The following is a 1153433-nucleotide window of genomic DNA, read 5'->3' as shown; positions in this document are numbered from 1 at the left end:
ATTCAGGGTTAAGACTGGGAGGATGGAGCCAAGATGCATGTCACCCAAGGGAAAAACTAGGAGTGTTCCCATGGATCCCAGCCCTAGTCATTCGGAATGGAAGTTTCTAGAACTCAGGAGGCCACAGTCTAGAGGGGACAGCTGGGAGGTTTGACAATTGTCCCATCTTGTCCTAACTAGCAGGTCTGGCAATGGGTCCTAGGAGACACTGCCTGTGAAAAATCAGCAGCTCCTTCTGGCTCCTGTTGCCTGTGATATCTCTAAAGACCCACGTCTTCAGTCTCTGCTGTTCTTACAGGCAGGGAAAGCTCTCTGATTCCAACCATGACTTCTTGGGGAGACAGTGGGATAGCAAACCCAATCTCCTTCTTGGAAGAGTCAGACACTGAGGCTGGCCGGCATCTCCAGGTAAGAACTGAGGCATAGGGATGGGGAGAGAGAGCAGACAGCAGTGTCTACCTAGGGTCCACATGTGCACACACGCGGGCACACACATGTAGCCCACAGAAAACACCCACATACTCGTACACACACAACCCATAGAGTGTCTCCCTTTTTCCTTTCCCTTTTCTTTCCTACATCCCTATCTGCCAATCATGTTCTGGCTCTTCTCATCACCACAAGCGGTGTCTAGTTCTGGTGTTCATCACATCCCTGATGGTCCAGACTGAAAGCACTGTGCAGAGCGTGCTTCAGTCCACCCCTCCCGAAACCCCGCATAGCATTTGTTCAGTAGCAGAGCATAATTTACTCTCAATCCACTCAGCCAGGCATGGTCCCAGAATCACAGCCAAACTCCACACCAGGTCAATACCAGTAATTAACTCCTCTATACCCATTTAAAATTTACTAAACTCATTCACATCCTTTCTTTTTCTTAAAATTTCAGCCAGCAAATAACTATGAAAACAGACTAATTTATTCCTATTATGCAATTAATAATTTAGGGGGCTCTGATGAATAATATATTTGACCAAGTCTATGCTTGGTTTCCAGATGCCAAAACGAATGCTTTGCCTTTGACAGTTCTGAGTAGAGTCATAGTCCTTCAAAAGTGGTGCTGATGGTGCTGCTGCTGCTGCTGATGATGACGACGACGACTTTTAATACTGACGTCTCACAATTTGCAAACCCAGCCTGCAGGCAGTGACCAGGACACAACGACAAAGCACCCTCGTGTATTAAAATGGCAATAACAATAACAGATCACATTTTGAGCCCTTATTATGTGCCAGCTTTGGTCTAAATATTATGTAATCATTTTTAAATCTAATTAATCCTCATAACCACTTTATACAGTAAACTCTATTATTACCCATTTAGGCAGATGTAGAAACTGAAGCCAAAAACGGTAAGTGACTTTCTCAAGGTCACATCCAAGGGTAAAAAGAGGTACAAACTTATAGTTATAACATAAATAAATCATGGGGATGTAGTGTACAACATAGGGAATACAGTCAATATCGCAATAACTTTGTACGGTGACAGATGGTTACTAAACTTCTCGTGGTGATCACTTCATAAGGGATATAAATGTACACCTGAAACTAGTAAAATATTGTATATCAACTACACTTTGATTTAATAGGCTTTATATTCCAGAATACAAAGGGGGGAAAAAGACTAAGAGTGAGAAAAATTTTTGTCAGACTCCAGAGGGTGTATTATATGTTTAATCGTGACACTAAATAAACACGACATTAGCACATGCTGTTACGGATGGTTCATTGCAGTTATTCCTCCACACCATCAAACAGGAACATTGGAATTTCTTATCTTGATTGCACATCATGGTTTGTGAAAAAACTTCAACTGATTCCAGCATTTGGTCTCTTCAACAAGCCTATCAGGTAGGTTTATTACTTCTCTCATAGATAAGAAAAGCAAGGGTCAGAGGGAGTAAATATTTCCCAACTTTAAAAGACATGCAAGAAATAGATCTGTAAAGGAAGTCATCCAGTGCTTTTCCACTGCTTCATAGGTCCCAGGTTCATATGTCATCTACTACTGCTGACAATGACAATCACCTCATTCCCCTAATAGTAACGTGCCCTCCATGTGTACTATCTCAATAATAACTTCAATGGCTTTATGAAGTAGTTACTAAGTAGGAAAGAGAGATTCAGAGTTAAGTAACTGACCACGGTCGGACTGAGAATAAGGAACAGAGAAAGGTTTCCGATCCCAACTCTAGAATGCCAAAGCCCCGATATCAAAAGATGTTGATGATACTGACGATTAAAATGAAAATGTGCCCTTATGATGAAGTTCTTGAATGTCTCTGCCTTAAAAGGAAATTAGAAACCGAACCAGCGTGTCTGACTTCCTGCTCCTGGGCTTCTCTGAACACCCAGAGCAGCAGCCTCTCCTGTTCGGGATCTTCCTGGCCACGTACCTGCTCACCGTGCTGGGGAACCTGCTCATCATCCTGGCCATAGGTTCTGACCGGCACCTCCACACCCCCATGTACTTCTTCCTGGCCAACCTGTCCTTCATCGATACCTGCTGCTCCTGCACCATTGTCCCCAAGGTGCTGGTGAACATGCAGACACAGCACCACACCATCTCCCACCCTGGGTGCCTCGTGCAGATGTATTTCTTCATGACACTGTCCCTGATGGATAACTTCCTGCTGGCTGTGATGGCGTATGACCGCTACGTGGCCATCTGTCTTCCTCTGCACTATACCACAGTCATGTGTCCCCAACGCTGCCTGTTACTGGTCACTGCATCCTGGCTCTGCTCCCACCTCCTGGCCTTCTCACTCTCTTTTCTGATGTCTCAGTTCTCTTTCTGTGCCTCCCATTCCATCCCACACTTCTTCTGCGATCTACTCCCACTCCTCAAACTTACCTGTTCAGACACCCATATCTTTCAGATCATGATGTTTGCTGAAGCAGCCCTCTCGGGTGTGGTCCCTCTCACCTGTATCTTGGTGTCTTATGCACACATCATGTCCACCGTCCTCAGGGCCCCCTCTGCTGGGGGGAAGCACAAAGTCTTCTCCACCTGTGGCTCTCATCTGACAGTGGTCACTCTCTTCTATGGAACTATCTTTCTGGTGTATTTCCAGCCCTCCTCGTCCTACTCAGCAGACACTGGAATGGTGGCATCTGTGGTATACACAATGGTGACCCCCATGCTGAACCCCTTTATTTACAGCCTGAGGAACAGGGACATGAAGGGGGCTTTGTGGAGACTCTTCAGCTGGGGAAGATGTTGCACCCCTTAAAAAGTCCTTCCCCAGACAGGAAGCTCAGGCTCTTTGAAATGCTTTCCCCACAGGACTTCTCCATTGTAATTTAGAAAACCCAAATTCAGGGTAGGATGGATGCTTGGCATCACAGGCAGGTTAAACAAAATGAAAATGTCTCACTTGGCAGAACTGGAATGGGATCAATTGGCTCAGGACGGAGCTGCAGCTTGGAAGAGGGAGTAGCCAATCATTCCTACAGAGTGACTTGATTAGTGGGTATAGGTGTCAAGCAGATTCAAACCAGAGAGAGAGAGGGAGCTAACAAAAAATGACCTCCAACACAACTCAGGTTCTAAGAGGACGCCCAGTAGCAGCTCAGTCTGTGACTAACAGGTCCCACCCAACTAAAAGCAATGCAGACAAGACCTGGAAGGATCTAGTGCTCTGAGCTTCAGGAACCATTTCCAAGCCCAGTTTTGGAAGCAACTCAGAGGGATTAACTTTCACACAGAGAAAGCTGAAACAAAAAGACATACTATCGATGGGAAGAAGAGAGCAAGATTAATTCTAGGAAAGGTAACTAGATACAGACAGATCAGAGGACTGGCCCAAAATTATACAATTGGAATTAGAGCTAAGACTTTGACAGTTAGTGATTATGAGTTATTGGGACAAGTCCTTGATTCTTTGGTTCTTAAACTCTGGTTTATTTTTGTTTTTCGCTACTATAGTTCAATACATGCTCATTATGGTAAATTTGTAAAACATACAAATTTGAGAAAAAAACAACACTCATTATCCCTCCATTTAAAGAAAACCGCTGATAATATTTTATACCATATACAAGCTGTCATTTTCTTTTTTGTTTTATCTTTATTAAATTTATTGGGGTGACATTTGTTAATGAAATTATATAGGTTTTAAGTATAAAATCTATAATACATAATCTATATATCACATTGTGTGCTCACCACCCAGAGTCAGGTCTCCTTCCATCAGCATATATTTGACCCCCTCTACCATATTCAACCACCTCTGTTTTCCCCTCTGGTAACCACTAAGCTGTTGTCTGTGTCTATGATTTTTCGTTTGTTTATTAGTTTGCTTGTTCGCTTGCTGCTTTCAGTTTTATATTCCACACTACTCAGCGATAAGAAAAGATGAAATACTGCTATTTGCAACAATATGGATGGATCTTGAGAACATCGTGCTAAGCAAAATAAGTCAGACACAAAGTGGATTTTCCTTGCTTCACTTTTCTTTGATTATTGGTGAGGGAACTATTTGCCTATTACTTACTGAAAATGTTTTGTTGAATTGTATGGCCTTTTTATATTAAAGATATTATATCTTTGTCTCCTTTGTCTTGGTAATATTCCTAGTTAATTCTTTATGTCAACTGTGATTTTTTTTATGTAAGAAAGTTTTTATTTTGTTCATTATCAATCAAGACATCTTCCTCTTTGTTACCTCCTTTGCTGGAGTTATGATTTTAAGATCCTTCCCTTTGCAGAATTCATGCAAATAGTCAACTGTTTTTTGTTTTTATTTTCTTGTAGAATACAGTATTTTTTAATGTAACCATATTATTTCTTTAAAATGAAATCACATAGTTAAAGTTCTCTCTCAACACATCCCTCTCACTTTCTGTGATTCCTCTCCATTTTGTGTCATATAATTATTAACAAATATAAATGCTGACTGCCTCTGAACAGGGACCTGAAGAAGGATTCTGGGGTGCCGGTCATGCTCTGTTTCGTGATCTGGGGGCTAGTGATGTGAGTGTGTTCATTTTGAGAAAAATCATTATACTATATATGTGTGGTTTTGCACATTTTCTGTATTCTTCAATAAATATTTCTTCAATAAAATATTTACTCAACAAATATAAAAATACAGAAAGTTTGAAAATAAACTTAAAAAATCATATGCCATAAAAATAATGACATAGCTCTATTAGTATCAAACAAATAGATTTTTAAGGCCAAAAAGCATCATTACTGATATAAAGGTCATGTTATAAGAATGAAATCTTCATTCACCAGGAAAATATAATAACTCTATTACTTTTCAATAATTAAAAAGACACAGATACACACACACGCACAAATTAATCAAACAAGGAGAACTGGAAAAATTCACTCTTGGTGGGAAATTTTAACACACTTCTCATGGTAATTGATAGAATAAATCATTCTGAAAATTCAGTCAAGATATAGAACATTTGAAAGACACAGTTAACAATATTAACTTAACAGACATATGTAAAACATTACACTCAACAAGTGCACAGAACATAGCTTTTGCAAGATTTCAAGGAAATTTTCCAAAACTTACTCATTTACTAAGCCATAAAGCAAATCTCAGCAAATGTCAAAGGGCTGAATTCATACAGACCACATGAAATTAGATTTAAAATAATTTAAAAATGTATAACTAGAAATCCCCACATATTTTGGGATTGGGAAACTCAGCTATGAATAATTCGAGAATAAAGAAAAAATAACGGCTGTTAGAAAATATTTTATCTGAATGAAAATCAATATAAAACATTATTTACAGGAAATTATTTATAGGATTTATAATCTTTTTTTACTTAAAGTATATTGGGGTAATAATTGTTAGTAAAGTTACATAGATTTCAAGTGTACAGTTCTGTATTACATCATCTATAAATCCCATTGTGTGTTCACCACCCAGAGTCAGTTCTCCTTCCATCACCATATATTTGATCCCATTTACCCTCATCTCCCACCCCCCACCCCCCTTACCCTCTGGTAACCAGGAAACTATTGTCTGTGTTTATGAGCTTTTGTTTCTCCTTTGTTTATCTTGTTCTTTTGTTGTTTTCGGTTTATATACCACATATCAGTGAAATCATATAGTTCTCTGCTTTTCCTGTCTGACTTATTTCACTTAGCATTATAATCTTGAGATCTATCCATGTTGTCGCAAATGGTCCTATTTCATCTTTTATAACCGCAAATAGTATATTCCATTGTATATATATACCACTTCTTTATCCATTCATCTATCGAAGGACATTTTGGTTGTTTCCATATCTAGGCCACCATAAATAAAGCTGCAATGAACACTGGAGCACACGTGTATTTATGTATAAAGGTTTTCAGATTTTTTGGGTAGATACCCAGGAGAGGGATTGCTGGGTCATATGGCAATTTTATTCGTAATTTTTTGAGGAACCTCCACACTGCCTTCCATAACGGCTGCACCAGTCTGCATTCCCACCAACAGTGTATGAGGGTTCCTTTTTCTCCACAGCCTCTCCAACACTTGTTACTATTTGTCTTGTTGATGATCGCCATTCTGACTGGGGTGAGGTGATATCTCATTGTGATTTTGGTTTGCATTTCTCTGATGATTAGTGATGTTGAGCATTTTTTCATATGTCTATTTGCCATTTGTATGTCCTCTTTGGAGAAATGTCTCTTCAAGTCCTCTGCCCATTTTTCAATTGGGTTGTTTTTTTGTTGTTGAGTTGTATGAGTTCCTTGTATATTCTGGATACTAGCCCCTTATTGGAGGCACTGTTTGCAAAAATCTTTTCCCATTCAGTTGGTTGCCTCTTTATTTTGTCAATGGTTTCTTTTGCTGTGCAGAAGCTTTTAGGTTTGATATAGTCCCATTCATTTATTTTAGCTTTTACTTCCCTTGCCTTTGGAGTCAAATTCATAAAATTCTCTTTGAACCCAAGGTCTGTAAGTTTAGTACCTATGTTTTCTTCTATGCAGTTTATTGTTTCAGGTCTTATGCTTAAGTCTTTGATACATTTTGAATTAATTTTGGTACATGGTGACAGATAGTAGTCCAGTTTCACTCTTTTGCACGTGGCTTTCCAATTCTGCCAGCACCATTTATTGAAGAGGCTGTCTTTCCTCCATGGTATGTTTTTAGCTTCTTTGTCAAAAATTATCTGTCCATATTTATGTGGATTTATTTCTGGGTTCTCAATTCTATTCCATTCGTCTACATTCTGTTTTTTTGCCAATACCATGCTGTTTTGATTATAGTTGTCCTGCAGTACAAGCTAAAGTCAGGGAGTGTGATACCTCCAGGATTGCTCTTTTTTCTTAAGATTGCTTTGGCTCTTCGGGTTCTTTTGTGGTTCCAAACAAACCTGATGATTTTTTGCTATATTTCTTTAAAAAATGCCATTGGGATTTTGATGGGGATCGCATTAAATCTGTATATTGCTTTGGTAATATGGCCATTTTAACTATGTTGATTCTTCCAATCCATGAGCACAGAATGTCTTTCCATTTCTTTGTGTCTTTTTCAATTTCTTTTTAAAATGTCTTATAGTTTTTAGCATATAGGTCTTTCACATCCTTGGTTAAGTTTATTACTAGGTATTTTATTATTTTTGCTGCAATTGCAAAAGGAATTGGTTTTTTTATTTCTTTTTCTGAGATTTCATTGTTAGTATATAGGAATGCAATGGACTTTTGTATGTTGATTTTGAAGCCAGCAACTTTACTGTATTTGTTGATTGTTTCTAATAGCTTTTTGGTGGAGTCTTCAAGTCTATATATAGCATCATGTCATCTGCAAAGATAACAATTTAACTTCTTCATTCCCAATTTGGATGCATTTTTTTCTTTCGCTTGCCTGATTGTTCTGGCAAGGACTTCCAACACTATGTTGAAAAGCAGAGGTAATAGAGGAAAGCCCTGTCGTGTTCCTGAACATAGAGAAAAGGGCTTCAGTTTTTCACCGTTAATTATGAGATTAGCTGAGCGTTTGTCATATATGGCCTTTATTATGTTAAGGTATTTTCCTTCTATACCTATCTTATTAAGTTTTTTAATCATAAATGGATGTTGTAGGATTTACAATCTTAAATGAAAATGTGAAAACAAAAAGGCTACAATATATTAAGAATCCATCGAAAAAACTATAAAAGAAGAGCAAAATCAATCCAAGAAAGAAAATGAAACAGATAAGAGCAAATCATAACAAAATGGAATAAATACATGATAGAGAAGACCAACAAAGCTAAAAGATTTTTTAAAAATATAATTTATATATAGAAAACCCTAAAGACATCACCAAAAAGGTGTTAGAACAAATAAATGAATTCAGTAAAATTGCAGGATACAAAATAAATATACAAAAATTTCTGCTGCATTTTTATACACTAATAGCAAACTATCAGAAAGAGAAATTAAGAAAACAATTCCATTTACAATTGCATCAAAAAAATACCTTGGAATAAATTTAACCAAGAAGGTAAAAGATCTGTACACTGAAAACTGTAAGACATTAAGGAAACAAACTGAAGAAGATACAAATAAATGGAAAGATAACCCATACTAATGGATTGGAAGAATTAATTTTGTTACATCAATTAATTAATTAGTTAAATTGTTAAATGATTAATTGTCGATAATTAATTAATTAATCTGCAATCTGCAGATTCAATGCAATTCCTAAAAAAATTCTAATGGCATTTTTCACAAAAATAGAACAAAAAAATCTTAATCCTAAAACTGTATGAAAATTCTAATGGCATTTTTCAAAAATATAGAATAAAAAAATCCTAAAATTTGTATGACATCACAAAAGACCCTGACTAGCCAAAGCAGTTTTGAAAAAGAATAACAAAGCTGAGGCATCACGCTCCCTGATTTCAAACTATATTATAAAGCTACAGTAATCAAAACAGTATGGTATTGGCATAAACACAGACACATAGATCAATGGAACAAAACAGAGAGCCCACGAATAAACCCACATGTGTATGGTCAATTAATTTATGACAAAAGAGCCAAGAATATACAATAGGAAAAGGACAATTCCTTCAATAAATGATGTTGAGAAAACTGGACAGCCACATGCAAAAGAATGAAATTGGACCACTATCTTACACCATATACAAAAATAACTTAAAATGGATTAAAGACTTGACTATAAGACCTGAAACCATAAAATTCCTAGAAGAAAACAGAGGAGGTAAACTCCTTGACATTGGCTTTGACAATGATTTTTTGGACCTGACACTAAAAGCAAAGGCAACAAAAGCAAAAATAAACAACTGAAACTCCATCAAATTGACAAGTTTCTGCACAGCAAAGAAAATCAGCAACAAAATGAAAAGGCAAGGGGGTCAAATATATGGTGATGGAATGAGACTAGACTCTGGATGGTAAGCACATAATGCAATATACAGATGATGTATTATAGAAATGTACACATAAAACTTATATAATGTTATCAATGTCACCCGAATAAAATTAATTTTTTAAAAAGGCAACCTACAGGGCCGGCCCGGTGGCTCAGGCGATTGGAGCTCCATGCTCCTAACTCCGAAGGCTGCCAGTTCGATTCCCACATGGGCCAGTGGGCTCTCAACCACAAGGTTGCTGGTTCTACTCCCTCAGGGGATGGTGGGCTGTGCCTCCTGCAACTAGAGACGGCAACTGGACCTAGAGCTGAGCTGCGCCCTCCACAACTAAGATTGAAAGGACAAAAACTTGACTTCAAAAAAAAAAGTCCTGGAAGTACATACTGTTCCCCAATAAAGTCCTGTTCCCCTTCCCCCAATAAAATCTTTAAAAAAAAAAAAAAGGCAACCTACAAAATGGGAGAAAATATTTGCATATTTTATATCTGATAAGGGGTTAATATCAAAAATATAAAGAATACATACAACTCAATAGCAAAAAACAATCTGATTTAAAAATTGGCAGAGGATATGAATAGGTATTTTCTAAAGAAGACATACAGATGGCCAGCAGGTACATGAAAAGGTGCCCGTTATCACTAATTATCAAGGAACTGCAAATCAGAACCACAATGAGATGTCACCTCACAGCTGTTAAAATAAACTATTACCAAAAAGACAAGAAATAACAAGTTGTGATGAGGATGTGGAGAAAAGGGAACCCTTGTACATTGTTGGTAGGAATGTAAATTGGAGCAGCCACCATGGAAAACATTATGGAGGTTTCTCAAAAAGATTAAAAACAGAACTATCATATGATCCAGAAATTCCATTTCTGGGTATTTATCTGAAGAAAATGAGAACACTAATCAGAAAGCATATATGCACCCCACATTCACTGCAGAATTATTTACAATAGGCAAGCTATGGAAACAACCTAAGTTTCCATCAACAGATGAATCAATAAAGAAAATGTGATACACACACACACACACACACAGTGGAATATTATTGAGCTGTGAAAAAAAACGAAATTTTGCCATTTGCAGCAACATGGATGGATTATGCTTTAATTAAGCTGTCAGACACAGAAAGACAAATACTATATGATATCACTTATATAATGAATCTAAAAAATAAAACAAAAACTGAGATCATAATAAAGAGAACAAATTCGTGGTTGCCAGAGGAACAGGTTCAGGGTGGGAAGATGGATGAAGGAGGTCAAAAGATACAATCTTCAATTAGAAAATAATTAAGACATGGGGGTGTAATGTACAGCATAGTTAGTAATACTGCATTGCGTATGTGAAAGTTGTTAGAATGAATCTTAAAAGTCCTCATCACAAGAAAAAAATTGTAACTATGTATGGGTGATGGGTGTTAACTAGACTTATCGTGGTGATCCTTTCAGAATACATATAAATACTGAGTCATTACACTGTATACCTGAAACTCATATATTATATGTCAATTATACCTCATTTTTGAAATTAATCAAATTAAGTCACCATATTTACAGAACCAAACTCATATGATGCAAAAATAGCATTTCAATAGATGCAAGAAAAAACATTTGATACAATTCAACATCCACTCATTAAAAAGTCCTCTTAGCAAAACAGGCATAGAAGAAACTTTTACTTATTTGTTTTTTAGTTAGAATCTACTTTTTATTCTTCTGGTAATTTTAAAAAATTTTTTATCAAATTTGTGGGGGTAACATTGGTTAATTACATTACATCAATTTCAGGTGTACATTATAGTACAACATCTCTACACCACCCATAGTCTAAAAGAAACCTAACCAGAAAAACTGTTACTTTTTTCAAAAGTACAGCATATATGATAAATAATAGTTATACACTTAAGTCTTGCCTGTCCAAAGGAGGAACAAGACAAAATACCAGCTATCCCACATGTACTTGAGGTCATATGCAGTGTAGCAGGGTGAGAAAAATAAAAGATATAAATTCTCCAAAGGAAGAAACAAAGCTGCATTTCATTCACAGATAACGTTTTCATACAAATGTAATTCAATACAGTCTGTAGATAACCCCTCAAATCAATAATTATGTGTCTTGATGTAAACACAAATGAAAAATAGACACCCCTTTACTTCACAACATACACAGAAATCAATTCCAAGTAGACTGAAGGACTAATTATGAAAAGCACAATTATAAAGTTTCTAGAAGAAGAGAATGCCAAAAAATATCTACCTGAACTCAGGGAGAAAAAAGGCCTTCTTAAATCAGACACAAACAAAGCAACAAGAAAAAAGAAATACTGATGAATTTAATTAATTAAAATAAAACATTTAGGGATTTATAGATGATGTAATACAGAATTATACACCTTAAATCTATGTAATTTTACTAACAATTGTCACCCCAATAAATTTTTTAAAAAAATTTATAATAATCTCTTGGGTGGTATATGTGTGTTTTGTTCAGTTTTCTGTATGTGTTATTTACTTAACAAACAGCACTGTATAACAGTGAAAAGTCAAATCACAAAGATAGAGCAAATATTTGTAATGCACATAATTAACCAAGGATTAGTATTAGAATATTTAAATAATTTTAGAAATAAGTGAGAATATAATAGATAACTAAAGGGGACAATGAACAAACATTTAAATCAGCAGTTTTAAAATTAGGAAATAAAAATGTTAAGTATTTGAAAGGTAGTCAATCTCATTATTAATCACTGAACTATAAAACCAAACCATCAGGAGACTCCCACCCCAATACAGACACCAAAGCAACTACAATGAAAAAAGCTGACACCACCAAGTGTTATCAAGGTTGTGGCGCAACCAGATATTGCTGGTGGAAGTGCAATTTGGTACAATATCTTAGGAGTCAGTTTGACATTTTGTACTAAAATGGAAGATATGGACCACCTAGAAGCCAGCAATTCCACTCCGAGGTATGTACACAACAGAAAGGAACACGTATGTACCAAGAAACACATACAAGCAGGATCATTGCAACAACAGCCAACTGTTCCCTCGAAAACAGATTACATGAAAAATATATGGTATTGTCATACAATGGAGCAACTGGAAATGAACAAACTACCATTACACTCAGTTCTCTAGATGAATCTCACAAAAGGAAAATACTGAACAAAGGAAGCCAAAAAATACATAATGTATGAGTTCATTTACATAAAAGTTCAAATACAAGAAAAACTAAAATTAAATGTTGGAAGGACAGGGATTACCACAACATTGCCATGGGATACGAAAGTCAATTTGGGGAATGTAATCAATAATGTTGTAAAAATTTTGTAGGTTATCTGATGGACACTTGTCTCATTAGGGAGACCACCTCAGGGATGATGTAGATGCCTGATCACTGCACTGTACACCTGAACCTGACGCTCAACAATAATGAAGGTCAACTGCAATTTCATACATGTATATATGTATATATATGTAGATATACATATATATGTACATATATATATATATATATATATATATATATATATATAGTAACAAGAAGTAAGGTAGAGCATTAGGAATAGACACAGTGGAAATGTAATAGTTGTATGCGATGTCAGAGGGGTAGTAGATGGGGGGAGGGGAGTTATCACTGTGTGAAGGATATAAATAAATGTCTATTACATTGTTTTGTACACCTGAAACTCATAAAAAAAAAAAAAGGACAGGGATTATTTTTCTTGAGGAGAGAAAAGTAATGATTGGAAGGATACACAAAAGGAGCTTCAGGCGTGCGGGCAGTGTTCTGTTTCTAAAGCTGGGAGGTGATACATCGGTGATTGGTTCCTAATAATTTCTTGGGTGGCACATTTGTGTCTTGTGCAGTTTTCTGTACGTGTTATACTTCACTATTTCATTTTTCACAATACATACAATGATTACTACTACGTATCCACCAGAATATCTATATTACTATCATGCAGAAAGCTCTGATAAGAGAAATATTATTTTAAGTGAACTCATTTAAGAGGAAAACATGATCTGGATTTACACGAGGCTATTAATAGTCTGTGTTAGTGGGACTTAGTGTGAATATCACTCATTCTGCTGTGGAAATACTATGTGTTTGATTAGGGAGGGCTCCCTTAGAAACTGCTGAGGAGACAACATACGTATAATCCCAAGTCCAAAAATTCTGAAACCTGGAATTCAACAAGGACAAGAGTTTATCAAGAGGAGCTGTGACCTCTCTGAGACAACAGTGAATATGAATACCCTTCAGGTACGTGCATTCACGCGACCAAATCTAAAAGAACAATGTTGAGCAAAATAAGCAACTTACGGGGAGAATATCAAAACCGTAGAATTCTATTCAGAGAAAGGACCAAAAGGGCCAAATCCAGAGAATCCTGTATATGGTTCAGACATATGGATGTCGGCTGGTAAACTGGCCCCACAACCTGGAGGGAGTGCGAGATGGAAGAGAGTCTGGCCTCTCCAGATTGGTAGGTGGCAGGTTTAACAAGCAAGGGAACCTATGCAGCTTGTCTTAGGCGCCACGAGACAAGTGGGCTCTCTGCACCCGCCCGCCAGAATCTTCACGTTTACATGGAGGATTTAATGGGGTTCACTCGTGTGTAGGGTGCAGACGGTCTCAAGGCGATGTTGCTCTCTTGAAAAGTCATGCACATAGGCCTCTACAGATTGAACCATATATTATAATATTTAAGCTGAGCAGTGAAATAGTGGCCATTGATTTTATTATTATTCCTTTAAAAGCACATACATGCTTTAGACATTCTTTAGTAAGGTACATTTACAACAAAATTAATAAATGCGGATATCATACCCTGGGCCTTATATAGATTCTGCATATTATTAATTTCTGTGTTCTCTGGAGTCATAGAAAATAAGGATATTGCCTCTTCTACATGATATTTGAAGGCACTGATTACGAATTCCGATCTATTATATCTTTATTTGTTAATTATTTTCTGGGATCTACTGTATTTCATTCTTGAGAACTGGGCTCTAATTAGGCAGTGGAGACTCCATGAGAGAGCTGGGCCTAATTCAGGGTTAAGACTGGGAGGATGGAGCCAAAATGCATGTCACCCAAGGGACAAACTAGGAGTGTTCCCATGGATCCCAGCCCTAGTGATTCGGAATGGAAGTTCCTGGAACTCAAGGGGCCACAGTCTAGAGGGGACAGCTGGGAGGTTTGACAATTGTCCCATCTTGTCTCTAACTAGCAGGTCTGGCAATGGGTCCTAGGAGACACTGCCTGTGAAAAATCACCACCTCCTTCTGGCTCCCGTTGCCTGTGATATCTCTAAAGACCCACGTCTTCAGTCTCTGCTGTTCTTACAGGCAGGGAAAGCTCTCTGACTCCAGCCATGACTTCTTGGGGAGACAGTGGGATAGCAAACCCAATCTCCTTCTTGGAAGAGTCAGACACTGAGGCTGGCCGGCATCTCCAGGTAAGAACTGAGGCATAGGGATGGGGAGAGAGAGTCTACCTAGGGTCCACATGTGCACACACGCGGGCACACACACGTAGCCCACAGAAAACACCCACATACTCGTACACACACAACCCATAGAGTGTCTCCCTTTTTCCTTTCCCTTTTCTTTCCTACATCCCTATCTGCCAATCATGTTCTGGCTCTTCTCATCACCACAAGCGGTGTCTAGTTCTGGTGTTCATCACATCCCTGATGGTCCAGACTGAAAGCACTGTGCAGAGCGTGCTTCAGTCCAGCCCTCCCGAAACCCCGCATAGCATTTGTTCAGTAGCAGAGCATAATTTACTCTCAATCCACTCAGCCAGGCATGGTCCCAGAATCACTGCCAAACTCCACACCAGGTCAATACCAGTAATTAACTCCTCTATACCCATTTAAAATTTACTAAACTCATTCACATCCTTTCTTTTTCTTAAAATTTGAGCCAGCAAATAACTATGAAAATAGACTAATTTATTCCTATTATGCAATTAATAATTGGGGGGCTCTGATGAATAACATATTTGACCAAGTCTATGCTTGGTTTCCAGATGCCAAAACGAATGCTTTGCCTTTGACAGTTCTGAGTAGAGTCATAGTCCTTCAAAGGTGGTGCTGATGGTGCTGCTGCTGATGACGATGACGACGACGGCAACTTTTAATACTGACGTCGCACAATTTACAAAGCCAGCCTGCAGGCAGTGACCAGGACACAGCACCCTCGTGTATTAAACGACAAAGCACCCTCGTGTATTAAAAATGTCAATAACAATAACAGATCACATTTTGAGCCCTTATTATGTTCCAGCTTTGGTCTGAATATTATGTAATCATTTTTAAATCTAATTAATCCTCATAACCACTTTATACAGTAAACTCTATTATTACCCATTTAGGCAGATGTAGAAACTGAAGCCAAAAACGGTAAGTGACTTTCTCAAGGTCACATCCAAGGGTAAAAAGAGGTACAAACTTATAGTTATAACATAAATAAATCACGGGGATATAATGTACAACATAGGGAATACAGTCAATATCGCAATAACTTTGTACGGTGACAGATGGTTACTAAACTTCTCGTGGTGATCACTTCATAAGGAATATAAATGTACACCTGAAACTAGTAAAATACTGTATATCAACTACACTTTGGTTTAATAGGCTTTATATTCCAGAATAGAAAGGGAAAAAAAGACTAAGAGTGAGAAAATTTTGTCAGACTCCAGAGGGTGTATTATATGTTTAATCGTGACACTAAATAAACACGACATTAGCACATGCTGTTACAGATGGTTCATTGCAGTTATTCCTCCACACCATCAAACAGGAACATTGGAATTTCTTATCTTGATTGCACATCATGGTTTATGAAAAAACTTCAACTGATTCCAGCATTTGGTCTCTTCAACAAGCCTATCAGGTAGGTTTATTACTTCTCTCATAGATAAGAAAAGCAAGGGTCAGAGGGAGTAAATATTTCCCAACTTTAAAAGACATGTTTTGAAAAATAGTCGGTAACCACAAGATGGTCATGGGGGTTTGAAAATTAATTTGGGGAACGTACAGAGGGATAGTGGATGGGGGAGGGGGGTTCACACAGTGTGAGGGATATAAATGATAAACGTCTAAGTTTTGCTTTGTCTTGTGCACCTGAAACTAATTAAAAAAAATAAATTAAAAAAAAAAAAAAAAAAAGACATGCAAGAAATAGATCTGTAAAGCAAGTCATCCAGTGCTTTTCCACTGCTTCATATGTCCCAGGTTCATACGTCATCTACTACTGCTGACAATGACAATCACCTCATTCCCCTTAATAGTCATGTGTCCTCCATATGTACTATCTCAATAATAACTTCAATGGATTTATGAAGTAGTTACTAAGTAGGAAAGAGGGATTCAGAGTTAAGTAACTGACCACGGTCAGACTGAGAATAAAGAACAGAGAAAGGGTTCCGATCCCAACTCTAGAATGCCAAAGCCCCGATATCAAAAGATGTTGATAGTGAGATTGTTGATTAAAAGTAATGTGCCCTTATGATAAAGTGGTTTTCCGTTTGCAACGTTCTCATAACCAGACTAACTCATGGGAAAGACCTAGAATGGCCAAGGGAGCCAGGCACTCCCAGCACACTTCCAGACCTAAGTGTAAGCTGGCTCCTCTCTGAAGAAACTAGTCCTGTTTTCATCTCCCTCAATACACACAAGCGTGCACATGCTCACACACACACACACACAGCACCTTCTGTGGCCAGTAAATCCTAGTATGTGCATGACCCCGAAATGAGCTCCACAATAAAACAATGAAATTAAGACTAAACTTGTTCTAAAGGTATTTTTTCTTAAGGGAATTATATTTGAACAAGTTCTTTTAGGTGAAACCCAGTTCAGTCCCATTCAGACAATCCATGGGGAAAACTTGCTACATCATAGGACTCTAGACCCCAAACCACATCTATCCCTGATGCCTCAATATCAGAGTCCACAGCCCTCATATGTGCACATATGTGCAAACCAGAAGTTACAGCTACTAGTAAGTCTCGGTGACCTCTTCAAGGAATAGAGAAAAACAGACCAAAGTCCTTGGACTCTGTAACATTGAAAGCCTATCTTTGTTTAAGCGAGATCCTTGTCTAATGTCTCTGCCTTAAAAGGAAATTAGAAACCGAACCAGCGTGTCTGACTTCCTGCTCCTGGGCTTCTCTGAACACCCAGAGCAGCAGCCTCTCCTGTTCGGGATCTTCCTGGCCACGTACCTGCTCACCGTGCTGGGGAACCTGCTCATCATCCTGGCCATAGGTTCTGACCAGCACCTCCACACCCCCATGTACTTCTTCCTGGCCAACCTGTCCTTCATCGATACCTGCTGCTCCTGCACCATTGTCCCCAAGGTGCTGGTGAACATGCAGACACAGCACCACACCATTTCCCACACTGGGTGCCTCGTGCAGATGTATTTCTTCATGACACTGTCCCTGATGGATAACTTCTTGCTGGCTGTGATGGCGTATGACCGCTACGTGGCCATCTGTCTTCCTCTGCACTATACCACAGTCATGTGTCCCCAACGCTGCCTGTTACTGGTCACTGCATCCTGGCTCTGCTCCCACCTCCTGGCCTTCTCACTCTCTTTTCCGATGACTCAGTTCTCTTTCTGTGCCTCCCATTCCATCCCACACTTCTTCTGTGACGTACTCCCACTCCTCAAACTTACCTGTTCAGACACCCATATCTTTCAGATCATGATGTTTGCTGAAGTAGCCCTCTCAGGTGTGGTCCCTCTCACCTGTATCCTGGTGTCTTATGCACACATCATGTCCACCGTCCTCAGGGCCCCCTCTGCTGGGGGGAAGCACAAAGTCTTCTCCACCTGTGGCTCTCATCTGACAGTGGTCACTCTTTTCTATGGAACTATCTTTCTGGTGTATTTCCAGCCCTCCTCATCCTATTCAGCAGACACTGGAATGGTGGCATCTGTGGTATACACAATGGTGACCCCCATGCTGAACCCCTTTATTTATAGCCTGAGGAACAGGGACATGAAGGGGGCTTTGTGGAGACTCTTCAGCTGGGGAAGATGTTGCACCCCATAAAAAGTCCTTCCCCAGAGTAGAAAACCAGACTTGCCAACATGCCTTCTTCTTGGACGTGCACACTATAAATTTGAAAGACACACATTCAAGATAGCATGGATGCTTAACCTTACAAGCAGATGCAAGAAAATGGAGGCTCTTCACTGCAAATGATAAGATTTCATTCACCTTATTACCAAGTAATACTCCATTGTATAAACGTACCACAGTTTCTTGATCCAGTCATCCACCGATGGGTATTTTGGTTGTTTCCATGTCTTGGCTATTGTGAATAGCGCTGCAATAAACATAGGGGTGCATAAATATTTTCAAATTAGTGTTTTGGATTTCTCTGGATAGACACCTAGAAGTGGAATTGCTGGGTCATGAGGTAGTTCCATTTCCAGTTTTTTGAGATACCTCCACACTGATTTCCATAGTGGCTACACCAATCTGTGCACAAGGGTTCCCATTTCTCCACATCCTCGGCAGCACTTGTTGGTTGTTGATTTATTAATGAGAGCCATTTTGACTGGGGTGAGGTGGTATCTCATGGTGGTTTTTATTTGCATTTCTCTAATGATTACCGAGGTTGAGTGTTTTTTCATATGTCTGTTTGCCATCTGTATGTCCTCTTTAGAAAAATGTCTCTTCATGTCCTCTGCCCATTTTTTAAATTGGGTTGTTAGTTTTTTTGGTGTTGAGCTGAATGAGTTTTTTATAAATTTTGGATATTAACCCCTTATCAGATGTATCATTGACAAATATGTTCTCCCATTCAGTAGGATGCATTTATGTTTTATTGATGGTTTCCTTTGCTGTGAAAAAGCTTTAGTTTGATGTAATCCCATGTTTATTTTTTCTCTTACTTCCCTTGCCAGAGGGGATATATCAGTGAAAATATTACTAGGGGTAATGTCTGCAAATTTTGTTCCTATATTTTCTTCTAGGAGTTTTATGGTTTAAGATCTTACATTAAAGTCGTTAATCCATTTTGAATTTATTCTTATATATGGTGTAAGGAGGTGGTCCAGTTTCATTTTTTTGCATATGTCTGTCCAGGTTTCCCTGCACCATTTATTGAATAGACTGTTTTTACCCAAACGTAAATTCTTGCTTCCATTGTCGTAGATTAAATCACCATATAGGCATGGATTTATTTCTGGGCTCTCTATTCTGTTCCATTTGCAAAGATATGGATGGACCTAGAGAACATCATGCTAAGTGAAATAAGTCAAAGACAAATACCGTATGATCTCACTTATATGTGGAATCTGAAGAACAGAATAAATGAACAAACTAATCAGAAACAGTCTCAGAGACATAGAGGAAAAACTGAGGGTTGCTAGATGGGAGGGGGTGGGGATGAGGGAGAAGGTGAGGGGATTAGAAAGCACAAATGGTAACCACGAGATTGCCACGAGGATACGAAAGACAGTTTAGGGAATATAAGCAATAATGTTGTAAAAATTTTGTAGGGTATCCGACAGACACTAGTCTTATTAGGGAGACCGTTTCATGGATGGTGTAGGTGCCTGATCACTGCAGTGTACACCTGAAGCTGAAGCTGAATAATAAGGAATGTCAACTCTAATTATATATATATATATATATATATATATATTCACAGAAACTGGAGTACAGCATAAGGAACAGAGCCAGTGGAAATGTAACGGCTGTGTGTGATGTCAGAGCGGTAGTAGATTGGGGGAGAGGGGTTATCACTTTGTGAGAGGTAAAAATGTCTATTACATTGTTTTGTACACCTGAAACTAATTTTTTTAAAAAAGAATGAAAAGAAGAAGAAAAAGCTGGCAAAAAAAAGAAAGAATGAAAGAGAGAGAGAGAAAGAGACAAAGAAACAAAGAAACAAAGAAACAAACAAAGAAAGAGAAACAAAATGGAGGCTCTGACTTTGCAGGATTGGAATAGGACCAGCAGGCCGAGCACAGAGCTGCAGCCCAGAGAGTGTGCATGACCAGCAGTCCCTCCAGGGTGACTCAATGAGTGGTTAAATTAATCCAAGCAGGTTCAATCCAGGCTTGGGAACACCAAAAATGCCAGCAAATCCTCCTTCTAGGAGGAAGCCCAATATAAGTACATTGTAGGACTACAAATTCTTCCCCAGCAACAAGAAATGATGGCAAGACTAGGCAGGTCAGGACGTCAGTCAAGGCACTGGGCTTCCGGGACCAATTTTGATCCTGCCTTGGAAGAAACACAACTCTTTGGTCTCAAAATAGAGAATATGACACCAAGTAGGCAGAATCTGTGTGTGTGGCCTGAAAGGGCAAGAATATTCTAGAAAAGGAACCTAGGCATAGAAAGCTTAAGATATTCGTCCACTGTCACATATCTGGGATTGGATCTTTGTCTCTAGCGGGTGAATTTGTTTCTTATTTGTCAGTTGTGACCAGTCTGTATTCTTTACTTTTTAAACTTTGTTTTATTTTTTTTCCAACTGAGAAATCATTTATGTCATTACAATAAATGTCTAAAATATAAAGAAAAAAATTTAAATCCCTTCTTAAAAGAAACCACTGTGAATACTTTACACAAATTTTTATGGCCCTTTTTTCTATATATTTATCTTATATCGTTAAGGTGTTGATTTTTCACAGGATCTTATAATATGAGTGTTTTTCACACTATTAATTATTAAATCTTCATAAACATTTTCATAATTAATATAGCAGAAGCAGGTGCCATGTTTATATATAATCTTCCATTTTAGATTAGATTTTTCTAATTATTGTTGCTACTATAAATAATAACACAAGGAAAATCATTGTGAATAAACCATCTATATAAATCTCCCCATGTCCTTACAATAAATGTTAAGGACTGGAGCTGCTGGGTGGAACATTTTTCTGGTTCATGATACATATTGCTAAAAGAGTTCACAAAACTGTTAATGATTTACATTCCAGCTGACATTCTGGGAGAGACCTGCTTTCTCTGCATCCTACCAATACTTTCTGTTCTAATTTTTTACTTAATTGCTGCAAATATAATAAGCAAAAAAATGTACCTCTTTATTTAATTGTTTTGCTTACTGATTGCTGTATTGTCTGTAAATAAATTTTATTTATTCTTCTGTTAATTATTTCTTCACATCATTTAACTATTTTAAAGACTAGTATAAGGCCTTTCTATATTAAAATTTTAAACTTTACACTTTTCTTACTTATGGTGCAAACTGCCCAATTATCCTTCATCCTTCAGTTTTCTTTCTGATTTTTTGACATATATAAGTTTTCAATTTACATATCTGAAACCAATAAAAAATATCTCCTTGTGACTCTTCTGCCAGTGTTATCATTAGAAAACCTTTCTCTATGCAGAATTCCTATGAATAGGTTTTCCCTTTCAGTATGATGTATTACTTTTAATAAGTTTTATTGAGATAGAATTCACATACCATAAAATTCAGCCTTTAAAGTATATAATTCAGTGATTTTTAGTATACAAAGTGTTGGTTTTTTACTGAAACAATATATGACTTTTAGAATAATATCAAATATTAAAGTGATTCTCTCCCTCATATCACTCATTTTCTGTAAGAGTTTCCTGTCCATTTCTTATCTCCTAATTATTAACAAATAGGATGCTGACTACATTTGAACTATCATTGACTCATATATGCCACACACATTTCTCCTCGGGGCCTTTTATTTGAATGTCATTTTCCCCTCTGTGGCACTTCCTCTACTCCAGGCCCACCCAGTTTAAGTGCTACACCATCTGCATAAAGTACCGAGTCACTCCAGTCCACTCTAATCACATGGACATGATAGTTCCACTGTCCTTTCGTCTATCCTTTCTATTCCTGCCCTTCTAAGATCAAGCATAACACAAAGATGTCCACTCTTAAATTCAAAATTGTACTAGAGGTTCCAGCCAGAGCAATTAAGAAAAGGAAGTCGAAGACATCCAGATTGTAAAGAAAGAAGTGAAATTATCTCTATTTGCAGATAACAGATGTTATGTATTTAAAGATTCCTAAGAAATCCACCAAAAAAAGAACTATTAGAACTAATAAGTCAGATTCAATGCAATCTCCATCAAAATCTCAGCTATCTTTTTTTGCAGAAAATGACAAGATGATGCTAACATTCACATAGAAATGCAAGGCACCAAGAATAGCCAATACATTCTTGAAAAAGAAGAGCAAAGTTGGAAGACTCACACTTCCTGATTTCAAAACTTACTATAAAACTGTAGTAACTAAGACAATACAGTACTGGCACAGGGCTAGATACATAGATGAAAGGGATAGGATCGAGAGTCCACGAATAAACCTTTACATTTATGGTCAATTTATTTTCAACAAGGTTGCCAGGACAATTCAATGGAAAAAAAGTAGTATTTTCAATAAGTGGTATTGGGACAATGAAGTTGGATCTTTACTTCATACCACACACAGAAATTAACTCAAAATTGATCATAGACCTCAATGTAAGAACTCAAACTCTTAGAAGAAAGCATGGGAGTGAATCTTTGTGACCTGGATAAAGCAATGGCTTCTTAGATATGACACCAAAGGTACAAGCAGGAACAGAAAAAAAATGGATAAATGAGCTTTCATCAAAATCAAAAAGTTCTGTGCTTCAAAAGGTACCATCAAGAGAGTGAATAAACAACCCACTGACAGGGAGGAAATATATGCAAATCATATAGCTGATAAGATATTTGTATTAAGAATACATAAAGAACTCTTACAATTCAATAGAAAGACAAATAATTTAATTTAAAAATGGACAAAGGATTTGAATAGATACTTCTCCAAACAAAAAATACAAATGGCCAATTAGCACATGAAAAATGTTCAACATCATTAGTCATTAGGGAAGCACAAACCAAAACCACAATGAGATACCATTTCACTTTTATAATAAAAAAAATGGACAATATCAAAATGTTGGCAAGAAATGAGAGAAAGGTGAACCCTCCTACATTAGTGGTGTGTTTGTAAAATAATGCAGCCACTTTGGAAAACAGTTTGGCAGTTTCTCAAAAAGTTCAACATAGAATGTACCATATGACCCAGCAATTCCATTCCTAGGTATATAACTAAGAAGACATAGGTCCATACAAAAGCCTGTACATGAATGTTCATAGAAGCTTTATTCATAATAACCAAAGACCACCAAATAACTGAATAACCATAGAAACAACCTGAAAAGCACACAATTGTTGAAACTTTTCAATTAACTATAGTATCAGTTCAGTTCCTACAGTAAGCAAAAGCCAAAACATAATTAGATATGGAAAAGGTATGTTAGAGAAAATGCTTGCGAAAGATAGAAGGGAATAGGAAGGTCACCCACACACAAGACCCGCCACTTATTTAAAGCATAGTTTAGCTGCCACAGAGGAGAGGGACAGGACCCACCTTTTTGTTCACAAATTGGGCCCAGAACATGGAGGGCAGGGAGAGACCGAAGACGCCGACTGCTCCAGATCGATAGGTGGCAGGTGTAACAAGCAAGGGAACTTACCTACCAGTCTGTCAGCTGTGGTTGCAAGCCAAGTAGGTCTCCACACCTGCCAGCTACAATCTTCAAGTTTATATGGAGGCTTTAATGGGGTTCGGTCACATATATCACCCGGGTGGTCTCAACATGTAGCTCTCTCAAGGCTGCATCCTTGCAATGGCTCCCATTGCGGGAACGGCAGGGAGAACTTCCAGTCCAAGGCCAGGGGAGCAGTGAGAAGCCTCCGATTGCCCGGATGCAGCTCTCAGGTCAACTGGCGGTCGTGTCCTCCTCACGACCTCCCTGACTTCATCCCTGTCGTGCGGGAGACCCTGCTCACAGCGCCATTTGTCGTGCGGGGCGGCCTGCGGGGTCTCTGCTCCCATTCCCCACCTAAGAACGCAGGATACAGTGAGGCCAAAAAGGAACACCCATGGAGCCATAGATGGGGGAGTCATATCACTACATTCTCGCTGGCGGCTGGGTTGGAGACACTGGAAGCAGGAGCCGCACAATTCTCAGTCCTCATTCCGCCGCTTGCAGGCTCAGCCACCATCTTCTTGCTAGTCCCCATTTTTTTCTGCTAGCATAGCCGCTGACGGCCAACTAGCCACAGCTGATGGCCATCCCATCACAGTTGATGGCCATTTACTACCTGAGCCAGCACCTTTCTATGTGAGGCTGAGAGCCTGGAAACTGCTTTCTGGGGCTCTGTTCCCACACTCCACCCCTACAGGCTCTCGCCTCACAATCTTCTGCGAGGGGCCCTGTGTGAGGAGCCTGGAGGTGAATGCAATATCCTGGACACAGCCAGGCTCTCTGGGCATAGCCGGACTTCCTGGGCTCAGCCAGGGCTCTCAGAGCACTGCCACTCTCTCTGGGCACAGCCAGACTTCCTGGGCTCAGCCAGGGCTCTCAGGGCACTGCCACTCTCTCTCTCTCTGGGCCCCTCAGGGTACCCTGCTGGAATAACAGCAGCTCACAGTCAAGGTGCTTACATAGTCTCGATGCCGGCCGGTCAAGACACAAAAGCAAACATCCGCCAGTTCCACTACATGGTGGTAAGTTCCCAAACAGTCAAGCTGTCCATTAAATTAGGGATGGAAGGCAATTCCCCATAGTCCATAGTCATTCACCAGGGCTGTCCTGGGGGTGAGGGATGACCTTGACCTCACCCTAATCTCCCAAGGAGGACTCAGCCAGCCTTTCCTCCTGGGACTACAAGTCCTGCATCCGGGCTGCCTCAGCAAGCACTTCCCAGCCCAGAGGGCCACAACGACCTTTGCTTTCTCCAGTCTTTGCTGGTTGGGGAACCGTCCATGTCTTCCCACCCCTCCACGGGGGTCCAGCTCTCCGGCAGCTGCTCCTCCTGGTCTTCGTGAGACTGAGTGTTCGTACACACAAACTGCTCCACCGCCCTTCGGGGAGCTTTGGCCGGCACCATACCCTGCTCGCTGCGCCATGTGTCGTGCGGGAGATCCTGCTCATAGCGCCATTTGTCGTGCGGGGCGGCCTGCGGGGTCTCTGCTCCCGCTCCCCACCTAAGAATGCAGGATACGGTGAGGCCAAAAAGGAACACCCATGGAGCCATAGATGGGGGAGTCATATTACTATATTCTCGCTGGCGGCTGGGTTGGAGACACTGGAAGCAGGAGCCGCACAATTCTCAACCCTCATTCTGCCGCTTGCAGGATCAGCTACCATCTTCTTGCTAGCCCCCATTTTTTCCGCTAGCGTAGCCACAGCAGTTATATTAGTGGCCAATGGCTCACTGGTTACAGCTGGCAGCCAACTAGCCACAGCTGATGGCCATCCAATCACAGTTGATGGCCATTTACTCCCTGAGCCAGCACCTTTCTATGTGAGGCCAAGGGCCTGGAAACTGCCCACAATCCCTCTTGACAGACTCTCACAATCTTACATGCCCGCCTCTTCCACAACGGGTCCTGAGCGGTCAGCAAGGGGTTTCACAAGCATGAAAGTGGTTCATTTGGCGGCTGCCTGGCTGTATTGGAGGCAGATAGAACAGCAACAGTAGGCACATGCAAGAGAAGACACAGTTTTAGATGATTCCCAAATTAATTCAGTTTTTTCCACCAAGAACTCCATGGTCTGAACCACAGATTAAGTCCTCTGGGCTGGCAGTCGGATCACTCAGTGCATTCACTTGTGTCCCCATGTGATTTACTCAAGATAATGCATTAGCCGACTCATTAGGTCTGAACACACAACACTCTGTTTGGATCCTGGCACAGGTGCCTCCTATTTGTGGGGAGGGCTTTTCTCATTAGCGATACTTCACTGTTCAGGCTTTGCTGGCTGTCATTTAAGGCTTGGCAGGTGACTTTAATAAGGGTTTCTATGGGTGGTATGATGTCCTCCAGGCCAACAAAGGCAGCAAAGATGGCAGCCAAACAATCGTACGTGGAAAACAGAATGTGTCCATCTGGCCTTGAGGAAGAGAAAGGTTGGCGATTTTTCTTACCTTAGGGTGGATTCTCCCCTGTGCCCAGGGAAAACCCAGGGTGCAGTGGCCCACACAGGTGGAAGCCATGGCCAGAGATTTATGCCATGCAACGATCGAATCCCCTTTGCAGCTACGCAATATATACCTGGGCAACACGACCAGTCAATGCCAAACCAGTCACTGTCCTCTAATGTGACAGAATGACACCATTCTGGTGCTATCCATACCACATCCCTGGTGCAATTGGGTTGGTCCTGTTTAGGGTGATTTTTCTCTGTTCCCAGCATAGAGGTGCCCAGGTGCTCAAATGTCCATAACCCAGGGTAAGCCACAGGAACCTATCCCAAACCTGAACGAAGCCACACAGGGCTCTGACGGTGGTATTGTTAGAACCCTCTGGTCAGCAGTTTGATGTGACAGAAAAAGAATACCCATGCCCAATGTTATTGATAGTGGGTGCCGAAGACCAGGTTTTAGATCAATATGGGTAATATCAGATGAATTAAGAGTATTAGTCACTAACTAGATCACGAGTGAGTGATCGCCAGCCAAACCTCTGAGTTCAGCCCCCTGGCTTACACTTCATTCCTGTTTCTGTCCAGATGGTGTCAGCATTGGCTAAATGCTGCCCACAGTGACTGCAGCCTGTGTGGGCGGGTTGCCCCAGCTAGACCCATCTACATGTGAGGCATTCACGAGAACTTCTCCCATTCCCTCTCTACAGGCTGCTGAAATAGAGGTGGAGGCATTTGGAGGAGCTACAGGGCCTAGCGGCACCTGCATTGCTAGAGACAGTGGACAGGGTCTCCTGTGCTGCAAATAGGAGAACCTGAGCCATGGGAGAGGTGGGTCAATGAAACATATTCCCACACACCCTTAATAGGAAGGGAAGTTCTTACAGGATATGTAGTTCCTTATAGAAGGTTCTACCTGGAGTGGAAGGCTCTACCTGTGTACACTGCTAGGAGCAGATGCTCTTTTGGGGGTGTGCTAGGTTCTGCCCCCTTCCAGAGCTGGGGCGAAAATCCTAAGGGTACTCTCTCTGTGGGGACAAAGTCCTAGAGAGCAGTATCCAGGCTCTCGGCCTCACGTGGAAAGGTGCTGGCTCAGGTAGTAAATGGCCATCAACTGTGATTGGATGGCCATCAGCTGTGGCTAGTTGGCCGTCAGCTGTAACCAGTGCGTCATTGGCCACTAATATAATTGCTGTGGCTACACTAGCAGAAAATGGGGGCTAGCAAGAAGATGGTGGCTGGCAAGCACAGATTGCAATTAGGATGGCAGGTTGCGGACAGTGTGACTCCTGCTTCCTGTGTCTCCAACCCAGCCTCCAGCGAGACTACAGTGGTGTGACTCTCCTATCTATGGCTCTGTGGGTGTTCCTTTTTGGCCTCACCATATCCTGCATTCTTATGTGGGGAGTGGGACCAGAGACCCCACAGGACACCCTGCATCTGTTGTCTCTGCCACAATGCCCATCCCATGCCTTCTAGAATTCCAGACACAGCTCACTTAAAGGCAGCCCTGCCTGAGAGATGCCCAGAGCTTTCATCGGCTTCACTAGTATTTTGCCTTCTCAAAGGCGGCTTGCTGGTTTGACCCCCTGTCCCACACGTGCCCTTTCTTCATCAGATCACCATCATCTCGAGTCTGGACTATGACCAGGCTCCTCACTGGTCTCCCCTCCAACCCCTTCTGCTCACAGCAATCAGAGTGATCCTTCGGAAATGTAAATCTCATGATGTCTCAGCCCTTCCTTAAAGCTTCAGTAGCAACTCACTGCTTTTAGGATAAAAATACTTAGATGGCCTGTAAGGCTCCACTATCTGGCATCTACCTACCTCACGAGGCTCACTCACACCTCTCTCTCCATCATTTTCTGAGCTCCAGCCCCACTGGCCTTCTTTAAGTCTTCAAATGTGTCACTTGCACGCTCACCTCCAGGCCTTTGCACATGCCATTACTCCCACCTAAAATGCTCTCCCCTATGTTTTTATTAATTCTGACTCTTTCTCCCTATAAGATCCATGAGAAAAGGGACTATGGCTGTTGGGTTCATCATTAGGATCTTAAACATAAACCCAGAACACAGTGGATTGCGATATGAACACTCTAACAAACAAACTAATGAACACTCTGCTAACATGAATGACAGGTTGGCCTATGACACACCACAGAAATGAGGGGATTCTAGGGTCAGCTTCCCAGCCCATAGCCATGTACTCCCCACAGGCTGAGACACTCAGTCCTGACTTCACACTCAGCCCCAGTGCCATCTCTTGGGGAGCAGTTCTTAATCCTAGATGGACAGTCCAAGTGGTTTTCAATCCTGGGAGCTTTTAAAAATCACCTGTGCCTGGGCCCATGCCAAGAGTTCTGGTTTAGTTTTCTGAGCGCTGACTCCATATGTTTCCTTGTTTGTGTTGGCTTCATGTTCTGGTGCACAGTGCGTCTCCAAGATGCGCAGAGGGAAAGAGTGTCTCTGCTGCAGAGGCAGGAAGGCTTCCTGCAGAATGGTGGTACTTGACTCGGTTCTGAAATAAAAGGAAGAGTTTTCCAGACAAGGAAGTGGCTGGACATTTCAGGCGAGAAGAACAATGTGAAGGGTTAGAAGAACCACAAGGAGAATCTGTGTTTGTGTAGAAGATCATAATTCATAAGGAAAATATTGAGTCCTGAAGAATGGATGGGGAACGTGAGCCAAAAGGACACTTTTCATCAAGTAGCATGGCTGTCTCCCCCACGCAGAGCCTGGGGACCCACTCAGACAAATATTTCCAACCTCCCCAACCACCAAAGAGTGAGTCATCCCTGGCATTCCCCTGCCACTAGCTGTCACAGAGTCCCCAACAAATGTGGAGAGAGAGTCTCCATGGAGTCCAGGACAGTGGAGAAGGAAGGAGCAGTCAGGAGGAAAACAGAGGCCATTCCCTCAGGGTCTGAGAAAGAGTATAAGTCCCTCTGCTCCTTCCTCTGGGGTGGGGCACGTCCCTGCTACCTCCGCCTGCCATTCTTACCCCAAAGGCTGGACTGAAGCTGCTCTGCCAGAAGACCTCTCCACCCACCTCCATCTTCTAGGTATGTCCTACCAATCCAGTGACCACACACCACCACGGAGACAGCTGCTGGCGTCAGGACCAAGACATGTCAAATGTCTGTGTGCTGGGGAAGAATGAGCTAAGAACTCAAACTTGATAGGAAATTGGCAAGCCACATATTGAGAAATGCCAGGAGGCCAGCCTCACCAGATTTAAATGTGTACATGAGTATAGCGGGGCCTGGAGAGAGAGGAGTCAAAACAAAGATTTCAGCAGAGAAAAAAGATCTAGCAGGAAGAGGCTAAGAGAACCAATCAGAAAGCTAGAATCCAAAGGTGTCAGAGCTGGAAACGCTGCCCAGTATGACCTAGGGTCCTGCTGCTCAAACCGTGGTGCCCAAACCAGCACCATCACCTGGGGTTTTGTTAGAAAGGCAGCCTCTCAGGCCCTGCCCCAGTCCTTCTGAGATAGAATCTGCATTTAATCAGATCCTTAGGGGATTCCTATGCACATTAACGACTGCTGCTCGGGGTCTCAAATCAAGCTGCATATCAGAATCACCAGGAACATTTTTTTAAGTACAGTTTTCTGAGCCCTGCCCTGAATTGGAACTTCTGGGCACTGTGTATGGTGAATATATTATATACATAAAATCATATGCATATGATTTTTTTTTTTTTACAAAGCGCCACCAGGAATTCTAATGACACCAGTTCACACAGTGCACTGGGAACCACTGATCAGGTCCAATCAGCTCAATCTCACGATGAGAGAACTAGGTCATGACAGTGGCAACAACAAACGTGGTAATCTATTAAGAGACCTACCAGTAATTAGGGTCTCTGCTTAGAGACAAAGAGAATTGGATTTGGAGCCAAGTCTGAGTTCAAGCCCCAACTCTCTCCCTTCATAGCTCTGTGTCTTGGAACAAGTCTCCTTCCTTCTCTGGAACTTGGTTTTCTTACCTTCAAGGAAAGATGAACGTCAGTATTACTTCTAGAGAACGTCAGTATTACTCCTCATGGGTAGTAAGACAGCAAAGAGAAATTATTGGAGAATTAACTCTTTATGTTTTGTGCATATGCACACACACACACACACACACACACACACACACACACACTCACTCCATGAGAGCTACTTTACTGAAGTTTGGGAATCTTTGCACCCCAAATTTTAAAGCACCTTAAAAGGCCTGAAGTCTCATTGTTCCCATTTTACAGATGGAGAAAAGGAGAGGCACTCGAAGCAGCTCTGCTCCCCACTTTATGAAGGTGAGTGCTGTTTGCTTTTCATGTGGACAGACAGAAACACACAGGGGGTTGCCACCAACTGGGTTCTGGGTGCAGAATTTCAGCCAGTCAGCTGACTTTGTTCAAGGAAAACATGTAGTTGGGTGGAGTGGGAACCTCACATTTTTCCCCTAGAGGCTGTCTAACCTCCACCAGTGACCCCACCAAGGAAGAGGGGAAGATCCCTAAAATTCTGTGTCCCCAAAGAGAGTGGGAAGAATTAGGCATCGTCCCAAATGCTCATTTAGGTGAGGGAGATACTTACATAACTATAAAGCAATGGGGTAGGGCTACAATACAGAGCCAAGTGAGCGGGGTTCCAGCCTGAAAAGCTGGGTGGTTGGGTATTCAGATAAAGCTTCCTGGAAAAAATGGCCCCTGAGCTTAAAAGATAAGAAGGATCAACTCTGGATATGGGGATGGGCAAAGGGGATGAAACCCTCTCGGGTGCCCTAGGGCCCTTTAGCTGGGACCCCATCTCTGGTTGGAACAACCAGCAGTATTTAAATATATATACATAATAATATATACCGTGTTTCCCCAAAAATAAGACTTAACTGGAAAATAAGCCCTAGCATGATTTTTCAGGATGACATCCACTGAACATAAGCCCTAATGCGTCTTTTGGAGCAAACCTTAATATAAGACCCGGTCTTATTTTGGGGAAAACATGGTGCTACTGTTTTCTTTTTTTTTCATCAATCTGTACATTTTTCTGCAAAGTATGTTTTTATTTCAATATGTGTTTAAGAGTTCTCCACATTGATACAGTTAAATTGAATCCATTCCTGTTTAACTCCCATCCATGAGCCTGCTAATAAACATTTAGGTTTGGCTAACGTTTGGCATATGTCGCCTTGTGAATGTCTCCTTGTATGTGTAAGAGCTTTCAAAAGTAAACACCCAGAAGTGGAATTTCTAGGTGTTATGAACTAAATGTTTGTGTGCCCCCCCAAATTCCTATGTTGAAACCCTAACCCCCAATGTGATAGTATTTGGACGTGGGGCCTTTGGGGTGATTAGGTTTATGTGAGGTCATGAGGGTACGGTCCTGGTGATGGGATTTGTGCCCTTACAAGAAGAGACCAGACAGCTTGCTCTGTATCTGTGACGTGTGAGGATATGGTAAGAAGGCAGCCATCAGCAAGTTGGAAAGAGAGCCCAACTGTGATGGAACCCTGAACTCAGACTTCCCAGCCTCCAGAAATGCAAGAAATAACTGCCTATTGTCTCGGCCACCCAGCCTATGGTGCTTTGTAGTAACAGTCCAGGCCCACTGAGACATTAGGGGATGCACAGTTGGGGGTAGCAAAGGCCAAATTGTCCTCCAAATGTCTTGTTTACATTCCCACCAGCACAACCTCACTGACATGTGATACCATCCAATTTTTTCATCCCAGCTGTGCTTTGTAGGAAGGCCTTCATCACCCTCACCAGGCACAGTAGGTCCCAAACATCTAAACGTCTCTTAGAGGAAGGGGAAAGAGCATGTACTCAGCTCCAGGCCTTGTGCTGGTCACCTATTTCCTCTTAGGACCCTTCAACAGACACACAAGTATGTTTCCTCCCTTCCAATGAGAAGATTGGCTGGGAGAGGCAAAGTGACTGGCCTGAAGCGAACACACCAGAAAGTGGTGGACCCCGGGCTCAACATCAAGTCTGCAGCTGCCACTGTTCATACTCTTCCCTGTTTCGTACATTCAACTCATATTTATTGAGTACTGGTTATATACCAGACCCTAGAAGTGTAAAAATGAATTGCCGGGCCCTTCTTAGCATATAGTAGCATTCAGTAAATGTTTGTTGAATGAATATTGAATCAAGGAGCTCAAAGGCCACAGGAGAGATGGACACATAAAAAATACGTGCAGTAGAATGATGAAGGGCTGTGACAGATGTAAGCAGGGCACAAACAAGGGAGAAGCTGCATTTCCTTTGAGCACATCAGGGAAGGCTTTCCATCAGAGATAGTTTTGTCAAACACAAAAGGAGGAAATGGGTCTTAGGCAGAGGGATCGAGTGTAAAAGCACAAGCGTGTGAAGCAACATTACATTTTTTGGAAATTACACTACTTTTGATTGCCTTAAAGTTGCTTCCTTCCAGTACTGAGGCAAGGCAGCTAGAGCTCAGCTCAATTCAATTCACCGGACCTTCGTTAACTGCCTGCTGTGTGGTAGGGCCTCAGTGAGATGCTTTCCGTGCATTAGCTCATTGAATCCTTGCAGCTCTTTTTTCTCATTACACAGATGAGAAAATTGACGCTCAGAGAGGTGAAGAGTCTGGCCCAGGAATGCATTCAAATCTTCTGTTCTTGCCACTCCCTCCTGCTCCCCGCGCCCCTCAACGATACCAGCCAACCACTGCTGAACTCTTCTTTCCCAGGTCTTACCCCAGTGGAAAGATGTCCTCCCAGCAAACCTCGAGACCCATAGGAGTTACCCTTTATCAGGAGACTCTTTCCACCCACTCCATTGTCTCTTTTCCTCCTTGGGAAACAAGAGGGGAGCATGCATATAGAGTCGTGGAGTTTTCAATCCTTGGCCCTATCATCCCATTCATCATTCATTCACTTAACAAATATTTATTGAACAGCTACTGCATGCAAGGCAACCTCCTCAGAATTGTAGATACAAAAGTGACTCATCCAGAACGCCTGCGTTTTTTGAAGGTTAACCTGTAGTGATGTCTCAGAGTTAGAAACAAAGGTTTTGAGAGGTTTTATGGCCTGTCCAAGGTCACACAGCAATTCTGTTACACAGTTGAAACTGAAATCCAGATCTGCCGGACTCCCAGGAGGAACTCCCAGCTTTCTCCTCCATGGGTCATGATCTTTCTCTCTCTCCCCTTTGCTTTGCCGCACCTCAGTCTCCGTCCAGAAGGATGACGCCAGAGAACTTCACCGGGGCCAGGGGGGTCCCTGCTGAATTCATCCTCCTGGGCATCACAGATCGTCAGGACCTGCGCCTGACCCTCTTCCTTATCTTCCTGCCAGTCTACCTGGTGGGCCTGCTGGGAAATGTGGGCATGGTGGTGCTGATCCGCGTGGAGGCCCGGCTCCACACGCCCATGTACTTCTTCCTGGCCAACCTCTCCCTGCTGGACGCCTGCTATGCCTCCGCCATCGGCCCCAAGATGCTGGTGGACCTGCTGCTGCCCCAGGCCACCATCCCTTACGCGGCCTGTGCCCTCCAGATGTTTGTGTTTGCCGGGCTGGCTGACGCGGAGTGCTGCCTGTTGGCAGCCATGGCCTATGACCGCTACGTGGCCATCGGAAACCCTCTTCTCTACACGACGGCCATGTCACGGCGCCTATGCCTGGCCTTGCTGGGAGCATCAGGCGTGGGCGGGGCGCTGAGTGCCTTTGTCCACACGACTTTCACCTTCCGCCTGAGCTTCTGCCGCTCCCGGGAGATCAACAGCTTTTTCTGCGACATCCCTCCGCTGCTGGCCATCTCGTGCGACGACACCAGCCTCAACGAACTCCTCCTCTTCGCCGTGTGTGGCTTCATCCAGACGGCCACGATGCTGGCTATCGCCGTGTCTTACGGTTTCATCGCTGCGGCTGTGATCCGCATGCGCTCGGTCGAGGGCCGCCGGCGAGCAGCTTCTACCTGTGGCTCCCACCTCGTGGCGGTGGCCATGCTGTACGGGACACTCATTTTCATGTACCTGCGTCCCAGCTCCAGCTATGCCCTGAACACCGACAAAATGGCATCCGTGTTCTACACCCTGGTCATCCCGGCCCTCAACCCGCTCATTTACAGCCTCCGCAACAAGGAGGTCAAGGAGGCGCTCAGAAGGACCTGGAGCCGGTCCTGCTGTCCGGGCGCGGGGTGCCCGGGCGTGGCCTGAGGGGCAGGGCGGGGCCTGAGGGGGCAGGGCGTGGCCTGAGGGGCAGGGCGGGGCCTGAGGGGGCAGGGCGTGGCCTGAGGGGGCAGGGCGGGACTGGCGGTGAAGACGTGAGGACACTTGCTCGCCCTTGTTGCTGGTAAAGGTAGATGGTCCTCTGGCTTAGGTGTCTCCTGTCATTATTTGAGGGACTGAAAAGGGGGAGAAAAGGAAGCTTACAGAAGGGGGTCAGGAACCTGGAGGTCAGCTAGAGCGCGGCCTAGAGCCAGAACCGAGATCAGGTTCCGGCTGCGAGGGAGCTGCCTTAGGTTCCTCCGGGTTTAAAAGCGCCTAGGTGTTACCAGGAAGTAACTAACATAGGTTTGCTTTGCCATTGTACTTGTAAGGGGCGGATTTCAAGAACTCCCAGGTGAGAGCTGGGTTGGCTGCAAGTGTTTCTAGATTCTTGTGCTTTTAAGGGTCTTCATGACCAGTGTCCGCACCTGCTCTCCTTGACCTCAAGAGAGCACCTTCAGAGCCCGCTCACCAAACAACAGGCCTGACTCTGCTGAGGCAAAGGCCCCTCCCTGTTAGCCTCGTATTACTGCATCTCTCAGGGAAATGGCTGACCAGCACTGGACATACACAAGCTCATTCCTAAAATCCCGAGAGTTTGGTCAGGATTGAGCCAAGGCTAGGTTAGTTCAGGCCTCTGATAGGAGGTCAGGAAAGCGTTGGGATTAAAGTTATGGTTAGACTAGAGTGAGGGTTAGGGGTCAGGTTACAGCTACGACTAGGATTAGGGTAGAGCCAGGGTTAGGTTTAGAATTTAAAAGCCATCTGAAAAATTTAGGATTGCATTAAAATTATGTAAATTTTAGGATTTGGGTTGATTTGAATTAATAGTAGCTTTGGGATACATTTAGGAGTCAGAGTTTGGGTAAATTTGAGCTCTCATTAGGAATATTAGAAATATGTTAGCATGAGTGTTAGAGTGCAGGACAACTTGAGATTGGAGCGCAGGTGTCATTTTTATTGCTAGATTAAATTTAAGTTAGAGTGCATTTCATATTAGAGCTCTGTTAAATTTAAACTAAATTAAATTGGTGTGTGGATCATATTTGTGCTAAGTTTAAGTCACAGGCTAGTTATTACAGTTAGCTAAGTTCAGAACTAGATGAAAGCTAGGCATAAGAAGAGTAGTTTAAGTATCAAATTGACATGTTTGGGGTAGGTTAATTTAAGACTTATTTAGGGTTATGGATAATGGTTAATATTTCTTCAAGTTTAAGGGTAAGAGTTGATTATGGTGGATTTAAGTTTCATTCAAAGTTATGAGCATGCCCAGATTAGCATGTGGTCAGGTAGAGTAGACTGCTATGTGTTGAGATTACAACATCGAGAGGTAGAATTGGGGTTAGGAGAGAGAATACCACAACCCTAATCTATTGGGCAAAGGTAACCACAGTGCTCCAAGCCTGGGATCATCCTTGGCCTTTCAGACCTACTGTCTTGAGACTTTCATCCCCCCAGAGTTCACAATATTGACTTATTTTCTTGGTCTCCTTGATTCAGTTATAAATGGGCGAGGCCCAAGGCACTGCATTCTGCCTGGGGAGTCCCTTCATGCAGGAGCAAGACAAGAGTGGACCCCGGGAGTTATGGCAGGAGCTTCTGAGGAGAGCTGGAGCTTGGCTGGAGTCAAATGTCAGCTCCTCCCAGATCCCCTTCCTAGTTCCCCCGATTGTGACTGAGATGAGGCCAAGGGTGATGAGGTATAGGAGTCAAGTGATTCTTCATTCACCATCTAATTGGCTCCCATGGAGTCTTCCTTGGGCCCCAGCCAGAGGCTGACCTCACCACTCCACTTCCTTTCAAGGAGAAGTCAGCCACCAGGTACTGACTGCAGGAAGACTGAAGATTCATCCTGGCTCCCTGGGGAGGTGACGCCCCTTGATACTGGGACCAGGATCCTCCCTCTTAGTAAGTATGGTCTTCTTAGAGGTCCCAGACTATTGGTGAGAGGGATGCTGGTAAAACCATCTCCTCAGATCTTAAAGAATTTTATAGATTTCCTGACAGGGAGACCAACTCATCCTGGTTTGCCCACAACTGTCCCAGTTTTAAACTCCAAGTCCTGTGTCTTAAGAACCAATCACCTCCCACAGTCCTGGGCAAACCAGGGTGGTTGATCACTATTTCCTACAGAACTGGTATTTTTAGAGCAGAGGGTGCAATATCCTAAACTTAGCACATGTGACGAAGGCTTACGTAAATTAAAACCCCTTCTCCCATCACAAGGTTTTATAATCCTTTCCCAGTCTTGCCTCCTATAAGCATAACAACTCGTGCCATGACAATCGTTGGAGGTATTATCAGAAGAGTTGGATGCCATGGGACTGAGAATGTGAGTTTTGCCCCCAATTCAGTGATATTTATACTCAAAGACCTCCTCTGTGGTCTTTTCTTGTTGGCCTCTCATGACAAACAGCCCTCAGCACGATGAGGGGAAAGTTTCCAGAGGCATGTGGCCGCTTCTGTCATCATGGCCGTACAGGATGTCCGTGGTCCTTCCACATGTTTAGCATCAGGGGAGTAGCCAGATACGATAATTACGTAAATCCTACACATCAACTAGAGGGAACGTAAAGTTTCAGGCTACGCTCCTGGGCCTTCTTGATAGATAAGAAAACAAGTGGAAAGAGACAGGGTTAGAAGACAATAATGGAGCCTAATCTGGAGAATAAAGGAAGAGAAACAGATCCTCGCTCCTAAAGTGAGATGCCCAGTAAAGCTCCCCAATTCCAAAAAAGTATTTCCTTTTTAAGCCTCTTTGAACACCACTTACTAAGACAGGCAATAAAGACAAAAGGAGTTTGGGGTGAGGAAGACTAGGCTCTGATACAGGTCACTTATTGCACAAAATGAGTTGGGCCCTGCAGCATGGGTACGGCTTCAGGGAAGGGGCATTCCATGGAGGGAGGACAAGTGCACACACACAAGGGCCTAGAAATTAAATGAGCTCAGCGTGTGCTGGAGACTCTAAGGAAACCAATTTAATTAGCTTCAGAGGGATGTGCTTGGAAAGAAGTGGAGGGAAGTTTGAAGATTGGGGATCTGGGAATGGGAAGAATACCCCATGGGTTGGATATCAAGTAGTGAAATTTGGACTTTATTCAATAGGCAATAGGACATCAGTGAAAGTTTATATGTTTAAAATTACCCTTCATGGTGCTCCAACACTGTGTTATGCAAAGCCATTCCCACTTGCAATGCTACACACAGGCACAGTTCTCTCAGGCTGCAGTACACACACAGCAACACATATCCCCTCCAACACAGACACAATCCCCTATCGGAAACATTCGCACACAAAGACACACTCTCATAGGTGTGGCCACCCACACAGACAGATACAGTGGCCCACTCAGGCACACACTCAAGCTCATGGACACATTTGATTGCACAGAGACACGAGCACTCTTTCCACACACAGGCATACAACCCTACACACACACATTCACACATATACACACACAGTCACACACACACGTACATATGACCACTGTCAACAGAGGCTCAGTCCCTCCCACACTCCTACTCCTCCTATAAGAAGCCAGCAACAGCTGCGTGGACAGGCAGGTTGGCCCCAGAAGCTGCTGCTGTAGACCCTGAGCTCCCCTGCACCCAATCACTCTGCGTGGGGTTCAGGAGTCAGCCTGAGGCTTCTCTCTGGCCTTCACAAAGACTGAGGAGCAGCAGCGTCACCATGCATGGGGCTCCTGAATGTCCCCCGAGGTGGAGGCAGCACTCACCCATTAAATGGGGCTCTAGAGAGACAGGATAACAAGCCCCAGAGCCAAGCTGCCTTCTGCTGTAGGGACATGGGCCAGGGGAACGGGGTGCCGCTTGTGGAGAGAAGCTAAGGTGCTCCCAAGGCCCCCAGACCCCATCAGTGAGGCTCAGACCCTCCAATGGTAGGCTACTCCTGGTCCCTGCTGCTGTTTCCTCCTGCGACGTGGAGAGGCCAGAGTGTACACTTGGGGCCAGGCTGGAGAGTGTGCAGATCTGTCTTCTTGTGTGTGACTGTGAGTGTGAGTCATGTGTGTGGTGTGAGATGTGCTGTTTGTGTGAGGCTGTAGTTGTGCATCACCATCACTGTACAAAGATGTTGTTGGGGTATGGGGCAGTGTATCTAAGAATGTGCCCCTCTAGGGTGGCACATCTGTGCTGTGACCCATCATGAGCCTATGAGCGTAGCCACATGTGTGAAGGTGAGGGCAGGGGGCCTGAGGCTGTACATGAGGATACGATTTTGTGATCAACGAGGGGATGGGCTGTGATAGGCACTGGGAGAGTAATTACACAGACAGGTGGTCAATGAAAGTGTGATGTGCGTGACAAGTGCCAGTAGCTGTCACAGTGTTATGAGCCTCCATGAACAGGGGTACGTGACTGATCGTCACCCTCTGACCTCAGGGCTATTTTGTGATTGCATTTCACCATCTGATTATGTGTATGAAGGGCTGAGTCCGTAGGTCTTGTGATTATGCCTGTCTGCTTACTTAGGTGTGAATGTGTGTGCTGGGTCCACATCCCTGTACAGGGTTGATCATGCCTGTGTACGTATTTGCAGAGACTAGCCGGAGGCGACCCAGGCTTGCATGCCCTCACAGTGTGTTTGTGACTGTATAAGGATGTGTCTGCAAATAGCTCGGTGTATTTGAATGTTTACTGGGACCAATTCAGATGCAGGTCAGGGAAGGTCCAGTTTCCTGCCATTTCTAAGCAGGCTGCCCCCTCCCTCCATCGTACTCACTCACCTTGACCGTATTTCCCTCCTGGAAGGTGGGACATGATTGGGAGTTTGAGAAACGATGCCCAACTGGGAGCCAAAGCCAGAAGATTCTTTTCACCCAATGGGGGAAGAAAAGGAAGACACTAGGGCATTTATTTGATTTTGTATTTTAAAAAAGTTTTTTAATAAAGAAGGACATGGAAATAAATCAGGAGATTGCTCCACTACAGGGATGGCCTCAGCATAGCCTTCAGCAAACCTGTGCTTTCAAACCCCTCACCTTTTAAGACCCCTTTTTGGAGAATTGTCCAAGACTTCTGCAATGAGATTCGGACAGGAAAAAATGGGGGCATTGAAACAAGGTACCTCGATCCTTAGGAGTTAAGCCTCTGTGCCTGGTAGGTGTGTCTGTCTGTCTGCACCAGTTTCTCAGCAAATGTTTGATTTAATGGGAAAAGTTTTCCAGGATATGGGGAGTCATCCAGATTCTTTCGTACTTTTTTGCTTTTTTTTTGTTTCCCAAGTCTGAAAGTTTCTTTATTCTCTCACATCTGATTGATATTTTGGGTTTATATAGAATTCTAGGTTCCAAATCATTTTTCCTTCAGAATTTGAAGATATTGTTCGACTGTGTTCTATCGTCTACTGTTGATGATGAAACATTTGAGGGCGGTCTAGTTATTGGAATATCATTAGATCCTTACCGCACGTGCCCTCGGGAGGTATTGGCTTCTTCTCTTGCTCCTCAATGTTCTAAACAGTCATGATTTGGGTCTAGGTGTTCCGCTGGATTCACATTCATTTCGATATACACATGTGCACCCTACAGATTTGGAATTTTTATTTCTTTGATATGTTCCTCCTTTCCATCTTGTTTTTCGTGTTTTTTTTTCCACTTGTACTTTCCTGAAATAAATGTCCGTTAGATCCCTTACCTGCTGTTTTGATCCTCTCTCTGTTTTATCTTTTCTTTCAAATTTTCTTCTTTCTCTGGTCTACATTCTGGGCGATATTCTTTGTTCTGTTTTTGCTTAAAATCACAAAAGATCAAAGTTGGAACTGGCCCTGAAGATCGCCTGGTTCAGCTCCCGTATTTTACAGACGGGGAACACAAGGCCCAAAAAGGAAAGTTAGAGGAGGTAAAATGACTTGCCCACTGTAACACCTGTGTATAGGGTGTTCTGACTCCAAACCCATGATTTTCCTCATGGCCAGGAAGCCTTGAGCAATTTAGTTGCTCTTCACCCTTTTCCTTAGATACTGGGGAGATGACCCATCGGTAAAAAGGAACACCTGGGGTTCTAGGTGAAGCACCAGGCTGGCCCTGGATGTTGCCAATGCGTCTTTAGAGGGAGCCCCATTCATCCTACTGGGACTGACAACGAGTCCAGGACAGTGGTGGTCCCTCTCTGTGCTATTCTCAGTCTTGTATATGGCGGGCATCCTGGGTAATGGACTCTGTGGCCACCGTCTGGACCAGGCCACCCCTGTATGCACCCATGTACTTCCTCCTGGCCCATCTGTCCTTTGCTGACCTCTGTTACTGTACCCCAGATGTTGGCTAACTTGTTGGCTGACGACCACTCCATCTCCCTGGCTGGCTACCGACCCAGATGTACTTCTTCCTTGTCCCAGGTATAACTGACAGATGTCTCCTGGCTGCCATGACCTATGACCGCTATACCCTGCACTATGCCACGAGGACGTCCCGGGCCATGTACACAGCCCTGGTGGGGACTGCATGGCTGCTCCCACATTCACTCCCTCCTGCATATCCTGTGTAGGGCCCGCCTGTCTTCTGTGCTTCCATCAAGCGCCCACTTCTTCTGTGGCCACCAGCCTCTCTCACGGCTGTCATGCTCTACCACCTGCCACCTCTAGATGCTCATCTCCACCAAGGGTGCCGCAGTGGTGGCCACTCCCAGACCAGGGCAGGGGCCCTGGCTGAGGTGACATGTTTGGGGGTCTGAAAGACCCTCATGGTGTGACCAAATTTTTACCAAACAGGTTTATGAGGCAGAAGCTTTCAGGTTCCTATCTCTCCAAGAAATTCGCACCTACTTCCTCATCCCACCTCTCCCCATCTTCCTTCCGGAGAGGAGGAGGGCTGCAGCCGTCCTGTCCAGCCCCCACTGCCAGAGCCTGCCACCACCTGGAACTAGAACTGCCATACTAGGCCATTTGGACATAAAAGGAAACTTAAAAGTCTTTAGACCAGTAGCTTTAGCAAAAAACAAATAATAACAAACAAACAAACAAAAACCTCTTTTCTTCTAATGAAATCTTACACAGAAACATAATATATAAAACAAAAGCTGAGCTCCCCATGGCCCTGAGGGGCCCTGATCTAATCCAACCCCTTCATTTGATAAATTGGGAAAATGAGGCCCAGCATGGTTAAGGGAACTTCCCAAGGTCACACAGAATCAAACAGCCTGAGTCACTAGGTCTGTGGGTCCCTGGGCCCCCTTCCCACCCCACCCCCATCCACATCTGGCCTCTTCAGGTGGCCCTAGGAGATGACACTGACCTGGAGAGAAGAGGAGAAATCCTTCCACCAACCCCAGAAACACCACTAAGGAGTTCATAAATCCACTGAAGAATTTTCCCCTGGATCTTTTTCACATGAAATATAAAGAGACTGATTTTTAACACCTTAAGCAACATAAACATGTGCAAATGACTGATTCACTTACAAGCGTTTCCCTTGGAAGAGCTCACACTTATCCCAGTGAGGCTGCAGCAGCTCAGGGGATTTACAGCCCCTCTTCAGAAGGCCTCTGAGCTCTTCAAGGACACTGCTTCCTCTCTCCCACCATATTCCCTGAGTTTGTCCAGAAATGACTTCTGACCATTTCAGAATCAATCTAGCCCACCCTCCTGGCATCGATATTGTCAATCCTTCTGTTTACTCAAAATAATATGTAGCACTAGGAACCACCTCATCCAGAAATAAATAAGTAATTGCGTTTCAAGAAAAGAGTTTGAGTCTGCCACTGTGCTAATGTAATCTTATGCATTATAGAGTCAGGCCGCCTTCGTTTCAGAAGTACAGCAATTGGAGAGATCTTAGCAGTGAAAGAAGCTCCGATCATAAATGGCAAATTGATTACTCCTTCTAAGGGCACAAAGAAAATTTCTACCGCCTAAGCCTCCTATCACGCAGGGGCTGCCAAAGGGACAATGCAGCCATTAGACATGAAAAATAAAGGCAGAAAGACTCTTTCTCATGTAAAATGACTGCTTAAAATACTAGAAATGGATCAATATTCCAAGAAGTTGATAACACAAACAATTGAGCTCACTGGCATTGTGGGTACTTCCCTAACTCACCCTATTCCCACCTCATTTGTCCTGTTTCCTCTACTCCCCTTGCCCTGAGGTGCCAGTCCTGTCCGTAGTGCCCTCCCACCCCACCTCTGTTCCTATTCCTTTCTCTCTCTCTCTCTCTCTCTCCATCGCTATTACTTACTGGGAACAAGGACTAGAGACACAGCCCTGCCAGCACACAGAACAGCAATGCAGATTATGATCTAAACCAGGAAAGGGGAACCAAGGGCTTTAGAGTCATCAAAGAGGGAGCAATGATGACAGCGGGAGTGAAGGGAGAGCTGAGGACACTCATGGAGGAGTCTGGTAGATTACATTCTTGGCCCAGGTTCACCCATCCCTGAATCCTTGCTCTTGGCCGTGTAACGTGGCCCTCCATTCTTGACTTTGGGTTCAGTCATGCAACTCACTTTGGTCAATAGGGTATTCGGGTGCATGACAAAAAGCTGTGCTATTGGGCTTGTTCTCTCGTGATTCTTTCATTGCCATAAGAAGGACGTGCCCAGCTAGCCCACTGGTCCCAAGAGGAGGATGAGACACGCATGGAGCACAGCTGCTCCAGGCGAGGTGACCCAGGTAAGCCCAGTGCAGAGTAGAGCCCGCAGCTGTCCTACTGACACATGAGTGAAAACAGATGATTCATGTTTTAAGCCACGGAGTTTTGGGGTAATGTATGACCCAGTAATAGCATACTGATAGAGCGCCCATCTATTTCTGATGGGCTGCCTGTCTCCGACGTAGCCTGTCCTGGCCCTTTCAATGCCCTGAGGATTGCTCTCCCAAGGCACACTTGCTTTCATGGCTCTCCCTGTCAGATCTCATAACCAGATCCATATTCTCTTTATAGACAGTCAGGTTCATCTCTTGGTTGCCTTCTTTGGAGACTTTGTAATCCCTCCCCACTCAGATTCAACCTACAGGGGAACATTTTCAGCTCCTCTCTTGTGGGAAGGGAAAGTGCAATTGGCGAAGGCTGGATGGATGAGATGAGCAAAACTAATCACATGACCCTCCGTTTGGCAAGTAGCCAGACCTCACACATACACAGACACCACCACTCCACCCCTTCTTGTCTCCCAGGACCACGGAACAACTGACAGTTGGTAAAATCCTGACCAAGATCATCACCACACACATCATGCAATCAAGTAACCACAGCCCTCAGAAACCACAATGACAAGGTGGGAAGTTCAGTGGAGGCCAGATTTGGTGCTGGTGGCTTTGCATTAATTCTCATAAGAATCCTGTGCAGCACACACTATTATCCCCATTTTACAGATGAGGACATTGCAGCTCAGGAAGGTAACTTGCACAAAGCTCCAAACTAGGAAGTGCTGAAATCAGCATTGGAACGGAGATCTGATTCAGGGCTGAAATGAGGAACAGTAATAGGGCCTCCCTTCACCCCTTCTTATTCCAAATCTACTTAGCACCCATCAGAATCACTTCAGGTGTTGATGTAAAATGCATATTCTACCCTCCACCTCATCTAAACCTAACTACTTCCCGAAAGTCTCACCATCTAACCCCATCACCTGGAGAGTTAGGGCTTCAACCTATGAGTTTTGAGGAGACAAATATTCAGTCCACAAGAACCAGCTCCTTTTCTCCATTGGCCCAGGATGCTCAGGAGCCTACAGCATTCAAGGGAAAGGGGCGGGGTCCTCACAACCTTGGAGCCCCTGCTCTGTGCTGCCCCAGCCCCATGTGCCCGTCTGATGGGGTATTCATCACACTCTTTCTCGACTGCTGGTTTCTGTCTCTCTTCCTCTCTCCTCTCCTCCCTCCAACCACCCCCAACACACTAGACTAAGAATTTGTTCAGGGTAGAGTGTGTGTCTGATTTCTCTTCTGCCTCCAAATGCCCAGCACAAGGCATGGGCCAGAGTGGACAAGTTAGGAAATGTGTGTTGAAATTAGGAAATGGGGTGGGGAGGAAGAGCTGGCTGGGTTGGAAATGCTTCCAGGCCAACAGACACACATGTGGAAGAACAAGACAATGGCAGGCCTTTGGAGCAGAGGGAGCGCTGCATGGGAAGCAAGTCCACAAACTGGAAAACTGGAATAGCTATCATTTCCTGGTCACCAGCTGTATTAGTCATCTTGAGCGGCCATAGCAAAGTTACACAGACTGGGTGGCTTACACGACAGGAAATAATTTTTCTCACAGTTCTGAAAGCCAGAAGTCCGAGATCAAGGTGCCATCAGGATTGGTTTCTGGTAAGAGCTCTTGTAGATGGCCGTCTTTTCTGTGTCTTCAGGCGGCCTCTTCTCTGTGCACAAGCAGAGAGAGCAAGCAAGCTGCAGTGTTGCGTCATCTTTTTTTTTTTTTTTTACAGTTTAGAAATCTTATCTTTATAAGAGAGTGAAGAAGCCACTAAGATACTTCCAGGTATTATCTTCAGTGATGCTTCTTATCTTCATTCTTGGACTCCAGGTAACATTCAGCCCCTACAGCTATCACAAATGCAGCAAATCCCCATTTGAATCCTTTTAGTAATACACCAACAAAGGAAACATTGTTTGCAAAGCCACCCATGTATCTCCATGCTTCATTGCGGCCCCATGGATCCCTTAGGCCTCGTGCAGCCAACTTCTCTTGGACAATTTCTAAGGGTGTCCCTTCTATCTTCCATTGTTTATAATCTGGAAGTTCCATTTTACTATGACCATGTCCATGTTCATGTCCATGTCCATGGGCCATGTCTGACAGCAATCTGACCTCTCAGGACATTCAATATTCTATCGCGTCTTCTTATAAGGACACCAATCCCACCTTTACGACCTTCTTTAATCTTAATTACCTCCTGAAAGGCACTCTCCTAGTCACATTGGGGGTGTTAAAGAAAAAAATTCAACTGAGTAAATGTAATGATCTAACTGGCTTTCTTAAGCAATTCATTAATTAGGCCGTCCCATCCAGCAAATAGAAATGTGCTCAGAGGGGTGGCCTGAAATGGAAGGTCTTTATGGGAAGAAGGTTGTGGCAGGGGAGCTATCAGCAAAACAAAAGAAAGCATTGTTTTTAGACCAGGACTTCTTTTTAGGGGGAAGGGAATGGAAGGGTTTTATCATGCAGATTGACTCTTCTTCCTTTGGGGAGGGGGACAGGAATGGAGAGGGCCCACACGACAGATTACCTTACTGCTGCTCGACCAGAAAATTCCAGACTGGTTGATTAAAATTGTATTTCTGGCAGAAGCTGAAACTACAAGTAAATCAGGTGTTAAATCTAGGTTTAGTGTCATGGACGTTAGCACTAGTGACGCCATTTGGGGCCTGTGGTTTACCCTTTCACAGGGGTTAGAGTTTCAGCACATGCCTTTTGGGTGGACACACATCAGTCCACAACACGAACTGTGGGGTAAGCACCCTGCACTTCTTCCCAGCAGCCTTTCTGGGTGAAGATTATTACAGCCTGTTCACAGGTGACGCTGCCAAGCTGTGCTAAGATCCTGACCTCTGATGTCCGAGTTTCTGGGTTGAAGGCCTGACTTCACTATTCCCTGGGTTGGGCAGATTGCTGAACTGTAAAATGAGGATAATGATCTCTCTCCGGGTTCTTATGAGAATTATCTAAGAAAATACCTATCAAGGGCTTAAAGCAATGACCCGTCCCTTAGTCAGTCTCAATACATGTTGGTCACGCTCACTATTTCAGGTCGGGGAACAGAGACAACAGGTCATTGGGGATAAATAATGGGATTGGAATTTGAGCTCCAACACTGTGCTCTTCACCACGAAGCTCGGGACACTTCACTTGGGATTGCCTTCCTCTTCTCCTCCTGGGCCACTTCTTCCCTCAGCCTTAACTGACCACCAGATGAAAGTTAAGTGTAGGTACGTTGTATTTATCAGATAATATTTGTTTTGTTACTCATTATTTAAAGTGTGTGAATGTAATACTTTCTGGTTCTCTTTTCTGAAAATACAAATTCTCTAAGATGACTCCACCGTAGTGCTCGACACAATCATCCTCAGGTCCCAAATCGACGCTGGTAAGTCACAAAACTATTCATTTCCTCTCCTCTGCTGCCACCATGTGGCCATCTTAAGTTATACGCAGCATTTCCGCAGGCTTTGGCAGGGCCAAGGACTTCAAGTTGAACTTGTGATTTTTCTCAGTGAGCATAGGTACGGAGTAGACCTCTGATCAAAGATACATAACATTCCTGGAAAAGCAATATAACGGATAGCCTTTGGCCCTATTGTGGTGAACTCCAGCCTTGGGGATTTTCCCCACTTAAGCAGTAAGCTTCACTTATGTCAATTTAGATTGGAATGACAGGACACTGTCCCTGTCCCCAAGGACTTCATAGTCTGAGGTGTAAGCAAACAATTACGATTCTACTTTGGCAACCACACATGCTGAAGATGAGGTTACCCTACCGGAAAGGGAGACAGCGTCATTCACATCAGCAGGACTTTCACGGTTCACACTTAGGGAAAACGTTCAAGTTTTCATTACAGACAAAATGGTAGCATGAGGACAACAGTCCTCAACTTGTTGAGACGTTCCTATATGTTACGCAAAGTGCAAAGTGCTTTGCCAGTGTTAACTTATGGACCTGTCACCTGAACTCCTGCCATTTCCACTGTACAGGTGGGGAAACAAAGGCACAGCTAGTACTTGCTAGAGCCAGGCTTTGAGCCCCCAAAACATTTCTTAACCAATGTCACCAGAACCTGCAGTAGCTCGCACATTAGTATGACTGTTTCTTTCTGAAGAGACAAGAAAGACTTATGGATCCAGGGAGGATGTGAGATTTGAACTGAGTTTTGAAGGATAACTAGGGGATAAGGCTCATTTTTTGAACAGTAGACTCAAGGCTTTGTGGAGAATGGATAGTAAGTAAACAGATGACATTAATGGAATGGTTACTATGTGCCACACCGTGCGGAGAACTGTAACTCACTGGATGAATCCTTGTAGCAACCCTGTGAGACAGTTACTATGATTATCCTCATTGGGGAGACCCATGGTCATTCACACAATCAAAAATAAATTCTTCGGCTGGAGGGAATAAAAATAGGAGTGAAAGTGCTCTGAGGTTACCTTTCTATATAGTGTCGGCTTTCAAACTAAGTAAATGTTTTACATGTTCAAAAAGTTAGATTAAAAACGATGAATAAAAGCGAACCTGTAAATTGAATCATACAGAAATAAATGAATCTAATTCTATGTCAAACTGATAACGTAACCACACAAGAAAAGTTAATTCAAATGTTTTAACTTAATACTTTATATATCCTTAACACGATACATTCTGAAAACAAACAAGAAAACAAAACAACTGTAATGAAATCTTGAAATTTTTAGAGTTGTTGTTAGTGGCATAGGCAAAATTATGAAACTACTAAGTATTATATGAAAATAAAAATTAGTAAACATATGGATGTTGGGAATTGTTTGCATTGGAAATATCAATATGAATTCATACTTTTTAAAAATACTTTTTTCCCCAATTCTGTCCAATAAAAGGGCCTACAAGCAATGACATCCTAGTAGCAATGAACACACAGAGCACCTAGATTTTAGTTCTAAACGCCATTCTCCATGAAAGGAACCAGAGCTTCTGGGAAAAGTTAATTCCAAGCCCCAAAGAAAGAAGAATCACATAATTCTGCATCTTAGGCCAGAAACATCTTAGGCCAGAAACAAAGGAAGGGCCCAAAGACTAATGGTTCATCTCAAAAGGATACAGGAATTGGCTTTAAAAGACTACCACTGGCCAAAAGCACCAAAAAAATAGATGGTAATAAACAATGAATTTATAAAAATCTGTAAGTCCACAGTGATACTGAGAGAGGGAAGTTGGAAGACAGGGTTCTACGTTTCAGAAGATTGCCAGGTAATACACGTGAAAGAAATTACAGAATTAGAAAATCACTAATGTAGTAATCTGCTTCAGGCAAGGATCATCAATAAATACTAAAGCTATTAGCTGAAAGGTTTGGGGGGAAAAAGATATTTAGAGTCTCCAAGTATCACATCACAGATTAGGTTGGTGCAAAAGTGATTGCGGTTTAAAAGGTTAAAAATAAAGGCAAAAACCGCAATCACTTTTGCACCAACCTAACACTAGTCACAAAGAGGACAATAATTTTATAATATGGAGATCTGGCATTTACACCTTAACCAGGATCACTGAACTGACATCAGGTATCCCTGACCTTTGCAGTGAGAACTAGACAACATCACTTCTGGTCACAATACTGTCAAAAATGAGAACACAATTAAAAATGAGAATGGGGGCTTTCCAGAAAACCATTGGCCTTCTGGACTCTTTAAAAAGCCATGGACATGAAACACAAAAACAAAAGTAAGGCAACTGTTCTAGCTTCAAAGAGACTAAAGCGACAAAATGCAATGTGTGTGAATCTTGATTGGATCCTGGATTTAAAAATAAACTTACTATTTTGGAAACATGTAGGGGAAATTGAACATGGCCTATATTTTGGATATTGTTGAGTTACCGTTAATTTTCTTTGGTGTGATGATGGGGTTGTGGTTATGAGGGAGAGTGACCTTATTCTTAGGGGATGCTGCAAAGTATTTAGCGGCAAAGTCAAGATGTCTGCAACTTACTTTCAAATGGTTCCACAAAAAAACAGGTACAGCAAAGGTAGCAAAATGTTAACTATTGATGAAGCTACGTGAAGGATATACAGGTGTTAATTGTAATTAACATTCTATTAATTTTCCTGTGCATTTTCAAAATAAAGGTGAATTTTTAAAAATTTGTTGATTCATAAAACTTAAGACCCCGAAGGGTCATAAAAGATCATCTAATTGAACAGTGAAGCTGAATAAGAAAAATACAGCAATATGGTAGTAAAAATTATGAATAAACATTTTTTCTAAACTGTGAAAAAAAATAATCTAATTCAACCCTTCATTTTACAAGTGGGGAAACTGAGGCCCAGGGAGACTTGTCCAAGAGCTCACAGCTGGCTACCAAGAGCTAGAGTTCATGGTCACTGTTCTCCCCATCACTGCCACCTGTAGCAGGATGTGGGTGGCAGTGTGGTTGGGGTACATAGAGGGACTTTGGGTGGAAGGTCTTGGAGTCATGGCAGGAAGGGGTGGAACCCCTCAGCGGAGACAGCTGTGGGGTCCAGAGGGGAGAGGTTCTGACGTGAAACACAGGCAGGCCCAGGAGACCCAGGGCTCTACCCAGCTCAACTTTTTCCTCTTCTTAAAATTCTCTCCCTTGTTTTCTTCCTCCAACCTATTTCCACTACCTTTTTTTTCCCCTCCTTTTTTAACATATCTCTTCATCGTATTGTCAATCATTTTGCTTCCTCCACCAAGCACATGGCATCATGGAAATACAAATTTTGGAACTAGACAGACCTGCTTTCAAATCCTGGCCCTGCCCACTGGCTCTACAACTTGGAATAGTCACTTAACCCTGCAAAGTCTTAGTTTCTTCATCTTTGAAGTTACTGCTTTCTACTTTGAGAGAATGTGGCATTCAATGAACCAGTACGTTCATTAAATTTTTATTGATCCCTTACCAAGTACCCGCACAGTTGTGGGCACTGGCGACAATAAACACAGGTAGTACTTACTTGAAGGCTGACTATGTTCTAAGGATTAATATAAAGACTCATGTGACTCATCCCCATTTCACAGACGAGGAAACTGAGGCATGGGGGGAACCAGCATCTTGCCCACAAAGCTAGTACTGGCAGCCAATTCCCAGAGCAAACACAGGTTATGCGACACACAGGGAGGAAAACACTCCATGCCTTAATATGGCTTTCATTCCAGAAAGTGAAATCTGGAAAACTACTGGGACAGTTTGTCATAGACAAATATTGTTTCTCTTTCCTTCCCCCAATTCCATGACTAACAAGAGGAAGAGAACTGAACACGCTCCTTTTTTAACTCCTTCCCTCCCTTACTCTATAAAGAAAAAGGAAACCAACAGAAGTGAACCCGTCACTCACCTTAATCCATAGGATTCTCAAACTTTAATCTGGAGGATTTGTAAAAAGTGGCCCAGAACTTCTGCTGCAGTAGGTCCAGGGTATGGCCTGAGGTGTTTCTTACAAGCTCCCAGTGAAGCTGATGAACCACGCATGAAACAGGTATTGTTCCGATTGCAAAAGTGAGGAAACTGGGCCTCAGGAAGACCAGGTGCCTCACCCGAAGCTACACCACTAGTGACAGACAGGATTTGAACCGTGGTCTGACTCCAAAGTCTGTGCTGTTTGTACTACACATGCATTAGAGACTTAATACTAGGATTTCCTGATTCCGTGTCTGTTCACTTTACTCTAGAATTTATTTTTTTTTTAAATATTTTATTGGGGTTTTATTGGGGAAGGGGAACAGGATTTTATTGGGGAACAGTGTGTATTTCCAGGACTTTTTTTATTGGGGAACAGTGGTGTGTTTTTCCCAGGACTCTCATCAGCTCCATCCAAGTCAAGCTGTCCTTTCACTCTTACTTGTGGAGGGTGCAGCTCAGCTCCAGGCAGAGTCGCCATTATCAGTTGCAGAAGGCGCAGCCCAGAATCCATTGCGGGAGTCGAACTGGCAAACTTGTGGTTCAACCAAGCCATCTGGCCACCCGGGAGCTGAGCAGCCGCTCATTGACTTCATTCTAGTTGTAGAGGGCACACCTCGCTGACCCATGTGGGAATCGAACCAGCAGCCCTGTGGCCCAGAGCCCGCGCTCTAACCAACTGAGCCACCTGTCTGCCCTAGAATTTCCATTCTTAAAAAGCAAAGTGAAGGTCTTGTGACAGCATAATATATTTTCATTTCCAATGAGGAAAGATGGCTTATAGAAGCTATTTTGAAATGTTCCTGTCTATTACCCAAAGATTCCTCTCCTAGAAATCCATACTAAGAGAACCAAAAAAAATATGGCCCAAAGTACAGTTGCTATGTGTTTTAGGAAAAAGCGGGGACTCTAACCAATATTAACGGACTGGTTAAATAAATCATGGTATATCTAAATGATGAAACATTGTAAAGCCATTAATTATTTATTTAAAAATTTTATAACATGTCAAAGTCTTTATGATATATTAAATAAAACAGAACACGTAACTAAAGTAATAAGCTCTGAATGTAATTAAAAATATTGAAAAAAGAGTAAAAGGAAATAAAACAGAACATTGACAATGGTTGTCTCTGCCTCTAATAATTTTCTGTACTTTCCACACTTTTACAATGAGCTTTTTTAATCAGAAAAACCACGCACTTTCTTTTTCTTGATTAATTACAACAGATATTTTCAAGACCTTTTTATAGTTAGTCAATTCCTAAGTAGTCAGGAAAAGTAAAACTGTGGATTTTAAAGCTAATATTTAATTCCTGATTACATTTTCCTTTACACTAAAATGTACATTTTTTTAAAGTAAAAAAAACAAGAGGAAAAAAGCAAATAATCACTATAAATACACAGAAAATACTAGAAAGATACTTCTAAAAATGATAATGGGGATTGTTTTTGGTTGGTAGAATTATAAGGCTTTTCAAATCACTTTTTATCTTAATAATTTTTCTTACATTTTCTATAATGAACATCTATTACTTCTGCAATAAAAAGTCTGTGCTGTTTTACTTTTTAAGAGACAACTGCCAAGCAATTACAGCACACCTGTACAATGGAATATCAATAGCCATTTAAAAAATGTTGTAGAAGAGTATTTCATAACATGGAAAAAAGCTTGCTCTGTTGGTTGACCATACTATAGAACAGTATGCTCAGAATGATCCCATTGTTTTATTTAACAACAAACAAATTGTCTACGTCTACAAAGAAAACACTTTGGAAAGAGTCTTTTTAAAAAGCTACATTACACACAAAAATACCTTGTTAAATAAGAGAGACAGAGAAAGAGATGAGAACCATGTTATTGAACGAGCCTCCTCTAGAAAGGCTTTCCAGCTCCAGCCAGCTCAAACTGGTCTTCCAGCATCAATGGAGCAGCCAGCATCAATCCTTCCTCCTACTCTAGACTCAATAATGCTTGAGAGGGACACGGTCTCCAGCAGCAGAGGTCACCCTTCTTGATGGGGCAAACACACATCATCTGGAATCTTAAAACAAGACCCCGACAGAGAACCGGGTCTAGGGGGAAAAACTTAACTTCCTTCTTGAACTATGGATCTGATTACAAGTAAATATAATTTACAATCATTTGATGAAGGAAATGCACTATTTATGTTGCAAATAACAAACTAACCATGGAATTATACTCCCAGACCTGGCAGAGGCCTCTGAGCTCATCTGAAGACAATTTCCAGGACACTGTCTTTAGGATGCCATGTAAATATTGACTGGAAACAACAACAACAATGTCAAGCTGGAGAATTTTAAGTAAACCGTTCAAAAGCTTAGCTTCCTGTTTATACAACTTTAAGTCACTTTATTGCTAACCACAAGGTGATTCAGCATTCTGATTTAATCTGAGCATTTCTTGAGTCTACATATAATAAAAGGGACTACAAAGAACAGCTGCAAAGCCAGCAGACACAGGAAGGAACAAAAATAAACACACAAGACATGTGCCTTCCAGCCCAAACAATGAGAAATCCATGCCAGGAGATTATCAGTTCAATCTATTTCCAAATCGCTATCCTCACTGTGACAGGTGGCAGCGTTACGCACAGACGTCAGCACCAAGACTTCCTTTTCTGGGAGCAATCCAAATTCCTGCAGAAAAGCTTCAAGGTCCACGGCAAAGAAATCTTCCCCTAGCTGGTCAGTGACTCGAACAAAATTGCCAATCAATTCGCCCCCCTTGTAGATGAGCAGGGCAGGAAGGGCATTGCTGGTGAACCGACTGCTGGCCCCGATAACTGAGCTCTTCACCCGGCAGAACTTGACAGCTGGGTACTCTGCAGCAAGGCAGACCATGCAACCATGCATGGCGTCGGTCCCCGGGATGCCGTCCTCATAGATATGGACCATGATGAGGGTGCTTTTCTGTTCTTTATCAATCATGTCCAAAAACCCTTCTCCACTGGGGATCTCAAAAACTTGCCTGAATTGGGGCCCCTTGTGAAGCTGCTGCCGCATCTCTTCCATTCTCTGCTTCCGGTACTGCTGCAGAAACGCTTCATCGTCTTGGTCCTCATTCACCATGGCAAACTCCTTCAGAGTCATCTGAAGGAGGACCAGCAAGTGAGCATTAGAAACACAAACGGGACATTTGTGATAACAGCTGACGTGTGCCGCATACTTACGACACAGGTGGCATGCCCCATGAAGCGCTCTGTATGCACTGTATCTCACCGATTCTTATGCGAAGCCCATCAGGAAGGAATCTGTATTAACCCCACTTTATAAATGAGGTTCCAAGACTTGAGATTATTTGCACAAGTTGACAGGGTAACAAGCGTTAAGACTAGGATTCCAATCCAATTTTTAAAAAACCCAGGCTTTTAACTGCTTTATCAATGTTGCTTCTTAATCCAAATAGGCAGCCCCGGATAATACCACTTCCTGAGCTTTTCTCTTTTTGTCGCTCTTGACAATGGATGAATCCTTTTATCCACTCTTTTGTTTTTGTTGAAAAGACCACTTCAAAGATGACATTGCGCATCCCACACACACACAACACACAGTCACACATGCTGAAATGGATTCTGCTTTTATAACAGCAGCTTGAGTGTACCAACTAAGCTGTAACCTGCTTGCCACTTACCATTAGTGTATCAAATATTTCATGTTTCCAAATATTGTTTATAAAATTATACATTATGTGCATGTTTTGATTAACCACCCCTATTTCTAGCACTCGGGCAGTTTCTAGTTCTCTTCTACTGCAGACAACTCAGCACAGTGACAGGGAGAGCCTCTGTCTGTCAAGGCTGCCTCATAGGATCACGGGACGTGTTGCTTCATCTGGTCTCTCACCTCAACATAAGGAAGCTGTGAGCAGTGTGCACACTTCCCTGCAGCCAGCTTAAGTTACAAAAGCATCTTCTTAGTGCAGCAAGACAGCCCTGCTCCTGCAAAAGCCTAGCTCTGCCTAGCCTGGCACAGACTAAGAGGGTGGAGGGTGGGGTCCACACTGGATCAGAACAGACGTTACTGCGTCACAGTCAGCACCACTCTGAATTCACTGTTTTATGTGTCATTCCCAATCTGCACCCCAGGTCAGAGCTTTCTACTCTACTTGAGCCCACCCAAGTGGCTCTTTCTAATCTGTTACAATCTTTGTTTGAGGCTAATGCCCTGAAATCCTCCTCCTGGTCCAGGTGAATGGCTCCTCTCTTAATCCTCTTATCTGCTCCCTGATACCAGCTGGTACTTCCAGCTTTGGGCCATATCCGAAGGATCTCAGGCACTCCTAGACATTCACCCGGGGTCATAGGGCGTGGGGGAAAATAGTGGGTTCTTTTGGTACTGGGAAGAGAGGCAGGAACTTAGTTCCATGCATCTTCCAGTGTCTGCCTGCCTCTATTATATCACCTCATTACAATAAATTCTCATAAAATAGGCTTCCAGTGAAACAGCAACATCGTGGAAAGAGCAGGAAACTCTGGGTTAGAATCCCAGTTTCTATTTGCTTTTACTAGGTGCATGACCTTGAGTAAGTCTCCTCCCATTGCTAAGTACTGGTTTCATCATCTATGAAATGGAAATAATACCACCAACCTCAGAGGGTTATTTCTAGCCCAAGGTAAGAGCTCAATAAAGGACAGGAAACACACATTTACTGAGCACTTTCCACGGGCCAGGCACTGTAATGGGCACTGGACCCACCCTGTGAGGTACGCATACTAACCTCATGTCATCAATGAAAAGCCAGATTCAGAACGGAAGAGACGTTCCCCGCCCCGTGGTCACTAGTGGCAGAGCTGAGATTCAAACCCAGGTGTGTTTGAGTGATGACATGACTCGATACTTTCCCCAGCATTGCACAGCTTCTTGGGAGGCCAAATCAAACTTCCTACACCTCCTGAAAGACTAACCCCCAGTTCCGGCAGCCAGGGTAGCTTCTGAGCAAAGCCCGATGCTGCAAATTACCTTCCCACTGATCTTCTCCTGGAGGTCCCTCTGCTTCCGTTGCTCCTCCTCTTCGTCCAGATGGGACCTGCAGGTCATTGACAGCTTCTTAATCAGCCTTTCCACCTCCCGGCACTGCTCCTCCCTTTGCTCTGTCTCCAACTGTTTGAAGCGGCGCCAGTCATTGATCACACCTTTTGGACCTGAGTTGGGGGTGAACGTGGAGGTGACCAAGAAGGATGAGCAAGGAGTGATGGACCAGCTACATCTGTCTAAAGCTTGCTCCACTGACCACAGTGACGCTCACACAGGGCAGAGTGGTGGACACACAAGGAAGTCCACCGCATCACGGCGTGATATAACTAAAGGGCCAAACTAAGGTCCAATGTTAGCAGGTGTGTTAAATAATGATTCATCTACTCAAAAGAAAGGAAAGCAACTCTTAGAAAGAACGAGGTAGCTATGTTTCCTGCCATGAAAGATGTTCAAATACACTAGGTCAAGGGAAAAAACAAAGCAAAATGCAGAATAGTATCATACTATGATCCTCTGATTTTTAGAAAAAGAACTGTTATGCAGATGTATACATATTTATGGATATTTATATACATGCATGTACATTTGTATGTGTATAGAAAAAGGGCTGGAAGGATGCATAAGCCGTTAACAGTGGTTGTCTCTAAGTAGCAGGATCTGAGGGGATTGGTGAGAGAGAACTTTTTTCTTCCTACGTTTCCGTATGATCTGAATCTTTACAACATTATGGCAGGTTGTTCTGTTACTCAAGCTACCCCACACCTCCCTGCCCCAGGCTATATATCCCTGCCCTTTGCCATGTGACTTATAGTACCGCGGGGGGGGATAAGTACATATAGCCTTAACCCAATGACGTTGGGTTTCGCCATGCGACTTTCTTTGGCCAATGGACTGTGAGCTAAACACTCATGAGCCATTACATGTCTCCAGCAGGCCTCTCTTGCTCCCTACAGTCGGTCACGAAAATGGCATTTCTGCCAGCCTAGTTCCTAGAGAGGATATATGCAGCAGAAACAGAGCTCCTGCTGACCTCCACAGGCAGCATGTAACATGACTGAGTAAGCCTTTGTTGTCACAAGCCACTGAGATCTGGACGTCTTCTGTTACCACAGAAAAACCTAATAAAAATCTACGTGAAGAAAACTTTAAAATCCTGGAGTAAAGGCCTTTTAAGTAAGAAACACTAAGAAAGTCCTGAATAAATGCAAAGGCAAAACCATATTCCTGATTAGGAAGACCCAACATCACACAAGGGTGCCAATTACCCCTAGATTAACCTATATATGTAATGCATTCCCAATGAAAATACGTGATTATGCATACGTGTGTATACTCCTAAAACTGCTTTGGAAAAATAAGGAAAAGTTAGGGAAATAATGACATAAAAGAATACTGAGTGGAGACTAGCCCTACCAGATACTAAAACATGTTATAACACAATTATTAAAAACAGTGTGATACACGACAGTAAAAGACAAATCAATGGATGAATACATATTTAAGTGTAAAAAATGTAAAATCGTAAAAATACTAACAAAAAGCATGGGAGAATTTTTTATAATCCTGGAGTAAAGGCTTTTAAGTAAGAAACAAAATTAAGAAACTATAAAATAATGCTTTTAAGTACATGAAAATAAAATTTTTTGCCAGGAAAAGAACATAAAGTCAAAAAACAAACAACAAATGGGTAGAAATATTTACAACTCATGCCACAGATTAATTTCCTTAATATACAGCTCCCTAAGAAGAAAAAGACCAACGATCAATTTAAAAATAAGCAAAGGATATGAAAATATCTCTTAAAGTTATGAAAAGAGGCTCAAAATCACTCTTAGAAAGAGAGAAAATAAAAGTACCATGAGTTACCATTTGTCATCCACTGGGATGGCAAATACAACAAGTGTGATAACACAGGAGGAGGGCAAATGTATTGAGAAATATTGTATTGCTCGTTAAACTATAAAAGAGTACCACCTCAACTTGATAGCAATTTGGAATTACTAAAACGTAAATATCCCATTTCTAGGAATTTATACTACTAACATACCTAGGATTTACGGGATACCAAACAACTTCTAATTTGAGAAGCTGGATTCAAAGCCAGGCCAGTCTGTGTTCCTTACCACGCTGCTGTGCACACCTGTTTGTATTGTGCAGTGAAGGGACAGCACTAGCTTATCTTTGGAAGTGATCAGACTTCTGAGTGATACATATTTAATGGACCTTTCTTCGACCTGTTCCCAGAGCTCAGGGATTTCCAGTACCTGTGTTAACTGAGATGCCTTCGCCTGCCAACTCAGCGTCTGCAGGCATCGAACTGCCGGCCAGGGCACCCCTGCTGCTGTCCTTGTCCTCGTGGCCGCTGTCCTCATCGTCACTGCTGCTGTAATAGTACTGCAGCTTCTCCCCCAGCAACTTATCATCCAGGGTCGTCATGGTGCCTGGGGGAGGGCAACACGTCAGGCTATTTGCTCGCTTGAACCAGACAGACTTGAATCTGAAGAGTAGGAGTTCACTTGAGCTGAGATCCTACTATTTACAGGACCCTCAAAGTGATTTTTTTCATAAGTAGGATCTCAACACATCCATACCATGACCCTGTGTGATAATCACGCTCCTTTTGTAGACGATAAAACGGAAAGTCCGATAACAGAAGTTTCTTTGCCAAACTTTACAGCAAATGGTGGAGCTGGGGTCAGACCCCAGGGATGCCTGACTACCAAAGAGGGGTGTCAGTCACTGTCTTGTGAATAAAAGACACTGTCCTAGTGCGGAGGCTTGGAGGAATCTACTTAGTGACTGGAGGTTTTATCGACACAGACATTTTGGTTTTCCTATCAACTAAGACTGCTGAGTAATTGAAAAATTGGGTAAGGATCCTCAGGAAAAACTCCAAAAAGAAGCATCAAGAGGATGATGCTGAGGTCACTAAGTCAATCACACGTGTCTTTTGCCTTCAACTCAGTCGGCACACTGAGGGTTTGGATGGATGGTTCTGAAAACCCTACCAACGTTGCTTAAAAGAAGGGCTCATGACAAGATTTTACTCATTTCCAAGAGTTTAAAGGACAACGGTTAGAGCCAAGATTCTGCACCAGAAGGCGCCTGGGGTATTTAGGGAGAAAGGCACCGCTTAGCCCCTCGCAGGCCTGCTCGGGGATCCAGCAGGGAGGGTGAACTCCAGCACCCTTTCCACTATGCCTAGCGATACTGTGCTTCCCTCCGTAAGGACTTACCACTGGGCCTACACTCAGTTACCAAGGGACTCTCCCACGGGGTGGGGAGCTCTAGAAAGCAGGGAACTGCAATGCCCAGCGACAAGCCTCTGAACAATTTGCTAAGCCATATGGAGAGAGCCTGGATCGGTGGGGGAATGTGGGGACCCCACAGTCAGGTAGGGAGAGGGGTGCACAGGAGGCAGGGTTAAGTGAGAGAAAGGAGTAGGTCCCAGAAGGAGTAGCAGAACCAAACTTAAAGAGGCGTGGAAGGGCCAAAGCAGTGCACAGTGGGCAGAGAGCGACCGGGTCGGGGGTCGGGGGTGAGAGCAGGGCCAGCCGAGGGGCTCCCGGGGAGGCGGGGCCAGCCGAGGGGTTAGAGGAGAAAACCAGGCCGCTGAAGGCAGCGCAGCGAGGGCGGGGTCAGCAGAAGGGTTTGTGGGGGAGCTGGGGCCGCTGAGGAGGGAGGGGCCAGAGGAAGGACGGCAGAGGGGTGCGAGGAAGCGTTGTGGGGAGCCCAAGGAAGGTGGAGCCAGGGAGGAGGCGGGGCAGGGGAATCGCGGAGGCAACAAGCGTCGAAGGGGCGCGCGGACAAAGCAGTCTCGCCCACCACCCGTATTCCATGCCCGCCGCTTCCTGCCGACTGACCTCAGTGCAGTTACCCAGCTTAGCTCGGTCCGGACCCTTCGGGCGGGCAGCTCCGGGTACTTCGGAGGAAAGAGAGCGCTCGGTGGGAGGAAGAGAAGAGGGTCAGCGCCTCGACCACTAAGAGAAAAGCCGCTGAAGTCCCGACTGCGCGGACCAATGAGACGGCCTTCCTGCGTCAGGGCCGACAGACGCTATCCAATTAGAATAAGCCTACCCACGTGACCAAGGGAGGGGCTATGGGTCCCATTTTGGGACAAAATACATCAAAGTAATACGCTCCTATTTGCTTTGTTTTTATCTAAACGAAAAGTTACACTGTATATGCACAGCTTTGAGCAATAAGAAAAAACTATTTAGTTACTTTTGAAGTTTCCGAAATCATCCCACTTTTTTTTTAATTGGCTTTTAATTACATTACGTTCTATTAAGACAGAATAAAAGACATTAAGTAGTTGGCCCAGGAGCATACAACCCTTGGATTAAAATTAAGAAAAGCCAGGTCCATAAGTAAACGCAATGTGAAATACTGGATTGGACCCTAGAACAGAAAAAGAACATGAATGGGACAACTGATGAAATTTGTGTAAGGCCTATTAATTAATAACATTGTATCAATAGTCTTGATAATTGTATGACAGTTATGTTAAACTTTGGGGATTTGGGGTAAAGAGTATAGGGGAACTCTATACTATTTTTGCAACTTTTTTAAAACCTAAAATGATTTCAAATTCTGAGTCCGTATTGAAGTGTTCAATATACAACCAGGAAGTAACTCATAGAAAGCTTATTGTAAATTGAATCATTAAAAATATACTAAAACAATATACACTGTTTGATACAGCGTTCTTAATTTAAGGGAGCGATTCTTAATTTGTGGTTCTATGGCCACCTGCAATTAATTATCTTCAAATTTGTACATGTGCATACTTTTCAGAGAATTTGTTTAGGCTATCCAGAGTTGGAAGTTCTCTCCCCTCCCAATCCCCCAAGACACACACCCTCCATTTCCCCAAATTTAAGAAAGATTCGTGAAAGAGATTCTATGGTGACTTACTGTATTTTCGATTGCGTGAACAGCTGACTTGAATATGTTGTGATCTGCTTTAAGAGACAAGCCAGCACCCGGCAACAGTGCCTCTGTATAGGAGATTCCCCATAAATATGTGTTAAGTAAATACTAGATGAATGGGGTCTTCTGCAGCAGGGGTCTTCTTCATCCATGGGGGTTTCTTGTCCTTCCAAATTCACTTTAAGGCTGCAATCTGGGGGGGGGGGGGGGGCGCGGAGAGTACTCGATACTCTCTCAGTACTCTCTCAGTGCTGCCTAACAATCCTAGTTTCTCCCACTCTCTAAGACAGGGGTGTCCAAACTTTTTTCAACGTTTTTAACCAAGGGCCATATGCGGTAAAATACACAAACAGCCGGGCCACTCACTGGAGGTGAAGTACGTATTGCCTCACCTGGTTTATTTAAGTAAACTAAATGTATTTTTGGAATTTGCTGCGGACCAATTAACAATGGATACCCCTGCTTTAAGAGAAGCAATTCACATCTTTTTTCAGATCTTCAATTCCTCTCTTTTTCAGATCTTCCCTCCCCTCTCCTGGCTCAGCTTATGATTTTGATTCCTATTTCACCTGAAAAATAGAAGTAATCAAAAGAGACATGCACTTGAGTCACCCTCAAAATGTACCAACAACCCCCTGATCTATCAGTACCTATTAAATGAATCCTCAGTGCAGTGAATCCCACTTCTCCAGCCTAGGAGAGGACTCTGCTCGTGTAATTACCTCCTCTCTCTCCTGCTTATTCAGGCCTACTTTCTACAGTATACTAATGTTTTCCTGGTTCTCACCTCTAAAAATATCCTCTCAGATACCATCGAAGTCACATGCAGATTCCTGACCTACAGAAAGTGTAAGGTAATTAATTTTGTTGTGTTAAGCCACTAAGTTTTATTATGTGACAATAGATAGCTAATACGAGAAATTATTTCAATTTCCATCTCATCTTGTATCTGTTTTGGTTAGCTGTATTTTTAAGGAATTCCTTCATTTCTAAGTTAAGACTTTATAGTTTACTTTATTCATTTCCTTCAGAGATAGACCAAGTGTGCCAATTTATTTGCTCAAAAACTACTTCAGAAACAAAAGAATATGTCCACACAAAAACATGTATACAGATGTTCATAGCAGCTTTATTTGTAATAGCCAAAAATTTGAAACAATCCAAATGCTCTTCGATGGGTGAATGTGTAAACAAAATGTGGTACATCCATACCATAGTAATACTACTCAGTATATAAGGAGGAACAAACTATTAATATATGCAACAATTTGAATGGATCTCAAGGGAATTATGCTGAGTGAAAAAAGCCCATCTCAAAAGGTTACATTGTGTATAATTTCATTTATATAACATTCTCAAAATGACAAATACTAGATATGGAGAACAAGTCAGCGGTTGCCAGGGGTTAAGGATGGGAGAACAGGGTGAAGGGGGGAAATGTATGTGACCATAAAGGGGTGGTAGCACAAGGAATCACGAAGGTGGAACAATTGTTACCTTTTTATTTCAGTTCTGACAGTAGTGGTGGTTCCACAAATCTACTTGTGATGTAATTGCATAGAAACACACACGAGTGCATGTGAAGCCAGTGAAATCTGAATAAAGTCTGTAGAATGTCAATTTCTTGGTCCTGACATTATAATTATGTAAGAAGCTACCATCAGGGAAGTTGCATGAAGGGTACATCAGTCCTCATTGTATTATTTTTGCAGCTTTCTGTGAATGTATGATTATTTCAGAATATAAAGTTAAAAAATACTTCAGTTGATCTTATCCAGTCCCTTGGGTTAATTATCTATTGTAAATAACACCTCCCCTCATTACCCTCCATCCAATTCTGAGGTTGACTTTTGAGTAAAGACCTGAAGAAGGTGAGAGTTCTAGTCCTGAAGATATCCAATGGAGGTGGGGGAAGCCTTCTATCCTTAAAGAACAGCTGTGTGAGGGCCCTAGGAGGGTAGCATGTCTCGCATGGAGATCAACAAAGTGACCAGTGTGGCTGGAGCACAGTGAGCCAAGTAGAAAAGACAAGACTAGCTTTCACTCAGTGACACGAGAAGCATTTGGGGGTTGGAGCACAGGAATGAAATGATCACTTCGTGTTTTAACAGAATCACTCTAGCTGCTGTGGTGAGGCTAAACTGAGGGAGGCAAGGGCAGTAGCAGGGAGAACAGGAGATTATCACAATTCGGGTGAGAGAATTATGCCTTGAACCTGGGTGGTGAGAAGTGAAATTCTGAATATATTTTGAAGGTAGAACCGACAGAGTAGGGTTGGGTGACAGAAGTCAAGGGGGAAGTAACTGAAATGGGCAAGGCTGGTGGTGCAGTTTGGGGAGTGGGGGAACACCAGAAACTCAGATTTGGACATGTTAAGTTTGAGATGTTTATTTGAGATCCCAGTGGAGATGTTCAATTGGCTGCCCTGCCTAACACTGTCTACAGTGCTGAGTTACCACTTCCACCTAACAAAATCTCAGCATCTGCTTGCATTATGCTCATCCTGGTTGTACTAACCTTCACGATTTAATCTAAATTCACCTTTTATTTACTTCTTGTCTGTCCCTCCAAGTTTCCTGAAGTTGGGGACTAGGTCACTTCTGTATCCTTAATGCATATTGCCTAATACATAGATTCTCAAAAAATATTTGTTGAATGAGTCTCTGAATATTATACGGACCTGAACATCTGACGATGGATGCTTTTAATGCATCTGGGCAAAGGTAGGCCCCAAACCCATTTACATTCCTAGTGGCAGTCGTTCCCAAACTTTTCTGCACATTGGACGCATCTGGGGAGCTTCAAAAGTACTGATGCCTTGGACCCACCCCTAGAGATTGTGATTTAATCGGTTTAGGGTGGGATCTGGGCTTTGGGACTTTGAAAAGATCCCTAGGTGACTATAATGTGCAGGTTAACTTTGGAACCATTGCAGTATGGAGCTTTCGATTATTAAAAAAAGAAAAGAAAAAGTAAAAAATTGTAGTCTCTGCATAATTCAATACGTAGTAACTATAAAAGAAAGAAAATCCTCCTGGAATTTCATTTCCTTCATTAAGTTTCTTCCTCTTCTTCCTGATTTCAGTGGTCACTCCAGGGCTTATACAGGATTACGTGTTTCATAAATGTCAGTCTGTTCTCAGCAACAAAGTCTGGGATTCTAAGCCAAATTTAATCCACTATAATGTGTAGTTGTCTGATACGGTATAATCCCTCTACAAAAAGTCCATCAATTGCTCTCTACTACTTTTCAAATCCATCTCTTTTCCTGCACCCTCACTTTTGCCGTGCTGTAAACACTTCTTACCTAAATTGCTGACCTGGCCTCCCTGCTGATCTGTCCCCAGCTTCACCTCCCACTACTGCCAAAGCGATCTAAACCCCCAAATTGTTCAGATCGTCTACCTTCCAAGATTTCCTAATAGTGTCTTTAGTGTGGTATTCAGTGTCTTTAGGTCCCTACCTACCTCATCTGTGTGACCTTGGGCAAATTCTGAGGACTTTCCCTCAGTTTTCTCATCTATAAAATGGTAACAATGGTATTACATTATAATATACTTATAGCACTTAGAAGTGTGTCTGGAACATATTAAGTGCTCTAAGAGGAGAGGTAAGCTATTCCTTAACATTCCTTCCACTGTCACACTTATAGCTAAAATAGATTCCAACCACCACCACCATCACCACCACCACCTTTGGGAGGTAGAACAAAGGCAGACTTGAACCAGAATTTTGATTCCACTACTTTCTAGCTACGAGGTCTTGGGCAAGTTAACATCTCAAATACAAAATAGGGATCAGAATATCTCCAGTGAAGGGCTGTTAAGATTGTGGGTTGTTGTGAAGGTAGAACAGGACTCAGGATGTACCCCCCTCATCCGCCCCATAATTTCCATTTTGGAGTTTCCATACAACATACATTGGAACACAGCTCACTGAGTTGGTTATTCAGATTTGTCTTTCCCTTTTCTACACCATGAGCTTCTAGAGAAAGGGCTCATGTTTCATTAATTTTTAACTTTAATGACCAGCACAGATCGGGGCTTAAAATACTCACTCAACTGAGTGAATCAGTAAAACTACTCATGGCCCAGTGAAAATGGTGTATAGGTCCACTCAAGCCATTTTCTGTTCATATTCTGAGTCCACAGAACTGTCTTCACACTTCATACATTGCTTTGTATTAGTTATTTGTGTATTTGTCCTGTTTTCCACTAGGAGAAATACTGTGTGTTCAACACTGAACGGCTAGTATTACCTTTGTCCTTATCTCCCATATAGAAACTACTCTTTCAATTTATTCATATTGAATGACTACAGTGACTGATTGAATTAAGAAATAGTCCAACCTCTCTGGTCTATTCATTTCTTTCAGATCCTTCCCAATGAAGTATACGTGAGGCAGGTGATTATTTAAATCTAAGCTTAAAGAGTATCTGGTAGCTTAGTTAAGCCAAAAAATATACCAAGGAAATCAAGATAACTAAAATGCGCCACAAACTTAATATTAACACTAAAACAACTTTTAAGGTGGACAAATAATTTTATTTTGTGCATGCAAATACATGTCAAGTACTGCAAACTTTTTCCATCAATTTCTCTCAAACACTGAAAATCATGATGCTCTATTCTGTGAACAGCCAAAGCTAATATCTCTTCACTTCAGTGCTACAGCAAAAACACACAGAATTTACTCTTCGCTATTCACTATCATCACAACCCTCATTGTTCCATCTCTGCCCTCCCCCCATATACAGGCCTTATAAGTCCTAGCCTTCCCCCATTTAATCCTATTCCTATAGCACAAAGGGAAACATTACAATTTGGAAATTCAAATTGAAATAAATGGAATAGAATTTATTCCCATATATATTCCCCATTTCATTGTACAGAATTATTTTAAATTATAGTTTTAAATAGAAGCTGAGTATATGCCTTAAAAATGAGCATTAAATCCATCTTAGAGATGGTGCCTGCTTTTTACATGATGGGTGTACACCATCTTTAATTTCATTTACATTTCAATCGAACAATAGATTTGCAAAGAAAATGTCTAATACAGACGTAAAAATATTCACACTAGAGCTTCACAATCGGTTGTACAATTGACAAACAGGCCTCTTTTCCCAAACTTTCCAGCTAAGCAAATTTATAAAATGTAATCAATGCAACAAGAAAAACATTTCTTTCACTTCCAGGGAAAAGAATATGCAATAAACAGTATAAATGCAGACAGCAGTTGCTGCAAGCTAACCACGATTCTCCCAAGTGGCTGTACAGTGGATATGTGCAGTACAAATAAAAGCCACATGTGTTGTATCACAACTACAGTATAATTGTTTGCCCAGCTAAGAGAATGCATGCACTTCCATGCCTTGGGTTATAAAGTGAGGCCTAATTCTTGACAGATTGATGGAATATATGCAAATGACCTTGGCTTTTGGCAGTACTAGGTGCAGCCAGAGTCTGTGTTCCACTGGTTAGAGGATATTTTTAAATTTTTATTTAAAAAAAGAAAAAAACTGCCAATTTGGGGCTTGGGGGAATAACTTGCTCTTGGAGTAAAAATAAGACTCCACTCAAATGTGGGGTGTTCTGATCAGTGGCCTTGACCCCTTGTATTCCCTTGCCAGCAAAGGTATACAAAGAAACCGCTAGTATAAAGGAGTAACTAGCAAATTTATTCAATTTATCCAGAAAATGGGATACTCCTTGAGCATGTTCATTTTTGTTCTGCTTGCAGAAGGGGTACTTATGTAGAAGGAGTTACAGTAAGTGATCCCATCAACACTCTTCATTCACTAAAACACAAGAAAAGTTCTTCCAGTTAACTAGTACATAGTTGCAATGCAACTTTCCCCTTTAATGGTTAGTTACCAATACTGGTGACAGTCTTCTCAGAAAATGACTCAAAGAAGCTAGGGAAGAAATATTCAGATTCAAAGTTGAAATCACATGCTGAATCTGATCATCACAAATTCCACCATTAACAAGACACCCATGGGCTTTAACATCTAAAATGCAAAAGCAAGCTAGATGGTTTTTAAAACAATGTTTTCAAATGTTTAAATGATCTCATTGTAAATTCCTGCAAACTGCTGTGCATCCTGTAATTTTCTCAAGGCAGCATATAAAATTCGGATGTGCTTTATATACTTAGCATTAACTTGAAATTTGAGTGAAAGTGACTAGATCCATACAAATGGAAAATTTCAGTCCTAGTATAGGAGGTTTCTTTTACTATTCTCTTGTGAGAGTAAATAGCTACCAGGAAAAAAATCAGTGCCACTGGGCCAATGAAGTACCTTCTCTGGAAAATTACAATGCACAACTTTCATGCATGACACTGGTTTATCAGGTGGTATAAATGTTTAAGTCATGGGAGCAAAGGCAAGGGAACCTGCTTTGTTCAGGTACCAACTAAATGAAATATATACGTAACTTTCCCAGAATTTATAAAATGAAATGAGTCCACAAAAGAGAACTACTGATGCTACATTCACAGTATCTGAATGAGGCACATGGACTTCAGAATGGGAGTTAGAAATTGAAAAACAAAAACACCAAAAGTGGAAAAACAAACAATACCAACAACAAATCAAACAAACAAACAAAAACACCACTTCCCACTTTCCAGCCCTCAGACTACTTTCTCCTAATCAGAGCATCTGCAACATATGCAGTTTAGTTACCAACATTACAAATTTCCTCTCCTATCACTTTTCAAACATATATGTATATTACATGTTGGTAAAAAGGTCAAATGACAGGGAATGTCCCCAATTGTAAAAAGTCACATCCTAGGTCTAATTTGTGATTTTTTTTCCTCTATGACATTAGTAGGTACCATTTTGAAGAAGAATCAGATAAAATGCTCTCTCTTCTAAAGTGGCAGAGAACCAATGTCTTTACTTCACATTAACCCCACCATGAGAAACAGAAGATGGCTACTACATAAAGAATGCAATACAGAATAATCCCAACAGAGAAACAATTCCTATGTTGTTAGTGAGAAAGAGAGTAAGTTTTAAGAACAGGGAGTTATTGTTTTATGGGATCACCTGCTGCAAGACAAGCATTATTTTAATATAAATGTTCTGAGACATACCAATAAGGTTGGCAGGTATATACATACACTGATGCAAATGTAATTTCACTGGACAAGTAGGCAAACACCTAAGCAGTTTATCCCAACCCCCTCCAGCAGAGCACAACTAAGTTTCAAAATCTCAATTTTAAAATGAAAAAGATAAGGTTAAATACACAAGATCAATTTATGTAGTATATATTCACCCTCAGAACGTGCTGAAGATGTTTGCGTAGTTCTGTTGCACAGAGGGTTCTTTCCCTGAGGGCACATAAGGAGCTCTCAAACTGTTAATAGGTCTCTATTTTGTAACAAAATAGCAATTTTTAAATCTTAAAAAAAAATACATTACCTTCAACATGGAAGATCTCACTATTTAAATATCCATGAAATAGACATTATGGTTTGCATATCCTTTTTGGAAATACAAACAGCAAATAAAGTACATTGGAAGCATTTCAAATGTAGTAAGCGCGTATTTATAGAAAGGTTCTGATATAAATTATGTAACAATCATGTTCCTGTAATAATTCTAGGCTAATTTATAATGTCAGAAATAAGTTAATGTAACATGGTTTAAAAACTCTTGTTCCTATTCATTTCAGGTTACAGAGTGAAATAAATAAAATGTCTTTGTAGGGATAGGGAGAACTGGCCATGGTAAACAGGTACAGTACTAACCGAAGGAAACTAAGTCAAGGCTACTGTGCTGTTATGTTACAAACAAACATCTTCATACATTTCAGTATTAAATAAATGTGTAAGATCTTCCATACTGACACCAGAATATCAAAACTACCCCTTTGTTTCTCAGGTATATTTACAACGTATCAGTCACCTTATGAGCGTATTCATTAAGACAGGTATCAAACACCAGTATTTACTCATTCTGATCAAGAAATTTCAGGGAATTGTCAACCCTCCCGCCCCTGGAAATGTGCACAAAACTTTTTATCAAAATCTTATCTGATACAATGCTGTGGTTTTGTAAAACAACTAAATAGCTCAGACGACCAATAACATGATCCTGTTTAAGCTAAATCTTGCTAGCAGGAAAAGCCCTTACATACAGTACACCTGGTGAAAGATCAGCTTGGCTTAAAATATTCCAGTACAATTTTCAGAGTAAACAACTTCACAGAAGTTAATTAAAAAAATAACAATAAAAGTCAACTAATCTTCAAGAAACGGGAGAAAAACAGAGACAAGCTATTGGTAAGATCACTAGGAAGGAATGCCCAGCTTTTGTTTTCAAATGTTGACTGATGTTGAGGTTTCACTAAAATACCTCCAACAAATCTGGGGCATGGCTGGCTGAATATACTGCATACTTTCAGATGCCGAGTCAAAATACTTTTCAGTCACATTTTAGCAGGGCAGAAATTATTCATGTTTTTACGTATGAATAAAGGATAGCCAATGTTCTATTATTACATGGTTCATAGTCTTATCAACCTAATGGTCAGAAAAAAGGGAAAATTAAACCCCAACATGAAGTTAACAATAAACAATATTTAACCAAGATATGCAATGAACATCCAAAATAATTAGTTTAAATTAAAAACCCAGCAATACCATCTTGTTAGTCAGTGCAAACGCTATACAGGGTTTTCTCAAGAAAGCTGAAAGCACCTGATTCTTTTGCCAAGTCATCAGATTCAATAATGTACAGGCTTAAATCTGCATTTTAAAAAACTGCCATTACATTAGTGCATAATTTATCAAAATTGTAAAAACGATTCTGCATAACTTAGGAGAATTTAATATCTAGTACATCAGCTGAAAGACTTAGGCACTTGGTTATATATTTAATTACTTACTTCAACAAGTAGCCTGTGTATAAATATTAACAAAGCAGAAACTATTCTTGAAAAATGGAAAATTAAAAAAATTAAAATGCTACAGATAAAAGCACTGCACCACACTCCTACATATAATGCAGTAAAGAAAGCTAGTATATAACCCTGCAAAATTCTATGGTAAGAACATCTAACTCCATTCTTCAAAGAAAAACGAAAAAACAAAAACAAACGAACAAAAAAACATGCAAAGTCCCATGAAAAAGATAAATAAAGCAGCTGGAATGAGATGGAAATTTCTCTTAGTGAAACATAAAATAGAAATAAATAAGTTAATTAAGTCTACTTTCACTAGATGTATCATTGTAGGATCCTGCTAGTTTAATAACTGAGTTGTTAATTTTCTATAGAAGCCATTTAAAATAGGAAATGGCTCAGTTACTGCACCGGATTGCTACAAACTCATAAAAAGCTGCTTGAAGCTTAAGTTAAATGTCCAAATTCCAATCACTTCTGGAAAGTGAACGTGTTACCCTAGTAAAGTAAATTTTCTTTTTTTTCATAATGCTAATGCAAGAGGGCTTGAAGTATCAAAGAGTCCACAGGAAATGGATGCCCCCGGTAATATCTTTTTTTTAAAAAAAATATACATTATATAATATATATTATATATATAAAAAGCTAGTGTAAATGCTTCCATGGTGTGGTCACAAATTTGAAAAGATGAACCTCCTTTCAGCTGTTAACCATCTTCCCATTTGCAACAGGTTTTAAAAAGTCATTTTTATCTTCAGACATAACATGAGTTTTCAGAATGAGGTTGCCAGCGCTGACAGATGTGGTGATGGGCAGGCAACTTGCATTGCTAATGGACACTGGGAGTGGCTGGCTAAAGCAAGAAGTTACCGGCAGAATTGTTTTTTGCTCCTCCCTATAATAAATGACATTGAAAACAAATTAGCTTTAAGTGAAAACTTAAAACATACATTAAAAGGTTGTACCAAATTTTAAGAACCTCTAGCAAAGGCATGTTTTTAACACTAAAAAGTATCAGAGGTCACTAAAAAAAGTCCCATTTTCCAAAAATTAAAATATTAATTTCCAGCCAACAAACTATCAAGTTCAAGATTAGGTCATATTTCTGGCAGTAATTGTACAAAATGGCAATATTAAAGCCAAGAAAGTCTTAACATGATGTTTAAAAAGGGAAACCCTTCACCTAGGTTTTAATTCTCCATTTCGTAGTCTGTCAAGTTTGGCTATCAGATTGAGGAAGTATAACATGATATGGGAGCACAAAGACTAATTTTTGTCCCAAGAAAAACTAAGTTTCAGGCTATGAAAATGAACCACTTCGTTAGTTCAAATTTACCTCTTCTCTCCAAAAAATCCAGACTGACCAAATCATTGTCCTATTACATAAGGTCTTCCCATCATAGGATAAAAAAAAAAAGCCAAAAATGAATTTAACACTGCATCTACTTCTCATTAAATATTCATGCCCTATGCCCACTGGTTATGAATTTTCTGTCTAACACTCACAGAATCACATGGTCTTCACCTAAACTGTGTCTCTTCTGCTCCAATGGCTCCTTTTGGTGCTGTTGAACTGGATGCCCATTTTCCACTGCTGTTCCATTCAGCAACTGATCATTTTGAGAACTGATACCAAGCTGTATGTCCAGGATTTCCTAAGAAAAGAAAACATTAATCCCTCAGTGTGAAAGTATTTTACTTTAGTTTCCAATGGAATAAAGCCTCCTACATATCTGATTGTGGTACTTACTTCAATTTGTTCACTCTGTCCGTCAGGTTCATCAGTATCAAGTGCCGAAAGTTCTAACTCAATATCCCTATCAGGCTTAGTATCGGTAGCCTCTTCTGCATAATCACTCTGTAATTTAAAAAAATACTGATTTTATACCTGTGGAAACTGGGGCTTGCCTTCTAAATTAAAGTGGGAATCCCAATGATTGATCTAAAGAATTATTTAAGAAATCTGGGACAATTTTATTGCTACTGTTTTAAAAGCAATCATCCATCAGAAAAAAAGCACACTAAAATGCACTAAGTTATGACACAAAGCAACGCACAGCAAAAGCAAATAACAAATACGTTAAGCATGAAGTTGAGAGGTTGTTTCTTTACCTCTCCATTTCTCAATTCAATTTCCTTGCTTAGAAGATTCAAGGTAAGGTGACGGCCTTCATCCAGGGAATTCCACTTCTGTTGCATGGCCAGAGCATTGGCTTCCCTCTGAAGAAGCAATGAGTTACTCTTAGCCTACAGGGGAAAAAAAAGTAGTTAGCTACTAATCACCATTCTATATTTTAAAAGTTCAAAGCTGCGTGACACAGAGCCTACCTGCTGAAGTTCAATGCTTAAAAGGTCTCCAGTACTGGAATGCTTTCTATGACCAGATAAATCAGTAACAATGAATCTGTCCCTTTAAAAAGAAACATGTTTATTTTAATAAAAGTGAAATAAGTGAAGCAACTACAGCAATAATGACTACATATTATATATGTTTTATGTAACAGATCAATTCTGAAAAATTCCAGTCATCATTCCAAATGTAAAAGTAAATTTTTTTTCAGATTTTGTTACATAGCTAAAACTAGCAAAGCACATTTTATGAATAAGTGCAGGTAGACTTTGCACTCTGAGGACACAGACAAGTCTCCAGAATAGAGAATACTAAAGAATTAAGTAACATTACCGTTCAATATAGTGTGCTGATGATGTGGCCTCGTTACCATATGAACTCCACCTTGAATCAACAGCATTGACATAAGGGACATAATCTGTAGAAATGTAGAAAGAAACAATGATAAGAAAAGTGAAAAATCAGTATAGGGATGTGAATGGATACTTTCCAAAAAAGATCCGTATTTTATCCAACTAGCCGTGTTCTCCTGGCTAAACCATTTAATTCTGAGTTTACTATGGTGGTTAAATGGAGAAAACATTCCATACCTCACAAAGTGAAAATTAAAAAGCACAGTGTAGAACACATCAGGTGAGGTATTAGTTAAATGGATTACCTGATACACTGATGGGCTTAGTCGCACTTCCTTGGGAAGCAGTGGCCTGGACAGGATCCGTGGTATGGTAACCTGTACGGGAAGATCTGGAAATTGCACCCCATTTTGAGATGATAGGTCCATCGCTAAAAGGAATTATTGGGTCTTCTTCTTTTGTCCTTCTCTGAGTTTCAAATAAATGTACTCTTCTCTTAACATCTCCACTGTCCAGGTCCTGCATAAACCAAAGAAAATCAGTAAAAGGACTGATGGCAATTAGTTCAGCTAGTAATACAAGCACATGCTTTCAAAAGACATATAATTAGGTTTTCTGATAAATTTAACACTAGCTGTAGATCTCAATGATAATCCCACATCTATTTTAAACCACTGAACGATGCTCAAATAATTTAAACATTAAATACAATTTATTTCAAACTTACCTAAATATAACTCTATTGCTTACAGATGATTACAGAGCAACAATATGAAGATGAAAGCATTCAGTCATTCTAAAACCTAAGTCAACATGCATGATATCCACCCCCCTGGCCCAAATCATACCATTAACACAGCATTTGAATTAGCGATCACATCTCTGGGCTCTGAATCAATGGCATTTATACAGGAGCCAATGGTGCCACAAGACCAGGGAGAATAATGGGAAAGATGATCTTCTTCAAATTTTGTACCACTCACACTCTCAGAGAACTGATATATATAAAAAAAAAAAAACATAGCCAATTAGTAAGAAACTTAAAATTTAAAAACTTGTAATATAAAGTAACTATTATAGAATACATAGGACTTCATAGTAAACAATTAAACCTCCAGTGACTAACATAAAAAACTGGCATAGGTAACAAATAGTATTTACACTATGGGTATTTATATTATTTATTAAGAGAAAATAGAATGCTTTCTCTTTTTACTTTGTTCTTTATGTGCTTGTAAGGCACTTAACCCTGACTGATACTATCCAAACCAATCAACAAATAATTTATAGCATGCCTCTCACATGGCATGAGGTGCTCCGGAAAATAAACATAAAAAAACCTAAAACACACATGCATGTGTACGTGTGCACACACACTCACACACAAACACACATACACACACACAACCACACACACACACCACACACATACACACGCACACACACGTATCACAGTCCATGTTCTAAAGTAGTTTATAATTTTGAGAAAAGAAGAACAATATGTGTAAATAAGGGAACACAGCTAACAAACCATGCAGTATTAAATAAAGAACAAAAAGAATTCAAAGGTGGCTCTGGAACCAGAAGGGGAAGTGGATAAATTTTAAAGGGACTGTAAGGAAGACTATAGAACCAGAATACTAATGTTGTAATAATCATTAAATCTAGTTTACTAATTATATAGATAAGGAAACTCAAGGCCAAAAAGGTTAAATTACTTATCCCAAGTCATATTACTAAAAGCAGATCTGAGTCTCAGGGAAATACTTATTTCCTAATGCATAGTATAAAAATGTAAATACATTTGTCTAATAAGTAAGTGGCAAATCTATCACTTTGTTGTCTAGATGATGGGTACATGGGGCTTATTATACTAGTCTCTCTACTTTTGTACATGTTTAACACTTTACATAATGAAAAGATTGAAAATATTTTTTACATTAGAACCTATAGGAATGGGTAATAAACCAGAGGTACTAAAAAAAAAAAGATTCCTGGTGTGCTCTAAATATAACAATACTGAGACCACAGTGAAAGTGTCCTAATACAAAAACTTGTCTTTGTAATGACAAGAATGGTAATTAACAGAAATGTAAAACACAATGAATAATACAGGGAAGAAACATCTCAGATAGACCAGGATTCACATCCCAGCAGCCTACAGGCTGAATTTATCACTTGGGCAAATTACTTAACTTCTCTGAGTAGGATTCCTAACCTGCAAAATATGGGTAACACCTGCCCCCTAAGGTTTTTGTGAGAATTAAATAACATTACGGAAATGCTTAGTACAGTGACTGGCACAAGGAAGTGCTCAATAAATGGTCGGTATAAATCTTATTCATCAAAACCATAAAAATAATGAGAACTACACTGCTGAAAAGATTTTAAATTCTTGGTGGAAAAAGGACTGTGACTTAACGGTCTTCAGAGTCTCGCAATGGCCAGCCACTTGACTAATTACACACTTGACGTTTACTGAACTAAACTCAACTGCACACCAAACCACTGCAAAATAGCCCAAATTCCTAACGATGGTTGGAATGAGTGCTCTGAAGTCAGTGGTTTGACCTATGCCTGCAATAGCAAGTGATGACAACCTTTCTTACATCAGTGCGGAAGTCTACACTGAATAGAGGAGAAGGTGGTGTTGGTGACTGTGTTGCCACAGGAAGAGTTGAAGAGACAAGAGGTGCTTTCTGAGTGTGGTACTGTGCCCACTGCTCTGGCTTTCTTCTTATCTGCTCCTCGCAACTGGTCTTCAAATGACCACAAGGTTCCTAAGGGGGGATAAAAGAAACAATCTTAATCATCTAGGGAGTGGTAAAGAAATTTAACTATGCTCTGAGGAAATAAGGTAAACAATTTATTGTATTTTTGGGACCAAAAAAAAAAAAAACCACAATAGGGAAGTCACCCTAGTCTATTCTCCACACACTTAAATAAAAGGGTTAATATTTAGTCAAGTGATTATTAAAATCTGAGCACTCACTTTGGGGTTTAGGAAACTCATCTGTATGTATTTGGGAATAGTGAAAATAGGCCCTGTACTTGTATTTTGCAGATTTCTTTTTAACTTCTCATTAGTTTCCTATCCAAACAACATTTACTGAGCATTAATATGTATCAGGTCCAGTTCTAAGAGCTTTGTTTTTTCTGATATAATCCTCACAACAGCCTTATGAGGTAGGTACCACTACTACTTCCATCAAGCAGATGAAAAAACTGACATAGAGAAGTCAAGTAACTTCCGTAAGTCACACAGTTAGGAAGTGGAGGAGCCAGGAAATTACACCTGGGTGGTCGTACACCAGACACTGGCCTCTTAACCACAACACTGTAGCAGCATTCATACTTCCATCATCACTTACCCTTGGTAAAGGCACAGTTGTCCTTGGTTCACTTGGTTGCTGACAAGCCACTGAATAATACCCATCTAAGGAGTTATATCTTTCTCGCAAAGACGTCTGATAGACAGACGAGTGCATCACATCCATTGGAGGTAAAGAATTGCTTCTAATAATGTCATCTCGTTGGTACATGGGTGGACGCCAGATGCGCCTGCTGTCATACACAGGAGCATACATTCCAGAAGGTACTGGAGGAACTGGTCCATATGGCTGCGGAGGAGGAGGTTGGTAAGGAGAAGAACTCATTCGATCTCGAGGGGAAAATGTACTGTAATGATCGGCATATGGCATGGAAGCCGGTGGGAGGGAGGACTCTGGAACATTATTGGACCTCACAAAGCGAGGAACACAGGGAGCCACACCAGCTGGTACCGTTGGAGGTGGTGGGTAGTATCCTTGAAAATTGGAAAGAGGAATATTTAATGTAATCTTAGTAAAATCCAACATTTTATAATGGTTTACTCTAAAGCAGTCTTTAATGTGGGAAAATAAAATAAGATTTGATTTTAGTTACTCCCTGCTTTTGAAAGAAACTACTTTCTTTCTTTCAAGACACCACTATATGAAAATCATTAACATTCAATACTTTGTTGAATTGCTCCCTAAAAACTCATGACAGAGTTATTAACAGATGGCTGGTAAACTTCCTTCTGGGCATCTCTTGTCCCAGATTTTGGATTAAGTAATTATAGTTACATCACTGATTCTTAACCTAGTTGGGAGCAGAGGGTAAAGACCTCTTTCCAAATCTGTATCAATTGTGCATTGTCTTTCCAAAATTATACCTAAGTATATAAATCAAACATTTTGCATATCATTTCAGGGGATTGACAGAACTCCCTGAAGTTCATCCATGGACCTCATATTTGATTAATTAAGAATGAGAACTTTAAAACTATTGTAAAATAGTTTTACATACATAGTTTGTATGTAAAATCACAGATTCTTAGGACAAGAAGAAAACTTAGGGGTCATATATATAGTCCAAAGGATTGCTTTTTTAATGTAAATACTCTAGACAGGTATAAATGATTCACTTACTTATCTAAGGGCAACAAATGTTATATTACAGTTTTTTTTCTTAGAATTGTCTAAAATTACTTACCTGTCTGTGGGTACTGTGGGACTTCAAAGGGTATCTGAGTCCTTGGATCTTGAAAATACTGAATGTTTTCAGAATGCTGAGGATATACTGGTACTCTAGTTATAAATGGGCTGGATTTTGGAGGCACAGAATTCAGCTCTGTTCCAACATTCGAAGGCCCAGCTGAGGTAGCCACTACATTACTTACAGGAGTCTTGGGTGGAGAACCAATTTTACTGGAGAGAAAATTTAACAAAGGAAAAATGATAAATCACTGTTTAAGTCTGTTAAGTCTTCCTCAGTAGGAATTTTTCATAAAATTATACAGTGAAACCACTAATAGAAAGACACTTTAGGTATTTCCATAGTGACAAATAAAGCAATGAATTTCATTGCCACCTAACACTGCTAATTCACAGCATCATAGTGACAGATCTCATAGTCTGGCGAGGGCAAAAAAGAAATACAAACACTTTCCAGACACTAATGTGACCCATCAGTTCCTTTTTACTTGTTTTTTGACAAAGATTTTTCCTACTGGAAATTTTAAAAAATTCCTGTTCAATAAGTTCTCAACAGAAACTATATACAGCCAAAAAAATGCATATGCATTTTAAGAAAGCAAAATACTGTAATAAAATTGTAATACTCAATATATACTGATAACAAAAGATGAATACAAGTCATGTGTATACATTTTTTTGGCACCCCTGGTAGTCTACCAGTAGAATTCTTTGGGACAAAGCAGACAGACATGTAAAGGAAGGTATGGTCTATTAAAGAGTTAGATTAGCTGAAATGTAAACACCTTGAGGAAAGGCCATTTTGTCCATTTTGTTAACTGCATGTCCCCAGGTCCTAGAACAGTTCCTGGCACGCAGGAAGCACTCAGTAAATATTTGTTGGACAAATGAGTAGTTCCTGCCACCTAGTAGGTACTCAGTAAATATCCGTTGGATGAACAAAATGCCAGTGAAATGATTACTCATTAAATTAACGCAAAATACACAAATTTTTACTTTATTATTATTTTTTTTAACACAAAGGACTTTCTTTGCTGAGTCACCAAGCAATCAGCTCCACAGGATCTCATCATGGCTTTTAAAAAGTCAAATTTTGGCAGACCTTAGATATATGGTGACTCAAGAAAATGATCTTGTTAATGATGCACGAAATCAGTTGCATCCAACTAAATTAGAGAGGTTTTTTAAAGCTGGAGTATAAACAAGGAGAATGGGCTGCTGTTCAGCATAGCAGGTGTTTACTTCTATATGTAGTTGTGTATTAAAATGTAGAAAATAACTAAGGAACTGTGGGTAGTAATAATATTGGGTAGAAATGTATTGGCTTAGAGTTGAAAGATATTTTGGGGCTGTGCTTATTCTTCGAAGATAAATGAAGGCAACAAAGAAAATGATTAGGATTTCCTTATAACAGTAACACTGAGCAATTATTGAGCAAATTCTAGGCAGCATGCTATGTGTTTTACATAGATTATCTGGTCTTCCATGTCAAAATGTTATATACTACTATAAACATGAATAAGCAGTTCGAGATGACAAATTCTTAGACTTATCAGGAAAAAGGCATCAAAATCCACGACAAGGTTCATAGCCTCATGAAATCATGCAGGCTATCCCAAAAATTCAGACAAGGAAAAAGCTTTCAGTCACACTCTAATCAGACAGCTAGATCACTACAGTTATATCCTAGATGACTTTCAGGATCCTAGGCTCTCCTTCGCAGCAGTCCCTCTCATACCTACATGCTTTTGCCTGGGCCGTGACCTCTACTGCTGAGACCCTTTCTTCCTAACTATCCATACTTTTGGGACTAGCTCAGGTGTCATCACCTTACCTCTGCGAATCCTTCCACAGTAACTCCCTGTAGAATTAGTTCCTTTTTTTATGTTCCAGTAACACTTGGAACACACTCCATTACAGTACTTTCAGAATATAGTTATGGTGGCTGTTTTTATCTGTCTCCCAAATGACACCAGAAAACCTTTAGAGGCAGGGAGTATATCTAGTTTGTTATTAGCTACACCAGCTGGCCTGATGTTAAGCACATATATCTGTAATTCTTGAATGAATAAATAAATGATTTCTTTATTTAGATTTATTTATTTTTAAAAGCTTTTTCCTCTGGTCTGTCATGTTTAAAAAATGAGATATAATTTACCTTCTTAAGGTGTACATTTCAGTGATTTTTGGTCTATTCACAAGGTTGTGCAATCATCACCACTATCTAATTTTGAAACACAATTCATCATCTCCGAGAAAATCTGTACTTATTAGGATTCACTCCCCAGAGCCTTCTCCCCCCAGTCCTAGCCCGTGGCAATCACCAATTTACTTCTGTCTATGGATTTGCCTATGTCGGATATTCACATACATGGAATTATACACTATGTGGCCTTCTGTATCTAGCTCCAGTATTGCTTCATTTACATAAATGCTGTCTCCAAAACTATATCATCCTAGGTTTCTTAAAAGCAGAGAAATCTTATACATCTCATGTATTTTCAAGAATGCCAAAACAGAGCTCAGAATGAATGCTCAAGTAACATTTGCTAACTAGACAATGTTATCTGATAGATCATTTCTAAAATCTCCCCCAGGGAAGATTGTAAGGCTCCTTTAATAAACAAACTCCCCTATTACATGCTATCTACAAAATAATATAAATGCTTACCTACCCATCGTTTCTTATATGAAATCACTAGCAATTTACTGTGTGCCTAGCATAACGCTTTTTTCCTAGAAGGCATATAATAGATACTGAAACACTATTTATGGGTGACAAAAACTGAACATGCTTTAACTCAGACTTTAAGACCCCAAAAGAATACCAAAGCATGAGATTTTAGAGGTGCAAGTAACTTTTCAGAACTGAAGGTTTCAAAACTTTGTCTTAAAGCACCAAAACCCCTTTGCCAGAATTACATCTTATGCTAACCTCAATAACAACAAAAATGGAGGCAGTAATAATACTAGCAGGTATTTACCGAGTGCTGTGTGGCAGGTGTTGTTCAAAAAACACTGCAGATTCATTTAATCCTCATAAGCAACATAGGAAATAGGTAGGATCATTATACTTATTTTATGGATGAGTAAACTGAGGAAGACACATTAAGTAACTGACCTAAAATCAAACAGCTAGGAAACAGTGAGCCAGAATTTGAACCCAGAGAGTTTGGCTCCAAAGATTCTCCTCTTAACTTTCACACATCATTACAGAGCATAAAGTAGAACTGTTCTGATTGAAACAGGCTGGAGGCTCAAGAATCTCATCTGCTCAGGTTTCTATTTAGTTCCTTGTGGGGAACTCTATGGACTCAATCCTAAAATTCAAGGAAATAAGGTGGAAAAACTTCAACTCTGGTCCAGCTTTTTCAGTTTACAGCCGAGGGAAACAAAACCCAGTTGAAGTGCCTTTCCAAGGTCACAGAGCTATTCAATGGCAGGGCCAGGAGTAGAACTCAAATTTTTTGGTATTTAGTGCTTTTCCTACATGAAACATTCTATTAACTGCTTTTCTTCAGGATAAATACAAATACTCGGGTATTTCTGAAAAGGCTAAATAACTCCTATTAAGCATTTTAACCTAATACTTACTTTTCAGTTACAGACTCTGAAGAAGGGCCAGCAGCATTCTGACCGTTAGTGCCAACCTTCCCCACTTTCTTCACAGTCTCCAGAGCTCTTAACGTACTGTCAGCGTTACGTGGGATTAGCTGGGAAACACTGTTTTCTGCATTGGAAATTCCGTTTGTACTTGGAACAATTTTCCCCGTTGTTTCAGTACTTCCTATGACAGAAATGACATTTCCGGCTGTGGTTGTGACAGTGTTGTTTACACCAACTTTATTTAGAAGAGGAAACGTTCTTACAGTTGCATTGATCTTTTTGTTCCTTAATCGATACCTGTTTCAAAAATAATCAACATATCGATAAATATTTCACTAAATCTTTTCTGGGGGCGGGGTGGGGGGCAGCAATGAGAAAAGATTAAAAATGGAGGAAACAAGCTTTGAAAAAGTTTCTTCAGCTAAGTATCATATACAGTCTAAATCAATCAAACTCTGCTGTGATAGATACTACATGAAAATATGTATGCCATTCACATAAACACACATATGCATATGTAGGCACATAATTAATATAGCAAGCAAACTATACATGTATTCAAAGAAGCCTTTTTTGGAAGTCATAGAAATTTTTGATTTGTTTATTATTAGTTTCAGGTATATAAAACAACACAATGATTAGACATTTACACACCTCACAAAATGATAACTCCACCAAGTCTACTACCCATCGGACACTGCACATAGCTATTATAACACCACTGACTACATTCCCTATGCTGTACTTTACATCCCATGACTACATATATCTATTTTCAATAATAGTTGACATGATTATTTTATATTAGTTTCAAGGGTATAGCACAGTGGTTAGACACTTACATAATTTATGAAGTGATCCCCCTGATAAGTCTAGTACACATCTGACATCATATAGTTTTTTCAACATTATTGACTCTATTCTCCGTACTGTATTTCACATCCCGGTGACTACTGATTTGTACTTCCTAATCTCTTCACCTTTCTCACCCAGCCCCCCAACCCCACTTCCATCTAGCAACCATCAGTTTGCTCTCTGTATCTATGAGTCTATTTCTGTTTTGTTTGTTTGTTTATTCTGTTCTTTAGATTCCACATATAAGTAAGATCATATGGTATTTGTCTATCTCACTCTGACTTATTTCACTTTCACTTAGCCTGTCTTCTAGGTCCATTCATGTTGCAAATGGTTAAGATTTCATTCTTTGTTATGGTAGAGTAATACTCCATTGTATATAAATATACCACAATTTCTTTATCCAATCGTCTATTGATGGGCATTTCGGTTGTTTCCATATCTTGGCTATTGTGAATAGTACTGCAGTAAACATGGGCTGCATACATTTTTTTCGAATTAGTGTTTTGGATTTCTCTGGATAAATAAACAGGAGTAGAATTGCTGGGTCATAAGGTGGTTCTATTTTGAATTTTTTAAGGAACTTCCATACTGTTTTTCATAGAGGCTGCACCAATTTGCAATCCCACCAACAGTGCACAAGGGTTCCTTTTTTTCCACATCCTCGCCAACACTTGTTATTTGTTTCAAAGAAGTCTTTTGAGGGAGTAGAAAGAGATCCTTTTGAAAATTTTGTGTAATCAGAATATAAAATACACTATATAAATATGAAGAAAACCATACAAATATTGGTTGGGAATGTAGAATGAAAAGGTATTCAAGAGTTGAGAAACATTCTCTGTTGTTACCAAATTAAAGCATATATACAATTTTAAAGAAATACAAAAACTAAAACCCAGTCTTAAACAAGTATTACACCAAAATACAGAAAATTAGTATTATATTTTCCAGATTAGTTTATGAGATGACATCAGAAGGGTAGGCACACACTACATGATGCAGACTCTTATAGCCTTTATCTGACAAAATACCTAAGTTTCTCACTATCTGTAACGAGCCTTATGGTAAAGTTCTCCCTGTTTTGTTGGGAATAATGGGGTTAAGGGTAGGCAACAGTAACTGTAAAAAGACTAGTTAGGAGGCAGCTATGGAACAAGAAATGGAGATGATAAACCATAGGATGGAAAGCAGAAGAGATGAGAAATATATAGGAACCTAAATAGACAGAACTTGGTAACTAAGACAAGCAATGAAAGAAAGCTGACAAAGATGATTCATATTACATGACATGTACCCTGACTGGACCAAGGTACACTGGGGGAGAGCAGAATGGAAGGCAGAAGAGGCAGATGTATGGGAGGAGAAAATGAGCTCAAATTGAGTTTCAGGTGTCTAAAAACAAAAGAGAGATGTCCATTAAGAGTTGATACACAGGCCAGCTGTTCAGTAGAAGGATTGGGATCAATTTTTTGGTGAAATCTCAATATGAATGTTTTGGTTAAAAAACAAAACAATAAAAACATACACAATATATAACGTAGCTTATATCCATTTACTTTTATGTTTTGGTAAATGGACATGAAAAAGGAATTACCCATAGGAGAAGAGAAAAAAGAAAAGAAGACACATAAAGAATGTTAAAAAGACCAAAAGCCACAGAAAGAAAATGCACCTGCTTTACCATTTTACCTGGAACTTTGCTGTTATCTTCAATTGAACATAAGCAAATAAGATTGTACCTAGGAGTATTTTCATACTACACAGGTGCTTAGCAGAAACATGTATTCCAGCTATTGTCTAAATAGCTGTTTAAAATATGACCTCTGAATAAGGTTCTAAGTCATTTATTACGTTAATCTTGTGCCCAGAAGCAACAAGGTAGGGTTTCAAAAAAAAAAGGTTATTTTACAATCCAAAGACACTGTGACTCTAACTGCATTTTTGAAACTCATCACAAACTTTACGATTGTATATAACACTTTTGTAATGACACAAAACACTTTTGTAATGACACCATGACTTTTGATACAAAATTAAACCCCTATGAAAGAGAATTCTCATAACTTACTTTTCAAGCTCTTCCTGAGAATGGGCAAAAGTACAGTTTGTTCCTCGTGGACACCCTCCTTGCTGTCGCAGATCTCGGCACATGCTCGTCTTATATTTGCTGTTTGGCTGGGGCTACAGAAAGAAAATCAAGATGTGGAAAATGGAGATTCCAGTTGTTATTCATTCTTGGGACTTCAGAATTTCATGATTCCATCTTTAATTCTTTTTCACATTAGATAAGTAATTCTTGTGCTGAAACAATTACCATTCCATCGTTACCTGTTAAGAGTTATGTAGCATAACCCTGAGTTGGCATGTTAGACATTCTTTCTGAGGATTACCTGTAATTGGTTCAAATGCTTTATCTATTTATTTGTCAGGCAACACAATGCCCATGAAAATAAAAACAATTCACTGCTGTCTTAAAATTATGATACCAAAATCAAATAAACAATTTTAAAAAGCATTTAAAGGCCATAACTTGTTCACTTAAATTTTCCCAGGAAACGAAGAATACAATTTCCCCTCAAAGTAAAAAATTAAGGAATACCAATTTATCTGTCAACTTGAGGGTACAACTCTCTTCCTAGGCCTGGAATTGTTTAAGCTCATACAAACAATGCGGCAAAATATAAAAACCTCATCATACCTGTTATGATTTGCATCAAAATTGAAAATGTCATTGTTATTTTTTATGAACTTAATAAAGATGACACATATCTTTCAGTTAATATTTGAATATTATAATGTCTTCTAATAAAATAAATGTAGAAGATTGGAAAGATCACTTTGGAGCGCTATGATCTCAGCTCTGTCACTTACTGCCACCATGACTTTTTATATGTTATTTAACCACTTTACACTTCAACTTGGGAAAAGCAATTTTGTTGCAGGTCGCTTGAGAATTAGAAATAACATATGTAAAATATTGACTATAGGGACTGGCTCTTAGTAACTTAGTAAATGGATGTTCTCATTAGAATTATTTATACCTTAAATAACTCCTTCTAAAGTACACTGAAAATATTTTAAAAATTCAAATCCACACACTTACAAATAGAAATTTACTTTATGACAGCAATGAAGAAAAGAATGACAATATAATTCTTTGTCATGGAAGGAAACGATGATCTATACTTGGTCAAAGACATCTGCAATGAATTCATATTCAAGATACTCTCCAAACTGTTGTCATGCTATGAATTACCATGTTTCCTCAAAAATAAGACTTAGCCAGACAATCAGCTCTAATGCGTCTTTTAGAGCAAAAATTAATATAAGACCTGGTATATATTATATTATTGATATTACACATATCATATACATTATATTAACTATGTTATACTATATTATACTATATTATACTATATTATATACCTGGTCTTACAGTGTTTTCCCAAAATAAGACTTAGCCGGACAATCAGGTCTAATATATCTTTTGGAGCAAAAATTAATATAAGACCCAGTCTTATTTTACTATAAGACTGGGTCTATGATATGTGAGATATGATATGATATGATATGATGATATGATATGATATGATATGATATGTATGATATATACCAGGTCTTATATTCATTTTTGAATATAAGATGCATTAGAGCTGATTGGCTAGGTCTTATTTTCGGGGAAACATGGTACTTATCAGGTACACTACAACTTGAGTTTCTCCCAAAAGAACAGACAATAAAAACGTATGAGAATACAGTCAAATAAAGAGTCCATTACCCAAACAGCTTGTTAAGATGTTCAGGATAAACCTCTGTTAGAGATAACAGCAAAAGTACAGTAAATGTGCTTACCTGAGGTGTCTCATGGCCTTTTCTACTGTAATTTTGTATGAAGTCCACAAGGCCATGAACCACTGTTTTAACAGCTACCATTGCATTTTCTAGCTGCTCCCAAGTTGGTGAAACAGCATCTAAAATCAGCCAACAAGGGGACAGGATGGATGGAAGAGAGAATCTATTAGAAGAAATTCTTGTGTTATTTACCACAAAGTAGAAAAAGTATAAGCAACTGGGTATTTTCCCACATACCTGGATTGGGGTCTATGTTTGCAAGAAGCTCTAAATGAGGCCTCAGTCTATTTAAGTTAGCTGGGTCTCCTGTTCGTTGCAAAACAATTGTCAATTCCTGGACACTCTTTGCAAATGATTCTGGAGACTGCAGCTAACAAACAGAAGACAGAATGATTTTTACTCTGGTTCTTATGACACATCTATATTCAAATGCTTTCATTTAGTCAACATATTAAACAGGTTTTCAAGTGTCTTCAGATTTCATAATAGGAGAATCAATGATGAATTAAATTTTCACCTCAGAATCTGCCCTATGAAATTCATCATTAGACACTCAGAAAACTTATTTATAAGCTTTATTAGCTTTCTGGAGTCAAAATGTAGATAAACGATAGACTTGGTAAGCCAGGCTACTTTTATGCTAATATCCTGTATTTGCGTCTCTGTTGTCTCCCTTAGTTTATTTTGAAAGTTAAAAAAATAATACAAGAAAAAAAGATTAAGATAATTTATAAGATTTGAATATTTAAAAACAGGAATCTCCAACTGCTTGTCTCTTTAGTTCCTTCAGCAGATTCTAGTACTCTGCACTGTAAAAGCAATGATATAAATCAGCATCTCTAATTTCACAAACCTTATCAATAATAGACTGCATGTGTGACTTATGTGCCAAGTCACCATATAGAAGTGAGGACCACTGCTCAGGTGAAATACGGAGTCCTGCTTCCATAGCAATATGAACAATTTGGGCATCATGTTCTCTGCGTAATGCCTCATAACTCCGAAATTCCTCCTTTAGCTGCATCAGAGAAGAGTCTTCATCCCTTTTGGTAACCTGAAAAAATAGAAAGGAGGAAAGAAAAACTCATCAGAATTGGCCTGCTCTCTCTCCTCCCCAAACCAATTCTTTTTTTTTTTTTTTTTGGGGGGGGGTGGCGTGTGGGACACCTACTACATATCAGATACCACACAAAGAAGGTATAAAGAAGACAATGTCCTTACCAAAAATTCTTTTTGGAAAAAAGCAGAACTTATATAACCCACTACATAGTCCTGCCTTCCTCCAATGAGCTCAGCAGCTGGTAGGGAAGAGACTTGTAAAATGTAAGTACTCGATGCAATATAAAGTAAAGGGAATTAAATCTGACTGGTGGGGGAGAGAACAGGTATAAGGCATTCCCCAGTTGAAGGCTACGTGAACTGAGTCTTGAAGAATAAACAGGAGTTCCCTAGGCAAAGGGTGAAGAACAGAATTCTAAAAAGAGCAGCAAGTGGTAAAGTAAAAACATGAAAGAGCAGACCACACAGAATTAAAGGCTAACATGTAGGCCGGAAAAGAAACATAGGGGGCCTTGTATACTATGATTGGAAATTTGGATGTTATCCTGAACGAATGGGAAGCCACCGAGGGTGTCATGAGCAGCATAGCCAATGGGTAGGCATATATTAACACCACCACATGATAACTAAGAAATGTTGTACCCCCACAAAAATGGTCATTAGGGTATCAAATCACCTTTAATCTATGCTGCACTTAAGTGATGCAATAAATTCAAAAGTTACAGTTTCTCATGCCCCAGTGAAATTATCTAATTATTTAAACACGTAGGTACATGGCTAAATAATTTCCACAATAGATGATACATACTCCTAAATCACTAAGACTTGATTGATAATGGCCAGAGTGAAATCTGAAACTTAGCTGGGATTCAGAATACCTAGGATTATTCCAGGCTCTGAAACTTAGATGGGACAAATCATTCAAACTATTTTAAAATCATGATTTCCTCATTGGCACAATGAAAATATCTCAGACCATCTCACTGGTTGTCTCTATTGCTGCTGTTGGCACGAGACAATAGCAATATGCTCCCAAGGACATGAAGATGGGGAAATCTGAGAGTTAACTTAATAGTATCAGTTCAAAATTCTCTTTGGGAATATATAAATACATTATAGAAAAGTTTGGGACACCTAAAATTCTAATCAACATGACCTTAGGTACAATTTAAGAAAGAGCAGAGCATAACTTACAAGTCACAAAAATCTATATTCTACCATAACCTACTTAAAGAAACACTGAGGAAACAAAAGGAGGAATTATTAACCTACACAGTAGAAAAAGAAACCCAAAGAACCACAGGATGGTAGCACTCATCCAACCACCATGTATGTGGTACAGAGTGCCTCCTGGGCAGCAAAGCATCTATCCGTCTGAGTAGAACAGGTGGACATAGGTGGCCAAGACAGCCTGGTCCTATTAAAATTCTATTAACATGCATCAAAATCACCCATGAAGTTTTGAAAACTGTAACAGCAGGTCAGAACCCTTGGCTTTGAAGACCACACAATTTAAAGTACATATGAATGCTCTCAAGTCCTACAGGAGACACACCAAATAAGAATATCTGGAGATGGGAGACAGGACTGCCCTTTTAAACTCCACAGGTGATTATCATGTGACGGTCAGTTGAGAACCACTGCACTGAACATCAGAATCATTAACTTCCCTTGTTCTGATTCCATGCTAAGCAAGCAAAGGTTTGATACTCTTTTATAGAAAAGTATCTACAACACAAGAATTCAAGTCATATAAGAGTTACACTCCTCGTTACAAATTAAGAAAACTGGTAATGTGCATGTGACCTTGGGTAGGGTGCTGCTGTTCCTGAGGACAGACTCTACTGCATGCACCAACAAAATTCAGGTCTCTAAGCCTATAAAGTCAACGAAAAAACTTTGACAACACTGAGTTTACTACAGTAAATGCCACCTGAGAGACAGGTCTTTTGGCAATTAAGTCAGCACGGTATTCTTTTACTTATCTGAACACTGCTTTAACACTTTAAACTACAGGGCAGTGAGGATGAAATGAGGGCATAAAATCAAAATAAATGCTACTCAAATGTCAGATATGAAGAGTAGTTACAGAGGTATGACAATCATAAACCACAAATCAGTATGATACCTATGAGGAAAAAAAGCATTTAATCAGTAATACACAATGTGCGAACCTAGCCAGTCACTTCAGGATGACAAATGAGTTCTGTAACTTGGCTGCTTAACCAAAAACATATTTGAGGAACCAGAGATTCATTTCAATTGTTGCCCTGAGGACACAAAATCAAGCCCTATAACTATCAGGCAGATATGTAGTGGCCAAGCCTCATTAGTGGAGCTAAGTGAACTCATCTGTACATATTTCCATAACAAATTACCTGTTACCTCAAACTAAGCAGTCTGCCAAAAAAAAAAACCACCTTTTTCTGTCTGTACTGTTTTCACTCTTGGGGCTACAAAATCAGCAAAATAACCCAGCTTTGGTTTCAAACTTAGACGTCCAACTTTCATAGAAGTCAATGGGTCTTTTCTACTTTCAAGTCCTTGAGCCTTTCTCAAGACCCAGCCAGCAACCTGTACTCTTATAACATGCAGAAACTTCAAGGATTCAGCCTATTTTCCACTTCTTTCAGTACCTGTCACCATCCAAAGCCTATTAGATGGTGAAACTACATTTATAAGTATTTTGGGGTTCTTCCCTGCCCTCTCCAGCACAAAACAAAACAAAAAATAAAACACCACCTAAATGCAGAGTGGTCGGACAATCGCCTCAACCTCTTAGTCTCTTGGTGTCCCTAAGACAATATATACGGTAATCAATCTTCAGATTAAAAGCTTTAATCTAATCACACAGAGAATGGGATAAGAATAATGGGGAAATTAAAACATGTACCTACTCTTATGAAGTTTTCAGTATAGTTCCTGACTCCCTTTTAAGATGGTAAATAAAAATAAACTGGGCTTCTTTAGTCCACTTTTATTATCCCAAGACTCAAATTTACCAAATGATTTCCTTATGCTGTGTTTTGTGTTATTGACACCTTCATATGTGTTCTTATTCCCAATAGGTAATGTCACAGATGCAATCAGTCCTGAAGGGAAAAAAGTTTCCCTTCAACTCTTGTAAGCATTCTACATTTGTGGGGCCTCTAGATTGGGTAACACCCCATCTAGAAAGCCTCTGTGTCCCCGACAGGCATGTAATGTTTATACGGTTGCTTACTACATACCTTAAAACAAGAAGCTCGATACAGTAGTTGCACAACATGACCAATACTTGTTTTTGATGCCTGAGGAAATCTTGGTTCTAGTCTTTGCACAACAAAAAGTACCAGAACTTTCCTTGAGAGAGCAGAACCATCTTCTAATGCCAGCAACACCAGCTTCAAGGCCTCTTCTTGCATAGCTAAAAGTAAGGAACATGAGTTCACGATAAAGAAAACCCTGAAGATCATGTCTGTCACAGACTTCTTTGGGTATTAGTTTACAGCAGTTCGTTATCCAGTCTGTATTTAATTACACAAAAAGAGGACATCACACATACACAAATACAATTTACTTAAAAAGTATATTAGTCAGCCCTTATCTGTGAGGAATACATTCCAAGACCCCCAGAAACTAGATAGTACTGAACCCTGTATATGGTTTTTTTCCTACCCAGTTGAGTTCTCATGTAACCCCATCAATCGGTTCTGCAACTTGAAGCGAAACAATGTATAATGAAACCAATTTTACCATGGGCTAATTGGTATAAACAACAGTTAGGTTCTCAACAAAGTTGGCGTCTCAATAAAGTTATAACCAAATGACGTTGAACAAAACGTTATTTGAGGACCTGCTGTACGTACATACCTATGATAGTTTAATTTATAAATTAGGCACAGTAAAATTAACAATAACTAAAAATAGAACAATTATAACAATATATTGTATTAAAAGTTACGTGAATGTGGTCTCTCAAAGTATCTTATTGTACTGTAGTCACCCTTCTTGTGAGGATATGAGATGATCCAATGCCTACATGAGATGAGGTGAGGTGAACGACACCGGCACTGTGACTCAGCGTTAGTCTACTATAAGGGTTACTTGAACACAGTGCAACACTTCAACCGTCCATCTAAAAATCAAGATGACTACTACGTGACTAATGGGCAGAACCTATACAGTGTGGATATGTGGGACAAAGGAATGATTCATAATGGTGCAAGATTTCATCGTGCTACTCAGAATGGTGTGCAATTTAAAATTTATGAATTATTTATTTCTGGAATTTTTCATTTAATATTTTTAGACTATAGGTAACTGAAACTACAAAAAGAAAAACCACAGATAAGGGGGGGACTACTGTAATCAAACAAAAGGAAACATACCGTGTTTCCCCGAAAATAAGACCTAACCGGAAAATAAGCTCTAGCACGATTTTTCAGCATGACATCCCCTGAACATAAGCCCTAATGCGTCTTTTGAAGAAAAATTAATGTAAGACCCGGTCTTATTTTTGGGGAAACACGGTACTTCCTACTAAACAACCAATCAGAACACAAGTCAACAGAACTTAAATATATCTTCTGTAGATACTTTATAATCAACTAGATAATGATAATGTTAAAGTGAAAAAAGTACTCATTTATAAAACACACAAAGCATCCGACAATTATGTAACATGTAAAGGACACATAGTAGACTTATGTTATGATAAATGGTAATTCTGTTAATGCATGAAACTGTTACTTTGCCTGTCAGAACTATTTTGTATATAATTTGAAAATGATAATAGCCTCTGGATGCAGTAACTAATGAAGGTATTTATTTATGTTGTTCTCCAGCCAGGGATGTATAGTATAATCTGAATCTAATCATGAGGAAACATCAGACAAACCAAATTAAGGAACAGTCTATAAAACAACTGGCCTGTATTACCAACATTAGACAAAGAAAGGCTGAGGAATGGTTCCAGATTAAAGAATACTTTTTAAAGAGACATGACAAATAAATACAATAAGTGATCTTGGACCACAACAAAAATGTCATTTATGGCATATATTTTTCTCCCAAGGAAATAAATGGAAAAAAAATAAATAGAAGAAAATGAATGTCATAAAAGACATTTTTGGAATAATTTACAAAACTGAAATATAAACTATAGATTATATTAGGTTTGTGCAAAAGTAATTGTGGTTTTTGCAATTATTTTTAACCTTTTAAACCGCAGTTACTTTTGTACCAACCTAATAGTATTGTTAAATTTTCTGAATTTGATGAATGAATTGTTGCTATCTAAGACACTATCTTTGTTTTTATGAAACATACTTAAGTATTAATGGGTAAAGGGGCATGAAATAGGCACTCTACTCTCCAATGGCTCAAAAAAGAGCGAGTAATATAACTAATATAGCAAATTATTATGTGTATAAAGAGTATACATACAGGAGTTCTCTGCATTATTCTTGCAACTATTCGGTAAATTTGAAATTATTTCAAAATTAAAAGTTAAAAATATATTGGTTCTTAATTGAAACAATGGAACTTTAGAGCTCAGAGATCATCTAGAATCCAGATTAAAAATCAACCCCCTTTTTTAACAAGTGAGGCACGGAGGCCCAGAAAAATTAAGTGACTAGACCAAGGTTAACAAGTTAGTCTCAAAATGTAACTAGAACTGAGGACTTTTTTAAAATTAAGATAAAATTCATGTAACATGAAATGAATCATTTCGTAAGTATAAAATTCACAATGTTGTACAACCATTAATAACTCTATCTACTTCTAAGAAATTTTCATCACCTCAAAGGAATCCTACAGCCATTAAGCAGTCACTTGTCCCCCATACTCTCTTTCCTCAGTCTCTGGCAACCCACTAGAGCCTAACGGGTGGTTCTATGGATTTACCTTTGTGGACGCTTCATATAAATGAAATCATAGACTATGTAACCTTTTGTCTGGCTTCTTTCATTTAACATAATATTTTCAAAGTTCATCCAGACTGTAGCATGCATCGGTTTTCATTCCTTTTTACAGCTGAATAATACTGTTTATGGATATACCATATTTTATTTTTCCATAAGTTGATGAACATCTGGATTGTTTCCACCTTTTGAGTACTGTGAATAATGCTGCTATAAACATTTGTGTACAAATATTAGTTTGAATATCTGTTTTCAACTGTTTGGGGTATATACCTAGGAGTGGAGCTGCTGGGTCATATGGTAATTGTTTTAACTTTGAGGAAATGCCAAATTGTTTTCCACAGGGACTGCACCATTTCACATTCCCAAGTTCTCCACACCCTCACCAACAGTTTATTTTCCATATTTTCAATTATGGTGAACCTAGTGGGTGCAAAAGTGGTATTTCATTGTGACTTTGATTTGTATTTCTTTAATGACTAATGACTGAGCATCTTTTCATGTGTTTTTTAGCCATCTGTGTATCTTCTTTGAAGAAATGTCTATACAAGCCTTTGGCCCATTTTTTGATTGGGTTATCTGTCTTTCTGTTGTTGAGTTGTAGAACAAGGCAGCGCTTTGCCAAAGTCAAAATGATTAAGGACATCAAAGCAGCCACAACAGCACAACTAAAGACACTCACGAAAGAGGACTTCCAGAACTGCTTCAGAAAGTGGCAAGAACAAGGGGTAAGTGTGTTCAAAGTGAGAGGGAGTGTTTTGAGGAGGATTAATGGCAATGTGTCTTTTATTGTAATAAATTTTTTTTTATTTAAACGTTACCTTATTGTTTGATCCTATTGTTAGATTCAGAATGTTTTTGTTTTGTTTTGTTCCCCAAGCATACTTCTCATTCCATGTATCACCATCAGGAAATACATGAGGCTTAGTTGTCTCACTTTTAGTAATAAGACTGATCAGTGGGTTCAGACCTCATGCATCTATTATAAAATTTTCCAGCAACCTCTCATCTAATGATTTTAACAGCCACTAATAATTCTTGCTTAGTCCCATTAATTCATTTGATATTACAAATTTGTGATTTTTCTAATTTTAACATTTTCTAAATTTATTAGCTAAAAGAGGACTCTACCTTACACATCCGAAGGAAGTGTCCCTGAAAACAGTTTCAAGGAAAGGCAGAAAAAAATGCATGATTTTTTTTCCCTATACCTTTTCTAATTTTTAGAATGTGTTGGTGCCCGAGCAACTGCAGAAGATAACCAATTAATTTTTCTGCACTGTGATTACAAAATTATGGATTTTTAATGTATTTTGTTTCAATCCATTATAGTCATTATTCATTATGATGTTCAAACTTTCCCATTTATGTCCAGTGGGAGCCCCTTCAAATTTAATTCTATGTCCTTTTGACAAGATTCCAGTGGGGATTTTTTTTACAGCTTTTTCACTTTCTAGCATAAGACTTCCCAGGGTCTTCTTGTGCTTTTCTACCCCAGAATTGAAATCAGGCATTTATCTGAAGAGCCCTGATTCTTTCTAGTGGTAAATGGTATTTATTAAAGGTCACAATCTTTGTGCTATGGCTCCTCAGGGCTATTTACCGCTTCTAAACCTTTTCAGGGGACAGACCTAGGGAACAGGCATTTTTCAGAAAAAGAAAAATAAAGGAGTCTGTACTAATATTGCCAATTCAAATTTAAGACTGACTACATAATTTTTACAAAAATTCTTTGATTTCATACTTGTATTTGTTTTTTTAAAATGCTGAAAATCTTGCATACTGACAGCATTAACATTTAATTTGTTGCTTTATCTTCTTGTGTGTCTCTATTAACAGTTTCAAAAGAACACCAATAGAATTATGAACAGTATGATGATGAGTAAATACAATTAATGGTATTTATTATATATCCCACTAGGAATATAAAATCAAAACACTGTGTTCTGAAGTCATCTGAAAGAATTCATTCCTGATGAACATGCTACCAACTTGATGTATGTTTTAGCTTTTTTTATTTTTTAGGTATGGATTTGTTTTACTCATTTTGTTTATAATTTTAAAATTTATTTTTACTAAAAATGGTTCTATGATTACATAAAACGTGTGCATGGCTCCAAAGTACAAAACAAGGTATATTCAGCATTTGGTTCCTCCCTCCTCTACAGAAGTCTATTATTTTAAAATTTTTCCTACCATTGTTTCTGTTGGAAAATATAAACAAGTAAGATGATAATGGTTGTATCTTTCTTTTCTTAGATAAAATACTACAATAAGCACACTATGCTGTACCTTGCTTTTATTTTTAACTTAATGCATCTAGAGACCAGCCCTAGAATACATACATCTTCTTCATTTCTTTCAAAAGGTGCATAGTACTCCATTAGAAAGATATATGAGATAATTAAACCAGCCTCCTATTCATAGACATTCAGGTGGCTTCAAATGTTTGCTGTTACAATAGTGCTTTATACTTTATGCATCCTGTATTTTTTGCTGTATCTTTGGGATAGCTTCCTAAAAATGGGACTATTGGAGCCAAAAGGTAAATATACAGATGATTTTGCTAGATATTGCCAAATTCCTCTAAAGCTTGTACCACTTTGCATTCCCACCATTATTGGAAGAAAATACTTGTTTTCCCACAGCCCTGACAACAGAATATATTGTCAAACTTTTGCATTCTGCCAATCTGATAGATTAAAAATAGTATTTCAGTATAATTTTAATGCATATTTCTCTTAATATGAGAAAGACTGAGTATCTTTTTATATATTTGAGGGCCATTTACATTACTTTTTCCCATGACTGTCTGTTTGCATCTTTTGTCAATTTTTCAATTGGGTGTTTGGTATTTTTCTTGAGTTTTCAGAAGTACCTTATGTATCAGTTATATTAGTGCTTTGTATGTGATATAACATAAGTATTTCCTCAAGTCTGTCATTTTTTAAATTTTGCTTATAATTTTTTTGTGATGCAATTTTTAAAAAATTACATATTCAAATATCAATCTTTTCCCATATTGTTTCTGGACTTGGAGTCAAAGAGAAAAGTGTTTCCTACTCCTAAGTTATAAAGGAATTCACTCTTCTGTTTTTTATTATTTGTATATTTTATTTTTTAATCGTAAGTATTTCTGATCTATTTGGTATTTATGTAGCTATGGAGTATAAGGAATTTATCCAATTTTATTTTTTTCCACGTATGAGTTTCCTTCACAAAAAGAAATTCTACTTGGACTGTAATTCTAAATCAGAAAGGTAAAACAATAAAGTTTCCAGAAGATAACATGGGAGAGTACGTCATAACCTTGGTATAGGTAAAGATTGTTTAAACAGAATGTAGATGGTAGTAACCATAAAGAAATCACCCCTGGGGATTCTTCTATTTGTTTATTTTTAAATAATGTCTATGTTTTCCAGCTTTTCAAAAAAATTAAGTTTTTTTTTCATTAAGAAAAAAAGATTGTTTCCTTTACTTACCACCTATGTAGTCTTAGGCCTCTCTCTAACTCCATTTTTTAATTTGTAAAATTGAATGTGTGGCACCTCTCTTGAAGGTCATTGAGGGTTTACATGAGAAATTTATTCTAAAACACTATAGTAATATCTATCATGTAGATTATGATAAACTGGTTTGTCTTTAATTATGTCAAAATTTGTATGTATAAGTAAAGATGGGTTGAGTCTGGGGATTCTCATCTTCCTCTAGAAATTGGCATCCTCTCGTCCTTACAACCCATAAGGCAAGACAGTGATCTATCTTACCTGGCCCTAGAAACTGGCATCCTCGCGCCCTGACAGCAGCCCATAAGTTGGCAGACAATTGCTGAGGGTTCTGGTGCTGTAATATTAGTTCTGTTACAGTTCTTTCTCCAAGGGAACGGGCTGCTCGCATGGCTCTTACTCGACCTTCTTCCTCTACTAGTTGACAGTTTACAAGTGTCACCAGTTTCCTTTGCATTGGACGGCTCAGCGCACTCTGGTTCAAACTAGCTACACCTTCATGAAAAAGGAAACAAAGAAAACAAAAGTTTTTTTCAATTAAAAAAGACAAGTCAATTTTGATTACGTGTTTAACTATTAAGCCACAATTCTTAACGAGTCCCCTGTAAGGTACTTTCGTTTTTTAACAGTGGGTATTCTGTCTCTGTTTATTAGTATTCTACAGGAAATAAGAGCCTAATGTTTAGTTACTTTAAATTTTATTTAGGTATCCTGTTCTCTGGGTTGTACGTATCCCTCAAAATAGAGTACTTTGGGTTTATTTAGTCTATTTTCCACCTTTATTAAAACTACTGAAGTTAAATTTAAAGCTGAATGTATGAAAAGCTTAATTAATCTAAAAGTAATGATTACTAACAGCTCTTATTTTGTTTACTGTATATAAGACATTAAGAACACTGCTTAACTGCAAGATCCTATTACCTTTTTCCTACCCAAGGATCTTACTATAGCAATTCTTGTCTCTCTCCTTTATCATCAATTTTTCCCTTTCTATTTGGTCATTTCCATTAGCATACAATAAGAACAAGCAAGCTGTTATTTCATCCATCTTAAAAATAAAGAAATCATTGTATTCATCCCTCTTCCGCTACCAGCTCTGCCCCACATCTTTCCTCCCTTCTGTAGCAAATACTCCAGAGTCATCTGTATTCACTATCTCCAATCCCTTTCCTCATAATCTTTGAAACCCATTCCAATCAAGTTTTTGCCCCTATCATTTGACCAAAACTGATCTTGTCAAGACAATGTCCTCTACTTTGCTAAATCAACAAAGATGATCACTCATTATTTCTATAAACACTTCTTTTTCCAGAACACCCCATTCTCTTCATTTTCTTCCTCCCTTTCTTCTTTTTATCTAGTCTTATTTGCTGATTTCATCTTTTCTTCCTGTCTTCTTAATGGTAAAGGGATTAGAACCCAGTTTTTGTTTTATTCTCTATCTACACTCATTAGTTAGGTGATCTCATCCCATCTTACTGCCTTAAGTACCATCTATACATCAGTGACTCCCAAAGTTACAGCTCCTACACCTCATTCCTTAACTTATATCCATTGGTTAGTCAGTAGCATTCTAGAAACGATTTGATATCTCAAACTAACATGACCAAAATTGAACTCCTGATCGTCCTCCATCAACCTGCTCGATCTACAGTATTCCTTAACTAAACTGATGACAACCTCTCTTTTCTTGTGCTCAGGCACCAAACCCAAGAGTCATACTTGACTCTGCTCTTTCTCTCATACCCTATATTCAATAATTTAAGAACTGCTCTTGGATCTACCTTCAAAATATATCCAGACTATCCAGGTCTCACTGCCTCCACTGCTATAACCTTATTCCATCTGATGATTCAGTGATACCCTGCTTCTACCCTTGCCCTTCTACAATGAATTCTCAATAGAGCAGCTGGAGTGATCCTTTTAATATCAGTCAGATTGTCTCACTCCTCTGCTCAAAACCCTGGAGTGACTCCCCAGTTTCACTCAGAGTGAAAGCTCAAGTCTTTAAAACGGCCTGTAAGTCTAAACATCACCTGGCCTCACTGATTCTTTTCATCTACCTCACACTGCTCTCCCCCTCACTCACATGGCTTCAGGCCCACTCTCCTGTTGTTCTATAAAGATACTAGGCATGGCTTAGGGACTTTGTTCTAGCCACTGGGTATGCAGTGATAAACAAAACAGAATTTCACTTCTGTCACAGCACCTCAAAAACATTAACTGCACTTATATGCCTATCTCCCTCAATAGGTCTGGACTCCGTGAAGGCAGGGACCATAACCACTGTAAGCGCTCAATAAAATGTAATGAATGATTGAATGAATACATGAACATATGAAACTGTCTTAACAGGACTTATCAAAACGAATGTTCTACTACAGCACTATTAGTTTAATCAATAAATACACATATTGCATAAAGCTTAACATGTTATATGTGTAATGAATTCTTAAATTAATAACAACATTGGTTATTTTCAGAAATAGTATAATAAATGTTCTCAATCAAAAAGTTTTCCAAGATCTCTCTAAGCAAACTCATTTTCCAAAACTCAAGAATTTTTAATAGGGGATCAATATCAAGTTTTTCAAAGTAAATGTATTACCAAGTCCTACTCACCAGTAAAAACACTTTTTATGAACTTACCTTTACCTCCACTTAGTGGTTTTAAGTAGAGTGCCAAATCTTCAACGCATTTCTTTGCAACTTCATAGTGTTTGTTCTCACCAAGATTACTTAACTTTATTGACTGATGGTCTGGTACCTAAAAACAAAGAAAAATTGATGAAATACATTCATCCAGCTCACAAATTGTTATTTATATATTTGACAATCATGAATATAAAATTATAATACAGAGAAAACACATCAAGGTAGTTTAAATAAAATTTAAGCCAAACACCTAATCAAATTGCTTTGCAAGAACCAAGGATATCATAGATAATAGCAGGGGCTGAAATTAATGAATGGAAAAAAGAAGCAGGGAGTTAATAGTATTGTATCAATGTAAATTTCCTGGGGTTGAGAACCATGCTATACTCTAGAAAAGTATTAACATTAGTGGAAGCTACAGAAAGTTATACTCTGTATACTATTTTTTGCAACTTTTTCTAAATGTATTTCAAAATAAAAAGTAGGAAAGGACAAGAACATTTTTTTTCCCTGAGCACTTAGCACCTTCTTACTACATAGTTTAGTTATTATATTTATTGTTTATGGTCTGTCCCCCGTAGCTAGAATTTAAACACCACAAGACACAGTGTTCTCAATGAAAAGTCAAAACTTGCGTATAAACTGCAGCTTTGCCACTTCTGTAAGTGATCCCGAGTAAATTATTTAACTGCTCCAAGCAGTTTCCCTATCTGCAAAATGAAAATGAAAATCCCTATTTCATTGTGCCACTATGAAAATTCAATTTAATTCAACAAATATTTATAGCTATGGAGTGCTTACCATGTGCCAAACACAGTTTTAGGCACTAGGCATCTATCAAAACAGACAAAATTTCTTGCCCTTGTGGAGCTTACATTCTAGTGGAGAAGAGAGAAGGCAGCCAATAAATAAATAAATAAATAAATAAATAAAAATATCATATAAGGTGATCATTACAAATCATACAAGAATAAGGGGAACTGGGAGTGCTGGAGAGGGGATGCAATTTTAAGGTGGGTGGGCAGGATACATTTCCTTGGAAATCAGGACTTTTGGAGAGAGACTTGACAGAGGAGAGGGAGTGAGCATTCTAGGCAAAGACAATAGTCACTATAAAAGCATTCAGGGGAGGATAATATGTTTGGCATATTTGACAACCGGCTAGGAGGCATAAGCAGAAAGAATGAGGAAGTAGTAGAAGATGAGGCTGAAAACATAAGTCACTTTGTATAAGCCTATAGGCTACTTTAAGGAACAACTGAGAGAACATTTATAAAAAACAAAACACAATACCTGATCTATAACAAACGCTAAATACATGATAGCTAGTAGTATTATTACAAAAAGTCTATGGTATTTTACTGGACCTAAGATGCCAGTGTTTGCAAGAGGTACCATTATTGTATGTACCATTAAAAAAAAATGTTGCCAATTAAATTATGACACACTGTTGATTATGGATACATCTTGATTTCAGAGTGTCTCAATGGATTATGAACATTTAAAAGAAATGTGGTTGTTTAGAAGGAAAACTTCAAATATCAAGATACTAAGGAATGGGGCATTTTAATTCATTGAATTTTCTAAGTGATTAATCAGAAAAAGCCTTACTTTCTTACTTTAATATGTAGTGCATGATGTACAGAATTTCATCTTTTTCCTCACCTGTAAAATGGGGATAACTACCTGAAGATCTATAAGAATTAGTAATAATAGATACTGAACGCTTACTATCATACCTACACAAAGTAGGCCCGCATTAAATGGAAATTACTGTAAATCTAGGTCTTGCTCTGATTCAGTAAAACGATTATATAAACAAGAAATAGTAATTTTATAGCACCTGAGCATAAGAAACTGCAGAATTTGTTACTGGTACTCTGGAAAATGGTTTTCCATCTATACATCCCTAAATAGAACTTATTTTCTCATTTATAATATTATCCTAAATGTCAAGTAAAGCTAAAAAGAAAACCAAAAAATCTCCATTCTACATGGTTGCTTTCTGGCCAAAACTTTGATTACATTTCTTCTCATATTATCTAATGAATAAATATTTATGTATACTTACATAAAAATTTTTCTTATCCTCCAAATCACTTATAAAAATAAATTTGGACCACAGCATTGAACACAAAGAAATACATAACCATAATGAAATTTATGGTTTTGCATAAGGATTTATGACATTATCTAAAGAAAAATCAGGTACACTGAATAATTTTTATGTCTCAAATATCACTAAACATACTTTGTGCCCCTTAATGAACTAAGTTCTATAATTATTACATATACCAAAGTAGTAAAATCTCGAAAGCTTACCTGGGCTCCAACTAATTGGAGAAGTGCAAAGTTGACAGGAAGTACATCAATGTCTGTGTTGATGGCAGTCTGGTCAAAAGGACAAGCTTTTCGGTGAAGTTTATTCAAGCAGGTCTTGCAAACAGTGTGTGAACAACCTAAACTGATGGGTTTGTGCACATTCTCATCAAATTCATTATAGCAGATTGGACAGGACAGAAATTCTGTCCATTGAGCTGCCTGCACAGGCATTGTGGAAGCTGGATGCTCGGGTTAGCAGTCTAGCAGATCATTATTTTGCTGTGTAGTGTTTTGTAAGCTGAAAATGGACAAAGGTTAAGAATCAACCACATATTCACCTTTTAAGAGTTAACTGTAAAGTCAACCATTACAGCCTCAAAACCTAAAACACTTCTGAATAATTTAATATGTTTTGGGTATCTTTTTCTTTAAGTCTATTTGCTTAATTAATTAAATTTCAAAAATTGTGTCTAGAAACAATATTCTAATAGGGTTTGTTCCTTTCAACTAAACATATTTGTATCAGTTGCTCATATAACAGTCATCAAAGCTTTCATGTATGTTTCTTAACGACCACATCAAATAACACATTAACGTTCCACTTTTCATTTTTAGGAATACAGATTACTTTGAATTGCTGTTTTTTAAAAAAAGTGTTTTCCTTTGGTATCTACTACCCCAAAACATTAAGATATGGCCTAAGAATTAGTAAACTTTGGAAACTATTGATCCAAACAATATAGTAGTGAGTCAAGTGTGAACAAACAGCCTTGCCACCTGAACAACCATGTAAGTCAAAGATATGTTCAAGTTGGCAGCTTCACAAAAGAGGAAATCTCTGGTCAGGACTTGATTAGGAGGCTAATTGAGGTTCTGAAAATAAAAGTGTAAGAGAAGATTGTGATGATAGAGCTGTTTGTCCATAAATGAAAGAATGATGTTGACCTCAAAAGAGAGTGCCAAAGTAAAAAAATATGTGTGTGTGTATATAGTCTTACAAATCTTGAATATAGTTCCCTATAATACTTGTGACAAAACATATCATTTAGTGATTGATAAAAACTGCCAGTTCCAATGAGCAAGAATAAAACACTATTCTCATCTAGTAATTGTAAACTGAAAAGTTCAAAACGTAAATTTCTTTGTTACGTATACAGTGTGAGAAAAATTATACATGCATATGATTAAAAGGCACATGAAAGAAATGACAGTGAATTCTCTTTTCTTATCCAAAGATCAAAATGTTCATTCCCTAATTTTTAGTAAAATATTTAGTATCAAAATTATACTGCCCTCTAATTTAAAATCTTTAGATACCTAACATGAACATTCTGCATTTCACAAATTTTCTGTATCTTCTGATACAAAACTTATATAAGTCTGACAAAAGCTCTCTGGTGAACAAGAAATCTAGGTATTCAGGACAATTAAATAGCCGATGGTTTATTTCATAACACTGTTTACCAACCAAAATATACTAGTTCCACAGAAATTAGAGGTTTAAAAATGAAGTCAGATTCAGGACAAAAAGGTATAGAACTGATTCTTCAATATCCCCACATCCAAATAAAGAATTTTATTAGCCTTTATTGTGCTTTTATGTTCACAAAAATGAAGGTTTTAAAAATATCTTGGTAAAAATGTATAGGGCTTGCTATGTAAAACGCACCCTATATAAACATTTCCTCAAACAGCTCTAATGCAAAGTATCTAATATCTTTATTTTTAAACTAGCCAAATCTTACAAATTATATTTACATTATTTTATACCTTTCACCCTCACATTGCCACATCTACTAATGCCATCAATCTTTAAACCAGTTAGTTGGCTTCTAACTTTAGAGATGAGCACTAAGCAGGTGAACACATCACTCCCTGAAACTAACATTTTCAATGTTCAGTTTACTATTTATTCTGCAGAATTCTACAAGGAAAAGGCCTGAGAAATAAATTTTATCTTAAGTCCAATATTGAGAGACCTAATTTAATTAATAACTTGGACCAATAAAATATTTACTAAAAAAAGACACTGCACCTATTTTTTTCATAACGGCCACCTGTTCGGAGATGCTAATTCAGTGGGTTAGGGCATCACAGGCCACTGGGTAACAGGAAACTAGTAGCAAATACTCTTTCCTTATTTAGTTTTCCAAGATCATCCTGAAATGCTTTACATCAATTAGTTGGGAAGGTGGGAAAGGCATTCATTCATGTTTGAACAAAACATAAAAATGCTCTTCCATATTTTCACCTATTAGCTTTGAAGTGTTTCAAACTATTCCAGAATACATTTAATAGTTTTAAGTTACAATATCCCATATGTGTTTCTAAGTCTACAAACACCAGATGTTTTAATGTAATTAATGCTGAGTTTAATTTGTAGTAGAAATTAATACCTTTAAAAGAAAAATTCTGCCAAAAATTTGGCAGTAACTCTTCTGCTATATTTCAGACTCTAACTTTCTGACAGGAAAACTATGAACTAAGCTCTCCTTATATGGTAAGATATAAGGAACGAATTTTTTTAAATGTTTTTTTTCAGTACCATTATCAATAAAGTCTAGATTCCTCAATTAAGATGACAAATGAAATTTTAGCTAAAACACAGAAGTTTATGTAGTCCACTAAAATGTTGAATTAATAATGACAAAATAGGACTTTCATTTTTTTAAAAAGCACTTTGTACACATTTACATGGAAAATATGTTTATAATTATAAAAAATGATAGCTTATTGTCCTTATAATTTATTTTTTAAAGCATCTAAATAGCAATGGCAAGGTAAGAGTAAATATTAATGTGTAAAATTTCTAGATTTATACTAATACATTCCATAGTAATTTATCTGAATTTATGGAAATCTAAATTGCTAGTAACATTTATAGTTATCCTAAAGATACTCCCCAAAGATCTCAAAATGAGATAAAATAGATTTAAAAGCTCACAACTCTAGAAACGTAAAAGAACTACTTAAAAAAAATTCTAATTATTTGCATTAACTAATTTCAGTTACTAGTTCCTAAAATTTAAGAAAACTAAAGATAAAGCTAGAAATGAGAAACACTAGAGTTGGGATCTTAAACCGATTTTTACTCAAGTAATTTTTCAGACTATAAGTTCCTTGCTATGAATACTAACTCATAGGAAGAGGAAGAGACTTCTCTTATGATACAAGTTACAAACTGCTTTATTAAGAGCAAACTGCATACCAGCTAAGCAGCTTAATTTTGTTATTAGACCACCATGATATTATGTAGTCAGTTTATGACTATGACACCTGATTTTAAAATGCGAGAATAAAGTGTATGCCTCTTTCACAATTGTAAAACAAAAAAACATATAGTATTTTACTTCTCTTTATAAAGATATAAACATTAGAGCTCAGGTCTGTTAACGTGAAACACTCGTTGTTTTCATTGTAGTTCACTCATGTGAAGAATTTAAGCTACTGAAAAAGACTGTAATAGTACTTCTCAATTCAAAAACCTTTAAAATAATCAGTTCTGTACTTTAAAAATTATATTTAAAGCATCCTTGGTACAATTTAGACCTTAACCTATAAAACAAAACAATACCAATTAAAATAATCTGTAAGCTCCAAAACTAAGCATTTTCAAACATACCAAAAGGATTGGAGAAAAAGGAATTGAATAACAATGTTTGAGACTGCTGTGTGACTTTAGTGTAAGTTAGGAAAGATTTCTGACTCCAAGTTTTAATTCTTAAATCTACTTTAGGGTTGAACTTAGTTTTTTAATAAGTATGAGATTTTTAACTTTCAATGTCTTCTAACAGAACAGTAATGAAATAATTTTCTATGTTAATTAACATAACAAATAAAATTTTGCTTCTTTAGTGATGATTAGACTTGAAAATTACTTATTTTTGAGACAGAACGTACTTCTATCAATTAATGGCTACTGGATAAATGTATTCTTCATCTTACCAAAGTGTTTTGGGTGTTCTGATTTTAAGAGGATACTCTATCAGGAAATTTTTGGTTTTCAGATGTCTACTTTTAATTCAGATAATTTATTTCTTGGAAGAGATACTCTAGAACAGCACTGTTCAATAGAAATATAATGCAAGCCACAAGTAATTTAAAATTTTCTAGCAGTCATAGTAAAAAAGGGGGAAAAAAAGGTGAAATTAATTTTAATAATACATTTTATTTAAACTAATTTATCCAAAGTATCACTTCAACATGTAATCAATGTAAAAAATTATTGAGTTATTTTAAATTCTTTTTTTTTTGTATTAGGTCTTCAAAATCTGGTGTGTATTATACACTTACTGCACATCTCAATTAACACTCGCCACATTTGAAGTGCTCAATTGCCACATGTGGCTATTGGCTAGTATTGAACAATGCAACTCTCTTTAAAATCATAAAGTAAAACTTACTGTTATTAAGAATTTGAGGTGAAAGTCATACCTACACTTAAGGTTTTCATAAAATTAGAAAACGCTGAGGATCATACAGATGTAACTTACAACATTTATGAGACTGGGTGCACATTATTTGTAATTTTCAGCTAGCTTTATTTTACCACACACTTCCTTTTTCCATCACTAGAAAGTGAAACTTCAAACCAGTACAACCAAAACAATAAGCAAGTACTTATTGTAAAACCTTGTTATATGTTTAGCATTCTTATATATTGCATACACGTGTAAGTTCTATTTTTGAATATAAAATTCTCTGTAAAGAAAAATGCTTCCCCCTCCAAAAAAAGAATTTTTGTTGACTTTTTCAAACTGAAAGAGATAGCAAATTATCAAAACAGAAAGTGTACTAATGAAAACATATGAACAAAGGAAATAAGTCTTCCATGTCAGGTTAACAACAGTAATAGCAGATCAGGAATAACTCAAAGGCTCCACTAATGAACAGGACTACAATTAAATCCTCAAAGAATAGGAGCCAGGTGAATTATAACATCTGCTTTTTCTAAACATGTCTAGAATACATGTTTAACATTTTTTTGTTCTAACAATTTTCCAAGCTCTAAAATTTGGAAAACATAAATCTCCAAATCAACAAAAATGGCAAATGGTCTTTGACAGGATATGATGGTCTCTATTTCTTCAAGAACTGAAGTAGAAGTAAACAACATATAAAAGGGATGTTATGTTAGAACAGTGTAGTCCTTTAGACAGATTAAAAAAAGGTAATAATGGGAGAATCCATGAACTCTTCTTAATGTTTCAAGAAACCTTAACTAAATTTGTGTATTTAACTACAAAAAGGCTACATAGGCTAACTAAAACATTTGTTCCTTTGCTTTGGGGAAATTATATCAATTTGTGTAACAATACTAGCTTTTTCAGGTTAATCAAAACTTCCTATTGGAACTTAAAAGTTTGACTAACATGAAAATGGAAAAGATTACTTAAACACTTTATTTGGGATCCAAAGTCATTGTAATCATAGGGGGTGGGAGAAGAGTAGGAATTACAAAGAAGGGGCCTGTCTGGGTAAATAAAGAGTAAGAATTAAAAGGGAACGTAGGTGGTTATAAAAAAAAAAAAAAAGAAGAACAGGTTGGGAATCACGAGATTAGATCTACTTTATGTCGGTGATTACTTGAGACTATTTTGGTGTCAATGTTCTATTTGCCGGTATCTTAAAACTCTCTCTGATTCGAAAGATGGAAATGACAGCTACCCTCATCTTCTCCCTTCCTGAAAGCTAAGGACAGAGAAACAAAGATGCTTTCTACCATTCTTCTAAGATGGTGGAAGTGTCTCCCCTTAAGAGGCTTCCCCAAGAAGGAAAAATGAAAGAGGGAAAGAAGAAAGCCACAGCAAATTCCCTGGCCGTGTTTCATGCCAGTGCTCCGTCACCTCCACTGTGCAACGACGCTGGCCCAGCCATCTCCCTCCCAGGAGGTTAAGCCCTCCCAGGGCATTGTTTGGCCGGGGTCCCTATTTACCACTTAGATCGCCTCCACCATCCCGGTATTAGGATCTCGGAAAGCCCCAGGGCAGAAAGACGAAAAGCTTGGAGACGACTTCGTTTCCACGACCTCCTCCACCAGCCTCTTACTAACTGGTGTAGAAAAGGGAAGAGAAGCCTGGCCTTTGCTTGGGTGGATTCCTTAGGGGTCAGAGGAGTCCCTTCGGCCGGTGTCGAAGGGAGGTGGCCATTTGCGCCAGGCCTCTGTATTGAAAAAGCCCTACTAGGGCGAGGGGCCTCCTTTTCAGGCCCTGTTCTCCCGGCCCGGTCCGGGTGTCAGGTGCGGCCCTCAGTTCCCAACCCTCGGGGCACCGTCAACGACAGCGCACAGGCCCCGGACTGAGACCGGTCTCCCGCCCGACCGCCGGGGACCAAGGACCCGGGCTGGGGCCCGAGCCGCATCGTGCCCGCCCCCGCCCTACCTGAGGGGGCCCAGGCGGACTCGCTAAGGGCCACTCCCGGGAGCCCCGCGACGGCGCGGCTCGGCGACGGAGGCGCCTCGTCTCGCCGGGGCAGAGCTCGGCGGCGGTTTCACGACCTCAAACTCCATCGGGAGCTACAGGGACAGCCCCGTTGGCGGCGGCGAAGGCCGCGACGGGGCCTCCTCCTCCTCCCACCGCCTCCTCCTCCTCCTCTTCCCTCCTCCTCCTCCTCACCACGGAGGCGGACCTGGAGGGATCCTGACCTAGCTCTCGCGAGAAGATACTCCCCACTTCACGCGAGACCACGCAAGACCGGGAATTGGGGAGGTGGAAGGGAAGTCTAGTGGCCCCTGCCACCTGGACTGCGCATCAGCTTCCCTCTGGTCGAGCCGTACCACCCCTATCACGTGACTGGGGAGACCCGGAGAACTGTGGGAGGTACTGTTAGGAAGCCTAGGCAAGCCGAAAGGGTGGATGGGAAACTCCCTGCACATTCATCTGCGCCTTGAGCTAACCTCCTGGACACTGGTTTGAGCCGGTGTCTGACTCCCCACATGAAAAGCATGGCATCCATTTAGCATAGTCTGATACACCTGTACTAACATTCTACTCACTCTCCCATAATGAAACGCTGATCCCATCCTTTAATCCTACATATGCGCCAAGCAATATCGCTATTAAAACGAGCATTTGTTTGGCAGTCAGTATAACACATACCTCTCTTTATTAAAGAGTAAACCATGAGCTCCTCAGAAGCTGGCAGGGATAAAATTTCAAGCACAAATTCTGGCATTACTAACTCAAATATTTGTTGAAGGATATTTTTCCAGTAAATTTTAAGGTAGAAATTACTCCTTTTTATAGATGAAGAAACAGACTGGGAATAGGGTTAAGGGAATTAATATTTATGGACTATTATATGCCAGGTCCTGTATTGGGCAATAACAATTTCATTTTTACTGTTCAGTTTTATTTATATTTCATTTACTCATCAAAATAATCCTAAAAGGCAGGTACTATGTACTCTGTTCCTGATGAGAAACTGAAATCCACAGATGAAGAAAATGGCCATGAATTGTAATTAAACTCAAGGCACTTTCCAATGTGAAACTAGATGTCCAAAGAAGGCATCTATGAAAGTAAACCCACCACGAATTAGAAGACATATGGAGAAGTTTTTAAAACTATTAATGAGCTTTAAAAACACGGATATTACTGTACGGAAGACAGAAAAACATCTTTTTTTTTTTAAGGGGAACAGGACTTTATTGGGGTAGTGTGTACTTCCAGGACTTTTTTCCAAGTCAAGTTGTTGTCCTTTCAAGCTTAGTTGTGGAGGGTGCTGTTCAGCTTCAAGTTGTTCTTTCAGTCTTAGCTGTGGAGGGCGCAGCTCAGCTCCAGGTCCAGTTGCTGTTGCTAGTTGCAGGGGGCGGAGCCCACCATCCCTTGGGGGAGCCGAACTGGCAACCTTGTGGTTGAAAGGAGGCATTCCAACCAACTGAGCCATCCAGCAGCTTAGCAGTAGCTCAGCTCAAGGTGCCGTGTTCAATCTTAGTTGCAGGGGGCGCTGCCGACCATCCCTTGTGGGACTTGAGGAATTGAACTGGCAACTTTGTGGTTGAGAGCCCACTGGCCCATGTTGGAATCGAACCGGCAGCCTTCGGAGTTAGGAGCATGAAGCTCTAACCACCTGAGACACCAGGCCGGCCCCTAATGAGATTTTTTAAAGGTGGCTTGACCACTATACTTAAAATCACAATCCCATTTTCCCTCCCCTGGAACTCTGCTTTATTTTCTCCATTTCCAAAACCTGACATACATTAATTTTACTTATTTGCTTACTGTTTGTCTCCCTTCACTAGAATTTAAGTTTCAGGAGAGCAGGGGTATTTATTTGTTTGTATACCTAACTTCTAGTATAGGTATATATATTGTAATGACTCCGTAAATATTTGTTGAATAAATGGTTAAATGAATAGCCAGGAGAAATAGTTTCCTTCTTTAAAATTCTCAGATGTAGACAAAACACAAAACTCTCCATTCCCATCTCCAGTTTATTATTTCTTATGTAAACATATAGGATAGTTACATCCAAGGAAAAGGGGAAAGGATTTTCTTACACCAAAGTTAACAACTACCTTTCAAGATCTTTTATATACATAAATGCCATAAATCATGAGGCTGAACTCAAATATCGTATTGCATTTCCTCCCATCATATCAGAAACACAAACAACTAAAAGTGAATATTTTAAATGAATGAATTCAACACTTTACTTTGCCATACCTGCATTTTTAAAAAGATTTCACTTTCCTGAAATTGTTAAACACATCATGCAAACACTCTCCTAGGAATGTTTTGAGATCACTTTGTGCTAACTGAACAAGAATAAATAATAATAAATAACAACCATCAACTTTCACAAAACACCCCTTCCCCCAAGCAAAAAAATCTCAAAGTGCTTACAAAAAATTTCACAAGAATCTTACAAGGCACACATAAAACTTAAACATAATTCAACCATAATTCTTTTTGAACATCAAAAAGAGTTGGTAACAATTCCTAAAGAAACAGTTTACTACTATTTGTTGACCCACCCCTCAGCCCCACAAAATTTTACCCTAGGAAGCAAAAATAAGAAAAGTATTTTAATCACAAACTATTTCTGAAAAGAAAATGTTTTCATGCCTACAAATGCCCAATCATAAGTCAAATGATAAAGAAAATTAAGCACTACACTATCATGTTCTCCAGTGGCAGAAAAACACTACTTTAGAAAAATTCTGTTTCCAACGCAAAAAGAAACATTCATAAAGACACCAAACTCTCCTCTCTTGCTTTCCCCTCTTATCTGTTCTTAGGAACTCAGGAAGATTTAAAAATGAAATCACAGAATTTTAAACCTGAAAATGATCTTACAAATTATCAAGATCAAAGTTATTACTTTACACATAAATTTAGGAAAAACTCAAGAAGAGGTGACCTGTCCAATGTCACTAACTGGTGACCTGGGGACATGAAGTCAGTTTTCTTATCAAATATGAGAGCTCGATTCTTTAAAGTCTCTCCCAGAGTTAAAGTTCTATGGAGAATATATTTTTCACAAAAGTATCACAGAAAGGATAATTAACATTTATAACAATCAACATGTGACTCATCACAAAATTCTTATAAATGGTACAAAGTATATTACATATTAAAATATGGTAGGGCTTCAATAGAAACTAAATATAGCAGAAATTCTACATAAAGCTGAGGTGACTAGAAGAGGAATGTAACATCTTGAAACTAAGATGCATCCAGTCAGGCTTCTTTACTAAAAGTAGTTCCTGTGTTTTAGAGAATATGATTTGCCCTGCAATGTATTTTAATCTGTGTTATGACAACAAAAATGTTTTGTGTTATATGTAGACAAAGATATTAGAGAGCAAAGGCTCATAATACAATCTGAAATATCACTCCCAGTAAAATTACCATATAGTCATGGTTTTGCTTTTGGCACACTTCTGGAAATACAGCATCAAACTCTAGAGATGGTCAAGATTTTTGTCAACACATAGTAAGTAAAAATTGCATTAATGTTAATGAAAAGTTGGTATTAATAAGAGATCACTAATAGTTACCCATGTTTAAACTGTTCATCTAGTGACAGCAAGAAAATATAGACTGACAATTTAAAATAAAAAAGGAATGAAGTATTGATACACACAACATGGATAAATCTCAAAGGCATAATGCTAGGTGAAAAAAACCATCTCAGGAGGAAACATAACCGTAAGATTCCATTTATGACATTCCAGGAAAGGCAAAATTATAGCGATAAGAGAACTGTTGTCGGGGTTTAGATTTAGGAGGAACTGACTACAAAGGGGCAGTACAGGGAGTTTTTGGGGGGTGATGGAATGTTCTGTATCCTGACTGCAGTGATGGTTACATAAATCTACACATGTGTTAAAATTTGTAAAACTGTATACCAAAAACAAATCATTTAGCAGCAGGCATCACTGTTCAAGAAAGGAAACAAACAGTGAGAAGCAGCTAGATATGGGAAGTGTTTCCTCCATGTGAAGATCTCAGAGATGTCTGCTACAAGTGTTTTGAGCACACCATTTCTATTATATAGGTACAAAATTGACAACCGTCAATTTAACTTTATAGGTTAACTAAAAAATGAAATGAAATAAATTTTAGAAAGACTAAAAATATCTTTGGTAAAGTTGGGATTTCTAATTATTTAGAGCTTCAAGCCGATCGTATAATTTTATTGGCCACAAAATTACTAAACGCAACTGCATAAAATAAAGACATTTGGGCCCAATTAATCATTTATAAAATATGTATATTAACAAACCATGGAAATAATATTTTAAGGAATATCAGACCATGTATAAGGGAATTCTGCTACTCCCAAGTAAATTTGAATTGTGTTCCTTTATAGTTTAAAACACTAGGTACCTTGGTGTTTAGTTTAAAATCCAATAGCAGTTGGTTTAAAAATAAAAAAAAACCTCACTAGTCCTTAAGATGACTAATAATGAATAATGGCGTTTTAAAATTTATTTTCTCTTTCCATTACACTTATATCAATTATCTAGACTCAAAATCACAATCTGGAAATACTGCTGGATCCTCTGTCACTAGAATCAAGAATATTTAAGAGAAGAACAGCACTTCTCTAGGTATACCACTGGGACTTACATATACATATAATGTATGAAACCAGATGGTATCCCACTAGCTTTATCATGTCTCCCACACTTTGGAACTGGTAGAAGTTCAGGAAGAATAATATGTAAGCCGACCAAAAATAAGACCCAAAGATGGTGGGCAAATGCAATATTATAAATGCTGCATTTCTAATAGAAAGGCTTGCCTAGCAGAATGATATGAGGCTTACATAGCAAGGTGTGATTTTAATTATAACAGATTTTGTCTTTTCAGATCATGCCTGGGTAGTTTTTCACCACTGCTCTGGCCATGGACAGAGGTTAAGTGTTTTTTGAGGGCAGATTTGTGCTTGAAATCCATGTCACAACAGTGGCATTTGTACGGCCGATCCCCACTGTGTATGTTCAAGTGGTCCTGTAGCGTGCTTTTAGCAGTAAATGTCTTCAAGCACACAGTACACTGAAAGGGCCTTATGCCCATGTGCCCTCGAATGTGCCGGTTGAGATTTTTCTTCTGTGTAAATGTTTTCCCACACTGCAAACACAAGAACAATTTATGCATCTTAAGGTGGCGCAGATAGTTGTCAACATGAAGAAATCCACGTGGACACCTGGGGCACTGATGCCTCAGTGAATAAGCATCCTCCACATTCTGAATCTCATTTGCTGTACCCTGACTTCCTTCAGTATTCCCAGAAAACAAGCCCTGATCTTGATTTCCAGGAACTTCTGCCACTCTGCTCTCGACTGTGGAATTGATCAGTGAATGCTGTGTTTCTGAGAAATACATGCTTGCTTTGGAAGAGGTACAAGGCTGTGAAAACTGCCCGTTTTCTACAGCAGCAGTGCTGATAGATTCCACATGGAGGATACAAATTTCATTGTCTTTAAAACCTATATCTACTGAAGACAGCTCTGGTGACTTCATTTCCTTTCTCTCTGATGTCAAACTCTCTACTGTAGACTGTAAGGCATTGCTTTCCTCTTCTTTAACGTGGAAATCTACGTTTACGGGACTATCTTCCGAAATTTCAATTATCTCACAGTCTTTATCTGAATTTTCTTCTTCATTCTTAACATCTGGATCAGAGGATTGACACAGGTCGGTATGCTGATTGTTGTTTTTCATCGAAAGATCAATTTCTAGATACTTGGACAAAGCTTCTGTGCACTTTTCCACAATGTGAACCATCTGAAGGTAACTAGCAGCAGTCAAGTATTTCAAAAGCTCTTTCCTTTTCACTTCAAGTGCTCCAGTATAGCAAGACAGCAACAATTTTCTCCCAACTTCTGCACTCTGCAAGATGGTGATTCTGATATGTTTTGACTGTGTGAGTAAAAACTGATCTCTCATGAAAGTGGAGCAAGCAGCTAAAATCACCTTGTGTCCCTGGAACTCGGTGTCATTAATATAAATTGACACATCACAAAATAAATTCTGCTGTCTCAAGAGATTCATTTTCTGCAAGACTACATCTCCTTGCTGTTCAAACTGGAAGTGCAGAACATCAGACTCAGCAGCCATGGTCACAATCTACAGAAAATAAAACACAAACGTTACTGTTAGGATGGGGAATGCTTTCCTACACTGTGATAGTAAAAACAAACAAACATACAAATCCGAAACCTGAGTTGGGTAAAAAGAAGACTCTAATTCTAATCTGGGTGCTAAGACTGAATCCCTATGCCACCATGTCAAAACCCAGAAAATTAAAATGCATTTCTCTATGATCTTGTGGCGTATTTCATATTTTTGTTACAGCACGTATTACACTGAATTGCACTCAAATTTCTGTTTTTTTCCTTGGCTAAATTTATGTGCCTTGTGGTCAAGGACACTGTTAATGCCCACTACTAAATGGATTTAACAGTTTCCCAAACTAGAAACCTTAGTGTAATTTTCAAACATCCTACTCCCCATCACTACTTTCAGGTCCTCGTGCTGTTCACCTCGACCACTGCTTGCAATGTCTTCCAACAGGTCTCCTCGATACCACACTGTCCAATCAAACTACCCTCCTGAGTTCTACCAGAATGAACATCTTTTAAAACTTTTCCTTCCCCCCCTCTCCCTTCTGCTTTCAATCTTTCACTGCTCTCTTACATCCAGACGGCCTAAACTTCTTAGTAAATACGAGATCCTTCGTGATTTGGCTCTAAAGCACCTTTATGGCTCCTTCGATATCCAGATTTTCACCATTGCCCAGAAAAGAAGACCCAAATGCACATGTTACGCTCGCTCTTCCAGTTCATTCCTCCAGCTCGTGATTTGGCTCCTGTAAGGCCCAATTAGGACTTCTGTGACTCTCCCCCAGAAGACCCGCTTGCTTCCAGGGCAGCACGAAATGGTGCCTGGTGGCTGCAGCGAGCACAGGGGACCCCCGCAGAGTAGGAGCTGAATCCGGACCCCTGGTGGCCTGGATGATCCGCCAGCTTGCCACAGGTCTTACCGCGCCCAAGTGGCCAGGACCAAGGCCCCGTCGGCCAGGTGTCTGCAGCACCAGTGTAGCAACTCCCGGGCTGCGCCCGGCTGCCCTCCTCCACCTCAGACTTCCCCACTTGCCCGAGTCTCCCTCGCGCTCACTCACCCACTCAGAAAACCAGAGCCGAGGTTTCCGCGGCAGCGGCAGCCCAGGCCGGAAGGTGGACTTAGCCTGGGAGGAAACACATCCGGTGTCAACTAGCTCTAGTCCTCCGCGGGGGCGGGCTGGGCGTCCCGGAAGGACATCCTGAGACTTTCTCCCTTCCTTAGTCCCCTCGGTCCTGGAATAACAAAAAGGCGCCCGCATTCCGGCAAATCCCATCTCTCCAGTCTCAGTTTCGGCACGCGAGCCATTCCTCTTCGTGAGTTCTCCCCAACCTCCCAATCTCCGACGTGTTGTGAAGTTGGGGTACAGAGCTGTATCAGGGTACCCTGCGCCGGGACCACTGGGAGGCCCTCCCGGATTGTGTGCCGGCTCTTCTCCCTACCGGGCCATCTACAGTTTGAAGGTGGCAAAGGAGACTGCCGGATGGATCACCTAATGCCCCATCAGGATCTAGACCCAACCTCTGGATCTCTCTTCACCACTCAACCTATCGCTTCCTTCTCACACCACCCCTTCCCCACCCCCGTTTCAGGGCAAACCCAGGCCTTCCAATCTAAACTGTTGGCCTGTTTCCTCCCATATGCCAAATCCCTCCTACCATTTATCCTTCAAAATCGCATCCCTGACGCCATCCAGAACTGCCCCTGAATTAGCTGGCTCCCAATTGGGAGCCTGTCAACCCTTTGGCTGCCTTCATTACTGCAATTATCATTCCTGTATTGAAATCTGTGTCTCATCTAGGCATAAGTATTTAGGGCAGTGCCTTACTGATCTTTGCATTCCCGAAGTCTAGCACTTAGTAGGCTTTAAGTATTTGCCAAATGAAGGCATATCTGAACCAATTCTTAAAAGCAGTTGTTCTACCGTCCAAGTCAACAGGTTCTCATGGAAGTAACTAACCCTAGTAACAATTTCTGGTTAACCCAGATTTGCTTCTTCAGCCAAACTCAGCATGTTTCATTAATATGTGTTTTGAATAGGCATGAAGAAAGCATTCCTGTATTCAAAATTCAAGCAACTGAAAGTGAAAGGAGGGGAGAGAGAAAACAAACCACTCATACCAGAGCTTTAATTGTCACACTTTTATTAAGGAAACTTCCCCATAATAAGTGAAGAGGTAGTTCATAGTATGTCTAACATACAACAGATTTAGAACAGCTATTCATCAGCTGAAATAAAATGTTCTGGGTTTGTTTAGGACAATATTTTAGAAGTAATGACACTGGTCACCTTCCATTTATAGATCTAGTAAAGAAACTAAAACAAATTAAAACCACATCTGATTTACCTCAGAGCCACTTCAGTTTGGAGTTTGTCTTTAAAATTAAATAATAAATAAATAACAGTGACAGTAATTTTTTTAAACAAACTATGGTAAAGAGAGTGTTCTCTCCTTTTTAGTTATCCTGGGGATCCATACAATACAAATGCTGAATAACTAAGGTTTTTAAAAATCTTTATAAGAATATGACTAGTTTGGAAAGTCATCTTCCCCTATAAAACGTATTTTATACCAATAACTTGACCATTTTGCAATACAATCTATGAAACATGTATAAACAAAGGAGAAAAGTCAAGTCCCACCAAAATTAAGAAAATGTCTCACAGAAACAGGACACCTCTCCAGCCAAGAAATGGAGGAGGCTGTAAATCACTTCAGTGGTTTGCAGTTACAAAAGGTGAGAACTATAACTTTTTTTGATATAAAACCATGAAGATGCTGATTTTAAGTGATCAAAGAAAGCAAGGCAGTTTCCTTTATTATTCCTAGTATAAAATCAAATCGACACCTTATCTTCCTAAGACCACATGAGACTAAGCTCTGTGAGGGCAGGGACCACAGCAATCTTACCTTCATATCCTCAGTATCTAGCATAGTGCCTGGCAACAGTTGGTGCTCAATAAATATTTCTCGAATGACTGGATGAACCCAGTACTAGTCTCCAACCAAAGAGACCAATCTTATTTGAACCCATGCCTTTTAATCTTCAAACCAGTAACAAAACAGGACATGAATGCAAGCAAAGGAAGCACTCCAAATTGAAATTTCTGTGATGACGTGATGTTCAGAGAAAATGTTGGCTAACATGTTAGTGTCTCACTATTGCATAGAATTGGTACTCTTTGGCTGGATCATATAAAAATCAGAATGCTAGGCAGTATCATTAGATCATATAATGAGTGACTTTAGGCATAAGGTACCTGTTAGTCTTATCACTCAATTTTATTCTTCATTTTAAATCTTTTAATAAAAGAAATTATACCTCAAATCAGATTCACATGTAAATGCATCAAATGATAACAATAAGAATTTCCTCTGACTACTCAAGTTAATCTTAATTTTTGGTTTATCTGTACATGCACTCTCAGCTCAAAAATAAAAACAGAAAATGGCGGTGAAAACTAAATAAACACTGCTTCCAGACAAAATCTTTCAAATTTGGATCCTTATCACATTTATTCTTACTTTTCTTTCCTTCCGTAACCAACACCCAGCAAATCAGTCACTTTCCTGGGAAGAATGTTCATTCTCACCAAAAAATAATTAACTAACAAAAATAAATCCTTCTGTGATATTTTGTTTGCAAAATCCAGGCTGTCTCAGAAAGTCAACAGGGATTCACAAAGTGAGCTTTTTGCTAATATATTCTTGATCATGTACTAAATCTTTTTAAGCCAAGAGACAGTGAGGTAACATTAGCTCACATTTAGTTACTTATCTACTATGGCCAACCTTGGCCAGGCCACCTCTTTGGGCTTTGGATACCCCAATTTAAAAAGAGGTGGAGTAAATGATCTCTTAAGATTCTCTAAGGACTCGAACACTCCTATTACCTAAATCTACCTCATGGGTCAGAAACTAGTAAGACTCAAGTTGTTTCTGAACTATATATAACGTACTTTAGGAAAAACAGTTATTTTGTTTTTCCATATTGGAAGATCAACTTTGTATTAGCCATCTACCAAACGAGGCAAGGTGAGACTGTGTACCTTTATAGGAATTCTGAATGCAAAAACCTGACTGCTCATCCGTGATCCACTTTTTGCATCTATTTTGGAAATTAAGATACATAGGAAAATGAGAATTCAGACTATTTGTACACTGGACAAAACTCTGAAGGCCAAACATCTTTCTGATGGTCAACCTCTAAAACAGGGCAGAGAGTGACTCCCAAATAGCCCCCTTTTAGAGAGAATATTATAAGTACACCTGGAGCCATCCTGACTTCAAAAGCATCAACAAATAAGTGACACATGAATTATAAGCATTTGGCTTCTTTGGGGGAAGTCTCCCATGTACGTACTGTTGTACAGCCGTACTTCTATCCTTTGTTGGTTATGCTCATGGTGATTCCTAATAATGTCTGCAGGTGTTGCTGAGAAGACTGCACTCTGGTCTACGTGAACAATTCATCGACATGAAGTAGAGCTATAATACTGTTGAAAAGAGTACAGAACAACCCAAAATACTTCTTTATAGCCAGCTCCAAGAAAAGTACAAATGGAAGGAAGCAGATTCATTCATTCATCATACATAGATGAATTATCGATAGGCAACCAGAAGTTCTATCACATATTCAGGCCAACAGCAATTATCACCTTGTATCTCAGCCTATTTTCTGCCAAAGAAAAATGTTATTCACTTCTCTTAGCATAGCATCCATTAGTGGAGTGCAGGTGATGTTATTAACTTGTTGGTACCTTCACTGACAAGCCTCAAATGGGGTCAGTCTAAAACATAAGTCAATGTTAGGTAGACAAATGGAATACTCCTTGGAAAAGGCAAACATGTCACAAGATAAATAATTCAAAACAGAAAATGGGAGAGGGCAAAAGGAAGGCAAGACCACTCCGAGCGGTAAGTTGCCTGGTCTGTTAGTGCTTTGATTCACCCCTACCACCTGCACAGAGGCTTTGGAGAAGTCAAACTAGCAAAATCACTCCTAAAAAGACTCAGACTATTGCCATGTTTTCAGTCAGTTCTAGTTGAGCATAAAGCCCCTACTCAATTCACACAAGTACTATCATTCCTTAGGTTCAGGACAGCTTGGGCCAGTTTACCTGCATCCAGGACCTGTGTTGCATCAGGCTGTGGCTGACACCCTTTAGAGTCTGTGACTGTTGTACATGCAAAAGAATCAAAATCCACTGTGAGGTCTTGCACATTTCTTTCATTGGCATTATCAAAGCTGTTTTTGCCATGCAGCTGTTTAAGGTGTTTCCTCAAAACTGGCTTATGTGCAAAAACCATGTCACAATAGTTACACTTATGGGGCTTATCTCCACTGTGAAGGTTAAGATGATCCTGTAAGGAACACTTCTGAGAAAAGGTTTTCCCACAGATCTTACACTGGAAAGGTTTAATGCCGGCATGCACACGCATGTGTCGATGAAGGTTGCCTTTCTGAGTAAAAGTCTTGCCGCAGAGTAGACACATAAAGAGTTTGTGCATTTTTAAATGGTTGGCGTAGTTCTCCAGGTGACGAAACACCCTGGTACACTTTGGGCATTGGTGATGCCACTGTAGGCCTTTGTCTACACCTCGAATATTGGGCCCAAAGACATCTTTGGAGGCCATGATGATGTTATCACTGCCTGTGTAAGAGAGGGCATAATTGTGGAGGTGGTTTTGTTCTATTTCACTTACTCTGTTTTCCACAGTTGAATTTATCAGGGAGTGCTGGGGCTCTGATGAATGTAAAGCAGTGGGTTCAGAAGAAATAAACTGGTTCTGATCTTTTTTACTTCTAACCTCGGATACATCCCCAATAGACTCTACCTTAACAATCTGAATATCACTGTCCTCCATATCCATACTGTCTTCAGATGGATGAATACAAGGTGAGTCCTGCTTTGGGGAGCCTCTGTCATCTCCCTGCTGTTCTTTGGACTGGGGAGAAGCACTCTGCGGTTCACATCCCTCTTTACTATCCATTGGTTGTTTTGGCTTTATAAACTTCCACAAGGCCTGTGTGCACCGTTCTACAATGTGGCTCATCTGTAGAAAACTCGCAGCAGTCAAGTAATTTACCAGTTCCATCTCAGGGAATTCCAGCACACCACTATAACAGGATAAGAGCAATTGTCTCCCCACTTCGGAACTCTGCAATATGGAGATTTTCACCTCTCCGGAATCATTCAGTAAAAATTGGTCTCTTAAGAAGGGGGAACCTGCAGCAAACACAATTTTATGCCCCTGTACCTCAATATCATCTATGAGAACTGTAACATCACAAAATTTATTCTCTTCTCTTAATTTGTTCATTTTTTGTAACATTGAATCTCCATAATTTTCAAACTTGAAGTGAAGGAGATCTGATCTTTCAGACATTTTGGCAGACCTAAAGAACAGAAATGTAAAAAGGATGAATTTAAGAAAATTCAAACAATTAAGAAAACTGGATTTTCCTTCCAAAACCAATTTTGTGTTGTCATATCTCTTTGTGTGTATCCAAATGAAATTTTCCTTGAAAGAGGAAGCAGCTTTCAAAGGCTGTTAAAAATTACTCCTTGCCAACATCAAGGGTCAATTGCACCTAAGGAGTGGACTTGTACCAGTGTAAATAGCCTGGCATTCATTCAGCTTTCTAAGATACTCAATACAAGAACAGTGCTTGAGTTACTCCAAGAACATTTTTTTTTGCTTTTCAAATGAGAATTGTATCAGGTTTCAAAAACAAACTAAAACATTCCAACAAGTAATTATGAAGTAGCTATTTTCTTTTGCAGGATACTGTGAACTTGCTTCTTCAAAGACAAAACACTCTTTGCTTTGTATTTTAAAGAACTGCAGTAACATTGTTTGCCCTCCTCCTGGGTTAAACCCTCTTGTGTTTAAACTTGTGTTTAATACTTATTCATACAAGTATTTCTGTGATAAAAATGGAAGTGACAGAGCTAAAGTGATCATGTTTAGACAGTGTCAAAGGTACAGGTCTTTATCCTGTGCATTTTGGACAAATCTAAACTCCCCAGAAACATTTCTTGATACAGAAAGTAACTGAAAACATTTGATGTAGAAAAACCAGATGAGCCACTTGGTGGGAATCTGAGTAGGAAGAAGGTGGATCCAATTAATCCTTACTAGATTCTGTTCTTTCTTCTTTATCCCTATTTACCCATCATTACTCATTAACTGGACTAGAACTGATTCATAAATGTTCCTTGACTTCCAGCTTCTGTTCCCTCTAATGCAACCTCTACACCGCATTTCATCTTTCAAAAGCACACATCTGATTATATCCAACCCCTGCCTAAAATCCTTCTGTGACTTCCCATTGTCTCATGGATGCAGACTAACCTCTTGAGTATAAACTCATTAAGTAAACCTAATGATAATTAAGGTAAACATGGCATAACCCATTCAACCAGAGAAGGTGTCTTTTCCAAAACTCTGCATATTTGTCCCTTTACACAGCAACTCCTTTGGAAAAAGTCCCTATGTTCTGATTCCATAATCTCCAAATGATTTTCTGATAACTTGGCTTCCTGTGGTTCTCTCTAAAGGGAAAGATAAATTAGCCATTCCAGCATAATTCCAGTCCACCAGCCATTGTAAAAATAATAAACTGGCCCTCTCTGTCTATACACCAGTCTTACATAAGGTTTGTAGGTGTATCAGGTCTACCCTTGAGAAATAGCTCTACAATCTCAGTGCATCAATAAATTCACCTTAAATTTTGTGTATTCATCAGCTTTGTAGCTGATAATCATGAGATAAACAGCTGCTCCTGGCCACATCTGGACCCTGAAACCCAATCTTTATAATTTTATCTTTGATGACATTGACTTATAAAGGTTCCTAGAACACCAGCTCCTGAAGGCAGATTCCAGGTCTTACTTACACGGCTCATGCCTGGTGCATGATAGCACTCTACCGATTCTAAGCCTTAGCACAGGCATTTCTTTAATCTAGAACACTACTCCTAGCCGATTCTGACTCCTTTATTTCCTCTGATAGGCCCTCCCCTGACCCTTAGACTAGAACAGTTGTATCTACTGGACCCATAGCATAATACTTCTATCAGAACACTCAAAATACTTTATTAAATACTTGTTCCTTCCCCTGCAAACTGCAATCTTCACGGCATTAGAGGGAAACATCTCCATCCTATTCAACGGGCTGTTGGGAACGTCCATCTTCTAATGCAAAACACATTTTCCTTTTGCTTCGAATTCTTCTTACTGCAGCCACATAACTGGCCAAACCTTCTTAAGTTCAAACTCACATGTATCCCTGCCACTTGATATTGTACTAAACACACGGCAGTGCTCAGTTTGCGTTTGTTGAACTTATAGGATTTGTTTGACAGGGGTAAGAAAGAAGAATTGCTGTTAGGAAGACCAGCTCAGTGTCTGCAGGAGCATGACAGGTCTGAGGCCATGAGAGCCTAGGAAGGAATGAAAATGGGAATAAGGAAAAAGGAAAAACGACAAAAGATATTTCAAAGAACTTGGTAACTTACTAGATACAGAGAATGAGAAAAAGGAATGTGTAAAAGGTTCTAAACTTAGGAGTTCAGCTGAATGAAACTGTCATCGAAAGCAAGGTGAAATTTAGGAAGGAGAACTGGTGTAGCACAGGTATATTAACAAAAATATACATACCTAAATTAATAAGCTCTTCCCTTGTATGGCATTCTGAATGTACAGATAATGAACCATCGCTATAAAGATAAGGGAGGAGGGATGGCGAGAAGCCAATGATGCATCACAAAAAAGATGGCGAACACTAAATAACAAGGCAAAAATCTAGGTGATACAGGGAATATATCAGAAAAGAAAGCAGCAAAACTGTATCACTGCTTGGTTTTAGCAATTACAGTAGTTTAATATATTCATTCTGGGAAGTGTCCCAATTTATAACCAGAATTGTAAAAATGACTATTGTTTCAAGTGACCAAACAAAAGGGGCATTCTATTTTAGAACTTTTCCTACATCTTCCCTCGGGTCAGGATTTCCCCACTCGCACCCAGAAGTGAGCATTAATAGCTTCCATCTACAGTGTGACAGTACGCACAATACTCAGGGATAATCGTTTCTTGAAGCTCCAAAGATGAGGAGCTGGAATACAGTTTCATTTACTTCCTGTCCATCAACCTCAAGAAACTTACCAACATGAGGAGCCAAACAGGCATCCCAGGAAAGTGCTTGCATTGACTGATCTGCTGTAGTCCAAGAATGTGAGGAAAATTTATTCTGTTTAAGAAGTTTTCCATAATATGTGTCAGCTCATTCTATTGTCTCCCTTTGATAAACTCTTATTTCCAGGCCACAAGTTTATCCCTTAATTGTTTCCTGTCACTAGTTTCCCTTTCCAATAGACGGTTAAATATTTGAGGACAAGGACAAATGTTACTTTTGACACAGCTCATTCAACAAAAATCAGAATGACTTTTAATGTTCCATAAGAAATTATTACTAATTTAATAATTAGTAATTATTATGCTCTTTATTATCATATCGTCTTTTGAGTGCCCTGGGGAAAATTTCTTTCTAGGGTTTATTTCTAAAATAGTTTTGACAATATAAAACCAAATTTTAAACTTTATTTTTCTTTCACATTAAAAAAAATGACAAAATAAAGAGAAATAATCATTTCTTATGAACTGTCTTAATTTTATTTAAAAATGAGAGAAATGAGAGCTAATCTTTACTGAAGCCTTGCTATGTAGCAGGTAGTACTAAGTGCTTTACCTAAACTGACCCACTTAATCCTTAAAATCCCTATGAGGGAGGTATTATCGTCATCCCCAACTTGCACATGAGGAAACTCAACTTGGAGAACAGAAACAACTTGCTCAACTTTAAGAGAGGTAGGAAGTGTTAAGTGTTAGAGCTGGAACTTGTGCCCAGCTTTGTGATGCAAAAATCCGTGTGTCAAACAACTAGGTTAGCTTAAGTTTTATCTTATGGATTATGTTAACTGTGGAGCTATTCAGATTTCCCTCCTCATATCCATTCAGCTGTACACTTAAGATTGATATGCTTTTGTGTATTTAGTTCAATAAAAGGTTTATGTTTAAAAACAAAAAGTGCAACTTAGCCAAACCTGTGTCAAGCCTAGAGGCGTTTTAATAGTCAACCATTGATGTGTTAGTCCTATTCCTGATCCCATTTTATTCCCTTATTCTTGTTTTACCTTCCTTTCTTACCTATTTTAACTTTGTTATTTTTCCATCTTTTGTGTGTTTATCTTTGTAGACTGAAACTTAATGCCATTTGCAAATAAAACAGAATTAAAATGATGAATGTATTTGATTTTCAGAATCCTCAACTGCAGTTAACTTCTATGTATAGTTAGTAGTAATTATTGATGATGTTCATAAAAATCACTTACATAATTCTAGATCATAGCAGAGCTTCTAGTACCAAAAAAAAGAAAAAGAAAGAAAGAAAGAAAGAACTGATTAGGTAGAAGAGATTTGGTCACCACATTCTGTTGGTTCTTTCCTCAGAATGATTTCCAAATTCTCTCTCTATTCTTACTATCATTGCCATAGTTCTGGCCCTTATAATCTATTCCTTAGGTTACTGATTCAATCTGAATACTGCCCAATTTCTATTAGCGAGTCTTTCAACTTAGCACTCACAACTACCTGGAAATCTTTGTCTTTCATTACCATCATACACCATTTTCAAAGAGGTTGTAATATATGCTATAACCTTTCTCTCCATAAAACTCAATCCTTTGCTTCTTCCGGGTAACTTGCGTAATACTACGTTCTCCAAGTTTTCACTCTTTTGTTTTTACTTATTATATATGTAGTACTGTAAGTACTATATATACAGAAATATATCCTTCTTGAAAAATTTTTGAACATTATAGATAAAGTGAAAGTCCCCTTTCCCAACTATCTTTTGCCCAGTACAGTTTGTTCTAAGTGTGCTCCTTCATGACTCTCTCCATTTAAAAAATATTTCTATATGCCTAGCCACAGAAAATGTAAAATAAAATTGTGTTCTTATACATAAACTATACATATTGTTTTGCATTTTTTTCATTTATTGTTTTTTGAGAGTGATTATGTGTTGAACAAATATAGATCTAGTTCATTCTTTTCAAACTGTTGTACAGATGTGGGCAAATTACTTAACTACTGGCCTCAATTTTCCACCATTCTTTTGCTGGTCTTTTCCTCAAGGAGTGACTAAATTGTGTAATGGTGAGTACTTCCTTCACAGCTTAGTCCTTGATTTTTTTCCCCTGTATTTTTTCAAGTCTTATTGCCTCGGAAAACCTGTCTGGTTTCTCAATGTTTTATTACCTTCTCTAATTTAAAAATCCCTAAATCCCCATCCTCATGGCCAACCTTCACCAAACTTTACCTCAATTCAAACTACCCCAAGTTACCTGCCCTAGGCTATTATTATTCTAGCTCTTGAAATGCATGGTGTCTAAGCTCGTGCACTATCTAAAAACTCAATATGTCAAAAATAAAAATTTATGGAGAATGGCCTTAGAACAGTGGATGTGGAGGCGAGGAAACCTGTTAGTATCCTATTACTCTAACAGATCAAGACAGAAATGATGAGGGCCTGAATAGAGACAACAATAAAGTGGATGGAGAGAAGAAACAGATTTGAAAGATACTTCAAAGAACTGATGGACTTGATGACTAAGGTGAGGAACAAGAAAGGAAAAGTCAAGATGACTCCGAGATATTTGGTTTGACTGGATGTCTTTGAGAGTGTCATTCCGTAAGCTAGGGAATATTAGAGGAGATAGATGATCACTGGTCTGGTCTTAAAATGTGTAGTCAGAGGAGCTGGCATGACATCAAGGGAACGATCCATTAGCTAGCTGGATATGGTCTAAAGTTGAAGAGGAGACCTGATTATAGATAGTGATAGATGAAAGTATCACATAAATTGATCTAATTGTGAAAGAAACTGACCTAAAATTGCACAGATTGGTAGAGGACCTAAGACAGAGGAAATAAATAAAAAACAAATATATTACAAACATAAATCCATTACTTACCTTCTTCTTAATCTGGATCTCCTTCCAAGCCTCTCCCTTTTTTATCAATGAGCCTACCTTCGCTTAAATATTTTCCACTCCTTTGACTCCGATATTTAGTCACTGCTTAATGCAGTGGTGTAAAACCATGGATTCTGGAGCCGTATTTTCTAGAATGAAATACCTGCTCCACCACTTACTAGCTGCGTTGACCTTGGGGAAGTTACTTAACCACTCTGTGCTTCAGTTTTCCCATCTGTCAAATAGTAATATTACTTCATAGAGTTGTTATGGGAAATTAAATTAATTTTAAAGTAAATTACATTTAAAAATTATGTTCATTTTTAAAGAGCTTAGAACACTGCCTGAAATGTACTCTACAAGCATTTGTTAAGTAAATAAACAAATAAAACCTGTCAGTTTTCTCCGTGAAATTCTGCATATGTGGTCTTTTCTCATTCTCATTTAAAAACCAGTTGAGGTTTCTGTTATTTCATATATCATCACCTCATCACTCTACTAAAATTGCTTTTTAAAAGGTCACTAATGATCTCTTAACAAGGAAATGCAATCATTTTTTTCCCATTTCTCCCAATACTCTCTGCATGCATTGTACCAGTGGACAGTTCTCAAAATTCTCTTGTCTTGATTTCTAGTTCTTCTTGGTTGATGGAACTCTGCACTTTTATATTTTATCTCCAACGTCTGTTTTTGCTACTATAGCAACTACTACTAGCTTCGATTCCTCTTTCTGCTTCACAAATGCAACCATCTCTCCAAATTATTCCCTTCTTTCTCAGTAATCCCTTCCTGATGCCAACCATTCCCAAGGCTTCCTTCCACCTCTATGCTGATGACTCAAACTTTTAGCTCTAGTCACAACACTTAGGCTGAGCTGTAGATGTGCACTTCCAACTCTGTACCGGACTGTTCCATTAGACCTTTAATTCAACATATTTACAAATAAATTTGTTTTATTGCTGATAGCGGCATCACTGTTCTGCCAACATCAAGGCCTAAAACCTAGGAATCAACTTTAGTACCTTTCACCCTCAACACTCAATTTGTTAGAGTCTTGACTCCATTCACTACAGCAAACTTGCCTTCTTTCCAACGATACTGTTATAACTACATTTGAGGACGTCATTACCTCTCACTAGGCTGATCTCACTACTCCTTCAAAAGAAGCTCCAATAAGAGTACCTAGACTTTGGCTAAAAAAGTCCAGAATCAGTTTAAAGAAATTCCCATTCTACAGGCTGACCTCCAGAACACGGCTTTCTACGGTGCAAATCTGACCATATCAGTCTCCTGCTCAAAACTTTTCTAAAACTAACCATCTCTTTCAGGGTTGAACCTTTCACTCTCTGGACCTCGGTCTAGGTTGGCAGCCTCTTATCTCTTCTATGCACAAAAGCCCCCCCCCCACCCCCATTTCCTCCTCTTCTCACACAAGTTGTGTGCTCAGTCATTCCTAAACATACTTGCAACTATTCCGTCTGCCTGAAAAAGCTCTTCTCCACCTTATCCTCTCCAAGAAGTATAATTGAGGCATCACTTTCTTTCTTCAGCTTTCCCAGCAACGGCCCTTTGGCCAGCTCATAAATATATTACTGATACACATATCATAGGAGCACTTATTTGTTTATATCTCGCTCCCAACCTTGACCCTGAAAATTGGAACGATATTTTACGAATCCCCAGTGCCTGGCACAGCGCCAGTAATATAAAAAGTGCTGTAGCCAGTAGCCGATTTGCGGGAAACCCCGGCAAAAGGGTAACCTCATAGAGATTTCTCGCGGGCTGACACTGAGGCCTTGCCAGGGCCTTAGCTCTGGCACGTCCTACAATCTGCCAGAGCCCGGCGTCCACGCCAACTGCTGGGCCTTCGGCTGGGGTCCCAGGAGGAGGTCCCTGGAGCATCCTTAAGCTCCCCACTCCAGACTAGGGAAGGGAAAGGGGCGGGGCGCGGCGTGGGCTGGGCCAAGGGCTCCTTAAAAGTCCCCCCACCCCCAGGCCTAGGCCAGCCCCTCGGCCCCCATCCCAGTGCAGGTCTTGGCCAATCCAAGGCCCCAAGGGGGCTCCATCTTGCGAGACCCTGTACCCCTGCCCGGTGCTCCGGTCACCTCCGCACTTACAGACCCAAGGGAAGGCCGCCGTCAGGATCCGGCACCACCAGGAGCTCCGGCCCCTCGGGGCTCCGGAAAGGGGGAGGGGCAGGGAACCCGAGCCAAAGGGGGACCCAACGGAACCGGAAGGGCAGCCCTCGCCGGACAGAGACAACTTCCAGGTCCCATAGTCCTGTCCGCCAATCGGAAGGCTCGGAGGACGAAGGGGCCGCGAGGGGGGCTTTCCGCTCAGTGGGCGGGGTGCAGACTGAGTGCCCCGGTCTCCTGCTGCAAGCGACTGCTCCCGCGACCTGAGGTGCTGCGGCTCCGTAACGTCTGAGGCTCTAGCTTGTCATCGGCTTCTCTGGAGCCGGGGCTCGACGGTCTGCTGCCTGCATGGGCTTGAAGGGCGCTTCCGCACTTAAGCCTTGGTGAGTCCCTCCCACCAAGGGATGTGGACTCACCTCTTTGGGGCCCTGACAGCAAAAGAAGGTTTACCCCTCCTGCTTTTGGATATTGGTGTTTCCTGGGGATCTCTTGCATCTCGTGGCCTCCGTTACCTACAGAGTGCTAACCATCCACAAATGTCACTCGCCAGCCCTGACAGCTTTTATGAGCTCCAGGGCCTACTGCCTAGAAGACATCTCCAATTGATTGTCCCAACGTAAATGTACCTTTTAAATATCTCAAGTTCGGCGGCAGACCTGCTGCTTCTTAACTCCTGTGGTCCTTTTATCGGTGAACCGCATTGTCCACGCAGCCCTGCCGGCCAGAAAACTTTAATATTCTAGAGTCCTTTTCCTACTTTTCAATCCAATTGCTCAGAGGGTTCTCCCTACTTGGGCTGGAGGCGGCGTTCGTATTGTGATAGAACGCACACAATATTTATCATTTTAATCATTGGTAAGTGTGAAGTGCGGTGGCATTAAGTACATTCGAAGTGAGTAACTGTCACCACTGCTATACCTAACTTCATTCTTTTGCATGTGTACGGCGTTTTCCCAGCACTACTTGTTGAAAAGACTGTCCTTTCCCCCATTGAATGGTCTTGGTACCAATGTTGAAAATCAACTATGTAAGGATTTATTTCTGGACTCTTTATTCTCTAAATTTGCACGATATGTCTGCCCTTATGCTAGTACCATAATGTTTTAATTACTGTCGCTTTTTAGTAAATTTTGAAGTACGAGTCCTCCAACTTTATTATTTTTCAAGATTGTTTTGGCTATTTGGGGAGCGTTGAAATTCCATATGCATTTGAGGATCAGCTTTTACATTTCGGAGAAAAAGGCCATTGTAATTTTGATAGAGATGGTGTTGAATCTGTAGATCACTTTGGGTAGTATAAACAATCTTACTTTTATTTTTTTTATTATTTTTATTTATTTATTGGGGTGATAACCTTACTTTTAAGCCTTCCTGTCCATGAACAGAATGTCTTCCATGTACTTAGGTTTTTGTTAATTTCTTTCAGCAAGGTTTTCTAGCTTTCAGGGTATTTAATTCTTTTTGATACCATTGTCAATGGAATTGCTTTCTTAATTTCCTTTTCATACTGTTTATCGCTAGTGTGTAGAAACAACTGATTTTTGTGTGTTGGTCTTGTACTTTCGCAACATTGCTGGATTTATTAGCTCTAGTAGCTTTCTTGTAGATTCTTTGGGATTTTCTATTTTAATGATCATGTTGTCTTTGAACAGAGATAGTTTCACTTCTTCCTTTCTAATTTGGATGCCTTTTATTTCTTTGCTTTCTTTAACAGCTCTGGCTAGAACTTCAGTGCACTGTTGAATAGCAGCAATGAAAGTAGGCATCCTTGACATGTTTGTGATGTTAGAGGGGAAGCCAAACTATTGAGTATTATTAGCTGTGGGTTTTACACAAATACCTTTATTATGTTGAGGAATTATCCCTCTATAACGAGTTTTCTGAGAAATCTTATAAAAAGGGGTTGTATTCTATCAAATGCCTTTTCTGCATCAATTGAGATGATTATATGTTTTTGCTTCCATTTTGTTAATGTGATGTATTACATTGATTTATTTTATGTTGAACCACCTTTGTATTCCTGGGATAAATCCCACTTGGTCATAGTGGTTAATCCTTTCAATATTCTGTGGATTTGACTTGCTTATATGTTGTTGAGGATTTTTTTTTTTTTTTTTTTTAGATTTTATTGGGGAAGGGGAACAGGACTTTATTGGGGAACAATGGTCAAATTGTTGTCCTTTCAATCTTAGTTGTGGGGGGTTCTGTTCAGCTTCAAGTTGTTGTTCTTTCAGTCTTAGTTGTGGAGGGCGCAGCTCAGCTCCAGGTCCAGTTGCCGTTGCTAGTTGCAGGGGGCACAGCCCACCATCCCTTGCGGGAGTCGAACCGGCAACCTTGTGGTTGAGAGGACAGGCTCCAACCAACTGAGCCATCCGGGAGCTCAGCGGCAGCTCAGCTCAAGGTGCTGTGTTCAATTTTTTAGTTGCAGGGGGCGCTGCCCACCATCCCTTGCGGGAGTCGAGGAATTGAACTGGCAACCTTGTGGTTGAGAGCCCCGTGCTCCAACCAACAACTGAGCCATCCGGGAGGCAGTTCAGCTCAAGGTGCCGTGTTCAATCTTAGTTGTAGGGGGCAGAGCCCACCATCCCTTGCGGGACTCGAGGAATTGAACTGGCAACCTTGTGGTTGAGAGCCCACTGGCCCATGTGGGAATCGAACCAGCAGCCTCGGAGTTAGGAGCATGGAGCTCTAACCACCTGAGCCACCGGGCCGGCCCTTGTTGAGGATTTTTGCATCTATATTTATAAGACATATTGACCTATAATTTTCTTTACTTGGGATGTGTTTATCTGGCTTTGGTATTAAGGTAATGAAGGCCTCATAGGAGGAGTTAGGAAGCATTCCCTCTTCAATTTTTTGGAATAGTTTGAGAAGGATTGGTGTTAATTCTTCATTAAATGTTTGATGTAATCTATGGGTGGAGCCATCTGGTACAGGACTTTTCTTTGTTGGGAGGTTTTTGATTACTCACTCAAACTCTTTACTTGTTATAGGTGTATTGAGATTTTCTTCAGTCAGTTTAGGTCATTCGTGTGTTGCAAGGAATTTGTCCATTACTTTCTAGGTTATTTAATTTTTAGCATACCATGTTCATAGTATGCTTTTGTAATCCTTTTTATCTCTGCAATGTCAAAAGTAATGTTCTCACTTTCATTTCTGATTTTAGTTATTTGCATGGTTTCTCATTTTTCTTTGTCAATCTAGCTAAAGGTTTGTTGATATTGTTGATCTTTTCAAAGAAACAACCTTTGTTTAATTGATTTTTCTGGTTTTCTGTTCTCTATTTTTATCTCCACTCTAATCTGTATTATTTCATTACTTTTGATAGCTTTGGATTTTGTTTGTTCTTTTTGTCTAGTTTCTTATGGTATAAAGTTAGAGTATTGTTTTGAGATTGTTCTTTTTAATTTAGCCATTTACAACTATAAATTTCTCTCTGATCACTGTGTTCCTTCCATCCTGTAATTTTTGTATGTTGTATTGTCATTTTCATTCATTTCTAAGTATATCCTAATTTCCATTTTGATTTCTTCTGTGACCCATTTGTTGTTGTGTGTTTAATTTCCACACTTTTGTGAATTTTCCAGTTTTCCTTTTGTTACTGATTTCTAATTTCATCCCATTGTGTTGGAGAACATACTTTGTATGATATTTATATTTTTAAATCTATTGAGACTTGTTTTGTGGCCTAATGTATGGCCTGTACTGGAGAAGGTACCATATGAACTGGAAAATAATGTGTATCCTGTTGTTGTTGGGTAGAATTTTCTTTATATGTCTGTTAGGTCTAGTTGGTTTATTGTAATGTTCAAGTCCTCTACTTCCTTACTTCTACTGTGTTGTTTTGTTCATTATTGAAGAGGGTTATTGAAGTTTTAACTATTATTGTAGAGCTCTTTATTCTTCCCTTTAATTCTGTCCATTTTTACTTCATATATTATATTCTGAGGGTCTGTTACTAGGTTGTAAATGTTTATAATTTTTATATAATCTTGCTTTATTAAAACTTTCATTAATATGTAATGTCCTCCTCTATTTCTCTTAACCGTTTTTTCATTTACAGTCTGTTTTGCATGATCTCAGTATAACCACACCAGCTCTCTTACGGTTACTATTTGCATGGAATGTCTTTTTTTTATCCTTTCACTTTCAACCTGTTAACATCTTTGGATCTAAAGTGTGTCTCTTCTAGACCTCATATAGTTGGATCATGTTTATTGTTTTTTAAATCTATTCTGCCCATCTGTCTTGATTGGAGAGTTTTACCCATTTACATTTAAAGTAATTACTGATAAAGAAGGACTTATTTCTGCCATTTTGCTGTTTGTTTTCTATAGGCCTCATAGCTTTTGTACTTCATTTCCTCTATAACTTCTTTTTTCTGTTTATTTGATTTTTGTAGTGAATGTTTTGATTCAACTTTCATTTCCTTCTGTGTATTTTCTATAGATATTTTCCTTTTTTTTTTTCCTAAAAGATTTTATTGGGGAAGGGGAACAGGATTTTATTGGGGAACAGTGTGTACTTCCAGGACTTTTCCAAGTCAAGTTGCTATTGTTTCAATCTTAGTTGTGGAGGGCGCAGCTCAGCTCCAGGTCCAGTTGCCATTGTTAGTTGCAGGGGGTGCAGCCCACCATCCCTTGTGGGAGTCGAACCAGCAATCTTGTGGTTGAGAGGACGCGCTCCAACGAACTGAGCCTTCTGGCCACCTGGGAGCTGAGTGACAGCTCATTCACTTCATTCTAGTTGCAGAGGGCACAGCTCACTGGCCCATGTGGGAATTAAACCTGCAGCCCCGTTGCCCAGAGCTTGCACTTTAACCAACTGAGCCACGGGTCCGCTCCTCTATAGATATTTTCTTTGTGGTTGCCATGAGAATTACATTTAACAGCCAAAGTTATAACCATCTAATTGAATTGATACCAATTTCAATACTATACAAAAACTTCTCCTATACAACACTGTCCCCTTTTCCTGTTATTGATCTTACAGATTACACTTTAAACATTGCGTGCCCAATTATGTAGGTTAACATATTATGAATTTGTCTTTTAAATCATGGAGAAAATAAAAAGTGTGCTTACATACCATAATTACAGTAATACTCGCTTTTATAATTGTCCATGTATTAATCTTTTTTTTATTTTTTATTGGGGAAGGGGAACAGGACTTTATTGGGGAACAGTGTGTACTTCCAGGACCTTTTTCCAAGTCAAGTTGTTGTCCTTTCAGTCTTAGTTGAAGAGGGCGCAGCTCAGCTCCAGGTCCAGTTGCTGTTGCTAGTTACTAGTTGCAGGGGGCGCAACCCACCATCCCTTGAGGGAGTCCAACTGGCAACCTTGCGGTTGAGAGGATGCGCTCCAACCAACTGAGCCATCCGGGAGCTCAGTGGCAGCTCAGCTCAAGTTGCCCTGTTCAATCTTAGTTGCAGGGGGCGCTGCCCACCATCCGTTGCGGGACTCAAGGAATGGAACTGGCAATGTTGTGGTTGAGAGCCCGCGCTCCAACCAACTGAGAAATCCGGGAGGCAGCTCAGCTCAAGGTGCCGTGTTCAATCTTATTTGCAGGGGGCAGAGTCCACCATCCCTTGCGGGACTCGAGGAGTTGAACCGGCAACCTTGTAGTTGAGAGCCCACTGGCCCATGTGGGAATCGAACTGGTAGCGTTCGGAGTCAGGAGCACGGAGCTCCAACCGCCTGAGCCAGCGGGCCAGCCCCCATATATTCATCTTGATGGGAGATCTTTATTTCTTCATATGGTTTCTAGTTACTGTCAAGTGTCTTCATGAAAATCTGAAGGATTCCCCTTAGCATTTCTTGAAGGGCAGGTTCAATGGTAATGAACTCACTTGGCTTTTTTGAAAACTAGGGACTGTGTTAATTTCTCCCTCATTTTTTGAAGGACAGTTTTGCAGGATATAGAATTCTCTGTCAACAGTTTATTTTCTTTCAGCACTTTGACTATCATCAACCCACTGCCTTTTGGCCTCCAAGGTTTAAGATGAGAAATTGGCTGATAATCTGATGGAGGATCCCTTGTATGTGATTAGTCACTTCTCTCTTGCTGCTTTCAAGATTCTTTCTTTTGCTTTCTACATTTTGATAACTATTCTTCCTCCTATTTCTCTCTTCTCCTCCTCCTGGGACTCCCACACAGGTATGTTGCTTCTCTTGATAGTGTCTTATAGATCCTTTAGGCTCTATTCATGTTTCTACATTCTTTTTTTCTTTTTCTGTTCCTCAGATGAAATAGGAAGCACAAGGAATCCATCTCTCTACCTAGACAACAGTTGTACTGGCAGAAATCTGAAGTAACTGTTTTGGAATGCTGGAGTCTATTTGGAACTTGGATCTTCCAGGGGAAAGATGGGTTGGTAAATCAAGGTTAAGTCCAGTCAATGTCAGCCTTAATGTGATAGCACCTACCCATTTCCTACCTTTTCAATCTGTGGCAGGCAGCTGTGTTTACATTCAGGTGTGTTTGCCAGAACCAGGGTGGGAAATAAGAACCTTGTTCTCTAAATACTGGGGTTCTGTGTTCTGATTGCTGATTGCTGCTTTTGGGTTCTGAGGTATAGGCACAGAGGCTGGCTGCCATTGTTTCGATCCCCATCAGGTATACTGGTTTCCAAGGGATTTAAAGGAACTTTGCCTGTTTTGTTTGTTTCGCTGGTTTTTTCTCTTTTTTACCATTTGGCAGCCAGACATTCAAGTATTAGGACATTGAAAGCAACTGGTTATATAGGGGAAATTAGAAAGGAAGCATGTATAACCAGGGAATGACACTGACTCATAAAAGACCGGAGAAGACCTCAGGCTTTCACTTCAGGCCGATCCTGATCCCTTGCACAGGAGCACCCTTTAATACCCAAAAGAAACAGCAGACCCAGGGCAAAGAGAAGAATCTGATTTCTAGAGATACCGTATTATAAATTTCAAATGTTCATTTTTCAACAAGAATTCCAAGGCATACAAAGAAACAGGAAAATATGGCCCAATCAAGGGAACAGAATAAATCAACAGAAACTATTTCTGAGAAAGCTCAGATGTCAGACTTACTAGATAAGGACTTTAAAACAATACCATTAAAGAGAAATTATAAAAAGGAACCAAAATGAATTCTGTAGTTGAAAAGTACAATGACTGAAATGAAAAATTCACTAGAGGGGTTAAAACATCAGATTTGAGTAGGCAGAAGAAAGAATCAGTGAACTTAAGGGTAAGTCTTTTTAAAATATCTTTCAAACTCTTTTCCTTTTTTTCCTTTCTTTCTGCCCTTGTTCAGGCCTTTCAGCTCTTAGGCAGCCTGCAAACTGTTTTATGTACCCGTTTTGCCTTCTGTACTCCTACCAGAATGATCTTTTGAAAAACAAATCCGATATTGGCACTGTCCTTAAAAACCTCTAAAGATTACCATGTGTCTATAAATTGAACTTTATTTTCCTTATTTTAGCATTCAGGGACCTTCCTATTGTAGCTCCAGCTAACTACATCACTTTATCATAGACCAGTCCCGTATTCCATTTATACACCCTAACCCTATATACTAAGGTTCAAAGCCACTTGCTGTAAAAAGTTGAGCATATCTGTAAACCAAAATTAGTTTTCTGTGATTGGCTAAGATATTAGGATATATGGCATTGGTAGGCATTGAAATAGACTATATGTAGATGATTTAAAAAATGGACTCCCGAATAAAAACTGTATGTCATCACTAACCTAGTGATCAATATCACATCACTGTTGGTGTTGTATCTTATGTAATAAAACATGCAGTATATCACTTACGATGTTTGCTAGCCCAAAATGATTGACTTTAATCCATTGAGTCTTGAGATATAACTTCCAGTTTCTTGGAAATATCAGGTCTAGAAGAACAAACTCCGACCTCTTGAGGAAGCAAACATTCAGATTCATAGGGGCAAAAATTTGTGCTTAAAGTGGTTTCATTTCTTCAATAAGCCAATGTCTTTTAATACTTTTTTTTAAGTGCTAGATTAAAAAATACTTAGGGACATACAACCAGATGTAATGTGTGGCCCTGGATTTGATACTAACATAGGAAAACCAGCTATTAAAAAATATATTGCAGTCAATAGAAAATTTTTTTGTCTTGCTTATTTTTATTAATGTTTCTTAAATGTATGTACAGCTCACATTTATTTCAATACTTAATATTAGAAATGTTTTGGGTCTTAGAAGGTTGGTGATTTTTTTTTTTAGCTTTCTTTTTTTATTAGTTTCAGGTGCACAAAACAATGTAATAGTTAGACATTTATCATTTATCTTCCTCACACTGTGTCAGCCCCTCTCCCCCCATCCACCATCCCTCTGACATCGCACACAGCCTTACATTTCCACTGTCTCTATTCCTAATGCTGCACTCTGCTTTTTGTAACTATATACATATATATATATATATATATACACACACACACACATATATATACACACGCACATATATATATATACATTCAACAGAAAATTTGATTATTGTTAGGTATTACATGAGAGGAAATTGAAATGTTATTGATTTGGTAAAGACAGCTGTAAAAATTGTTAGATTAATAGCAAATTTGAGTATGATCTAGGAATTAGATGAGGATAATTTACTGAGATAATAACAGGTGTTATTGAATAAAGTAGATTACTGTGTGATCTCATTTTGAAAAACAGTATGTCGATACACAAAGGATATGCATTAAGGTATTAATATTGCTTAGGGTGGCCAGTTAGCTCAGTTGGTTAGAACATGGTGTTAATGACACCAAGGTTGTCAGTTCGATACCCGCTTGAACCACTGTGAGCTGTGCCCTCGTTAAAAAAAAAGGAAATGAAGAATATTGCTGGTGGGAATGTGATGTTTTTATTTTTAATGGTAGCTTATCTGTGTTTTCTATTTTCTCCAAGGCATATTACACTGATTGTTATAAAGCTTTTAAAAATTTATGTTAAGATTTACATGTATATTTAGAGTATACATATGAATCAAGAAATACGTGAATACATGGTCTCCAAAATAGTAAAAGTGTTTTGGTCATGGTGTCAGGAATTCAGGGCATTTTACTTTCTTTCTAATACTATATTATTTGAATACTTTTAAATGGGTGTGTAATATTATTATGTAAGTGTACCAGGAGAAGAGGAGCAAAGCTGTTTTCCTGCAAGAGTTCAGTCAGGTTATTGCAATAGACAGATCACAAAGAGGACTGCAACAGAGTACAGCTTTTTTGCTTTTTCTCTGGTTGATTTGGATGGAATATCCGTAGCAAAACCTTGGGAATGACTCATACACCAGGAAAAGAGCATATGCTATTTGAATAAAGAAAAGAGTAAGGAAGAGGCTCTAGGATTATTTTATAAATTATCAAGACTTAAGTAGCACCTTGATTCTTTTTATTTCCAACTACATAGTAAATGTATTTAGGACAGGGACTTTAAACTTCATTATATTGCCGTTCTCTGTGTATCTCTTTGAATGACGTTTAAATAAAATCCCAGCCGCATTTTCGAGTAACACTTTGAAACAACCTTGTTCATTTCTGTCCTGTTCTGTGTGTCTCAAATAAGCTCAAGGCAGCTGTGTTGCAGCCAGTGGCTCTTGGACTTGGGAATCAGAAGTTCTACGTCTACACCAGGGGTGTCCAAACTTTTTTCAACGTTTTTCACCAAGGGCCATATGCAGTAAAATACACAAACAGCCGGGCCACTCACTCGAAGTGAAGTACGTGTTGCCTCACATGGCTTGTTTAAGTAAACTAAATATATTTTTGGAATTTGCTGCGGGCCAATTAACAATGGATTGCGGACCACAGTTGGCCCGCGGGCCGCAGTTTGGACACCCCTGCTCTAGACTAACTTCTGTAATTTAGGCTGAACTTATTTATAAAATAAGAAAAACCGTATCCTCACGTTTGTGGTAAAGACAAATGGGATAGCCAGGACCCATCACAATCCCTGGCACATTGTGCGCCCTCAATAAAGGCTAGGTGAGTTGAGTAACACTGTTAAGTGCTGCTTTTGTAAAAGCACTGAACGTGAAAGGTGAGCAGAGGACACCTTGCTATAGCACCAGTACCCCCTCTTAGTCTCAACAGGTGCTACTTAGCCTGCTTCTCCCGCAAGTCCCGCTTTAGGTTTGAGGCAGTGACTGCCGCCGTCTGAGCTCTGCGTTCGGTACAACTCCCAGTGCAGATTCCGCGCAGACGCAGACTCCTAAGGTGGGCTGAAAGCTCAGACGGGGCTTGGAGGAGAGGAAGTACGCTCTCACTGCCTGTTGTTGGGCCAATGGGGCGGCGCGGCTTAGCCGCGAGCCTATGAGACTGGGCAGGAGGCGGGCGGAGGGCGGAAGGAGCCGCTCTCACGTGAGTAGGGGGCGGGGAGACGGGGGGGCAGGGCGGCTGGGGAGGCCCAGGCGGCGGAGCCTCCGGGACGGCGAACGGAGAACCGCGGGCGGCGGAGGAGGAGACGGCGGGTCGGGTAGGGCCGCGTTTCCCCTCCTCCTCCTCCCACCTCCTTTCCACCAAGCTCGGGGGGAGTCCTCTGACGGCCCCAGCGGGGAACCAAGCTGTTGTTCTCATCCCACGGGGCTGGGCCGGAGAGACTGCGCTCAGCTCCCTTGATGAGCAGGGTTCTGAGGGGAGCTGTGATTGGGGGGAGGGGGAAGCTACGGCTGAGGGGAGAGGGCGCATGCGCATGTGGAAAAGCTCCCGGAGCCCCTGCCCAAACCGGTTCCCCCTGTCTGGGTGGGTGTCTGTTTTCCGAGTCCTGCACTTGAGGCGGTCCCTATGCGGCCCCCCTCCTCCCCAGCAAAGCCGGTTTGTCTTTTGACTTTCATGTTTTGGGCCAGGTCCTATATGGGAATCTCTCCGCTCCCTCCACCTCAGTTTCTCCCCATTGCTGGTTGGGCTTGTATTTGATTAGGCTGGCTTCGGCCTCGGGCTGCCTTCCTGAGCTGCGCGTAATTTGAAAGACTTGCCTTCTTTTAGGTCGGCGGTCTGATGTTGGCCTTACCGTCTCATTTTCCCCGCCTGCAGTTAAAGTGTCCCCGGCATCCCACTCTCCCCATCTACTGTAAATATCTGTTCCCAGTACCTCTTTGCTGTGCCTTGCTTCTCAGCAACCTTCATTCAGGGTTTTAGGTATTGAGCCAGAGGATAACCCTTCTTCCAGGAGTTCGCTGTCCATCGTCTGGTACTACTTTGGTCGGTAACATTCAGATTAGTACCATTTGTACCTGCGTCTCCATCTAGGGTTACTCGGGGATTCCTTTAATTTATCTTGGAAGCAAATGTCTTAGGACAGTGTGTTAAGCGATCAGGCGGCTGGTGCTCACACTACTAGTTATGTTAGTTTAAAACCCTATCCCAATTGAATGTCAGATGTTAGCTTTCGTCATTTTTATCAATGGAAAAAACTGCCTGGGACTGGGTTTCACAATTCATTTGATATTTTCATTTCAATAAACACCTGTATTCACATATGTGTAACTGGAGTAGTAAGTCCTGTTCGCGCGCGCGCGCGCGCGCGCGTGTGTGTGTGTGTGTGTGTGTGTGTGTGTGTGTGTGTTTCCAGCTGCTTTGTTTATTTAGGAAGTAAAAAACAATGGAGGGTGAATTGAACTGTGTCACATTAAACTCATGTTTGAAAAGTAGTTGAAAAAGAGCTTAAGTGTCGCCGAAGTGCACATTCAATTAAAAAAAAATATTTGTTGGCCTTAATTCAAGTGTTATATATGTACATATATATGTATATATATAGGAGGCTTTTAAGTAAGTTTTACTACAACTGTAAATGAATAAAGGAGAGTTTTTTTATGATCTTTCATTGTAGACCTAAGTTTGCATTAATAAAATTTGAATCCAAGATTGATTTGTGTTTATTGGTAACATTTAAAATTCACATGTAGTTTTAATACAAAATTTGTGTTTATTAGTAACATTTAAAATTCACGTGTAGTTTTAACTCAAATTCGTAATTAAAACAGAACTGTTGCTATGTTTGGTACACTTCCTTTTTGTTGTTTTGGTTTTATAACTCAATTTACAGTTAATTTATTGGCATTAAGATACATATTTGTCTGGATAGGTAACCCATCAACTATATGTATTTTGGCATTTTGGACATAGTGTTCTATTAGCAGTTTACAGGTGCTTAATCTGGGTCAAATGCTAATTTAGTGAGACTGTAAAAGTGAAGATACCTGCTGCCTGTCTTTTCTACTGCATACTGAAAGAAATGTATTGCACATTATCTACGTGAGGGGACATGATTTTCCACAAATACATCTCAACTTTACAGATCAGATTCTTTCAAGTAGTCATTGTATCTTATTGCGTATATTTCCAGCTAAACTTTACAGCCTAGATTCTTGTAAAGAAGTCACTGTCTTTTATTGAACATGTTTCCAGCTAAAATGAAGCCTACCTTGAAGGTCTCATCATTTCACAATAATTGTTTGAACAAGTGACCTTTGAGTACAGGCTTCAGAAAAGAACTCGTTTAAACCAGTGCTACTGTTGAGTGTCTTTATAGACAATGGTGTGCTGGGGTGCTGACATAGGCTGCCCATAATGTTATCTTTGTCGTTTTCAATATGATCAGATATCATTAGTCTTCTCAAGCATGTGGAATAAATGAATATACAATTCTTAAAGAATCTTTCTTGGAGATAGAACTCAAATATTAAGTGCCAATTTAACCAATGTATATAAAACAGAGTTGGGTATGACATTCGGGTACTTTGTATGTAACTGCCTTGTTTTGTTGGTTTTCTGTAGTTAGATCCCAAAGAAAGACAATCCAAGGCTAAGGACATTGGTATACATGAAAAAACACCATATGAACTTAACAGCTGTTCCTTTTCTGCAATAATTTGGTTACCTTGTTCTGTCCCTCCCCCCCACTTTTCTGATGATGCTGAGATCATTATCCTTTAGAAAACTTGTAAGTCAAAACAGTACTAGGTAGACATTTAAACTTACATTGTAACCAGTCTTGTCGACTCCAACAGCCTTGTTTCTCTTCCTGTGCAAAGACTGACCAAATATGGCAGTTTGCAAGTCATGAACACTTTAGTTTATAGAATTTAGCCTGGAAGTTTTTCTCTTCACAGCAACTGTAATACTCTGAGGTACTCATTGGTGAGAATTTTTTAAAGATTGTTTCTATCATCTTAGAATTCTACAGGGCCTAACGCTGCCCTCAGTCCCTTTTTCTGTGGATCATTAAATAGTAAAAATAAAACTTGTTTTTAAGTTCATGCATGACATTAAATAGAATATATTAGGTTGGCTTTAAAACACGAGAAGTGTATCTTCTTAATTGTATGGTTATGATACTAAATTTGGAGGTTTGCACCTCTCTTAAGAGTTAATGCATGGCTATGTATCACCAGTTAAAGTTGCGTCAGCTTTTATGTTATAAGTCATTACTTGTTGGGATCTATTAATCTTTAGAGCAATAAATTTTCCTCCATACTAAAATCTGGCATTTCTTGCATTAGCAAGTTAGTTCCTGTAGTAAATTTAACAAAATGTTGTTATTTCTTAAAGCTTAAAAATAATTTGACTATTTTTAAAATTTATTTTCCCCTTTTACATTATTTATTCATTTAGGTAATTATAACCATCAAGCTATGGTTATAATCTTGTTTTCCATTTTCTGAGGGTGGCCTTTGTATCAGGAAAAGGAATTGATATACAGAATCTTTCTTTGGGAACATGTTTTAAATATCATCAAGAGTGTTAAGAAACAGCATTCAAGGCTAAATTGGATTAAATGTTGGGCATTTGTATAATACTACAATAGGGAAGAGCCATGAGTTAATCATTTTAATATTTTCACTGTAGTCTAATAAACTCCCATATGCCCTTGAAATATGCTGAACAGATTCTGGCAATGTAAGAGTAGGAACGTGTCACGTAAATCCCTTTTGCTGTGACACACTGTTGTCTGAGTAGACCTGTGATACGTCTGCAGAAGAGAAATGTTTTATCTTTATTGTATTTACCAGTTCAATTCTCTGTCAATTGAAGAAAAATCTGATTTCTAAAATCGTTCCTTAGCAGGAAGTCTTTTCAGATTTTTGCTTTTGGTAGTGAGGAAAGATCTTTTCATATAGGTTTAAAAACACTTGTGGAACTTAATTATTTGTGACTTTTTAAAATCGTACGCAATGCCAATTCCAGTGCTGTGAATGAAGGTGCTCAGAAAGTGTGCCACCATCCTTGTGTAACTGTGCACCCAGGACCTTCTATCAGAAGGTGCAAAAACACGTGTCTTCTGCCAGACATTCGTGGTTTGCCTGTACATATTCCCCTGAAAATCAAACAGGTCAGAGAAAGGAGAAACTAATTTACTGCATTTATCTTAGGCTTTGGTTATCTATTGAATGATTTGCTTGCTTGGCATTAAATTCACACATAGTTTAAGGAGAAATGAATAATTGTTTCAGATGTAAGCGTAGACAGATTGATATTCTAAATGGAATAGTTTCATTTTCTCACTATGGATGAGAAGGAACATATGACTAATTTCCTAAAAGGAGGAAAAGTTTTCGTATGATCCTGCATTGCTCAAAAATACTCACTTTTTTGTATTTATAAAATACTAATGTAAATTACATTATGCTTTAAAAGTCTGTTCCAGAAAAAGACAAGGTTAGCTTTTTTAAAAAATATACTAGTGAGGTCAGAAATATAATCTGACCTTGTGAATGAGTAGTACGTTAATATTAAGCTAACTTTCCCTGTGTTCCCAGAGATAGATTTCTATTGTAGAAATGGCATTGAAATACTTTAAATATTTAGTTTCAGAGATATTGTGTTGAAGTGAAGCATACCTAGAGTTCTGGAAAAAAGTTAAACTGTTTCCTGAAATATCCACAGGACCATGGGGAAACCACTTATATGGTTTATTTTGTCAGGTATCAGCAGTATTACACTTAACACAGCGTTAAATGAGTTGTTTTAGTTGAATTTCATCTCCTCTTTACATCTTGTACCTTTAATTAGTGGTATCAAGATACAGAGGGGAGAGTGTAAACTTCAGAATCAGAAAGATATAGATATCCCAAGTCCTGCACTTACTGAATATATGACTGACGGTAAGCTAATGACACTGAGACTCAGTTTCTTCATTTGTGAAAGTGGAACTAATTATGCTTACATCATGGATTAGGACTGGAAAGCACCAGGCATTCCCCCCACCCCCTCAGCCCCACCCCATTCCTGGATACTCTCATTCACAAAAGAATAGAAAGGGTTCGGTCCCCTCATTTTACACAAGAAAACTAAAGCTACAACGTCTTCCAAATCATATCACTAAGGTCCAAGAAGTTCAACTCCCAGTTTGTTTTTTTATATTATACCACACTGTTAACTTTAAAAAAATCTTAATGAAGTTTGATTACCCATGAGAAAATAACTCTGAAAACATTGGCTGTTTTCTTTAGGAACTATACTGTATTGATTTTTCTGAGTTTTAGCCTAAAGATCTTATTAAGTTACAGTCTCTAAAAACTTTTATTGATCAATGAATGGATAAACAAAATGTATGTATATATGCTGGAATGTTGTTCAGCCTTAAGAAAGGAAATTCTGACACATGCTACAACAGATGAACTTCGAAGAACTTGAGCTAAGTGAAATAAGCCAGTGACAAAGGACAAATATTGGTAGGATTCCAGTAGGTGTATGAGGTACCTGGAGTAGTCAAATATGTTGGTTGCCTGGGAGAATGGGAGTTATTGTTTAATGGGTACAGAGTTTCAGCTGAAGAAGATGAAACAGAGATGAATGTTGAGGATGGTTTCACAACACTGAATGTACGTAGTGTCACAGACTATATTTAAAAATGGTTAAAATGATAAAGTTTATGTTATGTAGATTTAACCAAATTTGAGATTGAAACTTTTAAAATCTTTTTAAAAATGAAAGAATTTTAATCTTAGAAACTTATATATTCCTATAATTAAAGTATCTTTTATAGTTCATCTGGAATTGAACTAAAGGAATCGCTTCCTACTTTAAATAAGTAAATTGTCACAGTTATTGTAGGTTCAAGTTTGCCTGAGAGTCACTTTTAGATAAGTTGGTTTTTCTTTTAAGTGCTGTAGGGCCAAGATGAGTACGTTTTGTTTGCTTTTGCTTTTGCTTTTTTAAGCTAAGCTGAAATTTTTGAGCAGGCTTAAATGAATATGGTTCTCTTAGCTCACTAAAATAATTCAAAGAAACAGCCCCCAAATTCAGAGTCAGACTTGAACAAAGGCACATCTATTGTTTAGCAATTAGTGGTGGAAAGGAATTTATTTTTATAAAGAAGGGATGATTTTCTATTGAGTGTTGTTAGATTTGTCCCACCCTTCCCAGAGATAGGCTGTGAGAAATTCATGTGAAAACCAATGCAGGGAAACAAACTTCATAGCCAGGAAAAAAAAAAGTTGAGATTAATATAGTGTAATTTAAAAAAATTCTGTAACTCCTTTGTACTCAGCTTGATTAATTTGAAAGGCTACAAACCCACAGGAATTGGCCTGCTCCAGCATCTTTGAAATTTGATTCTTTTGTTACTTCCTGTCTTGTTCTTTTTCTGAACAGAGAGTAATCTTATCAGATCTGTGTTTTAGGATAGAAATGGGAATAGCATGGAGGAAGTATTGGGGAGAGGATGGAGATAGGAACACCAAAGAGGAGAAATACAATTCAGAAAAGGGCAGAGGCATCTAGATACCTGGGTTTGGATCAAGTTCCACAATTTTCTCTGCGAACCTAAGCAAATTATTGAACCAGTCTAGCCTCAGTTTGTCTGTCATATGAAATTAATGCCTATCTGGGAAAGTTAGGGTAAAGATTAGTTATAATGCATGTAAAAGCCTCTCAGTACCATGTTGGGTATAAAATCGGAACTCAGGAACTAGTAAGTATTACTGTCTCTTTACTTTTAGTCAGGTGATTTGAGTATGCCCCTTAAGATTCCCTAAAGCTGTACTCATTTGCTCCCTGGTTAAGCACAACAAAAATGATGGGGATTGGGTGGGAAGTGAGAGTATTTTGGTCCAAAGGGAACCCAAGCTGTGTTTTGTGACCCAGTGTTGTTTAACTGATTTTGGCTGTGACAGTTGGGAACTTGATGGGCATTTGTCCTCATATTACCTAGACCCTGTCAGTTAAACACTGATGAAAGAGTTTTATTCAACCAATCAAATATATTGAGTACTGCCAGTAGGCAAGGATATGAAGATAGTATGAATAAAACCTAAGATCCCCGTCCACGGATAGCTCAAAGGGACTCTGCTCATTGTGTTCCTAGCATTTGCCATGGTGGTTTATAGCAGTTGGTTTTTAGCAATTGTTTCTGGAATGAATGATCAACCAATACAATGCAGTGTAACATTTTACTGTGCAGTTAATGCTATAATTCTGTGATAGAATTAAAAAGCAAAGCAAACAAAAAGACTTAGGAACCCTGCAGGGAAATAGTGAATATTGCAGATTGAATATTTGATTGTATCACCAGATTTTGGTGGGGGAAAAGGGCGAACTGGGGAAGTGAAGACATTCCTAGTTTAGCAAAGAGCATGAACAGAGGCTTGAAAGCGTGAAAATGCATGACATGTTTAGTCAGTTGTCTAGTATGGTTTGGTAGGTGATAAGACTAGAATGATAGGTAGATTGGCTCCAGATTTTGAGGAACCAATGATATAAGGAGTTTGGATTTTTTTCTGTTGTTGGTTGGGAGCAATCAGGTTTTGAGGAAGGAATGGGATATGTGATCAGATCTGAATTTTAGAAATTAACTATGAGGCCTTGATAACCAAAGACTAAAGAGAGTCTAGAAAGGGAGATTTGTGTTGTAGCTAAGATAAAAGAGAATAAAGTACTAACAAGTCAGTGACATGAGTGACGGTGGAAAAGGAGTAGATTTGGGGTACATGGTTTGAAACTAAAATCCATTAGAACTCCAAAGGAGAATGAGGAAAGGAGTCAAGGATTTTTTTTGACATTTCTGTCTTGGGTCAGTAGTTAACCAGGAGGAAACCTACGAGGAAGAATATGCTTATGTGACAAATGAGGGTCTGCTTTGGACATGTGGAATTGACTTTGAGATGACCATGGGACACTATAGCAGAGCCTTCTGTGTATTTTTATAACACCCTTTGCGTGCTTCTCTTATACCAAGAACTATATTGTAATTATTTGTTTACTTGTCTTATTTTCTGTATCACTGTAAGTATGTCAAAGGTAAAGAGAAGTTATAAACACGTGAACTAATGAGATAGCCAGGGGGAAATATGGAAAAAGAAGAGGGACGGGATGGAATATAAAGAATGGGCAGAAGAAAACCTAAATGACAGCTGAAAAAAGGTAGTCAGAGGTAGAAAATGGAAGCGAAAAGGTAAGAATTTCAGAATAAGAAAATGGTCAGCATTTTCATTTATTTCAGCTGATGGAAGTAACATGAGAACTGAAAGGAATTCTTTGGATTTTGAAATTATGTTGCTGATTTTTAGAAGAAAAGGTTCAATGAGGATTGGTGAGAGGTAGGGAAACCAGATTTTTGGAAGGGACTGCTAATGAGAGAGGGAAATCCCGTCGAAATGGTAGAAGTGGATGCAGTTAATACTCCTTCAGGAAACAAAGATGAACCAGAGCCCTGGAATAGTGGCTGGACTAGCACATTTTATTTGTTTCATGCATGTGAAGTTCAGTTACAAGTATCATTCACACCTCTTTTATCAAGTTAGGTAGGTCACTTATTGGGGGGTGATTTTTACCTCTCCTAATTGCACATTAGCAAATCCATGTCACTGCAAGTTCACTGTTTATGTTACTGTTCTGAATGATGTTAGTAACTAGAAACAATGCAAATATCCAGTAGTACTCTGTCCATACAAAATAATAAAGTGGATACTGATTATCCAGGAGTCAACTGCTTTCAAAGGACTGTGAGAAGAGCCTTTATCATAGTTCTTTTCCATTTCACTCTCAATTATCTGGGTCTGTCGTGTTTCAGGGGAGAGTGAGAATGAAAATGAACCTTCATTTGGCAAGATTGAGGTGCATTATTTGCTGAGACCTTTGCAGATGTGCATAGTTGAGCATAAAATTGTCACTTACGGCACAGAGCAGTGAATTTGGGCAAAAATTTATAAAGAGTTTGATATCAGACTAATTTTCAATCAGAAAATCCTTCTAGTGATTTTTTATGTGTTGATAAGGATAAAAGCAACAAAAGGATAGAAGTAATGAAAAATACAACATTGAACTTTCTGGTTTGATGCAGGAGACTGCATAATTATAAAATTAACTTTCATTTGAACTGACTTACTAAAGGATATAGAGAAGCAAACCCCTGAATTTGCACTTGCCAAACTGGCCCTATTGGTGACTATAAGGGTCGAGGCTCATCATTTGTATAAAAGAAGGAAACAAACTGTGTGTACCTACCATATATCAGGGTCTTTTTGTGTATATTATCTTATTTAAAATGGGATAAAAATCCTTTATGTTACACAATTGTTAGGATGATAAAATGAGATAATGTGTATGTTTTCGTAATTTGTAAAGTATTATACAAAGATCTTTATTCAAAGTATTCCTTTGCATTTATTTAGATATAAACTAATTAGAATGTGGAATTAGGAAAGCTGTGTATTTCTGCCCTAATGTGTTTCCTAAATCGAATTACTAAATCAGTTGGTACTTGTTAATTCTTTCAAAATTGGAAGTTAGTTTTTGAAAAACCTGTAAGTATTTGGGCTTCTAATGTCCTATGTGTATTGGTAAATGAGATATATACATACATGTATATTCCTTAGTAATTTTTATAATGGCTCTATGAGTCGATGGTTCACCATTTTCATTATGGAAACAGGCTCAGTGTGACCACACTCACAATATGTAGTAGAACCAGTATTCTAATAGGGTTTTCCCTGACTTTTTTGTGCTTCACCATCACAAATATGACTTATTGTCAGTCGGTAAAAGATGGTCTTAATTTCATATTGGGTGGCTCTTTTTTCATCTTTATTTGCCATTTATCCTGTTTCTTTTTTTTCTTCCCCCTTTCTTCCTCCTCCCCCCTGTCCTATTTCTTTATCAAATATTTGAACAGCTACTATGTGTGGGGCATTATTCCAGGTGCTAGGGATACATCAGTTACTGAAACAGACAAAAATCTCTGTCTTCAATGGATTGTAGGTTCTAGCTTACATGATATTTAAAAGCAAATGATTAAAATGTAAAGTGTGTCAAAAGGTGCTAGGTGGCATAGAGAAAGGTAGGAAGAGGGATGGTAGTTTAGGGTGTTTGGGAAGGAAGTTTGTACTTTACTGTCCATGAGAAATTAAAACTACAATCTGAAGGATGAAGAATTAAGAGTAGGGGGCTTCTTGTGGTAACTGATGTAAGTAGGGATTAAAAACAAAATTAGACCTTATGGTCTCAAGACAGAGGTTGTGAATACTCCAGAATTTTGCCAGGAGTACACCAAGTTCTGGGCACCTTTTTATTGTTTAGGCCAGGGAAGAGGTGGTCTTACCCGGGGCCCTTGGCGCTCATGGGCTCCCTCTTCACTTCTGCCCTTTGAGGCCAGAGAAGGGGAGTCTTACTGTATCACTATTCCTGTACTGCTTAGTGTTTTGATAAACCTCATTCCCTCTGAGTGATTCAGTTACTTTCAGGTGCCAAAACAAACAGTCAAGTATCTTATAAAGTGTACTTTCCTATCACCTCCTCAAAGAAAATAGGTTGAACTTTGAGCCTGCCAAATCCTTTCAGTTCCGTATTGTAAATACCAAACTATATTATTTTTGAGTCTAGAGTATTATAGAAAGTTCTCAGTGTCTCTGAGATTATAGCTTTAGAAGACTTCCCCAGGCCCTCTGCTATCATACTATTAGTCACTTTTTTTTTTTTTTTTTTTTTTTTTAAGATTTTATTGGGGAAGGGGAACAGGACTTTATTGGGAAACAGTGTGTACTTCCAGGACTTTTTTCCAAGTCAAGTTGTTGTCCTTTCAATCTTAGTTGTGGAGGGTGCCGTTCAGCTTCAAATTGTTGTCCTTTCAGTTTTAGTTGTGGAGGGCACAGCTCAGCTCCAGGTCCAGTTGCCGTTGCTAGTTGCAGGGGGCGTAGCCCACCATCCCCTGCGGGAGTCGAACCGGCAACCTTGCGGCCTAGAGGACGAGCTCCAATCAACTGAGCCATCCGGGAGGCAGCTCAGCTCAAGGTGCCGTGTTCAATCATAGTTGCAGGGGGCGGAGCCCACCATCCCTTGTGGGACTCGAGGAATAGAACTGGCAACATTGTGGGACTTGAGGAATAGAACTGGCAACCTTGTGGTTGAGAGCCCACTGGCCCATGTGGGAATTGAACCCGCAGCCTTCGGTGTTAGGAGCATGGAGCTCCAACCGCCTGAACCACCGGGCCAGCCAGTCACATTTTTAAAAATGAGTAAAAGACTGATTAAGCATGAAAACTTTACCTAAAATACAAGTTCTAAAAAAGATAAAGACTCCTTTAACCACTGTGCATATTTTTGGAAAGGACCCCAATTTGTGGCGTTGGAAAGGCATCATAATTTGATAGAAAGAGCATAGCCTCTGGAATCACATATAACTGGATTCAGTTTTTGGCTTTGCCTATAACCAGTTATATTACAATCATTACCTTGAATAAGTTGTATCACTTTTTCTAAGCCTCAGTTTCCTCATCTGTGAGATAGATACATGATGATTAAATTAGGATACACCAGTAAATTTTAATGCAATATAATAGGTATTATAAAAATTGTAAAATGCTATGGGAACAGAAATAGGCAAGTAATTCATTTGGCTCTGGGGTAAAAATGGGCAGGCTGCGAGGACAGGGACGGTTAGATCATGAATGATGAGTTGGAGTTGATGGAGTACAAAAGGAAGGAAAACACGTTAGAAAGAGGATACTATGAGTACAGAGACCTGGAGATATAAAAGTACAGATGCTCCTCAACTTATGATGGGCCTACGTCTCAATAAACCCATTATAAGTTCAAATACCGTAAGTCGAAAATGCATTTAATCCACCTAACCTACTGAACATTATAGCTTAGTCCAGACTACCTTAAATGTGCTCAGAACACTTATATTAACCTACAGGTGGTCAAACTCATCTAACACAGAGTCTATTTTGTAAGAAAATGTTGAGTATCTCATAATTTATTATGTGTATCACTTTTGCACCATCGTAAAGTCGAAAAATCGTTTAGGCCGGACCATCAAAATTCAGGGACCGTCTGTATATATCCTTAGCAAAAATATTACCGCCTCTAATATGTTTCTTAACTCTCCATGTCTTAAACCCTTCTCCCAACCTGTTCCCATAGTTTTCTTTACCATAAGTCAGTAACTATTAGCCTGTTCAATTTATCTCTGTTTTCAACTAAACTATAAACTCCTTTTGGGCAAGAATCTAATTTCTCTACCGTAGTCCATTCTGTATACACTAGACAGTAAATATTCATTGAATGGATGAAGAAGCAAAACTACATTAAGAAAAAAAAAAGTTTTCAGAAGTACATTTTGAAGTGTCCTGAATGCCACACACTGTGAATTTAGATTTAGTTCTGTGAAAAAGAGAGGTGTGATAGCCATCAAGCAAGGGAATTAGTTTTAAATAGAAAGCAGCAGAGGATTCAGAATTAGAACCTTAGTTATACCTAGTTAAATGACCTCCTCTTTGGGTTGCCATTTCCTTATTTGTTTAACATTATTGATGATTTCTAAGTTTGCTTCCAACTATAATTGAAGGATTGTGTGATTCCTGCTACTAGGTGGTTACCTAGATGTGAGCCTTTGAGAGGAAAATAGTGCTTGGCATATGGTGTATGCTCAATATATGTTCAATTAAAAATCCAAAATGTAAATCAGGACTTCTTAATTGGAGAGATTAAACAGACTCTCAGAACTTTCACTTCTTTGAGGTACAAGACAAGCATATAGAGCTAAAATTACTTTTGTTAATTGGTTTGTTTTGTTGCTGTTTTGACAACCAGATGGGAACATTGCCACAAAATATGCAGAATTAGGTTTTTAAATGGTAGATGAGTTTGAGTTTTGTTCCAGGAGTCAATAAATAATTGAATGGCTTTCCAAAAGTGACACATTTTTATACTTGCTGGGAATTTTGGGGTTGAAATTCTTTTTATTGGTAATGTTCATATTGAGTTGAGTTCTAAGAAACTGTTAGATGGGAAGATTGAGTTTTAAATAGACTTCTGATTTCTTGCTATGTAAGGTATTTCCCAGCTCTAGAATTTATGATTGCCCTGCCTTGAATTTGGTGTGTCAATATGAAATTTTGTTTCTTAAAAACATGTTAGTATTTAAATTTAAGTATCCATAATGTTAGAAAAATCTTAGTTATTGTCTTAAATGCTTGCAATATCATCTATGTGTACAGTTTTACAAATTAAAGAGTAGAAAACAGAAGTTTAGTACTTTAATTTTGAAAAGCCACAAATAGAGTTTCAATGTATGCCAAATAAATTACTTTAGGTAGGCAGAGTTATTCTCGAGGGAATATGTCTGAGATACTTACTTGAAATCTGAAATATCTTGGCCCTAAATAACTCCAAGTTCCCTTATTATTTGGAATAAAAAAAACTAAAGTGTAAGTGGTGAAAGTCTTCAGAAAATATTTTGGAAGTGTTGTTTTTTTGTTTGTTTGTTTTTAAGCTTTTCCATATGTATTTTGTAAGAATTAGAGCATAATTAAATATCTGGCAGACATTCTATATGAGTATCTTTATGGTTTTTGTTTTTCAGGCATTTTTAAAATATTTAATCATTCATGAGTTGATCCTCATTCTTGAGTCATGGATGACAAGGCTTCTGTTGGAAAAATCAGTGTCTCCTCAGACTCAGTATCCACTCTTAATAGTGAAGATTTTGTCTTGGTTTCCAGGCAAGGAGATGAGACACCATCTACAAATAATGGAAGTGACGACGAGAAAACGGGACTCAAGGTAAAGACTCCATAACCTAAGTTTCCTTTGCTTAGCCTTGCTAAGCCCATTGCAAAACTCAGCCTTAATAGGAAGGTATATGGAGTGCAAGTGGAACATGGAAATAATATCCTTTCTTTTGTTAATGCTGAAGAGTTTTACTTACAGTTAGTGATAGTGACAAATTTATATTTGATTAAGGATTTTCAATTTGATTGCTTATAAACTTCTAAGACCTCTCTCAAAACTAGTGGTCATAATATAAATTTGTCACTTTAGTATTGTTTTCACTTTCCCATTGAATTAGAGGTGATTGTTTCTTTTGGTGTTTGTAGCATTAAGGCAGTGGCAGGTCAGCAGTGCTATTTATAAAAATGAGTTTTAGGATTATTGAAATGGAAATTTAAATTCCACGCTTTTGGCCACTTTTATTTGTTTATATTTTCTTATCCCAACAGACAACTATTACTTCTTTTCCCATACTCTGTTATTGTTCTGCTCTTTATGGATATAAATAAAAACAGTTTATCTGTTAACATCATTTAAAATATAAGTAGCTTTAAAAATATTTCATTTCCTACTTACATCTTTTCATTCAACAAGTCTTTATTGAGTATTGTCTGTGTGCCAAGTACTATTTTAAATATTGGGGATACAGTCAATGGTGAATAAAACAAGCATAGCCCCCTCCCCTCCTGCAGCTTTTATTCTAATGGGGGAAACAAACTAAGCAAATAAAAAAATGAGTATCAGTAAATTTAGGTGCTATAAAGAAAATTGAAGTGGGGTATGTGGATAAAGAGTGAAGGGCAGGTACTATTTTAGAGAATGTCTTAAAATGACATCTGAGCAGAGACCTCAATGAAGTGAGGAAGATGGCCATGAAGAAATCTGGGGAAAGAGCATTCCACAGGGAACAGAAGATAGAACGACCCTGAGGGGACCACCCTGGTTAGGACAGAGATTAGAACAGAGTGAATAAAGTAAATAAAAAGTGGTAAAGGATGAGATTCAGTGATAGGTAGGGGCTGAATTATGTAGTACTTTGTAGAGCTTGAAAAATAGGAATTTGGACTTTGTTCTAAATGTGAAAGGAATTTTTGGAGAGTTTTGAATGGGGAAGTGATCTAGTTTACATTTTAAAAAGCTCACTGACTTGAGACAGATTTCCAGCATGACAGTGTGAGGAGCTCTGTAGACCTGCTCCCCAGCAAAACGTGATAACTATTAAAACAGAAACAAAAACATTTAAAGTCTCTGGAAATGTTCTAAAGGACACACAGCAAATAAAGAAACATTTATTCAAGGAAATTTACTAAAATTTGGTAAAGAATCTGTGGTATTTTTTAACCAAGACCCATTTTTCCCCTCCTCTATCCCAGCTGAGCAAGATAGTAACTCCTTTCCAGATTGGTGTAGTCAGGGAGATAGGATTACCTGCCTGTCCCAGCTCCCAGTCGGAGGGCTATCTTACAGGGAATGGCAAGACAACAGTATTTCTTACCCTGCCTCCAGCTGCCTTTTGCTGGCCAAGTGTGAGGGGCTCCCTTTTTTTCCTAGCCCTTACTCTTAGGATAGAGGCTCTTCTTTTGGCACAGTGCTTCTGAGGATACCGGGAGTTTGATTGTCTTGCCTTGGCTCTTGCACTTAATGTGGTGGTTCCACACCAGGAGAAACAAGCCAAGAAAACCCGAGACTTCTGTACCATCTCCTATACCCACCAAGTGCTCAGCTTCTAAAGATGGGGTGTCACTCAGAGAGAAGCATGCGTTTGTCCATCCTTCCAGCTTCATAGCTAAGACTCAGAGGTTTTGCCTGTAGTGAGAAGCTGGCCATAAAATAGCTCCTGATCTCTTCCCAAAGGAACTGACTTTATTTACAACAGAGTGCAGAGAAGTTAAAACCTAAAGGTACTCTCAAAAACAGTGCAGATTGTGGTGGAAGGTAATTGGGAGGAGATTGGTAGATTGCTTGGACTTATAGGTTTAACTGTAGGATTGCTGGGAGGAGACTGCTAGGATCAGAACAAAACTAAAATACTGACACCTGAAACTCTCCCTTCAAAGTAACCTCAATTTGATTGATGTATTCTATGGAGCAGTTTATATCTGAGTGCATTGTTGAAAACTGTAGAGCAATCAGCCATAATTACTGGAATTTAACATCTAGGTGTGGTCAGAGAAAGAGACAGAGTGCTCTGTCAAAACTCCTCTCATCCCAGGGTGACTGTGGACAAATCCAAATCTGAGGCCGCAGAGGAGCAAGATCAGAGACTTAACAGCATGGGAATTAGCGGAATGGAATTAACTAAAACAAGCCAGCTAGTCGCTAGAACAAACAAGCAATCATGAAAAATACCAGGTGCCAGAGTGGGGAGACCAATACCAAAATAGGTACAATATATTATCTAAAATATCTAGTTTGCAACAAAAAAGTTGTGAGACATGCAAAGAAATTACATCATAAAAAGGCAGCAGATATTGCTTGTGATAGTTGTATGTTGGATTTAATATGCAAATTCTTCAAAGCAGTCATTATTAATATGTTCAAAGAATTAAAATAAATCATGCTTAAATAAATAAAGTATGAAGATGGTATCAAATCAAATAGAGAGTATCATTAACAAGATAGAAATTATAATAAAAAAAAGAACCAAATGGAAATTCTGAAGTAGAAAAGCGCAGTTGAAATGAAAAATTCACTATAGAGGCTCAACAGTAAATTTCAACTGGCAAAAGAAAGAATTAACAGGAGGTGATGTCTTCAAAATGGTGGTACAGGAATTTTCTACCATTCTGCCCTCAGAGAACATTTATGTAGACAATCATAAATAAGCGAACCTTTGTGGAAGTTCCGGAGCCCAGCATACTGTTGGAGGAAAAAATATCCAAGATTGGACCCATTGAAAACAATAAAAGGAACAGTTTCACTTTACCTGTGTCACTCCTCCCCCAAGATGGCACAGCTCAGTGCCAAGAGAGATTTACTCAGCTTGTGACTTCTCCCCTGGGGGAAAGTAAGAGTGTGTGATTGAGCACCTGGTTTCCCCAGCTGTATGAGACACTCGCTGAAAGGCCCATTTCTTTTTCATCCCATCTATAATACTAGTGAAATGCATGACTTGGGGGTGAGCAGTCTTGCTGGGACAACAGCAGCTATGGTTGGGAATGGAACATATCAAAGGGACATGGATCCTACTAATTGCTTTGGGGACTCTTATCAGGGAGCTCAGCCATGAGCCACTGGGGATGCCTTCTAGCTGTCCCTCCAATTGGCCCGTGGATACCTCAAGTTCCATGCACCTCACCCAAACACACCCTCACCACCTGGCTGCCTCCCTGTGTATGCCCTTGAGGGTATGAATGGTGAGTGTGAGTCTTTGCACATGACTAGTGAGCACACCCAGGAAATCAACCTGATTCTGTGGGATTGAGAGAAACCATACACTTGAGCACTCATCACCTCCTTAGGTAAAGCAAATGCATAGAGTGTCAATAACAGACTGGATCAAGCAGAAGAAACTACTATGAAGTAGAAGACAGATGATTTGAAATTAGTCTGAGAACAAAGAAAAACATTTAAAAACAGTGAAGAAAGCCTATATGAACTCTGGCATACCATTAAAATACTTTGTGCATTATTTGAATGCCAGAAGGAGAAGAAGGGGAGAAATGGGCAGAAAACTTATTTAGAGACATAATTAATGAGAACTTCACAAATAATGGGGAAAGATTTGACTATCCCAAGTTCATGAAGTTTATAGGTTCTCCCGAAATTTCAACCCAAAATGATCCTCTCCAAGACACATGATCATAAAACTGTCTAAAATAAAAGACAGATTTTTAAAAGCAAGAGAAAAAAAATATTTCACATTACAAAAGAACCCTTATAAGGTTTTCAGCAGGTATCTTGGCAGAAACCTTGCAGGCCAGAGGAGAGTGAGATGATATATTCAAAGTTCTGAGAGGAAAAAAAACAAGTGCCAACCAAGAATACTTTCTTTGGCCAAGTTACCTTTCAGAAATGAAGGAGAAATATTCAGAAGTCAAAGTTGAGAGAGTTTATCATCATTAGATCTTACAGGAAATGCTTAAAGCAGTTCTTCAACCTGAAATGAAAGGACCCTCACTATAGTCATGCACATTAACTATGTCTCCTGTAGATACTGACATAAGGATAGGCATATTGATCACTGGAATACACTTGAGAGTTAAGAAGTAGAAGCTTGTTTCTGAGGTCATCTGATTTAAACAAGAATACTAATACCATTCAATTGGGAATTCCACCCCCTCCCCCCCAACATACTGTGCCGGGACAACTGGTTAGCCACATTCAAAAGAATGAGTACCCTTACCTCACACCATATATAAAACTTAGCTCAAAAATGGATGCAAGACTTCAACATAAGAGCTAAAATTGTAAAGCTCTTAAAATGGGTAAATTTTCTTGACTTTAGATTTGGTAGTGGATTCTTAGATATCACACCAAAATCTCAAGTAATAAAGGGAAAAATAGATAAAATTGGACTGCATCAACATTAAAATATTTTCTACTTCAAAGGGTACTATCAAGAAAATGAAAAGACAACCCACAGAATGAAATATTTGCAAATCATAAGGTAATTGTATCTAAGATATATAAAGAGCTAAGCAATCTAAATGTTTTGTCATCTACTGAATAAGTAAAATGTGGTATACATGGAACATTATTTGGTCATAAAAAGGAATAAAGTACTGATACATGCTACAGCATAGATGAAACTTGAAGATATTATGTTGAGGGATAAGTCACAACATACCACAAATTATACTTGAAACTTGAACAACACAAGTTTCAACTGTGTGGGTCCACTTATATGTGGATTTTTTTCAATAAATACACATTTGGCCCGCCATACCCCAGGTTTCGCATCTGCAGATTCAACCAACTACAGTTCAAACATTATTTTTGATCCACGGTTGGGTATGCGGTCTGACAATTAAGTTCGTGAACTTGCCTTGTGCGCTTATATTGGCAGCGCTGTACAAACAGATCGGTAAGGTTTCATAACCTTGGTATATCAGTGTCTCACAGCTGTGTTCGTGTCGACGGGTGGTGTCTTGCTGAGTAGCATTCATTATTGTTGCATGTTTTTGTGTTGTCATTGCGAGAATATCTGAGCTTGAATTAGAGCAACAAACAGATGTTAAATTTCTTGTTAAATTTGACAAGAGTGGGAGGGAAATCAGAGACATGTTAGTCCAAGTTTATGGGGCTAATACCATGAAGAAAACAGCAGTATACATGGATTAAATGTTTTTCTGAGGGGAGAGAATGCATCACTGATGAAGAGAAGTCAGGGCGGCCAGTAAGGAACAGAACTGATGAAAACATTGCAAAATTCATCGAATTGTTTGTCAAAATCATCGGCTGACTGTGAGAAGCATAGAAGACCAAGTAAACATCGATAGAGAAACAGGTAAATCTTAACTGAAAATCTTGGCCTGAGAAAGGTGTGTGCAAAAATAGTCCCGAAGGAGCTCACCGATGAACAAAAGCAAAGGAGAGTCGAAGTTTGCCAAGAGCTTTCCGAGAGTCAAGACAATGTTTTGGGCTGTGTTATCACTGGTGATGAAACATGGGTGTACCACTATGACCCTGAAACAAAGCGACAAGTGCACAATGGAAGTCAGCCAATTCTCCATGACCAAAAATGTTCCGTCAGTCCAAATCAAGTCAAAACAATGTTGCTAACCTTTTTTGATATCAGAGAGATTATTCATTATGAATTTGTACCAACTGGACAGTTAACCAAGTTTACTATTTGGAAGTGCTGAAAAGGCTGCGTGTAAAAGTTAGACAACCTGAATTTTTCACCAACAATTTACGGCTCTTGCATCACGACAATGCACCAGCTCACATGGCACTGTCTGTGAGGGAGTTTTTAGCCAGTAAACAAGTATCTATTGGAACACCCGCCTTTCTCACCTTATCTGGCCCCCAATGACTTCTTTCTTTACCCGAAGATAAAGGAAATATGAAAGGAAGACATTTTGACATTCAGGACATCAAGGGTAATACGATGACAGCTCTGATGGCCATTCCAGAAAAAGAGTTCCAGAATTGCTTTGAACGGTGAACTAGGCATTGGCGTCAATGCATAGCTTTCCAAGGGGAGTAATTTGAAGGTGACCATAGTGATATTCAGCAAGGAGGTATGTAGCACTTTTTCTAGGATGAGTTCGTGAACTTAATTGTCAGCCCTATGAGATTGATGTTTAGAAGATATTGTGGCTGGCATCAACAGTATATAGATGGTATTCAAAGGTATGGAATTAGATGAGATACCTCTAATGAGGAGCGCTAACTGTATGCAATGTTTTACATTATTTTATATAAGGGACTTGAACATCTATGGATTTTGGTATCCACGGGTGGGGGCGGGGGGGGTGTCCTGGAACCAGTGACCTGAACATACTGAGGGATGACTCTATTTAAGTTTTGGGAGAGTCCAAAGTTATACATGGATTTTTGACTGCGTAGGTGGTCGGTGACCCTAGCCCCCCACATTGTTCACAGGTCAACTGTATGTGGCTCCACTAATATGAAATATCTAGAATAGTCAAGTCTTTAGAGACAGAAGATAGATTAGTGGTTGCTCAGGGCTGGAAGTATTGGGGGAATAGAGAGTTAATACTTAAGGGGGGATAGTGTTTATTTTTGAGGTGATGAAAGTAGTTTAAAATTCACTTTGGTGATGGTTATACATTTCTGTGAATGTACTCAAAACCACAGAATGTACACTTTAAATGGGCAAGTTGTATATGAATTATATCTGGCAGCTCTATGGAGAAGTGTAGTAAGCAGGACTGGTAGCAAGAAGAGAAGATAGGTGACTGTTTTAGTCATGAAACGGAGAGATGTTGGCTTGGACCAGAGGGTGAATGTCCTCTGATTCAGGATGTGTTTTCAAGATAGAACTGATTAGTATTAATATGGGCAAATTAGAGGTGGGATTTGAGACAAAGAGAGAAGTAAACAATGATTCTTAGATTTGGGCCTGAACTGTTCAGTATATGGTATAGTGCCGTTTACTGAGATGGGAGAGAGATAGGAAGACCAGGATTGGGACAGGAGACAGGTAATCAGAAGTACAGTTTAGGGTATATTAAATTTGAGATGACTACTAGATGTCCATTTCTAGATGTCATGTGGTTAGTTGGATATATGATATTGATGCTTAGGAGAGATTGTGGCTGGCACCAACAGTATAGAGGTTGTATTCAAAGCTGTGGGATTAGATGAGATCACCATAGAGTGAGTGTAGATACTGAAGAGATGAATGACACAAGTTGATTCTAGGGGTACTTCAATTTTGAGAGAGTTAGATGAAGAAAAACCAGCAGAGAAGACTGAAAAGGAAAAACTACTGAGATACGAAGAAAACTAGATGATTGGAATGTTTGGAAGAGAAATGAAGGAAGTGTTTCAAGAAAGCAGGAGTAACCAGTTGTGTTCGATTCTGCTGAGAGGTTGCTTTAGATAGTGACTGAAAAATGATCAGATAGAAGCCTAGGTGATCCTTAAGAAGATTGGTTTTTTTGTTTGTTTGTTTGTTTTAAAAGAGAGCTGAGAGTGTTAGCAAGATCAGTGTGGGTTGGGTAGTAAATAGGGGGTGAGGAATAAGTAGCAGTAAGTATAGACCACTGTTTTCAGGGATTTCTGCTTTAAAAAAAAAAGCAGAAAATGGAGTGGTAGCTGTAAGATGATATGGATTCCAGTGAGAGATTTTATTTATACAGTGCTAAGAATTATTCAGTAAAGAGGGGGACATTGCTGATACAAAAGAGCAAAATCCTTGATTAGATTAGGGAGAAGGGTTTCCTTTCCATAAGGGGAGGAGTTAGCCTAGGAACAGTTTCTGGAATGGGAAGGAGGACGACGTAAAAGAATACAGGTACAAATGGATCAGTCTTCTCTCCTTTTGAACTTCTTTCATTTGAAAGTTTTCTTGTTAATTTTTGAAGTACTGTTGGACTTATTGTTCCTGTTTCTAATTTGATGATCCATTTATGGTAAATGGGAAGGACCCTCAGGACTCCTCCAGAGAACTTTTTTCTTGCTCTCTCATCCATCTTATTTACCAGAGATACTTCTGTACACCAGGAAATTGAGCAACATGTTCTCCAAATTTAAAATGTTTTCTCTGTGTATTTCCATGTGATTTGAGTATATCTATATAGCATATCGGTTTATTGTGTGATGAACTGGTAAGTGAAGTAGTAATAAAATTATTGGCAGTTAAATCTGAGATGTTACCAGAGGAAAGTGTAATAGGATTACTGCGAATTTGTTCCTCAGTTATGCTCACTCTTTTTGAAACTGTTTTCTTACCCGCTAGTAGATTTTAAAATTGCATTGGATTTAGAAAATAACATTTAAAAGGTCTGTCACTCCCCAAAAGTCCTAATTGAGTTGTTTGTTGAATTTTCAGTTGACAGCTGGTGATCTACCAAGTGCTGTTTTAGGCACTGCAGATAAGAACTCCCATTTTTGGAAATATGATGACCTAGAAAATCTAAAAATGTCCCAGTACAAAATACTTCGGAAAGCTGGATGAAATATAACAAACACTCTTTTAATTGCACAGCTGTATTCATAAGAAAGTAAAGAAAATCCCTAAGAAACAAAAACAAAGAGGTAACTGAAAGCCAGAACAATACATAGAGCTGACATTGGGTCTGCACTAGGGGAATCTGCTGTTCGTTATAACCAGTGGACTTTGGTTTTGATAGCTAAATTGAGTAAGAGATAAGGCCTTGGGTTTTACAGAGAGAGTTGTTGGAACTGAGATTTCCTTATAAAGCGCCCTCAGGCTGCATCCTAACTGAAAGGACAGACTTGAAAAACAATCTGCCTACACTCACTAGAATAAAGAAGCTTATAGATCTTGAAAACTGGTTTGGAGGAGAGTCTTGTTGAGAATTCATAGACATAGGCTTGCCTTCATGTGTATTTGCGGTTTGAATTTACACAACTTGAATGTTCCTGGGTTTGTAATACTCCTGGGGGCACCTGATAGAATCAATTGCAAAACTACTCTGGAGGGACCTACTTGCCACCCAGGCTGCATGGTATTCCCACAGATAACCCTGATAAAGAATAGCACACAATCCAGAATTTACAAACATGCATACAAAGAACAATTCATCGTGAGCAATAGTCAACAAACCCCAGCAGGCTCAGTTTTCACCAAAATACAGACATCTGAGTTAGAAGCTATAACCTTAAAATACATATGATTCAAGTGATTATTTAAAGAAAAATTTCCAAACATTAGAGGAAAAAAAAAGGAAAATATTTAAAAGATCAAGCAAACTAAAAGTAGAACTTCTACAAGTGAAAATTAGAGCCAGTGAAATTAAAGGTGCAGCAGATGTGTTAAACAGCAGAATAGACATGGTTGAAGAGAGAATCAAATTGCTGCAAAATGAATCTTAGAAAATTACCCAGAAGATAAATAGTATTGAAAGATGATAAAATAAGAAAGAGTAGTTAGGAGACAGGCAGACTTGGATGGGAAGGACCAGCATATATGTAAGTATTCCTTAAGAACAGAATGGGGGAAAGAAAATACTTGAGATAATAACTGAATATTTTCCAGAAGCGATAAAAGACATACATCCTCAGCTTCGAAAAATAGAGTGAGTCCCAAGCAGGGTGACAGTGAAACTGCAGAACATCACAGCCAAAGTGAAGCTTTTAAAAGGCTGAATGAGAATAGAGATGAATTGGGCATGGTTCCTATTATCATGATGCTTGTAGCATAGGGTAGATGACAGTTGTTAAAAAATCTTGTTACAGTCGTTTCTCCTAGTCTTTGCTTTGTAATAAACTAAATCAGAACTCAGTGGCTTAAAACAACAATTATTATTATTTCTCATGATTTTATGGTTTGGGCAATTTTGCTGCTTTTGATTGAGCTCATAGAGCTTCATTCAAATGGTACATTTCAACTGGTACATTGGCTGGGGACTGGGCTTGACTGGGATGGCTGGGTCTCTCTCCATGTGGTCTTTCATCTTAGGCCTCTTCATAGCATAGTGGTCTTAGGGCAGATGTGGAAGCTGTAAGGCCTTTTTGTAAAGCTAAGACTTAGAAATTACATGGTGTCATTCTGTCGTCATTTTTTGGTCAAAGCAAGTCACTAGGCTAGTCCAGATTCTTGGGTTTAGGGAAATAGACTGTACCTTGTGATAGAGGAGCTGTAAATTCAGAATGTGTTTTTGCTACCTGACTCCTCTGGTGTAGGAATCTTACACCTTTAGCTCTTAGCTAAAGACATTCTAAATGTTGGTTGGCGTACGTCATGAAGTAATACTTTGGCAGAAAATTCACTTAGAGAACTAAAAAAAAATTTTTAATCTTTATAGTTTTTTTCTTGAAAAATCCATCTGATATTAAATTAGTTGGAAAAATGTTGCCACGTTTTATTAAAATCAGATACAGAAGTCGCTCCATTTCACTTAGAATTGCCTAAACTAATCTTCTGATTCAGTTTCTGATATTGTTTTAGAATCAAGTGATCTTGTCCTTTGTAATTCAGATCTTTTATTCAGCAAGAAAAGTTACTGAACCATAAACACAGTTTAATTAAGTAGATCCAGGTGGTGGTAGGGGAGATACATAAGTAAATATAAATTTCATCAAGTGCTAGACTATAGATATAAGAATTCTATGAGAACATAATTGTTGCCTAAAGAAGAAAAGAAAGGTTTCATAGAATACCATGTTTCCCCAAAAATAAGACCTGGCTGGACAATCAGCTCTAATGTGTCTTTTGGAGCAAAAATATCAGACCCAGTATTATATTTTACTATATTATATATTTATTATATAAGACCGGGTCTTATACTGTATTACGTATGACCCGGTCTTATATTACGGTAAAATAAGACCCGGTCTTATATAAGACCCGGTCTTGTATTATATAGTAAAATAAGACCAGGTTTTAAATATCAATTTTTGCTCCAAAAGGCACATTAGAGCTGATTGTCCGGCCAGGTCTTATTTTCGGGGAAATATAGTAGGTAGTAAAACCATAAAGAAGGATTAATAATTTCCCAAAGAAGTGAGTTTGTGACTTGTGGAAAGATTCAGAGGCTTGAAAGGGCCTTGAAAGGAGTCAGGACCGTTGCATATAGAATTGTACGCGCTTGCTTTTCTTCTTTTTCTCCCAAGATGCAAATAGCCTAAAAGAATGTGTGCTTAATAACAGACATTTCAGACAATTAGAAAAGTAAGTAAAACCTAGTCTTAATCCCATCATTTAGTGAAATAATCATAAATATTTTGGGTCTTTCTTTAGCTTTGTTGGATGAATTCACAATGTTCTGTTCCTCCCCCTTCCTTTTTAATTTTAAATTAATATTAATAATTCCTAATGGTAATTTTAGGTGTTTTATCTGGTCCTTCTTTCATAGAGTAAGATAAAGCGGTGCATAATCAAAACAGCTGCAGTTTATAAATGAGGCACAAAGAGATTTAAGGATTATTAAAGATCCCAGGAGTAAGAAGTATGCGAGTGGACTTGAGATTAGTAACTACACCTTCCAATATCCAACTTGGACTTTTTGTTTTTTTGGGCCTTGCTTTCTGATAAAACTGACATTTATGTACGTATTTGTTTCAAAATGGCTCAGCTTTTACACTGAAGCTGAGCAAAATTACTCAGTTTGAACCATTTTCATTTATATTTTCTCTACGATGTGACACAAGTAGTGAGGACTGTAGATTATGAAGAATTTGTCCTTAATATTTTGATCATCTATGGATTTCTCAAGCACACACTGTCATTTCCTTTCTTGAAAACATAAAATCTCCACTGAAAAAAGGCCTCAAACTGCCCAACCTAGCTTTGTATAACTGGCAAATCAAGTGGGACCTGGTTGGTATTGTTGCAGTGAAGGGAAACAGGGGCTATAAAAGTTATAAGTAGAAAATTAAGACCAGGAAATGACTCTGGATGTTGCCTTTGGAACATTTTGTTCTTTGGTTTCGTAAATGCAGTTTCGCTGTCAAGGAAATAGACTTATAGCCAATTCTACCATATAAGTTATTACCTTTATTTGATATATTTAGAAAGGCCAGATGTTATTCTAGTAATGCTGCTTTTGTACATGAATAGTAGATGTGTTCTTAGTTTTCTGTGGACCATGGAAAGTGAAAGAACTATTTGTTTAAAAAGGTATTGTTTGCTTTTTTTTTTTTAAGATTTTTTGTTTGTTTGTTTAATTTTTTTATTGGGGAATATTGGGGAAACAGGACCCATCAGCTCCAGTTCAAGTCATTGTTTTCAGTCTAGTTGTGGAGGGCGCAGCTCACTGGCCCACGTGGGAATCAAACTGGTGATGGTTGGTGTTATGAGCACTGTGCTCTACCCAACTGAGCCAACCAGCCACCCCTGTTTGCTTTTTTTGAACCTCAACTCCAGTAGATAGATCAGAGTTTATTTATTAAAAAATAGCTGAAAGTGGGGTAGGAACATACTAATTGGATGCTTACTGGATGCTTATTAATTAGCAGGCACTGTGTTGTAAGAAATGAGATAATCCCTGTAAAAATCACAGTGTCTGAAATATAAATAATAAGTGCCCAGTAATCATATTATATCATTGAATACTTATGACAATTCTGTGAGATAGATAAGACATTTGGGGCTCCCAGAGGTTAATTTGCCCACAACCAACAGTTAGTGTCAAATCTATGTCCCAGACTCGGGTCTGTTTTACTGTGGAGCCCACTTAGGGCTGCTAAAGACAGATGCATAGGCTACACTCTGTACAACCCCAGGAGGGTGCTGTTCACCATGGTCTGTGATGTCAGTGGTGCCCCCTGGAGTTGTGCCACAGCCAGCCCCCTGGAGTTGGGGACAAGTCAGCTCTTGTCCCCAATTGTTTTACTGTCACCCTGCTTTGTAAGCAGAATTATGAATAAATCACTTACCGTGAAGTCTCTGTCTTTGTAAACATTTATATCAGTGTTTTACAGCAGCTACTAAATTGGCTACTTTACACTTGGTTTTTTCCTCTCCATTCAGGATTGTTTCCTAAAGAACTCTCCCCTCCTCTTCTTAATGTAGATTGCATGAAGACAAACACAGATCGAAATATGACCCCTATTTGTATTATGCATACATATTTGCTTTGCTTTTTTTATTTTTTTATTTGTGCAACATTAAGTTAGGAGTCTTTCTTGGACTTCAAAATAAAGTTTATTGTTTGTGAATTGCAGCGTGCTATTTGGTGTCCTGTATTTTTTGTTGTAAATGTTAAACCTAATGACACTCTCAGAATAATAGGAAATGATAGTATTTGTTGTTTTTAAAGTAGTTAACAAAGCTAAAATAAATCAGATTACGTTTTCTGTAACGAAACCAAAATCTGTAGAATATCAAATATCCAAATCAGATAAAATACTACTTTGGCCTCTCTTCTTTTGCTTTTGTAAAATTCAGTTCACTAAGCATGTATTGTAGGTGTACTCTGTACCAGACTTTACCTGAAGCTTTGGGAATATAAAGATAATTTAGGAAACAGTCTCTGCTATCTAATAATGCCCAGTCTGGTTCAAGGGACTCACTAAACAAATACTCTCTAAAACAAGTAGCAATGCTGGAATAAATATGTATGCTAAAATTACGGTGGTACTCTCTGAGGGGGGAGTGATTAAACCCTGGATCCCAGGATTAAAATCTCCCAAAGGCGGTAACAGAATTTAAGTTTGGTCTTAAAACAAAGGAGAAGAGGAGGGCTTTTCAGGAAAGAGAAGAATTTGTGCAAAGTCTAGATGCTTGAAAGTTTATGATGTGTCCTGGCAAAGTTGAATAGTTGGATGTTACTGATAAGAGAAAAGAAGGTAGATTGGACGGAGTTCTGAAAAACTCATAGAATTAGTTATGAATTTGGGTTTTATCTTTCGGGCATTGAGGAAACATAGAAGGGTTTTAAAAATAAGGTGATGCTTGGTCAGAGAACTAGAATTTGCAGTTATAACTTGAATGGCAATAGGTCACAGCGGAGAGGAAGGAGGCATGGAAATGACTACTTTTGCCGTAGGCTTATGTAAAATGAAACAGGCTGTCCTAAGGTGTTAGCTACGCAGAGAGAAAGAAGGGAAAATGCACAGTGGAGCAAGTATCAGGATTGTGAATAGTGTGGAAATGACAAGAGTCAAGGATGTTCATGAGCCTTCATTTGGTTGCTGAGTAGATAGTAGGGCAATTCACTGATTTAAAAAACAAAAGGCTACAAGAGGACACTCAGACAGTGAGTTAAGTTTTGACACAGTAAGTTTGGACTATGTAGCTGAAGGTGTCTTTCCAGTAGACAGTTGAGGAAGGGGTTGTAGATACAGATTAGGGATTATAAAATAAGGTTGTTTCCAAACACCAATTCCTGGATGAACGCCTTTTGAGGGGCAGATAAAGAAAAGGAACGGTTGTGTTCTTGAATTTCATCTTTTGTAGAAACCCCATTTGTGTGTGTGTGTGTGTTTTAGTAGTTTTAAGTGTTTTTTTTACAAGTATTTTGTAGATTTAGATTTACGGCAAGACTGAGAGGAAGGTACAGAGATTCCCATATAACCCCTGCCCCCACATATGCATAGCTTTCTGCATTATCAATATACCCTTCTATTTTAAGTCAAGTTTATTGAGGTAAAATTTACACACAGTAAAGTGCAACCCTTTTAGGTGTATAGTTCTATGAGCTTTAATGATTGTAAACTCTTACATAACTGCCACCACCACAATCAAGATAGAGAATATTCTCATCACTCCAACAAGTCCCTTTGTGCTTCTTTTTTGTCATTCTTCTTCGTCCCTTCCCAGCCCTTGGCAACAAATAATCTGATTTCTGTTCTTAACACTTTTGTCTTTTCCAGAATGCCATATAAATGGAATTAATAGTACGTATGTAGCCTTCTTTAGTGTCTGGGTTTGTTTACTTATAATAATGCTTTTAAGATTCGTCCTTGTTATTGTGTGTATTAGTAATTCATTCTTTTTTATTGCTGAGTCGTATTTCATTGTATAAATATATGGCAGTTTGTTTATCCATTCAGCAGTCAATGAATATTTACTTTGTATTCAGTCTTTGGCGGTTATGAATAATGCTGCTATAAACATTTGCAAACAGGTCTTTGTGTAGACATGTTTTTATTTTTCCTGGGTAAATACCTTGGAATGAGTCATATGGTAAATGTATACTTGACTTCATAAAATTTACAAAAAACGGCAAAAGTGACTGTACCATTTTGCATTCCCATTGGCAATATATGACTTTTTCAGTTGCTCCAATCATTGGCAGCCCATGTATTATCAGGATTGTTTTGTTTGTAATTTTAGCCATCCTTATAGATGTATAATGGCATACTATCGTGGTTTCAGTTTCCCTGATGACTAATGAAAGGAGTCTCTTGTGTGTGCCATCTGTGTACCTTCTTTGGTGAAATGCCCATTTTGTTTTAACTGGGTTGCTTGTTTTCGTATTGAGTTATGAGAGTTTTTACTCGTATATTCCGGATATAAATCCTTCATCATATAAATGGTTTGCAAATTTTTCTCTAATTGTGTGGCTTGTCTTACCATTCTCTTACCAGTGTCTTTTGAGCAGAAGTTTCTAATTTTGATGAAGTCCATTTTACCAATTTTTTTCTTTCATGCATACTTCTTTGTCCTAAAAAATCTTTGTGTCCCAATATCACAAAGATTTTCTCCTGTAAGTAGGGTTTCCAGGTTGGAATTCCCGCCCGTTCTCAGAAATTATTTTTGCTTTTCCATTCCCGAATCCTGAGATATAAACTGTTTTCTGTTCTCCACGGTGAATCATTCCCACAAAGTGACGGCTGATACTACCAACCACCTGGGTTCAAGGAACCGATTTTCCCTATTTTCCGACCAACTTTTCTTGGGATTTGGGAGCAGAAAAGCTAAAAAAATTTCCCGAGAACATGTGGGAATTCCCGCCTGGAAACCCTAGCAATAAATAGGAAAAATGTCTAAGAGATACATTGTGAGTAGTACGTTTGTTTTCCATTGTGGGTATTACTGGGTTCAAAGAGCCGATTTTCCTGATTTCCCGACCAATGTTTCTCGGGATTCGGGAACAGGAAAGCGGGGAAAGATTCCTGAGAACAGGCGGGAATTCCCGCCTGGAAACCTTACCTGTAAGTTTTACAGTTTTAGGATGTACAGTTAGATTTGTAATCCATTTTGTGTTAATTTTTGTATATGATGTGAAGTATTGGTTGAGATTCATGTTTTTGTTTATGACTATGTATGAATGTCAAGTTAATTGCTTCAGCACCGTTTGTTGTATTATCTTTCTCCATTGAATTACCTTGACAACTTTGTTGAAACCAGTTGGCTATATACGTGTGGGTCTATTTCTGGATTCTGTTTTGTTACATTGATCTGTATGTTGCCCTTTCACTAATACCACAGTGTCTTGAATATTTGTCCTGCAGTTACATTTATTTTTGAGATGACTGTGACATCTGTTAGGAGTGCTGTTGGCAGCAAGGAACAGAAAGCTCTAATAGTGCATTTTCCTGTTATAACAGGAAGTCTAGACACAAGCAGTTGCTGCTGTTCTATACCAGGCATCAACACACTACAGCCTGCTGGCTTCATCTGGCCTGCCACCTATTTTGTAAATCACCTGTGGAGTTTCTTAAAAATGCGTATGCTCTGGCTCTACCGCTGAGACTGATTTCATGGTCAGGGTGGGAGGTGAGGGGACAGAAGGAGGAGCAAGTGTTTGAATTTTAACGTGGTCCCGTGTAATGTTGGTAATTGTGTTGTATAGTCATTAATCTAAGGTTGGTTCTTAGGATGTGGTCCCTAGACTGGCAGCATCACCATTTCCTGGAAACTTTTTAAAAATGTGAGTTATTGGGCCCACCCCAGACTTACTGACTTGGAATTCAGTTAGGGCTCAATAGTTTGTGTTTTACCAAGTTCTCCACGTGATTCTGATGCATGCCAACGTTTGAAACCTCTAACGGCATTGCTGAATGTTTCCCAGGTAGGTCTACAGAAGATTGACTGTCTTTAAAAAACAAACAAACATACAAAAAAAAAAAACCCCAATTGATTTAAGTATGTGTATTATAATATTACAGATAGTAATTTTGAAATTAAAGGTTCACAAATGATCTAATATGATAATTATTGAGTACTGGATTGGACCTAATTATCCAAGGTATGTTAGGTTGCTTATTTTTAAGCAGCTTTTAAAAATCAACTTTTTTGTGCGTGTATATTACTTTTTCCTAGCCTTTAAAAAGGAAGAGTTAAGGAAATAGGAGGCAGTTCTTATGTTTATAGGCTTTATAAACGAGAGAAGAATGCAAGATAAACATGTATAAACACAAGAGACACATAAACATGTTTTGTTTCAGGGTGAGGTATATTTTCATGATTGGTGAGTATATTACAATGTAGGCAGCCAATCCAACAGAAAACTTGAGTTTACTTATCGTATACCCTATAAAGCAAAAAACAAAACCGTATTTCATGGCATGTAAAATTGTCTTCTCTTCAATTTAGTTTGCTCTTTTAATGATAACCTTCCCAGTTATAATCACTAATTGCTTAAACATGGAGTCTAATAATCTTTCCTCCATCCGTTTTCAGGAAGCTGCAACTATCCTTATTTTTCCTTCCCCTTGGAAAACAGTATGGGTTCAATTAGGCTATGTTTTGTTTACTCCAGGTGATACAGTATTTCATCTCCAATTCTGAAAGAATCAGAGGTTAATTGGAACTAGTTTGTTCTTTAGGTGCTTTTAAAAACTTTTGAAAGCAGATCTTCTGTTAGCATAAATTTAATTGCATTTGTGGATGTGTAAGATCAGACCTAAGAAAGAGTTAAAATTACTTAACTGACCCACTTGTAGTTCTGTTAGTAGTAGCTGTAAACATAAAATGAAGTTCACAGAAACAGACATGTCATTGAAACCAAGAGGCTGAACATCTGTCTGGCCCTTAATTCCAAGGCAAGAGTGGCTGGCATGTTAGAATTTCCTTGGGAAAATGTCAGCAAAAATGACTTAAGACTGTTTCTCAATCATAATTTGCAGCCAAAGGGACTTGAAGTTTATAGAGTTATAAAAGATGCTTGAACTGGTTCCTTGGTAGTCCAGAAGTATCTATTATTGGAATTGTGCTTCCCAGCTTCTGTGTTGATTCTACTGGGACATTCTCTTCAATAATCTCATAGCCCCTCCCATTTTACTTTTTGTCTGATTTTAGTTTTCAGAAAGCTTCCAAATCAGTCCCCCTTTTTTTCATCATGACTTTCCTTAAATAAATTCTTTTAAATTTTCTAGTGGTTTTTGAATAAGCATTTAATGACAATACTGGGTTTTGTCACTTGTGGTTTTTCCTCAGCATTGGGCAGTCTCCACTTGATTTTTGCACTTGTTTGCTTCTTTGTTGAGCAACTAGTAATAAACCATCATGACTCCAGAAAAATACTTGGCATCACTGAAACGAAGTGCTTTGTTCCTCAGAAAGATTTTATACATGCATCTCCCCAACTTTATTCAAGTATCTCAGAACTTTAAGGAACTGTTTGTGTCAGAGAAGTCTTCCTCAGAAATACAAGACACTGACTTATAGCAGGGGTAGTAAAGTCCATGTGAAAATTTATTACCTGGTAAGTTTGCTTCTATTGATAACTTCTGGAAGCAAACACATTTTTCTTAAAGATAAGAAAAACTGTTAAAGATATTTCTCTTAACAGTGTTATTTCTCACCAGACAGTAAAGTTGTGAATATTTTAATTGTTGTTAGTTTAGGACACTGTAGAAGACTTAATGATATTGACAGACTAGCAAATATATTTCTGGGTATTATTCTCCAATTCACTGTACACTTTTTCATGAAAAACTATGAATTAAGAGAGCAGCTGCAGCTCTTATTTATTGCAGATCTTGATTTATTCTATTTTTTAAAAATATTCAGAAGATTATCTTTGTATCAAAAGAACTGCTGCTGATTTTCTCTAGAATGCGGACCCACTTTAATCAGCACTGGCCTCTCATTCTCACTTTGCTGATTGCGTGTGTTTGTGACCCTTAGATTATAGGGAATGGAAGTGAGCAGCAGCTGCAAAGAGAGCTGGCAGATGTACTGATGGATCCTCCAGTGGACGAGCAGCCGGGGGACAAGGAGCTTGTGGACAGGTCGCAACTGGATGGCGAAGGAGATGGGCCTCTTCCTGATCAGCTCTCAGCTTCGTCCACCATTAACCCTGTGCCATTAGCAGGGCTCCAGAAGCCAGAGATGAGCCTGCCAGTGAAACCCGGACAAGGAGGTTAGGGTTGCTGCATTGCTTGTGTAACTAAAGGTTATTGTTTTTGATATTTGAGTGTCTACCCTGCACTAGGTTTGATTCAGAGCAAGCAAAAACCATTATCTGTGTTCTCTAGAATCTCTAAGCTTCTAGATTTAGGGGGATGTGAAAGGAGTAAGTATAAGTACCTTTCTGATTTCACTTTAAGTATGTGTCATTTATACCAGAGAAAGAGAGACAGTTGTTAAATGACATTGAGGGAATCTTTATTTCAGAATGTTGAAAGATTTTTGCAGGAAAGAAGGAATTTGAGTCCAGTGTTGGACAAATGGAAGAATAATGCGTGGTGAAGAGATGTTTATTCCCAGCCTATATTGTAGCTCTGTGGGAATAGTTGCCAAGTTGGAAAGGAGAACTGAAAGGCATAGCAGAGAAGGAGGAAAAGGGTAATTATAAAGGCTCATTGGGAAAAGTAGGGTGTTAAAACTGTGGATGTTTATTTGGAAAGGGAAAGCAAGGGGATTGAGAGAACATAATAAAGTGGCTAAGATGATGAATGAGAGAAATAATTATAGCAGTGCAGATCAGAAAGAAGACACATAGGATTTTTCAGAATGGTGAAATACTAAAGGTATTTTATAAAGTCAAAACAAATTGGAAGAAACAGAAAAGTAAATCCGATGTGAATCTCAGTCTACCTTTTAGATTTGGGATTGACACTAGAGCCACTACCGGAAAATTTTGGTGTTGATAACAATTCTGGTGAGATTTCTCACTTTAATGGGCATTTCTTCTGGGGCAATGGCATATTATCTCATTAGTGCTTAATTTTAGAACCTAAATATAAGTTGTAGATTTTTACTTGGTTTTCATGTCAGCAAAATATTAAATAAAGTTAAGATAACCATCTCCTTATTTCTTTCAGATTCTGAAGGGTCAAGTCCTTTCACACCAGTGGCTGATGAGGACAGTGTAGTTTTCAGCAAACTAACTTATTTAGGCTGTGCCTCAGTGAATGCTCCCAGGAGTGAAGTGGAAGCCTTAAGGATGATGTCCATCTTAAGAAGCCAGTGTCAGATTTCGCTAGATGTAACCCTGTCAGTGCCGAATGTATCTGAAGGCACTGTGAGGTAAAACCAGCTTCTTGAAATATTTGTAATATTTGATCAGATTTCTGACCTATGGTTTTAGAAAGAAGCAATAGTGAACAAAAGACAATTTTTTTTATTCATGTAATGTTTAATTCTTTTGGCACTTATGTCGTCATGTCTTCCAAGGATTGTGACCCTTATGAAAAGTAGTCACTTATTAAAACAAGTTTTTTACACTCTTCCCTATCCCAACTCTGTGTAGCATATTAGAAATTTAAATGTTTTGGGATAATGGAAATATGTTGACCTGAGAATCTGCCTAACAATTTATATTTTCCATGTTCCCCAGTACAAATAGCTCGACACATTAGTTCAATATGGAGTTTCATGCTGATTTTGGAAATTACAAAAACCTGTTGGTAAATATTAAATATTCTAGTACAGTCCCTTAATTTTTAAGATGAGGAAACTGAGACCCAAAAAAGTCTCTTGAAATGGTTATTATTTATAATAAGTAGAACAATAACAACAATTAAAGATAGCTAGTCAGATGTCTATATTAACTAGCTAAATACAGAATTCTAAATAATCAGATGAAGGTAAAGTAAAATAACTTTTTTTCATTATTTCAAAAAGGACATGCTTATTTCAGACAAATCAGAACATAAACAAGTGAAAATTCAAGAAAATACTCTTAATTTTACTCTTTCATTGATAAATACAGTTAACATCCTGGTTTATTAAGATCCTCTTTGTGTATTTGTATGAGTTTGTGTATGTGTGTATATACCTATATATACGTGTAGGTATAATTATACAACTCTTATAATCAACATTTTTAATAACAATGGAATTATACCATCTTATAACATGCTTTCTTCACTTAGTTTTATGTTGTGAAGCTCTTTGCCTATCAATAAATATGATTAATAATTTTAATTTATGGTAGTACATGATGGGTTATTCAGAAATCACCAATCTCTTGTTAGACATTTTAGTTTTTTTTATGAGAAAAGTACTAATAATAGCTAATATAAAGCTTTTATTATATGGGCATATAAGTGTTTTACCTATGCTTATAAATCTCATAGGCATTTTTGACCTAAATTTTTTTTTTTTTTTTTTCAATTTCTTTAGAAATAGAACTATAAATTCCTAGAAGTAGACTTACTGGGTCAAAGATTTGCACATGTTTATTGCTTGTGGTACATTGCCAAACAGCCATTTAGAAATATTGGTCCAGTTTATACTTTTATCAGCAGTGTATGAGAATGCATGTTTCTCTACCTTTGGAAGGCTTTTGGATTTTCATAGTAGAGTTGTAGCTGTATGTGGATAGTAGTAAGTTAATTATTTAATATTCCAGTCATCTGCATATGTACTTTTTCTCTTTGAGTATTTAAAGAACAATTTTTGAAAAAATTAAAAAAAATAAAGAACTGTTTTACAAAGACTCATAAATCCTAATTTTAATTGTATTTATTAATGTGAAACGTTTAATAAAATTTATTTAGCAATCATTTCTGTATGCTTCTTAGTCAGTAGTCATTACCCCAATTCAATTTGTACGTTGTTCTAATATAGTTTAATTCTATAAAGTCATGAGAAAACCATTTTCTCTTGCCTCATGTTTTCAGAGTTTTTATCAAAGTGCCTTTGAACCTGGGTTAGGTATTTCCATTATGCACAGGGCCTCCTGTGCTTTCCCCATCAATGCTCCCACCCATTTCGTGTTGCACAGTTGCAAAAAAGAAATTGCATAGTTTCTTTTTAGTCCTGTCTTCAGTGCCCAGAACAGAGCTTGGAATATTATAAGTATCACATAAATATTTGTTGAATGAAGAAAGTTTTGGGAAAAAAAAAAAGTTTTGAACAAATGACATCCCTTTGATTTTCAATGAATGGCATCCTTTTTTATTCTTTAGTTGTTAATATGCAGTACAGTCTCTACTTATTTTCCATGCATCAAAATAACGTTTCACTCTGATAAACACATCACTTTTGTATTTTTTTAAATAATAAAGCAGTTTAGGTCATTTTTTAGGAGATAAGTCATGTTAGTGATTTATTTGGTAGCTAATTTACCTATTGATCTAGTCTTAATTTAGTTAGACTATATAAGAAATGTGTACTTAAATGATAGAATTTATGCCTTACTGATTGCCTCCTTAAAACATGGAACTGTGTAATTTTTAGCACCATGGTATTATGTAATCAGTAACTTCAGGAATCCATATATGACTTAATTATCAAGACTTAAGGTTAATATGATTAGCATAACAAGAAAGTTTTATAGGAACTTCTTGCTAGAAAGATGAGTCTTGAATCACAATATGGATGTAGTGAAAATAGTCCATAATTCCTCTCATCTCTTTATATCTTTTTTTCTGTACAGACTCTTAGATCCTCAGACAAACACTGAAATAGCAAACTATCCGATCTACAAAATCCTTTTCTGTGTCAGAGGGCATGACGGAACTCCTGAGAGCGACTGTTTTGCTTTCACTGAAAGTCATTACAATGCAGAACTCTTCAGGATACACGTCTTCCGGTGTGAAATACAAGAAGCCGTAAGTCCTTAAGAGAATACTGTCTGCAAGTGAAATTTAACCTGTACCCTTGCTGTGTTGAAATGATTATAGTATTTATTATGGTCCTTCTACGCAAAATGAAATTATCTGCTAGTGCTTTTACATATACCATTCTGATGGGCTGCAATTTGAATAAACAAAAGTTTGGTTAACCAAACCCTTGTTGCTAAGAGTATCAGGTGGCTGCTTCTTGATTGGGTTCGATAGGCATCTTGGTTCCAACAGTGACACACTACCAAACTGTTTTTTTAGAGCTAAGCTTTTGGAATCATTTTTATTGTAATAAATATACTCAGGAAATCATTTTTCTATTGGATTTCCAGTGTACACAGCCATTTCTTTTTTAAAATTCCTTTTAGTGTTGCTTGCTTTATAGGCCTAACAAATTAGATAATTAAGAAATCAGTGGGGAAAAAGGATTACTCCCCTTGACAAAGCAGGTAACCTTCAGCCTTAATAAAAGTATTTCATTTCTTGTGATAACAGCCTGTCTCCTACCATGTCTGGTTGTAGGTAAGCCGGATACTTTACAGTTTTGCCACTGCCTTCCGCCGTTCTGCCAAGCAGACCCCACTTTCAGCCACTGCTGCACCCCAGACTCCTGACAGTGACATCTTTACCTTCTCTGTGTCTTTAGAAATAAAAGAAGATGATGGTAAAGGTTATTTTAGGTAGGGCATCTTATTTCATTTTTGTTGAGATTATGTTAACATGCTATATTATCTGTGGTTCAAGGGAAACTCTAGGTCAGATTATATAACTTTCATACTATAAAGTGATTCCTTTTATAGGTAGACTTTTTTTTTTAAATGTAAGTGATAAAGGAAAAGAAATAGGTAAATTTGCAGAGGCCACATTTGAAGAATTTTAAAAAATCTTGGGAAAATGTCACATTATTACATTCTTTTAGATTCAAAATAATTGTTTGACAGCTGATACAAAATATGACGGGAGCTAAGTCAGCTGGATTTATAAAGCTGTATTTGTTTTGCCAAGGGGTTTGTTTTGTTTTGGGTTGGTTTGGTTGGTTTTAATACTCTAAAGATATTAAGGGTGTTAAAATCAAGTTTTGCCACTAAAGTTTATTTGAACACATTGGAAGGGGAGAAATGAGGTCTGTGTCTGAAGTCTAACCTTGCCTATAAGGTCAGAAATCAGTGGTTTGGGTTTTTAAGTAAAATGATACTTTTTTGAGTAGTGAAAAGAACCCTGGAATAGAAATTAAAAGTTGGGTTTAGCTTAATTATTGCTACTATTAACAGTGCGACCTTTTCCAAGTTCCTTTACATGTATTGGGTAGTAGTTTCCTTATAAAATGAGGTGACTAGACTCTAAGATGCTTTCTAACTTTAAAATAAGATATGTTTGCAAAGTCATTGGATTTTTTTCCCCTATAGTTCGTATCACAAAATGGGTGCTTCTTCGGATTGTAATTGGCAGTTGCATATAGAAGTCTCTTTCTTCTATGACTGCTTCTTAAAATGAGTAAGGTGAAATTACAGCAAAATATTAACGATTTCTAGTATTTTGCTTTGAAATTAAAAAGCACAGTGACTGGGTCATTTGGAATACTTGGTCCCCTTTCAGAGACTTTGGAATTGTCATGCCATCTGGTGGCCAATTTAGTGCACAGTACAGCTTCAACTTTGATTTGTGCACTGAAGTGTGAGGCTTGCGCTCTGTGCTTTCTCTTTAGCCATATTTCTATTCTCAGCAATCCTGTGGTGTGCTTTCTGTGGTATGCGTTCTGGCCCTATACACTTTGTAATAATTTTTTTTCCTTTCAAAGAAAATAAACAGGTATTTGGCTATACTTTTTTCGTTTATTGAAGATATTTGTGTAGATCCAGTTTGTAAATTCCAATTATGAACAGGAAAGATTTCTAAGAGAGATCAGAAGAGAAGAATGACTATAACTTCTCTTCCTTCTGAAATCATGCATATTCGGGGTAGAATGATCGCAATTAAACATCCCTGTTCTAGTCACCCTTCCTTATATCAAGGAGATGCTTACACATAAAATTCCTGGATGGTCAGATTTGCTTCTCATGTTTGTTAAGGCTTTGCTCTCTTTTTGTTGCATGGTTTTACTGAATTTGTAGTTTATAGTAGAAAGTAGTGTTGTGTAACCTAAAATAGTGATGAAATCAGTGAAGAGTATTCCTGCCTTTGTCAGATTTGAACTTGTCAAACGCAGTTCCTTTTATCCAGTAATTCTACCATACGGTTTTGCAATAACATGAATATAGGCAAAGTGCTGTGGCAAGAATTAGTGCTCTTCTTTTTATTTCTCAAAAAGTGTAATTCTTACATTATTAAAATTAGAAACCTGCCTTTCAATTTAGCCCTTAGGAAGATGGCGCATTTTCATTTATACCATCCAAAGCCCTTCTTTTTTGTCTTATTTAATAGACCAAGTAACCCATTAGGTAGGCTGAGTATTTGATATTATCCTTGTTTTATAAGTAAAGAAATCCAGGGAAGTTAAGCCTGGACCTCAGTTTCTTAATTTATACAATAGGAATTAAATATAAAATAACTTGATTGAATCCATTCAATTATATAATGACAAGACCAGAGATATAATCTAGACCCCCTGACATCAGTGACCTGAACTTCACTGCTTATACTCTGTACTCTGCTTCCTGTGATGGTGGCTTTTCCTTGCCCTCAGAAGCAAAACACCAGAGACAATTTTATTTCCATTGTTGTTTTAAATACTGCTGAGAGATGAGATTACAGTTGACCCTGGAACAACACAGGTTTGAACTGTGAGGGTCCACTTATACGCAGATTATTTTCAATAAACATAGTTGGCCCTCTGTATCCCTGGGTTTCCCATCTGTGGATTCAACCAACTGTGAACCGAAAACAGTAATTTTGATCCACAGTTGGGAATCCACATATGCAGAGGGCCAGTTTAAGTTATATGAGGATTTTCATGGCGGGGGTGGGGGGGCAAGTGTTTGACACCCCTAACCCCCATGTTGGTCAAGAGTCAACTGTATGTTCCTCTATCAGGAGAGTAACTGAAATGAATGAAGCTCTTGCAGAAAATCCAGGACTTGTCAACAGACCTTGGTATGAAGATGGCTGGCTGCTCAAGATGACACTGAGTAACCCTTCAGAACTGGATGAACTAATGAGCGAATGAAGAAACATGAGAAGTACATAAAACCTATTGAGGAGTGAGAATGGAACGCCCCTGAATAAAGTAGTACGAAACAGCTTAATCTAGCATAGTTGTCTTAAATTAGTGACTGATAGAAGATTTAAAATACCAACTTTTTAGCAATACCAATGGAAAAAGACACTACAACAGTGCTACTGGAAGAAAACACTCCTTAACTTTCTAATGATTGCAGATAAACACTATATGCATCTTTTTCACAACACCCTATGATTTTTAGGTTAAGCTACAGTTACAATATTCAGAATTCCTAAAATTATTTGTAGTAAAATGTAGTTATAAAAATTAATGTCATTCAAGGAAAACATTATCTTAAGCCTTATATAATATTGTAACTTGCTTACATGTGTGTCTGGATTTGGGTCAAAATACTTAATGATCTTTCCATTGGAAATAACTGGCAGTGGAGAAAAGGTTTTGTTAGTTGTTACCGTGTCAGATGACAACCAGTACTGTTCTTAATTTTGCAATATACTGCCTTTGCTGTTGCTATTTTTATACAGTGAAGCAACAGCCTTGCAGGAAAACAAGTTTAATAATAAAACAATCAACTTCATTAAAAAAAAGTCAGCTGTATGTTTATTTGCACTTCAGCATCCACAGAGCGGAGACTAGTGTATCTATTATCAGTTGAAAATTGAAACCTGTGCATATCCTTATAGGTAAAAATTCTGTCAGCCACAATAATTTAACAGTTTGGTATGCAAATATTTTTTTTTTTTTATTTTTTTTTTTTTATTTAAGTGTGTTTTTCCAGGACCCATCAGCTCCAAGTCAAGTAGTTGTTTCAATCTAGTTGTGGAGGGTGCAGCCCACAGTGATGCAAAGATTTTTTTTTTTATTTTTATTTTTTATTTAAGTGTGTTTTTCCAGGACCCATCAGCTCCAAGTCAAGTAGTTGTTTCAATCTAGTCGTGGAGGGTGCAGCCCACAGTGGCCCATGTGGGGATCGAAACGGCAACCTTGTTCAGAGCACCGCGCTCTAACCAACTGAGCTAACTGGCTGCCCCGCAAAAGTTTTTCTTTGTATATGTTTGTTATTTGTAGACTGCTTTGCTAAGATTCTTTGATTTTCTAATCTCAGTATTATAACAGATGAGCTTCAAACTAATTTTACTTCTTCAGAGCCACTTTTTAGTTTGAATGGGTACTCAGAGCTCTCTGCAGACCTTTCTACAATTTTCTAATGGTTCCATTGCCATGATCTTGAAGTTGTATAGTAATAGGGTACAGTTTAGGTTTGCTGCATGTTGGCCGATTACCTAAGGCAGATGCTTGCCTTTGAGAACACAGAGCTATAAAAAGTGGTGTTTGGAGACTAGGGGATTATTTTGGTAAAATGTCATTTTAAGAATATTTTCCACTTTTTCCTTAGGCTGATTTAAACTATACCATTAGTAATATTTTTATAGTTATAGGTATCCCTCAGAGATACTGCAGGTTCCATTCCAGACCACTGCAGTAAAGTAATAAAGCAAGTCACGTGAATGTTTGGTTTACCAGTGCATATAAAAGTTATGTTCACACTGCAATATAGTCAAAATTACATAGCATTGTTCTAAAAAATGTACATACCTTAATTAAAAAATACTAGCCATCATCTGAGCCTTCATCGAGTCACAATTCTTTTGCTGATGGAGGGTCTTGTCTTGATATTGATGGCTGTTGACTGGTCAGGGTAGTGATTGCTGAAGGTTGGGGTGGCTGTGGCAGTTTATTAAAATAAGACAACAGTGAAGTCTGCCACATCAATTGACTCTTCCTTTCACGAACAGCATGTGATGCTGTTTAATAGCATTTTACCCACAGTAGACCTTCTTTCAAAATTGGAGTCAGTCCTCTTAAACCCTGTCACTGCTTTACCAACTAAGTTTATGTAATATTCTAAATCATTTTTTGTCACTTCAGTCTCACAGCATCTTCACCAAGGGTAGATTCCATCTCAAGAAACCACTTTTTTTGCTCGTCCATAAGAAGGAGCTCCTCATCGATTGAAATTTTATCATGAGATTGCAGCAGTTCAGTCACATCTTCAGGTTCCTCTTCTAGTTCTCTTGCTATTTCCACCATCTGGAGTTACTTCCTCCACTGAAGTCTTGAATCCCTCAAATTCATCCAGGAAGGTTGGACTCAACTTCCAAACTCCTGTTAATGTTGATATTTTGATCTCATCCCTGGAATCATGAATGTTCTAGAATGTCGTCTAGAATGGTGAATCCTTTCCGAAAGGTTTTCCATTTACTTTGCCCAGATACATCAGAGGAATCACTGTGGCAGCTATAGCCTTATGAAAAGTATTTCTTAAGTCTAAGACTTGGAATTTGAAATTACTCCTTGATTCATGGACTGAAGCTCTTGGGTGACTAGGTGCATGGTCAATGAGCTGTAATAATTTTTAAAGAAATCTTTGTTTTCTCAGTAGGCGTTCGCAACAGTGGGCTTAAAATATTCAGTAAATCATGTAAACAGATGTGCTATCATGCACACCTTGCTCTATTTATAGAGTACAGAAAGAGGAGATTTAGCATAATTCTTAAGGGCCCTAAGATTTTTGGACTGGAAATATACATTGGCTTCATCTTGAAGTCACCAGTTACATTAGTCCCCTAACCAAGAGAGTTAACCTGTCATTTGAAACTTTGAAGCCAGGCATTGACTTCTCCTCTCTAGCTATGAAAGTCCTAGATGGCATCTATCTTCTTCCACTATAAAGTTGTTTCATCTACATGGTAAATTGTTGTTTCGTGTAGCTACCTTCATTAATTATCTTAACTAGATCTTCTGGATAACTTGCTGCAGCGCCTACATCAGCCCTTGCTGCTTCACCTTGCACTTTTATGTTATGGAGACAGTTTCTTTCCTTAAACCTCATGAACCAACCTCTGCTTCAGACTTTTCTTCTGCAGCTTTCTCACTCTGTCATCCTTTATAGAGTTGAAGAGAGTTAGGGCCTTGCTCTGGATTAGGCTTTGGCTTAAGGGAATGTTTTGGCTGGTTTGATTTTTTTTTTTTTTTTTTAATCGATGCCATTAAACTTTCTCCATGTCAGCAATAAGGCTGTTTTGCTTTCTTAGCATTCGTGTGTTCACTGGAGTAGCACTTTTCAATTTTCTTCGGGAACTTTGCATTTGCAACTTGGCTAATTGTTGGTACAAGAACCTAGCTTTCAGCCTTCCTTAATTTCCGACATGCTTTTCTCAGCTTAATCATTTCTAGCTTTTGACTTAAAGTGAGAAATGTGTGACTCTTCCTTTCACTTGAACACTTAGAGGCCATTGTAGAGTTATTAATTGGCCTAATTTTAATATTATCTCTCAGAAATAGGGAGGCCTAAGCGGGGGAGAGAGATGGGGTAACGGCCAGTTAGTAGAACAGTCAGAACACACACATTTGTTGATTAAGTTCACCATCTTATTTGGGTGCAGTTTGTGGTGTCCTAAAACAATTACAGTGGTAACATCAAAGATTGTTGATTACAGATCATATATAATAATAATGAAAATATAACATATATAATAATAATGAAAAAATTTGAAATACTGCAAGAATTACCAAAATGTGTCACAGAGACACAAAATGAACAAATGCTGTTGGAAAAATGGTACTGATAGACTTTCTCAACACACGGTTGCCAGTCTTTCAATTTGTAAAAAAATGTATCTGCAAAGCACAGTAAAGCAAAGTGCAATAAAATGAGGTATGCTTGTATTACACAGGTTCACAATTAGGTTATCACTGCTTAAGTGTTAGGCCACAACTTCCTGTTGGTCATATCTTCTTCATTTCTATGATGTGTTTGAAGGCACCTTGTTTTGAAATGCAAAGGATCTATGATAAAGTATCTTATATATTTAAACAGATACAGCAGTAATGATTTATTTGTCAAAAACTGACTAGAGAGGAAAGAAAAAAACTAACATTTTCTTGAGAGCAGATGTGTGCTTGGATGCCACGCTAGGTGCTTTACAAATATTTAATTTTCACAGCAACAAAAAAGAAAAAGGTCACATTTTAGAGGGCAGAGGAGTGGTTTTTCTAGCGTTTACAAATAGTTTAGTGGATTACATACAGTAGTGGTGATATTTGCACATCAAGAGGCAGACGATAGTTTTTAAATTTCTGTTAGGATTTGAAAAACAGGCACAGAAAAGATTCAGATCTGTGATTATTTTGTGCCTCATTTTTAAATCATAACAAAAATTGTTCTAGTCCATGTCACAAGAATATACTTTGCAAAATTAATGAAACATGTTGTTCTACAGTGCAGTTCCGAAAGATAAGGACAAACAATGTTTTAAACTACGCCAAGGCATCGATAAGAAGATTGTCATCAATGTGCAACAAACAACTAATAAAGAACTTGCCATTGAAAGGTAAACATTTTTTGTTAAGTTTAGCTTAAATATAAATTTTAGTTTTTATCAATCTAGTAGAGTAATCATATACTATCTTCAAAAATGTACTTGCAAGATATTTTGTACTAGCTACTTCATTCACTTTCAGTTAACTCCCATAAATCTTCCACAGATAGGCTAACTTTATGTGATAATCAAAGGCATAGAATTTGCTTATCTAGATTGAAGAAGTAAGGATTATTTTGGCAATGGCAATTTATTGATAATTTTAATGTGTCCTTTTTTTCATCGATAAGAATTTTTTTGAAGTGACCTAATTTAAACATCATTTTTATGTTCTTTTTTCCAAATTTATGTCAGTTCTTTTTTTGCAGGTGTTTTGGTCTTCTGCTTAGCCCAGGAAAAGATGTACGAAATAGTGACATGCACTTGTTAGATTTGGTAAGGATTTGTTTTGTTTTGTTTTTAGGTTATACACTATTTCCTCAATAAAGGTTGTTTTACTTTATCTCATCTGAGTCTAATGTTAAAGTACATTTATGAAGGTGTTCTTATAAGCTATACAGAAATAAACAAAGATAAGGGAATTTATTTCTGACTTGCTATTTACTCATTTTTTGACTATGTAATAGTTAATAATTCTTGCTTATCATGTAGGGTTGATGTGGGAATCAAAAGAAAGTTGTGAGAATTATTTGCAAACTATCACAAGTTTTATAAAAGTAGGTGATATTAGTATTATTCCTATTACATGAAAATATTTTCAAAACTAAAATTTATGTAGTAATTATCCACCTGATAGAAGAATTTAGCATAGGTTTAGGTAGTAAATTTTTCTAATGTTGGTACAAGTTGGTATGATTTATAAGCATATATTTTACTGTAACTTTTCAGGAACAATTGCAAAATAATTGCCACATTTTAAATTTTAACTGTAATCGTTCACATAATTCTACCTTATTTTCCTTAAAATATCTGATTGTCATATTCTTAAATTTCAGAACTCCTGTTTTTAAAGGCAGCAAAATGGGGTTAGCTCTTTGTTCCCTTACTTTGGCATTAATGTTCATTTTACTCTTTTATTTAGGAATCTATGGGAAAAAGTTCAGATGGAAAGTCTTATGTTATCACTGGGAGCTGGAACCCTAAATCCCCACATTTTCAAGTTGTAAATGAAGAAACTCCTAAAGGTAGTGTAGATTCCTGACATCGTGGACAGAAATTTTAATCCCAAGAAGATACCTAGAGTTTAGGACCCCATATTTAATGAATTTGAAGTGTTAACCTAATTCTGGTGAAACCAAATAATTTGAATAGTTCTTTGAGTTTATTAAATTTGACCTATAAACAAAGTATCATTTTTCTCCACTTATTTTTTCCTCCCTCTCTTCTCATTTTTTCCTCCCTCTCTTCTCATTTTTTCCCTACCCTGCTTTCTTTTCTATTTATGTATGCATTTATTTACAGATTTCTAAATTTTATTTATTTTTGTGGAGAAATAATATATGCACATATGGTTAAAAATTCAAAGGATATGTACAGAAAAGTAAAAATCAACCCCAGTGCCCAGGGCCCCACTCTAAAGGGGCCACTATAAAAAGTTTCTTGTGTGGCTTAACCTTCTGTGCATAAACAACCTTTTCTATGCATTAACAACCTTTTTCAAGATATCTCATACTCTTCATGATTGTTGTTTAATGGTTACATAATATCCTATTCTGAAAATGTAAAATTATTTGCTTAACCTAATGACTTACTGAGCATTTCTTTTCCTCCTTCTCTTTTTTTTTGGTTATCCATAGCACTGTAGATAAATGGATAACGGATGTAAACAATTACTATTGTTAACCAAGATTTTAAAAGTTGGGAATTCCCAATGTTGGTGAGAGTGACATAAAACAATCATATGTTAGTTTTGTAAAACAACCTGACAGTACATTTCATAAGCTTTAAGTGTACTCATATACTGTTTTCACTAATTCTACTTCAAAGAATCTACCCAAGAAAAGAATTCTCAATACAGAAAAAAATTTTTTCAAAACAGCGGTTTGTCTGATTATTTTAGATTCTTATTTATAATAGTTAATGGATTACCTTAAGATATCTTAAAAGTTATAATAAAAGTAATTACTTTTGCATTAATCATATGAGCAAGTATATTTCCTTTTTTTTATTTGCTTCTTGCCCTCTCTCTAGATAAAGTGCTGTTTATGACCACAGCTGTTGATCTGGTAATAACAGAAGTACAGGAGCCTGTTCGATTTCTGCTAGAAACAAAAGTCCGAGTTTGCTCACCTAATGAAAGATTATTCTGGCCCTTCAGCAAACGTAGTACTACTGAAAATTTCTTTTTGAAACTAAAACAGGTACTGAACTTCTCTATAAATATTGTGGGGGAGGTAAGAAAGGAGAAACAAATTTCGAGGCTGATTTATCATTAAGCTATCAGTGAGATCTTTAAAACAGTTGTGTATTTTAAATGTATTAAGAGGAAAAAATTGTTTTTTATTTTTACCTGTTTATCATTTTTATTGCTCTTCATTTCTTCCTGAAGAACCAAGCTTCCATCTGTCTCACTTACCTTCTACCTGCAGAAAATTCTTTTAACTTTTCTTTTAGCAGCAGGTCTACTGAAAACATAAGTTTTAGACTTCTTTATCTGAAAAGTTCTTTATTTCACTTTCATTCCAGTAGGATATTTTCACTGGATATAGGATTCTGGGTTGAGTTTTTTTGCTTTCAGCACTTTAAAAATATCATCCGACAGTTCCTGCTCCCATTTTTTTTGATGAGAAGTCAGCATACATTTATAGTGTTACTGCTGTGTGTATGATGAGTCGTTTTTCTGTGACTGCTTTAAAGTTATTTTTTATTTTTGGTTTTTAGATATGTAACTATGATGTGCTTAGGTGTGGTTTTCTTCCCGTTTGTCTTGCTTGGGCTTCTTGAATTTTTAAACTTTTGTTTTGTTATTTATTTATTTATTTTTAACAATTTTAAGGCAAATCTGGCCCATTATTTCTTTCAGCCCTTTTCCTGACCGATCTCTCACTTCTCTCCTTATGAAATTCCAGTTATACATGTTTTAGACCTTTTGGTATTATCACACAGATCTCTGAGGCTTTATTTATTTTTTCAGATCTTTTGTGTTTTTCTTCAGGTAGGATACTTTTTGTTGGCCTATCTAAAGTTCACTTGATTCTGTCTTTTCTCATGTCCAATCTGCTGTTAAGCCTATTCAGTGAATTTTTTTTTTTTTTTTTTAGTTTCAGATTACACATTTTTTATTCCTGGAATTTCCATTTGGTTCTTTTTTTATAGTTTCTGGTGTTTTTTGTTTTTTTTTTTACGAGATTTCCTCTTTATTTTCAACAGATTTTATTTTATATCCTTGAGCATAATTATAATATAGCTACTTTAAAAATTCTTGACTGCTAATTCTAATGTCTGAGTCACCTTTTCCTGTTTCTTTGTCTATCTAGTAATTTGGGACTATGTGTTAGACTTTTTTTTAAATTAAAGTTTATTGGGGTGACAATTGTTAGTAAAGTTACATGGATTTCAGGTGTACAATTCTGTATTACATCATGTATTAGACATTTTTAATGATAGCTTGTAGAGACTCTTATTGTTTTCTGAGTGTCTGCTTTTAAAAATCTGTCAGTTAATATGGTCAAAGTCAAACTCCATACTCTTTCTTGTGGACAGCAGATAAAATCTGTGTTCCTTTCATTTAGCTTGTTGTGTCCAAGTTGCCCCAAGATTTTTTGTTTTTTGTTTTTGCTTTGCTTTGTATCAAAACTACAAGAAAGAAATCAATTTTACAATGACCTAAATTGCTAAATCCAGTGGTCAGTCTGAGTCTTTATCTTACTTGACCTGTCAACAGTATTTGATCTAGGTGATTGCTCCCTTTTCCTTAAATATACCTCTTACACTTAGCTTTCAGGACATCTCAAATGTACCACGTCCAAAAAGATCTCATTGTCTCATCCCCCCACCCCTAAAATGTTCTATCTCTTCTGTCTTTACTATCTCAGTTCATGGGCATATTCTCATATTAGTTGCTTAGGTCAAGAATTTTGCTGTTCTAATTTTCACACCCCACATCCAGTCTGTCATGAAATTCTGTTTACTTTCAAAGCATATCTAGAATCTGACCACTTCTTACCACCTAGATTATGCTAACCTCATCTGAATCATTGCTCTTATTTTAATTATTGTAGCCTTTTGCACTCATCTCCCTGTTTCTGTTTTTGTCCCCTTTTGACACATTCTCAACATAGCATCCTAAGGTCAGATCACATCATTTTTCTGTTCAAAACCCTCTAACCCTATTTTACTTCTTAAAAGCCAAAGTCCTTACAGTGGCTTATAAAACCCTATCTGATCTGCTACCCATTGCATCATAAACTAATTTCTCTCTTACTCTTCTTCCTTCTTGCTTGCTTCCTCTGCTCTAACCATGGTCTTAGGACCTTTGCTATTAACTGTTTCTCTGCCTAAAATACTCTTCCCCTTGATCCCACTTGCTATTATTCACCTCCTTCAAACCCTCATCTTCTTCAAGTCTTTGCTCAGATTTACTTCTCAGCAACTTGTGACTACCCCCATTTAACACTGCAGTTTGCCTGCTCTTCCACTGGTGCTGGTACTGCCAAACCCCCAACTGATATATTTAAAATTTTTTTACAAGGCTGTTATTTTCCAATATACCACATAATATACTTACTTTGTTTATCTGTTTTCCATATTAGAAACCTCTATGAAGGCAGTATTCCTAATCTGTCTTGTTCATTGATTTATCCCAAGCATCTAGAACAACATAGTGTTTCTCAATAAATATTTGTTGAATTGACTTTATTTACATGTAACTTTGATCTTCCATTATACAGTATTATAATGTTGTATGTGGATTTAGTTGAATGTTCTACTGTACAACAATAAATATTTTGGTTCTGTATAATCACGTTAGCCATTTTGGTTATAGTTAGAAAAAGGTAGCAAGTAGAACAGGAATACAAGATTTCCGTTTAGTATTGTCTTAAGAGACAGAAAGTAAACCTGGGTCCCGGTACTATTCTCCCACCTCTTCACTGTGATAGGACCAGAGGATCAGCATGGGGTCAGAGTACGTGGATCTTACCATTGACTAGCTTTATGACTTTGAGCAAGTTCCTCAACTCTCTGAGCCTCAGTTTACTGAGCTGTAAAATGGCAGTGATAGAATCTTCCTTAGGGTGTTACTGTGACATTAAGTGAGAAACTATGCAACAGACTTGGAATAGTTCCTAGCACTTAGTATGTTCTTTATACATTTTCGCTATTATTATTGAGAGGGACCGTGGAACCTCAGTGGGACAGAGGAAGGATAAAAACACTAAGTCATGAAATCAGAATAGCATTGATTATTTAGAGGATCAACCTCAGGGGAAGAATGCTTCAGAAAGAAAACCAATTTACAAGCATCATTTTAAAAGTTTAGGGAGTGAGAATGATTCATAACAGTTTCTAGAGTAAAAGATGATAGATAAATTAATTATGTAATATTTTTAGTATGAATCTATATGTAAAAAAGATGTTCCTTTTAACTAAAGAGAATATAAAGAGTTCTGTTTATCTTCTCTTAGTGAACATAAGTAAGAACCCCTGATCTTGCTTAACCCTTTGAGAGCTTATCTTACACAGCCTTGGGTTCAAAGATTGTATGGACTTACAGGAATATTACTTCTGTACTTCGGTCTAGAATAATGTATCTAATTAGGCTAACAAATGACTTGGCAGGGTAAACTAGCCCCCAAAATATGTATACCACATACATACTCTATGACTGTTTGTTAACGTTACAAGCTAAACAGGCTGAGTTGTCAATATTTTTTTTGCAAACCGAAGTTTATATGTAGAAGCTGGGAGGAGGGCAGGGAATTCCTGAGATTAATCTTTCATTGTTCTCCTTATTTGGATAAGTCTTATTGGGGGTGGGGGGGCTTGTGTGAGGGGGTGAAGAGTAAGAAAGGAGAGAGAGAGTGAGAAGAAATTGACCAACTTTTTGCTCTCATAGAGCAAGTAGAGCACTGTTAATCTCATCCATTGTGACATAATAAATTTATTGATTTCCTCTTTTGCATTCATGGCATTAAAAGGTAATAGCAGCTGCCATTAATTGAGACCCTGCTGTGACCATCACTCTACGAGCTACTTTCACTTTTTCTGTCTTACATATTTTCTTAGTGTTGCAATGAGGATAGTATTCTCATTTATAGACCCGAAGATGTGAAATAGTAGATTTTATGGACTTTTTGTGAAAAAGATACATACCTAAACTTTCTAAGAGTCTCAGTCAGGGTTCTTTCCATAGAAAATGCTCCTTTTGTCTTTCTGTAAGAGTATTTTTAGTTTTTACTTATATTAAGCGTAATTAAAAATTTTAACCCCTTTGCAGTTCTCATTAGACAGAAAAGGAAATAATGCTGCAGGCTAAATTTTTTAAATATACAATATGCAGTTTCTGTTTATTGCCATAAGTATGGGAAAACAATTATAGAAATGTTTTTAAAAATACATGTTTAAAAATTGATTCTTTTTCCATTCACTAAATTTATCTGGTGACTCAGTAACTCCTTTTTAGCTTGGAAGCCTTCCCAACTGTGGAGATTGTTATATTAAGATGGCATCATATTAGAGAAGAAACTTTTGAAATCAGTGGGGGAAAAAAGATGGCTTACTTGGATTTAAATTTTCAGATATCATTTACTAAAAAAGGAAGAAAATAGTCTAAACACCAGATTTTTCAAATAGTAGCATAAGGTGAATAAAACACCAACTAAGCATTCTTCTTTTTTTTCTTTCAATTAAGCATTCTTAAAACTGTAAATTTAGGGAATTTTTATTTCCAAAGAGACTTTAAAATCTTTTATGAAGTTATTATTTTATAAATGAATAAGCTGATGTCTGAAAGACTAAATAGTGTCGCCAATGTCATATATAGAGAAGTAATTAGTATAACTGTACTGGAACCCTGGGCCTCTTATTTCGCGCGCATGCATGTACAGCCACATGCACACATATGTACTAAACCACTGCACCTGAAGATAAAAATATGAAAAGGCTTTCTCTACTAGAAATCTTCAGCTAAATCAGGAGGCACATGGTAACTGGTTGGATGTTCCATTCTTTCTGGGAAGTGTGATCACTTGGTTAAGGTGGTTTACCTGACTTTAAACCACTGGATTTCACATTTGTAAAAGAAGCATTATCTAAAAGTAGAGCTTTCTCTTTGCATTTAGCAAGTAATCTTTGGGGTCGTACTTTAGCAACTTCCACATGTCCTATTCCTCCACAACTTTCTAGCTAATGGTTTTAGCATCCATTGATGATTCTTGCTTAAATCAGTTGAGTTCATTCACATATTTTCAGTAGTAATTTAACATTACAGAATTGTCTTCTTTTATATTTATATACCAGGAGTGCTAAAAAAATGTATACACGTGACTTGTATTCATCTTTTGTTATCGGTATATGAATATATTGAGTATTACAATTCTAATACAGTTTGTTTGCTTTCTTAAAATGTGTATACATTTTTTTGGCACCCTCTGTATTTTTTAATATTGACTGTCTCAGTTATAGCAGTAATATATTTGACTTACATGTATTTGCTTTATTCTACTTCATCAAAGAATTTAAAAATATCAGTAGTCAGGAAACACCCTTAATGAATGGTCTTTATTGTTCCGAGCAAATTTATAACAAAATTTTTATAAACTTGTTAAATGTCTGTTGAGAAAAGGTACTATTATATGAGTTTATGAAATAGATTCCAATTATTTAAAATTCCAGTGAGAACAAGCTTATATTTAGTACAATTACTGATATAGGTAATTAAGCATCAGTTAATAAACTTGTACCATTTCTAAAATATATATGACTTCAATGCCACACTGTAATTTATGTGTAACTTAATGGTTGTACAAGTTTCTTTTGATTGGAAATAAAACCCGTACTTTAATATCAATGTATAAAAATCATTATGTAAACATCTAAATGAAAAGGTTTCCACAATATTTAGTGTATTCTGATCTTTTCTGTAGGTGCTTCAACGAATTGTGGGAGAAACATCTGTAAATATAACCATAGTACCTATGTAATTTTTGCAGGTATCTCATTTTGCAAATATGAAGAATAGGGGCATATAATATGAAATTGCTTGAATTATATAAATTTAAATTCCCATGTGTTGATATTCATTTAAAAAAATCAGTATTGCAATTAAGAGTGAAGTTTGAGATTTTATGGGACTTTCTTATTCTTTGAACATGTTCAGGAAGATTATAAAATTAGTACTGCGTTCAACAGTTTCTTCAAATATTTTTTTAAATTGTGGTTATGTTACCATTTGAGATATAGTTAGGTTCATTTATTTTCTTGCTTTCAGTATGGGGGATTGGCATTTTTTTCCCGTTTTGTTTCATTTTTTTGAATATTTAAAATACTCATATGGTACAAAAGTCACAATTATGTAAAAATGTATACTGAGAGGTCTTGCTTTCATCTATACCTGTCTCCTGCCAACCCCATAGGAAACCATTCTGGGTTATCTTTCCAACGTTTCTTTTTGTGAAAATAGTAAAATTCTCCTATATTAATACCCTTTTTAGACAAAAACTAGCATACTATATAATCTGTCCTGCACCTTGCTTTTTTAACTTAATGTATCCTGGAGATCATTCCACATCAGTTCATAGAGATCTTTCTCTTTCTTGTTTGTTTAATGGCTGCATAGTAAGTACTGTGTTTGGATGAATCACGATCTTTTCAACTAGTTCTCTATTGGTGGATACTTGGCTTTTCCCCCAATCATTTGCTATTTCAAATGTTGCAGTATAGAACCTTCTGTTATTTTGATTTTATGAAAGTGCGTCTTAGATTCCTATTAGAGTAGATTCCTGTTGGCACATGAGGTAATTTTGCATATGTGACTTTATTATATTTGCTAAATTCTCCTCAATAAAGGTTATAGCTATTGAGATTAACAGGGTATGAGAGTATCTGTTTCTCCAGTCTTTTCAAGAGTGTGTTGTCGAACTTAAGGATCTAATGGTAGTTTTAATTTAGCTTCTGGTAAATGAAAACAGGCATTTTTCCATATGCTTGAGGGTGATTTTTTTTTTCTTTTTCTGTAAATTGTTTCTTCATATTTTTTGCTCAGTGGTTTTGGTCTTTTTCCTCTTAATTTTTAGATGTCCTTTTTATATTCAAGAGATTAACCCATTGAGATATAAGTTGCAAATATTTCTCCTGGTTTGTCACTTGTCTTCTGACTTAAATTATCATGGTCTTTTGGGCTCTTTTGTCACACAATTTCTTTTTATGTACTCGAATTTATCAGTTTTTTTCCTTTAAAGCTTCTGGATTTTGGGTCATAATTAGAAATGCTTTCCCTACATAAGTGATAAAGGAAATTATACATTTTCTTTTATTATTTTTATGGTTTCATTTTACTACCTTTAGCTCTCTGGTTCATTAGTATTTTATTCTGGTATATAGTGTAAAGTATAGATCAGATTCAGTATTTTTCCAGGTGGCCATTCACTTGTCCCAACACCATTCTTGGAAAGCCTAACTTTTCCCTCATTGATTTGCAGTGCCACCTTTATCATATATCACATTTTCATGTGAATTTGGACCTCTTCCTGGTTGTTATATTTTTTCCCATTGGTTTTTATGTTATTCATGTACCAATACCACACAGTATTAATTATGTAGACTTCATAATATGTTTTAATACCTGATAGGGCTAACTTCCCTCTCCACTTGTTCTTTTTCTGGGTTTTGCTGGATATTCTTCTTTACTTTTGATAGAAACTTTAGATTCAACTTTTATAGCTCTCAAAAAAATTATTGGTATTTTTCTTGGGGAGAATTGACATCTTTATAATGTCAAGTCATCTTATCTATAAATGTGATTGATGTCTTTCCATTTATTCAAGTCTACTGTTTTTTTTGGTCTTTCAAGAATTCTTTTTAAAAAGCTTTTTATTACAAAAACTTAAAAGATGCACAGAAACAGAAAGAATAGTATAATGAACCCCAGTGTAACTATTACCCAGCTTTAACAGTGAACAGCATTTTTAATAGCTGGAGTACTTGACTTACATTTGGGGTCCAGTTCTTAACTCTATGTTTATCTGACTTCAAAGGCAATATTTATCTGGTTACTATTACAGAACAGTTTCTAGGGGGACTGCAGTGGTTATCACATTTATATAAGTCTCCGATAAATTTTTTAAAATATGTTATTAATGATAATGTTTCAGATAGCAATTAACTGATGTTTCAGAGAGTAATTTATAACAAAACAAAAAATGTAAATCCTATTGCCTGTCATATAATATGTAAAAGTTAAACATCATAATTACAAATTTAGAATGAACGTGTCAAAATTTTAATTCAATTCATTAAGTAGTGAGGGAACCAGTAAATGCTAAGAGTGGTTCTAAGTATTTGAGGAACTTGAGTTTAAAAAACTAAAAACAAAATATTAGAAAAAGGTTGCTAAGTTAGAAAAAACTGGTTAATGTCCTATGGGTAACCTTTGGGTTATCCTTTCTATTGGACAGAAATCATTTGCATATCTACTGGATACAAATCTACAGGTTAATATGTAACTTCGCAGAGTCTGGGTTCTTAAGTAATAGTAAGTAGCTAAATCAAAATCATTTATTCATCTAGAGAATTAAATAATCCTTGGGTGCACATGTTAAAACAAAGATGGCAAACTATAGTCTGTGGGTCAAATCTGGCTTGGTACTTGTTTTCATAAAGTTGTTTTTGGAACAGAGCCATACTCACTCACTGTCTATGGCTGCTTTTGTACCGTAATGGCAGAGTTGAGTAGTTGGACAGGGATTCCTGGCCCACATAGCCTAAAACATTTACTGTTTGGCCCTTTACAGAAGAGTTTACTGACTCCTGTATTAAACATTGCTTCAGGATGATATTGAAAGGACATTGCCATTATCTTGGCCTTCCACGATTGGGGTAATTTTCCTTAACCCAAATGAACATGAGAAAATCTGCTCTGCCTGGTATTTCTGTACTTAATGAATTCTTGTTTCTCCCCTTGTATTTTTACTTGATGCGTGTATGTCTGTCTTTTTGGTGTAGTCACCTTTCTAGTTGTCTCTGTATCTTTTCCCACAGTTCTGCCTTTTCCTCCTGCTCTGTATTTCACTCTTTTTTCCCCCTTCTCCTCCTCAAACTGGATGTAATATGAAATGTAAATATGTTTATATAATTGTACTGGTAGAGTTTTATAGTCCCTTTTCTTAGTTTTTAATCTAGGTCAGTTTAAACTGTTATATGCTTACTTCAAAATAAAACCAAAACACAAGCCAATTTGAATTACCAAATTTTTTGTGGATTCTATTAATCTCTTTTCTACTACCTCTCCCCCAGCCCCTGTTGTAGCTTTCAATTGAAGAAAGTTTCCTACACTGTTTTAATTAAGCTAAAAGAGTGGGGGCATAACATGGAAAGAAGAGGACTTTTTTAGTCCTAAACTTTGTTTTAGAATATTGTACAACTTTTTTTGTGTGTAGTTTTATGTGGGAAACCATGAGGGACACCTTAAAGTAACTTGGAAGCTGCAGAACAGTTAACATTTTAGTTCTCACTTACTGAATGTTGGTAGTTGAATGTTTGATGATACAGTCGTAAGACAGTAAATAAAATTGTAGTGTTGAAGTCCTGCTCAGCAAATACCCTATTTTCCTAAGGGTTTTTAAAATCTAAACATTTACTTTTCTATTTAGAAAACATTACATTTAGTGTAGATATTTAAAGTAAATACCTTTTTATTCTCACATCCTATGTGAAGCGCTCAATGAAAAAAAATAATTTTACCACTTAATACATAGTATTTTTTCATCTTCAAGATAAAGCAGAAGGAGAGAAAGAGCAATACCGACACTCTATACGAAGTTGTATGCTTGGAAAGTGAATCAGAAAGAGAGAGGAGGAAAACTACAGCCAGTCCCTCCATCCGCCTGCCACAGTCTGGATCTCAGAGTTCAATGATACCTTCTCCTCCAGAAGATGATGAAGAGGAAGGTAAGTTGTAGGAAGAGCTTCATTTCTGTTTTGGGGTAGAGAACCATGCGGACTATTATACTTTTATCAGGGAATTGATAATGTGACATAGCATTTGGAATTCTTTCAGTAAATACTTAAGAGAGTCTACTATATGCGAAAGCCTGTGGGAGATTCAAAAATGATTAACGTAGGACCTTCTATAAGATAATTGTAATCAAGTTGGACAAAATGAGATTTACACTTAGTCCTTTTTTAAAGATTTAGTCTAGTGCTAGCTTAGTGTATAGCACATTTTTAGAGCAAATTTTACATAGCATCTACCTAAATAATGTTTCCATCTCATCTGATTCACTTTATAGGGACAAGTTCACTTGCCAAGTGGCTTCCACATATGACCCTGTCAGTCACAAAATATATAAAAATATACAAATTTATATTTGTATAATACATTATTGGGTTTCTACACTGATAAACATTAGGAATCGATTAGTTAGGTTTTTGTCCCGCTGTTTTTCATGGTTATGTCAATTAATTTGTTGGTCTGTCGACCTCTGTTAAAATATACTATGTAGAAGTGAGAAAAGGAGGGAAGGGGCACAGGAAAAATGAAAGTTTGGGAGGCATTTCTAATTTATCATTTTTTACCAAAGCTTTATTTTTAAGGGGGAAAAAGCAGATTCTGATAGAAGTTCATATGAGGCATGAGTCTGAGAGGTTCAGAGGAAATGTTCTGGAAATTCACAGAGGAGAATCCATTTTTCTTTGTGGGGAATGCGGTGGGGGGGCATGAATAGTTTTTGAGCTGGGACTTTTAAAATGCAAGGAGTTCAGCAGGGATATATGGGCTTGTTTGGGCACTGCTAAGAAATTACATTAACAATGTCATAGAGGTAGCACGAATGATTGATTAGGTTAAAGGCAATACATATCTGTGATTATATGTATTTTTTTCAAATTCAGAGCAAACTCTGACTTTACATTTCCCATTGTTCCTGTAATTTCTACTTTTGCTATGACTAATCAACTGAGCATCATTTATAAGTAATATTAATAGTAATATTAATTAGTAATAATAGATGCTTAATATGTGATAGGCAGGTACTTTGTTTGCTCTAATCCCCATACTCTAATAAAATAATACTATGTTTATATACTCCTCACAAAACTCCCCCAAAATAGGATTTAGTATTACCTTTATTTTGCACATAAAGAAATACAACATCAGTAAAGCAAATTTGCCAAGGGTCAAACAACTGGAAATCGGCGGGGAGGATTTTAATCCAGGTCTATAAGTTAACAATCTGAGCTCTATTCTATCACCATTTCTCTGCATTTAGTTCACATAAAGCATTTTGAAGTGCAGAGAATCACATGTATCATTTTTGAAGAAGTCATAGAGACAGTTTAGATTCTCCCTGCAGAGCCTTGTTAAAGCTGGCAAGGTAGAATTGTTTCTGTCTTTTGAGATTGTCTACTGTATAACTGGTGGTCTTGAGACTTGTGGTTGCCTTCTAGGTCAACACTGCTTAATATGGCAAAACAAGTAAAAGTTTACAGAACTCTCCTCCACTTAAGCTCAGCAATAAAAACAAACACCACCCAAAATTGAGAAAGACACTATTTATTATGAAACCAGAGAATGCTCTAATCTCCCTACTCTAGATTTTAAAGAATATCAGTTACAAAGAAATTTGGGCCCTGCTAAACAACAGCATTAGCACTGACATCTAGTTCCTAGTGTATAGTAGGCATAGATTTTTAAAATATAATTGAGGGGGTTCAGAAGGCCTTTACTGATGATTCTTAACTAGAGAGAGATAAGGACTAACGGCATCGGGAGAGATTCAGAGAACGCTAGGACACAAGCTTTGTAAAGGAAGACTGTGTCCTTTTTTGGTCCTCATTGTTTCCCTCGTGTATAACAATTCCTGGTATGTGGTAGATGCTAACTGGAACTGAAGAAGACTGCAGCCATGCCATCATTTAATTCTCTCTAACCCAGTATACAAACCAGGGAACAGGTCCTGTTGTGATCTGTTTGCTCCTTGGAAAGAAATGGCACCAATCTTCTGGAGAGGCTCCTTATCCATAGGACATTTGTGCTCACAGGCAGAAAACCAGCAGTTATAAGAGTTGGGGGGTCTGTTCAGAAACAACGTTCTGAAACTCAGATTGTCTGCTGACTCCCCACCTGTACCCTTACCTTAGGTACATGGCGTTGAAAACACCAATTTCAAACTACTACTATCCAGATTGTTAAAAGCATCCAAAACAGTAAAAGAAAATTTTATGAGATAGGTTTTTCTAATCTCTTTGAAGGAATTGTCATCTCTTGTAAATTTTAGTACATATTTTATAGCTGCCTTCCCCCAGAGTTGTATTATATTGATATTTTAATTAGTAGAAGAGAATTAGTTGAAGCATGAGAAAGTAGGGCCAATTCTGGCAAAATAGTAAAGTAGGAGAAGTTTATCTTAGTGCCCTCAAGCCTTTCTGTTTTGTTTATTCATCAATCTACAGACGATGTCTCACTTACATTCAATCTGATCTCTTCCCTATCTCACCAACAAAACTGATGATATTGCCTGAGACATTATAATGTAATGAAGTTTAATAATAAGTATCATGGATTTCTGAGCCTTTAATATCAGTGCTCTCTGATAATTTCTATTTCTAGTGGGGATGCAAATTCATGATGTAATCATCAGGTTTGTAAAACTCCACACTTTGTTTGGGTAAGTTAAATCAAAAAGTCTGGAAACAGCTTTGGTTAGGACACATGGAAACAAGTATTGTTGTACCCAACTAGTGGAAATATAGATTGGTAAAACCATTTTGGAAGGCAATTTGTCAGTAAGTTTCAAAATCCTTAAAAGTATGTGTTTTTTTAACCCAGGAAGTCCACTTCTGGGCATACACCCAATGAAAGCAATGAGATATGTTCATCCTGATTCTATTTTTTATAGCAAAAAGTTGAGAACTCCCGAAGTGTCCAACAAAAAAAAAAGATTAAGTCCTTATTTTCCCCCACTTTCGTTCCGCTTCTCAATGCCTCTCACATGCCTTTATTAGTGTCGCTTATCCACTATCTTCTTACCTTACAATCTTTAAATTCGTATTTGCATATACTTTTCTTAATTACAAAATTAAATTTGAAATGATTTATTTTGCTTTTTAAAAATATTTTTGTGCTTCTATTATAAATTAATGTATGCCATTGTAGAAAATTTAGAAAGTCATGAAAACATGAAGGAGAGAAAAAAAGCTATTGTAACTCCATCATTCAGAGGCAGTACTTATTAATGTCTTGACATAGTTCATTCCAGACTGTTTCCTATTCTTAACATATATTAGATCATAATGAAGATTTAGCACTTGAGATTTTTATTTTATGTGGCATTTTTGCCATATCATTATGTAAACAAATACCAACATGCAATTACATTGTAAACACATGTAATAATTTATTCAGCCATTCTGTACTCTCCTGTTTTTGGACACTTAGGCGGTTTGTAATTTTTTTAACTACTGTAAATAAGACTGCTGTATATTTTCATACATAAAGTTTTTTGCCTTGGAAAAGGAGAGAGAACATGCCATATTTTGAGTCCTATCATTTTATAATTTAGTGGCTCTTTTCTGTAGTTGACATAATGAGGACCTGTTTGGAAAGCAAAAGAGAATGAAAGATTGATTACAACAGCATTCCAGCCGGGACCATTTTTATTTTCTTTCTATTTACACCTATATACTAAAAGAGAAATTACAAATTATGACTTTATGCTACCAGTAAAATCTTTCAAATTTGACTGTTACCGTTCCATTCTTCTGGCTAGCATAGTCACCTCTGTTATCTTTTTTGATGTGTTTTGTTTATTAAAGATAACGATGAACCTCTTTTGAGTGGATCTGGTGATGTATCCAAAGAATGTGCAGAAAAAATTCTTGAAACATGGGGAGAACTGCTGTCAAAATGGTAAGTTAGAATAGTTCTCCTTTTCATCTGCAATTCTCATTTTATGGGTAGGGTGTCTTCTCTAACTGCAATATTCAGTTTTGGAACCAATAATAGAAACCAAAATAGGAGGTTCGTGTTCTAGAATCTGTTTTTAGAGGTGTATGACGATAGTAGTGAGGACCTGAAATCAGCTTTCAGAATTTCAGAAACCTAATCAATCCTCATTGCTGCAGAAAATATTTATTCAAACATAGAATCCGTGGGGATAATAAATAAGGAAAGAGGTCCTTTATATTTAAGAGGTTGGAAACCATTGACTGGTTAAGATAATACACAGTAGTTAATACAATACCCAGTAATCAGTGACGTGTAGAGCCACTCACACAAGGCACAGAGCCACAGAAGAGACCCCAGGGGGGATTTTCATTATCTGTGTTAGGTACCTCAAGTAACAGCAGAATGTTATAAGCACAGTATATATTAACTGCTCTCCCAATTACTTTTTCTACTAACACTTGTAAAATTCAGGAATTTCTCATCCGCTCAAGAGATAGCTTGACAACAGTGTTAAGAAGCACTATCCTATAAACTGTTGAAAAAGAATACACTATGTTCAGGTATTTATTAGTGACTTACTCTGGTAAGCCAGTTTGGTGAGATGTATGTCGTTTCCTGTTTTCCTCGGTGTAGGATGACAGTATACTCTGAAAAAAAGTTGATCTTGAAAGTGATGGGAGCACTTGTCTATTTCAGACTTTCTGGTTATCAGAGTTGTCACATAAGCACCCCATGGGCCTGTTGCTTGGGGTTTGATTTTTCTCAGAAGTTTTAACAGTTGAAGCCTTTTCCTTTATTCTTAGTAAAACTGTGTCTCAGCATTTAAAAAGAACTTCATGCCCTTAAGGGGTCAGACTACAAATGAGCGTCATCTGCTTCTAGCACTCTCACAAGGTCTTACACTGTGGGTAGAACGCTCCTCAGGTTGGGAAATGTCAGATGTGTACAGGAGGAAAATGCCAACCAAAGCATGGCTTGTCTTTACATAAGTGGTTTTAATAAAGGAACTCTGCAAAAGCCCCCCCAGAGGAATAGTTCTCGTTTATTTTTGATATTCCTTTAGCAAGCAGGAGATAAACCTGCTGATGCTCTCGTCACAATTATATTTTCAGTCAGTGAATTCAGAGTGTTTGGACTGTTGCTGGCAGGAATTTTATCTGTATAAAAAGATTTCTGCTCTAAAATAGAAATGTAATTGAGTCTTGAATCGTTATATAATAGTGTTTTAAAATCATTTAGAGCAGTTAGTCTCTAGATTTTATTGAATGAACTCACCAGCATTTGACATGGTTACTTGGATTGGTTTTGTGACCAAGCTTTGTTTATTCATTTTGTTATTCACTTAATTAAATTATGGCCTTCTCCCTCTCTCACAAATGTATTAGCTGAGTTTCCATCTGTTTAATCTGTCTTCATGGTGTTTAAAACTTTTTGCTGGTTTTGGTTATGTCTTCAGAAATAATAATATAGTTTCTCCTCAATTCATTTGATTATATATTTTTTTGTCATTATTATATGTGTTCTATAGATAGGAAGCATCACGATCTCATGGAAAGCTAGAGACTGGTAGATAGGGCTTCAAAGCCTCCCGCTCCTGCTTCCAAGCTGTATGGTTTTGGGCGAGTCACTTAACTCTTCTGAGTGTGTTTCTTCATTTACAACGCACAAGTCTATAAAACTATCATTTAGGATTATTGTAGATTAAAAATAATGGATGTTGTAGTAATTGTAGTAAGAACTAATTTACCATACACCAGGCACTGTGCTAAGTTATGTGTCTCTACTGTAACAACCTTAGGAACTAGTATCCATTTTTACAGATAGAAAACTGGCTCTGAGATTAAGTCAGGAATTCTAGTTAGTAAATGGCAGGCCCGGAATTTGTTACACAGTCTAAAGTCCAATCCCAAAGCTGGTTTCTTTAACTCCACATTAGATTTTCGTGGCGGTATTAGTAATAATACCTCTTAGCTTTAATTCTCCAAGTTCATTTTAATGTGACTCTGAGTGGATAAGAGAATTAATATTACATAGTATAAAATAGTAACTAAGTTGGATGAAGGTAATAGTGTCAATGACATAAATTATTCTGAAAATAATTCTACTGATACAAATTAATCTAGTGTTAGCAAGTAAACTTAGAGTTAGATTTATTTTTTCTTTACAGAATAAATATATTAGGCTTTGTGGCCCAGTAGTTTGTGTCACAACTGCTCACCTCTGCTGTTGTAGGGTAAAAGCAGTCATAGACAATACATAGACAAGTAAAAATGAATGTGTTTCATTAAAATTTGATTTACAGAAACAGATGGTGGGCTAGATTTGTCCCACAGGCCGTAGTGTACCAACCTTGTGTACCAGCCTTGAATTAACTAGCAGAACGACTGTTCTTTCTGTTCCCTGCTCTTCAATTTTTATATTTTTTTCCTAAGCAAAGACAAAACTGTATTGCATTGTCTGTAGCTCTTGTATTAGGGTACTAGCATCACAGAATTAACCCTTTTTAATATACTGTGTATCATTCTGCTAGAATTCTGGGGACATTTTGAGAAAAGTCTCAGGCCTTTTTATAGTTTGATAGAGGTTATTTTGTGTCAATAACTTCTGCTTAAATTTGATAGTCATAGGACCTTCTCCATGTAGAATCCTGCTTTATTGACTCAGTAATAGTGGCTTTCAAATCACAAAGCATCAGTGATACAACAAATAGCACATTTATTGGTCTTAGAGTTTGAGGACTACCTCAGTCATTTAATGGACTTCCTGGAACTTTCTTCATCTGTAAGGCTGGAGATACTACCACATACTTCAGACGCTTGTTATGAGGCTCAGATAAGATTGTATACAAAAGCACTTTGTATATTGATACCAATATTTCAAGATAAGTTTTATTTTCCCATTTTACAGATGAGTAGCTCAATGTCCTGAATCGATTCGAAACGTTTACCTTATCTTTCATGGTTTTTTTTACTTTGAGGAAGAGCCAGAAGTTGCACAGTGCCAGATCCGATGAATAAGGTGGATGAGGACACACTGTAATGTTTTTATTTGACAGAAATTACCACATACCAGAAGCGATGTGTGACATGGAGCCTTTCCATTGTGATCACACAAAATACGGTGAATGCTGCTGCCAAGTGCCATCCAATGGAAAGCAGGGATCTTCAATATGGGAAGCGGTAGTCGAACCTTAGTAACAGTGTGTGACAAGTTTTAGCTTGTTCGGTGCAGTCAGTTGGGTGTGAGCTACAGTTCAGAGAAGGTGTGTTTTAAAGTGTGCTGTAAGTCATCCTCCATGATGACAATGCTCCATGTCACACATCGCTTCTGGGACACGACAATTTCTGTCAAATAAAAACATTACGGTGCATCTTCATTGCCTTATTCACAGGATCTGGCACCATGCAACTTCTGGCTCTTCCCCAAAATCAAAATGATTCAGAATATTGAGGAAGCCACGAGAACGCAACTAAAGACACTCATGAGAGAGGACCTCCAGAACTGCTTCAGAAAGTGGCAAGAATGATGGGATAAGTGTGTTTGAAGCGAGAGGGAGTATTTTGAGGGGAATTAATGGCAATGTATTTTTTACTGTAATATATTTTATTTTAAATTTAAACATTCACCATATTGTTTGGTCACACCTCGTATAGTAGAAACTGTCTTAGCCTCCATAGTCATTCAAAACTCACTTGAAGCAAGGTATCATAAAAACTGCTGAAAGCATTTATTTTTGTATTTATTTTAAATATTTATTTTAACTTTGAACAAATATTTATTTTAACTTAGAGTGTATAAGTACAGTTTGTCAATTTTGATGCAAGGCCAAGCCCTTATCTTTGGCTGTGTGTCCACTGGTGGGAATTTTGCTTTGTTTACTTTACATAAGCCACAACCATAAAGCTGTGGTTTCTAGTTTTGCTTTTTGTTAAAAAAAAAAAAAAAAAAAGTAGAGCAATAATTTAAAGATACCTAGGAATAGTCTGACTGCAGAATTCTTTCCTCCTCCCAGTCTTTTACAGTTATCTTGGCAGTGTCTAATTCAACAGCTTTATCTTTTTTTTTTATTAGTATGTAACCTTTATTAAGTCTTTGTAAATCATTTAGTTTAGTTTTTCATAAAAATAACACTCTTTGTGGAATCTTTCTTTTAAGTACTTCTGGATTATGGCTTTATTTTTAGGCATCTCAACTTGAGTGTGAGACCAAAGCAGTTGTCATCCTTAGTAAGAAGCGGTGTTCCTGAAGCTCTTCGAGGAGAAGTCTGGCAGCTGCTCGCGGGTTGTCACAACAACGACCACCTGGTAGAAAAATACCGAATTCTCATCACAAAGGTAAGGGGATGATAATTCAGCTTCAGCATTAATACTTTTAGAAATTTGTTGTGAACAGATCCTTGTGGCTGTTTTATTTCCAAGAAATTTTTTTATAATTCCTTCATCTAATACATGAAGAGAACTTTCATACTTCTAGCCCAAAGTTATTTCTAGTGTTGGCACAAAGAAGGCATCAATATTCTTCCTTGATTGACTTCACCTCATAGGCAAAGGATGTCCTGTACCCATTGTGTATCTAAATCCTTTTTGATCATAGTTACATTTTTAGTCGCATCAGTTGTGCTGTGCAGTATGTAAGAACTTCCTTGTTTGCTTTAATCCTTTTCACAGTTCACAGAAATGCGCCCTTTGTAGATGAGGCCTAGTTCTAGTTTCTGTAATTGAAAGAACATGGTTCTGTTGTCTTAAACCATATTCCCTTTAAGCTCATTTCTCTAAAGTGAAGAATTCTCATTTTTTATAGTATCCCCTTCTCACGTTCATGCATTCCTCAGGGTTTTACAAGCAAAATAGCAGAAACTACTCCTTCCTTGTACAAGCATACAAGAATTTGAAATTATTTTCTGCAAGGTGAAGCAGTGCTTTGTGTCTTTACAACCATGTTATTGGTTTTAACTTTTGTTTTTGTTTTCTCAAATTCTTGAAATGTTTATATTTAAGAAACAGTTTCTCCAGTGGTATGCAAGTCCCATACCTGGGTTATGAATGAATTGCTCAGAACCCTCAATAATATATGCAAATTTTTCAATGTGACAATGCACTTCTTTTAAAAATATATTAAAACCTTATACAAGACGAATAATACCTCTATAAAACTACTGTTTAAAAAAATTTTATAAGGGAGGAACAGCATTTGAACATGAAATTGGATCTTTCCTGACCAGGTAATGACACTGATTTGCTCCAAATATTGGTGTTCTTTCTCATCATCTTATTTCTAGACAGATGTTTTGCACAGGGAGTTCTTTGTGGAGTTATAGTTGTTCAATTTGTTGTAAATTTTAGGGGAGATTTCCAGAGGCTCACCTCACGCCACCATTTTGATGACATCCTAGACAGATGTTTTTTCTTTCAAGAACTAATATTCTCATTCCCTCAAATGTGTTGAGTTTTTACATTTTTAATATTGATATAATTGTTTAACCAATATCTGTTGAGCGCCTATTACGGCCATACTGCTGGAGTTAGGAGGTCAAACACAAAAGCAGTGAACTGTCATACAAGAGACATATGTCACGTGATAGTCCGAAAAAGCACAGTGGGAAATACCAAAATTAGTGATAAATTCAGCCTGTGAGAACAGGAGAATCTTTATCAGGAGTATAACATCTGAGCTGGATTCCAGAAAAGAGCTCCCAGGCATGGCAGGATGAAAAGCATTGTACTCGTAGTATGTATGAATGGAGGCACCGAAGGAGGGTACGTAAAGTGTAGTGCTGGCGAAGGTACAACTCATTGATTTTTTTTCTTCTGGTGGCAAATCACATTTTGGGTATATAATTCTCAGTTGTAACTCTGTCTTTCTAGTTCCTATTTTGAAGTCCTTTGAAATAGTGGCCAAAAATTATTTCTGAAATATTTTTGATGTGGCTGTTCATACAGATAATTTAAAGACATGAAGTATTCTGTTTTTCTGGTTCCATGAAAATGGTGATATCTGTTTCTCGAATAGGAACTTGGTAATTATGTGATGTGTAAAAAATCAGCTGTTCATAATATCTGATATACTTGATTAATGTTTTATATATGCTGATGTCATGTGCTTTATATTTCACATAAACCTTTTATTATGCCAGAACCTAGCTAGAACCTAAAAAGATTTCTAATAGATGTGTGTATTAGTTTAACTTGCTGGTAGATGATCATAAAAAAATACAAATTATTTAGCCATCATAATATGGAGTACTTTGTTTTATATTATAGTGTTATCTAATATAAGTTGGTATTGCTTTTCTGTCTTCCTGGAAATAATAATTATCGTTGTATGGGAATGCTAATTAACATTTTTTAATTTGTTCTGAATTTTTTTTGAGGGGATAAACTATAAATTTTTAAAAAATTTATTTTAACAGTGAGCTATAATTTACATAGGCTAAAACACAATTTTAAAGTGTACAGCTTGATGATATTTTACATATAAATACACTGCTGTGACCACTACCAAGAGGAAGAACATATTCACCACCCAAAAAGTTACTTTTGCTCCTTTCTGGTCACAACCACCCCTGCTCTGCTCCAGAAGAACCATAATTCTGAGTTCTCTCTCCCTAGATTCGTTTTGATTGGTCTTGACCTTCATTTAAAGGCAGTCAGTCATATGTACTTGTTTGTATCTGACTTCTTTGGCTCATCCATTTTGGGAGTGTTTATCAGTAGTGGCTCTTTTTTTCTTTCTTTGTTTTTGTTTTTTTAATTGTTGAGCGTGTTCCATTGCATCAGTAAACCACACTTTAATCTGCTGTTATAGGTGTTTGTGGGGCTCCCCCCCCCCCCCAGTTTTAGCTATTATGAATAAAGCTGCTATGAACATTCTTGCATATAGGAGGTGCTATGGTCTGAATGTTTCTGTCCCTTGAAATTCATATGTTGAAACCTAACCTCCAAGGTGATGATATTAGGAGGTGGGGCCTGTGGGAGGTGGTTAGACAGGGACTAGTGGCCTTTATAAAAGAGGCTCCAGAAAGATCCCTGGTCCCTTCCACCATGTGGGGACACAGGAAGAAGTCAGCAGTCTGCAGCCCAGAAGAGGGCCTCACGAGAGCCCAGCCCTGCTGGCACCCTGATCTTGGACTTGCAGCCCCCAGAGCTGTGAGCAGTAAATTCCTGCTGTTTGTACTCATAAGCCACCAGGTTTGTGGTTTTTGTTACAGCAGCCCACATAGACTAAGCAGGATTTCTACATACTGTTTGTTATACATATGCAGACAATAATATTTATATATGTATATATTACTAATTTTTGGAAGTTATTTATTCTGTACTTGGGTTCTTTGCCAGATACGTGCTTTGTGTTCTGAAATTTCACATAGTACCTTGGAGACTTTTTTGTCTTTTTGTTTTTTGCTTAGTTTCTTCAAAGACTAAATTTAAAGTAAGAAAGAGTGACTTGATTTATAGAGTGAAGGTCAAAAACAATTAACTTGCAAACCTGATGAATGCCTGTGTCATCATCTTAACTTTAATTGTCAAGCCTGTCTTGCGAAAAGTATATGTTGGAATTACATATACATGTGGCTTTTGTAATGTAGGGACAAATGACCTTTCAGTAATATAAAATACATAGATTAATATATTTTTTAAGGTGTTCCTTATTTGTTATAAGCAATGGCATTTGGAGGCACTCTTTCTCCCTGGTTTTTTTCTTTCTTTCTTTCTTTCTTTTTTTTTTTTTTTTTAAGAGTTTTTTGGGGAAGGGGAACAGGACTTTATTGGGGAACAGTGTGTACTTCAGGACTTTTTTATTTTTTCCAAGTCAAGTTGTTGTCCTTTCAGTCTTAGTTGTGGAGGGTGCCATTCAGCTTCAAGCTGTTGTCCTTTCAGTCTTAGTTGTGGAGGGCGCAGCTCAGCTCCAGGTCCAGTTGCCGTTGTTAGTTGCAGGCAGCGCAGCCCACCATCCCTTGTGGGATTCGAGGAATCGAACAGGCAACCTTGTGGTTGAGATCCCACTGTCCCATGTGGGAATCGAACTGGCGGCCTTTGGAGTTAGGAGCACGGAGCTCCAACTGCCTGAGCCACCAGGCCGGCTCCTTTCCCTGTTTTTTTTTTAAGGGAAAATTTTTTAGACTGTTCGTCTCAAGAGGGACAAAATATAACAATAACTGTCCTTTTCTGGGGGAAAAAAATATAACAATAACTGCTCTTTTCTGAGTACACATATATCATGCTGTACTAAGCACTTTATGTCCATTATCTCATTAATCCTAAGAAAATCCTTGTAAGGTGGTAATTACTGTTTCTGTTTTAGAAATGAAGAAACAGGTTCAGTGAAGCTTAATAATGTGCTTACAGTGACTCAGCTAGTAAATAAATGACAGACAGGATTTGAACTCAGGACCGGCTCCAAATCTGATTTGTTTCTATTGCCCTCCCTATTTGTTTGTCCTTGAACATGAATAAAAATTTCTTTTTACAGATACATACTCATATAGAATTTCATGTAAACAGGTGATTATATACTTATTTATTTGTTTTTAAATGTAGTCTTTTATTCATCCGTTCTTCTATCAGTAGCCATTTACTTTGTTTCCAGTTTTCAGTCTCTAATTGTGTTTTACTAAACATCCTTATAGGTATTCTAAATGTTTTACTTCCATGAAGAGTCTCAGAAGTGTGATTGCTAGATCAAAGGGTAGCATGTTTTTTAAACTGGCTATTTAATTTACATATTTAATTTACTTATATCCTGTTTGCTTATCTAAAAGGCTGTAACAGTTCACAGTTCCACCAGCAATGTAGGAAATTACGTGTTGACCCATATTCCAAACAGTATTAATTATCACTGTGTTTAATTTTTGCTACCAATGGATGTGATTCCCACATAGCGTTAGTTTGCATTTTCCTGACTACCAGTAAATTTGAATGGTTTGCTCTTCTGTGAATTACCTCTTCATATTCTTTGTACCTTTTTCTATTAAGTTTTTTAAAGATGTCCTTTCTAAACACTGTGTGTATATATATATAGTACAATAATCCTTTGTATGTTCATTATAAATACCTTTCTAAAATTTTAATTTTCTTACTGACTTATTATAATTTTCTTATTTCCTGCCATACAAAATGTTTTCAATTATTATGTAGAAAATTGTGTCTTGGTTAAGGTCTCTCTTACCTCTACATTTAGTAAATCTAGTTTCCAAGATTTTCTTGCAAGATTTTTATTGTATGTGTTGAGTTTTTACATTTTTAATCCATCTGGAATTTATTTTTGTGCCTAGCATATAGTGGTGGTCCCGTTTTACTTTCTCCCAGATGGAGAACCAGTCATGCTACTCCTATTTCTCTGTTGAATAGAACTGCCATCTCTGTTACATCTTAAATTCTCATATATACTGGGATTGACTTCTAGATTGTTCTGTTGATTGATCTGTTTGTGTATTTTTATACCAGTACTGTTTTGGTTAAAGTGGCTTTGAGTTATGTTCTAATATGTGGTAAAGCAAGTCTTTTTTCACTCTTTTTTATTTCATATTTTTCTTATCTATTTTTGCATATTTAATCTTCCATATAAACCTTAAAGTTATTTTCTCCATCCATACCACCACAACCACCCTATAAGGTTATATAAAGATTCTAATTTGAATCACATTTAATTTACATATTAATTTGGGGTATAAGTTACATCATTATAATATTTTTTCATCGAAGAATATGCTGTGTCTTTCCACTTGTTCAAATCTTATTTTATTATGTCTGTTAGACTTCAAGTTATGTCTTGTGCCTCTTCTTTTTATTTCTGAGAATTATCTTAGAATATCCTTGCTATAGGAAATGGAATACTTTTTTTTTTTCAGTTTCCATTTCTAGGTGCTAATTGCTACGATAGAGAATAGACATTGACTTTTAAAAAATTCTCTGTCCATCTACCTCTTGAAATTTTGATTAGTCCTTGTAAGTTTATACTAGTATCTTGATTTTCAGGTACACATTAAAATTAAAATCAGCAAAAAACAGTTTTCATTTCTATTTTCACTGTTTGTGCAGTCTGCTAAATTTTTTTGGTTTTGGTTTTGTATTTGATAGGAGCATTATACAGTGTTAAATGATGATGGTTATAACTAGCGTCCTATCATTGAGTTCCTAAGTTTAATTAAAATAGCTTTCGTTTTTCAATCTTTTGGAAAGCATGCGCTTCTTTTTCTTGTTGTTTTTGGTAAATAATTTTTATGTAAGTGATTTTTCTTTTATCTCTGGCTTTGGGGTTTTATTAAGAATATACTGAATTTTATCAAGAGCTTTTTCAGCACTTAATAAATATGATTTTCATTTGTTGATAGAGGAGGATACATAATCTATCAACATGTGATAGACTTCTTGATATTGAATTACCGTTGGCTTCATGGAATAAATTTCTACAGACCAACTACTCCTGGGTTCTTTGTTCTCTGTTCTTCCTGGTCTTTGACCACGGGCTCCTCAATCCTGTTCTCTAGATAGAATGTGTCAGACAGAGAATGCAGGGGGAAGAAACCCTAATAAGTAATCCACAGGGACTCCCGTGGCCTCTCTTACTCCCCATTCTGACGAATCAAATAAATTGGAGTTCAGAATGGAGGGAAAATAAGGCACAAATTCTCCAATTTCCAGAATCATCCTCTGGCCATCCTTTCTTTTGGTTATTTTACCTCTTTTATGTCAGTGACTTTTGTGTTTCTTTTATTTATTTTGCTTTTCAGTAACATTACATCAAAATTGCTTCCTTAATGAATCATTTTAATAATGAGAGAATAATGAAATAGCAACATATTCTGATGATTCCCTTTCCCTCCATTCAATCAGCCTTGTGTTTTCTGAAAACACAAGGCTGATTGAACATATTTGCATTGTTTTTTATAGTGGTTTAAGTGATAAACTTCAGTGATAAGATTCTTTTGCCATGTATTTCAAGCTTTTATACAGAATCTAAACTACACCACATAACCAATATTTACATTTCTAATTGCCCGAGGGATGCATGCCTTGGAGACCCAACCACATTTTTTTCAGTTGGAAAAATAAATACCTAATTATAATTTCCTTATTACACAGATAATTTTGTTTTTAATTAAAAATACCTCTCTGGTAGATTTGGTAATAGTTAAGGATTCAGTAATATTTAATAATGAGAACCTGCCTCTAGAGACCAAACAAAAAGGGGGTCAATTTAGCAAAAAGAATACTGGCCATGTAGTTAGGAAGCCTGAGTGCTAGTTTCATGTCTGCCATTAGTTTCTGTGACCTCAGATGAGGTTCACTATTCCTGACTTATTCTGTAAAACGAGGTTCCTTTAAGCTTTCTCATTCTGGAAAATTAGATAGTGTATTTGAGTTCTGCCCCCTAAAATAGCCCATGATTCTACTTTTTCACAACTGAGTACTCTTGCTGTCAGATTGTCTAAGAAAATAGGTTGTGAGTGGACTTTTAGAACTATATTGTCTGCTTCCAAATGGCAATTACTATAGTAGGTCTGCTGCAGATTGAATGTTTGTGTATCCCGCCCCAAATTCATATGTTACAATCCCACTCTCCCAATATGATGGTATTTGGAGATGAGACCTTTGGAAGGTGTAGGTCAAGAGGGCTGAGCCCTCATGAATTAAATTAGTATCCTTATGAAAAAGATCCCAGAGAGTTCTCTTACCCCTTTCACCATGTAAGGACACAGTGAAAGACGGCTGTGGGTCCTCACCAGACACTGAATCTGCCAACACCTTGATCTTGGACTTCCCAGACTCCAGAACTGTGAGAGATAAGTTTCTGTTGTCTATAAACCGTTCAGTCTATGGTATTTTTCTTATACCAGCCCAAAATGGACAAGGTTCCTTCGAATTGTTATTTGTGAATATAATTTTAAGTACCCATAGCCTATCTCTGTAAAGTCGCGTTCCCACTAGTGCGTTTCTGTAAGTCATATCTGTTCAGGGAGTTCTAAAGTTTTCCTGAATTAGAAGACTGGAAATGTGTTAGGTTTGGTCATATTAAAATTGCTGATGTTTGACAATTTTTGGTCTATAATAGGCAATTTCATGTACCTCAACCTACTAATTATAGGTGAATTAAAGTGGTCATACTGTGGTTTCACTTGAAAGATTTTAATATCTGAAAGCAGAATTGCTTGTTTTATTAAGGTATTTATTTGGTCGATCAGAAATACCTTTGAAAGTCAGCTTTGTACCAGTGTTGTGCTAGGTCTCATGGATATGCTTACGAGTAGAAAGCACCTGTTCCCTGCCTGGCTTGGGGGCAGTCTGCATGCAGTCTAATGAGGGAAGTAGGCAATTAACTAACCATTTACAATAAAGTTTCATGAGAGCTGTAGAAGAGAAAAGACATATTGCTGTGTGGCAAATGGCAAGAAGGACTTCTCATCAAAGGGTTCAAAAATGTATCTGTTCAGAAATTGTCCAGGAAGCAGGGATTGTTGGGGTAGGATGGCGTTCTTCATGGCGTGCGTGATGTTACGTCAGAGGGAAAAGCATGTGCTCAGGGGTGAGAAAGAGCGTGGCAATTTCATTGTGTGTGAAAGGAAGTAAGGCCAGAGAAAGTGGGGAGGACCAGATCTCAGAAAGCTTAAATAAGGTATATTTAAGATTTCAGGCCTTAGAATGTCATTGATGCATTTTAAGCAGGCAAATCACGTATTCCAGCTTGGAAGGCAGTGAGCAAAGTGGTATAGAGTGTCCATCCAAAGGCAGATGGTCTTGATTCAAATCCTAGCTCTACTTTATTCAAGCCATTGACATTGGGTAATTTAACGTCAGATTTGTGTTTCTTTATGTGTAAAATGGGGTAAAGGTACCTTATTTGTTAGAGTGGGTGGAATTAACTTAGATAATGTGCATTGTTTAAGTATGAATGACTGCTTAGTTGTTATTTGTAGCATCTTGATTAGTTTTAGAAGCATCGTTCTGGTTAATGGAGTTAGAATGGAATAAGATTAATCACAGTGAAACCTGTTAGAAATTCAGGCAAGAGGTGATGGTGACTTGGGTTGAAATAGTGGCAGAAGGGATAAAGAAAGAGATACTATTTGAGAGAAATTTCAGAGTAAAGCCCTTGTCACTTGGTAATTGAATGAATATGGTAGGTGAGGGAGAGGGAAGAATAAAAGATGAGTCAAAGAACCTCAAATTGGTTTTGGAATGATGTTGCTATAAATACATTCCCATCACCTGCCCTAAAATAATGCTAGTTAAATCAACACTCAAAGCTCACTTTTACTAAATAATAAGTGACAGAGAATGCTCAGAAGTGAATCTTACGAATCTGAAGAACTGAAATTGACCCTTTGTCATGTATAATATAGTTAATCCACTGAATAGGGAGACAGATAAACATAATTTGATGTCTTTTCCCTTTTTTATTTCATGTTTCCTTTCTCTTTCTGCCTTATTTCCTTTTTAGTTCTGTCATTGTGTTAATTTTTTAGTATTGGTTGAACCATATGTGTAAAAGTTGCCATTTCTGTAAATTAGAAAGTATTTAACCAGAAAAGCAATGGTTAAACACTGGCAATTTCACGTTTCATCCAGTTGCATTTTTATTCTCTAAGAATTTTCTTTCTTTTTTTTTTTTTTGGAAAGAGTAGGTTTTATTCCAAAATGCCAGCATTAGGGGACTCCCTGTCACAAAGACTGCCTTCCATTCTCTAAGAATTTTTAACTGAGGCTCTGAGGGTTCATTTTGAGTTAAATTGAGTACCAATGACTGTATGAAGGAATGTTGCTGTGATGGCATAAGGACAAGTGGAACTGAGCCCCATTAGGTGACTTAACCTGCTGTCATCCATTCAGTGGATGATGAGAGAATATCTTGTGGCCAGTTTTTTATTTTGTTAGCTTAACCCAAAGGGACGTATTTTATAATATTTTGGCTGGTTTTTAAAAACCTGATTAAATAATACATAGAAATAGTACATAGAATTTGGCAAATTCATAAAACATAGAAAGCCATAAAAAAGAAAATAAAAAATCACTTGTAATCCCACTATCCAGTGAAAAGTAGTTGAATTTTAATGTATTTCCTTCCAGTCATATATACACATATATACAGAAATAGTACTTTGTCTTTACTTAAAAAATAAATAAATACATAAATAAATAAATAAATAAATAAAATATATATGTGTATATATATATGTATGTATATCGTGAGACTTCATTATTTTATAAAGGAAATGGATGTATAGGTTTTTGTGAGGGCGTAAATTTATTGTCTCCCCCATGTCATTAATAATTTGTCTCTTCTGAAGAAAATGCTTTTAAGCTTTTTTTTCTATTAGGGAATATTGGGGAACAGTGTGTTTCTCCAGGGCCCATCAACTCCAAGTCGTTGTCCTTCAATCTAGTTGAGTCCGGTCACTGTTTTCAATCTTTAGTTGCCGGGGGCACAGCCCACCATCCCAGGCGGGAATTGAACTGGCAAACTTGTTGAGAGCTCGCGCTCTAACCAACTGAGCCCATCTGGCCGCCCCTCCAGAAGCTCAGTGGCAGCTCATTGTCTTTAATCTAGTTGTGGAAGGTGTAGCTCACTGGCCCACGTGGGAATTGAACCGGCAGCCCTATTGTTCAGAGCTCCTGCTCTAACTAACTGAGCCATCTGGCCACCCCAAGAAAAATGTTTTTTCTTTAATCCAAAACAAAACATTTAACTCTTGACTGACTTGATAAAGTGTGGCTATCAGCCTATTTTTTAAAAAAGTTTCCTATATGAATATTTTGGTCACAGCTCCAAGAGTGGTTTTATTGAAATAGAAACAAAGTTGGAAGAACTATTGTGCTAATGATAGTAAATGTAACAACTTGCATTTTTATTGCATTTTTATTACATTTTAATTATTTCAAGTTATCAGCCAATGTAATGTGTTTTAATCAACATAGCTGTTTTGTTTTCTTATGAGAAACCTGAGGTGTACAGATGAGTTACACGCCCCAATTCTCAAGGAGTTGGAAAAGCCTGGACTCCTGACTTTGGCGAATGCTTTTTCCACTTACTGAAATAATCACTCTCAGAAATCATTTCTTTTTTTTCAGTTCAATATTTACTAAGCACTCAAAAAATGGGAATTCAAAAATAAAGTCTATGCAAACGTATAGAATAGTGAGTAACGTGGTTTGGCTGGAGGACAAGGTGTGTGGGGGGCTATGGAATAGTGGTACCGGAGTGGAAAGGCAATAGGGAGCCATAGACTTCTCCTACAGTGGAGTACCATGCAGAATAAAGTCCGTGCTACTGGTACTCAGTCAGGCAGAAACGGATTAGAAAGTGAATAAGCCAAGCCGATATTGAATGATGGCCTAAAGTAAGGTATTCAAAACTGAAAGAGGAAGTGAATTTGAGAGCTGCTGTAGAAATAGGTTCCCAGGACTTTGTGACTAAGAACAGTACATCGAGGGAGAGTGGTCAAGATGATTCCTAAGTTTCTTTCCTGAGTGCCTGGGGAAATGTTGGGAAAAACAAGAGAGGTTTATTTGGTGGGGAAAATGTGTTTACTTTTGGGTGCGGTGGTTGAAGTCTCTACAGGACATCCAGGTCGAAGATGTGGGACCAGCAGGCAAATTGTAGCTGGAAAGGGGAGCTCATGAGTGAAGTCAGGGCTGGAGACCCAGGCCGACTAATTTGTGTAGAGGGAGTAATTGAGGCCATATCATCAGTACCTTCACTGGGATAGCCTCCGTGTACTAGAGGAATGCGTGACAGTAAAATATCTAAATAACTGTTGTATGCCTTAGAACTGGGCAGTCACAAATAAGAGAGGGCACTTTAGGATTCAGAGGAGCCCAGCCTCAAGCAATGCAACATGGTTGGTAGGAAAACAGGTTGTTTTAAGTGTATGAGAAGAAAGTGAGTAAAGTTGTATCCTCCCTATGTGCTAAGTATTGCTAAGCCTTTTGTACACACTGTCTTCTCTATTTCTTAATAACCTCATGAAATCGGCAGTATGACCCTCATTTCACAGATGGTGAAACTAGGGCTGAGAGAGGCTAAGTAATTTTAGAGCAAGGATTTGAATCACATGGGAGTTCAATGCCATGGGTCTTTGTACTGTGCCACACTTGGCTGTTTTCCAGTAATACCTGTCAAATATGGCTATCAAACTTATGCTCAATAGGTTTTTGAGTTTCTTGCCGTTGTGTAATGAACATAGTGCTTCAGATCTTAAAATGCAGTTAATGGAATTCTGATTATGGGTGGCCCTTTGCCTGCAATGAGAAAGCATGTGTATGAAACAAATAAAAATCAAAAGTTGGATCACATAACATATATCTCCACCCAGGTTTGTAGACATTCTAGAATGCTTACAAATACCAGCATTTGTTTATTTTCTTTTACTCTACTGGATCGGGGGAACTTTATTTAGAAGGATGAATTGAGAGTCCAATGACACCTGGAGGAAAAGATAACTGAAAATACACTTTTTCTAATTAGCTGAAAATTGTCATCATTTATGGCATTACCAGAAGAGCAGACAGTATTATCCCAGTTTGCATTGTTATAAGTAGGCACAAACAAGATTGTGTATTCTGAGATACAGTCAAGCATGGTGCAAATGGGCACCTTTACTTTTCCATCTTTTGTTTATAAGTTTGCTTCTCAGCAAACTAGAAACAAGAAGTGGCGTCTCAAAAGTATAGGGTAGTATCAAATACCGAAGCAATGTAATTCCTCTTTTCTGTGTGTGTACTATTTCTGCAGTATTCAAAATTGATGAGATTTTCTTTATATTTCTCTCGAAAAACTGATTTTTAAGTTTGCTTTGCTATTTTGGTCATCTTTTTTAATATTGGCCGATATCCAATGGATCATGAGAGAAAATTAATGCTGAATATTTAGCCTTTCTAGCTAGAACTTCTTGTGCGGCTGAATTCCAATTCCTCAGTTGCCATGCATTGTTAACATTGTTCTTTGTTCCTTGGGAAAATGCTACAAGAAAATAGGAATTTACTTTCACCATTACCCCTCTGGCAGTGTGTTTCAATCTAATTCCTAGCTGGCACTCTGTCCCAGTTACTACCCCTTCTCCTTACTAGCAGTCTGAATTCTTAAAAAGGGGATTCCAGACAGACGAGGAAACAGCTTTCAAACACTGCACTGCAGGCGTATTAAGTTATTCCCCTACTGTGCAGTCTGGAAGTCGGGGAGTGCCTCTCTGTGATGAATTCTAATGAGCTACTAAGGGTGCCAGAGTGTGTGCACGCACAGGCGTTTTCTTTCCCCTCCCCCTGCGTCTTCCTTTTCCCAAGCCCCCTCGCCTCCCTGTTGCCCCTCCTACTCCTTTATCCCCTCCCTCTGTGTCTCGGTTCTGCAGTAAACGGGGCTGAGGCACATTCCTGCTTTGCAAGCCTTTCTGTTAAGGATGGTCTGTGGCTTTTGTTTGGATTGCAGCATGCAGAATTACAGGTAACACTCTGAAATTTAGCTAGACAGACAAATGCTGTTGAAATGTTTTCAGAGGCAAAATATTACGTGGGAATCGATGAAGAAAATAAGTTATTTTAGCTAATTTTATTAGTAGTAATTATGGTAAAATGTTTTCAGAAATGCTATAAGCAGATTCCTTTTCTACCCCAAAGGCTCCAGTGAAAGGAAAAGAGGGGTCGATTGATCTGACTGTGATTGATTTTGTTTATTTTGATCATGAAAGCTTGCTGGTGCTGTGCCGCCTCTGTAGAGTAAGGACCAGTTTTGTGGGGTGCTACTGAGGGGAGCCATGAATAGTTGTACTGAGTGGGCTGGGATGGAGCGGCAGGAGTGATAGCAGCCTGAGCTAGCCAGAGTCTTTGATTCTTGCATTGGGATGCAGAATATAAAACGCTCTCTCCTTTTCTTCTATCAGCTGTTCAGAGGAGACTCATTACTGCTGCAGCTCCTAATCCTCCTCCCTTCTCCTCTGCCCCTGCCCCTACCCTCACTGGCCTGAAGACCTTGTGCCCAGAGTTTGACTTGCTTCCCTGGCGCTATGTGTCTGGTAAACTTGACACTATGGCCGTGTCTGGGACTGGCTATACAACTGCTGCTGGCTCTGCCTCTTCCAAGGAAGTAAAGGGGGATTGCGCTGCAGGCAACGCACCAGAGCAGCAGCATCGCGAGCCTGGGCGTTATTACAAACAGAGCTGACCGCAATGACAGCCGCTGCTCCTTTGAACTGTTGGCAGCAGCCAAGCGGCAGCATGAAGTGAGAGATCACTCCTGAGCTCAAGATGAACTCCACCTTGGATGGTAATCAGAGCAGCCGCCCTTTTTGCCTCTTGGCATTTGGCTATTCAGAAACTGTCGATTTTTGCCTTTTGGAAGTGTTGATTATTGTCTTTCTGACTGTATTGATTATTTCTGGCAACATCATCGTGATTTTTGTGTTTCACTGTGCACCTTTGTTAAACCACCACACTACAAGTTATTTTATCCAGACTATGGCATATGCTGACCTCTTGGTTGGGGTCAGCTGCCTGGTCCCTTCCTTATCACTCCTCCACTACCCCCTCCCAGTGGAGGAGTCCTTGACTTGCCAGGTGTTTGGTTTTGTAGTATCAGTTCTGAAGAGTGTCTCCATGACCTCTCTGGCCTGTATCAGCATCGATAGATACATTGCCATCACCAAACCTTTAACCTATAACACCCTGGTCACACCCTGGAGACTACGCCTGTGTATTTTCCTGATTTGGCTGTATTCCGCCTTGGTCTTCCTGCCTTCCTTTTTCCACTGGGGCAAACCTGGATATCATGGAGATGTGTTTCGGTGGTGTGCGGAGGCCTGGCACACCAACCCCCACTTCACCCTGTTCATCGTCATGATGTCATATGCCCCCGCAGCCCTCATTGTCTGCTTCACCTACTTCAACATCTTCCGCATCTGTCAGCAGCACACAAAGGAAATCAGCGAAAGGCAAGCCCGGTTCAGCAGCCAGAGTGGGGAGACTGGGGAGGTGCAGGCCTGTCCCGATAAGCGCTACGCCATGGTCCTATTCCGGATCACTAGTGTGTTTTATATCCTGTGGTTGCCATACATCATCTACTTCTTGTTGGAGAGCTCCACTGGCCACAGCAACCGCTTCGCATCCTTCTTGACCACCTGGCTTGCTATTAGTAACAGTTTCTGCAACTGTGTCATTTATAGTCTCTCCAACAGTGTCTTCCAAAGGGGACTGAAACGTCTCTCGGGGGCCATGTGTATTTCTTGTGCAAGTGAGACCATAACTAAGGACCCATACACAGTTAGGAGCAAAGGCCCCCCTAATGGATGCCATGTCTGAAGTGGTTCAGATACTGGGTCAGAGTGTGTGTGTGTGTGTGTGTGTGTGTGTGTGTGTGTGTGTGTCCGTCCGTGTGTCCGTCCTTTTTATCTCTGTATTCCTGTTCACTAGAAAATCTGGAACAAAATAATTGACTCTAAGCAATAGCAAACAAATGACCCATCCAAAAAGCCTTCTAAGTTTGCAGAAATGATTTTCTAAGAAGAGCTTTTGAATCAGAAGAATCGGGACCATGAAGATAAATTGCTCTTGGTTCCAATTTTTGTAATGTCATGGAAATGACTACAGTTCTCAGATTTAAAATGAATAAAGCCATATCCAACACCTCTCTCCAGCTGGCATGACTGAACCTGAGTGTGAAAAGCGTCAGCATTTTAAAAAGTCATCGTTTTCTTGTTGCTTTTCTGGGTTCTTTCCAGTTGTGTGGGCTTCATATGCAATTGATTTAACAGGGAGGATTAAAATACAGTGATGAATTAATTAACAGGGTTTTTAAATTTTATTTATGTATGCCAAAGTGTAACTGCACAGCAAGTTTCAGCACTGTCATTTAGGAAACCAAATGTTTTATGTCTTATTCTCTTGAGAGAAGTCTCAATACAGTGAATAATGTGGACACTTAAAACATTAATTTTAGAATTTTGCAATGAACCATGATACAAAAGTACAGTCTAATATTATACAATTTATGAAAAACCAAGCTACTTTTTGTGCTATGTTTCATGGAGATTTAAAGAAATGTGTGCATAGAAAGTGATTCTGTTACAGTATTTTTCCCCGTGCCTTTGTGTATGTGTGTGTTGAGAATATTTGAATTGAGACAGATTTCTCTTTTACAGCAAAATGTACACTTAACTAGTTCATTTTTAAAATAGAGATTAAGATGTTCTCTTGTGGTTAAATGGAATTAACTAATAAAATAGCAACTAATTCTTTTTAAAAGCATTCTTTTAGTTAGTGTTAAGGAATCCACATTTGGATGAGAAAAGGAAAAATTCTAATTTATCTGTATCTCTACTATTGCTGTTCTCTTTCTGGGAAAAATCCTTTGGCATACAGTTCTTTCCTTAATAGTTTTGTTTTTTCTTTTAAGCGTAAGTACTAGCAAAATCTGTAGGATTTTGTTATTTATTCTGTAGAATTATTGAGAATGCCGTGTATTTGTAGTAGTGATGTTTTGTTCTTAAAAGTGTTTATCTTTTGAGCAAGAGGTTTATTTTTCTAAAAGGAGAGGATTTCTCAGCAGCTTCAGGCCTGAGCGTATTTCCTCTACTTGTCTACTGGTTTTAATGTTTTGGAAGTCTTCAGGGGACTTACAAGGTCTCTGCCTTTGGCTAAATGTAATCTGAACGCGACAGTGATGTTCAGTGAGATGAAAGACACCAAAGGGACGTGGGTGAAAGTGTTTTTTTTAGTCCAGGAAAGGACGTGGGTATTTATAAAATAGACAGGTATGCTTTGGTTTTCCATCACAATATTAGAAAACTTCCTACCCCTTTTAAAATAAAGGGCAGATTTACGATTTTAGGTTTGAGATATCGATTTGATGTTAACCTCAAATGTGTTATATTTAAACTTTGTTTTAAGTGAGTAAGTAATATATGAAATTTACACGTAAGATTCTGAGTTCTTCCCCAAAAGTCGCTTGCTCTTTATATTAATATTTAGTGCTAGAAAATTTGATTCTAAGCCGTTTCAAAATTTAGGCTTCATTTTGAAATTGTAAGTTATATTAGTGGTGTCTTTAATTGCTGTTGCAAGTGGGAAACCTTTTCTGTTGGATTCTGGAAAACCAGTTGTACACAATTTCCCTTTTATTTAAGTGGCAAAATTTTTTTTTCATGTAGGAGCATGTAACTTGTTCAAATTTGCAGTTTGCTTGAGATTTTTTAGTTTAGCAAATATGGGACTCTTAAACACTTAATTTTAATAGAAAATTTGTGTTAAATCAGTAGATTTTTACTTTTGGAGAGCTGAGCCCTTCTAATTTTTCCCTCCAATAGGGTTCCATCTTGTGAAAATAGAGAAAATTTCTGTTTAATTTCCTGGAAATGGCTACAAGCTGTCTTTTAGTAACTGGAAAGACAATTCTTTTAATATGAACTTTTGTGAATAGATTTGTACATTTTTGTCCTAATACCAAATTTAGATGTCATTTAATGTATTTTTTTCATATTAGAATCTCTATCAGTGACTCAGTCTAAACCTGAAATAGAAACTAAGTAGATACAGTAATTTAAAGAAAAATAAAGTTCCCCAACCCCTTGCCAACTGATACTTGCTTAATATCATATGTCTTTCCAGTTTATCTTGTTTTCATTGGACTGTATAAACTCTAAGGTTTCTTCCAGGTATCAGTTCTCTTCTCACATTCATTGTCTGTAGTGTGTGTGTGTGTGTGTGTGTGTGTGTGTGTGTGTGTGTGTGTTGGGGGAAAGGAGACATTCTTGGATGCAAATCAAACAATATTCTGTGGCTGGGGGGTAGTTTCTATGTGATACATGTGGAGAGTTTGTTTAAGTAACCTTTCATCTTGGCACATTTAATACAACATTTGATGACGTTTGGGTTAAATACCAATCTAACTAGTTCAGAATGAGAAAAAAGTATATTTTTAGATTCAATTACTTTGGGCGTTGGCAAGACGGCACATTTAACTTTATATGGTATATGACTGATATCAGAGGAAGCATAAGCTTTTGGTGATTGTGGTGAAATTATTTCATAGTACATTTTAACATAAGACTAATACTAATTGTTATATTTATAAATTAGTTGTATTTTTATACAATGATTTATTTCAGTGGAGTTGTATTTTTTTCGTTTTGTTTTTAGAGCAGAAAAACAATTAACAAAAAAACAAGTGCTCCACTTGAATGAAAGAACTATCTTACACCTGAATGGATATTTGAATTTTTCATGGACCTATTCACTCACCCTAAATTCCATTTTGGAAAGGGTTTTCTTTAAGCTTTATTGCTGGATAAATTCATTTTTTGAGCCTTTCTTACTGGCTTTTCCTTTTTACTTGAATAATTTTTTAAGGATTTTAAGGATTGGGAAAACTTGAATTTTTGTGCTATGAATGCATTGTCCACCTCTTTGAACTTGAAAATAAAGCAACAGGGTTACAGACTCTCAGGTAATAGAGTGGTTTCTGGGAGCTTTCTAAGCTTTTCAGGTTTGATTTAAAAATCTGCACAGTGGTGTTGTAGGAAATGTTTTAATTTCACTATGTGTGTTTGTATCATAAAAGATGTGTTAAATAAATTATTGGCAAACCAGAATTTATTGTTATATGAGCAGATTTGGGGAAGTTTAAGGATGGAAGAATTGTGGCACTATGAGATTTTTTTAAAGTCTTCATAAATCAGTTTATGTGTTGATTTTTGCATAATTTTTCCATTTCAGGTTGAAGGAAAACTCTTATATATTAAATGTACATATTAATATATTTTTCAGACCTCGGGAATATTCTAGACATTTTTTACACTGTAAGTCATTTGGCTCTTCTTCACAATTTGGGAGACAAAAGGATGTCACAATATGATTCAAATGAACTTTGAACTGAGAATCAGAAAATCTAGGTTACTGTTACTAATTAGTTTTTTTATTCCTTCTTTTGTAATATTAACAGTCAGCCAGAGATTACTGGTCTTTTGAGAAAGTCTTCTCACATAAAATATAGAGCCCAGAACAAAAGAAATCAGAGGAAACAGAAACAGTGCAAATCACTGAAGGAAACTTCCCAAAAAAAAACAAACAAAACCCAACATTTTCAGAGATTTTGCATCCAAAACCGTAGGTGTCCGAATAGAAACTTTTAAATTGACCCGTGTGACCTTGTATAACTGGTAAAATAAATTAGACTGAACCAACACAAATTTAAAAATAATTTGACCCACTGACCCCCAGCTGACCCTGCACTCCTCAGCTTTCACCCTCACCACTTCCCCATTCTTCTTTTAGTCTTCCTGTGATTCCTTTCTTCACTGTCTCTTCTCTTTTCCTTTATTTCTTCTTTCCCAGGTTTCACTGTGGTTGTTTAAAAAAAGAGAGTAGAATGCCATAGGTGGGGGGGGAAAAAAAAAAAAAAAAAACTCAGAAAGATAATAAGAGCTCTTGAAATTTAAAGTATAATCAGACACTTTTTTAACCAGAAAAGTTAGAAGATAAAATTGAAGTAGGCCAGGTAGTAAAACAAAAGACAGTAAAGTAGATAAAAAGCAAGACAATTAGAGGCCCAATCAAGGAGGCCCAATACTCAACTAGGTATGATTTTCAGAAACAGAGTAGAGAAAAAGAAAGGAGGAAATTCTAAAAGAAGTATCACAAGAAAAATTTCCAGAACCCCAAAGGGTATGAGTTTGTTTTTATAATGGAAAAGACCAGCTTAATGTAATAAAAAGATTTTGACAACAAATTGTTATAAAATTTCACAACACTGGAGATAAAGAAAAATCCTAAAAGCTTTTTGGTCTGGAGTAGGGATGGGAGAGTGGAAACACACTAAGTTCCCACTGAATAGCATTGGACTTTCCTTCTCATTAAAGGAAGATAATGACGAGTAACTTCAAAATTTTACAAAGTGATTTTTAACCTAGAACTTTATGGCCAGTCAAGCTTTTCATTCAAGTGTGAGGATAAAATAAATCCATATTGAGATATGCAGGGTCTCAAATATTTACCTGCCTTAAATACTTTCTCAGGAAGTTACTGAAGGGGTATGTTTCCATAGAATGAGGGATGAAATCAAGAAAGAGGAAGATACAGAACCCAGACAGGCACTCCAACACAGGAGAGAGGTGAAGAGAATTCCCACGGTGATAGGGAAGGAAAAGCCTAGTAGAAAATCGGATGCGCAGCAGACTTAGAGAGCACCTCGTCCTGATGGAAGCCCAAGGAAAGGGGCACTGAGAGTTACATCTTCAGGAAAAAATAATTGGGAGGAATTTACAATTCTGTTTGGTCTGTAGGGAAAGAATTGATGACAGATACATAGCATACGGAGTGAAAAAAAAATTAGGCAATTAGTACCTTCAGAAAAAAAAGGAAACTTAAAAAAAGGGAAATCTAATCATGATATACAATGTGATTCAGTTATGAACAGTATTGGTTTAACTCAAATTTAGCAAAATTATGTTGAGAATCATGATGGGCAGGGAAGTATGGGGGTGGGGGCATTGAGGTTGGGGACTGTCACAGAGCTATAGTCTCATCTCCCATACTAGATGTCTGAAAAAATAATAACAATTTAAGGATTTTGTTCAGAAATATGAAGAACAAACAAACAGCTGAAAAATGAAAAGGTTGCCCCTGGGGAGGGGGAGCAGGGGGCAGGGTGGGAGAAGTAAGAGATCTGCTGTTTTTCATTGTAAAGTTTTGCACTGCTCGACCTTTACGTAGATGTATTAGTTTTTATGAAAAGCATAGACCACATTTAGGAAAACGCACATAAATATCAGCAGAAGTAGAAGGAAACCAGGGAGAATAGATTTAGAACATGTTACTGAAGTAGAAAATGAGAGCATAATAGCTCTGTGTTACCTATGGCCCTGTACACGAGCAGTTTCCTATTCATTCCATTTTATCCTCCTACGAAAACAGGCAAAGGGGATATTATCCCTCTTTTACAGTTGTGGAAACCGAGTTTTGGGGCTGCAAGACTTTTTTGATTCCTAATTCAATATGTCGCTATGCCTTGTAGGTTATCTATTTGGATCTTTTTAGATTTTTAAATTTTGGTTTTTTTACCAAGAGAAGATAGCAGATACCGGAAAGCATCTTCTTTGACATCATAGGAAGGAATACATGAAAGCAAGCAAACAAGCGTGTGTGTGTGTGTGTGTGTGTGTGTGTGTGTGTGTGTGTGAAGTGTCTAATGAGTATGCCTGGACTAGTATACAAGTACCTACAATATAAGACCTAGCATTATGATATCACGAGAGGAATGCAAAGTACTGTGTGGTAGTCAGAGGTAAGGAGATGTGTGTGAGGTCAGTTTCCTTAGAAAGCAGTATACGAGATGGGCTAGGCCCTGGGTAGAGTAGGATTTCTACTGCCTTATCTCCGTCCTCCTCCTTGAATGAGGTTGACATAAAGTATCCAGCGAGACAGAATTAACGAAACCCAAAGGATCAATAGACAAAAGACCCTAATAAAGTAACCTACAATTATCAAATAATATATGACATGAGAAAGCCCTTTGCAAAGTAAAAAGCACATCTTTATGTTAAATTACCATGACTATAGTCACTTAATGAAAGATTTATTGGTTTGTTACCCAAAGATTGTTGTTGACTTTGAACAAAAAGAAACTACAAGAGTCTTTTCAAAGTAAAACTTTAAATTCTGTGTCTGTTAGCTTTCAACAAATACTTGTTGAAGTGAATTAGTAGGACAGTATTTTGGGAGGAAAGCAAAAGTTGCAGCATTGAACAGTATGATTTATTTCTGACATTTCTTCCAGAAAGACTGGGGAAACCCCCATTGCCAAAGCCATTTATTTATAGCTAAACCAAAAAAAAAAAAGAAAAGAAAGAAAAAAGGCATTTGTGGGTCTCTGTCTTCATTGCCCCTGGGGAGCAGAATCTGACTCAAAAGACTTTTTCATTTTTAAAATTTCTCCTTCTTCAGGACATAATATTTGTCAGGATCAAAACCATTACTATTTAGATTTTGGTAACATCATGTATTGTTAGCATCATCGTACTACGGATGTGTATTGTAGCCTACAGAGCACTGGAAATAAAGTTAAAACAAAATGAGGTCCTACTCCAGGCCATTTATCAGGTAACGTCAATCTGTCTGAACTTCAGAAGGATACTTGTCTTTAAGTGAAGATGACACCAACATTACAGGCATTGGTTCAAGACCAGATGCATGTTACACTAATAGTAAAGCTCTTTACATTGTTACTGGGATTACTTTATACGCTTGGATCACATTTTTCCTGAGGTAAAGAGGAAGGTAGTGAAAAGAGCATGGATTTTGGCATCTCTGGTCGTTGGTTTTTTATTCTGTGAAATGATTTCACTCCCTTGTTAGAAAATTAGATACTGTCACATCTTCAGAGTGTAAAATTTTGCATGGTGGCACCATAGACTCTGTAAAAGATTGCTGCTATTATTTCTTTGTCACACAGAAATCAGTTTCCCAGTGACTGTAGGGCCTGCCGCAAGTCGGCATATAGCCCCAGACGAAAGGCCCTGGGTGAATGTGGGTAGCTCGGTGGGCTCCTGCCTCTATGAAGATACTGGTGTTTTATGTAATTCGTCCTGCTTTTATAGATGTTCTGCAGGAGGATTAGTCCCATACAATTCTCAGACATTAAGATGCATATATTTAGGTGTACTTCATCAAGAAACAAGTCATTGAGGCTTAGAGTAAGAGCTTTAGCAGGTTAGCGGTGGACAGGAAATTTGGGACTGAAGTAATAAAGAGGTATCACCTTAGCTGAACTTTAAAAGTGAGTTGTATTAGGAAAAAAATAAAATTGTAGCAAAGGGTGTTCTAAGTTTCAAAGGCCTGATTAAAAGAGGGGCCATTTTTAATCTTAAGGTATGAAGAAACCATATAATATGCAGTAGTTCTTGAGAGGCAGACAGACCTGGGTTTGAATCACTTTACCAGCTGTGAGACCTAGAGCAAGGTTCATAATCCCGCTTAGCCTTTGTTTTCTTAACCAGTCACATGATTTTGTACAAATATTGCAAAGATTAAATGAGCTAGTGCACATGACGCTCTTAAGCACATGCTTGGCACTCTAAGCGTTCAGCACGTTAGCTGGTGCTGCATCTTCCTGGCGAGTAGGGCAGCATGGTGAGCCAGAGATGTCCAGGGGAGGAATGATGGAGAGGAAGGTCAAGAAGATAGAGTGGAGCTACCTGGTCTGAAATAAATGCTAAGGGATTTAATTCTAATTAGGAATTGGAGATGGACTTACAATTTTTGAGTAGGTGAATGACATAAATATAGAATCTCGAAGTGACAGAGCTAGATGATCCCTTAAAGGTCGTAATCTGACTCCTCCTTTCACAAATGGGGACAGGAAGACCCAGAGTAGGGACTAAGTTAGTCTGTCATAGAATTAGGGCTAGAGTCCGGGTCTTAGACTCCCTTAGACTCAGTCATGCCACCAAAGTAAGTCCAAAGCGTTGTTCAGCATTTGTCAGGTGCTTAGAAAATGGGAATTTCCAGCAGGTTTGGGAAAAAGAAAAGTGTTCAGATTTTGGTGTGTATTAAATAAAATAAGTAAAAATAGCCTTTCCTTTGGTACTTTGAACCAAATAAGTTAAGATTTGCAAAATCTTAGAAAGCTCTCTTGATCACTGACAGCACCTCAGAAATGTTTGTTAGGGAGAGTAAAAGTACATGAAATGGGTGGTCCCACCTTCATTGGTATTTGTAGTATTTGTGCTCCTAGTGAGTCAGAGGTTAAAGCTTTTGCATTAAAAAATTGAAGCTCACTGCTTGTCCTGTACCTTTTTAAAGTTGCTGTTTCCTGAGAATTTTAAAAAGGAAAACATAAAAATAATTGAATTCTAGGAAGCCTCTTACTAGCTGTATAGTAAGGCATTACTGCATAGGTACTAACAAACTTTGGTTGGTATTATACCTGTGTGTTAATAATTTTTTAAGTTTTTACGTTGATAGAAAAATATCGACGTAATTACAATTTTATCCATTAATGATGAAATAAGATAGCTTTTAAATATTTGTTTCTTGATAATTGTTTCTGAAGATGAGTTCTTTAGTAGAAAAATTAAAATCCCAAACATTTTTCTTTTATATTGGGGCTCATGGATACATAATTTTTGCCTGAAAGTTATATAAAAATATATAACTGAAATAAATGTTGAGACCCAGAATAAATATACACACACAAACACACACACACATATATAAATATATGTACATATAAATATATAAATGTGTGTGTATATATCTATATTTATCTATATATATCTATATATATGTAGTCTGTGAATGTATATATGAATGCAGACCTCTTACAGAATTCTAAATGCAATTCAACAATTAACACAGATTCTTATTTAACTGTTGTAAGAGCAGGGAACTCTATAGAGTTGTAAAGTCATTTTTTAATATAGCCATTTTACAGCAACTATATATGTTTGGTACTTAATAGGTACATTTAAATCTCTGACTTAAGACTTATTTTCGTAAGAAACTAACTTTGTAAAGTAAATCAGTATTTTAAACATTATAAAACATAAACGTTTTGTTAAAAAATCATGATTTGATGGATTTGGTTATATAAAAATGTAGCATGAGGAATGTGGGTCTTGATCATTACTGTGTGTGGTGTATTATGAGATTGATTTTGAGATTTTGTTTTTAGCATATATAATGCTTTATGCAATTTTTAAGCAAATAATATAAGTCAAACAGTAATTGTATTAAGCTGTACTGAGGGCATTTGATACTCAGTTTTGCTCAATAATGCAAAAATACAATAGAAATAAATATTTGTAAGTCATCACAGTTATCAGAAACATTTGTTTGGAATACGACTTTCTGTATAATAATTTTGTGCCTTCTAATTTAGCTGACTCATAAATTATCTCCCCTACCACGTTTTTACTCAAAATAACACTTTTAGTGTTCACTTTTGTCAGGTAACAGTTCTTGAGTATTTCCTGCTCCTTTGGCCTCTCCACGATGGATTACTGTAAAGGCAAATCAACAATAGCAACGCAGGAAAAGGTTGACAGTGCAGTTAGCATTTATGCCTTATCTATACATGATTTGGCCAAACATTGAATAATTTTCCTGTGGGAAACTTGAGCCCTAAAAGGAAGTGAGCATAGCTAAAAGGCCGCATGTCACATGGGACTTAGATTTATTTTTAGAATGGCACTATAATGCCATATTTGGATTGAAATGTGATAGCATTACACTATTTTGCTAAAGAGCTGTCTTTTCTGAAGAAGTCATCTAGTTTTCTATTACATTTGTATGCTATAGATTCAACATACTGTGTATGTAGCTGTTAGCTCATGCAGTGCTAAAGCATATGTGAAAGTTACAGGCTTACTTGACAAATGTTTCTGGAGCCTGCTTTTTGAGTCTGCTTTCTGTAATAAAGATTCTTTGACAGTTCATTGATTATAGTACATAGTCGTCATGTTTGGAGTAAGTTGTTTTCTTTTTTTGGAAGGCAAAAAAGAGAGTAAATAAGGATTAGTACCAGTGGGGGTTGGTATAGTTACTTGATCGTCTTGAAATAGAAGAGCTCTTTACTAAATGAGGCAATGATGGGAGAGAAACCCAGATGAATTTTGCCTCTGAGAAATGATTAAAAATATATATATAATTTGCGAAGGTATTTCATACTGAATTCTATCTACAGTGTTTTGGTTAGTGTGGTTCATAGGTTAAAAAAACATATTGCACCATTTGTATTTTATATCAGTTTTTTTCTGCTGCCTGATTTATCTTCTTCATAATTTCATTTGGGTAAGATGAATTATGATGTTGGTAAAATACAATGGATTTCTGAGTTGCATACTATCTAAAATTGCCGATCCCCAACAGGGCACTAAGTTCCAAAACATAGGAAAATCTGCCAAATACACATTTTGTCCCTTGGCCACTCTCCCAAGGTTGGAAACATGCCACCATCATAAATTTCAAGTCTGATGGGAAAGAGCTACCACTTATGGATAGGCCTTATGCTACCTGCTTTCCATTTAGTACCTTATTTGCTTCTCATAAACTCTGTGAGGCAGGGACCCCATGTAGACCTTACCGACAGGGATGTGAAGGCTCAGACTAGTTAAGGCTTTTGTCCAAGGTCACACGGTGAAGTGGAGGGGCAGTATTCAGAGACAGAACCGCCTGAGCCCACAGCTAGCGTTCTGTGCGTCACATTGTGTGATCTAGGTAGAGCACCTAAATTCTGTCTTCTCCATTCTTTGCCGGAAGTCCAACTCCAGTTTTCACATTGTTGTGGCCAGAGTCTGAAATGCCTTCAGTGACTTCCATGTTTATGTGAATCTATTCCAGTTTGCTCTCTGTTTGACATGTTGGAGCATGTGTTTGATGTGTTTGGAATGGAAATTTTAAAACATTAATTACTGAATACCTACACAATATTTCATTTATCTAAATATGTTAAAGATCAATTTCTAGTCTCTTTGGTTCAGCTTTTGACGTCTTTTGTTAAGCGTTATTTAGTGACGTTTTACTGGAATTACAATTCTTGCCTCCAAGAGCAAATCACCAAGATAAATATACAAAGCAGTGTCTACCCACAAATCCCTGCTTTTGCATTGGTGTGGAAGAACAGCACCACAGATTGAAAGGAAACTGGTATGAAGAGCAGTGGTGCTAGTCACGTAGTAGGGACAAGTCAGAATATGTGTGCATAGGTACACGTTTTATGTTCTTGGAATCTGAATTTAAGATAAAGATGTTTTTGCATTGTCAGTGGTAAGTGAACCCATCAATCAGATATTTATTTATAGAATTCTTGTTGATTAAACTATGAAATGAACTTGATAGGAGCTTTTTATACAAATGCACTGTACCTCATATTACTAAGGTATTGAGGTATTTCATTAGAATACTTATCATGCAACAAAATAAGAAAATGTAAATAAGAAAGAGATTTGGAAAACAGAGGTGGAACAGGAAGATAATACACAGATATACAGCCATGAGATCCTGTGTGGTTTGATTGGGCTGTGGATTTGGTTCTGAGCTTCCCGGAGGCCAAAAGAAAACGTTTAGTCATTGCATGGTCTGGGGGGGGGGGGAAATACCCATATTTGTTTAGGAAAAACAGAATTTCTGAAAGAGACACTGAGTCATATGGGAGCTGTCCTCACCTTCCTCACTATGCAATACAAGGTTTCAATAGCAGTTGTTTTTTTGTTTTGTTTTGTTTGTTTTGTTTTGTTTTTTAACAGAATCTCAAAACATTCCAACCCAGAATATTTAAAAGATTACTGATTATTGTTTTTATCTGAAATAATTAAGGTACATGTTGGAGGTCACCTAGCATTTACAGAAAATGCCTTTTCTTTGATTAATTTATAGGAGGGCCACATGTCAGATTTTTTTTCACTTGTTTTTAGGTTTGAGAGTATCATATATTTCTCTTGTCTACATGTCATTAGAGCCTTAGTGATTTCTGCTTTTTCATAAACACTGAACAGCTTTCATCCAAGGAAGCACTTTCTTTCATATGAGTAAAAAGAAAAGGCACATTTCAAAGTTTGGGTCATGTCAATTTTAGTTTATAAGAGTCTAGAAAACAAAACATTTTAAAAAGATATATGTATATAGGGAGTTATAAGTGCCACTGACTACTGGTAAGAGAATTTCTTCACTTTTATAATGTATTTATTTGAGTTAAGATTGTGGACTAGGAAGAAACCAGTTGCGTTCCAGTCTCATCTCCTCACTTTCTAGCCAAGTGATTTAACTTCTTTCATCATTAGTCAAATGGGAGAAATCCTAGAACCCAGCTCAGAGGGTTAAGATAGATAGATCTATGTGATCTGTCTGTATATAGGTGCTTAGAACAATGTTGCTTAATTATTTTTAAGTCTGTCAAAGTGAATTTGTCAAAATTACTTCTGACAAGCTGTAGCTGACTTTTTAAGAGCAAACTGTAACCAAAAGATTATTTCTATGAAGCATGTTTTAAAGATGGGGTACGGTATAATGGGTTAGAGTGGGGTTTTGGTGGTGTTTGTTTCATTCTGTTTTCTTCTTACGTGATGGCTTTTGAGAGAGAAATGTATAACATTTCAAATTAGATTTAAGAAGATCTAACTTTTTCTTCAGGCAGTAAGCTACTTTGGAAATAATAATCTTCCCTATGCTGGTTATTTCTCATGGCAGCCTTCCACTGCATATTCTTTGTTTAGGTACTTTCTTTTTCTTCCTGCCATTCTTAGCTTTCTATTTTTCAACTTGAGTTTACAAAGGGTGTGTATTCAAAGGGTTTCCGCCAGTTCCCAGTACCTTGTTAATCCTGAGAAGTTACCCAGTGGGCCAATTCTCACAGTAAGATATAAAAATAGTCGTCCAGAAAAATTACAGAATGTGGTACCACTGTGATTTGAACTAATGGACAACTTTCAAAACCAAGATGGGGAGAGGAAAACAGCACAAACATTATCATTTCCTTAGATTTTTCTCTGCACAAATTAATAGGAGGGCCTTATTAAACAGTAACAAAGCCTCACCATTGCTTTATCATATACACTAAAAAGAGCATAAGAATTGGGACCAAGAAAGAATCATCTAGAAATCAGTCTCATGAACAGAACCTACTTTTGATTTGTATTGAGTTTATACCCACAGTGTTCATTTCACCAGTTTCATTCCACAGATTCAGTCCAGCATTTGACTGATTGCCTAATAAGTGCAAATCATTACTGGTATGTGAACTTGGGTGGCTTAACCTCACTGAGCCTAAATTTCTGTATAGTAAGGAGGTGATACCTTTTTCTCTTTTAATAAACTTTATTTTTAAGAATAGTTTTAGATTTCCAGAAGTTTTAGATTTTCTGTGAAAATAGTACAATGTTTCCATATACCTTGCAAATGTTTTCTCTGTTGTTAGCATCTTACACTGATGTGGTACATTTGTTATAATTAATGAACCAATAGTGATACATTATTATTAACAGAAGTCAGAGCTTTATTTAGATTTTCTTGGTTGTTACCTAATGTCCCTTTTCCTTTTCAGATACCATCCAGAGTATTAGGGTCCTTTTGATTGTCATAGTTTTTTAGACTTTCCTTGTTTTTGATAACTTTGACAGTTTTAAGTCATGCTGGTCAGGTATTTTATAGAATGCCCCTCAGCTGGCATCTGTCTGATGTTTTCCTCACGAGGTATATGAGTTTGGGGGAAGAATACATAGGTAAAGTATTATTTTCATCACCTCATGTCAAGGGTACATACTGTCAACGTGATTACCACTGTTGATGACTTTGATTTATGGCTGAGGTCATGTTTGTCAGGTTTCTCCACTGTTACATGACTCTTTTTCCCACTTTCCATACTGTTCTCTTCCAAAGGAAGTCACTGTGTGTGGTCTTCACACAGGAGAGGGCTCCTTCCATGAGAGCAGGCTGTGTAATGAGATTTGTCTCCCCTCCCCCATTCATTGATTTATTTATTCAGTCATTTATTTATATAAGCATAGACTCGTGGGTATTTATTTTATACTTTAGATTATAATCCAGTACTACTTCATTTATTTTGTTGCTCAAATTGTTCCAGCTTTGGCCATTGGGAACTCTTTCACTTGACTCTTGTGTCCCTTTGACACACTCCCATTGTTGTGGGTTTGTTTTCGTTGTGGTGGGGGCTTGGGAAGCACTTCCTGACTCTCTGACACTTGTAGATTGTTCTAGGCTCATCTTGTATATTTCCTACCCCAGGCATAGAATCAACCATTTCTCTAAGAAGCCCTGGTTCCTTTTATTGGTAAAATGTGTTAGAAACCAAGGCACAAGGTGTGCTCATTGCTAGTGGGAGTTACTGCTTCTAGGCCCTCTCAGCTGACAGAGCAAGGAACTATATGGACCGTAGTGCCTTTTACCAGCCAGCATGTGTGGTCAGCAAACAATACATTGGAGTTAGAATGGGTGGAGTCAATAACCTTTATATGCAGTTCTTTATATGCAGATACAATTTTTAGTTATATATAGGCTAAAAAGAAGGAGAGCAAGACAAGTACATAAATGACTGTTCCAAGCCAGCAGGGTAATTGCTGTAAGGATTCTACCAATGTGGTGTCTAAATTGATGCAATTTTTCTGGAAGACAAATTGACAGGCTTTATTCAAAATTCAAAACCTAAGCATTATACTGGATCTTTGGGGGGAATAGAGTGATTGTGGAAATTATCTCCTCTCCCTTAAGAATCATGTCTCTGCTTTACAGCCTCGTTTAGAGCAAGAGGAGTAGAACAGCCTGAATATTCCAGAGTCGGAGATTTGGCATTGTAAATTATGGTATAGCCATGTGACAAGTTACTGTGTAGTAAAAATGCTGGGTAGAATAACTGTCAAGTAATGTGAAAAGATGCTCACAACATTTTGCGGTTAGTAAAAATTAATTTTCAAAGCAAGTGTAAACTCAAAAATAATTATGTAAAAAGATAGGCATATGCCCGCCTAACATCAGCTACAGTTATTCTGAGTTATGAAATTATCTTTTTTTTTTTTTAATGTTTTCCCAGTATTAGAAGGAAGCAAAACATAAAAAAGGTTTGTTGTTATACTAAGGAAACAGAAAGCTAGATTTTCCTTTTAAAATGCAATAAGGTATATAATTAATGTTGGGTTATATTTGCGGAACAGTGAATAATCCCATTTGGCAGGAGTATGGGAAGGGAAAATAAAAAAGATTTGGATTTTAGTGTAGGTGTTAATTCTCAGCATTTGTTTAGTGAATAAATTTAAAAAGTGCAGATATTTTAGAGTACAGTTTTTAATAAAATTATTTCCAATAATGTATGTATTATTATATGAACATGCCATAATTTGTTTATCACTTTTTCTACTGATGGACATTACATTTGGGATATCTAGTTTTTGACTATTACAAATAAGGTTATTGTGAGCATTCTTGTACTTTTTTTTTTTTTTTTTTTTTTTTAAGTTTTGCCTTTTCCAGAATGTCGTAGTGTTGGAATCTTAACAGTATGTAGCCTTTTTTTTTTTCCAATTTTATTGGGGAATATTGGGGGACAGTGTGTTTCTCCAGGACCCATCAGCAACAAGTCGTTGTCCTTCAATCTAGTGGAGGGTGCAGCTCAGCTCCAGGTCCAGTCGCCATTTTCAGTCTTAGTTGCAGGGGGTGCAGCCCACCATCCCATGTGGGGATTGAACTGGCAACCTTGCTGTTCAGAGCTTGCGCTCTAACCAACTGAGCTATCCAGCTGCCCCTCTTATACATGTTTTGTTTCTTTTGGACATATGTTTTCATTTTTCCTGTGTAATACTTAGGAGTGGAATTGCTGGGCCTGAGTCGACCTGTATTTAACTTTATAAGAAACTGCCTTGTAATTCATTGAAGTGGTTTTTCATTTTACACTTCCATTAGCAACAGTTGACTAGTTCCAGTTGTTGCATATCCTCACCAACATTTGGTATTGTCTTCTTACTTTAGCCAGTTTAATTCGTTTCATTGTGTATGTTTATAATTTCTGAGCTGTATATACTGTTTGTATTGCTTAAAATGTAAGGACAGTGTACCATTATAATTACAGGGTTTCATTTAAGCCTTTACTACTACACAGGAGATACAGAAATACTGCATACAGACTTTGAGAATTGAATTTTGTAAAATGTAGCAAACATTTTTAACATTTGTTATTATATGAAAAGCATGTGTTCAAAAGAATATACGTTGCAAGTTACTGCAGCTTATTTGTGACAGAATTTCTACAGTTAAAATGTGTATGAAATTAATCAGAAGTAGCATGTCAGTGTATTTAAAATTATTTAAAAATCTTCTCTCTAGTCATGCTGCCCATGACAGATTACTGTGTTGTATATTTAGAGCAGGACGTGGCACAACTGTGGCCTGGGGGCCAAATTCAGCATGCTTCCTGTTTTTGTAAATAAAGTTGTATTAGAATACAGAAATGCTTGTTTATTTACATATTGTCTATGGCTTCTTTTGCTCTGCGAAGGGGGAGTTGAGTAATCATGACAATGAATGGCCCACAAAGCTAAAAAATTTACTGTCTGACTCTTAACAGAAAAAAATTGCAAGATATTAATACTACATAATCATATGGCATTTTAGTTTTCTTTTGGAGATTAAAGCTGTTTTTCTTGCAATAAATGAAGCCAAAACATAAAACCAGCTGATCAAAAAAAGAACTACCTCTGTCATAAATTCATAATTTTCAGGACATATCAACTGACAGTAGTTTTGCCATTCCCTGTTCTTTTAATTTACATCTCTACACGACTGCCGTAAGTACATTTGTAAAAGCTTGTCTGTGTTAAGCCATTTACCAGTGGCAGTCTGGTTGCGAGAGGATGTATATGGTTGACTTAATCAGTCTCTCCGTAAATAGTGCTATCCAGCATGTGCCAGGTCAGCCACTCCCTGTATCAGCTACGTCTGTGTTAACTCCTTAGAAATAAAAGACTTCTGTAGTGTTGCATAAACCTTAATTTTACAAGCACTTGGGTTTGGATGTTTTGCAAAAAGCTCTTTGCAATGTTCTCTTAGGAAGGAATCATCCATAATGTTACTGTGATTTGTTTTCAGAATCTTTTCAAATTTAGTGATGTCATTATTCTGATAGGAATTTACTACATTTGTCATTGTTAGAATTTATGGATCATTTTTGTACAGTTTGGCCTCTGGCAAGTCAAATAGATTTACTCCCAAGTTCTTAAGCATATTTCCTAAGACCACATATTTTAAGCAAGTGATTCACATGAAACTCAATTTATTCTCATTCTTGAAGTCATCAAAAACTCAGCATGTGAATTTTTTCAAGGCCATTTTACCTCTTAATCCTGTGATCGTTGGATGAGGGGTGGCAGATTGGTGAGAACTGATCAGTTATAGAATATTTTCAGTTTTTTGTTATTTTCCATCCCCTGTGCGTTTGAGTTTCCAAATCATGTATATCTAATAACTGTCCTTTTCAAGTATCTTCATCATCATTGTGATATGACATATAATTGACATAAAATATTTTAAAGCTTTCCATATTGCTCTCAGTTCTTAATATAATTTTCTAACTTTCATGTTTATGTTAAGCCACAATCTATCATTCTTAGCATGTTTCAGAACTCCCATTGTTGTTTTATAGAATTCCTAAATTCATCCGACATTTAAAACATCAGAATTCTCTTTAGAAGTGAAGGTATAGTTCACATGGAGATATAATTCAAGAATGGAAGTTACAATTTTTTCAGAATAATTTCTTGTAGCTGCATCCCAAATACAGGTCACTAACATGTCCAGAAAGTTTGTCAGTGTGAAATTTATCATACTCATTGTTTTAGTGGTTTAAGTCCTCTTTCTTTTTTTTAAGTTCCAGACCTTTTAGAAACTGCTTAATGCTGCTTTGGGTCATCATCCTTCAGTACTTTGAAATTAATAATTCTGATTTTTTCAAGTCCCCAATTACTCTCTTCAGTGTTCCCGTTGTAGCCCTCTTGGTCATTGCACAAGAAATAGTTCTCCTTGGCAGACATTGTGGCTGGCTGTCTCGTTGCGGTTTTAATTGACATTGCCCTGGTAACTACCTTTTCATTTGCTTATTTGTCATTTGTGTAATATCTTCTATGAAATGTCTGCTCAAATTTTGTCCATTTTATTATATCGTATTTTCCTTTGAGTTCTATATATGTTCTAAAAAGTATATAATTCTTTTATAGATATAGGTACTGCTTCCCTATGTCTTTTCTTAATAGCATGTTTTATAAGCAGAAAAATTTATAATGACATCAGTTTATAGTTTTTTCTCAATGATACTAGGAGTGAGATAAGTTTTTATCATGCTGCCGTTTCAGAATTGAAGCTGGTACTGTTTATGGTTCATTGTTTGTTGTTTGAGCTATTTGTGAAACAGATACTTATTAATGGTAAAGATTTCTTAATTCCCGAGCAAATAATTTATGCCTGTGGTTCCCTCTGTGTTGCTATTTCACATTCTGTGTGTTTGTTAAAATTAAAACTGAGTTCAGGAGAATTCACATATCCTAAGATGAAAAAGAAAATACCTTAACCCACAATAATAAAGCATATATTACTGCTATAGACCCCTTTCCTTGTTATTTCTCTTGATAATTACAGGATGATTTATTTTACATTTTGAACTAAAAGACTCAAAGTCTGTACTCTGTTGTATTTCTCATTACAGTTATTTTCTTTTGCCTGCACTTTACACAGTTTTGAAGTTATTAATGAGTCAATCATTATAGCATTCTTGGGTTTTTAGGTATTTAGTTACATTTCTTTTAAATGATTCGGTTAATAAGGTTCTTTCCTGATTTAGTTCGGTGCCTTAGCCACGTGGGTCTCGAATTAACCATTAGCATTAGAGACCCTGGTTTGGGCGGGGCTGTTGACCACATAAGCATGGCTAAGGCTTCATCTCAAAGAAGCATTTGGACTTCTCGTAGGTCTCCTCCAGCACTGCCTGTGTGCCGTGCCTTGTGCTCGGTTCCGTGGAAGTTTCAAACTGAATCATAGCATCTGCCCCTTCGTGAATAGTTTTATAGAGAAGATAAGATATACAAAACTAAAAATAATATCTATTCTGGGTACCACATGCGTGTGTGTTTCCCGTGTATCGGTTGTGGTGTGTGTGATCAGAGGACAGCCCCACCAGCTCTCAGCTTGCTGGAGACTTGGCTTCCTTTCACTTTCATCAAGTGTTTTCTATATACACATCAGACACTGCTAGAAGCTCTTTATGTATTTATAATTTATATGTATAGCTAATGTAACCCTCACTACAACTCTAGACGTTGGGTGATACTAGCCAGAGAAGATAAGAAACTTACCTAAAGTTGTTTAACTAGTAAGAGACCGAGCCAGCTTTCTGAATCTAAGGCCTTGAGGTAAATGGATTTACATCATTTTCATCTTTTAGGTATATATACTTAAAGTAGTACAGGGAACGCTTAATCTAAAGGGTTAGAATTATTCTGATTCTCTTTTTTATTTGTATGTGTATCCTTTTTTGTTTTTCCATTGTAATTGGAAATAAATTCCATATGTACAATAAAATTCACCAATTTTAAGTGAATGGTCAATACATTTTAACCACAGATGTGATGGATAATATTTTCATCACTTCAGAAAGTTCTCTCATGTCACTTAAGAATCAGCCTTCTCTCTTTAACCCCAGCCTCTTTCAAATAGTGACCTTCTTTCTGTAACTTATGATTTTGCCTTTTCTAGAATTTCATGTTCATGGAATTATAGGTAATAGTCTTTTGTGTCTGGCTTCTTTCACTTAGTGTAATGCTTTTGAAATCCATCCATGTTGCTTGTATCAATAGGTTTTCCCATTTTTGTTGCTGAGTAATATTCCTCTTTATGGATGTACCACAATTTATTCACGTACCCGTTGAAGCACATTTGTATCATTTCCAGTTTGGGTTATTATGAATAAAGCTGCTATGGACATTTGAGTTAAAATCTTTGCACATATTCATATTTTCATTCCTCTTGGATAAATACCTAAGATTGGAATCACTGAATTGTATGGTAAGTGTATGTTTAACTTTACAGGAAACTTCCAAACTGTTTTCAGAGTATTTGTACCATTTTGCATTCCCACCAGCAATGTATGGGAGTTCCAGTTGTATCACACCTTTTGCCAACACTTGATATCCTGGATGTATAGTGGAATCTCACTGTGCTTTTAATTTATATTTCCCTGATGAGTAATGGTGTTGAGTTTTTTTTCATGTGCTTATTTGCCATCTTGGTATCTTTTGCAGAGTATTTATTAAATGTTTTGTCACCACCACCCCTTTTTAAATCAGTTGTTTGTCTCCTTATTTACTTTAAGAGTTACAGTTTGGATACAGCTCCATTATCAGACAGATTTTATAGGTGTGCTGTCCTGACCATGGCTTACATTTTCATGTTTTTAACATTGGCTTTTGCATAGTAAATGTTTTTTATTTTGATGAAGTTCACTGCATCATTTTTCTTTTTATGATTCATGATTCATGGGGAACCCTCTAGATGGCTCTCTGCTCTCTCTGTTTAGTTTTTCCTCTCAGCATTCTGACCTACAAATTCTAGCTACCTTGCCCTCCTCAAATTCTGCTCCCTCTTTCCCCAGCTCAGGGAGACACTCCCCACCCTCAGCTCTGTGTCTGCCCCCCTCCATGCACTGCAGCCTGGAAGCTGCCAGCAGGCAATAACTGCTGTAGTGTAATGTCTCACCATGGAGTTTGTCCTTTTGTCAGGAATCACCATGGTTCTGAGCTGCCTAATAATGTATTAAAAATAAGTAGGAATATATGTCAGTAAAGCTGTTTGGAAAGAGTTTGGCAATGTCTTTGAAGGTTTAAAGAGTTTACTGATTAAGAAAGAACATAGGCTTTCAAGTTAGTTCAAATCCCACAACTGTGAAGTATTTATGACCCAGGGAACATAATTACCCAAAAGGCTAGAGAAATTACTGGAGAAGAGAGGAATATCACTTTCCTTTTTTATCTTGAAACAGGAGTGTCAGGCTGTTGGATGGTGTCCTGAATATGATGTAGTCTCATCAAGGAGAATCAAGGCTATTGTCTTAGCTATGAAGACAGTGCTTTGTTAAAATAGAAGGGCATGTTTATGAGCTCCAGTTCTGGGCAAATGCAGTTTAACAAGGGGAAGATACTAGAAATAGCTAGATGCTTGGTATGTTTTAAGAAGGATTGTTGACATTGACATTTGTTCAGGTTTAGTTAACTCATTACTAAAGAGGAAACAGTTTTTCTCCATCGGCAAAAGCAAGGCATATTTTCCCACAGCCTGTTTGAATCCCTTGGCATTTGGTGGACTAGTTTCACAATGAGTAGACTGCTGTGTGCATTTTTATGCCATTTGCCCTTAGGATAAACCCCAAATAAGGGGCTTCTCTTTTCCATTTGAGAACCTGGCACATGGGCTTCATTAAAAGCAATATATTTTGTACCAGTTTTTTAACGGGAGCACTTAACCTCCTTTTGAGATTAGGTTGAGTATTTTCCTAGGGGAACTCCATTCTGAATATCACATTTTACCTCCTACAATAGAAAAGTCGCCAGCTGCACTTTCTTGCAACAGGGATGGGAGTGCACATGAGGTGTATGGAGTGAAGTAGATTGCTTTTCTTCCATCTCTTTTTTCCCCTTAATATTTGATTTTGCTTTTGCTTGAGTTTTTGGGTCCTAAAGACAGAGTAACTCCGGGTGTGCATGTGTGGTATATGTCCCTGCATCATTTTAAAGCATGTAAAGGAGAAGAACCTCATTGTAGAAACCCAAACAAATATGTACATGATTGACTACCAAACCTTGTCTTTCCTTGTGTTTCCACAGGAGTCTCCCCAGGACAGTGCTATCACCCGGGATATTAACCGGACGTTCCCAGCCCATGACTACTTTAAGGATACAGGAGGAGATGGACAAGATTCCTTATACAAAATATGCAAGGTATTTCATGTCAAAAACAATGACTCAGTTGTAAATGGTCGATCTGGTTCTTTGAGATTATGCAAAAGGTAACTACAAAGTGTAATTTGTGTTTGATGTTAAAGAATGAAAAAAGGAAAAAAAGACTTTGTAAAATCAAAGATAAGAACACAATTTTAGACTATAATGAACAGGAATTGATTGGAAATAAAATGGTAAGGCTACTTTTATCCTTTTAATCTGGACTTTCAGGTGACAGTCCCCTGGCTCCACATGTAGAATTTCAAAACTTGGTTTTGTGAAACCAGTTGAGTCCTTTAACATTGCAAACTCCTTTACTGGTATACGTAGGGTAAGTGATGAACTTGGCACCCAGGGCACGTCTAAGAGTAGGAAGTGCTAATGCCCATCCCAGTGGACTTTTAATACTGATGTCTGTCAAAAGGTCTGTACCTAAAAGTTACAAAGGAAATGATGGCCTGTTCAATGTCAATAATTCATTTTCCAGTAGATTTTAGTACTTCAGAGCCAAGGAGTTGGGACCAGAGTTCAACCTTCCTCTGTCCTGAGAACTAGTCTTTAGTCTTTTCCCCCCAAAACCAGCCAAGTACCTATTTAGCGTTTATTATATATGAAGTACAGTGAAGGCATGAGACATGTTCATAAGGAACTTACATATTATGATTGAAAAGGCAAACTAACAACTAATTTTAGAACAGGCTAGCAATAAAGAATGATTCTCCAATGATAAACTAGGTGCTTTAAACTGTAAGGGCAGTTAGAATTTAGAGAAATGTTTCTTGGGTTTAATTTTGATTTCCCCATAGGCTGCAGAAACCTGTGATTCCTGTTATAATCCTCTTGTCTGATCATCCTTTTTTAGCCCTTTCTCAGTTGTGCTTCCCACTGAAGCAGCCAATCCAGCTTCCCAGAAATAAGCCCTGTGCTCACTGCCTCTGACCCCTTACTCCTGAGCCCGCTGCACTCCAGTTCCTATCTCATGATGCTCTTTCCATAGGTCTCTCTGCCCTTGCCTTCTCACCCTCCTGCTTATGCTCTCCCTTCTCATGTTGTTGCTAGCTCCCTCATTACTTCATCTCTTGTCTACCTGCTCCTGAAACAGAGGTGCTTATTCAGTGGTTGCTCTGGCTCCGCACTGTCTTCCTGGGGTCAGCCCTTTCACCCCCAGAGCTTCTGCTGTCACCGCTGCACAGGTGTACCCAAATTGGCATTGCTCAGGGCCTGCATTTCTAGCCGCTAATTGGTCTCCATGTAAAAGTCTGTTAAGTACATCAAACGAAACAGGTATAAAAATAGAGTTCATATATAAACACATTTTACAGTCGGCCCTTTGTATCCACGGGTGTCGCATCCAACCACAAATTGAAAGTATTTAAGGAAAAAAGAAATCCCAGAAAGTTCCAAATAGCAAAACTTGAATTTGCCGTGCCCTGAGCACTATGCTGAATCCACGGGAATGAAGTGATGTGTAGACACACTGTGCTGCAGCCTGTATGCAAATACGGATTATATGCAAGTGCTACATCATTTTGTATAAGGGACTTGAACATCTGCAGATTTTGATATCCATGGTGTCCTGGAACCAATCCCCTGTGGGTACTGAGGTACACCTGTATTACGAAAATTTTCAGACATACGTAAAAGTTAAATAGAATAATGAACTTGTATATGTCCCCCCACCCGGATTTAATATTTACCAACATATTGCTACAGTTACTTCATCTATCCCTTTTAAAATTTTTCCTGAAGTAGTTTAAAGCAAATCTCAGACAGACAGTATGATCTTAAATTCTTCACTATACACCTCTAAAGAACAAGATCATTATCCATCTGTAGTACCCATAATTATCCATCAGTATCATCCAATAAACCACTCCATATTCCAATTTCCCTAAATGTCTTTATAACATTTTGTTTGAATCAGGATTCAGCAATTTCCGTATGTTTAATTGTTCTATCTTTTTAAATTTAAAAACAGTCTTCCTTTTTTACCCCATGCCATTGTTTTGCTGAAGATAGAATCATTTCTCTGTTAGTTTTCAGTTCCTTCCTTTGGCCATGTTGACTTTGATATGATTGATGTGTCTTATAGCCATACTTCCCCCTCTGTTCACTACCCAGGTACAAGTCTCTATTATATGTTGTCAGTACTGTTACAAATGCTGACTTGCTTTAGTCTCCCTGCCTTTGGATTTTAGCCTATTTGTTATTTGCTCCGTGTTGATCCAGAATTGAATCACTTCAGTGTCCTCCACTGAAGTTTTTAATATTTCCCCATAACCCACAGAATGAAATAAAATTTCCTTAGTTTATTTCCTGGTCCCAGATTCTTTAGCTTAGCATTAAAGGCATTTTATAATATATCCTGGCTTGTTCCCTAAATATTTTATGCTTTGGCAACATTGAACTTCTCGCTGTAGTCTGGTTGATTTACTTGTCAAACTTCCCAATTGAGTTGTGACCTTCTCAAGGGCAGGAATCATTTCTTTTTACGTTAACGTGTAACACGTGGCACAGTGCCTGGCATATAGTAGGTGCTTGTTAAATGTTGATGGATTAATGAAATGCCTTTTCTCCATATTTCTGTTAGCCCCCATGAACCTTATATTGCAGACATTTCCTAAATATATCACGTACTTGCATGTCTGTAGGCAGTCATTCATTCAAACTTTTTCATGAGCCTGAAAAATCTGCTCCCTTCCATTTTCTACCTATAGAAATTCAATACATTTTCATCCTAGTACATAATTGATTGACCCATGTGCTGAGCACTTTACACGAGAGGAGTGAGAATAATACATCAACTCTGTGAAATAAATATTATGATTATTCTCATCTTACCAATTAGGAATGTAAGTAATGGGCCTAAATCCAGACCTAGAGATTAATTATACTGGGAATTCAGCCCAACTCTGATTAACTCTGAAGTCTGTGTTCTTTCTTGACCAATCAACTATTGGTTGATACCTCCACAGATATTGGTTAAACTGCTTTCCACAGAGCTGTGTTGGCATATATTACTACTAGTGTTCAACACAGTCTTAACAACACTGGTATTAACACTCGTTAATTTTTACAAATTTGATAAGTGCAGAGTGATACCTTATTGTGTCATAAATAGATAATTTCTAAGCCCTCTATACATCTTATCTTTGGAAAAGTATATGTTTCTCATTCTGTAACACTCTCATCAGGTAAGCTCTGATGAAATGGGGGTAGAATGGGATTATATTGAATTCTACTTGAACTTAAGGAAGCATGATTTATATATAGATATAGATACATTATATATATATATTTTTTCTTTTCATCTAATAAGCATTGGCATAACATTTCTCTTAAGTGTTCTGAATTCTAAACATACCCAATTCTAAATTGCTTTCTTGGGATCAGTGACTTGGCACAAAAAAATAAGTGGAGAATAAAGGGAGTTTCTCTAGAAATAAATTTGTCAAACAGGAAATAGCATCTTGAATCTATAGGAATTCCCCTTTCCACCACAGCTTACATGAGAACTATAAATATTAATCATAAAAACAAGACTAAAAAACAACTAAAGAACCACAAGGAATGTTAGATGTCAATATTCTGTTAAAGATAGTGCTCAGAAGAGATGGGTAGTAATCATCTGCTGCCAAGAAAAATAACAAAATAAGAATTCCAGAAGAACCCACAGATGGTTTCAGAGTAATTCCTCTTATCAGAAAAGTTATTACTGACATTGTGGAAAGAATTGTGTTTTGGCATCTTTGCCAAAAGACTTTTTCCCAGAAAGAAATATGAATACCATTAACAGTGTATAGTGAGTGCCTGCTATATGTGAGGTGCTGGCTAGGTTGAATAGGACATCACCCTGGCCCCTAAGAACCTCACAATCTAGTGAGATGGACATTTAAAATGCTGTGTTAAGTGCTATAATCACCATACATGTGTAACAAATACCAGAGAAGTACAGAGAAGAGAGGGATTTCTGGGGACGTGAAATACAATATATTTGGAGGCTGAAGGAAGAGTGTGTTTTTCAGACAGAGAAGAGGGGGGAAAAAGCATGAGAAAAAACAGAGAGATATGACAACCTTTTTTTAGTGCCGAAGTGGTGTTTGCTTAACATTCCCTGCTCCTTGGCAACAGAAGGTGGTGTGGTTTCATTTATTATGAAGAAAAAAAAAAGAGATTAGAGAGAAATGTTTGCATCATTCACTGACCATCAAATTGCCACAGTGGAGTGTGGGTCGCATATTCCAGGTTCTTGTGTTGAAGGTCCTACCATGCTACAGTGGTCCACCAGTGACTACATTAATTTTCACTTCCTGTGTTTGTTTTCCCCCCAGGCTTATTCTGTATATGATGAAGAGATTGGCTATTGCCAGGGCCAGTCATTTCTCGCTGCTGTTCTGCTTCTCCATGTGAGTAGAGGTCTCTGTGATGACTTAGGCCTGGCCTGTCTTGGCTTATACTATCCTTAGACTTGAGCATGGTTTTATATTGCCTTCGGCCCAACTCTAGGGCGTGGATTTTAACTCTTATATCTGGAAACCTTTTCCTTAATTTAATGTCATCCTGGAAGAGAAACATGGTGAGAATAAGTGACAATGTTAAAAACTAGTACAAGAGTAGACTTCATTTTTATTGCTGGGATGATTGATTGGACTCGAGGGGACCTTTTACCTCCTCTAAAGTAGCCACTGTCATTGGTATTTGTTTTGGGATTTATGTTTTGGCGTGGGAAGGAGGCTGACAAGTTGGCTTTCTTGAGTGACATTTTATTCATTCAGCAAAGCCCTTTGTCCTCCAGTTTATTGGTACACTTTCAGATCCACAGCAAAATTTTAAAAATCTTAAGGTGAACACCCATATACTCTTCACCTAATTTACCAATGAATATTTTTCCACACTGTTTTCTCCATCTCTCTCTGCATCTTTCTCTTTTCCTCTTTTTTACACACAGACATTTTAGGTCATCATCTCTCTTCAAGACAATATGAGTTCTTATCATTGACATACACACACATTTTTTTTTTTTTTAATGAAAAAATTTTTGTGGGAAAGTCAGTAGCAAACATCAGGATACTTCACTCCTAGAACTTCTATCTCCTAAGGACATAAGCATAACACCACAGGGACATCCAGGAAGTGCCATCCGATTCAGTCTTATACACAGTCCACGTTCAGTTTGCCCCAGTTGTTGACTCAGTAAAGTCCTGTATAGCTTTTTTTCTAACCCGAATCAATGAATTGGATTTGGTTGATTTAAGTACTGCATTTGGTTGTCATTTCTCTTTTTAAATCTAAACTGTCTCCTTGCCTTTTCTGTATATTTCATGCCATTTAGAATTTTGAAAAATTTTAGCAAATTGTCTTGTGAAACGGCCCACATTCTTGATTTGTCTTATCGTTTCCTCATGATTCAAGTTAAAATGCTTGACAGAAATACCACACAGGTGATGTTAGCAGAGTTTTTGAGCACCTGTTATAGTCTGTACTATACTAGAAATCAGGAAAAAATAATGTAGACATGGTCCCAGTCGTGGATATGAAGTTAGTGAAGCACAGGTTTATCATTTTTAATTTCAAGGGCACTCTGAAGACATAGTAATAAAAAGTCTGATGCAAGATTAGGCGTCTCTGGGGAGGTAACCTTTAATAATTGACAAGAGTGTGTGTGTGTGTGTGTGTGTGTGTGTTATATAATATGATGATTTGATACACTTATACGTTGTGAAACGACTATCACAAGCTGATTAACACATCAACAGGTAAAGTTTTTAAAATTTTGTTTTAGTTAGATGTTATATCTCAAAGTCTCACAAGCCTATGTGGTTTGTCTTTGTTCTCAACTTCAGTCCAAGGACATTTATCCCCATATAAGTATCACAAGCCCTTTAAAATGGGTTTCCCCATGAAATCTAGTGTCTTAATTTGAGCTCTGTGCTGCTTGCCGTCGCGTTAAGATAAATATTTGTCTCAGAGTGAATGCAGATGTGCTGCGTAACGTCAGAAATGCCCTCTGGGTCAGACCAGTCTCCCTGAGCATGTGCAAGAGTGAAAGTGCCTTTCACGACAAAAGCCTCAAAGGCCTGGTCCGTGACCCCAAATCCTTACCTTTCCAATAATAATTGGCTATTGTTTTCTCATTTAGTAATTAATCTGATCTGCTCTTTAGCTCTGCTTTATTCCCAGTGATTTCTGTGCTCCGCCCACCTCATCGTCTTGCTTCACAGAAGCCTGCTCACCTTCTTGACATTTTAAAGGCTTGCTACAGTCACACCAAGCCTTAAATAACATTTCCAGTGCTTTTTTTCCCTATTTTGAAAACTACACATTTTGCCAGGTTCTCGGGGAAATATTTTTCCATAAAGCTATGGAAGATGTAGGTATTGTTTTAAGTGGGTAACATCTGTAAGTAGAAGTGAAGTAAGGTTTCTGTAGCATTTTAAGTATTACTGAAAGTGTTAACTGTAGTACTTTCAGCATTGCTCCAAGCCTTAGAATAATACGTAAGTTTTTCTGTAACTAGCTATGTTTTTAATAACAATGAGGAAGAAAAACATTTTTACTAGAATGAAATAACAGCTGAGGAGGTAAAATGATTTAACCAAGGTCTCATGATTTGGGAGCGATGAGACCTACACTTGTGTATCCAGCCTCTTCTACTCAGTTCAAATCCTGTCCTCCCTACAAAGCCTTTTTCTGCCTCCTCCAAGCAGACTCAGGCTTCCTTGTTCTTGTGTTCTCACTGATCTTTCTACCTAAATCATGTTACACTTACTGTGTACTGGTGGTAAAGGGGCTCCTTGAGCACAGGTAGGGTTTCCGGGTGGGAATTCCCACCCGTTCTCGGGAAAGTTTTGTGCTTTCCCGTTCCCGAATCCCGAGAGAAGTTGGTCAGGAAATCGGGAAAATCGGCTCCTTGAACCCAGTAATACGCACAATGGGAAATAAACGTACTACTCAGAATGTATCTCTGAGACATCTTTCCTATTTATCGTTAGGGTTTCTGGGTGGGAATTTCTGCCCGTTCTCAGGGATTTTTTCACTTTTCTCTTCCCGAATCCCGAGAAAAGTTGGTCAGGAAATCGGGAAAATCAGCTCCTTGAACCAGGTGGTTGGTAGTATCGGCCGTCACTTTGTGGAAACAGTTTATAATGGAGAACAGAGAACAGTTTGTATCTCGGGATTCGGGAACGGGAAAGCGAAACAAATTCCTGAGAACAGGCAGGAATTCCCGCCCGGAAACCCTAAGCAAGGAACAGTGTCTGACACAGTCGGCATCATTAAATATTTCTTGGTTGAGTGAATAAATGTTATAAAACACAGCTGCAGGCGTGAATTACTGCATACCACTAAGTTTCCTAGTTTCCACGTAAGAGAGTAGAAGGATGTGTTTAATATACTGAGACCACGTCTGTATAGGTTTTGTGATTTTTTTTTTCCCCCTCCCCATTCCCTGTCTGTTACAGATGCCTGAAGAACAGGCATTCAGTGTTCTGGTCAAGATCATGTTTGACTATGGTCTCAGGGAACTTTTCAAGCAAAACTTTGAAGATTTGCATTGCAAATTTTACCAGTTGGAGCGCCTCATGCAGGTAAAAAAAGAAAAGGAAAGAAAGAAAGAAACCTCATTCATGCATTTGCCAGTTAGCACGCAGGACTGAGAAGTGGATGGACTGATGAAATGGTGCCGGGGAGCAGTGGTGACTGCTATAGCCACCCAGGGTTAAGGGCGGGATTTGTTTTGTTTTGTTTTCATTTCTCACTGTCTGATGGTGATGCCCAGATTAATAAGGTGTGGGCCTGATGGTGTGAGCTGGGTTTTCAATCTCATAAACACTCAAAATATCAGATGACTGCAGGGCCCTTTAGCACAGCCGACTCAGTCAAGAAATATTCTCCAAGGCTCTGAAGCTGACTGGTTAGGAATCTCAGAGCAAAAGTGAAACAAACTTTCCCAAACAGTTCGTAACTTGGAAAGAAAAACTGTCTTTCCAAATAATTGTCACCATTTGGGGGATTCCTCTTTCTTTAGAGCTAGTTTGTGGACTGGAAAAGAGCCAGTTTAATACCAGATAAGTGTTCTTCTGAGCACTTTGGAGGTTTTGAGAAAAACACAAGTATGTGACTTTTGGGGTCTCTTCCTGTCAGATTTATGAGCCTCCTGGGTGGAAGCCCAACAGCTGCCTCTGTGCCTAAAACTAATTAGTTTGCTATTGCAGGAGTATGTTCCTGACCTGTACAGCCACTTCCTGGACATAAGCCTTGAGGCACACATGTACGCGTCCCAGTGGTTTCTTACGCTTTTCACCGCCAAATTCCCTCTCTACATGGTCTTCCACATCATCGACCTGCTCTTATGTGAGGTATGCATCAGGGGCTGCGTCACTCTGGGGTCTGTTGCAGTGTCCTTCCATGTTAGCTGTCAAAATGGACATTTTTCTTCTCAGCTATTTTATTTCTGTCTGAAATAAACCTTTATTTCAGGTTTAAGTGACTCCTCTTCTTCAGGCTGAACCTAATGATCACGTTTTGTTAAAGGTGCTCTCTGCCAACAAACAAACAAACAAATTGGACATTTGTATTAGTTAATATTAGGTTGGGCTGAATTTTTGAAGAACCCCAAAACAGCAGTGGTTAATAAAGCAGAAGTGGATTTCTCACGTGAGAAGGTGGGCGTAACCTGCCTTCCCTGGACTGGGAATCTCTTCCTTATGGCTGCTTAGGCCTCTTAGCCACCAAGTTGTATCTAAGCTGGGAGGCTGAGGGGACGGGAGAGAGTGCGTGCCCACCTTTTAAAAGACTTCCTGGAAGTTCCACCTACCTCTTATTGGCCAGAACTTAGGTACATGACCACACCTGTGTGTAAGAGAGATTTTTTTTTTTCAAGCTTGGTAAAAATTAGCTGGGTGGGGGAGGGCTGTTCCTACAAAAGAAAGTAGATATTAGAGTAAATAACAGTCTTTGCCACAGCATAGTTTGGGGGGGGGGTGTTTAAGGAAAAAATAACTAATTTCAACGATAATATAGATTTATTATAGAAAGTGTAGAAAATATCGGCAAAAAAGATTTAAAGATACTTCTAATCCCACTGCCTAGAGGGTAACTACTTTTAACATTTTGGTGTATATTCTTTCAGCCTTTTTTTGTGTTTATATATGTGCATGTATAAGTTCTATATGGAATATTATGTAATTATATATATATATATATATATATATATATATATATATATATACATACACACTATGGGTCTATATATTTAAAAATGTGATTATGCTATATATACTGTTTGGTAACCTTAATTTCATATACTTAAACATCTGTATACAAATCTGTACCATCCTTTTTGTTTAATCTTACCATGTGTAAAACAAAAAACTAAGCTTGAAACGTTATAAGAAGCATTATAAGAAATAACGTTACCAAATGTACTATTATTCTTACTTGCTGTCAGAAATCCCATTATTTGGATATACCATAATTTATGTAAATAATTCCTAACCTCATACCTTGGAGTTGTCCAGTTTTTCACTACTATGGCCCAATGGTATGCTAAGTAATTTCCATAAACTTTTCAAACTGATTAGCTCAGCAAACCCTTGGAAGAATATCAGTTATGGAAACCGCAGCCCAGAACTTAAGTAGTTTCACTTGATCAACATGTTAGTGCCTTTCCTCATTCGTCCTTTGCCCCCCAGCACTCCGAGTGATTAGAGGAAAGAAGGCAGGCTGGGGGGAGCCCTGACTGGATTCAGTTCTGGATGTGGGGCTCACAGACAGACTGACGGCTGTACTTGGAGGGGGGCAGCACAAAATAAAGAACTCCACCAGGACTTCACAGCTCTGTGAACCCGATCACAGTTCTGTGAGCCTCATGTTTCGGTTTGGAAGCATAGAATACTTTGGAAAAGAGTTCTTTCTTGCTGAATGTGAGAATCGGGCTAGAAAAGCTCTTCTCGCAGAAAAATGGGAGACTGGGTCGGCTTTAAGTGGTTCTTCAGTGGGGGCTCTATAATTTTTATTTTCCAAGTTATTTTTAAGATACTCCATTTCGTAATTAAGTTTTTACAATTTCTCTATAATTGTGGGATCAAACGGCTTAATAATCCAGATATAAACACTGAAAATGTTCTTTTGTGTTTTCTCTTCTAGGGAATAAGTGTAATTTTTAATGTCGCCCTTGGATTATTAAAGGTACATATTTATTCATACTGAATTATCTGGCATTCTCTGTTCAATTCTTGCAATATCTTGGCCTTAATCTCCATCCTAAGCAGCCACTGTGCTCTAACATTGTCTCTGGCGGTGGTTTTGTGCACATGATTGTGGCAAAGGCTCAGAATGTCTTCTGGGGATTACAAAGGTGCTGGGATGATAAAAATGCTTCTTGTGCATCTTCATGGCAAAGAACTCTTTCTATACACGATTGTATTTTCTTTCTTCAAGACTTCCAAGGATGACTTACTATTGACAGACTTTGAAGGTGCCTTGAAGTTCTTCAGGGTTCAGCTTCCTAAGAGATACCGCTCAGAAGAAAATGCAAAAAAACTAATGGAGTTAGCTTGCAACATGAAGGTAAAATTGTTTTTGCATTAATTCAGATTTTTTTTCCAGTTAATATCACACTATTCCTGATCAAATGATCAACATTTATAATACATTAATAATAATAGTTTTCTTTTGTGTTCTATAATTTTTTCCAAATATTTTCATATGTATTATGAGGTATAAGGTACATTCTGTGCATTAAGTCTCATGGCCTCTCCCAACCTTTCAACTCTAGGAAAGGTATTATTATCCTTAATTTGAAGACAAACCACAACACAAAAAAGTTGTAGTCCCGTAGAGTCATGCATCTACTTAGTGGCAGAAGTCAGGTTTTATGGTTACTACTGTGCTATCCTTGTACTTTCAATATTTGTTGTGATGGTCAGAAATTCCCTAAAATGAAAGTAATTATACATGAAGGAAACAACTCAGTTTTTTCACTTCCAATGGAATTTATGATTTGTGCGATTTTTTTAAGGTAAAATAATGCATTAGGTTGGTGCAGAAGTAATTGCAGTTTTTGCAGTTATTTTTATCCTTTTAAACCACAACTGTTTGTGCACCAACCTCATAGGATCCCCTTCTGTTCATGTTAAAATAAAATTTCATTTTTATAGAACACGGAAAAGTAATTGAAGGTGTTTAGTTTGGGATTTTCAGGTACAGGCAAATGGGAGACAGAAGAAATAGTTGCACTCAGTTCTTATTGGGTACATAAGAGACTCCTGACACATTTACTTTATGTGACTCCGAGGGCAGAACTGGGATTAGCGTGTCAGGGCGATTGTGGTGGGGGAGAAGCTTCACTGTCCAGTGAGTAGAGCATGGACTTGGCATGAGAACCACCCGAATTCAGCGTTATTTCACGTAAGGTGCAGTTTCCTCATTTGTAAAGTCGCATTGGACTTCGGATTCCAGTTCTGTGTCCGACTGAGCTAACTCACACTACCCTTCTGTAAACACTTGGAGATGCGAAATGCAATACAACCCAAGAAATGTTCAAATATCTGGATGAACTTGAAAGAAAAATGAGAAATTCCCAGGCAGTTGAAACACAGTAGCTCCAAGCTAGTGTATGTGGATTGATAAACGAAGGTCCCAAGGGATATGGATATGAGGATTTTAATGCTCACACAGACCAACGTACGATGTGAGGCAGCTGAAAACTGTAAGCTCTGCATAAGTGAAGACCTTGGAATGGCTGCTGTGTCTTGGAAAGGGGAGATACGAAAACTACCAGTAAACCCAAGAAACAGTAGAACTGATAAGACTAAATGAATGGGGGATTTTTCAAAAAAAAAAAAAAAAAAGGGAACTAGAAAATAATCATTAAAGTTATCATTCCAAGTAAAATGTGACCTACTTCACAAATATTATGGATCACTAATATGCTTGGCCATGTGCCAGGTGCTGTTACGTATGAAGATTAACTGCAGTGTAGGTACAGTGCTGATTTTAGGGCATGGTGACTAGTAAAGGCTCAGGAAATGCTGGCCACTACTGTGATTATTTCCTCTCTGGCTTTTCAAGCAGATATAAATAAACCCTTTTCACTGACATTTTCACTGATGATGGGTTTGTGCACATAGCAGAGAACCTGGTGAGCTCTGAGGTTCTTCGAGCCAGTTTTCCCACCTCAACCTGGCTCAGCACATGGGAGGATGCTACCTCTTACTTGCTTATGATTTCTTCCTTCCAAAACCTGTTCCTTTCTCAGTGTCCCCATTTCAGTTCATGGTGTCTGGTTACTCAGGCCAAAAAGATTGATCTCATCCTGGACTCTTCTCTCACATGCACCTCTTCCGTCTGCACATCCAAGCCCTGTCGTCAGAATATATCCTGAATCTGATCACCTCCAGCTCCCTTCCTCACCAACACCCTAACCATCATCATCACTTCTCTCCTGAAATCCTCCAGTGCACGCCTTGGTCTCCTGTTTCCACTGTGGTCTCCTCCAAGGCTTTTCTTAGCCCATCTCTCATTTTCTGAAAACTCTCTCATGGCTTCTCAGCTCGGAAGAAAACTGGAGGTTTTGCCTTGGCCTATAAGGCCTGGCACCGTCGGCCCTCTTGCCATCTATCTGATTTCATCTCCTGCTGCTTTCCCCCCTTACTCTTTCCACTGCAGACACCCTGGCCTCCTTGTTCTCCAGCAGGCCTTTTCCTGGCTGGCCTCTGCCTGTAACTTGCTCCTCAATATCTGTGTGGCTTCACTGTTACCTCATTCAGTCTTAGGCTCAGATATCATGGCCTCAGCGAGGTCTTCTCTAGTGACAGTGTCGAAAATAGCACCTCCCCCACCCCTTATCTCCTCCTCCTGTCTTATTTTCTGCGTATCACTTATCACTACTTCACATTATTTTGTTATTTGATTATTAATTCCCCCTCCCCCCCACACACACACACAGACACTGGAATTATGCCTATGACACAGGGGACTTGATCTCATTTGTTTACTCCTAAATCTCCAGCACAAGAACAGCATCAGGCATATAAATTTTGGTTGAACAAGTGAATAAATCAATATGTTGTTTAGTTTCTACCAAGTGTTTCACAAAGAAGAGTTAACATGGATTTGGGCAAGGCTTAAAAACATCTTCCGAAGATTTTTACCTTTGGAGCTTTCATTAGCTTGAAACTCTTGAATGATATATGGATCTTTTATTTCCATAGTCCAAGTGGGAGGTATCTGATGTCTTTTTTTCCTTGCCTATGCTTTCAAGGCGTTTAGGCAGACAAAGCTGCACAGCACACACATTTTGTGCTTAGATACATAATTCCTTCTGGCCCTGGAGAGCTCTGCATGGCTGGGGTGCACTTTGGATGATTCCCCTACTTGCACATGGTTTTGGGTGAGAAAGACAGTTTTTATTGAAATTGATTCACAGTATGGAAAGCCTCAGATTCCCCAGGACATGAGAGAATGAGATTTTTCTGCTAAAAGGTGGGATGTGATGTGGACAGTTTCGTTAGTGATGGTCAGTTGTACTCTGGCAGCTATACTTAAGACCGGCACATGTTAAGGGAGATAGAAGCAGTAGCAGAGCCAATTATCGGCAGTGAAGCTCAGTCACAGTGGTAATTTGCCAGCTCAAAAATAAGAAAATCCTTGGCAAGCCCTGCCATTATGTGGGCTACCTGAGGAAGGAATGTCTCCGTCAGCACAGGGAGTGCCTGTCATCATCTGGGGATTTGGAGCCCGCTAGACCTGGAAACGGGGTTCCTGCTGTGTGGCTGATGTGGAAACTAGTTTTTGAACTTTGGGGTGTAGAATTGAGAAATGAAACGTTGGCTCTGTAACTCACTGAAATGCCATTCCTTTATGGTATAAAGCAATGCCATTCTTTAATTTTTTAGAGACTGTGGCTCATTTTTGAAAGTTGTACTTCCTGATTTAGGTGGGAATTGGACATTCTTTGCCTCACATGCCAGTCCAGGAAGCAAATACCTACTTTTGTTGTTTTTGTTGTGTTTTAAGAATTGTAAAGTTGTAATTGCTGGTATTTGTTTTGTTTCTGTCAGTATCTCATTTCTCCCTCACAGTACCCTATGAGGTAAGTTAGGGCAAATCAAGCGTGGAAACCGAGGCTTACAGAAGTCAAGTGACTTACCCAGCTGGTACTGGCTGGGCAGTGCCGAGCCCTAGTGGAACCCAGCCGGGCCTTCTGACTTGACCTTCCCAGTGCTTGCTTTCCACTTGGTCGCTGCCTCTTCTCATTGCAGAAGTGCAGCAGGAATAAATCTGATGTGGCAATACCTGAAACGGCCACAAGATGGTGTGTTATTCAAAAAGGTCCGTGTTCCTGCCTGTGCCTGAGTCTTCCTTTTCTCTGTAAACCTTTCTCTGTGTCTGTCGTTACTCGCCTCTCTTTACTTTTCTCTCTTTACAGCCCTTTTACTTCTCCACTTCTTCTCCCTCCTTTTCCTTAGTTTATTATGGGACTGAAATATTTACTTTATGAGGAGTTTCTCATCTCCTGCTACTAATCTAAAAGTTAACAACATACATCCAAACTAATTTCGCTGTCCGTTGAACTTCTCTTCCTTTGTGGGTCAGTGTCCTGAGGCAGAAAAATTGTTTCCACTTCTGATACAAGGTCTAAAAGGAATTTCACTTTCAATAGATTGTCCCAGGAATTTGTGTGAAGTCTTAGGAGCTCCACAACCCTTTCATATCATAACTGTGCCATGCATTGTCTTTAAAGGAGGGGAAATGGGGGGGATCATTTTTAGGTCTTTAAAATTTTTGATTCAAGAAGTATATGAGAGCAACTGGTTTTTTATTATCTCTACAGGGATTTTATTTTTACTTATTTTTTAAATCAGTCATACTTTTCTGTCATACTTTTTTTTTTTTTAAGATTTTATTGGGGAAGGGGAACAGGACTTTATTGGGGAACAGTGTGTACTTCCAGGACCTTTTTCCAAGTCAAGTTGTTGTCCTTTCAGTCTTAGTTGTAGAGGGCGCAGCTCAGCTCCAGGTCCAGTTGCTGTTGCTAGTTGCAGGGGGCGCAGCCCACCATTCCTTGCGGGAGTTGAATGGGCAACTTTGTGGTTGAGAGGACACGCTCCAACCAACTGAGCCATCCGGGAGCTCAGCGGCAGCTCAGCTCAAGGTGCCGTGTTCAATCTTACTTGCAGGGGGTTCTGCCCACCATCCCTTGCGGGACTTGAGGAATTGAACTGGCAACCTTATGGTTGAGAGCCCGCTGGCCCATATGGGAATCGAACCAGCAGCCTTCGGAGTTAGGAGCATGGAGCTCCAATCGCCTGAACCGGGCCGACCCTCTACAGGGATTTTAGAGAACAAGTCAGATGTGTGGGGCTAGTTTAGAAGAAGCAGGAATCATACTAAAAGAAATGGCTCAGTGGGTCTCTTAGATCAAACTCGAAGACTTGACCCTTTTGTTGTAGAATCCTGCCGAAGATTAAATGGAATTTCTGAACCATTGTAAAACCGTTGGACTTTGTTATTTCGAATATAAAGGGAAAGTGCTAGACTTCAGACTACCTGTGAAAAAAGACATTATACAAAAATCAAACAGCAGTATCTCCAAATTAATGTAATCCTAATTTTTTGCTATTTGGAGAAACAGAAAACCCTTTGGTGTTTGGCAATATTTGCCCTTGGGAAGATATTTTTTTTTCCCCATGAGCTAAAAGCAACACTAGTTTGAATTTCATTCTGTGCTGCAATCACTTGTGTGTGTTAGGATTTTTAGCTCTGTCATTGCAGTGATGTCATCAGCCGTTTCCTGATGTGTTCACAGACTCTTCCAATGTGTACACCTAGTGACTTAGTCCTTAGTGACCACATGAGGTCATTTTACAGATGTGTATACTGAAGCTTAAAAAATTGAAGAAAACTCCCGAAGGGTATAAAGTTCGTAAGTGATGAGTAGGGATTAGATCGCAGGAATTTCAGACTCTAAAGTCAATGCTTATTGTCAGTGTGCTTTACTGTAAATGAGGGATTGGATGGATAGGACAAGAGATACTTGTATTGGCCCATTTTTGGTGACATTTGTCATATTGTGATGGGTAACTTAGTTTCTGTGTCAGTGTTGAAACTTACTCTCTCTGTACTGTACCTAAGTTCAGTTTCCCTTATTACTAGACTAGACTGTAGTATGGCTTCTCACTTTCTAGAATTAGATTTCATGGCGAAACTTCTGCATGGCTGCTGTTTCTCTGCAATGGAACTGACATTTTGCCAATGCTGCAAGGACAACAGTGGTCACTACGTTCTTACTTTATTGTAATAAGCTGGTTTCCCTTGGTCCTTATCTGTGTTTGGGTTCCCTGCTACTGACTTGCTTCTTGCATTTTAGAAAAATACTCTGATGGGAGAACCAGAATGCCTAACTTTATTAGTGATCTTTCTTCAGACAAGTCGCTTTACCTATCTAGGTCGCAGTTCCCTATCAGTAAAATGAAGGTGATAATCCCTGCCGTGCAGTGTCAGAAAGTTATTTGGAGGATTGAATAGAATAGTAGGTGTGGAGGTATCTTGTTATTTTGATAGTCCTGTGTAAATCTCAGGTTCTTTTAATTAATAACTGAAAAGTGAAGTTCTTGCCCCAAGCATTCTCAAGAAGGGAGATGGACGCGAGTCAGGTTTCTTTATTTAGCATTGAGGACCTTGGGTCAGAATCTCCTGAATGAGCAGGACTTCCTCCTACCCACCTGCTCACCCACAGAGCTGCTTTCAGCCCCGCCTCCTACCTTCACTGGACTCCTGTGACTCCAACCCAGCAGGCGTTCTGACCTTTGCAACAGTTTCTTAAGCCAGCAGCCTGTTTCCTGCTCTTCTGTGTTAAATGGACTTGGTTTAAATGGCTCATTGTTTGCAGCACATGTTCTGAGGATGGTTAGGCCTCTGATTTAGGCCAAGGATGCAGATGATAATAATAATAACAAGTAATAGCTACTCTTCATTAAAAAGACCACACTGTGTGCTGGGGACTCTCCTGAGCTCTTTATAATACATGCTTTATATCATGTGAGCCTCATAATAGTAGCCCTCATCAGGACTGTTGGGAGTGTCACAGATGAGGAACCTGAAACTGAGAGAAGGCAGCTTGACCTTGGGCATCCAGAAGTTTGTTAGCAGAGCCAGGATTCAAGTCTTGGTCTGTCCACCTGCAGACTGTACCATCTCACTGCCCCCCAAGTCAGCAGCCACTCTCTTTTTCCATCTGTGTGGGCCTTGATCAGAGACCACCTTTTCCAGGGCAAGTAGCACATGTTTTAAGAGAAAGCATTATCTAGTGCCTGTGACAGATTGATGACAAGTGAGTGAGCAAGGGGAGGCATTTAGGACTAAATTTGTACTTCCAGCAAAGTATGAAACTGGCCTGTTCCAAGTCTCTGCTTTCTAACTCAAGGTTTCTTAACCAGGGACTGTGGATGGGCCTCAGGGAGCCCATGGGTGCTCTGAAATGGTATGGAGAACGTTTTATTGCTGGGATGGGGTGCGGAGGGCTGGGGTGGGGCAGAGCTGGCTTCTGTCCTCTTTTATAGGGACACTGTTTTTCTGGGAACCATGGCTCTCAGGAGCCTCTCAGAGTGGTTCTGTTCCCAACAATGTTAAGAACCTCTGTACTAATTGCAGTGGAGGAAAAAATTGGTTTTACCTAAATTACAAACTCACTCTTATCCCAGGAAACTGTTAGAGTTTTTAACCCCCAAAAGTACATTTAAACAGAACAGAGTTCAAATTTAATCCTCTTTGAGGACAAAAATACCCCTGTCTGTCAAGCTGTGATTTCCACAGCCATCTGATAAAAGTCAGCCAACCGTGGGTGTGATTCAGAGCTCGGGCTCATTCCATAGCTGTCCTGCTTCCTGAGTGCAATTAAAATGTTAGTGGTGTAAATAAGAGACAGACAAAATAAACCTTGGACTTTTAAGAGTGGGGGCTATGTCTAAGGTATTCTCGAGCGTACTGTGTGCCAGGCATTAGCCATTGGCAATGAGTAAAGTTCTCGTGGACTTTGCGTGTTGTGATCTGCGTACATCTCTGTATCACCAGTGCCCGGCAAAGAACTCTACATGTAGTCACACTCACCTGGTGGGTAAATAAACATCCCTGCTGCATCCTGATTAGGTTAAAAGGAGGCCATTGGCTTTCACTTGTCCAACATCTGTTTATGGGGTCTGGATTATGTTCCAGGCATTGAGCTGGGCACTGGTAAGTAAAATAGATGTGGCCTGTTTCCTAGTGGGAAGACAGACCATCAAGTAAGCACAAAAATAAATCATTGAACTTGGACAGGTGCCATGAGGAATTGACTTGATGCTATGAGAACATATAACGCATGCCTGGCCTAAGAGAGGGCAGAGGGCATCAGGGGAAGGTCACTAAAGAAGTGATGTTGGAGCTCTGATCTGAAAGGTGAATGGGGGTGAAGCCCGTGTGGCATTGTCTAGGGAGGGACCAGGCTCACAGTGTACATTCACTTTGGGTGCCATTTCCATTCAAAAAAGAAGTGGGGGTCCATTCTTACTGATTAGCAAGCATTTCTGGCACTCTGTATGTGCATGGGCAGCGGACAGTGCTGAGTAAGACACAGCTCTGACCTAGAGAAGCATTGATAACGGTGCTGGTCTCTCCTAGGTGCAGCCGCATGTGAGGCTTCAGTTGGTGCTTTGGCTGCTGGTACCTCTCAGTTCCCCATCGAGGTATCAGGCATCAGTGTTTCTCACAGAGTCTGTGCCTCAGAGGCAGCCTGAATTAATTGGCTCCGGTTTGCAGCCCCCATGATCCACAAGTCAGGATCAGCTGCAAACCCAGTATAAGCAGGGTTGTTTTTATTTTTTGTTTGTGGTGGCGCTGGGGGGGTAAGATGTTTAAGAGAGGGAGGGAGGGAGGGAGGGAGTGAGAAGCAGTGAGGCTGAAGAATGGGAAGGGAGCCTTAGCTGGTAAAGAAGTTAGAACTCTGGACCAGCAAGCTCTGCGGCAGACGGTGGAGCTTTGTCTGGGTTCAGTCCTGCAGGGTGACCCCTGAGAACTGATTTAGAACCACATGGAGACTGTCATCTAGAGAAATGAGCAAGGCTATCTTAGAGAAGCCTGGAATAATTAGAATTATTTTTTAAGCAGTATTTGTTTTGCTTAGTTATAAAAATGATTTATGCTCAATGCACGACACTTGGAAGACATGGGAAACACATAAAGAAATGCCCATATCCTATCACGAAAATGTAAGCAGCAAATGAGATAACATGTGTAAAGGGTCTGGCACTTCCTCAGGGGCTCACTGTTAACTGCCATTACAGTGAGGGGGGAGAATCAGCCCTTTTGTTCTGAGAGCGAGGCATTTACGTGTATAAGGGATAATGAAACGTAGAAGAAATTATGTTCTAATTAGTCGTTTAAAATGTGTATTTATGGGGGGGAAATGTTCATTCTTCCTTACCCCAGTATGAGAATGAAAAGTTACGGAATCCTGAAGGTTTGGGAGAATGTTTTGTAGGATTTGGTGTCAGTTCTTTTTTAACTTTTTATGAAACACTAAGGGGAGCTTCATACCCACTGCCGGCCTTGTCACTCACCCAGACTGACAGCAGAGAGCTGTGGGAGGAAGTGTCTGCTGCCCGCAAGCCTTGTTACTGTCTGTCCTCTGCTATTGATCGCTTAGGATTGTTTATAAATTTACTGATCACACAGATGTTTTATTTAGGCGCTTTCTTTGTGGATCACATATACAATAAACGTTTACCCTGGCATTAGCCTTAAACCGCAGAAGATCTGAGTTTAAAGATGTCACTCTCCCACTGTGGCCTCACCCCACTGTTAAATGGACATCTTTCTGTAGACTGCAGCCAGGGCATAGTGTGTGTTCTTGGCTACCTCCCCTCGGGCTGCAGCCAGACTCCAGGAAGAAGTTCTGGTTGAGACCGACCTGTAACATCCCGACAGTGCAGTGTCCATAGAGTCAGGGGCCGAGGGACAGCGGGCAGCGCGCGTGAGGTGCAGAAGGAATAGTGGAGGCGCTGACACCAGCGTGCTGCAAACTGGGGCCGATCCCATCCCCTTTTCTAGTCTCAGTTTCTTCGTCTATAAAGTAGGGAAGGTGGACTGGACTAGTTCTGTCTGAGATTCCTAATTACCTGGAACTGGGGGCTAAAATTTGTGAGTCAGCAGTGTGGTGCTGATTATTAAAGCTTTGGGAAGGGATGAGTGTTAGCTTTGTGTCATTCTTTAAATTGCATATATCTGTTTTATCACTTTTCTATTTCTTATATTTTGTAATTTTTTAAAATGTAAAAGAAAGCACCAAAGAAGAATGGGTTAGCAGTTTAGAGGAAGGAATCAAACAAAAAACTAAGGGTTGCATTTGAAGGCTTGCCCTTGGTTATGGTCCAGATTGAAGAAAGAGAAGGGCCAACCAGTGAAAGGGTACGGTGGCGGGGAACCGGTTAGGCAGTAGGAGAGCTAAGAGACTAGAGCGAGCAAGAAGAGATTTCCTAGAGAGGAGAGGAGTGGCTTGGTCGTGTTAAACATGAAGTCAAGGAGTTTTGAAGTCTAGTTGGGGAGAAGTAGGACCCGCTGGATGGAGCGAGGGCACTTTCTGTGGAGTAGTTAGAGCAAAAGCTTGATTTAGAGAGAGGAGAGAGAGAGGCCATGAAGCGATGGAAGTGAACGGTATAGACCTGTGGTTCGCAGTGGTTGCTTGAGAAACGCTTGAGAGAAGAGGGCAGCAGTTAGGCAGGATGGAAAAGCAGCTAAGTGGAGTGGTCAGGAGAACTGTGTTTTTAAGGACAGAGAGAACAGAGCCTATTTGAAAGCAGCATAGGAGCCAGCAGACAGTGAAGGTAATAGGTGGCAGGATAGTGAGGTGGCTACAGCTTGGACTTTGGATGGAATTTAGCTGCCTGGGTTCAAATCCTAGATCTGCCAGTCCCTAACTGAGTGACGGTATAAGGAGTGAGGTATAAGGAGTCACATAACCTCCTTATACCTCAGTTAACTTACGTAGAAAATGAGGATAATATTGTACCTTGTAGAGGTGACATGAGGTCACAGATTTAAAGCACCTTGCAGCAGTGCTGGTATGTGCTAAATAAATGGTGCTGGGGGATGGGGGGTGATGATGGTAGGACCCAGAACTCAGATGGGAGAGGCTATCTGTAAGCGGGCTCATTCTAAGACTGTTAGTGAAAACCTTAGGGATTTGTTATCCCCAACAGACCCCTGGACACAGTAGTCATCAAGTAGGAATTCCAGAAACCATTGTGATGATTTCCCTCCAAATACAGGAGACACCACTTCCATAGGCCCTGGGGACACCCCGGTCAGCAGAAGTCTTGGTCTTCAGTGAAGGCCCTGAAGCACCCACCTCTCTCTGATACTGTGTAATTTGTGCTGTGGTTTATCCTACAGATTAGTCAGAAGAAGTTGAAAAAATATGAAAAAGAATATCATACCATGAGGGAGCAGCAGGCCCAACAGGAAGACCCTATCGAGCGATTTGAGGTTGGTTTGCTTATGGCCTACATGACATGAAGAGCTGTCAGCCTTTCATTCCAGATAATTGTGCCTGTAACTAGCTTTAGTAAGCTCTTCTTAAAATTCAGTTCACTGTTTCTAGGTTCAAGTTTCAGTTTGAGTTTGCAAATGAGAAAACAAGTTTGTTTTGCTTCCAACCAGCTGCGTAGTTTGTTACACTTCAGTGGCCTTTCGGCCCAGTTAATAAGAAGCAGCTGCTTGACAAGGTCACTTGAATCAGTTAAGTATTTCTCTGTGGAGATAGAAAATGAGAAATTATTGATTGGTAGCACATTAGGACCAGCACATCTCCACAGTTTCCACAGGGCTCAGAACGTAGTTTTGAGGGTTAGCCCTGAGAAATTGTCATTTTCATCTGATTTTTATGTTTCTCTAACTGATTTCCTTTTACCCTTCAGCGCGAGAACAGGCGCCTACAAGAAGCTAACATGAGACTGGAACAGGAAAACGATGACTTAGCTCATGAGCTCGTGACCAGCAAGATCGCACTGCGAAAGGACCTGGACAACGTAAGCCTGACTCCTCTGAAGGGCTAGGTTATGGTAAACGCGACTTCTCCCTTAATCAAGTGAAATCCTTACATTTTAGTGTTTGTTGTTCTAGTTAGTTACCTGCCTCTCGTGATACAACTGGCTCTGGGCGAGCGGTATCCCTTCCCTCCTTCCCTTCAGGGATTATCCATCACCTCGGGAAGCCCTGTTACCACATTCTTTTCTCATTACACACGCATCCCAACACTTTTTGATTGAGACCTTTTGGCTAATTCTTAAGCTATCATAATTGGCAGTAGCATTTAATCATGATGATTTTCTTAACTTCTCCCTAAGACAAGAGATTTTGTTACCTTGCGTATCATGTGCCTGTTGAGTAAGCACTGCCCATTGTAATAAAGCTTAGTGCCCCAGGAGCTTGATTTAATTAGTAATTTCTGTTGGCAGATGTTTTTCTTTGCTGTTCCTAATCTTAAAAAGTTGTGATGGTGGCTTTCCTGGCAGGGTCGTTGTCCGTTTCCTATACTACAATCTTCCCTTAGAAGAAGTGTAGTTTCTTATTCATGGTTTAGGTCAGAGGTTGGCAGACTTTCTGTAAAGGGATAGATAATAAATATTTTATTTAGGGCTTGTGGGCCATATGGTCTCTGTTGTAACTGTTTGTGCCATTGGCTCAGAAGTAGCCATAGACAGTAAGGAAACAGATGAATGAACATGGCTGTTCTAATAAAACCTTTACAAGAATTGGTGGCATGGGCCGTAGTTTTCCAGCACTTGCCTTGGATCTTCCTGTCTGGCTCTTAAGGTTACTTTTCTGCTCATTGGTTTCCTGAGGTACTAGAAATGGGCTCAGGCTGCTGGGGAGACTTACATGATAGATTGAACCCCACAGGATCTGTGACTTCACAGCGTCCCTGACTTCCACCAAATGTGTGTGAAAATGCTGTGCAGCGCTGTGTTTCTTTGGAAGTCTGCGCTTTCACCAAGTGGTTCACATGTTAGATGAGAGAGACAGCAATATCTACTGGTCCTTATGACTTCTCTTTAGAAATAGAATAATGGAGTAAAACATTTTGAACAGACCTGGATTCTAATGCCAACTACTCCATTTTCAAGTACAGAAAAATGTGGGAGGTAGAATAATGACTATGTCCCAGGGTAGCGTGAGAATCACTTGATTTGGTGTATGTAAAAAGCAGCACCACCCCACCACACCCTCCAAAAAATTATGCACAGGCAGTGTTAGTTCCGTGTTTGTCTGATTGTCGGCTACAAATAGCCGCGTGTAACTGGGAAGGCTCCTTTTTCCAGTTTCTGCAGGGAGGGTGTTTGAAGGTCATTAGCCCTCAGTAACCAGAACCTGGCGATTTCACTGATGTTTGGTTTACCACAGTCAGCTCATCAGGTTTGAGTTTCCTCCCCACGGTGCAGATTCCCAGCATCCCCCATCTGTGCTCTCTGTAGAAACGCTCCATGAAGCATTCCCTCATGGAGCAGGCCTTTGCCGAGTGAGTGGAGGGAGGCTGGTACACACGAGCAGGGGCCCCTGAAGCAAGGCCCAGTGCACGCCTGAGTGGCTCTCAGCAGCTTAGATCCTGCAGAAAGGAGGTGCGAAAGAAAAAGAAGGGAAAGTGGGGCCTGCATAGGAGCTTTGTGTTCTGCAGTAAAATTATGTAAGAGGCAACGTAAGCTAAAATTCCAAGTGGCTTTTCCGTTTGAGCTGGGGCATTCTGCAGTCTGCCAGGCTCAGCGATAACACTGCTGTCCCACTCATTTTAGGTGAATCACATAGACTTCTTATGTGCCAGGAGCCTGCCCCACACAGTTGAAACCTTTTTTCAAGTTGTCTTCGCCTGACACACAGTAGTCAAAGAACTAGGTGACATTCCCGATATCAGAAGTGAGAACCAGTGACCATACTGAGTCCCCACTTACCGATGATCCATGTGACAGGCACTGTGATAACAAGCGCTTCGCCAGCTCTAAATCTCTTCTCCTTGCTCAGCCTTGTAAAGACACTACGGGAGCCCCATTGATGGATGAGGATTTTGACCAGTTAGGAAACTTGAGATGCAGAGAGATGAAGGCAGCCAGGAAGAAGCAGAGTCAGGAGCCTAACCCAGCCCAGGCCTTTTCTACACTGTTCAGAATAAATGTGCAATAAGGAGCCATGATTGGATGTCATGACGACATCAGAAACACGCCCCCAGGAGGACAGGTGACACTGGCACATAGCAACAGGTGGCTCTTGAGCCCAACAGCTTAGGTGCTGCTCTGACTGCTTGGTGTTTATCATCTTATCAAACCCAGAAGACAGCCCGTGTTGTATAAGGGATACAGCTATGACCCCCATTTTCCTGATGAGGAAACTAAGGCAACAAGTCGGTCACACTTAGTCAGAGTCAGTGGCTGAGACTTTGGATTGACACCCCGATGGCCTGACGCCAAAGCTTACACTCCTTCCTCGGCTCAGAAGAGCAGGGCGCCTGCTGTGTTTAGGGCGCAAGAACATCAGACTGGGGTCCCATTGTCCAGCCACCTAAGTACTTAGCACACAGCCCTTCACCGCACTAAACTTGGCGTCCCTTTCCCATTTAGTCTCCCAGTTAGTCTTCTCTCATTTCTTGGAATCATCACTGAAAATCAGCGAGGTTCTGAAGTGAGGCCTGTGGGGGCCTCACCTTTGTTTGACTTCAAGGACTCGGGTTTTGAAAGAACTTCATTCCTTTCAGCTCTTCCCATTCTGCATCCCAGAGAAAAGCTCTGGTATGTGGCTTATAGAATTTCCAGACCCCTCTTGGTATTTCCAATTGATTTTACATCACTTTTGTTATTCCTCACTTGTCACTTTTCTTACGGTCACACAGCAGCTATGGAGAAATTCCCGGTCAGGCACGGAGTCCCTAGGTGACCCCAACCAAGCTTTCTCCTGTGTGAAATGGGAGTAGTGCCCGGACCTGACGTTGGTGCTGAAGGCTGAGAGAGCCTGTGCAAGGCCTCTGACACAGCACTTGGCAGGAGCATGTCGGAGTCCCCGCTGGCGTGGTTACTCTGCAGTAAGACTGTCCTGGGAGAGCGAAGGAAGCCAACTCAGAGCCCACCTGCCCAGATCTGAATATGGGCTCCTCTGCGTGCTAGTTCTCAAACCTTAAGCAGATTGCTAAGCTTTGCCCACTGAATTACTTAGGCCTCTTTATCACAAATCGGTTGACTCTGTATGTGTGGGTCTCCTAGATTCCGTATTACTCCACTGATCTATATGTGTACCCTGTGCTAACCCCACACTGTCTTAAAGTCAGGTCATATAAGGCCCCCAACTTTGATGTTCTTTCTAAAAAATAGTTTGGCCATTCTAAGTCATTTACATTTCTATATAAGTAGAGTTTGGTTTGTCAACTTCTAGATATAAGCCTTCTGGATTTTGAGTGGGGTTACATTGAATCTGTAAATCAGCTTTGGGAGAATTAACATCTGAACAATAATTAAACCTTCCAATCCATGAATATGTTATAATTTCCATTTATTTAGGTCTTTTTCAATTTTAGCATTGTGTTTTACTTTTCGGTTGATAGGTTTGCACATATTTTAATCTGTTATAAGCCTTTTGTTTTTTAATTGCATTTTCCAGTTGTTTATTGCTGGTTTCTGGAAATACAATTGATGATGACATGATGTATCCTGTGACCTTGCTAAGTTTGCTTATGATTCTAGTAGCCTTTTTGTTTGTTTTTTAGGATTTCTCCACAGACACGATCCTATCATCTCTAAATAGAGTTTGACTTCCTTTCAAGTCTTTATGCCTTTCCCCTTGCCTTTCAGCACTGACTGGGAGGGACCCTCAGGACAGTGTTGGGTGGGGCGTGGACCTTGCTGCCTGGCCCAGATGTCAGCTGTAGGTTTTCCCTGGATCAGGTCGAGGAAGTTTTCCTTTCTTCCTGTTTGCTGAGAGCTTTTGTCATGAATGGATTTGAATTTTGTCAAATGCTCTTCATGCATCTCTTGCGGTGACTATTTGCTATTTCTCCTAATTCTGTTAATATGGTAAAATACATTGATTTTCCTATGTAAACCAACCTTGCATTCCTAGGAAACTTGCAGTTTCTATGTTTTTATTAAGATTTTTATTTGTATTAAAGATTTTTATGTTTATGAGGAGTATTGGATTGTCTTTAATGTTTTTGTCTGGTTTTGAGGTTGCTAGCCTTCAAAAATGAACTTGGAAGTATTCCTGTTTTCTTAAGTATTTTATGTAGGATTGTTTCTTGATTAAATCTTTGATTTAATTCTCAGTGAGGCCACGTGGGCCTGGAATTTGTACTTAGCAGGAAATTATTTAATTATTAATAATTTCCTGCTAAAATATATTCAATAAATTAATTTATTTTCAGATATGGAGCTATTCAAATTTTCTAATTCTTCACGTGTCCATTTTGATAATTTGTCTTTAATTTACCCATTTTGCTTTAGTTGTCAAACATATTGGCATAAAGTCATTGATGTTTCCTTATTCTTTTAATGTTTTAAGAATCTGTTGAGATGTCCTCTCTTTCATTCCTGATAATTTGTGCCTTGTCCCTTTTCTCCTTCTAAGTAAGTAGAAATTTATCAGTTGTGTTGCTCTCTCCAAAACCCAGCTTTTGATTTCATTTTTTTTCTCTCTGTTTTGTTTCATTGATTTCTGTTTTGTTTTTTTATTTCCTTCTACTTTTCTTTTGGTTTAATTTGCTCTTTTTTTTAGCGTCTTAAGAAGGAAGCTTCACCATTGAAATTGAACCATTCTTCTTTTCTAAAATGAGCATTTGAAGTTATAAATCTCCCTCAATCACTATTTCAGCTGCATACTACACATTCTGATATGCTTTGTTTTTATTTTCATTTAGTTTCTCTGATTTCTTCTTTGACCTGTGAGTTAATTAGTAGTGTGTTGTTTAATTTTCAACTAATAGGGATTTTTCTAGAAATTTTTCTGTTGTTGATTTCTAATTCAATTGTGATCAAAGTATGTATCCTTTCTGATTCTAATCATTTTTAAATATACTTACGCTTATTTTAAGGTCTACCATCTGGTCAATTTGGGTGAATATCCCAAATGCACCTGGAAAATGTGTGTGTGGTATTGTGGTGGGTGCAGCACCCTGTAAATGTCAGTTCAGTCCCCTTGGTTGAGTGCTGTTCCGATTGTCCACAGATGTCCTGGTTTTCTCTCTGCTGTTCTGTCACTTCCTGAGAGAGCAGTGAGAAAGTCTCAAATTGTGCATTTATCTTTTTCTCCTTTCAGTCATGCTTTTCCTAGTTTGAATTTATGCATATATTTCTGATTATTACACCTTCTTAATGGAGTGACTCCTTTATTGTTAGGAAATGTTCCTCTCTGTCCCTGGCAATACTCTTTGTTGTGAAATCTCCTTTGTCTGATAATCAATATAATCCCACTTTCATGGTATTACATGGTATATATCCTTTTACTTTTTTAACATACCCGTATCTTTATATTTAAAATGGGTTTTTTGTAGCCAGCATATAGTTGGGTCTTGCTTTTTAAATTCAGTCTGATAATCTCCTTTTACTTGGAATGTTTAGACCAGTTACATTTAGTGTAATTATTTATATGGTGGATTTAAGTTTACCGCCTTGCTATTTGTTCTTTCTGTGTTGTATTTGCATTTTTGTTCTCTTCCTTCCCCCCACCCCTTTTCTGCCTTCTTTGGTTTAATTGGGTATTTTCGTGATTTCATTTTATCACCTCCATGCCTGAGTGGCTGTTCCAGAGCTCTGTCATCTCCAGAGCTCTGCCCCATGGCTTCCAGCTGCCTCAGCTGCTCTGTCTCCTTCGCCCCTTGAGGCGTGCTGTGATTGGAACCCCCACCCTGCTCCTTGGTCCGGCATGAACCTCTAGGCATGAACCTCCAGGTGGCGGTAGGACTCACCTTGTGCGTTCTTCTTCTCCCAGGGACCACAGTTCTGTATTTATTGTTTTCCGTGTCTGAGAACAGTCGTTTTGTATATTTTGCCCACTTTTTGGTTTAGAGTGTTAGGGTGAATCTGGTCCCGATTCGTCCTTCGTGACCAGAAGTAGAAGTCTGGATTTATGCTTATCATCAGCCGACCTTCTCTCCTCGTGTGCTTCTGTGACTGGAGGGGCTGCGCAGTGAGTGTGGCGCCCTGCGAGGCCCCTGGCTGGCTTAGAACAGCAGTCCCTGCACCTGCCCATGGGCACGGTGTTGAGTCAACTCTTGTGCTGGGCTTAGTATCGGGACACCTGGTTTGGGAATCCAGCTGTGCCGCATGCATTATGAGAGCTTGGAGAAATGACCTCCCTACCTAACCTCCTTATTGATGGGGGGGTCATGGTGGGCAGGGAAGACGGGGGTTAGAAGAGTGACCTGGCCGGCCCACACCTCTTCCAATCAGTCTTAGTGTTAATCATTTCCGAGCGTGGTAGTGGTGATGAGTAAACGAGGGAGCGTAAGTGTGTGCCACAGATTCCAAAGTACTGCCAGTCCAAGGCAGAGAAGGGAGAGGCAATAGGGGGTTCTGTTGGTTAAAGTAAAGCTAAATCTTGAACAGGACTTCATGCTCCTTCTTTCTTTCCTACTTATTTCCTCTGTGTTTCTCTTGTCCCTTTTGATTGCTCCTTGGGTTTGAGCTAGACAAGGAGATGACAAGCCACTCCCCAGAAAGGACAGGCCTTAACTCTAAGACCCCATTTACATGCATGCATGTAGTTTGTTAGTAATTAGTGGCCTTTGCAGTTGTCATATCATGCTATTCTCAGTTCTCCATTTAAGGCCCCAGCACTCTGGAACCTGTTTCTTCCAAAGAAGATGCATCAGAAGTGTGGTGTAGAGGAGAGCGCAGGGGCTGTTGCACTACTCTCGCTAGCTAGGGCACGTCAGAGATGCTGTTCACCCATTGTCAGCAAAGTTGTGTGTAAGGAGCCTAGTGCTCTGAACTCGGAGCTTCCACCCGTTTCCCTGACTGTCCTCTAACGTGCTGCTGTCATTATTCTTCACTTATCCTGGGAATGTCCAGTGTCAGGGACTTAAATCATTTTCACTTGGACCCATAGATCTCTCCTCCAGACCTTTACATGCTTTAGGAAAAAAACAGGGGTAGAGGATGGCCATTTCTGATAATAAAAGGACGCTAGGAAAGGGGTGACCTCCTTTATCAGGTGACAGGAGAGTGAAATGCAGAACTTGTTTGATGAAACAGGAAATAATTGGGATTTTGGAGGAAGAAACCAGGACTTATTACTATTAATGACAGTGACAGCTATCCCTTAGTGCGTGCATGCTGTGTGCTGGGCACTGCTGAATCCTCTCCATGCTTTATCCCTCAGATGAAGAGCCTGACGCTCAGACAGGATCTCAGTGACATGTCCAAGTAGCGTGTAGTCAGGGAACAATGGGAACTGAGCCCAGGCTCTGTGATGCCAAAGGCTGCACTCCTGAGCACTGCCCTGCACTACCTCTGTGCGAGGCACTTCTGCACGAGTCTAGTCTCAGGGTGACCTTGGGCATGTCATTTCCCTCTCAGGTCAGTTTCCCCATCATCTTAAAATGGGGTTGTGCTGGGTGATTCAAACCCCTTCCACTTTTCAATCTTTGTTCTGTAGCAGCGTCTCTTAAATGTTTCAGGCTGAGGAAAAGGCAGATGCACTGAATAAGGAGCTGCTTATGACCAAACAGAAGTTGATTGATGCAGAAGAAGAGAAAAGACGGCTGGAAGAAGAGTCAGCCCAGGTGAGGGGTGCTTCATCCCCCCTCCCCCATATCCCTGTGTGTCTTGCAGGCGCTTGGTAGTTGGGAGTTCCGCAGGAGGTTTCCTGCTGGCACTGGAGAACCTGGAGACAGCTGGCTTCAGTTTCTCTGCAAAGACCTTTTTTATTTACTGTGTAAAGCATAATGGTTCTTAATACTAATTAAAGCGTAGGAGGAGATGCGGGGCAAAGCCCATCTTTCATTGGGGCGGGAGAAATTCCTGTGTGTCAGCATCTGAGTTGGCAAAGAATAGAGTTAGCGTTTCTGCAGAAGGAAAGCAGACATCGTAAAATGTCTGGCTCTTCCCCTACCTGTCCACTGACATCTCCCACACAGAGCAAACCCTGGAAGGCTGTGCAGAGCCAGCTCTAGTCACTGGGTGCGCAGACCTGCCAGGGCCACAGAAGAGCTTTGGTTGCTTTGGAGCGAGCAGCCCCCACCCCACTTTTCCATAAACGTAAACATCCTCTGGTCTCAGTCAGCAGGGCCTGAGGCGGAAGACAAACCTGCCGTATGAGGAGGCCGCCGTCCTCTGCTGCCTCCTCCGTCTGCGAGGTTTGTGCTGCCTTCTGAGCTCAGGCCCACAGGCTGGGCCCAATCTGAAGTGGGGTTTGGTGTTTGGGGAACGTTTGACTTCCTCCCTCTCCTGGCATCAAGATGCGGTTAGTACTGCCAAGAGTGAAGGAAGGAGGAGATGAACTAGAGCCTCCTCGAGACAGGCCAGGCACTTATGGGAGCTCGTGCCAGAGCTGCCTTCCCGCTTCCCTCACACGTTCACTTCTGCTTTGTTCCTGTGTAGTTAAAAGAAATGTGTCGGCGGGAACTCGACAAGGCAGAATCGGAGATTAAAAAAAACAGTTCTATCATCGGTGACTACAAGCAGGTGGGTCCGTGCACCCTAGAATTGGGCCGTGTTCTCTGGACGCCCTGCCTTCCTGGGTGAAATGTGTCCCCGCCACACCCAGGTGCTTCCCCGCTCTGCCATTGGCACTGCCGAGTCCCTTCCCTGCACTGGACAGGTTACCTCGCAGCTCCTCAGCTGTAAAATCAGGGAGCTAATCGCTGCCTCAGAGACCTGCTGTGAGGAGTCCCTCAGATCGTGTTGGCAGAGCGCCGGCACATGCCCAGCCTATCAGTGGGCACTTAAGGACTGAACACACACTGTTCTTGGGAGCATTTCAGACTTGAGTTATGGCCAGTGTCATGTGTGGTCTGGGGCAGACCAGTTCTCTTCACGGCTGGTGGCATTTTAAGAACATAACTGAATTGGTCTTGTCTCTTCCTGTACTGGGATCTCACGCTGGCTCATGAGTCTGGCAGGTGTTTATAAACCACTGGCCACTGAATGTGGCACTGACAGGTCCCTGCAAGTCCAGGCCCGTGCCTGCAGATGTGGCACAGACAGGAACCTCACATCCCCTCCCGAGCATGGGCTATCTCCATTCCGCCTAGCGTAGTCCCGTGCCACTGGAGAATTCGTCCCCAGCCGTAAGGACGCAGGTGGTGGCATTGATCAAGACTGCCATTTGATGTTATGTTTGTTTCTTTAGATTTGTTCTCAGTTGAGTGAAAGATTAGAGAAGCAGCAGACAGCTAATAAAGTGGAAATTGAGAAAATTCGGGTAAGTCTTCCCTTTCACCAAAGAAGTTTATACCATCTGGCTCAGTCTGTGGCTGGGAGGGGTAGTTTACTTGATCTCAGAAGTGAGAGACTCGCACCAGTACCTGCTGGGGCTCCTGACACAGGCTGGCTCAGTAACTGACAACTGCTGGTGCGCCTGTTTCCTCTGGAAGGGAGTACAGAGGAGCGCTGGCTCTAGATCTCAAAATACAAGTGTCCCTTGTCCTTACAAATTTGTATAACATCCTCCTTGGGCTTGATTGAAAAAGCAAAGCAAGCGCCACACGATTCCCAGGTTGTCATCAGTGTGGGAAGTGAATGCTGTGAGCACAGATTTGGCCCAGGTGGTAGGGGTCACAGGTCAGGACCACGGGGTTGATTTGTCACTCCCTACCCTGTTGTGTAGAATGGGGACACGCCCCCTCTGAGCTGAGTTCCTTCTGCTGTCATAACAGACCCAAGTACTACAGTGAGGACTTGAGTTTTTAATGTGTTGTTGCCAATTGGAGGGCTTTTGTAACTCGGAGCTTTCTTTCTTTAAGCTGTACCTGTATTAGCATACTTATCAAATTTTAGTAAGATGAGTAATTTACTGAAATATGCTTTTCTAACATATTTACAACTCAGTGGACAGGAACGTGGGTTCTGTGCTGGGCCATGTTTGCCCAAAACAACATTTTACCAGAACAAAATGATACCCGGCCCCCATCGAAAGTACTGTTTAACCAGCAGTATCTATTTTTTAAATACAATTTATTTTGTGATTCTAAAACTAAAAGTTGTTGCAGAAAATTTGGAAAATTAGAATAAGAAAAAAACCCTTATAAGCTTACTATCCACAGATAACATCTCGATTAATACTTTGGTGTCTAGTCTTTCAGGCTCTGCTCTGTTTAACATACAGAATTTCATTCATTCTAAGATATGAATTTTTTTTCATATTCACATCTCTGAAATTAAGACATGTTCTATAACTGATGGCTTTTTGTGGTTTAATTGACAGAATACTTTCTTAGAAGAAAAAAATGGTGTTTCTTACAGTCATCTTACTTTGATGAAATACGGTATATATTTGTAACCATACTGTATATATACATTTTTCTGTCTTAGTTCACCCATCATTTAACATTTTACCGTATTATGAAAAATTCCTCAAGAACTTTTTAGAGGCTTCTTCCACAGTATATTGAATTTCTCCCAGGTGTTGGATGGTTTATCCCTTCCCTTTTTTCCTTACCTCTAATTCTGCAGTGAAAATCCTTGTGCATAAATCTTATCTAGTCACTGTTTCTTCAGTGTTTTAGCTGAGGTTCCCAGATAGGAAATTACTGGATCAAGACACAAGAATATTTTTCTTGCTTTCACTATGAAATACCAGCTGGCTTTTCCAATTGGCCATCTGCCAGTTTACAAAGAGAAGGTAGATTTTCAGAAGCTGTAGTGCTCAACTGAGAAACCTTCTCTTGGCCCCCCAGAAAGGAGATGCTCACACCTTCCTAACGGGCCGGTTTCTCCTCTTTGTCTCTTCACATGTGACGTTCAATTTCAGCAAAAAGTGGATGACTGTGAGCGCTGCCGGGAATTTTTCAACAAAGAAGGGCGCGTAAAGGGCATCAGCTCAGCTAAGGACGTTTTAGATGAGGACACAGATGAGGAGAAGGAGACGCTCAAGAACCAGCTGAGAGAGATGGAACTAGAACTGGCACAGACCAAGCTGCAGTTGGTGGAAGCTGAGTGTAAGATACAGGTAACAGCCACGGCCGCCAGCACCCAGGGGGGAGGGACTGCCTGGTGTGGGCTGGAAGCCCAGGCGCCATCTCTACGGTTTGGGATTCTTTTCCCTTTTAAACTTTGACCATAATCCCCACAGGAAGAAGCCCGTAACTTGTTACTTACCAGTGCATGTTTAATTAGTATGTGGCCTGTCCTAAGGATGGGACTTGCTCATGATGAGTTACCCATCGAGCTTGGAATCTTTTTGGTGGAGCAGGAAACACATGATTTGAAATCCCAGCTGCACCATCAAATTCCTTGACCTTGGTTAGTTAGTAACCTCTTTACACTTCAGGTTCCTCTTCTGCAAGTGGAGATGATGGGGGTCCCTGTCTCGTAGTTTGCCCTGAGGACTAAAGATACGATACACAGAAAGGACTGAGCCCAGTGTGAGGGCGTCATAAATGCCCGCGTTCATGTCCCAGCTCTGATCACTTAACTGCGTAGCTTTGTGACTGTGACCACCACCTGATGGTCTGATCCTCCTTCCTGATGACACGGGGGCTTATTGTGCTCACCTTCACTGCATGGCTAGTTCCGTCAGCACCAGTACTGAGCACAGGTAGGCAGTAAGCACTGTTTGCAGGTGGAACCACGTTCAGGAGTAAAGCTTAGCACCCGGTCTCCTACCTCGCACACATTCACTGGGCGTCTGCCTGCCAGGCCGTTGCAGGTGCTGGGGCTGCAAAGCTTAAGACACGGCTTGTGTGACAGTCCAGGACAGTCAGGAAAGGCGTCGCCAAGGCAGCAGTGTCTGAGCTGTGGGCAGAGTGAACGGGTTACAGCCGCAGACGAGGAAGAACAGTGAGCGTTCCTGGGGGGTGGGGGGTGGCATGCTGGGCACAGAGGGAGGAGAGGGCTTGCCCAGTGAGGAGCGTCAGGAAGCGGGGGGCCGGGGGGAGTGGGCGCTGAGCCAGAAGAGAGTCTGCGGGCCACACTGAAGCCTCTCAGATGCCTTGCTAGGGAGTCTCAACTTTAAAGGTTCCTTCTGGAAATGAGTGACGCAGTCTTAACTAGAGCATAGCTCTGTCTCTACCTGGTGTGCAGTGGGTGGGCAACAGAGAGAGACGCTCATTCAGGAGGCGGTTGTAGTACATAGACTAGGCAGGAAACGAGGTCTTAACTAACAAAGGTCCCACCGCTTAGGCAGTCCAGATCTTTCTGTGCCAGTTTGAGATGGGGGAGGGGTGGGCGAGGGGGGCAGAGGCCTCTCAAGAGTAAACAGATTGAATTCTGGTCTTGGCTCAGCTCCGGGGAGGCAACGTCATTGACGCTGGATCCAGCGTCCTCACGTACGTTGTCCTTGCAGGACTTGGAGCATCATTTGGGCCTCGCGCTAAACGAGGTGCAGGCAGCCAAGAAGACGTGGTTTAACCGCACGCTGAGCTCCATAAAGACGGCAACCGGGGTGCAAGGGAAGGAGACGTGCTGAGAGCCACTGCTGCCTCCAGACACCTTCAGAAAGCACGACACCTTTTGTTGCCTTCTTTGGCCAGATGTGTGATTCTGTGACATGTCCCAGGACCAGAATGTCCCTAAGTCAGACTCATAGAAGCTATTGGTAGGTCATTGGACCAGAGCTCCTGACAGGCAGCCTCTGGGGTAAGGCTCTCCTAACTACTGACACTAACAGGCTTGCTAGCCCAACAGCTGCTCTGGACACTCTCTACAAAGTCACTCCTTGGGGTGCCCGCCAGGCCCTTCCCAGTGCAGCTCAGCGCCTCGCCCAGCCCACTGGCTGAGGGGACATCAGATTTGGGGGATCCTTCCAGGCTGTTGGTTTTTTTCTAAACCTTTAATCTTTTTTTAAATATACATATTATATATATATATATTGGGGTGGGGTGGGGCAGGGGATCAGTAACTCATAATTCTTATTTCAGTGCCAGCAGGGGGTCCTTCAGGTAGCTATGGAGAAGCACTTTGTTTTAAATAGGAGGGTTTCATGGTTGTCATTGAAGCCACCTAGTTTTGTTAAACTATATGATGCACAGGTTTTTGGTTTGACATTATTCACGTTTCTGATCAATTCTATGCAACTCTCCTAGTTCCTCTTGTTTTTTAGTGTTAGCTGCCAAAATGACTTCACAGGGCGGGGGAGGGTGACTCGACTGAGACTGGAGCAGTCGTCACATGGACAAATCTTATTTTGCTCAATGTGTCATGTCCGCGCGCATGCGCGTGTAAATATCTTTCCCACATGCCCCCAAATGACAGTGTTTAACCCAGAACAGGACTGTGGTTATCTGGGCACTTAATTTCACTCAAGGCTTGTTGGGTTCTGCTCTCCTCCTGCTATTACGAGGGCTGTGAAGACCCCCTCAACTTCCAGACTCCTGGTGTTTTGCACAACAGGTTGTCTAAGTGAGAAAGGCAGTGAGCGGGGTATGTCTGTGTACATGTGAGTGTGTGTGGGACACACACGCCGAGCAAGACCCTATCCTGCTGGCCTGGGCCCTCCCTGGAGTGTGGCTGGGTGCGAACCTTGCTGTTCTGATGGGCTGCAAGTTCTTACTCCAAAACTACGGAATGGGGCTTTTAGCACCTTTAAAAAAAAAACGAGAAAAAAAACTTGGACTTTTAATTTATATGGTGATACGCTGACAGGCTGTGTTGCAGATGGTTTCATCGTCCTCTCCGTGTGCAGTGTGGAGGTGGCTGGTCATATGAGGCACTGGTTTGTATATAAGACACTTGGGTTGTTTTGCATCTTTTTCCATTGGCTGTTCTGACACTGGCTGAGGTCGTCTGTGATAAGGGGGGTAACAGGTGGCAGTCCCCACCCCCCACACCACCCCCTCTACCACTTTGTGTCTTTCTTGTTCAGTTACCAAACCAGCTGTAAGCCCATCTGAAACGAGGTGTGTGGGCATTGTACTAGGGTAGTTCCAGTGTGTTAACTTTATGAACTGAAATATAAACCAGTAAAATTGTATTGCTCTTTCTTCTGTTGGTTTTATTTTAACAGCATATTCATTAAATATTTTGGTACAAACAGTATTGCTTGCAAGAACCAGTTTTATCATTATGTGCTCCTGCCCCTCCCACAAGCAGCCAGAGACGACCATCCTGCGTGCCCTGATTGGTGTGTAAGCACCTCCAGCCACCCAGACACTTAGGCCGCGTGCGGTGCGACACACACGGGCTCTGTCCCCGGGCGGCTGCTGCCTGCACCTCCCTCGTGAGCACTCCCCGCTCAGAGAAATAAAGTGCTGCGGCCACAGCGGTGAGGCACGGTGAGGCACTCGGTGTGTTTTGAGGTTTAGGGAAATCGCATAGGAGAGGAAAGGGTATAGTTAGGCCTTAAATGACAAAAGATCTCAGCAGGCAGAGCTGGGAGAGGGAATTCGAGCCCCAAAAGTGAATGTGCAGGGGAAGCCGCTAGAGAGCAGAAGGGCAGGGCAGTGCCAGTGCCGGGGGTCGGTACAGTCTGCTAGACCTGGAAGTGGTGGCCCGTTCTGCTCACTGGTCCTCCCAGAGCCCTGCACATGGGGATGAGGCTGCCCCTTGCTCTGCAGCAGGAAGAAGAGCAGTGCTTCCCCAACCCTATGCGTCCCCTCTCTTCTCAACCTGCCCTCCAGGAGCCCCTCTACACCCAGCCTGTGGATGCAAGTGGGTTGAGATGCTGGCCACGAAGAAGGAAGGTGGTGAGCCCCGCCCTGAAGCTGGCCCAGTGCTTACCAAGGGGTCTGGGCCATGGCAGGGGCTCTGGAGCACAGTGGGGATCCCTTTGCCACTCACAGGCTGGTGGGCAGTATTTGTAGGGTCCCCATTCCTGGCCAGCTGGGGCAAGAGTCCAGGACAGCTTTTTTAGGCTTTTCCAGTCCCAAAGGAGCTCAGCAGCAATGCCCACCCCTGCACTCTGTACTCAGGCCCAGACAAAGGAGTCCACGGACCAGTCCGCCTCAGGGCACAGGCCAACGTGACAGATAGATGGGGTCCTGCTCTGCGGCTGTCCCCTAGTTATGTGGAGACCCAGACTAACAATAATTGCAACTGTGCGCTAAGTGCTGTGACAGGCGTATGGGATCCTGTGGGGGTCAGGAGGGCACGTGTAACTGTGAGGGACACAAAGTAGTAGTGAGTTTTTTGCACTGACGACAAGGGGATTTGCTTGATCCAGACACAAGACAACGCTCTGGTGGGAAAGCGTTGTTAGCACTGTGGCTACTGAGGCAGAGCCCTGGGAGACGAGGCCCGTGAGCCGGCGGAGGCCATCCGGCCGAGGAGGACGAAGGGCAAGAGGAACCACAGGAGTGTTCAGCCAGTTTTGGGGGCTTCCTTGTTCATCCTTTAGGAGGAAAGAGTCAGAAGATTCGAGTCTGAGGAGAGGTGATAGCATAGGGAGGCCAGATTTGAGGAAAATTCCTGGAGAGTCAGTGAAACTTGGTGAGAGAAAGGGGAGGAAAGGGATAGCGGCTTGGAGGATAAATTGAGCTTTGAATGTATGGATTTGAGATTGTCTGGGAAATAGAGGCTGGAGGTGTCCATCCTAAACTCGGGAATTGTGCGGCCATCTCCAGAGGGTTTCGGGTCCTTGACACTATTAGTAAGTCTGTCGTGGGGACTGTCCTGAGCAATATAGCTGTTTAGCAGCATTCCGGGCCTCTACTAGATGTCAGTGGCATACCCATCCTCCGATTGTCACAACCAAAAATGTCTCCAGATACTGGCAAATGTTCCCGGGGTCGGGGGTGGACACCCCTAGTTGAGAAGCCCTGCTCTGGCGTATAAGCCGAAGCCAGGAGAGTGGGTAAGACTGCCCAGGGCATGTACAGGTTAAGCAGGCTGCATGGAGGCCGAGCAACTGCCATTCCTGGGGGAAGAGGGAGGACGTGGAGCAGAAGTGCGGCTCTGGTGACACGCAGACGGGAGGATGAGCGCGCGTCACCTCGGGTGAGGGCAGGACCTGGACCCAAAGGCTCCTGGATTTGGTGACTGGGCAGTCGCTGGTGCTCAGGGTGGGGTGCAAGGAGGGAGGGGAGCAAGTGTAGATTTTAAGCCTGGCTGCGAAGGGAAGTGGCGGGGGTAGAGGCTTGGAGGAAACTGGAAGGAAGCTCGCGGCTTCACGCTGGGAAACTCAGGTCCTGCGTTCTGACCATGGCTGCCCACAAGGTCAGTGGAAATAGGTGGCAGGCGGAGTGGACTGTGGCGCAGGCCCTGCTGAAACGGAGCTGATCTTAAGCCTTGTTAATAACTGTCAGGGGAAAGGAGACAGCTCAACAGTGGAAACGAGGCATGTGCTGAAAAGTCTCCCAGAACTGCTGACCAAGTCCCAGTGGCAGCAATGAGCAGTGAGACAGTGAAGCAAAGGAAAAGCCACCGGAGCTAAAAAGAAGCCCAGAACACCACTCCCAGCTAGCTCGGAGCTGACGACGACTATGGTTAAGAAAACCAGCTGACCGAGGGGAGTGAGTAGGTGACAGGGCCCCTCGCAGCCTGTATCCTCATCAGTCAGCTGAATGATTCAAGGATCCCAGTGCGGCATTGCTCAGGGCTCTGCCTGGTTCTGCCTGGGACTCAGCTCGTCCTGACTCACCGTGGGGGGCGGGAAGCAGGAAGAAGGCTGAGGCACTTGCTCCAGAACAGCAGGGCTGAGCGCTGAGTTCTCTACCCTTCCCCCGATTTATAGGTGAAGAAACGGCAACAGAGAGGTTCCTGGCCCATGTCAGTAACTCCCCGTGACCAGCTGGGCCGTTGCTAGAAGATGCCCATGTAGGCAGCAGGTGGGTATAAGCTCTCATAGCACTTCACTGCTGGGTTCAAGGCCACCATGGAAACACACCTCACTTTGGCGAGACACCACCTTTCCGCGTTCTTCCCTTTATCTGTGCAGCGGGGTCAGTGCCTGTCGGCTACTTACTGTCAAGTTCTGGACTCTTCCCACATGTTGTTCTCCCTCCAGTTGTCAGAACACCCTCGAAGTTAAGTGCTGTTATTCTCAGATTTGAAAGGAAGGATGAATGAAAGGCTTGTGAGCCTCTGGTCACAACAGCTGGGATTTCAGTCTTTTCTACCAGGTACCACCAGCTCCTCTAGGGCCCAAGAGCAAAAAGGCCTGGCTCCCCACCCAGGGCCGGCCTGGGCATGGGCTGGGAGCAGCAGTGGGCCTGGCCGGCTGTTCTTTCAGCCAGTTGTAAATCCAAATTGATGGGGTGCAGGGAGAAGGTGAGCCCTGAGTTACCAAGTGAGGCAGAAACACCCGTGCCTTTGCCCACAGCTCTCGGCTTACCTGGAGGGTGGCACTGTGGTCTTGGGCTCCGAGGACACAGAACCTGACGAAGGAGCAGCAGTAGGAAGAGCTTAGCTTTGGATTCCAACTGCTGCTGCCTTTGGAAGCTCTGCTTCCTGGGCATGTCCCTTTACCTCTGAGCCTTAGAGTCGGGGTCTGTAATGTCTGGGCAGTGCCCGTGCTGGGAACAGGTGTGAGGATGACGAGTGAGGTTGTGTGAACAGCCCTGGTCAGCACCCATAGCTCCCCACTCACTGCGCTGGGTGAGAAGTTGCAGCTTATGTAAACTTTCTGTACCATTAGCAGAGAGGACCATAGAGAGAAATGAGGCCTTGGCCCCTCATCCCTTGGCATGAAGGGAAGATCCTGAGCCAGAGTCCTAAGTGCCAGGAAAGTGGCCGTGCACCTGACCCCTTTCATCAGTCAGAGCCTTCACGGAACCAGAGAGGGTCCACACAGGACAGTTCAGCCCATTGCTGCTTAAGACAGAAGCTTTTATTTTTATTCATCCAAATGGGGGAAATGCAACATGTCAGGGCATTACAGACAAACTGCAGCAGCCAGACAAGAGGGTCAGTCTATGGCAGAGTCCAACAGTCAGTGCGAAGGTGCCCAGTGTGGGCGCTGCCTGTGGGAGTCGGGGTGGCACAAGTCCGTGTGGCGGAAGGCCAGGCATCATCCCTGGGCGAGGCACTGGTGACAGTCCACACATGCAGGCCGCTGCTTCAACCACGCTGAAGGGTTCGAGTTCAGAGTTCTACATGGGATCATTGCCCGAGGGGAAGGACAATCCATGGTGGTCGCAGTTTCCAAAGTTTTTTAACATAATACACAAGTTATTGCCAAGGACTTCGCAAATTATACTATTTACACTCGCGTATTCAGAAAAACACAGTAAATAGATACAGATAGATATTTTAAATAGATTTCTAAAAACTACCTTGGCCATCACGAAACCAAAATGAGAGTAAGATACAGCCAGGAGTCCAATGCCATATGCAAAACCGTGCTGTAGGGAACTAGACTCAAGTCTTCTCCAGGCCGCCTCCTCCAGCAGCCCAGGGCTTGGGGGCTAGACAGGCTGCCTCCCTCCCAGACAGAGTTCTACTTGCAGTGGGTGAGAACCAAGTCTTACAGGCCCCCCTCTCCGGGAATACTCTCAGCAGGGAGATGAGGCATGCGTGGGCTGGGGGCTAACAGGATGAACCCAGCCCCTTTCCTGGCCCACACAGCCACGAGCACCCTTGGGACCAGGGCCATCAGCCTCACTATTTCTGGATGTGCCCTCACCCCAATTAGGGTACAAGAGATCTGTCTTCTCCTAAAGATGTAGCTGGGCCCCCAACCGGTCACTGACAGACATCAAAGGGACAGGCCCACAGATGGGTCCCTGGTGAAAGGCCTGAGTTCAGAGATCCTGTGGGGAAAACACGATAAGCACTGCGAAAAGCTGAAGTCTGCCCAAGGAAGGACTCATTAGAAGGGGAACACGCCTTCACTTTGCCCCCTCAAGGCCCTGAAAAGGAAGTCCATCGAGGGTGGCGACAGCTCACAAAGCAGCCAGAGCTGGGAATCAGGCCTGATTCCCGGGTGGGCAGAGGGGAGGGCCCCCGCTTGGGGCCTGAGGATGCCTGCAGTTTGGCGCCCGTGGAGTTTCTAGGAGCTAAGCCACCTCACAGAGAGCCCACCGCGAGGATGGAGGCTGAGCGGGGCACAGGCGGTGCTCTGTGAACCCCTCCTGACAGCGCAGGGCTGGTACATGAGATGCCCTCAGGAAAAGGGATGCGTCTAATGGTGGCACATGGCTGACAGAGTGACGGGACCTAAATTCCGAATCACACCACGGGGCCGTCATCACGACATCGGGGGTCAGGGCTCAGTGAGAAGATCTGCTCATGAGGCTTGGAGACGGACACGACTGCACCAAGGAAACGAGTCACGGGGTCACTGACCCTCCAGAGCAAAGCTCCTTTAAGCCCAAGGGGTGTTTGTGAGGAGCAGCACTCAGCCCGGAAATGGGGGAAAGAGGCCAGACACATAGAACCAACTTTCTAAATTACAAGTGGAGAAGGGACTTCTTAGGGACAGTCGCCTTCGTTACCCAAAGCGCCGAGCCCTATCCTTAATTCACTTTTATGAACAAAAAGACAGACTCTGACTTCCCAGAACAGCAGAAATATTTAAAAGTCAAAAAAAAACCCTCTAACCATGTTTCCCTAAGCAGGAAAGTGAGACAGATGGCACTGAGCCGATGACCGCTTGAGGGCAAAGGCCTCAGGCTCCAGAGGTGCCTCGGGCCCGACTGACAGGGACCTCGGTGAGGGCGCCGGCACAGGACAGGGCACCCCAGCCAGGCCCCCTCCACCCAGGCTAGGCACGCCTTTGTCCTTTCTCCCCCAGCCCAGAAGCACCCCGAGAAAACACAAGGAGTGCTCCTCAGACCTCAGAAGTGACCCACCTACTGTCAAACCTGAGAGCGCCCCCAAGAGACAGACCAAGCAGCAAAATCCAGGGGCCACATCTCAGAGAGGGAGCCCGACCAACACTGCCTCGGAAGCACAACTTGTCAGGTGACTTCCTTCCATAACCCTCACCTGATTCTAGCAACAAGACACCTGCACTCAAGAGCAGGCAGCGGCCAGTTCCCTGCGTTGCCGGTGCTCCTACCCAGGCACCCTCCCACGTCTGCCTGCCCGATGCTCAGGGCAGCGCCCGGCCCCTCATCTTCTGACTCGATCCCCGGAGGACCAGTGTCTGCAGGCTGCGTGGAGCTGGGGCCGTGGGCAGGTGCCTTCCCCTCTGAGTTGTGTGTGACCCTCACCTGCACCCACAGCCTGATGGGGCTTCAATCAGACTACCTGTGCAGGCACTCACATCACTCATGTTGGGCCTCTTTCTCCAGGCCCCAGTGGTCCTTCCCTGCACACGAGCATACACCCCTCCGACTCCCGTTCACATTCAAGGACAGTGTCGGCATCTCACCGATACTCGGTCAGCAGTAGCTCCCTTCACCTACCCAGAAACCTCTGAGCGGAAGTACTTTGTGAGTAGGAAGCACTATATACACTGAGGGTTTCCTCGCTGCCCCAGCTGTGCCCAGCGGCGGACGCGTGTGCTAACTGCATCTTACCTCATGCTTCGCAGGCTGCCTGAGGGTACAGGTCCTTGTCTGAAGGCCTGCCCTGCCCTGCCCTGTGTGCTGGCCACGGGCAGGGAGGAAGCCAAGCTGCCCCCTCAAGCCTTCCGGCCACGGGACTCCATTCGGAAGCAAGGGATGGGCTTCCCCTAGCACTTTCTACCCTCACACACCAAGGCCCCAAGCCAAAATTAGATTTGAGACAGAATGTTTCATCTGCCTTGGTGTTTTAGATGGCCTTCAGCACAGCAAGAGAAAAGACCAGAAGATTTTGTCAAGCTCTGCATGTCAAAAAGGTGTGGCACTCAGTGGCCCACTAAAGCCAGTGGCCAGAAAAACCGTGCAACTCGGGGCCCTTTCTTTTCCTCTCTTAACACCGACGTTAACCAAACCCTTGGCTAAAAAGTCCAGACTAAACTGAAAGGTACCATTTGTAACCACAGCCCTGGTCTTCCACGACCAGAATGACAGTGTACAAGTGCATCTGTGATCACTTCACCCTCCTGAGCACAACCCTTGCTGGCTCCCACCACGAGTGACGGACCACCATGCCCCGTGGCCCCGCACAGACTGCGCCCAGCGTGCCTGCGGGGCTGTGTACAGGTCTGTGTTCAGCGCACCCTCCCCATCTGGGCCCATTCCTTCTCAAGCTGCCACCTCTTGGGCTCTCCTGATTGACCCTCAGCCTTTCTCAGGGCCCCTGTCACCGTGGACTCCCCTGAGCCCTGCTCTGGATTTCACTCTTCAGCCACCCGCTCTCCCAGTGCCCACCTCACTCAAAACCTAAAGTCCTCATGGGCAGACTCACCTTCCTCATCCTTAGGGCTCACACAGAGCAGAGGTTCGGGAAGATGGATGAGTCTGGGCAGCAGCTGGGAGGAAGTTTCCAGTCAGAATTAAGCCAAAGGGTGAGTAATCGCCACAGTCTAAGGCAGAGTTTGGCAGAATATGGCCCAGGGCCTGTTTCCGTAAGTAGAATTGGTTGGATCACAGCCACGCTAGTCTGTTCACACACCATCCGGCTGCTCTTCCGCTCCAGTGGGAGAGCCGTGTAGCTGTGACAGAGCGAATGGTCCACGAGGCCAAAGACTTACTGTCTGGCCCTTTACAGAAACAACTGGCCAACACGACGTACGTCTAAGGCAGTGTTCCCATATATTTCCACAAAAAAGGTGACATCTGTATGGCCCACTGGGGTAAACATACAAGGCCACTTACAGTTAGAGACACCTGGCCCTGGGTATCTGGCTGCCCCCCCCTAGGCTGCCGGGATCCGTGTCTCTGCACCTGTGACCTTTCATAGCTCCACCTTGAAGGCTCAAAACGACAGCTGCCTCTTTAGCCCAAGACAGGTACAGAAACCCACACAGACTCTTCCTTGGGTGTCCCTGCCACCTCCCAGGACGAACCCGAGGCCCAGAGCAAATCCTCTAGTAATCCTACAACGTGACAGGTATTTTCCTTCTTAAAGGACTCCATAAAGCAAGTCTACACCTTCCCACTGGGTAAAGACTTTACAGACTTTGCATCAAATGAGCTCGGCCATTGCCAGATAAAAAACCCGAAACATTACTGTCTGAAAAAGCAGAAGGCCTCTGTATGAATCAACACCCAGTACCTGCCACGCCCTTGGGCGAACCCAGCAGAGCGGAAACTCAGGAAAGGGTAAGATGCTGACCAACCAACCTGCAAACCTATCTACCCGTTGCTAAAAGACACACTTCCCAGAGCACAAGAAAGGGGCTCACAGCGCCCCACCTAAGAGAGTTGGGTCCCCCAAACCCCCACGTCCTAGCCCAGTGGCCACGGCCCTTGCTGCACTGCAACCCCTCTCGCCCTCACCCCTTCTGCCCTGTCAGCAGCCCCCTCCCTCCCCCGCCTTCCTCATCTTAGTCCACAGCAGCAGTGCCCTCTGTCGCCACCTGAACAGTAGCCGGGAGAAGGCTGGGCAGCCCCACTTCCCACATGTGGGTGCGTTCCACTCAGTCTAGGAGAGAAGCCTGGCCTGTGAAGACACCCCATGCCCGCCTCCATCCCTTTGCTGCCGCCTTCAATCAGCCTCCTCCTCCTCCGTCCCTCATCTGCCTCCTGCCTCTAATCATCCCCATTCAACCATCCAAATCGACCCTCCAGAAGTCTCACCAGTTTGGAAGACGGCGATCACTGAAAGGCCTTCCACAAAGTGGCCCCAAACTGAGCATCCCATCTGCCACTTCAGCCTCCGAACCAGACCAGTTCCCATTAACAAGGACCTCTGTGCTGTCCCAAGAAGGCCACCATGGCCCCCTTCTTGAAATCTCACCAGCTTGCAAGGCACACTCCTGCCCAGCTCAGATGCCAGCCTCAATGGGAAGCCTGTGCCACTTCTGTCAGAGCCCGTCTAACTCCCTGCACATTACTCGGCTCTAAGCACGCGTCCCTGCGTCAGGCTCCTCACAGGCCTGGCTCCTCTGCTGCCGGTCTGTCCCGGCCATGGAAGACGGCTCTGATTCCGCTCCAGCCCTGGCTTCCACTCCCTCTTCCCGCGCGCTCCATCTTGGTCAGGGGTTTCACCTTCTACTCGCTTGTCTAAGCTGAAAATCTCGACATTTTCTCTCACTGTGCCTTCTCCCCCAACACATGGCCTGGTAAGTAGTAGCAGGAGACAGTGACTGTTTCCCAAGAAATCCATGTGTCCAAGAAAGGAGACATGGTCGCAGCAGCATTCTGTCCAAAGCGACACCCCATGGACATCCTCCGCACCAGCCTATCACCTGGCTTCCTGCTCAAGCACTGTACTGACATGGGGTGCGCGTCTCCCCCACATTGCCCCAGGCACCCCAGCCCACCATCATGGGAGGCACATTAGCTCTAACTGCCCAACTGGCTTCCTGTAACTGTCTTTATCCTTCTGGAGCTACATAAAACAAGTAAATGTAACCCCTTAAAAGAGCTGATGGAAAGGTCCACGTTCTCCCCAGGTCTCCCCTTAACCAGCCTCAATAAATCTCATTTTAAAGTGCTTTCCGTTTTCCTGAGTTCTTCAGGTGCCACCTCCCAGAGGATGTCCCCCACGTTTCCCTAACGCAGCCTCCACAGGCATGAAGGATGTTGGGAAGGTGAGCAGCTTCTGAGACTATCTACATGATGGAAGGGTCCAGTGAGATCCGAACGTCAGAGCACCCGGGGAAACATGTCACTGTCAGTGTGACCCACTTGGTTAGAGCACACAATGAAAGCCTAGCCAGGTACAGGTGACAGCCAACCACAGCGGGGTGAGGTGAATGCAGAAAGCACATTTCCAACAGTCCAACCCCTGGGATCTGTCCAGTGCCAATGACTGGTTTGCATTTTATTATAGGGTTTGGTTACAGTACAAAAGGACGGTCTGTGGAAATAGACCCAACTGTGCAGCTGACACAGAAAAACAGGCTGCTTGGCCCGAGGCTGACCAGTCAGTCGCCTTGTCCAGGAGCAAGTGAACAAACAGTTCTTCCAAAGGAACCAGAGAAAGAATGAGCCTGGTGTCTAGATTCTTTTTTTCCCCCATGGGGGGAGAGGGAGGCGAGAGATGAGTTGGGTTTTGCTTGTTTTGTTTCAAACCAAGAAAGGTAAGTAGAATCCACCACAGAGAGAAGATGAAACTTGCCGAAAGGTTTTGGGCTCCAGGACAGGCAGCGGTCTAGGCTAGCACGACAAAGCGCCAGTACTGAGCAGAGCACTGTCGGAATGGATGGGCTCGGCCACTTACTCGCTGTATAATTTTGGGCAAGTTATTTTGTCTAAGCCTCCATTTCCTCATCTGTAAAAGGAGAAAATGTCTAGATTCCCACATTTGTGGTGGAGTTCAAATCTCATCCCAAAGAGCTTCTATTAACTCTAAAAACAGCAGAAGAAATGTTCTTTCTGCTATGTGGTTAAAAAATCCCTGATTAGGAGCCACAATGTTTGCCACAAACCAGTCGAGTGGTTGGGAGCGGTCTCTGGGCTTCAATTTCCTTGTCTGTGCTGTGGGAATGGCCATTTCTCACTGCTCCTCCTCCTGAATGGATGGCAGAGCAGGAACTGAAATGGTGCCTGGGAGCAGGCTTCCCTACGTGCTGTCCTCTACAAGGCCAGGCACTCGGTCTCCCTCACACACAGGTCACTGCTCTGGACCTCGCACAACCTGGGTTCAAAAGAAGGTCCCTTCCACTGTTCCCCTCCAGGATTATGGCCGGTGGCTCGGGAAAAAGAGCCAGTTGCCAAGGATGACAAGCACCTGGGGTGAGGAGGGCTAGCCTTCTCTCACGGATTCTGCGTCCGCTCCCACACGTGGCTACCCCTCAGCAGATGCCCAGCTGCCACTCATTGGCAAAGGGGCTAGTGAAAGGGTTTGCAGCAGCACGGGTCAGACCAGTGCTGCAGAGAGACTCACACCAGTAATTCAGACACCAGCAGCCATCCAAGCGGCTCCTCAAGCAGGCCTCCTAAATGCCGGGATGGCGACCTTCCCCAAAGGCCCATCTGGGAACAGTCCCGGCAGTCAGAACAAGCAACTGCACCCCCCCCATCTCCGCTTAGCACCACCGCAAACCCGGGCTGCTGCCCTTCCATGCCCCTCTTACCCAGTCAGAGCCTCACCAGCCTTCCTTCAGAGTCTGGCTCAAATCTTCCATGATGCCCCCATGACCAACCTCAGGCCAGAGAGTGTGCTCAGAAAGCATTAGCTAAATGAAAGCCTACCTCAATTTCCCATTGAGACTCAAACACAAAAACAAGCTCCAAATACAAAAGCTTCCTCTGTTCATACAGCCACACCTTAGTCTTCCAGTCTATCTTGCTAGTTTGTTAAACAATCACTTTCAATCGGTCTGAAAGAAAATAGCCCTATTTTAGGCCAGGATATCTGCTCTAAAATGACCTCAAGACAGAGCCCAGGTTGCAGCTCAGGCATCTAGGACGGGCATTGACGCCTGTGACCTCAGAAGACCGGATAAGGCCCCTGGCCGGCTGCTCAGGCCTCACAGCTTCATTCAGACTCGTGCCCCCGCCCCTCCCAACCCCCACCATCATACCCCCTTCCGGTGGCGGTGGGGGGCGGGGGGGTACCCATAAACTTCATTCCCAGACTTTTCATCCACAGCATGGGGTAGTAGAAAGAGGCTTTTGGCACTGAACAGAGCTGGGCTTCTTCTTGACCCTAGCATTTAACTCTGAGCCTCATCTTGCATCTGTAAAACAGCTAATTCCACCTCTAGAGGTTGGGTGAGAATTAAGAAGACTGTCCAAGTGCTTGGGACACACAAGATACCAATTTTGGCATCTTTCTTCCCTCTCCTACTGCTTCTTCAATCTACTGCTGCACACAGCCCAAAGGGGCCTAAATCGAAGGCTACTGTTAATTACCTGGGACATTTAGCTGACATTTTAATGGAGAGACCATTCATCCAAACCATACAGAAGGATCCAAGGGAGGAGACACTGAAAGCAGAGAGACTGGGCTCCTAGGCAGTGCTAAGAGAATGTCCTCACAGCAGCCAGGCTAATCCTGTTACCTCCTGCAGCCCATAAGCAGCAAAAAACCATGACTCAGACCACACATCTGCAGCTAGGATATGCTAATCAGACTTGCTTAAGTTGCCTGGGCAGATGGTGGCAATCTCCACACTACCCACCAGGCAGCAGTTTGCAGGAACGGCAAAGTTGTGCCAAGAAAGACCAAGACCCTCTCAGAACAACCAAGCAATTAAGATACTGACAGCTGATTGGTCAAGGAAAAAAGGCCCGCCCTCAACCTTAGCTCAAGGAGGCAATGATTTCACCAAACAGCCACAGTTGAGGGATGGAGTAACTTCTGCCAGGTCATTGTTATACAAGTAACTCAGATTTAAGAAAAGCCTCTTGACTATAATGCAAATCTATCTTCTTGCCTTAAAAGGTTAACACTCAGTCCTGGTCTACACACTTTTTATAACCTTAGAGCATCACAGAACTCAATCTGTCTTCTCCACTTGGCTCATCTACCAACTGACGGGGACGAACCTTCTCACCTTTCTTCTGAGGCTCCTGAAGTCCACAGACACGCTAGCCAGAAAGGGATGGGAAGATGTATATATCCTTTACTCAATCCAATAGCGTCAATTTCACCATCTACCCATTTCTCCTTTTGCTGAAAAGTAACTTACCAATTGCGTCTATAGATATAGATAAATGGCTAGATGGACAGAGACAGACTGATAGACAGGTTTTTTTCTAAAATTGACAGAAAGGAGGCCTCGTGGTGATGAGTGCAAATTTTTTCCCCCAAAGTGTTGAAGCAAACTTGGAAGAGAGAAGCTGCAGGAATGCTCCTCAGAGAAGCATATGAGTCCGTAGACTTCTAAGCATGCCACCCAGTCTCCTCTTTCTTTTCTGTGGTTTAGAATAACTTGCTTTCTACCTGCCAAACACTGGTAAGCTCTGAGTGTTAGATTCCGGGGTTAGCTGTAATCACACACACACTTTTTTCTTATTAGTGCACCGGTAGGAAACTTGGAATCAGCAGGTTGATATTCTAAGCTCAGCGGTTTTCAAGTCCCAGGCACACTTAAATCCCAAAGCAAGTGTATGTTACGAACCTCGGCAGCAGCCTGGCCAGTGACTTCCCCACCACAGCAGAAAAGTGGGCATTTTCCTTTAGCATGAACCTGCAGTGACCTACACACCAAGTGTTTGTCTTATGTTTCCCGTCTAATCCCCAGGTGCTAAGGCAGGCCTCTCCCAAAGCCTGAGAGCACCCCAAACCTGTCAGCACTAAGGAACCAATGCAGCTGCCCAATCAGCAGGCCACACACTTGCTTCTCAACTACCTGCCAGCACAGCCTTGCCGCCCTCATGTACTTGTACTTGGTCACCTCAGCAGCCATGGTAAGAACAGTGCAAAGCACTTGAGTGTATCAACTCATCTAATTCCCAAGCCCCACAGGAATTTGCTGGAGGGGGGGAAATTCTTTGGCCCAGATTCCCACATGGTTTCTCTTCCCTATTTCTGGCTGTGCTGTAAAGCTTACATAACCTAATTTGCATTATGGTGCTATTTTTAAAAATCTCCAAAGATCACTGTTTCAAGCATCAATGGAAGCTGTTAGCTCCTACCTAAAATGATAATGTGGGAAAGGATATCTATTCTTACAACTAACTCAACTTGAATTTTTGACTTAAAAGTATCTTTCTGAAGATGCTATTAGGAAAGAAGGGACTCCTGTAAGAAGTACTAGCTCTATGCTCTGCAAATAACTGCGAGAAACACATCAATATTGAAACTCACCTCAGTAGGAGATAGTTTCTTGGTTGTGCAGTTGATATTCATCTACCACCCATCTCCCTTCCAGGCCTCCTGGTAACACTGAGAAATCTATGGTCACTGGTAGCATAGCATCAGATCATTTACAGAGTACGAGTTTGGAAAAATCACAACCTTGCTTGTTCTGATGACTTCAGACAGACCCCCAACCCCCACCTCCACCCAGGAGGCAAGGGCTTAAGCTCCACGGGAAGACCGTTCACAGAGGAGGTTGTTTTCAGCTTTAACTGCTCTTTAATGTCCCTGGTTTTGCTGCCTCTAGATTACTAGGGAACCTCCTTAGTTCATTCCCCTAATTCACTGTTGAAAACTGACCTCTACTGCAGTTGTTGATGAGAGCTAAGAAACAGGGAAGTTACAATGGATGACTGATTATAAGGGTAAAATTCCCCTCATTTGTCATTTAAAAAAAGAGCGATCAATATTTAAACGAACCAGTTTGTTCTTTGCTATACTATAAAAACTGCTGTAAAAAGACTGGGGTTATTTGTTATTTATTTCATTCAGTTCACTTACTTGGATAGAGGTCCACGAACATAAACCAGAGTTGGTTTCGGGCTGTCAAAACTGCCAGGGATATATTTAAAATGAGTGAATTTCCAAATGATGCCCATTTCAGTTGATGTCAGAGGGCCGTATTATTAAATAATTTATAAATGAACTATTAAATAATTATCTTTTGACACTGCTAATGCATTATTTGCCTCCCAACCTAGGATATTTATAATAGACCCGATTCCACCAACAAGGAGACTCTCAGACTTAAAGTGCTTCCAGTGGGCACAGCCTCTGTTTTGCTAATACCCAGAGAAGGACCTGGCATGTAATGGGCACTCGGCTGTTTGATCAGGACTAGAATGTACTTGCTACTAGTCAGCTAGACCTCACACAACCGTTTATAGATGCCAAACCCACATTCAACATACATACAGATTCTGTATGGGAAAGAAAGTTGTTCCAGCAACCTTCAAAGTTAGTAATAAAAAGAAAACTGCTACTTAGAGACAAATATAAAACATAAAATTCATTTTAATCTCTATATATAAAATACAGCCTTAGCACAGAACATCTAACACACACGAAATGCATTTAAGGGACACACTAAACGAAGCAAATCCTTATTAAAATATTTGGCCTAACCCTCACATCTTTTAAGTGAACTCCATGACGGTTGAGTAGGTGGGAAATAAACCATCAGGCTACCTAACCTAGAAAAGACAGGGGAGTTGCCTTAAGTCTATTTGGTCCATGCAGACTGGGTCTTTACCATTCTGAGTCTTGCCAAAGTTGGTTCTGCAAATAGTTAGCTTACCTCAATTATATATTTTTCCATAGTTACCTTAATATTTTGGTTTGTTTTTTTCATTTTCTATTGCTATTTATTTATTTATTTTATGGCTTCTTGCTGCTGTTGTATTAGGGCACACAACACAGATCAGAGATTTTCATTTCTCAGAGAAGTATCTCTCCCTGAGAAATTGGCACTTCAACCCCCAGTTTGTGTAGCAGCTACATGTAAATGGGTCCCGTCCTGTCAGCACTGCTGCCAATCTTGCTGCTCATTAAATTCCAGCACTTTGGCCAAAAGAACGCCCTGACGTGAAACCTTCTTAGGTGAACTCTTTCCACCAGTGGATTCTTTTATTTAAACGGGTATGTGTGTGGGGTTCACATATATGTTCTAGCACAAGTTTCTACACACATACACACACTTAACTCAGCAAAAGTGAAGTCTTTCTTGAATAGAAAGTAATCACAAGGATATTAAAACAAATGCTGAAAATAATTATTTTACATTTAGATCATAAAAATTTTAAAGGTAAAGTGATGACATAAGACCTAAGAGATCCAATACATCATATATGATTGTCATATATGCATGTTGTGTTCATTGATTTTTTTATTACTTTTCTCTTTAATCAGAAAATAAAAGAGCTTACCTTTGTACACTGAGACCACAGCTTACAGTCACTAGATCTCAGCCTATTTTATACAAGTGATATGGCTACGAAGGTCCGAGGAGAACGAGAATAAAGTGAGATAAACGTGCTGAAAACTGCTTAAAAGTATTAACCTGAAATACACAGAGGGTCCAACACCAATTTAAAAAATACATTAACGAGGTATTCCCAGCTCTTCAGTTAATTAATGATGACTGACTGATTCATGATTTTCAAACATTCACCCAAATTTAAAGAAAAAGAAGAAAAGGCTAATAATACCAGCAAAATCTATCAGTGTTTTGTTCCCCAGGTTAACAATTTGAGAGACTTCAAACAACTCTAGGACTCCTCACTTCCCCGCACCATGCACTGCATCTAGTCAGCATGAGGTATGTTGGGAATCGATTGGACCAATTATCTTGCACAGAAGATGGGGTGCTCCTGAAGCCTGAAGAAGCCCAAGCGACAGGCCACGTCCCTGGCTGGGTGCCAGCTCCCGTGCAGAGCATGGCTTCAAGGACAACCCTATCTGAGAAATTACAGTAGCGCAACTGACGCAGTCAGGAATGCAACTATTCAATTTATGTGCTAAAAAAGTCTAAAAACTGTCAGAAGACAGCTTAACTCACACACTAATTCTAAGTTCTACATTGGTCTGTAAACTCCCTGACAAGAGACTACGCTGGGAGGGGTTAAGTACGGATATTGCTAGGTTTCCAAAGGAAAAGTTTGAAAACAGACACCGTGGCTTTGAGGAAAGTATTGCTCTTCTTTAAAATGTTCAGTCATTGCTTTCCAAAGAAGGTGTCAGACTGGTGTATCTGAAAGCTGGAAAGCCTCATGGGGGTCACATTGCTCTTAAGACCAAGACATAGAAATTGCCATTTCAAGCCAGACAACCTGATGGTTCTAGAAGTCAGAGAAGAAATCTTGAGGGCCCAAGTGAATAATAAATGGTGCGACGCTCAGAGGCTGGCAATAGGGGCTGTCAATGAAAAAACCACCTACAGTGAAGAAAAGAGCAGAGAAGCAAAACTTCATGTTAATTTCACAGAATTGGGTGAAGCCAAGAGCTTCATTTATATTTCTCTGCTCTTTCAGCTGTAAGTGGAATTTTCATTACAAAATGGAGGGCGGGAAGGGCAAAAGGTGGGGGGGACACTTAATTCATTACAAAATTTAAACAGTTGAACTTGCATGGTTACCACTTCTAACAAAGGACTGACAGCTCAATTATTTTAAGTAAAGCAGAGAAATGTAAAAGTTTGCAGCAACTGGGCAGGTTTACGACATGTTAGTAACTTCCAACAAACAACAAAATAAAAAAAAAGGACTTGGTAGAAACCATTTGAAAGGACTGCCATCATGTTGGAAAACAGCACAGCTCCCTTTCCGCCATTGTGGAGGGGTTGGGTTACGAAGCCGAGTAAGCTACTTCAAAAGATTTTTCTAAAGAGAATCTCCAGAGAGATTCCAACTTGGAATGCAAATTTGACGATCAATTTCAAATAACAATACAGCTGCAGCTGCCAATTAATAGTATTCCAAAAACAAAGAGGACTATTGTAAATATTGAATTAATAAAAACTGGACACTACCAGCCATGCTTTTTCTTCTCAGTGATGGCTCTGTTTCATCCATAGGTCAGCAAAACGAATCAATGAAACATGAAAACTCCCAGCTGAAATGGGCCCTCTTGTTCATGTCTAGCCACTAATGCACAGGATGAGAATGGTAAGTTCACAGCTATTTCTAGCAAGTGATGAGGTTTTATTAAAGTATCACCCACCACTAATAAAGACAAAAGGTCAAGGAGCAGAAGTAACAAACAAACCATTGTGTAATAAACATACATTTGAGAAGCGACACTAACATTTGTTTTAAATTGCCCATTTCACTCTCATTTAGTGGTCCCAAAGAAATCTGGTACATAAATTTGCCATACTGTGTGAGGCCCGTTCTCACTGATGGGCTGTGTTCAGCTCCACAAAACAGAATTTAAAAGGGAAGAGGAAAGCTAATTCATACTAGAAAGGGGCATTTTTTAAGACACAGCAACTTGTAAATATCAGCATGGGACCACACTGTTGCCTTCATGGGGGTGAGTACCTTAATGAAACCATTACCTTCTAGTAACATCATAGGCTTTCCAAACAAGGTGAGAATGCACGTGGAAGGTTCAGGTCTGCACCCTTTCCAGAACAGCACCATGTTACCGACTGGCTGTTTTCACCAGCTTAACCGGTGTCTTAGGGATAACTGCTGACCCATGGCTGAAACCTGTCGCTTTTCACAGCAGCACTCCACAAGAACTGGGACAATCGAAGAGCAAGTTTCATGGGGACCCTGTTGCTGCTTTCGATTCTGATGTGATTGAAGAGGAAAAGAGGACCCTTCAGTGAATCCCGGAAACACTGCTAACCTTCTATCTGCATGAAAAAGCCAGGGGGTGAACACAGTACCTTACAGAGTGAAGAAGGCCACAAGAACAAGAGAGGGTGATTGATCGATTAATTTATTATTTTTTAAAAAACTTGGAAATTCGGAAACTAAAATAATCACATTCCTCCTTTCCCATGTTGGGGTCGTGCCATTATTTGAATAAGCAATGCTCAGGGGACAGAATATACCTAGGTCATGGGGCCGCCCTTGCACAGCAGGAGCACAAAGGACTTACAGAGTCAGCGGGTGCCCCGCCTAACGACCGCCTTTGTTTTAGCAGTTTGCTTACAAGTGAATGGGATTTCTAGGGCTAAGTTATTATTAGTTTTCAATTCCTTGTAATTTGATACCAAAACATATCAAAAATAATAAGCTAAAACAATATTCAAACCCATATTTTATTGGCTTTAATTACACACTGCAATATTTACAAAGTTAAAGTTTAAATGAAAAGTCTCTATTGTATTAAAAAAAATAACTACAGCCCGAATTAAAGTGCCCTGGGGCAAATACATGTCGATCACCTAAGAATCAGTGACTGCATCAGGAACCAGGCAGTACTCTTGTTACAACAAAGCAGTTTATTTGTGATCAGTGTTTGAGACTCTATACAGCCTTCACAAATTTAATTTTACATAATCTGATACTCTTAAACTTTGAACTGCTAGACTTATTTCCCTACAGCAGAAGGGCTGGTATAAGTTATTTTCCGGAAATGAGGTACCGTTTCACAGAACTAGTTTCTTTTTTTTGTTTGTTTTCAAGTTTTAGAGAACTAAATTTGCATTTGTTAAAATCAAAAAGTAGGAAAGATGTTCTTTACAAATAATTTTGATCAAGTATGTGTTCAAAGAAAGCAGGATAAAAAGGCTTTTTCTCTAACATTCTGTATTGTACTGTATTGTTGTTCAATAGGAATTAGCTTCTGTCATTTGCTAAAAGAATGAGTAGTGGGGAACAGGATATGTTGGGAATTTCATAACGGGTAACAGAACCATTCTCTTGGGTAAACCTACAGAGAAAAGAAACGGAGAGGACTCCAAATAAGTTTGATAATCCAATAAAAATTTCAGGTAAAAAAAAATCTTACAATAATTATCATTAACCTTTTCCAGATTAGTCAGTCAACATGTACCATTTTGGAAGAGGCTCACGATCTCTCACAGACTCCAATTTTGAAATTGTTCTTAATATTTTGATAATATTTTCCACTCAAAATTAAGATGGCTACATCACAGGAAGAATTCTATTCAGAAAGCAATTTCATACGAGGGAGCTGCCATGAATCCTAAAGATCGAAAGCAATGCTATTAATATTCTAAAGTGACCCTAGAAATCCATGTGGGTTCTCAGTTTGGCCCATCACTATTATAGGAGAAACGGGGTCCAAAGCACAGCTTTGTGTTCAGGCCTGAGCTCCCCAGAAAGACGGCTCCAAGTGGAGTCAGCCCCGGTGCTTATCGTGTTCATGGCTACTGCCAATATTGGCATGGCAAATCTGGAAAGATTAATTACTGCCCTAATTTTGTAATTAATGAGTTCTTGTGGCCTCACAAACTTCTGCATACTCAAGCCATGATTTGAAATCTGCTCCTATTTCTGTTCTAATCTCTAACCTATGGAGAAATCACAAAGCAGCAACAGCAGGTACTCAAGAGCACCAGATGATCAGAGGGAAATTACCCCACATGCAACAGCTTTACAAAGGCCAAAAGACATATTTACCTTACAGCCAAAATAAAGCATCGTTTTTAGTAGGTTGGCATCACAGTAACATTTAAAAACCAAATCTTTTATGTGAAAAATGGGGGCATCAAATTTCACCAGCTTTGGAAGTCAGTTATATGGCACATGGAAGAGAGGAGCCTTCTGAAGCGGGGCTCAGAGGCCGCAGGGTGAAAGTAGAATGTTAGAGGAAGGGGAGGAACAAGAGAGACAAATTAAAAAGGACTGAGGAAAAACGTGAATGTAGCTTACAGCCTAGATATAAAAGTGTTTTAAAGGGAAAAATGAAGTTCTAGCAAATCTGGACTGAAGAACGTGTGACTTACTGTGCCTCAAAGAAACACAGACTTCAGAACCTGCCCAAGGGGACAGGTGCTTGGTGCTCCCAGGGACTTCTTACAGTGAGTCAGTCAGTGAGTCACATGCACCTGGATGCACTGACCAGACCTACCGTGTTTCTCCGACAGTAAGACCTAGGCGGACAATCAGCTCTAATGCATCTTTTGGAGCAAAAATTAATATAAGACCAGGTCTTATAGTAAAATAAGACCTGGCCTTATAGTAAAATAAGACCTGGCCTTATATAATACAATACTATAACATAAGACCGGGTCTCGTATTAACTTTTGCTCCAAAAGACGCACTAGAGCTGATTGTCTGGCTAGGTCTTATTGTCAGGGAAACGCGGTAATTCCTAGGAAGGATGAGGTGGTCAGGATATCCAGAAGCTGGCTGAATGGTTAAAGGCAAATGGCCAAATCAAAAAGAGCTTGACAATGGGAATTTAGAAATTCTTGGTGAGAGCATAGTATGGAATGAGTGCCCAACTGCTAGTCACCCTCTGTTTGAGAACATGGGACTGTGGGGAATGTTGAGGAGCCCTGAGCAAAGCAGAGTGCCCGAGGAGACGGGCAGGCAGGGCAAGGACGCAGCTCCAGACCCTGCAATGGGCCTCAGACAAAACACACCCCAAATACTGGCCACCCTAACAGCTTCTCCACAACCTTCCAGGATATAAACTGCCTATTTTAATGGGGAAAGGGGTCAAACTGTTCACTTTCTACTTATTTCTACAGTTATGAAATCAGATGAAGCTTCAATTTAGCAGTGTCTTAAGGACACATAATTTTCATCCAAACAAAAATGGAAAAGCTGATGCATGGAAAGGAAAGCAGAATGACAGGGCTGGTGGCGCCGAGCGCAGGGGCTGTCCGTCCTGTGCACGTGCACACCGGGCCGGGCGCACGGGCACGCACACACACTCGCGCACACTTTCTCACAGGCGCACACACGTGCTCTCCTCCCTCAGTGACAAAAATCTTGCATGTGACTGATTCTATAGCATGTAGCACCTGAGGTAGGAAAATGTCTAAGAGATCATATCACTGACTCCAAACCTATTGCCTCCATTGCCACATAAACCTCATTCAAAAGTTATCCAAAGGGCCACTGAGGTTCATTTCTGCATTCGCTTTTATTTTTTATTTTTGGAGAGAGAGGAGCCACTCCTGTGATTTTCTAACATGTACTACAGACTTTCTGCAGTAAAACTTAAGTAACACTGCTGGTGATAGCCCCCTATCACCTCTCTGGGACCCGTTTACTCCACCTCTAAAGGAAAATTCACAGAAGAGGATTACAGCTACAAATTTGAAGTGAGCATTTCCTACCCCTAACTGAAATCCCCCACAGTTCACACAGTTTCAAACCAGAAATTTAAACATAACTGCATAACTGGCAGGCAGCCAAGCTAGAAAGTGCACATGGCCCTTCAGTAGCCTTTGAATGGAGTGTGAGTTGGCTGTAAGAACTACTTAAAATACTTAATTCCAGTCCGGTCAGAAACAGGCAGTTAGAACAAGCAGTCCTGCATCAGGCAAAGCAGAGAGAAGAGCAACTCCAACCAAACCAAGAACCACAAGGTTGTGGCATTTTCAAAGGGAATTGAAGTTGGGTCACTAGAATGAATAGGTTTGAGATCCTCCAATTCATTTAAAGAAACCCTACATACAAACTGTGCTTGGGATTGCTGTGACAGAGTCACTACCAGGAGAAACCAGTAAGATGCTGTACATACCATAGGCAGGGGCAGCTGTGCTGTAACCATATGGTGTTCCATAGCCTAGTGCAAAGAAGAAGAGAGCAGATCAGTCCAGGACAAAGGGCAGCTGGCACTGGCCCAATTCACAAGTACCACCAGACCCGAGACCTTGGGCCCTGAGGATTTCTTCCAGACGCTGGATGAACGGGAACCAGAATGGCTCTAGTCTACTGGTCCCCTCGGGCCTATAGAACGGAAGCCTTTCGCCCGGCCTCTATAGGTTGCCCTGACCTACCAGAACCCCCTGGGGCCTCCATCTCACGACACTGGACACACTACTGTAATTACCGACTCCTCGTCTGTTCCCACTAGAGCGGCAGGAACCAAGTCTTACACATCTTCGCATCACCTGACCCCAGCAGAATGTCTGGCATATAGTAACCACTTGCTAAATATAATTTGTTGAACAAAAGAACACTGAGAACGACTCAAATCACCAATTTCTCAAAACTGGAAAACGGAACTTCTTAAGTCTCTTTTCAGAAAGCAGTGACAGAGCTGGCTGAAGCCTCAACTGCCAATAAGGCGGGCGCGGATCAGGCTGTGGACCTGCGGGCGAGGTCCACGTCTTGTCGGTATGTGTATCCCTGGCCCCAGCCCAGCATAGGGTCTCTCAGTAAACACTGGGAAATCGACATTAGCATCGGTCAATGTCAATAAAAATAGCTCATATTGTCAATAAAAACAAATACAAAGAACACAGAAGGTTTTGAACCAGTTGGTTCTGGCACAAGTTTCTTGTATGTCTTGAGATGTATAACTTCTGAGTTGCCATTTTCTCATCTGTAAAATGGGAAACCTTCCAAACTACTTTATAGTTTTGTAGAGATTAGGAATACTATGTTAATCAAAGCTACAATCTTTAATCTTTCAGTAAAACAACTTTAAAAATATATAAATACCAAATCACTTGGGTAAATCTCTAGGAAAAAATTGGTATCTAAAATAGAGCCAGGGCACAGACTCTCTGTGGTCCCTCACACTATATCCCTAACAAAGCAAGTTTTGTTTGCATTACAACCCCTTTTTCTATAATCATTTCTCCTGCTCAGAATTTTTTTTCCTCCTTTTCTAATTGACCAACTACAACGCATCCTTTAGATCAGGACCAAATACCACCTCTCCCAGACTCGCTAGTTACTCCTTGGTCCACCCACGCTACAGCTCACATCGCATTACGTGATGTTTACTCAACTGCCTGTTCCTACCCATCTGAGCCTGAGCGCTCACTAGGGCAGATGCCAGGTCTTCTTTGAATGCCCAGTTCTTGTTTGAGACAAAACACTCAAATGTATGCTAAACAAGTCAACTGCTCATGTCTCTCCTGAGAGATGAAAATGTTTCACTTTTTAGTCTATCTATACTTAAGTCATATACAACTGGGGTAGTACAACTTAGTTTTACTCTTAGTCTTTGATCATCAGTAGTATATTTCAAGAGGACACAACACAGTTGAAATAAGCAGCAGGGACAGTGTCAGAGGCCAAAAGAGAAATTAATGCTTAAAAAAGCAAGTTGTACATCAAATCCAGGAAAAGGTAGCTGGTTGGCTAAGGCTACAGTTTCAAGGGTTTTACCAAAACCTCCTTTGAGAGAGATGAAACTATTCAGCTGGACACTGGGGCTCTAATCCTGACTTCACCTCTCTCCCTAGCAAGGTGATTTTAAATTGCACCTGTTATTTAACCTCTCTGAACCTCAGTCTTCTGCAGTAATTGAGTTAGCGGGGAATATAATTAAATAATATATGTAAAAATACTTAACTATAGTGCCTGCTGCACAAATGGCATAGAACCTATTCATAATGTAAACTGACCTCATCTGAATCTTCTCTAGGTTATAAAAGGACTTCATTTTTAAAAGCTTCAGGAGACAGGCTTTTCAGAGGTCAATGCAATGGCTTAAGAGAGAGGCTACTACAGAGCAGACGAGCCTGGCAACAAGCAGATATAAATGATTCCTTTCACAATTACTGCCACTAGACGATGGCTGCTTTCCCCTCGAGCAGGAGGTAAACGTGCCAAGACTACGCAACTACAGACCAAACCAGATGAAGCCCCAACAGAACACGTAATCAAAGGCAGGAGAGCTCATCAATAACTTGCCTGTTGTAAAATGAAAGCTGCTTCCTTTAAATAATGCAAAAAAAAAAAACTACTAAATTTCAGTAGAAATAGTGAGATGCACAGAACAATGTCTTAAAATTTTGGACACTAAACTGTATCAAACTATAACTAACCTTTCCCCCCAACATTCCTGTTTCAGCATCCTGTCTCCTTAGATGGCACGATCATCCAATCTAGTTCCTCTAGCTCAAAATCCTGGGAGATATCCTTGAAACCACACTCTTTCATTCTCCATATTAAATCCATCAATTTTGCTTCCAAAGGACTCGTTTAATCTATTCACTTCCTGCTACCCATCTACTTCCCTATACCCACTGGACACACCACCGTCTCTTGCCTGGGCTGCTAGTTTACAAAAACCTTCACTGTCTTGTCAGACCCACTTCTGTCCCTCCAATCTTGACAACAGAGTCTGACCTCTGATCTTGTCACTTCTCTCCTTAAAATCCTTCACAACTTCCCACTGCACTTAGACTTCTAAGACCAAAATCCAAGCCACGGCCTCCAGGACTGGGACTGAGCACCCAGCTTTACCTCGTCGCTCCCCCACCCCCGTGCTCTCCACATTACATTTTGGCCTTCCTCCAGTCCTTCAAATGAGCCACGTTCCCTAGCACCAGCAGCAGGTCTGTGCACATGTCCTGCCCTCCGTGGGCAACACTGTTCCACCCCACCCTGCTCTGAGTTAACTCCTACTCATTCTTCAGAGCTCAATTCAAGTGGTACTGCTCAGGGAGGCCTTCAGGGACCCAACAGACCATGGCAGGTTTCTCTGTTACATCCTCTCATAGCATCGTGTCCTCCTCCGTCAGCATCATCCCAGTTTACAATTGTGATTATCTGACTAGTATGTCTCACTTTAGACCATCAGCTGCATGGGAGCAAAATCCATGTCTGGTGTGTGCCAAAGCAGGCATGCCATATTGGAATGAGCAAATGTATTCTTAATATGACACATCTTTGAGCTATGCTCCTCCTGGAATCAATTTCTAGAAGCATAATTCCAGTCACATCATCCATAGATGTTCCCAGACAGCCTATTCTCTTTCTTAGGAGGAAAAAAAAGAGGTCTAAGTAAACTTCTTAGGAGTGTTACATTAAAAAACAATGACTGGATAAAATCCAATCTTTACGACAATGTCTTCTTGATCAACAACAACAAGAGGTTTACTTGTCAAGTTAAAGGTTCCATATTTTCAACACTGCAGAGAACTTGATTTTAATGAGACAGCTGTACACCTATTGCTCAAATCACATAAGGACTGGCCCTAAGGATTAGAAGAGAAGGCAGAGAGAAGGTATCTTTCCCCACTCTCACAAGCCATGTGGTGAGATGGAAAGAATACAAACTTGGGACTTGCAAACACCTACTCTTTGGTCTGCTGTTTACTCGATGTGTCACACTCGGCCTTGTCTCCCTAAACCTTAGTTTCCTTATCTGGAAAATGGAAATAATTTCTACTTGAGGAAACACTGTGAAGATTAGAAACAATTAAGGGAAATCATTTATATGAAAGTATCTGGTGTATAGTAAGCTCTGGATAAATAAGTTCCCCCTTTTCTCTTTTGGTACTTCTTTAGTCTTTGATGATTCCCCAATATTGAGTTAAGGAAATGCTAATAAGGCTAGGCTTCACCCCAATTAATTAGCCTCTTATCAGCTTTTTCTATCCTGTTACACGTCATCTATCTCCTACCCTGTTTCCCCGAAAACAAGACCTAGCCAGACCATCAGCTCTAATGCGTCTTTTGGAGCAAAAATTCATATAAGACCCGGTCTTATATTATGCTATACTACATAAGACTGGGTATTATATTATACCTGGTCTTATAGTAAAATAAGACGGGTCTTATATGAATTTTTGCTCCAAAAGACGCATTAGAGCTGATTGTCCAGCTAGGTGTCATTTTCGGGGAAACACGGTGTCGTCCCCCTGAATACACCCTGCTCAGATATCCAAACTCCTCAATATGTGGAATATATTTCAGCTTCCTCATTGTCAAAATGTGTCCCCTCAACCAAGTGCAGTATTCCTCATCTGTCACCTCACTCCAGGAAGCCTCTTGTCACTCAGCAGATTCCAGGAGAAAACCTATGACATTCTGTAGATCCTCTTTTCAGTTTCTGTGCCCACCCATCCTATACCCATGTTATGTTTCCAGAGACCGTGTATACCTTGGAAAATAAAGGACATGCTGTTCTTCAAACTTTGGCCCCCAAAAGGAGGCATATCTCTTGTGGGTTGTACTGTACCTGGAGCTATGTAGCCAGGAGCAGCTGTGGCCCCAACAAAAGCTCCCCTGGTTAGAGTTCCTCTTCCTCTGCCCCGAACAGCCTGGACTGCTGTGGACACAGCAGTATTCACAATACCCTTTGCCTGTTAAAATAACATATTTTCATTACCGAGAGAAGTAAGAACTATCCTATCATCTCTGTCATGTACAACTTCTATGAGAAACTTGAGCCTGCGGATGAGAAATGAGTCGTCTATGACCTTAAACGTTCACTTTATCATCTGTAATATGAAAATGACACCTGCCATACAGAGTTATTCTGGAGAATACGCTGGGCACATAAAAGTATGTACATAACTTCTTTTCACTTGAGGGTTACCCAAAAAGAGTTAATTTTCTACATACAAATTTCAGTAGTCAAATTACATCTAAAGTCAATTTAGGCCTGACTAAAGTAATTGTACACATTTGATATCCAGGTTCAAAATCCATTGAATTCTCTGCCCACAGCCAAAAAAATTACTGCAACAACAGCAACAACAAACCACCTCGAATCAGCTGAGAACCTGAATGGGTTTTTTTTAAAAAGAACTAAGAAAGGATGCCAGATGTAGATGCCAGTTTCTGCTCTAAGTTACTACGACTTCAGGAAGTTTCCTGTGATTTCCTTGAGCCTGTTTCTCCTGGGGGTGGGATGGGGAGATGTATCATTCATTAAATACATAAATACCAACTCTAAAGTTCCTTCATGTTCTAAAATGCCATGGACTCTGGTAAAGCCACATAATCTCTCTGAGTCGCCCCAGTAATTATAAAATGAGGATAATGATACCCACTTTGCTTTCCTTACTTCAAGAACAACTGAGAAAATAGATACTAAACTCTTAAAAGCAGACGAGGTAAGTCACGGAGTAACTGGACACAGGGCTGCTAAAACATCCCTTTCCAAAACTGAAATTTTAAGAAAATCAAAGGACATCTACTTTTAAATTAAACGTTATACTTATTTTCTAAAAACTCAAGCTAGAAACTGCCTGCTATGGGCAAGGTTCAGGGGAGGCGGCAGGGCCTCAGAGCTCACTGTGTGATACAGTCCGCAGCACCCAGCTGGCTGCAGGAGCCAGGGCACACACACTTGTCTCACACGGAAGTACCATCATCCTCTGCTCCTCCTAGGTCAGCTTCTACTGCTAGTGTGACTGGGCAGAAGACAGTTTCAAGGTTGGATGTATATACACAGGGAACTGCCATTTTTCTTTTGGGCTGAAAAAATCCAGCCCACAAATCCAAAATAGACCGCTTCTTGGCTGTCAAGCACATTGAACACAGGAGTTTATAGCTTCTGGTATGGAAAATTTCTACAAATCAGTGAACTTCAATCAGACATCTTTCTTTTTTTTTCTTTAAACACAGCCTAGTCCAAAGTAGTCAGGAAGCAACAATCTGGTGGCAACAGAGTGACTTCACACAAATCAAAGTCATGTCTACTAGTGCCAAACTTCATTACCTAGTATGTCTCTACACGTAGGCTTTTTAAACATTAAAATTAACTAACCAAATACAAGATGTAACCCGTAGGAAAAACACACCAAAATAAACAAGGTAACAATTATCTTTCTACTAATTTAGAACGTATTTCAGAAGATTTTAGGAAAAGGAAATCCACTTATTGTCTCTCTACATGTCTTCCTCTGTAATTTAAACACTTTATTTTTATTTCACCTTAGTAAAAATTAATTTTACTTGTTTATATTTTGAATCCTAAAATTTAAGCAGTGTTTATTATGGTAAATACAAGAAGGTTAAATGAAAACAAATTTCTACGACGGATCTAACATGCAATAAACAATAAAATGCCCATGGTCATTGGAAGAAGAAAAATCTGGTTTTAAAGGGAACCTCTACTATCAATTAACTTTGTTATTTTATTATATGCAGTATCTTAATTTCTTCAAGCCTTGTTTCCTCATCTGTAAAATGAGATCAATTCTACCCTCCTATAAGGACTTAACATATGTAAAAGACACTGTTTTTTAGAATCTTAAATAATCTTAAAGAATCTTAAATAATCTACGCTTCGGTCTATTAATATTTGTAATTGATTTCTTCCTATCACATAATATATTCAGACTTATTACACCAGTACTCTCCATGAGGGAGAAAATGTAGCTTATGTTTATTTATGTATCTCTTGTTCCTTCAGTCATGCACGTGGTATATATCTAGAAAAATTTTTGAATGTTTAACTGAATGGATGGAGAGTCTGTTATCCAAAAGCGTGTTGTTAGGAAGCCATTTTTCTAAATGCCTTCAGCACACTGACATTCCCAACAAACAGAGGTAACACGGGGCCAATCTCTACAGTGCCAACCCCAACGGGAAACCCAAAATAAATAATGCAAAAGTTCAAAACTGAAAAGGAACTGGATAAGCATATACAGACTCTGATGAAAGCAAGGCCCAACCACTCTTGGCAGCTTCCCTAAACTAAACAAAGGCTAACATCTCATCAAAGTCCAAATCCCTCAACACGACCTCATCAAGAATGACCTAATGCCCTCAAGTAATGTTAATAGTCTCTTTTTAATATATGATTTGCCTAGAATGACCACAGAACAGGGAACTACTGACACATTTACATTATTCATGACCTAACCCAAAGAAAAGGTTGGTAAACCCAATAAAAAGAAATAATTTCAGGAGAAGTGCAAGTGGCACAAAGACAGAAAAGGAAATTTAATTCTGGTAATATTTTCAAAGTTATTACAAAGGTTTAATGCTTAACTCATACCTGAGGGATAATCTTCTTTTTCTTATTATTCGCTGCGTTGGGCCCAGAAAACAGCTTCTCCAGGGCAGCTAATGCTGCACTTGCTTTTGCCACTTTCTTATTTGGACCCGCACCTCTGAATTTCTGTCCATCTACTTCTACCTAAAACCAAGAATAACACTTTGCAGTTAACCCAGGCAGTTCCTCTATGTAGTTTTAATTTAAATGTATCATAACACAGAAAATACCAAACGTCAAATAATGCAACAAGAATTGACTCAGTCTAAAATTTTTTTACATATAAACTCAGGATATCCTATGCCTTTAAGGGAAAAACTAAGATTGGCTTGTAGCTAGGTACACACCTCCATTACAAAGCGTTTGTCATGGCTTCCTCCAGTCTCCGAGATGAGCTCATACTTAAGACCTCTTCTTTTTTCATTGAGCTCCATTACGGGGTTTTTGCCACTTGCTGTGAGGATAGGGCCCTGAGTTCTTACCTAAATGGAGGTTCAATCGAGTCAGATTTTAGAGTATGAAATGTCTTATTAATAAAGTTATACTATGTCTCAGTTGAAAAAGAGGCTCAGAAATTGTACTTTAAAGTACTGAGGGGCTAGGACACATAATCACCTTTATATACGAATAACAAAGTGTCTTTAAAGGTATGGAAACTATAAGCAATAAACATCACAGTCAGTCATCTGGCCAGCCTGCCCGGTGAAGCAGGGCTGTCCCAACAGATCAATGTTCAAGAGCAAGGTAGCCGTGCCATTACGTGGTACTCTAGCGTCTCATCTGTGGCCTTTGTGATCTAAGAATAATCATCTAAATGACTAATAAAGTGGCTCGAACAGTTGAGGTTCACATAACAGCAGAGTATTCACTGTTCTCCTATTTAGGGTTAGAAGAAAATAACTCAATTTAGGATGTAGAAGAAAATGCCCCTTCACACCTCTCAGTCTCTCTAAAGAGATGAAAGGACACCCAAGGTAAAAACAGCAGACTGCAGACTATGGATTCTGAAATTTAGAAATAACACGAAAAGGAGTCATTCCCTGTCCTTAAGGAGCTAGAGTACAGTGGGAGCGACAGATAAAATCACTGTGAAACCATGTGCATTACAGAACAGATGTAAGTTAGGGAAACACAGTAGAAGGAATCATTTTCTAGGACTATCAGGATGGTTTTCCTGATAGGAAAATGTAGCCATGTGAACCCACCCTTGAAAGGGAAGTGCCAGACCGCTGAGGAGGAAACGAAGGTGAAGGGCATTCTGGAGAGAAGAAACAGTGAAGCAAAGGCCTAAGAGGAGGAAAGAACAGCTGCCAGGGAAACAGCAGTTTGGATAAGGAATGAAGAAAGTAAGGTAGGACCTGTGTAAAATACCCTTGACAAAGGACTCTGCATGTCATACACATGAGCTCTGGCTTCACTGTGGACAGCCGGGAGCCACTGAAAGACTTTAATCTGGAAGAGTTCATGATTAGATTTGTGTTATAGAAAATTACTTTAGCAGTAGTAAAAGAACTGACTTGAGGAAGGATAAGAGTAGAGGAAAGCAAGAGAAGTAATTCATGTAAGAGTGTGAAAGCTCAAATGAAGAGAGAGGTTAGCACCAAAAATAAAACAAACCACAAAAGACTACAAAACTATAATTTTGAGAAAGGAAAGACCCAAAGATTGAGTACTTTCTGAGGTTAAAGAGCATGTCTTTAATTCCACCACAGTAATAGCTCAAGAAATGCTGACCAAAGAAGTGAACACCCCCAAAGAATTATTATGTATAAAAACCCAATGGACAACCACATTCTCTTAATGAGTACTCTGTGCTGATTTGATAAGTCGGTGATGCGGTACAAGTGAAACACTAGACAATTTTTAAAGACAAATTTAATAAACATTTCTGGATCTTTTGTAATAAACATCACTTCTTGAAGAGTTAATATAATCTACATTTTAAGAATTTCAAGGCAAATTTCCAGTCTCCAGCTTTAAAGGGTAATGAGTAATTTTTGAAACTAGGTCTATGGTAATCGCTCCCTGCTTCCCAAATCTGAAATCGCTTTTATAAAAATGAGTCAACACATAAAAATATTTGCATTTCTAATCAGTTACTGCTCATTTAAACAAAGAATAAGGGCTTTGTTCCCCCACCCCCACCCCCATACATCATACAGAAACAAAGCACAGATGCATTCACTAGCCAAACCTCCATCTACTCATGTGGCTGCCCACACTGCTCTCTCCCTTCCTAATTCTCCTTGAACTTCACAGTCTGAGTCTCACAGTGAACAAGCTGGTTCTCTTCGTAGTATTTACACCACTGCCCGCACAGCGTCGTGCCCTGCTTGTGACTGCCTCTTGTGAATGACTGGTCTCTCAAAAGCCAGGTGCCACGTCTTATCCTCCACATCACACAAAGTCAGGCGAGATTTGCACAAGCCTGAGTCCCCCCAACAGTCCCCTCCACACTGGCTCACCTGGCACTTCTTAAACATTCACTCTCACAACTCCTTTACATCTACTATTCCTCTGACCTAGAATGCCTTCTTTCCACCTCTGCCCTAAAAAATTCTACTTGTCATCTAAAACCTAGGTCACATTTCACTCTCTTTGATTTTACACGTGTGTTTAAGTCACAATCACTTTCTCCTTGGAGATTTTACATTATGTTCATTTTGCAACCATAGTACTTATTACATTACATTACATTATAATTAGTTATATATGTGTCTGTTGCCCTTGTAGCCTGAGGGCATCTTGAAGCTCTAGACACAATTTTTTCAGCATCTGGCAGTAAGCATGTACTAAAAGGGTTTATAGACTGAAAAAAATTATAGCCCACTAAGTCCTTAATAAATACTCATTCTTACAAATGACAAAATATTTTTCAGGTATTAATGTAAGCTCTTGCTGTCACTTTAAAGCCAATTTTCCTTATGAAGAATGCAATAAGCAAGGGCTCCATGAATTCCCAAATCGGCTGTGAATACTCAGAACCTGGATTCTGTCTCCTATGCTCTGTGGGAATAAGCTCATTGGCCAGGACTTATTCAGTCCGAGGAACACACCAGGTCAAGCTTTGCGTCCCTCACAGCTGGTCCAACTCAGGGATGACCCACTGCCCCCCACAGCTTAGCAAAAACTTCAAATAGTCCTAAATTTCCTCCGCTAGATCTTTTGGGTTTTTGTTTTTCAATTATTGTTGATACTCTTGATAATGTAACTGTGATATACTGCTTCCATGGCCAGCAAAAGGGAAATGCTAGTTAAAATAGGGTAGATTCATATGTTGTGCAGTATACAGTTATGTTTACAGATATTTTCAGAATTAAGGGGGAAAAATCAAGATGTAAAACTGCATGAAAATGATTGCCTTCAAAAAAAATACTCATAGAAAAAAGGCTGGATGGAAATAAAACAAAATAATAATGGCTGCCTCTGGAATATATGTTTGCATATACTTTTGATTTTATTTATACTTTTCCATCTCTCTCAAATTTTCTACAGTGAAAACAGATTACTTATTTTCTAAGGAAAACATATATAAGTATACCTCTAAGGTACTGGAGGTTTCAGTTGTAGAATTTCCAGTATTATTGCTTGAGTTTGAAGACACTGTTTCATTTTTGCCTTCATTATCTGATTTTTCATCGGAACTCATACATTCAATATCTGCATCAAAGCCTGTTGGGTATCCCATTGCCTGCAATACCTGTACAAATTACATTAGATTCAGTTTTATTCAAACACCAGAACCCACAGAGAATAGATGAAATATTGAGAAAACCACTTTCAAATCTTCAACATTTAAATCCATGAAACACCTTATAGGAAGAGCAAGATGGTACTAAATCTACAAATCCTTGGTTAAACAAGTTTTACCTACCAGGGTGTCACCATAGAAAATGGGGAAAACGTCCACAGAGTAATTAGGTTTAAATAAAGGATGCGAGAAATGCAAACCTGAGGTTCTTCCTGGTTCACTTAATTTGGCGGTAAAAGGTACAGAAAATAAGCAGCAGAACCAAGTTCAACCAATGAGATGAGGGAAAAGGTAAGACAGCACACTGTAAAAAGTATACGGGACCCGGCAAGGAAAAGATGCGAGGGTCTAAGCCTGTATTTGTCCTCTGGTCCTCAATTTTCCAGTCTGCAAAACAGGAGGACTCATTAGGTGACCTCTAACTTCTATGACTCCATCCATTAGGGGAGATTAGCACAGAAAGGCCATCAAGAAGTTTTCATTACCTTGCAACCAATTTTCCAGTCAATTACAAAATCACATCTGCAGCTTTCTAATATCGACCTCTTTTGCTTTTAACTTAAACCATAATTGAGACTTCAAAGAAAAGATTCAGTCTCTAGGTTTATTCTCTTCATTGAGTGAGCCCGAAACAATTTTAGGTTTGTGTTTCCATCCCTGCCTTGCAAGGTCTGGTTACTTTATGGTTCCCACCAATGTTCATTCTTCTAGTTCCATTCAGTGCCTGGCATTACTCATCTTTTAAAAAATAAGGTTGTCACAAAATGAAAAGACAACCTACTGATGGGAGAAGATATTTGCCAATGATACATACGATAAGGAGTTAACATCCAAAATTTGTAAGGAATTAATGCAACTTAACACCAAAAAGACAAACAATCCAATTAAAAAATGTGCAGAGGAAGGACCTGAAGAGACATTTCTCCAAAGAGGACAAACAGACGGGCAACAGACAATGAAAAGATGCTCAATGGCACTTATCATCAGAGAAATACAAATTAAAACCACACTGAGATACCACCTCACTCCGGTCAGAATGGTTATCATCAATAAATCAACAAACAAGTGTTGGTGAGGATGTGGAGAAAAGGGAACCCTTGTGTACTGTTGGTGGGATTGCAGATTGGTGAAGCCACTGTGGAAAACAGTATGGAGGTTCCTCAAAAAGTTAAAACTGGAACTACCTCATGACCCAGCAATTCCACTTCTGGATATTTATCCGAAAAAATCCAAAACACTAACTCAAAAAAACATATGCATCCCTATGTTCACTGCAGCATTATTTACAATAGCCAAGATATGGAAGCCACCTAAGTGCCCATCAGTAGATGACTGTATAAAAAAGATGTGGTACATTTATACAATGGAATATTACTCAGCCATAAAAAAAGAATAAAATCTTAACCATTTGCAACAGTGAATGGACCTAGAGGGCATTATGTTAACTGAAATAAGTCAGACAGAGGAAGACAAATACCATATGATTTCATTTACATGTGGAATGTTAAAAACAAAATAAATGAACAAACAAAACAGAAATAAACTCATAGATACAGAGAGCAAACTGATGGTTGCCAGATGGGAGGTGGCAGGGAGCTGGGTGAAAAAGGTGAAGGGATTAAGTACAAATTGGTTGTTACAAAACAGTCACAGGGATGTAAAGTACAGCACAGGGAATATTGTCAATAATATTGTAATAAATATGTGTGGTGTTGGGGGGCTGTACTAGACTTACCAGGGGATCACTTTGTAAGTTATATAAATGTCTAAATACTATGCCGTACACCTGAAATTAATATAATACTGAATGTTAATTGCAGTTGAAAAAAGTTTTTTTTATGTAATGTTTTCAGAACTGTGTGTGCGCAGGTGTTTGTGCACATGCACATATGACATGAAGGCCTGCCTTCTAAACCTCCCTCCAGCTTACACTGCTTTTTACTTTACAAGAGAGTATGTTCACTAGCATGTTTTTTAAAAGCCTCTTTAAACAGGTTGATAATGCACTGCCAGTTACTAATTTAAAGGTCTATATCAGAGAGAGATTCCTAACGACCCCTGTATTTGTTTCAGCTTTTGACTAATGTTTTAAGGTGCTGGAATGTAAAAGCAATGTCATATTTCTTTACAATCCTAGCTATGCCTAAAAGGTGTCTCAAAAAACTATTCTGAAAACTGATTAGAGGATGTGAGGGGTTGGGGACCTGGGGAGGAGATTCACTACATAAGGGACATAATAAGAGAACTTTTGGGGTGAAAGAAATATTTTATATCTTGACCAAGGTGTGAAGTGGTGGCTGATTATAAACATTTGCCAAAACCATATACCTAAGTATGATTAATTTTATTGCATATAAATTATACTTCAATAAACTTGGTTTTAAGGAGACCAAAACAAAACGAAAAACCCTGTCCTGATAGCCACACGAAGGAGAAGCCAGGCAGCCCAGACTTTATAAACAATGGCATCTTGTATCAAGAACTCTGCCAATATAAATAAAATAGTATTACTCTAAACAAAAAAAATGGGCATAAGTAGAACTCTGTACCAAGAGAAATTAATTCACCCAATTCATATGGAGAATTTGGCACTCTGCTGAACATTTCAAATCGTAAATAAAGTCCTTGTACTCATTGAGAGTAAAGCCAAGAACCATTTTTTAACATCTCGAGTTCTAAAAATTGTCAGGTAGTACTTTACACTAAGACAATAACATCACTTGGTTAGATCCTCATCAATATTTTATATATATATATATATAAAAAATACCTCCTCCACTGAGCCCTGCAAATATGCTCTCCCTGAGAAATCTCATCTCTGAGAGAATAGTTCTCAGTCTGGAATTAACACTGGCTAACCAACTGCAAGTCAAAAGCCAAGAGTCACAAATACATTTGGTTTGTATATTCCAATAAAAACTAGAGACACGCAGCTTTCCGCAGTTTAACCCTGACAGTTAAAAGTCTCATGTGAATTATTTAGCACCACTTCTCTCTGCCCTTTTCTCACGTATCAGATTCATTTATTTACTTAATCGTAGCAACATACTTCCATACACTTATAAACAGTTGATATAACTGATAGATAATGTGAAGGGATACAGAATACTTGCAAAGCAGCATTTCAAATTAAGTCGTTTTTCTATGAACATATATTCTGAGATTATTAACTAGTATATGCTATAAAAAAATTTTTAAATAAAATAAAAATAAAAAAGTAAGAAGTTCTCAGATCTCTAGAACCAGTTTGTTTGGAATAAATATTAAGGCCAAAAAACTGCTATGCCAAAGAAAAGTGAGTTTCAAATGTCTAGCAAACTAATCAAACCCAATACACACATTAATGGGGTTGAAAATCACAAGATGATTCCTATTCGAGGCGACTGGAAAATCCAGTGTATCCATGCTTTTTTTCTCCTGAAAGGGGGTTGAGGCTGAGAAAGATGATATCCTCAAAGACCAGGGGCCAAGAGTGAAAAGAAAACACATGAAAACACACTCTACTCTATAGCTCTCCAACTCAAAACCAAGGTCATAGTCATGGCTTCTGTACATGATGGCTCCAAGAAACTCTCCAAAGAGTCTTCACTCCTTGTCCCCTTCCAGATGATCTTTTCCCCACAATGACTAAGATTTTTTTCATCGAACATAGCTGATGATGTCCCCAAATGTGTTCTTTGTGAGGGACTCTAAGGAAAAAGGATTCAAAGGGGAAAGGGATTGGTCACGCATCTCCATCACTTTAGGGTGCCTGCTGCTGGGCAGCCAAGGCTCTTGTGACAGAAACTGATCCCTTCTTGTTTTGTTTTGATTTGATTCTATGGTGTGATATGTCTTAACAGGTCCAACCTCTCCCAAGGTGTGACGTTAGGAATGCAAGGACTTTTATCAAGTGGGACCTATTTTCATAAACACATGTTGGATATGAAACTCTCACAAACTCATACAGAACCTGTAACATGTGGTATAACCTTTATGGGTGGCAATTTGGTAATAAATGCCTAACATAGAATAAAAATCCCAATACGTATTTAATAAATTAACAGATCATTCAAATAGGCTTTCTTCTTGACCTAGTAATTCTATTTCTAGACTACATCTTAAGGGATCATCAGATTAGTTCAAAAAGATGTAAAGCAATCAACTGGAAGCAACTAAATGTAAAAGGATTAGTGACATGGTAGACTGATAATAATGAAGTATTAGGCCATCACTAAAAATGAGAACCATCTTTGTGATAACTATTAAAAACTCGTATTTTTAGATAATCAAAGAAAACACGATCTTAGTTTAAGTATGTATTTTGTAGGTCCCATCATTCTTTACCTGAAAACCTTGGGCCAGATTTTCAGAATTCATAACTTGTCAGAGGTTAGAAAGGTAATACAATAGTATATTTACCACCTATTTTCCAAATCTCCAGTGGTACTTCAGGTGCTATCCCATGTCTGTACAAACAAATATATAAAATATTCATACTAACTGAAATAAGAAAGACAAAAAATACCCTACGTCAATTTAGGTCAGGCTTTCCCATCAAGTGAGTTTGCATCAAACTTAGAGAAATATTTTTCATTTTCAATGCTTTCCGGATTTTTGGAAAGGCAGGTTAAAAGGGGGAGGATTTGGAAAAATACATACGAAAATGTTAAATAGTTATTATGAGAACAACTAGCATCTAAATCTTGTCATACTGCAAAATTTGCCTCCACTAACTCACCCAAATTTTAACGAACTGCAACTTGCTGTGAGGCCACTATCTTATAGGAAAGGTTATTATAAGCAACAACCCACAAACTGTGTCTGTGCATCCTAGCTGCCTTTAAAGGATATCACTGCTATCCCTTCTTATGAAGACCTAACCAAGGAGAATGCCTACCTGCCATTGTACCAAAACATCTGCGACTCTCATAATCAACTGTCTGTCCTTATGTCACTGACTGAATTGATAATTCACAAGGTTTTTGTGTCAGATGCTAGAGAACTTAGGTGTACATACCAGTACGTGACTATATTCTCAGCATACATTATTGCTAAGTTATCAGAATGTATTTTTAGCATTATTCCTGGACTCACTTTTTCCCTCATTCTTGGTTTTCTTTTTCTTCCTCATTTTAAACTCATACTATTTCATCATACCTGAAGTACCTCTTCTGTAAATAAGACAGAACATAAATAACATATTGTTTTATATTTTTACAGCTTGATTACTATTTTTCTACATTTTTCTTATTACTACCTGACATGTATTTATTCGTTTGTATATCTGTTGTCTGTTTCCCCATCCTATCACACAAGAATGCAAGACCCAGGCAGGCAAAGACTCTGTTGACTGCTATAGCCTTAGTATCTAGGATAATGTTTGCATCCACATTAATACTACAATGATCATCAGTTTGGGGAATATAATCAATAATGTTGCAAAGATTTTATAGGTGTCAGATGGGCACTTGTCTTATGAGGGAGCCCACTTCAGGGATGGTGTAGATGCCTGACCACTGCACTACACCTTAAGCTGAAGGTGAATAATAATGAATGTCAACTATAATTTAACATGTATATAGTCATGGGATGTGGAGTACAGCATAGGGAATAGAGTCAATGGACTTGTAACAGCTATGTACAATGTCAGAGGGGTAGTACATTGGGGGATTATCACTTTGGGAGGGTGTAAATGTCTAACTACTACATTGTTTTGTACACCTGAAAAAAATAATAATACAATGATCATGAAAACAGACCAACTGTATCTCATGCCATACTGTTACATAACAGAACTTTTCTTAAGTGAAAACTGATCTTCGGTCTACATGCTCTTTGACATTTTCACACTTGTCTCCAAGAGATCAAATATACTCATAGAGAGATGCCAATATTTAGGAATTTTCCACAAACCTATGTGGATGATTGATTGGTTCAAATCCTGGACCTTATTCCCTATGGAAATACTCTGAAATACGAAAAGGCACCATGCACATGGATAACGATCAAATTTATTTATGACAGAAAAAAATCTGCAAACAGCAAAACAGCCAATGATAGGGAAATGTTTAAACAAATACAATCCATATCATGTTACTCATACAGCCATTAAAAATTATTTACGAAATTTTAATAACATGGAAAAACATTGATGATATGTTAAATGAAAAAAAATCAAGATAAAAATGCATATACACTATAAGCTCAACCTAAAAAAGCAAAACAGGAAAAAAATATTGGAAATAAATAAACCAACATACTATATAAAAATATTAATGATCGGCCTCAGAGATATGCAACTGACTTTCTATTTCTTTACTTTTCTTCTGTGTTTTCCAAATTTTGTATAATCAACACATACTATTTTACATCCAAAAAAGAACTACGTGATCCAGAGGTGATGGAACTCTATATGTGTATGTTTCTGTCATTAAAATCTTGAACAATTCTGTTACTTTACTATTGGAAAATCAGCACCTTATTTACAACCTAAAATAACAAAGCACTGGCGAGGAAAAGACATACTATACCTTCACTGCTACATGGAGTTTTGCCGTTTTCTTGGATGGTCCTGAGGCTTCGTATGTTGTACCATCCACATCTACAGACATTGTGAATACTGGGGCATGGACAGGGCCAGACTGGGATAAGAGCTTATACTGAAGCCCAGGTCTGATCTGATTTAGCCTCATTAGTGCATTCATAAGGTCTATTGCTTTACTATCCAGAACTGTTAAAGAAAAAAGAATGAAGTCAGAAATCAAACCATTTTGCTTTAATCTATGCATTTCTAGGTTCCTCCTGACCACTGTAAACTCAATAGATTTTTAAAAAGCAAGAATTTCAAAACACATGTACAAACTAACTTCACTTTCTAAGTAATTCTAAAATGACTTCTTAAATTATTATGCTAACATCACTGTAAAATATGCATTACTGTATCTGTACATTAATTTTAGTTTGCTGGTATTAACAGATCTTAAGCAATGAAGCTTGGAAACAAAAGAAGTTATTCAATCATTAATTTTTCCGTTAAGATCTATTCTGAAAATGCCAATTCAAATCAATCAAATTCTTCACTTCATAATTTTTATTTTTCTGACACCATAAATCCTTTCTAGTTCACATCTATAAGAATAAAGATTTTATATACTTTTCCTTAAGTTTCGTTTCATCTTCTTATTGGGATCTTTATCATCCCCTAATCCATCTTCAAATGGCCTCTTCAAAGCTGATGACCCAGCACCTAAGGAATTAAAAGAGATTTATTATCGGAGAAAATAATGACTCCCCTTACTCAACCAAATGCGTCTGGTATGTTCAGGGGGGGAAACCTTAGGAATCACAAGGACTATAGGATTCTTTCATTAATCAATTAAATTACCATATTTATAATCTTTTAATAGCAAAAAGTTTTAAAGTGAATCTTTAAGAAACAATTTAATAGTATTGCTTTTTATAAATATTTATTTTCCCATTTATTCATACAAATACAAATATCTATATGCATATATTGACACCTGTATATGCATGGAAAGATACATATCAAAATGTTAAAGATAGTTATCTCTGGTAGTAGGATTTATTTTTACTTATGTCTTTTCAAATATTTCTTAATTTAACATTTATTACTTGTATAAATTTTAAAGTCCACATCTTAAATCTCATGCTTTTGGAAATCTCACTATATCTCATACTACAAAATATTTTTCTGCCTATTCAAATGTTATTCAAGATTTTATTTACATCTTCTTCATGAAGTTTTCTTCAGCTCTTCTCTCACCTCTACCTTCTAAAAGAGTTTCTGTGGTATCAGAAATATAAAGTGTCATATGTTGCCTGTGTCATTGCCTATTTCATATAGAGATCTTACGTTTCCTTAGTGCTCTATGACAGTCAAAGACATTCTGTCCTTGTCTTGTACCTTAAAAATTCAACAAGACTTAGAAACAACGTAACAGGTATGAAACAAGAACTAACTGAGCTGACATCAATCAGTTTCCTGGGTAAAGAAGCTCGTTAGTAACGCTGCTGCTACGCATAAGGCAGAAGCTTTGCTGTCCAAGTGAGGAGCAATCAGAAAAAAGCTCATCAAGCGGTCCATGTATCTTAAAGAACTCTCAGTCTTCAATTTAAAAACTGGTTGTTGGGTTTTTCCTTAAGGAAAGTTATGCTCAAGAGGTTCATACTGAGATTAACAGCATATTCTCTGATCATGAAGATTTATTGTCCCTTGGGGTAAACACTGACTTAAGCATTTGCTTGAGTCAATACTTACCACTCAGGTCAATCAATCTTGATGTTCTTTTCTCTTCAGCAGACGGCACTAGCTGCTTATATCTGCTTAGCACTGTATTTCATTTGCATTACCTAAAACTGTGAGCGTGCCCGTCTCCCAGAATGCAGTCTTTCGGAGATAAAAGTTAAAAAGGAACGAAGTCTATTCAATCATTCAACCACTCATAAGTTACATTAAAAGCTGCTCTCTGATTGCATGGAAACCACAAACTGGCTTAAATGTACAGATCTATCCTCTAAATCCTTGAGCTACATAGATAGAGTTCCATGAATTAAGCTTCATTCTACCACTCCAGCCAATGGAAAAGGCCTGTCAAATCTGGGCCTAATCATAATATTAGGTTGGTGCAAAAGTAATTGCAGTTTTTGCAATTTTTTAACCTTTTAAACCACAATTACTTTTGCACCTACCTAACTAATCTGACAGGGGCAAGAAATGGGCTTGCTATACAAAAATCAAGTATTTCAACCTCTACCATAACTAGAAGTGAGAAGTGATCATTTGAGAGGCAACAATTTTTTAAAATAGTATGTGTGTGCTTACCATATGACCAGCAATGTTTTTAACACCTTATATGTACTAACTTATTTAATCATCACAAGCACCCTCTGAAGCCTATACTTTAATCATCCTCATTATAATTTCATTCAGCAACAATTATTAATTGAACATTTTTTATGTGCAGGACAATTTTAGGTGCTGGACATACAACAACACAATGTCTCAAAGAGATTATGCACATTGGTGGGAACTAATAATTAAAACATGTCATATGGTTTTGAGCACAATGAAGAAAAAAATTAAGAGGTTTAAGGGGAGGAGGTGCTGCTATTTTATCTGTGGTGCTCACCAGAAAGGTCAAAAGGTATTGCTGATACGGTGACATTTTGATGAGGACCTAAAGAAAGTACGGGTGAGCTATTCGGCTATTTGGGAACAACCAACCCCAGGCAAACAAAACAGACCAGCAGGAACATGCTAAGAAACAGTAAGGGCCTGAAGGAGGAGGGTGGGAGAAGATGCGGGCAGAGAAGCAGTAGTTCTCAACCCCAGCTGCGACTAATTCACCAGAGCACCTTGTATAAAATACCGAAGTTCCACTTCCAGTAGGAAAAAGGAAGTAAACTGAAAAAGCCTTTCCTGACGCGAGCAATTAGAAAAGCTGGACAAAAAGCAGAATATCTGGTCCTAGACAATAAAGACTATGGAGCCAAGATCTAGGGGGATGAAGGAAACCCGGCATTGGGGGCCACATTCCCCCTAGGGGCATCTTCCAAATCCAGAAGAGGCCAAAGAACTGATAACAACAGAAAATAAAAAATAGTTTTAACTAAATGATAATGAAAATACTGTCAAGTGCATAGTGCACATAAATCTGCACTTAAAGAAAAACTTACAGTCTTAAGAGTATAAAATAAGAGACTAAAAAAATCAATAATGTATTCATCTCTCTCAAAAAGTTAAAACAACAACAGTAAATTAAACCCAAAGAAGGTAATGTGGAGGAAAAACAAAGGATAAGAGCAGAAATCAATAAAACAGAATACAAGCATATACCAGATGACCAACAAAGCCAAAAGGTGATTTTTTTAATTATTTATTTTTTATTAGTTTCAGGTGCACAAGACAAAGTAATACTAGACGTTTATCTTTTATATCCTTCACACTGTGTGAACCCCCTCCCCATCCACTAACCCTCTGACATAGTACAGAGCCATTACATTTCCACTGTCTCTATTCCTAATGCTGTACTCCGCTTCTTGTAAGTACATACATACACACACACACACACACACACATATACACAATATATATATACACACAAACTTGTAGTTGACATTCATTATTGTTCAGCTTCAGCTACAGGTGTACAATGCAGTGATCAGGCATCTACATCATCCCTGAGGCGGTCTCCCAAATGAGACAAGTGTCCATTGCATACCCTACAAAATCTTTACAACATTATTGATTACATCCCCAAAATTAATTTTCAAAACCCCGTGGCCATCTTGTGGTTACCGACTGTTTTCTAATCCCCTCACCTCCCCTCTTATCCCCACCCCCCCTCCTATCTAGCACCCCTCAGTTTTTCCTCTATGTCTCCCAAACTGTTTCTGATTAGTTCATTCACTTATTCTTTTCTTTAGATGCCACATATAAGTGAGATAATATGCTACTTGTCTTTCTCTGTCTGACTTATTTCACTTAACATAATGTTCTCTAGGTCCATCCATGTTGTTGCAAATGGTAAGATTTCTTTCTTCTTTATAGCTGCATAATACTCCATTGTATAAATGTACCACAGTTTCTTAATCCAGTCATCTACCGATGGGCATTTCGGTTGTTTCCATGTCTTGGCTATTGTGTGTAGTGCTGCAATAAACATAGGAGTGCATAAAGATTTTTGAATTGGAGTTTTGGATTTCTCCGGAGAGATACCTAGGAGTGGAATTGCTGGATCATAAGGTAGGTCCATTTTCAGATTTTTGAGATACCTCCATACTGTTTTCCATAGTGGCTGCACCAATCTGCAATCCCACCAAGAGTGCACAAGCATTCCCTTTTCTCCACATCCACGCCAGCACTTGTTGTTTGTTGATTTATTGATGATAGCCATTTTGACTGGGGTGAGGTGGTATCTCACTGTGGTTTTTATTTGCATTTCTCTGATGGTTAGTGAGGTTGACCATTTCTTCATATGTCTGTTTGCCATCTGTATGTTCATTTTAGAAAAATGTCTCTTCATGTCCTCTGCCCATTTTTTAATTGGGCTGTTTGTTTTTTTGGAGTTCAGTTGAGTGAGTTTTTTATAAATTTGTGATATTCACCCCTTATCAGATATATCATTGGCAAATATCTTTTTCCATTCAGTAGGATCCCTTTTTGTTTTATTGATGGTTTCCTTTGCTGTGAAAAACTTTTTAGTTTGATGTAATCCCACATGTTTATTTTTTCTTTTATTTCCCTCATGCAACGGGATATATCAGTAAAAATCTTACTCCGGGTAATGTCTGTGAAGTTTCTTCCTATATTTTCTTCTAGGAATTTTATGGTTTCGGATCTTACATTTAAGTATTTGAGCCATTTTGAATTTATTTTTGTATATGGTGTAAGGAGGTGGTCCAGCTTCATTTTTTTGCATGTGTCTGTCCAGGTTTCCCAGCACCATTTATTGAATAGACTGTCTTTACCCCACTGTACATTCTTGCTTCCATTGTCATAGATTAAATGGCCATATAGGCATGGATTTATTTCTGGACTCTCTATTCTGTTCCATTGATCTGTGTGTCTGTTTTTATGCCAGTACCATGCTGTTTTGATTACTGTAGCCTTGTAGTATAATTTGATGTCAGGTATTGTTATACCTCCCACTTTGTTCTTATTTCTCAAGATTGCTGAGGCTATCCGGGGTCTTTTATGGTCCCATATAAATTTTAGGATTATATGTTCTATTTGTGTGAAAAAGTCGTTGGTAGTTTGATAGGAATTGCGTTGAATATGTATATTGCCTTAGGCAGTATGGACATTGTAACTATATTAATTCTTCCTATCCATGAGCATGGTATGTGTTTCCATCTATTTGTATCTTCTTTCATTTCTTTCTTCAGTGTCTTATAATTTTCTGAGCACAGATCTTTTACTTCTTTGGTTAAATTTATTCCTAGGTATTTTATAGTCTTTGGAGCAATTGTGAATGGGATTGTTTTTTTTAATTTCTCCTTCTGATGTTTTATTATTGGTACAGGCAAATACAACTGATTTCTGAATATTAATTTTGTATCCTACTACTTTACTAAATTCATCTATCAGCTCTAATAGTTTCTTGGTGGAGTCTTCAGGGTTCTCTATATATATATAGTATCATATCATCTGCATATGTCAATTTTACTTCCTCCATACTGATTTGGATGCCTTTTATTTCTTTTTCTTGCCTGATTGCTGTGGCTAGAACTTCCAGCACTATGTTGAATACAAGTGGAGAAAGTGGGCAACCTTGCCTTGTTCCTGATCTTAAGAGGAATGGTTTTAGCTTTTCCCCATTGAGTATGATGTTAGCTGTGGGTTTATCATATATGGCCTTTATTATGTTGAGATATGATCCCTCTATTCCCACTTTCTTAAGGGTTTTTATCATAAATGGCTGCTGGATTTTATCAAATGCTTTTTCTGCATCTATTGATATGATCATGTGATTTTTATTTTTCATTTTGTTAATGTGGTGTATCACATTAATTGATTTGCAGATGTTGAACCACCCTTGCATACCGGGGATGAATCCTACTTGATCACGGTGTATGATCTTTTTAATGTATTGCTGAATTCTGTTCGCTAATATTTTGTTGAGGATTTCTGCATCTATATTCATTAGAGATATCAGCCTGTAGTTTTCTTTTTTTGTGGTGTCTTTGTCTGATTTTGGGATCAGGGTGATAGTGGCTTCGTGAAAAGTGTTTGGGAGCCTTCCCTTCTTCTGGATTTTTTGGAAGAGCTTGAGGAGAATAGGTGATAATTCTTTTTGAACGTTTTGTAAAATTCACCTGTAAAGCCATCTGGTCCAGGGCTTTTGTTTGTTGGGAGGTTGTTGATTACTGATTCAATTTCCCTGGTGGTAATCAGTCTATTCAGGTTTTCTGTTTCTTCTTGAGTTAGCCTTGGAAGGTTGCATGCCTCTAGAAAATTGTCCATTTCTTCCAGATTGTCAAATTTGTTGGCATATAGTTGCTCATAGTTTCTTAAAATTTTTTGTATTTCTGCGCTGTCTCTTGTCACTTCTCCTCTTTCATTTCTGATTTTATTAATTTAGGTCCTCTCTCTCTTTTTTTAATGAGTCTGGCTAAAGGTTTGTCAATTTTGTTTACCTTCTCTAAGAACCAAGTCTTGGATTCATTGATCTTTCGTAGTGTTTTTCTGGTTTCTATTTCATTTATTTCTGCTCTGATCTTTATTATCTCCTTCCTTTTACTCCCTTTGGGCTTATTTTGCTTTTCTTTTTCCAGATCCATTAAGTGTGAAGATAAACTGTTGATTAGTGATGTTTCTTGTTTCTTTAGTAGGCCTGCAATGCTATGCATTTCCCTCTTAGGACTACTTTTGCGGCATCCCATAGATTTTGGGTGGTCGTGTTTTCATTTGCGTTTGTCTCGAGATATCTTTTGATTCCTTCCTTGATCTCCTGCTTGACCCATTCATTATTTAGTAACATGTTATTCAGCCTCCATGAAATGGTGTGTCTTCCAGTTTTTTTCCTGTAGTTCATTTCTAATTTCATAGCACTGTGGTCAGAGAAGACAATTGGTATGACTTCAATTTTCTTAAATTTATCAAGACTTGTTTTGTGGCCTAACATGTGGTCTATCTTGGAAAATGTTCCATGTGCGCTTGAGAAGGACGTGTATTCTGCAGCTCTGGGGTGAAATGCTCTGAAAATATCAATTAAATGCAAGTGGCCCAATGTATCATTTAAGGCTGTTGTTTCCATATTGATTTTCTGTCTGGAAGACCTGTCCCTTGTTGTCAGAGGTGTGCTGAAGTCCCCTACTATGATAGTGTTACTGTTGATCTCTGTCTTTATGTCACTCAATATCTGTTTTATATATTTAGGTGCTCCTATGTTGGGTGCATAGATGTTTACTAGGGTTATGTCCTCTTGTCGGAGCGATCGCTTTATTATTATATAGTGCCCATCTTTGTCTTTTAATATGTTCTTCATTTTAAAGTCTATTTTGTCAGATATAAGTATTGCAACTCCAGCTTTTTTCTCATTTCCATTTGCATGAAATATCTTACTCCAACCATTCACTTTCAGCCTGTGTGTGTCTTTTGATCTGAGGTGAGTCTCTTGTATACAGCATATACAAGGGTCTTGCTTTCTTATCCACTCAGCCACCCTATGTCTCTTGATTAGAGCATTTAATCCATTTACATTTAAAGTGATTATTGATAGGTATAGTTACTGCCATTTTAAAATTTGTAGTTATATTGTTTTCATCTTTCTTCTATTTACAGAAGTCCTTTTAGTATTTCTTGCAATGCTGGCTTAGTGGTAATAAATTCCTTTAGCTTATTCTTTTCTGGGAAGTCTTTATCTCTCCATCAACTTTAAATGATAGCCTTGCTGGATAAAACAATCTAGGTTGTAGGCCTCTGTTTTCCATCACTTTGAATATCTCCTGCCACTCCCTCCTGGCCTTCAATGTTTCTGTACAAAAGTCATTTGATAGTCTTATGGGAGTTCCCTTGTATGTAACCCTCTGTCTTTCTCTTGCTGCTTTTAGGATTCTCTGTCTTTAACCTTTGCCATTTTAACTATAATGTGTCTTGATGTGGGCCTGTTTGAGTTTATCCTGGTTGGAACTCTCTGCACTTCCTGGGCTTGTATATTGGTTTCCTTCATTAGGTTAGGGAAGTTTTCAGACATTATTACTTCAAATATGTTCTCAATCCCTTGCTTCCTCTCTTCACCATCTGATATTCCTATGGTGCGCATGTTGTTGCACTTGATGTTATCCCAGAGGTCTCTTAAACCATCTTCATTGTTTTTTATTCTTTTTTCTTTCTGTTCTGTTTGGGTGATCTCTGCTAATTTGTCTTCTAAGTCGCTGATTCGATCCTCTGCTTCATCTAACCTGCTGTTAATTCCTTCAAGTGAGTTCTTTATTTCAGTAATTGCGTTCTTTAGTTCTAACTGGTTGTTCATTATGATTTCTCTATCCTTCTTTATGTCGTCTCTAAGCTCCTTAAATATTCTTATCATCAGTGTTTTGAACTCTGTCTCTGATAGGTTGGTTACCTCTGTTTCATTTGGTTCCATTTCTGGAGGTTTCTTCTGTTCTTTTATTTGGGACATGTTTCTTTGTTTCCCCATTCTGGCTGACTCTCTGTGTTTGCTTCGATGTATTAGGTAGATCCCCTAGAGTTCTTAGTTCTTTCTGGGTTATCTTATGTAGTATGCGTCCTTTATATTTGACTTGTACTACTTCGTTCTCCTCTGCGTGTGCTCCAAAGATGACTCTTGTGTTGTGTATGTTGTCCTGTTAAAGATCTTTAATTGCTTTTCGCTTGTGGGTAGGTGGGGTTAACTCCCAGGCTGACTAGTTGTGAGACATGGCTCTGCCCACCGAAGGGTGTTCTGCTGCATGAGGGTTGACCACTTAAATGTGGTTTGTCCTCTATGGGCTCTTGTGCCTGTAGAGAATTCCCTCTGGGTGTGTCAAACCCAGTAGTACTCTGGTTTGGTCTAGAGTTGGCCTCTGGGTGTGTTGAGTCTTGTGCCTCTTAAACTGGGCCCCAATATGGCAATTTCAGAACAAAGCAAATCACCAAGCACAAAAACAACAACAACAACAAAGAAAAAATCAAATACATTCACATGTAAAAACAACCAACAACCCACACCCAACACAGGCAAAGATACAAAAAAAAAAAAAAAAAAAAAAAAAAGCAGTGCCAGTCTTGGCTTAAGCCCACCAACTAATCTCCATGTTGTCCTCTGCTGTACCAAAGAGTCCTCTGTGTATTGTGCAGGCAGAGCCAGTCACCTGGTGCCCAGAGTGAAGTTGGGACTACAGATTTAAATGCGTGGGGCTGAGGGGTTTGGATGGTAGTTTCTGTTAGGTCAGCTGCGGGCATGGTCAAAGCGGCCAGGAGCCAAGTCATAGCCCTCTGCCAAGTCAGACTCCTCCTTGCATGACGGAAACTGGGGCCCCTGTGAATTTCCCCGAAAAGGCAGCAGACCGCTGTTACGATAAACAACTCCGGATGCAGCCGCTTGCGCCCGATCTGCGCTGGCGGGGCCTGCCCAACTGCCACCTCACTCAGCCAACCCCCACCCCAAAAATCGCATATATGCCTCCCTCGCTCTGCCCTGGGCGCAACTTCACCGGCCCCATCTGTGGACCAGTGAACTTCGCCTGGAAGCGCAGAATAAAGCACTCACCTTTCTCAATCTGCCTGACTCTTAGCTTCATTATCTCGCCGCAAGCCTTACAGTTTCTACAAAGTCAGTGCAGTTTCTGCCCTTGCCTGCACATATGCGCACTGAGTAGCACCACAAGCCCTGTGTCCAGTTCTCCTGAGTCTTAGGGCACTTCTTCCGCGCGCGTGCGTGAGTGTGTGTGGCGGGCCGGCAGGAGATTTCTGAGCTGCTGAAAGCCCAGAGCTGTGTCTGCCGCCTACTGCTGATCCCTGGGAGTGCCTCTGCAGTTGTAATTGCCCTGCCCTAGGCAGGCCAGAAAGGGTGGGGGCTGGGAATGGAAGGGTCTTCTCTCCCATCCCAGCCGTGTCACACTCTTCCCGCACGCCAGAAAAGCGGTTGGCTGGGGGTGGAGGAGACTGTCCTCTCCTAGCCCAGCAAAAATCACACTCTTCCCAGCCTCTTCCCTGGGTCAGAGCTGCACGCCAGTCTTCCCAGAGCCTGAGCACTAAGGCTCCTCTGTAATCTTACACTACTCCTCAGTTCAGGGGCCAGTTTAAGTCTCTGGAAGGGCGGGGGTAGGATTGGAAGAGTGGGGGGAGGGGCCCAGGTATGGAGCTTGTGTCCTTTGTCCGACCTACGGCCCAACTGGCTGCCCCCTCGGCAGGAGAGATCAGCTGTGGGACGCAGGGAAAGAGCCCACCTCCTGGTTTTTGTGTTCTCTGTTCCCTCCTGGGATCCCCTGCGTCTCTGCAGCTGCAGATGCCAGCGGCATTTCCACCGCTGCAGATGCGGGCTGCGTCTCCACTCCGCTCCCTTCACTCTTCCCCTGCTCGCCCAATTTGCCCACCTTCAAGTAATCCTTGCATGAGTCTCTTAGCTGTTCTGCGTGATGAGCAGAGTCCTTTTCAAAAGGTGATTTTTTAAAAAAGACTAATAAAATGGATAAACCTCTAGTGAGAGGTACAAAGTGGAGGTACAAAGTATAAAAAAGGACATCACTACAGATACTGCAGACAATAAAAAGATGATTTATAATATTATATAAGTTTAGAAAACTACTTTTAAATTTAGATGAAATAAATTCCTAGATAGTCACAATTTACCAAAACTCTCATAAGAGGATAACAGTCTTATGCCTATTAAGTAAATCAGATGCATAATTTAAAATCTTCCCACAAAGAAAACCATATGCCCAAATGGCTTCACTGATAAATTCTTCCCAACCTTTAAGAAAGAAATTAACATCAATCTTACACAGACTCTTCCAAAGAACAAAAAGAGAAGGGACACTTTCTAACTCCCTTTACAAGGCCAGCATAACCTGAGAGGCAAAATTTGACCAAACATTACAACAAATGACATTTGCCAACAACTGCTGGCCAATCTCACACACAAATAACTGTGTTTGTGTGAAATGCTCACAAAAACCTATGCAAAATTGATCATACCAGCTTTATTTGTGATAGCCCAAAACCAGAAACAAAATGTCCTAAAACAGGTGCACAGTTAAACAAACTAGCTCATCCATGCCACAGAATACTGTACTCAGCAATAGAAAGGAATGAACTATTGACACATACAACATGGATGGGCCACAAGGGCAGTATACTGGGGGTGGGAAGAGAGATCTCAAAAGATCACATACTATGTAATTCCTTGAAATGACAAAAGTAGAGATAAATTAGTGATTTCCAGGGTTTAGAAATAGTTAAGAGGAAAGGAGTCAGTATGACTATAAAAGGGGCAGCATGTGGAAGATATTTGTGGTGATGGAATAATTCTGTATCTTGACTGCAGCGATGGTTACACAAATCTACACATGTGATAAAACAGCATAAAACATATACATACACATGGTATCAATGTCAATTTCCTGTTTGTGACAGAGAACCCAAATATCCTCCAAAAGTAGAATGGATTAGTTGTAGTATATTTATAATGGGTACTTTACAGCTATTAAAAGAAACTATAGCTATATGCAGCAACATAAATGTATCCCAAATAATGCTGGACAGAGAGAAGCCAGTCACAAAAGACTAAACTCAGTACCATTCCATTTCTATAAAGTTCGAGACGATGTCAAATTAAATTGTTTAGGAAAGCATACACAGGAGGGAAAACTATAAAGACAATCAAGGAAATGATTATCAAAAAGTCAGGAATGATAGTTCATGGGGCAGGGAGGTGATGTGGAGAGATAAATACGAGGTGTGATCAAACAATACAGTGAATGTTTAAATTTAAAAAATTTTATTACAGTAAAAGACACATTGCAATTAATCCCCCTCAAAATACTCTCCCCCTAGCTTTGAACACACTTATCCTATCATTCTTGCCACTTTCTGAAGCAGTTCTGGAAGTCCTCTTTTGTGAGCACCTTTAGTTGTACTCTCATGGCTGACTCAGTGTCCTGAATTGATTCAAAACATTTACCTTTCATGGTCATTTGGTCATTTTGACTTTGGGGAAGAGCCAGAAGTCACATGGTGCCAGATCTGCTGAATAAGGTGGATTAGGACACACTGTCATGTTTTTATTTGAGAGAATTGTTGTACCAGAAGCGATGTGTGACATGGAGCCTTTCTGTTGTGATCACAAAATACAGTGCATGCTGCTGCCGAGTGCCATCCCATGGAAAGGCAGGGATCTTCAGTATAGGAAGTGGCACGTCGAACCTTAGTAAGAATGTGTGACAAGTTTCAACTTGTTCGGTGCAGTCAGTCGGGTGTGAGCGACGGTTGACAGAAGGTGTGTTTTAAAGCGTGCTGTAAATCATCCTCCATCATGACAACGCTCCATGTCACACAATGCTTCTCGTATATGGCAGTTTCTGTCAAATAAAAACATTACGGTGTGTCCTCGTCCTCCTTATTCACCACATCTGGCACCGTGCAACTTCTGGCTCTTCCCCAAAGTCAAAATGATCATGAAAGGTAAGCATTTTGAATTGATTCAGGACATCGAGGCAGCCACGACAGCACAACTAAAGATACTCATGAAAGAGGATTTCCAGAAGTGCTTCAGAAAGTGGCAAGAACGAGGGGATAAGTATGTTTGAAGTGAAGGAGAGTATTTTGAGAGGCATTAATGGCAATGTGTCTTTTACAGTAATAAATTTTTTAACATTCCCGTATTTTTTTAATCATACCTTGGTGGTATGGCTTGAGAAGCTGACAATGTTTCTTAACCAGGGTGGTGACTATATGGAATTTTTAAATTATTTTTAATGGTACACTTTATACTTTCTATGTATGTGCTATATCTCATAACAAAATAAATATGGGAGAAAAAAGTGTTCATCTGTGTCAAATGTTGCTGAAAAGTTGGCTAAGATGAAGACTGAAAACTACCCACTGAATGTAGTAACATGAAGGTCACAAGAAACTGGTAGAGTGATAAGGAAGAACGACTGAACAGAGTAAGTTTAAAAGAAAATGAGACCACTCATTTTCTTTTAAATGGGCCACTCTTTCCAAAAGTTCTGCTATAAAGGGGAGCAAAGAAATGAGACTCTGTTGGCGGAGCTGCAGAATCAAGGGTGGGTTTGGTTTTGTCTGTCAAATGGCAGATATTACAGCAGGATTTTCTGCTGATGAGAATGATCCACTAGAAAAGGAAGAATCGCTGCTGGTGAGAAAAGAGAGAGTTGCTGGAATAATGTCTGTTTGTAGGCAAAGTGGAAAGTGATATATTGGACAAGTAGAAAGGCTGGACTTAAGAGCCCAGACAGTTTATCAATAGTCAAGGGCGGGAAGGCAAAGTACATGAGTACTTTGAGCAAACAAGGTCGTCAGGTGAGAATGAGGAATTGGAAAAGGAAGTATGAAATGAGAGAAGATGTGAAAGTTATCTAGGAAAATTGGAGCACTCTAGAACTTACCGGAGAACTGCCAGACAACATAAATCGTCTACTTAAGATTAATGTCCAACACTCAAAGGGAAAACAGTCAAGATGACTGTATATTTTTTTCTCCAACGATGTTCAACAACCTGATATAGGCACAGAGTTAGATTTCAACCAGAGTTAGAATTCTACAGGGAAGAGAGAATCAAGTGAAAGTATCTACTAGGGAGTGATCATAATGGTGGATTATGAACTATAAGCAGAAAGGACAGAAGTGAGAACATGAGGGTGGTGAAGGACTGTCAAGAGTTAATGGAATAAAGGGTGAGGTTCAAGAATTGGAGTAGGGGTACTAGACACAACGATGACAGGAGGTGACTGGAAAGTGGGACTCCTGAAAATGAGATTACAGAGAAAATACAGGTACAGTTATTGAAGACAAGGTCTAGGGTATGTCCACAGAATGGGTAACTGAGGCAAGGTAGAAGACAAAATATTTACGGGAGAGGAAGTCAAGGAATGAAGAAGTCAGAGTTTTGAAAAAAGTTATCTGAATGCACATTGACATCACTGAGAATCGCAAGAACAAAGTTTAAATGCCACTGTGAGGAGCTGGGTGCTAAAAACAGGAAACAATGAATGTAGTGAGGGTAGGAGGCAATGGCCTTGGTTCCCTCATCTGACAGCCAAGGCACAGAAGAGCTAAGTGACTTGCCCAGGTCGTGCAGCTAGTGACTGATAGGACTTGAATGGAACACCAACAGCCTGGCTCTAGTTTAAGCTATAACGTGACAGACCAGCAGCTCACAAACTTTTGAGAAAGACCTTTAAAGTTAAAAACAAAAAAAGTCTAAGCCACACAACAGTAGATGTACTTTTACTACCTAGTAAAAGAAAAACTACAAAACCAAAAGAGCTACTATGAATTGAGTGATTGAAACAAAATTTTCCATTTCTAATCTTAAGAATCTCTGTATATTTGAATTTTCTATTCCATCACTCAGTCCACAGACAGTGCTTAATGCCAAATGGCTATGTGAATCCCTTTCAAAAATTATTCACTGCCATATGAACACTCTCTTGAAGAAAATGGCTTCCATTCCACAAATATTTATTAAGCATTGATTTGTAATAACAATATGGCAGGATCTGAAGGATTCTTTACCCCTGAAGAGTTTACAGTGTACAGCAGTGATTCTCAAGCTTTTTAAGCCCTTTTTACCCTCTTAAAAAATTACTGAGCACCCAAAGAGCTTTGTTTTGTGGGTAATATCTATCAGTATTGGGCATATTAGAAATTAAAACAAAAATTTTTAATATAAGAAGATACAAAATAAACATTTCATTAGCCATCAGGGTGATGATGCCATCACATGTCATATGTAGCCTCTGGAAATCTGCACACCCATGAAAGAAAGAAGGAGTGGAAAAGGCCCCCCCAAAAAATGCTTTAGTATTATGAAACGGTTCTGATCTTGTGAACTCCCTGAAACACCTTTAGATCCATTGAAATTCTGTTGTCTAAATAAATACATTGGACCAATGCACTATTTTTGTCATGTAAAAATTATCAGAATAATAGCAGGTATTACTGGTGGGAGGTGGGTTGGGTGAAGAGTAACTGCCCACCGTGTAGGATAACAGGAGATAAGGACGGGGGGTGGGGGAATGAGGTTTGTGGCATAATGAGGAGAGTTAGTGAATTCATATTTGAGTCTGCTGCATTCCAGGCACTGAGTTGGGCACTTTAATCTGACAACACATCCCTAGCAGAGAGAGAAACTAATCGCTCAAGGTCAAAAGTTAGTAAATAGTGGGGCTACGACTGGAATCCAGGTCTTGCTGATCCCAAAGCCTGTGCTCATTCTGCTGAAACTCTAGGTTCAGACAGACTAGTACAAATGAAAAATAGTCCTGAATTTTCCAATATACTTTCTCTTCCTTTATATTTTTGTTTTCTCTTTCTTGGTATATAACACTTCCAAGCACAGTGATAAGGTCTCTCAGAGCTTATGGCTTATGTCTTCTCTTAGACCATGGGTTCTCAAAGTATGGTCCCTACATCTATGCACTAAAGGAATCTGGCCTACACAGCCAAATTAGCGAGTTCATCGCTAATAAGAAGAAATAACAGCAAGCTGATGTCACTGATGGGACAGAGAAGAAAGTAAGAAAGAGAAGCAATGAACTTTCTTATACATGACTTGGATTAATAATTTTTTAAACATTGGGGTAAAATTGACAGACAACATACTATTATGTTCAGGTATACAACGCGATAGAATATTTATGTGTTGTGAAATGATCACCACAATAAGTCCAGTTAACATTGTTAATAAGTTAATAGTTAGTAAGTTAACAAGTTCCTTCAGCTCTAACAAGAGATGCATACCATGACCATCTCCACCACTGCCCACTCACCTGAAGAAACTTTCACACTCACCTTCTTTATCAGTAACTGACCAGGAGTATTTCTGAAAAGGCTTACTAGATGGAAGGGGATCCATCTCCAGCACTTTATAAATCTGGCCAAAGGCTGATAGCCTGAGTGCATGCTGAAGAACAAAAGATTATACTTATTCAAATTTCAACAGCCATTCATAAAACCCTTCGAACATCTAGCTAAAGACATTCATTAACTGCTAATATTATGATGGCAAAAGTCCCTAACAACAGGCAAGAACAAAGTATTTAAATAGAACAATTCCGAAACTAAAGAGATGATACCCCTCTAACAGAGCACAGCGACAGCCCCATTTCCTACCTGTGCACTGTGGGTAATGTCCTCCTTTTGCTGGATGGTCATATAGCTCAAAGCATCTGTTGGGTCTCGTTCACAAGGATCATGAAGACCAGGACCCCCTTTGGCAAAAGAAAAACACAAGTACCATTTAGAACTGAGTTTAGAATTCAATAAACTAACACAAAAAAGAGACAAAGAGAGAGAAGAACAAAGAGAAAAAAAACTGAGGAACTATGTTTGCTAATTAAATGGAATAAAAAGGACACTTTCTCGTTCTCAATATGTTAGCACTTAAATGTCCTCATTTCACTGGAAGTCACGTGTATATCTAAGGTCAAAACTGGGTCTTAATCTGAGAATTTAGAAACAGCCTGATAAACCATCCCAAATCTTTAAAGGGATTACATATGGAAAATAAGACCAAATTTAATTTTTCCAAATTAAACACAGACTGCAAATAGAATGAACTTCATACATTTTAACCAAACATCTATGTTTTCAAATTTGGAGCTCTAGGTAAAGCAAATTCACAGCAGACACAATATCTTATTAGTACCTTTATGTTAGTCTATATAAAACATAAATTACAATTACTGAATGTTTTATAGCACTTTTCTAACATTCAAAACATCCGAGTTGCTAAATTTCCAAGCAAAACAACTCCTACACATTATTTTCCTGTGTGGAGAACAAATTTAGCACATATTTAAGAAAATAAACCAAAGTGAAATTGTTCTGATTTTTCTGCCTCCAGAGTTTGAAACCCTTACCAGGAAGTAGTATTCCAGATGCCAAACACTCCATTACTCGTCGCAAGGCCTCCCCAGCGCCCAAAGGTCTATTACAAGTACCTATAGACTTTTCACATATAAGCTCTAGTGGCTAGAAGATATTAAATTACAAATTAGTACATGCATCAGTGTTAAAAGGATTCCAGTTAAATGTGAGCTGACATTTCTATCTACAATGAAGGCCAAAAGGGTGAAAGTCAATTTAATATTTAGGGCTCAATTAACCTCTCCCCTATGATTATCAACTTTTACCCCAGATAGAGTTTTTAAATCAATCATTTTTGAGATAATATATTCAGAAGATATGTTGCTACAAAAACGTCATTTTCAGTTAACCTGAAAGGATCACTTAAGGAATTGTGGTCATCTAATTAACAAAAATTTAACAAGCCTTTATATAAGTTAGTAATAGCTAATAACTAATCAATGTTCAAACCCAGCCCACCTATCTCCTACTTAACCTAGGAAGCACTCAAACCACAGTAAGACTTCATTTCAGAAAGCCTGCCCCAAGTACTACAATTAGAATGAGAAGGACCAAATCTCCATATTTAATAAACTAAAAAGTGATGACACTGTATGAAAGTAATAACTGCTAGATTAATTTAAAATGACCCTTTACAACTTTATTTGTTTTATAATGTTCTTAATTGTGGTCTTGATTGGGTCAGGAATAATAATTTCCAATATACATTATAAACTATGTCCATAATCAGTTTAGGTGTACTGTTTGCCTGACTTTAATTACTAACATAAATTTATTTTTAAGTGTCTACACTCAAATAGGAAGAAAAAGCCAGTATGGGAGCCTTATACCAGCATGTCAGGTAATTTTCATTTTAAATGGGAGTAGCACTGAAACAGAAACGCGCCAGTCAGGGAGGCTTTCGTGAGCAGTAGGTGAACAGTGCAGAGTAAAGTGCAGGAAGGCGTTCACTTCTAACAGGTAGAGAACCTTTTTGTCGGGAAAAAATATCTCAGGCTCTGTAACATGAATATGATAAGGTAGAACAGACACATTATATCCATAAAGAAGAATTCATATAAAAAGATGCATAGTTTTTTCCCAGAACAAAAATAGGTAAAAGCACACCTTATCTCACTCAGAATATAGCCATTTCACAGACAAATGTAATTTCTATAAAATTTCCTGACTATAGCTTCAGAATTTAAACTGTATTAAGTACTTACCCATCCTTTTAACGGTGCCCATGTGGGGACTCTGTTGCACAAATCACGCAGAATACGAAGGACAATTACACATGACTTTAGTCCATTTGCCCTTGCCTAAAATAAACAAAATGGTTCCAATATCCCTGTTGAAATCCATTCTTCATGTTAAGCACACTGATCATGGATAGTCTCTTTAAAATGAATACTAATTAGCCAGTCATTCATCAGTTGTCAAACAAACTAAAATATCAAGTTATTAAAAATAGTAAAGAGAGGCAGATTTTAAAGTAAATGAAGCACGTTATTAAAACTGATTTTATAGCCTTGTGACAACCTCATTCTGGGCAACTACCTTAACGTTTAACTTTTCTCGCCCATGTTTGTATTTTATAAGCCATCATTTGAAATTCAGAGCACTAAGCCAAAAAAGATTCTATGATAATTAAATGTTGACTATAGTAGAAGCTATCCTAGGCACTTTACCTAAATTAACTCCTGTACTCCTACAATAACCCTGTAAGGTAGAGCATGCCCCCATTTTATACATTACACAGAAACCATTAAGTGGCAGGTGTGAAACCTGCACAAGTCTACAGTAACAGTAAGAAAATAACAAAGAGCTAACCTGAAACCACTTGGCATGTCGCAGAGACGCCAAGGCATTCAGGCATTTCTGCCTGTCCAATAAGTCCGGAGGGTCTTTCATCGCAACCTTTTCTAATGGGAAAAGGAGAGACAGACAGACACAATTTGACCAAGGGGTTCCTGTCAAATTATCAAATAATAAGAATAAAAAGAAGAGCAGCATCTGAGCAAACTAATAAGACTCCCAAAAGACTTCATGATTTGGCTTTGTTGCTTTTTTAAAAAGGCATTCGTTTAGTAAACAAATCAATGACCACTGCTACAGACAATCTGGGATCTTATTAAGCATGCATATAAGTCCAAAGGCACAAAATAGGTACATGGCACTTTTTCCTTTGGCAGGGTGCAAAAAGTGGAAATCTGGCACCAATAGCAATAATAACTATTCTTTACAGAAGGTATCTTAATCACCGATCAATTCTTAAGGAAAACTGGGCTCTTTTACATAATCAGTTTGAGATATACCAAGAATACACTGAATATGGCAATTTTATTTTTTTTATAATTAAATAAACTCATCCAACAAGATAACCATTAACAGAAACTTCACCCCACGGATGAGAACTCTTCAAGGGTCACCTTGCAGTTCTCTCATATTTATTTTCCAAACCAAAATTATTAAAATCACAAATATGAAATACATTGAAATACATTTCAAGTTTTATATACCTTAAAAAAAATAAAAAAAATAAAAAGACAGCAGATAATACTATTTAATTACGGTGGCACCTCGGTTTTTTAATGTAATCCGTTCCGGAAGACCGTTTTGAGTTCTGAAACATTCGAAAACTGAGGCACGGTTTTCCCACAGAAAGTAATGCAAAATGGATTAATCCATTCCAGACCTTTAAAATCAACTCCTAAAACTGCAAATTTAGCATGAATTTTACTATCTAATGATACCATAGATCCATAAAATTTACAGCGTTCATAAACTGAAATGTTCGTCAACGGAGATGTTCAAAAACCAAGGTACCACTATACACCTATTTGACTTGCCTTAACATTCAAAAGTTGGATTAGATGGCCCAAAGCAGCAAAATTAAGAATTCAAACATTGATAATGAAAAATATCCATATTTGAGAAGATGTCACATGGTACTGTATCCAAGTGTAGAGAGCCAAATTTATTTCCTCTAAGCTATTAGGAAGTGGGTTTTTTATTTTGAAGACTTGGTGCATTATTTAAATGCATAAAACATATACAAATGTTTCTTGGGGAGTAAATTCTTTGTCTAATCCAATTAAGTCAAATTCGCCATTCTTTTTTAAGATAGATATAGAAGAGTCCACCAACCCCTCTTCCTAGTATAATCATGATCATCAGATTTGGCAGTATGTTTGTGTGGGCTAATTGATACAATGAAAATATTTTTAAATAAGAGAAAAGGTAACTGATACTTTTTAGTTTCCTCATTTACTACTCCATTCTACTGTGGCAAATTTACTGTATATTCTAAGTGACAGATTGCCATTAACTAAAACTGAAGGCAAAATGCCTAACAGAAAACAAATCCATCAGAGGAAGAATTGGGGTTCTCTTTAGTGGCTGCAACACTCTGAAGGCTGAAGTGCTACACACTTATTTTCTGACCAAGTGAGCTTACACCAGATATTTGCATTGCTTCACATTAACCTCTGCTAACAAATGCACAACATAAGGTCTCATTTCACTACCCCCTTTTACTCATAAAATGAGAAGCCTCAAAAAGAATGATTAATGTGAATTTATTTATAAACATGAAAAAATACTCTATGGGTATTCACTTCATAGGTGATTTGGTTCCTGGACTTCCTCAATTCTGTCTTTACAATGACACGAAACATACAACTAACTCACTTTAATGTTTTTATGTCAAAATGTTTATCTGTAGTCAATACAAGCATCTGTGTAAAGCTCACATACCAGATACAACAAACAATTATAAGTAAACGATTAGAACCTCTTAAAAGTTAGACATGAACAAAAGTTGACTGACTGCTGAGTAAAGTAATCCCCAAAAAAAGGTATGGGCTGCACTTCTTTCTTTTCTTTTTTTTTAATTTCAGTCTTTTAGTTAAGGGTAAGGCAAGCTCAGTTTTATTCTAGCATCTTACCAACTAGGAGTGTCAGGAAGAGGGGGGCAATGGAACAGAGGAGTGAGACAGAGGAGGTTTGGATAGGAAAAGACAAGGCAAACCAAGACTCTTTTGCAACTTTATGGCACTTTCATCCAATGGCCAGAGCATGGAAATTAACACCTTGCGCTCCTCACAACACAGATATTTTTAAAACGGGACAATGGCAAAAATGTTTAGATAAATTCTGTCATCTCCAAAGTCAGATTATAACCACAAACTCCTATTTGAAAAACAACAGAAGCATCAGCTTGCTACAAACAGTCAACATTTGGAGGCAGTAGCTTCTACTAACAAGAGTTGGAAGGGACAGGCAGTGAACAGAAGACTTGTACCGATTTCCTCTTACATCACCATCAGAAAGGCCATGTTTCTTCATGCTCTGACAGTCAAAAGTCAAAATATCCAAAATGTTTCAATATTAATGAGGTGGGACTCAGCAAAGGAGATGTAATAATTCACCTCATTTCATCTTCTTCAAAGTTTCTTATTTTAAAACAATGTAGATTCATATGGCACTACAGTACTTCTTGTAATCCCTACTTCCCTTTTCCTTTATGTATTAATAATACACAGTTTTATATATTTTCATTCATTAAAAAAGTAAATTACTTAACATGACAGTCACAGAATTCCTGCTGGAAAAATTCTTGCTACTTCTCATAGCAAAATCTCAAGTTTAACATTTCTGTATGAACTTTAATGTAGGTGTTTCAATTTTGTGGGGGCACAAAGCTTTTCTGGTAAAAAGGCATCTTGGAGTCTTTAAATTAGAAACAGTGGAACTGTGAGCCATTTCATTTCTTCCTACAGTGGCCAGTAAAACAAATTTAAAAATAGCATGGGGGGTGGGCGTGGGGAGTGAGAAAAATGCCCAAAGCAAAGAAAGACAGCTTTTACAAATGTATTGCTCAGTAACCTGGCATCAGGGCATGAAGGTACATAAAACATTCTAAACAATGGAAGCACTGGAAAAGAAGTCTATTGTGCCTGACTTTGTTTATCTGGTTAGAGGTTAGATCAGTGACCAGAAACACAGTGTATAGACAGGAAATGTTGGTCAGTTTCTTTCAATTCCTTACATGCAAGCTAATTCTCTGGCTGTTAACAAAAACACCAGCCTGGACACGGGAGGAGAAAAGCCGAAACATGACTGTGACACAGGCGTTCCATGTCTGGAACCTGGGCTCTCCAAAGGTAAAACAACTGAGCGGGGTTATCATGAAGCCTCCCTGACAGTCTGGATGAAGCTAAGCTACTGAGTTCATGCTGACAGAATTTTCTGGTTAGCCTGACGATATCCTGGCAGCCCTTTCTCTCACTTCCTTGAGGCTTCATGGAAAGCAGACATTATGCTTCACGCCACCGTCTATGCAAATCATCAGGCCGCAATGTAAATGCAGCAGTCAGGGAGATCAGAGAGCAATGGCCTCCTAATTTACGGCAGAAATGACTTTTTTTTCAATGCCTCAGCAGTGAGCCACCGGAAAGATATGGCTGAAGGTTTGCCCTGGATAGTGAGTGCAGGTGTAGGGAAAGCAGAAGAGAAGGCCTGCAGCATCGTCATAATCCCCGCTGTGACCTCCACTGAGAATGTATGCAACGCCTTCACCAGCAGGACTCACGCCAGTGAACTTGTGTCAAGACGCATCACAAGTTTGCACTGACAGCAACCCCTGAAAATCTCACCGATACCAAGGGCAGAGGCTGTCTGAGCCTAAGCCACAAGAGTCTCTAGTTTCCCTATCTACCTGGTTTCAAACTGCATTGTAAATATGATAAACAGTTGATTATCCCCCTCATAGCAAACATACTCCTGGTTCAGAACCACACCACCTAAAGCAGCTGAGGCCGTGTGATGCTCAGAAGAACTCAGCTAAGCCGATCCCACACTCGTGCGACACAGCAATGGGAGCGTGGACAGCACAGACGACTGAAGGAGATGGGTAAATGGGATCCTTTCCTCCTTTATGAAAAAGGCAGTTACCTACCTCACAGGCAGTTTTGAGGCTTAAAGGAAATAATATTATGAGAAACAACAGTAAGGTAAATAAAACAGTAAGTTATAAAATACCTTAACAGAGCTTGAGTTCTGAGATGCCCATTGTTAATGCTTCTTACACACTGAACCGTCCCATTTAATCAAATAATATGCTGGCTATCAAAATTTATTTAACAGATTTTTTCCCCATTACCTACTATGTATTAGGCACCATTCCAAGTGCCAGGGGAAAAGGATACCTGCCCTCAATGAACAATAAGCTATATAGGAAACCAGCCCATTGTTAGCACTACAGCAAATACAGAATACTGGTTCCAACACCACACTTCAGCGGGTGTTTCAGTTCAGTTCTTCAGGCCTCGCGCGTACACATTATTCTCACTGTGAACTCAAGGCGTTTGAGGAGGTGAGTTTGCACTGTGCATCTTTTCCATAAGCTGAGTAACTATCACTACATTGGGCTGGGTATTGTACAAGCCACATTACATAAACCCTCTCATTTAATCTCAAACAACTTCCTCAAATATTTATTATCCACATTTTAAGATGAAAAACCCGTCCACGGTCACAGAGCAATAGTAACTAATGGAATTAAGAATTAAGCAGCTGACTGCCAGGCACCAAGGTCCGTGCTTTTTCTCCTGTGCCTTCTTCAGCAGGAAGCATGTAGTAATGTGGAAGGGTTATTCTCCAGGGCCTTCAGGTAAAGGGTTAGAATATGGAAAGACAACTGATGGCACAGGAGGAACCTTGCCTATGAAACAGTAAACAACACCAAAGAGACTCACTATGTACTCTGGCCAATGAAAGCATCAACAGTGATTTGAAATGAGCCCTTAGAGCCACTCCTGCAGAGAACCCTGAGGAGACAGTGGGTGCTCCCACCTGCCCGTGCTCCAGTTCTGTTTTTTCCCTTTTTCAGATTTTACCAAAATATGTGGCAAGTAAACAAGGAAGAGAAAGATGTGTGATATATACATACATAGTGAATAGTCTGTCTGTTTTGTGGGGAGGGGAGAAGTTGAGATTCCACAGAAGAACATCTCCTTGAAAAAAGTTACCATGTATTTCTGTAACTTTGAGAAAGAAAACAAGTGGAGATATTCTTTAAAGGGATCTCTCCCAGTCTTAGAAATTCCCGGAACCCTAATGTATCTTGTGCTTTCACCCCGTGCAGCTGAAAAGGACTGAGTCAAGGGGGGAGACACCATCCTGTTAGTGTGAGGAAACAAGCCCTACAGAACTGTACGGCCCAGGTCTCACTCAGCTATGCTGGATCCTCCAACTTGCCCAGGAATACGCAGAACTGTTAGTGCATATCAAAAAACTGTCTTTGACAAGCCCAGGTTCAGACAAAATGAGCTAACAAGTGAGTCTACAGCCTGGGAGGTTAAGGACAATGGCAAAGCAAATCTTTGTGCCATTCAAAAGGAGAGGAAGTAAACATGTATAAAACATTAGATCCAAACTGATTCCTTCACCTTACCTGATCCCACACAATGCTGAAGAGGTCTTGGGGTCCTTTAGTAACCCAAACATCTTGAACAAACACTGGCTCTCCTACTTTACCACAAATTTCATTCTGTAATTAACTAGTCTTCTAGTAAGGATGCAATACACTAAGAATCTGTTTTCAGTCTCTCTGAACAGAAATTAAAGGTATAAAGGCAACAGACTAAGCTCGAGGGTGTCATTGAAAAACTGACAAAATCCCATATAAGTACTCAAAACCAAGGGGAAAAAGAACTCTAATGTTCTCTTAATACTTTCAAAGAAGTTAATGGAAAAGATGCCTACAGCTACAAGCAAACATATAATTAATCAATCTAGTCTTTGGCAACTTCAGTTTTTTTCTCGTCTCTTTATACTCAAATAATTTTTAATAATACCTGTAATTATACCTATGCTTAGAAATGGTTAGTTTTATACCAGGGGGCCAACTAGAACACAGCTTACCAGAATTAACAGAATTATCTTGATACTTCAGAAATCATTTTATAGTCCTACAGTTAATGGTGAACTGAACAGCTGTAAAGAAATTCAGCCCTTTAAGATTGGTTCTTCAGAAGTGTTGGAGATACTATATATAGCAAAAAGAAAAAAAGTACATGCATAAATCCAATAGATTGGATGAACTTTAATTTTAAACTATGACTCATAAATGTATCTAGTTTATATATTAGATTTGGTATAGGTAGGTGATTTTAGTTAACCCCCCCCAAAAAAAAATTGTAAGAGTCTACCACTGTTACTTTAAGAAGTACTACACGTCATGTTTGTCAAAATTTGGAAGTTCTAACATTACTGGTAAATATGTCTTCTTCTGCCTTTACCATCGACTTGAAATAAATTAAGAAACTGACCAATATTTCTTACTGCACTGGTATTTCAGGTAGGGGAGAAAGCAATGTGACTTGTTAAACATCTTGGGATGACAAACAGCAACAGGGAGACTCCACTGGTCCAGCCAGGCCACACTGCCTCTAAATTGTCATGACAGAGAGGGGCCAGTTGGTCAAAAGTCTGACATAGAAGAAATATCACATGGCAAGTTTCTAGGGACAGGACCGAGAGGTAGAAACAAGCCAACTTGACAGAATAAAAACATCAGAAAAAGAAGCCCAGTTCCATCATTACTTCTCAAAAGTGGACAGATTTCTCACTCTGTTTTTACAAGGACGACATTGCTATACAGGAATTCTTTTTAACTTCAGAAGAAAGTTAGTTTAAGGCATGATTCCCATATATACCATATTCAAAATGTTAACAGGATCACAAACCTCCTAGAAAAAAATTTACTTAAGATTATTTATTTTTCAAAAAATCAATTCCCCAGTTTTTATCTCTTACATTATAAAACATTAACACGTGGGCAATTAGGTAAAGTATAAATCTTATAAGGTTATATAGTTATTAGCAGTCAAGAGCAATGTACAAATGAAAAATTTGAAACAATTGAGTAAATTTGAAAACAATACTGTTTTGGACCATGTTTAATCCTCAAATCAGACCTAACACCAAACTACACAGAATAGGTTGAATGATACCGATAACAATGCAATACTAGACAAAGTAAAACAGAACACCAAAATAGTCTAAAAATCAGTTATGACCAATATTATAAGCACAGGTTTTTGAATTAACATATTTTATATTTCAAATGTATACATTTTTGCAAAATATAGTAATTTATGTAGAAACAAAGCTATTTAAAATACTGTGAGTGGCATAAAACAAATCCATAAAGCATAGTTAACATAGCATTCAAGAGAGGTCCTTTATGAATATAACAAACAAACATATATGTGTATATATATATATATATATTTATGTGTGTGTACCTCCATCCTTCTTCTCCAATTCGTCCCTAATTAGAGGGGAAGTAAGTATCACCTTCAAAGTTAGCGTGGGCTCTTTTGTATTCCGAATTATAATAGATGCCTCATCTACACATTGTTCCACTTGATATTTCTCTTCTGTGAGTTTCTGAAAGTCATCAAGATTTTAAAAACACCAAATTAGATTAAAATCTCAAAAAACTGTATGATCGTCCGTTAGTTTCCACATGTCATCAACTACTAGTAATACTGTGCCAAGAGAGTAGTTCTTTACTTTAGGGATAACATTTTTCTCTCCTCCCAACTTATCAGCAAATCCTCTTTCTCCATCCCTTAAAAAGCAACCACAATGTCAACTATCTATATACAATTATTAACAGTATTTAAATTCATTCTTCCTAATACTTGAAAGTAAAATACCAACAGAATCATTAAGTGATAAAGGGTAAATTACTGTTCTTTACATTATTACAGAGAATTATTATAGAAAAATAAATCGCTACGAATGCTCTCTAAACCAATGCCTTTTTGATAGGACAGCCTAAAAAGGAACTCTTACTCTGACTTACATATTTAAGACTATGTAGATTTTTACATAAGATTATATAATTTTTAAAGAGAATTAAGTAAGAATGAATAAAAAGAATCTCTGCATAGTCAGCAGCAAAAATATTAGTATAAACAACCTCCCTTCTCTAACGATAGGTCTCAGAGATCACTCCATGAGACCTAACATTGTGGGACAAAGTCATCTGACACCCAAAAGGAAACAGACATTGCTTCTTTCAACATACAGCCATACACCTAACTTAAGGGCCATCCTCAAAACAGTCACCAATTAGAATCTTATAAGTTATATTTAATATATTATTATGCATTAGCTATATAGTTTAGTAAGTTACCCAGGGCCTTTCTTGGTGGTGAGATTTAGTACCTCCTACCTGACATAAACAGCCGCATGGAAACATACGGGGTCTCTGTTCATCAGTGGGCCTTAAAGGAACTAAGGGCCATTTACAGAAAAATAACATTTTATCATTAAACATTTCAATTAATTCATTATCTGATTTTGAACAGAGGAATAAAATTCATTATCTGATTTTGAACAAAGGAAGCCAAGGAAGGGCAAGGCCACACCATGACTGGAAAAGACAGAACTAGAATATAGAGAAGCAGCAGCAGTCTGCTCACATTCATTCTGCCACTATCAGAGCATTCAAGATGTCCATCAGAATAGGAGTCAGACTAAAATGTTCAATTATGCATGCAGATCACCGAGACACATCTAAAGTAATAAACATGTGGTATGAGTTTGGGACTAAACTAATAACAAGTGATTTCGGGTTTTGGTCATCCTTCTCCTCTCTTGTTCAAGGAAGTTCTAAAATTGCCGTAGAAAAGAATATGTAGGGAAAAAGTATGAAACAAATCTCCATTAAGGTACTTAGATAACTGCAAGTTTTGATATGGCAAATGCTCAGAAAAAAAGATTTTTAACTCATAAGAAAATAAGATCATATATCAGAGATTGGTTTTCCACAAAAACACCAAGTAAACAAGGGGAAGCAGGGAACAAAGGTAGGAATCACCCTTAAAATGATTTTCTGAAATATTATTAGTAACAATGCTAATGTGTGTACTTGTACGTATATAAGTGGGCATATGTGTGAGTACCAGTATACAATTTAATCTGAAATGGGTGTACAATTACATCTCCATTTTATTTGGGTAGCTTTACCCAAATACCTACAGTAACGGATCTAACCATCACACAAAGCAGCTGATTTCACTGTTGGATAACTCTATGGGCTACATTAACTTGAAACACATTTCTCATAATTTCCATTATTGGTCATATGAGTTCAGGCCGCCTTTCCTTCTCCAAGAAAGCCCTTCAAAGACCTAAAGATATCTGTATCTTTAGTCTTCTCTAACCTAAAACCAGCCTCCTTAAATTTGAAATGGTTACACAGCCTGCACTCTCTCCTGTGTCCCTCCCTTGAATACTTGTTAGCTAGACAAGACCATTTTAAAACTGTGGTGCCCAGAAATAGACCTTCACTCAGGAGAGAAAAACTGCAGAATTCAGAATTGTGACCTGCACAGAGAAAGCTCTATTAATGCAGACTGAAGGTTGGCCCAATCTCCTGTATCTTTAATACCATAGAAACATGATAGACTTTCAGAATAAGAACTTCAATTTATTATGGCACCGGCTCTCGCCCTGACACATGAGGAATATCATCACTCTCATAAGAACCATGACTTACTAAAGGGAGTAGAAAGAGGGGTGAGATGGTTGAAAAAGCTGCTTAGATGTCCAACTGCTTGATTACTACTTTATTATAGATTTAAGAGTAACAATGTTCACTATAATAAAAGCAAAAGTGCAGATTAAATTTTAAAGCAATATATAAAATAATGGAAATGAGGAATTTTATTAACATTCTAATAACAAAAAGTACAGTTAGGCAGAAAACCATTACTGAGCTTTGTTTCTTAACGCTGTATTGTCCTCCATATTGCTTACCACTTTCTCTCTCCAAATGATCACAAAAGGATTTTTTAAAAACTTTAAATACATAAATTTAACCCTATGAATAACCAGAAACATTTCTTCATCAGAATTGAAAATGGAACTAGAATTCAGTCACTTAAAAATTTTTAAGTTCAGTCACTTAAAAAATCTTATCTTAGGGCGGTCAGATGGCTCAGTTGGTTAGAGTGCAAGCTCTGAACAAGAGGGTTGCCGGTTCGATTCCCACATGGGCCAGTGAGCTGTGCCCTCTACAACTAGATTGAAGATCACGAGCAGCCACTGAGCTTCTGCTGAGCTTCTGGAGGGGCCGGCAGATGGCTGTTGGTTAGAGAGCGAGCTCTCAACAACAAGGTTGCCAGTTCCATTCCCGCATGGGATGGTGGGCTGTGCCCCCTGCAACTAAAGACTGAAAATGGCTACTGGACTTGGAGCTGAGCTGTGCCCTCCACAACTAGATTGAAGGACAGCTGTTCCCCAATATTCCCCAATAAAAATTTTTTAAAAATAAATAAATGAAACCTAAAAAATAAAAAACCTTATCTTAAGATCTAAGGCAGATTGATAAACAGGTGCTCCAAAAATTAATATGTGTCAACAAGTAACACAAACTCTGACTGCCAAGAAAGCTAGATAAAATAATCAGGAAAATAGTTTGGAAGATCAATGAATATGAAAGAAAATGATCCACTAACAAAGCTAATTTAAAAAAATTTTTAATTCCTATTACTTGGGGGTAAAAGAGCCTTTTCAGAAGAAAAATAAATAAAAGAAACCAACAAAAGAAAAGATCACATTCAACAACTCAAGGTTTGAACCTTGCAGAACTGATATCTACTTGTGTGACTTGGATGTAAAGACTCACTGATACAAAATAAAAGAAACCAACAAAAGAAAAGATCACATTCAACAACTCAAGGTTTGAACCTTGCAGAACTGATATCTACTTGTGTGACTTGGATGTAAAGACTCACTGATACAAAATTATCGAAAGGCTATGATCTAATCACACCACAGGTAACACATGTGACACTGAAAGATGATCAAGATCATGGCTCCCCAGTTGGTGCTGCCACTGGCCCTCAAAGCAGGCTGGCAGAGCAGGTCACAGGGCGGTCACAGCCCTAGACCAACCGGCTGCCTTCAGCCTTCAGCAACATCTTCCAGGAAGCATGCTAGCATTACATTTTTCTAAATGCATCCCAATGTGAGAAAGATTTGGAAACAAGGAATTAATAGTGACTTTCCATTAACAAAATGAACGGGTGACTGTTAAATTAACTGAGTCTTCAATTTTAAAAGTTATCATCTATGAAAGTCTCCAGTTGTATAGGCTCTTTTTGATCTCTGAATTCTTTTCTGCATTATACCAACCCTTCTAAGAGTTTTATAATTCTTAGAGACCTAGTCTGAAAAACATAAAGACTCTTAGCAAGATATACCTGAAAACTTTAAGACTGTACCTGAACAGCCATCTTAATTTAGTAAATGTATCCTGAGTACTAATCACAAGAAGTTTGCTTTAAATGTGATAGATGAGTCAGTGACCGAGAATAGCGGTATTCCTTTTGTCTGTACCTATCCTTTATTATTACCAACTTGTTGTTACTGAATTCGTCAACTACCTATTTTCACCTTTTTACAAATTCTCCCAGAGGTGCAATTAAACTGTACTCACCTGAATCTGAATAGGAAGATTATCTTTGACTGTGTTTAACAGGGTCTCTGTGGGTTTGTCTTTGCACATTAAAACCAGCTCCAAGTCCATATCATCTTTAATCAGCAAGCCTTTTGCCACGAGGCCAATCCTCATTACACCGCACAATGTCCGACCACCTTGATCCCTAAAAGTAAAAGTCTGAATGATTACTTTTACAACCTATTTCCCAAACTAACACTTACTTGTTACTCGGCTTCCTGGATATCCATGTTCATTGATAAGGGAGTATATAAATCCAGATATCCAAAATTCCACAAAATTAAGTCTCTGATTTAAGGTTCATAAAGTATCTACCTGCCCTAAGGAATCAATAAGGATCGTATTTCAGACTGCAGATCTTTTAATTTTTCATTACATCTATATTGCTCAGGAAAATCCCAAAATACTGTATCCCCTTAAACACTTTTTCAAATTTAAAGAAAAAACTCTTCCTATTTATTATCTTTTTATTGGTAATTAAAGAATTTGTGAGAAACACGAGCACCACAGTATACTGAGAAAAAGCATCAGGGTAGATATGTAAAAGCCCTGGACTCTACCCCTAGTGGTGCCTCTGGTTCAGCATCCATAACTAACTGTCAAATGGCGATCAGCTAGATGAGCCTTAGCTATATCATAATTCTAGGAATCCACAAAACTTTATAGGGAAAGCAGAATAATGTGATAAAAGCAAAGAGCTGAGGAAAGAAGGAACAGACCAAAGATAATCTGCCAGTATATGCATTTCAAATCTAGTGTGGCTAAAAGAACACTCAACATCAAATCATGAGTGTGCTAAGAATAATGTTACATCTATCCCCGATTTTAATACTGAAAGTTTCTTATTACTTTATTTTCCTTAATCCCAAGTGACAATGTAACAGCTGAGCAGGCATTCAACAAGTAAGCAAGTGTTGAGAGCATGGAAAACATACTAAAGAACATCCAATCTCCCCTGCTCCCGAGGCTTACACAGTAGTTCAGTACAAAATACAGTAACCTGCTTAAAAGGGGAAGAGAAAGTAACATCAGAGAACAAACTGCATGCCACAATTCTCATTTAAACCTCACAAGCCTGCATTTGAAAGACAAGAAATGTGAATCTCAGAAAAGCTAATTGATTTTTTAAGTTCACAGAGAGAGTAAAATGGAAAAGCCTGAATTCAAACTCCAGTTGGTTTGACCACAACACTCAGTCAGGTTCTTTATATTATTACGGTTGCATCCCAGTTCAGGAGAGGGAGAGGTCAAAATGAGAGGTCCAGTAAAGCAACTTGAAAGTCTGACTTCCACAGGGTCTCAATTTGGTTAGTTAGGAAAAAAAGGTCATTCTAGCTGGAGGCAAAGAATCAGCAGAGTTGGGCAAAAGTCAGTGGAGTGGAGAATGAACTATAAAAAGGAGAAGGGAGAGAAACAAATTGTGGTAGTGGAAACAAGACAGTGAATTAAAAATAATCCAGTCACTGGTTCAGTGCCTGAATACCTTAGAGATTCAGTAAAAAGTAAACCAATGAAAAACTATAAGGGTAGTAAAAGTATAGAAAGAAATAAAAAGCATTTTAAAGCAAGTGACCCAAGTGCCAGGAATTACTTGATTTTAAAAATAGGCATCTTTGATTTTTTTCTTCTTCTGCATTCATCTTCTTAGCTTTTCTTTCTCCCAAATTAATAATAGTTTATAAATTCCCCCTCCATAATCACCCTCGAACCATTGCCTTCAAACTAGTTTCTTTTCAGTCCCTTATTACCTCTCACCTAAACTACCTCGAAAACCCCCTTTCATCGGCCTTACTGACTAACCTCTGCCATCTTCACTCTACTGTATACAGTGCACTGCAACCAGAATGATCTTCCAAAAGCACCGCATAGATGGCACTCCGCCTATTCCTTTCCCGGTGTCCCACTGAACACTTAGCATATTGAGAGGAGATTTAGGAGACAGCATGACTTCCTGGTTCAAATTCTGGCTCTGCTACTTACTGTGTAACATAGGACAAATTACTTGACTTTTTGAACCTCCATTCTCATTTGTAAAAATACAGTAATACCTTCATCTCAGAGTGGTACTGAGAATACCATTTAATTTAATGTAATTTAGCCTAGAGCCTGGCATATATTAATATTTCAATAAACAATAGCTATTAATCCTTCGGCAGTCCCTGTACTTTCTCACACCTAGATCTTTGCTGAATTTATTTTTTTCTTCCGTTTTTCACTGCCTGCCAAACCCTACACACCCTCTAAACCTACCACAAATGCTGCCTCCTTCATAAAGATTTTTCTCATCCCCAGAAACCACCATATAATCTCTCCCTGCTCAGTACTTTCACATTTCAGTTGTGGAAATTGAAGTGAAGACGCTCAGAAAACTGGATCTAGAGTTCGACAGACTGGAACGTGAATCCTGGCCCCATCACACACACTCCTTCAGTGACCTTAAACAAGTTAGTTAATGATTCTGAGTCACTTTTTTTTCATAAGCAAATTTGAAGCAGTGGAAATTTCATAAGTAAAATGGTGGCAGAGGAGGGAGATAATAATAACAGAGACTAGGAGGTTTATTGTACAATAATGAGAATAAGAATCTGGTACAGTAATGGGCACTAAGTGGTAGCTATTACAAACGAGCCACTATTAGCTCGCTTATTAAATTCTATGTCATAATTGTGATATATATTTGCTCTTATCACATAGAAGACAGCATGACTGAGCAGAGAAACTAAGTCCTAATTCACTCCTGAATTTGAATAATGAATTTGAACATGGGAAGTACTGTAAAGCAAGCGACCCAAATATAGGGAAATACTTAAAATTAACAACTGAGTCCTAATATTCCTGATATTACAAGTGGTGGGACCTTGTGTGATGTGACTTTTGAGTCCATTTGTTAAAAGGTAAAATAAGAGCACACAGGTAAAGGCCGCCTACCAGCGCCTGGCAACCGAGGGTACTTAACCAGTATCGGCTAGTCCTCACCTACCTCTGTGCCCTCTGCGGTACTCAGCAAGCATCAGGAGTGAATGCACGTGTATTATCAAACACAGCTTTGTTCTTGGAAGATGTGCCTGGTTTATACGAATAAAGACACAATCATCCTGCACAACTTGAGTTCTGCCCCAGGGGAAGCCTGTGACTATTCCACAAAATGGAAAGACTGCACAAGCACAGTCAAGAGCATCCACACAGAGCTATAATTAAAAGTCAAAACAAACGTATGGGGCACATTATCTTTTAAAAGCCTTTAAAACACAGTGACCTGGTCCAGTTAAGCAAAAGTCTAGTGGAGTACTTTTCAAAGTCTGCCCAGCCTTAAGAACAACAGAAGCTGTTATTAAAAAGGCCTGAACTCCACTGAAAAAACAAACTCCACTTAAAAATGATAAAAATGGACAATTTTATGTAAAAAAAAAAGTTTAAAAGGGCATAAACACACTCCAAAGTACAATTTAAAAATGGAGTGTATGACTATTTACTTGCACAGGGACTGGGGTATACTGATTATTGGGTATTAGTAGTTAACATGAACCCCCAAATTTGACAATATTCTTTTTTAAACCCAACATATGCAAGAAAAACTGAATTACTGCCAAGAACCTTGAAGCTGACAAGACTATAATGAGATAAAATGTATATAATGCCTAAAAACAGTTAACAAAGTCAAGCAATTATGTTCTTCAACTGGAAACTGATACTGATTATCTTTCATCTGAAAATGAAAAGGCTACACTATCTTTCTGTGAAGGAATCAATTTATCAATACTTTCCCTCTATTATCCACTTATCACATTGATTCAGAATTAAAGCTGGAAAAAAATTCTGTAACCTCTATTCTCAATTTACAAGTTTTAGCCAAAACAATGTTCTTAGTCCTATTAACACAGTACAGTCTAAATGAGCTTCATCTTTCAAAGTAAATCATACACTTAGTTCCAATCACAGTGACACTGCTCAAAACAGTAACGCGAAGCTTAGCGTGGCATAACAAGTTTCATGGGCGGACTCCACGTATCACCAGCTTCATCTCACGCGTTTCTTCCTACGGCTGCAGCCCTGAGACTACTGTGCTGTCACTGCTCAAGAGTCTGGTTCCCATTAGGCCTCCTTTCATCCCACAAATATCCAATGAGCATTTACTATCTGAAAGACAGACAGTGTGCTGGGTCCTGGGGATCAACAAGGTAGGTAACAGTCAAAAGTACCTTTAGAACACATTTTCTGGCACTCTTTCTTCTACACCAGGGTTTTAAAATACGTGACAAAAAATGACATTTTATGATTACTCCAGAAACCAAAAACACTGCTATTTATTTCCAAATTTAGGAGGCTGAACCAACACATGAAAAAGATGGCACATCATAACCTCCAAAAGAGAAGATTTCAAAAGGCTTGGTGCGCTCTCAAAAGGCATCCTGCACAGGTCCATCTTTTTCTAACCATTATTCTTTTCAAATTTAACTCAGAAAACTTCCTTATTTACAATCATGTAAATGAGAAAACCCACAGAAGACTGTACACCAGACATAAGCCAGTGGGACGGAACCCTGAGCTTTTCCGGGAGCATCATAAAGCGCCACGAAGGTCAGGCCACACTCACTTGGAGTAGGTGTCTATGGCTTCGTCCTTCTTCACTTCTGTCTCACCCTCTGTTTTTGTGCCTTTATTTGTTTCATCCAGCCAATCTGAGACATGTTTAAGAGCACATTCAACAGTAGACACCATATTCTGAACAGCTTCAAGTTCCTCCGGAGATGGATAGATTGTTGAATGCTTCACCATAACATGGCGATCATCATTGGCAAAAGATCTAATAGATCTCTGTCAGAGACAGAAAGAAAACAATTGCTTCAGTAAAAGAAATGCTACCTGAAAAGGATGACATACACATATATTTAAGTCATAGCATTAATTGTCAAACTGTTGTGAAATAGTTAACATTGAGACAGTAAAAAATTGCTCAGGAATAGGAAGTAAAATCCCATTCTACTGAACAAACCAGACAATTAGAGATCTTTCATTCATGTTTTTGGTAAGGTTCACCCAGGTCACACTCAATATTACGTATATGCTACCTGTTAGCTGAATCTGTGTGTTTTGAATACCACTTCTAAAATATCACACAGCATCTGTGAGAAACAGATACTTCCTAGCTTCGAGAAATGCATGATGGCTACTCATGATACCCAGTCTCTCCTTTACAAACTGCTGGAGATTTCTGCACCTTGAAAAACTGAGATTTCATAACACAGTAATAATACAAAATACAACATTATATGTGAACACTAGAAAAACTGTGGACACATCAGAATACTGTTTACTATTTGGCATTCAAAACTTCGGTGCGAGGCTTTAATTTTTAAAATAGATTAGTAGGAAACATTCCAAATTCCAGAACAGGAAAAATACACATCGCAAAAGAATCACCTTCCCAAACTAATTTACAAATGTATTACATTCTCAATCAAAATCCCCTCAGGATAGATTTACTTAATATTCAATAAAAGTAATTTTAAAGCTCATGGGGGCAGGAGGAATCAATGAAAGTATCAAGAAATATTTACAAAGATGCATATGTGGTACCATTATGCTAAAAAATATATCAAAAATTTAAAAAGCAATAATTAAAATGAAATGCTGGCCCAGAAATCAGTGAAGCAGATTAGAGCCTAGAAATAGAATGAATTTCATGAAAATGTAACAGAGTAGTTCCTTCACATTCGTAAGTCACATGTCAACAACCTTTGAATATTTCCAAATTTACAAACACCGTGAAGACCCGTGTACCAGTACACAGCAAAACAAACAAGGATAACTTGGTGAGTTTCCATGAAGCCAAAAGTATTCCATTTAAAGGGTGGCTATAGTGTCTTTACTTACTTGAAATTGTGTCCTAGTAGATGGCAAATATTTGTTGTAAAGTCTTTACCACAAAATAAAATATTCACAATTCATTCAGTGTTTTGGTTGAATATCAGTATTTTACAAATCATATTAATTTGAACACTAGTAAATTAATACCAGAGCATCATTGTTTCCTATAAAATGAAGCAAACTATAACTAAAAAGGTAAGCAATCCTTTGAAACTCTGAATTATTATATTATAAAAGGACTCAAAGCAATCACAAAGCTTTCTCTGTTCTAGGAAAAGTCATCTCTGTCTAGATTCCTTTCTTGCTCAAAGTCCACCAGGAGTTTTCCATGAGTCTTTTGCCATAAAGAAACTTTTAAATCACTTCATGAGATTTACTCATATATCCCAAAATAAGTAACAGGAAAACGGAAGAGCCACATAACGAATTAGAGATGCTAGGTTGTTCTAGAGATTATAATTTAGGTGGCTTGCTCTTTAGAGAAGAAATTCTGCTAACATTTCCGTTCTGGCTGGTAGGGAAAAATGTTAGCTTGGGATTGTCTCTGTCATTTAGTTTTATGTAAGTTACTAAATTACTTAGCTAAATTAGTCTTACACACTGGCCTCACTGTAGCTAAATTAAATATTGCTACATAACACAAACCTTTGGTGCTTCTCTCACAAACACAGACTTCCAATGTTAAATCCAAGAATGTTAAATCCAAGAATCAACTGTATGTCACAGGACAAGCATCATAAAACAACAGTGAAAGGAAAAACTGAATGAATGGTATTACAAAAAAAAACTTAAGAGCAATCTTCTTTATCCAAGTAAGCTCCAAATAGATATTTTTTAAGTATTAAAAAATCATATTGGAAGAACTATGCAGAAACAAAATTCTCATTCAAATCTGAGATTTAAGAAAAGGAGAAATTGGAAAACACCTATCAACCAATTAAATTATATAAAAATACAAAATTTCTAGACCAGAAAATCTAAGTTAAATTTAAAATAAATAACCTAGGAATAGGAAAGGAATTTTCATCAACTATGACTAATAATATATATAAAGCATTTCTTTAAATTGTAAAATATTGAGACTATAATAAATGAGCTGAATAATTTTAATTATTTCACATGAAAAATAATTCACATGGGAGGAACCCTAAATCAGTGCCATTTTTTACATCTCACCACAAAGCTAAATGACAGAGAAAATCCCAAGTTAATATTTTTCCCCACCATCCAGAAAGAGCAAGTCAACTAAGCTTTTATGACGCCTAGAAAAAAGTTTTAAAAATCAAACACTGAAAGAAATACTTACTAAATAACATATTTCAAACATAATGATGATTAACATTTTTGTTCTTTTTCTCCCACTTATAACACATTTTTAAAGCCTTTTCTCACTTATACTAAGGGGAAAAAATTCACACAACATCCTCCAGAACCAAAATACTGAGAGAAAAAAAAATTCAGCACATTTTACCAATTAAAAACCAGGCACCAGAGGTTACAACCTCATCTAACATCTCAAATTCAAAAATATGAATTTTCCACAAAAAAGCAAGGTTTCCTTGATATTCAGTTCAGTGCCCCCAATACACTCACCACTTGACCCTATTATTTTAAAAGCATTTGGGAAAGGTGGCTCTTTGAGTTAAATACACATTTTATAAACTCCACCATTCATATCACTAGTTAAAGGACTGGTTCAGAATTTTTAATTTCCACAGGAAAAAGGCTGAACTTCAAATAGAAGACTAAAGAAAATTACATAATCTCAAATTCAAGGTCACCTTAGCCATTTGTATCAGTTTGCTAATGCCAATTTTATTAGAAAATATTATTTATGAGCATTCTCTCCTTTGTATTTAATAATTTATGCCCTGCAGGCTCATGGGGCTTCATCTTGTGGTTTAAAGAGCTCATAATAAATCTGAACTCATTTGCTCTTCCTAAATAGAGTGCCGTCTTTACCTGATACACTAGTGCCAAAAATTTGCACCATTGTTTTACACTTGATCTCACTGTTAACACTTCCAATTTTAAACTACTGGAATCTTTTGTAATTTAATTTAAAAACATAAATAATAACTTACCATGGTTTTCTATAGTGTTTTAGCTTCTTTTTCCGATCCTTTCCCCTCTTTCTTGTCGTCTTCACTAGACACTGTTTTGTGTGACAGTACCTCCTCATAAGCCTGAGTCCCCTGACAGCTCAGAGTCAATTCTGCAAAGATGTTTGAAGACGGTTCTCTGGGTTACACCTGCAAGAGAAAAAGAAAAACTTTTCAAAAATGCTTATTTACAATCAGTTTTGCATCTGAGTGTGGAGCCTATAAACATATTGTCGACTAAAAAGAAACAATTTTTATAGAGGAAAACTACCTCAGTTCAAACAAAAGGCTAACATACCCTTTGAAGGCCTGGGTTCAAGACAGAGCCTAAGTGACATGGCCAGAAAAGTAACCCTCCTGGTAGCCACAATGTGGCAGCTGGGTGACTCACTCTCAATGATAAATACATGAACACACATTCAGTAAAGAAGTACCACCTGAAAAAGTAATACTATTTTTGGCAATAATGTTGCAATTAACCTTGAGATTCTTCTCTTGGAAATTTGCATTAGTCAGACCTATCCAAAAAGTAGATAAGACACCTGGAGATATACCACCACTATTGACTGGAACCATGATATTACCATCACACATACAGCACATGTTGGCACAATGTTTTTCCTTTCATCATTTTTAGGCCTAAAATTCAGAGTGCTTTTTTGTCTTTGTTCCCCTAACTCCTGAGAGACCCTGCTCCCCCCCCTCAACCTATTACACACTGTTCTTTGGGATTCCTGAATATTCACGAGATCTGAACTTATTACCCATGGGTGACTCTGGCCACGGTCCCACTGTATATTTCTGCCCAAAGGCCTCATATCATTTTGTTCCACCACCTTTATGACATTTTATTCCAGATAGGGTAAAAGTAAACTCTTCTGATCATTGATGAAATCCTTATATAAGCCCAGCTGTAAAAAATAAAATTAAAAACCCAAAAAACTAGGAAGTGACTATCAAACTAGAATACATGCTTTAACTGTACATGTCAGGAGTAATTTACATACCATAGAGTACATAAACACACAAAGAAACAGCTTCCTCTCCTTTGCAATACCTTTTCTTTACATTAAATTTCCTTTAAATAAGGAAACCCCCTTATGCTTTTGTCTGTAAGTTTCCACATACAGTCCAGTTACTCTCTTAAAGGAAAAATCCTTTTTGAATTTTTGGGACCAGGAAAGTTACAGGTATGATATTTAACTCTCCCCAATACTGCAAATGAAAAAACAGACCCACGATTATAGTCAAATGATACACAGCTGTGACCTACATGCAAAACTATTCATATCCTGTAACCAACTTCTCTGACTCTGGTTTACAAAATCCACCTGAAATAAGCTAGTAAAGCTTGACTAAAACAAGCAAAAGAAAAGATTATGTAACTAAACTAATAAATGTAATTACTTTATTACACACAAATATCACATCAAGATAAAGAGGGAATGCATGCACACATCTACAACTCAAAGGGTCCTTTTATACAACAAAGAAACAAACTAAACCATGACCCCAAGGTAAGAGACATCTCAAAGATCCTCTTGTCACTAAAATTATACCTTCTGTAGAAAGATCATACTACATAATTTAGAGTTCGGCATTTTCCATTACCAACCCTACGCCATTCTAGGGGACTCAACCATTCAGTACTTAGTTGTGAATCCAACAGCCAAAAAAGATTGCTATGTGTTCAGTTGAGAACTCAAAAGAAAGTCCACAAGCTTTACTTTGTAAAAAGATAAAGGCAATAAATCAACCATATTAAGAAAGTAGACTGGAAGCAGAAACAGCAGGAAGAATGCTAAGAAAAAGCTGACGTAGTGGCGACACCGTGGCTGACCAAAACGGAAGGAGCAGCACCGCTCCTCAGTCTCTAGCACAGAGTGGACGTAACCAGCCTACAGCTGTGGGGACATCAGGGTATTACACACAGCACAGTGCACTAATTCATGATAAAAGCAGTGACTCTCAGAATCCTATTCTGATGGCACGGCAAAAGGAACTTTAAAATCATCCGACCCAATTCTACCCACCCCTCAGTTAACAAACGAACTACAATCAGAAACATTAAGGTCACACAACTAAGCAGGGGCAAGGCCTGGTCCAGAACCTACCGTGTTTCCCCGAAAATAAAACCTAGCGTGACCACCAGCTCTAATGCGTCTCTTTTAGAGCAAAATTTAATATTAACCCGGAGCCTTATAATATAATACAATATAATTATAATACCAGCTATAATATAATACTGAGTCTTATATTAATATTTGCTCCAAAAGATGCACTAGAGCTGATGGTCCAGCTAGGTCTTATTTTCGGGGAAACAAGATAAATTATAGCCCAATGCTTTTTCCTTACTGTATCAATATGATTGAGAAAAAAAGTTAAATTATATATGGTAAACTGTAAGCAGATAGGGAGAAAGTGCAACACGTTTTAAAGAGTTTCTCTTTTAAAAAATGGTTAACTTAGTGGATGAAAGTCTGGCGTTGAAATAAAAAAACTCGACTTTGCCATGTAGTAGCTATGTGACCTTAAAAATTATATAACTCGGGCCGGCCCGGTGGCTCAGGCGGTTAGAGCTCCGTGCTCCTAACTCCGAAGGCTGCCGGTTCGATTCCCACATGGGCCAGTGGGCTCTCAACCACAAGGTTGCCAGTTCAATTCCTCGAGTCCCGCAAGGGATGGTGGGCTCTGCCCCCTGCAACTAAGATTGAACATGGCACCTTGAGCTGAGCTGCCTCCCGGATGGCTCAGTTGTTGGTTGGAGCACGGGGCTCTCAACCACAAGGTTGCCAGTTCAATTCCTCGAGTCCCGCAAGGGATGGTGGGCTCTGCCCCCTGCAACTAAAATTGAACATGGCACCTTGAGCTGAGCTGCCGCTGAGCTCCCGGATGGCTCAGTTGGTTGGAGCGCATCCTCTCAACCACAAGGTTGCCGGTTCGACTCCCGCAAGGGATGGTGGGCTGTGCCCCCTGCAACTAGCAACGGCAACTGGACCTGGAGCTGAGCTGCGCCCTCCACAACTAAGACTGAAAGAACAACAACTTGAAGCCGAACAGAACCCTCCACAACTAAGATTGAAAGGACAACAATTTGACCATTGTTCCCCAATAAAGTCCTGTTCCCCTTCCCCAATAAAATCTTTAAAAAAAAAAAAAAAAAAAAAAAAATTATATAACTCAAAAAATCACTTAATTTCCTTGAGTCTCAGTTTCCTTTATCTATAAAATGAGAAAATTTCCACTATTAATAGGTAATATTCAGGAAACTCATTCTGTACCAGACACTGTTCTAAGAGCTTTTCATACATTACCTCATTTAATCCCCACAACAATCTCAATTACTGTCTACATGTAACACATCAAGGAAACTAGAACATAAAGAGGTTAATATATAACATAACCTAATTAAAATCAAAGCAAAAGTACACAGTAGAGCCGAGATTCAAACCTAGACAATCTCTTTCAATAATGTTTTTGCTCTAAAGGCACTTACAGTTACGTTAGGATATAAACATTAGCTATTTCAAAAACTATGTCTATGTAATTATGAAGGCCGTACAGCAGCACACAGGCTTTGGAGTCACAGGCATACCTCGTTTTATTGCACTTTGCTTTACTGCTCTTCACAGATGTTGGTTTTTCACAAACTGAAAGCAAGACCCTTCACAGCAGAAAGATTACGACTCCCTCTCCTGCGGTCCTCACTTGACTGCGGTGCTCTGGAATCCAAGCCGCACTACGTCTGAGGTCTGCCTTACCAGCGGCCTGGCAGTCCACTTCGCTGAGCCAGACCTTTCTCACCTGCGCACTGGGGTGACTAGTATCTACTTCAAACTAAATGAGACAGGTTATAAAAATACCTCAAAGTACCTGCCAAATATCAGATACTCAATAAACGGCCTCGGGGGGGGGGGGGGGGGTGACCCTCAAATATCAAATAAAATGTTTTGTCCGTATATCAGATAGGTGTATATTTCTCTAAAAACAGGACTTAGAAAAATATTAGCTGTGCTCTACTTACTAAGAGTACCTTATGCAGCAGGTGGAATGTATATGTACAGGCATGTGTGTACAAGTGTATCACTATTTTATCAAGTATTGTTTTTTCAATTAATAGATATTTTCTAAAGAACAGCTTTAGGTTTACAGAAAAAATGAGTGGAAAGTAGAATCCCATGTTCCCTTTCTCCCCAACACACACACACACACACACCCCTTCCCCTATTAACATCTTGCATTAGGGGGATACATTTGTTAAAACTGATGTACAGTGTTACTACAATATTAACTAAAGTCCATAGTTAACAGTAGGGGGCCTCTCTTTGTGTTGTACATTCTATGAGTTGGACAAATATATAATGACATGCAGCCAACAGTACAGAATCATACACAACACTGGACTAAAAATCCCGTGTTCCACCTATTTGACCCTCCCTCTTCCAAATGTCATATACCATGTTTCCCCGAAAATAAGACATAGCCGGACAATCAGCTCTAATGCATCTTTTCGAGTAAAAATTAATATAAGACCCAGTCTTATGTTACATTAATTATATTACATATTACATATTACATTATATTATATTATATTACATTATATTATATTATAGACCCGGTCTTACAGTTAAAATAAGACCAGGTTTTATATTAATTTTTTATATTAATTTTTGCTCCAAAAGATACATTAGAGCTGATGGTCCAGCTAGGTCTTATTTTCGGGGAAATACGGTAGTTGAAATCACACAATTTGTAGTCTTTTCAGATTGGCTTTTTACACTTAGCAATATGCATTTAAGATTCATGTCATTTCTTTTTATCACTGAATGATATTCCACTTTCTAGATATACCACAGTTTATCCATTCACTTACTGAAGGACATCTTGGCTGCTTCCAAGTTGGGTAATATATGAATAAAGCTACTAATTAACATTAGTGGGCAGGTATTTGGGTGGACGTAAGTCTTCAACCCATTTGGGTAACTACTAAGGAGCATGATCATGGGAGCATATGGTAAGACCATGTTCAGTTTTGTAAGAAACTCCCAGGCTGTCTTCCATCCAAAGAAGCTGCACCATTTTTCATTCCCACCAGCAATGAATGAGAGTTCCTGTTGCTCCAAATCCTTGTCAGCATTTGGTGGTGTCAAAGTTTTGGACTTGAGTCATTCTAACAGATGTGTGATGGTATCTCACTGCTGCTTTAATTTTAAATTCCCTAATGACATATGATGTGGAACATCTTTTTATATGCTTATTTGCCATCTGTATATCTTCTTTAGTGAGGTATCTGTTCAGGTCTTCTCTCCATTTTTTAAATTGGGTCGTCTGTTTTATTGTTGTTTAGTTTTAAGAGTTCTTTGTATATTTTGGATACCACTCCTTTATCAGATATGTATTTTGCAAAGACTTGCTCCCCATCTCTGATTTGTCTTTTCATCCTCTTCATAGTGTCATAGAGCAGAAAGATTCCATGCCATGTCTTGCAAACAATGTGATACAGAATTCTGGAAATTACTCTCAAAGTAAGTAACAATAGAAAACTATAAATGTTGTTAATATTAACATATACAACTTTTCCAAAAGAAGCTATATAAAAATGAAATATCCAGGCTCTACCTCTCCATTATGAAAGAACAATCATATGTCCACTATATCAAAGATGAACAAGATAAAGTTAGAAAAAGACACCTCACTGATAGGACAAGAAGCTCAATTTAAGGTAAATTATGTGAGACTTACAAGTAAATACATACTAATTAATTACCTATTCTGCACCTGGTACTATGCTTGATAAGTACAGAGGATACAAAATGAGGACACACTAAGAGCAAATACTCCTACTCCCCCTATGTCCCTTCAAATAAATTAAACTTTCCCCACATGATGGCATTCAGTTTCTGTACAATACTAATATGAAAAGAATTGAATTTCAGTATTTTCCTCTGTAAATTTTATTTTCTATATAAAAAAAGGCACACAGGCTAAACTGAAAACCTATATATTACACATACCGACACCATATAGCCAGCTGTTCAGTCCTACCTCAAAACATCTCCAGTGATGGAAAAGCTCAATCCCACCATATCATCTGAAGCCTTGCAACACTGGGCTCAGGCCAAAAGGTCCCTTCTCAATTAACAGTTTAAATAAGGGAAGTACAATGGCTGCAATTCTAACATAAAACGCAGTATACAAACTGGCTAAGTGGAACCAGAATGCTTTCTGAATACTTACTGTCAGTGAGCAAAATTGAAAAGATGTTATCATGTCCACCATCAAAGAAAGTGGTAACAAGAAACATATCTCCTCACTGAAATAAATGGACACTAGCCCTTTCCAATCCCTGACAGAACAGCTCTGTGACAGAATTACATCATCCAGTTAGATGGCTCATTTGGTCAAGGAATTCAATGCATCTCGACAAGTCTTTATTGAGCACCTATAATATGCTGGCTATTGTTCTAGGAACTTAGGATACATCAGTGAACAAAAGACAAAAATCCCTGCCCTTGTGGTTTAAGTCCGGGGAGGGGTGAAGAGGAACAACCAAAAAACAAAAAATTGAAAAATATGTAAACAGTATGTCAGAAGGTATAAAGGGCTACGGAAAAGAGAACCGATGACAACACAAGTGCACTCATGTACCAGAAAGAGGGGATGCAACGTTAAACAGACGGTCAGTCTGCACTGAGAAGGTAACACCTGAGCAAAGATCTAATGTGGTGAGGGAGTCAGCCTGCTCTGGGAGTCAGAATGCCCTGGAATGAGCATTCCTGACACGGGAAGGAAGACTGTGCCTGGGTACATGCTAGAACAACACGGACGCCAATGTGGATGGAGTAGGGTGAGTGGGAAGAGAAGGGCAGTGAGGACAGAGGGTGGAATGAGGGACCAGATCATACAGGGCAGAGGTTGGCAAACTTTTTCTTTCAAGGACCAAGTAAGAAATACTTTAGGCTTTTCAAGCCATAAGGTCCCCACAATTCAACTCTGCCTTTGTAGTGCAAATATAGCCACAGACTTGATGTGAACAAGTGGGTGTGGCTGTGTTTCAATAAAACTTTATTTATGGGCACTGAAATTTCAATTTCATATAATATTCACACACAAAATATCAATTTTTAATTTTTTTAACCATTTAAAAATGTAAAACCATTCTTAGCCCACGAGTCATACAAAAACAGGCAGTGGGTCAAATTTGGTCCATGGGCCATACATAGTTTGTCAACTCCTAATAGAGGGGGTCACTTTAAGGACGGTTGTTTTTACTTTGTGTGAGATGGGGAGCCCTTAAAGAGTTTTGAGCAGATGTGACAATATCTGACAAATATTTTTTAAAGGTCTCTATGATGTCTATGCTGAAATACACAGTAGAGAGGGCAAGGGCAGAAGGAAAGAGACCACTCAGGAAGCTTAGTGAGCAGACTCCGGATGTATTCTGAAGGTACGGTGACAGGACATCCTAACTGAATGGATGTGATCGAACTGGACGCATCAAGAATGACCTCAAGATTTTGGGCCTGAGCAACCCAATTCGGGAAGGTGCAGGGAGAGCAGGTTTGGGGATTGAGATCAGGAATTCCATTTTGGACATGTTGAATTTGAGATACTTATTAGATATCCAAGCAGGCAACTAAATGTGAAGCATGAGTTTAGAAGGGAGGTCTGGATTAGGATATAAGTTTGGTACTTATCAGGATGCAGGTAACATGTAAAGCCGCAAGATCACCAAGAGAGTAGGTGTGCCAACGAATGGAATGAATGAAGCAGAAGAGGCGCAACTACAGTCACAGAAGGAGTGGCCTGAGAGGTGGGAGGGAAACTAAGACTGTTCTGAAAGCCAAGTAAAGAAAACTTATGAGCCAAGTTCTTTGAATTAAAAATAGGAAAGGGGATGCAGCACGAGGATGGAAATCCTGAGTTTTTGTCCTCGTTTTATTACTAAGGATATTTATGATTCAAAGATACCAATATTTGGAAGTCTTGTATATTACTGAGTAAAGCAGTTTTGCCATGTTTTACCATTTACAGAAATTTATCCTCTGCTATACTATTCTCTCCCCACTTCAGCCCATTTTTGGAGAAAACTTCACCTTGAGAACATCGGATAAAAACCTTCAAACACTAGTCATACCCTAAGTAACTGGCCTTCCACGCAGACACCCACTGTGCTACCAAGGTCCTCCACAATACAACATGAATGTAGTTTTCCCTGGCATTTCTCTGACCCCTCGGGTTCCAGCCACAATGGGAATAATGACTCCTCCCTGGAACGCCTGCCATGTGCCACCGCTAAGCTCTAAGTCCACCCTTCCCTTTACCTGAACTACACCACTACTCTCCCATCAATTCTCACTGTTCTGTGTCCATCACAAATCTACCCCTCCATGAAAGCTTTACCTAATACTTGAGTTTAATGTCATTTCCTCCTTCTTTGAGCCATCCAGCACTTTCCAACTTCTTTTATGACATTTCTGTTACTCAGTTTGTTATTTTTATCACAAACTCCTTAATGAAATAACTTAACCTTATCTCTACAGTACCTAGTACAATGCCCTGCACTCAGGAGAGGCTCCATAAAAATCTGAATTCAACTCTAGATTTATCTTTCTTTTAGAGAGTGCCTTAACTGCAGAATCTAAAAAGGTTCATCTGAAAAGTCACCCTCTCTTCCCATATATTTCCATGGCAGTCATCGTCACAGTGACTTATAGGGAATTTCTGACTTTTTCCTCCACAAGCACAAATTCCATTATTTATTTCACTTATTTTACCCATCTTGGATTAATCCCTCAAACCCTCTCTCATTCCTTCAGGACTTTACTACTTAGCTCACTGACACGTTCCCCTCTACTCCTGGCATTATTTTCAGTAATTTCAATAACCACATTAATGACCCTTCTAAAATTCTGGCCTCTCCATTCCTTGCATTCCTTTCCTCCAATGTTCTCACCTTCTTTCCTACCTTAGACACCCACTCCTCACTCAGGCCCATAACCTATTAATCCCACCCACCTTTCATAGTCCCTCACTCTTTTCATGTCCCCCTTTTTGTCCTTATCCTACTGAAATTACACAACCCATCATTTATCACTCACACCAGCTATTCCCTCTGTTATCCCCTCCTAGAAAACCCTCGCCCTGGTTAAATCCTACCCTCTCAACTATACATTACCAGTAACCCTGGACAACTGAATGGGGGTTGGAGGGTATCACCACTGTGCTAATTCATCTTTTTCCTAAATTCATGGTCTAACCTCAAAAAGCCCAATAATCAATAGTTTTCAAACAGTGGTGGTACTACAACCCTGGGGGATTTGAAAATGTGATGTGGAGTTTTCTGACTGTCACAATGGTGGGCAATCCTAGGCATCTGGTACCCTGGGATGCTAAACATCCTGCAATGTCCAAGGAGCACCACTGAGAAAAAACAAATATTCATACACTTTCGCACTTTTCTTCTCTTGTGTCTTCAAACATCTACACATCCTTCCCATATCCTTACTCATCATCCTGCTTTCTGCGTCAATCAAAATACCAATCTTGCTGCATTTTCCCTCATGTATTCTACATTTCTGTTATTATGAATGAAGTGTCCCGATTCCTGTCTAATCCAAATCTCTCAACTCCAGCCCTACTGGAGCTCATCCCCTTTTGCCTACTCAACGATCTCACTCCACTAATCACCCCCTCTCCTCTCTCTCGTGTAACTTTCCCTGATCTCTGGCCTCCCCACAGCCTGATTCTCTGCCCCTTTTAGGGCATACATAATTCTTTGAGTTTACACTTTTGGTTTCCATTTCTTCTTCTCCCATTCTCTCTTAAATTTACTCCAACCAGCCTTTCACCCCAATGCTCCAGGAAACAGCCCTTGTCAAGGTCCCCTAGGACTTCCATGGTGTTTTAATGCTATGCATAATTCTCAGTCCTCATCTCGGTCACCTCTCTCTTAGACAGGTGACACACTCACCTGCTCCCTACCTGAACAGTTCACTTCCCTTGGTTTCCATCCAGTATACCACTCTCTCAGTTCTCCCACTTCCTAAGTTACTCTGCCATCTCCTTTCTTATCTCCACAACCTCCAAATGCCGGACTGCCTCAGGACTCAGCCCTTACATTAATCTCTTCCGTCTCTCACTGTGTTCCATCCACTTTGGTATCCTTGCTATTTCTCAAACAATTCACTCAGACTCGCACCTCAGAGCCTTTACACTTGCTAGTTTACCCGATATCTACATAACTCCTTCTCTTACCTCTTTAGGTGTCTGCTCAAGTGTCACCCACTCCTTAGCCCATCCCTCATCAGCCTGTGTAAAATAGCAACTGTTCCTCCAGCACACCTATGACCCTGTTCTATTTCACTACAGGATTTGGCATATATCTTTGTTTTATGCACCTAGAACAATGCCTGGAACAAAGGAGAAACCCCAATGAATTTCTCAAAATATTTTCACGTACAACATCACATTCAATGCTCACAACAGCCCTGAAAAATAGTGGGGGGAAAATAACTGGTATAAGTTTCTTTTATAATCTTTTAAAATATGAAAGTACAAACGTACAAAGATGTTAAGTGACTTGCCCATGACCACACATGGCCGAGCTATCCCTAGAATTGAAGTCGGGTCACTAGCATCTTTTACAATTCACATGACTCCCTTCACAAGCAAATCAAAGAGCAGGTGTCTATTTAAGTTTCCAGTGATCTTTAAAAGCACAACTTGAGATCTAGTCCTTTAAATCATAATCAAACATGAAGTGGCCCTGAACTGTACTTGCCTCAATAGTATTATTTTCTTCTCACTAACAGGCTGTGATAGAGGTCATCAGACTATCTTTAGAATGTACAGATCTTGTGACAATTCTGATCAAAAGGAAAATGGGGTAATGTGCCAAGAAACAGTTAAGTATTTAAGTATTCTCTGTCCTTCTGTGCCTACTGCAGCACACTTAACACCAAAGGGTAAACCAGCACCTTAGTAAACAAGCCTCAAAAGGTGTCTCTTGTTCTGAAAAGACTTTTTGTTGCCATTCTAGAACAGAGCATGTCAAAGAAACCATATCTGGAGATAAAATGGACACAATTATTTCTCTCACTTAGCTTTGCAAAATGACCTCAGAACCTAGTTAGAAACAAACAGTAATATTGAAAATCATCGATTTTAAAACAAATAGGTCATTGTTTTCACCTTGTCAAAATAACAATAGGCTTTGACTGCACATAAAATGCATAAATTCACAAACTATTATTAGGTTGATACAGAAAATTTTTCATATATAACAGTGCTAAAAATTAAGAAATACATTAGATTCTTCAGTGATATAACAATTTAATTCCAGAGTCTTGCCAACACTCATTCTCTTTCTGGCATCCTCTGCCACAGTTGGAAACTGTGTATCTAGGTCAGAAAAGACAAGTAGCTTTTCAGTACAGCTCAATATCTTTGGCACAAGTGTTGATATTATAATTCAACCCTTTCACAAACTCCTTTTAAAATACACCCTGATGTAAATCACAAGATTAGTACTACTGATATTTACGAAAAGCCATTGGAAAAAATTCTTAAATGACAAATTTGGAAAAATGATACAGGTAATGGACTAACAAAAAATATGACAGGCAATACAATGTAATTAGTGTAAGAGCAATGGATTTGGGATCAGAAGGTTTGCTTCCTAATTCCAGCTCTGCTACTCATGATAATGAGCTGACCGACTCTGAACAAATCTCAACCTCTCTGAGCCTCAATTCCTTCACTTATAAGAAAAAGGGTTAGACTACACACAAATGACTTTTTAGGTACTGCCTGTTTAAACGTGATTCTATGATAAACCAAAAACCTGCAAGTTCACTTTACATACAACAGACTAAATTGATTCCTTAAAAGTATGTTTTCACAATGTAATCATATTTTAAACATTGTAAATAAAACGAAAAACCAGATAATTGGGAAAATGTGAACACTGAATATTTGATAACATGGAATTGTTTCTGGAGGGTGACAATGGGTTTCTTTGGGCAAGGTGCTCATATCTTTTAGAGATACATATTAAATTATTTATAAATTATATGAAAATCTGGGATTTTCTTTCAAATAATCTATTTGCGGGGATAATCTATTTGAAGGAAAGTGAAATAAGACTGATCATCTGTTGATAATTATTGAAAATTGATAAAGGATTCTCTATGCATGAATTCAGAGGGATTCTCTCTACTTGTGCATATTTGACCATTTCCATAAGGTTTTTAAACAGGAACAAATTTACCAAGAATCTAACCAACCAACCAACTTTAAATTTATTGTTAGTAAAATAGATTTTCGTGCGTTATATTTTCTTCAGGCATATTCTTCTTTAGAGAATCCATTACGTAACTGCACAAAACCAAAAGCAAGTGAAATTATAAAAGGATAAAAGCATCTTGGGGAACAATTCAGTAATAACTAATAGTCAAAGATGTGGATATCCTACAAGCAACTATTTCTGGCTACATTATCTAGAGAAACTCCCAACACTTAAACACAGTAAGAGAACACCAGTGTTCACTGCATTGCAGCACTGTTCACAGTAACAAAATATCAGAGGCCTAAATGTCCATCAACAAGAGAACAGAGACATAAATTGTGCAGTTAATGAACTACAGTGATACATTTCATCACACCCAAACTCAAAACTATGTCCAGTGGAAAAGTTAGTTGCAGAATAATGCCTACAGAGTGATGCCGCTTACTTGAAAATGCACAAAATAATGTTACATAAAATTTACAGAGACACACACACCTTTTTTTAGTATAAAAACACTTAAGGTAATGACAAACAAAAAATCAGGAGTAGTTATCCCTGGGAAAAGAATACAACATGATCAGGGAGGGATACACACACGGTACTTATCTGAGCTACAATTTCTTAGGAAAAAATCTGAACCACATTTGGCCAAACATCAGCATGTGAAAAAGCTGTGTGCGGTGAGTATATAGTTATTTATTATATTCCATTTTGTCTACATGCCTGAAACAATTTCAAAATACTTTTAAAATTATGTCATGTGTGAAATATTCAGAATCAAAAGGAACCTTGGTCCTCGTAAGCAGCAAACTACTTCCGCTCTGGCCTTAGCCTTCAGGGATTAGCAAATTTTTGATGTAAACTACCTATTGATATTGGATAAAAGATATATGAAAGCTCCCCCAGCAGAGAAGATTGTAAGGTGTTTTTTTGTTTTATAAAAAAGCTCCCCACAGAGAAGATCGGAAGGTTTTTTGTTTTCTATTTCTAAGTGGATTGAGATATATTCCTACACAGAATTATCCAGGGGTTATAACCAGACATGCAAAGTGTTAGAATGCAGGCTAAAGTCACGGTCCCTGTTATGAAGGTCCCAAAGCACTGCAGGGGGTAATGCTGCCCAGAAACAGTCTAATTCTAAGTAAAAACTCAAGTAATACTTTTGTTAGGGTAGACCTATGGGAAGCCCAAGATATTTCTCAAGTCTGACAGAACTCAACCTCCAAAATGTCTCCCCTGCAGGTTTTGCTTTAACCTCAGTCTTTCTCGTGCTTCACCCAGGTGCCAGGGGTGGCGATCGGGTCTCTCAATCCGGATGGGCCAGAACTCCAATCTCCCTCCCAGCTGCACAACTCTGGTATATGCTCATTCCCACCCCTGAGGCAGCCACTCTGATACACCGCCTGGTCTTTCTCCTTCCTGGACAGCCCAATCCTCTGCCACAATTTGCAAAGGACCCACACACAAACATTCGGAAACCTGTCCAATACAACTTCTACTTTTCCAGTGTCCTGCCCAGAAGATTCTCGCCATTTTAGCTGTCCCAAATTGTGAGCTCGGCAGTCAGGCAACCATGCGGTGCTTGGACTCCAGATCAGGAAATTGTTCCCAGGCAGAAAGCAGGGGCAATCCTGGGGTTCATTTCATGAATTTCAAGACCACAGGCCTCTTGCCCAAAACCAGAAAGAATTGCCTCATATCATGGTTTTCTATGGCAGAACCAGTTACTCCATCACAGCCAAGAGCAGCAGTTGTAGTCAATCGGCATTCTAGTTTCTGCTGGGCATAGCTAACTCTGAAGCTATGGTGTAATCCAAAGGGCACTACGGTGAGAATACCCTGCCATTCATTCCTTCATCCTTTCAACAAACACTCACTAACGCACCCTATTGTACCAGTTACGTCCTGACTTGTCTTCAAGCCTCAGTATCAGCACAGCAAGTAGGACTAGAATCTACCCTGCATATCACATAGGTTTCAGGTAATGATTAAAGCTGAGAAAATGCATAAAAAAACACTTGATAAAGTACTAGATAAAGCCAACTTATTTTTGTGATGGCAGCCATCAATCCTTAATAAAGCACGAGTTCTCTATTTACATTTTCCCTACAGCAGAGACAGCATGCAAGAGGATGGCTGTGAAAGAACACAGTGTATATGTGCGCATGTGCTCTGGAGGGTAGGGGGATTCCAGAATTCAAATCTGCTAGAGAACAGAATGCACATACAGAAGTGGCAGGAGATGTGAGTAACTGGCAAACAATTGTTGGTGATTAGCTGAATGAATAAGAGTAGCGTTTAAGAGAAGCACTTTTTTGAAATTTAACATCAGAGTATAGAAAAAATAATTTTTGAAAATATTTTACTATAGAACACTTTGATACAAATGTCTTTAGGCTAAGCTTACATATAATGGCTTTATCCAATAATTTTCAAGTCCAAGAACAGAAAAATTTCTAATATAAATAATATATTCATATAACATCCTTTTAATACCTGTCTAAATGGATCACAAAGGTCATGATCATTTTCTCACCAATAGTCATTATACAAACAATTTTGAAATACATAATAAAGTCCAGAAAAAGGGTAAATTACTCAAGAAACAGGCTGGTGAGAGTTTAGGGAAATGTCATTCTAGTAGGCCAGTGAACTCTACCTCAGATACCTGAGTTTAAAGTATAAATGTGAATCCAGCTTTTAATAAACGTTTATTTTCTATTGGGGGTTGGGGATGAGTAATGAGCATTTATATACATTGGTATATTCTAAAATACTTCTCATTCTGCTTTCATTTTCTTAAACTATCTTCTACTTTCTCTGTTGTTCTACCACTGCAATCTCAGGCCTTTAAATAAATGTCAGCTGTAATGTTAACAGATATGGGCATATAAAATCGGAAAAAGAAAAGCAAACGATTCCTTAAAGACACAGTGTTGACTATAAAATAAAACATATTTGAGTATACTAAAATCAATTAACTTTTAATCTTCAAAAACCATCCTAAAGAAAGTGAAAAGATAAGTTATAAACTGAAAAGTGTTTTGGAATACATATATCCAACAGAAGTATCAAAAATACATAGGGATGACTTAAAAATTTTTTTTAAAGTACAAACAACCCAGGAGATGGAAAAAAACAGAAAAAAGATACTAACAAGCATTTCACAAGAAAAAAAAGACCAACAAAAATGTGAAGAAACATTAATATCAAAAATGATCAGAGAGGGGCCGGCCCGGTGGCTCAGGCGGTTAGAGCTCCGTGCTCCTAACTCCGAAGGCTGCCGGTTCGATTCCCACATGGGCCAGTGGGCTCTCAACCACAAGGTTGCCAGTTCAATTCCTCGAGTCCCGCAAGGGATGGTGGGCTCTGCCCCCTGCAACTAAGATTGAACATGGCACCTTGAGCTGAGCTGCCTCCCAGATGGCTCAGTTGTTGGTTGGAGCACGGGCTCTCAACCACAAGGTTGCCAGTTCAATTCCTCGAGTCCCGCAAGGGATGGTGGGCTCTGCCCCCTGCAACTAAGCTTGAACACGGCACCTTGAGCTGAGCTGCCGCTGAGCTCCCGGATGGCTCAGTTGGTTGGAGCCTGTCCTCTCAACCACAAGGTTGCCGGTTCGACTCCCGCAAGGGATGGTGGGCTGTGCCCCCTGCAACTAGCAACGGCAACTGGACTTGGAGCTGAGCTGCGCCCTCCACAACTAAGACTGCAAGAACAACAACTTGAAGCTGAACAGAACCCTCCACAACTAAGACTGAAAGGACAACAATTTGACCATTGTTCCCCAATAAAATCCTGTTCCCCTTCCCCAATAAAATCTTTAAAAAAAAAAAAAAAATGATCAGAGAGGGGCCGGTCCGGTGGCTAAGGCAGTTAGAGCTCCATGCTCCTAACTCTGAAGGCTGCCAGTTCGATTCCCACATGGGCCAGTGGGCTCTCAACCACAAGGCTGCCAGTTCGATTCCTCAAGTCCCGCAAGGGATGGTGGGCTGTGCCCCCTGCAACTAGCAACGGCAACTGGACCTGGAGCTGAGCTGTGCCCTCCACAACTAAGATTGAAAGGACAACAACTTGACTCGGAAAAATGGCCTGGAAGTACACACTGTTCCCCAATAAAGTCCTGTTCCCCTTCCCCAATACAATCTTTTAAAAAAAAAAAAAAAAAAGATCAGAGAAATTCAATAAAATGAGATACCATTTTACATCCACTCAAGCTGAAAAAATTTTGAAGTCTGACAATATCAAGTGTTGGAAAAGTATGGATCCACAAGGTCTTTTATAGATTAATGGTGGGGAAAAAATATTTGCCATAATTTCTACAAAGCGAATAATCCCACATGCTATTACCCGGGGATTTTACTCCTAAGTATACATGAAAAGAAATATACACACGTGCAAGACACGTGTACAGTGGTACCTCGGTTTTCGAATGTAATCCGTTCTGGAAGACCGTTTGAGTTCTGAAACGTTCGAAAACAGCCGACAGCTAGGTCTCAGGATCTTGCACTCAGAGTGTTCGACTTCCGAGGCATGTTCAAAAACTGAAGCATTTACTTCTGGGTTTACGGCATTCGTAAACCGAAATGTTCGTCAACGGAGACATTAGAAAACCGAGTTACTACTGTGTTACTACAATGTTCATAGCAAAACTGTTCACAATAGCAAAAACCTGGAAAACATGCAAAATGCCCATTCTCAGGAGAATGAATGAACTATGGTACATTAATATAATGGACTATTAATCAGCAAAGTGAAGGAACTACAATGACAAGCAACAGTATGGATAAATCTTAGCAAAACAATATTCAGTAAAAATACCAAGTCCCAAATGATTACATATAGAATACTTTTGTAAAATTAAAACCAAAATTAAAAGATATGCTTTCTAAGAATCCCTAAAGATGTAACAAATCTATATAAAAACAGAAAGCAAGGGGGAAATGAACACAGAATTCAGGCTGTGAATTCTGTAGAGGGAAGGCATGGGGACAGGATGGTTGAGGGAACCTGTAAAGTCAGATGTAGGTTATTAAGGACCTACCTTTTGTTCTGGTGGTGGGTTCACAGGAGCTTATTAAATTTTTAAAAATAAAACAGGCCATACATGGGCCAATGAGAGCATGTTATAAACAAAGATTAAGGCTAATCCATTACTCAATTCTGTGCACATTATATCCAAATTTTTAAAAAGCTTCTTAGCCTGTTAAATTTTTTATTAGATTGAGTTTTGGTCTTCCTGGGGTATAACTTTTTTATTTATGTCAAATCTACTCAACTGGAAACAATTGTTATACTATTTTCCTAATGTGGATAACTGAAAAAATATGAATTGCTGATATAGTATCTTAAACGTTATTATGTCAAAGTATAAGTCACATACTGTGATTTGACTCATGGTATATTCAATACAATACTACTCATAAAACTTCAATTTGCTAAGTACCCTTCACATGCTACGTACTGAAAAGGGAACAAAAACTTCCATGATCCATAGAAAACATCTTTCCTTTTTACAAGATGACTTGTTTCTCGCCTAACCCTTAAAATATAGATGCCAACTCAAAAGAGTCTTCTTACTCATAAGTGACACTTTCAAGTCAACCTCAGTATTTTTTCCAACCTCCTGTTCAGAAAAAGAACAAGTAAAATGCAAAATTTCAATAATGTAGATTTTCTTAGTTATTAGAAAACTTAATATTAGGGTTTTCATAACAACTAACTCAAACAGTAAATAAATGCCTGTAGTATATATGTAACACTTCAGGAAAAAAATAACTATAAAAACAATTTGTTCTATTCAATTTCTGCATTTTGTAATTTCCAATTAATATATTTATAAAAACAACATATTCACCTATCTCTGACAGAGGTTCGTGAGGAAAACAGTATAGTATAAATAACTGATACACTCATGAAAAATAATCTTCATTGTAAAAAAGGTTTCTTTGTCTGAATTTCCAGTGCAAAGCAAACTTCAAACTTCTACAATGATATACTTATTAGCTGGAAGCTTTAAATAATTGTCCAGCCATCTTGATAATACTAAGCCCCGAGAGAGAGAGAGAGAGAGAGAGAGAGAGAGAACACAAGTAATGATATGAAAATGGATTCGGTTATTTTGTGAAGTGTTATTATATTTACCTGTCAAACACTCCCAGATCTCCCTAGACAGAGCCCTCACATCACTACCCAGGATATTACCCTCAAATAAGTACGATAAGAACATTAAAGGCAATATAGAAATAGGAATTATTTCCTACCTGCATTACCACTTGGCAGACAAGATACCAATTAGTGAATAAACTTGCGTCTTAATACACATATGCCAACATGATACAAAGCAATTCTTAAAAGCATTACACAAAGTAAATTCAGCATCACAGACAAAATCAATCCTGTGTTCAAAGTCTTACCATTTGATAGATGGAAAAACAGACTCAAACAACTCCTACAAAATCATACAGCTAGTAAATGGCAGACAGTAAATGCAAACTCAGGTCTGCTGATGGACTTCTATTCACAGAAAGCTAAAGACACAAAAAAACAGAAGTCAGGAGACGAGGGCTATGACTGTAATGTTGGAATGGCCGCTGACAGCCCTCCCCTGGCCTTGTGGATTCTGCTCCCTGAAATAATACCCCCACCGACGTGCTTCACAAAACTACTGAGGATCAACTAGCTGTCAGGAAGTACTTTGGAAAGTACAGTGTTACATAAACAGGGGAGAGATTGCCCTTCTAACCAAACCTGAACTCAAGGGACAGCAGTACAATATCATGAACTTGTCATGGGTGTCTTTTCAGCCGACAAAAAAATTCTGCAATTCAAGAAGAACCCTGACTAAATCTCTATTATTCAGTGTGTGGATACATAAATGGAAAAATACAACCACTGGGTTTGCTTATCAAAACGTCACAGTTTACAAGACAGGATAGGCTAAATTCTCTCTGCCTGAAAAGGCCTCTCCACCGACCCCTATCAGTAATAATGATGATGCCACAGTAGTAACAGCAAGTGCTTGCTGTATGCCAAGCACTCGGCAAAGCATTTTACATGCATTACTTCATTTAATCTCAAAAACCCTCTGTGGGAGATATAAGTATATCAGTTTTGCAGAGGAAACAATAGTCTAGAGAAGTAAAGTAACGTATCTGGTATCAAGCAGCTAGTCAGTGGGCAAAGCAGGATTCAAACCAGACCACCTGTCTACAGAACTGCAGCTCTTCATAACTCGTGGCGATAAAGCATCTGCCCAAAGAGCCTACCCATCTCCAATGCTACCTCATAGGAAGCCTTTCCTTATCCCAACCCAAATGTTAAACCAATCCTCCCTTCAAAGCACCATTTCATATCCTCTCTGGTGACACCTCTACCTACCTATCATACACATTATGAATGAACAAACATGAAAATCTATTAACATCATTATGAATCTTGACATACATACAGATACATACATACAATACAAAAGCACAAGCATGTTACTTATCTGAGTCTTGGGTTCCTAGGAACCATCTACTTCAATAAGACGTCTTTTAAAACTAAAAAAGAATTTCTTTAAAGTGCGAAAGAAACATTATTTGACCAAAACCATAGGGTGACAGAGCCAAGATATGAATTCATGTTTATGTTTAATAACCTATGTTACTAACAAGCCACCTGCTTCCAAAGCCTGATGTTCTTCGTACTCTCTCCATCGCTCACCCAATCACTTGGCCTCTCAGGTCTTAATTCTTACAGTTCGAGGAGGGTAGGGACCAGGAACCATGCCACTTCCACTTGCTATTCAGTTAACATTTATTGTAACAAATTATAAAAACTCAATAAATACATTGTTGGTAATATTCTAAAACTCCATGACAGAGAATGCCCTCAGCTTCCAAGTGAGATTCCAGACTCTCGTCTTTCCAGGGCCCAATGTTAGGTCTACTCCACCTACCCCATCCCCAATAATGGTGAAAAAGGATTTCTGAAACCTGATTTCCCATTTTTTTGCTGGAAATTAGACTCAAGCACGCTTACTCTGTAACCTATTCTCAGAAATAAGACGCTTAACTTGTGCAATGAGGTTTTCCAAGTACCATCCTTAACTCCTCACACCACCATGGGCTGAGCTTAGACAGCACCTCCCCTGGCTTCTACAGCACCCCAACCCTTTGCCCCGCTTGAACCGAATTAATCAGCTCTTCCATATGCTCCCACTGCACTAGTTTTGCCTGAATGTTTCACCACTTACCAGTTCTGTAACTACCTATTCCTTGAAGGCAGATAGATACTGTGTTTTGTTCTCTGCTAGATTCCTCATATATACAGGGCCTGGAGAGTAAGCACTCAAATATTTGTCAAATGAATAAATGACTGATGACCCAATGGGGACTCTGTCTTAGTACTTCTGGTGGGATATACGACCAGCTCCTCATTCTCCATAACTGTAGCACAGCAGCCTTATAACAGACAGTCTTGCCATAGAGATGTCTCTGTACCAGGCCCTAGGCAAGTTAGGTGCTACAACCACAGCTACTATGCACCCTTTGGTTACTGAGAAGCAAATTCAAGCTCCTAAGAGTGTGCTTCAACTGAGATGCTGAGACGGTGATTCATTCTAAAGGTGCTTTATTCCGATAATTCATCTAAGAGAAGTGCTCATATAAACAACAAACACTGCCGCCCATTATACACAACTACATGACCAATCTTATAAAGTGATCACCTTGATAGTTAAGCCTTCATTTTTGATCTCCCATGTTCCACAGAGTGTACAAAACACTTGAATCCTCTAATTTAATATTTACATCACCCCTACAAAGTAAATAGTGTATGATCAGTATCCATTTTAAGATTGAGAGACTGAGACTCAGATGGTTAAGGAACTCATCCACAAGGGCAAATCTGTAATTTGAACCCGAAAGCTACACTAAAGAGCCTTCAAGTAAGAGATACCTGCCTTATCAGCCTCATACGGTGGTGTCAATCAACTAAAAACTGAGCTAAGGGGTCAGGAAAAGACAATCATCCATTAACTTAAAACGTACAGTTAGGCTTTCCGTTCAGTAGTATACACAGATACAAACTCAACACAAAAGGTAAAAGGAGCTTCAAGAATCAAAACTGTCATAATGAATAAGAATTATACAATCCTAAACAACGTTGTCAGGAGAAAATTTAAGTCACTGTTAGAAGTTGCCTTTTTTCAAACCAGTTATTCAAAATGATGGAGTAGAAGAATAAAATGACCATCTGTTACCAGGGTGGTTAAAGGTTAGGAGAGCGACCAGAAAGGAAGAGAGAAAAAAGCCTCATTCCAAGAATAACAGACCATATGCAAAGTTACTCCCTTGCCAATTTATAAAAACACAAAACATATGGAAAAATAGGAAAAATGTGACAGTATCTACAGGAATTTTTTTTTTAAGTTGCCAATAGAAGGTTCAAATTATTAGTAATTAGACCACAGACTATCTGAAATATGACTTTAAAAAGAGCATCATGTTTAGTTCTTCCAGACTTACAGCACATGCACTGAAAGGCAATTTCTCTAGCGAATCATTCTAGCTCATATGTGTCTACACGATTTTTAATAAAGTCACTAACTAGATAAAGTTAAACCTCACTTAAAGTTACAATTAGCTACTTGTTAGGTTATTGTCACTAACGCATCTGATTTAATGCTATTCTAACTTTAAAAGAAATATACATACACATACAAGTAGTGTCCATTTTTAAATTACCGTGTCTCCCTGAAAATAAGACCAGGTCTTATATTAATTTTTGCTCCAAAAGATGCATTAGGGCTTATATGTTCAAGGATGTCATCCTGAAAAATCATGCTAGGTCTTATTTTCCGGTTGTCTTATTTTCGGGGAAACACGGTATTTCCCATTTTCCTTTATGACAATATTTGAAGACACTGGCATTGTCATATTGCAAATCCACACTGCTTCTCTGTACGTTTGCTTTTCAACTTCTTAAAGATTAATGAGACATCATTTAAATGCATTTCTAGCCTGTCAGTCCTGATGCTTCAAAGGCTTTATACAATTTCCCTTGGAATAAAATTTTAACAGAGAAGGCAGTTTTTTATGCTTTATACCTATGGTGGAAGCTTAATTAGCATCTTCAGGTTACACACAATTTCCTGAAGAGACCAAATTTAAACAGAGCCCAGAGATAATGTTTCTAAATTTGGCAACCAGCACAATTCCTACATCTTTCCTCTGGCATCTTTATAGCTCCTCCTATGATACACTGTTTCATCACAGATTTAACTCAACTCCTTCCCTCTTCTCTAAAAATCCCTCAGATTTTAACAGAGTATCTTCTTCACTATTATTTTTATTGATAAAATGAATTAACTGAGTGGATTAGGAAAGACAGATAATATGTAATCACAAAAATAATGCATTGGGGAAATAGCCTGTTAATTAGTATACCTTATCGATACATCAATACAACTTTAAAGATTTTTCATTCCCTATACCTAGGTGCAGAGGTATGAAAATATCATTTATCCTATACACCTTGCATTGGTGACCAGAATTGTGATTAACCATGTGCCAGCCACTTGTTACTAACATGCATAATTTCATTTAATAATAACAATAATAAAAAGATGGCTGACATTTACATTGTGCTTAATGTGTTCCAGGCACTGTTCTAAGTACACTAAACATACTAATCCTCACGACAAACCTATGAGGTAAGTACTATTATTTTGAATTCATAAATGAGGTTTTGAAAAATTAGCTAGCATATTCACAGTATAAGTAAGGGAGTGACAGAGCCATAATTGAAATATGGGTTGGAACATGGATTCGAGCCAAGCTCTGACCCTCTAAGTACTGTATTTTGCCGAGTATAATGCGCTCCCATATTTCTGGCCCAAACTTTCAGGAAAAAAATCTTTTGTTTTAAATTTTTAATCCAAATTATTGTTTGTTTACATGTAGGTACTTGTTTTTGTATTATAAAGGAATTTTAGCATTTATTTTTTAACCTATTATGGTACAAGAAATTTTATGTAACAAATGATTACAAAACACAAGAACAGATACAAGGTACAAGAAATTTTATGTACCGGTGACAAATTTACAGTATTTACCCATCATAGATGACCAAGAACTCTTCATCGTTGCAAGTTCATCATAAGTTCAACAAAACTGAATATCGTATTCCAGAGTATTATTTTGCATACGGATATCGTTATTGATTTCTCGAGTTACACTTTTAACTCATAAGTATAAATAAAAGAATTAAAAACATGTATATAGATACAGAATTAGTACCACCCACGTATAATGCACATCCTTATTCTTCACGCACAAATTTGGGCAAAAAAGTGTGCATTATACATGGCAAAATACAGTAATACTTTCCACTTTCATTATATCACCCCACCCCCAAACAACTTTTCAAGGACTCCCTGGGTCCTAAAAGATAGAGAATAGGAATTTATGGTTCCTACTGAGACACCACCTCACATACTATCTTATCTCTAACAACGTTTATAAACTTCAGCTAGAGCTAAAGCACCTTGCTGCCATCTCCCAAATCTTCAGCTCTCCGTGCACTTTTTCATGTGATTTACAACCTCTACAATCTCCACCCTCAAATTCTGTCCCGGGTTCAGACAAAGTTCCACCACCTTCACAGGACACTCTCTGACACTCCCAGCCAACTGGAAATTCTCTTTGCAGAAACTTTTCAGTAATTACTGCAAGCTAGCACCACTTTAGCTATTAATCATATACTGCCTTGATATAGCAACTTGAATGCTTTTGGTCTGCTTTTCTCCAAACTATAAATTGAGCGTCAGAATTATGTCTCAAAATCTGGTATCCACCCCAGTCCATAGCAGTGTTATACATGTAACAGGAACTCGATAAATATTTTGAATAGATGAATATGTACTTTTATTTAGTGAGAAGCAGTAAGGTAAAGTGTTTCAAAAAAGTATAGGTGTTGATGTTCGAGAAACCTGAATTTTAATCTACCAGCTTCTTGACACAGGCAAGTTATCCTGAGTTTCTAATCTCATCTATACAAACAAAAATAAAACCTATATCTCACTGGGTCTTTATAAAATTTAAATTAGAGGAAGAAAAGATTACCTTCAAAGAAGAGACAGACTGACAGTTCTCAGTATTTACAGTGGAAACCGGAAAACAGAGGAATGGTTATCTTCAATGTGCTTAAAGAAAATAACTGCCAATTACAGAATTCTAAACCCAGGGAGTATATCCTTCAAGAATGAATGCAAATAAAGGCATTTCAGAAAAACAAAAACTGAGTTTGCCACCAGCAAACTGTACTAAAAGAAATTCTAAAGGCTATTCTTCAAGCAGAAAGAAAATTAGCAAATGTAAAAGATTAGAGATCTAGATAGGAAAAGAACAAAGTGATAAATATATGGGCAAATCCAAATGAATATTAACAGTTACAACATTATATAAAATAACATATTGACTTATGGGGTTTAAATATATAAAATAAAATACACAACTATAATAGCATACAAATTGAGATGAGGGTAAAGGAAGTTAAAGTGTTCTAAGGCGCACACACATCTATTGTTAGGATAATGGGTAATGGTATCAATTAACAACATTTGAAAGTAAGTTGCAGACATCTTGACTTTGCCGCTAAATACTTTGCAGCATCCCCTAAGAATAAGGTCACTCTCCCTCATAACCAGAATCCCATCATCACACCAAAGAAAATTAACGGTAACTCAACAATATCCAAAATATAGGCCATATTCAGTTTCCCCTACATGTTTCCAAAATTACTTTAGTAAGTTTATTTTTAAATCCAGGATCCAGTCAAGATTCACACACATTGCATTTTTGTCACTTTAGTCTCTTTTAAGCTAGAAAAGTCTCCTTAACTTTGTTTTTCACGTGTCTTTTTTGGGTCAATTGTCTTAAGGAATGCCCCACATTACAATTTCTGATTGTTTCCTCATTTCTGGCAATAATACAACCAGAAGTGATGTTCCGTAGTTCTAACTACATCAAGTCAGGGGTACCTGACAGCTCTGTGATACATTTAATCACCTGGTTAAAGTGAGAATGCCCAACTTCAATATTGTAAAATTATTTCCCTTCTTGTAAGTAGTAAGTAATCTGTGAGGAGATACTTTGAGACTGTGAATATCCTTTAACTCAACAACTTAACAGTTTTAGCATCAACTGCTGATCCTTGCCTAAACCAAATTATTACATTGGGGTATGCAAAAAAAGTGATTTTCTAATTATGTCGTTCCTTTTACATTTATTTTCTGGCAATCTTCCCACCCCCTCTCTCTTTGGATTGATAAGATTACTTTTAAATTCAATGTTTATTACCATCATTCTTTGTCACACTCAAGTCTCAAATTTAGCCAGTGGTAGCCTTTACAAGTGAGTTCCTGGGTACGTTGGGCATGAACTACTAGTCTTTGATACTCCCTTGCTTTTTAACACAAGATGTCCCAGGCTCAGCACTTTTCCTACCCCACACCTGATACCAGCCTCATTTCTCCACGGTTCCCTTGAGTGGAAAATGTTACTGAAAACCCGATTATCTGGGCACTAAGTATGCTTATCTCTGCTGAATTCCATGGCTCTGGCCTTTCAGTGGGTAGAGCAAGCAAATATATTTATTTTATTAAATCATGAGCTCATATTGATATTTCCAACTCAGATTTTATATTACAAGGTTTTTGCTTCTTGGTTTTATTTCTCTTCCACTAAAAATCTTGATTTTTAATAACATTAATATATATTTATTTATGTGCTTTATAATTAACAAAAATTATCAAGAGAAATTTAACATCTCTTTGTGATAAGCCTTCAAAGACAAGGAACTTCATGCCACTTTATAAATGTTTTATTTTTTATTTCTGACACAAAAAAACAAACTCTATCAATTACCATTGTTCCCAATATACCATTCACTTCTAATTCCAGTCAGATCACTGAGTTCGCTCTGCCAAAACAGTGTCAAGATTGTTCTTTATTCTTTTTTTTTCATGCAACTATCACCGAGTATTTACTACGTATATCCTATATTCTGTAATTAATACTAAGAGGGCAGACACACATAAAACATGGACTCTTATGTCAAAGAGTCAACATAACAGAAAGAGACAAACTACTGATTAGGCTGACTAAATTGACAGAACAAAGATGTCAAAAAGATAGATGGGACCAACTGGAACTCACATGTACTGCTGACAGGAGTGCAAAGTGGGAAGACGACTTTAGAAAACTCTTTGGCATTCTCTCCTAAAGCTAAACATACACATAATCCACGACCCAGCAATTCCCCTCCATATTGTATACCCACAGAAATGTGTGTATGTGCAAACCAAAAGCCAAGTGCAAGAATGTTAATAGCAGCACTTATGTGTATTGGTCAAAACTGGAAATAACCCATGTGTCCATCAGTAGAATGGATAGTATCATAATCATACAAAGGAACAATGTGAATTCAACTCCTGCCACACACAAGAACATAGATGAGGGGCTGGTGGCTCAGGTGGTCAGAGTTCCATGCTCCTAACTCCGAAGGCTGCCAGTTCGATTCCCTCATGGGCCAGTGGGCTCTCAACCACAAGGTTGCCAGTTCAACTCCTCGACTCCCGCAAGGGATGTTGGGCAGCGTCCCCTGCAACTAATATTGAACACGGCACCTTGAGCTGAGCTGCCGCTGAGCTCCCAGATGTCTCAGTTGGTTGGAACGCGTCCTCTCAACCACAAGGTTGCCAGTTTGACTCCCGCAAGGGATGGTGGGCTGCGCCCCCTGCAACTAACAACGGCAACTGGACATGGAGCTGAGCTGCGCCCTCCACAACTATGATTGAAAGGACAACTTGACTTGGAAAAAGTCCTGGAAGTACACACTGTTCCCCAATAAAGTCCTATTCCCCACCGCCAATAAAAAATTCTTTAAAAAAAGAACATAGATGAAGTTCACAAAAACATAACATACAGCTTTTTAAACACACAGATGAGAAAGAAGTAAACAGGGAGGTAAACTAGCATTTCCATCCTATTAAGTGGAAAGCACCTAGTAAGTTCTAGACACATGTGGAAATTACTTGATCTCATCACAACCACCTATGGAGGGAGGCTTTGTGATACACATGTGTCGTTCCTTTCAGCAGTCCCACATCGGAACCTGCTTTATTTTGGGGAATTCCCCCACCGTCTGAGGCAGAGCAGGCAGAGGCCACCTCCAGAGTGTGATTCAAAAGTAATGACTCAAAGAAGCTGGGTCCTCAGAGAATCCATCCGTCTGGCAAGCGCCAGCAGCACAGCAGCTTCGCTCGGTTGCAGAGACAGCAGTCTACGCAGCGTCTAGCATCCCGCCGGTGCTGGCAGTTCAAACTCCAGTGTTTGTGCGAGGATAATGTTCCCGGTGCAGGCTTCTGAGCCTGTCTCTCTGGCCCTCTAAGAGATTCTGTAAGCCACCTAATAACACCCTGTTTATGAGCTCCTTGCCACAGTCCATTTCTGTTGCTTGCAACAAAGACTCCTAATACCCCATTTGATAGATTTGAAAAAAGACTCACCACATTGAAAAACAGTGCAACAGTTTTTTTTATAAAGTTAAATTCACTCACCATTCAGCCCAGCAATCCCACTCTTAGGAATTTACCCAAGAGAAATGAAGACGTATGTTCACTTTCCTGAAAATATTTTAATATATTTAATATATGATACATGAAAATGTTTATAGCCGCTTTACTCATAATGGCTAAAAAACAAACAAACAAACAAAAACCCTAGAAACAATCAAAAATCCATCAACTGGTGAATGAATAAACAAATTGCAGTATGTCCATACACTTGATATACTCAGCAATAAAAATGTATCAACTCCTTATACACACAATTTAACATGTATGAATCTCAAAAGCATCAGGCTAAATGTAAGAGGTTTGACTCAAAATAAATCATACTTAGTAACTCCATGTATACATGTTTCCCCGAAAGTAAGACCTAGCCAGACCATCAGATCTAATGTGTCTTTTGCAGCAAAAATTAATATAAGACCCAGTCTTTTATTTTATTATATTATATTATATTATATTATATTACACCCGGTCTTATGGTAAAATAAGACTGGGTCTTATATTAATTTTTGCTCCAAATGACGCATTAGAGATGATGGTCCGGCTAGGTCTTATTTTGGGGGAAACAGGGTATGACATTCTGGAAAAGGCAAAACTAAAGGGAGACCTTCCTGCAGTGATGGAAATACTGTATGAGAGTCTATCAAAATTCACAGAACTGTGTACCCCAAAAGGGTGAATTTTATTCTATGTAAAGTATACCTTAATAAAAATGACTTTAAAAGACTCGAGAGGCCACAAATCTTGCTCAAGGTCATATATATAGTTGTACAGTTAAGAATCAGAATCAAACTCCAGTCCTTACTCAAATGGCCATGCCTTGAAGATTCTGCCAAAGGGGAGTGGGAAAGAAAACAGATTCTAAGCTGTTCTTTTCTCCCCAAAACTTTTCTTATCAAAATTTTCAAGGCCTGCTTCAGATACCACCTCTACCACATAGCCGTCCATTTATTTGTTCATTCCACAAATATTTCTTGAATGGCTACTAAGTACCATCCACTGTTCTAAACACTTAAGACACATCAGTGAACAAAACAAAACATCCTTGCCCTTATGGTGTTTCAGTCTAGCAGGGGGATTGGGAGGGAGAACAATATATCATAAACATCATAAATAAGTCAATAATGCAGTCAGTGTTAGAAGTGCTATGCAAAAAAAAAAGAGCAGAGTAAGAGAAACCCAGAGCATGAGAAGAGCAGGTTGCAGAATTAAAGATAATCAGTTAAGTGACAAGGTAAGTTTTGAGCAGATCTGGAAGAGGTGAAGAACATTTCAAGTAGAAGGAATAGCAAACGCAAAGGTCCTAGGTCTAATGCATGCCTGGACCGTTTGAAAAATACCAAGGAGGCACATGAGGTGAACCAGGGGAGAACAACAGTAGATGACGTCAGAGAAGTACCGGGGTCAGATGAAATGGGGCCGTGTTTGGCCATTGCTGGGGTGAAAAGGGAAGCCGAGCCCATTCAGGGTTTCAGCAGAGAATGAATATGATCTGACATATTCCTGAAAGATTATTCCAGCTATTGTGTTGAGCTAGACTGCTGGAGGCAAAGGCACATAAAGCAGGAGACCTGACTAGAATTGTTTTACAAAGATTCAGGTGAGGGAACATGATCAGATCAAGATGATGGCAACAGTGGAAGTAGTGTGACGACACTGCATATTCTGTGTATGGCCAACAGGACTGCTAACAGAATGGACGTGGGATGTGAGAACAGAGGAGTGAAGGTAATGCCAAAGTTTGGGAATAAACAACTGAAGGATGGAATTGTCTTCATCAGAGATGGAGAGACCTGTGAGTGGAGCATGTCACGAAGAGAAGGAAGGGGACTGGTTTTAGACCTGTTCTATTTAGGATGTCTATTAGCCATCCTGGTGACACTGCTGAGTAGGCAGTTGAATATTTATGGCTCTAAAGTACCAAAACAGAAAAAAAAAAAAAAGAGATCTCAGCTAAGGGTATCAACTTGGAAGACAGTGTACAGACAGCATTAAAAGACGTGCTTAGATAAGATCCCCAATGGGAACTCCAATTTTTAAAAGTAGAGAGAAAGGAGGAAACAGCAAAGGAAACTGATAAGCATTACCAATAAAATGGAGAGAGGGGAGAGGGAGAAGGTGTGTTGTTCTAGAAGTCCCCCAAAAAAGTGAAAAAAAGTGTACCAAGAAGGAAGAAGTAACCAACTGTGTCAAATGCTGTCACATACCACGAGGGCTGAGAATGGACTATTGAATGTAGGTACTTGGATGTTACTGATGACCAAGGGCAGTTTCAGTTGAGAAGCAGGAAAAACGCACGCCACAACATGGATGAATCTTAAAAACATTATACTAAGAAGCCAGACACAAAAGGTCGCACACTGCATGATTCCATTTATATGAAATGTCCAGAACAGGTAGCTCCATAGAGACAGAAAATAGAATTAGTGGTTGCCAGAGACGGGGGGGTGAAAGGAACAGTGAGCGACTAACTGCTAAGGTGCATGGGGTTTCTCACGGGATAATGAAAACGTGCTGGATTTAAATAGTGGCAATGCAGGCACAACTTCGTAAATATACTAAAAACAAATGAACTGTACACTTAAATGGTGACTTTTATGGTACGTGAATTTTATCTCAATAAAAAACAATAAAGAGAATGGGAGGAAAGAAATTAGAAACAGTTGAATACAAACAACTATTTCTAGAAGTTTTACTACAAAGCAGAGTAAATAAATGGGACAGTACCCGGCAGTGAAAGTGGGGTCAAGAGAAAGTCTTTTTAAAGTGGGAAAAATAACCTGTTTATACGCTGATGAATGATCCAATAGAAAACAAAATTGTGTGCAGGAAAACTGGAGTGAGGTGATTCTGGGAGCAATATTTTTGCACAGTTGAGAAGGGATGGTAAGTAATACAGTACAAGTGAAGGACTCTCTGACACAGCACTGATAGCGTGTCTACGGCAGCGGGAATGAGGGCAGAATGCGTGGGGATAGAGTGCTTCAGCTCTCTTAGTAAGCTAGAAAGCAAGGTATGAAGCTGAATGGGAGGGAAGGTGGTATAGGTCTAAAGAGAAAGGGGATGGTGTGTAAGTGCTTTCTAGGAGAGTGACAGAGTAGATGAGACTAGGTACTATGATTGCCTGACAGCGTTAAGGACCCACTTGAGGTTCAAGGTCATGAATGTAAAAGTGAGAACAGTCAGCATGGGTGTAGGGGAGTGTGTGTGTGCCTCGCACGCATATGCACGTATTTTCCAGCTATGTTCAGATACAAGTACAGAGTAGGAGAGTCAGATGTGACCAGGGTTATGAGTTTTGCCAAGTGACTATGATAAAGCAAGAGGGCATGGGAATGGAGGGAATACCCGCAGGAGTTTGTGTGACTGACTGTGGAATTTTAGCTGGGTGAGGAAGGGAGTGAGAACATCAAGAAGGATGAGGAAGTCGCAGGGTCAATGGGCCTGGGTCCATGGTCTGTCTGGGATGCACAGAACACCCCACGGCTAGAGGAGGAGCGTTGAAGTGATGAGAGGCCGGGGTGCGAGAAGAATCACCTGTGTATAAGTCATCAACAAACGCCCAAGGGTAAGAAATCATTCCAGTTTCTGAACAGCAAATGGATTCTTATAATTATCAAACGACTTTGCATTCCGCTATCATTTATATGCCCTCGGCAACTCACTGGCATCCCTAGTGCAAGTCCCATGCATTTTTATCTATTTACTTTACTTATTTATTTAATAACAAATAAATTTCCCACTATACTCCTGGGCCAAGTCCAGGTGCTAATAAATACCTGTTGACGGAGACAGGACCCTGATGGGTTCTAAAGCCATGTGGTGAGGGACTGAAGACAGGCGCGCGAGCAGCTGTCCTTTCCCTATCACGTCAGAGACTATTTCTCACCATTTACAGTCTGCCCTTCAGACTACAACGCACACACAATTAATTTACCAATCATTGTCCTTCAGATTTACTCTTCAAAGACACTGCAGCTGGTGAGTCAATTTTCTATGTTTGGCTGCAAACACTATATGTTATTTGAAATTAGAGCAAAGGAATGCTTCTGTTTTAAGAAATGTTTTAACCAAGTACACATGTACATCATTATTTTAACAAAAAGCATAGTTTTCTAATTGCAGTTATTAATGGGAGGAAAACACAAGGTATAAAATTATGTCCAAAAAAAACCATAAACCTGTATCGCGTTCTAAAGCAGTTATAAAATCCTCTTTGGACAGCTCTCGTCTCAGCCACAGAGTGTAGGTAATAAGTGATCTTCCTGTGGCCCAGTGGTTCTCATCTCTGTGCGTCAGAGTAAGAAGCACAGGGATCCTTTCAAGCTAGATGCCGTGCCCTCACTCCCCCAGAAACCGATTTAATTGGTCTGGAATGGGATCTAGGTTATTATTATTTTTTAAAAATTTCCAGAAGATTCTAATATACAACCAGGCTTGAGAACTACAGACCTAATCAATCCTTTTACCTGTATTGGCAGCCCCTACAACTCTCCTATACTTCACATTTTATATCCAACTGCCTTCTACACATCGCCAACTGGAGGGTCACGTGAACACCCCAAATACAAATGTCCAATCATAAAGTCAGCATCTTTTTCTCAAATGTATTTTCTCCTATTTCTTTTTGTTCTTTTACATTTTAGATTACGAAATATAACTTACATACAGAAAAATGCATAAAACATTAAGCACAACCTAATAGTCCTAAAAAAGTATCAGCCAGATCAAGAAAATATACTTCCGTCTCCTATATTTCTTAGCTTGGCTGGTATCCCAATTCATCTAGTCACCCAGGTCAAATATCAGGGGTATCATCTTAAGACTTCTCCTTCTCCCTCTACATCCAATAAATCCCAAGTTCTTCTTCATTGCATTTTCTTATTCCAGGATCTCAATAGGATGAAACTACCTCTAATTCATCCCATGAAATGATTTCTTAAGGAAACAAATCTGATTGTCACTTACTCTTTCTGGCTTCCCATATCTTAGCAAGATACGGTTCTCCATGAACTGGCCCTGATTATCTCTCTCTCTCTCTCTTCCCCCCTTCCTTCCTCCCTCCCCCACCTCATCAGCAAATCTGCCCCACTTCAAAAATTATTCTACAAATGTACTAATGTGCTTACAATTACCTAAACATACTATGCCATTTCCTACCTGTCTACTGCGCTCTTCTGCAGGGCATACCCTTTCTTAACAACTGCTGTGGTTTATCTTTCAAAACTTATCTTTCAACTCAGCCATCAATTTCTCCAGGAAGCTGTCCCTGACCCCAACTCCATCCATAAATAGTGATTCATTACCCTTCTATGCTATTTTTGTATCCTGTTCTTGTTTGTAGAATTGTTTATCACACCTGAAGTTACAAACATTTTTCAATGTCAGCCTCTCTTATAATAGCCCCTTACTTGCTCTGGAAACTGTCTCTTCTATCCCCCCGACTTTGCTCCATCCACAAAAGTAGGTTTCCAACAGGAGACGTGTACTTCAAAACACTGCCCTCCAGCATAGTTGAACGAGGGCTGGGCCAATCAGATTCGACCTCCCAGGAATTTGGAATCAAAATTGAAAAAGAAAATTTGTGTCTGTGCGGCTGAGAACTGTTAGTTTTAAAAGAAAGGTACTACCACAGGTACTAAAAAGAGGAGAAAGCAGATCTTCAAAAAGAATGAACAGATGGGCAGAGAGAGACAGAGGTAAGCGAGTCCTATGAGCCTTCCAGTTCTTGGTTCCAGTACTTCCTGAAGCCCCTCTGAATTCCATTCCTTGATTTCTGAAAGCAAGACCTGATCTTTGGATACTGTTGGTTTCTATTATTTGCAACTAAAAGATCCAAATCCAATACTGACTTTTACTTTCTTACACATGTATCTATGTATCCTATTAGCAACATGAAGGCAGAAGCTGTGTCTTCTTCATCTATCTGCCAGACTAGCACAGACCCTGGAAAGTGTCAAGCGTCAATTAATGACTGCCATCCATGGCACACTTTAGTGTTGTGCATGTTTACACATGTAAATTTTAACTTAAAAAGGTGTAAACAAGTGTTGAACTCCAGCTATTTGCATGTTGAAGTGTTTAGGAGTAAACCCTAAGGATGTCTGCAACTTATTATATTTTGAAATACATCATAAATAAGATGGATTGATAGATGGATGTGGGATGAATAGATGAACAGATATGTGACAAAGCGAATTTAAAAATGTGAATCGTTTAGGTTGAGCTACTTGTAGAATATGTAAGTGTTCACTGTACAATTCTTTTAATTTTTTTGCATGTTTAAACTTTTTAAATATTAAAGTGCTTACAGAAGAATGTAACAGAAATTATATTGACTTATACGGAGGAAGTCCATACACAACATACTCATTAACTGATTTTATTGCCCTCTGCCTTAACATGGAAATTCAAAGGACTTCAATAGGTAGGTACCTGGGTGATTTCCTTTCACTGATTAGGTTTTCATACTGTTTTGTCTGTCTTCCCAGTTCACAAGCTTGTTTTATAGTGACAGCAGTGAGGTACAATTAAAATGTAAAACTAAATACTTCTAATTTCATGCCTCCTTTAAAAATAGTTTTAGAAAACATATTCAAGGGCCGGCCCAGTGGCTCAGGCGGTTGGAGCTCCATGCTCCTAACTCCGAAGGCTGCCAGTTGGAGTCCCACATGGGCCAGTGGGCTCTCAACCACAAGGTTGCCAGTTCAATTCCTCGAGTCTTGCAAGGGATGGTGGGCTCTGCCCCCTGCAACTAAGATTGAACACAGCATCTTGAGCTGAGCTGCCTCCCGGATGGCTCAGTTGGTTGGAGTGCATCCTCTCAACCCAAGGTTGCCGGTTCGACTACCGCAAGGGATGGTGGGCTGTGCCCCCTGCAACTAGCAACGGTAACTGGACCTGGAGCTGAGCTGCGCCCTCCACAACTAAGACTGAAAGGACAACTTGAAGCTGAACGGCACCCTCCACAACTAAGATTGAAAGGACAACTTGACTTGAAAAAAAAAATCCTGGAAGTACACACTGTTCCCCAATAAAGTCCTGTTTCCCTTCCCCAATAAAATCTTTTAAAAATAATGTATTCAAGTTAGTTAGAATAATTCAAATCATGTTTTCTATTATCAAAACCATTCATCAAGGCAAAAGAAAAAGTATTGGCAGCTGTATAGTTAACCTTCTATATAGTTAACAAGACAGAAAAATACATCAGGAGAATAAGAATTAGGAGATAAGAATCACAGGCTGCTAAAACTGGTCAAAAAGACTAATACTACAATAACCTTGTTTCTCAAAGAAGTGAAGTATCTTTCCCAAGGTCACCCAGCAATTTTCAGCAAAGCTCAGACTCAAACCCTGGACTCATGACTAAAAGTACCCAGTGCTCTTTCCACTCTTCATAGTCTTAGAACTGTCCCCACCACAGTTTTTTTCTCTTTTTTGAAGAGTAATATTACATGAAGTGCCTCATCTCAGCTTAAATATTCTGTATTTATCCAACTGGTTTAATTTTTTTTGGTACTAGGCATTCAGGTTATAAATACAAGTGAATAATCACATTATGACCAGGATTCAAATGACATACCTTGTAATTTACTGTAACTGAAGTTCATTAAAATGGCCTGAAAAAGCTGTCCCATCATTTTTGGCAAATAAAGAGGCACAAACAGAATTTTAGCAGTACACTTGCCTGCATTGCTTGTCTGTGGTAGAAAGCCAAAATTTTACAAGTACTCTTCCAAAAAGTGAGTAACTTACAAAAAGCTACAAAAGTTAGAGGATAAAACTTATTTTTAAACTCAATTTATTTTTTAACATATTTTTAAATTCAGAGTGTGTACATGCTAAAATTAAAATAATGGATTACATAAGATGTAGATAACTTTATTTTTGCAAAAGCATTCAAAGAATGCTAGTCCATATTGTATAAAGACCTCAATTAGGCTTTGGTGAATTTATGATGCAGCCAGTGTATTTCTATTGGTATCTTGTCAGACAACAGAAAAATCTAAGAAAAGACTGGATCACTTAAGGTACAACTTCAGCAAAATACACTGTTATCCCAGAGAGCTATACATAGGTCACCAACCAGATGCAAACAGAATGGCATTTCTTTGTCTGATCTTTGTCCCTTTCACGGCAAAACTAAAGTTGTAAGGAATGTCAAAAGAATAGCTTGGAAAATAAATTTAAACCATACTAGTTCTATCTATTAAAATTCAGCAGTACTAAGCATAAGGAATAGAGACAGTGGAAACGTAACGGCTGTATGCGATGTCAATAGTAGATTGGGGGAGAGGGGTTATCGCTTTGTGAGGGGGATAAATGATAAATGCCTAACTATTACATTGTTTTGTACACCTGAAACTAATTTTTTTTAAAAATTCAGCTGTACTAACGTCACCTCTTCTGATATAATTTCGGAATATAGTACTCAACAAGATACAGTTTCAAGAAAAAAAAAATTAAAAATAAATCAACCAGAATAAGCTTGCTGCCTTTGTTATGTATTAAAATGGGAATGTGTAGAAATCTCCACCTTACTTTCTGATTAATAATCCATCTGCACAAATACTTTAACATTCTGCCATAGTCCACAGCTTCCCATCCCTAAATCAGGGGTTACCACAAACTCTGCTGCAGAAAATGCACTTCACCAAACATTTCCACACCAGTGAAATACTCAAAATACTAAAGCATGGCACCTTACCTCCTAGCGTATCAGCAAGAACTCTTCCAGCTACAAAGCAGAAAATGCTCCCCATTTCTGGAGTAGCATGTACTAAAAGGTTTTACCATATAATAAGTAGAGCAAAATTATCTACGAAATTACATAGATAAGCACTGAATTTCACAAGAAATACACTTATATTTACTAAGAGAAAACATAACTGCTGCAATTATTTTATTTCTATTTTTTATTCCTTTGCTCATTTTACACGCCATTTTCTCTACCAGAAGCAAGGCTATAAAATGTAACTTCTAAAGAGTAGAATCTCTGTTGCCTGGCATTCCATTAACTGGCATATCTAAAGCATGATGTCACTTACGAATGTAATGATGACTATGAAGCAACGCAAGTTCTTGAAGTACTTTCTAAATCTTCAAAATAAAACCAAATTACACCATTAATCTGTCAGTATGTTATACTGGATATCAGTATTATATTAGACACACTGTTAAAGAAAGATATAAGAGAAATAATGGCAGTAAGCATAAAAATTGTTGGAGAGAATTTTCTGCCCCCCAAAAAACTTACACAAACTGCACTGACTTTGAAGCCATGTGATCTGGATGTAAATCCCAGTTCTGCAACTTCCTATCTGGTTTCCTTCAATGCTTAATCACCCAACTCTCAGTTCTCTCATTTACAATGGGAATACCACTACTTGCTTTACCTACTTACCTCACAGGACTGTTGTAAGAATCAAGAGCTGAATGTCTGTGATCATGCTTTGTAAACACAGCACTGGGCTGTAGCAGCATTCCTACTGAAATCTACAGCATTACAACACCGGAGGAAACTGCTAACTGTCCACCAAAATCCACCCTGTTTCTTCCAAAGTAAAAGAGGCTTCCCCACCTCCATAGTCTGTAGCTGAAAATGCATTCGCAAGAACATTTCAATGTTGATGAAATACTCCAAACGCTACGGAATGACTCCTTACCTCCTAATGTCAAAAGAGAGAAAGGACATTACATTACCCAATCCCTCTGCAGCTCGGTAAGGCAATGAGACTAAGCCCTCAACAATGAATATGAGCAGAAACTGTGTTTGCAGATTTCACCTCACTTGCTCAAGAGAAAAATCTCTTGCTCTGTACTTCCAACAAAATCCACCTTGGAAGCCACGCACTGAAGATGGTAGAATCCCCATCAGCCCTAATGCCTGAGGTCCCTAAACGCCTATATAAAGGAAAGCCACATACTGATGTGGACACTTGCTCTTGACTATTATGCACTGTATTTGGGGATTTTAGTCAATGTATTTCTGGGTTCTAATTCAACAGCTAGGGTTACTTAACTAATAATACAACGGCCAATCCCTCACACAAGGTGATGAGTGCAACTATAAAATCCCTAACAGGAACTTAACGATTTTCCATTGCCCTCACACAAGGTAACACATAAAAGATAAAATAAAATTCCCAATATGACAGTTTCCCAGAAAGACATTATTTGAGAAGACTGTAAAGCATAGTGGATAAGAGAACAGGCCCTAAAATCAGACTGCCTGAGTTCAAATACCGGCTCTACTACTTGCTAAGTGTGTAACCTTGGAATAGGAAACTAACCTCTATCACATGTAAAGTGGCAATAAAAGCAGTAGTACTCACCTCACAGAGTTGTTGTGACGTTTAAATGGAAAAACATCCATGTTTCAAAGCTGCTTAGCAGAGTGTATGGCACAACAGCACCCAGTAAATGTTAGCTTCATTATTAAAATGATAAAATTCATCGTAATACTGTACAATTTCACCTAGCTGATCATGTATCAATAAGGAAGACTACTGGAATGCTATCAAAGAGTCTCTACAGCCCAGTTGGTGGTGCAAAGTATTCTAGTACAATGCAATTAGACCTACATTCCCTTATAGGAAAATGAAAAGCATCTAACTTCCAGCAACCAGGAAAGACAGCTGCATAAAAGAAGCATGACACAGGGTCCAGCTATTTACAAACCATTACAGTGTCCAAGAGAGAACAGTGCATTGTAGTAAGACAACCCAATTTCAGCACAGGCTGTACAGGGATGCTGATAGCACTGTTTTCCAAAACAAAAAGAGTAATCCTAGCATCTCACATATTCACATGAATTTATAAATAGTCAATATCCAAATAATCTCAAGATGTGATGGGAGACTACCCAAGGCAATTTCAGAAATTGCCCTGCCTTTCTAACAATAAATCTTACAGCATAAAATAGTAAGTGTTGTTATTTATACACGTAAAAGAGAAAACCATAACAGACATTAAACCTAGGTATATCATAAAAGCAATTCCAACTTTTTAAAAAAGACAATCCAAAAATAAATTCTACACCATAATGCCATCTGGAGAACAGGGACAAATTCAATAAATTGTATAGGGAGACAGGTAAATTCAATTATAACACAAAAGTTTCAGAATAAGAATCTTTAAGTGTTACTAATGATTTCCTCAGCAGTGGCAGTTAACATTTATGTTTTGCTACTCCTAAAAACAAACAATATATAAAATAAAATAAACAAAACAAAAAATAAAATCTCTTAGTATGGAATGCCTCTCCTGCCTATCACATCTTACTTTTTTTCCCTGGGCCATACTCAGTTTCATTGTCACAATGAGGCCCAATGAAGACGCCTCCCACCTCTTTATTTGTACCAGTACCACAAAATTTAGTCCCTCAAGGCACAGAAGGCTTTGTATTCACTTGAGTTTGAGTTATCGCCAAGAGCACAACTCCTGAAGGGAAGGGACCGTCCCTGTTGCTATGTTCTTCTTACAGCTGGAGCAAAGTAATAATGATTATCACCTACAATTTACTGAGCTAGGCACTATATGTAAGAATTTATGAAGCATGTCAATGAGTATCCGTGAACCAGCCAGCCAACACGAGAACTAGTCCATTACCATTACAGCAGAAGCAACCCCTGCAGTGTTCACTTCCCCGTCCTGTGGGGCAAGCAGGTATCCCCCCAGGGGGATCCAGGCTCCAACGGACTGACCAAGGTCACAAAGCTATCAAGTGCTGGAGCCCACATTCAGACCAGCTGACTGCAAGGCCGCTTGCCTTCCCACCACACGCGATTCCACCACCTGGGTCTGCTCTTCTCCTCTGCCTACTCAAGGCCTATTACTGTTCAAGCCCCAACTCCTCCACAAAATCATCTCCAACCACCATAGCTCACACTTCGATATTCCTTTTTACTTCCCTTGTCACCAAAGTTCAATGAAAGCAAGGTCTGTATTTTACACTTTTATCTCTCCCAATTTTAGAAATACGCTAGACACAAAATTGTTACTCAATCGCTTTATAATAATGAATTTTCTTAATGAAACCATTGCACTATTACATATAAAAATTCTGAGTATTGTCTGCCCACCACACCAAAATCTAGAGGCACTGCGTTTTGTTTAATGTTATCAAATCTATGAATTCACGGGGACAAACTAAAAAGACAAAGGCACCTATGGCTAACCCTTCTGAGTCTGTGCTGGCTCTGCCTCCACTTCTTCCAGACCTCATAAAGCTCCAGTGCTCCAAGGCTCTATCCTAGGACCCCGTCTTTCGTCACACTTTCCTCTAAGTGGCCTATTGCAGTTCCATGAATGTCTATATACAGGTCACCATACTATACCCACAATCCAGTTCTCTACCGGGACTCTAGAGTTGTCCATCCAATTGATGACTGACATCAATGAAAATAAAGTGATCAAAATAGGACTATGAATTTTTCCCCCAAACCTACTCCTCTCTCAAGTCCTACCCACCTCACTGAACACCAATAACCATCCACCCAAGCTGACCAAGGTCAGCCCTGACATACAGACTGTCAACATATCCTATCAACCCTACCTCTAAAATATATCCTGAATCCTTTCCTAGCATCATCTTTCACCTAAACTGAAACAGCTTCCTAATTCACCTTCCTGCTTTTATTCTGGCCCCTACGTACAATCATTTTCCCACACAGCAACTGAGTCATCATTTAAAACATGAAACATTTTCACTCCCCTCTTCAAAATCTTCCAATGGCTTCTCATCATCCTGAGAATAAAAATTACCCTCCTCACCCGCGGCTTACAAAGTCTCGGCTGATTTACTCTTACTCATCCGTGACATGTATGTCTGTCCATCCGTCCGCCCACCCACACGCCCACCCATCCATCCATCCATCCATCCACCCATCCATCCTTCCCTCCCTCCCTCTAGCTCATGATACTCCAATCACTCTGTCCTCCTTTTCCGTTCCTCCCACGTACCAATTGTGTCCCTGCATTACACCAATGTACGAGCTATTCCCTCTGACTGCACGTCTTCTCCCTTTTCTTCCTGAGACTGACTCTTGACATTCAGATCTAACTACAAATGAGATCTCTTCAGAAGCCTTCCCTGATGACCCAATCAAGTGGCCAGTCTCACGCTCCTATTTTAATATACACCTATTTTAATTTTCTGCATAGCACTTAACGGATACATTTGATTATTTGTTTGCCAATCCCCACAGGAACACAAGGTCAGTGAGAGGATTCCGGTGCCCAGAACAGTGCCTACCCACCCACAACAGGCACTCATTTGCTGCTGAGTGAATACATGTATAAATAAATGAACAATTGCTCCATTTCCATTGCTCTATTAATGGTGTTTTTTTAGCAACAAAAGGGAGAGGGGGCTTAAAAAGTTAACATTTTGCTAGTTATAAATAAATGTCTATCCAATTTAAGTAATTTGAGTACTTTCTCTGTAGAACTACATCTCTCTAATCTCATTCCGGCTATTAAAATCCAATGGTAAAGATACACCGCTTTTTTCCTGTTCCTTGAGTCCATCAACCCAGCAGGGCCTTTAGCTTTTCATCTCCTGTTGAGGCAAGAAAAATATTATATGAGCAACTGGGAAATTAAGACTTTAAAAATCTTTAAAAGGGCTATTGATGCCAAATGGACCTGAAATCTGGGGCTGCCCTAGGAGGGTTTGTACCCAAAGAAATGATTCAAGCTTTGGGCTGCTCCCCACTGTGGTGCCCACTCAGACTCCTCTCCCTGCCAACATACGCCCTCAGTACACTAAAGACCCTTTTTCTGACAAACATGTACCTGTCCCGGAAAACGTTCCCAAGAGAATGAATGCCATGTGGAAAGGAAGACGTGCTCATGGGGAGAACTCCATGGATGACGGGGGAATGACGCAGCGGAGCCCAGGAAAAGCGAAGCCTGCCGGGACACCACCAGGAGCCAGGGGCGAGGCCTGGACAGTTCTCCATCCCAGCCCTCAGAAGAAACCAGCCCTGCCAACACTTTGATGTTATTTCTAGCCTTTAGAACCAGGAGACAGTAAATTTCTCCTGTTTAAGCAACTAAATAAATAAATAAATAAAGATGCACCATAATAAAGCTGTTACTTCTCCCCAAATTGATCGTATAGATTTAATGAAATTCCTATCTAGATTTCTTAGACACAAACTTATTCTAAAATTTACACAGAAAGGCACAAGACCTAGAATTGCTAAAACAACTCTGAAGAAAAGGGAGGAATCAGTCCACCCAACTTAAAGACTTATTATATAGCTACAGGAGTAAAGACTGCATGGTATTGGCAGAAGCACAGACACAGAGATCAATGGAACAGAGAATCCAGAAATAGATCCACACAAACATACCCAACTGAGTCTGACAAAGGTGCAACAGCAATTCAATGGAGGAAGGACAGACAGCCTTTTCAACAAATGATCCTGGTGATGACGCAGACAAACTGCACCCTCATACATACACCGCCAGGATAAATGTAAAACGCTACAGAATCTGAAAAAGTCCAGTAATGTCTTACAAAACTGAAAATGCATTTAGCACACAAACCAGCAGTTGTACTCTTGGGCATTAATTCCAGAGAAATGAAAATTTATGACCACACAAAAGCCTATATATGAACGTTCATATCAGCTTTATTGCTAATCGCCAAAATTGGAAACAATCCAAATGTCCTTCAATCGGTGATGATTAAACAGAGACATACCTACTGACCACGGAACACTACTCAGCTGTAAAAAAGAACAAACTATTGATACACGCAACAACTTGGAGAAATCTCAATGGAATTATGCTAAGTGAAAAAAAACAATCTTAAAAGTTTACATATGGTATAATTCCATTTACGTAACATTCTTGAAATGACAAAATTATACAGGAGGATTATTACTGAAGTTGAACACTAGGTTCATTTTTATCTGTGGAAGTTCTATAAGAATGGAACTATTAATCAGGCTTTCCAAAATCTTTCAAGCAAAAAAGCTACCATAATCAATTTAAGATTTAACCTACAATCAAAAGGAAGGATTTAAAACAATCTCGTGCCTTTCACAAATGTAACTACCCTACACACAAACCATGAGAACAAGGGACAGAACATGAAGCATCCCCAATGAAGTAAGGGCTCTTTTCCACCTGCATGAGAAAAAGCAGCAGTGGCAGCACCACAACAAACTGATTTAATACTAAACGTCATGCAGGAACACTAAACACACCCAAACAAACCCACATACCACATAATTCAACACATCCGGGCAGCAGTGGCTAAGGAATGAAGTAGCATGGATACTGGGAGGATCTGGCAGGCTGACTGAGGTAGACAGATTCCTATTTCCTTTGCCGTTAGCTGTGCCTATTACATTAACAAAATAGCTTTGAGTTTTAGGTTTGTTTATGTTTTTTGGGGGGAGGGGTGGGGCAATTACACTGTATAAATTATTAATTTAAAAGAGTCTCAGACCAGGAAAATTAACTAAAAAATCAAATACTATAATATAACAGAATTTGACACTTGTATGATGCTTAAAATATTAAAGTGATAAGGTCATTTTTAAATATGTGTAATCTTTTTACAAGTTCAGAAAAACCACAAATTATGGAGCTACAAACCACCAGCTATTCAAAAGAAAATTGTAGCTTATAAAATATTGGCTGGCTGCCAATACAAATGAATTTTTTTTTTCCTTAAATAAGCTTTGTAAGCCACAATACTCTCAAAAGACTACAACCATATCATTCGATCAAAGAGAAATGTATTCGACAGTAAAGGTAAGTCAATTCTTGGCCTAAAACAAGCTGCAAAAGCCCACAAACAAACTGTTCCTGCAAAAGTCCACAAACTGTTCCTCACCAATATAGTAAAACATGACCTTGGAAAAAGAGATCTGCAAATTTTTAATTTTTACTACTTTACCATACTTTCATCAAGCAATTAAGTAACTAAATGCCTCCATAATAATAATGATAATAAAATAAGCTTTGGAATCCAAATACCAATTAATACATTAAAAAGGGGAGAATAGACACTACCCAACTCCCCACACACACAAAGCTATCCTTGAAAAAAATCACAAAATCCTCACCCACCACAATCAAAAAATATTTCCTTCAACTTACTGAGCAAACGGAAAGGTAAAAGACGACACTCTGGGGACAGACAAGGGTTCAAATCCGAGCTATACAATTTCTTGGCTAGTAAGTAGCTTGAGCAACTAACCATTCCAGATCTCACTTTTCTCATTTATAAAATGGAAACACCATCATTCACCTCACAGTGAAACTGCAGTCAAGATCTAAAGAGACAATGCAGGTAAAGTGCTTAGCACAGTGCCTGCGGAGGCCAGAATAGTTGAATAACTACATTCAACAAATGGACAGTTCAGAATATTCAAAATATTGAGAAGTTGGATGTCTTATCTAACTAGCACATCAGAGATAACGCTGAGTTTAAAAAGCTACAACAGCAAAAATAATAATAGCTGCCATATGAGTGCCTTTCTTGTTTTAGGCACTTTATAAATTAAAAAAAGTAACTGTAACAATCCAGTAAGGGAACAACCAAACACAAGGTGTACACAAGTTACCTTAGGAAGCATTAAAATATTTTTACAAAGTCTTGAGTGGAGATATTTACTCTGTATATATTGTTTCCCCAAAGAAAAGGATCTGAATATTTTATGTCTAAAGTATGTACTAAAGTATTTTATGCCTTTTTAACTCTCATTCTCTCACAAGTGTAGAGTTTTCCAGACTCTACATAATGTGTGGAGATGTTATATAATGAAATGTGTCACATTTGGAAGCTCAACAATTTCAGTGAACCAACATTTTCCAAATGACCAATGCATGACGATACAAAATCCTATATGGATGAAAGATTCATTCAAAATGCAACCAATGGATTTTCATGTAACAACAGATTAGGAAATGGTCACTAATCTGGTTTCAGATTCCACTAAGAAACTACCATTTGTCAAGTTTTGGTATGGGATCAAAGAAGAGTATCTACAATTATCAAGAAGTCATTAAAATATTCCTCCCCTTTTCCAACTTCAAATCTGTGTGAAGCCAAGTTTTCTTCTCTATATACTTCAACCAGAACAACACACCACAAGACTAAATGCAGAGGCAGCTACCAGAACCCAGCTGTCTTCTATTAAGCTACACATTTATGAAATTTGCAAAAATGTAAAGCAATGCTCACTCTTTTCACTAATTTCTTTTGTATTTTGGAAAACAGCCATTTTTCATTAGAAATAAATCGTCTGTGGGAAGTGGAGGAAATGGGTAGACGTTGGTCAAAGGGTACAAACTTGTGGTTACATAGGATGAATGAGCCTGGCGATCTATTGTAAAGCATGATGACTATCATTAATAATACTGTATCGAATACTAGAAATTTGCTAAGAGTAGGTTTCAGGTGCTCTTCCCACAAAAAAGGTAACTATGTAAGAGATAGATACGTTAATTAGCTCGGCTGTAGTAATCATTTCAGTAGGTATGTGTATATCAAAACATCATTGCCAGAGGGTAAGGGGGGTGGGAGATGAGGGTAAGGGGGATCAAATATATGGTGATGGAAGGAGAACTGACTCTGGGTGGTGAACACACAATGGGATTTATAGATGATGTAATACAGAATTGTACACCTGAAATCTATGTAATTTTACTAACAATTGTCACCCCAATAAATTTAAAAAATAAATTTAAAAAAAAAGAATCATGTTGTGCATTGTAAACATATACAATTTTTATTTTTAAAGAAGTCACCAAACAACATTTACAGATAGAGAATTTATAAGTGCATAGAAAGAGTTCTGGAAGAATACATGCTAAACTCTTGACCGCAGGGGTTGGAGTGTGTGAAAGGAATGAAATAATTTCATTTTTCACTTTGATTCTATATTATTTTATGCATTACTTTTATTATTTGAAACAAAAAATTAAAAACCTAAATCTTAAAATATATATTTATATATACATGTATATAAATAATCTGTTATACAAGTTATTTTTAAATGAGTTAATATATAAAATTTTATCAGATATAATTTCTAATAATTAAGTATCAACAGATATAATTCACAGAAACAAGAGATCTTTGGAGTCCTCGATATTTTTCAGAGTGAAAAGGAGTCCTGAGTTTAAAAGTTTGAGAACTGCTCGCCTAACTAAATGTAGGCTGACTGCTGTTCCCACACTACTTCACTTGGGACAGAAACTTCCCAGGAAGGAACCACGTCAACACCGTACAACTTGAAGCTGTAGCCACTAAGCTCTTGAATGTCCTGCACATTCATTTGGCAGTAAGCTGTCCTCCTACAATGAACAACTACTTAGATTTTCAGTGAAAGGATCTGGTGAAAACGTCAACCATTCCCATTGATTCCCATTTCAGAAAGAATAATCACTTAGCCATATGACCTGTTCTGAGTAATCGAGAAAATCAGTACACCACCACGACAACGCTTATTGAGCCCATAGCATATGTCAGGCACTGTGCTTCCCTTACATTATCTCATTATCCTCAAAACCCTGCAACCAAAGTATAACAGCAAGAAAGAGACTCAAATGTACTTGCCAGAGGTCACACAGTTAATAAATGGTGGAATCAGGACTCAAAATCATGACTGTGTGACTCCCAAGTCCAGTGCTCTCTCCCCTCTACCAGGTTACCTGCATAACTGCAGACTGGAAATCAGATGTGTCACTTACTCTGTGTCCTTGAGCAAGTCACAACCTTTCTCAGCCAGTTTTCTCATCTACTAGAGGGCTAGGCTAGCTGATCTCCAAAGTCCACTCCATAGCTGATATTCATGGATTGTGATTCATCACAACTTCAACCCTACGGTTTTAGAGTAAAAGGCCTTTATATACTTTTCTGAACAGAAGAACAAGTGAAGCGATACAAGTAACGGGGAAGTAATGAGGAGTTAATAGACTAGTATATAGCTTTTCATGCTTTAATATTAACAATCATCATAAAATATACTATAAACAATAAGGAAGCATTCTGTCCTTCTTTCATTGCAGGCGACCAGAGCTTCCTCCTTTGACATAAGCTTGGGCATTCAGCCAGCAGGCATTTCTGAAGGTGGTTAAGAACCTGTTAGCAGGCAACACAGACACACCTAACTGAAGCACTGTTATGGGGAGCAAATATCTCATCATTAGCTTGTATAGGAAGCACCAGCTATTCTCTGAGGTAATTATATAATAATCAATGCAGATATTTGCCAAGCATTTCTGAGAAAAGGAGGGCAAGCTACAGGAAATAGTGAAAACTGACACACGGCACTTCAACACATAGGAAAAAAACAAAAATCCAAGAAGAAATGTATTGATAGCAGGACAGTGTACATTAGTATATAAGATGAGGTTGTACTTATTTGCATTACATTGATATCTGTCTAGGCTATCAAAATTTAGACTTCTTCCTGCAAAAGCTACAATCTGAACATAATTTAGTATATGCCAGACACTACGCTGAGCCCTTTAGAGATATCACCCTCTAATCCTACTCTGCAGAGTGGTGAGGTAGTATATTCATTTTAAAAGGTGAAAGAAGGTCTTACAGCTACTAAGAGGCAGAGAAAGGATTGGAAAACAAATCTGACCCACTCCAAAGCCTGTCCTTTTCATGACACATTTTTGCTGGTTCCAGAGAGAATGAAACCTCATCCCTAGGTCAAAACAGAAAAATAATGTATAATATTTGAGCCAAGTTACAAGGTCATTTTAAAATTTTTAAATAAAAAGGTTTTAAAAGCTTGAAATCCATTTATGGAAGTACCCACTGTTTAGATATTAGCAAAAGTCACACGGTCACTGCTAAAAATCTGTACTTCTTTGGGTTAACTATCAATACACTAAACTCGGGACATTTGAAATGGTTGCTCTTGCTATAGTTTATATCCTCATTATGCTCACATAACCTAAAAAGACCTCTTTTGTCCAAAGTAGCCAGGAAGCTGTCTTTTACGTGACACCATCCTTTTACCCAAACCCTAGCATATTGAAGCAAATTACTCCAGTGCCTTATTACTCAGGAGAGAAAAGTCATGTCATTGAAAACACAGAAGAAAAATGACAAGGTTTAGGCGGTGACTTACTAGCCACTTTCAGAGAAATGACTGAAAAATAGCTGAAAAATGACCTATTAAAAGTTCTTTCAAACTTTAAAAAAGCTAAAATGAGGTTTTTGGTGTTTTTTTTAAATAGGGGCAAAAGTGTAATTACAAAATCCTTCAACAGGCAATTTGAATTATTCTTCAATGGAAGTGAACCATCACATTTTAAAAGTATCTCAAAATGGGAAAACAACCAAGTTCCAATATTGTTAAGACTAATCATTAACTACTGGAGCAAATCAATGCCTGATTTTAAAATTAACTCAAATAACAATTCACTAAAAATAAATGGGGGAAAAATAGAAAACAGAATTTTTAAAAACAAATCTCAGAAGCTACATTGCAATGTCTTTTAATTATTTATAATTATGTCCATTAGAGAGTTCCAAAGGTGATTTCCTCTTTTGCTTTTCCCCTATGGAATAGGGTCACAACTGGTCCAGAGAAAGTGACTCCCACTGCAGACCCACCAGGAACGGCCAACTCAACTCCTCTCCCCTCATATACTGTCCTGCTAACCCAGGGCCGGCACTGAGTCCCCCACACAAGGGGATCCCTTCTATCTGCTGCTTTTGCCTGTCTACTCCTAGATTTAGTGAAGAGAACACCCAACTTTTGGAACCAAACAGACATGTGCACAACTTACCAATTGATTCTGGACTTACTGAACAAGACAGCTTTCTCATCTGAAACACAGCAACCAGTGTGAAAGGCTAGTGTGAAGATTAGAGATGATACGTACAATGCACGTCTATTATTAGAATTGTGAATCATTATGTTTCCCTGAAAATAAGACCTACCCAGACCATCAGCTCTAATGCATCTTTTGGAGCAAAAATTAATATAACACTTACTTTACTATAAGACCAGGTATAATAATATAATAAAATATAGTATAATCCATTATAATATAATATAATACCGGGTCTTATATTAACTTTTGCTCCAAAAGACGCATTAGAGCTGATTGCCCAGCTAGGTCTTACTTTTGGGGAAACATGGTACCTGGCACTTCCTTTTTTAACAGTGCCATTGTTGGTAATACATCCACTACTCAATAACAAAGAGGATTCTCTTTATTTCTCACTGGCAAATCAGAGATGGGTGCCAAAGCATTAGTGGTGACTTCTACTACAAACCTCCTATCACTGACCTTGTCATAATAAAGATTTTTATTTTAATTGCTTTAAAATTCTTCAAACTGCTTAATGGGTCAGGATTTTACTTTGGAGTGAAGCAACAGTCCTGGAGCTAGGTAGGGTTTTTACTGCTCAACATTGTGAACATACTAAATGCCATTTAACAGTTCGATTTAAAATGGTTAATCTAAAAAAATTAATTTTGTGGGAACAAGGAAAAAAATACCCTAATTGTTCCTGCTGAACATCATTAGGTGACCAATTAAAGTAAGTTTATTCAAGGTTTTTCTGGTCCCTATTTCTAAAGCAGCAACCTGACATGGTGGAAGCCTGGAGGTCAAGAAATCCATGTCTCACCCCAACTCTGCCACTAGTTAGCTGTGTGATTTTGGACAATTCCCTTAACCACTCTGGATATACCTTAAGCTATATACCTGTAAAAGACCAAAGTAGGGCTAAAAGAATCTCACAGGTTTCTCACAAGTTTAAGATATTATACTTTATATTCTTGGCAAATCAACTTACGTGGGAAAAAAGTTGCCTAGACTTACAAAAAAAATAAAGTTTTTAAATATATGCTAAATCTGACAAACTAAAAGGAACCACACCTCCAGTGAGCTTAAAATACACGTTCCCTAAACAGGAAAATCTTCTCGTTTCAAAGTAACTGGGTACTACTGACTCCTATTTACTGGAAAACAAAAACAGACCCTATAATGTCAGTGCCAAAATCATACTGACTGACATTATGATCTAAGCACAAAGGAAAAGGCTTAATTCAGAGATGACTAATGTGATAAGCTTAAGGTCACATTCTAAACCAAGCTGGTGAACTGCTAAGTTTTTAACTAAAAAACTCAATGATGTCTTTTTATCCAACTACTTAAAAATGCATTAAGTATAAAAATGTAAATATCATGCATCATTAGAAGCCTATAAATAAAAATTGTATACATTAATCAACATTATTTTGTAAATAGTGCTTTTGTCCTATAAATAACCTTCAGGTTAAAAACGCCTGCTGCAAAGCCCTGAGAAGGATATAAATCTAAAAGAACCTCATTCTGTTCTTGCATTTGTCTGGAATAGAAGCTAAATCCTCTGATATCTTCTGGTATTTTGTTAAGCGTAGGTTGTTAAAGAAATGTTTTGGCAGCTAATACCTTAACTACCATTAATTAGGGTAGAAGGCTGGTCTTGCTCCAGTGTGCCTCTAAGTCCTAAGGGGAACAAGAGGGGCACGGTATGATCAAAGTGACCTCAACAGTGATCAAGGTGATTGGTTAGGAACTCTCATCTGTTGTTTGCAAAGGAATGAGACAGACACTGCTTAGATACCCAGAGCCAACGAAGCAGCACAGGAAAGCTCCAAGGATAACATTTTAGTTGTATCAAGCTGAGAACACATGAAGCGCTTACAACCTACAGCAACTTAACTAATAAGCTTTAGTGAAACAAGTGAAGCCACTTACAAATCAAAAGAAAAGTTTGGATGCCTTTTCAGAAGTTTCCCAAATCAGTTATCTAGATTCACACCTCAGTAATAGATTCAGCAATTAAGTCTCTCTTTCTGGTAAGTGAGTTGTATCAAAATGAAGGCATAAGGCCACAGATGCACATCCTTTCTAAAAAGAGTCCGGATTTTCTTTTTATCAGAACAATCATCACTTGGCTGTCACCACACTTGCAAACTCAATACCAAAACTAAAGCTGGCTCCCAATCCCACTTCTCGTGGGTTCCCTACTTCTCCTCAGGGCACCCCAGGTGCCTGATCAACTAGGCTTGAAACCTTGTAGACTTGTCACTCGGCTCTCACACCCAGTTACCGAGTTTTGTTAGTTCTAAGGCATCCTTTCTATACCTGTTTCCACTGTCTTCACCAATTTTTTTCTCAAACTATTACGACAGCATCTTAATTAGTATATTCATCTCAGCCTCTTTTCACATAAAGTTGTCAAATTCATAAAGACAGCCCTAATAATGTCCTCCCTCCACTCCTGCTCAAAAACCTTTCACTGAAGCCTCACTGTTGACAGACTCGTTTGAATTCCTCATTCTTGCATTCAAAGCCTTCTATCAGTGACTCCAACATTCTTCTCCAAACTTATCCTCTACCAATTCCTTTCATATTCCCTTATTTTTAACTAAGTGAACCGCTTGTTCTTTCCCATAGAAATCCTGAGCATTCTTATTTAGCTAACACAATTACCTTCATATGGAATTCTCTTCCCCGTTTTCTCATAATCTAATCCTACTCGCTTTCTTGCCCTGACTCAGCACAGATATCAAAAACCACATCCTCTGAAGTCTCTCCCTTATTCTCCTTAGCTGGAAATAATTTATTGCTCTTCTGATCTCCTGGGCCATTTTATCTAAGTATTTACCTTTAAAAAAATTACACACACACACACACACACGAAAATTTATTAAAGTAAAAGACACATTGCTATTAGTCCCCCTCAAAATAGTCCCCCTCACTTCGAACAAACTTATCCCATCGTTCTTGCCACCTTCTGAAGCAGTTCTGGAAGTCCTCTTTCATGAGTCTTTAGTTGCGCTGTTGTGGCTGCCTCGATGTCCTGAATCAATTCAAAACGTTTACCTTTCATATTAATTTTGATTTTGGAGAAGAGCCAGAAGTCACACGGTGCCAGATCCGGTGAATAAGGTGGATGAGGACACACCGTAATGTTCCTATTTGACAGAAACTGCCATATACCAGAAGCGGTGTGTGACATGCAGTGTTGTCATGATGGAGGATGATTTACGGCACACTTTAAAACACACCTTCTCTCATCTGTATGTAGTTCACACCTGACTGCACCAAACAAGTTGAAACTTGTTACTCTTCGCACACTGTTACTAAGGTTGACGTGCTGCTTCCCATATTGAAGATCCCTGCCTTTCCGTTGGATGGCACTCGGCAGCAGCATTCACCGTATTTTTTTTATCATACCTCACATATACCTATCGTACCATCACCTCCCCTGATAGACTGTAAGCTCTTAAAGGTCGGGGTCTATGTATACTTCTTCTGTATCCCTTAATGCAACACAGATTCTGCACAATACATAAGAAGGACTCAAAATCATGATGAATAAATAAAATCCAGTATCAGTTTTATAAAGGATACTCATGAAGAAGAGAAACAGGAATATATCATAAAAACTTCAAGGTGCATAGTATTCCATAACAAAAACTGAAATTCCAACTAAAACACTACAGCTATAGCATCATTTACAAAGTAATAGACCACAACTAATAAAAGAACAATTCATTCAACAAATACGCAAGTGCCTACTTAGTGCCAGACAGTTGTAGGTGGTCAGAACGTACAGAATACAAAACCAACATTAATCCTTGCCTTCATGGAGTTTATAGTCTAGTGAAGGGGAAAAGGCAATCAACAAAATAAAATAGCAAAAATATATTAAAAGCTAAATGGCTGGCATTTCAGGAGGGTGGTGAGGGAAGGTCTCACTGGCAAGGGGAGATATGCCCCAAGAACTGAAGACGATACAGCCACATATGCCTAAGCAGCAGCATTCTTAGGCAGAGCAAACAGCAAATGCTAAAGACCTGAGACAGGAATACACCTGACATGTTAAAGAAACAGCAAGAAGGCTATTGAGGCCTGAATGGAGTAAGCAAACAGAAGTGAGGTCAGAGAAGGATGGGATCTTAGCCAGTAAGGCCTTTGACAGGACTTGGCCTTCTCCTCTAAGCAAGACAGGGTCTCACTGGAGGCTCTGACCAGAAGGACACAAAATCTGACTCACCTGTTTTAAGGGATCATTCCTGCTACAATACTGGCAACTATAAGGAGGCAAGAGCAAAACAAGGCTACTGCAATAATTCGGAAGAGCTGATGTAGACTTAAATCAATAGAGGTGATGAAAAGAGGTCAGGGTCTGGATATAGTTTGAAGATGTAACTGGCAAGATTTCCTGATGTGTTGGATGTGGTTTGTGAAAGAGTCAAGGACAGCTCCAAGTTTTGGCCTGAGCAACTGGAAAGATGGAGGAAGGTGCTGTTTATGAAGATGTGGAAGACAACAAAGGGGCAAAGGGAAGATGGGATAAGGTCAAAGATCCGGAGTTTGTTTTGGGACAAGTTCAATTTGAGATGCCAATAAAATATGTAATTTAAAATGTCAAAGGAGGCAGTGGGATATACAAGCCTGGAGTTTCAGAGATACAAAGTTGGCAGTCATCAGCACATACACGGTACTGAAAGCCACGAGACTAGATGGGATCACCAAGGGAATGGAAATAAAGAGCATAAGTCCAAGGGGGTGGTCCAGTATTAAGAGGTAGGAGTAATGAGGAAGAACCAACAAAGGAGACTGCAGAGAAGCTAAGGAGGTAGACGGAAAGGCAGCAGAGGGTTTCTGGTGTCCTAGAAACCAGCGCAGAAAGTATTTCAAGGAAGGATGCATCCACTGCACCAAATGCTGCTAACAGTTCAAATAAGAATTAAACTTGGTGGTTTTGATAAAAGCAGCCTCAGAATGATGGGGTTGAAAGTCTCATTAGAGTAGGTTCAGGAGAACAGGAGAACAAGAAGTTGAGAAATTGGTTTGTAGCTGGCAGAGACAGTGTGGTCAATAAAGGGTTGTTTAAAAATATAGATGAATGCTGACTGAAATGAGCCAATAGATAGGAGAAAAATGATGCTGCCAGAGAGGAGGAGAACGGATATGATTTCAACTGATATAGAATTTTACTAGAAGAGTCCAATAGCCCAATGAAGAGAAATTTCACTAGGTTAGTGGGCAATGATTGCAGAGTACTCTTACTCTTTGTGATACTAAAGAAGAGAGGAGGACAACCCATAATTCTAACTCACAGGCCATAGGAGGCTCTGAGGAGAGGCTGGATCATTTACTGAGAACCTTCATGATAGGCATTTTATATGTTATTTCATTTAAGCTCAAAATAACTTCATGAGGTATTATCTTTATGTTACAGATAAGGAACCAGAAGCTCAGAGACAGCTAGTAATTTGACTAATGCACAAAGCTGGTGAGTAGTAGAGCTACGTTTCAAATCCAGCTCCTTCTGAGTACTAGATAAGAAATTGTTAATTTAGGGGATTAAAATAGTTTTGTGGTTATTTTTTTTAGGTTCTTATCTGTTAGAAATTCATACTGAAGTATTTATGGATGAAAGTATATGATGTCCAAGATATGCTGTAAATGTTCCCAAAAACAAAAATTAAGGGATAAAATAAGAGCAGCAAAATGCCGGTACCTGTCGAAGCTGGTTGATGAATATGTGGACGTTCACTGTTCTATGTACATGTGAAAAGGCCACGATAAAAAACAAAGACCCAGGGCCTTCCAAGCCAACCTTGCTTATTACTTCAAAGCCTACCCTTAATTTCTGCTCAATCTTCCCTTCAAAAGTATGTTATGTGCTTCACAGCTTACAAATAATGTTCTTATCTTCTTTAATCCTCACTGTAACTCTACTCTGTAAATTAGGGGTTTTATTCCAATTTTACACGTGAGGAGAGAGATTTACAACTAACCAAATAGCAGGATCAGACCTCCAAGCCAAGTCTTCTAGTGTCAAAAACACTCTTCCACTACCCAATACAGCAACCAGGGCTGTATACAGGGTCTTCTCTGGGCACACCTATAAGGGGACACCACCAAGTGCTAGTTCTCTGCCTCCAAGTCACCACTAGTGCATAATCCTAGGACTGAGTTTCCTAGGAAGGACAAGCATTATTCCAGGCAATCTTGTACTTGAAAAGACTTGAACTCGAGGGCTTGATTAAAAGAGGCAGGTTTCAAATTTGCCCAGCCATCAACCTTGCCAAATTTGAGGACTAACAGGAATCTGATGTCCAACCTCTGAAAGGGTTGCACCTATCTCTGTTTTAGAGTTAACTCTGTGCCTCCATTTCTCCAAATATAACATTATGGTATTCACCTACATTACACAGCTATCACTAGGACCAAAGTCCAGGTATGTGAACTCTGAGCTCTAGAAATAAAGGACGCTGCTAAACAATAATACTGACCCATGTCAAAAGCCGATTCTGTATAGTTCCGCATTTACCACACGCTGACATATCAGAAAGCACCAGTCAATACTTACTTTTAAGATACCATGTTTTTAAAAGCCTCATCACTAATGTTTGGTATCTGTTCTTCCATGCTAACCTTGATATTATAAACTTATTTACAGTTTACTTCAAAAACAACTGAAAATATGCATATTAAGGGCTCCAGGTGTTTATTCTCTCCAGCTGTTAACCTACATTATCAAAATTGCAACACCTTTCCCCTCTAGTTCAATAGCTTTGCTAACTAAAACTGAGTTGTCCAGAGTTACTTAAGTCAAGAGCTACCCAGTATCCAATATTCATTGTTAAAATGTAGCTTGCCTAAGCTGTACAAAAGCCTATGATCAGATGCAAATGCAGTTTAAGATTTAGTTGGAATTAGAAACACTGTAGGAATGAACTGCCGCCATGTAACCTTTTAAAAACAAACCACTTCGTTATCAGGTCACTACCTAGCTGTCATAAAATGGACTGACTTTCAGTTAGGCTGACTGAATATAGTTAACCAAAGTTACAGACTCCATTTTCACATTAAGGGCCAATCTATCTAGAGAATGATCCATTCTTTACTCAAAAATTATTATTGAGCCCTACCAAGAAATCGCAGGTCTGGCCCAAAACACACTTTTGAGCCTAGAGTTAATGCATGTTTGCTGAATTAAAATGGCAAAACAAGTTAAAAAGCACACTTAAAAAAAAATCTAGATAGACCCTTTTAGGACAATAACTAGATGCTTTGTGTCAACAGTATTAATATGGTTAAATTCAATTCATAAACAAAATGCTGATCTGCTCAATAACATATTGTGAAAAACCCCAGCACCTGGAAAACTGCAAAGAACAGGAAATTCTGCAGGTGCAGTAAGAAACTACATCTTATCCATGACCCAGAAACGCCTCAGAATTTATTACACAACCTGCTGCAGAATTCTCACTTTTCAAATGGAAATGAAGTCACACAATGCAAGGCTGTGATTTTATTACTGATATAATCAACTGTACTCTTTCAAATTGTGCTGAAGTTAACTAAAGAAAGCAGATGTTCTACATAGTGTTAGTTATGTCAGAAGTTAAGAGAATTTGAAGAAAAAATAACTAAAATTTAAGACTGCTTCATTCATCAGCAACACAAGTATCTGGAATGTCTTCTGTGATACAGATACCATACTTCTCAAAAATGATACACTTAAAAGACTCTTAAGAGAAGAAATAACTCAAACTAGGCATGAAAGTAATTTGGTCAAATCAGGTCCTTTGGTCATCTCACTATTCAATGCAAGACTTAAAAGTTAAAGATTTTTATATCCTCCAGGCTCAAACACTTAAATATTTTTACCACCCTTAACCTGGTTTCATTACTTGATTCTTTTCTGTTTTCATTGACATAGAAATTTAATTTACATCTCTCAGTAAACAGTTTTCTAAAATTAGACTGGATTATGAAGCCTCTCATAATTATCTGTCAGACACAATTTTTCTACAGCTAAACAAATTTTTTAAAACAACCAATTTTCCAATAAAAGGAATGAAAAACACAAGAGCAGTAAGATGGGTAATGGTGTCCAAACGTGTTATATAAGAGAATAAACTATTAAGAGTAGATCGGCTAGCACAGAAAGACTACTATCAGGGCTGAGCATTACCAAGCTCAAGCAAACTAATATCTAATAAAACAACTTATTATGTACATTTTTGCCGTATCCATCATGACCAGCATCTGGAGGCATTTTACAACTAAGAAACCAAACACATTTTAAAAACATTTAAAAATCAGCCCCCCTCTTAAATAGAGCGTAACCTGTCAATGGACTTGGAAAATCAAATGGATGGGTGATTATCTGATAACTAAACAGAAAAAAAGGAAAAAGTATTCAATAAACCTGAAAAAGGATAGATTTCCCCTTTTCAGGAAAGGAATAGCTCTATTTTTTCTGTTTAAATCACTCAGAATTAAACAACTTTCTGCAAAATACACAGAAAAATATTGTTTATTATACCTGATTTAAGAATTGAATTCACTGAGTGACACAAGTACTCTGTCTATGGAAATTAAGGCTTAGAAAAATCTTGGGCTAAAGCTAGAACCCAGAATGTCTCTCACAAGCTTCTGCTCGGCTCAAGAATTCAAATAGACACCAACACTTGGCTGCAGAAATGAACCAGGAAAGATAAGCAGACAGGAGAGCAAAGAAGGAACAAACTTCAGTTTGCAGACAACTCTGATATTCACAGAAGTTTCATCTCTATCCAAGTTTCTCACTACTAATTAACCCACTTAATGCCAAAATCTGAAGTTCTAATTATTATTTGACCAGGCTAAAAGGAAAAAATGAACTAAAGAAATAACATCTAACCCCGTATTTACATAGTTCTAATCTTCCTGAAAGACTTAAACTTGTTTTATATAAACCATCTCAATTCTCATGGGAGGTAGATAAAGAGTCAGGTTTCTGGAGGAGAAACAAGCACAAAGGGATTAAGTATCTTGTCCAGCAAGCCCCAGTGAAAATAAAACCAGACCCAATTATTTAACCTACAAAGTCTAAATAATCTTCTTTCCTTGGTTCATAAATTAGGGTAGTATTTTAAACTGCCTACAAATTATCCCAAACCATAGAACTTCACAGAACAATACATATGATCAGAACACTATGCCAAAATTGAGTATTCTGAGCAAGAAAGTACTGCTTGCCCCAAATCAATAAAATGAACTAACACAATGGACTTAAAAAATACAAGAGGAAACAATAGCCATATTGGAGATAATTTTCAAAGGTCACTCTATTCATCATACATCCTCCTGCTCAAATTCTCTGCCAGGGAGCCAAAGGGGTCAGACAGGCTCTTTATAATTATAATCTTTACATATATCAAATCTCAAAATACTGCTAAGAGTTTCAATCAAATGCATATTATACTCTAGAAACCTTTCCCTCCAAAAATAAAATCTTCTAGCAACGCCTTCAAGAGCATTAGTTTTGCTGCCTTCATGATAGACTTCAAATTTGGATTTTAAAAATGATTAGCCTCCAGTTTATTTTTTAAATATTTATATTTACAGAATCAGATTACTTAAAATGTGGTGTTCTGCTCAGCCTTCATCACGCTTAGACAAGATTCCCACTTCCACTCAACCTTACTATTTGAACTTACAATGGCTGTGTTAAGATACTTCCCATATTAACAAAAGAAGAAAACTAATCAACCCATAAAGCTTCCCAAGAGGACCTTCTATTTGAAATCATACTAGGTACCACATGAAGCCCACAAAGCAATAATTGAAGTTATAATTGACATTTCTGCAACATGATGAAATAATTTATTTTTCACAAAATCTGACAAGACTGAATTTCCAACTATCAAAATGGAAATCGTTTTCCAAGATTCCAGAAAACCCTGCATACTTAGGCAGTCTCAAAGCAGTCTGCTTAATCCTTCCAAACCTCAAAGATCCTAACACAATACACAGAAAACTGAATGAGACCTGCACTGAAATACCTGTGCTCAAACTCCTAAAGGTTATTTCCTATGTGTTTGGCAAGCTGACGCCATATGTCCACACAAACCCAGAAGTCTTTCCTCAATAAAAGCTAACACTCCACTCCCCAACTCAAGTCAAAATACCAGAAAATCCAAACGCCTCCAACTAAATTTTACTTGAACTATTTGGGAGAAAAAGCCAACATCAGTGGATCAGCTATTTTCACCCTGAGAGCGAGTTAAGGAGTCAAACAGCTCCATTCCTGCCACTTCCAGGTGCTGTACATACATTACCTCTGTCCGCCTCTAGCATGGGACTCAATGTCTGAAATCGGCCCCATTACCCAGAAAGCACCAGGGTATCGGAGACACTGCACCAAGGCATCCCTTCCTCTGATACGCAGCCCTTGAAAGCTTCTGATGCTGGGCCCTGCTCTCAGTATCTTCACAAAGACATCTGCCCTGCACCTGCTGCAGTCCTATTTCTATTCACTCTTGGTGTGTGTACTCTTCATGACCCTGTATGGCTCCTCTATCTGCCCACTCATCAGGCCAATGTGCTAGGACAATACTCCACAAAATACCTCCTCCAAATTTAGGCATCTGTACTGAGCCCTCCCTCATCCCTTCCCCATTCACTGGGTTCTGGAACTAAAATCAGGCTTCATGATCTCTGATGCCAGAAGCACGAACTTTCAGGTATGGTACAGGGCTTAATGTCCTCCATTTTCCATTAACATCAGTCCAGGATCCACAGCACACCCCACACACTCTCCGGTGCCTCTAAATCTGGAATTTAATCCCTTGCCTTTAGTTTTTTTTTATTTTTCCAACTTCTGCACTCTGCCCTTCGTAAAACTTCCAGTGACCTAAAAATTTTGGCCCTTTAATCTCTCAAGACTCAGTTTTCCAATGTCGCCCCATACTTCAGCACCCCGCTCCTTCCACCCTCTTTTAAGCTACCTGTTTTCCTAACTCTCTCCACCTGAACAGTTATTTCCTGCTCTACACCTGGGCAGCCTACTTCCCCCACCACCACCCCAATGCTCAAGCTGCCCCTTGCTAGTCACAGACATACCCACACACATCCCTACCTTGCCCTTTACCCCATTATAGGTACCATGCATTCTTCTACATCCGCTCCCCCAAAATATCCTGTCTTCCCCTTCTTTCTATTTCCGGCCTACCTCCTTCTCTCTACAGAACAAAATCTAGCGCCCCAAACCCGTGCTCCCTGCCTTCCTATGCTGTACTCCAGACCTGTGTACCTTCCCTTCCAACTTATCCCGACTACCTCCCCCTACTGATTTCCCTTCACAAACACACTCGCCCTTCTCCTTCCTTCTCCCCAACTTCTCTCTGCACTTCCTGCCCTGAAACAGCCCCTTCCATCTTTCCCCACAGCTCCTCTGCCACTCTCCAAGAACACCCCCTTCACCCCTACCCCACTGACCCTCCATCTCACACACACTCCACCTGGCCCCTCCAACGTCCTCCCAACCCCGTTTCCTCTCGTTTGCTCCACCTTCATCCACACTTCCAGCACGAACACCCCCGTTTCACTCCCTTCTCCTGCTACATGCCACCGGGGTAAACGCCCGCACACCTCCTACCCAGTCAGTCTCCTTTCCATCCCATCACCCTACTCCACTGTGCCCACTTCCCTCCGGAACTCCCCAAACTCAGGCCCTGCTCCAATCACCTCCCCCCTCCCGCCCTGTACTCATCTCCCCTGACAGAGACCTGCCTTCTCCCGTCACACGCTCTCCCCTGCCACGTCCCATCTGTCCAGCGGCGACCCCTCCTGTCGCCCCTACACGCCTCCTGGCCAGACACTGTCCGCACATCTCTCCCAGGTCTCCCGAGCCTCTGGGCCTACTTCACACACGCCTCCTGCCCCGACACCCCCCTTCTCCCTCGCCATCACCGGAGACACCCCGAGGCACCCTCCGTCCCGCTCTCCCCTTTCACACCCTGCCCAGTTTCTCCCTACCGGACGCTTCCTCCACGTTTCTCTTCACGTCTGTCCGGTGGCCTTCCTTATGTCTGCCCCCACTCTCTGCCTCTCACACGCAGCCCCGATCGGGACATCTGCTTCTTCCATTCCTTCCTCGAATCCCTAACCTTCTCCTTCCCATCACATTCGCCCCTGCCTTCCCCAAAGCCTCCCTCACACCCTCTCGAACCCCCATATGCTGCCCCCCCCACCGGCCTGAATGTCCTCCATTCCTCTCGCACTCGCCCTGGCCCCCAATGGCCCCCCGAACCTGCCCGAAGGGCCTCACCCTCCCTCGGGCCGGATCCCTCCACCCTTCATTCTCCCCCATATCTGTCCACACCCTCCGCCTGCCCCCCGAAGCCTCTCCCCCAGCCCCTGCCCCCAATGTCCTCCAACACCTGCCCGGAGCCCCTCGCCCTCTATCTTACCCAGACCCCCCAGCGCCGGTCCCCCACACTGTCCACGCCCTCCCCTCGCTTGGGGCCGGGACCCCGTCCCCCCAAAGGTGAGGAAAGCCGCCCGCTGCCCTTGCCCGAAGCGACCGCGGCACCGCAGCAGCGGCCACAATGCCAGAGCCACGGGGGCCGGGATTGTTCCCTGCACTCCGCCTCGGCCGCCGCCGCTGCTAAGGACGCACAACAAACAATGCGGGGCCCGGGCCGGCTCCGCCAACCGCCTCAACCGCCGCCTTAACCGCCGCCCGCCAAGGACGGCCCGCCGCGCAGGCGCCTGCCCCGCCGCAGCAGCCTACCCGCGCCTCCGCGCTCTGCCCGGTCCCCGTTCCCGCTCCGCCGCCGCCGCCACCTCGTCAGCCCGCGTCTCCGGCTCCTCAGCCCAGCGGCGGCGGCTGCGGCGGCTGCTGCCCTGGTGGCGCTCGCGGCTCCGGTCTCCGCTCCGGCGGCGGCGGCGGCGAGCACGTGACGACGCCGAGCGCGCCCATTGGCCAAGCCAGGGGGCGGGCCCCGCGGCTGCTGGGGAACGGAAAGCCCGCCCCCTCGTTCGCTGCGCGCCCCTTCCACGCGCACTCTGCCGCACCTGAGAGCGCCGGCCAGCGCCCGCCGCCACCGTGCTGCGCCGCCGCTTGCGCCAACTACGCACCTGGGAGCGCGCAGGGAACACACGCTGGTGGCGGCCGCATGCACCTGTAAGCGGACGCTTACGTAAACTGCGTCCCCGCCTTCCTCCCGGCGCCAGGCCCCCGCCCGCTGCAGCACCTGAGCCCCGCTGCGCTAGCGGCGTAACTGCTGCGGAGCGGGGACGTGCTGCGGAGGGAAGCGAGCGAAATGCACGGAAACTTCGTAACTTCCGAATATGGGAGCGGCTCCCGGTCGCAGGCTGCTGGGACGAGCCGGCTTCCCGGGTCCCAAGCCACAGAGCGGGATGCCCCCCAACCCCAGCGACTAGGCAAATAGAATAGGTGCCTTTATGCGTCCCCAGGTGGAGGGGGAAGGCAATGGGTTTTGACTTGTTAAAAGGTTGGATCCCAGCCTCTGCCCCTCCTACACTTGCCAGCTCTGTGACCTTGACCAATTACAGACCACTCTGATCCTGTTTCCTGGTCGGAGAGACTGGGACAATAATTCCAGTTGAAGAGCTATTGGACAGATGGGAAAAGACAATAGGTGTGAATTCTAGCACATAGCAGGCGCTGCTCCGAAGTTGCAGCTTTAGTCAGTAACCCCCTCTCCTTCTCTCACCCTTAATAATAGACCTCTCTGGGATTGAGTTTGGGGCCTGGGCCTCTCTGACCTTCTTATAGTTGGGTCAGACTTGAGCTGAACACCTACCTGGGCAGTGCTGGAGAAGATATGAAGGTTTGCTTTTTATTTTACAGAGCCACCAGCCATCACCTTCTTGGCACCCAGCATTCGGCCAGTCAGTTTGGCCCTTACTGAGTACCTGCTGTATGCCCGGTTCTGTGTTGGGTGCTAGGATGCACAGGTGAGTGAGAAAAGTCCTTGCCCTAAAGGAATTCTCAGCCTGGGGCAGAAATGACCTGACCACCTAGGACTGGGAGAGCTGGGGGTCCTGCGGGGATCACCAGCAACAGCCCCCTCTTGGCCCCTTCCCATCTTTCTAACACGTCAGACTCAAATATTTTAACAGTTCTGCTTAATTCACAGGATAACGGTAAGCACAAAGTCAACTTAAAAAGCTTCAGTAACCTGGCCTTAAGTTTCAAGGTACACGCCTTCCCCTCTGCCCCTCCTTCAGCCACACTGAACTTCATAACTGTAGTTGCCAGAGAAGGCCCAGGTCTGTAACACTTCTGAGCCTCCTGAGCCAGGTGCTGGGCCCTAAATCCCTTTCTACATCCTCTCCCCACCTCCATCTACCCACACCTTTCTTTAACCCTCCTGAAAAACAACTTGGGGTTATCAGTCAACTCAGAACATACCCTCTCAGGAGCTTCTTGGGTACCTCAGACACATTGTCTAAACTCCCTCTGCTTTGCACATAGCCTGTAAACCAGGGGTACTTATGGCACTACAATGTAATTGTTTAGCTGTCTGTCTCGTCCCTGGACCATGAGCACCTTGAAAAATGGGGTCATCTCTCTACCTAAGTGGTACAGGGAAGGGCTCTACATGTGCACATGAGATGAGATTATTAAAGCTGGGCTTTACAGGGAGAGCATGAATCTGCTGAAGGGAGAAGAGATGCTGCAGCGTAAAGATCTGGGCTCAGTGCACACTGGCTGTGGGACCTTGGAAAATCAGCTTCCCTACGTCTTAGTTTACTCTTCTGTCAATTGAGACTATAATATTGCATACCTCGCAGAATAATTATAAGGATTCAATGAGACAATATATCTCAGGCACTCAATATGGTGCCTGGTACTTGGTAAAATTTTTTGAAAATTTTTAAACAGGAGAACTGCACGGCATTAAGCATTGAATGGTATCTCTCTTTTTTATTTTTTTAAGATTTTATTGGGGAAGGGGAACAGGACTTTATTGGGGAACAGTGTGTTCTTCCAGGATTTTTTTCCAAGTCAAGTTGTTGTCCTTTCAATCTTAGTTGTGGAGGGTGCCATTCAGCTTCAAGTTGTTGTCCTTTCAGTCTTAGTTGTGGAGGGTGCCATTCAGCTTCAAGTTGTTGTCCTTTCAGTCTTAGTTGTGGAGGGCGCAGCTCAGCTCCAGGTCCAGTTGCCGTTGTTAATTGCAGGGGACGCAGCCCACCATCCCTCGCGGGAGTCGAACGGGCAACCTTGTGGTAGAGAGCCCACGCTCCAACCAGCTGAGCCATGAATGCTATCTCTTATTCCAACATCTTTATTGAGTTTATAACTCTAAAAATTCCTGGCAAAAACATGCAAATGATACAAAGGTAAAGAAAGCAAAAAGTTCAAGTGTGCCTCTCCCTTCCTGCCCCCCACCCAACTCCTACCCCTAATTCCACCTCCCAGGGCAACTACTGTTAAGTTTTTTATGACCTACAATGTATGTCCAGAGAAAGAAGAAAGTTGCAGAAAATTACATATCTATAATGTATATGTAATACTTGGATTCTGCATAAAAAAAGGTCAGAAAGGAGTAACACCAATTACTACTGTTATGCCTGGAAAGTAGAATTGGGTGTGGGATGAGGGACTAAATAGTTCTGCATTGTTTTAATGGTTTTTTAAGAATACATACATATAATACATTTTTTAAAAATTTTTTGAGGTATATTTACATATCATAAAATACATGCATTCAAGTGTATAAGTCAAGGACTTTTAGTAACTTTACTGAGGGTGCAACATCTATATAAAACAGTTTTAGAACGTTTTACAGATTCCCCGTAAAATCCATCATACCCATTTACTGTTAACCCCCATTCCCACCCCTAGCCACAGGCAACCATTAATCTACTCGCAGTCTCTGTATTTTTGCTTTTTCTGGATATATTAAATACATTTTCTAAAAAATAGATGTTTTAGAAAAAAAGTATCATCTCCTTATCCCACCCAGGGATAGTAATCACTGTTAATATTTGTATCTATTAATCCAGACTTTCCCTATGCATGTAAATATATAACTTTCACAAACTGAGATTATAATATACCTTCGTGTGTTTTTTTTCACTTAACAATTACAATAAATACATCTCTATTTGTGTCACTGAATAGTCTTTTTCATATCTTAAGAATCATTTAATTAAACGAAGTCCCTATGTTGGGTATTTGGGTCTTTTCTAGTATTTCCACCATTATAAACGGGAAGGTAATGAATGTTGTAAAGTTCTAGAATAGAGCACGGTGAGCTTTGAAATCACACCTAAATTCAAATACTAGTACTTCCTGTTTTATCCATTCATAGCATAAGTACTTACTGAGAGCCTACTATGTGCTAGTCCCCAGGCATACAAAAACAAGCAAACACCTACACAGCCCTACTCTTGTGGGTCTAGAGGCCAGTGGGAGAGGTGTACATTAATCAAACAATAACTCTGAATGGCCTACAGAGAAAGGAGCAGCAAATGGAAGGGGTAAGGTAGGGTCCTCAAAGGCTCTCTGAGAAGGAACCTTCGGAGCATATCCTTGGCACAGCGCTGTGCCATTCTTATAAAAGGCGCCTAGTAAAGGGATTTGGATTGGCTCCCCCGCATGACAGCGTGCAGCCTTTCACTGTTCCCAGTGCCTTCACACCCTTAGCTCATTTGACTCTCTCATCTCCCCACTGAAGATAAGAAAACAAAGGACAATGAGGCACAGAGAAGGAAGTGAATTGCCCAAAATTACCAGAGCACCGCTGCAATTGGACTCTAGTATGACTCCTAGTCCTGTGCTCTTGGTCCAAACGACACTGCCCTCTATAGAGGGTGCTCATCTTTAAAGAACCACATTGAGACAGAGGCAGAAAACATATAGAGATGCGCTATCCAATACAATAGACACTAGCCACATGTGGCTATGTAAATTTAAATTAATTAAAATTAAATAAAAATTTAAATTAGTTTTCTCAGTTGTATTAGGCATGTTTTAAGTGCTCCATAGCTACATGTGGCTAGTGGTTACTATACTGAACGGCACCGAATAAAACATTTCCATCATTGCAGAAAGTCCTATTGGTAAGCACTGACCTAGAGGACAATAATAATAATAGAGTAGTGGTAGTAATAATGCCTCACTGTATTATTTTCCAAAGCACTTGTTCTGGGAGGTAGAGAGGTCAATACGGTCTCCTTATTCTTCATTTTCCCCCCACTCCCCCAGCCATAGGCCAGCTTTATAGACAGAGGACAAAGGTAGAAAGGAGGCTAATCCTGCTGTGGATGAGAGGTAGACATTAGAGGTATAACATCCCTCAACTTCCTGCCATCATGTTTCTAAATGAACCTGCATCTCCAGCCATTCTCCCCTCCATTTACAAAAACCAGGTCCTCTCAACAGTCCTTTTACTGCTGGGATACCCTTCTTTCCTACCTGTAAGCAACTTCACTCCTTAAGCTGCCCCTCTCTGTTAAGGTCAGCCTCTCCTTCCCTACCAGATTCTTTCCATTATTACCCAAACAGGAGACAGATGGGAGAGAGGGAAGGAAGGAGAAAGGGAAAGAGGGAGAAGGGGAGGGGATGGGGGGGCGAGAGAGAGGGAGAGAGAGAAGAGGGAGGAAGAAAGAGGAAGGGAGGGAGGAAGGGAGGGGAGGGAGGCAGGAAGAAAGGAAGGAAAAGAAAGAAAGAAAGAAAGAAAGAAAGAAAGAAAGAAAGAAAGAAAGAAAGAAAGAAAGAGAAGAAACAAGAGACCTAGGTGATCACATATACCCTACAGTTTGAGAAGCAATTGGAGACTCGAATACCATCACAGAATTGCTGTTGCTGACAAGATTTTCTGAAATGGAGATTAACTCTTGGTAGAGTCTAAACACAGCAAGGTATAATCTTCATTCACTTTGCATAGTATTTGCCTCCCTAGAATATTAAAATCATGCTAGAATATACTGTCTTTAGATGAAAAATGGACTTAGTTGTTAGGCTCAGATAATTGTATACAGGACTTTCACCTACATAAATGGCCAGTGTGACATTCAGAAGTCGCATTCCTGGCTTACCCCCAATAAGTGCCATTATGACTACCCAAACTCCACCACAAATGTCTCAAGTCCCAAGTGAGAAACACGGCTCTAAACTCGCATCCTACTCAGGGTCTCTATATGGATGGTTCACGTGCTACTCAACTGTCCATTAACTGCCAAATCTTTCCTCTAAACCCCTAAACCTATTCCCCCTACTGTTTCCAATTTCAGTTCCCTTATTGAGGTTACAGTAGCTATTGATATGGAATGATCAATAGACTGAAGGTTTCACGTGGACAGAATGTATGTTTGATTTGTTTTCTTTGTATCCCTTAGTAAGGTGCCAGGCATATATTAATAGTAATCACTTAATATTTATTCAATAAATTACCAGCAAATTTTCCCATTCCCCTTCCTCAAGTAACAAACCCCAAAGCAATTTGGAAGGAGAGGAATGGACAAGAGCAGGGATTCCTGGGCAGGAAGTCCCCACTTCTTACAGAATTTCTTCAATTTCCCTGATACTTCTATCAGTCCAAGATGCAAAACAGAGCTACTGCTAAACCTGTCCCACCAAAGTTCTCTCAAACAGAGGAGACTGAGACAGCCTCCTTGGAGGTCTGGGGAGGAGGCCCAAATTCTTCAGCCTCAAGCATAACATTTCTTTGAAGTCTCACAGTTTATCTTTAAAATCCATTCAAATTTCACCATTTATTCCAATGTTTAACATGAAAATAATGTTTTTAATTATTTCCCTTTAAGAGAAACATTCAGAGCCTGTTTTTCTAACTCTTCAGGCAGAAATTCATACTCTAGGAACATGTTCCATATCTGTTCCGTGGCTCTGAGTATTTCCAAGCACACAACTAGCTCTGGTGGTAATTATACTAACAGCCAACATTTATTAAGCACTTATTATATGCCACACAGTATATCAAGCCCTTAACATTCTTTCTGTCATTAATCCTTGAAACAACCCCATGAAATAGGTACAACTTTCATCTTTTTCTTTTTTTTTTAAAGATTTTATTGGGGAAGGGGAACAGGACTTTATTGGGGAACAGTGTGTACTTCCAGACCTTTTTTCCAAGTCAAGTTGTTGTCCTTTCAGTCTTAGTTGTGGAGGGTGCCGTTCAGCTCCAGGTCCAGTTGCCATTTCTAGTTGCAGGGGCTCAGCCCACCATCCCTTGCGGGAGTCGAACGGGCAACCTTGTGGTTGAGAGGACACGCTCCAACCAACTGAGCCATCCAGGAGCTCAGCAGCAGCTCAGCTCAAGGTACCATGTTCAATCTTAGTTGCAGGGGGCAGAGCCCACCATCCCTTGCAGGACTCGAGGAGTTGAACCGGCAACCTTGTGGTTGAGAGCCCACTGGCCCATGCGAGAATCGAACCGACAGCCTTCGGAGTTAGGAGCATGGAGCTCTAACCGCCTGAGCCACTGGGCCAGTCCCTACAACTTTCATCTTAATTCATAGTTGAGAAGACTAAAGCTCTGGGAAGGTAAGTAACTTGCAGTACATCACAGAGCTGATAGGTTGAAGGCCTTGGCTTCCACTCAGTGCTCTCAATCACTGGGCTGTCCACCCCAGTTTGAAAAGCCAGCTTCTAGACTTTCAGAACAAGAAAGCTTTCAGACAGCAGGAAGGCTCTAAGCAATCACCCAGCCGCAGTTTTCTGCAAATCAGGGAAAGTGATGAGGTATCTGGATTTCTGGGTGGATGCCCTTTCAAGGTCCACAAGTTCTAAGAGAGGTCTCTAAACATATGTCTTGATTTCAGTTACAATCTACAAATAATAATAATATAAGCATGTGCTGGATCACTGGGACAGCCACCTTGTAAATAAATCCCGGCACCCAAAATTTTGTGCTCGTGTTAGTGCAAAGTGATTGCCTGACGTGATGAGGGTAACCTTAAATGCAGATATCTTACACTTGGGGTCAAAGTTTTAAGCCAGCAAGAAATTGTTTCTCTTAAAACAGGGACTCTCAACTAGAAGTAATTTTGCCCAGGACATTTAGCAACGTCTGGAGACATTTTTACCTGTAATTGGCATCTGACAGGTATGGGCCAGGGATGCTGCGAAACATCCTTTAATACACAGGACGGCCCCCCCATAACAAGGTATCATCTGGCCCAAAATGCCAGCAGTGCTGGGGGTGAGAAAACCCACTTTCAAAGCATTTCTATGGGGAAAAGAGAACAAAGTGAAAGGGAAAGGATTGGAAGTGAGGCTTCTCTGAACGAGACTTATTAGGTAGCTTTACTTTGAAATCCCATAAATGATTCATGTAAATATTTAAATCATGTAAATGTTAAAATAATTCCTAAAGTGAAAAACAAGCCAAAACATGAACATAACTTTACATGAGGTTGATAACCTGACCCCGCAGAAAAAAAGGAATGATTCCAATTGACCATGAAACAAAGTCTTTTGACCACACATCTTTAGTGAGATATATTCTAAGGAAAAAGGGGAAAAAAGACAACAGCAAACAAATCTTAAACTTCTCTCAATAATCTTATTATTAGTAATGATGTTACTACTGCTATATTAAAAAATGTCTATCATGGAATAAAACATTTTAGTCCTTACATCAAGGTTGGTAGGATCTAAGATTTTCAAGTCAAAAGAGATATAAATACAATATCAAAGGAGTTAAAAACATGCAATTTTAAATTTGAATTGGAACTATCAACACTGCTGTTAAATTCTCTCCTGGAAATTTCATAAAAACTGAAGGGTTTTTAAACCCTTTTTTAAAAAATTAAGCATTTATTCTGCCTTAGATTATGATCTATATTTCAGGGGCACCAACTAGCCCTAGAGGATAAGGAAGAGTTCTTTTATACAGAAGAATTTCAGCAAATAAATCAGAAGAAATACTAAAATTAGATTATCACCGCTTTGCAAACCCTAATAATATACGTGACTTAGGCAACGATCATCAGTAAATGGTAAAACCTTTGAGCAAAGTCTTGATAAGAAACTTTTCAATGAAGAAATAAGGGTGTTGCCACCTAAACCCTCTGATAAATGTTAGCATCACTAAAAGTGAAATGAATATACATTCTGTGTCCTGATGAGATGCACTCTAACGTGCACAGCCCTCTATCCTGGCCAAGAAGGTTTAACCTGAATCCAAGTAAGCCTTTAAATACGGTATATCTTCTACAGGAAGTACAGGGGCTAGAAGTGCAAGTAAATGACACCATAGGGAAGCAATCAACCAAATTCAAAATGTGGGATTTGTTCTACAGAACAATTGACCCAGTTACTTCAATAATTAAAAATCCATGAAAAAGAAAAGTGGAGTTGAGGGGAGAAGAAGGGACTGCTCTAGATTAAAAGTGACTTTAAGAGCCAAATACAATCATTGACCTCTTTTATATCTCCATTTGAACAAACTACTAGCAAAAAGACGTTTTTAAAGGTAATCGTGGAAATTTGGATATGGACTGCATACTAGATGCTCTTAAGGAATTATTGTTGATGATGTTAAAACGTGGCTTAATGGCCTTGTAGTTCTGTGATAAAATCTTCCTTTTTGAAACTGCACACTGAAGTACTTAGGGTGGGGTTGCAAGATAAAATACAATGCTGCATGGGACATACTTACACTAAAAATTATTTATTGTTATCAAATTTAACTGAGTGCCCTGCATTTTCATTTGCTGAATCTGGAAATCCTAATTTAGAGGTGCGATGATATGATGTCATGTTCCACAAGAAAAAAAAAAAGGTGGGACCATAAATTACAAGTACAGAAAAATGGAAATGGTTGTTGAAGCCCGAAGAAGGGTGCCTGAAGTTTCACTGAAATCGCTACATCTGGGTATGTTTGGAAATTTTCATATAGAAGCTTTTTGTTTTTTTTAATGGAGGAATTCATGTATTACTCAGGCTTGAGAAACAGTGATCTAGCCCAATTCCCTTATTCTCAGAAAGGTAAGGGAATGACTTGGGAGTGACTTGCCTAAAGTGAGACAGCAACTGAGTGGCAGAGCTGGGACTCAGCTCCAGGTCTCCTGACTCTCAGGATCTCGGCTGTTTTCATATCCACAAAGTGGGCAGACAAAGGCAGTGCCAGGTGTTTGGGGCTGCAAGCCTGGTGTATGCACCACTCTCTGAGCTAGAGTGCACAAGAGGAGAGGCAAGGTTGGGAGAAATGAACTGAGTTACATTTCAATGCGTCCAGCTGTAGTACCTATGGGCCATGTGCTGGAGTGGTATGTGGTCAGTTCTAGAACATCTCTGAGCACTGTTTCATCTTCCAAAATGAAAATAATAATACTTATCTCCAAGTTGTCATAAGCATTAAAAAGAGAACTACGTAGCCCAGTGCCTGGTATTAGCAAAGACTGATGCAAATAGGTGATATGCTGGTGAGCTGTTGCTGTGTAACCAGCTCCCCTAAAACTTACTGGCTTAAAACAACCATTTATTATTATTACTCATGGTTCTGGAGGTTGACTAGGGTCAGCTGGGAGATTCTCACTTGGGGTCTCTCATGCAGGTGCAGTCAGATGACAGCTGGGGCTACATTCATCTGAAGTGAAGGCTCAATGGGGCTGAATATCCAGGATGGCACATTCATGCTGGCTGTTGGGTGGGAACTCAGCTGAAATGTCAACTGGGCTACGTATGTGTCGCCTCTTCACATGTCTTGGGCTTCTCACAGTAATAGCTTTTAAAGATTCTTAACAACTAATCCTAGGACTGGTCCAGCGTCACTTTCCCTGGCGTTCAGTTGGTCAGAGGAGTCGCAGGCCAGACCAGATTCAGTGGGGTGGAGGTCCAGACTCCATGCAGGGGTCCTGTGCATGTCAGGGAGGGAAGGAATTGCTGGCCCACACAGGGAGGAGACGAGCGACATAGATGGGTACAGTGACACTTCCGAAGCCTGGGGAAATGCCTTTTCCCCTCGTTCATGGTATCATTTAAACCCCTCTCAAATCCATCCCCTTCTCTCCATCCTTTCCTCCATTATCTTAGTCCACCTTTGAGAGAGTGGTGGCCTCATCTCCCCTCATTCTGTTATTGGATAATGGTTGCATGCTCCCTGTGAGTTTTCCAGAAGACCAGATAGCCAAGATAAAATGTGTAGCTTAGTAAGGTGAAACTAGTCACTGGCTCACTGAAACATTTAAAGGAAAGAATTGCCAGGTCCCCTGATTCTGCCACTGCTGGTCACTATGTTCCTTTCCAAAGCTCACTTCTTAAAAACAGGTCACAGAAATCGTCCTTGCTGAGTCCCAGTGAGTTTGGGTTTCTTTAAAAATAGCTTGTTCTTGAAGTGCAAAAAATAACATCTGAGACATTTGTTTAAGTGTGAAATACACCTTTGTCATGACTCAGTACAGGCTGAACGGGAAGTTTATTAAACTTTCCAAAAAGAAAAATTTCCTCTTGAACTAAGAAAGCCTGAGAGACGACAGCTTGGGAATGAGGAGAGGTGAGGAGAAAAAAGACAGGTGGAGCAGGAGCAGTGAGAAAAGCAGTAAAAGGATCTTTCTCATCTCTGTGGCTCTCACATGCCATTCTCTCCGCCTTAAATGACCTTCCTCCGCTAGCCTGCCTGATAATGCTCTAGTCCTCCATGAAGCCTAATTTAAATTTCACCTCCGTGAAGCCTTCTCTGACCCCTCCAGGCAGAGTTACTCACACCTTCTTTGTTCTCAAAACACTTTGTACATGTCTTTATTATTAGCACATTGTATTAGAGCTGTCAGTTTACAGGTCTGTGTCCCTTCTTAGACTGTGAACTTCTCAGCAGCAGGGACACTGGGTGAGTCATCTGTGAGCCCCTGTGCCTGGCGTAGACGGGGTGTTGGGAGAGGTTATTGATAAGGGATGGTCTCACTGGGAGAGCTTTAAATCCTTTCATTCCACGTTCTACTTTCCAAATGCCTCCTGACTCTCTCCACATCCTTCTAGTGCCAAATCTTTCAATCTACCTGCATCTGAGCCCATATGCTCTGCCTTCCCTCTGGACACAATGGAAGAACTGTCCTCGCTGCTACCTAAGGCCAGCTGCTCCCCATGTCCACCGGATCACATGCCCTTTGTTCCTGCAATTGTCCCCCTTTCTTCTGCATCATTAATAACTTTCCCTTTTTAGTAAATTATTTCTACCAACATACGAAGGCCTGACAATTAAGTTCACGAACTTGTTTTCGTTGCTGTCGCTCACCTTTTTTGATGTCAGAGGGATTATTTATTATGAATCTGTACCAACTGGACAAACAGTGAACCAGGTTTACTATTTGGATGTGCTGAAAAGGCTGCGTGAAAAAGTTAGACGAAAACGACCTGAACTGTTCACCAATGATTCATGGCTCTTGCATCATGACAATGCACCGCTCACACGGCACTGTCTGGGAGGTATGTAGCACTTTCTCGAGGATGAGTTTGCAAACTTAATTGTCTGACCGCGTACAAGTATTCTATACTTTTTCTACACACACACACACACACACACACACACACACACACACACACAGAGTCTCATTTCTTTGCAGTTATCCTATTCTCTCCTTAACCCACTCCATTCTGCTCCATTTAATCTTAAAATCACCAGTGACTTCCGTGATGCCAAGTCTAAATGATCAGTTCTTTCTCTGCCACAATTTACCTGGCTGTTCAGCAGGATACAACACCCCCAATCTCATTCTTCCAGAAACATTTTCTTCTTGGGCTTCTAGGGTTCCACACCCCCTCCTCACTCTTCCACCTCACTGGTCACTCCTTCTCAGTCTCCTTGGGCTGGGTCCTTCCCCTCAACTTACCTCTAACCTCTAAACGTTGGAGCGCCCTAACGCTCAGTCTTCAGATCTCCTCACTACCAGCCTCACTCCCAAAGTGATCCATCCGGTCTCAAGCTTTGATGGAGAACCTGGATAACACTCAGATTTCTATCTGCAAACACAACCTGGACTCCAGACTCCGTGGCTGACTGCCAGCTCAGCACCTTCTCTTGGAGGTCAAAAAGACATCTTAAATGAAGCATATCCAAAACCAAACGTGTGATTCCCTTCAATTCATCTATTCCTTCCTTAGAGTCCCTCACGTCTCAGTAAAAAGCACAAAAACTCATCCAGTTACTCAAGCCAAAAGCTTTGGACTTCTCTTTAATCTGTCCTCCCATATCCATAACCAATATTTCAGTAAATTCTCTTGGCTCTGCCTTCAAAATATATCTAGAAGCTGACATCTATTCACCACTTTCCCCGCTACAGCTATTATTCAAACAATGACCTCTTAATTGGTCTCCTATCTTTGGTCTTTCCATCTTTTTGAACCCAGTAGCTAGAATGAGTCTGCCAATGGCTTCTCCCTTTACACTTGAAATACAATCCCAAGTCTTTATCATGCTCTACAAAGTCCCACACACTTGGACCCCTGCCTGCCTCTTCCATCGCATCGTTTTTCACTCTCTCCCTCACTCACTCTGGCCCAGCCACACTAGACTCCCCGCTGTCTCTCAGATGAAGCATGCTCCTGCCTCCAGGCCTCTGCTCTTGCTATTCTCCAACCTCCAAACATCTGCGTGGTTCACTTCTTCACGTCATTCAGGTTTCCACTCAGCGTTTACTTACCCAAAGAGGCCTAAATTAACCCTCTCTAATCCCTTATCCCACTTTATGTTTCTTCATAGCCCTTTTGAATTTCGCATTACATGGTATATTGATTTGCTTTTGATTGTCTGCCTCCTAACCCCCTAGATTGTAAGCTCCATAAGAACAGCACTACTCTGCCATTGTCAGTTACAGCTTTATCCCAGTGTCTAGAAAAATGCCTGGTATACAGGAGATGTTTGATAAATTACTGAATAAATAACTACCTCACTAAGTGAATGAATTAATTCACTTCTTTCTACTGCTCCTGCCTTAGGCCAAGGCTTCAGTATCTCCTATCTGCATGAACGATTGCAAAATATGGCCACAAGTCCCTCCTATCAGATGCATACCCCTTTGCAATGTGACTTTGCTATCAAGAGGTGGAGCCTATTTGCCCACCCCTTGAATCTGTGCTGGCCTTATGAATTGCTTTGGCCAATGGAATGAGGCAGAAGTAACATTATATGACTTCCGAGGCTACGCCTTAAGAGACCTTGAAGTTTCTGCCTCCACTCTCTTGCAGAGAACTCTTCTCATGCTGAGAAGAAATCAAGGATGAAAGACCACACGAAGAGAGAGAGGTCCAGCTGCTCCAGCGAGCCTAGCCCCCAACCAGCCCTCCAAGTGAACACAGCTGCATGAAGGAGCCCAGACAAGACCTGCAGAAGAACTGCCAGCCAATCCACAGAATCATGAGAAATAGTCAATCATTGCTTTATTAAGCCACTAGAGTTGGGGGCTGTTTTGTTACACAGCAACAGATAACTGATACAGTCTGAATAATTGCAGGGGCTTCCACTCTAGGCTCTCTTTCTCCTGTCTTACACACTCCAGTTCCGCTCCACAGGTCGCTAGAGGGGTCAGTCTAACTTGAACTCACACTGCATAAACAATTTTGTTAAAAGACTTCAGTAGCTCCTTCTCTTACAGGATAACATTGACCTTCCATGACCCAGCCTTTGGGGACCTCTTCAACCTCATCTCCAAATACAGATGACACCCTCTGTGGGTTAGGGCCCTGCTGGCAGGAGCAGTTAGACTCTCTGTGCATCAGAAGTACTTGGGGAGCTTCGAAAAATTCCAGTGCTCAGGCTCCTCCCTCGGAGACTCCTACTTAATTGGTCTGAAATGGGACCCCGGCAAAGGCATTTTTTTGAAAGCTCCCGGGGGGATGCTAATGTATAATCAGGGTTGAGAACCACTGTGCCAGAGAATCTAAAAGTGTATTTTAAAACTGCTGATCTTGCCTTCAAGGAAATTCAAAAGCTTCAAGGAAAGATTAAGTTATACTCAGTGCCCTTTTAGCATTAAGTAAGCAATATTGTGTTCTAAGTTTTGGGAAATTGGTAATAGACTCTATGAGAACATTCTTTAATTATCTGAAACACTAAATTATCAATACTTTATTGCTTCATTCTAAGACATACCTTTCTCATATTATTTTAACGTTTCTGAAATCAGGCCCCATCTTATTATTAAATGTGTACATTTAATGTTACTTTATTTCATGAAAAAACTATAATTAGACTAAAGGTGTGTCTTATTACCAGCAGTGATTACAATCTAGGAAACATCTTCCTGGGACCCAGCACTGCGCTTGTGCAAAGTGCTATAGCCTCTTTGATCCCAATTGGTTCTCCCATCAACCTGGTGAGCTACAACTCTGTCACTTCATTTTCTGTATAATAACTACTACGATTTACGAAGCATTTCTCTTGGGTTCTAAATATATTGCAAATACTATCTCATTTACGCCCCACCAACCCAAAATGTGGTTGTACATCTTTTATGTACAGGGACGCTGAGGGCTGGCGATGGTAAGTCACTTGCTCACACAGCTGGGAGGCCTGGGGAATGTGACTGCAATCCACATGCCATGGGGGGGCTCAGACGAGGGTCCTCCCTACTTATTCCTCAGAATAAAGTACAGATGCCTTAACATGGCATGCAAGGCCTTTCACAATCCGTCCCAAACCTATGTTACAATGGTAACAAGAAATTCACAGCCTCCAGGTAGAGAACAGTCATCTGCTAAGAAGAATCCCAGTAAGTAAGGGCCCACCATCTGCCAGGCACTTCACACACATTATCGCCAATCTTCCTAGCAACCTGGTGTGAGGGTATTTGCAGGGGATGTGGGTTGGTTTTGCCACTATGGCCCCTCCTCTTTCTTTTGGATGCTCCTCTGGGTATCACCTCTGCCCCATAGTTTGAAGTCTTAGTGAGGCTGTCTGTCAAGATGTTCCAAGGAGTAGGTGAGTGACCCTAGCTAGGCCCATCACACAGTCTAGGGCTCTAAACCTTGAACAGAGTCAGGCACGGTCAGAAAAACTGGGTAGAGCTGAATCATCCCAATAATAATAATAATATTATTATTATTACTGAGAGTTTAGAATACAAGGCACTATATGAAGTGTTGTACAGACATTAATTCATTCAACCTTTGCAACAATCCTATAAAGTAGGCCCTGATACATTCCCCACCTTCCTATCTAGCAGCTGGACAATTCGGGACAACAACACAAGGCCACACAGCCTTCATGGGCAGAGAGAGATCCAAACCCCGACAGCCCGACTCTGTGACCACGTGCATCACCAGTAACTCCACAGCTTCTCAGTTATACTCTTTCTTACGTTCTGTCCCTTGGGCCTTTCCTTTCTTAGCCTGGTTCTGCGTCCTTCCCTCGAAGACAGTCATCTACATCGCAGCCTTCTCATAAATTCCCTTTTTACTCAATAGCCAGAGTGGGTGTCTGTTGCCTGTGACTAAGAAACCCTAACTAATTAAAGTATCATTATTTCTGCTTGTAGGTCAGGTGTCTGAAGCTCTGGGGAGGTTTCAGAACTGAAATCACCAGCTAGTATAGTAATGATAATAGTAAGAGTAACTAGCATTTGTTTGAACTGTTTAGCATTTAATGAGTGTTTACTAGAAGGCCGGCTCTGTGCTAGGGGATTGACATAAATTATTTCATTTTAACTTCACAGCAACCCTATGAGATCAAGCTGTTTTTATTGAGATATAATTCACATGCCACAAAATTCATTCTTTACAAGGGTACGGTTCAGAGGATTTTAGCATAGTCACAAAGTTGTGTACCTATCACAACGGTCTAATTCCAGAAAATTTACATCAGCCCCAAAGAAATCGCATACCCATTAGCAGTCATTCTTTCCTCTGGCAACCATTAATCTACTTTCTGTCTTTGTGGATTTGCCTGTTCTGGAGTGGCAGCTGCCTAAGGATTTGCCTATTCTGGAAATGGAATTATACAAGACGTAGTCTTTTGTGCCTGGCTTCTTTCACTTTGCATAATGTTTTCAAGGTTCATCCATGTTGTAGCATGTATCAGTACTTTACTCCCTTTTATTGCTATATAAAAGTCCATTGTGTGGATAGATTGTATTCTGTTTATCCATTCATCAGCTGAGGGAGATTTGAGCTGTTCCCACTTTTTAGCTATTATGAATAATGCTACTCTGAACATTTGTGTACAAGTTTGGTGGGGTTTTTTGTACACAAAAAACACCACATGACCATCTGTTTTCATTTCTCTTGGGTAAACCCCTAGGAGTGGGATTATTGGGTCATATGGCAATTCTATGTTTAACTTTTTGAGGAACTGGGTAGGCTATTATTATCCTTATGTTACAGTTAAGGAAATGATGCCCAGAGAGGTTAGGTTGCTTAGAGCCACACAGCTGAAAAACGTGGTGCCTGGGCTTGGAGCTGGGCCTGGCTGTCACAGGAACAGACATCACTGCTGTCCTGGAGAAAAGTGACCTTCGGTTTAAAAACAATCACTAACAGTGTGGGATTTTCCTTAAACACCTAAGGAATTTAACGCCACTTCAACGCTTGGCAAAACACACTTTCGTGACCATTGTGGTCGTCATCTACGTCACCGTCATTGTTTGCTACCATTTGTTAAATGCCTACTATGTCTCTGGTCTTTTATATACTATTTGTTTTAAACTTTGAAACAGGGAAGGCTGATAGGAGTCTGGGGTCAGACACCCGCCAGGTTTGGGTCCTGCTCTGCCTCTCTGGGCCTCAGTGTCCTCATCTGTAAAATGAGGGCAATGATAGTAACGACCTCATACAATGACTGAGCTTGCATGAGTTAGCACAGGTAGAGAGCAACAAATGCTCATTTTAACAAGAGGTTGTACAAACCCTCTAAATCCCATCTCCCACACACATGTCACAGATGACAACATGGAGAGAGCTGATGTAGCCTGTCCAGGGTCCTAAAGATAGGGGCGGCAATCATGATGTTTTTTATTTCACCTTTGCTGTTTCTGTTATTGGTCCACCACTTGCTCTCCCCACTCCATCCCTGGACCACTCCGACACCTGGGGTTTGTCTATCCTGCCCTCCTTATAAAAACTGAGTAAGTGCTCTCCTTTGAGCACCCTACTGACTCCCTGCTCGTACCAGCCCCCGCATCAGACTGTCTGTGTCTCCCAGGACATATCCTCCCCTGGAGCTCTGGCAGCAGCTTCCACTTCCCAGTACCTGGTGGCTACATATGCTCCAGAAAGAAAACCCGGTGGAGTGGAAAGAATGTAGGCTTTGTGGTCCTGAGTTCGATCACTTAGACAAACGGCTTAATTCTCCTGATCCCCAGCTTCCTCAAACGTCAAGTGGGAACAATGACTGTATTTTGTGGGGTGGCTGCAATACTTGAGAATGTATGTAAAGCTTCTGGTCCCGGTGCCTGGAGCACCACAGGGGCTCAACAAATGCTCATCACCCTTCTTTCACGCTGTTCCCCTCTTGGGGTGGCAAGGAGAAGCCGAGGCGTTTGGAAGGCAAAGCTCAAAGATGGAGTCCACGGGGCTGGAGAAACAGCTTAGCAGCTGGAGTGTGAGCAGGGGATGGCTCTGGGGTGGCAGAGATCAAAGTCTAAATTATGCAGATTATTCCTTTGTTCCTTGTAGTTTGCACTTGCCTTGGTGCCTCCTGGGGTGAGAGGAGAGGCAAGCTCGCACCATATGCACAGAGACACACAGAAGCATCATGTGAAAACATGCACACAAGCCTCGGTGCACATGAAATACAAGCCACACACATGTTCATGGGCATGTATATATGAACACAAGTGCATGTATATATACGCCAAACACATACTCCTCTACGTGCTCAGGCAGTCATTCAGAAGCTCATATAACGATGAACATGGGTCAATGCACAGCCATGCGGGTGCATGCAAGCCTGTACGTGCGACCAGGCACACGCATGTTCACCGCCACAAGCAGACAGCAGCACGCACACAAAAGCTTATCCGCGTGTGCACACATCCTCTTTCCAAACCCCGAACTCTAAATAGAAGCATAAGCTGCAACATATGCGCCTTTCTGTCATTAGGAGAGAGGCGGCTTTAGAAAGACAGCTTTGCAAAATCAGGTAGAGAAACTGGCACGGGTTCCAAGTACCACAGGGAAGGTTGAAGGGATGGGGGTTGTCCAGCACCTAGGTGAAAGGGGACACGGGATAAGATGGGTCTCTTAGGGACAGGAGACGACCCCTGAGGCCACTCACCATTAACCTGCATCCAGATTGGCCAAAGGTTTGTGCCAGGGGCTCTCAGACATTGATTATCAGGGCTACTGACAAGCAAATAAGGCTCCATATGTATACTTAGTACCTCCAACAGGCCTGGCACTGTTCTAAGCCCTGTACGTGGGTTAACTTATTTAATCCTCAACAAAAATAATTCTCAACAACAATGCAATAGCAATTAGTATTATATTATTATTCTCAATTTTCAGACTGGGGAAACTGAGGCAGAGTACCTGACCCCTCCAAATGATGGAACACCCAGATTCTAGCTTGACCTCCAATTTCTGAGTATCACTCTGGACTTGTTCCAATGCCATCTCCAGATTCCTTGCTGTCTTCTGTCCACAGGTGAACTTCCTTTGCCCTCATTCATCCATCACCATGCACAATATGAGTAATTTACTCATACTCACGGTACATACTAGAGAAGGCTAATTCGGTTTGGGGGCTGTAGGTGGGTTCAGGGCGAGTTCAAGACCTATCCCACTGTGGAAGTGACTTTTTTTTTTACAGTTTTGTTGAAATATAATTAGTATGCAATATTATTATAGAATATAATATATACAATATATTATATTATATATACACACAAAACATTATGCAATATACAACATATATTGAAAATGTACAGTTTGGTGCATTTTGACATATATTACGCCCATAAACCATCACTACAATCAAGATAATAAACATAACCATAATCTCCAAAAGTAAGAAGTGACTTTTAAGGTGAAACATTAAGCAAAAGTTGGCCAGGTGATGGGGGAGTGAGAAGGGAAGAATATTTCAGGGAGAAGGGAGCCCTCCAGCTAAGACTCAACGGAAAGAAAAAAGCAAGTTTCAGCTGAGAAACTGAAAGGGGCAGAGGCAATTCCAAGGGGTCAGATTACTGTGAGATTACTGCCCTGGGCCTGCTCTAGGACATTCCCAGCCTCCCCCTCCTGCCCGAGGTCAGGCTGGTCCCCAGGATGAGGGCAAAGGGAAGCAAAAAGTTTTTCACGGAGCTGGGCTCTCACTCATGCAGGGAGGCTGCTGTACCCTATTTCTAGAGGCTAACCCTGCAGAACCCATGGCAGCACTCACTCAGCTCTGAGCACTCAGCCTGCCTGTTAACTGGTGGGTTTTAAAAGTTTTAACCCGTATTTTAAACTCTGTAAAGATTTTTTAAATTGGTTTTGAAATTATTTTTTTGAAGACAGTTAAAAATAGCAACAATCCCACCTACCCAGATATGACCAATATCAGCATTTAGATGTGACAAGAGAAGAAATTCGGCGATGTTCTAAATTAAAATAACAGTGGCCAGAGAGTGAGAGAGAGAACAGCCTGTTAGTCGCTGTGGACCAGCTCTGACAGACGACTGCTCACATTCCTGTACCTCTGTTAAAATGTAGGGTGAATTTCCAGGTGGCTATTTCCATGATTAGCCAAAAGAGAACCGCCAGGTGCCATAGAACCCCAGGAGCCTCCGTTTCTTATTTACACATGAACTTGCCAATCTGCTGCCTGTAGTGAGTCCACAGGAGCAGACATTTCTTCCTTGGACTCTGCTGTGCCTGTCCCAGAACTCGCCCCACCTCACCTTTTCCCCTCCTCTTTGTCTACAGTTAATGTAAATCCTAAATCAGAACGCTGACATCTTTCTCCCCGCTCTTTGATGTATAAAACCGCTTGCAACACTCCAGGGCAGAAGGCAGTATCATCTTTCCTACCTGGCCATGGGTCTGGTGGTTTAGACTCCAGGCCCCAAGACCCGTCTTCTGTTTTGCTAGCAATGGCCTAATAAACTCTTTTTAAAAGACTTTTAGCCATGGAAGCTAAAATTGTTTGTTTAACAGGTGTGCATTTTTCCAGACTCTTTCTACACCTAAATATATATACATATCTTTACACACGTGTGTGTGTGTGTGTGTACACACACACGAAGTTCTGACAATTAAGCCTCCGAACTTGTTACGATGATGTTGCTAACCTTTTTTGATATCAGAGGGATTATTCATTACGAATTTGTACTAACTGCACAAACAGTTAACAAAGTTTACTGTTTCGAAGTGCTGAAAAGACTGTGTGAAAAAGACGAAAATGACCTGAATTTTTCACCAACAATTCATGGCTCTTGCATCACGACAATGCACCAGCTCACACGGCACTGTCTGTGAAGGAGTTTTTAGCCAGGAAACAAATAACTGTATTGGAACACCCTCCCTACTCACCTGATCTGGCCCCCAAGGACTTCTTTCTCTACCCGAAGACAAAGGAAATATTGAAAGGAAGACATTTTGATAACATTCAGGACATCAAGGGTAATACTACGACAGCTCTGATGGCCATTCCAGAAAGAGTTCCAAAATTGCTTTGAAGAGTAAACTAGTCACTGATGTCAGTGCATAACTTCCCAATGGGCGTACTTCAAAGATGACCATAGTGATAGTCAGCAATTAGGTATGTGTCACTTTTTCTATGATGAGTTCGCGAACTTAGTTGTCAGACCGCGTATATGTACATATTTAAGTGTTCACATCAGGAACAGCTTTTTGTCTATATTTTAAAATTTAACAATATATTATACACATTTCCACATCCATAAGTATAGTTCTGGAACATTTTAAACAACTCTTTACTACTGTATTAAAAAAAAAAGTGCTGTGACAGGCTTTCTTACTCACCTGTACACAACCCCTTAATTATTTCCTTAAGTGTATCCAAGGAATACAATTACACTTCTTTAAAATCAAGTTGAGAAATTGCACATTTTAAGGATTTTGATATAGTATGTTGCCAAATTGCTCTTCAGAAAGGCTTAATGGAATTATACTCAAATTTGCAGGATACAAATGTTTCTCTTACCACACTGTTGCCAACACATGTTATGTACTAGCAGGTTTTTCTTCTAAAGTCAGTCAGTTAAAACATAGTATCACAATGCTGCTTTAATTTGCATTTTTAATAATTAGCAAGGTTGAGCATTTTTCACGTTTATTAGTCATTTGCATAATTTCTCCTCTCATGGATTTCCTTTGCCATTTTAAATGTAAAAAATAATTTCATTGCTTTCTTGTAATTATTAAAACACTACATCCTCATTGCAGAAAATAGAAAGGGACCAAAACCCTAATGCTGCCTTTTGGGATATTGATTTTAAGCTGGTTATTAAGAAACCAAAGACTCACAAAGAACCTCTAACCCTCCCCCTTTCCTGCCTAAGAGATTCAGGTGGAAAGGCCTGTCCCAGGAAGGAAATCAGAGGATGTTTACCTTAGACTAGTTCGAATTGAGTATGATGAATGGGATCCAGCCATGGGCCTGGTGGCTGAGTCACCCTTTCTGTCCCATTGAAGCAAGAATTTGCCTGCCATGTGTGCTCCACTTTTCCTCAATTACCTGTAAATCACCCATTCTCACTTTTGAAATCTAAAATCCCATTCCCCCCTTAATACCTTTGTCCAAAATGACTAATATACCCATTTTTGCTCACTGTCTTAGGGATTTTCGTGCTTATGCCATTTCCCCGTGCATACATATTAAAATTTGATTTTCTCCTGTTAATCTGTCTCTGTTAATTTGATTATTAGCCCAGCTAGAAGAACTTAGAAGGTGGGAGGAAATGTATTTTTTTAGCCCTCACACTCTTCAGAAAGGCTGAACAGAATTATACTCAAATTTGCAGTATACAAGTGTTTCTCTTACCACACTGTTGTCAATATATGTTGTGTACTAGGGGGTTTTTCTTTTACAGGCAGTTAAAACATAGTATCACAATGCTGCCTTAATTTGCATTTTTAATAATTAGCAAGGTCGAGCATTTTTCATGTTTATTAGTCATTTGCATCATTTCTCCTTTCATGGATTTCCTTTGTCTTTTTTTAATGTAAAAAATAATTTCATTGCTTTTTATAATTATTAAAGCACTACACCCTCCTTGCAGAAAATTTAGAAAATAATATACGTAAATAAGAAAATAAAATGTAGTCAGATACCCACAGTTAACAATATTGTGGATTTTTTTTCCAGACAGAGGGTTAGAAACAGATCACATATTTAGAAAAACAAAATAGGATCATGCTTGAGACAGCTTTATATACTGCTTTTAAATGTATTATAGAGCAGTAGTTTTCCTATGCTATTAGATATTGTTTTTAAAAACATGATTTTAATACGTGCAAAATTGTAGTTATGCTATAACTTACTTAATAATTGCCCTAATTTAGACATCTGGGTTCTCCCAATTTTTTGCTTTCATAAATCACAGAGTAATAAACACCAGACTCCTACTTTCTCTTTCCCATCCAACTTAGGGCCTTTACCTGCACTATTCCCCTTGCCTGGAATCTCTTCTCCCTTCTTTACCTGGGAAAAGCCTCCTGAGCCGTGGAGATGCAGCTTAACGTCCACTTCCTCAGGCCCCCAGAGGGAGCTTTGGTCCCATTCCTGTGCCCCCTTAATACCATGTTCTCACCTGCTCGTCATTCTTTGCGTGAGTGCCCAGCTCCTCCACTGCTCTCCATCCTGAAGGTCAAGGACTTAGAGCTCACGTCCACCTCCCCAGCATCCAGACTAGTGCCAGGCAGGGAGGAAGGGCTTCATACATGTTTGCTGTTGGAGAACTATGCCTCTCAGATAATCAAATATTTGATTATAGGGCACACACTCTGATGCCAAACCTGTCATCCAAGATACGTAAGTTAAAACACAACACTTCTCATCAAAACGTCTCCCAGGAAGAGCTGGGTCAGAGCAGTTGGCTAGCTGCTAAGGTGTTTAATAAAACCCCAGTTAATTAACTAGAAAAAGATTCCTCTGTGGTTTGCTTCACAGCGGAGGACAGCAAGAAGCTAAGCTGGAGACAGATCCTGGCTTCGCTTCAGGTTTCTTTCAGAACATTTAAGAGTTAACAGGTAAGGGGTGACAGGTGCTGTTTCTGGCCCAGATCAGGCTACTGATTGCCCTAATTCCCCTAAGTCTGGCATTCCCAGCCCTCCACACACTCCTACAGTGATGGTAGCGAATAAATTAATTGATACAATCTCTTTGGAGAGCAATTTGACAGTATGAAAATGTATAACCACACTGACTTCACATCCCACTGCTAGGAACCCAAACTATAGAAATACCAGCTCGAGTGTGTGAGGGCATGGACCACGTTTCCCCAAAAATAAGACCTAGTCGGACCATCAGCTCTAATGCGTCTTTTGGAGCAAAAGTTAATATGAGACCTGGTATTATTTTAATGTAATATGAGACCCTGTTTTTATACTATAATAATATAATATAATGTAATATAATGTAATACAGGGTCTTATATTAATTTTTGCTCCAAAAGATGCATTAGACCTGATGGTCCGGCTAGGTCTTATTTTCGGGGAAACACGATTCGTGAGGATGAGCTGTTACTGCATTGTAGGGGAAAGAATAAGCAAATTATGCTTTATCCAGCCACAGAATCCAAGCAGATGGTAGATCTGTATGTTATGAGATGACAGTAAAATCCTATGTAAGATTACATTTTGTGAAACAACAATAAATTATACACATGGATGTAGACACACACACACACACACACACACACACACACACACACACACACAGAAAGAGTTAGGAAAGGTATGAGGAAAGATCTAGCAGGATACACACCTAATCTCTGGGGAGAGACTAGTGAGGGAGGTGAAGCAGTACTTTCACTTTTACCATCAAAGCTGAGGGTTGTTTCCATTTTTTACAAGCATATATTAATTTTGCAGTTAAAGGGAAGATAAAGCCCTTTACAAAGCTGGCTTCCAATTATCTTTCCAACCTTGACTCACAGGGCTTTCTCATTCCAGGAATAATCAAGTTAGAATAACCACTGACAACCGCAAATTGTTTTCTTTCCCAGCATATCATACCCACGATGTGTTTTGATTGTCACAACTCACCCATGACAGGTACCATTATCCTCACCTCCAATTTATATCTCAGGAAACTTGGATTCACGAGTTCTGGTTTTGAACTGATCAAACCAACAAAGAAACAAATTCATACCCAGGGTGAGTGGAAATGCTAGAAAATGGGCGCCGATACTGCACTTACAGTAGGAGGGGAAACTCGTGCAAGACTTCTGGGGAGCCATTTGACGATGCGTATTAACATTCTTTAAAATCTGCGTCCCTTTATTCTCGCAATTCCTTTTCTAGAAATGTATCCCAAGGACATAATTAAGGACACGCACAGAGTTTCAGCCACCAGGATGTTCATTTAGAAGATGCTTATGATATTGAAAAATTGGAAACCACTTAAATATCCAAGAATAGAAAATTACTTAAATAAATTATGTTCCATTCATATGCGAGAATACTCTGAAGGCATTAAATAGTGGGGAAGAATATTTAATGACAGGGAACACAGTTCATGATGCATTTTTATAAGTAGGTCACAAACAGTCTGTCTTATGTGAGTTCATTTTTTTGCTTTTAAAAAAAGAAAAAAACAACATACGTAATATACATGCATAGAAAAAAGGTAGAAGAAAGCACACCAAAATGTGAGTACTAGTTCCTCAGGGGAGTGAGACTACTGCAGATTTTTTTCCATTCCTTTTCTTAATTGTCTCTTCACAATTTCCCCCTGCTAAATGTCTTACAATGAAAGTATATCACTTTGAATGAGACAAAATTGTACTACATTTTTAAAAGGAGATTCAGCTCTTTGCTCTTCCCCATGAAGCAACTTTTGTGGTTCTGCCTTTGTGCTTTCCTCCCTTCCAGATCTCTGCCCTCTCTACTCCCAGCCCATTCTGCAAGACCAGCTCCTCCAGGAAGCCTGCCATGATCTCCGCTGGCTTCTGGGCCCCCTAGCTCACGCTCAGCTTCCTGTCCCACTTGTATGGGACACAAGTGTCATGTGATGCTGCCAAAGCATGCTGAGACACGGCTCATCAGGGTAGGAAGTATAAGACATCTCCAAAGGGGCAGCTCAGTCCCTGATCCTTTAAATAGATCTGGCTACTTACACACATATTTGGGTGCCTAATAGCCCCCAGCACCTTCAAAACCCCTGCCTCTGGCTTTCATGGGAGACTCTCCCATTCAACCAGTCTCACTGTTCTTCATGCTCAGCTCACTAATTCCTTGGCTCTGTCCCAAAGCTCCGAGCAGCCTGTGGGCTCTCCTAGCTCTGATCACTGGTCTGCCCAAGCTTTGGAGTCCACCCTCTGTTTGAGTAACAAGTAAGGCTATGTCCGAGTAATAAACAAGGTCACCTTCCCATCGGGTCTTCAAGCCCTTCACCAATCACCGGCACAAAGTTGGGGAACACTAACAACCACAGCTGTCATCTAACAAACGTTTTTTATGTGCTAGGCACTCTGCTAGGTGCTTTACATGCCAATCTCCTTTAATCTGCAAAATAAAAACAACCATAGCCAATCTTTATTGAGTCCTTACTCAACTCTTTATAAACATCCCCATTCTCCAAAGTATGACAGAAAGGCTCAGAGAGGTAAGGTGAGTTGCCCAAGGTCACAGAGCTAGTAATGAAGGGATGGTGCTTCCTCTCAAACCAATCCTTGTCTGAGTACCAACTTCATCCTCTTAGCTGGACCTGACGCTGCGCCTACACCCCTCTATGGGACAGGTGTGAAACATGAGAAAACCAACTTTCAGCAAGGTTAAGTCATGGTTCAAGGTCATTTCAGAAGAGCACCTAGGAGCTCAGCCATGGGCAGATGCTGTTCCGGATGAAGCACTGGATAAATAGGAGGGTTACAAAAGGGGAGAGTCTGGTATGGGTGGGGAATGGGGCTAGGGTCCCTACAAGGAAGGCAGCAATCTAGGGCTGGGCTCCAATCCTGGCAGGAGAAGTAGAAGCTGGGTAGGGAAGCTTTCCGGGGCTCCCCTCCACCCCAGAAACACACCTACTTATCTGACATAGCATAGCTACTCCTAGATCATACCTGCCGCTGTTCCCCTTGGCCTTGGGCTCAGGGACCAGGGAGCACTATGTCTGCTGAGAGGGGTGGAGGTGGGCAGCTCAGGGCCTTCTGGTGTCTGGGGAGCTCAGATAAGCCAGGTCTGCCATGGTCCACGTGCTAGAAAGTGAGCCACCAGGAGCAAGGGTAATGGCTCAGATCACTTCTCATCCGTCGGGGGCATAATAAAATCCAGGTGGTTGATCCTCGGTGACATGGTGACATGGTGAATCTGGGCCTAAAGTTCTTGGCTCCAGTCTGGGCTCTGCCACTAACTTTCCCTGGGACTTAGGGCATATCACTTTCCCGCCTGATGCTGTAATAGTTCCCTTTGGGGCTGCATGTGGGAAACTGTTTTGAGAACCAGAGTCAAGAATAGCTGATGCAGCCACTCTCGCAAAGTCTGGCAGTTCCTCAAAAAGTTAAACAGAGTTACCATATGACTCAGTTATTGTCTATCCTGCTAGGCATAGACAAAGGAGAAATGAACACGTATGTCCACACAAAAACTTGTACACAAATGTTCATAGCATCATTATTTGTAGTAACCCCAAAGTGAAAGTAACCCAAACGTCCATCCGCTGATGAATGCATAAACAAAATGTCCTTACAATAGTAGGATATTATTCAGCCATGAAAAAGAATCAAGTACTGACACGCTAAGTGAAGGAAGCCAGGCACAAAAGGCCATATATCTGTATGATTCCATTTACATGAAATGTCCAGAAAAAGCAAATCCACAGAGACAGAAAGTACATTAGTGGTTGCCTGGGGCAGGGGAAATTGGGAGAGTGATTGCTAATGGGTACAGGGTTTCTTTTGGGGTGATGTAAATGTTCTGGAAATAATGGTGATGGGTGCACAATCTTGCAAATATACTTAAAACCACTGAATTACACTCTTTAAAAGAGAGAATTTCATGGTATGAGAATCAAAAAAAAAAAAAAAAAAAGAATAGCTAGCAGTTACTTGCTGCTTACTCCTCCAAGCTCTGTGCTAAATTCCTCCTGTTGAATATTCCCTTATTTAATCCTCCTCACAACAACCCTAAAGGGAAGAAACCCCATTACCCCTATTTTGTAGGTGAGGTACCTGAGGCAGAGGGAGGTTCAATCACCACAGTGCTACGCGCATGAGAGGTCAGTGTGGACTGCACGTGCCTCCTCAGAGACCCCATGGCACTTCGTACAACTTTTTCGTGTGACCGGTCTCACTGTAGGCCCCAGTAGGCCATGGGGGCCTGGGGAGCAGATGTCTTATCTACTGACTCCCTGCTCCAGGCCTGACTCATAAACATTTATTGAATGGACAGAAAATTGTGCTATCTTTGCCCTCTCGGCTGGTTTGCAGAGAAATTGACTTTTCACAAAAGCACAGCATCCGCTGTGAAATCTTAAGGCTGCCAGATGCCGCTTCACACTCACCCTGAGGTTGCTGAATCGAGAGGCAAGCACCACCTCAAATCGAGACAAAATGCATTTGTGGTTTTGAAGGAAAGTCGTTAGAAGACAAAGTCTGTCTCTCAAGGCCAAGGTTGCTCCATTCCGTTTACTTAAAGTAGAGAGAAGACAATCCCTGCCCCAAGGAGTCTGGGCCGCTTGCAGGAAGGAGTGCTTTTTGCTGAGTATCCCCCACTAACGGCAGGAGAGAGCGGGCAGGAGATGGTGGGAGCCAAAGCAAACAGTCTGAAGTCAGAGATAATGGGAGAAGGTAGGAGGAATGGGAACAGGAGGTTTGGAGGCCAGGCAGGAAACAGGTCTGAAAGGAAGGGTGGGAAGGCAGGAAGCTTTCCAAGCTTTTATGAAAAGATGGCACTCCCCAGTTTGGGGGGAGGTCCTGGAGGAGCCTGGTTTGAGAGAGGACTGAGCAGAATGAGAACCACAGCCAGCGGCCTAGACGCCTCCCCCAGCCTTCTCCTGGGCCTCCCCCACTGCAGCCGTGCCCCTCCCTGTCTTCCTGCATTTGAGCCCAAGGGATCCTTCTAACACAGAGACTGCCTCACCTTCCACTGCCCAAAATCCTTCCATGGCACCCATTGCCTACAGTTTGGAGAACCATCTAGACCAGGCATTCCAGACTTCTGCGTCCACATGCTGGCCCCAGCCCTCCGTGTCCTTTCAGCCTTCATTCCCTCCTCCCTCTGTGGCACCTCCCTGGGATCTAATGCACCAAACTTCTTGCTCTTCCGTAAATGAACTCTGCCTTTCCTGGTGTTTGTCTGTTCTTTTTCACAGATATGTCTTGCCTCCTCAAATAGTTCCTTGAGGGATGATTTTCTCCTCTTCTTTGAATCTCCCTCAGTGTTCTAGCCTCGTGCTGACAGTGGACCAGATCTCAGTAATTGCCAGAACTAATCAACTAGCCAGAACGGTGGAGAAGAGGATTCTGGACAACTGACCTGTCTCATCAGCTCTTACGTAGCTTGCTGTCTTAGGATGGGCTCCCATGAAGCAGATTCTGAGAAAGGACTGGGGGCCAAACAGCCCATCTGGGAGGTGACCACTAATTTAGGGAACTTTCATGAGCAGGTACCATTGCAAGCAATGGGGTCTCCATTCCTCTGGGGACTTCTGGGAAATGGGGTGCAACACCACTTAGAGTTGTTCCACTCTGAGGGACAAGGACGCCGGGGTATTTACCTGTCACCTCCCATTGCTCATGGCAGAGGGCAATTCCGGGGGTGTTTCCTCCTGGCACCTGAGGCCTACTCCGATCTGGGCTGATAGAAGGCCCACAGCCCAAGAGTCACAGCGGCTTGCAGCAGGACCCCACGGGCAGGTTCGCAAGGAATGGAAGGGGCGGGGGAGGGGCAGCAGTAGGGGCTGCTAAGCTTGTCAGTCTTGTCTCCAAAAGTGGGCACCACTCTGCCAGCCTCTGTGCCTTTGCTCGTGCTGTTCCCATCCCCAAGTGTCCTCTTCCAGGCCCCTTCTCCACCAGCGGGTGAACTCCTATGCCCCCTTCATGGCACAGCCAAGTGGTCTCTCTCTGCGAGGCTTCTCCTAGCTCCTCCCAGGGGAGTCAGTGCCTCTCCCCTCCCGGCTTCCCCACCACCCACTCTCTCTTATCACTGTGTGCAGTAGTTGCCACAGCACTGACTCTGTTATTACCATGTACAGTAATGGCCTGTGGTCTCACCTGCCTGCCCCTCTGGACTGGGAGCTCCGTGAGGGTAGGGTCTCCATCAGGGTCATCTGTGTCTCTAGCACCCTGCAGGGAGAAGGTGTCCAGTGAGTGAATAATTGAATGAATAAGCAAGAATATCAAATATTTATTGAGTGCTTACTATGTGCAGGACTCTGACCTAAATTCCTTAAGTGTGATGACTTATTTAATCTACACAGCCACTTACAAGGAGGTGCTACCATTGTCGCCAACTTCCCGGAGGAGGCGTCTAGAGCAGAGGACTTGAGGGGCCTGCCCGAGGCCCCACAGCTCTCAGCGGCCGAGTGAGGAATGATTGAGAGGACTCTCCTGGGTCCCTAAGGAACTTCACACCCTCCACCAGCAAGGTGAGCAAGGTGAGAATGGGAGACCGGCGGCTGGCCCAGGGCTCCTCAGTGCTGCCTTGGGTGAGGAAAAGGTCTGCTGGGAGGATGGTGAGACAGGCAAACAAATGGGCCTGCAGATAGGGGTCTGGGGCCTGCCCTCTTGAGAGCCAGGAAACCTGAGCAGGTCTTGGATAAGTGAGTTTTGGAGGAACTGAGTGTCGGTCCCGTGAGGAGCAGCCTGGGTCAGGGTGTGAGGGGTGTCAGGTCACAGAGCTGCTGGGAAGGCAGTCAAGACAGCAGACTTCCAGCAACACAGCCCCCTACAGGTTTCTAAGCTGTTTCTTATCCATGAGCCCATGTTCTCCTCACCTTGCCCCAACCCTGGTGACACGGGAAGTTAGAGGTCAGATAAGTCTGCCCAAGGTCACAACCAGAGCTGCGACTTCAGCTGGTGTGTCTTATCCCGAATGCAGTGCTCTTTCCACTCTCTTAGTTCTCAGTCCAGTTAAGATGGACTCTGCAGCTCAAATCTTGCTTTCCTCGAGGGCTGGGGGGAGAGTGTAAGGAAGAAAGAGGGCCAACATTAAGTCAGGCTCCAGTATGTACCAGAAAAATCTCATTCCATCCACATCACAGCCTTATGAGAAAAGGGCCATTACTCTTTCAAAGTTGAACAAACTGAGGCCCAGAGAGGTTAAGAACCTCAGCCAAAGAGACACAGCAAGCAGTTGGAGAGCTAGGATGGGGACCCAGTTTGATCAGGCCTCAAAGCATAAACTCTAGCAGGTAGATAGGAGAAAAGGGCACTGGAGGGATTGCCAAGTTGCATTCGGCAACTGCACTTGATCTATTGATCTATATGCAGTTCATACCCAGAGATCCCACACACCACAGAACAGGAGACAGGTTGCCTAAGAGACCTGCAACTCAGACAGTTCACCCTACAGCAGGCATGCGGCACTTAGCCAAGGTTATGAGTAAGAGGAGGACGCCCGTTGCTCCTGTGGCCAAAGGCAGCTGAACAGACTGGCCACAAACATAATGGTCCCTAAGGATGGTGCTTAAGGGATACAAAGGCTCTGTGTAGCTCCCCCTGGGGGTTAGGGATGGGCAGAGATGCACAGAGGCATGTCAGAGGAGGAGAGACAATTTTGTTAGCCACTGAAATCCTGACTGTTTCATGAAATTTTATTTGGCCTCTGGGGAAAGAATTAGCTGTGATCCAACAAGGGCAAAAGCACAGATGCAGGGGGGAAAAAAACAACAACAAACTTGTCTCTTAAAATGCGAAGGCTTGAAGGCGCTTTCCGGAGACTGCACTGAGATAAATTCAATAGTAAAAGAGATGTCCATTCAGAAAGGGCGAACATTTCACGGGAATCACAGGGCAGGTTTAGGGAACATGTTTCTCTAAGTAATAGGAGAGTGAGCTTGCGGTGACTGTTCAAGTTAGCTGTTAAGGAGAGCTTGAATTCTCATTACATTAGAAAGGCTTAGAATTAATAGGGAATTCACCATGTAGTTAGTATGGAATGCACATAACAAATGCTGAAGTTTCATACAAATTTGAAAATTAAAGAGCAAAGGTTACAATTGTGTTTTGTCTTCCCAGAGTTTTTCAAACACACTTTCGTTTTATCACAACATATGCATAACCTTAATATGACAGAAGAGTGGCCAGTAATACACTTTTTATTTTTAAAAACAGCTTTTTTTTTTTTTTGAGCTGGAACTCATACCATACAGTTCACCCATTTAAAGTGTACAATTCACTAGTTGTTAGTATATTCACGGAGTTGTGCAACCATCACCACTATCTAATTTCAGAACATTTTCAAAAATAAACCCTGTACCCATTAGCAGTCATTCCAAATTCCTTCTTTCCCCAGCCCCTGGCAACCAGTAATCTACTTTCTGTCTCTATGGATTTACCTATTTTTGACATCTCATATAAATGGAATCATACAATATGTGGTGTTATGGGTTGAATTGTGTCCCATCAAAATTTATATGTTGAAGTCCTAACCCCTAGGACCTCAGAAAGTAACCTGATTTGGAAATAGAATAATTGCAGATGTAATTAGTTAAGATAACATCATAGGAGGGGTGTGGCTAATCCAATAGGACTAGTGTCCTTATACAAAGAGGAAATTTGGACACAGGGAGAAAGCCATGTGAAGATAAAGGCAAAGATGGGCAATGCTTCTACAAGCCAAGGAACACCAAAGCTTGCTAGCAAACCACCAGAAACCAGGCAAAAGTCATAGAACCTTCTCTCTCACAGCCTTCAGAAGAAAGCAATATTACTGACACTTTGATCTTGGACGTCTGGCCTCTGGAACTGTGAGACAATAAATTCCTGTTATTTAAGCCACCTAGTTTGTGATACTTTGCTATAGCAGCTCTAGCAAACTAATACACATGGTATTTTATGACTGGCTTTTTTCACTTAGCATAATGTTTTCAAAGTGCATCCATGTTGTAGCATGTGTCAGAAGGTCATTCCGTTTTATGACCAAATAATACTCTATTGCATGGATTCTACTTTATGGGCATTTCATTTATGCATGCATCAGTTGATGGACATTTGGATTTCATTTGCTATTATGAAAAATGCTGCTATGAACATTTGTGTACAAACTTTTATGTGGACACATGTTTTCATTTCTCTTGGGTATATACCTATATTTAATTATTTTTCACAGGTATGGAAACTGAGGCCCTGCTGGGTGATTTGCCCTAAGTTACCAGTAAGAACGTGGAAGCACTGTCTCTCTAACCTAGATCTGTTTGATTTCAAATTCAGAGGGTTTTCAGCCGTATTAGGCTACTCCCCCTCACGCTCGTGCCAATTTGTTCACACATACACACATCAGCACCCACACAACAAATACCTCTTTGAGCCCACTGCCTTGCCCAGAGTGCAGAAGTTCAGCAAAGGCAATCAAACAGAAGTGGCACGATGCTGAGGGAGATAAATGAGACTTCCAAGGAATAAATAAGTCAGAACATTGATTTGAATATTACCAAGGGATAGACCGAAAACATTTAAAGGCATATAAAGAGGTTAGTGAAGAGCAAATGGCTGAAACTTAGCCTTCAGCAGTAGGCACACAACTTTTATTGATTGCGACGAGATTTCTGGAAACGAATGCACTTTACCAGAAGAGAACAGTATGCAAGGATGTTTATGTGGAGAGAGCTGCAGTTGAAATCCGTTTGGGGCTCTGCTCTAACCATGCTGGCTGTTCCTCACTGAGGACGGAGAGCTTACATAAGCAAAGTTGCTTATGGTCGGGGTTAGTGCAGGAAGATTTGATTTCACCGTTTCTGTGAGTGAGCAGGATCAGAAGCTATTCTGAGCGGCCGCAAAGGAAAAGCGCCAGAAATCATAAATAAAGAAGTCAAGCGTGTCCTGTGGCCATATCAAATGTGACATTCCTGAAGAATGTGTGAACATGGTATCTTTCAAGCTGCTGATTCTCTAAAATATATGTATATATAAAATACCTTAGTTCCCAGCAACAATAGCACTCACTAGAGTTAAAACCGAACATAAGGCAAAGTAATTTGGGACATAAAGGAAACAGTAGCATTTATAGAATTTCGAGATTCAGCCATTCATTTAACAAATATTTTAGACACTCTCTTTGCCTGTCTTTCTGTCCCCACTGCTCTCTAGTCCCTCACCCAGCTTCATTTTTTTTTTTTTTTTTTACTTTTCTATTGTTCCCTGAACATATAAGTGTATTATTTACTTGCTTATTGCCTGTGATGGTTAATCTTATGTATCAACTTGACTGGGCCTCAGGGGTGCCTAGATATTTGGTCAAACATCATTCTGGGTGTGTCTATGAGAGGTTTTCTCCTGCCCTCAGAATGGAACTTACACCACTGGCTCTCCTCGTTTTCAGGTCTTTGGACTCAGGCTTGAACTATATTCCTGGTTTTCCTGGGTCTCCAGTCTGCCAAATACAGACCTTGGAACTTCTTAGCCTCCATAAGGCATGAGCCAATTCCTTATAATAAGTCCCTAGATATAAGTAGAGATATATCCTATTGGCTCTGTTTTCTGGAGAACCCTAATACATTGCCCATCTCCCCTACCGGAGTGGAAGCTGTCTTACCTCACTTCCAGGTGATCATCTCTCTGGTTTTCCTTTTGCCTCTTCCCAATCCATTTTCCAGAAACTGGGTATGTCATTCCCCTGCTTAAAGTCTTCAAGGTTTCCTGTGGGAACTAGAGGGTCATATAGTGAGAGAGGTCCCCGATCCCCGTTCTTGAGGACCTGACGTCAGATAGCCACAGGTGGACACTCTTTCTGACCCCCTCTCTGACTTTGGTGGTTCGACTTTTCTCCAGATGGTCTCATGTCTCCGGGCTGATCATTGCTTCCTTGGGTGAGGCATCCCTTGTCAATCCTGGAGCCCCTGTCGCCCTGCTGTACCACACTCCCTCTTTCCTCCTCACTTCCCTCTAAGAAGGTAGGATTTACACGGGCTCAGGCTCACAGATCAGCCCTGTCCCCAAAGCCTGGTAATGAGCTCAAGCATGTACTCGGCTCACTTGCTGGCACACTCTAAGTGTTCAAAGACTGGTAGCACTAATATCACATTTAGGGGATGAACAGAGAAGGAGGAAGCAGGGTCAGGGAACAGGAAGCAGCATGGGGTGGCCTCACCCCTTAAGTCTGCAGGGAGAAAAGATGCCACGGAACAGCCTCTCAGGATACCCACAAGACAGCATGCTATTTAGGGGAGAGCTCCAGCCTGAGACTTAGGAGACCAGGGTGCTTGTTTCCTTTCTGCCTTGGAATCCCTGTGTGACTGTGGGCTAGCCGCTACCCCTCTCTGGACTCCACTTCCTCATCCATATATTGACGAATGTGAGCTAGCAAGCTTCAACGGCCTTTCCCTGAGGCTGAGTTGGAGTCTTGAGACATTAGCAAAGCAAGGGCAGAGACACCACTTCAAGGTCATGCCAAGCAGTGTGGGAGAAGAAAAGCATAATCCCTGGATTTGCATCCAGTTGCACCCCTTACTAGACTCAATGTCTTGGGGCAAGTGCCTTAATTTCCCAAGTGTAATTTCCCTCATTTGCAAAATAAGATATTAATGCTTATCTCGCAGAGTTGTCAGGATTGAAATAAATAAGAAAATATATGTACTGTTTTCTAGAGCACTCAACATATACCAATTAAAAAAAAAGCTAATTCCTGTCCCCTGATTTTATTTCTCTCTGTTTAGTACACACATTTTAGGTGTTAGTCTAAACCATGTTCCCCTTTTCTCTGAGAAGGTACAGCAGCCATATTAACACTACATAACACTGTTCCCTTGGCCATAGTTGATTGGACCAGAGGTGGTCACCTGACCCAAACTGGGCCAATCAGATTGAATTTAGAATTGGGACAGAGACACCGGTCAGACTCTGCTGGGTGCTTGAGTCAGCAAGTTGTGCATTTGAGAGTCAAGTTTGCTTGAGGAAAGAAAGGGAGAAAAGAAAGGAGAATGGGAGGGAGAGAGGGAAAGTAGGAGGGAAGAAGGAAGAAAGGACTCTTTCCTCATTGACTTCCTTTGGTCATCTACTAACCGAGGTGTTGGTCACCCTTCCTGAGACACATTCCTGAACTGTCCACACTGAAGGCAGGTGACATCCTGACTGATGTCACCATACCACAGCAGAGTCCTTCATGTAGTCCCCCCCTACCAGGGTCCCCTCTAGGGAAGAGAGGATTCGGGGGCAGACAAGAGGAAGGACCCTGCTGAGATATGCTGACATTGGCCAGGAATCCTCTCTTCCTGTGGGGCCAGGAATCGCAGGCAGACCTCAGAGATATTGATGCTTCAGTTCCAGACACTGCAATACAGTGAGTATCACAATACAGTGAGTCATAATCGTTTTTGCTGGTGGAGAGTCTTGATTTCAATATGTAAAAAATTCAACATTTGTGAGGCTCAATAAGGCAGGCGCAATAAAAGGAAGCATGCCTGTTAATGGCGGGGTGTGTGTGTGGCTGCATTAAGGAGTAAGAGATGACTCAGGTGGTTCCTACTGAAGTTCCTGTGACACCAAGGAACACAAAAATCTAAGCCACCCGACTATGTTCTTTGGAGACAGGAATGGTGTGCAGGGCGAGGGACACCTTCAGGGTCCAGCGCTGGTCTAGTGTCCAGGCTATGGGGTGCCATCTGCCAAAGCCGTTCTCTGTTCTAGGGCCCCTCCACTGGTTTCTCCATCTCGACCATCCTGCTCCTTTCCTGCCCACTAATGTCTCCCTCCTACCTTCTTCCCACCTCTTGGCTGCCGCTGCCACTTCTTATTTATTCTTGGCTTCGCTTACTGCCTCCTCTCTGTGTCTCTTGGCTTCTGCCCTTGCAAAAACAGAGCCCTGCCTCTCTCCAGAGGCTTACTCTCAAACCCTCAGAGAGAGCCTATGTTGGCTCCCTTGGTCCCTGTTATCTGAGCTGGTTACTGGTGTCCTGCCGTGCAGCCTCTGAAGCTGCTGGCCCACCTGTACGGTGGCTGCCTTTGTGTCAGCTGCACACCTTAATCCAGTATGCAAGGGGTGGGTTATACAGGTGGCTTTATTCTAGAAGGGGCTGTGGGCATGGTAGCCCTCAGAGCATAATACATCTTTCTTCAATATAGATGGGGAAAGAGCAAATCAAATGAGATTGTGGCGGTGGACATGCTTTGAAAAGTATAATGGGCTGTGCTGGCACAAAATATTAATTATTGATAACACCAACAAGGCCATGTCACTATTTGTGGAAGTTTTGCTTCCCTAGAATTCGTTGGCCAAGGGCAGTGGTTCCCAACAGCCATGGTCTTTGATTCCCAAACCCTCTCCAGGGAAGTTTCTGGGACACCAACCTCCCTCTGCTTCCTCCCATTAGTGCTTCATCTGGACATCTCCACACCTGCTTACCTGCATCACCGAGGCTGCTCTGGTCGCTCCGGGCTCTCCCTGCAGGCTCACAGATATCCTGTCGGCTCCCAAAGGGTTCCCAGGTGCTTTCACTTTAGAGCTACTTCCATAGGGAACTCAGCCGCGGAACCAGCTTCCTCTTATTTTCAGCCCTGCCCCCAGTGAGTTGGGGGAAGGGGAATGTGGCTGTCTCAGCCCCCTAGCTCACATATTCCAGCCCTTTGGAGAGAAGGAATCTCTGTCAAGATCCAAATTCCAGAGAAGGGACTCAGACTGAGTCAGCGCAGGTCACACACAGGTCCACACTGGGACAATCAGCTATAGTCAAAGACCACATTGCACAAACATGGCTGCCCTGAACCTACCTCTGTAAACAGGGCAAGGGTGGAGGGGATGATCATGAGCCAGCAGACCCCACTAATGGTGCTGACTGCAGGTCCTCCTTCACACCAAGGAAACGGGCACACGTCAGAGTGCTGCTCTCTGCCGCCAAATCTCTCCCAAACACTGGAGCCAGTGACGCAGGCTGGCATCCAGTCACCTTGATGCTTTGCCTCCTTGTGGAGCTTCCTGACTGCCTCAGGGCCTCAGAAACAGTATTTTCCTCTGTCCCCTTTTTCACGTTAGCATTTCCCTTTATGCCCCCAATTTCTTTCACTTGTTTTGAAATCCAAGGGATGACGGTTGGATGGGGCCCAGCTTCTCAGACAGTCAGCTGTGGTATCCCTGAGTTCCCAGCTAACACCCAGCTTAGGCCCCTCTTCTCCTACTTCCTGCTATATTCTTTTTTCTATTCTTTTTTGGTAATAACTTTAATGAGATATAATTCATATACCATACAATTCACTCATTTAAAATGTACAATTGAATGTTTTTTAGTGTATTCAGTGATGAAAACATCACTACAATCAATTTTCAACATATCCCCCAAAACCCCATTATGTCACTCCCTTTCCCCTCCCCCCTAGCTATAGGCAACCCCTAATCTACATTCTGTCTCTATTTGCCTATGCTGGCCATTTCACATCAATGGAATCGTACAATATATGGTCTTTCGTGACTGGCTTCCTTCACTTAAGATTTTCAAGGTTCATCTATTAATATGTTGTAGCAGGTATCAACACTTTATTCCCTCTTATGGTGGAATATTCCATTGTGCGGATGTACATTTTATTTATCCATTCATTAGTTGATGGACATTTGGGTTGTTTCTGCTTTTTGGCGATTACAAATGATGTTGTTATGAAGATTCATTTACAAGTTTTTGTGTGGACACATGTTTTCATTTCTCTTGAGTATATAGCTAGGAGTGGAATTGCTGGGTCATATACAGGCATACCTTGTTTTATTGTACTTCACTTTATTGCAATTCATAGATGTTGCCTTTTTTACAAATCGCAGGCAAGACCCTCCACTAGCCATAAAATGACAACTTCTTTTATCGGAGTGGTTTGGAACAGAACCTGCCGTATCTCCAAGGGACGCCTGTAGCAGTAGCTCTGTGTTCACTTTTTAAGGACCTGCTAGACCAGAGTAGGTCGTACCATTTTACATTCCCACCAGCAGGGCATGAGGGCTCCAAGTTCTCCACATCCTCGCCAACACTTACTATTTGTCTTCCTGATTATCACCCTGAGAAGTTTAGTGGCTATCCTCGAAGACCCTGCTCAGAGGCCACTTCATCCACGATTCCTTCCTTCCTCCCCGGCCTCTCTCCTTGGAACTCCCTCACTACCCATAATCATTCCATGTAATGGGGCATCTTTATAACTCAAATGACGCCATGGAAGGGCCGCATGCTGGGGCCAGAGTCAGAACCAGTTCCCTCCGGCACGTGGTATGATTTGAAAAGAGATTAAAGAAAGCCTTAGCAATGGCAGCTCTCAAAAGCTGTTGTCACAGGTGAAAGTTGCCATTAGAGCTGCTCCTCTGGGACGAGGGGCTGGCCCTGAGCTTATTCAGGCCTTGGTTAGTTTGTAAAACAAAATTCACTTAACTCCATGTTAGAGGTTTTTTTGTGTTTTTGTCTTAATTTTGTATACCTGGCATTCATTCCCCATTGTTCTGAAAACAACACTCTGTTTTTGTGTTTGTTCCTTAAACTATTCTTCACCTTCTCTTAGTCTATTTGGTATAAGTGGGCCTGACCCCAGTTCTCAGATCCAGAGGTAATGGCCCACAGTTTGGCCAATCATAATGAGTGGTTCAGGGTGGTCACATGACCCAATCTGGGCCAATGATAATCAGCCCTGGGATCTTTTGTAGATGAGCCAATGAATTAGCAGAAACACTTGTCTGTAGAGGGAAATAAAAAGAAGCAAATATGCAGAGAAAAAGCAGAAATGGGAGATTATGTGGCCTCAGAGAGAGAAAGAAATGGAATCAGAGGCAGCCTTTACATTCCTGTGATTTCTGGTTATACTTCCTGCAGTGGATTCTATGACATTCCCCTTGTTTTGTAATATACCCCATTTATAGTTGAAATCCTTTATTAGTCAAAATTCATTCAATTTGACATGGCAGAAGCTCAAATCAAATTAGCTTAAACAAGCAAAGGGGGATTTCTGGACTCACATAATTGGGAAACTCAAGGGACAAGTCCAGGTATGGTGGGATTTAGGACCTCAAATGTCATCACTAAGAAGCTGTCTTTTTCTTTGTGTTGGCTTCATTCTTAGGTAGATTTTCCTATGCAGCAGAAAACATGGCCCCCAGCAACTGCAGGCTGTATAGAAACCCCTGAAAGACAGCACCTCCTTCCCAATAAATAGTTCAGTAAAGTCAGAAACATTCCCATCAGACTCAGGATCTGCTACTGCTGGTCCCAGATTGTTACTTTCAATCTAATGGGGATGAGGGTGGGAGGTAGAGACAAAGACGAAAGAAGCACATCCCATTTATTTAGTATCTACCAATGTGGGGTCACTGTTAGCCTATTCACCTGTAATGAAGCCCATTCACAACCTCAACTGACAGCCTTCAAGGCCGAGCCAAGAGGGACAAGCCTTTTGAAAGAACACTCCTTTCTGTGTTTGAGCCCTTCCTGGGCTTGAGTGTGCAAAGATGGGCAGGATTAGGGATAGGGCCTGAGAAAGCTGACTTGTTCTTCTTAGGACAGTAAGAGGAATTTGGTGGGGTAGATGATGATGACGATAACGATAATAGCTAACATTATTAACCCTCTGCTAAGCGCTTCCCATGGCTTTATGAAATCCTCACCACCAGGCCTATTATCTTCAAATTTATTATGCTCATTTACAGATGAAATTGAGGTTCAGAGAGGTTAGGCAACTCCTAAGATCACACAGCTGATAAGATGCAGAGCCAAGACCACCTGGAAGCAGAACTCCTGCACTTAACTACTGCACTATTTTGCCTCTCAAGGAAGAGAGCTGCAAAGACGACGACAGAAAAGAACCAGAACCAGGGCAAGGCTGGGGAACTGTGTGAGGTAAAGGGGCCCATGAAAACTTCCCAGGGGTAGGTGGACCAAAGGCCTTTTAAGAACAAGACTGTCCAATGTACATTTGAAGTTGGTTGAATTGTAGCACTTGAAACCCTCACTCTGACTTCCCCAAATCTCCCTCCGCTTGCCTTTACACAAATACCTTCTGGGGTGGGTTTCTAGTGGAAACAGCAGAAGGTGCCGGCTGCATTCCATGTCTCAGTCAGAGCCATGTAAAAACAAAACAGCAGGCCTGGGTCAGCCACCCAATCCAGATGCTAAACGAATTTAGCAGAAGCCGCAGCTCTGATGCAGAGGGGAGTGTGAAAATGCAAACCATTCCAGAACTCTCCAAAGTATTGGGGATAGCTTTGCATTTCCACAGGGTGTGGAATATGGATTTAAACTGATATTTTTGGAATCATAAGAGACGGGAGGCCCCAGCTGACAAATGGGTTACACACAGACGGCAAACTGAGACTGAGAAAGGCCCCAAACCCTGAGAATATCAGCTCCCCATGCTTTCAGCCTTGGGCTGGGGTTTAAAGATCAACACTCTAATTTATGTTTGGCATAGGGTGGGCTGATGACATTTATGAGAAAGACCAGGGCGGGGCTTGGAGTCCTTGGGTCTCAGTCTCTGACTCAGAGCATAAACTCTCTTGTCAGAACTGGGCATGAAGATAGACGCAAATGAACTTCTAAGGCAGAGTGGACTGACTTTGCTGCTTTAGGTGGGGAGGGTCCCAGGGCCTGGCCTGTGGCTACGTCTGCCGATGGGCCTCAACTGGCTCCTGCTCTAAGGAGAGAAGAAGAGAAGGGCAGAGCGCCAGGCTGCACTTGGCCAGGGACTCCGGAGAGGGAATGAGACCAGGCTGGTAAACTCTGATGAGGGGAAAGTCTGGAACGCTGGGCCCGGAGCGGGAGGGCAGCGTTGGCCTGGGGGCCCCCGAGCAACCGCCAAAGCCAGAGCAGGGGAGCAGGAAGCAGGGAGGTCAACTTGTCCCGCTGCCCACCTGGGCAGACTCAAGGCCATAAGTCTTCCCGGAGCCGCTGAGAGATGCATCTTGTCAGCCGGAGGATGGCCAGGAGCTGGCGGCTGCAGGGCTCCTGGCAACTTCTTGCAGCTTTTCCTCCCGCTCCTAAATGTTAGCTTTTTCAAGACTCCTTGTTCCTCGCTGCCATTTCTCCTCCTCTCTGCTTTAGCTCCAAGGCTGGCAGCATCACCTCCAGCCAGATGACGCCCAGATTTCCATCTCCTGAGAGACCCCGCCTTCACATCATCATCCCCTGGATGGTCGCAGACCCCTCAAATTCAGAAGCCCTCATCTGAACCCCTCTCTGCAGCCCTAGGCATGGGGTCTCCTTTCTTTACCTCTTCCTTTCCTTAACCCCCACCCAAGAGAGAGCTGGGCCTCGGGGCTCAGGTGCCCCGATGGAGCCACATCTGCCCATGGGTGGGTGCTGGGAGGAATCTGATCCCACCCTGCGTGTCTCCATGTGTCACGTGGATGCTCTCTCTTCCTTTTCCATCCAATGTGTGCTCTCCCTCTGCTACCTTTCACCCACACGGCAATGGTGGTGAGGGCCAGAGGCTGGAAGGTCATTCATGAGGCCCTGCTGCTTCAGGCCTGTCCCACGTGGGTGACGTCCCGCTTAAGGTGATGGCAGCCTGAGATTTGGGTTTGGCCTGGGAGGGAACGGCCTCCTTGGGCCTCAAACTGACCTAGGGAGGGCTCAGCATTGGGTTGGGGGCACAAGCCCAGCCAACAACTCAGTGACCCTGAGTTTCCTATGTAGATATGGCTCCCCCAGACCTTGCAGGCAGGGTGAGTGGAGAGATAGGTGTCGGAGCTTCCTGGGTCCCTCTGCCTAATACATTGAACACAGCCTCATTCCAGCCTTGTTTCTCAACATCTTTCCCCTTCCAATCCCATCCCCTTTTGGTGTTGCCTTTGTAAAAAGCTTCCTAAGGACTTCAGCTCATTGGACCACAGTTATGGCCCAGTTTTATTTTTCTAATAATGGCTATGAACCCCTCCACCAGTTAGGAGTCATGTGCCTTTGACAGCACAGTGGTCGTTTCCATGTTCAGACACTTTGGGTTATAAAAGTTGTCTCATTCTGGTTAAGAGCTGGTCATTTTAAAACTTCAGGCTCAGATTTAACTCTACACTTTCTCCTTATCCACAAGGTAAGCTAAACTGGGAGCTCTAGGGCCTTAGAGTGTGTGTGTGTGTGTGTGTGTGTGTGTGTGTGTGTGTGTGTGTTATGGAGTGCCAGGGAGGGCAGGGTGGTCTCTCTGTTACACACATACCCCTTCTCTGGGTTCACTCCTAGGGCTGGGGTTAGAGAAGAAGAAAGAGGGAAACAGCTGTCCCTCCAGTGACACCTGGCCAGGCTGTGGTTCCCCTTTGGTGAGTCACAAGTGTGCTGGACTGAGCTCAAAGCCTATGGGTCTGGGGTAGTGGGTGGAGGCCCCAGAGGACCCACTGACCAAGGTCTTAATTCCAGGCTCCTCCTCCAGGCACTGGTGGTCCCTCCTCAGACAAAGCTACACCTTCCAGTTACCCTTCAGCTGGTACCTTTGCCACATCTCTCCAGTGCTGAGACTGTCCCGGCTGAGAGGGTAGCAGCGAGATTGCAGCCTCCACCCTCTCCCACCCCTACAGACTCCTCCTCTTAGCCTTGGTGCCTCCAAGAACCAGAACCCAAAGGGCCTTCCCCTGAGGCTGAGCCACCATGTCCCACTCTGGTTCCTCTGGGGCAGGTGGCAGCCCATGGCTAAGCAGACATCCAAGCAGGGAATGATGTGTCAGTCTCCCCTTCTTGCAGTCACCCCCAAACTTTACATGTAGTTTTCTTGGGCTCCCATTTCTCAGCTTTGGGGTGGGAACCACCACAGGCCCCTCCCCTCTTCTGCAGGGTCTTAATGGGTGGGGCACACATTTTTACGATTGTTTTCTCCAGCCTCTGATGCTATCCACACAAAAACCCACCAAATCTGTTTGGCCTCTCAGCCACTTGAGGCAGAGTCCCAGGGTGGTCCTCTCCTAGTGACCCTGCCCTGGGGACCTCTGGAACAATGATTGCTACCAGGGCCTCCCACTGTGCCGTTATACCTGCCTGTCAACGCCATCTTCCCAGATGCCAGGCCAGGAACCCAGGAGCCCGGAGGCTCTCTAGTTGTCTTCCCCTTGTTCCCTGGCCCTCTGTGTGGAGGGTGAATCAGTGGGAGGGACAGTGCAATGATCAATTAGTGATGTCTGCCATGAGCCCACGGGTGGCAGTGCTGCAAGGTTTCTGCCACCCTGTTCTAGTTGTACCAAACTGTCCACTTTTTCCCACCTGGAGTCCACCCGGGCCTCTCCTTCCATCCCTTCTCCCTGGCCCAAATACCAGGCTATTGCCACCATAAACTCGTCCCCAGATTTGCCACGTCTTTTCACATGCCATCACCCCCGGCAAGACTCCCTTCTACGTGTCCTCCATCTGTCAAGCTTCTCCCCACTCTTCCATCCTTCTGTTTAATTGGGGCGACCCTGTACCTTAGTTTGCCCAGGTTTACACTGTGGTCTCAGTACAATTGTTCATAGCACTCTTTTCATTACATACATGCCCCAGTTTGGACTTTGAATCATACACTCACCCTGATTCTAGCATGCAAGATGTGAAAGGTGCTTATGTGCTTTGTAGGTCTGTCTTGCCAGTGTCCAGCCCAGTATCTGGCACAAACAGGGATGCTGGAGTAGAGTGGAATTTAACTGGTGGGGAGAAAGAGAGAGAGCAGATGGAAAGGTGAGAGGTGGAGAGACCTGTGTCCACTGGTATTTGAGCGCGGGCCCCTGGGACCCAAGTGGAACAGTGAGTAACTGCATTAGAGAAAAGCCAGGCTTCCCATCAGCCTGCAGTCAGGTCTCCAAGGGGAAGCGCTGAGAAAGACACCATGGTGGGAGACTAAAAAACTGACTGAGGCCCAGATCCTGCTAGCACAACTGTGTCATCGGAAAGTAAGAGATCTAAAAATACAGCCGACAAACAAAGAGGAAGTGGGCCCAGCCAGGGCGGCTGAGGCGCTTGCCTGCTCCCCTTGGCACTGGCCGCCGTGGGTCCTGGCCAGGGTGCTGGAGCCACCCGGTCGTCACACTGGCTGTGCTCCCTGCTCAGAATATCCTACCTTCCCTGGACTCTTCCCCTATTGAACCCCTCTTCCTGAAGGACTTCTAGAAAGCTTTCTCTAACTTGTCACCCCTTCCCCCAACCTAGATAGATTAGTTCTTCCTGTTACACTCACTCGCTCTGAGCTCCCCTCCACAGCTCTGTCACTAGATCATTACTTATGTGATCATCTGCCTAACTTCTACCAAACCCCCTCACACGACTTTGACTGGAGAGGCTGACAGCAGGGGCTAGAGATCAGGTGCTTGGACTCAGATTCCAGCTCAATCCTTTGCACAGGCTGTGTGACTTTGGACACGTTTTTGCACCTCTCTATGCGTCATCTGTAAAGTCTTCCCTCACCTGTGAAATGCAGACAGTTCCAGCACCAGCCTTGCAGGGTCGTTTGAGGGTAATGTGCTCTGAAGCACATCGAGCGTACACAACCTTTCCTAACATGTCATAAGTCCCCTTATTATGGCTTTCAGTGCCCTAGTACTCCAGGGCAGGGTTGAACTGATATTTTGACCCACCCTGTACCACCTCTCAAAGAGCCTGGCCCGTTCAATAAACAACTATCAAATGAATGCATTTTTATTTATGTACTACCTGGTTCCAAAAAGAGACTTGAGGCCACCCAATGACAGATGTCTTGAGAGTTTTGCAAATTTTAAAGTACTCTTAAAATGTTAGTTGTTTCTCCATGACACTGCCAGCCCGGGTCTCTCCCTTGGATAGCTCTGTCTCCTAATGATGGGTCTGCTACAGACTGGTATACGCCCACTGGGACTGGGGGCTCCCTGCCTCCCGGAGTGTCTGTCTCTGGTTATATGAAAATTCTGTGTCCCATGGAATGGAACCAAAACGTGCCTCAGGAACTTCTGGCTGCTGGTCCCAGCTCTGCCCTCAAGGCCTCAGCCCTCCTTGGCCCAGGAATACCTCCGAGAGATTTGCGGATGGAGAAGCTGGCAATTTCTGGCTTATGTATGGGGTGGCGGGAGTGGGAGTGAGGGGCCAGGGCAGACGTCTGCCTGGCTGCCTGGGGAGGTGCCCAGGTATCCCTGCCCAGGCCTCTGAGGAAGGCTGGGGGTGTGAGGACAGCGGAGCTGTGTTTTAGTTAAATGGATGCTCTTGGAATCCCAGGGAGCCTGAATAATTGACAGTGTGGTCAGCAGCTGACCGCTGACTTCCAAGCATGGTGGAAATCAATCTGGTCAACATTTACTGCCCCAGCGGCGGGAGGCCTGGGGGTCAGAGGTGAGCAATGCTGCCCCATCCTGAGTCCTACTCCAGCAGTGCCCCCAAGTCTGGCAGACCCACCTGTAGGCTCAGTCCTGCCCTTCTCCAAGCCTGTTTCCTTCTCCATGGGGCTAGGGATCTGCTCCTCACAGGCGGGTGGACCGGGAAACTGCTGTGTAAATCAGAGTGAGGGTGCACAGAGTGGGCGGAGGGGGAAGATGATGGGTCCGATTTGGGATGTGTTTGAGTCTGAAGGGTCCACAGCATAGCCTGGTGGAGAAGAACCAGCCAGTGGGTAATTGGGTCTGGAGCTGATGGGAGGGGGAAATTTGGGAGTCCTCAGCCATAAGTGGTCCGTGAGGCCAAAGGAGTGGATAGGACTGTCCAGGGTGAGTGCAGAGGGAGGGGAAGAGCCAGCACAGGCCCCAGGAGGCCACCGACATTTAAGGAACGGCTATGGGCCCAGTAAGACAAGACCATGAAGAACAGTGAGGGTCAAGGTCAGAATGTGGAAAGCTGCCCAGAGGTCAGGGAGGATCAGGACTGAAAAAGGTCCATCTGCTGGTCTAGCCACAGGGGGGCTTATCAGAGACCCCGGTGAGGACAACTTTCGGAGAGTCACTGGGTGGGGTTGGAGAGCGTGATCTTCCTGTTAGCAGTGTCTGTAGAAGGAGGGGCACAAGAGGAGCTTTAAGGGTACCGGTATATTCGCTCACATAGATGACACCCTGGATGGAGCTCTAGGATTTAGACGTAGGTCAGCCACTATTTGTAAAAGTCCTAATATTTAGTCTGATAGCTAAGCCTTTTTCAACCTAGTCCCTGCTATCTTCTACTCCTATAACTGTCATCCAGAAAACTCCTATTCACCCTCGAAAGCCCACTTCAAATATCACCTCCCAGCCCAGGCAGTTCCTGACATCTCCCCACAAAGAGTTAATCTTTCTCCCTGTACCCTGTACATTCTTTCTTCTTTTTGCATGTATTTGTTCATTCACAGAGGTTGGTTGCACACCTACTATGTGCAGGCTCTGTGCAGACCCTGGATTCAGTAGGAACAAATTCAGACAGAGACAAACTCCATTTCCAACTAGCTGAAGCAAAAAGGGGGAAACTCTAGGAGGCAATGAATAACCAAGTTGCCAGGGTCGCAGCTGGACCTTGGGCTAGGATACAACCAGCTCCCTCTCCTCCTCTCCCCTTCTCTTTTCTCTCTTCCTCTCTTCTCCTCTGTCTCATTGTCTCTGTCTGTTTGTCACTGTTTCTCTTTAGCGTCCTTCTCTTACTCAAATTGGCTTCCCCTGCTTTACGGAAAATATGAAGCTCCAGAGTCCCCACCAGGGAAAATATAGCTGGGGTCCCCTCCCCCAAGTTCCAGTTTAAAAAATATAACTGGTGGGTCTGGCTTAGGTCAGACACCCACCTCTCCTTAACAGTAGCTGAAGCTGGTGTGACAAGATGGCAACTCCTGCTGGGACCATCTACCTCTACAGAGTGGAGAGAGAAACTGGCCCTAAAAAGAAGTAGGGGGGCGGCTGGGTGGCTCAGTTGGTTAGAGTGCGAGCTCTTAACAACAAGGTTGCCAGTTTGATTCCCACATGGGCCAGTGAGCTGCGCCCTCCACAACTAGATTGAAGGACAATGACTTGGAGCTGATGGGTTCTGGAGAAACACACTGTTCCCCAATAAAAATTTTTTTTAAAAAAAGGCCAAGAATATACCAAGTCCTTTAAGAAAAAAAAAAAAAAGAAGTAGGGAACTCTTTCCAGAAGGAACGGTGTGGGAGGATGGGTTGCTCTCAAACCAGTAAGGGTCTCATCAGGCAAAGGGGCCCATCTTGTGAGGAAGGAATCCTGGTACCTACTGTCTGGATTCCACAGTCCAAAGGGAGCTTTACTTTTTTGGTGCCCGGGACCCCTGTGACATAAAGTGAAGATATGGACCTCATCTCCCAATAATGGTTTTAAATGCATAAAACAAAATACACAGAAAGCCAATTATGTTAGTTCTGTACATAACCCTCTTCAGGACTTTGATTGTTGAAGTGTGGAAAGATAGGATAATTAGAGGTTTGCTCAGAAATCTGGAGGGAAGAGATGAGAACCTGGGCCTTTCCCTTGAGGGTGGAAGTTGTTTAGAGCTGTGTGGGGTCTGTGTTGGCCCTGGGTGAAGCTGGCAGCAAAGCAAATCCTGGCGGCAGTGGGTTGGTGGCCCAGGTTCAATACCGAGGCTACCTTAGGCAGGCTTCTTGGCTGCTGTTAGTAAAGACTGACTCTGATTAACCTAAAGAAGTTGTTTGGCAAAGCCTCAGGTGGCACACACAATTGACGAAGGACTGGAGAAACAGGCTTGACGGGAACCCAGAGAGTTAAGGCCCAGCCAAGGTACCACGTTGGGGGCTGCCACTTGCCAGCTGGTCACAGGGGCCCCTGCTGGCACCTCTGACCATGGAAATGGTGCGTCACACATCAATAGGTGCCATTCTGCTGCTAACTGACCCTGTGCCTCCGTGTCATTCAAGATTCAGAGTCCTGAAGGGTGAGTCCAACTGGCCACGCTTTAGGCCACATGTCTATATTCTAGCTGCTGGGGGTACGGATATCTGCCCCATCCAGCTTTTGTGGTGGGAGGTTGGGGTCCTTTCACCATCTTGGGATCCCCCAGATAGTTACTGGTTAACCAAAGTGGCAAATGTCTGCTATGGCTAGTTCTGAAGGTGTGTGTGTGTGTGCGTGTGTCAGGTGTGTGTGTAAGGTGTGTGTGTGCATGTGTGAACTGAGAAGCTAGGTCATCTCTCCAGTGCTGTTGAAAGCCAGTCCTGTGGTGGTCTGAAGTGACATGTAACCCTGGGGAGAGGGGCTCTCCCAAAAAGGAAATGCTGCTGGGTCCCAGGCAGAGGGCCTTTCAGGAACTGAAACAGGCCTTCCAGTTTCTTCTCTGCAACCCTTTAGAAGCAAGGGTTGCTGACCACTTTTGGAATGAGTTAACAAGGGTCCCAGGAGTCTTGGACTTATCATGGGGTGGGGTCTCTCTAGAGAGAAGTAAATGTACTTGATCAATGGGAGAGGGGCTCAAAAAACAAATTCTTATTCTGAACCTCAAACTGGGGACATCAGCTACCTGTGTCTGCTCCTGCCCTCCCCGCCCCCCACTAGACTGAGCTTCACAGGGCAGGTCTCCCATCTCACTCATCTCTGTCCATGCAGGTTCTAGCCCAGGGCCCGGCACTGAGACCTGGCCAGCAATTCACCAGTCTGTCTCTTTCTCCTCCTGGGCACACAGCCAGGCTACATTTCCCAACCTCCTTTGTAGTTAGCTATGGAATGTGACTTAAGATGGGCTGATGGAATATGGACAGAAGTGACATGGGCCACTTCCAAGCCTGACCTAAAAAAAACCTCCATAAAATCTGCAATCCTCTGAATTTTCCCCCATCTAGTTGAAAGCAGATAATTCTGAGTCTACAGGGGAGGGTGTAGCCACAGGAAACAGGGGGCCTGGGTCCCTGAATCACCATGTGGAAGGCCCGCCCACCAGCCAGGAACACCTGCCATGTGAGCAAGAAAGACAACTCCATTGTGCCACTAAGACTGGGGCCTATTACAGCAGCTAGAGCCCATAATATGCTTGGAAAAAGGTTGCTGAACCAAGTTGTTCTGTGACCCTGGGCAAAGCACTGCCCTGTCCTGGGCCTCAGATTCCTCAACTATATGAGAAGGTTGGACCGGGTCACCTCAAGGGACACTTTCTTCTGGGGAAAGGGAGGAATTTAGACACACACACATACACGCACACACTCCTGCACTGGGGCCTGCTCTGTAAGGACAACCTCTGGAATGCCTTTCTGGATACTGTTTCTTTCAAGCACCCAAATGAAGACAACGTTCCGGAACCTTGTTTCTAACAGACGTCAGTGTAACAAAAACACATGCTATAGACCAGTAAAATGTGACGACCAACTCTAGTGATCAAATGTGTTTGTTTATCTGTATTTTTATAGCTTCCTGGATAATAAAAGAAAGTGCATTCTAATCGGATGCTTTTGTAAGTCAGCGTGCAGAGCCTCCACACTCCTTTCCATGCACAGGCGGCAGTGCAGGGAGAGAGGAAGCGGCTGTGCCTGCTCTTATTACCTTGTCATCCCGTGGGATTAAATGGCCATTCTTGTCGAGGTTTTTTCCACGTCCTCTAGGACTGGCGGGAGGGGGAGTGCAGCGAGAAGGGAGGAACAGCAGAAGTTGTTAGCGGTGAGTTCTTCCTAGGCTCTCCGAGGTCTTCCTTCCCTTTCTGTACGGGGACAGTGGTACCAGAGAAGCTGCAGTGTGGGGCTGGGGCTTGGTCACGCAGGCCTGTGGATTATAACAACAGCTCACACTTATGCACCAGGCACTGACCTAAATGCTTTGCATGTACTAACTCGTTGAAACCTCACGATAACCTTTTTATTCGCGGGGGCCACTCTACAAATAGGGAAACTGAGACACAGAGAGGTTGGGAAGTTGCCCAAGGTCACAGCCAGTGATAGGCAAGTTGGTGTTCTCCCCTAGCCAGCTTCGGCTCCAGAGCTGCCTCTTTAGGTTGGGAGAAAGATTCTTTTTTTTTTTCTGTCTACAAGAGACTCACTTTATTTTTTATTTATTTATTTTTTTAATTAAAGTTTATTGGGGTGACAATTGTTAGTAAAGTTACATAGATTTCAGGTATACAATTCCATATTACATCATCTATAAATCCCATTGTGTGTTCACCACCCAGAGTCAGTTCTCCTTCCATCACCATATATTTGATCCCCCTTACCCTCATCTCCCACCCCCCACCCCCCTTACCCTCTGGTAACCACTAAACTACTGTCTGTGTCTATGAGTTTTTGTTTCTCATTTGTTTGTCTTGTTCTTTTGTTGTTTTTGGTTCATATACCACATATCAGTGAAATCATATGGTTCTCTGCTTTTTCTGTCTGACTTATTTCGCTTAGCATTATATTCTCAAGAGCCATCCATGTTGTCACAAATGGTCCTATTTCATCTTTTCTTACCGCCGAATAGTATTCCATGGTGTGTATATACCACAACTTCTTTATCCATTCATCTATCGAAGGACATTTTGGTTGTTTCCATATCTTGGCCACCGTAAACAAAGCTGCAATGAACATTGGAGCACACGTGTCTTTATGGATAAATGTTTTCAGATTTTTTGGGTAGATACCTAGGAGTGGGATTGCTGGGTCATATGGTAATTCTATTTTTAAGTTTTTGAGGAACCTCCACACTGCCTGGGAGAAAGATTTTTGATGCTTAACCTAAAAGCCACCAAAGCAGAGGAAAGGAGGAGGAAAGTAAACACAGACTCTAAAGCAGTGGCTCTCCACTGGGGTGATTTGTGCCCCCCCCCCCCCCCCGGACATTAGGCAATGTCTGAAGACATTTTTGGTTGTCACAAGTGGGGAGGACATGCCACCTGCATCCAGGGGATAGAGACCAGGGCTGTTAATCATCCTACAATGCACAGGACAGCCTCCCACCCCACTCCACTCCAAGAAAGAATTACCCAGCTCAAAATGTCAATAGCACCAAGGTTGAGAAACCCTGCTCTGAAGTCAGATAGGCCTGGGCCTCTGCCATTTCCCAGCTGTGTGGCCCCAGGCAACTGACAACCCCTCTCTGAGCATCAATATTTTTAAGAGAACAATAGGTATGCAATAATGAGACAAAGCCTGACACGTGCGAAATGCTCAATAATTACCAACTATTGTTGTTTTCATCTAATTCTTCCCACATTTCTCACCCTGCCCCAGGCCCTGTGGCATTTCTTGACCAAGAAACAGAAGCGGGCCCTCCCAGGAAGACTGGGAGAGCATGAGTCTGTGTTCCCTGGCTCACTCCTGGCTGTGCCGTCTTCAGCTCCTCTAATTACTTATTTAAAGGCTATCGATTCCTTGGCTGCTGCTGCTGGGAGGCCTCACAGAATTGCATGTCTCACAAATAGCAGAAGCGCCTGGGCCTGGCGACTGGGGCTGCAGCCTGACATAACCAGGCAGGGGGTTATTTTCGCCTGGGATGCTTGTAAAATATTCATGTGCTGATTTAAATACCGAGGATGTCAGAGCTAGAAAGGGCCAGAGAGATCAAATGAGCAAAGATGCCCTCATCCAGAAGGAAAAGCAGCTGGATGGAGTGAGGAGAGAGCCCAGGAGAAATGGAGACGGGCACATGCAGGTTCAAAACCAAAACCAAGGCCTTGGGCTCCCGGTGTGACCTTAGGTGGGCCACTTGCCCATTCTGGGCCTTTGAGTCCTCATCTATAATGAGAAAAAGGGGGTTTGTGAGGCTGAAATGAGATGGATATATAATAAACTTTGCACATAGTAGGCCTGCAAAATTTAATTGCATTTGAAGTCAGCGAGCCTGCCTGAGCCTGAATTTCCTCCTTTAGAAATTTCCTAGGGTTGTTAAAGCTCTACGAGACCACAGATGTGATCACCTTATACCAGGCCAGAGTGCTTAACTAGCATGCATTAGCGCCCAGATGCTGTGCTAAATGCTTGACAGGCAATAGCTCTCCGAATCTCCCAGCAACCATGGTGAAAGGTACTATCTGAGTCACAGTGGCGTGCTGGTGAACTGACTTCTACGGCAGGTATAGCATGGGCCGGGGGAGTCCTGATTTGTAATGTTTGCCAATCTCCTTGGTGTAAACACTCCCACAATGGCCAATTTCAAGCCACTGAACACACAGTTGGGATGAGATGTACATACCGTGTTTCCCTAGAAAATAAGACCTAGCCGGACAATCAGCTCTAATGCATCTTTTGGAGCAAAAATTAATATAAGATCCGGTCTTATTTTACTATAAGACTGGGTATAATATAATATAATATAATATAATATAATATAATATAACATAACATGACGTAACACAGCATCTTATATTAATTTTTGCTCCAAAAGACGCCTTAGAGCTGATTGTCCAGCTAGGTCTTATTTTCGGGGAAACGGTACTACTGAATCTCTATTTACAGATGGTGAAACTGAGGCTCAGAGAGGTTGAGTGATTTGCCCCAGAGAACTGGCTGAAGCAGGTCTCTCTGCCTTCGAAGCTCAGCCTTAAGTGCCTCTCAGGATTGAGCTGAATGGGGTCACTGAGGCTCAGTGATGGGGGTGATTCGGCAGAGGTCACACCCCATGATGGGTCAGAAATAAGACAGGCACACACTTCTTTCTTCCAGTCCAGTGTTCTTCCCATCAGGCACGTAGGCCAGCGTCCGAGTCACACTTGCCCTCCCCTAAGCTTGCTCAGGAAGACAACAGAACGACACTTTATGGCACACCGACTCTAGGCAGGGTCCTGTACCAGGTAATTAAATATGACATTCTTACTGATTGATCCCAACCAACCTATGAGGCAGGAATTCTGATTGCCAGTTCACGGAGGAGGAAACTAATGCTCAGACAGGTGAAGTGACTTTCCCAAGGCCACAGAGCTGGGCTGTGTTAGAATCAGGATTCAAACCCAGGCCTCAGGGACTCCAAAGCCCACACACCTTCCTCTCCACCACCTGGCCAGGCCCTCACCTGGGTGACCAGCCCGCAGGCTGCCTGATCCACGGGGCCTTCTGTGGAAGCCCCACAGGCATTCGTAGACCCACTTGTTTCAAAAGCCCAGCCCCTTTCTCTGCCCCAGTGGTCTCATTTGAATCAACTAAGACTTTTAAAAACTCAATCATCAGACCCCACCTCAGGCCCCACATCAGATCATTTAAATTAGCATCTCAGGGAGGAGGAGTGCGGCCCTAGTGGCTCCGGTGTTTAAAAGCTTTCCGGGCCATTCTGATGTACAGCCTGTCCTGGGAACCACTTCCCTGTTTCTTTTTCACCCTTGGCACCCCTAAGAAGCGGCAGCTGCTGGCAGGGAAGCATCAGGCCCTCAAGATAGAGCCCCAAGTGCTAATGTTCACACAGTCCTTGAAGAAGCGAGGAGTGTGTTGGTATGAGGTTGTTTCCGGGGCCTGAAATGGACACATCAGCTTCAGTCTCTTCCTGAATTCGTCCCCTTGCCATAGAGCTGACCTCATCATTGCCGTTGGTGGAACAGTTCTTCTGGGCCAGATTTTGTGCCGTGCGTGCCATGCACAGCATGTCTTCACATTCTCACCAACCGTTTACAAAATAGCAACTATTATTATGCCCATTTTATAGCCCAGGAAATGGAGGCTCACAGAGGTGATGATGTGACTTGACACAAGACACAGCTCTATGGTGCAGAGCTGGGATTTGGATCCAGGTCTTTATCATTTGAAATCCCGTGCTCATAATGCCTACCCTGTAGAAGCTGCCTCACCTTCTATTTCCTCCTTATTAGAAGGCCCGTGGGCCTGTGGATCGAAGGGACGGAATTTGCTTGCACACGAGGCTGCCCAATGACATACACACAAACGAGCGTTATCAGTCCCTGATACCTCTGAGGGACCGCAGCTCAGAGAAAAGTCAGGGGACCTGCCCAAGGTGATAGATGAGAAAGAGCAGAGCAGGGATTGGAACCTACCGTGTCTCCCCGAAAATAAGACCGGGTCTTATATGAATTTTTGCTCCAAAAGACGCATTAGGGCACATTTTCAGGGAATGTCTTATTTTTTTCATGTACAACAATAAACATTTATTCAAACACAGTCATGTCATCTTCTTCTGGAACATCGTCATAACATACTAAATGCGTCTGTCTGGCTGACGATGTTAACTGGGGCTTATTTTCAGGGTAAGTCTTATTTTCGGGGAAACAGGGTAGGAACTTCCCAGCTTGGGGCCTTTGCACTGCCCCCACAGTTTGAAGAGGGTGGCCTCCACCTGCCCTCAGCCCGTGAATCTTTGCTACTCTGTCAATATGGAAGCAGCAGGTACTCTGGCTGGGTCTCTGAGCAGGCCCAGGTGGGCCTCAGAGCAAGGTCATCCAGCAGCCCAGGAGCTCACCACCTCTCCAGCCCCCAGAGGCTACCCACAGGGAAATCTTTAAATGGTGTCAGGTTCATTGCCTTTGTGGTAGAAAAAAGACATGGCATGAATGCATGGAAGATGGGGCCAATTCCTGCTTAACGCATCCTGTTTGGCTGAGTCAGCAATGCAGCAGGGCTCCCTGGACTCAGAACAGAATCGCAGGAATCTGCAGATATGCTGGAATTTCTCTGCACCGGCTGACATAGGCAGCAATGAGAACGAAGGAAATGGAACTGCAGTTTAAGCCACTGGTTCTGCTTTCTTTCTCTACCTACTCCCACCCTGCTTCTTGCCCGTGTCTTTCAAAGGCCACTTGTCTCAGACTTGCACAGCCCTCAACAGTCTAGAAAGCCGTTCCAAAGAGCTCTACAGTCTCCAAAGTGATTCGTGATTCTGAAGTGCTTTTCGGATTATAAAAAGCTAATCTACAATAGCCTCCTTAATGCAGCAACATTTACAAAACGCTTTGCAAGTCATAACGCGTTTTAGTTTGCAACGTCCTTTGCAGCCAAAAATGCTTGCCTCTCTAGAGAGGACTTTATAGTTTGCAAACCCATGGTCACACCCCTTGTCTCATTTGAACTGCAGAACAGCTCCACGGTGAAGGCTAATAATAATATCTATCACTTGTATGGCACTTAGGGTGTGCCAGTCACACTTAGGCGTGCTTTACATATATTCACACATTTCATGGGCACAACCCTAAGGCTGGTATTATCCTCCCCACTTACAAACAGGGATGTTGAGGCACAGCCAGGTAAAGCGTCTTGCCCAATATCACAGGCTGTTAAGTAGCAGAGCCTGGATTTGAGGCATTGAAGTGGCATAGGATAAAGGCAGGGGATTTCTGCCCATTTTTCAGAAAAGGAAAACAGAGGCCCAGCTCTGTCCTGCTCACTGTGTGACCTCAGACTGGTCTTGTCACATCTCTTGGCCTCCCTTTTCCTTCTCTGCAGAATCAAAGGGATAAGGCCTGCCCTGCTCTCTTCCTAGCTCTGGAAAAACATAAGGTATGGGGGTGACAGGGGTAGTGGAAGAGGGCCAGCCCGAGTTCCCACTTGGCCTTGCTCCCTGTGCCAAGGCCACTGTGTGGTGGGAGTCCTGCCTCGGTTTTCCCCTCTGGGGACTGGCTCAGTTCTGTACAGAAGGCCTCTCCTGAGACCTCCTGTCTCACACATGGGAGGAGGGAGAGTAGAGTGAGGGGGGCGGGGTGGAACAGGGAACTGCTCTGCAGGCCTGACTCAGGGAAGCGAGCTGCAGAGAGGAGGCTGGGCTTCCCTTGAGAAACTCTCCTGAGAGCCTGGGGAAAAAATCACACAGTCTAATCCCCCAACCCATTGTACAGATGGGGAAGCTGAGGCTCAGGGACGGGAGGACCTCACTTATGGTCATGCAGAACATTGGATGCAGAGGCGGCACTAAAATTTATTTCTAGGCTTTTCCCATGGCCCATGCTGGGAATGTGGCTTTCAATCTAACAAGGCCTCAGACCATTTGTTCACTCATACATTTATTCGTTCATTCATCCATTGAGCCAGTCGGTCAGCCAGTCATTCAACAAACACTCCCTAAGTACCGATTATGTACCAGGCCCTGGAGATAATGGTGGGTACAGGCATGGTCCTGACTCTTATCAAGTTTATAGTCTAGAGCTGTTCTGTCCAATACAGCAGCTACATGTGGCTCTTGAGCACCTAAAACGTGCCTAGTTCAAATTGAAACGTAAGTGTAAAAGACACACGGATTTCGAACACTTAGTATGAAAAAAAAGTTTTTAAAACCTCATTAAGTTTTTATCTTGATTACACGTAGAAAGAATATTTGGGGTATAGTGGGTTAAATAAAACATTAAAATTAACCTCAGCTGCTTATTTTTTTAAAAAGTGGATACTAGAAAATTAAAATAAAAAATGGCATAAGTGGCTCATATTATATTTCTATTGGGCAGCACAGGTCTATAGGGAAAGTCTGCAAATGAACCCAATGGCAACCTTACCTTTATGGCTCACGCTGGCCAGAGGTGCAAATAGGCTCCGGCCACTTGCCGGAAGCTGATTTGGGACACAGTGAGGCTCCAAGAGATGGGGCCGAGTTATTTCCAGTCCTTCTCAGCCGCTACCCCGTCAACCTTGCGGGGGCGCAAGGAGTCACTTTCACCTTTCTCCCTCCTCCATTTTCTTTACTTCTCCCCCTAGGGCCCTGAGGCCGGGTCCCCTTCCAGTCCCATTTCAGGCCACCACCTCCAGAGAGCAGCATTGATATGACAGGCACTTCCATCCCCACGTGGGCCCGCCTGAGCAGCCAAGCATGTGGGGGCACCAACTCTGTGGACACGCCATCTGCAACCAACCCTAATTCCGTCCTCACCAGCTGTGGCCCACCACACATAATGACCCACGTGACTACAACTGAGCTTCGGGCCTTGCAGGGAGAGCACAGGAGGAGCTGAGCAGTGGAGAAGGCCCCAGAGGTAGGGCAGAGACTCCAGTGTAGGTAGATGTAACTAGAGGGGAACAGCATGCCTGGCAAAGGGAACAGTAGGTGCAGAGGCCGAAGGCACTTGGCTCCGAACAGGTCCTGAGAGAAGGCCCACGTGGTGTGGCTGTGGCTCAGAGACCCGGGGCAGTGGGAGGCGGGCTTTAGGGGTAGGCAGATCACAGGGCCTGAAGTCCTCACTAAGTTTGGTCTTTATCTGGAGGGCACTGGGGAGCCATGGAAGGCCTGTGAGCAGGGGAGTGCCTGGGAGCCTGAAGCTCACTCTGGCCTTGGACAAGGACTGTGGGAGGCAGAACCTGAAACTGGCTCTTGTCTTTGTGAAGTTGGCCCATGGCAGGGCTTGCTGGAATCCCAGCTCCACTACCTCCTCATCGTGTGACCTGGGCCAGATGACCTACCTCTCTGTGCCTCGGTTTCCTTATCTGTGAACCAGGGACGATAGTAGTGATTCTCTGAGAGGGTTTTTGTGAACACGCAGACACATGCTGCTTGTAAAGCACTTTTCACAAAGTAGGTCCACCAATGGTTGTCCCCTTTCCCTTTCCCTTCCCTGAGTTCCTACCCCACCTGTCAACACCATGCCCCCGCTCTCCAGGCGGCAGGAAGCAGGATCAGGAAGCAGGATCTGAGGAACGATTCCACACCCGTCAGATTATTTATAGCTGTGTTCTGTCAGCCTGTTGTTGTTTTTCGGTTACATATATATTTTTACATTCTCCTCTGTCACATGGTTTCTCGGTGTGGCTGAGAAACGGCGGGGGTAGATGGATGCAGAGGGTGGTAGGTGTAGGAGGTGGAGAGTGATGGCCCAGGACAGCACCTGTGCACCTGAGGACCCAGCCTGGGTCACTTTTCCCCCAGCCCAGAAACCATCAATGGCTCCCCACTGCCCTCTGCACAAAGTCCAGACTCCTTCCTGTGGCGCAAGGAGGGCCTGACGTACTCCACGGCGGTATGTCTTGTCACTTGTTCTCTTTGCTCCACCTATCCGCGCAGGGGAAAGTGAGCTGCACCTAGCTCTGCCACTCACCAACTGTGTGACCTCGACAAGTCCCTTGGCCTTTCTGAGCCAACATTTCCTTTCCTGTGAAATGGGAGCAGTACTCCCAACCTCGTGGAGCTGCTGTGCAAGTTAAGTAAGTGTAAATGTGCCCGACTGGGAATCAACAGTAGTTATCATTGAATGGGCTCTGGTCTCATGCCTCTGGGCCTTGGCCTGGGCTGTTCCATCTGCCAGGACTTCTCTCCTACTCCCCACCTCCACCTCCACTTAAAGAAGTCCTTCAGGGCTCACCTCCTCAGGGCACCCTCCGGGCCTCGTGCTCCAGCAGGGCACCCCATCCTCTCTGGAGGGGACTGTGAGAGTTCTTTCCCCCGGTATTCTTTCTCCTCTGGAGGTAGAGCGCACACTCCTTGCTTATAACAATAGCCCTCACCTTCTCAGTACAAAGCCCTCCTGTGTCCCCATTCTAGAGATGAGGAAGCCGATTCAGGAAGGAAAGTGACTCACCCAAGATCTCCTCCTACCCAGGACTTAGGACTCAAGTGGTCATGCGATGAGCAGCTGTGAGCACACTCACTCCCCTGCAGGCAAAGTGCCCTCAGAATCAATGGTTGGTCCCAACAGCCCTTCTTCTGGTCTCAGGTCTCTTCTCCCAGCCTCGGAGCTCACTGAGGCCCCCCTCTCTGGTCTCTCACCTTCTTCCCCCAGTCTGAGAGCCCAAGGTCCTCAGTTCCCTGCCTACCAGGGCCACGCCTCAGGATGGGGTGGGAGGCTGAAGTGGGGTGGGTCCGGGGATGAGGACACTGTTGCTAGGCAACAGCCTGGCAAAGAATTCAAGCCTCCTTGAGAGGAAAGAAAAGGGGCCTGTTCCTGGGAGCTGGAGGTGGAACGAGTGGTAACAGCCTCCACCTCTTCACTCCACCAAGACCTATAACTCAGCTTCGCTCCCTCTGTCCCCCTTTCAATACGGCCTTCATTTACTCACATTTTCTCCATTCATCCATTCATCATTACTCAGGCTCATGTACTTATCAATGAGTACGTTAATTTATTTATTTACCTGATGCCTGTGACTCACGGCTTCACCACTTACGAGCCACAAGCCGAGCACGCAGTGTCTCAGTTTCCCCATCTGTGAAAAGGCCTGGGATAATAATAACACCTACTGCACAGGTGAGCATATGGTGAGTACTTTGAGTGTCTGCTCTTAAGATGATTATTTCTTCACGCTATTCCGTGCCCAGTGTCGTGCAGTGACAGGTAGGTCAACTCTCAGTTTAGTGGGACAGACAGACAAGACCACAGACAGAGTGACATGGGCCTTGCCCATCTGGATCCGGGTTTCCTCCCATTGTTTCCTGGGCAACAGGGGGGTTAAGAACACAGGCTGGGAGTGTATCCTGATCCTTCACTTGCTAACTCTGTGCTCTCAGGTGACAGTTTCACCTCTCCTGACTTTGGTTTTTCTGTCTGTAACAATCTCACTTCTAGCAGTAACAACCTTACTGGATCTAATGAGGCTGAAATGAGATCACGCATGACCCCGTTGGGCACAGTCAGCTTTCACCAACGACAATAATTACTGTTCCTGGTATAGGGTGGGAGTCGAGCCCCCCAGGGTACTATGAAATGCCCGAGGGCCAGGACCCAGTGTCTCCTTCCTATTCTCTCCTTGCTCCACCTTCCTGGGCCTGCCTGCTGTTTCCCACCTCCACACATATGCTCATGCTGTTCCCTCTGCCCAAAATCACCTCTCTTGTGTCTCCTGAAGCTCTGACACAGTTCTTGGAGGTTCCCAACCCCAGCTGGTATGGCTCACATAGCAAATCTGGGCACAGATTTTCAAAAGACCTCTATCCCCCACCTACTTCCTGACTTACGTCCTGCTGCAGCCAAGCCCCTAGGATCCCATTGGCTAGAGAGGCCAGGTGGGCTGCCTGCAGCCTCACCAAGCAGCTGGCTCAGCTGGGACATTATTCTGCTTTTCTCACAGCTTCTGTCCCCTGAGGCCAAGCCCATGGGGCTAGGTTAGCAGGTTTCCTGCCCACCAGCTCCCTGGGGCCCAGAGAACACTCTAAGAGAGACTGCCCTTGTTACACCCACTCACAACATCTTGGGCTGCTTCTTCCCAGCACTTAGCACAGTGGTGATGCCTTTGGGTTTTGTGGGTGTTTAATATGTGGCTCCTCTGCCAGCCTGTACATGCCGCAAGGATAGGCTGTGCCTGCTCTCTCTCTAGTACCTACCACAGACCTGGTAATAGAAGATGCTCACTGCACAGCTGTATATGGATGGATGCAAAGATGCATGGATGGATGGATGGATGGATGGATGGATGGATGGATGGATGGATGGATGGATAGATGGATGGATGTGTGGATGATGCATGGAGGAATGGATGGATGGATGGATAGATGGATGGATGGATGTGTGGATAGATGCATGGATGATTGATGGATGGATGGATGGAAGGAAGGAAGGAAAAATCAAAGTGAGAAGCAGATGGGGAAAGTGGCTGCCTCAGTTTGTTTGGGCTGCTATAACAAAATACCATAGACTGGGTGACTTATGAACAACAGAAGTTTCTCTCTCACAGTTCTGGAGGCTGGGCAGTCCAAGATCAACACGCTGGCAGATTTGGTGTCTGCATTGTGGTTCACAGACAGCCACCTGTTTGCTATAACCTCCCTCACGTGGCAGAAGAGGCTGGGGAGCTCCCTGGGGGCCTCTCTATACAGGCACTAAGCCCATTCATGGGGGCTTCACTCTTATGACCTAATCACCTCCCAAAGGCCCCACCTCCAAATACCCTAACATTGTTAGGTTTCAACATAAGAATTTTGGGGGGACAGAAACATTCAGCCTGTTAGCAGTGGCCTTCGCTCTTCCATATATACGAACAGATGATGGAAAACTAAGTATGAGGAATTCTCGGGGCGAGTCCCAGCTCCACGAGCCTGGACAAGCACTATCCCCTCGCTAGGCCTCAGTTTTATTGTCTGTGCCATCCCTATAATAATAGTGTCTACCTCAAGGAGATAGCCATGGGCATCAAATACTACAAACTGGAGGCCCCGAGAGGAACAGCGGCTGCCTGAGGTTGGGCTGGGTCGCAGTGACGCAGACTCGCGGACCGCCCGCCACGCTTCCTGACACCCATGCTGCCCTGGAAAGGCTCAGGGACAGCTCAGGTAGGTGAACCATGTGGCCTGGAAGCCCCATAGAGGACCTTCTTTCGGAGACCAGCCTCTGCTTGAGCCTAGATCCCACAGAAGTACAGAATGGTCCAGGGTTTGCGTGCTGCTTCCGCCATGGCTGCGGCATGAGGAAAGGCATTTCACCCCTTGGGGCTCCAGATTTCTCATCTGTAAAATGGGCGATAATAGGACCCCACGAGGTGGTTGCGAGGAGGCAGTAGCACCATGAAGTAGATGCCACTGCACGGTGCCCGGGACACACGCCTGCTGGAGAAATGGCAGCTGTGATGATTATTTTTATCATTCTTGGTTCAGGTTTTGGTTCTTCCATAAAAAAGATCCTGTTTAGTTGTTTATGAAAAAGACGTCTCTGTGAAGGGGATTCTGTGCCTGACCTCCTGGCTGTCTGCGCTGTCTGGCAGTGTTCTCCAGTGAGGTTTACTCTGCTCTTGTTCTCAGTCTAAGCCAGACTCTAGTCCCCTCTGCCTCCTACTTATCATCCCTTAGTTCTGTCTTAAGTCATCCTCTTCTTTCCATGGGATTGCTGGGCTCCATCTGGGACCAGGAGCAGGGCTGAGCATGGAAACAGGATTGGGGGTCAGTCTATGGGTAGGGTCAGGGCTCCACCTGGAAGCAGTACTGAGTACTGGTGACTTAGACCGCATCTTCCTGAATGCTGAGGTTGGGCTCTATCTGTGACAAATACCTTAGGTTGGGTTCTTGCAAAGATACACTGAGCTGGAGGATTGCACGCAGGTTTATTGGGGCATGCCCTCAGAAGATACACCTGCAAGGAAGTAGGAAGGCAGGAATGGGCAGAGGGAGACACTGACCCACAATGAGGCTGCAACAGAGGCCGCCGCGGGGATGCCTGGTGCTGTGATAGCCCTTCAGGGTTTTCCCAGTTGAGGCAAGGAAGCTGGGCCTTTGTAGCCCCACATCAGTCAGGCACTGGCCGCCAGCTGCCCCTGGCAGAGGCATAACCCAGTGAGCTCTCAGTGGTCAATGTTGCCAGCAGCTGGGATGGGTAACTGGCCCTGAAGAGTGGCTCTGGAGCACCCAGTATCCCCTACAACCAGCCACAGGGCCCTGGCTTGGACCAGGATCTCAACTGGATACTGGGAGTAGATGAGACATGGGGCTGGGCGTCCCCACAGGACAGGGTCTTTGTCCCCAGCTTCAAACACAGGGCTTGGCTGGACAGCACAAGCATCCCACAAATGGAAGAAGAACAGAAAATGTGAAGTGGGGCCCTGTGCCCCACTGTGTGGGCCAGCCAGTCAGTCTCCCCCAGAGGCTCAGAGAGGGTAGGCCACCTGTCTGAGGTCACACAGCTGCTTACAGCAGGGCCAGGACTGGAACCCAGGACTGCCTGAGTTCAGAGCGTATGTTCCCTTGACAATACCAAGCTGTGAGCTTAATAGAAAGCAAAGGCTGGGAATGGAAGGAGGAATAACCCTCTTCTCAGTTCCTGCAGCAGGGCTCCAGGGCCTGCCAACTCTGGCTGCCTCTGGCTAGCCCACCAGGACCCATGCCCAGGGCAGGGAATGGCATCTTGTGGGCGGGTGGCCCTTCTTGGGTAATGAGTCCCAGCCAGCGGTTTGCAGGCCTTACAATGTGAATAATTCATTTGCAACCAAGTCTGGGAATTAGAAACCGTTACTGGATGATTTATTTAACAGGGGCTGCTGCTGGGGAGAGGGGAGGAGGACTTTGAACCACAAGAGGAAAGTGCTTGTCTTGTAGATGGATTTAGCGAGGCCCACAGACATGAGTTTCAATTCCAGCTCTGCCTTCTACCAACTCTGTGACCTTGAATAAGTGAAAGGACATCTCCATGCCTCCGTTTCCTCTGTCATAAAACAAGGATAATAGAGTTGTCAGAAGGATTAAATGAGTCAGAATTTAGAGAGTTCTTAGAATCATGCCTTGCTCAAAGCAGTGAGTGTTCAGTTAGTGTTTGCTGAATGAATAAATGAAAGCTTATAAATAATAAAAGGAACTGACTTAATTGAGCATCTGCTTTGTGGCTGGCCTTGTGTCAAGAACTTTACATCCCTGTCTCACAGCACGCATGTAAAGTGGGTATTATTATTATACCTATATCACAGATGAACAGTAGAAGCTCAGAGAGGTTCAGTAACCTGTTCAAGCTCACACAGCTAGTCCTGGCAAAGCAGGTATTTGAACCCAGTCAGGCTTCTCTAACTCCAAGGCCTACACACTTATCCACATTCCCATATCATGGGTCTGACACAGCTGGTGCTTAATAAACACCTGATTCTTATTTTACTAAAACTTTCCCTTTCATCCCACATCCAGTATTGAATCTGGTTCTAATAACAAACCCAACAGGTGGTCAGGAAGATGGTGGTCCCTCTCTCTCAGATGAGGAAACTGAGGTTCTGAGAAGGATGTAAATTGCTCAGTGTCGCCCAGCCCCAGATGGAACCCAGGTTTCTCTGAGGCCTCATAGCCATTGTCACAATGTATAATATAACAGCTCGGCTCTGGGTGTGCTTGTTCACCCCTAGACTGTGCTCCTGCAGAGCAGAGGCTTTCTCTTTGCTTTTCCTGATTCACAAAAGGTCCTTATTAAATATCAGAAGAAGGAACGGGGTGGGGGGGAGGGAATGAGAGAGTGAGGAAGGAAGGAAGGAAGGAAGGAAGGAGGGAAGGAAAGAAGGAAGGAAGGGATCCTAGACCTGTATAGGAGATGAAGCGTCTCCTTCCATCTTTATGTCACCCCTGCCGCCCCCCTTAAGACACACAATGGAACACACCCACTCACACTGCTGTCGGGGTGAGGGGAGTGTGGGGGCTGAGCTCCTGGCCCCTCTGAGCTGCTCGGGCACTTGCCAGGAATCAACCCTGGTTTTTCCAATAGGGTTTGGTGTCCTTGACCTCCCAAAGGAGGTGGCATTTTGCCCATCTCAGATTCCTGGGCCCTTGTGGAGGCAGGGCAGGGTCTCGGGGACACTCTCGCCGACCCTCTTGCCAACCCTCTTGCCGACCTTGGTGCCAGCACGGCCTGGGTGTGAGAGGGGATGTGGCTGTTGAGCCCTGAGCGTTGGCCTCTGGGCCTCACCGTGCTGTGCGGTCTGTTATACGTGTGTGAATGCACAGGAGTCTGTGCCTACTGGTGTGTACATGGTATCTTTGTATATATGCATTGAGGTGTATTTTTGACTCTTGTGTACACCTGTAGAAATCTGCGGTGTGTGTGTGTGTGTGTGTGTGTGTGTGTGTCCTATGTAGGTGTCTGGATCTATCCAAGTATGTACGTTTGGAATGATCAGACTGTTGTGTGTGTGAGCACCTGTAAATATGTGAATATGTTTGTGTACATAGTTCGGCACTCTGGGGGGGGTATCATGCGGATGTCTGCGTATTTCTATCCAGGCAGTGAATGTGTATGTTGGCTAGTCTGTGAGTCTGTGGAACCTTGTACGTATACAGGTATCTGTGGAATCTTGTACGTATACAGGTATCTGTGTATCTGATTTGGAGTGCATTTCCTGTGTGGTGTGTATGTGTGGTGTGTGTGTGTTTGGTGTGCAATGTGTGTAGACCAGCAGGAGCGTACAGACAGAGGTCCAAGCTTGGGAGTCAGGAGTCTACCCCAGTCCCAACTTTGCCTGTGAACTTGGGTTAGTCCACCCCTATTTAAGCCTTGTTTTCCCCATGTGGACAATGGTGACTATGTTGAAATGGGCCTCGGATTCAGGGCTCTCGGCTCAACTGAGGCAGCTAGAAGTAAGCGCTGATGGTCTTGTGGGCCTGTTTGTCACACGTCATTAAAATCCTGCTGGCATTATTTGGGGCTTGGATTTGCTCTTTCCATCAGATTGAAAAGGAAATGGCTTTCCTGTTTCAGTGTCTCCATCCGTTACTTTTTGTTTTCATAAAAACTTAAGAGATTGTACCATTTAGACTCAATAGAGTGGCCAATCACTTTTCCAAACTTGTCTTCTGCCACTGCCCTCTCTGCAGCTGGAGCCCTCCTTTGCAGATGCCCAGCTGTCCTGGCCTGGTTCTTCAGGAGGCCTGCCAATGCTCCCTTCTGATGTCTGGCGGCATGCAGCGCCCTCCTGGTGGCCTGTTCTCCCAGCCTGGGCTCCCTGCACTCTGGCCACGCTGTCCCTGCCCCATTCCTGAACCTTCCAGCTTCTCCCTGCCTCCAGGTCTTTGCCTGTGGATGCCCCCTCTGCTGGGAATGCCATCTCCACATCCTGGGGGTGCAGGTGATGTAGGTATGTGGCTCATAGGAATCTTCTCCCACCTCAAGTTTTTACAGGAAGGGTGATGGGTGGAAAGGTCGCTTGTGCACTTCCAGTCTGCAAGCTGCTCCAACGTGTGGGGTCTGGTCCATTTCTAACCCCAACTAGGGGCAGCAATACTGGCTGGGAGCGGTAATGCCACGGATAGTGGTATGACCCTGTGGGGGAGGGGGCCGCTCTCCTTCTCCCCACAGGAGCAGGACACGGGGAGGGGGGGCGGGGGCGGACAGAACAGGCTGTCAGTACTTTTTGCCTGCAGTCCCCAACCTCTGCCCCCACTACTCCTAGCTCAAGAAATGACCCCGCCCTCCGTCCATCCCACAAACCCAGTGGCTGGAAGACAAGGTGGCCTGAGACTGTGAGGCACTGGACTTGGGTCCCCAGAGACTAAATCTGAGCAGTGGGGTGGGTCCTATCCCCTTCCAGGAGTGGATGGAGGCTGGCCACTGGCGGGAGAAGGGAGCCTAGCCTATCCTGGAGCTCCCTCTAGTGTCTCCGGCGGGGCCTGCAGCCTGCCTCTCAGGCTTATGGGGACTGGGTTTGTCTGGACCAAAGCCAGTTCACCCTCATCGCTGTGGCTTCACCCAGCTGAGATGCCAGGGTACACTCTGGCCTGCTCTCTCTTTCTCAGGCCCAGCAGACACCAAACGCTGTTGTTTCTGCCCCACCGATGCCCACCCCGCTGTCCACTCTCATTCCGTCCTCATTCAGACCTCGTGGCCTTTCCCCACAATATTTCTACTCTTGTCCTCCTTCTGTGCATTTTCCACTCTCCTTCCGGAAGGGACTCCATCATATGCAAACCTGATCGTGTCAGTCCCCTGCTTTAACCCTTTCCATGGCTCCCCAGTGCCCCCAGGACCCAGCTCAATCTTCTTGGTGCCTTGCAAGCTCTGCATGAGCTGTTCTCTGCGGCCACATCAGCCTTACCTCTGATCACAGCCCCTCCACATCCTGATCTCAGGAGATACTCACCTCTCTGTGGTCCCTGAAGGCACCATGCCGTCTCTCACACGTGACCCTTGCTCATGCTGGGTCATCAGCCAAGTCTGCCTTCTGCCTTCTCTCTACCTGGAAAACTCCTGTTCACACCCCAAGGCCCTACCTCCTCTGGGAAACTGCCCTCGGGCAGCTGGCCTCTCTGTCCTTGGGGCTCCCACCAGGTTCTGAGCAAGCATTACCCCTGCGTCTGTCTTTCCACTAGATGTGAGCTCCCCAACGGTCCTTGTGTATAGTAATCATCTGCTATGTGCTCTGCCTGAGAGTGCAGGGGGTGGGGGGGGGGGTGACAGTGTGGACCCACAGAGTGGAAGCAGGGGGCTGGATTATGAGGGTTTTGGGCATCAGGCTCAGGAATTTGGACTTGGCCTGAAGGTAACTGGGAGTTAACAGGAAGGAGACGCAATTTGGGATTTGGAAAAGTCCCTCTGGCAGTTGGTATAGAACCCAGAGTGCTGTTTGGGGCTTTGGTGGGGGTGCTTTCAGTTTTCATAACTGGGGGGTGCCACTGGCATGTAGTGGGTGGGGCCCAGGGTGCTAGACACCCTGCCACGTGCGGGACAATCCACACTGCAAAGACGATCCCACATCTCCTTGGACTTCTGGATGTCCTGCCAGACACTCGTGTAGGGGAAAAAAGACCTGTTTGTGTCTGAGCCAAGCACAAGTCTTGCATATAAATACACAGCATTTTTGTCTGAATGCTCTGAATTTTAACAGACGCTGCATTTGCTAGAAATACAGCTTCCATGTAAATTGAAGGAAGATTGCTTTTTATCTTGCTCAGAACCTTCCCCAGAGTTGTCACCATACTGGAAAATTATGTACTTAATGTCAGCGCGACTTGTGGTATTTGAGTTGCTAACTTGACATTCTCTTTATCAGTCTGCACTATGGCTGTCACATTGAGGGGGGTTCTGTGGATAGGCACAATCTTCTCGTTATTTTATTATGTCTTCTAGTGGAGTCAATAAAAGTATTTACTGCTTGAAATACACATCATCCTAAATTACTTTCCTTATTAGTTTAACCAAAACTCACTTATCACTTAACATGTGCCAGTCACTGTTCTAAATGCTTCATGAATAATTACTTGTTTAATCTTCATAACAACTCTATGCAGTAAAGCACTGCACAGAAAAAAAAATCCTATTTTTACTGGGGAGCTAACTGATACACAGAGAGGTTAAGTGACTTACCCAAGGTCACACAGCTGGGAAGTGTAAAAGCCAGGATTTGAACCAGTGTCTGTGCACGTCACCATTAGCCTATAATGAATGGCTTGCGCTGATATTTCAGTTGGAGCCCTGGGATGGTTTTCTTTTGGGAATTATATGCATATGTATGTCATTTCCCTTCAAGGTAACAGGGTGATGACACAAAATATTTGTTACCAAGGTATTTGAAACAGGGTTAAGAACCACTGGTGGAGAGCTCGTGAGAGACCCTGGGCACGGACGTGTACACCCAAGGAGGGAGGTGTGAGAAGGGCAGGGCACTGGGAGCAGACCCTGACACACCCCCAACATTTTGGGAGGAAAGAGAGCAAGGAACAGCCAGGAAAGTAGAAGGGAAGCCAGGGGTGAAGCCTGGAGGGAGTGGGAGATAGTGGGAAAGGCCTCAGAGATCCGGTGAGGTCAGGCCTGAAGAAATATGGTCCCATATTTTGCCACAAGGTGGCGCACGGCGGCTGCAGGACAGGGTTGGGAGGGGGCTTGGGATGGGCTCCGGACCTGGCGCCCTTCTGACCTTGGGGTTCGTTTTAAAAGCTCCAGTGTTTCTGTCTGCATCTTCAGAGACCCAGGCGGCTGTAGAGCCTTGCCATCGCCCTGTTCGCCCCTTGGGGCTGCTTGGCTCTCTTGGAAATCTCTGAGAAGCAGAATAGAGAACTTGTACTGCCACTTCAGCTCACAGCAGTCCCCCATTGAGGGTACAAGACCCCCCCCCAATAGATGTCTGACGACCGTACTGAACACTAGATACACTGTTTTTTCTATACAGATATACTTATGATAACATAATTTGCAAATTAGGCACAGTAAGAGATTAACAAGAATATCTAATAAAACAAGATTTATGTAACAATATATGGTAATCAAAGTTATGTGACTGTGGTCTCTTTCAAAATACAGTGGTACCTTGGTTTTTGAACGTCTCCGTTGACGAACATTTCGGTTTATGAACACCATAAATTTTATGGATCTATGGTATCATTAAATAGTGAAATTCCTGCTAAATTTGCAGTTTTAGGGGCTGATTTTAAAGGTCTGGAACGGATTAATCCATTTTGCATTACTTTCTATGGGAAACTGCACCTCGGTTTTCGAACGTTTCAGAACTCGAAAGGTCTTCCGTAACGGATTACGTTCGAAAACTGAGGTACCACTGTACCTTATTGTACTCACTGTTCTTGTGATGACATGAGATGATACAATGCCTAAGTGATGAGATGAATTCAGGTACTCAAAATGGCATGCAATTTAATACTTACAAATTGTTTATTCTTGAATTTTCCATTTAAGATTTTCAGACTGCGGCTGACCATGGGACTTTGAAGCTGCGAGAAACAAAACTGTGTTAAGGAGGGCTATTGTAAAACCTTACGTGGTGGGAACTGTTACTACTCCCGTTTTACAAATGAGGAAACTAAGGCCCAGAGAAGGTAGCCCTGTACAGAAGTCACTCCATGATCAGCGGTAGAGTTGGGCTCAAACCTGGATCTATTTAGCTGAAGGGCCTATGCTTTCCTGGGAGTCAAGAGGGACTTCCATGTGGGTGGGGCAGCTCGTGTTGTATGTGACAGGCAGGGAATTAAAGGCGATTTGGGAGGAGGGACCTAGAAATCAAGGAGCAACCCTCACCGCAGAGGGAACAAGACTCGGGACAGGGGTGTGGACAAGGGGACCCCCAGGCCTCTGATTCCCTCTCTGAGCCCTTACCCGGATTGGGGGACCAGTATTACCACCAGCCATCCATGCCCTGTGCGATGCCCCTTGCTCCCTCCCCTGAACTTCTGGGGATAATTGCCCACCCATCTGGCACAGCCCAGAGCACCCTCCATCGCTGCTCAAGTCTGTCTCTCCAGACTGTACCCTCCAGGTATCAGGGACACATTGCAGAGCCCAGCATAGGGCCTGGTGTCCTGAATCCGTAGTCACTGAGTTGGGCCAAGTTAAGGAAGCCCTTCAGCAAGAGGATTCTCCCTCCCCTGTGCTGAGGGCAGTGGAAGAACGGGCTGATTTTTGATGTTGTAGTGCCTTTGGGATGACCAGGATTCCTGGGTCTAGGTCCCCTGAAGAACTCCTCTCCATCCAAACAACGTTGCCCTCTCCAGCCTGGAGCAAGCAAACATCAAGTGCAGCAGGAGACTGTGAGGTTAGACAACAGGAAAGACTTCCCAGCAGGGGAGCAGGAAAGCTTGCTTAGTGAGAGCTACCATTCAATAGAATGGGCTGCCTTGAATTACAGTGAAGTTTCTGGAGTCGCAAACAGCAGAAGTGAAGATCTAGGCCAAAGGGGAGAAACGGAAAAGGTGCAGTTTGGCTGGTGAAGGTGAAGGGAGACAGGAGCCTTTTCCTGAAGGCCATGGTGACAGGGGCTGTGTATGGCAGCGCAAGACCAAGGGACATTGAGAAAAAAGAGTTACCATGAGCTGGTGGTTGACTGAATGTGAGGAGGGGAAGGAGGCATCAGGCTGCAGGGTCGGGGGTCCCTTGCTCAGGTGGGAGCATTGGGAAGGAACAGCTGAGTGGGAGGAGCTGGGGCTTCTGAGCAGGCAGAGGTCTGGGAGGCTACGGACTGGATGCTCAGGCCTGGGCTGGGGAGGGAGGCCCAGGCTGGGAGGAGGTGGGGGTGGTCCAGCAGGGTGAGATAGCCGAGGACTCGGGAGTAGCCGCATCATCTGGTGAGAAGAATAGCCCCACAGAACAGACATTTCTCTGAGGAGGCTGAGGCAGCACAACCTGAGAGGTGGGAGGAGAAGGGGTTGGGGGGTATGTGGGGCGTCTGGAGGGAGAGAGTGGTGGGCACTGAGACAAGGTCAGACCCACAGGGGCCCCGACGCCTGTCTGGAGCCCGGGGCCTTGGGGAGACTGGGGTGGGTCAGACCCTCCTCTACAATCCTGGAGGTGGAGCAGCCTGGGCTGGGAAGGAGGCGGGAGGGGAGGGAGGGAGGGGCTGGGCCTCTGTCCACAGCATTAGTGCTGGTTGGAGGGAGAGGGGGGTGCGGAGCCAGCCAGACCGCCTGTTCCCATAGCCTCCGAGCAGGCGTGCTGCCATGGCGCTGGCCAGGCCTGGGACCCGGGAGCCCAGGCTCCCAGCCCCTTTCCTGCTCCTGCTGCTGCTGCTGCTGCTCTGGGCTCCGGCCCTTGCCCTCCTGGCTGGTGAGTTGGGGAACAAGCCTTGGGGGGTTGGGGCATGGTCTGTCTCCCAAAGCAGACACCCCAGGCCCTGGGCTGTCCCTGTGGGTGCCGGCCTGACTGTGGGCTGAGTTGTGGGGTGCAGAGGGGTGCGTTGTTGTAGGCCCCTGGAACTTGTGTGGAGGCGCGTGTGCCCTGGGACTTGGGGGCTGTTGCGTGTCAGGGGGCTTTGTGAGGGGATTTGTGGGCCAGCTGTGACCTGGGTAATGGGGTGGGCTGGGAGTCTTGGGAGGGGTGTTGGCGCTGGGCAGTCTGATTTTGTGGTGAGGCCTGAGTTTGGGGACTCTGTTGTGAGTCATGTGCTGAGTTGTGGGGTACAGGTGGGGTGTGTTGAAGTTGTGAGGCAGGATGAACTATACCGGGTGAGTGTGAGTTGTGTCTGAAGCTTTCTGGGTGTGGTAGGCTGTGTCCAGGCTTGAGTTGTGGGGTGTAAGTTGTCAAGTGGGTTGAACTGTGTCATGGGGCCCTGGGGTGGGCAGCAGACCCCAGCCTAGTGACTGTGTTGGAGAAACGGAAGGAGATCCAGGAGAGCGGGTGTCTGCTTGCATCCCCCCATTTGTGCCATAGCCCTGCCTGCACTGGGGGCTGCAGGTGCTCTGGGATCCTCAGGGAGTAACTGGGCCCTTGGGACCACCAATGCTAGGGAGGGGTCCCTAGCATTCTCAGGCCAAGCTGAAAGGGGTTCCCAAAGCCAGACCCCATTTGCCAAGGAGATTTTGCTTTTGTCCAAGTGGATTCACGTGTGCTGGGGCCTGGAATCCTTCCTGCAGGTTCTAGGGGACACTTTGTCTTGGTCACTATAGCTACACGGCCAGGACTGGGAAGTTCCCCGCCCCCACCACCACTGCTGGAGGAAGGAGGCAAGCAGGAGGTGGCCTGAGCTCCACCAAGGCTGGGGAGCCTCCACCTCCTCAGGCTGTGGGGTCAAGCCCTCCCAGGCCCCTACCTGGGGCCTTCCTCCTTCCTCCTGACTTTCATGGGTCCTGGCTCACAAAGCCTTTATGTCCTCCTCTCTGCAGGGCCCCTGGGGAGGATGAGGTCCTTGGTTTGCTGTGGAGGGAACTGAAACTCAGAGAGGGATGGGGACTCATGAGCTGGGCCCCCCGGCAAATCTGGGGCTAGTGAGAGGTGCTGGGGCCTGCTCTCTGCTCTCTGTACTGAGGGGCATAAAATCCTGGTCTATGGACGTGGTGTCTGTCCCTTGTCCTATAGTGCACACACACACACGTGCAAACACAGTGCACACCTGCCCCTACACACACATACACATGTGCACACACACGTCTGCACACTGGTGGCATGCACAAGGGCACACACTACCACATGAACAGGTGTCCACAGGCACATGTAGACCCACCACACGTGCACTTACACACACACCCCGACATGTGCGGGCACCCACCAATAACACTCATATGCTCATTCCTATGAACCGCGAGGCAGAGTGAAAGCAAAGATCGATGTTATGGAAGGGAATGGACTCTGATGTACACCCCCCTCACAGCCCTGCTGGGGTTCCCAGAGGCAGCCTTTCCTCTGCGATTTCTGTACAGGGAACCCCTCTCCCTGGGGATCCCCGAAAGCTGGGGTGGGGACACTGCAGGATGAGCATTTCTGAATGCCAGTACCCCAGGCCTGACTGCCAGGAAGAGAGGGCCCAGGGATTGTGTCACTTGAGAAGCAATTTCCATTCCAGAAGGGATGGGGGTTCTGGAGGCCCTGGGCCCCTGGTTCTGCTACCCACCCTGCCAGTCCCTGAGCTGGGCCCCTCCATCCTGAGCATACTCTGCCTCAAAGGCCCCACTGGTTGCTAGGAGAAGACTAAGCATCTTAGAGTACAATGCCTCACGCTGGGCTCTCCTACCCCTTCCCGCTCCCAGAACGCCAGGGAGCCTGGCTGACAAAGGGGCAGCAAGCCAGTCCCCAAGTCTGGCCCCTCCTCCAACCAGAGCTGGGGGTGGGTGGGGGGCCTGCAGGACAGAGGCAGGGACCACAGGAACACACACATATGTCCCAATGTCAGGATTTGTTGGAGAGTCAGTGTTTGTACCCAAGTAAAGATTTGTTGAATGAATAAAAAATACCAGCAGCCACTACGTGGCAGGTGCTATGCTACTGGACTAACACGATCGAATTTAATTCTCACCACAGCCCTATGAGGTCAGCTCTGATACACCCAGTTTACAGAGAAGGGAAACGAGGCCAAGAGAGGGTCAGGAACTTGCCCAGAGTCACAAAGCTGGTAGGTGGCAGGGCCGGCATGTCACAAAGGTCTATGTACTTCTCTGTGCGTCCGTCTGAAGGGACGAACCAGCTAAGTCCCAGCGCTGTCCCCAGAATGTGATGAGAAAATGCAGCGGTTCTCCAGCTTAGCTTTGACATGGAATGCCCAGTTCCAAAGGAAATTTCAGACAGAAGCTGGAAGCCCACTAATAGTTACAAATGATGCAGTTAAAAGTGGCCTGCTGGGCGGCCAGGCTGGAGCCCCACCTGCTCCCTTAACCTCACTCCAGGAAGTGCCTCCTTGGCCCCCCGTGCTCTGAGACCACCGTTTGGGAACCCTGGGAGGTGCCAGTGGCACCAGGTAGGCTGTGAATCCGTGACAACTACTGTTGTGATTACTGTTATCAAAATTATGCCTTTTAATCTCAAGGGGTAAACATTTGTAAGAGTGTTCCACACTTTCCTGTCTTGTTAGAATAATGGAGCCTTTCTGGTGGCTCTGAGGCAGTGTTTATAAACCCTATTGTGTTGTCCTAGACTGTTATTCAGCCCAAGCCTTAGGGTCAAATGATATTAGATGAACAGTGCTTTTTCTTTATGTCAGGAGCCAACAAGCACATCGTAGGAGATCTTGGGTTGCTTCTTAGAAATAGTCTTTTTTATCTTGTCAAGACCAGAAGCTTCCCAAAAACGCATCCTCAGTAAACGCTTCCCATCAGTTGTTGGCAGTTATCACTAGGCCCGTTTGAAGTGCCCAGAAAGTAGGAGTCACTAAGCGTGGAGTGAGGCCTGATGCCCAGTGGGATTGCGAACAGCTGGATTCTGCACAGATAGGAAAGATTGCCTCTGCCCAGGCTGATGCTGGAACCTCCATTCTTACTCTTGTGCAAGCCTTTGGAGAGAGACTCTTGCCAGTGCCTGGGTGAGGCTGGGCTGGAATGACAGTCCACGGGTGGCAATTTAGAGTTTGCCAAGTGGGAATTTCACATGCATGGGAACAAGTGGATCTCTCAGATGTCTGGAGACGATCTGATTCTTAGCTTTTTGAGGGATGATCCTGGGCAAGTCTATGACCATTCTGAGCTAGAAAAACAGAAGTTTGTTTAACAGCACCCACCTCTTTCAGTGTGAATCAATACAATAATGTAATCATGGATGCAAGATGTAGAGCCCAGCCTGCAGCACGTAGTACGCACTCAGGGAATGGCTGCTGTCATTGTAACCCTGTCCTTCCCATGGAGAAGCTTCCCTTCCAGGAGTGTTCTGGGCCTTCCCAGGACAGGGCGGCAGGTCCGAGGCGAGGGGAGGGGCGGGTGTCAGTTAATCCCTCCCCTGCCAGGTCGTCCCAGGCAGCCTGAGAGGTCAGGAAGGATTTGTAAAGATAAGCACAGGCCCCTCGTCACCCTGGCAACAGGCCACGCCCCTCCAGCCTGGCCAGGGGAACAGTCCCTCCTCTGCCTGCCACCCTCACCTCGCCTCTCAGCCCTGGACTGCCCTGGCCTCCTGGGCTCATTCCTGGGAGAGAGAACCCTGGGTCAGCGGTTCCCAAGCCTCAGTGTGCAAAGGAATCCCCACGGAGCATGTTGCAATGCAGATTCTTGGGCCCCAGGTCCAGCAGTTCTGACCCTCTAGATCTGGAGGGGACGGGGGTCCAGGAATGGGTATTCTTAATACAGGCCCCTGCCCTGGGTGGCTCTGCAGCAGCCAGACCTGGGTTTGGATTCCAAGCCCTCCTGGGCTGTGCTTCCTCTCTGAGCCTCCCTTTCCCCAACTGTAAAACAAGAATAACGGTACCTCCTCAGGTAAATGCGAAGATTGAGTTGACGTGAGAGAGATAGTTGTCCCACACGTGCAGACTTGGGTGCTACTGCATGCCTCCTGGGACAGGCAGCTCCCTCCCTCTCTGCCTGGTTCTGACTGGAGGAACCCCTTCCTCCCAGTGCTGGACTGGCTCCTGGGACTCCAACTGATTTGGGGTCACGGTCCACCTGCTCCCAGAAATAAAGCACCTTCCCCACTCCCCCCAGGAGCTGTCTCCCTAGCCTGGTCCCATCTGCTCTGAAATAGAGGTCTCTAAATGGGGAAGGGGGCAAAGCTCCAGTTTGGGGTGGGGTCCCTTGGGCCACACAGATGACGGGCGGTGCCTTGTTGAGATTAAAAGAAGGGCCTGTTGGCACAAGACCCAGCAGCCAGGGCCCTTCACGCGGGAGCTCTGATTACTGAGCTCCTCCTCCTGAGCAGGGCTGTGTTCACAGACCCTGATCACAATGGCCAGAGTCCTCCCTCAGGGCCCACGGGGTTTCAGGGCTTCACTCATGTCACCTGGGTGGCTCCTCACAACACCCCACATCGTTTGCATTTCAGATACAAGCCTGGTCTGTCCGGTCCCCATACCTGTGTCCTTTCCTGAGAGAGCGCCATTTACTCCCACCCTCATCAGACCATCTTCCCACCCCCATCAGAGCATCTAAGCCTAGGGGACCTGGCTCTAAATTGATCAGCCACGGAGGCTCAGAGTGGGGTGGGGGAAGGGCGGGCTGCCCATAAGCTCCTCGGAGAGGCCCAGGGGGCCCCTGGCCTCACCCCAATGACCATGCTTGGGGGAGGGGCTAGAATGGATGTCCCGAGCTGGGGAGGGGAATAGTGGGCAGAGAGGGTCTGTGGCACCCAGAGCCTTCGAAGGTCCTCTTGGCCTGACAGTGTTTCAGACTCTTTGTCCCCTTGCCACATGCCTGACCCTGGGTGGGCACTAGGGCCGCCTGGTCTGGGAGTGAGTGAGCTGTGTTGAGCTGTACTGGGGGCTCTGGGGGCTGGGGGTGGGGGGACTGCCTGCCGGGTTCTCCCTCTGGTCCACTGATCAGTATCTCCATCACTCTGTCCCCTATCCTGCTTGGCCCTGGCTGGGAAGCGTGGGGGTCAGCCAGTGGACAGCCCTGCTGAGTGGAATGTGGATGACGTCTGAGAAGCCGCAGAGCCTTATCTGGGGGTCTTCACCAGGGTGGGGGAGGGGAGGTGCAGGGCCTGGTTAGTGTCTGGATGACAACCTGATGGGGAAGGGGCGCCTCTCAGAGCGCCAGGTGGGGGGTGCCTCCTGTTCACGGGCAGCTCCTCCTCCCCCATCACTTACTGAGTTCCTTCGAGTGGGCCCTTGACTGCAGTAGCCGAGTCTGAATCCTAATACATCCTGTGAGGCACCAACTAGTATCATCCGCTTTTCAGACTGGGAAATGGAGCTCAGCAGGAGAAACCACTTGCCCAAGGTCTCAGAGCTAGTAATTGAGCTGGTATCTGAATCCAGGGCTGTTTTACTCCAAAGCCTGAGTCCTCACCCCAGCGTTACATAGACAGGCTAGGAGCGAGGAAGGGGTGAGGCTGGCCCTGTGGCTTGGCTTCCAGATCAGGAGGTGACCCTCTAACAGAGGGGGCAGGCAGCACAGCAATGCAGTCAGGTGTTGTCAGCAGGTCTCAATACCTGCCCTGTACCCTGTGATCTTGGCCAGGCCGGCTGCTCAGACAATTGCTGATGGGGGTCCAGTGAGGGCCAGGTATCCTGGGAGAAGTTCCCAGGCCAGCCAGGCAGGGTGGGAGGAGGGGGGCAGAGGGGCCTTTGAAGTCTTCCATCTCCAATTTCACGCATGGATGGAGTTACCAGACCCCCAGCAGGAGCAGCGGAGGGGGCAGTGGGAGGAGCCCTCATCCTGGGTCTTCTGAGAGGGAGTGGGCCACAGACGAGAGACCCAGAGGAGACCCAGTGGAGGTGAAACAAGTGGACACATCTGGAAGGCTGTCCCAGCACTTATTTGTGTGGCCTCAGGCAAGCCCTCACTTTCTGTCCTGAGCCTCGATCTGCCTCTTGTAAAATGGGCGTGACAGAGCCTGCCTCAAAGGGCGCTGAGACAGTGGAGCACAGAGCTCACAGGGTAAGAGTCCGCTTGATAACCCTGTGCTGGAGCCAGGCAGCCCAAGTCCTGTTTCTCTGCTATGGAGGTGCTCCTGAAACTGTTCCCTGTTCCGGGTGCAGATGTGTATAGCCTGTTGGGACCCAGAGCCTCTGGCCTTCCCTCTGTCCTGCTGAGTATAGACAAATCCCTGCTGCTTTCTGTCTCCCAGGTCTGGGATGGGCTAGTGCGGGGAGGGGCGTGTCCCGGGACCCCCTGCCCAGCCAGTGTCCTCTCTCTGCAGGAACGGTACCTTCGGCGATACCACATGCCTGTGCCTCAGACCCATGCACTCCAGGAACCGAGTGCCAGGCTACGGAGAGTGGTGGCTACACATGTGGGCCCACGGAGCCTCAGGGCTGTGCCACCCAGCCCTGCCACCACGGTGCTCTGTGTGTGCCCCAGGGTCCAGATCCCAACCACTTCCGCTGCTATTGCGTGCCTGGGTTCCAGGGTCCGCGCTGTGAGCTGGACATCGATGAATGTGCATCCCGGCCCTGCCACCACGGAGCTACCTGCCGCAACCTGGCTGATCGCTACGAGTGCCACTGCCCCCTTGGCTATGCAGGTAATGGCCCTGGCTATCCCTGGAGGAGGTCTGTAATGTTGATTCCATCAGTGGCTCAGAGTGTGAAGTCACAAATTCAGCTTTGACTTCAGTACAGACACACACACACACATGCCCTCCGAGCATCCTGGCAGCTCTAGGGTACAGCCACTCTGGGTCTTGCTACAGAGTTGATGCTTCTCGGGCTGACCTGGCAGCTCTGGATGAGAGCATGGACGTGCAAGTACTGGTGTGGTGCCTGGCACGTAACAAGCACTAGACACATGTTAGTTCAGACCCTTCTAGAGTTCTGCTTGGTGCTAGGGGTGGAGACACCCCTCAGGCATCCCTGATGGGAATACAGTGCAGACGTGCCTGGTTTGCCTTTAATGAGGACATAGCTAGACAGTATTTCTAGCATCTACTCACTCCAGACTTGTGTTGGGCTATATGGTAGACAGTCGGTTCATCTGACCGTTCTAGAGTGTGAGCACCCTGGGATGGTTCAGGTTGTGAAGTGGATCCCCTCCCTTCCATGTAGCCCTCAAAGCTCTAGCACAGACACTGGTGATCTTGTTCAAACTGTAATGTAGACACACACCCCTGCTTCTCCAGTGGGACATGGAAGACAATGTATATACAAGTGCTGGCACTGAGGAAACGCGAGTTCCCTCTTCCAGAGGATGCTCGTATCCCAGTCCCATCCATGCTCCAAGGCCAGAGCATCGGAGTGCCCGCCTGGGAAGGAGGGCAAGCTGGGGACAGCCTGCGAGGAGTCTAGGTCTAGCACAGTTGGGGGCCTGTGGTATAGACACTCCGGGTTCCACTTCAACCCTGAATTCATACAACGCTCTGAGGGCAGAAGGCAGTCTGAGGTCACTTCAGAGAAATGGGCATAGACTGGGGGTGGGGGCTTACAGTGAAGAGATGGATCTTAGCACACAGATGAAAATGAACTCTGGAAATGGGTTCCATGGGTCTCTCTCATCATTTGAGAGTCTCTGTGTCTGGATATGTTAGTTATGTATATGCGAGTGGGGTCACGTAACGGGCCTATGTGTCTGCCAGTATTTGCAGGTGTCTGTGCTCACTGAATGTGTCTGTGCTAAACGTACGGTACGTATGTGAGTGCCAGCAGGTGTGTGTGCACCTGGATGTGTGGTGCTCAGACACTTTGGGTAACACATTCTGGATGAGTTGTAGATGTGAGTGGGGGCAGCGTCTGCCATGACTCATTTCTCTCCTCCTCCTTCCGTTCCCAGCCAGGCGGGGGAGGTTAGGATTCCAGGCAGCCTGGGCCTGGCTCCCCCTGGCACAGAGGGTGGGAGTGGGGCTGGGGCGGGAAGAGTGGGGGGTCACGGGAAGGAGGGGCTGTGTTTTGTGCTCACTGAGGCGGGGAGGGGGTAAGGTTCCAGCTGGAGCCAGCTGGGCTCCTGGCCCTCCATGACCAATCCCACTTAGGGGGCAGGGGCAGGGCCACCGGAGTCTACAATCACATGGTGGCTCCATGATGAACTCAGCAGTACATTTCCACACTGAGATTCTCAACCTCCCTTCATCTGCACAGCCACCTCCCCTGAGGACCACCCAGTCATCTGGGTGTCACCGAGACTGAGAGGGTTCCTGGGACTTGGACTTTAAGTTGTAAAGGCAAGACAATGCAGGAAAAGCCAGGCGTTGCTTACCTTACTCCAGCATCTCCTGCCGCATATGTCCCTCTCCGGGGTCCATCCTTACACCTTCTTCAAAGCCAGCAGGTTGAGCTTTCTAAAATGCAGATAGAACCGTGTACCTCAGCTGCTTAAAACTTTTCAGATAAGCCCAGATTGTGTTACCGGCCCCCAAGGCCCCGTCACCTCCCACCCCTGCCTCGCCTCCACCCTCCCCCTAGCTCCCTGCACTCCCTGAACCCTGCCCTAGGGCATCACGCCTGGCCCCAGTCAGGTCTTTACCAACAGTCTCTCTGGAATCCAACTGCTCACACAGCTCCCTTCCTAGTCCAGTGAATGCACCACCCTCGTCCTTCAAAAGGCTCTTCTTCCAGGAAGGCTTCCCTGACTCCCAATTTCCCAGGCCAATATCCTGGCTCTTGTTTCCACAGGATCCAGTATTTTCTCACTGTTGAGTTTATCAAGTTAAAAAGCGGTCCTCATCTAGTCAACACTGACCTATGCCCATTTCCCGGCTTAGAAGGCTGTGAGCTCAAGCGGCAGGGATGTCTGTCTTGTTTTTACCCCCGTACCACTGCTGGTGCGAGAAACACCTGCTCTGGATGAATGGACCCAGGGATTCTCTCTGGATCCTCACCTTCCACTCCTTGTAAGTGGAGCAGGTTTGAGTCGGCCTGGGTGACACTCTCTCTGTTTTCGACCCTGTCCAGGCTTGACCTGCGAGGTGGAGGTTGACGAGTGCGCCTCGTCACCCTGCCTGCACGGGGGCTCGTGCCTGGACGGGGTGGGCTCCTACCGCTGCGTATGCACGCCGGGCTACGGAGGCGCCAGCTGCCAGCTGGACCTGGACGAATGCCAGAGTCAGCCATGCGCGCATGGGGGCGTGTGCCACGACCAGGTCAACGGGTGAGCAGGCAGCCTGGTGCCCAAAGGTGGAGAGGCTGCGGGGTGGGTGGGGGACGCGGTGGAGGCAGGGGTGCTGCAGCTGAGCGCGGCTCGCTCCAGGTTCCGGTGCGACTGCGCGGACACGGGCTACGAGGGCGTGCACTGCGAGCAGGAGGTGCTGGAGTGCGCGTCGGCGCCCTGCGCGCACAACGCGTCCTGCCTGGAGGGCCTCCGGAGCTTCCGCTGCCTCTGCTGGCCAGGTGCGTGTGTGCGTGCGCTGGCGCGGGCTGGCGGGGTGGGCGCGGCCTGGGGCGGCCCGTTCGGTGTGCCCCTGTGCGCACGCGCCCTTAGTGGACCAAGCAGAGGGTGTGCATGTGACTGCAATTTCTCTGTTTCCTGATCTGCAAAGTAGGGCTCATCATAGCACCCGCTCCCAGGGTTGTGGTGAGGCGGGTCAAGGTGTAAAGCTCACGAAGCCTTGTCACATCGCCTGGCACGTGCAAGGTGGTTGCTAGTAATAGTAAGATGATGCTGAGCTGATGACGCCTGCCATGGTCATTCCTACTGTGCTGTATGTGTCCCTCCCTCAGAGTACGCGGGACCATATCCTGAACTGTTGTCCCAGCCTGGTCCAGGGCTTGCCTGGCGGCAGGGGAGGGGTACTGCCCTGTGACCCTGTGTGACCTGATGCCCACATGTGTGTCCCCCAGGCTACAGCGGCGATCAGTGCGAGGTGGACGATGACGAGTGTGCGGCAGGACCCTGCCAGCACGGGGGCCAGTGTCTGCAGCGCTCCGACCCGGCCCTCTATGGGGGCATCCAGGCCGCCTTCCCCGGCGCCTTCAGCTTCCGCCATGCTGCGGGGTTCCTGTGCCGCTGCCCGCCGGGCTTTGAGGGTGAGTTCTCTGTCTGCTTCCAGGATAGCAGGTCTGCCAGTGTCCAAATGCAGCGAGGGATGCTGGGCTGGGTTCAAGCTCCTCTCATTGGGTCTCAGCCTCCCTAGCTATACAATGGGCCTTTCTTGGCTCTGAGGGCACGGGTGGGAACCACAGCTGGGCCTCTTGCAGGGGACGACTGCAGCGTGGACGTGGACGAGTGTGCCTCAGGGCCATGCCTCAGTGGAGGCCGCTGCCAGGACCTGCCCAATGGCTTTCAGTGTCACTGTCCAAATGGCTACACAGGTGCTTGGGGATGGGGTGGGCACTGGGGCAGGACAAGGTCGGAGTTGGTGGGCCAGGGGTGCAAAGTTTCCTTTGGCTGATACGTGGAGGCAGGATTGATGAGGGGCATGGAAATTAGGGAAGAGGTGAGTGCAGTGGCCCAGGTCATAGCTAAGAGGGACCGAGCTGGGACCTGGGCTTTGGAGGTGGGAATGGAGGGAACCAATTAGGTTGAGAGATATTTAGGAGGGACAGACAACAGGTCCTGAGGGGTACCCAGGTGTGAATGGGGGGGTCAGGGATGCCGGCTGAGTTTCTGTCCTGGATGACGTTGGGTGGAGGACGATGTCCACACTAACTCCAGGTGTCTGTGGAGCACCCCAGAGAGGAACCTGGGGGGAGGCTGGTTGGTCTGGGGTCTGGGGCCCAGGAGACGGCCTGGGCTGGAGGCAGAGATGGAGGGTGAGGAGTGTAATCCTGGCAGCTGTGGCTATGGGTGGTCGAGGTTGTCTGGGACAATGTGCGGAGCAATGGGCAATGACAGCCCGAGACTCCTGACATCAAAGGGCTGGGCCGAGGCCGAGGGGCCTGCAGGAGGATAGAGGCAGTTTGGCCAGGACAGAGGATGAAAAAGGAGGGGCGTATTATGGATAGCTGGAGGCAGGCAGTGTCTGGAGAAGGATGAGCTTGACCTTTGGAGAACTGGGGCCTGTTGGGCAGGAGTTGTGGGTGCAGAAAGCCTGGGGAGAGCAGATGCACAGACACATAGACATCCTTCCACTCAGCTGCTGGTGAACCCAAGGAGCTCCTCACACACTCACCCAGTGTCCCTGCCTCCTCTGGAATGCCTGTGACACTTCCCCCACACGGCCCGCATTCCTGCTCAGGCACACTGCCTCCTCTCCCTGGCAGGGTGCCTGGGCACAGACAGCTCCCCCGCCCAGGGAAAGAAGGTGGTGAGCATCACCGTCCCTTTCACTCTCACCCCCCCCCCCCAAAGACACTGGAGCTCACTGTCTGCACCCTTGGGCGGCCAACTCCCTTGGGGGCCCTGAAAGTCCATCTTTTTGCCCCTGTGGGCAAAAGTTCCTGAGTCCTGCCCCACAGGTGCCTGGCACACGGTGAGCCCACCAAGCACGCCCTGCCTCTGAAGAGCATTCTCACCACAGCCCCAGGAGGTAAGGGTTTAAATCCCCGTCCTACAGATGAGGCGATGGAGGCTTTAGAGAAGTTCCCCAGTGTGTCAGCAGGAGGGGGAGGTAAGACTTCTAAGGTCAGGGATGAGGAGGGGAACCCTGGCTACGGGGTTGGGCTCCTTGCCACTGTCCACCCCCGTCCTCCCTTTGGGTCGTGCTGGGCGTGAGGGAGGCCAGTGCCTGGCATTCCTGAGCTGGCTGTGAAGGAGGACGCCGGGCAGGGAGCTCTGCATTTCCCCCTCTCTCAGCCTGTGGGGAAATGCAATGGGGCCGCGGGCTCTGTTGACCTTCCTAAGGGGCATGTGGCTCCTGGCAGGTATGGAGAACTGTGGCTTTGGTGGGGGAGCCAGCTGTCCTCAGAAGGAGACTGCTGTTTGTGGGCCCTCTGGGGCCAGGATTCAAATCCTGTGGCTTCTTTGGGCCCAGGTTCCTCCAGCTGGGATGCAGGGCAGGGCTAGTCTTAGTTGTTTTGTGGAGGCTCTAGCTGAGCTGAGGTGGGACTGTGGCCTCTTGACAAGAGCTGGGGCCAGAGCAGCTGGTGTGGGAGCTCCTGGAGGGGAGGATGAGGTGGCCCCTTCACAGCCTTGGGCAGGGGGCCTGAGAGGTTAGAGCCTGGGGGCTACTCGGAGAACCACAGATGTGCACACCCGCCTTCACTCGCTCCTCCGTTTCATCACTCTGCCACAAAAGCCATGCTAGGCTCTTTGCTGGGTACCAAGGACGGAGTCTGGCCCCTGGAAGAGCTCTCAGCTGAGTAAATAGGTACTATCAACACAGGGTTCTGGGGTGCTGTGCCTGGGAGTGGGCAAGGAGTTGGGAGTGACACAGTAGCTTGTGGTGAGGAGTCAGGGAAAGATTCCTCGGGGACTGGCCCGTTGAGTTTGGCCTTTGTAGGATGACTAGGAGTTTGAAAGGCAGGGTAGTGGAGGATGAGGCATTCCAAGCAGAGGGAACAGTATGAGCAAAGCCCCAGAGGCAGGTCTTTCCAGGAAAAGCTTAGAGGAACAAGCAGTAGAAGGTTTGTAGGAAGCAAGGCGAGACGAGTACCTGGTAGAGCCTAGCCTATGAGGGATCTCGCAGGCCAGGGTGAGTGGTTGGACCTTAAGCGGCAGAGGAATCTGGCCAGGTGATCCTTTAGAAATAGATCTCTGGCTGCTAGTGGAGATGGATGGTAGATGAGGTTCTGAAGTCAGACAAATTGGAGGACGCTAGACTGTGGTCCAGGGAGCTGGTGAAGCAGGTGAAGTGAGGTGGGAGAAAGGATGGATTGCAGAGTATTTAGGGGATTGAATCCACAGGGCATAGAGACTCACCAGACACTATAGAGAAAGGGGTATGTTGGATTCCAGCCTCCGGGGACGTCAGAGGACCATGAGAAATCCTTTGGGAATTGCGAATTGGTTTGGTTGATAGGTAATGAGGTCCCCATCCCAAGAGGCATGCAAGCTTTGGATCGAGACTGTGGTTCCAGCGTTGGGTGCTGAGCCTTGGTCATGTCTCTCCCAAAGGCCTGACATGTCAGGAAGATGTGGACGAATGCCTGTCGGAGCCCTGCCTCCACGGTGGGACCTGTGATGACACTGTGGCGGGCTACATCTGCTGGTGTCTGGAGGCCTGGGGTGGGCATGACTGTTCCGTGCAGCTCACTGGCTGCCAGGGCCACACTTGTCCACTGGCTGCCACCTGCATCCCTACCTTCGAGTCTGGAGTCCACAGTTATGTCTGCCGCTGCCCACCTGGTACCCATGGATCTTTTTGTGGCCAGAATACCACCTTCTCCATAGTGGCTGGGAACCCTGTGCGGGCATCAGTATCTGCTGGTGGTTCCCTGGGTCTGGCACTGAGATTTCGCACTACAGTACCTGCTGGTGCCTTGGCTACTCGCACTGATACCCATGTCAGCTTGGAGCTGGCATTGGTGGGGACCACACTTCAGGCCACACTCTGGAGCCACGGTGACGCTGTACTTGTCCTGAGGTTGCCAGACCTGGCCCTAAATGATGGTCACTGGCACCGAGTGGAGGTGACGCTTCGCCTAGGGGTCCTGGAGCTGCGGCTCTGGCATGAGAGCTGCCCTGCCACGTTCTGTGTGGCCTCCAGCCCTGTGGTCCCAGGTCCTACAGCTTCCATGGCTCCGACGCCTGCCGGGTTCTGCTCTGTCCAGCTGGGTGGCGTAGCCTTTGCAGGCTGCCTCCAGGACGTACGTGTGGATGGGCACCTCCTGCTACCTGAGGATCTTGGGGACAATGTCCTTCTGGACTGCGAGCGCCGTGAACAGTGCCAGCCTCCGCCTTGTGCCCACAGAGGGGTCTGCGTGGACCTGTGGACTCACTTCCATTGCGAGTGCCCCCGGCCCTATAGTGGTCCCACATGTGCTTATGGTGAGGAGCAAGGCAGGGGGGCCCCATGGCAGAGGCTGTGCCTCCCCCCAGCCCCAGGCCTCATGCCTGGCTCCCTCTCTCTCTGCAGAGGTTCCTGCTGCCACCTTCGGCTTGGGGGGCACCCTGAGCTCTGCCTCCTTCCTGCTCCACCAGCTGCCAGGCCCCAACCTCACTGTGTCCTTCCTGCTCCGCACTCGGGAACCTGCTGGCCTGCTGCTCCAGCTTGCCAACGACTCGGTGGCTGGCCTGACAGTCTTCCTGAGCGAGGGCCAGATCCGGGTGGAGGTGCGGGGCCGTACTGCTCTGGTGCTTCCTGGGCGCTGGGATGACGGGCTCCGCCGCTTGGTAACACTCAGCTTCGGGCCTGACCAGCTGCAGGGCTCAGGGCAGCAGGTGCACGTGGGTGGGAGGCTCCTCCCTGCTGACGCCCACCCCTGGGGTGGGCCCTTCCGAGGCTGCCTCCAGGACCTGCGACTCAATGACCTCCACCTGCCCTTCTTCCCACCGTCACTGGGGAACTCAAGCCAGCCCAGCGAGCTGGGCAGCAGGCAGTCCTGGAACCTCACCATGGGCTGTGTCTCTGAGGACATGTGCAGTGTGAGTGCTCTGGAAAAAGGGTGGGTAGCCTGTGTCTCCGGGGTTAGCATGTCTTTCTACTGGTGAGGAAAGCACCCTGCCCAAGGTCCCCCTCAGAGTAACAGTGCAGGATTCATATTTATCTCTCTGGCCCAGCTCCCCTTGCCCTCAGGTGGTCCCCATGCCTCTCTCCCAGTGCTTGTCTGAGACAGACCCCCTGACCCAGGCAAGTGCTGTCTAAGACTTTATGCAGGAACTGCTTGGGGAACAGGGACCCCCTTGGCTCACGAACAAAGCACTGGCCCTGGAATTGGAATAGCCTGGGTGGGAACTCTGGCTCCTCTATTTATTGGCTGAGTGACTCAGGCAAGTGGCTTCTCTCTGGGCCTCAGTTTCTTCATCTGTAAAACGGAGATGACGTTTTTACCCGAAAATAAGACCTAGCCAGACAATCAGCTCTAATGTGTCTTTCGGAGCAAAAATTAATATAAGACCCAGTATTATATTATTATATTATATTATATTATATAATATTATATTAAAGACTTGGTCTTATATTAAAGTAAAATAAGACCGGGTCTTATATTAATTTCTGCTCCAAAAGACGCATTAGGGCTGATAGTCCGGCCAGGTCTTATTGTCAGGGAAACACAGTGATAGTAACTTCCTTACTGTTTGTGAGGAGGTAACGTGTCTATAGTAGGGGCTCAATTAAGAACCATTGCAATGATAGTTACGGTGGGTTGATGCTACCCCAGGCCTGAGCCAATCCCTGTCCTGATTCTCCTGCAGCCTGACCCCTGTCTCAATGGTGGGACTTGCCTGGTCACTTGGAATGACTTCCACTGCACCTGCCCTACCAACTTCACGGGGCCCACGTGTGCCCAGCAGCTGTGGTGTCCTGGCCAGCCCTGCCTCCTGCCTGCCACCTGTGAGGAGGTCCCTGATGGCTTTGTCTGTGAGTGTGTGCCCTGGGCAGCTCACATGCTGGGTGCTGGACTCCCAAGCTGGGTTAGATCCCACCCCTCTCCTCAAAGCTCATAGTGGACCAGGATGCCAACCGTTCCACACTAGTGTGGCTGGGCCACTGCATCCAGAGGGACAGGCTTTCTGGAGGAAGGGAGCATTCGCTAGGTTTTCAAGAGCAAATAAGACTGACTCAGCACAGGGAGGGGCATTTCTGGGAGGGGGAAAGGCCCTGAGTTTTATGAGAACAACTACAACACGAGCACAGGTATTGGGGTGGAGAGGTTGCCAGGGGCCTTGAATGCTAGGCCAGAGGGCTCCGGTCTTTCTCCGTAGGGCAGCGGGGTGCCGCGGGAGGGTTTTAAGCAGGTGAAGGACGTGATTAGCATTTTAAAGAGCTGAGTGCGTTTCATTTTCATTAAAATGCATGATCAACATCTCAAAAATCTGCATTTAAAAAAGATGACTTAACAGCAGTGAAGATTAAGCCTCAGTGATGAGAGAGGAGGCAACTGACCGAGGAGGAAAGGGGGCCGATTTTTCCGGGGGAAGGCGGGGTATTATTACCTGGTTTGCGTCCCGGAGGGCAGTCTGGGTGTAGGGAATTGTGAGGGTGGAAGCGACGGTGGCGGGGCCGCAGTTCCTGGCATTAGATAACAGGTAGCCACTCGTGCCCGCCACTCGATGGGCCGGAGGAGGGGTAGTGGGGCGGCAGATGGTACCACCCGCGCGCTGGGGCTGGAGTGGGGTGGGTGCTGGTATGCCATCACCGACGTTTCCACTCCCTGCAGGTGTGGCTGAAGCCACGTTCCGCGAAGGTCCCGCTGTCGCGTTCAGTGGGCACAACGCATCGTCAGGGCCCGCGCTCAGCGGCCTCTCACTTGCCTTCCGCACACGCGACTCCGAGGCCGGGCTGCTGCGTGCTGCCGCGGGCGCCTTTGCCGCCGTTTGGCTGGCGATACGCAACGGCTCGCTGGCGGCCGGCGTGCACAGCGGCCACGGCCCGCCCGGTGCGGTCCTGCCCGCGCCTGGGCCGCGCGTGGACGACGGCGCCTGGCACCGCGTGAGCCTGGCCATGGAGCGCCCCGCGGCCACTGCATCACGCTGGCTGCTGTGGTTGGATGGCGCGGCGACGCCCGTGGCGCTCCGAGGCCTGGCCGGCGACCTGGCCTTCCTGCGAGGCCCGGGCGCCGCCCGCATCCTGCTGGCCGAGAACTTCACGGGCTGCCTGGGCCGCGTGGCGGTCGGCGGCCTCCCGCTGCCCCTGGCGCGCCCTCGGCCCGGCGCGGCCCCCGGCACCCGAGAGCACTTCTCGGCCTGGCCCGGAGCGCCGGCCTTGCGCCTCGGCTGCCTAGGCGAACCCGTGTGTGTCCCCTCGCCCTGCCTGCACGGCGGTGACTGCCGCGACCTCTTCGACTCCTTTGCCTGCGCCTGCGGCCCGGGCTGGGAGGGCCCGCACTGCGAGGCCCGCGCCGACCCGTGTAGCTCAGCACCCTGCGTCCGCGGCCGCTGCCACGCGGGCCCCGATGGCCGCTTCGAGTGCCGTTGCCGGCCTGGCTTCACTGGGCCGCGCTGCAGGTGCGGTGGCGGGGCCCGCGGGGTCGGTGGGTGACCCGGGGTAGAGGTGGGAAGGGAGGGCGGGAACCCCGGGGCGGTGGGCGGGACCGAGAATGTGAGAGCTTGCCCACGCACTGGGGCTGTGGGCCGGCCGCGTCCCTTCTCTGAGTCTCCGTGCTCTCATCTGTGAAACGGGAACCACAGTCCCCTAGACTTGCCGGATAGAATACAGGACACCCAGTAAATTTGAATTTCAGATAAACATTGCTGTCATCTGAGGAGGGTGGGGCGCGGAGAGGAGGGAAGGCGGGTGGTTAACCGAGAGCTGGCCTTGGAAGAAAACTCAGCCGCCACCACTGAGTTCACTCCCATTAATCCCCTGGGTTGTGGGCGGAGTGAGATGGTCCCCTATTCAGTATGGAATTGATGCCCCACTCCCTTTGGAGCCAAGCTCATGGAGGGTTGTCTGTGGAGGCCTGACTTCCCTGCCTAACCCCCAAGGAATATCAGGCCCGAATTTTATGTTTCGGTGTGTGCTTTTGTTCCAAGGAGAGTCTTCATTTTGTCAGCTTCTCCAAGGACTCAGCCATGGGAAAGATTCCCAGCCTGGGTTTAGAGGTTGAACCCCTGGGGGGATGGGGCTGGAGCAGCAGAGTGACAGCCCTCTCACCCCGTGCCTCTCACACACCACTTTCATGACTGGTACGGGGGTCTGCAGGAGGTGGGCCCTGAATTCCACAGATGACAGCACAGAGGCTCAGGTGACCTGTCGTCACAAGGTGGGCATGTGCGCCAGTCCCCAGGCATCTAGCCCTTCCAGCCTCTGTACTTTCTCCCCAGGTTGCCTGTCCTGCCAGAGGAATGCAGCCTGAATCTCACCTGCCTCAATGGCAGCCCATGTGAGGCTGGGCCTCGGGGTGCCAACTGCAGCTGCCAGGAGGGCTTTGCTGGCCAGAGGTGGGTGTGGGGGCTGAGGCCTGGGGGGCCCAGTGAGTGTGGGGCGTGCGCATGGCAGGCGAAATGGGGTGCTCACCTTCTGAGCCCTCACTGTTCTCACAGTCCCAGACAGTTCACCTGTCACTCCAGCTCTTTCCTTCTGGGGCTTCCATTACCATCCTCTGTTATGCAGGCCCCTGTGGGGAAGTAGTTGCCTGGTGGTGTTCCTTAGAGTCCCTTGTGAAGCTCACCTGAGTCAGGCCCACCTGGGAGACTGTAAAGGTGAAGGTTCTGGGCCCACTCCAGACAGAGTCGGCAGCCCTCACCCAGCAGCCCTCACACGATCAGGGCCTTCACACAGCAGGCCCTCCCGTGTTTCTGGTGGAGTGAGCCACTCTCAGTCATGAATGCGGGGCCCAGGAGGGTGGCAGGTGATGGAGACCACATGCAGCATCAGTCACCTGCAGGGCCCAGCTAGGTGAGGACAGTGCATGGGGACAGTGGATGCATGAGCTTTGATGCCTGTGGATGAGGTTTGAGGAGCTAAATAAAGCGGGGTGGGCGTGAGGTCAAGAGGCAGCGTGGGAGGGAGCAGCTTTCTCTATGTCTCCCTCTTCTCTGCTTCCCAGGTGTCAGGTCCCCTGTGCAGCCAACCCCTGCTTGAATGGGGGCACCTGCCGGGCAGCTGGTGGGGTGTATGAATGTATCTGTGGCACACGGTTCTCTGGCCAGTTCTGCGAAGTGGTGGTGAGTAGTGCCCGAGGGGTTGGGGGTGCCCCGTTTGGGACTTTATTAGATGATGTTGGCAGGGAGGGGATGTGTGTGCACAGCACCTGTGGAGCTGTTCCTGGACCAACCCCGTGGTGGGGTGGGCAGCAGCAGGAGAGGGAGACTCAGGTCCTTTCCATGCCCCCCAACACTGAGGCATTTCCACTCTAGGGAGAGCCTGGGAGCCCCCACCATCCCTCTGGGGACTGGCAGTGAAACAGTTGGGATCGTCCAAGTCCAATCTGAGACAGGATTCAGGGCCCAAAGGATTTTGAAATTCTGGGATTTAGGTTGGTGACCACAAGAGCCTGTAATCTCCAGTGGTTTCGGAAGCAGGATTCTAGAGGAGGAAGATTAGAGGAGCCCAAGATTCTGAGCCAGACTGGGTTTGGCCACCATGAAGGTAGCAGCCCCTGACCACAGGGAGGCTCAGCTGAAGAGGGGCCCCAGTCAGCTTGAGCTTGAACCTCCTTCTGGCCCCCTCCCCACCAAAGGAGGGGCAGGCCCTACAGGCCCAGCAGGCAGTGAGCCCGCAGTGGGTGCTGGCTGGAGGGGATGCAGGCAGAGGCCTGGGCAGGAGCCTTGATCTCCACAGGCTTCTGGCAGCCCCGTCATAAACCTGCAAATCCCCTCTGCTTCTGGGGAATGTTTCCTTTCAAGTTGAACTTTTACAGCCTCTGGCTCCCCTACCCAACCTCCCCCCAGGGTGGAGGGAGGAAATGGCTTTACAGCTCCCCCAGAAGTGCCCAGGATAGAGGCTGGTGATGTCCACTTGGGGCTGGGACCAACTTTTCTCTACAGCCTTGGGACCCTTCTTCAGGGCTGGTTGCTGGGGGGTGGGTCACCGTGGTCTGAGAGGCCTCCTGGGACAGAGGGATGGATACCTGTGGCTCTGAAATCCTGTGACTTGGGACTTTAGAATCCCAACCTTGTAGAGTCTTTGATGGGGGCATCTTGGGAGTCTGGAGAGACAGAGACAAGGGTCCCCTAAAGCCAAGCCTAGTCTGAGCCTCCCTGGTTGTGGGGGGCTGGCCCTGCTGGATTCTGAACTTATCACCAGCCAGGTCAGTCTGTTTAAAACACCAGGTCACCCTTCAGGGTGGGGGAAGGATCAGGTCCCCATTGCCTCAGATTGAATGACTTTGTTGTGGGGAGGAGGCGGCCAAATGGCAAGGCCGGGCACTGAGGCCCAGCCTGGCCTGTGACAGAAGGACCTCCATCTGGAATCTGAGTCTGAAGAATAGTGGTGTGGCAATGGGGGCAGACGGAGGAGTGCCAGTCCTGGCTTGCCACCACCTAGTCACGTGTCTGGAGAATCTGTGCAAAGCCTGTTTTCTCACCTACTTGTCCAGTGCCTAATGTGCAGGCACTGCTCTGGGCATTTTGGGAAACACCAGTGGACAAAATAAACTCGACTCCTGTGCTCCTGGAAGTGACAGGGTGTCCTCACTGTCACTTCATCACACCATCACAAGGTTTATGTGACGTCCCATGCACTGTGCTTAGCTCATACTAGGTGTTCAGAAAGTGTGTTTTCTCGCCTTCTAGGCAGAACCCTTTTGTGATACAGGAATCCCCTTGCAGTGGCTCTCACAGGTAGCTCCTGCCACCTGCTTGCATACCCCCAGGCCTGGGTCTCTCACTACCTCCCAAGGAAGCCAGTTACTAGCTCTGATTGTGTCCCCTTTTCTCCTCGCCTCCTCCTACCCCCATCTGAGGCCCCTTGTCACCTCTCTTACAGAAGGGCCTGCCGCTACCACTGCCATTCCCACTGCTGGAGGTGGCAGTGCCTGCAGCCTGCGCCTGCCTCCTCCTCCTCCTCTTGGGCCTCCTCTCAGGGATCCTGGCAGCCAGAAAGCGTCGCCAGTCAGAGGGCACCTACAGCCCGAGCCAGCAGGAGGTGGCCGGGGCACGGCTGGAGATGGACAGTGTTCTCAAGGTGCCGCCCGAGGAGAGACTCATCTAGGCCACCTGGCTGCCAGCTCCAGCACCCACAAGGTCATGAATGATTTCTACTTGGAGACCTAAGGAGGCCACTTCCAGGAGCCTGTGGGGAAGTGGCCTGCCTCTTCTGGGCCTTGGGGAGCTGCTGTGGACACAGGATACCTGCTGGGCAAGTGTCCCTCTTGCTGGCAGCCCCTGCCTTTGCCCCCTCGTGGGACTGAGGACAAGGGGAGCACTCAGGGCAGCAGAGAGGGGCCTGGCGAGGTGGTGGACATTGCCATTGGACCTGCCGGGTCTTGCTCAGCAGGTGTGTGGCTGTGCAGGGCAGGGGCACACGTGGGCACACACGATGTGTTCAGGAGTGTGTGTACAAGGTGTGTGTGTACCTGGGGACTGTTGATCTGCAGATACAGGTGTGAGTGGGCTGGACGGGGCTCGAGGACGTGTCTGTATGACTGTGTAGTGGGTGCAGGCCATCGGAGGGGGTGGCCGGGCTGTGGAGCAACCTGCAGAGCTCCGGGGCAGGGGCAACCCCAGCCTGCACATTCGCCAGGGCGTGCCCAAGGACCAAAGCCCCAGCTCCCGCATCTTCTCCCACCTCGGGAAGCTGACCCTGTCCTGGAGGCAGCTGGGAAATCAAGGGGAGGCCATAGCCAGAAGCCAGGTGGGCTCTGGGTTCCCATAACAAATGCTGCTTCAGGCAGATCTGTCTCTGCCTTGTGCCAGAGCCAGGCCCACCTGGGAACAAACCACCGCCAGGGCAGACACGAGGAGCAGTGGATGAGCTGTGTGGGGGTCTGGGCTCCATGCAGCCCCTCCCTCCTTAGGGTCTGGCAGCTGTAGAGTGGGGAGAGCAGCCCCTGCCTACCTCACAAGGCTGTTGTGAGGATCCGCAGGGAAAGAATGCGAAGTCGTTAAACCCAGGTCTGCTGTGAAGGGCTGTCTGCCTTGTCCTTTTACGTGTCAGGAACAGTTGTCTCCCTCCCTGGCCTGAGTTGAGGGAAAGAGTGGGGAAAAGGGCCTCCCTGGGGGGCGATGAGAATGAAGGAGCAACCCTTCCCTCCCCCCGCCCTTGGCTCCCCAGCTCTGATACCAGCTGGTGAGTCCTCTCTAAGGCCACCCCGTCACCTGCAGACCAGTTGCCTCTAAATGGCAGTTGGGAGGATTCCTGGAGAGGACTCACAGGAGGCCCTGGGTTGTGCTGAGAACGCTGGTCCTGCAGACACACAGATGTGGGGAGAACTTGCCGCTTTGCTTCCAGCCTCTTCCCTGGTGATGCCATCACACTGGGATCTCTGATCCCAGGGCGGCACCTGCCCAAGGGCCTGGCCTCCTCAGAGCTACACAGTCCCTTTGTCCCTGACCTGGAGATGTGCCTTTTTGTCCTTCCTGTTTCCCAGTCCAGTGCCTCCCGTGCTAACTTGCCAAGGCCAGGAGGCCTCTTTACTTTTATGTTTTCCCTCTTTACACTCTTCGATTGGAGGTTGACTTTACCCAGCTCCTGGAGGCACAGGAGTCAAATGTGGGGTGGGCCATGTGGTGATGGGGGGTCTGAGATGGGGTGGGGCAGTAAGCAGAGGCTGGGACAAGAAGGGCCCTGGGTACTAGGTTAAGGGGCTTGATTGGTCCTTACCTTGTAGGAGGCGGGACCGCCTTTCCCCCAGCTTTCTCCATGACTCCGGGAACGTGTGGGAGGAAAGCTCTGGTTCCACAGCTCAGCCACAGCCGGCTCTGCAGTCGGTTCAAATCACGGGTGTGGCCAACCTTTTTTCTTGCACACTCCTTAAGGAACTTTATGTGGGACCTCAACGTATAGAAGCGGGGCCACTCTTTTCGGGAAGCCCCATGTTGTCTCTTGCTTCTCGGGCACCTGTCATTTTCAAGGGCAGCCTGGGGAGGGGGACCAAGGCCAGAGGGTAGGTGTGCTTAACGCTCACTCTGGGTGCTTGGCCCAGATCTCCCCAACACAGCCTCCAACAGAAGTGCAGGTTCTGAGGCTCTGCCCTCGCTGATGAGAGATATGTGGAGTTCACTTCAGGGGTCCCCTTGAACTTGTTCCTTCTTGGGGCCTGGGCACCCTCCACACCATTGGTGACCTGCAGCCCTGCTCCATGGACCCAGTAGGCCTGGGACCAGCCCATCCCCATGGTGCCTGGGAGGGGAGGAGGCCGAGGCCCGAATGGAAACAGGCTTGGGAGTGGGTCAAGGGTCAAATCCTACCCTGCCGCTCTAAGCCTGGCTCCTCTACAGAAGGGGGTGCTGAAGCTGGCTGAGGCCTCCCCCCTCCCCCCCGAGACCTTCCTCAAGGACACAGGGATACCAGCCTTCTCCCCAAGAAGAATTTATTGAACGCACACACAAAATTCATCCTTGTGTTTGCTGATTCAGTCTGGCAAGAGGAGACCGCAGTGCCACCTGCCCCCAGCATAGCAGGGAGACCACAGGGTGGGCCCGCTTCCCTGCAGCCACCCAATACCCCTGGACTGACCCTGCCCACCAGCTGGGCTGTCCCATCCCCCATGGGTTCAGGAGTCTGTCCAGGATGGGTAGAACTGCAATCTGTATGGAAACACCAGAGTGTCCTGGAAGGACCCACACGGCCCAGACGTGACGTGCCTCCCACCCCTCTCCCAAACAGCCAGAGAACAGTCCCGAGATTTAGAGGGAAGATGTGCCTGAGGGGCCATGACTGACTCAGGAGCTGTGTGCTGGGCCAGCAGCGTGTCAAACCCCGTGTCACACCCTATGTTGGAGCGAACCTCAGAGCCAGCCCTCCAGGTCTCACTGACCTGGACACGGGGTGGCCTCCCAGCCCCTCAGACACTGACAAAGCTCCCTGGGGTTCTGGGGACCTCCAGGGACCCCTTTGCCCCATCAGCACCTCTCAGACTGTGACCATTCACAAATAGGAAATGAGAAATCAGGTCAAAATGCTCACAATTTCCTGCATGTCTCAGATGGTTGTTTTCTTAAATGGTTGGGCCATATTTCAATTTGGTTTATTGAAAGGAGTCAATTTCAAGATTCATCAAATCAATAAAGTAAAAAGGAAAAGAAAGATAAAAGAAACAGTAACAAAACATTTCAATTTAGCTTTGGTGACGTTGGCCTCAGGAATTTCTTTGCTGGCGATAAGATAATCACAGGCCAGGGGGGCAGGGAGGGGTGGCTCCTAGCCCTCCTGCCTCCAGGCTGCAAGAAGCCAAGCCTGTCCGCTCCCCCGCGGTCTGGAGAAGGGGCTCAGAGCCCAGTGCCTTCCTGACCCAGGGGCCCAGGCAGCTGGAACTCCTGAGTCAGTCTGTGGCGTGAAGCTGGCCTCCCAGTTGGAACCTGGGTGCCTGCTGCTTACTTCTGTCCCATCCATCCCACGCAACAAGACGCTGAACCCCATTTGACAGAAACACGGGAGACCAGGAGAGCCCAGACAATGGCCTGGCCCCAGCCTCCGAGGCACTCAGGCTCACCTGTTGCTGTATTTCCCTCTACAAATCGCAGGTGCTGGCGCTCCCAGCACCCAAGCAGGGCTGGCAGGGCGAGGTTTGGCCACCACGCGGGATCTCAAGGATCCCTCAGCCCCTAAATGCCTACCCAGCCAGAAAGCTGAAGTTTGGGGGTGGGGTGAAGACTCACAAAGGAGTATTGCTAGAGAGGGTTGGAAACGCCTCTCCAGGTGGTCCTCCAGCCCGGGAGGGGCTCCTTACTTCAAACTCTGTGTGAGTCTTGTGCTCACACCGAAGGTACCAGTGACACCTGTGTCCATCGAGGTGGGGTGTCCAGGGCTGTGCTGCAGTCAGCACAGGGGGCAGGGCTCAGAGGAGAGGCCCCGAGGAGGTTTCCAGGGGGAAGGTGGGTAGGGCTGGTCTGGGGCGATCGCTGGCCCAGTTGACCTCTTTAGTGCAAAACCCAATGGGTGCTGGGGAGGGGTGGTGGTGGGTGGGACGGGCCCCCGGAACTGGGTCGATTCCCAGACCAGAAGTGGTGCCATTCTCCAGCAGCCAGACCTCAGACATGAGCAGTATGGAGGGGGCGGGGGGCGGCAGAGAGGGTCCCACCCCTTCCCACCAGGAACCTGGGCAGCAACAGTGGCAGGGGAAGCAGGGCCGGCTTGCAGCCGCAGGGGTGCGCAGCCCTCAGTGCCTGGCTCACTCAAAGGTCTCCCACTGCTTCCTGAGCTGCTCCACTGAGCCCGGGGCTGGGGCCGGGCTCACGTCTTGCTTGGTTTTCCGTAGCAAATCTTCAAAGGGGTCTCTGGCCTCTTGAGTAGCAGAGGGCTGCAGTGCTGGCTCCAGGCCCTGTGAGGGCCTGGATGGAGGGAGGGGGACGTCTCCAGGCCTCAGGACCAGGCCCTGCTTGGCCTCGGCAGCCCTGGCACTGGAGCGGACCAGGGGCAACGTTCGGATCCTTGAAGGGGCGACAGCTGGGGGGCCCAGTGGCTGCAGGGGGCTGGTGTGGGCACCCATGGGCATCTGGCCAAAGAGGTTGGGCATGGAGAGGGCAGACAGGTTGGGCTGAGATCTGTGTGGGGCACAGAAGCCAGAATTGGACAGCAGGAGGCTGGGGGCAAAAGCTGGCCCCAGGGAAGCAGGAGGGGCCCCAAAAGGCCCGGCCGGTGTGGAGACCAGGGACATGGCAGGCAGTGCTGCTGGCATAGATGGGACAAACGGATTGAGGGATGGCTGTGGAAATGGGGTGGGGGTCCCCACGGGGGGAAAGCTGAACTGGGGGGTAAATGGGGGGGCTACATTTGGGGCTGTAGGGACTGGGGGAAGGGTACTGCCAGACCAGGCTGTGTGAAGTGGGTCCAGGAGGGCCAGCAGAGCATCACTGCTAGTGGCCGCAGCTCCTGGGCCCAGGCTGAGTGGCTGGAGCAGTTCGGTGCTGCCTTGGGAGGCGGCGCTGGGGAACGGGGCAGCGTGTGTTTCCTGCTCGGCCGGCAGCCATTCTGATGAGAAGTCACCGAGGGCGGCACCAGCAGCCTGCAGCTTGGCCGGGCGGGCGGTGGGAGGTGGGGGCACGATGCCCAGCTCCGGAGTCTTCCTGCCCTGGGGCCGGGGAATGGTGATGGTGCCCGGAGTGGGGGTGGGTGCCACTTCCTTGTCGCTGAGGTTTAGGGTGCTGTCCCGGTTGTGGAGCCGGCGGGGCAGGGCCGGGGAGTTCCCGAGCAGGGCGGAGGGCTTCTCGGGAGAGATGGCCAGGGGCTTGCTGCAGATGGCCATGTCGTCCTGGCCCAGGCTCCAGAGCTTGTTGTAGGGGTGAGCGAGCTTCAAGGCCATCGGCATCCCGCGGCTCCTGTCACTCCTGCCCAGGTCCAGCCTCTGTGGGAGGGAACCAGGGAGGCAGTGACCACAGGCTCTCCTGGGAGGCGGCACATACCCACTCCCAAGCCCCACCTGGGAGCTGGGCAGGTACCAGGATTTTGGTGCCAGGCGTGTGGCTGATCAGCCCCCGGGCACTCAGAGCAGCGGGTGGCTCTGCCCAGGTCTGTCTGGACTCTAAGCCCAGGTTGTCCTCACTGTGTGGCACAGGGACTCCGGAGAAAGCCCCTGTCCTTTCATACCAGTGTTGCCGAGTAGTTTTAGGAAAAGGACTGTTTACTGACCATCTATTGGCCGGGCCCTTTTTATTTTTCAAAGCATGTGGGCACTTTCAATCACCTCTGAGTGAGCCCAAGCGGGCGAGGGAGGCTCATGGCCTGGACGGAGGCACACTGGCTGGGGAGGAAACAGGACGGTCCCAAGTCCCCGCTCCGCCACTCCCAAGCACTGTGACCTGGGCCCCACGCCCCCTCTCTTGGCCTGAGGGGTACACGGAGTCATATGGCAGCTTTGTGAGTTTCACAGTGTGACCCAGTGCTTCCAGTCTCAGCCCCCACTTGCAAGTGAAGAAACAGACAGAGGGCAGGTGATAGACTGGAAGTCACAGTGCAAGGTCATGGAATCCAGAACCCAGGAATTTTCACTCAGAGTCCCTCCACGGACACTTCTTTGGTGGGGTGGGAGCAACCCCAGATCCGCCAGGGGTCAAAGCCCTGCCTGGGGGTCGGGCTGGGAGTCCTGGGAAAGTGGCGGAACACCAGTCCACCTCTCTCTGATGCACGAATGGAAGTGGGGGCAGATTTCCAGCAGGTCTAGCACCTTCTCCAGTGACCACTGAGAGGGAGGTCTGGCCACTGGCCTGCCTGGCAGGGTTTGCAGTCAGACTGACCTGAGCATTGGCTGAGGACCTTGGAAAAGTCGCTGTTTCTTCCTTGGTCTCTTTCACTGTCACATGGTGGTCCTGCCCCGTGTGGAAATCCCCACCCGAAGAGGTGCCCACCCCTGGCCACACCATACCTGATAGTCAAAGGTCCCTGGCTGTTCCCTCAGATCTTTTGGGGTCCGAAGGTCCTCCAAGCTCTTGGCCTGGCCCAGTGGCTGCAGTGGGCCTGCCATGTCCAGACTGCTGAAGACATCTTCCAGGAGATTGATGCTGGCAACCCAGTCAGGGGGAGCTGCGGCAGGGCCCCCGGGCTCCCGCGCTCGCTGCTCTGGGCTCTTCGTTTCATCGCCATCTGCACTGTCAGACTCCTTGAGTGTCCGATATGGCTGTGGCCTGGGAGGAGGCAAAGCAGGCTGGATTCTCCCACCCAGAGCCTCCGAGAGACGAGCAGGCAGCCCCCACCCCTGAGAACTTGCAGGCCTTGAGGAACATACCCAGGAGCCTTGGGGTCAGGAGTGTCCTGGGGTCCCTGAGCGCAGGAGTCTGCAGCAGCACTCTGACAGACCTGGGGCTGAATCTGGGTTCTGCTGCTCACTGGTAGGACCTCGGGCAAGTCACTTTGGCTCTAACTTGCACTGGGGGCACTTAGTTCCTCCCAACCACAGGACCCATCAGATAACTGGCTAGTGGGTTCACAAGTCATTCAAAGAAGGCACGAGGAACGGGACAGGACAGGACAGGGAACAGGCAGGTTCCTAAGTCCACCCTCTGTAGTCTGACCCCCCATGGCAGTCACGTTCTGGGAACAGCTCATGGGAACTGAGCTGGGGAAACTCCCTAGCACACCCCAGAATCCACAGAGGGAACCATCTGGGCCTCATCCTATGCTGACTTTGGTTCTAGCTCTGGTCATGCCATCGCCTGCTGTGGGATCTTGGGCAAGTCATTTAACCTCTCTGAGCCCCAGCCACACCCCTTGCAGGGGATAGCGGGCATTAAATGAGCAGACTCCGTGCTTGGTGCACAGCGGGCATGCAAAGGCTAACAGCATTCTGTATATTCATGCACCAAATCCTTGCAGCCGAGACTCCGAGATGCTGTGCAGGTGACAAAGCGTTCTTTTCTGACAAGCCTGAGCCCCAGGGCACCACTGCGTACTTGGAGAATGCTGCTGGATAAACCCTGACCTCTAGTGGAGCCTGGGCCAGAGCAGCTTCCCACCTCCTCTAACCAAGAGGCTGGGGCTGGCTGAGGCCCCTGGGTCAGGCAGAAACTGCCTGTGGCTCTGGTGAAGTAAGGGAAGGCTGCCACCTGCTGGTCAGACACTCCTACTTTATAGATGAAGAAACTGCCGGCAGGAGACTGACAGTAGAGGGAGAGGGCTCAGTGAACAGAGGACTCTTGGCAAGGACTTCATTAACCTGAGGTATCTCGCTGAAGCAACACAAGCTACCCATGAAGCAGACACACACCCCTACTTTATAGATGAGGAAACTGAAGCTCAGAGAGGCTAAGTAACTTACCCTATGTCACACAGCACCTGGCAAGAGGGGAAATGGAAGCCAAGTAGGAGAGACTTCAACAGGCCCTCACTCGCTGACTAAACCATCTGTACAAGGGACTGAAGCCCCTTTAATCAAATTCGAACACAATGAAGGAGATAGAAGAAACTCAGATGTGCTTCTTACATTTAAGGAACTAGTATTCATTCAAAAGCCATTTTGTTTTGATTTAAGATGGGCCAGTTCTTTTGTAAACACACACGCACACAAAAGCCTGTACTTTTCATAGGTCATGGCTATAGGAGTGAGCACTGTATTATTCAAATACTTAAGGTAGCAATTAATTAAAACAGGATGTGACCTGCTGGATTCTGTGCTGGGGGGAGTCCTTGGACGTCACCCAGAGTACCTTACCTGCAAAGGGGTGTTAAGTTGATATATAAACATTTCTATTCCAATGACTCTATCCTTATTTTAATAGAAGAAATAATAAGTGGCACATTAAGGCTATGATATCATAGATATTATTGCTTAGGACAAGGCTAATTTTTAAAAGTTTCAAAAGAAAAGATTCAACATATATAAAAGGTGGCATGTGAAGCTTGGGCCATACTGACTTAGGCCACCACCTGCTAAATGAGGACACCAGGAGTGGATCGACTTGCTCATGGTGACAGGTCAGCTGGTGGCAGAAAGGGCCAGAACCTCCTACCCCGAGGGGGCAGCAGCGGGAGTGGAGCTGTGGGGGTTTATTAGGTGCCCCAAGGAACCCACGGCCCGGAGGAGGGGCCTGGGGGCAGGGAGATGGAGGGGAAGAATCCCCTCTGCTGTACAGGCTGTAGCAGTTCACTCCCCAGAGGTTTGCTGTGGGCCCCTTGAAAAGGCAGTTCCCTTCCCTCAAATGCTCCCATTAAAACCATGACAACCTTGTTAACAAGTAAACACAGACAAACGCTGTCCCTTTGCTCACTCCCAACTCTCAAAACATGTGAGTGGAGGGGCAAGAACTAGCAAAAAAAGGGAACTAGAAAAGCTTAATTTTGGGGGAGTGGCTGGATTGTGGTGAGCCTTCATTTTTATTTCAGTTTATAATTAGCATGAGGCTTAGGCTAAAAATAATAATGATAAAAATTGTTCTAAAGTCAGGCAGATCAATAAAACACTAGGCTATGCCAGGATTAATACACACATCCCACAGCAGCAAGTTTTTCTCTTTTAAAACTTAAAACCTTACACTCCGTCCCCATGGCTTCCCAAGATGTGCTGGGATAAAGAACTCGGGCGTCGCCGACCAGGCTAATTGTAGCCACCAATTCCAGCAACAATCAAGTGCATTTTCCCTGTTTAAGGAAAGGGACCAGGGCTCCTGTCTCACAACTTCAGAGCCCTGTCGCTCTTGTCACCTCACTACCGTCACAGCCTCTGTGAGGCCAGCAGAATGAACGCCTGAGAAGAGGCTCACAGAGGTGCTGTTCTCCCTGCAAGGTGGCGCTGGGGCACTGGAACGCAGCAGCTCTAGACACCGCCCCCTCCCCCCATGCAAGGGCCAGCAGCACTGGCCACCCTCTCCCCCCAAGAGGCCCCGGGGAGTCACCAAGCCCAGCTCAGGGAAATGGAAGGAGGAAGGAGAGACCATTCAAAGGGAGTGGAGAAGAAAAAACTTTCAGTGAAGCCAGAGCTCGGGCCCTCTTCCCGCTGGCATTCATCGTCAGAGGAGTCTTCGGAGAGGAAGACCGCATAGTGTCGCAAGGGCTTTACCAGGCTGAGGCAGAGGAACACAAGAGAGAAGAGAACAGTTAGGAGGCGCCCTCAGAACTCCACGTGGTGGGGTGGGGAGGAGACCTTTGGGCTCATGGCGGGCCCTGGCCTCCCTCTGCCCGCCGTGGGTGGAGGCGTCCCGGAGAAGGCCAGGCGGCATGGAAGGCCCAACGGGCCCCACAGTGAGGAAGCTGGTCCCAAATGGAAAAGAAACTGAGTTTGCCACGGGTGTCAAGAGCCTGAAACACAGTCATTTGTGACCTGGTAGTCCCACTTCCATTTAGCTAACCCTAAGTATAGCGAGGGATTATGCACAAAGGTCTTCCTCACTGCTATGTTTATAATATTAAAACATGAAACAACCTAAACTTCCAGCAACAGGGAGCTGGTAAAGCGAATTATGGTACAGATGGCTGGATATTATCCTCCCATTAGCTTCAATGTTTACACAGGAAAACCTAAAACTCAGGATGCAGAATTGCAATTATACCACAGTCTCTCTCATCTACTTACAGAAAAATACATAGAAGACTACAAAACTATGTGCCTAAATATCAACAACAGCTAGTGGGAGTATGGGTGACTCCCCCCACCCCTCTTTATTTTTCTGTGTCTTCTATGTTTTCTACAATGTGCGTATCTACTCCAATAATCAGGAAAAAACAAAAAATAAAGTTAGGGAAGAAAGTGAGCCTGTGGAAGTGCACTCATGAGAAGGCCCTTTTCTGATTAGTGGCCACTCTCTGGTGTCTCCCTCAGATGCCTCTTCAGAGAGTCTTTTTCATCTGTGATGCGGAAATTAAATATTCATTGTTATAAAAAATGCATCTCCCTTGTCAGCCACCTGTGAGCTCTGCCTCTATAAACACAAACACGCACACGGCCCAGAGGAACCCCCGCACGCCGGCTGCTATGAATTATACACTGACCAGGGTCCATGAGAGGCCTGTGCTTAGAGAGGGGAGCTGGGTCCGGTGGACCTCAGTTCAAATCCCAGCCCCGTGGCTTCTGTTGAAGCGCATGGCTGCAAGCGGGCAGCCCACACCTCCGCCTCCGACAACAAACGTAGACACACGTGGCGAGGATCCCTGGAGACGAGGGTGAAGTTTGGGGAGAGGGTGGGTAGGAGACACTGAAGAGCCTGAGGGGTGCTATCTCCTCTCCCCACACCCCCGGCCAGAGCAGTTTCCTTTCTTTGCTTTATATGATGCCATTCCTTCCAGGTTTAGTTTTAGGAAAAAGCAACATGTCCAAACAAAGTACCTGGGAACCATGGCCGGGGGCATACCTGTTGCCCGCCTGGGGACTGGGGCAGTGGATTGTTACTGGCCTCTGTTACGATCTGCCATCATGGGGGCTAAACCAATTGTTACCCAAGAATACGCTGTTCTTTCAAAAGTAGAACCAGGGCTGGCTGCCGGGCGGTGGAGCTCTCAGCAGCCTCACACATGAACCCCTGCATTTCCTTGCATCCTCCCCGGAAGTTAGCCAGGCAGAGCTTTGCCCTGTACTGCAGTGGGGGTTGAGGCGCAGAGAGGGGACCCCACTTGCCCAGGGTTGCACACAGGGAGGTAGGTGGTGGGTGGGCCCCGGGGCTCCTCTCCTCTCCCAGGCCACCTTGCTGGACCAGAGTGCGTCAGCCCAGGGGGGCACATTTTCCTCTGGACTTGGGAGGGCAGGAAGATTTCATTTGCCAAAATGTGCACTGGCCACCCTCGGGACAAGGCTGCCTGGCTCCTCCACTGTCACCAGGACACAAAACAAGGCAGAAGGGCCACTCTCCACACAGTGCCTGGACCCCCATTCCGAGTCAAACCCGACCTTGTCACTCTCCTGCTTAACACCTGCAGATCTGCTGCTCTGAAGCGAGATTTAGCGGCAACTGTTGTGTGGTGAGTAAACCCGCTGAGTAAAGTGTTAGGAATAATAACTTTCAGACGTTGGCAGAATGACTTCCTAGGTGGGCAGTGGTGAGGGCTGCAGAGCAGCAGTGCCAAGTCCGAGCTCCAAGCAGGGCAGACACCGAGCGGCACACCTGGCCCTGGCCACCTGTGTGCGCCGCCTCCTGCCCTGCCCCCGCCCCCTGCCTGCTGTCTCTGCCTGGTGCGCTGACTGCTCTTCAGTCTTGAAGACCCAGATGAATGGCACGTCTAGAAAGCCTTCCTGGAGTTCCCAACTGGCATCTGCTCCCTGGATGGTTAGTGTCTCCTTGGCTGCATGTTTTAGCACGTCATTGAGACTACTTGATCTCTTGTAATTCTACTTCTGAGGTGGGCTCCTCAAGGGCAGGCGCCTGGCTCATTCCTCTCATTGTCCCCACCTGGGGCACAGTATTGATGCAATGGAAGTCTGTCGGTCGAATGAATGGAAGGCAGTGTCTGTGGAGACAAGGTACCCACTCAACTCCCCCATCTTCCTGGAGTCCCAACACAGTATGTGTCTCTCCCATCAGCTTGTAACTGGTCTCCGCTGAGTTCCTCATCTGTCCTGAGACACTGAGATCCAGAGGGTGGGACCACATCGGAGGGGTGGGTCAGGCACAGGGGCAGGTGCGAGTCTCCGGAAAGTGTTTACAATAATACCCACACGTAAGCAATGATGCCAACAGCCGAGCAGGAAGGTATCTCTGTACTGATTTTACAGAGGATGAGATTGTCATTAGTCCATCTGTCCAGCCATGCACCCAACCAAGAGGCACTTCCTGAGTGTTTGTTGTGAGCACACCGTGTTAGCTGAGCATTAGGCGTCACGGGCGAAGGAGAGAAATGTGACAAGTGACCTGGCCGGGAAGTGGCGAGCAGGGGTTCCAGCTCAGGGCCCCCACTTTCCTGTCAGCCGGGCTGGAGGCAGATGTATACGTGGGGACACACCTCTGCTTGGGGCTCTTGGGTGGCCCTCCAATCTATCTCGGATGCCTTTCCAACACCCATGCAAGCACGGCCTCCTCCCTGGCTTTGACAAGAAAGCAGACATCACAGCTTGGCATTCCACCTGCCAGGGATGTCTGGATTCACACAAGAGCAAAGAGCCTTTGTGCTGGACTGGACCTTGGCTTTGGCAGCTCATGTCACTGTCAAAATGCAGTGGCTCCCCACACTGTGATCACAGAGGGGCGGAGCTAGGGAGCGGGAAGAGGGGGAGCTGCGATTTCCAGCTCTGTCGCTGGCTCTCCTGGCCAGGCCAGGCTGCGCGGGCAGTGGCTCCAACAAGAGGCCCTGGATGTCTCCTGAACACAATGTCTGTTTCTCAAGAGTGACAGAGCAACCAGATGAGAACTTGGCCGCGTGGTTTGGTCAGAGTTCCTTCAGGTCCAGGCTTTGGGCCACACAGGTGACGACGATGACACTGGCAGGACTCACAAGGGTTGGGCTCAATGCTGTCTGTACAGTTCCTCATTAATTCCTTATCACATCCTCATTTTTCAGATAAAGAAGCCAAGGTTCAGAGAAGGGGAGTCACTTGCCCAGTGTCACACAGCAGCTCAAGGTAGAGCTGGGAATCTGCATTTCCTGACACTAAATCACGTTGGAATCCTGCCTCTTCAGTTCTGGGGATCCGAAACAATGAAACGAGGCATAGGGCGCTTCCCCTCCCACTTATAACAAAAGGTGAGATTTCAAAATAAACTTATTTAAATTCAACTGCTCATGTTCTCCCATGAAACATACAGTCAGATATTTGTCAGAGATAAAGGATGAACCGTCGAAAACGTCCAGGTTTAAATTTTTTATTAGCTTAAGGCAGAATGTGAAATAAAAAAAAAAAGTGTACCTCTTCCCTCATTAACCCAATTCAGCTACTACCCTGCAGTCTGCCACCCACCACTTGCCTGGATTTTATTATCCACAAAGAGCTGTCTGTGAGAAGGCAGGTCATGGTGAACTTGGCTACTCAGCGAGGGCTGCTGGCGTCTTGGCGAGAAAGAAAGGCCCGCTGTCCATCACCGTTCAGACCCCATCATCTCCCATGGCTGCTCCCGCCTCTGCCCACCTCTTCTCGGCACGGAGTTCCCATGCAGATGACTTCCCGAACCCTTTCTAATGTTTGGTTTAACGTGTCGCCGGTTAGCGCGCGCGTGTGACAGTGGTGACAGGCGCGGCTGTTCCTTTTTAAATACCATGTCAGAGACACAGCGTCAGGAAGCGAGGACGTGCTCTGTGGCTCTCTGCCGTGCCGGGATCGCATGGGCTTATTTTTTAATGAGGAAGATCTGCATCTCGAGAGTTTTCTTCATGTGTCACATCGCGTGGACAAATCAGCAGCACGTCACGCTGGCCCAAAATGAAATGCTGACAAATGTAGATATTTCAAATTTAATTGACATTTAAATGTACTTGAGATAAAGAAGGGAAAAAAATCAGCAAGGACTTGGTCTCCGGAGGTAACGAGGGGAGCTGGTGACCATTTTTTAAAGGATCATTTCACTCTAGCACAAAAGATCTTTACTTTGTAAATGTGTTGGCCGCTCTGGCGTCTGGATTACGTAGCTCCTGTAGGCTGATGAGCAGGGACAGTCCCCAGGAGGCGTCTGTCCAGCCAGCCCTCTACCATCCCCACTTCCTAGCCAGATGACCTTGGGAAAGTCATTTTACATCTCGGAACCTCAATTTCTTATCTGTAAAATGGGAATTCTACAGCCTTCCTGATGATCTTATCAGAAAAGTTGAATGAAAATATTTGTAAAGGGCTTTGCATAACACCTACTGCATAGCGAACACTCAACTGCTATCCATATGCCACATTCCCCTGCTAACACATACATTCTGGGCTTTTGCGTCCTGTGCAGGTCTTCCCTGACTTCAAACACCTTCCCAGTTAGGGTTACTGGTCCCCAGCTGGGCATACCCTAGCACATCAGAATCATCTGAGTGAGTCCCATGCTTTCCCCTCCATCACCGGGACACAGGGCCAACACTGCAGACCACACCTCAGCATGCGCACAGGTTAGAAAATAGAAAAAGGCTCTGAAGCAAGTCAGGAGGGGCTCTGGGGGAAACAAGCTCAGTGCTGGAGCTGCAGAACCAGCTCTGGAACTGCACTGAGCTCTTCCTATGTGACCCAGGCCAAGGGCTGGGGGTGTTCTCAGGGAGGAAGAACTGGAGACACATACTGTTTCCCCAAAAATAAGACCTAGCCGGACAATCAGCTCTAATGTGTTTTGGAGCAAAAGTTAATATAAGACCTGGTATTATATTTATTATATTATTATATTATAACGGGTCTTACATTAATTTTTGCTCCAAAAGACACATTAGAGTTGACTGTCCAGCTAGGTCTTATTTTCGGGGAAACACGGTATGCTGGATGGAGGGTCTTCACACTTAGTCCTATGTGATTATCTACTTAAAAACAGCAGCGAGGGAATCACTGCTGTCATGAGTTGCGATCACAATGAGAAGGTGTCTTCCTGTCAGGAGAACTGGTCCAAGTGTGAAAGCAGGTCCTTCCCATCCCACTGGGGACTTGTTCTGCCAGAGGGCAGCGGTGGGGGTGTACCTGGCTCACCTGGGAGGTGACATGGGAGCTGGGCTTTTAATCGTGAGTATGGGAGAGGCTGCACAACGGGAGGAGTGCGCACAGGGGGCTTGGGGCTGTGCAGCAGGTGGTGGAGGCCCTTGAACCTGCATGAGGGCTGACAGCCATGTGCAAGCTCAGGGGCTGGGCAGGCACCGGGGAGGCCTTCCTTGGCTTGGCTCTGATCTCCTCTCTTGGGTTGACGGTGCTCTTTGCCCTTCCAACCTTCATCCATCCATCCATTCAACTACTTATCAACCTGTATGTTCATTCATTTATTCCTTCTTTGAACAAAAATCACTCGTATCAATTCACACGCCTACATCCAGGCCACCAGGTGCCCTGAGAAGTCCTTCCCAGGCCACCAGGTGGACACCCCCATAGGCGGAGAGGCTCAAGCACAGGATGGGGGCTTTGCTCCACTTTCCCAGTCTTCAAGATGGGGTGGGGACACCTTGGGGGCACTTTCCCTATGAGGAAGAGACACTGTGAAGAAGAACTGTCCTTCATCCCTAAGTGGCCTCTGCTGGCTATGAGACCCCGCATCATTTCTGTGGCAGAAGTGGTGGTGGTGGGGGGTGCGTCTGGCGAGAAAGCAGTGGGCGAGGACGTGGGACCCAGCAGACCCAGGGTCGTTCCACTGGCTGCTGCAGCCTTGGTTCCCTCATGGTGGAGCAGGCTGACAATGCCTTCACTTGGAAGACTGTGGGGTGTGGGGGAGGTTCACCAAGACGACATAGGGGCAAGTTCTGGGCCGGAAACAGGCACGTGAGAAATGGCGACATGCCAGCTGTAATAGGGAGGGGGCTCGGTCACAATGGCACAGCCTTTTAGAGGTGACTGAAATCAGTTATGTCTTGAGGACAGACACCCTTCCTAGGGCATCCTGAAGGCTTGGTTGTCCAGTTGGAAGTAACTGCCCCGATTGTGACAGACCCTGGGAAAAGTCCTTCCCTCCGAGTGGCCGGCAGAAGTGGTTGGAGACAGAGGGCCTGTTTTCCTGGGCTGCTGCACACCCCTGGGGGCTCCCTGGCAGTTCCTGCTTTTCCAGTCCGGGCTCAGCTCCATGTCTGGCTTCTGGCTTGGCTTCGTCCCCAGGGCCCAGAACCCACTGTTGGAGAGGGGAGGAGCCCGAGTCAGGTCTGGAGCCTCTCGCCTTGCTAATTGGGTCTGTGGCCTTCTGCTCGGGTGTTTGGACTCTTAGCCGCTCAGGGAGTGGGTCCTGGCAGCCTGCCAGGGGGTAGTACGCAGACAGCTGCCCTTACCCCCTGGGGTCCAGGGCCCAGCTGGCATCTTGGAGACTTTTTCCTGGGGCCGATCGCAGTTTCTGGCAACTAGAGGGCCAGGGCAGGGGGTGGGATGCTGGTAGCTTCATGTTCACATCCTAATCACACCTGGCACATAGCAGGTGCTCTTTACACATCTGAGGCTGTTAACTGACACCCCTCCCCCATCTCCAGGGGATTGGGCTGTAAGCTTCAATCTGCCGTCAGTGCTTCTGTTGTTCAGTCCTTTGTAAACATCCCTGAACAGAGGTCTGGGCTGGGCTCCGGTCCGGGAGTTAAGTACACCTGGCTCTGACCTGGAGCTCACAGACTCTTGGCGTGTGTGTTGTGTGTGCGCACACCTTCATGTGATGTGAAAACTACAACATGGTAGGTCAGTGCTACATCAGGGGAAACCCAGGGAATTTCGGGCGTGGGATGGGGGAACCTCTGATCGTTGAGGCCGCAGCAGTTGCTGCAGGAGATGGCAGAAGGGGAGACTGGCTACCTTAGGACGCTAGTGAGGCTCCTGCAGGCAGGTTCTCAAGTCGTGTTCCTTGGAATGTTAATAGGCATTGTGTTTTAAAAACGAGGGCAAAGAGACTTACCCAGGGTCTGCCCCAGGCCTGTCAGGTGCCAAAGCCCTGCCATGCACCAGGCCACCATCCCAGCAGAGCTGACTGACCACACCCCAGGGGCAGCTCTGGGTTTGTACAGGAGGGAAAGCGGCTCTCCCCTCACTGTAGCCACCGCTTGAGGAGGCCGGGGGTGGAGCAGCACAAAATATCAGTTTTTTTCCGGAGCATGTGTGCAATGGGCCTGAAGAGATACAACTGCAAAAGACCGGGTCTTTGGGCAGAGCTCTCTCTAAATCCTTCTGGCAGCTTCTTCTGATCTTATTTTAATTTTCTGAGGCTTTGGGTGCTGGGGTCATGCAGTGCAATCAGATGATCAGACTCTCCAATTCCTAAGCAGCATGGGCCGGCCGTTTGGTGTACAGACTGTTTGCCCAGCCAGTGCACCCTGCAGAATTTCTCCTTGGCCAGAAGGATTTCTAACGCCAGCCACACATTCCTCTGGGCCCCCCAGATGCAGATTCCCAGGGAGCCCACAGTTGGGGTAGGAGTGTAAAATAGTACAATTCTTTTAGAAAGTTATTTAACAACATGGAGCAGGAATCTGCCTCTATTACTGGTTTAGGGTACAGGCTCTGGCGTTAAAGAGACACATTTGAAGCTCAGCTCTGCCACTAACTAGCTGTGTGAGCAAGGGCGGTAACAACGTCTCAGGGTCTCAGCTTCTATAAAATAGAGCTTATGATACCTACCTCCCCATCCCAGATTTCTCATGAGGATTGAAGGAAACGGTGTGTGTAGAGTGCTTAGCACGCGGTTCTCAGTTAATGGCAGCTGTTAATCATTCCATTTCTTATTAGGATGTAAAGTAAGAAATGTTTGGAGGACAAGAACATTTACTCTGGCATTTTTCGTATTAGCGAAAACCTGGACAATCGACAGACCCGATGTGACGGGCGTGAGGAGGTAGGCCGTGCACATACCCCCAGTGCAACCTTCCACAGTCCCCCAAAACGGGGGTTCCAAGGATTTGTGGCCAGTCCATAGGATGAGATACTGCAAGGAAGCTGCGGCTTTGCAGACAGATGTGGTAGAAAGACTGGAGGGGAATCTGCAGAAATGCTAATACCGTGTTTCCCTGAAAATAAGACCTAACCAAAAAATAAGCCCTACCATGATTTTTCAGGAAGACGTCCCCTGAACATAAGCCCTAATGTGTCTTTTGGAGCAAAACTTAATATAAAACCTGGTCTTATTTTCGGGGAAACACGGTAAGTATGGGATTCGGAATGAACTTGTCTCTTCCCAGAATGTTTATAAGGCTATCGGGTTATTTTTACAAACAAACAAAATTATTTGAAAAGAGCACATTTTGTGTGGATCTGACCAGAGGGGTGAGCATGGCAATACCTGTGGGCCTCTGGTGGCTGAATCTGGGCCTTTCTTACTTAGTACAATGAAACTTCAAAGAACCCGCCTGCAGCCAATCAAGACGCGTGTGGCTGGAGGGTGTTCTGTGTCTCACTTACGTGAGGTGCAACAGAGGTGTGTGGCTGTAAGGATTCCGACTCTGCAGCTGGTTGGGACTGGTGCATCCGATCCCAAGCCCCGTAGCCAGTAAGACGCAGAGGACAGCCTGACCCTTCTGGGTTGTGGAGAAGATTAAATAAGGTGGAGCCTGCATGTAACTATCTCCTCCCTTACTCTGTGAGGGCGACTGCTCCTGACCCCCACTGCAGTGAACGAACGACAGCCTGACAGAGAGACACACCTGGGGACCAGCAGCTCACTCCCTGCCTTTGGCCAGTGTGTGTGGTCCTGAGGGGCGGGCGGTACTGAACACAGTGCTGTCTTTTAGAGATGGTTATCGGCTCCTTCTAAGCATCAAGTTCCATGGAAAATCATCCTATACCTGACAAGCCGAAAGAAAAATAAGTCGGGGCCCGGTAGCCATGCACACTGTGGCTGAAACAACCAGGTGAGCCTCATCGCGCTCACCGTGGCCCCCATGGTCCTCGCCCCTCAGAATATAATCCTAATTAGCTTCCTAACAAAAAGCCTGATGGTACAGAAGAAACGACGAGGCCTCTGTCATCAGACAACTGGTCCCATCACTTTTTAGCCCTGAAACCTTGGCCAAGTTACTGAAAGTGTCTCTCTGAACCTCAGTTTCTCCATCTGTTAAGTGGGAAAGCCATCACCTATCCTTCACAATCTTAAGGGACATTCAGTAAATGTTGCTTTTCTTTCCTTCCTCAGGTAGAAACACTCGTGCACCAGCGGACACTGCTTCTTTGGCAGGAAGAGGACTGAACAGCTCTGGTCCCCAACTCCAGGGAACCAGAGAGAAAGGGTGGCATGCGGGACAAATCATCTTAGGACGTGGAGCTGTCTCTCTAGGCAAAGCCACACTGACAATGGACCCCCACGGCCAGCAGAGTGCAACTGAGAGAGTGAAATCGAGCAGCATACGGAGTCCTGGTCCTGCCCCTTTCGAACTGGATGACCCTGGAATACCGAGCAAATACATTTTCTGAGCCTGAGTTGCCATTCTGTGGGAGGAGAAATGAACAGCAGCCTAAGAGGGCCTAGAACATGAGAGGTGCTCGACTGCACTTGCTGCTGACTGGCCTCTGACCCTGAGCCAGGCTGCCTGATGCGGGCTGACCCTAACGCTTACCCTTGGGAGTGCGGGGGCATTCCACCGGCCCTGTTCTGAATACTGATGGAGGAGTTAGTCGTTCTTGAGGAGAAATAGTCACTGAATATCAATTAGCTAATGTCAACTGAAAAACGGAGGGAATGCTTTCCCGAGAAATATTTCTGAAGTGTTCTTCCCATTGCCATCAGATGGTTTTAAGGGGTAAGGACACTTATCATTGATTCAGGAAGAAAATCTAACAGGAAAAAAATTTCATTTTGGGAAAATGTAAGTCAACAAAAGAGTCAGCGTGGGGATTTTCTTTAAAGGCCTCCTTTTCAAAACTCAAACAAGCTGGCACTTAGTAGGTTTTCAAAGATATCTGCTGAATGAATGGGTGCACGAATGGACAGAAGGCCATCATCTGGAAAGGGAGAGACAGACTGCAATGGATGGACTGGCCAGAGAGCTGGCGGCCGATGCTTCTGGGCCTTGACGGTTTCCAGACACTGAGCTGCCTGCCGCTGGAGGCTGTGGAGACCGTCTTGTTCTTAACCAGCTCCATCTTGCTGTCCATGAAGTTACTTGTTTAACATGCGATTTGGACGTGAGAGTCGGGGCAAGAAGTCAGGAGGCCTGAATCCCTCCCTCAGCTTCAAAGATCCTGTATCTCCTTCGGCTACCCAAATCCTCTACGTTTCCGACACAGTCTGCTGGTCCCAGTGCTGACAGAGATCCGTGATTCAAGAAAATCCAGGCCATATTAAAGGGCCAGGCACTGATTCGTGCGCCCAACGTGGAACCACCCGCAACGACGGCCCATTAGGATCTGGTTCCTGCCTGCCGGCTTGTCTTCTCGTGTCTCCTAACACAATGCTGACAGATTGGTGGAGCTGGGTTCTTTCCTCCCTAGAACAATATTTTATGAGGAGTCTGTTTTATTAAAATATTTTCCGCTGGATGCTTCCTGTGTTTCAAGAACTTGGTCTTGCCAGCTGGAGTCGATGACAGTTGAGACAAACACATCCAAGTGCTGTTGTGACATGGCATTTGGAACTGGAGGAGCACACGGGTGGGGGGGGCGCAGCATGGGAAGAGACGCAAGAAAACACCCAGGATGCACTAGAAATGCCACTGATGTAATGGGTGAAAAGCCCCCATCCCCTCCAACCCCACCCATTAAAACAAATGTAAACAGAAACTCTTGGAACAATGTCCCCAAATGTACCTCTTTATCTCCTGGTGGGCTGGAGCCGCTGTGAGGTATGGTCACAGAGATCCTGTCATTGTTTTTCTATTGCTGCCAGTTTGCCACTAAACCAGCCCTCTGCTCCCACTGGGTCATTTCAACCCCACGTTTCCTGAACAGAAATCTAAAACAAAGCATGTTGCAAAAAGAACTAAAAAGTGATACCGACAGTCCTGGTCACAACCAGGAGGATGGGATCACCAGACACGGGCTCTTTGGCACACACCAGAGGCACCCCCACCACCGGGCTGGAGAAGCAGCACGGTGAGCAGGTGAGATTAGGAAGCCCAGCCTCTAATTGGGAACCACGAAACAGGTACTGCTGGTCTGTAGGACGTGAGTGGTGCTGTTGGTCTGGGGTGCTTTTGTGCCGTGCAAGGGTATTCCGGGTTCACATGTCAGTATCTACCGGCCCATGACCCTGTATCCCAGTGCAAGCCCGGTTTTAAAGAGGTGGCTTTAAAGAAAAGTGACTGATTTCATCCCCCCAAGGAGAAATCTTGAAGGTCTCAGGAACTCTGAAGCCATGCCCCATTTTCTCCACAAGGGGGCAATCATAATCCACGCCACTCACGGCCAGGGACTAGTTAGTCCTCCATATCCCCACAGTCCTATTGTCAGCAAAAGTTGAACCTATACCCAACTTCAGGTGTCCTCTCTTCCAAACTGTGCATAACCAAGCATCTCCCAAGACAGACACACACACACGTACTCTGTCTCCCATAGCTTTCTGCACAAGGCTTGAGGGCTGCCCGAGTAGGCTGGTTCTACGGCACAACAGCCTCAAGCAACAAGAACTGTAAACCCGAGAATCCTGGAAGAGCTGAGGTGTATCGCCACCTGGCTCAGGCCACAACTTGACACTGCAGAATCCTTTCTGCCCTTTGGTCCTTTGGGCTGGGGCCTGCAGTCTCTCTTCTTTCCCCGAGAACTCTCTGAAAGTGGTGCAGACATGAGGACTGCACCCCCCTCTTCACCCAAGGCACTTTAGGGCCCCTGGGGCAATGTTTTTGGCTCCCCAAACTACCCTAGACCAAGATGGATTAGTGGAGCCAGTGTGTAGCTGCTGAGCTGTCTGGGCAGAGCCCGAGGGCTGTGCGCCTTGGGGACAAAGGGGGAGCCCTGCATCCCTCTGATGGAAGCAGTGGTCCCTTCCGCACACAGGTGGTGTGTAGCCTGAAGCCTCACCCCAACCAGGCAGCTTAGCCTGGGGCCACTGCTTGTATACCTGCCTCACCATGTACCCCATCTATCCAATACCTACCCAACATCTACTCAGCAAGTGACTTTAAGGTGAGTCCTACGCCAGGTGCCTGCCCCGAGGACCTCTGGGTCCATGGGGAGGTAGAAAAGCAGGGCTGTAGTAATATCAATGCTATGGCACAGGGGAGCCAAGTGGAGGTGGGGCAGTGGGTTGGCCAGTCCTGTGTGTAAATCTGAGCTCTAGACCTCAAGCTCCCCGGCCTTAGGGAGGTGGCGGCCCTTGTTAAGTGGTCACCTCCTTGGCCAGGTTCCTAACTGTCTCCTGCTGACCTTGCATCTTCAGCCTGAGCAAAGGCCCGGTACCTTCTTCTGAGCCTAAGTACCCTCATTCAAAGCCAAGCCCAGGTGCCCAGCTCTTTGGCTTCTGGGGCCTCCCACTGGTGTGACCACTGGTAGCAGAAGCCGACGCTGAACATCAAGCCTGCTCCCGACTGACCACTCTGACACGCGCGCTCTGGGCTCCAGGGACGCCTTTCAAAGGCCAGGGCTACAGCGTGGGCGCCACAAAGCGCCAGCCCCATGGGGCTCTTGCAGACAGAGGGGAGGGAGCGATGGGTACTCACTGCTCAGGGCTCGAGACGGATGTCCTCCGGCCTTCCACGGGTACGTTGCTCTTTGGTCTCCTGACGACATGTGGACGGGGAGGGCGCACCTAGAATGGGCGCAGGGAAAACCCCCAAGAGGGAGTGAGTTGGAGAAGCCAAACAGCAACATTCTGAAAATTCAGGTAAATGGCCCCAAAATCAATGTGGAGGGGTTTTCACGGAACAGGCTAAAAGGCTGTGCTTATTATGAGACCATTGCCACTGCACGTGCAACTGACGCGTGCTGGCATCTGGTGGCCTACTCAAACCGGAAAGGTTCTTCTGAAGAGCGTGGTTTTGTCACCTGCAGGGAGGGGGCAGTTCCCCCTGCCTCCTCACAGAACAGCTGGGAGGTGGGGGGAGGTTCGATGAGATACTGTCTACACAGGACCTGGAACAAAGAGGCCCTCAATGAGGCTAAGTCCCCACTCACCTTCTTCTAGAACCCAGAAACCCGTGGGCTAGAACAAAAAGGTTTCACTCAGCCTTTGTTTTTAGGGAACACGTGCTCATTTTGTTATTTTTACAACTCAATTATAAGATGCTTATTTTCCTCTCTTAATGGGGGTGGGAAGTAAATAATGGCATTAGAGAGCGCCATAAAGGTCATCTTCTGCCCCCCAGGGCATCCCCATGCAGCCCTCCTGTGCAGGGCTCAGCCTGGATGCCACATACTCTAGGTGGCTCACCGCGTGCACACAGCTCAAGGGGCACGGCTGGGTGTACTTGACAGTGAAGCACACAGCTTCCTGATCTACAGTCGGGCTGCAGTGACAAGATAGGCCTTTTGGTTTTTCTCCTGGTCTGCTGCCGCTGAAAGCCAAGACGAGGGCCTACTGAAAAAGACACCCTCTTCCCCAGCAGAGCCTGTGATGAGAGTTAGGCTGAGAATTTCAAGGTGCCCCTAGAAGGATACTCATTTTGTCCAATCAATATTACATGGCTTTAAATTGGGCACTGTCATCTCCGACCATTTCCAATGCCAGTGAGCTAAGCTAAGAAAGCCTAGCTGTGAGTTTCACGGCTGATAAAAATGACTGAGCACCCAGTGCAGGGGGCCTGCTTTCTCTCTGCAGGTGAGGCACCAAGTAAGAAATGCCACGATGGCTGAGGTTCTCGGACAGGACAGGGAAGGAGGGCACACACTCAATTTCCTGCCCACCCTCTTCTCTGAATCACTCCCCCAGCAATTTGTGGGCGACACAGCACAATGGCTTCGGAACAGAGATTACAGAAGTTGGCTGCACAAAAGACAAGTCTTTATAGAGTCTGATCAAGCCCTCAGGTCTCTGCACGTCTGATCTAACCCAAGTTTTTCCTGTGGAGTGGCCAGTCTGATCTCAGCCTCGTCTGGCAACTCAGAGAGGTGGTAAAAAAATAAAAAGTGCCAAATGCACCCCACCACTCTTGCTGTCCTCTTCTATGGGGCTACTGTGAAGATCCACTGAGATGACGCAGGAAAAGTGCCAGCACGGGGCCTGGTACACAGTGGGGCTCCATAAATGCTCACCTTGCTTCTCTGTGAGCTTGTCAATAACAAAAGGAGGCCAGGGGAGGGGTGTCTGTGAATTGGAAGATGCCAAATGTCATGGTCTTACTCTTGCCTAGCGTCCTGCTCAGTGCCTAGAAATCGAGTGGGGTCACTCAGCAAGATTTTTAGAAACCACTGAATGTTACTGCTTGGAATCTGAGAAGTGCACAATAATGTTGCTATTATTATCATTGTTGTTAGAACAGTGGCTGCCACAAAGCAGACACATCCAGTCACCATTTGCTGGATATACGAATGGATACACCCCCACCCATTCTAACTGTGAATTGGTTTCCCAGGCCAGAGCCAGAGGCAGCTGGTAAGCAGGGTCACCTGGTTGGGATGCTCCCCCAGACTTGTCACCACAAAGGCAGGTGTGCAGTTGGGGCGATGGAGCAGCTCTGTCCTGCCCCCAGGTCCTGGGGTAGGGGTTTCAGGAAAGGGCAGACATTAAGGCCGGCCAGCCTGTCCTTGCACATGGCTGCTCCTTGCTACAATAAAGGCTGGGTTAGGAATGTGAACTTGTGGCTGAAACGGGGGGATTAAGTTTGTGGCAACTTCAACTGAACTTGCAACGTGGTGAAACATGGGGAAAAAGAACAACAGAGCTAATTAGACGAGCTGAGCTGTCAGAGTGCCGCTGAATGGCTCAGCGCCAACAAACAAAAGGAATGGGTTGGCAATCAGCAGGATCGATGGAGAAGACTGCTTCATTAGGGATGATAAAACAGACAGAGCAGGCGAGGGGCGGGGCGGGGGAGGGGAGCGGGAGGCAGGGAAGGCGGGGGAGGGGGAGAAAGGCACTACAGACCAGGGACAGTCAGTCACCCCCAGCGCTACAGACACACCCAGAGTCACACACACCTGATTGGTGTGGACAAAGCCAGCCAGAAAATGATCCTCACAGGCAGACAACTACCCAGAGACGTGCACAGAGGCCTGGAGACACCAACACACACAAAGCTTCACAGATACACTCACAGAGGCACACACAAGCACAACTCTCTCTCTCTCTCTCTCTGATACACACACACACACACACACACACACACACACACACACACACACACACGGCCCCAAACCTACAGTTAGAGCCGCAACCAGACAGACACAGAGAGACAAAATGGTTTAATTAAACCCGAACCACAAGACGATGCCGACAACTGGCCCGTCATATTTCAGCGATCACATCCGTCTTTCTGGGGTGCTTAGGAAGGGTGGGGGCTGGGGATGAGGGAAGAAACCACATGCACACACCACGGCGGCCGCCCCACCAGTGTTAGGATCCCAGCAGTGCCAGGGGAGAAAATGCTAAACAGGGATTTTGAGCTCTGTTCAAGGGGGACTTGAGGGTAAAGTTGGGAAACCAGCCAATTCCCCACCGGATTTAAAACCTGAGAAATCTAAGTCGGCAGGGTTAAATGTGTATTGAATACAAAAGCACCGAGTACATTTGATTTTAATGGTGAGCAAGAAATAATAAATACAGAGCTTATAAAGCACTTCCCATGCAGCCAACCACAGCCTCCTCTCCCTCGCACACCCGACCCACTCCCCTCAGTCCACCAGACACTGGCAAGGCTTTCTTCTGCTCTTTCCTTTTCCTTCTCTTCAAAAAGAAAATCTAAACCCTCTGGTAACATCTGAACTCCAGCCACAGGTGCCAGGCTACAAAGCTCCCTCCAAAAGGCTGAGTGGCTACCCCCGCAGGCTACCGCCACCCTGGGGCAACAGCTGCACTTCTGCCCACAATGTTTGCAGCTACATGACCAGGCAAAGCCCAGCTGGGGGCCAGTGGCTCCTGACATGGGAGCTCGTCAGACCATCCTCTTCGAAGCCCTTGAGGGGTTCCATACCCCGTGTCTCTCAGGTTCACCCCTAGTGTGCAGTGGGCCCACTGGACCTGTCTGCACGAGTGCACTTGGAGTGAACACACCCTGAAAGCACAAAACCTAGGATCCCCATAGTGATCCTGCTTGGCAGAAGGTGTCTGGGTTGGCACAAGTGGGTATACGTTCATGCTTCATGCCAGGGATGGTGCTAGGCACTGTACTTGTATGGCCTCATTACCCTCACCAGGTAGGTCTTGCTAAACCCATTTTACAGACAATGAAAGTGAGGCTCAGAGAAGGTAAGTATCTTGCCCCAGTCACATAGCCAGGAAGTGGCCAAGCTGTGATTCAAACCAGGGCAGGCCTTTCTGATTTCCAAGCCTACGAGACTGGTTCTGCTAGCACCCTGCCTCTTCAGTGCCAAATAACCGAAGGGGCGTGCAGCCCGAGTGCTGCGCTAGTCGCCTCCTGCACCAGAGCAGCGGCAGGCTTTTCTCAGGATGACGTTTGCATTCCCAAGTCCTCAGTTGCCCGTGGATGTGGCTACCTCCCCACCCCCAATCTGCACGAATCCTAATGCTGGTGAGACAACAGAGAGTCCACTGTAGCTGTCTCCAGTACCTGAGTTTTCCAAGGGGAGCAACCCTGACCCGTATCCTGCTTTCTAAGAGAGTCCCTGCCTGCCTCAGGTCCCAGGTCTCTACAGGGAACTCTGAGTGCTGCCCACTGGTTGCAGAAGAGGCCGCCTGGTGAGGAGCAAGGACAGGCACTGCAGAGGCAGGCCAGGGCTCAAAGGCCAGCCCGGCCTCTTATTGTCTCTTGGGTCTCGGCTGCAAACTGGGGAAACAGCATCTGCTGCCTCTGGGCTCTTCTAAGGACAAATGAGACAATAATTCCACAAGTGCCTAGTATACGTCAGGCACATAAAAAGTGCTGCATAAATGTTAATTCTCTGCCAGGATCCAATACTGCCCTAGACATTGCACAGGAAGCCCAGCCGGCTGCTGATTATTTTTTTCTCATCTGAAGGCTCTGCCCCAGTACTTTCTACTAAGATGGACTCCGTGGAAATGGAGGTGGAGGGTTCAGGGAGCTTGGGATGCTGGAGGCACCACAGGTTCTAGAGTCTGATGACCCCTATCTGTAGTTGAGGGGTTTGAGTTAAGTTACCGAACATCAGTTTTCTCACCTCTAAAATGGGTGGAGACAGTGCCCTCCTCATAGAGTGACTGTCAGGTTCAATGGGATGACGTACCTAAGGACGACAGTCCTGAACAATGTTGGTTACCCAGAAACCCCGGCATTCCTTAGAGATAGTAAGATTTAAAAACCTGTCAAGAAGAACCACTCCTGTGTGCCAGACCTCTGCTGCCCCCCAACACCCCCCTCCGCCCCCAGTCCTTGGATGATGGCGCAATAAGGCCCTGGGCTGGCATTCCAGGCGCTTTACAGATGTCATCTGTGTTCACTCTTACAAAAACCCTCTGAGAAGGAGGGTCTATTAGAGAGAGAGAAGTGAAGCTCAGAGAGCCTCAGTATTTGCCTGAAGCCCCACAACTTTGGTGTCCAAGCTTAGCATTGTCTATGCCCCAAGGCCATGTTGCTAATGCATACTGAAACTCTCACTGAATTACGCAAGGTTTGACTCAGAAGGGGTACCTGTCCCCCACAGTGCTTTTTCTTTTTGCTGTTTGCGCCTTTCTTCTAGTGACAGTGAGCAGAAACATTCCAGCCTTTTCAGCTGTGCTGATGACCGCTTGGGTAACAGGATCGATTCATCACACGTGGCTGGAACTGTAACCTCACGACCGTCACACGTAAAGCCCTCTAAATCCCCCCAACCTCCACCTAGCCCTCTAACTCCCACACATGGTAGGGAAGGGGAGGAAAAAAGGACCCTAGAACTTTCCGACATCCACATAGAGAACAGCCACCCCATCGATGCTGGGTGTAAAAAACAGACACAGTTCAGCCTGGCCACCTACACCGTTTGGCCGCCACACCTTTCACAAGACGGATTTGGGCATGTGCGCTGCGGAGGGTGGGAGGGGGTTGGGACACCCGTTTGTGGGGGACCCTGAGGGCAACTCGGTGGGGACCTGACCCCTTTGCTTGGCTGCAGGAGCACTGGCCGCTTTGAACAAGAGACAAAAACTCGTCTTGGTAAACAGCCCTCACCAAATGATCCTAGCAAGTTTCCCACTTTAAAGGAACTGCTAACATTATTATGCTCCGGCATGGCCAAAGTCTAAGCTTACAAGGAAAATGACTTCACCGAGGCTGAAAAACGGGACCACACCCCATATTTTCCCACAGCATCTCTTTAAAAACATAGATGGTCTCCCTCTTTCTCTCGCCCACCCCTTTCCCAGGTGTTGGTGGGTTTATCACACATCGTCCTGCTTTTCCACCCTCCCTTGGTGCGTCACACAGAAAGGTGAGCTTCCCGTGAGGCTTGCCAGAGGAGGAGCACCTATCTGCACCGGAACCAGTGCCATATTATCGGCCACAGACTCCTCCTTCGAGAGGACATCACATGCACCTGCAAACGCCGGGCTGGCGGGGATGAGACCCCTGCTGCCAGACATTTGCTTCCTTGGTGAGAAGAGGCGGTTGGAGCAAGGCTTTAAAGCTCATTGGCTAGAAACGTGGCTCATCCTAGGAGGTCTGCTGCACACACGGCAAACACACCACACGGTGGCCCCCAGTGACCTACAGCTCTGACCTGCAAGTCCCTGAACTGATTCACGAAAAGGAGAGAGAAGCCCAGAAAATGCAAGTTCGGGTTCATGCCACACAGAGAAGGGAAGCTGGGAACCCCAATCCCCATTTTTCTTTTGCAAGGCAGCTGAGTTCCAACTCCCAAGGTTTAGTCAGGCGGGGACAGCGGTCCAGGCAGTGTTAGGAGGGGAGGGGCCAGAACCACTGGCTACTCACGGGCGTCGAGCGCTGTATCTTGGGAGGCGGCGGGCGAGTGGGACGGAGTCTTTGTGGCTGCATTAAAGCGAAACTTAAAACATCAGTACACACGGAGATGGTTTGATGCATTTGCACACACGGTTTGAGGGCAAGCATCCAGGCCTTGACACGTCTGCACTGACTGGTCACTGGTCCTGTACATTCCATTTCTGAGGCCCTCCCCTCTGCCAATTTTTTCGTTCTAGCCTCGTCTCTGACCTGGACCACTGTAATCGTTTGCCACCAGGGGCCCCTGCCTGCATGCCCTCCAGCCATTCTCCACACAGGCCAAAGGGGATCTTCCAAAGTGCAATATGATGAGCATGCCACACCCCAGCTTCGAGACCTCTGCTGTGCCCCAACATCCCCCCTCCGCCCCCAGTCCTTGGATGATGGCGCAACAAGGCCCTGGGCTGGCATTCCAAATCCTCCAAGACCTGGGTTCTGCCGTGCCCCAGACCTTTCCAAACCTTCACCCATGCTCACCTTGGCAGACCCCCAAATGGCTCTGGCCTCTCATGCCTCGTTTCTTGCCTGCCCTCCAGGTGGGATGACCTATCCAATCCTAGTCTGCCTGGCAAACTTTTACTCATCCTTTAAGACTCTGCCCTGGTCAGACGCAACCTTCTGTGCTCACCCCGCCCAGTACTCCCTGCTCGGTGGGACTTGTCCCGAACACAGAGCATCTGCCAGCCCCCCCCACCCCATTTCTTTGAGGGACTTCATCCCTGGGCCTTGGAAGAAAATACATGCTAATAAATATCTGACGAACAATAAAATTTATACAAAATGCTTGGCTTTTGAAATCAGAATTTGAATATTATAAAAAAACAACGGAACAACAAATCCTGAAAGTCAAGCTTGGTCCTTTCAATGGCACGCCCATCCAGGTGCCCTGAACAGTGTGAGAGATGGGTAGGCAGGGTTAGGAGAGACCTCTGACCCTCAGCAAACCCTGGGAGGCTTCCAGTTGGTTCCTGCCCATCCAACCACGTGGTTCACAAAGGTATGCCATTATTCGACAGAGTCTAGACAAGCACGGCCCACTACAGGAGCCAACAGCCACATGTGGTGAGTCCAAACTAAGACATACTGTAAGTATAAAGCAGTGGATTCCAGACGCTTAGTTTGAAGAATGTAAAATATCCTAGTAGTTTTTAATATTCGTTACATGTGAAAATGAAACTATGTTGCATATGTGGTTAAGCATATTAGAATTCCATGTGACTCCCCTGACACTTCTCCTGGACAGAGCTTTAGGGCTCTGGTTGGTTGGAATGATCCTTCAGATAGCAAACCTGCCTTCCAACTTACCCTCTGAACCCAGCTCCTGGGGGAAAGGGCTGTCAGAGTGGTGTGAGGGGAGAGGTGGCCGAGGGATGTGGTGGAGAATTGGGGTCTTCATGGCACATAGAGCTTGCCTGGATGGAAATATATTCCTGCTTCCCAGATTCTGTCTGGGCCAACCCATGCTCAGCGAGCCTTCTTCAGCTGGAGGCCATCTGGGGCTGAGGACGCCAGCCGTGAGTGTGGCTGCCCACTGAGCCATGTCTCTCCCCCTTCATGGCTTACAGGAAGTGTGCTGGGCAAAGGGGAATGGAGCCCCCCAACTTGCACTGCTCATCAGGAGGAAAGTACAAGGACAGGGAGAAGGGAGCCCCCCTCCTCGGGTGCACAGGTTGCTGCCCCCATCCACACCCCTCTCTTTCCTCCCAACCTGGTGCTCGGCCACTCTACTTCTGGGTGACTGCCTTCTCTAGCCCCACAGCCCTCACTGCTTGTCACCTCTGACCTGGCCATTTCCCTCTTGCTGGCTGGGGTGGCAGTGGGGCAGAGTGCTCAGGTCAGGAGGTGGCCTCTGGGGTCAGACAGTCTCAGACTGAACCCCAGCCTCCACTTACCCTCTGGGCTCCAATGGGCCCGTGGGTTAACCATCTGAGCCTTACTCTCCTCATCTGTACACGCAGTAACGGCAGCTCCTACCCGAGGGAGTTGTTAGGAAGACGCAATGAGACGACACTCGCCAAGGTCTCCCCACAGTGCCGCCAGCAACTGTCACCATGAGCAGGCTTCCCTGCCTCCAGCTTCTCCCCTCCTAATCCGTCTTCTACACTTGTTCCAGAGTGGACTCAAACAGAACACGCGTCCAGTCATGTCACCTGCCAGCTTAAATCATCTCAGTGGAAGGCCGGCATCTCCCAAGGTGTCTTCTGAGACACACCATCCTGGGAGATACAATGTATGGGAGAAAAAGGGGGGAGATGGTAGAAAAGGGGGTTCCTCAGCCAGGCAAGGCTGCGAAGTGCTGTCTACTGTCGTGTTCCTTTTGGAGATTCACAATGCCTGTTAGTACAGTAAAGGAAATCTGTGCGCGCGCGCACACACACACACACACACAAATCCACCCTAAACAGACAAAACTCTATTAACTCTTTTTTTCTTAAAAGTCCTGTCTTCCCAATTTGTTTGAAGGACTCACTTTCCCTATAACACCCATTAAAATCCCCCTGGAAAATGCCACCTGAAGTTTTCAAAGCCCTCCAGATGCTGGGCGCCGCCCACAAACCTCTGCAATCTCATCTCTGATACATCCCTGACCAGGGCCCCCCACCCAGCCCTGCTCACCCAGTTGCTCTCCCTGAATGCCGCATGCATGCTTGTGCTTCCATGCTGGTCCCTAAGCCTGAAACACCCTTCCATTTCCATTTGTCTCACCCTTGGTGCCTCTTATTTATTGTTTGCTGCCTCAAGTGCCGCCTCCTCCAGGAGGCCCTCCTTGCCCTTCCCTGAGCAGGATGGGTCAGGTGCTTTCCACCCCCCACCCCGCCCCCTGTGTATTCAGAGCAGACAGATTGTAATTATTAGCTCACTTGCTTCATTTCTCTATTTCTCCTGGGGTCTAGTATAGTACTAGGCACATAATAGGTGTTCAGCAAATGATTTTTGGCTGAAACTTCCTGGCACATGTAGAAACTCAACAAATGTTAGTTCAACTTTCAGATTCTGTAATTAACTTATTTTCCTTTGACTATCATCAGGAAGTATTGGTTCTTTTGCAACTGAATTTATAAGTAGTGGGAGGAAAGCAGCCCCTTGATCACACCCAACCGAGAAGCCAGCAGAGTTAACTGGGGGGTTTAACGACACCAAGAAAAGATAATGGGGTAGAAATGTCCTCAGCAATCATGAAGGCCCCACTGCAGGGATGTAGCGTGAGTGACAGCACTTTCCCCAGGGCCAAGCACACACCAATCTGCAGCTATGAGGATGCTTCTGCTTCCTGGAGGAAAAGGAATAGTGGGGCTGCTAGGCTGTATTTCCCAAATATGTTGGGGTGGGATGGCAGTTGAGGACAGAGGTTGGGGAGAACTAAGTACTCGGAGGACAATTAGAACTCACGGGGTGAGTGGTGGTGATTTGGGTGGGAAGGGGGTGAGGAGAGAAGCCAGGGAAGAATCAACTCAACACACTATTTTCCAGAACCTGGCCCCACGTGCTTGGGAAGCTGAATCCGGGACTAACTGATGCTGGGACCATGACAGTGTGAGGTGGGGCCCAAGCAGACTGCAGAGCTGGCCAGGACTCAGTGTAAGTCATTTAGGTGAACTAGGAGCAGCCTCTCTGTGCATTCCCCAGGGTGGAGACTCTGCACCCCAGCCCACAGCCCAGGGCCGGCACGAGCTTGTTTGTCTCTTTCCAAGGCTCTAGTGGCAGGAAGCATATCCTTCTGTGGACATGGAAACAGACCGGACCTGCTCAAGGCCCCCACTTGGTAATGGGAAGTGCTGGGAGTGGGTCTCGGGCCTCTTGACTGCAAATCCAGTGCTCTTCTCACCACTGGAAAAGGCAGCGGCTAAACCAGAAGAGCCTTAACACAGAAGCAGAGAACTGAGAGGTCCACACACGTTTCAACAGAAATCACGTTACATGTGATCCTCAATTCCTCGCAGGATCGAATCGCGGTCACACTGACTGCTGTCTTACGTGAGTTCAAACAAGCTGGGCCCTTAGCAATCTTTTGCTTAGAAAAGTTCCGTCCCACAATGTAACTGGCACGTCCTGAGCTTGGCTGTGGTGGGGTGGGGGGTTTCCTTGATCAACAAAAGCAGCTACCCTCCCGAAGGTCATGTCCAGCTGGGGAAGCTGATTCACTCTCGCAGGGTGGAAGGAGTTGCCCATGGAAGTTTATGGAACAACTGCTTGGGGGCAGGGCCTGGGGACTCAGAAGAACACAGAGCTTTTGTCCTTAAGGGATGCGTGGTCTGATAGGATTTGTCCTACAACACAGAAAAATTGCTTTCTTAGAGTACAAAGAATATTCGGGCTAAAGCCCAAGAAATACACCACGTTGGGTCAGAAAGACATGGGTTCAAGTCTTGGCTCTGTCATTTTCTAGCTGAGGTCACAACTGGTTCCACCACTCAGGTGAGTTATTTGACCTAACTCTCAGTTAACTCTTCAGTAAAACAGAAATAACTCGTGAGTCACAAGCCCTGGTGTGAGGATGCTACGGGGGTGCAATCCAGCTGTGTGAGACTCTGGCCCAGCATCCTGAAGAGGAAATGGGACCATCCAATCCTCTGTCCTCCCGATGGACTCGCAAGTCTTCCCAGAAAAGCCCTGCAGACGTGAAGACCTTGGTTTTCCAAAGGAGTGCACTGTCAGCCAAGCACTGCTGAAGGAGACTGGATTTTAATAGTAATTTCTTCTATTTATATGATGCGTTTTCCTTTCAAAGCATTCCTACTTCTCTTTCCTTTGAGCCTCACATCCCCTGGTGAGGCAAGTTAGAGAAGAATGATTTCCCTGCTATAGACAGGAAACAGGAGGCCCAGAGAGGTTAAGGGACTAGTATGAGGTCACACAGCTAGTAGCAGGCACTAAAACAAGCAGGTATTCTCAGCCCATTGTGCTATCCTTGTCAACCCCAATTTCCAAAGTCATCTGGAATCCTTTCTGACACGGTTTTCTAACCTTTGTCCCTTCTGAAGTTAGAGTCTGGTGTTAGACATCTGTGCCTCAGAGAACAAGCTGGCGAGAGAGAACGACTGCCGTCTTCCGCTTCCTGCCTCAGCCGAGCATCTCTTTCTGGTGCTTTCCAGAGGCACATGATTCATTTGTTGGACCATTTAACAGTGGAGGACACTTTGTACAGGCACAGGGCTCCCACTTTGATAGAGGGGCTATAATGCTGGGACAGAGGGGTGCCGAGGTCTGTGGAGGTCCACAGATGGGGATGGTAGGGAGTTTGGGTGCCTGGCATGGGGAACCACAGTGGTCCGATGAGACGGGAGCGAGGGTGAACATGAGGACGGGGCAGGCCAGGACCTCAGTCGGGCTGGTGGGGGACACGCAGGATGTACAGGGCCTTGAATGCCAGGCTAAGAAGTGTGGACTTTCTCCTCAGCGCAGTGGGATTCAGGTGGGAGGGACACATCAGAGACCTTGGTGTCCTTGGTGGAAGAGAAGGACAGGTGGGCTTCTAAGGACAGACACTCCCCTCCAGCCACAGGGGCCTGCTGAGGCCTTCACGTTGTCAACTTACCACCTCGGCCACTTGGCTGCTGGTAGCTGCGAACACAGGGTGAGCCTGAGAGTGTGACTGACATGTGTGCCCCAGAGAAGAGAGGAACTCCGCGGCCTCTGCCTGGCCCTTGGTGTTTAGATCTGTCAGCCGTGTGGGCCAGGTGAGTATGCTCATTGGATGCGAAACCCACATTTATGAGGACAGCATCTGATTTGCAGTTAATTTGTTGATGCAGCAAAACACATTGTTTCCAAAAGGTCAGGAGGGGAAGCCGTGTTGGAATATCAACTTAATTACCTGGGCAGCATGGATGAGCGGGCACCCTACATGGGGCTGCAGGGTGGAAAACGCTCGACTGCCAGGCACTGACTTGGGGCCACGTGTAGAGTGTGCAGGGGGTGGGGTGGGGGGCAGCACACAGTGGGGAGAGCCAAAGCACTTCCTGCCTGCCGTGTTCCTGGTGCCTCACCAGCAATCTTGCTAGCCCAGGCAAGCCTCATGCCAGAATGAGGGTTGTCACTCCATCTCACGGATGAGGGGAGGCAAAGACTTGCCCAGGGTCACACAGAGCTGTGAATGGCAGGCCTTCTGAAGAGGCTCAAAGAGCTCATCTCAAGGAAACTGCAGGCTGGGGCAGGGGTCCTGTGATGTATGTGAGAGGGAGCTGGCTGTGTAGGAAGTAACACTTGGATTTAGTCCCCATTGAGGCCCCACCTTGGACTACCCCTTCAATATCCCTTCGAGGTCAGAATCAGCATTCCCATGTCACTGCTCGGAAAGCAGGCTCAGGGAGGGGGGGCAGGTGCTGCCTAAGGCCACATAGATGAAATGTCCCAAGCAGTGGAAAGACAGGCCAGACCCCAACCAGGGACCTGGTGTGGGGAAGGAGATAGAACACAGAAGCCGGAGGCCACAAGGAAAACCAGCTTCACTGAAGGCCGAGGGCTGTGCATACACAGCTTGGGGTGAGGAAGCACCCTGCCTGGAGGGCAGCCGGGAGCCTGAGGCTGCCCTTTCTGAGGGCCAGAGAAGGTGGGCTGTGCCCGATGGCAGCTGGAGCCTGCGAGCTGGCCTCCGAGGCTGGCCCCAAACGGGGTCTCAAAGCCTTTGCATCTGAATGGTGTTCTGAATCGTCCCTTTCCCATCAGACTCCTGTCTAACCCACACGCACGAGGGCCTGGTGACCGCAGTGGGGAGGATGGATAGATGCTGGGGTTTCTCTGTCCTAGGGATGTGCCCCAACCAGATATAACTGCCAGGAATGGAGAAGGTGAAAGAGAAAATTCACAATTAAACTCTGTCACTGTTTAACGAGGAAAGAGTTCACCTGGTTAATTTTCCTGGCTAGTAGCCACATCAATGCTCTGACCTATACATGAAACGGCCCCAGTGGGAGAGGAAGACAAAGCTTTCCGTGGCTCTACAAAGGGCCTCTGGGCTGAGAGCAAGGCTCCTCTAACTCCTCGGGACTGGAAAGCCGCTATTATGCAAGGTATGGAAATAAAAGAGGGCTTCTTTTGATATGCCTCCAAAAAGGAGTGTATTGAAGCCATATTTGTGTGGAGTGTCTCCTTTGAAATGCCCAACTTGCTCTCTCGGGCACAGCTCTCGTCTGTCCCCCAACTCCTGTCATTATCTCCCATCCTCTTCGTCTACCCTCGACAGAGCTGGCCCTGCTTGTTGGGGAGGATCAAATGCTTGCCTCTGCTTCCGAGTTTCAGCAAGGCCAGCTGGGGAACAGCGGCCACTGGTGCCCTATAGCACCTGCTGCGTGCCAACAGCACTGGGCTGGGCCCTGGGGCCGCAGAGGGGACCCTGGGATCCTCGGGCCCTGAAGCATCTGCAGAGGTGACTCGAAGCTCCAGCTATTCCCTGGAGGGATGCTCCTTGCACGATGCTGTACAGGATGGACTTGTACTTCATGGCTGAGGAAGAAGTTTCCATCCAGCCCACATAGGACGAAAAGGAGGTGCTTCTTCATGGGAAAGAGAGGCTGGAAGGGGCCCTCCTTTCGGAGCACCTTGGACGGGCCATGTGTTCCTTGGAATATCCCAGTCAGTCCTAAAACTCAGGGGAGAGGCTCTGTCACGATCCTCATTCTATAGACGGGGAAACTGAGGCCCCTTGCCCAGATTGGTGCAACACACCAGGAAGCCGGTGGCGGTGGCTTTGGTCTCCAGTTGTCAGACTCCAGAGGGAGGTTTCAGCGTGCTGTCCTGAGGCACTGTGTGTGAGGGGGTGCTCCGGAAGGAAGGTGGCCCTGGAAGAGAAACCACCGCCCCTGCTGCGGGGTCTGTCAGCCAGCCTCTTTGGGGAGGGAGTGCTTAGGATCCAGTCGACGCAACGTCACCTCGCCAGACCATTCTCGCAGGCCAGACCTGGGCACTTCCCTGGCAGTGAGTTCCGAGCTGAAAGACGGCTCAGTCTGAAGAGCAGTGCATTCTCTCCCGATGTTGACAGGAGTAGTATTTTGTAGTGGTGCTGGTTAATTTGTAGTGGCATTTGTGGTTTGAAGCCTTGTCAAGATCCCTGATTACTTCCCGTGCAAGGAGCTGGGCTGACGTGGAAGTTCACATGCCGAACAAAAGCAGGGAGGCAGCTGTGAGGGAAGGCTGCAAGGGGGCTGGGTGACCCTGCTGCTTGGGGGACAGAGGCGGGGAGGGAAGAGGGCTGGCAGTGGGGAGCCTTTTGTTTTGAGTCAGGTGCAGCTGCTCGGTCTGAATAGGTGGCATCCCATTGGTGGTCCGAGGTCGGGTGCAGGGGCAGGGAGCTTTGCTGACGCGTGCCATTCTCTGCCCAGACAGGAGCGGGAGGAGGGTGTGCATTGCTGCTACCTACACCAGGGCAGCCATCTGGGATGCCATCAAGGGTGCCTGGGTGACATTCCCAGGAGGTGGGGGATAAGAGGAGGGGCTTCCAGATGTTGGGAGAGAGAATCCCCCTCTGATACCAGCAAGGGCTACTGTTTTCTGGTACTTTCTGTGTACCAGCTCCTGTGCTAAGAGCACTACATACAAGGTCGCTACTGATCTCAATAACCCTTCAGAGAAGGTAAAATCCCCATTTGGCAGGTGAAGAAACTGAGGCTGCCTGGCTCAGTAACTTGCCCAGGCCAGGCCTCACAGCTCACAGGTGGCCGAGACGGGATCCAAGTCCAGGTATGTCTGACCCCAAGGAAGCCCACCCTCCTTCTATCAGACCAGACACACAAACCACAGAACAAGATGCTGAAACTTATCCCCTTGAAACTGAGGGTGCTCCGCTCTCCCTGGGGAGTTCTCCCTCGTAGCATTTTGTCCTGCTAAGCCCGTTCTGACCACACAGAAAGGTTGTCTTTGCAGCCGTCTGCATTTCACTGGGCCTGCGTCCCGATTCAGTGAGGGTTTGCTCAGTGCATGGGAGGGCCAGGGCCAGCTCAGCAAAACCGAGGCTAATTTATCATCTCTGGAATGATGTCCACCCCGAGCAGTACAGCACTAGGAAATTAGAGTAAAAGTGCTCCCCTGATCTTGCAGTTGTACCAACAGGCTCACACAGCATCCTCTGGAAAGGGGGTCTGGGGATCAGGTTCTCAGTGCTCTCCCTGCCACCAGGGTCCCCCCATCCACCTGCAGCCGGGGAGTTGCTCATATCCCTGGAGACAGTCCTCGGCAGGCAGGCCATCTATGACCCTGCCTCTGCCCCCACCAGACCTATGTCCCACCCCTCCACAAGCAGCCCCTTCTTTCCAGCCCTGCCCCTCATAACACACGTGTTCGTCCCATATGCCCTGCCTTCCTTGCCTCCTGGATGGATCCCGCTCACCCCTCAAGCCTCTTCCCTTCCCTGGAAGCTGTCCCTGTCTTCCTGGCTCGATAGATAGCTGGGCTACTTTCTTCCGTCCCTCCCCAAACGACGATGGGCTCCTTGAGGGTGGCACTGTGTCTCCTTCACATCTGGCCTCTGGCTCTGGGCACAAGGCCCACACATGGTAAGTGCAAAGCAAATGCTTGCCCAAGATCGTGGAACTACTGTAGCATCAAATTATCAGTAAGCCATTGGCCAGCGTTTGGCTAAACCAGACCAACTAGCCACTGACCCTGTCAGTCGAGTTGCTCCGTCCACTAGGCTGGCAACATTTCTGGCATGCTTTGATCAGGAAGAACCCCCAACCTAGCGCTGCGCCGACCTAACAGGTTGAGCCCCAGGGCCATCCCAAAAGCAAGAGACTTTTTGAGTGGAATGTGAATGTGGGAAGCAATAGGAAGCTTAGATATGAAATATCTCAAAATTTCCCCAGTGTGTCTGTTAAAAAAAAGACAGTCAGGTTCACTAGACAGAGGGGTTTTTTTTGGTTTTTTTTCTTCCTCGGAACAAATGGATGGAGAACCTGGTTTTAAAATTCCTGGACCCTGGAATACATTTCTATCTGTGTCAAAGTCTACCTTCCACCGCCTCAGCAGAGTTTAAAATCCTAGCTAATAGGTTAACAACTGTTTTTCTTCAGCTTCAAATGAAGAATATCAGAAGGCTGGGGGAATATGCAGCTCTCCAATTTGTACGGACTGCACACAGCTCCCTGCAATGTGTGTTTGACAGGACTGACATTTTGTACCGCTGTGAGATGGGAAAACGTGTGACATTTTTATTCATGGTGGCGTACGCCCTTGTAATGATCAGCTCTGGTCGATGTGCTTACCGCAGCAGCCCCAGAGCCCTCGGAGAACAAACAGGAACCCAAGGTGCCAGCAGTCCGACTGCCTTATTAAACACCGCCAGGATCCTAACGAAGACCAACTGCTGGAAAATCTCACTGTCAAATCCTCAAGGACATTGTCAGCGCACAGCTAACTGCATATATTTTTCATTTAAAATACTGAAATCCAGCATTGTGCCATTACAACCGAGGGGAGGGGCGCCCACTCCAGTGGCCATTCTGTCAGCCGCCTCTTCGGAGCTCCAGATGTTTGAGCTGGATGCCCAGTGGGGTTCAAAGCTCAGAGAGGGGTGGCAGAGACTGGGAACCTACTTTCTGAAAACCCAAACCTACCCTCAGGGTGAAAGGCTGAAAGCTACAGGGCTCTCGTAAGAATCACTTGGAAAGTCAACCCACGGGTTCCTTTCGAAAGCCAAAGCAAATCTGCATAATTAGAAAATCTGTCCCTGCCCCCCTCCCCGCCAGCCAGCCAGCCATCTTCCTGTAGTCGCAACCCATTACATCCTGCAACGTGGTGCTAATCAGCCTTCTCCTTGGCGGCAGACCTTAAGACATCTGTAGGAACACACGGCCACGCTAAGTTTCACACCTTGGCAGAAAGGCTGTGTGTCAGGATGCCCACCTGCAATCTCACCACTTGCCTCAATTCAAAGGCCTCCAGGTCAGTGGGCAGGAGGACGCCCTCCCTCTGGCGGTCACTTCTAATGCTGATAGACACTGATGGATGGGAGCCAATCACTTGGCAGGTCCTTGGAGCTTTTTGTGGTTGTTACACTAGCTGATTTGGCTATGGCTGCATATGCTAACGTACTGATATATTTATTTTGTAAATATGTATTATTTACACAGTGCCTCCATTTCCATACTCTTGCCCCAACGCACCGAGACACGCTCTGCTATTTATTTATGGGATCCTTGGCATAACAGGCCTAACGACGCCTGTGTGTGGTTCTTGCAGGTCTGCAACAAACCGTAAGTGGTTGGCTGCACAACTGGATGTTCTCCATCCATCATGGGCGGAGGCTTGCGTTCCAAGGGGCTGCCCGTAAGGCTGGTTTAGCATAATACTGTACATCATCCTTGGTGGGACTGACCTGGGATGCTGTAGGGCCGGCAACCCAGAGACTAGGCGCCATCCACACACACCCTGCGATGGGGCCGAGGGGTAGAGGAAGCGATGGGTGCCCTGGTTACAGGACCCAGAGAGAGTGTGAAAAGGAAGGCGGCCGGCAGACAGCCCTGGGGCAGAAGCAGGACAGTGGGGGGAGGGCGCTGGCCCCTATTCCCTCTAAGCTGGCCACTCTGTCCCTCAGCCGAGCAGTCCACCCTGGGATGCACAGGGAGGCATCCGCTGGCCCTGCACACCCCAGCAGACACTCCTTTTGTCAGATCTCGTCACAGCATATTGGCTGGAGGAGAAATGCAGCCTATGTTCAGCCTCGGGCCAGTCCCCGGTGAACTTCAATAGCTCCCACGGATGGCATCCAGCAGATTACCATGTTCTGTCTGTTTGGCCTCCTAGATCTCTCGCCAGTCTTCCCCTCACTGTTATCCCCATCAGCAGCATCCTAGGTCAGGCTCCCCTCCCACTACTCTGGCCTGAACATCAGCAGCGTCATTAGCGGTCTTCCCGCCTTACCTACATCCACCCCTTTCCGTGCTGGTCCCAGAGTACGTGTTCCCAGATGCCATTCCCTCAAAAATCATCCTTCACTGGCTTCTCGACACCCACAGATATGTTTCAATCTCCCCTGAGGCCTGGCCAGAGTAGCTCCAGGCCCTCGCCTATGCCTCCTGGCCGCTTGCTTCCCCATGCTAGTCTGAAGAGTCAGACTCTCCTATCCTTTACATGTCACTCTCTTTACCTGCAGTGCCCTCCTTCTCTGGCTCCTGATAAACAACTCATCTTTCAAGCTCCAGAAGAAATGTCACCTCCTCCAAGAAGCCTGCCCTGGTTCCCCCAGACTTCCTTAGGGCACCTCTGCAGTTCAGTACACTTATGTCCATTAGGCTTTCTCTTTCCATATGGTTTGTTACCTGTGTCTCTCAGACAATTAGTGCCATGAAGGCAGTACCACATCTCATTCCTCTGATCCTGGGGCCTTGGAAAGGGCTTGGATCTGACATGCCTCCTTATAGGCAGAATAAGTGAAGGAAGGAATTAATGAGGGCATAAAAGAATAACTCAAGAGTTCTGCCTGGCTAAAAACTTCAGGATTTTTAATCGCAAAGATATGAGAGCAGCAGGGGGAGAATTCTTGGCTGGGCTCATGGTTTGGGCAATGGAATGTGTTTGGTAGACAGCCCTGGGGCAAAAGCTTTCCCCCCTCTCCCATCTCCATAGAGACCGTCCCCTGGTCAGCACACCTGGACAGTCACTGTCTCCTGGACTGCTGATTGCTACAATCCACCTGGCCTCTCAAGGCACGTCGCCAAGGCTGGGCCTACTGCGCCTTTGGAAATATTCACTGTCACCCTCTCCAGGAAGTGTAAACAGGGATCCAATCCAGAAGGGGTTTGGGTGAGACTGGGGCATCCCTGGGAGGGCCAGGAAGTGGCTGTAACCATGGAACCATGTGGCTGAGGGGCAGCAGCATCTCAGGAACTCAGTTTAAACTGCTTGCAGGCAGTTTAATCCCCCATCACACTCTGCACTTTAAGTAGGATATAATCAACCACCCCTTTTATATGGGAGAAGTCCCTTTTCTATATTCTCTTTTCATACTTTTATTACATTTAAAAATCCTTTGTAGTGTAAATGAAATGGGGTACAATATTCCAGAAGACATGGAATCAGGCAGACTGACAATAAAACTGACCTGGTAAAAACAATGACCTAAGTTAGGGACCTGATCAGTGCAATCTCAGATCAAGGGTGCCAGCGGCTGGCATGCAGCCTTTGCTGCCAGGGAGCTGCTGTCACCGCCCAGCTGTCACAGGTCAGGGGAGCTGTGGTAAAGTGAAAACAGCCAGGGCTTTGAACTCGAATCCATTTTACCAGCTGGAGGGTAGGGGAAGGACCTTGACTCTACTGGGAAGTGCGGCAGTCAGGGTCCCAACTGCATGTTTGGGGAAGACAATGCAAGAAAACGCAAGCCCCTATTAAGCACGCTGCCTGGCACCCAGAAGGGCAGTGTCACTGTTGCTCTCGCCCTCTATTAAGGAATAAGGGGCTCTGCTAGGTTTACTCTGGTGAGAAAGCAAAGTCCCAAATCTGGACAGCAGCCATGAGCCTTAACCGGGAGTGAGGGTGAAGCAGAACAAAGAGACCTCGACCTCCACAGCCATGCTAAGTCACACTGCTCGATTCTAAGCAGGCTCCAAAACACGGGCAGCCACACCCAGGTGCCTCACGAACCAGGTGAGCTGATGAAAAGGGCTTGATGAGAAGGGTTGAGTGAGGCCAGAGCCTGGTTTGGAATTCTTGTTCTGCCACTTGACCTTGGGCAAGTTACTTAACATCTCTGAGCATCAGCCCTCTGGGGATAATAACTACATTGATTGTATAGGGTCGTTGAGAAGATTATAGGAAAAATGATGCTTGTGGAGGGGTCTGGCTCACACACAGTAGGACTACATTACAATGAAAACCAACCCAATCCATCTGACCCTCCCCTTATCCTGCCATCCCTTCTCCTGGGCACAGCCGGGTTACTAAGTGACCTAGTCCACGGAGGGCTTGGGGATTGATGGGACACGATGCGATAGGCAGCTCCTGGTTCCATCGTCCTGTGGCTGCGGGGCAGGACTCCCTGTACAGCCACCGATACTTAGCTGACGCTCCTGGAGGATCTTGCTTGTGGGATGTAATTTATTTTCAATATTTAGTGTTTTATTTCCCCTTTCCTACTATGACAAACTCTCCACCTTTGGCATAGAGAATTCTAATCTGAGAAAATGCCTCCTTTGGTCTCACAGAATCCGATTTCCTGCTCTTGTCCTGCTGGGCTCACTGCCTCCTTGGCAGGAAGCTGGATTCCGAGCTGCTCCAGCTCCAGCACAGACCTTAAAGAAAGGCTGTTTTTTAGGCTCTGGTCCGTCCCCTGGCAGAGACCTCACTCTCATACTGCTGAATGCAGATAGACGCAAGAGGTCTGTCACTCATGCACGGCACCACACGCAGGCTTCTAGAGGGAACACAGGCCCTGCAGGATAGCTGCCTCCCCCTTTTGGGTTTCTCCTGCTCTGCTGAAGCGACTGGCTGCTCAGGACACAGGTGGCACAGGGCTGCCCTCACCCCTCCCGATTCACCCTTTCATGCATTCACTCACTCACCCCAGGCATCCCCCAGATTCTCCCTGAGCAACTCAACTGTGCCAGGCTCTGTGAGGGTGTTAAGGTCACAGAGATGAGGCTGACACTGCCCCAGGGACAGCGTGTCAGGCAAGGGGCAGTGCTGGCCCAGAGCAGGAAGGGAGCCCTCTGCTTGGAGGAGTCCGAGTCGGGGAGGGCTTGTGGGGGAGGGGTGCTTGAGGTGGGTCCTGAGAGGATGCGATGTGTAGGGTGGCGCAGAAGAGCAAGGACGGTCCTGACTATAGAAATGGGAGCTGATTCATTGCGGGGTTTCTCCAGTGCCCAGCACAGGCTCTGGCCTGGAGCACATGCCCATAAACAGAGGTAAAGTTGTGTGTTGGGGACTAGAGAAGAGGAAGGGACTCTGCCCAGGGTGGGGGCACCCCACAGAGTCTTGCAGGGTGAGAAGGAACTGGCCAGAAGTGGAGGATGGCGGGAACCTCCAGCTGTGGGCAGGGGGGCTTGGGCAGACCCTGAAGGCTGGTAAACTCTCCTGACCATCAGGCAGGTCTGTGACCGGGGCTGAGGTTGGGGATCCTGGCAAGGGACCCACATTCTGGAGAGCTGAAGGGCCCGCCTGTCTCGGTACTAGCTGATGTTTTCTGATGCCCTCTCTGCCTCACAGAACAGCTGAGGAGAGAGACATGTGACCCAGGGATATGCGGGCCTTCCGGGTGCAGTGGGGCTGATGTGCTGGTGGAACTGGGGCGGGGCAGGTTTGGGGAAGGCCAAGGACAGTGAGGGAAGCTCATGAACGAGGATGGGTGAGAAGTGGATACAAAGGCCGTGTGGCAGGAGCTCTGCCTACGGGAAGGAGGGCCATACACAGCTCCCTCGGCACAAAGCCCAGCTCACACCCCACCCTGCTTGACTCACACTTCAGCCTCAGCCAGGCTCCGGCTCGCCAGCCCAATTTCCATTCCTCTGTGTAGTTCACCGGGGCCTTTCTGGAGACTATACTTGGGGCCAAAGGAATGACTGAAAAGGCAAGAATTCTCCACTGCAACCAGCCGGAGAAAGCCATGGGGATTGCGTGGAGCAGGTGCAGAGAATTCTGGGGCTTTAACAGGAAGTCAGCTGCCACTCCATCCTAGAATAGGCTAGGACCTGGGCGGCGTTTGGTCTCTCAGGTTCAGAACCGTCACCAGGTATCTGAGACACAGCCCGGAGAAGGCTGCTCCACTATCCTAGGAAAATGAGCTCTCTGCCCGGTCCTTGAAGCTGGGGAAGAGCAAGGGTGTTAACTGAACAGCACAGATCTGGGCCTTTCAAAACGACCAGATGGATTCTATCCATCAGGAGTAAGTTAAACCACCCACTGTGGGATGGTGGGCTCCCTGAGTCAGGGACTGTGTCACTGTCACCTGTTTTCACAGTAGACATCAGTGACTGCTGAACAAGCGACCTGGTTCTTGGCTCTTTCTCCACGCCTGGGCCCTGGATTACGGCTGACCTGCCACACTCCATTCCGAGAAGCTACCACAGGCAACTGTGCCCATCTGTACAACCTGCGACCCCTGGCCCCAATCTCCCTGCCGTGCACTGATCTGCCGTTGCCCTTCTGTCGCCTCTCTATCTGGTGCCCTGGTTGACCTGTGACCCTGATTCTCAGACATGCAAACTCCCTTGGTTTTAAGATCCCCACAGTGCTGGTGCTGGTATGAACCTTTCTCTGCCATCAGGCATGAGGACAAGGGGCTGAGACAACGTCGCCTGTCTGGCTTCTGTGCACATTTATCAATTTGATCTGTTCACCATTCTTCTGATGACAGCCCCTGATTTCTTTCCCAGGAACCACCTCTCCTTCACTTCTCAGGTATGTGTTTCAGGTAGGGCCCTGCCCATGGCACAGTGAAGACCCGTGGCCACAATGATTGGCTCTGAGATAGGTGTATGATCAAAACTGGTTCAATGAGTGAATCCCATGCCTCGTGTGAAAGTCGCTAGCAAGTGACATGCACTTTCCTGCTGGTCTTACACCTGGAAGGAAGTGGTCTGAAGCTGCTGTAGTCATCCGGCCACCAGGAAGGGAAAGCCTGCCTGAGAATGGCACCAGTAGAGGAGGCAAAGCCAAGAAAGGCAGCAAAAATTGGGTCTCATTGACATGATTTGATACTTGGATCAAGCCATACCTGAAGCTAGTGTAAGCCAACAATTCCAGCAATTTCTCTTTGGGGTTTTATGTCTCTTGCAACCCAAAGTACCCTAACTGATACAGATTCCCAATACAGGCCCTGCTTCTGGTCTTTGGAGCTGGACTGGCTCCTGACACCCTGTCATGCGAGGCGGCCCGCGGGGTCCCAGCTCCCGCGCCCCACATGAGAACACAGGACATGGTGAGGCCAAAAAGGAACACCCACGGAGCCATAGGTAGGGGAGTCGTACCACTACAGTCTCACTGGAGGCACTACAGTCTCACTAGAGCCACACTATTCGCAACCTGATGTCCTGCCAACCGACCGACCCGACTCGACTCACTGACTCTCCAACCCATGTAACCATGGCAGTTATATCAGTGGCTAATTGGCTAACTGGTTACAGCTGACGGCCAACTAGCTACAGCTGACGGCCACCTACTACCTGCCCCAGCACCTTTCCACATGAGGCCGAGAGCCTGGAAACTGCTCTCTGGGACTCTGTCCCCACACACCCCCAATACTAACTCCTACATATGTGTATTTTCTATTCTGCAGTCTACTCCCTCACACACCAGGAAAGCATCCAGCATGCTTTTGGTGTCTCATGGTGGGTTAGGTGCACAGAGTCTACACCAGATGTAGGGAACCAGCTTGCTTGTCTTGGTGCCAGCTGAGGCTCAGAAACATGAAGGAAGGCCCGAGGTCTGGAAGGAAACCAGGAACAAGGCCTTACCTATGGTCCAACATCCTGGGATCCTGGGCCACCTGCCCAGGGTGCTGCACTGGCTCCATCACTACAATTCAGTAGGAAACTGCCATGCTTTTGGCACAGTGCTGGAGCACAGTTCTAGTAATAAACAGCATGGCTTTGAATCTGGACTGTTGCTTCTGAACTATAAACCCTGGCTAAGTCTCCATCCTCTCTATGACTGTCTCCTCTGCAAGAGGAGGGACTGGCTGAGACGCAGTAGGGTGGCCGAAAGGGTTAAGTGGGCTAACCTGGGGGAATCGCCCAGCATGGTACCTGGAGTAGCAACACAGACCCATCACTCTGGGTCTCAGTCTGGCGCCTGACATACGCCGAGCAATACCCCATGCCTCTCCCACACCTGCCCTTAGCCCATCCCCTAGCACAGAAGAGGTGCTCAAAGTGTTGTAAAGTGCTCAAAACCTGGGGGCCAGGGTGGGGGTTGGAGGTTGGTCTTGACTCCCGGCCCTTCTGCAGCCGCCCTTGTGCTGAACGGAGATCAGGTGGTGTAGCTTAGAAAGCAAATTGCTATTCTGAACCTGGATTTTCATTTGGCTACTGACTTTCTCAGCCCTTCCATGGCACATGAGATCCACCCTCAGGGCTGAGCTCCCGGGGATGAGAGGAATACAGCAGTCCCTCTTATCCATGGGGGATACGTTCCAAGACCACCAGTGGATGCCTGAAACCACAGATAGTACCGAACCCCGTATATACTATGTTTTTTTCCTCTATACACATACCTATAATAAAGCTTAATTTACAAATTAGGCACAGTAAGAGATGAACAACAATGACTAATAGTAAGATAGAACAATTATAAGAATATACTGTAGTAGAAGTGATGTGACTCTGGGGCTGTTGTTAAGTGAAATAAGGGCGACTGGAACACAAGTCCTGTGACACTGAGACGGCCGATCTGATGCCGTGTTTCTCCGAAAATAAGCCCTAACCGGAAAACAAGCCCGAGCAGGACTTTTCAGGATGATGTCCCCTGAACAGAAGCCCTAATGCGTCTTTTGGAGCAAAAATTAATACAAGACCCGGTCTTATTTTTAGGGAAACATGGTAACTGAGACGGCTACTCAGCGACTCACAGGGTAGGGGGTGGGGGTGGGGGTGGGCAGCATATGCAACATGGATACGCTGGACAGGGATGATTCACGTCCCGGGCCGGATGATGTGAGAGTTCATCACACTACTAAGAATGGCGTGCAATTTAAAATGTGTTATTTATTTCTGGAACTTTCCACTTAATGTTTTTGGACTGTGATTGACCAAAACCGTAGAAAGTGAAATCGCAGATGGGGGGGGGGGGGGGAACTACTGTACTATCTGAGAAGGTAACACCGAATGCTTAATCAGAAATCTCCTGAATTTCCAACTCAATCCTTATGAATTTCCAGCACCTGACCGCTCCTTTTTGACTGGCATGGTTTTCCTCCTGAAATTCAACATGCCTGCTTAGAGGAGCAGACCTTGGGCTAGCCTGGGCTATGAGAAAGTGAGGCCACGTGGAAAGAGAGGCCGAGCCAGCCACCCTTGCCAGACAGAGCTGACAAACCCAATACCAGTTAGGGCCCTTGCTGCTCTTGGAAATGGCAGTGAATGAGCCAAAACACTTTTGGATTGCCACTGGACTGGACTGAAAGCAGGGCTGCCTGTGGTCACCCTGCAGCTGGCACTCAGCAGGAGGAGCTGGAGGGACAGAGGAGGAAGCCACTGCAGTACTGCCCACATTCTCACACAGAAGTGTGACAAAGAGCGGAAAAAGGGGCGATGGAAAAGGGGGAATACGAGCTGGAAACCGGGTTGAAAGAGCAGTTTGCAGAGAGCTCTGCCTGTGGAAGTGCCTGAGTTAGGCCACGAAAATGACTTCAGACTGCAGACCAGGACGCAAACCTGCGCACACTCACACCCGGTGCCCCAACCTGCCCCATGGTCCCTTCCTCTCTGTCAGAGTCAGACTTGGGCACCATCTTTGCTGTTTCGGGCCGTCTCCTGGCCATGCTGCCAGCACCTCTCCCTCTGCTGGATGAAGCTACTGGGTGTGGGTGCTGACTTCCCACCAAGAGCTGTAGGGATGCAGGTCAGTTACAAGAAGAATGCAGGAGGACAGCCAGCGAGGGGGGCGTGCGTTCTAAGAGCCATGCTGATGGTCACGCACTGGCCTGCTGGGAGGCTCCGTCAGTGGGTGACTGACAGCTGGTTCCCATTCTCCCACTGGAGAAAGAGATGGATATTTACTGAGGGCCTAGGTGCCCGCACAGAGATGGACGATGTCTCACTCAACCCTTACAAGGACCTATGACGTGGGTACAACTATCCCTGCTCTAACGATGAGGAAACTGAATTCCCTGAGGTTAGGTGACTTACTGAAGGTCGCCAGCTAGTTAGTGACAGCGGTGGGATTTCAGGACAGAGCCGCCCGATTCTCACATCTGTGCTTTGTCCTCTGCCACACTGACCAACCGGCAGCATTTTCCTCTCAGTAGCTAAATATGTGGGGGGGGGGGTGGAGGCTGTATTTGCTTTCTCTCTGTGAATGGCCTGCGTGTGTATGTGTCTCTGTTGATAATTTTTTGGTCATACCATTTGAAAGCAAGCTTCAGACATCATGGTACTTCACTCCTAAAACACTTTAGTGTGTACCTCCTAGGAATAAAGATAAACCCCCCCAAACCATGATGTTAACAAAAATTCTATCATATCGCTTAACATCCCAGTAAATCTTCAAATCTTCCCACTTTCCCAAGAATGTCTAAAATTGAAAAAAAAAAAATACAAATTGAGTTCATACTCTGCATTCGGTTATGATGTAGCTTAGTCTCTTTAACAGCTAAAATCTTTGCTTTATTTCACATAATTCAAGGGACTCCAGGCCTTCCTTTGACTGCTCTCTCCTGGGCTCCCTTCCTCCAGGGGCGACTCATCCTGAGAGCACAGGGAGAGTGAGGGGGAATGGGGGGGGTGTCCCAGTTCTCCCTGCCCTTTTCCCCTCCCCACCCTTCCTGAGATCTTAGGAGCTCATAAAAACAAACTAAAATGAGACAGGCTCTAAATTCCTATAAAACAAAGAAAGATGTTTCCACTTGGAATCAAAACGCTTATTTATGGAAAGTGATTTGGAAGTAGTTTTTGGCCACTAATGGAATATTCATTCTTCTTCTTCAAATGAACAGAACTGTAAGCACAGCAACTGAAATAAAACTTTAAAAAAACTGGCTGGACACACAGCAAGCACTTAAACAACAACCAATCAATTATTAATCAATTTAAAAATACACATCAGTAATAAAACCCCAAGATGTTTACTGATTGACTACCAGGCCCTGTGGTGAACTTTCAGAGACAAATACTCACGGGAGATGACAAGCACCAAAGATAAAATTACAAGGCTGTGTGAGATGTGTAGTACGTGCCAAGTTCTGGGGTCGTGCAAAGAGGGGAGCCAGGAGGATTTACAAACAGGACCTGCTCTGAGGGCGGACATGCCGATCATAAAGGGCCTCATAGGCCACGCCGAGGGTGAAGATGGAATCTCTAGGGGAGGCTGGGGGAGGGTGGTGACATGGCCACGTGTGCGTGCTGCAAGTGGACCCTGCAGGCTACGTGGGGAATGCAGTGGGTGAGCCTGGAGGCCGGGAGGCCAGATAGGAGACTGAGAAATAGTCCGGGTGAGCGGTAATGCAGCCTGAACCAAAGCTGTGACAGAGGCGATGGGGAGGAAAGGGACTGAGCAGTGTCCAGGGGGCAGAAGGAAGAGGCTCTGAGTGTGGGGGTGGGGGTGACCCAGGCTTTCGGATGGACCTCACTGGGGTGGGAGAAAGAGACGGAGTGAGTTTGGTGGGGAACGTACGTTCAGACTGCAGGCCTGTCAGGGTTTGAGGTGTCTGAGGTGATTGGGACGCAATGGCTAAACTGGAGGGAATCGTGTGTGACTTCTAAGCTCAACGGGGCAGAAGGGATCTCTCAGGGCACTCAGAGCCAAGGGTGCTGAGGAGGCATTTGCTGGCTGGCTGGCTTTTCCAGCCCAACACGAAGCTGGCACTAACTGACCTGGCTCATGCTCGTAAAGCCAGAACTCTCCAGATATACAGACAAGCAGGACACCACATTCCAAGAGCTGCTCCTAGGGGGGGCATTCAAACCACTGAGTCCCAGGTGGTACTTAGTTTGGACTTTGGTTTAACTCATTTTTCAAGCTTTATATTACATAGGTTGGGAAACCTTTGCTCAACTGGAGAATAGAGGTACCCTCCAACGCACACCAGACTGGCATCTACCAGACTGGAAGGCAGGCAATTACCCTGTTTGTACGATCAGTCAGCTGGGAGAAATACAACCAAGGGGGCCGCGGAGTGGGTCTGCCATGATGCTCTCTGGGGAGCCGCAACCTCCCACCTGCTGAGAAGGCCCAAAGCCTGGCTCAGGCGCACGCAGGTGGCAGCATGCGTCTAGGGCTAGAATCCAGTGTCACTGGCTCCCACAGGCAGCCGAGTCCCCTAGCCAGGGACGGAGAGCTGCACGCAGCCAGGAGGAGCAGAGGCGCTGGGGCTGTGGAGTATGAATTAGCTACGAACTCAAGCACACGTCTTCCGAGCCTGTTTCGTTTGTACAATGGGTCTGATGCCTTCCTTCTTCCTTACCAGCCGATGGGGAAGAGTCAACGAAACCAGCACAGATGTGAAAGCACCTAGTGGCCCCTCATCTTATTCAATGCGGGGAGCAGAACAGTTTCTATTGGGGTGCTATCTCTGCTTTCTCAGGAGGGGAAGGGTCAAGGCAAGGTATTCTGGCTGAGGGGTGCCCAGGCTCTGCTGGGGAGGGCGCTGCTTTCTCGCTCATTCCCAGGCACAGGAAGGAGGGGGTGTCAGCCCCCCAGCCCGGGAGAGGAAAGCGTGGGGACACCTTCGTGTCTCTCTGCGCCTTCTAACTCACTCCTGCCCAGAGGAGGAGTCCTTCTCTCGGAGAAGGAACTGAGCACACTCCATGCATGTTGGGATAGGTCACCCCGAGGATGTGGCTGCCAGCTGACCTGAGAAGTGGATGGGGGGCCATCGGAGGCCCCTCCCCCCTCCCGTCCTTGGAATGTATCCTCTCCCCACCATTCCCACAGTGGGAGTTGTTTTCAAGGACGCAGCCATAAGACAGCAACATGTTGTTGAGACCATCTGGATGGTATACATGACCGAACCCCGTGACGGCCTCAATAGAAACTTTTAAGATTCTGGTGGAGATCTCATCTTGCAGTGGCCGAGGATAAGCCTCGTAGGTACGTTCCCTGGCTTATTAACCCTGCCACCTGCCAATCTGGAGTAGCCTGCCTCTCTTTGCAGTCTCTCCTTACCCTCCGTGTACAGGGCCGGTTTATGAACTAAGACGCACCCTTTTGGCTCCGTCCTGCACAGCAGCCAGTCCACAGGCACTGTGGGGCTCTGCCTGCAACTGTCCAGCTCTCCCAGTGGAGCACCTGTCGTTTTACACCTGTGGTGAAGTTTTGGCAAGCCCGTCTAGCCTCAAATCTCCAGCGGTACCCTCCCTGCAGCCATCAGTACAGAAGCCAGCATTTTTATCTCATTTGACTGTCTCCTGGGCCTTATTTCATGACCGTGAACTTGGAAGGTGGAAAAAGAGTTACTCAAAGCCCCTCTAAACCTAAACATTTTCCAAGGTAGGAATAGGCAATATCAAGTTATTTGAGATTTTTGAACTCTTTAAAGAAACCAGACACCGTAAGGATTCAGAGGCTAACTAAAAATCCATCTATTCTGCTCCTGCCTGAAATCATCAGCATGGCTCATCACCAGCTCTGAGTGGTGTCAGAGAAAACGAATTCTTAGTGAGTTCAGTCTGCTGACAAAATGCCTTTTAATTACAGGGTCCAACTTGGGAGCTGGGTCCTAGGGGTGAAGACATTGCCCCTGTGGGGCCCTCGGAGTGCCCCGAGGTCACTTCTCTTGCTGCACTAACCACTCTGGGTTGGGACTGCCCATCTGCTGGTCTGTCTCCCTCCTTCTGCCCCACGAGGACTTACTTTCTTTACAGATGGTAGGTCTCCATACGTGGATGAATAGATGCATAATTAACGGGAGGGCTGTCACGGTCTCGAAGGAGGACGCTCCAGTGAGGCAGAGAGAGGCGAGAAAGCACCTTCTCTCCCCTGGCAGAGGCAGCTCCTGCCCCCACCCCCACCCTGCGCTCCCCTCTGAGGGCTCTGCAAAGGCCTCCCCAGGATCCTTATCACCCACCAAAGGTGTCCATGGAGCGCTCCTGGCTGGCCACAGGGGCACTGCCTCTGTGAGGTGGAGGGGCTGAGTTTATCACCATTTCAATGCCCTCTGCCCCCACTGGAAAACGAAGTTTTCTTAAAGAATAAAATCCACAGAAATGCATACTCAAGGCAGTGGGGCCGGGGTCTTTCTCAGGCTAGCGTGCACTGTCTGGCTGGTTCAAATGATTTTGCTGGGACGCAGAAGCTTAGGCAGAAATATCAAACAGCTCAAGTCTCTGCTTGGTAAAGGAGCTGTGGCGGACTGTCCTGGGTTTGCATGCTGGTGATGTGGCCCCAGGCAGGTCCCTTCAGGTGCCCGAGCTCCAGCTCTGTGGCCATAAAAGGCAGCTAATGATCCCTTCCTCAATGGCAGAAATGACACACGTTTTCCAGAAGGAGAATGAGTACCATTGGGGCTAATGAGTGGCTTAGGTAATATATAAATGGACACCTAACAATTTTTTTTTTTTTTAGTATATACCTTAGAAAAAACTTGGACTAGTATATCAAACCTATGATTTTACTAATGTCATTGCTGAAGACGAGGCTAAAGTTGGTACGGATGTCAGGTCTCAGTCTGTTTAATGGAAAATATCAAGTAAAAAAAAAATAGTACAGAAGGTACGAAAGAGAATGTGGCAAAATTTTTGAAATGGAACTCAGCAGACTGTTCTTGGAGAAGCAGGGAAAGTCCCTAACACTCATGCCTGCCAGTAGTAGGTGCTCTTGAAACACTGCCTGTAGGTCAGTGGCCCATCAAACCAGGCGCCTGGGGAAAAGACTGAAGGACAACCCAGCAAGGGGCCAAAGCTGGAAAGAGTTAAAAGAAAGGGTCTGCGGTTTCCCGGGCCCATCCCCCCAGCAGCTAATCTGTCACCTAATGAAGAAGCGGCCGGCACAAGTGAGCTGGCTGGCAGTTCACTTACAGCAAACTGATTAAGAATGTTCAACCAACAGCAGACTGTAGACCTTTCCGGAGAAAATAAATAGCGTGTAGACTGTATGCAAATGTGTTTGTCACTTTGACAGCACGTCTCAATTAAGGCATCTCGTGGCTGTGGGTTGGCTCTGCGGCTGCAGCTGGAAGGGGGAAGCCCGCTGCATGGCTGATGGTCGGGGCTTGACCTTCATCCGCATGCATGCATTACAAAAAAATCCTGCCTTCCTGTACACTTGCATAATGCTGGCTGGCAGCCACGTGAGGGAAGTGACAAACGGGGGAAAAAAAGCCACTTTCATCCTCTCCAGTTTACAGACCTGTGAAGGCACAGACAGCTCTTATTTCAACAGAGTTTGGGGTGGCTTTTTTAATTGTTTATCCCCCACCCGCATGCACACACACTCTTATTCTGCATTTAGCTGGGAATGACATTAAAGCATCTCTACTCTTTGCTGAAATGGAAAGAAGGTCTTTCTCCATTTCAAATAGGGCCTCCTTTTTTGTGTTTCGAAAATGGAATGTTTAACACCATGAAATCCCTCTCCCCCGCCCCCTCTCTCTCTGTAATGGGCTCCAAACTCCAGCGAGGGGCTCTTTTCATGGGAAGGTTAGTGTGTGCAGGAATGAGGACAAAGGAAGGCAGGAAGCTGGCTCTGGAATGTCATGCTGGCGACAACCGGGGGCTGGGCTTTCAGCAAACCCAGCCAAGGACCCGGGGCATAGGCTTCTCCATCGGGGCCTGGGCCTGAGGAGGCTGCTCCTTGGGTGTAAACACGAGCGATTTCAAGGGAACCATTAAACAAATGATCACTGCCTCGTGGACACTTCTCTCTCATGCTAGATTTCAATTTTCATAACATCCCTTTTAAGTGAGAAAAGGGGAGCGGACCTCCCCAAGTTTAAGATGTATGAATGTATTGTCTGAAAATATTGATTGCAGAGAAAGATTCTTATGTTTTAACAAACTCACTCCTGACAATAATAACCCACAGCAACAATTTCATTAGTTCCCTTCACTTCTAAATAGCTCAATGCCTGGTACATAGTAGGCACTTGATAAGTGTCTGTTTAAAACAGGAACATTTAAAATGCGTGCTTCTAGCTCTTTTAAAACAGCAATCACATTTAAGATAAAATCATAGACTATTTTAATCATGCTTCATCTAATAAATGGCTAAAGAATCAGGGGACTTCAGAATAAACAACGTTGCAAATTCTTGTTACAGGCATATCTTGCGAACGGAGCCATTTCTCCTAAACCAAAAAATTATGACTTTTGCTAACCAAGAGAGTCAACTCAAGAGCAGTAGGGGAGGGTATATATTCTTTTTCAACCAAAAATATAACCACCAATAGGAAATGGATAAAAAAAATTTCAGTTTCTATACAGAGTACAATGTTTTACTTTAGAGAAAAAAAGAAAAATTAAACAAATAGACAATTTTCAAATGCTCATGCTCAGGTCGTTGAAAAGAGTTGGTTAAAGAATCGTATCTCTCTAGAATCATAGCATGAGTGTTTACTCTGAGACGCACAACTCCCGATATTGATTTTCAGGAAGTACATTAATAAAGAACTCCTAATTGATTTTTTTTAAGACTTCGCTTGTTGGCTTTTATTTGAAGGTGCAAAGAAGGGCCTGAGATGCTCAAGTGTTCTAATGAGATGCTTAGCTAACAGAGGCACCTTAAACGAAGTGCCTTGGACTGGGGGAGGCAGCAGCTGCATTTTATGACTTCATTCAAGAGTTCAGCTAGTTTATGACCAGAGCCATGCTGTCTCCTCCAAAATTTTGAAAATTCCCCTTCAGTATATGTTTGTACCAAAGAAACATTCAAAGATGTGCAAACTCCATGGACTTGTTTCTCCAAAGAGAACTGAAATGAAAAAACCGCCTGCTGCATGTGCTATAGCTTCCGCTAAAAAACAAAACCAGACAAACCCAGACCAGCCAGAGGGCAGGGTACATACCTGTCCGAAGTGGACTGTGATTGGCCTTCGGTCTTCTCGGAGCTTGGGGTCCTTGGCCTCCACCAGTGGAGATGGCGCAGTCCTGGGAAGCTGCTCTTCCATGGAGGGGGCACAGCCATTCTCTGCGATGTCCTGTGGGAAGCCAATGGGAGGGGGACATGGTGTCAGGGTCTTGGCACCTACCATGAGCACAGGTGCTCCCTCCAACCCCAATGCTAACAGGCCTGCCATGGAACTCCCTCTGCGACATTTAGAGCCTTTCCTGCTAGAGATGGAGGACAGGGAAGGCTAACTTGGCTCTTTGACTTTTAAGGACTAGAAACATCAAAATCACACACATTAAATTACAATGACAACGTAATAGTTCACAACACTGGGGGCGGTGGGGGAGGGGGCACCTTTCACCTACTACGTCCACGGCCCATCTCATTTTTACATACTCACTTTGTTCACATGCAGACATTTAAAAATTACTTGCCATCACAGCTCATGCATAATTTTACATTCTATTTTTTCCCTACTATATTATAAACATCTCCATGGTGTTGCAGTTATTATAATGATCATTTTAATGGATGCATAATATTCCATTGAGCGGATATACAATAATTTAATAAACCATTCTACCACTATCAAGCATTTAGGTTGTTACTTTCTCCCCCCTGAACACCACACTGCAGTTTTTCTTTCTTTTGGATTATTTCTTTTATGGGAATCCCTAGGAATGAATTAGGTCAAAAGATATAAACATTTTTAAGGCTTTTTATTCATTCTACCAAATTGCTTTCCAATTTACACCACTGCCAGCAATGGATGTGTTATCAGTTTCATAGCACTCGTTAGCCTTATCATTTTAAAAATGTATTGCTAATTTAAGAGGTGAAAAAATTAGACCTCATTGTTGTTTTAATTTGCATTACTTTGATGATTTGAGAGTGTGGACAATTCTTCTACATTTGTTTACTGATGATGTTACTGTTTGTCTTCCTAGCAGAGACTGAAAAGACTAAAGTCTGATTAGGATTCTATGACTTGGAGAAAACTTAGGGAGCCAAAGTAATATTTTTAAATTCAGAAATTTACATCTAATTTGTGCTTTTGTTGAAGTCAAATTATAAGGAAAGGAGGAACCCCAATGTACAAAAGGCAGGTAATGACTCCTTTGGCTGATGCTGGCAGCCGACCATACACATGGTTTTTTGGGTTGTCGGTGGTGCCCACTTGTGCAATGAGGACCACATCCTTTATTCAAGTCATGAAAGTTGCTTAAATCTTCAGTAGAGCAAGGCAGAGAATAAATGTATAAATAAAATACTATATAATTATAAAATGTATAAATAAAATACTATATAATTTAAATCACTATTCAAGTGAAATAACTCAGAAATATTACAATTTCCAATTATTTTAATTGAAAAAATAAATACACATTTTGGTTGACAAAACAAACACCCTTAGTGCTCACTAAATTCTGCATGTAAAGACTTGACCACTGGTTGCTCTTAATTTCTCAGCCAAAGAGAATGGTGGCATATGGAGGAAAGGGGTCCCCTATTGAATAATAATGCAATAAGGATGAAACATATGTAACCTCTGTGAGCCTCAGTCTCCTCATCTGTAGAATGGGGGTATGGTTGCTACAAGGAGTAAAGGAGATAATGCAACACAAAATGTCTAGAACATTATTAATAATGTATGACATATGGTACTCAATAATAATGAGTATCTACTAATAAGTATTCAATAAAGTATAGGAATTTCTCTTTCTATATATATGTGTGTGTAAAGTCAATGTCACACAACCAGCTGCAGCCTCTACTGCTTGGTTAACAACACTGGGGGATGAGGACCTCTTGGTTTTGCAGGCAGGGTTTGCCCACAAGTCTTGGCCTGGTTGAGGCTCAGTGATGAGAGAGGTTGCCGACAGCCAATTAGAAATGGTTCTTTTGGAAAGGGGCTACCCTAAGGTGCTCAGGTCAAGTGGAACAAAGAGGGGGAGGGGCTCCTTCTGCGCCAGAAAGTAACAAAGGGCAAAAGGGGCATTCTGGATCCAGTGGGGTTACCGAGAGGACAGACACATTAGGTTGAGTAAAGCCAAACAGTAAAAAAAAAAAAAAATGTACTTTTTGTTCAGGAAAAATATTGCACGTGTGTATGAGTGATTGGCTGGGAAAAAAAATGAAGCAGTAAGGTAATATGGTAAAAATATTGATAGTGATGAAAACTGTAAGATGACAGCTATTTAAAAAACGTATGTGGTAGTGTTGGGAAAAGGGTCTTAGTTTAAGCTTATGAGTAAAAATCTTGTCTTCTCGTTTTGTTTTTACCACTAACTAGCTGTCTGATCTTTCCAATTCATTCAACCTCTTTGCAACCTATTTCTTCATTTTTACAATGGGGAGACCACCACCTGCTTGGGAAACTTCAAAGCCACTGGGACAATGGGTTAAATGGGATGAGAAGCTTTGAAAAATGTTACAGTACTGTGCGAACTGAACGTTAGATCCTTGTCGCTGCAAAACGAGAAGTGAACTGTCTGAAAAAGAGCTGCCCTGTGGTGAGCGCCGCCTAGTGGCCGACACTTTGCCGAACCTTGACCTTCACCATCACACGTAGTTTCCACAACAACCATGAGTAAATAGGAGTATCACTCTCTGATAGGTGAGGAAACAGGGAGTAGAGAGGACAACTTCCCCAAGGCCACACAGCTAGCAAGTGGAAGAACCCAGAGCTATATGATTTCCGGCATTTAAAGCCCATCAAGCTTAACACTCGTAGCACAAGTGTGCGTATGCTGAGATGAGGTGCTCACCAAGTCATCAACTGTGACCTCAGAAACCCCTTTCCTTACATGAGCCTATGCTGCCAGGCCTTACGCTATCTGGGCACTTACTTATCTTCTTATCCCTATAGACTGGATTCCTTGGGGTTGCGGTTTTCTGCCCCAGAGCCTTGAAAATAGTCCATGCTTTAGGGTAAATCTTTGTCAAGTTGAGCTGCATGTTTGGAAGACTAATATGTCTAATATACTCATGTGTTTGTGTGTCAAAAAGCAGTGCAGCACATTAATTTTATTTAGTTAGAAAACCTGAACGAAGATGCAAAAGGCTTCTTACAAAGTCCCAAGGCTTGTCCCACCAGTGTATTAGCTTCTGCACTATTTCTTCCACCTGGGGAAGGACAACTGGAGAGCAGAGTGTGGGAGGAAGGAACCCCAGTTAAGAAAGAAATAGGGCCAGTTCACATCCTCCTCGGTATCTACTGGCGGAGATCTTACACATAGTAGGGATCCAATAACAGCAAGTCTTGGTACCTATGACTAAAGAAATCGTGGTCTAAGAGCTGAGAAGCTGCCAGCAAAGGGCATGGGAAAGAAAACAGGCACTCTCGTAGCCTTCTGGTGGGAATATGAATTGGCAACTTACATCAAAACGCTAAAAGAGGTACATGCCCTTTGGTCCATTAATTTCTAGAAATTTATCCTGAAGAAATAATTAAGAATTACTGTAAGGTTTTATCTGTGAGGGCATTTGCCTACAAAAAAATTGGAACTAGTTTAAGTGTTTAACAATGGGATTAAGTGATGTATGTATGCCCATCAGATAAAATTTGATGTAGCTATTTAAAACCATGACATGTGGAAGAAACAGTTTGTGTCTGGGAAATGTTTAGGATATAGTAAGTGAAAATGCAGGTTACAAAATGAGATCATTTTCTTTTTGCTTATCTGGTCTGTTGAATTTTCTTCAATAAATATGTTTTTTTGGTTTGTAAACAGAAAAAAAACACCACACAACCAAAAACTGACCGTCAAAATGTCATTTTAAAAAAGCAAAACCAAGAAGCTGACAGGAGAGGTAAATCTGTCCTTCCTGAAGGGTCACACGGAGGGACATCAGACAGAGCTGCAGGTCAGAGGCCACCACAGGGTGGCGCATCTCTTCCCAGGAGCCCTGCGGCTCTGCTCTGAGCTCTGGGGTCCTACAAGTTCTCATCTCTCAGTAAAGCAAGGGGTCAGAAAATAGTGCAATTTCTATCCCTTCCCTCAGCATTTGCTGGAATCAAAGACTGTGCCTGAGATCAAATCTCTGCCTGTTTGTGGAGAAGGCAGGGATAGCATGTGATGGCTTTGGACAGAGAAGCCAGGAGGCAGGAACCAGAGGAGGAAGGGGGTTCTCAGTGGCCTTGGGTAGGAGGTGAGTGGGGACTGAACATGGAGGAGCTGAGGATATGGCTTCATGAGGCAGTGAGGTGAGTGGAGCATTCCCAGCCCTGGAGGGCTAGAAGGCACAGCCTGGTTAAGGGGTGGCAGACGGTCCTGCAGCTGGGGCATTCCAGGAAACTCCCGGCCAAGGAGGTAGAAGGATGGAAAAGTCTGAAAGGTTTTCACCAGGAGAGTGACTCAGAGCCGTGTTCTAGAAAGACTGCTCTGGAGGCTGTGTGGATGACCAAAAGGGAGGTGATCCTATGGACATGGTGGTCTGGGCAGACTGGCTTCTCCAGATGTGGGGTATGAGAAAACGGACAGGATGAAAACTAATTTACTGTGTGGCCACTAAGTGTTGCTGTTTAAACCCATTACCTCTTCTAATCCTTAGAACATTCCAGGAAAAACCTTAATTTCTCCTAGTTTATAGATGAGAAAAACTAGGTTCAGAGAGGTCAAGTAACTTACTCAAGGTCACACAGTTAATATGTTACACAACCAGCACTGAATCCAGCTCGTCTGCCTCAGAAGCCCAAATACCAGGCCACAGTGTTGGGGCGTAAAGAACCCCATGGGTGTGAGGCGGAAGCCTTAACATCTCTCTGACTCAGACTGCTGGTCTCCATTTTCAGATTTGGGCAGTGCCCTTCTTTTCCAGTCTACTTTACACCACAGCAAATTAAAATATGAATACTGATATCAAAATACTACCCAAAGTTGGAATTTCTGTGACTGAGGCTGTAGTGTATTTTAATGTGTCCGGAGACAGGGAGCTGACAGCTGTGTAATAAGGTGTGAAAATGTCTGTTCTACAAGAGTCTACATAGATCTCCCTGCCCCACACCTGCTCACTCACTCCCTTCAATCCACTAGGAAGCATTTGGCCAGAAACTCAAACCTTCGCTACCCAACTGTGGATTGGATCCTTTTAATCCCAGAAACTAAATCAACAAGCTCGATTAACCTTTGAAAGATGAAAGATTCAGAAACTTTAAAAGGGGCTGTGAAACGGGTTGATTTGACGAAATCATTTTGATACTGAAGAAAAAAAATAATTTTTCAGGGATTCCCCAATAGGCCAAAAAAAAAAAAAGAAAGAAAAGAAAAAAAGAAAGAAAGAAAAATGAGATCCTTATGTGTTCCCCGCAGGTGAGGAGGGACATGTGTGCAGCCATTGCTTTTAAAACATCGCTGGCATTCTGATACCAGCCTTGTGTGGTGCTGCAACGGGAGGCAATTTGTTGCCAGTCACGAGCCCTGGTCTGACAGGAGATGCTCCTGGGGAAAGTGCCCCATTTCCCCTTTAGAAAGTGATGCCTGGGCAGCATCTTTACCATTTCTCTTTTTCCTAAATTTAAGCAAGTCAGACTTCAAAGGGGGCCAAGCTATAGAAGAACTTGACCACCTTGTTCCATTTAGCCAGAGAAATATGTTATCCATCCTTCTTTTTTTGTTGTTGGGCTGAAGCAGAGCAGGTACGGAATAAAGCCACACGATAGTATCTAGTACAATTATTTGCCAATGGTCACACACACGGATACCCTGAAAGCTCCTGTTTCCGATGCTTTGAAAATCTGCAGCACAAATGAACAAGGGATGAAGAAGGGGCCCTGCTCAGTCATATTAGAGATGGATCCTCCACACACCATGGTGACCTCCCCACAGGTCGGCCCCACGTTTTCTATTTGCAATTCAAACCCAAGGCGAGAGCATAGAGGGCAAGAGTGGGTTCTTGATTATATCTACGAGGTCACCGTTGCTATGCAGAGTTAGAGGAGGCCAGGTGGTAACCCAGTACATTTGAAAATTGGATCTTTGTTGGGAACTGCCTCAATTTCATAGCAGAAACCGAACTTGAGATGGCTGCATCACACGTATCTGGGGAGCCACACAGACATGTTGCCATGTGAGGGGAAACAAAAAAGCCATGGAAATATTTTCTCCTGCGGTGAGAGAGGTCAGATGAAGCCGATCCTAAATTAGCCCAAGAAAAGGAGCGGGAGAGCCCTGCAGAAGACCCAAGCCTGCCTGTACTGAACAATGCTGGAGCTTCAATTACAAAAGAGCTCCTCCAAGAACAACTGCAAAGTATCAAGTCTGGAGAAATCAGTAAGACCGAACGGGAGAAAGTGAAAATTGAAAAGGGTGCACTAATGGATCTGTCAACAGTCCGATGGTGACAAGCCACATTTCTATAAAATGCCTTCACCATTTGTGTCACCTGAAAAGCACTGACACTCTATAGAACATTAGCTCCTGAAGCTGTTCCTGAAAAGACAGGCAGGGGGACGAGGAGAAGGAGAGGAAAAAAATCTGCTGTGGATACTTTCGAGGATAGAAAGGAAAGGAGAGGAAGGAGAGTGATCTAGGCGGTTTAAGGGGACCTTTGAACGACACCATCAAAAACCCTGAGCTTAACTGGTTATTTGCAGAAATGTTTCGCATCACAAAAACGGGATTTTCTTAACGCTTACACGTATGAGGAGGGAGGCAATGACCTGCGGAGGGCAGATCTGACCAGCGAGGCATGTCTGCCCTCCGCCTGAGGGGGGACCCCTTTCTTTGCTTACTTCAAGTAATATTCTAATACCAGCCAGAGCCCAGGCTCTAGTCATCAAGGAGGGAAAATCTAGGGAGAGAATTCCCCCCTCCTCGCCACTCCATTTTATACCAGCAATCCAATTCAGTCACCTGTGACTGGGACAGGAGATAAAAAGGTATATTTAGGGACTTAAATAACATCCAAGTAGAGAATTCCACCTGCCAATCTCTGGCAGGGGACAGTAGACCACGGTTAAGGCGTATCTGGATTTACAGTACAGGAGTTTTATTTCAGGACGTGAATTTCAGCTGTTAAAAACTCACTCTCAGCTGAAACTAAGAATTTAAATGCTTAGTCAGAGCAAATTATTTTGCAATTAAAAGAAAGGAATCAATTCCTTTGGCCGTTTCAAGTTAGAGGTCCTTTTTGACTTCATAAAATTAAAACTGCTTTCAATTTTTAAATAACTGCCGAGATAGACAAAGGCCCATATTAGACTAGGTACATCTGAGGCGTGTGGGATAATGAAGGAAGCGATCCCAAACATCTTTTGGCAAAAAACAAACAAACCCAAAACACTCGTTTCAGGAAGGCAGGACGAAATACTGCAGTGGTAGGAGCACAGATGCAGAAGTAGATGGACCTGGAATCTAATCCTGACTCTGCCAGCTCACACTGTGTGACCCCTGGGCAAATGACTTCAGCTTTGAATGGTAGTCTCCTTCCACATGAAATGGGCATAATACCCCCCCAGGGTGGCTCTAAGGATTAAATGTGGAAGTTCCGAGCCTGTGCTTAGTGGACGGTGGCACCATAACAATGATGACGACATTCCTAATGCTATGAAAACGCCCTCTGTGTTACACTACCCTCCCTGTACAAGTCTAGAGCATCAGGCAGGGGGACTCTTAGCCAGGACGTGCAGCCTGTAAGATTTCGTACAATTTTTCCAGTGGTCCAATGAGACCATCAGAGCCTCTCCCGGCCCCTCAATAGTCTCAAACATGAACTGCTGGGCTCCTCAGTTAAAAGCACCACTGTGAGGACAGCCTGCAGCCTCCTCCTCAAACCCACCCTTTGTGCCCCGTGTCTGCCTGGTGGTCACGTGCGTGCCAAGACCTTGGTAGTCATTTCCCTGGAGATGCTTTTGGTGTTGGTTACAACCAGCCCCAGGGCAGAGGTCAGCTGGAGGAGGAAGTGGTGCTGAGATGGGGAGGCCGAGCCAATTTCCACAGACCCCGGTGAAACCAGGACCGGTGGGGTGGGCAAGGGCCAGACCGATGATGATAACTCTGAACTTGCTTGCCTTTGTGGGTTTAAGACAGAGTCTTAATGTTATTTGAAGACAGTTTTTTTTTTTCGTCTGTGAATATTTATAACAGTGTGAAAACTCCCGGACAGCTGGTAATGCATTTTGAAGTGTGCTAACAACACTGTATCAAACAGCTCTCTATTGATCACATCATACTTTTTGTGGCCACGCATTTCATACACGGTGCTTATACATTTTGAATAAGAACTTCAAGTACCTTTTGCTTCAAGCGGTTTTTCACCTCTTTTATTCCCATTTTTGCATGATCTTTTGCCTGCATGAAAAATTAATTTAAGTTAAGATTCCCTTTCTGTTTCCAGCAGGGACTATGCTTGATTTCAGTCCGTCGCCAATCACCTTCTCTGATTACTAGAAAAAGGAAGGAAAAATAGGATCATCAAGTTGAAAACATAATGGCTATGAAAACAAATACAATGTTAAAAGGTTAAAAAAAAAATCCCTTAAAGAGGCTACAGAGATTTTATTTTCTGCATTTTGATGGCACAGATTTTTTTCCCCCCCATTTACGAAGCTCTTCTTCTACTCTCCATAATTACTTATCTCAGCAGCCCGGTGACAACTACCAGTAAGAGGAGAGCAGCAGCTTTTCCAGCTAGCTGCAAGATTCAGAATAGCTATTACATTTCACCAGGGCAGGGCCTCAGGACCAATTTTCTGCCTAGGCTGAATGGCCTGAACAGACACATCGCTGGGTTTTTCCAGTACCATTCCTTAAATCTCATTTCGGCAGACACCCTGGCTTTTATTTTCTGTCATTTTAGACCTGTGTGGTGCTGTTGGCAGCCACCCACCCTATTAAAATAACTACAATTTAAACGCAGAAAGGACTAACAAAATTAAAAATGGAAATAAAACAAAACCACCCCAGTTAAGTGGCTCAGAGTCAAATTAGCAAGCAAGAGAAATCATGAGGAAAAAAATACTTGAGGCTTGTAAAAGATGGATCATCAGGAACTGACGTGTTCTCCTATTTTCACGCTGCTGTGGGCACGAGTTTCACAAACAATGCATTTCCTATAGGGCAGTGATGAGAGATGATGAATTTGGGACAAAAATTAGGGGGTGTGTCCCACCACTCTTCAGTAACCTGCAAAGGAGGAGCTGCTTTATTTTGACAAAATAACGGGATACACATAGAAAAGGTTTGTCAGAACACCTGAGAGACCACGCCTTTGGGTCTCAGGGACGCAGGCATGGAGTGGCCAGAATTTTAGCCACCCAGCCTCCATTTTAAAAGCTAAAACCAGTAGCCTCCCATTTCCCTATTGCAGCAACTGTAGGCAGAAACACTTTAAATTAAAAATGTCACTGACCTGGTCATAAAAAATGAACGCTAACTAATCCTAAGAGCACTGAGAGCTTTAGGGAAACAGCACAGCGGCCCCAGCCATCTCTATACAGGATCAGGTAGATTCAAGAGTTTCATCATACTAAGGAACAGATCACTTTGCATCCTGAGACCAAGGCTCGTACTTACAAACTTATAGACAGTCCTCATGGCCGGGTTTGCTTTTGTTTTCACAGTATTCAGAATTGCTCCACTTCCTTTCTATAATAAAAATGTCAATTAGCAATTTGGACTGAAGACATGGTAGGCCAACACAAACAAAGACCTCTTCTCTTCAGTCAAGTTAAGCAACACTTCAAGAGTGTGTAATTTAATTAGAGAAACAGGCCTAGATGGTTACTGGTCCCGGGCAATTAGTCATGGCCACGGCAGAGTCACGATGGGTGGGTATTGGGGGCGGGGGTGCTTTGGGATGAGGATGGTGATAACTAGCCGAGCGGGGACCCTAGGGTCAGTATTTTGCTTGGCACATGTCCACTGGCTGGAAGGAAAGCTCATCACAGGCTCTCTGAGGCAAGGGTTTCCCCAGTAATCTATGGCTTCCCAAGATATTCTAATCATCACAGATAGCGTTAAGGTAAGTTTCATAATGATGGACTCGGTGGCTAACACCAACCAGGGCAGAAAACCCGGGGCCTGATTAGCCAGGATTATCTGGTTATTCTGGGAATATGCTACCCTCAGCCATGCACCTTCCTTTCTCACCCTGACTTTTTGGCTTGTTTATTTTTATCCACTCTGGTAGGCTGCCTTCCTTAACTTGTATATCTTGAGAAAAGGGAAGAATGAATAGCCATAAATGTTAGTGATGGCTTTAGTATAAATCCAACAAGCCGATTTCTTGGCTCAGTTTCTTTAGGAGAGCAGGTGAAGCAAAGGAAGGGGAGGAGGGGGAGGGAAGGCTCTCCCAGCACACAGGGGAGGCAATGACCAGCTGTGACGTGCACAGGCCCAGACTCTGTGAGGGCTCAGGGAGGAGGCGTCCTGTGTTAGGCTTTGAGGGTACTGAGCCACGGGAGGACTGGTCTGTGCCTTCGAAGACCTCCAGTCCAGGGGTGCAGCAGGGTAAACAACAGCAGCCTAAGGTGATGAGAGCAGTCCAGGCTGCGTGCACAGGACTGTGGAGGCAGCCAGCATCGGGAAGGTCAGAGGAGGCTTTAGAGGATGAAACACTGGGCCTGGTCCATGAAGGATGACTAGGAGTCTGTGTGGGGGATGGGCAGGGTAAGGACACCCTAGGGGTGGGAAATGGCACCTGAAACAGTGCAGAAGCTAAATGCCACGGTGTGTCTGTGAGTAACTCGTGGCCAGCGTATCATGGGAGGAATGGCAAACGGGGCTGGGAGGCCAGATGGGGTCAGCTCGGGAAGGGCCAGGAGAAGGAGTCTACCACATTCTGGAGGATGTTTAATCAAATGCATCACATAATCAGATTTGCAGTGGTTTGGAAAGATAAATCCAATTGATCTGAACAGAGAGACCGGATCCAGTGGGTATATAAAAGAATGACATATAGTAATACAGTTACTGGGATTAACTTTTAACAAAAGTTTTGGTAACTGCCCACATTAGAAATTTTAAGCTTTAATTAAAAACATTACAATTTGACCTAGAAAGCATTTTATGTCATAGGACAATATGAAATTTTCACCTACTCATTTATTCCATAGTGCTTTCCAACATTACTCAGTATTCTATTTCAGTGGTCCTTTGGAGTAGTAAAACTCTCTTTATCAATCAATCAACAAGTCCTTATTGCTTGTCTATGATTTGCCAAGTGCCATGTTTGGCCATACACGAGGAACAAAAGAAGTCTTTCACTGAGGAATTGCTCACTCTCGGCCAACTGCACCACTTCCAAGGGACCCGCCTTGGCAGCAGCGTACTCGGCCCACAAGCAGGAGAGAACACTTATCACATTATGTTGGAGTTGCCTGTTTACGTGCCTGCCTCCCAAACAAGACGGGGAGCTGTCCCGAGCAGGGCCTGTGCCTGCTCCCCACGGTACCCCCAATCCCTCGTATGGCGCCCGGCACATAGGCCTCAGTACAGAGTCACTGATGAACCCACGTGAGAGGAAGGCAAGGATTTGAATTCTTTAGGGGCTGCTGAAGCGCTGAGCACTTGTCTTCCAACACAACAAGAAATTGTTCACAACAACAGTGAGGGGATGAAAAACCCTCCCGTCGATGTGTTCACCATCTTCCCAGAACCCCTGGCTGTGAAAAACATTGCAGAGCAAGAGGGATACATTTCTGTTTTTACCCATGAAAATTTCCCAATTGCACTGGGCCTCAAAGGAGACACTCAGAAGCCCTCTGAGATGACAACATCCATTCCCCACGCCTTGGCCGGCTTCCTGAAGTGAGGAAGCTTCTCCTGGCTCTCCTCACCCTCAGAGGGATGGCTTTGGACAGTCCCATCCTGCTAGTCCCCACCTGGCTTTACAAACAAAACATCTATAGCTGAGCGAATGGAATGCCCAAGGCCTAATGACAGCCTAGTGGGTGGCAGGGGAAGGGGAGGACTGCCAGGAGGGGCCCAGGTGGCTCAGAGGAGGTGCACACTTACCCGGACTGTGGAGAGCCACTGATGGTACAGTTTATCGCTGCCTGGGGAAAGAGGAGGCAGAGAAGCTATTATTTAAAGAAGTTACGTGCCCTCAGGAGTTCCTCCAATTGCTTTCAGCAAGCAGGACTTAAGGAACACAGGGAGGCCCCCAGGTCCCACCCCTGAGGGAGGTGGCAGCCATTTTCCAGCACAGGTTTTCTTTCTCAAATGAGATCTGATCCTACCATGGCTCTGAAGACAAATCCTGCTCACTGCCTGCTGGATACAGAGCAGACCCCTCAGCAGGCCTGCCTCTCTTCTCCAGCCTCGTCTGGGCACCGCCCACCCTCTGCCTCCACCTGGAGGAACTACCCCGGGCTGCCTGACCATGTATCCTCGCCGTCCTCCATTCCTCGTCAACGCTGTTCTGCTCCCGACCGGCCACCGACCGGCCACCGTTCCCTACTATCCCTGCTGAGCACACTCAACGACCAGATCAGATGTCATTTCCTGTGTAAGCGTCTTCTACTCCTTCCTGAACAGCCCTCTAAAGTAGGTAACTCTCATTCAGAAGTCCGTATTCTCTGAAATCCTGTGAGCCACTCAGGGCAGGAAACACAGGGTTCCAGGTAAGCCCCCTGCAGACCACATGCTCAGTACTCTTAAGTAGTGACAGGGAAGGAGAAAGGAGCAGTTGTTGGGGGAACCTATTCATTGTATCTGGTGGCATAAGGAGGTCTTATCAGCAAGCAGCTTTTCTGGCTGCTCCCAATGACTTGACTTAGTCTGGCAACACATAGGGCCATCTTCTCCTCAGAACAAAGACTCAACTGTTAGAACGCTACTCAAACCGCCTGCTCTGTGAAGCTCTCCCATTGCACAGCGAGAATTCTTGGAGACCTATTCTAACTGCACAAAACCTGTTTCTACTCCTTTTCCTGCATTGGTTTAATCTGCATTTGTCTTTAATGACGCATCTCTTTCTCCTACCCGTCTGAAAGCTCCTTGAGGGCAGAACGGGGTCCTCCACTTCTTACTCTACAGAGCTCTGGACACAGCAGGTGCTCAGGCAAGGCCTAGCAGCGACCCACTGTTGCTGTCTGTGGACTCGCACACCGGTTTTATTGATTAATCGTGCTCTCCATGCAGCACAGACTGGCTGGGCTGTAAAAGGGGTTCTGTATATGAGATTATGCCTGACTATGAGTTTATGGACCGCTAGCTGGATTATCAGCCAAGTCCAGACCAGACACACACCCGGCAATAAAAGGGGGCAGCAGCACAATTATTATTATTTTCCTTTTAGCTTTGACTTCATTGCCAAAGACTGAGGCTTTGGGACTTGGAAAGAGGCCAGACGGGGATTCAGGAGGCAGGGTCAGCCACTAACACCTCTCTGGGCCTCAGATGCCTCCTCTGAAAAAGGCAGGGAGAGACCATGTACTCTCTGTGTGACGATTTTCACATTTTAAAGAAATATTTACTGAACACTGATCCTGTGCCAGGCTCGGCCCCGGGTGACAGCACAAACCTTTCCTCATGGACTCAGACTTAATCGCAGTAGGAATCCTGGGAGGCAGGCAGTTACTCTCAGTGCAGATAGGAGCACTTCAGCGGAAAGAGGTGAAATGACTTGCCCAAGGTCTCACGGCTTAAGGAGGCAGTATCCAGATCTGAATCCAGGTCTGCTAACTCGACACCTTGTGTGCTTTCCACTGAACATGCAGCTACTACGTTTAGCTAGACGCCCCGCCTGCCCCCAGAAGCAACTGACCGCAGGACAGAGGATTTCAGGTGGGCCAATGTGCATCTCATCAGAAAATGATGAGGAATTCCTCAAACATTTCACGGCCAGGGTTCAAATCAGTTCAACCTCCCTAACACTCATTGAAGGAAAAAAAAAGTCCCTGCCACTCCTTGCGAACACACCCTAATCCCACAAAAAGGAAAATGAAAGGCTTCTCACCAGCATACTCGCCCATGTTGATCTCCTCTTCAAAAACATCACTGAAACCTTCACCGGAATTGAGAAGGTCTAGTCTACCATCAATAAACTACAGAAAGAAAAAACATAAATATAACAACGTGAACAAAGAAACAAGGAAAAACACCCTTCAACTGGGCACTCTAGTGTATAACCAAGGAACCACCGTGTTTCCCGAGACAGGAAGGGCTTTGGGAACTGTGAGTTTCAAAACAGCAAGTCTCTAAACACTGTCTGCATGTTTGTGATAACTTGTAAAACCACATGGCACGTCTGCAAGGATCTGTCTGGTTGCTGACCACCCTCCTCAGCCAGTGCCTCTCCCGGACCCTGAGCCTCTTTTGGCTGAGGACTGAGTCCCACCCATGCCTGCGGCGCCAGGGCTCAGTGCCCAGCTGCAGAAGCCCCCCAGGAATACAGACGCAGGCCAAGCTAGGGAGGCCAGGCACCTGTTTGAAGAGCTGCAGCTGTGTGGCATTCTGCAGGAACTGCCTCATGGCTCCAGAGCGATAGTGGGACACAAAGGCTTCCTCACAGAAGGTGATTGGCTCCTCCTGGGAAATGCAGAAGGGGAGAGGATGGTTAGAGGAATGGAGGGAGAGTGGTCGGTGCTTCAACTTGGGGAGGTGGTGCTTCTACATCTGCTGATTAGATTAGCCAGATCCTCATTTACCTGGTGAAGTGGCTATTTTCACCAATGACATTCTATTCCTGGGATGACGAAGCTGTGTCAGAGAGGAAGTCGGCCCTCAAATGTCACAGAGCTGGTAGGAGGCCGAGTTGGAACCAAAGACCGGATTCCAAACCTTCCAACTCCCCAAAGCAAATCAGTGGGATGGGCCCTCCAAAGTGAAGATTTCCAAACATTTCACTTTCAGGAGTGGAACCCTTTGTTCAAGTGGCACCTTATGCAGAAGGGGCCCAACTACACATAAAACAGCCAGCTGCCCTGGTGGGAGCTGGGGTCAGCGGGTGGGAGCTGGGCTCCCCTTGCTTGGTGGTCTGTCCTCCCCCACGCCCCACTCCCAGCACCTCTGCAGTCCCTAAGGCACCAGCTGTGGGACACAGTTCGAAAACTTTACAGTCATCGTCACCAATACTAAATTACAAATGTAAAATGTTTATATGAAAAGGCAGGGATGATCAAAAATAAACTTTACCATCCAGTCAATGTTGTGCTTCTGCTGTGTGATAAGGAAGTTTGCTTTTACTAAACTACATTTCATGAGGCAAGAAAATGACACCCTAAGCTTTAAAAACATCCCATCTTGTAGTCAACACCTCAATCCTTCTTTGAAGGTAGCTGGCGTGCTCATCTCCACAGACAAGTCTTTAATTTTGGCGGCGTAGTCTCAATTCTGAAAGATCAGACTTTCTTATCTTGAATAGAATTAAAGGTACCCCGCCCTTCACAGACGTGGTGGTAAACACAGAGACTTTGAAGCTCCACTTTTATCCTGTTTTAATGAGTTACGTGTTAAATTTACTGTCTAGCTGCTGTAAACTCCAAGTGTTCCACCTGCTTAAATCTAGCCAATATTAGCTCAGCAACTGGGCAGGCTTATTGCACATGGGCTGCAAGGATGACCCAAAAGAAGTTAGGGTGAGGGGAATATTTATTTTTATACAGTTATATACTCCAGCTAATTTTACAAAGGATCTGAGGCAGTTTACATGAGCACATAAAGAAAAACATCAGAGCTGGAAAAAACATAAATATATATTATAAAACATAATTATTTGGGAAAAGAGTATCTGGAGACACAGGTCCTATGATTTCTAAAATTAAGTTACAAAACTAGCTCTGAGCTTCCTGGCTGCTGAAGCAAGAAGGGAAAACAATGCAAAGTATACAACGTCTGTGAGGAAAAAAAGCATACCAGCTCCTCAGGAAAAAGACAGAGTTTTCATGCCATTTATTACTTTGCATGGATTTACACCTTCCTTGCTGAACAGCTGAGACATCAGCTAGTGATAATCAGCAGAAGCCCAGCTAGAATGCCATTCCCTGGCCTGAAGTTCTGCTTCTCACCTTTGGGACAACAGCAGGGCAATTAATTCTCTCTCCAGGTGACCTCCATGAACACAGTGGGAATTCATACACTGAATGACTCCTAATAAATATCGTCAGCTCAGACATCTTTTGTGAGCTCTGAACCCATACATCACCATCCCCACCTAGATGGCCCACTAGCATTTCAAACACAGAATGGCCCAAAGCACCAATTATTACTCTATTTGGACTGCACCCAAAATCGGTTTCCTTCCTTCCTTTCCTTCCCTCTCCCTGCCCCCCGCCATAGCTACCCACAGTAGACTTATCAGACTTCCTAAGTTTTTCCCATTTTACCAATGAAGCGTCCCATGTTGGTCCCGGCTCTCTACCCATCTACTCTGGCACAGGCATGACCAATAGTGGAGGAGGTTTAACTCTATGTCTGTTTCCTGTTTCATTCCTCCCAGTTACTCCACTTCTTCTGCGCAGAGTAATTTCTAAAACACAAATTGGATGTCACTGTCCTGCTCAAGAGGTTTGATTGTACAGATGTTACATTTGCATGATAATTTGATTAATGTCTGTTCTTCCACTAGACTATATGCTCCATCTGGGCAGAAACGGTACCTGTTTTGCTCAATATTATACACCTAGGAACATGTGTGACACATACATGGGGTCCTGGGTGAGAGAGGAGAGTGAATCCTAGCTCCTTAGCTGAGCAAACAAACTCTCCCTAAGCTGACCCTGGCTTTCTTCTCCAGAGTCCTTTCGTGTCCCTTTGCTCTGCTCCCCCACATACCTTATGCTCTAAATGCACCCCCTAATCACACACCACAGGCCCTGCCGGACTGATCTCCACACTCCCTGGGGACAGCACAGAGCCCAGCCCCACTTAGAAGCTGTCACAGGAGTCCTGCGGTCTCAATGTGGCTGAGATTCCGCTTGCCCGATGGGGAAAGTGGTCTCAAAGCATGATGCCAGGTGAGTGACACTTGTGTCCGGGGAGTTTAGAGCTACCCAGAGGAAATGCTCATTGAATTGTTAGGCTAATCCTCCCAGAAGAGCAGGTCAGAATGGGCCAATTTCCTTCCTTGGCCCAGCATTACAAGGAAGGCAACGTCTGCTTGAAGGACCAAGAAATTCAAGCGAGTTTGCAACCAGATTTGTGTATGAGGGTAGCCTGACGCAGGACTTAGCTGCAGGAGAGCAGGAAGAATCTCATCTTTGGGGAGACGTGAACATTTTGGGCCTGTTGTCTGCTTACTGGAGGTGACATTACCATGGATCAGATGTCTGCCCCATAAAAAACAGACAAAAGGAAATGGACACAGATGGGAAAGTCAGGGGAAAATGTGACAGTGGGGACTTTTTCTGCAAAGGGCTTGAAGAACAACCTGAGCAGTATCAGACAGATACTACCACACAGAGGAAACGGCTAATCCTCCCAGAAAAGCAGGTCAGGAAATGTGAGAAGTGGGCACATGACCGCGGGGCCTGGAAGGGTGAACAGGAGTTAGGTGAGCAAATCCTACCCATTCAGGGCAACCGTTGTATCCTAATCCTGAAAGGCAGTGCCACTGTCACCCAGGGTCCCGTATAAAGTAACTTGCCCAAGGTCACATAACCCATAAATGGCAGAATTGGGGTACCCCGATGGCTTCTAAAGCCCAGCTGTCACCATTATAGGGGGGTTTTTCCTGAGGCCTCAGTTCTAACTGTTTGGGCATTTGCTGGAGGGTAAGAGAGTTCTCTTCAAAGGTGGGACCCCTCAGATTCTCCTGCTGGACATTCAAAGCATCAGCCCTCAGAGACAAACAGCTCCTGGGAGTAGGCAGGCCCATTGTGCAGGCTCTTTCAGTCGTGGGCCCAATGCCAGGAGGCCAATCCACTTACTCCAGCTTGTCCATCCCCCTTCCTGCACTTAAAATGGCCGCCCCCACTCCACTCTGCAGTGGAGTGCAGTAAGCAAGGTATCTTGTTAATTCCCTCCTTTGTAAGAAGTGCTGATTTAGTTCTCCTGTTAGGCTGATTAAACCTTTTGTCTTCTTAGGTGACACTGTAGGTGCTGGGCTACTGGCTGATGGCAACATTAATTCAAGGAAGTCAGGCCGTGAGCTTTCAAGCTTAGATCACATTAGTAGAGTTTTCCATCTATGACCCGAATGACAGTTAAACAAAGCTGCTTAACCCTATTTCGTTACAAAAGGTAAGTTTTACTCTCGGATTATCTTCTTGACATAGGGAATCAATTGAAAATTCCATTATTAATGAGCTAATCCTTAATAGGTGAGGTTGGTGATTCCAAAGGTTTTTAATGCTTCCAGAAATAAATGTTTTTTACCCACAGCATTGTGGGTACTGGCATACAAATAAAATCTGCCATCAGATTCTTCAGCAACTTCCCTTGTTTTGCTGATCCATATTGAAAGTATTATGTTCTGATTTTCATTCACAAATTTAATTTTTATCAAAATTTTATATGCACATTTACTCTGTGAGTCTAAGAAGAAAAGGAGATGTCTTCTCTTTATGGATTTTGATTAAAATTAAAAAAAAAAAAGAGATAATTTTGGAAGATTCATCCAAACACTTAAAAAAACACCTACTGTGTGCCAGGCTTTGTGTTAGGAGAATACAAAGATTAATAAAATACAGCTCCTCTGAGTAATACTAATAATCCAGTGAGGGGTGGGCAGTGGATGAATGTATAGAAGATACAAGAATGGCAGAATGTTGTTTATAGCAGCAGTATTTACAATAGCCAAAAGATGGAAGCAACCCAAATGTCCACTGATGAATTGAAAAACAAAATACACATACAAGGAAATACTATTCAGCCTTAAAAAGGCAGGAATTTCTGGCACATGCTACAACATGGATGAACCTTAAAGACATTATGCTAAGTGAGATAAGCCAGTAACAAAAGGACAAATACTGTCTGATTCTGATTCCACTATATCTAGATAGTCAATTTCATAGAGACAGAAAATAGAACGGTGGCTACCAGGGGCTGGAGGGAGGTAGAATGGGAGGTTGTCTAATGGATATAGAGTTTCAATTTTGCAAGATGAAAAAATTCTGGAGATGGAGGGCGGTGTACAATAATGTGAACATACTTAATGGCACTGAACTCTACACTTAAAAATGATTAAAGCAGCAAATTTTATGTTATGTATATTTTACTGTAATTTAAATATATTTTCTTTAAATTAAAAAAAAAGTGACAGAATGTTTGTAATTGTGGAAGCTGGACAATGGTTACATGGGTTTATTTTGTAAAAATTTGAAATTTTCCATAATAAAAGTCAAAAAGAAAAGCTCTGCTTATCAAGGAATCCTGCCTAGTTCAGGGAATAAATAATTCCAGTACAGTGTGACAACTGGCACAGCAGGGGGCTGGCTTTTGTTTTTACGAAAGACATCTTTAAAAAACTTAATTTTTTTTCAAGTTTGACCCATTTAGGGAAACACAACATGGAAGAGGGAGGACATGTCTCAGAGTCAGAAAGATAAGAACTGGAACCTTGATCTGACCACATAGATCACTTAGCTATGTGATCTCAGGTGACTTGTCTCTCTTCATCTGGGACAATCACGCAATTCTGGCCCATCTCATAGGACTGCTTGGAAGATTAAAACAGACTAACAACAAATACAAGTTCCACACAGATTTTCCACAAATAACCATTTTCTTGAGGGCAGAGATTGGGTTTTCCCCGGGCTGGCATCATCATTTGGGGGACCCAGGACAAAATGAATATGCAGGAAAAAAGTGCTTTTAAGTATAAAAATGTCATACTAAAAGAAGCATTTTTTTTTTCTTTTTTTCATGGTCTCTTTCTAGACCTACCATAGTGTTTTAAAAATTTATTATTTAATGTCATTCTATGTAAAGAAAAATAAAGTTTTAAATTATTAGCATGGATTTTACTGTTCAACTTTATATTGTGCAATGCCAGTTTTAAATGCTAACATATGTGGAATCATATTTTGTAATGCATATATGCATTTATATTCTGTTCTTACCAGACAGTGGAAATGCTACACAAACCTAACTCAACTGTTTTTATTTCAGTTCTTGATTTACACACATTCTTCTAACATTCTCTACCTTCAGCTTCCTGATGAGAATGAAAAAGCACCTATGGTTGCTCCATCTCTTCTTCTGTGTCACCATTCTCACAATAAGTGGTTGGCTAACACAAGGAAGTAACATGAATAAGAATTATAATAGGTTTCCGTGGTCATTTGTGTTTCTTAGAACACCACTGCCTTCTTTCAGTGTGGCTTCTTGGGGCTGTCAGGGCCCCCCTTATTCAGTGGTGGACAGTGACACGTTTACCTGTAAGTGCTCTGAGTCTTGCTGAACTCCCCTTCATCATGGGTCCACTCTGTGCTATGGGGCATCGAGAAGCTACATGCAACTGGCATGACAAGGCTCTGTGGGGGATGTGCATTTGTGCATTATCTCCTCTGCACACACTCCACTGTCCTGTGAGACCTCACTTATCAAGTACAGGTTCAAAGGTAAAATTGTTAAGAATTCAAGATGGTGACAGCAGAGCCGTAAACCAAGCGCAGGCCCCGTGACTGCCCATGTCGCACACTGAGCCCCCCCCACACACACAGTAGGGGCTCTGGCACTTGACTGCCATCTGACTCAGCAGCATAGAACAGCCTCAGGCAACTTTGTGGGTCGATAGAAGTGGGGTTTCTGAACTCTAGGGTTAGACACTAAGGCTTTTCGTGACCTTTCCCAGGTGACATCCCACCCGTTTTGTCCACGCACTCATACCGTTTTCAGAGATTCTGGACTGTCCCCCGCCCCCTAAACTCGTCACACATTCTCGCTCCTCTGGCTTCACTTTTCACATTACTCGTGGGGAGACCTGTACCTGATGCCTTCAGGTGAAGAGGCCCCAGTTCCCACACTCAGTTCCTCCCTGAGGTGTCTACACCAACACCCCCTTTGCCCAGCCAATCGCCTGCTCCTGGAGGGCAGGCTCTGATCCACTCTTAGTGGCTGGTGAGCAGCAGGTGTCAGCTGAGCCACCCCAGAAACAGACAGGCGGGGGAGTGGGACACCCAGAGCTGGGTTCCAGTCCCAGCGCTGCCCCTGTACGCAAGTGACTGCACCTCTCAGGTCCTCACTGACCCCCTGGAACATGGGGAGAACTACGTGCTCAGAGGATTGCTGGGGGTTAGACAGGAATGAACTGGATGCTGTGGTTAGCACAGTGCTGTGCCCCGGCCGTGCACTGGAATCACAGGGGCACTCTGAAGTCCCCAGTGCCAGGTAGCTTCTACCACAATGGGACCCCCATGTAGCCAAGTCTGAGAACCATTGGTGTAGGTGGAAGTGACCAGCACAGCACCTAGACCAATGAACATACATTTTTTTAAAATTTAAGAATCAAGAATAGAATAAAGAAGCTGGAGAAACTGGCCCCATTGATTACCAGCAGTTCCGACGCGGTTGCGTTCTGGTTAAATACCTCCAGATCCCTAATAAAGCACTCAGGTCCTCGGCCAAAATGCAGCACAGCCAAGAGGCTGGCTCGTAAGGCTGCTTCTAGAGCCTCCCGGCCACATGGAAATCCCTCACGGAGCCCCTGCTCAGGCTCAGCACCACGCCCAGAGCTCAGTTCCAAGGCCTGCTCCTCACACGGTCAGCTGTAACGGCTGCCAAGGAACCAGGGCGAATTCCAGCCAACACAGAAAAGGCTTAGCGTGGTGTCTGGCCCAGAGAATGCCAAATCCTTACTGGAAGGCAGGGAAGGAGGGAGGGAGGGTCGGTTGGGACAGCAGAATTAGATTACAGTAACTTCGAGTCAGCCAGAAGCAGGCAGAGGTTTCGGGAAAGGGGGGCCAGTGTCAGCTGAGGGTTGCTGTGGACCAACCTGCACCCTTTGCTCATTGAGTCCTCGTCAGAGCTCGATGTCCATACCTGTCTCCCATTTGCAGGTGAGGCAAGGAGTCCCACACAGATGAAGTGCTTTGCCCGAGGTCCCAGCGCCAGTGGGTCTGATGACTCCGACGTCCAAGCATGCTCCCCCCCACCCCCAGAGGCACAGGACGGTACACGCCCGAGGGCCACCAGGGAAGACTCAGGAAGGGGGTCGCTGCGCAGCCAGTCAGATGGCTCTGGCTGGGCCAGGCCAAGCCATGTTGTGGGGTGATAGGACAAAACTGCCTTCTGAACCATTTGTGCGGCAGCCCAGGCACGCCAGGGACAGACTCCCAGCCTGGGCCCCTGTCACCATAACAAGCCCTAAACAAAGAATCAATGTGTTATTGTGAAGCTGCCTCGCTGTTCGGATGGTTTAAGTTAGGGGAACTGTGAGTGCCCGGCAAAAGCTCCTCGCATGATTTGCAGGGCAGGGATGGCCGGGCTGATAGCATCTGCCCATCTGGGGCAGCCGCTCCGGTATTGACAGAAGCCCCCACACACACTGGCTAGATTACAGTAAAGACATTCAAATCACAGGCGCGTCGGCCCACGCCTCGGCTCCTCTGTGCCAGCAGCCCCTTCCTTCTGCATTAACCGAGACAAACAGGGAGAAGTCAGGAAATTCTGATTAGCGCAGGAATGGCAGATGAGCGGGGAGGCCTGTGGAAGCCGAGGCGACACAATGATAGTGGGTCTTCATGCATACTCGCTTCAGATTTCCTTTCCATAAGAAATGCAGATGGGAGGCGGCTCTACAAGGAACGCAGGTGCAGTGATTAAAAACAGCTACCGCTCACTGAGCACTGACTCTGCTAGGTGGTCTTACATGCATTATCTCACTTGTTCTTCACGGCAACCTGTGAAGCAGGTTTTGTTAGCATCTCCATTTCACAGGCAAGGAAACTGAGGCTCCAAGGGGTGATGTTTCCTGCTGAGGTTGCAGAACTGGTCAATGACAGAGTGATTGCAGCAGAGTCTGTCTGGCCCTGGGGCTCAGGCAACACAACATTCTTTCTCTTTGATTAATGATCACAATATGGTATTTGAGATATCAGTCCCCACCGGGGCTGCTCTAGCAATTCAAACAGGTGGATCACCCGGTGGAGATGAGGCGAGTAGGCTTCAGGGCAATGAGTGTGAGAGTTGTGGCTGCACAACGTGCGTGCAGAAGCCATCTCACCTCCTGGAGCCTCTGCTTTGTTACCAATACACCAGAAATGCTAATCCCTACCTCACGCTCCCAGCATTGAGTGGCTGGCTCAAAGGGAGAGGTGACACAGGTCACATGGTACCACCTGTGCTGCAGCAGAGTGAGAGCTCTCTCCCTGTACGGACACCGCACAGACATGCTGAGATCTCAGTATCAATCACCTTGGCTGCACCTATTTGCCTCACTGTCACTGAGAGCCAGATCCTGGGTTTTAACACGACTGTCACATTCCAAAGCCCCAAGAAAGGATGTGCCAAACTGGTTAGGGACGAGGATTTCCGCTTCCTGAGAGTGAGGGGACGGTAGTCCGAGACAGCACATTGGAGACAGGGTGGGTTCTGAGGGCCTGTTGGGCCCTTGGGAGAAACATAAATCAACCTGAAGAGTGGTCAGCAGGAGAAGTGACGTTGGCTACAGCAAGGGGAATACGGCACTCACCGATCCAAAGGCTGAAGGACATGGAGATACAACCCAAGAAGCACAAATCAATCTGTAGAGAGGAAAACTCCAAACCCTCTGAGGTACGTGAGGAGACGGATACTAAAGACACGTGCCCAACAGCCCTTGGTGACAAGGCCCTCAGGGCTTCCTCCGCAGCGCTGTCCACGCACTGAATTACCGAGCTCACTTACTGGTCACGTATTTATGATCACCCCTCACCTGAATGTCACTTATTCACGGCCCATCTCCAGTGCCTGGACGGGGCTTGGGGCCCAGGAGGCTTCAGCAACAAATCTTTAGTGATGAACAAATGGCAGCATTGTGAAGGGGAAGGACCACAAGGAAAAGAGTCAAAACACCCAACTTGGCCTTGATTCCTTTTCCTAGTCTAGGCCTCAGTTTCTTCTTCTGTAAAATGGGGAGGTGCTGAACTGGAAAATCCTTAAGGTATTTTCTAATGCTAACACACGTTGGTTCTAGACACAGGAGGGGCCTTTCTCTATAAGGTCTCCCACAGCCCCTCACAGAGAAATGTGTCGTGATGCACAGCCCTCAGTGCAGAGCTGGGAACAGAGAATGAGCTCAAGTGGGAATGACGGCTCTGCCACTTACCGCATCTGGAACATGGGGTAAGGCCCTAGACTGTTTTCTCACTCAAACAATAGAGGAGATACTTCCTACCTCGTAGGGCTGTGTAGGGATCAACAGGGGATTCATGTAAAGCTCTTACTTTGATCAGACTTGACTCCTAGAGAGGCTAAAAAATATCAGTCTTCTACCCCAAATAATGGCAGTTCTCTTTTCAGTGACTGATTTTACACAGCCCTGTTTCAGGGCACGTGACACGCACGACCTGCCCAGGACACGTGTTGAGTCAGTGCAGTCAAGACCATGACTCACAGAAAGGAGAAAAGGGACCATCACCAATGCTGCCTTTTATGGCGTCCCTGCCATGGGCTGGGACGCAGCAGGCACGCGATAACTGCGGCTGAACGCTGGATTTGCGTGATAACCCTGCCGAGAGGCTCTTCAGCCTCATCTTACAGAGGGAAGGGATGTGACTTGTCCAAGGCCACAGAGCTGGGAAGAGCCAGATCTGTACTTGAAGTCAGTTCTGTCTGACCCCACAGCCCAGGCAGGCTCTTCGCACCTGGGCTTCTGGGGAATTCAAGATACAGCAGATAATTTCCCACACAAAAATGTCCTTTTCCACATACTGCAGCCCCAGTCCAAGGAGTCCAGTCTCTAGGTGGGGGTCATGTATTGCCTGGGAACTCCAAAGAGGCTTTGTGCAGCCCAGAGCTCCATGAATGGGGAAGCAAATGGGCCTCTGTGAGCCTCAGTTTCCTCATCTGTAAATTGGGGATATGACCTACTTCCTAATGAGAGGTTTGAAATGATACACTTCTCAATGTGCCAATACTGAGTAGTACACAGCAGGTGCTCAGTGGAGGTTACCGTCCTAATAGCTCTCAGATGCCCTCTGAAAGCTGGTGTTGCATCTTGTATGTGACCTTCTGCACCTGTGATTCAACAAATACCTGTGACTGGGGTGCTGGGAGAGCACAGCCAGGGTGACTCTGTCTGGGTGGGGTGGGCACCAAGGAAGTCCACAGGGGGAGGAGCTGATATAAATACCAAGCTCCAGGGACGGGCAGGCACTCGCTAGATGGGAAAGCAGAGGTGGGCACGAGCAGGAGTGGGGCTGGGACAAGGCCGGGCTGGCAGTGTGTGTCGAGGAGCTGGTGTCCTGGGGCTCAAGGTGCACATTACGATGGGGTGGGAGAGGTGCTGGTTCTCTCCGTCCTTATTTGGGGGCATCTTCCCTGAGAGTCGCGGTCTGAGAAATGGTGGATGCTGGGCCCTTAGAATACAGAACTGCTGAGCAAGATGCACAACATAATTACTCAGCACGTGTTGGCGTCTTGCCCTGAGCCACACACCCAGCCCTGAACTGAGCATCCTGTGTCCAAGGAGCAGACTTTATTCACAGGAACACTTACCGAAGGGGCTGCATTTACTCAGCCTCAGGCCTCGAATCCACCTCCCCGGCCCAGCTGCTCCAGCAGCTACCATGTCACTCCCCTTCCCCTGGATCCCAAGCCTGCAGATCCAAGGGGAGTGCGTACTTGGAGAGAGGCCCTCCAAGGTGTGACTCTCTGCGTCTCGCCAACCACAGCGCCTCACTTTCCCAGACACCCTGCGTTCCCGTAACTCAGAGCGGTCACAGTTCTCCAGACGGGTCTGTAAGTCTCCTGCCTTTGCACAAGCTGTGCCCTCTGCCAGGAAGTCTTCTCTCTCTTGCTTTCTCAGGCTGTGACGTCTCCTCTTGTCTGTCAAGGATGAACTCAGGGACAACGGCCCTGGGACGCTCCCCCTTGCCTTCTCTCTGCCTCGGGCTGGCTTAGGTGTCCCTGTTCAGGGTTCCGCAGCCCCGATACTCACCCCCACTTACAGCACTGCACCGCCTGGCTGCTAGTCGTTGGTTCCCTCACTGGATGGCAGACTCCTCGAGGGTATGGGCAGGGTCTTATTAGTCACCCCCCCCCCCCCCGTTCCTAGCCCAGTGCCTGGGTCAGCGACAACACCCTGATGCTTGTTGAATGAATTATTCACTGCACATGAGGCAATGGGAACACGTCTGAGGAAGAGGCCAACGGGGTGGAGAGTGAGACAGACTGACTGAGGATGTGAGGACGAGGCTTAGCGGGAGGGAGGAAGGGAAAAGGGGGAAGGTGGTGTGGGTGCTGGGAGGGGCAGGGGAGGGAGGCAGGAGGCCGGAGCGCCGTCTAATTAGACCACATGTGCAGAGCAGCATCTGGCTCAAAGCGCAGCAGTTTACGGCGCGCCTGGAGTTGTCGTGGAGACAACCACATGACCAGCCTGGAGCTGAGACTCAGGGGCAGCAAGCCAGATGCACTCCTAACATATTCTGACAGAGAGCAGATGGGCAGCTATTTGCAGGGCCAAAAAATGCCAACTCCGCTCCCCTCCAGACCTGCGTGCCCTCACTGATCATTTTCATCTTGTAAAGTCATTCTTATCTGCCCTGGAACCACCAGTTCCACCCATGTAGGAATCAGTGTGAAAGCTGCTATTTTTGTAGTTCCCCGACCATCACAACTTCTGGCCTGCTCCTGTGGGTGAGGAAATGTCACCACCTGTAACGAAGAGGTCCTTGACGCTGGGGGCCACTGCTGCAAGGCCCCACCCCTCCATCTTCTTCCATTAAAAGTGTCTAAGTTCCTCAATCTTTAGGCCCTACTGAACAGATCCAGGCTGGGGAACAATGCTGTGCGAGTGTGGGAACACTGGGTTTGCTGGCTGAGTTCCTACTCTGCCGGGACATGCACTCGGCCTCTCAAAGCTCAGTTTACATATCTGCAAAATGGGCTTTATAACCCTTTTTTTCACAGGGGATTAAATTGAACAATTATGGAAGAACCCTGGAAATGATGAAACTCTCAAAAATGTTAACCAGTAAGCTCATATCAGTTGAGTAGTAGGAAAAATGACAAAATCATAGGTTCAGTATGCAACTATACTTTATACCCACGTGTATGACAGATGTTACTTGGTAACGTCTTTGGTGAGTTGGGAAAACATCTAGTGTTGGAGAAGCAAGTTGGGTTTAAATTCTGGTTCTGATGCTTACTGGCAGTGTGATCTTAAGTAACTTAAAAGTCTCCAGAGCTCAGTTTCTTTATCTATGAAATGGGAGTAATCATTCTTATCTCCTAGGGGCGAATTTCAAATGTGAGAATTAACTGTGTAAATCATTTAGCACATAGTAGGCACTCAGTAAATGTTAGTTCCATTTCCCATCTCCCTCATCATTTAACTGAATCACATAAAACTGAGGCCGAGAAAGAGTGAAAAGCATGGGTTCAGTTAGAGTGGGTTACTGGCTGTGTGGCCTTGGGGAAGTACTCATCTTTTCTGTGTCCCAGTTTCCTCTTCTGGAAAAGGAGGAGGAGGATGATCACCCCTTGATACCACGTTCCCTCCAAAATAAGACCTAGCCAGACCATCAGCTCTAATGCGTGTCTTTTGGAGCAAAAATTAATATAGGACCCAGTCTTATTTTAATATAGGACTGGGTCTTATATAATGTAATATAACACCAGGTATGATATAATAAATATAATATATAATATAATACAAAATATAATATAATATAATACCAGGTCTCATGTAAAACCGGGCCTTACGTTAATTTTTGCTCCAAAAGACGCATTACAGCTGATGGTCCAGCTAGGTCTTCTTTTTGGGGAAACACGGTATGTTGTTGTGTGATTTAAAGGAAATAATGAACAGTCAGCATCCAATATATGGTTGTCATTTTGGTCTTCCTCACCTTCACTGAAGAAATCCTGAACCCTTTGGGGAAAAATTACACCCTGTATGTGGGTCTAGCCTGGGCCACGGATGCCACATTGTCTCAAGAGAAATGAGCTTCATTTTTGAGGACTGGGAAGCAAAGTGAAGTGAGGACCCCGAGCAGAATTGTGTGCTGCTCCAGGCGCACACAAGGGCAGCCACGGCCCAGGTCCCCTGGCCTACTGCCTGAGTGACAGGTGGGTCCAGGTGCAGGGAGGCTTGTTCATAAAGCACGGCAGGGTTCCCGCTGCCGCATGCCTGCCTGCAGTTGCAGGTGTGGCCCTGCTAAAAATATTGCTAACGTGGGTTTGATGTCGCCCAGCAGAGACTAATGATTGTTTTAAGTAAATATTAATTACAGGAGTTACCCAGATCGAGTGCTGGAGTGGCACGAATGTTCCTGCTTCTACCTATGCAGGAGAAGCGACGATTTGGAAAGACAATTTCTTATATGCCTCCGTCAGGAGTTATTTAATCGCTGGAGGACTCTAAATATTTGGGGATTTTTGGTTAAAATATTTTGGAAGTGTCTTTACATGTGAGATACGGGGATTTCCTCAGCTGAGAGATGATCTTCCCCATAACAAGTAGCTGATTCGGTTCTACTGGACCCTTTGCCACGAAATTGTGACAATGGCATGGAGATGCCAGACTCGGTTCAAGGCCCCGCCTACTGGCTGGCTGACCCTGGGTGAGTACCCACCGAGGGCCCGGGTGCAGGGGTCACCAACCTTGGGTGGTGTTCCGGTTCTAGTGCTTACTAGATGTGTTCCCGTGTCATGCTCCCTCCATCTCTGAGTCTTAGTTTCCTCACCTGTATGGAAAGCTATTCATTGGTCACTTTAACCAGTGGTTCCTACATCTGGTATCGCAAGGAGACTCACCTAGGGAGGTTCTTTTCAATGTAGATTTGATGTGGATTTCAGTGGGGGCCATGGCTCAGACCTTCACAAAGCTGCTGAGATGATTCTCCTGCATTGGGGACCTGGGGTGCGAGGCTGATACAGCACGAACAAGAGTAACAAGACACATGTGCTTATCAAGTGCCCGGTACCTTTCTAAGTGTTTTACACGTAGCCACTCATTTAACTCTCATAACAGCCCCGAGGTAGATATTATTGCTGTCTCCATTTCACAATTGGGAAACTGAGGCACAGAAATGGGAGGTAACTTCTCTAGGTTCGCACAGCAGGGTTTACTCTGGGCCTGGCCCTGACTCTAAGTGCCAAGAGGGCAGCGACTCTGCATCTCTCTTCAGCACTGTATCCCCAGTGCCCAGGGCGGAACCTTCCGGAGCAGCTGATGAATAGTTTCCTCAAACCATCAGGCACCTTTACACAGGCTGTATCTCACACACCCGGAGGAAGCCGGGATCATGTCCTCCGTTTTCAGATGAGGAAGCTGAGGACAGGACAGTGCGTTAAGCAGTTTACGGCCACTTCAACAGTGAATGGTAGGACCGGGGTTTGGGGCAAGTCTGGCTTGCTCCTTTATCTCTTGCTGTAGCCTCGTGGGACGTGACAGCAAATTCCAGTTCCACAAGATGGATGGAAGGGTTAAATGAACATGAGACCCCCTGTAAACTAACCTGCTTTCCAAGTCCTCCCGATGAGCTGTCTAGTTCTCCCAAGGTGGTTAGCTTAAAGACAAGGGCCCTCACTGAACATCTGTTGACTGAATGTAAACACACAAATGGAGACTATGACCCACGTGGTTCTTGGGAAAAAAGCAGGTTCTCAGAGGGGTCTTTACACCCTGGGCTCTTTCACGGGGACATGGGGACAATAACCGTCCCACACGAGGCCAAGGCATTCACTGGTCAGGACTCCAGATTCTGACTTTCTTGAACCTGATTCATGACCTTTTAGTTCCCAATCTCTGTGCCCGAGTCCCTTCTGTGACGGACAACGCCAAGAGCATCTGACCCAGCAAGACTTGGGACGGACTGAGCCCAGAGAACCAAACCTGACCTGACCTTGCTCTGTGGAAATCCACTGTGAAAATCCCAACCTCCGTTGTTAAGCCTTCCAAAAGCTTTTGGGGGTTGTCAAGGGGACAGTCTGTGCCTGGAGACATCACGGTGGCTGTGACTTCCAGTCCTTTCCCTGCCTGAGGCTAGTCCATAAAATAAAGACACTGTGTCTAGCAGGTGTCTTATGTTTGGGAGTATCAAATCACCATGACTGCCTTCCTTCCTTCCTAACAACGACAGCAGCAGCCGCCATTTACTCAGCGCCGGCTATTCAAACAGTATTTATTCTAGTTAGCGATATACATGCCCAATGGTTTAGGAGGAAGTACACTGATATCTGCAACTGACTTTGAAATGCATCAAAAAACCCAGATGCATTAAAAACATAGGTGGAGAGAGATGTGATAAAGCAAGCATCCGCAAATGTGAATGGCACAATGGTAGGTATGCAGGTGTTCACTGTAAAATTCTGTCAACTTTCCTGTATGTTTGAAAGATTCTCTAACAAAATGCTGGGGATAAAATCCACAATAGGATGTGATATACTGGACTCCAGACGGGCAAGGGTGGTGGCAGAATGTGTTATTCTACTATCAACCAGTCTTGAGGGGACACCAAACATGACACTGTGTTACCCAATTTATTGCTGATCGAGTGACAGGGAGGTATTAAAAGTGAGCTATAAATGAAAAGAACAAACTATTTATTGTACATCTACTATGAGCCAGGCATAGTATAAGCACTGCAACAGTAATGACTCAGATAGTCAGGGTCTCTCCACTCAGAGTGTTGGGAGATCACAAAATATATGTGACATGCAAGTGAAGGCATCTCCCTTGTTTTTACAGCTCTGGAAATAACGCTCTGAAAGGTCAAGTGACTGGACCAAGACCATGTAACAAGTAGGTGGTGTGTGGGGGTCCACATGTAGGTATGTCTGAGTCTAAAGTCTGGGTTCTTTCCTCTGTCACCTGCCACCTTTCAAAAGGTCACTAACATCATCAAATCTCATTTGTTCTTGATGAGAGGAGCTACGTGGAAAACTGACATCCCAAGATCATTTCCAGTTTCATTCTAGTCATTCTTTTCAAAGCCCTGCCCCTCATCAAACTGAGTCCCAGAACACCAGCAACCAACGTTTTTATTCTTTTCACTTGGGAAACCTTTCAGCTTCTAAGGTGGCTTCCCAATCTTTACCTCATTTAATCCTCACAGACCCTGAACAATAACTCTGGAATTCTGGTAGTTAGCAGCCATTTGACCTGTGAAAGACTCTGTTCAGCCCTCCACCTCCCTCTGCTCCAGTGCTAGTGCAGGCTGATGAATTTGGCAGAAGAGAAGCTGCCCAAAGAGAGCATCTGGATGTCAGAGGTTTGACTGGACGGTTCCAGGCCTTTCACTGCCCACTCAGCCTGTCTGCCCATCCGGGATCCCAAAGGTCTTTTGCCAATAACCTCTCTACACGGGCTGAAGGATTCTTCCTCTGGCTCTGTTGGTACCCAGGAGCCTTGCACTTCTTGCTTCCTTTAGAAGGTAACTGCAGAGTAATTTGTGGCTCCAGCCAGGGGGACTGTCCGAAGACAATTCCAAGAAGCCGTGGAAAGAGCTTTTATTTAGTAGTGATGAATGGGGAAGGCTGAATCCATTTTACTATATATTCCCTGATGTCAGGATAGGACTGCCCCCCCCCCAAAAAAAAAAAAAAAAGAGGAGGTAATTATGAACCAAGTTGTTTTAAGAGAAACACAAGATAACAGATTTTTCTGCGGCAGGGCAGGCTTCTTTACCTTGTAAATATTTGTATCCCCTGAGCCCTCCCTCTGACCCTCTGTGAGGCTGCCTGATTGGTTCCCAGGCCTTCTCATCTCCTGCCTGGGTCCAGCTTTCTCCCCCAATCCTCCTGTCATGCCACCCCTGAGGGATCTTCCTGAGGGCCACTCGGACCATCTGATCACATCACACCTGCTTAGAGCGCTGTGCTGCAGCTCACTGCCTATGTGAGGGCTCCAAGGCTCTTCTTAGTGGGCATGCAAGGGCCCCTCCAGCCACACCTCCTGACACTTCCCCCTACAAACCGGGAGTCTCGGTCACGGGAAACTGCCTGTAGCTTCTCATACGTCACACTGTTTCAGACCTCTGTGCTGTTCCCTTTGCCTGGCATGTCCTTTCCTCCTTTCTTCATCAGACTAACTCCTAGTCATCTTACAAGGCCATGCTCAGGTGTCATGGCTCCAGGAAGCCGTCCCGCCCCCACAGCCACCCCTCTCTGGCCACTCCTCTGGTCTCCCATGGCACCCAAGCCTACTTCTGTCACATTAGATACAGTTCCCTGCTTCTCCACCAGCTTAACCCCTTGAAATGTGAGCTCTTTACAGCAGGGAGTGAACGTCTTTCAGTCCACAGCACCCCTACTGAACACACGCAGCCTGGCACACAAGTGGCACCAAATACCTGTGTGCTGAATGAATGAATGAATGAATGAATGAATGAACAAACGGTCTATAGTCCTGCATGGGAGTGAGTCCCATGAAACGAAGCTGCTTTCTGAAAAGTAAAAGAATACCAAGATAGTTCAAAACAGACCCACACTATCCCAGAATTCTTCCTGAAGCAGACGGCGTCACAGCAAGGCTGCAATTATAGACACACGCGCGCACACGTACGCACACACATTGTTTAAAAAAAGTCATAGAATGCACTTAACACTGCCTTTTTTTTTCCTTATTGGAAACCTGTTTACAATCTTGTCCACTGTCAGTCTTAAATGTCACTTTTCAGAAAGAGGGCTGCTGCCAGGAGACATTTACTTTCAAATTGAATCACAGCACGCTCATGCAGAGAAGCGCCTCTTTTGAATCTCCAAATTGGAGGGAATTCAGGGAAGAGAAAGCGAGGTGATTAGAATCTACAGAGGCTGATTCAGGAGGAAAAATTATGAGGCTAAAATATGCACGGGTGAGCTAAACAGCAGCTATTTAGTTGGTGGAGACGGCAGGATGGCAACTACCTAGAAACCTAGCCGAATAGTGAGAAGGCACAGAAAGAAGCGGCAACAGGGGCCGGGGGGAGGGAGAATGAAATGGTGGGGGAGTCTAAGCTGCAGGAGGAAGCACACGTTACTGACTGTCTACCTGTGCAGGTACCGTGCAAGGTGGCCTCCCTGGTTCAGCCTTTACCCACCAGCTATCACGACTCCTATTTCAAAGATGAAGAGATGAGATTCCAAGGAATTCAGAAAGCCAAATGAGGAGTGGTGGGTCAGGGTCTACCAGCCACCTTGTCACCAGATAGTGACTAAGAGGTATGCAGTAGGCATCGCTGTCCCTGCCATTTACCAGAGGTGGGGTGATCAGGGACGGCTTCCTGGAGGGAGACGCACTTCAGCTGAATCTGATTATGCTTCTTGTGCCTGCTCAGAAAAGAGTTGTCAGCTTTTAGAAAAGTGAGTGTGCCCTCAGCAAAGCCTCTCCAGCAGATCCGTCCCTGGTGTCTGTGAGTACCCACCCCCTACGGCAGATTTTGTGCCCAATGAGCCACGCAGCAGGCACCCTGCACCCTGCCTCTCACACCTGTGAGCCAAGTAAACTTGGGCCAGCATGGGCCCCGCTGCCTCCCCTAGAAAATGGAGCTGACGGAGCCAACCTCACAGCAACGCAGTGGGGACTGAAAGCTCTGGCACATGGTAGGAACTCGGTATGGACATTATTTTTTATTTTTACCATAAACATTATATACATTGTCAGTCATTCAAACGTGTACTCATCCTCTAAGACCCAACTCAAGGGCTTGCCTTCGGGAAGCCTTTCCCAAATTTGCAAGGGAGGATCGTCCTTGCCTTTCATTCACTGATCCAGCCACTAGATGCTGAGAGCCTCCTGGGGAGCAGTCACTGGTCAGCTACCCACGGGCGGTCAGGCAACCTCACAATGTGCAATGACCACCTGGGATAACAGCTGTAAAGGACAGGTTCCTGCTGCTGGCAGAGTATATAACACGGTGCCAAGACCCAGGCTGGGCTGCAGGCAGCAGAAAGCATTCCTGGGGAAGTGACATGTGAGCTGAGAGAGGGAGGGAAGCAGGAGCTCCCCAGGCTGCGGCGGGATGGGAGTGCAAAGGGAGCTAAGAGACGCCAGAGTGGCTGGAACACAGAGGAAGGAGGGCATGAGTCAAGGCTGGAGAGGAAGGCGGGGCAGAGGTCATGCAGGCCCCTTTAGGCCACGTGGCCCTGAAGAAACTGGGAAGCTCTAAAGCGCAGCAGGGGAGGGGAGACATCTGCACTTTGAAAGGGTCATCCTGGCCTTCGTGAGGCCGGTGTTCTGCCCAGGAGGAGCAGTGGAAGCAGGGTCCCTACCAAAGCCACTGCCGGGGAACCCAGGTGAGAAATGACGGAAGCCGAGGGCGGCAGGAACGAAAGAAAGGAAGTCAAGAGCTATTTCAGGAGGTAAGAGTTGATACAGACTGCACAGCCCGGATCTGGCAGACTGACCAGCCCCCCACCAAGCTGAGCACCCTGGAGAAGCATGTGGGACCAGGTGGGATGCCCCAGGGCTCCTCCTTCCCAAGTCCAGCAGAGGCCCTGAGTACGGATTATGCTTTGTTCACCCAATGCCCAATCCCCAGAGCAGCGCCTGGCACATAGAGGTGCTCCAGAGATGCTCGTGAATGGACGGATGAGCAGCTGCTCTGCTCTTCCACCTGGCCATCTGAAGACCCCCCATGGCCACTGCCAGGAACTCAGGAAGCAAGTTCCAAGCCGAGCAAAACCTGGCCCTTAATGCTTGCCTCTGTGTGCAGACCACCTCTGTTGGAAAGCAGAAGATTCTGAGGCCAGGCCTCGGGGCTCAGCTGGGGCCCCAGCTCTTGGCTGCCCCGATGCTCGCACACTCCATGTGTGCCAGAATCTGCCCTGTGCTCCACCTATCGTGGAGGAAGTGCCCTTGTTGACTAATGTCGCATTGTGGATGGCTTCTGAGGGAGAGTGTGCTCTGGGGCGGCTCAGGCTCTGGGCTGAGAATCCGGCTCTGTTGCTCACTAGCCACATGACTGTGGGGACATTTTTAGCTCCCCAAGCCTCAATTTGTCGTGGGTACAACAGGGTAATGCAACCTACCTCAGAGAGTTGTCATGAGGAACAGCCAGATTTTCTATAAAGTGACTCAGGGCCAGACACGTAATAGACTCAGTGTTTGGTAGCTGTGATTACTGTCCTTATTTGAGACACAGCTCTGTTTAAAATTAAAAAAAAAAGATTCATTCTCAGTCTCCTGGGGCTATGCGGCACACTGGTTAATGTCTCCCAGTAATTGTGGTCACCCAACATAAACTATTCAGTATTACCTTTATTCATGTTAAAATTTGTCTGAACTTGTCGGAGTGACGGGGTCCTGTTGAGTTGGCACCTCTGATCTTCGCAAGCCTGTGTGCCTGTCCTAAAGCTTTCTCCTTCAGAATCCAAGGAGCCCACGACAGGAAATGTTCCCAGCCATTTAGTCAGCCTCTACTACCCAGAAGGCCACCCGGTGAAGCGAGAGTGCCTGGTACAGACAGGTGGGTCTGGGTTTGGATCCCACCCCCAATCTCCCTCGTGGAGGTCGAGGGCTGTGGTGAGGACAGGTGCTCGAACCCGTGTCTACCCCATGCGAGCACGTGCAGAGAGATCCGTGCAGGTACTCTTCCGGCCTGCCCCCTGATACTGTCCCTCCCTGCCTTCAATCTTTTGGTGGTTGGCTGGCCTTCAGGGTGGTTGTCCCTCCATTTGCCAAAACTGACTGAGAACCTACTGCGTGACATGCTAGGTATGGGGGAGGGTGCAGTGGGCAGGAAGTCCAGTCTTCACTCTGCATTGGAGGGCCTCCTGCCTCGACACCCCTCGCCTCTGCCCTTAACTAAGAGCCTGCAGTCTGTGAATGCTCACGCGACCTGTCATTTGAGCTTTTGTTCAGGTTCCTTCGGTTTGGATGGCCCTAGCTCACATCATCTACCTGCCTGACTGTGACTCTTGTCCCCTCGTGGCCTCATAGCATGAGCTTACCTCCACCCTGGCCCTCAGTGCATGGTACGGTGTGGCATGAAAGGGAGACCTCTGGGCAAGCGTGGGGAGGACACAGGCCCTAGCAGTTGGCAAACCTGTTTCCACTCAGCTCCACAGCCTTCCACCTGTGGCACCTGGGGCAGGGGGTATCACCTGTCTTCCCCCGTCTCCTCTTCTGTAACACAGAGATAGTAAGTCTGCCTCAAAGTTTTATTTTGAGGATGACAGGAAACCTGTGGTAGGCATGTGATAAATGGAAGCCGTTATAACTGTCTGGGTCGTTTCTTGTCTGTCACTCTCACTAGCCTGTGAGCTTCTTGAGGCCTGAGCTGTGCCTCTGCCATCTCAAGAGACCCCGTGTGAGGGTCACAGCTCTACATGCTCGGAATGAGCAAATGTAGTCTTAGGGAAATGCATCTCTCTATATCAAAAGCCTTTTTGGTGTGGAAAGAGTTAAAATCTGCTCATGCTTATAAACAAGCCCCATTTCAGCTCAGCACCATCACTGGTGTGAGTCACAAGGCTTAGCAGGTGTGGGCAATAATTAAAGGCTTCAGCAATCTACCTGGGCAAGGTATTTTTGCCTCTTATTCCAAAGAGAAAAGTCTCTCTATGGAGAGCAGAGGAGCTCATTAATGAGACTAATTAGGTGTAAAGGGGGAGAGGCTGGCATCAGCTGCAGCTTGGAGGAGCTAATCATTAAGCTCTGTAATCTCCTCCACTGAACACAAGCAGAGCAGGCGCAGGGGCTGTGAGCAGGGCTCCCACACCTGAGTACCTGACCACAGGCTTGGCGAGGCTGCAAGGCCTTACCTCTCCCCCTGCCATGCTGCACCAGGAGATATAACACACACACACACACACACACACGCACACAAACACACACGCACACAAACGCGCGCGCGCGCGCTCCCTGTGGGGTCAGCTTCCAGGGACAGGAGCCAGGTCATCTGAGAAAATGCTGTTCTCTTCGTGTTCACGCACCTTTGAGGGGCATGTGCTGGGAAGTTGTACACTGGGCTTTACAACAGGCTTTCCTGGATATAAGGAAGGGATCAAAGAATATCCTTCTTGGCCTCCACATGTGGAAGAGAAAACTCTCATGCGTAGAATCCCAGATTTTTCCAGCCACTACTCATGTTTAGCCAGCACGGGGCAAATTTCTCTTTCTGTCTCCATCTCCTGCCTGGTCTGTGAGCTCAGGGACCCTGAGAGGGGGTGCAGACTCCTCCTGGGATCACCAGTGGCTGGCATCCCAACATCCCTTGACACCATGGATGCGTGGCAGGATAGATGGGAAGGACGGATGTGGGAAGAGAACAGATGGGTGGATTTTGACACTGCCACTTTCCTCAGCTCTGTGGCTTTGGTCAAGTCACAACTCAGCCCTAATTTCCTTATCTGTAAAAGGAGCATAAGATGGTGATGGGAGCAGGAGCACCTTTAAAAGTATAAACCATTTATAAAAGCTCCCTTCTAATTATCATGTGTTTCAAAATGTCTGTAAAAGGAGAGAGAGGCTGATCGTCAGGGCCTCTGAATATTTATGGAAAAATAATTCCAATAAAGTGCCCACACTGGACTTGAGGTAGCCAAGGACAGGGCATCCTTGGGCAAGGCCACGGGAAACGGGACTCTTGGGTGCTGGTGCCGGGGTGTGTCTGCACTGTTCATTCACCACAGCTTCGGGCCCTGCTGCCAGCCAGCCCAGGGGGCTTTCCATCTCAGCAACGTGCCCTCGGAGACTCCTGGGAGTCAGGGAAGGAAGCAGCTGGGCTCCATGGCTCCCCCACGAGACCCACTCCCCAGAGCAGCCCCCTTCAATCCTCCACACCTGCAGCCATGTCCAACAGGCGCTCCCAGAAAGCCGGCACTGAATGAGCTGCATGTGTCCGGCTCACAGGCCCTGAGGGTCAGGCTGCTGGTGCCACCTGCTTGTCCTTAGAGCCTCAGCTCCGACAGGAGCGCCTCGGTGGAGGCTTCCCTGATTCCAGCTACCCTCCCCCTCCACCACTAATCTTGCCAATCCCATCCAGCCAAGGGGTGGGCATGTGACCCTGGTCTGGCCAACGGCAGCACCCCATCCTCTGGTCACAGTGATTGGTTCAGGACAGCCCACATGTGGCCAAGCTGGACCAAGCAGTCTCCTCTGAGAGTTGATGCACAGCCCCTGGGAGGTGGGGAGGGCTCACTTCAAGCTCTGAGGACCATATGGGCCCTTATGACTCTAACACAAAGCAAAAGAATGTTTGAAAATAAAAACTAACAGGTCAAGCCAAGCCAAGCCAAACAGTGGTCCACGGAGACCAGACCATATCACTGGAGCTCCCACTGAACCAGGCCTGGAGCAAGGACTCCCCAGTCACATGAGCCAAGAAATCACCCTCTTGCCTTTTTTTTTTTTTTTTTGCCCAAGTTGATTTTAGCTGGGTTTCCGCCATCTACAACCAAGAGAGTCCAAGCTGAGGGTTAACCGGTCTAGGGCCATTTCCGTCAGCCAGGGGGGATTTTCTCTCCTCACTATTATCGCTGCTACTATCTTAAGTAGAACAAGGTCTCCAAACTCATCTCTCCCCCTCCTGTCTTTTATTTACGAGCCAAAGTCACAGTTCCTGACCTGAGGCAAGCAAAGACATGTAGGACCCAAGGCTGCTGTCAGACCAAGGCCTGTGGCCCCCAGGTGGCTGCCCTGTGGACACTTTCTGGTCCCCACATGCTCCTTCTAAACATCCCCATTTGTTTCTTAAATGTTTTATTTTTCTGAGCTCCCTTAGAATGTTTTCCGCCATTTTCTTGGTCTAAATAACAAAAAAATGAACATACACAATGTCCTATAAAATCAACAGCTTTAAAATAGTTAGAAGAAAAGGGGGAAGTAGAGGAACCAAGACCTGCTCCCATTAAGTAGTAGAAAGCACTCTGAAAGGGGATGCTGTTATGTCTTGTACACATTACAATCCCCATTTTACAGATGAAGCAACTGAGGCTCAGAGAGGCTTACGTGAGCTGCTTGCCATCACAGCTTGGCAAATGCCTACTCCTTCCCTTTCAAGGCCCAGCTTCCCGGAATCTCCAGCAAAGCCCCCACAGCCCTCCACCCGGCAGTCTCCACAGGACGTCCTCCTGTTGGTTACAGGTGCACCTCTACTATTTGAAGAGATCTCAAGGCAGAGACTGTTTTTCATTCATCTTTACATTCTATCCATCAGCACACAGCTTGGCTCAGGGCGGGGTTGCAATAAATGTTTGCTGGAGTAAATGGATGGACGACGGGAGTCATGATTCGAAGCCCTGCCTGTTCAACTGTAAGCCAGCTAGAGCGCCCCACCCCCTTGCTGCCTCCGTGACTGCCAGCAACTCCAAGCCTCCCTCTTGTTCTCCCTGGAGGAAGTCAGGCTGGGTAGTAGAAGTGCTTACAAGACCAGAGGGAGCACGGACAATGGTAATAAATATGTAAAACCCAGAATTCATCACATCCAGCTAATTCCAAATGCAAAAGACACTACATCCTCTGAGACAGACCCCAACAAAGGAGTGTGGTTTGCAGCAGACAATTTGAAGAGTGGACGAGAAATGTTTGGTTTGACTCAAGAAAGCATTCTCTTCTTGATGGGCAAGATATCCACAAGGCTTGCCATCCCCCACCACCTCAGTTTTAGTTCTGTAAGAGACCCTCCCTGGGGTCCCTGAGGGGCCTTGCCACCTGATGGCACTGGACTAGAGAAAACTCAATATCTGTAAAGCAGAGGATGTATGTAGTTCTCTTAAAGAGACAGTGTTACAGCAAGATGTTAACATTACACAAAGTAACCGGTCTTCTGGGCAGAAAATGCTCCATAAACCAGAAATAAAGTATCCCTCATGCAGTGCGCTTGAAAACAGGCACCTTCCTGTGGTGCCTGCCTTCATCTGCCAGCCCCAAAGAAAGGGAGAAAGAGCCTGCGAGCCACCCAGGAAAGACAGCTAATGCTTACAATTTGGCCAGGCGGGAGGTCTGCAAACCCTCCCCTCTGGCTTCCCACACTGGAAACATTTCCTACAGTGAAGGCTTCAAAGGTAGGAAGGGGAAGAAAGATTTCCCCTCTGCCCTATGTCAGCGGAGAGAATATCTTTCTGTTCCCACTGGGCTAAACACACACACACACACACACACACACACACACACACACACACACCCCACCCCCCTGCAGGAGAAAACTAAAACTATATACCTAGCTAGAAAGGAGAGGAGTGGGTTTGAAACCACAGATGAAAGTCATGCCAAAAGCACGTGATCCGAAGTTGGCAGTTCCATTCCTATTTCCAAAACTTAGTAGGATTAAAAGAGATTAAGAGAGACAGTGTGGGCTGAAGCACTCCGTGTGAACTGCTAAGCACAGCAGTGGGCACACACAGGAAATGCTCCTATCTGTGAATCCCAGCACTCACTAGATTGTAATGACTGGGTCTTCATCACGAACTACAGGACAGACCATTCTTGAAAACAGCCAGCGTGGAAAGGGACACTGGCCATCCCTCCTCACCTAAGTGCCCAAACTTCTTCCCTATTGACGGCTTCAGTGGCATGAGCTCCAAATAAAGTCCTCCATCTCCCTGTGGTAGCAAAGGCCCAGTTAAATTTTGTATGTTTTATTTAAATACAAAAGTCAAGTTCAGCCCTTATCAGTCATTGACACTTAGTGAAAATTAGTCAACCCATTTGGTATCTAAAACCAGAAGAACAAGTCACACCAGATCTTGTGTTTATTTTTCTAATAGCTTAGGTAAGGCAGCTTGGGAGCAGGGCTGAGGTGGGAGGGAAGGAGGCTATTTCAGCTACAACACACGCTGGTATTAGTGAGACATCTGGAAAAACTCATTCTCCGTGTGGGCCAAATGGAAAAACATGAGCTGAATAGCCACAGCTCAATGGTGGGTTTGTAGCTGTTGCCAAACTATTGGCCCATGTGGTCCGTGTGCAGCTCAACTCTCTACTTTGTTCTGATCCCACCCAATACCATCCATAGTGACATAGAAAATGCTGATCAAATCTGTAAAGGAGACGGTGACAGCAAGGATTTAAAAAATTCTCAAGAGACGGAAACAATGGGCTGAAACAAAGATGTTGAGATGTATTGGGGACAAATGTAAATTCCTACACTTAGGTTCAAAAAAATCAACTCTACAAGTACTGGTCCAGGCTGACCTGTTTTAAAAGCAATTTCTATGGCAGGTGTAAAAGAGGCAGAATTTTATGTTCAATACATGTTCAGCAATGGCCAACAGTGTGATATGGTTCAAAAAAAGAATGATGCAAACCACTGTATTCACAGAAGTAGAAAATCTCCAGCTGCACTCAAGTGCAATAGAGTCCAACAGAAATACAATGCGAGTTACACAGGTAATTTTAAATTTCCCAGTAGCACATTTGAAAAGTTAAAAAAAAAGGAAATTCTAATAATGTACTATATTTTACCCAAGGTATGCGAAAATCATAATTTCAACCTATGATCTACATAGGAAATTACTAATGAGTTTTACATTCTTTTACTCACACGAACTCTTAGAAATCTGGCGTATATTTTACCCTTAGAGCAGATCTCCAACTGGACCAGCCACATTTCAAGTGCTTAACAGTCACAGGTAGCCAGGGGCTACACTGTGTTAGATATCACACGGCCAAGGGTGGGGACAGAGGCACAAGGCTCTGTTCTCAACAGACCACATCTGTGACAGCTGGTATTAGGCATCTGAGGACGGGTCACGACAAACTAGAGCCCTCCAAAGGCGAGCTGAAGGACGAGGATGAGAAGGCTTAGTGCAAAAGGACTGTTTTCTTGTGCTGGTAGGAAAATCAGAAGCGATACTGTTATGTGGCTACAGGGCATAAAACTAGGACTCGTGGAGGAAAGCTGTGGTAGATTTTGGCTCTTTCAGAGTGAGTTTCCCTGCCATCAGGTGTGTAAGCAGAAGTCAGCTGACCTGCGAAAGAGGATAAATGCCCCATCGATAGGATGGTGGGTGTCCTCTAAGGTCCCTGTCAACTCTTTGAGATCCAAGGCTCGAGACACGAAGTATGACCATGAAGTAAAATGACGGGCTGTCTGGCCAACCAACCAGAACACACACACCCACAGATGCCTTCGAGGAGCTCACCCGGGGCGGTCTGCAGCATGTATTCCTAGTGCATTGCCATCAACCTGCGGGCTCTCAGCAGACGGGAGTGAACAGACGGTGTTACAAGAAGGGTCTCTGAGCCCCCCCCCCCCATGTAAAGACTCGGTGTGAGTGTTCCTTGTGTTCATCTCATGGAGAAAGAACACTTCCTGTGGCCCTTATGGACATCAAGGCAAGAGGAGCCTCTGGCCCAGCTAAGACGCTGGGAAGCCCGGAGCTATCCACTGGCCACCTGTACCTGAGTGAGCCACGGATACCTCAATATCAGCATGTCCCAAACTCTGCTCCTTGTCTCCTATCCTCACCCCCAACCTTTCCTCTGTGACCCCAGATTTGGGTGACTTCACTATTGAGCCACTTAGTTCTGTCTCTGGCCTAGGTACTGGAACTCACACCTAGTGGGAGAGGTACGTGCAACTCTAATGTAAAGAAAACTGGCTGAAATACAGGGCTTCTGAGGCACTCCTTTGGGCCGGCAGAAGAAGACAACAGAGGTGAATCCCACCTGGGGAAGCCTGGGAAGGCCTGGGTGTCACGCTCTGTGCTGGGTGCTGGGGGCGACCGAGGACTCTGATGGGACTTCTGATACCGAGGACCTTGCTGCCTCCCAGCAGAGACAGACAGACAGACAAAAAAAGGGATAAAGGGCCTCGGGGTTAGGACAGCAGCCTGCCTGGGTAGAAAGGAGGTCTGAGAGTAGAAGGTGTCAATCCGACCTGGGCTGCCAAGAAACCATCACAGAGGAGCAGAGGGGGTGATGCTTATGCCGAGCCTTGAAAGCCTGGTTGGGCAGAACCTGGAGGGCATGCCAACCAAGACAGTACATGAAATAGCCCAGGGCGCTCGGGGACCAAGTCTCTCCACAGGGGACTCGGGGTGATGCAGGAGAACAGGAAGGGGAGTGAAAAGAGGAGGTCACCGGCCAGATCATTAAGATGTCATGGATGCCAAGCCAAGGAAGTGAGACACTATTCTGTAGGGACTGGGGGACACAGAAGCGTTTTAGGATGAGATCTGTCAGGAATCAGTGTACTTTTTTTATTTTTAATACAAGAATTTTTTTTTGTTGTTCTACCTTCATTTTAGTAAAAATGAAGCATTATGGAGCTGGCAAATCATCTCTGCATCCCAAAGACAGTGCGACATGTGATAATGACTGTGAAGCCAGCTAAGCCTGTTAGCAAGAATGAGCAGGGAGTGAGAGGCAGCAGTGATGCATTACCTTCCGCCATCGTCTCTTTGTTTGAGGATCATTAGGAAGAGAGCCATTAGAAGAATGCTAGCCAGGTAATGGGAGGGAAACAGGTCTTGGCAGGGCTGTGTTACCCATGGAGAAATCAGCAAATAAAATTCAGAGAAGAAAGCAGGGGCTTCTGTGCTTACCCAGTGAGGCTTTTGGGGGATAATGGCACATACTACCAACTGAGAACCTGATAAGGCAGCAGACTTGCCCAACACTCTGCGACAGGCTTCAGGTGAGCAGAAGCGCCCTTCCCCCCTGAACCCCTCCAGGCACCGGGTTATGCATGAAGGATGGTCGGCCAGGCTTCCTCGTCCCCATTCTACAATGACAGGGGAGGAAGTGACTCGGTTTCTGCATGCAGCCATTCCCTGTTCCTTCGCTTAGCACCAAGTTCCTCTCGTCCGAGCAGTCGCTCAGAATACCAAGGGCATGAAAGAGGAGAGGACACACTGCTCAGGATGAAAACTGAGGGTTGGGAACTACCATTACCGCACACAGCGGTTGCCCAGAGAGTGGTGCCAGCTCTTTCCCATCCCCAATTCTCTCAGGTTTCAGACATTCCTTCATCCAAAAGACTTTCACAAGTGCCTTGTACAGACCAGGAGTTAGAGGTCAGAGGCGAGTAAGTCAGAGCCTCCGCCCTGGGCCGTGCGGTCCAGTCTGGCGCTTCTAACAGGGGTGTACACGCCCAAAGAATTTGGCTTGGGCAGGGGGCTGATTTTTTTTTTTTTTTTTTTTTTGATAATTAAATTTATTAGAGTAACATTGGTTAATAACATACACATTTCAGGAGGGGGCTGATTTCTGAGGGTCAGAGTTGGACACTGCTTTAGGGGCAGCTGAGAAGCAGTGCTGGGTGATGAGCTGCTCAGGAGTTACAGGTGGGCGGCGGACGGGATGTGGAGAATGGATCTGAGGGGAGAGAGTGGAAGTCGCAAGACCAGAGGGTGGCTGCTTGCACCACCATCACTTCATGAACAGCTTCTGACGCCTTCTCCTGATAATACCATGTTTCCCCGCAAATAAGACCTAGCCGGACAATCAGCTCTAATGCGTCTTTTGGAGCAAATATTAATATAAGACCCGGCATTACATTATATTTATAATATATTTTATTAAATAGATCTTATTTTACTATAAAACCAGGTCTTATATTAATTTTTGCTCCAAAAGACACATTAGAGCTGATTGTCCAGCTAGGTCTTATTTTCGGGGAAACACGGTAGGAGTTTGAAGGAAAAGCGGACATCTTGGGGGGGAAGATGGGACGATCTATCTCTAAGACTCTAAAAACATTCTGCAGAGGCCTCCCCTGTATCCTGGGGAAACAGGGACCCAGGCAGGAAGCCAGAGGCTCTCCACAGCTCCAAGTGGATGGCAGAGCACATTTCTGCGTGGGCCAGGGCTGAGGGTCTCTCAACTGACGCGGCTTCATTCCTGGGAATTTTCACATCACCTCGTATTGCTGGAAGAGATTCTGAACATAAGAGTGGATCCCCCATGGCGTCCGACCTCACTAATAATACCAACTTCCCGTGCTGGTCCTCCAAAGGAACGTGGTGCATACAAGGGCCCTGGGTTTGGCCTAATCTGAGTTAACTCCTGGTTCTGCCACTCACCAGCATCCAGGGGAATCTGGGCACACAACTGCACCTTCTCTGATCAAACTCGATCTATCCATGAGGCTGGCAGGGCTCGTGCTATCTCAACTTCATAGATGAGAAAACTGAGGTCAAATGACTTTCAGGGGATTTACACAGCTTTTAAAGGATAGATCCAGGGCTGGAAATCCAGGATTCTTAAAACTGAGTTCAAGATTTTTCCATAGCCTCTGGGGAGTGTGGGCCAAAGGTAGCTCAGAGTTGCAGAACACATCCTCAAGAGTGCAGCTACAAATACTATTTCAGTGTGGTCTTCAGACGGATCCAGCCAGATCCTCCCTGTTAAGGGCACACAGTCTTACAATCCCATTTCCTAGCCTCTGCATGGCTGCCCTCTATCTAGGAGTCCCACTATTCAGCAAACTCCTACTCATCTTTTAAGACCCACCTCCTGTTACCGTCTCTTCTGAGAAGCCTTCAGCCTTTCCATTTTCTTCTGCCTCCATCTATTCCAACCCATCATTGTCTCATTCATATATTTTTTTAAATGTTGATCTCCTTCACAGGATGTGAGGAGCTTGGGGACAAGGGGTTATACCTCAGTCACCTTTTTATCACCAGCAGCAGTGGACACACATCTGCAGTCCAGTGAAAGCTTCTCGAGTGCGTGATCTTAGTAAGGCCAGGGTTCTGGGCATTAGAAACAGCCCAGGAGGAAGAACTTCCATTAAAACCCTGCAGCTCTTCCCTCATGGGGAGACACTCCAATGGCCCATGTGGCGCTGTCACAACCCCACAAGACAAAGGACCCTTTTTCTCTTCAAAGGAAAAGTTGAATAACCCAAGGGTGTTCCAAATTGCTCCTTTCTCCAGTGTGAAAGGCATCTTGGGGTGGGGTGGGTGGGCAGAAAGCAAAGGGGAGAAGGTCTGCGTGGTCAGCGAACAGGACACTTCCACACCCTGAAGGGACCCCACCCCCATCAGTATTGAGCAAGTGATGTCCTCGTTACTTTCAAAGGTTCATAGGTTAGACTTTGGGATTCTGTCAGATGAGCAAGAGTCCTGCCATTGGAGAGCCCTCCAGTGCCTGCCCGTCTCCCCGTCTCTTTCCTTCCAACTGCCTCCTCTGAGCTATCTTCGCGGCCCGTGACGAGTACAGAAGGGAACTGTCCGAGTGTTTTAAAGCACAATTTTTCTATTGTTTTAACGGCCCCAATCAGGGCACCATTGTTCCTTAGCAGTGTACACGCTTCATTCTAGTAATTAGCTGTCAGAGAGGACCCGACAGCAGCCTAATGTTGTCCGCTCAAATCATATTAATGAAATGCAATCCACTCAAATGTCCGGAATGCAGATCTGTAATTGCATTAAGCAGAGAGACTGGGGACATCAGGATCAAACTTCAGTCTCCGAACAGAGCGCTACGATCAAGCACATTAATCTATTATTTCTTCAGAATCTGACAGCCAATTAATATACCCGGCTTTTATACACCAGGCAAAGGATTGATGGCCCTGTCATGCTTCTGTTTTTTAAAAAACCATTAAAACGACTGTTTGTACTCAGGGATGTCAAAGTAAACGCTGGGTGTAATGTTTCTCATCAAAATCAATTGTTCAAAGGTGGAAAGGTAAGAAACAAACTTTGGAGGAGCACTGTCATCTCTCCCAAAAAAGGAAATTGAAAGATCTGAAAGCCTCACTGCTTCCCCTGGTGCTTTTAACAAAAAAGTAGCTAAAATTAAGTACTAGTCAGAGTTCAAAAAACTCAGCGTCGTCGAGTGATTTTGAACAAGACATGTTCAGCATGGGTTCTTTTTTATTTTTAACACAAACGGGTCTTCCTTTTAAGGATTTCACTGATATTTACAACTAAGCACATAAATACACAGAGCAAGGCGGCTCAGTCCCGAGTTTTCTTGCTTCAGTTCACAGAACTCACTCAGTTAATTACCAAAGCTGCCTTACACAGAGTAGAACTTCTACAGGACTGGGAAGGCAAAGAGGAGAATGAATACCTCCTCAAATCTGCAGAACTGCACAAATGTCCTATGAATCAGCCCACCTGGAAGAGTGTGCGTGCAGGTCAGCGGTACACCACGACTGTGATCCAATTTAATCAGAATCTGCTATTAGGATAACGCTGCAGCCTACGTACTGCCGGTGGCCTTGGTGGGGACCGTCTGGGAGGGGAGGGCTGCCTGCATTGTGCTGAAAGCAAACTCACTTGGGGACCATGCTTGAGGACCAGAATGCATTTCTGGGCTCCCGAGGATCTGGACCCTGCCTGCTTCTCCATGGCGGCCTCCCACCGCTCCCTTGCCTCCTCTGGTGTGTCCTGGCTCACAGCCAGCAGCGCTGCTCACCTCTACACGTTTCCCTTGAGTGCCAACTTTCAGTGCTGAGCCTGGCGTCCCCTTCTTGGCTGGCTGTGGCATGTTTCTGTGGGGCTCTCCAGCCCCACGCTTGTGTTTATCACAGCACCTACCAAAGCTGTGTGGGAAGGGCCTGTTCCCATGGCTGACTTGCTTTACCTGCATGTGCACGGCTAGAGCTCAGGGATGGCCACCTAGCACAGGGCCCGACATGCCGTCGTGACTCAGGAAAACCTGGCTGAGTCCACCAGAGCACAAACACTTTTAAGACTCTTGATTGGAATTTCCACATTGCTTCTCCACTGTTCTCGGCAGCATAGAAGAGTGCCTTACGGTCATTATTCCAATTGTAAAAACTAAGGGCGTTGAGTCTACCTTCATGGTTAACCATACAAACACTAGCTGTTCCTAGTTTTATTTCCATAGACCCATCTCCCTTCCACCTAAGAAAACAACTCCACTGCTCAAATTAAGTCCCAAACCTTGGGAAATGGGACACTGATTTTATTAGCAAACCACAAAAGTAGCAGTTGCCTCATCAACCCGGACCTCATGCTGGGAGAGGGAAAGGCTGTAATTACTGTGCAAAGAGCCCTAAGAGTGTCCGTGGAGACGTACAGGACATGAGGAAGATGTGTGCGATTTTAGGGTTCATGTCAGAAGGACACTTTTAATAGAAGAATTTACATGCTGACAACTAAAAAAGCGTTTAAATATGTAAATCCTTGGGTGAAATAACTGCTGGAGAATTCTAATTATGAAGAAGAGTTCTGTATAACACAGGAGGGTGGGGAAGGACGAAGGGACACTTGACACTTACAGAGTCCCTACTATGTGCACTCGGCACATAGTAGCTTTGCACGCATCTCAGTTAGTCTCCACAACCATCTCTGTGAGGCAGTGCTTATCCCTGCTTTACTGACAAGGCTCAGGGAAGTAGAGTGACTTACAGAAGGTCACCAGTGCGTGGGTCAGGAGCAGAGCTGGGATCTGAATCCAGGTCTCTTACTCTAAACCATCCGCTCTCTCCATACCACGTCTTACCAAAGGTCAACAATTTTTCTCTTACAAGAGGAGTTTTAAGTCCCATTAAGGCGAAAACACTATGCAAAGCATCCAGGAGCTTGGAAGAAGAAGATGCACAGTAAAGATGCGAGCAGAAGGTGTAATGGAGGGGACCAGGCTTTGGGGTCCACCAGTTAGGGTTCAAGTCCTGGTTCAGTCACTTACTAGACGTGTGGTTCTGGGCAAATCACTCAGCCATTTTCAACACTTGGTTTCCTCATCCCAATTATGGGGGTAAAACCACACACAGAGAGGGCTGTGGGGAGGAACTGATGGATTGACAACATGGCACCTGGTACACAGCACTGACTGGTTACTGTTTCCCCAGCCTTTACTGTGCACAGGCAGTAGTCTAATCCCTTTACAGATAATGACTCAATGCTCACAACAACCCCAAGAAGTAGAGACTATTAGGATGGTCATTCTGCAGATGAGGAGACAATAAAGAAACCAAGGACTCACCAAGGACACTCAGAGCTGGCATCTGGACCCTGCAGTTTGCCTTCACAGCCCAGGTGCGTACCCACCACTTCCTCCCGCTTACAGATTGATGGCGACAGTGGAAATCCATCCTTCAAGGCTCGGCTCAGGCACCTCTTCAGGAAAGTGCTGCTAAGCAACCTCTCCCCTGACTGAGCTGGCTGCTCCCGTAGCACTTCTTGCCCACATTAAACACCCGACTCCTACTCATCTCTTGAGTGTCCTCAGGTCTCTGTACCCTCAGAGCCCAGCATGGGCTCCCTTCAAACCTGGGCAAACAAAAGCCCTACACGCAAAGCCAGTCAGCTTACACGGCAACTGGGGGCGGGGTAGTTAAAAAACAGGAAGTCTAACCATTTACTTACTTCCCCCCTCTCCCCGATTTTGTCATTTGAACGATTTTAGATGAATCAGGTCACCTAGAAGACACCATGGTCTCTAAATGAGCAAACATTTGTAAATGCTACAGAGAAGACACAAATGGCCTCCACAGGTCACCACATCTCAGGATTCTAATCGTGTCAGGTTGGCAGACAGGGTGGGATAAAGCAAATCAAGGCAACCAGGGTGGTAATTTCAAGCTCTATGTGAATTCTGCTGTTGTTCCTAAGTGAATCACTAACACTCAATCCAAGAGAGAAAACTAAGCTCACACATTTTTCTTCTTCACTGCTTGGCAAACTCCTATCTATCCTTTAAAACCCACCGTAGACACACCTACTGTGGAGCCTGCCCTAATCCCTCAAATAGAGTTGATCAGCATAGAAGAATGCGGTATGGGCATTATATAAATTGCAAAATGAAGGGTACTGATCTTTTATGGCTAACCGTATGAAAACTAGCTGTTCCTAGTTTTATTTCCATAGATCCATCTATCTCCCACCTAAGAAAACAACTCTACTCCTTAAATTAAGTCCTGAACCTTGAGAAATGGGACACTGATTTAATTAGCAAACCACAAAAGTAGCAGTTGTCTTACCAGCCCAGACCCCACACTTTCTCCTTCTTCTGAACAGGCTTCTCTAACGTGCTGCGCTGAGAGCTTTCTGTCTGTCTCTCCCACTGGACAGTGAGGGCACAGATGGTGTTAATGCCTGAGTCTCCAGCTCTAAGTTCAGGGACAGGAGGAGAGTAGGGACTTCGTAACACATGCTGAATTGAATGGCAAAACGTCTTTACTCAAATCTGGGTTTGTCATCTCCAGCATCAAGGCCAGGATCTAACCACTAGGTTCAACTTCGCTCAGAGTCAGAGTATTGTTGCATGGAAAATAAAGCCCACTCACTTTCTTTCTAATATGACTACAGAGCAACATTTCTGAGCAATTTCTTGAACAACGTCCTTAGAATTATTTAGGGGAAGTAGTGAGCAGACAGACTGAAGTTCAATTCCTGGCTTTGCAATGTCTCGCCGTGACCTTGGCTACTTAACAAAGTCTTAGTTTGCTCATCAATTGGACTGGGATAATGGCGCTTACCTTATAGGCCTGCTGCAGAGAGTAAACTAAATAACGCATGTAAGGCACTTTGCACAGCACCTGGCAGACGGTCAGTGCTTTTAAAAGGAGGCAGGCTGCCCAGAGGGGCAGGCTGTATAGCTCAGTGTTAAGACCATGGGCTGAGGCATCAGGTGGCTTTGAGGCCAAACCGTCACCATGTGGCCTTGGGAGAGTCAACCACTCTCTCTATGCCTCTTTCTCCTTAGTTATCAAAGTGGAAAAATAGCAATTACCTTTTAGCTGGTTTCCAGGAATAGTTGGGAGTGTATGTAACAGTACCTAGCACAGTGCCTGGCACACAGTAGGCCCTCAACAAACGGCTTCAGGGAGCCATGGAAACCTTTAGCATCTGCAGCTGGTGTCCTCACCCCAAGCCCATCCCTGTCAGTCACCGACGGCATCTATGAGCAGATGACTCAGCACCAGCATCTGGCCAGCCTCCTGAGGGGGGCGCTCATGGAGGCTCACAGGTCAGCAGGAAGAAGGTGAGGACTGTACTCAGGGGGGTTCTCCTTGAAACGCACCTTGAAAATACATGTGCAACTAGGTGTCTAACTACCTTTCTGATACTGATGACTGATTCTCTCCAGCTCCATTTCCTCCTCCAGGCCAGAGAAAGCTTTCTAAAATGCTGGTGGAATCTTGTATTTCTCCTGACTATCACTCTCTGGTGGAACTCTCTATCTCAAGCTCTATATCCTAAAGGTGGCTCCACAGGATCAATAGGTCTCCTGTCGCAGAAGGTTCGATGGTCCAAAGTTTGAAAAATGCTATACAGATTATTGCTGAGGCAAGTGTAGTCTTTATTGTACACTGTGGGCTTCCAAGAGGGAAACCGAGTCAACTGCATTCCCAGAGTCTCTTGGCCTCAGAACTTTTTTTTATTCAAAGAACAGCCATTGCTACCAGTTTGAAAAACAATGGGCATACTCCTTAGAATGGGACTTCTCAGATTTTTCACAAGCCGTCTTTTCTAGTTTTCGCCCTGCTTCTGCCCCTCCCTCAGCCTACCCCTGCGTTTCAATAGTGCAGAACTCATTGCTTTCCCCAAGATGCGTGTCACTGCCTAGAATGAGCACCGCTTCTCCATCTGCACCCACCTTTCAAGGTTCAGCCCAAATATCCCCGCTTCTGTGATACCTGCCCCGGACCCATCTCACCTACCTTCCCACCCCCACCCCTGCCCCAGAGAACACTGCAGGGATCCCTTTTAACGAAGGTTTCACCTCTTGACTCGCTTTTTGCTGCCCCCCACCCCCACCATGGAAGACAAGTTCCTGGAAGGCAGGGTCATACATGATTCGTCTTTGTACACCTGGCATGAGGCCTGCACAGAATAGGTGCTCAGTTACGCTGAGTAAATGCTCACTGAATGTCAGAAGGAGCCCTAGCATGCAGAGTGATAGACTTTTTTGAATATGGTTTAAATGCCTTAGGTTTTATAGACTTAAAGACTTTTTATTTCTCAGAACGTAAATCCTTAGCATCTGACTATAAATTCTTAGTGGATTTAAAAGCATCATGTACTTTCTGCTCTGCTGAATACAGAATCTGAACAGGCAGAGCCAAGGGGCCTTCAGAGAGCTGCTGATCCTGCGTTGTCATCTTAAAGATGAACAAACTGAAGCTCAGAGAGGGGAGGGGCTGGCCCAGGCCGGGCCCCTCTCCCTGCAGCTCCATGGTTTACACAGGCAGTTAGTTCCTCAGGGGCTTGGAGGTGCCGGATCAGGGTCTCACAATCCAACCGTCTCCTCACGCCGAGCTGAGCTGAAGAGAACTACTCCATGACGACATCAAAATAGTTCTGCTTGCTACTTGTGGACTCAACAGTCATGATGAGTTGTGGCGCATAGAAAAAAGGCTGCAAAACAGCAGTGACAGTATGACACAAGAAAAGCCCCCCAGCAAGAGTTGGCGGGTGTTCACTCTTAATGTTAAATGATGAATTCTTTAGACAGTCACATATTTCTTCCAGATAACTCTGAAGGAACTCCGTGATAATTTGGCATCTATATCCAACTTATGTTACCTAACATATTTTTGCAGCTACAACTCTCTGCATGAGAAATTCTATATGGACAGATCTATGGTGAGTGGTAAATTACAATATGCACAAGTACAAATGCTTCTAGGAAACGGGGCTCTATATAAATATGTGATATTTTATACAGAATCCATGCTACTTACACATACAGGTTGGGGTAATGGATGTGTAAACAGGTGCACCTTGGAGAAGATAAGGTTTGTCTTTAAAAAGACTTGTGCTTACTTCTTCTTTAAACAATGGTTGTACAATTATAAGTACCCTTTGCATCTTGAAGCACAGAAGCAACACAGCTTTAAAAGAGTTAACATATCCCTACAGAAGTCCTAACAAATTGAATCTTATTTAATTAGATATTGTATTGGGGGGAAAAATGAAATAAAACTCTTTCATTAACTCAACCAAACTCCCTTAAAGGCAACAATATGTTCCTCTCTGTCAGGACAGAATGGAATGAAATCTTTATTTTAATTGGGGTCAGATGAGGAGCCATTTGGCTTCAGATGCTTTGTTTATCAGCCCTGAGCTTTATGGCTGAACCGGAATGTGAAATATTCCATTACACAATCGTTCCATTTAAAAGCCCACTTTCTCAATGGTTTTTCCTATGCTAAATGCTGTAAACATAGCCCAAACTAGATCGAAATTTAGAAATCGAATATTTAAAGATTCCCCGGTGACATGATGACCCTGAGATGGCCCTGGGTCAAAGGTGCTATTTCTTCTTTCCAACCACGTGACTTCCCTTAGACAAGTGCTCTGGGTCGAGAAGACCCAGTGATACCAACGACTATGCCACCACTCCTCAGCATGCATGGGGACATCCCCTTCATGCGCTTGAGTGGGAAGGTTCTAGGTATGACAAGCATTGACCAAAACCTACGACATGCCTGGCTCTGAGGAACAGACAAAACAGTGCGATGATCGAGAGCAAGGATTCTGCAGCCTGACACTGCATTAGAATTCCGACCCTGACACTTGCTAGCTGTGTAACCTTGGGCAAGTCACTTAACCTTTCTGTGCTTTAGGACTCTCATCTGTACAACAGGAAAAATAACAGTGTTCACCTCACAGGGTTGTTGTGATGATAAATGAGTAACATGTGTCAAGCGCTTGAAAGAGTGCCTGGTACAGAATAAGCACTATTATTATGATTGCTGTTAATAAATAGTCCCACATTTGTCCTCACAACAACTTACTGAGGTAAGAGTAACTAAGGTCTTTTGACAAATGAGGAAATAGGCTTGGAGAGAGTAAGTTATTTGTCCAAGGTCACACAGCCATTTTGACCCATTTCAGCATTGTCTTAAGTTCAGGGCTCTTTCCATTAAGAGATATTGCTTTGAGGACAAAAAGAATAAGCATACTCAAAATTCAAAACCCAGAGATGGCCCAAAATTGCCATTACTCTTTAAAAAATAAACACATAATATTTTTGTATGGCTAACTAGGCAGAGAGGAACAAGTTTGTAACCATCACCATGTTCTCTTAGGAGATCCGTAACTTCTGTCCAAAAGGGAATTTCTAAATAGATAGATCTTATTATCCACAGAAAGATAACCTGAGTGATCTGATGTACTAACTAACTCAAATTAACACTATGACCAAGGATAACAACAGTTACAATTAAGTGTATTAGTCTCATTCAGTATGCGTTTATGTGCAAGGTTCCAGGCTGAGAGGCATTCAAGCTGATCGTGCGAAATTACGACTTCTCTCTCCCAAATGCATTAAAAGCAGGAAAATATTAATGTAGAAAAACTATTTTTTGTCTTAAAATAACTAGCATTCAGAGAATCAAAAGACAGTTTCCCTTTCCACTGTGAAATTTCATTTGGCTTTATTCAGTTCCCCTTAAAATGTATTCACTCAGAAAACAACTTTCTTTTTAGCTTTTAAGTTCTAGCATTGAAGTCCATCTAGAGTTGCAGGATTCTTTTTCAAGCACATGGGCAATGGGTTAATGGTGACATTATCTGACAGCTCCCAAATAACACAGACAAAGAGAGATGGAATTAATCGGGAAAATACTGCCTCAGCTCGACTTGGCAAGTCCAGAGCCAATGTTACACAAGACAAGGCTCCAAAAATGAAACTGGGAAAGTAGCAAAAGTTTTGGCAAAAGCACATTTTTTACTTTCATTTTCGGTGATGACAATGAGATCATGTTGTCTGCTCCTGCTAGGAGAGAGTCAAATTCCAGCATGGCTTTGAAATCTGCATTCATAGTTTGTAAATTCCTAGATGACACGCATGAACTTCTCTCTATACATTTCCCCATTTTCTGTGAAATGCTCTGTTCTGGAAAATGTAATAAAATGAGCCATTGCAGGTATTTTGATTTGTTGGTAAATCAGTTTTCTTTACCATTTTCATATAATTGTGCCACGATTTTGTGACACATAAAAAAAGATAAATGGACATCCACGTGCATGTAATTCACTAACTGCACATTTTCGGTGAGGAAAAATGCTTATTTTAAAAGTTATTGATTCTCTTAAATAGAGTTCAAAGCAAAGGTGCCATGAATGTCTAAATAAATATCAAGGAAGTGTCAAAGGTAACCAAAGAGGGACCAGGTAAAGTGTAAAGTGTTAATTGTATCTAAAAAAGCATAAAAGAATAGAGGGAAAAGACATACACACCGAACTTCCAATTACCGTAATGTTGTCTTCTTCCTAACACATTTTCAAACTTGAAAACAACACTGAAGCCCGAGGAACTAAGAACAGAGTACCCCTGCTGTGTCCTGCATACATCTCACACCATGAGCACACTGTTTATTTAAACACAAAGTAAAAATTAAAAAAAAAAGTGAAAATGACGACTTACCAAATGCACATTTATTTCATAATATATACCATCAGCTTCCAAAAGGCACAGTGAAGGAACAGAACATGAAAGGGAGAATGAAGGGAAGAGTTGAGAGGGGACCCTTCTGCACCTCTCTGATTGGGTAATAGGGAAACTGTTTCAGAGGCAAGCGGCGGGCGGGTCACCTGATAATCATCACACGGGAACACACACCAGGACAGGTAGGTAATCTGCCATAATAAGACGCCTGATGGGTAAGGAATGTACACATGTAACCACGGATGAGTTTGGGCTCTGGGGGCAAAGAAGGAAGGCAAATGTCAGGAAGCTTCTTCAGTCTGCTGAAGAGGTTCCCAACTGGACGGCACAGGACAAAGCATACGAGAGGCGACACCTTGCTGGCCCAACAGTACATGGAGCTGGGCGTCAGATGGGCCTGCCTTCTAAATTGGCAGCAGCCAGCTGAGCACACCTGTCTAAAGCACTCGTTTCCTCATCTGTAAAGTGGGGATAGAAATACCTGCTGGAAAGGGCTGTTGGGAGGGTTAGTGATGTAGAGCGTCTTAGACCGGGGTGGGAGGTGCTCAACAAAAGGGAACTATTAGTGACTGGCCCAGCTACACGACTCTGCTTTTAGCCTTCGCTCCAGGCTGCAGATGGATGCCCCAGGCCCAACCACACACAATGGAGCACACCTGTACTGCGCCTTGGGTGGCACCAAACAAGCCTCTACAGCTGCAGATAAACTGACAAGAGGTGACAGCCTGCCAGTTCTCCAGCTTCAGGTCACGCTTCCCTACGGAACTCCAAGGCCTGTTTTCCCAGCTGCACACTGGATGCCGCCGCTAGAATGACCCATGTGCTCCTCAAAGGCGACCCCCAATTCCGAAGTCTTTGTTTGCCTCACCACTCAGCCTGCTGCATTCCAGACTACAGCCAGGGACGCCGTCACCCATTTACTGGTCGGATAAAGTACTCAGGGTCGTCTCCCACTCCTCCATGTCCTGGAAGCCACCTGCTTCAGAGGAAACTACCTGCACATCTCTACAGCTCTCTCTCCCTCCTCATTCCTCCTCATTCGCCTCCGGGATCAGCACAGTTGCCCTCTTCAAAGACTCAGCTCAGAAGTCCAGACAAACGTCCCGCCCACATCCCCAGCAGCGCTGCCCAGGCCGCTGCATCTCACCTTCCTGCCTCTGGGACAGTCACACACAGTCTTGCTCTTGTCTCGCCCCTACACTAAGAGCGTCTCAGAGGCAGAGACAACGTCTTATTAACCCTCGTGTTCCCTGCACCTGCCCCAGACCCGGGCCTGTGGTGGGCGCCCAGGACAGTGGGTTGAATGTGTTGCTTACAACTTTGTACAGATATGCGGAGGGGATGCTCCCGAGAGTGAGCTCATGCGGTCCAGCCCCGCCGTGTACGCTCACCACAGAACACGGCTGGCCGGTGTTATTCGTGCGGCGCGTTCCACTTTAATAAACACATGTGTGCCGGCCACTTCTGTGAACTGCAGCCACATGAGACAGGTGGAGTGGGGATGTTCATTCCCGGTCTACGGGTCAGGAAGTTAAGGTGAGGAGCGTGACCCACATAAGCTCACCCAGCAACACTGGGAGAGTAACTGAACGTCCCACTGTTGGCATCTCGCCAAATCACGCCACTCTCAGCAACTGGAAACACAGACACCTTAGTTCCCACTCACTTTCCAGCCACTGGTGTCAACTGCTTCCATGGCCAAGTGTTGTGGCCCTGACGCACTCCCCAACATGGAGGGGTGGGGACATACAGGGGGGGCTCTGCACTAAAATGAGAAAAGATTCCTAATAACAGGAGCTTTTAAAAGATGGAGCAGTAGCTTCAGAAGGAGGGGGGCTCCCTGACCCCAGAGGTGTGCAAGCAGGGCCTAGAAAGCCTCATGGGGGGATGTTGTGGAGGCGAGTGAAGCATGGGACAGGTGATAAGGCCACAGAATCTTTCCAGGCTTGAGGTTCTCAGATGAAAAATCCCGATTGGGAAAACGACGTGAGCTCGGAAGAGGTCAGGAAGCAGGCTGGGCACAGGGCCTGGACCCCCCCCTCTTCCTCTGATTGCCAAACGTCTATGCCTCCCAAAGCCCCAGGCAAGTATCTCTGCCTCTGGGAGGCCTTCCCAGAGCCCTTCACAAGGCAAGACTCCCTCTGCTGTGTACGCGACTCTTCTGTTAAGAGCCCAGATGTCTGAGGCAGTCCAACTTGGGCCCCAGTCCTGGCTCTGGCATTAGAAGGGTGGCTTCAGGAAAGCCACTTTATTGCTCTGAGCTCGGGTTATTCTGAGGACCTGTGGCAGAGAAAGTGGTCAGGAAGTGGCAGCTGCCCCAGTCTGCACTGCAAATGCCCACTTCACCGGACGAGATCGTGCGGAGGACAAAGCAGCTGCTAGGCCGGTGTTGGCTGAGAACGGCAGTCAGCAATCAAGTGACAACTGCAACAGCAGTGCCATAGAATGACGCCTGGCTCCAGGGCAGACCTGGGTCTGGTCCCTGCTCGGCCACTTACCAGCTCTGAACACTGGGAAAGTCACCTCATATTTCCACTCCCCAGTTTCTTCAATAGACAAATGTGACCAATGCTGGTATTTGCACGTCCTTCCTACAGTTTGCTGCGTGCGGCAGAGGACTTTGTTAACTACAGAGTGCCAAGCCAACCTCAGCGACTGCATGTGGCAGGGCGAAGCTGGGCCGAGGACAGGAGACAGACGAGCTGCCGCCCGGCTTGGCTGGGGGCTGGGGTCTAGGGGCTGGGGGCTGGCTACCGTCCAGGGCTCTCTAGCTCTCTAAACAAAACCCAGCAGTTATCAGGGCCTCGTGACTTGAGGGTTTCCACTTTGCTTGTATGTGGAAGCTGTGTGCGGTCAAACACACGGGAAACCAAAATCAGAGAGGAAAATGACAAAGGGAGAGAGAGAAGAATACAGAAGATCGAGCAGGTCAAAGTGTTCCTGGAAAATAAAAGCTCCAAACAAGAACCAGCAGAATGGCAAAAAGGCAAACAGACGATCAAAAGTAAGAGAACAAAATGCAGGCCGGGAAGTCAGTGCCAAAGAATTGATTAGTCAAACATATGAATCTCTCACGCTGAAGCAGGAATATCACAGCCCTGGCTCCTGACTGTGGAGCCCTCTCGTCATAATGGGAGCTATGAAGAGGCCAGGGAATAAAGCAACTTTCATTTTCCCTCTGTGAACGCAGAGGGCCCGGCCCCACGCGGACCTCGCCTTGTGCTGGCTTCGAGGGGGAGCGTGGCCCCTGGCCACGGGAGTGGGGTGCGAGTGAATGGGCTGGCACTTGGCTCACTCCACTTGAAAGCTCAGAGGCCTCTACAGACGTCAAGCTCGGGCAAGAACGACATCCTGGGACGCGGACTTATAGATTCAAACGAGGAAAGGTGAGTGTCCTTCTCAGCATCCTGGGGACTAGAGTTCCTTCCTTCGCTGTTCAGCTCTCCTTCCTGGCTGCACGGCCCACCGGCTATTCCAGCAGCCACAGCAAAAATGGAGCATTGCAGATCTCAACAAAGCAGGAGCCAGAAATGATGCAACTGGAAGACTCCCAAATCTGTGGGGTGGCCCTAGAAAGGGTGTATATAAGTTTGGTTGGCAACAATAAAAAACTGTAGGCAGCTTGGAACTGTGGAAGGAGTAGTAGATTGGGAGCCAACAGATGCTGGTTCTAACACTCACTTTACCATTAATGGTTATGTGCTCCTGGCCAAATTACCTCATCTCTCCGAGTCTCGAGTCTCGGTTTCCTAAGCTGAACAATGGGGATAATGACACATACCTTAAGGTTGCTGGGAAGATTACATTAAATGAGATGTGAAGATGCCTGGAAGTGTGTTTGCCTCATAGTTGTGCAATTTAAGTAATCTGAAGACATGGTGCCATACTTAAAAACATTTCTGGTATTCTGGGAACTACAGAATGGCTCTTCTCTGAATGGGCTACAGAACCGGGATCATCCAAGTTTATTACTACTGAAATGTCACTCTGAGGCTTGTTTATCTTGTGGCCTTTCTTCGCTGGCCCCCTGTGAGCATTCCTGGCCTGAACTCTGGTGTAGAAGAGCTCTAGCTGAGCTTCTCTGCTGATCTGGATTCTCAGGGCAGCCCAGGCCTCCTCGTTTATTCCACACCCACAGTGAAAGTCAGCCTGGCACGGGGGGAGCTCAGGCTTTGGGGTCAGAGACGCAGGTTGAAAGCTCAAATCTACCACCAACTTGCTGCAGTAAAAGGCCAGTTTCTAAGTTCTCTATACCCAGTGTATGCATGTGTTACTGGAAATTTCCTTTCTAGTAGGAAATACATTTTTTAGGGTGGGTCCCAATGGACAGGTAAGATCCAACAGAACTGATGCAACTGCAACTGGAAGGTTCTTTACAGACCCAGAGCTACACTGTAATTGTCTCAGTCCAAATCTCCATCTCTTTTCCCAGTCGCTAGGAAGGTCCAACGAAGGCCCAGGGTCTGTGGACGTCAGAGCTGAAGAGTCTCTGGATGACATACAGTTCATCTCTTTCTTTTACTGTTGGAGACACTGAGACCCAGAAGGGCCAGGCAACTTGCCTAGGTTACATAAGGAACTGAAACTACTGCTCTGGGTTGGTGCTGCCCTGATCTGGCTCCAAAGTCAACATACAGAACCTTGCCCTTGACCGCTGGGAAGAAAGTGCTAGCTGTCTGCCTCATAGACAGGATGGGTTGGTCAATACAGCTGGGTTGACTGCTGCCGGGAAGGCCAGTGATTGTTCAGAACAGTGGGCACGCCTCTGCGGATGACCTCCTGCAATGCCCACTAGGACGTCCACTTGAGAGATATCTTAGATGAGAACGCAAAATGCTCCCCATGTCCTCACTGCAACCCTGCCCAATAGCTATCCCCAAAGCCTCTATGCTTTAGATGATAAAGGTGGAACAGCTGCTACATACATGATACTCAAGAAAGTAAATGTCCACAATCATTTTAAGAATTCCCAGTCTGAAAAAAAATGTGTAACCTATCTCATAAACAAATGGTTTTTTAACCTAATATATAAAGAGTTCCTAAAGATTAAGAAGAAAAAGATTAATTGCCCAACAGAAAAATGGACAAGAGTCATACAGTTCACGGAAACATAAACATAAATTACCCTTAAATGTAAGAAAAGCTATTCAACCTCACTTATAATAATGGAGATGTATATACAATTTCTCTGACATATCACTTCTTACCCATCAGATTGGAAATAACCACAGGTTTAGCAATATACTCTATTGGTGAAACTGTCTATTGGGATAACAGGACAGGAATGAAAAATGATGCAACCCCTATGGAGAGGAATTTGGCAATATCTAGCAAAATTACATACGCCATTACCCTTTGACCCAACAATCTCAGGTCTAGGACCGAACCCAAAGATATACTTACAAAAAAACAAAATGATACATGTACAAGGTTATTTGTTGTGACATTATTCGTAATAGCAAAATCTAAAGAACATCCATATGGTACTGTGATACAGCCATTCTATGGGGCACTAGGCCACTGTGAAAAAGAATGATTAAGATCTCTGTGCATTATGGATTGATATTCAGGATATACTAAGTGGAAAATAGTAAGAAGCAGAACAATGTATGTAGTAACCATTTTTCAGTAATGGAGAGAGGTTATGGGGGAAGAAAAAATCAGGGTAGAAGGAATTAGGATAAAAGCCTGATTTTTCTGAGTGACCTTTATTACAGATTTTAAATCATGTAAAGAAGTTACATGATCAAAAAACAAATTTTAAAGAATGCCTAAAAATGGAAAAGATACTGAAACAAATGGACCTAAGTGTGTATTACATTGGTGACATAACGACTGGGAGACAACACTGACAGACCCCAGACAGTATTCTAATGGTACATTTTCAGGGGTGTTCTTTAAGGACAATAAGATCAAAAGAATCATAAATTTCATTTGAGAATTACTGACAGAAATAAAACTAATTTTTAATTCTAAAACTATCATATATTGTATGGTAAAACAAAATTACATTAACATTTTTAGGAACCAATATTTTCAAAATAGTAGAAAGGTACAAATATAAAATAAAAAAGTAAAAATCCTGAAATTTTTAATTTGAAAAGAAAATATCAATATGAACTCTTATTTTGCTTTCTTTTAAAAAATATATATCTTAACTCTGTTCCCTGAAAAGCTCTAGAACAACAGACAAATAGTGATGACCACAGCTGGTGTTCAGAAAATGGTCTCTAAATACCATTCCCAGCTGGAAGGAATCAGGGCTTATCGACGAAAGGGCTGATTCCAGGTCTGGGACAGGAAGTGGACACGATGAACCTGAGGCATCTCATCATGCTGGAATATAGTCATGAGCCAACAATCAGATAACCCACATATGGGATGACATTCTGGAAGATAACTGGCCTGGACTCTTCAAAAATGTCAATGTCATGACAGATCAAAACAAAACAAAAAGTGAGGGGATTGCTCTAGATTAAAAGCACAAGAGAGACAAAATAACAAAATGAGAAGTGTCATGCTTGATTTGAGCTCAGGTATATTAAAAAAGAAAGACAGTTATAACAGATTTAGGAGCCAACTGGGAAAATTGAATATAGATTATAAATTAGATACTATTATTGCATCAGTGTCAAATTTGTTGAGAGCAATAATGGCTTTGTGGTGATGACAGACAATGTTCTGATTCTTAGGAGATATAGGTGACAAATTTTGGAGTGAAGTGTCATGATAGCTGGAACTTAAGTTTCAAATGGTTCAGCAAAAATACAAAAATAAAACAAAAAGTACAGTATGCGTATATATTTTCAAAAATAATGCAAATACATAAAACGTTAATTATCGGTGAATTTAGGTGAAAGGTAAATGGGTATTTATTGTACTATTCTTTGAACTTTTCCATAGGTTTAATTAAAAAAAAATAAAGTTAAAGGAAAAAGAAAATGCCAGATTTTAATTTTTAAAATATCCAACTAATATAACTTATGAGTAAAACAGATTTGCTTTAAAATACTTTAGCCAAAAAAAAAAAAAAAAAAATGGTGAGGAGGGAGGGATAGGAAATAAACGAAACAGGTGTGACAAAAATGTTGATGGTTGTTGAAGCTGTGTGATGGGTAGATGGGGGAATCTTTATTCTGTACTTTTGTATATATTTGGAAACCTTCATAATAAAAAGTAAAAATAAAATAAAATCCCATTTCAGGAAAAGTTACTTGCTACAAATTTAGAAGACGGTTAATATCCAAAATATACAAAGAATTCATGTGAATAAAAATAAAAAACACTGAGAGCCCAGCAGATAAATGGGCAAAAGGCAGGGTTCATGACAGAAAAATGAGTACCAGGCTCAGAAACATGGAAAGAAGCTGAATGTCACTAGTAATCAAGAAACAAAAATTAAAACAGAATTCAATTTTTTTCATATGTTAAATTTACCAAGATAAAAAATACAGACTCCTGGTTATAGACTGGGTGACTGTAAATGGAATGCTGATAAAAATGAACAATAGTAAAACATATATCAAAAGTAATTTGGCAAGTGTATCAAGAACCTTAAAGATATGCATATCCTTTAATCTAACATTAGAATTACTGGAAATTTAGTTTAAGGAAAAACTCAAATGTCAGTCAACCTCTGAAAACTGTTCACATAAAAACAACAACACAAACTGAAATTTCCCTGAGGGGCATAGTTCAGTAAATTAGAGCACATTGAAGCACAGGACGTACATAACCACTTACAAAGACAATATCTTATGGTGTGAAGGAAATCTGAATGAAGAATATCTCATGAAAAGAGATGAAAAAAGAATCATGTAGAAAGGCCTAAAAACATTTGGAATGAGATGCACCAAAATTTAATGCTGGTTGCCTCAGGGTGGTCGGAATGTGAGTAACCTGTTTTCCTTATGCTTTTCTGTCTTTCCCCACATTTCTGCAATGAAAATATGTTACTTTTATAACCAGAAAAAACAATAACATTATTATTTTTTCGATGTTGTCTCAACCTGGCCGTTTGCCCTGGTGTAAATTTTTGTGACTGTGCCTGTCGATACAAGAAGAGGAATTTCACAAGGAACTGGACAGCCCTGAGTGGCATTCAGGGGTTCACCTATGTGGGATGGGTTTTAACTAGCACAAAGGACCCTAGACGTAGAAACATTCAAAGGCAATTAGTTGGTAACAATATTATAAATAGAAAAGGAGCCAAATAAATGTTTCCTGGATATCATTACTTTAGTTGCAAAATAGATTCAGAGTTACTCTGGTAACCCCATATACAGAAGGCACTCATTATAAAGACAGCCATGTGTTCAACAAGAAAATGTAGATTCATTTTCTTGTATAGCAGAGATGGCTCTGCTGTACACAACTAAGATATTCCCACAGAGACAGCAGTTCTCAAAATATCACCCTCAAAAGCAGAAGCTTCGTGTAGGAAAACAATCCGGGAGCCTCGCTAATTGAGTTGGTCCTGTCCACCTCTCCCAGAATCCAGCTCTCCTCCTCCTCCTCGCTGCTCTGGCTCAGACTCAGGCTGTATGTTATGATCCAGTATAGACCACTTCTCGGAACTTTCTTATTTGTAAAAGTGGGCATATTAATTTACTTCACAAAAAAAAAAAAGAAAAGAAAAAGAAAACTACCGTATAGAGTACCGAGAAGACGACAAGAGAGGCCACGGAAATGCCTCTAGCACCGTGTCTGGCAAATCCTATTGATTCCCTCTCCAAAAGAGCTCATTCCCTCCCTTTCCATGGTCACCACATGAGTCCAAGCCACCCCTCTCTCCTGTAGGGTGATTAGAGTGACCTAATTGCTCTCTGTGCTTTCACTAAGACCCCCTCCCAGCAGCCAGCATGATGTTTTAAAAAACATAAAATTGATTGTGTCAACAGTTAAAGGGTTTTAAAAACCCTTCACTGGCTTTCCACTGACTTAGAATAAAATCCAAACTCCTTTCTGTGGCCTGCAAGACCCTGCGTGATCCAACCCTCCATAACTCTAAAATATCTAACTTCCACTCATGCCACTTGCCTCCTTGTTTGCTGCATCCGGGCCCCTCAGTTCCGTTCTGCTCCTCCAAGGTGCCATGTTACCTCCTCCCCTCTGCCTGGAACATTTTCTCCTCAGCCCAGCTGGCTGAGTAATTCTCCTCCTTCACCTCTCCAGTGAAATGCCAGCTCCAAGAAAACATCCTTGAGCATTTCATCTGAAGTAGAGGCAATGAAGTAGAGCTCAGAGGCAACATTTTAAATGATACATCTGTCTGTCTCCTCATTTACTGTCTCTGTCACTAGAATATAAGCTCCTTGAGGGCAGGGCATCTTCTTTTCCGAGAAGGCACTACTATTGGCTGCCTACCCAACACTCATTCTCTCCTGTCTCTTTCCTAACAGACCCCCATTTTATTCCCGCCACCATCCTCCTCTGTCAGGACAAGGAGCTCAGGTCCTGTCCCAAAGGCAGGGAGTGGGTATCTACGCCAATCCCAGGGGTCTCATTTCCTTGCCGGTCATTGGTTAGGGCATGGGCATATGACTAAATTCTGGTCAATCACACAGGAGATGGAATCATCAGGAGAATCCCTGGGAAAGCTTTTCTGAATCTTAAGAGACACCAGGAAAAGAGGGTTCCTTTGCTGCCTCTGAAGATTGCTGTAAGGATGCGATGTAATGCCTGGAAGTGACACAGTCACCCTGAAACCACAAGGAAAGCTTGCCTGGTGCCAAGGCCAACAGCTGAGGTGGGCAGACTCAGAATGAAAGAATGGGGTTCTCGGTATCATCAGTGAGCTGCTCAATTAGCCAGTCACTGAGCTGCCGACCTCTGACCTTGCCAAGACCAATAATAAAGTCTGTATAATTCCAGGCAGATGTCTGCACCTGCAGCTGAAAGCTTCCTGGGCCCTATTTTGTCCCCCTGCCCCATCTACCCATCTAGTGTAGTGTCTGCCACATAGGAAGTACTCAATAAAACTTGTTTGAATGAATGAATAAGTATTCACTGGAAAGTATTAAGGAAAAAACAATCTTGCTGTTAGAGTAGAACTCATACCATTTCTATGAGAAACTATTCAGTTTTTGTTTCTTTCTTCCTCCTCCTTTTTATTACACAAACTACATTAAAAGAAAAAGGAAGAAAAATCGAGAAAGAAAAAACATAAACCATGATTGTACCACCGGAATGCAGTACATGACCGAGCTGCTGATGGTTCTTCATGTACAGACTCCTGGCACTGAGGTGCTTCCAGCAACGCGGTTCCCGGGCGAAAGGCACCCGGTCCCTCTACACTCTGCTTTGCGGTGCCCTTAGGTACTAGGGCACCGTAAGGCAAAATTAATTCTACACATACCTCAGGAAGAGGAAGGAGAGCTTTCTGTGGGCTGTTACGCTTCCTGGCTTATTCATAGGCAAAGTTTTAAATGTATACGGAGCATCCCGTTCCAAATAAGCCCCATGGGAGGCAGCCTCGTGGTTAAGAGACTTTGGAGTCAGACCTGGATTTGAATCCTGGCTCTGCCTCCCTTAGTTGTTGTGACTGTGGGCAAGTCACTTACCTTCTCTGAGCCGCAACTTCCTCGTCTATAAAACAGGAATAATACCTAGTTCACAGATTTTTTTTTTTCTTGGTGAGACTAGGTGTGGTGTCCATATGACACTTAGCTTGCAGTTGGTATCTGTTAAGGCTCAAAGAAGCTATAGTTATGATGAAATTGTTCTATGACAATCCTTAAGCTTCATGATTCCTTAAAGAAAGGCCTTGCATGCTGAAGGGCATGCAATCGGCGAAATGCCATGTGCCACAGGTCAACTGAGATCTGGCTTCCCAGTGTTGTCCAGTGACAAGAGCACAGACCTTAGAATCAATCAGAACTGGGGTCTAATCCCAGCTGCGCACTCACTGCCTATGACCTTCGCTTTGACCCTGAATCTATGTTCTTCATTGGCCTCATCTGTGACAGGGATCCTGCTGCCCCACCCCCTGCCCAAACTGCCTGTGGCCTGAGTGACAGCACATGGAAACTGTCCAGCACAGCACCTGGCACACAGGGAGACACTATACACACAGACTGCCTTCTATTTCTTTCAATATCAATGCTTCCCAATCACGTTCAGGTTAGAACCAGAAGTTCTCGCTACACAATGAACTGGGCCCGCCTGGCGGGAGGGCGCAGGAATAGTCCAGTTGGCTTTAAAAAGATGACTAAATTGCTCAACAATGGAAATACATATAATAAACCTATCCCACAAATGTTTTATTTGGTTTCAAGGCCCTGCTGTGTCTGCATCCTGCTACCCCCTTGAACATGGGGGTCTGCACCGCTCGCTCACACAGGGAAAATTGGCAGACCCCTCTTCCCTACCCAGAGCCACTTCTTGTGCCCTCTGCCCGAGGATGGCAGTGTCACAAGAGCAAGGCAGCTGTACAATGCTCAGAGAGTTATGAAAATACGCATCTGAAAAAGGGAACACTGTGCAGAGAGTGGTCGTGTGGGCAGGACTGGTGCATGGGAGCAATTAGAGCTGGTTTGCAACAACTCAGTGCTGTTCTATTCAATTGCTTAAAGAATTGCCATAGCAACAGCAGCCACACATAGTAAAGTGGCAGCAAGATGGAGCAAACACTTGAAAAAGACTCTCTCTTGTTAACCCTCCTCCCCTCCCCGAAACGAATAAAGGGCCATTTTCTTTCACTGAAATAGTCTTCCAATCAATGTCCACACCTCATGCCAAAGTGGGTGACTAGATGTCCATATTTGTCTTTTTTTTTCCTTCCTCGATTTTTTTTTTTTGGTGCTAATAATGATAGCAGCAGCTACCTTTTAATGAGCTCCTAGTATGTCATGGGTTGATGAAAACTTAAGAATTCCATCAGCTGGCATTAACTGAGTGCAAACTATGCCTGCACTGGGGATGTGGACGTCCTGGACGGCCCACGCCTGCAAGGAGCTTGAAGTCTAGTGAGATAGAGCCATAAACAAATTTGCTTATGAGAAGGGTGACACCCGAGCCACGTCAGAGGGCACCCACTAAGTGCTAGGGATATAGAGATGAATAAGAAACTCCTTTGCTTTAAGTACCTCCCAGTCTTGCCGGTGGAGGGGGGGGGGGAATGGATGTAAAGCGCTAATAGGAGGCCACATCTAATTGCTAACATATGGGATTTGGGAGCCCACAGTCAGTAATTTACTTGACAAAACAAAACAGATTTCAGGAGGGGTGTGTGGGGAGGGTTGGACATTTAGAGAGTGCTGCTCCTAGCAGTGGATGGGCGAGGTCTGTTAGCTGTTACACACGGACAATATTATGACGCCCTTACATGTGATGGCAGCAGCGGCTAATCCCCAACTGCAGGCCAGTGCTCGGCTGGCACTTCACACTCCTCATCCTGTGAGCCCCGCCACGCCCCGCCTTTCCCCGCCACATACACAAGAACCAGGGGAAGCGGCAATTCTTACTTTGTGCGCACATAAGACATGCATCCGAAGCTCACATCGCTATGACTGGCTTTTAGGGTCATACAGCTAAGAAGTTACAGAGTTAGAGATCTGAACCCAAGTCATCCTGAGTAAAAAACCCGTGGTGTCTATTTGGTGTGAATACTTGTAGACTTAGAATGACAGGTCACTAGTTGAAAAGTTCATTGCTTGTTCCTGGAATATTAAGAGTTAAAACTGAAAGACATATCACAGTGTAGAATTAATCTACTTCTAATGAAAAGGAGAACTAGTAAAAGAGAGAACTTAGAAGAGCGGCAACTGATGGCCTTGCCGAATCCCTGTCACTGCCACAGGCGCCGGTGGCTCAGTGCCAAGGGCTCTGCTCCTCTGCAGACTCTGACTTGGAAGGACAACCTGATTCCAGAGTCAGAGTGCAGAGTGAATTTACCTGGAGGCTGCAGTGTACAGACCTACCTGGGTGCATCTCACAGTTGATAACCATTACAACACTGTCAGCCAGAGCTGGAGTTTTGAAAAGGTGGTAACAGCAGGGGGCCCGAAACTCCCTAAAAACTAAGAAAACAACAGAATAGGCCCTTTGTGCCTGTAGAAACAACACAATGATAATAAGGCTGATCTGAATAGGTAGTTTGAGAGAAAAAGAATGAAGATCTGATGGCATCTTGGGGACAAAAAAATATATGTAAGTTGGGTAGTTGACTTGGCAATGAATGACACATTTTATATAATTACCCAAGGGGAAACATTGCTCCTTTCTGATAGCTATCTAAAGAAGCCGCTTATGGGGGCTTCTTCCCGAAGGCTCAGAGATGTAGAGAATAGGCTGTATAAGAGTCAGCACATAGTAGGCACTCAAACAGTCTTTGAATAAATAAATTAACAACATTCTCAACAATATGCTCCAGCAAAAACAGTAAGAAGATTCAAAACACTCTTTCAAATATATCTGAGCTTACTCAGTAGGACTAAAACCTAAAGTGGATCTAAAAATAAAGGCTGCAAACTCAAATGCCTTCACCGGTCCGCAAGGAACACAGATGAGTGACAGGAGCAGGTGGAAGCCAACAGCGAGTAACGGCAAACAGGGTAAGCATGCCCTGTCTCCAAATATTTGGAGGCACCAATTAAGAAAGAGGTTAGAACACCACCTGACAAACCACTCCATTTAAGGGCTTGGTTTGTTGAATGTGGTCCCCAGACTGCCAGTTTTGACCTCTGACAGAGAAATGGATGGGTTATATCTGTCTTTCCATCAAAAATCCCTCTGCAAATAATGACTCAGACTGGCCATGGCTGGGGGCCGGGAAGTAATGGTGGAGGGCTCTGTCTTCACAGAGAGGTCTGAAGGGCTGTCATTCTGTCCCAGTGACTAAACATTTGTCCCTTTGTGTTCTGTAGTGCTCAGATAAGCAGATGGTAGCGTGCTCTCATTATGGACAGAGGAGAATAACCAAATGCTTATCTCCAACTTAGCTACTTGCAGAAGACAGATGGACTTCGACCCAATCTGTTCCACACCTGGAAAGCCCGGGAGTTCATCTGTATATTAACAACTGGAAGTGGGAGAAAGACCGGGAGCCATCAGGCACTGCCTCTCTTGCTAGGTACTTCACATCCATTGGTTCACTAACTTCCCTGGACCACTCTCTGAAATAGGTATAACCACTCCGTTGTACAGATAATGATACTGAGGCTCAGGAGAGGGGCAGGCATATTCAAAATCATACTGTGAGCAGCAGAGCCAGGATCTGAAACCAGGCAAGCCTTCCCTGCAAGCACACCTTCTATTTCTACTGCTATGGAGAGGCTGTAGAGAGTCCTGAGTAGAAAGGGGCTCTTCCTCCGCTCTCGCCTGCTCGTAGGTCCAACCTGGCCTGTTGGTTGGGGGAGTGGGAAAGTGACTAAAGGGAGTGGAACGGGCAGCTCAGCCTCCTTTTCTGAGGGCATCCATGAGCTATGTGCTAACCACCTCAACTCCAAGAGAAAAGACACTACTTGAGAGTTCACCTCAATCCCCTGTATAGTAACGTAGGTGGCAGACAAATGCGGTAAGCTAGAGGGCAGAGAGAAGGCTGCTTTAACCAGATCCTTCTCTCTCTGATCGATAACTCACTGAGCAATAATCAGCCGGCATTATGACCCTTCTCTACAGGAGCCACGGGGGAAAATAATTTAAGAACACTCTCCAAACACAGGACAAAATAAGGCAGACCATGGAAAGTCCACTTCCTTCTGACAAATGGTAAATCCCCCAGCATCAGGTCAAAGAAAACCATCAATCTCCCAGGTTCGGCAGCTAGTGTCTCGATCATTCTCCATTCAAACCTGCTCCCCTCTCTGCAACTGCTGACCCCTCTCTTCTTCCCTAACCACTGCCCCAAACACACACACACCCCTGCCTGGATGTCACAGAGAAAAACAAAGCAGCAGATGGATGTCCCCCTTCCCCCTCCTTTACGTGGGCCCTTCCCCCGCAGGCTTCCTTCCCCACTGACACTCAGGCCGGGGTGGTTCTCTGCTCCAAGGCCAATCTACCTGCCCTGCTTTGCCAAACCTCTTCCTTCCCTTCTCAGGGCTCTGTTTCTATCAAACACTCTTATCTCCCCAGGTTCTTTCTCATCAGCATTTCAATGTACTCAAGTTTCTTCCAATGTTAAAACAACAAACACTAAAACGCCCCCAATTTTCCCTCATCTCTACACAACCATCTGGTTATCCTCATTCTCTCTCTCTCTCCACCTCCTACCAGCCAAACTGCCCAGAGGAGTTGCCTAATCTCAGCAGAGGTTCCCAAGACCCCCTTGGGGCTAAAACCCACAGGGGGTTGCCTGTCTTTATCCAGGTAACCTCCTTCAGTGGCTGGGTTCCGCTGATGGACACATCCGCGATTGTGGTGTGTTCTCCTGCTTTTATTTCCCTCTCTCTGGATGGACCTCCTTTGGCTCTTTTACCAGCTCCCTTCTTTGGCAGTCTCTGAAATAAAGATGTTCTGTCTTATGCTCGCTTAAACTTCTGACTTTATACATCTTCCCTGGTTAAGTACGGACTACCCAAATGTTGACATCCCTCAAATCCATCTCTCCATCCCACCCCTCTCTCCTGATCTCATGGATTCATCGTCAAAGCTGCCTAAATAGACATTTCTTGGATGGATGGATGTCCACTGACATGTCAAACTCAATATGGATAACACTGAACTCACGTTCCTTCCCAGATAGATTCTTCTTCCTTCATCCCAGTGAATGCGAACAGCCCCACCCACTCACCTGGGTGGGTCCTGTTTTACTTCTGATTACTGAGACCTGCAGATTCTAGCCCCTCCCCTCCCATTCTCTAGCCCATCCACTTCTCTCCATCCCTTCACAGTCATCTTTTTTCTGGATTATGGTAACAGCCTCCTGCGTGGTTTCTGGCTCGAGCTCGCCTTCCTATTAATCATTTCTCTTCCCACACTACTACCATAGCCACCTTTTACAAATGCCTGCATATTCATGTAACTTCCCTGCTTTAAAAACTCTTCTACAGCTGCCCCACTGACATTGGATTCATTTTAAACTTCTGGACACGGCTTACAAGGTCCTCTCTGCTCTGGCCTAAACCTACCTGTAAGTTTCATTTCCTGGCTCCCCTCCCCGCCCCCCCCCCCCCCCCCCGGCAGTCCCCCGCCCCTCCTGTAACAGTATCTGTCACTCGTTTGGCCTGGAGGATGCTGCCCTCCCCTTTTCCCTGGCTAAGTCTTACTTAGCCCTCAAATCTCAGCTTGGATGTCACTTCCTCTGGGGGAAACCTTCACTGGGCCCCAACTCCTGGTTGGGTGCCCCCCAGGGTCTCCCACATCATCCTCCACTTCCCCTCTGGGGCACTCATTAAATTATTATAATTGCCTATTTGCTTGTCATTCTCTCCACTGGTCTATCTCATTCCCTGTTGCCAAGCCAGTGCCCAATCTGATTACTGACACATAAGAGGGACTATCCGTGCTTAAAACAATGAATGGGGGAACAGAAATCTCAAAGAAAGATGCAGTAAAAAAAATTATGCTATAAGAGTGGTCAGCCATAAGAATGGTGAAAAAACCCCAGCAGATTTCTGGTATGAATCGCTTTCTAACCTTGATTCTGAAACCGACTGACTTTGTGACTTCAGGTTGATTGCTGAATGTCTCAGGATCTCAGTGCCCTATCCATAAACCCGAAGTTACCACCTATCTTTCAGGTTGCTGGGAGTATTAAATGAGATGACATGTGAAAGCACCTGCCACCGTAAAGGGTGCCTAATAGGCATCAGAAATGGTTTCCAAAATTAAGTGAAAAAGTCTAATTATTCAAAAAGAACATTCTGAGGTGCGTGAGAATAGAGCTGGCTGGTAAGACACATGACCAGCACTCCATCTGCAATGATGAAAGGAAGCTAAAGGCAGGAGTCATGAACTCCGCATCAAAGCAGTTCTGTGCCAAGGAGAGGATTCCTCCGAGGACGTTCAATTAGAAGAACTAAGCGTCCGCAGGTGGTGCTCATGACTTCCCCAGCAAGCCGCTGAGGAAGTGAAGCCATTTTTTTCTTGGGCAGCTTCTCTAGGACACTGTTCTTGCAGGAAACCAATATTGTTGATTTCCTCCAGGACTGGGGGTTGCTTGACAGAAACTGAGATGAAGAGAAATATTTGCCATATTTATTGCTGGAGCCTGACGGTGTGAACAAAATCTCCACAGAGGCCCCAGGCCAGAATCCTAGGAGTCACTAGAGAGCACGGCTTTTCCCTGCAGCCCCACATCTCTGACTGACTGATTTCAGCTCAAATCCCTCTCAGATTTGTTCTCGTCACCATTTCAACTGCTTTAAAGTTCCGAGCTCAGTTTTTCTTCCCAGAACTAGCATGACAGTCTTCTCACTGGTCTCTGCCTTGGTCTCATCTCCTTCCAAACAACGCCCTTGAAGCCTCCAGATGTGCAAATATTCCTTCCCTGCTTAAACTCCTAAAGCAGCTCCACTGACTGCAGAAAGACACCCAAACTTCCTGGGAAGCATTCAAAGAATTCCACAAACTGGCCCCTACTGCTCAGTGTCATCTTTCACAGACACGCCCTATAGTCCAGCCACGCAGAACAACTTGAGGTTTCTCATAAAGGGGTGCTCTTGCAGTTCCCTCTGTTTAAAGCAAACTTTTGCTTTCTGGAAAACTCCTTCAAGACCCACTTCAAGTGAGAAGCTCCTCCTCTGGGAAGCCACCCTTAACCTATGCTGGCAACGCTAGTCACATCTTTTGTGTCATACTCTTAGCTAGCATCCTTCTTCATTATATTGCATCGCAAATGTTTTTCATGTCGTTTTCCTTATGGGCCTGTGAGTTCCCCTGTAAAATAACAGATGATCAATATAAAAGTTTTTGAATGAATAAGTGACAAAATAATGTATGTGTCACCCTCACCTTTGGCTGTAATGCCCAAGCTGAGTGGTGTGAGATCCTACAAGATGTTACTGAACTACTTGAGATAAACAACAGATATAATATTACAAAGACATTAAGGGATCTGATTTGCACAGAAAAAATCTGTGATTCCCCTACCCCCCCGTTACAGTGATCCTCAGCGCCCAGCTCTCTGTGGACACTTAACAAATGCTGGTGTTTTTTTTAAATTAAATTTATTGAGGTGACAATTGTTAGTAAAATTACATAGATTTCAGGTGTACAATTCTGTATTACATCATCTATAAATCCCATTGTGTGTTCATCACCCAGAGTCAGTTCTCCTTCCATCACCATATATTCGATCCCCCTTACCCTCATCTCCCAACAAATGCTGATTAATAACAATAGACTTTTTTATACCGTGTCTTCCTGAAAATAAGACCGGGTCTTATATTAATTTTTGCTCCAAAAGACGCATTAGGGCTTATGTTCAGGGGATGTCATCCTGAAAAATCATGCTAGGGCTTATTTTCCGGTTAGGTCTTATTTTTGGGAAAACAGTTTTTATAGAATAACACTAAATATTTCATCACTTCCCTGTAGCTGAAAAATTCTAAGTTTAACAACATCTGCCCAATAAAACAAAACCAAAATTCTGCTACTGAGAAGACACAATTGATATACAAACGAACCCTGGTAAACAGTCTATTTAGACAGCCAAAAGAATGGTAAAGGTGGAAATCTTGTGCATCATAAATGATAAAAAGAAAGAAAAGCTCCCTTTCTTAGAAACAACCTAGGATTAAAATCGAAAAGAGGTCCAATATAACTCTTGATACTTCTCAGGTTTTCTAGCACGAGGCATCCTGCGGTCCTGGGCTGAAGTCACATTCATCGTCTCAGTTACGTCCACCCACATAACAAGATAATGCAGTGATGTGAAGCTATTTCACTGTTCTGGAGTTTTAACTTTTGGGATAAACACATTATTTCAAAAACGATAGAATCCAGGTCAGAAGTTAGGCAGATCTGGGTTCAAATGCAGGCTCTAGTTCTTACTGGCTATTTTACCTAGAGCAAAATCCAATCTCAGTTTTCTTTTTTAACACATACAATTAGAAGAATATCACCTATCCTAGAAGATAATACTGAAGAGTTAGCAGAACAAAGCAGAGGGAGATCAAGAACAACAATAACAACAAAAAAAAAACACACAAAAAAAATGGAGCAGTGAGAGCATGGATAACAGATTGGGAAGTCCCAACATATTTACATAGTTTCTAGAATAAAACACAAAAACAAAACCAAACAAACAAAAGAAACCCTAGGCTTGGCAAAGAAGTAGTATTTGAAGAGACAATGGCTGAGAATATTCTAGAATTGAAGAAAGACATGAACCCTCAGATTGAAAAGACACTATGAGTACCAAGCAGGATAAAGAAAAATAAACCCATCCTTAGATACATTATAGTAAAATGGAAGAATACAACCTGAAAGAATTTCCTAGAGAGAAAAGATGGATTGGATTTTTACAAAAGAATAACAACTGGATTGATAACACACTTCACACACACAAAAAAAAGCCGATGAAAATGACAAATCTTCAAAGGACAGAAGGAAAATTGTCAATGTAGTTTCATAGCCAGATAAACTATCCTTCAAGAGTCATAGCAAAATAAATATATTTTCAGATATACAAAGACAAGAGGGGTTTGCAGACCCTTACTGAAGGAAATATCACAGATATAATTCAGTAAGAAGAAAAGTGAACCCACAGGGAAATGATGGTGAATACAGATGTTGACAAATTGTAAAACTAACTAGTCTATATTTTACTGCTTTTTTAAAAAAGTGAAGTTAACAGTTTAATAATAAGATGTGTATATGGAGATGTCCAATGAATAAAGTGTATTAAAATCCTTGTATTGTTTAGAAAGAGAATAAAAATACTAAATAATTTAGAACTGTTAATTTATGTGATTTCTATATATGTAGATTTATTCTGTTTTTCAGTATTCTGGGCTAGACTTCCAAAAAATTCTTTATGGAAAAACAAAATATCTCTTTTTCATTTTGTAGATGTAATCTTCCTATAACAATTTACAAAAAGCTTGCCTCAAACTAACTCATGTTTTAATCTGCTTGTTAGCAGGTTTGTTTAGGATACTCTCTCCCTCCCTGCTTTGGTCCTTTTCCCAGCTGAGTCCCTTTTCCTTCCCTTTTAACCCTTCATTTTTCACATCTGAACTTCAATTTTTTTTTTAATCTTCCCCAATCCTATGCTGTTTTTTTCCCCTTTAACTTCTTATGTTGACATAATTTCAGATTGAGAGAAAAGTTGCAAGAACAGTGCAAAGAATTTCCACTTACCGTTTACCTAGATTCTACAAATGTTAACATTTGACTACAATGGCTTTATCCTTTGCTCTCTTTCCCCTTGTAAACGTGTGTGCATGCACACGCACACACATGCACACATTACTATACCAATATATAACTTTTATCTGTATAAAATGCTTTGATGAACCATTTGAGAATAAATTTAAGATAGGATGTCCCTTCACTGCTGCATACTTACAGTCAGTTCTGCTGTAATTCGACAAATTTGTTCCTAAAAATCATCATGCTTAGAGCTCAAGGTTCAAAAACTTCATTGGTGACATGTTTGAAATAAGATAGAAACCTAAAAACAATAGCATCATGTGATACATGTTTAGTGGGTTAAGAAACATATGAATACTGCAATAAAGATGTCGTTTGACCTTGAAAAAGACCTGAAGTCTGCTGTGGACATGGGCATCAGGACAGCAGTCTACGGGGAGATTGTGAAGTGGGGGCAGGAGGATGGGGAATCATATCACTGTTGTGGACAGGACGTGTGTGGCCCATAACACACGCAATAACAGAGGGAGCTGGCAAATGTTAGAGGTGTGTGCATGTGTGCGTACTGTGTATTCCTACACATTCTGGGTCATGTGGGAGCAGTTTTCTGCATTCACCTGGAATTTCTCATGGATGACATCATGCATAATCAAACATGAAATTCACATTATGCTCAAAGTGTTCCCTAATATATCAATTGCATTAGAACAATCTTGTGGTGTTAGGTATTAAAACAGGCATTATAGGAAACTGACTGTATTTCCTAGAATCAAGGATATTCTCTTACAGACCTACAGTATAATGATCAAAATCAGGAAATTAACATGATACAATAAAAATCTAATCTACAGAGTTTATTCAAAATTCACCAACTGTCTCAACAATGTCTTTTTATAGCAAAAGGAAATCTTGGACCATACATTGTATGCAGTTGTCCTGCCTCTCAGTCTCCTTTATCTAGAATAGTTCTTGGGTCTTTCTTTGTTGCAAGATATTAACATTTTTGAAGAGGACAGGCCAGCTATTTTGTAGAATGTTCCTCAATTCAGGTCAAACCCTCTCCTCTTACCTCAATCTATCACTCTTGGCTAAAGCACTATTAATGCCTGAAATCTTCCTGAATGTGATTCAAGTGTGGAGGTAGGGTCTGTGTCTTTCATCACAGCTTCCTTTGAAAAATCAAGTGAAATCTGCATTGGGAAACCTAGAAAATGGCAGTTACCAACTGCTCTTAAAATAAAAGTCCTGTCTTTTAAGAGAATTAAAAACTAAAAGACACACTGAAAACCCATCCACCACAGAAAGTAATTGGCTTACCATACCCCAAAGTATAGGCAGTGCATGTCGCTCACTGCACAGTCATTTTTAGAAGTCTGACATTCAGATTAATATTTTAGGAAGGCTATTACGATCGGAGGAGGAAGACTGGGAACTAACATTTTTTGAGCATCTACAATGTGGTAATTACACACATTATGGTAATATGCGTTTTGTCCTCATAACAGCTCTCTGAAGTTGGCGTTAATGTTCCGATTTTATCGATAAGGAAACCATGCTAGGATATGAACTCCTGCCTGTCTTGTGCTAAATCTTACTCTTTCTCCCATATTTTACTGCATCTTCTAGGAATCTCAAGGGTTCTCATGTGTATTAATCAACAAAAAAAGCACCAGGACGTCTGCAGTCCAGGGCAGAGCATGAATCAAAGACCCACATGTCACATGCAGAGAAGTAATGCAGACGATGACTGGTACTGCTTTCCCCAGAGCTAGCACTCACCCACAACATTCCCACGCACGAGCACATCTAGGACATTTTATGTAGAAACTGCAGGGTTACAAGTTAATATTTGGATGAATTGCCTCATTTTGGCTTCCTCTGTTTCTGCTGTTGATACGTTTCTCCTGGAGAAAACACCACACTACATTGTCTACAGAGCCAAGTCCTGTATCCGAGTCACAGTTCTGCCACTTACGTGACGTGGGGCTGGAGGGTGCTGAGCTCTGTGCAGAAGTTCCACACGTTTTGAAAAACAGTTTAAAAATGCTTTTACTCATGCTAGTGGTGGGCTGTTCTTCTCAACTGGATTCTTATCCTGACTAAAAAGAAAGTAGCACAAATCCATTCATCTATGCGCTCAGTCACTCACGCTCCCTAGCTCACCAAAAATATGGACCATTCCACTATCCTTGGCATTCTGAGGTTTAGAACAGGAAGGTTCTAAATAATAGATAACAAGAAATGGTATAATGATACTGTTATTTCTCTAAATAATAGAGCATCCCTTATGATTCCTCTAAATGATAAAGAAGTGGTATCACACTGGAGCCTGACTTTCTCAGAGTCCAGAGCTGACTTGCCAGTCCCTGTACTATAATATGAAATTCAGAAAGACAAACCGCTTGGAATTAGGCGTTAGTGACTGTGATTTTTTTGGTTGGGGTGTCTGAAGTGCTGGAAATTGTCTTCCAACCAGTCAGGTAGGTTTTAGAACAGGGTGTATGATGGTGCCACGGTTGAGGGGGACCCACCAGATCGTTCTGAGACTCTGTTCAAAGCTGCAGGGAGCAATTTACTTATCCAACAGAGTTTCTGAATTCTTTGTTCTGAGAAAGTCCAATAAAGGGTAAAGGCCATGAATTGGATTTTCTGTGTTTAGTTACCAACACCTGGGAAAGAATGTTTACTTACATTCACGTGAGCCACCTCCCCCGCTTCCATGGCCAGTGAAGAAACACAGAACCTCAACATACTGGGTCAAGCCACATGTCGCGATCCCTAGGAAGTCTGAAATCGTGTTACGCTAGAGGGATCCAGACCTTGCAATCTCTGAGCTAGATTTGAAACATAATATTATGAAATTATAGAATTTGGAAAATAATTAACACTAGTTTCACTTAATTTTTCATTTAACACGAGTTTCATTTAATTTTTCATGGCATTTATATTTACACATGAAAGACTTAATGTAACCTATATTAAATTATGTTGCATAATAATAAAATGAACATCTGTGAACCCACCTCCAGACTTAAAAACCAGACATTACCATTGCACTGGTTAGATAACCCTCCACTGTCGCTCTCCCCAGACCCCACTAATCCCTATCAGTTCTATGTTTCTCATTCCATAAGGTTTTAAAAAAATAGTTATATCACACCGGTATGTGGCCTAAATATTTAGTTTTGCTTTCTATTGAGCCTTAAAACGTGGTATCACACTGTATGTTGCTAAGATTCATCCATGCTTTGTTTCATGAATTCACTACTTTTCATGGCTGTATAATTTATCACCACATAAACATGCTATAATTTATCTATTATCCTTCAGTGTATATTTGAATTGTTTCCAGTTTTTTGCTGCTATGAAAATTTTTGTACATATCTCGTAGCCAAAATCGGCAAGAGTTTCAACTTTATAAAATCATGCCATATTGTTTTCTAAAATCAAGGTTCCAATTTATACTTTAATCAGAACTCCTATTTCTGCACATTGTCACCAATGTATCTGACTTCCTGATTTTTGCCAATTTATTAATAATAGGTGCAAGATGCACAGATGCCTTGATTTTAATTTCAGTTTCCTTGATTTATTAGTGAAGTTAAGTGTATTTTCAGTAAGTTTATGAACCATTCATGTTAACTTTCCTGTAAAATGTCTGTTCATTCTTTTCTGTTTTAATTTTTACTGATTTATAGAAAATTTTTATGTAATCTAGAAACCAAGCCTCTGCCCATTTGCAAATATCCTTCAGTCTGTGGCTCCCCCCCCCCCCCCCCCGCCACCCCATTTGCTTTATAGTATCTATTTATTTGTTCAGAAGCAAAGATCTATCTGACCTCCTCTGAGAAACAACATTCAAAAAGACAAAAAACTGGAGGTAGAGCAGAACCTAGAAGACATCCTTGATTCTTCTTTTCCCCTCATCCAACACATTGGCAAGTCTTGTTGCCAGATTAGAACCTAAATCTGACCACTTCCCTCCATCTCCACTTGACCACAGTCGTATGTCCCAAGCCCCCATGACTGTTCTCTGACCTGTACTCTGGAGTCCCTATAGCACTTCCCCACAGCAGCCAGAACCAGCTTCTTAAAACTTGAACTGGATCTTGCTTAAACTCTTCTACTTAAAGTCCCTTCATGGTTCACGCTGCGCCCAGATTAAAATCCAAACGCTTTTCCAAGCCCACAAGGTCCTCCGTGACCTGGCCCCTGCCGACCTCTCTTGCGGCTCCTCCCGGGGGTTCACGCCGCTTCAGCCATGCTGCCTAGCTCTCTGTCCCTCAAGCGGGCCAAACACATTCCTCCCTGGGTCTCTGTACTTGCTGTCTGTTCTGCCTGGAACGCTCTTACCCCGGACACCTGTATACCTGTCACTTCTCACCATTCAGGTTTCAGCTCAGATGCCATCTCTTTGGAGAAGAGTACCAAAAAAGCAAATGGCACTTTCCTACTCCCCTCAAACCTATTATTTGCTACCCTTTCCAGTGTTTTCTTTTCCTCTTAGCACTCGTCACTATCTGAAATCATCTTCTATTTTTGCTTCATGTTTACTACGTGTCTTCCTCCAGTAGAATGTAAGTTCCATGAGGGCACTTACTACACTCATGGAAGGTATTTTACCTCTTCCTGGATTTCTCAGGAAGAAATGGAAAAACAAAAACAGGGAGATCCTGAGAATCTGGGGGTGCTAGTAGCAGTAGCAGTATAGCTTTTAAAAAATATCTTTAAATCCCCACATAAAAAGGCAGAACGACTAGATGGCAAAACCTCCAACACATGTGCAGCATTTACAGCAAAACTAGGTGAACAATAGTCCCCCAAATGCCAGCAAGTGAGTACAAACCATCAACCCTGTGAACCACCAACAGACCTGCTTGGTGTCGGCATGTGCATGCTGACAGACCTGAGAACAAATGAACTTCAAAACAGACAACAGGGCCTTGCAGAAAGCTCAGTGAGCCAATTTAAGAGCAGTAGGTGAAACTGGAGGGTTTTGACCTCTGTAATAGCAGTGTGTGCAGAGGACCTACAGAAAGAAGGGCTGAGGGGCTGGAGTGGTTCAATGCTATGAGACCTATGAGCCTCTGTGAACTCTTGAGAGGATGTGTCAAGACTCCCTTCCAGGACAGGGAGCCACACTGGGGAAAGCTTCTGGGAGTGGAATAGAGATTGAGAAAAATGGAGATGAGAGAGGAAGGGGGAAAAAAGGCCTAGATCAAAGTGAGAGAAGGGAGCACAGATAAATGCAGAAAGCAAATGCTTGAGCACTACCAAAAAAGACAGAAGAGGGAGCTCTGTGAAACTAGAAACGCTTTCGTGAACTCCATCTCATTCTAGTCAGGAAAACTAATTTCACATGCAAAATAAGTAACAGAAAAGCATTGAGGTCAAGTCCTACGAAACGTTATTATAAGAAAAAAGAGGAACAGAATAATATCCCTAAAAACAATGAAAGCATGCCTGAAAGATTTGTCCACAAAATAGATTAAAACTGCAATCTACTGTGCCAAAATGAGTTAAAGACGTTAAGGAAATTATAAAAGGAATGAAAGAACAACGCATATCTAAATTATAAAAACATATACATAATGGAATAGAACGCAGGAAAGAATTAGAAGAGACTCTTCAGAATTGAAGACTAGACTAGAAGGAATATAAGAGCAAATCAATTCAACAGATAATACTTTTAGAAAAACTAAAGAAAAAGAAAAAATTAAAAAATTAAAACTAAAGAAAATTCTATCTCAATAATATAAAAAGTTAAAAAAGAAAAATATATAGAGAAAAAAGATTTTCAAGAAAATAAAAAATATTGAAGATAGGCACAGAAGATGGAACATACAAATAATCAGAGTCCCAAAGAAGAAAAATAAAGCAAAAGAACTGATATTAAACCTATCATTCAAGGAAAGAAAAAAAAAAAGACCTGAAACTATATGTTTCGAAAATGTTGAAAGACCACATTATATACTTGAGACCACAGACAGACCCAGAATGACCACCAAAGACACTCTAGTAAAGTTACTAGACTTTAAAGAAAGAACAAAAAAACTCTTGGGCATCCATTATTTGAAAAGTGACTTATTAAAACAATTAAGATTACCATCAGATTTTGATAGCAGTACTTTTTGGCAGAAGAAAATAGAGTAACACATTTAAGATACTCAAGGAAAGAAAGTATGAGCCAAAGATTTTATATCTAGCAAAACTGACTTACCTGTTGAAAGGGCACAGAAAAACTGTCATCAACATTTAACAATGGAGGGAATATTCTTCCCATAAGCCTTTCTGAGGAATCTATGAGGGAGCAAGCTTCAGATAACCAAAAACGACTGAAGAGACATCACTGTTAGAGCGGGTTAATCGACTTACCTGAAGACTAGGCCTAAAGGAGGGCTGAGAGGGAGAGTCTTGAGTGTAATGGCTGTATGTTCTTGCAATGTAATTATAGTTCAATTAGCCAAAATTTGGTGGGGAGAGTAGGGAGAGAACATGCAAAAAAAGTTATTTTTCTGTAATCATGCTGGTGGTAGTATTTGTATTGTTTACTGGGTTGCTGTGCATGAAAATAAATGAGTCATTATGGGATATTTAAATTCTATTATCCTCTGTGCCTCTGAGAAGCAGAATTCTAAGGATGGAAGAAAGGGAACACAAATATAATAGAGAAGAGGTTAAGTAAAAGCTCTGTAGTCTTGAGTTTACCATATCACTACATAGACACCTGTATATACCTATACAGTGGTACTTCAGTTTTCAAATGTAATCCGTTCCAGAAGACGGTTCGAGTTCTGAAATGTTCGAAAACCAGGGCACTGTTTCCCCACAGAAAGTAATGCAAAATGGATTAATCCATTCCAGACCTTTAAAATCAACCCCTAAAACTGCAAATTTAGTATGAATTTTACTATCTAATCATACCATAGATCCATAAAATATATGGTGTTCATAAACCAAAATGTTCATCAACGGAGATGTTAAAAAACTGAGGTACTACTGTATATGTACATATGTGTGTATGTATCTCCTAGCTCTGTCCACTACAAAGGCCTAGAAACAATGATCAACCCAGATGCAGTGAGTATCCTCAGCACCCAAGTTTTGGTCTTGAGACATTTATTTCTCACTAAAAGGAACCAGTGCTTCCCGAAGATATGTCTGATTCCAGCTTTCGGGACGAGAAACATAAAAGATGAGCCTGGATATCTTGTGGTATCAGATAGCAAGGGAGCTATCAAACACTGCTAGCGTCATATAAAACCAAAGTACTCAGGTGCCAACCTGAAGGTCTCACTGGCCAAAGATGGGACAGGTTGAGTTTCAATCACGATAATAATTGCAATGAACCCAAACCCATCAAATATGTTTAAATAATAATACATATACAAAAGAACTGTCATATTTGGAGGGTGATAGGGAACTCATTCATTATACCAGATTTCCCCGAAAATAAGACCTATCCGGACAATCAGCTCTAATGCGTCTTTTGGAGCAAAAATTAATACGTATAAGACCTGGTCTTACATTATATATCGTATCATATCATATCATATCATATCATATCATATCATATCATATCATAAGACCCGGTCTTATATTACAGTAAAATAAGACTGGGTCTTATATTAATTTTTGCTCCAAAAGACCCATTAGAGCTGATTGTCTGGCTAGGTCTTATTTTCAGAGAAACACAGTATTACAAACTGGTAAGTCATGGGAAAGAATGAAACATTTATCTTGCCTTTACTATCTGAACTCTAACACTGGGTAACAAAATGGTAAATGAGGGAAAGTGTCTCTTTGTAAAAATATTCCAACTGATAAAGGAAAAATAAATGATAAACTTAGACCATCACCATTTGTGACTCCCAATGAATAAACAGATACAGGCATTAAGCATTGCTGCTACTAAAAATCACTAAAAGAGACACAAGCAGACTTGCGATGTCTCCTATAGTCTTGCCAAAGGGATTGAACCGGAGGCTACCCAACCTCAGCTGCCAATCAGCGGGAACACAAAGGACAGAGGAACAGGGTGAAGGGCACCGTGATCACGCAATCCACCAAATCCACACTGTGGAAAAATCGACAGGTCTGGTTTCTTCAACAAATAAATTGTAATCACGTGAAAGGGGTGGAGGAGGAACATGTGAGTTAAGAGAGAATTAAAAGCCATGTCATTTTTTCAACGGGCAAGACTAAATTACAGCATCTAGGGAGAAACATCTGGGTAATAATACAACTTTTTTTTTTTTTTCAAATATGAAAGTCAGGATGGCGGTTACTTCTGGTGGGAGGAAAAGCGTTTTCATGGAAGGGGGTTGCTGGGGTGGGTGGCAAAGCTCTATTTCTTGTCATGGGCCCTGTTGGTCTTATAACAATTTGTTAAGCCATTCATTTGATTAAGGCCGTTTTCTTTATCTGCTTTACAATGATTTTACAACAAAAAGATTCTTTTTTTAATGTATCATGATACCTATATGGTGGGAAATATTGTAAAGACTGAATATCAACATTTCTTTGTAAACAGTGTCATCACGATGAGACTTCCTACTTTTTCATTAAAATGCACATACTGCCTTTACTTTGAAAAGAAAACTTCAAATCTACTCTACTGCTTCCACATAGAACAGAATGTAGAAAAAGCTCAGCTTTAAAGAGCTATTTTTACATATTTAAAAACTAATATTGTAACAATGGGACAAGCTACGCCTGAGGGGGGACAGGAGGCAGATGGGAAACCTCTGTACTGTGCACTTAATTTTGCTGCGAACCTGAACGGCTCTAAAATATAAAGTTTATTTTAGAAAGAACCCCCCGAATACTAAGTTCTTTCCATGTGCCAGGCACCACGCTGTATTATCCCATTATACTTCACAACAATCCTATGAGGCAGATTACATTTGTTCTCCCCTTTTACAGATAAGGAAACTGAAGCACAGAAGGGTTCATTAACTTGCTCAAAATTACGTAAGTAGAAAAGTAGAACCCAGGTCTATCTGACTTCTGTGGGCAGGTTCCATAGTTGATCCAACTCATGGTGCCCAGTATCTACTCTCGGAATTAAATTGATGTACCGAATACTACAGATGGGGAAACTGGTATTAAGATTACCTAAGCTACGACCTCTAACGTCACTTCTTGGCAGTAGAGAGAAAAGGGGTTCCTTTGAGCCCTGCGGCCAGAGACCCTTCTCTAGGAGAGCACGGTCTCCCCAGCACTAGGGCTGGAGTCCACAATGGCAAGGTGCTTTCCGCATCAAGATTCAATGTGTTTGGCCAAGTGGAGGATGAAAGAATCAGCTACCTGCTGCTGACATCAGGGAGTGCAGCAAAAATGTTTTCTGCCCCCTAGGAATGCAGTCACCACCCTGACACAGTGAATGATCAACTCCAGACTAAGAAGCGAGATGTCAGAGTTCATGTTTCTTCACTAGATGCTGGAAACCACCACCAAAGAGGACAGAAGCAGCATGGCGCCAGTGGGAAAACGAGCGCTAGAGGCAGGCGGACCTGGCCCCCAATCCTGGCTCCATCTCTTACCAGAACCTACCTGAGCCAGGGGGTTCCCTCTGTCCCCTTCTCGGCTACCTTTTCTGCACAATACTTATCATCACCTGACACATTATATCCTGACTTTCACCTGTTTCCTGTCTGTGTCTGCCTACGATGTGAGAGATTCAAGGGCTGGAACTTTATTTTGCTGTGTCTCCAGGCACCTACAACCATGTCTGGCATAGTAGGGTCTTGGCAAATGTGTGTTCAAAGTTGTTGATTTAAATTATTTCAGGTCTCTCTGCTTTATGCTCCTTATCTATCATATGGGGGGTAATACCATGCACATTTAACCACGGAAATACAAATGAAGGGCAAGCAGTGAGGGTTCAACAGGTATCGGGGTTTTTCCTTCTCGTATTTCTTTTGCATAGCATTCATCAACTGAGGATAAAACTCATCAACTGAGGACAAAAGTTCGCCTTCAAAGACTAGACGAGGACCTTCAAAGCTGGCCACTGACTTGCTCAGGATACCCTCAACGTCTACAGACCATTTTTAATGTGAAGATGAGAGGAAAACTATGTCACAGCAGGAATACAGGCAAAGAAAGTCTTAAGCAAACGGCTTATGAATAACGCTAGTGAGCTGTGACTTACGAGAACAGGGTGAGGGGGGAGACCTGTCAGGTCCCATCACTAACAGGGGCCAGCAAACCAAACATAAATAATCTCCAGTTAAAGGCTTTCCAAAAATCCTGCCACACCTCCATGGAATGTGACTGCTGGTGAATTGGGCATTCACTGGATAAAAGGGAAGCTGCCTCCCAGAGAACAAGTACTTTACATCGGCCATCTCCCTGAATTTCTAAAATAATTTTCCGAGGGTGGCATTTTTATCCCCATATAACAAATGAAAAGCCTGTGGTTTGGAGAGGAAGTGATTCCCAAGGTTTCACATCTCTTAAGTGGCAGCTCTCCTGCAATCTCAGTTTTGTTTAGTCCGTACTGAACGGATAACTGCAGGACGTGTGGAATACCTTTCCAGCACCTGAATATTCTACCACACATTTCACAAGCTTCCCCGACTCTAACGCCCCCAGGAAGTGAATATATGACGATAAGAAATTAGACATCTACTAGATAAGAACTGCTAGCTAATAAAACTTCAACTAACTCACTGAGGTTTGGAGCAGTCAATCAACATCTGGCATTTCTAACACTCCTGTTAGCTCCAGGCTAAGCTCCAAAAGTTTTAAACACCTTGTTCTTGTTTCAAGATAAAACAGGAAGCAGCCAGGCACATGTCATGGAAGCCCTGTGAAGGTAGCATTTCAGGAGAGATTTTCTTTCCTATTTTAGTTGAGGAGCGCTGGTTCAGAAAGGTACAGTGACTTGCCTAGAGTCACACAGCTGAGAAGAGGCAGAGTCCAGGTGAGCACCAGGTCTAACTATAAATTATGCAACTTTTTAACTTCACCATGTTGTTTATTATTTACCTGGGGTGGGGGGTGTCACTAAACAGCCTTAATATCTGGGACCTGGTAGTGCTTGGTTCTGAGCCTGTCTGACCTCAAACCCACTCTCCATCTTCTGCTCTATTCTACAAAGGAGGGAGGATGAGTTCCCTGGGCTCCCAGATCAGGGGCTTCCTGCTTGGTTTGGCATATATGAGGCTCTGGTGAGAGACCGGGAGGAGATGGAAGGGAGAAGCTCAGGATCTCTCCTCTCTCTGCTTGGTGGGTTGTCCAGCAGTGGTTCGCCTCCTCTTCGACTCAAGCACCCACTGCGCAGACCCACAGCTTCCAGCTTTAGTCAGGTGACCCCGGATGTAGGAATACCACCCCCGGTGTGGCTGGTAATCTCTGGAATACCTCTCTGCCCTCTTTTGAGCCTCAGCTCCTCTGTCAGTTGAACAGCCATTTCTTTGAATTACTCTCCCTCTTGTAAACACCTGAAGGGTTTTCTCTTGTCCTAGTTAGATCTACGGATCAAGGGGACCGAGGGGACCAAGTAGCAACCTGTGGGCCTGAGCTTGAGAAAACCTAGGGATGGCTGGGTTTTGTCTTAAGGCCACCTGTTGGCCACGAGCCTCTGTCTGGCCAGACAAGCACTGCTTTGGAAAAGATACAAGCTTTTCTTTTTCCGAGGTGTTGGTATCCTAATTCCATGGCCTTAGAGCAGGAACCATTCATCACCACTCATTAGCTACAGCCCTGTTTCCCAAACTGGCGAGGAGTATTAGATACATGGAATGTTGACAGGTATTTTCTGGGGAAAAGACTTCTGAAAAATGCTGGGTTAAACAGAGTTAACCAGATTTCTTTGCAGCAGAGCTTCAATGATGTGAATTTCAATATCTAAAAAGAAGTGACAGTATACAATATGCCAACAATCCCAAATTCTAAGTGATCAGGAAACATATTGACATCTGTGGATCTAATATTTCGAGGAACACTGTTCTAGAAATGCTGGTTTATGGTATTAGTGCTCAAACCTTTTTGTGGCCTTCTAGGTCTTTCGTGGACTGGAGCTGACCCCTTCTCCACTTCACCCTTCGATGCACCCCTCTTTTCTGTCTCTCCCCTGGCCACACGACCGCTCATAGGACCTGACTGTGCCACGTAGTTTCAAGGCCCCTTGTCTCTGCACGAGCCACTCTCTGCCCCAGCTCCTGGGGAGCTGCTACCCCTCCTGTAAAGCCCCACCCAAGGTGCCTCCTTCCCTGGGAAGCTTCCCCTCAGCCCCGGGCGGATGTGATTCCTCCTGCAAATGTGTGGGTGTCGGCCCCCTGTATGACACGCACGCTGCCACAGCAGTGACCACACCTCAGTGCGACACTCTGCTCACTTTCTGTCTCTGCCCCAAAGCCCTTACGAACAGTGACCGAATCTTACTTGTCTGTATGTGCAAGCCAGGCTGGGGTGGTCACCCAGGCAGGCTTGGCCCCCAAGATTTTAAATATATACATATATATGTATATATATACACATATATATTTTTAATCATTTTCTGCTATCAAAGTTTTATTGTAATTGACTTAAAATTCACGTTAAATCAAATAAAAGTTCCATTGTTATGATGACCCCTAATAAACTAACCTTATGTTAATGTAGCTACTTTTATTACGGTGAAAATAATTGATTTTTTAAAAACCGTAAGATCAGTTGAAAAACTACAACCGTCCAGAAAGTTCGGCATCCGGATGAACACCGCCATGAGGCAGCTGACCACTAGGTGTCAGCACAGGAAAAGAGGAGGGTGAGCTGCACTGGCCAGTGTTTTCCTTTTCCATCCAATTATCGCCATAAATATCAAAAATTTAAACAAAATATTAAGCAATTAAAATGATCTATTAAAGGAATGTTTTTTAAAAGATATCTAAAATGTTGACATTTCCCCTTTGCAAAATAGTTTATAAATGGTGTTAGTTTAACCTGTATTTTCAAGACAAGAAACATTTGCAGATTGGAGACACTGACTCAAGAGGAAACCAGCTCAGTTTTCCTCTGAAATGCCCTCAAATCGTATGTAATACGGACCATATGGTAATCACCACTGTGGCGAGCGGTCAGCGGAGAGAGAATTAGGCAGATGGAGGGTTCGAATCATGGCTCTGCCACTTCTTAAAAAGTGCCATAACCACTCCTAGCCTGGGTTTCTCCTCGGTAAAATGCGGCTACACCACTCTGTATGGGGAACATAAAAATCAAATAAGGGAATACATGTAAAGAGTCTAACATGTAATCAATGCTTCATATTATTTTCTTTTCCTTATGACTTCAAGTTAATGATTTATTTACAAAACTGTGTTTCAGCTCTGAAACAACGAAGGACATTATACCTAAGGACTATGATGATTTCGTTCACTCCACAGATAATCACCTTCTCTGAGCACCTTCTATGTATGAGGTTTTCTGCCAGCGATGCATGAGTAATCACAACACTGCACTGCCTTCCGGAGCGGCTTCCACTCCTTGTGAGAGGGTACACAGGACTGAATGTGACGGAGCTGAGTCTGAGAATGTATCCACACCCCACAGAAAATCAATGTGGATGCATGTCCGAAGGAGGGGGACGGGGGAAGGATAATGATGATTATCCTCTAATCATCATTAATTCCATCATGTCCTCCACAGGGTAAACCCACCATAGCTCCATCTTACGTTATTGAGCCTCTACTCTGCTGGGGTATAAGAAAAAGTAAGACAAAAATCCCGTTCTTAAGAAGCTCTAGCTATGGACATGAAGGCATATATATCACTGTGTCAGGCTCTAAATTGTCAAATGTTCTCACTGCTTGAAAATGGACCAGAAAGGTTTCCTTTTCAGACTCTCATCAAAAACGCAAAAGACCCTAAAGCAAGCTCATTTGACTTAAAACACTGGCAACTGCAGCCATTTCTCGTTGCCACTGCTTCGCAAAGATACAGTATTTACAACTGCCACAGCTTAGTTTATTAATATATTCTGCTCTTGTATTTTCCTCACTGGAGCTGAATACTTACTGCCCATGGTGATTTCAGAGGGGATGCTCTCCAGACCCTAAGTGCCTATGGCTGGCTCCCATGCAGCTCCCGGTGTGCCTTTGTTTGACACTTACTATTCACGAGGTGGTGTCTGTGTCAGATTCTTCTTCTCATGCTCTAAGATGAAGCTGTGGCTGATTTCTTAGAAACTAAGCATCTATATTGTGCGATGCTGAAAGATGACCGCCAGCCTTTCATCAGAATGGGAAAACAGGTATCATTTATCCATTTGTCCGTCCGTCCATCCAACACATATTTAATAAGCACCTACTAAATATTAGCCGGTGTGAGGGACACCAAGGAACAAAGTAAGAGAGGAGCCAGATTATTACGTGAGATCAAGAATTCCTAGAATTTAAAGCCTAGAATTCCTCCTGGATAGTCTAGGATACATACACTAACTGTGTTTTATTTTTTCAAGTTATTTTAGTACCTATGAGAATTTCATTTTGATCATATTTAGTGATGCTCTTAGCTTGATCATCGTGTTTAAGCAGATTTCTTGCCTCTCATCTCTCACTTGAGGACCCCCATTTTACTCAGGCAGTCTACATCTAGAACAATGGTTCTCAGTTCAGCGAGGTTCTTTGTGTGGCTCCAAGATGCCAGGACTCCCAGACTGAGTTCCTGAACAACATCAGTGTCCCTGGGAGGCAGACTGTGGAGACTGGGTGCCAATATCAAACAATGGTCATCTTATCCTAAGAGGCAAAAAGTGTTTTGACGAAATAGAAAAAACATTCTCAACTATATTTTCTTAGGCATTTTTAAAATTGACTCTAATGCATTTCTTAATTTTAAACCCTTGGCACCTACTGCCCCCTTCAGCCTGTTACTGCTGGTGAGCAACAACATGAATGAATAAATATCAAATAAATACTGAAGGGCATAATTAAATATGTGGTTTCTTATAAGTCCTTTATGCATCATTGGAGATAAAAGCCCAACTTTCAGAGTTATTTCAAAAGGTAGGAATAAATGGGTCAGAATCTCATTGTCTCTTTGAATGGCTCCAGGTAGTCTCACATTTGCTGAACACTTATGGCCCCCACTGTTCTTGAATGTGGCAGTCTCACTGTCCTCCTCTTCCTCCTTTACTTTCTGGTCATCCATGAATGGTCACTATCATTTCCTTGATATCTACTATCAATAAAAACATTGAGTTTTACATATATTATTGTTATTTTTCACAACAGTCCTATAAGGTAGGCATTATTTCCATTTTACAGATGAAAAAACTGAGGCTCAGAGAGGTTAAATGACTTTCAAGGTTATCTTCTGGCAGGTGACAGTACCGTTTAAAATGCAGGTGAATCCAAAGACCACATTCTCCATCATACTTGGTGGCCTACTTAGACATTTACAGCCACAGAGCTACGGGAGTTCCGGTGGTGGGAGTCCCCTCCCCCGCCACCCCCTGCCCTATGCCTGCTTCATTCCTAGGACATGATCTTGACTTGGGATGAACACTAAAACCAGAAAAAATGGTAGTCGGTAAGTTAGTTCCCAGCCCCATCTCTAGCCCACTGTAGACTCCAGCTGTCACTGCATCTGTTTAGCTCAGGCCTGCAGGTTTTGGCTTTAAATCCCTATCTGCTTGCCTAAAATAAACTGGAAAATAAGAAAATCGTTCACAAACTTTCTCTACAGAATGTTCACAGGTACATATCCATGCTCCACAAACACACTACTGTCCACTTAAACAGCATGGGCTCTGGGTGGAAAACAATTTGGTGGTTCCTCAAAAAGCTAAAACATAGAATTACCACATGACCCAACAACTCCACTCCTAGGAATATACACAAAAGAACTGAAAACAGGCACTCAAACAGATACTTGTATGGGAATGTTCACAGCAGCATTATGCCCAACAGCCAAAAGGTGGAAAAAGCCCCAGTGTCCAGCAACAGATGAGAGGATAAAATGTGGTATATGCACACAGCAAATATTACCGCGTTTCCCCAAAAATAAGACCTGGCCGGATCATCAGCTCTCATGCGTCTTTTGGAGCAAAAATTAATATATATAAGACCCAGGCTTATTTTACTCTAATATAAGACGGGGTATTATATAGTGTACTGTAATGTAATATAATACCTGGTCTTATATAAATTTTTGCTCCAAAAGACACAGTAGAGCTGATGGTCCGTCTAGGTCTTATTTTCGGGGAAACACGGTTTTCAGCCATAAAAAGGAATGAAATTCTGACATGCTGCAATGTGTATGAAGATTGAAAACCTCATGCGAAGTGAAATAAGCCAGGCACAAAAGGACAAATATGGTATAACTGCACGTATCTGAAATACCCAGAATTGGAAAATTCATAGTGGTAGAAAGTAGATCAGAGGTCACCAGAGGCTGGAGTAAGGGAGAATGGGGAGTTACTGCTTAATGGATAGAGTTTCTGCCTGGGGTGATGAAAATTTTTGAAAGTAGTGATGGTGGTTGTACAACACTGTGAATGTAATTAATGCCAGTGAATTGTATACCTAACAGTGGTGAAAATGGCAAATTTCATGATATATAAAATTTTACCACAATTAAAAAAAAATATAGCATGGGCTCTGAGGACAGACGTGGGTTCGATTCCAGCTCTACCATTCCCAAGCTGTGTGGAGAATGTTGGAGCAGCACAGAGGAACACACAGCAGCCCCTTCCAGGCTTCGTCGCAGCTCCCTGTCCCGATTTCCTCATCTCTTGTCTTGCTGTACTGTACCTATCGTTTCAAGATTCCTCAAACCTTTCTTTCGCACCAGATGGAGGCACAGACAAATTAGTAATAGCCCTTGTATGTTCTGGGTATGCTCTGCTTGCCTATGTGGAGTGCAGGGAGCGCATCCCACGAAGGGTTCTTCAGTCTTTGCAATGTGAGTTGCTCTGAGCCTGAGTCAAAGGAAATCTGCCTCCTTACCACCTTGTAAGAAGTTGGCACCCAGTCACGCTCCTGCACAGACTTGTATTTCCGTACTCAGAAGGCCTCGAAATACAGCACTTCACAGCTTTATTCACAAAGATGTTTAATGGAGTATTAACTATAATACCAAATGATTGGAAACAACCTAAATGTCCAACAAGATAGAGTGGTAACAGAAATTACGGTAGCTGTACTTGATAGAATATTCTGCAGCTACGTATAAATGCATATGATGTAACGTTAAATGGAGGAGAAACAAACTTTTAACTTAGATTTGATAGTAGCTATATAAACACTGCATAACGAAAAACAATTAAAGAGAATATACAAAAGGTAGTTCAGTGGGATTATGGTGATGTTTTAATTTTTCTAGTTTCTAAATATTTTTCTATTGTCTGCTACACTGAAAACACACCTAAATACAGTTGTTGTTTTTAAAACCATGAGATCAGTGGTGTTACTCAACCAGGAGACAAACATATATGGTGCTTTTCCAACCTGCTCCAACACAGCCTTGTCCGTTGATGCTTGAAAGCCAGGCCATCAATCTGCTTTGATCTTAACTTCTCTGTCTTCAAGAGGTTCTAGGTGGATGAATATGACTCAGCAGAATCCTGTGCAAAATCAGGGGCTAGAAGGTGGACGATGCCGCGTGCCCACAGCTCAATCTGGAAGCCAGGCCTCTTGGCACAGAAATCCTGACTGTTTGCTGTCCCCAGCCTAGCACGCACTCCCTGCGGGCAGGGGCTGTGCTCCACTCGGCCTGGGGAAGCCCAACCAGCAGCTCGCCCCGAGAGAGCCACACAAGCTTGTTGTATAAACAAGTCTCACGGAGCTCCATCTACACCGGCCTTGCTGGGGATGCGGCCAGAACAGGATGCACCTCAGAGCACCTCTAATGTTAACCAAGGACCTGCAGCGCACAGATACGGAACAGGCACCAACACACGCACTGTCGTAACACGACTCCATGGAGCACGAGCTATGAAATACGAAACTCCGAACAGAAAAAGTGATGACATTGGAAGACACGAGTCTATTTCTGAAAGTTCTTTCAAACTGAGGCTACTGGGCTATGAAAGATCTTTCAAAGAGAGGGTGATGGGTTTGTCTTATTCAGATTTCAGGATTATATAATTTTAAACAAAGAAGTAAAACTAAGATTCTTTTAAAAATTCATTCATTCTCCAGATGTGGGAGGAAGGGGAACATACACAAATCGTGCTGCAATGCAGCGCCCCCCCCCCCCCCGAAGTTGCAATCTTGTACCAAGCAGAGAAAGGATCCTTGGCCTAGCAATTAAAATCATTTGTCTTTTATCCCCGTCTTGCCAAAAAGGACCCCAGCCCTAACTGGTTAATCCCTAACACACACTGCTACTCCCAGAGTTGCCTGGCAACTGCGAGGAGGAGGCGTGTCAGAGAGCAAGAAAGGCCTAAATAAATGAGCTGGAGCCTCGCTGCCGCTTGACATGGATAAAGGGGGTTTTTCCGAATGGAGCTGCCTGGCTGCTTGTGGTTCTGTCATTTAAGTGGAGAACAAGTTGGCTTGGCGGATGTTGTTAAATATTTTGGGCTTTGCACCTGATATTCTCCAGGTGACTGAAAAATGGGTCACATGTCCTTGTGATTTGCAGACATTCTCCACTCTCCCAGGCTGCAGCAACCTCCAAAGCCTAGACAGGACAGGACGCAATGCGTACACATGGACAGAGACTGGGGGCCAGCCCCCAGCCGCACACACTTCATTGTTCCTTCATTTCTTTCACCCATCCTTCCATCCACAGTTCCAAAATATACTCATTGATGCCTGCACTAAACCATGACCCATGCCCAGGCTGGGACTGTAGACAGAAGAGTTACTAAAGTGGCACATGTGGAAACCAGAACAAAGACAGACAAGAGGCTGTGGTGGAAGGAACCTGAGCTTGGGAGTCAGGCCGACCCGAGTCTGCCTTCCGGCTCTACTACTTACCAGGAAATCACCGGCAATCTGAGCCTCCATCTCCCAGCTGCAAAACGGATAGTCATGGGCAGTTGTGGAGAATTACTGAGATCATAGATGAAGCAACTGAGAGATGAATTGAACTCCGACCTTGGGGGAGGCCGCTGAGCAGGTGGGAGATGTGGCTGTGGCTGGACACCCTCACTTTCTGACCCTCAGGAGAGCTCTCGGAAATCATTCACCTGGCCCTGAAGAGACACTGCCAATGAGCCAGCACAGGTGCGCCTGCCCTGGGACAGGCACGTGGTCCCCCAGCAGAGGCATGGATGGAAGGGAGCAGCCTGGCTCCTCGTCCCCTCTGGGCAGGGAAAAGAGACCGAAGCTTGAGAACCCCATCCAGCTGCAATCTGAATTTTTTTTCCAGTAGGAAAGAAATTTAAAAAAAGGCCAAGGAGCTGAAAATGTCAAGTGAGCGCTGGGCTGTGGAGTAGGAGTTGCCAGTCTCTGCCTCACAGGCTGGGGCTCACCTCCGCCCCCACCCCGAGCCAGGTGGGCACTGAGGGGGCTCAGCGGGAGCCGCCAAGCTGCTCCAGGAGCAGAGTGGAAAGGAGTACTGTCGAGCCTGCCGTGTTTCATGTTTTAAAAAACCAAACCTCTGTGATTCTGCAGTGACCCGAGTCTCATGACTGCATCCACCGGCCCAGGATGAAAAACCACTGCACCCCACTGGTGTGGCACCCCACAAAGCAGGGAGAGCAGGTGAGCAAAGGGGCTCCCATGCCATGCAGCTGGACCCTCGTCCCCGCACACACTGCTCCTGGCCCTGCACCCGCAGGCTCTCACTCTCCACTGCTGGCTGCTGCTCGAACGCTGCCCAGCACTCTGCCTCAGAGGTGCCCCACTCCAGGCCACCACCAGCTTCTGGCCACCATTTTTCTCCCTCACCTTCTATATCAAAGGCCGTCAATGTACTCGGATCCCAGTCAACCCACGTCAGGGATTCTGCCTAAGGAAATAATTCAGACCATGCATGAAGATTTATCTAAAGATGTTCAGCACAGTGTAGTTTAAAATGGTGAAAGGTTACTGACATTTAAGAAGGACCAGCGTTGGGATGATGTGGTGGGCCTTGGCACTAATTTCAGATTTCGAGACCTTGACAAAAATCCCGGGAAATGTGACCCGGATTGAGAACCACTGGAGTTATCTGATAGGATACGTACAGCCATTATAAATGATGTTTAAGAATAGTTTTTATATTGGCCTTTTATACTAAAAGGTCAACCCAAATAACTGGGAACTGGATTGCTTTGCCAGTAATATCTCCACTGTCTAAAAGTAAAAAACCAAAACCCAAAACCAAAATGAAACAAAAACAACTGGAAAAACCCTAGGACCTGAGGAGAAACATGCTAACATCTGGAGTTACCGTAACCCCAGATGATAGGATTATGGGTGTTTTCTCATTCCTAGTCCTCTGTCACAGTAAACGCTTTGTACTAAGAGCAGGTGCTCTTTTTACAACCAGAGAAACAACGGAAAGACAAGTGGACCAGGGAGCGGCCCTATCCCCTCAGCACCGCGCTGCCTGCCATCCCGAAGGCTCACCCAAGGCACCATCCCCACGCCACCTCCGTGTGGCCAGTGCCCCGACCCTTCACTCTTTCTTGGGCTCACATGTGCTTTGCAGTCATTATTTTAACGAATCCCCCACACAATCTTGTATGGGAAGTGCTGTTATCCCACTTTGTGGATGTGGAGAATTGGCTAGAATTAAATGTATGGTTTAAAAGCCATCTAGGTAACGTGGTGATGACGCTTGGTGAGAAAATTTCTGGCCCCTGTTTCTCTCGTGGCCTCACAGAAAAAAGCCATTCTGGTACAGATGAAGAGACTGGGAGCATGACAAATCTGCCACATTTTGGCGATTCTAAGACGCAAATTTCCTCCCATTGTAACACCTCTGAAACCGGGATGTGTCTTACAGTTGATAGCATCCTTCAATTATAATTGGCAGCATCCGTTTCCCTTTCTTAATGGTCCATAAATAATGGTACATCTTATGACTGAATAGCAGCTTAGACTCAATGAAATGTACCATGTTTACAACCAAACCCATCATCCTATCCTCAAAATGCTACTTTTAATGACCATTAATATTCTGTTGTTGCCCACGATGGGCATGTAGTCCGTTCAGTGTTTTTACCATTAAAAATACCGCTACTGGGAACACCTTTGCATTCGGCTTTCCCTTTTTCTACTATGGGCGTCATGATCCTCTCCCAGGTCCAAATCTTGGGAGACACTTGGACGTTTTTTGCCCCTCATTTTCACAGTTTATCTATCACTTTAGTCATCTAGTTGTTTCTTTTCCTGATATGACCAGTGGAGGACTCTCTTCCGAGCTCCCCTAACAGTTCCCTGGTCTGTGCTTTCAGCTTCCCTTCCATTCATCCCTGTATGACTTCAGTCACATGACCTCTCTGCTCAAAAACTTACACTCCCTGAAGGGTGAAGGTCATGCCTAGCATCCAACGCTGTCGAATGTGGCGCCAGTCTCTCCTGCCCCATCTTCCCACCCAAATCCATGACTCCCGACTAAGGGGCCACGAGGGTCCTGCCTCCAAGCCTTTGCCTACTCAGTTAACTCCACACGCGCCATGCGAAGGGATGCTGTCTTTCTTTTCCCAAACCTTACTCATCAGACCTAGGTCAAGTTTCACTTTTCCTATGAGATGTTGTATGGCTCATTTAATCCTATAATCATCTGGAGATGTAGAATGATAGGCCTTCGTAGCCTCATTTCACAGGTGAAAAAACTGACAGATTAAGTGGCTTGCTCAAGGTCATACAGCTTAGAAGTAGAAAGACAGGCTTTAAACTCCAGGGCTTCCATCCTTAACGCCAATGTCTTTCAGGGCCAAGTGCAAGTACAACCATAAACTTTTCTGAAGGAGCAACTTGTGCCCTGATCATATACCCAGCAACATGTACCAAGAGTCACAGCCTCTGGATTCTAGACAAATACATGACAACCACGAGCTCACTATAAGAGTGGAAATACTTCATGTCTATCAGTTCTCAGCAACCCAACGACTGAGCCAGCTGTCCCATTCTTATTTTAGAGATGGGAAGACAACTGTATTTTCCTTGAATTATATCCCTCTCAAACAACACTGAACACGACTGGTTTGGCTGGTCCCAAGCTCAGGACAAAGAATCTGAGCCACCTCACTTAGAGGCAAGCGGGAGAGGAGGAACTGCCTTTAAATGGCAGGGCTTTAGAGGACCTAAGGGAAGTATTTCTTAGGAAGCAAAAAGAGAGCGCATCCCTTCTGTAGGTTGCCTCAGGCTGAGGCCACCCAGAAAGTCCGGCCTACGTGCTGGATGGGAGCCAAGGGAGCGCCCACTGCCCTGGCCACCTCACAGAGAGTACGGCCTGGGGGACGGGAAAACAAGGCATTTGCTATTGCTACTCTGTTTCACTTAGACAAATGATGGGGTCACAGGAGGAAAAACAACAACAACCATTACCCTACAGGCAGTGCGACCTACGCTGCCACCACCCACCCGCTAAGGATGAAGGGCGCCCGGTGCTCCTGAGAGAAAGGGCCATCAGCAAGGTTCCTTTCCAGTATTTCCTCCTACACAAGGTGACCCAGGTCCCTGGGCCAGTTTCACCATTCTCCTTGACCAAGGGGCCAGGAGTAGGCTGAGCAGAGGGATAGCAGACGCAAACGTTTTACGGAAGCTGGGAGAGTTGGTACTTTCATTGGTTTTAGGGTTGAGCTGATGTCTTCATATCCTAACGACGACGAATCACCTCACACGGCAGGCAGGGGCTGCGAATGAGGCAGCGGGGCTCGGAAAGGCTGAAGGGCCATGGCGGTGGATAACACTGCTTCCCAGTCCTCAGCGGACTTTATAGTCATTTACACCAAGAGCACTTTGGGAGCCTCTAAGAAGTGAATCCCCAGGGGGATTTAGATTTCCTTTCTTAAGTGTGGGGCAAGGTCCCTGTACAGGGAGGCACAGTGGGAAATCATGGGCTTTGCCACCACAGGGTCCCCCACTGCGTAGCACGTCATGCCCTTTCTGGGCCTCAGTTTCTGCATCCGTAAAGTGGGGGATGATTATCGCTACCTCAGCCTTCCTGCAAATCCTCGTGATGGCAGGTGTGCGTGAGGGGCCAGCCGGCACTGTGTGAACTTAACAGTTGGTGCTGCCGTCCGGGGAAAGGGGTCTTACCATTCACGGGAGCAGTCAGTGCTCCCATGTGGCAGCACGGCCCCCCTGTGCTAAGAGGTAGGGTGCAGGCAGGACACTACCCCCGGGCCCCACCACACACATTCCAGGTGAATTCAACAACCAGACAAACTGCGGGTTTCTCGTGGTCCCCGAGGTGCATTTCTTAGCCCTGACCAAACATGGGTGTGTGACATACCGAGAAGCTACTCACCGGCTCGATTTTCAGAGCGTTGCGGTAGCTGCCGAAGAAAGCGGCCTGGGCCTTGAGGAAGGCTCTGGCCACACCGTCGCCAGTTGTGGTGGAGACCTTCTTCAGCCGGTTCTTCAGGGAAGAGATCTGGTGACCGAGAGAAAGGGGGCACAGGTTGAGGACAGGGGCGAACAACGATGGCTGACTAAGAGCTCTAGAAAAGCCCTGGCAGGGGGAGCGATTTGATAGCTCAGCTGCTGGGAGAGCAAACATGCATTCAGTATTAGGGCAGGTTTTTGAAATTTAAATGAATGTTGCTTCTACTCGAGCGCATATAATAAAAAAACAAAAACAGAACCACTTTCTAAGCAGTTGCAATGTGCCAGGTAAGTGCTTCACATAAAATTTCTAATTTAATTCTTTCAACAATCCTGCAAGGAAGAGATTAATGTTTCCATCTTGCCAGAGTGAAACAGTCTCAGAGACGTTAGATTACTTACATGCCTAGGAACAAACCTAAGAAGTGGCCAAGTTGGAGCGTGAATCAAAGTCTTGTAATCTGACCCAAAACAACAAAGATTTTTAGTTCCAATTCCATTTCCTCTTCAAATTACTTATAGGTATTAGAAATAAATTACTTGTTTATAATGCTTTAATATATATTAGGTATAATTAATACACATTATTATATGCCGCACACCTCATACTCTAAAGGAATAGTAGCAGCTTATAGATAAGCACTCACAGGTTAAAATAGACAAGAAAGTCATGACAATGGGGAAAGAAGTAGCGGGAATAGATTTGTGAGATTCCTTGGGTCCAAACGTTACAAACAAACGAGTTGCACAACAGAACACAGATTTTCCTGAAAGTGAGAACTGAATGAGATTTTTCCTGTGAATCCTCCATGGAGTTAAGACTACGGCGGGACAGCTGCTGCCCTCAACATCAGAGACAACATCAACCTTCCTTGTGTTTCTCACACGCCCCTCAGTCATCTCAGGACGCCAGACTGCAGAACTTCATAGCGTGTTCCACGTGAAAGGTGCCCCTGGAAGTGTGCAACACGTGGCCTTGCGTCACGCACTTACTCACAAGTATTCCTTATTTCCTGAGTGCCTGGGGCTATGTCAGGCGTGGAGGATACAAAGGTGAACAAAACCAGACATGGGCTCTGCCCTCGAAGCTTACAGTCTAGTGAGGAAGATACCAATACTGTGACACTGTTACTGTGACAAGCCTGTGACGAAGCTCACCAAGGAGGTCAAGGAAGGTTTCCTGGAGGGAAACAGGCTTGGACAGAGATGTGAAGGGTGAGACGAAGGAGTCACCTCAGCAAGAGGGGTAGGAACAGTGGACCAAGCGTGGGCAACAGCACTTGCAAAGACCTGTGAGGAGGAGTTCAGGGAACAGAAAGGATTGTGGCTAATGGGGAGACTGAGGGGGACTGTGGCTTAAAATGAGTACATTAAGGAACGTTTTCCTTTGTCTTGAGAGAAATGGAAAACTAATGACTGTTTTTAAGCATGCAGATGACACACCAAGGGCATGTTTCAGGTATCTATAAGGAGTGCAAAGGACTATCTAATGCAGGGGTGTCCAAACTGCGGCCCGCGGGCCAACTGCAGCCCGCAATCCATTGTTAATTGGCCCGCAGCAAATTCCAAAAATATATTTAGTTTACTTAAATAAACCAGATAAGGCAATACGTACTTCACCTCGAGTGAGTGGCCTGGCTGTTTGTGTATTTTACCACATATGGCCCTTGGTAAAAAACGTTGAAAAAAGTTTGGACACCCCTGATCATTTAATGGCTTGACATTATTTAAGTCAAATTTAGGATAAAACAGAAAATTAGATTCAGGTGATCCATGAATTGCCCACAAATGTTTAGTATGAATGAGAGATGACCACTTTTTAGGATCCACAGCTTTCCTCAGAATCCTACAGGTGCCTGGGAACCCAAAAAATATCAAGGATCACTGACCCGGGATGGACTACACATACTTTAGAAATGTCCCATGAATATTCTTTCTTATCACTAAGTTTCTGATAAGGGATTTTTCAATAGCTTATTAAGATATAACCTTTCTCAGCTTTTACATACCATGAAATCCATTCATGTAAAGTGTGTAATTCAGTGGTTTTGTAGTGACAAGGTCGGACAACTATCACTATTGCCTAATTCCAGCACATGTTTATCACCCAAAAAGAAAGCACCCTATTGACATCCACTTCTCACTCCCCACCAATCCTCTGCCCATCTCCCTCACCCCCGTCTCAAGCAGCTATTAACCCACTTTCCTTCTCTATGGATTTACCTATTCTGGAAAGTTCACATAAATGCGATCATAGCACATGTGGTCTTTTGTGACTGGTTTCTTTCACCAAACATCATGCTGATTAGGAATAAGGTTCATCCATGTTGTAGCACTTAGAATACGTCATTCGTTGTCATAGACGAATAGCAATCCATTGTAAGAACATACCACGTTTTACTTATTTATTCATCAGTCGATAGGAATCTGGGTGGTTCCCACTTTTTGGCTATTATAAATAACGCTACAAACAGTCATGTATAAGTTAAAAGGACAGATGGAACGCAGTTCTTAGCACACAGTAGGCCATCAATAAGTGCTGTTGCTTAAAGGGGTGGCCGGCCATATGCTTGGCCAGTCAACTGGGTGAAGACAGGACTGAACTTTCTCTGGTAAGTCAGAAGTGACAGGAACACGCATTGAGGGGGTGGCCACCCCATCTTTGTTGGGAGGCAAGCCAAGGAAAACAACTTTTCTCCGGGAGCAGTTTGGGTCCTGTCTCAACACCCAGGTATAAATACCTGGTTCATTGTGACCTGCCCTCTTCTGGGACACACAAGCCCCAGCACCACACGAGTGGGCACCTGCGAGGAGCAATGCGGTCCACTTGGCACCCAGGCAGACTCTGCCATGGGCTTTCAACTTCAAATAGCAACATGAACATGGCACATACTTTATTAAGATGTTAAAAATATTGCCCACTGTCCACTCCCCAAATAATAAAAATCCTTCCCCTCTTGAGGATGAGGGTGACATTTCCAGCCTTTGAAATGGTGAAAGCCACTGTCGCTCTTCTTCTGGCTCCTCAAAGGCCTTGGGCCACCTGTGCCGCAGATTATTCCTCACTTAACCTTCCCTGGCCTTTCCGATCATCCGGGAGGTGTTTAATTACCTCGGATTCACAAGCTGCACTTCAGGTGAGCCTCTCCTAATGGCCTCATTACCATTTTATACAAAGAGGTGGTCACTGCTCACGACTGAGCAAAAGGAGTGTGTGCCTTCCTGCCCATCCAGCTGGTCTGCAACCAGCCAAGTGGGCCTGGGCTCTGGGCCCCTGTGGCCACTGAGGCCAAGACTTCTGAAGACCTCTCCTCACCCTGCAACACGGAGAAGCTTTTGTCAGCACTTCAAACTTTGAAACTTCAAGTATATGCGCAGCCGATAACCGGTGATAACATTTTGTCCTTTAAATACAACTGAGGGAAGAAAACCTAAGGCTTCCGTAACCCGCAGTCACACATCTAAAGCTAGACTTGCCCTGAGTGCTCCTGGGGGTGCTTGTCAGATCAGTAACATCAGGGTTCATCAGGCCTATGCTGGGGGGGACGGAAATGCTGGCGACGATGGCTTCCTCCTTTAATCAGGTACCAGAGGAGGCAGGCAGAAAACAAAGGGAAGAGAGTCCAGAACTGAATTCATCAGCTTCGCTCTGAAGCTCCCCTCCTTGTCCCCTGTCCCATCTTGGTCTCGGTCACTGCAACATTATCCAGTCTCCTAGGCCAGATCCGGAAGCTGGATTCCATCCTTCTTCCCTTCCCATGTCTTATTACCACCATCTCAAATGTGCTCGGAATCCGCCCTCTTCTCTCAGAGCCCTTGACCCTGGCCCTGTGCGGTTCAGCTCCATTCATGCTCTGCCCAGACTGCTGCTGGAGCAGTTTCCTCGACGGGCTCTCCTTCTGTGTTCCGTCCATGTCATCCACCCAGAACTGTCCCAGCCAATCATCTTGGGAAAACAGGACTCTCACCACTTCAATCGTTCCCTCAAAACCCTTCGATGCTCCCCCCCCCCCCCCCAGCCACCTGCACCTTCAGAAAAGCATCCTAACTCCTCAAAGCATGGTGTGAGGTTTTCCTCAGTTGGCCTTGTTTCCCCTGGCCCCACTTAAAGTTATACTCGCCTGATACCAAATTGCTAACTAGAAGCATATATGATTCTCCAGCCCCAACACGTGCCAACAACGCAGACGGAGCTGTCCCTTGTCCCTTCCTTCCTGCTTGTGAACATCTCTTCACCCTTTGAAGGACCATCCGAGTGTCCGTCAATGGGGGCCGATTAAATTATACCACATCCTGTCAGTTCCCGTCAGTTCACACAGAACGTGGCAGTACTCTAAGAACTGACACGAAAAGACGTCCACAAAATATTGCCAAATGGGGGGAAAACACGCAAGTTGCAGAATAGTATGTACAGCATGAAGCATTTAAAAAAATTATATATGTACACATATGTAGTATAAATCTAAAATGCCATGTATCAAGCTTTAACCAGGCAGAGATGCTTTCTGTTTTATGAACTTTTGATTGTTTTGATTACCCTTTATAAAAAAGCACATGTTACTTTCATAATAAAGAATTTAAATGAGGTATTTTCCTTTAACAGTCACATTAAACACTGCCTTGGGTTAAGGGAAAGAGGGAATCCAGATGTCCCCTCATCTGTGAAGCCTCCCCTAAGCCCGGAGACACCCAGCCTGGCCCCCTCGGCGTGCGTAGGTGATTCTCGGCTGAGGTGCAGTGTCTACCATCTTTCTTGCTAGACTCTGAGTTCCCTGAAGGTCCGACAGTGCGTGGCCCTGTGAGTCATTCAGCACTTTCTCATGAATGAAAGAACAGATGAGCCAATGTTCTGACATCTTGAAAGGCATTTTCAGTGGGCAAGCCTTTCCGCCTGGAGGAAAGTCGAGGATCACATTCTCCTGTCACTGATCAGTGAAGGAGGTGGTCTCAGGGGGAGAAACTGAAACTCATCCATTCCCTTCTGCACAAGGCCATCATTAAGATGAACCCCTGACGAACCTGTGGGTGCTGAATGAGCTCAGTGGACAACCAGATCGTCTTATACAACACGGCAAAAGCAACCTGTCCCGTAACAGACGCAGTTCCTCCTCCCCACCCCGCCCTGCACCTGGCTCCTGGTTTGCCTGGTCGCTGTAGGCTCTACCTCTCAGGTCTCGGCTTCACCTGCTCCTCTATCCCCATGCACTCCTCAGGCAGGAGAGTGCAGAGCTTGAATCACATAAGCCTAAGTCTAAGGTTGGAAACCTGGCTTCCCTACTTTCTTAACCTTTCTCAGCTTCAGTGTCCTCTGTGGGAAACTGAGGTATCTGCAACATACATACGTGAGGATTAAAATACAATGGATGGAAAAATGGATGATGGATGTGGCGACGGCCTAGCTTTTGGCCATTAGCTCAGGTTTCAGCTTTTACCGGGACCACTGCAACAGTCTTTGAAATGGTGGCCTTCCTCTATTTTCTTCCGTCTGATCCATCCTTTGCGTCGAACTATCTTTCTAAAAGAAGGGGTTGAGTCTTATCGCTCCCTTCCCCTCCAGCCTGCAGAGCTTCCCTACTGCTCACACAGGCCACGCCCTTAGCACAGCACCCAAGGCCTTCCGTGGGCTTGGCTCAGGCTCCGTTTCCAACACTGTCTTCTATTCAGCTTCAGAGGCTGCGACATCATCCGAAAGCCTGGGACAGTCTTCATCCCATTCTTTCACAAACCCTTTTATGAAAAGAAGCCTCTGACTTTCTGTGATACCCTCTGTCACAACAAAAGCTCTTTCTCAGGGCACATTAACCTGTGCCTTTGGTTGATGCCTAAACTGTGCAGGCCCCATGCTGGACAGGTGCTGGGAACAGGGCTGCATCAGGGCCCAGCCCCTGAAGGCTTTCCGTCAAGCTCCCCAGGCTGGCCACAAGTTAGCTTGTTTGTACTTCAAAGGGGGCTGTCATACTGTATACATCCTATTTAGCCTTTTATAGAGCCAGAAGTTTACACATCTTCCTCCCCACCAGCATTAAAATAACCGTGGCGATTCACATTGTTTCTCAACAAATACAGATGTATTTCTTTATCACTTGCCGGGGGAGGGGAGAATAAGGATGACATACTGCTCACCCAGCCACCTCTCAGACACTCCTATCCATCTCTTTCCATCAGTGCTGGCACCTTACGTTCTTTCAGCAGCTTCCCTATTGCTCTGAGGATAAAGATGAAAGACCTGGCCTGGCCTACGAGGCTCTGAGGGATTCGGCCACAGCCTCAGGCAGATGCCAGGCTCCTGCCTCCCCTCCGTGGCTTAGCCACACCCTCCAGGCTCCAGTGCACTGGCCTCCCTTACACCCCGTGGCCTTTGGGTGTGCTCGCTCCTCTGCTTGCAGTGCTCTCACCACATCCCCCCCTTGCCTAGAATTCAGCACTGTCCCATAGGACTTCCCACAAATAATCTGTTGTCCATTGTGGCAGCTGCAATTTAGCAGTTGAAGTGTGGCCAGTGAGACTGAGGAATTGAATTTTTGTCTTACTGCATTTTCATCGGTAGCCACCTGTGGACACCGGCCACCACGTCGGGCAACACAGGGTCCTGGATCAACCAGTGCTCATCCTTCGGCCCTCAGCACAAATATTACCTCCACAGCCTGACCCCTCAGACGAGACCAACACTCCCCCATTTCACATTCTCACTGTACCTTTCCTTCGGAGACGCACAGCAACGTGCAGTGACGCGCTTTCCAACAATCCAGTGCATTCCTCTCTGCTACGAGACGGGACGCTTTAGGAAGGGAGGGACCATGGCCATCCAGTACACTGGCACACCTCAGAAGACACCTTCTTCTAAAGGGCGGACTCAAGTCCACCTGTGCAGGGAGCCCACTTCTCTGCCCTGGGAGTTGCATTAACTGCTCAGTGTCAGACCTGTACTTAGATTTTTTTTATTTTTTGACAAATCAGACACCCAGCAGCCGCTAGGAGCAACAGAGCCACACTTTCTTTCCCCGTTAAAAAATGGCCCTTAAGGACTAAGGCAAATTGATTCTTCCTTGCCTGAATAAACCAGACATCGGGCTGTTACAAGATCTGGAGACTGGGGAGGGGAAAAGGGACTTACGTGTGCCGTTCTCAAGGGCACGTACCCACACACGGGCTCCCGCTGCCACCTTCACATAGGTACACTGTGTCTACCTATGGTAGACTAGTTAGTTCTTGCTTCCCATTTGAAGCAAAAAGTCTTCACATGTAAAGGCAATCCCGCCCTACTCTCTTTCCCAGTAAGTTTCTGCGAAAACCAGAAACTTACCAGGAGGCAGGAATAGGAACGAGCACTTATGAATCACCCTGCTGGTACCATCCCCAGCATTGTATTAAATGTCAGCACTACAGGCGGGGGCAGGCACCGTTATGGCCACTATACAGATGAGGAAAGCGAGTTTCAGCTCATGCCACACAGCTAGTGCAGCAAGGGGCAGCGGCCAAAGTCAAGCCCAGAGTTGCCTTACTCCACAATCTGTGTTGTTCCATTATTTCCCACTGCTGCCGGGATTTCTTAGAGCAGAAGATCAGGCTTGCCCATGACACCGCTTTATTTCCCCAACTTCATATATACATCTCCATTAGTGCTTCCTCTCACTCCTTGCTTTTCTGTGTCTTGAGAACATGTTTGTACCTTGACCTCAGTTGGCTTTAATTGCTTCTTCTGCATCCCATTTTCCCCTCAAAGATACTGGTTCTCCATGGGGGAGTGGGACTGCGCTGGTTACGCAGAGCTCCGAGCTGGAGATGACGCCAGGGGCCCAGGTCTCTGCTCCCTTTGTCTCTCCTGACACTTCATGGGCTGAGTATTAAGTCAGAAAGTTAGAGGTACACGTTACAATCCTAAGCGGCTTTTGTGTCAGACAAAAGAATCAATTTTCATTATGGGAAGGCTACTTCACTATATGCTGTAATGGTTTTGTCGAACATCCGAGGAACAAACTATCAAGTCCGTAGATGATATTCTTGGAGTAAGAAAGTACAACTGTAAAACAAAAAGGCTCATTTCCACTATCTGCCAAAGAAAGCTCACGAGGAGTCTTGCACACACTAGTGTGCTCCAGCCCCCTCCCCATGCCTGTACTCATATGTCATCGGCATTTTAGGCTGAAACACACAGGAGCAAAGACTTTTCCATTTGTCTATCTGTAAATCCCATCTTCCTCCAAATGCTTTTTTTTTGCCCAGAGGAAGTGAAATTGTCTTTGTTTTCCCTATAAAACAATTTAGCTTCAACATAACTCTCTTTCTCTTTCCCTCTCTCTCTCTCAATGCAGCTGAAAATCCTGCCCAATCTAAAGGAAGCTACAAGATCTGAGCTCAGAGTAAATGTGTATTTAAATTATTAGGTGGACATTCAATAGAAAGATTATCTCTAACCAAATATGTGCATACATATATGCCTATATATGTATGTATCGGGAGTATTTTCAAAGAAGGGTTTTCTCCCCCATACTTCTGGCAGCTTAGGTTTAAAGGTCAGATTTAAACTATCACCATGTTTCACAATGCAATCTGTGCAGTGCCGCGTAATGAAATGGTTCAGTAAAGGTGCTTGTGGAAATTCTTTTAATTAGGTCTAAGGCTTTTCAGTTGTCAACATGAATAAACCAAGAACCATTCTCTTGCAAATACAATGCACAAAATAAAAATGTAAGTTACCTTTGAAAAAATAGATATGCACTTGCAAAAGGAAGTTATATGTTTTTTTTTTTTTTTTTTTTTTTTTTAACAATATACGCTCTATCAATGAAAAAACACACACACCTAGATCTTTCAACAACAAAATGGACTGCAAATCAAAAGTAAAGGAGTTGCTCTATTTCTAACAAACCAGGACACTATGCCTGGTTCTAATGAAATGTATTTGGAAGAAGACTCAAGTAAATCACAACTAAAAATGTTTATCTTCGTGAGCAAAAGCCACCTTTCCATTTAACTATAATTAATTCCATAGATCAGTGGTATTTCCGTCAGCCATGTGAATGTCCTATAACGACTCCTGCAAATTGAATGTTATCTATTAAAAATGCACCAAAATGCACTTTTGCCCTCAGCACCACTATCTGAGGCCCAAAAGATGAGCATATCACAGCAGGAACATCCAGACTCTTGCTTTTCAAAGCTGTGTTGACAAACCGAACTACCGAACTACTTAGATTTGGAATTTTTAGCTGTCAGTTCAAAGCTGAATCTAAGGATCGAAATATGCAAAATGAAAACTGCAAGAAAATGGTAGGTTGCTTGGGGAAAGATGGATTGTATTTGCACTGAGCTCTGATGGAAAAAGCAAAACTAAATAAAGGACTCCAATCACCACCAGTTCAGGTTTAGACGGATACAAAGTCGTTCACCAAAACCAACTGGCCTGAGGCCTTGAAATGGGAGAACTTCAATGGGGCAATGGCAGCACGTAATAAAATTGTGTAGTAAATCAATGTACAACACCCAACAAAGAGTATGTCGATTTACTCTGGGCTCCAACAGACCTGAGTTCAAATCCTGCCCGGGCTGCTACTGTTAGCTGGATGCCTTTGGGCAAATTATTTAACCTCTTCATCTATCAAAAGGGGGTAAAGCAACCCCCCCCTTTTTTGTAGGATTATTATGTAGATTAAACGTCAAGATTTTTGAAGCATCAAGCGCAGTGGCTGGCACACAGTAGGCGCCTAATAGATGGTGACTATTCTTCCACATTACCCCAACTCCAAAGCCAAAACTACCCAAGGCATTATTTTAGCATAAAAAGAATAATGGACTCACAATTAACATTTTCTAGGGCATCAATTACTGAAATGTCACTCCTCATGCTAAGCCTAGTGGGTTTATTTAGTGACCCAAACTCAGTGTGTATTTGGGTGTTAATGAAGTGCTTGGTGTTTACAAAGATAAAAGCGGGATTTGTCTCAGCAACAATCTGGGCTGAATGGATATAGATTTCCATGCTTAGGGATTCGGCCAGGCCGGATCCATTGTGGATCACATGGATACATCCACACAGAGTGAGATATCTCCCAAGGGGATCTGGGCATCTCCACCTCCTCAGGGAGAAAAAACTCCAGGAAAGGGGGGTGGGAAGTGTGTATAATAGATGTGTTTCACAGTGTCCCCGCTGCGATGAACAACTTGATCCACTTACAGTTCCAAACACATGATGCATAAAAGAGCTGACAGAAATTCAATTCTTCAAAGAAAAGCATCTGCTCTCTAGTGGGAACGGCCAAATATTAAGCAGTTTTAAGGCAGGGCAAAGACCTAGAGGAGCATACTTCATTATCTAGATAGCCAGAGTAAAGAAATGCTGAGGATTACAAACGAACGAAAAAGTAGCCGAGATTCCAAGCATTAATTACCCGGAGTAAAATGATTCAAGTTAAATCTTTGTTACAACAAATATTAAACCCAGCTGTGTTTATGTAGCAGTTGTGAAAAAGAAGGAAAAAAAAGAAATCCGTGTACAATATCTGTGAGCTCTGCCAGTTAATTGAATTTGCTGGCAGCACTTCCTCTACCACGAGCCAAACATCCTCAAAGATAAAATGTAGCTTTTAAACAGACCTGGGGAAAACGGAATCAAGAAATTTCAACCAATAAAACACAACTCTTTACTGGTATAAAAGTAAAGTAAAATTCAGTAATGAAAGGAAGGAAGTCTCTTAAACATTTACTGCATTCCAAAGCTGGGAGCTGCGGTTTATTGCTGAGGTCTCTTCTGATGTCCCACAGCGCCCCTGCTCCTGCGTCTTTAATGAAGTCCCATAAACCTCCATCAAATCCTCGATTGTTGACAAATCATACACACACACACTCCGGGCAAGGCCCACTGGCCCGTGATGCTCCTTTTCTTCCTGTCTGAAATTAGTAAGTCATGGAGTGGACACTGCCATGGAGAGTGGTCCCTCATAGAAGAGAGACCTACAGGCAATCCCTTAGATGGGTGACGATGAAACATGGGACTACCTGTGATAGGTGACACTGGTAGGAATTCTCTTCGATCAACTGTCGCCTGACCCCAGTCTAGTATCAGTAGTTTTGGGGGAGGGGAAGCTTTGGCCAGATTCTACAAACTGGAGAAGCAACAGGAGACTGGATCCCACACTTACCCTCAGTCTGGGACTCAGTGTGGCACAGGTCTCACCACATCACCCTCTGTCTTAGTTATGCTAGTCGATCCCCCACTGCCCCCCAAAATGAAGTCCACACTTGTTTTTATGACAGAAGGCCGTTCCCAATCTGCTCCCTCCTGTCTACTTCTCTGGTCTCATCTTTTCTCTTTCCCAACCACACACCCTAGTTCCAGCTGGACTAGACTATTAATCCCTGCCCAAACACATGTGCTTCCATTCACACCTCCAGCCTCCATTCATTCCATTCCCGGCTCCCAGTATGTTCATCTCTCCTTTTCCAGGAATAGTGACTGTTGGCTACACATCTCCACACTCCTTAGGCCCAACACAATGAACCTATATCCAAAAAACTCTGGCTGGGTAAGTCATCTCCATTCCTGAACTGCCTAGAGAGCTGCCATTTGGGACACTGGACCAGAGTGTCTGGGGGCTCCTGTGGATGGAAGCGAAGCTGCTGGTGTGAAGTTAAGTGCGGAGGAGAGCAGCTGGGGATGTGCCAGGACAGGCTGGCAGCGAACGGATTATGAGGGGTCATATTATGGAGCTTGAATTTCACCCAGAAGAAAATGAGGAGCCATTAGAGGGTTTCCAGTTGAAGAGTGATATTCGTGTTTCAGAATATGCCTTCGTTTACAACAAGACAATGGTGTGGGACTGGAGAAGTGGAGGTAAAACTGGCGTTTCAGCCCTCCATTAGCTCTTCCACCAGCGCCTGTGAGCCCACTGAGAGTAAGATCCATGACTTAATCATCGCTGCCTCCATTATACCCAACATAAAGCACGACACATAGTGGGTGTTCAGGAAATGCCTGAGCATTTTTTGTTTGTTTCCTTTTTTCCAGCTTTATTAAGGTATAATTGAAAAACTATATATATTTAAAGTATACAATGTGATTAATTGGTATACATATCCGTTATAAAATAATTATCACAATTAATCTAATTAACATATCCATCACTTCACATAGTTATCTTTCTTGTGTGCTTGAGAACACTTAAGATCTACTCTCAGCAAATATCAAGTATGCAATACAGTATTATGAACTAGAGTCACCATGTGGTGTATTAGATCCTCAAAATGTATTCGTGTTATAACTGGAAGTTTATACCCTTTGACCAACATCTCCCCATAGGAAATGCCTGTTGAACAAATAAACATTCTGTCAGAGAATGCTAACAATACATGCTTCCACGCGGCAGAAGGAATCCTAAGTCTACAGGCCTGTACGCACAGATTTACTCAGCAGTCAGAGCCTGCCCGCCTCCTCCCAGTCAGCAGTTTAAATTCCTACTAGCATTTTAAGAACAGTTCTTTTGCAAAGTTTACTATTACTTTAGACATTTTGCAGAAGGACAGACTGCTCAGGCCAGACAGCCTGTGAAGTCTGCTCTGTAAGAACTACTCCTTTGCTTTGGGGTTCAAAAGCATTGCTGACTCACGAGTTACAATGGCACATCAGCTCCTGCGGGGCCCTGTGGCAGCACCCCTAGAGTCTACCAGGACTTCAGAGGAGAGGCAGCAAGCGGACTCTGGGCTTACTTGAATCCGGGCCCTTCGGCGCTAGTTTTGCCTTTGGACTTCCAAAGACAGTCCGCTACATGATATAGCCCGATTCAAATGTAGTAAGAACCAGCCCAGCCCTAAGGTCACAATTAAACAGGACAGAGTCATTCATTCAGTAAACACTTACTGAGTATGCGCTATATACTGAACTCGGGGGTAGACAGAAACATGAAGGAGGAGGAGTTTTTAGTTCCTACCCTAGAGGGGTTTGAAGAGAGGATACGGACAGAAACAATTCTGCCATCACATGACTCGCGCTGTAACAGAAGGCTGTGCCCCGTGCTTTGAGGATACAAAGGACAGAGCAATTAACCACTGAGGAAGGGTTAAGGGAGACACGACTTTAGAAGGACTAGAGAGCTGATGGAGTTAGAAGAGACTGAGGCACGGTGTGCTGTTAGAAAGCCACTGCCAGCTTTCCGGCTTCACAGCACGGAGAGAAGTCCGAGTCAGAGGACTTGCTGGCCCTAACACAGGAGACTGAAATGGCCACACATGCACACACTTGCAATGAGAAAAACGAATATTACATGAATTTTAAATAATGTTCAAAAGTAGATGCTAACTTTCGTATTACTGATAAAAGTGAAAACTGGTATGGATCTTGTGGGGGAGGTGGTGGTATTTAAAAGTATGTACCAAGAGCCTTAAAGTTTTATATACCTGTGATTCAGAAATTCTACTTGTGGGAATTCGTGGAATTCAAGTAAATGATGTAGAGATTGAGTTACAAATCTGTCCTTCACACAGCTGCAGAGGATGGTCAAATAACTATATTATGGTGTATGTTCATGCAGTGGCATAGTCGTTCACACATTAAGATGTATGAATTTTAATTAAAACGGTCACAATACATTGATGGCTTTCCATTTTCTTTACTGTGATGCAGAGTAATGAACGTACAATACTTTGTAAACCAGTGTACGTATATTATGCAGTTAACTAAAAAGTTTCATAAATTGAATCTTCCCCGTATTATTATATGTGATGCACTCTGATATTTTTTTTCCTCCATTGAAAAAAATGCTTTGTGACCCACTAAATTGATTTTATGGTTTCACTAATAGGTGACTACGTGCAATTTGAAGAAATCCATTTTTAAGTTGTAAAGTAAGATCCCAGTGGTATTTACTAATCATGGCCAAAGAGTCAAAATGCTTGGCCCGCAATATACCCAGTAAATAGTAGCTGTAATGTGCACTCAATTTCTCCTGTCTTTCTTGAAAAAGGGAATTCCGATCTTCAGGGATCTTTGCTTTTCCAGATACTTGTACAAAGTAGAGAGTCAGATGTTGATGTTTAATAAATAAATGAGTGAATAAATAAATGAGTTTTCCACAGTCTAGTGTTGCAACCAGGTTGCACACGTGGCTCATTCATTCATTCACTCGCTCTATAGACATTCACTGAATGAACGTACACCACGCCAGGGCTGAGATCACACTGTGTGGAGTCCAAATGCTGGGGGGGTTGGGGTGGACAAGAGTTAATAAATAAGCAACGCGATATCGTAACTGGTATAAAAGCACTACGGGTAAAGGATGTGGAAACCTAGAGGAGGGAGCGTCAAACTATGGGATCATCACAGAAGTGACATTTGAGGAGCGCCCTACATAAGGAATAGGTTTCTGCAGGCAGAGGAGACGGAAGGGTATGTGCACCAGAGGGAACAGCACGGAAAGCAGCATGGAGATAGGGAAGAGCATAAGGCACCGGAAAATGGGACCGTTCTCCACAAGGCCAAGAAGTGACGTGATGGCACGTGAGGCCAAGAGGCTGCCTGCGGTCAGTGTCCAGCTTGTGAAGACGCCAGAGGCCACGCGGAAGGACTGGCAGCGCCCCGGGCCCGGTGCACTATGCGTGCTCTGTCCACGCTAGCTGTCTTCCCTTGCCTTCTCCCCTTTCTCACACTGACGGTCAGTGCTCAGTGTGCCTTCTCTCTCTCTTTACGTGCTTAGAACCCTCTTGGATAGCCGTCAAAAATTCCAAGGAAGAACAAGAAGTGTAAGTGGTTTAAAATGCATCATTGAATCATCTGTGATCTTTTTATCCAAAGAATAGAGAGAAGACAGAGAAGCGATGGTCCTGAAAACATACAAAAACCTAAAGACTAAAGCCAAGACATTCAAGTGTCTCAGGAGAGGCGGAAAGATGGTAATTTTCCCTGTCATAAAACTGGTAATAAATCATATCACAGAAAATTTGGAAAATACAAGAAAAAAATGTTAACCCATAACTTTACCATCCTAATGCACCACTGTTGGTAACTGGGAAGTTCTTTTAAAAATCCTTTATTTCTGTATATCTGGCTGTTTTTCTCCATGATAGTCGTAGTAGAGATATCACTGCATTGTCTGCTTTTTCTACTCAATTGCATCTTTAGCATTTCCTATGTTGCCCACATTCTTCATAACCATCATTTTTCATGGCCATAAAGAACACGCCATAGCAGTGGGATAGGTTATCCTAATCGCTCCCCCTAATTTTGGATATTAAGGTTGCTTCCAACTTTGGTTAACAGAAACAATGCTATTTGGTTAGATGGCTTTCTTCATTTGGAAGTATTTGCCAGAAAAGAACTTTTTAAAAGTAGAATTATTAGGTCAAAAAGGAATACCTATTTTAATGTCCTATTAAATATATCATAAAAGAAACATGTTTTAAAAGAAAACCAATCTTATAGAAAGCATGAAGTAAAAGAGTAAGCAGATAGTAAAGGCGCGCGCGCGCACACACACACACACACACACACACACACACACACCTGTAAATTTCAGTCCAAAGACTATTAGAAGCTGTTGGAAATCTTGCTCCCAGTGCTAAAGTGTGGAATGTCCACATCACTGGAAGCCTGGAAGAGTCTGAACTCCCTTTTACAAAGCTTTCTAACGGCCCTACACTATCCATTGGCTTACACTTAACAGTCTTGAAGGAACAATAGATGTTCTTTACATTTTAGGAGGGAAACAGATGAAGAGTGCTTGGTTAAATGGCTGCAGAGGGAGGGGATGTTATATTTCTGTTCTCAGCATCCACGTGGGCTGAGGTAAACAAGAAACCTGTAAACAAGCCTTTAGATCAATAGAAGATGAACTATTCTTGCCATATTCCTCCTCTAAAATCCACAGCTAAGGAACAATACAACGCTGTCAGTGAAAACAATACATCTGCAAGTTTAATGGAACCTAGAGAAGTAGAACAGCATTAGCCTTGCAATTCTCACTTTTTTTAAGGTAGAAAAGGCTAACTGAGATAAGATAACAGAATTTAAGACTAAATTGTCTACGTACCTCACAGAAAGCCAGAGCCATCCTGCCCCAAAGCGTCCCCTTACTCACATTCATAGATCATGTGAAAATCAGCAGAGCTGTTCTGAAACCTACTCAATATTGCAAACTCCTTTCAAAGTTAATTTCCAAGGCCTCTTCTTTTCAAAACTTAACTGTGTGAAGCCACAACTTATAAACAATAGAATGTATACATTTAAAGAGCACAGTTCGGTGAGTTCTGACTAATGCACACATCTGTGTAACCACAACCCCACAACCAAGAAAGAGAACATTTCCTTCAGCCCAAAATGTTCCTTGGGGCCCTTGTCAGTCACTTCCTGCCTCCACTCCAGCCCAAGGCAACCTCTGATCTGCTCTCATCCACTACTAGTCTAGCTTTCTGTCTTTTAGAATTTTACATAAATGAAACCAAACAGCATTTTCTTATGTGTCTGGCTTCTTTTGCTCAGTGTAATATATTTAAGATTCATCCAAATTGTTTTGTGTATCACAAGCCTGTTACAATGGAATACTTACTCAGGAATAAAAAATAAGGGCTCTAACATTGTTTATTCATCTACCAGCTGATGGAGATTAGGGTTGCTTCCAGGTAGTGTTTACTCTGAATAAAGCTGCCATAAACATTCACGTGCAAACCTGTTTGGATGCATTTTTTCATTTCTCTGGGATAAATTCCTAGGAGTGGGGTTGTTGGGTTATATGGTAGGTGTAAGATGAACTTCATAGAAAGCTGCCAAACTGTCTTCCAAAGTGGTTTTACCATTTTATGCGCCCATAACCAGTGATGGGAGGACCAGGTCAGTTGTGCCACATCCTTTCCAACACTTGGTACTGTCAGTCTCTAAAACATTTTTAAAGTCAGGTTTACTGACGTATGAGTTACATATAGTAAAATCTACTGCTTTCAGTGATGAGTTCCATGAAATTTGAAAGATGCATATAGCCATGTACCTATCACCCCAAGCTCCTGACAACCACATCTGATTTCTATCTCTTCACGTTTTGTCTATTCCAGAATGTCATATAAATGAATTCTTTCGCTTAGCATAATGTGAGATTCACCCATTTTGTGGGACAGATCAATAGTTTCTTTTTATTGCTGAGTAGTATTCCATTTTATAGGCATATCACTGCATTTATACCTTCACCAATTAAAGGACATTTGGATTGTTTCCAGTTTTCGGTGATTACAAACAAAGCTGCTAAAAACATTCACATACAGGTGTTTGTATATATGTTTTCGTTTTCTTGAGTGAATACCTAGGAGTGGGATTGCTTGGTCTTATAGTAAACATGTCTAATATATACACTTATAAAAACTGTATAGTCTTTTTATTTTAGCCATACCAGTGGGTATAGAGTGGCACCCTCAGTGTGAGAATTAATTTGCACCCTCATGGAGCATCTTTCCATGTGCTTATTGGCCATTTGAATATCTTTTATTGTTGAGGTTCGCTTCAACAGTTTTTTGCACACTTTTTAATTGGGCCGTCTTCTTATTATTGAATTTAAGGATTCTTTATAGATTCTGGATAAAAGTCCTTTTGCAGATATATGTATTAAAGTATTTTCTCTTGGTCTGTGGTTTGTCTCTTCATTTTTTGTAATGGTGTCCTTTGAAGAGCGTAAGTTTTTACCTTTCATGAGGTTCAATTTCTTTTGTTTTCTTTTATGGTGTGCACTTTTTGTTTCTTATCTAAGAACTCTTTCTTACCCCATGAAGATTTTCTCCTACATTCTCTTCCATTTATTTTATAGTTTTTGCTTCTATGTTTAGGTCTATAATCCATTTTAAACCAATATTTGCATGAGGTGAAAGTCAAGATTTCATTTTTTCCCTTATGGATATAGTCAAATATTCCTGTAGCATTTGTTGAAAAATATTTTCTTTTCTCTATTGAATTACTTAGGCTACTTGTTGAAAATTAATTGACCATTTATGTGTAGGTCTAATTCTGAGCTGTTTATTCTGTTCTACTGAACTGTATGTCTAACTACGCTGTCTATCTACATGTACCGTAACTTTATAGTAAATCTTAAAAGTGGGTAATTTACGTTCTGCAACTTTGTTCTGTTTCAACATTGTTTTGGCTATTCTAGAACTTTCGCATATTCATAGATATTTTAGAATCAGCTCATCAAGTTTATTACTATTTTTCCTTCTAAAGCTATCTGGAATTTGGGTTGGGATTATACTGAATTTATAGATTAAGGAAAGATTAACATCTTAAAAATATTGAGTCTTCTAACCCAAAACATGGAATATCTCTCCATTTGTTTGGGTCTTTTAAATTTTTTTCCAGAAACGTTTTATAGCTTTCAGTATGCAAATCTTGCACATATTTTGGTTAATTTATTCCTAAGTATTTCATATTTAGTATGCTATTTTAAATGGTACTTTAAAAATTTCCTTTTCAATTGCACATTACCAGTATACAGAAATACACTTGATTCTTGTGTACTGCCCTTGACCCTTGCTAAATTCATTTATGATATTCCTTAGGATTTTCCATATATATGATCATGTTGTCTGAATGAAGACTTTTTTTTCCCCCTTTTTTCTAATCTTTAAGGCTTTTATTTCTTTTTCTTGTCTTAGTGAACTGGTTAGAACCTCCAGTACAATGCTGAATAGAAATTGGAAGAGCCGACATCCTTTATTGTTCTCCTTCACAGGGGGAAAGCATTCAGCCTTTCACCATTGAGTAGTTTTTGTTAGCTGTGGGTTCCTAGATGCTCTTTATCACAACGAAGATACCTAGTTTGTTAAGAGCTTCCATCATGAACAAGTGTTGAATTTTTCCTAAAACACATTTTTCCATGTGTTTTGATATAGTTTTCCTTTTTTAGTTGGTTGATATGGTAAATCACATTGATTTTCAAATATTTAACCACCCTTTATTCATTTGATCATGAGGTATTATCCTTTTTATACCAGGAATGCCAAAAAAAAAATGTACCCATTTTAAGAGATGTTATCTATGTACCACTTTTTGAAGTTGAATTGAATTACGGTAGCAACGTGTAGTACGATGTTTGCTTAAAAGATGGTGTTAATCAAATGAATGCTCGCATCATTCGTTGTTTTACAATTTTAATACAGTTTTTTCCTTCTTAAAGTATGTGTACATTTTTTTGGCATCCTCTGTGTATCGTTGGATTCAATTTGTTAATATTTTGTTCAAGATATTTACATCTGTATTTATGAAGTATATTGGTCGATAGTTTTCTTGTAAATTCTTTGTTTGGTGTTCATGTCAGGGTAATGCTGATCTCATAAAATAAGGTGGGAAGTGTTCCTTTCTCCTCGTTTTTTGGAAAAGTTAGATTACATTAGTTCTTCCATAAATGTACAATAGAATTAATTGATGAACTATCTGGGCCTGGAGTTTTCTTTGTGAGAATGTTTTAATTACAAATTCAGATTTCTTTAATAGAAACAGTACTATTCTTCTATTTTCTATTTCTTCTTGAGTCACTTTCTGTAATTTGTGTATTTTAAGGAATTTGTTGATTTCATCTAATTTATCAAAATTATAGGAATAAAGTTGCTCATAACACTCCCTCATTTCCTTTTGTTTTTTTTAAAAATATACCTTTTATTTTAAAATATTTTGATTTACAGAAAAGTAGCAAAAATAATATAGAGAGGATCCATATAGTCTTCTCCCAGTATCAGTTTCTCTTAATATATCTTATATTATTATATTTGTCAAAAGTAAAAAAACAACATTGGAACATTATTATTAACTAAACTCCAAACTGTATTGTGATTTCACCAGTTTTCCTATTAAGGTCCTTTTTCTCCCTTAGGATCCAACCCAACATTGCATTTGGTTGTCATGCTGTCTTGGTCTCCTTTGGTCTGTGACAGGTCCTCAGTCTTTCTTATGTTTTTTATGACCTTACCAGTTTTGAGAAGTACTGGTCACGCATTTTATAGAATGCTCTTAAATTTGGGCTTATCTGCAGTTTCTCTGCCGTGATTTGACTGGGGTTTTGGGAAGAATAGCAGAGAGGTGACGGATCCTTCTCTTTGCATCATATCAGAGTTACGTGACAGGCACGACATCACTGGTGATGTTATACTTGGCAGTTTGATTAAGGTAGGGTCTGCCATTTCTCCACCACAGTTACTCACGTCTGGCACTTTTCACTTCTTATTGTCCAAGGTGCTCTGTGGTATCATTTTTCTTCCATCTGAAGAACGTCCTCGAACATTTCTTGTAGTGTAGGTCTGCTGACAATGCTTTCTCTCACTTTTTATTTTTCTGAAAAAGTCTTACTTTTGCCTTCGTTTGTAAAGGATATTTTCACAGGACAACATTCTAGCTTGATAAAATATACCTGTATTATTCTAAAAATATCATTCCATTATCTGTGGCTGTGTAGTTTCTTACAAGAAGTCTTCTGCCATTACTTCTTTCTCTTATATAATGTCTATTTTTCTCTAGCTAATTTTAAGCTTTCCTTTTTTATCACTGATATTGAGTAATTTCATGATGTATCCTTTGTGTGGCTTTGTTTGGGTCCATTATGCTTGAGGTTTATTGAGCTTCTCGTAACTCTGAGTTAATCATTTTCATCAAAAAAAAAAATTGGCTATAATCTCTTTAAATGTATATATTTTTTTACTTTCCCCACCTTGCTCTCCTTTTAGGACTCAAATAACATGAATATGATTAGTCCTCTTGATATAGGGCTATGGGTCCTGAAGCCTCTGTTAATCTTTTCCAGTTTTTTTCCTTTCTCTGCTTCATACTGGATAGTTTTCATTGGTATGTCTTCAAGTTCAGTGATCTTTTAAGTTGTGGTGTCTAATATCATTTTAATCCTATCAGTGAAGTTTTCATCCCAGGTATTATATTTTTCACCTCTAGATGTTCCCTTTCATTCTTTTCATATCTCCCATTTCTCTCTTCATTAAGTTCAGGTCTTCCTTTAAATTCATGAATATATTTACAAACTTTATAATGTCTATCACGAAGTCCTTGTCTGATAATTCTATCACGTCTGTCATTTCTGAGTTTGTTTCTATTGACTAATTTTCCTCTTGGTTATGGGTTACATTTTTCTGATTCTCAACATGTCTAGTACATTTTTGACAGGATGCTAGTTACTGTGAATGCTGTGTTGTTGAATATTGGATTTTGTTGTCTTCTTTTAAAGAGGGTTGAAGTTTATTTTGACAGGAGGTTGAATTTCTCACATATCAGGTTGATCCTTTCAAGGCTTTTTTTTTAAAGAAACAATTTTGTTTAAAACTTTTTATTGAAGTTTAATAATAAAAAAAATAAAAATACAAATGTCATTTGTGTTCAGCTTCATGAATTCTTGCCCACTGAACTGGCACCGAGATAAAAAAAATCGACACATTACCAGCATCCCTGAAGCCCTCTCCTATGCTCCTCAAGGCTTGATTTTAAGCTGTGAGGGCAGGGCTAAAATAATCTTGACTCGAGAACTAATTTAGCGTACTACCAAGGCATGGCTCTTGGGGTCTCAGGTGATTGTCCCGAGTGATCAACAAGATCTCTTTATCCTGGCTGGTCAGAACCTGGATGATTCCTAGTCTGTGAGCTGCACCCTACATGTGGGCAGATCAGTCGTCAGCAGATTAGTTAAGAGGACCCAGTCAGATTTCAGGAGCTCGTTTGCAGAGTAGCTCCCTCCTGTCTGGTACCCTGATCCACACATTTAAACCACCTCTCCCTCAAACTCAGATTTCTAACCCCTCAACTCAGCAAGACGGCTGCGCTTTGCTGGGGATCCCACGCCTCGCCCAGGGTCCAGAAAATGCCTCAAGGCAGAAAGCCTGAGGGATCACAGGCCTCACCTCATTTGCTTCCTTTCTCTCACGGGTCATACTCCTGCACTACCTGTTGTCTAATTTGTAAAAAACAGTTGTTTTCCTATTTGTCCTGAGTTTCAGTTATTATTGTCGGGGGGAGAAATCTAGCTCCAATTATTCCATCATGGCTAGAAGCAGAACAAAGGCCTCTTTTAATAAAATTTCCAGCACGGATGCCATGTTTTGCAAGATTTCATCTACTAAAATAACCCAATCCATATGTCCCCTCCATCCTTCCATCTATCTATTCAGTGGCTGCTAGATCCCTGGGAAACAAAGATGAATAAAACTTGATTTCTGCCCTCAAAGAACTCATAATTAAAGGGGAAAGCCAGAAATGTGTAATAAATGATCGCTGGATGATCAGTATAATTATACAAGCAATATAAAGGGCTGTGGGGACGGACACAGAGAAAGATATGGTTAAATCTACTTGGAGAGGTCAGGGAAGGTTTTTATAGCCTAAAGTTTAGAGTTACGTCTTGAAGAATGAGTAAAAGATTGACAGATGCAGCAGGGCATTTGGAACAAAAGAAACTCTCTATGCAACGTATGAAGTTATGAAACAACATAGAAACTTGGGAGAAATACTACCGGTTCCAAACACCTATAACATAGGGTTTGAAGCAAGGAGGGGAGAAAGCTCAAGCTACGGAAAGAAACAGGAGGGTCATATCATGGACCTTGAATGCCAAGCTAGTCTTCATTTGCATCCATAATGCATCACCAGTAACTACAATCTATCACGCTCCTCGGATGTGCTTTACATACATTATGTACATTACATTTAATTCTCACAACAGCCTATGAGGCAACCAAGGCTCAGAGAGCTTAAGTAATTTTGGCCATCACATGGCTAGTAAGTGAAGGGGCCAAGATTTAAATACAGGTCTCTCTAATTCTGAAACTGGCAAAAGGAAGTTGCTGCAGGTACTGGAAGTTACAGAAAGATTTTTTATCTTTATACAGTTTTAAAAAATTATATTCATTGATGAAATGGTTTTAAGCAGGAGGGAAATACAGTTAACTTTATGTTGTACGGTGGTCACTCTGGTGCATGAGGGTGAAGGGCTGGAGTCCCAAGAGCCAGTTCAGAGGCTGCTGATAACAGCAGGAGAGAAACGAGAGCTTGTTCAAGTGGCGTTTAGGAGGGATGGAGAAGAGGATTGGAGAATGTTGAAGCAGCAGATACAGTCAACGAGCAGCTTCGGCAAAAGGCAAGATTAGGAGGGCACCTGTGGTTAGGCCGATGCGGATACACTGCAAGGACCTGGTCCTGCGCTAGATGCAGGGGATTCGAAGCTGGGCAGGGCGTGGCTTCTCCTCTCAAGGACTCAACAGCTCACACAGACTTACAGAATCAAACCTATGGATTCCACTTTAACACAGTAAGTCCCCATGGACCACATTCCCTCTTTGGAGTCTCTAATGGGTCGACAGCCCCATGCTGGAAACCACTGCTATAGAACATTCTCAACCCTGCCACAAACGAGCTTGGAAACGAGCTTGGAAACGAGGAGGTGCTCTTCATGCACAGGCGGAGGGCTGTTAGCGAACGAACTGTCCTCTCACCCTGGCTGTACTTATTAACAACGATTTTACTAAAAACAAATGCGGGTGCCGTTTACTGAATGCTGACAACACGTGAGCACGGCGTAAAGCATCTGGCAGGCGTGGCCATCTCACTTATTTGCCACAGCGATCCTAATAATAGGCCCCGTACTCTTTTTTCAAGATGGGAAGCTGAGGCTAAGAGGGAAAATAACATGCCCTAGTGACTTTGGTTCTTTGAGGCTACTTTGTCGATCATTTCAAAGGCATCTTGGAACGTGCCATCTTCAGGAAGCTTCCATTACCCTCCCCCAAATTTTGACCCCTGGACCCTTCTGTGCCTGATTTCTACTTTCTTTGTGGCCCCTATTTTCGTTTACTGTGATATATATGTAATTGACACATCTGCTTCTCCTACTGGGACGTACTCTTTGAAGGAGGGGCCTAGGTCGGCTGCATTTCTGCACCCCATGCCCAGGATGGGGACAGAGCGCTACAGAGGGGACCAGTCAGCCGACTCCATGGTTTCTGAGCCCCCAGCCACTGATCCGGGGCTGCCCCAGGCCCCTGGCCGCTCCTTGCACATGATATGTCTCAGGTTCACTTACCACATTCACTTAGCAGTTACAAGGTCCATATCTAAGACACCTGTGGCTTAAAAGGAGCACTTTGCACTGAAAGGGAACTGGGGTAGCAGTCCTTGGACCAAAGGAACTCAAATTATGGTCAGGAGGCCCTAAGGTACCAACCACGTACCTGTTGGGACACGATGGAAAGCAAACCTCACAGTGTCTGGGACTTTTATCTTTCCTACTTCTGACCTCTCTGCATCAGCGTGGGCATCAGTGGACATGGAGAGGAAGCAGCATAGGCTTTGGTGTTGTCCAGACTGGGGTTCCAAGCTCAGCTCTGCCTCAGCCGGGCTGTAAGGTCTGCGCTCTCTGAGGTCCTTTCCTCCCTGTGCAAAGGACAGCACCTACTCCACAGCACTGTGAGGCTAACTGAATGCGATCATGAATGCAGAAAGCACCGAGAGAGGCAGTGGGGTGGCTCTGTAGAGTGACAGAGTTGGGTTCACTTCTTGGCTCCCCCTCTTTCTAGTTCTGGGTAAAGTGGGAATAAGAAAAATACCTTCCTTAGAGTGTGTGAAGAGGAAATGAGAGGTCAATGACAAATGCTTAGAACAATGCTTAGCATACAGGAAGTCAATGAACGCTAGCCATTGTTTAATTATGCTACAAATGGAACATCTTTACAGAGCACAAATGACACCCTCAAAATCTCACAGTGAGTTATGCACAGAGGAGTATGAAACCTTGTTGCAAGCCATTCACCAGCAAACAGCAATCCCTTCCAGACAGCGAACCCCCGGTGCCACCAGGACTCCCGGCAGTGCCACGGCCACGACACAAACCCTGTCCCACCTCAGCAGCACACGCTGCCATCTGGAAGTCAAAAGAACTCTACAGATCTTCTTGCAGGCAGAACCAGGAAGATCAAACCGGAAACATCGGAACTGTTTCCCAGCAAGCCCAATCCTCCTCACTCACGGGGACAATGTGGGACACTGGGTCTGCTTCAAACAGCCGCCACCAGGCAGCTCTGAGGAGCATCACGAGACAGGGATGAGGTCACGTGTTAGCCTGGCAAATGCGGCAGCCAGTAGCGTTTTGCTAACTAGAGCCCACGTCCTGAGATACAAAGAGGTACAAAGAAAGAGGTAGGGGACATGAAGCCACCTTCAGAGCACTGTCAGGAGATACCCTGCTAAGTGGGAAAATGGCTGTTTGATGATGGTCCAGGAAAAAAATGTAGGTTTGACGTGCCCCAAATCCCTCACACTGAAAGCCCTCGCGCCCACCTCTGGGGACGCTGTGCTGGGGCGGGACAGCAAGACCCCCCAAGCTGCCCCGGAAAGGGGAGCTGTCTAGGCCCTGGGACTCTTCACAGCCTTTCAGACGAAAGTTCTGAGAGCAAAAGAAAGCCTAAAAAGTGAACCCCCTCCCAACTTTCTTCACTGGGACAAAGGCTCCCAAGAGATCAGAGAAACACAGTGTCCTTCTTTGGCCCCAGGAACGCCATGGTCATCCCCCTTCCCTTTCCCCAGAGGGGCATGTCACATTCGCTCCACTGCATGCACTCCCAGGACTCAGAACCCCACGGGCTCATCTCATTACCCACCACGTCATTCGGGAGGCTCTGGAGGTCATCAAAGGGTGTCTCCAGGGTATTGGTGTCCACGTTCAGGATCACGACGTCATCCAGGGCCATGTTTCTGACTTTCTGCAAATAAAAAAAAAATTCCAAAGGAGAAAGTCATTGAAGTATCACGAGACACCGGTATTTCCCCTGGTCTTCTCTGGGGAAGGGAATAAGGAAAAACAGCTGACAAAGGCTTACTCAGGGGCAGGCCCACTGCTAGTTGGTTCACATTTGTGAGGCTATTTCATTGTCACAAAAAACTCTGTGTCACCCCCAAGCCCCAGGAGTGGAAAGGGTTCCACAGAGATTAAGTTAATGTGCCCCAGGTCACACAGCTAGGAAGAGAGGTCTTTATACCCCAGGGTTATTTTCTTCCCTACATTTTCCCAATTTTTAAAATAGAAGCTGAGATCTAAAGCTCTGGCCCAGGACTTCTGATATACAGAGAGGCTCTCATGACACCTGCCTCTCATTTACCGAAGGCTACGTGCCCATCTCTCTGTTGGCTCTTGTCATTCTTGGGTGCGGAATATGGTGTATGGCCGAGGGTTAACATTTCTCTTAAACCTTAAGTGAGAAGGTCATGCTTTAAACTTGGTTCCATCTTCCATGGAAATCCAGCTGCTAAGTCATGGCTCAGAGGCTGTGGCCATAAGCCATGATCCTACTGGTACAGAAAAGGGAGTCTTGTGCCGACGAGGGGCTCATGTTTGGTGAGGGGAGGAAGGGATAAAGGACTGATTTGGAAAAAGAAGAGCCCACCACCTGGAAGCAACTCTCCCACAGTCTGTGGAAGTACAAGATTGTGTGTAGCCTGAGTTTTCAATTTTTAATCACACTATTTACCCGCTGCTAGAATCCATCTCCGTTTTTCTCCTGCCTACCCCCCACTCCCAATCTCATTCATTACTCCTACCCCCTCACAGATCTAAGCTCATTTCTTTAGAATAGTCTTTATTTCATTGTGCACTGGTTAAGTAGAAAGATCTTATAGATGTAAAAGACAGCATGTCATGTCCGGGCAAAAGGCATAAAATGGGACATATGGTCACCCTATATGTAGGGGACCAATTTCATTATTGGCCACACTTTGGAGCTACCACATATGACTGTGTAAGCAAGCACTGCGCAAGGATGTCCAGCCAGCTAAGCTGGGGCTGAAAACTGCCAATCTATGTGTCTGTCGAGTGGCATCAGTAGGGAGAAGTCCTGGTAGGAGGGAGGAGACGCCTTTTCTGATTTCCCCGGAGCGGGCACTGTGTGCGAGACGGAGCTGGACGTCCCGATGGCTGCTACGCTGAGTCCGAGAATGCCCTGGAAATGGGTAACAAGTACCATGTACTAGGAGCCTACTGGTGCTTATTCTACACTTTACCTACTTTCAGTCATTCAGTTCTTATCAAACGCTCATTTCATGTAACTTGCGAAAAACAAGGCACAGACAGGTAAGCTGAAGGGCGGAGGTGACACACACCGGCTGCCTGCACAGCCCACGCTCTCTGCACAGCACCACCATCCCCCTCGTCACAAGACACCCTCAGTGAGACTGCGCTCCATGCAGCCCATGTCACTGAGCCCCAGTACCCCCGTGCCTGCCTGCCTGCCTCCCCTGCTGGGGTGTGGGCCCCTCCAGGGGCTCCCCTGTGTGGCTCACCGCTGCGTAATAACCAGCACCGACAAATGACTGGCATTCGGCAAGTGCTCGTTCATATTGGTCCACGCTTGTTGTCACACACCCCAGCCTCTAGGACACAACTTCGTACCTAAGTGAACATTTCCAGATTCCTCCCAGCAGGGGGCCGGAGCCATGCTGGTCAGAAAGTTCCTAAGATTGGAGTAACACTCCAGAGGACAGAATCCTGGAGCCCCGCCACCTAACAAGCCCAGGAGCCTCAGACTTCTTCTGCTATTGACTTCTTCAGGCCCCCGGGGCTTGTCCACAAACCTATCAATTGGTAAACTTTCACTAACTGCCCACAGACGAAGCGCCTCCTCCTCAGTTTATTCTCCCCCCAAACCCAACTCATATTAACTGACTGCCTTACTTACAGGGTAAAATGCTATCGGTAAACAGCATTGACAGTAATACATATCACTAGTGTTTCACAAAGCACAACCTCCATTTTACAGATGGGAACATTAAGACGCGTGGCAAACTGCCCAGGGCTCCTTGGTTGCCTCCCTTAGCAATCAACAGGTTAAATACCTAGCAGTGTGCCAGCAGGAAGTTACAAAAATGGCCTCAGTGACAAGCGTTTTCACTTCTGTCACACTTCCGAGCTCACACAGCACATTCCCACAGATTGTTTCATTTTCAGCAAGGTAGCTACAGGTGAGGTAGCACCATTCCCATTTCAGAGATGAGAAACTGAGGCTCAGAGAGGTGAAGTGGTTTCCCCAAGGTTATGTGGCTACTCTGGGGCTTCTTCATCTATAAAATCAAGAGAATAACTGTGACCTCCCTCCTGACTCCATTTCCCCTGGGCCGCTATGAGGCTCAGCGGTGACACGAGCACAGTGCTGAGCCAGAGCAGGGGCTTACAAACAGCAGCGACTACGCTTAGGATACATGCGCCAGCCACGGCCAGTCAGAAAGCTGCAATGGCAAGAATCCTCTGGCCCCTTCTTGTTAACTGACAGCTGGGCTCTCATTTCAGAAACAGAATCAGAGAAGGGACCATGAAGGGCTCAGCCACAATGCAGCCGGGGACTCGAGGACGAGGCTGCGCGCTGCTGCACCCCACAATCGCCTATTTTGCTTCTGACTTTCCAAAATCTCCAAACAGAAGTGGGTCGGGGGTCCAGCCGCTGGAGAGAGGCCTCAGCGGCTGAGAGGGTGCAATGAGTGTAGCAGACCTGGCATTGTTTCCGTGTTCCCAGGGGGTCAGCAGCACAGATCAGCCCTTGTGGGCTCCCCAGGCAGGGCTGGGACAGGCCTTTGATTTCTCCCACTCTGGACTAGACGACTTGCTGGTGGAGCTGTGTGGAGTGTTTACTTTTTCCAACAACGGTGCAGGCTGAAGAAGAGGAGAAAACCTGGCCCTTTTCTCGGACTTGGCAGGCCAGGGTCCCCTTAGTAACCAAAATGCCCAAGCACCAAGCTCCAGGCAGGAGCTGGGGCTACACAGTTTCCTCTCACAGGACAATCTGCCCTCCCGGTGGCAAGGCCTCTTCCAAAGGCGCTGGCGTGGACTCAAGGGCCTTTCTGAAGCTCAGTGTCCCCAGGGAAAGAATCAGAGGCCAGCTCGGCCAGATGGGGCCTCATCCCTGAGGGGCTCAAGGAAACAAGCGAATGAAAGAGGCAAAAACAAAACCCCCCAAAACCTCACACTGGGGGTGAAGGTGGGAAGTGCTGCTGGGGAAGGAAATGGGACAGTTATTGGGTGCCAGGTCCTTTAATCCCGCCCATGCTCTGAGAGAGATCCTATCATCTCCATGGGAAGGAGGAAATGAGGCTCAGAGAGGTCAAACAGACGCCCCAAATCACACAGCTAGTGGGTGGCAGAGCTGCCTTCTGATCCCCGCCTGATTCAAAAGCCTAACTCTTTGTGAAGCTGTCCCCAAACCAATGCTCAGACTTCAGAACAAGTTCCTAGGTAGCGCACGCCATTATAGTAACCCTCTCAGGACCTGCTTTCTCTTTGCTGTTTGTATCATAACAACTACACATGCCTACTGTAAAAAAATGTGGAAGACAGAAAAGTTCAAGGAAGAGATGATGGTTGCCCTCATCCCTCCATTTGGAGAGAACATTTTGCTGTTTCCTTCTACATCCCTCCGCCCCAATCCCTCCTTTTAAAAGCACAGGTGAAACAATTCTAATGTTTCTTTCTGATTTTCTCATTTATTACCATATAAGCAATGCTCCATCCACTTCATTAAGAGCGCTGTCAAGATCATTACTAATTGTTACAAAATGTTTCACTTCATGGAAACAAACCCAGCCAAGCCCCTTCCGTTGGCTGTTATTTCCAGTTGTTAAGAAATTATTACATGTAATATTGTCATGAAATCTGTAGGCACAAAGCCTCGTGCTTCAGGACAGATTCCTAGAAGTGGAATTTACTTTCCACTTCTTAAAAAAGTGTCCCTCTCAAAGTCGACTTTGAGAAAGATAGCTTTACTTCCAATTATTTTAAAGTCATTTTACCCACAGCTTGTGTTTCCTACTCCAAGTGAAGAAAAATCAGCAAAGACACGAGCAGATGTCAAAATAGTCCTCCAAAAAGCCTACCCAATTAAAACGCTTGCTAGTCCCACGGCACACCGGGACGGCTCTCCGTAGCCTGTCCCACCAACACATTCCCTCTCTTTTTAGTTACAACATATGCCAAATCTCCTGCCAGCTGCAAACCGTCCCCTCACCAGACTCTATAGGCTTTTTCTCAGAATGAAAAAAAAACGAAAATACTGACATGCACACTAGCTTTCCAAATGGCATTTCTTGCACAGAGAAATACATAAAAATGGCATCTTCCCATAAATATTGTTAATCAAAAATGTCTTTCTCTTTATGCTTTGTCACAGACAGACTTAGCCTGACCCCTATCTTTCAGGACAGGGCGGGGAAAAATCATAGTAGGGGAGGTGGTGAGGGGCAGCCAAGAGGATATGTATGGGCTCTAATATAATGTCACCCCTGGATTGCCCCTTACCTCGTGGGTTGCCTGAGGCAATTCACTCACCCTTCCAAATAGCCCAGGTTTTCGTCTGTAACGTCGGCATCGTGACAAGACCCATCTCACAGAGCTGTGAGGATACGTGAGTATATGTAAAGGACTTCTACCAACAGTGGCTCTCCTGCCTGCCTGTCCCCTCTCCGGCGAAGGTTCCTGAGAACTCAGCCGAGCCTTGCTAACCTCACTCCAGAGCCTGAGGCAGCAGGAAGTTTGCCTTTCCCTGTGCTCCCCTCTGGTTATTCCTGCAACCACAGTCACAAGTCAATCTAGTTATTTATACAGGTATTCCATTCCTCCCCTAGTCTGTGGGCTTCTTGGGGTCACCAGACAGATGTCTGTACTGTCAGCCTGTACCCCCCCAGAGCAGGCAATTCCTGGATGGATGGATGAACGAATGAATGAACGAGACATAGTACAGCATACAGGCCAAGAGCATAGCATCCGGAAGCCAGTCTGAGTTCTAACCCAGCTCCATTTCTGTGTAAACTTGGGCATTTCACTTAATCTCTGTGCCTCAGTTTCCTCCTCTGTAAACTGGGGTTGATAACAGTGCCTACCTCACAGGCTGGTTATGAGGATGAAATGGGTTAACATTTTTAAAGTACTCAGAGTGGTGCCTGGCACACGAGCAGCTCAAGATAAGCATTTGTTAAATAAAAAGGAACGCTCTTTTGAGAGTGATGGGATTACTCTCTATCTTTATTGTGGAGGTGGTGGTTTCATGAACGTATAAAACTGTCAAATTTCATTGAGTCATACACTGTAAGTGGATGGTTTGCTGTACATAAATTACACCTCAATGAAGTTGATAAACACATCAGTACTGGGTCCAGAACATAGAATAAAATCACAATAGACTGTAAAAAATAACAATGCATCAATGATGGTGAATGAATGCTACACGACAAGATAATTTTTCCCAACGTACATTCTGATTTGCAGCTGTGTTTGGCTCCCTGGCTTCTTCCTTTTTTTGTCTAGCCCAGGACTTCTTTTTTTAACTTTGTTTTGCACTATGTCCTCTTAGGATAAAACATAAAAATCCACTGCCCCTAGAGATTCTGATATACCTCCCTACACAAAAATGGGGTCCATCTGAGAATCACTCTACTGTAGCCAGGAAGGCTTTATTAAGCCTTACTGTTTAAAGCTGGTTGTACGGAAACCGTGGGTTTCCCCCTAATACATAAAATACCAGCTACACTTGTTCTAACCACACCAGCCTGCCACCCAGATTGGGGTGATCCTACCTGTCCAGGGAAAGGATTGGGCAGCCAGTGACAAAAGAAAGGTAGGACTTAAAACCATGTCATAAAATGAAGAGCGAGGGTTTGCACTGGCAACGTCATCTGGGGGAACAACAGTCGTCAGGAACACATGGTGCCCCCTGGCTGAGGAAGCTGAGGGCTGGAGGTGGAGGATGGTAGCTGGTCCTCTACCTGGAGGAGCAGGGACCCAGCTTGACCGACCTCTGTGCCCTCGGCTGAGTGCTGGGCTCGCTGTCTAGGATGGAGGCTGTGGGTCGGTGAGGGGGCACGCAAGGAGTAAATGAGCCAGCACACAGTCAGTCTTTTCTGTTGTCCTTCCACCAGGACCATCGTCAGGGCAGAGCTCGGCCCTCTATCTCTGCATCTCCAGTGCCCAGTGACATGCCTGGCACAGGGCGAATGCTCACTAATTAGAAAATGAATGAAACACCGTGGCTGGATCCACTCTACTGGGAGGCAGGCCTGGCAGCAGATGTCCACGTAAGCCCAAATGGACGTCAGCCCCACGGAAGCAGATTGGAGCATGCGATGGGAATAACAGTAATGATGGCAATGAGAACAATCAGGTAAAATTATCATGATTCATTAGTGCAGAATTAATTCACAGTTGACACAGAGGGTAAGATAGGAGTTAACATGGTGGTTAAGATGACCATGGGTTCTGGAATGAGCCAGCCAGATTCAAGCCCTGCCTCTGCTACTGGGTAACCTCGGCAAGTTCTTGGCTTCTGAGCCTCAGTTTTCTTACCTATAAAATGAGGACAGTGCTACCTACTGCAGAGCTGTGTTGTGAGGGTTCAGTGAGATAACATGAGTAACGGCTTTAACAGTACCTGACTGTGGTAGGTGAGCAAAATGGAGGCTATAAAGAAGCGAGTTTCTATACTTGCAGTTTCAAAGTTACATCAATGAAATGGATTAGCGTTCCAAAGACTGTAAGAATGTAAATCCCTGATTTCAGACCAAACGTTGCTTTAAACTGCCACCAACTAGCATTCTCCTTCTGGCTATGTATCAGGAGCACGTGCCAGAGTCTCAGTCCCAGCTCTGCCAGTTACTACGGTGCCACCTTCCGCAAACCCTTTCACTTCCCTGCACCTCAGTTTCCTCATCTATATAATGAAATTAAAATAGTACTGATAACCCAGGATAATGGTTACCCTTGGGTCCGAGGAAGGATGACTACAAGGGGGCCCAAAGGCTTCTGGGGAGGTGGTGATATGTTGTTTCCTGATCTGGTGGTGGTTACACAGGTGTGCCTGCCTTGCTGTACACTTAGGATGAATGCATGTGTCCCTGTACATCTCGTATTTCAGTAAAATGTTGACAAAATAAGTGGTACAAACTTCACCAGACTGGTATGTGATTAGATGATATATGTATGTACTTAGGATAGAAGTCTGGTATAGAACAAGCACTGGGTATGAACTATCATTACTATGAAAAACAATATAGCAATAATCCTGATATAAAGGATTCAATCTAGAATATTTTCACTGTGAAAACATTTGTTTGCAAAGGTAGACACCTCCAGGACACATCGTTTCTGCAATCTGCTCTGTCCCCTCTCTAGGGAAGGGCCCAACGGCACCACTCTTGGCGCCTTCTGAGTGACACCTGCTTTGCTTTGGGACAGCAGCAGGAGCATAACTCAGCTGGACTGGCCTTTCGATTTTACCTTCTTCAACGTCTCACAGGACCCAGGGCAGGCTATTTAAACCTGGTAGAACGTCAGTTTCTCTACCAATAAAATGGGGCTATAACAAAATGCTACATAGAACTGTGAGAGGATTAAGCAAAAAAAAAACACACGAGGAGTATTTCTTTTGCCCCCATGTGGCCATGTTTCCACATGTCCCGGGCACTGGTCTTGGCTGCAGGAACGCCTTCTCCCTGCTGGAGTGACCCCGAGGCCTGTAAGCAGTCTCTACGCCGATGCCCAGCCAGCTCCTGAGACAGCACCTCTGAGACCAGCAACCAGGCCACCAAGCACAGGGGACGTCCGGTCCCGACCGACTTCCTGCAAGGACACTTTGCTTCAAGAGGACACAGAATCCTCTTGAACCGGCACCATCACACCCACAAAATGCTTTGTTTTGGCTCAAAGTCCCGTGTTCACCCCTTTATGAGAAAGGGACAACTGATAGGGCTCTGACATTATACTTTATGTCTCCCTTAAGGCTGACTTCTCAGCAGATTTTTTTCCAGTTTTGAAAGGTAGATGTGGTTAAAACTAAACCAAAAATTAAATCTTCATAGCTTGTTAATCCAAACTTTATCCTAACCGACTGACTGTCGCCGGGCTTCACGCTAACCTCATGTTAACCTCTTAGGCTAAATACAGTCCTGGTTGTGGGATGCACCGAGCCACAGCTGGCTTTCCAGGGGGGCCGCACAGGCCAGGAACTGTGTCGCAAACTCTGCGCCCATCATCGCACTGGCTCTCATAACAAAATGAGAGCTACTAGCTGACACGCTCCTCCCACAGCCCCACCCTCCACACTATCACTGAATGTAGGGCCCACGACACCCCTGTGGGGAGACAAGGAAACTGGGCGTCAGACAGGTAAAAGAGCACGTCCCAAGTCCTCTGGCTTCGAGGCTGTGGAGCTAAACACCGAACCAGCTGAACACCAACACCTTTGTATTGCCCAACTCATGGTACTAATTGCTCTGACATATTGTTTCCATCAGCAGACTGAGTAACTGTAACGCAATGGATGTTTGTTCCGCACCAACAGAAGAATAGAGCCCTTAAGGAGCTTGGTGGTTGGCCCAGACCTCATTAAAATTCCAGGGGAGAGGGTTTCCTACAAAGTATCAGACCCATTCGATGGGTGAGAAAACTGAGGCTGAAGAGATGAAATGGTTTGCCCATGTTCTTACAACTGGTGTTTGTCAGAGAAAGGATTTGAATCTGGGTTGCCACTGTTCTTTCCACTATACAGTACATATCAAATGTGCTCAAATGCATGCGCATATATATGAGTAGCACATAACAAAGAACAGCATGGTGGCCTCCTAGGAGGAAAGGAAAGAAATAAGAGGGAAAGTGGAAAGGACAGGAAGAGGAAAGGCAAATATTCAGGGAGTCGAAACTCTTTATTCCCTCCTGAAATCTCGATACACGGAGGGAAAAGTGACATTTCCCTGCCCTTCCTCAGGCCCCAAAGGTCACTGAGCTGCCAAGCAGTTGATAAACGTAGTGGTTTTTCTTTGGAGCCAGGAGTCACTGATTTGCTCCTTCCTGCTCCGCAAAATTAAAAATCTAAGCCCGACAGTTCAGAGGACCCCTGAAAACACCGCTGGAATTTCCCAGCGTGCTTTAAACAGAAACAGAAGCTTGGCAGGGGAGGGAAGTGCTGTAAGCACCTCACAGGTCAGGCCGAATCCACTCCTCACAAGGTAATAAGCACTGACTCGTCATTAACAAATCCAGAGATTTCCAATGCAGGTCAGCAAAGGGGCTATTTCTCCTTTCCTGACCATCCATCCACTGGAATTCATCCATTCACTCATTTGGTCAGTCATGCATCAGTCAGTCACTCATGTCAACTTTACGCTATGTGGTAAGGACAGTGAGATGACGACAACATAATCCTTAAACTCAAGAGGCTTCCCGCCTACTTGTGTGAGGGCATGGATGGGGAGTGGTGGGGTAAATGAGAACCAATCCACCTAAGACAGGGCGCAGGCGTATGCAGCAGGAAGGACCCCAGTCTGGTGGAACACCTCCGTTCACATGGAGCTTGCCAGGTCCCCTCGCCTGGCAGGTCCTGGGCTCGGGATCAGGAAATCCCAAGGTTAGCGTCCTGGCTCGCTCACTGATTCACTCACTAGCTGGGTGGCTTCAGACAAGGCACTTCAGCACTTCACCTCCTTGAGCATCAGCTTCCTTCTCTGAGATGGAGTTCATGATCCTGAGCTTCAGGATTGTTGACACTACAGCAGTGACGTGTTTCGCGGAGGGCCAGCCGGTCTCCTTCAGAGAGCTCTGTGCTGCCAGCTCCCCTGGGGGCCCACCACACATCCAGCCAGCACAGCCTCACCATCCAGCCCCACCCTTCCCTCAGAACGGAGGCACCAGCCCATGGACACCTCTAAGTCTGCTGGTGCTTTGCTTCCGACTGGAGCACCTTCCCCACTGCGGGAGACTCCGCTTCCTCATGTGTAAAAAGAGGACGAGGAAGGTGTGACACCTTTCACCACTGCTGCAGAGCACAGAGGAGAGATGAGGTGGCAGAGCACTTGGTAAAATGTGAAGGTGGCCCAGACATAAAGCGCCATGGTTGTGTCCACGCTGCAAGACCCTTCCTCACTACTCCCGCTGCCGTGACAAGCTGCCTTCTCCGGCCCTAAGTCAGGTCCAGTGGCAACATACACTTGGGCCTTTGATTAAAACTCATTTAGTGATATTTCTCATTGTTTCATGAATACCTGTCAATTTCCCGTAAAATAACTGTTTTAACCTTACTATATGCACATATACTGCAATCATGCTTATCATCGTCATCTATAAAGTACGGCAGACTTTTTAAATAGGATATTTTTAAATATATTATTCTGTCTGTCCTCAAAGCAACCTCATGGAATAGATATTATCATTCCCATTGTACAGAAGAGAAAACTGAAGCTCTTGCCCCAGGTCCAATAGTAATAATAGAGCTAGGACTTGAGCTTTGGACTGCGGGGCCCCAAAGCCTGGACCCTTGCTCCCTCTACTTCCTGGCTCAGCAAATACTGAGGACACTGACCAGGTCACAGGTGTCTCTTATCACAACCTTCATGGGTAGACTTGTCAGAGGGTAGACACAGAATAGCAAACAGACCTTAAAAGCAGGGCCAGTGTCATGTTTTTGTTTTGTACACACTAAAACACTTCACACAACAACATAATTGGGTTTGAATTCTAGGCCTTGTAATTATTAGCTGTGTGATTTTGGACAAGTTACTTAACCTTTCTGTGTCCAAATTCCATCATCTGTACAACATGAGCACAGACTTGTGAGAATTTAATAGTGAGTGTAATATATCTGGCAGTATTTCAAAAATAGTATCCATCCAATTTGAAACGATGAAACTTGAATTTAAGAGTTTCACTGGAGGTATAAGGAGATGTTGATTCCCTAGTCCCCAAATGGTTTGGGGTTACCCTCTCATAAAACAGGGCCTCATTCCTCCCACATAACTGCCACTTGCCATCATTCATTCATCACTAAGCACAGAAAACCCGGACTCCCATCTCCACCTGCCTTTTATTTGAAATGTCAATTTTTAAAGAGTGGAGAGGTTGGAAACCCAATTTAACAAGCACACTGAAACATTGTTTATTGCCCCCATAAACATGGCTTAGTGAGAATTACGGACTTAATCAGAGTGAACTTATCTCCCGGTGCAAAGGAACACTTTAAATTTCAGAAATGGCACCTTCACTGTGAAAATCTCTTAACTTTTCAAACAAACTACAGGGGGTCTTAAACATATGGGCAGTAAAGAGGTGGCCATTACTGTGATTTGTCTTGCCCAAGAGCCCAGGAGCCCTAAAGGTTCATAACAACTTTAAGATCTAGGAAAAATATTTGGAAAATCATATGCAGGAGACATGTCTCTAAAAACACCCAAAAGGTCTGCTGAGTGGGACGTAATGTGTGTGCAGTTGCTTGGGGCTGCCCAAGAGACAGGCCCCTGGAGTCATTAGAACACGGGCTATTCCATAAGCAGCAGCCCTGGGAGAGCACACCTCTCCTCCTGTGTGTAAGATGAAGCATTTAGCAATAGGTCACATTTGGTGACCTGCTTTGCAATAGAGAGGTGCTACCTAAATCCCAAAGGCTGTGAAATGGTTTGAGTGATTCCCCCCGCCCCCCAAAAAAACTATTCCAGAGAATGGGGTCCTGTGAACCCCAACTTCCCAATTTGAAGCTTCATTAGGGCATCTCTGCATCCGTGCAGGAAAGGTTTTCATAAAGACGCCCCATTTTGCAGAGAATGTATCAGCCTGGCTGCCAGAGGCAGGAAAGGCAACAGATATAAAATTTTATTATTTCAATACCCCAGTAGCAGCCAGGGGACTTAATGAAATCACCAAGATTTACAATCTGAAATAGCTATTGCACAGACAGATATGGTTAAGGGAGCTGCGCCCTCTGACCTTTCAACCCTTTGATCCTCTCCCAGCAGGTGGCCTGGAGCCCCCTCCGGGGCATCTTCCCTCCCTTCCGACACTACTGGATCTTGATGTGCAATAAGCCTGACCCTACACAGGTGACTCCCATGCTGCTTATCACCAGCAGCTGCTGCTAATGGAATGGCCAAAATCACTTGGCCTCGGGATTCTGACTCGGAGATGACGGGAGAGGAATCTGCTGTGCTCTGTCCGAACAGTGCTGAAATGATGTTCAATAATTCAGCCCCAAGTCCAGTCGTTTGGCAATGCTTAACAATGTCATTACCAAAAGCTGTCCTAGAAATGGAGCTCTGTCTCCTCTGATTTATACTTTGAGTTGGGAAAAGAAATACCTCTTAAAAATAAATCACAAATCTCAAAAAAAAAAAAAAAAAAAATCAACCCCGAAGTCCCAAATGCATCTCTCAGAACTTCCCTAAAACCATGTGCAGCAAATTTATACCAATGAAAATCAAAACAATTTTTGGAAACCTAAAATTGACTGTTTTCAGTTCCATGAAATTTCATTTAAAAAAGCCCATATGCCAAAATGTCCAAATTCTCTTATTTTTAAAAATTGGGATGACTTCCAAAATCATAGCTATCTTTTTCTTCCTTTTTGTTTCTTCTAAAGCTAAGGATGGGTAATGTGCATATGTACTTATCAAGCTTCATAATTTAACCCATTCGGCCAGTAGCAAATAGTTGCAATAAAACGCTAAAGAGGCAGGATATAAATTTATTATTACTGGATCTTTCAAAACAATTGATGCCAAGGTTTAACGTATTCTATTTGGTTAAAGACGTGTCCAGGAGTCCAGGCAGCCCCAGTATGAAGCTTAAGTTTTTTGTCAGATATTTGGGTTTACACGGAGGGAAGGATTTTTTTTAGGCAGGACACACAAACCACTCTGTGGAATGTTGGTAACTTCCAACCACAAAAGAAAACTTTAGTGCCACTTGATCACACTTAGAAAAGGTCCTGAGCCAATGCCTCCGATTCTAAACAGACATAATATACTGTTCCCACTCTGTACCTTCCAAGGCCTGAGCTTAGGTCATAAGGTCTGAATTCAATGGGCAAAGGAAAAACACACTCCTTTTGTGGCCTAAGTGGCATATATCTTAAATATTCAATTTTAAATGTTTGAAATCAGCTGAGAATCAAACAATATGTAAGGAGAGGTTTATAGACTTCAATTTCAGTCACACTTTTCTCTATGGATGATTAAGTGTAGTACAGATAGCAGTTTCTGGAGAAATGAGTTTAGCAGGAAAGAAAAGGTACGACGGTGACTGATCAGACTTTGGCCACTTTGTACAGAATTGTTATTAAGCTAGCTTCTTCAGAGATACCTATTGGAAAGACTTTACTGATACTCATATCTACCATTGAGTGAGGGTCTGCTAACGCACATGGAACTTAGGTCATATTGTTTCTTACTGTCACCACGTTAAGGCAGGTACCCCCATTTTGCAGATGAAGGTATTAGGGCACACACACACACAGAAGCACAGTGACTTGGCCCAAGTCACACACAGACAAATAAATGATAGAGCAGGGATTCAAACTCGGGCTTACTGCCTGCCCCCGAAATCCATGGTCCATCCACATTTTCCCCAACAAAAGCAAACCAAAAACAAACAAAAAACCCCAAAACAATAACAGGCAGTAATTTGTGTGGAAAACGCTGGATTTCATTTTGCCTACACACTGCCGTGGAGCACTTAAGAGCCTTCGGAATCAATTATTTTGGATCATTAGGAGGAAGTTTAATTTGGTTGACAAACACCCCTACTGTGGTGACCTCACATATCAACAACAAATGCCTGACGGTCACAAACCCGGACCATGAGTCTGTGGAGCATGGTGTTAAACAGAACCACATGTGCCCGGATTCCAAGTGGGATTTGACTAGGCCAAGGGTACCGCTCTTCAATCATCGCGCGGCTGGTCTCTGAGCTCCCACGACAGCCCCGCCCCTAATCACTTGCAAGGAGTTTATGAAGTCACCGGTCCTATGTGCTGTGCTCCGTCAAAAGTGCCTTTACGCTACTGTCAACTCTGAAAAAGCCACTCACTGAAAAATACAAAGGAGGTTGAAAAGAGGGCCGAGCCAACCTTAGGTAGTCGTCTTTTAGCTCGTTTTAAAGAAAAACGATCAGTTCTACATGCAGATACTATTGATACACATGTCCAGGAGTCCCCCCTTATCAGTGGCTTCACTTTCCCCGGTTTCAGTTACCCACGGTCAAGCACACTCTGAGACTACTAAATGGAAAATTCCAGATACTTTGGGAGAGAGAGACCACATTCACTTAATTTTTATTACAGTGTATTGTTATAATTATTGTTTTCATATGAGTTATTGTTGTTAATCTCTTACTGTGCCTATTTTATAAATTAAACTTTATCACAGGTCTGTGTGTAGGGGAAAAATATAGTCTATAGAGGGTTTAGAACTATCTATGGCTTCAGGCATCCACTGCAGATCTTAGAACAAATCCCCCGTGGATGGGGGGCTACTGTAAAAACTTCCATTAACTGGTACCTGACACATGGTGCGCACTAAATTTTCTCATTTACTCCTCATTAAAAACTCTTATGAAATCAGGAATCTACCCATTTTATAAACAAGGGGTGTGAGGCTCAAAGAGGCACCTTAACATCCCATCTACGAAACCTGCACGTCCCTCAAAGGGGCGCCACTTAGAAATTCTACGGCTCAAGTTCCACGTATACTGGTCGACTCTCATTCAATGGTCGATGTGACTACTAAGCATTTCCAACAGGCCTCTCTTAAGGATAACGTAAGAGCAGTTTTGTACCAAGCGGTCAGACTGTGGGATAACAACCACACCTCTATCCCGCTGCTAACCTGATCCCTCCTTTAAACAGAGGTGCGTGGTTAAAGCCACCTAGTAATGGGGGAGCTAGCAGAATGGGAATCGAGGTTCACAGAACTCTAGAACCCGAGAGTCCGTGCCACTCTGCGGCACAACTTCCGGCTTGCGGCTTCTTATCTTAATCTGACAGGAATCTGATTAGTTCAAGTTTCTCTTAGTAACAATTTATAAACTTTTACGTGTTCTTTGAAGTCAGTTTTAACATTGCTAAACGGAACTTACACACATAATGACTAGCTAAGTGATGATAGGAAAATTGGGAAACAAAAGCATCAATGATGGTTTCACATTTTCTACTGGGATTCTCCCTCATAAATTACTCAGTTCTTCTAATCTATAACAGAGGCTTATCTCATCTCACAAGAGAACATTTCAGTCACAACAAATTAGACTGAAAATGTACTGACTGCAAGAGATACTTAAATCAGCCAGAAGTACTTGTTCCCTTTGATTACATAAATTACTACTACAATTTTAAACTGTTTTATATTAACTAATTCCAACATTAGGGTAAGTGGCATTTAAGAACTGCACTCATTGTAAAAGCAGATGCCACTGTGAAGAGGAGAGCGCTTTCAGGAGACGGCCATCAGGCGAAACCCAGGAGCTCCGGGAGGCCCGAAGCTGAACAGAGCTGCCCGGTGCTCACTCTGAACGTGGCATGTGACAGAGCCTCACATGTGATGATTTTGCATGACAACAAATAACACACTAAGGAAATTACAGCAAAACCAAACTACTGTCCAATTACCTTTTTCTTTAGATGATAAAGCAGCACCAGGGTTTCACTGATCTAACCTTTGCCTCTTAGTGTTATTACCAACTGCAAAGAATAATGTTCTGTACAGTATTTTTAAAAAGCTCTTCACATCCATTATATCAGTTAATTCTCACAACTCTGTGACATGGATAATATCACCTTCATTCTCCTGATCAGAGAATGGAGCCATGGAGAGGGTAAGTAACCCAGCCTCGGTCACCAGGGTACTTGAAGCTTTTCTCTGGAGGAATATGAGCCGCCAGATGCGAGCGCTCCTTTCCCCTCACCACAAACCCCAGTGCATGGCACAGAGGTCGCCCTGAGAAGGAAAAGCTCTGGCAAAGGAGGGAGCCTCTGCCAGGCTGGGGGCAGGGCTTGGGATAATCCATGCAGCCCAACGGGAGGGTGCAGAGACCAAGCTCTGGGGGCTCAGGGCTGTGTGCACAGGATTTTACTTCTCTGAGCCCCAGCTCCCTCATTTGTAAATCTAGGTATCTCCTACTTGGCCAGAGAGATGCTGAGAAATGCTCAAAAGTGACAACCGGTCAAGTGCCTGGCCCAGAGTTAGACACTGAGCAAGGACTCAGAAGTTGCAGCCTCATCCCGGGCCTTTCCCTTTCTTGCTAACACTCTCCTCATGAACCTGTGACAAACTACCAGGTATGGGATTCTTCATGCACGTGTTGCCTTCTTACAAAGCAGGAGCATGATTACTGAGCATTAACAAATAAACCTCCCATGGAATTTCTCAGTTCTTATGACACACAAGTCACCTCTGATAATGGGATATAATCATGGCGCACGGTTCGCACCAACCTGAGCATTAGCAAGCGTGCCCTATACCTTCCCACTGCTTACCTGTGGAGTCCTGCAAAGAAGCAAACGGTAAACAAGAAACACTCTTATTCACAATGAAACTGTTTAAAAACAAATATCCTCAAAACCGAACAAAGAGGACTGAGGACTTTCTATGCCAGAGGAAAAATGAAAGGAAAAAACTAGTTCACATGGTGCCAACTCATTTGACAGGAACTCGGGTTCTTTGAGAGGCAAAGAGGGAAAAAGAGTTACTTTTCTTGTCTGTAAATGAATAAATCCTGTTCTTTTGCATAGAAGCCTCATATTAGACCAGGAGCCCCACTGCAGATACCAAGGTCGCCCTGGGTGCCAAGGACCAAGAGGAGCTTTAACTTGGCACCTGGATGCTGTGCCTGAGTGGTGGCTCGGTGGAGTTCCCAGCACTTGGTGCATCTGCAAAATCAGGCTTCCGGGCGCCTGGGCTAAGCCTAGATCAGGACGGTGACAGAGAGGGGACTGCTGTGAGCGTGGCCCTGGTCCTGGTGCACCCACCACAGACCCCCTGAAATTGCACTGGGTCCTAGGTCTCACTCCCCTGCCCTCCTGCCTGGAACTGTCACTTAGTATATAACCTAAAGGTATATCCTCAAACTGGGCTGTAGAAAGAATATCTAGTTCATAAAAACTACTTGAAAATAGAGAAGAAAAGACAAAATCCAGTAAAAGTGGTGCTTAAAACCTCAAAGAGAGTCATCACTACAAACACTTCTGCCATGGCTTGGTAGCGAGGGAACCCACCGGGAAGCCTGGGTGTGGGACGCTGACACATCTGAATTTTATATAAGTGGTTGTGGTGTGTGATTTACTTCAGAATTACCTTGATCTTTACAAATCTCAATTTACTTTATTAAGGCGGTTAAGCAGGTTCGCAGCATTTTATATGGAAGGACTGCTTCCAACGGCCCAGAAGGAGAAGGCCTGCCCATGTCCCTCCCCTGTTTACACACTTCAATGGCTCTCCATTGCCCTGTAAAGTTCAGACTCTTTCACAGGCTCACAAGGCCCCTGCCTGCCTGCCAGCCTCGGTTCTCCTCTCCCCCTCACCCCCTTCGGCCTCAGGCTCCTCTCAGACCCTGAACTACTCAGACTTCCTGGAAAACTCCATGGGCTACACTGTAAGTCTTTGTAGATGCTGTTCCCTGTCCCCTGGCTGCATTCTTACTTACCTGTTAGGTTTCAGTTTAGGCATTCCCGTGTGCTGAGAAGCACAGCCCTCAAGGCGAGGTTTGGTGTCTCCCCTACCAGAGCCCATGGCACCCCGAATTCACTGCCGTTACTTTCTACTCGTCTACATCTGCTCTAGACAAAATTCCATCAGGTCAGGGATTATGCCAACGTGTATTCACTATTAGACTTGGAGTACGAGGCCATGCCTGGTACACAGAAGCCTCTCAAACTACGACTGTAAAGGGATGTTTACTGCCTCCCTACCACAGGCCAGACGCTGGGATACGCTGGACATATACAGCACTCCCTTATCTAATCTTTACCACACTCCTCAGAGATGGGCACCAACTGCTATTACAGATGAAGAAACTAAGATACAGAGAGAGAGCATGCTGCCAGCAGTCACTACAGCAGGGGCGGGGCCAGAGGGGACTGGGAGGCATTTAGCAAATCCTAGAGAAGCGCCACTCCCACCCCTGAACTACCTCTCCAGCACTGAAAACCAGGAGAAAATAGGGCGGGTACAAAACAAGTTATCAGTTGAAACTCTCTTTCCCTAGAAATGAGGCTGATGAGTATGACCCTTGGAGCCTAAAAGTCCCTGAAAAACGATTTTAAAGCCATCAACTTAACAATGTCAACAGCTTTAAGGCCACTGAGGAAACAGAAACAGCAATGGTTGATGAATGTTTGTTGAATTCTTTATGTGCCACACAGTGCTAGGCACCCACTAACCATTCTCTCTCTGGATCCTCCAATAATCCTACAGGGGAGGTACGGCCATTGCCCTCATTTTACAGGTGAGAAAAAAGTTCAGCGGTCACTTACCTTGCCCAAGGTCACACAAGCAGAAGTAGGGCAGCAGAATGCAGCGCCCACATTCTAACTGCGCCCCTACACTGGGCCTAGGTAGAGCTTTGTTTACAGGCGAACCTGAGTCTCCATGTGGAACTGTGTCATTGCTACTGCCTTTCCTTCCTCCTTCCTGGCTGTTCTGCCACCAGGAAGAGATGTCATAAAATACCCTAATGTCACTCTGAGGCCTGTACACACAGCGTTGTTTGTGAGGCTTAGACAGCAAGGGCTTCATGTATCAAACAGGAGAAACACCAGCGACCAGACATGGCCGGGCCCCTGCTCCCACACACAGCACAGAAGAGGGGCTGCAGAAACATCTCCCAAACTAAGCCGAGGTTGAGAGAATAAAAGGAAACAGTCACGGTGTAATCGGGCCCCACTCTGGTATTTCCTAGCTGCCAGCGAACATGATCATTCTCTCCAAGAAGAAACCAGGCCTGTGCCAACACCCTTGCCTATCCTGCTCACGAGACTCCAGTTAGTGTTTGCTTAAATGAGAGAAAGATATAGAAAGACCGAGGAGGGATCAGAATGACGGTGAGCTATAACCGTGTCACGTTGGAAGGAAGGCGGTCACTTTAAGGGGACCTGCTTACCACCTGACAAACTGCAAGGGCGCCCTGTAAGAGCACGGAGACTAGAATCAGGTCTTTCCTCAAAATAACCTTTTTTTCAAATGAGAACACTAGGTTATAATTTACATTCCTTTCTGTGCAACAAATTTGAATGTCATAAAAATGGTTAAAAAGTCTTCCTATGGTAGCTTTTTCTAAACTTTTATGAACATCTGCCACATTCATTTGAAGTTTAAAAAATTCTGGCACATATGCAAAGGCATAATAAGGTGCCTATAGCTTTCAAGAAAAAATAACAAGACAGTCAAAAATAAGCTTTTTGCTGAATTGCCAGTAAGAAAACTAGTACGGGAGAGGAGCTGGGCCTTCCCGAGCTCCCTCCTTAAAGAGCTCTCCCCTGGCCAGGTACGAGCTCCTCCCCGGCATTACGGCGCACAAACGGCTCCTGGAAGAACTCTCGCTGGCAGCACCCCTCTCACCTGAAGGGTATGATAGAACCAGGTAAACCCAATCAGAAAGCACGACTAGAGCACTCGGAGTCAGAGCTGAACTCACGAGAGGAGATGGGAAGACTAAATTCCAAGAACTGGTAGTTCATGGCGACCTAACGCACTCAGGAAGTGCTACTTTGTTCAGAAAGGGTCTTAGCTGGCTTCAAGTGTGGGGCGACTACTATTTTTCCTTTTCTTTTAGTGCTGACCACACAGGAGTTGGGCACGGCAAACCCCTCCTCTAGTTTAGCCAATCCATAGGGCTGAGACCTTATCTTGGCCTGTGCTTCCAGAACTTTGTCACTTAAAGCCTTTTAAAGTCTGGGCACAGTGCACTTGACCCATTCGGCTAAGCGCCAAAGTCATCTCTGGATTTAGCTTCAAAATTTAAGCATGTTTTACTAATAAAGGGCCTTGTTTTAAATTACTTACAATCATAAAAAAATACTCCATCCATCTTTAAGTAAAATCATGGTGCTGGGTTCTCTGAAAACAGCGACACCTGTCGGCAGGCTCTAAGAGTGTTCCGGATTCCAGCTTTCCAAGCACGCCCTCAATCCATCTTTTCAGAAAGCACCTGCCTGGTGCCCAGCTACGTGCTGAGGACACCACAGTAAATGAAGCACAGTCCTTGTTCCCAAAGGACTCCTGGTCCAAGGGGTGATGAAGAGGAACAGGGAAGCAAGGGGACCCAGAGCAGGAGGTACAGTAAGTGAAAGACGATGACAAAATGGGAGAACTTCTTGGACGAGCTGGAGAAGGGTTCGCCATGCAGAGGCGCAGGAACGTGGCTATGGTGTGGGATCGGTGAGCACATGGCTAACAAGGGGCAGTGAGAGGACAGAAGGCTTGACCGCAGCAAAGACACTGAGCAGAACTCAGGGGCCGTGCAGAGGGCCATGGGAAGGAGGGCTACTAAAGGGAGAGTGATTGGCGGGAGGCCACCCCCTCAGTGCAGGGGCTGTGAACTGAATTGCATGTTCATCTTCAGACCCCCAGCACCCAGCAAAATATTTGGAACATGAGAGGCCTTCCTTCTGCTCAACAAATGAATGAATAAGGCTTTGCAAGAATCCAGGATAGCAAAGAAAAATGTCAACCAAGGCAGTAAGGCAGGAACAGGGTGAGAGGTGTGGCAGAGCCTCGGTGAGTAGAAAGGAAGAGGAGCAGCCAGCCATGCTCAGCGAGTCCCACGATGGTGCCTCTCCCGGCAGGGCTGCCATTCACAGGGACCAGATGCCGGAAGGGGAGTGAAAGAACTGGGTGTGTATGTGTGCATGTATGTGTATGCACGTGTGTATGTGTGTGCACGTGTGTACACGTGTGTGTGCATGTGTGTGCGTGTGCATCTGTGTGTGCCCATGTGCGTGTGTATGTGTGTGCCCACGTGTGTGTGCATGTGTGTGTGTGTGTGCACATGTGCCCATGTGCCCGTGTATGTGTGTGCACATGTGCGTGTGTGTGTTCGTGCATGTGCATGCGTAGGTCAGAGAGAGGCGTGCTACTGTGAGAGTCGCAGCTGAGAGGCCCTGACATTACCTGGGTAGCTGAAACAAAGCCTTGAACACGGTGGCTAGAGGGCATGTAGAGAAGGAAAGCAGGTCAACACTAGAAACGTGGACAATGCTGAAGGTACAGGGACGTGAAAAGGAGTCTGAAAACGCCTGTGTTAGAACAGTCTGCTAGCAGGCGGAGAGGCAGGGAAGAGCTGTGGTCTCCAACAGACCAAATGGTCTTTACATTAGTGTTTCAAACTCTACAACAATTGGCACTAAAAGCCTATTAGAAAGTATTCAATTTAAATTTTTCATACAGGAGCTTTGAATATATCCTCAAACTTGACAAACAAAGGTAAAACACAGAAGAAATCTCTTCAATCTGATCTAAATACACCATCCAAGAGAGTCCGTAAACTGCACTGTCTGTGCTCAGGGCTGGGTGATGACAAGGAGGGACTGGTAACAGAATGCGGGAGCCACATGGCCGTCCTGTCAAATTAGAAATTTGAGCAGATTTCTGTGGTCTATTTTGATCAAGATTCTCAATGTCAAACAAACAGGTTTTTCGATAACCAACTTGTTTCATTTTCGTAAGCACAATAGCACAGTGTGCAACAGTTAGCAGAGAAGCAGGTGGTCCTCGTCGACGTGAAATGAAGGGAACAGAAGAAGAGAAGTAGCACTCCCTTTAAGACATGCAAAGCATCATCACAGACGGGTATGGCTTTAGATTTTCCTCTGAGAGCTTATCTCCTGTGCAAACAGGCCAGCCCCCCACCTCCCACCCCATTTTGCTCTAGTACAAATTTAAGCTCTCTCCTGAGGAGGGAAAAGCTTAGGGTTCACATCTACAAACCCACGGCACTTACAAAAGCACGGATAAGTCCTTTAAAAGAATTGCTATCTAATTGGTCCAGCCACGCAGAAAGCAATCTGGCGTCAGATTCATGGCTTTGACCAAGCATTTCTACATTAGGGGTTCTGTGCTAAGGAACTAAGTCAAGATGCAGATAAAACCTTATGCATAAGGATATTCATTGAAATGTTATTTATCATAGTGGAAAATTATAAACAACCTAAGTGTCCTACAGTAATAGGAAAATGGTTAAGTTGTGATACATCCAAACAGCGGAATGACAGGTAGCAACCTAAAAATTATTATTACTGAGAGTAAATAAAAACATGTAGAAATCCCCAAGCCATAATATTAAGTGACATATAAAACCATGAAATTATATTTATATAAAACACATGTCAATGATGTACATTTATACAAAGTATATACTCATAGAATAAAGACTAGGAGGAAGACTAATAAAATGCTAAACAGTGGTTGAATTTACAATAGTGGTTTTGTGGAGAACTTTCGTCTTCCTCGTTATGCCTCTATATACTTTATACACCACATTTTCTACAATGAAAAATGTAACATTGGTCTAGTGGTTTAGAATAAACATCATTTTGAAAAGCAAATCATTTCCCTTCCCTTGTTCAAACCCTGGAAAACCTTTTTCCTCCTGCCTCTTTGAACGTCACTCCCTCACCCATGAAAACTGACAATCTCCAAGCAAAGTGGAAAAACACTGGACACGAGCCCAGTGGAAAGGGTCTAAGGTGAACACTCAGCTCTGTGCACCTGGGAAGAGACTGTGCGTGAGGTGCTGCTCGACGCGCTCCCCCGGGTAGAGCTGTGAATCCACAGACCGTGTCTTTTCCACGGCCACACTGCAAAACACAACGGCAAGTCGAGAGACCTGGGGAGGAAAGGAGCCAACTTACCTCCATTAAACTTAAATGGATTCCTATGAGGTAGGGCATGGGAGCGCTGTGAAGAGAAACAGACACACAGCTGCTTTAATGTCTGTTGCTTCCGACAGAAAATTACAGATGGTTCACTATTTGGAGAAAAACTGTTTTAATAAACGTATGCACAGTTACATTTCCTTTCACAACAAAAACCCTAATATGACATTTTGTTCCCAAGCCTAGAAACTTCAGAAGAATTTCAAAATGCGGGCAGTATTGGAAGCAGCATGGGTGGCAGGAAGGCAGCCGACTTTGGCGTTAGTCCCTAAATAGCAGCTATGCAAATACAACTGCACAGCCTCAGTTGTCTTATCTTTAAAATGGGATCTTGGAACTGAACCGGTAGGTTGCCATCAGAATAAGAGAAAATATACATTGAGTGATTAGTGCAGTTCCTGGTGCATATGGGAACTATTTATTATTGCCACAATTACAACAGAAAAAGCAGTTAACAAGGTTGAAATGGAGAATGATTTTTTATTTGCTGTTTCCTTCTGCCATCAAGAGATGTGATCTAACTGTCCCTTCTGAATGGAGAAAGCACATGGAGAGCTACCAGCAAGCATCTCCTCCCCATGGCACACATGCCACCCGATGACACTACAATTCATAAAGCCCCTACCAGCTACTTCATTCACAGGGCAGTGGGTTCCCTAAGGTAGTGCCTGAGCAGAAGAGAGAACCCAACTCCAAAGGTTTTAGGAGTCTGTGCGCCTGTGTGCATGCACACCCCCCCACACACACACACCATCACTGAGGACGTTACTTACCATGGTAAGTGTGCTGGCATTACGTGAGAAACTTCGACTTCAGCTTTTCTAACCCACAGCATAACCATACAAGGTAGGTATTATCCCCATTTTACAGAGGAAAAAACAGGCCCAGAGGGCTTAAATCACTTCTCTAACGCCATCAAACAAAGTAAGTGGCAAACCTAGGATTTGACCCCAAAATTTCTTCTCTGTGCCACACTGACTTCCTAACACCGAGCCTAAAATCCGCAGGCCCACCACCCACACGACCTTTTCCTTGGGGGGAGGGGAAGAGGTCAAGGAGGAGGGAGGGAGGGAGCGACTGACACCTCTTATGTGTGTCTGTCCACTACGTGTGTTACATCCTGTGAAAGGTGCAAGAGAGTATTTTCACTTGTCTTACTAGGGAGACCACTACATGGACGGTACAGGTGCCTGACCACTCCACGTACACCTGAAGCAGAATAATATTGAATGCCAACTATAATTTAATATACATATAGTCACAGGATACAGAGTACAGCATAGAGAATAGAGCGAATGGGACTGTAATAGAGGTATGCGATGTCAGAGGGGCAATAGATTGGGGGAGGGGGATTATCACTTTGTGAGGGGTGAAATGTCTAACTAGTGCATTGTTCTGTACACCTGAAACTAATGGAAGGGGAGGGGAGGGCAGGGGAGGGGAGGGGAGGGGAGGGGAGGGCAGGGGAAGAAGGAAGGAAGGGAGAAAGGAAGAGAGAGAGAGAGAGAGAGAGAGAGAGAGAGAGAGAGAAAGAAAGAAAGTATTTTACGAGCCCGGAGGAAAGAGGCCTGTCTCGTGTGAGGTGACCAGCCACCTCTCCGCTGAGGCAGCTGGGGGCGTGGGAGTGGACACACACGGGAGGCTTTCTTGGGGACAGGACTGGGGAAACAAGGAGTGGTAAGACATGAGATAGGAGAGATTTGCTTCCAATTGAATACTAGGGATTTTAGGCTTTTATCCTGAAAGCAATGGATAAGGAATGAAGGTTTTTAAACATCAGATGTGCATTTTAAAATTGCTCAAACATTTAAAAATAAAGGCACAATTCCCTCATTACCATCCAACAAATAAAATTCTTCGAGCAAAAAATCCTTCCCCAGAATATAAACTGTCCTTCTTACTACAGATCTCAGCAGTAATATATCTTGGGAGCCTGTAAAACAGACTTGAATATTAGCAGCACAGTTTGGGAACGATTCTTCTGGAAGACTTTTGTATTTGATAATAGCCAAAGAAAGAATTATACACACAATTGCAGTGAAAGTGGAGTTGTCTTTTTTCTTTCTTCTCTTCTCTCTTTTTAAAAAAGGTATCTGCTGTGCACATTCAGCTTCTCTTCGCTTCTAGGGGCAAGGAAATGCCCTACGATATTTTTTTCCCTTAAACTGTAAACCATTAGTTTAGCTGCCAGCTACACAAATGCTCAAACTTCCCAGTGTGCCTGGCTCTGCTGTCCAAGTTTTTTCCAACGTACACTGAAATGAATGTGTTTCTAATTAAGTAGCTTCAGGAACACGACAGCTTCAATGTCAAAAATACAAAGTCTGAACCCTGGCAGGAAGTCTTAAGACTACAAATGTCTCATCTAGTGGAACCTTGCCTAATGTAATGAAAGGAAGCAGGAAGAGTGCAGAATTCCAGAAAAATGGCTACTTAATAATGTGTCCAGAGGCTCAGCCTAACACACAGAAGGGAGAAAAACTCAAATCCATAGACTTCCACCAAATCTTATAAACTTCTCCAGTTCCTGCATTCGATCATACAACTGACTGATAACCCTGAGTTTTCATTAGCATTTCAGAATTAAAATTCCAAATAAACTAACGCACAGAAAAAGACATTCCAACAACTGTGAGAAAAAGGTGAAAATAAATACCTACAGCAAAAGCCTCTGTGCAACTCAACACAGACTCTTCTCTGAAAAAGAAGTATTTTCTAGAATTCTAAATATGTAGGTTTTAATGCCATGCCCTTTTGTCCTGCAATAAAATCAATGATACCCTGAAAGAGAGGATAAAGGAATCTTACAGAAATAACTGCAGATGAGGAAGAGACAAAGTAGGACTCTCTTCAGTATGGTCTAGTAGGTATTTTTTTAAGCTCAATAGTTTTCTGAAGGGTAATTATGGCCTATCGTAGAAATGTAGTTTCTTAGCCAAGTATTGTTAGGGTTGCAATAGCTCTGTATTTAGAAAATATTTAAAACACACTTGGAAATCACAGCAGCTCCCTGCTCTATATGAACGCAAATTTAGACAAATACCTTTTATGTTGTCATTTGCTTACAAAGCCCCAAATACTGCCCTGAATCTTCTGAAATTTTGTTTTGCATATACACTAATTACAAATTCCAAGTGGGAAGGGGTGGGGGTGGAGGAGTGGGGGTAAGAAACCTGAAGTCTCCTTAACATCTCAGTGTAGCACATACGATGCAACTGGGTAATTCTAGGTGCGTTCTGAAAACAGTTTCTATTCTCATTACACCTAAACAGTCATTGCTGCCACTGACTCATTTTCTTTGGAAACCTCTTTGTTATGGCTTTTTATTGTAAAGAGAAATTTTTATGGGGGAAAAACCACTCTCCCGTGATCATGTCATCTTAACAGAACTACTTCTGCTTCTGCATTTTTCTCCTCCAACGTTGGCCCACATTAACAAACATTTTTATATCTTTAAACTAGAGTGTGCAAATATTTTGTTGCTTTCTCATTGGCTACATTAATATTTCCCTTTTTTTTTTTACTACAATCTTTGTGATTATTTTAAAGACTGTGTAATAGTCCACCGAGTATGGATGTACCATAATTTACTGAACTCTATACCTAGAGTTAGACATTTAGATGCATCTAATTTGTCACTCTAAGTCACACTGTAATGAAAATGAAGGCTTTTGTGTGCATGAATTCCCAAACATGGAATTACTAAATCAAAGGGCAGGACTGTTTTTTTACATCTGTTGTTATATCTTGGCAAAGTGTTTTCTAGAAGGGCAGTACCTGCCCCAGTGGAAATCTGTCAGTGCTGTTGCAAGGATTAGAGATAATCTGTTAAGCGCCCAGCACAGGAGCAGCATGTGGTGGGCTCAGTGAGTGACTGCCATCATGTCCAAACAGGTTCTCTTTGATCCCCTGGCACAGTGGGCACCTGTGGATCCATTCTCTTCTCGCCCCACAATGGTGTCTGTTCCTGCCCCAGTTCTGATGGATACCTGGCAAACCCTGCAGAGGATGGTCAAGGCTCCACGATCACCGTGAAGTGCCTGATATGAATCACCCCTACACATGGGCTTCTGCCTCCAAACACACTCCCCTGTCTCCTGTCTACTTACTTCACTATCACCTGTCTATGTACTGAGTTACTTACTGGGGTTGCTTATCACTTTCTTTGGAGGGTAACCTTTACTTTTGATTTTATGGACCACCAAGAGGGCAAAAACTACCAAGGAAACTATGACTCATTACTTTCTTATCACGTAGAATGACAAATTTTAAGGGCCATTTAACCATTCGTGGGCATACATTAAAAGGAAAATATAGCAAAATTAATTGTTTAAGCTGTTCCTAAAGAAGTTCTTCACGTTCAGAGTCTGACTCACCTGAATCATCGTTTTTGATTCAGAGTCATGAATGTCCACCTTTTCCCAAGGGCATCTCAGTAACGCAACATAACAAAACTTCATCAACTAGGTGCTATCTTCCTTTATTAGGTCCCAGGAAGAATTCGTTTGTTGCTTCTCAAGAAAATATGGATGCACATATCGGTTTCACTAACAGTAAACACACACCACGCTTCTCTGCTCTGGAGCCTGGCGGCACTTCCAGCAACTTCCCATTTCAGTGCAGCGTCTCAGTGCGATTTTGAAGACATTTTAAATGGCAATTTGAGACACACATACAGGAGCAACAATGCTCGTAATTAAATCAAAGCTGATAATATTAACGGCTATGACCAACTGTGTCACAAGTGCCCTACGGCCGATGGCGACTGTGGGATGCCATCGTCCATCTCTGAAGAGCAGAACAGGGAGTATCTGTACGTGGCCTTTGTTCTCTGGGAATGACTGTACTTTCTGACTTAGTCAGTTACCTCTTGGAAGAGTTAAAGCTAGTCTTTCTTCCTTCTTCCTTCTGTTGTTGGTGTCAAGGCAGTGACAATATGATGGCCGTCACCTGAAAGGTGAATCCTCTTAAAGGGGGAAGAAATTAGTAATTATGGAGCTACTATAACCCAGCTGCTTCAATGCAAGACTTATCCATAGTTCTCCAGGCAGCTCTGCAAGGTAGTGCTATTGCCCACATTTTCAGTATGGGAAATAGGCTCAGAAAGGTAAAGTAACTTGCTCAAGGTCACACAGCTAGTAAAGAGTAAAGCTGTATATTCAAACTCAGGGCTGCTGGACTAAAAGCGCAGGCTCTGTCCACCCCACCCCACAGCGTGTACTCAGCACTTCAGGCAACGGAAAGGAGTGCTGGCGTACCAAGGGGGCTTTTCACCCGAACTCCAGGCCTGAGGCAGACCACCTCTCTTCCCGGTACGTCCTCCAGCAGGAGCTCATTCCGAGCAATGAACAGGCATGAATATGGATACTGCAGACTTAATGGCCCTGTAGCCCCTGTTCATTATTACTGCACTTTCACAATTTGTTTAATTCCTTTCCCCCAGATAACTAGAGCCCTCTTAATTATGTTCCCCTGAGGTGAGCAGCTACTAATTGGAAAAGAGTCAGGTGAAATAAAAGAACACTGGCTGCTCAAATACATAAAATATAGCTTCCTGAGACAAAGCGGAAGGGGAACAGAGGGGGACAGTGGGTAGGGGGACAAGTGTCCCAACCCCAGGTGAGCAACACCTCTTTCACCTTTGAAAGGAACTAGTCTGGAGCTGTGGGGGGATTTGGAAGACCCACTGTTTTTCTTTCCTTTTTGCCATGTAAATGCATAGTTAGCTTTACAATTTATACATCAGAGTACCCATCTCACCTCTCAGAGGCACACCACCTTCTTAACCAAATACCCTGATGGGCAAAGGAAATCCCACAAGTCTTTCCTCAGTTCGCCATTTTTAAAAGAAAGGAGAACTCTGAAAGAGGTCTCATTCGTCTCAGCTTTTCTTTTTTTTTTTTTGAAAAGAAACAAAAGTGTAAACACAGCTTGTCCCAGAGTTTTAAATTCTGCTCTAAAATAACGAGGCCTCAGCATTGTTAGAGGGGTTAAAGAACAAAAGAATGGGAGAAAGAACAAGAACAAAGACCAGACAACTCATCTTGTTGGAGAACACAAATAATCGCGGTTTTGGTCTTACTGAGAATGACTGGACAGACGGTCTACAGGCTGACATGACGGCCACGCTGTACAGGAAGCCAGTAGGAGCGACCACCATTCACTGCACATTTGACACGAGCCAGCGAGGCTGAGGGCTTGACTGGCATCTTCTCACTGGATCCTCATGACAACAGTGGGTGGGTACTATTACTATCGCCATTTGATAGATGAAAAAATGAAGGCTGGAAAGCTAAACAACTCATTCAGGCCACACGGCTAGTGAACAGCAGAACTGAGATGAGAGCCATGTCCATTACAGTCCCTCATGCTGAGGTCAAGCAAGCTTACTGTTTCCCAGACCAGCACGTGCATGGCCGTAGAAGGAGGGTGGATTTTCTTGAACCTGCTCCCTGAGGGCCGGCCAGCAGCTGTGCCAGTCCCAAGCCCCTCCACACTGTCTGAACCACCCTGCACCACAGGAAACCTCTCGTTCCAAACATGCTTGGGCTCTCGGAGGGCCTCAGGCCCCTCGTCCCCTAAGTCCAACTGTCCCTATGCAGCCTGTCGGGCACCCGGGTGGTTGCTGATACCTCTCTTTTGAGAGGCTTTTGTCTGGGCTGCCCACTGGGCATAAGCCACATATTAATATATATGGTTATTCTAGACTGTCTGTCCCAGGGGAACCGAACTGTGTCCTATTTCCCAGAGTCTACAGTAGGGCCCCATCTGGAGCAGGAAGAAAATGGACAGTGGGGTAGCTATGTACCGAGCGCTCACCAAACACCATGGGCTGGGCGGGAGGCTTTAGTTACCTTACTTATCTCATTTACTCCTCGAGTAAGCCCATGTATACCATCCACTTTACAGATGAAAAAAGGGATTCTCGGAAACTTGCCCGTGCTCAGTTAATGGTAATTCCAGCCCAAATCCTTCTACTTCAAAGTCTCTTATGCTATTCTTACTTAATACTAACGTCTTCCGACCATTGTTACACTTATGAGAAAACTGGTTATTTGATACTGATAGCTGAAAAATAAAATAGCAAGTGGACACTTCAAGGCTAGAATAAAATGACATTTGCCTTACTAGCTTAAATGAATTGATAACTCTTTTTTTTTGTTCTAAACAGGATTGAAGGCAGTATATGTGAGTATGTTCAATACAGTGGTAAAAGTAGGAACGAAATAGGGGCAAAGAAAAAAACGCAAGTCAGGGTAAGGTGAGTAAGCTGTGAGGCTTTGCACAGCTGTTGGGGTGGCCACAGATTTGTCTCTGAGCACTCCAGCTGCCAACCCAACGAGGGAAACAGGATTGTAACGTGACTCATGGTGTCTGTCTACAGAAAAAAATAAACTAGTCACCTGGGAGCTTGACTTTAAAAGGGCAATCAGGGAGGGGAAAGAGAAAATTAATATCTTAGGATGCATGTATTATGTGCTCAGTGTTTTCCATGTGATGGTCAATCAACAAATGTTACTATGTGTCCAGCACCACTGTTGGGCTGAGGATAGAGGAGAGAAAAACGAGTTGTGGACCCGGCCTATGTGGAGTTTACAGTTACCAGCAGACATCAAATAAGCATATTACTGCATGTGTGTAAGCTGCTGCGCGGAGACTTACAGGGTGCTGGGGGCGGATCTAAGATCACCCCCTTTCATCCTTGGAGCAAACTTGAAAGGCTGATCTCCATAATTTACAGAGGAACCTACAGCTCAAAGAGGTTAAGTGACTCGACAAAGGTCACAGCTGGTGAGAGGCAGAAAATATGGCTTGAAAAGTAGAAGGGGTACGAGTGCCATGAGTTAATCAAGGTTTACTTAGGGGAAAAGGTATTTAACTTCCTGCCTGGTCTCCTGCGAGCCCTCCCTGATTTATGAGCAACAGCAGAGGGTGAGGAGCCGTGAGAGGACCGGAGCAATTCTAGACTGGAGAGGAGGCAGCAACTGCCTAGTTTCCCTGTAATGGCAGCAGCCAAACCACAGGGCACACCACAGGGGAGGAGCTCCGTGGGTGCAGAGTTGGGCACTGGAGATGGGTTGCTAATTCGAGACACATGTGTGTCACTGGAGCTGTTGGGGGGGGGGGGAGAGGGAGGACAGTGCCCTCCTGGTGCGGCCCTGTGGCTTCCTAGAGTAACCTTGTGGGTTGGGAGAGATGCCTTCTAGAGCTCGAAGCCACTGAACCCAACCAAATGAACACTTGAGTTACGGAGATAATGCCTGGAAGAAAACCTGGAAAGGTCAACATCAAAGCCTGGAGTAGTCGCCCTTTTGAGCCTCCTCAGTCTAGCGGAAGGAGACAGACTTGGAAAACATCAGGAAGGGCTCCATGGCCGAGACCAGTGCAGCAGGAGAAGTTAATCACAGAGGAAAGGTCAGGAGACGGGGCTCTCTATTGCCCCAGAGAGTTCAATGAGAACCATAACAGCTAAAGCCAGCTGCAAAGGGGAAGTCTCAGGTTGTCGGCCCCCAGCAGCCCAGGAGACCCTCGTAGAAATGCAGGAAGGAATGAGGCACAAAAGAAATGAGGAGCGAAAAAGAGAGAGAGGTGTATGGAAAAATAAATCAAGAGGAAGTAACAAAAACAAACAAAAAAAAAAAACGTAAAAGTTGAAAATGCAACTGGTAATAAGAGGAAAAGATTTCCTTTCTGTTTTTCTAGGACTAAGACATGTCACGTGCCAAGATGCATAGCATCCAATTTCCTTCTTAGCCTAGGCTCTCACTCTTTCACACGTTTGAGGGGAAGACAAACCCACGCTTGTTGAGAGAGCACTTCAAGCCTAGCACTGGCTGGTGCTTCCTTCTTCCCCCTCGCGCCCACAGGAGAGAGGCAGGGATACTACTACAACAATGCCGACACAAGGGAACGTCCTCCACTGCTGAAGCGCCTGAAATGGTGGCATTATGGTCTGTGGCTCCTGCTCTATTGGTGACCAGGAACGTATCTAGAGTGTCTTTGCTGCAGAGACCACTATACTGTGCCTTAGAAGTTCCAGAGCTTTCTAAGTGCTGGGTTTAAGACAGGCTCCATGTCAGGGAGGAGTGAGAAATTGTATACAGAATGCGTCACTAGAAATGGAAAACCAGGCCCAAGCTTGGTCACAGAAGCAGAGGTCAGAGCCAGCCATGTCCCATGGAGGCTAGACAGAAACGGGGCCCCGAGAGACAGGCTGCTGCCCCTGCCACCTTGGGCAGCAGGAGGGGGCTGGGCAGGGGCAGCATCAGGGCCGTCCCGAGGCTCAGATGAGATGCAATAGCCGGCAAGGTAGGGGCCAGGGCGTGAGGCTGCAGGCAGGTGGGCGAGTGGCAAACCTTCACCAGCACGGGAAGGGTCATTCCCGTGTAAAAGGGATACTGTCTTCCCTAAGCCTGCAAGTCTCAGCGCCATCGCGGGAATATCGCTGGTGAGGCTGGTGAGAGCTGTCCATTGTACCGCTGGCATCTGGGCTGACTGTCGGGGGCACCTCGGAGGGAACCAGGCTAAGGGTCTGAGGCCAACCATCTACACAGAATCCTCATTTTGGTACAACATTTGCTTTTTGCTGTACACATTGTTAGAAAGTTTAAAAATGTGTGTTTTTAATAAGGATGAAACAGTCTCTACAATAACAAAGAATGTATTAAAAATCTAATTGATCTGGAATTGGATATAGGTGATGGATGTACAACTTTGAGAATATCCTAAAAACTACTGAATTGTACACTTTAAAAGGGTGAATTTTATGGTATATAAATTACATTTCCATTTTAAAAAATCAAATGGAGAACTCGAAAAGACACTTTTCCTAGAGAACCGATAATATAGATTCCTATCAAATCTATAGTACAGAATTTGCAAAGAGTCTAGTCGCTTTTCTTTCCTATTTTTCCACCAGGGAGATAAACGGTTTACTCAGAAATTGTCCAAAGCTTCCTGCAAAGGCTCTTGGCATTTTCAGCTTTGGGTGCTGCTGAACGAAAGGACAGTGCATCTCCAAGTAGGGCTCAGTGACTATCATCATCTAACTTCTTTCTCGTTGCCTACTTGATGCCAGGCTCTTTATGGAGAACTGTGGTTAGCTGTATTCTGTGGATGAGGAAACAGAGGCTCAGGGAGGTGATGTTACCCAGCCAAAGACATACCGTGTTTCCCCAAAAATAAGACCTGGCTGGACCATCAGCTCTAATGCGACTTTTGGAGCAAAAATTAATATAAGACCCGGTATTATATTATTATTATATCATATCATATCATATCAGACTAGGTCTTATAGTAAAATAAGACCGGATCTTATATTAATTTTTGCTCCAAAAGACGCATTATAGCTGATGGTCTGGCTAGGTCTTATTTTCGGGGAAACACGGTATATTCAGTAGGACCAAAGCCAAGACTTGGACCCAGAACTTTGACTTCCAAGCCTGAACTCTTTTCTACAATCAGGCTCCCTGTTCAAAAGTCAGGGAGGGTCAAGTTCAGCGAAATCTTACTAAGGGATCTGCCTAGAAATCTATTTCCCTTTACCATGGACTTCCCTTAGTTCAACCAAAGCACATTGTTTATGCACTTCCTACCCATCCAAGCGCAGCACAGACGCAACTTCCCTTCCTCTTCTGTCTGGAACTGAAATGCTCCCCTTACACTCTCCGACCTCTCGGACGAGCTCCTTGTTACAGCAGTTACAGCCCTGAGCACTGGACCTGTCTTGATCCCTTGCTACTTCTTAGCTTTAAAAAAATCTCTGTTCTCCCACTCTTGCCTGGACACCTGAGTTCTTTAGTGAAATCGTGTTTTCTCAGATCCAGAACCATCTATAAGCTCCTACCTTCCTATGCCCAACGCCAGGGACATGACAGCACTCAAATACTTGCTGCAAAATGGAAATGACACAGTTTTTGCTTACTTGTTGGAATTCAATCTTTAACAAAACCCACATAGCCCAGAGTTCAGCACAGATATGAGAATTTCAGCCATACCTGTCTACCTAATCTACTTCCATCCTATCTTGGTGTTGAAATTTCAACTGGATCTTGCTGGATCATTTGTGTATATATACATTTATACACATTAATACATATACAAAGTCATTAAAAACATAAAAATAGTATCTACTACCTATGGAGCACATTTTGTGTCAGTAATAATTGCTACTCCTGTTTGACAGAAGAGAAAGTAGGCTCAGTGACCTCAAAGCTAGTAAATGGGGAAAACAGAACCAAAGCCAGGTTTTCTTGTTTCCACCACACCACACTTCGTTGATTTCTATTTCTGCCACTAAGAATATCAACAGTCTCACTTACTTTAGCATCAATTTATGTCTTATGGAAAACTGCACGGCATCAATGAAGATAAAGATGAGAATGAAGCTCTGATATCCAGATGTCACTTTACAACTGTGTCTAGACTAATGCCGTCACCCACATGGATGGTGCACCCTGGTATCAGGCATATTTCAGCTTGTTTGCTAAAAGTCCTGGATGAAATAGATGCTGCAGCATGGTGGTGGTGGCGGGGGTGGGTGGGTGGGGGTGGTGGGGGGTGGTGGTGGGGGGGGGCGGGGTGGTGGGGGGTGGGGGATGGGGGGGTGCGGGGGGCGGAGATTCAGGACCCTACACGCAGTGCAGATAAAGAACCTAGAACCTGTATCTCTCACAGAGAATCGGAGCATGCCCAGTGAGTGGAAGAAAGGCTTCCAGTCACCCGGAAATGAATGTCAGTAAATACAATACATTTTACAAAGACAAATGCAAAATCCAAACCTTGATTGTACACATTTGATTTCACTTTTCAGTTCAACCATGCCCTCAGAGAGCAACAAGAGTTAGCTACTGACTTGGCTCTGGCCTGGCTATTCTTCGCAGGGACACATGAGCTTATCCTGATCTGATTTGGAAATATTTTATCACAAAGTGTCCAAAATAACCCAAAAGTACAGTTCAGTTTGAGAACTGACTTGTGGTCCTTATTTAGGACTGCTTCTGAATAAATAAGGGAGAAAAAGGAATTTACATGCAAAATGCCATATGGCTTCTGCTGGGACCTTTTATTAGCAGCATTTAATTAGCAGAGTGCCTGGTACATAGTAAGTGCTCTATAAATATTTGCTGAATGAATGAATAATCAATGATAACATAAGTTTACAATTAGCAAGTCATCAAGAAGCCTACATGAAGAATTTTTTCAGAAAATCTCGGTGATGGGTACAACTCATCCTCTAACACTTTGGAGGATATTAGGAAGGAGAGCTTTCATATCAGATGGCCTTGGATTTCAAGTATAGGCTCTACCATTTCTGAGCTGTGTCACAGTAGGTAAGTCACTAAACCTCTCTGAGCATCAATTTCCTAATCTATACACTAGAGCTAATAATATTTGCCTTATGGCTTCATTTTGAAGATTTTGCAATAATGTTTATAAAGAGCTTGACACAAAAATACACTGTACTCAATAGATAGTGATTATTATAATGAAAGGGAATGCTGATTCTCATCAGCAAGTTAATCCTTTTGTCCCAGAAAAGGGAAAGCTCTGCCAACACTGGCCAAGGTCAGGGCTGCCATCAGCCAAGGTAGGGAACATTCTCATTTTCACTTTCAAAGTCAAGAGAATGGCACAAATCTAAAGCAGAAAGGAACCAGCAGCACATGTTTTTAAATATTCATAAGGGCTGGAAATGTCTTATTCCTTTCGTTTTTTCAGCCATCTGCTTTTGTTTCTTTTCTTTTCATTCTTATGCCACAGCTGCAAATGAAAACAACCATACAATAACTCAAGTTAAATTAAAAAAAAAAAATCAAAATAAAAACAATCTGAGGGGTAAAAAGAGAAGACGAATTATAAAGTTTTTCCCTTAGCTCACAGGCTACAGAAGGAACAATAATGTTTGATGTGAGTTAAACCTTCTGGAAACCAAAATCCATGTCTCGTATCTGTAACAACCATGATAAAAACAACTACCATTTACTAAATGGCTCCTATGTGCTACTTGACGACCAATATTCCAATTCTTAAAGCCACCCTTCACAGTAGGTAAATTAAACCCATTTTACAGAAAAAGTAACTGCAGATCAGAAAGGTAAAATACATTTTTAAATGACTATATAGCTAATAAGAGATGAAACTGAAATTTGAGCCCAGGTCTGTCTGAAACCAAAGGCTAGGAACTTTCTCTACCACGCTCTTCAAAAATGGGAAAGGACTTGAAAAAATTAAGTTGGGAAATATTTAGGGCAGACCATTTGTATTAAACTGACTTATTCAGATAATTAAAATCTGTGAGTATAGCTCTAATTAAAGTTAACTCAGATAATTGGTTGTTGTATTTGTGAATGTGCAATTAGAGTCTTGTACATAATTGTGGGGTTTTCAGCATCATCCTTTCCATTTATTCACTGCCTCCCAGAGCTTTGCGCTACTGGCCTCTGTTCTACCAGAGGCTGCATTACAGCTCTTAGGGTCACCGAGCCCAAGGACCATGACCTGTGATAGCAATGGCGGGATCTGGGCCCAGCCCCATTTACCATGTCTTTGTCCAGAAGTTAGCGAGCACCTCATCTTCAAGTACAATGTAAAAAGCTCTTAGAGCCGACGCTACACTGTTGTCCTGAAAACTCCTAGCAGCATGTACCTGAAGAAAAACTGGCAGCAGTGGTCCTCATGTGTTAATTACACTTGTGAAGTCTATTATGCATAGAAAGGGCACCTGCTGGCAGTGAAAATGACTAGAATCTACCCTTCCTGTGCAGTGAGTAAATTGAGAGTTCATTTCTACAGGAGATAATAGTTTTCAGATTCCATTTCGTGTATCCCCTGCATGGGGATGTACTTAACATTTAAATCATCTGCAGAGGAACAAACCTCCTTCGAATTTACATGTTTCAGGCTCCTAGCACTTTACTTAAAATGCTAGTTATCCCTGCTGGCTCTTACCACCAAGGACCAAACTCCATGTGGATAAAGGCACTGAGCACAATAGAAGAAAGTTATTAGCATGGACTCAGATTTCATGACATTTGTAGTTTCTGACCAAAGCAGTGGTAGCAAGCTGAAGGTGATCAGATCAAGCCTTGACTGGAGGATCTGTTTTTTTCTCTTGGGGTCTTTGATTTCATCATTCTTTTATCTTGCAGTTAATAAACAGATACCCATCCCCACTGGCCTGTAAGCATCCTTTGGTCAAATGTCTAAAAGTTCTTTCATGAAAACAAGAGACGAGGAGAGAAATGCTTTCCTACAAACAGAAACTTCCAAGGTGCAGCCTACTCACAAAATCCACTCAAGCGCAAATACTAGTCTTAACCTGGATGTTTTGGAGTGGGAGTCTGGGTGCCAGGGATTGGCAGCCGTCATTGCTAAGTCTGCCCTTCTAACTTAGGCTCGCCAGGATCACAGCCCTTCCGGGGCAGGCTCGCCAGGATCACAGCCCTTCCGGGTCAGGCTCGCCAGGATCACAGCCCTTCCGGGTCAGGCTCGCCAGAATCACTGGTCTGGCTCAGGCTGGTGACACAGTTCTCGACAGTGCTCGAGTTAGACAGGAAGTGGAAAAGAGTGCTAGGATCAGCATCCACAGGAAAGAGTAAAACAGCTAATAAATCCTCTAAGCAAACAAGAAAGGAGGGCTGGGACCTGAGATGGCAGCTGAAAAGAACAACTGGCTAGATAAACACTGATTTTTTTTTTTTAAGTAAAACTTTTCAATTATAAAAACCATATTTTTTTCATTGTAGAAATATCTGAAAATATGGCAAATAAAATAAAAATCATGCAGAATTCCATACCCTCCTGCCCATCACAAAATCACTCTTAACATTTTGGTATATTTCCTTCTAGGTTTCTGCCCCTGTGTGTGTTTGTTTCTATTAAAATGAAATCATACAGTACACAATATCTATATTCGGGCAAATTACTAACCTTCTTGGGGGCCTTGGTTTACCAGTCTGTGAAATTGAGCTAATAATATCTGCCTTACAGGGTTGCTAGAAGAATTCAATGAGATCACAGCTGTAAAGGAGACGCCCCGTGCCTGGGGCACAGGAGACGGCCAACAATGGCGGCTACTGTGATCACTGATGTTACTGATGGAGTTACTTACTTCTCTATGCACAGTTCTGGGACTGTAAGCTGCTGGTTTTAAACCAGCTAACAATTTAGAAAGCAAAACTTTCCAAATAATAGAAAGCTAAAGCTGCACTATGTGGGAGGCAGAGGGGCTGCAGGGACCCTGGCAGCTCCACCAGTCCCTGCACACAGGAGCCCCTGGCTATTCCTACCTGGAGCACGGCATCCAGACACACAGGCAAGTCTCTTCTAGGGAGAAGCCTAAGGTGTCCCCACAGACCACATGTTTGGGGGAGGTGTGTGTGGGGGTTATGTGTCTCTCTGTGTGGGGGACCCTGAGTCTTAGGGGACACATGCCCCCTTTCTTTCTTTTCTGTCTATTCCTCTCACTATCTCCACTCCACCTTTCTTGGGTATGTGGTTTATTCTTTCTTCTCCCCTTCACTCCCCTGGCCTCCTTCTTTTTCTCCGTGTCTGCTTCTGCCCAACTCCCCCAATCTTTCATTCAAACAACAACAAATACTACTAGATAGCAAACATGGGCCTTTCCTTTGAGAGACAAGGCAGTGGAAAAAATCCAGATAGCAGGTTCAGAAGCTCAAAAGCAGCAGCAAGTGGAAGCAGTAGAACAGCCCTGCAATCTCATGAGAAGTGGGAGAAAGGCACGGGTAAAAAGAAAGATGCGTAGTCGAGAAATGAGCCATTCACTGAGTGCTATTCCCTAGGGAGGGGCGCCGATTTTTTACCTGACCACCCAGAGCTTGGTTGTACCTGCGGCTTCTCGGGATGAGGGTGAACCCAACACTTCAAATCAGAAGTACTGTGGGAACCTTTAGGCTCCCAGGACAACTGGGCTGCCTCGTGATGCTTTTCAGGGGCGGCACTGCAAAACAGGCTGCAGAACCCAGCACAAATTATCAGAGCCTGGGGCTCAGTCCCCTTGAACCGATGGTAAATGTTCTGAATCACCTGCTCCTACGTGACAGAACTGTAAGCCCTCACGAGGGTCCCCTGCTCCTGAAGCTCTCTGTTCCTGGCAGGCATATGTGTAGTGTTCCCTGATCAACTTTTGCTGACTTGAGCTGTCTGGAGACAATGTCTTTAAATGTTACACTGGAGAAAGAAATTATTCAGAAGGAAAACGGATCCAAAGCAGTCATGCAGACACTCTTTTTGGAAATGTACTGAAGACGGACAGTGATGACAGTGCTTCTGCAGAAACATTTACTGAGCACCTACCATGCGCCAGCTGTTCTACACAGGGTCCTTTCATCCGCTACACCATTTCATCTTTGTTTAATTACGTATAGAACAACTTCATGTCGCAGAGGAGGAAACAAAACCTTAAGCCGACTGACTTGTCCACGGCGGTAGAGCTAACTCTAGAGCCTGCCTGCCTGCTTTCCTTCCTTCCACTAAAACACAGTTCACTGAACAGTGAAATGCCCATCAAAAACCTGCAGAGGGTTTTGAAGTCAGGCTTGCGCTCCCAAACCACAGTTGAGAGCCAAGTCTTACAGAACATGCCTGAGGGCATGGCTGAAATGGGAAGACCTTGGGGACCTCAACTGTTCTTGTCACCAGTTTCCAATTTGTCTTAGAGAAAAAAAAAGAAAAAAAAATCACTCAACTACTTGGTTGGTGCTTTGGTTTCCCCAAACTGAGAAATGGGGAAAGTATTACCTACTCGAACTCTTAAGAATGCCATGACACATATGAAAAGTATATGGAAAAAATGGGGCCATGCAGTCTAAAATGTGGTCTACCATTCATGTCATTTTGGTTAGTATTTTTAATTTAGAATCACCAACTGCATTACAAGTTACAGACCTAACACTGCTTGTCAGTCCTGCAGCAGGCAAAGCGGAGGGCAGGGTAAGCAGCGGCCTTACCAGCAGTAGTCCAACAGATGTGGGGGCAAGACAGGGATGTACACGTGCTGCCAAAACATGGGGTACAGCATGGCAGCAGACCCATGGATGCAGGCGGTCAACTGCAAGAGAAGCACATCAGAAACTCAGAGCTAAACCTCAAAGTGAGGACACACTGTCATATTTGAGCTTAGCAATAAAATTGAACACATACTTCCAACATATTTAAAATAAGTTAACTCAATCACCGTAATTCAAATTTAATCAGAGCTTGCTTTCAAAAACAAATCTATTTTATTTCCTGATTATGAAGCTAATGCACAGTGACAGTAGAAATTTTAGAAAATAGAAAAATGGATAAAGGAAAAAAAAGTCTTCACCATCTGAAAATAATTTAACATTTTGGGGTATTACATACATATGCACTTATATTTCCTTTTCTAATAAAATTAGGATTACTATAACTACAGTGTTCATTTGTTCTCTCTCTCTTTTTTAAGTTAACAATATTTGCTGGCATTTTCCCACATCTTTAAATATTCCTAGAAAACATATCTTTTAATGACACTCAATGAATTTCCCAAGCTATATTAACCACTCTTCTACCATGAAGTTATACAATGAGATCAGGTCAATAATTTTTATGTCTGGCTCCTAGATGTAGAAATCAGAGACAAAGGTTATAAATATTTTAAGGCACTTAATAAATAATGTAAACATAATAAATGCATTAATATAATAAACAGATGAAGAATGGAGGCTCTTTTACACTTCCCCAGCCACGTTCTAGAATGTTCCCCCTAAACCTCACCAACACTAAGAATTGTAGTCCACGTAGTAGCTTTAAAATTATATCTATCTTGATTTTATTTTTATTCCTCTGATCATGACTGAAACATCTGTGTCACATGTTTCTTAACTATTATTTCTTAGGTAAATGGTCCATTCCTATTCTTAGGCCACTTTTTCTAACGAGTATTAGTATTTTAAATTGATTTATAAGGAAATACTAGATATGCAAAGGACACTAATCCTTTGCAATGTTTTGGAAAATACTTTATCCTTATTTAATTTTCTTTGAATTTTTAAGGTTTCTTTGAATTTTTTAGGTTTCTTTGAAGAGAATGTTTAAACAATTACACAGACAAAATCTTTTCCTTCATGATGGTTTCCACTGCTTTTATACTAAGAAAGTCCTCCAAATTTTTCTCTAGCATTTAACTCTTTAATCCATCTGGAATTAATTTAGGTTTAAGGACTGAGGTGAGAATTTATTTTTTCCACATAGTTAATCAATTGCTTCAGCACTGTTTACTGACTAATCCTTCCTCTCCCTATTCTTTTGACATGCCCCGACTTCATATTCCTTTTATTTTCTTCAGAGCTAGACATATCATCTAATCAGTACTTGATATAATTAAAATTTTAGGAAACAGAGATGTAACGGAATAAAATTGCTACAAAATTCAATATAGTGATAGAAGGGAACAAGCAACATCTTTGGAGATAGGGCTATGAAGTGACAAAAGCCAACAACACATGTTTCCTTCTGCCTTGTTTCTTCAGTTTCTGGGAAGCCTGCTCCCATGAGGACTTTGCTTCTTTTGGAAGCTGTTAACTGGCCTTTGCTGACAGAAGGACATTTACGTGGCGAAAGAGTGACGTGCCAAGGCCCAGTTAAAAGAATCCCAGAGGTTAGTGTAACATGAACAGCTTTAAATTGGATACTCTGCTGATGTTTCACAGTTGTGAGAGCTGTGTATTAAATCCAGGGCTGCTCCTCCCCCCGCCTCCTTTCCCTCCAGACCCTGTTCTTTAAATCAGGTACATGTCATGAACAGGAGCTGATCCAGCAAGCTTTCCAGAGCTGTTCCCAGCGATTCTACCAAGGCTAGTGGGTTTAACCCATCCCTTTCAATGCATTTTGGTAGGTATGCACATGAAGGAGGCTGCCTGTCACATTATACATGACTAACCTCTTCAGGGTTAGAAGAGACAAAAATCTTTGCTGGTGTTGAATGAGCCAACTGTCCTCCACCTCCACCCTGAAGTCAGGCTGGAGGGTGACACTGGCCTTGGGCCCCAGCTCTTTCTGCCCACCCTTTAACTAGCTGCCAAAGTACTCTTACTGCTGTGCAGGTCCAGTCATGAGACATCCTACTCGGAAGCCTTTGGGGGCACGTCTGGAACAGGCCTGGCCCCACCAGTTCCCAGTCTACCTGGAGGGCAGCATCTCCAGCTGCAGTGTCGACCGCCCCCTCCCAGTTTATCCTTGGAATAAATCATTTGCAGACTGAGGGGTCTTCCTTTCTCCCTTTCCACCCACCCCCAAAATTAGCCTTGATTTGTGCCCCTAGCAAACTCCTCCTCCCTCCGATCTCTGAGCAAATGCTACCCTCCTCGCATGGCTCTCCTGGGCACTCCCCCTACCCCCCATTATTAATGGGGCTGTAACTGCCTACATGTTTGGCCTCTCGCTGTAAAGGACAGAAAGACCTATCTTTCTTCCTCTCCTTGGTCTTCGTGATAGCACATATACAGAGGGTGCCCCCCAAAAATTGTATACACATTATAAGAAAGGAAAAAACTATTAAAATTATAATATTCAATATATACCGATAACAAAAGATGAATACAAGTCACGTTTGGCTTCTGCAATTACAAGAGGTGTTCAAAGTGGTTACCATCAGTGTCCAGACACTTCTGATTACGGCGAACAACTGCTTGAGCAACGTTGATCAAAATGTCCAATTGTACACATTTTTTTGGCACCCCTGGTACACAAGTGCTAGCTAATGAAGTGTTTCTTGAATATGTCAAACCAAATTCTACTTAGAATATACTCACAGTATAAAGATAGTTAGGGGCATGGCTTTTAACAATATTTTCATGAGTCTCACAGAGTCAGGTATGTGACTCAAATTCCAAAACAATAACAGGAAGCTTAGACACACAAATATGCCACTTTTTGGAAACTCTCAATGGATTCATTCATCCATTTGTTCAATAACATGCCTACTCTGTAATTCTACAACACATCAAATAAATAAAAGCACTTTAAACTCGGTAAGATGCCATACAAATGTAAGGTATCATCATCACATGAATTCATTTGTAATTCTCTTTGAAAAAGTCAATCAATGGAATATTCCTGGTTGAGACAGAACTTGATTACCTGCCTCTTTTTAGCTTAAATTGGTTGGAGTCCAAATCCTATTTCAAGTGATAAAGTGGCAGAGATCTTATCTTCAGACAATGTTCTTTTCATGTCTCCTTAACCTCAATAAAATAAAATAAAATAAAAAATCTAGGGGGGTGGCCGGTTAGCTCAGTTGGTTAGAATGTGATGCTCGTAACACCAGGGTTGCTGGTTCGATCCCCGCATGGGCCAGTGTGGCTGCGCCCTCCACAACAAGATTGAAACAACTATCTGACTTGGAGCTGATGGGTCCTGGAAAAACACACTTAAAATAAATTAAAGTTAAAAAAAAATCTACCAAGTTTAATGCTAAGATTTTAATATTTTGTGCCCTCATAAAAATCAAACATCTAAGGCGTTTGATCATCATTTTCATTGGGGGTTTTCTAATGGCCAAGGCTCTGAAATTGGAGTAAAATGCATTTACCCATGGGATTAGGAAAACAAACAAACAAAAACGGAAATTGTTTGGTTTTTTTTTTATCAAATACTAAATGGAACAAACAACATGCATTGTTACATAGGAATAGTGGCTAAGTTGACCACAAGCAAAGTGTTACAATTTATCTGTGCTTAATCAGAAATAACATTATGTCCTATAAATTATCATTAGCCACTTATTTTAAAAATAACTCTAATACCAACACCATTTTTAAAAATTTCCTAAAGGCCTAAGCTCAATTCTTACAGAACACAAAATTTAAAAGTAATGAAAGTATACAGTTTGGGTTGTAGTCAACAAAGGGGGTATTGTGAATATTTAATTGAAGTGCAAGTTGAGGAAAATGATCCTATCAAAATCTCACTTGGTGGGAGAATAGAAAGATAGTATGTGTAAAATTTGCCCAAAGTCATTAGTCACAATGAATATTCATCAGAAGCCAATTATCAATCCCATTTAATGACACCCCAAAAGATTTTGCCCTGAAGCAGCTGAATAGTCTAAGACTCCAGACAAAACTAGACAAATTATACAGCCAACAGCCAGACTAGTCAGGACACAGATTGCAAAGTAAACCACTGGTGGGTTTTTGGACGCACTTTTAGCAAATTCTGTCCTCAATTAAAGGTGCACAAGGTCACTTCTATCTTGGAGCTTTTTGTATGGCTTCATTAGTTTTCTCTGAGGCAAAGGGAGAGAAAGGGAGAAGGCGGGGGGTAGGGGAGGAAATGGATGAGGAGTGATCAATGACAGAGTTAAAAAAAAATCATAAAAATCACAGACACATTATTATTTTTTTCAGTTTAAGGTATTTCTCAGAGATAACGCCCAGATTGTCACAATCTTAGGTCCCAATGCTTCCGCTGATTCCTAAGTATGTAGAGCTCTGTAATTTAACATGGATTAAAAGTAAGAATAGCCCCTTAAAAAAAAAAAAAAAGGAAAAAAGAAAAAGAATCCCAGCAGTGTATGTGCCAGGTACCATGTTGGGGGTTCAGAATCTTGTGAAATATTATTTTATAGGGGTATGTGTGTGTTTACATACATACACACACACATACTCATCACATTTCACAGATAAAGAAGGTCTCAGAGGTGAACTACCTCGTCCAAGGCCACATAGCTAGTGACAGAGCAGGGACTCACACCCAGGTCTGTCAGACTGGCCACCGTGTTTCCATAATGCCTAAATGAAGCAGAAATGTTTTGTGGGCCTGCCCTATGCCCATGCACTGGCCGGAGGAGACACATCCCTGTCAGCAAGGCCAAACTACGTAGACAAGCACTTGCCTTGCTATTAGGTGAATAGATATCTTGAGCAACATACCAGTGAACAGAAAAGAAACAAACGCGGGTCTGACAATTTCCTGGGGATTAGTTGCATTTAACTAAGGTGCTGCAGTGTCTTTAATCCACAGGAAATTCTAGACAGTGAAGTATTGATTGTCAAACGGAAAGGTTTACATCCCAACTTGGCACTCCTATTTGAAAGTCTGGGTTTCTGTCATGTTCCCTTTCACAACCTTGCATGAAGTTCCTACCAATTCCCTTTCTGATCTAAGAAAGCCACTTCCCGTCCTGGGTCTCAGGTTCCCCAATATAGAAAACAAGTGGCTGGACTGCATGATCCCTGAGCCCCCCTTCCAGCTTTGACAACTTGTGACCTAGAGGAATTGCCATCCTTCGACGTGAAGAATGTCCGTCCTCTGTCCCAGCTCACCCTCAGCTGTGTATGCTGCCTAAGCAGATGTAAAGCAGGGTCTGTCTCAAAGCTGGTCTTTCTCTCTCATCTCTGCAGCAATCGGGCCCACCTGGAATGCATGTGCTATCTAGGAACCACCAACTTTCAGCCACCCATCTTCACCACCTGACTGTGGAGGGCACGGCCTCCCTCTGTGCTTGGCCCCGAACACCCTGAGACCTCAGGGGTGGATGATCTTAGGAGACCAGGGGCTTGAGACTAAAGATGTGAGCTCCTCCAGGACAGAGCCCACACTGATTCCTCTCCTTATCTCTTCCTCAGCTTGACATAGAGCAGGTGCTGAGTAAATGTTTGGGGAATGTTAGAATGCCTCCAGTCTAACATCTTGAGGAATGGTAGGCAAGATTACCAGACACTTAACAAATTGCAATTGCTTAATAGATCACAACTAGAAGCTGTAAATTTTAAAAGGCATTAAGATCCCAAATTCTAACAGCTGACAGAGGAAAAAATCAGATGGTCACAGTCATTCTTCACATCCCAGAACTCAGAAAATGTCTGGCACCTGCTTCATCACCGAGTTAGAGACACTGGGCTTTCCCCTCTGAACCCAAACAGCAGGAAATTGATAAAGCAAAGAGTATAGAAAGAATATCAGATTACTATCTGATGGGTCAGATTCCTAAAGATGGGTCATTTTTAAATCCACACATGTCAACCAAGGATCATATAGCACATTTTTAGAAAATGTCTTCTAAAAGTTGTTGGCTTTTTCAATTTGAGAACTAGATTCTTTTACTTAATTATAAACCATCTTCATAGTTATCAGGAAATAAATGGTGCCACAATTCAAACAGTGTTGTGGGTTTTTTATTTGGTTTTGATTTTTACTTATTCTCAGCTGTAAAACACACTATATGATCAGCAATGAGTTTTCCGTAAAATCTGTAGGGACTCTCAAAGTTATCCTACTCAACCTTTCTGAGAATATGAGAAAGCCTTTCATTATAAATGGTTCAACTATGTTCAAATTCTGTTTACTACATTGAGTGAGGGGAAAGTTGGCTTTTAAGAAACTATCAAAAATGCTTTCACAGAATGGCAACTTAGAAAGCCTCCGAAATCAAAGACCTTCAGCTGGTCCGGACAGAGGCCAGACATGTGAATGGAAACGAAAAGGGCAAAGAATGTCCTGGTTTTCCTACAAGTAGAAACGTTATGCTTCTTTATTTTCTTTCTGCGGGGGACGGTGGGAGAGGGCAGTCTTTATTCAAGTAGTTTCTCTTTTAGTTGGAACTCATTCTACCTCTTGTTTCTCCACTATCCTCTGTGGAAAGAGAAGGGAAAGAACCACAAGGGAAAAAGTCGACCAACATTGGGTCAAGTCGAGTGCCTTCCATTGACAGCAATGTCATCATCTTTTCCAAAAGAAACCCCATCCAGTCAAGAGGAAGCATTGTCAGGCAATCACCTGCCTACTCGATCACTTTACCCCTCTACCCTCTTTTTTTTTTTTTAAGCTACCTACTACTAGCTAGAGTAATTACAGTAACTTATTAACCAGAGCAACACGCTTTCATTCCAAGATTTGACACTTCCAAACATCAAAGCAACTAAAACTGCCAGGGAAGAGCTTTGGCTACCAAAGCAGAGGCAGAAGCTATGGTACGGCAAACTACAGCGTGAATAAGGCCGGAGCACCCTGAGTGACGGAAGTGCAGGCTTTTCATTAACATGCCAAAGAACAAGGCAAAGTTACACTGGGATTGATTAAAAAAAAATTCATTTAAATACAGGACAGCCAGGTTCTTCCCCTCATGCATTCTGCACAGACAACACTAACCGATCTTGGAGTCAGGGCGCGGGCTGAGGACCCGTCGGAACATGCAAGCATCGTCAGGGGGCTCAAGCTGGCACTCAACAAGAAATCTACTTGCCACCTCAAGTCTAACAGAAGTGGACATTTGTACTTCTTTGAAAAATATTTCTAAGATCATAATTTATGTGTAGCTAATTTACACTATTTCTTTAATGAATTCGATTTTGTAAAAGAAAGCAGAACCTTACGTGGGATCCTCAGTAGCTATCTGTCAGGCATCTATCTGCCCAGAGAAGAAACTAAGGAAACGTCAGGTGGTAGGAGTTACTAGATTTGAAGGCATATGTGTGTGGGGGGGATTCTCCCCTGTAGAGTTTTGTTGGGCCAATCGAACCTTAGAAAGCAATAGTAAACCCAGAAAGATTAAAGCTATAAAACGGCCTCTCCCATTACCACATACATAAGTCAGCGTTTTTTACCTGCCAAGCACTGTTCTATGTGTGTCAGTTAACTCACTCAATCTTCACAACAGTCCTGGAAGGTAGGTATGGTATTGTCCCCATCTCATGGATGCGGAAACTAAGGTTCCCAGATGTTAAGGATGGTGGGTAAGGTCATAGAGCTGGTGGCAGAGTGAAGATGTTAACCAACGGAGTCTAGCTCCAGAGTCTGCCCTTAGCTCCCAGGGCGCTGCCTCTGCGCTCTGACCTGTAGTAATCTGACGATTACTGAGTATCCACTGTGTGTACGTGCCAGGCCCTCAAGCAATTTAAAATAGACAGAGAAAGATCAAAATGCAAACAATCAACTTCAACACCAAAGCCTTATGAAAGAGGTGTCATAATAGAGGTTCAAGTGTGTTCGCATAGAAAGAAGGAATCATTAATTCTGCCTGGGGCAAGACTCAGGCTTTCTTCCCAGAGAAAGAGAGGCATCAGAGCAGAGCCTGGAAGGATGAAACGAGAAGCTGTTCGTCCTCCCTGGGAGGCTGGTCAGGTGGTAACGCGGGTCAAGTGAACACGGCAGCTTCTTAAGGCCATTCTAGCGCTCTGCAGTGATGACTTGGAGACCCGAACAAGAAATGACAACTTGAGTCAATGACTGTGTGACTAATGAGAAGTGGGTGGATGTGGAAAGCCTCATTCGAGTTGCCATGGCTATTCTCGGTTGCCTGGAGTCATTCGCCATCCACCATCACCAATTACACTAATTAAATCTTCAGAGCTCTTCCAGGGTCTCTGTTCTCTATTGTCCTCTTTGCTTCTGAAAGTCAAATCAGGGTTTACTGCCCCACAAAGGTGAGATTCAGAGTTAATATTTACTGAATGATTAGTCTGTGCCCAGGGCTGGGCTAGATGCCGTCACATCTACGATACGACCATGGAACCCTTTCAACAACGCTGACGTCAGTATGATGCTACCCCCATTTTGAATGGGCTCTCGCCATCTGCAGCGGCCTGGATGGACCTGGAGGGCATTGTGCTGAGTGGAGTATGTCAGACTCAGAAAGACAGATGCAACATGATTTCGATTCTATATGGAATCTAAAGAACAAAACAAACAAAACAGAAACAAACATGGATAGAGAACATTTTAATGGTTGCCAGATGGGAGGGGGGCCGGGAGGTGGGTGAAAAAAGGGGAAGGAATAAGAAGTACAGATTGGTTGTTACACAGTAGTCATGGGGCTGTGGGGCATAGCACAAGGAATATAGTCAATAATATTGTAATAACTATGTATGGTGTCAGATGGATACTAGTTTTATCAGGGTGATAGATGGGAGGGAGGTTAGGGGGCAGGGTGAAAAAGGTGAAGGGATTAAGAAGTACAAATTGGTAGTTACAAAATAGTCATGGGGCGGTAAAACATAGAGAATATAGTTAATAATATGGTAATAATTACGTACAGTGCCAGGTGGGTACTAGATTAGACAGGGAGACCACTTCTTAAATTACATAAATGTCTAACCACCATGCTGTACTCCTGAAATAAACGTGAATATTGAATGTCAACTGTAATTGAAAAATTTTTTAAAGGAGAAAAAGGTGACGAGGAATAAGAGTTTCAAATTTCCAGGTATAAAACAAGTCATGGGGATGTAATGTACAACAGGGAATATAGTCAATAATTTTGTGAAAGTGTGGTACGGTGTCAGATAGTTGCTGGATGTAACGTGGTGATCACTTCTTTAGGTGTATAAATGTTGAATAACTATGGTGTACACCTGAAACATAATATTGTATGTTAGCTATATTTTAATAAAAATACTTAAAAATACTATCCCCATTTTTATAGAAGAGGACAGAGAGACTCAGAGAGGGCTAGTAAGTCGCCCAGGGCCATACGGCTAGGAATAACACAGACTATTAAGTACACAGGTAGGAATTGAACAAAACCATCCTGACTTGAAGTCTGGGGCTCTCTCCTCCAGCCCTGCTGTCCTTTTTCTTGGGAAAAGATACCACCTGCAGGGCTGTCTGAATCATCTCAGTGGTTGACTACATAGCTATCAGACTAGCAGAAGAGAAAAAAATGTGAATTTCTAAGATCTGTACCGACCCTGACTGCGTAACCTAACCTCACGTCACACTACCTTGTCTCACCAAAGTGGCCACACCTTCAGTCTGCAGAACCCAGAGAAAATGAGCCCTTGTTCTTGCTGACCTAGCACATACTAGGTGCTCACATTTCTTTAATGAAATTCACATAGATGTCTGCAAATATGGGTGCCATTTAGGGCTCTTCAAGTATATTAAGCTGTCAGTGACTTGAACATTACCCACTAGTGTTTTTGGTAGAGATCGGATTCATCAGAGTCATATAAAAAATAAACTACTGGTCCTATAATCTAAGGAATATACATTTATTTCACAAACTGACTATACTCTACTAAAATAATAAGATTCTCTGACATGTTCTCAATGCAATGGCTAAAAAGAAACATCACCTCTCCTCTATTTATACACATGTTACCAAAATTACACTGGTGGACTGCAGCAGCATCCAACATTACTGAGAGCTTAAATAGAATCTACTTGGCTCTGTCCTGTTCTAGACTAGCCAATACCAAATCAAAGCTGTTCCAAAGGGAAACATGGGAACAAAGAAATTTTTAGTGTTAGTCTGTACTCATGTCTTCCAAGCAAACGTAACCAGCCTCCATGATGTAGTCTCAAAATGAAAATGAGTCTAAGCATGCAAAATAACAACAATCAAAGAATATTGCTTTTGTCTACGAGAACCATCTATTCACTGTTTCTGAATCTGGCTGTGTATCAACCTTGAAAAATAGACATTGTGTGGCTCTGTGCTAGACCTTTTGAGCCAGAGTATCTGCAGGTGGTGTCCACGTATCTGAATTTGTAACAAGTTCTCTGGGTGGTTCTAACACAACTAACCCATGGATTAGCATTTGGGAATCCCTAGCAATCTGAATCCTATGTCTCATCCAAAATGTGCTCAATGCTTGTTGAAGCAATGGGAGAAGAGGCAGGAGAGAAAGGCAGGAACTAGTAGAGAGACCGTGGCTGATAGAAGTCACAGCAAATTTTAAAGTATCACTAATTAAGCTGTTTATACGCTATTCAAGGCCGGACAATTAAGTTCGCGAACTCATCCTAGAAAAAGTGCTACATACCCTCCCTGCTGAATATCACTACGGTTAACTTTGAAGTATCCCCCTAGGGAAGCTATGCACCGACTCCAGCACCTAGTCCATCCTTCAAAGCAATTTTGGAACTCTTTTCTGGAATGGCCATCAGAGCTGTTGTATTACCCTTGATGTCCTCAATGTCATCAAAATGTCTCCCTCTCAATATTTCCTTTATCTTTGGGTAGAGAAAGAAGTCATTAGGGGCCAGGTCAGGTGAGGAGGGAGGGTATTCCAATACAGTTATTTGTTTCCTGGCTAAAACCTCCTTCACAGACAGTGCCGTGTGAGCTGTTGCATTGTCATGATGCAAGAGCCATGAATTGGTGAAAAGTTCAGGTGGTCTAACTTTTTCACGCAGCCTTTTCAGCACTTCCAAATAGTAAACTTGGTTAACTGTCCAGTTGGTACAAATTCTTAATGAATAATCCCTCTGGTGTCAAAAAAGGTTAGCAACATCATTGCAACAAGTTCCCAAACTTAATTGTCAGACCTTCCTATATTATCCGCTCTATGTAACATGTCAAGGTTCTTCATTCTAGTTATAGTTCAACACAAACAAGAGTAAATCAACTCACCCACAATTAAATGAAGAACGTAGTTTGAAAGCAATTAATTGTATTTACATTTTAAAACCAGAGAAAAACCACATAAATAAAACATACCAATCTTTCCTTCCACTTCCTGCCAATGGAAGTTCCTTTCATTTATTTCTAACAGTTTTTAATATTCTCTGAGCCACAATAAAATTTTATGTGATGGAGATTAGAGAGGCAATGCTATTTGGAAGTTTGGCTGCAGAGTCTGTATTTCATGCCACTTCATTACATTTTGTTAAGGATTTCCCTCTTCACCAAAAGGATTAGTTTTCTTCTCACTTCTTTGAGTACTCTTCTTAGGTTGTTGGTGTGAACTAGGTTAATCTCTCTCTTTTCTAACATATAAAAGATGAACAAACAAAATGTTCAACTTATTTTATTTTTTAAATGGAACACTAAATTTAGTCTCAGAATTCTCTGTTTGGTAAGTTTCCAGTTACAAGGTCTTGGCTTCCCTTGAGCACAGTTTGAAACAAAATAATGCAGTTTGTTCCTACGGCTGGAACACGCCAGTGGAGTGTGCAGGCAAGGAGGCCTTGGCTGGGAGCCAGTGTCTCAAACCTTCTTACGCTGCCACTCTCATCTCTGCTTCAAGGGCTGCAGATAGGCAAATAGGATTAGTTATTTCTAGTCCAGAAGAGCTAGGAAAGCATTACACACATCATTCAGGAACCCGAACCATTACACAGGCTGGCATGGTCACGACCAGGTGGAGTTCATTAGGAAAGAAGCCAAATCTGAAATATTCCCAAGTCCATAAACTGGCCTTTCTCAGGTGGCAAGCCCAGGAGGTGCTAAGACAATGGAAGCTGTTGGTGGGAGTGGGCGGGACAGGATTTGGGCAAAGTTGGGAAGATACCCATCCTTCATGCCAACACTGAGGCGTCTACTAAGGGCCAGACCTGGGGGTGTTGGTGGCAAGACAGAAGTACCACCTACAACTCTCTAGGGCACCAGTGTCCAGGGCCTGCCCAAAGCCCACATTCTCTGGGGCTAATAGTTAGGAAGAAACTGACAGGGAGAAGATACCAGTTGAGTTTCTTTTTTCTTTCCTAAATGGGGTACTATCAGAAAAGTAATAATTCTTTTCAGAGTTATGGGTACCACACGAACAATTAGGTGTGGAGGCTCAATTGTTTAGGTAATGGTCTTACCACTAAACTGTGCATCCTAAGTACGCGTTTCAAAAAGCACCTGCTGAATAAAACAAATATATGTTCCTTTGGAAAGTAAATATGCCTTTGTCATCATTTACCAGATAATCTTAGTTTTTCAAAACCTGCAGTAGCCCTAAATTACAGAAGGGGTGATTAGGACCATGGTACCCAGGGGCTGGCAGGGTCTGCAGTATGTGAACCCTGAAGCCATGGTGAGTTAGGAAAGAGAGGCCCCAGGGAGCGACCCAGGCTGCGCTCACTGCAGGGGACCGCACAGGGAGCCTGGCCAGGCACACAGAGCGGGCTGAATCTGAACAGTGCTCGTGGAAATGGGGCGCTGGCTGATAGAATACGTGTGTCAGGTAGAAAGCCACATATCGGCCTTCTCTCTCCCTGGTGCCAACAGTGGTGCCAGGCACACAGGAAGTGCTGACTAAATCTGAAATCAAAAGTATAGATGAGTGTTCCAAGGCAATGGCCAGGCTGACGTCCTTCTGTGATTTCAGACCCAGGGTCAACAGAATCATACCAAGAATATTTATCTGGGGTCAAGTGTCAAGGGGAACGGATGACACATGGAGAGGAACCAAGGAGGCAGGATGAGGTAGTGAGAAGGGAATGAGCTTGAAGCCAACTGAAGTGGGTTTTAATCCCCTCTGCTGCTCATCTTAGATGAGGCACTTCAACTTTCCGAGTGCTAATATTCTCATCTGTGAAAGGAGGATGAAACCAACCAGCTCCAAGGGTTGCGGCCAGAAGTAATGAAAACAAATTAATATATATATATATATATATATATATATATATATATATATGTGCCTGGCACATAGTAGGTGGTTCAAAAAAGTTAACTTAAAAGAATTTTTCAATCGTATGGGGGAGAACTGGGGGCGTCCCATATAAAACATAGAGTATGAACCTAACCAGGGGAGTTCTACATGCTTAGAGTGTAGATGCTATAACATACCTCTTCAGCAGTCTATCTGCAAGCTACACAAGAAGCTCCTCTAATTACTACACAATCAGAACTTCTTTTTACCTAAACCAGTTTATTACCCAGCTCCACCAGCAACTTTACCTACCAGATTTGGCCCAGACTATCTTTTTGGCTCTTTATGAGCATTCTGGAATTCCCTTGGTGCCATGGATGTTTTTCACCACGTGCCTCTGGCTCTTGTGACAGCTCCCACACAAAGATTCTGAGAATAGTTTGAGAGGTGGCACCTAATAAACATAACCTGGTCCCCAAGGCAAGCCTTGTGAAGGGGCTAAGAATCCTTTGTATCTCTAATTCCTGGGTTTGTCCCTTTTCTGAAGCTAAAGCCTCCCTTCCCCTGATACTGCATCATGATGACCTACTTGCATGTCCCTCTTTCCCATGTAGGACGTGACCTTGGGCAAGTCACTTCATCTCTCTGATAGGCCATTCTGGAAAATGGGGATCATATCGACCTTGTAGGACTGCTGTTGGATTTACACAAAATCATCTCTACAAAGGTCTTATTTTAGACCTACCTGCTATCCATCCAAGTTACCAAAAAGCAATATGTATTAAACTCGAGACATGCAAATCTGGAAGAAAAATGGGGCCTTTGTTGCTGGAAGCAATCACACTGAAGTATTTACATTAGAGAACAAGATTTAGTTAAGGCTTCCCTATTTATCATTTATAAAGGAAAACAATCAATATACATTAACTGAGCAAAGAAAACAAAAAACTTACATTTTTCTTATACAGAATTATCACTACACTATTGACCAAGAAAGGCTGAAATGGATATTACCTGACTCTGAACTAAATATTGCTGGGTTTGTCTCTATTGATGCCATCATTTTTATAGAAGGCACTCTAGAGTGTTCTACAGATTTTCTGTTTAACTCATTAACTCAGATGGTTAACGAGTCTGAGGAACGTTAAGCCTACATCTTATCAAACAAAATTGAGAAAAACGTGGTTTGTCAAGGTACGACAGGCCGCATCTCAATTTGTCCAGAGTGGGTCATCAGAAAGCTCAGGCGAATACAGCCTTTGCATTCTGCTTCTCATCCAAAAGATAACAGCCACTATTGAGGAAATAAAAGGCAACAACTAGAAAACTTTTAAATTCTGAAATTGGAGAGGCCCAAAGGCTTCAATAAAACTGATGTCTACTCAGCTACTTTATCCCCAGAGAAAACTCCACATAACTCATCAGGACCGCTGTTGATCACAAGTGAGATATAAGAAGACCCCCCCCCCCCAATAAAGAGGTTTCTACCACCAATCAGTCAAGTTCAGTACCCAGTTACGAATTAACTACTTGGCAAAAAAAAAAAAGCTTTTTTAAGTCAAAGTAATACACGTTTATAGCCTTAAAAACAAAACAAAAGGTGCTAAAGGCTTATACTGAAAGATTGCAGTCCACCTCATGACACCCCTTCCCCTTAATTCACAGTAATCACACACCATATTTATCACCTTATTTCTAAATAACTATTTCTTGATTTAATTTTTTAAACATTAATATTTGACTTCCTGTTATAGATGTCATTATTATAAACATATACATACATTATATGCCAGACTGTTCTAAGAGCTTTCCAAGTATTAACTCGTTTTAATTTTACTTGACATAAGGTCACCAGTGACCCAAACAGAAGCTGTTTCAGTGGAGAGGGGCTGCTAAAGCCACAGAAGACTTAGGAGAGAATGGGAGAGAAATCAGACAGTGAAGAGAAACAACTCTCTAATTCTGCTCTAAAAAGGGAAATAGAAATGGCATAGAGGAGATGTGGGTCAAGGACGTCTTGTTGTGCTTTTGAGTTTGGGCGATACTACGCCATGTTAGCAAGCTCCTAAGAATGCACCAGGAGAGAAGAAAACATACTGCCATGGGAAAGAGGAGCTCCATGCTGGAGGAATTTCCTGAAGGTGTCAGGAAGGAAACTGAGGTGTCCCCCTTCTGGATAAGGCACTCCTTCTTGAGAACCTGTATCTAAAATTGCAATCCCTGCCCCCTCCCCACTCCCCATCCACTGCCCTTCTCTGCTTCATTTTACAACTCAGTACTTATCACGAGGCTGCTGCAAACACGACTGTAAATACTATATACTTGGCTTGCCTTGTTGATTCAAGATCTTCCCTACTAGACTGTAGCTGAATGAGCACTGGGATTTTTGCCTGTTTTGTTCACTGCTGTTTCTCCAGTGCCTACAGCAGTGCCATGACAAATACCTGCTGAAGGAAGTCCGGAGGGCTGCGGAGGGCTTGGGCCCCTGAGAAGACACAGAGTTCACCCACAACAGAAAAGGCGGAGTGGAAGAGACCCAGGAGGTTGACAGGTGTGGTACCAGCTCCTGCCCCTCTCCTCTGAGCACCCCCATTAGGTAAGTACAGAATTTCAGGTTAGAAATCTGAAGTTCAGGTTGAACTTCCCTTAGAAGTTCAAGACACTGCTTGACTGTCTTTTGGTTTCTAAAATAGACATTGCAAAATCTCCTGTAATTTTGATTCTTCACCTTTCTACAAGAAATACTTTATCTCTATCTCTGTATTTGTAAAATTACATGATAAAAGGGTTTGGTATCTTCTTTTTTAACTTTTCAGAACGTCTGAAATATATGTACATACAATGTTACGTATACCACATAAGTGACTTTTAAAGGAAAAAAACTTAAGACTCCAAAACCCATCACCTAACTCAGAGGCTGACAAACTACAGCCTGAAGGCCAAGTCTGGCCTGACTTCTATTTTTATAAATAAAGCTTTGTTGGAACACAGCCACACCCACTAGCTTACTGATTACAACCTACAAGGTCAGAGCCCAGTACTTACAGCAAAGACCATGTGGCCCACAGAGCCTACTTGCTTTACAGAAAAGTTTGCTGATCCCTAACCTCACTAAAGACAGAAAACAACTTTTGATGTCCCCAACTATACTCTTTTCACTCCCTTTGCAGAAACTACTGCCTAAAGTTTGTGTTAATCATTTCTACTTTTCCCCTTTTTGTATGTGTCCCTAAATATTAGGCCACTTAGTTTTTCTTATTTGAACTTTACATGAATAAAATCATCCTGTGTATTCTTCTATGGCTTGTGTCTTTTACTTGGAATTCTGTACTAGAAACCCAACAGTGTAGTTCATTTTCAATGATACAGTATTCCACTGTATGACTAAACCACAAGTTATCAGCTCTCTGTTGATGGTCATGTGGGCTCTTTCCAGGTTTAAAAAACAAAAACAAGTACTGCTATGAACTTGCTTGTACATGTAGCCCACTATACATGACCAAGAAGTGTGCGTAGGTGTGTGTATGTACACAGGTACACATACACACAATTCCACCTAGAGGTGGAATGCAAATAGTATTATGCCACATACTCTACAAAGAGTAGTACAAGAAATTCTGCAATACATCTCTCCAATATAATACACTTGGCTTTATCAGACATATAATTTTTGCAAACCTACTGTTTTAATCACTGTAGTTTTAATTTGCTTTCCTATGTTTGCTACGGCGGTTGTGCATCTTTCCATATATTTATTAGCCATTTGAGTTTCTTCCGTGAAATGCCTATTCATGCTTTTTTTTTTTTTTTTTTTTAAAGATTTTATTGGGGAAGGGGAACAGGACTTTATTGGGGAATAGTGTGTACTTCCAGGACTTTTTTCCAAGTCAAGTTGTTGTCTTTTCAATCTTAGTTGTGGAGGGCGCAGCTCAGCTCCAGGTCCAGTTGCCTTTGTTAGTTGCAGGGGGCGCAGCCCACCATCCCTTGCAGGAATTGAACCAGCAACCTTGTGGTTGAGAGGATGCGCTCCAACCAACTGAGCCATCCGGGAGGCAGCTCAGCTCAAGGTGCCGTGTTCAATCTTAGTTGCAGGGGGCAGAGCCCACCATCCCTTGCAGGACTTGAGGAACTGAACTGGCAACCTTGTGGTTGAGAGCCCACTGGCCCATGTGGGAATCAAACCGGCAGCCTTCAGAGTTAGGAGCACGGAGCTCTAACCGCCTGAGCCACCAGGCCGGCCCCCACATTCATGCTTTTTGCCAATGATAGATTTGTCTTCTGCTTTTTAACTGTCGTAGTTCTTTACATAGTTCAGATGTTAATCCTCTGTTAGTTTTATATATGGCAAATATTTTACCCCAGGTTGAGACTTGTCCTTTCATTCTCTACATGGTATCTTTTAAAGAACAAAAGTTCAAAATTTTAATTTTTCCTTTATATAATGTATATTTTGGGTTATATATAATGTATATATAACCCTCTCTACTCCAAGATCAGAGATTATGCTATTTTGTCTTCCAAAAGTTTTGAAATTTTGCCTTTCACATTTAAGTCCTTAATCAATTTAGAATTTAGTTTTGCGTATGTCACAAAATGGAAATTGTCTTCCTTTCCTTCCCCATGCGGATAATCAATTATTGAAAAACACATCCATTCCCCCAGTTTCTGTATCACCTCTGTTGTGTATATAAAGAGCCCACATACATGTGGTCTGTTTTTATAATCCAATCTCTGTTCTGTTCCAACAGTCTATTTGTGCATCCCTGTGCCATTTCTAATATCTTAATTACTACAACTCTACAAAAAGTTTTGATATCTAGTAAAGCAAGCTTCTACAACCCATTCTTTTCCTTCAAGTATGTCTTGGCTCTATGTTTGCCTTTTCTGTATTAATTTTAGAATCCATTTGCCGAGTACAATGTAACATCCTATTAGGATTTTGAATGGAATTGTATGCAACCTACGATCATTTTGGAGTGAAATGACATCTTCAACATACTGAGTCTTCCTATTTATGAACATGGTCATGCTTTATTTCTGTCTATTGGTGACACATGAATTTCCCCTTTAAATATATTCATGGGGTAAGTTATATTAATAGATTTTCTATTATTACCAATATTTCTGGAATAAACCCAAGTTAGTTATTATGAATTATATATTTTTATACATTTGGTACTATTTTAAGATTTTTTACAGCTATGTTAATGAATGAGATTAGCTGATAAATTTCTTTCTTACAGTGTCTCCTTATGTGGTTGAATGCCAAGGTTATACAAGTGTCATAAGAAAAGCTGGAGTATATTCCTTCTTTTTCTCTAGACCGTTAAGAAATTTGTCTAAATTGAAATTATCTGTTTCTTGAGATGTTTGATAAAACATACCTATAAAACCATCTGGGCTGAGTATTTTGGAAAAAAATTTATGTATTGATTTAACATCTATAAATTAAATGACCTATTCAATTTTTCTATTTCTTCTTGATTCAATTTTAGTAAATTATATTTTTCTATTTCACCTTAGTTTTCAAATGTTGACATAACATTAATACTAGTATTCTTTTTACTATTTTAAATATTTCTGCTGCATCTGCTCTTTGTGCTTATCGATTTATTCCTTTATTTCATTCTAGTGTTGGGAAGGAGCAGAAATAACTTGTTTGTTAAATCTACATTTATCTAAACAAAATCATACAGAAGGTACATTCTTCTTTATCTGTGAGACAAAAGTTATAACAGGACCTACTACAAACTGTTGTAGTGAGGATTAAATGAGTTAATAGATGCAAACTGCTTAGCACAGTGCTTGGCACATATTAAGGGCTCAAAAATATCCTGATTATATTCTAGGGAACTTAACTGTACTGATAGGATGTCCTATTTTTGTTCTACTCAAGTGTAATGCTCCAAAGCAACAGTACCTGGTGATGCACTAGACTTTTTCAAATGGACTCTTATTCTATTTCGCCTCATAGTCACAACGAAAAATCTGGTGGGCAGTGCTGTCATTCTGAAACTCAGTCTGGGTGTTCAGGCCCTGAGATGATGAACTGCACTTCTATTGTAAAATAAAATTCAAAACATAGCAAGAGGTCTACTAGGTGCTGTTTTTCCCTTGAGGCCACAGGCCATGCTTTTATCATCCACTATGTGCTAGGAGCCTAGTAGGCTGTCAAAAAATTGTGAGTTCTTGATAAGCAAACAATACCAAAGAAATAATAAAATGATGAAGTTATGATGAAAACCACAAAAAAAAAACTCTTGATAGCCTCAGAAAGTTTTCATTATTAGGTGGCTTGTATTCATAGGTAAACACATATTTAAAAAATTCCCACTATGAGAAAGTCTTTCTACCCTCTCTAACAGAGAGGTACCTGTTAGGCATTCTACTCCCAGTCAATTTCTGTATGTTTTACGTCAAAAGAAAAAAATACTGTAATAGATACTGAACTTCAGTTAACAATATACATACTCAATTATTTGACGGGGATATACTCATATACTGATGCTTGTGATTTACTTTGAAATACAACAAAAAATACTATAAATTAATGGATAAATGAATAAATATGCACCAAAGCCAAGCATAATAAACAGCTAATGGCGGAATCTAGATGAAATCATATGGGTGCTCACTATAAAATGATTTCAATTCTCTCTGATTGAGAATTTTCATAGTAGAATATTGGGAAAAATATAAACTCCTATACTTAGCAAGCTAAAAAACTAAAGTAAAAAGAACGTGAAAAATATTTAAATTATACATATCACAAAAGTTATTGCAATATAAAAAAGCTCATTCCAATTTACTTAAAACAACAAAAAAGGGACACCTATAAGATAAATCGGAAAAGCCATTAACAAAATAGAAACAGGAAATAAATCTATGGTTAGAGGTCAGTTACCTCTAATCAAAGAAACGAAAAATAAAGTAAACCTTCAATTCCATTTTATGCCTATTTTATTAGCAAAGTTGAAACACATATGCACAGATACACACACGTTCTGGCAAGGCTGCAGAGAAAGCGGTACACTCATATACAGCTGCTAACATCTCACTGGAAACAAGCGCAGCCTGATTGGGAGTGCGTACGTAAGTCACAGTGCTTATCATGTCCTTTGACCTGGCGGCCCCACTTCTTAGAGTATGAATTATATCATATGGTCAAGAGCAGCCAAAAGATGTTCACTGCAGTGTTACCTACTAAGGATTAAACTACAAACAACCTACATGGCCATCAAGAAAGACTTGGTACACAAGGCCACCTCAGTATTAACGGAATATGACACAGACATGTAAAAAATGACAACGATGGAAGCTTTTGTGGAAGCCTGCAAAGTGTTCATACCACATGAGCAAATGGAAAACTGTTTACAGGTGACTGTGAAACTCTAAGAATGAATAGAATGTGCACTGGTACTGTAAAGGAACACAAAGAGTTAATGAAAATGGCATGTCAGTATCCTGAGCGGACTGTGGCTGACTTCGTTTTCTAAAATTGTCCTTCCGCTTTCTGATACACCTTTCCATGAAAGTAAACCACTGACACCGCCCGTGTGGAGAGCGCCTACTCACAGTGCTGAGCTTGCTGCACACGATGAGAATCCGGCGCTCGTGGAGCATGCTTGCGTACAGGTGCAACATGTTGTTCACATCTACAGCCACAAAATACTCCGTCAGGTTTCTCTAGGAGAAAGAGGAAGGGCAGAGGTGCGGCTTATTTTGTGGGTTCTTACAAGCAGTATCTACACAGAAGCATGAGAAACAGAAAATAATCAGAGCGTATGCTCTCCTCTTCTGCTGTCCTAGTGTCTACCTGGGAGACCAAATCCCATTCCTGTATAGAATCAGGAAATGCAAAGTAGGAAGAGACCTGAGAGATGGAGCCGACTGAGCAATTACACCTCTATGTGGTGATTCCAGTTTACACTCTGAGGTCATACCCAGCGCTGCCTTGCTTTTCCTACTTGTGTGAGTTCTGAAAGGTAAGCGGACCGGAAGTCTGCAACCTCACAAACGAGAAAACCAAGGCTCAGAGAGATATGCCAAGATCAAAAAGTCCAGTAAGCGATGAAGCCAGCCCTGCAGCCCAGCTCTCCTGAGGCCAGAACTTGCCCAACGCACCGTGCCATAACGTCCAGGCCAAAGGAAGTGCCAGGGACCAGAAGGCTTCTGGCACACAGCCTGCTTCTGTCCAACAGATGCCACCCACAGAGGCCAGGCACGCTCTTCTCCTGTCACCCCTCCTCCCCAGTTTACAATCTCTAAAACGACTCGGCTGGAATTAAAGCAATTTCGAAGATTTACAATTTCCAGGTATTTCACTCAAAAGGGAAAAAAAAATCAAAGACAAGCAGCAGCAAGTTGTGACAAAGCAGTGTTTTAACTAGCTTTTGTCTGTAGCCTGGGCTTCGTTCCTTTAATTAGTACTATAGATTGGTACTCTTCAGACTTCAGAAAAATGTAATGTGTTTCATTTCTGCAACCCTTTCTATACCCACCTGACTTTAATAATACACATGAATATGCTAATTTCTTCAATGTTCCAGTTTTTCAATGCCACACAATATAATCCTCTGAAAATGAAGGGGGTGGGGTGGGAAGAACGTTATTGCCAGGGGTTGCAATTTATAATGATGAAAGATCTATAGCCCATAAATTCAAGTAAACCAGGTGGATTTTACATGCAAAATAGTATAAAGTGCTTTTTGACAATATTATGGGTTGGGAATAAAAATGGGCACTTATCTTATGATTATTATTGTTTGATTGGAGTACCAGGTTAACCATCGACCTTTATAAACAGTGAGTGAATGAATTAATAGCGCCATACACTGACTACCTACCAAGTACCAGGCACTGTATCAATACTGTGTATGTAAAATCTTATGGAATCTTCCCAAAAATCCACTGAGGTATTAATCTTTCCAATATATAGATAAAGTAAGTCTGCAACAGATCCTGTAACTGGAAGAGTCAGAATTTGGACTCAGATCCAACTCCATGACCCATTCGCTGTCCCTTACATTACGCTGTCCCATGTAAGTACTTTTAAACACCTGCAATATACAAGGCTTTATATATATTATTTCTCTTAACCTTGAAACCACTCCTGGATCAGGTATTATTATTTCTGTATACAGATAAGAAAATAGAGGCACAGAGTAAGTGAAGTAATTTGACCAAGGTTAGACAGCAAATGGAGAAGGCATTATTCAGTCCTGGGTGGGTTTGTCTCTAAACCTATGCTCTTCCTTGATATGACTAAAAACAGTAGTAAAGTTGTATTCTAGAAAAAGAAAGCATACATAGTAACAAAGAAGGAACAAAGTATGCCTAAAGAAAGAGAAAAAGTATTTCCGTTAAAAATTACTGTTATTGCATTTACTGAGTAATCCTTATGTGCCAGACAATAGGCACTTTACCTCTGTTCTCTCTAATCTTTCCCCAAACCCAGAGAAAGGCATTATCATCTCCTTTTTATAGATGGGAAAACTGAGGCTCAGGAAGGTTAAGTAGTCTTCCAAAGGTCACCCAGCTAGAAAGGGCCAAGTTTCAAAACCAGGTCTCCTGAATCCAAAACTCTCCCTCTAAGCCCCGCACCAACTTGCCTCTTCACAAACTTGAAAAGCAAAACAAAACAAAAAAGAAAAGCAGTCTAAATTAGTCAACACGCTTATCTCTTGCCCAGTGGACTGAGGCGTGCTGAGCTACTGATGTCAGGGTGGGTTTGTTCTGAAGGCAGTGACATGGCAGAGCTATTCTCGCAAACAAAAATACAAGGCCCGCCCTCAGCTGAGCATTTCAGTAAAACGCTCTACTGCTGATGAATTACATGAATTTTTCTTTTAGGAGAGGATAGAAGTAAAAAGAAAATAGAAATGAGGAGCTTAAAGAAGGCCAGAAAGCCCATTAGCACTTTTGACAGATCCAAAGATAACTCTGAAGCCACCAAAACGTGGCCTCAAGAGTCTGCCAAGAAGCTTCACGCTGGGTAGAAATATGTTACACAGCTTGCCGTCCAAATAAGGAGACACAGCGTCAGAGACAAATCCTGTGCCTTATTTTGGTGGGAGAAAAAAAAAAAATCACAAGGATACTTTTGTGGATGGGGAAAGGACCATTTCTGACACAAAAACACCCCTTGGTTGAGGCATAACCCCCAGGTCCAGTCATGTTCTGAGAGATTCAGGTGCTTTTTCCAAAAACTCTACACAGGTATGTTAAAAATATATAACATTTAGCCAAATTCTCTCTAAACTGTCATGTACTTTTTTTGGTATTTCTCATCCCATCTGTGCTGATTACCAAGATATTTGTGTCTAAACAGAAGCTGTCTTTCTTATCTGCTTCCTCCCCATCCTCTTTCCTTCTGGGATGACACGGCCTGCGCGGGTGGGAGTGGGTGGGATGGTGACAGCCCTGGACTTGGCTCAGCCATGGAGTACCTGTGGGGCAGAGTGGGCCTTGGAAGCATCTACACGGGGGTACATGTAGTTCCCACCAAGCCTTACTCAGGAGAAAACCCCTGGAGAGAGAGGTCTCCTTCCTTGCATCTGGAAGTGCCCAGCAGTTAACCACACCAATCCTCAATTTCTCAGCCCTGCCACGCCTTCTCACACCCCCGGGCCTGTACTTTTGCTGTGTTCTCTGCCTCGAATGCTGTTCTCTCTCTTGAGGACACCCATTTACTTTTCGAGACCCAACTGAAGTGTCACCTCCTCCTGGAAGGCTTCCTTGACTCCTCATTTGTCAAGCTCCCCTTTGTGCTTCCATGGCAATTTGTCTGAATCTTATAATCACTCAGTTACTAGTAAGTTTTTGTTACTAGACCGAGATCCCTTTGGGTAAAAATGACATATCCCATCATGTAGCAGTTTGATGAAAGAAAGAATCAATGAGTGGAAAAAGCACCTGAAGGACTGAAGACTACTGCTGCGGAGCTCAAGTGTAAGCAGTGTGCTGCAGAGGGACACACCAGCCTGGAAGAGGGACGAGGTGATACATCAGGAAGAACATAGCATTTGACTTCAGAAAACCGGGGTCTGAGTCAGATGAAGTGATCAAGTACTTAGTGACGGAGAAGGGCCCACAGAAAAAGAATTGGTACTGGTGACTCACAGAGTCGGGTAAAGTGGGGGAGGGGGGGGCTTTAAAGGTATTGGTGTCCAGTTATTAAAAGTATAAACAAACAGGGAGTTTGTTTACCAGGTGATGGGGGTGGGGAGAGACTATACACAGAAGCAGGTGTTCATTTCACAGCAGACCAATCGTACTTCTCAGGTGGGTACGGTCAGAGTGTAGGGAACGGGGAATAAGAAGAGAAGGCTTCCATAGCAAGTTATCCTATGTCGATATTGAAGCCAGAACATAGTGTGAGCTTGTATTTATAACAGACATGAGGTATGCCACTCGCCGAGCATTGTGCTTCAGTGGAACTGCGTCTTCAAGCTCCTGTTTCTGTCTCCTATAACCAAGCCAATCAACAAACACTTATTTAACTCCCACCATGTTTCAGTACCATCCTGGGAGCAGAGCTTAGCAGAGATGAACTAAACACAATCCCCATTTTCCAGAAGCTTAGTCTGGGGATGGGATTGGCATCAGACCCAGAAACTGAGTGGACAAAGTAGTCTGGTCCAGGTTACACACGTCCTAGGGCCCGCTAAAAAGGGCAGATTTAGCTCTGCTGGATGGATATGGGGGAAGGTTGGGGGAGACGTGCCGGAGAGGATATTCGGTCTGGGCTTTCTAACCAGAGTTGACTCGGGGACAGGGGAAGTGTATTCCAGGCAAAGGCAGAGCTGTGCTGGGCAGGGGAGCTGCATTCAGGCCCTGTGGGAGCCTGGACTTTACTCATGGGTAACAGGGAGCTGCTGAACGATTGTGATACCCTCACATCTATGTTTCAGAAAGATCTTCCCAGCGGTCCTGTGGAGGATGCACAGGAGAGGGTAAGCAGGAGGCAGGGCAATCAGTTAACAGCTATTGCCAGATTCCGAGCAAGAATGATTAAAACAAACAGACAAACTATTCACATGGAAGCTTTGGATATGGATGTGACAGATTTCTGCAAAGTGGAATCACAGGACTGGCCAATGAATTAGACTTGAGAAGTAGGGGAGGAAGAATCTTGGACGACCGCCAGACTTCCAGGTTACTGAGCACCACACCTGTCCACTTGCCCAGTTTTCTAAAGAGCCAGTCTATTTATTTAATGAAGGATCAGTCTTCCTACTGCAGAACCACCCGTCCCGTCAAGCACGCTGTTGGATTAGAACGCCATCATGGCCAAGCCTAAATAACCACCCCCTTTATTCCCTGACAATTACTTCCCCGTGTGTCTCACCTGCTAGGAAAGGAAAACCTTCCTTAGAGGGACCGTTTCCCAGTGCCCACACTCAAAAGGGCTCAGTTTTCTTAGCGCCAGTATGTTTTTAGGCTTAAGGACATTCCTTTACTATTCATGGAGTTTAAGCATTATTTCAGCTACATATACAGTTATGTCCTTCTGAGCAGCTTCCTGTCGGCCTAGCATTTACATGTTATGGGCCCACTCTGTAGGGCGGGGTGACAGGGATACAAAGCAGACCACTCCCCAGGCTGGAAAGGGCTCAAGTCCAAGGAAGGTCTCTGGTTCACAGGGACACAGCAGCCTGGACGCTGAGTTTCAGAAGAGGCATGCACAGCACAAGCCCCTTCGGTTCTCCAGGCTTTCATTTCTCACGTCTGCAAAGAAATAGTGGTGAAGGTCCCTTCCAGCTCTAACCCTCTGTGCCTCTAAATGCAGACAAAGAGGAAGGGAGGGCAGTTGACAAAACCCCATTTCTTTCCCCCAGGAGAAATCTCCTTCAGGCAGCTTGCTTCTCGCTGCCCCTGCAGGCTCCTGTGCGATCCAGGTGGCTGGGGACTTCAGTGTGATCCACACGCGGGGCTAGGAAGCAGGTGGGGGTGGGGGTGGTGATGGGGAGGTGGAATGGGCCCATACAGTGGGGCTTAAAGAAAAGGCGTCTTAGGTTCAATACCTTAGAGAAACGAGATAATCCCCAAACCAAAGAACCGACTCTAAGCTGGGTACTCCTTGGAGCCTTCCAAACAGATGCTAGCCCGCCCCACGGTCTGTCATTTTATTCGTCTTGGTGACTTTCAGCTTCATACACAGAACAGATGATAAAGACTTACTGTACTTTGTCTGGAGGAGGCTTGTAAGGCAAGAGGATTGGTTTTGTCAACGGGTCTTCTTTCCTGAAATAACTCCTGCTCAGGTTATTTTACCATAATGTAAACCTTTAAAACCCTCAATCGACTTTTTTTTCAAGAAGAATTTAGGTTCCCTTAGTTGTGCGGGATTAAAGGGAATTATAAATTTAGATTCTAAAATAATCTGTCTGAGAAAGAAAGAACCCCACAAGCTCACATAAGCAATCAAATCAGAGAAGTATATTATAGGAAAGAAAGCAGAGTTTACCCCGAGGTCAACCTTTATCCCTTTGAGTGAATGGAAAAACCATTAGAATAAACAATTACCTGACACACTCTTAAGAGCAACAATGGAATTCTCTATAATCTCGGTACTTGATAATAGGTCTCCCACTACCACCTCAACTTTGTTTTTCAAAGTCACGATGAGTTCATAAATCTTCTCTATATCATGGTGCATCTTTTGACAAAGTGGAGTCTGGGCAATGTTACATGTTAAGTGTCCGTTCTAAATGCTTTCCTCGCATCATTAACCACTTGGTATGACACTGGCCAGATAATTAAGACAGGTTTGTTTAATATTTCAAATGAAGGTCTATATGCTTATCCATTAATCAAAAGTAAACTTCAAAACCTAGCCGCTAAAAAAAAATCCATTCTACAGTCTGTTTGCAATGTAATGATATCTGTTCGTGATCTGTGACATTTTTTTAATGCAAGTCAATTGTTTAAAATTTATAAAGATTTATGCTCATTTAATTATTGCCTGTATAAAATTCACTCCTACAGCTGTTATCTTGATAGATAGAGAAAACCCTGATGAGCAATTACATCGTGATAGTTTTTCAGTAAAAACATTTTTACAAAGAAGTTGTAGAAATAATAAGAATAACTTTAACAGGCATCTGAAAGTGGAAAAAAAATTAATTCTCCACGTTTGCTTTTCATTAATGTCTTGCAGACACAATGGCCCAAAAGCCAAGTGAAAGAAACTATTATTCTTCCTTCTTCTGGGGGTGGCTGCATTGCTCATTTATTCATTCCAGAAATATATACTGAGCGTCTACTATGTCCTAGGCACAGTGCAGTGATGGAAAAAATTCTGATCCCTGTCCTTAGCAAGGAGCGACAGTATTGAACAAATACTCACATCCTAAATTACACTTAGGGTGAGTGATTTCTCAGAAGGTATAGACAGCCAGGGGGCCGGAGGCCCAGAACCCAGTAGCATGTCAGGGCTGCAGTCAGACTGACCTGAGTGTGAACCCCGGTTTTAGCATTTACTGACTGGGTGACTAGGGGCAAGTTACTCCACGTCTCTGGGCTCGTTTCCTCTTGAAAGCTCCTCAGGGAGAACCACCACCCTGGAAGGCTGCTGCGAAGGGTTCCTGATGTAACAAACAGTGCCTGACATGATCCACACTGGCTGTTGGCTCCTTTCTCTCTCTCTCTTCCCTTCTCTGAAGCTCGCCAGAAGAATAAGATTATCTGGTGACAGATTCAAGTTCCAGATCCCAAATCCTTTTACCCTTTTCTTTGCTTATTTGCTAAAGTTCATTACGTCCCTTACAGGAGATAGTCAATCAATGTTTACAGACACATCCCATATTACAGACACTGGAGTCCTGGAGTCCATTCCCTACACCATTTCCAAGCTTCAGAAATTCTGGTGTCAAGGGCACCTGCTAAGAGAATTTTGTAACCAAATGTACACTCCGTGAAAGGAAGAGTATTGGTCTTCACAACCAAGAATGTCAGCAAAAGCCTAGAAAAGACAAGCTATTAGGAGTAACGTTCCTGAGCTTCCAGCCACAACTCAGTCCTCAAGGATTCTAGAAAGCAGAAGGAAGAAAAGTAGAGGACCATCGAAAGCACCGCCTCTATTGCCCCAAGCATGGAACTTGGCACTATACATTTAATACTTTATTAATTCCTCCCATTTTTCTTTATTAGATTAAAACAGTGAGGCTCAGAGAATAGAAGTGAGGAGCCCAAGGTCTCAGCATGGCCAAGCCCCGTGTCTGTCTCCAAAACTCATGTTCTCTCCACCACGGCACACTAGCTCATATTCACAACTCCGTGGTTATTGCTTGTTTCAATTTGTAAGGCAGGAATTTAGTCATTTTAAATTAATCCTTGAAAAATCACCAAGAGATTAAAATGCAAATTTCAACACGGCTAGAGCTCAGTAGTGACTCTATGTCAAAAAATCACACAAATTGGTCCTACAAAAGTTCAGATTCTCCTTGGAGAAAAAGCTTTGCCTGCTTCTTTTCATATTTGAGATATATACATATTTAAAAAAATCACTTCTTTTCCTTTTTCCTCATGAATATCAAAAGTCAACTGTAGGGAGGTAGGGGGGTGGGTGGGTGTGTATAACTGAAACAATATGTTTTGGCACCTTACAAACCTGGGTCACTACATCCCACTCAGGAGCAGGCCTTGGGCTGGTAACCTCAGGTCTGTGAGCCTTGGGGCCCTGTCTGTACCACGGGTTCATGTCTACCTCTCGCAGAGGAGCTGGAAGGATTTAAACGGAACCGCGTATGTTAGAAGTCTGGCAGATTGTTTTATTATTCCCGCTTAGAAACAAACAAAGCCAGCCTTTTAACGGTTTGTAAGGGAGCATTTAGGGGACAATGGCTCATACACAGAAAATTGGTTCATCAGTGGCAAAACCAGCAAAGAGAATGCAAATTTTTTAAGTGGTGGGACAGGGGAGGTGGCATACAGTGCAGACAGGAATTGGAGGTGGGGCTACGAAGACAGGTTTTTTTTCTCAAGCTATTTCTAATCTCAGTAATTGTGGTTTTGAAAATTAAGAAACTATCAGAATTTTCAGGTACCTTAAATTTAAATTCTTAAGGAATTCTCAGTTTTTAAAGTTAAAAAAAATTTTTTAAAGAACCTAACTCAGGCAATAATTATTACTATAACATTATTCACAACAGCAAAACATTAGAAATTGTCTAAACGTCTATTAGTAGAGGAAGCGTAGTTAAAACACTGTGGGAATTTTCAGTAAAATATGTGGATATTTGTCTTTTCTAGCTCTTGATACCATGCCCTCCCCCCCCAAAAAAAAAAGAAAGTCAAAGAATTTTAAAAGACATAAACCCCCAAAACCGGAGAAAAGATAGTAAACGGAAGAAAGATATCCAGTCTTTGGAAGCCAGAAAGCAGATGTGACTAACGAAATGGTTCTCAACCTGGGTCATTTGCCCCTGGGGGACATTTGACAATGTCTGGAGACATTTTTGGTTGCCACAGCTGGAGTGGGGGTACGTTATCATCACACAGTGGGTAGAGCCCAGGGATGCTGCTAAACATCCTATAATATATAAGACAGTCCCACGCAACAAAAGTTTATCTGGCCCAAGATGTCAAGAACACCAACTGAGGTTGAAAAACCAAAGGAGACCGACGTGGTGGCTCAGAAAAAGCTGAACACTAAGGCGGGGGCCAGGGGGTAGGGCAGCAAGCATCAAGCCAAAATCACACCAAAGAACTCCAAAAAGGTTCAGGAACTGGAGACACCAGGACCTCTGAAGGCTGCGGGGAGGATGCCAAGAAAAGTAAGAGTAATTCAATCCCAAGATTCTCCTCTCCCAGCTCACTCAGCTAGTCAAATGGCCTTCTAGCCATCCCTCTAGAACAGGGGTGTCCAAACTTTTTTCAACGTTTTTTACCAAGGACCATATGTGGTAAAATACACAAACAGCCGGGCCACTCACTCGAGGTGAAGTACATATTGCCTCACCTGGTTTATTTAAGTAAACTAAATATATTTTTGGAATGTGCTGCGGGCCAATTAACAATGGATCATGGGCCGCAGTTGGCCCGCAGGCCACAGTTTGGACACTCCTGCTCTAGAAGAATAAATATTCACTTTCTAGGAGAACTGAACCAGAAAGGCTTGGGGGACACCAGTGGATAAACAGAGGATAAAGCATTAGGTTGAAAAGGGGGGTCGGGGGTGTATTAAATAAAAGTTACATACTAAATGTTGCTATACCATAACCCAACACCCCCACTCAGCTTCCAGAACACTAGTAATTGTGCTTGTATTCCCCAATAAGAGAAAAATAACTAGTCAGGAAAAAAAAAGATTCTGACACCAATATTTGAGAGCCCCGACCCAATTCCCCAAGTAGCCAGACCTCTGCTCCATAATCTACGATAACAAACCTTCATTAATTAAACTTAATTACTTGACATTTATAATTTGTCTGTTCTATAAACAACAATTTCCTTTCTTCAATTTCCTTCCTTCAATTACAAGAATTTCCTTTCTGTGAATCTACTGCTCATTCCAGTGTTTTTTAAAAGTAATCAAGTATATATCCAAAATAATTGAAAGCAGGGACTTGAATAGATGCTTGTATCCTACTGTTCATAGTAACATTATTCACAATAGCCAAAAAGGTAGAAACAACCCAAGTGTCCACTGATGGAAAAGCAAAATGTAGTATGCCATATCCATACAATGGAATGCTGTTCAGCCTTATAAAGAGGGAGGTTCTGACACATGCTATCTAACATGGATGAACCAGAAAGGCATTATGCAAAATGAAAGAAGCCAGAACAAAAGGACAAATATTGTATGATTCTGCTTAGACGAGGTGCCTGGAGTAGTCAAATACATAGAGACAGAAAGAATAGTGGTTGCCAGGGGCTGGGCACGAAGTGGGAAATGGGGAGTTGTTGTTTAATGGCTTGTTTAATGGGTATAGAGTTTCGGTGGGAAAGATGAAAAGGTGCTGGAGATGGATATTGGTGATGGTTGCACAACAATGTGAATGCATTTATACCAATGAAATATGCACTTAAAAATGGTTCAAATAGTAAATTTTATGTTATATATATTTTGCCACAAATAAAAAAAGTAATCAAGTGCCTAAAGTCATAGCAATTCTATATTTAATTCTGCATAGTACTACGTATAATTTGAGTAAAACATTTTGAAAGTGTGTCTTCAGGCTAGGCTAGATATGTCATTCTGCTCATCAGAGTGCAAACATTAACGTCTGCTCCCTCAGACTCAAGTTCACTTACCCTCAGTCTTTCAGAAGTGGGGGTGGGGGTCCTCACACTTACACCCACAGCTACTTCATTTTACTCTCTTAAAAGTGAATATACAAACATAGTAGAAGTACAATTCCACTTGAGTAAATCTACCTTAATAAAAAAATCTTTATATGGAAACATTTTATTTACGACAGCAAAAACTAAAAACCATCTAAACATGCATCGGTGAGGAAAAAGCTAAGTAAACTATATAGAAAATGGAATATTATGCAGCCAAAAAAATGATTCTTATAAATGAAATGGGAAAATGCTTAGGAAATAGGTGATTTTAACTATGTCAAAAAAATACATTCTAAAAAGACTAGAATGAGACATCAACAGGTGAACAGCTGATTGAGTGCTTTTGGGAAATATGAGTAACAATTCTTCCTTGTCTTTATACTTCTGATACTTTTCAAATATTTTCTACTTGTTTTTGCCTTCATAATGCAGTATTTTTATAATGGAAAAATATATCCTTTTATTTTCTTGTAAAATAAGTAAAAAACAAAAAAGAATAAAATTTTAATTTTTTTCTCCAAAGTACTCACATTCTCAGGTATGCTGGGAAGTTCTCTGGTGTCAGGCACAGTAAAATAAGAATGCTGGAAAAGAAAAGCAAAAGCTGTTTATTTTGGCAAAAATATGCAATAAGCACATTATTCAAAAACCAGGTAAATGATCTCTAGATAATTCCTTATTCAGATGAGGAAACAGCCTCACTCATAGGAAATGTCTATGGAGTATTTTCTTTGGATAATGATAGATAAAAGCCAGATGCATTAAGTCATCAGTTGGATAGGTGGAGTTCTTTTCTATGAGAGATGAACTTCTTTGGGAGACAGAAATGAATAGCTCAGAGAGGTTAAAGACTAAATTGCCATAGAATGTTGGCAGGTTTCTGAGCACATGAAAGCTGCAGGCTTCGTAATTTACTGTTCAATGAGGCAAGTAGACTCGAGAGACCAAATATCACTAGGTTCACTCGCCACTGGTCTTTACTAACCAAACCTGCCATTTCATTTCAGCATCTGAGATTATATCCTCCTACAAGCTGCGGGCAAAATCTGCCCTGAAGGCCCAAGCGATGTGTTAAGGAGAGCTCCAGCTGAAGGACGGCTGCACTGACACCATTTCAGATGGTTAACAGCGGAGTTCTCTCTGCTATGCATGCTCTGCAAACGAGCCTCCTGACGTCCAGTGCAATCTCCAGTGAAGGGAGCGCAATGCCCAGCTCCGTGGAGTTGAACACCTGACCTGTTCAAAGAACTTTCAAGGAGGCATCTCCATGTATGCAACAAGCATGTGTTCCTGAATGAAGTGACAACAGGCTGAACCGGTGACACCTCCTCTGTGCTATTAAAGACTCAGAGGACAACGGGAAGCAGGAATGGAAGGAGCCTGGTGCTGGTCAATTAAAGATGGGATTGTACAAAGGCCGGAAGGGCACCTGCAGAGGTCAGCTTAGCCACGGCCGAGGTTCAAACCTGGACCCCCAACGGACATTTCGGGAAGTTCTCCTGCCCTACCATTCTTGGATAATTGCAAAATAAGTAGGTCTCTAGAAAACTGAGTTGTATAGCCTTCCTGAAATAAAAGGCCCAGGGACAAGTGCAATAACGACAATAACAATAATGACAGTATGAGCTACCTGTCTAATATTCAACAGACATTTATTGAATACCTGCTACCTCGCAGGCTTAATGCCAGGTCCTTTATAAATATTATCTCTAATTTCCATAACAAATTTTAAAGTAGATATTATCTCCACATTACAAATGGGGAAATTAAGGCTTAGAGAAGTAACTTGTTAAGGTCACACAGCTAGTAAGTGACAAAACTAGGATAATTACAGCGATGCTCTTCCCACTATAACAGACTGTTTTACCAGTGCTTTTGATGTGCAAATTATAGCTAAAGCCACTTGCATTAAAATAATACACTAACAAGTAAAAAATATATTATGAAAAGATAACCTTAAAGAAACCCTCTGCAATGCATTATTCCAAAATTTGTGGGTCGGTGCCAAAACATTACCTATGAAGTATTACAATAGCGATTACGTAGCATGGAAACTAGTTAACAATTAATTCAATTTAACAATAAGGATTACAGTAGTAAAAGTAAAACATAAGGTTAAATTTGATGACAAATTTACCAACTTCTATTCCAAATGGCTAGAAGGAAGTTCCAGGAAATGTTCAGTGATGGATGCCCACACAGTGATGGAGTCACAAAGTAACGGCTGGCACAGTGAGGGGGAAGGAACAGGGACCAGAGAATCGACCACTTAACAGCTATGTGATTTTAGGCAACTTCACTTAACGGCTCAGAACCTTAATCTTCAAACCTGTAAACGGGCATCATAATAACTACTGCAGAACTGTTGTAAGGAATGTTATTTATGTGAAGTGCCTAGCATTCCATAAATGATATTTCACTAGAAAATTATTATTGCTCTTTTGTAATCTATTGCTGGATTACACTTCTACTTTTCTCAATAATCTATACCAGACACACAGAAATATTCTCTTGTGACTAAAGACCAAAAAAAGTCCAGGACTGCCATTTTATCAACATTTCAGGCTTTATAATCTAGATGAGACTCGCGCTTTAATATCAGAAATGCCACATGGAGAGAGGAATTCCTTATGAACAGGAAAGAATAAAAAGTACCTGCTTTTACAGATGCAATGGATTGTAAATAGTGAGCCAATGCAATTCCAAAACCAAGCTGTCCCCAAGCTGTCCTTTGAAATTCTGTCTTGCTCCATCGCCCATGAAATGCTGGGACCAGAGGAGGTCAGAAACATTCCTAGAAACCACTGGCACGAAACAGTTACACCCTTCCAACAGTTCTTCCTGCCCCTGCGATGGCTTGTCCTTCAGGCCTGGCAGCCACTCAGGGGAAGGCGTGGCCCTTGCTCCCCACCAGCTGGTGACCCAGCCAAGCTACCCACAGCTACCTGTCGGATGTCATTACAGACTGAAGTGGTGAGATCAAGCTGCTTAGGAAAAGGGGCAGAGGCAGAGGCAAGGTTGCCGAGCTATTCGGCAATGATGGGGGCAGGTTTAAAGCTCATTTTTTTTCCATCTGCCAGACAGTCTTCTTTACGTGAATTTCTGTAACAAGCTTCCTTTCCTTCCTATGTGCTATTAATGTGCATAAAACCTCTACAACTTCCTTTTTTCCTTCCCTCTTTCCTCCCTTTTTTTCATCACTCATGGCCTAGTGGAAAGAATACAGGCTTGGAAGGATTCCCTGGATTTGAAAACCCCCATCTTCTCACTTATTAACCACACAATCTTGGATGGGCAAGTACCTTTTCCTCTCTAAGCCTCATCTATTATATGAATGAGAATGGTAACATCTATGTGTAGTCGTTTTGAACATTAGAGATGCATACTTGGCATAAATTAGGAGCTTAGCAAATAGCAGATCTATTATTAGCTTATTGGTAGTAATATTGCTTTCAATTTGATCACGGAAAAAGACCTATAAGATATGTTCATTTTCTTTAAGAGGGCAAATGCCAAGATAATAACCACTGAACACTAAGACTGTACCTGGTTTGGGTGAAGCTGAAAGCCAAAACTTTTTAAACAATCAGACCCCACAACAGAGGGGAAATAGCGCCTGCATAATCAACAGCTGGCCAAAGGATGTCCACCTGAGAATACTGAGGAAAGTGGTCACAGGGTTTGACCTGGGGAATTAGAGAATTCTAGTAACTGAAATAAGGAAGCACACGGACCGCTCAGATCACTGGCAAACGACAACTAGGACCGAAATCTCCCAATTTGTAGTTCAGAGGATTTTCCACCCTAGCACACACTACAGAAAAGGTAGCATGTATTTAACAGAGTTCAGAGAAACAGTTATTACTGCAGTCCAGGAGCTATGCTAGGCACGCTCCATCCCTGTCCTCAGGGGGCCTGCAGTCTAATGGGGGAGACAGGAAAACAGATCCTCCCAAGTGGCATGACTAAGTACTGCTAAGTGTACAAGATGCTGGGGACAAAGAAGAAAACCTTAGCTCAGCCTTGGGGGCTGTCAGGGCAGGATTTCTCAGAATTAAAACCCAAGTTGAGTTCTAAAGAATAAATATGAGGTACCTTGTTAAACAGGAGAGAGGTGGTGATGAAGGCTCAGGGGGAGGCAAGATGGGCCTTAGCAAACAGGCATGCACTGAAATGCTGAGGGGCGAAGCATGAGGCAGGGGACCCAGGACGGGCTGAAGAGGCAGACAGGGGCCAGCCACCTGACTCGAAGCCCAGCATCTGGCATCCAGGAGATGCTAGTGGTGGGATGACAGCCAGGAAAAGAGGAGGAACCTGGGGACATGGGGGACCCCATTGCTCATGGGATCCCAGAGAAAGGAAGGAATACAGCTCCCTGGCCGGTCTTGAGCCCAGCGGTCTCAGAGTTCTCGGGGGAGGGATGAGGAAGGTGCGGACGACAAAAGACGATCCTGTGCAGCTCACTCCTTTTTACTTTTCATAGAGAAGTGGCTTTTCAGTGATTGCTAATATCCTGCCCCCACTTACCACGCTGAGATGAACAGACACTCCTGGGTCCGGGATGGGAAGTCTGTACAGAGTTTCAAGAAGCTCATTCCACTGACTCTCCTGAAAGAAATAAAAGGCCTCAGTCACAAAAGCAAGGCTGAGCCCCTAGTCAGAGACCTGCAGGGAGGTCTAGGCACACAGGGAGCCGGGGGGCTGGGGAGGCACTGGCCCCAGAACAGGAACAGGTGTGCTATCTAAGGCAGCTGGGCCACAAGACACTGCTGGTGGCTCAACGGAAGAGCCCCACAGATCCTCCCACACCGTCTGACCTGTTCTACACAGTGAGACACCGACTATGACCGCCTTTTATGGATCATATACCACAAGCTCTCAGCAATCTATCCTCTCGACTCCATAGCAACAATTTTTTGGTGCACACAATCCTGGTTTACAGGGCGGGGGCGGGGGGGGGGGGGCGAGGTAACGATGACACTATAGATCTTGTCTTCATCATCATTACCCTCCAGGAATTTTATTGAGTGTTCACTGGATCCACATGGCAAGCTCCAAAAAAAAAAATGAACTACGCAGAACAACATGCATTATAGGACAGTGGCTGTGCATTTTAATTAGTGAAATGAAATACAAAGCAGCACAAATTATTCAACTGAAAAGAGATTCACCTTTAAAAGGCTCAAAAAAGCACTGCTTGCAGAATGATCCCAAAAAACATTTCCCACCCTGTGGAATCTCTATAGTGATATAATAGTACTGAGCTTACATTTGTGTCCATTTGTTATCTGTTTGATCCTCACAACTACCCCACTTTACAGATTGAAAACTGAGGCTCTGAAGGGTGGAGCAACTTGGCTTCAAATCAGTGAGTTAACATAGTAAATTGCTCCACTTTCTGTGTTCAAGCCCAGGGCCCTCTCTGCTGCTCGGTAACTGTTTTTGAGAGTGAATTTAAAGAAGAAGAAAAAGAAGATGAGCCCAGATCAAAAGCCTGTTTCAATCTGAACTCTGATAAATTACTCAAGTATCTCACAGAGGAGGGAAATATACATATGATGTGTGATCAAACGATACGGTGAATGTTTAAATTAAAAAAATTATTACGGTAAAAGACACATTGCCATTAATCCTCCTCAAAATACTCCCCCCTCGCTTCGAACACTTATCCCATCGCTCCTGATACTTTCTGAGGCAGTTCTGGAAGTCCTCTTTTGTGAGTGTCTTTACTTCATCCTCCATTGTGACAACACTCTGTGTCACACATCACTTCTGGTACAGCAATTTCTGTCAAACAATAACATTACAGTGTGTCCTCATCCACCTAATTCACCGGATCTGGCACCATGAGATCTCTGGCTCTTCCTAAGTCCAAATGACCATGAAAGATAAATGTTGTGAATCGATTCAGGACATCGAGGCAGCCACAACAGTGCAACTAAAGACACAAAAAGAGGACTTCCAGAACTGCTTCAGAAAGTGGCAAGAACGATGGGATAAGTGTGTCCGAAGCGAGGAGGACTAATGGCAATGTGTTTTGTACTGCAATAAATTTTTTTTTAATTTAAACATTCACCATATATTTTTTTGTGTGTGTCATACCTCACATGCATGCACACCCATGTTTAATTTTGCTCTGAAACAATCTCAAATTTACGGACTAATGGTAGGACAATACGAAATGATTTATTTTTCTGAACTATGTGAGAGTGAGTTGCTAACATTATGCCCCATCATCCATAAATACAAAGGACAGTCTCCTACATAACCACAATGAATCATCTGTAAAATTAGGAAATTAACATTGATACTACATTATCATCTAATCCTCAGATCCCATCAAGTTTTGTCAACTATGCCAATAATGTCCTTGAGAGCAAAATAACCATTTCAGAATCACAAATTGCTTCTAGTTCTGACTCTCTAGTCTTCATCAGTCTGGAACAGTTCCTATCATTTCTAGATTTGTATGAACTTGATAGTGAGACCCGCCATTTTATAGAATCACTCAATTAGCTGATGTTTTCTATTGATTGAGATTTCAGTTCATTCTATCACTGATGATGTTTACTTTGATCATTTGATTAATTCACCTGATGTCTTTACTATGAGGTTACTAGTTTTCCCTTTGTGTTTAGTAATAAGTATTTTCTATAAGACCGGGTCTTATATTAATTTTTGCTCCAAAAGACACGTAAGAGCTGATGGTCCAGGTAGGTCTTATTTTCGGGTAAACACGGTATATATCAATATCCCATTCCTCATCAAACTTTTAATTTATCCATTTACTTATTTATATTAGTATGGACAAGTGGTTTCCTGTTTTAGTCAATGGGTTATAATCCTTTGCTATCATTATTTGTTTTGATTCGCAGATTGTCCCAGATATGACCAGTGGGAATCCCTTGCCCCATCGAGCTCTCCTTTGTGTCTTTCTGACATGTCCCCATCGTGTTTTGAGTACTTCCTTATTTTTGGCACAAAAAGATATTCTAGGCTCATCTTATACTTTCCCTGCCCCAGCGCTGGAGTTAAGACATTTCTTTAGGGAGTTCTGGCTCCTTTGGGTGGGAAATGTTACGAAGAAACAAAGATTTGGACACTAGATGTGTTCCCCGCTACTTGGGTGTTGCTGACCCCAGACCCTTTCAGTGGACTATACTACACACACAGGCCCACAACACACACTTCCATCTCTATTCATTTTCATATTTGTTACATATATTGAAAGCCATGGGTTCATACAAATGGCTCTAATTCTAATCCATCCATAGGAATCATTCCAGCTTCCTCCCTTTACATATTTGTAACTATATTCTACAGATGTGAAAAATCTTGCCCCTATTTTAATATGTTGACTTATTCAGATGTAACCCATCTTTGGTCAATGCCCTACCTCCCTATTCACCTAGATGCCCCTCTTGCCCTGACCAAATACTGACACCCAGTGCTAGCTCACCACTGTCCGCTCTCCCCCAACAAAAATGCCACACCCAACCCTGCACTAACACCCCAGTGCTGGGCCACTGCTGCTGCCCCTCGATCCCACTAGTTCTGACATCCAGTGCCCAACCACCACCACCGCCGTCCCATACAAACAACCTCCTCATCCCTCAGGCTCCGACACCCTCAGCCAGGCGGCTCTGGGTCAGATGCCCTCCTCACCCCTGCCATCCCTTCCACAGGGATGCCCTTGTGGCCCTACTCAGGGCCAGACAACCATGCTGGGTCGATGCCCCAGACAGACACCCTCGTCGTGTAGTTTAGGCTCTGACACTCATGATAAGCCGTCATGCTCACCCTCCACCCCCTAACTGAAGCCTGCCATGCTTAACCTTCACAAAGACTTCTGGACTTGGGAAGGGTTCTGTATTTTTAATAAAAGCTCTTTCTTCCTGTTCTAATCTGATGACCCACACCTTGCAAACAACTTAGCCAGGCGTAGGGGGACTCCCTATCATCTATGTGATCATTCCTTTAACAAGAAGAAATCTAATAAAAAGAGTCCTGGGTGCAGGGGAAACAGACTCCACTCAAACATGGCACTGGTCTCAGTCTCTAAAGCTTCAAGAGGCAGACCCTTACTGGGGCTATGGCCCAGAGGACTGGTGTGCCAATTTTACGGGGCAACAATCTTGCCTCCCCATGTGTAGGTTGTACCTATCTATATCACAACACATGTTTTTAAAAGTCTACTAAGTTTGCTTTTTTTTTTGTAACTGACTGGAGCATAAATATGGAAGAAAAAAAGTATGTGAGTCAATCTCCAATTCTAAGACTGTTAAGAGCCTATATCTTTTACAATTCTATTTACTAAAGACATCTTTCAAATTTGAGTGGAAACCTGAATGTTTGACTAAAGTGAACTACGAATCAGAAATCAACGAAGAGACCCAAGGTGGCCTCCGAACTCATTCATCAAAGAGTAAATCACTTCTTTTCGGAAAGAATTCCCTGACACCTAAGCATCCTTTCAGAGCGAGCGTAGTCATCCAGGGAGCCATTTCTATTGGTTGTTCCTTCCCTTTACTATGGTGTCTGGAATACATTTGCCAGTGAGTAAATCTAACTTGAAGGGAAGGTTTATTCATTATACACACAATTTCCACCTTTTCTCCAAAACAGCATTTCCCCAACTGTATTCCAGCAAACACTGGTATCTCAAAATATTAGTATCAGTCAAGGCATAAAAAGGGTTTGGGGCCAAATGAGATGGGAAGCCCTGAGTAACCCAGATTTCTCCACTGCAGGACTTCTCAGAGCCTACACTACAGGGATCTTAAGGATACAAAAACGAAACACAGCTTTCCCTCCCCAACCCCAATGTTATCGAACTATGGTACTCTTTTTATGGATCATTTCTCAAAATTAATGTTCCATAGACAATATGAGGGGAAATTTTTCTCTCATATTTAACAATGTATCACTTTAATTAAAAAAGACCATTTACAAAAAGGAAAATATAAGAAGTTAGATATATAACAAATATTCAACTCACTAATAATCAAAGAAATGCAATTAAAACAATGTGACTTACTCACTTGTGAAATAAACAATGAATTCAACAAATAGAGAGTACAGTGACTTAGGTTAGTAAAGGGTATCTTTTAAGAAAACAGTACAATTCTTTTGGAAAGCAGTTTGGCAAATGTTCTAAAAAGGTTTATGTCCAGTGACTTTATAGTGGCCCATCTGAGATTCTACTCTTAAGGAAACAATCCAAAATGTAGAAAATGCTTTATGCTCAAAGATACTAATGGCTGTAATTATAAAAAGAAAAACACACACATACACAAAAAACACCCAAATAATAAAAACTCCCAACAATAGGGAAATGTTTCAGTAAATCAAGTTATATGATACAATGCTATGCAGCCATGAGAAATATTTACAACATGGGGGTAATGCCTTCGTTATTATGGTACCTGGTGAAAATACGGTAAAAAAGGTGGGCTACAGTAGTCTAAATACAGCCCCCGGGCACCCTTGACATCCATGGAAGATACATTAGTATACCATGTCTTCCAAAAGTACAGTAATATATAGCGGAACTTTTTAAGTAATTTTCAGACCCTTAGAAAAATACTGTAAAAGCACAACAAAGTCTTACGGAAATGGGAACTGGGGACAGCTGGCTAGGTCATTGGCCAGTTAAGTGTTTTAGTCACAAATCTCAGCTTCTCAGCATGACACGAGCAATTCATATTTGCGTTTCAGCAAAATTACAATTTAATACATGTCATGAACTTTCAGGGCTGCTTGGAACGATTCGATACGGGAATATTAATTCTGTGAATGCTAAGGGTCTGTGTATTATTTCTTTAACTCAAAAAGTAGAGGAAGAAAACATCCCAAAATACTAGCAACACTTATTTTAGGGGGGTAGCGGTAGGGAGAGCATGGCGAAGTGATTTTCTCTTCCTTCCTACTATTTTCTGAATTTCCCAAACTTTCTATAATGGGCATGCATTACATTTTTGGTAAACATTTTGATGAAATATAAAGCATGTATTACTTTTATAATTATAAAAGTTAAAGTTTACTTGTTAAAAAGAATGAAAGATAAATACCTGTCCTTTTGTCGTGTAATCGGCCAAGATGTTAAGCAGCTTATAAAATACTTCGAACCACGGGAGATAGCTGGGGAAGAAGACACATGAAATATTAATATGCAGGTCAAAAACTTTAACCAGGAGCAAATTCAAGACTGGTACATTTCAGTTTTTCTCTACATCCTAAAGAGATTTCCTGTCATAGGCTGTGCTGGGAACACAGACTGGTGAAAACACTAATTATTTCTGGGATTTTAAAAAATTGCCTGGATAAAGACAGAGGATTGAATGTTCATTATAAATTATTCCCATGCCTCACAGCTAGAACAGACATTCAAAGCAGACTCTGCAATCAGGAACCATCTCTGAGTAGCCCCCAGGCCTCTCCCACCACACCCACCCTTTCCAGGAAAGCTTCTATTCAACTTTCTCATGATTGGACACACACAGCCACACACACAGCGAGCTCTTCCACCGCTGGCAGCTGCAAGGTGTCCCAAAGGCCCCAAGAGCCGACCCATTTATATTGTTACAGCAAACATTCTACCTCTAACACACCCTCTCCGTACTTATAGTGGGATGAGCTCTAACTCTCTGACCCCCTGCCCTCCACTGGATCCCGACCCTCAGGCCCCTTAATTCTGACGACAGCCTGGGCCTGACCATAGTCCATCCTCTGTGTCACTCTTAGAATGGTCTTTCTAAAATGCAAATCTAAGTGGCCCACGGGATGAAATTCCTGCAGTGCGTCCCATGGCTACAGGACTTCTTAGGAGGGCGTCCGAGGCTCTCCACCGCCAGGCCCGTGACTGCCTCTCTGGATGTCGTCTCCACATGCCCACTCTTCTCATTGCAGCCTCACTCAAGACTGTGCAGGCATCTTCCAGCCTGCCTCAGCTTGTACACACTTGGCCCCTTTCTCCCTCGGACCTCCATGGGCTAGTCCAGCCGATTGCACTCATCGTCCTAACAGCACCCCGCCCCTCCCTGCCTCTCATGCCCTAGTTCCCTCTTTTCCACGTGGCCCTGGGTGTGCACCTACTCCTGTTATAACATCCACACGCCATGTGGCACTCAGTGGTGTCCGTCTTCCCGACAGACACTGTGCAGACAGAGAGGAAGGATCCTGTCTTTCTTCACTTCGTCTTCCCAGGGCTCAGCAGAAAGCCCAGCATACCGTCTGTGCTCAGGGTTGACCGAACAAACAAAACTAAACAAAGACTAACAGCAAAGGCGCATTAGTGCAACAGAACTGCTGTTGGAATATATCCCCACTCCCAAGAAGTTCTGTCACTTCATTTAAATGGCTTTGTTCTCCATAAGAGACTTTCCAAAGCGACATCAAATAGTCGTGCAGGAAGAGTGTGGAACCAAGCGCCGCCGTCCCACTCTTGTCTGCCCGTTCCTGACGGAGCTGGACACGGAGGGGAGCGCTGACGCCGTCCGCCTCCACCCTGCCGGGCAGGGGGAGATCAGCACCCCGTACAGATTACCAGCTGTGCCTCGAGGGGAATAAATGAAGTGAGAGGCAAAGAGAGAACAGATAAAGTGCACAGTCCTCTGTCACGGGCGTCTGTCTGAAGCCAGCACGTGCTACTGTAAAATTTAAGTAGCTTATCAAAATATACTGATAAGCAACTTAACTTTTCACTTCTATGACAGCATTATCACTTATGTTAATACATTTCCATCAGCTCTGGCAGCTGCATATTGACTATTACAGAGCCAATGACTCCTGCCACTTTACACAGCATTTACTTTGGCAGAGCAATGTAAACATTCAAGAGGGATTAGGGAGGAGAAAGATAAGTTTCTCCCTTCCTATTCCGTTAAATAAACCTCAGCTGAGTTAAAAGCCATTCTAGTAGCAACAATAAATCCCCTCCGAAGAAAACTCTCGCCCAGATGAGAGGACTCTTAGTAAACAAATGCAACCAAGGATTACAAACACTTTTTTTTTTTCTGAAAGAAAAAAAATCACTACCACGAGTTAAAGCTAGCAACTGAAAATCAGGAAGGAGGAAAATAAAAAGGAAAAGAAACTATTTCCTTGCAAGGATGCTGTGGCCTCAAGTAAATGAAAGAAAAGTTGAACTCACTTTAGGAATACTTGATGAAGAGACTGGGGGCCGGCTGGATTCCCTGATAATTTGGGACTGCGGTACAGAGGGAAGGGTTTGGGCCCGGAACCCCAGGCCTCCACATCTTCCCCTGTCGTAAGGATGAAGTAATGTGACGTGGTCGGACCTCCTGGCCCACGGCAGACAGTGCCCAGCTTCTCACACTCAGCCTCAGCCTCACCAAATCGATTCTTTTTGGCTACGCTCAGCAGAACCCTCAGCCATGGGAGGTTTCACAGTTACCCTGGAAATCAGCCATTTCTTTCTCCCTTTGGCCTGACCGGACACAACTGTTCTCCACATGTTGTCCCCTGTGCACTGACAGATGAGTATCTAGTGATGGCAGTGTTAAGGTCTTGAAACCAAAACCCAGCTGTCTTCTTCTTCAAAGGATCCCTCTTTTCCCCTGGTGGGAGGCCAGGGTTCACAGCTGAACTCTATCCAGCGCTGTTTCCTGTACTGCTTCATTAGTCTGACACACAGCCTCGCGCTGCCTGCGACGTTGCAGGTGAGGGTATGGAGACCCTCCACGCCATTTTGTGCTCGTCTGTCATCATGGAGTAAACACCACTTCCCAGTCCAGAGACAGGAAGCAAACAGTCCATTACGCTGCTCCTCCCTGGACACCAAGTAGCTCCAAACACCTCTGGGCCTGCCCGACTCGCTACCTTTATGCAACCGCTCGAGTCCCCATCACAGTGTCACTGTGTGGTGGGCTCAGTCCAAGGCTGGGACCAAAAAGACAAAGGATCCCTGTACGTAAGCAGGCCGTGGTCCTCGCTGGGGAGAGGCACATACACAACACAGCGTAACAGTTTGGGTCCGGAGGAGCTGGGACCCTTCCCCAAGTCCTTTATTTAGCTTAGGCTTTTGAGGGATTTATAACATTATAATGGAGCATTATCATGGCCCAATCAGCAGAGCCTTGAGGGTGAAAAGCCTGCTGCTCAGGCACTGGCCTGGGTCTGTCTGAGCTTCACTCACCAAACTGTCTCAGGTAACTTCTTCCCAGGTTCTGCCTGCACCCCAGGCAGACAGTCACATGGAGAGGTTTCTGTTTGATGTGAGCCAATACGAAGTCCTAACCTTGAGAAGCGCTCAGGCAGCACCTGCAGTATCCTACACACAGAGCTTCGCGGAAACGGGCCACCAAAGGCCCTTGTAAGATGTGCAGGGGCAGGATCCACACACAGCGCATATAGTCAAATGGCTCATGGTCAAGATCACCCGTAAAAAGCCCCTAAATTGCCTCCGACACACAGTAGACGTGGTTTGTACAGACACATAATCACTGGTCTGAGTTTGGGGGACATGCTGGGTGAAAACAGTCTATGTTCAAATCCGTCAGCATGGTGAGCTGCTTACTCTTGAGCTGACTCAGGAACTGAGTCCAACTGAGGACAGACAACTCGCTTTCCTCATCTCGCTCCACTGAATGGAGTATCCAGACCATCATTCCCACTGCTGTATGTATGAGGTTGGTGCAAAAGTAATTGCAGTTTTTGCAACTATTTTTAACCTTTAAAACCGCAACTACTTTTGCACCAACCTAATACATATATGTATGATTGAACTTGCTGATGGGATTCCACTCCGGTGTTGCAAGTATTAAAATAGAAAACCATTACAAATTTCAAAAGGCTTTCCCACTTTTGCTGCTATTTCCGCTCAAGGCAAAGGAGGTGTGTGTGTGATGGGGGCAGTGGGGGCAGAGACGGGTGGCAGAGGCTGACTGAATTGACGCAGGTGATCACCCGGGAGAACAGCAGCTGCGAACAGGATTTCAGATCTCAAGCATGGAGAGGAGGCTCTCCTCAAGGAGGGGCCCCTGCCACGAGGTGTCGGAGCCCAAGAGGAGCAAAGAGGGCTCCCTGGTAAGTCGGAGCTCAAGCAGCGTAGGAGGGTGTCCACACAGCGACGGCCTGGCTTAGAGTGTCAGGACTCAAGCGGGTGAAGAGGGTGTTGAAGTTGGGGCAAGACCTGTCTCGGGGTAAAGAGAGAATCTGTGTAGGGGAGAGATTGGTGTTGGAACCCAAGAGGAGGGCAAAGAGCATCTGGAGGACAGTCCCGTGCAGGGTGTCAGCCCGAGCAGGCGGGAAGGTCCCATGGAGGGAGGCAGGCAGAGTCCCAGCAGCTGGGAGGGACGTCTATGGCAGGGGGCAGCGGCAGCACGTACACACATGAATGGGGGAGAAGGTCCGCATACCAAGTATTACATGGCGGTATTGCATCAAAATTAATGCCAATTTTCTGATTTTGATTATTGTAATGTAGTTATGGAAAAGAATGTTCCTTGTTGAAACTATGCATTAAAGTACTTGAGGAATTACTGGATATTATTTTGGCAACACTTCCCAAATGGGGCATTTATATCGTCCTTGCAACTTTTCAGTAAGTTTTTGTTATTGTTTCAAAATTAAAGTACACTGGAGAAGAAAGAGTCTAAAGGGTGTTTTCTTCCATCAAAGTACCATAAGTGGATCCACAAGAGTGTACAGAATAATGACATGAGTTGGGAAAATAAAATCTTAAAATTGTGGCTATCGGGAGGAGCACGCAACGGAGAGAACAGTGAGGGGCTGCTGCGGGCATCGACGCTCATTCACACGGGGAAGAGAGAAGACTGAGCGGCATCTCGGTCTGGAGAGAGGCTGTTCTCAGGGCACGGGAGGAAGGCTGGAAGGAGTGGGGATCAACAGCCTGAGAGGCAGAGAAAGCTCAGGATCAGTGGCTCACAGGCATAAACCTCGGGCCTGATCTGAGAACTGCGGGCAGTTGGAACAGCCAGAGTAGGGTACGCAGGCTGCAGGGCAAGAGATTGGGGGTGGGGGTAGGGCGAGAACCAGACTCTGGAGGGCCACTCATACGCCTAACGATGGGCCTCCCCTTTATTCTGTAATCAGTGGGGAACCACAGGGACCCTTAAAGACGACTAACATTCTGAGCGTGTGTTTTCAGAACCAGGTGGAAAGTGACTGTTTCCCCCTCATCTTAAACCTTGGCATAGCCCAGTGGATGTCACTCAGTCTTACCAGAGCCAGTGTCCACTTTGCTATCCTAGAAAGAAAACCTTAGATAACACAACCTAGTCGTACACATCATTTGAAGAAGATCAACACAATGCTCTGGCTCTAATACGAAAGACAATAAAAGTTCACTTATAATAAAAGTTTCCCGTTTAAACACTCTGGCACCATTATGTTAGGAAACACAATGAAGGAGTCCCTCCCTGGGGAGGGTTCTGGCAGAAAGGCTCTACTCACGTCTGGAATAATGAGTATCAGGCTCAGAAGAGTGACACGGAACAGGGCCTTTCATTTTTCTTGGTGACTTTCCACTGTCTGAGGAGCTCTTTCTTGAAACTCCGTCGTGGGCACTCTAGGGGAGGTGTCACTTCTTTTCTTACAGGAATTCCTGTCAGCAGATTTTGCCAAGATGCATTGGATGGCCAAGCATCCCTTGGTTCAGGCTATTTGACACTGAGTTTTTAAAACTTTCATCTTAAAAACCCAAACCCCCAAATTTAAAAAAGCAGAGCAGCACGGCATTTACTGGAGAGAACACAGTCTGGGTCAACTAACCCTGGATGGAGCTCGGTTCTGATACTAGCTGTGACACCTTGGGAAAGCAATCTCTCCTGGACTTGGTTTCCTCTTCTTAGGAAAAGATATCCACCGCCTACGTCATGTAACTGATGCACACGGACACCGATCTGGCGGCTGTAATACCTTCCTGCCCCTCTGCCTAACCATCTCGCCCATCTCAGCTTTGGGAGGCTCTCTTTGATTCCTGGTGTCTGGGCCAGACGCTTCTCCCGCACTCTGTCCAGGAATTCCTCCTGCCCCGCAGTCACCAGAGTAGACAGGAAAGCACTGGCTGTTATAAGAAGAAAACAATGACCAATAATGTGACCGCCTAAGATGGCAAGCCCCCACTCAGGCCTCTGGCTTCACCTGGCATCTATCGCTGCTCCTGTCTGTGTCTTAGCCGGTCAAACATCTACAATAAAATGCAAACCGACCACAAAGCCAAACTACAAACCCTTGCAAAGAATGCAGATCCCGCGAAGCCCCTGTTAAGAGATGCTGGACACCCGTCAGACTTGAGGCAAAGGGACCGATAAATGCACACCTGGCAGCATTAGAGCAGGTAACAACAAGGAACAAAGAGAAAAAAATCAAGAAAAACAAGGACAGTGGCACATCAAAAGAAAATGAATTCAATATCAAAAAATTAACAGAGGCCTTGGGGAAATCCTCAACTACTTTTGGGAAAATGACTCCTTTTATGATTATGCTGTGAAAGTCAAACATGGAAGTGTTATTATGTCAGAAAAATTACAACCCCACCCCTTAAAAATAAAACACTTGACTCGTTATTTATTCTAAAAATAGTGCACTGTTGGAATAAAGGCTAGACTTGGTTGTTATACATTTCTTTTCAAAATTTTAGTTTCATTTTTTTCAAGATAAAATCCTAAATAAACTCCCCTCATTTTTACTATAAAATTGTGGTCTCCATTTAAATAGATATATTTTATTCCCAGAATATGAGGCGCTCCTGGACTTACCCTACATTAAGACTCAGCACAGTTTATAAAATATGCTTGTTGGTCTTCTCTACTAGGGTCACCTCCCGGAGAGCAATGATCATGACTGTGGATTGACTATTTAATCTCTAATGTGTGCCTGGCACATGCTAGACATTCAATAAACCAGAATTTCCCTTGATGGGTGTAACTCATCCCTCTAGTTTCTACAAAGGTCATGACTACTAGAGCTACAGAGTTAACAGTCAAGTAACTCTTGTTGGGAGGCGGGGATCCAAATTTAGGAGGCAGTATTTTGGTTCGAAAAATAATCCAGAACTAAAAACGATCCCTGCCAATGGACTGCTGGAATCCAGGACAAATAATTAGAAGAGTGAGAAAATGTTGAAAGCAGATTAAGAAGTGCCCACAAACCGAAGATTTCTTGCCCCTCACCCATCCCTCCAGTACAAGGAAAGCACACCCCCTACTTCTTTTGTTCCTACCTCAAGGGCTGTGGGAAACTGTCACCAAATCAGGCTGAGTATTTTAGCTTGGCAACCTAATTTTTCAAGCACAGGTGAGCCTTTAAATTTGCTCAAGAGTCCTTGAATCGGTCCATGCCTCAGGCCCCACGTTCCCCACGGGGTCTGCTCCACACTTTTCCTTCCTCTCCCTCTCTAACCCATTCCTCCTGCTCTTCAGAAGATACTCTTCTCTTCAAATTTACTGAAGAGAAAGGCAATAGCATGAGTTTTCCTGCCTTCTCATGGGAAGTAGGAAAGATTCTAGATTCCAGCCACACTGCCCCCTGCAGACGTAGCTTCCCCTCCATTACACTCAGCAGCAAGCACTCCCACCTCTACGCATCACAATCCCACCTAGTGTGTTGGTCTACGGTGCTCAGACTACAGCCTCAGCACCAAGGCGCACACGTTCCTCCTCCCCATGGGAAAAGCACACAGCTTCCTGAGCGAACATACAGCTTAAACGAACATTTCTCTGGAATTAAAAACTGAGGTGACATTTACAGTCAAAACGTCACACACTTCCAGATCACTCATTTTTCAAATGTTGCAGTCAATCATCTAATCACAAACTCCCCCACATTTATTAAGACCCGTCCAGTATAAGCCTGGCTCTCTGCACTGAGAGCCAGGTCCCAGGACTTGGGAGCTCACATTCGAATGAGGGAAGCAGACATTCAATAGCAGTGGGGTGTGGGGTGTGGGGTGTCAGTGCTATGACAGAGGTTCATAAAGGGAACAGGACAGGTTCTGGAAAGTCTCGTCACAGGAATTGACACTTTACTGATCAACTTTACTGCAGTCAGGAGACCCACTGCTTTGAGTATCAGCTCTCACGAGCTGTGGCCCAAGCATGTCTCCTCTCCCGTGTGTGAAATGGGGATATAACATCTACACTCGCATGGCCACTGGGAATGCACCCACCACTGTGCCTGGAACAGAGTAAATACTGTTTTCTCCTGATAAAACTGTATTCTTATTGCTAACAAGATCAAGTGTCAGAGGAACCTAAATAATAGAAACAACAACCCTCTTTGGGGGATTGTCTCACTCAATCTGAGCGTTCTGTTTTGCTCAGTTAGTTGCTTATCTCACCTTGTAAGTTTATTATGGAATCCAGTGAAGCTCAAGAGTCTCTGATTTATGTCCATAATTAACATCCCATGGTGATACCTATTATATCTATGTGGGAAAATACATTGTATGTACTGAATGAACAGAAACACTAATTTGCATTAGGAAAAACCAAAAAACTCCCATAAAATACCTGTGCTTGTACAAATCTACCCCAATACACATTTGGATTTGATTTTGGAAACAAGGTTCTTTTCTCTCCTGATGGGTATTCAGTAATTGTTGCTTTTAGAGAGCGGACTTGACCATCTTCTTTTCTGTGCCAGTCTTCCCGTGACTGAGGAAGACGGCTCAGGAGGAAAGCACAGAGGCACTTTTCTGTTATCCCTGGTGAGGTGTTGGTAACAGAAGATCTTTGGAGTAATGAATCTTGCACTGACAATTCAGTGTAATTCTCAGGGATTTTCCGTTGAGCCCAGAGAGGGCGAGCGCACAGGCCTTTCATCATCTTCCTAAGAGAGTTTAGGATGCTGCCCACTCCTGTACTCACACACCTGCAAGCCTGGGGGTTTTCAATTTTTATTTTGTCATTCAGAGTATCTTATTTTATTGTTTAAATTGCTACTGTAATATAATGTAATGGATTAGTGAGGTCCTAACAGGGCCTATTTTATGAAGCTTTCATAGACTGAAAGAAAAATACATTGTCACTACTAAAAAAAAAACCACACACAAAGGGAAGAACTGATACATAAGAAGTCCTTTCCTGCTTTCAGGAGTAAACAACCAAATTAATTATCCCACTGAGATGCCACTTAATGTTACTCTCATTTTAGAGCTAGGAAATGGAACCTACAGGGGGAAGAGAAAAAACATTTATCGAGTGATAGGTGCTTTGAGGTTAGGTGCACATAAAGAAAGGAAGAGGGAGAGATAGGCACACAGAAAGAAAGCAGGATGTGAATGTGGCTGGTCCAACAAAAGTAATGTTTCTGAAGGCAAAGAGTTTTAGGCCAAAAGAAAACCTAGCACCTACACCCAAATCTTTACAACAACTCTGTGAGGTGAATTATAATCCCATTTTACAGATGAGAAAACTGAGTCTCAGAGAAGTAAAGGGACGGGCCTAGGACAACACAGCTGCCGAAAGCAGAGCAACACACAAAACTAGTCCAGGATGATTTCTATCCTACTCGCTCCATACGACACAATATTAGCTATTCAACGCAATCAAACGTAATGACCAACCCTGATGAGGATTTGAAATTCTTACCTTGCGGTTCTCACTGTACGTAACGTCCTGATAAAATGAAAGCTTGCATCCAAAAGCCCCTCAGCGCTCAGTGTTCTGAGTGATCCAACTTTGGCTGCCTCCCAAGAACTCAGTGTGTTTTCTTTGCCAGCTCCAGGACACTAGTCATGTGTCAGCTTTTTATTGCTTTCGGAATTAGTGTATATGTTATATTCAGAAACACAAATATAAATAGCTTGATTGAAAATGTTTTAATCAAACACGGCAGAAGAGATATTTTAAGTTTCCAGTGCTGCATTTCAAGACCCAATGCCTCTGCTTCTTGTCACGTGTGTTTTTAAGAACTTACCTACAAAAATCACGGCCTGTGTCATAGATTCTTAAACAGACTGTGTTGCCTTTTTTAATTTAAAGTATAAAGCTTTAAATGTATGCTTATGGTGACAATTAAGGAAATGCTAGATTAGACAGGGCATCAGTTTTCCACGAATAGCCCTCATTTAAGTTCATTTCCACCCCAGATCTCCGCTTGAATGTTACATCATTCAATCGCAAATCTCTCTATAAAAGTGTCTGGCTGTCTCTTAAACCCATTTACGCTCCATGCTTCAATGCCTTTCCTTGGCAACTTTTTCCATATGCTTAACTTCTTTCAGGGAAGCAGTTCTGTCTCAATTCACAGCACAGCACACCAATCAACACAAGCAGGCAGGTAAAGAAAGGAAGGAGAGACAGGCACACAGAGAAAGTAGGATGTGAATGTAGCTGGTCCAATAAAAGTAATGTTTTAGAAGGCAAAGAGTTTTAGGCCAAAAGAAAACTAACCTAACACCTACCACCAAGCAATCAGAGAGCCCTGAACTTGAATTTATAACCCAAACACTCTGTACCATATGCAACTTGAGACACACAACTGGTAGCACTACTGGGGATTTATGACTTATGACTTGTTCATATTTAATTTGTAACCAAACACTTCCCCTTCCTCTTAGCTACCTTAGAACTCTTGATTAACTCTTGTTTTCACAGGTCAGAGGTTAAATAAAGGAAGGGAAGCATTCTGGGGTGAGATTGCCCAGAGCACCACATCCAAGAGTGACCTGTGCAAGGAACATTAAAATAAGTGATAAGACTAAAGATTGTTCAAGACAGCTGATGTTCAAAGCCTCCTCTGGGTACGAAGCAGGACCTTACGACTACAGCGCTGGCAACAGAGAGACAGGAAACTGCTCTCAAGTTACCTTTAGCCATGGAGCAACTCTCTCACCAAGAGGTTTCTCCCAAAATGTTTTTGGAAATGAAACAGGCTTTTGAGGGAAGGGAAAGCAGGAATTTTTGCAAGCTAAGCAACCCTTCACCTTGCTTCATTCTGCCACAGGCGTCGTCTTGCCCACCAGATTCTCCTACTACACAGAAAACCTCCACCGCTCTCATTGTGTAGCAGACCTGGGCCAGGCTGAGGTAAGCAAACCTCTTTGTGCAAAATTCATCACACAGAGGCACAGCCGGCCTGCTGAACAGGGTGTTATCTGTCCAACTGTAAGATGCACCCAGTCCCAAATACCTTTACTGCTGGACCACTCCTGATGCACCAAACATATAAAAACAGTAATCGAAGAGACCACCATTTATTCTGCAACTACCAAGTCCCAGCAGCCCTATATGCACTTGCTTATTTACTCCTTGTAGTAATTCTATTAAGGAGGTACCATCGTATCCTCAGATAATAACTGAGGAAACGGAAGCACAGAAAGGGTAAGTAACTTGCCCAGAGTCACACAGCCCCAAAGTAGATCAGGGTCAAATCAAGTCCAAGTTTGTGTGATTTACTACACCAGCAGGTACTTTTGTGAAGGAAAAAACCTCCCTCAGGGAATGATATCAGGGAAGTACACATTACACAGCACATACACTTCACATTTGATTAGGTGTTTTTAATTTGTCAAATGGGGCAATCATTAAACTAATTTTGTAAATAGCATTCACTCATTCATTCACTCATTCATTGCCTAATACTATAAGTGAGGCACTGGGTAGGGAGTGGAATAAGGCATAACTTACACGAAAGTAGGTCCCTGGTTTAGGTTTCTATGTGAAAACCAGGAATGATATGATAGAGGCAACAAGAACAGAACTTGGCAAAGGTAGGAAGTCATGGCTGGGCCGCCCCGAAAGGAGGTAAGGTGGCGTTCCCTCTGCACTGTAACCACCGTAACCAAGTGTCCTCAGCTGAGCCCTGGGCAAGCACATGGGACCCAATCCTGCCCCGAGGAGCTGGGAATGCGGTACCAAGTTGGAACATAAGATGCCGTTAATCACTTTCTGTTGTTTCTGTGATAAAAATCCTGCCCCTCAGCCACTTCTGTTTTTAAAAAATAATAATCTTTGTGCTCATGGCTTATTGCTTGATTATCAGCCAAGAGAAGCAGTTTGTAATATTACAAAAGCTAAAATTAGAGTTATTAAACTCCCTCAAAATATGGTAGCTTAGAAGAAGGTGAAATGTTTGGTTACCAATCAAATAGGAATAAGTCATACGTCATAAATCCCCAGTAGTGCTACCAGTTGTATGTGTTTCCCTCAAAAGAAACCCTAAAAAAAAAAAAAAAAAAAATTTAGAGAAAGGAGGTTCAATCAGCAAACCTCCTAGCAGAAACAGGTTTCTTTGATATCCATTCTTACACTCACATAGTATGAAAGAGAACAGGAAAGCAGCCTTTCAATAAGTAACTACTAAAAGCAGACTATTAAAATGGAGGTCAGAATATGTACACATGAATAATTTTTCCTGCATCTTCACCAGCATTAAATGTTATGACTTAATTTTTTTGGTAATATATTTTAAATAGTAGTTCTTTATTAAGTATAATAGCAAAACATATACATACACCTAAACATGTGCTAAGAGAATGGTTAAATAAATTGTGTAATTAAATTATGTAAATCCAAGCAAAAACTTACATTTTAGAACATTTTTAATGATATGAGAAAATGCTCATAAAATAATACAGATTGAAAAAAAGTGGTATAACTATACATCTATCATATGCAAGTGCACACACTTTTGAAAGACCAGAAGATAAAACATTAATTGTGATTCTTTCTAGGTTATGGGATTGTAGATAATCTTTGTTTCCTTGTACATTCTTTCCTACATTTACTATGGCTTATGTATTGAGCAGGCAAATGCCTTAAAAATTAGAAAAAATTTGTTTTGTCTTTAAAGTCGTCTGTGTTTTTCATTATTGCAAATACTTGGAAGCAAGCTAAATGTATATTAATAGTTCACAACAAACTATGAACCATCAAAATGATAGAATATCATACATTCATTAAAATCAGACTATAGAAAAATATTTTAACATAGAAAAATATTTACAATATATTTAGATACAAAAGCAGGCTCTATAATATGAACAAATAATTTTTCATTTTCATTTTTGTGTTTTCCTATATTCTCCAAACTTTCTACAATAAACATGTATTACTTTTATTAACTTTTAAATTAAAATACCTCCCCCCTTTCTTTTATATTAAAAACAAAAACAAGACCAAACGCCAGCCATACATGTGATTCCTCCCTGCCTACCAACTTCCGAGTCATCTTGCTTGGTGGTAGTGGGGTGGACTGGTCAGATGAGCAGAAGCAAAGGCCTACCTTTTTGTTTCTTTAAGTCTGCTTAGCAACTGTGACGACCCAGTTCCTAAATAGGCCCTCTGGATGAAACAGAAGTTTGCACTCTTTAACAAACCGGTCACACCAGCGCCTCATGCTCTTTCCCTGGCACCAGGCTTTCATGAATCTCAATTTCAGAGCAATAAGGTTTGTAGTGACTTTCCTTCCAGGTAGATTTGCAGAGACCCTGGTGGGTCTCAGAAAGTGAGACACAATCACTTATCCAAGGACACTCTAAGTTGGGGGTGGGGATGGGGTTAAAATCTCTTTTTCCTACAAGGCTGGATCCTTCATATAAATCTGTAGGGAGCATCTTCATATAAATAATATGCCAGCCCTGTGCTAGATAGCAAGGATACAGAAAGGAACAAGACGCAGGGTGTCTGTCCTCAAGGAACCCGTCTCTTAGGTAAACGGGGAATCACAATGCACTGTGATGAGCTGGGATACAGCTGGGCACCAAGAGCTGTGGGCACACTGAGGAAGGGCGTCTCAACAGTCTGGGGTGGCGGCTAAATGAGGAAGAGAAGACAGATGCAAGAAGAGTGCGTTTCCATTTGGAGGGAACAAAATATCGGAGACAAAGACACAATGAACTTCGAATGGCTTGCAGGGGTTGGATCACACCTAAGGGTGGGGAAGGATGGTTCTCTACGTGCCTATCTGGGAGGTGTTGGTGGGAGGTGGGAATGGGGGTGGAGAGGGGAGTCTTGGCAGTAGAAGATGTGACTAGATGCATCAAAAAAGACAAGCTTGTGAGGAGTTTTATGTGCAAACCCAGAGTTTAGCTCTTTTCCTGAAAGCAAAGAAGGGTTTTAAGCAAGGAAGAATTTGACCAGATTGGTCTTTTTAGAAGGTCACTTAGCAACAGAGTGGAAGATGAATGAAAGAGGAAGTCTGGAAGCAGATAAACTCAAAGGTTTTAAGACCCACGTAGCTGGCATAAATCCTCAAGGAAGAAGAAGGTTCTAAAAGTGATGGCTTCTGTCAGTGCTCTTTTCATTACTGAATACAACTAAAAAGAGGGTTTGGGTCGAGGAGAGGAGCTAAACATTGAGCTCCTTTTAGGCAAAGGTTGGCTTGAAGAGTGAGCCGCCTCCCTCAGAATTGGCATCCACGTGACACAGTGGGAGAGGAGGTGGAGATGGACAGCCGGGAATGACAGGTGTGGTTCCCCTACATTGTACAGGGCTCCCCGAGCTGTGACTTCATCGCTCTAAGGCCTCTTCCTCTGCAAAAGAGCAATACTTCCTATTTACCTAACAAGGCCATGGTAAGGAACAAATTAAGCAATTTAATACAAATAATTTAATTTAATGCGAATAATACAAAATACCCATCACAGTTCACAGAACATATCAGGCACTCAAAAATAGGTCGCCTCTGCTGTAATTGTCAGACAGGAGATGCCGACTTGTCTCTCAGGAGAAAGAGTGGTTCAAAGCTGTATTTTGGATTATTTTAAATGCCTTTAAAATGCTGAATGCCAGAAGCATATGTATATTCTTTACAGTTACTTTTAAAATTGTATCTGTCACAAAAGAGTGGGATAGGGTCAATAGGGATTTTATTAATATTTATCCACTTGACACAAGATAAAGATTTCATTTCAAAGACAGAATAAAAGCAAAGAAAAAAAGATGGGGATCATAAACGTGTCACCAGCATTTTTTCAATTACACCTCAATGAATGACTCTTTTTTCAAGCTAACACTGCAAATAATTCCTTGTGCCTTCCTGGCTGAAGGAATATCATAGATTGTCCTGAACTAATTAAATAAGACTTAACTGGAGAAGATTTAGCATGCTGTAGTGATATAAAAGATAGCAACAGTAATAAGACTCTAACAGCTATCATTAAACAAACATATGGATGTTAACATTTTTACCTTTCACAAATATTTGAACTTAACTTTTATGGGTCTAAAATAGAGCAGCTTTAGTTAATTTAAAGACCAGTTCTGCACATTGAGCCGTGCATGGGATGGGAATGAAAACATCTAATACCTCAGCGATGTCAGGCATTGGACCACACAGTTCAAGGGCATTGTCTCTGCTCCTCACCTCAGCTCCATGAGATGGGTACCTTCAGCTATAAAAAAACAGATGAAGAAATGGAGGCTCCAAGACGTGCAGGGACTCGCTCAGGGTCACCAAGCCAGTAGAGTGGCAGTCAGGACTTGAAGGAAGGTCTTCCGGTTTTAAAGCTCATGATCCTTTTTCTTTTTTATGTCAACTTTGAATCACAGTTTACAGACAGTGACAGCCACCCATCTGATGTGTACACTGAGAGGGGTTTTGATAATTATGTGCAGCTGTGTGACTGCCCCCAGAATCAATCCGTACAACGTTTCTAGGACCCCCGAGCGTTCCCTGTGCCCTCTCTAAGCCAATCCCACTCACCCCTCACAGGGTGTCTGTTCATGTACATCGTCGCTCTCACCACACAAGCCCGAGATCATCTGTTTACCACCTGTTCTTCCCACCAACTACCTTTTTAAAATTCATTTCGTTTTAACATCAATTAAAATTCACTCCTTTGGGTGTACAGTTCTCTGAGTTTTGACAAACGCACAGAGGAGTGGAACAGCCACTCCACTCACATGCACCCAACCTGCTTATGCTGCCCTTTCGTAGTCAAACCCTCCCCCACTCCCAGGACCTGAGTTGTTTCTTATTCCTCTAATTCTGCCTGTTACCGAGTGTCATATAAATAAAATAATACAGTCCGCAGCTTTTGAGTCCAGCTTCTATCATATTTTAAGCTTCACTGTATATTTTAGCCTTTTCCCACTGCTGACCAACGAAGGACAAGTTTTAATAGTAACTTATTCCCAGGGGCATTTGCACGTATCACAACTCCATGGCACTAGCTCTCGCTCTACCCCACGTGAGGGGATATTATAGGAGTATCTTCAGCCCACCTAATGTATTAAAAGTGTTTCATTCACAAACTTCATTAGCTATGCTATTTAATACTAACAAATTAATTGAGACACATCTCACATGTGAATGAAACAAACCAGTCTAGCTACACTGGGATTGTAGTGTATCCACCCTCCGTATTATACCATGCTTTCTCCCAGCTACGAAACCATGCCCAGCCCAGAGGTGGCAAGGGTTTGCTCCATGACCAGAAAAAGCAGAAGCCAAGCCCTCTGCCACCTGGTCCAACAAGGTAAGGCAAAGGAGAGGTAGAGCAGCCCGTCGCTCTCAACTGTTCAACCCTGTCATTTTGTAGCAGAAGCAGAAGGAACAGAAGTCCAGAGAGTGGGAGGGACTTACCCAGAGCTACTCCTCTGCATCCCAACAAACCCAGAAGTAGCTATCTCTGTCCCCACTGAATGGCTTAGCAATCCCCCAGGATTACTCTCCTCTTTCTCTTTCTGCTGTATCTCCTACCAAGTCAGGTACAAAAGAACGTGGTTTCTCTTGTCTGATAGAATGTAGAGTAGTTGCTATCTTCAATATCTAGAATTGTCCTGAAACATCAAATTTTCAATTGGGTTCCACAGGAAATGCCCATAGTCCCTTACTAACCAGGCTTACTAACCAAGTTTGTTTAGCTCCAAACTTGACCTTTCTGCCTACTGTACATTTTGATATCTACTCTGACACCCATTTGGGTTAGTACTCTATGGCTCATTCAGCCATCAAACATTTACTGACTGGGAGTCCCTTTGCTGGTTCCTGGGGCTAACAAGAGAACAGACACCGTCTTTAGTTTTAAGGAGCTCAGTGTCCAGAAGGATAAGACACATAAATCAACAAGTATAATTATTGAGATAAGTGCTAGGAGAAGTATGCACAGGCACCAATTATCTCTCTCACAGGAGTGTGCACACACATGGCAATGACCAACCGCATCCGATGTGACAGAATTTCTTTAAGCCCTAACAGAGGTTGTTAATAACTCTAAAATTAAATAAAAATGGTCATATTAGAAGATCCTTTCTCTTACAGAAGGACAGACAGCTGAATAAAGGCTACTACCGGAGCAGTGAAATCAACAGTGATCCGCAAAAAGGGCTACTTGATTTTTCTGAACAATTTTCTTCTGCCTTTTTCTGCTAATACAAAAAAAAAAAAAAAAAAAAAAAAAAACTGGCACCTTTGTCTGGGTCCAGAATGTAAAAATCAGGAAATAAAATGGCAAGTCTTACAACTGTGAACTTCAATCAGCTCATTACAAACCAAAGAGACATATTTGAATGCATGTTGCTACATTCATTTACCTATTCTGCCAAGCCATTCAATTACACGATTTCATATTTTGTATAAAAAAAAATAGAGCCATGTTTCTTTCAAAAGCTGGTATTTGGAGAAAAGTGATTAGAACAGCATGCTATGATACGCTAATACAGTGGTTTCATTTAATGGACAGTGGCAGTTTCTGAAATGCTCCCTGTACTTTAAATTATTGCACTTAGAATTCATGACTATAACGTGTCTTAACATTTTTTCTTTACTGCTGTACAATACACTCCACTGCCACTGTGAATGCAAACAAAACACATTATCAAAAGAGTTTTATTAGCATTTGTAATCTCAACACAAGTCATTTTTAAAGGTGGGCGGGCTGGTACAGTGGGTTGTTCAAATTGTGTGAACACTGAGAAGGAGAAAGCATAATTCAGGAAAGAGGGACAAGGGGAGAGAAAAAGCTAAAGCAGGAGAAAAATCTTAAACCAAAATTTAACGTCCCCTCGGAGAGACAGGGCACAAAGAGATGAAGTTTATTCTAACCAGAAGCAGCTGTTGCTGTTCAAATTAGGAAGCATTCCTAATGAATCAGCAGTTCTTATAATAAATATACTTCCCTTTGAAATGTGAGGATTCTGCTATGAGGATTTCTTTTGATATATTTTTTACATGAACTCATTAGACGGAGAAGAGGCAGGGATCGAGCATGTTCCATTCCAAATTATGATGGCTATCTTATCCGTATCACGTCCAATCAAGGTTAGTTAGGCGGGACATAGGAAAACAAGAAATTAAAAAAACACAATGCTAAAAGGTTTCTCCTCACCCAGACCCTTGGTGGCTCATTCCAAACAAACATTGTAAGATGCTATGTAACAGCCACGTCTTACCAAATACCTGCCATTACACTAACTTAACTAGTGCCAGTTAAATTTAAAATGGAAACCAGAGCTACACAAACAATGAAAGAATCATGCCTTTTGCATTAAGAGGAATCTCCAACTCCAACATGGGGAAGAACTGCTTACAGAGTATATCCTGTTCTCCAGACATCCTTCTTGCCATTTTAAGAACAGGAAAGGAAAAAAGTATGCATATTAATAAATATGCGTACATGCATATTTATTTTATCTCCAGAGGTTCTATATTCCTCTTTTATTCTTCCTCTTAAAAAAACAATCATTTTTAAGAAGCTTCTCTAACCAAAAATCAGTATGTCCCTCTCAATACAGACAGAAAATGTAAAGGCACATCTTTCCATCAGCAGAGGTGAGCGCACTGGATGGGCGTTCTTCTACCAACAGGCTACCTTTCTCCAAGTTTCAATCTATCAGTCTTCCTCTTCCTCCTCGTCTTCTCTGGTGGGTTTCCAGGATTCTTGGAACTTCAGTGGGAAAGCCAGGAGCCCCAGAAGGAGTTACGGAGTGACACGGGGTGTACTTGTTCCAGACTCTTAGAGCTGCCTTGACTGTTCCCCTAACACCAATAGTACTTAAGCCTTAAACTTGGAAATGAAAATGAAAGGATATTCCAAATGTAAACACAAACTTTAGGCTGCATAAAAACAACCCTTTTCACAAACTTAGACATGACCTATCTCACTGAGGTCACTTATGCTCTCAACAATAGGTTAAGAGAACACAAAAGACAGGTAGACCTGCAGACAATAGAAGTCAAGGACCAAGAAGATTTAACATTATCATTAGCGTATCATACAGAAGGGGCAGAATGAAGTAACCCCTTAAAGGAAACAAGGCTTGAATCACATGAGGAGGAGGATTGCCCTGCTTCCTGTACAAAACTGAAGCCCTAAAGGGTGGTGTTGGGGGTGGGGGGCACAGACTAGAGTACAAACCAAAGAGTCATAAAAAGAGATCCCTTTGCTTAAAGATCAGTGTGTTTGGGCGGTCAGATGGCTTTGGTTAGAGTGCAAGCTCTGAACAAGAGGGTTGCCAGTTTGATTCCCACATAGGCCAGTGAGCTGTGCCCTCCACAACTAGACTGAAGATAACGAGCTGCCGCTGAGCTTCTGCTGAGCTTCTGGAGGGGCCGACCGATGGCTGTTGGTTAGAGCGTGAGCTCTCCACAACAAGTTTGCCGGTTCAATTCCTGCATGGGGTGGTGGGCTGCACCCCCTGCAACTAAGATTGAAAACGGTGAATGGACTTGGAGCTGAGCGGCGCCCTCCACAACTAGACTGAAGGACAACGACTTGGAGCTGACGGGCCCTGGAGAAACACACTGTCCATATTCCCCAATAAAAATTTTTTTTTTTTTTAAAAAGACGATAATATACATTTAAAAAAAAATCAGTGTGTTTTTGTTCTATGTTCTGAGTAATTAGAAAAGTGGGACTCAAAAAGGAAATATGTCTGACACCAACTGTGAAATGTTACAGCTATATTTGAATCCAAGTCTCTGGCTCCAAAGCCACTACACCATGTTGCCTCCCTAGGGACTTCCAAATCATGAAATCCATGAAATTCTGCTCAGGGGGCAACATTACCTCTTTAGGACATCTGACTTGGCCAGAAAGCTGTAACTCCGTGTCCTCTCAATGGAGAAAACAAGGCAGAGAACGGTGAAGTGACATAACCAACATTACACAATTCTATTCTAAAAGTGGGACTCAGTGTCCTAGGGACAGACTACTAAAATCATTCTCCCTTGTTTTCCAAAATGAGTAACCACTGAATAGTCAGCCACACAGAATTCCCTTGGACTCATCCCCTACAGATCTGCATTCCCACAAAAATGCCTGCCCAGGCCCAGGCCTTCATCAAGCGAAGGACAGCTATCAGTTTCGGCACTGCTTTGCCCTGCATGCTGTATTGGACAACTACACTAGCTTTGGAATATTTCACTACATGAGGGCGGCGAAAATATATGAAGGACTGGCAGAGGAAAAGAAATTCAGAGTCTAAAACGCAGGCAATGGGGCGGCCGGATGACTCAGTGGGTTAGAGCGCAAGCTCTAAACAACAGGGTTGCCAGTTCGATTCCCACATGGGTCAGTGAGCTGCGCCCTCCACAACTAGATTGAAGACAACGAGCTGCCTCTGAGCTTCCGGAGGGGCGGCCAGATGGCTCAGTTGGTTAGAGCACGAGCGCTTAACAACAACGTTGCTGGTTCAATTCCCGCATGGGATGATGGGCTGTGCCCCCTGCAACTAGATTGAAAATGGGATGGTGGGCTGTGCCCCCTGCAACTAAAGATTGAAAACGGCAACTGGAGTTGGAGCTGAGCTGCACCCTCCACAACTAGATTGAAGGACGACTTGAAGCTGATGGGCCCTGGAGAAACACACAGTTCCCCAAAATTCCCCAATAAAATTTTTAAAAAATTAAAATAAAATGCAGGCAATGATTTATACACAAATATATCCACCTCAGGGCTGCTTATGATATTAAGAGAAAAATTGCGAAGAGCCTAAAAACTGGCAGGATATTTTTCTCAGGGACTGGAATAAAAGACATTGGATTATAAACCCAAACGTCACACATTAGAGATAGGCAACTTACTTAACCTTTGGTTTCCTTTACTTTAAAATTGAGCTAAATGTCTCAAAAGACTCGTCATAAGGATTCAACAGTGTAATTCGTGTAATATACTTAGTAGTTTCTCGATGAAAAGTTACCAATAAGTGGCAGCTACTATTATTGTTATTAATCATTCCAACAATAAAGAATCATTAGGTAAAGTATGGAACACCTTCACGACTTAGCATTAGGTGACCAGTAAAATGTCCTTCAGAGGGAAAATTTTAATGTTATAAAAATATGTAAAAAGAATATCGATTAAAAAAGGAATCTGATCTCAAATATGTAAATTTTAAAATACCAGGTGCCAAAAAGACTATACACACAACTTGTATTCATCTTTTGCTAGCACTATATATTATTACAATTTTAATAGTTTTTTCCTTTCTTAAAATGTGTATACACCCTGTATGTGCATATATATTACATGTATTATTGGAAATGGACTAAATGGAAACACACTGCAATTTCTGTTTTTGGATGGTGGAAATAAAGAAATTTTCTTTTTCTGTATTGAAAAAAATATAATACTTTCATACAAAAGTCAATTTCAACTTTTTCCCTGTGAATATCCAACTGCTCCATCAACATTTTTTTTAAATTGGGGAATATTGGGGAACAGTGTGTTTTTCCAGGATCCATCAGCTCCATGTCAAGTCGTTGTGTTTTTCAATCTAGTTGTAGAGGGCACAGCTCACTGGCCCACGTGGGAATCGAACTGGCGACTTTGGTGTTGTGAGCACTGTACTGTAATCACTGAGCCAACCGGCCACCATCCATCAACATTTTTTAATAGACCATTCTTTTCCCCTTTTTGAATGACCCTGGCACCTCTGTCAAAAAATCAATTGATCGCCTGTTCTGTTGCACTGATCCATTCGTCTGTCCTTGTGCCAGCACCACATGTCCTGATGACTGTAGCTTTACAGTAAGACTTGAAATCAGGTAATGCTGGTCCTCCAACTTTATTCTTTTTCAAACTTATTTTGGCTAAGTCTTTTGCCAAATAAATCTCCATACAAATTTTAGAATCAGCTTATCAAATTCTAGGGGGGAAAAAAGCCTAGTTGTGTTGCACTGACTTTATAGATCAATTTGAGGAGAAATGACATCTGTATCAATAATGGTCCTCCAGAGAAACAGCATCAATAGGGCAGAGAGAGAGAGAGAGAGAGAGAGAGAGAGAGAGAGAGAGAGAGAGAAGGGAAAGGAAGGGAGAGAAGGGGAGTGGAGGGGAAGAGGTGTGGAGAGGAAAGGAGAGGAGGAGAAGGGAAATATTGGGAGGGAGGGAGGGAGAGAGAGAGAGAGAGAAAGAAAGAAAGAGAGAGAGAGATTGAGATTTAAAGGAATTAGTTCAAGCAAACTCAAAATCTACAGGGCAGGCAGCAGGCTGGATACTCAGACAGGATTTCTATGTTATAGCTTTGATGCAAAATTATAACTAAACCACAGAACAAACATTATTGAGAATCACTTGAAGTCTAGCTGAACTGAAGTCCTAAAACTAAGGATATACAGAAAAAGCCACTATACTACTGGTAGGAGGGGTGAAGACGTAGAATGCGCTGGTCCCACACCCACATGTGGGGGTTAAAAACTGGGAGAGATATCTTGGCTGTGGAGGTCCCCTATGAGGAGCAAGGCGTCACAGCCCCACACCAGACTCCCCAAACCAGGGTTCCAGTGACAGGAAGAGAAGTCCCCAGAACTTATGGCTGTGAAAACCAGTGGAGATTGTGGCTGAGTGAGACAGAGGGTGGCTGGAGTCCCAAGCATTCCTCTTAAATTATCTACACATGGACTTGCTGCTCACAGACTCACTCACTCTGAGCTCTAGTGCTGGGGCAACTAAAAAGGCACCAGGGACATATAGGAAGGAACGGAATTGTTTGGCTTCAGAGCGAGGGCTGGAGGGGCAACTTTCTCCCAGGCAGAAGTGCTGGCAGAAGCCACAGTTCCTTTGTTGAGCTCTCCTCTCTCTCAGCTTGCAGATGCAGGCAGCCACCGAATCTGAGTTTCCATCATCCTGGCTAACACTGTCACCCCCTCCTGGTGATTCTCGGAAACCCTGCCTTACCCAACTTGTGGAACCACCAGAGCTGCTTCCAGTGGCTTTTCCACACAAATGGTCTGACTTGGCTCATGCTGCACTTTCCTAAAATCGCTCAAAGGTTCACAAACTTCAAACAAGCAGCATATAGCCTTGGCACACCCCATATTTCTTGTTGAGCCCCCCAAGCCCAGCATTGGCAGCAGCCAACCTCTGTTCACATCTTAACCTTTACCAGTCTCCTCCAACCAAGCCCAGCATGGGTGGAAGCCATCTGCGGATCACTCTGTGGCTCATGCCAGGTGGTCCCTGGCAGGGTACAGGTGGCAGCTGAATTTGGCCTATGGAAGGGCCCCTCCCAGCAGGTCCTAGGGCTGGTACTCCCAGTGGCCAGCTTCAGACCTCACCAGAGAGCCACCTCCACAGACAACACACCCAAAGGTCAGGCTGGGCATGCACCAGAGCCCTGCTAAAGCAAATCCTGCTCCGTAGGGTCAGCCCTTGCACAACAGCTCTTCACTATAGTCATGAATAGTCCTCACAACCAGACCACCTGAGAATCAATCCCTCCCACTGACATGCAAACAGCAACAAAAACTCAACTACAACAGGAGGGCACATAAAACCCACACAAGGGACATAACTGGAGCACCCAGCTCAGGTGACAAGGGAGACTGTGTCACTGGGCCTGACAGGACACCTACTACATAAGGCCACTCTACCAACATGAGGAGACATAGCAGCTCTATCTAATACATAGAAACAAACACAGGGAGGCACCAAAATGAGGAGACCAAGAAATATGTTCCAAATGAAAGAATAGAACAAAGCGTCAGAAAAAGAAAAAAAGAAAATGGAGACAAGTTATCTACCAAACACAGAATTCCAAACACCAGTTATAAGGAGCTCAATGATCTCAGTGAGATAGGAAATATATAAATGGAGATAGACAACATAAAAAAGAACCAGTCATAAATGAAGAATACAATAACTGAAATGAAGAATACATTAGATGGAATCAACAGATTAGATAAAGCAGAGGACTGAATCAATGTTTAGGAGATAAGGTACCAGAAAACACCCAAACAGAATGGAAGGAAGGAAGGAAGGAAGGAAGGAAGGAAGGAAGGAAGGAAGGAAGGAAGGAAGGAAGGAAGGAAGGAGGGAGGGAGGGAGGGAGGGAGGGAGGGAGGGAGGGAGGGAGGGGAGGGAGGGAGGGAAGGAAGGAAGGAAGGAAGGAAGGAAGGAAGGAAGGAAGGAAGGAAGGAAAGAAGGAAGGAAGGGAAAGAAAGAAAAGAAAAGAAAAGAAAAGAAAAGAAAAGAAAAGAAAAGAAAAGAAAAGAAAAAAGAATCCAAAAAAAAATGAGGATAGTTTAAGGTGCCTCTGGGACAACATCGCGCATACCAACTTTAGCATCATAGTGGTACCAGAAGGAGAAGAGAGAGAGCAAAGAATTGAAAATCTATTTGAAGAAATAATGACCAAAACCTTCCCTAACTTGATGAAGGAAATAGACATACAAGCCCAGAAAGCGCAGAGTCCCAAACAAGATGAACCCAAAGAGGCCCATGCCAAGAAACATTATAAATAAAATGCCAAAGATTAAAGACAAAGAGAGAGTCTTAAAAGCAGCAAGAGAAAAGCGGTTAGTTACTTATAAGGGTGCTCCCATAAGACTATCAGCTGATTTCTCAACAGAAACTTTGCAGGCCAGAAGGGATTGGCACAAAATATTCAAAGTGATGAAAATCAAGGATCTACAACCAAGATTACTCTACCCAGAAAAGCTATCATTTGGAATCAAGGGACATATAAAGAGTTTCCCAGACAAGGAAAAGCTAAAGGAGTTCATCACCACCAAACCATATTACAAGAAATGTTAAAGGGACTTCTCTAAGAACAAGAAAAAAATAAAAAAATACGAATAATAAAATGGTAATAACTACATATCTATAAAAATTACTTTAAATGGATTAAATGCTCCAATCAAAAGACATACGGTGGCTGATAAAAAAACAAGACTTTTATATATTCTGCCTACAAGAGACTCACTTCAGTTCGAAAGACACACACAGACTGAAAGTAAAGGGTTGTAAAAAGATTATTTCATCAAAATGGAAACAAACAAACAAAACTGAGGTAGCAATACTAATATCAACAAAACAGACTTTAAAACAAAGGCAATAACAAGAGACAAGAACTCAGTAATCCCATTTCTGAGTATTTATCAGAAGAAACCCAAAGCACTACTTTGAGGGGACATATGCATCTGTATGTTCATTGCAGCATTGTTTACACTGACCTTAATGTGGAGACAACCTTGGTGTCTGTCAATGGATGAATAGATAAAGAAGAGGTGATCATATATACTATGGAATATCACTCAGCCATAAAAAAGAATGAAATCATACCATCTGCAACAACATGGATGGACCTAGTGGGTTTGTGTTGAGTGGAGTAAATCAGACAGAGAAAGACAAATGCCATATGATTTCACTTATATGTGGAATTTAAAGAACAAAACAAACAAAACAGAAACAAATTCATAGATACAGAGAACATTTTGAGGGTTGCCGGATGGGAGGGGGGATTGGAAGATGGGTGAAAAAGGGGAAGGGATTAAGAAGTACAAATTGATAGTCACAAAATAGTCATGGGGATGAAAAGTATAGCATAAGGAATATAGTCAATAATATTGTAATAAATATGTATGGTGTCCGATGAGTACTAGATTTATCAGGGTGATCACTTCGTAAGTTATATAAATGTCTAGTCACTATGTTGTATACTTGAAATTAATATAATATTGTATGCCAAGTGTAATTGAAAAATAAAGACATTATTTTTAAAAAATCACAGTGAGCTACTACTATAATTCAACAGAACAGAATAACTAAAATGACAAAGGTGACAATATCAACAGTTTGTGAGAAAGGTGACAATTGGAACTTTCATGTGTTATTGAAAACAATTTTGTAGTTCCCTATAAAGTGACCATACCATCAGACCCAGAAATCGTGTCTATATAAAACTTTAAACATGAATGTTCATGTCACTTTTATTTATAGTAACCAAAGCCTGGAGACAACCCAAATGCCCATCAGCAAGTGCATAAACTGGGACATAGCCATACAATAGAATACTACTCAGCAATAAAAAGGAACAAACAACTCACATACCTAACAACACGGATAAATCCCAAAATTTATCCTGAAAGAAAGAAGCGAGACATAAAGGAGTACATATGTATGACTCCACTTATACGAAATATAGAAAAGACAAACTGTAGTGAAGGGAAAAAGCTCTGTGGCTGCCTAGGGTCAGGGTTGATGAGGGAGACTAAAAGGGAAACAGAGAACTTTTGAAGGTAACAACAATATTGTATATTTTAACTATGGTAGTGGTTTCACATCTGTATACATTTGTCAAACTTGCTAAATTGTACACTTAAAATTGGTAAATTTTAGTGTGTGTGTTTGCATTTCTTTAGATCTTCCATTTTAGTATATGGAAGATTAGATACATTGAAAAACGCTCTTAATTGGTAGCACAATGCTAGATTATATTTTCTCTCTCTCTCTCTCTCTCTCTCTCTCTCTCTCTCAACATATTGCTAATATGGCAAAAAGTAAACAACACTCCAGAGAGCAAAAAATGAAATGGACGTAAACTAGAAAGACAGCCTAGAAACAAAGCTGGTTTTAACCCTATAGATCCAAAGATGTACAGGACCATTTGGGAAGAAATTTTAAAATGTAATTAAAAGATATTAAAATAAGACCTAAATAAACTGATATCATGTTCAAGAATTGGGTAGGAAGACTCATTAACAAAGATGTCAACTCACCACAAACTTATCTATATAGTCAATGAAAAGTCTAAACAAAATCTCAGCATGATTTTTATGAAATTTGATAATATGAATCTAAAATTTAATGGAAGGTTAGAGGGCCAAGAAAAGCAAGACATTTTTGAAGTATAAAAGTAGGTAAGGAAGCTTTCCCACCAGATATTAAGATTACAGTAACCAATAGAACAAGATATTGGCATGGGGACAGACAATTAACTAACAGAGCTGAATGAAAAGCCAGAAATACGGCGCATACATATAGAAAAACTTGATATATGACAGGGTTGGCACTACAAATCCCTAGGGGGAAAAATGGATATTCAAGACATGTTACAGGGGGCAATTTGATATACAAATGGGAAAAAATAAATGAAATTGGATCCCAACTGTATAGTATCCATGAAAAGCAATTCCAGGTGGATTAAAGATTTACATGGGAAAGACAGAAACATCAAACTTCTAGAAGAAAATAACCCTGATAATACTGAACAAAGACATTATAAAAATACATATAACCTAATATTTCTCATGAACAAAAGACAAAAAAATTCTTAACCAAATATTAGCCAACCAAGTCTAGTAACATATAAAAAGAATAAAATATCATCAAGTGGGTTGGTAGAACATTAAAAAAATTAATCAATGGTAACTTAACATTTTAAAAGAACAAAGGAGAAAACCAGATATTCAAAGCAACAGATGCAGAATAAACAACAAAATTCAACACCCATCCCTGATTTAAAGAAAAAAAACAAAAACTCTCAGTAAACTAGAAACAGGAGAAAACTTCCTCATTTAAGGCATCTGGTTAAAAGTCTATAGCTCTTTTTATAGTGTTATGGTAAAACACTGTTCCCTCTAAGGCTGACAACAAGACACTCTCACCACTTCTGTTCAACACTCCACATGGACCTGGAGATCCTAGCCAGTGCGCACAAAGGGTAACCATATATATAGATATAGATATAGACATAGATATAGATACAGATACAGATATACCTATCTATCTATATATAGGGGGGAGAGAGAGACAGAGAGAGAAATATATTGATATATATATATATATAATGGAATATTACTCAGCCATAAAAAAGAATGAAATCTTGCCATTTGCGAAAACAGGGATGGCTCTAGAGGGTATTATGTCAAATGAAATAAGTCAAAGAAAGACAAATACTATATTACTTCACTTACATGTGGCATCTAAAAAACTAAACAAATGGACAAATAAAACAAACGGACTTAATAGATGCAGAGATCAAACTGATAGTTGCCAGAGGGTTGGGAGGTGGGGGGATGGGAGAAAAAGATGAAGGGGATTAAGAGGTACAACATTATAGTTATAAATAAGTCATGGGGATGTAATGTACAGCATAGGGAATATAGTCAATAATATCGCAATAACTGAACAGTAACAGATGGTTACCAGGCTTCTCGTGGTGATCACTTAGTAAAGTATATAAATGTCAAATCACTATGTTGTACACCTGAAATTGATATAATATTGTATGTCAAATTTAATTAAAAAGAGCTTTACATTCCAGAATAAAATTTAAAAATAATAAAAACTTATGGTCATCAAAACACACTAAGAAAACGAATAGGCAAGCTCTAGACGGGGAGAAAATATTTGCAAAATATCTATCTGACAAAGGATCAGTATTAAAGTATATAAAGAATTACTACAACTCAATAAAAAAATTAAAAATTTAATCATTTTCTTCATGTGCCAATAAATACATTAAAAATGTTCATTAGTCACCAGGGAAAAGCTAATTGAAACCACAATGAGATACACCCACCAGAATTGCTAAAAATAAAAAGACTGACAACATAAAATATTGGTGAGGATATAGAACAACTAGCCTCTCACAATTGTTGGCGCATGTGTAAAATGACAGAACTACTTTGGGAAAAGGTCGGGCAATCTCTTATAAAACTAAATATATAACTATCCCAAGACCCCGTACTTTTACTCCTATATTTACCTAAGTGACATGAAAATATGTGGTCAGACAAAAACTTGTCCAAGAACGTCCACAGCAGCTTTGCTCATAATAACCCAAAACTGGAATGGCCCAGTTGATCGTCAACAGGAGAGAAGATAAACAAGCTGCAGTATACTCATACAACGGACAGTCAGCAACAAAAAGCAAAGAGCTGTTGGTAAATCAACAACACGCATGAATCTCAAAAACATTATGCTGAGTGAAAAAAGCCTCATACAGAAATACATATGATTTCACGTATATGAAGTTCAAGTACAGGGGAAACTCACCTATGGAAGAAAATCATAGCAGCAGCCTCCTCTGGGTGACAGCACAGGACTGCGAGAGACCCTGAGGGAACTTTCTGGGGTGACAGCAATGTTCTGTACCTTGATGAGGGTTTGGGTCACAGTGTATAGATTTGTCAAAGCTCACCAAACAGTATGCACAGTGCATTGCACATAAGTTTTTTCAGGAAGGGGTGGGGGAAGACTGGCTAACAAATCTTGAATTCTAGTTAATAATATATAAACAGAAGTGCTTAGAGGTGAAGTGGACTGATGTCTGCAACTTCTTTTAAAATGCATAAACAAAAGATGTATTGATGGACGGGCGGATAGGTGACACAGCAAGTATATGAAACTGTTCACTGTAAAATCTTAGTGACGGGTATGTAAGTGTTAAATATTGGAATAAAAGAACACAAAGTGAAGAGGGAAGTGGTAACAGGGAAATAAAATCTCCTAGAATAATGAGAGCAAATGCAAGAATGAGAAAAAGAGAATATAGAAATAGTGAACCAAATCAGGGAAGGGCTGGGGGGGGGGGACACATGAAGGGGTGATTAAATAGAGGGATCAGAGAAGGCCTCACTAAAAAGGTGACATTGGGTGAAGACATGAAGAGGAGATGAAATCGTGTAGTTATCTGGAGGGACATGCAGGCAGGTGAACACAGGGGCCAGTGTGGCTAGAGAAGAGTGAGTGAGAAGAGTAATAGGAACAAAACAAGGAGAGGTAAGTATTGGGGCAGATCACCCGGGGCCTTGTACTGCGAAGTCTTTTCCCCAAAAGGACACCACTGGAGGATTTCAGGCCAAGGAGTGGTCTGCTCTGACAACCGTTTTAAAAGACCCCTCTAGATGCTGTCCTAAAAAAAGATACTATCATTCTTTCTCAGTGAGGGTTCTATGGAAAGAATTAAGCCTTAATGTAGTGTGAGAATCATTCTGAGATATATACCAAATCATTAAGCTGCACACCTTAAACGAATACAATGTTTTATGCCACTTATGTCTCAGTAAAACTGGGGATGGGACCTTTAACGCCTTCAGTATTTATTCCTTTGTATGGAATGAACTAACTACTCTTCTACACATCAAGAATGATACTAATAATGTACTATCCGTGGGAGAATTGACAAAATAGTCATTCGAACCCTTTTTTGTGTTCTAGGATCAGCTGAGGAACGACGTTCCATCTAGGAGATTAAGGCTGGGAACAAGGAAACCAGTTATACCTAGTCATCCAGCAAGAAATGGTGGTGGCTTAGACCAGGGTGGTAGCAGTGGAGGTGGGGAGAAGTGAGCAGATCCTGGATGTACTTGAATATAAGCTACAGCTGAGTTTGCCGATGGACTGGATACAGAATGTGTGAGAAAAAGAAGGAAATCAAGGACAGCTCCAAAGCTTTTGGCACGATCACAGGGAGAGGTCAGTGCCATTAACTGAGATGGGGAAGAAGCTGAGTTTTGGTTATGTTATATAAAACTGCCCATCAGACAGCCAAGAGGAGCTGCAGACCACTGGAGTTCAAGGCCAAGTCCAGGTCAGAGATTGGCACTTAATATGGGGAGTTGTCAGATGGTATTTACAGCTATGGCACGACACTAGATGTAATGAAGGGAGGGAATATATTTAAAGAAAAGGAGTCCCAGGACTAAGCCTGGAGCACACCACTGTTAAAACATTTGGGGGAGCTTTAGAAGAATCGGCAAAGAAGACAGAAAGAAGAGCCAGGGAAGTAGCGGGAAAACAGGAACTTAGGGCTCCCTGGAGGTCACATGACCAAATATATAAAAAAATGTATTCAACAGAGTGGTTCTCCCATCCCCCTCCAGATGGGAGAAATAGCCACACGCTTGTACAATGAGGAGAAAAGCATGTGGGGGGGAGATAATCCAGAATAAATAAGGGGGAGTTGATGGAATCACATCTTGAATAGGTGACAGGGAACAGGATCTAGTGCACAGATACAGGGTTTTGCTTTTGCTAGGAATCTCGAAAGGTACATCTGTGACAAAACAGGAGAGAAAGCAAGATATATGGACAAACTTGCAGGTGGGTCAGAAGATGTGGTAGCACCTTGCAGAATTTCTGTTCCAATTGTTCATAACAGTAGTGTTTGTTATAGAAAAAAGAAAAACTGGAAACAACCCATGTGGGCATCAACAGGATTAGTTTTAATATCACTGGTCATGTTTTTAAGTACAGTGGTAGAATCTTGGGTGTTCATTTTATCATACCTTAGAGGTATGTTCCATTTTTCATGTGTATCAAATAATACCTATAGTTAGTATACTATGTGTAAAAATTCTATTTTGGATAGGGGACTGGAATTGAGGGGTGGTCAAGAGAGACTCGCATTATATCTATATTAATTAAATATTTATGTATTATTTTAATTACTATTTACAAAGAAATGTTGCTATATTGCATAAAATTTCAAACACCTAAGTTCTCTGGGTAGATGAGATCACAGGTCATTTTCTTCAATTTTTGGTACACTGTACATTTATATCAGAGCCTAAATATTTTCATGACTGGAAAAATAAATTTTATCAATAACCATATGTAAAATAAGTATATGAAAAAACTCTAAAAGAATGTATCACAATTGTTGCATGCAAGTGGTACAGGTATGTGGGCTATTGTTTTTCCCTTCTGTTTTCTTAGAGCACCTTCAATTTGGCAGGGGGAGTGCGATGAACAATGAGCATGTATTGATTGCATAATTGGAAATAAAATTTTTTAATAAAAGAAAAGCTCCTGACACCTTTTATTTTTCTACCTCTTGTTCTCAGTACCCCAAATCGAATTTTGCTTTTAACGGATTCTAATCTCTTAATAAATGATCTCTTGATTTCTTTATTATGTCATTGGCTTTGACACTTCACTTCCAGGTATAATGTACTAAATCAGTAGGGACCCTGAGTTAAACACATGACTTGAATTTCATTTACAGTATTGGGATGACTACTTCCGCCTCAGCCCCTTTTAGCTATCGGTAGGTTGCCTACTGCTCCCCTGGAATCAACCTCCAGCCAGCTGAGCTGGTCAGCGTATCAAGAGCTGTCACTCCAGAACCCAGGCGGACTGAAAATGGTCAGGTCTGTGCTATGTCTAAAAGTGGAGATGTCAAGCATTTACGCAACCCTATCAGGGAAAAGGCCTACATGGAGCAGTCTCCTGTCAGTTCAAGGCCCCTCGACCGACCGAAGATCTCCTCATTTCCAGGGACTTCTCCTTCCCAACCTTCCCACCCCAGCACCTCCGCTGGCCCCTCTCTCAGGTGAGAAGGTATGTTCTTTGTTGTCATGCCTTTTGGATGGAATTCTTGCCAGGATCAAGAACTGACTCTCACACTGGGAACAACTCTGCGCTGAAGCCTTCCCTGCCCCATTCTCCCTCTATGCTTGGCCACGCTCTGATTCTGCTTTGCTAACTTCTGAACCTGACCTCTGAGAACCAATATCAGAGGCCTCTTGCTACCCTCACACCACTCTCCAGGTACTTCTGCATATACCTGTTAAGTTTTCTACAAATGCCTGTCTTCTAGCATCAAATCTTACCATCTCATTGGTGTATGGCCTGCTGGTCAACCATGGCTACTGCCCACCCGTATACGCCAACCTCTGCAGGAGCCAATTCTGGCAGACGTAACGGACCTACATTATGAACTGTACTTCTGATAGAACTGCTGAACTTTCTCTTAAAAGTTGGACACATTCATGAAAGCTGGAAAATGTGTGGCAAACTTTCGACTTAGAATTTCTAAAGAACTTGAAAAATTCAAGGTTCCCTCAAGCCAAAAAAAACCCTAAAATTCACTGGTATAATGAGAAGGGTATTAGAAAGGGAAATTAACATTTGCTCAGCAACTACTATGCACCAGACACTTACCTACACAAGCTATTTAATCCTTGCAGCAACTCAACGAATGAAGAATTATCATTACAGATAAACAATCCGACACTCGGCGGCAAGGTTTAATAACCTTCTCAAGCACCCAGCAATTGGTTGAACTCAGGTCTTTCTGATTCCAAAGTTAATGCTCTTTTCATCATACCATGTTGATGCCCAAATCTTCAACACCTTTCCGAGCTACCAGAGCTCTTCCAAGTTCCTTACATGGCTATGTAAATAATGCTCAGATTCATACAAACATTTATTTTCATGAATTGAAAAACATGCAATAAAGTTAGCAAAACTAAGAAAAGGTAATTACAGTGTATTATGATGCCAGAGGTGTTTGTGTGTTCTGTTTGTTTTTTATACCACTGACTAGATGTTGTAACGAGGCACTATTACTGAGAATTCTGAGGGCCTGTTGTCCACTTACAGGCAACAAGCAATCGGGAAATCACTATCAGTTTGAATGCCAAATTCTGGGGCTGAGGTCAACAAAACTATCACTCTAGAGAATCCTTTCTGGTCACTCACCAGCCAAGGAAAGATAGCCCAAGTGCAGTGCCGCTGCGGAGTCATCTACACGTAGCTTATCTACAGGAAATTCAGCATCATACAAATGTGGCTTGAGATTTTAAGAAATTCTGATCATTTTTAAATGTTGCTAGGGACACCTCACACCCCCTACAAATTATATAACTGAAAAATCTTGGAAGAGATAATTTTAATTTATCTCCCCATCTATCTTGGATGAGTAACCGTGCTGGAGACTGTTTACATAAGAAGGAATAAACAAACGTGCACCGTACATTATTTCTACGTACATTACTAAAGCTATGTCTTCCAGCCCCACTGCAACTGTGCAATACCACCTAGGAGCAGAAATACAATGTGCACGCTTGACAGGGGCAGTCACCCCACACCCTGGCGTTTCACGTGTTTCAGTCACCCCTCATTCTGACAGTGCTTTACTGCACCTCAGCCGCTTCCTTCTCTAGTCAACCCCCCCCCCACCGCCAAACCTGCTGTGCCTCTGAAATCACTAATGGAAACGCCCCAAGTCTGAGCCTACTTCCCTATCCTTGGTATTTGTTCATCTTACAACTCCTACCATACCTCTTCTTAACTCCCATCAGTGAATCTCTTCCTCCTCCCCATTTATCAGACCCCCCTTTCTTCACTCCTGACTTATCCAGCTTAGTTCTATGATCCACCATATCAGGAACCTAAAAGGCCTATGTCTCTTCTCCTTTCATCATATGTGCATGGAAACACCTTATCCCTGAATGGTGCCAACTATTTACCTTCTCGTGTCTATATTTAGGCTGATACACAGGACTAGGGGAAAAAATCCCACACAAACATATTTACTTCTATAATATTCTACATTTCTAAAGCCTATAGCATCAACTAAGCCTTAACACCATCCAGCAATTCTTTTTTCACCAGTCGGCCTATATGATTGTTTTAAACCTTCTTCATTCTCCACTCCAATATATAATCTCCACACACTCTCTTTCTCACTCTCAGTATCTGATCTCACTAACCTACTTCATCAAGAAAATAGAACCTATCAGACAGGAATTGCCTCAACTTTCCCACAACACATTCATTCATTCATTCAATATTTATTGACCACCACTGGAAGCCTGGGCTCTGGAACCAGATCACATATGTTCTTATTCTAGTTTTGTCCTTAGGGTAAGTTACTTAACCTCTTTGTACTTCGGAGTTTATTCATTTCTAAATTGCACATAACAGCAGCACCAACGTCACAGGGTTGTTATGCAGGTTCAATCAGGTAAGTATATTTGGAGCTCGTAGAATGGTACCTGCCACAGAGGAAGCATTGCTACCTCCATGACGACAACTGTATGGGCCAGGCACCAGATGTATACAAATCTAAACCCATCCTTTCCTTCCGTCCCTTTCTGTTCCAACAGGAAATGTCTGTCTCTTCCATGGAAGGCCAATACTTACACTCACCTTCTTTTAACTGGATACAGGAGAGGATAAAAAAACAAAACAAACACAGCCTAATGTGAAAGACTGGAAAGGCAAAGTAACTAGCCCAAGGTCAGAGGCTATTAAAATGTAGAGTTGGGCTTAGAAATCCAGCCTGACTTAGTAACTACATCATTCTGCCTCCCGCACATCCCTCGTATTTAATGACAGAAAATTCTACCTCAATACTTGAGCTCCTGCTATGGAAGTGACGCTCACCTTTGACAAATAAGAATTTCCCCCAAAGTAAGTATGGTCTTTCAAGTCCTGAAGCTACAAGTGTGCACAAAACACTACATGAGAAAAGAGGGAGTGCTGGATTCGGAAGGTGGTCGGGGAAGGCTTCACAGCCTACCGGAAGCCAGGCCGATGGGAATACTGCGAACAGAAGTATGCAGAAAAGCCCTGGCCGAGAGTTAACAAGGGGCAGGGAATGCCTTGATGGTGAGAAAAAGTTAGAGCTGCTACTGGCAGGAAATCTCCTGGACACGACAAAATCTGTTTAATGACAAAGGAGAACATATTCAAACTATTTGGCATGTGGCCCCGAATCAAACAGTACAGCATGAAAGTCTGAAGATCACCTGAGGACTAAAAGCAGCATCCCTTCAAGCAGGAAGTTAGAGTTCCAACGGCTGTCAAGGAACCCAAGCCTTCAAACACTGTTACCGAGGCAATATAAAAGAACTTTAAGGAGCAACTGTAAAGGTGCAGATAAGAGATTCCACGATGTTCAGAGCACCTGGAATCACTTAAGAGACATCTGTTATCATCTGGAAATCAGAGATTAGAGTGCGGGACCACTGGTTTAGGTCAATTCAGAATAGCATTTCCATTTCTCCACAGCAACTGTTCACAGAAGTAGGGGCAACGAGACTGGGGGCTTTTCATCGTAGCTTTACACAAAGTCCTTGTTATGGCATTTAAAACGATACTGTCTTCCCACAAATCAAGGTAAACACAAGGAATACATTTTAAAACGAAGGGAGAGAATGAAGATATGAAGAAAACTAGACGTCCTAAACATCACAATATGCCAATATTCTTATATGCATTATAGTTAATTCTCACAACAATGAGGGTATTAATTAATTAGCTAATTAATAATATTATTTATTATCTCTAAACTGAAATTCGGAAGTGAAATATCTTAGCCAGGGACAGAGTTCAAAAAAGATGAGCTGAAATTTGACTCTAGATCTGTCTGACTTTGCCACTATACCTGTTCATACAGGAATAGGAGGTGAAAAAAAAATCACAAAATGTCCCTTTATAAAGCTAGATTAGGCTTACAAAGAAAAGCCATCTAAGAACTGGATTTTACTTTTAAAATTAGTGTGTATAATTAGAAGCATTCGTGCCTAACAAGCACGTTAGAAGTGATTACGTAAAGGAATGACAAAATAGTGGCATTTTATGCTGGAGACGCACAGCCGGCTGGGTCAGCCTGGGTGGCAGGGACCAGCGCTCACCCTCAGCAGTGTCATCAGAAGGCTCCAGAGCATTGCTCGGGGCTGGGACTGGCGTCCTCTCACATTATAGCGGAAGCGCACACAGACACCAGCACCACCACCCCTTCCCCGCTCCCCCCCCCACCGGTGTGCCGGTGGCTCCCTGCAAGCACCTTGTCCACCACCAGGCTGGGGGGACAAAAACTCTCCGAGCCAGCACAGCCACAGAGAGAGCCATAAGTGCTCTGGCATGAGAAAAGCAGCACAATCTCATCCACTTTTACATGCCGGTGCATTACCAAAGCTATGAAACAAAGAGGAATTGGGAATACATGAAAAATGGATTCTATTCTGGGCTGTCTCTCCATAATAAGAGTCCACAGGTTGGTTGCCAGGAATAAGCATTTCTCAATAACAGATTTCAGTGACTTCTTAAAAATTATTTTTCACTAACTTCTAAAATATGCCTTGCCATAACTTAACTTTTCTAGATTAGCAAGAGAAATGAGAAAATAAAATTGTTGCAAAAAGTGAGTCTGTGGCTTAGAGACACTGGGTTGGCAGCCTATCGCGCTGGCATGAGGTTCTAAAAGTCACTCCTAAAAACTGCCTTGGTCCGACCATCCTTCAGACTGTGATCTGCCTGAAAACAGAAAGCACAGCTCCTTTCTTCTTCACTCACCCACATAATAACCTCCTTCCTTCATTCATTCACCTACATAAACGCCTGCGGGGCTTAATACATGCTTGGTTAGTGAGTGAGTGGAATTATTTAGCAAACAGCCTAGAGTTCATTTTCAGAGGTCAAGCAGCAAACAAATCTCTAGATTTTAACTAAGCTAAACCTAAGGTAGCCAGATTCCAGGGCCATCAGCTGTTAGACTGGAGTTCGGGGCAATGAATGCTGCAGCATTGGATCTTAAAGCCACAGCAACATTCCTTAAGAGCTGCCCTGGACCACTCTAGGGAGCAGCCCCTTGCAGGATATATGTGATCATGGCCGCTACCAAAGGCATGGCAGAGAAAAGCATATTTTCATCTAGTCCCTTCATAAAGACACCGCAAGCAATTCTAGAAGAGTGGTGGAAAGGCACAGAGTAGGAACAGGACAAGTTACTTCTCCTGCAATCACTGTTTTTCAGTTAGCATCTTCACAGATCTCTACTCCTGGGTCAAATTAGATGTGATCAGGTAGAGGATGGACCCATGGCCAACACTTACCTTCAAAGAGGAAAGAACACTTACAATTCCCATTTGCTTTGACAGGTTCCCATACAGTAACAGTATTAGACTCTCATTTTCAGCATTAGCTGAAAGAGTGTTTAAAGCCTTGGGGGGTGGGGGGATGGGACAGAGGGAGCCTGCCGAGGCATCACAGCTGCCTTGGAAGCTGGAAGACCGCTGTTGTCACAGTCCATCAGTTTCATGCCTGTGGTTTCCTTTCATTCTCAGAGTCAATTTAAATGACTAATAATCAGGAAACCTACATGACAAGACATCTATTAAAGACAACTACTAATAAAATCAAAACTAAATATCAAATCGGATCTTGGTACGGCTGGTTCCTGGCTTAAAATTTAAGCTTGCATGAAGTGCAAACTCATGCATTGGAGGCACTGCTCGGGAGAACAAAATTAATTGCCTTTGTGAGTTCTCCCAACTCGCAAAACTCCTTCAAGGAAGTTACTGCTTTGTTAACAAACAGTAGCCACTTAAAATCCCATATGCTCTTAGTGTCACATACTTTCTTAGTGGGACTGAGGCATGAAGAATACATTTTTATGCAAACTTCTCAATCAATTAAGCCAATATTTTTAAAGTGGGGTCCAACTTACTGTGATCACATGAACCATAAATACAAATCAGTAATCTAGTTAAATCTGATGCAAATAAAATAACTCTGACTTGGTGAGTGAACGTGGCTACTTTTTATTTTACTTTTCCTTTCGCCTGCTACATTACTATACAAAATACAGCAAGAGAGAGTAAACACACAGTCACACTGCAGCCCAAGAAACTCAGTAATGCATTATATTAATTATATTAATATTGTGTTAATATTAAAGGTGGCATTATATTAATATATGAAGTTCAACTGAGAGACCACAGTTAGTCAGAAGACCTCGGAAAAGTGTCTGGGCCTCAATGGGAAACCAAAGGACAAAGATGATCTGATACTAAGCACAGCCGTAGATTTCATGAGTGGAGAGTTTCTTGATCACCACTGTAGTCCCAATATCTGCTTGTTGAAAAATGACGAGTCCGTACCAGCAGCCAACTCCTGACTATGACATGTATATAATATAACTCATTGAATCCCTATCACAATACCTGGAAATGAGCATCCCCATTTCCTAGATAAGGAAATAGAGTTCCAAAAGAAAGATCATACAGCTCCTGGGTGGAATGGGGATTTGAACCTAGGTTTGTCTAACATCAAAACCTAACCTCTTTCATATTTTCTTCCACTAAGGAAAAAATCAATATTTCTGTGACACTGAATTATTTTGCTTACACCACACAGAAGTCAAATTAAACAGTTTAGTCCATTCAAGAAGGGATGGTGTTTAATTCCTAAAGTCCTACTTTAAGTTAGGACTCGGCCAACTCGTTTACAGTTATGGAATTCCGAGGAACCTAGGGGACAAAGCACTGCAGGAGTCCTTGACAGTCTCCCCGAGGCTGCCGTTTGTCCACTCTATTTCCTCTAGCTTTTGCCCACTACCTAGTTAACTCCCTACCATTCTCATCTATCACTGAGATGCCAAACAGCGTGTTACTGGAATAGCTCCTATCCCTCCAGCACGCACAGTCCAAAGTTTGGCAAAGCAGCTACAAAGGCAATTTTGGAAACATACAACTCTTACCAACTCTCCCATCTGGTTTTCACACCGGCTCCTTCCTCCACAAGCCCACAGAAGTCACAGGGAGCTCCTGTTTTCTGGGAAACTAGCTGTCTTTTCATCTTACTGGGTGTATGTTAGGTCTGTCTGTCAGCAAATTGGGAAATGGCCTCCATCCTGACAGATACATTTTGTAAAGCCTTAAAAGCACAGACACTAATGTGAAGAAAAACAGGAAATTTTTCTGTTTTTGGACTCTGGCATTTTGCTCTTTACAGCTTATATGTCAAGGGAATGGGGTTTCCCAGGTAGATGTACTAATGTAAAATGCATTAGTGTTAAGGTGGGGGCTCCCAATCCACCCAGGGCCAAAGGGTTAATACAAAATGACAGAATTTAATGACTGCTATTATGGTTGCCAGGCAACCAAGAGAAGGTGTGCCATAAAGGCCTAATTAATGAATGAGGTAGCAAGAGTTTCTGTTAAGTTGGTAAGCAGTTCACAGTTCACCATTGGCTGGCTTTGCCCAGATGGTAATACTCTTAAGCTTTCTGAGCTTCACTGAGCAGCCGCAGAGTAATACGATTACAGCTACAGCGCCGGCTAAAGTTCTGACATCCTTTCCATATTCAGTGCAATTTCTCAAGCTAGGTGAAACGACGCTCTTCTGCAAAACTTCGTACCGAGGACTGCTGGTTCGCATCTGCTTCCTCACTCAATCCAGGCCCAGAGGCACACCGGAGCGATTATTTTCTGGGTACCTTTTGCAGCAGTAATAGTAAAAGTCATTAGATTTGGGGCCAAAACTGAATGGCCATTGAAACTGGAGGCTCTGTTGGGAAAATCTCCTTTTCGAAGGTGAGCACAGGTGATGGTAACAAATGACTGCAACTGGAGTGCCCACTGCTCGCCAAGGTGTGTCCCTAGCACTTCCCACCCAGGAGCTGCAGTTTTCACAGCCCCAAAGGCAGGACGCAGTACTCTCACGTTAGAAGCGAAGGCTCAGGGAGATTAAGTACTTTGCTCAGCCTCACACACTGCGCTAGAATGTGGCTGCGCCAGGATTCAAACCCTATCCCGACTGTCAGGCCCATTCCCTCCACACTGCACAATGCTGCCACTGCTGGGTGTGACAATCATTGTGACAACTGCCCTCCAGGGAAGGAGTACTCGTGAAGTGCCAAACACTGAGCCAGCACTTAGTACCTATTCTTTGATTTGCTCTTCATCCTCGTAACAACTGAGAATCTGCTGGTGTTACTAATTCCCATTTTAAAGAGAAGGAGAAGGAAGCTCAGTTATGTATTTGCCCAAAGTCACAAGTTCAGTAAATGAGGAAACCAACACCTGAACTCAAGTCTGTGTGTGGGTTCAAAGCCTGCTCTCCTCTCATTACAACACATGGCCTCCGTAACTATGGTAGCTCTTAATTAAAGGCTGGCTATAATTTAATTTCCATCCTGAAAAGGAACAATATACTCAATTACTCTGTTCCTTCTATGCCATGATCATCAATTAAATAAGTGAAATTTTCTTTAAAGCATGTGCCTTCTACCTCAGAATGTAGCTCACAATCATCACATTCAAACAGGGGACGGTCTCTGAGAGCAGGTGTCATCGATTGGCAAGAGAGGAAAAAAATGCTTCTCCACCCCAACCCTCAGCTAAGTCTTGACGAAGAGAAAACAAGAGGGGTAGGCATGGGGTGGGGGGCACAGAAGGGGCATCTGTCTCAGATACCTGAGCCCCAAGGAAAAAATACTCTTATTCTTTAAGGGAGGAAGGTCTGAGGAAGGTCAAAGGAGACCCCCAAATGAACAAAGGTAAAAAGAGAAGAAAGACTGGTCTGAGACCAGTTAAGGTGTTCTCTCATTAATGGGACCCCAACCTCAAATGTAATCAAAGTAGAGGACCTGGGTCTAGCAGAGGATCAGAGGAATTGCCTCTCCATGCCTGTCATTTGCCAAAATACAGCCTTTTACGAGGCCCAGCAACCAGTACAGACCAATGTTAGCTTTTCTGACTATCAGGGCTATTTAAAATACATTCACACTTTCTTCAGACTTATCTTGGCAGAGTCAATGTTATCTTTTTTTTTTTTTTTTTAATGATTTGGTCCATAATTATTGACAACTGACCCCTGCTTATCAATGGCAAGTTTTAAAATCCAAGACTGGTTTCCTGCTGCCACCCAGTACTGCTGTTTGTGAGCATACACTTGGGAAAGATAAATAATACTAGTTTAAGCTGAATGGAATCAGAAGACTAAATCGGCCACCCTTGCCCAAAAGAAATGGCAATCATTCCTTCACTCATTCACTAAACATCCCATGAGCATTTAAAAGGCAAAATGCTAGGGATTTAAGTACAAGAAACAGGACTTGTAGATTGAAAGCCTTGGGTTACAAATGCTACTCCTTCCAAGCGTGTAACTCACTTGTCAGAACTGTCTTGGCCTTAGACTCCAGCTCACTCACTTGCTCACTGACTCTCCACCTCAACTCTGCCCCGCCCTCAGGACCCTCATGCAGGTCCCCACAGCTTCTCTCCTGCTCTACACCTCGCTCCTGCACCCTGGAGCCAGAATGATTTCCTAACACACAAATCTGACGCCACTCCCTTAAGATTCTCCAGGTCACTACTCATTGACTTTAGGCCCAAGTGCCAAAGCCACGCACGGCGCGTGAGGTCCTGCTCTCGGGTCCTCCCCCAGGAGCAACTCTGCTCCCGACACCCCAAATGACACGCACTGCAGCAGCATGACGCTCCCTTGGTTCTGGGCCGGGGCTGTTCAATCGCCTCTCGTGCTCTTTCTCATCCCTCTCCTGACCCAACTCCCCACCTACCTGGGTAACAGTCATCTCACTTCTGACTTCACCACCTGAAGTGAGCTTCCTCCCCCAGGGCTTTGCTCTTTTCTACACTATGACATTGAAACTGTTAGCATGACCGCCTTCTCCTACAAGAACACCTCATCTCTGCATTGCCAAGTTCATAGTAGAATGCAGTAGATGTTCACTGAACCATTGTTTATTGAACGAACGAATGAACTATAATTAACGACAGTATATATGACTGTAACATGCTGTAAACGATATAAAACTATAACATATGACTCTAGTATGATCTTTGCTATGTCCCATATTGTTAAAGAAGAATATTCCACATTTTCCTTCCTTCTTCTCCAAGGCACTGAACTAGTCTAACCTTTGCGGTCTTAGGAGTTGGTGCTCACTCCCATTTTTAAAGCCCACTGAGTTGCTCCGACTAACCAGCACTTCTCCTCCTAACCCCTAGATTGGAAATTAAGAGCCACAACATAAAACACACACCACTCACGGGAGGAGACCGAATAGAAGGCGGACCCAGGAGCTCACACAGGTGGAACACCCAATCCACTTCTAAAACCACATAAACCTAAACTTTCCTAAGGAGACTTTAGGATGAATTCCATCTTTTAGTGGCACTGAAAAGTAAACACTGCATTCTCAACGCTGGCTCCAGGCCAAATCTGTCTTCAACTTTGGCACTGAGCGTTAACCACCTGGAGTGCGGGCAGGAGAGGGGAGGAGAAGAGAGGAAGGGAAGAAAAGACGGAGGAGCACAACATCGCAAAAATATGCACTGAGCAAACTTCAGCAGAAAAGCCTGGTGGATTTCAACTGAAAGCTGGGATGCAGACAGGAGGTGGCAGCATGGACTTGAGGTCTGAGCGTCAGAACCGGCCCAGGCTTCCCGGCCCTTCCATCCGGGAAGCTGGACCAGCACCTCTCTGAGCACAGGTCTGTGCTCTAACCAAGGGAGGAGCAAGTCTCCTTTCCTGGTCTGACAGACAGCCTAAGAATAAAAAGGCTAGTAAGACAAATAGCATTTCCTAAAAAAATTCAAGCTGTGAAAAATATAAACTATCCCCAAGTAGTCTGATAGCTGATACAAAATTGTCAAAATCTGAACTTGCACTCTAATTTTGACTAACATTCTAAATTGGTTTCTAACGATTAAAAACATGAAATTGGCTTTATCGTATACCATTTCAACCTAGCTCAAAAGCCATTAACAAATGCATCTTCAGGAAAATGTTCAGCAAAGAGAAATTCAAAGGCAACTCTTACTCATTTTAAAAATCGCAGTTTCAATGAGTTCCGAGTTGACAGTGAAATATCCCTGCACTTGTAATGCCATTCGGAAGCAATGACACCAATTATACCCCAAGCCTCACTAATTGTTAAACCTTTGGATATAGCTAAAAATTGAGAAGTTGGATATAAAACTCTCTCATGACCCTCATTATATTTTTGCTCAAAAAGTTTCGATATTAGTAGCATAACTGAGTTAAAAGCTAAAATTCAGCAACATTCAGAGACAGAATCTATAAAGCCTTTTAAGACACTTAAAAACTGAATGGTTCAGGGCTTTGATGTGACTGAATGCTTTGCAAACCAACTCGAGGAGAGTTTCCTTCTCTCCAGGAAAGAAGGCGAAGGCAGCCTGCCCGTGACTACAGGGTCTAGAGTGGGATCTGGAAGCATCTGCGCATCACACTCCTCATAATTCAAACCCTGGTTTGTGTCTGTCTTTATAGGTCATTGTTGGCCAGATGGAAACTATTAAGGAACAGATACTGCGATGAAGCCAGCAGGCGGTGGTACACAGTTGCAAGGCCCCAGTTAAGCACAGCAGATCTGCAGGCGGGCTCTGCTCAGCTCGGCGCATCCTCTCTGCCCAGCAGCAGGAGGGCCCCGGGCCGGCTGAGAGCAGCCACTGTGCCAAACAGACTGTGTGAGTCTCACTGCTCCGATGCTTCCAGAGAAAGAGGGAGAATCGATGAGCTCCTTTGTCAACAACTGCTTGTGCTTTCAGGCTGTGACTGACTTCAAAGGTGGCCTAACTTAATCCTGTCACAAATTATGCCATGCAAATCTTGAAGCAGTGTTCTTACCAAGCAAACACCTATGTGGTCACTTGTAAACTAGATGCTAAGAGGTAAACAGCAAACGACAAAAGAGAAACAAGTGCAGCTTTTAGCATGTAAGATAAACTGCACAGCCAAATACATAACTTCCCGTCACTATGTAAACCCATTTTCAGTAAAATCTTGCTGGATACTAGTGAATACAGACCTTGAGTGTCAAAGTTTGTGTTGAGCTGCGACATTTCTTTATATGTCCATCTCCATTAACAGGGTCGGACTCTTAGTATTGAATAAAGTTTTAATTGCTAATAATGATTAAACTTTATTAAAGGCTTAGTCTGCAACAAATATTCTTCTGACGACTTCATGTGTATTAAATTTCTGGAAAAGGTCATTTTTACCAAGGACGCTCTCGTTTAGAAATGATGTAAGGTAGGTGTTATCATCACTGTTCCCTTTACACAACGGTCCAGGATAATTCAGTAATGCACCAAGGATTTCATCCTACAAATTCAGATTCTCCCACTACTCCATGCTTCTTCTCTATGTCACTTGAACAAGCTTTAGCAATTCTAAGCATGACTACTTCCGAAACGCACGAGACCATGAAGCCCTGGAGGACAGGGATAGATAGGACTTCATTCACAGCTGAATCCCCAGCACAGCACACAGCATGAAAGAATGAAAAGAATGAATGAAGAGAGTAGAAGGAAGAGCCTCAGGTTTTTCCCAGTTGCCCATATGCAAGTATCCACGATAGGCAGTGTCGAATGAATGTCCAAGTGTCATGGGAGAGAACAGTGTACTTGGGTAGTTCATGGTAACTGGGGGGAAAAAAAACTGCGTAAAAAAAGAGAACTTGAATATGGATTTTTAACCTAGAAACCCAGAGACCATAGAAGGGTTCTGTGAAAACCCTTAATGTTTGTAAAACATAGGGACATCTTAAAAAAAAAAAATGGGGGGGATTTTCCTGAAGCTTATCGCAGATTTTCAAGATTCCCATCACCCAGAAAAGTTAACCACATGAGGTATTTTTTTTTTAAATTAAAGAAGATTCTCGGAAAGTAGAGCGGGAAAGATGAGGGAAGCTGGGAGTCAAGAACTTGTGTTCAGGTCCTGCCCTCCGAGCAGCCATCAAACTTGGATGAGGTCACTCACTCTGAAGCTCCAAGTTGTCATCTGTAATTTACACAGTTGTCACAAGAACTAATTGGGATGAGGAATGAGAAAAGCATTAGACTGGTACCTTCTCTCTACCTGGCTGCGTACCAAGTGTGTGTGGTATACAACCTGAACAAGAAGAGGAGATGGTACAGAACCACTCAAGGAAATATAATGAGGGCAACCTCTACTGTCATTTTCCCTGAAACGGTTTGCCTTCTTTAGTTGCATGAGAGTAAAAATCCAGAAAACGTCCTCTTTTTCTAGTGTGTCTACTACAGAGCCTCATTTTTATCCAGTTAAAAGTTAATATCCATACTTCATACCAGATTTTCTAAAGTAAAAGAAGTTGAATTGCATTCTCATTGCGGAGCAAAACAAAAGATATTCTAAATGACTACGACACCTGTTGAAAGAAGGAGGCATGGATTCTGTCTCAAAACTAACCCACCTGTACAGAGAAGAGCACTTTTCAGATATTCCCAGATGTGTCCTTTGAAGCTGTCTGCTTTGACATCGTAATTACAAAATGGTGCACGGGCCATGAGATCACAAACAGATGAATACTCAAAGAAGAACAAACATCAAAAAAACAATCTTTTCTTGCTAAAGGCCTTAAATAATAGGAAGATACCTTCAGAAAACAAAGATTGTAAGTTAGAGTGAAAGTTGTGAAAATTTTGTATTTAATTTTTTTAACTGTACCATTTTACACCAGCACCCCAAAAAACCAGGAAAGAAATATTTAGGTATAAATCTAACAAAATATGTGTGGAAGTTGTAGGATGAAAACCACAAAAACACCAAAGAAAGAAATCCTAAATAGATAAAGAGATGTACCGTGTTCATGGATGGAAGATTCAAATATTGTTAAAATTTCAACTTTCCCCAAACTGATTTATATAGTCAACCAAATATTAATCCAAATCCCAGCAGAATTTTCTGTAGATATCAAAAGCCAAGGAAATAGAAGAGCAAAATTTATGTAGCCAGGCAAAAGAACTAGAATAACAACCACAATTTTGGAAAAAGAACATAGCCGGAATACTCATATTATTTGATATGGATTTACTATAAAGCTACAATAATCAGGACAGTATTTAATTGATAAACACAGAGACCAATGGGACAGCATAGAGTCTAGAAACAGACCCAAAAAAGATAGGCAATTTTTAAGAGAGGTGAAAAGGTAATTCAATGGTGAAGAGATGGACTTTTCAACAAACTGTTAGAACAACTAGATGTCCACGTGCAAAGAAAAAGAAATCTCACAGCTTAAAAAAACTAACTCAAAATGGATCACAGACCTAAATGTAAAACATAAAACTATAAAACTGCCAAGAGAAAAACATAGGAGAAAATCTTTGCGGCCTTGCGTTAGGCAGAGTTCCTAAACAAAATGCCGAAAGTGTGACCCATAAAAGGAAAGTAGGATATGTTAGACTTTATCAGAATTGAAACCTTTTGCTCTGTGAAAAACCACTATTAAGAGAATGAATGGAACAGCCATACAGACTGGGAGAAAATACTTGCAAGTCATATAGCTGGCAAAAGATTTATATCAAAAGTACTTACATAAAACTCAACAATAAGGAAACTAACAAACGAATTTTTTTAAATGGGTCAAAAATTTGAACACTTTACCTAAGATAATATGCAGATGGAAAATAAGCACATCAATAGATGCTTAAAATCGATAGTCATTAGGGAAATGCAAATTAAAACCAGAACAGATCCCACTAACACTGAGAGAATAGCTAACCTAAGAAAATAGTGATGATACAAATGCTAGAAGATGCAGAGCAACTGGAACTCTCATACACTGCTGGTAGAAATGTCAAACCATATAACCACTTTGGGAAAAGGTGTGGCAGTTTCTTGTAAGGTTGAACATAAACTCGGCATATGACCCAGCAGTCCCACTCCTAGTTTATGCCCAAGAGGAACAAAAACTTGTGTCCACACAAAAATCTATATACAAACGTTTACTACAACTTTATTCATAATCACAAAAACTGGAAACAACCAAATGCCCTTCGATGGTGAATGGATAAACAAACTGTGGTTACATCCATAATGGAACACCTACTCAACAATAAAAAGCAATGAATTACTGATACACAAAACATGGATGAATGCAAATGCATTTTGCTATGCGGAAGAAGCCAGTCCTCAAAAGATACATATTATATAATCACACTTTCACATTTTAGAAAAGGCAAAACTCTAGGGATGGAGAAAAGATCAGTCATTGTCAGGCGCTGAGAACAGAAGAGTTTGACTACAAAGGGGGCAGCAGCAGGGAATTTGGGGGGAGTTATGGAACTGTTTCTTCGTTGCGGTAGTGAATAAATGACTATGCATTTTGTCAAAAGCCATAAAACTACATTGCAAAGAGTGAATTTTATTGTATGTAAGTTTTAAAAATAAAACTATAAAGTCATTAATATCTCTCAGTTTTGAAAAAGAAATAGATTTAAACTTTTCTAATACATTTACTTGACTGAATTTGTTCAGGGATGCAGGACCTGGAACCAGAAGAATCACGCCACTTTTTAGTCGGATCACTTTAGGCAAGCTACTTGATCTCTCCAAGCCTATTTCTTCATCTGTACAACGCAGACCACAGTGCCCTCTCATAAGGTTCTCATGAGGATTACATGAGAGAAGGCACGGAAAGCACTCAGCAAATTGTCAGCATTTAATAAATATGAGTTGTTAGTACATGTTTATGTGTATTTTAATAAGTTTTTTAAGTTGTGAAAATACAGAATGTTACATTCACCCAGAATGACTATGAGATTATATGACATGATAGCCTGAAACCAAAAGAAGTCAACTATTCAGAAGTTGAAAATACACAAATGACTAGCCATTTACATAGTAATCTAATATCCTGCACTTTCCTGAGCAGGGTTCAATATTACAACTGATTAATTACATGTCTGCCTTCAACCCTTGGGTCCTGGGAAGATGGGGAATGTGTGTTGTCTTGTATATCACTGCATCCCAGTGCCTACACTGGAGCACCCAGCATCTACAGATACCCAATAAATGTATCCCTAACCTAAGTCAGAGAAGGCAGAAAGTATGGGGTGAGGAAAGCACAAAATAGTGGGGGGAATATGGGTTTTAGAGGCAAACAGAGTTAGGTTCCAATACTGGCAATATTAGTAAATAACTAATAAAAACTTACTAGTTATTAACTATTCTTCAATGTTCTCTTTCCTCTTCCATAAAATGAAGATGGTTTTTCCCTTGCCGAGCTGTTGTGAAGACTGAATGCAATAATAAGTGTGAATGTACCAAGCATTTAGCTCCCTAAACATGTCAGGCTGCTACTACGGTAAGTTTCTGTCTCATTCTCTTACATTAGCACATCCCAAGAGAAGGTTTGGGAACAAAGCTTGGGAAAATTAAAACGAAGGGAAAAAAGCCATATTAGATTAGTACAAAGTAATGTCATATGTTATTAATTGATCCTCATGACAATCCTTTGAAGAACTCATTATTGTCCTCATTATATAGATGGGGGAAAGAGGTCCAGAGAAGTTGGGACGTGCTCATGGAGATGTAGCTGCAAAAACAAGATCTGGGCTTTCAACCTCCTGAGTTTATAGGCTGGGCTTTTTCCTCCCAAGAGAATCAGGAAACAAATCCATCTACAGGACACATCCATCTAAAGGCTCAGTGACCTTCCCAATATTAATCAACCAGCTGATGAAAATGAAAATATTCCAATTTCTTCTATGAGTATTTCTAGATGCTCTAAACCTGTTCAGTCAGGGAGGGCTGAGCACCGACCACTCCCGGAGCCCGGCTATTTGCGGATTTGCAATCATTGTCTCACACAACGCTTTGACGTAGATCCTAATAACTGAATTTCAGAGAAGAAAAAAACTTGGTTTCAAGAGGTTGGGTAATTTAAAGACCACGGGCTAGCAAGTGGGGAACTGGGGAGCAAACCCAAACTTGCCTTGACTCCAAAGCTCCTTCCTGCTCGTTCACACGAGCAGAGCTCCCTTCCAGAAACTTGATGATGCGCCAGTGATTTTTAACTTCCCAGCTGAAAACACCAGCTTCATGATTTCCTCATATCACCCTCACTGCATACATAGCACTCAGTGTTTGCCTGAACTTTTAGAAATTATCCTTTCAAAACAGTATGTGTTGAGATATATTTCCTTTTAACAACTTTTTATTATCAACCAAGAATTCTGAATTCCAAAAACAACATCGACATTTTACAAACGTCACAGAAGGCAGACTGCAACTTCTCCACAAATATACTCATAGCTGGACATGGAGTTCTGAAGAAAAGTAAAAGTCCTTATAATAACTATACACAACAATAGCAATTCCGTCTTTATAGAGGCTAAAGGCTCAAATAAATGAAAAGGCCTTCAGTAAGTGTTTCAGAACAGATGACCTGTAAGAGCTATCCTGTGAGCTTGGAGGGACTAACATTATCATTTCCATTTTAGAGGGGGAGAAAAACTCAGCATCTTACCCAAAGTCAAACAGTCCATGAGTCTTTGAGAGGGGACTAGGTCGGAGGTCTTTTCTCGCTTAATCCAGCGGTTCTTCTCGTAGTACATCAGAATTCTAGGCTAGGTCATGCTATGATGTTGCAAAGAAAAAGTTCCTTGCCCTCTGTTTTAGTTTCTACAGGAAAAGCTGTTAGGGAAAAAAAGCATAGAGCCACTGTCCCTACCTACTTTAAAGAATAAATGAGGTCTCACATTTAATGTTCTATCCAAAAGTGACAAAAATGCTCACAATCAAATGCAATTAAACAAAATTTTAAATACTGCCGTGCATTAGCTAGACTGCTGAAACTTCTATAACCCCTCTGATCATGCATCTCAAACACATTCACGGGAATAAAAAAAGAATCGTGCAAAAAAACATGAATTATAGCAATAAAGCCCTAATGAGCTCACTGGAATTTAATAAGATGATTTGAATTTTAAAAAATCCACAGAATATTTGAGTCGTAAGGGACACTGACAACTATCTAGTCCAACTCCCTCATTTTAGAGATGAGGTTGATACAAGTCAGACACCTCGTCCTCTCCGTGACAAGTCAGACACGCTGTCCTCTCAGTAGCATGTATAGAACTTGAACCCATGTCCTAAAACTAATCTTTCCTACATACCACACCGTTGTCACTGAAGCCTGCCTTAACTGATTAACTACAAATGATGTGAGGTTATCGATCTTAAAGTTATAGAATGCCAATGTAATTAATTCAGCAATTTTAAGATAAACAGAAGTTTCATTAAAGCCAGTGCGGTGAGCTAAAGGAATACAGTAGTTAACCCTGCATGGGTTAGAATTATTATTATAGTAGGTTAGAATTGCTGTTGGCATTTAATATGGAAAACATTTTAAAATCTTTTAATTTAACCTTCAATTGACCTCAGTTCTGAAAGGGCAGCTCCCTATATAATTGAGTAGTTCAAATTAAATTTACTTAGAAAACCCAGTTGTGTCTGGAAAACAACAACAACAGAAGACAAGATTTTTGTATGCATCCCTTGATCTATAAAAACAGCATTATGTGACAACAGAACTCCCCCTCTCCGATGTCCAAGAAGAAATTTCAAACTCCATTCTCTTCCGGGGACTTCACGGCCATCAGCACACTTCAAAGGGGACAGACAATGGGTTGGCATAAGTCACGAGCAACTCCTATCCTTTGAAAATATTTTGATAACAATACTTTTCAAAACTGTTGTTGAAGTTTTGCCATTTACGTTCTAAGCTCTTATGTAACAAAAAAACAAAAAAAAGTACACATATCCATTCTTCTGGGAAATTTATGTGAGAAAATTCTTTCAAAGACCATTAAAAGAGCCCACTAGTTTACGGTCTTAGCTGAGAAAACGTCCTAGAAGAACAAGAAATTGAAATAAGAGGAATAATATCCAGAATGTAAAGCACGGAACATATTAACATCTATCAGGGGACTCGTAACCAGTATTTGTTAAAGAGGATTTTAAGATTAATCGCTGAAATGAAATTAAATCTAAAACATATTTAAACTAATTTATATGTTTGTTTGTTACACATACAGGATCTCCAAAACAGTCGTAACTTACAACCCTTAACGATTAGTTTGCTGATTCTCCTTTTCCAGAGCAAAAACCTGAAGATAAATAATCTTCACAACGCTGTGCACTGCTGACATCTGGGCCAGATTACATCAAACACTGCCTTCCTGTTCAACACAGCGCAAGAGAATAAAAAAATTTTTCCCAATTTAAACCTGTCCCTAGAGTCATAAAGAATGAAAAACTGCCGAGTCAACAGCTTCTGGGTTTGTGCATAAGTGTGTATGCGTGTGTGTGTGGGGAAGTGATACTGTTTTTGTTTGCCTGCTTTTCATTTTTTACTTCATGTATTTTCAATACATCTACGTACTTTTCTCTTCCTCCCTTACCATTCATTGGCTATGGAATGTTCCAAAAACTTGCACTCAATAGAGCAAGCCTCATACCGTAAAGTGCCAAAAGAATTGGCTAGTGGTACAGAAACCATTTGAAGGACACCAGCAACTTTTGTTAAGGCTATTGTTTTATAGTTAAATGCCATTCAGAGCAACTTGAACCAGACTTTTCTACTATCAAAGAGAGTAATTCACTGGGTTGCCTGGGATTTGGCTGGCAGGCCATCCTAATATTTATGGGGGGACAACCTTCACCTTTGGCTAGAAAATACTACACAGAGCTTGAAATTGACCAAAGTAAGCAAAGTAAATACTATGGAAAAGGCAATCTGGATTTGCTGTGGTTACCACTCAAAAGATGGAACCCACACTACTCTGTTACAACACATTCACATATGTGCTTGTGCACAGATGCATATGAGAGAAGCTAAAAACATTTTGTGTGGCTTTTAGCTCGACTATGACATTCCAGCCTTCAACCAATCTAGAAATGTTTTCAAGAATAAAATCTGAAAGACATTACCAGTTTTTCTCCATAATCTCAAGAAATCTGTCCAACCGCTCTGATTTCAGGATTGCTTTTCATTAGCAAAAGGTAGGAAAAGGGGGATTTGTGGAGTTTTTCAGAGCTGACTTAATAAGTTTCAAATAATTACCTTAGAGAAGCTGGAGCAGGAAGTGCAGTGAGGGAGTAAGGCGAGGAGGAAGAGAAAATAAGCAAACCCTGGGCTTTCTTCCTAAGCTTCAGGACTCCTTCTTTTCTTATTCAAAATAAAATTTAAAGCATTTATCTTACCTAACCTCTACAACTAACTTCCTATTCCAAATAAGGATGATTTTCAGACACAATAAAACTAAGGGAGAAAGTTAGACTTTAAAGCATCTTGGAGTGACAAATTGAGAAAAGAAATGTGGTGACCCACGGAAAAATTTCAGTCCAACTTAGGCACTGAAAGTTATCTCACGTTTTCAGGTCCCACTCTTCGGAGTTGATGAACTCATACTATCTTTTAATGAGAGGCTCATATCTGCCTTTGATGTGTGAAAGACACTCCCAGCTGGAGGAGAGTACCAGAGAGATCTAAACTATTTGCTTCAGCTGCAAAGAGCTATTAATGAAAGTTTAGAAAATGAGGTAGCATTAGGGGGGAAATCTTTAGAGATGAGACAACATACTCTCATCTTGTAAAACTCTTAGGGGAAAGTATTCCAGTAAAAAAATGAATAAATAAAATAAATCTGACAAATAATCTTCTGTCCTCTACACACCAGAGTTCTTCACGCTTTTCCCCTGGTCCAGAGCACACTCCTAATAGCCTGGTCATGTGGGAGATGGAAAAAGGGCTTCATATAATTTGCTATCCACACAAAATCCCAAGGGTGAGACTCACATAATAAATACAGAGGTTATGAAACTCAATGGATTCATCAGCTCAAAAGGGGGAGAATTTTAGAATTAATTCTTGTCAAGCAACCTTGAAGTGTTTTCGGACGGGAGCACTTCCGGTGAAATCCTGCCCAAAAGGGAACTCTTAACAGAAGCTTTCTCCGAATGTCTCTGGACTTTCTATTTGGAGTGCGGGACACTTTCAATCACTCTTAGTTGGTCTACAAAGTAACTATGTTCCCTGAATGAGCAGGGAGAGTTGTAGAGGCAGCAAATTATTTGAGACCTTTTCTTATGATAAAGTAGGAGAGAAGCACGTGATGAAAATAATAAGATCCTTTCTAGGGAAAAAAAAATTCTATGTTGCTAAGTCCTAAATTAGGTGTTTTATATAACATTTTTACCTCTATGTTAACAACTTTACAAAGTGAGTCCCATTATCTTTATTTTACAGATGTGGGAGATGAAGATCAGAAAAGTCAAGTGATGTGATTTATCACATGGCTAATGAGTCAGAATTTGAATCTAGTTCTGACTAAATCTAAAAGCTTTGCTTTAGAACTTTAGGTAATTAAATATGAGGGCGTCATCTACCTTCCGTGAGAGGAATAAATGCTCTAAGGTAACGATGCTGGGGGAAGGGAAAGTATTTGAGTGTGTACGAACAGGCAAATCTACTGGGATTGGGAAATAAGTGATTTCACCACTTTGATTCGTTAAACAAATACTTATGGAACACCTACTATATGTTGTTCTCTCTTAATTACGGCTAAATTCTTGGAAAGTCTCTAGGAAATTATATAATTTCTCTTTCCAGAGTTTCCATATTCCTAGGCCTATGAGCCACTGATCCCTGGGCCAGTGTGACATTCCTTTTTTCTCCTCACACATGCCTGGTTGAAATCATGCCAAACCTCAGCAGCTTTAGAAGCGGTACATTTGCTAGGGTATTTATGTTAAAAATAACAATTTCAACAGCCTAACTGGAAATAAATATTATGTTCCCAAATTTAACAAATAGTTAAGCAGAAAGCGATATGGACTGATAGGATGGCACCTCTTGGGATGACAATCGATAACTAAGACAGTTTCCGTAACCACCATCAACATGTTCCAGTATTAAAACGAACTTTGTAAGCCGGATACCTGCTCCCTCTTTGTAGTCAGAACAATTTATTAGTTTTTCAAAACATCCCATTTGCCTCCCTGTCTTTAAGTTCAGATAATGTAGTCTTTGGATTAAAGAACTAGGGGAAAATATTAGTTTCTAGTCTCAATTATTATGCTGGCTTGCAGAGGCAGCAAATGGTTTCAGGCCTTTTCTTATGATTCCTCTTGATAGAGCGCCGGGGAGAAGAAACGGCTTAACCGCCTCATGCCTCAGTTTCCTCAATAAGTAAAACAAAGAGAGACCCTGGCTGCCCCTTCAGCTTGACAGAAACTAAAATTGGTTAAATTAAGCTCCAGAGAGGGTGGGTGCTGCGTACCATCCAAAAAAAATACAATAACTCCCAATCTGAGTTGCAACTTCTTAATCTATATTTGAGTAACACAACATGGATGAAAATAAGATTAAATCAAGGGTTTTGAGGGAGGAAGGGAAAGGCCACCAGTAAAAAGAGTCGGCAGTTCTTTTTCCTCCTACTGAGAGAGAATTCTGAATTGTCTCTCCCAGCCAGAGAGCTGAGGAAGACGTGTCCGATGCAGGCCAGTGTTGTCTTTGGAGTTGAAGGGGTATCGTGGCTGCTCTGGAGTTCAGTGTCCTCGGCACATACACAAACACACTGCTCAGTGCCCCAACGCTGTTTGTCCCCTCGGCCTCACAGCCCTGCCAGTTGGCAAACCCAAGCCAGGAAGTTGTCAATTCCAATTGCGTTTAAGGCCATGTAGTCTTATTAAAGAAGCCTTGCTGGTTAAGGGGCGTCCTCTGTTTCCAAAGCAGGGAAAAACAAAAAAAAAGAAAGAAAAAAAAAAGAAGGCTCTGCTTAGATTGGAGCTGGCAACTTTTCACTGACTAGAGTTTTCAAGGAGCTATGAATGAGTTTAACAAAGGAGGTCTGTGGCTAGTTTCTGGCTGAAGTCCATGTCAACAGTTTTTAAGGTCACAGGCCACACTAACTAACATTTATTCCCAGGAGACCCTGTTCTAAACACAGTCTGTAAGTAGTACAAATTTGGAATTTTTCTGTAATCCCTTGAGATATTCCTGATCTTTCCACATGTTTCTGCTCAATTAAAAACAATTCTCACTTTGCACCACAAGAGAGGCCGTGCTCAGCAATCTCAGTCCATCCTTAGGGTAGAGGAACAAAAACCTGGCAAATCAAAGGGCTCGAATCGGGAAGGGAAGGAATTCAGCTGGATCACACTGAAAAGTGCAGACAGCTCCCCAGGGGCTCAGTTTGTGAAAGCATAAAACGGGTTATGACAGAGATCCTGAGGCCATAAAAAGCAGGTCTGAGGCAGCATTGGGAATAGGTTCCTAGTCCTTTCACAAATAAGATAGAAATTTCTGAGAAAATTGTAAGGTCAACGAGGTGAGTGGAGAATAGTGATAATCTATAGGACAGATGTTAAATATCCCAATGTGGAATTAATACAATCATTTCTCAATGAAGATGAACTCTTACTTTTAAAGTTTCTGAAATTAAGAGGCTTCTTGAACTCAATCTGAAATTTTAATACAGCCTTTCTTCCCACTGAAAAGCTGTTTTTACTCCAATGGTGCATGTATTTACTAACTGAGGGTATTTTTAAATCTTGCAAGGCAACATGGGAATAATTACTTTGGATTGAGCACCAAAAATCTTACTTAATCCTCATGGCTACCAGGGGAAGTATTTTCTGCTTTATGAATGAGGACCCGGGGGCTCAGAAAGGTGACTTGACTTGCTTACAGTCCTACAGCTAGTAAGTGACAGAATCAAAGTTTGAACACAGTTCTAATTCCAGAGCTCAAGTCCATTCCATATATTTAGGGGGAGACGAACACACACTAGAGTGTCAGTCATCATTTTGGTAGTTAGGGCACTACCACTCTGTGGCGTTCCATATTTGGAATCATGTGCTATTATATAGAAGGTAGTTACAATTTTTCCAAATTAAAAAATACGTAAACTGTGGTGTAGTGAATATCTGGATTGAGCAGGATAGGATAAAACTGCAGGAAGAACTACTTCATTAAAGACATGCGAAGACGAAAATTAAATACACCCATTATCCAATTACATAACTTTTCTCATTGTTAATACTTTGGTATCCAATCACTCAGTCTTTTTTTTTAATGAATTCCTTACAAAATGGAGATTATATCATATATAATAATTTGTCTCTTGCTGTTTTTGCAAAATACTTTCCTAGATGTTTTTCATATCATTAAATAATCACCAAAAACATAATTTTAATGGCTACATGGTATCTAATTAAATTTATCTATCCCTTTCCATAAATTATTTCTAATTTTCTATTCTATATACTAGAATAAACATCCTCATATATGTATCTGTACATCTATCTCTGAGTTTTCCTTGAAACAGATTCCCAAAAGTGGGAATAATTTTAAGGGTTTTAAAGATATATTGCCAATTGTTTTCCAGGAATGTTTGACCATTTTACACCCTGACCAACAAGGAGAAGTGGCTCACCTCATGGCCACCAAGTGTCATGTTCAAGTTGGTGTAACCAGGCTCCTGCAGACTTGGTTACATACCTGCCCACACAAATCGCATCTATGACAATGACATGTATATGTTACAATTGGTCTACCCTTCTAGTAATAAATCTTGCACTGTGTAATGCGGTAAGCTGCCAGTGACTACCCCACTGAGATCCTCTGATTATATTATCTCTAATCCTCACCAAAAAATAGTAGTTATGAGGAAATTATGGCTCAAAAAGCGTAAGTGAAGCACCCAAAGCACACTTCCACATCAGCAGGCCCAGGATTCCAGCCCTGTTCTGCCTCCAGGCCATGCTCTTGAAGCCGCCTTGTAGCGCATTTTACTCTGCAGGGATGACCCACTGTCCTCTCACAACCCCAGGAACCGCTTCTTTCTCTAGCAATGCCTCTTCAGCTATTGAGCCCAGATTAATTTTTAGGGAAGTAAAGAAGGACAATGCCTAGATGGCACAGGCTCTGAGAAGGGAGAAGAGTATGCTGCACGTCTTCTTCAAAAAGCAAGAAGTGGTGGCAGCAGTGGGACGACGGGAATGCTCCCCACAGCCGGCAGAACAGTGAGATGGCACAGCGATGGCTTCAGGGAACCATTTGGCATTAACCATTTGGCATTATCCAATGAAGCTGAAGACACACGTATCCCGTATATAGCTATCCAAGTTCCTAGGTTTATATACCGAGGAACTAGTACCTATGTACACCAGGGTACCCATTCAGGAAAGTTCTTAAAAGCCATGAACTGGACAGAGCCCAAATGGCCACCTACAGCTGAATGTATGAATAAACGGAAACATGGTCATACAATATGGAACACTACATAGCAAAGAAAACAAGCTACAATTATAAGCAACAGCTTGGATACATCTCAAAAGTTAAGCAAAAGATTTACAATAACAATTCCAAACTGTATAATTCAATTCATGCACAGTTCAAAACCAGACAAAACTATACTATATTATTTAGGGATACCGTATTTCCCTGAAAATAAGACCTAGCCAGACAATTAGCTCTAATGCATCTTTCGGAGCAAAAATTAATAGAAGACCCAGTCTTATTTTATTATAAGACCAGGTATAATAATATCGTATCGTATCGTATCGTATCATATCATATCATATCATATCATATCATATCATATCATCATATCATATCATATCATATCATAACATTATACCGGGTCTTATGTTAATTTTTGCTCCAAAAGACTCATTAGAGCTGATTGTCTGGCTAGGTCCTATTTTCGGGGAAACAGGGTACATACATAGGTGAAGAAATTATTCTGAGGTGCTAGAGATTTCTTAACTTAGATGGTGATTATATGGGTATTTGCTAGATAATCATTTGTGTGTACTTCTCTGTGTGTATGTGTGAGTGTATATGTAGTAACAGAAATATATACACTCATATGTGTGTATATACAGTTAAACTTAATGTGCTTTTCTGTTCGCAGGTTATATTTCACAATTTACAAAAGGAAGGTACAGGGTTATAATTAAACATTTACACAGTAGATACAATATACAAAGAACTTTATCAAGCATTCACTGTTTTACTTAATCTTTCTAACAGTATTCTGAATTAGTATTATCCTCAATTCACCATTGAAGTGCTGAGACAAGGAAGAATGAAGGACAAGTGAAAATTTATTATAAATCCAATTTTAAGACAAAAAAATCAAACATAGCACCCGTTCTTCCCATTGCAACACAAATACTGAATCTAAGGAAAGGACCAGTTCAGGGAATCCCACTGTATAAAAGTTAAACTACCTCTTCAAATTAACAGGTCTAGAATTATAATCTCTGGGGAATTTTAATAAAGAGTAAAAAAAAAAAACGAAAAAAGATATAAAAACGAGCATTGTGCCCAGTGGTCAGCAAACAATGATTATCTTTACCTACTGAGGATGATCAACATGTAGTATATTTTCATATACTAATAAAAAAGTACAAACTAAAACTTTCTCTAAAATTGGTATTCAAAATTACTATCCTTTACAGAGTTGACAGTAAAAATTCTAGCTCAGCAGAAAATTGGACACTAGCAAATATACTTTCTTTAGAGTCTTTTTAACTTGGAGTTGCGTTTGTTTGCAGAGGCTTTTTGTTATTTGTTTTTCATCGCCCCCAAAGACATCTTGCTTTCCTATGAGACTACAATTTTTTTTTTTTTTTTTAAGAAAGGAAACCAGTCATTAAGAGCCTAGGCAAAAAAACTACAAGACACTGAATTTCACCTAACTTCTTTTTCCACCACACTTTTAAGTAAGTTTTTTTAAATGTCAAGTTTTTTAGAGCCAAGCATTTTTTGCTGCATTTTGGGCTCATTAATACACATAAAGAGCTAGTTAAAATACCAGACTGAATAAATGAACAATGGGACAATTAACCCCACATACAAAGCTCCACCCACTCTACTTCAAAGGCATCTGAAAGAGAATGGATTAGAAACCATAAATGATGCCTCTCAGAATTAATTTTGTAATAAATATTGCTTTGTATGATAGATAAGGGATTAAAACTCTCCATAATGGCAGTCTAACACATGAATTGAGTTAAAGGACAACAATTGCCCTTGGTTTTGCTGAACATTACTGGCAGTTTCATGTCCCATGAATGGGAAATAAAGACCTATTCAATTTCCATTGCACACTACAATACAGAATTTAATTTTACCTACAATGTTAAAAAATTTCCTAAGTTTCTACATAAAGTTTGAAGATACGTGTAATTTATTTTCATTCATAATATATTCAAAAATCAAAATTTATACTGCTATCTAACTTTACAAGTATTCCCTTATGCTACATTACTTTTTGCAATTTGCAATATAACTCATGCTAATAAAAAGGATTACTTTGAAGAAGTAAATGTGCAAAGTGAAATATGGAAAGCAACAGTAGTAAACTAAGCACATTATTTACCACTTGATTTAACTAAGACTTTTGATACTATTTCCATACTTTTATGTTCATTGTTTTCAGAAGTTAATAACTATTCGTCATTGTCAAGAACAGAGCAGTAACGTACAAGTTAAGATAAAAAGTAGTTGAGGCTTTTTTTGTTTTAACAAAAATACCAAAGTAATTAGCTGAATGACAAATTCACTCTAACAAATGCTTTTTAAAAAATAACCTAAGTCTTAGCAGGAAAGTTTTGTTGTTGTTGTTGTTTTCAGATTTCTAAGAGCTTCTTCCCTTGGAAATCAGTGTCACACAAATAAATTATACAGTCAAAAGCATCCTCAGGAAAGACTATTTAATGATGTGTAAAGATGCTTACAATATAATAAGTGAAAAAGCTAGAAACAAAACTATACCTACAGCATGATCCCAACTGAAGAAAGAAAACGCCCCTAGTTATTCTCAGAGTCGTGGGATGATAGATTGCTTTTCCTACTCTTCTGAAGTCTTCTAAATTCCTCTAATGAGGAAGTCTATCTTCATAATCTCAAAACATAATATCTTGAAAACAAGTGGCTCGTAACTGATTGTTAGAATTGTGGGATCTTCACACTTCAGATGGCACGACAGTTTTTCTCTTTGATGGAAACAGGTACAATTACCTCAGTCCAAAAGAGTCTGTCCATGAGCAAGAAATGGTAGACTTCCTACTGCTTGTACAGCTGATCCCTGCAAGGGCCAGACAACCTAAATTCAGACTAAACTTTGTATATACAAATCTATCTTGCTCTTAAAATAAAGAGTGTAGCTCAGACCCAAAGGGCAATTTCAGGTGTGAAGCGTCCTGACTTATTTTCCTTTCTACCTCCTGCCCAGGGAAAAGCAAAGATAAGGCTCAAATAAATACTTCTGCTGGTTGTTGCTGTTACAGGAAAGCGGTTTGCTTGCAGGCAGGTCCAAGAAAAATTGTTGACACTCAAACTCAACCAAAAAGCACCAACCGGCCTCTCCTGTAGAATGTTTTTCCATCTCCCAAAAAGAGTCCCTCATGTGGAATTCTTAAGACTCTTTCTCTCAGAAGGCAGGCTCAGTTTTACTGGTTTTTCATTCAAACACACCCTGCATCAGATTTACACAAAACTGGTCCTTTTCTTTACTCCATAATCACATGGCTGGATTGTCCACACAGACTGCAGTGATGCTGCCGGAAGGGAATGTGACTCCCTGATGCTAAACAGAGTGACTAAGTCTTGAAAAACCTTCGTTCCAGGTGGTCTTGGGCTTATACACCAGTGTTGGAAGAATCATTACCATATCCTAGACTAAACTGTAGACTGAGGGTCAGAAGACTGCTATTAACAATGTAAAGAACTTAGAACAAAAATCTTCCTCCTTCAGGTCTCATTTTCTTCACGATAAAATGAGGGTGGGCTGTACGTGGTACGTTATTTCTAAGAGCTCTTTAAGCTCACCTCTGAGATCACTGTACAATGGCAAACTACTCATCATACCTCTTTTAACTAAATATACATGGAGAGACGAACAAACTTCTGAAACTCATAAAGGTTGCTTTGGTGGTGAGAAAATGAAATTTGAAGTTTTGAATCAGAGCCAACAAAAACTTAACTACTAGACATAAGCCCAAAGCAGTTGAGAGCATGAGCTTTGGGTTGGACTGTGGGTTCCAAACCAAATTCCTTCACTTACTCCTGGTGAGCTCTTGGGCAAGTCATTGCATTACTCAGTCGCAACCCCCTTTATCTCTACAATGAAGATAATTTCATAAGGTTGTAATGAGAACAAATGAGAATTTACATAACCACCTGGCATATTAAAGAAATGCTGATAACTACTAACTGCCCCTTCCCTTCACATCCTGAGTGAGTTGTCCTGACTTCATCTAGCCATCTATAAAGTGGTACACCACCAGCAGCCAGCAGCAGCAGTTGCTAGAGGTAACAAGATGAGTGAGAGGTGTGTGTGTGTGAACCGAAACACAAAAGCACACTCCTAGAGTTCCTAGGGTGCTTTCACTTGCTGCCCTTTCTAAGCTTCATGAGCATTAAGACAAGGAAGTGCTCTGGTTTCAAAACAGAGCGAGAAAAATACCACGTCTCGTGTAATGTCCAACTCATTCAGTCTCAAAACTGAAATTTTCTTTTAGCCAAAGTCTTAGAGTTTCAAATGCCCCCAAGCCTGGGGTCAGGCTGCTTGAGGGAAGGCCAAGCCAAGCTGGTTTCCTTTGAGAAGGACCAGAAGGAGACGGGCAGTTCCCTCCTACAAAAGACAGCCCCGCCCGCGGCTGGCTGCTGGTGCAGAAGACACACCTGTCTTTCCGACTGTCCAGCTTCCCAGCCCTCAAATAGCAGGCCACTGGGAGAGCGAGGGCAGTTTCATTTATTTCCCTCTCTTCTCTTCAAAGGTGATTTTCTTTAAACAGTACAGCTTGTTACTGTTGCTGAGTTGTGGCTCCCCAGAGGATTATACGTTTCTGAGCATGAAGGCATCTGTGTGACAATAAAACATGCAACATACCCCAACCACTTCATTTTTTTAATTAAGGAAAGAAAAAAAGTTATAACCTCCCACAAAGTGATGTTTCTGATGAGCATACCCGGCCCCCAACCCCCACCCCATGCAAGCCTTTCAAAATACTGAGGCTTTCGGAAAGGGCCCTGGGCCGAGTACACCAGAGCCGCCACAGGCCCCAGCCCCTGGGTTTGGCTCTGGCAGAAGCCATGTGCCAGGAGCCACAATGGGAGGAATTGGAATCTGCCACAGCAATTGGGCCTCCTTCCAGCTGCCCATCCAGAAGACAACATTGTACCCGTTGTACTTTTAAGGGGGGGAATTAAAAAGAAATCAAACAGCTCCAGAGAGATGGAAACACTCGAAAAGCAGAGGAAAGTCTTCTGTTAAGTAGTCTGAAAGATCCAGGTTTCCCAAATGGCACTTAAGGCTTTGGGAAGAAAGGCTGATTTCTCCCAGAGGGGCTCCCGCTTTGATGCCCAAACTGCCCTCCAACATCAGGCTGTGTGTTTTGTAGAGCAGGGCACCCTCAGGCGAGACAACTATAAATAGCTTAAAACAAGAATAGGAGATTCCATCTGTTTCTGGAATATTTCAGCAGCACCTGCCTTCAAGGTAAAAATCTGGGAGCTGTCCCCACACCCTTCCTCCCCAACTGCCTTCCCCACCCCCATACACTGATTTTAAACTAAAGCAGATAACACACGGCCCAAAAGGGCTTCTGCCACCGCACCTGCCTAAAGAAGGAGTCTTTTGATTTTTCCTCTGAACTATATGTGTTGTTTAAAAAACACTGGAACAGTCAGAGAAGCCAAAGTTTTGAAAACCAGACTCTTATTACTTCTAGCTTCTTTTTCGCGATGAAAACTGAGCTTTTCTGTGCTTCTACTAGAAATGAGTACAATGCAGATGAAAAAAGATGCAATAGTTCTTCCTGCCATTAAGTCAGAAAGTGCTCCAGAAGGAAAAGAGTTCTCACTTAACACAATTAATGTTTAAACACAAGCCCATATGTCAGCGCTCATGGAAAGAAGGACAATAACTCCCAGTGCCGGCCCAGGAACATATTTAGTTCGTTTTAAAACAACAACAACAAAAAGCTAAAGTTCAGGCTTGAAAATTCCAGTCTCAATCCAAGTGCTACTCGCAAAGTGACGTGCATCCTTTCTAACAGGAACCAGGAAATCCCAACCACGTGTAAACAGCAGTTTCACACACAAAAAGCCACTTTACAAACATCGTTCTACAACCATCGCTATGGCTACTGCCTGCCCCAAACCATCCAATGGCACTCCATTTGTTATGGGACAAACCCAAAACCTTGAGCAGGTCCCCCCAGGGCTTTCCTAATCTGGCCCCACCATTTTTATGTTACCATCTCTTGCGACTGCCCTCTCATCCAGGTCTCATTCTTTCATCTTGCTCTACATTTCACTCCTCTGGGTCTTTGCACAGCAGTTCTCACTGCCTCGGGAGCTTTTCGCCCATTCTCCTCCAGGCCAGCCCCCACTGATTCTGTACGACCCAGTTTAACTGGAAACCATCAGCAACACTTCCGCGGATTCTCCAGCAGAGATGGGCACTGCCTAGCCTGTGACCCCACAGAACCTTGCGCATACGTATTTTTTCATGGCACTTACCACGTTATATTTTAATTACTTGTTTACACAGTCCCTACCCAAAGACTGAGTGGCTCCTAAGACAGTGAGGGTAGAAGAAGTGAAATGGGAGGTGGGTATCAACATCAGAGCCGGCCAGGGAACAGTGCACCCAGAAGCATATCCAATTTGAAATTTGGTAAAGGACAAAAAGTACATACGGTTTTCAGTTCATAACACCAAGTTCAGAAAGTTCAGCTCATCAAAATCTTGGATGAACATGACATCTGAAAGGTTCCCACGTGGAGAGGGCTAGCTCTTTACGTCTATTTTAAGGGGCCTTGAGGTAAATTGAGGCCAAGTACCAAGTGTTATACATTATCGTTCCTGATACACACTAGGAACTACGATACTAATTGAATAAAAATTTAAAACGTTAAATAACAATAATTGCAATACCATCTTGATGAAACAAGTTGTTTTTCCCAAAATGTATAATAGGTTCTGACTAGTTTTATTTGAGTATAAAGATAGTTACTCAAGCGTTCTCAAGAGCTTAAGTAAGAGAGAAAATTGCGGAAACACAAATATTTTTAAAGTTCCTATATCAAAAGTAGGACATTTAATTATTATGTAACTTATTTCCCATAACCCACTGCCCCCAAAACCACACAGTTACGGCTCCGAACACTCATGCTCCTTCAGTTCACCCAAAACCAGACGGTGACTATAAAGAGCATATTTTATTCCAGTTTCAGCCTTGATGGGTTTGTGTCACTTAGGCAAACCTGAAGGCTTGAAAAAATTTTGGTTCTAGGTCACTTTGTGTTTGATATTTGAAAGATCTGCTGATATCTGAAAGCTTTCAGAGGGACATACTTATACCACATCGGACTCAGATGGTGCTGTCTGAAAATGCGAAAATACTCTCCCATCCCTGGGTTTATAATGAAGAACAACTACCTTAGCCATATGTTATTCTCTTAGCTGGTGTTTTAGTCTAGTATTAACGACCATTGAGCAAGTAGTTAAATAATATTATGGTGAATCTCAAGGAAAATGAAAATGCGTTAATAGAAAAAAAACACACTTAACTGTGGAGGAAATAATGTACTTGACTTTCTATACCATGGTACTCGTGTTAATGAGACTTGTTTACACTCTAGTACAACTACGTTTCTGTCACGGGTAGCTGGTAGCAGGAGTTCAAACCAGTTATTTCTCCCTTCCTAAAACAAGTATGATTAAGTGACCAAGTGCCTACTATGTACATTCATCAATACACTTTGGGTGTATTTGTGAACAAAACAGATACAAATTCCCAGCCTTCATGGAGCTTACATTCTAGTGGGAGGAACAGACAGTGCCCCTAAGAATGAACCTAAAGAATTACACTGTAGAGGACATCTGAGAACCTTTCGTTGTGAAATTAAGTTTAAATTTTGTGGACACAAGGCCTGTCACTTAACACTGGATCATCACAGTGAGATTCAAACAACTAATGTAAGTTTGATCATATGAACCATACTTCTGCAAATAATCGTATTTCGTATTTTCTCTTTGAACTGGTGTCCCATGAGGCCCATCCTCTAACTCGGACCCTTCAGTGCCCTGTGCTTCCCCTGGAATGGAATGTATCTCCCTGTCTCTGAAAGCCATGCAAAACAATGTGTTGGTCAAACACTACACTAAGTGCTGGAGATACGAAGTTGCTTAACACACAGTCTTTACCTCTAATGAGTCCAATAGGAGAAAAACAAAGGATGATCAAGGCTTAGAGTGTGTGGGTGCAGCCACAGGGGATTCTCGCCTCTGAGTAAGGCTGCCGGGAGGGCCAACGCAGTCTGCGAGGACAGGGACCCGTGTGAGGGCAGCCAAGTCCAGGGCTTACGTTGGCCGGGAAGCACATGCACGTGGGAGAGCAGTCGGGAAGGAGGTGATGCTAAGAAGCTAACTTCTGTAACAGCAGAGGCTGTGTCTGCAGAGACACCATTACTGGGAGCTACATCCCTCAGGAGAAGACATAGAAAACACAAGCAGAGGTGGCATATGAGCAGAGCACTGGGTGCAGTGAGTGGTGAGTGGACCTCAAGGCAGAGGTTCCCTAAAAGGAAGGCAACTGGGAAAAGCCAGCAGAGGCAGCGGCAAAGGAGAAGGATGCTAACGATGTGCCCTCTTGGCAGCCGTCTCCACTCTCCACTGGACATGTCGCCAACCAGTCGTCCACGGTCAACAGTAGGCGCTTCCATTCATGTGCTCGTCTCAACCCAGCAATGTCCCCAAACCAAGCACAGCAGAAGTGTCAATATGCGTCCCCTTTATAGGTACACAAGCTGGTAAGAAGTGAGATTTCCACCACCCCCGTGTTAAATACCCGTGAGATGCCTGTCCCAGAATTCATGCAGGACTCTATCTGTCACCACAGTCACGCTCCTCTGGCAATAGATTGTCACTAGTAAGACGACGCTGCCATGGGGTCACTGTGTATTATATGCAGCATCCCGTGATCATTCGTCTCCCCAGCAGGAAGTTCGGGAACTCCTCCAAGGCAGGGACTAGCTAACAGTAGCCATTCAATTAAGGGCTGACAAACCAATGAATGAATTAACCACCAAAATTTTTGCCCCTACTTCCAAGCTAGTGCAACAGACAGAAAACACTCCGGCTGCTGCTGTTTTGACTTTACATGACGACAGCGCGAAGGCTAGTCCACGAGCTTCTCACAAACACCAAGTCCATGGATCCTCCACACAGAAACACAAAGTCAAAAGCTAGGACCAGAGGAGAGCAGTTTTTAAATTTTAAATAAATAGTTTTCCACTCTCAGAAATGTGCTGAGTGAATGTGACAGTGCCGGTTCAGAGTCATCTCCCCACCTCCCAACACACACACACACACACCAGCTGGAAAGGAAAAAACACCACAACCCAAACTATTCCAGGGAAAAAAAGGAATCTTTCTGGAAAACTTCAACAACTTCATTTAAACCAGGGGTGTCCAAACTTTTTCAACGTTTTTCACTAAGGGCCACATGCAGTAAAATACACAAACAGCCGGGCCACTCACTCGAGGTGAAGTACGCATTGCCTCACCTGGTTTATTTAAGTAAACTAAATATATTTTTGGAATTTGCTGCGGGCCAATTAACAATGGACTACGGACCGCAGTTGGCCCGCGGGCCGCAGTTTGGACACCCCTGATTTAAACCCTCGTCTCTTCTAAATGACCACATAAATACACAGTGTCTTGGCCATGGCTGAAACAAAACAGTAGGCAAAACCTGAAGAGAAAATTTTCTTTAAAAAGAAAAAAAAAAAAGGCCAACATTGTTAAATCAAAAAGCACATCACCATGTCTATCTGAGTCCAGCACTCGGGCGCGTAAGCCACGGGCCCGGCTACCAAGGCACACTGAGAACAGCTGGGCACGGTTAGTCTCACGGTATCCGATGCCTCCTTCCTAAGGTCTTCCCAGCAGTTGCTCTCTAGTGCCCAAATTACAGATGCCATGCTCGGTGAAGAAGGGAGTTGATTTTGCTGATGAAAACAATAATAATATTTGTGTAGACTGAGCAAAGGTACCTCAAAAGTCAGCCCATTGTCCTCCTATGGTGTGAGGGTGTGTGTTTGAGGGGACGGGTAGGGGGTTGGGATCTTTCCTTGGTGAAGAGAAGAAGGAAGTACAGACACTAATACAACAGAGAACTGCTCTTCCTGGAATTCATAGAGGGTCTGGCCTTTTATCCCCAGGCCCAAACCCAAGACTGGGGACCCGGGTTTTGTCAGGGGCGCCTCCCCGCTGCCCTGCCCTGGGCTGCTCCACATGAGCAGAGAGAGACAGGAGGCAGGCCCCTCCGACACCTACTTAACCAAGGCAGATGGAGAGGGGAGCATGTGGGATGCCTTTACTTCCCCCTCAGGAGGCGCCCAGCAGGAGCCCACAGAGCCCGGAGCTCCAAAATCAGATTTCCACACATCCTCCCAGCCCAGAACCCGCCCTGCCCCTCTGGCAAGAGGAAACAGAGCATTAAGCAAGTGTGGCTCTGGCGTGTGAGGGGGGTTAGAAGACCAAAAGAAGCCTTCGTACAGGATTCTGCCCTTTTTCAAACCTCTCCAGAGGTAGCCGTGTCGGGAAACAGTTCCTCCCTCACTCACTGACCCACAGGGGGCAAGGGTGTTACTTCGAGGAGGACACAATCAGTGTCTGCAAGACGTCCTGCGCTACAGACACAGTTTATTAATAATCTTACATACACAAAATGTCCAGGGGAAAGCCTACCAGGCTAATTTCTGACAGCTCCAGATAACAGCAGGAGGAACTGAAGCCATGCGGACTCTCCAGCTTCACATTCTCCACAGACGGAACGGTCCCTTTCCCACCCAGGGGATGTGATACAAATAAATAAATACAATTATCTGCAGAACTTAAAGTGTAAGGACAACACTGTGAAGCCCTTCTCCCCTAGTGCAGTGACTTGTGGGAAACCGATCGGAAAATAAAGAGAACAGCTGGGAAATTTAATTACAGAAGGACAACGCACAAGCTGACACTGTCTCACAGAAGCAGCCAATGGCCAAAGGCCTTCTCTCTTACCTTAAGATACAGAAGCAGCTCTTGGCTCCTGACGATAAGCGGCAGAACCCGAATCTCTGTTTGCTGTCAATGTCAGTGAGCACGAACGTGAAGTTCTGGCCAACTTGGCTCACTGTGAGGCTGCGGCCAAGACAGAACAAAGGGGAAAATGAATGTGCAGTAAGTTTCTTGATAAAGTATCTAATCACAACAAGTCGTTGAACCTCTAACATTTCCTTTCTCAGTGGAACTCTTTATAAATGAACTTAAAATTTACACACTTCAAGGGAACAGACTGTGAGCTAGTACAAAAAAAAAAAAAAAAAAGGCAACGAGTAGCACGTTTCAGGGACCACCTCATCGGAGCGACCATACCTTCTACTTACTGAGTTCAGGCAGGTAGCCCAGTGAATCATCCCACCAGACCCCGAAAGGCGCATTCTAGTAAGCTCCTTTTATAGATGAGGAAATAGCCTCGAGTGGCACTACCTAAGGTGCCAACTGGTAAACTGCAAAAAGCTGAATGCACTTGAAACCTAGACCTAGCTAACACCAAAGCCCACTCTGCCCGCTTGCTGTTAACTGGTCATGAACTTGCACACTTGACCATTCCTTGAGTTCAGAAAGTAACAGTGACTGCAACAGCAGAATTTCAGTTTCTGCTATGTGTCAACCACGAAGTGACACACTTGATGTAAACCATCTCATTTACTCTCGGCAACCATGCTGGAACTTAGATATCCCCATTTTACAGCAAAGAAAACTAAAGGACTGAATCAAGTTCACAGAGCAGTTAAGGGAGGAGCTGGAATTCAAAAGAAGGCAGGTTTGGGTGGCCAATTAGCTCAGTTGGTTAGAGCATGTGCTCTGAACAACAGGGTTGCCAGTTCGATTCCCACATGGGCCAGTGAGCTGTGCCCTCTACAACTAGATTGAAGACAACGACTTGAGCTGAGCTGCCGGTAGGCAGCCAGATGGCTCAGTTGGTTAGAGCAGATGCTCTTAACAGGAAGGTTGCCGGTTCGATTCCCTCCATGGGATGGTGGGCTGTGCCCCCTGCAACTAGATTGAAAACACTAACTAGACTGAAAATACCGACTGGACTTGGAGCTGAGCTGCACCCTCCACAACTAGACTGAAGGACAATGACTTAGAGCTGATGGGCCCTGGAGAAACACACTGTTACCCAATAAAATTTAAAAAATAAATAAATAAGGCAGTCTTATTACTTTTCAAAACTTCTGGATCTCTCATATTTTCTGAACTTATGAGGAACATATTTGAAATTTCACAGGACAGAAATACTAAATGTCTTAATGCGAGGTACTTTCTAAGAAACGGAAAAAAGGTTTTAAAGACATTAAAGAAAAAACTGAAAATCGCTGCACTAATACAAAAATCAACAAACCACACATAAAAGCAACATAAAATAGAAAATACCTGTTTCAAAAAAGTTAAAAGCAGATTACTAATTAGATTAATCTAGAAACCTTTTGAAAGATATAAACTGTTTTAAAATTCACTTCTAAAAATCAGTTTGTCAATTAGCTTGGGTTCCTCTTTAAAATCTGAACTATTCCAAATTCTTATACATAAATGTATACTAACATAGTATTTTAGAATTTGACACTGAATTTTTCAAAGGACCTCATTAACTCACATTATATTTTACATATGTTGTATTTTACAAAATACATTAAAATTGATTATATTCAGATTGATGCTCTCACCTAAAATTTACTTTATAAATTGCCAGTAGAAATAAAAACTCATGGTTCAGCAGGCCTTTTCCAAAGGTAGGCTTTTTGAGTCTTTGCATACGATATGAATTAAGTTTTCAAATATGGATAGCCTTCCTTTCTAAAACTCCCTTCCATAAGCCACACAAGAAAATTAAACAGACTTTCGAGGTACCCCAGCACAAAAGGTCAATGGACCCTACGTGGTCTTACTTAAGGAAACAATTTCATCCCTTGGAGAGTGGTTAGGGAGTACAAGAAAACAATTCAGAAAGAAAAGAAAGTGTTCCGCTCTCCTTTTTTAACTAGGAAGGTGAACGAAAACAAGGTGGCAATTTAAAAGCAACGTGGCAATAAAACAGGTGTAAGTAATGCTATCCCTCCACCTTACACAAGCCAGGAGAAGGAACACGGTTCTATAAAAGTTATAGAGCTGTCAAGGGGACACCAAACGCTACCTTCTTGTGGTTGTTATGTTTTATCTATAAAGCTTGGATACTGTGTTACTATGGTGATTTAATACTATGTTTTAAAGGGGGATTATATGATTAATTTTAACAAGGTTGAGAACTGAAGATGTGTGAGAAACAGGATTCTAGCTCATATAATTAAAGTGATTGGGGAAAAAAGTGGGCCTCGTTGGGGGAGGAGAAAAACCTGTATTATTAAAATATCTAAAGCAACAGGTCGGGATGGTTCTAAGTTACAAATAAGGTCAAGCTTTTGCAAACTACTATTATGTGATCATACAAAATATGACTGTTCATTATTTTAACTCAGGGTTTGCTTTTACTTCTAGACTGATGAAAATGAAGCATCGTAAAAGGAATGGATATTGATAGGACTGGATAAAAAGAAAACACCAGGATCTCTAGGAAAAGGACACAAAACAAAAACACAACTTGGTTTGTGAATTGACTGTTACTAATTTCCCTGTTACCTTTTCACTACCATTAAAAATACTGAAAATGTTGAAAATGCCTACATTGTAGGCTCAAAGAAAGATTCATTACTCATTTATTTGGTTCAAATCCCAACTCAATCACTTGCTACCTGGCTCTTAATTTAGCAAGTTACTTAACCTCTAAGCACCTCAGTTTCTTCCCTGGAATGACAATGAGAAACTACCACCCAACCCCAAGGATGTTTGGGGATAAGTGAGATAAGCATTTAGTATAAACGCCAGTCTATAGGAAGAACAATTAATAAAAACAGATGCGAGCTGGTAAGTTACCATCTGAAGGAAAACTAAAATTCATATTAAAATCATGCACTTGCTTACAATCTTCGTGCCTGACTCAGATTTGCAATACTTGTGAGTGGAGACAAGAGGCTGCCTTTCTTTCTCTCTCTTCTGTTGCACCTTTTCGGTAAGGGGTAGTCAGTCCTCCAGGGGACCAAATGAGCTGCTCGTGCTTGCATTACATTGAACAAGATTCTTTTTGGGGTGCCACAGCTTAGGAGGTACTTATTATTCTCAGTTGATTCACCCTTTTAATTCCTAGTAGGGCGAAGCACAAGTCATTAAAACCCCCAAACCATTAAACTGCACAGTATTTTTTCCTTGGACAACTTCCAATAAACTAAAAGTCAGGCAAGGGCCATCAGAGGCTACACTGATGGGTTCTGAATCTGCAAGGAAAGTGTCCTTCCCTGTGTGAGAGGATTCACTGTTTCTCCATTAAAATGACTTTGACAAAAGGGTCTGCTTCCTTAAAGGCTGAGGGTTTTGCATTTACCTCCAGGATCAGAATCCATAACTTCTCAACAGGAATCAGATTTCATGGTGGTTGCACCTGGGAGGAACCCTAGGCGCCATCTTATCCAATTCTCTTGTTGTACAGGGTTTTTTTTTATTTGTTGGTTTTTTGGTTTTTTTGTTTGTTTGTTTTTTCAAAGTCATCAGGACTAAAACAAAACTCCAGGCCCAATACTGCTTCAAAAGTCCTTTCCATTCCGCCACGTTACACTGAACACAATGAAAACTATCCCCAAGCTTTCCATCCAGGTGAAGGAACTCAGGTACGTGAAGAATTCAAAGAGTTGTCTCATCAAACAGACTAACTACACTTCCCACTAAGCAAGAGAAACCAAATTTATTTCCAGAAATAAGCCCAGGAGACAGGACCAAGACCACGCTTGGCTGTGCTAAGCATCCGTGAATGTGGCAAACGAGAGCCAAAAGCAGTGACTACTGGAGCCAGAGACTGTCCTTCACGCTGCCTGGTAAATGCCTGTGGCATGCTACTTAACCCTGAAGGTGTTCACGGCACGAAGCACGTGGACGGACAGTTCAGTTCCAGTCCTCCAGTGAGACGCGGGGTCTACCCTATGAGTTTCGCTCAAACTGATCAACTACTGCACGGGGGACTATGACAAATGCTGGGGCACAGCTGCCAACCTGCTGTGGACCTTCCTGTCTAGTTAGAGAGGAATAATCACACAAATGCACAGAAAGCATCCAGCCTGTAACAGTGTTGCATGAAATCAAAGAAGGAACAAAGACAGAAGAAACTAGGAGAAGAGAAGGCCCTACTGAGATAACGTGGTCAGAGACAGCTTCCCAGGGACGCCACCGACGCTGACCTAAAGGAGGAGACGGAACAGCCACCCCACAAGCAGGGCACTGGGTGTCGCAGGCAGAGAAAAGAGCTGCGCGAAGATCCTCGGGCTGGAAAGAGCTGGGCATGTTCAAGGAACTAACAGGACAGCGGTCCAGCCAGTGCACAGGAGAGAAGGCGAAAGTGGCGTGAGATGAAGGTGCTGGACAAAGCACGAGCCAGATCATGCAGAGCCTCATGGGTCATGGTAAAGAGTTTGAACTGTTTTTGCAAAGGTAACAGAAAGCTGCTGGGTGGTGTAATCAAGAGAATAACAGTCTAGTCCACAGTTTTAAAATGTTAATCTGTGATGTGGAGAACAGCTTGGAAGAAGGCAGAAGTAGAAGCAGAGAACGTAATCAGGAGACCAGTGCAGTAATACAGATGAGACTGGATGGTGGCTTCACTCCTGCAGGGGAATGGGAATGGGGATGGGTGACTAGTTCCAAGTTATAGCCAGCAGGTATATATGACAGGCTTGCAGGCGGACCAAGAGTTAGGGCGGGAAAAGGAAGCATATTATTACCATTTAATGATAGAAAACTAGTAACTCTGGGGGGAGATCCAAGAGTTCCATTTGGGATATGTTAAGCCTGAGGAACCTGCAAAACATCTAAATTGAAATGTCAAGTATGTAGTAGTTGAACATACTACTTAGGAAACCAGAGGAAAGGTCTGCATTAGAACTATAAATTCGGAAGTCATATACACACAGATGGTATTTAATGCCAGGGTAAAGAATGAGATCACTTAGAGAGCGAGTTCACAGAAACAAAAGAGGACCCAGGACTAAGTTACAGAAGCTCCAATTTACAGGACAGGTAGAGAAGAGACCATCAAAGGAAAACAAGGAGAACACCCAGGCAGAAGAAGTAGGAGGGAGGGGTCAGCTGTACTGATGCATCAAGATGAGAAGAGAAAAAATGCCTATGGAATTTTCTGGAAGTGTCAGATGACCTTAGTAAGAAAACCTCTAGCTGAATGACAGAAGCAGAAGACAAACTGAAGAAGGCTAAGGAATAAATTGAATGTGTAGATAATCCTTCCAAGAAGTGGAGAATTAGGAGGTAACTGAATGGAAAGGAAGAGTCAAAGGTGGGTATTATTTTTAGGATGGAGGAATACCAGAACTTGTTTTTAAGCTGTTGGGAATGATTCAACAGAAGCAGAGATTTATGATGCAGGAGAGAGAAGATGAAACAATTAGATCTGGACTTCAGAATCCTACATAGGCTATTCACTTGCTCTGTGAGCATTGGCACATTATTGTACCTCTCTGAGCCTCATCTGTAAAACAAGGAATAATGATACTTTGTAGAATAGTTTTAAGGATTAGAAATAATGTATACAAAGTAATTAGCATATAATAGGTACACAATGAAAATAATAATTGTTATAAAGTTATAAAATTTGAAAGCTGGAACGGAAACATTTTGTTACCCTCTATTTATTGTAGCTAACAATAACCTGTTGAGCCATCTACGGCAAGGCACCCCTAACAGTTGCTTCAGTGCATATGGGGTGTCAGGCAGGAATCAGGTTTCATCAAGCTATCACATCCCCCAGCCTTTAGTTACATGAGCTTCAAAACTTCTCATAAACATATTTTTTCTCTGCCTAACTCAAGTTTCTCACATTCCCTGCTCAAAATCCAAACAGCAAGAAGGACATTGATCCAAAATATCTGGGGACCAAGAGTAGGTCACATACAGCCAGATACAGGGCAATACCAATCTTGCTTGAGAAACATGCCCAATAATTCTAAGAAAGAACAGAAATCTCTTCATCCCTCGTCTACATGAGCCTGACAAAGTAACAATGAATCATAACTGGAGAATCAAAGAAGTATGAAAACCAGAAGGAACAGCAGAGATCTAACCCAATTCCCTCATTTTATCCTTGAAGAAACGGAGGCCCTCAGGGGAGATGTCACTTGCCTCACAGCACAGAGGAAGTCAATGACAGAACGGAAACTAAAACTAGGTTTCCCGGTTGCCAGCCACAGTGCTGTGTCCACTTAGGTCCATGGTGATCAAACACTGGATAAAATGGTTGTGGGGCACAGCTTAACCAATGGGACGAAACCAAGGGACTAAACCAAAGGTGAAAACCAAGGGACAAAAGTGGGCTAAATGGATTCAGTTTTGAAAAGTAGAGCAGGGTGAATGCATAGATGTGGGGACAAGAGGGAAGGTCTGGGTAGACACACACTAACGCACTAGTCGGGCACATCAGTTGCATTTTCTGCATGGGTTTCATTTTCTGCAGTTACCCGTATTTTCTCCTTTTCTACAATAAACATATATGACTTTTCAAATAAATTTAAAAAGTTTATTTGGTTACTTTATTTATCGTTCAATGGATCTAATAATGGTGGCGGTATGACATGGTAGAAAAAGAATGGTGGAACTGGAAGTCAGACAAACGTGGGTTCCAAAAGCAGCTCTGCCACCTTCTATTCTACTAGTGGGACCTTGGGACACTTAGTGGACCTCTCAAGCCTCTGTGTCCTCATATGAAGAATGATGACAACGGTAACCTTGCAAATGTGTAACCTTTCAGGGCAAGAAGAGAACATAGCACACCCAATGCCGGGCACACAGCAGACACATCACAAAATGTAAACAGCATTCGAACCACATCCGCGTTGTGGTTACATGCTAAATCATTAGACTATGCCTGTGCCCTGCAAAGATTACGTTGTTTCATTTCATGCTTGTGTCATTTGTGTGTGCCAGAATCATTTACAGGGTGACTGGATGGTGGCTAACTTCCTGGGTTCTGACAGAGGATAAGCACCAACGTGGAAGAACAGCTTTTCCATCCTCCGAGGAGTCTCTTGAGGGCTCCGACTAACTGAAGCAGGTTGCCGCATGTCAAGTGCAAGCAAGTAGCACCACACTGTGAAATGGAATACAATCTCTTTTAAAGAAACTGCTTTCATCAATAATAATACACAGTGTTTGAGAGTGAGACAGCGATCATAGCACCATCATTTCACTCCTCGTCTCCACCAAGGTCTTCAAGTACAGTGGAGGGTAGAAATAATCTGGACTGGGAGTAAGAGTGTGTGTTGCTTTCCCAGCTCTATAATTACATGGTTGTGACTATAAACAAGTCATTTCACCGCTACAGACCTTGGTTTCCCTTCTGTATGATGGGATGCTTGAACCAGATGAATTTCAGCGTTAAAATCCCGTGGTCTGATTCCCACACATTTTCAAGGCCTCCTGTAGCCAGAGCCCAAGCTATCACAGCACACGTCACCCTCTCCCCACCAGGCTCCATCTGCTCTGGCTGAACAATCTCTAGGCTCACTCATGATTTCTCCTCTGCTTTGCTCTTCAGCACATATGGGGTGCTAGGCTCTCTTCTACTTACCCCTTCCTGACGTCCGTACAGACTCAACACAAGTCTCCCCTACAATGAGAGGTTTTCTCTGACCAGCTCAGTCTTCCCTAACTTCCCTGTCCTTTTGGATAGATACTGTTTAATGTGTCTTTATAAAACTTCCTGAACTAGACTGAGAAACACATAGAGGGCAGAGTTCCAAGTCTGATACCATTTCCTTATCACCCAACATAAAGCTACACATTCAGAACCTTCCTTTGCTCTTTTGTAAAAGAGAAACCACCATCATCGATCTACCAGAGTTGCTGGGAAGAATAAATGAGGTATTCAAGTGAAAATGTCCAGCATGTTGACTAGACTCAATTGGAAACTCAAATACTAATTTCTTTCCTTTCTTCTCTCTCCCTCTATTTGGTGACTGGCCTTCCCACAAGGTGTTCTACTGAAAAATGCATTCATTTGGAAGATGGACATCTAGGTTACGCCAGCAGCCTACGAGGACCTTGGGCAAGTCACAATTTCTCTCCAGCTTAGGTTTTTTTCTCAAAGGAAGACAAACAGCACTTGTTCTCATCTCTTATGACAGGAGGATGAAATGAGATGATCCATGAGAAAGCACTTTCTTTTGAAGAGCTTCCGGCATTATTATTTTTCATAAGTCCTAGTTTCAGAAAGAAAAATCTTAAAACAACACAAGAAACAGCAAGATGTCAATGTTAACAGGTGATTTGATGATGACTGTGAAAATCCCACTCTTGATATAGACTAGAAATGTCAGAAAGTTGTATTACTGTTCCTTGGGGTAGAAAAGCACAGATACTGAAAAGATTAGGAAGCTTTCTTTTTTGCACATAAGCACCTGGGGCATTACTCATCTCCCATGCTGACATATTATCTAAGTCAAACAATATCATAAATATATCTGGGGGGCTTTGTGGGTCTCAGAATTGGGGCATATCCATTTGACAGGGTTAACTGCAAACTAATAAAAAAAAAGTGACATTAAAATCTTTTTATGTACTGGAAATGAACTTCATTACTATTCTCTTCTGTTAGCAAAGTATGCCAAGGTTAGAAGTGGGGAAAGAAGAGAAAAAAATGTAGTCTCCAAAAAAAGTGGTTTTTTGTATGAATAAAAGTTATCAGCATGAGAAAGGACCATTAGGCATGGTGAGGATGGCCAGGATTAAACTATATCCATGAAGGGACAATTCTGTCACCAATCATTTTGTGAAAAAAAATACAAGGAACATGATTATGGCAAGGGAATTTGGAAAGAAGCATATTAGAAGAAAAGTATTTTTCTAACAACAAAAAAAGGCATCAGACATTGGTGACAAAAAATATTTTAGAACTATAATCTAAGGACTCTGCTTTTCTTCCATTTCAGAATGTAATCACCCAGAAAGGCAGGTAAGGAGAGGTGTGCGGAGTGGTGTGAGAGGAAGAGAGGGAGGGTCGGGTGTGTGTGTGTGTGTGTGTGTGTGTGTGTGTGTGTGTGTGTGTGGTGGGGGGGGAGGGGTGCACGCAGCACACACTGAGGGAGATTTAATCTCACTGCAGATTTCTTCTAATGTTAGTTTACCAAGTTCAATTAAGAAACACCTATCCAAAACAGATCACCACTCTAACAAGAAATCATGTAAAAAATGTATTCTCGTATTTTTCTTTGTTAAACACCTAACCATTTCAGTTTTATTAATTTGGATAAATATGCCGTTGCCATAATTTGTAATACATTTTATAAGTGACTGGAGGAGATTTCACGCATCGCTAATTCATACATATAAATGTGACGTTTGCATTAAACGTCTCTAAACAAAACCCTGCTTGCTATTTTCAGAAGGAGTAGGATAAAGAAGAGACAAGAGGACGCTCATTACAAAGACTGACCCTCTTAAAATTAAGGCTATTCTGTTTTGAGCATCAACCTGCTACTAACACAGCGCTGGTGCCAGGATTTAAAAAGGCCTGAGTCTGGAAATACTACAATGGTTGATTGGCTTAAAAAAATAACATGTTAGAACCAGGGAAGACAGTGTTTTTAAGTGGCTAACAACATTCCAGAGCTGCCTTTTAGTACTGCCTTTGCTTCTTGGTGCTCTTTTAAATTCCTTTGGCTACCAATTCCTATCTCACACCATTTTTAGGTTTATGTCAAATAAACCAGGACACTTTTCCTATGAAGCACAGAAGAGCCAAGCAGCACATCACCCACATGCACTCTAAGTCACCAAAATCTTTCATGCCTGCCTTGTGTGGGTACACTAAAATGCAAGACAGAACCTTCCTGAAGACGGGCACATTTTATAGCTTTCTTGGAACATATTATGCCACTTATTACTTATGATAATATTTTCTAAAAACCTCTGTATCACTAGGAGGGGGATCTTTAAGATGTAATTTTTGCACAATCTCACAGTTCAATTTTCCATTAAGAGAAAATCACAAACAGACAGCAATCAAATGAAAAAATAAATAATTGCAAAAGTTAATGTTTAAACTGTAATGAAAAACACAATAGGCATTTCTTGAAAATAAGAGTAAGATGGTTTTTTATCATTTTATTAACGTTATTAGTAAATTGTACTTTAAATAAGTAAGGGGTAAAAAGCACCTCTAAAATTGTTTTAAAAAGACATTTGAAAATAATAAGCTTATTTAAAGAATAAGCCATTAACCAGTGGCTCATTTTTTTAAAAAGATCCTCAGACTATTTTCAATATCTTGGAGCTCTAAGAAACTTCTCCAAGAAACAGTTTATCATAATGCAAATACTAAGGAAATGTTTAGATGATTTTGTATTTTCTTTAGTCTAGAAAGCTATAGGAATTGCTTATTTACTTAGAGATACCATTCTTAGCCACCTCAACAAAATGCAAGACACTATTTAGCAACATGCCTTTTAAACAGCGCAACACCTTTAAACAAGATTTAAATTTTAAGTTGAAGCCTGGGAAAAACAGTCTATATAATAATACTCATAAGGCCACGGAGTCACATATTATTACTCGATAAAGGCAAATATATTCATATTTAAATACAAATTAAAGAGCACTGGATTCAAAGCCAACCATTCTTAATCATGGTTTGAGTCTGATCACCATAATCAAAAATTTAATGTCGTTCAAAATTATCAAACGAACCCATGCAAAGCTCTAAGCTTTAAACTTTTTGACAGTGTCAATAAAATCCCCAGGAAAGGAGAATACTGCAACTCTCCTTGGAACAGAGGTGTTTTAAATCATGGGTAAGCAGACAGAATGTTAAGAATGGTATGGTTTTTATTTTCCATAGCAGGTTTATTGACGCTTTTTTTCTAGTAAAGTTTGAAAATCTGACACTACCTGTCCACATAGAAGGGGAAACAAAACTTGGTCAAAGTCTGTAGAACTTCCTGTGGAGAGAAAGAGAGATAATTTATACATCTAATGGGACCAATAAATCTAACATTAACCATGGCACACAATCTAGCAACTTTACCCTAAAGAAAGAGGAGACAGATGAAGAAATATGGGCTTTATCAATTACATGGGAGGAGTACCAGGCAGTCAATCATGAGAAATAATAAACATGATCAAACTTCATTAAAAATGAAAAATTAATCAAGAATCACACATGGGCAAGCAGCAGGAGCCATGCAGGAAAGCTCTGAAGGGAGGGAGGGGTTGGGTTGCTGAGTGTTAACACCCCTCCAGGGACTGTCTCCAGCCTGACCATATGGATCAGAGTGAATAACACCGAGCCACATGGGTTTGGCCTGCCAGGGCCGCTGTTGCTGGCACCGTTTTTGCCTGTTACCTAGGAACAGAGGGGGCCGGGATTAGACAACGCTTCCCGACATCAATAGGCCAAATCACAAACAGAATAGAAAGCCAACTTGAAGATAATTGTCTCTGATCATCAGCGACTCCATTTTTTAGAGTGTAAAACTTCATTTGCTTACTTTATAAAGCAGTTCCCATTTCTGGCATAAATGTATTTTGTAATCAAACTGGAACAATTTTAAGTGCGTACTGTTTTTACTTATATGTCATCATAATTGGACACACTTACCTGATTGTAATTTGTGAAAATCTAAAGGAAACTACCAGTTTACATATCCTTTTCCAAATGTGTAGGTACATAAAACGAAGCACATTATTCAAGCGAAGTATACAAAAAGGGAACAAAAAGCAGAGGGACATTCCAAAGACTTATTCATAAAAGAGAAGCTTCTTACATTAAGAAAAAAACATTTCTATACGAGACACAATACACAGTGGGGTGTGACTTTTCCCAGTAGACACATCTTACATACATAGCTAAGCACATATGCAAGTAAGTAATGATTACTTCCTTTATAGAATTTTCTCTAGCTTGACTTTAATTGAACTGCAGCCTTAGACGGCCCACAGTCAGTCCTTAAGTTCATAGGCCCATGGTATAATTTTTTTTGGAAGTATTATTTCATGCATTTGATTTGCTTTTTAACTATTTAAAATCCCAATTTCAAGGCTAAATGAAGAACACATTTTTCAATCATGGAGAAGCTGGTTCAAATTAAAACAGACCTGCCCCACTGCAAATCCTTATCCAAGTGATAAATTAAAGATCAGTTTACAAATGTAGCACTTTTCTAACCAATAATAACGACTTATCAATGCTAACTGAATTGATGCTTCTCGCTTCATTTATTTTTAAAACCAGTTCTATCATTCAAGAAATAAACCACATCAATCTAATAACCCACTCAATGAGGCAGAAAGCACACTGACTTGTCTGCCAGGGCATGTTCCGCCTACATGATTCAATTGAGCATATCCTATTTTTTAATATCATCTTGGACTGGTACTATATACATCACAGCACTATTAAGGCATGTCGTGAAGTAGTAAAGGGATAGGAAACAAAAAAAGTGGAAAAGAGTGGATAGGAGCACCAAGCATATTCGAAGAGGCATTATTGATACCTTAGTTAATTTCATAATGTGGCATTCAAAAGTCCGTATATAGTTTTAAAACTCATCATGTTTAAATAAATTGCAGTACCTAACAGAGAATCAGAAAAAACAAGAGCAATTTCTCAGTGCGTAATGTTATTATCAGGCAAATATTGGGAAAGAGATCATATAAAACATCCGTTCTAATATCTGCAGTTCCAATTATAAAATGTACTATAACCCACATACAGAAAGCTCTTACAATTTACATGGAAAAAAAAATCCTTGCATATTTCCTTTCACTTCAAGTTTCAAATATCACAAAGCATCTCTTGAATTCAGCATATGTATCGAGCATTCTTTAAAACTCAGTACCCATGCTCACTCAATGCCAAGATCAGCTACAAAGACAGTTATCCCTCACCCCTCAAAAGTTACAGGTACAGAAGTGCTTCTCTACTCTATGCTGGAGTTGAGCTGCCAAAAGGCCTCAAGATTTTTGAAAGAAAGGACCCCCATGGCTACGAGAAAGCATTGTGCTCTACAGCAGAGTCAAAGGAATCTAATATGCCCAACTTATTACTCACTACAATATAGAAACTACTTACCACTTTCTAATGTCAAGAGTAATAACCAACCGTGAACTTGTCTGTCAGATAATATTAGAACAAATATCAAAATACCCCACGTAGGCTGAGTATAACCCACCTCCCAAGAGCTTTCCTTTTTACCCAAGAAAGCAGTGATAAGTCTAATTAAGCATGGGGCAGGGGGAGGGGAGGAAGGAAGGGAATATAGGCAAATGTAGGCACATGTTTGTGCATTACAATATGTTTCTTCATGTTTGTGATATTCCAAGAGCTTGATATTCCAATTTAAGTCAAACAAGACAGTGGTGTGCTGTCAGAGGAGAAAACAAAAATGAGCATCTCCTCTGTTAGGCACATTCACACGTTATCTCAATCAAAACTGAAAAAATCTACCTCTTAGTTTAGGAAGGGGAGGACAGGAAGAGGGAAGGAAAAACAAGCAATGCTTCTTGTAAATAAAAACTGCTGAAATAAACAAATTTTCTTACTACTGATGTTTTCTCTATAAACAGCTCACTACCTTATCCTCTTTTGCCAAAGAAAAATACAACTACTTGGATATGAAAAGTACCACTCTCCAGGAGAGGGGAGGGACATTGAAACCCTGATTTAAACATATTTTGAGCATTATATTTATAGCAGTGTCTTTCAGCATTAACTTTACTGGGAAAACAGTCATTAACTAGTTACCAACTCCTCTTTCTCTCTGGAACCTGTGTCTTTGGCTAGGGAACTTTCTTTGCAGATGGTAATTTTCCTCTTTTCTCCCCCCCACCCCCACCCCCTTCTCTTGCCTGCACAGGCTCTTTCAGACACCCAGTCTCAGCACAACCTCCACTACAGCCACATAAATCGGATCTTCGAGATGCAGGACAGCTGATGAAATGTAAATGACCTCATTGCTAAGGCGGGGGGTGGGGAAGACTGTGCCAGCTCTCTAGATCAATTCCCAAGTTTATATTTTCACAAATCTTTTTATGTACAGTTTGATTTTTTAACATTTTAATGAGCAAAAAAAGTGAATCCATAGTAGCCAGTCACCACAGTTAAAGTGCAGGCCGTGAACTGCATCCCAGGAGGGAACCAGTCCACCATGTCACCACTGGCTTTAGGACATTCGCCACCTGGTTCCATGTCCCCAGGTTCCAACTCTTTTCATAATCAAAACACTGCTGACATTATAAACCCCAGACGGGTTTTCTAAAATCCCTCCCAATCAATATATCCAACACATAACTTATTGGAGACAACACTGAGCTCATTGATTAGGTGAGTTCAGTAGCAAAGTTTTCAAAATAAATGAGACAAGAATACAGCATTCAACCCCTTTGTGTCACCAGACAATTTATGAAATAGGCAATTTCCAAAAGGGCTTTTCTTCCTAACAAAATATACGATACTTCATGTGGGAAGAAGTAAGAGCAGAGGGGGCAGGGGAGGTCTGGATGACAGGCAGTTGCACAAACCTCCCCATTATGCATACATTAAACAGCAGATTGCGCGGGGTAGTAGAAAGAAACATCTACAGAGCTCTGCCCACAAGGAGACACTGAGCCTCAGACTGAATCAAAATACAAAATCAACACACCTAACACTGGACTCCCTTGCAAGTGGAAATCAGAAATGAGCTCAAGATTCATCTTCTTCTTTTTTGGATTCATTTCACCCCATTTGAATTCTCATCCAGTCAGAAGGCCCATCAAGGGAATGTACTCCAATCTGGAGAAAGGCTGTATTATGCTGAAACTGAGCCATTCTCTTCAAAACCCAATAAAGCTTCAAAATTTTATAATGTTATTCATCATAGAATCCTATTTGGAAGCAAAACTTCGAAGACTTAAACTCAATATAGTTAAGTGGGATTATCAATAATGAGAAAAATGCATTAACTTTTCACCCTGAATTTGGGGTGGAGGGTGGAGAGGATACAAGAGATCCTGCAACAGCCATCAGTTCAGATGTCAAAATACTTTGTTTTCATTGCTTCATTGAAATCCATAAACAAAAATTAGTTGTGTTTGGCAGATGACAACAACTGACAAGCACAGAGATCCACACCCCTCAAATACATGCCACCTGAAAGACAAAAACGCAGGCTGATTATAACGGCCACTGGGGTTACAGAATGTTGGGAGAGGAAGCAGGTTCTCAGTAGTTCAAAAGGAAAAAGAAAATGTGTGCAGGAAAACATTTAAATAAAGGAAAGAGATAGCTTGAATAAATGAATGTATTTTAAAATATGTAAAGCTACAATCAGCCTCTTTGTAGCTTGCTGAAAGCTAGTATAGCAGTCGATAATTTACCTTTGTCCAAAAAGAGAGTGAAGAAGGGAGAGTTGGGGAGACGGTAGAACATTTCCTGAGTTTCCTCCATCTAATTTATTTGTTCATCTCAAAATGTAGATGTGTGATGAAAAGATCAGTGGAGCTCAAATACCTAAAATACCCTGTTTCTATGCTTAAACATTTTTTTTTTAATAGCATGAGGGAAATGCTGACCCTCTAAGTCCTGCAATTGAGATCAGTGCAAATGACTTGAAAGAAAAGCCTTTGATTGATGATCTTAAAACTCAAGTTGAAAGTTAAAAACAGAACACACACAAAATCCAAACATACAAAAAGCTAACAAAATTTTGATTTTAAGCCATTTCAAGTTAAAACCATGGACTCCAAGTGAAAGCTACCGGAGGTTTTAATGCTTATGATTAAGAAGGGGAAAAACAGAATGATAAAAAGGTCTTAAAGCTTAATTAGCACCAAGTTTCAGAATGTTGATCAGAAATTTCCTATATATGAAAACAGGAAATATAATTTTTCTCCTACCCTATAAATGTCAAACTAAATCCAAGATCCATACTATAGTTACAACCAAACTTTTTTTCTTCAGTGAGAAAAGCTTTGAATAAGGGATTTTACAAAAAGGCCTTTCAACACCAGAACATAAAAGCAGGGTCAAATTTCTAACAGTGCTGCTCTAATGCTACACAGTCTGCTCCCTTTCTTTGGTATATTTCAATATTTATTCCCAGTTTACTTTCTATAAACTTTAGTTAATTTTGAGTCATGCATGTGTCATAATTATGCTAATTTGTATAATACCTAATATGCACAATATTGTAATTCAACGACAAAATTACAATAAAATATAAATTTATCATATTCTATAATGTATCATATAAACTTTATGTCTAAATCATCAAGTACATTAAGTACACAGGTGGAATGCTTACAAAGCACAAGAACCACCTCTAGAACTACTTTTAAGTGTAAATCTTCACGGCCTTTGAAGTACATAGTAAAAATATTGGATCTTATTTAAAACTTTTTCATCACCAAAGCCGCCACTTTGTCTTTTTGTATCCTTTCCTGTCTTCCAAAAATTACTTAAAACAAAGTTGTTCCCAAATTAAATATTATATAAAATCCTCTATTCTAAGATTACATTTTATTAACTTTAAACCTTACAGCAAAGAGGTTGAAAATGAGAGGGCTATATTTATAAGGTCAATGTTAAGCACCAATAAACGTCTTGACACTTGTTTCAAATACTTCAAAAATGAACAAATGATTTGGTTAGAATCTCTTACAATTAGCATTTGATGGCATCAGTAATAGAATTCCTTGGACTTACTATTATTATTCTAAAATATTATTTTGCCTTGTTCATCTCCTTGAACATTTTAAATCCTATTATCTGCACATTTATGTTATCAATACATTTAAAAGGAAGAAAAGAGGGAGAAAATGGGGGAAAGGGGACACAAGTCAGCACACACCAAAGGAATGGGGTCCCAACAGTCAGACTGCAAACATGGTTTCACTGAAGAAGCAACTTGCCCTCAGGAAGATAGTATTTAAAAAAGAAAAAAAAAAAGAGCACTGATAGAAATAGTAGTTTGTAAGCATATTAAAAGCTGTCAGCTTTTAAATATTTTAAATGCACACAAAAAATGTGCACAGATGGGCAACTTTTCTGCTCACATTAGTCTAGAAAAAAATCTTTCATTATCAAGCTCAAAGTCCTTGAATTTTTTAAACTTAATTGTGCCTCTGTTTCTCAGAATTCACACCCCAAGGCCAAAGCTTTCCTGCCACCAGTCCTTCAAATCTGACTTGGACATTACACGGGAGGAGGCTGCAAGCCTCCCTGAGGTCTCACTCCTTTTACAACACACGAAAAAGCAGTCGATAATGGGCCCATGCTGAATTCACTGCTCTCCACGTCTCCTCTTGGGACACAAGCCTAGCAGATGTGATAAAAACTGTGTCAGAGAAGTGGCTCTAGTTTGTGCCTTAATGACAACTTAAACCCCTAAACCAATACAACCAAAGGACTAACAGAACTGGCTGTTACCTCTCCCTCCTGCCAATGTTCAAATATCTCTGAACTAAATTAGCACCTCTACCCACAACATCCCCTGCCACCCCACAAAAATCCATTCTAATTTTAAAAGATAAATGAATTCAGCAAACACATCAGCAGTAAGTGTATGGGTGTGTGTGTGTGTGTGTGTGTGTGAGATATAATTCAGCTCTAACACATATTTCATGTAGTTTTTATTTTCTCAAGATAGGATTGTGCATTCAGATGTCTTAAAGAACTGCCTGGTATATTCCCTCTGATCACCACCCCAGCAACCATATTAATACGTACAACTGGCAGAGCTACAGTTTCCAAAAGGCATAAAAAAATTACTTTTAAATATGTTCTACCATAGGAAAGAAAAGTGATATTCTGAGCTACTGAAACATTCTAATTATTAAAATTTATACAGCAGAATTTTTTTTAATCCATAGGTGGTTATACTTTGAACTTGTAAGGACTCTTTGTCTTATCTAATGATATGGTATCAAAAAATAGATTTCAATGTGTACTTCTGATACCATTTTCTAAATTCTATAATTCAGCCCTCAGATGATAGGCCTTTTTACCCCGTATCTTGAAAGCCTATTCAGTCACAATTGCAGACCCACTTAATCAGCAATCATTGTTCTGCGATGCGGGACTTTGTTGTCAAGACAAGCACCAAAACCTTAAAAAAAAAAATTTCAGAACTGGCATAAGAAAAAAGTGATCTTTGTCAGACAAGGACAAATTTATGCAAATCTTTTATAAACATTCACAAACATTTATTTAGCTTTTGAAATGTTGGCCTCATTTGAGAGCATGAAAATGAGGGGGAAGTAGGAAAACGCAAAGGACAGCTTAGAAGCTGGCACACTACATAAATATTCAGAAGGAAGATTATAGGATTCATGTTAGGCTGTCTTAGGCTTCTCCAAAGTCCACACAGAATAGCAAAGAACAAAACTAACGAGAAGTACAGCAGATGTTAGACAATGCATCAGCCTCTTTTCCTCTCTCACTTGGCTATACTTGGACGCTTTTATATTTTCTTTCAATATGGTTAGGTCATTCAAGGATTCTCCTATAGACTCTGTATTGTGGCTACAGATCTATAAGCTGGAGGTCTGTCAGCTTTCCAAAAGTTTCCAATGAAAAGGCATTATGCAAATGCTACCTCTCTTACCCTCTTTCAGGAGGGAAAAAAAGCCTCCAGTATGCAGTCATCGGAGTATTGGAAGCCCCAGCCTTCATTTCTGTATAGCTGTGTTTGCCTCAGGGCCACGCTGCTTGTTTTGACAGTGGATCCCCCCAGATAGTTGGGATTAGTCGAGCTTGTTTAGATAAACTTGAAATCAAGGCCTTCTCTAGGTAGACAGCTAGATGTAGCTACCGAGTTTCCAGCTGCCTCCTCCTTTCATCCCCAAACAACTGGAGATTCACTGTAGCTATCACAGCCACAGGCTATGTCACATCCATAAGTACAAAATTAAAGGCTGCTAAAAGAAGCCTTTGTAAGTCTTAGTGCTAAAATAAGGAATCTGTACTGCTTGGTTTATACAAATTATTCTAGCGCTACCAGTATGAAACTGAAATCATCAGTTAACAAGGCATATTAATCAAGGTTCCCAGCTTCTTTGGATAGACAGGATGGTAGTTTGATAATATGCCTAACCTCCTGCTTCTTAGCTCTTGTATGAGAATAATCGCTTAAAATGTTGAAAAGGAAATAATAGGCTTTATTTATCCAGCGGCAGGGGATGTCAGACGCCGTCAACAAACAATGTGAGCAGAATATGAAAATCAGAATGTAAATATCAAATCCGCTTTGAGAGAGAATTATTTAGCAATTGATTAGACAGGGCCTCACTAAACAGTCATCTCCAATTACAGAACTATTTCAAATCAACGTTAGTTTCCTCCAACTTGCAGATTCTGGTAGAATGATACCAGGAGGATTCGAGAACTGAGGAAATTTATACTCAGAACAGATCGATGACATCTCATTACAAAGACAGAAGGCAGGTGATATGAAATAAAAATATATACAATTCGGTTTTCTAAAATCTAACACTCAAGGATTTTACTTTTTCGCAACTAGAAAAATGTCTCTTCAGAGGGCCGGCAAAACGCAAAAAAGAAAATAATTCAATTCCACATAAATGTTTTATTTTACTTGACATATCTTGCTCCAACATGTCGATGCTAGTGTTTACCTGAGGCTGCCTGGGATAAACTAAACACTACAGTGGTACTAGAACGGGTGTAAACATTTCCCAGAATTTTCCTATGCGATACTGTACATTGCAGGAGACTTCTATCGTCTGACCACACTGTCATGTCACACAAGGCAGTTTTCTACCAGTCGAGGTCACATGTCACCAACAAAAACATGTCCAGCTCAGTCCCTATTTAACAGAAAAGCTTTAAGCCACACAAGATAATCTGGAACTGCAGTCACCAGCTTGAGGTTTCCCTATGACATTTTTTATTCCTTTCATATACAACTTACAAACTTAATAGAAAGTCAGCAAACTTTTTCTCTAAAGGGCCAGATAGTAAATATTTTAGGCTTTGCGGGCCACTTAGGGTCTCTGTAAGAGATTCTTCTGGGTTTTTGGTTTGTTGTTTTGGTTTTGTTTCCACACCTCTCCAAAAAGGTAAAACCCAAAAAGGTAAAAAATCTTAGCTCAAAGGTCACACACAATTCCACCCCAGGCAGGATTTGGCCAGCTGGCTGTGGTTTGCCAACCCCTGATCTAGAGTGTCAGGTCACACAACAGAAACACACTGACCAACACCCCAAAACTCAAAGTTAGAAATTCTTGAGAGGTTAAATGACAACCATGTTGGTTCTCTGGTAGTCCAGTAATTCACATGTGATTCCTGGTAAATGGCCAGATGTCTACTGCATACAAATATGGTTTCTATTTTTTTTTTTAATCATTTAAAATAAAATAAAAAATTTTAAAAAGAATTAAGAATATAACATATTTGCACCACTCAGAATTCACAACTGTTTTGTGGCATCGACTCTTCAGAGAAACAATCCTTCTTCTATTAATAGTTTGCTACTACAGGTAAGGTCCAGGGGTTTTCTTACCACATAAAGGGATTCATGTTCTCTGGAATATTGGAAGCTCTTTAATTTGAGAGTTATTTTGTTTATAATATTTTAAACAATGATATTAAAAGAGGAGGCAGCCTTTTCTGGTGCTTTCCTCCCCACTCACTCAAACGCGCGTTCCCTGCTGAATGTTCTGTGGGATGCACAACACAGAAGCGTTTCTGCCTCTCTCACTACTTAGTTTTGGCCCCTCTTTCAACTATTTTCAACTATTTTCCTCTAACGTGTTTCCCCGGATTTTATCTTCCTTCTTCTCTCTCTGCATCCTCTTCTATTAATAGTCTGCTTATACTTTTAATTTCAAGTATCATCACTAAGTAAATGGCTCAAATTCAAATCTTCACTTCTAAACTGTATCTAGTGCCAGGCCTCTATTTCCATCTGCCTTGGACATTTCTGCCTCATGTCCCATAGGTACTTCAAGCTCAACATGTCAACAACCCAGACGCATCACCTAGTTCCAGGTATACTGCTGTCTGCTAATCCCTTTCACTCCATCCGAATGGAAAGACTCTCAGACCACACTAAGACTTGCTAGGGAACGGATGTATGACTAGATGCAAGTGTTTGTGACTTAGATTCAGGTATTTACTGTGGTTGCTGAATTTCAAAATAAATGTGAAAAGCTCTGATTCCTTAAAACCTTCCCAAGTGTTAATAAACATGAACACGGAGAAGTGAGCCCCTGAAATCAGGCATAGTTCAGTTATCTTAGAAAGAAAATGGATGTATTTCCTTAAGCAAGATAATATCTTTTGAACCAGACAATGTATCAGAGGCCCTGTCTGCATGAAGCTTGCAATCGAGCTGGAAAGACAGACACTATGCAAATGAATACCCTAATACACAATTTGAATTGTGACAGAAGCTGTGAAGGAGAAAAAAAAAGTGCTTTAAGACAAAATGACAGGGGTCTGAATTTAGATGGAATGATGAGGAGAGACATCCTAGGAGGTGACATTTTGAGATGAGGCTTTAGGAATGAGCAGGCATTCACCGGTCAACAACTGGAAGAGGGATAGGGAGAAAAAGCCCCTGAAAAAGTAACAGCATGAGCAAGGGCCACTGAACAAGAGTCCCTGGCACATTAAAAAAACTGAAAACCAGCCTGGCATGATGGAGCAGAGGAGGTGAGAGAGAGAGAGAGAGAGGCACAAGATGAGGTGGGACAGGTTGGTAGGGGCCAAATCATGTGGGGCCCTACAGGGCAGGTTAAAGAGTAGACTTTATTCTAGGGTATCAGAACTCACTAGGAGGGTTTGAATCCTTTTACATCTCACTTGCATGTCACCTGCTAACTCCTCCATCTGCCTGCAAGTCTCCCAGCTCCATGGGGATTCAGAAGCTATTCTCAGTGAGTTCCTCACTTCTGAGTTCCTATGCCAATCCTGTCATCACACTGACCACATCTCAGGATCCTAAACGCCCACAGGAGGGAAAAGACACACAACTGGGTGCATGTCAGGCCTCCAAAAAGGGAGATGAACCTCAGGTAGGAGACTTAATAACAGCCCTGGCAAAGGGTGAAGGGTTGGGGTTAAAGAGAACAACAAAGGAACTGTAACAAATTTAAATAGGATTAGCTTAAATCTCTCTTCAGAACCTGGTACTTCTTTGAGCTCCCATAGTCCATTTTCCTACATACAGAGAAAGCAAGACTTTTCATTGCAGTAATCTGCTGTATATCATTGCATCTAAAAAAGCTACTGATTATAAGACTATTAATTTTCAGTACCACTAGCTAATATGTGTCATGTCCTGTGCTGGAATTTTTACATATGCTCAAGGATCCTATCAGTAACCTTATGTAGATATTATCACCCTGTTATACATGCACTGAACCTCCAAAGCTGAGTAAAATTAGTTAAAGGTAGAACAGTGTGGTAACTTGCCTAACAGGAAATAGGCAGCAGAAGGAAAAGCTAAGCTTCAAACCCAAGTTCCTCCATCCCCAGAGCTCGAGTTCTTCCCACAATTCTCAGCTTGCTGCTCTGTTGACTGCAAATGAGACAGTCAAGCGAGAGATGCTCATTCTCTGATCCTATATGATCAGGATTCTGTCTCCGCAGTTACAAACACTCAGAGAGCTAAAACTTCGCAGTTGGTAGCCCTCCATGCTGAAGGAAGCTCAAGTTTCTCTTCCCCCCCCTTGTTTTCCAATTGCAGCGGCAGTGGAATGAAAAATTTGTGTTGCTGCGTCAAAGGGTCTTAGGTTAGCGTAACCACATGCCAGCTTGCCGAGCAATCCCGGTTACACTCATCTCTGTGTAAACATGGTGCCCCCTTCCTCTCTCAAAAGTGTCCTGGACTGGATGCTATGGTCATCAGAGTCTTGGAGAGAGGAAAAACCCTGGCTGGTCTGGAGGGTATTCAAAAAAACAAATAGCTATTCCATCTGTTTTGTGACGGGAAATTGGGGAGTGGTGTTAGAAGAGTTAGTTTTTATCACCTGACTCCAGGCTCTTTATCCACATTAAGGACTTATCTACATTCTATGACTTAATGCAATACCAGACATCATTAATTACATGGAAGGAAGCTGCAAAATCTTCTCTTTGCCCCATTTTCCTCATGCTGTCTAAAAACATTTATCTACACTAATTCAGGTATTGTATATACATCATGTCCACTTCTCCCGCAATTCTACAAAATTAGTATTACTTCCTTATTTTAAAGATTAAAAAAATGGGGCTGAAAACCTAAAGCCTTTTCCCAAAGTGACGTTTCCAAAGCCCAACCTCATAGAACATGGGAGAACCTGTCTCCTACTTTTCTTTGGGCCATACAAAAAAGAAAAAAAGGCACTTAAAATTTTTAGGGGGGCTATTTGTTATGAAATAAGCGAGACATGAATACTGAATAGTACTTTAGGTGCCATTAAGTCTGTTTACTATAACAGATACATTTTAAAAATTCAGAAATATTTCTCAATTTACCAGGAGTTTAGATCTCCAGAATCTGGCTGGTTAGAAGAGTGCTCTGATAAAAATAATGATTTCAACAATTTACAGTTTACACTTCTAAAACTAGATAATGCTTAAAGAGGCATCGCGTTTGAAATACATGTAAATACAAGAATCATGTTTGAATACATGTAAATACAAGAATCATAAATGCCTCTGGTTAAGCCTCTGGTTAAATCCCATCGGATAAGATGGGATTTAATAAATGTATGTTTTAGTCTGTCCTACCTCATTCAAATTATGAGCCCAAGACCACAGTATGAATACTATCGTGTTTCCCCGAAAATAAGACCTAGCCAGACCATCAGCTCAATGTGTCTTTTGGAGCAAAAATTAATATAAGACCGGGTATTATATTATTATATTATATTAAGACCCGGTCTTATACTACGTTAAAATAAGACTGGGTCTTATATTATGTTAAAATAAGACCGGGTCTTATATTAATTTTGCTCCAAAAGACGCATTAGAGCTGATGGTCTGGCTAGGTCTTATTTTTGGGGAAACACGGTATTCAGTCATTTATTATTACGTATCAAATGTTTAGCCTACAAATACCCAGGTACCGTACCAGGTCCGAGAGATGTGGACATGAAGCAGACAAGAATCCCTGACTTACAGCTGGGAGAGGAAGAGGATACATAAATAAGTATGTGCAATAAAGTGTTTTAGGTTTTCTGGAAGAAGTATGATCATGGACAAAGAAAGGTACTGTCAGGTCTACCCAGGGGGTGTGAAAGACTCCTCAGAGGTGGTGAAAGTTGAGCTCACTTCTGAGAGATGAGTCAGTATTTACTAGACAAGTAGGATAGATAAGAATATTCTAGGGATAAGAGCAACGTGAAACAATACTATTACATATTTCACAAGGTTGATATATAAGTAAGCCATCTTTGATAAAGCTCAATTTTCTTTAAAAGACAATCTTAATTCTTTTATAAATACCTTTCATTTCTACCCACCATCCCCCACCTGCTCTATTCTCTCTCTCTCTCTCTCTCTCTCTCTCTCTCTCTCTCTCTCTCTCTCTCACACACACACACACACACACACACACACAGACTAGTCCACAGTCTGGACTTGTATTATATCACATTTGAAATCTGAAACTGACCAAAGTTAGACAGTTTCAAATTAGGATAGTAAGAGGAATCTTAACTCTATTGCATATAAGCATTTATAAAATGAAAGCTAACATAATAATGCAAAGTACTATATGCAACTAAAAGGGCTAATTTACAAGGACAGTGGGACCCATGACTAAATTTCTGAGGTTTTGAATATGGAAAGTCTCAATATACAGACTTCACAACTGAAATAAATTAAAAATAATTTGTTATTTGAAACCCCCTCTTCATCACCATTTAAAGAGTTTCATATTTTCCATACATTTTAGAACATAAATACTCAGGAACTGTTTCTGATTCTTTCTTCACCTTTGCTTGACAAAGTACTCCCTCTTACCTTTGCAACTTCTGTAAATTTTGCTCTGGAATACTGTAGACTTAGAAAGGAAAACTTTCCAGAATTTTTCGTAATTATCAGTCTGAAATTCCAGAGGTAAAGGAAATCACAAACAACCCTAATACCTGACAAAACAAAAGCACGAAAACCAGGTGACCCTGCCACTTAAATCTACCCCTCAAAACAGTAGGCACTACATAATTATTGGTTATTAGATGCCAGGTATTATTCTGAGCACCCGGCACATTTCAAATCACTTAACCTTCACAATAATCCTACGAAGACTTTACTGTGACGATCTCCAGTATATGGGTGAGGAATGAAATCTCAAAGAGGTAAACCCCAGTAAATGACAGAGCTGGGATTCAAACCCAAGCCATCTGGCTCCAAAGCCCGTGCTCTTAGTCACCACTGTCATGCCTCTGCACGCTCCTTTCTGGAATCTGAACTCCTTCAGCATCACGTCTGTGTATTACATACTTTATATTCACAATTATTCACTGGCCGCTAGAGCCCCTAACACTCACTACACTCATTCCTGTATGTGAAGAGTTCACAGATTGACAGACAGACAAATAAACAATACAATGTAATGAGTCAAGGTTCCAAGTGCTCTCCAAGTGCTGAGGACAGAGTGACTAATTCAGTCAGGGCAAGTTTCACAGAGGAAGTGACACAAGCAGGGCACTGAATGTTGAACTGAACCAAAGTATACTGGGGGGGTGGGGGGTAGGCATTTCAACCATAAAGACAACATGGACAAAATACAGAGGTGGGAAAGAGCAAACCATGCTGGGAAATGGGGAGGTGTTCTCTGTCTCATTATAAAGGTAAGTGGCAGGAAACCAGGCTGCAAGTTGGGTCAAGGTCAGATTGTGCTGGGCCTTAAATCCAAGAAATTTGGGGTAGATCTTGAAGGGACCAGGGAACCATCAAGAGTTTTGACTAAAGAGAAATGGTTGATGACATGATTTGACTTAGGTTTTAGAAAGACATCTCTGGCCACCTTAGGGAGGATAGAGATGAAAAGGTCACTGGGTTGCAGGCCATTAGGAAGAGTCCACAGGGGAGAAGCTGACGTGTGAACGCAGAGGGAACAGCAGAACTGGACAGACTAGGGAGCAATTTAGGAGGAACAATAACAGGACTTAATGACTGCGGGCTGGTAGGTGAGCCCCCGCGAGCAACAGAGACTGGTTCCGTGAGGCTAAAGCTAAGACTCAGACTACAGCTCTCAAAAGCAGCCATGGTCTACTTAGTTATAATCATTGGGTAACACGCCAGAAACAAGACCATCCAACAGGATTCACAGATGTCTAAAATTTAGTGGGGCTTTTTAGGAGCCACACTAAAACCAGGAGAACACTTCTAATAAGAATGTGTAAGCAAGGACTGCGTGATTAACTTTTCCTGGAGTCAGATTCTAGCAAGTACTAGTAGCACAACATACTGTGTTTCCCCAAAAATAAGACCTAGCCAGACCATCAGCTCTAATGCGTGTTTTGGAGCAAAAATTAATATAAGACCCAGTCTTATTTTACTATAAGAAGGGGTATAATATATAATGTAATACAATACTGGGTCTTATATTAATTTTTGCTCCAAAAGATGCATTAGAGCTGATGGTCTGGCTGGGTCTTATTTTCGGGGAAACATGGTAACTATATAGCTTGGTGTGCTTTCAGAAAGAATTTGTCTTTTTAATGCATTCCTTCCATATAACTGTAACAGCTGGGGAGTGACCAAATTAGGAAGGAATCTTCAACTTAAAAGAGCCTTAAATCAGAAAATGTATCAATTTTTCAACTGAGTTTGGCTAAATGTTTGTTGTTTGGAAATACAGTTTCATTAAGAAGCCAGTGCAACCCCATTCCATTCTTAAATTCACCCTTTTCTGGAATTGGGAGGGGAACTCAGGGTATACTGGGGGTGCCCAAAAAATGTATACAAGTGGACACTTCGGTCAACATTGTTCAAGCAGTAGTTCGTCATAATCAGAAGTGTCTGGATGCTGATGGTGACCACTTTGAGCACCTCTTGTAATTGCAGAAGTCAAACGTGACTTGTATTCATCTTTTGTTATTGGTATATATTGAGTATTACAATTTTAATACAATTTTCCTTTCTTAAAATGTGTATACATTTTTTTGGCACCATCTGTAGATACGGCAGGATAGTACCTCTTACATACAAAATGGGTTTGGTTTGGTTTTTTTCCAGCAAACATTTCAAAAAGCAGCAACCTGACATCTGTATAAACTGATAAATTTGACTTGTAACAGCAAGGGGCAAATAAGAAGCAACATGTGATAGATTATTTTTTAGGATTATTTTTTACCCATCCATGAGCCTATAACTTGAAAAACATTTAAACAGGCCAATCAAGAACAGGACACTTTTAAACATATACAAAGAAGTAGATGTTTAATCTGAGATGCATTATACATCTTTAATCTATCGATGAAATATTTTCAGAAATCCGTAATGGGGTCCATCATAACGGCTACATTTGGTAACAATCATGGAAACAGACCTACTTGAAGAACGCTGACTCAGCAGGGTGCTTTGTTGCTGCTAGGCTAAACAATCACCTCCCAGGTTTCAGGTCTGAAGAGAATGAGTCTACATTTGAGGATGAGAAAATTCCATTTCCACCTATAATCCCAGACTGCTAAATTACTAAGAAATATAGAAGCTGACTTTTTGAGCAAGAGGTCAAAAAAATCCATGACTCAACAGTGACTCTTAGAAACGCACACATTTCAAACAAACCTAAAAGGAATCTTCTTTTAAGGGCAGCGCCAAGACTTCCACTTAGGTTTCTCCATGCCACTCGTGTTAACGTGACTAACTTCTATGGCTTCACAACACAGACAATGAGAAATTGCATGCTTGTGATTGCATGGTGGCCTCACCACCCAAAGGTCCTAGTTCTCAGAGACACCCCACTTTCTGGCCCTGCCATTGCTCTGCCAACCACCTAGACCCCATGGACATGCATTACCTTTGTAGCCTACTGGGCAGTAGGTCCTTCAGGAAAGATGGAACCCACTCCTCCTCTCGCCCTGGGACAGTGTCTGGCTCATATTCCACAGACACTAACTACACTCATCCAATCGCTCGCTCAAAGCACAAAATCAAATCTACTCTCCCAGACAGTTTCGGCCCCCAAAAACAGACATGAGGGGGGTAAAAATCAGCAAACGCAGCCACTTATAAGTTAGTTTTTTTTAAGGCCAGGCTGCAGAGCCATTTTAAAGTGTGATCGTTTGACCCTTACATAAGTAATTCCTTTGGATGAGATTCAAATGAACTGACAAATTCTGTTCCATGTATATGGTGTCATAAAAAGTTTCTGGGACCAAACTTGACCTCACCATTTAAAGTGGATCAAATCAGAACAGACTGTATGAGTAGGTTGGAAGCGTGACAGCATCCACTTTAGAGAAGAATGGGGGGGGGGGGGGGGGCAGGGGAGAGACAGCTGAAAAGTTTCCAAGAGAAATGGGATACACCAGGTCTGATTCCATCCTTTGTGAGCTGGGTGAATGCAAGGCCCAAAGGACCACAAACCCAAATTTCAATTCCAACTTGAAGATACTATGGCTTAGACAAGTCCCTGTAGAAGGACTGGCGGCATCTTTGTGGAATCAATGTCACATTTTACACAGACCAGGTACTCTGCTGCTTATGTTTCTCTGCCTAATAATAACAGGGGAAATCAAATTTTATCATTTGTTTTACACTTTGTGTAAATACAATACATGTGTGTCATATTATACAATGTTGGTACAATAAAGCTTCCTTTCACAGTAACAAAAAATTTAGGATCTGTGTGTATTCTATCTGGCATTTTCTTATTAGATAGGATTCTTTCAATGAACAAGTTTTAAATAGCAATGTTGACTCTCTGGCTTATGAATATTTGGGAGAAAACACTATGAAAGTTTTCAGATACAGGAGCTCCCCAAAAGAATAAGGCAATCACCCACATACAAGTAGCAAGTCTTTTAGTAGACATTATCTGTTGTCTTCCTAATCAGAATCTTCCAATCTATTTACATAGCTTATACTGCGAATAACTGTGAGCTTACAAAATGTTTTCTTTAGAGCATCCCTGAAGCATGAACAGGAGAAAACTCCATATTTAAGCAATTGCATGCAACTCAGAAATGCCAATTTCCATCATAATTAGCCTAAGTTATGCAACATATTTTTGTTCCTTTTTAGTATATAGGTGATGTGTTTTTATAATTTGCTTAACTGCCTATAGTGAAATTTTAAAATCACATAGACCATATAAAACCATAAAAGAAAGGGCACCTTTTTATTTTTCCCAATGTACCATGTTTCTACATTGCTTATAGAGCTTCTACAAGAAACACTGTTCGTTTCTATATAAAGATTTCCATAAAATTTTTATAGTTTCTGTAAATGCATCAAGATTGTTGGTTTCATTATAACCTCTGTTTCAGTGCCAGTGGAAAGAAAAATTACCTGCAACTCTAAAGAGCGATCTACGTACACAGGGGTGGGTAAGTGTGCTCCGACCTCTACTTAAAGAGCTCTGAGACACTCACTATACTTCATCAAAATATAGATGAGCACACTGGAAAAGCAACTTCTAGCACAATGAACTCTATTCGCCACTCTCAGAACAAACAAGCTATAAAATGTGGAACGGTGAGAACAAATTATTAATTCTACATGTTTTAGTATAAGTAATCGTATTATAACTAATACATTTTAAAATGGTATGTGTAATGCCTATTATACTTGACACATTAGAAGGCCATTTATGGAAATCTCTCTGATAAGTTACTATAGCTTTCTATTTCAAATTATCCCACATACATGGTGTAATTACTAAAAGCTCATTTTTCTTAATCTGAAAAAATCATATGTTTTGAAGCCAAAGATGGGATTTTGATGACAGTGGTGACCATGATTTGCTAACATGTTAATTTAACTATCCTTTGCTCCCTTAATTCAATTAGTATTCATTAAAACTGCACTAATCACAATGAGTAAAGTTTTACCAATTATTTCTGTAATTATGAATGAATACAGTAAACGTAATAGAATAATTATAAATCCACTTAATTAATTAAAAAGCTATTTCCAGCAGGGAAAGATATTCTTTTTTTTATTTAACGTTATATTGACATGCTGATATCTTTGAGAAGGCATTTCTAGAAATTAAGGAAATACATTAATATTGTGATTCTGTTCTTCTTTAGCAAAAATTTTCTATTGGACAGGCTGTATTAAAAGCCACATTATCTATAGCTATAATAAGAAATTGAAAAGAATCTGGTTTAAACTACCCAAACCAAAGTGACTTGAAAACTGCACCTGTAATTTAGTAATCTTAACCCTAAAAAAAAATTAGGTTACTCCATATTATGCTTATGAGAGATAAAAATTTTTTAATTTCCTAAGTAAGTTGTTAGATTGTTTTTAAAAGCAGGATCCTTTTCAAGTCAGGATCCTACCAATGTTGGTGTTTTAGTATTTAAACAAGCTAAGCATTAAACAAAAGTAGATGCACAAATAATGTGAACTCTGAAAAGATCTTGCTTTCTGTCTTTTTTGTTGTTTGTTTTTCTTTTATAAAAAATAAAGGCATGTCATTCTGGAATTAACAAAGCCTGTACTTCCAGGTTTAAAGATAGCAGGCTTACCAGATTTTAAATGAAATATTGAGTGCTACAGTGATTTAATGGTTTTAAGCCATACATGTCATTGCGGTCTGAGGGTGTCACAGACAACTTAAGGAAGAAAAAAAAAATGGGGCACAGAGAAATCACTTTGTCAGTAATTACAATCAAGAGTCCTAGAATGTGGCTCAGGCTGCTCATTACTTCTTCCTTCTGTATCAAGACCCTTATTTACATTTCAGATTACATTTTTTATGAAACAGTAAGATCTATCAGAGCTGAGAGGACTGAAATAATGAGGGGAAAACATTTTAATAAAACGTGTTGGGTCTGCATTACTTCCGTGTCAGAAAGAAAGGCTACTTCTGTAGTGATGGATCATTTATTCTGCTTCTAAACGAGAAGCAAAAAGATGAAACTGATGAACTTTTACTGCCCATTTGTCTTTAGCAGACAATTAAGACAGAAAAGATCAAAATGGATTATCATACCATGCAGACAACTGGCCCAACAGTAATACATCTCCGGGACCACAGATTTGTAACTCTCTTTTATCCCTCCCCTTTCTTCTTACTTCTTTTTCCACTCTAAAGGCAGTGCTAGCTTTGTGGCTCAAGGAGAGCCAAAAGGCTGGTCATCATTATTCAGTCACAGATGTCAATCTAACCTCCCTTTTTTCTCAGTTTCTAAAGCAGTGAGCCACAATAATTTGTGACAGATTCTTTTACTGTAAGGTACAAAGAACACACAGAATAAAACATCTAGCAGCAGCAAGCGTCTCTGATCAAGTGTGCTGGTACATGGGAAATACACAAATGTAAAAACAAGCACTGGTAGTTTAGGCGAATGAGGAAGAAAGCTGGTGTGGAGGAGAGTCTGTGTGTGCATGTGTAGTAATAAGCACTATAGTTTGTGGTGAATTATCTCAAATATTCCTTATGGATTACATCATAAATGTTTAATACTAGAAATGTTGTTTAGATTAAGTGCATATTCAGCATTTAAGGTTTGTATGTAATAAAAATATTTCTAAGAATTTCTTTATAATAGTACACCGAGGGGAAAGAATTTGGTTTAATCCAACAAATGCTAAGAAGAGAAAATATATAAGATCAGAACCCAAAGGATAAAAAAGGTAAATAAGAAATATACAGGTCTCATTTCAGCTACCAGTAAATCAACTCTCGAATAAATTTCTGGGAACTTGGAGGTCACTTCATCAAAAACAAAGTAGATCTGTCATTCATCCTTCATTCTTAAGTTACATGTGGGAAAGAAAGGAAGCCTGGCGTTGAGTCAACTTGGAAGAGATGCTAAGTAAGGCAGTGATGTACATACTCTCTTAAGTCTACAACTAGCCCATGAGTACTGTCCTCCAAATTTCAAAGTTGTGTCACTGATCCAAACAAAGAAAGCAAATACCTATCCAACGAGCACTTTAAACTGGCTGAAAGCTGTCATTAGTTTTTAGGCTCTTACTATTAGTTTGGTGCAAAAGTAATTGCGGTTTAAAACATTAATAACGCAAAAACTGCAATTACTTTTGCACCAACCTAATATAATTTTAAAGACTTCCAACTTCAATATAAGAAACACTTGTACGGTCACCCATTAACCAAAGTAAAGAGAACCAAGTTCATAACATAACATATCTAATCTGTAAACTGGGCTCTATATGCAATGACAGAATTAATAATAGCCCACATTTCTCTATATATACACAAATACACTATATATACACATGTATATATAGTACCTACATATATACACATGTACTCTCCTCAAACGCACAAACATATACATATACTTAGTGAAATAAACATGGGAAAATAAACACCAAATTGTCACAGTGGTTAGCTCATCTTTGAGTAGCTAAATTACAGATGGCTTGTATATTCTTTATTTTCATTCTTTTTATTTATTTTTGAGTTATCTATATTTCCTAAATATTTTTGTCATAAACATAGTATTCATGTGATTTTTAAAAGTTATACCAGAAAAATCGTGTCGCTCAAAAGTTTACAGATGTAGTAAGACACTATGTTTAAAAGAATAGATCCATGTTATTTTTTTCTCCTACGAAATTTTCTCTCACTGGGTAACTGAGATCATGGTACCACACAGGTAACTTACTTAGACACAAAATTTTAGAATAATGATTTTCTTAAGAGCTATGGCCTCAAGTCTATTCAAAATCATATTTTCCACCCTTTAGACATTGATTAAGGGGGGGAATCATTAATATAAAGGTCCTATAATCTTTGGGTTGCGTAGTTTAAATCCAGTGGGCTCAATCCCATGGCAATTTAAGACAAGATGAAAATTCAGCTCTACAGTTGGAAGATGAAATAAGGGATAGAGTGAGAAGATTAATGTTTTTTTAAATCTCATTTAAGTCTTGAGATCACACATAAAGCAAATCATACCAGTTCTCTTGGATTCTTGGACAATAAAATCTCATTACAAAGCATCTCATTATACTGATTATCCAGTTATACTCCTGGTCACAATATATCACCTGTACTCAGAAAGATGTATCAGATACCTTGCCCTCTATACAACAGGCCACACTGCAAAGGTGTTACTACTACTGTACTGGATACTGTATTTCCCCAAAAATAAGACCTAGCTGGACAATCTACGCTACTGCATCTTTTAGAGCAAAAATTAATATAAGACCCAGTATTATATTATACCCGGTATTATACCGTATCGTATCGTATCGTATCGTATCGTATCGTATCGTATCATATCATACCCAGTCTTTTATTATAGTAAAATAAGACCGGGTCTTATATTAATTTTTGCTCCAAAAGACACTTTAGAGATGATTGCCCAACTAGGTCTTATTTTCGGGGAAACACGGTATTTCTATTCCATTGTATTTATCCTCATTCAAGGACTTTTTTAACAGGCAAAACTAAGTGGATGTACTTCAGAAACATTTTTATTGTGTACAATATTCCACATGTGAAAGGTTTTATTCACTTGTTTTACTCAATGTAAGCAAGGATGCTTTTATTAAAAAGCATACCAAACTGTATATTTGAATTAAAAATGTAAGGTGCCCAAAAAAGCTTCAAAACGTCTCTACTGTTTCTTTAGAAACTAGAATCCAGGATGTATAACCTGGGTCTAATTATCAAGAGTAGAGCAGCACCAGAACTTCAATAGTAGTTTGTGGTTAAAATAGCTCCTTCCACGCCATTCCATGCTTGCAGAATACAGGAAATTCAAGATGGCAGCACTCACTGGCCAATCTTAACTTTCCCTACCATCGTTACAACTACCTTCACCCTGAAGACCCTTCCAGCATGTGTATCTTCTCCTTCGAGTACTACCATAACACAGCTTCCTAATCTATTTCAAATTTCAGGAAATGTTATAAACTTCTCTCTTCCCCTTTTTGTTACACTGATTTTTGACACTTAAAAAGCATTATAAAAAAAAAGTTCACAGGCAATCCAAAAACGGATTTCCTAATGAACTGCAGACTGTAGCATACCTCAAAGTAAAAAGTAAAATTTGTGATAGATTTTCTTCCTTACTTTCTGTGCGTTTTTCCCCTGAAGGTAACACCCCAAATCTAGCACCAATATTTTCAGTCCTACTTCAATATGTTTTACTTTTTGTCTTGGGTTCCTAATTACTGTTGCTCTTCCTTTCTAAAAATTCATTTATCTCTTTCAGTAAAAAAAGAACAGTAATAATGTTGAACAACTCTGAAATAAATTTTGTCATGTAAAAAATTAATTACGCATTCCGAACCTGGTCACTGTAGTCCTCCGGGAATTGCCTCTGCACCTCAGGATCTGTAAATAATTGACAGATAATATTAATTGGCTTTGGATTAGTGAGCAAGCAGAGGATCACACATTAATATTTGATCAGAAGATGATAGCAGCCCTGGCAGGGGATCCAAGGGGGGCAGCTGAGGCTGCTATGTTGATGAGCACGAGGAAGGACTCCACAAGGCACTCCCGTTACCCTCCTCCAGAAACACAAAAAAGAAAAATTTTAAAGACCTGATGCTACTGTTAACTTTAGACTATTACCTAATGCAAAAATCTTGCCAGCTGCAAATTGCCCTCAATATATTTTCCCAGAGAAAATGAGTCTTAAACCTGCTTGACTTTTCTTGTCTAATCAGAAGAAGCCTCCTTTTCACAGTCACAGATGTAAGCTTGATAAACCGCCTTAAAGACCAGTTTCAGATCGGGGGTGGGGGGAGCCTGCCAGTGAGGGTGAGAGAATTCTTTCAAGGAACAAATGCAAAACTCCTTGCTTTTAAAAATAAAATATGCCCTTCCCAAAATATTTATGGCTCCTGAAAATACAAATAAAACTAGGTAAAGTCTTCTTCAAAACAGAACCAAACAGCACACTTTTAGCTTACCAGTGAAAATGACATATCGTGATGTGAGATATGTTCTAACATAATTACACTTGCTAAGAAACAAACAAACAAACAAAATACATAGGTGAAAACACCTTGCATGACCATCGTTTAAAATGGAATTGCTAAAGGGGTCACCTGGCTCCTCAATCATAATTGCAAGATAATCCAATGCCATTGTCTGTAAGTCAATACAGAAGTATACTAATTAAAAGCTATTACACTCCATTTGTTATTGATTCGGAAAACATTCAATCTTTTCTAATAAGAAAGATTTGGTTCCTCCGAGACACATTAAGGAGAGTGATCAGAATAATATCTATTTGAGAAATTAGAGGGTCCCTTCTCACAGAGATTACAGTATATACTACTAACTTTTCATATCTATCTTTTGAAACACCACCTTACTCCTCTGCGAAAGCCAATCCAAAAGTTAAAACCCTTCAAATCACAAAACAAAAACGCAGTTAGTTCATTGTGCTGCAGGAAAGAATCAAAAAGGGAGAAGACTAAGGGCCTAGTCACATACTCCACTTAAATCCTAGAAATACCAGTTTTCAATGGATGTTATTTTCAAAACCCAAGGCTAATAACAAACAGGCATACACAAAAGGTCACACCAAAAGCAGAGCTTCCCAAAATGGTTCACGCAAAACAGCTGAAAGGCTCTGGAGATCATTTCTTTCAGCTCTTGAGGTATCTTCTGGTTGACTTAAAAACTGGGGATCAATTTCTTGTTTTTAACCCTCATCTTCAAACACGAGAAGTGACAAAGGATGTGCCTAGGCTGTGAAAAGCAGAGTGCTGGTGTAATCCCCGACACAGTACTGTGCAGGGCTGCCCTGCTGGCCCAGCATGGGCCCTGTCCCTTGTCTCTGGCCAGAGGGCTGAATAGGGAAGGATTTGGCCCTCTTGGGACAGGAGGCCAGAGGGCGCTAACGGTGTGGCATGGAAAGCACTAGGTTGGTCTACAGGGAAAAATCAGCCAGCAGGATGCAAAGGGGCAGCCAGATGCCCAACAAACCTCTAACGTGTGCTGTGGGGTGCGGTGGGGGTGAGGAGGAGCCTAAAAAGAGGGCAGTGGCTATAATTCCTAAAACATACATAAATGAGTTGGTCCAGGGGAAAAAATGGTGTTTTAGGATTTAAATTTCGTTCCAAGACCCCCAAAAAAAGGACTTCTAAGTCACTGAGGTACATAGTAAAATGGAGGTTGGGAAAACCACAAAATAATCTAAGACTTATTCTTTTCTTTTTTTAATTTATTGGGGTGACAATTGTTAGTAAAATTACATAGATTTCAGGTGTACAATTCTGTATTACATCATCTATAAATCCCATTGTGTGTTCACCACCCAGAGTCAGTTCTCCTTCCATCACCATATATTTGATCCCTCTTACCCTCATCTCCCATCCCCCACCCTAAGGCTTATTCTTTTTCTTCCAGTTGTCATGTAGTTAATGCTTACTCTTCAACCAGAAAACTTCAGACAGAAACGACTCACGTATAAAGCTTTCATATCATGTCCTCGTTCTTGCAGTATTTGTGCTTCTTGGGAACCACAAAATACTGATGGAAATAAAGATGGAATAAAACCAAAGACTTTATTTTTTATCACCCGTTTTTGAGGGGATGAATGTCAGAAACCAAAATTTGTGGTACATTCTTCAGTTAAAAAAAGTTTCTCGATATAGGTGGGAGAAGGAAAGTTTTTAAATCTCTTTAACCAACTAGATTAATAAGAAACTAAATAATTAACTTGTCACTTTAAAATGCATTTTATTCACATATACAACATAATAGATTTGAAAAAAAGAGAAGGGGGGCCGGCCCGGTGGCTCAGGCGGTTAGAGCTCCGTGCTCCTAACTCCGAAGGCTGCCGGTTCGATTCCCACATGGGCCAGTGGGCTCTCAACCACAAGGTTGCCAGTTCAATTCCTCGAGTCCCGCAAGGGATGGTGGGCTCTGCCCCCTGCAACTAAGATTGAACACGGCACCTTGAGCTGAGCTGCCTCCCGGATGGCTCAGTTGTTGGTTGGAGCGCGGGGCTCTCAACCACAAGGTTGCCAGTTCAATTCCTCGAGTCCCGCAAGGGATGGTGGGCTCTGCCCCCTGCAACTAAAAAATTGAACATGGCACCTTGAGCTGAGCTGCCGCTGAGCTCCCGGATGGCTCAGTTGGTTGGAGCGCGTCCTCTCAACCACAAGGTTGCCGGTTCGACTCCCGCAAGGGATGGTGGGCTGTGCCCCCTGCAACTAGCAACGGCAACTGGACCTGGAGCTGAGCTGCGCCCTCCACAACTAAGACTGAAAGAACAACAACTTGAAGCCGAACAGAACCCTCCACAACTAAGATTGAAAGGACAACAATTTGACCATTGTTCCCCAATAAAGTCCTGTTCCCCTTCCCCAATAAAATCTTTAAAAAAAAAAAAAAAAAAAAGAGAAGGACACATGGATAAAAGGAAAAATCAACCTATTTTAATATACTGAAGGTAAGTACGCCCATGGAATGCCAAGATGGGGGTCATTCAAACCATAATATTCTAAACACGGCCTCAATGGTAGCAACGTAACAAACACCACCAACTAAATTCCTTCAGCTGTCCTAGGACTAACCCTAGAGTGCAAGTTGCAGATCGTAACAGAATCATCTTCCAAGATAATACATGGATTATTATTTACTATGATTCAAGCATAAAACTTTTGATTTCCTTTAAGGCCCTGAGGTTTGGGGGAAAAAAAACAAAAAAACTGCATGGGTCCTTAGCACTCTTCTAAAGCAATATTTCTTTTTTTAAAAAGGCAATGCTTTTTAAAACCAAAGCCCAACCTATAAAGTTCCATTCAATTAGCTCAGAGATCCAGTCTGATAGTTAATAAAACTATGACAGCCATTTTGTAAAAATTAACACAAACACTGAAAAAATTTTATTTGAATTTTCTTAAAATGTCTATTTTACACAGTAGGTTGAAATCTCTCTTCACAATTGAGTTGATCATTATGCCATAATATCACCAAAATATCGACATTGGAAACATCTGAGTTGAAAAGGTCCAAATACAATCTGCTTTTCTCAAGCAACACAACACCCGCCTTTACTAACAGTTTCAGCATGGCACATGGACAAAACCTAGCGCCCTGCAGTTAAGCAAACCGCCTTTAAATTTTCTGTCTGGCAGCAATCCACTTGCGTGTCTGTATGTTTTTTACAAGTACTCTATGTATTTCATTGCATCAGCTGCATTTCTTTGAGTTTTAAATGGTCTGGGAACATTTTATAAAATGTTCTGTATCTTTATATGGAAAATAACATACACGGGAAAACTGTGCATCGGTCTAATATTTATGTATCTATTTCTTTATCCGCCCTCCAATGCTATAATCGCTAACCTGCTCGTATTCATACCCTCACAGCCAAATACAGTGTCACCAAACAGCTACCTCGAAACGCAAAAATCTGCAAATGACAGAACTACCATGGAAAAAGCAACAATTTGCTTAGGCAGTAATAGTGTTATCGGTATATGTCAAGCATTTTCCTCTAAGAATTGTCCGTCTGACAGAAAATTAAGACTATAATATAGTGACACAAGCAAACTTTTCCTTCCTTATCCTTCTCTCTCAGCAACTTTCTCCAGATTTAAGTTATTACAACATTAAAAATCAATTTCATCACCTCCTAGGAAAACACTTTTCAACGACAACAAAAAAATCGCACTTAAAATATCTTGCCAACACGATGTATGGTATGGTCGCGTCCATATACCTCTTAACCACATAAGCCGAGAAGAGGCAGCTGGCTCTGGAATAAGGCTTCACTTCACACACTATGTCAATGTGATGGGCCACCACCTCCTCCCAGCAACATGGCCACACAGGAGGCTGTCCCCACACAGACGTGTACACCACCTCCACTGGAGGCCACATTTCCGTATTTAAAACAGGCATTTCACAATGTAGACTCCCAACAGCACAATCTCATTTAGGCACCGAACATGACCACGCTTGAAAGGCTATGTCTGCACAGCAAAAAAACTTGATCTCAGAACAAATATGTCTGACTTTTTTTTTTTAAAGAAAGACTAATTTTCTTCCATTTCAACAGTCCATGTTTTCTAGTCTTCTACTGTAACATACTTTTAAATCTTTAAGATATACCAGATTGCCACAGGATGTTTAATTAATAGAATAAGAGTTTGGGCAAGACTTACTAGAAAGGTGCTATAAATTATTTTACACAGGCTCCAAAACGTTGAGTTCTGCCTTAGGCTTAAAGTTCCTAGAAAACGTGGTAGACAGATCTTTTACAACAGAAATGCAAAATAATTCATAAAAGTACTGTGGTTATGTATGAGGGCTCATTTGTAGAGCAGTAACTAGTATGTACATACACACACACACACACACACACCCCTCACCAAATTATGTTCCTGTTTTTCTGTGTCACTCCAATGACTCCATTTGAAGGGTCTAGGCATGACACTAACTGATTACTGAAAAATATACTATCTTCGTTTTCTGTGAAAGGCATAACAACTGCGTACTAACCAAATGTTACAATCTTCTATAACTGGAGCTTTTTAAGAAAGAAATTTAAAGAAACTACAAATGTGGCCGTTAACACAGGAATCTATACTGCTTTCACTTTTAACACGCTAGGTATCCAGGCAGAAAACATTACAGTTAATGCCTACTCAATTTATCCAGTCATTATTTCTAGACTATTTCAGTTAATAAGAGACAAAATATTGAATATATTATTCAAAATATTGAATTACAATTATAAAAATCTTCCCTTTAAAAGCGAGACTTTAAAATTAGCCATAAACCATATAATCTCATTGTTCGATTTCATGGAGTTTAGGATACTGTCTTCCTCTCCCCACAACCGTAAATGTTAATCCAAGCTGTAACCAGATTTAATTTTCCAGATGAGAAGATGGGAATATGCTACAAACGAGTAACAGTCCATTACACTGCTCTTTCCCTAATGGCATTTTCAAATTTTATACACTAAAAATGTAGGCTCTCAGAAAATAGTCTGAGTTGTACGTTTTGAGGACAAGCTCAATCTTCCCCCAAACACACTCAGAAATAAACTTTCTTTTAATCTTCAAGAGGAAAAGTTAATTTTTTTCATATAATGTAGAATTATAGTATGATTGCAACTGGACTGCACTAAACTAATAAAGAGCTTTAAGGACACTACCTATTAAACCTATTATAGCTATAAAAAACCCAACTTCGCTTACTTTGTATAAACTACCTGAATCATTAGTTTAGCATTTTAACTAAATACAATTACTCTAGTAAATTTTTCCATTTATGATAACTAAAATTTACTTATTAAAAATAATCTAGTTTGGAAAGGAATGTTTCAAATGTTCTTATAGCAAAAAATCAACGTTTTCCTTTTCGACATTAAAACAAAATGGTTTGTTGTCTCTCCTTTAAAAATGTTTCTAAATTAAAAATCACTCGTTTCAAAAGAAATTTACTGATTCCAAAATGCGGATTGTATCCTGAAATTACAAAGGAGTATGTAATTCATTAATCTAAAAAACTATTTTCAAAGGTCTTTAAATGAACATTCGGTTTCAGTGTACAAATGGAATTTCTTACTTTAAAAAAAAACACCTAGGTATTAACTTTTTGTTCTAAAACAAGAAGACTGTAAGACATAAAAACTCTGAGTCATCACCAATTTTAAACCATGCTTCTTTCTATTCTAGCCTTTTCACGCAACACTGGCATTGAAAATACATTCAAAAACTACTTTGCAGCAGCCAGCCTGATAACACAGGAGCAGTTCACCATCTACACCTATAATAAAAACCCAAATAGCATAATTCGGGGAAGGAGAGCACAACCCACCTCAGTATGGCAAGCAATGGGCCCATTCATGTGCCCGATTCCTCCTCACACTAACATATTCTGCCTTTCAGACATGTCCTGCTTCGAGGTGACTAGGCACAAACAGCAGACACTGACCTATTGTTTGCAGTTGTTGGAGATATGAATGTAGTACAGTTACCAATGAAGTGAATCAACAAGTCCTAAATGCATCAGCTGTTCTACAAATAATGAGTCCATTGACATTATGCAGTAAAATCTAGGGAGTTTCATCTTTCTTTCTAGAGAATGCTGATATTTTGACCAGCCAATGCCATTACTTAATGATAGTTAGAAATATTTTTCATAACTAATTTCATCTACAAAAGGAATATAATAAATCTGATCCTTAACCAAACTTATGCCACATAAACCCCAAAATCAAACGTTAGTCAAACTCCAAAGGGAGCTTTAAAATGAAAAAGAGAGGGTATGCTGCAGGGAAAAAAATATCAAAAGAATATGTTCACATATTCTTACCTTTCTTCCTACTGAATATCAAGTTTTCAACTTTCATTATCATTTAAATATTTAGAGTTTTTTTAATTAGTTCGATGTTTGGAACTAATTCATAAAATCTATCAAATTGATAGATGAATATTGATGGTCTTTTTTTTATTTTAATGGTTATAACCTCAGGCTTCCATTTAATTTCTCTATGAGTTAGGATTCATTCTACCCCATCTTTTTATATGAGTATCATAAATATCAAAATTTTATTCCAATGTGAATAATTACTTCAGATTTAACTTAAATGACAGCTGTGCCCTTTATGTACTACAAATGTGCCATCACTGCATATAGTCTTCATAAATAGGTATATGTCACATCTGTCAAATTTGGTGAAAAGAGATAACTTAATTATTTACTCATACACAACCACTGAGTACCCACTATGTGCCAGGTACTGAAACAGGCATTTTATATACCATGTTTCCCCGAAAATAAGACCTAGCTGAACAATCAGCTCTAATGCGTCTTTTGGAGCAAAAATTAATATACAACCCGGTCTTATATAAGACCGGGTCTTATAATATAATATAATAAATATAATAATATAATATAACACAATACAATACAATGTAATACCAAGTCTTGTATTAATTTTTGCTCCAAAAGACACATTAGAGCTGATTGTCCAACTAGGCCTTATTTTCAGGGAAACACGGTAAAATTTCTAATTTTACCGTCATGCTGAAGCTATGATATTGGGACTATCAAAATTAATTTTATCATAGATAAAGAAAGCAATGGATTTATCACTTGTCCAAAGTTAGAAAATTAGTATTTGATCATGGCACAAACACTCTGACGTGACTGGCCCGGTGATGAATAAGACCGGTCTTTGCTCTCAGGAGAATTAAACGAGCAATTACCACAGGGCTTGGTAAGGGCTATGTAGGGGATTAGTAGGGGCATGGAGCCTCGTCCTGGCCAGGACAGAAAAGAGCTTCAGGGAAGAAGTGGCAGAGCCAGGTGGCGAGTCCAGGACTAGACCGGGGTTCATCTCATGCTGCCACGTGCCCCTTCTGAAGTGTCCAGGGGACAGTGAGTAGGTATTATGTCAGGCCAGGGCCCGTGGTTTACTTAGCTCTGTCTCCTACAAAATATCTGTTCTAAATACCCAACAAGTATTTTGGCATAATAGAAAACACAGACTAGAATAAAATAAACTCATTAAATGCCCTGTCTCTCCAAATGGATAAAAGGCCAATTTCATCCAACTGAAAACAAGCTTTTGAATGCTGCAGGCTTCCTAAAGACACATTGGCATATATATAGTAAGCACACAATAAATATTAGTCGTTGTTATATTATTAACCCCAGTGGAGAAATAAGCAAGCACTATAAATTAGATGGCTACAGATGTATAGGTGTGCCTTAAATTGGAAATACATGTATTCCTGAAATAAACTTTTATAAACCCAATTAAAATTTTCGCATCGCCTACCATTACTTACTTAGAAATGTTATAACTCTATCAGAAACTGATTTTCTCTTCATCGTCAGTGGTTCGAAAATCCTTAAGCTACAGTTTATTTGCCTCCTGGCATCTGTTTGCTAATGATCTGTAAACATCAAAATGCACTAGGGACTCTCCCAGATTTACAGAAACCCTGAGGTGAATCTTTGTATAAATTGCAGGACCTTTCTGCTAATTCCTTTGCTTTCTAAGTTTGCATTCTGGATTTCCGAAACACAGTCCCATTACACATCTTTGCACTAATAATTACACCACTACCAGCTCCCTACCATGTACTGCATGCCTAGGTACACCAGTCATTGCCACAGGTGGTTTATTTTATCATCTTATTTAATCACAACAACTACTCGGCAGGTAAGTAGAAGTAGCCCTATTTTATAAATAAGAAAAGCGAGGCTCACTAAGAATGAATTTGGAGTGAAGCAACAGAGCTGGGATTCAGCCTGAATCCATCAGACTCCCAAGAACCCAACACGGGCTTTCTGTTTTGGTGTTATTTATTTATGTCCTCTTGTGGCTCTGTCTTCCCGTCATTCGTGTGACTCAACAATAAGAATACAACTGGACAAATAACTAAAACATAGTGTCATGCAACAGGCCTTAGCCGACTATGAACGTGAGCTTCCCAATTTATCTATTTAAATTCCTTTGCCAAGTTCAGGATATAAGTAAAATGACTCCAAAGTAACTAGCACTCAATTCAACTAGTACATACAGTATTTAAAAGAGGAATTCATAGGAAAAACGTGGAATAATTGTGAAGGCTAGAGGTTATCCTTGTATCGTCTATGAAAATCATTTGCTGAACAGAACAAATAAGAACACAGAGAAAATGTTTTCCTACTTAAGGAAATGTGTTTCCAGGTACCTCTAAGCCACATCGAGCACCCCAAACTAGTGCATACAGTACATGAAGTCTAACAATTAAGTTCGTGAACTTGTTGCAACGATGTTGCTAACCTTTTTTGATATCAGAGGGATTATTCATGATGAATGTGTACCAACTGGACAGTTAACCAAATTTACTATTTAGAAGTGCTGAAAAGGCTGCGTGAAAAAGACAAAAATGACCTGACCTTTTTGCCAACAATTCATGGCTACTACATCACGACAATGCACCAGCTCACATAGCACTGCCTGTGTGGGAGACTTCAGCCAGCAAGCAAATAACTGTACTGGAACACCCTCCCTACTCACCTGATCAGGCCCCCAATGACTTCTTTCTGTACCCGAAGATAAAGGAAATATTGAAAGGAAGACATTTTGATGACATTCACGACATCAAGGGTAATATGACAGCTCTGATGGCCATTCCAGAAAAAAGAGTTCCAAAATTTCTTTGAAGGGTGGTCTAGGCGCTGGTATCGGTGCATAGCTTCCCAAGGGGAGTACTTCGAAGGTGACCATAGTAATATTCAGCAATGAAGTCTGTAGCACTTTTTCTAGTATGAGTTCGCAAACTTAATTGTCAGACCTCATAGATAAAGCTGACAGCCCAGCCCAGTTGATAAACCTGTCAACCTGAAGATGCTTATACCAAAATTCTGTCTGTCTGTCTCTGGAAACAAGCCATTGCTGCCTAGTCCTTACTTGTACCCTTAGAGAAGCAGTGCCTATATCCTAAAATCCGATTCCACTTGTGTGTGGGAGGGTGGGGAGGCAGCGGGGAGTGGCCAGGGGGAATACAGAACATACATTTATCATTTTTAAGTGTACAAATCAATGACATTAAGTACATTCACATTATCGTACAAGCACTACTACCATCCATCTCCAAAAACTTTTCCTTCTTCCCCAACCTAAACTCTGAACCCACTGAATAACTCTCATTGGTCCCTCCTCCCCCGGCCCCTGGCAACCACCATGCTGCTTTCTGTCTCTATGAATCTGTCTACTCTGGGTCCCTCAGGTAAGTGGAATCACACAATCTTTGCCCTTTCTTCAAAGGACTGGCTTATTTCACTTAGCATAATGTCGTCAAGGTTCACTCATGTCGTAGCAAGGGTCAGAATTTCCTTCCTTTTTAAGGCTGAATGATTTTCCACGGTGTGTATGCAGCACTTTTGTTTATCTGTTCATCTATCTATGGACACTGGAGTTTCATCTGTCTTCTGGCTATTGTGAATAATGTTGCTATCAACACGGGTGTACAAATATTTGTTTGAGTCCCTGCTTTCACTTCTTTTGAATACGTATCCAGAAGTGGAATTACTGGATCATATGGTAATTCTACGTTTAACTTGTTTTTGAGGACCTGAACCACTTGTAACATGTTTCAGGCTCTTTTTGTTATAAAGCTAGAACTATCTATTCTCAACCTCCTCTCTCCAAATTCCCTTCCCGTTTTTACATTCTTACTGCTACCAAATGCAGGCTTCATCTGGAGCCCTCTTAAGTGGTGAGTATTTCCTCGCCACCTTCCACTGGCCTGGAGATGGTCTGTTCGGTGTTCCACTTCCAGAACATTCTCCCTGATTTTCCAACCCCCAGATCTGAACCTCATGCCACCAGACTACACTCCTCTCCCGATTCTGCTGTCATCCACTAACCCCGGGGTTCCTGCTCATTCCTTGGACCTTGGGCCTCCTGCCACTCACTCTTTCACTCCTCCCACCAGAGTCCTAACCCATGTTACTATTCACATATATGATCCTTCCAAAGGCCTCAATTCTTGATTCTTTAGCCTCCTCCCTGCCAAGGATCTTGTCCTCTACCCAATCTCAGCTACTCAGTCCCATGGTCCCTGTGTGTCTCTCTTAGTTTGTCACCCTCACTCAGTAAAACCACAATTCTTTTAAATCCAACTATCCCCCTGCACCCCTGTACCTGACTGTAGCTGGAGAAAAACACTCAATGAGACGGATTAATGTAGCTTTGAATTTGAATTATTCACTGTAAGTGAGCTTTAGCACGACTTAATAATTATACCACATTTGCCTTCATTCATTCACTCTCTCGCTCTCCTCAGAGACTATTTCATACTTTCTCCTCTCCCCTCAAACCTCTAACCTTCTCCATCCTCAGGTGCCATGAGTTCTCTTATATGTGCCTTTACTGAGAAAACCAAGCACTCAGAACAGAATTCCCACAAGCCTCCGCACCACCTCTGCGCACTTGTTATCTCTGAGCCCGTAGACTCTGCCTTCCTTCTATTACTAAGAGAACTGTCTGTGCCCTTTGCAGGGCCCCTCCTCCACCTGTGAACTAGGACCTCGCCCCTCTCACCAACTCACACACTGATCCGCCAGGTCTCCCGTTTTATTCGTTTTACCTCTCTACTGGATCTTTCCCGTAAGCTTGCAGACATACTGTCATTTCTACAAATATTTTTTTTAAAAGCTTAAGCCCACCCCCTGTAGCTACCACTCCATTTCTCTCCTTCTCTTTAAAGCTACAGTCTCCAAAAGAGTATCTACACCCACTGTCACCAATTCCTCTCCTCCCACCCGCTCTTGAACCCAGGCCAATCAAGCTTTCGCCACTTTTCTGAAACTATTCATGCATCAATGACCTTCTTACCACTAACCTCCACCATCAATCTCATTCCCCGTCTTACTTTTCCTACAAGCACCACGTGACACACTGGATGGCTCCTTCCGCCTCAGACCACTTTCTTTCTCCATGTGGCTCCCACAGCACCCACTCCCCTGCCTCCCTGGGCTCCTGGCTGACTGACCTCTGCCCACTGAGAGGCCCCAGGGTCACTTTTCCTTCTCTATGTCCTCCTTTGCTGCTCCCTTTTAGTCTCATCACTTCCAATACAAATGTGCACTGTCATCTTTAAACTTATTTCTCCAGCTCAGACCTCTCCCAACTCCAGACTAATTTATCTGCCTACTCAACATCTCCACTTGGATGTCTAACAGACATCTCAAATTGAACATGTCCAAAACCGACCTCCTGCTATTTCTCTCACACTTCAGATCGAATCTGTCAGCCAGTCCTGTCAACTAAATCTTCAAAATAAATTCGAATTCGGACCATTTCTCTCCATCTCCAGCACCACCACTCTGGCTAAGTCCCCGTTGCTGCCCACCAGGCTGACTGCGATCGTCTCCTGAAGGCTCACGCACAGTTCTCCCAACAGCAGCTGGGGTGGCCCTGTTAACCTGAAGCCAGGTCCCCCTGCACAGCGTCTTCCCTGCACCAGCCACTCCAACCTCACTGCCTACCACTCTCCCTCCTCCCTCTGCTCCAGCCACACTGGTCTACGTGCTGGTCCTCAAACACGCAAGCCACGCTTCCACTTCAAGGCCTCTGCCCTTGCCAGTCCTTCTTCAAGGAAGCAGGCGTGTGCTGTGGATTCACAAGTTATTTTCCTCATGTGGTCGTCCCTAATCACTGTATTTAAAATTCTAATTTCCTATCCCACTATTCCTCATTCTCTTTTCCTGTATGTTTTCTCTCCTTAACACATTTTACCATTCAACATACTACATGCTTTCTTATTATCTGTTTCCCCCTGCTAGTATGTATGCTTTATGGTGGCAGGGATTTTTGCCTATCTTGTTCACTACAGTATCCCCAGAACCTGGAATAGGGCCAGCACGTAAACACTGCATGAATGAATGAATGAATGAATGAATGAATGAATGAATGAATGAGGGAACGAAGGAGGACAGGGAACAAAAATTCAACCATTCCTTCCAGCAAATAAGTTGGCAATATGTTCCCAAAGCACTAAGAATGTCCACACCCCACACCCTAGTAATTCTACTTCTTAGGATCTATTCCCGGGAAATAATCAGTAATATAAGTAATTGTTTTTGTTTGTCTCAAGCATCATTTCCAAACTTGGAAAGGGAGCATTAATCAAGTCAAGTGACCTAATACATACACCACCCTTAAAATTAGGTTGTGTCCATAACACGGGAAATGCTAACTACTGCATTATGAAACATTAACTCAAAATAGAATATAAAGATTAATCACACTGTGACAGCAATTATTATTTTTGAGTAACAGCTATGAGTCTTTGAGTCGTGGAACTATAAGTAATGTTTTTCCCCTTATTTCCCAAATTTTCCACATTTTTAAAACAAGGTTCATAATTTAAAAAAAAAAAAACTTTGTAAATAAAGAAATATTCTCCTGGGAAATGCCACATAAATGGCCCACAGCAGCTTATAATGTCCCCATCTGCCTCTTCCAGGGATTTACCCAACTACTTCAGTCCACGCTGACGGAGCTCCTCCAAGCTTCTGTACTATTTACTGATTGGGCAGCACTACCCATTATTAATACCTGATTATGCACCTAATCATTTACTAGCTTTGATTGTTACTTCTCTTGTCTTCACAGTAGAAAAAAGTACTTGTCTTCATAGTAGAAAAAAAGCAGCTCCAAAACCAGGACCCAGGTCTCTCTACCATCTGTGCTCTTCCCAAAAATCAAAGCAGCACATCGTTCGAGCCCAGGGCCGAGCATAGAGCAGGGGGCCTTCCATGGCGCTTTCTGAACTGAACGCCACTGGGAAATGCCCTGACGACATTCCCAAAGAAGATTCACTTAGGGAATTTCTAGTCAAGTCTCCTCCAAAAGACTTCATGGAATGCCTACTCTGTGCGAAACACTGTGCGGGTATATGCCATGTCATGTCATTCAAGCCTGACAACTCTACAAGGTAAGGACTGTTCATCTCCAGCAGACCAAGAGCAGTGACATCACTGGCCCACGATCACACAGGTGGTAAATATAAAAGCCAAGATTCAAACTCACAGACTTGACTCAAAAACCTATAGGTTTAATCATTGTGCTTATCATGTCCCCATCTGCCTCGTCCAGGAATCAACCCCTGACTATAGGTCTTGGTCATTGTGCTTACACAGCAGAGGTGATCAACTTTTGGCATGAATCAAAATCATCAGAGGGGCTTGATTCAGTTTCTGTTTCAGTGGGTCTGGGGTGGCACCCAAGAATTTCTGTTTCTACCAAGTTCCCAGGTGATACTGAGGCTGCTGGCCCGGGGACTTCACTTTGAGAAAATAACTACTTTACACTCTTGATAAAAACCAGCAGTAGGGATCTACTCACCAAAGTTCCCTAGAAAAGGTGAGATATCTTCACTTCTACCCTGGCGTCGCAGCGCAGGTCCTACTTCTCAGTGAAAATTCTCCGACCCTCCTGTCCTCCACCAGCAAGTTAGGTGCCCTTCTCATGGTGGCTCCTAAACACTCTAGACTGGCTCACTACTATCACTTACTATCACATCATGTGTGCGTGGGGGGGAGGATTATCCATCACATATGTCCTATGTATTATATATGTGTTACTATTATATTATGTTACTATCACTATCACATCGTGTGTGTGTGGGGGGGATTATCCATCACATATGTCCTATGTATTATATATGTGTTACTATTATATTATGTTACTATCACTATCACATCGTGTGTGTGTGGGGGGGGATTATCCATCACATATGTCCTATGTATTATATATGTTACTATTATATTATGTTACTATCACTATCACATCGTGTGTGTGTGGGGGGGGATTATCCATCACATATGTCCTATGTATTATATATGTGTTACTATTATGTTACTATCAATTACTATCACATTGGGTGTGTGTGTGTGGGATTATCTGTCATATATGTCCTATGTATTGTATGTGTGTTACTATTATGTTACTATTACTATTATTTCTACTATTGCATTATAATTACGGCACCTATTACAATGTCCTTCTGTCAGCCCTCTAGTATTACAAAGGCTGGAAAGCTAACACTTTATTTCCCGAAGGCCCCTACAAGTAGGATACCAGGTGTGACTTGGGTTCTGCCAATCAGAGCGACCTGGTGAGACTTGAAATCAGAGCACAGGCAAGACGGGAGCCGGGCGGTAACACGAGGAACCTACATAGCTTTCTGATGCAGAACTAACAGGAATGGCTGATGGCTCTGGAGAGTCCCGATGGAGACTTCCCGAGCCCAGACAGCAACGGTGGAAATATCTGGGGCTGACATTTGGGGTGGCAGCTTCCAGATGCCCCCAGCTTCCTGAGTGGCACAGGAGTGCTACTTCTGCAGTGCTATTCATTCTGAAAGTCATTCCCAGAGATTCAGCCTGCAACCCATGCCTCCACTCTTCCCAAGGACTCTGTAAGACTGAATTCTCAGTACGCACTCATTTTTCAGACAGAGTAGCTTTTCATTCATTCACCTGCACCTTCACTGATACACAGCCTTGACCGATACAGACCTCTATCCCACACTTCTCACTCTGGACTATAATCTTCCATTTACTTGTTGACCTTCCCTCCCTAACCTAAACTTTCTTGACAGGTAGGATCACCTTTGTTTCTCTGTATCCTCTACATCTAGAATATTCGACTCAGCACACAGACATATTTTAGTAAGCTTTTAGACAATCCCAATAGCCTTTATAACACGAAATATATTTGGCATGAATAGGAAAGTGTTGGATTGAGAATCAGCAGGCCTAGACTCAACTACTATGTGATTGTAAATAAGTCTCCGAACCTGAATTCTCTCAAATATAAACTACAAATATTGATTAAATGAGTTTTCCTGACTCTAAAACTCCATCATTCTATGATCTAAAATCCTGAGACCACTCCTTGCTTTGGTAAACGTCCCTGTCTCTACGTATCCTTTAAAGGAAATGACCCTCAGTAAAGCACGTCATTCTGGTGTTCACGGTGGCCAACCACCCTATAGAGTTACCAAGACTCAAAAAAGGCAGAAAACAATTCTAAAGTCCTTTCAACGAAGTAAAATTCTAAATTTAAGGGGCAGTGGCTTCTTAAATACCATTCTATTTATGCCTTTTGAATGAAGGATTTAGGAAGCCTGAACACTGAAATACATATTTCCCATTAAGAAGCAATTAACTCAATAATTGTCCTAAACTAGACCTACACACTTGACATAATAATGAGAATTTGAAAGACTCCTTTCATCCTCTTTGCCTGGCTCCATGACTTTGCTTTGGTGCTTTCACTTCCTTATCAGGAGGGGTTTCTTCCCTCTGGCCATTACTATACTACCTGCATTCTATAAAGGCCCAGCCTTCATTTCAAGAACTAATAAAACCTTGTAGGAGATAATGAAGGATTCTGGGATTGGGGGAATTCCATGATATCTCGCCTCAATTTGCATTTCCTCAATAGTCTTATAAACACCGTCACATATGAGTGTCACTGTTACAAGGCAACTCTCTCCTGGGTGGAATCCATCAAGATTTCCTTAAGCTCTGGACTCTACATCCATGACTGACTGACGGGCAAGTGAGGGCAGACTCAGGAGCAGGGACTTGAGAAGCAGGGCACACAGGAAATGTGGGTTGTTTGGGGGGCAGAGTTGGTGGGAGCAGTTAAGAGAGCAGCAGAAAGCTGGTACACAAGTTTGAAAAAAAGAGAGGGGGCGGTGGAGAGAAAGAGAGAGAGGGAGCAGGAGAGAGGGAGAGACAGACAGACAGACAGACAGACAGACAGAGGGAGAAGAATCTAAACCCACGTTGCCTAAAGCCGAAGTGCTCAGGGAGCCCTGAGATGCAGGTATAGCAATAAAAGGGTCTGGGGACTTGCTCACACAGCCCCTCACACAGACACCTTGAATAAACAAGCAACTCAGCCCTGAGAACAGGGATGGGGCTTGGTCAGGGTTGGGTCTCGCCAGCTGCAACCTGGGGGTGGGGAAAGGGCAGCTGAATCACGGGACTCAGCAAACAGAGTGTGGAGTGCTATCCCCGCACTGATAGGGTCCTTCTCCCTCCACACCCCCTCAGGACAACGCGCCCCAGCCCCCCCAGGGCACCACCACGGCCCTAGTCCATGCCCACGCGGTCCAGATAGCATTCCTTCCTCCAGTATCTCATCCTGTGGAAGGAAGACGACCCATAATCTGCCAGCACAACAGCTCAACATGCACAACCAAGTCTTGCTCTGTTCCTTCTGGAGCCCCGGGTTCCCACCAGATGACACAGATGGTGAAAAGCGAGGTGAGCCCTGTGCCCGAGATGGGGAAGCTGACGACTGTCAGGCTAACGCGGCCAGGCTGGACACCACCGGGGCGTGATCACGGATCACTGGGAACTGCCCTGAGGAGCTGGTGCTGGTGGGCACAGCGCTGGATTTCAATACTGACTCTTCTGCTGATTAGCTCTGTGACCCTGTGATGGTTACTTAACCTTTCTGTGCTCCGTCTCCTCATCTCTAAGCTGGGGATTAGGGTCTAGTGTATAGGGCTGCTATCAAGGTTTAAATGAAACAGTACATTTTAGGCATTATTATCATCTTTAATATTATTTTCCATAATAGTGCGACAAGTGAGGAAGAGAAGGGGCACTGAAGTCAGTCCTAAATTAGGATCTTGATTCAACTACTTATCAGCTGTGTGGTCCTGGACAAACCAGTTTTTCTGAGCTCCAGTGTCCTGACCTGTTAATTGGGCATAATAATGTCTGCCTCCCAGAATGTTCGGGATTAAGTCAAATAACGGACGTGAAGCACTCGGAACAGTGACCAGCACCAAGTTAATGCTGAATACTCTTTTCCCTCCATATGTGGAAGGCATACAAAAACAATACACAGCCTCTGAAGTAACCAACTATTCAGTTCCTCCCTGACTGTGACCCACTGGTTACACAGAACTGGCGTTGTCACCAAAGCTCTCTTTCTGAGCTGCACTTAAAAGCCTGACCCTCCCCAGGCAGCCCTGCTGTACTGTCGCTCCCCTTCCCTTCCCAGTGAGATGCCTGATCTTGTATATTTGTCCTATTACCCTGGTTAGGCCCCAAGGAGCTGACTAAGTCATGCGAGGCTCCTCGCCTGTCCTTGGAATCAGTTGCTCACCACTGGCCCTCTCCAAGAAGGTCCAACCTTGAGGCCCAATACTGTGAGGCTGTCAAACTACCTTGACAACACTTCCCTTCCAAAGTGGGGGGTTGGGCAGATTGGTCCAGAAATTATGGATCGTACATCACAAGATTATTTTTACACACCTATTACTAGTAGTGTGTTAGGCACTAAGAGGGCATCAAGAGACATGATTTGTGGTCTCTCTCTAGTAAGACACAACTAATACTCTCCTGAAATTGCCCATGTACAACAGAAATGAGGGCAGTTTTGAAAGGACAGGTGAGCAGGTGAATTATGACCCTCATACCTAATCAAACGAGGTAAGAAAGGTAGTAGCCTCTGCCGGAGAATTGTATCTGCTTCCCCAGCTCATACCAACAGTCTGCATACCTAGCCAACATTTCAATTTGAACTTTAATTTTTTTATCCTTCTTGTTTGAACCTTAACTAGACCCTGTTAACCAATCAACCTGGCCTCTCCTTCCCCTCACAGCCTCCAAAATTGAAGGCATTTCCCAAGGAGATGGGACACCAGACCCCAAACCTAACCACCTAGAAGATGCCAGAAAAGGGTTGCAAAGAGGTTCTGTCCCTTAACACAATCCCCTAACTCCTGTTATTTTTCCCCCGCATCAGATTAGTAAAGGTTAAAAGTATGGGGAACATCTGGAGATTGAAGCATCTGGGGAAACAAGCACTCTCATATAATTGGTAATTAAGAATGCGGTTGGATGGAAAGTAATTTAGTATAATTTTTCAGCAGCACAAATAGAATCAATTTTAAACGTCCATGTCTTTAAAACTACCAATTTGACTTCTAGGAAAGCATCCATGGAACTTACAGCAGCCATTGTCTTCTACAAAGAAGTTCATTACAGTGTTGATTAAAATACTGAAACTATGCAACTACCTAAATACCAATCAACAGGGCAATGGTTAAATAAATCATGGTAAATCCACGCAACAGAATATTACAGAGTCATTAAAGGTGATTTAGGAGGATGCGGAGCAACTGGAACTTTCATATACTGCCAGAGGACAATAAACTAGTACAATCACTTTAGCAATTATTCGACAATATTTAATAAAGCTAAACATACACCCACCTTATGACCCAGCAATTCCACTCTTAGGTATAAACCCAAGAGAAACAAGTGTATATGTACCAAAAGATATATGCAGCAATAACCATGGTAGCTTTATTGCTAATAGTAAAATAAAAGTGTCAATCAACAAAAAGGATGAATCAATGGTGGTATATTCATACAATGGAATACAATACAACAATTAGAAAGAATGAACTACAAAAAGATGGATGAATCTCACAGACACATTTCTGAATGAAAGAAACTATTGATCCCATTTATACAAAGTCCAAAAACAAGGAAGACTAATATATAGTGATAATGAAGACGGAAGTCACCTCTGGGGGCAGGAGGTAAAAGGAGGGGAGTCACTGGGAGCAGTGTAGGGTGCCACAAATGAGGTTTTCCCCCCACCTCTACTGAGGTATAACTGACCGATTAAAACTACATATTTAAGGTGCACCACTTGAGGTTATGATACACATATACAATGAGAAATAATCACCACAATCAAACTTTTTAGAGTAGTCACATCAAGTCTTTTCCCTCAAGGTCTGTGTTTTTTCATACCTTATTTAAGAAATCCTTTCCTATCTAGACCTCTAATAATATTCTCACATTGTCTTTGAAAAGTTACAAACTTTCGCTTTTTAGTGTCAGTCTTTAATCCGGTTGTCATCTATTTTTATGAATGTTGTGATCAGGAAACAACTTTTTTTGCTACAGAAAAAAGGAACTATAAACAAAATAAAAATCAAGGAAATACAAATTAAAACCATGAGGTACTATTTCATACCAGGAGAGTGGCAGAAAATTTTTAAAGGTGAATAATACCAAATGTTGGTGAGCATGTGAGGGAGCAAAAAGTGCTTTGGCGATACCTAGTGAAGTGGAAGGTGATCATATCCTAGGAACTAGTAGCAGTTTCACTCTTAAGTCGATAATGTAGAGAAATTCTCACAGACGCACAAGGAGACAAGAAAGAACATTCACGGCATCGTTTTTCTTGTAATAGAAAAATATTAAAAACTTAAATGGCCCTCAGTGGGAGAAAAGGCTAAATTATGGCATTTGTAATTGGAGAATTTTATAGCTATTAAAATGAATGGACAAATCCAATCTACTTGAAACAAAATGAACAAATCTCAAAAATATAAAAATTACCAGATAGGAGGAAAGATTTTGTAAGGCTTAGGATCCAGAACACATATTTGAAAGAAAGATATAGAAAAATAAGCAAGAAAAATATTACACAGATAAGTCACACAAGAAGAAATCGAGTGATTAAGGATCATATGAAGAGAGCACATCACTAAAAAAAAAATCAAGGAAACTTTTTTTCAGATGGATAGCCAGTCGTCTCCGGTGACAGCCATTTTACTCCTAAGAGCAGCTGGCATAGCCATCCTCACCCCAAAAAAATGTTTGGGAAAAGGGTTTAAGATTTCTTAATATTGTTCAAATATGACAAGTTATAGCTAGAGATAACTTGGTAGGACAGAATATACCAGAATACATTGGATCAATTTTTCTTAGATCCAAAGAAAAAGACTTGCTACAACCTTATCCAACAAAAAGCACAACGAATCCAAACAGATATTAGACCATTTTGCCTAAAATATAGGCAAAAGCCAAGCGGTCAGACATTTCTACCAGGTTTCATTTACACTCGTGAAATACCAAGTTTTAAGAGAATTTCACAGGGACACAAATCCAAACTCTTACCTGGCCCTCAAAATTCATCATCTCACAGCTTTCCTCTCCTTTCCAAAGCTAAGATTTTTCAAAAGGGTCACTTAAGTAAGTGCTTCTCTCAATAGTTACAATGTTAAGAGAAAATAAATCCTTACTTGATGCTGCTGCAATCATCACTAAATTTCATTCATAGTGATATTCTTGCATAAACTAACAAAAATTATTTCACTGATATAAATCCTCATGTAACTACCTTAGAGATTTTTACATAATGTTACATTTACCATAATAATTTACATAATACAACTAGTATCAAGCAGCTAAATTTTAATTCTTTGTTCTTTTGAAAAAGGGAAAGAACACTATTTTAAGTTAATGATATGTTTCTGAATGACACTCTAAGGCATTCTTAAGGAAGTATGTAATACGGACATTGATAATTTACCAAATAAATTCACTGTGATCAATTCTTTTATAAAAATTCACAGGAACTGTTAATGAAAGCAAATGTTAATTTAATATTTTTCAACCCTTCCTTCTCCTGCCATCTATTAGAACCTAACTTACTGAGAATGTAATTTTTAACAGAATTTCTTTGCAAATGCTATTCTGCAACTGCTGTATAATTATCTTCCAGGCTGCAAATTTTCAGCATTCTACATACTTTATTGTATGTTTTACATATACTTAAAAATGTAAACTCAATGGTCAAGTAAACAAAAAATGTACTCTTCGGTTTAAAAAATTCATCAAGCATAATAAATTCAATTAGACACAGTATGAGATTTTCCTCAAAGCCATACAATAATAATACAAGTATTGTATTGTTCAAATATTCTCATTGTTATACAGGTTGTCACATTTCACTTTTAATAGGAACTGACTCAAAGAGACCTTGGAACAAAAGTATTCTAACCAAGTAGCAGTTCCCAAAGTGTCATGCTAAAAAAACATTGCTCTCCAATTCACACAATTCAAACAATCAAATCAGAGAACAACCACTTCTTTATTATAAAACAATGCACACTAGTTTCCTGTGTTCAAGTAATGCTACCTAAAAAAATATTTAAACAAGAAAACTACAGGTGCAATATTAGAATATTAATACTTTATTAATAAACTATTTTTAAAACTGATCGGTTAGATCTGTTCATGGAATGATATTTTTGTGAGTTGAGCAAAGATTCCAACTTTCGCTGAAAACAAATGAGTTAAAATTCCTTAAAGTAATTCCTAATGCTGACAATCTTCTTCATTAAAAATATAAAACTAAAAACAACTCAACCTATAAAGATTAAATCCCACCAGCAAAGAAGTGATGTGGTTAGATAGGAAATTAAATCTTACTGAAACTAAGATGATGAAAATAAAACGGTACCTTCACAACAAAGACATCACAAACAGCTGTATTCTTTAAAATTATTCGTTCAAGGTATAATTTGCTCTCCTGCAGTGTCAGATGCTAATACAACCAATTTTATACAATCTAAGCACTATGTACAGATGCACCGTCTGTTTTTAAATCAGCAGGAACCACTGACCAGCATAAGCAGTATTCCTAACTAGATAATCAGCAAATGTGTGAAGTCTGACATCCCCCCAAATACACATTTGATCATATAACTGCTTCAATAAATTCGCACGACTACAAACAACTGCAACACACTAAACAAATCTAATTCAAAAAGGATCAGAAAGTCAGTTACTGCCAACAGCCATCATGCTGCACACCAGCGGTAACTTCTAACAACTCCCACCCACACACAAAGGGGGAAATTGTTTTAATTTAGTAAAAGCATGCTTTCTGAGAGAATTCCTAAAGGTACACATTGCTATGAACTATCTAATTTTCCAAACTGACCTTATTCTCCTTTATTATATAACATCTAACAAAATGACAACGCTAAACACATCTATAACTTAGTCTCTCAGGACTCTCTAGCAATCTGCACACACAAAAAATACAACAAAACTACTGTAGTAACCCAAAAACAGGAGGAAAACTTAGAGCCGTGTTCAGCACATAAGGAGAAAAGGAAACAATAATGGAGGATCTCTTTGGCGATGGGCCCCAAAGTGACATAACATTTTCTTTTTTAATCTTCACAACAATCCTATCATTCTCAATTTACAGATGAAGAAACCAAACCTTAGAGGTTAACTGATGTCCCCCAAGGTCATGCAGCTATTTGGTGACAGAACCAAGATTTAATCTCAAGTCCAAACTTTCATCTGTACCAAAGCTCTCCCCACAAAAAGGGTGTGTGTGTGTGTGTGTGTGTGTGTGACAAAGGCCTTACGGACTAGCCTGAGCAGTTAAATGCTGTGGATGAAGTTGTTTCTAAGGAGATTTATAATGCCAAATAAGTATTTTACAAACTTATTTAATATAACCTTTTCTTAAGCTGGGAATGTTTGATACATCAAAAATCGGTGAAAAATGTCTGTAACAAAAATCTGTAACAAATATCGGAAAATAATTTGGAGGAATAATAATTACCTGGCCCTCTAACACTACCCCTGAGGGCCACTTGAGTGCCTCATTTCAATAGTAGTCTCTTGACTAGAGCCAAACATCATGTTACTTTGAGTTCACAAAACACCGTCGAGTTTTCAAAGAACTTTGACATGCTTTATAATTGAAATCCTCAAAATGATCCAGAGAAAAAGTTAAAGGAATATGGAATGTAGTGGATACATAAAGCAGGGAAACAGAGGTTTTCTAAACACAGACAGTAATGCTCACCAGTCCTGCACTAACTCTATCCCTACCCTTTCTCAGGGGCGAAAACATGGCCACCAGGATGGAAAAGGCTGTAGACAGCTAACTGGTCTCTCACTGGTGAGGCTCCCGCAAGCCTAGGGAGCAGGTCCTTGGGGGCAGAACCATGGGCTCCACGAGACACTACTACCCTCTTCCAGAAGTACCTGAGCTCTCCACATACACAACTCCGGGTGCTACGCTCATCATTTCACAGATGGCAAAGTTGAGGTGAGAGCTTAGATTAATGAGGTCACAAAGTAAGTGACAGGACAAGATTCAGACCACATCTTTGGCCTTCAAGATCCGAGATTATTACCTTCCCCAGAGCTGCTCTGAAAGATAACTCATCTTTATAACGAATTACAACAGGAAATGTAAAATTACAGCTATTTCACTGTAGGAGATGACGGCATGTTGGGCCACACGTTTGGAGGTTTGAGGAAGAGTAGATCCTTTCATCTAGAGACACACACCTAAAAATGCTAACCATCCATGTGAAAGGTATAATGATACGGTCATCAATTTTCTAATACATTAGAATTTTTACATCTAAATGAGTATTGCTCTCACAAAATAATAACCTTAATGAGGCAATACACTTATTTCAATGTTAAATTATTTGGGGAGTCCTCTTTGGAAACTTCCCCAGAGACTCCAGAATGTTCATGTAAATCTCTCATATTTCCCGAGTTGGAATACAGTGGGTACTGTCTTCTGGAATATGATTGGGCATTATATACTACGGCCTTAAGAATGTGCCAACCCTTTGACCAGGTAACTCAACTTCTAGAAATATATGAAAAGGAAATGCTAATAAATGTACATAATGATGCTCATTAGTGTTGTCTACAGTAGCAAAACTAGACAGCCTGCCTTATAAGGGACTGACTAAATAAATTATGATGCATTTACATGATGAATTTCAATATATCCATTAAAAAATCATACTGTAGAACAGAAGTTCTCAAAGTGTGGTCCCTGGGCCAGCAGAATCATCATCACCTAGAAAGTTGTTAAAAATACAAGTTCTCAGGCCCCTATCAGACCTACTTAATCAAACTCTGAGCAAGTGTGCTTTAACCAGCTCTCTGGGGGACTGCTGCACACTCAAGTTTGAGAACTATGGCAGAATAGTATTTAACAACAAGCTACTGATACCATTTCTCCATCCCAAACTTTAAAGATCCTCTGCCTCCTTTGCTTAAAATCACACACCATACGAGCAAGTGCACACACGTTAGTACACAAACACACAGGCATTATTCACTATCCAAATTCTAACAATCCTGACAGAGTAGGACCTTTGGAATTCTTGCTATTTGTCAGCCAAAATTCAGGAACCAAGTGTTATAGATTCAGATAATATAGTAGGCCTATCGAAAGTCAAGAAACAAAGAGATTCAGAGAACAAGAGACAGTTGATATAAGCTGAGGTGTGTGCACGTGTGTTAATATATCCAAGAGTGTAACCAATGATTACACCTAGGAATTAAAATCAGAAGCTATTTCAGTTTTTCTCATTTTGCTTTTCTGAGTTTTACAAATTATCTTCAATATAGGTATTCTGAATTGAAACTTAAAAGATTCTTTTAAGAAATAAATTCACATTGATCATGCAAACTAAATAATATGCTCTTTAAAGATACCTACATATACGGTAAAATAATCATGAAAAGCAAGAAAATGATTTTTGCGAGGTGGGGTGCAGTGGCTATCTGGGGGGCGGGAGTGCCGGATGGATAACAGGAGGGCAAACTCAGCGAAGGAGCACATAGAAGGCTTCAAGGCCTCAGAAGTGCTCTATTTCAGCTAACATGGTAGACTGTCTTCAAAGGCATCACCAACAATTAGTCCCATCCCTTGGGGACACGCCACGTCTCCCCCTGAGCAGCGTGGGGTCTGTTTCCCCTCTTCTTCAATCGGGCTGACTCTGTAACCTGCTTTCAACAACAGAATGCAGTAGAAATTACGCGGAGCCACTTTGGGAGCTGGGCCTTGAGAGCCTTGGCAGCTTCTGCTTTCATCCTTTGGGGATCTGGTTGCCATGAATCTTAGGCTAGACTTCAGAATGGAGAGGCCACACAGACAGAGAAAGGCCCGGCCGGGACCCAGCTGCTCCAGCCACCCAGGTGAAGCCTGAGACACATGAGTGAAGCCATCTTGGACATCTGAGCTCCTAGTTGAATGAGTGACTCCAGCCGACACCGCACAGAGCAGAACTGCCTAGGTGAGCCCAGCTAATCCACGGAAGCACAAGAAATACTAAATCAGTGCTAAGTGAGTTTTGAGGTGTTTTTTCAGCAGTTGACAATTGAAAATAATAACATTTTATTATTACTGTTTTCTGTATCTTACATGTGCTAAACTGTCATTTGTGGGGTTAAAGTTTTGACGTGTAAGTCATTTATATCCATAGTGAATAAATAATATAATAACAGCCTATATTCAAAATACAAAATTGATTATCTGATTTCAAAAAATGGCTACAGCAAAACCACTACCACTGATTATCTATGTCAGATGCCTTGTCATACTTAAGATCAGTCTGTACTTTCCTTTTTTGTCTTAACAGTTTTGTATTTTGGTTACAACAATTTAGTAAAGTGAAGAAGAATGCCACTGAGAAATGTTATTTTAGAACAGTTTAAATAGCAAAGATGTGAACGCTGACTAACCAAACTACCTGGAACTGGCAACTTTTTAGTTATAGTGTTTAGACAACTTCATCAAATACCTCTGTGAATATTGTTCCAGGTAAGTTTTCTCCCTCTTCCTCATTTATTTGGTAATGTACATCTTCCTTAAAAATATTAATTTCATCTCAAATTCATCAGAAAAAGATATATACAGTATTCTGTTACATGCAAATAGACAGTAAGCTGAAAATACATATAATAAAATAACAAGAATGGTCTCAAGTGTTGGGAAATTTTTATATTGCATTTAAAATTTTTTATTTCCCAAATATTCCAAAATAATTGCCACACCTTTAAAATGAAAAAGAATATAAAGAATAAACAAGCAGGGGTGGCCGGTTAGCTCAGTTGGTTAGAGCGTGTTCCTGGTAGCACCAAGGTTGCCGGTTCGAACCCCGCATGGGCAACTGTGAGCTGCGCCCTCCTTAAAAGAAAAAAAAAGAAAAACAAGCAACCACTGTTTAGCTCCTGTGCTAAGAGCAGGGCAGCACTGAGGTAGCCAGTCTGCAATGGCTGGCAGAAATCAGGAATAAAACGTGAAAACTGAACTCTGTGACTGGAGCACAAGCTTTCCTTATAGAGGATTAGAGGTGACAACTTAGATGATTTGAGCATTTGCCGCTTATACCTACAAAACAGATTAACTAAGAAAAGAGACAATCTATGCTTGCATGAGATTTCCTAAGATCCCAAGAATAATTTTGTTCCATCAAGTCTGTAAGAGTTCCAAACAGACCACCTAATAGGACTGTTTTCTCGTGCCTTTTAAAATTCAGTGTTGTCTCTAGCTTTGCGGGGGGTGGGATCTAGTTCCCCAACCCAACAATCTGCAGAGGACAAGCACACAAAATACCATCCCAGTGGACACAATAATGCAGCAGCGACCACAAGCTGCAGCCTCCCCTTGCTTCTATTATCATAATTTATGCATCCTTGGAGACTGGAGTATAAAACAATGATTAATGCAGAAAAAGCCAACAGCATCAAAGGTTTGGAACTGACCACTGCCCTAAAAGAAGAAAACCATAGTTCAGTTATACAAATGTTTCTCAAACGTATATAAAAAATTCATTTAAAAATGATCACTTACCACGCTACAACAGTAGTTACAATAACTACTGTCATCTTAATCCTTAGTCCTTAATCCTTAAATGCTTTGATTTCCTTTTGTCTGGGTCTGTCTATGACCCTACATATAATCTGGGTTTTTATATATCTGTATAGCATTTGATTTTATCAAACTAATAATACTACCCTATAAAGTCACCAGGACAATAAAATTTAATAAGAGCAGTAATTTGAGCTGCTAGACAATGTCATTATGACAGACATAATGCAATGTTAACATCATCATTATATGGTTTATATAAGACAGATGTCACTATAATAAATATTAACAATATTGGAGATGTCTTTTCAATACAGTGGAAAAGGCCATGGGATACAACATACAGAAGTAAAAATTACTTTCAAACACATACATGTCAAAAATAGATAGGTATAGGCTCTATGTAAGGGGAGGGAAATTGGTAATCCCAGAAGTTTTGGTGATGCCACTGATGCCACTGATGCCTAAGGAGGATTCTAGGGCCTTGTAGGACACTACAAGTCGCAAGGATATGTGGGATGACACTCCCTAAAGAACTGATGTATCCTCTTGAGCTGCCCTCATTTAAATGCAGGTTGCAGAGACCACACTGTACTGTGCTATAGCTGCAACGGTGTCTTTCAAACCTCTTTCACCCATCATCCTCATTAAGAAATGTTCCAGTTCCACCTGAAACATACATACACCCACAGACCAAACATCTCCAGAACGATACTTTCCTTACTATGTGTTATTTTCTCTGATAATTGTTATTCTATTCTATTTCATGTTTTAAAAATTCACTTCAAGCCGTATGAAATTGATTTCATTACCCAATAATGGGTTACAAACTACAGTGTGAAAACTGCTGCTAGACCTTTCTTACTGCTTGGGACGGTGAGGGGAGGGTGGCATGGAAGAAGAGGCGAGAAACAAATACTACAAACTCACTATGTACCCCATACTATACAATGAGATACCATTTATGTCCTAATTTAATTCTCATACCAATCCTATGAGGCAAGTAATGATCATTCATTTCAATAAATATACGTCCTTTCCACAAATGTTTACTGAGCACTTATGCGTCAGGTAGTCCTGTGCTAAATTCTGGCAATAACTGAGCAGTAGACAAAACATATACAGTCTATGCCTTCAAAACACGAGAGTCCGTGGAAGGACGATATTAAATGGGAGGTAAACACTACAAAGAAACACATGGCATGTTTGAGAGCACATAACAGAGACCCGACTTAATCTGAGACATTTAAAAAGGCTTCCTGAAAGAATTATCACACGAGCACAGACTTCAGGGATGCAAAGTAACTGCACAGACAAAAGTGGGGGAAAGGAGAGTGGTGTGGGCAGAGGGGACAGCACTGATTAGAGGCAGATGGGAGGCAGGAAGGAATCTGGGTCAAAAGAAGAAATAAAAGAAGGCCGTGTGACGATCACTGAGCACAGGGAAATGGAGCCGGAGGGGGTGCCAAGCCATGCAGGGTCTCACGGGCTCCAGTAAGGACGTTGGTCTCTCTTCAGGTACAAAAGGAGGCCACTGAGAAGTGAACAAGAAGGAGTGTAAGGCAGGGAAGAGGATCAGCTGCGTTGTCCACATATTACTCCAGCTATTCTGCCGAGAATGGACTGGGATTCGTCAGATGCACACCAAGTTTCGTTGGGTGCACAGCAGCAGTCTGCAAAAGGGTGCGGATTCTGACACAGGCGATAGCAACGGGAGGAAGGAGAAGTTAGCCGACTTGAGATAAGAGGTAGACGTGGACATGAAGGTGGGTGGGTGGGTGGGTGAGTGAGTGAGTGAGTGAGTGAGAAGAGAGACCCAGACAGAGAGAGGGAGAATGACTCCCAGGTTTCTAGCACAAGCAACTCTAAGATGGGAAAGCTGTAGAGGAGTGAGATTCGGGGGAAGATCCTCGTTCAGTCTGAGATCCTACGAGGAGAAATGCAAGAGGAGCTGTGCGGTACACAGTGTGACATCACACTCCCAACAGAAGTCAGAGGAACTGGAATCCAGCCAGGTCTATTTGACAGCGACATCCAAGTTCCTGCAGGACACCGAAACGGAGAGGAGAGCTGTGGAGACCACCACACAGCATCGGCTAACAGTTGCTGGGCTTCTGCAGTGGGCCAGGTGCTCACAACCACCACCCTCCTGGAGAAGCCGAGGCTCAGAGAGGTGAAGAAACTTGCAGAAGGTGAAGCAGCACCAGGATTTAAAATCGGATCAGGACAGACTCCAAAGTGTACGCTCTTAGCATCTAAACCACAGTGCCACACAAACCCAGCGTGGGGACACCACCTTTCACTACTAGTCACCTGCCAACAAGGGACTGAAAGCTCTCTGAAGGCACAGCAGTGCCCCACTCATCTTTGTAAATTCTACCCCAACGCCTCATTACTGGTTTGCTGAATGCAATGTGAAGAAAGTACGTACTCGGTTTACTGTTAAATCAATTTTCAGATTTGGAAAATCACCAAGCAACTACATATCATTAACTTTCTTTTTTTTTTTACAATGTATATAAGTTAAATTCAAAACACATATGTAACTTCAAAACTGAGAGGGCCACAAAGTGAATGAAAGAAAGATGACAAAATGGCAAAAATATTCTTCCAGATGGGTTCTTATATATTCTATCCAATTGTTTTCCTGATACAAGCTAACCATTCAATCTCTATCTAAAGTACTACTATAAAATGTTATTTTGTTTCAAAAGAGAAGGTTTTAGCCATTTACTCCAGTATAAGATTAAATAATTACAAAATAAAACAAAACTCATGTCCTTACCAAAAGTTTACCCTTTAGGAGAAAAAGATTAATTTCACTGTGTGGTACCAAGTGATAAATAAAATTTCAGTTCAAGAATATTGGTATTATACACCCATCTTTTATAAATCTTATTTAAAACTAGAATAAAGTTAATCTCAAGGTATGTAAGAAGGCCATTAAGAAAGAAACCTTGGCTCCATTTACACAATAAATACTCAGCATTTTTTAAGAGTGCGAAGAGCAAGTTACCGTATTTCATAAAATCAAAAAAGCCATTGAGAGTAAAATGCACTACCAGCCTATTACTACCCAAAGGGGGAAAAAGGAGAGGAAATCAGATCACGGTACAATGGTTTCTTATCATGTAAAATTAACTTACACTTATTCAGTTCTTTGGAACAGATTTTTTTTTTAATCTGACACTACTGTGCAGACATAAAAAGTGAACTATAAGCACAGTAAATTAATGAAAGTATTCCTAAAACTTCTTCACATTCAGAGAACACCTCTTTTAAATCACTTTTCAACTCAAAATCCTCAATCAAGGTTTTTCCACATATCATCCCCTGGGCTCCCAGAAGCACTTGCTGATGCAGCTTTTCCTTAAAAAAAGAAAAAAAGAAAGAAAAAATAAAAAATTAAATGCTCCAGGATTCCCTCCAAGACCTTTTCCCAAGCCACTAACACCCCTTCTGTAACAGATGCTGATCTTACTAAAGACTAGAGGATGTCAACAGGAAGTTGTCAGATGAAAATCAGGACGCGTATTCCTTTCTCAAATGGTCCTGAAATGTCAATAGTTGCAGGTAACCAATCACACCCCCAGGACTAACCCCCAGCTTTCCCATGACTCGGCAATGACATCACAGCAGCTGCCTGGCTTGCAGAGATCATAAGACCAGATCTACTGTAAGATGCATCATGATTTCACACATTAAACTATGGGAGAAAATGTGTTCCAGAATCAATGAAATAATGTAAATTGGCTCCAATTCTACAAGATCCATACCCCTTCTCACATGAAAGTCTTATCTGAAAAGGAAGATGTGATTGGTTGTAATTTTTGTACCCAATTTTTCACTGCTACTTCCTGGAGAAAATTATACATCCCTGCCTGTTGGCATGTGACTTGCAGCGACCTTCTCTTGGAATTGGGGCCAAAGAAATCTGAATGCAAGTGGCCTGTGCCAATTCACAGCCAAAGCTTTACAGGCCATCACAGCTCCATCATTTCTCTTTTCCTGCCACCATGAGAAAAGCATGTCCCAGATGAGGGCTGCTCCTTCAGCTTGGGTCCCTGAGTGAGATCCAAAGCTGACCCTGAAACAGGGCTACAACCAATATGTACTGTGGGAAAAGTAACAAACGTTTGTTCTTCTCAGCCACTGAGATTTCTGGGGTCCCTTCTGTTCATTTGTTAAGACAGCATAACCTAGGGAAAGTTTATTAATACAGAAGTTTCTTGAGATGCACTATGGACTGGAAAAACTTATTTGCAAATGTCTGGGCCAGAAAGGCCACCATGTTCTCCCCCAGTACCCACGAGCCACTGCTGTGGTGCACAGTTTCTCCTCCTCACCACCTTACTTCCAGACGACTCGTCTCAAACCATACCTCACACTATATCCCATGCTATTCTTGCTTCCCTTGGTTAAGGGTCTCAATACTAGCTCTCCTCTTTTTATGTGCATCCTGCCCCTCAGGCTTGATTCAAGACACCAACCATCTTTCTGTTCTCTACCATCACCTGACATCCCATCTGGCATGTCCCCAAAACCCTCCAATTTTGGCACAAATCCTGTGCACAACCATCTTACCCATTCATCAGATGTGAGGCTTAAACATCAATTAGGTCCTCTTAGTTGGAGGTCTATCAAAAATTCCTTGTAAAATTTCTCTTTCACACTGATGAGGACCCAAGGCAATACGAAAACAGATAAAGTAGAAAGTAAGACTCTAGAAATAATCATTTAAACCTAACTTAAAGCTGGAAAATAATTTCGATAATTCTAACAAACCCATGATTAATCACACAGTATGGAATGAAAATTATACACAGAGATTTAACCAATCCAAGCCTGAGCTTGCAGCGCATGACAAATACTTGGAAAATGATTTTCCCATTGAAAAATAGTTAAATACAATTCAACTAATTGTGTGGGAGGATTCACATCCAATTATTCATGCATACGAAATTAAGTACAGGTTTTCAGTAGTCTATTAGGTTGGTGCAAAAGTAATTGCGGTTTAAAAGGTTAAAAATAATTGCAAAAACCGCAATTACTTTTGCACCAACCTAACACATTGCATATATACACCCACATAATAATCATTCTATTTGGACTCATTTCTGTATCATTTCTATTAATATTTCCTGTGTACCTGCCTGCCATATAATATCAAGGTGCTTGTTATCCTAACACCCAACGTGTGAAAGAGAGGAAGGCCTAGAACAGAATATTTAGTGCCTCAGGGGAAAGATTTTGGTGTGACCTTGGACAGCTTCATGAACCTATTCAGGCATCAGTTTCCTCATGAGGAAAATGGGGATAGTACCATCGTCCTCACAGAATGAATGTTATGGGACATTATAACCACTGCCTGAATAAAGGCCTCCTTTTAAAATGCTAGCTGCATTTGCACTCCAGTTAAAGTAAACTAGGATTGAGATCAATGTTCCTATTCAGAAAAAAAATAGAACAGATGAATAAAATATAAAAAAGAACACCTGTTCAAAGGCATCAAAGAATTACCAAAAAAAGAAAAAGAAAAAAAAGTATAAAATTAAACTGAGCCAAGATCCAGGAGAAGACATCTTCAAAAAAAATTATTTCAGCATTAGGGGCCATATTTCTCCTAAAGATGTGAGCTGGTTCCAGGAGAGGCAAATAAGAGCCTAAAAGGTCATCAGACATTTCAAATCACCGGTAGGGCAAAGAGTACAAAACTGGAAGCCAGGGCCCACGAAAGAGAGGGGGTCCCAGGAAGTACCTCCGGTTTTGGGTTTACACCCCAAATAACGACACCCCACAAGAAAAAGTGAAAAGAAACTAGCTGAATCCTCACAGAAACTGAAGCACATCTTCAAATCATGTAAACCCCTGACTGGGAGAGAAGAAAGGACGGGGTGAAGGGATGGGAGGGAGACGGCTGGCTAGCTCGATGCCAAAAAGAAATGTAAAGCCTTGCCCGAGGCTTTCAAATATATCTCCTTCTGAATATACAACGACTGGCACTACAGAACAGTAGAGAAGGCATGATTTTTTTCCCCCAATAAATAATGCTAAGTCCACTGAAAACCCATATGGCAAAACATGAAGCAAAAAAGGAGGAAGAGGAAGAAGCAGCTGCAGCTGCCACTGCCCTACACTTCACACCACACCAAAAAAGGGGGGGAAATCAATGTCAGGTACATTGGAGAGCTACATATGAAAGGTACGATTAACTGTTAAAACTTCTAAAGAAAACATAGGAGAAAATCTTTTAAATCTCTGGGCTAGGGAAAGAGTTTTAAAAAGGACACAAAAAGCATTAACCATTAAAGAAAATTAATAAATTGGACTATATGAAAAGTAAAAATTTCTATTTGGCAAAAATCAAAAGATAAGCCACAGAGCAGGAGAAGATCATTTTAACACATATAACTCTCAAAGGTCTTATATCCAATTCAAAAACAACTGCTAAAAAAATAACAAGACAGCCAAATAACCAATAAATATATTAAAAGATGTTCAACTTCATTAGTAATCAGGAAAATACAAATTAAAACCAAAATGAAATATAGTGCACAACCACCCAGAATGGTTACAGCTGAAAAGACTTTTCATATTAAGTGTTGGTGACGACGTGGAGCAACAGGAACTCTCATACACAGCAGATGGGGATACGAACTGGTTCAACCACATTGGAAAACAGCTTGGCATTTTATGCTGAAGTTAAACATGCACATACACTGTAACCTAGCAATTTCACTCCTAACCAAACACCCAACAGAAAGGTGAGTATATAAGCACCAGATATATTCACAATAATGACATAAGGCTGCATTATTCGAAATGTCCAAAACAAAGGGGAAACGTAACTGTCTATAGACAGAAGACTGGATTGACGGTGGCATATTCATATATTGGCATACTGTATAGCAATGAGTGAAACTGGCAAACCACAGGACCACACAGCAAGGATAATCTTATAAATGTAACGTGCAGCAAAAGAAACCAAGTGAAATACATACTCATGACTCTATATGATTCCATTTATGTATGTTCAAAAGCAGGCAAAAATGATCAATCCTGTTGGAAGTTAAGATAATGGTTGTCTTTAAGGAGAATGGAGGGGACGATAATGGAAGGATACATAGGATGACTTTGCAAGATACTAGTTGTTCTATTTTTTGGCCTAGATGGGGGTTATATAGGTGCTTTAGCTTTGTGATAATTCATCATGATGTTAACTCATGATTTCTGAATTTTCCTGTCTGTCATGCCTAAATTTAGAAAAAAAAGGTTTTCTAAACATAAAAACAAAAATGATTAGCTGAAAAAAATTAAAATTTACATGTTTGGCAGCCAATTTTCTAAAATCCTTGGGGGGGAAATTGTGAAATTTCCTATAATGATCTAATGAGGACCCTATTAATTCTGAATCACCAGGATATATTCTGAGCTTAAAAGGCATAATGCATGGATTTGAGAGATAGGTTAGCAGAAAATGTCATCATCAGCTTCACCAGCAGTGACGATTCCTGAATTTACCTCAACGTTTGATTTAACTGGGGGCAGGGAACATACAGTTTTTCTTCACCTAAGCTTCCGACTGAGCAAATGAGAGAAATTCGTCCTTCAGAATTTAAAAAGATCACTTGTATTGATAACCACAACAATGGGTCTTAAAACCAGAGTTTTAAGCAGAATACTGTTGTTTCATATTACACTACTGTTAAAAGAATGATTGCTTGATTTTTGTCCCCTTAACACAAACTAAGACATCCAAAATGCCTTTGCCAAAAAGAAAAATAGATGAAAGAACCCTATCACCTCCAAAATTTTACCAAAATTTGTCCCCAAAAGTTAACCAGAAGAAGTTAATTTATTCAACACATAAGTCATCATTTACTGAGTTTTACCATGTGCTGGGCACTTGCTAAGTATTTAAGGTATTCATTTTATCGTAACACCACCAGGAAGGTAGGCTTATTTCCCCCATTTTACAGATGAGAAAAGTGAGGCTTCAATAAGTCAAATAATTTGCAAAGTTCATACAGTAAGTGGCAGAGGGGGCATAAAATCAGTTCTTTAGTTTGATGTGAGAGATCAGTTTACTATTTATATTTTCCATTTTGTGTCTCTTTTTATCGTGAAATTTTGAGCCTAAGTATTATGCAGGGCAGGGAACGTGCACATATATGTACATACATACACACTCTTAAGGGTTTTGAAAAAGAAAAACTGCACTCATATCTGCAAGCCGCCTGTGTAGCACTGCACTCGAACAGAGCTTAGGTTTGCTCCCAGAAACAAAACGGACTTCTCAATGATAGACGAGCAAGCCAAAGCATTGCATATAGTAAGTCTACAAAGCATTAACTGGATTAATTAGCAAGGGATTTGAGAAGCAGCTTGGAGCTAGGAAACCAAAACACTAAATTGTTTAAATACTTTGGCAAAAGATCAAGGTTTCTAGGCAGCACTGGGTCTCCTTCCATCCTTTTCGTTCCATGTTGTAACACATTTAACCTGTCTGAGGTACTTTTTCATGAGATATGAATGACATTGTCAAAATACCAAAAAGAAAAGTGAATTAAAAAAATACTGCAAGCTGTTACCAATTCTGCCAACATGTGAGAGTCCAGGCAACATTAATTACAAATTAATCGCTTAGGACATACACAGCTCTTATCACTGGTAAACTCTCTCTCTAAAATAACTTGCTTTAGAGAAAAAAACAACAACAAAGCAAATGTCTCTTCTATTATACTTGGTGACCTAATCAAGACAAAGACACAAAATAAAACAGGAGATAAATAAAGCACCGAATGGCAAACGTGAAAAAGGAATCCAGGCTAGATGAACGCCTGGAATGCTATAAGAACAGCACTATCATTTAGAAATAACGAAGAGGAAGCAGTCAGGGTACAGACACTCACTGAATGGGTTTCTGGTTTCCAGGAAGTAAGAATTTTTACAACGCAACTGATTTTCACAAACACATATGGCAGCAAAATGATAAAAGAAAGCTTTCAACTATAGAATCAGCGAGGGGGGGAAATCTGTTGTCCCTCTAGCTTTATGAGAGAACACACACACACACACACACACACACACACACACACACACACACACATCATCATCATGCTCCCCAATCCCCAAACACACAAATATCCAATCATAATAATAAACTCGAAAATCAACGGGTCCTTCCAAAAGTCTAGTGAATCTAGACTCTGCCCAGAAACTACTTCACTCTTTATCATAGACATCTTGGAATTTTCCTCTTAATTTCCATAAAAGATTAGACAAAATCTAAATACCTTTATACAACAAAAACTCTCAAAATGCCACTCCTCCACAACACACTTCATTTATTCCAGTGGAAAAAAACTAAGTAGACGGAAGTCACTAACTTTCCATCAAAATACATCCTAATTTCCATTAGATCCACTGGGGTCTCTATGAATATAGGTTGTAGAGGCAGGGAGCGCTCCAGCTACAAAGCCTGGCAAAAGCAATGAGGATGGGCCCGTTTTCTTCGCCTCCATCAATAAAATGAGGACTATACTCCATCTTGCAGAGTCATAAGGATTAAACATCCTATTTATAAAGTGTCCAGCAGGTGTCTGACACATAGTAGGTGTTTAGCAGTTCCTCTTATTTCTTCTTGGCTTAGGCACATGGGATATTAAGTTTCATGGGGAATACAAATTCTCTGCTGAATCAGAAGTTTTACTGACAATTACACAAACAAGGCACTTGGCAGATTATGGCAGGTTGCTACATGTTGATCATGAACAAAATTTACCCAAATTTTGGTGCCAAAATTTACCCAAATTTTGGTGCCACTAAGGCACCATGTCTCCAAAGAGTTCACAACACTCTCACATCAACTGTGCATTTTCAAAAAATAACTGTGAGGAAAGGCTAATTGGTACAGATATCCCTGGGTTCACATATGAATTAACAAGAATGAAGGAAACCAGAGAATTTGTGCAGCCAAGCTCATGTAAATTTCCTGACTTTGCCTATTTTATTCAGGAGACTTGGCTGCCTATAACTGAAAAAAATAACACAAATTTATTTTCTCAAATAAAATTTTAAAGAAGAAACATATGATTTAAAAAAAAAAGTTAACAGAGTTTGTTTTTTAATTAAAAAGAGAGGATGTATAAACAAAATTTCCAAAAGAAAAGTGGCCCAAAAGGCGAGTAGGTAGGCAAAATGTATTATACTTTGGGTTAAAGTTTTAATACTTCGTATCATAGGATTTTTTTTGAAGTGACTTAGTATCACACTATTCATTTCAAATTTGATGAAATACTAAAATACTATTACATAATAATAAATTTCTACACAAGTATACATTGCTTTTTCAAAATAATTTTAATGCACTCTTATAACTAAAATTGTTGTTTATTCACATTACAAAATTCACCAGACTTTTTCAAAAGAAGTTCCATTCTGCTTCATTTAACAGTGGCTAATTTACAAAAACAGTAATAGTATAAAATGTTCAGGAATATTTATTGCATAAAACAGGCTACAACTATATTTGTTATCTTCTTTAATTCTCTTACTAAGCTTTTACAGAATACCTACTGTGAGTAAGGCATTCTGAATACCTCATATCATTAAATTTCTTATGCCATTCAATTTTCAAAAGAACTCTAATAATTCTATATTATTGATGAGAAAACTGAAATCCAAAAAAATTAAGTGCCTTGCTCAATCAAGTCAGCTTACTGGCTGGCCATCAAAGGACAGGATTTAAACTCCAAACTGAGTGTTAAAGCCTTTGCATCTTAGATGATGCATGCTGCTTTCCTATAATCCGACATTCTCTGTAACTAAAGTAATGAAAGAGATACACCACCCCACTGCATTCACAGACACCAGTGTCTCGTCAGTCAACAAAGATACTCCACAACTCGCCCCCCTTGCCTGCTCCCAAAAGGACTGAGCATCTTTCAACAAACCAGGTCAAGTTAGAGGGGGCAAAAACACAACAACTTTAAAATGGCCTTGTTGCACCAGCACAACCCAGAAGCATGCAGATTCTCCTATCCAGAGGTGAAAATACGGATATAAATACCCACACATGTGTAGCTTTTCTGAACACTGAAACACTAAACTATTTTTAAATTATCATTCAAAACTATATTATTCGGCTAAAGAAAAGCTGCAAGCACAATTCGGGAATCTTGACCCTATCCATGCCAATCTCATCCCAAACCTCAGGGTCAGAACCTCTCTCTTCCTAAAGACCTCCCAAGAAAAGGCAAAAATTGAGCAAGTTGAGAATCTGGTCAAATGTAAAGACCAAGGAAAACAGCGTTAGTCTACTTTGAATTCAGCTAACATAACTTGAAGGCATGAAACATACAAACCATTGCAACTTCTACCTTACTCTGACACCATTCCTCCCCTTGCCAATTGTCTGAGAGTGAATTTGCCTTACAGAAACACATGTTGGGACAAAAAACTGTACTAGCTCCTTTATTCCTCATACCAAGCTCCATTAATAATCCCATTTTACAAATTAAAAACTAAAAACTGAACTCATGCAGCCTATCATCACACGGCTTATAAATGGCTGCACATGAACTAGAACTAAGGCTTTGAACTGAACCACACTGAAGCAAAACTTTGTTCCAACAGAGAAGATGAAATCCCAGAATACAATGAAGTCATCATTCTTACACACTGGTATCACAGACACAGGCATATTCTTTTGCAGGCAGCACAGCGTAGTGGGAAGAAACAGGCCTAGAATTGAATCACCCATCCACTGCTTACTAGCTGTACTACCTTAGGGCAAGTTACTTAATTTCTCCGGGCCTTAGTTTGAAATAGATGTAAAATGGACGCAATAATTCGTATCTTATGAGCTCTAAAAAGAAAAATAAACATACACGGGTACATATATATGCATATACCAGGGATGCCAAAAAAATATATACAAGTGGATACTTTGGTCAACGTTGCTCAAGCAGTAGTTGGCCGTAATCAGAAATGTCTGGACGCTGATGGTAACCACTTTGAGCAACTCTTGTAATTGCAGAAGTCAAACGTGACTTGTATTCATCTTTTGTTATTGATATATATTATTACAATTTTAATCATTTTTTCCTTTCTTAAAATGTGTATACATTTTTTTTGGCACCGTCTGTGTATATAAAGCAAATAGAAGCTCAACAAATGTCACAGCCACACTATCTACCCCTTGAGTTTGCTCCCTTTTAATATGCAATTGTAAGAAAATAATGATGGTGCTGCCAATGCAGAATCTAGTACGTCAACAAGGTCATTAGAAAATTGAAATACTGACAAGTAAGGAAACAGCCGTACCAAGAGTCATTAGCCACAATGGGACAAACCCAAACATTGCAAAAACTTCCTTAGACTACATTAGATATTTCTGCCTATCATTCAGGGTAGCACCTGGAAGAAAACCCTACTAAGAAAATTTATTTTTCTTGCTAAATGCAGTTTCCTTGCATAGTTGCAAGCAAGCAGGATCCAAGTACAGATTTGGACCTTTGGGGAGTCCCACCTCAGGAATCGCATTCCAAAAGAAAATCATGTCACCTTCTCTCAATGGTAAACCCCAAACCTTCCCATCCTTTCCTCAGTTTCTCAATACTGCAGGTGACTGAGGTAATTGACACATCTTTATTCACAGGGAAGTCCTAGCACCTTAAGTAGAAATTATTTTTGTGTGTATCATCATCTCCACCAAAGGCCACACCCAGGCCAGCGCCACGTCGCCTCCATCCAAGCAGGTTTCACTCTCTGCTCACGGGCGGCCCTCAGTGCATCATATAACACCTGGGTGACCACAGGGATTATCCAAAACCTGGGCTGAGCCACACACTCTGCTCTGGGAAGAGACACAGGAAGTGTCTGTTAGCCATGGGAAGCCAAACCTGAAAGATTAGACCGTCTAAGGATGCCAATGTGAACCTCTATCAAGGTAAGGAATGACCCAAGGCAGCCAGTAGAGAGAAAGGAGAATGAGCAAAGCCACAATGAAAGATGGAGTCGCCCCATCCCTGACTTTCAAGGTCTAGTTTGTCCTCATGAAGTCCAGCTGCATTTTGCTTCCTGTGCTTCCCTGTGTAACAGACCACGCCACCTCCATCCCTGCCTTCCTTCACCTAGTTTTAGAGAAATTCCACTCCTCACATTCAAAAAAGCCTTAACGGGGACGTTAGCCCACTGCCTGGCACACAGACGGGATTCAATTAAACATATTTAAAAAGCAGGAGTACAAACCTTATAAAACACCTGATGTTAGATCAGCAGTCCCGTAATTACAGTTCCCTCAACAGACAGGCCAATTTCCCTTAATCCACTTACCAAATAATTGTTGAGGAAATAAACAGTATTTGACACAACATGACACTTTATTCTAATTTATCATCTAATAATAATTAAGTATTCAAAGCTTACAACGAAAGCACAGCTCTGCAGTTCATATTGTTCTTTTAAATTGAAGAATTTGGAATCCTGTGAAGAGTTCCACCTTACAGCATATTCCCTCATTCTTGTGCAAATACAATCTGTCTATCAACATATTAGCATTTCAATCACTCTAGCTTTTTTCGTAACTGGGAGAAGCTGTCTTCATTTATTCCTATTGAGCATATACCACCAATGAATTATTTCTAAAGCTAAGCAGTAAAATTGAATAGAAATCCAAGTAAATGAGACACTGAAACTATTTTCAAAAATAAATGTAGGACATTGGTTCCAGTTACACACTCCCAAATATTATAAATATGCTCTTCAATGATTACTTTAAGCTAAAAATAATTTTCTCTGAATTAAATTGTCATAATAGTTGGAAATGGAAAACCAGCCCCACATTTCAAGAGTGTTTTATTCTTTCTATTTATTTTTTAAGAATTGTGCATCAATTTATATTCCTGAGGTAAATATAGCCACCATTCAAATAAAAAAAAAATTTTAAGTCCCCTTTAAGCATCCCTTTAAGGCACTGACCATAAATGGTGTAATTTGCCCTGGACATCATTAAAATGTAAAGTTAATGAGGATTCAGCTGAAAACAGAAGGAATGTAACCTATTTTCAGGCAAAAGTTCTAACACAGCAATCAGAGGGAAAAGCTCTTTGATGTTTCTTTGTCTCTTCTCATTAATTTTTTTTTGTCTCACAAAAAAAAAGACTATTTAAACTAAAAAAAAAAAAAAAAAAAAAAAAAAAAATGCACCAAAGTTTAAACATGATAATTATAACAACTCCAATGAGGTCGTTAGAATTGTTTTTATGAGATAAACAAGAGTCAGTCATATACACATGGGGATAACACCACTTACCTGGCAGAGTTGTTATAAGGTTTAGAGATATTGTAACTAAAGTGTGCAGCAGAGTAATCGACACATGGAAAATACTCACTGATATTAATTCTCTCCCCTTTTGTCCCTCTCTGGTCCCCAAGGGTCCAGTACAGTGCTGGCGCAAAAGCAGTGCTCAAAGAGTAGCAATTATTATTATCACATATGATATATCCTTTTTTCCTGCTGAAAAATTCACTATATTAACCCTAACCTTCTTTTCAAGATTTATGCAAGACTCAGCACCTCCTGTCACTAGGCAGGTGGGGCATTATCCAAATAACCAGCATGGAGTAACAGTCCCGCGTGACATTTTATCATGTGAAGTGCCTGCACAGGTATAAATATTATATCCTCTCCGGTTTTATTGCCTCATTTTACAATTATACTACTAAAGAGCAAAATAACATGCAGAATGTTAAGTGGCGTTCTGCTGCTTGGAATTTCATCCCCAGGCTCCATTCAGAATAACAAATGTGGGAGCTATTTCATCTGTGCTCCATTGTGAAGAAAGTCATCACCTTGACTCGAATAGATACGAGGATTTGGCTTTCTGCAATCCATTTTGTGCTAAGTGAAATCCTAAACCCAATGTGATAATTACCAAGAAGGTGTCACTTAGGAAGTATTATAGTGCTTTCCAGAGAGACCTTACCCGATGCTTTCTTGTTATTATACCAATTCCATAACCTCAGTTTAAAAAAAAAGCCTAATCAGCAATAGATCTATCCAAGATGATCCATCCTTAAGTACCACTAGAATTTAGAATTCCTCTACACCCAACCAAAAAAAAGTAAATGCAATAAAACAATCAGTTTTTCTACATGTTAAGAGATCTTCAAAATAATAATTTTTTTCTAGCAATTTTCATCTTAAAAGCATTTCCACATAAATTATATCATTTCCACTGATTCATTCATTCCATAAATATTTATTAAATCTTTTTAGCATTGAGCATGGTCATATAATGGTAAAGAAAACAGTGGGTAAACATATCCTCATTGAATTTTAGGTTCAGTAGAGAAGCTCAGACAAGTTAATAACCACATAATTACAAACTATGATAAGGAATAAGTTTACTCTGGTGATCTGAAAAGGTTTCCCTGAGGATGTAATGTCTGAGGTAAGATCTGAAGGAATGGGAGTTACCTAGTTTTGGTTTTTTTTTTAAAAAAAGGTGAGAGTTTTAGGACAGTGATAGTTGAGATGGAAAGAAATACCTAGTTTTAAAAAATATTTGGGTAAATCTATCAAAATTTTCTGATAAATTGAATCTTCAGGGTGAGTGGGAAGTTAGGCGACCAGGACAAAAGCAATGTTTCTAGCCTGCATAACTGGATTTAAAAAAAAAGAAAGAAAGTGTTGCTCCCTGGAAGGGGACCAGATCGTCACTGAGGTTAATGAGCAGGTCATGAGTTAGAATTCAGACATTTTGAATTTCAGATGCCTTTGAGGCATCCAAATGGGTTGGGAGCTCAGAGGAAGGGTTTCGTACCTCATTCATTTATTCAACATGCAATTCCCAAGAAACAATTAAGTGTCGGGCCCTAGGTCCTCAGGAGGGAAAAGGGGAGGATCCTGAGCCGCTCTGGGAATGAAACAAGCACAATGACGAGTTGCAGAAGTACAATGAAGTTCAAAGGAAGGAGAAACAAAGTCGGCCTGGGCAATCAGGGAAGACCACATGAAAAAAATTATCTTGAAAAATAAACAGCAATTCTTCAAATGGAGACTGAGAAAAGGCATTTAGACAAAGGAACAGCATCTGAAAATGGCAATTAGTTTGCAGTTGCTACAAGTACAAAGTGTGTGAGCAGTAAAAAACATGAGGACCAAATGTGCATAAATAAAAAGTACTATAAAAGAACCCTATGAACAAATGTATACCAATAAATTAGATAGCTTAGATGAAATGGACAAATTCCTAGAAAAATACAAACTACCAAAACTGACTAAAGAAGAAATAGAAAATCTGAATAGAGCTATAACAAGGCCTATAACAAGAATTACTAATTCTAAAACTTCCTACCAAAAAACAAAAAAGTCCAGGTTCACATAATTTCACCAGTGAATTCTACCAAACATTTAAAGATTCATTAATACCAATTTTTCACAAACTCTTTCAAAAACTCGAATAGGAAGAAAACATTTCTAACTCACTCAATGAGAACAATATTAATGCAGATATCAAAACCAAAAAACGCATCACAAGAAAACTAAAGAGATGCAAAAATGCTCATCAAGATATTAGCAAACCAAATGTAGCAACACAAAAAAAAGAATTATATACCATGACTAAGTGAGATTTGTCCCAAGAATGCAAGGTTAGTTTAACATCCAAAATTAGATTAATGTAATAAACCATATCAAGAAAATGAAGAAATAATATGATCATCTCAACAGACACGGAAAACACATTTAACAAAATCCATGATAAAAAATTTATGATAAAAAGCACTTAAACTAGAAATAGAAAGGAATATCATCAAGCTGATAAAGGGAATCTACAAAAACCTATAGCTACTATCATATTTGAGGGTGAAAGACAAAACGTTTCCCTTTTAGATGAAGAAAAAGACAAGGATGAATATTCACTCCTGCAACTTCTATTCAACAATGTATTGCAGTTTCTAGCCAGGGCAATTAGACAAGAGAAAGAAATAGAACTTGTGCAAATTTGAAAGAAAGAGTAAAACTATCTCCATTTGCAGACATGATCATGTATAGAGAAAATCCTAAGGAATCCACTAAAAAACTATTAGAACCGGTAACCTAGTTCAGCAAAGTTCAAGACAGAGTAGTATTTACATAAGAATATGAACAGAATTAAGAGTCCAGAATCAAACATTTACAATTTTCAATTGTAATTATCAGCTGTAATTGCCAATTGATTTTAAACAAAGGATCCAAAACAATTCAATGGGGAAAAAATAATCTTTTCAACAAATGGCGCTGCGCAAACTGGATAGCCACATGCAAAAGAATAAAGTTACACTCCTTCCTTATACAATACACAAAAACTAACTCAAAATGGATCACAGACCCAAGTGCAAGAAATAAAACTATAAAAATCTTAGAAGAAAACACAGAAGTAGATCTTTTTAACCTTAGGATGGGCAATGGTTTCTTTGATAACAATACCAGTACCAAAGCATGAAAAACAGATAAATAGAATTTCATTAAAATTAAAAACTTTTGTGCTTCAGGACACTATCAAGAAAGGGAAAAGGTAACCTAAATAAGGAAAGAAAGTATTTGCAAATCATATATCTGATAAGGGACTTGTATCCAGAATATATAAAGAAAGTCTTACAATTCAATAATTTAAAAAGCCTAATTAATAGGCAAAGGATCTGAATATATATTTCTCCAAAGAAGATATACGGATGCCTAATTAACACATGAAAAGATGCTCAATATCATTAACCAACAGACAAGTGCAAATAAAAACCACAATGAGATGCCACTCCACACCCACTCCGATGACTGTAATAAGAAAGACTGACAATAGCAAATGTTGCCAAGGATGTGAAGAAAATGGGACTCATACATTGCTGCTGGGACTGCGTTTAGGAAAAACTCACTCATCTCCTTCTGTGTGTCTCTCCTTTACTCTCACACTATAACCACACTCACAACACTTCTGACACCAGAGGTGTGGGTTTCCCTCCCCCACCCCTCACCCCCACCAAGCAATTCTCTGTGACGTCAGCTTGATGTCCTATCATTGAACTCAGTTCTGGTACTACCTACCTGGAGATAGTGTCAGATCCCAAAAGTTAAGGGCTCAGCCCCATGAGACTGCCCCCCCACGTCATGTCAATCACAAGTAATAGGTTTCCAGGTTACCCACAACTTCTGTTCAACCCAGCTACAAATCAGAGGTTCCCATGACCTCCTCCCCCTTGGATTTAATTATTTGCTAGAATGACTCACAAAACTCAGGAAAACACTATGTTTACCAGTTTATTATATAACAAATGATACAAAGGACACAGATGAACATGCAGCTGAAGAGATATATAGGGTGAGTTCTGGGAGGGTCCTAAGTGCAGAAGCTTCTATCCCCATGGAACTGGGCTATGTCACCGTCCCAATACATGAATGTGTTCACCAACCTGGAAGCTCTCCAAACCCCTTATTATTAGGATTTTTAGGGAGGCATCATCATATAGGCATGACCAATTAACTCCATTTGCAGCACCTTTCCTCTCTCTGCAGAATGGGGGTGGGAGGGGTTGGAGCTGAGAATTCCAAGCTTCAAATCATGGCTTGGTCTGATGACCAGCCCCCATCAAGGGGCCATCCAGGAGCCCATCCAGAGTTGCCACCTTAGAACAAAAGACACTCCTGTCACCCAGGATATGCCAAGAGATTTAGGAGCCCTGAATCAGGAAATAGGGTCAACGACCAAAACTGGAACTAAAGATGCTCCTAGTGCTTTTATCATTTAGAAAATTACAAGGGTTTTAGGGGCTACATGCTGGGAAATGAGGTCAAAGACTAATGTTAGGAAAAAAGATGTTTCTAGCACCCTGTTTTAGGAGCCCTGTGTCATAAACTGGAAGGAGAGAGAGAGAGAGAGAGAGAGAGAGAGAGAGAGAGAGAGAGAGAGTTTCTTATTATTTCACAGAATGTAAAATGGTGCATCTGCTATGGAAATAGGTTGGAAGTTCCTCAGAAAGCTAAAAACAGAATTACCATTATGATCCAGAACTTCTACTCCTAAGTATATACCCAAAGGAATTGAAAGCAGGGACTGAACAGATATTTGTATGCCACTGTTCACTGCAGCATTATGCATAATTGCCAAAAAGTAGAAACAACTCAAGTTTGCATCAATGAATGAGTGGATAAACAACATGTGTTATATACATACAAGGGAGTATCATTCAGCCTAAAAAGGAACAAAGTTCTGATACATTCTGCAATGGGGACAAACCATGAAAACATCATGGTAAGTGAAGTAAGCCAGACACAAAAGGATAAATATTGTATGATTTCGCTCATATGAGGAACCTAGAATAGGCAAATTCATAGAAATAGAAAGTAGATTAAAGGTTACCGAGGGCTGGAGAGATGGGAAATGGGGAGGTACTGCTTAATGGTTACAGAGTTTCTGTTTGGGATGATAAAAAAGTTTTGGTACTAGATAGTGGTGACAGTTGCACAATAGTGTGAATGTATTCAATGTCACTGAATTGTACGTGTAAAATGGTTAAAATGGCAAATTTTATGAGACATATTTAAATAAACTTATGTAATATACCAAACACCATGAAATTGTGCTCTTTAAATGGAAGAATTACATGGTATGTGAATGATATCTCAATATAACAGCTTTATGCTGTTAAAAAATAATTAAACACTAAATTGGTGGTTTTAACAGAAATTAGACACAGCTGCAGAGAGAACTACTAAACTGGAAGAAAAACTTGAAGAAATTATTGAAATGCAATAGAGAGAGACAGATTGAAAACACAAAAAACATGGTTAAAATTCGTAAAGGACAAAGTAAGAAGGTCCAACACATGTCTAACAAAGTTTCAGAAGAGGAGGAAGGAAAGAATGAGGCAGATGGAGACAATTAGAGATATAAAGAAGATCCCAATCCTCAGATTCAAAGCGCTGAATCCTAACCACAATATGTAAGAAGAAAAATCCACCACTAGACATATACATGTATCATTGCTAAACTGGAGAATAAGACAAATTAACTACATAAAAATGATAATTAGAATGGAAAGTGACTTCTCAACAGCAACAACAGAAGCCAGACAACAATTAAATTTGTGCTTAAAGAAAGTAACTCTCAAGGGGGGGGGGGGGGGGGGGGGGGCACTTTTCAAATGAACAAAATAGGTATTTGCCAGCAACAAAGTGGTATCATTCAAGCAAGAACAATATTATCACAGATGGAAAAAGTCTGAGATACAAGAAGACCTGAACAAAGAAAGTAGAAAATATGTGGGTAAACCTCAACAAGAATTGGCTATATTTAAAAAAAAAAGTCTTATAGGTTTAAAGTAAAATACACAACATTAAAAGCATATAAGCCAGGAAAGAAATAATTAAAGTTAAAACAATATAAGGTATTGTTCAGGAGGAGGGTAAAAATGCCAATTAACTTTGCTAAGTTACATAAGCATATAAAATTTCTCACAGGGACTATACATTTGTATTACTTAATATCATGGTCTCTGAAGGCACACTATCTGGGTCGTGTAGTAGTACAGGAAGTAGCTCTACTACTTGGTAGCTGTGTGGCCTTGGGCAGATTACATAATGTCTCCATGCCACAGTATCCCACTTGTAAAATTGAGACAACAGTACTTCATAGGGTTTTTGTAAGGATGAAGTTATAGGTAAAGCATGTCGAACAATGAGTTAGGTGCATAGTGAGTCCTATGTAAGTCACAGTCACTGTTATTTTTAGTGTAACTATTAAAAGAAAAACAATAATATTTAAGTTCAAATTAGGAGGGGGGGGAATGAGTAATAAAAATGCTTGATTAATCCAAAAGAAAGGAAGAAAGAAGAAAAAACAAACCAAAAACATTCCCAAAGAAAGATATACACAATCAGAATGGATTTTAAGATATCTAGCTATATGTTGCCTACAAAAGACATACTTCAATATAAGGCTGAAAGAAAGAAAAAAATAAAAGAATGGAAACATACAATTTCATGTATTTTGACACATGTATTCACCCATGAAACCATGACCACAAGCAACCACCCCAAAAAGTTTTCTTCTGCTCCTTTGTAATCTATCCGTCTCCTTTCCACTCCACACCACCCATCCCTAGGAAATCACTGATGTGGTTCCTGTCACTGTAGATTTGTTTGCACTGTCTAGAATATTACATAAATGGTATCAGACAGTATGTACTCTTTTTTGTCTGGCTCTTTCACTCAGCATAGTGATGCTGAGATCCATCCACGTCATTGAGTGTATCAATACACTGTTCTTTTGTATTATTTATTAGTGTTCTATTTTATGTATATAAGTCAATTTGTTTATGTATTTGTAGTCTCTCCTGACAATAAATGATGTTAAAATTAAGAAATGGCTTCTGGGTGAAGATCAAATCCAGGACACTCTTAGGATAAAAGATAAGGCAAGGACATAATTTTAAAATTCTCTGTAAGACCTCCAAAAGCTCCAAGGTGGTACTGTAGAGAACCACTCAGTTAAACAACAGGGTTTGTAATAAGCTTAAGAGTGTAGTTCCTCAGTGGTCTCATTAGAAATCCAAAGTATAAAAGGGCTCATCTCACTGACATTTGTGGATGTGACTTTAATGTGAAGGAGTTAACTCCAATAGATTCACAGGAGAACCAAGGATTTTTCAAGAGAATTGTATTGGGAGAAACACTGCCAGCTTGGACTGAAAGGATCAGAGAAAATACAAAATGAAATAGAGGCATTTGAATCACCGAACTCTACAGACCATTAGCAGGCTGAGAAAATTGAGTTGCAAACACAGGTTCTCCATTATTTGAAAAGGAAAGATGACACCGAACCCAAAAGCCTAGAAGGTGGAACTCAGAGCCTTGGACAATCATTTTCAGCAGGGAAGGAACTGAGCCTACCTTAAGAACTTCGAAACATTTGCCCAGTTTCAGAACTACTATGGAACAGGGCCTTCTGTGTCCTCCCATGTACCTCCCACTGCCCCCCTTTTAGAAGAGGAGTGTCTACAGTATTTGTCTTATGCCTGTCCCACCACTGTATGTTAGGGGAGGGTTGGGTGGAGTGGCAGATAACCTCTCTTTAGTTTACAAATTAAGACCTGTGTTTGAGAAGCTGTACTTAAGGACCTATATCTAAGGTGCCTCATTCTTACCTAGGCCTGATCTAGTTCAGGATATTGAGGGGTCTGAGCTGATGCTGAAACAAGATGAAATTTGGGCGGGGAGGGGGCCTTGGGAGAGAATAAATGTACATCGAGTATACTTCCATAATAATGGGTACAAAACTGTTCTGTCCCCTTCCTGAGCTTCCACTGTACTTTGGGCCTCTCTCTAATATATTTATCCCAAATACTTTTAGTTCACTATTTGTTTCCCTCACCAGATTTAAACTCCTTAAAAACAATGTGTTTACTATACCGTTTCCCCAAAAATAAGACCTAGCCAGACCATCAGCTCTAAGGCATCTTTTGGAGCAAAAATTAATATAAGACCCAGTCTTATATAATAATACATAAGACCTGGTCTTATAGTAAAATAAGACCGAGTCTTATATTAATTTTTGCTCCAAAAGACACCTTAGAGCTGATTGGCCGGCTAGGTCTTATTTTCGGGGAAACACCGTACTTAGCTCCGTACCATTGAATGGTCCCTCAAATACTTGTTTGAATTTATGAATTCAACAAGGAAGGAAGCCCTGGCTGCCAGGGACTCAGGCCGTGCAAATCCATGCTGACAGAGACACCACCACGTGTCCAGGGCACTTGGGAGATAGCCCTCAGTGAACAGGTTAGAAACACGAAACAGTTGAAAAGCAGGATGTGCACTTCACAGAGCATAGCAACGCATGGAACCCTGAAATTCAGACTGATTCTCGAGACCATTCTGAAAACTATGCCTTATAGAGATAGAATTTTAAATTTTACTGTAAATAATCAGTGATAGGTTATCAACAGGGCAGGGTAGAGTTGACTCCTCAGCTGTTGTGCAAAAGAAGAGGAGGGAGGGAAGGGGGCATATTATTTCACCTAAAACAATACTTTCATAAAAGGCCCTTAATGGAAGACCTTGAAATTATGAGCTCTAGCTAGTTTACTCTGCTAACACTCAGACTTTAGGGAACAAATCCTTCTGTGAGGGTTTCTGAGAGATTTCTTTTTTCACACAATAAGGGCCCAATGACAAAGTAAAGAACCCATTCAGTACCACTCCAGGGCAGCGCTTAGAGCCATCTCTCTGTCTTGAGATGCCAGCTTCTCAAAACGACTTCTGTTCCCCTCACTGGGCTAGAAAATTTCTCAGATTAAGAAGCACCTCTTTTAGACAATTACTATATACACCTAAATGAACAACTTCTAAAATATTTTCATAGAATAAAATACAGTACATACCTTCACCTTCAGAAAGCCACGTGTAATATCTGAGCACATAATTAGCAAGAAAAGGGAAACCTTCGGTGAAACAAATATTAGGCAGCCATGACTGAGACAGATGAAAATATTTACAAACCAGTTTTCAGTTGGTTACATTATCTCATTTTAAGCCTGATTATTCTTAAAAGTGTCCTTCTGACAAAACAACCCTCCTGGTCTCTCAGTAACACAAATGGCAAGTAGTGAACATTCATTCACTCCTGCCCAGGAAACTGAGACTCTTCCTGGGTCCCATCACAACACTCCTCAAAAGGAACGACTGCAGATTCGAATACCCTTCAGGTTTAGTGCTTTGTCTAAGATCAAAAATTAGAATTCAAACTGACCCAAAAGCAAAGCAAACCAAAAATAAAACAAATAAATTGAGGGATTTAACTAATGTGGGCAATTGGTTAACAGTCCAAATGAAGTCTGTCTCTCTTGACCATTAGGCACAGCTTTGTCTTCGCCATCTAGATAGTCCTGGGCACTGCAGAGCCTACTATGTGCACAGCGAAGATAAATGCAGGGGAGGGGAAACAGAAGACAGTGATCCAACCCTTGAGACACAGTAAATCTATGTTCCACCCTGCTAGGAAAAACAAGGTTAAGTCTCTGGAGATATTCTAGAAGTAAATGTTAACTATAGGCGAAACCTCACTCTACGAAATACAATTATAATGTCCAGTTCTACACAGATGGGACGATTTCAAAAGCCTCACACACAACTGATACTAATAATGCCTTGCTTGTTTGGACAAAACAAATACCACTGAATGAGAAATACACTAAAACAGAAATATTTTTAAATGTCTTTTCATCTATTAGGTTGGTGCAAAAGTAATTGTGGTTTTCGCAATTATTTTCAATCTTTTAAACCACAATTACTTTTGCACCAACCTAATAGCCACCTACTGAAGAGGGCTGTCCTTTGGGAAAGAACTTAAGCAATATGGTTCCTGCCCTAAAGAATAACAGGAAAGACAGTTCTAATATGCAGGGTACCAAAAGGAAAGTCATCTAACCAAGTCTGCATGGAGGGTGGGAATGGGGGTAGAGGTAGACAGAGAAAAGAGAAACTAATTAAAAATAAATAAATAAATTTAAAAAAAAGAAAAGGTCTTCTACAAGAGGAGGCACCTGATCTGAGTCTTAAGCGACAATTCAAGTCAACCAGGAAAAAAGGGAGAAAGACAATGGTACCGAAAGGGAAACACCAGGTTCTAAGGCATGGAAGCAGATGCTGTTAAAGTGCTTCAGCTACAGCACAAGATCAACGACAGGGTGGTGAGATGAGAGGGAGGAGAGCTCATGAAGGGCCTTGTACGCCATGCTAAGGATGTGAGTATTACCCTACGGGTAATGGAAAGGCACTGAAGAGTTTAAGGCAGAGACAGGCATGACTACATCTGTTTTACATATCTCACCGACAGAGGATGGAAGATAGACTGCAAGGGGGAAGACCGCAGCCAAGGAAACCAACTAAATGGCAGTAATCCAAGGAAGAACAAGGAGGGCAGAACTAAAGACAACGGAGCTGGATGACAAAGAAGAAGATGGGCAAGAAAGAGATCAGAAATTAGACTTCCCCTCTTGCTAATTAACAACTGAATCCCAAAGTCAAGGTACACACACATCCATACCTGGTGAGAAGTGGCCACAGTGGTCCAGAGCGGGTTAGGGGTGGTATCCACATAGGAGGGCACCCAACATGGGGACACAGAACCCAAGCAATCCGAGGAGGGTGTCTATGCTGTAAGGGGCAATGCAGCAGAGAACCCAAGAAGAGTAACAATGGTGCCCATACAGAGGAGTTCTCCAGTGTTGGAAGTCAGAGCCCAAGCAGCGACAAGAGGGCATCCACAGAGAGCAGCTGCTTGGTGTGGGGTGTCGGTCTGAGACTGTCCATGTTAAAAAGTGACCTGGTATGAGATGTCAGAGCATCTGAGCAGAGTAAATAAAGGGACTTCCATGGCCGCCTAATACAGGGTGTCAGAACCCTAGTGGGGTAAGGAGGGCATCCATCGTGGGTAGAGGGTGGTAACAACCATGAGGAGAGATTGATCATGTACAAGGGATTAATACAATAAGTAAATCTATTAAGGATAACGGAATCCAAGCTACTTGCTGCCAAAGAAGGAAGTTACAAATATGGAAAGAAAGAAAACTAGAATGAATCTTGTGGTGTTGGATTGAAACTGGAAGTATTAGTGTGAACTCACACTTTCAATACACACAGATGGCTAGAGAAAAACACATCGATGTAAATGTGTGTCTACAAACACATCACATATTCTCTAGCTCTGTCCACTAAGAAGGCAACACCCAATAGCGAGGAACACACTTAGCATCTAGATTTGGGCTTTTGAATTGCCCTCTCCAGTAAAAAGGAACAAGGCTCCTTGGAGAACTGGAAGATTTCAGGGCTAAGGAAAGAAAAATCAAAGATGAGCACCTCATGCCTGAAAAGCAAAGAAGTACTCAAAGAATGAGGAGGATGTGTGTCAAAAGAACACAAGGGCTCCCTCAAGCTGACTCCTGCTGACCAAAGCTGGGACAAGCTGATTACTGCCATTTATTCAATTGTATTAATAATCGGAGTAATTCAAGGACAACCTTGAATAAGAAAGGAAATAAAGAGTTCCAAAGTCAAATATACAAATAAACTAAAAGTATGTGAGGAATGGAATATTTATATGATTTCAAAGTACTTTCCCTCCAAACATTTATTGGTTACAAAGGGGTAAGGAGTTAGCTTTTCCATAGAGAAGCCTGGCAAACATAACCTTAATCAAGTGGTCCAGGAATCATCAATAATGGGACAAGTCCAAATCGTGCACTGTCTGCTGATGTAATGAGAAGCGCACAGCATCACTTCGGTGATTTTCCTGCTAAAGATGCTTAACCTAAATCTAACCATAAGGGGACATCAGACAAATACAAATTGAGGCTTGCAATCCTCCAGTATCAAGGCCATGCAAATCAAAACAAGACTGAGAACTGTTCCAAACTAAGGGAGACTAAAGAGACATAAAACTAAGTGCAATTTGTGATCCTGAACTGAATCCTTTCGCTTTAAAGAACGTTCCTGGGACAAGTGGCACAAATCCGAGACTTAGACAGCAGTACTAGATCAATGTTAATCTCCTCGTTTAGATGAGTACAGTGTAAGGTTCTGTAGGAGAATCACCTTGTTTGCAGCAAATACTTATTTAACGGTAAGGTTTGCAACTTATTCTCAAATGGTGCAGGGGAATAGAGTTCTTTGCAGTGCAATGACAGCTTTTCTACAACTTGAGATTGTTTAAAATATTTTAAAAACACGAGAGAAACGACTGCGTTTAATTGGCTATAGGGTGAGTCTAGGATGACCTTCAGGCTTCTGGCATGAGCAAGTGAATGGGTACTAATGTGAGTCCACAAGACCCTAAAACAGAAGAAACAGTTTAGGACTGGTTTTTCAGGTTTGTTTTAGTGGGTATTAGCAGTGGGGGTAGAAGTTTAGGGAGCAGGTGATGGGGACGGGGTTAAATTCAATTTAAGGTATCTGTGGGGCATTCAAGAGCAGCTCGTGACAGAAAGCTGAGCACTCAGGTCAGGAGTCTGGACCAAAGCCCCGCTCTGAGAAACTATGGACCTGTGGGTGATGGTAGAAACCACGGTGTAACTAAGATCACATGGGGAAGAGTTTATACACCACCACACTCCATTAACAATTTGCGATGACTTGCAAAACTACATATTGTTAAAAGGATAAAATATATAAATGTAAACTGAAGGAGTAAGGCCAAAGTGAAACTAAGAGGAAAAACAAAGCCAGGGAAAATAATAGCACACAAAAATGCATAATACCAAAAACAGCATATAAAAGTAACAGCTTACCAAGAAAGCTGTACATAGCGCACAGAGCTAGAAGGCAAACACGGCCCTAAGGTTCTTGGCAGGCAACCCGAGGAGAAGGTACAGCAAAGACGAGTCTCTAAACAGAGCATCGGAACAGCCACTTACCACCCAGTATACTCATATGCTTTCTTGTAGGTATGTCCTAACAGTTTTACTCACTGTCCTTATGAAAGAAAGCAAGGGTATGCCGTTCTGTTTACTATCAAAATAAGAGCTTATATTTAAACATGATATTAAGACAATAATTCTAATTTTGTTATCATTAAAACACAAATCTGTCTATAACTATGAATGTTTCCTCTTCATGTATAGGACCTGGACTAAATTAAGAATATTAACAACAGTAACTAATATTTGCATGGGGTTTACAGTTTGAAAGCATTTTTATTTACTGTACTTTATTTCATTCAGTCCTCATACCATCTAGTGTGACAAGCCAGGCTGCTGCAGATTTAATTTTACTGATTAGCCAACAGAGTCAGAGAGGTTAAATTACTTATCCAAAATTACATAGCTATAAGTAGAAGAATTTTTGACTGTAACTCATTTTCTGACTGCACAGTTCATTCACTCCTTTATTCACCCATCCATTCAAATATTTATTGAGCGTCTCTCAGCAAACATTGCCCATTCTGTATTGTTACTTTGAAGGTCAAATTAAAGACCACGGGACAAATAGCTCACATTTGGAAATAGCTTACACTTTGTAAAGCCCACAAATGTGAGCTATTTCCAAAGCGTCATCATTAGATCGCCCTTTTAAAGATAGCAGCCCTTCTTACATTTTTGGGAAACCAAATATAATATGAGTGTAGAAAACATGCATGAAATTTGGTTGGGACACTCTGGAAAATGCATCTTTAGGAGGACACGAGTGGGCTAAGACGAAGGTGGGCTCGGTAAAGGATGGATCATGGAAGGCCTCATTTGCCCTGCTAATGAGCACAATTTTGGCTTGTGGTGACAAGAGGACAGAGAACGGTGTAAGAAGGGGGATGCTGTGGTCACAGCTGTGCTTTGGAAGGATCCCTCAGATGACAGCATTAAATATGGATGGGAAGCAAAGCATAAAGTCCAGCTAGGAAGCTTTCGTAATCAGCTGGGAAAAAGAGGGTGCCGGCCTGGGCTAATTGAAGGTGGCCATTTAACTTCATGCTAATTTTAATCTGCAATGTTATGCTGTTTCTGCTCTCTAAAGACCTTGGGGAAACTGAGGCAGGCCAATATGCCCTCGGAAAGAACAAGCTTTAAACAACCTATACAATCAGACTGTGGACAACTAAGAAAACAGAATCATATCTGGGACCTTCTTTCCACAATGGAGTTACAGTGTATAGTTACATTTTTATTGATCTCAGGAAGCCTACCTTAAAGTTATTAGTTCATTGTTCCTTTTCAATCTGAATGATTCTCAGTAATTAACGTTTTGATCAGTTCCAGAATTCTCTATAGTGAAATAGAACAGCTGACTTCAGATCAGATGCCTTATGCTTTAAGCAAAAGCTAACACTAATTAATACGATGACCTATTGTGATTAAATAAATACAAACAGTTGCAAAGTTTGTAAAAGAGTATAACAGCATAAAAGTAGAACTTACCACTTAGAGTTTATACACCACCACACTCCGTTAACAATTTGTGATGACTTGCAAAAATACATATTTCCTTAATTCTTCAAGCCCGCATAGAAAACAAGGCGATCCCTTATTTTTCAGTTTCTCATTTCCCCACCGCACTGCCTAACAAACACCTATACTTCACTTTCTGCGGCTTTAACTTCCTCAATTGTATCTGCTAACGCTGCCTAAACATGTTGAACAAAACAGCAGCACATGAAAGAAAGCCTGTGGCCTCTCTTTACAGTGCTCCTCAGGGCACCCGAGTTTCTGACAGTGCGTCGAGTCATAAAAGTTGTGCATAGTATGAAATTCCGAGACGGCTATTTTATGAAAAACACATTCATTACATTTACAAAACGCTCTTAACAAATCTTCAATATAGGCTGCAATTAATTTATGGAACCATGAAAAGTCTAAAAAGTGTATCAGTGATACCACTAGAGAAGAGAAAAGAGTTTCATCTGGCCTTAAACTGCAAAGTTCATGTCTAATTTGACAGGCAAGAGTCAGACCACAGACTTTATTAAACTCGGAAGGGATCGTCCAGGTAGTCCAGTCCAACGCCTGTGCCCCTACTTCAAGGGTAAAAATCCCACGTAAAACCCTGACCAATGCTTAGCCTATTCTGCCATCTCAATTTATTTAAGAAAAAAATTCTCTTTCAAATATTCAACTTTCAATGTGGCAGTTAATTTCAGTCTGCAGTTAAAAGGCACTAGCTGTCAGTCAGATCTCTCACCCAGTTCCCTCCTGAAAAGAAAAACTGACAGATCACAGGAGCTTTCTTTTGTAAACCAATTCTGGAACTTTCATGCTTCTTATTTGTTAGGTTAAAGGTTAAATTGCTGACCTGTGCCCTCCTGCTTAGCGGCCTTCCCCTTTTTCTGTAAAGCTTTATTTTGGGGCTGTATTTACATGGATTAGTCCCTTTTCACGCTAAGAAGGAATCTGTTCACAGCCAAAGCCTTAGTTCTGGTTGTACAAAAAGCAGCCACAATTATTCACCACCAGACAATGACCATATTGTGGATTTACAAAAAACCCACCCCAGCCATGGAAAGATCTGTTCTTACTGCACAAAACAATAGAAGAAAAATCTTATCAAGCATTCAAGAGAAAGCAAACAAAGCAAGCCCACTGTGAACTTGATGAAGATGTCAAGCTCCTTTAAAATATATATATAAATCAACAAAGAGGGGTTTTCTTGTAAAGTCTTGGGAGTGAGACTTCTTTTACTCTGAGTTTCCCTTTCTGGTTAAACACAGTCAGTAGCAGCAAGACACTGACAGCCAAGACCAGCAAATGCTGCCATGTTCTAAGCATACTTACAGACACTTTTTTAAATGCACAATGCAAAGAGGCTTTCCTTTCCAAATACACCCAGTGCAAATGCCAGGCAAAACGGTTTCAAGCCAATCCCTTACTACACAAGCTCTTTCAGCAAAGGCAAGATTCTTGTCCCAATCTCTAAGGAACGAACATAGCCTACCTCCCCAAGCCCTAATTTACTAATTCCTTAAAAAAAAAAAAAGCCATTGGGTTTCATTAAACCATAGCTCCAACGGGATTTCTTCATCTGACAGCCATGAAGTATTACACACCCTGTTTCTTTGGGGTGGGTTTGAATGACAGGCCCAAATCACAGAAACAAACTTTCACTGGGAACATTTTGTAAGGTGAGGACTTCACAGCTGCTCCAAAAGCTAACTCCAGTCCGGGGACACAGCTGTCTAACAAGACATGAGAGCAAATGCAAAGAATTTCTCCCACCAACAAGTCTTTAGGTAGATGGTGTCTACTCTCTTTAGGCTAAAATGACCTAAATCCACTATGGGCAGAAGGCCCCTCAAGGAGAGTAAGAAAGTTAAAACTCAGTCAGTGATAAAAACAGGCATCGAAAGCAGCCTCAGATTCCCTAAAATAAAACTAAGTTTTTAAAGAAATGGTACTTTAATTCACAATAGAGCATAATACTAATATAACAGTACTCTTTTTTTTTTTTAAATCTCAGAAAATGGCTCAATTTAAGGCTTCTTACAAATTTTGAACTTAGAACACCATTTCCATCTGTAACGGTTTTATCTTTGATACAGTCCTGCTCGGCCCTTTCTGCCTCCACCTGTCCTCCATCTCCCCAACCCCTCCCCATTCCACCAGCCAAAAACAGAAGGCAACACCGAAGATTGGGTCACAAAAAGTCCACAAACTTGAGAGTATTAATAACTTCTTTTCACAGGGGCTGAATTTATACGTATAATAATGGAGAACTGGTTCATCTAACTGTAAGACTCTAATGGGGCCTTCAAAATTGATTGAAATGTTTAGGATATACATTAAGGTCCTAACTTTTTCTCATTTAAAGCTATATACCAACTGCAACTATGTCGGATGGGAATATTCAAAATTTTTAAGTGGGATTCTGATGGAGGTGATTTTATTCTCTCTTTCAAACTGCCTGTAATCTTTTACCCTTCTTATAGTATTTTTTAGTGTGGTAATCAGTGCTGTGAAAATAAGACGCTTCTGGCCAACGGCCCCACTTACACGGCCGTGACAACTACAGAAATCACCTCTAGGCAAAGCCAATGCAGTGTCTCAGAAGTTTGCTTACTTTGAGTTAGGAAATTTATGATCCCCAAGAAAATTAGGACAGCACGACAAGGACCAGAACCCAAAGTAGGAAGTACTTAAACCCCTCACCAACTTCTAGGAGGAAGGAGATTAGGGCACAAGCTACACTCAGAGTCGATTCAAATGTAAATGCTGTGCTTCCTCTCAAACAATGATAAACTCCCTCAGAGTTAATAGTTTCTCCCTAAGAGATTCATCTCTCTTTTCAACTTAGAGGTATGTTTTAGAGAAAAGGAAGAAACACATGGTGGGGCTTAGTGCAAAACCTTTTAAATTCTTTGTCGTAAAAGCTGCAGAGTAAACTACATTTCCTTTACTAATCCTTCGAACACTTGTTAAACTTGAGTGCGCTGACAACTTTGCCACTGCAATCCCACTTTGGTTCCTAACAGTTAAAAAAAATAATTTGGTTGTACTAAATTGTATTACCATCTTCCTTGAACACCAAGTGAGAATTTATGCTGCCTTCACAAACCATTGAAAGAGACCCTCCCCAGGGAGAAATAACTTTTGGCACATTGCACAGCAAAGCTGAAGTTACAAAAGCAGGCTAAAATATCTTTCACCACACATATATTTTCATTCTCATTCCCCCCTCTCTCTCACACACACATCCCAACACTAAAACACAAACACATGCTATACACACACACACACCAACACGCAAACACATGCTATGCACACGCACATCCCAACACTAAAACACAAACACATGCTATTCACACACATCCTAACATGCACACATGCGTGCGCGCGTGCACACACACACACACACACACCCCCCAACACTAAAACACAAACACATGCTATGCCCTCTACAGGAAGCCGAGTACAAGCATAGGAACTGTCATGAAAGACCCTCATTTTAAGTTCATATTCTGGAAAACTTTTAAATTAAGTATATGAGTTTTTTTTAAAGTAGCTTTTCCAGATCTTTGGAAATACATTAACAAAACTCCACATTACTTCACTGACACACACACACAAACACACACACACACACACACACACACACACACACACACACACTATCAAGCATTCCTAGCTAAGAAAAATAATATAGGTGTTCTTTTGTGTCAGGAGACTGAAAGAGTAGAAAACAATGATTTGATGTGACAAAAGAAAGAAAACTAACCAGACACTGTTAATTATTTTGTAATTAGTGGGTTTTTTATTCCTCAGAGCAACCCTAAAAGCATTATCAAACTCATATTTGCAAATGAGAAAACTCAAGAAGAAAGATGAATAACTTCCCCAAAGTCAGATTGCTATTAGTTGCACAGCCATAATTCTGACCCAAGTCCAGAGCTTTTTCCACTACACCCACTGATTCTGCTAGAGGAGAGGGTGGGGAACCAGCTTTTAGTGAGACAAATTCCCATGATGTGAGACCACCAGGCAGTTTCCCAGGGGTGGCAGAAAAAGCCTAAAATGCAAAAAGTATGGGCTGCCGGGGCTGGGGTAAAAGCCTCATTGTACTCTGGGAGGTCTGATGGACACTTACTAAATGGGGAGGAAAAGGCATTCCTTCAGGCCTTCCTTTAAACTTTTCATCCTGGGCATATCTGCTCATAGCAAAGGCAGAAAAGTATCTTCCAGAAAAATCACTGGAGAGAAAACTGCAAGATAAGACTTGCTTCCAACATAAATGCCCTCCCAAGTTCTAGCCCAGGATTTCCACTAAAATAATAATAATAGAATATAGCAAATTGAGCAGCCATTCAACCGATTAGAAATGAGATATTTATCAACAATAAAACTGTAGAGACTAATTAAATATCAGGGTTCACTGCAATCAGTTGGAATTGTGACAACTCATTCATTTGCCCAACAAATACGTCCTGAGTGCCTCTGATTCTAGGTGCTGGGGACATACCAGTGAACCCAGTAAGCAAGGACCTCTGCCCTTGTGGAACTGACAGAGAGAGTAGGACACGCAGGGTCCCCTCCGGCTGATCATCTGACTAACAGTCACAATTTTTGATAAACAGAAAGAGAAATACGCCATTCCTCCATGACTTCGTAAATGCTTTCTTTGCCTTCTGTCTGGAATGTCCCCCACTCCAGCAGGCCTTTAAGAAATACTGCTGAATGGATTAAGTGTGATAGAGAAATAGCTTCCTAAACAGAAAAGGGGAAATGGAGCAGTGGTCAGCCCTAAATCTCAACTTCAATTGAGTCTAGACGTGAGCTTTTATCCTGCAGCAGATCCAGAGAAAGCCAAATAAAACCTGAGCCGCATCAATCTCTATCCAGCAAACACGAGAGAAAAACAGGTTGGCTTCTTCCAGGGTCCAGCCGAGGGAGTAAGAACTTTTTAGAAAACCTAAACCAGACTTGCTGGGGCTGCTGGAGGCAAGAAAGAAAGAGTGGAGCCTTCCAAAGGCCCTGGGCCTTGAACTGCCTTAGATCTGGTGCCCCGATAGCAAGTGGTGCAGAAGCAACGTGCCTACGATAGGAACAGGTGACATTTCCCCAGGTCAGATCTTTGATGATCCTCAACTTTTAGCTTGAAGGATCAAAACAAATAAACCCAACTTATTTTTCTTTAATGATAGTTCAAACTGAGAGGTACTCTGTGCCATTCCTGTATTTAATTCTTTAATATTTTTTTCTCATTTAATCTTTACAACAACACTATGAGATACTAGCAGCAGCATCCCCATTTTACGGGTTAGGAAACTAAGAAGAGAGATCAGGTAATTTGCCCCAAATCACACAAGGATATAAGTCATAAGTGGCAGAGTTGGAATTTGAACGCAGATTGTCTGATTCTTGAAATCATGCTCTTAAACTAGATTTTCCTAATTATATTTTTGAAGTTTTGGAGGTCAGAGGACAAGGCACTTTTATTAACCGAAATATTTAGTAGGCAGAAGAAATAAATTAAATGCTCTGCTTAGCTAATTTTCTACTTCACTGAGAACCATGATGAAAATGTTTCATTTCAGTCTCTGTAGAAAATCTTTCCCAAATACTTTTGTCAGTTTTCCTTTCATAGTAAATATAATACATCCTAACAAACTAATGGAATGCTTTTCTTTGATGTTCCAGAAGCCAATGCCATCATTCTGAGTATCAGTGATGATTACAGCTGAGGACAGAAAACCAGGCTGAATATACACTAACTACAGACCATGTTCCAGAAATGGGCTGTTTTAATAAATCTCTGATACCAGTTTATTTTCTCTGCATCTGGCTCTTCTCACAAGTAGACAGCTTAAAGTTAAAAAATTCTAGTAACTGAGGATTAATTATTGAGTTCTTGTTTAACTGTGACACGTAAGTGGAGGAAAATATATATAGATTGATCATTTGAAATTATCCATGTATCTAGAATGTGTTTTTCTAGAAACAACTCAGAATTGATCCTACATTTTCTGCAAGAGAAAATTGGCCATTCTGTTTTCTTTTCACGGAGAGAATTTCACATCATCATCTCAATATTATTCTAGTATTTGAACCCTTTCAAGAAGGAACTTTAATTCTGTATCAGAAGGAAGATTTAATCTATTAACAAAATCACAACTGCAGGAAGTTTTCTTGTTTGGTTTAGGTTTGAAGTTTTTGTTTTTCACTTAAGGATGACGTTGAATTAAGTCACCACAAGAATATCTAACCTGTACCAGTTTCTGTATCAGGCATTTTAACACATATTGTCTCTAATTTACAAGTCAACCTTCCAAATAGATATAAGTCCCATTTAAACAATGGGCAAACTAGAATTCAGTTTAAATAACTTTGCCAAGGTCAAACAATTAGTGCGTGGCAGAAGACAACTGATGTCAAACCCTACAGGCTTTCCATTACGTTGTTTTTATTACAAATTAGCCATAAAAATACTTAATGACATTGTTATAATCTAGACAACAATCCATCTGCATCTATTTTCTCTTCAAATAAGGCTTTGTGATAGCATAAAATTCTAATGTCTAAGAACACATTAAAGGTAAGAAAACTGTCTTTAAATCATATTAAAGTTTCCTCAGGATACTTTCAGTATCACTATGATTTGTTTTTCTAATGAAAAGCCTTTGAGCAAACTGCGTGTTTTCCACGTAACATAAAGCTGGGAATGCAAAATGTGTTGTGAAATAATACCAAAAGAAGTTCAAAAGCTAGAATACAATTTCCTAAAGGTTATTTTTTTGTAAAAAGAGAAAAAAAAAAAAAGTCTCCTAAGCATTTAAAGCATGAGGTCTAGTTCCTGTTTTATAGAGCTTGCATTCCACTTTCCATAGAGTCTAGCACAGTAGTGAACCTAAACTGAGTGCTCAAGAACAAGTGATTAAAGAACTCGAACTAAAGATTAAATGTCTGATAATAAGACCTCAGTCATGTAGACTCCTGGGTTTATATGGCAGTTTTCAAGAAAGCTGAAGGTCTACATTTTTAAGTATTGAAACTTAATCATTTTGGTTGTAAATCTTTCCTAACTAGATTATAAATCTCACCGCGTTTCGAAAAGAATTATTTTGAATAAAACATTTTCTTGATGACTGCAATGGACACCGGTTTGGGCTGTCTAGCATCCATTCTTCTTCTGGTAGTTAACATCCGATCTTCCTCTGAGGAACTACCCTGCCTCATTCTCAGGCTTTGCAATCCAGGTGGCAACAGAACAGGCCCCACACACATCCTCCCTCACCCCCCAGTCAATATCTCAGTCACCCATCCAGAATCATAGTGATTGGTTCATAGATTGACCTCTGACCCAAACATGGCCTAGTACAAGCAGCCTTGGGACTGTGGCTCAAAAGAATGTAAGACACTCTTTCCATTTGGGTAATTAAATTGGTAGAATATAGGTTTGGATTTGCTAGTAGCCATCTATGCCATTGTATAGGAGCACTTACCCAGAAACGAACCCAACACAGAAGACAGAAAACCACAAGATAAAGAGACAACAAATCTCTGAAAATATACATAGAACATCGAGATCGAGCAAAACCCAAAGCCAGTTTTACCAATGCATTTCTCAGTACTGAGAACCAATACATTCCCTTTTTTGCTCAAGCCAGATTTCATTGGGCATCTGCCACCTACAACAAAAAGAATCCTAATATAATGATTTAATGTCATCAACATGATCAGTAACTGTACTGAGCAAAATAATCAGAAAAATCCTCAGGACAAATCACAGCACACGCGCATAAGCTAAGGGCTTTTCCATGACTAAAGGACTTAAGTTTGAATGCATGGATTCTGAAAAATCTACTTTGGCTGGTTAATTTTACTTCCCATTTTTCAACTGTGTTAGCTTGATAACAATTGCTGAACAGCAGAGTTCTACACAGATATGAACTCTTGCCTTATACAAAAATAATATAATTTAAAATAGCAGCTACTTAGGTATAAAACTAACAAAAATATGTACAAGAACTATCTGAGAACCACAAAACTGATGAACGAAAATCAAAGAATTAAATAAATGAAGATATTCCATGTTCATGGAAAAGAAGACTCAATATTGTCAATATGTCAGTTCTTTGCAACTTGACCTAGAGAGTAAGTCCAACTGCAATCAAAATACCAGCAAGCTATTGTCTGGATATTGACAAACTGATTCTAAAGTTGACATGGAGAGACAAAGGACTCAGAATACCCAACACAATATTGAAGGAAAAGAACAAAGTTGGAAGACTGACATTAACCAACTTCAAGAATTACTATAAAGCTACAGGAACCAACATAGGACGGTATAACTAAAATAACAGACAATGAATCAATAGAGAGCCTGGAAATAGGCCCACATAAATATAGTCAACTGATCTTCGCCAAATGAGCAAAGGCAATACAATGGAACAAAGATAGTCTTTTCAACAAACAGTACTGGAACAACTGGACACCCACATGCAAAAGACAATCTAGACACAGACCTTCCTTACTCCCTTCACAAAAATTACCTCAAAATAGATCATAGACCAACATGTAAAACACAAAACTGTAAAACTCCTAGACAGTAACACAGGAGAAAACCTAGATGACCTGGGGGTATGGCAATGACATTTTAGATACAGCACCACAGGCATGATCCATGAAAGAAATAATTGATAAGCTGGACTTCATTAAAATTAAAGACTGCTCTGCCAAAGATAATGTCAAAAGAATGAGAGGACAAGTCACAGACTAGGAGAAAATATCTGCAAATGACATTTAATAAAGGACTGTTACCCAAAATATACAAAGAACTCTTAAAACTCAACAATAAGAAAACAAACAGCCTGATTAAAACAGAAGATATGCAGATAAAAAATAAGCATATGAAAAGATGTTCCATATATGTCAGCAGGAAAATGCAAATTTTCACAAGGAGATACCATTACATACCTATTAAAATGGCCAAAATCCAGAACACTGACAACACCAAATGCTGGTGAGGATATGGAGCAACAGAAACTCTCATGCAATGCTGGAGAGACTGCAAAATAGTACAGCCACTTTGGAAGACGGTTTGGCAGTTTAGTACAAAACTAAACATACACTTTTACCATAGGATCCAGCAATCATATCCTTGGTATTTACCTGAGGAGTTAAAAACTTACGTCCACACAAAACACCTGCACACAGATGTTTACAGCAGGTTTATTCCTAATTGCCAAAACATGGAAGCAACCAGGATGTCCTTCAGAAAGTGAACAGATCAACGATGGCACATCCAGGCAATGGAATATTGTTTAGCACCAAAAAGAAATGCACTATCAAGCCATAAAAAACCACAGAGGAACGTTAAAAGCATACTGCTAGGTGAAAGCAGCCCATCTGAAAAGGCTACGTACTGTATTATTCCACCTATATGACATTCCGGAAGAAGCAAAACTACGGTATGAGACAGTAAAAAGATCAGTGGTTGCCAGGGGATGGTGGCGATAAGGGCTGCATGGAGGGACGAATACGCAGAGTGCATAAGGACTTCTAGGGCAGTGAGAATACTCTGTGATACCATAACGATGGATACTTGTCATGAGACATTTGTCCAAACCCACAGAATGTACGCTACCAAGAGTGAACAGTGACATAAATAATAGACTTTGCGTGATTATGACGTGTCAGGGCAGGTTCCTCAATCGTAACAAATGTACACTCTGGTAGGGGTGTTGATCGTGGGGGAGGCTTTGCGCGTAGAGTGTATCAGGCAGGGCGTCTATGGGAAATCTCTGTAGCTTCCTCTCAATTTTGCTGCGAACCTAAAACTTTTCATAAAAAAGTAAATCTTTTAAAACAAACCTTAAGTAACAACAGCTCCCATTTACTAAGAACTTGCCATGTCCCCATGCCCTATACATTCTCATTTAATCCTTTCACGTGAATGAAGTAGACACTATTAGGGCCCCCATTTTATAGCTAGGAAAATGACTCTGAGATGGGCATTTTTGAGAGAATTTTTCTTTCAAAATCAACAAACTTGCTGCTCATGCGGGTTGTATCATCTAGTAGATCGATGAGTACGTGGTCCATCCACCAAGAGGGCCAATGGCCTGACGCTGTGAACCAAATACAGCAAGAAGAGCCACACTGTTAGGAATTAACAAAAACTGTGAGACTCTCCCATATCGGCATTTATATCCAGGTGGCCCCTACACTGCACCCTTTAGAAACAGGAAGGAATCAGGAATCAGCCTCAAAAAACTAAACATTAGTTAAGAAAAGATATGGTTCACTTTCTGTACTTTTTAAGAACAGCAATTCAAAGTCATTCTACATAATCAATTTAAAGCATAGTGTAATAAAAAGCGCAAGCTTCAATCAGGGATATACAATTAATGTAAAATCCAAAATGTGATCTCACTAGAGAAAGGCAACGAGAGAGGCACACAGGGTGCTTCAAAGATATAAAACGTTCTATTTCTTAAGTTGAGTGGCAGGTACGTGTATTTCCATTTATCCTTTAAAGTGTACACATAACACACATACATATATATATTGTGTAATTTATGTCACAGCTGTCATACACTTGTTTAAAAAAAAAACAGTCGGACTAGAGTTCAAATCCCAACTCTGTCCTTTGGACGAGTTGCTTCCGTTCTCTAAGCTTTAATAATTCAATACTTATTGAATGCCTACTATGTGCCAGGCACTGTTCTAGATGTTGAAATATACAGATAGAAGAAAGATATCATGTCTGCTTTCATGGAACCCTATTTTTCTTACCTATATAACGGAGATGATACTTCTTCCTTCATTCCCTAGTGGGCAAAAGCTTTACTACAATGAGTCCTCTCACTAGGCTCACTTCTAGTTTAAAGAAATAATCATTACAACAATCCTGAGGAAAGATACAAGGCACATGATAATTCTCCAAGTCACCCCTGACTTTTTAAAATCAGCTTAAAAAGTGAGGTGAGGTTTCACACCTCTATGCCAAACAAAGTGTTTTCTAACTAGCATGTCTAAGTACTCAAGAGTCAGGAAAAATTACAAAGGTTGTTAAGTATTCCATGACTTTGGAGTGACTGGAAATTTGTCCCTACTACATGACGACAAATCAAGGTCTGTATCTTAATACTTCATAAAATGGATCCACATTCACTGGAAAATTCAAGAGAAGAAAAATAAAGAAAAGCTAAAGTAATCGTGCTAACTCATCCAAATTCTTTAAAAACTGTTAAGAAACTCTGGTAGAGTTCATGAATGAAAACTGCCTCGCCTTTGATTTTCTATTCAATCCAGATTTTTCTTCTCTCACATTAACATTATCTGATTTTTCTAATTACTGCATATGCAGTAGTATTAACCGGTTATTTTGGGGAACGTTCCATAGGAATGAAGTTAATACGCTGAATTTACAACTTGATGGTTAGAAGCAAGTAAATTAACCTCTGTGAGGCTCAGTTTCCTCAAAAAATAAGACCTATCTTAGAGGGTTGCTCAAGACTTAACAAAGCAGTATTAAGAAAAGTGACTGGGACATAATAAGGACTCAATAAAAGTTAGCTATTTTATTATCATTTTTCAAAAGTTTGCTGTGATTTACTATTAATGAAAAGAAGTAAGATTATAAATTCAGTTAACACTTCTAAGAATATTTTAATCTGAAGTAAAACAACCCTAAAATGGGCTTCCCCCTCTCCACTTCTAGAGAGACAGCACAAATTATTTATCCTTTAAGTCAATTTTTTTAAAGTACCTAATACTATTGGGCATCCATGGCGATCACAGATTCAGCCAAAGCTCTGAGAATTGGAGCCCTGTGAAGCGAATGCTAAACTTCCGAATAACAAATCTGGCTCTCAATATCTTAAGTTGGCCAAGGCTCCGTTTTCTTCATGATCCCGCTAATAACAGAAATGTGAACAGATACTGAAGAGAGATTTTAAAGCGCTTGCATGCTAGTGTGTGTGTGTGTGTGTGTGTGTGTGTGTGTGTATTTAAGGTCACTGCTTAAAACTACAGGAGCTGATAATCTCAGCTAACCAAAGCACCCTGTCTAGAACATTCCTTTCACAGAGTTCTCACAACAGTTTCTCAACTTGATTAGCCACTTCTGTTTAGAAAGTGGCCCTTGGACTCATGCATGAAAAACACTGGGAGGGGAGCTGACACAGGAGGAAGTTGGTCTGCCCAACAGCCTTGAGAAGTTGATGCTGCCACTCTCCCAGTGTGAAGCAGCTGGCCAAGAACAGTGCCCGCAGCAGCTCAGAGATGCCAGCTGCAATGAGGCACTTGTGTTTGAAATGCATTCCAGAGCTTCAGCATGGCTGTACCATCTGAGCCCGGGGCTGGGCGGGCTCATCCCTCTTGCAAGAGCACCCTCTTCCGAGACCTTCAGTCGGACAGACTAAACTTAGCTTTAGGAGCTTCCACAACTTGAGGTTTTCTGGGACCCCTATGTAAAGGTGGGGTTCTTGAACAAATACACAAATTAGAGTTCACAAAATTGGGATGTAGCAAAAATAAAAAAAAGAAAGAAAGCATAAAAAAATTAAGAACGAAGTAGATGAAAGATCTATTCCAAGTGACCCAACTTCTTTAGTGCTTGACCCAAGCACTAAAGTCACATGCCCAAATAGCAAGCATTATCCCCAAGGATGCTCGCTGGCATTATTTACAACAGGAGAACTGTGGGAACGATCTAAAGATCCAATTATAAGTAAATATAGCTCATAAACATGATGGAAAATTCACAGCAACTGCAATGATTTTTACAAAGCTATATTAATAATTTTAGGAAAAACAATGATTGATTTGGGGAGCAAAAAAAACATACACGTATAGCAAGAGTTGAGGGGGAGTTTACATATTTGATTTACACGCATGTACACACAAAAGACTACAAGGAAATAAATAGACCAAAACATTAAGAGTAGTTATTACTGAGTGATGATTTTCTCTTAAATTTATCAAAATTTTTTAAATTTTATATATACTCAAAAACTAATCAAAACAAGTTACTGAAAATTTATAGATAATAGAAAGAAACCACCAGGATAATCTGCCAATATGTACTCAAATAAGTTGAGAATAGTTTTGGTATTTTTTTTTACTTACAGTGAGAACATAACATACCACAAGTATAAGAAAAATTGTAAGAATGAAACTCCCACAGAAGTTTATAGAACAAAATGTATACTAAATCCCCCAATTAAAGACCCGTAAAGTAGTTTCAGTGCTTTCTAACCCACCTTCTCACAGCAGGGAATTAATCCCTCAGGGGGATGCAAACAAACTTCAAAGAGAAGATTATGCCCAGACACTAGTACTGCAGAGCTAAGGTTTATACCTAAATTCACTCAGGTACTTTAGCAGAGATCAGAGATGCAGATCCCAGGAACAAAGAGTAATTTTAAGGCAGATTCTTTGCAATCATTTAAAATGGCAAAAATAATGCACTAAATAATAGCAGAAAAAGGCAAATATGACAAGTTTTACTAAAAACAAACAAGAAGGTTGTAGAAGTAGACAAAAGGTACTTAAAATCAAACAGTAAGTGGCAGCATATTCACTGGTAATAGCAACTAGGAAATCTTACAAATTTCCAGAGAAAGTAGCTAGCACCATGAGTTCAGTTTGGGTTACCCAATTTTATTTGTACAATGTTGGGAAGGTATCCCATTCAGTGTCATAGGTCTTGATGCAATGTCTCCGTAGAACTGACAGATCACATGTCCCTTCCATGAGTGTCATGGAATGCTCTTCAGAGCACAGAACACATGAGAGTCTACAATACACACCTGAGTAGTACAGACGTTAAAAGTTGTTGATGGGAAAAAGAACTGTCTTTAAAGTCTAGTAATATTTCTCACTGGCCTTTCTCACACGTGTCATCTTTTTATTGGGAAGTAACTTGTTAGGCATGTTTTAGACATATGTGATCATTTTATAAAAATGTTTTAAGTAGAGGAGTAGCATATCTTAGCAATTCAGCTTTATTTAGTTTCCCAATTTTTAAAAATCATGGGTAAGGAGTCAAAGTTAAAGTTTAACTTTTCTAGGTGTGAATCCTCTAATGTCCTTGGTAGATTAAAGACCTAAATGTGAAAGGCAAAACTATACATTTCTTATAGGAAAATATCTTGTCTGTAAGGTAGGAAAATACTGCCACTGTATATTAAAATCAATAAGTTTTGACCAAAGGTACCACAGAGAGAGTAAAAGACAAACTATTGAGTGGGAGAAGACATTCGTAATGCATACAAGCAGATAATTAATATGCATAATCTCTAAATAATTTCTTCTAAATCAAGAAGGAAACAGTAGAAAACTCAATAAAAGACAGCAAGAGACTTAAACGGGCACTTTCAAAAAGAAGCTGCTCAAGAGGCCAATAAGCATATGAAAAGGTGCTCAATCTTTACTAATCAACAGGAAAGTGCAAATAAAAACAACAAAGATATTACTACACAACCAAAAGGGTGGCAAAACAAAAACAAACAAACGAAAAAAAACAACCTAGTTGTACAGAGGACTGATGAAGCAGCAGAGCAATAAGCACTACCAAACGATGCTGGAGGGAGTGTCGACAAGCAGTCAATTCTGAACAAAGTTTGCCGTGATCCAGTTATCAAGTATGGTTATCTATCCTATGGAAATCTGTTGACATGCACCAGGATTCGCATATAAGAAATATCACAGCAGCGCTGTTTGTAATAGTCAAAAACTGAACAATTTCAAGGGTTTGCAACAGTGAATGGATAAGCTGTGATATAATCCTAGAGTGTATTACACAGCCATGAAAACGAAGGACTACATCCACACACAGCATGGGTGACCCCTATAAACATAATCTTGAGCAAAAAAGAAGCAAAACTACACACAGAATAATTCAATTTCTATAAAATTCAGAATCAGACACTAATAAATTTCATTTTTCAAGGAGGTATATACTTAAATGTTAAAACTATAAAGAAAAACAAAGAAATGATGACCTTAGAGTCAGAATGGTAGGTACCTCTGGAGGAAGGGAGAGAGGGGTCTCTGGGGTCCTGGTCAAACCTACCTCTACCATTTAGAGGGCCTGGACAAGAGCAGGAATAGAGGCCCACATACCAGTGTGTCTAAATATTTAAAAGATATGAAACAAGCTTACAAACTATTAAATAAAATACAATTCTATCCTCCTATCATGACAACTATGCCTTTATAACTGCCTGGAAAACCAAATTCATACTGAGAACGTCTGGATTCCTTGGAGTTCCATGTGAAAACCTGGTGGTGCAGGGAAAACTGGCCACGGGCCCCCTGCGCGGAGCCCCCCCTCTCTAGCCCATACTGCCAAGGACCTCGCACATAAGCATGCGGTCACCTCCAAACTCTACCCCATACCCTACTCCCCACAAACAGCCCCCCTTGGCCATCCCTTGGGCCTAAGAGTTTTCACACCAGCAACCCCGTCTACCCTCAGAAAGACGGCCCCCAGGAAGAGACTCACAGGCTCTGGAAATAAGCTCAGGGCCATCTGGGCAAGAAATTCTGAAATCCTAGGTACTCAAAGCATGGTCTAGGATGGAAGGGTTCAGGCTCCAAGTGGGCACGTCCCATAGGCCACCCAGACTCCTTGCCCCACGAAGAGGCCAAAGCAAGGCCCTCTAAAGCACAGGGCCAGGGCAGGGAGCCCTCTGGCAGGAACGGTATTTCCTTAGAACCAGGCCACTCTCTATTTCTTAACCTACACAGCAGTAACATGGGTACTCGCTTTATAATTTGTTGTTAAACTGTACCTATAAGTTGTATGTACTTTTCCCACAAATAATAGTACAGATATCATGTGTCTGCTGATGACACGCAGTAGCATGTTTTAGACGCTCCTGCCACCAATCCACACCCTGAATCATCGTCAGGATACAATTAGATCCAAATCCACAGGCTCTCTACAAAACAATAAAGCTAAATTCTTCAGGAATATGTCGTAAAAGGTAAAGAAAAACTACAGAACTATTCCATACAGAAACTAAATAGATGGGAAACGAAATGGACTGTATGATCGGGATCAGAGGGGAAAATGCCCTAAAGGACACTCACTATTGGGATAACTAATTAAATTTAAATATGGACAACTGACATTATATCAATGTTAAATTTTCTTATCTCAATAACTGTACTAGAGTTATGCAAGAAAATGTCCTTGATGTTAGGAAATATATTCTGAAGACTTTAGGGGAGAAGGGTCACAATGCAACTTATTCTCAAGTGGTTCAGCAAGAATAATCTGTATATACGTATAGAGTGAGGCAAATATGGCCACAAAGTAACAGTTGATGAGTCTAAGGAAAAGGTATATGCACTTGACTATTTTTGCAACTTTTATCTTTTAAAATATTCTCCAAATGAAAAGTTTTTTATAGTATACTAAAGGATTCAACAAGAAAGGAGTTGTCTGCAGGAAGGAAAGAGGAATCAGATGACTGGGATCAGAGAATAAGACAAAGATGTTTCATTTTGTCCACTCTTCCATCTTATTTGTACTTTCAAATTTTGTTCATATTCCCCCCCAAAAAAAAAAATTCATTTTTAACTTTGGGGGAAAAAAAGCCCTAGAACATTAAAACGGGAAACGTTAGCAACTGTAGAAATAGAAGATGTCGTCCTTAAGTATGTCTGTCACATCACAACCATCATCAAACGGCCACTCTGTGGTCAGCCCACGTAGGTGCTGCTGCACAGACGCACCATGCAACCCTTCCAATCCGAGGGTTTGCACACTAAGGCATATCTTAACATGGATGTTAACTTCCCACCTCTAGGACACCCACTCAGTTGTAACACGCTTCGCGCCTTCTTTAGACAATCCAGAAAGTGGAGCGCACACAGTTATCTCACTTTTGCTTTTATAAGAAATTCATTCATTTTAACAAACACTGGTGACGTTGTAGAAAGCCCTGAAAATGACAGAGAGAGACGCGTACAACGTGGCCAAGGTCCTCAAGACGGTAACATAGCAGAGGGAAGAGTTCTTGGACCAAAACTCCTGGCTACTCCACATAGCAGCGATGTGATTTGGTAAGGAGTCATTTGACCTCTCTGATATTTTACGTTCTCACAGGTGTAATGGAGATGCCACCGACTACTTTTAAGGGTTTATTGTAAGGACTATAAATATCGAGCATGTAGGAGAACACAAACTCACTGAAAGGCAGCTATTTTTATGAGTACCGCAATCTAATTAAATAATGAAAGAGAAAATATGCCCAAGGTTGTAGAGCCAATTAGGGGTGCAACTACCATTGAAATCCTGATTACTCCAAGTTTGTAATCCAAGTCAATCACTCTCCCTAAACACCAAATAAAATATGCGCGTGCGTGCGTGCGTGTATGTGTGTGTGCGGAACAAGAGTTGCTCCCTATCATGTCTTTGGCAAATGCATCCCTCTCTTAGACATCAAGAAAAAGAACACTGGGTCATAAGGTTATTTTTTCTCATTAACCAAAAAGGATCTTAGGTCAAGAAGTGACATATTCAGCCTGCGCAACATACTCTAACCTCGTCTAAGACCTCATCGTCCAGGAATACACGCCCAAATCAGTCCAAAAGCTAAAGCCAAAGGAGGTGTTTCCTTCAACTAATTTCCAACCTTCTTTTACCAGCAGACAAAAAATGTACTAAATTAAACCCATTTAGTAACAGAGATTTCCCTTATTATTATATCCCTTAATATGTTGTATTATATAATAAAATACACATATCCCTTATAATATTTTGAAACCTAATTCTAAGCCTTCCTCATTAGCAAGATGACAGTATTTCCTCCTAAATAGGTGACTTCTGGGCATCCGTGAAAGATACCAACCAAAACCTAATTATTACAATGACTAAAGCCACACTTCTAGCCTGTTATGGCAATGACTCTAATTTAAATTGTTCACTGTGCTTGTTCTCCATTCCCGACGATGATGTGGGCACAAATAAAAGGGAAAAACACTAAAACATACTTACAGATAAATAACAGTTTAGAATATTCCCATGTGCATGGCTATCTCATATAATAAACAAACACACCATATCATAATCAAAGATGCAAATACCTGAAAGAGTGCCCCCTGTCCTAGGATAGGCCACTTCGACATATACTTCAAACGTGGTCTCTGGGTTTTGCCTACAAAGGAAACAGATCATGATTACTGACAAGGACAGAGCAGCATGGTTCCAGAACATGCAGGCTGTGGTATAAAGCAGACCCTGATTAACCTCATGAGCTCCACAGCTTCGTGGCTGTGCAACCTTGGGCAGGTTACTCAACTTCTCTGAGCCACACCTAACCAGAAAAATGATGGTGACACTTAAAAAGAACACACAAAAATTGTCTAGGTACAATGTCTGGGACACAAGTGGCAAGTCATTATTACGCTTTTATGGACGTCACATTTCTCCTTTACGCAGCTGGCTCTCTAAAACCACAGGTAGAATCCTGAGGAAGCTCAAAGCAAGGCAACATTGGCACAAAGTGACCTTCTCCCTCAGTTTCCAGGATAAGACACTCATATGATGAAGTGAACTTGCTTATTGAGAGGCTTTAAAGACTGAAACAAGAGAAGCAGCAGCCTGTCTCTCCAGGCTATTGTGAAAGAGGACCCTGATCCAAACGTGAGACACTTTCCCACACAGGGGCCTTCACCTGCACTGGCAGAGCAAGCGCACAAATGTGCACTGTTACATCTGTTTACCTGTCTATGTCATAAATATCTCATGGTAAGTTTTGAAAAGATCACAGCACTAACAGAATGTGAACAGTTAATTCTGAGTGATGAGAACATCGGGGTTGTATTATCTTTGTATTTTCTCTTTTCTCTTTAATTCTGAAAGGACAATAAAGAGATATTATTTCCAGATTGAATGAAAATCATTCAGCAGAAGAAAATGTTGTGCTTTCAAATGTCTATAAATGAATTCCATTTTAAACCTGACAACAAAGCTCAGAGAGGAAACGTTCTGAGTTGCCTAATCAGATTCAAGGTTTCATTTTAATGAAGTTAATACCTTGAATTTACCTAGTAGATTCCATTTTTCAAAATAATCACCTCATTTATCTCATTTCATCCTCATTATAATTCCATGAGGTTGGTGCATCAGGCATTACACCCCCATACAGATGAGGAACCTGAAGCAGAGTTTCTAAGGGACTTGTCAGTCCCTTAGAAACAGCCAGAACCAGAATTCACACCTCCTGGCACTCAAATTCTGTGTTTCATTAATTCTAAGATGGACTTCTTTCCCCACATTTTCACGTCTTACAATCTGTTGCATCTTATAATTCTAAATGGCAGCATGTTTTTTTCTTTCTTGATAATACATATAATAGTGCATCTTATAAATAATGGTATCTTAGAGTCAATAAAATATGGTAGTAATACTCCCTCTACTTCTTTTGGAGTAAAAGAAAAACGTGTGTTTTGTCAATCAGGAAGCTACTTATTTCTCTTAGGAAGGATCCTCATTTCTTCACTAAAGAGAAACTTAGGCTTTTGCTTTAAATAAGTACCTACAGCTGAAAAGAGCTGGCTGCTCTAAAACTCCAGGTATTTAAATATACCTTGTCAAACAGAATTTTAAAATTAGACTCTAAATCAGAGCACCTCACTCAAAAAAAAAAAAAGAAAAAAAACCTAAATAAAACAAGGTAAACTGAAGTTTTAAGAGCCTTAAAAAAAAAAATCTGTGTTCTTTCCCTGCAAGAAGGTACAAAAAGACCTAGAAAGTCAGCATCCTTTGGCCACCACACATTCCAGGAAGATTCCCTTTAAAACCTAAATAAATCTTTCTCAAGTCTATTTTGCAACTGGCTGAATTTCATCTCAGAATTTTATTCCTCTGGATTAAGATACTGGCTTTCAAAACGTGTTTACAGGACTCTCGGACTCCATCAAGGTTCTTCAGAGCTTCCACACTTTTTTTTTTTACCCAAATTTCCATTCTTAAGTTTATTTTTCCCCATTTAAAAAACTGAAATAACAAACATGAGCATGCAAAGGTGTTCCATTCCAAATGTCTAAAGCCGGGAGCTCCAACGCATTAACCAGGGCCACTAAGTTAGGGTGACGTGTACAGACTTGTCATCCCTCCACGTGAAGAATGTCCTAGCATTGGCTATACTCATTCTCTCGGCTTCTTCTCCTTTCTCTCATTAATATTCGTCAACCAGGCTTCTGAGCCCACCACACCACTGCAACGACTTGCTAAAATGGTCAATCCTCAGTGCTTCTCTCACTCAACCTCTCAACAGCATTTGACACAGGTGATCAATTTGCCCCCCTTCCTGAAACACTTTCTTCATTGGGATTCCAGGACATCACTCGCCATTAGTACTCTTCCGACCTCACTGGCTGCTCCTTCGCTAATTTCTTCTCAGGTAAGCATTCCTACCCTCACACTTAGTCCTGGACCTCTCCTGTCTACACATTACTTAGATGATCTCATGCAGTCTCATGGCTTTAATGCTGGCAAGCCTCAAAGTCCCGTCGCAAACCAGACGTCTTCCCTGCCTCCAGGTTCCCTTATCCAATTGCCTACTCAACATCTCCGCTTGGACATCTAGAAAGCATTTCTCATTTAACAAATGGTGCTTTTCTTCCTCAAACCTGCATCTCCTGAAATCCACCAGTTTTGAGACCGACCAGCTTGGTGTCATCCTTGACCCCTCTATTTTATATGCCACAATCGTTTAGGTGCCACAGTCAACCAATCAGCAAATTCTGTGTACTTGATCATCAAAATACCTCAGCACTTCCCTGTCTCTCAGCCTCCCCAACCCGACCATCGTGACACATCACCACACCACACCTCACCTCACCTCACCTCACTGAGGTTACTGCAGTACTGTCCTGACTGCTCTCCCTGCTTCCTGCCTTGCCCTCCTATAATCAGATTTCAATTTAGTGGCCAGTAATCCTGTTATTCTAAAGGTCAGGTTCTATCAGCCCTCTACTCAAAGCCTCCCAAAAGCTTCCCATAGCATTCAAAGTCTTAGTTCTGGAAATGGATGGTGGTGATAGTTGCACGACAATATGAATGAATTTGCTACCACTGAACTGTACACTTAAAATGGTAAAGATGGTAAGTTTTACATTATGTGTATTTTACCACAATTTAAAACAAACAACAACAAAAAAACAGAGGAGCTAAAAAAAATTTTTTTAAAGTCCTTATAAGGCCCTACGTGATCTGGCAGAGGCCTCTCGCCCTTGCCCACTGCATTCCAGCCCCACTGGCCTTTTTCTGCTCGTCCAGCACCCCAAACGCATTCCTATCTTACTGCCCCTTATACTGATCTTCATGGAGGTGGCCCCCTTCCTGTCGTTCCAAACTCAGCTTACACTTGACTTCCTCAGAAAGTCCATCTAGTCTTCACTTTCTGTATCGTCCCTACCACAGTCTCGTTAACTGTCCATCTCCCTACTCTAAATGGAGACTGCAGAAGAGCCGGGACTGTTATCACAGGCGCTAGTGTCTTCCAGGTATCGGACCAGTGCCTGGCACAAATATTGAGGAGAAGGAATAAAGACAGTACTGATTAGCCTTCCTGGGGCCAAAACGATTTCAATAAATGATAGGAGTGTTATACACTCCCATGAGTCTCAAGTTACAACAGGTTAAAAGGCAGACTTCCAGCCCCAGCTCCAGAGTTCCTGGGGTGGGGCCCCAGAACGAGCATTTCTAACAAGTACCCAGGTCATACCGAGCTGCTGGACTAGTGATCACACTAAGAACCAAAGATCTAGTTAAGTGGAATTTTTCTTCCAAGTAACAGCACATACAACATAAAATACACGTAGGGCATGCCTCAATAATCGATCATTTCAACAGTGCCTTTACAATACAAGATAGATTTCAAAGAAAGAGGCACTGTAGAAGCAATGACGCTTACTACTTTCCCTCCATTGCTATCCACAGTTACTGCCTCACTCTAAAGAGTAATAATGGCAAAACTACATAAGCTTCTTACTCAGTTCAAATAGCTGCCGGAGTTCTAGTACATGGAGCCAAAGATTATGAAAATCTCTTTTAAAAGAGAAAATGAAAAGCAAAAAGCCTACAAAAACACGAAGAACAAACTGGACTATAATTATAAGTTATAGTCATGTTCATCCACGGTCGTTTACATGTTGCCTTATGAAAGAAGTGGTGACGAATGTTGTGACAAGTTATGTAACATACCAACAAATATACATAAGTTATTTTAAGGGCCAGTGAAGCCAGTGCAGATGGAAGCATTTTCTATTTCTCTGCAGATCAAAAAATAAATTCAAAAGTGTGTCCTCTAAATTCAAACGGCCAAGCGACTCTTACTTAATATTTTCATTTAGCCTGTAAACAACGGAGACCCTAACCATTTCCAGAGAATCTCTGGGACTTCCTTGAGACTGCTTGTTTGTTCCATTACTCTTCAAGATGCTCAATATTTTTAACTAGTTGGCTTAAGGAACTGAAAATACTATTTCTGTCCTATTAACACTCACTGCTAATTCAGTACATGTAATGATGCTGAGAATGCCATATTCGGAGCCAATTTTCCAGTACGGACCCAGGTTTCCCCAGAACACTTAATGATATAGCTTAACATATTACCACAGAAATGTCCTCGTCCTGCCATATCTCATTATTAATTGACTTGCACTCCTGTACCTCCATGATCTGAAACCCTGCCTGCCTGCCAAGTATCTTTTTTTGCCGCCCACACGCAACTCCTGCAGTCTTGCGCCCTAAGATCCAGCCGTACAGAACTGTTATACTTGTAGCCCTCTGAACAAACAATGCTCTGATTCTCTACTAACATTACCAAGCTACCACAATTTACTGTTTCTCCTATGTGCCAGGCAAAGCACTTTACATGCATTACTGCAGTTAATCGTCAACAACCCTGTAGGTATTACTCCCAGCGTAGAGATGAGGACACTGAAACTCAGGGGACAAACTGGTCAAAGCCAAAGCAAGGAAGTAGCAGAATGAGCAAGGATCGTCCCAAAGCACTAACCACTCTCCTGTTCTACAATATTCAGCTGCTCTTCAGCAAGGAACAGTCTAGTCTTCTGCACTGGACGAGTTCATCCATCAGGCCTCAGCTCAGGCACTTCCTCCTCTCGGGGAAGCCTTCTCCATCCCCTGCACTCATGGCCCCGACTGGGTTGTTCCCTTCCTCTGTGCAGAGGGCACCCTGTGCTTCCCCACTCCTGTCGCTCATACCAGTCAACCCTGATGCAATTACAATTCCCTGGGGAGCTTCTGCAAGTCCTGATGCCTGGGCCACACCCAAGACAATTAAATCAGAATCTCCAGGTATCGGTACTTTTTTAAGCTCAACTTATTCCACTGTGCAGGCAAGGTGGAGAACCACCAGCGTACCTGATTAAATATCTGTCCTCCCAGCAGATTGGCAGCTCCTTGAGGGCACCCACTGTCTTATAACCTTAGTCCCACTCTTCACACAATAAATGTTTGAGGAACAAGGTTCCTCCAACATCTGACATGTAGTTTCCAGCTCCCCTTCTCTCTCTCCCTGACAAGACGTAACCTGCTGAAGACACGCGACCATTAATCTTTAAAGATGTTTTCCTTCGGAGTCAAAGGTATCAATAAATCACACCTGCTGACAACAGCCTCAGCTCTTAAATACGCAAAAGTGATGCACAAACAACTAAAACGTGTTTGAAAGAAGGGAGGCCTGCTCAGTTCTTAACTTCTGGGAGAATGAAGCCTGAAAGTGAGCCAAGAGAGCATTTCTATTCAATACCACTCTTCTGAACACAATTCTCAGTGACTCACTGGAAGGGCCACGCTCAGTGCTCAGGGCCATGTTCTCAAAATGATTAAGTACACTCAGCTTGAAGTCAGGAAACAGACAAAGGCTTGGACAATCTTCAGGCAGCAGGAAAGCTTAATGGTTTTCTGGGTTGTTGCTGTTGTGTGTTTTGTTCTGTTTTGTTTTTAGAGCATCATGCTATTGATCACGCTGCTGGATCATCAGCCTTCAATTAGGGTCTATGTTTCCTCAATTACAACATGTTATGAGATTAGGAGAAAGATGTAACGCACACTCTTCACAAAATGAATTCTTGCTGCCTATGGTAACCATCCCATAATGCTAGGTCCTCCTCCCCTCTAAGTGTTATTTAAAGCTAGGAACTGAAGCACACACAATGTTACTCATTTCACAGCAGTCAGATCTTCAACCCAGCTAGTATTCACCAAGCAAAACAGCAACCTATTCTCTATAGACTAGAGTTAATGATTTGACTTCAGCACACTGTTTCTTTAATTACAAACCTATATGCTGAAGGGGCTTAAGGTATAATATTTCAAATACCACACCAATTGAACTGTCTTAAAGTTGACAACACAGCCAAAAGAAACTGTATGTACTTCAGAACATGCTAGCAAACATCACCTAATAAACATTGATTCCTTTAAGCTAGACAAACAAGCAAAAAGGTAGTGTTAATATTTCCAACAAGTCTCCATTTGTTTCAGTGGACTCTGAAATTAAAGCCATTTTTCCAGGCTGAAAATGCTGTATCAAAGGGTGCTTTCTAACCCACAACAAGTTAACACCTCCATAGAAGAATGCAGTCATTGTTGAGACTTGTTAGAAAATGATTAACTTAGTTGTGTAATTACACAAACAAGTCGTTTCAAGATTTTACACTTTGCTTTTCATTTCTAATAAAGCTCTCAGGATCAGATTAATAAAGATGCACAGATACTGCTGTGAGAGGAGTTACAAAGCTTTACCTTTCCATATCTCCCTATGGAAAGATCCTGATGCCACAATGCACAAAAGTTAACTGGAAAAAGCTTAGAGGCATTCAGAGCAGAAAAACAGAGCCTGCACACTCTTTGGCAATGTGAAGTAAGTACCCCATCAGTTATTTTGTTGGGTTTTTTAAAAGATTTTATTGGAGAAGGGGAACAGGACTTTATTGGCGAACAGTGTGTACTTCCAGGACTTTTTCCAAGTCAAGTTGTTGTCCTTTCAATCTTAGTTGTGGAGGGCGCAGCTCAACTCCAGGTCCAGTTGCCGTTGTCTGTTGCAGGGGCGCAGCCCACCATCCTTTGCAGGAGTCGAACCGGCAAACTTGTGGTTGAGAGCCCACTGGCCCATGACGGAATTGAACCGGCAGCCTTTGGCGTTAGGAGCATGGAGCTCCAACCACCTGAGCCACCAGGCCGAACCCCCCATCGGTTTTAAGCAATTCTTTCCTGTGCTGAGCTACAGTGTAAAATCTAGACCCTTCAACCATATTAACAGCATTTGCAAAGATCAGATCTATGTCATTATTGATAAACATTTTGTCCTTGAAGAGAATTTTAAGGCCTCCCCTTCCCTAACTTCTCCTCTGCTCCTTCTGAACAATTTAGTCCTAAAGCTGTTACATGGGCAGAGCGAGGTAGGTGTCCGTGTTGGCAAAGGGCCGGTGTGGGGTGTCGGAGCCTCAGCAGGGTGAGGAAATGTCCCTACAAAGAGGTGACCTGACAAGCGATGTCGGAACATGAGCAGGGCAGGAGAACACCCATGCTGAGGAGCAGCCTGGCACTCCGAGGTCAAATCCAAGTGGCGGAGGAAGGCATCCCCTGGGGGAAGCAGCCTGGCAGAGGGAACCAGAACGAGAGCGGGGTGAGAAGGGCATTCATGCACATGGCGGCCAGGCCTGGGATGGTGAAACACGAGTGGGGTGAGAAGGGTGCCCCACAGAGGGCATGGGTGTCCGAGCCTAAGAGGGTGAAGGGCATGTCCAAGCACAAGGACCCTAGAGCAGGGTGTGGAAGCCCAGGCAGGGGTGAGTCGGTTGACTGTGTGGGGTGGGGGAAGGCTTGTCCAGCATGACGGAAGTCAGAGTCCAAGCTGGGCAAGGAGGGCACCCACTGGGCAGTGGGGAGGGCAGGGCATGTCAAACCACCACAGTAGGCAGTGTAATCCTAGGAAAACAAGGTGAGAATGGAAATGGGGTGGGGGAGGAAGGGGCAGTATGCCTAATCAGAGCCCAAGACCAGTGAGGACTGCCTGCTTTCTCACAGGTGAAGTTAGCAGAAAACTAGCATGAATGCTCTGGAACTGGATTTAAACTGGAGACATTCGTATGAACTCAAGGTTTTTAATAAATATATGGAGAAATAGAATGTAAATGTCACCTGACTTTAACACACCCATATTTCTTACCTCTGTTTACTGACTGGGCCTAGCAGCAGCAACACCCCAAAAGCAACGAGTGTACCCAGTACGCAGACCTTGGCTTCTAAATATAATTCTCCTGGGAAAGGAACCAGGACTTCTTGGAGAAACAGCTGATCCCAGGGCTGGGGCAGAGAAAGTGCAAGATTAGCTTGGAACATCTTACTGTGCCATAAAGCAAAGACTTGCTTAAAGAATGATGGAAATATGTCAAAAAGACCAGCTTGAAAAGGCTCCCTCACTGGCCAAATCTGGGGTAATTTGAGAATCAAAATCAATAATGATATAAACAGATAATGAACCTTCAAATAAACCAGGAAACCAAGTCCACATTGACATATATGTGAATAAATTGAAAATTTAATGAGAAATGGAGTATATTACCTTCCCACAAAATACTTATTAATTGCACGCGGGGAAAGTAACTTTTCAGTGTAGCGGTTTGGCAAAAACTACCTTAATCAAGTCATCAAAGTGATGGTCATCAGTAAAGGGACAAACTACTAGAACGCAATGAGAAAAGCACAGCACCACTTCCATGACGTTCTTGTCAAAGATGCTTAACCTGAATCTCATCTTGAGGGAACATCAGACAAATTCAAATTGAGGGATCTTCTAAAAAATATCTGGCCTGTATCTTCAAGTGTCAAGGTGATGAAAATCAAACAAAGACTCAAGATCTCTTCTAAAGGAAAGAGATATGACAACTAAATGTAATGGGTGAGTCTGAACTGGATCCTTTGTGGTAATAAAAGATGATGTAGGGACTAACGAAATTTGAATGGGGTCAAAGAATTAGACGTATTATAGCAAGGACTCAATGTTAATTTCCTGATTTTGATGATTATATTGTGGTTTTATAGGAGAATGCCCTCGTTTGTAGGAAAAGTCCACTGAAGTATTCAGGGGTAACGGGGTATCAGGTCAGCACCTCACTGAAAAATGTTTGGTTTTTTGTTTGTTTGTTTGAAGTTCTTTATATTGTACTGCCAACTTTTCTGTAAGATCCTGCTTGTTTAAAATCAAATAAAAAAACCCATCCATTAATACTAATTGCCCTGACCTGTCTTTTACCAAGACTTTCTCACAGGGCTCACATGGGATTCTATGGAAGGAACCCCAGGCTAAACACCCGAAGGCCTGGATTCAAATCCCCTTAACTCACTATATGATTAGAACAAGCCACTTAAACTTGCACCAATCAGCTTCCTCCTCCATCAAGAGAGAACACCTGCCTTGCTCATCTCAAATCATGTTTCAGGGATCAAATGACAGAAAAATGAGTGCTTTCTTTGTAAACTAAATGATACTAAACCAACATAAAGGATATTATTATTTATTATAAAAAGTAAAATAGCTTCCCCTTACCAATGAAAGGCTTTGATTTCAAAGACTCAAAACTCTTAAGATTTCAAATACTGTTACTAAAAAGCAATTCAGAAAATAAGAAACTATCCACTTTGGTGAGGTGTCGCTAAGCTCTTTGGCCCATTTTTTAGTCAGGTTGTTTGTTTACTTATTGTTGCGCCTTAAGAGTTCTTTTGGGTAACATTTTGGATAATATTTTGGATGACATTCCTTTACCAAATGTGTCTTTTGCACATATTTTCTCCCGGTCTGTGGCTTGTGCTCTCATTCTCTTGACATTGTCTTTGGCAGAGCAGAAGTTTTTAACTGTAATGAAGTCCAGCTTACCAGTTATTTCTTTCATAGCCTGTCCCTGTGGTGCTGTATCCAAAAAGTCACTGCCATACCCCAGGTCATCTAGGTTTTCTCCTGTGTTACCTTCTGAGAGTTTTATCGTTTTGTGTTTTACATGTAGGTCATGATCCATTTTGAGTTAATTTTTTGTGAAGGGTGTAAGGAAGGTCTGTGTCTTCTGCATGTGGGTGTCCAGTTGTTCCAGCACCATTTGTTGAAAAGACTATCTTTGCTCCCTGCTAAAGATCAGTTGACTATATTTATGTGGGTCTATTTCTGGGCTCTCTGTTCTGTTCCACTGATCTATTTGTCTGTTCTTTCACCAACACTGTCCTGTGTTGGTTCCTGTAGCTTTATAGTAAGTCTTACAGTCAGTTAGTGTCAGTTCTCTGACTTTCTTTTCCTTCTATAGTGTGTTGGCTATTCTGGGTCTTTGGCCTCTCCATGTAAACTTTAGAATCAGTTTATCAATATCCATAAAATAACTTGCTGGTATTTGTATTGCAATTGCCCTGGACAGGGCACACAGTGAGTGCATCCCCTTAGGATGGGGAACAACTAGCCCTGGACTGAGCACTGCCACAGTCCCACCCAACAAATCTTAAAAGCGAGACCCAGAGGAATCAAACTCTTTCAAAGTAACTTAACTGACAAAATATATTAAATAATGGTTTATAAGACATCAGGAAACAAAGCAAAGAAATCTCTTAAGAGACGGAAAATAAATGACGTAAGCCTACCATTGCCTCAGATTACTGCCTTGAGTAATCCCCAGAATATTTATAAGAATACAAAAATACCTGAAACCCAACAAGGTAAAATACACAATGTCTGGCAGTCAATAAAAACTACCAGGCATGCGAAGAATCAGGAAAATACAACCCATAATGAGGAGAAAAATCAATCAATTGAAGCCAACGTAGAACTGACATAGATGTTAGAATGAGCAGACAGACTATTCAAACAGTGATTATAACTGCATTCCATGTATTCAAAAAGTTAGAGACATGGGCGATTCAAAAGTGATCCAATTGAATTTTCTGAGATTAAAACTACAATGTGTAAGGATGGAAAATGCACTAAATGGGATTAACTGTAGGGCAAACATTGCAGAAAAAAGATTAGTGAACTTGAAGAATTTGTTTAGAAATTATCCAAGATGAAACAGAGGGAAAAGAACTCAACACAAAAAACACAGAGCATAACTATTGACCTATTGGACAACTTCAAGCAGCCTAGTGTACCAGTAACTGGAATCCCCAAAGTGGGGAGCAGGCAGAAAGAATGTTTGGAGGAAATAATTGTCAAAAACTTTCTAAATTTGATGAAAATTATAAATGCACAGATCATAAAAGCTCAACAAACCCCAAACACAAGAAACAGGAAGAAATCTAAGGCACATCATAATCAAATTGCTCAAAACAGAAATATGGATCTATACCAAGAAATAAAGAGCATCAGAAATGGTAACTACATAAACTAAGTAAGAAAAGTCAAATGATCACCTCGATAGGTGCAGATAGTTTCACTGAAGAATTCTACTAAACAATTCTATACAGTATCTTCCATAAAGCAGAAGAGGAGCAAATACTTCCCAACTCATTTTACAAGGCTAGAATTACCCTGATACTAAAACCAAAGACAGTCCCAAAAAAATAAAACAAATTCTACACACTCACACTATCGCCCAATATCCTCCCCAAATAAAGACACAAAAATCCTTAACAAAATATTAGCAAATAGAATTCAACAATATACACCATGACCACGTTGCATCTATTCCAGGGATGGAACGCTGGCTCAACACTGAAAATCAGTCAATACAGTCTACACCATATTTATAGGCTAAAGAAGAAAAGTCACAATTATATCAATTATGCAGAAAAAAACATTTCATAAAATGTAACACATTCATGTTAAAAATTCAGGAGTAGAGGGGAGTTTCTTCAATTTAATAAAGGACCTCTATGAAAAACCTGTAGTTAACATTACGCTTAAGTGTGAAAGACTGAATCCTCTCCCTCTAGGACTGGGAACAAGGCAAGGCTTTCCACCCTCACCACCTCTCCATCACACTAGAGAGCCTACCCAGGACAATAAGGCAAGGAAAAGAAACAAAAGGGATACAGACAAGAAGGGAAGAAATCATTTATTTCCTATTTGCAGACAACATGACCATCTATGCAGAAAAGAATTTGGAATTGAAATTGAGATGATTTTATCCTCTCTCTTGTATCTACAATTCTTCCATTTCCCTCTAATCTCCGTGTGCTCCTTCCCTGATAGTATCCAAAGCCAAAAAAAAACATAGATTTGGATAGCTAAGGACATGACGTCAAAAGTACAAACCATAATGTGAAAAACTGATGAATCTGATTACATCACAGTTAAGAATTTCTGTTCAACAAAGGAAACTTTTACTTAGAATGGAAATATTGTGTCCATTTAGTTGTTTATTTTTCCTATCACTTGGAGGAAAATATCCAACATCATTCCATTTTAACAGCAACTCATGAAACACCAAAGTTCTGTGGGAACACAGCTTGAAAGTTGCTATAATTTCATCCATCACTAAGTAGCAAAATATAGGAATCTCTCTTTAAAAAAAAAAAGGGACCAGGATTGATCTCTGACAAGCTGAGTCAATCAGCTCCTCTCCCCTAAGAATCCAGAACTGAGTCACAGTGTTGGAGTCAAGTTACATGACTTGTTCTAGAACTTAGTTAGGTCTGTGAACTCTGATCAAAATCACAGGAGGAACCTTTTGAAAATAAGATCCCCAGGTCCCAGGGACTCTGATTCAGAGGGTCTAGGGTGGGGTCCCAGGAAAACAAGTTTAAGGTTTCCAGGTGATCACGGTACATAGCCAGCCAGGCTTGGGACCCACTTTGTTAAACAATAGTGCTTAAAACTGAAAGGTGATCAGTGTTGGGCCATGTACAAGTAGGAAGAGCCCATTGAGATGAGACAGAGAAAATTCAACACGGGGTCTGCGGTCCTTGGGAGACTGGAAGAGCCCGGAGGCTGTGGGAGAGCTGGAGAGAATGACTGTGGGACCTTTAGATCCAGAGTGTGGGGGTCCATGCTCTACGGGACCTGCCACGACACCCACTCAAGTGTCTGCTATTGCCCGAATATAAAGATCATTGACAGGCAGGAAAACAACTTTAATTTCCATAAGATTTTCCGCTACAGTGGGTGTGCTTACTCACTGAGGTAAATAATAAAATGCCCACTTTTATTTAGAGCGTCTTTACTTTTTTCACACAGTTTCCCTGTGCCCTAGACTTACTGAGGTGGTACTTACCCACAGCTATTAAAACGTATCACTACGAGGAAAACCATTTCAGAACCAAATCAGTTCAGGCCCTCAAGTGCTCTCGGGGATTCAAGACCAAGTGGAAAAACAAAAAAACAATCCACAGACTCACCCAGTTATATTTCTGAGCAAAGTCAACATTAAAGCCAAGAAAACATACTGGAAATCAGCGAGAGACGTAAGAAACATGAGTCCTAGAAAAGTGCAAATGATCTGCTAGCCCTGGTCCTGACAATGAGCCGGCTAAGAAATGAGAGACAACAGTGGGCTAGCAGGGCTGAAACAGGAGCGCAAGGGGACTGGCTGCAGCACAGCTTTAAAAACTTCCCTCTCTAAAATCCAATTTCCTCCAGTGTAAACAGATCACCAAGAAAGATCCCTTCCAGTTCTGATGCCTTGTAGCTCTTTTGCAAAATCTTTTTTTGCAAATTACGAAGTCATTCTAGTTAATAGAAAGTTAATATTTCTGTATCAAAATATTGACTTAGATTAATACAAATGCTAATTTCCCAAGTTCCCAATTTGTAGAAGTTCTTTGTCCTGAACATCCACCACATACGGAAGTGAAGGGCATTCAGACATGACTTGCTCTAGCACACCGGTGTTCAGTGAGGGGCAGACTGTCTCACAGGCCTGAGACAAGCGGCAAGAGGAATGAAAGGGACCCACCACACAGGACCGTCCTCTTACTGTTTCATGTCTAAATTTCAATAAGATTTCCTCTAACAAATGGTTCCAGGGCTTTAAAAACAAAGTGGCCCAAAGAGCATAAAAGCAAACATGAATGATAGGTATGTTTATTATCCAGTTTACCAAAGAAGAAACAAGGTACAGATAAAGTACTTGCCTGAGGTCAGGCACTTACGAAAGGAGGAAGCTGGGACCAGAGCCCAGGCAGTTTAGCTCTGGAATTCACGCTCCCTAACTCCTGCCTTACAGCTCAGCACACCGCCACACTGCTTAGAAAATCTAATGTATATCTCCTCCAAGGCTCCCAAAAGCATTCAGGAATTAAGAGATACTCATGAGCACAACATGCAAGGTTGTTCACATTCAACCACAGCTCGTGCCGTTAGCCTTTCCTGCCATCACCCCATACACACCCTCCGTTCCAGTCACCCCGCCCATGCCTTCTGTATATATTGACCATTTATTGAGCTATTTCAGAAGGGCTGGGCACGGCACTAAGCACTTTATACACCATACCTCATTTTATCCATATGACAATGCTGTACGGTAGGGAGTATTTCCGGATTTTACAAAACAGTTGTGTAAAAATTAAATAGCTTGCCCAATGACAAATATCTGGCAAGTGACACTGAACTGAAACCCAGATCTGTTGTTACTTCAAAGGATATGTTCTTAATCACAATTTCCCTGCCTAAAATGTGCTCTATGTCCAAACAGCGTCATGTTCAAGATGCATCTAGAATAGTGCTTGGCAAGTAGTAGGCACTTAGATATTTCCCAGGTGAATGAATAAATGAATGAACAAACAAATGCCTCTTCCTCTCTGGGGACCTTTCCGACTCCCTTACAAAACTAAGTTGCTCTCTCTACATTGTTACAAAACTTGTTTCAAAGCTTTATTATAAGGCTTCCCAGGTGGAATTCTCGGCTTTCTACTTATACATACACATTACCGGCTAGACTGGGAACCTTGTTCACTTCATGTCTGTAGTCTCAGCCCTAATAAAAGGCCTGGCTTTTAACAAGCATTTTGTAAATTTGTGCAATGAATTTCCCTGAAGATGAGTAAGACTCGTGATTCATACTCGGTATTAAAACTTTTTCCTCAAGAAATAACATTCAGAGCTGTGATCTACTCAGATGTATGCTCTATAAATATTTCTAAGTTTCAACTATCATCGGAGGCATCTAAATTTAACTCATTCAACACATATTTATGAGCAATCTACATACATATAATGGCTCTTAAGGAGCTTACAACCTAGCCCAGGAAACAGAACATAATAAAATGTAAACAGTCAAACATGATTATGGCCTCACAAGTTGAAGACCTCACTGTGTGCTAAGGCCGTGGGTCTGATTATCTGTAGACAGTCTGCAGCGAGGCTCTTTCCGGTCAGCAGCAAAATGAGGCGGAACGGGGGCAGTGTTGTGTGTTTTCCATTCAGAGGTGTTTAACTCAAGTTTTATAACGGTCCTTAATCTGGCATCTAGTTCCTCCTGCTTTCTGATGCAAAAATGTAAGTTCTTTTCAAAACTAATGGTGAGAGATGATCACCTCTATGTGGCTCCACAAATTTGTTTTTAAGATTTTTACTGGTACAAACATTCCAAACATCTGGGAACTACTGAGCTAGGGCGTTCAAGAGAAGCATCTACAAGGGGTGGGACTTGAAGTGAACACTGCGGGATGAACAGGATTTGGCTGGGGTGGGGAGGGGGGGAGAAGATATGGGATTTTAAGCAGGGAAAACAGCCTGAGCAAAGTACAGGCGTATAAAATGCTCATGCAAAATTGGAAGAATAGCGACTAAATCAGCCTAACTGAAACTTGGAAAAAAGTGCAGCTGCAAATTCCTTTTCTGGCAATAGGACAAGCTAAGTACCCTCCTGATCCTCCGTTGAAAACAATGGTAAATAATGGACTTTTTTTTATCTTCTCAAATAAATACATTAATGAGTTTGCAAGAAAATAAGATTAAGACCAAGAACTAAGTGAAGATAGGCACCCAACAGGGTAACCAGAACACAAAAACTAGCTTTCTCCTTGAAGGCACTTACGTAGCCCAATGCAATTTTCAGTTTCCCAATCTAATGGGGCGCAAGGAATACAAGACAAAAGTAAGGTTCAGCCTAAGGTGGAAAGTATAATAAATACCCCTCCCTCTTAATATAAATGAGGACTACAAAGGGGATCAAGACAGAAACCCATCTGCACACAGACACACACACACCACAAACACAAATCTCTGCAACTATAATGAAAACCACTAGTCTCAAAACTTGGCTATGAGAAAGAAAGGAAAATCTTCCTGCCAAGTTCAACCACAAGCTGGCCCTCATAAAGGATTGCTACTGAATGGTCAAAAATTTAAGTTGAAGTAGTCACACTAAAAATGGCCACAGAACACTAACAAAAAAAATAAATAAATGTAAATCTTCTCTGGAAAAAATTCACTACAGCCTTGGCCTCAAAATAATTCTCACAAAAAGTTCCAAGAGATATGAACTCATGGGCAAAAATGAGAAAATCCTCAGGGAAGCAAAGCCCATAAGTAAGACCCTCAGAAATAAAAGATGGCAGAATCAGACTTTTAAAGCCTTCAGATATTGGAATTATTAGAGATGGGATATGGAATAAATGTTTAATAAGCTTAAAGAAATAAAAGGGATTGAAAATGAGAACAGAGTAAGAAACTGACATGATCAAACAAAACTGAAAAAGAACAAAATATTTCTCAAAATAAAAAATAACTTAATGGATGGCTTAAGGGCAGAAAAGGTACACCCAGAGAGAATTAGTAAACTTACAGAAATTATACAGAATGTTCAGAAAGATAGAAATTATAAAAAAAGAAAGCAAAAGATGCAGAAGACAGACACAGAAAGTGTAAGACTAATCAATATTCCAGACAAGGAGAAGCAAATAGGGCATAACCCATGGCTAGTTTTAATGCTCTATTTATTTTGTTGGGGTTCCCATCTTCACTAAGTACTTTGTCTGAAAATTTTCCAAAACTGACAACAGATACACACTCAAGAAGCCCAATGACTGCATAGCAAGATAAAAAAGAAATCCAGAAGTTCTGGTTCCAGTAAAATGTAATGGGTCCACTCTACCTTTACAACTATAAAAAGCATCTATACAATTCATGGAGCAGCTATTTGAGGGATCAAGAAAGGAAATACTAGAGACAGACTGGTGTAGAAGACTGAATTCAAAGTACCACCTTGAGTCCATGCAGACTCTGCGTGGACTCAAGGCAGCCCAAAACCTGAAGTGGACACCACAGATTTCCAGGAAAAGCTCTCTGGTTCAGGCTGAAGGAGTGGGAAAGAAGGGGTCTACAGGAACCTAAAGCAGTGAGTAAAGGAACCTTCCTCTCTAATCGGGAGTGTGACTAAGAACAGGGGGCAAATTCCAGTATTTGTTCCTCTGTTCTCCCACTGTTAGGTCTGGACTAGATGGGAAGTGCCCAGAAGAACAGGGTAAATAAAGCCCTGGTTTTCTGGCAGCTAAACTAAAAGGCAGTGCCAGGGAACCAAGGAGATAGCAGAGGGAGGGGAACTCGGGAAAATGACCCCATGAAGTTGGTTTTGAACTCCAAGGCTCGTCTCTGAGTCCATCAGCGATGCCAGAGGGTTCCAGGAGCTCCACGTCACCAACACTCGGTATTGTCAGTCTTTTCATTTTAGCCATTCTATTGAGTGTGTTGGAGCTTTCTCGAGGGAGTTTTAATTTGCATTTTCCTAATGGCCAAAGACACCAGGAATCGTTTCATGTTTATTTGCCATCTCTATATCTTCTTTAATAATGTGTCTGTTCAAATCTTTTGCCCATTTTTCTTTGGATTGCTTGTCTTATTGAGCTGTAAGTTTATACAGTGAATTTATATATAAATACATAATTAGATATATGTTGTAAATGAAGGCAGCAGTGGAAATAGAAAGAAGTGGTCAAATGAGTGAGTGTGTTAGAAGGCTGTGGCTTGTCTTCATTTTCTTAAAGAGTATCTTTTGATGAGCAAAAGATTTTAACTTTGATAAAGTCCAGTTTATCAATTATTCTTGTATAGTTTGTTTTTTTGTGTCCCACTTAAGAAGGTAAATTTAACACCACTTTATGTGTATTGCAGGGACAAGTGGTATGGGAGAAATCAAAGATAACTCCTGGATTTCTGCCTTGGATGGATAAATAAATGCATCACCATCCCGAGACCATTTTCTCAAAGGACATCCACAACCCACCCTGAAGCCAAATCATCTTTTCTGGACTCCCATTCCCACTGACCTCCCAACAGCATTCTACACAGCTCATCTATGTCTCCTCTGCTCCCCCAGGTTCAAACCTCAAATCATGCTTCGCTATATTCAGTCTGAAGACAACTCTCACAGCTTCATCTTTCTCAGCCGTGCTACTGATTCCCAATCTCTTCCCTCCCTTCCTGGGAACAGTGGCCCAGCATTTACTGAGGCCCTTACTATGTGACAGGCACTGAGCCTATTTTCTAACTGCCGATTGCATATTTCTCCTCGGCCTATCATTGGTTTACAGTCAAACAAATTCACTCTTTTTGACCTCACTGCCAGTTCTCCTCCTGACTCAGAAGTTTCTGTCGGTGGTATTTTGATGCTCCCAAATTAGAAACCTTGATATCACCACCTTTCACTTCAGCTTCTCTTCTCTCCTCTATAGTCAGTTAATGTACCAGTTCCCCAGCAAGGCTACCTGAAACACTGGGGGCCTGGGAAACAGACTAAGGGGCCAACAATGGCCTCTGCCCAATTTGCATGACAACATATGGTAAGATATTTTAAGCTTACATACCATACATTTTTCTTAAGCCTTTTTCACCTGCTATTCCCTATCTATTCTAGAATATAAAATAGTATCTGATTCGGGGGGAAATGTAACAATATTTGACATATAAATATTTCATAGTCTTCCACAAAATACCATGACTTTTAGGGACTCCATCACCTGAACATGTGTGAGCACCACCAAACTAAATGTGCAACTCATATTCCTGCTAAATTATTCTTTTCTGCACAACGTGAAACTTTTCCTCAGAGGAAGTCAGACCAAGGTGGGAAAGGTCAGACCAATTTGCCTGAGAAAAAAAAATCGATTAAGAAGTGGGCGATCAGAACACTTTACAAATTTCTTCCTCCTTAATTCTAGGCTATGACTGCCTATCTTCTGGCACCAAAGAGAACAAGCAGCTTGCAGGGAGAGTAGAAACAACTTTCAATGACCAGTGTAAGTGACTTTGCATTGCAGTCACAGCAAATGAGGCACCCCAGGCTGCATCCTCCAATCAAACCAGCACATTCAGGACTGTCTTCTCTGCTGATTATCAGTAGTTACTCCAGGGATTAAAGCATAACAGCATTAGCCTTAGAAAAATAACACAAATATAAATATTTAGAGTCCCAAAGGGAATTTGCCAACACTACACGATTTGGGGATTATCAGTTATTTGGAACCATCATAAATAGTTGAGAGTTAAATATATGAAAAGACTACGAGTCATACTCTTTTAAGAATGAAACCCAGTCAACACCAAACTTCTACTTTGAGTTAAACATTCATTTAATTGTTCAATGTATATTAACTGAGCATCTACTACGTGCCACATACCATGCAAGTCACTCAAGGTTTATAGTGAGCAAGACTCTCACGGTACCTGACTTCATGAAATTCGTAGACTATAGGAAACACAATCAAAGAACAGAACAGTAATAGGCAGACCTGATGGGCAACTCTCCTCCAAGTGCAGCAGGGAGGCTAAAGGGGATGCTGAGAGAAGGTCTCTCCAGAGCGCCATCTGAGCTAAAACCTGAAAAATGATTAGACGTTAACCAAGGGTGTGTGCCTGTATGCGTAGAGGTAGGAGGTGAGTGAGGGGTGCTATGGATGAGACTGGGATCAGACAAGGAGGAGGAGAGAGCACACTGAGAGTCACATGGATATGCGCTCCGGTCCCAGTTCGACCATCCATAGCTTGTGTTCTCTGGGCAAACACCTCTAGCTTTAGTCACCTCATTTGTATTAATAAAAGGTGGTAATAATAATACTCCTTCCCTCACAGGATTATGGCGAGGATTAAATAGCATACTGCATGAGAAGTTATTAGCTCCCCACGTGTTAGTGCTAAGACAAGTGGAAATCTCTGTGTCTTTCTCATCTGCGAAATGGGAATCACAGCAATACCTTCTCCATCGGGTTATTAACGAGGGTAAATTGAAAGACTAAGTATGAAGAGTCAATGATGTAGCAAATGTAAAGTACTTAGAATAAGTACTTATATCCAGGAGAGTCCAATAAATGTTAGGCATTACCGTTTTTATATTAATAGGCAGAGTCAAGATGTTAAAGGGCTTTGGAAGCCATGTTAGGGATGTCGGTTTTAATCCGGAAGCATGGGGAGCGACTGAAGGGTTTTAGCAGTGAACTGACATATCAGATTTGCCCTTTGGAAGGCTCACTCTGGATGCTACATAAAGACTGGACTGGAGAGAGGCGACAGTGGTAGAGAACCCAGTCAGGAGGAATGACAGCCATTAAGGTAAGAGAACCTGGACCAAGGGGCAGCAATGAAGGAGATGAGAGCATAAGTCAACAAGACCTGACATTTAGATTTAGGATGTGAGATGTCCCCAGCATCTTACGGCTCTTTCCCTCCCTCCTGCTCTCTATCCACCTACTAAATAGTCATGCAATTTCTTTAGTTCTCATTCCTCATCATTCTGTAATTGACTCCCAAACTACATCTTTAGCTGCCACCTCTCTCATGACCTTCAGGTCCTAATTTCAACTGTCCCCAAAAGCTCCCCACAGATAGTAACCTCACATTCAATATAAGCCAAATAAAACCAATGATTTCTCCAGAAAATCTCCTCAATTCCCCTATTTTTAATGCTAACTGTCAGTCACCCAGGTTACAACCCCTGAAGTCATCATCCATCTGGTTGTAAACACTTTCTAATATTCTGATATTACTTTTAACAACTCTCACTGATACTTGGACTTATATAACACAATAACGGTAGTGTGGTACAAAACAAAAGGAAATACCCCAGTATCAGCCTTCGTTACCTCTCTTCTAGTATAACAGGTTAATGTGTCTGCCTACCTTCAGTCATTCTACTCTTCAATCCTGGTTATACTCATTGATCTCTCTCTCACACACACACACACACACACACACACAAACACTTTAATATGGAGGGGGAGCTACCTAATCTCTTGAATTAATTTTCATATTAGTTACATTGGGGGTGACCAGTTAGCTCAGTTGGTTAGAGCATGGTGCTACGTAATAACACCAAGGTTGCTGGTTGGATCCCTGCATGGGCCTCTGTGAGCTGCGCCCTCCTCAAAAAAAAAGCACTGAATAAAATTAGTTACATTGGTTATAATAATTACACACAAAAAGTACACCAAAAAGTACAGTGCTAAGAGAGCAAGAACAACCCTAAGAGTACGCACTGCGAATTTTAGATTCAGAGAGTATGCGAGTATCAGGCAGTGAATAAAATTCTACCTCAGGAATACAAACCCCTGCTGGTGACCAGAAATTCAACTGTGAACAATGACCATGAACCAGTTCTTCAGTACAGATCTGAGAAGGGGACCTAACCATCACCCACAGGCACAGTGTCCATGGTAACCCATTCACCCCACTTGTGGCAAACAGCAAATCTAGACAGAGCTCACCTTGCTCAAGAGCATACGGAAAATAAGAGACTTTAAGAATTAAAAATATTACAAAGAGGGAAGAGAGAACATCATCTCTTGGAAGAAGAATAACTCAGAAAATGATTTAGAAATATCTTTCAGGAAACTGCCATCCTTAAATAGAACAGAAACAACATGACTTCTACAAAATAGGAACAGAAAGCTACAGGGAAATGTCAACTATAATTGAAAAATAAAATTTAAAAAAAATAATAAACAAATAACACAGTCATTATCAACCCCCCAAAAAAGAAAAAGAAAAAAGAACGAAAGCTACAGGGAGAGAAAAGAAGAGGATAAAAAGGCAACAAATAAGAGCCTTTTTAAGAAAGGATGGAAGAAAAATGACTTCCTGGAGAATAAAAATGCGTGGCATTAGACACATTAACTATTTGGTATTCTTGCCAAAATGTTTAAACATGAACTTAGGCATAGGAAACAATAAGACACATCCCTAAATGTGGGTCATTCTACAAAACAACTGGTCTGGATTCTTTAAAAAGACAATGTCACAGACCGAAACAAAAAAGGGCAGAAGAACTATTCTAAATGAAAGGGAACTAGAAACATAACAACTAAATAATTGCAACATATAATCCCTAATTGGACCCAGGCAAACACAGAGCTGCAAAGGACATTATTCAAACAATGGGAAATTTTGAAGATGGATTGTATGTTAGATAATATTGCATGAATGTGAAATTTCTTGATTGTGATAAAAGTATTGTGGTCATATAGAATATACTTGTTCTTAGGAAATATACACTACAATATTAAGAGATAAAACATCATGGGACTATAACTTCACAGTGAATTCTTCAGCCAAAAAAGTAAAATAAATCTGCATATACAAGGTCTGACAATTATGTTCTCAAACTCATCCTTGGGAAAAGTGCTACATAGCTCATTGCTGAATATCACTACGGTCACCTTTGAAGTACTCCCCTTGGGAAGCTATGCACCGATGCCAGTGCCTAGTCCACCTTCCAAACAATTTTGGAACTCTTTCTGGAATGGCCATCAGAGCTGTCGTAGTATTACCCTTGATGTCCTGAATGTCATCAAAATGTCTTCCTTTCAATATTTCCTCTTTCTTCGGGTAAAGAAAGAAGTCATTGGGGGCCAGATCAGGTGAGTAGGGAGAGTGTTCCAATACAGTTATTTGTTTACTAGCTAAAAACTCCCTCACAGACAGTGCCATGTGAGCTGGTGCATTGTCGTGATGCAAGAGCCATGAATTGTTGGTGAAAAGTTCAGGTCGTTTTTGTCTTTTTCACGCAGCCTTTCCAGCACTTCCAAATAGTAAACTTGGTTAACTGTCCAGTTGGTACAAATTCATAGAGAATAATCCCTCTGATATGAAAAAAGGTTAGCGACATCATTGCAACAAGTTCACGAACTTAATTGTCAGACCTCGTGAGCCTGGAGGAGGAAGAGAAGGGTTACCTATCCCCTCACATTACAGGAAAACACAGATAAGCATTTACACTAAAAACCATACCAATTTTATAATAGTTTTTTTAATATAGTCCTCTTCTTGTTTATGAGGCCAGCATAGCCTTGATACCAAAATCTAATAAGACCATTACAAGAACGGAAAATTATAGCCAAAATCTGTTATGAGTATTGATGCAAACAAAAAATATTAGTAAACTGAATCCAGTAATACATATAAAAAAGGTAATAAATCATAACCAAAAGGGTATATCCCAGGAATGCCAAATTAGTTTAACATCTGAAAATAAATGTAATTCACCACATTAACAGGGAGGAAAAAAAAATCATATGACCATCTCAATAGATGTAGAAAAAAAGTTTAATAAAATTCAGCAGCCATTCATGACTAAAGCTGGCAGCACAAACACCACTTGATGCAGACCCAAAAAAGTTCCAGCGAAAAGTCAGCTCTCTGTAGCCAAAGGACCGGAAAACAGGCAGCCTAACAAGTCGAGAAACTTTTAGAAAATAACCACCAAACACTGCAGTCAACACCACAGAAAAAGCTGTGTGGTCTCCCCATCACTCAAGTCAGCAAAGGACGAGCAGGGAGGGCCCCTAGATTTCCACCTTCACCAACGAGGCTGTAACAGTGCCCCTGCCAGGTAGAGAGCCAGGACTTGCAGCAGACCCACTGGGCAGGCAGGAGGACCCCCTCAATGTGCTTTCTGCGAGCCTGTGGAGCCTGGACTCCCAGGCACTCCTCCCCCCAGCTGGGGCGGTATCAAGCTCCTGGGGAGCCAGCTCTCCACCCCCACCCTGGTGTCAAGGAAGGCTGAGCAGAGAACCTAGACATATACTCCAACCTGGCAGTAAGAAGGCAGAATGCCCCTGCCACTTCTGGAGCAATGTCAGAGGAAGCCAGCTAAAAGAAAATGAGAAAACAGCCAGTTCTATGAGAAGGTTTTCAACCTAGAAATCTATGACTATATAAACTATTGATCAAGTGTGAGAAAGTAAACATTTTTCAGACATTCCAGAACTCAAATGCACCCTTTCTGCAAGTCCACTGGCGTGGATGTCTCCAGTAAGAACTTGAATATATACTGCAGCAAACAAAACAAAACAACACAGGGGCCAGGAAATAATGAAATAGGAGCGTGGTGAAGGGACATTCCAGGATTATAACAGTACAGATGACTTTATACAGATCAGAACAGGAAGGTAGGGAGAAACCACCAGGAAAAGGGAAAAAGATAAAACTGCTAGTATGATTTCAAGTTTGGAAAAAAGTAAGATATGATCAAATAAATAATGCAAGGGAGGGAAGGATTTAGAAACAAGGGGTAGGGAGTTGAGAATACTATAAAAAAAAAAAAAAAATCAAAACCCAGACAAGGCTCTTTCTTTTCTAGTCTCAGGAAGTTTCTGGGCTGCAGACAACAAAGCAGACATGGCCGAGTCCAAGAACCACACCACGCAGAAACAGTTCCAAAATGGCACCAAAATGGCATCAATAGCCCTAATCATAAGGATATCTTTTAAGGAGGTGGAACCTAAGTTCTTAAGGATCTTGAACTTTATCAAGAAACACAAGAAAGGTCTAAAGAAGACGCAGACCAATAAAACTAAGACCATCAGGGTCTTTCTGTCAAGCTCAAGGTCCTGAAAGGCATCAGTCCCAAGCTTGGGAGATATGCTTGTTACAACACTGCCAGCGTGCCAGGCTCTGCTGCTCTGAGCCTAGCAACAAGACCAAGGTCAGCGGCAAGGTGAAAGCTCCCAGGCGGGTCCCGGCCCTCATGAAAGCTGCAAAGTAGAGCTTCTGTCTGCCAACAAGAGGATGAAGTACTCGTGTGATGTCCTGGGCTGCTCTCTATACAGGGCTGGTATTCCCTGTGCTATTTTGTGTAAGTAAATGCAAAACTACATATATATATATATATATATATATATATATATATATATATATATATATATATATATATATATATAGACTATACATTCCCAGGGGATATACTCTAAGGACAAAAAGAACTGCCAAATAAAAACAAAAACTTGTTTTCGGTAATCTTGGACTTGCTACTGAGTTGTGTGTGTATTGTGGGATAAAGCAAAAGAGTACTTATACTGGTGTCACTAGAAATTGGGACTTTTGGTATGAGTGATAGGAGATTTCAGATGTAAGAGTGATGAGGTTAATAGAAATGCTATATAGTCTCTTGTTGGAAATATCAATATGAACATGTTGTTTACCTTTAAAAAATACACATACAACAAAAACACAAACATACACTTCCTAGTTCTGACCCCTGGAGAAGCTTAGAAGTAATGACTCACCTAGTAGTAAAAAAGAAAAACAAAAGTCCTAAAACCCAGACTGTAATCGCTAATACCATTCCCCACCAAAAGGAAGCAAGACTCCTTAGAGAAACAGCAGAACACAGGTCTGGAGCAGGAAACATCCAGATGAGCCTGGAACATCTTGTCATGCCAAAGGCAGGGGAGCTCTTAAAACCTCCTGGGACCCTGTCAAGGACACCCTAGAAGTTAAATGGAAGAAGCCCCAACTAGACAATGATAGGACAAATTGAACATCACGAGGATAAACACCGTGACTGAAATACAGCAAAGGGGTTTACATCTGTGTGTTAAAGTGATACCTGAAATAAAAATCAGTCACTTTTGCAATATGCTAGGAAACTACCTCAGTTTGAAAAATGAACAAAGGGACTCAAATATTTATCCAGTCTTTCTTATATGAACTGTACCTCCTCAGGGTAACCAAATAGCTGATATGGGGAAGTTTTCCTTCATAGAAGTATTCTGGCTAATATGAAGAAGAAATGATAAAAACAAAGTATCCCCCTTTTACAGCCCCTGATAAATTAGGACTCAAAGAGAGAACTAAGTAGACACAACGTGCCTCCTGACGGAAGTACCTATCACCAGCTTTTAAGTATTCTTGCCAAGAAAATGAACTTGCACTGATGAAGTCACTAAATCTAACTACCAATTTGTGGGAAATAAAGGGGACAGACGTACTAAACACAATGCAATGGAAATTATACAGGACAAATAACCCACTTCTTCAATAAATAGCAAGTGGGGGAAAAGAAACTCACGAGATACCTATCAACCAATTGCAATATGACCTTATTTGATTCAAACAAATCAACTGCTGGAAATAAAAACAAAATGGTATTAACTAAAAAACTCTGAGCACTAACTAGATATTTGATGATATAAAGGAAATTTTTCAGGTGTGATATCATGTTTTTTAAAAAGAATATCTATCTTTTAGAGACACATGGAAATATTTAAGGTGAGACATGACATCTGGAATTTGCTTCAAAGTAATCTAGGACTGGAGAGCGGGGGAGGGAGTTAGTTTATGGTCAGTTATCTATAAATGAAACTAAGTAAGCTATAAATTAATAAGTGTTGAAACTGAGTGATGGACATTTAGGGGCTCATACTATGCTCTCTACTTTCATAGATGTTTCAAATCTTCCAAAATACGAAACTTAAAAAATAATTTTAAGCAGCCAGGAAAAAGAAATGAGAAGTTATATTTAAAAGACTAGAAATGAACAGCAGCACCAGCTAAACAGAGAGAAATATAAATGATAAAAGTCTTTTATAAAATTGAATAAAATCTTCAAGTACTTGTGAGGAGGCATAAAATGTTCTTAAATATTATCATTCTAATTATTTGCATGCTCATATTATCTCTTAGAAGACTTTAAGTTTTTTTTCTCCCAACCAGGAAGGGAACTAGTGCTTTGCATATATCAGGATAGCAAGCCTTCAAATATATTCAGCAAAACATACAACACATCATCCTCACATACTCGCAGAGGAAGCAAATCCTTTCTCTATGTCTTAAAAAATAAAAACTAGGAAAAGGAACACTTGTTTTCTTTTGACATCTTTAAGTCCAGGTTGTTCAGACAAGTGTATCCCACCCTCCCCAAGCAGTAGTAATAAAAGCTTCCATTTACTAAACAGTCATTTCTCTGCTGAGAGCCAGACACAAGACTGCTTTTAATCTTCACAACAACCGTATAGGTGAATTTATTAGTTCCCTTTTATAAATTAAAAACAAAAATCAAAAAAACTGAAGCTCAGAAACTTAGAATTCAGATGAAATTACGTGAGGTTCTGGGGACTCAAACCCGCATCTCCTCGCCCGCCCTGGAGTATAAGAACGAACGTTTTGCTTGGAGTCAAATATCTCTCCTGAGATTGGTTTCCTTCCTCCTTTTGATTCATACAGCCTAGGCAAGATCAATGGCACATCCCTGAAACCCTTCCTGTGGCTCAAGTGAGTTCAAAAGTTTATTTTTTTCTCTCTCTTTCCCAGCAACCTGGCCCAGCCCACTTTAAATCTTACTCACCTAACAAAGCGCACACATTCATTATGGAGCCCTTGAAGATTTCTTCCTTTCTCACTGCAGACTAAAATGCTTTCTCCCAATCAGAACTTTCCACTTTTCCCCAGAGAAGCAAACACATTATATAACCAGTCCTCAGATTCCAAACATTCATTTATAACTTTGCTAACCTTAGCGAGTCATCTTTGATTCTTCTCTCGCCTCTTACATGTAATTTGTCACCCACTCTTGTCAATTCTACCTAACATCTCTCTCAAATCCATCCTTTTATTTCGCCAACCAAAACCTTCCTTCCGACCTTCATCTTCTGCAGTATAAACTATAACAAAGTTCCATAAACCAATGGTCTTCAATTTTCCCCATGCATTCCTTGCTATCAGTAAAAAATCTGAGCTTACAACAGATACGCCTATACTTATTTATGTATGTCTTGCTATACTTATACATTAGAAAACACAAAAACAAAAATTCCAAAGGTTGCTATGAAAACACATATAAGCTCTAACATATTCTTCTCACACCCCAGTGGATCATCTTGCACAAGCCAGAGATATCGACTGCTCTAAACTGCCGCAGTCACAGCAATCTTCCTAAAAACCCAAATCTGATCATATTACACTCCCAGCTCAGCCCTTCAATGGCATCATGTCCCAGCGGCACAAGTCTGCTTTTTCAGCTTCATCTCCTATCATCTTTATCCGCATGTCCTGTATTTCAGCTATCCGTGACCTCCCTATGTCTTTCGCACACACAGTTCCCTAAACCTGGTAAGTCCTTTTTCTTAGACATCTCACCCCTCACAAAGGGGTAACCCCCTCCCCCAATCTACCGCCCCTGACACCCCTCTAACATCATACATATCTATTACAATTCCATTGACTCTATTCCCTATGCTGTACTCCATGTCCCGTGACTATACAGACATAATAAATTATAGCTGACATATAATATTATGCAGCGTCAGCGTCAGGTGTACAGCACAGTGGTCAGGAGCCCTATTCTTGACAGCCACTGATCTGTACATAGCAGGGTCTCTAAGAGAAAAACACATTCTAAATGCCATTAACCAACTTACAAATGAACTTTTGAAATGTAACCTATCTTTGCCATAGGAACTTATATATTTTGAACATACTTTTGTTATTTCCGTTACTTGGTTCCTTTTCAAGTCCTAAATATTTGGAAGAATGGGTATGAATTCCCATAAAAGTAGAAGAAGCCAACTTAGTTTCGGTCTCTGGTTTATTTTTCTCCCTTGTTTATCTTTCCATTTCCCAACAAAATCCTTTTAAGCAAAAGGATGTTGCAAATCCAGAGATTAGTTCCTCCTAGGGCCAGGAAAAACGCTGGACCTTTGCAACCCACAACCAGAATTCCAGCCAGGAGCTTACACACCAATTTAACTGCCTGAAAAAAACATATTTTCCTACAGCAATTCTCCAGGTTTTAACCTTCCTTGTTTCAACCTTCCTCTCCGCTGTGCAAACCTCTCCAAGTTGACTGCAATGGCTAAGGTTAGAATGATGGAGTTGCACCAACACATCTTCCAAAAACGTCATGATAATTCAAGTGACTGACTCTGGGCCTAACAACGGGGAGCTCAGTCTCCAACAAGACTTTTATCCCACCACCCCAAGTCTTTGTGCTGTCTCCTAGGGGGACTGGTGGGGTGGGGAGAGCAAAGAGATGAGACAGAGGGAGAAGCCCCTTGAGGAAGGGGAAGTCACATTTCAACTCCTAGTTTTACCCCACAGTAGGGAGACACGTCGGCTGTGCTACACACAGGTCTCCAAAAGCAGCAAACCTGCGGTGCATTTTGGTAACGGGATCCTTTCACGAGCAGAGCGAAAAAAGACTGTACAGAGCTATCTGAAGAAGGCAAGGCTGCTTCTCTGGACCAGAAAACAATGAGGCGTTTATTCCCACTTCCAAGTCATATAACTTCCACTGTTCTTCCTCTAGAAACCCCTTCTCCAAATCTCACCTTTCTTTCAGTCCAAGTTTCTACCTCTTCCTGAGAAACCTATCTCTGTCTACTCTGCTCTTTCACTTTCTACACAACTCATTTGGACCAAATGAAAACCACAATGAGATATGTACCACTTTGCACAAAGTGGTCCACTTACTTTGGAAAACAGTTCAACAGTTTCTTAAACGGAGTTACCATACGATCCAGCAAGTCCACTCCTAGGTATATACCCAAGAGAAATGAAAACAAATATTCATAACATTATTCATAACAGTAAAAAAGTGGAAGCCACCCAAACACCTAACAACTGAAGAATGGATGAATAAAATGTGGTTTCTCCATACAATGAAATATTACTCAACAAGAAAAATTAATGAAATACTCATATATGCTATAACACGAATAAACTCTAGAATCATTGTTACATGAAAGACAAAGGATTATATATTGTACGATTCCATTGATAAGAAATGCCCAGAACGGACAAATCTACAGCAACTATAATTAGTGACTACGTAGGACTGAGAGGGTTTGAGGGGGAGTGACCGCCAATGGGTACAGGATTTCAGGAGTGACGAAAATGTTCTGGAATCACACTTTTGTGAGCATACCAAAAACCATCATACACTTTAAAAGACTCAATTTGATGGTATATGACTCATAACTTAAAGCTGTTTCGGATGACCATGGCCTACAAGACCCTGCTCAGGCCCCAGTGTCTGTGACCTTACCTCACACCTCTCCACCACCAGTCACTGCCCAAACCCACTGGCCTTCTCTCAGTCCCTGAAATACACCTCCAGGCCTTTGAATATCCTCTTCACTCCGCCTGAATGAAGTCTTGCCCAGTCTCTTTACATAATAATGACTTCTCACCCTTTTTAAGTCTCAGCTCAAATGTCATCCCTGCAGTAAGCCTTCCCTCTCTATCTAAAATAGGACAGCCTCTCCCATCATTCTCTCTTAGCATCGTGCTTGTTTCCTTTATAGCACATTCACAGCTTTATGTGAATTGATTTGGGGTTTTTTATGTCAGGTCCACCAGACTGTAAGCTCCAATGAGACAGGGAACAAGTATGTATTATTCACCATTACAATTCCCAATGTCTAACACAATTCCAGGCATTCAAGTGCCTGATAAATGGTAATTCGTATCTTTATTTCCCTAATATACCTCTTCCTCACACATACTGCTCCTCCTACTGAGGCAGCCACCACTGCAATGCCACTGCCGCCGCCGTCACCACGGCCTCCATTCCCTAGGCCACCACTTACCCCTTTCACACCCTTCCTCATCTCTCCTGTCTCAACTAACACATTATCCTCTTGATGACGTCTTCCTTCCTTGAGCCTCCAGGAAGGCAGTCTCTCCTCCACGTACTCATCTATTCATCACTGGCTGCATCTCCAGCTAACAATGACCTTACTGTACTACACTGGGGCGGGGGCACCTGGAGGGACATGATTTTGTTTTACATTTCTGTCTTTCTACTTTGGAAAGCCTTAAAGCAAAGAAGAATCTTTTCATTTCTATGTCCTACTGTGTTTCACCGAAAATAAGACCTAGCCGGACCACCAGCTCTAATGTGTCTTTTGGAGCAAAAATTAATATAAGACCCGGCATTATATTATTTTATATTTTATATTATTTATATTATATTATGTTATATTATAAAGACCCAGTCTTATAGTAAAATAAGACCAGGTCTTATATTACCTTTTGCTCCAAAAGACACATTCGAGCTTATGGTCTGGCTAGGTCTTATTTTCGGGGAAACACGGTAGTTTCTAGCATATTACTGGGCACATAGTATAATACTACCACCAACTATGATAATAATAACTAACATTTACTGAGTGCATAATATGTGTTTGACACTCTTCTTGGTTCTACAGTGAGTAAGTACATAAATATCTTCATCACCAACCTCACAGACGTCCCAGTCTGACAGGGACAGAAGACAGGTCTACCAGCCGATGCAGAACAGCCACCACCACAAAGCCCTGTCCTGTCCCCATGCCTTCAAATCTTTGAGTATGCTTTCCTAAGACCATAAATGTCAGGTGCCTTCAAAGTCACTTAGAATACTTCCTTCCATTACTTTCAATCCACTTCCTGCCGTTGGTGCCTGGAAACAATTTCTAGGATGTCACCACAAGCAATATTAAACTGCCACACAGTTTCCTGCTGTGTCTGCATTATCAGTTAAATTGCTTCATATTAACCACATTCCAGTCCACGGGGAACACTCAAATACTAAATAAGATTTAAACATCCCTGTCGAAGACGCCAGTTGCCACTGCTCTGTTTATCCCCCAGATAAATGTCTGTTCAAGTTGAAGGTTTAGGAGCTTTCCAGGGTACTTACTACCTGCATACTGGTGACCTTCTCCTTCCTCTTGTCAAGATGTTTGGTTCGAAGCAAGACAATGTTCCTCTATTAAAATGAACATGAACTGAACACGCTTTAGGAAACATAAGGAACTGTCTGCCTAGACCAGGGCAATTTGGCTCATAAACTTATAAAACATAAAAACTCTTCCTCCTCAAGAGTTCAAGCAGCAAATTGTCCTTTTAACTCTATGTACACTCAACTCAGAGCCTTAGGTTAGATCTTCATTTAGATCCTACGGTATTTCTTAAATGCATTCCATACACTCTTCCTAAACAGCCTCATGTGTCAAGGACTGGGTTTGACATAGGGAACTCGAGACAAACAAGCAGGGCCTTCTCTCAAAATGCTTATGTCAGGCTTAGTATGGTAGACAGACAATGAACTGGATTTAATACTTGATAAACACAAGGGGCCACACAGATGAGGGGCACCTGGCCTAGGCTGGGGGACAAAGATGAGAGGCACCTGGCCTAGGCTGGGGGACAATGATGAGAGGCACCTGGCCTGAGCTGGGGGACAAAGATGAGAGGCACCTGGCCTAGGCTGGGGGACAAAGATGAGAGGCACCTGGCCTAGGCTGGGGGCAGAGACAACGGGCATCAGGGAAGGCTTCCTGGAGATGGCATCTGATCTTAGGCCTAGCAACTCCCATCCTTTCCTTTTTAAAAGGTGGTTAATAGTACCTACAGCATTGGGCAGTGAGGATGTGATGAAACGGTTCCCATAAAGCATTACCACCATGCCTGACAGACTGTGCTCAGCCAGCCTTAGCTCGAAGGGAAGTCTGATCAGGCACTAAACCTCAACACCTGTGCCTAGCAACTCAACGGCTTCACTACTGATCAGAGGGCAGACGCCAGCTTCACAATGACACAGGTTGCTTTTAATCAGTTTTATTTCTTAATGAAAGAATGTTAAGTTCTATCCTGCATGTTAACAGTCTAACTCCTTGATCATCAAACTTTCTTCTCCATTACTGAAACATATGGTTCTCTGATAGTTCTGTAAAATACACCCGTTTCCTTATTCTTTTGATAGAGATGGTATAAAAGAAAACTAACAATTTACTGAGTTTTTAACATGGGCCCCGCAGTCATAGTGATACTGCATTTACTGCTGATAACGCCCCTGCAACAACAGTCTTCCCCATTCCACCCTCAGGGTGAACCAGGTACTTTTTGTAGAAACTTTCACAGTCAATAGACAAAAGAGCTGGAATTTGAACCCAGTTCTGATTCCACATCTCAGTCACATAGCATCAAAGACAAGCCAGAGAAAACACAGGCAGCCACAGTGGTCTCCTGCTCAGAGGGACCCCAGCGTGCTCTGTGCCCTCTACTCCCCCACCCCCAAGACTGTCCTACACAATGGAGCCCACACACTTAAGATTTCACGTCAGCCAGGTGATCACCTGGAGCTAAGTCCGTTCTTTGCTGTCAGGATGGACCCGTCATTAGTAATCAAAGCTCTGTTTCCTCCAACAACTAGGGCTGCACCTACAGGGATGGTTTCCTCACCACCCCACTCCTGGCTGCAGGCAGAAGTTGCAGAGTCAGCAGTCACCATCAATCACAAATACTTTTCATACCTTCTCTCTTCGGATTCTCTTTCAGTCTCACAAGTAAAGCTAACGTATTTCCCATGCCTACATTTTTAACAGAGGAGTCTAGTTTCAAGATCAAGAAGGCTATTCTTCATACTAATTCCACGCATGATACAATTCCGTGCATTAGTAAGTTCGCTTGCCCAACTGCTTGGACAGTAGCGATGGGTTCCACAAAACACACTCAAGAAATGTATTTGTCAACCTGCGATCTTCACAAGCGAGCCAGAGACCTAATGCCTTGTCATGGGAACTACTACTTGTTAGATTTTCATGCTGGTTCTGACACTGCTTGCCTCATATCAGGCAAGTTTCTGAAGTTCTCTGTGACAAGAAGAGTAAGCATCCTCAGAAGAATACTCTGCAACTCTAAGGTGGCTTTCAGAAAGTGCTTCTAAGTGCCATTGAAATCCAAGTTTACAACTCTTGGAAGCAGGAGCTAAACTTGGAGTGCCTCTTTAATCCCAGCGCTTCACCAACTGCGTCTTTTTACCTCCCGAGCCTCTTAAGCTCTTATTTGGAGCACGCTTCTAGCTTTTCCCTCCCATTTCCACAAATATCAAGAACTAACTGTGCTCATCCAACTCTTCCATTTTCATTATCATAAGCAAACTCATGCTTCATTTAGCAGAGATCTCGGGGCTGCTGCAGCACATACTATGAGACACAATTTGCGACTGGAAGCCTGGGCCAGTGAGGGGACCACAAGGCTGAGCGAAGGTCACACACTGCATGGGCATCAACTGGACAAGGTAGCAATATTTGCATAATTGTTAGATTCCGTCCCTAAGGCCCTTCCCCTTTCAAACTTCCCTAGCGTGATTCTCAAAATGCTGAAATAAACATTCCACAGACTTTTTTGTGAGCAGGTTTCAAGTGTCCTATGAAAGCTGTTCTAAGGAAAAGCCTATGCTGTCAACTTTGTTTTTAAGTGCCCTTAAACAATTCTATTACTCATAGAGAAAAAGTGCACATTTGTTAGTCATTAGAGATAAGGCATGTTCTGGAGGCTGAGGAAGGGAGAGGCAAAAAGAGGACCTGGCTGGGAGGGGAGATAGAGTCCAAAACAACACACCCAAAATGCACTGCATCAAAGTTGCACTTTCCAAAGTCAACTTCTAAGTCCAGAAGGAGGGTAACAATGTTTCAATGGGTTCTGAAGTCTGATGTACCAACAATTTCCCAGGAAAACTAATCTCCATCAGAGACTCCAGGTGAATGAATGAGGGAATTTGCCATATTGGATTACAAAGGCTTTCCAGCAATGATCAAGATCAGGTGCTCAGTTACAGCACAGAGGTATCTTCCTTCACAGCCTTCGGCCCTTGCTGTGTGGAGACGTTCATGGACAGGAGGGGGAAACAGAAGAGAGAAAAGGGCCTTCACCCCAGGCCATCCAGACCTTAAGTCCAGGAGTGGCCCCTCACTCTTACAGCCTCACGCGACTTTTGTGGGGGCCGCAGGCCTTAAGCAGCCGGGCTGCAACCTCTCAATACCTGCCCAACTCTCAGAGGCGACCCTATCACACACGTTTGGGGAGTTGCTTCCGGAGATTTCTCGCCCTCCCCCAACAGTTGTGTGACCATTTTCGGAGGCTCGCCATCTCCACAGGGACGAGGCCACCTAATAATTAATCTCAGCTACTCCCGCCTTCAGGTGAGATGGGGACACCTGACCACCCGCGCGCCCTTCCACCCCGCGCGCACCCCGCCCCCGCGCCTCCCTGGATCGCCATGGCAACCGTCCCCCTCCCCGCGTGACGCCGGCACGCGGGGCGCCCCTGGGGTCCCTGCAACAAGTCCCCCGCGCGGCCCATGGCCTGCAGCCCTTGCCCGGCCTCACCGCCCCGCGCCCGGCCCGGCTCCGCCCGGCCTGGCCGCACTCACTTGATCCTGGAGCCCATGGTCCCCGGGCCTCCTCATGGGCCCGCGGGCCCCGCTCGGCGCTGCGCTGCCCGCCCGCCCGTGGCCGACCGGCCTCCCTCTGGCGCTCTCCCCGCCCCTTCCTCCCTTCCCTCAGGCTGGGCCCGCCCGCTTGAGGCTCGCTCCCTCGCCGCCACCGCCGCCGCCGCCTCCCGGGGTTAATGTACTCGCTCCAGCCCGGCGAACGCCATGGTCGCCGGCGCGCGTGCCCGGCGCGCGCCGCCCCCTCCACCTCTCACACCGCTGCCCCCTCCCTCCCGCGCCGCCGCCGCCCGCCGGGCCTGCCGGGAAGTGTAGTCCGCTCGCGGGAGGCGGGGCCGCCTGAGGGCGGTGGGGGCGGGGACCGTGCTTCCGCCCACTGACTCTTCAACGTCGGTGCATCGTGCTTTACACGTGCAGGCCCCTAAAGACCTCCATACCACTGTTATAGAAACCTCCACCTACTATCCCCTGAAAGATCCTCATCCCTCCGAGACCCCAGAGCTCACATGAAGAAACCGTCACCCTTTCCTCCCCTATGGAGTTCTCCCACCCAGCAGCTCTGGCCTAGAAATATGTCTCCCACTCAAGCCTACATATAAAAAAACGTTTTCCCTTAGAAAATTCCATACCTTCCAGTAAGTTCCTTAAGGGAGTCACAGACCCTCTTCTCTATTACAGCATCCACTTCCCCAACACGGTCCTGGGTAGAGGCCCCTTCCCCTTCTGTTCTACCTTTAAGGAGACCTCACATACCCACAGGAAAGCCACCCAGAGGCTTCATAGGAACCTTTTAGTGGTTCTCTGTCCGACCATTAAGGACCTCTGCCCCACCTTTATCAGCCGTTTTGGGGCCTCCAATACAGAAAGTCCATGTCACCATAACAGTTTCTGATAGAGATTAACTTAATGCAAATGCAAATATTTGAGAGCAAAGATCACCAACCTGCCACCTACACTGCTCCGCCTCGGGGCTCACTTTCATGAGCACCCAGTATTATCCCCTCCAGGTCTGGAGGAGTCACAAAGGAAGCAATAATGACACCTGTCATTAACTACTGTTCAATGAGTGGGTGAAGGAGGAGTGTCCTCCCTGAACCAGGCACTGTATTTCCCCTGCATAGTTAACACCCATCCTCACAATAATCTTGTGAATTTAACCCCCCATTTCACAGAAGGGAAACTGAGGCATTTGCTCACGGTTACATAACTAGCACCGGGTGAGTGGAAGTTCTCATCCAGGCTGAATCATTCCAGACACATGTTACATAGTCATGCTTTAAGATAGCACCTTTGGCCATAAGTCAGAAGACACTGCAGGTTCACGGTTCTCTTTTAAAATTAGACTTTTCTTTTCTTTCTTTTCCCCCCACGCCCTAACAATTTTCTATTCTGAAATGCCCTTCATCCCTTCTGCCATTTTAGCTCTTGTAAATTCAATGTCCCCCCACCCCACAGCCAGTCCCCACAGTAACTGGTTCTAGGCCCCAGTCAGGCAGGGAGCAAAGAAAGCAAGAATCCCTTTTTTGGGAGTTACAGTCTGGATAAAGATAATTTCTCTCTTTTGCCTATCCCCTGAGGTTGTTTGAAGGCAAAAGTTGAATTTTTTTGAATTTAAAAAAAAAAAATGAAAACTTCCAAACTACCATTTTGAATTCAAAGTCTTTTGCACCCAGACACCAACACCAACTTATAAATACCCCCAGGAGCAAAGCTCTACCAGACAGGCAGAGCTTCTGTGGTGTTTATTCACCTTGTTTCCTATGAACCCTCTCCAAGGAACAGTTGTTATCAAGATCTTCCCTGGAATGAGCAGCCAGTTCAAAGCTCTGAGCAGGAGTCTATAAATAAAACAAAGTTATTTGGTGGAGGACAAAACTGTCTACTTTTCAAAGGAGGTTGTAGCCATCTTGGCCACAAAAATGTCTGAGTGCCTGCTGGGTGGCGTGTGTGTGTGTGTGTGTGTGTGTGTGTGTGTGTGTGTGTGTGTGTGGACTGGAAGACTGGAGGTGGGGTGGAGGGTTCTATATCTGTCCAGGTGGCCTCTGAGACTGCAGGGTGGTCTGTGGAGAGAGCATTGAACTGGGAGTTAGGAGTCTAGCTTGTAATGCCAGCTGCACCACCGACTAACAGAGAGACTTGAAGCAAATAATTAGACAATTGTCTGTTTCAGTTTCCTCCTTGGTAAAATGGGTATACAGAATGAGAGGGGGAGGAGCTCACATCATAAGAGAAAGTATAATGTAGGAACTAAGAGTGTAGGCTCTGGAGCCAGACTGCCTGGGTTCAAATATCGGCCCTACTTCTTACTAAATATGTGTCCTTGGGTAAGTTATTCACTCTCTCTGTGCCTCAGGTTCGATCTGTCAAATGGAAATTATGGTAATAGGTCTCTCTTAACTGAGCTGACATGAGAATTAAATGAGTTAATGACACTTATAAAGTACTTAAACAGTGACTGGCATATAGTAAGTACTCAAAAATTATCAGCACCTATTATACACAAGACACTTCACAGAGTTTGGCTTTTACTCTTAATAGTACTAATCTTCATAATAAACAGTCCTATACTTGGATTAAAGAGACCTGAGTTCCCAACCCAGAATATAATTGTTTCCATTGTGAATCAGTTAGAGTTCAGTTCAACTATAAATGATAGAAGACCGAAATAAAAGTGGCTGAAAAAAAATAGAAGTTTATTTCTCTTTCACAGAATGTGGAGATGAACATTCCAGAGCTGGTATGACAATTCCATAATGCATACTCTAAGATTTGAAGGCATGGGAATAGGATAGGGCAGCTGATTTGGCCTTATGATGGTGTTTCTTCTGCATTAGCTTGTATCCCTGTCTTCTGACCCTGTCAGACTGTGACGTCTTTGAGGCTGGTGACCCAGAATTTTATCTTATTGCTCCCTCTTCTCCAAATGCTGCTTCCACTTCATGATCCAAAATGGCTGCTTGAACTCTAGCCATCTAATCTGCAACCCAGCCACCAGGAAGGAAGAAAATCATGCCCCACCCCAACCCCTAATTTTTGTATTTCCCTGGAATACAAAAAAAAAGTGCTTACACCACTTCCACTTTCATTCCATTGGCCAGAATTTAGTTGCACAACCACGTCTCAGTAGGAAACATAGCCTTTATTTCAGACAATCATGTGCATAGCTGACAAGGGCGGGAGTCATTTCCAGAGAATAAGGGGAGGACAGATACTGCAAGACAGCTAATAGTCTCAGCCAAACCATCCTTGGCTATCTGACCTTGTGCAAGCCACTGTATTTGGGCCTCAGTTTTCCTATATCCAAGTAAGAGAATCAGGCCAGATGGTCTTGCTCCAGTTCTTTTCAGGTCACAAATTCTATAATTCAGTGGTTTATTATTTTATAGTTCCTTTCAAATTAGGTGAATCTGATGTTATTCAAGTAAAAGGAGATCTGTCTGCCAAGTACATGGCATAATCAATTGTTGGAATTGATATCTTCCGGAGATGAGAAGTTAGGAACTTTGCCTTCTGGAGACTGTTGTCAAAATAGTCTAATTAAGCAAATCCAACAGATAAAAAGTCCAACAGTGTGTGCGATACCACCTGCACAGACACCTCAGTGCTCATCAGTTTCCGAGCTTGCCCTCACTCCCTCGTACCTGTTTAGTCTTTTTACTTAGGATTTAGGGGGCTGTGTCTATGGCGGGGAGGACAGCAACCTCAAAGGAGCTTTGATACCCCAGTAATGATACAGCATGAAATGGCAGGCCCAATGAGCCAGTGGTCTGTTGTTTCTAGTACACTTAGTTCTGATTATATTTATATTCTTTTTAATTTGACATGAATTTACATGCCATAAAATTTGCCATGTTAACATGTACAATTCAGCGGTTGTTCGTATAGTCACAAAGTTGTACAACTATCACCACTATCTAATTCCAGAATACTTCATCACCCCAAAAAGAAACCTCACACCCCTTAGCAGTCGCTCACCTTTTCTGCTCTCCCCCCAACTCCTGGCAGCCACGAATCGACTTTCTGTCTCTATGGATTTGCCTGTTCCAGATATTTCATACAAGTGGAATCATATAATAATGTGGCCTTCCTGTCTGGCTTCTTTCGCTTAGCATAATGTTTTCAAAGTTCATCCATGCTGTGCCACTTATCAGTACTTCATTCTTTTTTATTGCCGAATATTCTATTCTATTCTATGGATTGACCACATTTTGTATATCCATATTTTGTTGGTGATGGATATTTGGGTTGTTTCCACTTAGGGGCTATTATGAATAGCACTATGAACATTCACGTGCAAGTTTTTGTGTGGACATATATTTTTAATTCTCGTGGGTGTTGGAGTTATAGTCTGCAGAAAGAATCCACAGCTCATTACTAGGGATGCAGCTACCTAATCCCAAAAGGAGGAGATATGTAAAGAAATAAGTTTGGCAAATAGTAACAAGTGTTGGAGAGGCTGTGGAGAAAAAGGAACCCTCATACACTGTTGGTGGGAATGCAGACTGGTGCAGCCGCTATGGAAGGCAGTGTGGAGGTTCCTCAAAAAATTACAAATAGAATTACCATATGACCCAGCAATCCCTCTCCTGGGTATCTACCCAAAAAATCTGAAAACATTTATACATAAAGACACGTGTGCTCCAATGTTCATTGCAGCTTTGTTTACAGTGGCCAAGACATGGAAACAACCAAAATGTCCTTCGATAGATGAATGGATAAAGAAGTTGTGGTATACATACACAATGGAATACTATTCTGTGGTAAGAAAAGATGGAACATTTGTGACAACATGGATGGATCTTGAGAGTATAATGCTAAGCGAAATAAGTCAGACAGAAAAAGCAGAGAACCATATGATTTCACTGATATGTGGTATATAAATCAAAAACAACAAAAGAACAAGACAAACAAATGAGAAACAAAAACTCATAGACACAGACAATAGTTTAGTGGTTACCAGAAGGTAAGGGGGGTGGGGGGTAGGAGATGAGGGTAAGGGGGATCAAATATATGGTGATGGAAGGAGAACTGACTCTGGGTGGTGAACACACAATGGGATTTATAGATGATGTAATACAGAATTGTATACCTGAAATCTATGTAATTTTACTAACAATTGTCACCCCAATAAATTAAAAAAAAAGAAGTTTGGGATATGCCGAATCATACCAAGTTAAAAAGTTTCTGTACTGAACTTCCCATGGACATTCATGTAACAAGGTGCACTGTGGATCTCCTAAGAGTGGAATGCAGTCATTCTATGCCAATAGTTAGTAGTTAAGAGAATGGGCTCTGGAATCAGACAGACCCAAGCTACCGGAGTAAACTTGGAGAAAGTTAGTTAAACTCTCTGAGAGTTTCCCCATTTTTCATAAAAGGATGATAATACACACTTCATGAAGAAGAAGTGAAATAAAGAATGGGAACCCTGTAAAAGGACCTCTGAGCTCTTGAACTCGCTTCCAAGCCCCTTCCTTGCCCCTAGTCCTCAGATCTCTGGGTTCTCCAGCTTACTACCTTGCACATTGTTCTTCTATATTTCTACTCGCCTCACCTCTAGGATTTGGTATTTGCATTGTCTTCCCAGCCCTGACCTTGGCTCTTTGCAAACCACCTTGGGTATTAATTCTACTTGTCAGGACTTCCAGCGCCCCCTGCCCTGGGGCTGCTTCCATTTCCACCAGCTTGACCATCTTTTAGTCAAGACTCAGGCCTAAACGCCACAGGCCTTGTTCTTCTCATCCGTGTAGCAAAGGGTCACCATGTGCCTCTGCCCTTTGGGAAGTGAGCTGGAGAGTTTGCAGAACTCAGCCCCGTTGTACTCTTGGACTCTCTTGCTACTTTTCCTTTATTACTTTCTTTCCCATGTGCATTTACATATATTATTTTCCCTGTTTATTTCAACAACTCTTTCTCCTAAGCCAATACCTTACATAACCATTTTAGTATTTTGGGTGTGAGTTTATTGAATGCTAAAGTTTCGATTCTAGTATATCTCCCACTTCACATGTCAAGGCCTACCAAATGAGTGACAGTGACAGACTTGCTTTAGCATCTTAGCAGAAAGTAAGACCCCGGTTCTCTGACCTCTTGGCCTGAGCAGAGCTTTTGCTGGTCAGTCAGAGTGGCCAGGACATTGGGAAGTAGATCCTCTGACCCAGTTCAGTGACAGAGTTGTGTGTAACTTGTAGGTAGCTTACTGAGGTTTCCCAAGGAGACTCTACCTCCTAAAAATAATGACTCAATCCCCTATGAGCTCTGCTTCCAGTGGTGAAAGTCAAATCTCTTTAGGGACAATAGAGGCAGCATATTGTGGTGGTTAGGGCACAGTCTGCCTGGGGTTGAATCCTAACCCTGCTAAAGCAAACTACTTACTTCATTTCCTCATCTGGAAAATGGTACTTGCTTCATGGGATGGTGATGAGGATAAAATTATTATGTCTATAAAAATCTGAGGACCCAGCGATAATAAATATTAGATAAATGAATAATCATCATAGGCATTTGGAGACCACTGATCATATGCTTTACTCACATTATCTTCAGTCTTTATAACACCCCTGAAAGGTTTGTTCTATGATACACATTTCCGAAAAGGGAGGTGATTGGCCCACAGTCACCCAGCCAAAAGTAGTAAGAGCTGAGAGTTGTGCTAAAGGGCTGTCTGATTCCCAAGCTGCCTGTTCTTTCAGAACAATTTCTACCAAGCTCCATTCTCTCATTCTCTCTCTCTCTCTCTCTCTCTCTCTCTCTCTCTCTCTCTCTCTCTCTCTCTCTCTCTGCTTGGCTAAAAATATCCTGAATAACATCCTCATTAGCTAATATGCATACATTATGTTTTGCTTTTTGAACATAATTGGTTCATTCAAAGGAAAGCCTTCCACCTACACGAAAGAAAAAGCTGAGCTGCTCAATGAAAACTCCTGTAAATTCAAAAAACGCAGCTGCCTGTGGAAGCCCCTGTGCTTCCGGGCTTGTGTCCCTAGCTGGATGGCAACATAGCAGAGTGGAAAACAAAGTCCCTTCATTCACAGCACCCCACCACATTTGAGCTGGGTGACTTTGGGTAAGTCCCTTCCTGTTTCCCAAGGTCAGTCTCCTCTTATGTCAGCTCACAGAAGCACTTGCCTTACAGAGTTGTGATGAAGATTAAATGAGATAACCCATGGGGCCTTACATGTAATATGTTGCCCCTCAAAAGCTGGGAGCTACCATGACATAGGGCACGTGAAGGGAAGAAACCACCGCCATTTGCAGGAGAGGCAGGATAACCGAGTGATTAAGCACCCAGGGGCTGGAACCAGGGGAAAGATGGATCAAACCCCAGCATGTACCATACTCTGGTTCTGTAACAGTTTCCTTCTCTCCCCAAGCCTCAGTTTTCCCGTAGTAAGAGAAGACACTCTACATATAAAGAGCTCAGTAATGAATGGTGGATGCATTCACAGCAAATCTCCCCAACCAGATCATCTCCTAAATAGCAGTCAGAGTAATTGATTTCTGCTTCTAGGGCAACGCGCACACGCGGACACCACAGAGCGTTCATCCTGGGGCAGCAGGCGTGTGCTCGGGGCAGCTAAAGCCAAACTGTCTGCCCCAAATTCTCCTGCTGGTAATGTGGCTGATGACAGCTTAATGGACTCTTTACCCTTGAATGCTAAGGGGAAAATAACTCATGGCATTACAACATATGAATGTAATGTGGGTTGTTTTTTTTTCTTGAGCAATGTAGAAAGAGAGCCAGGAACATATGTAGACTCGAGGCTGCAACCTGAACCTCCCTCTTCCTGGCCGTGTCTGTATGGGGGACAGATTTAGCCATTGCCATTACCCAAATCATTCACGTTTGTAAAATATAGCCATATCCATGTGCGCGCGCACGTGTGTGTTTTCCTGAATGATCTGAGGCTAACAAAAAAGAGAATGCTGTCAGTTTATGATGAGAGGACTGTGAATACCGCTAAATTATTGATATTCTAGAGACAAGCCAGTTCCTCTTGGAATGGATTGGTGAATGTACACAGTCATGCGTGCATGAGCACATGTGTGTGCATGTGCGTACGCACGCACGCGCACACACACACACAACCTTTGTTGTCATGGGGAAGCTGGTGAAAATCTACCGGCACGACTTTCAGAGAGCCATGTTATCCTGAATAGACAGGGAATCCCCACTGTGGGAAGTTAAACTTTCCTCAGCCTCACAGTCTGAGGGAGAAGGTAGTGAGTGGCAGCCACAGATGCTTCCATTAGACTCACAGGGGCTGGGGAGGCAGGGATGAGAGCAACGAGATCTGTGTGGGTAGTGGGGAGACCATAAATTTGAAGGGGCAGGTTAACCCAGGTTCAAATTCACCATCCTGACTTTGGACAAGTCTTCCTCATCTCAGAGCCTCAGTTTCCCCAGCTATAAAGTGGGTTTCGTAGCACTCACCTTGCACAGTGCCAGGCTCAGAGTGGTACGGGTACCAGGTGCCTCCGGAGGAAAGCCAGGCCAGGCAGGAGGTGTGCAGACTCACTCCCAGGCAGTACAGACAATGTCCCTTCCAGCCACCCAGAGCCTCGCCGGAGAGGAAGTGTGTGGAAGCACGGCTCTCCATCTGGCTAATGCTCACTTGTGTTTCCTACTGGAGAGCATCACTTTTTTCACCTCACCTGGTTTGTTTACCCAAACAAGCTGCTCATTAACAACACGAATTGCATTTTCTGCAATTCTGTTGACAGCACAAATGTCTGCAGTCAGCTTGGGAGTTTGGTGGGAACTGTCGCGGATCCCACCCAGCCCAGGAAACATAGCTTCCGAGGAAACAAATCAAGGCCATGCTGGGTCTCGGGTGGGGGGCAGAAGCCTGGATGAGGTCTGCTGGCAAGTCCAGCCCCCGAATGGAGACAGGGCACTGGGCCTTCCTGGGATGACGCACTTTCCAGAAAACAAAGGTAGACAGAGGAGATTTTCAAGTAGGGGGAAAGGGCTGGGGGCTGGGGAGGGAGGCAGACATGAAAGAATGGACGAAACCCCTGACAGAGGTAGAGACCTGGCAGGAAGAGGCCTGGCCTCCAGCAGAGAGACCCTGAGCTTCTCTTGTGGGCCCAGCAAAGCCCTCCCTTCACCTGCCTTCAGCACCGCTGGCAACAAGAAGTGGATGAGAAAAATAACAAATAATTATCCCTCTTCTTGGTTTTGTCCCAAAGGCTGAGCTCAATGTGGTTTTCCAAAGCTCTACTCTCTCATCTCCTCTGCTTGAGCATGAAGACAAGTTTTTTAATATGTATGTTCATTCACTCTAAGTTATTGCCCTCGGAATGCATGCTTTTCTATCCGTTTCCTCATTCAATGTGTTTCTGTTGAAGGCTTACCGATTGCTATGCAATTGTTGTTGGGGGACGTGGAAGTGAAAAGAGACAAGCCCCTGCCCTCATGGAGTTGGCAATCTAGTAGAGGGAGTGATACTCAATTACATGACAAATAATTGCAAGTCATGATGACTTGGATGATGGAGAAATCCAGGGTATCAGGGGGGACCTGACGTCTGGCAGGGGCCACCAGTGGCGTCTCCTAGAAAAAGTGAGCTTTAGACTGACACCCCAATTAAGAGGAGAAATTACCTAGCTAAACAGTGCCGAGGGGGAATGGGCTGATGCGTTTGGTTTCAGATGTCATCAAGACACCAAAGAAAGTCTTTGGGTTCCTCTTCTGTCTGAGGGAAAGCTTGCATGGAGCCTGAAAAGTAAATGGTACCTGACTTACTATTTGAGATGAGCTGTAGGAGGCAAGGACCCAGTCAACACCATGGCATATACTGCACATACACACTTATCTAATTGGAAAAGAAAATAGCAGGGGGTGGGGAGATGTCACACAGGGAACAACGTGTGCTCACTCCTTAGCTCCTCTGGGTGAACATTAATATAAATCAATAAATAATACTACTTAACATGTACCTACAATGGAGACATATATAAAATCAGAGTTCAAACTCACAGTATCTCAATGAAGTTAGGTCACCATCCTCCCAGCTATAGGGAAACCCCAAATTCAGGGTTCTTCTGCTCTTCCATGATAACTCCCAGTTTGTTCATGCCCCACTCCCCACCCTGGCAGAGCAGATTCTTAACACAGCTCTTCCCTCAGGAATGGGTGATCCAGTCATCAGACCAGACCCCCATGTGCCTGGAGCCCAGAGGTAAGACAGAAAACACTGAAGTCCAGGAGCCAGGGCCGCCTAATCCAACCCAAAGTCGAGAAGGATAAGATAACAGTAACAGAGATGTACTGAGAGCTTACCCTGTACCAGGCACTGTTCATGTGTGTTATTTGTATTAACTAATTTAGTCCTCCCACTCACCCTGTGAGCAAGACACGTGATCATTTCCCTTTCACAGATGAGGAAACTGAGGCACCAAGATATTAAGTGACTTCTGGATAACAGCACCCATCACACCTCCCCACCCCTTGTCCTTCCTCATCTCTTTCTGGTGATAGATCAGTAATTGTCATCTTCCATTCACCAGGCGCTGTATATACATTGTTTCATTTAAATCCTTACATGAACCACTAGGTGGGAAGTGGATTTTGTCCCCATTTAACAGAGGAGAAAACTGAGGCTCAGAAAGAAAAGGGACTCATCCCAGCCTCCTTCGAGATCTTGAACCCAGCTCTGCTTGATTCCGAAGACCATGTGCTTACCCCAACTCCCAAGTCAAGCAGGATTCTAGTGCAAAAAGCACAGAATCCATGAACAAAAGAAACCCCAGACCCTTCCTCCTAGTCGCCCTACTGCTCATTCTACTGTCTCCTGCAATCGTCACCCAGTTAATATATATCCACGGTGTGTCCTCACCTTCCACACAGTTGGAAACTGTTAAGAAAATGTGGGAGAAAGAGCATCCAGTCTCGACTCCAGTCCCCACTTGAAAATGGAGATAAAAATCCCTAAATCCTAGAATTATTTAGCAGATTAAATGAGATCATGTCTGTTAAACGCTGCACACATAGAAGCACTTGATAAATCCATTTTTGTTCCCTCTCCCAACTCATTCTCCCCTGTCGTTCAGACAGTCTCGGTTTGTGCCAGTCCATCCAGTTCCAATGGTCACCCATTCTCACCATCAGCCAAGGCAGGATGTCCCTTGAGGACGGAAACATTGTCCTCTGTTTCAGTTTTCTCTGAGCATTGTAAGGTGCTGTGTATACTTACGGCCACATACAAATAATCACTAATAGCAGTAATAAACCACTCAGCTTTCATTTGTCACCAAACACAACACATTCTGACATGTCTCCCTAGACAGGCAAGCACAGACATGGAAAGTCATTTTCCAAATGGGCATTTTCTTTGGAAGAACTAATTTAGCCTCGTTTCCAGCAGGCTGCATTCCTGAGGCCTCTAAATATAGCGATTCCAACGGGCTGGGGTATATCCTGGGCTCAAGTGGGGACCAAGGTTCAAGAGAAAGAAGACCATCAACTGCAAGAAGCACACATGGCTCGGGTGCATCATACAGGAGGGGAAACTGAGACCCAGAGATGGGAGAAACAAAGCGACAATAATAATCATCCCAGCTACCATTTACCTACCTAGCAATGATGGTAGGGATAATTCCAGAAGAAAATCTCCTCGAATAGAAGACAACAGGCCACTAGTTAGAACCATCTAAATGAGCCCAAACATTCTCAAGACTGGTAATGAAAACTTTTCAGCCTTTTTCAGCAAGCAATTTGGTGTATGTGTCAAAAGACTTTAAATTAAAGTAAACGCTTTTTGATATAGTTATTTCCTTTCTCATAATCTATCTGACATTAACAATCAACGACGTAGACAAAATAAATACGTAAAAATGGTCACCACGGCATTACTTATATATGTTGCAGGTTTTTATTGAGCACCTACTATGTGCCAGTCAGTGCTTGGCGCTGTCCTGCGATAGATTAGATCTCAGATACCAAGGATCATTCAGTCCCTTCGTTCCTCAGGGAGATAGTGTGGCAGAAAAGAGGGAGTCTGGGAATTTAAAAGAACTGGATTTTTCATTCATTCATTCTTTCTTTCATTCACTCACTTGTTCATTCATCCCACAGATATTTATTAAAAGCCCCTATATGTAAATATAGAATTACCGTAAGACCTAGCAATTCTCCACCAATTATTTTGGTATACAACCAAAATAATTGAAAACAGGTATTCAAGCAAATACTCGTGCATGAATGTTCTTATCAGCATTATCCATGATAGTAGAAAGATGGAAATAATCCAAATGTCCATCGACCGGCAAATGGATAAACCAAATGTGATATATCCATACAATGGAATATTATTCAGCCATAAAAAGCACTGAGATACTGATACACGCTACAATGTAGATGAACCTCAAAAATCATGCTAAATGAAAGAAGCCAGACACAAAAATCCACATATTATATGATTCCATGTGTATGAAATGTCCACAATTGGCAAATCCACAGACACCAAAAGCAGATTGGTGATTGCCAGGTGCTGAAGAAAGGAGGGAATGAGGAACAACTGATTAATGAGTCTGGGGTTTCCTTTTGGGGTGATAAAAATGTTTCGGAACTAGACAAAGGTGATGATTGCACAGCATTGTGACTATACTGAATGCTACATTTAGAAACGGTTAATTTTATGTTATACGAATTTCACCTCAATAAAAAAAATGATCCTTGTGTGATTTTTAGGAACTTAAGCACTTGTTCTAAGAATGAGAAAAAATCCTGCCTCCATGGGCAGGCAGTTAACAAATGAGTAAACAAAACAAAACAAAAACAAGACAATTGAGCTTGGAATAAAGCTAAAGTAGGGTAAGGAGATAGAAAAGCTGAGTGGGATGGGGGTATTTCAGGTCATGTGCTCAGAGAAGGGCTCTCTGAAGAGGTGACATTTAACAAAGATCAAAAGGAGGTGAAAGAATGACTGATGTGGGTATCTTGGGGGAAGAACATTCCAGGCAGAGGGAAGGGCAGGCACAAAGTTGCCGGAGCAGGGATGAGCTTGGCGAGTTCTAGCAGAGCAAGGAGGCTGGTGTCGTGGAAGCAGAGGGAACGAGGGAAGGGCCTGAAGAGGGGGAGTCCAGGCCCAGGCTGCCTGCTGTGAACTGAAGCCTCACTTTTTAAAATGGGGCCAGAATCCCTACCTTGAAAGTCACCCCAGGATGAGGAAAGTCGCAGGCTTCACTGGCCTGTGAGAACAAGTGCGTTAAGAACCAAACTCTTTCTTGATTCAAGAAATCCAGGGTTTTGAAGTTCCGAGCAGTTCTGGATTCCCACAGGAGCTTACATGTGTCCACGTCACAGACCTGGACATTGCTTCTGTCTCACTTAGATAGACCAGAGCCCACCCAGGGCTTCACACCTGCACAGAGAAGCACTTCAGGTGCTTCTGGGCCTGCCTATAGCTCAAGCCACCATCTAAGAACCATGGAGCTAGAGAGCTGGAAGCCCCCGTCATCACCCGTGTGAAGTGAGGTGAACACTCCTCTTGTGTGTTCAATTGGCGAGGTGGTTTCCCCACGGCAAGGCTGTTCGACCCTTGAGTGACACAGAATTCAGTGAGGCATTAGGCTCTTGGAATTCAAGGACATAGCCCTTTGCTCCCGGGGACACACAATGGAATGAGTTAGTTTTCTTTTTTTGTGTCTTTCTTAGGAGGGTGCAGCTCACAGTGGCCCATGCAGGGATCGAACCCGCAACCTTGGTGTTGTTAGCACCACACTGTAACCACCTGAGCTAACCGGCCACCCCTGGGATGAGTTTTATTAGTCCCTATGCTTACCTTCCTGGTGTAGTCTCACTTATTATGCCAAACACTTGATGTTAAATTCTCTCAGGTTCCCAAGCCTTACCCTACAATGAAGCTTTTGCAGGGTCTCCACCCCAACTCTTTGTTGTCTGGGTGTGTCCAAACCTCTGCAGTGGGCATGGCCCGGTGTGTCTGCATAGCCTCCATTTACTCCCCACTCTCACTCTGTGCCACTCTGCTCCATGCCCCAGGAGGCTGAGCGCTACAGACCACATCCACTTACCCTCTCGCTTCTGGTTGGGTTCAGCCAATGGAGAACACCAGCAGAAGACTGGGGGAGAGTAGGGGGCAGGAGGGAAAGGGATGGGACATTACTGCCTGCCTCACTGTGGTTTGGCAGAGGCTGCCTCTTCTCTCCGTGGCCACAGCTCTTACAGACGCCACGCCAATCAAATTCCAGTAACCTCCCCTTCTCCTTACCTCTTCCCATCAAGAATAGTAATGGCTCCCTGCTATTGCTGAACTTGGGGTACTTCACCATCCCTTAGCACTGCCCACCCTTGGGAAGTGTCCCCTTTTGAACGTGACCTCTCTGTCCATCCTGGACCTTCAGCTCCTTTGCCATTGGTAAACATAAGCAAACAGCATGACCAACTCAAACCCCATCCTCAGTCCAGACAAGCAACCTCATTACTCGTCGAAATAAAGAGAAGAGTGAGCTCTTTCAGATCCAGGTTAGAGATGAAGAAAGGCTAAAGATAAACACTTGGAAAGACATCAGAGGATGAGCTCCTTTCAAAGCAAACAGCTTTGGAATAGTGGCAAGTTTTGTTATGACTGGTGAAAGCAGGGATGGGTTACAGCTAACAGGCGTCTCTGCCTAGCTTCCCAGCACTGTGGTTCCAACGTATACAGACATTCTGGAACAAGAGGGAGAAGGGCTGCAGCTAAAATCCCAGATCTGATTGGGGGAGGAGATGACAGGATGCGAGCATGTTGGAAAGACCCAAGTTAATAGTTTGATCTCTCTCAGCTTTTCACAGAGAAAAAGATGCAAAGGTGAGATGTTTATTTTCAAAGCAAGCAACATATTTCTTATGTTCTGAGATTTCTTATGACAATATCTCCACTTAATGGTCCCATCATGTCTAATAACTTAGGAGATAAAATACAGTTCTTTGATCTGAGATAGTCAAGAAGAGTGACAGCTGGCATTCTGCACAAAAATTTAGTGCCTGTCTAATTGTGTTGACTTCTCATTATTGGGAAGTCACAACCAGTAGACGATTTTTTTTTCTTTACTTTATCAAACTGTTAACCATTTCCTGGCTCCCCGACCCCCCACACACCCACTTGGAACCAATACCATTTCAAGAGTGGAGTCAAAGTTGTGTATGACTTGGCCCTGGGCTGCGATTTGTCTGAGGGGCTTCTCAGGAGCTTTGCTGATCGAGAAGTGGGTCCCCCCATCCCCACGTGTCTCTCCTCTTCCAACCTGGGGTGCTTATGTCCATTTGAACTGAAGGGGAGCATTCACCTGGGCTGAATTCTAATGAATGTATGGGACTTTTTTGTCTTTTTTTTTTTTTAAAGATTTTATTGGGGAAGGGGAACAGGACTTTATTGGGGAACAGTGTGTACTTCCAGGACTTTTTTTCCAAGTCAAGTTATTGTCTTTTCAGTCTTAGTTATGGAGGGCGCAGCTCAGCTCCAGGTCCAGCTCAGCAGGAGCTCAGCTCAATCATAGTTGCAGGGGGCGCTGCCCACCATCCCTTGTGAGACTGGAGGAGTTGAACTGGCAACCTTGTGGTTGAGAGCCCACTGGCCCATGTGGGAATCGAACCAGCAGCCTTCAGAGTTAGGAGTATAGAGCTCTAACCGCCTGAGCCACCAGGCTAGCCCTGAATGTATGGGATTTTCATCCAGCCATCAGAGGTCACAGAGCACTTATATATCAGGTTCACTTATCTATAAAGGCTGGAAAATAGAAATGCATCCGTCTTGGTCTCTTCCAGGAAGGACTCACTAAGTGGGAGAGAAGGGCACATAAACAATTGTACTACTGTGTGGTGACAGCGTTAGAACCCTGACTCAGTCATTTCCTCCCTGGGTGATCTTGGCGATGTCGTTTCCTTTTTCTGAGCCTCAGTTTCCCCAAAGACAAAATAGTTTCCACCTAGGGCCGTGGCTTGCCAACTTTAGATTACATTGGAGTCACCTGGAGATCTTTATAAAACGCAGGTTGCTGAGCCCCAGGATTTCTGATTCAGTAGGTGTGGGATGTGCTGAGAATTTGCCTTTCTAACAAACTCCCAGGGGATGCTGACGCTGCTAGGGAGACCTCACCTTGAGAGCCTCTGTCACAGCCTGATGGAGCTGATTACCTGAGCTTAGGTGTGTGAAAGACCCAGGGCAGTGGCTGTCTGGGCTCTGCTCAGTGATTGTCTGTATAAACCACAGACCTACACAGCACTGTGCCAGCACATGAGGCTGTGCTAGGAGGAGGGAAGTCTTCCCAGAGGGCATTTGGCAACAGAGGCCAGAAGGGAGAGGTGGACAGTGACGCTCATTTTGGGGCTAGCCAGCCCTCTCCTGTGCTGAGCAAGACTACTTAGCATTTCCCTCTGGAGGTGGTAGCGTTCACACTTTTAATGTGACCCACTGGAAGAAATTTATTTTATGTCACAACCCTGTACACACGCATGCATATGTGTTCCAACAGAAAGACGAAACAGGACTTTTCCCTACTCTATGTGATGTGCTCTACGATTTTCTGTGTTAATTAGCCTTAAAAGTATTGATTGCACAACTCACTAATAATAGCTTAAATAGATTCTGTCATAGATTACACACAGGGTGCGTCTAAGTCAGATTTAGAGGGGCATTTAAATCAGAATTGGGGCTGGGGAGAGACGAGGCAGGGAAGGTTTCTCATAATAGCTAAGAGGTGCTACGATGGGTCAGACTCAGTTATAAAACTGAGCTAAGTTCCAGATACACAGATTAAAACACACACACACATGCATTTATGTGTGTGTGTGTGTGTGTTTTGACTCAATCCTTATACCAACTCTCCGACGTAGATAATATTTATTTCTTTAATTTTTAGTGGGGAACAGTGTGTTTTTCCAGGACTCATCAGCTCCAAGTTAAGTCGTTGTTTTCAATCTAGTTGTTGGGGGCAGGGGGGTAGCGCAGCTCACTGACCCCTGTGGCAATCTAACTGGTGACCTGGGTGTTTATGAGTTCTGTGCTCTAACCAACAGAGCCAACTGGCTTCCCGGATGTAGATAATATTATTACCATCTCCATCCCCCATTTTACAGATAAAGTTAAGTGACCTGCCCAAGGTCGGACAATTGCTAGGTGGCCGAGCTGGGACTTGTACCAAGAACCCAAGCCCCAGATTTTGTATTCACAGCCATGATAGCACACTGCATCTCTGTGCTAAGGGATTGCAATCCACAGACTAGAAAGCTCTCCCTGAATACCCTAGTCATGGCCCATCCGCTGGGTCAGCAAATATTTAAAGGGTTCCCAAGTGCCATTCAGAGTCCTGCATTTTGGCACAGATCTAAATAAACTGATTAATTTGTTTTTTCATGAGTCCCTACTAGTGCCATGCTTTGTGCCAGGTACTGGAGTACAAACCCATTAGTTAATTCACTTGCCACACACTCAGAATGTAGTCAGTAGCACTTGCTCTTTGCCCAACCCTGTGCTGGAGCATCCAAACCCAGGGCCTGACACCCAGGGTTTAGGGGTCCAGGAAAGATCAGAGGGCCTCCCTTGGTTTTGCATGCACTGACCCATCTGGATTCCTTCTTTTCCTTAAAGAAACAGAAGACCAAGACTCTCTTCTTATTTCTCCCTCCTTGAGGCTCGACACATAAAATGCAGGCAAGCAGAGAGGATTTATGGCAGGTATTAATAAGGCCAAATTTGCGGTGGCTGGTTTGGTCGTAGCTGCTCTGCGGTGTGCTCTGGGCAGTGGGAGCTGCTCACAAACATCTGTTAAATTAATTCTGTGGTCCCATCTTTGGCCCTGTCATGCTGATGCCCTGCCTCTATCAAGAGGCTCTGCAATGGGCTTTGCTGCCAGGGAGCAAGCAGTCGGGCCCTTTGGGGAACCCTTTCTGCTGGTGGCTAAGCCAGAGCCTAACTTGATTCCTTTGCGTGACTCCCAAGGTGCACACTCACCAGCCTGAGTCTCTTCCTCACTGAACAGATTGCCTGGACTTTGGCTGTGGTTCCAGTAGATCAAGCTGAGTTAGAATTCTAAAGCTACAAAGCCAGTTCTCTGCTTTAGTCTTCCCGCAAACCCCAATGAGCTTCTGGTTCTCTGTGTGCTGATCCGGTTTGGAACATTGTATTTCTTTCCGATAATTTCTGTTCGGAAAGGTAAAGATGTGGGCTTTAAATCAGACAGACCTGGCGTTGAATTCTGACTCTGTCACCTTGGTCAGTGTTTTTAATCACCCAAGCCTCGGTTTCCTCAACTGAAAACGAGGATGCAAGAATGCATGTAAAGATCAGCAGAAACTAAGGAGAAATATCTAAATGTAATGTTGTATCCTGAATTCAATCCTGAGACAAAAGAAGGATGTTCGTGGGAAAGCTGATGAAATCTGGACACAGTCTGCAGTTAATAGCATCATACCAATATTAATTTCTTGGTTTTGACAAATGTGAAGGCAACACAAGAGCACTTTGTACTATCTTTGCAGCTTTTCTGTAAATCTAAAATTATTCCCAAATAAAAGGTTAAAAAGAAATGCATGTAAAATCCTGAGCACATTATCTGTAAGTTCTTGAAAAATGTTAGTTATTATCCTCATCGTGACTTCATTCCCTCACAACAACTCTAGGAGATATGTACAATTATCAGCCCTGTATTGCAGATTTGGAAACTGAGACCCAGAAAAGTGAAATAATTACCCAAGGTCACACCGCTAGGAAGTGGCAGAACTCAAATTCAGTCCAGCTCTACCATCCATGCTTGTCGTGCAGGGAGGCCTGCGGGGTCTCTGCTCCCGCTCCCCACACAAGAACGCAGGATACGGTGAGGCCAAAAAGGAACACCCACGGAGCCATAGGTAGGGGAGTCATACCACTATGGTCTCACTGGAGGCTGGGTTCACCAGACGTGAGACCTGCAGTCTGTTTTTCTGCCAACCGACCGGTGACTCTCCTCCATTCTCCTTGGCTCTCCTCTGTAGCCACAGCCGTTATATTAGTGGCCAATGGCTCAATGGCTACAGCTGACGGCCAACCAGTCACAGCTGACGGCCATCTACCACCCGAGCCAGCACCCCTCCATATGAGGCCGAGAGCCTGGAAATTGCTCTTTGGGGCTCTGTCCCCACAATGCTCTTACCACCCCCGACTCCCATTCTATAGTACTACTACTATTATAATAAATGATGATAAAGAACATGGAGGAATGGGGCAGAGAAGTGTGAAACCAGCACAGGTTGCAGACCCAGAAAGACTTGATGCGGGGACAGAGCCAGGAGTGCAGTTTCCAGGCTCTCACCCTCACATGGAAAGGTGCTCACTCAGGTAGTAAATGGCCATCGACTGTGATTGGATGGCCATCAGCTGTGGCTAGTTGGCCGTCAGCTGTAACCAGTGAGCCATTGGCCACTAATGTAACTGCCATGGCTACGCTAGCAGCATATGGGGGCTAGATGGTGACTAAGCTAGCGAGAGCGATTGCTGTTAGCACAGAGGAGTGCAGCTAGCGAGTGAGGTTGGTTGGCAGAGAGAAGTGGACGGCAAGTTGCGGATAGTGTGGCTCCTGCCTCCTGTGTCTCCAACCCAGCCGCCAGTGAGAATATAGTGGTATGACTCCCCTACCTATGGCTCCGTGGGTGTTCCTTTTTGGCCTCACCATGTCCTGCATTCTTATGTGGGGAGCGGGACCAGAGACCCCTCATGACACCCTGCATGAAACTTGGGTTCAAGAGTTACCTCTGCTGTGGACCCTGGGTACGTTGTTTAACCTCTCTGAGCCTCAGATCCTTTATCTTTGACACGACCTCTTGGATGTAACTGAAAAGGTAGTAAAGGGAGTTCAGTTAATGCTAGTTCTCACTCCAGCAACATATTTAATCCCCTGTTTGGACAACTGCCTCACTGTAGGAGTACACTCAGGGGAAGCAGCAGGGGTTCTTATCTGGCTGTCAACTCTGACGCTGCTACTTAATCACTGAGCAGCCTTGAACAAGCTACTTCACATCTCTAAGTGTGAAGTTATTCAAGTATTAACTGAAGGTAAAAGTCTCTGCTTCAGCAGATTGTTGGGGGAATTAAGGGACATATCAGAAAAACCCTCAGCATAATTCCTGGCACGTGGTAAGTGCTCAGTGAAAGGTAAATGCCATTCAACAGGTATTTCTGATTCTCTCTTGTTCTAGGCACACAGTAGGGTTGCACCTCTTAGCTCCCTGGTGATTGGGTGGAGCCATATGACATGTCCTGGCCAATGAATTGTGAGCAAAAAGTGACATGTGTCACTTCCAGGCCAGAACATTTCATTATCCCTGGGAGACCCTTCAACTCTCCTTTTCCCTTTGGACACAATGATCGTGAATCAGATGGTGGCCGCTGTCTCATCCTAAGTCCCTTTGTAACCACAAGAAGAGCAGCCTGTGTTGATCCATGATGGACATTGAGCACGAGTGAGAAATAAACATTTGTTGTGTTAAGCCACTGAAGTGGGTTGCTTATTATTGTAGCGAAACCTAGCTCATTGTCACCTGTATAGCATTAAACAACTATATAATTTTTATTTCCTGCAATACTAAAAATGAAGTAACAAAGTAACATGTTCATGGTAATTTACAAAGCATGTTTATCATCCCAACAAGCTGTGATTTATTTCCATTTTAAAGATGTGGACATGGAGGTCAAAGACACTTGTCCAAGGTCACGCAGCTGGAAAGTAACTGAGTATGGACCTGAACCTGGTTTCAAATCTTCAAATCTGCCGATCTATAGCATGGTTCCCAGCCACAAACTGTACCATTCAAGATAAATTTGGGTCAAAACTTGGATCTTTGAGAGGTTTCTGGGAGGTGGTGACAGGCTAAACTTTACTTTGTTCTCTTTCCATCTCTGCCTCTCACATCTTGCTTTGCTCTTTCATAATTTTAATATCTGAAACCTCACACCAACCATGTAAGTAATGTGAATGTTTTCCAAAAACATGTGCTGGGCATATGACTTCAGTTTAAGCTCTAGTGCTTTGTAATACCCATATATTTCAACCAGACAGATACTTCTCTGCTCTGCAGTCTCCGTTGGATGTTGTGTCTTCACTGTGAGTTTATTTTAGAGTCTTACCCAAGCTCCACCCTCTTACTCTTGCCATGGCCCCAGATAAGGCATTTACCCTGCACACTCCATCTATGAAGTGGGATCACGAACCCTACCTCCTCTGTCTTTGCAAACTCTCTAGAGCACTGTATATGTGTTAGTGATTATCCAGAACTTTACTCATTTATTCAACAAACATTTATTCAGCAAGCATTTATTGAGCACCTACTGTATACAGTGCTGGGAAGGTTGGCCAGAGAAATGAATGAGATGCTCTGCACGCCCTCCAGGAGGCAGTATGTTGTCATTGGTTAAGAGCACAGGATGTGTGGAGTCAGGAAAACCTGGGTTCCATTCCTTATTGTGACACTTGTTTGTGCCCTGAGTCTTCTTTCTTCAATTGCAAAACGGTGATGATATTAATATTTACCTCAAAGCACTGTTGTAAGATTTAAGTGAGATGATGCCTAGAAAGTGCAGGGCTTGACAGGTGGGAATCATTGAGTAGGGTCATTGTGACGAAACAGTGCTTGGGGACATAGTAGGAACTTTACAAATGTCTGTTGAAAGAAAGAACGAAGAGCAGTGCATAGACACAAATGAATCGAGCAAAGGGCCTGCCTTCCATGAGGGATCTGGCCAAACTGACCTCCCGGTGAGCAAAGATGAGGCCCTCGGGCCTAGACCTAGGAAAAGGCTCAGCAGCCTCAAGACCCTCCACTGTGGAAGTGCCCCTTGGGTGTCAGGAGCCCTCAAAGCCGCCAGGAGCTTGTTGGCCCCACCATGGTGTGTACGAAAACATGCTTGTAGCCAGCACTCCCCAACCGGGCAAGCAAGTGTTAATACGAGAAGAAACGAGAAGTGAACATATGGAACGCCGGTATAATGTGGAAATGTGGGACTAGACAACTCAGTGGCACGGGAGCAGCCACCCTCCAGGCTCTAACGCTGCACTGGGCTCCCTCTTTCTCTCTCTGCTTGGTTTGGCATTTACTGCAGGTTCCAGTTTTAGAAAACAAGCTTTCATCCAGGGGCAAGGCCACACGTGAGTGACCAGGGTTTTAGGGTCAGGCAGATCCAGGTTTGAATCCTGGCACCCCACTCGCCCTCTGCAAGATCTTGGCAAGACACAGCACCCCTCTGAGCTCAGATTCCTTTTTTGTCAAGTGGGAATGATATCACCCTTCTCACCAAGGTTTGGTTGTGTTGTTATTAATGGCTGACAATTACTGAGTGCATTTTATGTGTATTTCCAGCACCCCCTCAGTTAATACTGACAATAACCCTGATATGGGTTATTATCCACATTTGACAGATTAGGAAACTGACGTTCAAAGAGGTTGCATAACTTGCCCCTAGTACATGAAGGGCTGAGCTGGGATCTGAACTCAGGTCCACCTGACACTAATGCCCACGCTTTCTCCACTTCGCCATTGGAAGACATTTGGCTCACATTTCCTCCACTTCAAATATTTCTAAATCTGGGAGGACATAGAGGGAAGAAACCCAATTTTTTTAAACCAATTTGAATAATTAAGTTTGGCAGCAAAAAGCTCAGTATCGGAAATACATTTCACCACCCCATCGCTGAATCTGTTTAATGTATTTTGAACCAGCTTAGCTCGGCTAGATAGGAAATGGAGCAGGAATTTAAAATTTAAAACTAAACTAGCGGCAAGGGGTCACATCTATAAGTTATTCCGGGAAGCCTGCACTCACCCTTGGCTTCCCGCAGGAGTCGTGGGGAGGTCACCCTTACCTCTGAACCCATCCAGGCTCTTGAAAGGCCAGAACAGCAAGAGAGAAGGCACGAAGAAAGCTCTGCGTCTCAAGGACTTGACTTCCAAAACAAGCACATTTCATCTTCAAAGCCCTTGACAGGCCATAATTAATCCTCACAACACCTTAGTGAGGTGGGTGTGTGGCACCAGGTTTTATAGGCCAAGGTGGCCCAGGGGAGGTCTTTGGACAGTGAGTGACCCCAGGACATCAGCCTCAAGAGGGACTGGCAGGGCACTTTCAGATTTCCCAATCCCAAGAGCCAGGCCCACTTGAATAATCCTCAGAAAACATATCCTGATGTGATGGAAGGTGGGAAGGAACTTGGGACACATGCAGAATGTAAACCCTGGTGTGGGTTTCAATAGGTTTCATTTCATTACAATTACACACAGATTGTAAATTTTATTTAAGTAACTATGAATAATAATAACTCATATTTGTATATGTGTATTTAACATTTCCAAGACCCTTTTTTTTGTAGTATCTCAGATGATCCTTACAACAGTCATTAAGTTCAATGCATTTTTATTGAGCATCTACTTTGTGCCAGGCTCTGAGAGACCTGGGGACAGAGCAGTGAAGAAGGTAGATGAGGGCTGCACTCATCAAGCATGCAGTCTAGTGTGAGAAGCCCTCTAAGGAAGGGCCACTGTTATTCCCCTTACCCACCTCGTTTTAACAAATGATGGGACGCAGGCTTACGGTCACGCAATGAATGAGCAGGTGGTGGAGGTCGAACTCCTTCCCAGGTTTGGTTGATTGTGAAGCTTCTGTTGTAGCCAAGTACACAGATGCCCATTGCAGCACTGTTTAAAATGACAAAGATCTGGAAGTAACCTGTATGTCCATTGGTAAGGAAATGGACAAATAAAAGATGGGAAATGTGTGAGATGAAATGTCACACCAGTCAAAGGAAATGGCTTACTTCTACTTACAGATAATGTCCAGAGAAAAAAGTGAGCAGTAGAATTAGGTGTACGATGTATCACGTGATGGCACTTCCATAGAATTTTAAAAGCACACTCAAAGCAATGCTATATTCTTACGTATATGTGAATAAAGATATAGAAGATGGATTGAAAGACCACACAAGAGTGGAAGCCTTGGGGGTAGGGGCAGAATTATAAATTAAGTGTGGGGACCAAAAATCTGGGGTGGAGGGTTATGCTAGATGAAGACCGATACCAAGGGACCTGGCTGATGGACTCAATCCTTGTAGGTATGTACCCTCCCAGGTCCCTCTAAAACGAATAACATCATAAGACACACACATCATCTGCTCTTTTACAGGCTACATTCTCTCCCCTCCATCTGAGTGTCAAAATTGCCTGTCGAACTTGAACCAGCCAAAAATCTAAATGAAAAACAGGAACAAAAAGAGCAAAATTTGAAACCAACTTGAGAAGTGAACAGTGTCTGTTTGGGTTGCAAATGGGAGCTGTGGAGCATGTATGACAGCCGTCATGGAGCAGAGACCAGGAGCAGCCGAGCTGTGAGCCCTTCTGGGGCCGGGACTGTACCGTGGGCCAGGTCAGCCACAATGTCACAGTCGGGGAAATTGGGGTTGGACGTTGCCCACACAACTTTGCTTACCGACTTTCCAGAGCCACACTTGCCTGCTTTCTTGCTGGTTTCCTGCCACAGCATAATCGATTCTTACAAATACATTTCCTAGAATTTGAGTTGTGCCAGGCAAACCATGCCAAAGCAGCCTCATTTCCATGTGTGGTCCGGGTGGATGGGGGAAGGCTGTAGGCAGTGATTCTAGATTTCAGCAAGGCACTTGGAGGAGTGTCTTGCTCACCTGAATCCCCCTAAAACACACATCTGACATGGTCCTTCCTCTGCTAAAACCTATGATTCCACATTGATTACAGGAGCTCCTCAGCTGTGCTCCTGAAGCCTTCAATGATCTGGGTTCTGCCAAATTTCCCAGCCTCCTCGCGTGCTGCTCTCCCCTCGCCCTTTCCCCGCCGGCTCTATAGAACCATTGCAGCTCTCCAGATCTTCATTCCTCAAAGATCTAGCATTGGCTGCCACTGTCAACCAGAATGCCCCTTCCGTGCCTTGTTCCCATTGGTAATCTGTGCTCAGCTTAGACTCAACGGAACTGTCACCTCCCTGCAAACCTTCCCAGGCCTTTCCCCTTCTCCTGCTCCATCTCATCAGGAAGGATTGACATGACAACTAAATCAGTTGCTTTGTGTAAAACTCTTAGGACAGTAAGCATGAGGGCTAGCTGTGCCTTGAAATTAAAATTTTTTCAGATTTTATAAAATATGTAAAGTTCATATACCATATTTTATGAAAGAGAGCTCAGGCAGAATATGGAGCAGGTCCCCATAATAAAACTCATTAATTTCTGCAGGAACTGCATGGATGTTCACACGTTAAATGAAGACTATAGTTTCATGTCAGGTCAGGCAAGGTTTTACCACTAAACTTCTGAAAGAACGTGTTGATGCTGCTTTCCAGGGCATCTAGGATTTTAGAATTGTGGACCTGTATTATTATTGTTGTTGCTGTTATTATTATTATTTCCTCTCTTGTCCTACCTGTGTACTAATCGCCATCCTTAGGACTAATAAAAGCACTTGCTATTCACTAAGAACGATGCAAAGCAATTGACATACATGATCTCATCCTTATGCCACCAGAGGTACAAAGAAGTTCAGTAACTTGCCCAAGTAAGTGACAGAGCTGGGACTTGAACTCACAGCTTTTCTGACGCCAAAGCCCACACTCCAGCCACCATCTAACACTGCAGTTCCTCGCTGCACCTAACACATCATGGTACTTTTCTCCTTTTGCTACAGTTCATTCCTTGTGAGTTTCTCTCTCCAATTTGGCTGTGAGCTCCTCATTTGCGGGGACTGGAGCTGCTCCATCTCTGCCTATGAATGAATGACTGAATGAATGACTGAATGACTGAATGAATGAATGAATGAATGAACAGAATGCAAGTGCAAAATGGTGAAGTGCCGTGAGCTTGACAGGACTATCTTGGCTGCCTGTGTCACATGTTAATGAGTGGAGCGATGCTACCCATGTGTTCATGTACCCACAGTGATTACACACCTGCCTGCTAAGGGTCCTAGACCCAAGCAAAGAAATCAAGCTAGGTTCCCTGTCCTCAGGAAGTTTACAGTCGAGGAGGAAAGACAGGACACACCTCCATGCCACTGTAATGTGAGGTGAAGTTAAGAGAAATGTCCACAGTGCTTGGGAACTTGAGGATGGAGAGCCCATCCCACCTAAGGTCATAGGGGGCCTCATGGATATATCCATTAGCTATTTTTGCAAATAGACCATCTCAAAACTTAACGACTTAAAACAATTTCTTTAGCTCATGAGTCTATGAATCAGCAAGCAGTTCTGCTGATCCAGGCCGGCCTTGGCCGACCTTTCCTAGGCACACCAGTGTGTCCAAGGTCAGCTTATGGCTGGGCTGGGGGCTGGCTTGTCTTGGATGGCCTTGGCTGGGTGGCTCAGTAGTCCTCCATGTGTGGCTTCTTCTCCAAAAGGCAAGCCAAGCTTAGGCACATGGCAGAAACGGAGAGCCAACAGAGACTGAGGAAGTGTATAGCGTGCCTTGAGGCCTAAACTCCTACCTCACAAGTTGGCTGGGAGGACTAACTGAGCTGATACAGGAAAGATGGTTGATTCTACATGTGAACTTGACTGAGCCACGGGGTGCCCAGATATTTCGTCAAACATTATTCTGTGTGTGTCTGTGAGAGTGTTTCCAGATGAGATTACATTTGAATCGGTAGGCTGAGGAAAGCAGATGGTTCTCCTTGATGTGGGTGGACCCCATCCCATCAGGAGAAGGCCCAAATAGAAGAAAAAGGCTGAGATAGATGGAACTCCTTCTGCCTGACTGCCTTTGAGCTGGGACGTCAGCCTTTTCCTGCCTTCAGACTCGAACTGAAAAATCAGCTCTCTCTGGGTCTTGAGCCCGCCCGCCTTCAGACTGGAACTGCACCAACAGCAGTCCTGGACCTCTAGTTTGCTAACTGCAGCTCAGCCTTTATACTGACATGAACCCTTCGCTTACAAGAAAAATATCTCTCCTATTGCCCGTGTTTCTCTTGTACCCTGACTGATACCTAAGGTATAGGGAACAGAATAGATTCTCAGTGGCATAAGAGTCATTATGAACCCTTCTCTCTCTGGACAGTGCAGTTAGGTGTTTTCTTTTTTAACTACATTGTCTATTGAAGTATAACATAAATACAGAAAAATACACAAATCACAGGTTACAAGCTCAATGAATTTTCTCAAAGGAAACACACCGGTGTAACCATCACCACATCAAGTTAATCGAATATTACCAGCAAACCAAACCCTGCCTCACTGCTCCCAACCTCCTCCCCCAAGACAATCACTTTTCTGACCTCTAGTACTGTAGATTCATTTTGCTTGTTTTTGAACTTTCTATAGATGGAATCAAATAGCATCATGTCTGGCTTCTTTCACTCAACATTGTGTTTGTAAGATTTATTCATGTTACTGCTTATAGCAATGATTTATTCTTTCTTGTTGCTACATAGTAGTCCATTATACAAATTTATCACAATCTACTTATCCATTCTATTCTCAATGGATATTTGGATCATTTTCAGTTTGGGTAAAGATGAAAAAAGTTGCTATGAATATTCTTTCACTGCAGTAAAATGTACATAACATTTACCATTTTTACCATTTTTAAGGGTACAGTTCAGGGGCATTGAGTATATTCACATTGTTGTGCAACCATCACCACTATTCATCGCCAACGTTTTGTGATATTCCCAAACTGAAACTCTGTACCCATTAAATAATAACTCCCTACTCTCAGCCCCCTACCCCCCTGGTAACCACTGTTCCACTTCCTGTCTCTATGAATCTATGAACATTCTTAGACCTATATTTTGGTGCACATGTGCCCACATTTCTGTTACTAAGTGCTTAATAATGGCTATGTCACGGGTACATATGATCAGCTTTTGACGATAATAACAGTTTTCTAACATGGTTGTACCAATTTATGCTCCTGCTAGCAGAAGGCAAGAGTTCCGTTGCTCCATATCCTCACCAAGAATCAGTGATGTCCGATTCTTAACTCTTAGCCATTCAGGTCGGTGTGGGGTGATACCTCACTGTGAAAGTGATTTCCATCTCCATGGTTTCTAATGATGCTGAGTACCTTGTCATAGTAGGTATACTGGCCATTTGGCTTTCTGCTTTTGCCAAGTGTCCGGTTAAGGTTTTGGCCCAGTTTTCTATTAGATTGTCTGTCTTTTTCTTATTAATTTGTAGAGTTCTTTATAGGCACTAGATACGAGTCCTTTGTTAGATAAATGCATTGCAAATACTCTTTTAGTTGGTGGCTTGCTTCTTACTCTCTTCATAATGTCTTTTGATTAATAAAAGTTCTTAATTTTAGTAAAGGTCAATTTACTAATATTTTTCTTTATGGTTAAAGTTTTCGTGTCCTGTTTAAATAATCTTTGCTTGCCCAAGGTCATGGAGATAGTCTCCTTTGTTTTCTTCTAGAAGCCTCAGTGTTTTATCATTCACGTTTAGATCTGATAAAAGCTACCTTCCTCTGTGAATTTTCTGACACTTCTGTTCCCAGCGCCCTTCTCTTTCCTCCCAGTATGCCCTCACCTCCCCCTCTTTACCCTGTCCTGGCTGATGAAATGGAAGACTCATTCTCCTCTCAGGGTCGGCAAAGAAACTCAGGACTCAGGTTGGTGGGCCAAGTGGGGAGGGGAATGCTGGCTGGGCTGGCAACCATTACGGCTGCACCTGCAGCCCATTTCCCGCTAGCATTCTCAGCAGGGGCGGCCAAGGCTGTTCTTCCTCAAAGAGACACTCCTCCACTCCAGTCAGGCTGAACTGAGGGTGTAGTCGGGGCTCCTCCTAGAGTGTGCAGAGTGCTGGGCAAATAATTTTTTCAGGGTCTCTGTCTGTATAAACAATGTGAGTAACTCAAAATCAGCAAGACTGGCACCACTCGGGTGGCCCAGTCTCACAAGATTCTGCAAAATCCCACATTGGCTTCCAGAATGATCTGCTCGCCAATCTGTCCTGCCCACACAGACACAGTTCTTGAAGCTCTTCAGGCATCTTGTTAAGGGGAGAGATGGAGTCTAGGGTCCATGAGGGTCCCAGTCCAAGCTCAGGGCACCCCATACGGATGGCACAGGCAGCCTAACCAGTGCCAGCCACCAGAAGGCGGCTTAGAAAATTCAAGGCACTCTAAAGCATGAGGATGGGCTGAGGACAGGTGTGGAGCAGGGTCTAAAGATAGTGCGGGGTACAGTCACACCAGAGTGCAATCAGGGTGCCCTGGCAGGCCTGGGGCAATCAAACCTTCACAGTCCAGGTTCCCTCGCCTGCTCTTCCTTCCTATGGATTCTGTGTTGCCTGAAAGTCCCATGTGTAGCTGAATTCTTGGTCTACAGGCTTTTTAGCTCATAAGATGTCACAGCCTCATTTCCATCTCTCCTTTGTGAATGGTACACACTCTCCTCCCGTCCCCTCCTCTTCTCTTCCCCTCCCTCCCGTCTCTCCTCTCAATCTAAGTTTGTCTTCTTTCATTTTTTCATTCTCCATCACTCTCTCTTTTTCCTTTCTTTCCCTCCTCTTGTATCTCTCTTGCTTCCCCTCTATTCTCTTCCCTCCACCTCACCAGATGCATGCACTCACACAGACTTTCAGCCCTGCAGCCCCCAGAGCCCTCTCAGCTCAGCCCCTCTCCCGGGCAGGTGGGCGGGCATACAGACCATATGTGGTGCCAGGAATAAGCAGGAGCCTGGCGGATATGGCGTGGCAGCCTGGTAAGCATTTGTTTTCACCTGGTCCTCACGCTGCTAACACGTTGGAGCATCTCCATGCTTTAACCCTCTTGCTGCCAGTTTCACTGTCTTGAAGGAAGATACAGAGGAAAAAGATACAGGGAAAGCCTTTGGGGTGCCCTCATTCATTTATCCATTCACTCAGTAATCATTGGTAGAGCCCTCACCTGCCCTCTGCAGAGGCTGGCTGGGCTCAGGGGGAACAGAGGTGAGGCAGGCTCAGTCCAGCCTGAGAGGAGAAGTTTATAGTCTAACAAGGGAGGCACACAGCCTGATACACACAATGATGGAGGGGGAGGGGCACTAGAACTCCAAGTAGGGCACCTGACCCAGATTCACGGTTGGCAAGGCTTGCTGGAAGAGGTCCTGCCAGAGCTCCTCTAACATGAAGGTCAACATGAAGGTCAAGCAGGTGCTAGCTGGGGAAGGAAGGGGGACAGAACATTCTAGGCAAAGGGAACAGCAGACCGAAAGGCATATAGAACCTTAAGAAAGCCTGGTATATTCAGGAAACTGTTTGGAATGGCTCTGTGTGTGTGTGTGTGTGTGTGTGTGTGTGTGTGTGTGTGTGTGTGTGGAATGGGTGTAGAGGATATGGTAGGAAATGTAGCTAGAGAGGAATGCAAGGGCTAGGTCATACTCAGAGGACTGCAAATGACAGGCCACATAGCCAGGACCTTATCCTAAAGGCGGTTAACAGTGGTAGAGTCAGATTTGTGTTTTCAAAAGATCCCCGTGGCTTCAGGGTGGAAGAGAAATGGGAAGAGGAGAGGTGGGAGGTAGGGAAAGGAGAGAGGAGTCCCTGCCTCTCTCTGGTACCCCTTCCCCCTCCAGTGGGGACCATGGGCCCCCTTTCCATCAGCCTCTGCCTCCTCCTTGGGCTTGGTGTGCCAGAGGCCAGCTCATTACTGGGCAGCTACCTTCCCTTCTCCATGAAGGACTTCAGGTCTGGCCAAAGGGGGCAGCCCCACGCTGGGCTCTCCCGGCCCCCGCTGTAGCTTCAGCCTGCTGGGCTCCTGACCAGGGTGAGGTGGGGGAGAGGAGCACATTAGCCTCAGCCCTCAGACAGGTGGGGCCCAGGAGCAGTCTGGCCATCATCCATCTGGTATCCATGTGTTTGGGGGAAGCTCTGTGCCCCTTAGGCCCAGCTTTTACACACAACCTGTGGGCTGAATCAGCTTCGGAGGAAAGCCTCGGCATCTGGATTCAGACTGACAGAGGACTTGTTCTCCCGTCCTGCACTGCTGTCACCTCTGGCTATGTGTGCTGGAGGAAGCCACCTCCAGGCCACTTCCTTCATCTGTAAAATGAGATACTGGTATTTACCCTGTAGATTTAGGAGATTTCCGTGAGGCAACTTAAGCATTTTGCTCAGAGTTGACTCTTGTAGACCCAAAGTGTATGGGGCTGTGATTGTCATCGTAGTTTTCCCTGATGGCCGTGTTTGAGTCCTTACTAGTTGTGTGACCTTGGACAAGTTACTCTCAGCGGGACTCGGTTTCCTTACCTGTAAATGGGAATAATGCCTGTATGCATCGTAGGGGATTGTAGGTCAATCCAGGTAAAGGACTTACAACAGTGCCTAGCATATTGTAAACATAAAATAGTGTCTTCTTACTTGAGTTTTCCCCAAGAATTTTATTTTTTCTCTGATTTGGAGATGGCCACTGAAGCCAAACCCCTTTGACTTAGTGCCCTGACACCCAGTATAGGTCCAAGTAGCCCCTGGTTCTCATACAATACAACAAAGTATTAGATGTGGAAGTATTCCTGCGGGGATGATGCTTAAGACATTCATGGTCAAGACCATTTGGGGAGTGATCTGTGGATTTTGTTCAGTGAATTGTTCAGCTGAGTTTTGCACTGGGTGACAGTTACAAGTCACTTCTGGGTTGGAGTAGATCAGTCATTAATCCCGTCAACAAACTCTCATACCTTCTCTGTGCCAGAGGGGGATGCCAAGGGAAATACACTGAAATCACTGCTTCTGATCAACGAGCAGACATGTTACTGGATTTTCCTAGGTGGATGATGTCAGCAAACCCCACTTCCCTGCAAGAACAGCCAAGAGCAAAATTATTTCTCCTCTTCCAACAATTCCATAGGATGCTTCCAGTTCTGGCAAACATATTCCCTCTGTTTAGAACCACGGAGAAGTAGCTCTCCAAGAACATTCTGATGTAGCGTTTCATTTAATCTGCAAACACCCCTGTGAGGAAGAGAGTATTATACACTTCCTAAAGGAGAGGAAACTGAGACCCAGTGACCCGCCCAGATCACCGGCTGGAGAATGGCGGAGGATTAGAACCCAGTTCTCCCCAAGTTAAAAGTTCACATTCAGTTCACTGTCCCATGCTGACCTATAAGAACCCCCTCTGCTCCCTAATTACTGTGATTCTTTCTCTTTTGAGGTTCTAGTCTCAGTTGGAAGGAAATTTGTCTTCAAGAAGGAAGAGTACTCTCTCTAAATGGTCTTGGTTCTGGATGGCTGGATAGTCTCAAGAATGAGCAGGACCACTTTTTCCCCCTGAGTCTTTATTTTTTCTCTTTACCAAGGTAATGCATGTCTATTTTTAAAATTTTAAACACTATTGGAATGTTTAAAAAGTGAAAGTCACAGGTATTCTCCTCCCCCAAACTAGCAGCTGCTAACAATATGGAACAGAGTCTTCTAGTCTTTTCCCACACAAATATTAATAACACATATAAATATCATAGTAACTGTTAGTATTACAGATATTAAGCATATCATGGACCTTTTAAAAGATTAACACTATATTGAGGACTTCTTCCACTGTCGGTTCATTCGACATGCCTCATCCTTTTCACTTGGTTGCTATGGACTGGATGTCAGGTTCCCCCCAACTTCATATGTTGAAACCTGACCGCCACTGTGAGGGTACTTGGAGGTGGGGCCTTTGGGAAGTGATTAGGTTCTGAGGATGAAATCCCCATGAATGGGATTAGTGCCCTAATAAGAGAGACCCCAGAACGCTCCTTCACCCCTCTGTCATGTGAGGCCATCTGTGAACCAGGAATTGGGCCCTCACCTGACACCAAATCTGTCAACATCTTGGTCTGGGCTTCTCAACCTCTGGAACCATGAGAAATAAATTTCTGTTGTTCGTAAGGATCCAGTCTGTGGTAATTTTGTTATAGCAACATGAATGGGCCAAGACATAGGTGCATGGGAATCCAAAGATTGGAAGGACCAAACTTTCCTCACCACTCCCCTGGGGATGGATATTTGGGCTGCTGCCTTTTTCCATTTACAAAAAAACATGGAGCCTCATCCTACCAGATCCTACACTCCTCACTTGAAGTGCTTGGTATAATCCCATTTAAGGAGTTCTGTGAATGGCTGTTCAAAATTTCTCTCCCCCACTAAGCTCTAAGATTGTTAAGGGACCCTAAGGGATCGTGTCTGTGTGTTCATAAGACTATCTCGGTGCCTAGTTCAGTGCCTGCCACAGAGTAGGGCCTTTATAGTTCATTTTATATGAACAACCAAAGGCACAGAGTACTGAATGGATCGATGCATGCTTGTGTTGGCTTCGGCAGGGCACACTGCGAAGGAGAAGCGCCAGGTCACAGGACGTGCATGTTCAAAGCACGTTAACAGACTGCACAGTTGCCTCTGAAAGGAGTGACCAGTTGAGGGAATGAGAGGACTGGTTTCCCCACACTGCAAGGAAGACGCTGTGGTGGGACGTGAGAGGACAGCGGTATTTCATTTAGTCCCGTACAGGGTGCGGGGAGCCCAGTGATGCATCTTCCCCATGCTGCTCTTCCGGAGCTCTCACCCGATACAGACAGAAGAAAGGAAGCTCACCTGCTTGGCCCCAGCAGGGGAGCCGGCACAGTCAGGCGCTGCTTGCTGCAGGCGTGCCCCACCCTGCCTCCAGCCCCTGGCTTCCCAGCTGCCTGGCAACCAGCAGTTAAAGACGCAGCCTTTCAAGTGTCTGTCTGCCCTGCCAGCTTTGGTGCGGCTGCCCTGTGCCCGCCCTCTCCTGAAAGGCAGAACAGGAGCAACACCCAGTCTTGCTTTAAAACGAAATTACACCACAGCTGCATGGGGTTAGAAGCTGGGGCAGTGCGCAGAAACGCAGCCTGGACCCAGGAGTGAGGTGAGCAAGGAGAGGGCCTGCGGGACCTCTCTGCTCGAGCCAAGTACTCTCTTCTGACGGAAGAGATGGCTCCGTGGGGTTTCACGTGTGTGCGTGCGCGTTGAGAATGTCAGTGTCCTAGATGAACGGGCCTCGCGTCGCCTGCTGTGCAGGCGCCCACCCACAACCTTTAAGGATGCAGTGGGAAAGCCAACAAGTTCAAGGCCTGTGGCTGGGTTGACAGGCAGAAGACAACTGAATTTAGGCTGCACCCCTCTTTGATAATGAGCCACACTCTACCTTTCACTTGTTCATTCAGATATGAATTGAGCACCTGCTATGTGCCAGGCACTGCTCAGGACTCTAGCGACAGCACTGGGAACAGGACAGATAAGATCTGCTCTCATGATCTTTATATTTTAGAAGGAGGGAGCTGACGAAAGAAGCGTAAGTAAGTAAATGAGCTAAATAACTTCAGGTGGAAAGTGTTTTCAAACAGAATAAAACAGGCAGTGCTCTGAAGAGAAGAGTGGGGAGTTCCTTTAGACTGGGTAGTCAGGGAAGGCCTCCCAGAGGAGGTACCATTTTCCCCCAAATAAGACCTAACCGGAAAATAAGCCCTAGCATGATTTTTCAGGATGACATTCCCTGAACATAAGTCCTAATGCATCTTTTGGAGCAAGCCTTAATACAAGAGCTGGTCTTATTTTGGGGGAAACACGGTAGCAATTTGATCTGGGGGAGGAGAGGGAGCCAGCCCAGTGATGAACTGGAAAGAGTTCCAGGAGGCGGGCACAACAGGTGCAAAGGCCCTGAGGCCAGATGAACTTGGTGTTTTAATGCTCTGAAGGATGAACAGAACGGGAACATCATGGGCCAAGGGCAGACCAGTGTAAATGCATTGGGAAATCATTTCCTTCCTTGCATGCAAGTTATTATTGAACTTCCATTCATTCATTCATTCACTCATTCATTCAGTCAGTTGGCAAGTTAGTTAACAATCCTTTTCTGAGCGAAACCTCAGGGACTGAGGATCTAGAAATGAATGAAAGACAGTCTTTGCCCTTGCAAAGCTCATAGCTTCATGGGCAAAGACAGTGTGGACAGAGATACTTACCACCCAAAGGGACAAGCAGAGGCAATTTCAAGGTGCTGGGAACCCAGAGCTGGGAGCATTTGTTTCTTATGTGGGAGGATCAGGGAAGACCTCCAAAAATACATGATGCATTTAAGCTGGATCTTGAAACACTAAGCATCATGCTGACATACCAAGGTGTTCAGTATATATTTATTACATGAAAGAAAGAAGGGAGGGAGGAAAAGAAGAAAGAGGAAGGATGGGAATTTGCCAAATACTGAGGAAAGAAAAGGCATTTGAAGCATTTGGGCAGAGTTTTGGCAACATGTGGAAAAGGGGTGATTGAGCCTTGCGGAAGTCATAGGAGATGTCCCAGAGGTAATGTGAGCAGAACACGTCCCACCTTCTATTCTGGAGCTCCTACTATGTATGCCACACAGTAGGTGCACAGTACATGTTGATGGTATTTAATGCTAGTTGCTAAGTATTGCTAGTAGCTAGTTGCTATGTATGCCGCACAGTACATGTGGTGGTATTTAATGCTTGTTGCTAAGTATTTCTGTTTCTCTGCTAGGACTGCACTACTCTGCCATATGTAAAGTTAGGTATGGTCATGTGACTTGACCAGTGAAATATGAGAAGTGATGTGAACTCTGGACAGAAGCTTTAAGAGCTAGTGATTGATTTGTAATATCCCCTTTTCCCTGCCTCAGCAATCCTAGAAGCACAGCGAAGGAGCCTCCCTCAGCTTGGGTCCCTGAGGGAGGACAATGTAGAGTAGAGGTCCCTGCCCACCTGGGATGTGCATACAGGATGGGCCGCTGAGATTCTGGGCTGGTTGCTCCCGCAGCAGAACCTATCTGTCCTGACTTATAGAATGAGTGAGTGAACGGAGCCGAGAGAAGATTTCTGAGTTAAGGCAGGTGCGTGAGGCCCCTTCAGAAGCGATGCGTGGGGTGAAACTGTCAAGGAATGAATCATCCTGAAGCCCATTAAATATATTTCTTGAAAAAAGAGTCTCGGGGCCTCACTCTTAATTTAAGCCAGTCAAAGGGAACTGGAATATCCCTCCAGCCATGCTGGCCTCTCCCACAGGCTTTTGCTTCTCTTCTTTCCCAGGGTCAGCATTTGGAGACTCCTATGAGCACATCTGTAGCCTTTGTCCATTCCATTGGGTCACTCATTCCTTCCCAAACACGTCTTGTTACCTAGTCTGTGCTGGATCTTGTGCTCAGGCCAGAGAGACAGAGATGGAGACAGAGATGGAGATGGAGATGGAGATGGAGGGAGGGAGGGAGAAAGGGAGGGAGGGAGGGAGGGTGGGAGAGAGCGAGGAAGGAAAGGAGGGAACAAGGGAGGGAGAGAGAGAGAGGAGTCACAAGTAGGAGAGACTGAGGTGGCTTCTCTGAGTTTGAGCTAGGTGCCGAAGACGAGGGCAGAGTTCACCAAATGGAAGCGGCAGGAAGGTTATCTCAGGCAGCAGGATCAACAGCTACAAAAGGTTCTGAAAGGGAAGTGAAGCTCTCAAGTGGCCTGAGTGGCAGGGGTGGGGCTAGAGGGTTAGGCATGAAGAGCTTGTGAAGGGCCTTGTGTGCCAGACTGAGGGCTTTGGATTTTGTCTTGATGTCTGTAGGGAACCAGCAAACATCTTTGGGCAGAGGAGGGACTGGGTGAGTCTGGGTGAGTTTTGGCTGTGAGAAGCACATGGCACGGGTCCCCCAGCCCCCTCTTCCCACCTCGGTCTCTGGCAGTGCAGCCCCAGAGAGACAGTCCCTGTCTGTTTCCAGTCTCCATCATGTTGCTTAGAGACTTCCTGCAGACCCCACTACCTTTCTCCTAGATAGCAACCAAGCCTGGCCTGTGCCCAGCTGAGAGCATTTTGTTCCCTCCCCTTATCTAGACAGAGGCTTCTTAAACAAACAGAATAGTTCAACTGTTAAGAATGACGGATCTAGAGCCCACAGACCTGGATTCAAGTTGCAGTCCACCAGTTTCCAGCTGGATGACTTTGATGTAACTTCTGTGAGCCTCATTTCTTTATAAAATGGGACTAGCAATTATATACACCTCACAATGTCGTAAAGAGAAATAGTCCAAGGAAAGGACTTAGCAAGGTGCCTGGCACATGACAAGGTTCAGCAAATGGTAGATGTGATTATTATTAACAAAGTGTGACATTGTAGGGGACAGAGTGATGTTTAATGTGTGTACATAACTGGGAGAGAAGGAATGTTACATTTTCCTACACTGTAAACTCTCTGGACTGTTAGAACTTGCACCCAGTAGCCTTGAATCTCCTTGAAGGCCCTCATCTACCTGGGTGTTGGATGGTGGACTAGCCAGGTAGATGGAAGGTTTGCATCAGGGATGTCTCCCTGAGCGCAGGGTCTTGGCTCTGTGTCCCTCTGGCTATAAACCCTGGAACCAGGGGTGGGAAGCTTTGATGTGCAGCTACAAAGGTCCACCTGCCTCTTCCTGAGATGGCCAGGTCTGCACAGGTGATGACACCCCACCTATTTTGGAGGATGTCTTTAATAAAGGGTGTTGGAGAGGCTGGGTGTGCTCTGGAAAGGCCCAGAGGCTGCTTCTGGAATGAGCCTGGTTAATGTGGGCAGAGAACAGACCTGGAGCTTTAGTCACACCCAAGTCCTTCAGATAATTGGGGTAAATTTTTCTATAAGACCAAAGAGGAAGGAGCTGGTCTTGGTTGTGTGCCTACTGTGCGCAGGGCACTTGCACATCCAGAAGCTCACCGAAGCCTCTCAGCACACTGACAAGTGAGTCCTCTTGTCCCTGACTTACAGAAGAGGACTTGAGGCTCAGAAGGGGCCAGCCACTTGTCACACAGCTCTAAGGAGAGGAGCCAGAGAGGAAGCAAGGTCTACCTGACTCCAAAACCCTATGCCTTTTCTTTCTGTGAACTTAAGGGGAACATGTTTTGAAATCCTCCTGGGGGATCTGTTCTGCCAGGCTAAGGCCTGTTCACACTCTCTTTCCAGAGAATAAATCTGATGATGTCATCCTCCAATCCTAACTCTCAATCTGCTTGAAACCTTGCCAAGGCCCCCCTTGGCCTACAGATCAAAGCTTTCTTAGGAAGGAGGCTCCCTCCCTACGCCCTTCCCTGGCTGGCCCCAAATTCTTGCCACCAGCCGCTCCAGGGTGCATCAGGCACCTGTTCCCGATCGAGTCACCATTCTCCAGGAACCCCCCAGACCTTTGCCCATGTTCTCCCCTCTGCCTGCAGGACTTCCCTCCACCTAGATCTCTGCCTGGCAAACTCTTATTTTTCCTCCCGGCAAAGAGCCTCACTTCGTCTGGGAAGCCATCCTTGGGGCTCCCATAAGAACCCTCTCTACCCAGAGCCCCATTCATGCTCTGTGTTGTTAGCTAGTTAAGGCCTTTCTCCTCCACTGGGCCATAAGGTCCTTGGAGGGCAAGGTGCACGTATGCCTCAAACTTCTAGCTCAGGAGCTCGCAGATTTCTTAAGCAGATATTAATCTCTGCACATATTATTTTTCTCCTCCCCAGGGCAGGCTTGAGGGCTAGGGTGAGGGCCCACTCTCCCAGGCATAGGTGTACCTAACATTCACTAAGGCCCCACTATGACCTGCGTCTGAGCAAAGCACTTTACGTAGAATCTCTCATTGACTCCACACACCTTGTGAGGAAGGGTCTTTTTTTTAATACCCATTTTACCCATGAGAAAACCAAGTCCCAGAGAGCTTAAGCATTTTGCCCAAGGCCTCTCCATCTGCGTAGTGGCAAATCCAGGATTGTTAACTGGATCTGAATGTATCCTTTTCATGTATTTATTGCATCTATCAAGATTTACTGAGGGCCTGCTCAGTACCAGATGGTGTTTTAGGCACCGGGGATACAGCCATGAACACTAGGTAAGGGTGTGTTTGTGGGGGGACTGTGAGTGAGTGAGTGTATATGAGTGTGTGAGAATGATTATATATGTATGAGTGTGGAGGAGTGTGCGTGTACATCCGTGTGTGTGGTGGAGGGTGCAGATGTGAGTGGAGTAAGGATCAGGGAAGGCTTCCCAGAAGCGGCGTTCAGGATGAGACCTGAGAATAACTAGTGGTTAGTCAGCAACATTAGGGGTTGGGTGAGCCTCTAGGAGGGGAAGCAGCAGAGACAAAGGCTTGGAGTAAGGAAGAACACAGTAGCTTGGAGGATGGGGGTGTGGGGGGTAGAGGATGGTGGGATACGAGAAGAGCAGGGGTCTGATCATGGATGGCTTTCCCAAGAAAAGTCACCTTCATGGATTTTTAATGATTTAGTAATCCAGGGACCTTCAGGGCCGGGAATAGGATTTCTGCGGATTTAATGCCATGGGATTTCCTGTGCCCACAGCCCTGCTAAGTGTTCCTCTCTTAGAAGACCAGAGAAGGGGGACCCAGAGGATGGGAGGGAGGCAACCCCCACTTTCAGACAGCTTCGGAGTGGAGTGGAGTATCTACTGGGTCCTGGGCCAGAAGCCAAGCACCCTGGGTTTGGACCTTGGGGGCAGACCTGCTGTGTAGGCCTGGACAAGTTGCTTTACCTCTCAGGGCCAAAGGTTATTCTGTGAGAAATAGAGAAAAATCCCTATGCAGATGCCCAAACAACGCTCGCCTTTTCATTTCCTCCTGGAGAAAGGAGGTTACTTGGCCCAAGAAGACCAGCTCAGGATGGAATAAAACATTTCTTGAACATGCTCTGGTTCCTTGCAGCTCCCATCAGGCAGCAAAACACAAGGCAGAGAAGCTGTACCAGGGACTTTCTGAGATGAAAGGGTGTTTTCCAAAAGGATGGGCTCCCCACATGCTGCTTAGGGACCCTCTTGGCCAGCATCTGGGCTGCCTCTCCACTCTGCCCAGCGGTCAAGCAGGCCAAAGTCTTCTGTTTCTTCCCCACTTTCACTCCACCTCTGCACCAAAGAGAGTTTGACAAGCTGCCACTTTCTGATTGCATGTTCCTGGGCAAGTCACTTCCCCGTCTGAGCATAACGGCTAAGGACATAGGTTCAAGTTACTTCCTAGCTGTAAGGCCTGGGGCGAGTCTCTGTAAGCCTCAGTTTCCTCGTGTGGGAAATGGGAGAAATAATTACCACTGTGATGGCTGCCGGGGACCAAATAGATGATAAATGGAACACATTCAGCACTCACACAGTGAGCACTCAGTGAAGATTATATCGCATGCTTTATGTTTTTGTTTTTGGCTTTGGCTTTCAGTCTAGGAAGAGAATTTATTAAAAATAGGGGAAATTTCAGTTTGGGGGTTTCATTGTGGTAAAATATGCATAACATAAAATTTACTATCTTAACCATCTTTTTTCTTTTTTTTTTAACTGGGGAATATTAGGGAACAGTATGTTTTTCCAGGCTGTCAAGTCGTTGTTTTTCAGTCTAGTTGTGGGGAGATGCAGCTCAGCTCCAAGTCAAGTCGTTGTATTCCATCTAGTTGTGGAGGGCGCAGCTCACTGACCCGTGTGGGACTTGAACCGGCGACCTTGGTGTTATGAGCACCTCGCTTTAACCACTGAGTCAACTGGCTGCACACCGGGGGCCCAGCTCCAAGCTCAAGTCATTGATTCTCACTGGCCCGCGTGGGAATCAAACCAGTGACCTTGGTGTTATGAGCACCACGCTCTAACCACTCAGCCAACCAGTCACCCAGTGGCTCAGCTCAAAGCTCAAGCCATTGTTTTCAATCTAGTTGTGGAGGGTGCAGTTCACTGGCCCATGTGGGAATCGAACTGGCAACCCTGTTGTTAAGAGCTCGTGCTCTAACCAACTGAGCCATCCGGCCTCCCCAATCTTAACCATCTTTAAGTGTAGCGTTCAGTGACATTAAACACATTCACATTGTTGTGTAACCATCACCACCCTCCATCTCCAGAACTTTCGTTATCTTGCACTGAAACTCTATATCCATTAAACAACCTCCCATTCTCCCTTTCTCCAGCCCCTAGCAACCACTATTCTATTTTCCATCTCTAGGAATCTGACTGTTCTAGATACGTCATATAAGTGGAATCATACAGTATTTGTCCTTTCATGTCTGGCTTACTTAGCACAATATCTTCAGGGTTCGTCCATGTTGTACCATGTGTTAGAATTTCCTTCCTTTCTAAGGCTCAATAATATTCCACTGTATGCATAGAGCATATTTTGTTTATCCATTCATCTGTCAATGGACACTTGGGTTGTTTCTACCTCTTGGCTGTTGTGAATAATGCTTCTATGAACATGGGTGTGCAGATGTCTGTTTGAGTCTCTGCTTTCGATTCTTTTGGCTGTATACTTAGGAGCGAAATTGCTGGATCATATGGTAATTCTATGTTGAATTTTTATATAGTGTGTTTTAAGGCCTCCATTTCTTCAGCTTAAACACGGACATCACGGCCAGGTAAGGGCTCCTTCTCTACCCCTCTTCCCTTACCCAGCACAGAGTCGAAACAGGCTCTGCCCACTACCAAGCTTTGGCACCCAACCCACGGCTATTGTGGGCTATGCTGGCTTCCACTACGGGGGGTATAGTTGGTGTGTTCCTGGACCTCCAATGACTGACATACGACATCCAGCCATCCTTTGTGAGGCAGCTCCTGCCTCTGGCTCCCACTTCCAAGAGAAATTTAGGGGCCACTTCCTGTTACATGGAGCTCTCCAGATGAAGCTGAAACACTGCTGTCTCGGAGTGCCACCACCTGGGAGTATTGTCTCTTCCTGCTGCCAGCCTGAGGGACCCCAGTCCCAGGGCATCACTGTCTTCTCAGCTCCAGTGGCCCTTTAGACTCTGTACCCAAGCAGGTTCAGGCCCTGTTTATAAGCATCAGCTTTGAGATCAGACAGACCTGGCTTGGAGACCTGGCTCTGGCACCTGCTGGCTGTGTGACTTTGAGAAAGCCACTTTTCCCCTCTGAGCCTCAGTTTCCTCTTCTATAAAAGGGGATAGTAATAGACTCTGTTAATAAAGAACTTGAGGTAATGCATGGAAATCCTTTGCTCTGAGCCTTCTGCCTGGCACAGAGCAAGAGGTCAGTAAGCAGAGGTGTCATGACCATGACCATCACCTGGTCAGCACAAGATCAAAGGAGGCAGAGCTTCCAGATGGAGGGGGGCTGGGATGGTGAGGCACTTCTGAGTAGGGTCCTCAGGGTCTCATCTGAGGACACTTGGGAGGAGATTCTGGTTGGCCACTTCAAACTTCTCTCCTCCCCATGGGTCTATCTTCATTTAAATTCCCTTTCCTTATTATGAGTCGAAGGTGGGGAAGGGAGCACACATTTATGGAGCATCATTACTGGGCCTTATTGTGTCTCATGGAAAAAGTGTCAGTCCTTACAACTTAGTTTATCCTTCTTTAATTGAATAGAAGAATTTTTATGAGAAAACAGCCCTGTTTTTTTGCTTCTAACATTTACGAAAAGGATACATACAGGGGGCAACAATATGGAGGTTGCTTCCTCATCTTTCTTTAAATCCCTGTATTTGAACAGCGCTCTAGTGCTCACACAATTCTGTCACATGGTGTGTCAGTCATCTAGACCCACTTTACAGATGGTGAAACTGAAGCTCTGAGAAGTGAGATGGGTGCCACAAAGAAATGGAGTTGGGAAGAGCTCTTTCTGTTTCAGGCCGTCCTCACTAAGCACATGTTGTGTGCCAAGCACTGAGCTAGGCGCAGGGCCTGGGAGAGGGCGGGAATGTGATGTGAACCTCTTCCTGCCCCCAGTGTTCCTCAGATTTTCCTGTCCCCGGCCTGGCAGTAGACAAGTTTTCCAGCAGAGTCGGCGCTCCGCATCTCCTACCTCCTTGCCCTCACATCCTCCCGGGGACCCCAAGTCACAGTCAGCTGCATCTTGGCCTGGGATGCAAGTGAGGGGACACCACACTGCCTCCCTCATCACTATCCCCACTCCAAGCCTTGGCTTTCCAGTTTCTACGATGATAAACAGATGATTCCAAAACTTTCTATTCTTGCCTCCAATTGGAGAGTATTCACCATGTCCCACCCTCACTTCCAAAGCCTCTCCTTTACTACTTTATATAAGCTGAAAGGCTCCACATGAAATCAGAGTCAACCCTCCATGCTTGGCAGGAGAGTGTTTTTCCCTGCCTCCTCTCATCTTGTAAACCCCAGCCTGTTGAGATCATTTTGGATGCTTATTATGCTGAATAGTGCTTGTATGATTCCTCCACTGAACCATAAGCTCTATGGAGGCAGGTACCCTGTCTGTCTCTGTCTGATTCTCCATTGTTCTGCCAGAGCCTCGTTCAGTTCCTGAAGAATAGGCACTCAAAAAAAAAAAAAATGAGTTCTATTATCCAAAACAATCTCTGGTTCTTCCTTCCTCAAATCATCTGCCAATCAGACAAGCAGACTGTCCAAATTTTAGCACCATCACATGTGACTTGGATGGGCACAACAGGATTTACTACAGCGACTGTAGGATACTCCACTAGAGGTATTTTTCCAGGAGACAGAGATCTCTCAATCCCTTTTTGTTAAGGGTAGTCAACTTTCTAATCATCTTTGCATCCATCATACATTTTCCCTGTCCTATTTACAAGACGACTGTGAGAGTCTGGGTTCTGTCCATCACACCCTTCCTTATCTACCCATCTGGTGACTTTGGAAAAGAAAGAAATGAGGCTGATCTGACAGAATTTGTTCTTAGGGAATCAGTGTGGGGTCCTGAGAATCACTGCTTTCTCTCCTAGGTGACCTCACAAGCACCGAGTTTTCTGGACTATTGCTCAGAGTGACATGAAGCTCACCACCCCATGCATTGGCACAATCTCTCAGCTTACAGATCTTAAAAATGAAAACCATGCATGTCCATTTCTTAGGGCCTTGGCTCTAAAGCCAATGACAAGTGTCCTTCTAGGACGCAGAGGAGGAGAGAACCATGTGGAGATGGAAGCAGAGAGAGGAGTTGTGCAGCCACAAACCAAGGGGTGCCTAGATCCAGCAGAGCTGGAAGAGGCCAGGAAGAATTCTCCCCTAGAGCCTGCAGAAGGAGCACAGCCCTGGGGACATCTTACTTTTGGACTTCCAGCCTCCAGAGCAGTTAGAGAATCCATTTCTCTTGTTTTATGCCACCCAGTTTGTGGTGATTTATTATGGCAGCAGTAAGAAACTAATGTACTGGTGGAGACAAAGTCCCCAGCCCTCCTGCTCTTCATTATAACCCCCCATTGGGATGACCACAGCAGCCTCCCCTCTGGCCTTCTGGCCTCCTTTCTGCATTCAGTCCCTCTGCTATACCATGACTGCCAGAATGAAGTTACTAAAATACACGACGGTGTTGCATTTCTGCTTGAAGACTATCAGCTAGAACTTTCTTTTTCAAGTGACAGAAAACCCAACCTAAAGTGGCTTACATGAAAAGGAATTTATTGGCTCATGAAACCAAAAAGGCCAGGGGTTAGGGCTGTCTTTTTCTCTGCTGGACTTGAGGCTCAAACAACATCACTGAAACTCGTTTTGCTCTGTTGTGTTGCCTTCTCACTGTTGGCTTTGGTGTCAAGCTCTGAATGTCAGTGAGATGGTGCCAGCAGTCCCGACCCCTACTTCCTGTTAGACTAGTGACCAGCAGAAAGATTTGAAAACCTCTCCCAGGTTCTCTAGCCAAAGCCCTGGACTGGCTCCCATTGGACTTGATTACCCATCCCTCAACCAATCACTGTGGCCACAGAAATGGAATGTGCTGATTGGCTTAGGTCTAGGTCACATGTTCCTTCCCCTGGTGTCAGGGTGGAGTTGCCTCAACCAGTGCCACATGGACTGAGAGAGAAGAAGGAGAAAAAAGAGGGAAGACAAAATCCCAATAGAAAAATCCCATCCCAAGTATGGCAAAGCATGCTGAGCCGGAAGGAAGGAAGGGAGGGAGGGAGGGAGGGAGGGAGGGAGGGAGGGAGGGAGGGAGGGAGGGAGGGAGGGAGAAAGGGAAAAGAGGGAGGGAAGGAAGAAGGGAGGGAAAAGAAAAATCAGTAAGTGATGATCTTCAAAGGTTCCTGCCAAGACACATCAAGATCTGAGTCTTTGGTCTCCAGCCTCACCTTAATTCCAATTCACTTGACATCCCAGGCATATCCTGCCATTTCTTGCCCAGATGCTTTTGTTCACATGGTCCTCTTTACCCAAAATATTCTTTCCCACTTCCTCCCGCCATGCTTCTGACTAATTCCCACTCCTCCTTACAGACTGCTCACCTGGAGGCTTTGTCTCCAGTCTGGACCGACTCCCAAAGCATCCTGAAGGGCAAGTATAATGGCCTCTACCCTTTGGATTGAACTTGACTGCTAATGAGTCTGTCTCCTCTACTGAACTCCGCACTCCACAAGAGCAAGGATTTATTTTATTTTTATTTAACAAACACATAAAGCCCTTTCCAAGGGCCAACCACCATTCTAAGCTCTTTCCAAATATTAACTCATTTAATCCCCATAATAAACACATGAAGTAGGCTATATTATTAACTCTACTTTAAAGATAGGGAAATTGAGATAGGGAGGTCCTACCTGATTTATCTCTGTATTTCTCAGGCCCAGCCTAGGGCTGGGCACATGGTAGGTATTCAAAAAATACATGTCTGTCAGGTTGTCTCTCGATTGTCCAATCTTACTCAGAGGGCTATGTCCTCAGATTTTCCAGTTTCCCAAGGTTGCCCACGCTCTGGGTCTTCCCATCTGGAAAGGGGGTGTTGTGGGGTAGCCTCAGCCAACAGCCCAAGCTAGCATCGCTCTAACTCTGAACCTGGTGTCCAGGCCAGTGACCCAAAGGTTGTCACCGAAGCCTGTGCCATGGGGAAGGGACCCCAACATGGACCCTTTAGGCCTATTAAATCCCAGTAATTGGAGGATAAGCCCAGCAGACCTCAAGGGGGCCCTCTGCCCCCCTCACCTCGGTGCCCCCTCCTCTTCCATGTCCCCAAAGCCCCAGTCCAGGGTCCTGACCTGATAGTCACTTACCTGAACAGACTCCTGAGGACTTTGTTCCCAGAATCCTAATCTGAAATCTCCTGAGCTTCATTCAGTTGTATTAAAATTTGAGTGTGTATGTCTTGTCCTCCCAGGAGAGATGACTTCATTAAGACCAACAAGCCTTCACCTGTGTGGACCCTCCTGGTTCTGTCTCTTTGGTCTCCTCCCCACTCAGGGTGTCCCCATCCCGCCTCCATCACCCTGTCTGAGCTTCTTATCCTCACAGGCTCTTTACTCTGTCCATCCTCTCTGACCGCCCATCCCTAGCCTTGCTCTGCATCTCTATTTTCTTGTCTCTCCTACTGGTCTCTTTCTGTCTGCCTGTCTCTCTTTCTCCTTGTCTCTTTCTGCTAGACTCTTCTCCACTGTGTCCCCTGGAGTGTGTGTCTGACTGTCTCTGTCCTCTGGACATCTGTCTACCTGTTTCTCTCCAGGCCTCTGTCTCCCCAGCCTTGGTTACTTGGGATGTCCAGGAATGGGCCTGGGACCTCTCACTTTCTCATCAGAGTGAAGAACCGCTGTGTAGCCAGGCAGCCTGGAGGGGGGGGGCACCCAGGACTCCTTCCCATTCTGTGAGCCTCCTCCTGGCTCCCAGGAGTCAGGAACCCTCAGGGCCACCTGGGCAGGGTGGTCGTCTGCTGCCCTGAGGACCCAGGCCATGACAGCTTCCCTTAATGAGTGCGCCTTCAGTGACACATTCATTATTCCTGTTCGGTCGCTTCGAGTCAAAACTGATTAGTTACACTTACCACCACAAAGATGTAATGATTTTATTGTTTATCTTCAATTTATTTTGATTAACATCTCCGTTCTTTTCATTGCAAGTGCAATTAGGTGCACTCTAACAGCGACTACTTTAATTTTGTTGAAATTAAGATGAATAAGTGACGGCTTATGGTGCTTTGTTTAACAAATAAATCATAGTTAAGAGGAGTGTATTAGTAATAAATGAAAAAAGACAGCTTAATTAAAATGCATGGAGCCAGCCTCTGGATGTGCACCCAAAATCCAAATCTGAATTCCAAACATCAGAGGGAGCTGAGGGTTAGGGAGACTCTCACCAGCTCTAGCAATGGTGATCAGAAGACGACAGTGTGGTTTGGTTGTGAGGCTGTTGTGCAGAGAAGAGCAAGGCACATATTATATGACCCTTGTGAGACTGGCACACCGTATCAGCAAACGCCACCGGGAACCCAGGTAGGAAGCAGATGTGGCAGGACACAGGCAGAGTGGCCTCATCCCCGCAGGGAGGACTGGTTGCCAAGCCCAAACCCTGAATTTTCCCAGGGAACCCATTGAGGGCAGGGGGCAGGTTCCCCCACGCCCCACTGTTGCCTTGGGAGGTGAGGAGCCAGGTGCCAAGCCTGGAACCCCAGGGCAAGCCTCTCAGGGAGAGCTCCTCCCCGCTGGGCTGAGAGGGACTTCCCCATCTCTTGATTTGGAAACAAAGTGCAAAAAGTCAGCCCTGGAAAGTTTCCCGTGTGAAGTTTAAAAGCGCCTGTGCTGAGGAGGCTGGCTTTGAAGCAGCTCGCTGGGGCCCCTCTGCAGGCTCCTGCGAGTCAGAGGGCCGGCCTTGTCTCAGATCCACCAGCCAGCCTCTGCAGGGCTGGGAAATGGGAATTGTTTTTAAGCTGAAAAATTACTCGCAGAGCTCACTCCTCTGCCACCGCTCTTCCTTTGTTCTCAGTCGGCTCCTTCCTCTGCCTCCTCCTCCTCTTTTGCTTCCTCCTTTTACAGAAGAGGAGCAGGCAGACCTGGGTTCAAATCTAGGTGCAGGCTTCTACTAGCTGTGTGACCTCAGGCCAGTGATTTAACCTCTCTGGACCCCAGCACTTATTCAAAAAAAGGAGGACAGTGGTGCCCACAAGATAAGGAGGCTGTGAAAGTTGGTCAAGATCACTGCATCCAAGTGGCCAGCACCTGCCTGGCTAGAGGAGGAGCTCAGTCAACATCAGCTCCCTCCCTCTCTGCAGACCCTCCTGTCTCCGCCTGTCTGAGTATTGCTCCCAGTTAGAGCTTCAGAGGCAAGTCTCCTCATCCTTTCCTCGGCTCACTTAACCCCTCCTTATCCTTCGTCCTTCTGCATTTAAACTTCACTTTTCTTTTTCAATTTCTCAACACGTCACTGAGTACACACCTTGGGCCAGGCATTGTGCCATACCCTGAAGTCTGTACCTTGTGAGCAAATGCAAGATGGGCCTGTCCTCAAAGAGCTTCCAATCCCATGCCCCAAGTCCCCTGTGTCATGATAGTTCTGTGTGTTCACAAGTGTCTTTCCCACAAAACGAACACGTTGTGAAGACAGGGGCAATGCCAGCATAGTGCCTGGCACACAGTGGCATGCAATGGCCACGGATTGTTCAGTCAAACAACAAATGCCCACAGAGGACACCTCCTGTGGGGTTAACCTAGGTGTGTGCTCTCAGGGAGGTCACACTTGGCTAGGGACACAGGTGCCAAGACAGGCAATGACACTCGGGGGTGAACAGTGCTGGGACAGAGCAGAGAAAGGACAAGAGATGACAACCCCCCAAGAAGGCCAGAAGGCAAAGGACATGTATGGGAACTGACTGTGGCTTCCTCCTTCCAGTTCAGAAAAGGGGAGATCGGGGCTCATGTGGTTCCCATGTGCTGAGGCTAACAGCTCTGCCTTCTCCATGCCTGGCCCAGCCTCATCCCCCTCCTCCCTTCTGTGCCAGCTACACTGACCTTCCTACTGGCCATGCTCCCTCTTGCTTCCCAGCCCTGGCACATGCTGGTCATTCTGCCAGGAACACTCTCCTGTTAGTAGTCTCTTTTCACTTCCTGCCAACTTCAGCCCTGGCCCCATACCTGACTTCAGGTCTCAGCTTCAGGCCTCACCTTGAGAAAACCCTTCCTGAACCCCCAGCCCAGGTCAGTTTTCCTGGATATTTGGTTTCACTGCACTTTCTACTCCTCCATGGTCCTTGGACAACTGTCATGAAATAATTATCTCTGGCCATTCACAGTTGGTCTCTTCAGCTAGACTGCAAATTGCTTGAAGGCAGAGACCACACCTGCCTTGTGAATTGCTGTATCCTCAGAGCCAAGCAAAAAGCATGAGATAACAAATACTTAGGTACCTGCAGAATAAAAGCTGGACAGAATGAACAAACCCCTCCGGCTGAGCACTTTACGCATGCCGTGGGTGATCAGGAACACAATCTGAAAAGAAACGTGTGATTGTTCTCATTTAACAGATGAGGAAACTGAGGCTTCGAGTGGTGTGACTTGCCCGAGGCAAATAACGGTCTTGAATCCCCATCTGCCGGACTCTGAAGTCACACTCCCTCCAGGAAGCATCTTTGAAGATTTTAAGCCAATTGTGGTGAGAGAGAGACAGAGAGAGGAGAGAGAGAGAAGAGCACTTGGCTTTCTCCTGCTTGGATCTAAGGACAGGAGAGAAGAGCATTACCCCTTCTGCTTGGTGTCACTGAGGGAAGAACCAGCAGGTGACAGGGCCTGAGATGTCAGATCCAGCTCTGGCATCTGCCCTGGGAATGGGCCACCATAGATGCTTGGGGTGGGGGGGCGGCTTTAGGGACCCCAGAGGAAATTGCCCTGACCTTCCCTGCTGAACTGGCCCCTTCTGGTACTTGTGCTGGCCCTCAAGACTGGTGACAGGGTTTTTATGAGGCACACATGGCACGCTGTGAGCCCTAGTCACCGGGCAGCTGCCACAGTGGCTGCCGAATTTGAGTGAGCATGACCACCAAGAAGGGGAACCTGAGTCATCGAGCGCCTCTGGCGCCCCCTCCCCCCAGTGCCCCTCCCAACCACACTGCCAAGAACCCGCTATTAACTCTTTTTAGAGATAAGGAAACTGCAGCTGGGAGGGAGGAAGTGACTTGTCCGAGGTCTCAGAGCAGAGAAAAAGCTTCAGTTGGATTCTGGGGCTGCTGTTGCAAGGAGGGATAAAGGCAGGGCCAGCGAGGCCGCCTGAGAAAGGGTGGAGAGTGCAGGGAGACAGACAGAAAGAACAGAGAACAGGAGAAAATGGTGAGAGCGACGAGGAGAGAGGGGTAAGAGAGCACCACAGATCCAAAAAGAGAAAAAGAGGCGCAGTAAGCAAGGACGCTGTGGCCATAGGGAGAGACCGAGAGAGGACACGCGACAGAGAAACGCGGCCCCTGTGACAGACCGGGAGATGGAGAGTGACAGGGAGGCAGGCAGAGACAGACAGACGGAAGGCCAGAGTAGTGACAGTGACAGGGGGGCAAGGGGTGGGGGAAGCACGCGGAGCGGGCTCGGGACGGCGGCGGGCGGGGGAGGCCAAGGGATCCCGGGCTACGCGGCCGCCTCCTCGCGGTGCTGCGCCGCCCCCGCCCCGCCGCCCCCGCCCCCGGCCGCACGCGCCCGCAGCTAATGACCGCAGCCCAGCCTGCGACGCGCGGCCCGCGCGGACTCGAGGCGGCCGTCAGCTGGCAGCGCGGGCCAGCCGGGGAGCCGCGAGCGCCGCAGCGACGGTGGCAGTCCCCCAGCTCCGCGGGCCCTGATTGATTTGTCAGCCGAGGCGACAAAACAGCCCCTCTGATCCGCGCGCCCTGTCCTCTGCTTCCTGGGAGTGGGGCCTCCCTCCCGGCGCCTTGCCGGGTTCCGGGCCGGCCCTGGAGGCTGGAGCGCACCGCCGGCCCGAGGAGGGAGCCCCTGGACCCCTGGCCCGGGCCCCTGCGCCCCTCCGCGGACCCCGCATCTCGCACCTCCTTCGGCTCGGCCCGGCCGGCCCACGGGCCCTGGGGCTGCCAACGGCCCCCTTGCTCCCCCTGAGCACCGTGCCTGCCTACCCGGCCTTCACCCTGCCGCTCCCCCCCAGCCCGGCACCCCCGCCCCCCGCCCCCCGGCCCTGGCCCAGGGCAGCCCGCAGAGCCGGCCACACCCGCTGCGGAGGACGCGGAAAGGTAAGAAGGCGCCTTGGCTGGCCGGGAGGGGCCTGGGGGCTGCGCGGAGGGCGCGCCCTGGGGCACCGCGGGCACCCGCGAACCCAGACCAGGGACTGCCGGGGCCCCCAGCCGGGGACACGCGAGAGCTTCGCCGGTGCGGGTAGGGCTGTGGGCGAGTTACAATGGTGTAGAGAGGACCTGGTGGGAATTGGGTGAGGTAGTCACCCGTCCTTCTGTCCCGGGACAAGGGGGTTCTCGCTCTCAGGTACGGAGATCTCTGTCCATATCTTTTAAGGAATTCTCTTCCTCTCTCTCCTTCATCTCTGAGTCTCTCAAAATTTATGGGACCATTTTCCTAGGACTCCTTGAGGAATCACTTCTTTGCCTCTCTTTCTCAGGCAGGGGTCTCTTCTCATTTTTTCCGTCAATTAAGCATGTCCTCTCCCTGCCCCAATTTAGGAGGGTTTTCTTCCTCTTCCTCATGCCCCAATTGAGAAGGAAATTCTCGCCTCGCAATTCACAACCATCGTCTGTCTCACTCTCCCATTTGGAAGGCTAGAGCCCCTGCCCTGTCACGCTTTTACCCCACGTAATTCTGAGTGTGCAGACAAATGCAATTTGAGTTTTCAACTAGGGGGTGTGTTTTTCTGGTGCAAGGGCCAGTTATGGGGGCTGTTCACCCAAAGTAGGGTACCAGCCATCCATGTTCACCTCCAGGCAAAAGGCAGCTGCCCAGGTGGATGGAGCATTTGTTTCCAGGGGCAAGGAGGGAAGACTTTACCCCGAAACAAAGAATTGAGGCCAAGCGAGACTGTCCCAGCGTCTTCCGAGGGTGAAGAATCCCAGCTCCTGGGCTCAGGGGCCACATTGAGCCTCCCTCCCCCACCCCTTTAACTTTAAAATAGTTTAATGAACACAGAGAGAAAAATCATTTTTTTTTTTTTCTGCGTGGTGAGCAGTCTACAAAGAGAAAGGGGAAAGGAGGGAGAGAGCTTTAACTCTGATCCCCGCAATTAGTTCCCTGGGATTGGAAAGGGGGGGCAACCTGGGAGCCTCGGTTCTTCAGATACAAAAGCATTTAGATCGCTTTAGACCGGTTAATCCTGAGTCTGGCTCGGGTCTCTTTTGTTTCCCAACTCCATTGTGGGTTTTGTGCAGTTTCTCTCTGTTCGCGTGATTGACTAGCCAATGGATGGTAATTATCCAAATGTCCCCTCTGTCCTTTGACTGACTTCTCCGTATTATGGGCAACTGTCATGCATTCTGTCATTCCATATCATATTACACGTATTATCATATGAAGCCTTCCCCCCAATATAAAGGAGGGTGCCTCAGCCCAGATGCTGCTGCTTTTGGAAGGAAGGGCCCCTGAGAAATCTGTCCTGAGCACGGTTCGGAATACAGAGCAGGGGACTCCCGAAATGGGAGGTTCTGCAGGTAATTTTTTTGCTGGCTGGGGCGGTGGGGGCAATCTTTGGGGTTGGGGTTAGAAAGATTGTGTTGGGGGCTTGGAGAAGGCTTGCCAGCTGGTATTCCTCTGGCTGGACCTTGGAGCAATTTGGACAGATCGGCATACCTTATGGAGAAACTTAGAATCAGTCTTCTGAATATAGAAAGATCTGCAGGACTGGGTCTTTTTGGGGTATTGGAGCTTAGTGGCATGTGCTCAGGACACCAGTCCTTGAGATCCCAAAATATACCTCTCTGCCTGTGGCCCTTCATAGGACAAGTCCTTTGGACTCTTGTCTGTGTTTGCTGCCAAAAAGACTGGGGGCCAAGGAGCCAGCTGTGTCTGTTTCAAACCCCTACTAGCTGATGTTGAAGCTCTGGGAATGCACAACCTTTTCCAATGATGCTTTTGCACAGATAAACTTAGTGCCCCTTGTGCAATTGTGCATGCCATCACTAAAGAGGGAGGCAGGATTTATAACAAGGAGGCTTTGCAGACAGAGACTCTGGGGTCCTCTGAATCTGTGGGCAGGACTAGCCTTTCTTCTGCTAAAATGGGGAAAAAGTGTTTTATTATTGCAATGAATATGAAGTACCGACCAGATGCACAGCCTTGCAGTTAATTACCTTGTTCTTCATCAAATATATGAGCAATAAATTCTCCAGAAAGGGAGGGGTGTGTGTGTGTGTGTGTGTGTGTGTGTGTGTGTGTGTGTGTTAGATAAATACATGGATAGATAGATGAATGCAGGGGACTGAGAAACTCACACTTTTTTAAGACCTCAGAAAAAGACAGACTATTTTGTGGGAAGCTTAATACACTGCTTCAAGACGCTATGAATTTTTTGATGATCAAATATACATGATCAAGCTGTGCGTGTTAGGGTGTGAGGTGCACCCCACGGTCAATGGCTATTGATCAGGCTGTTAAGTATTTCTGCTCAGTTTTATAAATATAGATAGATCCCAGATGATTTAAAGAATTGGATAGTTAAGAAACTGGCAGTCTACATTTCTTTGGAGAAGGGGAAATGTCTGGTCTATTACCAAAAAAAATCCCAAACTATTATTTACTCATCCTCCCCCCTCCCCCAAAAAAACCTGAAAATGTGAACTCATTCGCAGGGGTTTTCAAGAATAGAGTAAAAATATTCCAAATGGTTTGTTTGGGGTCTGCCAAAAACAGTTAATTTACTTAAGCGTTATTCACAGGCTGGGAGTTTACTTCTCTCTGTCTCTCTCTGTCTCTCTGTCTCTCTCTGTCTCTGTCTCTCTCTGTCTCTGTCTCTCTCTCTCTCTCTCTCTCTCTCTCTCTCTCTCTCTCTCTCTCTCTCACACACACACACACACACACACAGAAAACCACAATTTTAACCCAGACTTACATGCTGCCGAAGAGATGAGGGGGGTGTCATTTCTGGGAGTGGGGGTCTAAGGTCCTCAAAACCTTAAAACCCTTTGATTAGGAACAGGGTGGACTAGACACATGGCCTTTCCCAATTAACTAATTTCTCACTAATCTAAAATCTATTTAGAAAGGTGTGGATGGGGTAGGGGATGGAGATTTAAAGATAAACTCTAATTGGTCTGGAAAAATTCAGTTGACACCTAGAAAACCTCTTTTATTCTCCCCCCACCCCTCTCTCTCCTCCTCTCCTATACTCTTTCTTGTCTTTCTCTCATTTTTTCCTTCTAGAAATTAAAAGTGACTTTGAAAGGAAGAAGGAGCAGTGAGAAACAGTTGGAAAGGGGGAGGAGAGAAAGTGAACTTTTAATTTTTTTAGTGTGTTGCATGGCAATCTTATTTGTAATCATCCAATTAGCTATTCTACAGAAAGATCCTGTTCAAGAAAATTAGCTTTCACGCAGATAGGTGAAACTTAAGCATACAGACAATTTGTAGTTATATTTTGGTTTTACATCTTAAAAAGACAGAGAGTATAGATTTTAGATTTTTCTATCTTCGGAAAAACCTTTTCCAGCTAAGAGCCCCTCACTGGGGGAGTTCAGGCATTCCTATTGATAAGCCCTCCTTGGAAATGGAGCTGAAATTGGCACCCCTCAGAAAAAGTTGATCCACCTAGAAATGGATGAATCAGATCTGATTGGATGGACATGCCCTTTCACCTCATTGTCTCTGACCTATCACTTAATTAATCTCTCCCAGATGCAGAGCTGTTGACAATGCCAAAGATAAGCAGTATTTTGAACAAAGCAGGAAGCTTTTTAAAGAAAAAGGCACAGTGAGGTTTGAGGCTCTTAAGAATGTGTAAATCATCAGCATTTAGATGGAAAGTGTGTTATAACATAGCTGGAGCTCAGAGATGGTTCCATCTTTGCTAGAAACTTAGTTTTCCTTTAACCACTGATATCTAGCTACATTCATGTTCTGCCTCTCCCCTCGCTGTCTCTGGTTCCCTTCCTTCTGCCACTCCCTTTCTCTGGATTCAGACTATCCATGGCTAGTTTTCTGAAAATGGTCCTCTGCTCCCCAGCCTTCTCTTGCTCTTCAGATCCTTTTTATAGCATTAAGGCTATCGAGGTGGTCAGCTTCGAAGGCTTTGGGTGACAAAATATTGACTACAATTGCTAGTACCTTACGAAGGAGGACATTTGTGCTGGAGGCACCTTGGTGACATACAGGGAATAGTTCATTAAATAAAGACTTGCTAATTGCTGCTTCAATTACTGTACAGAGAGAGTGGAATGAGTTTGTAAAAGATGACAATTGGGGGAATAATTTTTTTTGCTTAAACATTTTTATAAATAGGTCCTAGAAAATGTGTTGCTTTTTACTCATGCCTCTATCGTCAACTATTCAATTGAGCTTCAATTAATGATAATATATGGTCTAGGATCCTTAGCTGAGCTGACTGATGGAAGAGCTTTGTTGAATTTGGTGCAGGTGGCACTGTTTAATAAGCACAGGAAAGAGTGAATAATGTAGTGCTTGCAAAGAGAAGTAAATGCAAAATAGATCGCTCTAATTATGGCAGCCCCCAGAAATGGAGATACAAGCTGAAATGGCCAACTAGCTGGGAAATTCCAAATAGAGCTGATTGTCCCCTGCCTTTTTCACTTTCAAGGACTGACATGGTAGCTTAAAAGTAAATTTGGATGAGCTCATCTGACTCAACACAAGCTCAAATTCCAAACCTGGGTCTGGTGACCTATCAATGTTTGCCTTTAACTGTCTAGAATCCTTTACCAGATAGCACAATTCAGACCTAAAACGGGGCCATCTGAATATTTCTTCTTGCAAGAGATCGCACAAGCTCATTATCACTAGTCTTTGGGCTTTATTGTAAAGTGTCAGGAGATTTTGTTTTTGTTTTGTTTTGTTTTGTTTGAATTTCTTTATGCCTGAGAAAATGAGTCTGTAGAAAATCAAAGTGTGAAGACTTAAACAAACAGAATTTCCCATATACCTGCAAGGGCCCGTAATGATTTTCATTCACGCAAAGATAATCGATGGGACATTAGTTGTTTTAATTAATGGAAGAATAAAATGGGGGAGGGGTAAGAGGCTGGGCTTCAGCTGAAGCATATGTGGGAAATGACTGTTCCTCACCTAAAGGAACAATGCCACCTTCCCAAATAGCAGTAGAAATGTGCTAATCGGGTCAGTGGAAAGTTGGGCTGGGAGAGAGGAAGGGTCCTGCTGAAAGCAAAGGGCAAGAGGTAGCCATGCTCCCCCTCCCCTGGATCCTCACTGTTCCCCTCAGAAATGTACCCTGTCCTACATCACCTCACAGGAGAGGAACCTTCTTCTAAGGAAGGTGCAATTTGTGCTAGGAGCCTAGTATCTTTTGTGATGGTAAAATAGTGCCAGCAGCTGGGAAGCCAAACGTGGACATTCTTTAGCCCGGGTTAAGGAAAGGCTGGGGCGGAATATGTGTGGGCTTCATAAACAGGGCTGAGAGACGTACTGCGTATGCCAGTTATGGGGTGATCTGTACAGTAATATCTCCAGTGAGTGTGTAGAGTCTCTCATCTTCTGATTGGGGGCTCAGGGAGGAGCCAAGTCCAGCATCTTTAGCCAAAAACCCCTCTTTTTGTTCTGTGGAAATGTTTACCAAACCCCTCCAGTCTAGTCAGCGCTGGCTGGGCACGCATGTCGTTTAGTGTATGTGAAACTCATAAAAGGTTTATGAGAAACCTTTGCTTAGAAACAGAGTTTAGGGGTGTCCTGCTGTCAGAGAGAGATGGCAGAGATGCCTTTGAATGAAGGACTGTGGTAGGAAATTTTTCCAGTTTCAAGTGCTTGTAGATACAATTGTGAGCTAGTCCAGAGAGTTCAGCTGCTTTCTCCCTCATCCCCACTTCTTTCATACAAAATCTTCCTGATTCTTCTTTTAACAAAATGTGATTCCTTGTGTGAGATTATTGCTATTATTTGTGCTTCAACCTAAAAGGCAGCCAGATTAGCAAAATTAGCAAAATGGCTCTGCTAGGACTGGGTAGTTTCTGGGTTAGATTAAAAAGATATTACCCTCAAAAAACTGCTGTAGTTATACCAGCTGGAAAAAAAATTGACATCTTTTTGCAATATTTACTTTTTTTTTTTTTTGCTTCCAGGGCAGGTTACATCTTTGTATGGAAATTAGTAGGTGGGGAGATGCAATTACCTATTGTGTATTTTGTTACAATTCTTCTTTAAGAATAATCTGATCTGACAGATTTACATTGTTGACAATATGATTTAAGCAGGACCCAGATACAAACTGTCCCCACCCTAATCAATAATGGTAAATCCTTTTGCTGAGGTGAACAATCTCTGACCTAGTATTCATATTTCTTTTACCAATTCCCTGTAATAAAATTGAACATTTTGTCACCACTTTGAGAAACACTGCCAAACACCTTAAAACACATGTCACACGCCAGCAGCCCCTCATTTCCCTCCTCCGGGAGTTTCTACATCTGGAATCATAATCACAGATAAAAACCTTGACAAAATTGCATCTGAGCACATTCCTCTCCACAGCTCTTACTTTCTCATAACATTTAATACAATATTAATACCAGCTACCAAAGGCAGGGGGGAGGAAAAGGGCTGCCAACCTCCATGCTTCCTGATGCATCATGTTGAAACCTGAAATTCATACTTCGTGTTTCATTTTAAGTTCAGTGCATTTAACAGGGCCCTAGAGAGAGGGCCCGGGTTACTTCCCCAACCTACTCTGCTGACGCCCAGGCAAGCAGTTTCAGAACTGTTCAGATCGCTGCAGGGAGAAAAGGAAGAATTGGGTTCCTCTGCCTGAGACAGGCCAAGCCACTTATCTATCCACAGATATGGGGTTCTTTTTTGAAACAACTAAGGCCCCACTGATTTTAATTTGTTCATAGTGGTGACCAGCCGATCTTCTATAAGGTGTGACCAAGGCAATGAGCTGATTTCATGAAGAGGTAGCCATGCCTGAGCTGATTTGCTGCTGACTGACAGCCTCTCCCATCAATATAAAACAACCCCCCTTTTGCTGATAGAAGCTCACAGGCCTGGGGTCCTTGTGGGATCCTTGTTGAGGATACAGGACTTTTCTGCCCCCCCCCCCCCCCCGAGACTCAGCTTCACCCTATCTTTTCTTGGAGATGTCCACAACCCTACATTCCTGCACAGTGGCAAGAAATCACCATTCCTCTGCTGTACAAACAAGAGACAGAGGTTAGGAGAGAAGGGGGAAGTGAAGGAAGAATACATTACGTTCCTGGGGACATGTGTAATACCCTGGACTTTCAGATGTTGGTGGCTTTGTTTAGTCCCTGCTATTCTCTAACTAGAACTAGGGTCAAGACAGACCATAGCAATTCCAGGGAGTCCAACCAGCAATGCTCCCTCCCTTTTTAAAATTTAAATATCCAGGTTTCTGGAACAAGTAACCAGCAACTCTAGTAGCACCCTCCTTGTAGAGGGACACACACACACACACACACACACACACACACACACACCCTTCCCTAAAGCAAGACCCACTTCAATGAGCAAAGAGTATAATTTGCTGAATGGTGCAACCAGGAGATAAGGAGATATTGCATTCAGAAAACCGAGGCAGGCAACTGGCCCTGTGACTGTAGCCAACAGCTTCAAGAACACAGTCCTGTGTTGGTTTTGCCTCTTTCTTCTTTGCAGTTATTATCCAAGAGGCTTCCCCCACCCCAATCCCCAGCACCGTCCTCAGTTTCAGGTCGTCTATTTCCAGTGCCCAAAGGCGGGCGCAGGTCTGGGACCGAGGAGGGCGGCTCTCCCTGCGCGGAATTCTTCCCTGGTGACTCCCAAATCTGGCGGTTTTTCTGCCTGCCTTTCCCTCGGGGGAGACTCCGGAGAGGCTGCAAAAATCTGGGCGCCCGCTCGCTCGCTTGTCAAGAAGCAAACTGTCTTCACATTCTCCAAGAGCAACATCCCTGCCTAGGAAGAGGAAGGAAGAGGCAAAATAAATAAAGCCAGTTAATGTTGTAGTTAACTTGCAAATCAAGTAAATCTGTTGGTGCCGTATTTGAGAAATAAACCATCAGAGCGTCACAGCAAACACACACTTCTGAACGTCTTCATTTTGATTTAATGGTATATCAGCGTCAACTATCGCTTCCTCTGCTGGTACACACGGCCTGATGCCGCGGGAGGAGGGTGCCCATGTTTATCACCGAGTGAGATGACTAATTACACCTTGTCAATCACCGGCTATGAAGACATAAAACCAGCGCGCACAATGAAGTAGTTGCCTGCAGCGTCAATTAGCTGGCGATTCGGAGGTTATTGCGTGGCCCGGCTTTGGCCGCCTCTAATAACGGGACAGAGCTCCGGGAACAGCGCGTTGATCAATCACCCTCCTTCCGCGGCTTTCGGGCTCCCGCCCCCTCTTCCCCCGCCCGACCCGGCCTCACTTTCTCTGGGCTGCGTGTGCTTCCTCCTTCCGCGGCCCCGGCTCGGTGGCGCCGGCAGCCCCGGGAAGTTTGCGCGCGGCAGCCTCGCAGCCGGCAGCCGGGAGCCCCGCAGCCTTCGGGGAGCGCCAGGGCTGGTGGCCCCTTTGTTGGAAGAGGCGTGGAGGGAGCGCTTTTGTTCTGAGTTAGTCACGGTGGCCGGCTGGAGGCTGCTACCTCATTATGCGCGGGGTCTGCTTGTCTGCGAGGAAGCAGATGGTGGGGAGGTAGGCAGCGGCGAGAGTAGCCAGACCTGAATTCCGTTCACCTGTCACCTCCCACAAAAGGCAGGTTTAAGGGACTTAGGGATTCTCTTACCCTGTGTGGGGAAGGGACGTCGAGGGGCCGCTGTCTCTGGAGCTTCCGAAGGTTCTATTTACCTGCGGGTGCCTGCTCCCCCCACCCCTACCTGCCCCTCGGCTGCGGCTCCTCTCACCGTGTAAATGTCACTCACGTGTCAGAACGTGTGTTTACAGCCTATTCCTCTCCTTGTTTAGTCTCCGCGGACAGGGCTCGGCGGTTGTGCCACATCCCCCAGCCGCTGGGGGAGATTAGCAAAATTACCGGCCTCTGAACCCGGGCGGGGCACCCAGAGCCCTCCCCGCAGCGGGAGATGCATTGGAGCCTCCTGCAGACCCGAGCGCGTCCCAGCCTGACACCGGGAGATAAACAGGCGGGCGCATCCGGCGGGAATCCTGACTGCCAGGGAATTTGGGGTCGGTCAGCGCTGGGTGTGGGCTGCTGGTCGGAGAGGTGGCGACGAAATCGTGTGCTTACACGTATGGGGGGGAGTGAAGAGCCGCAGGGTGTGTTTCCACGTTTCTTGGGAAGCCCGCGGCAAGAGTTACCGAGTGCTCCTCCCCCCGCCCCCAAGCTCCTGAGGCAGCCCCTCGAGTTCTTGAAAACGTATTGCATCCATCCAGCCTGGGCGCGGAGCTGTACCAAGGACAAACGCTCCAGCGTTGTCACAATTTTTTCTACCCCTTGGGCTACCTCCAGATGAACCCCGGTGACTCCCAGATTAGATTTTCATTCCCTACTTTCTTTCAAAGAAAGTGCCCCAGATGCGTCAGTAAAACATGCCTGTGTAGGCGTCCGCGTGCCCGGGCGCGGGCTATGTGCAGGCGCCAAAGCACACACTCTGAACACACGCGCACGCGCATCTTTGCGTTTATGGTCCTTACCTCGCGTTGGGGCATCTGTACATGTGCAGCGTGTACACACATATTTGTAACTTCAAGAGTTTTGCAAATATGCAAAATATGGCCCCCTATAAAGTGCACGCAGGGGTTTAGGTAGAATCGCCTGAGCATGCAATTACACGTATAACGTGCAATTTACCGCTTTACAGATGCCTCCTCCTGCCTGACATTGGGCACTTATACTTGATGTGCACGTGTAGACGCTAGCTCTACCTTCCTGCTGGCTGTGTTTTTGCCAGTGGAGATGAACATGTGCGTTTGCAACACATGAACATGAGTGCATGTGCTTGGGCATTACGAGCACACGTATATGTATGTCTGAAGCTTATGTGCGGTATATGGGAGGTATGATTTTGTGCTGCCTCAACTCTGTGCCCTGTAAGATAAACTGCATAGATTTTAGCTGGCCTCTTAACACTGACCCATCTCCAAAGCAGACCTAGGAGATGGGACTCTGTAACTGACTGGCTCATTCAGTTTTTCCTCTACAATCATATTTTATTTTCAAAGTTTGGTTTCACCACACACCTGGGTATCACCCTTGGGGAGTCCCCAAGAGACTCTAGGTTAAGCCAGAAGTCTGGGGGCTGAGGGTGGCAGTTGGGATTACCCGGTAAATCAGGTTTTTGGTCCTTGGAGAAGTGGTGCAGTCAGGCCGCTGGATGGATCCAATCAACAGCTGGGTCTATGGTATGATGCACCCCAAGGTCAGAAAAGGAGCCTGTGGTTTTTAAGAACCTGCTGATGCCTAATATACCTAGGAGTGGGAAAGTTTTTAATAGAAGATGGATAGGGGAAAGTGGGAATGATGAAAGAATTTGCTTAGTGCCTTCTATGTTCCATTTTACACCCATGATCTTTTCTGTTCACATCCATGTGCAGGGGATGTCCCCCACTATTACTATCAGAACAGGCTAAGGGAAGTTTTAAGTCACTTGCCTAAGGTCAGGTTTGTGTATAAATGGCAGAAGTTGGACTCGAACTCTTGCCTTTAGTTCCTAAAGGCATGTACTGGCACCCATTCTTCCAGGTTGGAGAGAGACTAGGAAGAGAGAGAAATCAGGCCCTGGCTCGCTTGGAGCGTGAATATGTAGGCTGCCCCCCTCGTTCCCTCCACCCCCCGGGGAGTCACAGCTCCCGCGGACTCTGGCCTCTCTGGCTGGACCGGGTCCTCGGGAGGCTTGCGCGGTCGGTCGCCCGCAGCCCGCGGCAGCGTGGAGCCTGGCCCCAAGGCCGAGCTGGGTGGGAAGCAGCGGAAGGCTCCTGCAGCTCTGCCCCCGTCTGCCTTCCCAGGCCTCTTCAGCCGGTGCCCGATGCAGCGGCTCCGGGCCGAGGGGAGACCCGAGCGAAACCTCTTCAAGCATCCTCTGGCTGAGCCTTTTCAGGATGGAGACGGCCAGGAGAGAGGGTTTAATTTTCCTTCCTGAAGAAATCACAGGAAACTGTTCATAGCTTAAAAACTCCAACACCCCCCCCACCTCCGCTCTCCCTCCTTCCTCCCTCCCACTCCTCCCCTCCAGCCTCACCCACCAGCTCCCACCAACTCTCTGCTCTTCTGCTCCTCTTGTTTCTCCCCTCCCTCTCTGGTCTCCCGCCTTCCCGGAGCACGCGCTGCCAGGGCTCGGGGTGCCTGGCGGCCAATGGCGCGGCGGCAGGACGTGATGTCAGGCGCGGCTGTAGAAAAGGCGCGGACGCTTGGCTGGCGCGGACTGCAGAGCCGGGGCTGGGCTCGGCGCGCTCTTGGAGAGCGTTGCGCGCGGCTGGGCCCGCGGCTGGCGGCTCCTCCTCCCACTCTGCTCCTCCTCCTTTTTCCCCTCCTCCTCTACCGCCTCCTCCCTCTCCTCCTCCTCCACCTCCTCCTCCTCTTCCTCCTCCTTCGCTTCTATTCTCCCAGTGGCTCGGCTCGGCTCGCTGGCTTCGGAGAAACCCCTACTCCAGTAGCCCACCCAGCGTCTAAGCGGGTCGCCTTGGGCTGAAGGCGCCCTCCAGGGAGGGGAGAGGTCCAGGCAGCTGGGCCGCCGCGGGCACCTAGCCGCTCCCGGGTGAGCCCCGACCGCTGCCGTCGTCGCCTCGGGCAGACTTTGCGCTCCTGCTTTGCGCCCGGGGCGCCGAAGCAGGGCCGGCAATGCCCGCGGCGTGAAAGCGCCCGCGGCGGGCGCCGACCTCTGCCCTTGTCTCCCCCTCCTTCCCCCCAGCCCCGTGCCCTTGTGACCCTAGCTTTGGCGCCGCCGCCAAGGCGCCCCGCGATGTAGCTGCCCCCGAGCCTCGGCGGGAGGCGTCCTGGCCCGCGGGCGCCCAGGGCCCGGAGCCCGGCCTGGGGGCGCAGCCGAGCTCGGGCGGGGCCGGGGCCGCGGTGGCGATGCACCCGGCCCGTTAGCGCCGGGAGCGCCGGGCAACTGAGGCGGGGGACAATCCCTCCCGCGAAGGAGCCGCGCCCCCGGCCCCGCCGGTCCCGCCGCGATGCTGTTCCACAGTCTGTCGGGCCCCGAGGTGCACGGGGTCATCGACGAGATGGACCGCAGGGCCAAGAGCGAGGCTCCCGCCATCAGCTCCGCCATCGACCGCGGCGACACGGAGACGGTAGGCGCACGGCTGCGGTTCGGGACCGAAAGCTGGGACGGGGCTATGTCGGTCTGCGCCTCTGCTCCCCAAAGTTTGGGGGCACTTTGGGAAGAATCCTTCGTGCCGCACGGGACTGGGCTCTGGTGATTCGCAGACAGGATGCAAGGCCCAGTAGCTCCTGGCTGGGGGGAAACCAGCCTGCTGGGGCAGATAAGGGAAACAAGGTTGAAACCTAAATTTTAGATCCGAAGGGTGGAAGAGAGCATTTCTCCAGAAGTGGGAGCGAAATCCTTCCTACCCATGGCTCGAGATGGCTCCCTTCTCACTTCGCCGGGCCCTTGGGTCGCCAGCCCCGCGCTCTCCTCCACCACTGGGGCCTGGCTGCCGGCGGTGTCCGGAAGGGCGAACCAACTGGGAGCATTGGGGCTCCAACCAGTCTGGGCTGCTCCCTCCTCCCGGCATTCGGGGTTCCCTCCCCAGCACAACTTCTGGGATCGAAGTCTTCTGGGCCAGCACTTTTCGTTGATCGCGACCAGAGCCGCCTGGCCGCTGAACTTGGCCAGGCCAGGGCTCAGAGTTCAGGCTCAGGCCTGGATCTCTCGGAAGGAGTCCATTCTGATCTCCACACCTGGCTTCCCCGGCTCAGCCCCAAATAGTTAGTTTCTTGCCTCAGACCTCCCTGGGGACCAGACGAGCAGACGCTGCCCAAGCTGGGCCCAGAAGTGACCTTTAGAGGCCGAGGAGGTGGGGAGCACAGACAAAGTTTCTCTGCTTGGAAAGAAAGAGCAGCAGCCCAGTGCCTCCGTCTTCGGAGCTCTTCTTCCTGGGTTAAACCGTCTCAGCCTGTCAGCTTGGTTAGCCGAAGATTTGGATTGGGCCTGTCCGCACTCAGAGACTGTGAGGGTGCCTCTGCATCCCAGTCACTATCTCCCAGGATCCTGGGACCTGTGACCTGCCCTGGCCTAAACTTTTAGCTTAAGGACCAAGAGATCACTGGGGCTGAAGGCTGGAAACTCCTCTGTTTCTGGAGAGGAGTCTGTGGAGGGTGACTTTTCATGATCATCTTACCCCTTTTCCTCCGGGCCCAGCCGAGAAGCTCCTGTAAGAAACCGTTTGGGGGGAGATTTTAGAGGTCTTGACTGGGGCTGCCTGAGTCCCCAAACACAGCCTGAGACTTTCTGGGGAGAGGGCAGAGGGGACAGGACGGGACAGATGCCAGGGGTGATCTCTCCAGGCCAGCAACTGGGCCTGGGCCTGTGGCCGGCTTGGGCTGCGTGGACGGGCCTGGGTTCTGAGCCTCCTGGATATGGGCTTTTTGGGGTGGAGGAAGCTTACTGCACACCCTGGCGGCTTCCTCGGCGTTTAGGGCTGGCCCAAGTTACCGAGGGAGCTGCGGGTGCCCGTTTCCCCGCAGCCGTGGGGTCGCAGGCTGACGCAGGCGATGCCGTCTTCCGCCTCCCTCCCTCCGCAGACGATGCCGTCCATCAGCAGTGACCGCGCTGCGCTGTGCGCCGGCTGCGGGGGCAAGATCTCCGACCGCTACTACCTGCTGGCGGTGGACAAGCAGTGGCACATGCGCTGCCTCAAGTGCTGTGAGTGCAAGCTCAACCTGGAGTCGGAGCTCACCTGTTTCAGCAAGGATGGAAGTATCTACTGCAAGGAAGACTACTACAGGTAGCCCCCCACCTTGGGACCCACTGCCTTTCAGGACTCCCCATCTCAGAATCTTGCCTGTCTCCTTTCCTTCCAGTCCCAAGGATGGGTTCCCTACTTAGGTCCCACCTTCTCCAAGCCAGCGTAAATTGGGCGACAACCTCTTCAAACAGCAATTTGGGGGAACTCTTCGAAAGGTCTGTGAAGTGTAGGGATCCAGAAAATAGCAGAAGCTACCCTTTTATGACCTTAGACTATAACTAAGCTTGGCTTGGGGTGCTTGAATCCCCCTTTCCCTTTGAAGTTTCTTGTGTCAACCAGAGGGAAGAGAAACAGGCACCCCCAAACCCAGGAAGCCTGGCTAGTGTGGAACAAAGTTGGAGGGAGAGCTGGGAGATTGGATGGGGGCATTTCCAGGTCTTTGGTGGAGATGGGAGTGAAAGCTGGCCAGGATTGAAGAACAGGAATCTTCACTAACAGGCTCCAAGTTCCTTGAGTCCAACTCTCTGAGTTTAGGGTTAGGGTTTGTTTATATATTCTCCTCTTTCTTTCCTTGCTTCTGTGTTTCTTCCAAATTACAAAGGTTTGTAGGATTCTCAGGTGCTGGTGTGGAGGACAGGGGTAAAGTTTCAGGAAGGAGAAGCGGGGAGTTTCTCCCCTACTCCCAAGTAAAGGCTTTCCTAAGGCTTGCGAGGGCTCTGGGTAAAGTAGAAGCCTTTGTAGACGTGAAAATGGTTAAGGGGCGCTAAATTTCAGGGTAGAACCAGAGCTGGGCCAAAATCCAGTCGCCTGTCTCCCCATCCTCCAAGTTAAGACCCAGGTTGCCCATTTTGAGGAGAGGATTTCCCCCAGTGGTAGTAGCGGCACCTGGCGAGGAATATGGGGGTACCCAACCGTGTGTCCCCACAGTCCCTCCCTCGATGGTCCCTACAGGCGGTTCTCTGTGCAGCGCTGCGCCCGCTGCCACCTGGGCATCTCGGCCTCAGAGATGGTGATGCGGGCTCGGGACTTGGTTTATCACCTCAACTGCTTCACGTGCACCACGTGTAACAAGATGCTGACCACCGGTGACCACTTCGGCATGAAGGACAGCCTGGTCTACTGCCGCTTGCACTTCGAGGCACTGCTGCAGGGCGAGTACCCCGCGCACTTCAACCACGCCGACGTGGCGGCGGCCGCAGCCGCAGCCGCCGCAGCCAAGAGCGCCGGGCTGGGCGCAGCCGGGGCCAACCCGCTGGGTCTCCCCTACTACAATGGCGTGGGCACGGTGCAGAAGGGGCGGCCGAGGAAGCGCAAGAGCCCCGGCCCAGGGGCGGATCTGGCGGCCTACAACGCTGGTGAGTGCGAGGCGCACCGAGCGCCCCCGTCGGGTTGGGGGAATGTGCGTGGCGTCCACCGCCGCGAACCAGAGTGAATCTCAGTGTGCAATATGTATATGGACAGCATTCTGGGTGCTCTAAGCCTTAGTTTCCCCGGGACCTAAGCACCGTACGACCTGGCTGGAGGGACATTAGCCTCCTGGGCTCCAGAGCGTCCGGCCTCGGCTAGAGCGTCCGGCCTCGGCTAGAGCAGGACCAGAGGATGCGTTAGTGTCTTGCTGCTCCTCGTGCAGGGGCTCCATCGCTGAGAAATTTTTTTAGATGCGGCTTTTTGGTTGGGGCCTTCCCCTCACTTTGCTGGGCAGAAAGCGCAAGGATAGCAAAGCCAGGTGGAGCCCATATCTAAACAGGCTCTGGGTTGGCGCGGTTGAGGGCGGGAATTGGGACGATGGGTGACCCAGGGAGGGCAGCGACGGTCCCAAGAGAAAGGACTGGCGGTGGCTCGGGGCACCGAGCTCGGCTTAGCGTGCGGCCGGTGCTGTGAAATGTCCTGAGGGCGGCAGGGTCGGGAAACGTGGGCCCTGGAGCCTTTTGAGCAAGGGCGGGTCGTTGTACTCGGCCCGATCTTTCTGCTCCGCCAGGACTCAGTTTTCTCCGGGCTCCTTTCTCCGAGTTCCGGGCGCCAGCGGGGCGCTGGGATGAGAGCTGAGACCCTCGGAAGCCGGCACCCGGGAAGAGACCCGAGTAGGCCTGGCCTTGCGCCGGGATAGGGTGGAGGGCTCGTTTCGCATTTCCGGCGTCTTTGAACCCCAGGCCGTTGCCGGAGAGGCTCTGCCCCCTCCAGCGCCCCTCCCCACTCAGGACAGCTGCGGAGGTTTTGGGGCCCGGCAAATTGAACCGTCAACATCTGCCCGAAGTCTGCACCGCCGGGAAATGTTTATGACTCCCCGGGCTTCTGAACTACATAGAGTTTATTTGCAATTACTTTGTTTCTTTAGTTTGCGACAGAATCGGATTCAGAGATTTTGTTTTCTTCCTCCTTTTCCCCTTAGTCTAATGCACAAGTGCAAACAAAACAAAACAAAGCAAAACAAACCCAGGACCGTTGTGGGGGGGAGGGCAGCGGTGGGGAAGAAGTTAGGGTTATTTTGATCTTTAAAAATCTGAGCTGGCTGGGGAGAAAAATAAGGGGCGGGTGCGGTTCCCCTGTTCGCTGCAACGAAATCGCTTGTTGGAAGATCGTGGGGCGTGTGTGTCTCAATGTGCCGAGCTGGGAGGAAAGTCTGGTAGATGGCGAAGCGGCCGCAGACAGGTCCATGCCAGCTGTTTATAGGTTCGTTGAAGGCTCTACCAGAGATACCGGTCTCCAAAACTTCCATCCCTCATCTCCCACCACTCTGAAAATAGAATAAACGGAGTCCAGACCAAGTCCCCCAAACAAAGCCACGTCTATTTATGAAGTAGGGTCAGCCTCCGGTAGGAAGCAGCGGGCGCTGGGCTCCAGGGTACATGGAGGGTGTGGAGCCGGATTGTGTTTTCCTGGGGAAGGCAGGATCGCAACCGTGTTTGGAGTTGAAAGGTTGAGGGCTCAAAGATTTATTTGTGCTTTTTGCTGTTCCACCACCTTCCTTGGCAAGGCCGCACCACACCGAGCAAAGAGGTGTGGATGGAAGCTGAGTTTCAGGGAAGCTGGCACCTCCATAAGACATACCCCCTCGGGTCATCTCCTCCTTTTCTCTTCGGCCCCTCTTTCTTGTGGCTCTCTCGCTCACTATTTCTCTCTGCGTGTGTCTCTGTTCCCTTCTTTCTGCCCTCCCCCGCCCCCGCCCCCCGTGGGTGTATCTCTGGTCTGGCTTGGCCCGGGCTTCCTGTACTGGTATAAACCGCACGCAGCTCCTCAGCAGTGGCTGTGCGGCTGGCTCATTCGGGGCACCCAGGACCAGGGTGGGAAAAGAGGGCGACTCCCTGGCCGCATCGCCTGGGCAGGCCTCCCCCGGTCTGGCTTCTGTCCTCCTCCTTCCACTCTGGAACGCGCAGGAGAGAAATGGCCGCAGCGTGGGCCGTGGGGCGGCGGGAATTAGAAAGGGGGAGGGGGGACACTGGAGGGTGAGACTGCGAGCGGTGTGTACCGGCAAGTGTCTGTGTGTGTTTCTGATTGGGAGGACACGAGCTTGTTTGTGCGAGTGTCCCGCACCGAGGGGCCCAGCCACACCGACTCCTGCAAAGCCCATCGCTCCGGGTGACAGTGCGTGGAGGAGCGCCCTTATTAAAGGGCGGTGGGCTCGGGCAGAGTGGAGAGCGAGAGCCGTCGGTGCGCCAGGTCCGCGGTTTAGGGAAAGGCAGCCGAAGCCGCGGGCCGCAGGTCGGAAAGTCCTTCCGGGGCGGTGGCCACGGCGGCCCTCTTCTGGCTGTCCCTCAGGTCCGAGAGCGCAGCCCGGGTCCCGGAGGCGGAACTGAAACCTCCCCCCAACCCAGAGTGGGGCTGCCCGCGGGCCAGGGGTGCGAGCAAGCCGGCCGGAGCCAGCGAGGGGCCCGCGCCGCGCACTTTGCACCGGGGTTTGCGCGCCACGGCCGCGGGAGTCGCGCGCGGATCTGCCGGACGCCCGGGCCTCCCCCAACCCCAGCTTTTTGTGTGTGTGTGCCTGGCGGCGTAATTACTGATTTGATTCCAATCCATTATTTAGACAATTGAACCTACAATCTCGTCTTTAGTAAAATGAGGCGAAGTCAGATTTGATTACAGGTTCAGTCCCAGCGACAAGAGCTCGAAACCCGATGGGTTAATAACAGATCACGAGTAAATTATTCATGATTTTACGAGCTCTTTAGCTCCATTGAATCGGCCTAATTGAGAGGAAAAAAAAAAAAAAAAGGAGAGAGAAAGCCTGGTCCTTCCCCCTCCCCTCAGCCCCTCGCTCCTCCCCGGATCCGATCCTGGGGAATCGCGACCCGGCCCCGGGCGTTGGGGGCGGGAGTGAGGGGGCCTGGGGCACCGGCCAAATCTGGGCCTAACTGCTAACTCCCCCGCCGCCTTGTTCCCCCAGCGCAGCCCCCTGCCCCGGCTGCTGGCGGGCCTCAACCTCCCTACCGGCTCCCTTTTCCCCTTCCCTCCTTTTCCCTTTTCCGCCACTCCCGGCCAGTAACGGATTCAGAATAGGCCTCCCCACAGGGACTCGGTCTCCCTGAGACCCGAGGTTCAGTTCAGTAGCCTGGACCCTCCACCACACATTCCGCCCTATTTCCGGGCCTCACTGTCCCCTCAGGCTTGCTCCCTGTCTCTCCAGATTTCTTTCTGTCTTTGTAACTATCTCTCTCTGGTTCTCTGCGTCTCCACTGCTTTCTTTTCCTCTGTCTCTCCTCTTCCCCCACACCTCTATCCGTCTTCCCTCTCTACCCTCTCTCCTTTTTTTCCTTTTCATTCTCTTGGTCTTTTTACCCCTGTCTCTCTCCTCTTTCCTTTCTGTCTCCTTCCCCCCGAACAACCTCCCCCCATCTAGGCTGCTCTTGGGGCACATCCCTTGGGCACATGGGGCATTGGGGTCCCCACGGAGCTCATTAACAGCAGCAAGGCCCTGGCGGGGGCTGGGTGGAGGGATGGGCCCAGAGATCCCCTGTGGGGAGGCCTGCCCCACCCCTCGTGGAGCTGGGGACTGAGGGCTAGAAGAGGGTTGCTCTCCTGAGGAGGGGGCAGGGCAGTTTCCTTGGATCCCATTTGGAGTCATTTTCTGATCCCCTTTAAATGCTGGACCCCAGTTCTTCACTTTGGGTGCTGTCAGTGGGAGTAGTCTGGGTGGGGGACTTGGGTGTCTGGGTGCCTGTGGGAAGGGGCCCTAGAGGGTGTAGCCTCTAAGAACAAGACCTGTATCTTGCAAATTCGTTCTGCACGGAGCTACTCCCAGCGGGGCAGGGGGAGGAGAAGGTCACCAGGAAAACGGGAGTACTTCAGAGATAGTGTTGTCAGAGAAAATGCAGGATGCCCAGTGAAATTTGAATTTTGGGTAAACAACAAGTAAATTTGTAGCGTAAGGGTCTCCCCTGCAATATTTGAATTTTAAATAAACAATGAATGTACATATATATATATATATATTAGTTTAAGTGTATACCATGCAATATTTCAATTTTAGGTAAACAACAAATACATTTTTAGTGTAGGTATGTCCTGTGCAATATTTGAGACATACTTATATTAAAACATTTTTCATTGATGATCTGAAATTCAAATTTAACTGGGCAACCTGTATTTTTATTTGCTAATTCTGGCAGCTCTATTGTGGGCATATGATGAGGCACGGATATTCCAAGTTGCCCACTTTCGGGGAACTGAATTAATCTCCTAAGAGGCTTTCCCCAAAATAAGACCTTATGTGTGTAGTGGCTTGGGATGTGACAAGGAGATCTTGGAGAGGGATACTGGGTGTCCCAATCAGCTGCCAGGTTGCCAAGCAACTTTCTGAGGCCCAAAGTTTCCACCCCTGTCCCCCACTCCCAGTGTCTTCCAGGCATTGGCAGCCAGGCCCCAGATGGGCCCCTTCTGGATGGGGACAGGTTCCCCAAAGAGTCATGCTTCATATTTGCCAGCCTTTGTGGTCTAGTGGAAAGAAAAGGCAAGGACTACAGTGAAGAATCTAGACTCAACTGTTACCCGTGGTATGGCCATGTGCACATGGCTTCATTTCCCTTAGTGTTATTTTTCTCATCTGTAAAATGGGATGAATAGCAATAGCCACCCAAAGGCATATCCTAGGTGTCAAATACATGTTAATTTCTTCCTCCAACTTCCTTCCTTTTCTGGTTAGAACTCTGCCACTCTTGTGAGATTTCTGAAGATTGCTTAACTTTCCTGCCTCGTTCATCCTATTTGAAAAACTAGGAAACAACTGCCTCACAGGGCAGTGGTGAAGATTAAACTCCAAAATACAATATCCGACCTCCGGCCCAGTGCCCGAGGCAGGCCCAGGGGTTGTACAGTACCTTTGGTGTGGGAACTGATAAGGGAGAAATGAAAGTAAGTGGAGAGATGTCAGCCAGTGACCTCCAGGTGCCTGTTCCAGACACTGTGGGGGAAGACCGGTGACAGCCCCCTCCTTAGGGAGTGAAGGGGAAACAGGAAGAGTGTGGGCTCCGGAGTCCCTGCACTGCTGGGTCCTCAGTCCTAGTCAAGTGACTTCCCTTTCTGAACCTCAGTTTCAACGTCAGTAAAAAAGGCGAAAGCACTACCTGACTCACAGGGTTGTTTTGAGGATTCGATGAAAATGTACCTGTAAAACCCTTTAGCACATCACCTGGAGTTAAATAAGCATCAACAAATTACAGCTGCTGTTGTTATTATTCATTTTATTATTATTGTAACATGGTGGCTCAGAATGGGTTTTGGATTCTTCTAGAGCTGGGTTTGAATCCACCATTTCCCAGCTGAGTGACCCTGGGCAGGTCACTCTCCCAGGGCCTCAAATTACCCTATAAATCTTTAAAATGGGGATAATATCTCTTATCTCAGCGTGGTGAGGCACACGCAGTGTGGTTCCGAGGCTAGAAACATTTGGTGGCGGGTGAGGCGGGTGGGCTCTAGGCAGTGTGTGTATGGGGTAGGTCAGGAGGTTCACCTGCTGCCTCTGTGTTCCCTTCGCAGCGCTGAGCTGCAACGAGAACGACGCGGAGCACCTGGACCGCGACCAGCCGTACCCTAGCAGCCAGAAGACGAAGCGCATGCGCACCTCCTTCAAGCACCACCAGCTTCGGACCATGAAGTCTTACTTTGCCATTAACCACAACCCCGACGCCAAGGACTTGAAGCAGCTCGCGCAAAAGACGGGCCTCACCAAGCGGGTCCTCCAGGTCAGCTGGGGTCGGGGCTGGGGTTGGGGGGTATCCGCGGCAGCTAGGCACTGGGGCAGAATCCCACAGCGGGTGGTAGAGCTTGGGAGGACCTTCCACCCTTTGTCTGCCTTTCTCTTTTGTTTACTTTTCTCTTTCTCCATCTCTTCAGTTGTCTCTGTTCGTATTTCAGTCTTTTCCCCCAATTTTACAGTTTTTTTCTCTCCTTCAGTTTTTGTGTCTCATTTTTTTCTGTTCTGTGTATCCCTCTGTCCTCTTTGTCTCCACACTCAGTCTCTTTCTTGCTAGTAAACAACTCTTAGTTGCTGTTTATTACTCAAGTGACACTCAAATATGTTCATATTGTAAAAGGTTCAAGCATTTCAGATAAATCCAGAGACACCCCACCCACCGTGGCCCCACATCCCAGGCAACTAACTGCTGCTAGTCATTAGTTGCTTCTGCTTTTTGCTCTTCACTTGCTTTCTCTGGCTTGTCTCTTTCTTTCGGTCTCTCTTTAGATTTTTCTTCTGTCTCTTTGTTGTTTCTCAGACTCTTCCAGAAGCAAGGCTTGGTGAAGGGGAGTGCACGTGGGCAGATCCCTTGGGTGGGCCAGGGGCGGCTCTCTGGGGTCTGCCCCCAGGAAGCTGGAGGAAGTACCTGGGCCCTCTGAAACTGAGCAGAATTGCGCTTGTTGTCTATGAGGGTGCTTTCCTGATAGAGAGAATCCAGAGCTTTCACCAGATTTCCCAACGCGTCTGTTCGTCACCCCAAAGATGTTCAAAACTGCAGTTTGGGGAGTCCCAGGCTCCTGCATGAGCCTAACTCATGGCAGAGCTTTGGGCTAGCACTTGTCAACTCTTCAACTCTTCCTTTTACTTAATGGGCAAGGCACTTCCTTCCTCTGAGCCTCAGTTTCCTCATATGTGAAATGGACACAAAAATTATCTATGCTGCAGGCTCATTGGAAGAGCCATTGAGCTGATGTTAGGTGTCTAGCACAGTGGCTGAAACTTAACTGCCCAGTGGACGGGAGCTAAGAATAACATTAACTAATCAACGAACTGATATTAACTAGTATGAAAGATTATTCTGGTCACTGGACTTCAGTGTCCCCATTCATGCAATGACAAGGTGGGAGAATATCTCCCTTTGTAGCATACCTAACCAGTTTTTCCTCAGAACGAGTGCTCCTAGGAACAGAAATGCACATTTTGGGGTAAGAAAATTGACAGATGATTTGACCATGGTCTCACAACAGGAGGGGAGGTGCTGGAATTCTACTCCAGGCCAGTCTGAACTACCTTTCAGACCCAGGTCGTGAACGATTGAGGGCGGCGGGCGGGCAGGCTACACCGAGGGGGTGAGGGTGACGGTGATGGGCAAGGAGTGCCGAGCAGCCGCCCTAAGTTTCCCTACCAATCTGTCAGGGAAAAAAAAAAAGAAAGAAAGCATTTTGGGGGTGACGGCAGTGGCAAGATGGGACGGTGACACGGGCGAGGGTCCTCAGATCTCTGCGGAGCCGGGAGTCCGGGCTCGAAGGCCCGTTTGGCCCCTGAGCATCGCGCGGGAGTCTGGGGCAGCTCGGTCTCCGGCGGGCTCGGTGACGTAGCGAGGGAGGCGAGGGCTGGCCAATGGGGTGCTGATGCGCCTCCCTGCGCCCGCCCCGCCACCACAGCGCTGGGCGCGGGCCCTTCCTCTCCGGTTTGGGTCTGTTTTGCCTGCGGGTCCTTCTGGCCTGGGCTAGAGCGGAGACGGGACGTTGATGCGACCGTCCTGGTCTCAGATCCCGTTCGTCCATTTCCCTCGGACTTGACCTTCTTGGTGTTAGGTCGGGGGACCTTTCTTGGCGTCCCTTTTGCTCCTCAGCCCTGGGCGATTTTGGACTGAGGATCCTCGACCGCAGCCTTTTCTCTGGTTAGTAGGAAACTTTGTCTCTTCCCCTATTTAGATGCCCTTCTGGTGTGTTGGTGGGGCGGTCCTGTGAGTCAAGCCCACGGAGCAGACCAGGTCAGAAGCAGGGATTTGGAGTCAGGCGGAGCTGGATTCAGGAAGACCTGAGTTGGGTTCTGCTCTTTTACTCACTGGCTATGTATCTTGGACAAATTAGTTACCCTCTCTGAGCTATAGATTTCTGATCTGTAAAATGGGTACCATTGGGGCACATATCTTTCCCAGTTCTCCAGATTAAGTGAAATAGAGTAAGTGTCCATAGCTGAGTCTGAATTTGAGGGGAGAAGCCAGTCTCTGTTGGCACTGGTGAGGCAGGAGGCTTGGTTACCTGATTTAGTAGCAAATCAGATTTCCAGAATAGTTCTCCTCACTCTTTCATGTGACCAAATATCTATTGGCACCAGGCCCTGGGGACACAGAGATGAATGAACCAAAGTCCTGGTCCCGAAGAAATTCAACTATGAGGTTTAGAGACAGACCCACAATCTGTTTCCCATAGTATGATGGGTTGTGTGTGTGTGTGTGGAGGGGATTCTGTGGGAGATCAGGGGAGGGACCAACTACCCTATGTGTGAGGAAAGTTTCACATGGGGGCCCCGGGTGAATGTTTGCCCTGTCCCCAGCTCCCCTAGAATCCTGAGCGAGGGCCTCTCACTCATGCATGCCCCCTCCACCTTGGGGACTCAGAAAAGCCAGGACCATGGGACTAGTTGAGGGAGAAAAACACTGACAGTTATGGTGTATTTACTAATCAATAAATATTTATGTGTTGTACTACGTGTCAGGCACTTTGAAAGGCCTGTGAAATACATTTTCTCATTGAGTCCTCACTATCAGATATCATGATCCGTCCTCCCCCAGAGGACATTTGAGAACATTGAGGCCCAGGTGATTTCCACGTGCCCCAAGTCACACTTTTGCTAGGAAGTAGCACAGCTGGATTCAAACCCAGTCCCATCTGATCAATGGGCATAGCTCTTTCTCCTCTAAGCCAACCCAGCAGTGACTGCCTCTGAGTGTGAGTATCATTTAGGGTCTGTATGTTGTTGGGGGTGGGAGCGGTCATACCTGTAAGGCATACCAGACCACTTTCTCCCTCCTCCCAGACCTCCATATCTCCTGCTGAAATCCTTAATATTCCATAACAGCACAGCTACTCATGATTACACAGTAGTTTGCAAAGCATTATCTTTCCAGCCACTCATCTACTTTTACCTTAATGTTTTCCTGCCCATTTTATAGATGAAAAGCTTAAGACCTAGGGAGGTGAAGTTGATTTGCTTGACGTTATAGGAGCCGGGCATCGGAAGGGAGGGGCTGTCTCCCAGGTGGCCTGACTGCTGATGGGGCAGCTGGGAGAGAAGGAAGGGATGGGAGCAGATTTGGGTGAGGCAGCTGGTGGTGTGACTTTGGAAGATAACAAACTGGTTCAAATGCTTTCTGACTTACCAGCAGCATGATTTGGGCACTTTAACTTTCCTCTCTGGGCCCAACTCCTTATCTGTGAATTGGAGATGATAATAGTTTGTACCTTGAGGATTCCTGAGGATTGAGACAATGAGTGGGAAGTCTCCAGCGTGGTACAAAGTAAGTGTTGTGAAATGGTTCCTCATCACTTGGGTGCCCCCTGCAGGTTGTGGTCCATCTCAACCCTTCAGAGAGTACATGGCAGAAGCAGGTTGAGGGTGAGGCTGTGTTCCCAGGGTAGATGATGTGTGTGTGTGTGTGTGTGTAGGGGGCTCCGGCCTATTATTGAATCCGTAATGCATAGGTATCATCTACATGCTAGTCCTGAAATACAGTATCTCTGCTGGAATGTGGAGTCAGCTGACGTGAGGTCCAGACTCAGCTCTCCCACTTACTCTCTGAGTGATCCTGAGCAAGTGACGTAACTCTCTGAGCCTCGGTGGCCTTAGCTTTAAAATGGAGGTGATAACAATACTTCACTAGGTGGTTGCAAGGAGTAAATGAGATAAAGTGTAATTTATAAAGTATATATTAGGGACTCAATGTACATTCATTTCACATGCATTTACATAGCAGGGTTCAATCTACCAACCTCTTTTGTACACATTAAAAAATTTGTCTTCATTTTGCTGATGAGGGAACTGAAGTTCAAGGAGACTAGGACTCTTGCCCTGAGTCTCACAGCTAGTAAGTGATGAAGCTAGGAGTCACGCCTAGGTGGGCCTGATTCCACGGCTCTTTTCAAGATAACACAGTGCATGCATTGTGGTTCCCCCACCTTGGATCTAGCTGCGGAAGGCAGCAGGACAGATGGGGGAGAGGGAAGGAGTGGGTCAGAGACGCCTTGTCTTGGTGGGAGAGCAGGAATCCTGTTGTAAAGCCCTAAGTGTATAAAAGTGCTCAAATCTGTCATCTTCAGCAGCACAACCACAATACTGACTATCCATCAGTGAGCAAGGTGATCAGTAGACAGAATGGCCCTTTGGACAGAGGTGCATTAAGATATTGAGCTTCACACATGTTTGGAGACCACTCCTCAGTACATCATGCCTCTCTGAGTCCCTTCTCTTCCTTTTTGAGGGGAGAGGAAGGCAGGCAGAATGTTAAGATGCCCCGGGCTTGGGGAGCGGGTTGGTGAGCTGATTGATTTGGATGGGTGAAGGTCTCCTTAGAGGTTCCTGGTGTGCCTTTGAAAGAAAATACATTTTAACCACCAACAGTTTAGAAACATTCTTCAGATGATGAGTTAGTCATCATTAATCTGTGTGGGAACTTAGGAGCTGAGCACATTCGCTTATTCAACAAATACACTGGCCTTCTGCCACATTCTGGGCGGGGTGGGAGCCACTGAGGATTCAGCAGTGACCTAGGTTGTGAACAGGCCCGGCTGGCACGTACACTGCAGAGGGGAGACACAGGTGCAACAAGGTGTTGTGGAAGTAATTAAAATGGTGATATGATTAATCTCTGTATTTTTCTCTATGTATGACATATCTCATACTAAAAATATTTTTTTAAATGACTTCAGGACCAAATTAAGTTTGGGAAATGCTACAGGTTGACTATTCTTGTCCAGTCCAGTCTTGGAGATTAGAGCATGTCAGTATGAATACAGGCATTGAGAAATCTTGAAGAGAGTCAACTTGGTTTACTCTAACATTTTGCAAATTTATGTGGCCACAGACCCTTGTTTAGCTCTTGACGAAAATAAAATAGAAATGCTAGGAAGGAAAAACACAGGGCTGCAATGAGAGCATATAACACAATGACCTGACTTGGTAAAGGAGGTAGCTTCCCTGAGGAGGTGAGGTTTAAACTAGGGCCTTTGAGCCTTCGCTTCCCCATCTGTAAAATGGGGAGAGTGAGCATTGCTCTGCCTGTTGTTTGCACAGGGCTGTGGGGAGTATTTGATCTAGTCACCGATGGTCGATGCTGGATGGAGTTTCATAGGTGATTTGGCCTGAATCTCTCATTTTAAAAGAGAGGAAACCAAAGCTCAGAGAGGTGGAATGACTCACCCAAGGCCCCACAGCAAACTAGTTGTAGTCCTGGGGCTAGAACCAAGGATTCATGATGTCCAGTCCAGTGCTTATTATTTTGGTTCCTTAAAGCCTTTTAAATTTTTGTAAAATGATAGACCCACCATGCAGACAGTTTAGAAAAATAAGGAGGAAAATCACCCATATAAGAGCACAGGAAACCAGTAATCCAGGTATGCAATTTAGAGGTTAAGTAGTGAGTCAGGGCATGGACCCAGACTGCCGGCATTCACATCTCAGCTCCAGCTCTTTGGTTGGGCTCTGTGCCTCAGTTTCCTCATCTGGCAATAATATTAGTGCCTTCCTTATAAGGCACTGTTATGGCTCAATATGTGTAAAATGCTTAGAACTCTGCTTAGACAATGCCTAGCAGTTAGTGAGTGAATAATATTTGTCATTATTTTTGTTATGAAGTTTCAATACCAGAGAACATAATTTTTTGAATTCTTTTTTTCTCACATAACATTTGTCATAAGACATTTCCTCTTCGACTGCGTGGAGTGGCTGTGTCATGACTTCTGCTTGCCCTATTTGGTCAGACATTAGTTTGATATTATATGTATTTTAAAAATGCCACAGTGGACATCTTTGGTCATGAAGCTTTGGCTTTTGTCTGGTTTTTTCAATGACCCAGGAACGGATTTGTAGGGTAAAGTAGGTTTCCCACTGGCCCTCCTGGTTGAATCCGGGAGGGGATTTGTGAGGCAAACAGCCTGCAGGGCCAGTTTGTACCTGAGGAAAGGACACAGATTAATGTGGGCTTCCTCATTCACTCAGGACTTACTGGGGATACCCTGTGTATCAGGCTAGGCACTCCCTGCAAATGAAGAGAGAGGGCTGTCGGTTTCAGAAGATGGGTGGGGAGAGCAGCTCACCTCCTTCCTTACTGCAGCTGCCCTAGAATTCCAGGCAGTAGAGTTCGTGTGGTGTGGTCCAACACTCTTGTTGGGGAACAAGTGGGGAAACCGAGGCAGGTTGAGAAGTAACGGATTCACGCAAGGTCACTTGGCTGGTCCGGAGCAGAACCAGAACTGGAAGCTACATACAGTGCTCTTTTCACTGCACAGTTCCTTCTCTGTTTGTTCATTCATTCACTCAGTCGCTGACTCGCTCAGGAACATGTGGTAGGGAGAGCATGGACTTTCTATGGCAGACACCCTGGATTCCTGATTTCCAGTCTCAGCTAGGCCTCTGTGTGACCTTGGGCAAATGACTTCACCTCTCTGAGCCTCTCTGTCTTTAAATCTATAAAATGGTGATAATTTATCATGGAGATCACCTGTGACTGCATATTAGAGGGTGGAATGATGCCTGGCACTATAGTAAGAGTCGTTAAATGTCGTGTTATTATTACTATTAACTCAATGCATATTACTCATTCTTAATCTTTGCCGGTCCCTGTGCCATGTCCCCAGGGTCATGAAGATGACTCAGACAGGGTCCCTGTCTCAACAACCACAGGAGGGGACTTTTTGAAATACCTGGGAGAGAATTCTGGTGAAGCCCCACTTAAGGTGAAAAAAACAAACCCAACACAAAACCCCACAGCAGCCGCCTTTTACCGTGTTTCCCTGAAAATAAGACCTAGCCGGATCTTATATTATAGTAAAACAAGACCGGGTGTCATGTTAATTTTTGCTCCAAAAGACGCATTAGAGCTGATTGTCTGGCTAGGTCTTATTTTCAGGGAAACACGGTAGTTGAGTTGTTGATTTTCATCCAGCAGACCCGGAACTTCAGACCCAGTAGAGCAGAGAGGTACTTGTGGAAGATGGTGTTATTGTTTACAAGCCACTGTTAGGGGCAACAATGGAGAAAGCAAACAGCTGGCAGTTAACTGGTTCCAGTCCTTCCCAAGGGTTTGGCACCTCGGACCCATGAGCCATGCTCCACCCCTGGGGCTCCCCTCTCCAGCTGCTGCTTGGACAGATAGACACCAGGCCAGGACAGTGGCAAAGGGTGGCACCAAGGCTCCAGCTTTCCTCATCCGACCGGCCGTAAAACTGGGGAAGTCACCTCTTTCTGAGGACCTCTGGGGCTTTCTCCATCCATTTTCTCCATCACTCATTCCCTGGGCCAGCTGGACACAGAGTCTCACCCGGATAGATTTCTGCAGGCTGGACAGGGAAGAATCCTCCACCCCAAGAAGAGCACGTGGAGGATGGTTTAGAAGCTTGGGGCTTATTTTCAGGCCTCCAGAAGAGGTGATGGGCTTGCTTTGGGCACAAGGCCAGGGAAAATGTGCTTTCTTCCTGGGAAGATCCAGCATGCTGGAGAGAGTTTTGTTTCCTGGCTTCACAGGGTCTGTGTCTCCCTTCTCGCTATGGGATTCTCGCGGCTGTGCTTTTAATTGAGCCCAAAGTGTATCAGGCCACCAAAAAGGCGGTGTGAAGCCACAGGCCCCAGTAGTTAGGGTGGTTCCCAGGGGAGGGGAAGGCCAGGCGTTGGCCCTTCCCACCCCTGTCTGAGACACTGGAAAGACAGGCAGATGGAGGCACATCTGGAAATTCGCAACTGGACACCCGAGAATCTGCAGAATCCCCCAAGGCCCTGTGTTTTATGGGGAGGCTTCTGGCGGGTGTTTTCCTCACGCACAGGGAAGTGAGGGGGCCCTGCCTTTCGGGCTTCTTTCTTTGGGAGATATAGCCCCCATTCCTACCCCCATCCTCCACAGTGGCCTAGATTTCTTAAGCCTTTCCCAAAGTATTTTGAGGATCCCTGGGTACAGCCAGATCTCTCTGTGCAGTTAGGTAGGAGGGCATTCTGGGGAGGGGGGTTGTGTGGATGAATTTCTATGCTCATCTTCATGAGCGTGTAAAGTCTCGTGTGCAAAGGTGTGGGTGTGGATGCGTGTGTGTGTCTGCGCTACAGGAAAAATGAAAGTAAACCCTTATTCTGTCTTTGTGATATTCTTTTCATACTTGGTTCATTTCCAACTGTGCAACCCATCCCACCTCCCTCAAAAGCAATACTGGGACATGGCAGGTTGGGAGAGGAAATCTACAGGTCATAGCTTCCTTGGCCGTGCTCTACTCTGGCAGCTGTTCCCACTCGGCCCATCCAGCCCTGAGACTGGAAACCAGTGGTCCAGGATTCTAGTCCTCTCCAGCTGATGGTGGGGAATAGGATCAGTGTCTTTTTCTTCCTCTTAGTAACTCTTTATTGACTGATTCCTGTGTTCTTTACACCATTCTAGTATTTCCCAGGCTTAGTGACCATGAAACACTTTAAAGATTGTACCAACAAGAACTTGGGGGATCTATTGCGTGCCTAAAGGCGACTGCTGAAAAAGTGAATCTCTCAACCACTAAGAAAAACAATCAAGATTTGGTTTGCATGAATCTTCCAGAACCGCGCAGTCCAAAAGAAATGCAACATGACCACATACGTAATTTTACATTTAAAATTTTCTAGTAGCCACATTAAAAAAGCAAAACGAAATTGGTAAAGTTAATTTTAGGAATAGATTTTTAGTCCAGTATATCCAAAAGATTATCATTTTGACCTGTAATCTGCATAAAAATTATTATTGAGATATTCTACCTTCCTTTTTTTTCATACTAAACCTTCAAATCAGTTGTGTGTTTTCATCTAGCGACTAGCCACATTTGGGCTAATCCCATGTGAAGTGCTTACTAGCCACATGTGACTAGTGGCTGCGATATTGGAGAGGGTGGCTCAGCTCTGGAACCTTCTAACAGAAAGGAAAACCCAGTAATAGCCAATGAAAGAAAAGGACATTTTTATTTTATTAAGAACAAAATATTGTCAGCGCATCTTTTCGTTCATTACCCCGCCCCCTACCCCCATCCCCCTGTAAAACACCGATTAGCATCTCTGAGTTAAACAGTCCAGGGAATGCTCCGCTCGCTCCGCCCTTCTCACCTCCCTGCCTGCCTTTCCCTAACCAGCCCTTCCCTCTCGCCCCACACAGGTCTGGTTTCAGAATGCCCGGGCCAAGTTCAGGCGCAACCTCTTACGGCAGGAAAACACCGGCGTGGACAAGTCCACGGAGGCGGCACTGCAGACGGGGACGCCATCGGGGCCAGCCTCGGAGCTCTCCAATGCCTCGCTCAGTCCCTCCAGCACTCCCACCACCCTCACAGACTTGACTAGTCCCACCCTGCCAACTGTGACGTCCGTCTTAACTTCTGTGCCTGGCAACCTGGAGGGCCACGAGCCTCACAGTCCCTCACAAACGACTCTTACCAACCTTTTCTAATGACTTGCGCCTACCCCGCCCCTTGCCCCACAATTTCTTTAAAAAAGAAATTATCTTTAGTTGAATTCCAAGTGTATTTTAAAATAGAGGCTTTGAGCAACTAACTAACCACATTTTAGGATCTCGCCTGGAAACAGAGGAAGAAAATAATTGCGTGTCCAGCTAATGCAGTGGTGTGGACTGAGGAATTACTTGGAAGATCTATCTGCGACACAACATTTGTGTCCCTGTACAGTTTTGGGGACTGAGCGAGGAAAAAACAACAAATAATTTAAGTTGGCTAGAGCTTCTGTATTTTCAAAGACTGCCACGTGCCTTAGGAATACTGTTTTATCTCCATACTTTGGACGACTTGTTCATTTTTCTCTCCCTCTTTTTCTCTCTGTATATTTATGATCAGAGCAAAAATGTAAAAAAAAAAAAAAAAGTTTGTTACTTTGAATAGTCCTAAAAAGAAAAAAAGAAAAAAAAGGAAAAATCAAACCCCCTCCAACGGTCACTTCATTGTTTTAGAATTTTAAGGTGGAAGTCTGTTCGAATATCAGAATTTGTAAAATCTAACCAGTAATAAAACCACTTATTGAAACTAGTTGGTGCCACTGTTGTTTAGTTGGGTGTGAAATACATAGGATTTAAGAGTCGTGCTGAAGCCTAGAGATAAATTCCAGGGCCTGCCTTATTTATCTAAAGTATTTATTTATAATTCTTTATAAATATTTATTTATGATATTCATGGGGCCCCTCTTCTGTGCCAGGCTTTGAGCTGCTCGTTGAGATTCAGAGATGAAGTCTATACAGCCCTACCCTCAAGCAATTTAGAGTGGAGGCAGAGACAGACAAGAGATAATCTTAACACGGCATGAATATGTGCTAAGGTATGTAAACAAAATACCATTAATTCCTTCATCTGTTCTTTCAAATATTAAATAAGGATGCCCTTATGGATACTTGCATGATCGAGGTCAAAGGTCATCACACCTGCCTTTTCTGCTCTTCTCTGGGCTGGAAGGGGGTGTCAGACAGTGAGGGAGGCCTTTCCCTATGAAGAGTGAATGTTGTCACCAAAGGGCAGCTCAAACCCTGGTTTTCCTAATGAATTATGCAAAATTTAAAAACCTCCCAAGAGGGCAAAGGCAAATGAATTTGGTTCCTTTGCTAAAGCTTCAGGCAACCTCAGAAATCCAGAGAAAAGACATTCAGGGAGGATGGTGAACTAGAGGCAGCAAGAGTGGTGTTGCAGTCTCTACTGTTGAGCCGTGTGAGTTGAGAGAAGCCATTTCTCCACTCTGGGCCTCAGTTTCCCCAGGTGGGAGATGAAAATAATGACCCTTATATGACAGTTATGGTGAGGGAAAGTAAGGTGTGTTGAAGTTCCCAGCAGGGGCCTGGCATATAATAGGGGCTCCATATATTGTATTGAATGACAGGTGACATGTGAGGACGTTGCAGGCAGAGAGCAGGAATGTGTATATCCAGGCATTGCCTGTCATTGCTGAATGCATCAAGCAGATATGGTGTGTATCCCCTGGGCATCTTACACCCCTCATTTCTCACTCAGCCCTGCTGCAGAGTACTCTGTTACCAGCTTCACTGAATGCCACCTGTTACCTAGCAAAATGCCCCCCGGTGGCCCATCTATTTGAAAATCCCGAGGGCGCATCATAACTGCCTTGAGAAAACAGCCAGGAGAGATTGGGCAGGGCAACAATCCAGCCTAGAGCTGGGGTCTCTCTCCCTCCCTCTGCCATCATGGTTGGGACAGGGTGTGGGGAGGGAGTGGGTCAGGAATAGATGGAGTGTTTAAAGCTTGGGCTGACTCACTTCTGAAACATTAAACACACACATGCACGTGCACACACACACACACACCTATTGTTATTTCTGTTTAATGCCTGGGAAATAGTAGGAGATCAATAAATTATAAACTGTGATATTGATGTATAATGTGCACATGTCTGAAATGAGCACCTTGATTAATGTTTTCCCAATGAACACACCCACATAAACCACACCCAAATCAAGATCTAGGGTATTACAGCACCCGGAGGGCTCCCTTGGGCCCTCTCTCTCGGGCAGCCCCTTCCAAGGTAGTACCTAATAGTAGGAGGTACTACTACTATTGCCATGGGTTAATTTATCTGTTTTTGATCAATACATTGTGTGCTGAATGAATTCAGAATTGCCTAAGATTAGCCAACCTGCCTGGGGTGAGGCAGGATTTGAACCAAGTCTGTCCGCCTCCAGACTCTCAACCTTAAGCAGACACATACATTCATAGTCACCCATCCAAGCATGGGGGTTAAGAGCTTCACGTTTTCTACCTGTCAAATAGGGGAATAGAATCTACCTTACTGACGACTGTGTAAGAATGCGAGCAGAGGGCCTGGCCTGGGACAACCACACAGATACCTACGACTCCAGGGACTCACCTGTGTGCTCACAGATGCATGTGTGCTCTGAGACACTCAGGGGTGGGGAGACCCACAGGCTGAGGTGCTCACACCCAGACAGCCCCACACAAAGACACACATACATAAGTGCTCGCAGACAGACATAAACAGGCCCAGACGCTCACAAATATATTTACACAGACACCCAGACCACCCCACCCAGGGAGACCCGCACACAAACTCAGACCTGCACACATGCAAACAGTTGCAGGCACTCAGACGCCCTCGCATAGCCTGGCTGTGCCCCTTGCTCAGGCCCGGACAGAGCTGAGTCCGATCCCTATCTCATCTGTCAGCACTGCCACCCAGATGGAGCAGGCCCTGGAATGATGCCTGGGGGTCCCCCCACCCCCAACCGCCTACATGGGAGCAAGTTTAGAAGCAGGGCCTGCTGTTGGGCCAGGGATGGGGGCGCTGTGGAGGGGGTATTGCCCTCCGCCCAGCCAGACTGACAGACACACACACAGAAACTCAGAGAGAGTGACAGAGACAGGGAGATAAGGGGAGAGGCAGAGAGATAGTGGCAGAGTCTGGGAGACAGAAAGAGTGGGGCACAGAGACAGAAAAGGATAGTGACAAAGATACATGCAGAGACAGAGATGAGAGCAGTGACAAAGATGCAGAGGGCAGAGAGAAAGTCAGACGGTAGACTGAGAGATGGAAAGAGAGTCAAGAAGAGCAACAGAGCTGTGAAGAAGCCGAGAAACAAAGAGACGGGGTTAGGGACCGCGATTAAGAGACAGTGTCAAAGACACAGGAGGAGAGATGATGAGACACAGAGAAAGGCAAATTGAGATTATGGAGAGAAGACTTAAAGGTAAAGAGACACCTTGGGAGAGAAGCAGCGGTTCAGAGAGACCAAGATAGAGAAACAGAGATGGTTGCTTTGAGGCTGGTAATGAGAGTCCCTCAGAGTGAGAAGGTGAAACCCAATGACAGGCAGAAATAATAAACCCAGACTGAGGAAGAGACAGGCAAAGGAAGGCAGGCGCTCGGTGGGAACCAGGCTGAGGCTGCCAGCCCAGCTCTGTCCACTGGTGATGGGTGGGAGGGAGAAGGTACTATCACCATTGCCACCTGTGGCTCTGTCTCTACCTCCCTGCACGCCAGCTACAGAGGGGACCAAGGGGCCATGTCCGAGACCCCTTGGGCTCCAATGTGCTAAAGATATGGGGAGCCTCCCATCTCTTGGGACCCACACCCATGCCTGGCATTAGGCAATCTGCAGGGACTTGAATGTGACTTTCCCCTGTCCTGTCCCACCCTACCAAGTCCCCTTTTCCTCAGAGTGGGAGATCTGGGGGAGATAGAAAAGACCTTCCCCAGTCTCCTCTGCCTTGGAAGAATTTTGGCAAGGTACTTATTTAGCCACTCGGGACTTCAGGATCTTCATCTGTAAAATGGGGCTGATGGTATGCACCTTGAAGGGGCATTGTTAGGATTCCATGAGAGAATAAGTATGCGCTGCATTCCTAGTTTGACTAAATACAGGTGAGGTGAGGCGGGGCACAGAGGTGTGAGGAATTGTCTTGAGAAGTCGGGAGAGCCTCCAAGGAGAAGATGATAATTGCAGTGCGAGCTTTTTTTTTTTTTTTTTATTAGTTTCAGGTGTACAAAACAAATGTGCTGTTGAATGAACCAACGGTGACTGGGTGGAGAAGGGAGCAGGGTGACCATTCTGGCAGAGGAAACAGCCAGGGCACACAGGCAAGATGAGACAAAGCACGTTTGGGAGTGAAGAGCACTTTAATGTTTGGGGTGCCCCTGGACAGGTGGGTGAGGTTCAGCTCATGGACAGCCTTGAATATCAGCTGGAACTTGGTCCTGGAGGCCTTGGGGAACTGCTTCTGATGCCCCTATTCTTTCCTAGGCCCCCTCTCCCACCCTGTACTCAGGTTGGAACCCCACGTGGCAGAACCAGCTTCCTGGTTTGGGCTGTGGCCTGTGTGTCCTGCTGGCAAGAGTGGACCTCTCCAGGCTTCATCTGCCAGCTGAGGCCCAGGGAGGGCCACCCTGGCCCCGCTGGCCCCTGGGGACTCTAGGAGTGCCAGCAGACCCTTTATACCTTCTTTACTATCTTCCCCCACTCTGTCCCTCCCTCTCTCTTTGGCTCAGTGCTGGGCACTGGGGACTGGAGATAGGGAGATGACTTGGTCAACAACCCCTCCGTCTGGCTCCTGGGCTCTCTGGGAGACAGATGCATCAACAGCCAGTGTGAGGGAATCCTAGGGTTGGGGGAGCCCCAAGCAAGCAGAGTCTGGCTCAGCATGCTGTAAAAGTCCTACGCAACTTGCAACACCTTTATAATGATCTCATTGCGTCCTCCTCACAGCTCTGTAGGACACGGATTGTCATTCTGTTTCAGAGAAGGAGGCCAAGGAGAAGTCATTGGCCCAGGATCACAGAACTTGGGGGCCACAAAGATATTTTCATTGCAATTCAGTTCACTTCAGCTAGCATATTTCAATCCCTCCACCCTGCCAGGCACTGTGGCTGGGGGCACTCAGGCAATTCAGGCCCATCCTGGGGTCTTGTGGGAGCAGAGCATGTACGACTGCAGCTGGGACTGGGGTTTCAGGAGGCTGGGCGAGCCCAGAAGAGGCTACTAACAGGGGATGATGTTTGGGGGGACTTTCTGAGTTGGATGATCAGGCAACTGACCTAGAAGTGTTTGAGGCTGTGAGGGGTTAAGGGAGAGGACAGAAGCGCACGCTCAGGTCGTGGTATTTTTCCACCAGTGAGCGGCACCTATGTGGGCAAGAGAGAATTGCTGCCGATTCTTTGGAGCTGGGAGCAGCCTGAGAAGGCCTCTAGCCAGAACTGGGCTTCAGCACCACTCCAGCAGCTTTTTCAAAATACCCTTACTAGCTCCCCACCACTCACTGGGGAGGGGCCCTGGCTGCTTGCTGTAGCTTATAAAAACCTTTTCATTATGGAAAATTTCAAACATATACAAAGTAAACAGAAGTGTATAATGAACCCCCAAGTACTCATTGGCCAGCTCCCACAGTTATCAATATTCACTCATTCCCGTGACATCTATACCTCCTCCCACTCCCCACTCCCAATCTGCTGCGGCTGCCGACTTCCTGTGCAGTTTTAAAAAGTCCTTCAGGGATTCTGATAGGCTGTCTGAGTTGGGGACTGCCCATCTGACTCTTTCATTTTAGGGATGCGCAATGTAAGCTCAGGGAAGAGAAGGGACTTACCTAAGGGTACCCAGCCAGGAAGCAAGACAGCTGGGTCCATCCTGCTGAAAGACAGGCCCTGTGCTGGTCACTGGGGATAGCAGTGAATAAGGTGGTCCCTGCCCTCATGGAACTCAGAGTCTAGTGTGGGATACAAATGTCAAACAGCCTCAAAAGTAACTATCTAATGATGTCTGTGATGAGGCATATGTGGGACGTGAGAGCACATACACAGGCAAGGGAAAGGATGGCTTCCTGGAGAAATCAGGTAAGTGAGTGAGAATCAACTCAGCAAGTGGAAGGGGAGGTGGAGGAAAAAGCATAACAGGCTGTGCAAAGGCCCAGAGACCCAGCAAGTAAGGCACTAAAAGGTGACCAGTGTTGCTGGAGCTCTCAGAGCAAAGACCAGAATGGTGGGAGGTAGGCTGGAGACATGCCCGGGGGCTTTCTAGACAACGTGCCTGGATCTTCATTCCAAGAGTACCAGGAAGCTGGGAACGATGTGTTAGGGCAGGAGGGGACAGAGATGGACATGAGGAGGCCCTTGAAGTCAGCTGGAGACCATGGGGCATCGACTGGGTGGAGGCAGAGGAGATGGACTGGCTATGGGGGAAGGGAGAGCAAAAAGGGGGCAGAGCCACAACTGGGTGGATAGTGGGGCCCTTCACTGCCATGGGGAAAAGTCAACAGGAAGAGGACGGGGGAAGATGATCAGGGTTTTGGGGTTTGGACTTGTTGAGTTTTGATGCCTTTAAGACAGCAAAGTGCTGGCCTGTCTTTCCTAGCAGGGGGCTCCAAGTCACAGGAGGGAGGCATGAAAGGGACGTGGGACATGTACCCATTGCTTCTCTTCTTTGAGTTTCCCAGCTCTCCTGAGGAAGTTGGTCCGTAAGCTGGTATCTGAGACTTGGTCACAAGCTGGTCCCTGCCCACCTCACTGGTGCACAACATGGGACCCACCCTCTCTGGGCTTAAAGCCAGCCAGGTGCACCAAACTCATCAGTGCTTTACATGCTGGGTGGGCCCTCTGCCTGGGGGTTACCCCTCATCTTCCCTTCAAAACCTCCTGTTCCAACACCCCCTCCTCTCCCGAGTCTTTCCTGTTTAGCTTTCTCCCTGCCTGACCCTACTGTAACTTCTGCCCCTGTCACCACACAGGGCTGTAAGTATCTATTCATCCGGACCCCAACAGGGCGCTTGGGGCTGCCGGGGTTGGCGTGCCCAGCACAGTGCTGGGCGCAGGGTTCTTTAGTAAGTGAGTGAATTGAGGATGAATCTGTAGGTATGTGTTTTGTGACTATTTTACTCTTTTTCCTGCTACTTTAAGCTGCATATTCAGTGTCTCTGTCTTCATCTTTATATTATATCCAGCACAATGCCTGGCAGGTGGAGGGTCCTTAATAAAAATTTCCTCAATCCAGGAGAGAATAGATATTAGCATGGGCATTCACTGTGGTTGAGGTTCTAGCCGTAGAGCTTCGGTTCTAGCCCCCGTCCTGCCACTTTACTGCTGCTGGGCTCCTGGGCAAATTACTTAACCTCTCTGAGCTTCCAGCATCTTAAATCTGTAAACCGGGGGTAATGGTAGTGCCTACTTCATAGAGTTCTGTGAATATTTAATGACATAACTCATGCAGCCATCGCCTTGAGTAGAGTGCCTGGCACATAGGAGTGTTCCGCTCCTGGGAGCTGCTGCTAATTTGTTCAAGTCAGTCTCTCACCCAGGCACCTTTATGTGTCTTTGCTCCAGGAGAAGAGGAGAGGGAGGGCGCTCCACTGTGGGATAGCCTCAGAGGCCCTCAGAAGGAGCCTGGGGTAGGGGTGGGCTTCGGGGTGGTTCCGGGCAGAGGGGGTGGCTGCGGGCCTGGAGCTGTCAGAGGCCCCTGGGGACTGGGGAGGAGGCGGAAGCCGGAGCCGAGGTTGGATCCGGCAGGGTGAGGAACCTAGACATCCTGCGGGGGCGCCCTCCGCGGACCTAGAGAAGCCTGGTGGGAGCTGGCCAGGGCATCGCGGGGACGGAAGGAGGAACGCCGGGTGTGGGACGACCGAGCCTCTGCAGGGGCCGGGCGGAGGGCGCCCCCTGGCGGTGCACCGCGGCATTGCCCAGGGGTTTCCCCAGCCCTTCCTCCTCACCCACCCGGTCAGCGATGATAAAATTCCCCAGGGGGAGGTCAGAGACTGGAGAAATATTCCGGGATCTGAACGCTTTCCTCAACTTCAAAATGGGATAATTCTGAGTCCCTAATGTGTGCCAGGTACTGCATTAGGCTGAGTTGAGTGGCTATGATGGCGTGGAAACACGCAGCACAGGGATTGACACACAGTAGGTCCACCCTTTCCTTTAGACGCATTCTTGCGGGCCTCTGGGCAGGGCTAAAGAGACCTCAAACCTGAGGAGCCTCCCAAGTATGGCAAGGGACGAGGAGGTGCAGTTCTAGGCACCTCTCATGGGCTCTGGGAGGGGCTCACTCTGACCCCAGTGGCCCCAATGAGAATTGGAACCTATCTATGTGGTGTGTGATGGGGGCCGGGGGCTGTGGGGTGTGCACTGAGGTGTGGTGGATGTAGTCAGGGGGTGTGTTTGGTGTTGGTGTATCTGTGAGCGTGATCATGTTGTCGTGGTTGTTAATGTGGGGGTGTCCGTGTATTTGTTGAGATGTGTGTGTCTGATCAGCTGTGTGTGTTCGTCTACGTGTTCACACGAGGATGAGTGTTCATGTGTGCACAGGTGTTCAAGGTGGTGTCTGCTTGTGTGCTGTAGGTTGGGGAGTGGATGTCAGGGCTGACGTGTGTTATGGGCCAGTCCAAGGAGGGGATAAAAACCCCTAACCATGTTTTCATCCAACAGAGGGGTGGCCAGGGCCCTGCTGTGTCCCCCTCAGGGGCTACAGCCCCCCCCCCCCAGGACCACTGTTTTCCTTTCCTCTTTCTTCCCTAACCTCCATCTGTACCTGAATCATTTTGCAGATGAGGAAACCGGGCATAGAGGCAGGAAGGACTGGCCCAAGGACACCTGGCCAGAAAGCTGTGGAGCCAGGGTGCTGGCCGGACTCCCGATTCCAGGCCGAATTCTTTCCTCTCCCAGGAGGGCAGTGTGCACCCTGGGGCTGGGGTGTGGACGGGTTTCTGGGCTGGGCTGCGTGGGGAGCAGGGCACAAAAGGCCCAGTGTCTGCCCCTGCCTCCTTCTCCTGGCCCTACCCTGCTCCGGGAGCCGGGTGGGTGTCCAGCGCCAGACTGGGCAAAGAGGGCCGCCTGTGACATCTGTGCTCATCTGAGGGCCCAGCCCCAGTGCTGGACCCATCTGCCCCACCACCCCACAGGCTGACGCTTGTTGGGTGTGATGAGGAAACAAAGCTTTGCCTGCATTTTGGGCTCCTGGCGCCAGCTCTCAGCTGGCACCCACCCAGGCCCAAAGTGCTCCAGCTTGCCCAACTCGGAGAAAGGATTGATGGGTAATTAAGATCATGAGATACCAACACAATATATTAATAAAAATCATAAGAATGGCTACTGTTTGTTGAGGCCTGACTGTGTGCCAGTGCTTGCTAAGCTCTTTATACAAGTTCTGGAAAGGAAGGGATGCTGGGTGATTAGGACCTTGGACTCCAGTGCCCTCTGAACTATCAGGATTATGTCCTAGTACGTAACACTTCCCAGCTGTGTGACCTTGGGTAGGTTGCTTAAAATCTCTCTGCCTTAATTTCCTTAGCTGTAAAATGACCAGAGATGAGTTAACATATAAAAGTCACTTAAAAACCCTGTCTGACATTGAATGTGTGCAACAAATATTAGCTCCTATTATTGTGAACTCCTTGGCTCCTGATAGAGACCTAAGAGGTAGGTATTATTATTCCTGCTTTATAGATGAGGAAACTAGGCTGAGCCATTAGGCATAGGTCACAAAATAAGGGGGTGTCCAGGCTGGGTCCAAAACCTGTGTCCGAGGCTGTGTTCTCCCCACTGGCATTGATTGGCTAGTTTGCAGCTGATAGGATTAGCCCTCTAATAGTCCAGAAAGTGCTTCCACATGCTCGACTCTCACCAGAGCCTTAAGATGGGTATTTAATATTAGCATCTTCCTTGATAAATGGAGAAATTCAGGCCCCGAGAAAGACAGTGCCTTGCCCAACGTTACACAGCAAGTAAGTGGCAGAGCCAGCTCTTGACTCCAGGTCTTTCCACTATTAAATAGTATCATTTTATGTAATTATGGCTTGGGGGTATACCTACTGTGCATCAGGCTGCATGCCAGCACCGTGCTCCCGTGATCCTTTGTAATTCTTATAATATCCTCAAAGTTATTCCCAAATCCACTGGGTTTTTTCACTGATCCTTGCTCTGTTTGCGTATATACATCTAGCTCCACACCTCCAGGCTTGGACCCCCTAGAGGACAGTGCCAGAATCTGATTTACCTCTGGGTACCCAGGGCCAGCATGGAGCCTGGCACACAGTGGGTGCATAGTCTGATGGGGAAGACACAATCTGGGGTGGTTACATGGGTGAGGAGGGCTACCAGGAGGAGTGGACAAAAGGGGACTTGTGAGGGAGTGTAACTGGGGCACCTGACCCACCTGAAAGACTGATGTCTGTGCTGAGATGTAAAGGGCAGGGGAGCATAATATACCTATTTACATCTATAGAGACATGTTCCTGTGTAATTTTTTGTGCTGGACATTACGATAGGTATGATTTAATAAGGGTTTTATATTCATTATCACATTTAACCCTCAAAATGTCTCATTTAATTCTCAAAGCGTGAAGTTGGTACAAGTATTAGCCCCATTTTACAGATAAGGAGACTTGGGCATAAGCTGCTGAGGTCACACAGCTGGCAGAGCTGAGATCTGAACCCTAGTTGTCTGCCTCCCTCCAGGCAATGATGGGTTTGCAGTGGGGGTGGGGGTAAGAGTCACCCTTAGTTGTCTTATTTCATCTTTCCAACAGCTTGATGATTTGCCTTGGGTCTCCTGCAGTTTTAGAAGCAAGATGAAGCTTCCCATGTAGATGAGAGTCCCCCCCCCCCACACTTTCCTCTTAGTATATGCCCACTCGCAGTTCTTTCCTGGTTCCCATACCTCCATCACCCCGGCTGCCCCAGAGCAGAGCCAGGCATGCAGCAAGCACTCAATGGACTGGCGCTGATGGATGCCTGGATCCACCCCTCCTGGGCTCCAGGCAGGGCAGGAATGAGGCCTGAGCTAGTTCCCCTGGGGGCCCAGGTTGATGCTAGGGCTCACGAGAGAGGTTATGAACAAGCATTAATTAAACACCTCCTGCATGCTGGGCTCATCTGCAGGGTGGCCTGGGCTTGGGGGTGGGGCCCCCTGAGAGCTGGTCTTCCAGCAAATGGGACCCCCAGAGTTTCCACCGAGCCCCCTGGGGAGCTGTCAGGACGCAGCCTCTCTGGGGTGAGCAAGCGTCTGGGGCCCCGCGGCTGCGGCTCCAGAGCAGGCCAGAAAACGCCTGCTGGTGCATTTGTTTTTCCATCAACAACAGGCTTACGTAAACTCCTCGCCGGCTCTGAGGGCTGCCAGCGCCCTGGAGGCGGCCTTATCTGATGGGGGCTTGGCCAGATCCGGGGTTCCCTGCGTGCCCCGGCACAGGCCCCGCGGAGACAGCCCAGGCAGTGGGTGGGGGGAGGAGTTTGGCACGCCAGGCTCAGCTCCTCTCCCTCAATCCCCGAGCGGGAAAATGCAGGGCCCTTTACCCCCAAGATAAGCAGGGAGAGCTGATCTCTGTCACCGGACACCCTATTCCCAGTTCCCTGACCTGCACGTGCCGGCCAGGAAATGGGCTCTCTTGCACTGTGCCTCACGGAGGGGGGAAGCGGCCTGTACTGAGATGCTGGGGTGTCTGTCACGTGGCTCCTGACCCCAGCTTTGCGCGGATCCAGTGGTGCTCAGGGTACAGCGTGCTTGGGAGAAAAGCTTGGTTCACCAGCCTCATCTCCAGCGATTCTGATTTAATAGAGCTGGGATGGGGCCCAGGAATCAGCAAGTTAAAAAAAAAACCCAAAAAACAAAACAAAAAAAAAACCTTTTTATTTGGAATTTTTTTTTAAATTACAGAAAAGATGCAATAATAATAGAACTCCCATATATTTCTCCTAGATCCAGCAATTGTTAACCTTTTGCAATTTTTGCTTCTTCTCACCCACTCACACACACATCCTTGAGGTGGGCAACAAATGTTACCATCCCCATTCTACAGATGAGGAAACTAAGGTTTAGAGAGCTGAAATAACTTGTCCAAGAAAGTAATGAAGCTGATATTGAAATTCAGATCTCAGATGAAAACTGCTACTTGTTTTGCTATCTTTATGATTTTTTTGTTTGTTTAATGTATTTGGATTTGGGAGGAATGATTAACAGTTAAACTTGAAGTAAGTAAAGGTATTAAGTGTGCAGCTTCCTTACCGCAGCACCCTAGTACCTTACTTATAGGCAGCCTCTGTTGCTCGTTTTTTTGTGTATCTTTGCAGAGACATTTCTATGCCTATGAAAACATGTCCATAAAGTAGTTTTTATACAAATGGTATTGAACTGTCCACACTGTTCTGCCCCCCTTCTCCACCCTTAATTACATATCACAGATTTTCCCACATTGGAAATATAAAACTGCATTCTTTTAAAACAGTGCACGGTATTCCACTGAATGGCTGTTCCCTAATGTATTTCACTGGTCCCCTACCGATGGGAAATTAGGCTGTTTCCAATCTATTGTTATATTATAAGCAAAGCTGCAATGAATATCCACATCCATACATTAATTTGCATACATGAAAGTATATTTGTATGGTAAATTCCTAGAAATAGAATTGCTGGGTTAAAGGGTATGTAAATTTTTAATTTACTTAGATATTGCCAAATCGCTTTTCAGGGAGGTTGTAGCAATTTGGCCTCCCACTTGCAATGAATGAGAGTGCTGGTTTCCCACACCCTTGCCAACACAGCATGTTATCAAACTTTTTGATCTTTGTCAATCTGTTAGATATAAAATGATATCTCGTAGCTGTAATTTCATTTCTCCTGCTACAAGGGAGGTTGACCATGTTTTCATATGACTAAGAGTCATTTACATTTCCTTTCCTGGGAACTGTTTGTTTATATCTTTTGCCTGTCTTTAATTAGGTTGTTTTTTTTTTTCTTCCTGATATGTAGAAGCTCTTAAAATAGCAAGGATATCAGCCCTTTGTCAATAGCATATGATACGTCTATAACCAATGTGTCTTTTGACTTTGTTTATATTATTTTTCATGAAGTATTAAAAATAATTTTATGTGGCCACATATATCAATCTTGGGATTTATGGATTCATTAAAAAATTTTAACTTTAAAAGACCTTCCTTATTTCAAGAATGCTTTTGAAATTGCTCCCAGGTTTTATTTATTCTAGAATTTACTTTGGTGTAAAGTGTGAGGTAGGGGTTCAGTTGTTTCTCTGGATGGCTATCTAGTTGTCCAATACTATTTACTGAATAATCCATCATTTTTGCTATTGATTAGCAATGTCACTTTTGTCACATACTAAATTCCTACAGGCATTTAGCTATTGTATTAGTTTTCCAGGGCCGCTGTAACAAATGAGACAAACTGGGTGGCTTAAAACAATGGAAACCTATTCTCTCAAAGTTCTGGAGGTTAGACATCTGACATCAAGAGGTCAGCAGGGCCAGGCTCCCTCTAATGACTTTGGTGGCACAAACCATCCAGTTCGTCTGTCCTAACTTCAGGTGTTTGCCAGCAGCGCTTGACATTCCTTGGATTGTGGCAGCATAACTCTAATCTCTGCCTCAGTTTTCACAGGGCTTCTCCTCTCAATGTCTTTGTCCAGATTTCCCTCTTGTAAGGACACCCGCCATTGGATTAGGTATACATACTGACCCTAGTTCAGTATGACCTCATTTTTACTTGATGACATCCATAGAGATCTGGTTCCTGATAAGGTCATATTCATAGTATTGGAGATTAGGACTTTAACGTATCTTTTGGGGGACATAATCCTACCTACTACAAGGAGTATGTTTCCAAGTTTTCTGTTCTGTTCTATTGATCCATCTGTCTAAAATACACCAATAGCACATTGTTTAAAATAATGTAGCTTTATATTATGTTCTACTATCTGTTAGGCTAGTATCCACTCATTACTCTTCTTTTTCAGAATTTTCAGAATTCCCTTGCTTAGATTGCACTTTATTTTTTTGACATTCAATATTATTTTGTATTAATTTCAGGTGTACTAGCATAGTGGTTAGACATTCATAGAATTTAAGAAGTGATCCCCCTGACTAGTCTAGTACCCACCTGGCACTATACATAGTTATTACCATATCATTGATCATATTCCCTATTCTTTACTTTACATCCCCGTGACTGTTTTGTACTTCTTACTACCTTCAACTTTTACACCCAGCTCCCAGCCCCCTCCACCTATCACCCCAACAAATCTAGTACCCATCTGACACCACACATAGCTATTACAATATTATTGATTATATACCTTATGCTATACCCTACATCCTCATAACTATTTTGTAACAACCAATTCATACTTATTAATCCCTTCCCATTCTTTTACCCACACCCCCAACCTCTCTCCCATCTGGTAACCATCAAAATGTTCTCTGTATCAATGAGTTTGTTTCTGTTTTGTTTGTTAATTTTGGTCTTAGATTCCACAGATAAGTGAAATCACATTGCATTGTCTTTCTCTATCTTATACTTCACTCAGCATGACACCCTCCAGGTCCATCCAGGCCGCAGCAGATGGCAAAACCCATTTCCTTCCATGACTGAGCAACATTCCATTGTATATATGTACCACCTCCTCTTTATCCATTCTTCCATCGATGAACACCCAGGCTGCCTCCGTATCTTGGCCATTGTAAACAATGCTGCAATGAATATATGGGTGCACACATGCCCTTGAAGTAGCTTGGATTTCTTTGGATAAATACCCAGAAGTGTGACTACTGGGTCCTCCATTGTCTCTTCTTATAGACTTTGTTTTAAAGTCCACTTTGTCTGGTATAAGTATTTCTACTCCAATTTTTCTGTTTTTATCATTTCCATTTTCATGAAATATCTTTTTCCATCCCTTTACTTTCCATCTGTATGTTTTTCAATCTCAAGTGATTCTCTTGTAGGCAGCATATGTAAGGGTTTTGTTTTCTTATCTTTTCAGCCCTCCTATGTCTTTTGAGTAGAGCATTTAATCAACTTACATTGAAAGTAATTGTTCATAGATATGTAGCTATTGCCATTTTATTATTCATAATTTTGGGTTTTTTTTCCATCTTAAAGAAGTCCCTCTAAGAGCCCTTGTAATACTGGTTTGGTGTGATGAACTCCTTTAGCTTTTTGTTGTCTGGGAAATGCTTTATTTGTCCTTCAATTTTATTTCATTTTATTTATTTATTATTTTTTAAGGAGGGCGCAGCTCACAGTGGCCCATGTGGGGATAGAACCGGCAATCTTGGTGTCATTAGCACCATGCTCTAACCAGCTGAGCTAACCGGCCTTCAATTTTAAATGATAGCCTTGCTGGGTAGAGTACCCTTGGTTGTAGGTCCTTGCTTTTCATCACATTGAATGTTTTGTGCCAATCCCTTCTGGCCTGTAAAATTTCTGTTGAGAAATCAGCTGACAGTCTAAAGGGAGCTCCCTTATAATTTACTAGTTGCCTTTCTCTTGGTGTTTTTAGGATTCTCTCTTTGTCTTTAACCTTTGCCATTTTAATTATAACGTGTCTAGGTGTGGGCCTGTTTGGGTTCATCCTGTTTGGGAGTCTCTGCACTTTCTAGGCTTATATGTCTGTTTCCTTCACCAGGTTAGGAAAGTTTTCAGTCATTATAATGTTGTTACATTTCATGTTGTCCCAGAGGTCTCTTAAACTAGCCTCATTTTTTTTCCTTTTTCTTTTTTTTATGTTCCAATTGGGTATTTTCTGCTACCTTGTGTTCCAAATCGCTGATTCAATTCTCTGCTTCATCTAATCTGCTGGTGATTCCTTTTAGTACATTCTTCATTTCAGTTTTTGTATTCTTCACTTCTGACTGGTTCTTTTTTATGGTTCCTATGTCCTTTTTTATATTTGCAACCTCTTTGTTGAAGTTCTTACTAAGTTCCTTGAGCATCCTTATAACCAGTGTTTTGAACTCTGTCTCTGGTAGATTGCTTGCTTTCATTTCATTTAGTTCTTTTTCTTGAGTTTTCTCCTGTTCTTCCATTTGGGATGCATTTCTTTATTTCTTTTTTTTGGCTACCACTCTGTGCTTGTTTTTGTGTATTAGGTAGATCTGTTATGTCTTCCAGTCTTGGCCGTGTGGCCCTATGTAGTAGGTGTCCTGTGGGGCCCAGAGGTACAGTCTCCCTGGTCATCTGCTCTGGGTTCTCCAGGAATATCCCTTGTGTGGGTTGTGTGTACCCTTCTGTTATAGTTGAGCCTGCATTGCTATTGGTACTTCAGTGAGTGGGACTGACCCTCAAGCTAGCTGGCTGTGGAGTTTGGCCACATCCAAAGCTTGTGTGCTGCTGGGCTTACCCCATGGAGTGGAATTTGCCCCAGCAGGCTTTGGTGCCTGTTGAGACCACCTTTTGGGTGTGCAGCTTGTGGGGCTAATTGGGCAGTGCTCTGCTGTGGTCTGAAGCCAATCTCCAAGTACATTGGTCCTGGGGCCTCTTGGGAGGGGCTCTGGTGCAGGCACAGGTCAGCCACTGCCTGTGACTGGCCAGGGGCTACCTGGTAGGAGCTACAAAACAATCTGCAGTTGGTTGCTGCCTGTGCTAAACCTGGAGGCATGTGGGAGAGGCCACGATGCGAACTGAGGACAACTGCCACCAGTACCAGGCCTGGGGTAACTCCAAAAAGAGCCAGGACATTGGGAGGCCTGCTGCCATCCGCCAGCTCCCTGAAGGTTCAGCCACTGATAAAGCCTTATGCAGTATGTGAATTTAGTGAGGCAGGGTCTCAGGGAGTCACTAGAGTGGGAAGAGTTGTGGTCACCAGATTAATGTAGACTCTGGTTTTATGCCAGTAGAGCCTGAAGCAACTTGGCAAAAGTCTCAGAGCATACAGAGGCCAGTCGCTACCTGCCTGGGGCCTGTGGATTTTGATAGTTTTCCTAGAAAGAATGCAATGCAGGTGGTGCTGACTGCTCTCAGAGAAAGTGCCCTCAGGTGAGTGAGTTGGGTGGGGTGGGGTCCCAGCTGAGTCAGTAGGGCGGAGCAGTAGAGCTCACCAGTCCAATCAGATTCAGATTTGGCCAGAGGGGGTGGGTTCAACATAGAAAAGATGGTGCCGGTCTGCTGGCTGCACGGGAAGGAGACGCTCTCACCAGGAAAATGCTGACTGTCTTCCAGTCCTCCCCCTGCAGCCACACTCCTCAGTCTGCGCCCCCATATGTCTCTGAGGCCCCCCGAGTCACCATTCCTCCACTGGAACTCAAGGTGAATTCCTGCGAGCGAGTGAGTCTGTGCGCGACCTGTTTAAGTGGATGTCTGGGTTCCCCACCGCCTTCTGTCCCACTTGAATGGTTGGAATCCCCACTGTTTTTCACAGCCAGATGTTGTGAGGGCTCCTCTTCCTGGCACCAGTACTCTGGGCTGGGGAGCTGGTGTGGGGGTCTGGGGGTCCCTTGCTCCTCCAGGGGGAACCTTCATAGCCTAGGTATCCCTCTTAATTCTCAACCACCACAGGGAGGTTTGGGGCCTGTTTCATGTCTCCACCCCTCCTATCTGTCTCGACGTGGCTTCTTTATACTTTCAGTTTTAGGACTTCTGTTTGGCTAGAGTTCAGATGGTTCTACAGGTTGATTGTTGATTGTTCTATAATTTAGTTGTAATTTTATTGTGTTCATGGAAGGACTCAGGCACAGTGTTAATCTACTCCACCATCTTGGATCTCTCTGCCAAATGCATTTTAGAATCAGCTTGCTTATTTTAAAAGTTTTTGTTGATATCTTACCAGAATATCTATCTATCTATCTGTCTATCTATCTATCTATCTATCTTTAAATATTATATGTATAAATATGAGAGAATTAGTCCAAAACCATTGTACATGTTCAGGTCTTAGATAAATCTTGTCATTTTATGTTTGTTGAATTAATTTCTAAACATTTTATCTTTTTTGCCGCTATTGTGAACAGGGACTTCTCTTTCATTATCTCTTCTAAGTGGCTATTTGTATTTATGAAAACTATTAACTTTAGTTTATTAATTTTGCACCCAACCACTTTACTGAATTCTCTTATTATTTATAATGGTTGTCAGTTGATTCTATAAGTATGATCAATTTTCCTCCTCTTTCTGATTTTTATACTTCTCATTTTTTTTCTTATCTAATTATGTGGGCTGGTACTGCCAGAATGATGTTAAACAATAGCCTTTCATCATAATGGGAATGCCGTTAGTGTTTTCCCTTAAAGCATGTTGTAGGCCTTTGTGTTGAAATAAATATACTCTATTGTATTTAAATATTTCCTATTTTATTAAGAAAAAATATTCTTTCTCAACTGCCTCCTTTTCTGGCCTTCTCCACATACAGCCTAGGCTCTGAAGTACTGAACTGCTCATTCCTGCCAGAAAGGGTCATGTTGCGTCATGCTTTCTAGTCCTTGCTCATGCTAATCTCTCTTCATGGAATTCCTTTCCTCCGACTGCTCTCAGGCAAGGCCCTGTACTATGGCGCCTCCTCTGGGAACTTCCCTAGGTGGTCGTTTCTCTGTCTGATCGCCTCACAGCCCTTTTCGTGTTGGACTGTAAGTGCCTGTGTCCTCCTCCGCTCCCTGTACCAGACTGTGAGCATCTGGGTGTGTGCGGGGCTGCATGTCTGGGTTATGTCTGTGTTCTCAGTGCCTAGGCTGTGGTCCAAACTGAGTAAATACATAATACATGTTTCAAGGGTAAATGGATAAAGAATAATAGCAAACATTTACCACGTACTTACTAGGTGCCAGGCCCTGTGCTAAGCATTTTCCGTTCATTATGTCATTGAATACACATACAAACCCTATGAGGTAGATACGTATTATCTCCACTTTGAGAAGAGCAAACAGAAGCTCTTCAAAGAGGTTGAGTAATATGTGCAGAGTCACACAAGATGGGAACCCAGGTTTTTCTGGTTCCAGGGACCCAGGCTTCAAATCTCTGGGCCATTCTGAATGGCTATACATAAAAGTATGAATGAAGAAATGTTATACCACCAGGCCTGAGGTGGAGACTAGGCCTGGACATGGTACCTGCAGAGAGGAGCCCTGAGACAATGTCTCTTAAGTGACCCAGAGAATGAAGCTAGGAATGGGGTGACAGGTAGGGTGAGTAATTGTCCCTACAGGTAGGGTAAGTAATTGGTTTGCTTAGGGCTGAGGTTTTTCCCAGGATACTGGACTTGCAGCTCCACAATTGGGAAAGTCCTGGCCAAACCGAGATGAGTTGGTCACCTAGGGTTGGAGCCATAAACCACAAATTTCCTGTCCATGTGAGCAAAGACTCAGGAGCAGCGAGAGAGGGGAGAGGCAGCCCTCGAAGGTAGTGAGCTCCCATCATGGAAGGTATTAGGTTAGTGCAAACATAATTGTGGTTTTTGCAATTTTTAACCTTTTAAACCACAATTACTTTTGCACCAACCTAATATAAAAGCAGGAGGCGCAGACACCTTTACTTTCCTATTTTTCTTCCCACCTCTTTGGGATTCCTGTGTGATCTTAACTTGGGGGTGGGTTCCTTGCTTTGTTTTACGCCCTAGGGTTCCTGGAGAGGACAGAGGCAGGCTGAAGCCTCAGTTGCTCACTGGTGGCTGAATGCTCCCTCGGATGGCTTAGGAGGAGCTTGCGTGCACAGAGCTGATCTGTGTGTCACGTGGCTAAGGGGTTTCCTGCGGAGCCCCGTAGCTTCCCCTCCCAACAGCCCTCCTGGAGAAAGGGCCCTAGGAAAGGGGACAGCAATATGAGAAAAACCAAGAACATGGGGATTTGGAGGGGTGAATGAGGAGGTGGACCTTGGGTTGGGAGCTGGAGCTTCTGTCTTGCGCCTCCATCAAGTGAGTGGTTGGTACTAGGGGGTAGGAGCCACTCAGAGGCAGGAGAGTCCACCTGGTCCATCTCTCTGTCTTCAGAGTGTTCCTCCAGACAGACCTTAGGGTCTCAAGTGGACTCAGGTTCAGCAGAGTCCCCAGCACAGACCCCTGGACTCTTCCTCCCAGTGGGAACCCCAGGGCCAATAGACGGGTGTCACCTGTGACGGGGTCTCCTGGCAGGGCCTGAAGTTTCTCCAGGTTGCAGCTGCGGATGGGCACATAGACATAAAGGGAGAGCAGTGGTTTTTGCTGGGCGTGGGGAGAGCTGGAATTTCTTTAGAAACCTCTGTACATGTCAAGTCCTAACAGTGACCGTGTACTTTTTTGCTTGTTTTTTAAGCTTATATATGCTTAAATTTTTTTTTCTGTTTTTGAATGTGCATAGCATACATACAGTAAAGTGTGTATATAAGCGTATGATTTGATAATTTTTTTACCTATGTATGGATACTAGTGTAGCCACACTATAACAATGCACAGACATTTCCCAGAAAGTTCCTTTTTTCCCCTTCCCAGTTTGTATCTGTCCCCAAAGGCAACCACTATCCTGTCCTCCATTGTCTTGAATAGTTTTGCTTATACTTGAACTTTGTATACATGGCATAATACAGCAAGTACTCTTGCATTTGGCTTCCTTAACTCAACATAATAAAGGTGTGATAATAAAAATATCATGTGTTATTGTACATGCTGGTGGGGCATTTCTTTCTTATTGCTGTGCAGTATTCCATCGTAGAAATATACCACTTAGTCTCCTTTTGATAGCATTTGGGTTGTTTTCAGTCTGGTGCCATTACGAACAGGCTGCTATGAACATGTGTGTCAGGCCTTTTGGTGGCCATATGCGCTCATGTTTTGCGTATATAACCAGGAGTGAAATTGCTGGGTCAAAGGGTAGGTGTATATTTGTTAAAGCAAATATTATTTCTGCTATAAAAGAAATTTGAAAAAAGTCAACAGTGATTTATCACTTTAAAAAGAGTATGTAGAGAGTGTGGTACGGGAGGTGAGGCCGGAGCACTCTGGGGCCCCAGTTGCAGCTTTTGGGGTATGTGGCTTGGATTCCAGAGGAGAAGGTCAAGCACAGGCATTGGGGGTGGGACAGGGAGGGCATGAGCTGTGCTTGGACCCTCTCAGACCACCTCCCAGGGAATGGAGGACAAGACGCTGTCTCTAAGGGCACATCCAATAGGCATTCCTATAAAGAGGCTGATTTGGGGCCTCACTCTCCCCACCTGTGCAATGGGCTGGGGAATGGTGGACTCAGTGGCTTCTGAGGCTTTGGGGTCTCTGGGTATCTGCCTGGCAGCCTCCTCTTTAAGCTTCTGCCAAGGCAAACTCTGTGATCAGGGCCCCAGAGGCCTCCTCCTATCCCCAACCTGGCCCCAGCTGTGCCTCAGGCTCCCTGGGAATGGGTGGTGGGGGTGGGGATAAGGGGTGAGGTGGGCTAGTCTCAGCTATTTCCATGAAGTCAGAGCAGCTGCTGCCTAGAGCTTGGGAAGTTGTTTTCCTAGTGGGGCAACCCTAGGGAAATGCTAGAGGCAGGGCCCTGCCACACTGGGTGATCAGATCACCCCCAGTTGGGCTCAGGACTTGCCCCCGTACTCAGCAGCTGAGCAGAAGTACTTACTAACCCAATCAAATACTCCTCGGTCTGGTGAAAATACACAGCAGTGCATCTAAATGACTCACCGGGCCAGCTGAAGACACCTGCTAAACCTGGGTAATACTTATCAGCCTACTAAACTAAAAACTTCAGAACAGCTCCGGGTTCCCATCCCTTCCTGAGCTACGGGTCCTCTGGAGGGACATTCACTCCTTTTGTGGTTTGTTGGGAGAATTAAATGAGATAATGTCTACAAAGTGCTCCTCTTAGTGCCTGACGCACAGTGGGCTGTCAGCAATATTTACTGAAGGCCTATACAGTAGCCTCGTTTGTTGCAATTTTTACTCCCTCCACCCCTGGGGTGGGGGGAGTCCTGGGAGGTGGGGCTTTGACCAGGGATGGCTTCTCTGAACAAAACACATGAGCATTAGCCACAGCTTGAAACATAACGTGATCCGTCAGAGTCCTTTTTGAGTGTACTTGCTGGTTCTCTCTTGACTGTGTTTCAGAAAGCCCCCACTCACACCCAGATCCATTCCTGTATCAACCACCCCACTTGTTCGGTTCATCCTAAAGGTGTCGGACTTGAGCCCTGTGTAAGCAGCCAGTGAGGGTGTGTTAGGAGTTGCAGTGACTAATGCCAATACACCAATGTTCCTGTACATCTGCCCGTTCGTCTGTTTCCACATTATGGAGAAGCCGCAGCATGAATAGTTTGGAAGGTGTACTGGGATGGTCTCACTTGGTGTCTTAATCCATTCAGGCTGTGGTAACAAAATAGCGCAGATTGGGTGGCTATAAACAACAGAAATTTATCTCTCACAGTTCTGGAGGCTGGCAAGTCCAAGATCAAGGTGCTGGTGGAAGATTTGGTGTCTGGTGAGGGCCATTTCCTAGTTCATAGATAACTGTCTTAACACCGTGTCCTCACATGGCAGAAAGGGCTGGCAGCTCTCTGGGATCTCCTCTTTAGGGGCGCTAATCCCATTCCTGAGGGCACCACCCTCGTGACCTAATCGCTTCCCAAAGGCTTCACTCCCCAATACCAATACATTGGGGATTAGGTTTCAACATATGGATTCTGGGGGTACACATTCAGTCTATAGCACTTGATGTCCAGAGAGACGGGCAGGTATCCTCCAAAGCTCCTCAAATCAATGGTTAGTAACAGTCCATTTGCTTGCTGATGGGGGGGCCATGTATATTAAAATGGCACAGAGGAAAGCTTATCTACCAGTAATAACCAAGTAGAAAATGTAAATGTAACAGAAAAAAGGATAGGATTTGAAATCTATGAAGGCCTAGTAATCAACGAATAAAAGATGTATAATAACTCAATGGAGAAAATGCAAAATATTATTGAGGAACACACACACACAAAAGAATAAATGAAGATGTATGTACCATGTTCATGGAAAGAAAGACTTAATATCATCAGTGCTTTAATTTTTCCCAAATTCATAAAATCAATGCAATCTCGATTAAATTTCCAATAAGATTTTTCATTAAACTTGTTAAACTGAGTCTATAATTCACACAAAAAGATGAGAGTGCAAGAATAGCTAAGAGAATTCTGATAGAACAAGGAAGGGGTCTTACTCTGACAAGTATCCTGATTTATTACAGAGCTTTGATAAGGAACACATCCTTGTTGTTAGCACAGGGGTAGACAAATAAATCAATGAAACAGAAAAGAGAGCCCGAAAAGAGACTTGAATTATATAGGACCTTGGTGTACGATCAAAAGACATTACCAATCTGTAGGAGGAAAGGATGGAGTATTCAAAAATGGAGTTTGGAGAAGCTTTTTATATGGAAAATAAATAAAATTAGACTTGATCTCACACCATATACAAAAGTAAAGTTGAGATAAAGTAATGACTTAAATCTGAAAAACAATCTTAAAAGTTTGTAGAAGTGGGAGAATTTCTTTATGACTTGGGACAGAGAAGGAGTTTTTAAGTTATGAAAGCTAGAAATCATAAAGGAAAGTATTACATTTAAGATCAACCAGATCAAATACTTTTGTGCAATAAAAGACATTTGCAAAGTTAAAATTTGAGCAAGAGTCTATGGGAAGACTTTTGCAGTATATGTAACAGACATAAGAGAGATGTCTAAATTTAAAAAACTCCCATAAATTAATGAGAAAAAGACAAACAACCCAATAGAAAACTGGGGAGAAGATATGAACAACTCAAAAAAACGAAACAGAAACGGTAAATAAGTGTAAGAAAACATGTTTAACCTCACTACTTATCAAAGAAATGCAAATTACAAAACAAAGAGATTCCGTTTCACATCCATAAGATTGGCAAAAGTTGGAAGGTTTGACACTAGTGCTGGTGAGGATGCTGGAAAATGTCAACTCTCAGATACCACAATTTGGCAATACCTTCAAAAGTTGGAAATATGTATATCAAATGACCAGCAGTTCTGCTCCTAAGTATGAGCCCTAGAGAAAGCCTTGTGCAATGGACAAGGAAGCATCATGGATGTTAAGCTTGGAAATAACTCACATATCTGTCAGTAGAGTAATTAAATAAATCAGTGTTATACCTATTTATAACGTAGAACACAGTACTGTTAACTAAATGACCTTGAGTTATATATGGCCACATTGGATAAATATAAAAAAGTATAATTTTGATTTTTAAAAATGTTGTAGATTGAATTGTGTCCCCCCAAAAGATATGTTGAAGTCCTAACCCCTGGTACCTACCTATGGATGTGGTCTTATTTGGAAATAGTCTTGGCAGATGCAATCAAGTTAAGGTGAGGTCATTAGGATGAGCCCTAATCCAATAGTATGACTGGTGTCCTTATAAGAGGGAAATTTGGCCACAGACACACATAGAGAGAGGAATATCATGTGAAGGTAGAGACACAGAGGGAAAACGCTGGTGATAAAAGCAGAGATGGGAAAGATGCAACTGCAAGCCAAGGAATGCCAACGATTGACAGTCACCACTTATGAACCCCAAGAAGAAAGATTCTTTTGATGTGAACCCCAAGGAGGAATTTATCTGCTGAGAGGGACTTCCCATGGTCAATTGAGGGCCTAAATTTTATGAATAAGAGTCTAGCAGCCATTTGCTGACAGGAGCTCCTCATGCACTCTGTAAGCCGGGAAGAATCTCAGGCTGAACCGCAGCCTCCTACACTACGCCCTGCTTGTTTACGCTATCTGAGTCAACCGCTGCAGGGAAGCCCTGCTTTCATGTTTTGACTAATGGACTGAGACCTGCCCTGTCCAATCAGAACTACACAAATCCTCATTTACATCTATACCAACCAATCGGGACTGCATGATTTGGACCAATCAGAAATGCACGATTTGGAAACCTCCTGTGCATAAATTGGAAACTTGGGAGGGAACGTTCTTATAAAAGATGGCCTCTCCTTGGTCTCAGTAGAGCACAAAGTAGAGCACAATTTAGATCGCTACCTGAATCTGTGTCTCCCAGGCTGCGGCTCCTTTTGCTCAAATAGATGCTTTTTTATTCTTTATTACAGTCTAAAATTAATTTTAGTTTGGAAGCCAGGAGATTAAGAAAAGCCTCTACCCAGAATCTCAGAGGGAGCCTGGCCCCACCAATACCTGGATTTCAGACTTCAAGCTTCCAAAATAGTGAGAGAATAAATTTCTGTTGTTTTAAGCTATGGTACTTTGTTATGGCAGCCCTAGGAAAGTAATACATAAACTAAGTTGAAAAATGATAAGCATAATATGACATCATTTATGTAAAATTTCAAAACACACTCAGCAATACTATGTATTGTTTATGAATTTAAAAAAATGGACTGGGAGGATACATACCACATTCCTGATATGGCTTCTGCGTAAGGACGGGAAATGGAACTGGGGAGGGGTAGAAAAAGGACTTCAGTTTAAAAATCTTCACCATCTGTTTCTTTTATAAAAAACGTCTAAAGCAAAAACGACGAATCATCTACATGTGTTAACTTGGGATGGTAAATATGTGTGGGTATTTGTGAAATCATAGTCTCTGGGTTCTCTGTTATTGAGTGTGTATCTATGACCATATACTTGTGTGTGCCTCTGTACCTAAGTGGATTCCAAATATTTGCTTAATGGGTGTGTACATATGTATTTCCTGTGTTCCTGCTTGCTCTCGCTGCCTTGCCATCTTCTGCTGTACAATCTTGCGTGGTGCCCCCTGGCATGATGGGAGCAGGCTTGTTGGGTCTGCACCCAGTGACCCTGGCGGACGAGTACAGCTTGATGGTATATCAGACCAGCATTTCTCCTGTCTGTCCTTGGGGCAGCTCTTGAATTTTCTGGATAACAAACACCTCCAGAACGGAAGGCCACAGGGGCATGAAGCTCGTCTGGGTCTGGCAGGGCGGTGGCAGGGGCAGGGACTATCTCCCACAGGTTCCTCAGTGCATTCTGAATGACTTGATTCCTAGAAGCCACGACCACAGATGGCAGAAGCACCAAGTAAATGTCTCCCGAAGAAAGCAGACCTGATCCAGTGGCAGGCGGGGAAAGAGCCTGGGCTGGGCAGGTTCTCTCTCCACTGTGCACTATCTCCTTTGAGACCATGGGCACCAGGCTCCCATCTCTAAGCCACACACCAAGTGAGGGGCGGATGACAGCAGGTTGACCAATGGCGCACGTTATCACGCCACACTCCTGCATCCGTGGAAGGCATCACATGCTTTCTGTCTGAGGTCCCAGAGAGCCTCAAATTCCTTCTCAAGCAGACCTTGGGATAAGTCAGCCTCAGCTTCCTGGGAGATGAAACCACTCCTGGGGTGGATGAGCCCTCAGGGTCTTTCTGACAAGGATGTTCTGGGATCCTAACATCTGGGTGGCAGTAAGACACCCTGGAAACTCTCAGTTACCTCATCTGGAAAGTGGGGACGAGAATCCCTCTGAGGTCTGTCATTACGTTAAATGTGTAGGAGACATGAAATGCGCTCACAGAAGACAGTACTGGGCATATGGGAAGGATGCATGCCTTGGAAAGCACAGTGGAGGAAAAAGCACAGTCCCCCAGGTCCACCCTCGTGTGTCTTCTCCCTCCTTCTCCCCAGCCTGGGAGGAGCAGCCAGGATGTCCTGGGCTCCTATGTGCATGGTGCAGGATGCATTCATTTCATACTCACCCAAGCTCTGCAAAGAGAAAGGTAATTATGGTGATGATGATGATGATGGCAAACAGATATAGCTCTATGTGTCTCCCATCCTTTTTCTAAGATTTTACTCATATTAGTTCATTTCACCCTCACAACTACCCTATCAGGTAGGTGCTGTTATCATCTTCATTTTATAGACGAGAAAAACTGAAGCACAGGGTGCTTAAGTCACTTGCTTAAGTTCATATAGCTGCCAAGAGTTAGACCGAGGTAGTCCCGAGTGTCAGTCTTTCCTGCTCTTCATAAGGTGGATGCCACCACTCCCATTTAACAGATGAGGAGACTGAGCCTGGCAGAGGACAAGCGCCCAAGTTGGCCAGGCCCCTCACTGAGCAGTGGTGATTTCTACCCAGCCTGCCTGGCTTTTCTCCTGCACCATTCCCCTGGGACCTGCTCTTGAGCATAGCAGAGGGTAGGGGCTCCAAACTGGGGGTTTTCGGGCTCGAAGATATCCCATATGGAACCCAAGCCCGTTGTCCCCTGGGAAAAGATGAGGCCGCCACCTGGAATGGTGGATGTCCCTGGTGGGTGCATGTGGACAGCCTCTTTGGGGCTGAGGAGAGGGCAGGCCTTGAGATTGCCCATGTGGCTGGCCCCTCCTTAGGATGTAGGAGTTGGCAGGTTGGACCACCTTCTGCCCTCTTGGGCCAGGAGGCCAGGTGAGGTGGGGTCATTACCGGGGTGTGTCCTGATTATTTATGTGCCAGCCTCCTCCTTGGAGCCTAGATCCCTGTGGCTCCTCCCACGGGGTTATTTAGACCTATCTCTGTGGGGAGCAGATGCCCCCATGGAGTCCATGCGGGTGGGACCAGGACTGGCTTCTGAATGCGGTTATCAGAGGATAACTTCAGGAGGTGGGCCAAGCTGCACTGAGCCCACGTCAGAAATGTGCGCATACACACACACACACACACACACACACACGCACACAGTCATGCCAACACTCAACACTCTCTGTCACCACACAACCCCGTCCCGTCCCTGCCACACACTCATTCTCATGCCCACGCCCTCACACTCAGTCTCCACCTCACACTCAATACACCTACCTACCAGAGATCGTGGGGTAGATAGGTCTTGGCTCAGGAGCCACTTGTGCTTGGTTTCCAACACCAGGACTTCTCAGCTGTGTGACCTTGAACAAGGCACTTCGTCTCTCTCAGCTTTATTCTCCTTATCTGTAAAATGGGCATAATAACCCCGCAGAAACCTCTCAGCTAACCTGATTGGTCCAAGCCGTTGATTAGGTAATCCAAAGTTTGGCTAAGAAAGGCAATCATTAAAAATGGATACAAGTACCTTAAACATTTTGTTCTAGTGTAAAACAGTCAGTGTGGGCCAAAGCTGCTGCTTTGAGTTCCAGGCCTCTGGCTGGAGTCCTACTTTGTTCTGCTGGCAGCCACAGCACATTGCTAAAGATTTCCAGTTCTTTTTTTTGTTCTTTTTAAATGGAATGCAAGGACACTTGTGAAGCACTTTGAATTTTGAATTCCACATTGTTATCGTGTTTCCCCAAAAATAAGACCGGGGAGCAAAAATAAGCAAAAATTATATTAATTTTTGCTCCAAAAGACACATTAGGGCTTATGTTCAGGGGATCTCATCCTGAAAAATCATGCTAGGGCTTATTTTCTGGTTATGTCTTATTTTCAGGGAAACACGGTATTATCCCCTCCCGCTCCAGATCTCTCCCAAAACAAAATCAACAGATTTATTTTTAGCAATTCATATTTATTGTGTATTTCCAAGGCATTAGACTTAGTTTTTCTCAAAACACTACTTTCTTTTTTTGCAGTCAGATTTCATTATTTTTTAAATTTATTTAAATTATATAATTACAACAATAAATAAAAGTTGGCCAAACCTTTTTGGGAATAAACTCTCCTGATGTTGGTAGCTCACAGCTCAGCCAGTGGGAGCAGAGCTTGGGTAAGGTGAGGAATGTTCTAGAAGCTTGAGCCATCAGCATTGGTGGGCAGTATGTTTTGACCAGGGGACTAGAGGGCCAGTAAATTGGTTAAATGCAGTCAACTAAGATAACTTCTCCTGGACCCATGTCACATGGCTATTAGGAGTGTCAGAAACAATTTAGGTCTCTTAGCCAGCACAGGAAGTCACTCTGTGAACTGTAGCTCTGGCTTCTGCCATGCACATCCTCGTCACACCAGCTTCTGAGGCAGTGACTGGCTCCTTGCACTGTGGGGATTTCTTGAGGGCGGGGGACCCTTCTTCTCCGTCTCTCCAGAGCCTAGGGCTGGAGCATGATGTGGTGTCTGGCTCCAAGTCCATGTCTTTACAACTGAACCATGTGCTGCACACACAGATACCAGGAGAGGGAAGGAGAAGAAGGGAGTGGCACTGCCCAGTGCCAGACATCCTTCTGAAAACCAGGGAGGCCCGACCTTCATTACCTCATTTCTAGGTCCCTTGTAAGTGCCCTGTGGATGGTCCTGCAGCCCAGGCTGAGCTGACTTCTGTTCAGAGCTATACTCCTGATTCTGAGTGGAGAGAAAGAGGCAGGTGAGCAAAACCCTCCATCTGGAGGTCCCCATGGTGGTCCCTGCAACCTTCCCAAGTGGCATGCCCTGGGTTTCCACTGGGTGACCCTGGGAGGCACCTCCTAGATGCCTTGTGGGAAGACACAGTCTGGAATAGGGCAGAAGGTCCAATTATAGTCAACAGCCCCAGCCTCCAGGGTCTGTTAGCCAAGGAATGGATGCTGATACTATTGGGTCTACCCTGGCCTCCTCCCCCAGGCAGATGGGAGTGTTTGCCCATGTTGGAGCACAATAGGGATGGGGAGGCAGGAAACAGGTGGGGAGAGCTTTCACTCACTAGAAAAGGCCACAGCCACAAAAATAAGACTTTCATGATTTCAACCCATGCTAAGGATGACTAGTTTAGAAGCTCCACAACCAACCAGACTCTAATTTCTGGTTTGGGCTTAGCTGCTACATATTAATAGCAATAGCTATTCTTTTTTAGGAATTTCCAGCATGAAAACCCCTTTCCCAGCCATGATCTTCACTGATGTTCACAAACAGCCTCATGAGGCAGGTATTACCATCTCACCTTGCAGGAAACCTAGATGGCTTGGTCAACCTTCCAGGGATAAATAAGATCACACTTGACAACATCACATTAGCCTAAGTATAAGGAAGCTATCAAACTCAGTTTTCACTTGAGAGCTGAAATTTTGTCAGTGGCAATAAACATCAACAGTTGTTTTCCTTGAAGGACGGGCTCACTTCTTTCATTTTTTAAGAAACATCTGCCAAATGCCAAAGTCTGATTAACCAAAATTCACCTACCACTTGAAAGAACTTTCAAATAAAAATGGTATTCTGTGAAAAAAGTGGGTAGTTGAGCTGGCAACTCAAAAAATCCCAGGAGAGAACCATTGTATTGAGTTATGCAACAGAAGGGCTTTCTGTGCACGTCCCATTCTTTTACACAGCATTTAAAAAAGATGTGTACTCCAGGATTGAGATTTAATCATATCAGTAATTTTTACTAATTCATCAGGGGCATTATTAAAAACTTCTGTGTGTGGTGGTGAGGAATACAATGATTCTTAGGACAGTTTGGTGGCATTGCTTTCATTCATTCAAACCACCTTTGCTTGTGCACCATCAATGAAAATGTCAGACCATGAACAAAAAAGGCAAACAACTTTTAACTGATACTATGAAAATATTGGGCTCGCAAAGCCTCCAGAACAGTCTTGGTCATATCTGGGGTCTGCAAATTACGCCTTGAAAATTGTTGACTTTGTTTAATGCGGTGTTGTAATGACTTAGCTGTGATCATATATTTAAATGTCTGGAGCAGTGTTGGGCATAATGTAGGTAACCAACTTCAGTTGTTTCCTTTTCTTCTTCAGCTATGCCCCAATGATTCCTTCTTTAAGAGGGTTGTCAGTCAGCCCTTTCTTTTTATTCCATTAGATAGAAATAACAGGACCAGTCCCCCCCGCTTATCCACTCTCCCACATTTGGAAGACTCAGGGAGATCTAGGGACACCTAACTCTGTGGCTGTTTGACTCATAGACTCACAGACTCTACAGAGAATTCATTGTTTGCCTAGTGAGCCACATTGTCGGAGCTGGCCAATATCTGATTGCTAATCTGATTTTGAGAGAAATACTTTAACAAATATTTTATAAGTCTTGATATTGTAATGTATTCTTTAATCTTTCCCCAATTCTGCCCTCTAATCACCATGATCATCCACATCAAAAGAAGCAGGAGAAGAGATTTCTATTGCTGTCTTATCCAAGGGCATTGCTGAGGCTATGCTTTCAATAAGTTAAAAGTAACATAACTAAGATAATATGTTTTCAATAAGTTAAAAGAAAGAACTTTGGAAGATTCCAAAGATTATCGAAACTGTACATATCAATGAGGCTGGTTTCTATCAGACGGACACCAATGACAGCGATGTTCTCTAAAGCAGTTAGAATGATAGAAAGAGCCAACGCAACATAGGGAATCCATTATGTAAGTTCTGGCCATTCACAGCGTTTGTAAACATTTGGAAAGTACTTCTTGTCTGCGTTCACTTCCAGTTCTGCTTTAGCATTAAGTATCATGATTACTAATGTTTCTCAACTCCTTCCTTTCCTCTTTCCTTCTCCTTCCTCCTCCTTCCTCTAAGAAAGTTTGATAGGTTCCTAGCTCTTCACATGTTATTATGAATCAGATTGCTTCCCCAACATCCAAGACAACCCGACTCAATGAGTTTTTCTGGAAGTTAAGGGAGAAATGAGAAGTTATTTCAGAGCCTTGGGCCACCAAGAGAGAGCAAGCCTGCTGGATATATCAGTGAGGTATCAGTGAGGTAGCAGAACTGGTATGAGAGTGGACTTGTCAGAGAGTGGGAGGTGTGGCCCAGAAAAGATGGAGGGAAGATATGAAAGACACACTTGGCTGAATTTTATGAAATGTTAGAGGTTGACCTCTCAGTTTGGCCTGGAACTCAATGCCATGCTGGTGCCATCCTTTCCTTTTTTGCTTCTCTAGGGACAGGCTGGAGTTCTGGGCCAGAATTTCCACCATGGTCTATCAGTAAGTCACGTGCATGGCATGCATTCAATAAACATTTCTTCAGAACCTTTTCTATGCTGGTGATACAGACATTTTTCAGCCTCTGTTCCTGCCCTTGATGAGCTCTTGATCTCATAGGAAAGTCAGATCATCAAATTTAACTCATTGTGGTAAGGTTTATGACGCACAGATGTCCAAGACATTGTGAGCCCAAGATCAGCTACCCTGCCTGTTCCAGAGGGAGTGATATTAGATGGGGCCTTGAAGGATGAGTAGGAGTTTGACAGGCAGAGAAATGTCCTTCCAGACAAAGGCACACGTAAAAGCACACGGACGTGTGAAAGAACAGCGCACTCAGGGAGAATGAGAAATTACAGGATCACTAGTGAATGGCAGCTGATGGCGATGATCTTGGAAAGGTGGAAAGAGGCCAGGTGGTGAAAAACCTGAATGTCACAGGTTTTGGACAGGGAGGAGAAGTCAGCCAGATAGGAGGGGTCAAACTCAAGCCTGAGTTTGCTGACCACTCAAGGTACCAACTTAAAAGAGTGAGAAGTCCCCAGCTCTGACCAGGAGCATTTTATATACTTCTTGCTGGAATAGAAACCAGTTGCAGGATGTCAGAAAACCCAGAACAGCTGGTTGGGGCAGACATATGTTATTCCTGGCGGTGAAGGGCAGGGCTGAGAAAACAATAATTCAATGCATTTCCAAGTCATCCAAAGCAATGCATGTCATTACACAAATATTTGTTTAGCTCCACTGTATGCAAGACGGAGATTATCAGTGCATTTAAGACAAAGGTCAAATACCCACACCCGCGACCTGGGTACTGGTCCAAGCTCTGCCATTGATTTCCTGAGTGGATTTGGGCACACTGCTTTTCCTTCCTGGGCCAGATTTTCCCCATTGGTACAATGTGGGAGTTAGATTTGACAATTTTGACCATGACTTCCAGGTCTCATGTTTTGTGACTCTGACTTGCTCTCTGATCATGGGCAAGACCCTTCCCCTTTCTAGGCCTCAGTTTCCTCATCTGTAAAATGGAAGGTAGGGCTAGATTTAGCTCAAGACCCATGGGCCCTATGTCATGGACACTCAAGCTTCCCCCTCCTCCAACCCAGGGTCCCAGGCAATCCCTCCAGCACACTTTAGCTTCCTCTACATTTCTCATCAAGATGCAACATACTTTAAATAGCATCTGCATGACTGGCTGGTTTTTTTCTTCCCCGAGAAGCTCTCTACAAAGTGTGCCAAGTGGCAGCTGTCAGGGCCGAGGTGGCATTTCCCTCAGTGATGCTGACAGCAGCTGTCCCGGCGCAGGCTGAATGGAATGGAAATGACATCATGTTTATTCAGGAAAGACGTTCCCAGACCCAGATCAGTGTCAGCAAGATGCTGGGATGCTTGAGGAGGGAAAACACGCTCAAGACCAGTCACTGGATCTCCTCTCCTGTAACACACACTGCACCACACACAACATATCTCCCACCCCTCCCCCTTCCGTATGCACACAGCACACACCATGCCCCACAAATCCACACCACTCCACACAAACAGATCTCCATATATACCACACTCTGTCATATACACATGCAAAAACATACCGATGTGGGCCACACACTACACATCCTCCTCCCAAAACACATAGCACAAACACATATCAACACATGCCACAATGACAGCACACACATATGCACCATAGGCTCAAAGGTACACAAACACCCAGAGGCATATACTGACACACAGGATCACTCCCAATCTTCATATAGATCACCACAAATCACATAAACACTCAAGTAGGGGCAGAGCAGCTGGGATGGGAAAGAAGCTACAGGCACTGAAGTGCACAATCTGATCTTTCTTCTTTTTCCCTATAATGGGTGTTGTAGTCCTTAGTCCTTAAGACTATCTAGTCCTTAGGGCTGTTTCTGAACAGCAGAGACAGCATCTTGTACTAGGAAGATCCCAGGCTCTAGAGTTAGGCAGACTTTGAATTGAGTCCAGACTATGAATCCCAGCTGTGACCCTGGGCATGTCACTTAACTACTCTGAGCCTCAGTTTTTCACATAATTAAAATGGGATGTTTTGAAAAATGGGATATAAAGAAAGCCCTAAAGACTCCACCAAAACACTGCTAGAACTGATCAACAAATTCAGTAAAGTTGCAGGATATAAAATCAATATACAAAATGTAAAATATCAGTTGCATTTCTATATGCAAACAATGAACTATCTGAAAAAGAAATAAAACAATTCCATTCACGATTGCATGAAAAGAATAAAATACCTAGGAATAAATTTACTAAGGAGGTGAAAGATCTGCACACTGAAAACTATAAGACATTGATGAAAGAAATTGAAGAAGGCACAAATAAATGGAAAGATGCCCCATGTTCATGGATCAGAAGAATTAATATTGTTAAAATGCATGTATCACCCAAAGCAATCTATAGATTTAATGCAATCCCTATCAAAATTCCAATGGCATTTTTAACAGCAATAGAAAAAACAATCCTAAAATTCATATGGAACCACGAAAGACCTTGAATAGCCAAAGCAGTCTTGAGAAAGAGGAACAGAACTGGAGGCATCAAACGTCCTGATTTCAAACTGTACTGCAAAGATATAGTCATCAAAACAGTATGGTACTGGCATAAAAATAGACATATAGACCAATGGAAGAGAATCAAAAGCCCAGCAATAAACCCACACACACATAAATGTTCAGTTAATCTATGACAAAGGAAGCAAGAATATACAATGGAAGGCGGGGAAGTCTCTTCAATAAATGGTGTTGGGAAAACTCGACAGCCACATGCAAAAGAACTAGATCTTTATTTTACACCACTCACAAAAATCAACTTGAAATAGATTAAAGACTTAACTATAAGACATGACACAGTAAAATTCCTTGAAGAAGCATAAAGAAAAATCTCATTGCCATTGGCCTTGGCCATGGTTTTTTTGGATATGACATCAAAAGCACAAGCAAAAATAAGCAAGTGGGACTAAATCAAACTGAAAAGCTTCTGCTCGGCAAAAGGAAGGATCAACATAATGAAAAAGCAACCTATGAAACGGGAGAAAACATTTGCAAATCATGTATCTGATAAGCGGTTAATATGCAAAGTATTTAAGGAACTCATACAACTCAATAACAAAATCATCATTAGCATCATCAGCGTCATCATCCCATCTAAAAATGGGCAAAGGACCTGAACGACTTCTTTTTTTCCCAAAGAAGATATGCAAATGGCTACCAGGAACATGGAAAGATGTTCAACATTACTAATCATCAGAGAAATGCAAATCAAGACACAATGAGATATAACTTCATTCATGTTAGAATGGCTATTATCAAAAAGACAAGAGATAAGTGTTGGAGAGAATGTGGAGAAAAGGGAATGCTAATACACTGTTCGTGGGATTGCAAATTGCTGCAGCCATTGTGGAAAACAGTATAGAGGTTTCAAAAAATTAAAAATAGAATTACCTTATGACCAGCAATTCCACTCCTGGGTATTTATCCAAAGAAATCCAAAACACTAACTCAAAAACACATATGCCCACCTGTTTACTGCAGTGCTATTCACAATAGCCAAGATAAGGAAGCAACCAAAGTGCCTAACCATAGACAACTGGATAAAGAAATTGTGGTACATTTATACAATGGAGTATTACTTTGCTATAAGAAAGAATGTAATCTTACCCTTTGCAACAACATGGATGGACCTAGAGGATATTGTGCTAAGTGAAATAAGTCAGCCTGAGAAAGACAAATACTATATGATCTTACTTATATGTGGAATCTAAAGAACAGAATAAACAAACAAAACAGAAATAGACTCATAGATACAGAAAACAAACTGATGGTTGCTAGATGGGCGGGGGATTTGGGGGACTGGATGAAAAAGGTGAAGGGATTAGGAAGTCCCCGGGATGTGAAATACAGTACGGAGAATATAGTCAATAATGTTGTAAAAACTATATATGATCTCAGATGGGCACTAGACTTATCAGGGGGATCACTTCATAAATTATGTAAATGTCTAACCACTGTGCTATACCCTTGAAACTAATATAAAATAATAATGAATGTCAACTATAATTTAAAAAAAAAATATATATATATATATATATATATAGTCATGAGATGTAAAGTACAGCATAGGGAATATAGTCAATTGTATTGTAATAACTATGTACGGTGTCAGAGGGGTAGCAGACTTGTTGGGGTTATCACTTTGTGAGGTATGTAAATGTTTAATTATTATGTCTTTTTATACCCCTAAAACTAATAATAAAAAATAAATAAGTAAATAACTAAATAGTTAAAAATAGAACTACCCTATGATTCAGCATTCCCACTTCTGGGAATACATCTGAAGTAAGTGAAATCATTATCTCAAAGAGATATCTGCATCCCCATGTTCATTGCAGTGTTGTTCACAATAGCCAAGGTATGGAAACAACCTAAGTGTCCATCAACAGATAAATGGATAAAGAAAATCACACACACACACAATGAAATATTATTCATCCATAAAAAGGAAATAAATTTTGTAATTTGCAACAACATGGATGAAACAAGGTCATTATGCTAAGTGAAGTAAGTCAGACAGGGCAAGACAAATACTGTATGATCTCACTTATATACGGGGTCTAAAAAACCTGAACAAATAGAAATGAAGAGTAGATTGGTAGCTGCCAGGGGCGAGGATGTGGGGGCAATGGGTGAAGGTGGTGAAAGTGCACAAACTTCCAGTTATAGGATGAATAAGCTCTGGGGATCTAAAGTACAGCACGCTGACTCTAGTTAATAATACTGTATTGTACACTTAAAGTTGCTAAAAGAGTAGATCTTAAAAGTTCTCATCACACACACAAAGGGTTCCTAGGTGAGGTGATGGATTATATTAACTAACTTTATCATGGTGATTGTTTTTGCAATACCAAAGCATCATGTTGTACAACTTAAATTTACCCAATGTTCTATGTCAAGTATATCAAGAAAGCTGCAAACAAATAAAATGAGATGTTTTGAATACCTATTGCTGTGTAACAACCACCCCTAAAACTCTGTGGCTTAAAACAACGGCTATATGGGATGATACTATGGATTGACCAGGCAGTAATTCTGCTCCACAGAGTATAAGCTGAAGTTCTGAAAGCCACAGAAGATCCAAAATGGCCTCCCTCACAGAGCCGGCATCTCCACCAAGGCTGTTGATCAGGGACTCGGTTTTCTTCCACATGGATGTCTCCAAGTGGCTGCTTGGGCTTTCTCACAGCATGGTGGCTGGCCTCCAAGGAGGAGCATTTCAAGAGGTTAAGGCAGAAGCCTTTACTTGGAAAGCAAGGGTGGGATAGGGGAAGTTTTTCTAGGAGAGGATCACACCCTGTTCCAGCCTGGGGGAAGTTTGGGATGTCCTGATAACGCAGGATTCCTGTCACTTTAAGACAGGTGTGGCCACCCAAAGGGTTGGGGGTAACTATTGAAAGAATTCAATGACTGGCCCTCTTTGTCTAGTCCCCTCCTGTGACACCCACCTCCCTACTTCTGATAAGGTCTACTTGTCCCCCACCCCTACCTCAGATGGCCTGGGTCCTCCCTGCTCCATCCTGTCACTGCACCGAGAATGAAATGGTGTAATTCTGGTTTCATTCCCTCTTCCCACCCCCAATCTGTGTTTCCTTCTTTTTTTTTTTTTTTTAAACAGCTCTATTGAGATATGATTCATACCTTAGCCATTGTAGATCTTCTTTGAAGAAATGTCTATTCAGATCCTTTGCCCAATTTTTTTTTTTTTTTTAAAGATTTTATTGGGGAAGGGGAACAGGACTTTATTGGGGAATAGTGTGCACTTTCAGGACTTTTCTCCAAGTCAAGTTGTCCTTTCAATCTTAGTTGTGGAGGGTTCTGTTCAGCTTCAAGTTGTTGTTCTCTCAGTCTTAGTTGTGGAGGGCGCAGCTCAGCTCCAGGTCCAGTTGCCGTTGCTAGTTGCAGGGGGCACAGCCCACCATCCCTTGGATGGGAGTCGAACCGGCAACCTTGTGGTTGAGAGGACATGCTCCAACCAACTGAGCCATCCGGGAGCTCAGCGGCAGCTCAGCTCGAGGTGCCGTGTTCAATCTCAGTTGCAGGGGTAGAGCCCACCATCCCTTGCGGGAGTCGAGGAACTGAACTGGCAACCTTGTGGTTGAGAGCCCACTGGCCCATGTGGGAATCGAACCGGCAGCCTTCGGAGTTAGGAGCATGGAGCTCTAACCGCCCGAGCCACTAGGCCGGCCCCTCCTTTGCCCAATTTTTAATCAGGTTATTTGTCTTTTTATTTTTGAATTGTAAGCATTCTTTATATCTTCTGGATACAAATCCTTTACCAGATATATGAATTACAAATAGTTTCTCCCATTTGTAATTTCCTTCTCTCTTAAGTTACAGTCTATTCTTCCAGATTCCACCCAGATCTCAGCCTTGATAATCCTGGAATCTTTCCTGGGAGATGTTACTACCTGACTGTGTGACCTTAAGCAAGTAACTCAACCTCTCTGAGCTTCAGTTCCCTTACCTGCTGAGGGTGGGCAATGATGTCTGCCTCATTGGGTCATTGGGAGTAATGGAGTAACGGTGAGGATAAGAAAGCCATCCAGTCAATGTATTCCTAATAACTATTATAGTTAGATTCTACTTTGTCTATTTCAAATGTATAAAGCCATTACCATTTAGTGGACTATCATTTATTTAGTGTAAATTTTATAATATTAAATTACCTTGCTATACAAAATCACTTTATTAATGTAAAGTCATTGTTATTTTGAATCTGTAAAATGCAGTACCCACCAGTCACTCCTAGTAGAATGCAGGCATTCAGCCCTCCCAGCACTAGACAGGCCACTGTGCTCATGCCTTTGTCTCCTGTCTCCTGTCCCCTATCCTGACATACCACCAAAATAAAAGCGGAGGAGTTAAACAAAGAATACATCCACAATAGCAAATGTGGTGATGGTGGTGGGGGGTGTTTACCATCTTTCTTGTGAAACAAGAGATTTCAGCAAAAGTGTGAAAGGTAGAAAACAGATGGGAGTGGGCTGATAGATGGGATGGGCCCAGCCTTGAATACACTGTAAGAGGGTCTCAGAGGAGGTGGGAGTGGAGGCCCACGGAGATATTCTGCCTTAGGGTCAGCAGCTTTGGTGGAGGGCAGACGGCAGAAGGGGCTGAAGGCAGCACATTACCTGCAGGTCTGTATGTGGAATTATGGCTATTTGTGTCTCCAGCCCTGTCCTTTACCTGCATACAAAGCAGGCTGTAGCATTTACCCTCAGCATTAACTGTGTAGAAAGCAGGCTGCAGCATTTACCGTAGACCAAAAAGTAGAAGGCTCTTCTCTAAAGGGAATGAGCAATTTGTCTGGGAAAGCTAAGGCTCCTGGTATGCATTTTGGTGAATTAGAGTGAAGGTCTCCTTTTCACTCTAAATTCTGACATTTAGGGGGCCCTTTATATAGCTGGCTGTTGGTGTTCTTGCCTTAGAACAAAGCCTGCCATTCACAGGCCCCACCCTACATCACACAGTCAAAACCTTCAGTCGGTGAGGGGCCTAATAGACAACTAATCCTTCTTACAAAACAGCAGAAGAAACCCAGTCCTTTCATAAATATGAACAGACACCCAAGGAGCAACAGGCTTCTGAAGAGAACCAGCATCACGAAAGAGAAAGATCCAGCTAAACAGAAAAATTGACCTGGGAGGAAATAGAACTAATTCAGAGAATAGCACTTTTAAAGATCCTCTAATTAATATACTCAAGGTAGAAAATATTATAGCCATAAAACCAGGACAGATTGTCATGTAAAAATATACACTCAGAAGACAAGAAAAAACTCCGAAGGATTAAAATTATAATCATAAACAAACATTTTTCATCAGAAAGGCTGGAACATAGAGTTGAAGATATCATCCAGAATATGAAGCAAAAGGTCAGACTTAGGGGAAAAAAAAAAAAGCCAGAGATTGCAGCAGAGAATTTCCCAGAGGTGAAGAACAGAATCTTTACATTGAAAAGATGGACCAGGTATTCAACACAATGGATGAGACTACACCTGCATCTAGGTACATCTTTGTGAAACATTAGGGTAAAGAAGATGTCTTTAAAATTTTCAGAGAGAAAAGTCAGTCCACTGACAAAAGAATGGAATGAGACTAGCACTAGCCATCCCATCAGCAACATTGGGGTTTTAAAAGATAAAGGGGAAATACTTTTAACATCCTGAAGGAAAATGATTTTCCAACATAGATTCTATACCCATCCTTCTTACCAGTCAACTGTGAGGGAGAGAAAATTTTCAGACATGCAGCAGTTCATAAAACTTTCTTTCCATGTACCTCTTTTAGAAGGTTATTTGAAGATGTATTCTAGCAATAACAAGGAAAGAAATCCAGAAAGAGGGAGACATGGAAACTCAGAGGGTCTCACTCAAGACAGCAGGATGATAGTGAATTTGCAGGGTTAGAAAGCAACCTGTCCAGAAGGGAGGAGGAGAATGGATGGGGGCAGAAAGGCAAGTTTCTGAGGAAACGGGGAGTTGCGAGATTAGTGGAGTAATAGAACATTTGAAAAAATTGCAGATATGATCAAGCATAAGAAAGGAAAGAAAGACAACTAGAAACTCTAGGAAAAGCAAAACTTAGTCAGAAAGTCATAGTCCAAATATAAAGCAAACTCAAATGTGGCGATTTTTTGAGTGTTAGAGCATAACAAAAGAGAATCAATTTGCCCGAGATGCTAGGAAAGTTCTCCTAGCAGTGACCTAGGGGTCCTGACATGGAATTTAAGAGAAGAAATGGAGTCCTGAGATAATACTTGACTCATCAATGACTAACACACAGTCATAATAATATAAGTTCCGTTTGTTGACTTTCAACATTCAGAGTCAAACTATGGACAAAGCATAGAGGGGTTGGTTGTGGTTGAAGATCAGAATATAAATACTAGTGACCTTGACAATGTGAAAAATAAAAGAGTAGCAGGCAGAAAGGAGGAGCAAAGGGTAGGTGTGCAAAATCCTCACTTTCAAAGAGCGGAGTCAAGAAATATATATATATATATATATATATATATATATATATATATATATATATATGATTTTATTGGGGAAGGGGAACAGGACTTTATTGGGGAACAGTGTGTACTTCCAGGGCTTTTTCCAAGTCAAGTTGTTGTCCTTTCAATCTTAGTTGTGGAGGGTGCCGTTCAGCTTCAAGTTGTTGTCCTTTCAGCCTTAGTTGGGGAGGGCGCAGCTCAGCTCCAGGACCAGTTGCCGTTTTCTAGTTGCAGGGGGCACAGCCCACCATCCCTTGCGGGAGTTGAACCAGCAACCTTGTGGTTGAGAGGACACATTCCAACCAACTGAGCCATCCGGGAGCTCAGCGGCAGCTCAGCAGCAGCTCAGCTCAAGGTGCCGTGTTCAATCTTAGTTGCAGGGGGCTGAGCCCACCATCCCTTGCGGGACTCGAGGAGTTGAACTGGCAACCTTGTGGTTGAGAGCCCACTGGCCCATGTGGGAATCGAACCGACAGCCTTCAGAGTTAGGAGCATGGAGCTCTAACCGCCTGAGCCACCAGGCCGGCCCAAGAAATATTTTTAAAAAACAATTATTTAATAGCTGTGAACAAGAAACAATGGCTTTAAGTAAATTAATTACATGGTATTTAAAATTTCAAAGGTAACAAATAGAAGATTGAAAACTATTAGGTTGGAGCAAACATAATTGCGGTTTAAAGGTTAAAAATAATTGCAAAAACCGCAATTACGCTTGCACCAACCTAATATTATTTAAGTTTCACAGAATGGGAGCAAAAGAAGAAAAGTGGAGGACTAAGTGAGCTACATTCCCATCTTTCAGAACAGGAAGTTCATATTGTACCAAAATTAGCCAAGAAATAGCAAGAAAAACAACTGAGTTAGAGATATGGAGTTACCCACCAGGGAGTTAGAAAGACAAACTATTTAATAAAAAAGTTGTTTTTCCCAGGTGGGATAGGGTAGTTGAGTGAGGTGGGAAAGCATGGAAGCCTTGCTTTTTATCATAACCTCTTCTGTACCATTTGATTTGTTCCTATGTATACATAGTGCTATGATACAAAAGGGATATTTTTTTTAAATAGGAAAAATAAGGATTCCAGGTATTCAAAAAGTAACAACTCAAGTGGGTATCATGACTCCCCATCTGCCATGTGGCTGCCATTTCAACAATATCCCCTTCTGTTGGAATCCCCGCTTTGCTTCCCGGCTGCTCTTTGATTGGGGCGTGTCACTTCTCTCAGCCCCACTTTTATCCCCTGTAAAAAGGGAACAAGAACCTTACCTGGTGAGGTTGTCCCGCAGACTACATGGGAACGTGTGAACATCCTAGCGTCTTCCTTCTTCCCTCCTGCCCTCCCTGCCTCCCTCCCTGCATCCTAGAGGGCTGTGTGGAACCTGAGGTGTAAGAAGGACTTAAAAAATTCAATAGGGAAAAAAAAAGCCTCAGTCCCTAAGAAACGTTCTTTGCAGCACAGCGGTGAACGGATGTTTTGCCTCCGTACTGCTCCTGCCTTCCCAGGAACGGTCTGGACCAGCTGGTGTGTGTGCAAGCCTCTGTGTGTGTGTGTGTGTGTGTGTGTGTGTGTGTGTGTGTGTGTGTGTGCATCAGCATCACAGCCTAATGGTCCCTATTTAATACTTGGAAAGGGGGTGTCAGCTGGAGGCAGCCTTGCTGCAAGCTTCTCGCTGAAAACGGAGGGCAAGGGGGTGACTGCTTAATGACTAGATGTTAAATGTTCCAAACAATTTATACATTTAGAATCCTAAGTTTTCAAAACTCAGCCCGCCTCGCGGTTCTGCAGATCTTGTTTATAACACATTCGGCTAAAATTATCTCAGTGCATACTGCACCTCCTATAGCACAGATGCTCCGGAACCTGCAGCTCTGTTTTGATCCAGATATTCGTGCCGAAGCTATTTGTGTTCACTGTAAATGAAACACGACGCCGAGGAGCAGTGGCTCTGGCGATTTTTAGAAATCTATGCCTACTCTTCACCGTGGGCACTGGGGTTCGAGTTTTATTTACGTGTGTTTTTGCCTCCTGGTGCCCCCATGGGGCTTGCTGTCCCAGGGACGGCTGCCTATTCAAGAAGGAAGTCAGGACAGAGCTGAGTTTCTTTCCTAAGGACTGTGCTTGTCCCTGTCCCGGAGGCAGCTGGGAGCAGGGCCGTTCTGCTGCTACTTTTGGCAATTCTTTCCCCTGCCTGAGTCCTACCTGCCTCATCTGTGAAATAGGGATAGTATCAGTTTGTGCCTCTCTGGGTTGTTGTAGATTATATGAAAGGCTCAACAAATGTTTAAGGGGTGTTTACTGAGCCCTAGCCCAGGGGTTCCTCAGCTTTGCTGCACGTTAGTATCGTGTGGGGAGCTTTAAACAATTCAGATGTACAGGCCCCACCCCAATCAAGGGCATCAGAATCTCGGGGGTGGGGAGGGTTATCCAGGGATCAGTATTTTAAAAATTTCCCCGGGTGTTTCCAATGTTTTAGAGCCAGTGACCTAGATCTGTGCTTCCCAGACATTTTTGTGCACGTAAGTTCCCTGGGATTTGTTAAAATACATATTATGGTAGAGGAGGTTAAGGGTGGGGCAGTGTTGCTAAGAGGTGCATGTCTAGCAAGTAGTACCTGGGTGTTGCTGAGACCGCTGGTCCACAGGCCATGCTCAGAATAGCAAGGTTCTAGGCATGATGTTAGGTAGGTCCTGTGGTACCAAGTTAGGCTGGACAGACGCATTGCTGCCTACATAGATCTTACAAGGAGTACAGACAATGAAACAGGCCATGACACTGGTGAAAGTTATGACAAGAGATGTACAGGGCCCTATGGGAGTGCCTTGGGGACCATGGGACCAGGCATTGGCAATGCGAGTGGGAGGGAACCAAGAATGACTTCCTGGAGCAAGCTAAGCATTAGCAGGAAGAAAGAGGAAGGGTGCCACAGAGACTGATGCAGGCAGATGGGACAACACGTGCAAAGGCCCAGAGGAAAGAGAGGAGCAAGGGGGACTGGAGTTCACAGGTGGAGCTGGACCTGTAAGCAGGGCCCAGATCAGGAAGCACCTTATCAGCTTTTAAGGTCAAGGGGCTTGACCTTTATCATAAAGGAAATGGATGAGGCAAGCAGTGCAAAGCTTACAGTGCCAGTGTGGGGCAGGGCTGGTGGGGAAGGCAATCAGCTTTGCCTTGGAGAATTATCAATTGTTCCAATCGCTCCTGCTTCTTACCAAGCCCCCAGCAGCCATGCATGTCTATAGAATAAAACTGAATTACCAGCGGTCAATGAGAAGAGCAATTAAAGCCTCTACTATGGATGGAGCCCAGGGCTGACTGCTGCTGGGCGACCTGGAGGTTACTCTGATTCTACTCTGTCCCAGTCCCCTGAAAGCTCTCAACCTGGGTGTGTTTGGAAGTGAGGGGTGGTGGGAGACAGACAGAGAACATGAATATGAGGTGGATTCTAGTAAATTCTGGGAGAGCAGCATGAAGGGTGACAGGAAGAAGCAGGGCAGAGGGAAGGAGTCCACACGGACTCGAGGTTCTGAGAAGGTTTCGGAGCGGAAAGGAAATTTTGGAGGCTGGTATGACTTCAGCTGGTCAGAGAAGAGAGGAAAGGGCACTCCAGAGGGCCTGGGGACTACACCAGCAGAACGCCATTGAGGAATGAGAGGACAGTCTTCAACACGACTGATTTCCAGCACCAGGTACAGAGTTGGCATTCGAGAAATGTTTGTTGAATAAATGTGGAAGGGAGGGTGATGTTGTGGACTGAAAGTTTCATGTGTTGAAACCCTAAGCTCCCACCTGAAGGTATTTGGAAGTGGGGCCTTTGGGAGGAAATTAGGGTTAGATGAGGTCCTGAGGGTGGGGTCCCCAGGGTGGGATTAGTGCCCTTATGAGAAGACACACCAGAGGGGCACTCTTGCTCTCTCTCATTCTCTCTCCCCACCACATGAGGACACAATAAGAAGGTCATCTGTAAGCTAGGAAGACAGCTCTCACCAGGATCTAGATGGACTTGCACGTTGACCTTGGACTTCCCAACCTCTGGAATGGGAGGAAATAAATGTTAAATGTTGTTAAAGCCACTCAGTGTATGCTTTTTTATTATGGCTGCCTGAGCTGACTAAGACAGGTGTAGTCTGGGTGTGAAGGGTCTGGCTGTATGGGTTTGCTCAGTTCTGTTGGCAGTCATAACTTATTTTCAGCTGGCATCTTAAGATATTAGAGCACTTCTGTTTGGTTGGTAAAGAGATGCTGACCCAAGTCCCTGGAGAGCCCACCACTGCCACACTTGATGCCAGGCCACCCTCGCTCTCCCCTGGACCTGCTAGATCTCTCTGTTCTCAAGCAACTAAAGGATTAATGTCCTAAATACCAGGGGGCTTTGACACCCTTGCTCCAGGGCCAATGTCACTGATTCTCAGGGACACAGCCCAATAGTTAAATATTTGGAATCTCACTCCTGGCTGCTAGTAACAGAAGGGACCTCTGGGAGACTCAAGTCCAAGAGAAGGTGAGCTGGGGGACTTACTTGGCTCCCTGAGAGCAGGGTTAGGTGCACACAGAGCCCAGGCCTGAAGCCCCCAGTAGCCAGCCAAGGAAATGCTCTCCGTCTTATGCCCCACTTCTCTCTCTGCTTCTAGTTCACTCTCCTCCATCTCTGATACCTGGCTTTTTCTTCTCCTGGGTCCATGTGGCAGGGCATGGCTAACAAGGCTTCTTAAGTTTGTATGTCCAAAGGTTCAGCCATCCAAAGAGCCTAAACTCTCATTTCAGTTCCAGATCTAGAATTCCAGGGAAGGCCTCTGATCCATTCAGCTTGAATCGTGTGCTCACCCCTAAACCAATTAACCGTGGCTTGGGGCAGGATGTTATCTAACATGGCTGCTCATGCCATAACCCTGTGGGGCGAAGGGAGGAGAGAGAGAAGGAGGTGGGGGGAGAAAGAGAGAGTTGGGAGTGGGAGATTAAGGAGAAGTTTCCAGAAATAGGACAAGAGTCCCAGAAATAGGAGGAAGCTGGACAGTCAAATAATAAGTGTCCACTACACTAACCTAAGTCATATAGGCTTTATAACTAGGCCATGGGAAGTCATGGAAGGTTGTGGAGGCATAGCATGATCAGACTCAGGAAAGATTATTCTAATAGTGATGTAAAGGGAGGGTGGAGGAGACAGGGAGACCAGTGGAAGCCACCGCAGATGTCCAGGAGAAAAGCAAGGAGGACCAGCATGATGGGTACCAAAGCGGGCAGGAGACAGGTTGGATGCAGGAAAACGATGGGGAATGAGTGACAGGAAGGAGGCAGGATGAATCCCAGGTGTAGTCTCATGGACTTGGGGCCCATGCATCATTTGGGAGTCGTGGGAAAGAACCCTGGAGAAGGCCAACGTTTTACATTTGGAATCCACTTGAATCCTTTCCTGGGGTGGCTAAAGAGAGGGGGGTTCTGAGATTAATTCTCATTATAAGGAGAAAGCAGTTGGTATGATTTTGTTAATCTTGTGACATGAACCTGGGCCTGATATCTTTATAGCTACCTTTGCCAAGAGACTCAAGGAAGTTTTCAAAGGCTGGGCTACCTTCCATATTAAGGGTGGGCAAACTATGCCTGCCTTGTAAAAACAGTTTTAGTTGAACAGAATCCTGTTCATTCATTGATGAATTATTTTGCCTGTAAAGCCTAACATTTTTACTGTCTGGCTCTCCAGAGAGAAAGTTTTCTGACACACACACCCCCACCGCACCCCCCAGTTCCATATCAGTTGACCTAGCTCCCTCTCACTGCCATTGTCACCCCGACCCAGAAACCAAGGACTGCAAGTCTCTCCTTCCACGGAGTGGAAAGCCTCCTTCCACAAAGCCTCTGAGATTGATGGATTAAAGTCTCCATTTTTTAACTCAAAACTGTGAGTCCTGGTTTACCAGGCCCACCTGTCAGCCCTGAGTCATTACCAGGTTATATCCCAGGAGGCCCAGTGAGTCCTCCTGCAGATAGGACGCCTCGTGTCCCCACTGTCCCAGCACCTGGATCAGCTCCTCCCTCGGCTTCCATTCCCCTTGGACCACAGATGTCAAAGGATTCACAGGAAGGCTGAGGCTGGTGATTAAGTTGCAGAATGAGGTAGCAGAGAGGACCTTCTGACAATCTAACCAGGAGGGGCGGACCAGGACGGGAGGGGCAGTCAGAGACATCAGTGCAGACACCGAGGGCGTGCCCAGCCAGGACGGGAGGAGGAGCATGATTAAGAAGGGTTATGCTTACAAGCCAGGAGGGAGTGGAACCAAATATTCAAACTATTGAAAGAGAGAAATCATGAGCCAAGAATAATATATCCAGCAAAGATATCCTTTAGATATGAAGGAGGAATAAAGACCTTTCCAGACATACAGAAGCTGAGGGAATTTTCTAATACACGACCTGCACTACAAGAAATACTAAAGGAGGCTATTCGACCACCATCAACAGGGACAATTTGTGGCAACCAAAACTCAAAAAGGGGGAGAGTAAAGGCCTGAACCGGAATATGGGAATGGAGAGAGTAAGCGTGCTGAAGAAAATGGAATACTCTAAATATCAAACTTTCTTTTACATAAACTTAAGGGTAACCACTCAAAAAAAATCCAGAACTGAAATATATACTTAAATAAGAGAAGAAACAGAGGGAAACATCACAGAATACCACCACACAGAAATAATAGACAACAACAAAAAGGCAAAGAAACAATGGAGACACAGCCTTACCAGAAAACTAAAGATAGAATGACAGGAAATCCTCACATATCAATAATCACCCTAAATGTAAATGGACTGAACTCACCAATAAAAAGGCACAGAGTAGCAGATTGGATCAAAAAACTAAACCCAACCATATGCTGTCTCCAAGAGACACATCTCAGCTACAAGGACAAGCACAGACTCAAAGTGAAAGGGTGGAAATTGACACTCCAAGCAAATGGTACCCAGAGAAAATCAGGTGTAGCCATAATGATATCAGATGAAACAGACTTCAAGGTGAAAAAGATAACAAGAGATAAAGATGGACATTTCATAATGGTGAAGGGGACTGTACAACAAGAAGACATAACAGTCATCAATATTTATGCCCCCAGTCAGGGAGCACCGAAATACACCAAGCAACTACTAACAGAACTAAAGGGAGAAATTGACCAAAACACAATTATACTAGGGGACTTAAATACATCATTGACAGCTATGGATAGATCATCCAAACAGAAAATAAATAACGAAATAGTAGCCCTAAATGACACATTAGATGAAATGGACATAATTGACATTTATAGAGCACTTCATCCTAAAACATCAGACTATACATTCTTTTCTGGTGTACACGGAACATTCTCAAGGATAGACCATATATTGGGACATAAAATCAGTCTCAACAAATTTAAGAAGATTGAAATCATACCATGCATATTCTCTGATCACAAGGCTTTGAAATTGGATATCAACTGTAAAAAGAAAGCGGGAAAAAACACAAATACATGGAGATTAAACAACATACTTTTAAAGAAGGACTGGGTCAAAGAAGAAATTAGAGGAGAGATCAAAAGATACATAGAAACAAATGACAATGAAAATACATCCTACCAAAATTTCTGGGATGCAGCGAAAGCAGTTTTAAGAGGGAAATTTATCTCATTACAGGCCTATCTCAAGAAACAAGAAAACTCCCAAATAAATAACCTCATGTTACACCTTAAAGAACTAGAAAAAGAAGAACAAGTAAAACCCAAGGTCAGCAGAAGAAAGGAAATAATAAAAATTAAAGCAGAAATAAATGAAATAGAGAACAAAAAGACAATAGAAAAAATTAATGTGACAAAGAGCTGGTTCTTTGAAAAGATTAACAAAATTGACAAACCCTTGGCTAGACTTACTAAGATAAAAAGAGAGAAGACACTGATTAACAAAATCAGAAACGTAAAAGGGGAAGTTATCACGGACACCACAGAAATACAAAGGATCATCCAAGAATACTATGAAGGACTATATGCCACCAAATTCAACAACCTAGAAGAAATGGACAAGTTCTTAGAAACATATAGCCTTCCAAGGCTGAACCATGAAGAACTGGAAAATCTAAACAGACCGATCACCAGTAACGAAATTGAATCAGTCATCCAAAACCTTCCCAAAAGCAAAAGTCCGGGACCAGATGGCTTCACTAGTGAATTCTACCAAACCTTCAAAGAGGATCTAATACCAATTCTGCACAAACTCTTCCAAAAAATTGAAGAAGAGACAGTACTCCCTAACTCATTTTATGAGGCCAACATCACCCTGATACCAAAACCTGGTAAGGACAGCACAAAAAAAGAAAACTACAGACCAATATCTCTAATGAATACCGATGCAAAAATCCTAAATAAAATTCTAGCAAATCGAATACAACAATGCATTAAAAAGATTATTCATCACGACCAAGTGGGGTTCATCCCCGGGGCACAAGGATGGTTCAACATCCGCAAATCCATCAATGTGATACATCACATAAACAAAATAAAGGACAAAAATCATATGATTATATCAATTGATGCAGAAAAAGCATTTGACAAGATACAACATCCATTTATGATTAAAACACTTAATAAAATGGGTATAGAAGGAAAATACCTTAACATAATAAAGGCCATATATGACAAGCCCTCTGCTAATCTCATAATTAATGGAGAAAAGCTGAAGCCCTTTGCTCTACGTTCAGGAACACGACAGGGATGTCCCCTATCACCTCTGCTTTTCAACATAGTGTTGGAAGTCCTTGCCAGAGCAATCAGGCAAGAGAAAGAAATAAAAGGCATCCAAATTGGGAATGAAGAAGTTAAATTATCACTCTTTGCAGATGACATGATGCTATATATAGAAAACCCTAAAGACTCCACCAAAAAGCTACTAGAAACAATCAACGAATACAGTAAAGTTGCCGGCTACAAAATCAACGCACAAAAGTCCATTGCCTTCCTATATACTAACAATGAAATCTCAGAAAAAGAAATACAAAAAACAATTCCTTTTGCAATTGCAGCAAAAAGAATAAAATACCTAGGAATAAACTTAACCAAGGATGTGAAAGACCTATATGCTGAAAACTATAAGACATTTTTGAAAGAAATGGAAGAAGACACAAAGAAATGGAAAGACATTCCATGCTCATGGATTGGAAGAATCAACATAGTTAAAATGGCCATATTACCCAAAGCAATATACAGATTCAATGCAATCCCCATCAAAATCCCAATGGCATATTTTAAAGAAATAGAACAAAAAATCATCAGATTTGTTTGGAACCACAAAAGACCCCGAATAGCCAAAGCAATCTTAAGAAAAAAGAACTATAATGGAGGTATCACACTTCCTGACTTTGGCCTGTACTACAGGGCCACAATAATCAAAACAGCATGGTACTGGCAGAAAAACAGACACATAGACCAATGGAATAGAATTGAGAACCCAGAAATAAAACCACATAAATATGGACAGATAATTTTTGACAAAGAAGCTAAAAACATACAATGGAGCAAAGACAGCCTCTTCAATAAATGGTGCTGGGAGAATTGGATAGCCACGTGCAAAAGAATGAAACTGGACTGCTATTTGTCACCATGTACCAAAGTCAATTCAAAATGGATCAAAGACTTAAGCATAAGACCTGACACAATAAACTGCATAGAAGAAAACATAGGTACTAAACTTATGGACCTTGGGTTCAAAGAGCATTTTATGGACTTGACTCCAAAGGCAATGGAAGTAAAAGCTAAAATAAACGAATGGGACTATATGAAACTTAAAAGCTTCTGCACAGCAAAAGAAACCATTGACAAAATAAAGAGGCCACCAACTGAATGGGAGAAGATTTTTGCTAACAGTGCCTCCGATAAGGGGCTAGTATCCAGAATATACAAGGAACTCATGCAACTCAACAACAAAAAAACAAACAACCCAATTGAAAAATGGGCAGAGGACTTGAAGAGACATTTCTCCAAAGAGGACATACAAATGGCAAATAAACATATGAAAAAATGCTCAACATCACTAATCATCAGAGAAATGCAAATCAAAACCACAATGAGATATCACCTCACCCCAGTCAGAATGGCTATCATCAACAAGACAAATAGTAACAAATGTTGGAGAGGTTGTGGAGAAAAAGGAACCCTCATACACTGTTGGTGGGAATGCAGACTGGTGCAGCCGTTACGGAAGGCAGTGTGGAGGTTCCTCAAAGAATTACGAATAGAATTGCCGTATGACCCAGCAATCCCTCTCCTGGGTATCTACCCAAAAAATCTGAAAACATTTAGAGATAAAGACACGTGTGCTCCAATGTTCATTGCAGCTTTGTTTACGGTGGCCAAGACATGGAAACAACCAAAATGTCCTTCGATAGATGAATGGATAAAGAAGTTGTGGTACATATACACAATGGAATACTATTCGGCAGTGAGAAAAGATGATATAGGAACATTTGTGACAACATGGATGGATCTTGAGAGAGTAATGCTGAGCGAAACAAGTCAGACAGAAAAAGCAGAGAACCATGTGATTTCACTGATATGTGGTATATAAACCAAAAACAACAAAAGAACAAAACAAACAAATGAGAAACAGAAACTCATAGACACGGACAATAGTTTAGTGGTTGCCAGAGGGTAAGGGGGGTGGGGGGGGGTGGGGGGGAGGTGAGGGTAAGGGGGATCGAATATATGGTGATGGAAGAACTGACTCTGGGTGATGAACATACAATGGGATTTATAGATGATGTGATACAGAATTGTACACCTGAAATCTATGTAATTTTACTAACAATTGTCACCCCAATAAATTTAATTAAAAAAAAAAAAAAAAAAAAAAAGAAGGGTTATGCTCCTTCTTAATTATGTAAGAGAGTAAGGATGCAGGTCTGAGGGTGGGTGTGAAGGTTGGGGGAAGTCACAGCTTATGAAAAATGCTTAGAACAAAACCGAAGGTGCTTCAGGGGTGGGTCTGGGGAGAGAGACACAAGGTAGAGATGCGCCGCTTGGTTGAGCAGAATGCTAACAGACGACAGAACATTTTGGTTTTTTTCCTGCCCCCTCACGAAGGAGAACGTTCTTCAGAAAGGGAGAGAGCTAGTCATAACAAGAGTGACCCTTATGTACCAGGTGCAAATCAGGCATGAGGCAGTCTTCTGTTATTTTTAAGTTTTTTTATTGAGGTAATACACCCATACAGAAAACCACACAAATAACAAGTGTACAACTTAGTGGCTCTTCACGAATTGCACACACCCACGTAATCCACACCCCTTGCATCCTCTTTCCTGTCACCATTTCTCCCAAGGGTAGCCACTACCCTGATTTTCTTTTTTAAAAGATTTTTATTAAAATATAGCTAACATACAGTATTATGTTAGTCTCAGGTGTACACTATAGTTAATCAACATTTATAGACCTAAAGAAGTGATCACCATGATAAGTCCAGCAACCATCTGACCATACCGCGCTGTCACAATATTATTGACTATATTCCCTATGCTGTACATTACATCCCCATGACTTATTTGCTTTATACCTGGAAATTTGGACCTCTTTTTCCCCTTCCCATTCCCTCCCCCTTTTTTATTTTTCAACTACAGTTGACATTCAATATTATTTTATATTTTATATTAATTTCAGGTGTACAGCATAGTGGTAGGCATTTGTATAATTTAAAAAGTGATCCCCTGACTAGTCTAGTACCCACCTGGCACTATTCATAGTTATTATCATGTTATTGACTATATTCCCTATGCTTTACTTTGTGAATACATCCCCATGACTGTTTTGAAACTACCAGTTTATACTTAAACCTTCACCTTTTTCACTCACACTCCCAAACCCCTCCCATCAGGGAACCATTAAAATGTTCTCTGTATCTATGAGTTTGTTTCTTTTTGGTTGTTTATTTTGTTCTTTAGATTCCACATATAAGCAAAATCACATTGCATCAGTCTTTCTCTGCCTTAACTCCACTCAGCATAGTGCCTTCTAGGTACATCCATGCCACTGCAGATGGCAAGAACCCATTCCCGTCCATGGCCGAGCAATATTCCATTGTATATATGTACCACAGACTCTTTATCCATTCTTCCATCAATGTACACCCAGGCTGCCTCCTCATCTTGGCCATTGTACACAGTCCTGCAATGAACATATGGATGCGCACGTCCCCTCCAAGTAGCATTTTTGGTTTCTTCGGATAAATACCCTGAAGTGGGATTACTGGGTCCCTCTTTGTCTCTTGTTACAGCCTTTGTTTTAAAGTCTATTTTGTCTGGTATAAGTATTGCTACCCCAGATTTTTCTGCTTTTATCATTTCCATTTTCATGAAATGTCTTTTTCCATCCCATTACTTTCCGTGTGTCTTTCAATCACAAGTGATTCTCTTGTAAGCAGCATACATAAGGGTTTTGTTTTCTTATCCATTCAGTAGTTTCAATTACATTGAAAGTAATTTTTCATAGATATGTAGCTATTGCCACTTTATTCATAATTTTTATTTATTTATATTTTTATCTTAAAGAAGTCCCTCTAACATTCCTTGTAATACCGGTTTGGTGGTGATGGAACTCCTTTGGCTTTTTCTTGTCTGGGAAGCTCTTTATCTGTCCTTTGATTTTAAATGATAGCCTTGCTGGGTAGAGTATCCTTGGTTGTAGGTCCTTGCTTTTTATCACATTGACTATTTTGTGCCAATCCCTTCTGGCCTGCAAAGTTTCTGTTGAGAAATCAGCTGATAGTTTAATGGGAGCTCCCTTATAAGTTACTAGTTGCCTTTCTCTTGCTGCCTTTAGGATTTTTTCTTTGTCTTTAACCTTTCCCATTTTAATTATAACGTGTCTTGGTGTGGGCCTATTTAGGTTCATCCTGTTTGAGTCTCTCTGTGCTTCCTGGACTTGTATGTCTATTTCCTTCACCAGGTTAGGAAAGTTTTCAGTCATTGTTTCTTCAAATAGGTTCTCAATCCCTTGCTTTCTTTCTTCACCTTCTGGTTCCTCTGTGATGCGACAGTTTAAGGTCTCTTAAATTATCCTCATTTTTTTTTCTTCATTTTTTTCTGTTCTAATTGGGTGTTTTCTTCTACCTTGTCTTCCAAATCACTGATTTGATCCTCTGCTTCATCTAGTCTGCTGGTGATTTCTTCTAGTGCATTCTTCATTTCAGTTATTGTATTCTTCACTTCTGACTGGTTCTTTTTTATGGTTTCTATGTCCTTTTTTATATTTGCAATCTCTTTGTTGAAGTTCTCACTAAGTTCCTTGAACATGCTTATAACCATTGTTTTGAACTCTATCTCTGGTAGGTTGCTTGCCTCCATTTCATTTAGTTCTTTTTCTGGATTTTTCTCCAGTTAGTTCATTTGGGATGCATTTCTTTGTTTCCTCTTTTTGGTTGCCTCTCTGTGTTTGTTTCTATATATTAGGTAGATCTGCTCTGTCTCCCAGTCTTGGCCAGGTGGCCTTAAGTAATAGATGTTTTGTGGGGACCAGTGGCACAGTCTCCCTGGTCACCTGAGCCAGGTGCTCCAGGAGTGTCCCTTTTGTGGGTTGTGTGTGCCCTACTGTTACAGTTGAGCCTTGATTGCTATTGTCACTCAGTGGGTGGGATTGACCCTCCCACTGACTGACTCTGGGTTTGGCCATGTGCACAGCTTACAGTCTGCTGTGTATGGGACTTACCCCACTGAGTGGGATTCGCCCCAGTGGGCTCTGGTGCCTATTGAGACTGCCTTTTGTGTGTGTGGCTTGTGGGGTTAATTGGGCAGTGCTCTGCTGTGATCTGAGCCAATCTCAAAGTATGTTGGTTCTAGAGCCTCTTGCGAGGGGCTCTGGTGCAGGCCTAGGTCACCCACTGCCTGTGACCAGTGGGGACTCCCTGGTTGGAGCTACAAAGTGATCTGCAGTTGTTCGCTGCCTGTGCTAAACATGGAGGCAAGTGGGAGAGGTCACCTTGTGAACCAAGGATGTCTGCCACCAGTACCAGGCCTGGGGTAGCTCCACAAAATGCTAGGATATCCTGAGGCCACCTGTCAGCTCCCTTAAGGTTCAGCCACTGATAAAGCCTTGTGCAGTATGTGAGTTAAGTGAGGCAGGGTCTCAGGCAGTAACTAGAGTGGGAAGAGTTGTGGTCACCAGGTTAATGTAGACTCTGGTTTAGTGCCAGTGCTGAGCCTGGAGCTGCTCAACAAAAGTCTCAAAGCACACTGAGGCCAGTCGCTGTCTGCCTGGGGCCCATGGACTCTGATAGTTTTCCAAAAAAGAGTGAATTTGGGCAGGGCTGGCTGCTCATGGAGATAGTGCCTCTGGTGTTGGTGGAGTTGAGTCCCAGTGAGTCAGCAGGGTGGAGCGAGCAGAGCTCACCAATTCGATCAGATTCAGATTTGACCATGTAGGGGAGGGCTTAACACAGAAAGTAATTGTTCTTTCCTGCCAACTGCACAGGAAAAGGACCCCACTCAGGGAAAATGATGACTGTTCTCCAGCCCTCGCTAAAAAGCCACACACCTCAGTTTGCCCTCAGTGTGTTTCCGACAGCCACCGAGTTACTGTCTCCTGCCAGAGCCCAAGGTAAGTGCCTGCGAGTGAGTGAGTCGGTGCGAGGGCCATTTAAGAGGACATCTTGGTTTCCTGCAGCCTTCCATCTTAACCAGATGGTTGGAATCCCCACTGGTTTTCACAGCTAGATGTTGTGGGGGCTCCTCTTCCGGGCACCAGTACTACAGGCTGGGAAGACTGGTTTGCAGCTGAGGTTCATCGCTCCTCTTGGGGGGAACCTCTATAGCTGAAATATCCCTCCTGGTTCTCAACCACCACACACAGGTGTGGGGCTCGTTTTGTTTCTCCACCTCTCCTACCAGTCTCATTGTGGCTTTTTCTTTATATCCTTAGTTACAAAATTTCTGTTCAGCTAGACTTCATATGATTCTCCAGGTTATTGTTCTACAATTTATTTGTAATTTTAATGTGTTCATGGAAGGAAGCAGGCACAATGTATACCTACTCTGCCATCTTGGATCTCCTACCCTGATGTCTAACACCATAGACTGGTTTTTCTCATTTTTGAACTTCTTGTAAATGGGGTCACAAAGTATGCTTACTGTTGTGTCAGTCTTCTTTCACTCAGTGTGAGATTTCCACACACTGGTACCTGCGGTTGTAGTCTGTTCCTTTACATTGTTATATTGTGTGAATGCACCACAGCACATACAACCATTCTATTATTTTTTATTTACTCTGCAGTCCGTGTTCAATCAGGGTTAGATTTCTTGAGTAAGAAAAAGGTATGTAAGAGATGTCTTCATATCACTTCAGGAAAAAAAGGTGTGTAGGTGTGCGTGTGTGTGTGTGTGTGTGTGTGTGTGTGTATTGAGAGAAAAAGAAGGAGAAGAGAGAGAGAGAGAGAGAGAGAGAGAGAGAGAGAGAGAGAGAGAGAGAGAGAGAGAGAGAGGAGAGAGGAGAGAGAGAGAATCCATTGTATTCTGATAGACATTTGTGTGGCTTCCAGTTTGTGGCTGCTCTGAAGAGCTCTGCTATGAACATTCCATAATTGTGATTTGATAGACATGTATAAGCATTCTGTGGAGTATACTTAGGAGTGGGTTTGCAGGTCATAGGTTAGACATATGTTTAGCTTTAGTTGATACTGATTAGGCAAAATTCTTATTCACATTTTATAAACAAGGGGACCGTGGTTCAGAGAGAAGAATTGATTTGCTCAAGGGTATCCAGATTCCTGAGATCCAAAACCTCTGCCGTTTCCTCCTGCAGTATCAGACTTTGGAGTGGTCTCTAGTGGTGGGCTATAGGCTCTACATTGTTAACATTTTTAGATAGTTGAATAAACTTGTCAAAGACACACATGAGAACACTGGTCTGTGCTGATTTGAAACTGGAAGGAATGGTGCAAGTGCTGGGACTTTAAAAAGTGTAATGGATTTTACTCAAAAAAGAATTGCCAGTCACACTGGGTGGGGTCTAGGCTGTGGCAAGACCAAGGCTGGGGGGAGGGGCGGTGGATGTCAGACCCAGTCTAGGAACCAGGGGTGGAGTGGAGGGACCAAGCCCATTTAAGTGCTGGGAGTATGAATAGAAGGTGAAGGGGTAGGACCAGGAGCTGGGAAACCAGAAAAGGTCACAAGAGGCAGTGACCTGGGAAGCAGGTGCTGAGCCATGGGGTTTGCTCCCAGTTTCGAAGGTATCTGGCTTCCAGGGTGGTTTTAGTGTCAAGTGCTCACCTGTCTGGCCAGGCTATGTTGAACCTTCCAGGGTGGCCTGGAGACTTCTGAGTGTGTGTACAAGTGTTGGTAAAAGGGTGGGTGAATGACTTACATGGTGTGTGATCTCTTACTGTGCATATCCAAAGGTGAATAAATGTGTGTGAGCAGGTATGGCGGACAGACCGAAAGGTGGCCCCTCGTTCACACCTCTATAATCTCCTCCCTTTGAGTGTGGGTGAGGCCTCTGACTTACTTCTAACCAACAGAATCTGGCAAAGGTGATGGCATGTCACCCCTGTGAGTAGGTACCCCACACACACATACACACACAGCTCTGTCTTGCTCAATAAACTGGAGAGATTCTCCTTGCCGGCTCAATGAGGCAAGTGGCCACACTGAGGAAGCCCACAGGACAGGGACGGTCTTATCCAACGGCCAGCAAAAAGTTGGGTCCTCAGTCATAGGCCACAAAGAAACACATTCTACCCACAACCTGAGTGAATCTGAAAGATGTTGTACCTGCGCTGGGCCACCACATGAGAACGCAGCCCAGCCACCACCTTGACTGTGGCCGTCTGAGACCAAGCTCAGCCATGCCCAGACTCCTGATCCATTAGTGAGATAATAAGTTGTGTTATTTTGAACCACCGAGTTGGTGGTAATTGGTTCTGCAGGTGGGGGGTATGTGAGGGTGTGAGGTGTGGGTCACTAGGGGCTATGTGAGAGTGGGAGGATTTGGATGGCACGAGTTTGTGGAGTGCATCCAGGCGTGTGGATGTCTGTGGGTGTGACAGTGTGTGTTGGAGTGGCAAAGGGTTGTGCATACATGTGTTAGTACATATATGTGTCTATGAGAGGGCAAGCGTGTGTGCACACACGTGTGCAGTGTTCCTCCCCCATCTTCTTTTATTACTTCCTCCCTGGGTTTGATGTTGTGGGTGAATAAAATTTAAAGAGCTCTAAATTTTCTAAAAAGAGCCCTAAAGGGAGTGGAGCTTTCTGTGCGTGAGTCATTACCAGGAACACCTGTGAACTGTTGATTTTAATTGGGCCGCAGCTGTCAGGTTGTGGAGCAGGAGGGATTGGTCCCTTGGCTTGTCTGTCCCCAGCCCCCATCTCCTGTCAGAGTCTTGGGTAGGCAGCAGCGGCAGGAGGGCAGGATGGCCCCTTGAACCCTGCTCAGGCCTGGGCCCTTGATGCATCCGGGGCACCGGGGAGGGGCTCAGTGCTTTTGGGACAGGAGCTGGGCCTGGGTCTAGCCTGGGCTGTGGCTTCACGCCTCACCACAGGCCTTAGGTCTCTACCTTAGATATTTCTGGGCCAGGAATCACCTCCCTGAGACCTGGGCACTCCCACCTCTTCACAAGGTGTGTGTGAGTGAGCACATATACACACTCACACTCACCCACACACTCACGGATACGCACATGCTCATATATTCAAACTCACACTTTAGTAATAACAATAGCAAATGCTGATTGAGCACTTAACACATGCCAAGCATTCTTCCAAGTCTCTATACATGATCTCAACCTATGAGGTGGGTGCTAATGACCCTAGTTTACCCACGAGGAAACTAAGGCACAGATGGGTTAAGTAACTTGCCCAAGGTATCACAGTGAGTAATGCACAGTCCCCGGTGCACTGACCTGCACACACACACACACACACACACACCCCTGCACCCTCCAGTGACACCCCACATGCTCACACACATTTGTCAAGAACAGTCGGATACTCACCTGCTCTCCCCATCATGCTCACATGCTCTAGTAGACACTCCCACATGCAAACATGTACCCTCAAGCGTGCAGGTGTATCCGCCACCTACACCCATGTGCCCTCAAACACAAACATACCACACCTCCTCTTGAACAGCCTCACAATATACACCCCGGCACTTGCACAAACCCCGTCATGGGCTCACGTCTTGCGGTTCTGATCACAGACCATGCGCCCGTCTCTACCCTCCCACAGAGCAGCTGCTTCCCCCGCCCCATCCACTCCTTGAGGGCAGGGATGTGCTTGTTTCTTTGTGGGCCCACGGTGTGCAGCCCACAGAGGCCCACAGTGGGGCTGGGAAAGCTTTGTGCCTCTCACAACTGCCAGTCAGCAGGGGCTAGAGGAGGCAGGGCCTCTCAGGGCCCTGGTGATGGTTGAACATGTCCACCGTCCACCACCAATCCTGGCCATTGTTCACAGTAAGATGGGACCTTTTTTCCCGGTGAGTGGGAGTGATGTCATCATAGAGGTAACCCTAAACCATTGGGCATGGGACTCATTTTTAGTGCTGCTTGTGGACCTCCAAGGCCTTCAAACCCCAGGGTCACCTTTAACCTTCATATCTAAACAAAATGGCCACCCCCATGCCATGAATAGTAGGACCTAGTCCCCCTCCTGCCTCTGTCCCTCGAGGCCATCTTGTCACTTTCCTTCACTGTCTTTGGGGAAGGGCACTGTCTCAAGCGCACACTGGCCTGTTTCTCTGATGGCTCCCTGTCTGGATGCCCAGCTCCTTCACAGGCTAGCAGTCCCCAGGCCACAGGGCACAGCATGGCACCCTGGTGCTGCCCTCCCTCTTCCCTCAATCCCCAAAGAACAATCCACTCAAGGCTGTTGGTGCAATGGGAAGCAACTTTGCCTGAAGTCAGATATGGTCCCTGCTGGTGGACCCTCCGCTATTGGAGAACCGCTCATGACTGTTCCAGCCAGCCTCTGTCATAGTGAGGCTCCCCTGTCGACTCTCCTCTTCCTCCTTCTCAGCTCCCAGGGGAAACTCTGAACTCCCTCCCAGGGTAGAGCCATTTGACTTTGTGTTGCCTGACCTGCTCCCATGGGCCCCACCCACAGGCCTTGCTGACCAAACTGGCCCTAGAGGGTGTTTTCCTTAATAAAGGAGTAGTTTCCCCCAGGAAAGGCTTCTGCCCCCTTCCAGGCCAGCTGGTTCACAGCTACTGCAACCTTTCATAAAAGCAGTTTCTCTTGTGCCATTACATCCGTACACATGACTTTATACACACCACTCAACGCAGCAAGGGAGGGAAGAGATGGGGGTGGGGACCCAGAGGAAGGAGGTTCACAGAGGAGTTCAGACTGAGCAAGGAGGATCTATGCAAGGTTCCTGGCACTTGTCCTAAAGCCCCTCTTCCTCTTCCACTCAAGAAATAACATGAGAAGACAAGTGAGAGGGACACTCCCAATCCTGGGCACAAACGTCTCAGGATCCCTTGCAAGGTCTGGACTGTGGACCTCTCCCCCCATAAGCCGCACAGCGCCTGGGTCTCCCTCCCTAACACTAGTCCATCACGCTCCCCCAAGCCTGCCTGTCCTCCTGGCTGCCCCATTTCTGTGCAAGGTGCTTTGGAGTAACGTGCCATGCTACCTTCCACGTAGTGGAGGCTTAGTGGCTGTAACTCTCAGCTTTCCCTCCCCTCCCTCTTCTGCTCCAGGGGAGGCAGAGTGACTTTCCTGACTGAGACATTTGGGGGGAATAAACAGGGCTCATGCTCATGGTGCGCCCAGGGAGCGGGAGTTCTCTTTTGCTCCTCTCCACCTTCAGAACTTCTTGGCCAGGCTCTTCAGATCAGCATTTCCCAGGGTGTACGCAGGCCTTATTCTGGGGTTCAGCTTACAGGCCTGTTTGGCGCTCACCCAAGCTGTGCCCCCTCACCTGGCCTCCCTCAGGAACTAAAGTAATATTCGTCCTTCAACAGCTTTGGTTTTATTGCTTAAATTGATCAGGACTCAGGTGGGGAAGAGAGTGGTTCTTTATTGAACTTGATCAAAAACTCTGGCAAAAGCCACCACCATCAACCCTCCCCTTAAATAAAAAGCCCACCGTGTGTCTTTCCTCATCTCCCTGCCCCATGTTTAACCAGTGCCTGTCAACACTTTCAGACCTAGCGCGTCACTCCATCACCATGCCCCTCCCTTGTCTCGGGTGCCGCCATGTCCCTGAGAATCACAGCCTGCTCACTGGTCTCCCTGTGGCACTCTCTTTGCACCTTGTCCTCTCCCCTCCCGGCCACGTGTTGGCCTCCATCCCAGAGACTCACTCACCACTTGAGGAAACACCCACATTCTATTTAGAGGGGACCATTCCTCATGTCTCCCCCCCTTTTCTTCTCACTTTTACTCTGGACAGGAGGCTATTTTTATTTTATTTTATGGAATTTATATTTTGAAATAATTAACCACCTTCCTGCAGCAATTTTTCTTCACTCAGGAATGCAAAAATCACATAACACATTGAATGTTTTTAACACCCACTTTGTTATGCAGTTACTGTATTGTGATAAATATGTAGATCAGGGGATGTTGGGGGTGATATGTTCCGAGCCTGAAGCTGGATTCCATCCATCCCAGACCACAGAGGAGGTCAGCTGGAGTGCAAGGGGTGCTCAGCCACCCTTCCTGAGTGGACAAAAGCAAGATCTGCCCTCAACTTTTCCTTGCTCTGCAAACCCCAGACCAGAACGTGGCCATGCAGCCAATCCTTCTCTGGCCAGATGCTCTGTGTGCCTCATTGCACTTCATGCTCCCAATAACCTTGGAATCAGGACTCCCAGTTTACAGACATGTAAATGGAGACTCAAAGTGGCCAAGGGAATTGGCCAGTGGCACATGGCTAGGACGAGGGCTCAGCATCACTGTGTGATCCAGAAGGTTTCCTGCTCGAGAAGACTATTTCATGACTCCAAGATGACTGCCGTATATCTTTATCTTTCTCCTCAAGTCTCTAACTCCCTTTTCCCCTCCTCGTGCTCAGCTCAGCACCTCACCTTCTTAAATAACTGAGCTTGTGAGGCAGTTTGACTGGATGTGTTGGAAGATGTTTAACAACTGGCTCTCTGGATAAAAGGGCTCTGATTTGTATCACATGCCAATTTCTATGGTGTAAATGTTCCCACTGCTGCCTAGTTCAAGCTGCCAATGGTTTAATAATCTGCTCACAAAAATTCCTGAAAATTTAGCCATCTGTTCTTCTGAGCTGGCTCCAGTGCACCAGCAGGTTGAATATACCCGCCCCCGGGCCCTCCAACCTTCTTGCACCAGTGTAGTCACACCTTCTCCACCTTCCCTGCCTTCACAGAGGCAAACTGCCCCTTTGGGAAGCCGGTGCCTGCAAAAGAAAGCCCCAGGACCTTCCCCTCGCACCAGCAAGGATTTTATACCTGCAGTTATCACCTCTCCTTCCTGAACCATCGATTCTCTCCTCCACTTGATCCCTCCCATCGTCACACAAACACATTGTAATGTCCTCTGGAAGAAAACCTTCCCATGGCCCTACACCCCTTCCAAGCACCACCCAATTTATCACATCTCCTTGTGAGCGAAAGTTCTTGCAAGAGTTGTCTGGAGCTGCTGTGTCCCCTCCTTCCTCTCCCAGTCACTCCTCAGCCTACCCAGTCAGGCCTTCGTCCCCAACACTCCTGATAACACTGTAGTTAAGGCACCAAAGTCCGGCAACTGTGGCTTCCGGCTCCCTGGCCTCTGCCCTCTGGAAGGGGTTGGAGAGCAAGCACGAGCCTGGCCCCCATTCCCACCAGGCCTTTGCTATGCTGAAACCACCCCCTGGCAACCACTCTTGCCCCAGCTCTTTGTGTGACCCAGTCCCTCACTTTCTCTAGGTTTCTGCTTCAGTGTCATTTCCCTGACCACCTGATCTAAAAAAGTGTCCCTATCTCCCTCTGTGTCCTTTTCCCTGCCGTATTTCTCTCCCCAGCTCTTATCACCACTGGACACATTACATGTCTATTGATGAATTTGTTTGTTGTGCACAGCAGAATGTAAGCCCTGGGAGAGCAAGGGCTTCGTATTTTGCTCGTGGACGTATTCCCAGTGCCTAGCACACATAGTGGGCGTTCAGTAAATATTTGTCTAGCCAAATGAATCAGTGAATGCATGAGGAAAATGGTGGAGCTAAAATTCAAACCCAGGTCCATTTAACTTCAAAGCCTGCATGTTTGCCTCTGTCACACGGCCTCTTTGGAGCTGTTTCCGTGAGCCAGAGGCCTCAGGGAGGCACTCCTAAGATTTGTTTTTTCTGTCATGGTCTTGTTAGTTAGGTTTTTGTTTGTTTGGGGTTTGGGGGGGGGTTGTTTGTTTTTTTCCTTTTGAGTGTCTGTAGTGGGAGACCCGTTTCTCTCTTGCTTCAAATTTTTCATGGTACCGCATGGCCTTTAGGGAAAATCTAAAATCTTGAGCCTGGCATGTACAGCCCACATCTGATGCTGGTGTCCTTCTCTGGTCTTGCCGTCCTTCCCCACCAGGGGCACCCCACTGCCAGCTGAGCACATGCAACTCCCCACACATGCCAGTTTCTATCCTCGTGTTCAGGCTGCCATGACATAGCACCACAGACTGGATGGCTTAGTCAGCCCAGGCCTTCTCAGTTCTGGTGGCCAGAAGCCCGAGGTCAAGGTTAAGAGAAGGATGGCTTGTAGAGGGCGTCTTCTCCCTGTGATCTCACATGCTCTTCCCTCTCTACAGGTCTGGGTCCTAATCTCCTCTTCTCATAAGGACACCAGTCAGATTGAATTGGGGTCCACCCATATGACCTCATTCTATCTTAATTACCTTTTCAAAGAACTTGTCTCCAAATGCGGTTACATTCCGAGGTAGTGGGGATTAGGACTTCAATATGAATTCCTGAGGGACACAGTTCAGTCCATAACACTTTTCCTGGCTAGCTCAGCTCCATAGTCATGTCCTCCCCTGACTCCACCCGACAGGGTGTGTCAGCCACCCTTTTCTGTGCTGCCCTCGTCCCTTGCACCGCCCACCCTGCCCCCACAGGCATGCTGGGTTGGGATAATTGCTTTTCATGTCTCCATCTCCTATAGTTAGACTGTGAGGCCCTTGATTGAGTTCAGCTGACACACTGGAGTCTGCCTTTGGCCCCAGCACAAGCCCCAGCACATAAGCATTTAGGATATGTTTGAGGACAGGCAGACAAAAGGGAAGGAAGCAAGAAAAACATCATGTCTGAGGAATTTCTTCCTGTTGCTAAAATCTCTCTGACTCTTGAAACAACACGCTGGAACCGATGAAATAACCAACTGCTGAGAACTACACCTTTCCTGCTCCCATGGCCAACAGTAAGAGTTCCTTCTGGCTATTCCTGGGATCAACTCACTGTGTCTTGAGAAACTCTGGCCACTGAGACGCCTGGATTCAATTCTGATGGCCTTCACTACCTGGCTCTGTGAGCCTAGTTTGCAGCTCACGTCACCACTATGAGCATCGTTTCCCTCTGAGAAACAGGGATCCTAACTCCTGACTTGTTCTGAGACTCAGAAAACACTGGGTGGCTAAGTGCTTTGAAAAAATTCTGCTCTGTTCCGATGAAGAGATTATATGATGTTATGTTATTGTGGTGAATTCTAAATGGTGACTTGGAAATTATTTCCCTTGAGTATTGTATATATTGCTGTTAAATAATAGAACTTTCCTGATTTGGAATAATTGGGGGAAGGACGTACGTGAATTAGTGATAAGTCTGAATTATGGGATATTGCAAAAATTTTATTACTTTCAAATTAATGTGAATTAATGACTAGCCCTGTATTATCAAGACAGGGTCCCTTAAGAGAGTTGCTTTAATAAGCAGATAAGAATCATAGGTAATTAAGCACTCACTGTAAACAAGGGGGTTCAAACCCAGTGGTTTTAAAAATACTAGGAATTGTACTTCAAAAAGCTAGCCAGACTCCCAGTATCACCGGTGTGCTTGGCAAATCTTTCCATAATCCTCTGCCTAGGTCAGATTATGAAAAATCCTGAGCAAGCCAAATTGTGAGTCATTGAAAGATGGAGGCTCCCAAAATGACAGGCTGGGGACACTGCTCAGAGGGGCAGGCAAACAGCAACCCTGTGAATTTCCCAGGACTCATCAAGCTTGCAGATGGCTGAAGAGCTGGCACAAGTTTAACAGCTGCATTCCCACCACACATACATGCACCCTTACACACACAGCCATCTCTCATTTTCACATGTTCTTACATACCCACTTACATGTGTGTTTCTATAAAAGTCACACACACTCAAATGACAAACCTATTCCTACACTCCCAGCTATACATACACACAATCTTACGCACACACACACACACACACACACACACAACATAACAACAACAACTATGTACAAAGGCTGAAGCCAACCCAAGGTGATAGGTAAAGGGTCCCAGAAGACTGACAGTGTGCTCCATGTATGTCTTCCACCCAGAGATAAGAATACATGGGATGGGCTCCAGGTATAGGTGTTCACTCTGCTCTGAAGAGGGGACAGAAGCTTGAGTGATGACTCTGTACTTTCCAACTTTTCAGAGAGGAGGCAGAGCATCCCCAGTAAAGAATGGCAGAAACAAAAATCAGGAAACTAAGAAAAGCAACAATAATGGCTAATAGATACTGGGAACTTGCTACGTGCATCTGTGCTAAGGCCTTTAATATGTTGTGTCCTTTGCTCCCTGCAACAATCTCAAGAGAAGGGGATATTATCAGCACCATTTCACAGCTGAGGAAATTGAGGCCAGAGAGGGTCAGTGACTTGCCTAACGTGCCCCAGCTAGCAAATGCTGAGCCAGAATTCAAACCCAGGTTTGCCTGTCTGTCTCAAAGAGATAGTAACCACACTCTGTATGAGATTCAGGAGAGGTGGACTTGAACCAAACAAAAATTGATGAGGACAGGGAGAGGGGGATGGATATTGTATTTAATAGGGAGAAAAAGAGGAGGAACCTGTTGCCCTGGGAAGTACAATAGTCCATGGGAGAGGGTGGAAAGCCATGCCCCCAGGGAGACCCCCAACATTTAGGAGTCTGCAGCTGACTTTTCAGGAAGGGACACATGGTGATTGGTGTTTTCTCTTTGAGAGACTCAGAGTCATATGCCTGAATTAATAATAGCTACCAATTTATGGGGCATTTATTAAGCATTATGGAACACTTTAGGAGCAAAATCTCTTTTGATTCTCTCAGTAACCCTATGGAGGAGATGCAATTGCTAACTTCACTTTATAGACGAGAAAACTGAGGCTCGGGGAAGTTGCCAAAGTCACAGAGCTAGTGAATAACAGAGATGGAACTCAAACTCAAGTCTGACTAACTCCAAATCCCATGCTCTTTTCCTGCTATGTGTGTACTTGACACATCCTGGAAGAAGTGCTGAGAATCATCACAGCTTTGACCACATTTCTGGTAGGAACTGGGAGACTTGGGAGCCCTGGTGCTTCTTTCTACTTATTATCAATAATGGAAAGGAATAGAGGAGGCAATAATTTTTCAGGTGTTATTGAAAACATTTGGATTCTGGACCATGGTTTATGAGACTTGAGTGATTGGAAAGCTTGATTAACAATCAGTGGTCAATAAATATTATTGTGTTTCTTTTTTTAATTAAAGTTTATTGGGGTGACAATTGTTAGTAAAGTTACATAGATTTCAGGTGTACAATTCTGTAATACATCATATATAAATCCCATTGTGTGTTCACCACCCAGAGTCAGTTCTCCTTCCATCACCATATATTTGATCCTCTTTACCCTCATCTACCACCCCTCTCCCCCCTTACCCTCTGGTATTGTGTTTCACTCTTGTTTTTATTATAACTCTACTTATTAAGCTGAGGCATTTGGATCCAACACAAAGGGCAGTCAATAGAATATACAGGAGAAAAAACAGACACACACCTACCCAACATGGAAACAATAGCCTTCATTCTACAATTGTAGTTGAAGCCCGGTGATAACGGTTTGGGATAAAATTGTGAGAGCACAACACACTCCCCTTGATCCCCAAGACCTCTGAGAATGTCACAGAGGTCAAGAACGTGGAACTGGGGAGAGAATGGGAGGGACGGTAACCTTTCGTCAGCACCGTGGACAGCAGCCAAGCAGGCAAGGATGGGGAGCTGTCCTGAATACCAGCACTAACCGCTGGGAGAAGAGGACATTTATCAAGTCGGCTACGTGCCAGGCGTCATTCCAATGCTGTACATATGTCACCTCATTTAATATGCCCAGTGGGTCTGCAATGTAGACATCATTTCCCCCATTTTACAGATACAGAGACTGAAGATCCATGATGAAGAGCATCTTGTCCACATGCACACAGCAAGCAATGGGATTTGAATCTAGAATTGTCTGGCTAGTGATCTAGTCCCCCTTCCACACTGCCTCCACGTATCCCAAAGCCCTTCCACTCCCCACTCTCACGAGGTTGAGGGGTCCATCTTCAATCTCTCTGGGGCAATCACCAAACACAGGTGATCTTGGGCTGAGCCCAGTGATGAGCTGATTTGTGTGTCCTTTAGTCCTGGGAGCAGGGCACCTGGGAAATGGAGTGTCTTATTCACTCCCAGCCACATGCCCATCTTTCAGAAACGGCCAAGGCTTTGGTCTGGGGGAGATGGTGGCAGCCCTAGCCGATAAAGGGGAGGACGTGTGACACAGCCCACCTAACGTGGAAGTACAGAGATGTCCACGCACAGGCTCTGATGCCCCCACCTCAGAGCCCTTTCAAACTAGCAGAGGTTACGCCTGCACTAGCCATCTAAACCCCTTCCCCCAGCGAGTGCTGCCAAATTGACATCTAACACCACCTGCTCCCGGAGCCCTACTGCTGTCTGTGGGCTGAGGTCTGATTTAGAAGAGATTTGAATTCTGAGCTAAAGAATGTAGATTCTTTCCCACCAAAATACGAAGTTCTAAACAGCACTATCCATTTTTAAGAGCCTACTAAGAGATAGGCCTGGTGCTTGGCCATTTTTATACGTTTCCCCATTAAGTCTTCACTACAACCTTGTAATGAACTATCTTGAGATAATTACGATCATTCCTATTTTTACAGGAGATGAAACTGAGACCTAGAGAGGGAAAGGGACTTTCCAAGATCGTAGGGCTGGCTCTGCGCAGACTCAGGATGAAAACTCTAGACTGTGTCATTCCTAATACTGCACTCACCATGTCATGGCCAGGGGTCATTCGCCCCTGAGGGCCAAGGACCTAGGGCTCCGGAGGAGACCAAGCTGGAGGCTGGGCAGAGGACGCTACGATGAGTTCTCTCTGATTGGGGTGGAGTCATCACAGTTGCAGCCATAAATCTACCTCACAGCGAAATTACTTGGTAACTATACTACAAATTAATGGCATTTTCTAGGATTCTTAGAAAGATTTGGGGGGGGGGCTGTCTACATGAACATGTGAGGGGGGGTTAAGGACCCTCAAGGAAGGAGCTGAAGGTGAAATTGGCAGAAAGCAAAGCAAAAGAGTGCCTTAGAAGTCACTCCGAGGACCAGACATGCACTCCCATCAAAGGAAATGTGACCTGTTGTTGAGTCCCTTTTCAGGCGCCTTAGGCCCACTGATTCTCTCCTGCCCCTTCCAGATCCTCGCACGGTCCCCCCACGCTGCTTTCCAGCCACTCCCAGAGGGATCTTTCTCCACATGGCCAGCTCTGGGCAAATCACGTTCTTGCTTTAAAAAGTCACCTCTGCAAGACTCAGTTTCCTCACTTGTAAAATGAGAGTAGTAATACCCGCCCCTCCAAGAGCATCACTGGCCTGGCTCCTGAGGGTGAGACAGAGCCACTGAGTTGTTTGGGCAAGTCCTGGGCTGCCAGGTGGCCCCAGGACAGAGAGCCAGCACTCTGGGTCTGAGATAGCATGGTGGCTGTGCTCCGTGGTCTGCTGGCCACCGAAGGGAGGCCCGAATTAGTGGCCACTCTGGCAGCTGCTCTAGGCCTTTGTTCTGAGCTCACCCCTGCGCCCCCAGGAAGGCCCAGTACCACAAAGCACAAAGCACTTCTAACCAAGGCTTTTGATCACTCTGCCACCCCTTTTGTTCCCCTTCGGTCCTGATGAATCAATTGCAAGTCCCCAAAGGTGTTATTTTCTCTCACTTCTGAGACTTGGCACATGCCGCCCTCTTGGCTCAAGCTCTCCTCCACTCTGACTCACCACTAATTTCTATTCCACCTTCAGGTTAAGAGCTTGGCTTAGGCACTTCTTCCTTCAGGAAGCCTTCCTTGACCCCCAGCCTGGGTAGGTTTTACTGCTGTCTGCTCCCCAGGGACCCAGGTACACAGGGGTGCGGGTGTCATAGGGGGAATGAATGGAAGATAAGGCAGGAGAGGTGGGAGTCATTGCCTCCATAATTCACACCTGACGCTGAACATGGAGCTGTGAGCAGCAGGAGGTGTGAGGTGGGGCTGGGGAGAGCCACTGTGCAGGCCACCTGGAGTTTCCTGAGCTGAGCCTCTCCTGGGAGGGGCCCAGGTGTGGTGCTTTGTGATGCTGGCCCCAAGGGTGGCTCTGCTTACCTGGCGATGGGAGCAGGAGGCAACAGCCTGTCCCCTGAGGATCTGAGCCACCAGCTGGCGGGCTCAAGGCAGCACTGCCCAACACTCAAGTTCTTATCTGCCAGAAGGGGCAGGGCCAGCAGGGAGGGGCGGGGAGCCTGTACCAGGACCCACTTCTAAGTCTTGGACTTAACTCTGTGTGTGCTCCTGCCAGTGAATTCGGTGTGTGCTACTGCATGTGGCCAAATGAAAATGTGTGGCTGTGAGTCTGCTGGCATCCGACTCTGCGTTTATGTGTGTATGTGTGCCTCTGTGCACAAGTACACAATGGGTGGGGGGCCATGTGCGTGTGTGTGCCTAGAGGTGTGCGTCAATGTGTCAGTACGTGTGATCTGTGAGTGAATTCACAAGTATGTGATGTATGCAGTTGTGTGGTAGCAAATAGGCTAATGATTATACACGCTGGCCTTGGACATCTACCCATTGCAGTTCAAATCCCAGCTCAGACACTTCCTAGCTCTGTGGCCTTGGAAAAATCACTTCACTTCTCTGAGCCTTATTTTCCTCATCTGTAAAATGGGGGTGAAATTATAATATCTATCCTGGTTGATTTATGCGATGGGATTAAATCAAGCAGTATATGCAAAGTGCTTATTGCCTGGTCCATAGGAAGCGCTTAATAGATATTGGCAATCATTTGCATCATGTGTGGTGATAGGTGTATTGTTATCTCTGGGTTTATGTGTATATCTAAGCCTGTGTGGATGGGTCATCCTGGGGTTAAGTGTATTTAATCATATGTGTTTATGTGTAAGTACTTACATCTGTGTGGGCATGTGTCTATATTTAAGATTTTTTTTTTTAACTGTCCATGATTCCCTGGAAGGTCGGGTGCCAGGGCCACCACTACGAATGAGATTTAAGCTCCTAACACTCCGTAAAACCTCCTTCCCTGACCCCTGGTCTTTGAAAAGAGACAATTGTTCTTTCAAAAAATCAAATTTTGAGTTTTCTAGAATGTAGTCACACACATATCGAACCCCCATCCCCAGGTAACATGTGTGTGGTGCACACACATGCTAGCATCCATGATCGTTCCTGGCTTGCCTGTGTATCCCAGCCCACAGCCTAAGGGCCAACACAAGGGGGACAACTGGTACCTTTTGACTGAATGACTCCATCTGGACCTCGGAAGGGAGTGGAAGTCTCTGTAAGCTGAAAGAATCCTGAGTGTGGCAGCTAGAGAGGGGCAGGCCTTGAATCCTACCTCCAGCTCAGGGTTGTTGTTCCTGTGTGTACCTTACAGCAAAGAGCACAGACCTGGAGTCAGACAGATGTCAAGTTCCCCAGACACAGGAGGATTGCACTTGGCTGTATTTTTTCTGAGCTCCTTGCCTGGGCCTGACCCCAACCCCAGTAATGCAGCTAGAGGAGTCTCAGACCAAGTGGAACCAAGGGAACTCCAGATCCAAAACAGGCCATCCTAGCAGGTGTGATCCACCCAGGGAATTGTGGGGGATGACTGGGACCTCCGGGAAGTAGAGTTCACCAGTCCAGGGGCCAGGCCAGCTACGGTATGCTCCTCAAAAGGCAGACGAGGGAGAGAGATAACGAAGTTGAGAATAGGTGCTTAGCAAATGAACAAAGTAACTTTTTGTCTAATGAATCTACTAATTTTTTTAAATGGGGCTTGTGTTTGTGCATTGATGTTCATAGGAACATTATTCATAGTAGCCAAAAGGTGGAAACAACACAAATGTCCATTGATGGATAAATGGGTAAACAAAACGTAGTATATACATATAGCAGAATATTATTCAGCCTTTAAAAGGAAGGAAATTCTGACACATGCTTCTACATGGATGAACCTTGAGGCTATTAGGCTAAGTGAAATAAGCCAGACACAGAACGACAAATTCTGTATGATTCCACTTATTTGAGGTTCCTAGAATAGTCAAATTCATAGAGACAGAAAGTAGAACAGTGTTTGCCAGCGACTGGAGGGGGGGGAGAAAAGGGAGTTATTGTTTAATGGGTACGGAGTTTCAGTTTTCCATGATGAAAAGAGCTGTGGAGATGGAGGGTGGTGATGGTTGCACCACAATGTGAATGTATTTAATATCATGAACTGTACACTCCAAAAGGTTAGGATGGTAAATTTTATGTTATGTGGATTTTACTACAATAAAAAATGGAGCTTGTGTTTGCCTTTTTTTTAAAGTCAGATTTATTGGGGTATAATTTACACACATTGAAGTTTGCCCTTTGGAGTATGTAGTTGTACGAATTTTGACAAACATGCACAGCCATGTAATTACAGCCACAATCAAGATACAGAACAGTTCGATCACCCCTCACCCCCAAGTTTCTTCATGCTCCTTTGTCATCAGTGCCTCCCTCTTCCCAAACCCAGCCTCTGGAGACCACTGATCTCTTTTTGGTCTCCCTAGTTTTATTTTCTCCAGACTGTCATTGAATGGAATCATACAGAATGTAGCCTCGTGAGTCTGGCTTCTTTCACTTAGTATCATGCACCCGAAATTCATCTGTGTGGTGTGTATCCGTGGTTCTTTCCTTTTCATTGCTGAGTAGTATTCCAGTATCTGGCGGATGCACTGCAGTTTGTTTGCCCATTCATCATTGAGACAGTTGAGTTGTTTCCAGTTTTGGGTGATTATAAATAAAACCCCTGTAAATGTGCTCTGACAGGTTTCTGGGTGGCCATGTGTTTTCATTTCTCTTGGGTACATACCTAGGAATGGGATTCCTGGCTTACATGGAGAGTGAATATTTAACTTTACAAGAAATGACTCTTTTCCAAGATGATTATACCTCACTTTGGTTTTTCATTTTGTTTTTTTCTCTCTAGTAGTTCATTTTTATTATATTTTACAAAAATATCTGTCCATGATGGGTTGGAAGAGAGTAAAAAAAACCCAACTTGGTCCTATCCTACAGTTCGAGAAGCTCTAATTTGGGAAGAGTCTGTAGATGAAGGATTGGGGTAAAGGCTTCTTGGCAGATAGAACAGCATGTGCAAAGGCCCAGGGGGAAGGAGAGGACTTGGCACTCCTAGAGAACTGGGTGGGGGGAGGACAAAGAGGGGTTTGGTGAGCCCTGGGGCTGGAAATGGGGTCAGGCAGCAGAGGGTGCAAGATGAGGCTGATTTGGGACTTTATCTGGAAGCGAGTATGGAGAGCCATCGAAGGATCTTAAGCAGGAGAGGAAAAAGATTTGATTTACATTTTAAATAAGTTCCTCTGGATGGGAGTGGCAGCTCCCTGGAGACAGGCTGCTCTTGCTGGTGTCTAGGCCAAAGATGAGGGGACGTGGACATGGGTGTTGGCAATAGTGGGGCTTAGAAGATAAAATGGATGGGATTTGGGAGTGGGTTAAACAGGTGTGGGGAGTAAGGCTTTGTGTGGAGTAGGGGGCCCCAGCATCCTTGGCTTGGGTCTGGTGCCCCTGTAGGGGTGTCAGTGGGATGGGGGCGGGGAGGGTGAGTGGTAGTCAGGCGGGAGAATGGAGACCTCCCAGCTCTGCGGCTGCAGCGCCTGCCTCCAGGAGGGCCTCCCCCGCCCGGTCTGGACCCGATTCATCTGTCATTCAGGCAGTCCGGGCCTCTGAAAGGCCCCCAAAGAGCCCTTGATTTGTGCAGGCCTGGCTGGCCCATTATCCCATTGGGATTTGATCTTTGCCAAGAGTAACAAAGAGCTCAGCATAGAACTGGCTCTGGGCTTTGGTTGTGGAGTGGGCAAGGAGTGGTGAGGGGGAGGGGAAGGAGAAGAGGGAGGGGTTCACCTTTGGCCCAGGCAGGGCTGAGTGGAGTGAGTTGCTTTCAGCCTTCTTCTCAGGCATTTGTGGGTCTGTGGGCGTTTGAGCTTGTGTGCACATAGCTCTAAACTGTGTGCAGGTGCTTACGTGTCCACACGAAGACGTGTGCACTGTGCGTCTCTCGGGTGCCTGCATCCCGCGGCGCTGTGTGCGGATTTGGGCAGCTCCATATATGCATGGGCATTAAATACTATTTGCCCCTCCAGGTCCTTTCTCCACCCTGCTCCCTGCCCCCCAGGGAGCTGACCCTAGGAGCCCAGCAAGCAGACTCCTGGATGTCTTCGAGTTGGGTTCAGCCAATGGGAGGCCCAGCCAACAGATCAGAGGGCTGGCTGACGGGTTGGGCAGCCCTCTGCAAAGGTACAGCTCTCACCAGCTCCCACAATTGCTCCCTCACCTGACCCTTCAGGCCTAGGGTTGGCACCCTGGCTCCCCTCTGTTGCTAGTCCCCTACATGCGTCACTCTTGCTTTTCAGTTTCCCTTCACTCTGCCCTCACCTTTGTAAATGGCCCCTTTATTACATCTTTCTCATCTTGCTTGAGTGCTGACTTTTTCTTGCTGGGACGCTGACTGAGCAACAGGTGTATACACTTGGGTACGTGTGCGCACAAGCATACTGTAACTTTTGGTAGGGCTGTACCTGGATGGGCCTGCATGTATATCTGTGTGCATTTGTGCACATATATGCATCCTTACGTGTGCACATGTGGCCACTTGTGAACAGGGCCACATGGCATATATGCCCATGTGCATTTGCACACGTGTGCATTTGTGTGTTTCTGCACATCTGTGGGTGTATATTTCAGCTGTGTTTGGTGTTTTGGGGTGGGAATGATTGCAAGTGGCTATGAGTGTGTTGGCAGAATCACAGGGGAAAGGAGGGCTGATACCTGCAGGCACAGGCTCCTCCCAGGCTCCCCCTAGGGCCCTCTCAAGAAGCCTTGCCCTTCCAAAGGGACCTGCTACCTGGAGTTCAGCTTGTTTTGTTCAACAAGCATCACTGGGGGCCCTTGCTGCCTCCACCATTACCCTCTGGGATGCTCCCCGCCCCTGTGCCAGGTCCTTTGGCTTCAGTCTCAGGACCTCAAATTGCATGCAGCATCAGACAATGTTCAGAGAACAAGACCCATCCTTACTATGTTTACTCCATAAAGGGGTTGTGCAAGAAGTACATGAAACCCAGAAGTTATACAGAAAATGATAAACAGATTCAACTCTACAAAAATAAAATATGTTTGTACAATAAAAGGAATCAAAGAAATTTGAAAGAGGAATAGCTATATGTATGGAGACAAGTATGTGTAATTTATATTGTAGAAAATATCTATTACATATAAAGAGTTCCTGCAAACAAATAAGAAAATAACAGCAATTCAATCGAAAAAAATGGGCTCGATATAAAGTCAAGTATTTCAGAAAAAAAAATCACAAATTTCAGTCAAGTTAAGCCCTGATTCAGTGTAGGGGGGACTGTCAAGACCTGTGCAGGATCTGAGATTTTACCCCACTTTCAAGCTAGGAAGTTAGCCTTCCTCTGCTTCTTGGATGCTGGCAGAAGACACGAGACTCCTGGGTCAGACACAGAGGACAGTTTGTTACTCACAGCAATAACAGTAAGCAGCACATCAGCACTGTTTTTTCACCCAAGCCCCAAGTCCCACAGATCAACATGAAGAGAGCTAGAAATCACCTGCACACACAGTGGGCTGAGTTATAGATGAACTCTGAGCTTAGGGAACCCAAATCTGTGGCCAACAGACTATTGTGGAAGTGATGTCATGTGACTTCAGGACACTACATCTTCTGCCTGATTCTTCTGGTGACCATGCTGTGAGGAAGCTCAAGTTGCCCTCTGGAGAGGCCCACAAAGAGGAACTGACAGCCCTCCGCAGCTTGTTAGAAATGTGACTGAGCCAACTTGGATTGAATCCTCCAGCCCCAGTCAAACCTTCAGATAACTGCAGCCCTCCAACATCTTACTGAAATCTCAGGAGTCACTCAGCCAGAACTACCCAGCCAAGCCACCCTGAATTTTCTGACTCAGAGAAACCATGGCAGACAGTAAATGATTACTATTGTTTTAAGCAATTACATTTGGGATAATTTGTTACACAGCATAGATAACTAACTCATGAGACACAGCCTCATCCCTTAGTGTCAGGGTTACCAAGAAGAGAGAGACTCTGAGCTTTTCTGAGCTCCTATGGGGTGTGGAAGTTGAGGTGAGAGCTGGCAGTGCTGCCATAGGGCCTCTGAGCCTGTTTCCCCACCTATAAAGGGTGGGGATGCTATTGTTCCTCTTTCCTGGGATTATGGTAAATATTCAATGAGATAATTCACGTAAAGCACTTCGCTCAGTGCGTAACATGCAATGAAAGGTAACTTTTGTGAATAACAAACTATCACGAGCATGTATTGCTTTTGTTTAATTATTTTGAGAGATTAAAAATTCAGAAAAATCCAGAAGAATAGTATAGTAATCACTCATAATCAGACCACCTACATTAAAAACACAGAACTGTTTTGTCCCATCTGCTTCAATTCTTCTTAAATTATGCAGTAATACATGCATGTGTTCTCCCTTTGAGAAATGAACCCAAACATAACAAATGAAGCTGAGCGCCTCCTGACCACTCCCCGAGCCCCACTCTTGCCTCCTTTCCCCTGGACAGGCCTCAGCAGGAACCTGGTGTGTTTACTTCTAGCCAGTGTTTCTCCCAATGCTGGGAGGTAGATGGTCTATTGAAGCCCTGAGAGTCGAGCACACCACGGATGGCACAGATGCAGCGAGATGCCTGGAGAGAAAGGCAGCAGGAGGGAAGCAGAAGAGAAACAGAAGCCATGGGGCAAGAGGAACCCTAAGAAGGAGGTTCCATGAGCTGCCCCAAGAGACAGGGAAGCTGTGTCAGGCTTGGGGTGAGCAATGGGAGCTGCTGCAGCTTCCTGATGTTTGGTTAGTCACGGTCATCTGCACATAGTCACAGGGCCACTTATGCTGTCACCTGCACAGTTAGCCCCACCTCCAGTGTCACCAATACAGTCACAGTCACACACAGTGTCACCCGCAGAGTCACCCCATGTCAAACCAGCACACACAGTGGCACCTGCCCATGGTGAGGCTCATGATGAACAGCCAGCACTCACTCATGGTGTCACCTACACACAGCTACACAGTGTCCCCAGCTCAGTTGCACACAATTCAGCCACACATAGGGACTTGCTGTCCCATATTCCAGCAGTTGTGTCGTGTGGTATGACATCACACACGATGTCACTGACATGTGCGGACCCCACCCCAACAGAGCACTGCCCACAGGCCTCGCTGCCCACCACGTGCTGTGTCAGTCCCACCTGGGCCTGGGTTGTCCCACTCAGAGCCCTGGGCCCAGGCCCTGCTTCTGCCAGCAGGCTCCATCTCAGTGAGCTGAGGAGGCTGAGGTGCTGCAGAAGCAGAGCAAATGCAGAGAAAAGGCTCTGTTCTTTGTGGGCAGGTCATTAAGGGGAGCTGGCGCCCCTCTGCCAGCTCCTCCCCTCCAACAAAGGAACAAAACAGCAGCTATTTTTAGCTTCGTGTCAAACTCTCCCTCAGACCCTGGGGTGGGGAGTCCCGTGAGAGAGGCATTTGTGAGGGTTCTAATGAGCGGCAGCAGCCATGCGGTCGACTTTCCAGGCAGCTGGCCCCCATCTCCACCAGGGCAGGAATGAGCCCCGGATGCTCCTGAGACGAAGAGAAGGCCAAGACAATGAGAACAACGCCCAGGCTCTCGGGACGCCTGCTTCCTGGGGAGTATCCCCCACTCTTTGGAAGGAGGTCCCATTGGGCCCAGGGCATGAGCTTCAGGACACTCCCTGCCTTGTTGAACCCACAGGCATTTGCAACAGGCCCCTCACGGGGCCCAGTTCCCAAAGGAGGCTGCCTAGGACGAATGGCTTGACTGGAAGTTCATGGGCTCTTCCTACTGTGCGAACCTCATATGATGGGCAGCTTTGGAATCATCCAGACCTAAGAATGAATTTCAGCTCTGCCCCTTACAGTTGTGGGACCTTGGGCCTCAGTTTCCTCGCCTGTAAAATTAGGGTGACAATTCTCATCTCCCAAGATTATTGTGAGGAGTCTAGGAGATAAGAACTGGACATATAGTTCTGGTCCTCCACCAGCCTGGGAGCCCTGGATTGTGTGAACTCCTCCAGAGCAGGACTTGGCTTTTTCAACACTGGGTTGGAGAGCCCAACACACTGCCTGGCACACAGTAGGTGCTCAATAAACTTTGTTGAAAAGGTTACTGAAGGGTTCTTACCAGGATTCCGCTCTATAGGACTGCTCCGGCTTGAGTCACCCTCTTCCCAAGCCCGGCATCCTCTCAGAAAGAAACTTGTCCCCACTCGGAGGCCCAAGTCACTGGTCAGCGGGTGAGTCAGCCTAAGCCTGTGCTGCAATGACATAGCCTTGCCACCAGGGGGCGCAGTCTCTTAAGGTTTCCGCACCAGTGCGAGTCCCAGCCACTCAGGGGCCAGGAGGGCTGGAGACCGTACCACCCACCAGGTGGGGTACCTGTCCACCCTCAGTCCGAGATGGGCGATATTGGGGCCATTCTCCTACAACGCTGTGGAAGAGGAACGTTACAACCAAGACTGTCATCTCTCAGTGGTTAGAAAGCAGCATTTCGTCAGGTCTGACTTGCTTCTCCCATGTTCCAGTGTCCTGTCTTCACAGGCTGTGGTGACTCATTGGTCCCCAGTGCTTGCCCCACCAGACTTCAGGATTCCCTGTTCTGTCATCCTCCCCTCCCCAGCTGGAGAAGCCCAGGCCATCAGAACCAGAAGGTCCCCAAGTTGATCTGAGACTCTTCCACATTGTTTTACAGATGAAACAGCTGAGGTCCACACAACAGAATCACTGTCTCACGGGCTGGGCTGAGACCAAAACCTGCATCCTCTTTTTCAACTTGTGCCATCTCACTCATGAACTGTTTTACTATTGTTTCTGGGGAACGAAACATGGAGAAGGAAGAAGATCTTTGAGGCCTTCTGATTCTGTTCTAGATCTTTGGCCATCCTCTATACCTGCATCATTTCACTGACTGCTCTATCAACCCCTTGAGTAAGAAGTCATTCTCTCCATGTATAGATGAGGAAAGCAAGGCCTGGTGAAGTTGCCTGAAGTTTCACAGCTAAGAAATGGTGGCAATGGTGTTTGTCCCCGGGACTGATTCCCAAACTCACATTCTGTTGCATTAGGTAGAACCGTGTAAAATGCCATTCCTATAGGTCACAGTTTTTCAAATATTTGGCATGCTTTAGCTTAACACTATGTCAATGAGACTCCCTTATCCTGAAGGAAGGAGGCGTTAAGTGGAATATTCTGATGGCAGCAGGGGAGGGGGGAAAGATTTCTTTGGGAGCAAAACACCTGGAGGAGATGACTGTTGCTGGAGAGACTGTCCCCTCCAGCCCCAAAGCCCAGATCAGGAACCTGGAATGGCCAGATGGCACGAGAGGCCCACGCTCAAGGACTTCTGACCACAAAGTATTCATGCACCTTGGGCAGGGAGAGATTGAAGGGAGGGTCTTGAGGGGGGATATGTCTTCTCTGGCTATGTCAACGAGGCCCCTTGGAAGAGGGACAAATCCACATGATATAAATTTAGAATGTCACAGAATGCCACAGAATATCGTGGCTAGAATACCATAGGGTGCTGTTGAATGTCAAGGAATATTGTAAAATGCTCTGGAAAGTCAAAGAATGCCACAGGATATCGTGAATTCTTGTAAATGTCATAAATTGTTGTAAATGTCAAAAGATGTCGTAGGATGCCGTAGATGGTTGTAAATGTCATCGAGTGTGAAGGACTGCCTTCCAATGCCATCACCGAATACTGTAGACGGCTGTAAATGTCATGGGATGACTTAGAACGTCTTCCTAGATGGTCAGAGAATGTCAGCATCACGGAATGTCATGGCAAATTCGAGCCAGTTGGAAAGAACTTTGGGGATCATCTCGGTTCACCTGCTCATTTTGCAGATGGGAAAACTGAGGCCCAGAGAGGAGGAGGACCTCGTCTAATGAAGCTCACCCAGACAGGCATTGGCAGATGCAGATTCAACATCTGGGTCTCTGGACTCCCAGCCCCTTGACTGAGGCTCATGGGGACTAATTACCCTGTGAAGGAAATAGCGGTGCCCAGTGGGTATTCAGCAAAAGTAATCCTGGCTGGCACTAGCCCTATGACAGGATGGGGAATTAACTCCACATGTGGGGCTCTCTGGTCTGCAAAGCAAAATAATGAGTTCTTTGCATTGAAATCAACAACATTCCTGCTGTGCAGCAGAGAGAGGGTGGGTGTGTTGGGGGAACTCAGAGGCCCCTCCCAGGCCCTGTGCCAGAAAAGGTCCCCCAGGCTGCCCTGGGAGCCTCTCCTTGCACAGTCAAGGACTCAGAGGTGCCCCATCTTGTAGTTAACTCTTGGCAGAGGTCCTGGGGCCTAGGAGGCTGGGTGTGGGTCTGAGAAGTGGGGGAGCAAGAGAGGGACCCTGGGAGGGTTTTTCCAGCCACATGTCAGGCAGGCAGGTAGGACGTCACTTTGGCTAGACTGTTTGCAGTGAATGGGATGGTGGTTAGCAATAAGAATCCAAAGACCTCGTCTGCTGTCATGGCATGTTTATGGGTGAAGGGTCATGGAGGTGGGAGCAAGAGGGCAAGATGAGAGTGTCTTCACGAGGTTGTCTTCCCTGGCCTCTGCATCCAACAGGAGACGCTACCAGTTTGCTTCCCTTCTTTTATCCCGAGACCCCAGGTCTCCCTCTCCCCCAATCTCTTCCTCCCTCATGTAGATCCCCACCCAGAATGAGCTGGTGCCCTTCCAGCCTCCTGGGCAAGCCCTTTGGTCCTGAAACTGTCCTACAGCTTTTCCAATCCACACAAATGGACAGAGGCCTGGAGCTCCAGCCTACCAGGGAGAGAGAGCAGGTTCTGCCCACATCCTCCCTCTGCAGAATCCCTTTCTCCTGGCTGCTGGTCTAGGGATCTTTCCGGCCCAGAGCCCAGAGCCAACCCAGAGTGTCCCCAGCCCTGAGGGTACAGTTGGCAGTGTCACTGAGCCAGCTTATCAGGGAAGGTCCCTCTGGCAGGCCCTGGAGCTGGTCCGGGCTGACCATAGCCACCGTCCCCGCTGAGCCAAGGAAACTTTGCCCCTTGGGGCTGGGCTGGTGGTGACTCAGAGTGTCAGGCCCCCGCCCTCTCAGAAAAGCCTTCCCTTCTCTCTGCGAGTTTGCTCCCTGCAGCTGTAAAAATAACAAGGTCCCAGCAGAGCCTGGCAGCAGGACTGAGTTCAGGAAGGGGCACAAAGAAAGAATGTGCAGGAGGAAGAGGAGGTAGAGGGGCTCTGGCAGGGCAGGCCGTGGTGCCAGGGGCGTGAGGGTGGCCAGGGCTGTGCAGGACCACAGAGGGAGCAGGGGGTGGGCCCCACTCTTGTCCGTATGAAGCTTTTCTAGTGGTCCATGCACATGTGTGTTGCTGGAGACTGTACGTCTGTGTGGACACATGCGCCAGTGTATGTGCTCGCCCCTGTGGGGTTCTGTGTGTGCGTGGGTGTCTGCAGGTCATTCTGCATGTTACGTGTGTGTGCATATGTGAATCTGGATGTGTTTGTGTGGGTGGGTGTGATCATGTGTGCACATGTGTGTGTCTTAATATGAAGATGGTGGTCTAGGCATCGGCTGTAAGAGGATTTAGTTTAAAAGATGATGGAGAATAGCATTTAGGAGCTTTATCCTAGACTCAGGAAGATTTGGGTTCAATGCCTGCTGGTGGCACCTTGGGCAAGTGATTTGGCTTCTCTGAATTTTAATGTTTCCATCTGTAAAGTGGGGACAGTAGCACCCTCCCGGGGTTATCATGGAGTTCTAGTGAGACAGTGAACACAAATGGGTTTTGTGAACCATAAAAGGTTGACAAAGTGTGGGAGAGACAGGTGATACAGGAATGCTGCAAGACCTGAGGATAAATATGCTAATACTATGCAAATCAGGCGTGAGACTTGTGTCAGGAATAAGAGACTAATAGAAAGCAGTGCCAGGCACTACTAACGTGTCAGGTCCCCTGTGTACATGCTGCGGACAACACTAAGGTGCCGATGGCAGGTACATTCCCTACCCCCACCCCTGCCTTCTGTCCACCATTTGCCAACCTGGTTCCCGGATCCTGAGGTGTGAAGAATCGGAAGAAGGGGTCTGGGGGACAGGAGCAGAGGTTAGGAAGGAAAGGCAGAGGGGAGAGGTACCAGGCTAAGATGACCTACATGGTAACGATGGGGAAGAAGGGAGAAGGAGGGAAGAACAGAAAGCAGAGGGGATGTGGGGACTGGGTGTGTGCAAGGTGGTGGGAGAGGCGCCGGTGAGAGAGACTGGGGCGGGGGAAGAGGGATTGGAGAGACGTGTTGCTTGCTGTGAGTTCTAACCGGACCCCTTTTAATGGTCTTCTTGAAATTCAGGTAAAGCCTGGAATTCTTGATATCCTCTTTGATGGCTGTACTATGTCTTTGAATGTGACTCTGTGCTGACACTGGACCATTTGGGAACACCATCTAAAATCGCATTGGCCATGTGCAAGGTGCTGGTCTGCCTCTGGGTGGGAGAGCAGTTTGGAGAGAAGGGGGTCCCTGCGAGTGGGGCAGATCCTTCCAAAAGGCTTCTTCCAATGAGGGGCAGTCCCGACCCTTGGTGCCAGGGCTTCCTCCCTGGGCAGGTGCCTCTCTGTCCCCACCGGGAGGCAGACGGAAAGGCTGGAGAGCAGCTTGGGGCTCCTGGACTCCCACCCTCAAGCTGAGCATGGCCCTGCCTATGGTCTCTGCCTCAAAGAGCTTATTTTCTAGTAGAGGAAACAGAAAGCATAACTCCATAAGACATGGTTAGAGTAACAAACTGGGGGAAAAGACAGGTGATATGAGAATGCTGCAAGACCTGAGGATAAATATGCTAATGATATGCAAATAACAGCATTGCAAGGCAGGAGTGGAAGGGAGAATGTTGGCCAATCCACCTGAGCAGAGAAGGGGAGGCATAGCGATAATGACCTGCAACTTGAGTCTTGAGGTCTGAGCCAGAAAGTCAAGTAGACACAGGGGAGAAGTGTATTCTAGGAGGCAGGACCAGCACGTGCCAGGTGATGGGCTCTAAGGAGCCTGGTACATAAAGGAAAAGGCAAGGGAATAAAGCACGGGATGCAGGAGGGGCCGGGTGTTGCGGGGGAGGGGTGATGAGTAGGGGACATAACACCCCTAGTCGAGGCCACATCAAGGAACCTTGAATTCGGGGTAAAGAATGAGGATTATATCTTGTAGAGATGAGGCGGCTTGGAGAGATGTGGAAGCTTTTAATCAGGGAATGATGGGATCAAGATGGCATTTTCAAAAGATGACTCAGCCTTCTGGGTGGGACACAGGGGAGGAGATGGGAGGCAGCAAGAGCAGTCAGCAATGAAATCATAGTGAACAAAAATTGAACCTTATGTGTGTTACTTGATTTTACCTTCTCCACAACCCAAGATAATTCAGCATCCCCATTTTATAGATGGAGAAACTAGGATTCAAGAGATAGAGGGATTTTCTAAGGACACACAGCTTGCAACCCAGACCTGTCTGATGCCAGAGCCTTCGTTCTCAGTCTCTAAGCCTGGGGTGACAGGCATGGGCTCTGGATCCAGGCTGTCTGGGTTCACAGCCCATCTTCACCCCAGAATGTGGCATCTGACATAATGTGGCAACTGCCATAAGAGCTCTGGGCCTCAGTGTGCTCATCTGTAAAGTGGGGTTGATAAAAGCAAACACCCTGTGAAGATCAAGTGCTCAGCACAATGCCTGGCACGCAGTGAGCACTTAGCATATCACCATCTTCAGAGAACATGTTTTGTCCTTCCTGGAGCCACAGCAGCGAACCATTTGCTGAGCGGTGAGGACAGCACCGGAAAGCAGCTCTGGGCTGGAGAGCCTTGCGAGTTGTGGGAGGAGGGGATGTAGGGGAGAACAGGGAGGGAGGAGTCAAGGATGTGTCCTGACTGGCCTGGGGGCCCCCGGTGGGGGGGCAGCGCTGTTCACTCCATGGGTGGGGGGGGGGATTGGAGGATGAGCAGGTTCAGGAGAGGAGGAGCTTGGCCTGGGAAGGACGAGTCTGCAGCTCCTGTGAGCACCCCCCACCTCTAGTGTCCACTTGCCTCTGCAGCCTGCGAGGGGATCCTGGCTTTCTCCTGGCTCTGACCCTCACTCAGGCAAAGGCGCACTCTGAGCTGAGTCTCTTGGGAGAGCCCCATGTCCCTGGCAGAGCCTAGGCACAGACCAGGTCTCACAAAGGCCAGCCAGAGGCTGCGCACCCGCTGGATCCCGGGTCCTTGATCCAGACTCAGAGCCCCTCGCAGGCCCCTGCTGGACTCCCAGCAGGCATCCATGCTGAGTGGGCCTGAACCCCTGCAGGGCCGGGCACTCTGCCATGTGACCTGTGTTCTCCCCTGAATCAATGTGAATGCCACGGCCAGGAAAGTCAGATCTTCTAAAATGTAGGGCTTTCTCCTAATATGTCAGTTGTTTGCGGGTATTTGGGATGCCAAACCCTTTTCACTGCTTTACAAAGACTGTATATGTTAGAGAAAAAGACTGGCCATCTACATGCTTCTTTCTTCCGAGCACTCTATTATAAATGCCATTTTTTTTAAAAATTAGAAAATAGTAAGGCAAATTGTACCAAACAGGAGTCCCTGTGAGTGGAGTTGTATAATTTGAGGATTAAGGACCCACTTTTGAATTCAGACAGTCCCAACTGTGAATTCTTGTTCCATCTTTCCACATCCTGAGCCTCAGGCAAGTTATTTTCATCGGCTGGAGCCTCAGTTTGTTCATCTTCTAAATGGGCATAGAAATTCTGGGGAGTTTTCTCAACATCCAATTCTCCAGATACCATCTGGGGTGTCCAATACTTCAATTCAATTCTGACACTATCTACCTGGAATTAGCAGCAGATCCAACACGTTAAAGGTCTTGGTCCCACCACACTGTCCCCACTTCAGATGCCAATTGCCTATCCTGTGTTCCTGTACTTCTGACAGACTGGCTGTAAATTGGGGGTCTCACAACTCCTTCCTCAAGTTCAATAATTTTCTAGTGCATCCATCCATCATCCATCCATCCATCCATTTCACAAAATGGCATCATAATGTACTTGATAGTTTTCAATCTGCCTTCTCAAATAATAATATTTGTGAGCATTTCCCATGCTGTTTAACACTCTTGTGTAACACCTTTTCCTACTTTATTTTTAGGAAAATATGGCTTCTTTTTTAACCTTTTTATTATAAAATAAACATAGAGACAGAAGCTACATGACACAATTGTAAAGCTTAATGAATTATAATTTTAAAAACACACTTGTGGCCACCATCTGGTTCCAGAAAGAACTTTTCCAGCCTCCCAGATGCCTTCCTGCACCCTGCCCAGTAACAACTACTTCCTTGCCCCCCCAAAAAATCCACTATCCCTATTTTTATGTCAATCATTCCTTTTCATTTATTTGTAGTTTTATCACCCAAGTGGGCATATTTAATTGGCCATTAAAAAAATTTCAGTATGTCCTTTAAGTTCTTTAAATCTACAGGTTCCCCCACCACCCTGTTCTTTGCTTTAAAATCTCTCTATTAAGAACACTGGCCATTTGGCCTGTAGAGTTTCCCACAGTCCAGACTGAATCCAGTGCAGCTCACTATGTCTTCTGTATTTCCTGAAAATTGGCTGCATTTTTAATGGTCGCACGATCATTTGTAACCAATGCTTTTGGATTGCCTGGCTTGGTTTTCAAATTGCTATATTAAGCATCACTGAGATGAACATCCTTGTATATCCCCCTTTTCGTGCTCATGGTGACCTTGTTCTGATGGTGCGTTCACCTTCCCCCACCTCAAGCCCCCTCAGTTGTGATGCTATGGTCTCACCTTCAGGTCGGTGTGTTCAGACCTTGACTGACGTATCAGCAGCCTCGTAGGCGGGGCGACAACCCATCAAGCTGCTGCCCAGAGCTCCATGACCTCACTAGGGTTACCAGGTGGGAATTCCCGCCCGTTCTCAGGAATTTTTTCCGCTTTCCCGTTCCCAAATCCCGAAATATAAACTGTTTTCTGTTCTGCACGATGAATCGTTTCCACACAGTGATGACCGATATTACCAACCACCTGGGTTCAAAGAGCCAATTTCCCCGATTTCATGGCCAACTTTTCTTGGGATTCGGGAACAGGAAAGCAAAAAAATTTCCCGAGAACATGACAAAAATTCCTGCCCAGAAATCCTGGCGATAAATAGGGAAAACGTCTAAGAGATACCCTGTGAGTAGTACGTTTATTTCCCATTGTGGGTATTACTGGGTTCAAGGAGCTGATTTTCCTGATTTCCCGACCAACTTTTCTCGGGATTCGGGAATGGGAAAGTGAAAGAAATTCCTGAGAACAGGTGGGAATTCCCGCCTGGAAACCCTAAACCTCACACTATGTGTGTCCCCATTCCCAACCTGAGTTTTATTCATTCTGTGCCACTGGAGACCTTTCCCATAAGGTCCCAGCAGCTTTGGAAATGAGCCTGCCCAAAATACAACATGTATATTTTTGGTACTATGTGGTAGAGACATTTACATATTGAAAAAAACGCAGCATAGACAATGCTATTTGTAGCCCACACCACATCCGCTTGACCCACCTCTAATTTCAGCTGCAGCTGTGGTGACCACTTAGGGTTTTTCCAAGGCCACTGGGAAGTGTAGGGGAGCTAACGGTCCTGTGGTTAACTTTCAACCAATGTGGGGAGCGTGAGTCAGTGAACGAATGTCTACTGTCCTTTAGAAAAACAATTTTCAGGTGTATTCTACAGATTTCCTTAGAGATTCCCCAGCAGACTGGCCATCACTTGCCCAATCCAATGTGTGCCTTCCCTGTCATTTCCCCCTCCTGTCTCATTCTTCTTTCTCCCTTGCTCCTGTCTCCTGGGATTAGCTCCCCCTTCAACTTTCAGTTCCCAAGTCCCAAACTAAGACATTAGTATATTGTGAAGTCATAGCCTGGTGACTGGGCTAACCAGAATTCTCCAGAAGTGGGCAACTTGAGCACCTGCACCAAAAGGGACGGCACTCACCGGACGATAATCTCCTGTGCTTGGGAAATAGACTGCAAATCAGGGGTCCACCTTCTGCCCACCTGAACAGGAGATTGGAACCTCCTGGAAAAGAAGACTTGTAGTTCCTCTGAGAACATAGTAGCATATTTAATTTTCCTGCTCCCAGGCAATGGCACATAACATTGCCAAGGGGAGACCTGAATAGAGGGGAGAGACCAAAGAAAGATGCCTCTGAGTCCCCAGGAGTAAGTGGGCAGAGTAGAGTTACCTGGCAACATGAGGCTCAGTGAAATTTGTCTTTTTACTGATTTTTATATTTACTTTCTTCATTTTATTTTTGAGCTAGGTGTTGTTTTTAAGTTTCTTTGACAGAAAAGAGTTATTATCTTTAAACCTAAAAAAGCTCATTTGATCAATAAGACTCTTTAAAAAGCTAATGGAAAAATGGACCAAAGACCTGAAAAATAAATTACAGTAAAGTTGAAACAAGTGGCCAATAAAAAATGAAGACATGTTCATCCCTTCTAGTGAGCAGAAAAATGCAAATTAAAATGACGAAACACCATCTTTTGCTTATCAAGCTGGCAAAGATTTTAAGATGTTTAAAATGCCCAGACAGTGTGACAGACTGCTATTTATTCCCTCAAACACATTCTTTCTTCCACTGCACCAGTATTTAGGTGGGCACATGGATACCCACCTAGAGACTGTATTTCCCAGGATCCTTTGCAATTCTCACCAATGGAAGTGCTAGAAGTGATGTGTTTAATTTGTTGTACTAGTCAGGGTCCCAGCAGGAAAGAGATGGCACCCTTCAATTGGGTAAATTGGGGAGAGCTAAATATAGGGACAATTTACAAAGGTATGGGCGGTGTGTAATAAAGAATTTGGCAGTCCTTTGTCCCTGGTTCATGGGAGGTAACCACCAAATCTTTGGAATTTCCTGAGTAATAGGAGTGTTTTTATTATTCATGATGGGCCCCTCAGACCACATCTGATAATTTATGCTAACAAGGTGACTCGTGGTGGGCCCCTTGGTAATTTATGTTAATGAGATAACTCAGGATGGAGGCTGACCGTGTCAGAACGTCTAACTGTGTGACTAGAGCGTTGGGACTTTGAACCACATGATTTAAAAAAAGTTTCTATAAAACATAACTATCTGGGAGCCACATAGTTTTATCTCACTTGCCTCTTCCAGAGCTTGAATTTGGTTCTGATTTTCTGTCTCTGAGATTTTCCTCATCTTCACTCTATCCCAGGTGTGCTTTAGGTTGATAACACTGGATTCCCCCCACCACCCAACCTTTCCATAACCTTTTCTGATTCTAACTCCCACAATTACCTGGGTTCTGGTTTTGTTAGATCCTACCTTCATAACAAATCCTGACACTTCTCTTTCTGAATTATTTACTTCCAAGCTGTTCTTTTCTCCTCCCTTAGCATAGTCTGGGCCTCATTTATTTACAAAGTGTATCTCTGGAAGCTATGGGAAATTTGGTCGATGTGAACACTGGTGGGAGGGTGGCAAGTGGCAGAATCCAGGAACCTGTAGAGAAACGCGGGCCAATTTTCAGCACCAAGGAGAGCTCTGAGAGCGCGCTGTGCTCCAGGATGATCTGCTAACAAAAGCCTCTTTATCCTGGGAAGCTCATGAATACCCCTCTAGGTCACATCCACAGGGAATTCTTGTGTATCCCTGGGTGTCAAATGGTTTCATCTTTTATGCTAAGTATAATGGACTGGTAGTGGCTGCCCAAATTGCTCAATAGGAGGTGAACTGTGAAACCTTGTATAGATTCCACAGGAAATTGTTGCAAGATTGATTAATGATATCTGCCACAGGTGGAAAATTAGCAAGCCATGGGATGTGTGCTTGGTGTTTGCCAGTTCTAGTCTAGCCCTTAGGGTACATTCACAAACTTTATATATGTTTTGCCATATCTATCTTTTCCTTTTAGGTTTACTGTTTGTTTGTTTTTTTTTAAGTGGAGTTTTTCCTGCTATGAGATTATGAAAATATTCTTTTACTTTTTCTTCTACAACTTTACAATTATTTTTTAAAATCCCATGTTTCATCATTCCATTCATATCTTTCCTCATCAATACCATGTTATAATAATAACTTTGTGTTTCAATAGCGTATAGTCAAAGTCTCCATTGTTGTTCTCTCTTGAAAGTTTCTTGGCTATCGGTGTACATATTTCCTCCTCCAATAACGTTAGAATCAGCTTGAAAAATTCCATTAGAATTTTAATTGGGGTTGCATTGAATTTATAAATTAATTTGGGGACAAGGGATTTTTTGTGATATAAAGTCTTCCCCTCAGGAACACTGTGAATCTTTCTTCAAGTCTTCCTTTATTTACATCAATAAAGTTGTGTATTTTTTTCATTGAGACTATACATTTCTTGTTAATTTTATTCCTCAGCACTTTATCCTTATTGTAAGTGATTTTTTCTTGTGAAATGTTAAAATCAATTGTTAAAAATGGCTAGGAAAACCATTGATTTTTGTATGTTGTTCTTATATCCAGCCTCTTTACTGAATTGTCTTGTGAGTTTATAATAGTTTTTCATCATTTTACTCGTGGATTTTCTACTTTTATTGTCTTCAAAGTGTGATAGTTGATCTTCCTTTTTCAATATTAATTTCTAATCATCAATCTGTCTTATATTTTATGACTTTCAAGGTGACTTTCAGGCATCACTACATTTCATCATTAAACACTCTAGCATGCATGTCCTTAATTAGTATTTGATATTTGTTTATGATTTTTTAAAATATTATACTGCTTCATGTGTAGTGTAAGGATCATCCAACAGTATATATCTAACTCCTCTCTCCCATCCATTGTGCTATTTTGTCATACATTTTACTTTTTTGTATGCTGTAAACACACAATACATTGAATTTTATATTTACTTAATTTATGCTATTTTCATCACTCTTCATTTGTTAGTGTAGATCCAAGCAGTTGTCTGGTATCTTATTCCTTCTACCTAAAAAAATTCTTTTAACATGTCTTTAGTGCGGATCTGCTGGTAATAAATTTTCTGGTTTTGTCTGCCTAAAAATAATTCTAATTTCTCCTGAATTTTTGAAAGATAGTCTCACTACTTAGATACTTCTAGGTTGACAGTTTTTTTTTTCTTTCAAAAATTTAGTGGTGTCACGCTAAAGGCTTTTAGTTCAGGGCTTTAGGCAATTTCTGCAAGTCTGCTATAATTCCCATCTTTGTTCTTCTGTATGCAATGTGACTTTTATTTCTGACTGTCTATATAATTTAAGATTTTTATCCTCATCTGTAATTTTCAGCAGTTTGAATTTGGTGTAACTCTCTCTCTTAAAAAGTAGATCGTCCTCGGTGTGCTCTGAGTTTCTTGGATCTTTGATTTGGTATCTTTCATTAATTTGGGGAAATTCTGTTGTTATCTCTTCTTCTGACCTGGTTTTTCTTTCTCTTCTACTTCTGGGATTCCACTTACATGTATATTAGACCATTTGATATTGTCCCACAAGTGCAGGTCTTAAGTTAGTCCTTTTACCATTTTCTGAAGAATGCAAGAATCTTACAGCAGTTTAACTCTATTTACCACTTCCTGATCTTTGTGATATTATTTTCATATATTTTGCTTTTACATGTTTTATAAATTCCACACACATTTGCATCATTGTTGTTATAAACAGTCTTACCCTTATATTGATCTATTTTCTTCATTCTTTCCTGCATGTCCATGCATCCATCTGGACTAATTTTCCTAATCTGAGAGAGCTTTCTTTTTTTTTTTTTTTTTCTTTTTTTTATATGGATGCTTTATTAAATTCTTAAAATAATTTAAACAATTTGTTTTAGTTGAGTTTTTGGATTTTTTTTTTTTTTAAATTAAATTTATTGGGGTGACAATTGTTAGTAAAATTACATAGATTTCAGGTGTACAATTCTGTATTACATCATCTTTAGTCTGAATTTTTTTCTTTGGTATTTCTTGTGTTGGAAACAAAATTTTCAGCCTTTGTTTATTTGAAATGTCATTATTTCACTTTCTGTTTTGAAGGGTATTTTTGTTGCATATAACATTCTATATTGCCAGATCTTTTTCTTTCTGTATTTTAAAGATTTTGTTCCATTGTCTTTTGGCTTCTGTGGTTTTCATTGAAAAGTCAGCTATAAGTCTTACTGTAAATTCTTTGAAGGTAATGTGGTAATGTGTCTTTTCCTCCACTGTGTCTCTTTCTCCTTTTAAGATGATCTCTATCTTTTGTTTTCAACTCTTTGTCTATAATGCCCTTAGATGTGGTTTTCCTTGTTTTTATCTGCTTGCAGTTTGCTGAATTTCTTACATTTTGAGGTTATTGCATTTCCACAGTTTTGAAAAATTCTCTGGCACTATTTCTCCAAATATCTTTTCTGCTCTATTTCCTCTCCTCTCTCATTTTTGACCTACAATTACACAATTATAATAGAGAAAAGAGAGGAAGACACTCTGTTTTCACTGTATCCCATATGTCTTTGTCTCTCTTCTGTATATTGAAT

General features: G+C 43.0%; 13 protein-coding genes, 2 long non-coding RNA genes, 2 other non-coding genes and 1 pseudogene across 59 annotated transcripts; 7 read left to right on the top strand and 11 right to left on the bottom strand.

The window, feature by feature from the left end:
* Positions 1 to 324: 324 nt before the first annotated feature.
* On the top strand, positions 325 to 3232 carry LOC141571275 (olfactory receptor 1N1-like). The gene is made up of 2 exons (XM_088793126.1): positions 325 to 408; positions 2294 to 3232. Exons 1-2 carry the CDS (start codon positions 325 to 327, stop codon positions 3230 to 3232), a joined length of 1023 nt encoding a protein of 340 aa, XP_088649252.1.
* A 12965-nt stretch (positions 3233 to 16197) lies between these two features.
* LOC141571276 (olfactory receptor 1N1-like) lies at positions 16198 to 18433 on the top strand. Its single transcript, XM_074331545.2, has 2 exons — positions 16198 to 16257; positions 17489 to 18433. The coding sequence occupies exons 1-2, from the start codon at positions 16198 to 16200 to the stop codon at positions 18425 to 18427; spliced, it is 999 nt and encodes a 332-aa protein (XP_074187646.2). The 3' UTR covers positions 18428 to 18433.
* Positions 18434 to 33561: 15128 nt separating this feature from the next.
* OR5C1 (olfactory receptor family 5 subfamily C member 1) lies at positions 33562 to 34533 on the top strand. Its single transcript, XM_019728971.3, has one exon. It carries the CDS (start codon positions 33562 to 33564, stop codon positions 34531 to 34533), a length of 972 nt encoding a protein of 323 aa, XP_019584530.3.
* A 10437-nt stretch (positions 34534 to 44970) lies between these two features.
* Positions 44971 to 45402, bottom strand: LOC148754952 (NADH dehydrogenase [ubiquinone] 1 beta subcomplex subunit 3 pseudogene; annotated as a pseudogene).
* Positions 45403 to 51628: 6226 nt separating this feature from the next.
* Positions 51629 to 59658, bottom strand: PDCL (phosducin like). The gene is made up of 4 exons (XM_019728499.3): positions 59517 to 59658; positions 57918 to 58094; positions 55639 to 55820; positions 51629 to 53769 (listed from the first exon to the last, which is right to left on the bottom strand). Exons 2-4 carry the CDS (start codon positions 58087 to 58089, stop codon positions 53218 to 53220), a joined length of 906 nt encoding a protein of 301 aa, XP_019584058.3. The 5' UTR covers positions 58090 to 58094; positions 59517 to 59658; the 3' UTR covers positions 51629 to 53217.
* A 5450-nt stretch (positions 59659 to 65108) lies between these two features.
* RC3H2 (ring finger and CCCH-type domains 2) lies at positions 65109 to 107144 on the bottom strand. 5 transcript variants are annotated; one of them, XM_019728500.3, is made up of 21 exons: positions 106869 to 107143; positions 100489 to 100786; positions 98161 to 98278; positions 95773 to 96006; positions 89330 to 89505; positions 85894 to 86094; positions 85278 to 85410; positions 85041 to 85159; positions 83257 to 83369; positions 80322 to 80630; positions 76726 to 76940; positions 75582 to 76015; positions 74811 to 74990; positions 73059 to 73205; positions 72516 to 72729; positions 72191 to 72275; positions 71836 to 71917; positions 71620 to 71754; positions 71258 to 71365; positions 71014 to 71162; positions 65109 to 70402 (listed from the first exon to the last, which is right to left on the bottom strand). In XM_019728500.3, the coding sequence occupies exons 2-21, from the start codon at positions 100717 to 100719 to the stop codon at positions 70207 to 70209; spliced, it is 3579 nt and encodes a 1192-aa protein (XP_019584059.3). In that variant the 5' UTR covers positions 100720 to 100786; positions 106869 to 107143; the 3' UTR covers positions 65109 to 70206. The 5 variants fall into 5 exon arrangements, with proteins under 5 accessions (XP_019584059.3, XP_019584061.3, XP_088649626.1 ...); XM_019728502.3 differs by having other exon boundaries at positions 74820 to 74990; positions 106869 to 107140; XM_019728503.3 differs by having other exon boundaries at positions 70238 to 70402; positions 71033 to 71162; positions 106869 to 107144.
* Positions 85498 to 85608, bottom strand: LOC141571432 (small nucleolar RNA SNORD90). Its single transcript, XR_012496175.1, has one exon. It is a non-coding gene; the product is annotated as a small nucleolar RNA SNORD90 (small nucleolar RNA).
* A 1758-nt stretch (positions 107145 to 108902) lies between the features above and the next one.
* ZBTB6 (zinc finger and BTB domain containing 6) lies at positions 108903 to 127337 on the bottom strand. 5 transcript variants are annotated; one of them, XM_074330971.2, is made up of 3 exons: positions 127226 to 127327; positions 114124 to 114298; positions 108903 to 113069 (listed from the first exon to the last, which is right to left on the bottom strand). In XM_074330971.2, exon 3 carries the CDS (start codon positions 113058 to 113060, stop codon positions 111786 to 111788), a length of 1275 nt encoding a protein of 424 aa, XP_074187072.1. In that variant the 5' UTR covers positions 113061 to 113069; positions 114124 to 114298; positions 127226 to 127327; the 3' UTR covers positions 108903 to 111785. The 5 variants fall into 5 exon arrangements, with proteins under 5 accessions (XP_074187072.1, XP_074187070.1, XP_088649196.1 ...); XM_074330969.2 differs by lacking the exon at positions 114124 to 114298 and having other exon boundaries at positions 127226 to 127337; XM_088793070.1 differs by lacking the exon at positions 127226 to 127327 and having other exon boundaries at positions 114124 to 114475.
* ZBTB26 (zinc finger and BTB domain containing 26) lies at positions 117992 to 127339 on the bottom strand. 3 transcript variants are annotated; one of them, XM_088793071.1, is made up of 2 exons: positions 127230 to 127339; positions 117992 to 119465 (listed from the first exon to the last, which is right to left on the bottom strand). In XM_088793071.1, exon 2 carries the CDS (start codon positions 119453 to 119455, stop codon positions 118130 to 118132), a length of 1326 nt encoding a protein of 441 aa, XP_088649197.1. In that variant the 5' UTR covers positions 119456 to 119465; positions 127230 to 127339; the 3' UTR covers positions 117992 to 118129. The 3 variants fall into 3 exon arrangements, with proteins under 3 accessions (XP_088649197.1, XP_074187074.1, XP_088649198.1); XM_074330973.2 differs by having other exon boundaries at positions 127226 to 127330; XM_088793072.1 differs by lacking the exon at positions 127230 to 127339 and adding an exon at positions 126572 to 126784.
* A 93-nt stretch (positions 127340 to 127432) lies between these two features.
* On the top strand, positions 127433 to 274127 carry RABGAP1 (RAB GTPase activating protein 1). 4 transcript variants are annotated; one of them, XM_019728505.3, is made up of 27 exons: positions 127433 to 127626; positions 133487 to 133612; positions 151048 to 151247; positions 170353 to 170587; positions 171492 to 171696; positions 174053 to 174227; positions 174762 to 174919; positions 181701 to 181811; positions 182168 to 182234; positions 182881 to 182983; positions 183990 to 184159; positions 193730 to 193904; positions 197769 to 197862; positions 202085 to 202235; positions 239243 to 239356; positions 243688 to 243762; positions 246817 to 246942; positions 247570 to 247713; positions 249503 to 249544; positions 249797 to 249925; positions 260786 to 260878; positions 261310 to 261420; positions 269043 to 269147; positions 269965 to 270048; positions 270716 to 270787; positions 272336 to 272533; positions 273869 to 274127. In XM_019728505.3, exons 3-27 carry the CDS (start codon positions 151098 to 151100, stop codon positions 273989 to 273991), a joined length of 3210 nt encoding a protein of 1069 aa, XP_019584064.1. In that variant the 5' UTR covers positions 127433 to 127626; positions 133487 to 133612; positions 151048 to 151097; the 3' UTR covers positions 273992 to 274127. The 4 variants fall into 4 exon arrangements, with proteins under 4 accessions (XP_019584064.1, XP_019584065.1, XP_019584066.1 ...); XM_019728506.3 differs by lacking the exon at positions 133487 to 133612 and having other exon boundaries at positions 127447 to 127626; XM_019728507.3 differs by lacking the exon at positions 133487 to 133612 and having other exon boundaries at positions 127522 to 128098.
* Positions 216000 to 217333, top strand: GPR21 (G protein-coupled receptor 21). Its single transcript, XM_019728512.3, has one exon. It carries the CDS (start codon positions 216135 to 216137, stop codon positions 217182 to 217184), a length of 1050 nt encoding a protein of 349 aa, XP_019584071.1. The 5' UTR covers positions 216000 to 216134; the 3' UTR covers positions 217185 to 217333.
* A 16455-nt stretch (positions 274128 to 290582) lies between the features above and the next one.
* STRBP (spermatid perinuclear RNA binding protein) lies at positions 290583 to 415050 on the bottom strand. 5 transcript variants are annotated; one of them, XM_019728513.3, is made up of 18 exons: positions 414883 to 415050; positions 353379 to 353546; positions 350021 to 350241; positions 345406 to 345571; positions 341195 to 341339; positions 333714 to 333805; positions 333107 to 333202; positions 331895 to 332006; positions 331146 to 331243; positions 330825 to 330936; positions 315477 to 315569; positions 314854 to 315053; positions 308132 to 308290; positions 304938 to 305072; positions 304594 to 304734; positions 301822 to 301945; positions 297418 to 297462; positions 290583 to 292177 (listed from the first exon to the last, which is right to left on the bottom strand). In XM_019728513.3, the coding sequence occupies exons 2-18, from the start codon at positions 353379 to 353381 to the stop codon at positions 292083 to 292085; spliced, it is 2037 nt and encodes a 678-aa protein (XP_019584072.1). In that variant the 5' UTR covers positions 353382 to 353546; positions 414883 to 415050; the 3' UTR covers positions 290583 to 292082. The 5 variants fall into 5 exon arrangements, with proteins under 5 accessions (XP_019584072.1, XP_019584074.1, XP_019584075.1 ...); XM_019728515.3 differs by having other exon boundaries at positions 290583 to 291304; XM_019728514.3 differs by lacking the exon at positions 290583 to 292177 and adding an exon at positions 293995 to 294627.
* Positions 415051 to 417047: 1997 nt separating this feature from the next.
* LOC109446014 (uncharacterized) lies at positions 417048 to 473833 on the bottom strand. 4 transcript variants are annotated; one of them, XR_016019182.1, is made up of 7 exons: positions 473513 to 473833; positions 464653 to 464868; positions 451678 to 451896; positions 448873 to 448985; positions 445115 to 445292; positions 444393 to 444464; positions 417048 to 417433 (listed from the first exon to the last, which is right to left on the bottom strand). It is a non-coding gene; the product is annotated as an uncharacterized LOC109446014 (long non-coding RNA). The 4 variants fall into 4 exon arrangements; XR_012495929.2 differs by lacking the exon at positions 473513 to 473833 and adding an exon at positions 471503 to 472524; XR_016019183.1 differs by lacking the exon at positions 473513 to 473833 and adding an exon at positions 465555 to 465660.
* Positions 473834 to 483457: 9624 nt separating this feature from the next.
* LOC148754951 (uncharacterized) lies at positions 483458 to 495050 on the bottom strand. Its single transcript, XR_016019340.1, has 3 exons — positions 494915 to 495050; positions 494293 to 494374; positions 483458 to 484038 (listed from the first exon to the last, which is right to left on the bottom strand). It is a non-coding gene; the product is annotated as an uncharacterized LOC148754951 (long non-coding RNA).
* CRB2 (crumbs cell polarity complex component 2) lies at positions 485710 to 507582 on the top strand. 3 transcript variants are annotated; one of them, XM_074330975.2, is made up of 13 exons: positions 485710 to 485863; positions 492305 to 492628; positions 494988 to 495183; positions 495283 to 495422; positions 495873 to 496058; positions 496230 to 496343; positions 499027 to 499899; positions 499988 to 500496; positions 501268 to 501433; positions 502233 to 503019; positions 503839 to 503955; positions 504564 to 504681; positions 506444 to 507582. In XM_074330975.2, exons 1-13 carry the CDS (start codon positions 485758 to 485760, stop codon positions 506666 to 506668), a joined length of 3861 nt encoding a protein of 1286 aa, XP_074187076.2. In that variant the 5' UTR covers positions 485710 to 485757; the 3' UTR covers positions 506669 to 507582. The 3 variants fall into 3 exon arrangements, with proteins under 3 accessions (XP_074187076.2, XP_074187077.2, XP_088649306.1); XM_074330976.2 differs by lacking the exon at positions 506444 to 507582 and adding an exon at positions 504993 to 506411; XM_088793180.1 differs by lacking the exon at positions 496230 to 496343.
* Positions 507583 to 508971: 1389 nt separating this feature from the next.
* Positions 508972 to 981599, bottom strand: DENND1A (DENN domain containing 1A). 17 transcript variants are annotated; one of them, XM_088793181.1, is made up of 24 exons: positions 981353 to 981598; positions 946079 to 946149; positions 871340 to 871383; positions 847850 to 847899; positions 836834 to 836953; positions 768344 to 768413; positions 762801 to 762881; positions 758804 to 758857; positions 747558 to 747666; positions 726604 to 726766; positions 709672 to 709717; positions 686644 to 686745; positions 660968 to 661093; positions 576517 to 576621; positions 576050 to 576137; positions 574105 to 574145; positions 571663 to 571734; positions 570382 to 570438; positions 562104 to 562235; positions 535496 to 535552; positions 529175 to 529263; positions 515980 to 516108; positions 512979 to 513237; positions 508972 to 511961 (listed from the first exon to the last, which is right to left on the bottom strand). In XM_088793181.1, exons 1-24 carry the CDS (start codon positions 981367 to 981369, stop codon positions 510789 to 510791), a joined length of 3255 nt encoding a protein of 1084 aa, XP_088649307.1. In that variant the 5' UTR covers positions 981370 to 981598; the 3' UTR covers positions 508972 to 510788. The 17 variants fall into 17 exon arrangements, with proteins under 17 accessions (XP_088649307.1, XP_019584076.2, XP_088649310.1 ...); XM_019728517.3 differs by having other exon boundaries at positions 726666 to 726766; positions 747558 to 747668; positions 981353 to 981596; XM_088793184.1 differs by lacking the exon at positions 836834 to 836953 and having other exon boundaries at positions 981353 to 981599.
* Positions 981600 to 995047: 13448 nt separating this feature from the next.
* On the bottom strand, positions 995048 to 995121 carry TRNAV-AAC (transfer RNA valine (anticodon AAC)). The gene has a single exon. It is a non-coding gene; the product is annotated as a tRNA-Val (tRNA).
* Positions 995122 to 1031480: 36359 nt separating this feature from the next.
* On the top strand, positions 1031481 to 1063329 carry LHX2 (LIM homeobox 2). Of its 5 annotated transcripts, XR_012495935.2 has the most exons (6): positions 1043352 to 1044288; positions 1045742 to 1045944; positions 1046833 to 1047260; positions 1052875 to 1053080; positions 1061715 to 1061906; positions 1062453 to 1062589. XR_012495935.2 is itself a non-coding variant. In XM_088793673.1 (5 exons), exons 2-5 carry the CDS (start codon positions 1045745 to 1045747, stop codon positions 1062738 to 1062740), a joined length of 1122 nt encoding a protein of 373 aa, XP_088649799.1. In that variant the 5' UTR covers positions 1031481 to 1032157; positions 1045742 to 1045744; the 3' UTR covers positions 1062741 to 1063329. The 5 variants fall into 5 exon arrangements, 4 of the variants coding, with proteins under 4 accessions (XP_088649799.1, XP_074187093.1, XP_019584086.1 ...); XM_088793673.1 differs by lacking the exons at positions 1043352 to 1044288; positions 1061715 to 1061906 and adding an exon at positions 1031481 to 1032157 and having other exon boundaries at positions 1062453 to 1063329; XM_074330992.2 differs by lacking the exons at positions 1043352 to 1044288; positions 1061715 to 1061906 and adding an exon at positions 1031488 to 1032157 and having other exon boundaries at positions 1046857 to 1047260; positions 1062453 to 1063329.
* Positions 1063330 to 1153433: the final 90104 nt, after the last annotated feature.

This window comes from Rhinolophus sinicus, chromosome 16, assembly GCF_057876585.1.
Source record: "Rhinolophus sinicus isolate RSI-liver-muscle chromosome 16, RSI-T2T, whole genome shotgun sequence".
Taxonomy (NCBI): Eukaryota; Metazoa; Chordata; class Mammalia; order Chiroptera; family Rhinolophidae; genus Rhinolophus; species Rhinolophus sinicus.
Note: the sequence above shows the minus strand (reverse complement) of the source record. Positions and strands in the feature narration are given on the sequence as shown.

Coding starts and splice junctions, on each gene's coding strand:
- LOC141571275 (XM_088793126.1), top strand. CDS start 325: ATGACTTCTTGGGGAGACAGTGGGATAGCAAACCCAATCTCCTTCTTG. Junction 409..2,293: donor AGGCTGGCCGGCATCTCCAG/GTAAGAACTGAG, acceptor CTGCCTTAAAAG/GAAATTAGAAACCGAACCAG.
- LOC141571276 (XM_074331545.2), top strand. CDS start 16,198: ATGGTTTATGAAAAAACTTCAACTGATTCCAGCATTTGGTCTCTTCAA. Junction 16,258..17,488: donor CTCTTCAACAAGCCTATCAG/GTAGGTTTATTA, acceptor CTGCCTTAAAAG/GAAATTAGAAACCGAACCAG.
- OR5C1 (XM_019728971.3), top strand. CDS start 33,562: ATGACGCCAGAGAACTTCACCGGGGCCAGGGGGGTCCCTGCTGAATTC.
- PDCL (XM_019728499.3), bottom strand. CDS start 58,089: ATGACGACCCTGGATGATAAGTTGCTGGGGGAGAAGCTGCAGTACTAT. Junction 55,821..57,917: donor AGGCATCTCAGTTAACACAG/GTACTGGAAATC, acceptor CCCCCAACTCAG/GTCCAAAAGGTGTGATCAAT. Junction 53,770..55,638: donor AGGAGAAGATCAGTGGGAAG/GTAATTTGCAGC, acceptor GTCCTCCTTCAG/ATGACTCTGAAGGAGTTTGC.
- RC3H2 (XM_019728500.3), bottom strand. CDS start 100,719: ATGCCTGTGCAGGCAGCTCAATGGACAGAATTTCTGTCCTGTCCAATC. Junction 72,276..72,515: donor TAAGCCCATCAGTGTATCAG/GTAATCCATTTA, acceptor ACATTTCTACAG/ATTATGTCCCTTATGTCAAT. Junction 71,366..71,619: donor TTGAATTGAGAAATGGAGAG/GTAAAGAAACAA, acceptor TTTAAATTACAG/AGTGATTATGCAGAAGAGGC.
- ZBTB6 (XM_088793070.1), bottom strand. CDS start 114,339: ATGGGATTTGCCGGAATGCGGGCGCCTTTTTGTTATTCCAGGACCGAG. Junction 113,070..114,123: donor GGCTCTGGTTTTCTGAGTGG/GTGAGTGAGCGC, acceptor TATTTTCTGTAG/ATTGTGACCATGGCTGCTGA.
- ZBTB26 (XM_088793072.1), bottom strand. CDS start 126,642: ATGCCTCAATTATACTTCTTGGAGAGGATAAGGTGGAGAAGAGCTTTT. Junction 119,466..126,571: donor GGCAGACGGAATAGTTGCAA/GTATGTTTAGGA, acceptor TCTGTTCTTTAG/GTCTGCCAAAATGTCTGAAA.
- RABGAP1 (XM_019728505.3), top strand. CDS start 151,098: ATGGATGACAAGGCTTCTGTTGGAAAAATCAGTGTCTCCTCAGACTCA. Junction 182,235..182,880: donor ACATGCACTTGTTAGATTTG/GTAAGGATTTGT, acceptor TCTTTTATTTAG/GAATCTATGGGAAAAAGTTC. Junction 270,788..272,335: donor TGGAAATTGAGAAAATTCGG/GTAAGTCTTCCC, acceptor GTTCAATTTCAG/CAAAAAGTGGATGACTGTGA.
- GPR21 (XM_019728512.3), top strand. CDS start 216,135: ATGAACTCCACCTTGGATGGTAATCAGAGCAGCCGCCCTTTTTGCCTC.
- STRBP (XM_019728513.3), bottom strand. Junction 333,203..333,713: donor GACATGCCAAGTGGTTTCAG/GTTAGCTCTTTG, acceptor TGTTTATTTTAG/GCAAGGGCAAATGGACTAAA. Junction 315,054..315,476: donor GAAACGAAACTTAAGGAAAA/GTATATAAAATC, acceptor TTTCTTTAACAG/TTCTGGATAGTAAAGCAATA.
- CRB2 (XM_074330975.2), top strand. CDS start 485,758: ATGGCGCTGGCCAGGCCTGGGACCCGGGAGCCCAGGCTCCCAGCCCCT. Junction 492,629..494,987: donor CTGCCCCCTTGGCTATGCAG/GTAATGGCCCTG, acceptor GACCCTGTCCAG/GCTTGACCTGCGAGGTGGAG. Junction 495,423..495,872: donor CCGCTGCCTCTGCTGGCCAG/GTGCGTGTGTGC, acceptor TGTGTCCCCCAG/GCTACAGCGGCGATCAGTGC.
- DENND1A (XM_088793181.1), bottom strand. Junction 758,858..762,800: donor TGTCTGTTCATCTCAGCGTG/GTAAGTGGGGGC, acceptor TTTCTTTTCCAG/CATTCTTATTTTACTGTGCC. Junction 709,718..726,603: donor GGACTGACAAGCAGTGTTAG/GTCTGTAACTTG, acceptor TTCTCTTCACAG/CGCTCCCATGCCCTACCTCA.
- LHX2 (XM_019728526.3), top strand. CDS start 1,044,169: ATGCTGTTCCACAGTCTGTCGGGCCCCGAGGTGCACGGGGTCATCGAC. Junction 1,044,289..1,045,741: donor ACCGCGGCGACACGGAGACG/GTAGGCGCACGG, acceptor CTCCCTCCGCAG/ACGATGCCGTCCATCAGCAG. Junction 1,045,945..1,046,832: donor TGCAAGGAAGACTACTACAG/GTAGCCCCCCAC, acceptor GTGTCCCCACAG/TCCCTCCCTCGATGGTCCCT.